We start from the raw sequence: 1,089,020 nt of genomic DNA, 5'->3' as shown, positions 1-1,089,020 counted from the left end.
TTTTCTGAGTTAATATATGCAAAGGACTAAGAGAAGTGTGCATACTGTTTCATGAGTATTACATTGTGTGTGTGTGTGTGTGTGTGTGTGTGTGTGTTTAAGATTTTATTTTTGAATAATCTCTACACCCAACGTGGGGCTCAAACTCACAACTCTGAGATCAATAGCTTCATGCTCTACGGACTGAGCCGGTGAGGTGCCGGGAATGTTGGGTATCTTTATCTTTCCCCCAAACCTACTCTTCTTCCTGTCTTGGTGAATAGCACCATTACCCAAGTCAGAATCCTGGTTGTTACCCATAATTCCTCCCTTTTGCTTCCTATCCACTTAACTTTTTTCTTTCTTTTTTTTTTTTTTTTACTTGAGAGAGAGAGAGAGAAGACACGAGTTGGGGAGGGGCAGAGGGAAAGGGAGAGAGAATCTCAAGCAGGCCCTGCGCTGAGGTGGGCTCAATCCCACAACTCTGGGATCATGACCTGAGCTGAAATCAGGAGTCAAATGCTCAACCAACTGAGCCACCCAGGCACCCCTCCTATACACTTCTAACTGCTGACTGAATCCCCTAAAAGCTACCTCCTTAATATCTCCCACATCCATTGCCTTCTCATTAGTCCATGGCATAGCCTTAGTCCAGACTTTATCCGGACTTTTTCTCTTCCCAGAATTGTTATAGTCCTAGGGATCCTCTCTGCCTCCAGTTTTGGCCCTCTGGTCTACCCACTCAATGGCTGCATTTCTAAATGGTCATTTCATTTCCCTGCTTAAAACCCTCCAAGCCACCCATTGCCCTCAGGATAAAGCCCGCCCCCCCTGGGATGGCATAGACCCTCCCTGATAAGGCCTTTGTCTACACCTCCAACCCCATCTGGGCCCTTCCTACCCTCAGCCCTCAGAATTCCTGGAAATCTAACACATCCAGGCAGCTTCATGCTTCTGAGCAATTACTCACCCTGTTCCTTCTGCCTCTCCAGCCCCACTGCCCTTCCAGCTAATTCTTATCTTTCAACATTCAGCTCAAGCAGTACCTTCACTAAGAAATTTACCTGACCTTATCCCGGGAAGGACTGACTACACTCTGGTCTCATACTCAGTGCATTGACTGCTGTACATAATGTCTGTCATTTCCATTTATTTACATAAAATCACATTTATTTACATAAAAACTTATCTCAATTACTAGATGGGAATCATTTGGTGACAGGGTCAATATCTTATTTGTCACTGCTCCTCTGCTCAACACGAATTAGGTGCTTGATGTATGTTTATTGGATGAATGAGAGCGAGGTCTGGATTTAAATCCTGTCTCTGTCGTTTGCTAATTACGCGAGTGTGATGCAGCTTACTTACCTTCGGGGGCAGTCCTCCCATCTGTGAAGTAGAGATTGCAGATTACGGAATTGCAGAGACATAGTGATGCTTGGTAGATTATATATTCAAAAAGCTGCATGGGGCACCTGGCTGGCTCAGTCGGTTAAGCGTCTGACTCTTGCTTTCAGCTCAGGTCATGAATTCATGGGTTGTGAGTTTGAGCCCCAAAGTATAATCTGTGCTGACAGCTCAGAGTCTGCTTGGGATTTTCTGTCTCTCTCTATCTCTCTGCCCCTCCACTCATGCTCTCTCTCTCTCTCTCTCTCTCAGAATAAATAAAAATTTTCAATAAACAAATAAAAATAAAAAGCTGCTTGCCCAAAATTCCCAGAGGCAGAAATCAGAATGGATTCCAGGGCCTAGGGGAGGGATGAATGGGGAATTATTGTTTAATGGGTACAGAGTTACTGTGTGGGATCAAGCAAATGTTCTGGAAACGGACAGCCGTGCTGGTTGCACAACATTGTGAATATACTTAATGCCACTGAAGTGTAAACTTCTAAATGGTTAAAATGGTAAACTGTATGTTATATTTTACCACAAAAATATTTAGATCTCCGGACGCCTGGGTGACTCAGTCGTTTAAGCATCTGACTCTTGGTTTTAACTCAGGTCATGATCTAGTAGTTGGTGAGTTTAAGCCCCTCATCGGGCTCCAAGCTGTCAATGCAGAGCCTGCTTGGGATTCTATCTCTCTCTCTTTCTCTCTGCCCTTCCCCTGCTCATGCTCACTCTCTCTCTCTCTCAAAATAAATAAATAAACTTAAAAAAATTAGATAAACAAAGGGAGCTAAAACACCCTTACTTAGTACCTGTCACCTGGTAGGTACTCAGTATAAATAGAAGAAGATACAGGGCACCTGGGTGGCTCAGTCAGTTGAGCGACCGAGTTTGGCTCAGGTCATGATCTCACGGTTCATGGGTTCGAGCCCCGAGTCGGGATCTGTGCTGACAGCTCAGAGCCTGGAGCCTACTTCGGATTCTGTGTCTCCCTCTCTCTCTGCCCCTCCCCTGCTCATGCTGTGTCTCTCTCTGTCTCTCAAAAATAAATAAATATAGGGGCGCCTGGGTGGCTCAGTCGGTTAAGCGGCTGACTTCAGCTCAGGTCATAATCTCGCGGTCCGTGAGTTCGAGCCCCGCATCGGGCCCTGTGCTGACAGCTCAGAGCCTGGAGCCTGCTTCCGATTCTGTGTCTCCCTCTCTCTCTGGCCCTCCCCCGTTCATGCTCTGTCTCTCTCTGTCTCAAAAATAAATAAACGTTAAAAAAAAAAGTTTAAAAAATAAATGTAAAAAAAAAAAAAAAAGAAGAAGATACTGGAAACTCCCAGTTGGGCTATTCAAACTCCCTCCAGGAAGTAGGTGCCGCCATGCAACTGGCAAATGTCTGCCTCCTCAGTCAGGAGGAGGCACCTGGGAGACAGAAGTGTCTGGAAAGTGTCTTCTCCTGTTGACAGCATAGTCAGGATTTGGTAGCAAGAGGAAACCATCTGTCCTCCCATCTTCAAATCCAAGAGATGAGAACTGAGCTCCATCCCTTTGGTTTGAACCCTGGCGGGAGAAGGGTGGAAGAGAAAGAAATCAATGAGACACAGAAATAATGAGGGGGGGTCAGGAATGACAGCCAGCCCAAGAAAAATGTGGGGACTGAGAAACTTATTTTCTATCTCCCTTAAAAGCTAGAGGGGGGAAATAGTTTCCCAATAGCAATATGGGTGAATGAAGTGAGATGTTTCTGGTTGCCAGGGCTTTAAGGCAATGGATGAAAACGTAGTCTCTCGGGAGAGCTTGAAAATGGAGCAGAGATCTCTCTGTGCAGGCCAGGATTTCTCAACCTCAGCAATGACATTTTGGACAGGATAATTCTACATTATTGGGGACTGTGCTGTGCATTGTAGGAGGTTTAGCAACCTCTCTGGCCTCTATTCACTAGATGCCAGGGGCATCCAACCGCCCTAGTCATGACAATCAAAAATGTCTCCATTGTCGCACACTCTCTCTCCCTGTCTCTAAAAAATAAATAAACAAACATTTAAAAAATTTGGGAGGGTTGGTGCCTTGGTGGCTCAGTTGATTGGGTGTCTGACTCTTGATTTCGGCTCAGGTCACAATCTCACAGGTTGTGGGATCGAGCCCCACGTCGGGCTCTGCACCGACAGAGCTCCTAAATGGAGCCTGCTTAGGATTCTTTCCCCCTCTCTCCGCCCCGCTTCCCAGTAAATAAATAAATAAATAAATAGTAAGTAAACAAACATTTAAAAAAATGTCTCCATTGCCAAATGTCCTCTGGAGGACAAAACTGCCCCCCCACCCTGTTGAGAACCACTGGTCTAAGGTAAGCAGAGTATTTTCCTGCTTGGAGGCAGAGGATGAAGGAGTTGACATGGAGATTCTGGGATCCAAAAAGGAAAAACTCCAAAAAGGATAAACAAGGTGCTGTGACTGGCTAGCAGTCAGGGAGAAGACCGTAGACCCCCTGTATCATAGGAAATTGAGATGCGCTCCAGCCAGGCGCCAAGGTCATGCAGCAAAGACCTTGCAGGGGCAGGAGTAGTGAATCCTCAGGTTTTCAGCAGCCACAGGCCTTATGCCAATCAGGTCCTGCTCCTCCGTTGAGCTCAGATCTTCTGGGGTTGAGGTAGACCGTTAGGGAGACTTCTCTGGGCCTTCCTTGAAGCCACACAGATCATAAAAACCTGCAAGAAAAGCCAAGGCCTGGAAATACTTTCAGCTCCAAATCTCACAGTATCCCCACCCTCCCTAGAGCCCCAGAACACAGCCAGAGAGAGGAACCGATAGCAGCTTCCTTAAGTTCCTCCGGTCCCACATCAATATTACGGACTTTTCCTTTTGTCTCAGGCTCCAAGGTGGCCGGGCACAACACTGTTACTTACCTGACTTTACAGAACACGTTATTTTGTTCAACATAGACTTTTTTTGGCGTTAGTTTTAATTTTTAAAACATTGCATTAAGATATTCTTTAGCTTGATTACTGGCTGTGAAATCTCTTAAATTTTGTGCCTGGGGCTAGTGCCTCACTCACCTCACTCTCTCTTCCTGGCCCTGCTCACGGGGTTCCCAAAAGGACAGCCCATGAGGCACATTGTGAAGGCACAGGTCACAAATGAGAGCCCATAGGCCGAATTTGCACCTAAATGTGTTTTGTTTGGCTAGCTCTGTATTTTTTAAAGTGTCTTGATTTGTTGCCAATTTTTTTTTAACATTTATTTTTGAGACAGAGAGAGACAGAGCATGAATGGGGGAGGGTCAGAGAGAGAGGGAGACACAGAATCCAAAACAGGTCCAGGCTCCGAGCGATCAGCACAGTACCCGACGCGGGGCTCGAACTCACAGACCGCGAGATCATGACCTGAGCTGAAGTCGGACGCTTAACCGACTGAGCCACCCAGGCACCCCGATTGTTGCCAATTTTTTAAAGTCAAAAGAATCACATAAAAATCGGATGATCTGACAACACTCCATACCACGTACATGAACTGCCAGGATCTGGTGAGTGGTTTCCCGTTTAGGGTAGGGGTGATGTCGCTCAGCCACACCTAGCCCACTTCTCCCGATTACGAGGACCGCCTGATGTCCTGTGCAGCCAGCATGGCTGGTTCCAGCTCACAAGAGCTGACTATCAAGTTTCCAGAGTGAGTTGTTGAGCGCAGCCATTATTAAAAAAATTGAATTATCTAAGCTTAAAAATAAATAGATTATATTCAAATTTTTAAAATGCTTATTCATTTTAAAGAGACAGAGCATGAGTGGGGGAGGGCAGAGAGAGAGGGAGACACAGAATCTGAAACAGGCTCCAGGCTCTGAGCTGTCAGCACAGAGCGCGACCCGGGGCTCGAACTCAAGAACCGTGAGATCATGACCTGAGCCGACGTCCGACGCTTAACCAACTGAGCCACCCAGGTGCCTGCCCCTTTAAAAAAATTTTTTTTAAATAATTAAATAGATTATATCCAAAACAAAACTCCCAATTTCCTAATTATTTTCTTTTAATATTTATTTACTTTTGAGAGAGAGAGAGAGAGAGAGAGTGAGTGTGGGAGGCAGGGGTGGGTGGGGCAGAGAGAGAGGGAGACACAGCATCTGAAGTAGGCTCCAGGCTCCCAGCTGTCAGCACAGAGCCCAACTTGGGGCTCAAAGTCCTGAATCATGAGATCATGGCCTGAGCCGAAATTGGATAATCAACCGAGCCACCCAGCTGCACCCCCAACTTCCTAATTATTTTACCCCGTGTTACTATCATCTGTGCTCTTGAGGTTATATACAGCCGTTGCACCGTAGGGTGGAAACGCGCATACGGATTGGTGTGCTGTGGCATGTCCCGTCTCAACTCTGTGTTCAGTTATGTCACACTGGTCCCACCGCAGAAGTCAGCAAATGCTGCAAAACAGGGCTTGCTCTGTTGTTTGGTTGATGGTCTAGACCTGAGGTATTGAAGGAGAAAATGTTAATAATGCAGATTAAACTCGATAGTGTGTCATGTCTACAGCAGTTACATTGTGAAAAGCACGACAATCTGGAGAAATAGCCTTCCAGTATTTGACAACTACAACGCAATTCAGCAAAGAAATTGACTAACTGACGAAATCACTAATGCCTGAGGTTCAGACAAGAACCTTCATTGTTCTGCTTTCATCTTATACCTTAACTTAAAAACGTCAACCAGGGGCACCTGGCTGGCTCAGTCAGTGGAGCCTGCAACTCTTGATCATGGGGTCATGAGTTTGAGCCCCACACTGGGTGTAGAGATTACTTAAAAATCAAATCTTGAAAAAAAAATTAACCAACTTTCATGTCAAAACTATATTTATCATCTGTGGCCTAAGGTTGGTTTCTTTCTTTCTCTCCTTTTTTTTTTTTAATTTTTTAATGTTTATTTATCTTTGAGAGAGAGAGCATGAGCAGGGGAGGAGAAGAGAGAGAGGGAGACACAGAATCCAAAGCAGGCTCTGATCTATCAGCAGAGAGCCTGATGAGGAGTTTCAACCCACAAACTGCGAAATCATGACCTGAGCCGAAGTCAGATGCTTAACCGACTGAGCCACCCAGGCTCCCCTAAGGTTGGTTTCTGATGCAGGGATCCTCAAAAACCAATGAAAGCATTTTGTAGATATTAATTGGCTCTATGGAACTTACATTCAAGGTTATTATATTTTTATTATTAGCTGTAAGTTATGTGCTACACATTCTTTATTCAAATAGAAAAAGTGTAATAAACTATGCATGTATTCGTCTTTCCAGGGAGCCAGTTTTTGAACATTTGCCAGCATGCTGCTGCCTGTTTGCATCCATGTTGGCACTCCTACTCTAAAGTTTCTGGACTAAAAAGACAGTAATGGGGGTGCCTGGGTGGTTCAGTCAGTTAAGCGTCCGACTTTGGCTCAGGTCATGATCTCGCAGTTCCTGAGTTCAATCCCCACATCAGGCTCTGTGCTGACAGCTCGGAGCCTGGAGCCTTCTTCAAAATCTGTGTCTCCCTCTCTCTCTCTGCCCCTTGCACTCTGTCTCTCTCTCTCTCTCTCTCAAAAATAAATATTAAGATAAATAAATAGGTAGTACGTTCCTCTTCTGTTTCTCCCCAAATTCCTGTGCCACATAGTCCCAGGATGGGCCCCCAGGAGTTCCTCAACCAACAGAAAATCTCTCAGAATCTACCCTCCTTCCAGGAAAGGAGGGGCAGCAACCACCTGTCCCATGCCAGGCCATTCACACACATTCATACTTAAGTCCTTCTTCCCAACAGCTCATTAAGGGAGATGTGATTATACCCATTCTGCAAATGAGAAAACTGAACCACAGAGCCAGGATGTCAGTCTAGGTCTGTTGCCCCCAAAGCTTGTGCCCTTTTTGCTGTGCTGCCCCTAAAGGAGACACAAGCATGATTCAGGGGTGGAAAAACACAGGAGAAAAGCCTGTACATCTCTCTGATTCCAGGGGGAAAATACCATTGAATCAGCCCTTATAGAAAAGGCCTGCTCTGTGGGAAAAAGGGGCAGAACGTCTATTTGAACAAATTATAGCTGAGAACTTCCCTAATCTGGGGGAGGAAACACATTCAAGTCCAAGAGGCACAGAGAACTCCCCTCAAAATCGACAAAAACATACATGACATAGCATAGTGAAACTTGCAAAATACAAAGATAAAGAGGGAATTCTGAAAGCAGCTAGGGACAAAAGGTTAACCTACAAGGGTAGACACATAAGGTTAGCAGCAGAGACCTGTCCACTGAAACTTGGCAGGTCAGAAGGGAGTAGCAGGAGATATCCAACGTGCTGAATGGGAAAAATATGCTGCCAAGAATTCTTTATCCAGCAAGGCTGTCATTCAGAATAGAAAGAGAGATAAAGAGTTTCCCAGACAAACAAAAAATAAAGGAGTTTGTGACCAAACCAGCCTGCAAGAAATTTTAAGGGGAAATGTCTGAGTGGAGAAAACAAACAAACAAACAAACAAACAACAAAGCAACAAAGACTACAAAGACCAGAGAATATCACCAGAAACACCGACTCTACAGATAACACAATAGCATTAAATTCATATCTTTCGATAATCACTCAGGATGTAAATGGACTAAATGGTCCAATCAAAAGATATAGGGTATCTAAATGGATTCAAAAAACAAGATCCGTCTATATGCTGTCTATAAGAGACTTGTTTTAGACTTAAACACACCTGCAGATTGAAAGTGAGGGGATGGAGAATGCTCTATCATGTTAATGGATGTCAAAAGAAAGTCAGGGTAGACATACTTATATCAGACAAACCGAATTAAATTTTTTTAAAAACATTTATTCATTTTTGAGAGAGCACGAGCCGGGGAGAAGCAGAGAGGGAGACAGAGAATCTGAAGCAGGCTCCGCACTATCTGTGCAAAGCCTGGCATAGGGCTCGAACCCACGAACCACGAGATCATGACCCGAGCTGAAGTTGGATGCTCAACCAACTGAGCCACCCAGGCGCCCTGAGACAAACTCAATTTTAAAACAAAAACCAAAATAAGAGATGAAGAAAGACATTATATCATAATTAAGGGGTCTATCCATCAAGAAGATCTAACAACTGTAAATATTTATGCCCTCAACTTGAGAGCACTCAAATATATAAATCAATTAATCACAAACATAAAAAAATTCATTGATAATAATACCATAATAGTAGGAGACTTTAATACCCCACTTATAACAATGGACAGATCACCTAAGCTGAAAATCAACATGGAAACAACGGCCTTGAATGACACATTGGACCAGGTGGACTTAACAGATATATTCAGAACATTTCATCCTAAAGCAGGAGAATACACATTCTTCCTGAGGACACATGGAACATTCTCTAGAATAGATCACATACTGGGTCACAAATCAGCCCTCAACAGGTACAAAAAGATCAAGAACATATCACGCATATTTTCAGATCACAACACTATGAAACTTGAAATCAACCACAAGAAAAAATTTGGAAAGCCCTCAAGTACATAGAGGTTAAAAAACATCCTACTATGGGGCACCTGGATGGTTCAGTCGGTTAAGCTTCAGCTTTGGCTCAGGTCATGATCTCACAGTTCATGAGTTCGAGCCCCGTGTCAGGCTCTGTGCTGACTGCTCAGAGCCTGGAGCCTGCTTTAGATTCTGTGTCTCCCTCTCTCTCTGCCCCTCCCTTGCTTACTCTCTCTCTCTCTCTCTCTCTCTCTCAAAATAAAAACATTTAAAAGATCCTACTAAAGAATGAATGGATTAACCAGGAAATTAAAGAAGAAATAAAACAATACATGGGAGCAAGTAAAAATGAAAACATGACAGTCCAAGCCCTTTGGGATGCAGCAAAGGCAGCCCTAAGAGGAAAGTACATTGCAATTCAGACTTATCTCAAGAAGAAAGAAAGGTCCCAAATACATAGCCTAACTTTATACCTAAAGGAGCTAGAGAAGGAGCAGCAAATAAAGCCTCAAGCCAGCAGAAGAAGTGAAATAATAAAGATTAGAGCAGAAATCAATGATATAGAAACAAGCAAAAACAGTAGAACAGATCAATGAAATTAAATTCTGGTTCTTTGAAAGAATAAACAAAATTGATAAACCTCTAGCCAGACTTATCAAAAAGAAAATAGAGAGGACCCAAATAGATAAAATCACAAATGAAAGAGGAGAGATCACAATCAACATTACAGAAATACAAACAATTATAAAAGAATATTATGAAAAATTATATGCCAACACACTGGGCAATCTGGAAGAAATGGACAAATTCCTAGAAATTCATGTACTACCAAAATTGAAATAGGAAGAAATAGAAAATTTGAACAGTCCCATAACCAGCAAAGAAATTGAATCAATTATCAAAAATCTCCCAACAAACAAGAGTCCTGGGCCAGATGGCTTCCCAGGGGAATTCTACCAGACATTTAAAGCAGAGTTAATACCTATTCTTCTCAAACTGTTCCAAAAAATAAAATTGGAGGGGCACCTGGGTGACTCAGTCAGTTGAGCGTTCAATTTCAGCTTAGATCATGATCTCATGGCTCATGAGTTCAAGCCCCATATCGGGCTCACTGCTGTCAGTGCAGAGCCTGCTTGGGATCCTCTGTCCTCTTCTCTCTCTGCCCCTCCCCCACTCATACTCTCTCAAATTAAATAAACATTAAAAAAATTTAATATTAAAAAAATAGAAATGGAAGGAAAGCTGCCATACTCATTCTATGAAGCCAGCATTACCTTGATTCCAAAACTAAAGACCCAAGTAAAAAGGAGAATTACAGGCCAATATCCCTGATGAAACTGGACGCAAAAATTCTCAACAAGATACTAGCAAATCAAATTCAACGGTACATTAAAAGAATTATTCACCATAATCAAGTGGGATTCATCCCTGGGCTGCAGGGCTGGTTCAATAGTCACAAATCAATCAGTGTGATTCACCACATTAGTAAAAGAAAGGATAACAATCATATGATCCTGTCAATAGGTGCAGAAAAAGCATTTGACAAAATACAGCATCCTTTCTTGATAAAAACCCTTAAGAAAGTAGGGACAGAAGGAACTTACTTCAACATCATAGAGGCCATATATGAAAGATCAATGGGGAGAAACTGAGAGCTTTCCCCCTAAGGTCAGGAAGATAACAGGGATGTCCACTCTCACCACTGATGTTCAACATAGTACTGGAAGTTCTAGCCTCAGCAATCAGATAACAAAAAGAAATAAAAGGCATACAAATCAGCAAGGAGAAAGTCAAACTTTCACTCTTTGCAGATGACATGATACTTTACATGGAAAACCCAAAAGACTCCACCAAAAAACTGCTAGAACTGATCCATGAATTCAGCAAAGTCACAGGATATAAAATCAATGTACAGAAATCAGTTGCATATCTATACACCAATAATAAGGCAGCAGAAAGAGAAATCAAGGAATTGATCTCATTTACAATTGCAAAAAACCATAAGATACCTAGGAATAAACCTAACCAAGGAGGTAAAAGATCTGTATACTGAAAACTATAGACAGCTTATGAAAGAAATTGAAGAAGACACAAAGAAATGGAAAAACATTCCATGCTCATGGATTGGAAGAAAAAATATCGTTAAAATGTCTATATTACCCAAAGCAATCTACACATTCAATGCAATCCCTGTCAAAATAACACTAGCATTCTTCACAGAAGAGAACAAACAATTATAAAATTTGTATGGAACCAGAAAAGACCCCAAATAGCCAAAGTAATATTGAAAAGGAAAACCAAACAAAGCTGGAGGCATCACAATTCTGGACTTTAAGCTGTTACAAAGCTGTAGTTATCAAGACAGTATGGTATCAGCACACACACACACACACACACACACACACACACACCAGACATAGATCAGTGGAACAGAATAGAGAACCCACAAATGGATCCACAAATGTATGCCCAACTAATCTTTGACAAAGCAGGAAAGAATATCCAATGGAATAAAGACAGTCTCTTCAGCAAGTGGTGCTGGGAAAACTGGACAGCGACATGCAGAAGAATGAACCTGGACCACTTACACCATACACAAAAATAAGTTCAAAATGGATGAAAGACCTAAATGTGAGACAGGAAACCATCAAAATCCTATAAGAGAAAACAGGCAGCAACCTCTTTGACCTTGGCCACAGCAACTTCTTCCTAGACATGTCTTCGGAGGCAAGAGAAATAAAAGCAAAAATGAACTATTGGGACTTCATCAAGATAAAAAGCTTCTGCAGAGTGAAGGAAACAATGAACAAAACTAAAAGGCAGCCAACAGAATGGGAGAAGATATTTGCAAATGACATATCAGATAAAGGGTTAGTATCCAAAATCTATAAAAATCTTACCAGACTCAACACCCAAAAAACAAATCATCCAGTGAAGTGGGCAGAAGACATAAAGAGACACTTTTCCAAAGAAGACATCCGAACAGCTAACGGACACATGAAAAGATGCTCAGTATCACTCCTCACCAGAGAAATATAAATCAAAACCATGAGATACCACCTCACACCTGTCAGAATGGCTAAAATTAACAACACAGGAGGGGTGCCTGGGCGGCTCTTACTACACTTGATCTTAGCCGAAAGGCTAAGAAGCGATTGGGTGGCTCTTGATTGAGCACCCAACTTCAGCTCAGGTCATGATCTCCAGGTTCAAGAGTTCAAGCCCCATGTCAGGTTCTCTGCTATCAGTGCAGAGCCTGCTTTGGATCCTCTGTCCCCCCCACCCCCCGTCCCTTTTCCACTTGTGCTTTCTCTCTCTCTCTCTCTCAAAAATAAATTTTTTAAAAAAAGGAAAAATTAACAATTCCAGAAACAATATATGTTGGCAAGGATGTGGAGAAAGGGGAATACTTTTACACTGTTGGTGGGAATGCAAACTGGTGCAGCCACTCTGGAAAACAGTATGGGGTTTCCTCAAAAAGTTGGAAAATAGGGGCGCCTGGGAGGCTCAGTAGGTTGAGCATCCGACTTCGGCTCAGGTCATGATCTCGCAGTTCATGAGTTAGAGCCCCGCGTCAGGCTCTGTGCTGACACCTCAGAGCCTGGAGCCTGCTTCAGATTCTGTGTCTCCCCACTCATGCTCTGTCTCTCTCTGTCTCTCAAAAATGAATAAACGTTAAAAAAATTTTTTTTTAAAAGTTGGAAAATAGAACTACCCTACAACCCAGCAATTGCACTCCTAGGTATTTATCTAAAGGGTACAAGAATGCTGATTCAAAGGGGCACGTGCACCCCAATGTTTATAGCAGTGCTATCAACAACAGCCAAATTATCGAAAGAGCCCAAATGTCCATCGACGGATGAATAGATAGAGAAGAAGTGATATATATATATATACAATGAAATGTTACTTGGAGATCAAAAAGAACGAAATCTTGCCATTTGCAACAAAGTGGGTGGAACTAGAGTGTATTGTGCTAAGCAAAATAAGTCAGTCAAAGAAAGACAAATGTCGTATGATTTCACTCATACTTGGAATTTAAGAAACACAACAGATGAACATAAGGGAAGGAAAAATAAGATAAAAACAGAGAGGGAGGCAAACCATAAGAGACTCTTAAATACAGAGAACAAACTAAGGGTTGATGGAGGGAGGTTGGTGGGGGATGGACTAAATGGGTGATGGGTCTTGAGGAGGGCACTTGTTGGGATGAGCACTGGGTGTTATATGTAAGTGATGAATCACAGGGTTCTACTCCTGAAACCAATACTACACTGTATGTTAACTAACTTGAATTTAAAAAAATACATTAAAAAAAAAAAGAAAAAGAAAGAAAAGGCTTGCTTTGGAGCCTTATCCTTCTCCCCGTCAACAAGGGATTCCTTCAGTCTATTTGAAATCCCTCCTATCATGGCTCTGGATTCTGGAGACCCTCAGAGCCAGGACCACCACCCTTTAATCTGGAAAGGAATAATTGTCACCAGGATATGGAAGCAAAAAGAAATCTGCCTCCTGCTCAGGGATGCACACCAGGAAATACACAGAACAGTGCTGTTTATCCCCAGCCTTGGGGCCTTGCAGGAGGAAGTCAGAATAATCTGGGGGACACAATGGGCATCCCTCATTCAGAGCTTAGCATAATAGAAGCAGCAAGAATCCCCTCACTCTCCAACATTCAGGAGCTAGTGGTGGGCCTAGCCTTCTAGATTGGGGAGAAATTCCCTCCCCAGGTGTGGATGCCCTGAGGGTCCTACCTCCTCATTCATATGCAGGGGTGAGGTGAGACCTGGCCTGGAAACCACTAGGAAGCTTCTCTAGTTTCTGGGGGGAGCCCCACCCTCCTAAACTTACCCCACCCACTCAGTTGGTTAAGAGTCTGACTTTGGCTCACATCACGATCTCATGGTTCGTGAGTTCGAGCCCGGCGTCAGGCTCTGAGTTGATAGTGCAGAACCTGCCTGGGATTCTCTCTCTCTCCCCCCTTCTCTACGCCCCTGCCCCACTTGCTTGCTCTATCTCTCACTCTCAAAATAAATAAACACATTTTAAAAATAAACAAACTTACCCCACCCAGCTATCACTTAGGATATTTTCCTCGAATTGCCAGTCTCTGCTCAGAGGACTTTCTATTCCCCGGGAAGCCAAGGTTTCTGGAGAGTTAGGCCAGAAAGCAACTTTATTTCAGAGGGATCATCCCCTGAGGCAATGAGCACAGGACACCCAGCTCCTTGAAAAGAAGGTAGTGGTGGGGATGAGGTGTTAAACTGCCAGTAGAAAAAAAAATGGGTAAGGGCCTAAAAATTTACATCAAGGGGCACCTGGGTGGCTCAGTTGGTTAAGCATCCAACTTTGACTCAGGTCATGATCTCGAGGTTCTTGAGTTCAAGCCCCATGTCGGGCTCTCTGCTGCCAGCACAGAGCCTGCTTTGAATCCTCTGTCCCACTCTCCCTGCCCCTCCTCCACAGGTTCTCTCTCTCTCTCTCTCAAATCAATAAATAAAAACTTAAAACTTTTACATCAATAATCATGTACAAACTTATTACTATTCTTTTTCCCAATTCTTCTTCCCCTGGGGGCAGAGATGTTTTAGTCTTGCAAGGCTTGGTTGTAGTAATAGCAACAACAAACAAACAAACAAACAACAATAATAATAATAGCTACTATATGTAGAGTAGTTATTATGGGTCAAGCACTGTGATAAGTGCTATCCTTATTTCACTTAATTATCATAAAAATCCTACGAGGCCGTTCTTATTATCCCCATTTTACACACAAGGAAACTGACCCTCAGAGAGCCTTGCCCCCAGGATCACACAGCTTACAGGTAGAGAGCCTGATTCTCACCCAGTTTTCTGACTCCAAAGCCTGTGCAGCAACCACTGAGACACATTGTCCAGATGCACCCTAAAGACTCGCTAGCAGGAGGACCAGTGTCACTCAGGCTGCCCCTTCACCAGCACTGAGAAATGTTGTACATGAACAAGTGCCACAGGCACCTCCTGCGCGAGGACGTGATGGAACGTTGGTGTGAACTAGTTTCATTATGCAGAAGGAGGAAGTTGGCTTGGAAGGAGGTTACTCCCAAGTACCAAAAGGCCAGACTGTAGGCCTTGGCCCCCCTGGCACGGGCTCCCCAGGCCAGGCTCGGAAGCATTGCCCCGTGTTCCAGGCTGGAGCCACCTCCTGCTGTCTTCCCTCTTGTCTGGAGGATGCTGGGAAATCACCGCCCTATCCAGGTCCCCTCATCCACCCAGGATTGAAGGTAGGTACCAGGAAATAGGTTTTAGGGGAAACAGATGCCAGCAGCCTGGCCCTGGAAGGCAACAGGTCAGGTGGGACCAAAGCTGAACATTCCAAGCCCAGCTGCTTCCTGGATATGGGTGTGTGCGCGCACACACACACACACACACACTCAGTGACAGAGACTGCTAACCTTCTCCTACTATGAGATTGCATCTTTCCTATAGTGATAGAAGTTTTTATTTATAGTTGGGCAACTTCCACCCAGAATAAAGACCTCTTTCCCAGCCTTCTTTTCAGGAGGGGTGACTATGTTCTGATTAATGTATATGAAGCAACTTCGAAGCCGGGCTCAGGTGGGCAATTTTTTTCCCCTTGTGCCATTGACCGAGGTCGCCCGGCGGTTTTCAGTCGGTGCACGGGTTGACTTGGAGGGTCCAACACGGCTCCATTCACATGTCTGGCATTTTGGTAGGAACAGCTGAAAGGCTCAGCTGGGACTGTCAGCTGGAGCACCCACCAGATGCCAAGCTTGTGGCCTCTCCAGCATGATGGCCTCAGGAGAGTTGGATTTCTTATATGACAGCTCAGGGCTCCAAGAGCAAATGATCCAGGGATCAAGACAGACACTCACGGCCTTTTGTAACTGAGCCTCAGAAGTCACTCGACATCACTTCTGCCTACTCCATTGGTCAAAGCCCAACCAGATTGAAGGAGAACTTTTCTTTTTTTTTTTTTTTAAATTTTTTTTTTCAACGTTTATTTATTTTTGGGACAGAGAGAGACAGAGCATGAACGGGGGAGGGGCAGAGAGAGAGGGAGACACAGAATGGGAAACAGGCTCCAGGCTCTGAGCCATCAGCCCAGAGCCCGACGCGGGGCTCGAACTCACGGACCGCGAGATCGTGACCTGGCTGAAGTCGGACGCTTAACCGACTGCGCCACCCAGGCGCCCCGAAGGAGAACTTTTCGATGGAAGGAGTGTCAAGGAATCTGCAGCCTTGTTTTAAAAACACAGCGCCAGCCTGGGGGCCACTTAGGTCTGGACTTGAAGTCTGAGAAAAAAAGACACTTCTGTCTTATTTAAGCCACTACTATTTTGGTTATCTGCCACTCACAGCTGAATCCAATCCTAACAGACACACACATGTACACAGACACGCTCACAATATGCGGTGCACATACAGCCCACAAGACACAGGGGTAGGTGGATATTGAAATCACACAGGATTAGGCGTACTCACCCAGAGGCACTCATTTAATGCACCAAGTTCATGGCTGTCTTTCTCTGAAGTTCTTACCTCACTCCGTTCTTCCCTGTCATAACATTTACCATGATCTATTATTGTAATTACCCATTTACCTGTCCATATCACCCTGTCTCTGCTCATCTCTTGGCCATGTCTGTCTCATTCATCGTCATTCACTTACAATTGAGCAGAGGACCTCAATGAATATTTGACCAGTTTGCACCTTGCAGCCTGCAGGTGACGCTTAGGACTGCTGGGGACGAGATTGAGCAGAGAGCAGTGAGACTGCAGTCTGTAAGGCACCTGAACAGGATGAGTCCCTGGACTGAAGTGCCAGTAATGGGAACAGGGATGGAATGGAGAGAGAGCAGGAGATGGGATTGGTAGGCTTTGGTGATGATGGGTGAGAGAGAGGCCGGAGTCAAGAATGGCACCCAGATTTCCAATCTGAGTAACGGAATAACAAATAGCGGCACCAAAAATATTAATTGATTGATTGATTGACTGATTGAATCAGCAAATAGTGGCACCATTTGCTGCAAGAGAAAACAGAAAAAGAAAGTCGACAACCCGGACGAGGGTAATGAGCTCAGTTTTGGCTGTCTGCATTCCAGATGCCTGGGGGACATCCAGGTGGAGTAGCTGGAGGTAGCTGTGAGCTCATAGTCCGTGAGTTCCAGCCCCGCGTCGGGCTCTGTGCTGACAGCTCAGAGCCTGGAGCCTGCTTCGGATTCTGTGTCCACCTCTCTCTGCCCCTCCCCCACTCATGCTCTGTCTGTCTGTCTCTCTGTCTCAAAAATAAATAAACTTAAAAAACATGTTGGATGCTAACTGACTTGGATGTAAATTTAAAAAATACATTAAATAAAAAATTTTAAAAATAAATAAATAAATGCTCCCACCTCCAAAACAAAGAAACAAACAAAACAAGTGTTGGAAGAAGCGGGGCCAAGGTGGGGCGCTGGGGTGGAAGCTGGCAGACCATATTCCCATCTCCACCACCACCTGATTGTTGTCTTGAGCAAGAGACTCTGCCTTTCTGGCTCGTAATTTTCTGCTTTTGTTGTAAAGATGAAAGGAATGCCTCGGACCTGTTTCCTTCCAGCTCTCACGTGCCATGATACTTCATTAAATACTTGAAATATTTGAAGTTCCACCCTGGACGGCACATCACTATGCTAGACACCGACCCCATTCGGCTCTACCCCCAGCAGCCATTTTCTTAAAGACCCACCAGGAATAGAAATGATCTTCATCGCTTACACCTGTGTCACACTTTGCATTTCTACTTCCTCCAGTAGAAATGACATCTATTGCACAGGCACCACGTGGTAGGCAGTGGGCCAGGCTCTGAAGCCCTGGGGGGAAGAAGGCATGGCCCTGCCCTCCTCACAGAAAGCAGGGCAGAGAATTAGCAATGCAATCCGTGAGACCCACTGACGCTGTGGAGGCGGAGTGTGTGTGTGTCTGCGTGTTCAAGAGGATCTTCAGACGCTGTGAAGTTTTCATGAAGGGATCTGACAGACCAGTTAGCTCCACTCCCTCGTTATGTATGTGTAGACAGGCCCAGGGAAGTGAAGTCACTTGCCCAACGACACATAGCAAAGCCTAGCCTGAGATCGTATCCCAAACTTCCTCCAGTTCGCATCCATCATGTTCTTGCCACCTCACCATACTCCCCCCGGGTGATTCAATAATCATGGTCTATTAAGCTTCACAAGTGCCAAGATACCATCAGGCGCCATGCTGAGCTCTTTACGTGGATTGTCTCATTTATTACTTCCAGCAGTTCTGAGAGTTAAGTGTGCTTTTATGATCTCCTATTATGATAACATTGAGGCTTAGATTAACTGACTTGCTCGAGGTCACCCAGATAACATGTGACAAAGTCAATATTTGAACACAGGTAGTCTGAATAGAGAGCTATGTGCATGGGGGGGGGGGGCGGGGAGAGAAAAAGAAAAGAAATCACCTTGCAACCTTGTTTACCATACAATTCCCAGACTCTACCCCCAGAAAGTCTGATTCTATAGGTCTAGGGTGAACAACCCGGAGCCTATATTTTAACCACGCACGCTAGGGAATTATGATTTGGTGGTCATCGGACCACATCCCCAACAACCCAATTCCCTTGCTTCTTTTTTTCTAAATTCAGCGTTTTCTGGCAGAGCCCGTCCCTTCCTTAGGACCCTAGGAAGTGTCCCCCAGGAACTGGCTTTGGGAGAGTAGGAGTAAGGGTGCTCTAGGGACGGGCGTGTGCCCCCTGGTGGTCAGACATTAGAGGTCCGGAGCCGCACTCCAGAGGCCCCTGGTCAAAAACCACAGATGTGAATTTTTCTACAATTCTGTTGAACCAGTATTACTGGGGCACCGCTATGCGCCAGCACTGAGCCAGTGGAGCCCAGGGCAGACTAGAAAGAAACAAGACTTTTGGGAGCAGAATTCTTCAAGGTGACTGACACAAAGGCATTCATTTCAAGCTACAGTTGGGCGAATTTCATCTGGGCCGAGTAGTCCTATTTGACGATACATGGCTCTGCGGTTTAGGTCTTTAGAAAGGCTGCAGAAGAGTTTTTTGAAAAAGGCTGAGCCCGCACTCTGGAACGAGAACACAGACACGTATTTGCAGCGCAGCGTGAAGAGCCCAGGCTTTGTAGTCAGGCTGCTGCAGCTCTGGCTTCTGGCTCTGGGGCCCCGGGGACAGTTATTTCGTCTTTCTGAGTAGCAGGTGCCTCACCTGAAACCTGAAACAATGCGAATACCTCCCTCATAGGCTTGTAATGAGGGTGAAATGGCCTCTGAGAACAGTGCCTGGCACATGGCGAAAGCTCAAAAAATTGAAGCGTTTTTGATATACTTAGCAGTGATATATCATGAAGTATAAAAGATACAAGCCAGGAGTTCTGATATCAGTCTTGATTTAGTCTTTGAAAGGAAACGGTGATATATCTCCATCCCGTGGAGTTGAGGGACAGAAATCTCTTTCCGAATTCTCTACTATGTGTGTGGACTTGTGAAGACGTGAAGTCCGCTCCAGACCTGGTGGGGGCATAAATTAGGATGACAACTTTGGGAAACTGTTTGAAGGTGACTGACAGCACTGAGCATAGTATGACACAGCACTTCTACCCCTGAGTAGATTCCCCCAAAGAAATGCACTTATACCTTGGGGAGCCTGCGTGGCTTAGTCGGTTAAGCATCTGACTCTTGATTTCAGTTCAGGTCGCGATTTCCTGGTTCGGTTCGTGTTGGACTCTGCTGAGCATGGAGCTTGCTTGGGATCTTCTCTCTCTCCGCCCCTCCCCCACTCATGCTTTCTCTCTCTCAAAATAAATAAATAAGCTTTAAAAAAAAGAGGGGAGCCTGGGTGGCTGACTCTTGACCTCGCTCAGGTCATGATCTCGCGGTTTGTGAGATCAGGCCCTGCATCGAGCTCTGCACTGACAGCATGGAGCCTGCTTGGGATTCTCTCTCTCTCTGCCCCTCTCTCTCTCTTTCTCAAAAATAAATAAATAAACTTCAAATATAAAACTAAAAATAAAATTAAACCAATAAAAAAACAAATGAGTATATACATTAACCAAACACCTATGTAAGAATGGTCATAACAACACTATTTATAATAACCCTCAAGTGGAAACTACACAAGTGTCTGCTAATACTAGAATGAATTTGGGGAGCCTGGGTGGCTCAGTCGGTTAAGTGTCAGCTTGGGCTCAGGTCACGATCTCGTGGTTCACTGTGCTGACCTCTCAGAGCCTGGAGGCTGCTTGGGATTCTGCCTCCTTCTCTCTCTGCCCCTCCCCTGCTCGCGTTCTGTCTTTCTCGCTCTCTCTCAAAAATAAGTAAATATTAAAAAAAATTTTTAATACTAGAATGACTTTTCAAAATGTGATATTTTCATAGAATAGACTATCATACAATGAGAGCTACAAATACACGTGATGACGTAGGAGAATCTCACAAACATAATGATGAGAGAAAAAGCCAGACACTGAGGAATACGTGCCGTATGATTCCGTGTATATGGAGTACAAAATGGTCAAAATGAACCTAATGCTGTTAGAAATTGGAATCGTAGTTACCTTTCAGAGGAGAGTAGTGTTGTGCCCAGAGTGGTTATGACGAGGCTTTGGTGGAGTCTGCCAATAAGTTCTATATCTTGATCCGTGTGGCAATTATCTGTGTGGCAATTATACAATTATACAAGACTGTGTGCACAGTCTATAAAAACTTATCAGGCACTTCCCTCCTGATTTGGGTGCTTTTCTGTAAGTATGTGGGATTTCAATGAAAAGTTTACCTAAAAAATTCTTGATGGTCCCTCATGACCAGTCACAGAATACACTCAGCCCTCGCTTATCACAAGTGGAAGCCCAGTGTTCTATAGGGTATCAGAATCAGGACTAGAATGTCCCTCTGGGGATGTGAGATGTGGCCTTAGTCCCATGAGCCTGAACCAGGTTTCCATTCACAGCCAAGAACAAAAGAGCTGTCTTACAGATAAACGGTTTCTTCTCTTTTTTTAAACATGTTTGTTTATTTTTGAGAGAGAGACAGACAGACACAGCATGCGTGGGGGAGGGGCAGAGAGAGAGAGGGAGACACAGAATCCAAAGCAGGCTCCAGGCTCTGAGCTGTCAGCACAGAGACCGACGCGGGGCTCGAACTCACAGACCATGAGATCATGACCTGAGCCGAAGTCAGATGCTTAACCGACTGAGCCACCCAGGTGCCCCCAGATAAAACTGTTTCTAAGAACACTGCACAATGGGGCCATGGAACACAGTGAGATCACTGTGTGGGTGGAAAATCAGAGCTCTAACACTGCCAATGTCAGAGCTAGCACCTGAGGACATGCTACATGCTTGCTGGGTGGGAACCCCAGTCCAAGAAATTAACAAAAATTGGTTTGGAAGTAGTGAAACTAGCATAGAGAAACACAAAATAACCCCTACTGGAATTCCTCCAAAGCTAGAGAATGAACAAGACCGTGCCCCCTTAAGAAATAAGTAAAAAAGTAAATGTCATGATAGAGAGATGACGGATGCAATGAATGAGAAAATTCGTAACCCAGGATTTACAGGTAAAAGGACAATCTGAAAAAAATTGTTTCAATTCATGAAACATGAAAGCTAAATTAAAATAAATATGTTTAAAATGTTCAAATAAGTAAAGGAAGAAGTAGAATCCATTTGATAAGTGAGATATGGAAGGAAAGGTAGGTTAGAAAAAGAACCAAATAGGAATTCTAGAAATGAAAACCATGTAGACATTGAGGCTTTGAAAAAGAATTTAATAGATTAAGCAGTTAACTAGATCCTGCTAGAGAGTGAATGAATGAATTGGAAGACAAATGTGGGGAAATCATTCAGGATGTGGCACAAGGAGATATGGAAATGGAAAATAAGAGAGAATATGGGGCACTTGGCTGGTTCTGTTGGTAGAGCATGTGACTTTGGATCTCAAGATTGTGAGTTTGAGCCCCACATTTGGGTGTGGAGCCTATGAAAGAAAGAAAGAAAGAAAGAAAGAAAGAAAGAAAGAAAGAAAGAGGAAGGAAGGAAGGAAGGAAAGAGAATAAAAGGCATGGGGTATAGGGGCACCTGGCTGACTCAGTCAGTGGAGCGTACAACTCTTGTTCTCATGAGTTCGAACCCCATTTTGGGTGTGGAGATTACTTAAAAATAAAATATGTAAAATAAAATAAAATAAAATACATAGGGTATTAGAATGAGAAACTCCAAATAGGAGTCCAGAGGGGAAAAATAGAAAATAATGGAAGAGAGAAGAAGTACACAAACCAGTAGCAGTGGAGAAGATTCATGAACTGAAGAAAGACCTGAGTTCACACCAATTGAAGGAGCATAAGTCCGGAACAGATGTTTTGAGTCCATATCTAATACAGCCTGGAATTGTGGAACATCAAAGATGAACAGAAAATCTTAAAAGCTACAAAAGGGAACAGACTACTTACATAAGAACAAGAATCAGATGGTGGATTTCTCATCATTGCTGATGTTTCCAGAACACAATAACATAAAATTATCAGAATACTGAGGGAAACAACTGTCAATCAAGAATTTTATTCCCAGCTATCCTTACATTCAAAAGTAAGGGTGATGGGGTGCCTGGTTGTTCCAGTTGGTGGAGCATGCAACTCTTGATCTCAGGGTCATGAATTCGAGCCCCCCATTGAATGAAGAGATTACTTAAAAATAAAACCTAAAAAAAAAATTAAGAGTGTAAAATAAAAAGTTAAAAAAAAAACTGTTTTGGAGGCACCTGGGTGGGTCAGTCGGTTAAGTGTCTGATTTCTGCTCAGGTCATGATCTCACAGTTTGTGAGTTTGAGCCCTGCATCGGGCTCTGTGCTGGCAGCTCAGAGCCTGGAGCCTGCTTAGAATTCTGTGTCTCCTTTTCTCTCTGCTCCCCCCTGCTCACACTCTGTCTCTCTCTCCTTCAAAAATAAATGAATAAACATTCAAAAAAATTTTAATATGCTGTTTTAGACATACAAAGATTTTTAAAATTTATTAGTTATAGCAATTTGCTGACAGAACAATTAAAGGATCACTTTAGTAACAAGGAAGAGAAATCCAGAAGGAAAGAGTAAAATGCAAAAAGATGTGATAGTAAATAAATTGGTAAATCTAAATAAGCATCTATTACTAAAACAGTAAAATAAGGAACTAAACAGTAACATAGAAGATGGGAATGAAAAGTTTAGAATGAAGATCTTTATCTTATTCAGAAGGATAGAGAAGCTGGATACATTTAAGATTAAAATATAGGGGTGCCTGGGTGGCTCAGTCAGTTGAGTGTCTGACTTCCAATCAGGTCATGATCTCACAGTTTGCGAGTTCGAGCCCCGCGTTGGGCTCTGTGCTGACAGCTCAGAGCCTGGAGCCTGCTTCCGATTCTGTGTCTCCCTCTCTCTCTGCCCCTCCCCCACTCATGCTCTATCTCTCTCTGTCTCAAAAATAAATACACATTAAAAAAATTTTTTTAAAGATTAAAATATAACTATAGGGGCACCACCATAGGGGCACCATTGGGTATAGGGATTACTTCAATAAAAATAAAACTTTAAAAAGTGTAATTATAGGGGTGCCTGGGTGGCTCACTTGGCTGAGCATTTGACTTCAGCTCAGGTCGTGATATCGCGGTCTGTGAGTTCGAGCCCCGCATCAAGCTCTGTGCTGACAGCTCAGAGCCTGGAGCCCGCTTCAGATTCTGTGTCTCCCTCTCTCTCTGCCCCTCCCCCGGCTCATGCTCTCTCTCTGTGTCAAAAATAAATTAACATTAAAAAAAATTTTAAGTGTAATTATAAAAATACTAAAAATAGAATGCATACTTTTCAAACCAGTGGAGAGAAAAAAAGATGATTTGAAAAAGTCAGTCAGAAGGTAGGAGTGAGGGTAGTGGGAAGAAGCACAGAAAATCATGATAAATAGAAAACACAAAGACACAAAGTCAAAATAAATAAATAGCACAAAGTAAAATTGTAAGTTGTTGTACTTTCTTACTATGGAATATTATACAGTGCATACAATGAGCGAACAGGATTTACATGTCTCAACATGGACAGATTTCAAAAATATATAAGGTCGAAAGGAGAAGGTGATTTGCAGGGATGCCTGGGTGGCTCAGTCAGTTAAGCGTCCGACTCTTGGTTTTCACTTCAGGTCACGATCTCACTCGTGGGTTCCAGCCCTGCATCGGGCTCTGCACTGCTGGAAGTACAGAGTCCGCTTGGGATTCTCTCTCACCCTCTCTGTCTGCCCCTCCCCTTCTTGTGCTGTCTCTGTCTCTCTCAAAATAAATAAATAAATTAAAAAAAATTTTTTAACGTTTTATTTATTTTTGAGACAGAGAGAGACAGAGCATGAACAGGGGAGGGTCAGCGAGAGGGAGACACAGAATCTGAAACAGGCTCCAGGCTCTGAGCTGTCAGCACAGAGCCCGACGCGGGGCTCGAACTCACGGACCGCGAGATCATGACCTGAGCTGAAGTCGGCCGCTCAACCGACTGAGCCACCCAGGCGCCCCAATAAATAAATAAATTAAAAAAAAAAAGAAGGTGCTTTGCAGAATTTATGTCATGCACATTTACATGTATACAATTTGCCTGTATATTATTTATATATATATTTTTACAAAATACACACACAAAAACTATGCATATGTTTTATAAGTATGTAGGAAAAATAGACAAATATAGATGGGAGGCATACAGACTGGTTTCAGGATAGTAGTTGCCTCTGAGGCGAGGAAGGGAGAATAAAACTGGGGAGAGGAACAAAGAAATCTTCCATTTTATTTGTAAGGTTTATTTCAAAATGAAAAAGATCTGAAGGAAATATGACAAATTGTTAACTCTTGTTAATTCTGGCTCATAAGTCATGAGGTTTGGATACTGGAGGCTACTGGAAAAATTCTTCCTTGCCTTTCAGAAAGCCACAGGAAGCCACTCTGTCTCTCTCTCTCTCCTGATGGATGTGAACAATGAAGCACACAGCCCCAATTGCTACTGGAAAACATCCAACAAGCATGAAAGCAAGCAGGCTTAGAATGAAGCCAGCACTGAAATCAGTAGAACAGAGATGGAAAAAACCCAGGCTATTGAAACATCACTGGGTTAACCAAGCCTGAAGATTACCTTACCGCATTGTTGTCTGCTAAGTAAACTAAATAATTTTCTTATTGTGCAAGACAGTTTGCATTATTAGGGTTTTCCATTACTTGCAGACAAACTTAGAGTAACTGATACAATGGGGATGGCGAAGCAGGGATTTATAGAACTATTAGGGAGGTAGAATTAGCGAGATTCAGCCAAAGGCTGGATATGAGGGTAAGAACGAGAGAGAAGACAAGATCAATTACCAAATTTTTGACGTGGACAAGTGTGGGTGGTGGTACCATCTGTGAGACAGGGAAGAACAGAGGAAGATCAGGTTGAGGGTAGGGGTGACAGTAGAGGTCATCTGTACAGCTTGGTTACATTGGGTTTGAGGGATTGGTTGGAAGCCATCTAACTGGAGATGTCTAGGAGGCACCAAATACTCAATACTGGAGTTGAGTAATGAATAGTGTCTTTCCAGAATTGATGTCCACCCGGAATCTCAGAAGTGTGAGATTTGGAAAGAGTCATTACAGATGGAATTACATAAATTAAGATGAGATCATATTGGATTAGAGTGGACCCTTAACCCAATGATTGGCATCCTTATCAGAAGGCCATCTGAAGACACAGAGAGACACATAAAGGAGAACAGACGGAGGCAGAGCCTGAAGCGATACACCTACAAGCCAAGCCAATGACTGCTACGAATTGCTAGCAACTACCAGAAGCTCTGAGACAGGCATAGGACAGTTTCTATTTCAGAGACTCTGGGAGGAACCAACCGTATTGACATCTTGATTTTTTTTTTAAACATTTATTTTTGAGAGACAGAGAGAGACAGAGCACGAGTGGGGGAGGAGCAGAGAGAGAGGGAAACACAGAATCCAAAGCAGGCTCCAGGCTCTGAGCCACCTGCAGAGAGCAGGGACTCAGAAGAGAAGTGAAAAGAGAGTTTCTAAAGAAGGATACGCTTTTTTTTTTTAAGATTAATTTGTAAGGTTTTATTTATTTCTTTGTAAGTTTTATAATGAGCTTTACTATCAGTAGTGTATCTATGTAAAACTAGAGCTTTCCCCCTTAAAATTATTAAGTTCCTTGGGTTCGTACTTTGCCCTAAAGAAAGATATGCTTAACGGGATGGATAGTGTAGAGAAAAAACAAGTCCATTGGGTGTGACAGTACGGAAGTCCCTGGTCTCCCTGGCCAAAGCAGTTTTGGAAGAGTGGCATGGACAGAAATAAACATTGCTGTTATTGAAAGTGAGAGGGGTGAAGATGTTGAAATAATCACTACTTCTTTAAGGCCTCTGGCCATGGTGGGAGCAAGGGGTGATGTCCAGAAGGGCAAGCGGAGTCTTGGATGGTCTTGGGGTTTTGTTTTGAGATGAAGCCTTAAGCGTATTTATAGGCGGAGGAAAAAGAATCAGGAGGAGAAGGGTTAAAAATTATAGGACCAGAAGGGTGCCTGAGTGGCTCAGTCAGTTGAGCATCCGACTTCAGCTCAGGTCATGATCTCACGGTTCGGTTCGCATCAGGCTCTGTGCTGACATCTCAGAGCCTAGAGCCTGCTTCAGATTCTGTATCTGCCTCTCCTCCCTCTCTCTCAAAAATAAACACACATTTTTTTTAATTAAAAAAAAACCTGACCCCTACTTACTCCTCAAAATTGTCAAGGTCATCAGAAGTAAGGAATGTCTGAGGAACTGTCACACACACAAAAAAAGGAGCCTAAGGAGACATGACGACTAAACGTAATAAGGTATCCATGCTGGAATCTTGGAACAGAAAAAGGACATTAGGGAAAAACTGAGGAAATCTATGTAAGTATAGACTTTAGTTAATAATAATGTGTTACTACTTGTTCATTATTGTGACAAATGGACTATACTGACGTAAGATGTTAATAATAGGGAAACTGGGTTTGGGGCATATGAGAATTCTCTCTACTGTCCTCACAATAATTCTGTAAATCTAAAACTATTCTGATATTGTTTTGAAGTTTACTTTATTTTTTTAAAGTTTATTTATTTATTTTGAGAGAGAGAAAGAGAGCGCATGTGAGCAGGGGGAGGGCAGAGGGAGAGAGAGGGGAGAGAGAATCCCAAGCAGGCTCCACACTGTCAGCGTGGAGCCTGACTCAGGGCTCGAACTCACAAACTGTGAGATCATGACCTGAGCCGAAATCAAGAGTCAGACACTGAACCAACTGAACCATCCAGGTGCCCCTCCTTTTTTCTTTTTTTTTTAAATTTTTTTTTTCAACGTTTTTATTTTATTTTTGGGACAGAGAGAGACAGAGCATGAACGGGGGAGGGTCAGAGAGAGAGGGAGACACAGAATCGGAAACAGGCTCCAGGCTCTGAGCCATCAGCCCAGAGCCTGACGCGGGGCTCGAACTCACGGACCGCGAGATCGTGACCTGGCTGAAGTCGGACGCTTAACCGACTGCGCCACCCAGGCGCCCCTCCTTTTTTCTTTTTTTAACGTTTATTTATTTTTGAGAGAGAGAGAGAGAGAGAGAGAGAGCAGGAGAGGGGCAGAGAGAGGGAGACACAGAATCTGAAGTGGGCTCCACTCTCGGAGCTGACAGCACAAAGCCCGACGTGGGGCTTGAACTCATGAACCGCGAGATCCTGACCTGAGCTGAAGTCAGAAGCTTAACTGACTGAGCCACCTAGGTGCCCCTACTTTACTATTTTTTTAAAGTAGGAACTTTATTCTGTTCTTTGCTGTATACCTACAATTTTTCTTGGTTTTGTTTTGTTTTTCTTTTTTTGAAAGAGAGAGTGAGTGAGAATGGGGGAGAAGTGCAGAGTGAAAGAGAGAAAGAAAATCTTAAGCAGTCTCCACGCTCAGTGAGGGGCTCAATCCCATGACCCTGGGATCATTATCTAAGCTGAAATCAAGAGCCAGATGCTCAACTGACTGAGCCACCCAGGTGCCCCTAAAAAGTTTACTTTAAAAAAAGGGAATGGGGGCACCTGCCCGGCTCACTCTGTAGAGCATACGACTCTTGATCTCAGGGTCATGAGTAGTTTGAGCCTCATGTTGTGTGTGGAGCCTACTTAAAAAAAAAAAGTGAATGGAAAATGGTAAATATCGCAACAAAAAGGACAGTCAACTCTAAGTGAGGGCAGTGAGCAGAAGCTTTGAAAAGGGCCTGGAATTGGAGGCACCAAATACCCACAGGAGGCTGGGTTCTACAAGGAGGCTCAAAGCAGGACTTTGTGATGATCTATAGAAAGAGTAGCTAGGTTTCAGTTCCCCCACCTTCCCACTCACAGCACGGTTAAAACCCTTCAGGAGATAAGACCGTCTGGACTTTGAACCCGAGGGACTGCAGGAGACAACGCACTAGGCACGGAGGGTGGAAGTGAGCCGCTGAGCTGACATCAGTAAGAGGAAGTGAGAGTTCATTCTACACCTGACCCCTTGCACCCGGCTCCAGAAAACGAACAGCCAGAGAGATCATCATTCTCAGCAGAAACTGAAGCACCCCAAGGAAAACACCTGTAGATACTGATCCCAACAAAAGAGCCAGTTGGCCACCTCTTGTCCTATAATGAAACCCACCGGCTGACGATCTTCACTCAAACATCCAGCACTTCTAATCCGTTTTTCGCAATCCGCTTCCAGCCAGCTTTTTCTTTTCTTTTTTTTTTAACTTTTTTTTTTTTAACGTGTATTTATTTTTGAGACAGAGAGAGACAGAGCATGAACGGGGGAGGGTCAGAGAGAGGGAAACACAGAATCTGAAACAGGCTCCAGGCTCTGAGCTGTCAGCACAGAGCCCGTCGCGGGGCTTGAACTCACGGACCGCGGGATCATGACCTGAGCCGAGTCGGCCGCTCAACCGACTGAGCCACCCAGGTGCCCCAGCCAGCTTTTTCTTTAATAAGAAAGGACATCCACAGATCATAACACATTTGAGAAGAACCTCCAACATAAAGTAAAATCAAAACACACAAACAGAAGGAAAGGAACCCAAAAGGAGCAGAGATAATGTAGAGAGAAGAAGAAAACTTCAAAGAAGGTACAATGTCCTCAGAGAAATAAATGAAAATATTGCATCTATGAAACAAGAATAGAATGCTTTTATTTTACTTTTTTTTATTTATTTTGAGCGAGAGAGAGAGAGAGAAAGAGAGCAAGCACACATAGGGGAGGGGCAGAAAAAGAGAGAGAGAGAGAGAGAGAGAGAGAGAGAGAGAGAATCCCAAGCAGGCTCTGCACTGTCAGCACAGAGCCTGACTGGGCACTTGAACTCATGAACCATGAGATCATGACCTGAGCCAAAATCAAGAGTCAGATGCTTAACCAACTGAGCCACCCAGGCACTCCTGCCTGCCTTTTTTTTTTTTTTAAGATTTTTTTTAAGGTTTATTTATTTTTGAGAGAGAAAGAGTGAGCAGGAGAGAGGCAGAGAGAGAGGGGGACAGAGGATCAAGCAGACTCCATGCTGACAGCAGAGAGCCTGATGTGGGGCTCAAACCCGCAAACTGTCAGATCATGATCTGAGCCAAAGTTGGACGCTTAACCAACTGAGCCATCCAGGCCCCTCTAAGACTTTATTTTTAAGTAATCTCTACACCCAACATGGGGCAAGAACTCACAACCCCGAGACCAAGAGTCACAAGCTCCACCGAGGCAGCCAGCCACCCCAAGAATGGAATGCTTTTAAAATGAAACAATCAGAGATAACAAAATTGGCTCCTGGACATTAAAAATGTAATAGTGAGGGATGCCCGGGTGGTTCAGTCCGTTAAGCATCAGACTTCAGCTCAGGTCATGATCTCGCAGTTCGTGAGTTCGAGCCTCGCGTCAGGCTCTGTGCTGACAGCTCGGAGCCTAGAGCCTGCTTCGGATTCTGTGTCTCCCTCTGTCTTTCTGCCCCTACCCCACTCGCACTCTGTCTCTCTCTCCCTCTCAAAAATAAATAAACATTAAATTTTTTTTTCAAACAAAACAAAAAATATATAAATAAAAATGTGATAGTGAAAATGATAGATTTGATAAAAGAGTTTGTGGTAGAAAAAATGATAGCCCTCCAAAGATGTTCCCCCTCTAGCCCCCAGTGATCCTACATGGCAAAGAGACTTTGCACATATGATAAAGGAACTTGAGATGGGGAGAGCAGGCTGGATTGTCTGGGTCTGTAGTCACAGCGTCCTTGTGAGAGAGGCAGGCCAGAACATCAGAGGCAGAGACAGAGAGAGAAGGAGAGAGAGAGATCTGAAGATCCTATGCTATTGGCTCTGAAGTTAGAGGAAGGAACCCTGAGCCAAGAAGTGCAGGCGGGCTCTAATTGCTGGAAGAGGCAAAGAGACACATTCTCCCCGAGTCTACAGAAGGAACACGGCCCCACACAGAACTGTGAGGTCCTAAGTTCTCTCCTTTGAAGCCACCGTGTTTGTGGTAATTTGCAATAACAGCGATAGGAAACGAATACAGGATTAAAAGCTAAAATCAAGGAAATCTCTTAGAGGTCAGAACAAAAACACGAAGGGACAAAAATAGAATAGATCTATCAGAAAACCGGAGTATCAGTTCAGGAGGTCCAACATCCAACCAATAGAAGTTGCAGACAAAGAGACATTTGAAACAGATGTGAGAAAATGATCAAAGAAATAATACAGGAACGTTTCTAATAATTGAAGGACATACGTTTCCTGAAGGTGGAATCTACCAAATGGGAAAAAAAGGAGAAAGATTTTCATCAAGGCACAGTCTCAAGAAATTCAGATTACTAGGGATTTTTAAAAAAAGGCTCCAGGGGCGCCTGGGTGGCTCAGTCGGTTGGGCATCCGACTTCGGCTCAGGTCATGATCTCGCGGTCCGTGAGTTCGAGCCCGGCGTCGGGCTCTGTGCTGACAGCTCAGAGCCTGGAGCCTGTTTCGGATTCTGTGTCTCCCTCTCTCTCTGACCCTCCCCCGTTCATGCTGTCTCTCCCTGTCTCAAAAATAAATAAACGTTAAAAAAAAAAATTAAAGGGGCGCCTGGGTGGCGCAGTCGGTTAAGCGTCCGACTTCAGCCAGGTCACGATCTCGCCGTCCGGGAGTTCGAGCCCCGCGTCAGGCTCTGGGCTGATGGCTCAGAGCCTGGAGCCTGTTTCCGATTCTGTGTCTCCCTCTCTCTCTGCCCCTCCCCCGTTCATGCTCTGTCTCTCTCTGTCCCAAAAATAAATAAACGTTGAAAAAAAAAAAAAAAAAAAAAAAAAAAAAAAAAAGATAACTCTCTGTTAAAAAAAAAAAAAAAAAAATTAAAAAAAAAAAAAGGCTCCAAAAGCTTCTAGAGAGAAAATAAAAATTCTCATATAAAGGATCAGGAATCAAAATGGCATCACACATGGGGCGCCTGGGTGGCTCAGTCAGTTAAGTGTCCAACTCTTGGTTTTGGCTCAGGTCGTGATCTCACGGTTTCATGAGTTCAAGCGTCGGGCTCCATGTTGACAGTGTGGAGCCTGCTTGGGATTATTGGTCTCCCTCTCTCTGTCCCTCCCCCACTTATGCTGTCTCTCTGTCTCAAAATAAATAAGTAAACTAAAAAAAAAAAATGGCATCACACATAAAAGACAAAGGGGAAATGCCCTCTCAATTTATAGAGAACTAGTACTCCAACATTCAGCCAAACCTTCAACCAAATGTGACTATATAAAAATACAGTTTTAGACATTTTGATCTTAAAACGTTCATCATTTTTCAGAATGATATTGGTGAATGTGCTTTACCCACTCAAAAAGGTAAACCATGAGGTTTGCCCATCTGGCTCCGTTGGTAGAGCATGAGCCTCTAGATCTAGGGTCATGAGTTCAAGTTGGGCGTGGAGCTTACCTAAAAAAAAATGAAAACAAAACAAAAAGTAATCTATGAGAGAGAAAGATACAGAATTCAATCCCAGAGCATAGCACAGGAAATTCCCAGGATGTTTGCCAAGAGAAGTCTCTGGGCAGTACCTGTGCAGTAGCATAGAAAGAAATTTCTTGGGGCACCTGGGTGGCTCAGTCGGTTGAGCGTCCAACTTCAGCTCCGGTCATGATCTCACCGTTTGTGAGCTCAAGCCCCACATCGGGCTTGCGGCTGTTAGCCTGTCAGCACAGAGCCCGCTTTGGATCCTCTGTCCCTCTCTCTCTGCCCCTCCCCTGCTTATGTTCTCTCTCTCAACATAAATAAATAAATAAATAAATAAATAAATAAATAAATAAAACGAAGAAGAAGAAGAAGAAGAAGAAGAAGAAGAAGAAGAAGAAGAAGAAGAAAGAAAGCCCTTCATACTGGAGCAGGACAACAGAGGCTTCCAGGGGAAGAGATGGAGCCAGTTGATTATCTGACAGGGTTGAGCAGAATATTTTATTAAGAGGTATTTCATGAAGATGCTGGAAAACTGAATCTATGAAAAAACGGAAAAGCGGGGCGCCTGGGTGGCTCAGTCGGTTAGACATCCGACTTCAGCTCAGGTCACGATCTCACGGTCCGTGAGTTCGAGCCCCGCGTCGGGCTCTGTGCTGATGGCTCAGAGCCTGGAGCCTGCTTCCGATTCTGTGTCTCCCTCTCTCTCTGCCCTCCCCCGTTCATGCTCTGTCTCTCTCTGTCCCAAAAATAAATAAACGTTAAAAAAAAAATTTTTTTAAAACGGAAAAGCAAAACACGGTTCAAAAAGAAAACGTAATCATGCGTTACTTGGTCCAGTACTAAACAACATCTACAAAGTCACAGAAACAGATTCACGGAATATGGATGCAAGCAGAATTTGTAATATATCTATAGAAGGATGGGGAGGGGAAAAGAGCTAAAATCCTCTCTGCCAATGTAGGAAATCTGTATATAACATCTAAAATCAATGAAAGAAAAACTAAAAGAGTTGACAATGAGAGCCTCTGGGGAGTAGGGCTTGTGAGTTTGTAAAAACAAACAAACAAACAAACAAACAAACAAACAAACGTGTATTATATATCTTTTATTAATATATGACTTCTTAAGTTACATATACTTCTATAATAAAATATAGAAGTTACTTTTTAAAATACTATAGGGGTGCCTGGATGGCTCAGTTGGTTAAGCATCCAACTCTTGATTTCGGTTCAGGTTATGATCTTACAGTTTGTGAGTTCGAGCCCCGTGTGGGGCTCTGTGCTGACAGTGCAGAGCCTGCTTGGGATTCTCTCTCTCTCTCTGCCCCTCCCCTACTCATGCTCTCTCTGTGTCTCTCTCAAAATAAATAAACTTTAAAAGGAAGATAAATTTAAAAAATAAAAATAAATAAAATACTATAGGGGTGCCTGGGTGGTTCAGTCAGTTAAGCAGCCGACTTCAGCTGAGGTCATGATCTCGCGGTCTATGGGTTCGAGCCCCACGTTGGGCTCTGTGCTGGCAGCTCAGAGCCTGGAGCCTGCTTCGGATTTTACATCTCATTCTCTTTCTCTCTCTGCCCCTCCCCTATTCATGCTCTCTGTCTCTCTGTCTCTCTCTCAAATAATAAACATTAAAAAAATTTTTTTAATTAAAAAAAAATACTATAGACAAGAAGGGACTAATTGACTACATGAAGTCCTTAAGAAGGGTGAAAGTATGTTACCCGGGACAGGAAGCAGTGAGCAGCTGGGGCGGGTAGTGAAGAGGTGAGAGCTATGGAAATAGTGGTGTTATAGGTACTGCAGGTTCCAGGGGCAGGAAGTGAAGAAAGGTCATGGCTGATGAAACAGGATGTAAGATGTCCCGCTGGGAGGAAAGGGAGTACAGGTGGGCGAACAGCATGAGGAGAGCACAGAACAGAATGCACAGATGTGGACATTTGGGCTGAGACGTTAAAGTAGTAGTCGTATGTGACAGTTATGGGACCGACCACTCCGCAGACATTTTGAAGGTGTTTGAGAACTGATTTGGTGGCTCTTAGCCCTCCCTTTTTACCGTGAGGATGTATAGAGTCGGAGAGATTAGAGACAGAACTTGGAGACAGTGTTGGGAGTAAGTTGTGCTGTGAACCCCACCACCCTTCAGGGGAAGGAGTCAAAGAGTTTCACCTCAAGAAAAGGAGAGGGCTCCAAGATCCACTTGGAAAGCTTGCTGTGTGTCCCTCCAGTTCAAAATCCAATGGTTAGACGTTGGGCTGGACAACCACTGAGGGATGAGACAAAGCAGGGAAGGCTGAATACGAATCCACCTACACACCAGAATTTTCCCAGGCAGAGTACGCACAAGTGTTTGGCGTGGCCCAAAAGTGGGTCATGCCTCACAAAGATCTGGCATGGGGCCAGAGCAGATTTAGTCTGATAGAAGTCCTGGAGGATCAATGAGTCCTTGTCAGAGTGGATCTAGGGCCGTAGTGGAGATGCATAGACCTAGGTCAAGGCTACTACAAGTGGGGGCCCTCCCAAGAACCACTATGTGCCCACCAGACAAGCAGCTTTGAAGAGTTTCCGGGTACGGAATGTGAAGCCATCTTACCCCAGGACCATCAAGGAAGAAGTGTCCTGTTCTCCTTCCTCTCCCATTCCCTCTAACCCTGAGAGGATCAGAAACCAGTGCGTAAGTGGAAGAAGAAAAAGAGTGTACTTTCCCTGGTTGCAGGCTTTCTGCCTAAAGCAGGTCCTAGCTAGGGTGGCAGAGAGAAGACTTTCCTCTGAAAGGAGATTGAAGTTTCGGTTACCGTGGTGGACGGAATATTCTAGTTGAAAATCAAGACTGTTTTTGGTGATTGAAAGTAACCATCCATGTTTTTATTACCTAAAAGTGACCAGAAAATTCATGAGACTGCCCAAGTTTACGTCCAGGACAGGGGAGGGAAACTTGTGCCGCTGAAGGAACGTACAGGAGCAGAGGAGATGGAAATAAAGTTGCTTCTGTGGCTCTTCCCCATGAGCCATGCTTGTTCACACAAGTGAAAGGTAACATGGTAAGAGCAACATGGTAAAGAGTATAGATTTTGGTACCAAAGAGAATTGAGTTTGAATCTGGCTGAGCCACCTCCTAGCTATGTGACCTTGGGTAAGAAACATGACCTCTCTGAGTCTGTTTTTTCTATTATAAAAATAGTTGAGCATATCTCACAGGGTTATTTGGGAAGATTAAATAAGATAACATTTGGAAAGAGGGGCCTGGGTGACTCAGTTGAGCGCCCCACTCTTGATTTCAGCTCAGGTCATGGCCTCATGGTTCCTGGGATCGAGCCCCGTGTCGGGCTCTGTGCTGTCAGCACAGAGCCCGCTTGGGATTTTCTTTCTTTCCTCTCTCTCTGCCCCTCCCCGCTCATGCTCTTTCTCTCTCACTCTCAAAATAAATAAATAAGCTTTAAAAAAAGAAAAAAGATAACATTTGGGAAAATGCTTAAAGACATACTTTCTTCCATTCTCCTCTTTGTTATGAGATGTGGGTCTGGGGGATGCCAGGGAAGGTTCCCTGAAGACAGTGAGATTTTGCACTGGCTGTCTTCTCCAGAGAACGAAAGAGACACAGAGAGGCAGAGGGGTGCTCCAGACCAAGGTGGAAGGAGACTGGGTTTGGTAGATAAAATGCAGGACGTCTGGTTAAATTTGAATTTCAGATAAACAACAAATAACTTTTAGTATTAAAAAAATGTTCGGGGCGCCTGGGTGGCTCAGTCACTTAAGACTCTGACTTTGGCTCAGGTCATGATCTCACAGTTCGTGGGTTCAAGCCCCGCATCGGGCTCTGTGCTGACAACTCAGAGCCTGGAGCCTGCTTCGGATTCTGTGTCTCCCTCTCTCTGCCCCTCCCTCGTTCATGCTCCGTGTCTCTCTCAGAAATAAATTAACATTTTTAAAAAATGTTCGGAACCTATTTATACTCCAAAATATTCACTGCTTCTCTGGAATTCATATTTAACTGGGCATCCTATACTTTGATTTGCTAAATCTGGCCACCCTCAATGGGACAGGGTTGGACCACTGGGCTGTGGTGAACAGGGGGGCTAGGTGTCCCCCAGCAGGATGAGGCCCATCCTCGTACATATTTTCTACGTGTTGTAGGGTTTTGGTTGAGAGGAAAAGACTTGACCGGCAGCCTCCAGAACTTGAGTGAGACTGAACGGAACTGAAAGGCCGTCAAGCCAGCTCCACGCCCTGGCCCTCAGCACAACAGCATCCCGAGCAGGTGGGTGTCTTTTACTCCTGGCCGCAGAGGAACGGATGCCCAAAGCAAGGGCTTGGAAAGAATTGGAGGCTCAGGATGCCCCCAAGTTCTCTCCCAGCACTTGGGCCTTCCCAGGCCCAGCCAGGCCCTGGCTCTCCTGCTGGGGCTGGGGTAAAACAGGTCCCCCAGAAGCAGCCCCTTGTGGGGGAGGTAGGTGCTGGCCGAACGCTGACTGGGCCCTTTGCTTTGTACCCATCCTGCTTATTCCCAAACAACAGAAGTGCTGCTCAGCCGCCTGGTCAGCCCCATTATGCTCTTGCCACAAAGTGCTGAGTCCAGGGGCTGCCCGGGCCCCATGACCTCACCCCTCCTGCACTGGGCCTCATCCTGTGAGGCTCCCTGGGCCTAGAGGGAAGGCCAGGGGGCCAAGCCATCCATAAGATTCTCCTGAGCATCCACCGTGCTTGGCAAGTAGCCCTAGTCTTGAGGAGGTCAAAGTTCAAACTGACCAGGTGACACGCAGGGGGGCTGCCTCGTTCCCCCCAAGGGCCATCATCGCCTCCAAATCGACAGCCCGTTCCTCCACTTCCCCACCAGCTTGTGCAAGGAGTATGTGGGCTGAGAACAGAGTTCACAATCCACGTCCACCGTAGATCAGCGGTGCCCTCAGAGGATTTGACGGACTGTACTGCTAACATCAAATAAAGAAAAATAGTGGGAAAAAAGAAAAACTGAATGAACGTGGGCTTTTCCAAATTCAAAGAAAGCCTTTTTTTATCGGATAAATTTTTCTAAGATCTTTGCAGCTTGGTCCCACTTGTCTCTATGAGAATCTGGCACGAGACGGTATCTGCTTTGGAACAATCAATAACGTAGATGCCATTTATTGAGCTGAATCCCTAACGCTGCCCTGAAACTTACATCTACCTCCGTCTGACAGCAGTGAGTCAGATAGGTAGTATCATCCTACTGTAGGCCAGAGATGCAGGGCTGCCCAGAGGAAGGAATACGGTCTTTGGAGTCAGACAGACATGCATTCAAAAAGCTGCTGGGTTCCCTGGGCCAGAACGTGGCCCCTCAGAACCTCAGTAAACTCGTCGGTAAAATGGGTATTATAATAATCTGCTTCATGGGTTATTGCGAAGATAAGGGAAGTGCTATCTGGTTCACAGTAAATGCTCGGTAAACTGCAGTTATTATTAAGGATGAACAGGAGAGGGGCGCCTGGGTGGTTCGGTCAGTTTGACGTCTGACTCTTGATTTCAGCTCAGGTCATGATCTCACAGTTCGTGGGATCAAACCCCATGTCAGGCTCTGTGCTGACAGCATGGACCCTGCTTGGGATTCTCTCTGTCCCTCCCTCTCTGCTCCTCCCCTGCTCACGCTCACTCTCTCTCAAAATAAATACATAGACTTAAAAAAAAAAAAAAAAAAAAAAAAGGATGAACAGGAGAGACCCAATCCCAGCTTGGGAGAAAGAATTACAAACTAAGTGCTCCCTCATTTCCACTCCTGGAGTGGCTCTTCCCTGACTTTCCTGGAAAGAGACGGTGGTGGGGGCCAAAGTGCCCATGCTGTAACCATCATGGGGCATGTGAAGCCACAGTGCCAAGCAATGCCAGAGGGAGACTTCTCTAGAACGTGGTTAAAAATCATAATAGGGTGATATTTGGAAAGCATAGCAGTTAGTTGGATTCCTGGTAATTCTTCTCCAGCTTTCTCGGATTTTAGGTAGTTGAGGAAAGCAGAGAGAAGACAGGCTAGGGCTGCTCATGACTCCAAGAATATTGAATGGATATTTGTAAACTGTTTGCACAGTAACCCTGGTCCCCCTTCCATACACACGTGATAGTTTTGTGCGTGTGGGTTTGAGCTTCTTGACCAAACATAAAAGCCCACTTTTCTGTAAAAATTAAAAACGGGCTCAATCAGTCTTCATTATACTAACACTTAAATAGGGTGTAAAACTCCCACATTGAGGTGCTGAGAGCATATGAAGCACAAAGACAACATATGCAGGTCGTTTGTCGCTCGGGTAAGGACTATATCAGAATTACCTCTGTGCCTCCAGAGTTGCAAAACCTCATCACAGGATGTCATTCATTTATTTATCTGATCACTCAAAATGTATTTATTGAGCTAGGAGTTATGCCCAGAACTGAAGATACAATGACAAACAAGACGGATGAAGCCCCTGCCCTCATAGAGCATGAAGTCTAATAGAAGAAGCAGATACTTAAACAATCAGCTTTTTTATTTTCAAAAATAGCTTTAATTATCTTGATAGAAATTGTGTCCACATTGTTCGAAACCCAAGAAGTACAGAAAAATATACTGTGAAAAGTTTTGTCCTCTACTTGAGCCCTGAGTGCCTCAGTTTCCCTCCTTGGAGCCCAATATTTCTAGTATCTAAAGTAATTCCTACAGCATTATCAATGCAATACTTAGAGAAGTACAGGGTGCATGAGGGACCACTGCAGGGTCCCTAAGCCAGTCCAGGGGGTAGGGAATGAATGAATGAATGAATGAATGAACAGATGACCAAATAGGTATTTCCCTAAGACCCCAATTCCGCGGAGGAAGAGAAGGAAAAGTGAGGAAGGACCACCAGCCATGGACAGTGGGTTCCATAAGCCCTTGCATGGTCACCAGCTGGCCAGAACCTACCATGATCCCCAAGTCAACTCTGTCCCTTGCCAGCCCCTGATCCAGACATCACCAATTAATCCGGCAGCAGAAACATTCAGGGTGGCACATTGTGTTTAGCATCAGACCTGTATGTTTGGAATGTTCTACCCAAATCTGCACATACTTGTGTATATATCAGAACTTGTTCCCTGGTTTTTGGTTCTAAGATAAAGCGGCTCCAAAGAACCTTGAGTCACAGACTAGAGAGATTGGCAGAGGGATTGGGAGAACTTTACTGGGAAGAGGTCCTTCCTCTCTCCAAGCTGCCATGGAATTTTTCTCCAGTATCTGTCACCAGCAAGAGAGTAGAGTAATAAGCAATAATAACCCCATAACGTGTCAGGTAGATACTATCTCCTTTTGGGGGGTTGAGAGACACTGAGTGACTTTGCCCAGAATCACCTAGCCAACAGAGCTGGGATTTGAACCTGTGTCTGCCTGCCTCAAAGCCCTCCTCACCCACTGCAAGCCTCTGCTCCTCAGAGCAGCTGTGCTATTTGAGCCACACGTCCTCCCCTCAGGGCTTCTGGGGAAGCCAATGATTCCCCTACACTAATCTCACCAAATACCCCGAACTTCCAGAGAGAAATCATTTGAATCTTTAGGATATTATAGGCATAGTACCTCGGGCCTGTGAGGTTTCCAAGGTCCTGAAACAACGTAGTCACAGCCCAGAAAGATATACTGGCTCCAAATTTTTAAAACAAAAGCGCAAAATTAAAAGGAATATTTAATAAAATAGCTATGGAGAGATTCCTGTCTACGAGTCAACCATAACTGAATCCAGCCCTTACATATTTATATATAGATCTAGTATAAGAAAGATTCCTGAGAACACAGTGAACCTTCTTTTCTTTGTCTTAATGAAGTTCAGAACTGTTATAGGCCTTTCCTATTTTTTAACAACAAAAATGTATATCCTGTATGGGAAGTGAGGTGCGTTTTGATGTGTCAGGTACGACCTGGGTCTTAGGAAGTTCCCAGGGTAGCGTGAGGAGCCTGGAGAGGGGTAGGGGACAAGCACTCACACGGGGGCCTGTCCTCACCTCACAGCTGTTCTGAGATCAAGACCACGGCAGCCAAGGTCTGCAGCCCCCAGCCTTGCCCTCAGCAGCAGGGCCTCTCTGGATTTCTGTTTCCCCAGTTTAAACAAAAGCCTGAGGGATGCCTGCCCAGCAGGCTGAAGCACCAAAGCTCTGGGGATCAGGGGGAACAAAAGCAGAGGGAAAGCAGAGTGCTGACAGGGCCAGAGGCCATCGGCCACAGGGCTATAAAGGGCAGGGCTGCAGAGGAAGTGGCACCAGATGGAGACCCAGACTGTGCAGCAGGAGCTGGGTGAGTAAGGCCCTGCAGGTGTCCTGGCCCTTCCATTCCTTCCCCTGCAGAGACATGCCCAGGAGGGGCCCTGCTTTTTCTGTCTTGTGGTCAGAGCCTCGGAGGATGGCTAGAGGAGAGTAGGGAACACGGGGAGTGGGGAGGCAGCCTGCTCTCGCCACCCCAAGAGGAGTGGCAAGTGCCATTTATATGGCAATAACCACTGGCCTAGCAGTTATGGCTGGGAGGGGGCATGGGGCTCCAAGAAATGAGCAGCTTCCTGAGGCACAGGGAGAAGCCATGGGGGGCAGGAGCTGGGAAATACTTACTCAGAGGTTCAGAATGGAAAGATAGATCACAGAGTTTACATGCATCAGTCCCTGGGCCTAACACTGGCCCCAAAGAAGGGCCGTGAATGGCTGTTCTGAGCCATGAAAGCTGCCTGTCTCGTTCCCTCCTCCCCTCCCTCCTATCTTTTCTTCCTTTTACACTTCCTACCATCTTTTCTGTCGACCTAACCTCTATGAGCCTCAGTATCCTCATCTGTAAAATGGGGATAATGATAGTACCTCCCTCATAGGCCTGGTGCAAAGCTCAAATGTATTCATGCATATCAAGCATTTAGAACAGAGCCTGGCATAGAGTGAGCCACTGTTGGCTATCATTACCCCCTTTTCTTGCTCACTTTCCTTCGGTAAGTCTTTTTCTTTTTTTTTAAGTGTTTATTTATTTTTGAGTGAGAGAGAGAAAGGGAAAGAGAGCATGCGCCGGGGAGGGGCAGAGAGAGAGGGAGACAGAAGATCCCAAGCCGGCTCTGCACTGAGAGCAGACAGCCCGATGTGGGACTCGAACTCACAAACCCCGAGATCATGACCTGAACTGAAGTCAGACGCTCAATTGACTGAGCCACCCAGGCGCCCCTCAATAAGTCTTTTCCGATGCCACCCATCCTCCCCCACAACCCCGTACTGCCCGGACTTGGGGCTCAGCACGGTGCCACATCGATCAGTCAGAGGAGACCCAGACCCTGCCATTGAGATGTTCACCCAGGACACATTCGATAGAAAGGTCGGTACTCTTATGAGTGCCAGAAATCAGGAAAGAAAGCAATTCACCACAGGCTGGAAAAGCAGCAATGTCTCTCTGAGGAGGCCAGGCCAAGGCCAGGGAGGCCTAGAAGACAGAGACGGAGGGAGGGAATGGTGGCCTGGTCATGCATGGCTGGCTGGCTGGAGGCTGTGTGGAGCCAGGTGGGAGGGGACCACACATTGGTAATATGAGGGTCTGGGCTAGATGCTTGCCAAGGAGTTTATACTGGGGTGCTTGAGACCTAGGCAATGCTGCTCCCCATAGGGGGGTTCCTGGAGGCAGTCAAGAGGGCGACAGCCACACTAATCAAGAGGTCATGTCACCTGTGCGGTGTTTCACCTGTATTACTGCTAATCCTTTCAATAACTGCACACAGAAGCTTTACTGATGGAAAACAACTAGTGAGAGGCAGAGCCAGGATCCTAACCAAAGTCTATCTGTTGGACCTGATGCCCCCTTTCCTTTTCCTGTGCTCTATCACCTCATCCTCTCCCCATGAGGTCAAGTCACTGATATGTGTTTTGTCTTCCAGAAGCCCTTCCAACCACCAAGATGGCTCAAACCAACCCCATGCCGGGGTCCGTGGGGCCATGGAAGGTAAGCTCCCTGCCATCACATGGAATATTGAGTAGTTCCACAGAGGAGAGTATGAGATCCTGCCACAGAGCAGGCCCCAGGGCTGTGTTTTTTCCACGCAACAATGACCGATCAATAAAATGCCAGGTTTAGGGGAAGGGCCTACCCACCGTTGAGATGCTGTCTCAGGATGGATCTTTCAGAATATCCCATTTAGACAGAAGGATGATCCTGGAAGCCCAAATGATACCTAGTTTTCTAGGTCACCTCTCCACCACACTACTAAAGTCATCTTAAAATAGAGCAGCCCAGAGTGGATTATGATGCCATGCAGAAACCGGGGGCCCAGAAACGAAGAGATCCCACCAGATCCCAAACCAGGACTCCTGACTCCCAACCTGAACTTGATTGCAACCATTTCCTGAAGTGGCTGAAACTCAGCTTTTCACTGTTTTCCTCAACATCCCTTCAACTGGGTCAACTCTGAGGACAGCTCACAGCTTTGAGGGTCGTCCTCTAGCCAAGGTTCAAGAGCCGAGTTCTAGTACAAGGTATAAAAGGGGTTTATCACAACTCTCTCTTTATACCTTCCATTTCTGTCGAGGATGTGGCTGGAGAAGATAAGAAATAATCCACAGGAAGGCCTGGGACCCAGAATCCTTGCCTCTGGGCCACACTTCTGCAGGGAGCATGGTGGAATGACTCCACAAGGCCTTGGTCTGTCCACTGGGCTAGCTATTGTCCCTGGCAAACCATTCCCATCATAAGCAAAACCCCACAGTACATCCCTGGGCATGTAAACACCACCAACCAATGGTATTAACTCAAATTCCTTCCTATCCTGTCTATACCAGAAGAGACCCTACCAGGCATCCTGGGCTATAGCTAGTGATGGAAAACAAAGGGTCAGACAGAAGTTAAGCTCTTGACCTGGGCCTCTGTTCTTCCTGAGGTACCATATTCTAGCTCTTTCCCTTTCAATTCCATTCAGATAACCATCTATGACCAGGAGAATTTCCAGGGCAAGAGGATGGAGTTCACCAGCTCCTGCCCAAATGTCTCTGAGCGCAGTTTTGATAATGTCCGGTCTCTCAAGGTGGAATGTGGCGCGTGAGTATGGACCCCATAGTCCTTTTTTGTGGTCTCTGCAGATGGGGTGTGGAAAGATGTTCACCCAGACTCTAGTCATTTCTTGGAGACAGGCCTCCCTATGGAAGTAATCTCAAAAGAAATCACTACATGTGTAATTTAGTAACGCAAAGCTAGAAGGAACAGGAGGTTCCTAGTTGCTTGCTAGATTGGAGAGGGGGTAAAAACATGCAGACCATGCGGTGGGGCAGTGACAGTCGTTAGATCTGTGCCTCTAGAGCCCATAGGCTGCTACCTAGGATTTTCTCAGAATAGCCACAAGACCCTTTAGTTTTTCTTGTCTACAGAAAATAGAGAGGAAACTGTCAAGCTCTTTACAGCTAACTCCTTTCCTGCATGTCCCAGGGCAGCCACTACTGGCTAATTTCTCTATGTGCGAAGGAACTCAACCCCAGAACATGAGAGCCATATGAGTTCCCAGTGAGTCTTTAGGACTTTCTTGTTGATGATTAATATCTTTGGCAAGTTAGACTCTTACTTCCGGACTCTTGGCAGGGAGGTTGAGGCCTTTACCATCAGCCTGAAAACATGAGGAAAGGGCTCTCCTTTGGCCTAAGCAAAACTGGCTCTGCAGTGGATAGGCTTCCACAAGTTGCTCACCACCAAATTGAGTTAACCCTTTAAAGGGAGTAAAATACTTTAAGGTATCATCGGTAACAAAATTGATCTGAGGTGTTTTAATAAACAAGGTATAGGTGTGTGACGGTAGGAGAAAACCCACAAAGTTAAAAGGAAACAAGAGACTAGTAATCCATCAGCTGCCTGTTCATCCCTTTGCTTCCTTAGGAAGAAGCCAATAGGTTTGGCTGGAGCCAAAGCAATAGTCAGTCACTAGATCCTGAACCTGGAGCTCCAAGTAGAGAATAAGGTAACCTGGAGAGAAAGGAAATAAAACTTGAGACTGACTTTGCTAATACACATTTCTCAGGTCAGTGAAGTAGACCCTTTCAGTGGAGAATCCCAAAACAAATAGTCCATCTACAAACTTGCTTAATGCAGCTGCCAAGCTCACTCCCCACCTCTTGTGATAAATATTATCACTTCGTCGTATGGCTCTATTGGAATTGGCTTGATAGTTTACCCCACGGTTGACACCTAAAACAAAAGATGCCTTCTCCCTGAGGCCATGCAGGCTCTGAACACCATGACCAAACGTCACTACTTGTCTTTGGCAGCTGGGTTGGTTATGAGCACACCAGCTTCTGTGGGCAACAGTTTATCCTGGAGAGAGGAGAATACCCTCGCTGGGATGCCTGGAGCGGGAGTAATGCCTACCACATTGAGCGCCTCATGTCCTTCCGCCCCATCTGTTCAGCTGTGAGTCTCTGAAATGTTCACTTCTGTGCATGTTGGGGGGACACGGTAAGAGAGGGTATACAGATGGATTGACATTTAGTATTACTTCTCATCAGTTATGCTGAAATGCAGCAGGAAGGATAAAAGTATAAAAGAGAAGACACTGGTCCAAGTTTGCCATTTGTTTTTTTCCCCACTAAGAGGCATTTTCATTAAGCTAAAAGCAAGGGTGGCAGGAAGTGGGTACTCAAGAGCTCAGATCTTCTACAGCGCAGTAGGATAACTGACAGCTAGTTATGCCTGTGTACTTCATACGGGATAGTCTCAGCCTTAATGTTTGTGTAGTGTTTATATCCCCTACTGGACTTTAGGTTATTTCCAACACCATACACACACAGGCTTACTTGTTCTATTAATTTCTGTGATCTTTTCTCACGTTAGTGAATATTAATCCCTTGGTTGGCTGTTTGCTGCAAGTACTTTTTTCCCTGCTCTTATTATATTTTCTTCATGTCTTTTGTTGTCCCAAAGTATCACATCAGTTATTTGTACATTTTTTTTTAATGTTTATTTTTGAGAGAGAGAGTGCGAGCAGGGGAGGGGCAGAGGGAGAGGGAGACAGAGAATCTGAAGCAGGCTCCACATTGTCAAACTCAGGTACCTTGAGATCATGACCCGAGCCGAAGTTGGAAGCTCAACCGACTGAGCCACCCAGATGCCCATTATTTGTACATTTTAAATATTATGGTATTAAACTGGATCGGGCAGGATTAATTCTTACCACCATATTGCCTGCAATATTCTTACAATCAATGATCATGTACTTCCTTCTGTAAACCAGAAGTGTTTTGAATTTGAAAAATATGGTAATTAAAGAATTAAGATGACAGCCATAACGCTTATGCCAAATGGTTTTTAAAAATTTCTGGGTTACAGAATCATAAGGAGTCGAAGATTACCATCTTTGAGAAGGAAAACTTCATTGGACGCCAATGGGAGATCTGTGATGACTACCCCTCCTTGCAAGCCATGGGTTGGCTCAACAACGAAGTTGGTTCCATGAAGATACAATGTGGGGCGTAAGTGCAAAAACAGGGTTGGGGTACATTTCAAAGTAACTCTTGCAACTGTAAGCCTTGTGAATATTAATACATCTATGGTTACATCTTATCAGATTTCACACATTAGATCATAATTGGTATGGATGGCACATTGTAGTTATTACTAATATTCAAATTTCAAGTTGTTGGCCCTCTCAAATATTCCTCTGTGGAAGCACTTATGCTGACTACTCTTTTGCGTTTTTTCATGATCAAGGTTCATTTTCAACTAGCTGTAGCCATATTATGCTCATGAACAGTGCCTGGCACATTTAGGATGCCTATTGTTTACTTAACCTACAAGCATTCTCAATCAGTTGTGTTGAGAAAAGAGGCTCCTGGCCAGGTATTGACCAGGTTCCTAATTTTATTTTTTTTTTTAATTTAAAAAAAAAATTTTTTTTTTCAACCTTTATTTATTTTTGGGACAGAGAGAGACAGAGCATGAACGGGGGAGGGGCAGAGAGAGAGGGAGACACAGAATCGGAAACAGGCTCCAGGCTCTGAGCCACCAGCCCAGAGCCTGACGCGGGGCTCGAACTCACGGAACGCAAGATCATGACCTGGCTGAAGTCGGACGCTTAACCGACTGCGCCACCCAGGCGCCCCCCTAATTTTAATAACCTAATGTGCTTTGGATTTTCTAGCTGGGTCTGCTACCAGTATCCTGGATACCGTGGGTATCAATATATCTTGGAATGTGACCACCACGGAGGAGACTATAAACACTGGAGAGAGTGGGGTTCTCACGCCCAGACTTCCCAGATTCAATCGATTCGCCGTATCCAACAGTAGTGGATTAAAAGCCCCAAAGTAAGAGAAACCTTGCTAAGCAATCTAGAATGAGTTTTATGTTAGCTGCTGAAATCCACAATAAATGTCATTAAAAACAACAACTGTGTAGACTGAACTACCATACTTTTATATAAATCACGCTCGTGGGGCTGAGAATTTATAAAGACAAGCTTCGGTAAAACTCCGAATTCCCTTTTGTATCCTTGCAGGTCACTCACCAGACCAGATACAATTATCCTAACTCAAAGAACATAAAAACATATGAAGTCTATCAGTCTACATAGTGACAGACACACTTGTAAATGTTCTCACATCTCTTCTCATTAGCTACTCTAATATGTTGGTGTCAGCATTGGTTTTTTTTCAACTTGTGACAAATCAATGCTAAACAAACTCAGGAAGTTTCTCAAGTAAGCATTGCCATATATTTCTACATAAAGTTACAAATAAACCCAGAATCTTGGCAACTTATTCTAGTTGCTTAATTGCTGAGCTCAATTTTGGCTTATTTCAATTAGAACATATGGCTCAATGGCATGCAAAAAAACCAGGACAGCTGTTCTCACGGCTGATTTTTCAGTAAATACGCCAATTCTAAGCACTTTGATAACCTGTATGATTTGTTTTAAAGCCATGACATACGGTCATGGTACACTTAAGATGTACATCTGACCCTTTGAAAAAATTGTCATCATCAAGGCAATAATCTTAAAGTACACAAAAGATAACGCAAACACCACTGAAACTTTAAAATTTTTTATTCAACAATGTACACTTATTGTCTCTTAATTTGATCTACAAATTTCTCAAGTTTTTTTTTCTGATAAAATAAGTAAATCTGGGTATGGATGTAGAGTGTTTGTAATTTATATTTTTAAAACACTGAACATGGAGTAAGACATCAATAAAGGAAGATCATAGTGTAACTGACACTTCCTCAGATTCCATGACATCAGAAACAGCTATGGCAAATACCTAAGCAATTAGCAAAGGGGTAAATTTCTGGCCACTGTTCTTTTATCTAGAAAAGGCCTATCTTTTTTGACTGGGCAAAACAAACACTGAAAAAAGTCTTAATTGGGAGAGGGAAGGAAAAACACCCTCCAACATAACTATAGTCCACTAAGTATCCTTTCCCCCGTATCAAGAAGAGGTAACTCAGCTCGTTAAGTGCTGATGCACACAAGACACAGAAATTATTTTGCTCCTTCAGTACATACTGAACATTAAGTGAACTAGTGACAGATGCTGAGGAGTAGCCATATCATCTAAGATGATGCTACACTTCCCCCATTTATGCCTTTTAAGGCCAGCCATCATGGGTTACTTTTCCAATCTTGACTACTAGATTTAGTTTTTAACTGTCACTTTCAGAAGGATGGATTTTGCGGTTTTCAAAGTCAACAACATACAGTAAGAGCATACTTAATGACAGAGAAGTAACCCTCCTCTACAGGTAGGAAAACCCTTACAAATCAGAAATATTTCTTTTATATTGAGGAGCATGGGGAAAATACCACTAGCATTATCTTCTACTTAAGCTTATTAGCCTCTTCTATAAAAGCCCTAAGGAGATTACAAAACAATGTTTTAAAAGATGATTTGACAAACCTGGCCAGTACATCTACACAATCTTTTAAGTACACATACATGTGAAGTAAAGCTATTTAGTACATGCAGACTGCAGCAATTTAACCAAATTCGCCCAATTCCTAAACTTATTCTAATCAGCTTGGGCAATTTTTAAAAGATACACATTATCTTTAAAACAACCTGTGCTTTGAACTTTAAACAGTTGAATGATTCTAATCTCAAGTCATTCACTCAGTAAAACCAAACATGTGCTAAAGCAATAAAGGTAAAAAGGCTATCCTACCTTTAAACCAGGCTTAAGACAGAACTGTTACAGAACTCCATGTGGCAAAGGTCCTTCCCTCTTATTTGTTTGAATTACCTTCCATTTCTGTTTGACCAAATAAACCAAAATTTCCACGAGGAAGAGCATCCAAAAGTTTGTAAAGCTGATAAAACTGCCCTGTTTCAAGAAAAGCCCTTTAGTAGATACAAGTCCAGCTCTCATTCAAACTGGAGTTTATTAAAATAGGTGCCAGTTTTCCTCTCTTCTAGTTCCGCTGATGAGCTAGCCCAGAACTATTACTTTGAGCCATGTTTCTAAGGATGGTAAAGCTAAGAACAGCAAAGTAATAAGGACAGGTCACTTCTGGTAATGACACACAAATTAAACTTTCAAAACATGTGCATAGCTTTATTCATCTACTTAGATCTAACCTTTTCATGGAGCTTCAGCAGAATTCGAGTGTGCAAAATGCATTTCTAAAACGTAATGCAAGCAAAGCTTTTCACATTTACACTGGCAGGAAATACAGAGAAACTAACAAGTCACATTAGGGAGAGTTCAGATTTTTTTTTTTTTTTTTAATGACAAGAATTGCACAGTTCATTATTTTGAGACAATTGTTGCAGACATAAATATTTAAAATTTTCTAAGCCAAGGTGCTTTAACAATAAAAATTTTTAAGTTGGAAAGAGCCAATAACTTGGATCACAGCTCACATAGAATTCCAAATTAAAGTGGACTCCATTATCTCCCTAGATTTTGCAAACAATGCTTTTCATAACACTTTTTTTTTTTATAACACTAAAGGAGACAGCAAGCTGAAACTTTTTTCAAAGCACACAAGAAATGGTGTCATCACATTACTTGAAGAAGGTGCTGAGGGGGTAAAGGGAGTGAAGAATCCTTTTTACTATTTCCCACTACAGAACAGCCACTAACAGATTAAGAAAAAGAAACAACAAAAAGTAAATTAAATCACTTCCCCAGTTTATAAAACAGTTCCAGTTTGTGACAAGATCTATAACTTTAAACAGAGAGCACCAGTTGGGCGATAGAATGAGCATTTCATACTGCATAAAAATTAGTGAGGTGGTGGTAAGAACCATCAACTATCTCAGGCATTACTACATGGCCTTTCCAAACTTTTTTAATATACATGCAAGGCACATTGATATAAAAATAGATCTCTGGCCAACAAATATATTAAATAAGCAAATTAAAATTTTGGCTTGGCAATATTGGCAACATCAAAATATAACCAGATACCTTTGGACCACATATCTCATATTCCTCCACCCCATTTGGTGTTTCTTCCTCCATTATTTTGGGTTCAGTCTCCTCCAAGTCTAGGTATGTGCTTGAGAAATGACTTTTCCTCTTGTCAAGTAGCATTCCTACTATATGTAAGTTTATCTTTGCTAAGTAAAAATATACTAGAGAAGCAGAATAGCTGAGTTTTGATGGATTTGATTACACGAAATCTGATTGGCTCGGGATGGCATTATTTCTCCTCTGAATACAAACAAAAAATAAGTCCCCAGCTTATGTAGTAAACAATTGTTTTCTTCCTAAAAGATAAATCAGCAACAACCAATGAAACTTCTTTTAAGCTACTCTTCCCAAACCCTCTTTTTGAGGCAGAGAGAGGGAATAATAGAAACAAAACTAAGATTTAAAAGATTTTCAGTAGTAGAAGACATTTTAAGGCCAAAAAGCGTAATACTAACAGAATTTTTATTTTCCTAAGTTACTGCCCTTCATAGGCCAATACCATAAATAGTTATTTGTACTGATTCCCTCCTGAAGAAATATTCTAAATTCATTCACTTTTGTTAGTGGCTGTGCTACAGGAAAGGTATTCAAAGCAACTTAGAAAGGTATGGTATATAGTAATGTAAAAAGTGCATCACATTCTTGATTTTCAGTTTCTCATAGCAGCAGCAGGATTAATCCAAGACAGAAAACAGTTGTATTTCCACTCTAAAAATGCAACAATTCCTAATGAAATGTATTCAAGATTATGAAAGGATCCTCCTCTACAGACGATAATTGAAACAAGACTAATATGACAAACAGGGGCAAACTAAAGGCATTCATTCATATTTACATATTAAAACCATTTTTGTTAATAGCAAATCTTTATGTCTAGCAAAAGAAATGTTTACGAATAAAAGACATTACTAAAGCAGTATCCGTTTTTTGGAGCCTTTGTTTAGCACCTGAGGAAAAAAGGATATATGGAAAGCTATATAATTTACCTCAAGTTGGTTTCTTGGTCTGTAGAGTGTAACTTTGATATACAACAAAAGTGAAACTGAACTGGAAAATGTTTGTAGCTATTTTAATAAGGCTGTAGAAAAGGGATACTGCATTGGAATATGTTTGTAGCTATTTTAGTAAGGCTGTAGAAAAGGGATACTGCAGTATTATAAAATGGCTTTAGAACTCTGGACATAAGCAAAATTGTATGGATAAATAGAGAAGTCTGAATCAGCAATCCCATCGCATGTGAGGATGGCTGTTCCATAGGTGTCTTGCCCATAACTGCTATTGGACACTCCCAGTAATGCAGAAGCAACATACCGCTCATGTTTCCCTGGGTGTTTCTATTATGCAGACAACTTAAAATTCTATTTATTCATATGGAGTAGCAAAACAGTGTGAAATTTAAAACTCAGTAAAGCAGTGCATTTGAGGGGGGCCAATGATTTATCATTCTTTAAAACCAGCCCAGGGTGGTCCTGGCTCTCAAACATGTGAACACATTTAAGTATATTTAAAAAGAGACATTTTAAGATATTCGAAGTATAAGCCCATCTTTCTCACCATAAAATAATCCTGGTGCTCTGCTGATTAATCACATTAATAAAAATAACATCAGCATTAAGAACTAATGATACCCCGTGTATCTGCAAACTTCGAGCAGCTATCATACATACTTCTAGTCTTGTCCTCTGCCCCTCTAATCTTGGGGGAAAAAACAGATGAGCAAATCCTACCCTCTTTCAAAACCCAGCAGGTTAAGTTACGGGTAGGACTGCTAAAGAACACAGCCCACCCGAAGAATCTAATTCAACTAGTACCACATCAACAGACCTGATCACAAAAATTATTGTTCATAACATGCATCTGTCCTGCTACAGCCTGTTGTGCAGTTAGCATAGGTATACAAGAATCATGTGTTGATATGGCCCAATGGCATAAACTATACTCCTAATCCTTGGAAATGGGACTTTTATTAATTTAGTTCTCTGAAGAAAGCCTTGACTGAATGATTCTCTCCTTATTTAGAATTTAAAATCAAAGTCCTCTTCCAGTTTTCCTTGCCTGTGGCCACTGGGTAGGACACAAAATTTCACACTAAATGGCTTTCCTGTGTTTAAAAGTTTTCATTAAAAGATAGACCACTAGATGCCTCCAATTGGGTTAGTCACAAGATTAACAACCGAGTATGAAACTACCGCTGCTATGTAGTGTTTTGTGAAAAAACACAATTTGTACTGTGGACAATACTCCTAACTGAGGTTTGCCAGATTTTGCCTAGAAACTGTTATTTGAAAAACCAATGCAGCACTTTTTTTCCTTTATAAAGTTTTTGCAGATTTTGAATGACTGTGTAAGCAGATGATTAGGGGAACAGCAAAATTCTACAATGGAGAAAACTTCTCCAGCCATTTATTCCGAGAGAAAACAAACTGGCATTAACAAATTTCCTAATTATTGTCTATCCCCTCCCAGAAAGGAGGAGGAAGGGCTAACTACAGATGCTGTAAATATACTTCATGTGAAAGTTCATTACTAAGAAAGTCAGAGGAAAGGCTATGCAATTAACTTCAGTTCAGCAAAGTGGGGGCGAATAAAGAGAAAGATAAATACACCCTGTCTTTTGTGGGGAAGGGGAATTATTCAAGACATCTACAAGAGAGTGGTATGTGACACAAAAGCCTACAATCAAGACAGATTTAAAAAGAAATCTTCACCCATAATTAGTATCTTCATAGCTATTAAAAAAATAGGTCATGATTTCATTCTTAGTGCCATTTTTCAAATACTACCCTTTTTAAGATTAAAACCACCTGACTTTTAAATTCTGTGTAATGAAAACAAATGGCACAAAATAAATACAAGTTCATTCTCTGAATACTAATATAATGTCTTACACACATTCATTTACTAATTTTTACTATCTCCATCTGTCCCTCACACACACACACACACACACACACACACACGCACGTGCACGCGCGCGCACACACACACACACACACACACTCCTTTTTCAGTCTTTATAATGGAGGGATGTTAAAAATCCCCTCTAGACTGTATTTGGTTTATGCTACAGTACTAATACTCTGAGTTGAAGGAAAATTCTGTATACCAAACAGTAACACATTAATGTTATTTAAATGTGCTAAATTAATCACAGCTGAAGTTTGTTTAGAAGCTTACACAAAAATAATCAGAAAACGAATCAACTCTTAAGATTTTTTTTTTTTTAATAAGTGCTCTGTAAGGAATTGTGTGAGGACCTAAGGAGAAAGACTGCGACAAGTAGAGTTAAGTGTTACCAAACAGCACAAAGGAGATTTGTCCCAAAGTCCTGCTTGTACCTAGGCAATTAAGTCCATTACCCAATGCCCAAAAATACTGACAATATGATGGGGCACTAGGGTTCCCAGAAAGAGACATTCCTAACTATATATCTCTAACCATATAATCAAGGAAATTTCAGTGGAGAAAATCAGGGTGAAATGTTGCATTGTTTCATTTAGAAGTGAGACTCTCAAAAACCTTTGGACAAACAGATAAGGGATACATTCTTTTTGGCTTCTCTAAACATGGAGGCCTGAGGGCTATGGGAAGGGAAGTAGAAAAGCAACAAGAGATTTCTAAAGATATTTTTTAAGTAAGTGTTGCCTCTAAATTAAAAAGCCCAATTTAGACAGGGACTGTTTTGTTTTCTTTTTTAAATATATATTCATTCAACCTCTATGTCACAAACCCAGAAAGTTTCTTGTGAGTTGTGAGACAGAAGAGCTTTTAAATTCCAGGCAAGCAAAATGGACATTTTAAAAAAAGAAGGGGGGTGCAGGGGAATCTGGCCCTAAGGCGACAAGTGGTTACACAAGGCAATTGAACACACAGCAGAACTTTAAAACCTATAAAACAAACTGGAGTCTTTTTTTGTCCTTTAATCAACCTTATATCTTTTTTTTATAACTTTTTGAAAATTTTTATTTAAAAAAAAAAAAAACACAAAAACACAGACTTCTTTCACTTCAGTATGTGGTATGTTGCATTTTCCAGTTTGTTCAATGCTTTAAAGCTCAAGGATGCCTCTGCTTTCAATTGTACATGGGCCTGAAGCATCCTAGCTTTTGGCAAGCAGGCAGGAGACTCAACAAAAATCAAAATAGGAACAAGGCAGACTAAATGCAGGGCACATCTGTAAACATATTATACATTTGAAAATTACAATATCAGTAAAAGTGATACAGTTTACAGGTGAAATGAAACTATCTGGAACTGGCCTACCACAAGTTTCTGAACCTGGACTGATACAATAAGTTATTATATATATATATATTATGTATAAAAAGTTTTGTTTACATCAAGTGGAATTGGCAATCCATGCTTATACTTTTAAAATCTAAGCAGGGCAGAAATCCAGACTAAAGATATTTTCTCTACTCTAAGTTGAGTCCAACAGCTTCTTTCACAACTACTTGTTAAAAGTCTCAAATAATCAACAAAACAAGAAAACTCATCCATACTACAGTCGCTCAAAACTGGACATTTCTTAAGCAAAGGGTTTGAGCAAAAGTAGTTACCTTCTCCCCCAAATACCCCAGGGGATCCAGTCTACTTTTATTAGAAGACTACACCTCTCTCTATATAAATGCCCTGCTTTTTTTAACCTGTATTTGACATACATGGATATACTAATTTCTGTGTGTGTGTGATGTGATGCTATGTCAGGCCAGAGAACTTGTTTTTATGCCACTAACATCACCCAATCTTAAATTGGACCCTTAGTTTCTGCACACACACAAAAAAATTTATTTTAGCATGCTATATACAAGCTGCAGTGCAACAGGATGGCAATGTGATGATAAGACAGGGCTAATGCTCTTCTCTGCCCAAAAGAAAATTTCCAGAATTTCACATTATTTTCCTTAAAAAACCCATTTTGCTCTAGTAATAAAATATATTTATTAAGATATAATTAGAAGCTAATAAGCTCAGAAGTATAGTTTGCATGGAAACACACCTTCTGCAGGCAGGGTTTATCACCTCCTCACTGGCTAAAAACATGAAAAGTCTTCTAGTTTTCATGGAGTTTTTTCTTCCCCTTTTAGATATTTCTGAGAAATTAAAAGAGAATTTACAGAAAGGTACAGAAGTTTCTCTTTCGATGTTCAATGAAAAACAAGGAAAACAGCACATTTAGTGTTAGTGACAGAGAGCAAGTCTGGAGCACCTACAGTTGAAAAGCAGAGTATATTTTTGCTCCCACTTATACAATTACATTAAAATATGGGCAAAGGAATATTTTTCCATATTAAATATCTAAAGCCAATTGTTTGTTCTGTAACTTTTCTTTAAATGACACTCATGGATTCTTCACTTGTTAAAGTCCAATATGTAACCAAAGCCAAGTGAACTATGTACCACCAACTATTCCAGAATTATAGAACTTCAATGCCCTCCCCTATCCCCACCCCACAAAAAATAAAAGGAAAGAAAGAAAATTTTCCCCAACACCCCACAGAGGCTGCTTAACTCCTGGCAAGACATGCAAATCATATTCGCTAAAAAAAATACACCCCTGCAAACTTCAAGGCATTTATCCAGCATTCTCGCAGGGCTCAAAGTATAACCAAAAGATCAAAGGAGTGGGGGAAATGTTGAATCATTCTGGGTTCCCCGTGATTAGTGTATCACTTTAGTCACAGAACAAGATACAGAGATCTTTTAAGTGGATTTGCCTTTCCAGTGGGTCATTTGTTGCCCAAGTTGATGACAGCAGGAACTTTAGAACCACGCTTGGTAATAAGTCTGTATTCATTAATCACTTGCATTCACACTTAAAAACAAAAACTAACAAAAGAAAAAAGAAAAAAAAACAAAAAACTATTCAGTACCGGAGATTAAATAACCATGTGTAGTCTCTTGAAATAAATTTTGATTCCTTATGAAGTCTAATTACTTTCAGTTGCCTTTTTTTAAATAACTATATATATATATGTATATATATATATTTGTATATATTATCCTGTGATTCTACTTATGGTTCCTCTGCTGCGTTGAAGATCTAGGAGCATAAAAGCCTTGTGTCCCCCATGAACGGTGGCTCTAATGCTGCAGAAAGGTTACAAATAGGCAGTCTGGTCCTTCATTGATCTGGACTATCCATGGCTTCATTGTAAGTGATTATCCTTTTGGGATCTGGAAGGAAGGTTAAAAAATAAATACATAAATATAAGGTTTGGAATCCCAAAATGCCCATGTTCCACAACAAATTCCAAATAACCATCATCATTTTAGCTGCCTCTTTTTTTTTATGAAAACAATTTAAAGACCACTTCTTTGTAGTAACACATGTGTGATCACAACCCAATAGTCTGGCATATCCAGCAATAGGGTCCTCTAACCAGTGAGGGCTTCAACTCCTACAGATTAGAGAGGGGTTGAGTTCAGTTAACAAGGGTTATTTCAATGTGTTTCTCCCAATTATAAAAGCAGTACATTTGAAAAAAGCAAAAAACAAAAAACAAAAACAAAAAAAAGCTTCAATAATCAATAATCTAATACCAAAATAAACACTTGGATTTACTTATTTTTGTTCTTAGCAAAATGAGGCCAAAATTTATTTTAACCATAGTGGACTGTCTACTAAGGAACTGTTCCAGTTGGTATCTAGCATGAAAAACTTCAGGTTAAGTTTGGCAAAACTATCCGTTCAGTTCTAAACATGACTTATTTCTTCCTTCCTCCAAATTTCACATAGAACCACCAGTCTTTATTCTTACCAGTAGCAAAAACCTGTGATCACCTGGGTTCAAAGTATAAAATAGTCAGAATATGTCTAGGCAAAAATTCCACTGTTCTTCTGAATTCCAATTATTTAGCTGTATGCTACACCCTCTTCTGGAGAGGCAATGATTCTATTGCACACCATTTCTGCCTATCATATGAATTTTTAAAAGTATACATACTTTTAATAAAAATTAGGAAACCAATAAAACATGTCACCTAACGGAAAAGTATATAAAGACCCAAAAATAATATTAAAGATCTCAAGCTCACCTCAGCTTAAGAGTCAATCTAATTTAGTGCAGAGATAATACAATATCCTTTTTAGGACTGCAACAGCCATGCTCTAGCATCCTGCCATGAATATAATGCTCATTCTTAATAGTTAATAGCCATCTTACAGTCAATATAGGTAGGTCTACTTTTGCCGACTGTATTTTCTAGTTCTACCTTTTTTTCACTTGTATTTGAACAAGAAAGCACACAGAAAGCAACTCAAAATAATTTAAGAGCTTGCTAGTTATATTCAGGCCACAGCTGTGTTAGACAAAAGACCTGGCCTAAGTACAAGAGAGAGGTGGAAGGAGGAACAATGCTGGGGGGAAATCAGGGAAACCTACGTTTAATCTTGCCACTTTCTAGCTTACATAATAACATCTCTCACTTATATTAACTAGCAAAGTAGATGGGAAATAGGATGCAATTCAGCTACAGGGTTCTGAAAGCCCAAATGTATTAGCTATTAGTTCTCCAGACTAAAACTTACTTTATTTCAGGTATTCCAAAGCTACCACATTTTAATATTTGGAAAAGCACACAATAATTACAACCAATTTAAAATTTTTGAAAATTCCAAATATTCCAGATGTGGATTATTCAGTCACTTTGCCTTCTTGCTATTCACATCTTATACTTGTAGTTTATAAAGGAAGCTAATTTGCTATTCTTAAGATTTTTTTTTTTTAACGTTTATTTATTTTTGAGACAGAGAGAGACAGCATGAACGGGGGAGGGGCAGAGAGAGAGGGAGACACAGAATCGGAAGCAGGCTCCAGGCTCTGAGCCATTAGCCCAGAGCCCAACGCGGGGCTCGAACTCACGGACCGCGAGATCGAGCCCAACGCGGGGCTCGAACTCACAGACCGTGAGATCGTGATCTGAGCTGAAACCGACTAAGCCACCCAGGCGCCCCAAGATTTTTAACCATCTATTATTTCAGAGAATATACAGACCAAATAAGGTTTCTAAGACACCTAGTATTTTTCTGAACCATGAATTTCAGTTCTTGGGCTACCACTTGTCTACCACACAAAACAGATAAAGACTGGCTATACGTGGAAACACTTATTCATGTTGGTTTCCTAGATTAAAAATATTTATGTTCTTACTTTCACAGGAGGGAACAATGTAGTTTCTTCACCTAACAAGTAAAGAGTATTTTCATATATTGTTTCACTTATAGTGTTTCCCCAGATACAAATAATTCAAAATACAAAGACTGTTCACTTGGTAGGTGAGCTATTCCATGTTATTACCACCCAAACATAACCCAATTAGTCATTAGTACTAACATTTTAGGTAACCTAACTATTCTTACCTTGCTTCTGCAAATTCCAAACAGATTCCATTTCTGCAAAGAAAAAAAAAAAAAACAAAAACAGGCAGATTATTTTATACAGTAAGTTTTACAAAGCAAAGTTTAAAGCTATGCTTTCCACTTTAAACCTAAAAAATCTAGACTGGTTATTGCCGAGATAGAGGTAGGGTTGAAATAGCACAGTTCTGCTAAATCTCAGACATGACATTCTTATTCTCTTGGAATTCTCAAGAAGTATTCTTCAGATTACCTTAAGGGTTGATTATAGATAGTCAATAATTATCTGAAATCAAACTACCGAGAGAGCAATTCTGTTTACACAAAGAGCAAAGATATGCAGAAGAATTCTATAGATAAAATATTTCCTATAATAGCTCATTATTACTAAAAACGAGGTTAAAACAATTTTTTTTAATGTTTACTTATTTTGGGGAGAGGAGAGACAGAGTATGAATGGGGAGGGGTAGAGAGAGGGAGACACAGAATCTTAAGCAGGCTCCAAGCTCCAAGCTGTCAGCACAGAGCCCAACACGGGGCTTGAACCCATGAACCATGAGATCATGACCTGAGCTTAAGTCGGATGCTTAACCGAGTGAGCCACCCAGGTGCCCTTGAAGTATTTTTTGGCAACCCATCATAACCCAATGAGCTACCCAAGTCTTCTGAATGAAGCATCCAAATTTAATTAAGTATGATGCTTAAAACACCTTATTAAAATTTTACCTCTTTGCTATAGGCAAGTGGTTCTGTTCTTCAAACTACACCTACTCTTATTTTCTTTTTTAATTTTTTTTTAAGTTTATTTGAGAAAGTGAGCGAGCATGAGCAGGGGACAGAGAGAGAGCAAGAGAAAGAATCACAAGCATGCTCCACGTTGTCAGCACAGAGCCCAACACGGAGCTTGAACTCACAAACCCTGAGATCATGACCCAAGCTGAAACCGACAGTCAAAAGCTCAACTGACTGCGCCACCCAGGCGCTCCTACCCCTACTCTTATTTTTAACCCATAAGGTCAAAATGCTAATCCATACTCCTTTATTAGTAACACACAATCCTCATTTGCTCCAATTCCATTCAAATATGATTATCTACAAAGTGCTTATTACTTTGATATCCCACAGCAAAGAAAATATGTACATGACCAAACTGTAGTGACAGAGAAAAAGCAAGAAAAATTGTATCTGGAAGCATACCAGAAAGCTTCACAGATGGCTTATTTGAAGGCTTGATGCGTAAGACAGAAGATGACTATTATACCACAAGCACCTAAGAATTGGGACTTTGAAAGGAAATACCCTATTAAGAGATTTACAATGTAAACAAAGACAACTTAGTAGTAAGAATGAACTATAACTATGACTGAGAATAAGTGCTCTTCCCATGGCCATACAACTACCATTTTAAAAGACAAAAAAGTGACTTTATTCTCTATTACTGGATTCTGTGTAATTGTTTTCTATACAATTTATCAGTGACCAATTACAGTTAAAGAAAAATAAAACTGAAGCTCATTAAGATAGGATATATCTGGACATAGGTTACAGTTAAGGTACAACATAATCCCTCCCCAGGGCTAAAAGTATATAAATCTAAAATTATTTTTTTATTTTATGTTTACGGTTGGAGGCAAAGAATGGTAGAATCACATTCTCCCTACTTCCCTGTACTCCTCATCATATTCACTCCTAAAAACACTTTTAAAGTTTTGAAAATTTATCAGAATTGGATGTTTGGACCAATAGGTTAATTATTCAAAAAAGTCAAAGTAATTATCCAGATAAAATTGCATTCAAATTATCACAACAAGTGCCTGATAAAACAAAAACCGGGAAGTACTTCACTAGTTGTCACTTGGTCCAAGAGCTTAGATGGATGTTATGGGCTTTAAATCGCTGGGCAGAGGCCCATCCAAAGATTGGCAGGAAAAATCTCCTAGGTCTAAGGAGAGAGAATTGTAATCAATCTAATCAGGAAAAAAGAACATAAATCAGAAAAGGCTATTCGAGTCATGGCACTCATATCTATCACTTTAATATAATTTATAATTCTATTAGTGTCAGACAATTAGGAATAGTTGAAATGGTCATTAGAGCTGTTATCCTACAAATTTCTGTACCTCAGAAGAGCTTTAAGTCCAAAGATAAGTAAGCCTTTCCTTTGTTGACCTATCTTCAAAAAAACTAATTCAACAAACATATTTTTTAGCGAAAGTACAGAAATCTCACATTTTGCAACAAATTCCCAAGTTCTGTATGCATCAGTTACCTGATGCTCATTGTTAAGTTTGCTTAATGTAGAAATATATTATTTAGTTGTATGTTTAGAAAAACAAAAACTTTTCATTTTAGCCCCCTAAGCTGTAAAATATGCTTTTCTCTTCCCCACCACAAACCTCAACCTGCCCCTTCCCCTCCCATCTTTTTTTTTGGGGGGGGAAGGGGACAACACTCAAGATTGTCACAGTAACAACTATACTACTTTAAAGGCAAGCATATAAATGTTAGAGTAAAAATGAAAATAACTATTTGCAGTCACCCAATTTCTTTATTGGATTGAAGACGTTTCCCTTAGCTTAAACCAGAACATTCAGCTTTAGGTTTTAAATATATAGATTTTAAATGATTTCTGGTAAGAAAGTTTTATTACCTTCAAACAGGGCTCTGGAATAGTGAATTTGATTATGCCTTTTGAGAAGAGGAAAGAGCCATATGACCTAGCTAAAAATTAGCCATGGGCCAACTTAGCTTCTGGCCAAGAAATAAATCAGCATTATCTTAAGTGTTGAACTGAAAAATGAATGCAATTCCCCTTCTAGTTATTTAATATTAAATACTTCTATAACAAGTAGCAACTTGATTTCCTTGATTAGAATTACAAGTTTCCATGAATCAAAAAGAAAGGGAAATAAATCAAATACTATTTGCATGTTTACTGGCTACCTTACATTTTGCCCTCTTTTAAAATTTTTTTTTTTCAACATTTATTTATTTTTGGGACAGAGAGAGACAGAGCATGAACGGGGGAGGGGCAGAGAGAGAGGGAGACACAGAATCGGAAACAGGCTCCAGGCTCTGAGCCATCAGCCCAGAGCCCGACGCGGGGCTCGAACTCACGGACCGCGAGATCGTGACCTGGCTGAAGTCGGACGCTTAACCGACTGCGCCACCCAGGCGCCCCTGCCCTCTTTTAAATTACAAGTCTTAATGCAGATTCTAAGTATAAAATGAGTTATTCTGTGTAACTGTTTTAATTACCCCAACAGAAAGAAGTTGAAGAATAAGATACATCCAACTATACAAAATCATTACACAGTAATTAATCTTTCTACTTTTAATAATGCTCCCCACCCCTGGTCTTTAACTTCCCAGTTTTTGTTAGAGTTGGATCCCAGTACCCAATTATGCAAATAGTTACTGAAGAAAATTTAACATTCAACTTTCTAAAGCAGATTACTTTCTACAGAGCTCCCTACCATAAATGTCCAATAACCTAAAAATCCTAAATTCTAAGTGGATTAAAAAGTACTATTTAGGGGCTAGGAATATAGACGCAAAAACAAAGGCTCTGCCTCTGTAAACTTCGTAGAATATACAACTTTTCTAGGTAGAAGCATCAGCATGGACAAAGCTTGGTGATATTGAAGTATGAGGTGTGCTAAAAGCAGGGGGTCAGCAAAACTGACTTCTGTCTTTGCAAATAAAGTTTTATGGAAGAGAGCCACCTCCATTTTATATATTACCCATGACTGTTTTTGTGTACAAGGCAGAATCAAGTAACCAGAATTCCAAGGAGAGACCCTATGGCTCACAAAGCCTAAAATATTTACTACCTGATCACTCACATAAAAAGTTTACTGATCTATGCTTTAGTGGTCACAATTAATTTAGTAAGGCTGAAGTCACTAAGACAAAAAGATTTAGAAAAAACACTATTCAGGAGCAGAGCTGAAAGTCACTAAGAATGAAAGATTTACACACAGATAAATGCTATTCTGCTATTCGGGGGACAGCACAAAGGCACAAATGAAGGAAAGTTTACTGTTTAATCATATAGGTGAAGGAAGTCACTGAAGAGATCTGAGATTATTGTATTAAATATTAGTAATGACTGAAGTTTCAACTAGAGAGTATGGATGAAATGACAATACAGTAGTCCTCTCCCTTATCTGCAGGAGATACATTAAGACCCTCCCCTCCAGTGGATGCCTAAAACTGCAAATAGTATCACATGCTATATATACTAAATTTTTTCCTATACATACATACCACATGCCTATGATAAAGTTTAATTTATAAATTAGGCACAGTGAGAGATTAACAGTAAAATAGAACCATTATAACAATACACTGTAAAAAAAGGTTATATTGAGTGTGGGCTCTCTCTCAAACATTGTACTGTACTTACATTCTTCTTGTGATGATGTGAGATGAAAAAATGCCTACATGATGAGATGAAGTGAGATGAATGACAATAGGCACTGTGATGTAGCATTAGACTACTACTGACCTTCTGACGATTCAGAAGGATCATCTGCTTCCAGACCACAGTTGACCGTGGGCAACTGAAACCGCGGAAAGCAAAACCACGGATAAGGTGGGACTACTGTACAGAAAAAGAGCCCAGTAAATGTTACTGCAAAAGTGAAGAAATTAGGACAGCTGTATTAGAGATGGAAAGGAAAAAATGGATATGTTAGAGACAGGATCTATATAACCTAACAATCAGGGTTTGGAATTCCATTTCATATACAAAGAATTGGGAGCGGTGATGCTGAATATACATGGTCTGAACTCAGAGTAAAAGCAATTGAAGTTTCGAGCTTAACACACAGCAGCAGAATTGGATGAGATTACCCAGGAGTTTGAGTAGCATGAAAAGGAGACCAAAAGAACATAAACCTTTGAGGAAAAGAGAATGATATAAGGAAGGTTATGCTGAAGATGTACAAAGTAGGAAAGTGGGTTGTTAAGGAAATGCAAATTAGAGAATTTAGGGAGGGAGTGTTCAACTACTGCAATCCTTACTCAAAGTTAAGACACTTAACTTTCTAGTCACCCTCTTTTTTTCTAGCCAGATGTCACTGCCTGGTTCAAGCAACGGTATCTTACAGAACATTTCTGCAGTGTAATCTTTTAACAGGCCTCTCTTGCCCTTAATTGGGCCTTACCTTCTATCTTCTACACCATGGCTAACATTCTTTTCCTCTAAAACTACAAACCTGAGGGGCGCCTGGGTGGCTCAACTGGTTGAGCGACTGACTTTGGCTCAGGTCATGATCTCACAGTTCATGAGTTCAAGCCCTGCATCATGCTCTGTGCTGACAGCTCAGAGCCTACAGCCTGCTTCAGATTCTGTCTCTCCCCCTCTCTGTGCCCCACCCATGCTCATGCTCTGTCTCTCAATAATAAATAAACATTAAAAAAATTTTTTTAAATAAATAAAAATACAAACCTGAAAGTGACCAAAACACTTCAGTGGATTCTCACTGCCTACAGGGAGAATGAATCTGTTTGTCTTGTATTACATTTCTAGCACTGGACACAGGTGTACATCAATAAATTGGTTCCACTTCTTCTGAGTCTTGACTAGCCTACCCTGACCCCACCACCCACCTTAAGGGTTTCTCTATGTTCCAAATGTATTTTATATATTTTTTCTACAGAGCCATCACACTAGTAATATATTTCTTTCCATGTATGTTTCCCTATTAGACCTTAATGACATGAATCCTTATTTCATCTAATTATCACGATTGCTTTGCACAGAGCGTGGTGCCATATGTGAATATTGATTTTGAATGAAATACCACTTGTAAATCAGTCATCAGGAAGTAATAATAGAACAAAGTAGTATTAGGTAGGCCCATTTGAAACTGATATTCAACCTTCTGTGACCTACAAAAACAGTCATTTCATATGGTCCAGTCAAAATTTCAGCTTTTAATTCTTCAAAGAAAAAGACAAGCTAAGAGGGTTAAAGCCAACTTGAGGCTTATTATTATTTTTACTTTTAAAAAGCACAGGTTCCCCCTCACACACACCAAAAAAACAAACAAACAAACAAAATATATAAGGTCAAAAAGAAGACTCCCATAATTAAGTATCCCCAGATCAATTTACTATGGATCTTGCCTTCCAATCCTTATTCAAGCCATTTAGATCAAATTCTGTAAAATTCAGCAGGGGTAGGGACATTATTAAATTCTACTTTTCCCCCTTCTATTCCAGATTTACCCAATTTTTGATGATTACTGGCTATCTCACCACGTTTTTTGCTCTTCTGATTTCCTTTCCCAACCAGTCCACTGTACCTCCCTATTCTTTTGCAAAGAAGGCTGCCAGAAACTTCTCACCCTTTCCTTTTCCATTTTGACTATACCCATAGAGAATTAACAGCTTATTTTCTTTTTTTTAAATAAATTTTAGAGGTGCCTGGGTGGCTAAGTCAGTTGGGCCTCCACACTGACAGCAGAGAGCCTGCTTGGGATTTTCTCTCCTCTCCCCAACTCACATGGGATCTCTCAAAATAAATAAATGTTTAAAAAACTTAAGTAAGGGGCACCAAGGTGACTCAGTTGTTTAATCGTCGACTTCAGCTCTCAGATCATGATCTCAGTTTTTTAAGTTTGAGCCCCACATCAGGCTCTGTGCCAATAGCACTGAGCCTGGAGCCTGCTTCAGATTCTGTGTCTCCCTCTCTCTGCCCCTCCCCTGTTTGCACTCTGTCTTTCAAAAATAAACAATTTTTTTTAATAAAATAAACTTTAAGTAACTTCTATTCCCAACATGGGGCTCCAACTCATGACCCTAAGGACTGACTGAGGTGCATGCTCTACCAACTGAACCAGCCAGGCACTCTGGTAACAGCTTATTTTCAAGTAAATTTGACTCAAGTACTTAGTTAGAAGTCATCACCTTTTCAGGAGATGCTTAATGAACTCTTCACCCCATCAATTTCAATCTTACATTCCCAATTTGGAGCTAAAGACTAAACAGAACTGTCTTGACCACCTCTAAATACATACGTTAGAAACTTGGAGCTTGAGGGGTTTTGTTCATTTCTACTGCTATACTTATGCTAATCCAGTTTACTTTTAAGGTAAAATATCAAATTCAAGTTGCTTGGAATGAAACTGCTACTACTAAGATACTAATAGACAATTTCTGCTGTTATAGCATGGATGGTTACTTCCCTCACCTTCAGGAGGTAAGCTACTAAAATCTGAGGATTAAATTTTACCTTCCATAAATTCCTGGTAAGCTACCTTTTTGACTAATACCAAAGTAAATTCATAATTATTACAGTCATAAAACACACTTAATGAGAAATCAAGCATCTTATATAGATACTAAAATGGTTAAGTCACTGGCAAAAGAAAGGATCTCACAACCATATTAAATTACTTGTTACAAACATTCCTATATGTCCCATATTAGAGAGAGGACAGAAAAAAGGATCCTTCCCCAATCTAGGAAATTGAACTAGGGCTGAAACCAAAGTCAAATCTGCAGGCAATTGTTAGTAAGATTGTAAGATAGCTGTGATGCCATAAGCAATCATGGAGCAAAATGCAGTAAAGGTGAAAATATTTCTTCAGCATTGTGTTTAAAGGAGAAAATTTAGTATTCAGATTCTATGAACAAAAGTCTAAACTGTATACATAATCCCCCTCTCCCTTTTATGGACTAACCATAACTTGTCTCCTGTCTCATCACACCCTGTACATATAAGAGGTATTTACCAGTTTCTTTATTCATAAACCCAAAAACCTTCTTTTTAAAAAGTGAATGTTTATTTTCAGGTAAATAATACATTCACATTGACTGCAAATACAAAAGGGAAAACCTTTTGTCATTTCTCTGCCTGAACTATTTATTCCAAGAGTTCATCAGAAAAATGGCTTTCAATATACCCAACAAATTGGCCACAATAACCTACCAAAAGCAGATCTGTAAGTCAATTACTTAATACTAACTCAACTTTTATTTTTATTTCTTAAAGTTTACTTTTTATTTTGAGAGAGTAAGGGAGTAAGCAGGGGAGGGGCAGAGAGAGGGAGAGACCGAATCCCAAGCAGGCTCTGTGCTATCAGCAAGGACTCCAGTGCAAGGCTCAAACTCATGAACCGTGAGATCATGACCTGAGAGTCGGATGCTTAACCCACTGAGCCACCCAGGTGCCCCTCAACTCAATTTCTGAAACACTGTAGTACAATCTGATAGAATAAAACAAAGACTGATATACTTATAAATTAGGAAACCCAGGCTTAAAAATGACAACTGATCTTTTCAGGTACACAGGAAGTGGGAATAGCAGTGTTAAAATCCCTGTGTTTAAGTTACTTCCATCTCACCAGCCTATCACTGATATTGAGCAGCTCCCCCACTGCCTCCAGACTGATCTGATGATCTGGCAGCAACTTACCTTCCTTCTCTTTTCTATTTCCTCACCACATCCAAAGCGGATCCCTTCCAATATTTACATCTACTCAGGTTCTCCAACTTATCTATTATCTTCCTCTTCTTTGCATTTCCCCACCCATCAAAACCCAGTTTAAATGATGCTGCGTCAATGAAAACATACCCTGCCTGCACTTACTCTTCCCACCTTTATTCCATTAGAAATTCTCCCTCCATTGAAAGCTTCTAGTTATTTATATCCATGACACTCAAATCTTGCCTTATAAACTTGTGTATTGTTTTCTCCTCTACTTAAGCTCTTCAAAGAAAAAGACTCACCCTGTCAAAATCTTCCTCAACTAAGCAAAGTACTTTGCCTATAATAAGTACATCTTAAGGGAAAGGAAAACACACACACACACACACACACACACAATTATTACTGCACAACTGTGGCAGAGAAAAGAAAAAAAGGATTAAGCTGATGAAAGCTCTCTAGACTCAGGAGTTCCCAATCCTAGCAGGCAATTAGAACCACCTAGAGTTAAAATACATTTTTATTCCAGGGTGTAGCCTAGATCTAGTGTATCAAATAATTTATGCCAATAACCTATGGAAGTAACAGAGAAATAAATTTTTAAAATTTCATGTAGTAGCTTAGTGTTACCTGAGGGATATTTTATACTAGATAACTTTGATGTTAACTCACCTCAACTATCAAGAATTATATCTTACCATATTCATCTCCCTCGCATCTCTATATGCTGGGTATAATTTACCTATCAAATTATCTTTTTTTTTAAGTTTGTTTATTTATTTTGAGAGAAAGAGCAAGCACGAGCAGGGGAAGGGCAAAGAGAGTGGGAGAGAATCCCAAGCAGGCTCTGCACTGACAGACCAGAGCCCAACACAGATCCTGAACTCAGGAAAAGCGAGATCATGACCTGAGCCGAAACCAAGAGTCAGACACTTAACCCAGTGAGCCACCCAGACGACCCTCAAATTATTTTTTAATGAATATTCCAAAATAGCAAGACGTTAACATAAATACATACACACACACACACACACACACACACACACACACACACAAATAAATGCTTTTTGAATGCTTGATACCCTTCAGTGCAGTATTAGGCATGATAAATCAACCCGTTTAAACGAACACTTTGACCAAACACACAACTCACATCAACCTACCTTATTTCAACAGACTTGGCTTCAAATGACTTTTGCAAATCAATGACTTCAAATGATTATTTCAAAATCAAAGATTCACCTCAAAAAGTTAGGGTCTAATGTTAGAAGCCTTTGAAAGTAAATGTTTTAAAGAAGGCAACAGTTCTGTCTTGGGTATGTGCATTAAAAGCCATCACTCTAACATAACTAAAGTGTCAACTAGCAAAATGTTAGGATACCGGGAATTTGTTTTTGAAACTCCTACCAAAAGAAGTGTGAAGGTAGATAGGTGAAACAAGAATGACAATGCTATTTAAATGTTCAGGCTGGATGAGGAGTCCACTGGGGTTCGTTACAGGTTCCACTTTAGAGTACAAATCTTTTATAATCAATTTAAAACTTAGAATATGATTTTTTTCATAATCAACTTAAAAAGGTATCACTTTAAAGTTTGCCTCTTAAGTGCCACTTGAAATCAAAAGAAAATAGGACCTACATCTCACAGTCAATATTAATACTGCTATGTAATGGTACACTATTCCCCCAGCTAATAGAAAGATTAACCCTCTTGTTTCTTAAAACTTTACACCATAACGTGTCAAAAGGTAAAAGAAAAATCCCAAGAACTAGAATTCTCATCAATCCCTTTTTTATGCCTCATTGTATCTTTTTTTCATCTCCTCAATTATACTGAACAGATTTTTTAAAAATCTGCAGTACTTCTAAGGCTGCAAATAATGTTTAACCTAAAAAATGCAGTATTCCTACAGAACTGATACCAAGCACGTTCTTACCTATTTCCAAATAAAATTGAAGGACTTATTTTTGAAGTTGGGAAGTATGCAGAGAACTTCCATTTCTAAGCTTAACTTTAACCAAGAGATTACTTTTGAACATTTAAAGAAAAGACTACACTGAAGGTACAAGAAAATACAGGTGGCCCTTTTACAGGATATTCCAATAAGCCCAACTGATTATTACCTCCTTTAGAGTTTAAGACAACTTAAAAATAATAAGCCAGCCTTCACTTATGAAAAAGATCTTCAGATCTTCAAAAGGTTGTGATTTAAAACAAATTCAAAGAAAAGAGAAATTAATGACCTAATGAACCATCCACATTTGGCAGTAATTCAAAGAACCTGCCACTTTGGGACCTAACTGAACTGAACATTATTTGTTGGGGGTGGGGGGGAGGCTGGGCAATCAATATCAATTTAATTTCAATATCCAAATATAAAAGTCAAATTGATGCACTCAACTAAAGCAAGTATTTCAGTAATGCCAGCAAAACTAAATATAAACTGCATCCACGTTGAGGCATTTAGCTTATCCAAATACCACTGATTTCACATCTAGTTAGCCCATCTATAGGGAAAACGCACACAGAATACCTAGTAATAAATAGAAATTAATTTCCCGTTTAAAAAGGCCTGCAATTCTTCACAATAAAAATCCATATAAAACCACCAGCCAACCATTTAAGGGAACCTGTCCCAGAATTTTTCGCATGTTGTGGAAGAACGTAACCAGATATCCTCTCAGGTTCACACAATGACCACCGGTACAAAATACACAGGTAAAATTTCCCAATGGTCTCTGAAGGGCAGATGGCACGGAAAATAACACCAAAAACACCAACTCCCCCAGCAGGATTTAACTTATAATTAACCACAAGTCTTAAGAAACTAAGCAATTGTTTTGCCTTAACTTTCCTAAAAACATCCATTTCCTGGTTAACTCATTTACTTCCAAACAGCAGTGCTGGAGAAAAAAGTTAAGACAGGTAATTTCATCTGCCAGGATTTCTGCCCCTAAACTGCCACAAGGCAATACTACTACTTACTCCCATTTTTTAAAGGAAGAAAAATAGAAAAAGTACATCTGTTCATTTTACTAAATGTCTTCCAGTCAGCAGATAAGGAAAGGTATGAAGAGAGGTAATTTGCTTAAAAGTCACATAAATAGCTTTGTTATTCATCTCTGAGGCAGTGATTCTTCCAGGGAAAATATGGGAATTACCTCATCTCCACTTAGCTGATATGCTGCCCCTTCCCTGCAGTTCCAAGTCACTGCCTAAATGAGCCACTGTTAAAAATTGGAATGTGCAGCATGTATTAGGTGTGTGTCTGCACGCGTGGGGTATAGATTTCTATTAGAAGAGGGAGAGATGGAAGTGTTCCCAATAGCACTGAGGTTTTAAACATCATTCATTAAACCTCATTATTTGCTGTAGGGATTTAAATAAGTTATACCATACAGCAAATCTTTAAGATACAAATAAACCATATTCTAAAAAACGTATTCACATGGAACTTGAAAGATACCGGATTCCTTTAACATAGGCTTTGGGGCTATGAAAAGTACAGACCCCAAGAGCCTGGTTCCTACAATGCTCATTGGGCTTGCCACTGCAGTTGTCTAAATTATTTTCTAGTTCCCATTCAGCACCCAGAAAAAATAGTTTGACACTCCATCTTTTTGGACTCCTCCTCATTTTACACAAATTAGAAAAATCAAATGAGCTAATAAAGAAGTGTATGATATAAAAAGCAAAAAAGAGGGGACATCTGTTCAAAGAAGTTTTAAAAATAACAAGAGAATATATAATGTCCTCCCTTTAGGCACCACCCCATTCCTCTTCACTATTTGAAACAGGTAGGAAGTCAACTATACTTGTAAATATGAAAAGAAATGTTTTAAGTCGAAAAAGTGAACATTCCTTCTAAATAGTACTATTTCCAAAGACCCTGAATAGTTTATCAACTGCTTATCCATGGTTATTCTTAATTTAGTTCTAAGTCTTGAAGAATCTCATAGTAATTTCCAAAATGCACCCTTAACACAATAGCTTATAAATGTATACTAAATTGAGCAGTAAGAATCTTCATATAGGAACAAATGAGTTACCTTTAGTGTGATATACAATAGCAGCCCTCAGGTCAAAAGAACCCCAGCTATCATTTCTTTCTAGGCCTCTCTGGTATCTCTGTTCTTTGGCAGAGCCTAACAAAGTGTTCGTAGGAGACGCCAGAGGATTTTGATTTTCTATCTCGTAGTCCTTTGAGAGAAACACTAAAGCACCTTGACTACTGGTGTCTGCTTTTTGCAGATCACCTATATGACTGGGTTCCAAGGATAAGGCTCCACTCTCATTAGTAGTCCCAGATTTTAAAATGCTACCCAGAACTTGAGGACTAGTCCGTTTTTCCAGCTCATAAGCCTTGGGAAACACAGGATGCTCAGTTCCTGAGGGGATTATTTCAGCACCCTGTGAAACCAAAGTGGCAGGATATTCCCCTTGAAATGTCACCTCCATCACTTTATGATCTGATGATTTCCCAATAACAGTCTCAGGGCCAGCACTGGGCTCATTTATAAAAGATAAACCCCACTGATTCTGGAAGATATCCCCCAGGTTTTGCTGATCTGTCTGAGAGGGTAGATCCACTTGTGCTGTGCTCAACAGCACAGTTTGCATATTTGAAGGATAGATGAAAAGGCTAGATTTAATTTGTTCAACAGCTGCTGAAGTCAGACTCATGTCCTGGAGAACTGAATCAGTCCCAGAAGAGATGGGTGTTAGAGTATTAGCAGCAGTAGTTAACAGTGGCTGACCCCCTGGAGAATACACACTTGCATCAGTCCCTGCTAAAACAGGCCCATTAGAAAAGTTGGCCGAAGTAACAGATTTCAGCGCTGACATTGGGACCTGGGATAACCGACTTGAAGACTGGGTCTGAGTTTCCCCAGCAGATGACGAAGAGGATGAAGATGAAGATGGTGACACAGAAGAGTTCTGTACAGTTTTGTTGAGGTTTTCCTTAACTTTGCTTGCATAACTTATTTTAGGAACTATTTTAGCACTGCTATTGTCCACTGGAAAAACTGGGGGTGGTTTAAATAGGGTCCAAGAGTCCTCTTTGGAGGTAACAGCAGAAGCGTGTTTTCCTTTGGGCCGATCATCAAACTTTTTGCCGCTCACACCGGGTTTAATATCAGAGCTTTTCCGCAGCATATCACCCACAGCAGGTTTTCCTCGATTTGTTCCTCCAGGCCCAGTTTCATACTTCCAAATGGGCTTCGAACTATCTACTCGATTTCCCTTTTGTTCACTGTAGTCAGGCTTGAAAGTTTCAAGTCCCTGTTTTAAGGTTGGGACACTGGTCTCTTGTTGCATTATTTTGTCCTGCACTAAATTAAGGTTTTCACATCCCTTGGCACTATTGCGCCTAGCTTTCCTTTTTTTAGGAGTGGTATATCCGCTCTCAGATCCACTACCATCATTATCTGCTCCTTTGCCCATATAACCATTAGTAATATAGCCAGAATTACTTGTTACAACACCATTTGGAATTGCTACAGTATCGGTCTTCTCTACAGACTGGTTCTCTCCAGATTTATTTTCGTAAGACTTCCCATTCTTTTTGTCCATACTGTTCTTCTGAATGAAATTCCTGGTTTTAATTCCTGCTTTCCCAAAGGTGTTGGCCTTTACAGTCTGCTTCAGATTAGTGTCTACAATTTGTTGGTTGCCATTGAGGACCCTGGAAATAGGGTTGGTAGCTTCATCAGAACCCAGGCTCTTTAAAGATATTTCTCTTTCTCCAGCATTACCATTTAGTTCACCATAGCCTAGAAAAGGGGAAAAAGAAAGGTTTTGATTTACAATTACAAAACATAAATTACAGTACTACCTGACATTTAAAGACTATTTACTATGTGCTAGACACTATGCTATGAGCATTGGCTTTACTATGTTTATTATTTCACAACTATGAGAACACTTGTCACCCCATATTACCGATTAGAAGTCTGCCAAGCAAGAAACTGAACCAGCTGGGATTCAAACCGAAGTCTGAGGTTAGAAAGAACAAGACCTCTTAAGCAGTATGCCATAATATCTCTCACCTAACAAAATCAACTTCCCCACTGTTCTCACAAGGCTGCTATAAAAATTCCTTTACAATTAACATCAGAGCTACCCTCTGGGCACAAATCAAGTTATACTGATACAGTAACTGTATGTATTTCAGGGAAATTAAAGAATCCCTTTCTATGAAACCACAAATGACTGGCAGTCACCACAAGCAGTTTCTACTGCATTCTGCTGAACAAAAATCTAACAATTGTGAACTTTTTCTAAAGTAGTCTTGAATCTATTTTGACAATTCCCAGACATTAGATCATACTGTTAATGTATGAAACTAGACCACCTACGTACCAATATTTCTAACTCCTCTAAGATATATTTTCTTCATTTTACATCTGGGTAAAAAAACTCTCAGAGAAATTAACTTGCCTAAGTCAGATAACTGGAAACCTGAACTCCAGTCAGCCTGGAACATGGTTTTCTATCACTAAGTAATACTTCCTACACAAGTGATGCTGTAATAATTACTAACAAAACTACAATGAAAGGTATCTAATTTAAAAACTGCTACGTGTTCAAGCATAATTTAAGACCTTCAATGGCCATAAACAGTTCATCACTCTACATTATTCAATTGGTAACAACCATTCCCATTTCCCTACCAGTAAAATAGAGATATTACTTATCTACCTTTTTATGAAATGTTCCCAAAAGCATTTTGAGGTCATTAGAAACAGATAAATAGAAGAATACATATTCATTTAAGGCAGCTTTCAGAAGGGTGTCCAATAAGACCAAGTTAATTTACATTTGTCACTTTCATTCATCCTTGTGGTCCTTTAGCCTATGAAGGCTAAAAGGCATGTGAACTTGTATAGTCTTATTTTGAAATTTTGTTTTAATTCCCAATTTGGTATAGATATAACCCATAAAAGCTCTTTGTGCATTTTAAAAGCATAAGGGATCTAGGGGCGCCTGGGTGGCTCAATTTAGTGTCTGACTCTTGGTTTCAGCTCAGGTCATGAGCTCACAATTTGTGAATTCAAGCCCCAAGTTGGGCTCTGCACTGAGCACGAAGCCTGCTTGGGATTCTCTCTCTTCCTCTCTCTGTTCCTCCCCGGCTTGTGCTTGCACCCTGTGTGCTCCTTCTCTCACTTTCAAAATAAATAAATGTAAATTTGAAAATAAAGGGAAAAAAAGCATAAGGAATCTAAGATTTTTTTTTTTTTTAAGTTTCAGAATCACTGCTTCAAAAGAATGTGATAAGGAACAGAACATAGTCTGGGAAGATTCACAACAGGATTTACTATTAATTTTAAGGCACTCATTTTGTATCAGAGAAAGGACACTAAAAATGAACAAATAAAGGCATTTTATTCCACTGTATTAACTTTCAGAAAATAATTCAAGAAAATATACTTAAGGCATAATCATTCCTAAGTCTGAACCATACAAAACTTGTACCATAAAATAATTTTGTTTTAAAATTTGTTTTAGAGACAGGGAGCATGCGCAAGAGAGCAAGCGCTCGCATGGTGGAGTTGGCCAAGGGAAAGAGAGAATCTTAAGCAGGCTCCACCCTCAGTGTGGAGCCCCCATGAGGGGCTGATCCCACAACCCTGAGATCCTGACCCAAGCTGAAATTAAGAGTCAGACACTCAACTGACTGAGTCACCCAGGCACCCCCACCCCCGCCAAATAGAATAGAATATAATAGAATATAATGGCTGCTGAAAAGAGCTTTGACAGTCAATCAAGTCAAACTTTTGGTGGAAAAATTCTAACCACACAACTACTGAAGAAAGAAACTACTAAAGAAATCTCTGCTTAGGTAGGATGTTTTCTGAAAGGTTCTTTTTTCTTTAGAGAAGCAGCAAGTTCCTAAACAGGAGCTCTCAACGTTAACATATACAAGTTTACCTGTACACAACTCTAGACCAAAAAGAAAAACATACCATTTAACATGCTAACAAGCTAAACAAAGTTTTGTACTCTTGAGCCCATTAGTCATAACTTTCTCAAAGGTAAGTAAACAGTCTTAAACACAAAAAAATTCAATGTCCAAACTGACTTGGACCAAAGCCAAGATTTTTAAGTGAACCAGGATATTCTTTCCTAAAATTACTAGTATTTAGTGGCTCCGATATCAGAAATCACCAATTTTGTAACAGCTCAGAGCCACTATACTCCCAAGTTTTAATAACAAAAAAACATTTTTCCATTTAACTACTTAAAATTTTCTCCATGGCAACTTTGTTGGTATGCAAAAAGTGTACCAGAGACATTTTCTTTTTAAAACTTAGGTATTTAAGAGAAATGCGACCACCACAGAATTACTGAGAGAAATCACAGGGCTCTTTGCACTTTTATTATTTAGGTTTGCCATGCTAATACTACTTCAAATGGACTGTGCAAAACTTGAGTCCTGAAAAATCTCGCTTTTGGATTAGAAACCGAAATTAGTGAACACATTTGGCCCTCTCTTGCGCCCTCTTCTGGATAAAGAAAACAGGTTCCTCTTTATAGGTTTGTGGGTAATGGGTCATAAAAGCCCACTTCAACATACAACAGATATATTTCAAAAACCCTCAAGTTTTCTTAGTAAATTAGCATCATACATGTTGAAGCAACAGTATTGTGACCAGGCCACACATAAAAAACTGTTCATCCCAAATTGTTTACATTCTCTCAAAACTGCTAAGCCCAGTTTCCCCTCTTTATTCTCTTCCAGGACAAGACCTACTGATTTGAAGGATGCCACCTTGAATGGTTCAGGGGCTGCTTCTATACGTAGAGACAACAAAATAAAATTTTCGAATCTGAACAGTAATACTGTTTGATCTTCCAAGCAACGATAATAAAGATTTTCTTATCTCTAAGTTGAAAAAGACCTAGAGTTAAAAGATTTAGTGTTGTACACTTCCTAATAGTTTTTAAACTGTTCCAAATCCGTTAAGATTAAATACTGAATATATTTACATGTTCATTGCTACAGCACGCCATCATCAGTCCCTACCCCCCAAAGTGGAAAGTCTGATATTCCAATTTCAGTCTTTAAATTAAAGCAATTTTCCTCCAGCTCTCAGTAACTGCTTGCATTAAATTTGATAGCCTGGGTTTAACATCCATTTTCTTATTACTCCCTTCATTTTTATAAAGAACCTTCAATTTGGTAAAAATCTGCCTGGCAACAAACTTTTAAGTTCATTTCTTCTCAGATGTTTTCTAAAATGACTTTCACCCTCAATTTAACATTTGTTAGAACCAAGCATTTGGGGTTCGGTATCAGTTTAAAAATAGAAAAACACCTTTCCTTTTAACATGGAAAAAAAGCTTCGTCCGAGACAAGATGGTAGTGAACCAACCTCATGGATGGGCCACCGCGGTTCTTCCTTAAGGACAAGAAATAGGGGTCAAAAAACACCTCGCCCTCTTCCCCTATCCAATCATTTTCCTAATCGCTCTCCCTGAAAGACTACTTAGGCCCAGAGGGTAAATGCTGGGGGGCTGGAGGCCGCCGGAACAAGCCTTTTTTTTTTTTTTCTTTTTTTTGTAAAAATGAGCTGCTAGAAGGAAAGGGCCCAAGTGAAAGCCTGAGAGGCGGAGTCGTGAGCGAACCTGGCAGGAGACGAGGTTCCTGTGGCAGAGAAACTCGTGACCGGGGAGCCTGGTTCCCGCTGGGTACCCCACCCGGCCTTCAGGCACCGCCTCTACCCAAAATGTATCCCCCCCCACCCCACCCCCAGCCCTCCTGCCCCACGGAGCGCCGCGGCCACCGCCCGCGGCCTCCTCCTCCCGCGGCTCCACTTCGAGGCCGGCTCCCCGCCCGGACCGCCCGCGCCTCCCGCCGCACCGGGAGCGGGAAACGCGGCCGCCGGCGCGCGGGGCCCGGTGCAGGCCGCTCCCCTCGTGGCCGCTTCCCTCCCCCACCCCAACCGCCCCCGCCCCTCACCCCAGGGACCCGCCCGGGGCCGCGCGGCCGCCACCGGGTTACACAACCCGGCCGGCGGCGGGGGGAGGGGCGGCCGCGGGCCGGGGGCGACTGCGCCCCCGCAATGCGGGGGGCAAGGCGACCGCCGGTGGGGATCCCGAGCCCCCCAGCTCCGCCAAGCCGAGCGCCCCTCGACACCCTTCCCCCTCCGCTCTTCAGTGGGCCGGAGTCGGTGACAGGAATCGGCTTCCAACATGGCGGACAGGAAGCGGCCCCGCGAGGAGGAGAGAACATTCCAGCCGCGCCGGCTCTGGGGGGAGCGGGCCCGGGGCGCCGGCCTCGGGAGGAGGCGCGAGGGCACACTGCCGGATCCGGTGCCCAAAAGGGGCGTCTAGAGGTGGAAATAACCCAAGAAACGGGGGGTCCCGGCCACCCCCCCCAGACGGGGAACCCCAAGGCCACAGGTGGGCTTGGGGTGGCGGGTGAGGGAGGACACTTCCTCAACTCTGCCCACCTACCCTCGCCTCGCCGCCTGCAAAAGGGTCTCGCGACACCACCCGAGTCGGAATTAGGTAGGCCTTCTTGAGAAACACCCCGAAGGCTTTTTGGTGGGGGGGGGAGCTATGTTCACCCCAACTCAGGGCCACCAAATTTAGGTTCCTCCAGGGCCTCACGAAGGTAAACGAGAAAGGAATAATGAGGCCAGATTTCCAAGGCCGACCCTCCGGGTCTCCCTCTGGCCCGGGCGGGGGCCGGGAAGGTCATACTGGCCTGGTTGGGCCTCTCCCATGCTGAGAGGAAGGAGAGGGCGCTGCAAATCCCGCGGCCTGGCTCGGGCTTTGGGAGAATGGAAGGGGGCTTCCCCAGACCCGCAGGGCACAGACATACACACACACATACACTCCGACCGCGTCCGCGCTTTCCAGATCCAGCCCCACCCCCATCTTCTCTACCCCCCACCCCCATTCCCCTTCCCCCACTCGTCCTCCCTCCCAGACCTGTTTTCTTCTTCGGCGTTTCCTGGTGCTGCTGGAGGGCGTGTTTCTGCTCATGTTTCAGCGCCTTTGGCTGGGCCTTGGGGCTGCCCTCGGCTCCATGCTGCAGGTACTGGTGAGGCTGCTGGTGATGGTGGTGGTGATGGTGGTTGTGGCTGTGGTTGTAGAAATAATAATGGTGGTGGTGGTGCGGCTGCTGTTGCTGCTGCTGTTGCTGCTGCTGCTGCTGCTGCTGCTGCTGCTGCTGCTGCTGGGGGTGATGGTGCGGATGGTGGTGGCTGTGATGGTGCTGAGGCTGTGGCTGGCCGGGCTTCTCCTCCATTGAAAGCGGCTGGGACTCCCTGGCTGAGGCTGCGGGCTGCTGCACCGTCAGGATCTGAGACTGCTTCTCAGGGCACACTCAGTATATCTGAGCGCGTCTAGCCAGCGCACTGGTTAACCGAGCGATTCTGCGAGATTGGCAGCGGCGCTCCAGCAATCAGGAGACAGGCTGCGCCGCAGGCCCCGCCCCTAGCCCAAATCCTCTTTCCTTCCCCTTCGCCACTGCCTCCTGGCCAACGCCACTTACCCTGTGCAACCTCACAGGGCCGGGCTTTCAACGTCAGCACTATGGCTCTCTCTTCTGTCGCTTTCTCTCCTTCACCGCGCATTCTGCGAACAGCACTTTCTACACTCCTCGCCCGCAAGCAAACTCACGTCGAGTGTAGCAGATTCCACTGGCGATTCCACTGGCAATTCCACTGGCTCTGGGAGTCATCTGTTGGTTTTGCAGCTCCTGGAATCTGTTGGCTTTTTTTTTTTTTTTTTTACCCTTTTCCGGGTAACCAGAGGGGAAGCTCAGTTCCCTTAACCCTGAGACCACTAAAGGGGCAATACAAAAAGAGGAAATAAATGCATTAAAAAAAAAAAAAAAGAAAGAATACAAGAGCTTCACAATCCAGTAGATCATTTTGTATTCTGGATTCATTTTGCTTTGTATTCATATGCTAATCTCTTCCTTTCCACGAAGGGATTATAGGGTTCCACAATGGGGTATCTGTGTAATTTTCTAAAAGGGCACAAAGGGTTTAAATCATTGTTTCTTTGTAGTTGGAGGCAAGGGAGAGCGGGAGGAATGAAAATCTAAAATCTACAGTGAAGTAGTTTTGTTGTTGTTGTTGTTGTTGTTGTTGTTTTTAACTCTGCAGGTGAGGTCAACTGTAGAACCAAGATAAGTTTTAGAATATGTGGTTTCAAGAGCGAAAGACAGGGGAAAGGGCACTTTAAACGTTATTGAGTTAAAAATAATTGCATGTATGGAAAATATTGGAATTTTAAAAAAATACTCTATTGCTTTTGTAATGTTGATTTAATTTATCCTGCATTATTACATCACAGCCTGATTTTTTTAAAAGCAAATGTTAGTCCGGAACATTGTGACAGTGATTACTCAGGAAGAAAAGGGTTTTGTTGGGAAGGGGCACACTGGTACCCTTTGATAATATTTTATTTCTTGACCTCGATGGCGATGATCCATATACTTGCTTTATAATTATTTCTTAAACTGAACATATATATATATATATATATATATACATACGTATATGTGTAATACGCTATTCTCAGTGTATGTTCTTTGAGCGGATTTTTTTTATTTAGCATAAAATGTGTATGATTTACCATTTTAACCATTTTTAAGTTCACTAGAAGTAGGTATATTCGCATTGTTGTGCAACCATCACAACTGTCCATCACCAGAACTTTTTCAACATCCCAAACTGAAACTCTGCACCCATAAAACAACAATTCCTCCACTCTCCTCCCCCATTCCCTTTTAACCAATATTTCATTTTCTGTGTCCGTGATACCTTACACCACAGACAAGTAGAACCACACAATATTTATCCTCTTGTGTCTGGATTATTTCACTTAATATGTCTTTGATGGTCATCTCTTTTGTGGTATGAATCAAATTTTCCTTCCTTTTCAATGCTGAATGATACCCCATTGTATGTATATGCCACATTGTGTTTATCCATTCATTTGGCAATGGGCACATGGATAGTTTCCTCAATGTATATTTTACAGTTTTTAAAACTGGCTTAGGGGGCAAGTGGCTGGCTCAGTCAATGGAGCATGCAACTCTTGACCTTGGGGTTGTGAGTTCGAAACCCACATTGGCTGTGGAAATTACTTAAAAATATAAATAAATACTGGGGTGCCTGAGTGGCTCAGTCGGTTAAGCATCTGACTTTGGCTCAGATCCTGATCTCACAGCTCTTGAGTTTGAGCTTCGCGTCCAGCTCTGTGCTAACAGCCTGGAGCCTGCTTTGGATTCTGTGTCTCCATCTCTCTCTGCCTCTCCCCACTCATGCTCTGCCTCTCTCTTTCTCTCAAAAGTAAGTGAACATTAAAATATAAATAAATAAATAAATAAAGTGGCTCGACTTCCCATAGCAGGACAATATTAAAGGAGTAAAGAGGGGTGCCTCGGTGGCTCAGTTGGTTAAGCATCTGACTTCAGCTCAGGTCATGATCTCACGGTTTGTGGGTTTGTGGGTTTGTGGGTTTGTGAGTTCGAGCCCCACGTTTGGCTCTGTGCTGACAGCTCAGAGCCTGGAGCCTGCCTCAGATTTTGTGCCCCTCTCTCCCTCTGCCCCTCTCCCACTTGCACTCTGTCTTTTTCTCAAAAATAAATAAACATAAAAAAAATTTTTTTTAGGGGCACCTGGGTGGCTCAGTCGGTTGAGCGTCTGACTTCAGCTCAGGTCATGATCTCACAGTTTGTGGGTTTGAGCCCTGCGTTGGGCTCTGTGCTGACAGCTCAGAGCCTGGAGCCTGCTTGGGATTCTGTGTCTCCCTCTCTCTCTGCCCCTCCCCCGCTCATGCTGTGTGTCTCTCTCTGTCTCAGAAATAAATAAACATTTAAAAAAAAATTTTTTTTAAATAAAGGCATAAAGAAGCTTTAAAGGAAAAATTTGTGCTCTGAAATTAATGAATGTCAGCACAAAAGCATAATTAGAAGGTAAAAGCCTTTTTACAACAGCATATGTCACTGAATCCAACCATGACCAGCTCTTGACTTGTTTACAGTAAGGATTGGCTTTGCCTTGCAAAATTTTGAAGAAAGACCCCTTTGGGGTGTGGTGGGGAGTACATTTACCCAAATTTGAGAGCTAAAACCCCAATAATAACATCATAACAAATAAGTCTTTGCCATTGAGCAATATTCCACCACTTTCTCATCTATTAAAGAAGAAATAAAAAGAATTATGTATATGAAAAGTATTATATATAAGTATATGTGTGTATATATATATATATGTAAAAAGTGTATATAAAAAGAATTATGTTGATAGGGCTTTATATTCTTTGCTAACTTAGACTTTTAGTTGGAAGGCCAGAATTCCTGAGTTCTAACTTCTCTTTCTACATTTTCCACATTACAGTTGCAGGCAAACCAAAAGCATTTATTCTGACTTATCACACCTTAGCTGGACTTACTTTCTTCACATACATTGTATGAATTTTCGGAAATTAAGTCTTGCTTTCAGGTGCTTTAGTTACTGTGAATGTTGCCTTAGTGGCATGTAGTAGTATGGAGAAAGGCTTGTGATATAATGTAAGAAAAAATGCAGAATATTAAATTCTATGTACACTAGCATCATAACCTTGTAAAAACATGAATATTTTAAAATAAGTATGGAAGGGGCACCTGGGTGACTCAGTCGGTTAAGTGTCTGACTTCAGCCCAGGTCATGATCTCATGGTTAGGTTCATGAGTTGAAGCCCTGCATCGGACTCACTGCTGTCAGTGCAGAGCCTGCTGGGGATCCTCTGTCCCCCTCTCTCACTGCACCCCCCGAACTGCTCACACTGTCTCTCTCAAAAATAAATAAACATTAAAAATATAAAGTATGGAAATATAACAGGAGAATGTGTACCTTCTCTTCCACCTGATTTTTCTAAAAGTTTTATGTGAAATATTTGAGATTTGACATGTATTTGAAAACAATAATGCCATAATATCAAAGAGAATAATTGTAGGGCTAACCTCAGTCAGTTGAGCATCTGACTCTTGATTTTGGATCCTATGCCCCTTTCCCCAGCTAACACACTCTCTCTCTCTCTCTCTAATATAAAACTTAAAAAAAAGAGTATACTTAATTCATTTTTTCAATAAAATGCTTCTGCATTAAGGAAGAAAATATACCAAGTCTGGTAAAATTATGGATGCTTCTTTTTCCTTTTCTCTATTTTCCAAATGTTCTGTTATGTAGTTATTACTTTTCATAATAGCATTATTTTTATTTATTTTTGTTTTTTCAATGTTTATTTTTGAGAGAGAGAGAGAGAGAGACAGAGCATGAGTGGGGGAAGGGCAGAAAGAGAGAGATACACAGAATCTGAAGCAGGCTCCAGACTCTGAGCTGCCAGCACAGAGCCTGATATGGGGCTTGAACTCACAAACCCGTGAGATCATGACCTGAGCTGAAGTTGGATGCTTAACCAACTGAGCCACCTAGGCACCCTGCATAATAACATTATTTTTAAAAATTAAAGTAATAAAAAATTGAATCTGCACCATCCTTTGAAATTCATTTTACAGTATATTGTACCTACAGTCAATGTGGGAAGTTGTAAGGAGATAGGAGGTTCCTATGTGTGGTAGGTTAATGTTTTAACTATTGCTATAATCACAGTTGCTAATATTTATTGAGCATTTACTATGTGCCAGGAACTGTACCAAGTATTTATCTTGGTGTTCATTGTAAGTCTTAAGGTAGATATTAAGCCCATTCTACAGATGAGGAGTTTGAGGCCTGAAGACATTAAGAGACTTGCTTATAATTAAAAGCTACCAAATTTATAGCAGGGACTGAAATAGCTTCCAGGTTGGCTGGATAGAAAGAATATCTAACCCTATCAAAGTGTGATGTACATTTCTAAAATTTTAGTACATCTCTGAAAAACATTCAAGTTATATCATAACCACCACGAAGATGGTATCTGGTTAACAGAGGCAGATCCATACTGCAAAGCTAATGAAGATTCACAGCCCTTCAATGCACAGGCCCATCTAAGGCCCTGGAGGGGGCCCTAGAAATGGCCTTTTGAAAGAGCTAGATAGTTTTTCATTATTTTGTAAAATTTGTTAAAGCAATATATTTTTGTATTTTATTCCTTAATGAGGAAGGGCTCCCCAAACCCAGGAGTACCCAGGTTAACAGTCATTTGGGAATCTGACTCAGAAGTGTTGTAACTTCAGAGGTATTTTGAAAGATTATAGTCATATTTTATAACAATATGGAGAAATGTTGGCAGTATAACTCAAGTGCAAAAAGCAAAGTAACAAATTATATGTACACATTATTATTGCATATAAAATATGAATTCAAGGACTATCAGAGAACTTGAAAAATGAAAGCAAAAAGCCTTTTATTCATTTGTTCATTCGCAAATATTTATTAGGCACTTTTTTTTAAAGTTTGTTTATTTTGAGAGGTGGGGGGAGCGGGAGAGAGAGAATCCCAAGCAGTCTCCACACTGTCAGCACAGAACCTGATGTGGTGCTCAGTCTCATGAACTGTCAGATCACGACCTGAGCCAAAATTGACAGTCAGATGCTTAACCAACTGAGCCACCCAGGTGCCCCCAATTAGGCACTTTTGAGGTACCAGGAATTATGCTTTTTGTTATTTGGGTGTTGTTTGCTTTGTTTCGTTTCATTTTGCTTTGTTTAAATGTTTATTTATTTTGAGACAGAGAGCATGAAAGAGCAAGCTACAGGCCGGGGGGGAAGGGGGGAGAGGTGGGCAGAGAGTGAAGGAGAGAGAGAAAGAATCCCAAGCGGGCTCCACACTGTCAGCATGGAGCCTAATGTGGAGCTCCATCTCACACATGGTGAGATCAAGACCTGAGCCAAAATCAAGAGTCAGACACTTAACCCATTGAACCACCCAGGCACCCCTCATTCTGTTTTTTTTTTAAAGTTTATTTATTTATATATTTAACTAATATCTGCACCCAAAGTGGGGCTCGAACTCATGATCCCCAAGATGAAGGGCCACATGCTCCTCTGACTGAGCCAGCCAGGTGCCACTTGTTTTGTGTTTTCAATCCATTTCTCTTATTAACACAGTTTTGCATCTTGGTTAAATATATTTGCAAGCCTGTCTTAATTGTCAAATGGAAACCACTTTTTACATACCTTTAATCTTACATTTTGTGTGCTATGACAACTTTAAGAGATACAGAAATATTTAAGTCTCTGGACCTCAGTTTTTTCCTGTCTAAATTATGGAGAATGGGTAAAGAGACCTCCAAATTTCTTCCCACTCTAACATGTCATGATCATAACTCTGCACTTTCTTCCCAGATTATCCCTTTATTTCATTATAATAAAACTATACAACGGCAGGAAATTTAGCTGATAAAAGTTAAGTTTTCAACTGTAACAATTGATTATAACTTTACAGAAATTATAATCAGAAACAATATTATGTCATTTTATATAAATGGAAATTGGCTCTCTGATGATAGTTCCAGTTTCAAAATGGGGCAAATCACTGGTAACATCCACTGTTTTATTTCAGCAGGGAAAGAATTTTATTCATGTATATTTCCTTTAGATCTTAATATTTTTGCCTAGAGACACTAACTTCAAAAAACTTTCAAAGGAATTGAACAGAGGTATGGGTAAATTAGGTTAGTCTTTTAATAACTGGAATATGACAACTTTTCCAAATATGAAAGTTTTCAAAAATGACAGTTTGCTTTTATGAAGAGTATTATGAGAAAAGTTTGAGGGAGAAGCTATAGCAGAGTGGTATAAGTTTTGTAGTCAGAAATGAGATAGGATCCCTATTCTGAAACTGCTTAGATTAGTGACCTTGTTTGGGCAAATTATTTAACCTCTTTAAACCTTAGTTTACTCAGCTGAAAAATGGAAGTAATATTAATGCCTAACTCACAAAATGTAGTGAACTTTAAGTAAGATAATATAAACAAAGTTGTTGAGTATAGTGTTTATAATATTAGTAAGTGGTACTAAATATTAAATGTTACTGATACTAAATTATTAAATATTCGATACATAAAGGTAAACTCTCAGATATATTTCGTTAAAGAAACTGAGTTTCAGAGAATTCAGTTAGCAAGTTAACCAAGAATAGAGTGTTTTCCCCAATTTTTGAAAGGATAGGCAAATAGCCCTGTTGGCTCTCTGAGCAACACCATGGCAGTAGGCAAGAATAAGCACTTTAAGAAAGGCAGCAAAAAGGTTGCCAAGAAGAAAGTGGCTAATCCATTTTCTAGAAATATTGGTATGATGTGAAAGCACCAGCTGTGTTCAATATAAGAAATAAAAAACACTGGTCTTGAGAACTCAAGGAATGAAAATTGCATTTCATGGCCTCAAGGGTCGAGTTTTTTTTTTTTAATTTTTTTTTCAACGTTTATTTATTTTTGGGACAGAGAGAGACAGAGCATGAATGGGGGAGGGGCAGAGAGAGAGGGAGACACAGAATCGGAAACAGGCTCCAGGCTCTGAGCCATCAGCCCAGAGCCCGACGCGGGGCTCGAACTCACGGACCGCGAGATCGTGACCTGGCTGAAGTCGGACGCCCAACCGACTGCGCCACCCAGGCGCCCCAGGGGTCGAGTTTTTGAAGGAAGCCTTGCTGATCTGCAGAATGATGAAGTTGCATTTAGAAAATCCAAGCTAATTACTAGGATGTTCAGGGCAGAAACTGCCTTACTTCCATGGCATGGATTTTACCAGTGCCAAATGTGCTCCGTGGTCAAAAAATGGCAGACCATAACTGAAGCTCAGGTTGATGTCAAGACTATCGATGGTTATTTTCTCTGTCTATTCAGTTGGTGGTTTTACTTAAAAACTCAATAATCAGATTTGGAAGACCTCTCCCGCTAAGCACCAATAGGTTTGCCAAATCCAGAAGAAGGTGATGAAAGTCATGACCTGAGAGGTGCAGACAAATGACTTGAAAGAAGTGGTTAATAAACTGATTCTAGGGGCACTGGGTGGCTTAGTCAGTTAAGTGTCCAGCTCTTGACTTCGGCTCAGGTCATGATCTTGCAGTTGGTGAGTTCGAGCCCCACACCGGGCTCTGCGCTGACAGCCAGGAGCCTGCTTGGGGTTCTCTCTCTCTCCCCCTCTCTCTCTCTGCCCCTCATCCTCTTGTATGGTCCGTTTCTCTCTCTCAAAATAAATAAATAAACTTGAAAAAAATATTGATTCCAGACAGCATTGGGAAAGACATAGAAAAAACTTCCCAATTGTTTTTTCCACTTCATGATACATTTGTTAGAAAAGTGAAAATGTTGAAAACCCTAAAGTTGTACTGGGAAAACTCATGGGGCTTCATGATGAAGGTGGTAGTTCTGAAAAAGCTGCTTCAGATGAGACAGATGCTGAAGTTGAACAAGCTAATAGCAATAAGCCACCAGTCCAAGAAGCTGTTTAAAATTCAGACTTTTGGGGCACCTGGCTCAGTCCATAGAGCATTTCACTCTTGATCTCAGGGTCGTGAGTTCAAGCCCCACATTGGATGTGGAGCCTACTTTAAAAAAAATTGTTAAAAAAAAAACATTAAAATTCAGACTTTTAATGTGACAAAAGTCATTAGTAATGTTAAAACAATAGATAGGCAAATGCTGTCAACTAAAAGCAGTAGTATAGGGGTGCCTGGGTGGCGCAGTCGGTTAAGCGTCCGACTTCAGCCAGGTCACGATCTCGCGGTCCGTGAGTTCGAGCCCCGCGTCAGGCTCTGGGCTGATGGCTCGGAGCCTGGAGCCTGTTTCCGATTCTGTGTCTCCCTCTCTCTCTGCCCCTCCCCCGTTCATGCTCTGTATCTCTCTGTCCCAAAAATAAATAAACGTTGAAAAAAAATAATTAAAAAAAAAATAAAAGCAGTAGTATATTCAGTCTCAATAGCAGTCCTCTCTGAGCAGCAGGCTCAGAGCTGACTTTCATTTTCTTCTCTTTTGCTTCGCTATTTTCTCTAAATGTTATATGTTGAGCATTTATCCCTTTTGTGAAAAGAAGAAAGTGTCTTTAAAAAATTAATGAATTCAACATCCAACGATAATGAACATTAATCCCCCCCAAAAGACCAAGAGAATTGATATGCCATTTTGGATTCCTTTTTGAGTCCCCAGTAGATGAAATGAATTTAAGTTTGAAATAATCAATACATCTGCAGTTGTCAGTATGTATACTCAGTTTGTTGGAGTCCATAATTAGATGCATCCAGAAGTTGTATAAAAGGTCACTCCCTAGGGGAGCCTGGGTGGCTCAGTCGGTTAAGTGTCTGACTTCAGCTTGGGTCATGAGCTCACGGTTTGTGAGTTTGAGCCCTGCATCAGGCTCTGTGCTGACAGCTTGGAGCCTGCTTTGGATTCTGTGTCTGCCTCTCTCTCTGCACCTCCCCTGCTCATGCGCTGTCTCTCTAAAATAAATAAATGTTGGGGCGCCTGGGTGGCGCAGTCGGTTAAGCGTCCGACTTCAGCCAGGTCACGATCTCGCGGTCCGGGAGTTCGAGCCCCGCGTCGGGCTCTGGGCTGATGGCTCAGAGCCTGGAGCCTGTTTCCGATTCTGTGTCTCCCTCTCTCTCTGCCCCTCCCCCATTCATGCTCTGTCTCTCTCTGTCCCAAAAATAAATAAACGTTGAAAAAAAAATTAAAATAAATAAATGTTAAAAAATAAAAATAAATATGGGCACCTGAGTCGCTCAATCAGTTAAGCGTCCTACTTTGGCTCAGGTCATGATCTCACAGCCCGTGAGTTTGAGCCCCATGTCGGGCTCTGTGCTGACAGCTCAGAGCCTGGAGCCTGCTTCAGATTTTGTCTCCCTTTCTCTCTGCCCCTCTCCCATTCTCCCCCCACCCCTCTCTCTTTCTTTCTTAAAAATAAATATTAAAAATCGGGGTGCCTGGGTGGCTCAGTCGGTTGAGCATCCAACTTCAGTTCAGGTCATGATTTCACCCTCTGTGAGTTCGAGCCCCGCGTTGGGCTCTGTGCTGACAGCTCAGAGCCTGGAGCCTGCTTCAGATTCTGTGTCCCCCTCTCTCTCTGACCCTTCCCCATTCATGCTCTCTCTCTGTCTCAAAAATAAATAAACATTAAAAAAATAAATAAAAATAAAATTTTAAAAAGGTCACTCCCTGAGAAAAAACAACTGGTAAGACTCTGCATAAATTGGATGAAATTAACCACTAATAGGGAATCTAGTCAGCATGATTAGAATGTCTAAGAAGCTATAAGAAAATAAATAGAATAGACATGAAAACTACAACATATCAATTTTATTCCCCCCACCCCATTCTCTTTTGGTGTTTTAAAATTAGTATTTCAGAAGTTATATAATTGGTATTGTGTTAGTTACATATTGCTGTGTAACAATTTACCCAAAACCTAGTCGTCTTAAAACAGGCATTTATTATCTCATCATTTCTGAGGGTCAGGAATTCAGGTGCTGCTTAGCTGAGCGCCGGCTCATGGCCTCTCCTGAAATTGCTGGGAGGTTCTGCTTCCAAGCTCACTTACGTGGTTCTTGGTAGTATTCAGTTCCTCAGGATGTGTTGGACTGAGGACCTCAGTTTCTCACTGGCTGTTGCCTCTCCATAGGCAGCTCAGGACATAGCAATTGTCTTCCCTCAGAATCAACAATAGGGGGCGCCTGGGTGGCTCAGTCCGTTAAGCGTCTGACTTCAGCTCAGGTCATGATCCCACGGTCAATGAGTTCCAGCCCCGCGTAGGACTCCGTGCTGACAGCCCAGAGCCTGGAGCCTGCTTAGGATTCTGTGTTACCTCGCTCTCTGTTCCTCCCCGGCTCATGCTCTGTCTCTCTGTCTCAAAAATAAAATAAAACATTAAAAAAAATAAAAAATAAATAAAAAGAATCAACAATAGAACAAGAGGGAGCCCTCCAGATGAAGCCACAGTCTTTTTGTAACCTATTCTCAGAAGGGACATCCCATCACTTCTGCTTCATTTTATTCATTCGACGTGAGTTCAACCTACACAGAAGGGGGGAGGAACACAGGAGGGTATGAATACCACACTCTCATTGAAGGTCATCTCAGAGCCTGCCTACTGCAGAGATAAAAACATCCATCAAACTTATTCTGCTTGCTTTGATGTCATCACCTAGCTATATTCTGAATATAATCTCATATTATATATGACTTGCCTTTAAGGTGAGAAAGTACACTAATAGCACACACAAGTTCCTCATTATCTTTACATTAGTAAATATTCTTTCTTTTTTTTTTTAAGTTTATTCATTTTGAGGGGGGGGGAGAGAGAGGGGGAGAGGCAGGGAGAGAGAGAATCCCAAGCAGGCTCTGCCCTGTCAGTGTAGAACCTGATGTGTGGGGCTCCATCTCATGAATCGTGAGCTCATGACCTGTGCAGAAACCGAGAGTCAGATGCCCACCAACTAAGCCACCCAGGCGCCCTAGGTATATATTTTAATAGAGCTATCACTGTAGAATTTGATGCTGTGTTGGGAGAAATGTTTCCTATATCTAAGTTTGCTGACACCCAAGTAACTCAACCCAAGTTAAGTTACCTGCCTGGCCCACGAAGGCATTTTATATTTGCATTCCTATTTTCCAAGGAGGCTTCCTTCCTGGCAGCTTACATTGGCCCTCTCAAGACAGGACTATAGCCCTGGGCCTGGTCACAAGTTTTGGTTCAGTACTTAGTAAATTAGTAAATATTCTTAACCACTTGAATTTTGTCATTTGCTCAGGTCAGGAGCTCACAGTTTGTGAGTTCAAGCCCCACACTGGACTGTCTGCTTTCAGCGCAGAGCCCAGTTCGGGTCCTCTGTCCCCCTTTCTCTCTGCCCCTACCCCTCTCACACATACACGTTCTCTCTCTCTCTCTCTTTCAAAAATAAACATTAAAAAAAAAAAAAAAAAATATATATATATATATATATATATATATATATATATATATATACCTATTTACCTTAAGAACTGGGGAACTTAATTTCTCAGTCTAATATCTGCCTTCAGTTTAACTAAAAGATAATCTGATATACACTCTCAATCCTCAATCCTATCTTTTCACATAAGGTAATCTTTACTCTTTTGCCAGGTAAGATGCTATTCATAGGTTCCAGGGATTAGGACATGTACACATCTTTTTGGAGACGACCATTCATCCCACAACAGGACATTGTAAAGAATTTTAAAGTAATAGTAAAACTGACTAAATGTCAGTCTACTTTTTATTATTACCATGTGCAGGCAATTTCAAGCAATGTCAGTGATAAAATACTCCCCATGGGAGCAGCCCACTCCCCATACCCCCCTACTTTTGGTGGGCCACCATTGAATAGTTCAATGTAAGCTATTCAGCCTGCCTTAACTTTTCAGGACCAAGCACCGCATAAAACCATTTGGTGGATCATCAGTGGCCAGTCGCACCCCCTCATCTTGGTATGACTGACTTAGGAATCAACTTAAGCAAATGTCACCTACTCAAGGAACATCTCCCTAAATATCTAGACTCGAAGTACCATCTCCCACTTATTTCCTGTATTTGTTCCTTTCACAGCACTTGCCACACTTTGTAGTTATTTCGTTTGTAGATTAATTTTTTTTCCATCTCCTTTATTAGTCTGTAAGCCCCAAGTCCTGTATGTCTTATTCTTTGAGTTATCCCCAGAGCCTAACACATTGGTAGGTGCTCAATATATGTGTAGTTACCACTGCATTCTCCCCAGCTCGTGGGCTACCAGTAAAGCGGACTCGCTAAACATTGAACAAATTATTCTTTCTTCATTTCACGCCCATTACTAAAAAGAAATAGCCACTTGTCTAAGACTCGTGACATAGAGAACTATTTATCTCCATAATTCAGAAACAGCTGCAGCGTCATGGATCTTAGTAGAGTTTTCTCCTCTTCCAAACTCGAATTCAGGCGTGATTAGGAATGTTTTATTCTGAAAAATTCAGAGTTATCCTAAGACTGAATCATAGAATAAGATACAAATACAGCACTAACATTATGAAGGGGACCTACACATTTTGTCCCAGCGGCACACTAGAAATGACAAGAATCCAGCTAGTAGCCCAAACTTACCAAGTTCCACAGATAAAGCATCCATTTCCTCTTCAAACCACTTGCTCCTCTCAATCTCCTTCAGTATTTCTTTTAGTAGCACAACTATTCACCTGGCTAGTTCTCCAGGCTTAATCTTCAGCTCTCTTTTCTTCTCTCTTTACACTGTCTTCCTAGGAGATCTCACCCATCTCCAAGACTTAAACAATAACCATCAGGGTTATTCCTGATGTATGGCCTCAGTCCTCTCCCCTGAGCTCCAGACACACAACTGCCTACTTGTTATACCTTCTTCATTATACCACAGGCATTTCAAGCTTATCATGTCCAAAAGCAAACTCTTGTTTTTTCCTCCAAGCCCCTTTCTCTCTGAGCTTCTCCATCTGTAATGACACTGCCATTCACCAGTGGCTGAGTCCAGAAACCCAGGCGTTTCTGGGTTCTTTGACTCCTCTCTTTCTCTAATCCCCCACAGTTAGATCATTCACAAGTCCTATGAACTCTGCCTACAAATATATTTGAATTGCATTTACTTCTTTCCATCTGTACTACTTCCTAGTCTAAGCTACTGGTCTCTCTACTTCCATTCTTAGCGAAATAGGTGGGGTAATCTTAACATATAAATCCCATCATGGCATTTCTTTCCAAACTCATGTTATGTCATTCTCTGCTCAACCACTGTATTATAACCATCCATTGTGCCCTTCAGTTCTTAGCACAAGTCAGGAACCTCAGCACATTCTGTTTCTTCTGGTGTAATTATTTCTCCTCCAGCTTTTCCCATAGCAGGTTCCTTCTCATTCTAAAGCTGAATGTCAGCATCACTTCATAGATTCTCTTCCTGGCCTATTGAAGCAGATCTTTCCTCCTCTACTCTTATTTGTGTTTACTTTATCCCATACATTTCCTTCCTGGCACCTTCTCCCAATTAAAATACTTTATTAGAGGGGTGCCTGGGTGGCTCAGTCGGTTAAGCATCCGACCTCGGCTCAGGTCATGATCTCATGGTTCGTGAGTTCGAGCCCCGCGTGGGGCTCTGTGCTGACAGCTCAGAGCCTGGAGCCTGCTTTGGATTCTGTGTCTCCCTCTCTCTCTGCTCCTCCCCAGCTTACGCTCTGTCTCTCTCTCTCTCCTTCAAAAATAAGTAAAAACATTAAAAAAAAATACTTGATTAGAGAAAAGTGGGGGGGGGGGTCCCTGGGTGACTCAGTGGGTTAAGCTTCCGACTCTTGGTTTTGGCTGAGGTCATGATCTCTGTTGGTGAGTTTGAGCCCCGCATCATGTTCTGTGCTGACAGCATGGAGTCTGCTTGGGATTTCTCTGTCCCTCTTTCTCTACCTGTCCTCAGCTTGCTCTCTCTCAAAAAATAAATATGGAAACACAATTTTTAAAATTAAAAAAATAAATAAAATAAAATAAACTTAAAAAAATAAAAAAAAGGGGCGCCTGGGTGGCTCGGTCGGTTAAGCGTCCGACTTCGGCTCAGGTCATGATCTCACGGTCCGTGGGTTCGAGCCCCGCGTCGGGCTCTGTGCTGACAGCTCAGAGCCTGGAGCCTGTTTCAGATTCTGTGTTTCCCTCTCTCTGTGACCCTCCCCCGTTCATGCTCTGTCTCTCTCTGTCTCAAAAATAAATAAACGTTAAAAAAAAATTTAATAAAAAAAATAAAAAAAATAAAAAATAAAATACTTGATTAGTCTTCCCCACTAGATTTGACACTACATGAGGACAGGAACTGTGTCTTGTTTACTGATGTATCTCTAGCTCCTAGTGCAGTGTCTGGGACGTGGCAGGAGATGAACCAATTGTTGAATAAATTAAGGTGTCCTATTCTATTTTGGTCTCTGTGTTACAAGTGTATTTTGCACAATGTTGCCCAGAAGGGAGAAATTCTTATCCTTCCATTTCATGTCCATTACTTAAAAAAAGAAAATGACAAATGACACAGAAGGCCATTTATCTCCATAGTGCAGAAACAGCTGCAGTGTTATGGATCTTAGTAATGACAATATTTTTTCCCATGATTAGGAAATTTCATACTGAATTTTACAGGAATTGCATAAAGAAATTGAATCATAGAGGCGCCTGGGTGGCTCACTCGGTTAAACATCTGACTGTGGCTCAGGTCATGATCTTACAGTTGGCGAGTTCGAGCCCCGCGTTGGGCTCTGAGCTGTCCTCACAGTTGTGCGGACAGCTCAGAGCCTGGAGTCTGCTTCAGATTCTGTGTCTCCCTCTCTCTCTGCCCCTCCCCCCGCTCACACTCCGTCTCTCTCTCTCTCTCTCTCTCTCTCTCTCCGTCTCTTAAAAACAAGCATTTAGGGGCGCCTGGGTGGCACAGTCGGTTAAGCGTCCGACTTCAGCTCAGGTCACGATCTCACGGTCTGTGGGTTCGAGCCCCACATCAGGCTCTGGGCTGATGGCTCAGAGCCTGGAGCCTGTTTCTGATTCTGTGTCTCCCTCTCTCTCTGCCCCTCCCCCGTTCATGCTCTGTCTCTCTCTGTCCCAAAAATAAATAAAAAACGTTGAAAAAAAAATTAAAAAAAACAAAAACACAAGCATTTAAAAAAACTTAAAAAAAAAAGAAATTGAATCATAAAATACAGAAAGAATTAATAGTGTAAACAGGTAGAAGCCGGAAAGTTTGGCCTGGGGCAACAAGATATTTTCTTTAAGCTTCTGAGGTAACTGTACCGATGTTTCCTTTTGCACACTTCCAAATCATCTCGGAAAGATAGACAACACGTGCTGTCTATTCTGGCCAGAAGTACTAAAGTCATTTATTAAGGCATGATTCACCCACCAAGAGGCCTTCATTTTCGTGAAGAGGAAGAGCAAACTAATTTCAGATAAGTCTTGAATAGTAATTTGACCTAACAGAAGTGTGGGTCCACATTTACCACTCTCTTGGGGCTTACACTACATGACAGCATCCAAAGCAGTGTTCGTTCCTTCCCAGCTACACTTCAGAAATGCTTTTCATATCTGAGCTTCCCAGCAACCAGTTCTCATTTGCTATCCCTCCCCCAGACACTCTTTGGGCTAGCTTGAAAGTGCTCAAAGCTATAATAGCATTCAAACAGCAACAAACAATCAGATTTCCTTAGTGTCTGTCTTTGAGCAGTTCATTCCACATTTGTTTTTTTTTTTTTTTTCTGGTGCTTTCCCTGTCACACTATGACGTAAGGAGATCTGAGATTAGAGAACCTGACGTTCAAATAGTTTGTTCAAAGCCACAAGTGAAATTACCTATCACAATCATCAAATTCCATCCTCCTGACTCCCACACGGGGTTTGAGACCCTTTACTAAAACTTTCAAGACTACGTACAATTATGAGTCTTGAGCATTTTTTTATCACCCTCTTCACATAAAGAAAAAATATTATTTTGTGGTTTCTTTAATAAAATGTCTTTATGAGGACAAGGCTTCTAAATCACCTCATTTTAAGTTTACGTAGAAAAGATCGAAGGAATAAACATAGAAGAAAAGTCTTCCACGTGCCAAAAACTTTGAGGAACTTCTGCTAGTTAGAATATAAAAGGACTCAATTACAAGGAAGGGCCAGTTCAAGATTCCACTTCTGTAAAATGTACTATCACCCCAATAGAAGTCCATGAGCATTCCCTTATTTAGGATTGAAGGCCAGGTGAGGGCAGGTGGAGACACAGTCAAGCCTTACGCTCAGACCCATTTCAATCTCTAACTGAACCCACTGCAATTCCTACTTAAATATTAACCAAAGCTAGACACACATAGACCTCTCTATGTTAAGATGAGCAAATGGAGAAAAACCAAAGGACTATTCAAAGATGTCTCAGTTTGGGGTGCCTGGCTGGGTCAGTTGGTAGAGCATGTGACTTTGATATCAGGGTCGTGAGTTCAAGCCCCACACTGGGGGCACAGTTTACTTAAAAAACACATATACAAAGATGCCACAGCTCAAAGTATGAGGTTCCCTTGAAAAAACAGAACAGGGACGCCTGGGTGGCTCAGTCAGTTAAGCATCTGCCTTTGGCGTGAGTCATGATCTCGCGGTTTGTGAGTTCGAGCCCCGCATCGGTCTCTGTGTTACAGCTCAGAGCCTGGAGCCTGCTTCGGATTCTGTGTCTCCTTCTCTCTCTGCCCCTCCCATGCTCATGCTCTGTCTTTCTCTGTCTCTCAATAATAAATAAATGTTAAAAACAATTTTTTTTAAAAAAAGAAAAATCAGAACAAAAGCGGGTAATATATAGAGCAGATTCAGGAAATCCAATCAACAAAAATGTAAGCATTTGCATTCCCTAATAATATTTCCCCACTACTGAAAATTGTGTCTAGGGGCGCCTGGGTGGCTCAGTGGATTAAGCGGCCGACTTCAGCTCAGGTCATGATCTTGCAGTTCATGAGTTCAAGCCCTGCTTCAGGCTGTGAACTGTCAGCACAGATTCTGTGTTTCTGTCTCTCTCTGCCCCTCCCCTGCTCACGCTCTGTCTCTCTCTCTCGAAAATAAATAAAAAAGCATTTAAGAAAATTAAAAAAAAAAAGAAAAGAAAATAGTGCCTACCATTAAGTAGTTGCTCAATAAATCTTTGTTGAATAAGCTGACTGATTACATTAGGAATCTGGTGGAGGGGAGGTGTGGGGGGATGCTGGCTGGCTCATTTGGTGGAGCATGCGATTCTTGACCTTGGGGTCATGAGTTCAAGCCCCACGTGGAGGGTAGAGATTACATTTAAAAAAAGATCTAAAAAAAAAAAAAAAGAATCTCAGAAGGGGGAAACAGGGTAGGAATAGAAACAATAATTAAATAATTGTCCCCAGACTTAAGCCTGCTGGTAAAATGAATGAAAAGAAACCAACATCTAGACTAACCAGGTGACATTATTAAATATTTCAAGGATAAAGAAAAAAGCCTTCAAGAATCCAGCCAGAAAAAACAAAAACAAAACAGTTTATCTCCAAAGGAACTGAACTCAAGCTGGCCTCAGAATTCTGCAACGCTGTAGGACACAAGTCAAAGCATATCCCACAGAATTCTCAGGGTAAATGTTTATAATTTAAGAATTAAGTGTAGATTTAGCCAAGTTGTCATGCAGTTGTGAGAGCCTCAAAAATAAGTGCTTGGGCTTAAAGTCTCAAAAATTAAACCACCCAGATTATCTGTTCTGAAAGAAAAAATGGCTCAAACACATACTGCTGAATTAGAACTCAAGAAGAGAGAAGAAAGTCATGGCATGAAAGGACTTATGCTTAAAAGATCTTTGAATGTTAGGGGCGTCTGCGTGGCTCAGTTGGTTGGGCGTCTGACTTTGGTTCAGGTCATGATCTGTGAGTTTGAGCTCTTCATTGGGCTCTGTGCTGACAGTTCAGAACCTGGAGCCTGCTTTGGATTCTGTCACCTTTCCCTCTGCCCCTCCCCTCCTCGTGCTCTGTCTCTCTCTCTCAGAAATAAACATTAAAAAATTAAAAAAAAAAAAAAGATCTTTGAGTGTCTAAAATGAGAGAAAATACAGAATATAAGAAAAAAGAAATTTGTTTTTCCAAGAAGAATAATCAAGGTAGAAAGGGCCAGGTTGCACTAAAATCAAGCTGGGAGAGGTGGAGAGTGGGAGGTAAAGAATGAGGGGAGGACACCTGGCTGTCTCAGTCAGTAAAGCATGAGATGTCTGATCTCGGGATCAGGAGTTCAAGCCCCATGTTGGGCATAGACCTTACAGAAAGAAAGGAAGGAAGGAAGGAAGGAAGGAAGGAAGGAAGGAAGAAAAAGAAAGAAAGAAAGAAAGAAAGAAAGAAAGAAAGAAAGAAAGAAAGAAAGAAAGAAAGAAAAAGAATCAGGGGGATGCACCTGGGTGGCTCAGTCGGTTGGGCGTCCAACTTCAGATCATGTTGTGATCTCACGGTTTGTGAGTTCGAGCCCCGTGTCGGGCTTTGTGCTGACAGCTCACAGCCTGGAGCCTGCCTCAGATTCTGTGTCTCCCTCTCTCTGTTCCTCCCCTGCTGTGCTCTCTCTCTCTCTCTCTCTCTCTCAAGAATAAATAAAGATTTAAAAAATTTAATAAAAAAAAGAATGAGGGGGAATAAAGTGTGCTAAATACTGCATCTTACACTGGAGAAATCAAGAGCTGTGATTTCACTGTGATATTGAAAAGAAGTCGTTTTCTTTAATTTAAAGGTAGGCAAAAAAATAATAATAATAAAGTAAAAATAAGTGTAGATAATTTTAGAATAAAAACAGGATATATAACTTCCAAATCATTAAACAGACTTTAAAAAGCAAAGAGGGGCACCTGGGTGGCTCAGTCAGTTAAGCGCTGAACTCTCGATTTCGGCTCAAGTCATGATCTCGCAGTTTGTGGGATGGAGCCCTTCCACAGGGTTCTGTGCTGACAGTGTGGAGGTGTGAAGCTGACTTGGGCTTGTTGTCTCTCTCCTTCTCTCTCTGCCCCTCCCCCTCAAAATAAATACACTTTTAAAAAATTAAAAATTAGAAAATAAAATAAAAAGCAAAGAATACATAGTCCAGACAGTAAGAGACAAGAAAAAGAGAAAATTATGCAGAATATGAAAAAAAAAGATTAAGAAAATAAGATGAGGGGCGCCTGGGTAGCTCAGTCAGTTAAGTGTCTGACTTCAGCTCAGGTCATGATCTCACAGTTTGTGAGTTCGAGCCCCGCATCGGGGCTCTGGGTTGTCAGCTCAGAGCCTGGAGCCTGTTTCAGATTCTGTGTCTTCCACTCTCTCTGCCCCTCCACTGCTCACTCTCTGTCTCTGTCTCTCTCTCTCTCAAAAATAAATAAACATTAAAAAATATTTTTTTAAAAGAAAATGACAGAAAAATTCTAAAACATCAAAGTACTTATCCAATCTATCCTTGACTGTTTATGATAAACAGTATTTCATTTATTCACTTATTATTTCAGTAATCTTATGGAATATCATAAAGCCATTAAAATTAGGTTAGTAAAGGGGTACCTAGGTGGCTCAGTCAGTTAGGCATCTGACTTTGGCTCAGGTCATGATCTCACCTTTCCTGAGTTCGAGCTGACAGCTCAGAATCTGGAGCCTGCTTTGGATTCTGTGTCTCCCTCTCTCTCTGCCCCTCCTCTGCTAGTGCTCTCCCTCCCTCTCTCTCTCAGATATGAATAAACATTAAAAAATAAATGCACAAACATTAAAAAATAAATAAATAAAAATTAGGTTAGCAAAGTATATGGAATGTTATACAAAATATAACAAAAAGCAAGATCAACATTCTTTCTTTTTTTTTTTTAAGATCAACATTATTTCTACAGTAATTCCAATTTAATTGAAGATATAGAAATAGACAGGCAGTCCTGCAGCATAATGGTTGATTATAGACTTTAGAATTGGATCTAGATTTGTGTCTCAGATCTACCATTTACTAACTGATGACCTTAGGCCAACAATTAACTCTCATCCTCAATTTACTCACCTGTAAAGTGAGAATGATAGTATCTTCTTGGAGAACTACTGAGAAGATTACAAGAGATAAATGTATAAAAAGGAAATCGAAGTAACTGGCATACTCAGTAAATGATAACTAATATATACATGTGTGTGTGTATTATATAGAGACAGAGATTATACAGTATACAGATTATACATGTATGTATGTACATATATTGCATATGTACACTAATATATAGTTTATATAATGTGTTTATATGTTATGTATAATAAGTCATATATAATATCTGTGTGTGTCATGTTAACAATGGTTATCTCTAGGTGGTAGAATTTGGGGTGATTTTTATTTGTTTCTTTATACTTTTTATTTCCTCTTCCTGCTTTTCTGCATTTTCCAAAATTTCTACAGAGAATATGCTTGCTTTTGCAATTAGAAAAAAGTTATCATTTATAATTATAATATATAATAAAAAGTTTGTAGGGTATCAGTACAAGTAGAAAGAATATATTATAACCATCCAAAAGCAATATCCATTCTTAGATACCTAAAATGCACAAAATTATCTGTAAATGCAGCAGTGTCTCTCAAATAGTCTGAGTTCAGTTTTAGCAAAACAAAACAAATGTCTTTTTCTCTGAATGGTGAATGCCTTGGAGTTACTCCAGAATAATATTGAATTATTCACATTGAATGGTGAATGCCTGGAGTTACTCCAAAATAATATGAAATCGAACTTTATTTCAGAAAGGATTTTTAAGCCTAAAATCCTACAAATTGAATCAGTCCTGGTATGTGTATCTGTTCCAAAACCCAGTCTCCAAATTTACAGAGACTAGGTCTGGCACTAGGAGATTAAGATGTACTAGACAAATACTACTTGACGGTGAGGGTAGAGGTTTGGGGGGCAGGGAGAGTAGAGAATGTTGAAGCCCACCACCAATCATTAAAGTGTTATTAGTAACATCCATTTCCACTCCAAGCGATCTTTACCAGGTAGTGTGTGAAACACGACATTTCATTCATTCATTTAGTCTTTCAGTTAATTTTTATTTCTGAGCCTATTGTTATACATGCGGCACTGTACTAGGGAGTGGATTTGCAGTGGAGAACGGGGGTCCCTGCTCGCATAGGGCCAAGAGCCTAGTGGAGAAGACAAATACTTATACAAATGGACATATAGTTGCAAATTGTGATGAGGATTACAGAGAAGAGTACAGAATATTATGAAAGATAATTGGGGGAAGGGATATTTTAGGGTAGGAGAAGGGAGTGGTTCAACATGACCTCTCTGAGTAAGTGACATTTCAGCCGGAACCCAGATGAGTAAGAGTTAGGGGAAAAGATGGGGAAGAGTGTTCCAGGAAAAGAAAATGGCATATGCAGAGCCCATAAGGTAGGGAAAAAAAAGTTTGGAGCCTTGGGGCAATTGAGAGAGGATCAGTGCAATCTCTTACGGAAAGGCATGTCTAGGCTCCACTTTCTAATCTCAGTAATTGCAGAGCACAGTGCAGGATACGAGGCACAGGTCTTACTCAGATCTGTCACTTAGCTGCTCAACTTTATTGCTGAGCCTTGTTTCGACATCCTTGAAATGAGAATTATGAGTTTCCTTCTGGAGCTTCTTGTGAAAGTGAAATATATTTCATCTGTAAAATACTTGCCCTTTTTATTGTATTAAGCGTATTTATAATGGAATCATCAACAAAATGTGGCATTTTCACTCTTAAAATGCCCATTCTGAGAAAAAGGAGTAGGAACTCTCCAGCAGTTTAGGAAAGTGAGAAGAAGGAACAATAGTCACTCATTTGCAATTGTCATTCAATTCCAGAAGGCTAATTATGATCATGAGCTAGGTCATCTATTTTTGTAAAAGTAAACTGTTGTTTACAAGGAAATGGTCTATTTGAACCTTAAGGGGAATCCGGTGGCTTAGCCTGAGAGTTTCATTGTGAAATTTCTAGATCTTCATGGTTTTCACTCAAATATATTCCTGCTTTTAACCATGTGGTACTTAGATACGTGTCACAATCAAAATGACAAAAATCTATCCAAAGTCTTCCCCTCCATCTTACACTTGTCCTAACTTCCATGTGCCAGGCATAATGCTGAACGCTTGCACGCAATAGTTCAGTTAAGCCTTGCCGTAACAGCCTTATGAAATCCAGTCTCATTATTTAATTATATAGTTATTATAAATAACAATTCTCATTATTTACAGTAGTTATTCTATAATGTGGAAACCATTGCTACTAAGGTAGATACCAGATTAGGTTCCTGTGAACCTCTGGTCATAATATTTTTTTCAGCTGATCAACAATACATAACTTTGTTTTCTGTGTATTTCTGCTTAAAGATACCATATTTAATATATACTGACTCCTTAACATTGCAATCCTAACCAACAGCACTATAATTCACGCCTGAATGAAGCTTATCCAATACATGTATTTTCTCCATCGTCTCCTTGGCAGCCTTTTTGTACTTGGGAACAGTAGACAGCACTTCCCCAATATGCTTGGAGGCCATCTAATTGGTAAAATCAACAGAAAGCATAAAATGCAAAAAAATGTAACACTATTTAGTGTTAGACCACACTATTTAGACCCCAAAAAGGACACATGTTTACAGTGTGAGAGCTGAAGCGAGAAGGCAGATCTCAAGCTGGGAACTTGCAAGGTGGACAACTCAAAATTTTCACTGCCCTGGGAGCGACTGGGTGGCTCAGTCGGTTAATCATTTGACTCTTGATTTCAGCTCAAATCAGGATCTCTCAGTTTGTAAGTTCAAGCCCCACATTGACAGTGCAGAGCCTGCTTGGTATTCTCTCTGCCCTTCCCCTTCCCTTTCTCTCTCTCTCTCTCAAAAATAAATACATTTTTTTAAAAATTAAAAATAAATAAAAAATAAATTTTCACTGTTCTGCACGTGTCCACAAAGAGGCACAAAAGCACCACAAGTACTGATTTGGGAATTACAAAGAAATTTTAGCAACTAGGCAAATTTACAAATACAGAATCTATAAATAATGTGGATCGACTGTAGGTTTATGATCTTCATTATTCAGATGAAGAAACTGAAGATCAGAGAGGTGAAGTCACTTTCCCAAGATCATTCTAATAAAAAGTGTTAGGGGTGCCTGGCTGGCTCAGTCAGTGGAGCATGCAACTCTGATCTCAGGGTTGTGAGTTCAAGCCCCATGTTGGGTATAGAGATTACCTAAAATAAAATCTTAAGTAAGTAAATAAAGAAATAAATAAATAGCAGTAAATATAGGATTCAACAGTTCTGCTCAACTCCAAAGCCAAATGCTTCCAACCACTATTATCTCCTAAAGTCTATTAATAGGGAAACAGTTAAACAAATTATAATAGTAAAATCCTACAGAAAGTTATGTAAGGTGATGTATAGGTGATACCTTAGTACTACATTCCTATTATTTAATGAGTTACCAAATGAAATAGTAGGTGTTCTACAAAGATCTTTCTATTCATTTTCTCACTTGATTCTAATAATCACCCTGTGAGGTAGGTGCTGTCTGAATCCCCATTTGATGGATTTGAAAATTGAGACCCAGAAGAGTTATGTAAGTTGTTTAAGATCATACAGCAAATAAGAAAAGCCTATCTCAAGCTTTTAACCACCATATTATTCTAAATCCAAGAATGAGCACGTGACCAAAAGAGCAACAAAAAGACAGAAATTGAACATTGGGAAAAATCTGATAAAACAAGTAAAGATTAGGGGCACTTGGGCGGCTCAGTTGGTTGAGCGTCCAATTCTTGATTTCGGCTCAGGTCACGATCTCATGGTTTTATGGGTTTGAGCCCTGCATCCAGCTCTGCGCTGACAGTGGAGAACCTGCCTGGGAGTCTCCCTCTCTCTCCCTCTCACTCTGCACCTCCCCTGCTCATGCTTTCTCTGTCTCTTTCAAAATAAATAAATCAACTAAAATTTTATTTTAATTTATTAAAAAAAATTTTTTTTAACGTTTATTTATTTTTGAGACAGAGAGAGACAGAGCATGAGCAGGGGAGGGACAGAGAGAGGGGGAGGCATAGAATCTGAAGCAGGCTCCAGGCTCTGAGCTGACAACACAGAGCTTGATGTGGGGCTCGAACTCACGGACTGCAAGATCATGACGTAGGCTGAAGTCAGTGCTCAATAAACTGAGCCACCCAGGCACCCCTAAACTTAAACATTCTTTTAAAAAAAACAAGTGAAGATTATTAAAAAAAATAAGACAGAAACACAGAACTTTTTCAAGCACTCATAGTATATGACTACGAAGGAAGGGTAAGAGAAAGATGTGCTTATTCAATGAGAATCTATTTAGTATGCAGTTAACAGAGATTTTTACAAAATTTTAATTTCTGACCCTTACATAAAATTTTTTTTTTTCAACGTTTATTTATTTTTGGGACAGAGAGAGACAGAGCATGAACAGGGGAGGGGCAGAGAGAGAGGGAGACACAGAATCGGAAACAGGTCTGAACAGGGGAGGGGCAGAGAGAGAGGGAGACACAGAATCGGAAACAGGCTCCAGGCTCCAAGCCATCAGCCCAGAGCCTGACGCGGGGCTCGAACTCACAGACCACGAGATCGTGACCTGGCTGAAGTCGGACGCTCAACCGACTGCGCCACCCAGGCGCCCCAACATAAAATTTTATCAACAGATTAAGGGATGAGAAAGAATAAACAATAGCATATATCATTGGGAATATGCTAAAGAATGGAATGTCCCATATAAATCTTTACAGAAACTTTTGTTGTCTAGTAAGCAAAACAGTCCAGATTGTGGGAAGTGTTAAATCAAAAGCTTATATTCCAGCCAGTGCAACGCCATTAGGTTTTCAGAAACAGCATGTCAGGTTTCATGTGTGAGCTACATAAGTGTTCAGGTAACTGTCTTTTTCCATGAGGGGTCTTCAAACTCCATTCAAAATTGTGGGAATGGGGTACATGTTAGTTTACCTAGCCAGAGGGCAACGAGGTCTATCTTGGAAAATCTGGGGACTAAAAATTCCTCTGGGCTGTCTTTCTCAATTAAGCTGCTTTTGGTTGCAAGCAACAGAAAACTCCAGCTCAAATGATTTAAGTAAGAAAAATTTAGGGGCGCCTGGCTGGCTCAGTCAGTAAAGCATGCAACTCTTGATCTCAGAACCTTGAGTTCAAGCCCTACGTTAGGGGTTGGAGTTTACTTAAAATAATAATGTTAATAATAATAATAATATTAAATAAGAAAAGTTATTATCTCACATAATAGACGGGAGGTAGTGTAGTTACTAAGATGTTTAATTTAGCAGCAGATGACATTATCATGGATATAGGAGGTTTGATGGGTTTTTTGTTTGTTTGTTTTTTTCTCCCTTCCTTCTCTGTCATCTTTAGTGTGTTGGCTTTTATCCTCAGGGTTATCTCCTCATGGTTGTGTGATGGCTGCTGCAGTTCTAGGGTATCACATGTAGACATGGCCGCATCAAAAGAAACTTTTCATTCTGTATGTCTGTATCTTTCCCTAAGGGTCTATCTCTCACCCCAAAATACCTGTTTCATGCATCATTGATTAGAATTATATTACATGCCCATGCCTAAACCATGATTGGCTTAGACCAAATAAAAATTCACCTCCTGGAGATAGGAAGGACCAAGGTGTCCATATCTCAATAAAGTTGGGGTTCTGTTAGCAATAAAAAATAGAAGGGAGCAGCAGTTGGGAAGGCAACAAACAGGGTCAACCACACTACTAAATAGTGATTATTTAATGTCATCACACCCATAGGCTACAGCCAGAAAATATATTGTTTGGATAATAATATCCTGTATACTTAGGTGTTATTAATTGAGCTCTTTAATAAGTCACTTCAACATCCTAAGTATACTTTTTTTTTTTTTTGGTAAGAATAATATGAGTAACTCCTCCCCCACCCCAATTCATTTGGGTGAAAGTTGCCAACATGATGTCCCATTATCCACAAATACTTTAGAATGTAATTCCTACAAACATGGATGTTCTCCTACATAACTACAATCCATCATCAAAACTGATACATGACTACCACCTAATACTCAGAATCTATTCATATTGTCCCAATAATGTCCTTTGTAGCTACGGATTAGATCTAAGGTTTTATGTTGCCTTTAGTTGTGACCTTTAATCTGGAATAGTTCTTTAATCTTTCCTTGACTTTTAATATCTTACACGTTTGAAGACTGTTGGCCAATGATTTTGTAGACCGCCTCTTAAGTTGGGTTTGACTGATGTTTCCTAATGATTAGATTCAGGTAAGGCAGGGATACCTGGGTGGCTCAGTTGGCTAAGCATCCAACTTTGGCTCAGGTCATGTTCCCACAGTTCATAGCTTTGCGCCCCGCATCAGGCTCTGTGCTGTCAACTCAGAGCCTGGAGCCTGTTTTGGATTCTGTGTCTCTCTGTCCCTCCTCTGCTCACACTCTCTGTCTCTCAAAATAAATAATTAAAAAATTAGATTCAGGTAGTGCATTTTTGGTAGAATTTTCACAGAAGTAACATTGTATTTTTCTCATCGCATCCTATCAAAAGGTACGCAATTTCAATTTGTGCCATTACTGGTGATGGTAACTTTGATCACTTGATTAATGTTGTATCTGCCAGGTTTCTCCACCCTAAAGTTTCTCTTTTTCACTTTGTAATTAAGTATTTTATGGGGAAGTATTTTGAGACTATGTGAAAATTCTGTTCCTCATCAAATTTTCACCCATTAATTTTAGTATTCACGATGTTTCCTGGCTGAATTAACTATGGCTACAATGGTTGCCAAATGGTGATTTTCTCATTCTAGTCTTCTTTCTGTGGTTATTAGTTAGCATTTGAATGTAAAGAAAATCTTTTTACTCCTTCGGTTGGTTTATTCATCTATTTATTTATATCAATATGGACTTATAGATTTCTGTATAATACATTACTGTCATTATTTGTTTTATTTATTTAGTCCCTTTGAGCTGATTTCTGTGTCCTTTTGACATACCCTATCATTCTTTTGAGTACTTTTTTTTTTTTTGCCAGAGTAAGATGTTCCAAGCTTATTTTATATTTTCCATATCCCAGCCTTGGAATAAGCTATTTCTCCCAGCATCCCTGATATCTTTTAACAGAGAGTACTATTTAGAAACCAAGATATGGGTACTGTGTGCTCATTGCTATTGGGTTTTTGCTGTTCCCAGACCCTCTAGAAGCTAAGGGTTGTTTATACATATATATGTATAGAATTTATGTTGTGTACAATATATAATATTGTTTACATGTATATATTGTGTACATATATGTGTATGTACATACACAGACATTTGCATCTATAATATTTGTTTTTATGTCTGTTTCTATACATGTTAAACCTTGAGTTTACACTGTAAGTCCAATTCTAATATAATATTAGAGGGCCATTCTAGTTTTCTCCCTTTCTGTATCTGTGACTCCCACAGCGAAATATCCTCGATATTTACTTATTGAATTAATTCTCCCTCATTTTGCAAAGTGGCTAATCACCCATATCCATGATGCCTCCTCCCCAGGCAAACACTCTCTCCACCCCACTCCCACTGCAGCAATGTTCACCCAGTTGACACTGCCCTTTATGTGGACACCTGCTTTGCTCAGCGCCACCAAATGGATTTTGGACTGGGTTATTTAGGAAGAGAGGGAGTCAGGAGGACAGGAAGGCAAGCAAGAAGACAGGGAGGCACGTTTGCCTTTTTTTTTTTTTTAGATTTTTTTTTAAGTTTACTTATTATTTTTGAGAGAGAGAGAACTCATGTGCACCCGCAAGCCAGGGAGAGGGGTAGAGGGAGAGAAAGAGAATCCCAATTCATGCTCAGCGTGGAGCCCGACACAGGGCTGGATCCCACAAACCTGGAATCATGACCTGAGTCGAAATCAAGAGTTGGACACTCAACTGACTGAGCCACCCAGGTGCCTCTAAGATTTGATTGTTTAAGTAATCTCTACACCCAACGTGGGGCTCAAACCCACAACCCCAAGATCAAGAGTCACACACTCCACCGATGGAGCCACCCAGGCACCCCCATATGTTTGCCTTTGAATAAAACTTTTAGGAGACATATTTTAACCCAAAGGAGAACTATAGTGAAAAATGTTGGATGCTCTGACAGGCCAGTGGAAATTTTATTTTGGAGGAAGCAGATCCTCATGGCAATCATTAAGTAATAAGGTAAGTATAAATACAGTTTAATGTGAATTCGGTTTTTTTCTCTTCTACAGATTTATGTTCATCATTTTTACATGAAAATAAATCATACCACTTAAGCTAGAGCGTTGCTGCTCAGTGTGACCCACAAACAGTTGCATCAGCGTCTTCTAAACACAGAATCGCAACCCTGCCCTAGAGGACTCAATCAGCATCTGCATTTAACAGGATCCTCCAGGTGATTCATCTGTACATTAAAATTTGAAAAGCACTGAGTTTGAACACTCACCAGTCAGTAGCAAAATCCATCCTGGTCTCATCTTACAAAATGTACATAGTAAAAGTCGATCTTCACTAGCTCCAGAAGTTAAAGATAAAAATACTGTATCTTGCCTCCTATACTATTATTTTTATTCCCTTACTTCTTTCCTCTCTTCCTATCTGCCTGTCTGCCTCCCTCCCTTCCTCCTTTCCTTCTCTCCTTTTTGAAGTCTATTTCCCCTAAATAGTTGGTAAACACCTTTAGAATAGGAAGCATTTGCCCTGTAAGTTTACAGTTTAGTAGCCAGATACCAAAAAGTCTGGCTAGTGATTCACCAACTAACTTCTGAGGGAACTTTATTTATTTATTTATTTATTTATTTATTTATTTATTTATTAAATGTTTATTCTTGAGACAGAGAGAGACAAAGAGTGTGAGTGGGGGAGGGGCAGAGAACGAGAGGCAGACACAGAATCCAAAGCAGGCTCCACTCCAGGCTCTGAGCTGTCAGCACAGATCCTGACACGGGGCTCAAACTCACAGACCGTGAGATCATGACCTGAGCCAAAGTGGACGCTTAACTGACTGAGCCATCCAGGTGCCCCAGAGGGAACTATATTTAAAGACTATAGTGGAATCAAACCCAGTTAGATGGCTCTGCTCTCAGAGTTAGCTTCAAACAAAAGAACTGAATTATTTGCTATTATCTTCCTTATTGTGAAATGTCAGCATTTCAACTGTGGAATCAACCTGGATTCAGTCTGAGACTTGCTGGCTGTGTAAACTTGGGCAAGACTTTTAAACTCTCTGAACTTCCATTTCTATTTTTGGAGAGCTTAAGCTCATGGGCTTTGGAATAAGAAAGCCTAGCTTTGAATCTTGCTTCTTCCCATTCTGCCCTATATAGACTAGGGCAAGCTATTTAACCTCCTTGATCCTCAGTAAAATATAGAACCACTTTGCCACAGGAAAATGCATGCCAAATGCTTACCCAGTACCTTGGCATGTTATCTGTATCCAATAATTAAGTCTATGTTATTTTTCAATTTTGAAATAATGATAATCATCTGCAACAAAGGTTGTTGGGATAGCTTAGATGAGATAACACAGGGTCTGAAGAGTGTCCGGCACAAAGTAAGCACTCAGTAAATATTACCTACAATCGGTTCACAGGGTTGTTGGGAGGACCCAGGGGAATAAGACAATGTGACTCGTAACCATTATTGTTTCCTCCAATAAGGGATAATTCTTCTTCTGGGTCTTATTTTATTTTATTTCTTTAAAAATTTTTTTAAGTTTTATCTACTTAAGTAATGTTTACACCCAACATGGGGCTCAAACTCACAACCCCAAGATCAAGAGTCACATGCATGCTCTTCAGACTGAGCCAGCCACGCACCCCTTACTCTGGGTTTTAGAGCGTTGTGGTTTTTGCTTTTGTTTTTTGTTTTTAAATTTTTTTTAATGTTTATTTATTTTTGAGAGAGAGACAGAGACAGAGCATGAGAGGGGGAAGGGCAGAGAGAGAGGGAGACGCAGAATCTGAAGCAGGCTCCAGGCTCTGAGCTGTCAGCACAGAGCCCAACGTGGGGCTCGACCTGAGCAGAAGTCAGACGCTTAACCAACTGAACCACCCAGGCACCCTTGGGTTTTAGAGAGTTTTGACTATAGTGTCTATAACCTGCAAGTTGTGTGTGTGTGTGTATGTGTGTGTGTTTCTCAAGCCATGCCACATTTTACTTAGTCCCTATACTTACCACTTATTTATACACTGGGATGCTACAGAAGGCAGCAGCTGGGCATTTCCACTAGGATCTGGCTGAGTAAACCTCCTCTGTACTGAAGATCCTGCTCCTGAAATGGCCAGTACCATCCAGTTCTTCCCAGATGAGTGGCTGGATTTGGACTGCTAAAAGGGAAAGGGGAAAGCAGGAGGCAAGAAATGACCCCAAATCTTTAAGATAAACGGCAAGGACTACATCCGCCTAGGAAATGACTTCTTTAAAGGCCGTGCAAAGGATAAAAGGAGGAACAGTGGGAAGAACAGCATCCAATTGCTATGGCAACTGGAATTTTGCAAATAAATACTTCAGCATAGCTTGTTTCTCAAACAAACTGACCTATTCTTTCCGTTATTGGGTCCCCCTCCTGTTTCCTTATCCTTCCTTCATTAGTGTACACCCATTCCTATCTTACCTCAGAATTAAAGGAAAAATAATACTCGTTTTCGAGCCTATTTATCTACCCCCCTGCCAAATTCAATCTGGCAATACATTGTTTATACACTGAGACAGGAAGTGTCCTTATTATAAATCAGGAGCTCTGTCCCTTCACATGTGTCATCATACCAAGGTCCTGGGAGCGATGGTAAACCAGGAACCTCCCCCAAATCCTGACAGTCAAAACAATAAAGGTCTACTAATGACTTGTGAGTCACCCGATTTCTCTAAGCTTCCCTTTCCCGGTGTGCATGAAGGAAATGCTGCTCTGAAATAGCGGAAATGTGGGCAAGATCTGGGTCATTTGTATTCATAGTCAATTGACCCAGTTTGGGCCCAGATTCCCTTTCCAGCCTTAGCTCTCACTGGTCTCCTGTGCTTTAGCCAAGCACGTCTACTTGTTCCTGGCGCACATGCTTCTGTGCCTTGGCTCATGCTATTCTCTCTGCCTGGAATGCCCTCTCCCCTTTTCTCCATTTCCTCCTTCTATTTTATCAACCTCTCATCTGTTTTATATGTCTCAAATCAAATAACACCTCTTCCGCAAAGCCTTCTCTGATTTCCATAGCTGGTATGGATCTTGCTTTTCTTGTTTGTGTTCTTTTCTGATATCTGTAGTTGTTTATTTCATCTGTATCTTTCATTCCACAGCCCCGCCCTTGGAAGAAATGAAGCCTGTTGAGAGCAGAGACCATATATTCCCCTTAATTCCCCACAGTCCCAAACTATAAATGGACTTTTTACTTATATGTAACCCTCCCCAGCCAGTGCTTGACTTATAAGTTCTTTAAGACCAAGGGCCATGTCTTATTCCCTATTATAGATCCAGCATCTAGCTTCTTACTTGGCACATAGTTGGTACTCAGAACAAAATAATGGTTGAATTAATGAATAAAAGTAGATGCTTTTTTGGTAATGAATTAGATTAATTTGTAAAATAAAATTTTAAATTATTGGGGAAACTGGTTCATGGAATTCATTCATTCATTTAGTCAGCAGTGATGAAAGCAAATGAGGATCTGGACATCATGGAGCTCATGTTTTAATGGAACATGCAGAGAATTAACACACAAAGAAATAAGATAAATTCATATTATGGTAAGTACTGTGAAGGAAATAAACATGGCAATGAAATAAAGCCACTTTAAACAGGTAATAATAACAGGATGTTATTTGTAGGGTTTCTCAACCTCTGCACTATTGTCATTTTGGACTGGATAATTCTTTCTTTCAGGGGGCCGTCCTGTACATTCTAGAATGTTTAGTAGCATCCTTGGCTTGTACCCACTAGATAACAGTAACATACAACCCCTCCAGTTGCAACAGTCAAAATGTCTCTGGAAGGGTTCTGGGTGGCTCAGTCGGTCGAACTTCCAACTCTTGATTTTGGCTCAGGTCATGATCCCAGGGTGGTGGGATTAAGCCCTGCATCTGGTTCTGTGCTGAGCATAGAGCCTGCTTAAGATTCTCTCTACCCCTGCCCCTCTGGGGTGCCTGGGTGGCTCAGTCAATTAAGCCTGGGACTCTTGATTTCAGTTCAGGTCCTGATCTCACAGCTCATGGGATGGAGCCCTGCATTGGGCTCTGTGCTGACAGTGTAGAGCCTGCTTAAGAGTCTCTCTCTGGGGCGCCTGGGTGGCGCAGTCGGTTAAGCGTCTGACTTCAGCCAGGTCACGATCTCGCGGTCCGTGAGTTCGAGCCCCGCGTCGGGCTCTGGGCTGATGGCTCAGAGCCTGGAGCCTGTTTCCGATTCTGTGTCTCCCTCTCTCTCTGCCCCTCCCCCGTTCATGCTCTGTCTCTCTCTGTCCCAAAAAAAAATAAATAAATAAATAAAAACGTTGAAAAAAAAATTTTTTTAAAAAAAGAGTCTCTCTCTTTCCCTCTCTCTCTCTCTCTGCCCCTCCCCTGCTCACACGTGCTCTCTAAGGAAGAAAGAAAGAAAGAAAGAAGGTAAAAAGAAAAAAAAGAAGTAAGTTTGAACAGAAGAATGGGTTGAAATCGAAGTTCAACCTAGAACATGGGACCAGAAACTAAAATAGCTTGGAGTAGCCACTAAGTGAAAGGAGTGGATGGCAAGTGGGCAAATATTCTGACTCCTAATTCCTGAAGATCTTAATTGTATTTCTGGAAATATTATTTTGCCTGCTTTTTAAAAAATGAGATACAATTGACATACGACATTAATTTTAGGTGCACAACATGACTCAATATATGTCTATATTGCAATGTGATCATCACAATAACTCTAGTTAACGTCCACCATCACACATTCTTACAATTCTTTTTCTTCTGGTGAGAATGTTTTATTTTTTTTTATTTTTTTTAACGTTTATTTATTTTTGAGACAGAGAGAGACAGAGCATGAACGGGGGAGGGGCGGAGAGAGAGAGGGAGACACAGAATCGGAAGCAGGCTCCAGGCTCCGAGCCATCAGCCCAGAGCCCGACACGGGACTCGAACTCATGGGCCGCGGGATCGTGACCTGAGCTGAAGTCGGACGCTCAACCGACTGAGCCACCCGGGCGCCCCTCTTCTGGTGAGAATGTTTAAGTGATCTACTCTCTTAGCAACTTTCTGGTATACAGTAGAGCATTATTAACGGTAGTCACCATGCTGCACATCACAACCTAATAAGGACTTACTTATTTTATATCTATGGGTTTGGTTTTGTTTGTTTGTTTTAGATTCCATATATAAATGAGGGCATACAGTATTTGTCTTTCTCTGATTTATTTCACTTAGCATAATACCATCAAAGTCCTTCCACATTGCTGCAAAGGGCAAGATTCCTTTCTTATGGCTGAATGATATCCCATTGTGTGTGTGTGCATGTGTGTGCATGCGTGCACCTGTGTCACGTTGTCTTTATCTATTAATACATAATGGACACTTAGGTTGCTTCCATCTCTTGACTATTGTAAGTAATGCTGCAGTGAACATGGGGGTGCAGATATCTCTTCAAGCTAGTGATTTCCTTTCTTCTGGATGAATACCCAGAAGTAGAATTGCTGGCACATGGTAGTTCTATTTTTAATTTTTTGAGGAACTTCCATACTTCCACACTACTTTCCAAAGTGGCTACACCAATTTACATTCCCACCAACAATGCACATGTGGGTTCCCTTTTCTTCACATCCTCACCAACACTTGTTACTTCTTTTCTTTTTGGTAATAGCCATTCTTTTTTTAAAAATGTATTTAATGTTTGGGGCACCTGGGTGGCTCAGTCAGTTCAGTATCTGACTTCGGCTCAGGTCATGATCTCGCGGTTCGTGGGTTTGAGCCCCGCGTCGGGCTCTGTGCTGACAGCTCAGAGCCTGGAGCTTGCTTCGGATTCTGTGTCTCCTTCTCCTCTGTTCCTCCCCTGCTCATGCTCTGTCTCTCTCTCTCTCTCAAAAATAAAGATTAAAAAAAAATTTTTTTTAATTATTTAATGTTTATTTATATTTGAGAGAGAGAGAAACAGCGTGAGCAGGGGAGGAGCAGAGAAAGAGGGAGACAGAATCTGAAGCACATTCCAGGCTCTGAGCTGTCTGCACAGACCTCGATGCCGAGCTCAAACTCATGAACCGTGAGATCATGACCTGAGCTGAAGTTGGACACTTAACTGACTGAGCCACCCAGGCTCCCCAGTAACAGCCATTCTAACAGTTGTGAGGTGATATCTCATTGTGGTTTTGATTGGCGTTTCCTGGATGATTAGTGATGTTGAGCACCTTTTCAGGTACCTGTTGGCTATCCGTATGTCTTCTTTGGAAAAATGTTTATTTAGAACTTCTGCTTATTTTTTATTGGATTGTTTGCCTGTTTGTTTTGTTTTGTGGCTATTGAGTTTTATGAGTTCTTGATATATTTTGAATATTAACCCTTTATCAGATATATGGCTTGCAAATATTTTCTTCCATTTCATAGATGGCTTTTTTGTTTTGCATATGGTTTTGTTTGCTATGCAAAAGCTTTTTAGTTTGATGTAGTTCCACTTGTTTAGTTTTGTTTTTGCTGCCTTCGCTTTTGGTGTCAAATCCAGAAAATCATCACAAAGACTAATGTCAAAGGGCTTACCATCCACATTTTCTTCTAGGGATTTAAAAATTTTTTTGTAATTGTTTATTTTTGCAAGACAGAGACAGAGCACAAGAGGGGGAAGGGCAGACAGAGAGGGAGACACAGATTCCAAAGCAGGCCCCAGGCTCTGAGCTGTCAGCACAGAGCCTGACATGGGGCTTGAACGCACAAACTGTGAGATCATGACCTGAGCCAAAGTTGGATGCTTAACCAACTGAGCCACCCAGGCATCCCTCTTCTAGGGATTTTATAGTTTCAGGTCTTACTTTTCAAGTCTTTAATCCATTTTGAGTTGATTTTTTGTCTATAGGGTGAGATAGCAGTCCAGTTTCATTCTTTCTGTGGCTGTCCAGTTTTTCCAACACCATTTATTGAAGGAACTACCTTTTCCCATTTAATATTCTTGGTTCCTCTGTCATAAATTGATTTACTATATATGTGTGGGTTTATTTCTATGCTCTCTATTCTGATCCATTGATCTATGTGTCTTTTTATGCCAATACCATAGTGTTTTGATGAATATAGCTTTGTAATATAGTTTTAAATCAGGAACTGTGATGCCTTTGTTCTTCTTTCTCAAAATTGCTTTGGCTATTCAGGATCTTTTGTAGTTCCATGCAAATTTTAGGATTGTTTGTTCTGTTTCTGTGAAAAATACCATTGGGATTTTGATAGTGACTGCATTGAATCTGCATATTGCATTGGGTAATATGGATATTTTAGGTATATTAGTTCTTCCTATCCATGGGCAGGGAATATCTTTCCATTTATTTGTGCCTTCCTTATTTCTTTCATCAGTGTTTTATTGTTTTCCATGTACAGGTCTTTCACTTTCTTGATTAAATTTATTACTAGGTATTTTACTCTTTTTATTCCATTCGCAAATGGGATTATTTTCTTAGTTTCCTTTTGTTTTTTTTTTTAATTTTTAAAATGTTTTTATTTATTTTTGAGAGAGAGACAGAACATAAGTAGGGGAGGGGCAGAGAGAGACACACACAAAGAATCTGAAGCAGGCTTCAAACTTTGAGCTGTCAGTACAGAACCTGATGTGGGGCTTGAACTTGTGAACTGCAAGATCATGACCTGAGCCAAAGTTGGATGCTTAACCGACTGAGCCACCCAGGTGCCCCTCTTAGTTTCTTTTCTGATAGTGTGTTATTAATATATAGAAATGCAACTGATTTTTGTACATTGATTTTGTATCCTGCAACTTTACTGAATTCATTTTCTAGTTCTGATGGGTTTTTTTTTTTTTTTTGGTGAAGTCTTTAGGGTTTTGAAACATAATACATAAATTGACACCAAATGACTGATGAAAGTGGACACTCCAGAGGCTTTGGGTTTGTAACTTTTGAGAATTTTGAAAATGCTCAGAAAGCCATCAGAGGCAAACACTGAAAAATCCTTAATGGAAACCAGTTTATGCCGGTAGGGCACAGAATGAAGCAGAGAGACGATCTGAATTAAAGCACAAATTTGAGCAAATAAAACGGTAAACCCACCAGGTGCAAGGGTGCTAATCTTTATGTGAAAGTTGTTGAAGATGCTATTGTTAATCAATGGCTAAGAAGAGAATTCTCCCACTTTGGCACAATCACTAGTGCCAAGGTCACTAGAGAGGCTGGCTGCAGCCAAGGCTTCAGCTTCCATCTCCCGAGGAAGCTTTACATCTCCCGAGGAAGCAAATGAGCCATCATGGGAATGGATGGAAGAACTGTGAGCACCAAACCACTGCATGTGGCCATTGCACAAAGCAAGGAGGAGCGCCAGGCTCTCACCAAGCACTAAATGGAGAAAATGGAGACTATGGGAATTGGAGGTAATGCTATCATCAACTCTCACGGGCAGCAGCAACATCAAGTAACTTCATGCCAATTGTCCTTCAGACAACACGGAAGTGCACAACTCTGCAAGCCTGTGGTCAGGGCCAAACCTCATCTATCCCAATATATGCAGTGTTATCCCCTCAGCAGCAACAGCACCTAAATCATCATTTAGCACCTGCAGACCACCGCAAGTTCTAGCAGTCAAGCCAGCCTATCAGATCACCAGTCCAACAACCCAGACCTTGGCTATTCACCTTCTAACTTCTGCCTCAAGACCATGTCTGACTCAAGGATTCAAAAAAGTTGCAGGTGTTTCAGGTGTTCACAGGCCTCTAAAGTTTAAAGTAGAAAGACCATCATCCATCCAGAAGCCTAACCCTGTTTGTAGACAAGGTCATGATATGTTGAATGTATCTGTGTTAGCATCAGCTATTACTCAGAAGATCTTGGGTGAGAAGCTGGTTCCTCTGATTCAATCTGTTCACCCAACTCCGGCTAGAGAAAACTCTGGCATATTATTGGAGATGGATGATGCTGAAGTTCTTCATATGCTCAAATGTCCTGAGTCTCTCCATGCCCGAGTTGATGAAGCCATCCTTATTCTACAATCCAACCGAACTCAAAATACTGCCCTGAAATCTACTAACAGCACTCCCAGTATTCGACCTGTGTAAGATGAAATTCCTGCTGGCAGAAATGAAAATTCCAAACAACGAAAAAACAGAAAGATTGGAGGAAATGATGAGAACAAAATCTTTTTTAAAGAAAAATAATTTTACACTTTACCAAGAAATATCAAGACAATTATTGATTGTCTTTTTTTTCTTAATAAATTTCCTGTAGCAAGCAAGCAGAAGCAATAAAAATCAGTCTAATGACCTTCAAGCTGTTTCTAAAATTAGAAGCTCCATAAATATTGTGGTTGATGACTATGGCATTTCTCCTATGGAAAGCATATTTTAAAATAATGGCTGATCCAATATTTTCCCTTTCACTTTCCTCTTTCTGTGCATATGCAACTCTTGGATAACAACTCATGCCAATTACCATATCTCATATTCCCCTTAACTCCCCTAATGCCCAAATTGGTTCAGGAATGGGCATATGTCCCAAGACAGGATATGCAGGGCTAATAAGACCTAAGTTTTGGGACTGTTGTTCCAGCTATCAGGGAAATCTTTTCTGCCAGATAGATGTACATAACTCCAGGACCTGTTAACAGCTGGCTTGGCACCAAGAAGAGAGAGCCTGCCTGAAAATGGAGTCATCACCAAGGAAGTAGACATTGTTTTGAGTCCTGGATCAAACTCTGTCAGAAGCAAGAAACTGTTTGAGTGGTATGTGAACCAATAAACTTTTGTTGTTTTGTTTTATATTTTTGTTTAGGCAGTTCTGGTTGGATTTTCTAACATTTGCAACATAGAGTCCTGTCTGACACAGACAAATTCTAGCATACAAAACTACAGTAACCATGTTTCTTTTTTTTTTTTAAGTTTATTTATTTTCGAGAGAGAGAGAGTGAGCCCGGAGGGGCAGAGAGAGAGAGAGAGAATCTCAAGCAGCCTCTACACTCTCCACACGCAGAGCCCGACGCAGGGCTCCATCCCACAAACTGTGAGATCATGACCTGAGCTGAAATCAAGAATCCAGCCAGGCGCCTCCAGTAACCATGTTTTATAATCTAAAAACCTATACTGCAACTAGGTATAGAAAGATACAATTTTAGGGGCCCCTGGGTGGCTCAGTCAGTTAAGCATCTGACCCCTGATTTCAGCTCAGGTCACAATCTCACTGATCTCACTGTTTATGAGATCAAACCCCATGTCAGGCTCTGTGCTTGGGATTCTCTCTCTCCCTCTCCTCTCTCTGCCCCTCCAACACTCTCTGTCTCTCTCTCTCTATCTCAATAAATAAATAAACTTAGAAAAAGATATATTTTTACCCTATGACCCAGCAATTGCACTACTAGGTATTTATCCAAGGGATACAGGTGTGCTGATTTGAAGAATCACATGCACCCCAATGTTTATAGCAGCACTATCAACAATAGCCAAAGTATGGAAAGAGCCCAAATGTCCATTAACGGATGAATGGATAAAGAAGATGTGGTATATATATACAATGGGTATTACTCAACAATCAAAAAGAATGAAATCTTGCCATTTGCAACTACGTGGATGGACTAGAGGGTATTATGCTTAGTGAAATTAGTCAGAGAAAGACAAATATCATATGACTTCACTCATATGAGGACTTTAAGATATAAAACAGATGAACATAAGGGAAGGGACACAAAAATAATATAAAAACAGGGAGAGGGACAAAACATAAGAGACTCTTAAATATGGAGAACAAACAGAGGGTTACTGGAGGGGTTGTGGGACGGGGGATGAGCTAAATGGGGAAGGGGCACTAAGGAATCTACTCCTGAAATCATTGTTGCACTATATGCTAACTAACTTGGGTGTAAATTTTAAAAAATAAATAAAAAAAGAGAAAGGGAAAAAAAAAGAAAGAGGAAGCAGGGAATGCACATATATTAAAAAAGAGAAACAAAGAATAAACATATACAAAAAGAAGAACACGTCTTGTAAAAATATAAACAGTTGAAAAGCCAAATGAAATCATCTTTAGCTGCCATAGACCAAAAAATATATATATATATTTTTAAACATTAACTCATAGAATTCTTGATACTTTTTTGACGTGCCATCACTCCACACTTTGATGAAAAACTATCAAAAAATTTTCCATGTCATAAATACAGATTTTAAATATCTACTCAAAAAAATCTATTCAAAAACAATTTTGCCTTGGGGCACCTGGCTGGCTCAGTTGGTGGAGTATGTGACTCTTTTTTTGAAATTTTTTTTTTTTCAACGTTTATTTATTTTTGGGACAGAGAGAGACAGAGCATGAACGGGGGAGGGGCAGAGAGAGAGGGAGACACAGAATCGGAAACAGGCTCCAGGCTCCGAGCCATCAGCCCAGAGCCCGACGCGGGGCTCGAACTCACGGACCGCGAGATCGTGGCCTGGCTGAAGTCGGACGCTTAACCGGCTGCGCCACCCAGGCGCCCCGTGTGACTCTTAATCTCAGTATTGTGAGTTTGAGCCTCACGTTGAATTTAGAGTTACTGAAAAATAAGGTCTTTGAAACAAAACAAAACAAAACAAAACAAAACAAAACAAAACAAAACAAAAAAACAATTTGGCCTTAATAAAACTAAATAACAGAGCTCCTGGCTGGCTCAGTCAGAAGAGCATGCGACTCTTGATCTCAGGGTCATGAGTTCAAACCCATGTTGGGTATAGAGATTATTTATATTTTTTAAAGTTTATCTATTTATCTTGAGAGAAAGAGAAAAAGGATGAGATGGGGAGGGGCAGAGAGAGAGGGAGGGAGAGAGACTCTCAAGCAGGCTCCACACTCAATATAGAGCCCAACGTGGAGCTTGAACTCACAAACCGTGAGATCATGACTTGAACTGAAATCAAGAGTTGGATGCTTAACTGGGCTTGAACCCACCAACTGCGAGATCATGACTTGAACCAAAGTCAGTCTCTTAACTGACTGAGCCACCCAGACACCCCTAGAGATTACTTTAAAAAAAATTTTTTTTTCAACGTTTATTTATTTTTGGGACAGAGAGAGACAGAGCATGAACGGGGGAGGAGCAGAGAGAGAGGGAGACACAGAATCGGAAACAGGCTCCAGGCTCTGAGCCATCAGCCCAGAGCCTGACGCGGGGCTCGAACTCCCAGACCGCGAGATCGTGACCTGGCTGAAGTCGGACGCTTAACCGACTGCGCCACCCAGGCGCCCCTAGAGATTACTTTAAAACACACACATGCACACACAAACCAAACAAAAAAACCCAAAATGACTATATCCCAGAGTCAATTAAATAATTGCGAAAGATAAGAGATTTCCTTCCATTTTCTGTGCTTTGCTTTCAACCCCAACTCAATTCAAATATAAACATGGATATTTTAGGGGAACCTGGCTGGCTCAGTTGGTAGAATGTGCCACTCTTGATCTTAGGGTTATGAGTTTGAGCCCCACACTGGGCATAGAGCTTACTTTTAAAAAAAGAACGTGGGGGTGCCTGGGTGGCTCAGTGGGTTAAGCATCTGACTTCAGGTCATGATCTTGCAGTTCATGAGTTCGAGCCCTGCATTGGGGTCTGTGCTGATAGCTCAGAGCCTGGAGCCTGCTTTGAATTCTGTGTGTATCTCTCTCTCTCTCTGTTCCTCCCCTGCTCATGCTCTGTCTCTCTCTCTCTCTCAAAAATAAATAAACATTTTTTTAAAAGGACATAGAGAGGCACCTGGGTAGCTCAGTCGGTTAAGCCTCCTACTTCGGCTCAGGTCATGATCCCATAGTTCATGAGTTGAGCCCCAAGTTGGGGTCTGTGCTGAGAGAGAGCTCAGAGCCTGGAGCCTGTTTCAGATTCTTTGTCTCCCTCTCTCTCTCTGCCCCTCCCCCACTAGCTCTCTGTCTCTGTCTCTCTCAAAAATAAACATTAGAAATTTTTAATAAAAAAGAACATACATATTTTAAATGGTACATTAAAACATTTGCTAAGATTAATATAAAATGGGTTTCTGACTTCCCATATAGTATTGTGCTTCCTTCTAGAAACAAAGAAGTAAAAAGTTAAAAAAAAAAGGGAGGTAAAGATAATTCTTAGATAATAAGCATTGTTAAACTGGGTGGTATAATATAATAAGTGTCATAAAAGGAGTTTGGGCAAAGAGCTTTTGGAAGCACAAAGGGTACAGTAATGTTGGCAGACTCAGAGAGGAAGTGACATTTGAGCTGTGTTTAAAAATGAGATGGAGGGGCTCCTGGGTAGCTCAGTCTGTTGGGTGACCGACCCTTGGTTTCAGCTCTGGTCATGGTCTTGCAGTTTGTGAGTTTGAGCTCCACGTCAGGTTCTGTGCTGACAGTGCAGAGCCTGCTTGAGATTCTCTCTCTCCCTCTCTCTCTCTCTCTGCCCCTCCCCCCTCTCAAAAATAAACATTTAAAAAAAACCCTTTTTAAAAATGTTTATTTATCTGTTTTGAGAGAGAGACAGAGAGAGAGAGAGATAGCACAAGTGCAGGAGGGGTGGGCGGAGGGGGGGGGGACAGAGGATCCAAAGCTGTGTTGACAGCAAAGAGTCCAACAAGGGGCTCAAACTCACAAACCATGAGAGATCATGACCTGAGGTGAAGTTGGATGCCCAACCAACTGACCCACCCATGTGGCCCTAAAAAAAGTGTTTTTTAATGGGATGGAATTGGGGTGCCTCGGTGGCTCAGTCGCTTGAGCATCCAATTTCAGCTAAGGTCATGATCTCATGGTTTGTGAGTTGGAGCCCCGCATCCTGGCTCACTGCTGTCAACCAAAGCCCACTTTGGATCCTCTGTCTCCCCTTTCTCTGCCTCTCCCCCAACTCACACACTCTCTCTCAAAAATGAAGACACCTTAAAACAATGAGATGGAATTTGTCAGGCAAAGGAGAAAAAAAAACACAGTATTACTAGGTATAAGTAAAGTCATGTCATTTTGAGAGTCTATTATGTGGTTAAACTTTCTCCTGTAGGTCTTAGAAGCAAACAGCAGAAAAATTATTTATTATTACGAGAGTCTAGGGTTGATATCTATGGCAGCGATGTGGAAGATGAGTTGGAGGACGGAGATTCTAAAATCCTGGAGATCTGTGATGATATTGTGGTCGTCTGGGCAAGAGGCACTAGGAATCTGTTGAGCAGCGGGAAGAGAACAAAGCGATGGAAGAAGTTGCCTATGGGCTGTAGCTGTGAGCAGTGGAGACTGGTTAAAGATAACTCTCTGGTCTCTGGCTTTGCAACTGAATGGATGGTACTGCCTGCCATTCTCCAAGCTAAAGAATATAAGAGAAGCAAGTCTGTGGACAATGAAGAGAATATATCCATTTCTTTTGTTTTTCAGCCTATATCTAGGAAAATGAGTATTGCCCTGCAAGTATTACCTATAGTTTAGAAAGTTGACTTTATCTATAATATAAAATTTAAACTTTACTTCTTCTTTTTGAAAATGTTTAATTGGTGCATGATGTTCCATTGTATGGATGTTCCCTAACTCATTTCACAAGTTCCTTATTTACAGTTATTCATACTGTTGTTGAAAGATAATTTTAAGGGGCTCCTGGCTGGCCCAGTGAGTGGAGCATACAACTCTTCATCTTAGGGATGTGAGTTCGAGCCCCACGTTGAGTGCAGATTACTTAAAAAAATAAAATCTTAAAAAAAAAAAGATAATTTTAAATTTTAAAAAATAGTTGCTTGCCCACATTTTCTGCAATAGACATATAGCACTAATTTAGTTTTTAATGATTTTGTTTTTGGGGGTGCCTGGCTGGCTTTGGTTTGTGACTCTTGATCTTGAGGGTTCAAGCCCCACACTGGGTATAGAGATTGCTTAAAAATAAAATATTTTAAAAATTTTTTTTATGTTTATTTATTTTTGAGAGGGAGACAGAGAGACAGAGTGTAAGCTGGGGAGGAGCAGAGAGAGAGGGAGACACAGAATGCAAAGCAGGCTCCAGGCTCCGAGCTGTCAGCACGGAGCCAGATTCAAAGCTCAAACTCACAAACTGTGAGATCATGACCTGAGCTGAAGTCAGATGCTTAACCGACTGAACCACCCAGGTCCCCCCACCACCAATTTTTTTAATTTTTATTTATTTTTGAGAGAGAGCACGTGTGCAAGCAGGGGAGGGGCAGAGAGAGAGGAGGACAGAAGATTCAAAGTGGGCTCTGTGCTGACAACCCAGAGCCCAATGTGGGGCTTGAACACACGAATCATGAGATCACGACCTGAGCTGAAGTTGGACACTTAACTGACTGAGACACCTATGCACCCCAAAAATAAAATCTTTTAAAAAAAAAGGAAAGAGGAAGTCAGAATGATGAACCCTTTTATTTTGGACGGGCTGAGAGATGCTGGATTAGGAACTAATGTCTTCGGTTTGGAACAGGTTAAGTTTTGTTTTGTTTTGCTTTTAATTTATTTGTTAATTTTGAGAGAGAGTGTGTGTGTGAGCAGGAAAGGGGCAGAGAGAGAAAGGGAGGGAGAGAATCCCAAGTAGGCCCCACACTGTCAGCAAAGACCCCGACGCAGGACTTGATCTCAGGAAACGTGAAATCATGACCTGAGCTGAAATCCAAGAGTCAGACACTTAAATGACTGAGTCACCCAGACACCCTGAACAGGTTATGTTTTGTACACTCAGAAAAATCAAAACATAATTTTTTTTTAATTTTTTTTTCAATGTTTATTTATTTTTGGGACAGAGAGAGACAGAGCACGAACGGGCGAGAGGCAGAGAGAGAGGGAGACACAGAATCGGAAACAGGCTCCAGGCTCCGAGCCATCAGCCCAGAGCCTGACGCGGGGCTCGAACTCACGGACCGCGAGATCGTGACCTGGCTGAAGTCGGACGCTTAACCGACTGCGCCACCCAGGCGCCCCAGAAAAATCAAAACATAAAACGAGACTTCAGGAGAGACTTAAATGAAATATACAGATTTGGGGTCATCCACAGAGCAAGAGTTGCAATTATAGAAAGGAGAGAGTTGTATGGAGGGGAAGAAGAGAGGGTAAAGGAAAAGAGAGAACACACACACACACACACACACACACACACACACACACACACACGGAAGGCAAGGAAACAACGTGAGAGTTGTTGCTAGTGTGAGTTCAAATCTAGTTCCATAAATTACCATCTGTTCCAAAAATCACTAGCTAAGAGTCTTTGGACAAATCAGTTAACGTTTTATTCCTTCACTTTTTATTTGACCTCTTTACTGTAGCCTCCTCTCTACATTCAGCTATAGAGAATCTGTTGTGCCAGTCTTTGGGTTATTCTCTGGTTATCTACCCTGATGTGGGTGCCTCCTAGTTGTATCCAGGGGATGAGGTGAGCCCAGAATGCCCCGTATTCCGTCATCCTCCCAGTTAATATTTCCGAACCTCAGTTCTCTCTTTGGTAGAATGGGTGTAAATAATACCATTTACCTGAGTGCTGTAAAAAACAGAGGAAATATAGGCAAAGTATTTTACTAGCTATTTTTTGTTGGTCAACAAACTGCCCCAAAATTTGGTAGCTGAAACCAACTATCTATTATTTCACGGTTTCTGAGGGTCAGGAATATGAAAGTGAGTTGCTTAACTGGCTCAGAGTCTCTCGTGAAGTTGAGACCAAGATGTCAGTAAGGGCTATAGTTCCCTGAAGGCTGTGGGAACTGCTAACAAGAGGGCTCATTCATATGGCTGATAGCAGAAGGCTATCAGGTTCCTCCTCAAGTCAAGTTCTCCATAGGGCTGTTTTGTGTGCCACCTCCCACAAATGCTTCCTCAAGTGATCTGAGAGAGAGCAAGGAGGAAGCTGTAATGTCCTTCATGATCTAGTCTCTGAAGTCAAACACCATCACTCCTGCTATATTCTGTTCAATAAAAGCGAGCCACTAAGTCCAGCCCACATTCAAAGGGAAACGGATCAAGCTTGAAGAGAGGAGTATCAAAGATTTTGTGCATATATACATATATATATTTTTAAGTTTATTTATTTATTTTGACAGAGACAGAGGGACAGCAGAAGCAGGGGAAGGGCAGAGAAAGAGGGGGACAGAGGATCCAAAGCGGGCTCTATGCTGACAGCAGAGAACTTGATGCAGGACTCAAACTCACCAACCATGAGATTGTGACCTGAGCCAAAGCCGGAAGTGTAACCGACTGAGCCAACCAGGGGCCACTGTGGATATATTTAAAAAACACAACAAATATCTAGCACACTGTTGCTTCCTGAGGCTTGGTCCTGGACCTTCTTTTCTTTTCTATCAGTCTTGATTTTCTTCCAAGTCTGACCTTCCCAGAGCTTGTCCCTTCTTAGTAAATGACACTACCATCCGCTCAGTTACTAAAAGCCTGAGTCATTCTTGATTCTTTTCTTCCTCTGAGCTTCCACCCCTAAGAAATTCATCAAAAATTCTACTTCTACTTCTAAGGTAATGTATATATAAACTTCTAAGGTTCTATTTCTAAGGTAATGTATATATAAAAGTTAGGAAATTGAGGTAGCAGGGATCTACTTGAAGGACAGGGGAACAGAGGTTGGGTATGGCTCTCCTGCCTTCCCTAAGGCAGCTCTGTGAATGTACAAGTGTCTGTTAAAGTGTGAGTGTGAAGGATTGGGAGAGAGGGGGAGATCAGCATTGCAGAGGTGTGGATTGCTTGCTAGCATAAGACCAGGCACCTTTTTCCTCCATCCGTATTGAAATACAATTGGCAAATGCATTATGTAAGTTTAAGGTACACTGCGATGATTTGATATACACATATATTGTTAGATGTTCACCACAATAAAGTTAGTTAACCCCTTCCCCCCCCCTCCCGCTTCACATAATTGCCATTTTGTTGTGGTGGTGGTGGTAAGAACAATTACGATTTAGTCTCTTCATAACTTTCGAGTATACATGACAGTATTGTAATTATGGTCACCATACTATACCTTAGATTCTCAGGACTTATTCCTCTTATAACTAGAAGTTTATGCCCTATGACCACCTTCACCCATTCCCGCCCCCCGCCCCCCCCCCCCCGGCTACCACCAATCTACTCTCTGTTTTTGAGTTCAGCTTTTTTAGATTCCACATAAGTGGGACCATACAGTATTTGCATTTCTCTGTTTAACTTATTTCACATACCATAATGTCCTAAGTTTCCATGTTGTCACCAATGATGGGAATTCATTCTCTTTCTATGGCCAAATAATATTCCATATCTATATCTATATCTATATCTATAATCTCACATTTTCTTTATCCATTTATCTGTCAATGGATATTTAGGTGGTTTCAATGTCTTGACTGTTGTAAATAATGCTGAAATGCACAAATAGCTCTACAAGATAGCAATTTCATTTCCTCGGGATAAATATCCAGGAGTGGGATTCCTGGATCATATGATAGTTCTATTTTTAATTTTTTGAAGAACCTCCATGCTGTTTTCCACAGTTTACATTCCCACCAGCAGTGCACAAGGGTTCCATTTTCCTCACATCATCGACAGCATTTCTTACATCTTTTCTTTTTAGGAAGAACCATTCTAACAAGTGTGAGGTGATACCTCATTGTGGTTTTGATTTACATTTCCCTGATGATTAGTAAAATTAAGCATCTTTTTAGGGCTCCTAGCTGACTCAGTCAGTAGAGTATGTGACAGTTTTTTTCTAATCTTTTTTTTTTTTTAAGTTTTATGCATTTAAGTAATCTCTAAACCCAACGTGGGGCTTGAACTCATGACCCCAAGATCAAGAGTCATATGCTCCTCCAAATGAGCCAGCCAGACACCAGGAGCATGCAACTCTTGATCTTGGTGTCATGAATCTGAGTCCCATGTTGGGCATAGAGATAACTTAAAACTAAAGTATATTTTTTATACCTAAGCATATTTTCATGGTTTTTTGTTTTTTGTTTTTTGGGGTGTTTTTTTTTGCCATTTGCATGTCTTCTTTGGTAAAATGTCTATTCCTGTTCTCTGCCCATTTATAAATCAGATTATTTGGGGGTTTTTTGCTACTGAATTTTATGTCTTCCTTATATATTTTGGGCATTAACCCTTTATCTTACATATGATTTGCAAATATTTTCTCCCATTCCATAGGTTGCCTCTTTATTTTATTGACTGTTCCTTTTGCTGTGCAGAAGCTTTTTAGTTCAATGTCATCCTACTGGTTTACTTTTGCTTTTGTTGTTTGTGCTTTTAGTGTCATATCCAAAAAATCATTGCCAAGACCAATGTCAAGGACATCTTTCCCTATGTTTTCTTCTGGGAACTATATGGTGCCAGGTCTTACATTTGGAGTCCTTAATCCATTTCAGATTAATTTTTGCAACTGGCATGAGATAGGGGTCCAATTTTATTCTTTTCCATATGAATATCCAGTTTTCCCAACACTATTTATTGAAGTGACTATTCTTCCTTCGTGGTGTATTCTTGACACCTTGTCAAATATTAGTTGACTATATATGCCAGGCATCTTTTATTAAGCATTTATTTTTTGCCTTGCACTACACCAAGTAGTTTGCGTGCATTTTCTTATTTAATTATCACACCTTTCTAAGAAGTAGCTGTTACTATTGCCCATCTGACACCCTTGTTTAAAAACCTATTTTTCACTATGATAAAGATAATCCGCCTTCACATATATACTTTTTTATTCTTCTGTTGAATTATTTTCATAGGAAAATGTTCAGAAGCAGAATTACCAGGTCAAAGAATATAAAGATTTTTAAATCATCAATAACTCTTTTCTATTCTCACTTGGAGGACTTGTCTACTCCCTCCCTTCTATTTAGCTTTTCTATTACAAAAGAAAAGCTGGGGGCGCCTGGGTGGCTCAGTCCGTTAAGCGTCTGACGTTGGCTCAGGTCATGATCTCACGGTTCGTGAGTTAAAGCCCCGCGTCAGGCTCTGTGCTGACAGCTCAGAGCCTGGAGCCTGCTTCAGATTGTTTGTCTCCCTCTCTCTGTCCTCCTCTGCTTGTGTTCTGTCTCTCTGTCTCTCAAAAATAAATAAACATTAAAAAGAAAGAAAGAAAAGCGGGTGCTTACAGGGCAGAATAAACATCTTGTTTTCTAGGGCAAAAAAGAAAAGTGGGCTCCTTTACTTCTTGATGAGTTGCCCAGCCTAGAGCCTGACAGAAAGTAGATAATAAATATTTATTTCATGACTATTAAATACATTTAGAGTATCTGATCTAAAAGCCCATCTAGGGGCACCTGGGTGGCGCAGTCGGTTAAGCGTCTGACTTCAGCTCAGGTCAAGATCTCACGGTCCGTGAGTTAGAGCCCCGCGTCGGGCTCCGTGCTGACAGCTCAGAGCCTGGAGCCTGCTTCCGATTCTGTGTCTCCCTCTCTCTCTGCCCCTCCCCCGTTCATGCTCTGTTTCTCTCTGTCCCAAAAATAAATAAAAAACGTTGAAAAAAAATTAAAAAATAAATAAATAAATAAATAAATAAAAGCCCATCTAAGAAAAATGACTAGCTCTGTCTTTAATGGAGATTCCAGGATGGGGCTTTATGGAATCACCTTATTTTATAATTGAACTCATTAATTCATTCATCTATAGTTTGTCTTATTGCAAAGAGAACTTAAGGTGGCTTAGAAAGTTGTGAAAGCCAAGAGCAAGACAAAATATATTATATATAAGGGGCACCTGGGTAGCTCAGTCAGTTAAGCCTCCAACTCTTGATTTCAGCTCATGTCTCGATCTTATGGTTTGTGGGTTCGAGCCCCATGTCAGGCTCCGCGCTAGCAGCATGGAGCCTGTTTGGGATTCTCTCTCCCTCTCTGCCCCTCCCCTGCTCACGATCTCTGTCTCTTTCTCTCAAAATAAATACATAAACTTAAATATATACATATATATATGTAAAGTATATATAAGAAAGGTGAAGCAAAGGGCATATAAGGGGAGGCAAGTAAAATAGAGCCAAGAATGAGGGAATTACAAAAACATGCATACCATGAAGTTCTATGTGCTTGCTAATAAGGTCAAAAACAACGTTTACTTTAAGCTCCTTGGCAACTAACAAAAAGATGAAAATGTGATAAGTTACAACAGGACTGGCAGTGTTCACAGGCAAAAGCAGCCTTGTTTTTAGGAAAATCACTACTTTTCCTGAAGATAAGGCTTGACATCAATTTTTCCTGTGTCTTCTCTGATTGCAAATCTTGTGAGCAATGTCACCTTCAACAGCATCCTCCTTATGGTAAGCATGGAGATCAATTTTGAAGGGCTGTTTCTTACAGTGCCTCTAATAAAAGCTGAAAACATTACAGCCATATACCATTCAGTAAAAGCAAATAATAATAATAATTTTAATTATTAGTATAATTTAATAATTATTGTATTAATTACTACATTATTATTATTATTATTATTATTATTATTATTATTTTATTTTATTTTTATTCTGCTGCCCAGAAGATAAGCAACTCTCTTCTGGTTTTATTAGATCAATGCTTCTTTTGTTTAAAGGATTAGTGTAAAAGTTCTTGAACTGGGGTTCATGAGCAACATTTAAGGTATTCTAAATTCTCTAGAATTGTATACAAAAATACTGTGTCACTTTGAAGGTTTATGATGTGTCAGTGTGGATTCAATTGCAACATATGTACCACTGTGGTGGGGATGTTGGTAATGGGAGAAGCTACGTGTGTGGGGGCAGGAAGTATATGGGAAACCTCTGTACCCTCCTCTCAATTTTCCTGTGAACCTAAAACTGCTCTAAAAAAAAAAGTCTTTTTTTTTTAATTTTTTAACATTTAATTATTACTTCTTAGAGACAGAGCATGAGCGGGGAAGGGGCAGAAAGTGAGAAAGGGAGACACAGAATTGGAAGCAGGCTGTAGGCTCTGAGCTGTCAGCACAGAGCCCAATGCAGGGCTTGAACTTGCAAACTGGTGAGATCATGACCTGAGCGGAAGTTGGACACTTAACCAACTGAGCCACCCAGGCGCCCAAAGAAAGTCTTTTTTAAACAGGGGGAAAATGTGTCCATGAGTAGATGTATTTTTCTGTGAGGGGAAAGTCTAGAGCAGTAGTCCTCAAATTTAACCACACATTAGAATAACCTGAGGAGCTTTTAAAAAATACCAATGCCAGGGTCTCCAGACATCCTGATTTAGTCAGTCTTAGGGAGCCTGGATATGGCAATGTTTTAAAAGTTCACAAGGTAGTTCTATTTTTTTTTTAATTTTTTAATGTTTATTTATTTTTGAGAAAGAGAGAGACAGAGACAGAGTGCAAGCAGGGAGGGGCAGAGAGAGAGGAAGACACAGAATTTGAAGCAGGCCCCAGGCTCTGAGCTGTCAGCACAGAGCCCGACGCAGGGCTCAAACCCATGAACCGTGAGATCATGACCTGAGCTGAAGTTGGACACTTAACTGACTGAGCCACCCAGGTGCCGTTATGAGGTGATTATAATGTGCAAAGTTAATACGATACCAAACACCTAAGGATTTTGTTAAAATGCAGATATTGATTCAGTATAACTGGGGTTAGGCCTGAGAGTCTGCCCTTCTGACGCCACTGCTGATCTTCAGAAAATACTTTGGGTAGAAAGCCTTCGGAACAGTAATATTCAAAGTGTGATCTGGGAATCTTTGGGGTAGGGGAGAATGGTTTCTATGCATATATTAACACCAAGATGTTGCCATTTGCACAAATAGTGGGTAAAATTGCAAATGCCTGGCACCTGGCTGGCTCATTCAGTTAAGCATCTGACTCTTGGTATCTCAGGTCGTGATCTCCTGAACGGTGCGATGGAGTCCCCTGTCAAGCTGTGCATCTCTCTCTCTCTCTCTCTCTCTCTCTCTGCTCCTCACCCCACCCTCAAAATAAATAAATAAACTTAAAAAAAATTGCAAATGCTTTAACACAAATCAAGTGGTGACACCAAACCATACTAGGGCTCATTGTATTCTTTACTGCCATCTATTTGCAATTTTTAAAAAAAGGATGCTGTTTTACTTAAGAATATCCTCTATGAAGCAGTGAAACTTATTAATTTTATTCAGTCTTGACCCTTCAGGAACTGTGCCTTTAACTGGTCTGTATGACGAATGGGAAGGATTTATGAGGCACTTGCGCTGCATGTGTAAGAGCAACTGATGGCTGGTCTGGAGGAAAAATAGTTAAGTGATTCATTGAGTCGTGACCCGAGGTAGCTGCTTTTCCCATTGACTACCATTTTTACTTGAGACAATGACTAACAAACTATGGCTGCGCAGACTTGAACACTTGGCTGAAATTTTCTCAGAAGCGAACAAAGTGAGCCTGAACTTCCCGAAAAATCATTGACAGCCTTTCCTGTCAATGATAAAATTTGAGTTTTCAAACCAAGATTAGAATTTTAGAAAACTTATTTCGACCACCATGAGCTCAACAGCTTCCCCGTACTTAAAAGATTTTTCTGATGATGATACATTTGTTTTTAAAATATTGTGTGGGGCACCTGCGTGGCTCCGTCAGTGAAGCCTCTGACTCTCAATTTTGGCTCTGGTCATGATCTCGCAGTTTGTGGGTTCAAGCCCCACGTTGGGCTCTGTGCTGACAGTGTGGGGCCTGCTTGGGATTCTCTGTATCCCTCTCTCTGCACCTCCCTTAGTCTCTCTGTCTCTCTCTTTTTCTCAAAATAAATAAAAACTTAGGGGCGCCTGAGTGGCTCAGTTGGTTAGGCATCCGACTTTTGATTTTGGCTCAGGTCACGATCTCACAGTTCGTGAGTTGGAGGCCCGCTTCGGGCTCTGCACTGACAGTATGGAGCCTTCCTGGGAGTCTCACTCTCCCTCCCTCTCTCTGCCCCTTCTTTACTCGTGCTGTCGCTCAAAAATAAATAAACTTTAAAAAATGAATAAAAACTTTTAAAAAATACTGTATAATGAAGGGGAGCCTAGCTGGCTCAGTTGGTAAAGCATGTGACTCTTGATCTTGGCATCATGAGTTCGAGCCCCACATTAGGTGTGCAGATTACTTAAAAATAGAATCTTAAAAAAAATAGGAGCACCTGGGTGGCTCAATTGGTTAAGCGTCCAGCTCTTGACTTCGGATCAGGTCATGATCTCACGGGTAGTGAGTTGGAGCCCTGCATCAGGCTCTGAGCTGACAGCGCACGGCCTGCTTGGGATTCTGAGTTCCTCTCTCTCTGCGCCTCCCCCATTTGCTTTCTATCTCTCTCTCAAAATAAATAAAAATAAACTTTAATAAAAATAAATAAATAAACAAGCAAATAAATAAATTAATTAATTAAATAAAATATGGTATGATGAAATGTGTCAGCATTTGGAAGCTCTTCATAACCCAGTGAACTCATATTTTCAAATGACCAATTAAGGTGTAAAAGATCCATTCAAAGAACAAGAAAGACCAGTGGATTTTAATGAAACAGAAAAAACAAAAAGCTCATTGATATGATGGTTTCAGATTCTACACTGCCACTAAACTTCAAGAAATTACCACCTGTTGGGGCACGTGGGTGGCTTAGTCAGTTGAATGTCTGACTCTTGGTTTCAGCTCAGTTCTTGGTGTCACAGTTTGTAAGATGGAGCCCCACGTGGGGCCCTGGGCTGACAGCATGGAGCCTGCTTGGGATTCTCTCTCTCCCCCTCTTTCTGCCCCTCCCCAACTGCACTCTCTCCGCCTCTCAAAATAAATAAATAAACATTAAATAAAAAGAAATTACCACTTGTTAAGTTTCCATGTAGTATCAAAGAATAACCACAATTTTCTGAAAAATCTATTAAAATAATTCCTCCTTTTCCAAATGCATATCTATATGAGGCCATATTTTCTTCATATACCTCAGCTAAAAACAACATATTGCAACAGACTGAATGTGGAGGCACATATGAAAATCTAGCTAAAGCAGACATTAAAGAACTTGGTAAAAATGTAAAACATTGACACTGTTTTTATTACATTTTTTTTGTTGTTTTGGAAAATATAGCTACATTTCATAAAAAATATGTTATTTCTGTCAACAAGCAATTCGTTTATTCTTATTTTAAAATAAAATAATTATTTCTTTATTTTAATTTCTAATATAGTAATTATTGGTAGATATAACCCACATAAACAAAAGCTCATTGATTTTTAAGACTTTTTGGATTGAGAACTCCTGCTTTCATTAAATTTCAAAGAGATCCAAGACCTCAAAAAGCCCTCAAAATGGTAAATGGATAAACTTGTATATTCTCCACAAAGGTTATTTTTCCCAGCTAAGCTTTTGAAAAGTATGGAATGGCAGTGAGTTCTAGACTATATTTCTAACAAGAACATGGAATACAACAGCTCTGGGTTGCCAGTTAACTAGTGAGCCTTAATATAAACAGGTTGAAAACAACTCTTAGAAGCTCAGATCTAATTCCCTAATAGGATGTGCAAAAGCAACTTTATGAACTGTGCTTTACAGGAATTAATCCATTTAATTCATGACAACTCTATATGGTAGGCACTCTTATTGTCTCTGGTGTGTACATTTTGTTGAATAAATGAATGCGTGAATGAGCAAATACATGAGTAAATAAAATTAAGAGTTTGTTTTGTTTGCTTTTTAAAGATTTGTCAATTTATTTTTAAATATTTATTTATTTTGAGAGAGAGAGAGTGAGCGTATGTGCGTGCGCAGGGGAGAGGCAAAGACAGAGGGAAAGAGAGAATCTCAAACAGGCTCCACATTGTTAGCACAGAGCCTGACACGGACTCAATCCCACACCCGTGAGATCACGACCTGAGCCAAATCAAGAGTCAGATGCTTAACTGACTGAGCCACCTAGGCGACCCAAGAATTTATTTTTATGCCATCTCTACATCCAACACAAAGCTCGAATTTACAGCCCTGAGATCAAGAGTTGTATGATCTACCGACTGAGCCAGCCAGGCTCCCCTAAAATTAAGGTTTATTACCCATATACAAATCCAATTTAGAAAAGAGAAGTGTTCTCAATACAGCTAGAATCTAGAATCAATACAGCTATCATCATCCAACTAGTGCTCATTTCCTATCTTTTTTTAGTCAACAATTTGCCTATCTGCAGTTTCCTTCTGTGTTTTTATTGCCACCTAGCTGTTGTGTTTGATCTCAAAAATCCCACAGTTAATTCCTTTCCTTCTTGGGGTTGGAGATCTTCTCTTCCCTCTAAATCTCCATGTACCTTTTGAAAATAAATACAAATACCACAGTCTCTGTCAATTTGCCCCACCTCACTTACTGCACTCCAGCCTTCAGGCCCCCGATGTGGACCATGTGTTCATCCTATCAGGCAGATCTCCTCACACCATCTTCTGATAACACTAATAATAACAAGAACGAACATTCACTGAATAATCACTATGTGCTCTGTGCTTTATTGCATGACCTTACTTAGTCTTCATTGGGTAGCTACAGTAAGTACTATTTTTATCATCCCTATTCTAGAGATGGGAAAATAAAGGTTTATGCTATGCAGTTGGAATAACTTGTCTACGTCTCACAGCTAGAATCTAGAAGAGCCAGGGCTTGATTTAAACCTCTGCCCTGCCGAGGGCACCTGGGTGGCTCAGTCTGTGAAGCATCCAACTCCTGACTTTGGCTCAGGTCATGATCTCACGGTTCCTGAAATTGAGCCCTGCCTCGGACTCCACACTGACAGTGCAAAGCCTGCTTGGGACTGTCTCTCCCTTCCTCTCTGTGCCCTTCCCCCACTTGCTCACGCACATGCACTCTCTCTCTCTCCCTCAAAAATAAACATTAAAAAATTTTTTCTAATTAAATTAAAAAAAACATATATTTCTTGAAAACTGATGCTGTGGAAGATATAAAGATGAATAGGGCAAACTGAAGTTTATCATCTAGTTAATCATGTAGTATGATACAAAGATACAGGTCCAAATAATGCAAAAGTATATCCTCTGCAACTGTGCATTTTTTTAATGTTTATTTATTTTGTGAGAGAGAGAGAGGGGGAGAGAGAGGATCCCAAGCAGGCTCCCTGCGGTCAGCATAGAGCCTGACTCCGGGCTGGAACTCACAAACCATAAGATCGTGACCTGAGCTAAAATCAAGAGTGGACGCTTAACTGACTGAGCCATCCAGGCATCCCCTGTGCATCAATTTGTTTAGCTATCATTTCTTGATCATCTCCAATGTATCAACCACTCTGTAATTGCTACTGTTAGAGGGAGAATAGAGATAAATTTCTATTTCCTCATAGCAAAATGAAGGGGAGCAACAGGTAATCAAACATTTTTAATACAGGGGCGCCTGGGTGGTTCAATTGGTTAAGTGTCCTACTTCGAATCAAGTCATGATCTCCCTGCCCATGAGTTTAAGTCCAATGTCAGGCTCTGTACTGACAGCTTAGAGCCTGGAGCCTGCTTCAGATTCTGTGTCTCCCTCTCTCTCTGCCCCTCACCTGCTTATGTTCTCTCTGTCTCTCTCTCTTTGTCTTTCTCAAAAATGAAAATAAACATTTAAAAAGTAATACAATAACAAATGCTGTAACAAAGGTAGTTCCAAGGTGAGGATCACAGAGAAAAATGTTAACATTATGTCACCAAAGAGAGGACTTTGATTCGGTTCTTTATGAAAGAATATTAGCCAAGTGAAATGTAGGGCTTCCTGGCAGGAATCTGGCCCATCTCTGGGTTTTTCTCTCATCAAAAGGAAGTCAGACTGTCAAAAACCTGATCCAGTTTTGGACAGAGTAAAATAATTAGGGCACCAAAAATGTCCTGGTCTGACCTGGGTTTCTGGGAATATTGGGATAATGTCAACAACAGCACTTCTCCTCACTTTTTCCCATCTTCTGGACCCGTTTCCGAGCTTTATCCTCTGAGTTTTTAGAAAATGAACAGTTAGTAGAAAATAAGGAGGGTAGAAGGGCATGAGTACCGGATAAGAAATGAAACTCTAGAAAAAGGCTCGTTAGCAATCTGATTTCTTCAAGCCTCAAGGGGTAGCGTATGAGCCTGAGGCTCTGTATTGTTTTTGGGTTTTTTGGGTTGTTTTTTTTTGTTTGTTTTTAAAAAAAATTTTTTTAACGTTTATTTATTTTTGAGACAGAGAGAGACAGAGCATGAACGGCGGAGGGGCAGAGAGAGAGGAGACACAGAATCGGAAGCAGGCTCCAGGCTCTGAGCCATCAGCCCAGAGCCCGACGCGGGGCTCGAACTCACGGACCGTGAGATCGTGACCTGAGCTGAAGTCGGACGCTTAACCGACTGAGCCACCCAGGCGCCCCTGTTTTTTTTTTTTTTAAATGTTTATTTATTTTTGAGAGAGAGACAGAGACAGAATGTGAGTGGGGGAGGGGCAGAGAGAGAGGAAGACAGAATCCGAAGCAGGCTCCAGGCTTCGAGCTGTCAGCACAGAGCCGGAGGCAGGTCTGGAACTCAGGACTGGCGAGATCATGACCTAAACTGAAGTCAGATGCTTAGCCAACTGAACCACCCAGGCACTGGAGGAGGTTCTGTATTGTAAATAAGGTTAATTGTCAAATTTTTATTTCAATTCTAGTTAGTTAACATATATGGTAAAACTGGTTTCAGGTGTAGAAGAAGTTAGTGATTCATCACTTACATATAACACCCGGTGCTCATCCCAACAAGTCCTCCTTAATGCCCATCCCCCATGTAGCCCATCCCCCAACCCACCTCCCCTTCAGCAACCCTCAGTTTGTTCTCCGTATTTAAGAGTCTCTTATAGGTTGCAAGGTTAATTGTTACCAGGTGTGGCCATTAGGGTTTTCTTTTTCTTTTTTTTTAATTTTTTTAACGTTTTTTATTTATTTTTGAGACAGAGAGAGACAGAGCATGAACGGGGGAGGGGCAGAGAGAGAGGGAGACAGAATCCGAAGCAGGCTCCAGGCTCTGAGCCACGCGGGGCTCGAACTCCCGGACAGCGAGATGGTGACCTGAGCTGCAGTCGGACGTTTAACCGACTGAGCCACCCAGGCGCCCCGGGTTTTCTTTTTCTTTAACGAAGTATAGTTGAGATACAGTATTATATTAGTTTCCAGTATTCAACATAGTGATTCAGCATTTATATATATTACAAAATGCTCACACGAAAAGTGTAGTTACTGCCTGTCACTCTACAGTTATCACAATATTCTTTACTATATTTCCTACACTGTACTTTACATCCTTTGGCTTGTTTCTTGTATAACTGGAAGTTTGTACCTCTTAATCTCCTGCACCTATATCACCCACCTCCCCATCCCACCTCCCCTCTGGCAATCATGAGTTTGTTCTCTGTATTTGTGGGTCCGTCTCTGTTGTTTTGTTGGTTTGGTTTGGTTTTTAGATTCCACATATAAATGAAATCAGATGGTATTGGTCTCTCTGTGTCTCACTCATTTCACTTAGCATAGTATCCTCTGGGTCCATCCATGTTGTCACAGATGGCAAGATTTCATTCTTTTTTTATGACTGAGTAACAGTCTGTTGTATATATACATACCACATCATTTTTATCCATTCATCTATTGATGGACAGCTAGGTTGCTTTTATATCTTGGCTATTGTAAATAATGCTGCAATGAACATAGGGGTGCATATATCGTTTTTAATTTGTGTTTTTGTCTTCTTTGGATAAATACCAGAAGTGGAATTTTAAAACTGTTAGGTTTTTAGGTCCAAAATGTCTGCCCACCTGTATTTGGTTTTAGCCCATTATGACTTTTATTTTAGCATTGGAGGGCCTAATCTGGAAAAAAAAAAAAGTGGCTGATGTCCAAGGAATCAAGTTAAGTATGAATAATAATATTAGTCTTGGGAATTGTTATTCTAAGTAACTAAACAGGAAGCTGTTTCTCCTGCCATTAACATAGTGGAATTAAAAACATTCAGATTTCAGTCATAATTTCAATCCTGAGTCTGAAACTTTGGTCAAACGACTTCACTCTTCTAAGTCTTAATGTCTTCATCAGAAAAAGAATGCATCTTTAATTCATTATTGAAAATTAAAGGAAGTGTCTAACACCCTGTGGTTATCTACTTGATGATGGTGATGATAATGCTAATATTGCTATTACTCCAATAGCTATCATTTATTGAGCATTTGCTATGTGCCAGGCAGTGTTAGAAACAGATAATATTGGGGCACCTGACTGGCTCAGTCAGTGGAGCATGTGACTCTTGATCTCAGGGTTGTGGATTCGAGCCCTACGTTGGCTGTAGAGATTACTTAAAAATAAAATCTTTTTTAAAAAGAAAGAAAGAAAGAGGAAAAGAAAGAGGTGGTTTTCACTTTGTAAAAAAAGTAACGAGCACTAATTTTCTTAAAGACTTAGCAGTCAGCTCAAGGAGCCCTGATTTCACCCAATTTTCACTTCATTCCTGGATTTCTCTGTTTTTTCCATATGGGAAGAATATCCAAAGAGAGTCTTCTTGAAGATTTCTGTGGCTTTTGAAGAGAAGAACATACCACCTGCCTTTTCTCAGAATACTATCAAGTGTCTTTTTACTAGTTTCTGGGACAAGCTTTGAATTTCTTTTAGAGGTGTTCTGTTCTGGCTTTATTAATTTGATTACTATATATTGACTGTATACCATGCATCAAAAGCTGTGCTAGACGGTGAGGATTTAAAGAAAACAGGGGCACCTGGCTGGCTCACTCAATGGGACATGTGATTCTTTGTCTCAGGGTCATGAGTTTGAGCTCCACGTTGGGTGTAGAGATGACTTTAAAAAATAAGAAAGAAGAAACAAATCCTTTATCTCTAAATAATTCACTCTCCATGGTAAGAGACCCACACAAGCAACAGATAAAATGTGGAAACTTCTTTATTTTTATCTTTTTTTAAATATTTTTTTAAGTCTTAAAGAGAGAGAGAGAGAGAACACACATGTGTGCACACATGCACGGGAGAGGGGCAGGGAGAGAAGGAGAAAGAATCCCAAGCAGACTCCCTCACTGTCAGCACAGAGCCCGATATGGAGTCCCAACTCACAAACCATGAGATCATGACCTGAGTCGAAATCAAGAGTCAGAGGCTTAACTGACTGAGCCACCCAGGTGCCCCAAATGTGGGAACTTTTATGTAAAAATATTGTGAAAGGCTTTGAGAATGCTTACAAGGGAGTGGGTTATTATAGGCTATTAGGAAAAGTGGAAGAGGAAATGTGCCATTTGCACTGGCAATATGATAACAAGGGCTGGGAAGTGGGTAGAGAGTAGGTATTTCTGGCAGAGAAATAGCATGAACAATGAACAGAAGGTGTGATAGTTGAGTGTTCCAGGGGCACTCAAATGTAGGGCATTTAAGGAAATTATGAGAATTTTCCTCATTAAGGAAGTGAGACTAGGATGGCAATTTGTGGTCAGATTTTAAGGAGGTGGAGATTAGAGGGGCACCTGAGTGGCTTGTCGGTTAAGCATCCAACTCTCGATTTCAGCTCTTGTCATGATCCCAGGGTAATGGGATGGAGCTCCTTGTTGGGCTATGCTCTGAGTGTGAAGCCTGCTCAGGATTCTCATTCTCTCTCTCTCTCTCTCCCTCTCCCTCCCTCCCTCGCTCAAAATAAATAAATAAAGAAAAAGAGGTGGAGATTAGAGAAGGTAGTTTAAAGAGAATCTGAAGCAGCCATTTTACAGAATGAGAAAGGGAGTTGACTAGAAATTATATCAGTTACCAGTTATGAGCACTTACTATATACCAGGCACTCTGCTAAATGCAGGACATGCATTGATGAACTAAGCAGACATGGTCCCTGCCTTCATGGAGCCTCCAGTCCAGGTAGAGAAGTCAGACCACAAATAGGTATATTCTAAAAATATGTAACATTATTGGGGCACCTGGGTGGCTCAGTTGGTTAAGTGGCCGACTTTGACTCAGGTCATGATCTTCCCCTTCATGAGTTCAAGCCCCAGGTTGGGCTCTGTGCTGACAGCTCAGAGCCTGGAGCTTGCTTCAGATTCTATATTTCTGTCTCTCTCTGCCCCTCCCCTGCTCACACTCTGTCTCTCAAAAATAAATTTAAAAACATTAAAAAATTTTTTCAAATAATAAAAATGTATATATAACGTTAAAATTTGGGATACATGCCATGAGGAAACAAATGGAGCCATGACAAAGAATAATGGTTGGAGGCCAGGTTGGAGAAGGGAAATAGCTTCAAACCAAGACTCAAAGGATAAGAAAGAGACCATGACAAGAGCAGAAGGAAGAGCTTTTGCTAAAACCTCACAGCAAGAGTTTTGCATTTTCCAGGAATTGAAAAGAGGCCAGTGTGGCTGGAGCACAGCAAGAGGAGTGGCATAAGATGAGAGTAGATATGTGGGTAGAGGCCAGATCACTCAGGGGTTCTTCTAAGCCCCGGTAAGGAATTTGAAGTATATTCTTAGAGCAAAGGGAAGTTAAGGGCTGGTTTTAAGCAGGGGAATAACATGATTTGCTTTGCGTTTAACATTATCTTAGTTACTAAATGGGGATGGATTGCATCAGGGCAATCAGGAGGTCTAGGGAAATTTCAGACAAATAGTGCTTCTACCAAATAGAATACTGAAGGAAATTAAGAACACAGTGGGGTTTGGTGAAGAAGGTGACAACATCGGTTTAGGTTTTATTGACTTTGGGGTGATAACACTAGTTACTTCTACCAAGGCTCTAAGTTGGACTGAGGTAAAGAAGATTTACAGATTGAATGCAGAGAATTCCAGAGACTGTGGGTATCTCTAATGCAAGGATAAGGAGGGTCAGAGAGGTCACGCCAAGAGTGGAGTACAGAGAAGCCAAGGTACGTTCTTTACACGGATCAACTTCTACAGGGGTATCACCTCACGTCATCCTGTCGAAAAAATGTTCCACAGATATCTGGACTGGAGTTTAGGATAGATGTCTGACTGGACCAGTGCGATACACATCGTAGCACACAGCAAGAAGTTAATTAATGTTTATTGAACAAATACGATTGATGTGGTAGGTTTTTTTTTTAATGTTTATTTATTTTTGAGAGAGAGACAGACAGAATGTGAGCAGGGGAGGGGCAGAGAGAAAGGGAGACACATAATCTGAAGCTGGCTCCAGGCTCTGAGCTGTCAGCACAGAGCCTAACATGGGGCTCGAACTTACAAACTGTGAGATCACAAACCGTGAGCCCAAGTCAGAGGCTTAACCAACTGAGCCACCCAGGCACCTCTGATGTGGTAGTTTTCTATCTAGCAGAGATTGTTGGAGGTACAGGAATGGATGAAATTACTGAGGGAGATGGGGCGCCTGGGTGGCTCAGTCGGTTAAGCCTCTGACTTGGGCTCAGGTCACGATCTCACAATTTGTGAGTTCGAGCCCATGTTGGGCTCTGTGCTGACAGCTCAGAGCCTGGAGCCTGCTTCAGATTATGTGTTTCCCTCTCTCTCTGCCCCTTTCCCATTTGCATTCTGTCTCTCTCTCTCTCTTTCTCTCAAAAATAAATAAACAATAAACATTAAAAGCAAAAAAAGGAAGAAATTACTGAGGGAGAAAAGAGAGAATAGGAAAAGAGAAAAACCAAGAACAACTAATTTTGGATTGAAACTGATCTGATAGAAAATAAATGGTGTGACCATAAGAGAAATTTGGGTTGGACTCTGAAGATCCTAAAGCTGAAATTTTTGATAAGAATGGAAGAATATCAGGGCGCCTGGGTGGCTCAGTCGGTTAAGCCTCCAACTTCAGCTCAGGTCACGATCTCACGGTCCGTGAGTTCAAGCCCCGCGTCGGGCTCTGGGCTGATGGCTCAGAGCCTGGAGCCTGCTTCCGATTCTGTGTTTCCCTCTCTCTCTGCCCCTCCCCCGTTCATGCTCTGTCTCTCTCTGTCTCAAAAATAAATAAATGTTAATAAAAAGAATGGAAGAATATCTATTAAAGAAAAATGATTTGGGGCGCCTGGGTGGCTCAGTCAGTTAAGTGTCTGACTCTTGATTTCAGCTCAGGTCATGATCTTGTGGTTTGCGGGTTTGAGCCCTGCGTCAAGCTCTGTGCTGATAGCACAGCCTGCTCAGGATTCTCTCTCTCTCTCTCTCTCTCTCTCTCTCTCTCTCTCTCTCTTTATCTCTCTCTGCCCCTCCCCTGGTCTCTCTTTCAAATAAACATTTTTTTTAAATGTTTAATTTCTGTCTCTTATGCCCAAGGAGATTTTAAAGAATAGATAATCAGATAAGTAGGATCTCAAGAATTTTGTGTTGATTTCAAGAGATTAGTATATTTTACACAGGTCTCACCACGACCAACTAGGAGTTTAGAAACAACAGGATATTGAATAAAACGGCATTCATTCATTGAGAAATTGTTTCTTGTACAAAATGGCTAAGTAGTGTCTCTGTAAAGAACTGTAATTAAAGGGGAGTGAGAACAAATTATTTGCTTACAGTTTCAGTGGCTTTAATTATAATGTATTTAGATGGATGAGCCAGGCCATTTCACATGCAATATGTATCTAATGTATTTGAATTTCGAGTTCCAGCAAACAAATCCAAAGATACTAGAATAGCTCAGTTATTCCTCTGCTTTTCCGTAGGAGAGACAGTATAACTTTATGGTTAAGATTCAGAGCATTAATGTTACGCAGACCTGGTTTTGATTCTTGCTAGCCCTGTGACCTTATGTAAGTTACTCAACATCCCTAGGCCTAGTTTTCTCATCAGTGCTACATAGAAAGTGAAAGGGCCTACTTCAAAGAGTTATTGTGAAAATCAAATGAAAAAAAAAGAAAGCCTTTTAATTTTTTTTAATGTTTATTTTTGAGAGGGGGCAGAGAGAGAGGGGGACAGAGGAAACGAAGCTGTCAGCACAGAGCCCAATGCGGGACTCGAACTCACGAACTGTGAGATCATGACCTGAATCGAAGTAGGATGCTTAACCAAGTGAGCCACCCAGGCACCCCCAAAATTAAAGCTTTCAGGGCAATCCCTGACATATTCCATTAGAAAGACATAGTAGAAATAATATAATACCCAACGCTTATTATATGGCAGCTACTGTACCTAAGTGCTTTCAATACATTACCTCAATCCTTTGAGATAGGTATTATTTCTTATCTGAATTTCACTCCTGAGGACACCGAGGCTTAAGGAATTCCATGTAATCAGACAGTTATACAAATACCTAGTTAGCACAATCACTTACTTCTAGGTATGCACAAGTAATTTGGTGCAAGAATACGCATGCATACACATGCAAGGATATTTACGAGCCACCGTTGCCAGTCCCACAGTTCCTGGCACTTTTCTCTGGAATTGGTGGTGCTGGAATAGCACAGTGGCACGAGTGGGAACGGCTGGCGGAACACCCGTCCAACCAGCATGAGTGTTTTAATGAAAAGGGTGACGCATTGCAAAGAGCACCACTCTGACGCTAACTTGCCCTTGGACCTTCCATTAAGTTATTTAACTTAAGTCTTTGGGCCTCAAATTCCTCATTGGCAAAATGAGAGGGGTTGGCTCAGTTCTAGAATCCTCTGAATCTAAGCGGCCCTCAAGGCTACCACCTCGTATAGGCAGTTCTGTACAAACACTGGCCCCCATGGCAACGGCCACTCAGCTCTCAGCAGCACTGGTATGTGCTCTACTCTAGCCAGCAGTACTATTTCCATCGCAAATTCCTGGATGAATAGAGGGCTTGAATGGGGGAGGGAATCTGTCGGTCAGAAATCTTAAAGCCCCTGGCTTTAAAAGAAATTCTGGAATAAATTATCTGTGGGTGGTGTGTATCTGCTAGATCAGAAAAACAGCATCAACGTTTAATTCACAAAATCACCCTTTTAGCAGGTAGAGGAGCTGTCTTAGCTGAGATGAGACTTAAAAGGGTCGCTTTGCCACTAAGTGCTGAGTCAATGAGTGGAGGAGACTGTGGCCCGATTCGTTAGCACATTGGCAAGGATGCCAAAGGAACATTGCCAGAGAGTGTTTAAAATCAATCTGGATTTTTGAGAAGTGATTCCAGTTTTTATTTCTAAGGTCCATAGACTAATAAGACTGCCTTATATTGTGATGGTCATTATCAGAACCTCATCTTAGAAGCACAGGGATCCTAGGGCAAAGAGACAAGGATATAGATATGAGAGAAGGAGAATATCTCTTTTCAAGGAAAGCAGATGTCCTTGAAAAGGCTACCCTATATCTGCCCTACTCTCTGTTCTCAAGACTGTGAAGAGTTGTTTTCCGGGGCCTGTTGCTGGTAATGGTGATGATGACAATGCTGGATTCATGGGGAGGAGGAGTTCCTGCTTTTTCTTCCTCCACATTTCTTCCTTAGTTTTGAACCAGAGAGTAGAAGGGGGTACTATCCTTCTTTTTTTTAAGTGTTTATTTATTTTGAGAGAGAGAGAGAGCGTAAGCATGAGCTGGGGAGGGGCAGAGAGAGAGGGAGAGAGAGAATCCCAAGCTGATTCCAAGCGCTGTCAGCACAGAGCCGGAAGCAGGGCTCCATCTCACGAACAGTGAGATCAAAACCTGAGCCGAAATCAAGAGTCGAATGCTTAACTGACTGAGCTACCCAGGCGCTCGGATCCTTTTATAAGTAGAATGTAAACGAAGTGGATGCTCAATAAAACACCAAGTTTAAAGAACTGACCTTCTGAGAGGGAACGGTTGCAGGAGAAAAGCAATATGCACTTCACTAGGTTGCCACCTGAGGGCAGCAGTGCTGGCCTTTGCCACCTCCATAGGGCTGCTTACTGAGAGAGAGGCAGTGTAGCACCAAGTGCAGCAGTCCGCATGGGAGCTTGGGGACTAGGCTAGTGAGAGTTCTCAGAAGAGGGTTCTCCGTAGTCGGAGACAGAGTGGTGTCCATGAAGCTGGCGGAATCCTGGAATGAATGGCTGGTCTCTGCTGAAGACTGAGCAACAGAACTTGCTGAGAGGCGCAGGAGCTGTGACACTGAGGGCAAATCGAGGGGGCTGCCCCTTACAAACCTGTGGAGTTGGGACTTGCTGGTTTTCCTCTGGCCACGAGAGGGCAGACTGTGAAAAGAAGATTTGAGCTTTCTCACCCTCTCAAATTAGCTTCCATAGCCCTGGAGGAATTCGAAGATTCAGAAAGGATAAATCTTGATCTTGCTAACATGTGTATTTGGTCAAGCCATTTTCTTGCTTACACATTTTCAATGGCTCCCTGAAGTCTCCAGAATAGAGTCTGAGCTGAGGAGGATGGCATACCAAAGCTCTTCCTGAGCTGTCATTGGTCTTTTTTTTTTTCTTTTAAGTTTATTTATTTATTTTGAGATAGGAGAGAGAACCAGCCGGGAAGGGGCAGAGACAACGGGGGACAGGATCTGAAGCTGGCTCTGTGATGACAGTAGAGAGCCTGATGCGGGGCTTGAACTCTCAAACTGTGAGATCATGACCTGAGCCAAAGCCAAGAGTCAGACACTTAACTGAGCTACCCAAGGGCCCCTGTTGTTGGTCTTCTTTTCTAACTTTACCAGTTAGCACCCCTCCCATACCCTCCTGTCCCCACCCCCACTCCCAGCTCCCCACCTGAACATACACAATCCTAGGAGAGCAATGAGGTGGAAAGGGCAAGGATGTTGGAGCTAACCTCAAGCCAGTAAATCATCCCAGACTCCCCCTTTATCATCACCCTCATATTCAACTCCACTAATTCCTGTCTCTTCTCTCTCTCAGATAGACTCTGAGGGTGGAGACCACATCTACTTTTGTCATTTTTGTGTCCTAGCACTCTTTTAGGAGCTCATTAAACATTTATCGATCAAGATAATAAATGAATGAATTCATCTACCTCACTGTTACCATCCTAGTCCACCAGAAAGGAGTCCATCTCCTTTCTGCTCTGCAGCAGGAACCCAAGTGGTCTCCTTACGTCCCCCTTGGCTCCTTGCAATCTGTTTTATATACTCTGTAGCAGCGAGTGATCTTTCTGAAATGCAAATTTGCTTAAAATTCTTCGTGCTTCCCATTGCTCTTAAAGGCCATAATCCTTAATATGATCCATAAAGGGGGGCACCTGGGTGGCTCAGTCGGTTGAGCGTCCGACTTCGGCTCAGGTCATGATCTCACGGTTCATGGGTTCAAGCCCCGCATCGGGCTCCGTGCCGACAGCTCGGAGCTTCGAGCCTGCTTTGGATTCTGTGTCTCCCTCTCTCCCATCTCCTCCCCTCCTTGTATTCTGTCTCTCAAAAATAAAAAAATAAACATTTAAAAAATATATATGATCCATAAAGGAAGTGTAACTTAGAAGCTTGGGTACCTGCTAGGTAAGGGATCAGAGGAAAGTTACTAAATCTCACTGAGACTTGGTTTCCTCATCTAAAAGATGTGAGCGATAATTACTCCTGCCTCCTAGGGTTGTTGGGAGGATTACATAAGCTACTACACATAAAATAGTACAGTGTTCAGGTCTGTGTTCAATAAATGGTAACTACAATTATTAGGACCTGAATGATGTAGTCCCTGCCTGCGGCTTACTACCTCCTCTCATTGGAAGTCCATTAAGCTACTTTCAGATTCCTGAATGTGCCATACTCCTTTTTATTTCTACTCTTCTTTCTCGTCCCAAAGTTGGGTTTCCTTCCTCTAAGAAAGCTTTCTTGGCACCTCACGTCTGGTTCAGGTGGCCCTGCAATGGGTTCCCACAGCATGCTGTAGAACATGGATCACGGATGTGTTACCTACTCCTGGCATACTGACTGACATTTAACAATGCCTCAATAATTGTGTTGAGTCAATTCCACTGTATTTCTCTTTTCCATGCTCTTTGAATGTATTAATACTTCTTTCTGTTCTAAACCTAATGTCATGACTGCTACATCCATATTTCCATTCTTTTTTAATTTTTTTTAATTCTTTTCTTTTTTTAGTTTTTTAACATTTATTTATTTCTGAGAGACAGAGCACGAGCAGGGAGGGGCAGAGAGAGAGGGAGACATAGAATCTGAAGCAGTCTCTAGGCTCTGAGCTGTCAGCACAGAACCCAATGTGGGGCTCGAACTCACGAACTGTGAGATCATGACCTAAGCTCAAGTCGGTCGCTTAACTGACTGAGCCACCCAGGAGCCCCCCTTTTTTTTTAATTTTTAAAAAATGTTTATATTTGAGAGAGAAAGAGAGGGAGAGGGACAGTGCACAAATGGAGGAGGGGAGAGAGACGGAGACAGAATCTGAAGCAGGCTCCAGGCTCTGAGCTGTCAGCATAGAGCCTGACGCGGAACTTGAACTCATGAACAGCGAGATCATGACCTGAGTTGAAGTTGGACACTTAACCGACTTTTGATACCGGCTCAGGTCATGATCTCACAGTTGTGAGATTGAGCCCTACATTGGGCTCCATGCTGACTGCGCAGAGCCTGCTTGGGATTCTCTCTCCTCTGTCTGTCCCTGCCTGTCTTGCACATGCATACTTTCTCTCTCAAAATAAATAAATAAATTTAAAAAATATATTGAGATAAATGGAATGAGTTGTCCTCTGCCACACAGAGTGCCTAACTGATAAACCATTTCTCTGATTTAGGAAAACCCAGGCATCCTTCAGGGCTGAATTTCTGGCCCCCTTCTCTGTTCCTTTCTCCATTTAGAGAAGCACTTGTCATGTTATCTATAAATATTGGTTTGTCTATCTTTACCATGTGGATATCAGCCTGTGAGCTCTTTGAGGACAAGGTAGCTTCTCCGTGTTTCTCTCCAACGTACTCTGTCTAGGGACACACTTGATATACAAACCAGGTACTGATCTAAATACTTCACATATTTTAATTTATTTAATCTTCATGAAAGCCCTCTGACGTGGATACTATTATTTTTACCTTTCATGAAGGGGAAAGTGAGACAGAGAAAGCCTCATAGAAGGTAGAGGATAGAGAAGGGATTCAAAACAGGAATTTTGGACCAGAATCCATGAGCTTAACTCCTATGCAATATAGCCTTGAGGTAAAGGGTTTTGTGGACAGGGGATAGTAGTTAATATGAATATCTGAACACTCCTATACAAAGTACTTTCGCCATATTATATGAGAACACCAGGAGTCTTCTCGCCCTTGGTTGGAAACTCGCCAGCAGTTCTAGCCCTGAAATACCAACTACCCAGATACTTCCTACAGGCACAGGAAAATAGAATGAAGAGCACAGGAGTCGTATTTTGTAACCATGAACCCTTAGAGATGCTAATACCCAGTAGGTTGTTCTGATTACTGGGCTAGTGTGTAAAGAAAGGATTGCATTAAAATATGAAAACCTTTCGTGGGGGCAAAACAGCCACTGTCTTAGCTATTCCAAGAACTAAATCACTCCATAAAACTGACAATTGGCGGTAGGGACCAATTGGTGTCACCAGTTGGTGACAATTGGGTACGTAGTGTGGTGGGGAGGGGAGATAGTGGTGATCCCACTTCCTACTATTGTTTTTAAGAGTCTGAGATTAGGGAGCTCTTGCAAACGCCTTTGTTGGCAGCTTCAGCCTGTTCTCCCAGGTTGCCATGACAACAAGAAGCCAAACTTTGGGGGTTGTTTATCGGTGAGTGATAAGGAGCCAACTGAAAGGAAAAGTCTTTGAGGAAGCCCGGGGTTGTTTGGAGTTGGAGGTAGAGCAAGGTGTCTATGTGTTGGTCTGGGGTAAATCCAGGTGACTCCCGACATGATGCACGAGTAGCTTCCTCCTAATTGCCTGTATCTCAGAGATCTGAACAAGTAACCAGGGAGAGTAACCAGGGGAGCAACGGTTCAGTCAGTATTCATGGTATCATGTCAGCACAGGAAGTCTGGTTTTCTCCCAAGTGAGGGAACAGCGGGAGATGCTTGTACCTGAGTAAAATTCACCAGGGAAGTGAGTGATATTTGTGTTTAGGCTGAATTCCTGGTGACACAGCCATATGGCTTTTGCTGACTGCCATCCTCCAGACGGTATATTCCTTTTGTGGAGCAGCTAAAGTATATAAAGGACTGTGACTTCCTGTTGCCTTTAATCCCTCCCCCATCATCAGCCAGAACGCTTAAATAAAGACTCAGGAGCCCCTACCTATCTCTGTATCCTGAATTCCTGCCCAAGATCAAGGATCTTGATACTTCTCCACATCTCTGATTTTGTCCCTAGAGTAGGAGGCTCCAGGGGACCACAGCTGACTCCGCCAGGCACAGAGGGTTGAGTCATCCTGCAGGCGTCAGAGCTGTTAGCAACAGCTCTGCTGATCCGTACACAGCTCCGACTCCCTCTCCAGTTCAGAGTTTTGGAGCCGTCTTGTTCGAAAGTAAAGAACAGAACACAGATGGCTGGTAACAGGATCCCACAGGGGCCTCCTTTCCCACTGAGCCCATCCTGCTAATCCTTTTGTAGAAGAAGAGAGCATAAATGGTGAATGGAGCAAAAAAGGAGTATCAGCTTCTGCACCGTTCTTTGGGTGTAGGTGGAAGGCCTCTGAGAACAACCTCCAGCTACCCATTACATTTCCCAGGAACCTTCTCTTCCTGTTCCTCCTTTCTTCTTCCACTTCTTTTCCCCTCCTTTCTTCCAATTTCCACCCGGGGTCCCTTTTCTCTGTAGGGGCTTGGAACCTGATGGAGTGTTTTGCTGAATGCCTTGTACTTAATTCTAATCCATACATGTGTAAGAAAGTCAAATGCACTAGAAGTTCAGAGTGGCTGATTGTATCACCTTTATCTCTTGGGAATCCTTTTAGTTTTTTCTCTTCTGAGGTTGAATAATGCATTACAAAGAACACAGACCTTGAAGCCTGAAAGAAGCAGGTGCCAAGCTCTGTCCTAAAAAATAAATAAATAAATACATTTACAATTTTTTAGGGTAGGGATCCTGGTTGGCTCAGCCGGTTGAACGTCCAACTTCTGCTTAGGTCATTTGTGGGTGCGAGCTGTCAGCGCGGAACCTGCTTCAGATCCTCTGTCCCCCTCTCTCTCTGCCCCTCCCCCTCTCAAAAATAAACATTAAAACCATTGTTAAATACATTTTTTGAAGATTTTTAAAAATTGGGGGGGCACCTGGGTGGCTCAGTTGGTTAAGTGTCCGACTTTGGCTCAGGTCATGATCTCCCAGTTTGTGAGTTTGAGCCCTGCATGGAGGCATCTGGTGTCAGCACAGCGTCCACTTTGGAACCCCTGTCCCCCCCCTTCTCTCTCTGCCCCTCTCCTCTCTCAAAAAACATAAACTTAATTTTAAAAATTTAAAATTGTTTATTTTTAAGTAATCTCTACACCCTCTGGAGGGTTCGAATTTACAACTCTGAGATCAAGAGTCACAGCTCTACCAACTGGCCTAACCAGGCGCCCGGCCCCCCCCCCCCAATTTTTTTAAATCCGCTTTATCATTTACTAGCTGTGTCATCTTGGGCAGTTTACCTAACCTCTCTGAGCTCCGGGTATGGCATCTGAAGTTGTATATAGTAATATCTACTTTGTCAGTTGGTTTGTAGATTAAATTAGAGGCAAAACACAGTATCTAGAATGTAACAGTTGTATCCAGTAAATGTTAACTCTCTTTCCTCCCATCTCCAGAGGCTACAAGTACCAGGTCCTTTATTTTCAAGATTTTGGGGGAAAAAAATTCCCATTGAGAAATTTAGCATCCTTGCTCAGGTGCTGCTGATACAATTGAAGCAAGTGGGAAGTGTGAGTGAGTGTTTTGCAAAAGTAGAGGACCAAGATTTGGTAAAAACTGGCATGTGAATACTCTAATGTTGCTTTTCCCCAATTTAGGGATTCTTGGTGAAGATTGCTGGTTTCCTCACATTGCCACTACAGCATGGTTGCTACAAATTTATTTTCCTTGGAAGATAAGATGCCGGGTTGCTGATTGGCCGTGTGACTTTGGGTAAGTTATCGTCCCTTTCTAGGTCTCACGAGAACAAAGGATCACTGTTCCTCTTCGCTCCAGGAAAGGAGGAGGATTGTTTGAAGTTTGTGTAAATTCCAGGAGAAAAGTGAACATGGTCTGGTAGTATCCTTGGCACTGAGAAGATCGGAAGTGCTCATACAATCAGGTCAAATGCCACTGTTCAATTTCTGTGATTACCAAAGACTCAGCTGACACAGGGCTGTGGTTTGACATGGTTCCTTTGTTCCAGATAATAAACATGTGTAATGTCAATTATACTAATGTGCTTTGCTCCAGTTGAAACAAGAAGGAGGTTGATGACGGGGCAGGACACTGTACTTCATTCTCTCAGACGGGGAGCTCTCTGACAACATGTTTTTCCTGTCTCTCTTTGTAACTGCTAATTAGGTTCTCAGCTGGGCTGTCAGAGCCTTGACAGGTTTCACAGGCAGTCACCACCTGACAATTTACAACTATGGGCTTTCCACAGCCGGCATGTTCCCTCGCAGGGAGCCAAAGTTGCTCAGTCCTAGGTTCCTCCTATCATTCAAAGAGTCTGATCTGAGAGGAAAGCTAGCTTTCACGGTACATTATCCAATTCCAAAGCAGAACGTAGTGGCCAGTGGTGGTGATGGGAAAACCTCTGGATTCGTGTCTGTCCTTAATGGTAAAGGCTGACTCTTTGTTTTGGAAGTAGAGTGGGAATGATCCAAGCCAGAAGTGGCATGGGACTATGGGAATTTAACGTAGCCTTAAAAAATGTTATTACTATTATTATTTTTAGAGAGAAGGTGAGAGAGAGAGAGCACATGCTAGAGAGCACATGTGTGTGTGCATGTGAGAAGGGGAGGGGTAGAGAGAGGGGGAAAGAGAGAATCCCAAGCAGGCTGAATGCTCAGCACAGAGCTGGACACTGAGCTCGAGCCCACGAGCCATGAGATCATGACCTGAGATGAGATCAAGAGTTGGACGCTGGGGGCACCTGGGTGGCTCAGTCGGTTAAGTGTCTGACTTCAGCTCAGGTCATGATCTTGCAGTTCATGAGTTCGAGTCCTGCATCGGCCTTTTTAAGGCCAGGCCAGAGCCTGGAGCCTGCTTCACATTCTGTGTCTCCCTCTGTCTCTGCCCCTCTCCCGCACTGTGTGTGTGTGTGTGTGTGTGTGTGTGTGTGTGTGTCTCAAAAATAAATAAAACGTTAAAAAAACAAAACAAAACTAGATTGTCTTGACCAGACTCTTAATAGATCTGTAGCTGTTACCTGCTGATGAGGGCACTGAGGAAAAAAAGCATATTAAAAAAAAAAAAAAAGAGTTGGACGCTCAACCCACCGAGCCACCCAGGTGCCCCCAACACAGCCTTTAATAAAGTTGCTATTTATTTTGTTCTTAAAACGATTACTCCCTCGGGGCACGTGGGTGCCTCAGTAGGTTAAGCCTCTGACTCTAGATTTCGGCTAAGGTCATGATCTCATGCTTCCTGGGATTGAGCCCTGCATTGAACCCTGCCCTGACAATGCAGAACCTGCTTGGGATTCTCTCTCTTTCTCTGCCCCTCCCCTGCTTGTGCTCTCTCTCTCTCAAAAATAAGTAAATATTAAGTAAATAATAATAATAAATAAAAAGCTCAACCTCTATACATCCAAAACATGGAAAGCAGGGACTCAGACACTCCCATGTTCACAGCAGCAGCATTCACAGTAGCCAAAGGTGGAAACAACCCAAATGTTCATTGGCAGACAAATGGCTAAGCAAAATATGGTATATACACGCAACGGAATATTATGCATCCATAAAAAGGAATGAAATTCTGACACCTACTGCAACATGGATGAACCTTGACGACATTATGCTAAGTGACATAAGGCAGTCATAAAAGGACAAACACTGTGTGATTCCTCTTGTATGAGGTTCCTAGAGTAGTCAAATTCATAGAGACAGAAAGTGCAATGGAGAATAGCAGGGACTGGGGAGGTGAAGGTAGGATGGGAAGGCATTGTTTAATAGGTACAGGGTTTGCATTTTGGAAGATGAGAAAAGTCCTGGAGATAGAGAGCAGTGATGGTTGCACCACAGTGTGCATATACTTAATGCCACTGAACTACACTTGAACATGGTTAAAATGGGGGACACCTGGGTGGCTTAGTCGGCTAAGTGTCTGACTCTTCATCTCAGCTCAGGTCTTGATCTCGGGGTCATGAGCTCAAGCCCTATGCTGGGCTCTGTGCTGGGTATGAAGCCTACTGAGGAAGGAAGGAAGGAAGGAAGGAAGGAAGGAAGGAAGGAAGGAAGGAAGGAAGGAAGGAAGGAAGAAAATGGTTAAATGGTAAATTTTGTTATGTGGATTTTACCACAACCACCTTTGGATGAGGGAGCCTAGGTAGTTGAGGCAATACAGTGGAAGACCTGAAGATGAAATCAGAGCCTTTATGGGCATGGAACTAACTCTGCCCGAAGCCAATCTTAACTCTGGACTGTTTAGCTTGTGCGAACCAAAATATTCTCATTTTTCTTAAACTACTTTGGGTCTGGTTCTCTGCCATTTGGGACCAAAGAGTCGTAAATGACGTAGAACTGTTTATGTGTTGGTATTTTCCATTAGGCGATGATCTCAAGAATGGGAATGGTATCTTATTCATCTGTATTTCCACAGAGCCTAGTATAATCCACGTAATTGACATACAATAAATGTTTGCTATCTTATCAATTCAGTATTCCATAAACATTTATTGTGAGTCGTCTATATGTCAGAAATTGGTTTAGGTGTGGGAGATGGAAATCAGAATGAGTGAATACGGATGCCTGGCTAGCTCAGTCGGTAGAGCATGTGACTCTTGACCTTGGGGCTCTGAGTTCAAGCCTCATGGTGAGCATAGAGCTTACTTTAAAAAAAAAGAATGAGGGGCATCTGGGTGGCTCAGTTGCTTGAGTGTCTGACCTCAGCTCATGTCATCATCTCATGGTTCAGGAGTTCAAGCCCCACATCAGGCTCACTGCTGTCAGCGCAGAGCTTGCTTCAGATCATCTGCCCCTCTCTTTCTATCTGCCCCTCCCCTTCTTGAGCTCTCTCAAAAATAAATACAACATTTAAAAAAAAGAATGAGTGAATAAAAACTGTTATCAGGGAGTATGTGGAAGAATAGCTAACTACAAAGGCTGGTGTGATAGAGAACTCTAGGAAAAGATGCATACATATGCTGTGTTCCCAGGAAGTTGCTGTCACCTTGGTACCAAGTGCCTGACTGATGGGCATCTCCTGGGCTCCTGCACATGCCAGATATTTTCAGGATTGTCTAAGGCTTTGAGAATGTCTGGAAGGCACCTGCCTCCCAAACTGGTGTACATGTAAGATTTATACCTAATCCTGTCCTGTGAACCATGTTTCTTTCTTTTTTTTTTTTTAATTTTAACGTTTATTTATTTTTGAGACAGAGAGAGAGAGAGAGCATGAACAGGGAAGGGGCAGAGAGAGAGGGAGACACAGAATCTGAAACAGGCTCCAGGCTCTGAGTGGTCAGCACAGAGCCCGACACGGGGCTCGAACTCACGGACTGTGAGATCATGACCTGAGCCGAAGTCGGACGCTTAACCAACCGAGCCACTCAGGCGCCCCGAACCATGTTTCTTTCTGCTGTGCTTCTTAGTGTTGCCTGAGTCTCAACAATATATTCTGTAAAATGAGTGTGCCCTGTCCATTTCTCAGACTTATGGTAAAGGTCAGAAGACCTCATAGATATGGAAGTTCATTGTATCTAGGTGATGGTTGCTTTCTTGTACCTGACCGTAGCAAGGGTTAACACATTCTACTCTAGCATCCTCACAGAGCCATATCGTTTGGCCTCACCAGCAGTTCTATTCTACTTGTAGTGAACATCTGTTGTTTTTGTCTGTCCATAATTGCTCCCTCTTCTTCTGGCAAAAGGTACCCTACATTCCTTGGGGAATTTCCTCTCTATCTATTCCATTCCAACCGCATCAATTCTATGTAATTCTTGTGGAGCTGTTACTCTGAGCCTCACGCCACTGGGTGGACACAGAATCCCAGCTAGGGCAATCAAAATGTCTCATCCTTTGGTGAAGCTACTAGCCCACAAAAGAGCCCAAGCTGGGCCGCCTGGAGCTGTTCCTTATATTTTATGTACTCTGAGAGAGCAAGAAGCTTCCCTTTGCCTTTGAGGTCATTTCCCTTTGCTTCTGTGGCCATTTCTCTCACTCCACTCTGCCCCCTCTCCTGGTCCAGCATCCTTCTGCTGTATGACATAAACTAGGATGGAAATCGACCTTAGTAGGATCTATGTGAATCTTGCTTAAACTTCTCGTGGAAACATGTGTGTGACACATAAGCCCCAAATTCTGATCTGTTCATCCTCACAAAGTCCCAAATGCCTTCAATGTCTACATTTGCCATATCGTAACATTTCAGTATTGAGAATATTTATGAAGAGGAGAAAGAAAGGCTGAGGTTCACGATAGCCATTGTATGGTGCCATGTGATAAGTAGACTAGACCTCTGTCCCCTGCTCAGGGGTTTTTGACAGCTTATGTAGGAAAGATCACACAGCAGGCAAGTTTGAGTGAATGTATACACCTGAACTTTGGGACAGGGATTCCTGTCACTAGTGATCATAATACAACCTATCAGTAAGGGAAGCATCTAGTTAAAACCAATGTTAGAAAACTCCTTGATTCATTTCCTGTGTGTTGACAGTAGCAATGGCAGCATTCAGTGCTGGGGTATTTTAAACTAGGTGGCAGCAGTGGAGAGCACCTGAACCATCAGCTCTACTGCTCCCAAAACAAACACAGACACCCTTATGACAAAATCCAGCCTGTAGAGAAAAACAGGCAAACAATTGGGAGCTGGGATGATGTGTGGAGACACAGAAAAAGGGGGGGGGGGGGTCAGGCACCTAACAAAATTCTTTTAATTCCTGAGACACTGGACCTTTCAGTTATAGGGTCTAATAAATTTCCTTTTCCCCCCCTTCTGAAACTGATTTAAACAGTCACTTTAAACCAAAAGACTTCTTACTAGTATAGTATTACTACCTAGTAAAGAGAAGGCTAGAGAGGAGACACAAAGACAATCCCAAGCCAATAAAGCAGCAACTTCTTTTATATTTTGATTGCCAGCTGTTTGTTTTAATGTTTTTAATGTTTATTTATTTTTGAGAGACAGAGCATGAGCCGGGGAGGGGTGGCGAGAGAGGGAGACACAGAATCTGAAGCAGGCTCCAGGCTCTGAGCTGTCGGCACAGAGCCCAAAGCAGGGCTGGAACTCAGGAACCGCGAGATCATGACCTGAGCCGAAGTCACTTAACCGACTGAGCCACCAAGGCGCCCCTACCAGCTGTTTGTTTTATATCCTATGTGGCACGACACTGGTAGGAAATAGTGTAGTGGGTTTTTTTGTTTTGTTTTGTGTTGTTTTGTTTTTAATCTTGGCAGATGTCAGCCAAAGAGAAGGGCATGACAAAATCACCAATTGGTCCTGAAGATAAATTCCAAAAACCTCTCAGTCCACAAACATGCTGCCCAACCCTTCCTACATTCACAGATGTCCCAGACAATCATGATGCACTGATCATGGGGTGCCTGCCAGAGGGTGGCGTCACAGCAGTGGGTTGAATATTTACGTCCTTAGGCATATGTAATAAGAGCTAACACTTGAACAAACAAGCTAATGCACACAACTCAAAACGTGTGTTTTGTTTGTTACTTAAAAAAATCTAACTACATCACCCTTTTCAGAAAGATCCTAAGCATGGTCACCTATCAGACTGCATTCAACCTTCTAATTAAAAAAAAAATTTTTTTAATTTTTAAAAATTTCCTTATTTGATTATTTATTTTTGAGAGAGAGACAGAGAGCAAGGAGGGGACAGGCAGAGAGAGACAGAGACACAGAATCCAAAGCAGGCTCCAGGCTCTGAGCTGTCGGCACAGAGCCCAATGCGGGGCTCGAACCCGTGAACCACGAGATCATGACCTGAACCGAAGTTGGACACTTAACTGTCTGAGCCACCCAGTTGCCCTCAACCTTCTAATTGTTAATTTCCAGGAATTCTCCCAGGGAACATCTGAGTCCCCACCCTATTTACTCGGTTCATGAAAATTGTATGTTTGTCTCTTTGGTTTTTTCCTTTTCTTTTCACCTCTACCTCCAGTCCCAGAAATATGTTTTGTAATTCCATGTGGTATAAAACTGAAAGTAATCAAATAATGAATTCTTGTTATATCTCCCACTTAGACATCACCTAGGTAAATAATTTACATTTCAACCTCCCCGAGAAAGGTAGGAGAAGTACAACACTGATACTGCCTCCTCTAAGGAAGCCTTCCCTGAGTGTCTCCCCCACGTTGGGGCTAGATTGGGAGAGATTTCATGTACTCCCAAAGCATCCTGAGCTCACTCCTGCTGTAGTACTTAGAACACAATATTTTAATTGTCTGCTTACTTGCCTATTTCTCCCAATAAAATCTGATCTCTTTGAGGAAAAAAAAAAAAGAGCTAACCCTTTAAATGGGCTAGGAACTTTTTCAACGTTTTTATTTATTTTTGGGACAGAGAGAGACAGAGCATGAACGGGGGAGGGGCAGAGAGAGAGGGAGACACAGAATCGGAAACAGGCTCCAGGCTCCAAGCCATCAGCCCAGAGCCCGACGCGGGGCTCGAACTCACGGACCGCGAGATCGTGACCTGGCTGAAGTCGGACGCTTAACCGACTGCGCCACCCAGGCGCCCCTGGGCTAGGAACTTTTCATGTTATATTTAATCCTCACACAACCCTCTGAGGAGGGTAATTTTTTATTTATTTATTAAATGATTTTATTATTTTTAAGTAAGCTCTATACCAACATGGGGCTCGAAACTCACAACCGTGAGATCAAGAGTCACAGGTTCCTGGTGCCTGGGTGGCTCAGTCAGTTAAGCGTCCAACTCTTGATTTCTGCTCAGGTCATGATCTCAGGGTTTGTGAGTTTGAGCCCTGCATTGGGCTCAGTGCTGACAGTGCTGAGCCTGCTTGGGGTTCTCTATCTCCCTCTCTCTCTCTGCCCCTCCCCTGGCTAATGTCTTTGTCTCTCTCAAAGAAATAAACTTAAAAAAAAAAAAGAGTCACAGGTTCTACCAACTGAGCCAGTCAGGCTCCCTTGAGGAAGATAATGTTAACCCCATTTTACAGATAAGGAAAGGAATACTCAGTCTGGTTATGACACTGATGCAAAGTAGCATAGTTTTGACACTAGTAAGTGATGGAGGTGGGACTCCACAGTCAGTGTTTACTGCTGCTGTATCTTCCCATCCTCTGTTTGACACCTTCAGGGTTGGACTTCTTTTTTTTAATTTTTAAAAAATATTTATCTTGAGGGGCGCCTGGGTGGCTCAGTCGGTTGAGCATCCGACGTTGGCTCAGGTCATGATCTCACGGTTCCTGAGTTCAAGCCCTGCGTTGGGCTCTGTGCTGACAGATCAGAGCCTGGAGCCTGCTTCGGATTCTGTGTCTCCCTCCCTCTCCATTCCTCACCTGCTCATGCTCTGTCTCTCTCCCTCAAAAATAAACAAAGTTTAAAAAAATTTTTAAAATATATATTTATTTTGAGAGAGGGAATGTGTACATGCATTCGTGCATGGAGGAGGGGCAGAGAGAGAGGGAAAGAGAGAATCCCAAGTTGGCTCCACGTGCAGAGCCCATTGCGGGGCTTGATCCCCTGACCTAGAGATCATGACCTGAGTTGACATCTAAGATGTTGGACACTCAACCAGCTAAGCCACTGAGGCACCCCAGGGTTGGACTTCTTTGAGACTCTGGAGCAGCTGATTTAACTTATTCATGGCTTGCTTCAGATGCTTATCTGATAGTTACCTGAGACCGAAAGGTTTCTAGGTCAGGACTTTATGGAACTGAGTTATATTCTACTATCCTTAAGGGTACCTTGGCCCAGCATTTATCTATTCCTGTGGGTTAAAATGGAAGAACCAGCTGTCTCCACATGCAGGGCATTTTCAAAAGATTGGCATTTTTCAACAATGTTCACAAAATGAACCCAATTGTATGGGAGTGAAGAGCTCAAGAAACCACTTTACACATGATGAGGTTTATTTTCCAGCCTATATCAGACAGCCTTATGTAGATATGTCTGAGTGAGGTATGAAAACCAGACTTAAACTTGCTTTAGTTGGTTGGTCTTAGAACCTAAAGACAAAATCTGTGGATGAACCAATAGGCCAGGATGCACTGAATGGGCTTCCAGTAACATACTTATTTATTGATTTGTTGATTATCAGTTTCATGGAGTGTCTCACTACAGGTTTCTACAATGGAAATTCTAAGACACATCCTTCTCACCAACTACCCTCTCATGCACTCAGCTTTAATGTTTTTTGCCGTCTACTATAAGGAAATAGAGGTTTCCATAAATAATCACAATGTAATTGCAAAACATGTATACACTAGTTAAAGTTGGTAGAGATATCATCATGACTAATGCAATTCCCCCCCAAATTTTAGTAGGAGTCTGGTAAAACACCCAAAGAAGCTTTTTTCCTTTCTTCTTCTAAATATGCATATGTGCACACGCGCGCGCACACACACACACACACACACACACACACTTTGGAATTCAAATTATCTGTACATATTATTTGCATCATTCCTATAATTATAGATTTTTGAACTAAAAGAATTCCAGAGATCATTTTAGTCTATTGCAGTTAGATAGGAAGTTGAAGCCCAGAAAAGCATAAATTAAGGTCTGGCTCAGTGTATCATTTGCTTACAGGTTGTTTTTCATTGGTATTTAAATGTTTTGTGCAAGCAGATCTCATCTCTCTAATAGGATTTTGAGTTCCTAGTCTGGAAAGAGATTTGAGAAAGGGGACCAAAAGGCAGTGAGAAAAAAGGGGGCTCATGTTGAACCTGTAGTGTAATTTTAGCTCTCCACTTAACAGCTAAGTGATGTTGCACAAAGTTATTTAATTTTTCTCAACTTTCTTCTTCTGTATTGGGAGTCATCACAATCATTATCATCATCATCATCATTCTTCTTTCAGGGCTGTTGGAAAGATTAAAAGGATAATGAATGTAAAACACTTGCTTCATACAGTTTTTGGCACAGAGTAACTTTATAAACATTAGTTCCATTTGCCCCTTCTGTATTTTATTTAAGGCTAACATCATACAGTAGGAATTCAGCAAGTATTTGTTGTTTATTTGTTTTTTTTTTTTTTAAATAGGCTCTACATGCAACACGGGGCTTGAACTCATGACCCTGAGATCAAGAGTCTCATGCCCTACTGACTGAGCCAGCCAGCTGCCCCCAACAAGTATTTGTTAAATTGAGTTGAATATGACTTGGTCTTTTACTGAGTGACAACACTGAAAAGACAGTTTAATTGGATAGACACCAGATCAGTCAGTGTACTCACCTACACATTGTCAAGGTGCCTTTACACACAAAGATACATGCATGACAAGAAATACACTGACATTACACATGGTCAGGCATGTCTTACACATATTAAAAATATGTGCATGGCATCAAGCTGTCCTCGGTTGATGGTGCCAGGAGTACAATATGTTGGAAAGAGAGTGTGGTTGAGATTCACTCACAAGTGGGTTCAAATTCTAGCTCATAACTTCTTAGTTGTGTGATCATGGGCAAGTGACATAGCTCTCTGAACTGTAGTTTCCTTACCTATAATATGGAGGTAATAATAATAATCGAACCTATCTCACAAGTTTGTTGTGAGGATTAAATAAGACAGTGTATGGAAAGAGCTTATTCTTGGTTTTGCCACTGCTTGGGTAACTTTTCTAACAAGGTCGAGACATGGTTGGTACCCATTCTTTACCCTGTAACTTTCTTTCCTTTATTTATTTATATTTTTTAGGTTTTTATTTTAAGTAATCTCTACGCCCAACATGGGGCTTGAACTCAATGACCCCAAGATCAAGAGTGGCATGCTTGGGGCACCTGAGTGGCTCAGTTGGTTAAGCATCCACTTCTTGGTTTTGGCTCAGGACATGATCTTACGGCCTGTGAGTTTGAGCCCTACATCAGGCTCTGTACTGATAGTGCAGAGCCTGCATGAGACTCTCTCTCTCCCTCTCTCTCTCTGCTCCTCCCCTGCTCACTTGTGCTTTCTCTCAAAATAAATAAATAAACTTAAAAAATTTTTTTAACTTTTTTAAAATTTATTTTTGACAGACAGAGAGACAGAGCACAAGCAGGGGAGGGGCAGAGAGGGAGACACAGAACCTGAAGCAGGCTCCAGGCTCTGAGATGTCAGCCCAGAGCCCAATGCAGGGCTTGAAACCAAGAAACATGAGATCATAACCTGAGCCAAAGTTGGATGCTTAACCTACTGAGTCACCCAGGCACCCCACTTAAAAAATATTTTTTTAATATTTTTTAATACTCTTCACAGCATATTAGCAGTTAGCAGAAGAGTGAATAATAGTTCAAGATAGTGCAAACATCCTAAATAAAGCTAGAGAGGTATGCAGGGTTTTGTCTGGATTTTATCTGGAGGGCTTTGAGGAGCCATGGAAGAGTTTTAAGCAGAGAAATGATACATTCAGCTTTTAGAAATGATACATTCATCTTAGGAAGATTGAAACCACTCACCTCAATATAGAGAATGGGGCATCCTGGGGGATGAGGAGAGTAGTTGGAAGGCAATTATAGTACCCTAAGTTAGAAACTGAGTTATGGGGGCGCCTGGGTGGCTCAGTTGGTTGAGCGTCTGACTTTGGCTCAGGTCATGATCTCATGGTTTGTGGGTTCGAGCCCCACGTAGGGCTCTGTGCCGACAGCTCAGAGCCTGGAGCCTGCTTTGGATTCTGTGTCTCCCCCTCTCTCTGCCCTTCCTCTGCTTGCATTCTCTCTTTCTCTCTCTCTCAAAAAATAAATAAAACATTAAAAAAGAGAGAGAGAAACTGAGTTATGGGGGCGTCTGGGTGGTCAGTAGGTTAAGCATCCAACTTTGGCTCAGGTCACGATCTTACGGTCTATGAGATCCATGTCAGGCTCGCTGCTGTCAGCACAGAGCCCACTTTGGATCCTCTGTCCCCCTCTCTCTGCCCCCCCTCCACTCTCACATGCTTTATCTTTCTCTCAAAAATAAGTAAACGTTGGGGCGCCTGGGTGGCTCAGTCGGTTGGGCGGCCGACTTGGGCTCAGGTCATGATCTCGCGGTCTGTGAGTTCGAGCCCCGCGTCGGGCTCTGTGCTGACAGCTTGGAGCCTGAAGCCTGTTTCAGATTCTGTGTCTCCCTCTCTCTGACCCTCCCCTGTTCATGCTCTGTCTCTCTCTGTCTTAAAAATAAATAAACGTTAAAAAAAAATAAGTAAATGTTAAAAAAGAAAAAGAAACTCAGTTATGAACCACCATAGCAGAGGCAGTGGGGATGAAGAAAGAGATGGATTAGAGAAATGTTTAGGAGTTAAATCACATAAAGTGCAACATCTGCACTTATTCTAAGTATTAACTTATTTTCCCACCATTGATGAGTGTAATTCTCTTGTTTGCATACAATCTTAGAAATTAAACAACTGATACGTTTTGCAGTATCAAAACTGTTAATAAGCCCATGTGTATGTACACAGATTTTGCAACTGGCCAAGTCCAGAATGTGGAAAGTTCTACAGGTATCTGATTTCATAGCCAAATAAACTGCGTACAAAAAAGAAAGAAAGAAGGAAGGAAAAAGGAAGGGGAACCGTTATACAAGAAAAGAGACATGAAAGACATCGCAATAAATCAAATGCAGAGTGTAGAACTTCAGATCCTGGTTCAGATAAATGGACTGTAAGAAGACATTTTGGAAACTATAGGAAAAACTGAACATGGATTGGGTATTAAATAATAAGAAGTTATTGTAAAGGTGTTATAATGATATTGTAGTTATGTTTACAACAAAGGTATTTGTTAGAGACACATATTGAAGTATTTACAGGTAAAATGCTATGATGGTTTACTACAGATTTACTTAAAAATACATTGGCGGGAAAAGGTAGTGGGAGAATAGGTGAAACAAAAATGATAAAGTGGTGTTAATAGTTGAAGCTAGGTGATGGACACATGGAGGTTTATTATTACATCCCACTCCTTTTGTGTATGTTTGAAATTTTCTATACAAAGTTAAGAACAAATGTTATATAGAAAAGCCTGTTTCCATTCCTAAATGTATGAAATAACTAGAACATTCTTGCTGTAAATTTCAGAAGAAGGGATCAGGTTTGGAAGGGGATCATTTGAGGGTAGGTGGAGGAAGAGGGGCCCTAAGGACAAGAAGGTATTAAGAAAACTGGTTTTGAGTTGTGTTGAAAAACCAAGGAGGAACACAGTTTCAAGATGGAAGGAGTATCAACTATGTCAAATATTGCAGATGTCAAGAAGGAAAGGATTAAAATAAACTCCACTAGACACAGCAAGTAGGTCATTCTTGACCTTGGTAAGATCAGCTGCAGTGAAGGTGGGAAGACACAACTTTTCCAAGAAGCTTGGCTGTGAAGGGGAGGAGAGATGAAGATCCTAATCCTTCTTTTCCTCCCAAAGAAACTAGGGCATGTTTTTATGTTGAGGGGAGGTTGCCACTTAATAGCTGTTGACAATATAGGTGAAAAGAGTAATGACTGACTGACAGAGCAAAACCCCTTACTACAAGAAAGCATATTTGGAATAAATTATATGTATAACACACTAAAGTGGATGTCTTGTTTTTCTGATCATAGCCAGTTTACTTTCCTAGTTTGCTGTAACTTCTAGTAATTGTTCTGGAGTACATTTTTATGCATAAGTCTCACATATTTGTCTCACTGCTTACTAGTTGAAGAATCAAGATTTTTTTTTTTAAGTTTACTTATTTATTTATTTTGAGATTTTTGAGATAGAACCAGTGGGGAAAGGGCGGGGAGGGGGTGGAGAAGATCAGAAGAAGGCTCTGTGCTGACAGTAGAGCGCTCTCTTGGATCTAGAACTCACTAACCATGAGATCATGACCTAAGCCCAAGGAGGCTTAACCTACTGAGCCACCCAGGTGCCCCAAGAACCAAGATTTTTTTTTTTTTATAACTGCACTTCAGGCACACTTTTTGGTTCTTGAATAAAACTGCTCTCTTTATAGCCCACTGAAGGGAGTTCCTCTAAAAAAATTTTTCACCACACAAAAAATTAAAAGCTCTATTCGTTTCTTGCATCAGGACCCGTAGGACTCTTTGTTTACTGCTCACGTTTCAACAACTTACCTTCACTCAACCTACTAAAAACTTCTCAAGAATTTGTCTCTTTCCTACCATTACCAACATACAGGGTGGTTTAATCTGTATTCGCAACTCTTATTACCGTTCCAAAAATTACTGTAAACTTTTAGACTCTCAAATACTAAACTATATACTGATGACGCTGACCAGTTTACCTCTGCATTCCACGGAGGGGTTGAATTAAGATGTGTAAGAATGGGATGTTCTACATGTCAGGGCAAGCTTCTTATTCGTAAGGTTATGGCGGGGGGGGCGGATGTTTTTGGAAGAGAGAAGGAGAAGGTGAGCAGATAAGCTCTTCTTAGATTTCAGGGTGAAATGAATGCACCTGACACCCGCGTGGCAGAAGAGTTCAGCCAGCTGAGCGAGACAGGGCTGGACTAAGGCTGGGACTCTGGGCCACCCGGGAAGACTCCGCCCAGTGCAAGCACTCGCGCGCTCCCGAGAGGCGCGCACGCGTACGCAGTCGTGTCTCGCGCAGGGTCGGGCCTGTCAGGCGGGAAATCTCGCGAGATCGGAGACTGGGATGACTGTCGGGAGGAGGGGAGTGGTGTCGGGGAAGGGGGGGGAACCTGGGCAGCGGCCGGGCTCTGTGGCTTCAGGGCTTGGAGAGAGAGAGAGGGAGGGTGGCAAAGGTAGTGAGTTGGTGCCGCCGCCTGTCTAAGGAGAGAGGAGGGGTCCCGCTTGCCTGCGCCCTTCACGGGCCGAGAGCGCGAGGCACCGGCGAACCTCTGAGGCCTCCCGGCCCCTGGGGACCCCGCCCCGCCGCCGGCCGGCCGGCCCGCGGCCTCTCTTCCCTTTGTGAGCGCCCCCTTCCCAGGGGTGGTGGTGGTGGCGGAGGGCTGTGCGTGGGCCCGCCCGCCGAGGGGCCGCGGCGGGGGACGAGGGGGCCTCGGCTGTGTGAGGACGGAAGGCGGCCGAGGCCCGGGCCGGTTCCCCCGAGGCGGCGGCGGCGGCGGCTCCCAGCACTTCCCCGCGCCATCTTAGCTGAGCCCAAGCGCTGAGGGCGCCTCCTCGACCCCGGTCGTCCCCTCGCCCCCTCCCCCCCTGCCCCTTGTCGCAGAGCTTGGGCTGGGCGGCTTGCTGGGGCTCCGGGGGGGGGGGGCGGCGGTCGGTCGCCAGGCCCCCTCCTCCTCACTCCTCGCCCTCCAGCGTAGCGGCTACCCGAGCGCTGCAGGGGGCTGCGCTTGCCTACTCCGCCCAGACCTGTCGGCGAAAGGGTAAGGGCACCTCTGCTTTGGGAAAGGGAGACATGGAGGGGGCGGGGAAATTCGGCCCACTCGGGCCTCTCCGAGTAGAAGGGATGTGGGGGTGGGGTAGGGAGAGAGACAAGGAGGGTCTGTGATTCTGTGGGTGGGGTGAAGAAGCTGGTGAGCTGGGCGCCCTCCCGTTTTGAGGGGCAAGAGCAATTACATTTCTCTTTCCTGAGGGTCACCGGAAGGGGTGGTGGAAGGGGATGTCTCGAGGAAGGTGTGGCTCTCATGGGGAGACTGGGTTGCTGTGCACCCCGATTTAAAGGCGCGAGGTCCCTTTCCTTCTCTTCTGATCCCTCTGCTCCTCCCTCTCCTCCTTTGTAGTGTCTGTATTCTTGGGAAGGGTAGCCTGCTGGATGGATTCCACCCCCGCTCAGGAAATCTATACTCCTGTAGGGGTGATGGAAGCGTTTCTCCCCCCTACCCTTCCCCCTTCCCCATCCTTTAGTCTACTGCAATGCTGCAGAAGTCCAAGGCAGTTTCTTCATACACAGGCCCGTGTATACACTGAAGGGAGGGGGAGCAGGAGTGGGAAGTAATGGCGCTTCCCTTGGAAAGGTTACCCTTTTCCCTTGGTTTTAAATCGATAACAGTACCGGTTTAATATTCTTCCCCTGAGATCTGTCCCTGGGAAGCATATCTGTTCCTGTTGTTATTGTTGAGAAATATGGTCTCTGGAGAGGGACCCTGCCATGTTTGAACAGTTTTGATGTCTCTCTCTCGCTTTCTTTTTAAACACTAGATTGACATTTTGTGTGTGTGTGTGTGTGTGAACACATTGGGTTTTCACTGGGATTCAGATGAAATAATTTTGTACTCTTTCATGTCCCTCTCTTTTTTTCTTTTGTGACTTTTGTAGTTTTTGAAGAATTATTAAAGATTAATGCATACAGGCAGGCCGTTTAATGGACCTTCGTTCTCTTTGAGCTGTGAATTTTTAGGGTTAATGCTATTTGTATAACATTGAAATTGGAATTTTCTGAAAATGATTAGGTTACAAACCTTTCTGTGGAGATGCTTTGTTAAGGAAATGAAAAAGAAGACATTAATTTGCCTAATTATTCTGTGAAAGGATCTGTGTTATGTAGTCATTTTCCACTTCTTTTGCTTCATGTCATATTTATTTAAAAGAAATCATCTGGTTTACAGTAGTACTTGTTTTTAGAGTAGAAATAAATAAAAATAAAAATTTTAACATCCTGGAAGTGTGTTGCAAAGTGCTTTTTGTGATCAAAGAATAGTCTTGAACTTTTTTTCTTTAAGTGTTTAGATTTACTGATGAAATGATTTAAAAATGTCTCATATATAAAAGTTCGTAGAATTACTTTTTTTTCCCAAAGCAGTGAAGACTAAAATATGTACAGATATGAGTTGTTTTGATATTTTACTAACAAGTTGCATTTGGTGTTTAAGCTTTGCTTAGTGGGTGACTTATTTTAAAATACCTCTGGATGTCATCTACATTTAATGTTACCCATCAGACGTTTTTTGGTGTGTTTGTTGCATTTTGAAACCTGTTTTAAGACAGGGATTTAAAGATGTTAGTAGTAGTAGTTTTAGGCAACAATTTAGTTTCTGTCATTTCATGATTTTGATATGAGGCACATTAATGATATGTTAAATCAGTTTTATTATTTTTCTTCGGAAAATGGCATTCTCCTTGCTTTCTTTATTTCGTTCTGATTTTTATCTAAATTTATTTTGACTTAAACAGCACTTCTCGTTTGAATTTTTATTTCATGGCACAAAGCTGCCATGTGTGTAGAGTTTTGGTGTATAGAGTTTCTCCCTATATGGGAAATTATGCCGTAAAGTTTAATTCTGTATGTTGTTGATAATTCATATATATTGTCACGTATAAACCCAAGCATACTGCTCAGCAGAGAATGATTATGTTTTCGTCTTGGAAAGATGCAGGCAGAGAAGATTTGTCAGTGAAGGCTACAAAACTTAGAGAATATACACAGAATGTACGTAAACTTCTTGCTATACTTCAGCATGCTAGAACTAAGAGAGACTCTTAAGAACAAGTAAAAAGAAACCCCGTTTTCCATAGCTGGTAGGAATTCTAAAAGTGGTAAAAGTATCTTCTTTACCAATTAGATAAGTTCATTATTAAGGAAAAACTGCCTGAGGGTTATTTCGGCTGACCCCTGATGCCACTGTCAGAGAATACTGAGAGCTGGGTTTGGTTGATTCCAGTTTAGTATGGTACTTAGGTTTCTAAATAGTTCATCTACAAAATGGCAGTGTACATCACTTCCTGTTCTTTCACAACTGACTCTTTCTCTGGATTCCCTTTTAATGACTTAACTTTTGGCATTCTGATATCTGATTTGTTAATTTTGTTATAATTCTCATGTTTTATAGATGGAAGAATTTCTAAGAATCAACTGGGTTTAATAGTCTAATATTATCTTGACAGTAACCTACCTTCCAAACTAAAAGATAGTTTCTCAAACATATTTAAACTCTGAGAGGTTTTAGAGAAATAGAACAATGTACAGAACAAAAGTATGAGTGAACTGAATAGAAAATTATTACTGTATTTTCTATAGTATAGATTTGAGGAGAACTATGGATATGGCAGTTACTTGAATGTGTGTTAATATTAAACAACCTTTCTGTATATCGAGGCACATACATATTTGGTCCCATGTTATGTCAGTCCATTAATAAGAAAGAAGCTGATTAGTTATAGAACAGCAGGAAGACTAAATGCTGTTATTAACCATAAAGAGAATAATTTATTTTAGTAATTTGCTCATACTTAGTGGATATAAATACTTAGTAACTTCAGAAATTTTCTAGGGGCCAACAGTTGGCATTGAAATTAGATTTGAGATTAATCTGTTATTCACATTACCAGGAAATAAATTCTGGGTTTTTCATCTGACTGATTTGTGTATTAAAATCAGTTAATTTTTTCTTTGTATCACTTTTGGTTATCAGTAGTCTCTATTATAATAATTGCATTCATACTAGTTTAACCTTTTAGAAATTAGGAGGTTTTGGGGCGCCTGGGTGGCTCAGTAGGTTAAGCCTAGAGGCTTAACTCTTAACTCCTGATTTCGGCTCAGGTCATAATTCTCACTCCCCTTCTCTCTGCCTGCCCCCCCCCCCCCAAACTAAATAAACTTAAAAAAAAAAAAAGAAATTAGGAGGGTTTTTTGGTATGTATTAACTGATGTTCAGAATCATGTATGAATGAGTCTTTTCTAAAAAGTGTTATTTCTGTAGTCAACTTCTTGCGAAAAATTGAGATTGATCTGTTAAACAGAGTGCCAACATTACATTTATCTGCTTTTAGGTTTTTATACTTGTTATGGCTGGATTTTAAAAAATATTCTTCAAGATTTCTGGGGCGCCTGGGTGGCTCAGTTGGTTAAGCATCTGACTTTGGCTCAGGTCGTGATCTCGCGGTTTGTGAGTTTGAGCCCCACATCGGGCTCTGTGTTGACCGCTCGGAGCCTGGAGCCCGGAGCCTGTTTCGGGTTCTGTGTCTCCTTTTCTCTCTGCCCTCTCCTGCTCACGCTCTGTCTCTCTTACTCTCAAGAATAAATAAACATCAATTAAAAAAAAATATTCTTCAAGATTTGAAATTCTAAGATGTGAAAAAGATACAAACCTGTATTATTCCATTCCATTCCATTGTTGGGTTGAAATATTTTAATTTTTAGTGGTAAAAATTGATGTTTAATTTCATTAAAGATGTCTCAGACCTTCTAAAAAGTCCACATGAATTAAAAAGTTGTATGGAGGGACTAGAAACAGTTCTTAAGAAGAAAAAAATTTTTTGACATTGTATTTTATTGTTTTGAGAGACAGATTGCTGAGTAGGGAAGAGGCAGGGAGAGAGGGGGAGAATCCAAAGCAGGCTGTGGGCTTTGAGCAGTCAGCATAGAGCCCCATGCGGGGCTCGAACCTATGAGCACAAGATCATGACCTGAGCCGAAGTTCGACGTTTAACCTACTGAGCGACCTAGGCACCTTTTTTTTTTTTAAGTTTATTTATTTAGAGAGAGAGCACACTTGTGTGCACATGCACACCAGTGGGGGAGGGGCAGAGAGAGGGAGAGAGAATCCTAAGCTGTCTCCACACTGTAGTGTAGAGCCCAATGTGGGCTTGAACTCACATAAATACCTGGCATGTAAATAAAAGTATAGATATATAGCCTATTAAAAATGCCAATGTCAGTGTAAACAACTCATTCTTTTTAGAGTTGTATATTTAAAATTTTTTCCAATGTTTATTTTTTACTTCTTTTAAATATTTATTTTTGAGAGAGAGAGACACACACACAGCACAAGTAGGGGAGGGGCAGAGAGAGAGGGAGACACAGAATTTGAAGCAGGCTCCAGGCTCTGCACTGTCAGCACAGAGCCTGACATGGGACTTGAACTCATGAACCCTTAGATCATGACCTGAGCTGAAGTTGGATACTTAACTGACTGAACCACTTAGGAGTCCCAACGTTTATTTTTGAGAGAGAGAGAACAGGGAAGAGTCAGAGAGAGATGGAGACACAGAATCTGTAGCAGGCTCCAGGCTCTGAGCTGTCAGCACAGAGCCTGATGCAGGGCTTGAACCCACAAACTGGGAGATGATGACCTGAGTCGCAGTTGGCTGCTTAACCAACTGAGCTACCCAGGCGCCCCTAAACATAACTACTTTTAAGTGGCCTCTAACATCTTTAAAGTTGAAAAGGAGCTGATTTTTCCTTTTGACAAAATGCAGAGTTATTTTGTCAAGGAAGGTGAATTATTCTATTTAGAAAGACATGCACGGGGGGTCTGGGTGGCTCATTCGGTTAAGTGTAGGATTCTTGATTTTGGCTCAGGTCATGATCCTGTGGTTTGTGGGCTTGAGCCCTGCCTTGGACTCTGCACTGATGGGTTGAGCCTGCTTGGGATTCTCTCTCTCTGCCCACCACCCTGCTCGTGCTCCTCATGCTGTCTCTCTCTCTCAAAATAAATAAACTTTAAAATAAAAAAGAACTCTTAGAAAGATATGCAAAATTTAGTTTCTGAGAAAAGCAGTGACAAATAATGGAATGGAACAAAATATTCTGATTTGCAACCACTGATAATGATAAAACTGGCACGTAATATATCTTAATTTCACTTAATAATATTAGCTGTGTAATTACTTTATGTAACTTAAAAAAAGTTTATTTATTTTGAGAGAGAAAGGGGAGGAGGGGCAGAGAGAGAATCCCAACAGGCTCTACACTGTCAGTGTAGCACCTGATGCGGGGCTCAAACCGGGAGATTGTGACCTGAGCCAAAATCAAGAGTTGGTCACTTCCAACTAAGCTACCCAGGTACCCCCCCCACCTTTATGTGACTTTTTAAGCCTTACTTTCTTCATCTATAAAATGAATATAGAACCTGCTTTACAAGGTTGTTAGGTTTAAATGGGATAACTTGTTAAGTACTTAGCATATTGCCTGATACATAGTAAGTGCCCAGTAAGTTGTTGGCTATCACACACTAGCTGTTTAATAAATGTTTGCAAATGAATACAGGGAGTCTAATATTTAACACTGAAGTGCATTCCATAATTTTGATTTGGATTAATACATTTGGAGCTGGACATACCTTTTTGAAAGAAATGATTAGAATTTTTCTTTTAAGTCAGCTCCACACTGAGCCTGGAGCCCAACTCAGGACTTGAACTCAAGCCTGAGCTTCAGAGTCAGATGCCTAACTGACTGAGCCAACCCAGGCGCCCCTAAATTATTAGAATTTCTAATTCTAAGAGTAGCTTACAAACTTTTTATACCTATAGTGGACTACTGGCTAGTTCTACAAGAGATATTCTTTTTCCTTTGTGGATAAACCTTTCCTAAATAATGAAATTTTCTTTCCCTTTTCTACTTCATTTGTTTATTTAAGAGTCATTTCATGTCACTCTTCCACATCCTGGAGCTCTTTTCACCTTCCTAGCTTTGAAGGCATCCAAAGTACTCCTGCTCTCCTAAGCTTATCTTTATAGGTTCCCTTTGTACATCCTTACCTTGAAAGTGGTTTGTATTCCACAATATATTAATTAACAGACATTAAATGATGATCATATGCCAGTAAGACATGATACCTGCCCTGGAGGAATTCTGTCTTTCATTTTTTTCCACCTCCTGAATATTTTCTTAAACTAGATACTCATGAAAGCAAGGAATTGTCAGTTCCTTGGGATTGTCAGTTCCTCTAAGCTAGTGTTTTTCAAACTTTAGGTTGTGACTTAATAATGGCTAGTGAATTCAATTTAGTAAGTTACAATAACAGTTTTTTTAAATGAAAAATAATAGGAAATAATCAGAATGTGGTATGTAAGGGTAAGCGTTCTAATGAGAAACTTTTTTTTAGTGTTTATTGATTTATTTTTAGAGAGAGAGAGAGAAAGTGTACTCACACAGGGCAAGGGGGGCAGAGAGAGAGGAAGAAAATTTCAAGCAGGCTCTGCAGGGCTCAAGCTTACCAACCATGAGATCAGGACCTGAGCCAAAATCAAGAGTCAGATGCTTAAGAAACTTCAGAGTTGGGCATCCCAACAAACTTTTTTTTTTTTTGGCTGTATCTTTATGTGCTCTGGATAACCAGTTACATTTTTAAAATATGTACATTCAAGTTAGTTACCCAGTTACATTTTTTAAAAATTTCTTTTTCAACTCATCCTTTCTACCTTTTTTTAATGTTTACTTTGTTTGAGAGAGCGTATTTGGGGGAGAGGTAGAAAGGGGGGGCAGAGGCTAGGAAGCAGGTTCTGCACTGATAGTGAGCCTGATGTGGTGTTTGAACCCACAAACCATGAGATCATGACCTGAGCCAGAGTTGTATGCTCAACCAACTGAGCCATACAGGCACACCCCCTCCCCCCCTTTTTTAAAGTGTATATTTATTTATTTATTTTCTGTAATCTCTACAGCCAAGGTGGGGCTCAAATTCATGACTCTGAGATCGGGAGTCACATGGTCTTCTGACTGAGCTAGCCAGGCGCTACATCATCTTTTTATGCCTTTACTTTATGTATTTACTTTTAATGCTTCTGAAGTATAATATACTTGTTTTTTCTTTTAATAAGTCTACTTCCAGTGTTTCCTGATTCTAGTCTCTAGTCTATTTGGTAGTTATGTTATGCATATTTACCTTTATTAGGCTGCACATCTTGTTAGGGTACTAAGGACTCTGTCTGAAAGATCCTGGTAAGGGTACCAGCCATTTTGGGTGTGATGGTAACTTTTGAGGTGTTTATATTGGGGAACCTATGTTATTACATATCTAGAGTCATAGCCTGTGTGTATGAGTGCAGTTTCTTAGGAATTGCAAAATTTTTATTTTTTAAGGAAGGAAAACTTTTTATTTGGAGCATATTGAGAAAATGTCTTTTATTTTTATTTGGGGTATATGTGGATTTTAAAAATATTGCAGCATATATTTTAACAGGATTTGTAAGGTGACTATTTAAATATATTAGATAAGTATATCAAGTATATTTTTAAAATTTCAGTGTGCTTCAGTGCATGACATTTTACCATATCCTTATGTTTTGGTTGATGTTTTTAGTCCACTTGTGGTAGCAGTTATGAGTCTCTAGGCTGTATTTTTTACTGATTTCTTCAAATTTATTTCCACTGAGACTGAGAAAGAAATTTCAGAAAAACTTGATGAACAGCATTACTAAACAAGGGGAAGGCTTTTCCTTTGGGAAAGCTTTCTCTCTTTGCTAAAAGCATCTATATTGTTGATTGGAAAGACTAAAGTTACTTATTTACCTGTAATTATACTTGATAAGGAAACTTCATTGTTGCATAGAAACTCTATGGTATGTGTGATAGTATTTAACATGTAGTGTTTCAGTAATCTCATGCTATGTAAATGATAGATGATGACTGTGATGTTTTATAATAATGGATCATCACATTATAGGAATATGGTGTTTGTTGGTTTTGTTCCTTAGAATTTAAGGGTTCTGAGTCCCAGAGGAACAATATAATGTGCTTGTTTTCAGATTCTTTACTTTGACATATATAGTTGTTAGCGCTGATTTTTCCATTATTGAGAAAATAGAGTAATGAAAAGATCCTTCCTTTTATCTTCATTTTAGGTACTGACAAAATGTTTTTGTGTATTATGTGTGAATATTCAAGTTCTGTAAAATAATGCTGTGAAACTTTAGAGTAAAAGGACTTCAAGAAGGAAAAGATGTGAAAGTTTTCTATTTAGAAAAGGAATGTCCTATAATAGACTTGGTTGCTAGCGATGGAAAGTATAGAATTTGGGTATCTCTTCGTTTATGTGACATTTTGGTTGAACTAATTACACATATACATACAAATATATAGTGAATTGTTTGAAGAGAACCACTATATTCAAGAATAGCATGGTTTTAGAAGAAGATAAAAATATTGATATGTGAATTTTGTTTTTGTAATATGTATTAGATAATACAGTAAATTAGAAGAATAAGTTTTGCAAGAGAGGCTTATAACTATAGTAAAAGTTGTTATCCCAAAATCCTAAATAAAGGATTGTTACCAAATGAAATTTTTTCTGTCACTGGTTGAATATATAGGAAGTAAGTGCTATTTATTATTTAATAAAAAATAAATGATAAGGGGGATGGGAGTATTTTGGTTTGTATTTTACTTTGTTTTTGCATTTGGTAGTTTTAGTATTGGAATTGAATTAGATTTTGTGCCTGTAAGGAGGGCCAAAATGATATTTGAAAAAAACATGTTTTTAATCCACAAGAATGGACCTACTTTGAAAGTTGTATGTTTTGAGAACTTTGAGTAGGAATCAAAGAACTTTTATTTACCATATTTGGAATGTAGATACTTCAATAATGTATCATTCTTTCAAAAATTTACCTTCAGTAGGATAATTAGCCTCCTGATATTTTACTCTAAACAACTAAATTTAACAGGTCATCTGATTCATTTAAAAGTCTTGAAAGTGCAGATCTTCATTCAACCTTCTACGTGATGGTGTGGAATATATTAGGGTAGGAATGGTAAAACAGGTACAGTAAGCAAACACCTAAAATATGTCTTATGACTCTTTGAGGTGGTACATCCAGTCATTAACAATAAAATTCTGTTTTTGAGATATGAAATGTTTATTAAATAATAAAAATGTCTATTTTTGACATTAATTTAAGGTGCACTGTTACTCTGTTAATATAAATTATATTGGATTAAAGTTAGGATTCTGGAATGGTATCCTTAAATTTTAGTATTAAATTTTTTATTTATATTTTTAAAATGTTTTATGTTTATTTTTAAGAGAGAGCGAGGTGGGGGAGGGACAGAGAGAGGGAGACCGAGAATCTGAAGCAGGCTCAGGCTCTGAGCTGTCAGCATAGAGACTGATGCGGGGCTCAAACTCACAGACTCTGAGATCATGACCTAAGCTGAAGTCAAGATGCTTAACCGACTGTGCCACTCAGGCGCCGCTTTTATTTTTATTTTTAAGTAATCTCTACAACCAGCATTCAGGCTTGAACTCCCAACCCCGAGATCAAGAGTTGCATGCTCCACCAACTGAGCCAGCCAGTTGCTCTGGTATTCTAAATTTTAGTATCCATTATTTTACTTTGTCTTAGGTGGTACTGTGTGATAAGATGAAAACACTTTTTTGAAACAGTGTTTTTTTTTATTCCTTTTGATGCATAGTGATTAAGCTATTTGGTATACTCATGCTTATCTTAGTATGGAAATCAATTTTCACTTAACACTTTTGAGATACTCAGGTTATAACTTTTGATTTGTTGGTATATACTACGAAAACACCAAATCAAAATAGTAATTGATGAAATTTGAATTTAAAGACTACCAGCTTAGGGCACCTGGCTGACTCAGTTGGTAGAGCATGCAACTCTTGATCTCAGGGTTGTGAGTTTGAGCCTGTGCTGGGTGTGGAGCCCACTTTAAATAAATGAAAAAATATCTTTAAAAGAAAAAAATAAATAAAGACTACCAGTTTAGCTTTAGGTTTATTTTAATTAAAATGAGATTCATTAATAACACATGTATTTATTATATATTTTGAGTCCTATATTCTAGGCACTGTGTTTATCATAATGACATCTATTTATTATACATTCAAGTGCTATTTGCTAGGTGCTGTGCCAGGATACAAAAAATGAGTTAAGACTGGATTCCTCCTGTAGTTCAGTTTAGTTAGGGATATAGACTTGCAAATAGGTATATACAATAATTCAGTGCAAGATTTCTCAACCATGGCAGTATTGACATGTTAGGGAGGATAATTAATTGTTATGGGGGGGGATCTGTGCTGTGTATTATGATATTTTGCAGCATTTCTGGCCTTTACCCATTAGATGCCAGTAGCACTCCCTGCCACATGTGACAATCAAAAATGTCTAGACATTGCTAGATGTCCCCTGGGGAACAAAATCACTTCTGATTGAGATGCACTGGTTTAGTCAATGCTAAGGTTATGGGAAGTGGAATGTACAAAGAGCTGTTATAGCAAAAGTAAAGGTAGAGTTTAATGATGTTCAGAAAGCTGGAATGAGCCCTGAGGGAGTGTGATTTTATCTAGGTCTTAAAGAAAAGTAGGACTGGAAAGGATATCGAATACCTGAGAGTATGAAAGATCAATATCTAAGAAAGGGATTCATAGTTTGTGGCTATAGGTTATTTATAGGGTTAGGGATGGATATTTGGTAAAAAATTACTTTGGGGCCATCTTAGTTCTTTTAACTGTTTAATTGAGGCATAATTAATGCACCAGACTGCATAAATATGAAGTGTAACATTGTTGAATTTTTGCAGATGTATACAGTCATGTAATCACCATGCAGAATATGAAACATTTCTAGCAGTTCTTATAGTTATTTTTTGAAGGACCATTTTTGCTGATGTGAGAATCGTATAAAAGCAGGAGTGTATTAATCAGATTTGTGTTTTGAAAAGATTACTCTGAAGGTATTATGGAGAATAAATGGGCAGAAATTATATGTAGGAAGATTGGTTAGAAGGTTATTACAGAAGTCTAAATAAGGAGAGCTGACATGATGGATTTGAGAGACATTAAGGCAGAAAAATTGATAGGATAGGGGTTTACTAGAGGTAAGGGAAAGGATGTGTTGAGGAAGACTTTGTTTTGTAAGCAAACAAGAAAGAGTGATTTTGGCTATGGTTGTGTATTAGGAGAGACTAGGTTATGTTGTGGTAACAAACAGTTCAGAACTTTTAGTGGCTTTTAACAGGACATTTTTTTGCTTGACATGCTGTATGTATGGTGTGGGTTGGTGGGGGCTTCTGCTTGTTCTTGCTATGCAGGGTCTCAGACTGATAGAGGCTCCATTTTAACACATTGTTCACGATCTCCATGGCAGTAGAAAGGAAACTTGCTAATAACTCACTGGCTCTTTTTTTTTTTTTTTTTTAACTTTTTTTTCAACGTTTATTTATTTTTGGGACAGAGAGAGACAGAGCAAGAGCATGAACGGGGGAGGGGCAGAGAGAGAGGGAGACACAGAATCGGAAACGGGCTCCAGGCTCTGAGCTGTCAGCCCAGAGCCCGACGCGGGGCTCGAACTCACGGACCGTGAGATCGTGACCTGGCTGAAGTCGGACGCTTAACCGACTGCGCCACCCAGGCGCCCCAACTCACTGGCTCTTAAAGTGCCTAGAAGAGGGTCATGTCATTTTGGCTTATTCATTGGCCAAAACAAATCCTATGGTCTTAACAGATTACACAGAAGAGGTAAGGAAGTGCAGTCATACTGTGCATTCTGAAGAAGAGAACTGAAATATTTCAGCCATAGTAAATATTTGCCATATGTTGAGTTACAGCTTATTTAGTCTTTTAAATAGTTAATTATGTTGAAATTTATGATAAGAGTTTTAGTAGTAGAGCTGCCAGTTACTGAACATTTATTTGTGTGATACTTTAAGATATATTTTTGTTTTAATCTTTTACAACATTTCTGCAAGGTAGGTGGCAGCCCCATTATATAGTGGGGAAACCGATGCTTGAGGTTAAAGAACTTACGATTGTGTAGCCAGTAAGTAATAGAGCCAGGAATATGTCTGTAAAACCTGAGCTAGTTGTACTCTACCAGGTTAAGTAGAATCTACATGGCAGTAGGGTAAAGGGAGGAAAAAAACTTTTTGACTAATCAATCACATATTGCTAATTAGACTTAATTTTTGGAAAAGATTTTGCTTTTAAGTAATCTCTACACCCAGTGTGGGGCTCAAATTCACAACCCTGAGATCAAGAGTTTCACGCTCCACTAGCTGAGCCAGCCAGGCAGGCACCCCTAGACTTAATATTGTTAATTAGACTGAAGTGAATTAGCAGTGGTGTTCTTCCTGTAAATGACATTTCTCCAGAATGTTATTGAGATTTCACAAGTTTAGAGTATTTCACTACATTTTAAAGATTCAAAGATTAAAAGCTGCTGTTTTGTATTCATTAATTCTCTCTTTTTACCACCTTCTGATATCTGCCTATATCATAACAGAGTTATTAATGTTTGAATATGAAAATTTTTCATCACTTCTTTGTACGTGAAATACTAGTGTATGCAGTTTATTTCTCTATTTCTCTTCCTTAGTGAGAATTTCCTTTCAGGTATGGGAATTACTAGTCTTGGGGTACTGATAATTAGAATTAGAGGGAATGTGGCTGTTGGGAATAGAAAAGTCAAGGAGAAGGCTGAGTCAGGATTTTATAAAAAAAACTTTAGTAAAGATTAAAGGAAATAAATCTGATTTGTAAAACTGTCTTCCAGCTTCTAATGAGGCAAAGAAAGAGCTTATCTTTTAGAGGCTAATAGTAGTACTTTTACATGAAGTTAATGGACAGAGCTAAGAGCTAAGGCTCTCTATAATGGCAAAGGCCTGTGAGAAGTAAATTAGTCAAAGTATTTCCATCATACTTGCATCTTGGCACCATGGTTGTCTTTGGGAAATCATCAGCTTTTGCCTTAAAGCTGGAAAAGGCCTTAAATAATGGAAAGAGGTTAAGTCATTTAGAATAAGTTATAACTGTTCATGGTATAAAATTTAGAATATACAGGGGTGCCTGAGTGGCTCAGTCGGTTGAGTCCGACTTCGGCTCATGTCGTGATTTCACAGTTCGTGAGTTCAAGCCCCACCTCGGTCTCTGTGCTGACGGTTCAGAGCCTGGAGCCTGCTTCAGATTCTGTGTCTCCATCTCTCTCTCTTCCCCTCCCCTGCTCACGCTCTGTCTCTCTCAAAAATAAACATTGAAAAATTAAAAAATAAATATATACAAAAAAGATATACCATGGAAAGTAAGTTATCCTTCCATGTCTATCCCCTTCCCACACTGTACCCCTTTGTACAAGCAATTATAATTTCTTATCTATCCTTTCAAAGATGGTTGGTATTAAACATTTGAATGGTGGATTAGGCAGGAGGAGAAAAACCTCCTAGTATGCATGTCTGCAGAACAGCAGTACACATTTACAAGCACTTCAAGTGAGAGACATGAAAAATTTAGAGTTTAGGAGCATCTGGCTGGTTCAGTCGGTAGAACATGCAACTCTTGGTCTTGTGACTTTAAGTTCCAGCCCCATGTTGGGTGTGGAGACTAGTTAAAAGTAAAATATCTTAAAAAAAAATTTGTAGTTAGTAAATTACCTGTATGGTACACATGGGAAATTTAGGATATGTAAATGTTATTGGTATTTTTTAGCAATTTAGTGTGTGCAAAAATATGCAAAAAATTTTCTAAGAGCATAAATATACCGGTGATCTTAGTCCTCCTGATCTTGTTTGCTTTTTTAATATTTTAAGTGCCAAAAAAACATCAATTTTTTTATTAGGTCGATTTTCAGGGAGCAGGACTTTGAGTTTAGAGAGAGACTCAGGGTGCCTGGGTGGCTCATTCGGTTAAGCATCCGACTCTTGGCTTTGGCTCAGGTCATTATTTCACGGTTCATGGGTTTGAGCCCCTTGTCCAGCTCTGCTCTGACAGAGTGGAGCCTGCTTGGGAGTATTTCTCTCTCCCCTCCTCTCTCTCCCCCCTTCCCCCTCTCTGCCCCTCCACCCCCAATAAATAAATAAACTTAGAAAAATGTTTTTGAGAAGTCTCAAGGAGAATAAATATTCATGTGTGGTTCTAAATGTCTTCCTTGTAATGCTTAGTGCTATTTATTGTCCCCTTCTTAAAAATTTTATTTTACTGGCCCCTTACTCTAAATGTCTCCAAATGCCTGCCTGAGATGTCTTGTATTTCTTCGATATTCATAGATATGCTAGTTTCAACACATATAAAATGAACTCATCTTTTTCATTTCCCCTTGCAAAAGGTTCCCCTTATTTACCAGTTTCAAAGTTAATAATGTTTTTTTAGTCAGCGTTACCAAAGTATAATTTACTTGCAGTAAAATTCACAAATTTTTAGTGTTCAGGTAACCGTCACCCTAGTGACAACAAAGAGCATTTTTCTGTTCCCTGGAAATTCCTTATAACCCTTTGCAATCACTCACTCTATTCCTAGGCAGCCACTGATGTGATTTCTATTACTATGAATTAGGTTTGTCTTTTCTAGTTTCATAGAAATGTAATCATACAGTGTGTATTGTTGTTGTTTGTATTCTTTTGGCATAATGTCTGTGGTATTTATGTTGTTGCATGTATTATGGTTCATTTCTTGTATTCCTTAGTACTATTCCATTGTTTTGTTATACCATAATTTTATTTATCTGTTTACTTATTGGTATTTGAATCATTTCCAGATTTTAGCTATTACAAGTAAAGCTGTTATGAACATTTGTGTGCAAGACTTTTATGGCCATTTATTTTTATTTCTGTTAACCTTTCTAAAACCTTGCAAGCTAGAAACTTTGGGATTGTTTTTGATTCTTTTAACCTCTATTCTCACCTGTATTCATCCAGTAGATTATGAAGTTATGGATTTTTTTCCTTTGGAATATGTTTTATTCTTCGTTCTCTTTTCCAAGTATCTTTAACATTCTTGTGAGAAAGTAAGTACTTTTTATTTTGTGAAGCCTTATTTCAGAGTAGAAGATCAAGGGTGATATAGATGGTGCCTTTCTGGGTGAGGTTTATAGTTAGGTAAGATTGCAGACTGAAATTGGTGAGAGGATGATGCTGACTTTGAAGTTTCATGATGGGGCAAAGAAATGTTACTGTTGGTCTCTGGTTTTGTAGAAACCAAAGAGAATGCCAGTTGTGAGAATGTCAGTTTTAGTGAGAATGCCAGTTGTGAGAATGCAAGTTTTAGTTTGTCTTCGTTTTTGTTTTGTTGTATATTCATAGGTATGTATGTTATGGTAAAAAAAAATAAGTTTATTATCATGGGGAAAGTTCTCATTGCTGTGTGACCTTGAGCAAATTACTTAACCTTTTTGGGCTTAAGTTTCATCATCTGTAAAATGAGGATAATAATAATACCTGTCATGTAGAGTTATGAGAAGGATTAGATGCATTATTATATGTATAGTTAGTTCTTAGAACAGTACTTGGTATAAAGTGTTAGTATTATTACCTTGAGTCCAAGTTACTTTATTATTTTATTTTAGAGAGCGCACGAGCAGGGGAGTGGGGCAGAGGGGGGAGAGAGAGAGAGAATCTTAGGCCCCATGCTCAGCGTAGAGCCTGACGTGGGGCTTGATCCCATCCCTTTGGGATCAAGACCTAAGCCGAAATCAAGAGTTGGATGCTTAACTGACTGAGCCACCCAGGTGCTCCAATTCTAAATTACTTTAAGGGCTATTTTTTCCTTTCCCATTTCAGTTCCTCTTACATATTAGTGTGATTTATCTCCTGACAGACCACTCTTCTGTTAACTGTTCAAACCTACAAAGGCACTGTATTATGTGGCAACTATTTGTGGGTCTTTCTTTCAATTGTGGTAGAATATACAAATGGTTAGTTATACAAATGAAGTTTTACAGATGTACCTATCACTCAGATTAAGCTAGAAAAAGTTTCTAACATTCCAGATTATCATAAATTACTTTTGCAAATATATCTTTTTTTAAAAATTGAAGTATAATTGACATATAACATTATACTAATTTCAGTTATACAACATAATGACTTTATATTTATATAGCAAAATGATCACCACAATAAGTCTGGTTAACATCTGTCACCATACAAAGTTACAAATACTTTTTTGTTGTGATGAGAATTTTTAAGGTCTGGTGTCTTAGCAACTTTTAGATATGCAATACAATATTATTAACTATAATATGCTGCCTTGATAACCACCAGTCTGTGCTCTGTCTCTGTAGATTTATCTGTTCTGGATATTTCATATAAATGGAATCATATAAAACCTTTTGTATCTGGCCTTTTTCATTTAATATTATTTATTTAAAAATTTTTAAGTGTTTATTTTTGAGAGAAAAAGAGAGCACAATCAGGGGAGGGGCAGAGAGAGAAGGGGACAGGGTATCCTAAGTGGGCTCTGCACTGACAGCAGAGAGCCTGATGCAGGGTTTGAACTCATAAATCGTGAAATCATGACCTGAGCTGAAGTTGGACACTTAACCAAATGGGCCACCCAGGTTCCTCTTTCACTTAATGTTTTAGAGGTTCATCCACACTGTAGTTTGTATTAGTACTTTATTCCTTTTTATGGCTTAATTCTACTCAATTGTATGTACATACTACAGTTTGTTTATTCATTCATTTGTTGGACGTTGGGCGATTTTTACCTTTGGTTGTTGTGAATAGTGCTACAATGAACATGTGTGTGTGCACATGTACTTCTTTGAGTACCTGTTTTCAGTTCTTGTGGGTATATACCTAGGCGTGAAATTGCTGGGTCATATGGTAATTCTGTGTTTTAACTTTGAGGAACTGCCAGGTGTTTTTCACAGAGACTAAACTATGTTTCCACTAGCAATGCACAGGGATTTTGGTTTGTCCACATGCATTCCAACAGTTATTTTCCGTTAAAAATTAAAAAAAAAATTATAAGCCATCCTACTGTGTGTGAGTGCTACCTCTTTGTGGTTTTGATTTGCATTTTCCTACTAAGGACATTAACCATCTTTTCATTTGCTTATTGGCCGTTTGTATATCTTCTATGGAAAAATATAAAACTTTTGATTCTCAAAGAGGTATGCTTAAGTTACCAAAAAAAAAAAAAAAAAAAGTCTGGGAAGATACAAAATATTTGGTGTTACTATGTAATTAAGTGCCAAACTGTTTGGTACAAATACAAAGTACTATGGGTAGTTAAAAAGAAGAGATTGTAAAACAAAAAGAAGGGATATGGTGACACTAGTTTAAATTTTCTTAAGAGTATGACTCCTTCCAACATTATATATAATTAGAAATGTTATCATATTTTATTTTTTAATTTAAATTTTAGTTAACGTACAGTGCAATATTGGTTTCAGGAGTAGAATTCAGTGATTCATCACTTACATGCAATACCCAGTGCTCATCACAACAAATGCCCTCCTTAGTACCCATCACCCGTCTAGCCCATCTCCCACCCACCCACCTCCCTCTGTCAGCCCATAGTTAGTTCTCTATCATTAAGAGTCTTTTGTGGTTTGTTTCCCCCTCTTTTTATTTTCCTCCCCTTCCCATGTATTCATCTGTTTTGTTTCTTAAATCCTACATATGAGTGAAATTATATGGTATTTGTCTTTCTCTGACTTATTTCACTTAGCATAATACATTCTAGCTCTGAGCACGTCATTGCAAATGACAAGATTTCATTCTTTTTGATGGCTGAGTAATATTCCATTGTGTATATACCACATCTTCTTTATCATTCATCAGTTGATGGATATTTGGGCTCTCTCCATAGTTTGACTATAGTTGCTAATGCTGCTATAAACATTGGTGTGCATGTACCCCTTTAAATCTGTGTTTTTGTATCCTTTGGGTAAATACCTAATAGTGTAATTGATGGGTCCTAGGGTATTTCTATTTTTAGTTTCTTGAGAACCTCCATACTGTTCTCTAGAGGGGCTGCACCAGTTTGCATTCCCACCAACAGTGCAAGAGGGTTCACCTTTCACCACCTCCTTACCAACACCTGTTGTTTCTTGTGTTGTTAACTTCAGCCATTCCGACAGGTGTGGGGTGGTATCTCATTGTGGTTTTGATTTATATTTCCCTGATGATAAGTAATGTTGAGCATCTTTTCATGTATCTGTTAGACATCTGGATGCCTTCTTTGGAAGTGTGTCTATTCATGTCTTTTGCCCATTTCTTGACTGGGTTATTTGTTTTTTGGGTGTTGAATTTGATAAGTTCTTTATAGATTTTGAATACTAACCCTTTATCAGATATGTCATTAGTAAATATCTTTCTCCCATTCCGCAAGCTGCCTTTTAGTTTTGCTGATTGTTTCCTTTGCTGTGCAGAAGCTTTTTATCTTGATGAAGTCCCAGTAGTTCATGTTTGCTTTTGTTTCCTTTGCCTTTGGCAATGTGTCTAGTAAGAAGTTGCTGTGGCTGAGGTCAAAGAGGTTGCTGCCTGTGTTCTCCTGTAGGATTTTCATAGTTTCCTGTCTCACATTTAGGTCTTACATCCATTTTGAATTTATTTTTGTGTATGGTGTAAGAAAGTGGTCCAGTGTCATTCTTCTACATGTTGCTGTCCAGTTTTCCCAACACCATTTGTTGAAGGGACTGTCTTTTTTCCATTGGATATTCTTTCCTGCTTTGTTTGAAGATTAGTTACCATATAGTTGTGGGTCCATTTCTGGGTTTTCTGTTCTGTTCCATTGATCTGTGTGTCTGTTTTTGTGCCAGTACCATACTGTCTTGATGACTACAGGTTCGTGATATAGCTTGAAATCTGGAATTGTGATGTCTTTTTCAGGATTACTTTGGCTATTCGAAGTCTTTTGTGGGTCCACGCTATCTCAGGATTCTTTGTTCTAGCTCTGAAAAAATGCTGGTGGTATTTTGATAGGGATTGCATTAAATGTGAGATTGCTTTGGGTAATATAGACATTTTAACTATGTTTATTCTTCTAGTCCATGAGCATGGAATGTTTTTCCATTTCTTTGTGTCTTTTTCACTTTCTATCATAAGTGTTCTAGGGACATCTGGGTGGCTCAGTAGGTTAAGCGTTTAACTCTAGATTTCAGCTCGGGTCATAATATCACAGTTCATGGGTTCAAGCCCCGCGTGAGGCTCCCTACTGTCAGTGCAGAGCCGGCTTGGGATTCTTTCTCCCTCTCTCTGTCCCTTCCCTGTGCTCGCTTGCTCTCTCAAAAAATAAACTTAAAAAAAAAGGGGGGGGGAGTTCTATAGTTTTCTGAGTATTATAATTAGAAATTAAAATTTTTTAAATGTTTTATTTATTTTTGAGAGAGAGAGACAGAACATGAACAGGGGAGGAGCAGAGAGAGAGGGAGACACAAAATCCGAAGCAGGCTCCAGGTTCTGAGCTGTCAGCACAGAGCCCAATGAGGGGCTCGAACCCATGAACTGCTAGATCATGACCTGAGCTGAAGTTGGACGTTTTAACTGATTGAGCCATCCAGCCGCCTCTTTAAATTTCATTTAAATCCAAGTTAATTAACATGTTAGGTATGTGTTTTGCAAATCTTTTCTCTCAGGCTTGTTTTTTATTAATATTACCTTTCAGAGAACAGAAGTTTTCAATTTTGATGAAGTGTAGTTTATCAGTTCCTTTTTTTTTTTTTATTAAAAAACTTTTTTTGAGGGGCGCCTGGGTGGCTCAGTTGGTTGAGCATCCAGCTTCAGCTCAGGTCATGATCTCGCAATTCGTGAGGTCGAGCCCTGTGTCGGGCTCTGTGCTAGCAGATCAGATCCCAGAGCCTGCTTCGGATTCTGTGTCCCCCTCTCTCTCCGCCCGACCCCTGCTTGTGCTCTGTCTCTGTCTTTCAAAACTGAATAAACATAAAAAATTAATAAAAAACTTTTTTTTAAGTTTATTTATTTATTTTGAGAGAGAGAGAGAGAGAGCACGAGCAGGGGAGGGGCAGAGAGAGAGAGAGGGAGAGAGAAAGAAAGAATGCCAAGGAGGCTCTGAACTGTCAGCGTGGAGCCCAGTGCGGGGCTGGAACCCATGAACTGCTCGTGACCTGAGCTGAAATCAAAGTCGGATGCTTAACCAACTGAGCCGCCCAGGTGCCCCTTGATTTCTTTCTTTCTTTCTTTCTTTTTTTTTTTTAAATGTTTGTTTATTTTTGAGAGAGAGACAGAAACAGAGTGTGAGTGGGGGAGGGGCAGAGAGCGAGGGAGACTCCAGAGAGCATAATTAGCACAGAGCCTGACGTTGGGCTTGAACCCACGGAACCACGAGGTCATGACCCGAGGCGACGTCGGACTCTTAGCTGAGTGAGCCACCCACGTGCCCCTAGGTGCTTTTCTTTTTTTTTTTTTTTTTTTCAACGTTTATTTATTTTGGGACAGAGAGAGACAGAGCATGAACGGGGGAGGGGCAGAGAGAGAGGGAGACACAGAATCGGAAACAGGCTCCAGGCTCTGAGCCATCAGCCCAGAGCCTGACGCGGGGCTCGAACTCCCGGACCGCGAGATCGTGACCTGGCTGAAGTCGGACGCCCAACCGACTGCGCCACCCAGGCGCCCCGGTGCTTTTCTTTTTAATGTAAGTTTTAGAATACGTTTGTCAGTTTCTTAAAAAAAAAAAAAAAAAAACACCATTAGTCTTTTGAGATTGTATGGCATCATGGAGAGCGTTTTGGAGAGCATGAACACCTTAACAATATTGAGTCTTCCGGTCTACCAGTAGAGTGTATCTCTCTGTTTATTTAGGTTATCTATGATTTCTGTCATCAGTGCTTTGTAGTTATCAGCATACAAATTTTGCACATATTTGTTAGATTTATTCCTAAGTAATGATTTTTGATGTTATTGTAAATGTTACTTTTTTCCTTCAAACTTCTGTTTTGCTACTACTGTGTAAAAATACGTTGATTTTTGTGTATTGACTTTGTATTGTACAACCTTAAGAAATCACTTACTAGTAAGTTTGAGAAGCTATTTTATAGATTATTTGGGATTTTCTAAGTAGACAGTTTTGTTTATGATTAAAGATAATTTTATTTCTTCCTTTCCAATGTGAATGCTTGCTTATTTATTTATTTATTTATTTATTTATGCATACATGCATGCATGCATGCCTTATTGCACTGACTAGATCCTTCAGTACAATCTGGAATAGGTGTGGTGAGAGTGGATATCCTTGCCTTGTTCCCCATCTTATGGGAAAAGTACTTAGTCTTTCATCATTACATATGATGTTAACTGTAGGGTTCTTGTAGTCTTATAGATATTCTTTATCAAGTTCAGGAAGTTCCTTCTGTTTTCAGTTTGCTGAGTTTCTGCCATGAATGAATTGAACTTTGTCAAATTTTTTTTTTTTGCCTCTACCGAAATCATATAATTATACTTTTTAAGTCTAATATAGTGAGTTATATAGGTTGATTTTTCACTCCAGGGATGAACTCCACTTGGTGATGATACATTATTATTTTCATAAGTTGCTAGGTTCTATTTACTAATACTTTGTTCAGAGTTTTTGCATTGATATCTAAGGGAGATACTGGTCTGTAGATTTCTTGTTCGTATCTGATTTTGGTATCATGGTATTGTTGACTTCTTAAGTTAAATTGCTAAGTGTTTATATGCTAGAACTGTTTATGTAGAACTGATGTGATTTTTTTTTTTTAATGTTTATTTTGAGACAGTACATGCAAGCATGAGCAGGGGAGGGGCAGAGAAAGAGGGAAAGAGAAGAATCTCAAGCAGGTTCTGCACTGTCAGCACAGAGCCTGACCAGGACTGGATCCCATGAACATTGAGATCATTACCTGAGCAGAGATCAAGAGTCAGATGCTTAACTGAGCCACTCAGGTGCCCTGATGTTATTTCTTTCTTAAATATTTGGTAGAATTTACCAGTGAAACCATTTGGGTTCAATTTTATTTGTGACAAGGCATTTAAATTCAGTTTATTTAGGAGCACCTGAGTGGCACAGTTAGTTAAGCATCTGACTCTTGATTTGGTTCAGGTCATGATCTCATGGTTCATGAGATCCGAGCCTTACATCCGGCTCTGTACTTCTAGCATGGAGCCTGCTTGAGATTCTCTCTCTTCACTCACTCTCACACTTGTGCTGCACACACACACTGTCTCTCTCAAAATAAATAAATAAACATTAAAAAATGCAACTTATTTATTTATTTATTTATTTTTTAAATATTTTCTCTCATTCCTTTCATTCTCTTTTTTTTAATTTTTTTTAACATTTTCTATTTATTTTTGAGACAGAGAGAGACAGAGCATGAACGGGGCAGGGGCAGAGAGAGAGGGAGACACAGAATTGGAAGCAGGCTCCAGGCTCTGAGCCATCAGCCCAGAGCCCAATGCGGGTCTCGAACTCACGGACCGCGAGATCGTGACCTGAGCTGAAGTCAGACGTTTTAACCAACTGAGCCACCCAGGTGCCCCGTAAAAAATGCAATTTATTTAAAACAAACATAGTTAGGGGCACCTGGCTGGCTCAGTCCAAAGAGCATGTGACTCTTGATCTTGGGGTCATAAGTTCAAGCCTCACATTTGTAAAGAGATTACCAAAAAAGTAAATAAACTTAAAAAAAAAAAAAGTAAAACAGTTATTTAGGGTGTCTATTTATTCTTGAGTTAACTTTGATAGTTTGTTTTTATCAAATTAACTGATAAAATTATACATAATATTCTCTTATAATTTTATTTAAAGTATATTTTTGAGTGAGTGAGCGAGCATGTGTGAGTGCGAGAGTGGTGGGGAGGTGGGGGACAGAGGATCTGAAGCAGGCTCTGCAATGACAGCAGAGAGCCTGATGTGGGGCTTGTACTTAGGAACCATGAGATCATCATCTGAGCCGAAGTTTGACGCTTAACTGACTGAGCCACCCAGGAGCCCCTGTCTGTAGGGTCTGTAAGTGATAGCCCCTTTTTAATGCCTGATACTAGTAATTTGTATCCTTTCTCTTTCTTTTTGGATCACTTGGCTTGAGATTTATCTATTTTACCTTTTCAAAGAACTGGATTTTGGTGAAATTGATTTTTCTCTTGGTTTGTTTTGTTTTCAATTTCATTGGGTTTTACTCTTTTTTTTTTTTTTAAATTATTTTTTTTTCAACGTTTATTTATTTTTGGGACAGAGAGAGACAGAGCATGAACGGGGGAGGGGCAGAGAGAGAGGGAGACACAGAATGGGAAACAGGCTCCAGGCTCTGAGCCATCAGCCCAGAGCCTGACGCGGGGCTCGAACTCACGGACCGCGAGATCGTGACCTGGCTGAAGTCGGACGCTTAACCGACTGCGCCACCCAGGCGCCCCAGGGTTTTACTCTTTATTATTTTCCTCCTTCTGCTTTTATTGTATTTAATTTGCTTTTTTTCGTTTGTTTTGTTTATTTCCTAAGCTGGATGTTTATGGTGTGACTTTACATCGCTCTTATTTTCTAATGCAGGGATTTAATGTTACAAAATTTCCTTTTAAGTACTTGTTTAGTTCTGAACCACAAAGTTTGAATCCTGTTTCCACTTTTATTCAATTCAAAATATTTTCTTATTTTCCCATATGCTTCTCTTTGACCTACCACATGTTTTTGTTTATTTGTTTGTTTATTTTTTACTGTTCAAAGTTTATTTGGTATTTTAATTGGTATGACTCTTGGATAGTTGGTTGCATTGTTTACATGTAGATCTTTTTTTTGTTTTGTTACAGTATGGCAATGTATACTATTCTGATATATGTAGTACACAAGATCTGTTGGAACAGTTCTGCACAATATATGCAATATTGAATGTATACTTTGGATCCCAGGATGTGGTTAACTGGAAAAAAAAGTTGTATGAGGCATGTTGGGTGAAAGAACCAGGAATCATATATCACACACAGTAAATACATATATGATTTGAAGAACAACTGTAACATATGCAGCAATGTCACTGGTGCCTCTGAGGTGGTAGAACTATTTTATATTTTACATTAACCAATTTAGGACTACACAAGATAGGTATCATCCAGTATCAGCATATGGCTGCAGGGTTTTATGAGCTATTCTGTTTGCAACTTGAGGAAACTGATGTTTTTCCTAGATCATTTTAATAATTACTAGAGTAACATAATAAGGACAATATATACAACCTCCAAATAAAATCCTGTTGTAGCCTAAACAGTGAAGTGGTACAATAGTAGAAAACTTTAAAACTGCAGTTCTTTTTGGATCCCCCTGAAGTGTATCTGTACTCTTCTTCAAGTAGGCCTCTTCCTCAGGAGTCAGATTCACCTTCACAACATCTGAGATTCCATTCTGTCTCAAGGAACACAGAGGAAGACATCATGTTTCATTCCATAGAATCCCTTAATCATGGTGGAAATTGGATGCACCCACCTAAGATTCTCCATTATACTTTCTGCCAAATCTGCCACAGGATGTGTAGTCTTTCCGTTTGATGACCTTATACGCACTGTCAACCACCTGTTTCTAAGCCTCTTTCCACTGTTACTTATCTGCATTAGTGTCTCTGTCAGGGTGCAGATACTTCTGGGAGACACCAGCAACATTTGCTCCATGCAGGTACACTAGAGTCTCCATGCTCACCAAGGACCCACCCATGACAGCTTAATGGCTGAACTCCCAGCCTTTCCCCTATTAGGTAATGGAGCCAGACTGAATCCAGATTGCAACCACTTCCAATAACACAGTGTTTTTGGAAAGGTGCTTATCTTCCAAGCCACACGTGTCAAGATATCCACAGGATTGGAAACAACAAGCAACTTGCAGTTTAGGCTCTATTTTACAATAATTAGAAATGATGAATTTAAATATGTTTGCTTTACGCTGGACAGTCTCTTGCTAATAGGCCCCAGCTGTGATAATAACCAACTTGGAGTTTGCAGTCATGTTACAGTCTTTACCAGAGGCAGTTTTTGGTGTTCTAAGGAAAAGGCTGCCATGTTGGAGATCCATCATCTGTCCCTTCAGTTTGTCTTTCATGATATCATTAAGAGCAAGTTCATTTTCCAAGTCCTTCATTGAGAGACTCATGGCAGGACCCTGGTTAAATTCTTGGTTTCTGCTCAGGTCATGATCTTCCAGTTGTGAGATAGATCCCCTTGTGGGGCTCCGTGCTGAGAGTGGAGCCTGCTTAAGATTCTCTTTCTCTTTCCCTCTGCCCCTCTACCCGTTCACAAACTCTCTCTCTCTAAAATAGAAAAAGAGACTGATGGCACAGGCCATGCCAACAGCACCAACTCAAAAAACTGTAATCTTACTCTTGGGGTTATGGCCGGCCGGCCTGCCTGCCTTCCTTCCTTCCTTCCTTCCTTCCTTCCTTCCTTCCCTCCCTCCCTCCCTCCCTCCCTCCCTCCCTCCCAAGCTGATCCTTGAGAATTGCCACATTGGATTTAGAACCAAAAGGAATTGAAGGTTCTTGTTAGGCCAGGTGGGTGTGCACATGTGTGGCATTGGATCTAGACTTGGTGACAGTGGCTTCAGTACCCCCACTATATGTTATTTAGAATTGTGTTGTTTTGGGGCGCCTGGGTGGCTCAGTCGGTTAAGCGTCTGACTTCGGCTCAGGTCACGATCTCGCGGTCCGTGAGTTCGAGCCTCGCGTGGGCTCTGGGCTGACAGCTCAGAACCTGGAGCCTGCTTCCGATTCTGTGTCTCCCTCTCTCTCTGCCCCTCTCCCGTTCATGCTCTGTCTCTCTCTGTCTCAAAAATAAATAAACGTTAAAAAAAAAATTTAGAATTGTGTTGTTTAATTACCAAATATTTAGGAACGTTCCTGATTTAGTTTCTAATTCTGTGTGGTCAGAGAATACACTCTGTATGAATTTAATTCTTTTGTATTTGTTGAGACTTTTTTTCCTTAAAATTATTTTTAATGTTTTTATTTTTGAGAGAGAGAGAGAGAGAGCACAAGTGGGGAAGGGGCAGAGAGAGAGGGAGGCACAGAATCCAAAGCAGGCTCCAGACTCTGAGCTGTCAGCACAGAGCCTCACATGGGGCTCTAACTCATGGACTGTGGGATCCTGACCTGAGCTGAAGTTGGATGCTTAACTGACTGAGCCACCCAGGTACTCCTGTTGAGACTTTTTTTTTTTTTAAAGGTTTTGTTTTTTAAGTTATCTCTACACCTAATAGGGGGCTGAAACTCAACCCCAAGGTCAAGAGCTGCAAGCTTCACTGATTAAGCCAACCAGGCACCTTGTTTTGACTTGTTTTATGGCTGGGTGTATGTCTGGTTTGGTTAATGTTACATAAGCATTTGAGAAGAATGTGCATTCTTTGTTAGATGGAGTGCTTTATAAATGTGAATTAGGTCAAATTATTTGAGTGTTAAGTTTCTGTATCCTTATTGATTTTCTGTACTTGTTTGTTCAGTTATAGAGAGTAATTTCGGAATGTTAAGTATAATTTTTCATTTGTCTTTTTATGTTCTTAATTAAAAAAAATTTTTTTAAATGTTTATTTACTTTTGAGAGACAGAGACAGAGCACAAGCAGGGGAGGGGCAAAGAGAGAGGCAGATACAGAATCCCAAGCAGGCTCCATGCTGTCAGCAGGAAGCCTGATGCGGAGCTCGAACCCACAAACTATGAGATCATGACCTGAGTCAAAGTCAGACACTCAACCAACTGAGCCAGGTGCCCCTCATTTGTCTTTTTAAAGTTTTGTCTGTTTTTCTTCATGTATTTTGAAGTTTTATCAGGTGCATATGCATTTAGGATTGTGGTATATGTTTTAATGTTTATTTTTTGAGGGAGAGAGTGTGCATGCAAGCCAAGGAAGGACAGAGAGAAGGGGGCGGGGGTGGACAGAGGATCCGAAGTGGGCTCTGTGCTGACAGCAGCGAGCCCATTGCTGGGGCTTAAACCTACGAACCCTGAGATCCTGACCTGAGCTGAAGTTAGAAGCTCAACTGACTGAGCCACTGAGGCACCCCCATGCTGATATGTTTTTGACATGACAGTTTTAGATGTGAATTCTACATTCTTATTATTTTTTTTCTGTAGGAAATATGTCTTTTCTCTGACTAGTCGTAAGTCTTTTTATTATTGGTTTTTCAATAAATTGACTATAGTGTACCTTCATCTTGATTTGAGGTTATCCTGGAGGTGTTTATTCAGTTTCTTGAATCTGTGGGATTAAAGTTTCCATCAAAATTAAGAAATTTTTGGTCATTATTTCTTCTAATAATTTTTTAGTTCATCTTCTTATGTGGTACTCCAGTTGCATATATGTTAGACCATTTAATATTGTCCCACAGTCACTGTGATCCTACACATTTTTTCTTTTTTAATTGTGCTGTTATATGGTTTTTTATTTTCATGTCTCCATATTAGTAGATCTTTTAAAAATTTATGTGTTTTCTTCACTGTCCTATGTCATATTAATCCCATCTAGTGTATTTTTTGATTTCTGAATTGTATTTTTCATCTTTTGAAGTTCCATTTTGCTCTGTTTTGTTTTTTTCCTTTCTCCTTTCTTTGTTTTGTATATGTTTTTATTTAAATAATTGTAGATATTTAGAATAACTAATGCTCTTTTTTGCTAATTTCTCTTTCATTCTGAGATCTGTTTTTGTTGACCAAGTTTTCTGTTGGTTATGGATAGCATTTCTTGGGTTTTTTGGTATGTCTTTTTCTTTTTTAAAAGATTCTATTTTATTTTAATTTTTTAAAGTTTATTTATTTTGAGAGAGCATGTGTGTGAGAGTGGGGAAAGGGCAGAGAGAGAGCGGGGGGGAGAGAGAGAATCCAAAGCAAGCTCTGCACAGTCAGCATGGGGCCTGACATCAGGCTTGAACCCACAAACGGTGAGATCATAACCTGAGCTGAAATCAAAAGTTGGACACTCAACTGACTTAGCCACCCAGGCTTGCCTAAAATATTTTATTTTTAAGTAATCTTTACATCCAATATGGGGCTTGAATTTACAACCCCAAGATCAAGAATCACATGCTCCACCGACTGAGCCAGTCAGATGTCCCTGCAGTTTTTCCTTTTTTTAAAAATATGGAACACTTCACAAATTTACATGTCATCCTTGCATATGAACCTTACTAATCTCCGTGTCATTCTAGTTTTAGTATATGTACTGCTGAAGTCAGCAGTTTTTGGTATATCTTTTAATTTTTGATTGAGTTTAGTATGTTCTCCCCTCTTTTTTTTTTATTCTGAATTTTTTGCTTATCTTTTTTTTTTAATTTTTTTTTTCAACGTTTATTCATTTTTGGGACAGAGAGAGACAGAGCATGAATGGGGGAGGGGCAGAGAGAGAGGGAGACACAGAATCGGAAACAGGCTCCAGGCTCTGAGCCATCAGCCCAGAGCCCGACACGGGGCTCGAACTCACGGACCGCAAGATCGTGACCTGGCTGAAGTCGGACGCTTAACCGACTGCGCCACCCAGGCGCCCCGTTATCTTTTAAAGAACATTACACTTTGTCTTGATGGGCACTTGCTTGTGGATTGCCTTAATCCCTTCAGGAATGCTAATTTAGCTCTGCTGGTAAGTTATGACCCTTTTGGGGACTCTACTGAGTTCTCTAAGTCTCTAAGGATTCTCCACCATGGTTGAGTTGGAACTGAGACCATCTTCTAGCCTGTGTGACCTCTGGGAGTTTAGCTCCCCCGTAGTTGTTCTTTGCCTGGCCTTACGGAGTTTCAGGAAACCTGTGCATGTGCAGCTTTGTATTCAGCCAGAGATACTGGGAGGCATCTGCTGAACAGTTCTGAAATTCTTTCTCCAGAAAGTCTACTTTCTCTATTTCAGTTGGCTTGGACTTCCTAAACTCTGATCTGTCTTTTTTTTTTTTTTTAATAACTTTAAAATTTATTTATTTTGAGAGAGGGAGAGAGACTGTGAGCAGGGGAGGGGCAGAGAGAGGAGAGAGAGAATCCCAAGTAGGCTCCACACTGTCAGCACTGAGCCCAGTATGGGACCCGAACTCAAGAACCATGAGGTTATGACCTGTGCCAAAACCACGAGTTGAATGCTTAACCAGTCGAGCCATCCAGGTACCCCTGATATTTGTCTTCTTTGCTCAGAGACTGCTGTGCTTTTCTTGGAATCTCTTTGCCTATACTGCATTCTAGAAAGTGTTTCTAGGTAGAAAGCAGTAACCCTAGAACTTACCTTGTTTCACTTCTAGCAGAGATTGTGGTCATGTACTGCCTCTTGTGCAGTGTCTAAAAAGGCATTTTATATTTTTCCAGCTTTTCAGATCTTATGTCAGGAATATAAATCCTGTCCCAATTACTCTATCATCACTCAGAAACAGAAGTTGATCCTGAAATTGCATATACCAAGTTTCAAAACAGTTTGATTGGCTTAAATTTTGTCATAATATGAATAGCCAATATTGTGATATTCTTTTTTTTTTTTTTAAGTTTTATTTATTTAAGTAATGTCTACATCCAACATGGGGCTCGAACTCATGACCGTGAGACTAAGAGTTGTGTGCCCCTCTGATTGTGGCAGCCAGGTGTCCCTGGTGGTATTATTTTTGATTGAATTGTGTCAGCACATACTTGACGTATTTCCACTCTTTCTTTTGCCTTTTGGAAGAGTTAGTGGGGTCAGTGGAAGAATATAACTCATACAGTAGTAAGTGAATGCAGAATATGTAATAAAATAGATACAAAGTTGCATGAGGATTTTTCTACAGTATCTTATTGTGTTAGTGGAATTGATGAAGAATTTACATACAAGATAATAATTGAAGTATATTTGGAAGGGTGGATAAGATTTATAGGCAGAGATGGTGCGGATAGCATTCCAAGTGAAGAAAATAGCCCTAATATACATGATGTCATTGGTGAGAAATAAGCTCACAAATATCAATTGGACCCAAGTTGGGAGAACTCTGAAAAGTCACTCTGGAGAAGATTATAATAGTGAAAATTTGTGGGTTCATTTTAAGTTTTTGAACAGGAGGATTGAGTGATACTTTCGAGGTGCTTTAGAGATCTGAAATGAATCAAGAGTGCTGTATTCATTATGGTCTTTGTTTGCAAGCAGAAAAGTGATGGTGACTATCTTATGGAGAAATGAAAGTCATTGTAAGGCTACTAAATTGCTCATAGACTCAAAAGGAAGGCTAGAGAGCCAGTCTGGGACAGTTCTTGGGATCTTGATATCAGGAATGAATTGACATTCTAAACAGGAGGCCACCAGAATAAATTAGTGCCATCCATTTTCCCCCCAAACTTTTTTCATTTTGCTCAAGATTCCAGACTCTGAAAACAGAGAGTGGGGTTGGCTTAGCTTGGTTCATGTCCAATCATCTGTAAGAGCAGAAGTAGCATATTTATTTCTTTTGGATTTAATTTTTTTAAGTTCTCACTACACCCAGCATGGGGCTCAAACTCACAACCTCGAGATCAAGAGTCGCACATTCCACTGACTGAGCCAGCCAGGCGCTCCAGAGCTAGGCATATTTATACATAGTTTTGTCTAGGCAGAGGAGAGGTTATTTCCCAGAAGGAAATCCGTACCTTTACTAAAATGTGGGTATACATTCTGGGAGGCCCATATGACTATGGGTGTATGTCATAATGGATTAAGGGGGAAAGACGAGATTAGAATGCTTGTTTGGGAGGCTTTTTTCTCTAGACCAGACAAGAGGTGACAGAGACCTAAACAAAAGGTAGTGGCTATGTGATTGGCAGTAAGGGTTTGGAAATGAAGAACACTGTGGATGTAGAATTTTTAAAATTTAGTAACAAATGCTTCTTGCTCATTCAAATACACATGATCCTAAAAGTACCTAGGTGATTGGCAAAAAGTCAATGATGAGGTATAGTGAAAACCATGTGATAGTAGGCAAATTACTTAGCTTTTCTGAACCTCAGGTATAATTTAGGTTGATAATTATTTTAGGACAGTTGTGACAATTCAATAAAATAAGCAAAATGCCTGGAATATAACAAGATTTTCTTGTTAAGCAGAAAAACAGGGAGGATTTCTTTTGATTGTATTTGGTTGGGAAGTGCTTATATGTTGTTATAAGCTATAAGGAGGTGCTATATGTTGTTCCTTCTGAATACACAGTATTAGAATCTAATGCCTTTCTGTTTAGCGAATTTTATGCAAACAGAAAGGAAGCATTCTGGATTAGAAGTTAGTTTTAGATTTAGGGATTCCTGGGTTGCTCAGTCGGTTGAGGCTCCAACTCTTGATTTCGGCTCAGGTCATGGTCTCAGGGTTCATGGGATCGAGTCCCAAGTCAGGCTCTGTGCTGACACCACAGAGCCTGCTTGGGATTCTCTCTTTCCCTCTCTCTTTCTTCTTCCCCTGCTTGTGGGCATGCTCTCTCTCAAAATAAATAAACTTAAAAAAAAAAAAGAAATTAGTTTTAGATTTAGAGTTTTTTAAGTAAGCCTTTTATATTTATTTTATAATTTTAGACTTACAGAAAAATTATAGCTAGTGCGGTTCTCATGTACCTTTCACCCAACTTCCTCTAATGTTAACATTTTATGTAAGAGTGGTCTATTTGTCAGAATTACAAAGTTAATATTAATACTGATATGAAACTGTAAATTATTGACTTTATTCAGATTTATCCAGATTTTCCCACTGAAGTCATTTTTCCTATTCCAGGATCCAATTCAGGATATTACCATGCATTTAGTAAATTTAGATTTTTAATTCCATGTCTGTTATTAAGTGTGACCTTAGGCAACCACTGAACCCTTCAGGCCCTCCTCCATAATGTAAATATTGACTTAAAGGATATCTAATTTTAATTTTGTAGTTTTAATTTTCTGAGTCTGTTTATATCTGTCATACAGTATACTTTTTATTTTGAAAGAGATTTTAAGATCTAATCAATACACCAGATCTTGTTGACAGTAAAAAAAATTCAATTTTTATCTTGTAACTTTAGCATTAAAGGAAAACTATATATTGAGATTTGGGGAAACTCACAAGAGCTTTTTCTTCTATTTGAACAAAAAATGACAAAAAGGTAGGGTTTGTGTTTTGACTCATTTTCTCTGTAAATACTAGTTAACAGATTCTTTATTTAGTTATGTAATGATTGAAAGGAAAGTCCAAAACATTTGTATTGTTAAACTGTTCATTTTGGGAATATTAGGGAGGACACGAAGCTTAGAAATGTAACTTGAAGTAGATCTTAATATAGTAGAATTTATGATGAAGATAATTGAGAACAGATATATCCTAAATACAGTTAAACTTTGGATTGCCAATAACTTGTTCGGTGAGTGTTCTGAAAGACGAGCAAGCATTTCTAATAAATTTTAACTCAATAAACAAGCAATGTCTTGCAATTCGAGTAGTAAGTATGCAGTGCTGAATGTCACATGATCACACCTGAGCCAGTGGTTCTTCTCTCTCTCTCTCTCTCTCTCTCTCTCTCTCTCTTTCTCTCTCTCTCTGTCTCTTGCTGTGGGATCATGGGTGATTGTCTCCCATTTTTGGATGCTTGGTCTCAGGCTGCGGTGTTTGGCAGAAATCAGTGATTTTTCAGAACTTTGGAAGGTGCCCACAACTGGCACTAGTGTATTTTTTGTCACTTCACCTACGGACAGACAGTCCTTTGCATTTGCATACAGGAGTAAGCTTAGGAATGTTTGCTTCATTCTAGGTCAGGCTGCCTACACATATAGACCCTTTCCTCTACTGCCTTATTGCCAGTTACATTAAATACAGTATATAACAAGTTTATTAATACTGTACTATATGAACATCCATGCGAGTGTATACAATGGCCCCTGTGCAGAGAAAGATTCTACTGAACCAATAGATAGCAGTGATTCTGTCAGTGATAGTGAAAGTCGTCTTACACAGTAACCCTTCTCTCCCGTGCTACCTCACACCAGCCATGAAGGTTTTCAAATATAAGTGCAGGTTAATTTGTTTATTTTTCTTTATATTTTGTATTTTATTATTTTGTATTATAGTGTTGGAAATCATTTTTATATGAGTATTTTTGGGTTGTGGAATTAATCATCGGAGTTTCCATTATTTCTTATGGGGAAATTTTTTTTGATATACCTAAGTGCTTTGGATTAAAAGCATATTTCTTTTTTTTTTTTAATGTTTATTTATTTTTGAGGGAGGGAGGGAGGGAGAGAGAGACAGACAGAGTGTGAGCTGGGGAAGGGGCAGAGAGAGGGAGACACAGAATCCTAAGCAGGCTCCAGGCTCTGAGCTGTCAGCACAGAGCCCGATGTGGGGCTCGAACTCACAAGCCGTATGATCATGACCTGAGCTGAAGTAGGTCGCTTAATCTGAGCCACCCAGGTGCCCCTTAAAAGCATATTTCCAGAGTGAATTATACTCTTAAACTAAAATTTTACTGTAATCTAAGTAGTTCATTTTTTGTTGCTTATTAGTGCTTCTCAGGTTTGGGCATGATTTGAAAAATGTTAAATTGTTTATATTTTTAAGTTGTTGCCCCTTTTCACTTCCATACTAGGTTAAGGAGAATATCCTATTGGAAATAATCTTAAGACAGTTGTATTTTATCTCTTGGATTCTCCTCTTCAGAAATGTTGAACACAATGTACCAGTGGCCTTGACTTACAAATAATTGACTCTGATTCAAAAGTAGGTTCTATTAAATGACTTCATTACTTTTAAGGACCTTGAATTGTAATATTTGACTATTGTATTATTCATTTTCTTTTTTTTTTTGTATTATTCATTTTCTTAAATTTACATTTAGTAATTGTGTAAGGTCTCATTATTTATTCTAATCCAACAATTCCCAACCTTTGGTTTACCAAAAACCGTATATGAAAAATTGTAGATATATATAGGTTTGATGAAGGGCCCGGGAGTATGCATTTAAAAAAAATACTAGGCAGTTTTTATGCAGGTGGCTGTGGACTACACTTTGAAAAAACATAACTGTACATAAAGAGTTTTTATTTACTGTCACAATTCTTGTATTAAAACCATATTTTTCATTGTTTACCTGATTTCTGTATTGACTCTTACATTTCTTGAATGCCTGCTATGAGAGATGTTGTATTAGGTATATCAGATCAAAGATTAATAAGATAGCTTCTGCCTTTAAGGAACTCAGTAAGTCGTTGGGTGAGATCGGTAAACAATTCAGAGCAGTCAGATGAGTGCTAACTGGGTATAAGCAAACCTTATGGAAGCATCTCTCTCTCTCTCTCACACACACACACACACACACACACACACACACACACACACACACTTTGCCTGGAAGAATTAGGGTGGGAAAAGTTTCCCAGTGGAGATGATAACCAGAGATTGAAGAAAGTAGAGGAGTTTAGATAACATCAAAATAAAAAGCTTCTGCACAGCAAAGGAAACAATCAACAAAACTAAAAGGCAACCTACTGAATGGGAAAAGATATTTGCATATGACATATCTGATAAAGAGTATCCAAAAATGTATAAAGCACTGATACAACTCAATACCCCAAAACCAAATAATCCAATTCAAAAGTAGGTGGAAGAGGGGTGCCTGGTGGGCTCAGTTGGTAGAGCTTACAGCTCTTGATCTCGGTCATGAGTTTAAGTCCGATGTTTGGTGTAGAGCTTACAAAAAAAAAAAAAAAAAATGGGCAGAGGACATGAACAGACATTTCTCCAAAGAAGACATACAGATGGTCAACAGACACATAAAAAGATGGCTCAACATCACTTGTCATCAGGGAAATGCAAATCAGAACTACAATGAGATAGCACCTCACACCTGTCAGAATGGCTAAAATCAAAAAGACAACAAGTGTCGTCAAGGATGTGGAGGAAAAGGAACCCTAGTGCACTGTTGGTGGTAATGCAAACTGGTGCAGCAGCTGTGGAAAATAGTACACAGTTTTCTCAAAGAGTTAAAAATAGGGGTGCCTGACTGGCTCAGTTGGAAGAGCACATGACTCATGATCTCGGGGTCGTGAATTCAAGCCCCATATTGGGCATAGAGATTACTTAAATAAAGCTTAAAAAAAAAAAGTTAGAAGTGCCCTATGATCCAGTAATCGCACTACTGGATATTTGCCCCCAAAACGCAAAAGCACTAATTCAGACTAATGCACCCCTAGGTTTATTGCAGCATTATTTATATATTTATTTAAAAAAAAAAGTTTATATATTTTGAGAGAGCAAGCACGGGTAAGGGAGGGACAGAGAGGACAGAGTGAGAATCCCAAGCCGACTTTGTACTGTCAGCACAGAGTCTGATGCAGGGCTTGAACTCACAATCTGTGAGGCCATGACCTGAGTCAAAGTCAGGTGCTTAACTGACTAATGCTGCCCCTATTGCAGCATTATTTGTAATAGCTAAATTATGGAAGCAGCTTATGTGTTCATTGATAGATGAATAGATAAAAAAGAGGTGGTATATATATACAATGGAATATTATTCAGCAGTGAAAAGGAATGAAATCTTGCCATTTGCAACAACATGGTTGGAGCTAGAGAGTATAACGCTAAGTGAAATAAGTCAGAGAAAGACAAATAACATGATTTCATTCATATGTGAAATTTAAGGAACAAAATAAGCAAAGGAAAAAAAAGTAGAGACACAAACCAAGAGACAGACTTTTTAAAAAATTTTTTTTAATGTTTTTATTTTATTTTGAGAGACAGTGTGAGCGGGGAAGGGGCAGAGAGAGAGGGAGACACAGAATTAAAAATTTTAAGTAAATAAAAATAGTAAGAAAAAAAAGGGGGCACCTGGGTGGCTCAGTTGGTTTAAGTGTCTGACTCTTGATTTCAGCTCAGGTCATGATCTCATGGTTCCTGGGATTAAGCTCTGAGTCAGGCTCTATGCTGACAGCATGGAGCCTGCTTGGGATTCTCTCTCCCTTTCTCTCTGCCCCTCTCCCATACATATGTGTTCTCTTTCTCAAAATAAATAAACATTAAAAAAAAAGTAGAGGAATTTGGCATGAAATGCTTACTGGTTATGAGCACTATGTTCTCCACACAAAATTCATTTAACCCTCACAAAATGACATAGGTATTACCATTTCCCCTGTTGTAGAGTTGTGAAAAATTTGAGGTCAGAGAAATTAAGTTGCTTGCCCAATAAGTTAACTGCCAAGAGTTGGTATGTTGGCAGATCCAGTTTTGGGATTTAGATATTATAATTCTAGAACCTGTGTTTTTAGTTACTGTGTGTTCAAGGCTCTGTGATAAAAGGAGCATGGCAATAAACTGAGAGGTCTGTGTCATCAGAGCACAGGAAGTAGGAGTTGAGACTAACGAGGTAGGGTGGGACCAGATAATGTAATTCCTTTAATGTTAATGATTTTTGTTCCAACTGAAATACAATGTAAAGGGATCGAACACTTAAGTAGAGGGAATGACATAATCAGATTTGCATTTTGAAAGGTCATTCTAGTTGTAGTAGACCAAATGGATTGGAGAAGGGCCACGAGTGGATGCCATGGCACTATTTAGGAAGTTGTTATAGTAAGGCAGCCCAAATGAGATAAAGTAGTAGCCTAGGTGGAATAAGGAGGAAATTGTGGAGATGTAGGAAAGTGGGTCAATTTGAGAAAGATTTAGGAGGACAGATCTACAAAATGTGATGATGGATTAGGTTATGGGTGAAGGAAAGGGAGTTGTTGAAAAATAACTCTTAGGTTTCTGAACTGCTGAATTGAATATATTAGGTTGGCTCACTGTTTTATATAGTCACAGAATGATTAGTTTGAGTGATTAGACTATGTTGAGTTAGAAGTGCCTTTGAAATATTAAAGTAGAGATGTCAAATACATAGCATTATAGTACCTTTGAACTTTCTGTATAGTAAATAAATGAGGTGTCCGTTATTTTGTCCCTGATAGCATAGCTGATTGGTACTTTTTCAGGGCTTTATCATAGTTGTTATCTCTTGAATCACTGGTAATAAAAAAGAATGTAAATAGAGTTTGGCTGTCAGTAGAGCTAATAAAAGAATGTGAAAAGATTCTTCAATCTAGAAAGCAATTAAGACAAGTATGTTAGGACAGTTCTCCTTTGGATAATGGCAGAACTAAGAATATACCCTGATAAGAGACGAGGGAAAAAGAGGGCCAAAAAAGGCTAATCTAAATCTAAAATGACAATTTAAGAGCAATCTAGTTTGAATATTGAAGTTACATATTTCCTTCCTTTTGTTAATAACGGAATTATTCTTGACTTACCTAAACTACAATTACCCAAGTTACTGTAGATGTACAGTGGGAATAGTTATACCAGAAGCGAAATGTTTTTTTTCTTCATTTCTCCATCATAGTCATTTGATGCTGTGCTGATAAATCAGCATAGCATTACTTTATACATTCAGGCATATTGTATATTTTAACTATTTACTTTAAATTTTCTTGAAAAACAGAAGAGGTCTGACTAATATTTCTTTAAGTTAAAGCTATTCTCAGATTATTAGATTTTGTTTATTGAGTTTAGAGCAGTAGTTTCCCTTTATCAGAAAATATTGCCACTCTTAAAAGTATTGTGATACTGGACAAGACTAAGCTTTTGATGAAGATTTTATATCTTGTAGGTATTGTAATGTTGGTTTCTGTGTTACTAATATTTTATTTATTTTTGTAAGTTGTTTTTTTTTTTTAAGATTTTTCTTTCTAAGTAATCCCTATACCTAAAGTGGGGTCAGACTTAACAACCCTGAGATCAAGAGTTGCATGTTTCACCAGCTGAGCCAGCTAGCCATGTGCTGTTTTACTGTTATTTTAAAGTTCTCTGGAAAAAATAGTTTTAAAGGTAATTCATATATAGATATAGAATATTTGGAAGATAAAAGCCATCACTGAATTTACCACCTAGAGATATCACTGTTTTGGTGTATTTCCTTTACTGTTACTTCTCTGTATTTATTTTTATTTTTTTATTGTTAAAAAAATTTTTTTTTGTTAACGTCTGTTCATTTTTGAGAGAGAGAGTGTAAGCAGGGGAGGGGCAGAGAGAGAGGGAGACACAGAACTCAAAGCAGGCTCCAGACTCCACACTGTCAGCACAGAGACAGATGTGGCTCTCAGACTCAAGATCTGTGAGATCATGACCTGAGCTGAAGTAGGACCCTTAACTGACTGAGCCACACAGGTGCCGCTACTTCTCTGTATTTTTAATGTACAGACCATGTAGAGTGTAGTAGTTAAGAATGGAAAGATTCTAGAATTAAATCCCATAGGTTCAGATTTCTGTCCCACCACTTATTAGCTATGTGATTTTAGCAAATTTATTTCTCTGAATCTTGAGTTTCAAAATTTGTAATATGAGGATATAAAAGTAAATACTACTGTTTGCTGTGTGCCAGTTGCTTTACTAAGTGAAAAATCTGAATCTTCATAACATCTCTATTTAAGAGCCACTTAATAGTGCCTTTATAGGGCGTCTGGGTGGGTCAGTCAACGACTTCAGCTCAGGTCATGATCTCAGGGTTCATGGATACGTGCCCTGAGTCAGGCTCTGTGCTGACAGCTCAGAGCCAAGAGCCTGCTTCAGATTGTGTCTCCCTTGCTCTCTGCCCCTCTCCTGCTTGCTGTCTCTGTCCCTCTCTCAAAAATAAACAAATGCCTATAAGAGGATAAATTAAATAATGGATGTAATGTACTTAATATAGTGCTTAGATAAGAGACTCTTAAAAACTGAGAACAAACTGAAGGTTGATGGGAGGTGGGAGGGAGGGGAGGGGAGGTGATGGGCATTGAAGAGATATTTTGGGATGAGCACTGGGTGTTGTATGGAAACCAATTTGACAATAAATTTCATATATTAAGAAAAAAATAAAGAATGTTAACCCCCCCCCCAATAAATAAAAATAAAAATAGTTCCTCCAGTGTGTATATCTTTGACAAGAAAAAAAAATATATAGTACTTAGGACATAATGTCACTTATGTATATTTTGAAAATTGCATTGTACAGTTTATTAAAGCTTTTATTGTGGCCACCTTCTCATGCCATTAATACTCCTTGAATGAAACTGGAATTTTTAAAATGGCTTACAGAAATTCATCAAATGGATTCATTTACTCATTTCTCTAGCAATAGACCTTTAGATTGTTTCTAGCTGTTTAGCTCTTAATGCTATTATGAACATATTTGTTATGATCTTTTTTTAGTTTCCAGAGGTAGAGTTGAATTAAAGGGCGGGAGTATATTTTTATATTGATATCTAGCCCTGCATTGCTTTCCTGAAATGCAGATTGGTGTACATTCTTTTTTCATGTTGTTTATTTTTTTTTCTTTTTTTTTTTCTTTTTTTTTTCATGTTGTTTAGTTATTAGCTTTTCTTTCTTCCTCTATTTTTTTTTTTTTGAGAGAGTGTGCGTGGAGGAGGGGCAAAAGGAGAGGGAGAAAGAGAATCTTTCTGAAAATTATTTATTTATTTATTTTTTATGTTTATTTTTGAGAGAGAGAGAGAGAGACAGAGCATGAGCAGGTGAGGGGCAGAGAGAGAGGGAGACACAGAATCTGAAGCAGGCTCCAGTCTCCAAACTCCAGGCTGTCAGGCAAAGAGCCCGACTTGGGGCTTGAACTCCTGAACCATGAGATCATGACCTGAGCCAAAGCCAAGAAATCAGACCAACCGATTGAGCCACCCAGGCGCCCCGGGAGAAAGAGAATCTTAAACAGGCTCCATGCCCACTCAATGCCGAATCCTTTGGAACTGTTTGCGCTGGGCTTAATCCCACAACTGTGAGATCATGACCTGAGCCGAATACAAGAATAGGCCACTTAACTGACTCAACCACCCAGGCACCCCTAAGATTGTAAGTAATATCTACACCCACCCTGTGGCTCATACTTCCAACCCTGAGATCAGCAGTGGCATGCTCCACTGCCTGAGCCAGCCAATTGTCCCTGGAGTATAAAGTCTTTGTTGGGCTTATCACCCTGAGCTCCATAGAGGTGGGCCGCAGCTTTAAGCACAGAACTGTCATTTTTACCTCCTGTGCTTTTCAGATCCTCCAGAGTGGGCAGCTCTGGTATGATAGTGGTAGTCTGCATCCCTAGGAGGCGCCCCAGCTGCGTTGCCCCCATCTCCTAACTTTTTTATTTTGAGAAATATAAGATAGATTGGAAAGTTGCTAGAATTGTGCAGTGAATACCCAATGTACTCCTTATGAACATTCACCAGTTGTTAACGTATATAACTATTTTCACCAGTTGTTAACGTATATAACTATTGCTATATTACATAGATACTGACTTGATTCCCCTGAACTATTTGAGTTCATTGCAGACGTGATTGTAAATACTTACGCATTTATTGCATAAGAACAAGGTCATTGTCTCACTAAACACAATAAAAGTGCCACAGTCAGGAATTTTAACAGTACAGTACTCTTATCAAATATACAGCCCATATTCAGGTTTTTCTAGTTTGTCACAATGATGTCTTTTAAGGATGGATTTTTCCCCCCAATTGAGGACCTACATTGCATTTATTTGTCATATGTCTTTGGTTTTCTTTAACTTCTGGAACATTTCCCTGGTCTTTTTGGTCTTTCATGATATTTTGAAGAATGCAGGTTAGTTTTTCAACTAATTTCCATTTTGACAGATTATCATCTTTGTGAGATTTTAAAATTTGTTAATATGGAATTGTAGATATCTAAATAGTTTGGTAGTCTTTTTTCTTCCCTCCAAATCTTTGACCCAGTAATTTTTTATAAGAATGTTTTTCAGGGGTGCCTGGGGGCTCAGTCAGTTGAGCATCTGCCTCTTGATTTCAATTCAGGTCATGATCCCAGGGTTGTGAGATCGAGCCCCGCGTCTCCCCATCTCCCCTGTGCACACTCTGTCTCTGCCTCAAAAAAAAAAAAAAAAAAAAAGAATGGTTTTCAGTGTATGCAAGAAATTTTGAAAAATCTAAATGAAAATAAATCTCCTTTGCAAAGTTGTAACACTTGTAGATTTTGAGTTATACTAAAACTTAAATTTCTGCATCATTCCTACCTGGCAAGTTTCTAGCACTTTGAAGAATCATTGAAATTCTAATGTTTTTTATTTGCATTGTAAAAATTCTTACAAACTGCATTCGTTGAAAGAACTAACTAAAAATGAAGAAAGCAAAATGAAGAAAATAAGTGTATACGTTCTAGGACTCATATGTAATAGCTGTCAACATTTTAGTCTATACGCTTCCAGTCTTTAGGGAATCAAAGTGTATGTGTGAGAGACATTAAAAGAATTTTGTATCAGGGTGTCTGGCTGGCTCAGTTGGTAGATCACGCAACTCTTGATCCTGGGCTTGTAAATTCAGCTCCCACATTGAATGTAGAGATTACTTAAAAATAAAATCTTGGGGCGCCTGGGTGGCACAGTCGGTTAAGCGTCCGACTTCAGCCAGGTCACGATCTCGCGGTCCGTGAGTTCGAGCCCTGGGCTGATGGCTCAGAGCCTGGAGCCTGTTTCCGATTCTGTGTCTCCCTCTCTCTCTGCCCCTCCCCCGTTCATGCTCTGTCTCTCTCTGTCCCAAAAATAAATAAACGTTGAAAAAAAAAATTAAAAAAAAAAAATTTAAATCTTAAAAAAATTTTTTTTTTGTATTGTAACACGGTGCTGTAATTTGCTTTGCCCTTCCTTACTAGTGGTTGCATTATTAATGAAAGAATGGACAAGTAGAAGTGTTATATGATCTTATTAATGGGAAATAACTGGAAAGAGCGGCTCTTATCAGTCAGCATTTAGATTCTTCCTAAGTACTGTAAATAATTCTTAATGGTTGTATCATACAGTTGTTTTTCTAGTTCTCAGAATATCTGTTGATTGGGGATGAGGGGACATTAGAGAGGTGAGTGCTTGTGGAATTGCAAATTATGAAAATCTTAAACTTTATTTGGAACTAAGTTTCATGTAAGTGCTATGGCCAGAAAATGAATTTCTTACCTTAATTTTTTTTCAAAATTTTTTTTAACGTTTATTTATTTATTTTTGAGACAGAGAGAGGCAGAGCATGAACGGGGGAGGGGCAGAGAGAGGGAGACACAGAATCCGAAACAGGCTCCAGGCTCTGAGCTGTCAGCACAGAGCCCGATGCAGGGCTCAAACTCACAGACTGCGAGATCATGACCTGAGCTGAAGTCGGAAGCACAACCAACTGAACCACCCAGGTGTCCCTCTTACCTTAATTTTTAACATTTGTTTTTAAATAGGTAAAACATTCACCATTCAAAAAATACAAAATAGTGAAAAGTCTTCCTCTCATTTTTGTGTCTCAGGCTTTTGAGTCTCTTCCTTACATTGGCCACCAATGTTACCAGTTTCCAAGTATCTTTCCGGAGATAGTTTTTGTATGTACAAGAAAATTTGTATATGTCACAAGATACATTTGAAATGATTTGATTATTTTAGTCTAATTTCCTTTAATAGTACTAACATTTATGCAGCATTACCTCAGAGATATTGTGGGCTTGGTTTGGATCACCACAGTGAAATGAGTATTGAAATCAAATGAGTCAAATGAATTTTTTGGCTTCCCTGTGCATATAAAAATATACTTAACTATTTTGTAGTCTACTACATATTGCAATAGCATTATGTCTTAAAAATGTACATACCTTAATTAAAAAATACCTTGTTGCTAAAAAATGCTAACCACTATTTGACCTTTCAGTAAATTGTAATCTTTTTGCTAGTCGAGGATCTTGCCTCTATGTAGATGACTGCTGATTGATCAGGGTGGTGGTTGCTGAAGGTTAGGGGGACTGTGACATTTTCTTAAAATAAGACAACAATGAAGTTTGCCACGTTGATGGACTCTTCCTTTCATAAACATTTCTCTGTTGTATGCAGTACTGTTTGATAGCATTGTACCCAGAGTAGAAATTTTTCAAAACTAATTTTTCAAAACTCTAAAGTCAGTCTTGTCAAAAGTCTAAAGTCTTGTCAAACCCTGCTACTCCTTTTTCAGAGAAATCTGTGGAAAATTTTAAATCCTTTGTTGTCATTTCAACAGTCTTCTTAGCATCTTCCATAGGAGTAGATTCCATCTCAAGAACTACTTTCTTTGCTCAGCCATAAGAAAGGAACTCCTCAACCATTAAAATTTTATCATGTGATTGTAGCAACTTAATTATATCTTTAGGCTCCACTTCAAAATTTAAATCTCTTGCTATTTTCATCACATCTGCCATTACTTCCTTCTCTGAAGCCTTGAACACCTCAAAGTCGTTCATGAGGATTGAAATCTACTTCTTCCAGTCTCCTGTTAATGTTGATATTTTGACTTCTTCCCATGAATCGTAAATGTTGTTAATGGCATCTACAATGATGAATCCTTTTCAGAAAGTTTTGTTTACTTTGCCTAGATCCATCAGGCACTGTCCATGGCAGTTATAGCTTTACAAATTGTATATTTATTTATTAAAGATTTTATTTATTTTATTAAACAAATTTTTTTTAATGTTTTATTTATTATTGAGAGACAGATATAGAGCATGAGCATGGGAGGGGCAGAGAGAGGTGGAGACACAGAATCCAAAGCAGGCTCCAGGCTCCGAGCTTTCAGCACAGAGCCCAACACGGGGCTCGAACTCACGAACTGTGAGATCATGACCTGGGCCAAAGTCAGTCACCCAACCAATTAAGCCACCCAGGTGCCCCTATTTATTTTTTTAAGTTCATTTATTTATTTTGAGAGAAAGTGTGAGCAGGGCAGGGGCAGAGAGAGAAGGAGAGAGAATCCCAAGCAGGCTCTGCACCACCAGAGCAGAGCCTGGTCCGGGGCTCGAACTCACTTGCCATGAGATCATACCTGAGCGGAGATCAAGAGTCAGATGCTTAGGAGCGCCTGGGTGTTTCAATCAGTTAAGCGTCCAACCTCGGCTCAGGTCATGATGTCATGGTTTGTGAGTTTGAGCCCTGCATTGGGCTCTGTGTTGACAGTGTGAAGCCTGGAGTCTGCTTTAGATTCTGTGTCTCCCTGTCTCTGCCACTTCTCTGCTCATGCTGTATCTCTCCATCTCTCAAAAATAAACAAACGTTTTTTAAAAATCAAAAACAAAAAGACGCTTAACCTACTGAGTCACCCAGGCATCCCTAAAGATTTAATTTTTATTTTTTTAATTTTTGTTTTTTAATTAAAAAAACCATTTTTTAAAAGTTTTTTATTTGAGAGAGAGAGAGAGCACAAGCAGGATAGGGGCAGAGAGAGAAGGAGAAAGAGAATCCCAAGCAGGCTCCACACCATCACCACAGAGCCCCATGTGGGGCTTGGACTCAGGACTGTGAGATCATGACCTGATCCAAATCAAGAGTCAGATGCTTAACCACCTGAGCCACCCAGGTGCCCCAAATTTTTATTTTTAATCCAGCGTGGGGCTAAAACCTGCAGACCCTTGATCAAGAGTCACATACTTCGCTGACTGAGCCATCCATGCACCCCTCAAATTGTATTTTCAAATCTAAGACTCAAAAGTTGAAATTACCTTTTGGTCCATGGGGCTGCAGAATGGATGTTGTATTAGCAGATATGAAAACAACATTAATCTCATTGTACATCTCCATGTACTTGGGTGACCAGATGCATTGTCAATGAGCAGTAATATTTGAAAGGAATCTTTTTTTTTCCCCCTTTGAGCAATAGATCTCAACAATGTGCTAAAAGTACTCAGTAAATCATGTTGTAAACAGATGTGCTGTCATCCAGGCTTTGTTCCATTTATAGATGACAGGCAGAGTAGGTTTAGCATACTTCTTAAAGGCATTAGGATTTTCAGAACAGTCCATGAGCATTGCCTCAACTTATAGTCACCAGCTTCAACAGTCCCTAAACAAGAAAGTTAGCCTGCCCTTTGAAGCTTTGAGGCCAGGCATTGACTTCTCCTAAGTATGAAAGTCCTAGAAGACATTATCTTCCAATATAAGACTGTTTACTTGACACTGAAAATCTGTTGTTTTTAGTGTAGCCACCTTTATTAATTATCTTAGCTAGATCTTCTGAATAACTTGCTGCAGCTTCTACATCAGCAGTTGCTGCTTCACCTTGTACTTTTATGTTATGGAGATGGCTTCTTTCCTTAAACATCATGAACCAACCTCTGCTTGTTTCAAACTTGTCTTCGGCAGCCGCCTCAACTCTCAGACTCCACAATTGAAGAGAGGTAGGGTCTTGCTCTGGATTAGACTTTTGCTTAAGGGGATGTTGTTGCTGGTTTGATCTTCTATCCAAACCACTAAAACTTTCTCCATGTCAGGTTAATATCCAAAATATATAAAGAATTTATACAACTCAACACAAAAAATCCCAAATAATCTGATTTAAAATGGGCAGAGGAACTGAATAGACATTTTTCCAAGGAAGGCATGCGTACTCATGCCAATAGACACGTGAAAAGATGCTCAACATCACTTATCATCAGGGAAATGCAAATCAAAATTATAATGAGATATCACCTCACACCTGTCAGAATGGCTAGCATCAAAAAGACAAGAAATTGGGGCACCTGGCTGGCTCAGTTGGTGGAGCATATGACCTTTGATCTCCGGGTTGTAAGTTTGAGCCCCACGCTGGGTGTAGAGATGACTAAAAATTAAAAAAAAAAATGAAAAAAGGCAAGAAATAACGAGCGTTGGTGAGGATGTGGAGAAAAAGGAAGTCTTGTGCAGTTGGTGGGAATGTAAACTGGTACAACCACTGTGGAAAACAGTGTGGAGGTTCCTAAAAAAATTAAAACTAGAAATACCATATGATCCAGTAATTCCACTACTGGGTATTTACCCAGAGGAAATGAAAACACTAATTTGAAAAGATATATGCACCCCTATGATTATTACAGCGTTATTTACAATAGCCAAGATATGAAAGCAATCCAGGTGTCTGTTGATAGATGCATGGATAAAGAAGATTCGGTATACAATAGGATATTACTCAGCCTCAAAAAAGAGTAAGAGCTTGTTCTTTGTGACATCATAGGTGGACCTAGAAGGTATAATGCTATGTGAAATAAGAGAAAGACAAATACCATATGATTTAACTTGTATGTGGAATCTAAAACATAAAACAAATGAATAGATAAGTAAACACAAAGCAGAAACAAGCCCATAAATACAGAGAACAAACTGGCGGTTGCCAGAGGGAGGGGGTGATAGGTTAGACAAAATGGGTGAACCAGAGTGGGAGATACAGGCTTCGAATTATGGAATGAGTAAGTCATAGGGATCAAGGATGTTACATAGAGGATACAGTCAGTGGTGTTGTAATAATGTTCTTTGGTGACAGATGGTAGCTACACTTGTGGTAAGTATAGATTAATGTATAGACTTGTTGAATCACTATGTTGTACACCTGAAACTTGTGTAATGTATGTTAACTGTACTTAAAAAAAAAAAAGAGCAAAAATAGTATACAAAAAAACCCAAACCACCTTTCTTCATATCAGCAATAAAGCAGTTTCTCTTTCTTATCATTCATGTGTTCACTGGAGTAACAATTTCCTTCAAGAACTTTTCCTTTGCTCTTATAACTTGGCTGTTTGACACAAGGTCTCACTGTTAACATTTCTTTCAACATGCCTTCCTCACTAAACTTAATGATTTCCAGCTTTTGATTTAAAGTCAGAGAAGTGTAATTTTTTCACTTGAACACTTAGAGGCCCATTGTAGGGTTATTAACAATCACACCCAGGTAATCTATGCAAGGATACATAGAAATAGGTGTACTTGGGAGACTTAGTTTTTCTTGTCAATTCTTTCTACCTTTCAAAATTTTTGTTCCCCAAATACATATATTCCTTTTTTTTTTTAATTTTTAAAGAGAGATAATGTTATGTTCTTTTCAAGAAGGTCCTTAGTTATGCAACCTTATCAGTTACCATTTCATTTTATGTATGTGTTCATGTTCCAATTAGACTGAGTAAGGGGGCAATTTTTCTCTCTCTAAAGGGATTGAATGTTTGACTGAGTTGGCTGTTTTCTAAGCCTGAGCCCTCTGATTAACAGATGTAGGGAAAAGGGCTTTATGGTATTGAAGCAGTTGCTTAAGACCAACAATGTCCTTTTTGTGAAAATCTGAAGGTTCTTAAAAGATGGAATAGCATGACATCATCACTGTTCATCCAAGGAGCATTCCTCAAGTAATACTGAATATGCTTTGATTATCAGTACCCTTCCCCCATCTTCTTTCTCTTGCTTTGACTGATGTTATTGTCAGCTATTTGACTATATTTTACAAATGTGGAACAGTTACTTAATTCTCAAAATCCTAATTTGGTCTGAGATTTTAAAATAAATTATATTGGATTTTTTATTCTAGTTTAATCAGCTTTCTTAGATGTATGTTTTAGGATTAACAAACTGGTACCACCTACAAAAATTGTTTGTCTTTTACATTCAACCCTAAATAATCTAATAAATGATAGGCTTCCTTGGCCTATTTTTGTAGAACCAGGCACAAATTAGATCTCAATTGCTGTTTATAAGACTGTTAGTTTCATTTTACTGTTCTCTTTTAGTAAGAAGGATATCAGTTACTCTAACGATATTTATCCTCTGAGAATAGATATTTAAAAAATATAACCTAACAGCCTGTCTTTTTTTAAAGTGTATTTATTTTGAGAGCGAGAGAGAGCGAGAGAGCAGAAGGGGGTAGGGGCAGAGAGAGAGGGGGAGAGAGAGAATCCCAAGCAGGTACCGCAGTGTCAGCACAGAACCTGGTGCTGGGCCCGAACTCACAAACTGTAAGATCATGATCTGAGATGAAACCAAGAGTGGAATACTTTTAACCAACTGAGCCACGGAGGCGCCCCTGGTTTTTTTGTTTGTTTGTTTTGTTTTTTATTTAATTAAAAAAATTTATTTTAAATATTTATTTATTTTTTTTTTTTTAATTTTTTTTTTCAACGTTTATTTATTTTTGGGACAGAGAGAGACAGAGCATGAACGGGGGAGGGGCAGAGAGAGAGGGAGACACAGAATCGGAAACAGGCTCCAGGCTCTGAGCCATCAGCACAGAGCCCGACGCGGGGCTCGAACTCACGGACCGCGAGATCGTGACCTGGCTGAAGTCGGACGCTTAACCGACTGCGCCACCCAGGCGCCCCTAAATATTTATTTTTGAGACAATGCTAGAGACAGTGTAAGCAGCGGAGGGTCAGGCAGAGGGAGACACAGAATCTGAAGTGGGCTCCAGGCTCTGAGCTGTCAGCCCAGAGCCCGACACAGGGCTGGAACTCACAAACCATGAGATCATGACCTGAGCCGAAGTCTGATGCTTAACCGACTGAGCCACTCAGGTGCGCCCCACCCCCCGCCTTTTTTTAAAAGAAGATTGCATGTACAGTTTAATAATACCTTTAAGAACTTATTGTAGATATTTATATCTTTTAAGCCTGACTTGTAGTTTATCTAGCTATATTAGTCCTCTATGTTAGTTATTCATGTGCCTAATATTCATTTTTAGCATTCTGCAGAAATTATGGAGTTTATGAGTAGGGTTGCTGTGAAAGCGCCTCTGTGCTGTTTATTTTTCTCTAGTTATTCCTGACAGATTTTTAAAATGGACAAGACTCAAATCAAATGTCTTTGTCAGTTTTAACATTGATGACTCTGTTGTAGCAATATTCTGAATGTGTGCAAGGCAACCAAGATGGTGCTCATTTTTATAATAAAGTACTTTACTTTTGGGAATTTAAGGATGTATAGAAAAACAGTTATGCAATGTATACTGTAAACTCTAGCCTAACAGTATAATGGAGTGTTTCAGGGATTTTTAACATTTGTATTTATTTTAATCTTCATTTTTTTCTATCTTCTAACAGCCCAAAGAACGTGCACACATGTTAGATATTTTTTTGTTATCTTTTTTCCTGGTTGTGGAAGTTGAATGTATGATTATTGTTGATAATTAGAACATAAGGAAAGTATTGTCTTGTGAATGTTGTCTGTAATACTGGCCATAACTACCTAAATATAATTCATACCACTTTGTTGTATTGCCTTCTTTGCAAAAACTATAGTATATATAATTTCTGTTTTCATTCTTTTTTATTATAAAATCAAACAGATGGAGAAAATTCACAAAACAAACATATAGGTTAATTTATTATTAGAAATAAAATTCCCATGTAATCACTAAGGCAAGAATAGAACTTCACCAGTCATTCTAGAAGTTCCTCCTTATGTCTCACCCCAATCACAATCACTCTTTTTTCCTAAAGTAACTACTATCTGGCGTTTACTATGGTAATAACTTCTGGGAAATTTTTTTATAGTTTCATCATCCAAGTGTGCATTCCTGTATCCCATTATTGAGTTTTGAGAGTTCTTTATATATTTTGGATACAAATCCTTTTTCAGGTACATGATTTGAAAATAATTTTTAGCAGCCTGTGGCTTATTTTTTATTTTTTTAAGGTTTTATTTTTAAGTAATCTCTACACCGATTATGGGGCTTGAACTCACAGCCTTGAGATCAAGAGTTGCATGCTACACCGACTGAGCCAGCTAGGTGCCCCTTGATTTCATTATTTTAAAAGTCTTATTTGCAAGAGTAAAGGCTTTTAATTTTGGTGAAGTTCAAATTATTAATTTTGCCTTTTTTTTTATGGATAACACTTTCGGTGTTGTATCTGAGAACTCTTTGACTAACCTAGGTTGCAACAGTTTTCTCCTGTGGTTTCATCTGAATGTTTTACATAAAGTGTTAACTTTTTCATTGAGATAAATGGACTATTTTGAATTAATTTTTCTTAAAAAAAATTTTTTTTTGTTTATTTATTTTGAGATAGAGAACACGCATGTACCAGTGTGGGGAGGGCAGAGAGAGGGAGAGAGAGAGAGGGAGAGAGAGAGAGAAAATCCCAAGTAGACTCTGCACTGGTAGCAGGGCTATCAGTGTGGGTCTTGATCTCACAAACCATGTTATCATGACCTGAGCTGAGATCAAGAGCCAGACACTTAACTGAGCCACCCAGGCTCCCCTGAATTAATTTTTCTATAAGGTATGAGGCAAAGTTCACTTTTAATTTTTATTTTATTATTATTTTTAATGTTTATTTTTTCTTTTCTTTTTTTTTTGAGGATTTTATTTGTAAGTAATCTCTACACCCATCATAGGCCTCAAACTCAGCCCTGAGATCAAGAGTTGCATGCTGTACCAATAGAGCCAGCAAGGCACCCCTCTTTTTTTTTTTTTAAGTTTATTTATTTATTTTGAGAGAGCGAGAGAGCAAGCAGGAGGAAGGGCAGAGAAGGAGTGAGAGAATCCTAAGCAGGCTTTGCACTGTCAGTGCAGAGCCGGATGCAGGGCTTGAACTCGTGAACCATGAGATTATGACCTGAGTCTAAATCAAGAGTCAGACACTAACTGACTGAGCCACCCAGGCCCCCCATATATAAATTCTATTCAGATATTAACATTTTTTAAAATGTTTATTTAAATTTTTAAATGTTTATTCTTGAGAGAGAGAAGACAGAGCACGAGAGGGGGAGGGGCAAAGAGGGAGGGAGACAAACAATGCAAAGCAGGCTCCAGTCTCTGAGCTGTCAGCACAGAGCCTGATGCTGGGCTTGAACCCATGGACCTTGAGATCATGATCTGAGCCAAAGTTGGACACTTAACTGACTGAGCCACCCAGGTGCCCCAGAATGTTTGTTTGTGAGTGGGAGAGAGAGAGAGCGGGAACAGGGTAAGGGCAGAGAGAGAGACATAGAGAGACAGAGAGAGAGACAGAGAAAGAACCCCAAACAGGCTCTGCACAGTCAGCACAGAGCCTGACTTGGGACTTCATCTGAGGAACCATGAGATCATGACCTTTGTTGAAATCAAAGGATTGGATGTTTAACCGAGCCACCAGGCGCCCCTCAAATATTTTTAGATATATCTGAATATTTTTTTCTTCTTTTGCTGTTTTGTATATTCCTTGGGGTTTTTCAAATACACAGTAATGTCAGCAACTAGTTTTATTTCTTCCTTTCTATTATGTATTTCTTTGCTTTGCTTTTTTTATTGTATGGGTTGGAACCTCTAGTACAGTGTTTAAGAGGAGTGATTAGACAACCTTACTTAGTTTCTAATCATAAGGGGAAAGCTTTTAGTCTTTAATCATTATGATGTTAGCTGTAGGTTTTTTGTAGATACCCTTAGCAAGGTTAATGATGTTTCCTTCTATTCTTAGTATTTTGACCATTTTTATCATAAATGGATGTTGAATTTGTCAAATCTTTTTCTGCCTCTGTTAATATGATCATGTGTTTCTTTTATCTTTAGCCCATATAGAATGGTGACTTAAATTCAGGAACTTAAAGCTGGTTTTCTTTCAGTTTTCTAAGAGTGTGTAGTAATATTTTCCTTTTGATTTGTGTTTTTGCTAATTTATGTCTGTTCTTATTTTCCTTGGTTAGTTTGGCAGAAGTGTTTCAGTTTTGTTGATTTTTTTTTTTAACCCAAAGGAACCATCTTTTGGTTTTATTGATTTTTCTCCATTGGCTTTTTTGTTTTCTAATTTCATTGATTTCTACTCTGTTTCTTTAATATTTACTTTTTTATATTTATTTTTGGCTTTATTTACTTTTCTATTTCTAGTTTTTTTTGTTTTGTTTTGTTTTGTTTTTAATTTTGTATTAGCATGAGCAGGGGAGGGGCAGAGGGAGAGAGAGAATCACAAGCAGGCTCCACACTGAGCATGGATCCCAGACCTTGGGATCATTACCTGAGCTGACACCAAGAGTTGGTCAACCGAATGAGACACCCCTGTTTCTAGATTCTTAAGATAGAAGCTTAGATTATTTATTTGAAATCTATCCTTTTTTTTCTAATACAGATTTAGTGCCTTAAATTCTTGTTTTAAAATTTTTTTTTAAGTTTGGGGCACCTGGGTGGCTCAGTCAGTTGAGCATCCAACTTCGGCTCAGGTCATGATGTCTCTTGCGGTTCATGGGTTTGAGCCCCACGTCAGGCTCTGTGCTGGCAGCTCGGAGCCTGGAGCCTGCTTCCGATTCTGTGTCTCCCTCTCTCTCTCTCTCTCTACCCATGCCCTGCTCGCGCTCTGTCTCTGTCTCTCAAAAAGTGAAAAAAGATTAAATAAAAAAAATTTTTTTAAGTTTATTTATTTTGAGAGAGAGAAAGAGCAAGCACAAGTTGGGGAGGAGCAGAGAGAAAGAGAGACAGAATCCCAAGCAGGCTCCGCACCATCCATGCGGGGTCTGATGTGGGGCTCAAACTCACAAACCATGAGATCATGACCTGAGCCAAGATCAAGAGACTGACACTTAACCAACTATACCACCCAGGCACCCCGAGTGCTTTGAATTTCTATGTAAGCACTGCATTAGTTGTACTTTACAAATTTTGTGTTGCATTTTATTTTCATTCAATTTGTATTCTTTTCTAATTTCTAATTTCCCTTGAAGCTCCTTTATCGGCCCATGGATTACTTAGAAGTGTGTGTTTAATTTTCACATTTTGTGGGTTTTATAGGTATATTTCGGTTACTGATTTTAAATACACTATGGTCAGATGATCATTATTTTGTATGAGTTGAAATTTTTTACACTTGTTAAGATTTTTTTATGTCCTAGAATATAATGGCTTGGTGTGAATATCATATGTGTTCTTGTAAAGAATGTATATTCTGTTTTTGTCAGATAGAGTATTCTAGAAATGTCATTAGATAAAGTTGGTTGATAGTGTTGTTTCTATATATTTTCAGACTACTTTTTCTTTGAATTTCTGAGAGAGGAGTATTGGGAGTCTCCCAGTATAATTATAGACTTGTTATTTCTCTTTTCTCTTGCATCAATTTTTGTTTCATGAATTTGAAGCTCTTTTGCCAGTGAAGACAAATTTGGGATTTGGTAAAAGTAATCGTATCATTATATAATATTCCTCTTTATCACTTGTGATTTCCTTAATTCTGAAGTCTATTTTGTCTGATATTAATGTAGCTACTCTAACTTTCTTTTGTTTAATATTTTGCATTTCTTTTGGGATAAGTCTGCTGGCAACAGATTCTTTTTGTTTTCTACCATTTAAGATCCACCCCCCCCCCCCCCCCGCCGGCCTTCATTCCTGTAGAAGATTTCTACTAGATAAAGAATTCTGTTCAGGGTTGGTAGTTCTTTCCTTTTATTGCCTTAAAGATATTTCACTTTCTGTGGACTCCAGTGTCTTTTATTCAGAATCTGTTGTCATTTACATTGAGTTTATTTTCGTTTATTAGAATTTTGACTAGGTGTGTCTAGCCTGATTTTCTTTGAATTGTCCTGTTTGGGGTTGGTTGAGCTTGTTGAATCTCTAAATTTATGTTTTTGTCAAATCTGGGACGTTTTCAGAAATTACTAAAACAGTTTTTTTGTCTCCCAATTTATTTTTCCTCTCCTTAACAATACCAGTGATTTGAAATGTAGACAATTTGATACTGTCCGAGAAGTCACCAAGGCTCTTATTTTTTCAATCTTTTTTCCCTCTCTGTTCTTTAGTTTCAGTAATTTCTGTTGCTCTGTCTTAAAGTTTACTCTTTCCTCTATCATTTCTGTTGTGCACTTAAGGCCATGCAAGGAGGTGTTTGTTTGTTTTAAGTAAACTCTATGTGCAATGTGGGGTTTGAACTCAAAACTCCAAGATTGAGAGTTACATGCTCTACAAGACTGAGCCAGGCAGGTGCCCCTCATTTCTGATACTGTATTTTTCAGTTTTGAATTTTTCATGTTTTTAAAAAATATTTTGTATTTCTCTACTAAGAACTGATGTCTTTTCAGTTGTTTGCAACGTGTTAACCATTACCTCATTTATTATGATAATGATAACTGCTTTCAAGTCTGTGTGATTATTCTAACATTAGTCATCTCAAAATAGGCATCTGTTGGTCCTCTCTTCCCTTGATAACTTGTCACATTTACCAGTTTTGTGTCTGTGTGTTTATTTATTTTTGCATGTAGGATAATTTTGGATTTTACCCTGGACATTGTGAATATTTCTGAATCATATTAATATCCTCTAGAGAACGTTGATTTGTTTTCTTTGTTTTAGTAGACACCAACTGGTTTAAATGGAAAGTTCTGTCTCACTTTCTGTTGGTGGTAGTTCCAGTAGCAGTTCTATTTTCAAAATCTTTACTGTGCTCTTTGGATTTGCCCTGTGCTATGCCTCTCAGTGATGGTATGAGACTTGGCAGTGGTGTATAATATAGATTATTTCCCTTTAGTATAGTCTTTGCTATGCTTCTTTAAGTGTATTTTACACAAGTGCAAATACAGTATTTGTTTTGGCTTATACCAAAACAAAAGAATTAGGGATCTCTTTTCCAGCTCTCTCTTCTCCATGATTTTCCTCCATTCTTTTCAGTTTCCAATGGTTTTTCTCGGTTCGTCGTCATCGTCTTTTTTTTAATGTTTATTCTTGAGAGAGAGACAGGGTGCAAGTGGGCGGGGGAGAGAGAGGGAGAGGGAGGGAGACACAGAATCCGAAGCCGGCTCCAAGCTCTGAGCTCTCAGCACAGAGCCCGACACTGGACTTGAATTCATTGAACCGTGAGATCATGACTTGAGCTGAAGTTGGACGCTTAACCAACTGAGCCACCCAGGCGCATATTCTTTTTTTTTTTTTTTTTAATGTTTATTCATTTTTGAGAGATAGGAGAGACAGAGAGAGAAGGAGACACAGAATCTAAAACTCCCTGTTCTTTTGATCAGAAAGACAGGTTTTTCTATGAGCATTTAGACCTGTGCATTGTACAGTTACTCATCACTGGGGCTACTCTTAAGTGAAGTGGGGAAAGGAGAGAGGAGTTTAAAAAAATAACGGGAATTCCCCCTCATACTTTTTGGACCAACAGGGGCCCTGTTTTCCAATTTTTTCTGTTCAGAGAGAGGTTTTGTCACAGTTTTTTTCTTTTCTTTTCTTTTCTTTTCTTTTCTTTTCTTTTCTTTTCTTTTCTTTTCTTTTCTTTTTTCTTCTCTTCCCTTTTCTTTTCTTTCTTTCTTTCTTTCTTTCTGTTGCTAGGGCAGTGCATTTCTGTGACTGAGGAGAGAAAAAAGAAAATGGCTTTCCCCCCTATAGTCTTTAGGTTACAGGATTTCCTTTTTCTGTTCCTTTGGGCAGAAAGAGGGGATTTCTTTAAGAGTTTCCTTGTCAGCACCCTCAACATAGTTCTGTAACTCAGGCCATTCTTAAGTCAAAGCCAGGAGTTAAAGGAGGAAAACAGAATTAGGAAACTCATGGCTATTCCATCATTCTTCACATTTTAACTTTTCTCCCCAGTAATTTTTATTACCTAAACTGTTTATGGAATGCTGATGTATATCCTCTGGTGAGTTAGCTACTTTCTCTGATATCTGTGTATTTAAGGAATATTAATTCTTAATTGTGTTTTCTCTGCATGTTTCAGTTTTTTTTGACTCAATTTTTTTGGACATACAAAATTTTAAAATGTATTAGTCTTGGGGTACCTGGGTGACTTAGTCGGTTAAATGTCCGACTTTGGCTCAGGTCATGATCTCAGGGTTTGTGGGTTTGAGGCCCACGTCAGACTCTGTCCTGACAGCTCAGAACCTGGAGCCTGCTTCGGATTCTGTGTCTCCCTCTCTCTCTGCCCCTCGCCTGCTCACACTCTGTCTTTCTCTCTCTCAAAAATAAGTAAACATTTAAAAAAATGCATTAGTCTTTTGTGAATTAAAAAAAAATGCTAATAGCCTTTCGATGTTCTTCTGTTCAGAATATGTATTATTCTAGTTGTAAAAAATGTTCTATTTTATTTTTCTCTAATTTGAAGTACAATGTAAAGTAAAATTTCTTAAAATTATAAAAACAATTACTATAAAAATTCAGATAATATGGATGTCTAGATTAGCAAGTAATGTTTTTCTTCTTCTTCCTGTTTTTTTTTGTTTTGTTTTTTTTTTCTTTTAAATTTAAATTCAAGTTAGCATACAGTGTAGTCTTGGTTTCAGGAGTAGAACCCAGTGATTCGTCTTTTACATACCCACATACTCCCCCATACCCATCCCAGGTAACCATGGATCTATTACTTTAGACTAGTTTTGCCTATTTGAGAATGTATCAGGGGAATCATCAAGTATGTATTCTTTGTTTCTGGCTTCTTTTGCTGAGTGAGCATAATGCTTTTGATGCTCATCTGTATTGATTGCTACATGTATTGTTAGTTTATTCCTTTTTATTGCTGTGAATAGTATTTCATTGTGTGAATATACCACAATTCTATTCTACATTTATTTGTTGATAGACATTTGTATTATTTGCAGTTTTGGACTGTTATGAATAAAGCTACTATGTACAAGTTTTTGTGTGCCTGTGTTTTCTTATGACTGAATAAATGACAGCTAGTTCAGGAATTGCTCCTTCATATAGTAAATACTTATTTTTCTTGATATGCATCTGCTAAACAATTTTCCAAAATGGTTGTACTATTTTACACTCCCATGAGCACTGTAATGATTTCCAGTTCCTGACCTTGTACATTTATCATTTCTGATGTTTTCTAGAAGTACCTTTGGTATAGATTCCGTAGAGTGGTATTTTGTTTGAAATGGTCAGTGCATGTTTTTGCTAGATTTTTCTCCATAAGGTTTATATTGTTTTTTTCCATTACCACTGCTAATGGATGAGTGCATACATACTTCCCTTCTACCCCACCATCAACAGGTGGTCAATTTTTGCCTTTCTGATTACAAAATGAAATCTTAGTATAGTTTTAATTTGTCTTCTTTTACTTGGAGTGATTTTGAACATATTTTCATATATTTAATGGTTGTTTCCTTATTTTTTTTTTCTTCTGTGAATTACACATATCTGCTGGATTCTTTTCTATTTGCTGTTTTCAGAAACTTTTCAGATATTAAGTATATCAGATTGTTGTCTTTTTTTCTTTCCTTTTTTTTTTTTAACGTTTATTTATTTATTTTGAGAGAGAAAAAACGTGAGTGGGGAGGGGCACATACTGATGGTGTGGAGCCAGACACAGGGCTTGAATCCATGAACAGTGAAATCGTGACCTGAGTCCCAAGTCTGACACTTAACCAACTGAGCTACGCAGGCACCTCTCCCCACTCCCGACACACACTTTTTTTTAAAAGCTCTTTACATATTAGGGATATTAACATTTGTAAACATAAGTTTCAAACTTTTTTCCAAGTTTATTTTTTGTCTTTTTGTTTAGGTGTGTCTTTTTCCGTGGCTTCTCCTCCCAAGTTGTCTTTTTATATTGTTAAATATGTATTAGTCTTTGTCATTATTGTTTTGGATTTGGAACAGTTAGGAAAGTTTCCTCAGTTCCTGATTATGGAGGAACTTAACCTGTTTCCTTCTACTACTTGTATAGTTTCATTTTTTAAAATTGTACTTATTTTACGTAATCTCTACATACACCCAGTGTAGGGCTCAAACTCACAACTCCAAGATCAAGGGTCACATGCTCTTTCAACTGAGCCAGCCAGGTGCCCCAGTTTCATTTTTTATGTTTGTATTTCCCATATGTAATTGCCATATGTTGTATTTATGTTTGTATTGCCTGTGTGTGATTCTGTTTAGTTTGAAGAACAGGTGTTATTTTATTTTTTTTACCAAATAGTTACTGGAGTCTCCAAACATCACTTGTATATATCCGATTCCTTTTTTCCTCATTTACTTGGGATACCTCTATAGGCCAGTAATGTTTATGTAAGATATGTGATAGGGTTATAATTTTTATATATTTTTTCTGAATGTGTTCTCAGTTTTCTCTGCATTTATTTCTTTTTATAATTGTATGCTAAATTCCAAGGTACACATACATTGGTTTGTTTCTTGACTATCTTTTAGATTATTAATTTGCTTGTCCTATTTTTAGTATTCTAATGATGCCATTGTTTTGCATTCTGTTTTGATATTTGGCAGAGGAAATGTCCCTCATTATTTCTGATTTCTCTGATTTCCCTGAGGGATGCTATCCTATGAAGTATGTTATTTTCATTGTACAGATGAGGAAAATGAGGGTACCAAAGTCCACAGTTTGTAAATAGTGTTGTCAGGATTCATGTCCAGGCAGTGTCATTCCAGAACCCAGAGGTTCTGAAGCCTCTCAGTTTTTAAATTTTTATTTAAAAAAGTCTATATTTTAAAAATATATTATCTATAATCTGTATATGTCAGTACTCTGGTATAAAGGAACTGATAACAGAACACCAGGGAATTACTGGTTATCTGTAATATCTACTTATCTAATGATACAGATTTGATGAAGGCCATATTTTAATGTGAATCAGATTTATGAGGGAAACAGTTGTCTGTGTGAAATTCATTACTTTCTCCCATTGTGTTTTTCTTTGGAATGTCTGTATCAGAGTTGATTAAACAATGGTAAATGGTATCTTTTCAGATTTAGGAACTACTGTACTAGTAGACCACACCTCCATCTCAGTGAAATTCTAGGCCGCAGATAATTTTGTATATGCTGTCAGAAAATGATCTTGTAATTATTCTTAGTGGTTTTTGCTTTTCCTGACTTTTTTTTCTCTTATTTCTCTTCAATAGTTTATGCCAACGTGGCTTCATTCATACAGATGAACCAGGGATTGGGATAGCAGTATAAAATTAGAATCAGAGAACTGATTGCCCAGCAGGATGCCATCAACCAACCGAGCGGGCAGTCTGAAGGACCCTGAAATTGCAGAGCTCTTCTTCAAAGAAGACCCAGAGAAGCTCTTCACAGATCTCAGAGAAATTGGCCATGGAAGCTTTGGAGCAGTATATTTTGTAAGTGTTAAAGGCTTAATGTCAGTGACCAGCATTTACTTAATATCTAGTCCTGGCAGAGTAAAAAAAAAAAAAAAATAATATAAAGAAACATAGGCAATAGTCCATTTTATAATCACTTACATAGATATATGTGTATAATATGAAAGTAGATAGTTTTATTTATTGAGCTTCTTGGATTATTAAAAAAATGGGAAACAATATTATTTTGCTTTAACTTACATGTTTAGCATTTTAGTACAGTGGTTTGAAGAGTCTAATGACTTGCATTACTACAGAATTAAATATTGCAGAAGAACTCTGATTTCTGTTAAGTCTCATACACAGTCAATTTTAGTGTTTTGGAAATCTAGGATTATTATTTGACAGAAGGATATGTACCAGTCTTTTTTTCTTGTGTGTATATGTGTGTGTGTCAAATTTGCCATTTTAACCATTTTTAAGTGTACAATTTGTGGCGTTAATTACGTGCACAATGTTGTGCAACCATTACCATTATCTAATTTCAAAACTTTTTCATCACCCCAAGCAGAAACTATGTATTTATTAGCAGTAACTCCTTCCCCCTCTACCCAATCTCTAATCTACTTTTTGTTTATGAATTTGCCTATTTTAGATATATCATATAAATGGAATCATGCAATATTTGTACTTTTGTGTATAGCTTGTATCACTTAGCATAATGTATAGCATAATCACTTTGCAGGTCAACCATGTTGTAGCATGTATCAGTACTTCATTCCTTTTTATAGATGAATGAATATCCCATTGTATGTGCCATGGTTTGTTTGTCCATTCATCTGCTGATGGATACTAGATTGTGTCCATCTTCTGGCTATTGTGAATAAATGCTACGATGAACATTGGTGTACAAATATCTGTTTGAGTCAGTGTTTTCAAATTTGGGTGTGTACCTAAGAGTGAAAATACTAGATCACATGGTAATTTTATGTTTAACTTTTTGAGGACTGCCAAACTGCTCCATAGTGGCTGTACTGTTTCCATTCTCACCAGTAATTTACTGGAGTTCCAATTACTCCACATCCTCACAAATGCCTGTAATTTTTTGTTATTTTGATTATAGCCATCCTGCTAGGTGTGAAGTAGTATCTTGATGTTTTGGTTTGTATTTCTCTATTGACTAACAATGTTGAGCATCTTTTCATGTGCTTATTGGCCATTTGCATATCTTCGTTGGAGAAATGTCTATTCAAGTCCTTTGCCTCTTTTAAAATTTGGGTTGTCTCTTTGTTGTTGAGTTATAAGGGATCTTTATGTATTCTGAATATTAAGTCCTTGTCAGATACATGATTTGCAAATATTTTCTCCCATTCTGTAGTTTGTCTTTTCACTTTCTTGATGATGACCTTTGATATACGAAAGGTTTTAAATTTGGATGAAGTCCAATTGGTCTATTTTTTGTTATTGTTGCTTATACTTTTGGTGTCATGTCTCATTATCCATTGCCAAATCCAAGGTTGTGAATATTTACCCTTATGTTTTCTTCTGAGAGTTTTATGGTCTTAGCTCTTATATACAAGTCACCGATTCATTTTGAGTTGATTTTTGGATATGTTGTGAGGTAGAGGTCCAACTTTACTCTTTTGTGTGTGGAAATCTAGTTGTTCAGTGTTCCAGTGCCCTCTATTGAAGAGACTGTTCTTTCTCTGTTGAATTGTCTTGACATCTTTGTGAAGTCAATTGATCATATTGTATAGGTTTATTTCTGAACTCTCAGTTCTGTTCCTTTTGTCTATATATCTATCTTTATGCTAGTATCATACTGTTTTGATTACTGTATTGTCGTACTAAGTTTGAGATCAGGGACAACTTTATTATTCTTTTTAAGGATCGCTGTGGCTGTTTGGGGCCCCTTGCCATTCCATATCAATCTGAGGATTAGCTTTTCCATTTCTGCTGTTGAAATTTTGTTAGGGATTGTTTAAATTTGTTGATCATGCTTGGTAGTATTGGCATCTGACCAATATTGAGTCTTATTCCATGAATGCAATATGTCTTTCTAAACATTTATTTAGGTCTTCTTTAATTTTGTTTAGCAATGTTTTGTAGTTTTCAGTATACAAGGGTTCTAATTCATTGCTTAAATTTAGTCATCAATATTTTATTCTTTTAGATGCTATTGTAAATGGAATTATTTTCTTAATTTCCTCTTGAATTTATTCATTGCTGGTATATAGGAACAGCTAATTTATGTGTGTTGGTTTTTACACTACAATTTTGCTAAATTTATTAGCTGTAGTATCTTTTATGTGGATACTGTGGACTTCTGTATATAAGATCATGTCACCTATAAACAAAGATAGTTTTACTTCTTTCCAATTTGGATGCCTTTTGTTTTTCTTATCTATTTGCTCTAATTGTAACTTTGATGGCAGTGATGAAAATGAGCATCCTTGTTCCTTATCTTAGGGAAAAACTTTTTTCAGTTTTTCATAATTGAGGATGATGTTAGCTGTGGGATTTTCATAAATGCCCTTTATCATATTGAGGACGTTTTTTCTGTTTCTAATTTTTTGAGTGGTTTTTGTTTGTTTTGTTTTTCATGAAAGGTTGTTGCATTCTGTTATATACCTTTTGGATGTCAGTTAAGGTGATCATAATGGTTTTTCTCCTTCATTCTGTTAATGGAGTATATTGCATTACTGATTTTGTTACATTGAACCACTCTTGCATTTCTGGGATAAATCACACTTTGTCATGGTTTATAATCATTACATCTCTATTCATAAGGGACACTGTAATTTGTGTGTGTGTGTGTGTGTGTGTGTGTGTGTGTGTGTGTGTGTGATTTTCTTGGTGTGGTGTTGGTATCAGGCTAATACTGGCTTCTAGAGTCAGTTAGGAAGTGTTCTTTTTTAGTTTTTGGAAGAGTTAGTGAAGAATTGGTATTAATTCTTCTTTAAATGTTCAGTAGAATTCACCAGTGAAGGCTTCTGGTTCTGGACTTTGTTTTTGATTACTTGTTCAGTGTTTACTTGTTATAGGTCTGTTAATATTTTCTTTCTTTCTTTTTTTAGTGTTTTTTAAATTTATTTTGAGAGAGAGAGAAAAATAGCATGAGCAGGGGGAAGGGCAGAGAGAGAGAGGGAGAGAGAGAATCCCAGGCAGGCTCCATGCTGCCAGCACACAGCTGGTTGTGGGGCTCAAACCCATGAACCATGAGATAATAACCTGAGTCAAAATCAAAAGTCCAATGTTTAACTGAATGAGCCACCCAGGTGCCCCCATCTTTTGATGTTTTTCCTTAAGTTACTTTTATTTGTGGGTTCTAGGAATTTGTTTCATCTCGGTTGTCTAATTTATTGGTATACAGTTGAAAATAGTATGCTCATATGACCCTTTTTATTTCTGTAGGTTGTTTGTAATAGTCCTGTTCTTTTCCTGGTTTTAGTTATTTGGCTTTTCTCTCTTTTCTCTTTTATTGGTATAAGCTCAGTCTGTTTTCTCCTGAATTTTAACTATAATTCTATTTTGAGATTTTCAATAAAAGACTCTTTGTAAACTTTCCTTGTTCATAGAAAGATGTATCATATCACCTTTAACACTGAAAAAAGAAAAGTGTACAGAAACCATTACTTACAACTATTTTCCCTTCAGATAACCCACTGATATTATTTCATTTACATCTGTTCAGCCTTTCAAGAATGTACATATATCTAGGATTACTGTTATCTCAATTTAGCCAGGACTTTTCCAGTTCCAGTGGTGAAAGTCCCATGTCCTAGAAACCCCATAGCCCAGGTCAGATGAGAAGATTATTCATCCTACATATATCTGTACCACATAATATTTATAACCTGAGCCACCCAGGCACCCTGCCATTTAATTTTTAAAATTAAAGTGTATAGTTTGTTTCATAAAATTTTGCAGTACTGCTTATTTTTCTTATGAATAAGTGTACATGTATAACAATGGCTATGTCACATTTTGTCATGTATCTATTTGATATATCATAATTCACTTTATCATTCCACATAATTAGATATTAAGGTTTTCAACCCTGCCTGGTTTTTTTGCTGTTAAAAATAATGCTGTAATGAACATCATTATGTTTCCTCTTAATGGACATGTTTGCCAGTTTGGAGGGAAAAAGAAGGAGAATAAAGCAATGTGAATAGCCTAGAAAATAAAAAGAATATCCGGAGACTATTGAAGGGATCCCTGAATTACCAAATTTTTAAAGTTTATTTATTTATTTTGGGAGGGGAGGGGCAGAGAGAGAGGGAGAGAGAATCCTAAACAGGCACTGGCCTATCAGTGCAGTCTGATACAGGGCTCCTGAACCGTGAGATCGTTACCTGAGCCAAAAGCAGGAGTTGGGCACTTAACCAACTGAGCCACTCAGGTGCCCCAAATTGTCAGTTATTAAAAAACTATGACACAGGGGTGCCTGGGTAGCTCAGTTGGTTAAGCGTCTGATTTCAGCTCCTGTCATGATCTTGTGGTCAGTGAGTTTGAGCCCCGTGTTGGTCTCTGTGCTGACAGCTCAGATGCCTGGAGTCTGCTTCAGAATCTGTCTCCCTCTCTCTCTGCCCCTCCCCTGCTCGCTCGCTCTCTCTCTCTCTCTCTCTCAAAAATGGATAAACATTATTTTTTTTAAAAAACAACTATTTTTCTAAAGCAGTTATAGTTAGGTTCACAACAAAATTGAAAGGAAGGTAAAGAGAGATCTCATAAATTCTTATCCCTTGTACATGCATAGCCTCCCCCATTATCACAATCCTCCACAGAATACGACTGATGAACCTGCACTGACATAATCACCATAGTTTACATTAGGGTTCATCCTTGTACATTCCATGGGTTTAGTGTAATGTATAATTGACAAATTCCCATCATCATACAGAGTATTTTCACTGCCTTGAAAAAAACCTCTATGCAGCTTTTTGGTGTTTTTTTGTTTGTTTGTTTTTTTAAATTTTTATTTATTTTTTGAGAGAGAGAGAGAGAGTGAGAGTAGGGGAGGGGCAGAGAGAGAGGGAGACAGAATCGGAAGCAGGCTCCAGGCTCTGAGTTGTTAGCACAGAGCCTGATGCAGGGTTTGAGCTCACAAACCTGTAGGATCATAACCTGAGCCAAAGTCAGATGCTTAACTGACTGAGCCACCCAGGTGCCCGTGTGGATATGTTTTTAAACTCCTTTGAGTAAATACCAGGGAGTACCATTACTGGATTGTATGGTAAACTATACTTAATTTTGTAAGAAACGACCAAACTATCTTCCAAAGGGGCTGTACCATTTTCCATTCCCACTAGCAATGAATGAGAGTTCTTTTTGCTCCACATTGTCAGCAGTACCAAAGGGTACTGTCAGTGTTCTACATTTTGGCCATTCTAATTGTATTTAATAGTATCTTATTGTTTTAATTTCTATTTCCCTGATATTGTGAACCATCTTTATATCAGCCTATTTGCCATCTGTATATTTTCTTTGGTAAAGTGTTAGGGTGTTTGGCCCATTTTAAAATCAGGCTGTTTGTTATTGTTGAATTTTAAGAGCCCATTGGGTCCAAAGCTTTGCTTTATTGGGAAAATTTTATTACTGATTCAATCTAGTTACTACTTACAGTAATTAATAAGTAATAGTATTCAAATTTTCTATTTTTTCATTATATAGTCTTGGTAGGTTTGGTATTTTTAGGAATTTGCCCTTCTCATCTAATTTGTTGGCATATAGTTTTTCATACTACACTTATAATCCTGTTTGTTTCTGTAGAATCAGTAGTACTGTCCCCTTTTTAATTTCTGATTTTAGTAATTTAGTAATCTTTTCTCCTTAGTCCACCTACCTAAAGGTTTGTCGATTTTGTTGTCTTTTTGAAGAACCAACTTTCGATTTCATTGATTTTCTCTATTGTTTTTGTGTTCGCTGTTTGATCTCTGCCTTAATCTTTATTATTTCCTTCCTTCTGCTAACTTTGGGTTTAGTTCTTCTTTTTCTAGTTCCTTAAGTTGTAAAGTTAGGTTGTTAATTTGAGATTTTTTTTTCCTTCCTTATTATTTTTTTTAATGTGTTTATAGCTATAAATTTCCTCCTGAGCTCTTCTTTTACTTGGTCCCATAAGTTTTGATCTGCTGTATTTTTGTTTTCATTCAACTCTAGGTATTTCTAATGTTCATTGTGATTTCTTCTTTGATCTGTTGGTTGTTTAGAAGTATATTGTTTATAATTAACACAACTTTGTGAATATTCTAGTTTTCCTTTTTTGTTACTGATATCTAACTTTATCCTGTTGAGATCAGAGAAGATTCTTTCTATGATACCTATCTTTTTAAATTTATTGAGTTGATTTGTGGCCTAACATATGGTCTATCCTGGCAAATGTCCCATGTACCATTGAGAAGAATGTATATTCTGTTGTTGGGTAGAGTGTTCTTTATATGTTTATTAATTTTAATTGGTTAATTGTATTAAGTTCTCTGTTTCCTTGCTCATCTTCTGTCTGGTTGTTCTCACCATTATTATGAGTGGGGTATTAAAGTCTCCAGCTATTGTAGAACTGTTAATATCTCTCTTCAATTCTGTCAATCTTTGCCTCATTCATTTTAATGATCTGCCGTTAGGTATTGTAAATGTTTATAATTGTTAAATCTTCTTGCTGTATTGAACCTTTATTAATATATAATATCTTTGTCTCTTGTAACTTTTTTTGACCTAAAGTCTTTTGATTTACAAGTCTTTTTGTGGACCCAGTTTTTCATTTCTTTTAAGTAAATACCTTGGATGGAACTGTTGGATCATGGGGCAGGTACATGTTTAGTTTTATGACCAGTTGTCAGACTTCTTCATTAAGAAGTAGAAATTTTATACTTTCATCAACAGTATATGAAAATTCTCTTTTCTTCATATCCTTTCCAACATTAGGTGTTGACAGTCATTTTAATTTGAGTCATTCTGGTAGATGTGTAATAGTATTTCAGTAAGGGTTTAACATACATTTCCCTGATGATTGGTACTTTTTCATAGATTTAAAGGCCATTCACATATCTTTGGGAAGTTTTTATTCAAGTGTTTTGCCCATTTAAAAAAAAATGGGATGTTTTTCTTTTTGTTGAGTTGTAAGTTCTTTGTACATACTGGATACTTACCCGTATTATGTATTTGTGAATATTTTCTCCCGGAACTGGAAAATTACATATATTGTGCTGTTTGTTGGGTATAATGATCTATGCATGTCAAGTTGATAACATGCATTGATTATGTTCTTCAGATCTTTTGCATCCTTTCTGATTTCATTTGTTTTGGTGTGCATGTTCTGTCAGTAACTCAAAGATGTATACTGATTGTGAATTTATCTGCTTTTCCTTTTAGCTCTCTCTTGTTTTACTTTATGCATTTCTAAGCTGAATTACTAAGAATATACAAATTTTGGATTGTATCTTCTTGAATTGTCCCATTATCATTACAAATTTCACTGTTTATCTTTCATAGTATTTCTTGCTTTAAAATCTACTTTGGGGTGTGCTTGCGTGGCTCATTCAGTTACGCTTATGACTCCTGATTTTGGCTCACAGTTTGTGGGATTGAATCCCGCTCCCGTGATGACCCCTTGGAGCCTACTTCAGACTCTCTCTCCCCCTCTTTTCTCTGTCCCTCTCACAGATATGCACACACCCTCTCGCTCTCAAAATAAACAAACATTAAAAACAAATCTACTTTGATGTTAATCAGACATCTTTCTTTGGCTAATGCTTGCATGGTATTTCTTTTTCCATCCCTTTTTTAAAAAAATTTTATTTATTTATTTTGAGAGAGAGAGTTCATGTGTGATCGAGAGAGGGAGGGAGAGAGAATCCCATGCAGACTCTGCACAGTAAGTGCAGAGCCCCATATGGGCTTGAACCCATGAACTGCGAGAGCATGACCCGAGCCAAAACCAAGAGTCGTACACTCAACCAGCTGAGCCATCCAGGCATGCCTCCATCCTTTTTCATTTATTATTTCTGGAACCTTATATCTAAAGTGTTTCTTGTTTTTGTTGTCTTTTCTCCCCCAAATTTCTTTCCCACCTTTATTGTGATATGATATGATATATATATGTTATCATATATATATTGCGATATGATATCATGATATATCATATAATAAAATATATTTATATGACATTGTGTAAGTTTAAGGTGTACGGTGTGTTGATTTGATACATTTATATATTACAAAATGATAACCACTACATCATCAGCTAATACCTCTTTCCTGTCACATAATTATCATTTCCTTTTTGTAGTGAGAACATTTAAGATCTACTCTGTTAGCAACTTCCAAGTATATAATATAGTATTATTAGCTATAACCATCATGCTGTACATTAAATTCCCAGAACTTGATAACCTTATAACTGGAAGTTTGTACCCTTTGACCGGTATCTCCCCATTTTCCCCACCTCCCAACCCCTGGTAATCACTACTCTACTCTTTTTCTGAGGTTTTCTTTAGATTCCATATATAAGCAATAATATATAGTATTTGCCTCTTTTCTTTTCCTTTTAAGTTTATTTAAGCAATTTCTACACTCATCGTGGGGCTTGAACTTATGACCCTAAGATCAAGAGTCACTCGCTCTTCCAACTGAGCCCGTCAGGAGCCCTGTATTTGTCCTTTTCTATCTGATTTATTTCACTTAGCATAATGCCCTCAAGTTTCATCCAAGTTGTTGCAAATGGAAAGATTTCCTTCTTCCTCATGGGTAAATTAATACTCCATTGTATTTCTGTGTATGTGTGTGTACATCATATTTCTATCCATTCATCCTTTGGCAAACACTTTAAGATATGATTGTTTCCATATCTTGACTATTGTGAATAATACTGTGGAGGCATCTGGGTGACTCAGTTGGTTAAGTGTCCTACTCTCAATCTCAGCTCAGGTCTTGACCTCAAGGTTGTGAGTTCAAGCCCTGCACTGGTCTCCACACTGGGTGTGGAGCCTACTTATGGTGATGATGATGATAATGTTGCAGTGAACATAGGGTGCACGTATCTTTTCAAGATCCTGAATTCAGTTCTTTTATATATGTACCCAGAAATGGCATTGCTGGATCATACAGGCATTCTATTTTTAATTTTTTGAGGACTCTCCATTTGTTTTCCTTAGTGGTTGTACCAATTTACATTCCCACCAGCAGTGCACAGAGTTCCTTTTTCTGCATACCCTTGCCAACACTTATCACTTTTTAATTAGAGCCATTCTGACAGGTATGAAGTGTTATCTCATTGTAGTTTTGATTTGAATTTTCCTGATGATTAGTGATATTGAGTACCTTTTCATTTACCTATTGTCTTTTTTGGAAAAATGTCTATTCAGGTACTCTTCATTTTTTAATCGGGTTATTTTTAGCTAAAACTTGTTAAATGTTTTGGATATTAACCCCTTATCAGATACATGATTTACAAATATTTTCTTCCATTTCATAGATTGCCTTTTCATTTTGTTGATTGTTTTGCTGTGCAGAGCTTTTTAATTTGATTTAGTCCCACTTACTTATTTTTGCATTTGTTGCTTGCACTTGGGTGTCCTATCCAGAAAATTTCTGCCAAGAGCAAAGCAAGGAGATTTTTCTCTATTTCATCTTAGTTTTAATTGAGGTGTTTTGCCCACTTATATTTGATGCAGTTACTATTTATAGTTGGGCATAAATCTGGTTTTTTTTTTTTCTTATATGATTTCTATTTATCCTATCTGTTCTTTTGATATTCTTTGTTCTTGCCATCTTTTTTTTTTTTTTTTAAGTGAGCTCCATGCCCAGTGTGGGGCTTAAACTCATGACCTCAACAAGATCAAGAGTCACATGTTCTATTGACTGAGCCAACCAGGCACTCCTCTTCTTATCATCTTTTTAATTAGTGAAGAGTTTATTGTTGCTGTTATTGTTTTAAATATAGGTTTTACTCAGGCATGGGGAGGCCAACAGATCAGGTAAGAATGGCCACTGGAAAGGTGGTTTGTTATACTGAATAGATCCAAGTGAGAGGGGCATGCCACGCCAAAGTGGGGCACATGGGGAAGTGTTGGTGTCAGTGAGGAGGCAGAAGAAGCAAGGGAAAAACATGGGCAGGAGCATTATTGTGGTTTCTATGGGAAGAAGCAAGTGAGGCAAGGTAAGCAAGTTTAAGATTATCTAGGGTTTTATTTTGTTTTGTTTAAGATTTTATTTTTAAGTACTGGGGCTTGAATTTACAACCAAGAGATCAAGAGTCACATGCTCTGTTTATGAGTTAGCCAGGAACCCATAGGATTACTCAGTTTATACGTTTTCACTAGGCTCTGGGATACAGGAGTTATCCCTAATTGTCTAGTGTTTGGCCCTGTGGTAATTAAAGCAGAGAATAGGGAACCTAGACTGTGAGGTTGTTGGAGGTAAGGGCTCTGGATTAGTGATTTGTATGTGAAAGATGTGCTTGTTTGCTGTCTCTGTGAATTAGCTAACTCTGGGAGTGGCAGTCCCTTCGTGTTAGCAAGGCCCCAGACAACAGAACTTCAAATTACAGCAAATAAAAAGACATGAATATACATTTTCCCCACCATGGAAAGATACATATATGTATATGTGTGTATATGTATATATCTATATCTATATATAAATTTTCCCTTGTAGTAACATTTTGGTCATGCATTCTCTTATTATTTTAATTGTCACCCCAGTATAATTCTTATTATAGTTAACTTAGCACTTTTGCCACTATACAATGTGAAAACTTTATACTATTTCAGCTGTTTCGTGTTCTTTGTGCAATTTTTCCAAAATGTCCATTTGATTCTTTTTATTTATTGATTGATTTAAAAAATTTTCTTTAAATGTTTATTTATGGAGAGAGAGAAAAGAGTGTGAGCAGGTGAGGAGCAGAGAGGGCAGGAGGCACAGAATCTGAAGCAAGCTCTAGGCTCTGAGCTGTCAGCACAGAGCCTGACACGGGGCTTGAACCCATGAACCGTGAGATCATGACCTGAGCCAAAGTCATATGCTTAACTGACTGAGTCACCCAGGTGCCCCTGATTCTTTTTTTGTTTTAAGATTTTATTTATTTTTAAGTAATTTCTACACCAAACCTGAGGCTCGAACTCAACAGCCCCAAGATCAAGAGTTGCACGCTCTACCAACTGAGCCAGTCAGGTGCCCTTTGATTCTCTTGTGTGTGTGTGTTTTAGTTTTTTTTAATGTATATTTACTTTTATTTTTGAGAAAGAGAGGGAGGGGGAGACACAGAATCCGAAGCAGGCTCCAGGCTATGAGCTGTCAGCACAGAACCTGATGTGGGGCTCAAACCCACAGACTATGAGATCATGACCTGAGCCAACCAGGCGCCCCTTTTGTGTATGTTTAATCTCTGTCTGGTAATCCCAGTATTTGAGTCCTCATTGGGTCTGTTTATAGTTTCTTTTGCTCTTCAGTATTTGATCTACTTTTATCAGGCTTTATAATTTTTGATTGGTCACTCTATATCATAGAGGACAATTTATAGATATTTTGGGTGATGTTATTTTTCTTCAAAGACAGTTGCATTTTCCTTTTTTTTTTAAATTTTTTTAAATGTTTATTTTTGAGAGAGAGAGAGAGAGACAAAGCACGAGCTGGGGAGGGGCAGAGAGAGGGATAGAGAGAAAGAGAGAGAGAGACAGAATCCAAAGCAGGCTCCAGGTTCTAAGCTGTCAGCACGGAGCCTGATGAGGGGCTTGAACTCAGAGTCTGTGAGATCATGACCTGAGCTGAAGTCAGACACTTAACTGACTGAGCCACCTAGGTGTTCCCAGTTGGATTTTCTTTTGGCCAGCTAATGGTATATTGGTGAATCACCTTGAGGTTTGGTTTTAGGCTTTGTTAAGACTAGTTGGTATCAGTTTTGCCTTTGTTACTAGGCCTGATTCTTACTCTTAAAGCAAGGCCCTTCTGGGATTCCAACTGAATGTTTGGGTGTTTATCAAGGCTCAGTCATTTTGGTGGGGTTTGAATTCCAATCTCCATCTCTCCAGCACTTCTTGTGTTTTGACAGCTTTGCTGATTAGTCTTCCAGCTGCTATTTTCTGCTGGGTTTCTGGGAGCCTTATGCAGCTATGTGCTTAGAAATTGATTATTTACTTGAGGATAATTTGCAGATTTTTGATAATTTGCTGCTGATTTTCAGCTTTGTTTTCTGAGATGATGCTTTGTAAAGTCTTACATTTTGGAAACTCTTGTTCTCTGGCCTCTGTCTCCTCACCTTAGCTTTCTTCTTGGACTCTATTTTCCTGTACCACGTGTTCAGGGATGAAGCTGGAGTAAATTTACATCTCACTTTGTATTTTATTCTTCTCGCAAGCATTCTAATTCTCGTCTCTAAAGCCTTGCCTGCATTTGTTGCTCTTTAACAGTTTCATACAATTGCTTTGCATATACTTCCTGTTTTTATGGTTGTTTGGGCAAGAAGTAGTAGTGAGATTTTCCTAGGTTAAATTTTGATATTATTTGTACTTGTTTGGGCTTTTCATATATCATTCTGTAAATATATGTGTTTTTGGAGCAATTGGTGTTTCATTGTTAATGAAAAGTATAGAATTTCCGTAGATTTTCTCTTTTCTTTAGACCTGCCCGTATGATCTATCCATTGGGGGAAGTAATGTTATTATCCTTTTCTTACATTAAAGGGACTGAGTTAAATCACATATTAGCAAAATGTCAACGATTTAAAAATTTTAAATCTATAAAATTGTATTACCCCAATTCATAACTTGTCAGTAGTCTTTGTTGAAGTAAGTGAAGCAAGTAGGTTTTGAATTAAGGTTGCAGTCGGGACTTGAGGATGTATCAGAGGAAGGTAAAAAGGAAAGGCAAGCAAAGGCTTTTGAAGACAGCCCCTTACCCTGTACTCAGAAATGTAGGCTAGGGGCACCTGGGTGGCTCAGTAGGTTAAGCGTCCAACGTCGACTCAGCTCATGATCTCAGGGTCTTGAGTTTGAGCCCCACATTGGGTTCTCTGCTGTCAGCACAGTCCACTTCAGATTCTCTGTTGTCCCCCCACCCCCACCCCACCGCCCCTACCCTGCTCACGTTTTCTCTTTCTCTCTCTCTCAAAAATAAAGAAACACTAAAGAAATGTAGGCTTTATTCTGAAGTTCTGAGGGAACCACTGAAGTGCAAGAGAAATATTGCATTTCCATTTGTTATAAAAAGTGTGGAGGAAAGATTGGCATTGTCAAAGGTCAAAGAAGAGAAGCTTTTGTAGTAATGAAGCTTTTATAATAATTTATGAAATACTGAGAGCTTAAACTAGATAGTGGCACTGAGGGTAGAGAGGTGAATACACTTTTTTTTTTAATTAAGTAAGCTCTACACCCAATGTGGGACTTGAACTCATGACCCTGAGATCAAGAGTTGCCTGCCCTACTGACTGAGCCAGTCAGGTGCCCCATGAATACATATTTTTGAGCTCAAGTTTAAATTGATAGAATAAGAGAACTTGTTTTCTGATAAGAGGGTACACATTGTAGTGCCTCACCCATGGAAAAGAATTTTGTGTGTGTATGGGGGTGATTCTCTAGTGCTTAGACTTCCTTATGCAATAGTTTTTGGGATTGTCCTAGGCAGGCTAGAACATTTCAGAGAGCTGTGTTTGGGAGAGAAAGTTGCATAGTTCCCAAAGTAAGGATCTCATGGGACCAACTAAAGCAAATTGGTTTAAGCTGGATATCAGGAGCTGGCTTAGAAGAGACCCAGTTAAACACAATATGTGATCAGAGATTGGAAAATAATTCCTATAGAGGACATTACTAAGATAGTTGGTGAAATTTGATATGGACTATATATGCACTAGATAATAGTATTCTATCAATACTAAATTTTCTAAATTTGATAATGTATTGGGGTTATTCAAGAGAATGTTTTTGTTCTCAGGAGATATATGAAGAAGTACTTTGGAACCAAGGGTGAGAATATGTATTCTCAAATCCTTTTCAATGATAAGTAATGACAATATGGTGATAATATGTATTTTAGAAAGTTTCAAACCAAATGTGGAAAAGTGTTAACTAAGGATTAATCTATAGTAGTGTCTGGGAAACGATAGCCCATGGGCCAAATAAATCCAGCCTATGAACCACTTTTGCTCAACTTCCAAGTTAAGAATGGTTTTTACAGGGACTCCTGGCTGGCTCAGTCAGTAGAGCATGCCACATTTGATTTTGGGGTTATAAAGTTTGAGCCCCATGTTGGATGTAGAGATTACTTAAAAAAAAGGAAGAAGAAGATGCAACAGAAAAAGGATAATATATGTATTTGGCTCAGAAAGCCTAAAATACTAATAACTAATATTTCTTTATAGAAAATGTGTGCTGACTTCTGACTTATTGGAAGGCATAACAAAGATTCACTGACCTATACTAACTTTACTGTGTGTGTGAGGGAGGGAAACCAGAAAAATGCTGTTTTAGGAAGTCAGGAAACCTAGGTTCAGATTAGGACCACCCATCAGGAAATGCATGGGTACATGCATGAAAGCCTCAAGGAGTCAAGGGCAACTACTCATATCAGGTGTTCTTTTCTTTTCTTTTCTTTTCTTTTCTTTTCTTTTCTTTTCTTTTCTTTTCTTTTTTCTTTTTCCTTTCCTTTCCTTTCCTTTCCTTTCCTTTCCTTTCCTTTCCTTTCCTTTCCTTTCCTTTCTCCTTTCCTTTCCTTTCCTTTCCTTTCCTTTCCTTTCTCCTTTCCTTTCCTTTCCTTTCCTTTCCTTTCCTTTTCTTTCCTTTCCTTTCCTTTTTCCTTTCCTTGTCCTTGTCCTTGTCCTTGTCCTTGTCCTTGTCCTTGTCCTTCCCTTCCCTTCCCTTCCCTTCCCTTCCCTTCCCTTTCCTTTTCCTTCCCTTCCCTTCCCTCCCCTCCCCTCCCCTCCCCCCCCTCCCCTCCCCTCCCCTCCCCTCCCCTCCCCTCTCCTCTCCTTCCCTTTCCTTTCCTTTCCTTTCCATTTGTTTTGAGAGAGAAAGAGGGTGAGTGGGGCATGGGTAGAAAAAGAGGGAGAGCAAGAATCCCAAGCAGGCTCTGTACAGTCAGCATGGAGCCCGATGGCAGGGCTCCATCCCATGAACCATGAGATCATGACCTGAGCCGAGATCAAGTTTGATGCTTAACGGGACTGAGCCATCCAGTGGCCCCAAAGCAGGTGTTTTCTGTTAAATGTCTTGATGTATGGGAAACATGTACCAGGTAAATGAGCAAAGTTTGAATATAGCCCAGAATTGAATATTTTTGCCACAGTTACATTTCTAGGTTACTAACGTTCATATTTCGTGGTATCAAATAAACCTGTGTATGTGTATATGTAGCATGTGTGTGTACACATGAATGCATGGTTTGGTTTTTGTTTCCTGTCACTCCTACCCCATGACAGAGCTTAATGTGTGGTGTCTATCTATAGGGTATATAGAGGAAGGACCCTCTCATCAAATTTTTTTTAGATGACTAAAAGTACTTTGTATAATATTTCTGAATTTTCATTAATTGACCATAAGGATCATCTTAAGTTTAAATATACTCTGATTGAGCTAGCTGTGCTAGCTGTCTCATCAGGCAGGTTAATCAAGGGCTGGTATCTTAAGTATTTGAAACCAAGCCAAAGAGTCAGATGTCCAAAAGGACTATCTCTGCATTGCCAGGAAGATAAAAATGTCTCGGGCACCTGCATGGCTCAGTCAGTTAAGCATCCAACCTGAGACAGATCTCAGGTGATGATCTCACAGTTCTTGAGTTTGAGCCCTGAATCAGGCTCTCTGCTGTCAGCAAAGAGTCCACTTCGGATCCTCTGTCCCCCTTTCTCTCTGCCCCTCCCCCGCTCACACTTTCTCTCTCTCTGTCTCTCTCAAAAATAAACATTTAAAAAATATTTTCTCTTTTAGTTTCCAGTATCTTAAATATAAACAGCATGATGTCAGTAGATGGGCTACATTGCACTGGCTTAGGAGCCAACTAACTTGCCAACAAATAGGGCAGACCATGTATGATTCTAGCAAATTCATTTATTTATTTTTTAAGTATGTTCTTTGTTTTAAAAAAATGAGATGTAATGTTTACCTCTTTTTTCTAGTGTAAGGTTTTGTGAATATATATTCTTTTAGGAGCTTGGCAAGTTTTATATTTTCAGTGGCTATAGCAAATTGTTTAATGTTAATGAAAGATATAAATATACAAAAAAGATATAGAAAGACTATTTACACTCGGTGGTGATTTCAGATCATTGTTAATTGGTTCATTAAAATGGCTCCCAAGTGGATCTTCACAGTTTTATGGCTTCAAACAAAATGATTAGTTGTAAAAATTTTTTGTTGTATATATATTATATATACATATATATGTATATATATATATAGTATATATATATTAGTTGTATATATATATTTAAATATATATATTAGTTGTATATATTTTTTTCCTACTTTTTTTTTTTTCTCTCTTTACAGCATTATCTTGTCTTTAGGCCTATAACCAGTTTTGTCTTTACCTTTATTCTCAGGCGGTGAAAATAGATGACATGAAGTATTGTACTCTTTTTTTTTTAATTTTTTTTTTTTAACATTTATTTATTATTGAGAGACAGACACAGAGTGTGAGCAGGGGAGGGGACAGAGAGAGGGAGAGACACAGAATCGAAAGCAGGCTCTGGGCTCTGAGCTGTCAGTACAGAGCCTGACGCGGGGCTTGAACTCACAAACTGTGAGATCGTGACCTAAACCGAAATCGGTTGCCCAACCAACTGAGCCACCCAGGCGCCCCAGTATTGTACTCTTTAATTACTTACAGTTCATTTATTTCTGTTCTACATAGCATTTGGTTATGTGTATATACAAACACTTAAAACTTTTCTATTATTTTCTTTTTTTTTTTAATGTTTGTTTGTTTTGAGAGAGATAGAGGGAAGGAAGGAGGGAAGGAGAGAGAATCCCAAGCAGGCTCCTTGCTATCAGTGCAGAGCCTAGTGGGAGGGGAGGGGCTCAATCTCAAGAACTGTGAGTTCATGACCCTAGCCAAAATCAAGAGTTGGACACTTAACCAACTGAGCCACTCAGGTGTTCCTCTATTATTATCTTATTCTCTACAAGAAGAATATCCCATCTTCTTTTCAGTTTATTTGTTAATATTAATCACTTCAAGGAAAATGTAGAAATTATGTACTCCTCCCTATATCCTTTTTGTAGGGGCACCTGGGTGGCTCAGTTGGTTAAGCGTCCAACTTTGGCTCAGGTCATGATCTCATAGTTTGTGAGTTCAAGCCCCACGTCGGGTTCTGTGCTGACAGCTCAGAGCCTGGATCCTGCTTCAGATTCTGTGTTTCCTTCTCTCTCTGCTGCTCCCCGACTTGTGCTCTGTCTCTCAAAAATAAACAAATGTAAAAAAATATATATATATGTATATATATGTATATATGTATATTTATATAATATATATTTTACATACATAATGTATATATGTGTATATAAATATATATATTTATATATACAAATATATATATATATATATATATATATTTTTTTTTTTTTTTTTTTTTTTTTTGAGAGAGAGAAAAACCCAAGCAGGCTCTGAGCTGTCAGCGCAGAGCCCAATGCAGGGCTCGATCTCATGAACCAGGAAGTCATGACCTGAGCTGAAATCAAGAATCAGGCACTTAACCAACTGAGTCACCCAAATGCACCAAGTAATCTCTATACCCCATGTGGTGCTCAAACTCACCACCCCAAGATCAAGAGTTGTACAATCCACCAACTAAGCCCACCAGGCACCCCACATTTGCATGCATTATAAATCTAGAATTCAGTGTTAACAATTTTTGCTTTAGTCCTATATATTTTAAAGAATCTAAGAGAAAAAATAGTTTTAAAATTTATCCACATATTTACCATGTTACATACAACATGATTATTTACTTTGGAAATTCCCAAACAGTTTACAAAAGGATGCCCGGAATTAATAGGTGGGTTTAGCAAAGTTGCAGGATACAAGCTCAATATACGAAAACCTATTGTATTTCTCTATGTCTGCAGTGAACAACTGGAACTTGTTTTATTCTAGAAGTACTGTCTGTAATACCCAGAAAATGAAATAACTTCAGTTTAAATTCAACAAAAAATGGACAAGATTTGTATTCTGAAAACCATAAAACATTGAAAAAATTCCAAGGAAACCTAAATAACTGAAGAGATATACTGTGTTGATAGATTGGAAGACTAAATAATGTTATGCTGTCAGCTGTTTCCAGATTGATGTATAGATTCAATGCATTCCCAATAAAAATCCCAGCAGGCTTTTAAAATAGATATTGACAAGCATATTCTAAAATTTGGGGGAAAGCAAAGGAACTAGAATAGCCAAAGCAATTCTGAAAAAGTGAATAAGTTCAAGAACTCAAACCATCTGATTTCAAAAACCTACAGTAATCAAGATAATATGATATTGTTGAAAGGATAAATTCATAAACAAAACCTTGAGTCCAGACATAGACCCATACAAATGTAGTGAACAGATTCCTGGCAAGGGTGCAATGGCAGATCAATGAAGAAAGGATAGATTTTTCAACAAATAGTGCCAGAGCAATTGGACATGCATGTGCATAAAAATAAACTTTGAGGGACACCTGGCTGACTCAATTGGTGGAGCATGCGACTCTTGATCCCAGGATTGTGAGTTTCAGTCCCATCATGGGTGTAGAGATTACTTAAAAATAAAATCTAGGGGTGCCTCAGTGGCTCAGTCAGTTAAGCGTCCAACTTTGGCTCAGGTCATGATCTCACAGTTTTGGGGCTCTGCTTGGACATAGAGCCTGCTTCAGATCCTCTCCACCACCACCCCCAAGCTCTCGTGTCTGTGCTCTCTCTCTCAAAAATAAGTAAACATTAAAATAATGACAAAATCTTAAAAGAAAAAGAAAAATAAACTTCGACTTACACCTTACATAAAAATTAATGCAAAATGGATTGTATTGCTACATTTAAAGCCTATGAAGCTTCTTAGAATAAAATATAGGAGAAAGTTGTTAACACGAAAAGCATTATCCATCCAAACAGATAAAACTTATAAATTGAGCTTTATCAAAATTAAAAACTTTTGGTTTTTGAAAGATGCTTTTAAGAGATGAAAAGGAAAGCCACAGACTGTCAGAAAGTGTTTTCATGTTACATATATGACAAAGGATTAGTATCCAGAACAAACAGAGAAGACAACTTAATAAAGGTTGTTAAAGCCCCTAATAAACATAGATAAGAAAACAACCTAATAAACATTGAGCAAAAGTCTAAACAGACACATTACCAAAAAGAAAAAAAGAAAAAAAAAACAGATGGTTAATAAAAATATAAAAAGAAACTTAGCATCATTAGTTTTAAAGGAAATACAAGTTAAGACCACAGTGAGATATCACTGCATGCCTGTTAGAATGACTTAGAAATAAAGATGAGATGAAAGAAATATAATGCCAAGTACTGGTGAACATGTCAAGCAATTAGAAATCTCATTTATTGCTGGTAGGAATGTAAAATGGTCTAGCCACTGTGGAAAACAGTTTGGCAGTTCTTTTTTTTTTTTTTTAACACTTATTTATTTTTGAGACCGAGAGAGACAGAGCATGAGCCGGGGGGGGGGGGGGGAGGGGGGGTGTCAGAGACAGAGAGGGAGACACAGAATCCGAAGCAGGCTCCAGGCTCCAAGCTGTCAGCACAGAGCCCGAGGCGGGACTTGAACTCACAGACCGTGAGATCATTACCTGAGCCAAAGTTGGATGCTTTAACAGACTGAGCCACCCAGGCGCCCCAACAGTTTGGCAGTTCTTAAAAAAAAGTTAAACATACTCTTGTGTTTAACAATCTCACTCCTAAATATTAATCCATGAGAAATGAAAACTCAAGTTCACACAAAAAACTTTAAATGGGGTGCCTGGGTGACTGAGTTGGTTAAGCCTCTAACTTTGGTTCTTGTGATTTGTGGGTCTAAGCCCCACATCAGGCTCTCTGCTGTCAGTACAGAGCCCGCTTTGGATCCTCTGTTCCCCTCTCTCTGCCCCCACCTGCTCACTCTCAAAAATAAATAAACATTAAAAATATTTTTAAAAACTATAAATGGTAGTTTTGTTGATAATTGCCAAAAATTGTAATCTACTTCACAGTGCATGCCACAAAGAGTGAATTTTACCAGTTTATTAAATGTTCATTAATGTTGATTTAAAAAAAAAAAAAACTATGTTATGGGGAAACATAAATGGACTACAGACTATAGCAAATGATCCTTACTGTATTATAAAGTTTGTTTTTGAGAGACAGAGACAGACATCCATGAGCAGGGGAGGGGCAGAGAGAGAGGAAGACACAGAATTTGAAGCAGGTTCCAGGCTCTGAGCTGTCAGCACAGAGCCCAGTGCGGGGCTCAAACGGACAGACCGTGAGGTCATGACCTGAGTCGAAGTCAGACGCTTAACTGACTGAGCCATCCAGGTGCCCTGAACCTTAACTGTATTATAAATGAATAACATAAACACACAGAAGTGGGTGGGAAAGAAAAGAACCTACTCTTAAATGATTTTGGAAACAGTATTTTGGCTGAATAAGACTAAAGGCAAAAGGAACTCTAGTTTCTAGTTTCTCACAGGTGTATGGTTTGGCAATTCTGAAACTATATTGTAGATTTGAATAAGTAAATGTATTATAATATTATAGATAACGAAAACCAGTTTTCTTACTGAGAAGTTACAAATAAAGGGGGGAGGCTAGGTATAACCTTTTGGCGTTGGATTGGAATTGTGAAGGTATTAGTATTTCTGTCTCACACAACACAAAGGTGTGTGTGTGTGTGTGTGTGTGTGTGTGTGTGTGATGTACACACACACACACACACACATAATGAAAATTCCTGTTATTAAATGTAATATGACTAAGGGAAATAATTGTTGCAACCAGGATCCACTGATAGATGCAAAAATTAATGGATTAAAGTCTGAGGAGGAACAGGATATATGCATAATCTCAAGTATGGTCCCAAAGATATTTATTAATTGAAATGGGAAAATCAGTGGATAAATCTGACAGACTGCCTTAACTAAGTGATCAAGGTTAATATCAACAGTGTTCACATCATGTACTCCGTCTCTTGACATGATACTGAGGACACATCATTTCTGTGTTGTTCTTATTAATCTAATCGTGAGGAAGTAAACTCAGTTTGGGCACTGTTAACAAAATAACCAATAGTCTTTCAAAAGTGTCAAAGTCATGAAAGACAAAGAAAGGTTGAGGAATTGTCACAGGCTGAAAGACACTAAGGCAACATGATATCCAAGCAATGTAGGATCCTGAAACAGAAAAAAAGGTTTTAGTGGAAAAATTGGTGAACTTCAAATAAAGTCTTAGTTTAGTTAATAGTTAATAACTTGTTAATTTCCTAGTTTTGATAATTGTACTGTACTATGAAAGATATTAACATTATGGGAAGCAGGGTGAAGGATATATGGTAACTGTACTATTTTTGCAACACTTCTATAAGTCTGTAATTATTTCAACGTGAAAAAAATTTTTAAGCTCATTTGTAACCAGAAATTGACTTTTTCTAAAAAAGAAAAGGAAGTTTCTCTTGACTTCAGAGAAATAATGTACGCTTCATAAATAAAAGATTCCAGGTGATAAAATTGGTAGCTAAAGAAACATGTTTATTATTTTTAAGATTGTTATTTTATTTTATGAGTGAGCATGAGCAGGGCAGTGGGTTAGAGGGAGGGAGAGAGGGAGAGACAGAGACAAAGAAAGAATCTTAAGCAGGCTCCAGGCTCAGCACAGTGCCAGATGTGGGGCTCAATCTCATGACCCTGGGATCATGATCTAAGCCGAAATAAAGAGTAGGATGCTTGGGACACCTGGGTGGCTCAGTCAGTTAGGCATCTGACCCTTGATTTTGGCTCAGGTCATGATCTCCCAGTTTGTGAGTTTGAGCCCCGCAGCAGGCTCTTTGTTGGTTTGTGGCAAAGAGCCTGCTGGGATTCTCCCTCACTCTTTGCCCCTGTGATCTCTGTCTGTCTCAGAATAAATAAACTTAACAAAAAAAAGAGTATGATGCTCTCAACCAGCTGAGCCACCCAAGGCACCCCTAAAAATTGTAATTTTAAAAGCAAACCAATGGGGGCACCTGGGTGGCTCAGTGGGTTAAGTGCCCAACTCTTGATTTTGGCTCAGGTCATGATCTCGTGGTTTGTGGGGTCGAGCCCTGTGTTCGGCTCTGCTGACAGAGTGGAGCCTACTTGGGATTCTCTCTCTCCTTCTCTCTCTGCCCCTCCCCTGCTCATGCTGAGCTCGCACACTCGCTCTCTCTCAAATGATAACAAATAAATAAATAAATAAAAGCAAACCAATGAACTACTACTCTAAAGCCATAATAAAACATCTCTAAGAATTCCTTTCTTAATCTGTAGGGGGAAAAACTCCATTCACATTCTTTATTTCTTCTTCCTATTAAAATTGCTTATTTTCCCCTCAAGCAACAAATGTTATATAGATGTTTAACATTTTGACAGTTATTATGGATTTAATTTTTTTTAATGGGCACCTTTGGAATAAAATCACAATTTAAAATATTATTCCCCTAGAGAAAATTTGTTTCAAATTCTTAACAATTTGAACTTTTGATTTATATCCCATTTGTAAGTTGGACACAAAAAGAGTAAAGAATAAAAACTCCATCTATAATTTCACTACCCAAGGACAGCTATTATTAACAGTTAGGTATATATCCTTGAAGAATCTTGTTATGTACACATGTCATAAGTGTGCATTTGATGTTGATCACATTTGTTTACTTTCCAGATTGGACACTAGTTGAAGGAAGAGGGACCTAGAAAACAGATTATTTCAAAAACAAGCTTTTTTTTGTATTATAGTTTTGTCTGTATTTATGCTTGTTCCTCCATATACACTAGTGTGGAGAAATACAGAACACAGGAAAAATACACATAGAATCTTAGAATTGGGCCCAATAAAAGAACCACACTGAGAAAACCCTGACTTGTAGACATTCAGTGTGCCAGTAGTATTTTTTAAATTGACTGTTTTTATTGAGTACAATTTATGTACATAAATATACAGATATTAAATGTATATAGTTTGATGAAATTAGACAAATTATGCCCCTATACAACCAACAATTCAAGATATAGAATGGTGACAGTTGTGGGGAATAGAATGGAAGAGATAGAGGATGGAATGATCCTTGTTTGAATTCACCTCTTTGGGTAATGTTTTACATATTTAAAAATTAAAATTTACTCAGTATGTTGGGGGGGGGCATGTCATTGAAATCAAAGGAAAACAAGAACAATGAATCCAACTGTATTTCAGGTATAACCACATTGGAGGACAGAATAGAACTAATGCACGTAACTTTTGTACACAGTATTTTAACTATATACCCTCAGTCTTGGGAGAAGGAAACTGGAGACAAATTTTCAACTCTTAATACATTTCTTACATATTCAGATGGATGTGACAGTTCTGAAACTATGTGTTAAAGGATTGAGCAGTGAATAATACTGATATTATTTAAAATTTTTTTAACGTTTATTTTTGAGAGAGAGAGCGAGCACTTGGGAGCTGGGAAGGGGCAGAGAGAGGAAGACAGGATCTGAAGCAGGCTCCAAGCTGTGAGCATAGAGCTCGAGGTGGGGCTTGAACTCACGACCGTGAGATCATGAAGAGTCAGCCACTTAACAGACTGAGCCACCGAGGGGCCCCAATATTGATGTTATTTAGAGTCAGCATCCTAACTTTGAAAGAAGAGAGAAATATGGAATCAGGGAAAGTAAGGAAGAACCCTGTGGGATTTGATAGGATATATCTTCTTTGTCTGTCTGTCTGTCTGTCTGTCTGTCTCTACCTACCTACCTACCTACCTACCTACCTACCTATCTACCTATCTATCTGCTGCAAGAAGGTCACCGCAGTGATACCTCAGTACCAGAGAATATTCGGATCTTGAATTCCTCACTAAACCGAACAAGAGCTCCTTGGAGTAATGGCTCATTCTGTTTCAGGGCTAGAACACTAAAAGATAAGCCTTAGAAAATCCTGTGCCAGAAAGTTAAAAAGTGCTTTAGAAAAAAAAAGATGGGGCCTGGCAAAAGGACATGAAACCAGAGTGAGGGGGCTCCCACTGGCCAAATCTGGAATTATTTGAGCATCAATATAAAATGGTAATGGATTGGAGTACCTGGGTGGCTCAGTCGGTTAAGCAGCTGACTTCAGCCCAAGTCATGATCTCGCAGTTTGTGAGTTCAAACCCAGCAGCAGGCTCTGTGCTTACAGCTCAGAGCCTGAAACCTGCTTCGGATTCTGTCTCCCTCTCTCTACCACTTGCCTGCTCACTCTGTATCTCTCTCTCTCTCTCTCTCTCTCTCTCAATAGTAAATAAACATTAAAAAAAAATTGTAATGGTAATCGATTATAGCCTATTGAATAAAAATAGGAATCCATCATTTCCATGACAGATAATAGATGGATGAATAAAAAGGGAGGGCTTTTCCCTATGTGTCTCTCTCAAAAATAAATAAACATTAAAAATTAAAAAAAAAAAAAGGAGGGCTTTTCCTTATAACAGAATGCTGACTGTTAAATGTGAAGGGAATGGTAGAGTTGGAAAAAATCAGCATTTTGTAATCATCATAGTGAAGATCGTTTGGGGCTAGAAACTTCAGTGGTTGGTAATCTAGGGGAAAAGTTTTTGGAGCAGGATGTTTACGTGATTTAAAAGTATCTCTCCACAGTGGTGCCTGGGTGGCTCAGTAGGTTAAGCCTTTGACTTTTGATTTTGGCTCAGATCATGATCCCACAGCGGGCCCCTCCCTGACAGTGCAGAACCTGCTTGGGATTCTCTCTCTGCCCCTCCCCTGCTTGTGCTCAGTCTCTCAAAATAAATAAATAAACTTAAAAAAAAATCTCTTCACAAATTCCTTGTTAGATACAAGGTAGAAAATAGTAACTCTAACTGTATACATTCGAAAAGAAGAGACAGTGCTTGAGTGGGTTATAAAAATTAGTAACATCAAGGAGGAACAGACAGACCTTGTATACCTACAGATATGAAACCCTGAAAATCAGGACACGATATTACTCTTGTAGTATTTTGGCCAAGGACGTATAACCAGAATCTAATCTTGAAGAAATGCCAGACAAGCACAAATTTAATAACATTCTGTAAAATATCACTGCATATTTTTAAAAAAATGACAGTGTCATAAAAGACAAAGGTTGAGGAATTGTTCTAGATTAGAGGAGACTAATAAGGCATGATGAGGAAGCACAACATGTGGTCCCAAAGGAGAGAAAAACATTTGTAGACATTACATATTTTTATTTTTAGACATAATAGGCAAAGGATCTCATTTTGTCATTTAATTTTAATGTAATCATTACTAATAAGTTTGTATTTTAATAAATTATACTCATTTTTTTAATTTATTTAAGAAACTTTTTTAACATTATTGAGAGAGACACAGAGCGTGAGCAGGGGAGGGGCAGAGAGAGAGGGAGACACAGAATGCAAAGCAGGTTTCAGGCTCTGAGCTGTCAACACAGAGCCCGATGCAGGGCTCAAACTCACAAACCACAAGATCGTGATCTGAGCCGAAGTTGGATGATTGAGTGAGCCACCTAGTAGCCCCTTTAATTTACTATTATAAAATATCTTAGCATTGCAGAAGATTTTGCAGTTACAGTAAAGAGTTTTTCCCTGTAATTTTCTTTTTTTTTTTTTTAATTAAAAAAAATTTTTTTAACATTCATTTTTGAGAGTGAGAGAGAGCATGAGCAGGGGAGGGGCAGAGAGAGAGGGAGACACAGAATCCGAAGCAGGCTCCAGGCTCTGAGCTGTCGGCACAGGGCCCTACGTGGGGCTTGAACTCACAGAGTGAGATCATGACCTGAGCTGAAGTCAGATGCTTAACCGACTGAGCCACGCAAGAGCCCCTTTCCATGTAATTTTCACCCATTTCTCTTAATGTTAACATGTTATATAATGTTTTATCAACATTACCTTTATCACAACTAAGAAATCAATATTGATCAAATGATACTATAAACCAGATACTCAGAGTTTTCCAGTTTTTAAAACTACTGTCTCTTCTGTTTTTGGAATCTGATCCAGAATATTGATTTGCATTTGGTATACCCTCTTTTATTTTTTAATGTTTACTTATTTTTGAGAGAGAGAGAGAGAAAGAGAACAAGCAGGGGAGGAGCAAAGAGACAGGGAGACATAGAATCTGAAGCAGGCTCCAGGCTCTGAGCTGTCAGCACACAGCCCATTGCGGGGCTTGAACCATGAACTATGAGATCATGACCTGAGCTGAAGTCATATATTCAACCTACTGAGCCATCTAAGCGCCCCTAGTATACCCACTTTTAAATCAAGCTTTATCTTAGGTTAACTAAAAAGTGCAGCTGTTTAATGCAAAACAGTGAGATTGGATCCTTCATACCATATGTAAAAATTCAAAATGGATCAAAGAGGGGCGCCTGGGTGGCTCAGTCGGTTAAGCATCTGACTTTGGCTCAGGTCATGATCTCTCGGTCTGTGAGTTCTAGTCCCGTGTCAGGCTCTGTGCTGACAGCTCAGAGCCTAGAGCCTGTTTCAGATTCTGTGTCTCCCTCTCTCTCTGACCCTCCCCCATTCATGCTCTCTTTCTGTCTCAAAAATAAAAAATACACCTTAAAAAAAATTTTTTTCCAAAATGGATCAAAGACCTATATGTGATAGTTAAAACTATAACACTTTAGAAGAAAACATAGGGGTAAATCTGCACAATCTTGGTTTTGGCAAAGGATTCTTAGATATGACACCAAAAGCATGAGCGACAAAAAAAAGTAGATAGGGCCGTCTGGGTGGCTCAGTCAGTTAAGCGTCTTGACTTCAGCTCAGGTCATGATCTCATGGTTCATGGGTTCAAGTCCCACATTGAGCTCTTTGCTGTCTACACAGAGTCCACTTCCGATTCTCTGTCCCCCTCTGTCTCTCCCCTGCTCACATTCTCTCTTTCAAAAATAAATAAAACATTAAAAAATGTTTTAAATACAAAAACTGGACTTCATCAAAATAAAAAAAAAACTTCTGTGTTTCAAAACTTTGAAAGACAATCTACAAAACAGGAGAAAATATTTTTAAATCACATATCTGATAAGGGATTTGTCTAGAATATAAAGAACTCTTATAACTCAGCCATGAAAAGACAATTTAAAAATGGGTAAAGGATCTGAATTAACATTTCTCCAAAGAAGATACGCAAATGGCCACGAAGCACAAAAAATGATGCTTAACATCATTAGTCATGAGTCTTGAAAACATTATGCTAAATGAAAGGAGCAAACACAAAAGACCACATATAGTTCCATTAAAAAAGTTAAAAAAAAATTTTTTTAATGTTTATTTTTGAGAGAGAGAGAGACCAGGGAGGGGCAGAGAGAGAGGGGGAGACACGGAATCCGAAGCAGGCTCCAGGCTCCCAGATGTCAGCACAGAGCCCAACACAGGGCTTGAACTTAGGAATCATGAGATCATGACCTGAGCCGAAGTTGGACACTTAATCGACTGAGCCACCAGGCGCCCCCCAAACAGTGTCTTTTTTTAAAAAGTTTTTAAAGCAATGCTGTAGAGGTATAATTTCCATATGTGCTATTTATTTTTTTAACAAGTTTTGAGGCATGAATTACATACCGTAAGTTCACCAACTTTAATTGTGCATTCCAATGATTTTAGCAAATAGGAGTTATAGCTGTCATCATAATTAATTTTAGAGTATTTTGACCTTTTGGAATTTATTAAAGTCTAAACTGAAGATCATTTCTTCCACAGGTGATTTGAGATGGTCTTGACCCTTTTATGAACTCAATACTGTGTGTGTGTATATATACATATAGTAAGAGTTTGGCCTTCCTTTCCAAGAGTTAAAAATTGTCTTTCTGTTACATTTTTATTACTTTTTTCAGAAGTTCCATAAGAATGGTAAATAATTGTGATATCATTGTAGCATTCTAATTCTGATTAGCAGTTGTTTACAATAGACATGATTTGTCATGTTGAGGAATTACCTTTCTCATCTGGGTTTTCTAGGAATTTAACCTTTCCTGCAGCTGAGTACATTTAGCATTCGGCCTTTCCTGCATTTCTAGCATTTATTGAGCATTTACATAATATTTTTCCCCTTTAACTTAAAAAAAATTGAAATGATGAAGTGTTTTCCTATTACCAGAGTCTTTTGCATTTATATGATTGTAGTATATTTTATCCAAATGAAAATTTCTTTTAATGCCATGTAATATTTGGTTTTTAAATTTTATTTAGAGCTTTTATCTATATTTTCAAACAAAATTGGTACTCTATTTTGTGCTATTTGTGAGGTTTTAGTTATTGGGTTATACTGCCTTCATAAAACTAATGGGATATCTTTTCCTTTGTTCCCACTTATATCTTGGAAATTTCCCCTGGTAAAACTATTTTCCACTTAAGGCTATTTTAAAGATAATTAATTGGTATTCAGTCTGCCACCATTGTTTTTTTTTTTACATTTTTTCTTTAGATCAGTTTTATTAATTCTTACCTAGAAAACTGTCCATTTCATTGAGATTTCAAAATCGATTAGCATAGACTTACATATACTAACTAGTCTTGTTTTCTTTCTGTTTATAGTACTATTAAAATTTCTATATTTTTTTCTCTCAAGTAGATCACTAAAAATAAACTTGCTTTATTTTTCTTTCCAAAGTATGAGCTCCTGGATAATTTGATAAGTTTTCATATATATTTATTATTTTTTAAGGTATTTGAAAGCACTTTCGATGTCATTTTTGACATGATAGGTTATAAATGCTTTTATGCTCAGAGAGATAAATAATTGCCCAGATTTATTGTGTTCATTTTCACAATGGTCCTTTATTTTTTTAGGCACGAGATGTGCGCACCAATGAAGTGGTGGCTATCAAGAAAATGTCTTACAGTGGGAAGCAGTCTACTGAGGTGGGTGAAATATATACATTCTTACTGGTATGTTAGAGAATGACATACTGGTTTTAATTAGGGGTAGATGGGAATTCTTTCAGACACGTAAAACGTACCTAAAGAAAAGTGTAGAAATATTAAGTGTGTATTGCAGTGAATTTTCTTTCAGAAACTAAATATACCCATTAAAATTGTGCCTAGAACCTTAAACAAGACATTTGTGGCATGCCAAAAGCCTTCCAGCTTGTGTCCCTTGCTTTTAATTTTTTAGTATATGTGCTGCTGAAGTGAGCTTATTACTTTTTTAAACTGTGGTTTAATACATAACTCTATCATAGACAAATTACCAGTTTCTGAGGAGGTAAACTAGAGTAAGATACATTTAACAATAAATTATATTGAGTATAATTTTTTAGTGGTTTAGAAATTGTGTAAGACTTATTTTAAACAAACTTTAATAATCAACAGGCAGTATAGTCTGAAAAATGGGCAGTGTGTAATAATTTGAGAAACAAAAAAATAAAATTACTGATTCTACATTGATACCACTTTAGTTCTCTATTACTCAATTAGTTCTTGTCAGATTGTATTTATTCTATTTATTATATATGAATTCATTTTATAACATGTAGTTTTTTAAATACAGAATCTTTAGGCTTTAATTTTTAAATTTAGTTATTGTAATTGCGATACAATACATTTAACAAAATTTAACATTTTAACCATTTTTAAATGTACAGTTCAGTGGCATTGAAGACATTCACATTGTCATGCAGTCATCATGGCCATTCTTCTCCAGAACTCTTTTCATCTTGGAAAGCTGAAATTCTGTACCCACGAAACAATAATTCCCCGTTCTCTCCTTCCCTTGGAAATCATTACTCTACTTTCTGTCTCTAGGAATTTGACTACTTTAGGTGTCTCACATCAGTGAAATCATGCAGTATTTGCCCTTTTGTGAGTGGCTTATTTCACTTAACATAACATTCTCAAAGTTAATCCTTGTTATAATATGTGTCAGAATTGCTTCCTTTTCAAGGTTGGATAGTTGTCTGTATGTGTGTATAAACGACCACATTTTGTTTATCCATCCATTCATTTGTCAGTGGAAACTTAGGTTGCTTCCACCACTTAGTTATTGTGCTGCTATGAACCTGGATATACAAATACTTCTGTGAATCTCTGCTTTCCGTAATTTCAGGTGTATGCCCAGAGGTGGAATTGCTGGGTTAGTCTTCACTTTTTAAACATTTTGGTTTTCTATACCTTTGGAATCTCTATTTTATGGTAAATCAGGGTTTTGTGAAGATCGTACAATGGGTGTGGTAACACTACTGATTATTTCATTCTTCCATTATTTTGATACCAAAAAAAAATCTTCTAAAAATTCCTAAAACTCCTAAAAAATTCCATTTCTTATAAGTTCAGTCTAATTTTATTTGCCATTTCTATAGCACAACTTCAGAAGTAGTTTTCACAGCAGACTGGTACTGTGTTGGAGTCTGTTTGATTAGTTACACCTAGAAGAAAGAATCATTTTAGTGTATCATCTTTTCACATCTAATACTCCTTCAAGAATGTTAGGAATAGTCCTCATGAAAGTCTTTTCTCCGTTTACAAATACAGGCTTTGTTGTGTTCTGAATTTGTGTTCCAGAGCATTCAAATACGAAATTTAAAGCCCATGAAATATTTTCTGAATTGAGGATCTTGTATCATACACATTTTATATAAAACACTGTACATATTTCACTGTATTTTGTTGAGGACTTGTGAAATAAAATAGGAAATACATGATCTTAAATTTTAGTACAAAACATTCCTTAAAGTTTTCTATTATGCTAGTTTCCCTGCCTTAAGAAATGTGGCCTGTTAGTGAAAAACCTTGAACAAGAGCCAAAAGCAGATTCCTAGTTTCCTTCCCACATCTACTAAACCCTTAGATTCTTTGATTTTTGGACCCAAGGACCTGTTTTTTCAGAGTTGTCTGGTTGCTTCTTAAGAGTAAGTATGTTTAGGATATGATGAAAGTGTCTAAGGTTGTCTTGGAGTAGCTTATGTCCAAAGATTTATCTGTATTTCCTCATAGCTGTCAGTGAAGAAGGCTCTTAAGTAAAATTTGTAAGAAAATGTTTTCATACAGCTTGCTTTTTCTGTGAACTTTCCTACATAATAACAATTGTTTGCTAGCATTTAGCAAGTATACATTTAGGAATTTAAATAGAACAGTAATTATTTGAGTTTTAAAAACAAACAATCTTAATATTTGGTACAAGACATAAGCCAGAAACACAATAGATCACCTTTATGAGATGTAAATTATATGTTAGTAAAGCTGCAAATAAGAAAGGGGAAGCTGAACTGAAAAAAAATCACTAAATATAGCATGTAATTTTTATCAACATCCTTGGTGTGTGGTTGTAAAATTTTAATGATACTCATTGATGATAAATTTTATCAAATTAAAATTTGTTCTACCTTGAATAAAATACTTTTATAAATTATATAATTGAGTTTAAAGTATACAAATGTGATTTCTTTTAAATTTGTTAGTTTGATATTTAAATATTACAAATAAAGCATTAACCCTGCTTACTCTAGTTATTCCTTTTTTTCTTATATAGCTTTCTAAAGGAAAGCAACTTTTCATAATTCTTTCTTTTATTCCTTTTTTTCTCCCCACAGAAATGGCAGGATATTATTAAGGAAGTCAAGTTTCTACAAAGAATAAAACATCCCAACAGTATAGAATACAAAGGCTGCTATTTACGTGAGCACACAGCATGGGTAGGTGTTTTCTCCCCTTGCTGTAATTTAGTTGGTTTTGGTTTAGAATTAATTAATTCAAGAATGTTTCAAAATGGTTGTGTAAAGCCATGCAAAAACACCTTGAAATGTTAGTTCATTCTGAGAGAGGAAGAGCAGCTTTTCTTAGAACTCCTTGGCAATAAGAGATAATAGAACTTTTGCAAGTTTACTACAGAGATTTAACTGACCTTTATGTGCATGGTAAACTGCTCTCTGACATTTTTTAGTAGCATCATTTTTCAAATGGTTTATCAAACATTGTAAAAACAATCCTATTATTCAATGATGAAAGTTAGCATACCTTTTTGACATAAATATATTGTAATCTATTTAACCACAAAGATCTTGGTGAAGTCTTAGTGACTCTTGGTGAAGTATGAACTGATTATAATTCCTTGGCTGAATAATACTAACTGTAGAGAATTGAGACACTTTATTACAAAGGGTAGAGATTAATTTTGTGTTGTTACCATTGAGGTGACAAAGCAGTAATCCAGCAGTGATATAGGCATAGTAACTGCATCTTTAAAGAGGAAAAGGCCACATTTTCTTTTAACAGAAATGATCCCCAAGGGTAATAATAGGGCCTACCTTATAAGGTGGTTGTGAGGATTAAATTAGTTAGTGTACATAAGATACCTGACCCACAGGAGGTGCTCTGCGCTTGCTTTAAAGAAACATTTAAACTGTAACCTAAACTTTGTGCATATAGATCCAGAGGACAGTTTTCCATTTCCTAACAGTAATTCCTAACAAGTAACTATATTCCTTTATAGTTTTAGTTAGTAAGTATGAATGAAATACACATCTTATACATGTGATTATATGTTGGCATAAAAAAATTAATGTATCGTTGGCTTAACTCTATCATTTAACAAATTGTTAAATGTATAAATTTTTGTTTTTTAAGGTAAATGATGACTAGTGTTTGCTTGACATCAAACCATGTTCTTGATCTCCTTGGTGAATTTATTTTATCTCAAATAGAATCTTTTTACTAATTTAATGCTTTTATAATTTTTCTTCCTATGTAGCTAGTAATGGAATATTGCTTAGGATCTGCTTCAGATTTACTGGAAGGTAGGTTTCCTTTAATTATTAAGGGTAAAAATTATTAACAAAATAAAATGAGAATTCCATATGATTTTCTTAAATACTATAAAAGCTTTCCACAAAGAGTAAGAACCTTAGCCTTCTGTAGGTTCTTAGCATGGTATGCACTATTCTGTAGTAGCAAAACTAGTGAGTTTTCTTACATTATGACTTTGTAACAAGCATTTTTCTTCCTTCTTTGTCATTTAGCTTAATCTGTCCCTTCTGTTCAGAATGAAGATGTGTGAGAATAAAGGGAGAACTTCTCTTCTGTTACTTTTGTTTTTGTAATCAACTAATTCTTACATGTTGTTAGCTTAGGGGAAAATTGGCTGTGAACTATTTACTTAACAGCTAAGCACAACTGTAATACTAATTATAAAGTTCAATAGCCTTGTTTTATTGTCTTGGGAAATAAATCTTCTTGTTAAATGTTAGTTTTCAAAAATAGCCACATATATTAGATATGTTTATCTTTTTGAACAAAAATATTCTGTATAGTAATTATTTTCCAATAAATTCTTATTTTAAGTTCACAAAAAGCCATTACAAGAAGTGGAAATAGCAGCAATTACACATGGTGCTCTCCAGGGATTAGCCTACTTACATTCTCATACCATGATCCATAGGTAAGCACTTTAAAAATTATTATGTATTAGCAGCAAATGGCTTATTGCGTTTATCAACCCTGGAACTTATTAACCCTGTAAGTTGTGTTGGTTGTAGCCAAATAAAAGCATTTCAGAATCTTAAAAACATGTTTTTTAGGTTGTCCTACAAACATTTGATCTCCCTTTAGGTTTATTTTTATCTTTGTCTGCATGTGTTACTGGGTTTTCGGACATATGTGCACTTTATAGATTGTGGTAGGAATTTAATTGTAGCATCATTTAATTTGTAAAATGGAAAAGACATTGGGGATTATATAGTCTTACCTTTTTTGATTTTACAAATAAAGGAATTGAAGCCCCAATTCGTGACTACTTTTTCCGAAGTGCTTACAAAGCCAAATAAACTAGACTAGAACTAAATCTAGGTGTTTTGTCCTTCCAGTAACTGATAATGCTAGAGTTGTGCCATTGATCCCACAACATAGACTGAACACTCTTTATGCTGTTGAGCGCTAATCCTTGATAATCCATAATCATGGGTAATACTTTAAGATTAAACAAACTATTTTAGGGCAGTCTGGGTGGCTCAGTCAGTTAAGTATCTGACTCTTTTGGCCCAGGTCATGATCCCACGGTTCGTGGCATCCACCTTCGTGTCAGGCTCGAGCTTCCATCGTACCACCGGGCTTGTGCTGGCACTGGGGAGTCTGCTTGGGATTCTTTGTCACCTCTCTTTCTGTCCTTCCATCCACTCACATGCTGTCTCACTCTTGCTGTCTCAAAAAAAAAAAAAAAAACAAAAAAAAAACAACAACTTTTATAATGCATTTTTAGCATTGATTTAGGTTTTGTCTATTTTAGAAGGAAACTAGCTCTTTTTTTTCATATATGTGAACCAGGCAATACATATTAAACTATATAGTAGAGTCACTGTGAGTTAAATGGCTTATCATTTTTTAGATGAGGATAGTAAGGTCCAAGAGAAATCCACATGCTAATAAATAAGTGAATGGAAGAGTTGGAATTAGAAACTAAGGTCTTATCAACATCAAAGTACCTCTCCTCTTTCAAGAAACAAGTGGAAGGATGGTGTACTGGGGTGGCTCAGTTGGTTAAGTGTCCAACTCTTGATTTTGGCTCAGGTTATGATCTTCAAGTTCTTGGGATCCGAGCCCCATGTCCTGACAGCATAGAGCCTGCTTGGGATTCTCCTTCGCCTCTCTCTCTCTGCCCATCCCCTGCGTGTGCATGCTATCTCAAAAATAAATAAATAAACTTTAGGGGCGCCTGGGTGGCTCAGTCGGTTGGGCGTCCGACTTCAGCTCAGGTCACGATCTCACGGTCCGTGAGTTCGAGCCCCGCGTCAGGCTCTGGGCTGATGGCTCAGAGCCTGGAGCCTGCTTCCGATTCTGTGTCTCCCTCTCTCTCTGCCCCTCTCCCGTTCATGCTCTGTCTCTCTCTGTCTCAAAAATAAATAAACGTTAAAAAAAATAATAAATAAATAAATAAACTTTAAAAAATAAGTGGAAGGAAAAAGATTTATTTAATATTATATCCATTACAATACTATAGTAAGAATTGACAAGTGCTTGGAATTTTTTTTGAAAGGTTAAATGTATGTTATGGTGCCAGTTGGACATATAATCCCATTATATAAATAATTATATAAATAATATATATATTATATAAATAATTATATAAATCATAATTTTCTTATTTTGCATGAACAGTATGTTTGCTGACTTTAAAAAGTAAGCTTGGAAATAAATTTGGGATCTTTGGATACTATATTATCTGTGTGCTTCAGTTTTCATTTCATGTTTAGTTAGGAGAACTATGCTAAGGTTTGGAAATGAGAAGAATAACCTTTAAAAAAATTTTGGGTATGAAATTTCTCTTTCTTTCGTTCATTAAATGGTGTACTCAAATTATATTATATTATTATATTATATTATATTATATTATACTGTACTATACTGTACTATACTATATATGTATAGTATATATTATTATGGAGTGGTCAGCTAATTAAATTCCAGTTTTAAAACCACTATTTGCAACAATAAACGGGAACTCAAATATAAACTATGCTCTAATTACTTGATTTTTCTGTCTTGTTTTTACTGCCATTTTGTGTTCTCTTTTAGAAAATGTTACTGTATATTTATATTATTTCCGTATTTCTTGTTTTCTACTGTGGATCTTACATCTCCTTGTCCTAATTGAGAGATTATCCAAGGACTTAATTATTTTGATTTCTCCTTCCCTATTTTAAAAACTTTTATTTGATTTTTATCATCTCAACATAATCTAATGAAGGAAAGAGAAATAATTTTCTGTGTTCCTTAAACCCAGAGATATCAAAGCAGGAAATATCCTTCTGACAGAACCAGGCCAGGTGAAACTTGCTGACTTTGGATCAGCTTCCATGGCATCTCCTGCCAATTCTTTTGTGGGAACGCCATATTGGTAAGAATAATCCTATTTGCTATTGATCCTCATAATTGAAATAGGCGATGTGTGGTGATACTTTTTCAGATGTCTTATCTTTTTCCTGGTAATATGTTATTTTGGACATCTTAACTTTAAACCTAGTTAGTTTCAAATACAGATTTGGAGTGCTGCCCTTGGATCTCCTGTTTTTTCATTTGTCCTCTTGATATTTTCTTCCATATTATAACCTGCATCATATTTTGGGTGTGGGAGTGAAAAAATTCAATGAAATCCAAGTGAGGAGAAGATAGAAATGCTAAGTGGAAATTTCTGTGTGTTCTTTAGATTGATACTTACTGTGTCTTCAGACTAGGAGTATCTGAAGGCTGATAGCTGATTTGGAGTTTTTTGGTTTTATTTTTAATTATGAAGAATTTCACATACTCATTAAAGTAGACAAAAGTGTAATGAAGCCTCACATACCAGTCACCCAACCCAATAAAAGTCCTGTCCAGATCTTCAACTCCCACATGGTGAGAGTGATGTCTTAGGTCCACTACATCTTCTTTACCACCCACTTTCCAAATCTCCCTCTCTCACTTTATAAAGGAAGGACTTTTTACCCATCCTGAATATTACAATGATGCGTTGGTCTGGGATGTAATAGCCTCAAAGCAATAGCAGAAGTACAATTTGAGAGAATGTATAGTAATTATCAGAAATACTGAAGAGTCAGGATACAAAGTCTTAGCAAGCCCTTGTCCCTTTCGAGTCCTCTTCCTCCCCTTCCTTTTACTCCTTGCTTTTTCTCTCTCCCCAGTTATCTTCTCTCCCTTCTTTTTTTCTAGTGTAAAATTCATAACTGAGATGGCTGTCATAGGGACACATTAACATGTTGGCATTGAAAATGAAGTCAGACTTTTTTGACAGAAAGTGATTCTGATTTGACTGATTGATAGGACAGTGAAGACTGGCATTGGTAATTTGGCCACACAGCAGTGTGTTGTTGTTACTGCTGTTTAATAAAACAACTCTGTAACTCCACGTTTTAAATATCTTTAAATCACATATACAATAAAAAGTATATACATAAGCTGCACATTATATCCTTTGTAGCTATTAAATTATAAAATATAGAGAATGTAAAAGTATACAAGGGGATAAATAGATTTCATAAATTCATTGGAGGTAAACAAATTAAAAACTTGAAGAGTTTTTACTCTTCCACTGCTCTAGATGATCAAAAATTTCTTATGTAGAACTCTAGTTTAGATAGAGTCCATTTCCCTTCTATAAAAAAGGGTTCTGTGAGCAAATAATATTTCTTAATGATTCTTCTGTTTAGAAATTAATGATGAATATTAGATACTAAAAAAGCCCTGAAAAGTTCTACAAATAAAAAACAAAATTACCCTGTTTAGCTCTCCTTAACTTAGTAATTTCCCAAACTTACTTCAACATTTTAAAGAACACCTTGGAAACACTCTTCTATTGACCATTGAAAATTTACTTTATTTACATACTTGTTAATTTGTATATAGAGAATTTGGAGCATAGTAACGAGGTACATATTTGGATGTCTTTACACTTACACGCAGACACACACACTCACATACACTGGGGTGTCTGGTGACAATCCTACTGAACATTAGCAACTGTTCTAAGGGTCAGTCTGTGCTTAACACCAAAAACAGATGAAGTATAGTACCATCAAAAAAGTTTAGACTCTAAGGGCGCCTGGGTGGCTCGGTCAGGTAAGCGTCTGACTTCCGCTCAGGTCATGATCTCACAGTTTGCAAGTTCAAGCTCTGCCTCAGGCTCTGTGCTGAAAGCTCAGAGCCTGGAGCCTGCTTTGGATTCTGTGTCTCCCTCTCTCTCTCTCTCTGCCCTTCCCCACTCACACTGTCTCTCCCGCTCTCTCTCAAAAATAAACATTAAAAAACAGTTTAAAAAAAATGTCTAATTGAAAACATGAATTAATGTTCCATTTTATAACCAAGACACCTACCTGTAAGGTTGATAACTGTGTAATTGTCTTCGTTATGAGCTACTCTAGCCATGTGTATCATGGAGCACTGTTCCTATTTAAAAGGAAGACTGACAAACTATTGTTATTCGGTGTTGGTTATTGTGGCAGATATTTTCTTAAATGCATGGAGTGAGCTTGTCACATGAAGGAAAACAACTGACAGTATTGTCAATGATGAAATTCCATCTTTCAAGCATAAATCAGACTTTTGTAGTGGGATCCTGAGATCAAAATAGTTAAGACTTACTAGCCCAAGAATTATACAATGTTACAGTATGCAGCCCTGCTCTGGGGCATCCTTTCTTTAGGATGCTGTTACATGATCATGACAAATGGGGAGAGTGAGTCTCACACTATATATGCAATGGTAAATATTTACCTGACAGCCTGTGGTGCATTTATTTCTCATTATAAAAATTCTTACATCCAGACATAATGTCTAGAATTCGTCTAGAATTCACACAGGTGTTCTCTATGTAGATGGTCATTATATTTTTAAAGAATAGTATACTGGGGCACCTGGGTGGCTCAGCCAGTTAAGTGTCAGACTCTTGATTTCGGCTTGATGACAAACTGTGATGACAACTCGGAGCCTGCTTGAGATTCTCTCTCATCCTCTCTCTCTGCCCCTCCCCTGCTCGTTGTGCTCTATCTCTCTCTAAATAAATAAATAAACATTTAAAAAAAAGCATAGTATACCTTTTTTTGCTTTTAATTTAAATGTCATTTTATGTTTTAGGATGGCCCCAGAAGTAATTTTAGCCATGGATGAAGGACAGTATGATGGCAAAGTAGATGTATGGTCTCTTGGAATAACATGTATTGAACTAGGTAAGCATTGTTCCTTAGGTATATTATATTTGCTTTGTTAAATTGCCTAAAATAATTTTGCACTGTGATGCTAATTTTCAGGTATCTATGTCCAATATTTAATGAGTATTTGTTAAACATGTAAAATATGTCTGATTACTATATTTACCTTAGGTAGAAAGTGTCTAAAGCATTTATGAATTACTTACCTCTGCCTAGGATACTTCTTACTTTGAATTAAGTATGAGGGTTAGATATTGGACCTCATGCCATATTGTAACAGTTTGATTTTCTGCACACATTTTATTCTGTTGCCCATAAAGGGAGCTATGCTAAAGGTAGTGTACCATCATTCCCAGGGTGGGACCTAACATTCCCAGTGTAAGTGAGCCAGGTAGATAATTGAACTGTGACTGTAATTGATGATGATGTCCATCTTCTTGCTGTTGATTCTCCATGCTTCTCCCCTTCCAGTCCAATATTCTTTCCTTTTTTTTCTTCTTATAAAAGTATTCCAGTTAACTTTATTTAAAAGTGGGAAGGGGCACCTGCGTGTCTCAGTTGGTTAAGTGTCAGACTCTTGATCTTGGCTCAGGTTATGATCTCCTGGTTGATGAGATTGAGCCCCGCACTGGGGTGTGTGCTGACAGCTCAAAGCCTGTTTGGGATTCTGTCTCTGCCCCTCCCCTGCTCACGTGCGTGCTCGCTCACTCTCAAAATAAATATATAAACTTAATATAATGGAATCATTCAAAATCATGCACCACCTCTTGAGAAAATGTAACAATGATAAAAATATGTTTTACTTCTTGATATTCCTGCCAAAGATGTATAACTCAAATTTAATCATAGGACAAATTCAAATTGAGGAACATTCAAGAGTCTTGTACACTTCAAAATTGTCAAGGTTGTGACTTCAGCTATTACCTTAAGAGACTAGAAAAAGAGGAGCAAGGTGCACCTGGCTCAGTCAGTAGAGCATGCGACTCTAGATCTTGGGGTCATCAGTTCAAACCCCATGTTGAGTGTGGAGCCTACTTTAAAAAAAAAAAGAAAGAAAAGAAACAGAGTAAATTCAACCCAAAATAAGCAGAAGAAAGAGAATGTAAAAAATCAAAGCAAGAATCAATTAAATAAAGTCTCTAGCCAGATTGATCAGGAAAAAAGAAGACACAAATTACCAATATCAAGAATGAGAAGTGACATCACTACTACAGGTATTAAAAGGATTATAGGAAGGTATTATGAACAATTTTATGTTAATTTAACAATTTAGATAAGACTCACCCATTCCTTGATGCAAATGATCAAGGCTTGCTTTTGCTACAGAGGACATTATTGGAACTTTGATTGAAATTTGAATGGGGGTTGAGGATTAGAGGATAGTCCTGTATCAGTATTAATGGTCTGATTTAATTGTGGTGCTTTAGTGGAATGTTCTTATTTATAGAAAGTATACACTGAAGTATTTAGGGGTGGTAGGGCATTAAGCCAGCAACTTAGTATTAAGCCAGCAACGTAGTGTAAATTGACTCACTTGAAAAAGTTCTTTGAGGGGCGCTTGGGTGGCTCAGTCGGTTAAGCCTCTGACTTTGGCTCAGGTCATGATCTCACAGTTCATGGGTTCAAACCCCACATCGGGCTCTGTGCTGACAGCTCAGACACTGGAGCCTTCTTTGGATTCTGTGTCTCCATTTCTCTCTGCTCCTCCCTCGTTCATGCTCTGTCTCTCAAAAATAAATAAAAGTTAAAAAAAATTTTTTTAAAAAGAAAACAGAAAAGAAGAGCTTCTTTGAGCTCTACTTGGAAATTTTTTTGCTAAGTTTGAGACTATTTCCAAAAAAAAAATTTTTTTAACAGTATCTGCAAGCATGCCTCTATATAACAGGCTCATATTTTATTTTATTTTATTTTATTTTATTTTATTTTATTTTATTTTATTATTTTTTTTCTTTTTAATAGGCTCATATTTTAACAGGAAAATTTTCTTTCTTTTACAGCGGAAAGGAAGCCTCCTTTATTTAATATGAATGCAATGAGTGCCTTATATCACATAGCCCAAAATGAATCCCCTACATTACAGTCTAATGAATGGTGAGTATTGCTTGGACATATATTACTCAACATTGTATAAATTAAATACTTTTTAAATAATGTTATCAAAATGATTTAATTCAATTAGGTAAAGTGTATTACTTGAAGAGATATTAAATTGGTTTGTTTTACCCTTACATCATGTTTATCCTCTATATATTCTGCTTTTTGTAACTTATGTGTAACTCAGTTCAGAAATAAAGGATAGATGAGGCCACAGAGAAGCAAAAAGTATTGCTTTTTATAAAATTTTAAATTTTATTTTTTTCTTTGAACTTTTGGAACACATATAACCCTGATTATATAATAAATAGCTTAATTTAAACAGTATTTTATAACTAAAATACATAGATTGCCACAACTTATAGTAGTATTTTTGGGGGGAATGGTTTATAATTTATGAGGTTTAAAGCATAGATAAAATGATTTATCAAAATTATCAGATAATTCATAACTTTGCGATTGTTCTAATTGTTACTATGATATTTATATTTAGAATGGTTTGTTATTCCATGTTCTAGTGCTTCCTTGATTTGATAAAATTAGCTCATTCATGTAAAGAACTTTATAAAGGACAGATTGACAGTTTTAGAAAACTAGAATTTTTATCATTGATAGAAAATTTTAGTGTATGTATCTAAGTATATTCAAGTATATCTAGCATTTAAAAATTTCTGGGGAGATATCTAAAATGCTAAATACTTTTAAATTCGCAAGTAGTTACATAAATTAGTGAAACTTTATTTTTTTTAAGATTATATATTTAAGGCAGATTTGTAGATCATTGTTACCTGTTTAGAGATATGTAGAAGGAATCTTCTGGCACAGAGTTTACCATCATGGTATATGTTAGTAATAAATATATTGAACACAGACTATCGTTACACTCTTTGATACATAGGAATTCAAAAAATTCTTGCCTTCAAGGAATTTAAAATCTTATGTGAATATGGAAAGACAAACATTGATTAAGTAATTATTACTGCCTTCCTCACCCTCATCAGTAACATTGTATAATAATATGTTGCAGACTTCTAGAGCACCTGGGTGGCTCAGTCAGTTATCATGTCTCGAGCTCATGGTTCGTGACCTCATTTAATCCCTGTGATGTTAGCATGGAGCCTGCTTGGGATTCTTTCTCCCTCTCTGCCCTCCCCGGCTCATCCTCACTCCCTCTCTTTTTCTCTCTCTCAGAACAGTAAGCATTTTTTAAAAATACATTGCAGACTTTTGATGTTTTACAAAATATCTAAATTGATTTTCTGGGCTTAATGGAAGTTTATGCACTTATTTAGGAATACTAAATACTTAGGTGTAAAACTGCTCCCTCCAAAACAAATAGATTGATGTTCTAAAGTTGCAATAGAGAAGATGATCCAAGAGGCAAACAAGAAACAGAGATGGCGGGGCGCCTGGGTGGCTCAGTCGTTGAGTGTCCGACTTCAGCTCAGGTCACAATCTCACAGTCCATGGGTTCGAGCCCCGCGTCAGGCTCTGGGCTGATGGCCCGGGGCCTGGAGCCTGCTTCCGATTCTGTGTCTCCCTCTCTCTCTGCTCCTCCCTCGTTCATGCTCTGTCTCTCTCTGTCTCAAAAAAAATAAACGTTAAAAAATTTTTAAAAAAAGAAAAAAAAAAAGATGGCTTAGAGAAAAGAAACAAAAAATTGAAAAGAATGTTATCTTAAATTTGAATGCAAAGAAGAAAGATTGGCTTCCCTAATTTTGCCTCAATATAGAACAAGTTATGATATTTAAATATGTGGGAGTAGGATTTTTTTTAAGTTTTATTTAAATTCCAGTTAACATACTGTGTAATGTAAGTTTCAGGTGTACAATATAGTGATTGAGCATTTCATACATCACCCTGTGGCTCATCATGACAAGTACACTCCTTCATCCTCATCACTTATTTAACCCATCCCCCCACACACACCCCTTTTGTCAACCATCAGTTCTCTATAGTTAAGAGTCCATTTCTTGGTTTGAGCCTCTCTCTCCCCCCTCCCCCCACTCCTTCCCTCTCTGCCCCCCTTTGTTCGTTTGTTTTGTTTCTTAACTTGTGGGAGCAGGATTTTTTAAATAATCTGTGTAAATTTGTCCTTGGAAAATGGTAAAGATTCATTGGTTGCTTTAAATAGATTTTCATAGGGGTGCCTGGGTGGCTTAGTCGGTTAAGTGTCTGACGTCAGCTCAGGTCATGATCTCATGGTCTGTGGGTTCGAGCCCCGCGTCGGGCTCTGTGCTGACAGCTCAGAGCCTGGAGCCTGCTTCAGATTCTGTGTCTCCTTCTCTCTGACCCTCCCCCATTCATGCTCTGTCTCTCTCTGTCTCAAAAATAAATAAACATTAAAAAAAAATTAAATAGATTTTCATAGATTTATATAAAATATACAATATATTTTATCTGCTTTTTTTTTAATAATTCCTTTTCCATTCCCCCTCCCACCAGTAGGCACATGCCTTGATTTGTGGATGTTGTTTTCTTTAATTAAGTTTTCATTTAAATTCCAGTTAACATATCGTGTAAAATTAGTTCCAGGTGTAGAATTTAGTAATTTGACACTTACATACAACACCTATTGCTCAGAAATATGGAATACTTCATGAATTTGCATGTCGTCTTTGCACAGGGACTATGCTGATCTTCTCTGTATGGTTTGTGGATGTGTTTTAAAAGGAAATAGCAATATGTTCACTTGATACTTTCCTTTACAATAGGTCTGATTATTTTCGCAACTTTGTAGATTCTTGCCTCCAGAAAATCCCTCAAGATCGCCCTACATCAGAGGAACTTTTAAAGGTCAGTTTTACTTGGTCTGTTTTCTACCCTTAAGAAATTAAAATAATTTAAAGAAGGTGTTTTATTCTTTTTTTGATTTTGTGTCAGTATAAAGTATGCTCTACTAATTTTTTACTAAAATGCTCATTTTATATACTCTTCTCTTTTGGAACTTTTCTTAGAGTTTTTTCATTTGTTTTTCCAAAATTAATTAACTGCTGTACCATGTCTGAATAGAATATATAGTCTGGCCATTTGTAAGTGCATGAATATATTCATGAGTTATAACTCCATATTTTAATTCATGTGGAACAATGTCATATTTCAAAGTTAGTAAAACAAAGTTTAACTTTGGATTTAATTTTAAAAAAATTTTTAATGTTTATTTATTTTTGAGAAAGAGAGAGGGTGCGAGTGGGGCAGGGGCAGAGAGAGGGAGACACAGAATCCGAAGCAGGTTCTGGGCTCTGAGCTGTCAGCACAAAGTCCAACACAGGACTCGAACCCATTAACCTTGAGATCATAACCTGAGTAGAAGTCAGATGCTTAACTGACTGAGCCACCCAGGTGCTCTCATTTAAGTTTTATGTCTGCCACGCTTTATATATTTATCAGTTGTATATTAAAATAATATGAAAGAAAGAGAAATGGTGTATAATATATCTGTATAATTATTGTGGGAGAAAAGAGCTTTTAAAAGAAACTGTTAAAAATGCATATCATGTTTCTGTTTCCTTTTTGGAAATAATTTTTCTAACTTGGCAATGAAAATATTCTAAGAATCATGTAAATTCTATTCGGTTTTCAATGTGTTTGGTTACTTAGTTTAAACACATGATTAGTGTATGCTCTTTATTCTCAAAAATTGATTATTTTATTTGGAGGTTGGCCATGTTATTAATAGCAATAATAACATTGTTGAACTTAATATAGTTCCTAAAACATCTAGATAAAGCAGTAGTAGATAAACATCTAGATAAAGCAGGATTTGACTGTCTTCTTGTGCCCCTAAAGGATATTGTTGATTTTTCACTATAAGATTTAAGTAGACCATTTTTACATGAATGTTCTATAATTTCAGAGAGGTTTAATTTCTTTTCACTAACACACATCAAAGATACAAAGAAACTGAAATTTGATTGTATTATTTAGAACCACAGTATGTAGAAGAACAATATAGTTTCAGTAATGATTGTGGCATTTGAGGCAGTAAGTTCATTCATAGTCTCAGAAATGAAAGCCTAGGTAAATAGGTATTTATAATAGTAACAAAAGGCTTAGTATAGCTAGAAATTATGTTAGTGATAAATAAGCAAGATTTAACATTTATTTATTTTTGGGAGAAAGAGAGCATGAGTGGGAGAGGGGCAGAGAGAGAGGGAGACACAGAATTGGAAGCAGGCTCTAGGCTCTGAGCTGTCAGCACAGAGCCCGACGCGGGGCTCGAACCCACGAGCAGTGAGATCATAACTTGAACTGAAGTTGCATGCCCAACCGACTGAGCCACCCAGGTGCCCCTAAATAAGCGAGGTTTATATGTAGAAAACTATTAAACTTAGAAATTTAAGATTTATTATTTTTGGATAAGAAGACCGAATATTGTAAATCATGATACCTTAACCTTTCTAAGGCTCAGGAAAAAGAATCTGACTGTCTTCTTATACTATAGGCAAAGAAGTGATTTGGTGATAATAACCCAACCCATGAGATGAGACCTGGATATTTGGTGGTTAGATCCCAAGTCTGCATACAGTATTCATTTTGCTAGTTCATAGCATGTATTGGCACAGCCTTACTGAAGATGATAGGAATTATCTATTTGGTACTTTCCCTTTGGTCTAATTATATTTCTGTTACAGTTCATCATAAAAAGAGCTAATAGAAAAAAATTTTAATGTATGAAGCTATCTCAGAATTAAAAATCTATAGGCCTCGTGTTTATGAGTTTGAAATAACAATACTTATGACAGTGAAAGTAGAATAAAATATCATATAATTAAAATTCTTTACAGAAACTTTTTCCTCCTCTGGGGATGGTGTCTTTAGGCATTCAGAATGGTCCAGCATTTGACATACTGTCATAGGCTGTCCTACATACAATATAGGTTCTAACAAAACTAGGCTGTCCTGAACCCCTGGTAATAGAATCTTCTTTATACAAAGAAGGGTGGGAAAGCACCAAAATCCCCATGTGGTGTGTGCCCAGACTGACTTTGAGGAGTTTATGCTGTGACACTTACAGTTCTTATGAGATTATCTAAAACGAAAAATACATCAGCAGGGCCTATGGTGTGCTATATGTGTTTGGGACAGGATCAAGTGTGCTCTCCTGTTGAGGAGCAGAAAATCGTTAAAGTGTTGAAGGCATAAGCACAGAATCAGAAAGCTAAATAAAAAAATGAAGTTTCTTGAGTAATAAAAAAATCAAAAGGCAAAATTCTTTAAAGAAGAAATGCTTTTGAACTAACAAAGGTAAAAAGTATTACAAGAATTCAAGGACATTTCACAGAACTCAAGGCAAAAGGTGTCTTTCTGCAGTCTGTATGCTGTGTTTTTTTTTTTTTTTAATTTTTTTTTTTAACATTTATTTATTTTTGAGACAGAGAGAGACAGAGCATGAACGGGGGAGGGGCAGAGAGAGAGGGAGACACAGAATCAGAAGCAGGCTCCAGGCTCTGGGCCATCAGCCCAGAGCCTGACGCGGGGCTCGAACTCACGGACCGTGAGATCGTGATCTGAGCTGAAGTCGGACGCTTAACCGACTGAGCCACCCAGGCGCCCCTGTATGCTGTGTTTCTATAAATCAAAATTTATACATAGAAAATTTCTGAAGAAATATATCAAAATGTAACAGTGATAATGATAGAATTGTTCTTTGTACTTTTCTGTATTTGATAAGGTTAAATTTATTAAATGTTAGTGGTAAAAATCACTATACAATGGCTTTTAATCAACTGCTAGTGTTTTATGCAGTGTTGTTTATACAGCATATAAAGAAACTCATACTATCCAAGTTTATGTTACTATAAAATCATTTTTGATTTTAACCATAATTTACCATAAAATCATTTCTGTTGAAACCTAGTACAGCTTAGAACTGTACATGCCTTTTCTATGAAATCGGTTTTAAGAATATGTAAACCTTTTTTAGCCTTTATTTAGGGCTCTGTTGAACTTAATTCTTAGTGTTTCATTGGACTTTTTGTTTATTTCAACTCTGCATTTTCATTTAGCCAACAAAGGTATCATGTTTCTATTAAATGCACAGAGGTAGTTAAGTATGCATAGAGTGTGTGTGTGTGTGTGTGTGTGTGTGTGTGTGTGTGTATGTAGAAGACAATTTCGTAAATTAAGAAGCCAAAAATGTAGTAGAATTAGATAGCTATAGATTATATGCATTATCTATTATGATTAATTACGATAGTAACTACTGTTTGAGAAAGGGGTACATTTGTACGCATTAAAAAAATATATATAAATTTCAACCTGACTTTCACCTTCTGCTTTTATCCAGCACATGTTTGTTCTTCGGGAGCGCCCTGAAACAGTGTTAATAGATCTCATTCAAAGGACAAAGGATGCAGTAAGAGAGCTGGACAATCTGCAGTATCGAAAGATGAAGAAACTCCTTTTCCAGGAGGCACATAACGGACCAGCAGTAGAAGCACAGGAAGAAGAAGAGGTAATAACTTAGAAATGACTCAAATATTGAGCCCTCTTTATTGGCTTCTTTCCTTATGCACCTAGTCTTGCCATGAATGTTTTATATTAGTGGTTCCCAGATTGTGTTTTCTTAATATTGGTCCTGTAAGATCCCAGGAGGGAAAAAAGGTTTTGCATTCTTTAAACCTAACCCCTTCGTAGTACACAATGACCTGATAAAGCTCTGCAAAGTCTTTTATTAAAGAAACTTATTCAACTTTAATCTAGACTCCATCAAATTTTTTGGCTACTGAACCCTGTTTTGCCTTATTACCTGATTCCATGGGACATGCTTTTGGAAGTATTTGAAATTATAGACTCTAGAAATTGACAGTACTCATTCAGAAGTCGTTAGAATTACAAAGCATTGTGCTCTGTCACCAGGGATACTTGAATCAGAAGTTCTATATAATTTTCATTCCATCTGCACAGTTCTAAAGTACCAATTTTACAGATGAGTAAAGCAAAGCTCAGTGGTTAATTTCTCATAGGTTCATATGGGTTCAAATTCACGTATCTCTCACTCTCAAGGCCAAGTTCTTTCCATGTTGCCTTTTGTAGGGTATGGAAATATAAATTTGCAATAGAAATGTTATAGAACTTCCTCACAAGGAAATCTACATATTTGTGGAGCTATCTTTTTTTACTCTAAATATTTTCATTTTTCTTTGTTCCTGTCAGAATTTGTTGATTCTTTTTTACTACTTTTCAGAGAGATCAGTTTGCATTCTGAAACCAGGAGCAATAGTTACTTACTTTACTTTTTCTTTTTTAATAGTGCTACATAATTAATGAACTAGAAAATACAAGACTTTCTTAACTTACAGTTTTGGTGTTGTTCATTTTGTTTTTTAGTTCATGCAGTGATCACTAGAAGATTATTTTGAGCTTTTTTAGATATCTGAAATATTTGAGTAAAGTTGTAAAATTAATAAAATTCTAATGTAGTTAAATCTATAACAGCATCTCTTTTAGGCTGGGGAGATATATATATATATATATAAAAAATCATATGTCTGTGTTAAATTTTGCGTATCTTACAGAATTTTGGTGCCCAGATAACATGGCTTGCCTGGTTACTTCATAAAACATTCTTACGAATGTGATTAAATGTATAGGTAATACATAATTTTTAATTTACAAAAAATAGATGGGAATTAATACTAAATTGATGAAAGAAGGATAGGCTAGATAATATATTCTGAGGAAGGAAAATATACTTAAAAGGCTTCCTTAAAAAATAACTAAAAGGGGTTATTTATAAAATTAAAAATGATTGGTGCGTATTTTAAGTATGGGAGTTATTGAGAAATGAGCAAAATTTTCTCTATACCCCATGAGATGTGTGGTAGAAATAGATTTCAAAAGTGACAAATTAGAGAAAATGCTACACTGTGGAAATAACCCATAAATGATTAACTGAATTTTTGACATGGTTGGGCTTTTTGTTATTTAGGTGTTGGTCATTTTTATTTTGTTTGTTTTTCAGCTGCTAAACTTCCTTCCTGGTCTTGGCAAATACAGGGAATTTCTCACAATAGACCTCTAACTTTCTTTCTTAAAGATTGTGTGCCAAGCACTGTGATAAGTGATTATAAGTAGCAATTCAAAAGAGATAAAGATACTTGAACCTAATGCTTTTTTCCCTTAGGAACAAGATCATGGTGTTGGCCGGACAGGAACAGTGAATAGTGTTGGAAGTAATCAGTCTATTCCCAGTATGTCCATCAGTGCCAGTAGCCAAAGTAGTAGTGTTAACAGTCTTCCAGATGCCTCAGATGACAAGAGTGAGCTAGATATGATGGAGGGAGACCACACAGTGATGTCTAATAGTTCTGTCATCCATTTAAAACCTGTGAGTATTTGGGTTTCAGTGAAAAAGAATTTCAGCTTTGGTAAATAATTTTCTTTATCTGATTAGTTTAATAAGGAGCTTGTCTTGGATGTTTCAGAACTTTGGAACATTTTTCGGTAACGTATTTTAAAGTGACATTAGGCTTGTTAATTCCCAGTATAATATCTGCATTTGGGAACCTATTGTTTTGAGAATACAAAAAGAATATTTTAAAAATCTTAGAAGAAAGACATATATAGAAGCACGAGGTAATATATAATTTGAAGTTAGTTTCATGAAAAATAAAGTATTTAAAATATTTACAAATAGTAAGTATACACTTGAAAGTCATGATAATGGTTGTCTTTGGGGAGTAGGAAAAAGGATTGCAGTGGGTAATGATCAAAAGTGACTTGCATTGTCTGTAATGTTTACATCTTTAAAATAAAGATGTGGTTCATATATATAATGGAATACTACTTGGCAGTGAGAAATACTACTTGGCAATGTTGCCATTTGCAGCAATGTGGATGGAACTGGAGGGTATTATGCTAAGTGAAATAAGTCAGTCAGAGAAAGACAGATACCATGTTTTCACTCATATGTGGGATTTGAGAAACTTAGCAGAAGACCATGGGGGAAGGGAAGGAGAAAACAATAGTTTCAAACAGAGAGGAAGGCAAACCATAAGAGACTTAAATACAGAGAACAAACTAAGGCTTGAAGGAGGGGGCAGGGCGGGGGGAATGGGTGATGGGCATTGAGAAGGGCATTTGTTGAGATGAGCACTGGGTGTTGTATGTAAGCGATGAATCATGGGAACCTACTCCTGAAACCAAGAGCACATTGTATATACTGTATGTTAGCTAACTTGACAATAAATTCTATTTAGAAAAAAAGGAAATATGATTTTTGCTACATTATTCTTCATACTTTTGAGTGCAAAATTTTTAATTTTCTTGAAAACATTTGAAAGTCAGGTAACTTGTTTTTAGTAACTAATAGGAATACTTCCTTTTTAACTTCACAGCTTATAGTATTACGTAGAAGCTTATTAGGCACAAGAACTAAAAGGTAGAACTAACCCAAGTATTCATCAACAGATGAATACATAAATAAACCATGGTATATACATACAATGGAATATTATTCGGCTATAAAGAAGAATGAAATTCTGATATATGCTACAACGCAAGTAAACCTTGAAATGTTAACATTAAGGGGTATTAAGCCAGATGCAAAAGGAAATATTGCATAATTCCACTTACATAAAATATCTAGAATAAGCAAATTCGTAGAGACACAAAGTAGATTAGTGGTTACCAGGGACTTGAGTGGAGGATAAAATGGAGAGTTTTTGTTAATAGATACAATTTCCATTTGGGGTGATGGAAAAGTTTTGGAAATGGTGGTAGTTGTGTAACATTGAGAATATAATTATTGCCACTGAAATGTACATCTAAACATGGTTAAAATGGCAAATTTTATATATATTTTACTACACTCACACAAATAGTGCTTAGGAATGATTTAGTTGAGTGGTGGTATTATTCAGGACAAACTCATGTTTAAGTTTTGCATCCTTAGGCAGTAGAATCAGCAGTAAAATAAGATTATTCCCACAATTAGTTGGTTGCTACTTAATTTACTTCCTCTTCAGTTAATGAACTAAGCTATATATAAGGAAAGACATCATTTCTTAAAATATTTACAGTTACTTTTTGATTACTTACTTTGGACAGAAGGCAGAAGTATTATAAAAGTATTTTTAAGATATATTATTGTTTTCAAAAAAAAAGATATATTATTGTTTTCAAAACCCAGGAGCCTTAGAGTAATTAATTTTTGACTGCTGTTTAAAATTATTAAACCTTTTCCATTTTATATATAATAATTAGGATATAAATCTAACCTCATATATTTCCTTATCCTAAATCTGTGTGCTGTTTCATACACTTAGGGAATAATGTTTCCTGATTCTAATTATATTGAAAATAAAATGTCAGCATTCTCAATTTTTGTTTTTACTTTTTAAAATTATTTCTTTAAGATAAATTGATCACGTGGTCTCTAAATTTTCTTGAAAGTTCAAGTGAACTGTATTTGTTCACCTCAAATAGTATTGTCTCCTTCTTTGCTTAGGAGGAAGAAAATTACAGAGAAGAGGGAGATCCTAGAACAAGAGCATCAGATCCACAATCTCCACCTCAAGTGTCTCGTCATAAATCACACTATCGTAATCGGGAACACTTTGCTACTATACGGACAGCATCACTGGTATGTTCTTCCCTTGAATTAGAAATACATTTCTCAGGGACGCCTGGGTGGCTCAGTAGGTTAAGCATCCAACTCTTGGTTTTGGCTCAGATCTTGATCTCACGGTTCATGAGATCAAGCTCCATGTTGGGCTCTGCACTGACAGCAAGGAGCCTGCTAGGGATTCTCTCTCATCCTCTCTCTCTATGCCCCTCCCCTGTTCATGCTTGCATGTTTGCTCTCTCTCAAAATAAATAAATATTTTTTAAGAAGAAATATATTTTTCATTTTGGATTGTGGCACCTATACTCAGGTTATGACTATGTCTTATTTTTTTGTATCTGAGGATTATTTTATAAAATACCCATTCAACATTTAAGTGCCTTTTATAACATACTATATAGAATACTCTGAGAGACATTAAACTAGTAATGTCTTCACGGTGTACAGAAATAACTAATATATTAGAATATATCAAATGCTTAAGAGGGCTAGAAGGTACTAAATAGGAATCAGATTATTTTTGGTTTGTGGCATAAAGGAAGTATTTATAAAAGAAATTGTTTGAGATTTTAATAATTAGTTGGTTTTAGGCACAGAGAGGAAGAAAAAGTTATTTCTACAATATAAGAATTAACAGTAAGGAAATAACTGAGGCTAACCAAAATGGGGGAATGTTTGCGAAATGGCAAGTAATTCAGTTTGATGTATTCAAAATATAGTTCTGATTTCCCAAATAACAATAAAAAGTGGATTATGGGGGTGCCTGACTGGCTCAGTTGGTTAAGTGTCCCAACTCTTGATTTTGGCTCAGGTCATGATCACAAGATCCGTGAGCTTGACCTCTTCATTGGGCTCTGCACTGACAGTGTGGAGACTGCTTGGGATTCTCTCCCTCCTCTGCCCTGTCTTTCTCTCTCTCAAAATAATTAAATGAACTTAAAAAAACTTAAAAAAAGGATCATATATCAACAAGGATATTGTTGTAGTGGGGTGCTTATTACCCTTATCAGTCAGATTAAGTAGGACCAAAACATGATAAAGGATACACTGGATAAAAAGAAATTACATTAAGATATCATATGAAAAGTAGGCTGTTAGAAAATATGACAGGAAGTAAAAAAAGATGTATCTGAGGAAAAAAGTTATCTGAGTTATCAGCTACATAAGCAGACTTTATAAATCCCATGCAGTGGCCCATGAATCTGTATGACGTGTGGGGTCAAGAATGCCATCACCCACACTGAGTGTAGAGATTACTTACAAATAAAGAAAATTTTTAAAAATGATTAATTTTATACTATGTGAATTTTTAGCTCAATTTAAAAATCCAATTTATACATTTTTTTCTTTATAATCAGTACCTTTTGTATCCTGTCCAGGAAATATTTGTTTACCCAAGTAATGATGATTAGTCCCATGTTTTCTTTTGCTTTATGATTCTGAGTTTTATGTTTAGGTCACATGATTCTTTTCAAAGTAATTTTTGTATATGGAATGATATATGAGCCAAGGTTTATTTCTTTATTTTTTATACAAATAACCAGTTGTTTCAGCAGGATTTTTTTTTTTTTTAGAGAGTGTGAGCTAGGGAGGGGCAGAGAGAGTGAGAATCCTAAGCCGGCTCTGTGCCCAGCACGGAGTCTAACTCGGGGATCGATCTCCCAAACTGAACCGTGCCATCATGACTTAAGCCGAAATCAAGAGTCTGAAGCTTAACTGACTGAGCCTCCCAGGTGCCCTTTTTTAATTAACTTGACTCCTTGGTAGAAAATCCAATTAACTATGTGTGGCTCTGTTTCTGGATTTTATTCTGTTCCTTTGGTCTATTCAGCCTGTCCTTATACCAGTACCACACTGTTTTGGTTGCTGAAGTGTATGTCTTCCAATTTTTGTATGCTCCTCAAGATTGTTTTGGCTAAATGGGATCTTTTACATTAATTGCCTGCTTAGTTAATAGCAGAGTGGTCTTAAAATGCTTTTGAAAGAAATGTGTTGCTTTATTTTATTCTTTTTTCTCTATTGTTTGTATGTCTAGGTTACAAGGCAAATGCAAGAACATGAGCAGGACTCTGAGCTTAGAGAACAGATGTCTGGCTATAAGAGAATGAGGCGGCAACATCAAAAGCAACTGATGACTCTGGAAAATAAGCTAAAGGCTGAGATGGATGAACATCGCCTCAGATTAGACAAAGATCTTGAAACTCAGCGTAACAATTTTGCTGCAGAGATGGAGAAACTTATCAAAAAACATCAGGCTGCTATGGAAAAAGAGGTGACTGATTCAGTATTATTAATTTGTGACCATCCCAGAATTAACCAAGATAACATTTTGATATTAGAGTATCTTTTCCTCAGAACCAAACAAATCGATTGGAGAAAGGGAGGGACATTTATATAACATGTATAGTATGAAGTACTGTTTCTGGGAACCAGTAGACATGGGATTGTTTCCTGATACTTGATAGGTTTATAGTGTCACGGTGGGTAAATCATTCAACCTTTCTGGCCCTCAGGTACTCTGGTTATCTGAAGAGTTTGATAAATCACCTATCAATAAGGTGGCTCAGGTCTCAAAAAAAATCATTCATGATTCTCTTCCTTGTGTATTTTTTGGAAATCTTCCTTAAATTTAGACCAGCATTTTTATATCAGACAATAATTAAAGATTAAGAGATTCAGATTAAGGTTTAGCCCATTTGTTTATTTACAAATAAGTGTCATTCTACTATATGATAAAAGTACATTTTTTAGTATTAATGTTTTGTGAAACCTTTTCTTCTAAAGGTTTTTGTTGTCCCATCAGTTTCATTTTATTTTGATAGTCAAATTTGCCAAGTACAATGTAAGCTTCTCAGTAAATTCACAGAATACCTTCAGATATGTCTGACTAGTCCACATTGAGGCATTATTTATCATAGCTACCCTATTCACCCTTCTTCTCCCCCAAAAAGAACCACTATCTCTTTATCGTAGTGGCTTATAATATAAACTTATTAATTTACATATTAATAAATATTTATCAAAGTAAATATTTGATTTTGAAATAATTTGGTGAAAGAAAACTATCCTATTGGGCGTTGGGTAGTATTTTCAATAACTTAGGAAGAGGTAGATTCTAACATACTTATTAGGAAAGCAATTTATGAAACAGGATGTAGAATATGATTACAAATTTGTTTTAAAAATATATATGCTTAGAAAAAGTTAGGAATATGTACCAAAATGTTTATATTGGTTATCTCTGGGTGCTAAAATCATGGAAGATTTTCCTTCTTTGTGTTTTTCTGTACTTCATAAATGTTCTACAATGTTTATGCATTGCATATATAATCAGAAATAAGGTGTGCATATCAGTCATTAGAGTGTGCAACTCTTGTTATAAGTTGTAAGTTTGAACCCCATGTTGGGTGTAGAGATCACTTACAAATAAAATCTTTAAAAAAAAGAAAGATAACAATATGATGCATATATCTGATATTTAATATTTTCATATTATTTAATATATAAATAAAAGGTCAAGGTTTAACTTGAAGAAGTCAACCAACATAAGAAGTCATGATTTTTGGTCACACAAAGTCACACATTTGTAGATAAGTGATATATAAATGTGTGTTTTGTTTCACTGGGGGGAGAACACACTCCTGTTAAATGGGGGGAAAAGGTATAAACATTAATCAACATTTTATTTATTTTTTATTTTATTTTTATTTTAGAGAAAGCATGTGAGCAGGGGAGAGGGGAGGTGGGGGGGAGAGACAGAGAGAGAGAGAGAGAATCTTAAGTAGGCTCCATGCTCAGCACAGAGCCTGCCATGGGGCTCCATCCCATGACCCTGGGATCATGACCTGAGCCAAAATCAAAAAGTTGGATGCTCAACCAACTGAGCCATCCAGGCGCCCCAAAGATCATCTTAAAGACAGGTTCCATTTTATTGGTTCTCTGAAATTCAAATATGGATGCTGAGTAACAATTATGAATAATTTGGTGGGGAGGATGCCTGGGTGGCTCACTCAGTTAAGTGTCTGACTCTTAATTTCGGCTCAGGTCATGATCTCATGGTTAGTGAAATTAAACCCCATTTGGGGCTCTGTGCTGAGCATAGAGTCTGCTTGGGATTTCTCCTCTTTCTCTTGCCCCTTCTTCGTTTGTGTGCATTTTCTCTCTCTCTTTCTCTCTCAATCTCTCTCTCTCTCTCTCTCAAATAAATAAACTTTAAAAAATTAATTTGTTGGGTATTCTCATTTTGGTAATACTTAATGCTGATTTTCTACACTTGATCTTAGCCAAAAGGCCGAGAAGCAATGTTGATTTTCTATTTTTGGTTGAAAATTACCTCCTTGGTAATGTCTTATTAAACTGTTGCTTTGAATGTATCAACTTAACTAATTCGATCCATTTTCTAAATTTCTATAGGCTAAAGTGATGGCCAATGAGGAGAAAAAATTTCAGCAACATATTCAGGCTCAACAGAAGAAAGAACTAAATAGTTTTTTGGAGTCCCAGAAAAGAGAATATAAACTTCGAAAGGAACAGCTTAAGGAGGTACTTATTTTATAAACTTTTTCAAGCCAGTTGTCTGCTTACTGATTGTATGTGATGTTGATCAACTCATAGAGCCGCTAAGATAAAATTTTTGTTTGTTTTTTGTCACCATAAAATGTATATCAGTTTGAATGAAGACATTGATTATAATCAATTACTCTTCAGTGGATTGAGATTCTCAGTTGAGTAGGGTCTAAAAAGAATCGTCTCCTGCCAACAGAAGTTATTTTATTTATAATAGCTTTTGTAAGCACTTATTAAGTAACTGAATGATTAGAAATAAAAATACGTGAGCTGTGAAACAAAAAGCCGCACATTACTTTCTGTGTAACAGGAGTCAAACTCTATACTAGAACATTGGGTTTGAAAAGATTATAAATAGGATTCCCAATTGTAAATAAATATCCAACAGCATGCAGTTTCCCAGTGCAGTAAGAGTTGAATGTTAATGGATATATTAGTTTAAATAATCTTTTAGGTGTATAACTTGTGTATGTATGCCTGTGTGTGTGTGTGTGTGTGTGTGTTCATTTGGAATAGTGATTCTCAGTGTAGAGGAAGGGACATACTAGAGTTTTGGTGGGGAAGTTTCCTGGCAGAAGATTTTGAGAAAGACACCCTTGGGTATAATGTGGCCCGTGTTCTCCTTGTCTCTTTCTATACTGTGTGTGTATATATGTCCTCTTTGGAGAACTACTAATTTATGTGTTTGTTTTTATGTGTTTGAATATCTTGTGAACTAAAGTTAGAAAGAATTGGTCTCTTTCTTGAATAACAGGGGAAGGACCATAAGGTTAGTAGTCTCTGAAAAATCAACTTACACTTAGGAATGATGGCTGATTTGTATTCTCTGCAATATTGATGTTTTTTTAGGTTGAAAATATGCTAGTATTAACATCCTAGGGTTTGTCTCATTGAGTGTATCATGAATGTTCTCATCTTGCCCAATATAAATGCAATTTCATTTAGATAGTTTCTAAGATGATATTTAAAATGCTATAGAGGGACACTTGGGTGGCTCAGTCGGTTAAGTGTTCTGACTCTTGATTTCAGCTCAGGTCATGATCTCACTGTTCATGAGTTCAAGCCCTGCATCAGGCTCTGTACTGACAGTGCGGAGCCAGCCTGGGATTCTCCCTTTCTTTCCCTCTTTCTCTCTGCCCCACTCCCTCACGTGCACAAGTGTGTTCTTTCTGTCTCTCAAAAATAAATAAATTTTAAAAATAAATACAGTGCTGTAGAAAAGCCTTGGTTTTTATTTGTTTAGTGGTATTATAATGCCAAATATTAAATACCACTCATAAAGAATGTCTCTGTTCTCCCCTGGTTTTGTTGATTTTCCATTTAATTTCCAAGTCTTTTATATTGAGTACATCCGTAATCTTGCCAAAAGCTTGATATTTAGAATGTCAAAAACCAACTGAGACATAACTGTATTATAGCCCTAACTTTAATTTACATTTGATTTTCCCCTGAAAGCACCACCTTCTGTCTATTCTTGGGATGGATTTAAAGAAAGATATGTTTTACTTCATTTACCAATTATTATGTACTTTTGAGTCATCATACTTGTAATTATGCAAAACCAAAAGGTATGCATGTTTTCTAATGTATTTTTCTCTTTTCCTGTCCTAATTCACCGGTAACTCAAGAAAAAGGAAACTATTTACCTAACTCCTTAAGGTCATTGCCCTGTTTGAGCATTAGAGAGAACACAAATTCAGTACTTTTATTTAAATTTACCAGCTACCAAATATTACATTAACTACTTTCATGTAGTTAATTTTTATGTTTTTTTCTTTCTTTCTTTCTTTCTTTCTTTCTTTCTTTCTTTCTTTCTTTCTTTCTTTCTTTCTTTCTTTCTTTCTTTTTAATATTTGTTTATTTTTGGGAGAGTGCATGTGAGGGAGGGGCAGAGAGAGAGGAGGACAGGATCCAAAATGGGTTCTGCTCACAGGCTGACAGCAGCAAGCCCAATGTGGGGCCTCAAACTCACAAACCACTAGATCATGACCTGAGCCGAAGTCGGATGCTCAACTGACTGAGCCACCAGCTACCCCAATTTTTATGTATTTTGAACTGAGTTGTTTTTTTGTTGCCAGGAACTGAATGAAAACCAGAGCACCCCAAAAAAGGAAAAACAAGAATGGCTTTCAAAGCAGAAGGAGAATATACAACATTTCCAAGCAGAGGAAGAGGCTAATCTTCTTCGACGACAGAGGCAATACCTAGAGCTGGAGTGCCGTCGCTTCAAGCGAAGAATGTTACTTGGACGCCATAACTTGGAGCAGGACCTTGTCAGGGAGGTATGTTTGAATGATATGAAATCAGAAATAAGTCCCATCACATCTCAGTTATAAGGCCTTTGCACTCATTAATTCTCTCTGCCTAAATCCTTCTTCCCCAGATACCCAATCTATATAGCTAGCTCTCTCTCCTCTCCCTTCTTTAAATGTTCTTCTTTGTACTTTTTTCTCTTACACATACACTTTTTGGGGAAAGTCTCTCTTCCCAGCTAGAATGGAAATTATGTGAAGTCATAGGTTTTGTACAGGTCTTTGTATCCCTAGTGTCTGGCCCATAGTAGGCATTCAATAAATATTTATTAAATAAATAATATTTATTATTTATCCATGAATGAAGTATTAATTTTTAAATATGAGAAAATTAATTGGATGATTTATGCCTTTTGATCTGAAATGAGTGCCATGAATTGTGTGTTACCACTTAGCACATTGTTATAATCATACATTTATTAACTGGTCAAGTGTAGAAACTCTTATCAAAATGAAAACAATTTTTTTTCTTATCAGGGATAACTGTGAACATAGATAAATTTATTTCCAAGATGGCTTAAAATAAGCTTCAAGTATAGCATAACTGTTCAAATTCAGTAATAATTAAAGAAATTGAAATTAAAACAGTTGCATCAATTAGATAAGAACAATTAAAAAGACTGGTAACATAGGGAAATGGACAGTATTGGTAAGTATAAAGTATAAACTGATACTGCCCTTTTGGAGTATAATTCAGCAATAGGTTTTAAAATTTAATATGCATCTATATTTTTACCAAATCTACTTCTGGGACTGTATCCTAAAGAAATAATAACATTGGGCGCCTGGGTGGCTCAGTCGGTTAAGCGTCTGACTTCGGCTCAGGTCATGATCTCGTGGTTTGCGAGTTCGAGCCCCACATCGGGCTCTGTGCTGGCAGCTGGAGCCTGGAACCTGCTTCAAATTCTGTGTCTTCCTCTCTCCCTGCTCCTCCACTGCTCATGCTCTGCCTCTCTCTCTGTCTCTCAATAATAAATAAACGTTAAAAAAAAATTTTTTTTAAAAGAAACAGTAACATGGTTATATGATGTATCTATCATGCCATGGATATTTATTGAAAATTTGTTTAAAGCAGAAAAATGGGAAAATTAGGAATTGCAAAGCAGTAGCTTACTTTTGAAACTTAAAAAAAATTTTTTTTAATGTTTATTTTTGAGAGAGAGACAGAACGTGAGTGGGGGAGGGGCAGAGAGAGAGGGAGACACAGAATCTGAAGCAGGCTCCAGGCTCTGAGCTGTCAGCACAGAGCCTGATGGCGGGGCTCTAACTCATGAGCCGTGAGATCATGACCTGTGCCGAAGTTGGACGCTTAACCAACTGAGCCACGCAGGCACCCCTTACCATTGAAACTTAAAAAAAAAAAGATCTTTATGTACTGATCTGGTCAAGATGTATGTCCATTATATTTTTAGGTGAAGAAAGCACATTACAGGCCTATAATGTATATTGGTATTCAGTTTTAAAACTGTAGGTTTTGTATAACAGATGTGTCATGATAAGCATGGGGGGATATCTCGGAAACATTTGCACCAAACTGTTGGCTTCTGGAGAAAGGGCAAAGGAGGCAAGTTTCACTTCTACACTTCTACAGTGTGTGTGGGTGTGGGTGTGTCTGTTGTATGTGATACACTTGTTCCTTTTATTCTGAAAAAAATTTATTGAGCATGATGTGCTAGGTATTATTCTGAGGACTTCGCATTTATGAACTTGTTTCATCCTCGCATTAAATCTACGAAATTGCTATATTATCTTCGTTTGAGAAGTGATGAAACTGAAGCCAAGAGTTTAAATAACTAACCCAAAGACTTACTGCTCATCAGTAGCAGAGCTATGATTTAAAATACAGGCAGCCTAGCTCTACAGTCCATGTTTTTAACCACTACACTACATTGGGTATACTGCATGTAATAGACTTGAATAGCATACTCTGAAAAAATACACTGGATGACTTGTGAACCCTCTTCAAATATAAAACTAGAAAACAATAAAGAAAGGAAAGAGGGGAGGACATTAAACCTCTTGAGATAGATTTGGTACCTTTTAAACTCACTGCATGAAGTAGTGTTAATGAATAGTAAATGAACAGTGTAAGGAAATGTGCTAATTGTTTATTTACTACAACAAATATTATAAAACTCTAATACGATGCAGCCATTATTACATCAGAGGATTACATCTATTTCTTGGTTATTCTGTTTCTTAGGATTTTTTTTTCCAGGCATCATACAGCAGTAAATTATACTTTTGCTTTTTGTGTTGTGGATTAGGAGTTAAATAAAAGGCAGACTCAAAAGGACTTAGAGCATGCCATGCTACTGCGACAACATGAATCCATGCAAGAACTGGAGTTCCGTCACCTCAACACAATTCAGAAGATGCGCTGTGAGTTGATCAGATTGCAGCATCAGACTGAGCTCACAAACCAGCTGGAATATAACAAGCGAAGAGAACGAGAACTAAGGCGAAAGCATGTCATGGAGGTTCGACAACAGCCTAAGAGTCTGAAGGTACCCCTTTAACCTAAGCTTCTTGATAAAGGGGGAAAAGAGATAAAATGCATCCATGTAAACCGTAAAAGTCTAAGAGGTCTGGCATAAAGAATTTGAATAAACTTTTTTCTTTTCATTTTAAGAATGTTTGGTTAGTTTTAATGTGGAGTGTCCATAGCTGTAGACTTTTTGCTTATGTATTTTTCAGCAGCATACCAAAACTTTTGACTGTGGGAAGTACCATAAACATGAATCAAAATTCTTATTTTAAATGTACGCAAAATGTGCAATGCTGATATTACAGTCTACATGTCAACATGGTAACCTGTTGTCTTCTCACTGTTGTCCCAAGTAATACAGTTTTGGAATCTTATTTCCTCTAAATATGATTTGTTTCCAGAAAAGGCACTAAGTTCTTAATCAGCACAAAAGCAATGAATGAAAACTGCTTTTTTATCCCCTCTCCCTTCATTATCTATACTTACTGTAAGAGGAACAAGGGAATCATCACAGTGTTACCCCCAGTCTGCTTGCTTGCTTTCTTTGCTTGGTAGTGTAGGTAAAAACCATGGCATAGGTAGTTGGAGGTATAATATTTTTTTTAATATGCACATCAGGGTAAAGCAAATTGTTATATGCCTCCCTCTCCAAAATAAGGAAAAACAAGTGTTGGTGATATATAATACAAAGGACTTTAAATTTTGTATTTATTTTGAATACAGGAACTCATTCATATAATATGAAATTCAAAATATACCAAAGTATATTATAAAGATTTCCCCCTCTCTGCCTCTCCAGCCAGCTGATCTAGCCCTGAATCAACCAGAGTTAACAATTCTAGGATGTTTTCAAATTTTGTAACTTGTAATAAATACTTGAAGGAATATAATCAATCACATTAATCTTAATGAGCAAAAACAAAACCATCTACTACATAAGCTGTTGTCTATAGTAGTACCTCAGTTAATTTTATTTACATCCATTAAGGCCTACATCCCACAGTATTTCCTTTTTAAACTTTACCCTGACCCCTTTTATTTGATAATTTAACTATAGAACTGTTCTTTGTCTTACCTGAGTAACTGTCCTGGAGTGAAGTGCAGTTCATTCACAGAGGTAATCTATGTTAAAATCTATACCCAATCATAACTCTGATTCCCACCCAACTCCATTCTAATAGGCTGTCTTGAATGAGATATAGAAGCAGAATTAAAGTGTTTTACCCTTTCCTTGTGAAGGATAAAATTTCACTTTGCTACGTCTTCAAAATAACTAACATCAATTAAAGAGTAACTTGTGTTGACTACCCATATAACCTTCATTAGTCATTGCTTAGAAAAACTGGAATTCATAATGATTTTTCAGCTTTGTTTTGTCTTTGTAATGAAGACCTTTGTCTTCAGAACAATTTCCCACCAAAAGATTTTTAAAACATGTCTGTAAAATTAGTTACCATTTTATTTATTAATTTTTAAATGTTTATTTATTTTTGAGAGAGAGAGACAGAGACAAGCAAGGGAGGGGCAGAGAGAGACAGGGAGACACAGAATCCAAAACAGGCTCCAGGCTCTGCGATGCATGGGGCTAGAACTCATGAACCACGAGATTATGACCGGAGCCAAAGTCGGACACCCAGCCAACCGACTGAGCCACCCAGGCAGGCACCCCAGTTATCATTTTAAAGTCAGCAGTACCCAAAAGTAAACCAAACTGAAAGCTTGTGAATTTTCTATAGTCATACCATAAATCTGTTATGACTACATTTCATTGAGACTTGGAATAGGTAGTTGTTTGATATTTAACCCTTCCTTTCTGTTTCCTCTTGTTGGAGCCTTTTCAGTTTGAAAGCTTATAAACACTAGATTTGATTTTTACAGATACTGTACAAAAAGTGAGGAAAAAGTAGTATTTCATAGTCATGGACTTTGAATAGAAAGCCTCCTTTTCTTTATTTTTTAGAGTTAACAAACTTGTGTGCAAGCAGGGGAGGGGCAGAGAGAGAGAGGGAAAGAGAGAATCCCGAGCAGGCTCCACACTCAGCGCAGAGCCCGATGTGGGGCTCAGTCTCATAACCGAGAGATCATGACCGGAGTCGAAATCCAGAGTTGGACACTTAACTGACTGAGCCATCCAGGCATCCCTAGAATGATTCCTTTAATGACCAGTGAGCTCAAGATTTTCCATAAAGGAAATCATTCTGTTACATTAGTAGGGAAGAAAATCACGATACTTTCTTAGTTATATATATCTATCTACTTGCTCAATTTGAACAAATCAGACTAGATTTTAACACTAAGTCATTCCAATTTTATTTTACTAAATCGTAACAGTTGTCTCTTTCAGCTTTCTTCAAGACTTTAATGGGGACTAGGGGGACTTTAGTTTGAGTACTTATGTAAGTTGGAGTTGGGGTACCATTTCTGTAAAATGGATTGGGTAAACACTTAATTGCCTACTCGGCTGTTTCTTCATCTGTCATCCAGATGATAGTGTTAAATGATTAGAAACAACTGTAACTATGTTCTAGTTTTCATTTGAGTTTAGTATTGAGGGATACAGTTTATTCTTGGTTATAAGAATTAGTATTATTCATGTGAAATTTTCAAGTTCTTTTTTCTTATTAGGCTAATATAGAATGATAATTTTCTTGATATAATATTTTAAAAATAAAAACTTTTAAAAGAACGAATGTTATACAGAGGCAGGAAAGAATGTCTAAATTGTATTGTTTGATTCCTAGCTAAGTTGGAAGAATTTTGTTAACCAACGACAGCATTTAAGTGTGGTACTACCAAGCATAGAGTTTTGCTTGGTCTCTACTAAGCAAGCTTTCTAGCTAGACAATTCTTGACCCTTCACAGAATAAAGTATATGACTATGACATAGTGCCTCAGTTGGTGTGAAATATGGAAAAGGTCTGTTTGAGGTTGTAGTATTACAAGGGGTGGTGAATAGTTCCTTGACAAGTGTTTTACTTTGGTGTAATACGTGCATTTGTTGCACACTGAATCAACCAATCAATATCTAGCAGTATTTATATTTAGGTAAAATAATTTGAAGTGTAGTTTCTGCCTTAGTGTAGTAAATGAATATATTCTCATTTACAGGCTTACTCAGTATACTTTACAGAATTATATCTCATCTTGTTAAATCTTATTAAAACCTGAGTTCAGTGATTAGCAAAAACTAAAGCCAAAACTCTCTGTCTCGGAGCTCAATTATTTTATCTCAGAAATATTTATGTAGCTCATGGCTCTTATCACTCCAAGAAAGGATGTCCTCTCCCTTGCCCCATGACTTTATTTTTTTTAATTATTTTTAAAATTTTAAAATTTTATTTAAATCCAAATTAGTTAACATATAGTGTAATAATGACTTCAGGAGTAGAATTTAGTGATTCGTCACTTACATATAACACCTAGTGCTCATCCCAACAAGCGCTTTCCTTAATGCCCATCACCCATTTGGCCCAGTCCCCCCCCCCCAACACCTCATCCCATAACTTTTGTTTGACCTTTAAAAGGTTAGTTAACTTGACTGACTTTCAAGTTTTTGCTAAGGATGTTTCTACCTAGTTTATTTCCTTAAGGAAAAGAATTGTATGAAGCAATATTAGTCTGTTACTAATACCCTGCTCTTGTGGAATCTGTCATACACTATGTAGTTAGAGTTGAGGTTGTTATTAAAAGAAATTGAAGCAAAGTGTTTCAGATATGGAAGAGAGTAAATATGCTTATTTTCTGCCTCAGAGATTTGATAAAATATTGTCTGGCCAATAAAATACTTTGCTACATGTAATCAATGAGAAGAAATTTGATTTTCTGTCATTAATATATACCGTAATCAAAGCTAATTTTAATACCTGCTCATCACTAAATTTACTAACAAAATAATGACTATTGCTTGAAGTCCTGTGATAAATGAGGTTCTTGATATTTTAATGTTTTAAATTAGAGCTTTTGTTATAAAAATGCATAGAATCCAGTGGTTTGACCCAATAGCCAAGTGTAAAAGTACCTGCAACGTTACGATCTGACCTTTTTGTTTTCTCCCTTTCTCCTAGTAGCCTTTCTTTTAATGAAAACCTAAGGTATACCAAATGCCAAATGTTAAAAATATATGCATCTATTTTTTTCTTCCCAGTCTAAAGAACTCCAAATAAAAAAGCAGTTTCAGGATACCTGTAAAATCCAAACCAGACAGTACAAAGCATTAAGAAATCACCTACTGGAGACTACACCAAAGAGCGAGCACAAAGCTGTTCTGAAACGGCTCAAGGAGGAGCAGACCCGGAAGTTAGCCATCTTGGCTGAGCAGTATGACCACAGCATTAATGAAATGCTCTCCACACAAGCTGTGAGTTTGTTTTATTTAGACAAAATAAATTTAGTGCTCCTTTCTTTCTACCAGCAATGAAATCCCAGCAATTAAAATACTAGTTAGAAATGATACTTCTCCTGCAGCTTGGGAAATAATGGTGATGGTCCATATTCTTCCTTCTCTGAGCATTGCTTGGAAGTATGCATGATGTATGCAGAATTCTTATTGATACATTCAGACATGAAGTTTTATTTATTTATTTTTAAAATCTTTCCAGGGAGGGGTGCCTGGGTGGCTCAGTCAGTTAAGTGTCTGACTTCGGTCTGGGTCATGATCTTACCATTCCTGTTCCTGAGTTCAAGCCCCGCATCAGGCTCTGTGCTGACCTGAGTTCAAGCCCTGCTTCGGCTCTGTGCTGACAGCTCAGAGCCTGGAGCCTGTTTCAGATCCTTTGTCTTCCTATCTCTCTGCTTCTCCCCTATTCATGCCCTGTGTGTGTCTCTCTCAAAAATAAACAAATATTAAGGGGGCGCCTGGGTGGCTCAGTCAGTTGGGCATCTGACTTCAGCTCAGGTCATGGTCTCACGGTTCATCAGTTTAGGCCGCGCATCGGGCTCTGTGCTGACAGCTCAGAGCCTGGAGCCTGCTTCAGATTCTCTCTGCCCCTCCCCAGCTCATAGTCTGTCTATCTGTCTCTCTCTCTCAAAAATACATAAACATTTTTAAAAAAATTTTTTAATTAAAGTCTTCCCAGAGAAGTTTCTCTTTTTTTAAATTTTATTTTGAGAGAGTCAAAGAGAGAGTACATATGCGCATGCGCATGCAGACACACACACACACACACACACACACACACACACGCACGCACGCACGCACACGCACAAGTTGGGGAGGGGCAGAGAGAGAATCCCAAGCAGGCTCTGAGATGTCAGCAGATCCACCCCGCTAAGAGCTGGAACTAAGCAACTGTGAGATCATAACCTGAGCTGAAATCAAGAGTCAGAGGCTTAACCAGCTGAGCCACCCAGGTGCCCCAGACATAAAATTTTTTTGTTTTGTTTTTTAAGGTTATTATTTATTTTGAGAGAGAGAAAGCACAAGCATGAGTGGGGAAGGAGCAGAGAGAGAGAGAGACAGAGAGAGAGACAGAGAATCCCAAGCAGGCTCTGCGCTATGGGCACAGATGCTGATTTGGGGCTCAAACTCACAACCCGTGAGTTCATGACCTGAGCCGAAGTCAAGATTTGAATGCTCTATTGACTGAGCAACCCAGGTGCCCCTAGACACTAAGTTTTAAAGAAGCTCTCTGCCAGTGCTTCTTAGCACATGCCTGTTGAGGCTTATCCAAAAAGCATATCAAGATTGGAACAGCAGCTTTGTTAGGTAGTGGGCAAAAAGTAGTACTATATTTGGAATCCAAATGGTAACATTTGAATAGAAATGTAAAATATTTTCTATATAAGTTTTATAAACATGTTTTTTTTGGTATTTTAGAGTCTGTAGGTCAGGAAGCAAAATTGAGGATATTATGTGGATACTTATATAGCTATTTAAAATGTAACTACTTCAAATGTAAAAACCATTCTTAACTAGTGGAGTATATAAAAAAATGAAAGCAAAAAAACCCAGCTGCTGCCCAGATTTGGCCAGTAAGCTGTTTGCTGGTCCCTATGCTGTAGTTATTTTCATTGGAGAGAAAACATTCAGAGTCATACATATTACCTGATCAGATTCTAGATTTTTCTTAAGAAAAATATGGTTATTTAGCCATCTTCCAAAGAGCTGATGATAGCTTAACCTTCCTAAAGATAAAGGTTACTAGACCTTCCTTTTTCAGAGATGTTCATTCCACGACATGAGAGAGAACAATTGTATATCCTACAAAAGAGTAGTCTGTCTTCTTTCACACCTCCTCCTTTCCATAGGTCAGGAATAGAGAGCTCACAGTTGGATATATTTGTTTTCCTTCTCTCTTTCAGCTACGTTTGGATGAAGCACAGGAAGCAGAATGCCAGGTTTTAAAGATGCAGCTGCAGCAGGAACTGGAGCTATTGAATGCATATCAGAGCAAAATCAAGATGCAAGCCGAGGCACAACATGATCGGGAGCTTCGAGAGCTTGAACAGAGGGTCTCCCTCCGCAGGGCACTCTTAGAACAAAAGGTATAAGTAGTATGAGGAAGGTAATTGTGCTAGTGTTTGCTTTTAGCAAAAGCATTTTATACATATTTTTCATATTGACAGAGGTGGCATTGGATTGTTTTCATAATACCACATTTCCTTAATTCTAGTTTTGGTAGCGTTTTGCTTTTTCTTTAAAATTATTGATTTGGGTGCTTGGATGGCTCAGTTGGTTAAGTGTCTGACTCTCGGTTTTGGCTAAGGTCATGATCTCAGGGTTTGGAGTTTGAGCCCTGCGTTGGACTCTGCTCTGAAAGCGTGGAGCCTGCTTGGGATTTCTGTCTCTCTGCCCCTCCGTGGTTTGCTCTCTCTCTCTCTTAAAAAATAAACCCTTAAAAATTAAAAATAAATAAAATTATTGATCCCATAATTAACCTTATAATTATTGAGTTCTAAACATCAAGGAAATATAATTAAGTAGTAATTGCTAGAAAAAGGAATATGGGGTTCTGTGAAGACAGTTGAATTGGGAGAGAGTAGTTCTGGCTCCGTGTTCCTCACTTCTTTTGTGTACCTTCTCTCGTTAAGGAGATTGGTGAAAAAGGAGATTGGAGAAAAACTTGGATAGTGAAGAAACAGAACATTAGTAATTGCCTGGGAGAAGCAGGAATGAAGCATCAGGAATATATACTTGTACATCTTGGGCCTGTAACTATACAGATTGGTGGAAGATTATTAGAGGGCAGGAGGTAAAACCAGTTCCACACAGGTGAAAAATCAGGCTGAAAATGTTACTTCTAGATGTATCTTCACTTACTTATTTTTTACTTATTCTTTGTCAGATATATTAAAGAACAGAACTATAATCTCCAAATTCATTTCATCCTTTAAGGTAGTAGAGCTGTGTGTGAGTATTATGTATGTTTTAGGGAAAGGGTGATGGGCAGAATTTTGAGAGGAAAAGTATTTGTTTTTAGAAGTATAGTTAACCCTTAACGCAGGGGTTAGGGGTTGTGACAACCCACGAAGTTGAAAATTTGTGTATAACTTTTCTTACACATTATAAAATTGACCGGAAGCTTTACCGATAACATAGTCGATTAACACATATTTTGTATGTTATATGTATTATATACTGTATTCTTACAGTAAAGTAAGCTAGAGAAAATAAAATATATATATTTTTTAATGTTTATTTTTGAGAGAGCGCAAATGGGGGAAGGGCAGAGAGAGAGGAGACAATGGATCCGAAATGGGCTCTGTGCTGACAGCAGCAAGCCCGAGGTGGGCTTGAACTCATGAACCAGTGAGATCATGACCTGAGCCAAAGTTGGAAGCTCAACCACCTGAGAGCCACCCAGGTGCCCCGAGAAAAAAAAAATATCATTGAGAAAATACATTTACAGTACTGTACTATATTTACTGAAAAAAACCCACATGTAAGAGGATCCATGTCATCCAAACTTGTGTTGTTTAAGGGGCAACTGTAGTAGAATATCAGTTGTATCTAGGATTCAGAGCTATGTTCAAGAATTCCTGGGCCATAAGCTCCCAACAGCTGGTAGAGTCTTAGGTCCATTGTAAGTGAATACTTTTCTAATGGTCTTGCCTAATGAAAGTTGTCATTGTTTCTGGATAAAAATACAATGCCTTCTTATGTTAAAAAATAATAGTCTCAAAAAATCCACTAAGATGTTACTATTTCCCTGGGACAGCTGTCTTTATTGCTGGCTTCTTTGAGAGGTATTTACTTCTATAAATTATCTCAGTTATGTTTCTCACTCAACATGAGAAACATAGAACACATATAAAATTTGAGAAGAATCTAGTTTGGGGATAAGCAGGTGGCTCTGTTCGTTAAGTGTCTAACTCTGGATTTTTGCTCGGGTCATGATCTCACAGTTTGTGGGTTTGAGCCCCACATCAAGCTCTGCTCTGGATTCTCTCTCTCACCTCTCTCTGCCCCTCCCTGCTTGTGCTTTCTTTCTCTCTCAAATAAATAAACTTCAAAAGAAAAAAGAAAAATCTAGTTTGTACTATGTACAGATTTCATAAATATGATTCCAATTTGAATATTTAAAATTCACTGTAAAGTTCTGTCTCTTATGCTTCAAAATTATCACTAAAAGGAAAACTTCTATAGTATTGTAGAAATAGTGTTGTGAGAGAAATATAGGTACTATTATAATATATTTGTGTTTTTATAGCTCCACCTAGTGGTTGAGAGTTAAACAGTGCTAATTAGTATCTTACTTAGGTACAGTCTTATTTCAATATATGAACCAAAGTTTACATGTTCTGCAAAGCCTGGTGTAAAACTGTACCCACTGGTAAAGACACAGTGGTACTCTCCTGCTGCGTAGGAGCAGTGTGGGGCTTGAACTGCGTAGGGGGACTGTTAGTCCATTTTGAAAAGCAGTTTGGATGTATATGTTGAGCTTTAGAATTATTAAGTATTTAATATTTTAAGAATTTAGTCTAAGGAAAAGAAATCCAAAATATAGGGGGGAATATACATAAAAATTATCACTATAACATACTTGATAATGGTTTAAAACACCTAACCATCTAGGTTACTGGAAGGATGGGGGCTCAGGCAGGGGTGGAGGCTGGATTAAATGGGTGATGGAGATTAAGGATGGCACGTGTTGTGATAAATCACTAAATCCTACATCTGAAACTAATACACTGTATGTTAACTAATTGGAATTTAAATAAAAACATGGGAAAAAAAGAAAAAAATAAAACACTTAACCATCTGAAGTAGAGATATAATTAAGTAATTATGGCCAAGCCAATGAAATCTTCTTACTCAGCCATTTAAATGATGGCTACAAAGACAGTATTAATATGGGGAAATGCTTATGATATGTTGAATGAAATAAAAATGACAAATTATACTTAAAGTGAATTGAAAGAATGCTAGTAGTGGCAATATTAATACAGAGATTTGAGTGATTCTTCTTTTTTTTATTATTTGAGAGAGAGTGCCCGCAAGCGAGTGGGGGAGGGACAGAGAGAGAAAGGAGATAGAAAATCCCAACCAAGCAGGCTCAGCACTGTCAGTGCAGAGCCCGATGAGGGCTCGAACCCACCAACCGTGAGGTCATGACCTGAGCCAAAATCAAGAGTCAGACGCTAAACCAGCTGAGCCACCCAGGTGCCCCAATTGGTTGTTTTTTATTTTTAAAATATTAACTTTGATAATGGAAAGTGCTTATGATAATTTAGTATTAATAATAAAAGAACAATAGGGTGATAAATAGTGCTTTGAGTTGCTGCTTGATTTTTAGGGCTAATGTTTACATTTCAAGTGAAGTGCATGACTATAAAGTAGTTGGGTCATTTGGCAACTACCAAGTCCATGTACCTTCTCTACAAAAACTTTGAAAATTTTTAACAGCTATTTTTCTGCACTTTGTACCTACTGGTTGTACAGATAAGAAACAGTCATCTGAAAATAGAGTTGAAATCAGAGTTGTTCATAGATGAATAACAATTCTCTTTGAAGATTGCTTTCAGCCTCCAAATGAACCAAAAATTGTTCCTTTAGGTTGTTGAGACACCAACAATGTAAGCTGCACTTGACTCACATGAGGTCTTATTACAACTTTTCTTGCTCTTCCTTTACATAAACAGCAAGATAACATAACTATAAATGTTAAATTCCATGTGAATTTTATACATGCATGAAAAGTGGCAGTGTCTCTGAAGTATAAATGGGCTTTTTTATTATCATTGAATTTTCTTTCAGTATTTCACAGCATCAACAACATGGTTGGTAGGTGTTTTTTTTGTTTGTTTTGTTGTTATTGTTGTTTTTGTTTTTATAATTTTTTGAGGGGGAGGGCAGAAGGAGAGGGAGAATCTTAGGCTTCACGCCCAGGGCAGAGCCAGACGTGGGGCTCGATCTCATGACTGTGAGATCATGACCTGAGTGGAAACCAAGAGTTGGATGTTCAACCAACTGAGCCACCCAGGCACCCCTCAGTATGTCACAGCACCAACAACATGGTTAGTAGTTTTTAAGTTAAGAATCGACAATTGGAATATTTTATAGGACCTTTCTTTGTGGAACATAAAAATAATCACATTTAATTTCAAAGGAGATGGGTTGGAAGAGCCTTTCAAAAGTCTTAATTACGGTAATTCTTATCTACCCAGTGAAACCACCTTTCTAATTTTCAGAAATAACTAACATCTTTTAAAAGAAATGGGAATTAATATAGCCCATCACAAATCTTAGTTTTCATTTTTGTTGAAAAATGTTCTGAGTTTAAGTGACAAAACTAATCAAAATTAAAACTGTGCTTACTAGATAAAAGATTGAGAAACATTAATGTGTAAAATATATATGTATATATGTATCTGGTTGCTGTACCCCAACCAGACACATAGATACGTATATATTTTTAAGTAGGCTTCACACCCAGCACAGAGCCCAGTGTGGGGCTTGAACTCATGACTGTGAGATCAAGACCTGAGCTGAGACCAAGAGTCAGATGCCTAATGAACTGAGCTGCCCAGGTACTCCAGTGTGTTTAATGCTTTTGTCATGAGTTTCCTTCATAATATGCAAGACATCTGATCAGTTACATACTTAGCACATTCTCATCATTTATTAGATCCCTTGAATTAAAATAAATGCTTTTAGCAAATGGATTTTTGAAAGTTTTACATAAAAATATTTAAAAGAAAAATTTGAAGTTCTTTGAATCCTTAGAGATATGTAAATTCTATATGAATCGGGTATTTTATATAAAGAGAGTAAAAGTGGAAAATTATTTTACAAATTCACAATCATTTTTCTTAAAACTTGACAAGCTTAGGGGCACCTGGCTGACTCAGTAGATCATGCAACTCTTGATCTCGGGGTTGTGTGTGAGTCCAAGCCCCATGTTGGGTGCAGAGATTACTTAAAAATAAAACCTTAAAAAAAAACTTAAAAAAACAACTTGACAACTTTAGGAAAACATAAATAGAAATTAAGATGTCTTTAGTCCCACCATTCAAATCACCACAGTTAACAATTTGATGTCTTTCCCTCAGAAAAAGCATTCATGTGTAATCTTAAGTTCTTCTTCAGCCTTGGTATGAAATGCTTACTGTAAAACTTTGTAACACTTTAGTACTTAGAATGTTCAATAATTTTCATACTCTTCTTACTAGAATCCATCTGGCCATAATAATTATTATTTTATCATTTTCTCGTGCCCTTACACTTGTTCCTTCTGCTGAAAATATCTTTTCCTCCCCTTTGTCTTCCTGGTAAATCTGTTTTCTTCCTTCAGAATCCAGTTTCTGCCACCTCCTCTGAGAATACTTTGCCCTCGTCTCTCTCCCTTATAGAGTGAATCACTCCATCCCTTTTTATTTTTGTACCTTATAAATTCGTTATTATGTCTTACCACATTCTATTGAGATTTTGTATTTGCATGTGTCTCCCATGCTAAACTTCATATTCTTTATAAAGGGTACTTCTGAAAACTTGATACATAAGAACTAAACATTTGTTGAGTTAAAGTTCTGCAGAGAAGTGACTATTGGCTTAAATCATCAAATATCTTGATATCTGATTTAATGCTCCTTTATCTCTTTTTATCTTTTAAAAACTGTTTATGGAAATTTTCAAACATACACAAGTAGGAATTAGTACAATAAAATCCCCAAGTACTCACCACCCAGCTTCAACAGTTATTGATATTTTGCTAATTTTTTCTTATCTATCCCCCTGCTCCACACGCACAGCTTTATGTGGTGGAGGCAGGAGGTGGGGAAGAATGTCTGGAGTATTTTAAAGCAAATTTCAGCATACCATCATTTGACTCCTAAATATAGGTAAAGACTTTTTGAATTTAACATAATGATAATTCCATTGTGATATCTAAGAAAATTCATAAAAAATTTTAATATTGTTTAATACTCAGTCCATGCCTAAGTTTCCCCTTTTATCTCAAAAATGTCTTAAGTTGGTTTGTTTGGATTGGGGCCCAGACAGAGTCTACACATTGCATTTGGTTAATTTTTTTTTTTAAGTTTTTAAAATTTATTTAGAGAGAGAGAGAGTGAGCTGGGGAGGGGCAGAGAGAGGGAGAGACAGAATCCCAAGCAGGCTCTGTGCCACTAGTGCAGAGCCTGACATGGAATTTGAACTCCTGAACTGTGAGATCATGACCTGAGCCAAGACCAAGAGTTGACTGCTTAACCAACTGAGCCATCCAGGCACCTCTGGTTAATTATCTTTTAAGTCTTTTAGTCTGTAACCACTCCTGCCCCCCCCTTTTTTTTTTTACTGAGGATTGGATCATTTACTCTGTAGGAATTCTCACATATGAATTTGACTTATTTCATTTTTGTGGTGTCATTTAATGTATTCCTGTCTCCTTTACTTCATATTTCCTGTAAACTGGTAATTAAATCTGGAGGCATGATAATATTTAGATTAAACTTTCTTTTCTTTCAAAAAATTTTGCAGGTAATTTTCATAAGGGTTACTGTGTACTTCCTTTTGCATCACATCAAGAGATACATAATGTCTAGTTGTCTCACTTTTAAGTGATATTAATATTGATCAGTGGGTTCAGGTTTTGTCCATCTGATCATTCAAGAGTTCTCTATCAACCTTTTTTTTTTCATTATCTATGGACTATTATGTATTTTTTAATATTAAAAAAAATCATATACAGCCAACTATCTTTATTTGTAATACCTTCCAGTTTTTCAGAACTGATGATGATGGCTACCCAGCTATGAATCTTTAGCTACATAGAATCTTCTAACTTTTTAATGAAAACTTTTTAGGTTTTTTGGTTTGTTTGTGTTCACTTAAAGTTTTGGTCTGTCTAGAATATGGTATTAAGATGGGGTTCCATTTCCTTCTAGATATTAGCCAATTGTGCTTGCATTATTTTTTTTCCCATTAAATTAAGTACTGCTTTTGTCTTGCATTAAAAGCCTGCAAACTGAGATCTTCATTCTATTTTACTAATTATCTGTTTCACACCAATACCATATTTTATTAGAGTGACATTATGGGATGTCTGATAGGGCTAGTTTCCCCTTACCCACGTTTTTTTTCATTCATTTTTTTACCTAATGAATTTAATAGCCATTTATGATAATTACCTTGATTTATTTTTTTAAAGTAGTGTCTGCACCCAGCATGGGGCTTGAACTCAAGAGTCACCTGCTGTACTAACTGAGCCAGCCAGGCACCCCTGCCTTTGCTTTTAAGAATTTGACTTTGGGGTGTCTGGGTGGCTCAGTCAGTGAAGTGTCTGACTTTAGCTCAGGTCATGATCTCATGGCTCATGAGTTTGAGCCTGCATTGGGCTCTGTGCTGACAGGTCAGAGCCTGGAGCCTGCTTTGGATTCTATATCTCCCTCTCTCTGCCCCTCCCCTGCTCACACTCTGTCTCTCTCTCTCTCAAAAATAAATAAACATTAAAAACCAAATTAAAAAAAAAAAAAAGAACTTGATTTTAACCTGAAACTAATGTAACATCAACTATATTAAATATAAAATCATCTAATTTAATTAAAAAATGTTTTTTGAATGTTTATTCAACATTCAACAGGCTCCAGTCTCTGAGCTGTCAGCACAGAGCCCAACATGAGGCTGAACCCATGAACCGTAAGGTCATTACCTGAGCTGAAGTCAGACACTTAATCCGACTAAACCACCCAGGCACCCCTAATTTAATTTTTAAAAAAGAACGTGATCTTACACATTAAAAAAAATAAATTGTACATGATTCCTAGAGTACATTTCTTTAATTTCTTTATAGAATTTTGTTTTAAGTTTTTATTTATTTATTTTTAATCTCTACATTCAGTGTGGGTCTGGAACTCATGACCCTGAGATCAGGAATTACATACTCTTCAAACTGAACTAGCCAGGTGCCCCACATCTCTTTAAATTCTTAAATGTGCAGGGCATCTGGGTGTCTCAGTTGGTTAAAAATCTGACTCTTGGTTTCAGCTCAGGTCATGATCTCACCATGACCTCATGAGATCGAGCCCTGCATTGGGCTCTGTGCTGACAGCGTGGAGCCTGCTTGGGATTCTCTCTCCCTTGCTTTCTGTCCCTCCCCCACTCACATGCATGCTTGCTTGCACTCTCTCTCAAAAAAAAAACAAAAAAACTTTAGGGTGGCTCAGTCAGTTGGGCATCCGACTTCAGCTCAGGTCATGATCTCGCGGCTCGTGAGTTCAAGCCCCACATGGGGCTCTGTGCTGACAGCTCGGAGCCTGAAGCCTGCTTCAGATTCTGTGTCTCCCTCTCTCTCTGCCCCTCCCCCACTCACACTCTCTCTTTCCCTCAAGGATAAATAAATGTTAAAATTTTTTTAACTTTAAACATACATCCATAAAATAGCCAGAATGAACTATTTTATGATTCACTTCAAAGCTGAGTAATTACTGTTTCCTCAATTTATAGATTTTCTTTTAAATAAATCACCTTTTTTTTTTGCTTTCCTCCCCAACCCCAAACAGATTGAGGAGGAGATGTTGGCTTTGCAGAATGAACGCACAGAACGAATAAGAAGTCTGTTGGAGCGCCAAGCCAGAGAAATTGAAGCTTTTGACTCTGAAAGCATGAGACTAGGTTTTAGTAACATGGTCCTTTCCAATCTTTCCCCTGAGGCATTTAGCCACAGCTACCCGGGAGCTTCTGGTTGGTCTCATAATCCTACTGGGGGTCCAGGACCTCACTGGGGTCATCCCATGGGTGGCCCACCACAGGCTTGGGGCCATCCAATGCAAGGTGGACCCCAACCATGGGGTCACCCTTCAGGGCCAATGCAAGGGGTACCCCGAGGTAGCAGTATGGGAGTCCGCAATAGCCCTCAGGCTCTGAGGCGGACAGCTTCTGGGGGACGGACAGAGCAGGGCATGAGCAGAAGCACGAGTGTCACTTCACAAATATCCAATGGGTCACACATGTCTTATACATAACTTAATAATTGAGAGTGGCAATTCCGCTGGAGCTGTCTGCCAAAAGAAACTGCCTACAGACATCATCACAGCAGCCTCCTCACTTGGGTACTACAGTGTGGACGCTGAGTGCATATGGTATATTTTATTCATTTTTGTAAAGCATTCTGTTTTGTGTTTACTAATTGAGATGTCATAGCATTTGGCTGCCGGGTTTTGTTTTGTTCTTTAACTTCTGGAAAAATTTTGAAAGGGGGAATTGTGTGTATGTAAAAAGAAATTGGCTAGTTTGGGGGTAATTTTTGAACACTGCAAAAATAGAATACAGCATAGTGGCGTGAGTCATCACTTTGGGGCTACTGTATTCTAAGAAATTTGTGAAAAGATCTAAAGCCTTCCCCACACCCCAAATTCTTATGAGCCACTCACAGCAGGCAGGCAGCATATGTTGAGCCAAGTGATTATGGAAACACACCTGTATCCCCTCACCAGTGTATTTTCTTTATTAAATTGGTCTGACTTCTCGGCCTCATTTGGAGTAAAAGAGTAGAAATTCACGAACACTAAAGGGTTGCATTGACTTTTACAGAGAGTAGAAAACAACTTAGTTCTTTTTCTGAATGCTGCATAGGTTTGTCAGTTTTTGTTTTTGTTTTGTCCGTTCAATTGTGCCTTCTTTGTGGCATGGTGAGATGGAGGTGCTTCAGGAGATCACAAGTTGTGTGGGAATTGCATCAACAAACCTGTGAGCCTTCAAAGGGGAGACTGGAAGGTGAGAGAGGCCCCTGAAAGTTCATGTGGTGGGTATGTTCAGCAGCAGAGTGAGGAGATGAAGCCTATATATCCTAATGTTTTATTGCTTTTACTGTGATATCTCATCCTAGCTAAGCTCTATAACTCCCAAGACCCCAAACAGTACTTTTACTTTGTACAAAAACAGACATATAGCCAATATAAATCAAATGCCAGAGGTATTTGAAGGATGCCATATTTGCAAACTGCCATCCATTGGAATTCTCATTACACTACATAGACATAATTTGATTATCCTCCCCCTTTTGGCTTATGGGATTTCCTGTTTACAAGTAGAATAGCCAATTATTTAAATATTTAGTTGCCATAGTGAACCAGGAGTCACTGAGCCAATGACTTTACCAGCTGCTGACTAATCCTCATCACCACTGTAGATTTTGCTGCATGTGCAGGTCCTTTTTTTTTCTTCTCTCTCTCTCTCTCTCTCTCTCTCTCTCTCTCTCTCTCTCTCTTTTTTTTTTGGCTGTTTTTGTTGCTGCAATACTTTACAAACTTTTAGTTCCTTGAGACTTAGTGACTATTTGGCATCATGTTAACATCACACAGTAGGAAACACCACTTCCAGAAGTCTCTAGCCTCAGTGCTAAAGTACTACTGAAAAGGAACTATCAAGTTTGGCAAATTAAAAAAGACAAAAAAAAAGGTTAAGTAAGTTATAGTGGTCAGGGAATCTCTTAATGAAAGCTAACTTTTTTTTTTCCCCCAGAGAGGGGCATGTTTTGTTTTGTTTTATGTTTTGCAATGAAGGATCAACCCAACGCTAAAAGTCAGATGTTCCTTGGCATTCCACACCCAGTGTGGAAATTGAGTTGAAGGTGGTTAAGGAGCTATGAGTATGACTTGAAGGAAAAAAAATGTCCTTCCCAGTGACAGATCAGAGTTTCTTACAAGTTATTGCCCTGCCCCCTCCCCAGTTGTCTTGAAGAACCCTTGCTACTAACTCTGGGTCCTCATTTTCATGTGGTCAGAGGACTCCAAGTTAGAATTCCCTAAGTCTCACTCAGTGACACCTAGACCTGAGTGATGACCAAACAGTAATCTATCACTGTTGAAATCTTGGTTTTTCTCAACCAAATTTAAGTCTTCCCCAGGTATGTCAGCCCAATCTCCATGAAGCCTCCCCTTTAGGAGTTTCTGGCATTCATTTAAAGGTAACTGGAAGAAAAATTAATATTTTAATGTAAATTTTTAAAAAACCAAGGTAACAGTAGAATTCACACTCAGTTTAGGCAGTGTTTCAGATAACACTATGATACATTGTCCTTTTGACCATGCTCATGATCACTAGTTATTAGGTGACTATAACATGCACTTGTCCTAGCTAATGAAAGGGGCTTCTGATTTTCTGAATCTCTCTTTTCTGGCATTAAAATATTACCATATTTCAAACAAACTGAGATATATACCTGTTTGGAGGAAAATGATAGGAGAGCTCTTTAGAATTAATTAAATGTCCAAAAATGTAATGGAATTTTATATATTTCAAAAAACTATCATTCAGTCTGGCCAATCTGTACTACTGGAGGGGGTGGAATATGGAAGCAGATCAGTTTTGCGTACGAAACTCTTTAAAATCCAAAATACTACCCGTGATACATGCTAGAGTCTACTTGTGGACTTAGTCAAATCGAGTTATTGAGTTCATATATACTTTTAAAATCGTGATTGAGTACTGACTCCGCATGTCTGTCCAGTAGGGCTTTGTATCTATCTGATTGAATTGCATGACAGCCAGTTTCACATGTAGGTCATGACTATACCTGGATTATTCCATTAAGTTAATTTAATTAAAATATTTATAGTTTGCAAAAATAATTTCACTTAATTGGTTTGTGTGATCTGACTTCTGAGGAATCTCATACATGGTAGGACTCATCAAAGAGTAAAGCTTGTAGCAGGAAAATATGAAAAGTTTTGAGAGATCCTAAAGAAAGAAGCAGGCACTTTCTGAGTCAGTGTACAAATGTCAACATTTGATCAAATTAATACTACCTCCTCCCCAGTGTTGGTGTTCACTTGGTATATATGTATTTAAGAAAATAAAAAGTATGGGAAATTTGTCCAGCATATCAGAACGTTGTAAATGCTATATCTGGTATCCAGAGCTTGGCAGTAAAAAGTTTCTTGTGTTCACTGTCTCTCCCATTTTTTAAGTTAGCATTTTAAAAATGCAAAACCTCATACCTTGAAATATATTATTCCTAATTGGGTTTCCTTCCTTTTGCACATACTTTTTCTCTTCTTATTAAAGTTAGCTCTAACCCCAAATTATAGGATCTGAAAGTATTTTCATGATATAGAGAATGTTAGCTGGAAAATGTGTTTATATTGTTTTTATTTAGAGCTGCCAGTCCTTTTAGTCCTTTCTATGCCTAGAGATGAATAGTCCTGCATTTGAACCACCCCACAGGTATAATATGCTTGGTACCCAAGGCCAAGGGTTTATTGATAAATTGAACTTTTTAGCAAAGTCATTATGATTTTCAGCTACCTAGACATCAAGACCATTCAGTACACTAAAACTGTCCTTGACACTCCTCCCTATTTTTCCTCACCCCCCCCATCCCCAAATCGAAAACTCTATGAGTATCTTTCTCAGACCGTAAGGCTGACTTTAGTAACTTTCTACTTCTTTAAGTACTAAATGTCTGGCATTTTAAACTTTTATAGAATACATTGTGTTGGACACTGGAATAATACTGTTTATTTTCACCTGTGAAAAAATGACTATTGTACTTGAAACACCTCCTTTGCATTTCTCCATTTGTGCCATTCACTAGTGGAAATAAATTGTATTATACCATGATCTACTGGCTTTTTAAAACTGTGTTAAATATGCACATTTTGGTATAGTTATTATCATTTGTATGTATATACTGTATATACATATGAGTGTCTATATGTGTGTATAGATAGATGGATGTAATTCATACTGTACATTTCCATCAGGGTGCTTAAGGTTCTGTTATTTTGTTATTTCAGTCCTCAGTTAAGGCAAGAATGCATGTGTTTCTTAAGAATGAGTATTCTGGGTTGATATTTATGAGAAGGTGGTCATTAGATGCAATCTTTTCTTTTTTACTCCCTTCTTAGCACTTGTGTGGGTGGAAAGAAAGTTAAGTAAATGTGGAACCATAAGTTGCAATGCAGTAAAATAATGCCAGGGGAGGAGCCAGTTAGTGTCTCTGTGAGTTTGTGTTGTGATGCAATAAACGATAAGTGGTGCAGAGAGAAATGAACCGTGGAAATTACAAACACTGGTGGTGATTCCTCTGCCAAGATGATGAAAAGAACCAGTAAGTCACAGTCTCCATGTGCGCGATCTCGGTGTATTTCTTAGTAGTGATGCCATTGATCCTCTTGCTCTTTTTACTCCATTGATACTAACACTTACACATTTTGCTAAGGACCAAAACAGCCAAGAAAGGAATTACTGCTAAAGCATCTAAGGTTCTCCTAAACGGTGAGATCAACAGGAAATGGCCACTGGGAGAGAAGGATATGGTATTGGTGTGGGGCTTTCTCCCTTGAGCTGCCTCTTCTTGCTTGCCAATAGTTAAGTTCTTCATGCACCTTCCAGCTCTTCTGAGCCACTACTATTCAAGCACAGATTTGGCCCAACACAGCAACCCTTTCCTGGGAGGTTTATATGGTCCTGCATTCTGTCCCATGCTTACAATGTGAAGTGTGTAGTGTGTATTCAAGTCAGAAAATAATATATTTAAGGTATAGAAGTGTGAATCTCCTATAATGATGGAAGAAGAGGTTCTTGTTTCTTAGATAGAAAACTACCTTCTCTAAGGAACAAAGCCAAAACTTGGGCTGTCATCTTTGAGCTGCTTACCAAAATACAGATCATTATTAAAGAGAGACAAAGTCTCTCTTCTTTTCCCTCACCTAACATGATAGTGCCCCTGAGGTTGTAGCATTGCCTTTGAGAAGGCGCTCACTTACTCTTAAGTTGAGAACTGGAAATTTCCCATCCTCAGATTCCCTAAAGATGAAGGCTGTGCTGTACACTTAGCAGACTTGCCTCTTGTATGCAAGGACTACTGATTGAAGTCTGTCTTGCTGTGTGTGTGGTTATGTTGTCTGCACTTTTATGAAATCACCACAATAGGTGCATTGGAAATGACTATTAATTTGTAAGGAAGTAAGTTTTATTTAAACATTGTCTAGAAAAAGAAAGTGAAGCTGAGAACTCTTCCGTTATTGTGCATTTATATTTTTCTGCTGAATTCCGGTAGCCCCCTTTAAAGTCACGTTGACTAAGTTTTCCCTCGTTTATATTCAAATTTCCAAAATTTCACTCACACAAAGGAAGAGAACCCGTTTGGCCTAATGACAGTCTTCAGATTACAAGAAATATAAATTAATATGCACCTTATCTGCCTCTTGTGGGTTTCTTAAACTTGCACTTCCCTCCCACCCACCCAAAAATAGATATCTTTAAAGAAAATACAGGCGGAGAATTAAAACTGGGGAGCCATTTACTATGTCACCATCACTGTTAACTGTTTCCCAGCAATCCTAACTTTTTGAAGTTGCGGAGAGATTTTTTTGCGTGTATGTATGTGTCTGTCTGTGTCGGGTTTATTTTTTGATTTTAAATATACAAGAAATTCTTCTTTAATGTAGACAGAAGTGAATCCTCTCTGAAACAGGATGCCCACTGGATATACCAACCTGGACATCTGTAGGTAGTTTGCCATGGAAAAGTGGAGAGAAGATGAGATTTCTGAATGAATGAAAAGGGTGTCTTGATGCCCAAGGAGCCCTCCCCCCGCCCCCCAAGTACGGGTAATTCAGCCTGCACAGTTTCCTTTTCACTCATAGTTTTTAGCAATTATGAGTGAAAAATCATGTAATTATCTGTAAATATGTAGCTAACAAATTGACCTAGTTTCTGTATTTTTTTGTTTTTGTACTAAAGTTTATAAGTCTGTGCCAGCTAGAGAGGAGTTGCTGTCATTGCCAGTTGTGGTCCTAGCATCTAATCCTGAAACCATCCTAGGTGACATTTTTAGAATTAATGCTTAACTGTTGTTGAACAGGGGAAAGTGAAGCTTAATCGGTCAGGTTTTACATCTTTTGAAGCAAAGTCATTTTATTTAATATAATGATTACATGTTTTCGATCATGAATGAGGTAGGGAGCCTCCCTCCCCCAGTGGCCATGTTTACAGACGTGTGTTTTGTCTATAAAGTGCAAGAGTTTTAATGTTTATGTAAATTATGCAGGTGATAACATTATGGCTTGGAACTGTTTATTGGGCTCTGTAGCTGAACTTTCAGTGAAATGAACTATGTGAATTGCTGGCACATTGATCCCATTTCTGGAGTATTTTTCTATTTCCAGAATTGCATATGTTCCTTTGTCATTATCCCCACTAAACCTTTCTCTGAAATGCCTTGTAGCCTAAGGTATTACAGGCTGGTAAATATAGACGAGGGAAATGCATTTTAAAAAACCCGTGAACCGTCGTTTGTATGCATTCAGTACTGATATGTTTCAGTGGCAACTCTGAGGTCAGTGGAGTTTAGCAAAATGAGATACCAATGTTAATGAAAAGTGTGTACTCTTTGCTTTTGCATGGCTTGGCTTAGCTTCAAAGGTGTATTAGGGCCACTTGAAAGCATGAAAACCAGTTGTATGGGAACAGGTTTCTCTCAGTGGCACATTTTGCTTTTTCTGAGCCCTCAAGTACATTGCCTCAGCATGAACATTATTGTTACTATAAGTTGCACATGGTCATGGAGTGAATTACGTGATTTAAAAAGATGTAACTGCTTAATGTTTTCAGATTCTGGCTGGTCCATGTGACTATTTGGCACATATCAAACAGTGGGAGAGGGGTGTCCTGGACCCTTCTAACCCCCTTGTTGTCATAGACAACTATATTTAGTTTATTAAGATGTTGGCTGCCCCTGGTGTGTTGCCAGATAGCTCTTTTTTGGTGCCCATTCCAAATGTGCTTCCTTGCATTTCATAATATCAAAGAAACCACCACCCTTCTCCCTAACATTTTATGTGTTACACATTTTCTTCCACATTAAATGGGAATTGTGCCTACTTAGAGTGCCCCTCCAATTAATTACATGTATGTGTCCTAAAATAATCCAAGCCAGAGACACAAGGTGGAAGAATTTTTTTAAAAAGTCCACTTGAGGCCAGTAATTTATCTGACAAGATATTTTACCACATTATCTTGACACTTGATATATGAGCCTATTAGGAGTTGCAGGTGGTTTCATAGGGCAAAATCCAAGTGGAGAGGATATGTGGGGTTTCTATTAGAAGATAATTTTCTTCGTATTTTACCTTTCCTTTTATGATCCTTCTGTGCTAGGTTAGAATAGGTTAATGCTCCAAATTTATTGAGTTTTGTTTTTTATCTTTTAGAGAAATTTTTACAAAAGCAATGGTCTGATGTAAATAACATTTTAAAGTAATAGTGCACATACCTTTCCCAGACTGTTCCAACCAGATAATTTGTAAATGCTTTAGAGTTTTTTAAATTAACACTTGTGTTGCTAAATCCTATTTATGTAAGTCTGCTAAAATTTTTAACCCATTTAAAACTTAAAACGAACATTTAAATAATGGATGGGTTACTCTGAGCAACCTAGCTTTCAGAACCCCCTTGTTTTAGTGTATGAAAAAGCCTAATGCGCATTAATGAGGTTGGAGAGACTTTGAGAAATATGTATAGTGTATATTTTAAAACAGCTTTGCTTGTATTGTGAAGATTTAAAAACAAACTTGAGATTTTTAACGTAACTATTAACACAGTTTTAACATAAGTTATCCCACTGGGTTTAAGAGCATCTTGAATGTATAATCCTTTTGGTAACCCAGGTTGGTTTCTGCTTTCACCAGTCATCCAAACATATTATTTATGTTTTTAGTTTTATATACTCATTTCCCTTTGTTTTCCTCAACCAGCATGATTTTTTTGCACATGTATTGTAGAAATTTTTAAGAAAAGTTAAAATACATCGTTTTCTCTGAATTTCCTTCACTTCTCTCTTCCTTTCTACTAACCCCTTACCTTACAGGCCACATCGCTCCATTTGCATCATTTGTGCAAATGCCAGGGTTGGTTTTTATTTTTATTTTTGCTATTTACCTAAAAAAAGAAAAAAAAGAAAAAGAAAAATGCTTCAGTCAATTGCTTTTTTATTTAAAAAAGAAAAAAGAAAAGAAAAAAAGCTGTAACCTTATCATTTCCGAGTAGACCATTGAGAGATGAATGCACACCTGTAATGGCCCAGGACCAGCTCTGGTGGCTAAAGGGAATATGTTAACTAAGCAAGAAGTTCTTTTCTAAAAGTGGTTTATATTATTCACGATCTCTTTCCGTTATTCCCACAAGTCAGGGGTCCAGATAAAATGAGGGTTATCAGCTAACTGATATGTTATCATTGAGGTTCATCAATGAATTTGTACATTTCTACTTCCCTTTGGTGAAGGGAAAAATGATGATTTTGCAAGACCTAGATTTTGGCTTGGTTTCTTGCCTCCTTTTTTGGCAGCCTTCATCTTCTCATCTCCCAAAGCCCTTGAGCCTGTAGGGTTTTCGCGGTAGACAAAGGACTTGTGGTCTTTTAAAACTAGGACTGATTTTTTTGGTGAGAGATTATCATGTTGAAAGTGATGTTCTGCCACTTTACTGATGACTAATTTTAAATATACACAGTCCTCTCAATTTTCGGACCAAACAGATGCCCACAGTGGAGGCTTATCAAGGGTTGCAATGGGGAAGAAGCCTCTCCCTCACTGTCAGCACCAGCTGGTAAAGGTGACTGTACAGATGTGCATTTTCCTTTTGGTAGAAATGGTCCGCAGCACTAACTGGTAAGGCTTATTGTACAGTATATTGTCAGTATTCTTCTGGTTCAACATACCTTATAGTTCATATATAACCTGTATTAATTGTATAGATTGTGCATTTAAAGCTGTTACCAAGTTGTCAGAACATAAGAGCGAAAACAAGGTCATATGTAATATTTTGTTTGTAAGTATCCTTTGTATCATAGCAAAGGAAATGTTTAAAAAAATCAACTGTAATAAAGTAATTTTAGTACACAGAGTGTCTGCTTAGTTTTTTAAAGTAATTTTATTTCCAAAAGATCAAGTATATTTCAATTAAGTGACTGTTAATCTCAGGCACAGTGCTAGATGTTGGGGCTATTACAAAAATGTGTAAGATACAGGGAAGAGTGAACTCCCTGATACAGACATAAACCCTCCAGTCTAATGGCCTCAGATTCTCTTTGCCCAGAGAATGAAGTCGCTGATTGTGTTGTGGGTGTGAGGTGGTCCTCATTTAGGTTCTGATGGTTCAGTGCAGGTTCTGCGGTTCTATACAGACCCATGTTCTAGTCTGTGTAACTGCAGCTCCTCCCACCACACACAGACACATGAATGTATGTGGTTCATGGACCTTGTACAGAACTTCAAAAGGTCATTTCATCTGGGTGGTTTTACCTTCCCTAATTTGAAAATTCATATTTTCTGCCCCTGTTTGGGGCAAATTTCTAATCTAGCCCCATTGCTTAAAACACTGTTAAAGTGACTATTTTTGCCAGAGGCTAATTTGGGGAGAGGGAGTTTCATGTTTTTTAGTTAGAAAACATTTTTTTAAATGTTTATTTTGAGAGAGAGTGAGTGAGCAGGGGAGGTGCAGAGAGAAGGAAAGAGAGAGCATCCCAAGCAGAGTCTGCGCTGACAGTGCAGAGCCTGACAAGAGGCTTGAACCCACAAACCGTGAGATCATGACCTGAGCTGAAACCAAGAGAGGCTTAACCCGCTGAGCCACCCAGGTGCCCCTAACTAGAAACTTTTAAGTGTCATTTTAAAAAGTAGAATTGTTACCTGCTTTATTGAAGAGAATACTGTCTGAAAAGTACTTTTAACTTTTTAACACAGCTTTTTAACTTCTAGTGTGTTGATACTGAGCTATTTCTACATTAACATTTTATGTAGTGTAATTATGCAGGAGATCCAAGATTAGATCCCAGATCTCTTATGGCCAGCATTTCCAACCTCCTACTTAGAATTTGGAGGAACTCAAAAAAGGTTTAAGAAACAAGAGTTCTAGGGTGCCTGGGTGGCTCAGTAGGTTAAATGTCCGACTTAAGCCCAGGTCATGATCTCGCAGTCCTTGAGTGCAAGCTCTGCATCAGGGTCTGTGCGGACAGCTCAGAGCCTGGAGCCTGCTTCAATTTCTGTGTCTTCCTCTCTCTCCCTTCCCCACTCACACTCTGTCAAAAATAAACATTAAAAAACATCAAGGAAAAAAAAATTCTTCATTCTCCCCACATTTGGGCTCTTCAAACTGTAGTGGAAAGAGAGTACTGTAAAACTTGTAGCTTATGTATCCCCTGTCAACAACCCAAATGTCTAATTTGTCATTGTCTAAACACATCAGAGATGCTCTAAGCTGTGCTTTAGCTGTCAAAACCTATCCTGACTGTAAAAGAATTTTGAACATAAATAAAAATTTGCCATAGCGTTTGGCTAGCTCCACAGCCACAGTGGCGATAAGCTAAGGCTATCACTTGCATCTCAGAGATGCCAGCTGGAAAATGAGGGTCTCTGTATGTGTAGTGGCCAATTAGTGACTTTAATTGCTACTATATCTGCAGATACTTGTTCTTAATGGTAGAGGAAAACAAAGTTGCTGAGGGCGTTGAGGGTGTTGAGGCTGTGCAGGCTATGCAATAAACAACCTTACGGGTGCCATTTATAGATTAACGTGTGTAGTTTCCCCGCAGAGCTGTGCACTAAGCAGCTCTGAAGACGAATTATTTCCCCTTTCGTTACCATGCTTTATGAAGTCTAAAATGGGCATTATTTACTGTCATCTCAGCCAGTGATAGACTAGAAAAGGCAAAGTATGGCATAAACAGCACTGATTTGGGGTCTGGGCTTTAGCCCCATAACCAGTAATGATGAGATCTTAAAGCCACGTCTTTTCTGACCATTTATAAGAACTAGGAAAACAGTTTTGGGCTGGAACAAATGAACCAATGTGCAACCTGTTAGCTATAACATGGTTATCAGAGAATGTGTGTGTGCACTCGTTGTTTGGGCAAGGGGTGGGGAGAGTTTGCCCTCAATTGAGCAGCCCAGGACCCAGCTCATGCAGGCCTTCCTAGCTTTACCATGAAATTAATAACTGGAACTTCTTGGGCTTGTAAGAATTGGAGAACACATTCCGTCTGAAGGCAAATACCACCTCATCCTAGAGGTAGAGGTCTTTGAGCTCTGGTTGACAAACTAAGTAGACTTGGACAAGGGGACCTACCTACTTTTATTATTTTATTCTATCCCAACAGACCTTCTGAATTAAGGCCTATTTACAGTCTCAATCTCTTTATGTGGAACAACTTGTAAAATAACTTTCCCAAAGTCCTATGAGTCACAGATAAAGTAGAAAATAGAACCCACATCTCCAAGCTACCTCTTCAGTACTCTATTCCAAGTTAACTAGTTGCTCACTGCAAAATATCTCTTTGTAGGTATCATTGATTGGGGAATTTTGAGTTTGCTGGGAAATTATTAGCCCAGAGCAGGAGGCCTGGTTTTTGATTAAACAGAGCTGCCACTGGATGTGCCTGAGAACACAAAGCTAGATGTACAGAAGTGAAGCAACCGCCAGCAAACAGAATGTGCAGCGAGGCTCTGTTAACTCTGCAGGTGGGTAAGCAGGCATGGCTCAGTACACACAGGACTTCAGAAGACAAACAGAGCCTTTGTTTCTGGAGATTTAAAAAATAATGACATTCCATTGTTGCAGGGAGACTGCAATTTATTATTCAGACGCAAACAAGTTAGAAGTTTTTGTTCGGCCACAATGGTGATAAGTACTAGGGTATTACATCATTACACAGGAAGGCTGGACACGGAGGGGTTAGAGACATTTATTTTTGATGTGTTAGTGTCTTGTGTTTCTTTTAATGAAATTCCATTTTTCTTTCAAACTCTTAGTGCTTCCTGGATACTTTAGAGTATAATTGTTGGGTATCTGAAAAACATCCTCGGTCACTTTGGCAAGGTTATTATTTTTTTAAGATTTTATTTATAAGTAATCTTTACACCCAACGTGGGGCTCAAATTCACAACCCTGAGATCAAGAGTTACATGCTCCACCAACAGAGCCAGCCAGGTGTCCCTTGGCAAGGTTATTTTCATTAAAATCTTTATGTCCTTTTCCAATTCCCAGAATCTGGAACAGGTCTGTGATCTTGATTCCAACCAACCAAAAGTCTTTGCAACTTACCGAGCTCATTACCATTATTTCAATTCACCACCTCTCAGATGAGAAGAGACTTTATATCTAATCTAGACCACCCTTGGGCCACCTGGCTGGCTTGGGGCAAAGTCGGTAGAGCAGGCAACTCTTGATCTTGGGGCTGTGAGTTCAAGTCCCACATTGGGTGTAGGGCTTACTTTAAAAAAAAAAAAAAAAAGTGGGTCACCTGGGTGGCTCAGTCATTTAAGCATCCGACTCTTGATTTCGACTAAGGTCATGATCTCACGTTTTAGAGATCTCACATATTCTGCTGTCAGCACAGAGCCTGCTTGGGAGTTTCTCTCTACCCCTCCCCTGCTTGTTGTCTCTATCTCAAAATAAATAAACATTAAAAGGAAAAAAAAAGAAAACTAATTTAGGCCCCCCCTTATTTCTCAGCACATGTCCCCTCTCTGATGTGTGCCAAATGGCAGTCCAGCTTGCATGTCCCACCAGTTTCGTGGGACTTGCTGCTTCCTGAGGCACTCATTCCATCTCCAGGCCCTCCCTACATATAACTTGTCAATCTTGTCTCAAAAACTGTGATAACTAGGGAAGGTTTCTTATGCCATCCATTGTGGCTTGACTATAGAATCACAAATACTCATTGGCATTGTTACCAAGTCTTACCAAAGTGGCCAATTGTGTCTGCTTGTTTAAGCAGAGAGAGGAATGCAGGCTAAAGTTCATTTCTAAAGGAAGATACCTTAGCGTTACTAAGGGTGGCTGACTGAAAAAGGCTCTTGTGGTCTGGGTGGAAAGTAAGTACAGAGGAGATCCTGACTCTGGGGTAATTTTGAGGTTATATATAAGGCCAAAATGATACTTCCTGTGTCATGACTTTTTCTAACAGTACTCAAATCTTAGAAAGGATACCTTCACCCAAAACAGAGATGATATCTCCTCAAAGTGAGGATTTGGTGCTTTGTTTTTCATACTGTCTCTGGCCAAGCCCCCCTAGACACCTACGTATAAATACATAAAATACTAACTCTTTAAGAGAATCAAGTTCTAGCTAGCACAGTCTTAGGTATCAGAGATCATAACTCACTACTGAGAACTCAACCTTCCGAGTCAACTGTTTGCTTCCTGGCACTCTGATCCAATGTGAGGAGACAGAGGACTCAGTCTACTTCTGAGATCGTGCCTCCTTTAAGCCATGGGGTTTTGGGGAATTTTTTGTTTCTTTGTTTTCTCTTACCATTTGAAGGTGTTAATAAATAATGAAGAGACCAAAAGGAAGGCAAGCAAGTGAATGAGGGCCTGAGAGGATCATGTAAGACTTGAGACCTGGAAAACTCCCAACTCAGAGGTACTTCCTTGGGTTGTCTCAGTTTTTTTTGTTTGTTTTTGTTTTTGTTCTGGTGCCCTCTCTGAGGCTAGTTTTGTTTTGTTGTTTGGTTTTTCCTTCCTCAACCTCATAACTTGGTATTTTGTTCAAGGATCACATATTCTTTCTGGGGTTCTTCTGGCTGGTTTCATGTAATTAGCTATTAACCAAAGCAGAGCCAATATGGGCAATTCCTTCATTGTTACACTGAAGGACAGGGTCACCCAAACCTGCCCCGATAGGGGCTGCACATTCTTGGCAAAATGAGCTGAAAAAAAGGTGATGGGAAGATGAGAAAGAAGTAGCTTCCTGAGATAGGTTATAAGCACGTGGGGCGCAAGGGACACGGAGGAGAAATACCTTAGGGTTTAGGTATTAGGGCCCTGGGTCGAAGGGAATTAATGAAGCCTGGGCTACAACTGAAAGGAAATTTTTATATGTATGTACATGCACCCCACCCCCACAAACTTGTTTTCTTTTCCTTTATTATAAGAAAGTAAACTACAATTTCTCCAAAAGCTATTGTCTTAAAGAACCAGAGTCCCATGGCCAGATACCAGATATCAGAAACAATCCAGAGTTCAGCCCTTGGGGGCTCTGGAAGCCGTGGGCTTAAAAACCACTGGGCTGCTTCCCATTTTGCAGGCAGTTCTGAATGATCCTAGGTCCTGCATATGGGACTGCAGGACCCTGACTAATTGAAATCCCCACTATACCAGATGCTGGGGGAGAGGGGTGGCCAGATGTCAGTAATTCTTGCTCAGCAAGCCCTGTGCCGAGGCTGATAACCAGCAGTAGGACGGCTCCTTTAGATTTCAGTTCCTTGCTATTTCTCCTGCTCAAAAATGGTGAAAGAATGTTAGATGAGGAATGTGGAGGAGGAGGAGCAAGAAATGAGAAAGAAGGGAAGACATTTTTTCATGACAGGATAATGTGCTTTCGATACAATTGAGTGTTGTCTGCATTTCGGGTGAGATTCTTGGATAGTTCAGAGTTTCTTCCTATTTGATCTAGAAGAAGGCTGGACTAAGATCTTCTAAACCTGAAAATTACGGCCCCAGGAATTCCTCATATCAAGCCTTAAACATCTCTCCTCTTTAAAATTGCTTTGCTATTTGTGAGGCCAGGACGGAGCTTCGGGTCAAAGCAGGTGTCTTCTTTCTTGATGACAAAATAAAACTTCAGGGCAAAGCTCTTAGCAACACATAGAACTAGATGCCTGCCCTATTGTTTAATGGCCTAATCCAAACCAGGATGTGTGGATCAATCTGTACGATGCCTTAGTTTACTCTGATCTTCAGCATTATTCCTCATGAAACCAAACACCATAAAACCAGTCACTGAGTGGCCAGATCCAGGAGGAAGTTTTTTCTACATCTAGACGGATGGCCTTTTGAATAAATTGACCAGAAAAACTTGGTAATGGGAAATATTCATAAATCACTGGGTCAGCACCAGCCAACCTCTTGGAACTTTTGCTTTCCCTGGCCCCAGGTGTCTCTCCAGGCTCTGGAGAGGAAGAGACTAGTAGTAGGGTCAGAAAAGAGGGCAACTAACCAAAAAATACCAAAGATACAAGATTTATACTTTTTGCCACTTAGAGAAAGCCCACGTGGCAGAAGAAAAGTAGCTCTGGCTAAGGTTTTCCGGAATAACCTCCAGGAACGGTACTGGAGGGAGCAGCTAGAGTACCTAAGTGTCTGGCTCTTTGAACCATGGTCTGGCAGACTGTGTGTGAGGACTTCCTCTTCCTAGAATCATCGATCTCTCTAGGCTTGAGGTCCTCGCCTGAAGCCCCAGATCTGCCCAACCAAGATTTGCAGAACTAGTCCGGAAGACAGGACCTCAGTCTTCCAGGCACAGACACATTCACTCCATAACTTAACCTCACCACCCCAGCCTCAGCAAGCATTCACTGCCTCTGCCGCCTTTCTCACACTCACGCAAGACTGACGCAGCCACACCGCTCTAGGAGCTTCCACAGCTGCCACAGCATGAAGTCAGCAGAGAGCCACAACCACAGAACCGAATGAGGGAAGTGGGACTAAGACACAAACATCCTGTCCTCACTGCAGTGAGTGGCTCCAGATCAAGAATCAGGGTCACAGAGCCGATTATTTATGTGGGACACAGCTCCCCGATGACATACATAAACCCATTTTCTCTGTAGTCCTTTTGAGTGAGAGAGTATTTTCTCCTGAATCCATGGCTTACATGGTGCTATTCTTTGGTTTAGGAGGTTGATGACAGGAGACAGTGACAGTGACAGCCCAGCTGCTGACCAGGAAGAGCCAGGATGTGTTGAGCAAAGCCTGGGGCGGGAGTGTTCTCCGGGTAAAGTGAGCACCAGCTTGCTGGAAGTCCCATCTCTTCCCACGGACCAGTTCAAGAGAGAAGGGGCTGAATCAGTGATCAAGAGCTGGGACCGCCTGCCGCCTTCAGTCCTCACTACCTTTTCAGGACTCTGGCGTGCCCAGCCCTGCTCTTCTGTGCAGGACTAGGGATGTTCCTGGGCCAGGTCTCACCTTGTGTACGATCGCTTCCAGCTAAAGATCTCCTCCAGATGGGAAGAGGGAGAGACCTCCTGCTTCTGCAGGGTTCCCCAGCGACGGCGGCCCCCTAGGAATGAAGCTCGGCGCCTGCTCAGCCCCTTCATCCTCTCTTCCGTTCGGAAGAACTCAGTCAAGGCCCGGAAGTACTCCAAGATGACCTCATGGCTCCAGGCTGGCAAGGGCTCCTGGCGCAGGAAGCCACAGTGGCCTCCGTGGTGACTGAGCAGGAGGAAGAAGTAGGGGTTGCTGTGAAAGAGTTCGGTGGGCAGAAAGTGGTCTGGGGGCCCACACACGGGGTCATCAGCACTACAGATACACAACACGGGCACGGCGGCCTCGTCCACATCCCGGAGGGGGTCGTTGTGGTCCCAATAGGTGTCCCAGCTGATGGGGAAACTCTTGGTGTGGCAGAAGAGGGTCTCCTCAAACTCTCTCAGGGAGCGGCTCCTGAACAGTTTGTGGGTGTCCACTGTGTCCTGCAGGGCCGAGGCGTACCTGGCAGCAAGAAGGTGAACGGGGAAGGTAGGAAGGAGAGGGAAGAATGAGAAAACAAATTGATAGCAGAAGTAATGGGGAGGCGGGGGCGGGGGGGGGGGAGTTCACAGGCCAGATTCTGGCCACAGAAACCTTCTTTGGCCATATAATATTTTTTAAAACTTGCATTTCATTGTCATCATTTAAAGATTTTTTTTTTCTTTAAAGTTTTATTTAAGTAATCTCTACACCCACTATACGAGTGGGGCTTGAACTCATGACCCCGAGATGAAGACTCCTGTGCTCTTCCAACTGAGCCAGCCAGGCACCCCCTAAAGATTTTATTTTTTTAAGTAAACTCTACACCCCAATGTGGGGCTCAAACTTTACAACCCCGAGATCAAGAGTCACGTGCTCTGCCAACTAAGCCAGGTGCCTCATCATTGTTTAAAACCAGGAGGTTTTACATAAAAGGCAGCTACTTGGGTTCTCGAGGGAAATGGAAAGGTCTGGCAACGTGGGCTGGCATTCCTCAGGGCAACAAGCAGTGCATCTCTTCCCTTTTTCCTGTGTCACAGTTCCTACCAGGCCTGCCACTCTTGACGTTACCTGCCCAGCCCTGGGGCAGCAAATGACTTTACAGCCAATGATCCATAGTGTGACAGCTCTCCTCCTGATCACAACTTCTGATCCTCTGTAGGGAACTTGCTTTGAATTCTCACCTCCTGAACCCCTGCTAGAGCTCCCTGGCTCAGACTATCCAAACCAGCAGGTGACATCCCCCATCGTTAACATTTTACTTTAGGTTATATTAGCCTTTTTTTTTTTTTTTTTTTTAAGCTAATATGCTGGGGGCGCCTGGGTAGCTCAGTCTGTTGAGAGTCAGACTCTTGATCTGAGCTCAGGTCATGATCTCACGTGAGTTTGAGCCCCGCCTCGAGCTTGGGATTCTGTCTCTTCCTCTCTCCACCCCATTCCCCTCAAAATAAATAAACTTAAAAAAAAAAAAAGCCTAATATGGTGCCCAGATAATGGCAAATAAATGTGACCTTGAGCAGTGATGCAGGTATTCCTAGAGAGGGCCCAGCAGCAGAGGAAGTGGCTGGGAGTATCATTACTTTACAGGGTAAGCTCCCACAAGGGAGCCTGAGAGCTACTGCTCTGGGGAAGAGGGACATTTTTGCTGCTTCCACCTCCATGGAGACAGCCCAGCACCCTGACAAGGGGGCCAGGACAGGCAGCTCAGTCTTTTGGGTGGTTCAGTCCAAACTTAAGCCAGTTGAATTTGGATGTGCGTCTCCTACAAACATTCAAAAAGATTTGCCCTTTTTTTCAATCCCAAATTTCCATGGGCAGGGCAGATCCTAAAGGCCCAGACTTCCTCTCCACTTCTCGCACCTTACTCCAGCTGGTGCCCAGAGTCGGCACTGGTGGTGGTCATTTGGGGATGGAAATTGGCAATTAAGCCATATAAGAACACCTTACCCTTGGACTCCTCACAAGTTCTGGGTTGCCATGACAGCATTGGGCCATTGTGGAGCTCAGGGATTGGCCTTCTCACAACAAAATGGGCAAGGAAAGAAAGAGGGGGCACCTGGGTGGCTCAGTTGGTTAAGTATTTGCAGCAAATTCGAGCCCTGCATTGGGCTCTCCGCTGTCAGCTCACAGAGCCTGCTTCAGAACCTCTGTTTCTCCCCCCACACATATATTTCTGCCCCTCCCCTGCTTGTGCTTTCTCTTTCTCTCTCTCTCTCTCCCTCCCTCCCTCCCTCCCTCTCTCTCTCTCTCTCTCTCTCAAAAATAAACATTTAAAAAATCTATTTAGGGGTGCCTGGGTGGTTCAGTGGGTTGAGTGTCCGACTTCAGCTCAGGTCATGATGTCGAGGTTCATGAGTTCAAGCCCCGTGCTGGGCTCTGTGCTGACAACTCAGAGGCTGGAGCCCACTTGGGATTCTGGGTCTCCCTCTCTCTGCCCCTTCCCTGCTCGTTTTCTCTCTCTCTCAAAAATAAATAAAAACGTTAAAAAAAATTTTAAACTAATAAAAATTAAGAAAAAAAAAGAGGAAAGAGAAATCACAATTGCCACCACTTTTTGAGCACCTACCCAGTGCTAGGATTTGAACCCCAGTAGTTCTGACTGCAAATCCCAGGTCTTTCTGCACACCACACTTTCTGCTATAATGTCTTTGATCTCATTTTGCCATTTCCTAGGAAAGCAACGGTGCATGCTGAGATGTGGTTATTTGCTGTGGGAACATCGATCAGGCCTTCTCAGTGCCAAAGTCTCACCTGTCACAATAATGGTAGATTGCTCTCCTTTTGGAGACTTTTTTAAAAAACTATGTTGACATATTCTTTAAATTTTGGGATTCAATATACCTAGGAATATGCAAAACATTTGTCAAGTCCAAAGAATGTTAAAAATCACGTAACACCAAATTTCTGATTCCTATCACCTCCAGTCTCAGACACTGGAAGGAAACATTCTGGATAATCATTTGTAATTGCTTCCAGAGGCCTCTTTGCTGATTTGACAAACTGTGTGAATTAAGTGGTAAATGCCAGGTGCTGCCTCTGCTACAGGTGGGGCAGGTGATCAGGTTGCTAGGACACGCTGGGGCTGAGGTGAGGCCACTCCCTCTAGGCCAGGAGTCCCTATTTTAGCATAACGATGCGAGCCCATCTATGGCTTTTAAACCTGCTTCCCTGGTTCTGTGTAGACCAGAGGGTTAGGGCAGTTTCAGAAATTGTGTGAGGAGAACTTTGCTCAAACTGCCCTAAACCTATTTGATTCAATACTAGGCAGAGATGTTTCTTGGTCAGCCTAAGACCTCTATTGCCCCCTTGCCCGGCTGGGGCCTCCGTTACCCACCTGCTGAGGGTGATCTTCTGGTGGAGCAGAAAGCCCCGCTCGTAGGGCCAGGGCAGGCCGGCCTCAAACCACTCGCGGCAGCGTAGCACCGGCGAGATGCAGGCGGCGCCGGTCACATAGCTGGAGGAGCCGCACTCGCCCAGGTAGGAGAGCAGGAGCGCTGAGCCTGAGCCCTCGCTCACCGCGAACAGAGGGGCCGCCGGGTGTCGGAAGCGGATGTAAGTGACCGCCTCCTTGAGGTCGGACGGGTCCCCAAAAGGCTGCAGCCGGGGACTGACCAGCGGGCAGCCGTGGTGACCGCGGCGGTGGAAGATGACCGGGTAGTAGCCGCGCTCCAGGGCGAGCAGGCAGAGGCCGAGCACGTTGCGAGTGAGGCGCCCCCATGCATTGGGGATCACCAGCAGCACCGCGGGAAGGCCCCCGGCGTTGGTGACCCGCCGACCCCGGGGGCAAGGTCCCACGACCCAGTCTAGGGCCACCAGCCCGTCGTCCGCCAACTGCAGGTACTCTCGGGCCAGCTCAGGCCCCGGCCCCACCGGCAGCACAAAGTGGCAGAGGGTCTGCAGGTGGGGCCCGGAGAGCCAGGAACGCGGGCGCGGCTCCAGAGCTGCTGAATGTCGTAAGGCGCTCAGCAGGCACTGGGCCAGCGCCGACGGCTTACAGATGAGCCTGCACCCTCCGGGCAGCGGCTCACGCCCGTCGCTGAACTCGTCCGCGGCGCCTCTGCCGTCCACCTCCTCCTCGTGGTCCCGGCCGCGAGGCCCGGGCAGAGTCCTCGCTCCGACGGCGCGCCGCAGCCGCGGGGCGAGCAGGCCGAGCAGGGCGAGCGCGGCCAGAAGCAGGGCGAGGGCGGCGCCCCACGGCGGCATGGCAAGGCGGGAGAGCCCCCGGCGGATAGCGGGCGGCGGGTGGAAGGCAGCGGGGCCGTCCCCTCGGCGAGCTCCCCGCTCTGCCCGCGGCTCCGCCCGGCGGCGGGCAGCTGCCCCAGGCTCTCCTGCGCGGAGGTGGGGGGTGGACGCTCCGGATTGGCCGTGGCCCCGCAGAGGCAGCCAGTTCGGGCCCGGCTCCCCTCGCCCGCCCCCCACTCCCGCCCCTGGCCCTTTGTACAGCGATTGCGACAAGCTGAAGCAGAGGGTGAAAGGAGCCTAGGCCACAAAAAGGGAGTGAGGACGCGCCAGAGGGCCGGAAGGGAGTGGGGAGGGCAGCGAGCCGAGGAGTGGGGTGTTGTCGGCAGACAGTGGGGAGACTCGGAGACCGAGGATCCGGACTCAGGGATGAGCATCAGAGTCCGCGCCGACCCCTCCCCTCTGCCCCGCTTGGTGTGTAGCTGCGAGGGTAGACCCTGAGTCGCTGCGCCCTCAGGGGCCGCAGTTAAGAAGTAGCAAAAGGGAGAAGTGCATAAACCACAGCTCGGGGCGCGGGCTCTCCCGTTCCCGCGGGGCGGCTGCAGCCTGAGCCACCAGCCGCGCCTCCCTCCCGAGGCTCGGCCGCGCTCTCTGACCTGTGTGTTCGTCTCGGCCCCGCGGGCACCCTCAACTGCGCGAGAGCCCAGTTGGGCGGGGGTCCGGCTCAGCGCCAGCGAGGGCTGGGCCGGCGTCCCTCCCAACAGCTGGTTTGCTGCAAGGGGCTCGTTCCCTTGCCTGCATCAGCGTGCGGTCTCTATCCCGCCCCCGCCCCCACCGGGAGCATAGGGTTCCCCAGGAGCCTGGCTTCAGATAGAAGAAATCCTCAACACCGCTCCCTGAAAAAGACCTCCCCAGAAGCAACAGCCCCAAACTCGGGGGAAAAGACGCACTCGGGTGCCTTGCGAGAAGGATGCCTGTCACCCTACGATGGGGCCATGGCAGGGGATAGATTGCAGGCCCTTCATCGGTTCAGTAACTGGCAACTGGGGGGGGGGGGACGAGGGATGGGTAAGAAATCCCCCTGTAGGTCACGTTCTTGCTCTATTTAGAAATAACCCGTTCTCGCCCTACTTCTAATTTGAGGCTGGGCAGTTCAACCCTCATCCTCCACCCACGTTCCCTTCTTTCGTCAAAATTCTGAGTCGGGCCAAGGAGAAGGGCATTGGAAAGAAGACAGCAGAACCGGCGCCCCCCTGCAGGGGAGGTCCGGCCAGCGCTCCATGCTGGGGGCGAAGCCTGTGACTCCATCTCACGGTGACAGATGTCTCCCTGGGCACATGCCAGCCATCGGTGAACTAACGACGACAAGAGCGGAGGCGGGCATGGGGGAAACAAAGCAGCCCCAGGCCCGGCTTCAGCGTCCACGGACTTCTGGGCCTAGGGAGGGTGGTGGCCTGAGACCCTCCGAAGCTCCTCTGGGTTCGGGCCCTATTTGCGAGGGCACGAGTGGAATGGGCTGAAGGTGAAGCTCTAGAGCGGGGACGCTCTTCCTCCCGCAGCTCGGACTTCGTGATTCTGCCCCTCTTCTAGTTGCAGGTCACACTGACGTGTATGAAGCGGGTTTGCGGGAGGAGCGTACCCGTCTTCCCTCCTGGGCCACTCGGTCCACTGGGATCCCACTTCCCGCCCTTCGCCTGGCTCCATGATCCCACCCAAGCACTGAAGCTGCCCTCCGCAGGCCGTGGAGACGCGCTGGGACTGAAGCGCGGGTGAAGGAGAGGTCCCCGCCTGTGCTGCAGCGCTGTGCGCCTGGGCAGGGTTCCTACGCAAAACTTTTCCGGCTTCGGGCTTACGACGCGTGCGCGCAAGGTCGGTGGTTGTGGGCGGGTATTGGGGCGGGGCGGAGGCGGGGCGAGAGTAGTACGCAGCTGCGGGGGCGGGGCGAGGCGGGAGGCGCGCGATCTTGGGAGTCGTGTGCGGGTGGGGGCGGGAGGGTGCGCGCGCGCGATCCCGGGATCTACGTGGGCGCGCGCGGGGGCGCGGGGAGGGAGGGGGCGCGCGTTCTCTGGCTTGTGGGACTTCGGGCCGAGCCCCGGGCCGCCGGGATGGCGCCTCAGCCGCCTTCGCCCCAGCTGCTGCTTCTGGCAGCCCTTGCGGGACTCCTAGGTCCCAGTGAGGTAAGGCGACCCGCTCTTGAGCAGGCTTCGGCCTGAGATCTCAAAGCGCTTTGTTGAAAGTTGGTCCTGGAAGGAGTGGCGCGTGGAGGGGGAACTAGGAGTCCTCCCCTGACTGGCTGGGCCTGGGAGGGAGAGGGCAGGGCCCACACCGAGGCTAGTTCTCCCGGTTCTGTGCCTTGGACCCACAGGTGGTAGCTGAGCCAGAGGAGGAAGCGGGGGCCAGTTGTCCCGAGGGCCCGTGGCCTCTGCCCCCACAGGTAGGAGCTTGGTGGGGGATGGGAGAGAGGGGTGTGAAGGGGTAGTCCAGCCCCGCTCTGGCCTCGCTGCACCCTCCAGCGTCACCCTCTGAGGACCTCTGCCGGTTCCTCTGGCCCTCAGTTGCCAGCGTCTCCATCCCAGCCTGGCCGGATGGGGCCTGCTGTCCCCTCCCCACCCGCAGGCGGAGCCCCAGCTGCTCTAAGCCCTCCTTTTCCCCTCGTGCATAGGTGTCACCAAGAGTGACCTACACGCGGATGAGCCCATGGCCGGTAAGTACAAGCAGGGAGCCATCCTTGGTGTCTGCCCCCGGAACAGCGAGCTCCTTGCAGGCTTCCTCCGCTTTTTCTGCTCACCAGCTCCATTCTTCACCAGTTCCCTCAGTGTTCGTAGGCCCGGGACAGTGAGCCACAAGCCTCTGTCGTCTGCAGTGCTGTGTCAGGAATGCTGTCCAGTAGCTGTCTGCCCGTGGGCAGGAGGCTGCAGGGGGAACTCTGGCCCTAGTGGCAAAAAAACAACCCATGCCCCAACTCTGTTGTGTGACTGTGGAGAGTCTCCTGACTTCTCTGAGCCCCAGTTTTCTTAAGAGGGGCTGTTAATAATGTCCCACCTCCCCAGGACTAAATGAAATGTGTGTGATAGCACTTTGAGAAGTAGGAAGCTGTATGAGGTAAAGAGTGTGCCTCAGTTACTGGGCACCAGACCGTGGCTTCACCTTGCGTGGCTGCCTCTCTGTTTTCGAGGCCAGTGGTCAGATACCTTCCCTGTCCCTTTGGTTTTCCTTTTGAAATATCTAACTTTAAAAAAAAAATTTTTTTTTAATGTTTTTATTTTTGAGACAGAGCATGAGCAGGGGAGAGGCAGAGAGAGAGGGAGACACAGAATCTGAAGCAGGCTCCAGGCTCTGAGCTGTCAGCACAGAGCCCGATGCGGGGCTCGAACTCACGGACTGTGAGATCGTGACCTGAGCTGAAGTCGGAGGCTTAACTGACTGAGCCACCCAGGCGCCCCTAACTTTTTTTTTAAAACCTTGTAATAGCTTCTGGCCAAGAAACCTCATGCCACCCACCTGATTCCTTCCCTCAAACAGCCCTTTCATTAAGTCATTCCACTGTTTGGAAACCTTCAATATCTTATTTCTCGTCTTATCATGGTCATACCCAACCGACCCCTCGCTCCCACCCCCAGCTTTTCAGGCCTTGTCTGACCTCCCCAAATCTTTGGTTCTTCTCCAGTCATCTTGGTCTATCCACCACACGTGTGAGTGTCAGGCTTATTCCCACTGCTGTACCTTTAATGCCACTTAGTCTCCACACCTGGCCTATCCTGACTAGAAGCTGGAGTGGGCAGCTCCCTGCCCTCCTGCCATCCATCCCATCCACCTCCAAAGCCCAGCGCAAGAGTCAGCTCTTTCTTGAGAACTTGCCTGATCACATCAGCCCGTATTCATCACCTTCTCCAAATTCATGTAATGCTTACAACTTCTCTCTTACAACTTAATGGCTAATCACTTTGAGTTCTATTAGTTCTTTCATTTGCATTAGTTCTATTGCCCTGAGTTTCCTCTACATTTCCCGCAAGCAGAGTCCAGGTGTTGTCTTTTGGCATCTCCTGTAACATCTGGCACAGTGTGGAGCATTAGGTCAGCACAATCAAAAATAATTAGTAATTGATGAAGTGTTTGCATCGTGGAACCGTGCACCTGCTGCCTGAGTGCCCTGCATTTGGATGTTTGGGGAAGATTGAATATATAGGTAGATCAGTAGATAGGAGACCTGTTCTCCATTTGGGGGATGCTTACAGTCTAGACTGGGGACCCGTAGAGCCACTGTCACAGGTGCAGAGAGATACAGCTGAAGAGTGTGTTCTGACAGCGTTAACCAGGCTTGCTGTCATGGAAGCTGTGAGCTTTGAGGTGTGGCATTTGAGGGAGAGGAGGGGTGAAAATGCTCAGAGGCAGAAGGGAATGCTCACCAGTACCCAGGGCTCTTTGTCCTTTCCTGAGCCCTGAAGGTGGGTCATCTGGCTGCCTTGGAAATCCCTTTAATAAAGCTGGTCTCCAGGACGGGAGAACTTGGGATTCTCAGAGAGTCATCTGGCCTGGCTTAATGTCTCCATGCCATTACTCCAGGCTGAGGATGTCACCTTCCTCTACCACCCCTGTGCCCACCCTTGGCTGAAGCTCCAGCTTGCCCTCCTGGCCCACGTTTGTGTGGCCCAGCCCTCACTGGCCCCGGACTCCAGCCTTACTCAGGAGCGGGTAAGCAGTTGATGAAAGGTCGTTGTTTCGCACTGGCAGAGGCTGCAGCCCCATGTGCAGGAAAGGAAAATTCAGGGACTTCCTCTTGCTGGCTCCCCACCTTCAACTTAGTTCTCCCTTCCTAGCCCTTGGTGCTGGCAGCATGTGGGGTGGTGCTGGAGATGGCATGGATAGAGCCAGCCTGGGCTGCCCACTGGCTGAAGAGGCGGCGGCGGCGGAGGAGGCTGAGGAAGGAGAAGGCATGGTTCTGCTCTGACGGTCTTTCTGGGTCTTCTCCCTTGGTGCCAAGGCCAGGTAGAGGGAGGCTGTGCCGGAGAGGGTGTCTGCAGGTGAGGGGTGCTGGGCTTGGTTGGTGGTGGGGTCCTTGGGTTATCTGGGCAGGAAAAGGGTGACTGCTGTCTCTCTCCCCAAAGGCCCCAGCTTTGGCTTTTACCCTGCGGAGCTGGCGGCCCCCAGGTGTGGAGGAGGCAGCTGGAGGGTCCGGGCACCTCTCTCCTGGCGGTGCCAAGAGGCGTGGGCTGCGGGCCGCTCTCGGTCTCCAGCCCACGCCCTCAGCCCTGAGGCTCCCCCCTGCCTCTCCACGGAGCTTGGAGGCCAAGCAGCCCATGCCGGCAGCCCGGGGTGAGGGGAGTGATGCCCCATCTGTGCCCACTCTCCCCTTGATGCATGAGGGGCCCAGAGGCAATGCCAGCTCCAGGATAGAGGCTCAAGTGCTCAAAGGGCAAAGCAGCCCAGGGGGCTGTACCTGTCCAAGTGAGGCTTCCCCAGCCCCTCGGGCAGCAGTGCCCCCGCGGGTAGCCCGGGGCCCTACCCCGCGCACGGAGGAGGCTGCTTGGGCGGCCATGGCCCTGACCTTCCTGTTAGTGCTGCTCACTCTGGCCACGCTCTGCACACGGCTGCACCGAAACTTCCGACGGGGGGATAGCATCTACTGGGAGCCCACAGGGGACAGCCAGGACACGGTGGCTGGTGAGAAGTTAACCCTCCTTACCCACCCAACCCAGCCCTGGACCTCCAGGGCATCCCTGCCGATCACCGACCCTTCCCCACCCTGCCCGTAGCTGTGCTGAAGCGGAGGCTACTGATGCCCCCGCGCCGGGTCAAGCGCTCCCGCCGGAGACCCCTCCTCCCGCCCACGCCGGACAGCGGCCCGGATGGGGATAGCTCCGACTGACTTGACCCGAGCCCTGCCACTTTGGCGGATTTGGTTTCGCCGCGCCTGGTGAGGCCGCGACCTCTGCCACGTGGACCCTGCACAGGACCGCCCCCTGGTGGCCGGATGGAGCAGTCCTGCCTAAGCATTGCAAACGGGCTTGTTCTTAAGGTGTGGTTGGCTGGGGGCGGCGGGGGTGGGGGAGGGATGGGCTGTGTTTCTAATTAAATTATTTTGGTAGAGTTTGGAGTTGAGCTTGTGTCTCTGCCACACAGACACTCCCAGCCAGGACACTGTCCTCGGCCACTTAGGTTTTGTTTGAAGTGGGTGCTTACAAAATCAAGTTAGGCACCCACCAGACTGCCTCCTCCAGCCTTCCTGGCCTCAGCCAAAGTTTTAGGAGTGTGGTAGGACCAACGGTGGGGAGGGAGAAAGTGGTGGTGGTGGTGGTAGTTACTGACACTTTTATTTCCCAGCTTCTTTTCTAGAACACAAGGGCTTTCCTTGCAAGTTCCAGGTCTGGAGCAGCTGTAGTCTTCATTTGTTTCATGCTCTTGCCAGGTCTGTCTTTGTCCCTTTCATGTCTGTCACCTCCCCACCCCCAAATTCTTTCAACACTAGCAACAGCACATGGTCACTTATTTATTTTTGATACAAATGTACATGACACACGTCTTGACAGTCAGCCCACCCACCACCACACAGGTACAGCCTGGCCCCTAGAACAGAGGCAGGACAGAGAAGGGCTGGTAGGCACCGCCATCTGCCTCTCCAGCCTTCCCAGGCTGCTGCCCAGATTCCAGATACCCAGAGACTGCAGGGCAGGTGCTGGCCTCTCAGAGGTTATAGGAGGGGGCTCTCAGCTGAGTCAGGGACCCCGGGGAGCCAGCCCCAGGCTCAGGTGCTCAGTTCTCTGCCCCAGCCAGCACAGCCCCCTCCACAAGGGAGGGGGGGGGGGAGGAGAGATGCAGGGAAGTGGTTTTTTTTTTTTTTTTTTTTTTTGTAAGTTCATAGAGAAGGGGACCGATGGGGGAAGGCAACGGGTAGGACCCCAGATGATTTACCAGCAGTCCCTGGCCCCAGGATGGGAGAGTGGGGGACTGACCCCTAACTCTGGTCCTGCTGCCCTGGTCCCCTCACCCTTCACAAAACTCCAGATGGGCCAGGCCTCCGGAACGGCACTGCCGCCCCGCACACGCACACACAGGCACGCAGGGACACTCAGTTACCACAATGTTAAAATTAAGGGGTGGAAGAGGAGAGAAAAAAAAAAAAGATTTTCCAGTGTTTGCTGCTAGGGACCCTGGGAACACAGGTTTGGGGCCTGTGCCCTAGGCAGGGGCCGTTTGGCATTAAAGGAGAGCAGCAGGGGGGTTGGTGGCTACAGGGCAGGGGACATCCACAGAGATTATGTACAAAGGAGGGGATGCCCCCGGCTCAGCCCCCAACAGGGCTGAACTGGCTCATGGGGGTGGGGTGCCTGTAGGGGGAACTGGCCTCACTTGGAGTGTCCCCACCCGACCCTTTGCTGAGGGTGCCCCAGAGGGGAAGGGGCTGGGAGTGATGCCTTAGAGGCCCCTGCACACTAGAATGGGGGGATGCTATGTACAGGGGGAGGTGCATGGAATGTGGGGGACAGAAGCTCCTGCCACCCCACCTCCCCATCCTTGGGGACTTGAGGGGGGGCGGGCACCAGGGCGCCTGGCTGCCAGGGGACAGTGGCAGCACTAAGGGCACTTGTGCCAGCGGCTCCGTTGGGGTGGGGATTAGTGTCTGGAGTGGCCCAGCTCCCATGGCCAGTGAGGTCCCAGTGCAGGTGAGGGTGCAGGGAGAGTGGTCACTGCTTCTTTTCTCGGGTGGTGATGGTGACCAGCTGCTTGGCAGCCTTGGCGATGTCATAGGCGCACTGGATCACCTGCTGAGTCAGCAGCTGGAAGTCCACAGGGGCGCCAGGCTCCGGGGGCACTGTCTTCCGGCACTCACTCTGCAGCCGGTAGGCGCTGGCATTGAGCAGCCGCAGTGAGCTGCGCACAGGCTCCAGGGCTGGCCTCTGGAGGGAGGGAGGAGGGAGTTGGGCCTTGGACTTCAAACCATGAGCCATGAACATGGCCCAGTGTGTCCTCCCTTGTCTCCACCCAGGTAGTGGTCACATTCCCTACACCTGCCCCACCCTGAGAGCCTTCCATTCCTGCTCTTCTCTCTGGCCCCTGTACCTTTGGGAAGAGAGAGGCCATCTCCGTCACAGCCAAATGGATCTTCTCCGAGCAGGGCACGAAGCTGTGGGGGCAGGGGAGGGGAAATATCGGCAGGGTTTGCAGGGACAGAACATTGGTCACCCCCCACCCCCTTGCCCTCTGCAACACCCAGGGGCTGCTGTGAGCCCTTTACCTGTCATGCTTGAATTCTTGGGCAGCCCGCAACAATTCCTGGATGTTCTTGGTGACCTGTTCCGTCTTCAGGATGACATCCTCTGTGCTGGGAAGCCCAGGGTCAAGGTCTCCATCCAGGCTTTCCAACTCTGGGTGGAAGTCTTCTTCCTTGCCCAGCTCAAGAAACCTCTTCCCCTCCAGTCTGAGGTCAGGGTTAGAAAGAGACATTCCAGTGGTAAGCCGCTTGCCTGTACCCTCACAGATCCTCCAGAGCCCAGTCAGCCTTCTTCCCTGGGGTGTCTCACCCAAGCAGTGGGTCCCCGCTTTGCGTGTTCTCATAGTCACTGTCAGCACCACTGCCGTGGCGGGAAAGCTTGCTCTGGAGGATCAGGGAAGGGGTAGTGGGTGAGGTTCACATTCACAGACCCACACAGCCCATCACCTGTCCCCTTGGGCCCTTGGGGATTGGAACATTACCGTATGGCGGCTTCCTTCCTGGGAGCAGGACAGTAGTGGGGAGGAGGGAGTGAAGGGCACGGCTGAGGCTGACACCCCCTTCCGGATCTGAAACCCAGGAAGACTGGAGTCAGTCTCTCCTCCCTGCCACCCGCCTTCCAGCTTCCCGGCAGTGAGGGTAGGGACCACGTATATCTAGTCATTCCTGTGCCCAGCAGCAGCACAAAGCCTGACACCCACTGGGGCTCAAGACCTATCTGCGGAAATGGATCTGCTTCCTCCAGGCCCGACTTACCCGGTAAAGGCCAGCAGGGACATGCACTGAATAGACAGCATCATCCTCCAGCTCCTGGGGATTGGCACAGGTGTCACAGAGGGCCCTGCGGCAGCCCCAGCCCTCTGTTCCCCCCCAATCCTTGAGACCCACAGGCAACTCACAGTGCTGTGGAAAGGCTGTAGCCGGGTAGAGAGCTCATCCCCAGGCGGGGCCCCAAAGGGCTTCAGGGCAGACCCTGGTTCATACATGGAGAAGGCCTGGCGGTCCCTGCGATGGGCACTCCCGCCAGGCCCCATGGGTGTGTGTTCTGCCCGCTCGCTGGGCAGTGGGGGTGTGGGCACTGGCCCGGGTGGCTGCCGGATCTGCAAGTTCTCTGCCTGCAGCTTGTGGATCTGAGAGTGGACAGTGATGTCAGAAACTCCAGAGGATCCAGGCAGCACCCCACCTCTGGGAGCGGAGGATCCTCTCCGACCTGGGCACTCCCACCAATGCTGCAGCCCTTACCTCCCTCTGCAGCCTCCGGAGCTCATCACTCAAGCTGCTGTTGACCTTCATGAGCTGTTGCACCTTTGCCTCGGAGGTAGCCAGAGCCTTCTTCAGCTCCAGATATTCCTGCAGCGTCACGGCCCCATCGGACAGGTCTGAGGAGTCCATGCTCTGCAGAGTGAGACAGAAGCTGGTTAGCCATCAGGGGCAGGGGGTGAATGCCCACAGAAGACTGTTCTCGAGGCCATAACCAGCCCACTAGTCCCTGAAGCCCTGGGCTACAAGGGGATAGAGCCGGGCCTTAATGGAGGCCCGGGGAGGGGCAGTGCTCAGACCCGGGCACGGTTGTTCCTAGTGGCACCGGCGCTGCGCAGGGGCTCCTGGTCCGTGTCCTCGTCTGAGGCCACACTGTCGTAATCGTGCTGGTCGTCGAGGTCACTCTGGCTCCGCGCGGATAGCTCAAGGTTGTCTGAGGACATAGTCCAGTTACTCAGTATTCTGCCACACGACCCTTCCATCATGCCACCCCAAAAGGGAGCCATGAAAGAATATACTAGAAAAACGCCCACTGCCCTCAGCCCTAGCCACACCCTTCCCACCTGTGGGGCTGCTCAGGCTCTTGCCCTGCTGTCTCCGCTTGGCCTCGCTGAGAATGTCAATGATCAAGGTGGCAAACTCTCGGGCATTGAAGCGGGCCAACTTCTGTCGCCCCTGGTAGGCAGAAAGAACCCAGCCTGCATGACGGGCCCCCTTACAGCTGATAGACGGGTGTGGGAACAAAGCAAGGCCGTCCCCTGCTACCTGGCTCACCCGGCCAGATTCTGGGTGCCTGGGGAGCTCCCAAGAAGAGGCTGGAATGTCCCCCAGAAGCTGCTCACGGAGAGCTTAAAAAAAACCTTTCCCCCAAATCCCAAATCCCAGTGCTAGCAGGGCCCTGAGAGAGGCCTAGGCCAGGGGAGGAGAAGAGCAGGCCCAGGCAGAAGCCCACACAACAGCCGGTGAGGAAGGGCAGGGCCCGCGAAGCTGGCGACCCCAGCAGGGGAGGAGAGGCCCCTGCCCGGCCCCCTCACCTGATTCCGCGTGGCCGAGTACTCGGGGTTCACAGGCAGGAAGGGCACAGCGCTGCGCTCCGTCACCAGGGTGCTGTGGTTCTGGGTAGCCAGCCACACTGGGGGAGGAGGAGGAGGGGGGGAGGAGCAGGGAGCAGATCATCCAGAGCGCCCACGGGGCGGAGGTGGGGATGTGCTGAGCACAGCCTTCCTCAATCCTCCCCACGTCCACCAAGTGCTGGTGTTCAAACCAGGGGGGGTCTTCAGACACCGGAGGCAAGGTTGGGTCAGGGCAGGGCTGGGCGAGGCCAGCAAGACTGGCCAGGCCGATGACGACGAACAGAATGAGGCGACTCCTCCTTGCCAGGCCCAGCCCAGGGTTTGGGCTGGAATCTGGCTGTGGCCAGGAAGGAGTGATGGGGGGGGGGGGTGGAGTGGGACTGGGGAGTGAGCCAAAGTGGGAGGCAGCCAGAGCAGAGATGAGCCCCAGTCCAGGGGTGGGGGCGGAGGAGCAGGCTGGCTGCCTCCAGCTCAGCACGCTCCGCCTGGCTGGGGAGGCTGCCCGGGCTGCTCACAGCCAGCAGGGGTGGAGAGGCAGACCTGCCGAGCAGACCAACCTCAGGCCTCCCTTCTTAGTCCCAGCAAAAGGCCCCAAGAGCCACACCAGGTCCCAGCCCTTCCCCAGCAGGTGGGTAGGTACCCGTGTCTCATCCACCCTCAGCCTCAGATGCCCTCTTGGCTCACCGGCGTCATTTTCTCTTCTGTCTACCTCGTCGTACACATCCATGGCAAGTTCCTCAAAAAGCCTGTTGCTGAGCTAGAGACAAAAGGGGGACCCAGTCTTTGTCAAATCAGTTGGTCCCCAGTGCTGACAAGGCCAGGTCAACCAGGATGTCCTAAGATGTGGGAAGTGGCTTGTGTCCTTTATGCTGCCCAGCCCCCACAATCTCAGAACTGGAAACTGGGGCAGGGGTCTCTCTGCCAAGCTCCAAGGTGGGAGAGGATGGAAGGGAGACCAGATCAGACCAGTTAGTGCCCTGGTAGGTCAGAGGTGGAGCTAGGGCCCAGGGAGCCTACGGAGGGCAGAGCCAGGGTCAAAGACCAGGGGTGGGGAGGTGGGGGAAAGAGAGCAGGGAAGACAGAGTGAGGGGCAGGTCAAACCCTTGGAAAAGGAGACCATCAGAGGAAGGAGGAGCAATCTTAGAGGTCGAGGCTCAGAGGTGAGGACAGCTCCAAGTAGTAGGAGCCCATCCAAGTGGACTCACCGCCTGCAGCTTCTTCTTGGCAGCTTTGGCCAGCTCGGACAGGTCTAGGCTGTGGAAGGAGGAGGGAGATGAGAATGGGCAGACAGGAGAGGTGACCAGGCCCCCACTTGTGACTCCCAAACATGCAGGGATCCCAGGAAGACAACATCCCAGATGCTGCACACCAGATGCCGCCCCCCACCCTGCCCCCAACCTCCAGAGCCTGCTCCCGAGGCAGGCACCATATACCTCTGAGACATGCACTTTTGCCGAGATCTAAGTCCAGAGAAAGGCAGCAGAGGAAAGAATAGGACAGAGGCAGCGATTACCCAGGAGCAGGGCCCCACGTGCCTTCCACGGCAAGCTCAGACCCATCTCCGTGTATACGCCAGACCCGGAGGGTGCAAAACGAACTCCTCTCCCCTCCCAACCTGCTCCTAGACCAGCCTGCTCTCTCCCTCTGTGACCCACTCACCCAGCACCAGCGTCTGCTTCTAGGAGTCACCAGAAACCTCCCTCACCCTCAGGCCCCAGCCAAGCTTTCTCTGGTTCTGCCATCGATCCCTCTTTGCCTGGGCCTTTGCAAGTTTCTTCATCCATCTTCCCACTTCCAGTCTTGCCCCTACAACCCTTTTTTTCCACCCAGCAGCCTGGGTCATCTCTTTGACACGTTGGGCCACACTACCCCTGGCCTTAAAAACATCTTAATGACAAAACACATGTATGGATACTTCAACCGTACTTTAATAAAAAACTTCCTTAAAAAATATACTACGTGTTTAGTGTGCATTATCTTATTTTAATCCTGTCAACAGCCCAGAAAACGTAGGTACTGTTGCCTTTACTCCCAGGAGGTAACTAAGCCTCAGAGAGGTTAAGTAGCCTGCCTGAAGTCACACAGCCAGTACTTGGCAGAGCTGACATATCCGGGCTTGGAACCTCTCTGCTCTTCTTGGGGCTCACAGGACTCGCCATTCTCTCGCCTGTTTCCAGTCCAGTGCTGCTCCTGGGATTCCCTGCTTCTCACACTATGCTCCAGCCACATGACTCCCTGCAGGTCCTGGCACAGCATTTCTCACTTATACCATTTATGCCTTTACTTCTGCTGTACTCCCCACACTGAACTACAGCTATCTGACCAGGCTGCCTCCTTCCCTGGACTGTGAGCTCCTGAAGGGCAGAGATCATATCTGAGTTACCCGTGTGTCTCAGGGCCAAGAACGGCAGCTGGCACCGGGCAGGTGCTCGGTTAGCCCTTTATTGAGTCCATGCCCATATGTGTTTAAACACATACACCAGACACATGCAGGTACACACACCCCGCAGAATAAGACCAGAGAAGTAGGAGGGAATCTTGGAGTCTCAGAACAGAGTAAGTCTGGGTTCAAGGATTCAAGACGCCTAGGCCTGGCAATTCCTGTCTGCCCACACTGGTCTTTGGAGAGGGAGGGAGCCTCCTCTCTCGGATCCAGGCCAGCAGGCACAGGTTGGAAAAATGGCCTTCAGATGTGGCCACCAGGTGGCGCCAGCATCCATCTTGTGAACTGGGTACGTGTCCCCCCACAGCCTAGGCGCGCTGAGGCTTTTCAGGTCAGAGGCAGAAACACCTCAGCTGTGACGGGCCCTGTCCCCACCTCCCACCCCTCCCCAATTTCTGAGCACACCACGGAGGCCCAAAGTTAGTCAAATCCCTGGAGCCCACCATCTTTTCAATGAAGAGCAGAGGCTCGTCTTAAGATTTTACAGTGGGGTGAGTGCCACTGGAGCAGAGCCCAGTGAGCCACCCCTCCTGGGGCAGGTGTTTCTTGTACTCAGGCCTATGTGTGATGGCCTGGGGCTCAGGCGGTGCTTGGCCATGTGCTGAGCTGACATCCCTTCCCTGCCATAGGGCCCAGCATTAGGGAGTGAGGATCTGACTGAAATGTTTGTACACCAGACCCGGGGTGGGGTCCCTAAAGCCCGGGGACTGGGAGGGGTAGAGGTTCTGGGGTTCAGGCACCCACATGGTGTCCAAAAGCCCCTGGGAAGGGGCATCAGGTGGGCACTCACCTGTCAGCCATCTGTGGGATGATGTAATGCCCATTCTTGTGATCTGAACAAAAATAAAAATGCCAAGTCACTGGTGCTGGGTGGCCTTAGCAGCTGGGAGCCCACCTCACTGCCACGGGCAGACCTTGGCACCCAGAAGTGTCAGGGGACAGGGATGAGGGCAGGCCACCCCCAAGAGCCCTGGGAGCTGACTGGAAGCGATGCCCACCCCCCACTCCCTACCCCAGTGTGCTGTAGCCCAGAGCCGTCATCAATTTCACGGGAGCCAGTTGCCTAGCAACACTGTTCCCCAGCCGGCTCGGTCACCATGGCACCTGCTGCTGGGGTGTGTCTGGGTCCCACCTGCCTGGCCGAGCCAGGCCCACCCCGCGTTCTGCTCACCCGGCTTGCGTCCACAGAGATAGAAGGCCAGCCGGTCAGTGAGCTCATACTGGCATTCGACTAGCCTTTCCGCCAGCTCATGGTGCCCCGCCTGCCTGTGGGGAGGGGGCATGGCTCAGCCCTGCCGCAGCAGTCCACTCCCCCCACCCGCCCAAGCCTCACCCATCATCCGACCCTCACCTGGCATAGTCAATGGGCGTACGGCCATTAACATCAGGGGAGCCAGGATCAGCCCCATACACTACAAGAAGCTCAGCCTGCAGTGTCTGCCCCGCCTTGGCAGCCACATGCAGAGGTGTGGTGCCCTTCTCTGGATGGAAGAAGTTGGCCTGGGCACCCAGGGACAGCAGGCGCAGACATGTCTCCAAGTTGCCCGTCCGCACGCTTGAGTGCAGTTGCTGCAAGGAGCAGAATGTGCAGCGAGTGTGTGTGAGCACCCCCACCCCCCCACCCCCAAGCCGTACCAAGTTAGGCAGCTGCTGGGACTCCTACCAGCTCCAAGGGCCCGGCTGAAGTTGGGTTGTCAGGGAGGACAGAGGCTTTAGCGCCAAATACTAACAGCTGCTATCAGTCACCATCTACCTGTGCTATGGGCTCTGCTTGAAACAGGCATTATCTATGAGGGAGATGCTGTTGCTTCTTTCCCATTTTACAGAGGAGGAAACTGAGGCTCTGAGTGGCTAAGAAACCGCCTCAAGTTTTCCCGGCTTTTGGATGGCAGCCTGTTGTGTCCACCTAGAGGCGGAGGGGCCTTGGCCACATGCAGCTGACCACGCAATCCCCATCCCCTGCTGTGCCCAGGATCCTTGCCTGACCCGGCTGGCTGCCTTTGGGGCCTAGGGCTCGGTGGTGATGGAGAAGCCCTCGGGGTGCTGTGGGCAACAGGAGGGGAGGCCCACCCATCTGTCTACCGTGGGGCCCCTCTAACCTTGCTGAGGTCTTTGGCAGTGACCCCGTCATCTTCCCGGCAAGGAAGCTTGTGCACAAATGCCAGCATCTGGTACTTGGCCCTGATGAACTCTGACTTGATGGGGCTGGATGGGGCACAGAGGATGAAATGGGTGGGGGGCAGAGTGGGAGAGGCTATTCCCCCCGCCACCTCTCAGACCCACGTCCCACACCACGCAGCCCCTGCCACCACCCCTCCGGCACAACTCACTGGACTTTGTCTTGGGGGTTGGCTTTGCGCCGGCCGCTCTGTACTTGCGCGGGGTCCAGCAGGGAATGCTCCCAGATGGAGTTGGCCCCGTTGCTGGCGAGCGTGTGCACCATCTGCAGAGAAGAAGTGCCAAGTGAGAGTGCCCACTGTGCACTGGGGGAAACACCTCCAAGCGCTGGCCGCAGCCGGCGTGGCTGCAACCAGTACCAAGGGGCCTGTTGTGTGCCTGCCACCATCACACCTCCATCCAGCCGGGCCGCCCAAGCACGTGGGTCCTGGTCAGCACCTCAGGTTGTATGGCGAGTGTGCCAAGGCTCAGAGAGATAAAGCAACTTGCTCAGTGCTATGTGGCCAAGCTAGTAAGTGGCGGAGCTGCGGAGAGAGCCCCAGTCTGCGAGCCCCCCCCCCCCGCCATCTGCATGGCAAACACGATGGATGGAAAGGGTCAGGGTTAGGTTCTGCCCCAGGTGGGTGCTGCCCTCTGGAAGCCGCAGAATCCAGAGCAGCGTGTGTGGGTACGGGGGAAGTGTGCCCACGCGGCCTGGCCCCGTACCTGCAGCAGCGTAGGAGGCCAGGCGCTGTGGCGGAGGTGCTTGACAATGGAGATGTGGCGGCCCAGGCTCCGGTGCACACTGCAGCACTCGTCACACACCAGCACCCCCCTGCTGATGGAGGCCCAGCCAGGGTCTGCCAAAGGGGGAAGCCACAGTCAGCGGAGGCCAGGTCGTCGGCAGTGCGTGCCGGGCACCTACTCCGGGCCCACACTAGCACTTTGCTCACACACTTCAAATACCTAGAAGCTGGGACCGCCGGGACACAGGTTGCTGAGGAGGAAGCTGAGCTATGGCGTAGGAGGGATTTCCCCAAAGGCTTGCAGCAGGTGACTGACAGCTGGGCCCCTTCCTACACATCTTTGCCTGTCTGGGGGGTGAGGGGGTGGGGGGAGGAATGTGTGGTCCCCAGGGCCTACTCAGCGGGTATGTCCTGCAGTCTTTCCCAGGGAACAAGACAGTTGGCCCAGGCCTTCCCCAGGGAGGCAGGAATCCTCTGGGGGATGTGACACCGATGCTACATGCCAGACATCCTAGACACTCCTGTGTCTGGGTCAGTGCCACATCTCTCCTGCACCCAGGCTTCTGCTGGAACCACTGGCCACCCGCCTGACCCACTATATCCTCCATGGGCTCCTCCCTTTGCCCTCATCTTGGCAGGCAAGAGGCTGTTTCATGCTGAGCCTCCTGCCACCATCACTGATGGGCTGAGCTGGAGCCCCTCTTAACAGGGATGGAGAGGGCAAAGGAACTAACATTGGATACCCACTGTGTACTAGATAGACCTGTATGTACGAGGTCTCCCACAACTGTCAGACAAGGCAGGAAATGCTATCCCTGCTTTACCAATGAGGAAATGGTGGCTCAGAGAGGTTAGAGCAGTTGCTCAAGGTCACACAGCTGATGAGCAGGATTGTTGGGATGTGGACCCAGGCACTTTAGACACCAGAAGCCACGCCATGTTCATACTCACTGCTTTTCCTCCGTTCTTGCCTGGAAGGGGTCAGGCCCAAGTGGGCAAGGGCCCTGGAAGCCACTCTTTACTCCCTGGGGAGCAGCAAACTTTGGAAACAAGAAGCGGGGCCAGGATAGGGTGGGAGCTCCTTGGGTGCTTCTCAAGGGCAGGGGAGATGCCACCCATCCCAGGCCCCTTGGGAGAGGGGGAGGAGACAGCTGCACACAGCTTAAGCTGTGGAAAGGTCACGGGGGAGAAAGCAGCCATTGTGTGCCTCCAGAGAGTGGGGGCAGGGAGCTTCTCTCCCAGGACACTGTGCTCTGCCCCGGGCCCCCCACCCCAGTCTCAGGAATCCCTGTGCTGGGTGGGGGAGCAGGGACTGGCTATCTTCCTTGCCTGGGAGTGCTTAGGGAGTCCAGAAGTGGGCCCCCCAGGGGAGGGACAGGCTTGGGGTAATGAGAGCCTCTCCAACCAGAAGGCAATTTTCAGGCCCTTCCCCACAAGGACTTCCATCAAAGTTTCCAGGAGAATTGTAAGGAGACCGAGTCAGGGTGCAGCCTTTGTTCTGCCTACAACAAGTGTCCCCTCCATAGGGGACAGGAAGAAACAAAAAGTGAAAGAGGGGGTTCAGCTCTTTGGGTCTGAGCTTCTTTAGGCATCTACCCAAAAACAGGGCAACAAGATGCCTGCCATACACCTTCCTGGGAGCTGATTCCAGGGGCCCACGAGGAAGGGATCCACCATCTGTGCCAAGAGGGGGAGCCCAAGGACACTCTTTAGTACTGGCTTTACCCAAACAGTGAGGCACCCCAGTGAGGCACATGGAAAGCTCCCTTCCCCCACTCCCAAATCACTGGGGTTAGGGGTCTGCCAGCCACCAGCCACCTCCGGCAGCCCAAGCAGGAAGCTGGAAATGACGCAGCCTAAATTCCTCTTGTTGAAACGGTGGGGTTTCCTGTAAATGGGGAGCCGCCCAGGCCAGGATCATAAATGGGCCGCCTTGAGGCCTCCAGCCCAGGCCCATGGCTCTACCGGAGAAGCAGGGCCTGGGAAAACTGCACATATATCGAGAGCCAGACCACACATGGTGAGACTCTGAACATGGCAATGACCAAGAAGAGATCAGGATTTGGGGAATGTAGTCCAAGGCTTTGCTAGCCACTCAGCCTGGGGGAGGGGTCCTCCCTCTCCTCCACAATGACCTGAAACAGGAAGGTTGAGCAGGGGGCACTGTCCTGGCCTGGGGAACGCTGGTGTCAGCTCACTGGGCTACACAGATGAGAAGCCCACTACCTACTTCTTACATGCCCGAGGGGCCTTGCGTCTACCCAAGCAGGAGCCCCCAAGCCCCACTTAGGCCACTTCCTAAGGCCAGGTAGAGTTTCTGAAAAGTCAAATGGCTATTGTAGCTGAAGGTTAAGGGACTCTTGCCCCCAAGAGGCTCCCTAGACTAAACTTGGGGTGGAAGGGACAGGGACATAAGGAGTTTTTTGTTTTAACAGGCTCCATGCCCAACTGCCAAGTGTGGGGCTTGATCTCATGAGATCAAGAGTAGTATGCTCTACTGACTGAGCCAGCCAGGAGAGAAGATGCGGTGACCTCCTCAGTATCCTGCCAACACTCCTGGCAGCTTCTGCTTCAGGGTGGGGGTCTGGGAAGTGTGGGCAAGTGGTAGGAGGGATCCTGGGATAATGTTAACCATGCAGGCCTCTACTAAGATGAATTCATGTCATCACCCAAAGCCATTAGTAGCCTCTAGGTCTGCTCTAAGGGCCAGTGTCTCCTGAGCAAATTGTCACTAGGCACGAGGGAGAAGCCCACCATCTTGAAAGCAGCTAAGAGTAATTAATCCAAGGGGATAAAGGTCAGAATGGCGGTTACTTTTGGGGGCTGTTGAGTGGGAGGGGGCAGAAGAAGGGTCCAGAGAGTGATGGAAATGCCCTACCTCTTGACTGGAGTGGTGGTTACGCAGGTATATAGACATGTAAAAACTCAACAGGCTAAACAGTAAGGTGCAGGAACTCTGCTGTACCTAAATTAAACCTCAGTAAAAGAGGAAGAGAGCCCACCATTCACCCTACCCAACAATCTACATTGTGAAGAAACAAATGAGCCTGCAGGTTTCCAAATGTCCCCAGCCAGTGGCCATCCATGTTCATCCAAGGTGCCACCCGAGGCACTCCTGTGCCACCAAAGTGGAAAGGTTGAGATAGAGGCCCATGGTATGAGGAGCAGGCTCTTGAGCTGGGCCAGGACTGTGTGGCAGAGTGAATGGAGGGAGACGTGGGGGGAACACATTCTCCAGGGTTCCTGACTGCTGCCCCTCCCTTGCCTCCATGGCAGGCAGGTACACATGTGGGGCCTGATGAGGTAGTACCACAGCAGCCAAGCCATGCCCAGCTGTCTTACAAAATCCACCTGTCACTTATATGCCCAGGCCTGGGAGCAGAGGGAGGATGAAGACCTTTGGGGTCAGCCTGCACTTCACCTTTCACCTCTTTAACCTCCCCAAATTAACCAACCACAAAAAGGCCACGGCCCCACCCCTAGGGCTGGACCCCCCCCCCCTTTCACAGTGAGAGAAGCCTATGACTAGGTAGGAGGCATACACCAATGGAGTCCAGACTGTTGTTTACCCTCGAGCCTCATACCTGGACTGCTACAGTCCCACACCGGGGATGCCCCTCCCTGCATCCTACAGTGGGGAAATGGGGTAGCCAGCTGGGTTCCTGACAAGCATCCAAACACTCAGGGAGTGCCTGCTGCCAGGTGCTGGGGTAGGGTGATGTGTAAAGACTTTGTCAGCACCCTGCCCACCTCACTCCTCACCTTCTCACCACCTGCCTCTGCTGACCTGTATTCTGGATCAGGGGAAAAGGAGGTACCTGGGGCAAAAATGCCTCTGTGGGACAATGACTATGGATAGGAACCAGACAGTCCCAAGATATCAGATACATACCACTCCTTCCTGAACCCACTGGGCACCCAGAGGCTTCACACAGCCAAACGCAATGAAAGAGGGACAACTGCCTTGCTGATTCTGCCCTATGTCCCTCTGGCTGAGAATCAGGACCACAGACTTCAAGATGGGATGGTCCTCAAAAACCATTTTTATTCCAACTTCTTTACCTCACAATTGAGGAAACTGAGGCCCAGAGTGAGGAAAGTCTTGCCATGGTTCACAGGGTAAGCTGATAGGGTGTCTGCTAATCACTCCCCACCCCCATGCTATGCCTGCCCCGCATAGGTATAGACCAGCCTGGGAGAGGCATAGAAGGCAAGCTATCCTCTTAGCCCTTCCATCCCCAGACGTGCATGTGGTTGGGGGAAGGAGATCACAGTTTCCAGCTCACTAGGGTAAGGACACATAAGCCCAGATAGCTTCTTCAGGGTCCTCTAGACCTGAGAGGAGTCACAGGGTCACAACCACCCACAGAGTACCATGTCTCTTCCAGGCATCCACAGTGCCAAACTCTCTAGCCTGGAGGCATCAGAACCACCAGAGTATCTGTGGGTCCCAACCTGTTGGGGCCCCGGGCCTGTCCAAAGGGTAGCTAGAAGTTATGGGCCCATGAAACAGCACTTCACACTCTCACACTTAATTGTGCCCACAGTCCCCCTGGAGTTCACAGACACACTGAGCCTTCCCAGAGGTCTCCCAGGGAGATAGCTCCTTTTTAAAAGAGAGGATGGACAAGAGCCAGGGCTTCCTTCCCCAGGCCAGCTGCTGAGCCCCATCACTGGCAGTGTCCTCCCACATCATAAGATAGCAGCCTCTCAGGTCACTGCTCCTCACTTCCTCAGGTCAGGGGTGGGGGCTTCGCATCAGCCTGGATCTGACTGTGCTGGGAAGAAGGGAAACACCACGGTAAATACAGCCAGGAGGCAGGCGAGGAAGCCAGATCCTGAGAACCTAGGCGCCCTTGGGTACTGTTCCCTACCCATTTCTGGTCAGACTGGGCTAGAGGGCTAGGAGGGGTCTGTGCCCAAGCTGGGTCAATGCTAAGCCCCCTTCCCAAGCAGGCCTTACTGGTGCATAGGAAAAGCCGAGCTAGTTGCTCCCAGGGATGCCTCAGAGGAAGATGCCCAGACTGTACTGGCCCTCAGCACCAGGCCCTGCAAGGAGCCCCCGCCTTGGGAAGTAGGGGCAGGGAGTCCTAGGAGGAGCCACCCCCTCGTCTGCTCACGAGGAAACACTATCCAGGCCTCCCCTGGCCCATCTGCCCGGTTCTCTGCCCCTTGACCTCCGCCACCTCAGCGGGCGCGCAGACCATGCGAGCAGCAGGTGCAAGACGCGGGGGTGGCACTGAGATGACACAAAACCACACTCACCCCCACTTCCTAAACCTTGCTGGCCTCTGCCACAGCCCTCCTGCCACCCCACCACCCCAGGCTGGCGCTTCCGTTGGGATACAGAGATGGAAGGTGGTGGCGGGCGGGGGGTGGGGGGGGGAGGGCAGCTAGCTGCCTGCCTCTCTCAGACTGAGGGGTGGGATGTGGCGCCGGGAATGTCCTTCCTTGCTCGTCCACGGACGCGAGGGACTGGGGCCCCCAGCCGGCCCTCCCGCCAAGGACGCGGCTCCGCAGTGGCCCGGGCGGGGGCCGAGGCCGGAGGCCGCAGCCCCCAGCCCCGCCCCGCCCTCCGGCCCCGCACCGCGCTCCCGCCAGGCCCCGGCGCCTGCCCGGCGGCCTCGCTGCGCGGTCCCGCCCCCGGCCCAGCCCCGCTTACCCGGGGCGCTGCAGTCCGCACACACCTCCGCCCGCGGCCCCTTCCGGGACATCCTCAGCGGCGACGCGGCCGCAGCCCTCTGGGCCAGCGTGGGGGGCGCGGGCGGCGGGCCCGGGCGGCGGCGGCCCCTGCTGCCCGGCCCCGCTCCGGCAAGGCCCCGGCTAGGCTCCGCGCGCCCGGCCAACCGTCCGCCCCCGGGGCTGGCCCGGAACCCGCCGTGCCCGCCTGCCCGCTCGCCCTCCGGCGCCCTCCGCCCCGCGCCGCCCCGCGCCGCCCCGCCGCCGCTCGCCGCTCGCTCTCTCCGCCCCCTGCGCGGCTCCGGGCCGCTCCTGCAGGAAGCGGCGCAGGCCCTGCCCACCGGGGGAGGGGCAGCCTGCACTCCCGCCCCGCCGCCCGGCCCTGCGGGCCGCGCCTCCCAGAGAAAGGAAGCCGGGAGCGCGGGCGGGAGGGGGCGGGGGTGCTTAAAGGGGCCGCGCGGCCTCCGCTAGACAGGCCGGAGAGGGCAGCATCGCCTTCGGCCTTGGCCTCTGCTCTGGCACTCTCCGGCCCCGCGGCAGTGTGAGTTACCCTCACAGCCCCATCCGCTTCGCTTTCCAGGTAGAGGGTGGTCCAGGGGGCTCGGCCCCGGGGACAGTGACCCTTGGGGAACAGGGAAGAGAGTAAGGAGCTGGAGGCCCAGGCCCCCTTCCCCGTCAAGAGGCTGTTTGGGGTACCCGCCTATGTCTGGCTGGGGTAGCATGTGTGTCCTGGTCCCCCATGTGTCCTCATCTGTGGGTCCAGGTGTGTGTGTGTGGTCACACCCTTGTTGATTATGCACGACACCAACAATATGGACGCCCAGGTGTTCCCCTGCCTCCCAACTAAAAATACATCTGTACCTCATCCATGCTTCCATCCCAGGAGGAAAGAATCTGGGCACTTTTAAGGGCCTCCCGAGGAGTGACCACTGTGCCTGTGTGCAGTAATATCCACTTGGCATTTCGTCTTGTATATGTCCACGGTGTTTCTGGGCCACCGCAGGTTTGTGTGTCCAGGGCGTGTGCACATAACACACAGGGACCTTTTCTTGTGGTGGCCTTTCTTCCTGGACTTCACACAGAGACTTGGCGTAGGTGGGGGGGACAGGAAGCGGAGGCGCGGGCCGCACGTGGGTGCACCCCTGCACTGAGCATGCTCCCCCATACACGTGTGCCCCGCGTGCACCCAACCCCCATCCCTGCAGCAGCAAAATGCCAGAGCACTTTGCTTGTGGGGACAGGGCACGGGTGGCCAGGACCAGGCCTGGGGGCCAGGTCGGTGGTGACAGAATTAAGGGAAGATTCCCAAGGGGGTAGGGGGTACTGCTCAGTAACAAGGAGGGAGGAGGGAAAGTCCTTGGGCAGGGGTTCGGGGTTGGTCGATTTTATCCCAGCGGTGCCAGAGCAGCAGTGACTTGTGGGTGGGCAGGCTGCTTCCCTGGGGGAGACAAGTAATGCTCATGAGTCACACCACCCGAAATACAAGCAAAGCTGCCTCCATCGCCTTTTGCTGCAGCCCAGATTGACAAGTTTGTTTGAAATCGCGATCCACGGGGTATATTTATAATCGCACCTTAAAAAAAAAATTTTTTTTTTGCAGGCTTCCCCTCCCCCCACAGCCAGCCGCTCAGCTGGCGGGGTTTCTGCAAGCAAAGGTACCTCGCTGTGGGGGTGGGGGTCGGCGGCGGGGGGAGCACCACCTGCCGCCCCATGCTGCACCCGCACCAAGCAGTCAGTCTGTGGGCTTGATGGCCCTAGGCTGGGCGATGAAAAGGAGCGGCTTGGCCGCTCTTTACCGGGCGCACAGCCCACGAGCGGTGGCCGCCCATTCACCCCCGATCGACCCCCAGCTATGGAATTTCATTTATTAAATGTCGAGGCGGCTACTGGCAGCCCCATCGCTCGGCTGTCTTTGTTTCTCTGCTGTGTGGGCGCGTCTCGAGCACGTGGCAGCTGGAGCGCGCAGACCGGAGGAAGAGCGACCCGGGTTTAGGCTATGGCCGCCTGGCAAAAAGAGGCCCGGCTGCTAAGGGGATAGGTCCCCCAATCCAGGCTGAGCTCCCCCTCTCCCAGAGCTACAACGCTTTTCAGGATGATTCACCCCACTGCCCCCTCCCGCCCGCCAGCTCCACCTCTCGGTGGCCCAGGGACTACCTGGGCGTGGCCTAGGCTGAGAGGCACTGTCCAAACTTTGTTCCGGAAGCCCCCAGACCCACCACTGCAGACCTTCTGGGCCTGGGACTAGGGATAAAAGGTTTTCAGGATTTCCCTTGGGAGATGTCGCCAACTCAGGGAGCAGGACAGTAAAAAAGAAATCTCAGACAAGGTTCTAAAAACAGTTTAATGAGGAAATGTACACGCATTCTCCCGGCCACTCCTAGCCGTCCCTACCCCGCTCCAGCCCCCTCCCCAACTCTGGCCGCGGCCACAACACTCTGCTGACCCCTCGCGGTAGAGGTGGGCAGCGGTCCTCGGCTGCCCGAGGTGCCAGCTGGCTCCTCCCAGGCTGGAGAAAGGGGCGAGGCAGTCCACTCCTCCCTTATCCTTTCCCGCCTAGGCCTGGCACCGCAGGGTGTGGAGGAGGAAGGAGAGAAGACCACACAAAGAAACCTGAGAGAGGCGCAGAGAGTTTGCAAGCTTTTGCTAGCACCTCCCACACAAACACTTTTTGGATTGTTCTATCATGAGCTGGTATGGAATCCCTAATTCCTGTCCTGTTCTAGGGTGGACTCAAGAAGGCGCTGTGCCTGGTCCCGCCACCTGTCTAAGTCCGCCTGATCGGGGGCGGGACGCGCCGTTTCCAGGGTAGTTACTATCCTTAGCTCACCCCAGTAGGTAGTATTTCGAGTCTCATTTTAGAGGTGAGTGGTCTGAGGAAGCAGAAAATTTAAGCAATTTGCTTCTGGTCAGGTGGTTAGTAAGGGGGAATTCAGACTGCTCTAAAATCCCAGTCCCCTCTCCTTCAGGTCTGGGCCACGCCTCTAGATCCTTCCAGCCCTTGCAATAGGCAGCCCCAGAGGTCAATTCCATTTTTACCACAGCGTCTGCAGGGACCCTTCTGGAAGGACCTTTGTGCCCGGGGGTTATTCGGGAAGGAGACAGTCTCTGGAATCAGTCACTTCCTCTCTTGAGGGGACCGCATTGGGTGGAGGTGGGGAACTGCCACCTGCTGCTTTCTCTGCCCAGCCCCACTCTGGTCCTTGCAGAGGACAGCAAATGGGGGGGGGGGGAGGGGGTAAGGGACTGTACTCCCAGCCTTAGTGGTCATTCCCTTTCTAATGTCAAGTGTGGAAGATGGAATTTAATAAGAGCGCGGGGAAGACTCCTACATAATATTTCACGTGACAGATCCCTGGTTGCGCCAACGACCACTGGTCCTAATGCCCCGAACCTTTCTCGGGATTCTCCCCCATCAGCCACTCTAGGAATCTGGATCCCATCTCACGTTCCACTGGGACCCAAACTCAATCCTGAAAGCCACGCCGTCCTGTGGCCCCAATGGTGGAGCAAGGCCTGTAGCCCCCTCCCTCACCAGCAAAAGGCAAAACGCCGGTGGGTGGGGGTGCGCCCCAGCCCACCTGGCGTCAGGACACTGTCTCCATTCCTGTCAGGCCTGACTCCCTCCCCATCCTCTCAGGGGATCAGGGGGACAGAGTGGGGCACTCTCCGGCCGCCCGCCACCCCCAGTTCCACGAGACGGACTACATGCCCCATGATGCCGCGGGGCCGAGCTACAACAAGCTCTGCCCCGGGCACCCGGGTCCCCCTCCCCTCTTCCCCGCATCCCCGCATCTCTCGCCGGCCGCTCGGGCTGAGGGCCGGGCAATGCAGCTGCGGGGAGCCGGGGGCTGCGGGCGCGCGTCCCTGCGGCGGCGTCCCCGGGGTTCGCGCCCCGTGCGCCCCCGCGCCCGCTGCGGGAGCCTGCTCCCTTCGCCGAGAGGCGTCTTTGTGTGCGGGGGTGTGGGAGGTGAGGCGCGAGTCCGCGCCGCGCCGCCGAGCGCCCGCTCCCTCCCCGGGCGGGTGGGGGCCTCTCCGCGCCGCCCGCCGCCGCCTCGCGAGGACGCCCGCGGCCCGCGCCTCCCGCACAGCGCCGGGCGCGCCGCCCCCGCCCGCCGGCGCCGCTCGCACATGCCCGAGCCGCAGCCCTGCGAGCAGGCAGCGCCGGCCCCCCGCCCCGCGGCCCCGGGCCCCGGCTCCGGCGCCGTCCCCCCTCCCCGGCCGGGCGCCGCGGCCCTGGCATGAGGAGCGGGCGATGATCCCAGCCAACGCCTCCGTCAGGAAGGGGCCCGAGGGCAAGTATCCGCTGCACTACCTCGTGTGGCACAACCGCCACCGCGAGCTGGAGAAAGAGGTCCGCGCCGGCCAGGTAAGAGCGCCGTCGGGGCGCCGCGGGGACCCCACGGCCGGGTACGCCCGCTGGGTGTGGGGAGGGGGCGCGGCGCGGGCTGTCCCGCCTCCCCGGCGAGTTTGCAGCGCTTCTTTGTTCGCAGCGGCGGCTTTTGTGCTTGTTGACCGGGAGAGGGTGATGGGAGCGGTCCCTGGCCGCTCCCCTCCGGCTCGGACGGACGGCCCACACGTGTTCTGGACCCTCCCAGGTTGGGGTAGGGGACGCTGTGCCCCTCCTCGGCCGGGGCGGATGGCTGCGGGGAGGGGCTGCCGGGTCGGTCTGTGCTCCATGTGGTGAGAGAGTCCGCGGAGCAGCAGAGCAGCGACACCTCCCGCGTTGAGTGTGCGGAGGTGGGCAAGGCCTGCGTCGGGAGGGGGTCACAGGTCAAGGATCAGAGAATGGGCTGTGGCACTCCAAGGCATCCCAGCCCCACCCAGTGCCCTCTACCCTCCCGCTGAGCTCTTCATCTATTTGCTCAGATTGAGCAGAGCCCCCGGGTCCCACAGACCTCAGCGCCCGCTCTGGAATGGAGAGTGGGGAGAGACTCCCTGTGGGGAAGCCCTGAAGGGCCTTGTCCAGGTGCTGAAAGGAACTCTCCTGCCCTCTGGGGTTGGGGCCTGGCTTCTTGGGCGCTGAGGAAGCTAGGGGCCGCTGGCCTCAGGATTTGGGGTTCTGTACACAAAGTGGGCCCCCTGGTTGCTGCTAGTCTGTGAGAATGAGTGGGTCAGCCAGCTTTGGCTGGGCAGTAGCCTCCAAGAAGACCAGGTAAGGGATGGGGTCTCCTGGTCATTCTTCAGGACCAAGGCAGGCACAGGTCACAGGTAGCTCCGACTCTGCCCTTAGTCCCCAGGCCACAGATGGGCCCTTGGGGTGTGGACAACTCACCCTCCAGGGTGGGGAAGCATGAGCTAGTGCTGGGCCCAGCCTGCTCTGGTTTGCCTCGGGTTGAGGCCTGCAGACTTGGCCCGGATCTGAGACCCCAGGGCCATGGGAGTGGTTTGCTCAGGAGTGGTCCCCTTTGGGAATATGCCTTTGGAGGGCCACTTCCTGAGTCACAGGAAGTTCATTTTGAGGAGCTGCCTGCTTCCCAAAGGACGAGTGAGGGGGGGAGCAAGGTGAGGGTTGGGGAGTCTCTGAAGTCCACTACTGAGCCCTCAGAGTAGCAAGGCATCTGCCTCTGCAGAGCAGTCCTAGGAAATGTTGGGGTGACCTGAGCCTCCAAGCTTCTGGGCTGGTTGGGGTGTCCACTTACTTTCCATCTCTGCTTAAACAAGGGCACTCCAAGTTACTCCTCAGACCATGCCTCTGTTTTATCCATCATAAAGGACGTGGTTTGCAACCAGAGAGCCCTGGTAAAGGAAGCGAGGCCTGAGTGGTAGGTCCTGGGGGACAAAGATGAACAAACCAGGCACATCCCCCGCTCTCAAGGAGACCCCGTTCTGGTGCTGTGAGTGTGAACCAGGAAATAGAGTATGCTGTGCTGGGTGCTAAGACAGCTCAGTCTCTTCTGACTCTTCTGTTTTCCTCCCCTGAGGGCAAAAGAAGACAAGCTTCTGACGGAGGTTAAGGCTGGAGGGATTTAAATCTGATCTGAGAGGAACTTCCTGATGGGGTGATAGATGATTGGTCCAAGGATTGTTAGGCAGAAGGCTAGTGGCTGAATCTCCAGAATGTCTCAGTTGTACTCCCTTGCCTGAGGGGTGGGTGGTTCTTTTCTTGCTGAGATTGGAGAGAGGCAAAATGCCCTGGAAGAAAAGACTCTCACCTAGGTCTCTCTGATTGATAGTACTCCAGTCAGCAGCCATCTTGCTGAAGTGAGGTCGAGGTGGGGAGCATTGGAACCCGCTGCAGGTAGGGGTACTTTGGGGCTGATGAGTGTGTTCCTCTTTCCCCTCAGGCTGCCACAGAAACTAGGCACCAGGTTCACCAGTATCTCCAGCCTCCCATCCCTCCCACTTCCCTGGTGTGTTTGTGTCTCCTTGAAATGGACAATGCCTACCCTGATCCAGGGTAGCAGGAATATAGGGCAATGGTTGAAGTTAACCCTTGTTCAACCACAAAGGAGTCAGGCCAGTCCTCTGCCTTGCTCCAGGGTTGCCAAGAAGGGGAATGCCAATCCTGCATGGAAGAGGCCCCTGGCTGTATCTCCACATTAGGGCTGATGCAGAGTGGTCCTTGCGTCCAAATAGGCACTGCTCAGTCCTCCAGGCATCAGGGTCCCAGGGGGAGCTGAGGGTGCCCAACCCAGCCCTTTACTGCTGGGGATAATACTGGGGGCAGCCTTCTAACATCATAACGAAACCCCATAGACCCTAAGCATTTCCATCCAGCGGGGGTTCCCTGACCTCTGGTTCTCCTGGCACCAACTGTCACAGAAAACACCCAGGCTTTGCTCAAGCACATACCAGCTGGGTTTCCCTGGTCTTCACCTGGCATAGCTGCCTGTTCTTCGCTCCAAGAAAGCCCCGCAGAGGCCCTCCCATGGGCAGCCTTGGCAATGCTGGCAGGCTGGGGAGGGAGATGGAATGGCAGGTTTCAGAGCAGGTTCATTGGCTTTGCTTAGGGCCCCTACCCCCATAGCTCTGTTGGGGGCTGGAATCAGGGAGTGGTGGGGAGACTGGAGGTGCTCATCAGGTGTTTTGGTGACGGGAAGGATCTATGACCACCCCTAGTTGGCACCCAGCAGTATGATGGTTGCTGGGTGCCCTTCTTCCTGCTATGCACACACCCTGCCAGGTTGGGAGGGGGCAGGGGGCTGTATGCCAGTGGATGTGCTAGTTTCCCCTTGGCTAACAACGCCCTGAGGTTGTCACAGCCAGCTGAGCACAGCCCGGGTTCCTGAGTCAGAAGTCCCTGGTGTTCCCTGCGGGGCAGGAGGTGGAGGTTCGGCTGTGGGGCTCCCTGTGGGAGGGCCAAGGGGGGCAGGGTTCTTTCCTGGCAACAGAGACTCTGGAGGGGGCCAGACTGTTCCCAAGGAAACATTTCTTTCTTCCTGGGGCTGCCTCCATCATGGTCTTCCTTCCTGCTTTCCTCAGTTCATCCTTCTAACCTAGAGGCAGGCAAGATGGGACTGTGGGGACTCAGACAGAGGTTACCCCACCCAAGGTACCTGGTGTGTCCCAGAACACCTGTGATCCCCTGTCGCCTAACATAGGCAGCCCTAGGTGTGGGCCATCACTACATCTGGTGAGTGGGGAAGCTCAGGAGAGGGACCCACAAACCCCAGAAACCCCAAATCAATGTGTCTGGGAAGCAGATGGGGAGGGGCTGCGTGGGGTAGGGTGGGAGGAGAGTGAGCAGGTGCCACCCTCTCCTATCCAACTCAGCTTGAGGAAGCATCCGGCCTCCCTGCCCCTTGAGTGAGCTCAGGCCTACCTGGTGGAGGCTGGGGGGCTCGGAAGTAGTGACCACACCAGACACCGGTTGTCCTCTTTCTGGCTGGGGGAGGCGAGGGAGCAGGGAAAGGAGATCAAGGCTGAGCATGCATGGCTCTATGCGCTGGGCCCTTCACCTTTCTTTTCCGGCTCTATACGTTTGGTGTGCCCTTGTAAGGTTTCATCTAACAAAAGGATTCTGCTAATGCTAAATAAGTTTGAAAAATAACCTGCTAGTGCCTGTGGGTTCAAGCGGTATGCATGTGCCAATAAGCTGGCAGCAAACTTAGGTGTGACCCCTACAGATCCAGAAGGCAACTGAGCTTGCAGATGTTGGTACACTTATGGGAGCACATGGACCCTCAGTGTGGGGGCAAAAGGAGTGGATTCTTGTGGATTCCTATGGTACCTGTTCACGTGTGCGTGTGTGTAGGTGTGTGCCTGAGTGGAAGCAGGGAGTCTCTCTGCCCAGGGAACCTCAGCCCCTGAGCTCAAAAGACCCCTGCTTTTGACTCCAGCTGAGGCCTGCTGGGGTGCAGAGTTTCATTGTCTTGGTGGTGAGGTCTGGGTGTTAGGTTTCACAGGAAACCTTTTCATTCTAGCAATTAAATAGCTGCAGGCCTTTGCTGAGGAAATTAATGAATTCTTCCACCTGGGCCTGGGGCAAGGTGCCACTTTCACTGCAGGCCATGCTTTGAGCAGGTGTGGGGAGCTTCTTTGAGGGGTTGGCTGGGTGTATGTGGGGGGGGGAGGGGGGGGCTGTGTTAGCCCTGGAAAACAACAGGGCCCTGGGGACCCTGGGGAGAGCTCCCAAGGAGTGGAGGTGGGGAGGGGCAGCCCGGCCCAGCTAGCAGCACCAGCCTCTCTCTGGGTCCTGGAGGTGAGGCACCTGAGGGGGAGGGTGGCAGGCAGCATCTGGATCTCTGGGGCTGGGCGGGGTGCCCTGTCAGCTCCCTGGGGCCTTGTTAGCAGCGCAGCAGTAGTAGCATCTGGGACAGGGCTGGTGGGACGCATAGACACATAGACTTTCAGCTGCTGCCCCATGGGAAGGCTCCTCCTGACTTCCCTGGGCTCAGGGTCTGTGGATCCTGCACTCCCACCCCCAGACTCAGGGCCCCACTTAGGCTGGACGCAGAGGGGCTCAGCCCATCCCATAATAGATGAAGAGTAAAGAACGCAGTCCTTGTTGTAGGGGAGCCAATGTAGAGGAGCGTAAGATGGGGTGGGGAGAGGGGCGCTTGGATCTCTAAGCCACAGCTCAGAACGCCACGTGGGCTAGGTACATTTTTTTTTTTTTTTTGAGGTTCTTAATATATTTAAAAATGAAGAAATGGGGGCGCCTGGCTGGTTCAGTCATTAGAGCACGTGACTCTTCATCTCAGGGTCATGAGTTCAAGCCCCATGTTGGGCATGGGGCCTACTTAAAAAATTAAAAATAAAGAATGAATAAATGCCAACACAGGGTTATTAAAATCATATAAATTACTTAAATTATTCAAAATGTCTTGTTTCTGACAAAGGAGCTAATTCTCATGTTTTAAAAAATATTTAGCTGTTGCTAGAAGAATTATAATGAAAAGCTGTAGTCCTCACTTGCCACCCTCATTCCCTGGAGGCGACCAGTTTGGACTTTAGGCTGTTCTGTTATTTACCTCCAAGATTACAAACAATATACATCTACAACTACCTCTTGGCTTATCAGTTTTATATTGTATTGCTTTCCCCTCCCCAGGTCCCTTAAATATAGTCATTTATGCATCTGTTGAACAAATATTTATTAAGCACCAGTTATGTGCCAGGCACTGTCTAGAGACTGGGGATGTAGCATTGAACAAAACACAAGGACCCTCCCTTTGTGGGGCTTACAGTCTAGATGAGGGAGACAACGAACAAATGAACAAGTAATTTAATGTTGGAAGAGAACTAAAGCAGGATCAGGGGCAACAGATAGACAAATAGCAAGTGTCATTTAAGATGGATGGTAAGGGCAGGCCTTTTTAAGGAGGTGACATTTGAGCAGCCACCTGAATGAAGTGAGGGAGAAAGTGCTGTGGCTATCTAGGGTATCCAGCAGAGTGGAATTTGGAGGAGAGGTGGGAGAGCACATGAGTTCAAGGAGACATCCAGGGCTGCTGGATTCTATTCTAAACAGGATGGGAGGCCTTGGGAAAGTTTTGAGCTAAAGAATGTTAGGACCTGAGGGACATTTCACAGGATGATGGAGGCTACGATGGGTCATGTGGAGACTAGACCTAAGAAGCCAAGAGAGGAGTGAAGAAACCAGTGAGGGGCCCACAAGGCCACCAGGTGAGATAGGATGGCTGCCACCAGAATGGTAGCCTGAAGGTGATGAAAACAGAGAACAGTCTGGATCTGTTTTGAAGGTAGAGCCTTCAAAAGGCTCATAAGAGCCTTCATAAGGTCAGCCTTGCTGATGGATTTGATATAGAAGGTGAGAGAAAAGGAAGAGGTAAAGACAGTTACAAAGTGTTTTTTTGTTTTGTTTTGTTTTGTTTTGTTTTGTTTTGTTTTGTTTTGTTTCTTTTTACCAGGGCGCCTGGCTGGCTTAGAGCATGACTCTTGATCTTCGGGTCATGAGTTTGAGCCCCACATTGGGGGTAGAGATTACCTAAAATAAATAAATAATTTAAAATAAAGTTTTATTTTATTTTATTTTTTTACCAAAAGGGGGAGAGAATTGAGGTAATGTTTCCTTTTAGGGGAGAATTGGGGCAGGTGTAGCTGTCCAGGAATGGCTGGGAAGAAGGCAAAGGGAAAGACAAGAAGTCATGGGAAGTCAAGGTGTCTCTTCTTGTTTCATGAATTCAGTTATCTTTTCATATATTTCTGAGGATATGAATTACTGTTCCCCCCTCCCCAAAAGTGTTCTTGTATTTCCTGCATTGACAGTGTATCCTCTAGGTTTTTAGCATCTATCTGCATGTTTTGGTCTCTTTCATATTGGCAGCTTTCCTCAAATGTCCAGGCACCCTTGGCTGTCGGGGCATATTTAAGAATGTGGGTGTAGAGCTCATTGATGCATGGGTGGTATTACTGTCAAACGATGGGTGCAAGCTGGCCTGCTAATTGGAGGGTCCCCAGAAGTCCGTACCCAGAGGTTTTCGGTGCCTCTAGTTTCTCCAAGAAGAATTCTCCAGTCTGCTGCTGGGGTGGGATGGGGCAGTTGCGTGTACTGTCAGGCTGTTAGTGGTTCAGGACCTGAGGCAGGAAGGGACTGGGCTTTCACCGTTCACTAGTTTTCAGCCCCATGACCTCGTCTTCAGACCAGTGTCCCCAAGTCCAGTGGGTCTCAGGCTCAGTTTATACAGAGAATAAATTTCTGGCATCCTATGGAGGGGAAGGGGGACATCTCCCAGCTTTATAAGATTGGGGAGGGGGCCAAGGGTTCTGAATTTTAACCAGCCTCCCCCACCCCCCTGGATTTAGCTCTGAGCCTCACTCATACCTCTGCCATTCCCACTGCCTTCATGTTCTGGACATTTCAAGGGTGGTCTGGCTTGACACTCACTGGGGTTCCCCTATGAGTGTTTGGGTTCTAGTACCCTCTGCTCCACTGAGTCGGTTGTAATGCCCCAGCCACTTTCTATGTTCTAAAGATGTGTTAACATTTCTCATCTGCTAGCATATCTTCTCTTTACTCTTGTGGGTTTTAAATATTTTACTGACATTCTTACACTTACTCACAAATTTTCCTTTTGAGGTACGCTTCATTCCTTTGTACAGATCTAAGTTTCCATCGGTTAACATTTTCCTTCCACCTAAATAACTTCCTTTAACATTTCTTGCATGTCTTCTGGTGATAAATTCTCTTAGCTTTTTTTGTTTGTCCACAAAAGTCTTCATTTCCCTTTCATTTTTGAAGGATATTTTTTCACAGGACAGAGAATTCTAGGTCGACATTTTTCCCCCCAGCACTTTAAACATTTCATTCGATTGTTTTCTAACTTGCATGATTTCTGTTGAGAAGTATGCAGTATTTCCTGTATTTGTTCTTCTAGACATAGTGTGTCTCATTTCTCAAAATGATTTTATTATTGTTTTTTTAAGATTTATTTATTTTTGAGAGAAAGAGCGAGAGAGCACGTGCACGCAAGTAGGGGAGGGGTGGAGAGACGGGACAGAGGATCCAAGGTGGGCTTCATGCTTACAGCAGCGAGACCCATGCGGGGCTCGAACCCACGACTAGTGAGGTCATAACCTGAACTGCAGTCTCACCGCTCAACCAACTGAGCCACCCAGGCGCCCCTCAAAATGATTTTAAGATTTTCTTTTTATCACTAAGCTTTCAGCAGTTGATTATGATGGGCCTGGGTGTAGTTTTCTTGGTGTTTGTCTTGGTTGGGATTCATTGAGTTTCTTGGTTCTGTGGGTTTATCATTGTGTTAACTTGTGCAGAAAATTACTACAGATTGGGTAATTTTATTCTTTCATTCTTTTGGAGTTTGGAAGTCCAAAGTCAAGGAGTCAGCAGGGCTCCACTCCTTCCAAATGCTTAAGGGGAGAATCCTTCCTTGCCTCTTCCAGCTTCTGGTGTCTCCAGGCATTTTTTGGCTTGTGGCTGCATAACTCCAGTCTCTGCCTCCTCTTTACATGGAACTTCTCCTCTCTCCATGGATCTCTCCTTTGTAGGTCTTATAAAGGCAGGTCATTGGATTTAGTTAGGGCCCACCTGCAAAATCCAGGCTGATCTCATCTTGAGATCCTTACCTTAATTTCACCCACAAATACCCATCACTCACAGGTTCTGGGGGTTAGAGTATAAACATATATTTTGGGGGGACACCACCATTTAACCCCCTATAGTAGCTTTTTTAAAACAACAAATTTGGAAAAATGTTGGTTGTTATCTCTTTAAATGTCTTATTTCTCCCACTTTCTTAGCCTAGCCTCTGGGACTCCAATTACATATATGTTAAAATGCCTTATAGTGTCTCACATATTGTTGAGGCTCTTTGAATGTTTTTCAGTACTTTTTCCCTCTTCTGTGCTCCATTTCTGTTCTCTGTGCTATAGTTCTATTGTTATGTCTTCAAACTCACTGATTTTTTTTTTATTCTTTAGTGTCTAATCTTTAAAAAAATTTTCTTTAGATGTTTATTTATTTTTGAGAGAGAGAGAGATAGAGTGTGAGCGAGGGAGGGGCAGAGAGAGAGGGAGACACAGAATCCGAAGCAGGCTCCAGGATCTGAGCTGTCAGCACAGAGCTCGATGTGGGGCTCAAACTCATGAACCATGAGAGCATGACCTGAACCAGTCAGACATTTAACCGACTGAGCCACCCAGGTGCCCCTATAGTGTCTAACCTATTTTTTTTTTTTAATGTTTTACTTATTTTTGAGAGACAGAGAGAGAGAGTGTGAGTAGGGGAGGGGCAGAGAGAGAGGGAGACACAGAATCTGAAGCAGGCTCCGGGCTCCGAGCTGTCAGCACAGAGCCCAACATGGGGCTCAAACCCACGAACGGCAAGATCGTGACCTGAGCCGACGTCTGATGCTCAACTGACTGAGCCACCCAGGTGCCCTGTCTAATCTATTCTTAATTCCATCCTATGAATTTTTCATTTCAGATATTGTACATATCTCTCATTTCTTTCCCCATGAACATTGTGTTCATGTTTTTCTTTCAACTCTTGAGCACATTAAACTATTCATCATCTTTATCATTTCTGACTATGTTTCTGTTAAATGATTTTTCTCCTGATTAAGTGTCATATTTTCCTATTTCTTTGCATGTCTGATAATTTTTTTCTAGTAATTTGTAACTGGATGTTAGATACTGCGAACATTGTAATGTTAAGCATCTGGATTTTATTGTCTTTCTTTAAAGAGTGTAAGGCTTCGTTCTGACAGACTGAGTTAAGTTACTTGTAAATCAGTTTGATCCTTTTGAGGTTATTTTTAATCGTTATTAGATTGGGTTTAGGTGAGCCTTTTCTCTAGGGATAGTTTAATCCTACTACAAAGGCATCACCATTCTTGGGTCTCTGTTGAATACCTTGTGCAAACAACAAAGACCTTCTATTCTAGCGGGTTGGAGTTTGAATGTCTCCCTGCCCTGAGACATGAGTGCTGGAAATTTACCAGCTTATTGCTCCTCTTCTGTCTAGTATTGCTGAGTTTCACTCTACATAGGTGAGGTTTGGTATTCTGCAAAGACTCAGAGGAACCCCATGCAGATTTTCTGGAGTCCCTTGTTTGCATATCTCACTTCTTCCTGGAACTTGGTCCTGCAACTTCTTGCTACCTCAGCCTCCCTGAACTCCTCTGTCTCCTCAACTCCTCAGCAAGACTACCATGCTCTGCTAGGGATTCCCTGCCTCCTGCATTGCTGTCTGGAATGATACTCCCAGGTAGAAATCTAGGCAATCATAGGGCCTACCTTATTTGTTTCTCTTATTTCAGGGATCATAGTCCTGGACTACTTGTTGCCTAATGTCTGAAAACAATTATTTCATGTATTTTGAAGTATTTTTATCTGTTATAATGGGAGGGTGGTTTCAGGTATCTCACTATAGTTGGAATAGAAGCCATTTACTGGCATTTTAATCAAGTTTGGGGAAGGAGAAGAGGAGTTACATGCATGTGGTCAGTTCATTGTATTTAGCTAGAGGTCTTAGACTCCTGAAATATATTTAAATATTTATGTTTTTATCACACAACAAAAATCTTATGCAATATAATTATGCTATCCACAAAACAATAATAGGATTTGTAAAAAAAAAAAAAAAAAGTGTTAATGCATAGTGTCCCACATATAAAGGACATGGGTTTGAAGTTGTACCATATTCTTTCATTCCTATCAATGTATTACAGCAATTGTTTGTTAAACCTCACTCAGTGATAATGTCAATGATCTAAATTGATAGCCCTTCCTGAAAGTGTGGTCTTGGACCTGTAGGATAAATCTAGTCTCAAGTGCTCTCCTTGGCCAACAGCCTGTCTCGACCACCCTTCAGCTCTGGGATTATTCTTCAAAGTTAGCCCATTGGGCCTTGGAAGAGTGAACCCAGTCAGGGGACCGAGGTGGACAGGAAAGGAGAAAGGTCCTTCCTTTCTCAGGGCTACTTCCTGCCCTGTCCTACAAGCCTCTTTTTACCCACCTGACCCCAGCTCATTGTGTCTGTCTTTTCCATTGCCTTGTAAGGTGAGCAAGGCAGGGCAGCCAGGTGGTTGCTGCTTCCCTAGAGGCTGTTGGGCTCAGATGGGCTGCCTCAGAAGTGACCAGGGATACGTCTTCACCTCCTTCTCCAGGTGGACATCGAGCAGCTGGATCCCCGTGGGCGGACCCCCCTGCACCTGGCCACCACACTGGGACACCTCGAGTGTGCCCGTGTGCTCCTGGCACACGGTGCAGATGTGGGCAGGGAGAATCGCAGCGGCTGGACAGGTGGGCACCCCTGCTCACCCCAGCCCCACAGCCAGCGTCTCCCAGCTTCATATCCTCACCCTTGGTTTGCTGACGGGGGCCACAGGCAGGGTCCTGACCTGTGACTTTGCCTCCTCCCCCCACCCCCAGTGCTTCAGGAGGCTGTGAGTACCCGGGACCTGGAGCTGGTGCAGCTGGTGCTGAGGTACCGGGACTACCAGCGGGTGGTGAAGCGGTTGGCGGGCATCCCCGTGCTCCTGGAAAAGCTGCGCAAGGTGAGGGCCAGCCTCTCAGCCTCCCCACAATGCATTTGAACCCTGTCTCTAGCACAGGCTTAGCTACTCTCTTTTTCATCCTCCAGGCCCAGGACTTCTATGTGGAGATGAAATGGGAGTTCACTAGCTGGGGTAAGGGGGCCGATGGGGGCCTCTCTGGGCATTCTCCCACCTCAGGGCTTTTGTACCTGCTGCTCCCCTGCCTGGAGCTCTATTGCTACAGCTCTTCCTGTGGCTCCTTCTCATCTTTTAGTTCCCACCTCAGTGCCAACTCCTTGGCTAGGCTTTTCCACACTGCCTCAGACACTGTCTTGATTCCATGATTATTATTTCCTTCACTTTGTAATGATTTGCTCATTTGTTTGTTACTTGTCACTCCTTGCCAGAAGGTAAGCTCCAAGAGAGCATGTTCAGTGTTCTATCCTCATTGACTAGAACAGTGCCTAGTACACAGTAGGTATTCAATAAATATTTGTTGGGAGATTGAAAGGTTGAGTGAATGAATTAACAAATGGTGGCTGTTAGGGACTTGATAGCAGCTGAGACGTGCTCATCTTCAACTTCAGGTTGCTTACATCTGAGTGACGGGTCTCCATTCACGTGGGGGGAGTTAGGAAAGGGGCTGCTCTCCCACTAGCTCTGTTATCCTTGCCTAGCCACAACACCGACCCTGACCCCTATGCCCTGAGGTGGCCCAGGTTGGGTGGACCAGGCAAATTGAAGCCACTCTGACCTTCCCTTCCACCTAGTGCCCTTGGTGTCCAAGATCTGCCCTAGTGACACCTACAAAGTGTGGAAGAGTGGGCAAAACCTGCGGGTAGATACCACGCTCTTGGGCTTTGACCACATGACGTGGCAGCGAGGGAACCGCAGCTTCGTCTTCAGGGGCCAAGGTCAGGCAGGGCAGGAGGTGGGGCAAGGTGGGAAGGCTGGGGACAGCTCCACACCACCCCTGACCCCCCTGTGCTATTCTGTGGCTGGCAGACACAAGCGCCGTGGTCATGGAGATTGACCACGACCGCCGGGTGGTGTACACAGAGACTCTGGCACTGGCTGGGCAGGACCGTGAGCTGCTGCTGGCTGCTGCCCAGCCCACTGAGGAGCAGGTGCTGAGCCGGCTTACCGCGCCTGTTGTCACCACGCAGCTTGACACCAAGAACATCTCCTTTGAGAGGTGAGTGGGCGCAGCCCTCGTAGCCTAGAGCCAGGCTGCTGGATGCCCCCTCACCTGGACCACTCTGCTTCCCCAGGAACAAGACTGGCATCCTGGGCTGGCGCAGTGAGAAGACAGAGATGGTGAATGGGTATGAAGCCAAGGTGAGGCCACCGCTCCCTGGTACCAGAACCTGCCAAACTCTTGCCTGCAGTGCCCTGGGCAGGGGTTTCCTGACCACTCTTTTTCAGCCTTGGAGGTGCAGAGGCAATGCAGCAAGGAGGGAAGGGCACTAGACGAAGAGGCAACTGATGAGAATGGCCCGAGTTCAAGTGCTTACTATACTCATGTTCGAGACTGTGTTCTGATGTTTTGTATGTATGTGTGAATACATATGTACACACACACACTATATACTCATTTAATCCCAACAACCTTTTTGGGTAGGTGTATTATTATTCCCATTTTACAGGTGTTTGTTGAGCCTTTCCAACAGGAACCTTCTGTGGGGTGGGGTATTGGCCCATTCTGTGATGAGGAAGGAGGCTTGGAGTGGTTCCATGACCTGTCCAGGGTCACACAGCTACAGGTGACAAAGCCAAGGTTTAGACCTTGGCTGCCTAACTCCAAAGCCCGACCTTTACTCCTAAGAATACCGTGTTGGTCACGCTGGGACCCCTACATCACCCTTGTGGGGCCACATGGTGCCGCTGGTAAAGGAAGGAACTAACAAATACTGCCAGGCTCTGCATTGTGTCCTGGAAGCCTTCCCTGGCCCTGCAGACTGCGTTAAGGCCTCTGCTTTTTGTTCCCAAAGCCCTCTGCAACCTTCACCAGAGTGAATCACACTATATTATAACTGCCCATTTCCTTATCTCTTCAAACAGTGTGTGAGCCTCAAAAGGGTGGGGATTGTCTCTAGTAGTGCTTGTTCACCACTGAGTGGTGCACGTTCATCACTGTCCCTGATGCCTGCCTCAGTGCCTGGCACATAAAGTCTCCTCACAGAATGTTTGTTCAATGAATAAGAGAATGGATGAATGACTTCAGATATTTACTTGCCCAAAGGCTGGGAGATGGAGCAAACAGCTCCCCCATCCCCCAATGGACCCTTCCTTGCAGGAAGTGTTCATAAGGCCCTTGGGGGCTGGGGATAGGGTACTGGAATTGTCTTTGAGCCCTTTCCTTATCTGTCGCCAGGTATACGGGGCATCCAATGTGGAGCTCATCACCCGGACACGGACAGAGCATCTTTCAGAACAGCACAAGGGCAAGGTCAAAGGTAATGAAGCAGTGGTGGAGTGGCAGGGGAGGGGTGGTGTAAGGAAGCAGCTCCCACTTGAGTACCTCCATCAGTATTCCCTGTGACATCCCAGCAAAAGCCAGGATAGTTTATTCACGTAAATAGGTTTCAGTTCAAGTGCCAAGTGCTAATAATTGGGAGTGACTGTCTGGAGTGCAGCTATGAAGATTCTAAGGCAACATCTGGGCTCAGTGGGAAGGAATTCTACAACTGGTAACTGACGTCTGCCTTGGATTTGGGAGTGGAAATGTCATGTATGCTACTTATTGGCCATTCCAGTCTAGTGGAACATACCCTAAGCAGAAAGTCAGGGGGTGTGTCACTGATGCTTTGTGCCTCTTGATACTTACTACACCTGACTCTCTGGGCACTGGTTAGGCTGCCTAAGGTAGGAAGACAATTCCTACCTCACAGGGGAACAAAATGAGGTAATTAAGATGGAAGTGCTTGAAGGAAAACACACACATACACATACATCCCCTAAAACTGCTCACCGAAAGCAGGTATTTTTCATCCAGTGTCACCAACCTGGACACTTTTGGAAGTTTCTCCTAAGCCCCAGGCCTACTTTTATTCCCACTGTGCCTGTAGTGTTCCTCGCCCCTGGCCTTTGGAGTCCTCAGTCACCTTCAGATGAAGGTGCCTGAGAGTTTGGTGTGGGTGAGCAATCCTCCCTACCTGCCAGGAACCAGCCTCCTCCTTAGATCGGGGGTGCGTCACTTCTGAGGGTTGCAGTGTCCTCTGAGATGCTACATTTCTTGTAGGCTGTAAGACACCTCTGCAGTCCTTCCTGGGAATTGCTGAACAGCATGGGGGCCCCCAAAATGGGGTGAGTATGTGCCAGGGGTGCCCTTGTGTGGAAGGGTGTGGATGTGGCTCAGGAGACCTGGGAGGCATCCTGCCTAGCATGGCCTGAGTGGAACTACCTTCCACAATGCCCGAGGCCGTGTCAGCTCCACAGTGGCAGGGGGGATAGCTCTGGGGCCCATGATACCAAATGGCTGGCCTGGCATCAGAGACTGACAGGCTCATGGGCACTTCCTCATGTGGTACAGACCCTGATCACTCAGACTCTGAGCCAAGCCAACCCCACTGCCATCACTGCAGAAGAATACTTCAACCCCAACTTTGAGCTTGGCAACCGGGACATGGGCCGCCCCATGGAACTGACCACCAAGACACAGAAGTGAGGCCCCCTGCCGGTGCTGGGGAGGGGTGGGTAGGCCAGGGCTGGACGGGGTCTCCAGAATGTACTGGGTGGGAGGCCATGGCTTCTACTATGTCCCTCACCCCTTGGGATCTGGGGGGGGCAGGTTCAAGGCTAAGCTGTGGCTGTGTGAGGAGCATCCCCTGTCCCTGTGTGAGCAGGTGGCCCCCATCATTGACCTCATGGCTGTCAGCAATGCACTTTTCGCCAAGCTCCGGGATTTCATTACCCTGCGCCTGCCCCCTGGTTTTCCTGTCAAGATTGGTGAGACCCCACCCCCATTTCTCTTCAGCCGCTGTTGGGGGGGTGGGGGTGGGGGTGGGTAGGGCTTAGATGAGGTAAAGATTGGGGATGCCTAAGGTGTGAGAAGGTGGGTGGTGGCACCTGACAGTTTCTTCATCCTCAGAAATCCCAATCTTCCACATCCTCAACGCTCGCATTACCTTCGGGAACCTCAATGGCTGTGACGAGCCAGTGCCATCGGTGCGAGGCAGCCCCAGCAGTGAGACCCCTTCCCCAGGCAGCGACTCCTCCAGCGTCAGCAGCTCCAGTTCCACGAGTGAGACCCCACCCTCTGCACGCTGCCCTTACGTCCCTCCCCGCCCCGCCCTTGCCCACACCCTTTCCAGGTGGGCCGAGGGTGGGGCCGCCCGCGCTCTGACGCCCAGCCTGGCACCCTCAGCCTCCTGCCGCGGCTGCGAGATCTCCCCCGCGTTGTTCGAGGCCCCGCGCGGCTACAGCGTGCTGGGCGGCCAGAGGGAGGCGGCCACACGCGATGACGACGATGACCTGCTTCAGTTTGCCATCCAGCAGAGCCTGCTTGAGGCGGGTAGTGAGTATGATCAGGTGCGTCCCTGCCACCGCGCCACCCCTGCCCGGCTGCAGGGCCACCCTGGCTGACTGGCCCACGTCCCTCCCTCCAGGTCACTATCTGGGAGGCGCTAACCAACAGCAAGCCGGGCACTCACCCCATGTCCTACGACGCTCGCCGACAGGACAGGTCAGTTCCTCCAGTCCTGACTTGTCCTACCTCCCCCGAAATAACACATGCACATGTACCATGGTGCCCTGTTCCAGAGGGTGAGGATACTGCTGGCTGGGCAGCTCTTCTTGGCCCCTGGAAACCATGGTACCCTCTGTTGGGCCCCTGCTGGTTTCCAGAAGGCTTCAATCCCCACCCTTTCCTCACTCTGAGCAGTACTCCAAAAGCAGCCAGGGAGCAGGGGACAGGCCTCAAAGGCCTTCAGACCCTTACCAGGCAGGATGTCGGGGCTAGGGTTCTAGAAGATGCATGCCCACATGTGCTGGTCCACCGTCAACTGGGAGGATGGGCTTTGTAGGGGCTGAGATTTGTCACATCTGGGTGGGAGCCAGGGAGGTGATGCAGGATTCATCGCTTCCACCGGCGGGTGACGAGCCCTACTCTTTCTTCGGGCCTCCACGCTGTCTCCTGGCCCCGCTTACGGGCAGGTGCGCCCGGAACCCTCGACGTATCTTACCCGCCCCCAGGAGCGCCCCGCCTACGCCGCAGCGCCAGCCTGCGCCCCCCGCGGCCCTGGCGTCGGTGCCCAGCCCTCGGCCCAGCCCGCGCCCCGGCCCAGGTGGCCATGTGTTCCGGAGCTACGACGAGCAGCTGCGGCTGGCCATGGAGCTGTCGGCGCAGGAGCAGGAGGAGCGGCGGCGGCGCGCGCGCCTGGAGGAGGAGGAGCTGGAGCGCATCCTGCGGCTCTCACTGACGGAGCAGTAGCGCCCACTGCCGGGCCCTTCGGCCACGCCCCGCGTGACCCGCCTCGGAGCGAGACTCGCTCGCGCCCGCGCGCCCGCCGGGCTGCGGCCGGAGACTGACTGGAGCCGAAGCCTCGGGGGCATAGAGGCGCATCCGGCACCATGCGGGGAGGGGGTTCGGGGGACCGCGCGTTACCTGTCCCGGCCAGGGCCCTGTAGGCAGCTCGCACGGCCCGGTCCCCTGCTTTGCTATATCCTGACGCCCACCACTCTATCCTGGGCTCAGACTTGTCCAAGGGGGCCAGGCCGTCCTAAGGGGGAGCTGGGTCCTTAAAGGAGCATTGTCCCCATCCCTTGCTCCTTCTGGTCGGTCCTCCTTTTCTGCTCACAGAACCCACTGTAGGACACTGTCCGTGAAGCCTTTGCATCTCCGCTCTTCACCCCTGGGGGGCAGCTGAGCTCCCCACGTGCTGTGTTGCTGCTTTGTCCCAGACACAAACCAGCACGTCAAGGGCCCAGCTCCTCCTTCACCCCGGCATTTCAGCGTCAAGTGCACTTAGCGGGGTGCCCGGCTTCCCCAGCCCCCCACACCCCTCCCGGGTCTCAGGGTGGTCCCAGTTTCTCCTTGGGCGGCCAGAGGTTGTAGTCCCTATCCCCAAGGCACGCTTTTTGTGATCAGGAAGGGTGCCCAAAGTGGCCCCCCGGCCTGGGCAAGGCCTGGTTCCTTCATGATGTCTTGGCAAATGGGGGGCATATTTGGGCTGGGGGCAAGCACTAGACCCTGTCCCCCGGCCCCGCTTATGGGCAGGTGCACCATGGAGCCCTCTCACCGGCTCAGGGCCCTGGCACCACCACCCACCCCTTCCCACCAGCTGCTGCTAGCCCTCTGTGGTCGTGTGTCCCACCTGCCCCCACCCAGGGGCTGACTCTAAAACCCTTCATCCAATGGTGCTAACCCCCGGCTCTCCCCTGCCCCACCCCACCCACCCAGAGAAGCACAGACCCCGCTAGGGGCAGGGGCCCACTGCACACCCTTGTCCACCTTCTCAGGCTGGCCTTCCTGGCTCAGCCAGTGAGGCTCAGTAGGGACACAAAAGGGATGGAAGAAAAGAACAAAGAGAAACTGTTCCTCTCACCTCCTTCCCTGATGCCAGGGGCACCAGACTGACTCTGAGGCACAAATAAAAGAGGCTTCAAACCCAAGGCTTTTCCTAGCTGGCTTTACTGGGGAAGAACGCCCACCTACGGGTTAGGGGTTCTTTCTGAAACTCAGTGTGGGAGGGTTTTGAGGTAAAAGAATGCCTAGTGGGTCCTGAGCATTTGTCAGCACTGCCCCCCCCCCCCCAAGCCTGGGGACAGCATTTACAGAGGCTTGGGTCTCGCCCCCCTCATCCCCACCCATGCAGGAGGCACAGACTGAGCACTTAGTAAAATATTTCATTCCGTAAGTCTTGTTTTCCTCCTAGGGTCAAGGCCACAGCAGAAGGCTGGGGGCAGTGGGGGGCGGGTAACGGGGGGCGGGGGGGGGGGACGTGAAGGAGGGTGTGAACCTGCTTCCATGCCAGTTTTCTGATTAGTTCTCCGGCGGGGGTGCAGTGAGGAAGCCGCCCTCTCCCCTGTGGGTGAAAAGAAGGAAGAGAGCCCTCTGCCATAGACTGCTGGGTGTAGCCGGTGGATTCGGCTCCACAGCCAACAGGTTGTGTATGTCTGTAGAACTGGGGTGACACCCATACGTTTTACCACTTAGGGTAGTGAAATCAAGTGAACTGATTAGAAAGAGAAGCGTAACTCAACCCCAGTCGGTCTGGGGAGACCCATCGAATCGCCGCCACCCCTTTGAGGTCAAGCCCAAGCTCCCAGATATCCCCAAGAATAGCGCTAATACTAAGCACTTCCCCTGCCCTGACCGGGGGACAGAGGGGACACCGCTTCGCCGTGCAGCACCATTGCTGAGGTCCCTGTCACCCCGGGTCTCCCAAGGCCAGCTCCTGCTGAGTCTCGGACGAGGCACGCAGCCTGGCGGGTGCCAGGCAGACTCGAGTCTCTGCGACGCTCCATTTGTCCAGGACTCCCGCGAGGGGCGGAGTTCCCTTCCCAGTCCCGCCCCCGGCCCCAGCCCAGAGAGGCGGGGTCCGAGTTCCAGACCAAGAACCAGGGCGGGGCCAAGGGTGCTCCCGGTCCGGCAGGGCCCCCCAGGCTCGGAGCTTCCCCCCCGCGCGCTGCACTAGTCCGTGCCGTCCACCAGCTCGCACAGCATGTTCTCCAGAGCCGTGATGCGCTGCTCCTGGGCCTGCACCTGCTCACGAAGGGCTTTGATCTCCTCCAGCAGCGTCTCTAGAGTGTGCTGCTGCTGGGGCAGAGGAGAGAAGAGGCTGTGTCTGGAAGGGATCGGTAGTGGGGGATGTGTAGACTGGGCCGGAGTGGAGCTAGGCCGCATCTTACCGACAATGGGGCATCGCTGGCCGACTGGCTGCGGCGGGGGCCTGAGGGAGGGCGCACGTCCAGAATATTGCGCTTGGTGACCCGAAGCTCGCGGTGCTTGGGAGGTATGTAACCGTCCCTCAACGAGATGAGCACGGGTTCCGCGTCCTGGCCAGATAGCCATTCGTCAGCTTCTAGGGCTGGCTCAGGGCCAGGCGTATCTGGGTATAGATCGTCCTGGAACAAGTCTGACTGCGGGCAGCGTGGGGAGAGAGGAGGCCTAGTGTTAGCAGAGTGCCTGGCCTGCTCCGCTCCCTTCCTCCTCGGAGCCTTCGCTCAACCCCTCTTCCAGCCTCCTCACCTTGCGGGGCACAGTCATGATGATGGGCTCACATTTTCTTTCGTGCAACTTGTAGAACCTGGAAGGGAGTGGGGTTCAACACCCCCGCAGGCTCCCACCCCCTTTTCTGCCTGGGATCAATGGGTTGGAGACCAACACTTGCTGAGCCCCTATCATGCTCTGTACTTCAAAACACATTATTGGCCCAGCTGGTAAAACATCTCTGATGGGGTGTTTATATTATTTTACAGATGAGGAAACTGAAGTTTAGAGAGTGTTAAGCTAGTTAATGCTGAGACTGGCACCGAAACAAGCCTGTTTGACACCCCCCCCCCCAAGTCCCTGTGTCTTCCCCAATGGCTAGTGGGGACAGACATGGCAAGCGAGAAGGCTGCTGACCGGGCGATCTCACACTTGTTGACTTCCAGTCCCCGCTTGGGCATGAAACCCATGCCCCTCTGAGGCTCCTTGCTGCTGAACGTGTTCAGGTAATGCACGAAAGGTGGTTCGTCTGTAATCTCAAAGTACCGAATGCTGCTGTCGCCCTGCAAAACCAGTCGGGTCAGAGACTCTCCCAGGCAGAATTTCAACATCTCGGTCAAGCCCTTGTACTTCCCTCCCGGCCGCAAGCACCTTGCCGCATAGGTAGACGATGCTGGAGTCGGGATCGTAGAAGGGCAGTAGGACCCCGTTGCTTGTGTCCATCTCCTGCAGTGCCACTGGTTCCTCGAAATTGTTCTGCCCGAGCACAGGAGGCGTGACCAGCCCTGCCCTGGCCACGTGCCATTTCTGGATCCCCTGAAAGCCCCTTTAAGCTTCCTACCCGCTCCAAACTCCAAGCGTTCCCAAGGCAGCTCTGGAGAACGCAGCCCCCCCCCCCCGCCCCCGCCCGCACATATACCCCTGCGCCGCATGCAGTCACCGCAAACCACCCCCAGGGACTCGGCATCACCAGGTGGAGGTGCCAGCGTGGGCTCCTTCAGGCGACGCAGCAAAACTGGGCAGAGGGGTGGGTGTGGGGATGGCAGGCGCTGCAAAGGGGGCAGCAGCCTCCAGCCCAGTCCAGGTGGGCATGCCCTGCGGGTGGGGGGCGCCTGGCCCCTCTCCCGTGATGCCAGTCCCCGGGGCACACACCCCAAGCTTCCAGCTGCGTTACCGGGTCCCACAGGCCCAGCTCTCGCTGGCTCATGCGGGTGAAGCCCGTGGTGAAGATATGACCCTGGCGCGTGAAGACGGCCCGCATGGGCCTCATTCCCTCGTGGGCCGCAAACCTCTCCTGGGGGAAGGGGGGAGACAGGGAGAGGCGTCACCCAGTTGCCTGCTCTGGAGAGCCTGGAGGGCCGAGCAACCAGCTTGCTGATTTTGGTGGGGAAGAGACAGGGTAGGGGTGGGGGTTGGAGACATAAGAGGGCCTAACTACTCAGCTTCCTGGGGGGGCCCTGGCTGGCCGCTGGCCTGAAGAGAGTCTGGGCCCAGAGAGAGTGGGAGGCGCGGGCCTCTCAGCAGATCCCGAGCCCTTAAGCGCCCTCAGAGGCTGATCCCTAGAGCAGGGGATGTCTGCCGGCTCCCCGGGTCGCAGCGAGGCTTTTCCCAGACAGGAGCTCCCCGCTCCGCTTCCGCCTTCTCGGGCACCGGCCGCGGCCTGGGAGGGCGCTCCTGGCAGGCCCAGCGAAGGAGCGAGCGCGTGTGCCCAGCGCGGCCTGGCCTACCGGGTCCCAGAGCGCGAGTTGCCGCTCACTCATCCTGCTGAAGCCGGTGCTGAGTAGCTTCCCGTCTGCAGTGAAGACGGCCCGCAGCGGGCGGGCGCCCTCGTGAGGCCGGGCTCGCTCCTGCTCGCGGGGTTAGTGGGTTAGAGCGCCCGCCGGCCCGCCCCCGCCCCAGCCGCGCCCTCCGCGCTCACTCCGCGCAGACATGCACGTGCCCCACGCACCCGCACCCCGCGTAAAATTGAGGCTGGTGAGGCAGGTGCCGCCGCCCTGCCAGGGTACCGAGCTGGGACTAATGAGGCACGAGGGTTGTCCCCTCTCTCCCTGCCGCCCAGTGGGTTGACTAGGGCAGAAAGGGGCCTGCCAGAGAGCCCCTGTAGGGCTCCAAACCCTGGAAGATGGCGCTGGGTGCCAGCTGAGAGGAGAGGGGTGCGGGAGGTTTCATGCAGGTTCTGGTGGAGGGATAGAGTTGGCAGCTTCTCACTCAATTACAACTGAAAGAGCACTGCTCTGAGCTTCTGAGATGCAGGGGAGTGGAGGGAACAGGAGCGGGGCAGAAAATTGTGGACTGTGGGCTTACTTAGGGCTGGGAGCAGTGGTTGCAGACACTGGAAGGAGGGTGGCCTTGGGTTGGGGTAGGGAGGCGAGAGCTGGGACTAGGGGCTCAGAGGATTAAGGGTACAGGGGCCTGACAGCTGGTTGGGGGATGGCCACGCCAAGCACTCACCGCCACCACCTGGCCCTTGCGGGGGTCTATAATGCGCAGGGTCTTGTCCTTGCAGGTTGTGGCTAGCAGGCTACCATTGCTGTTCCAGCAAACACTGTGGATGACGTCCGGGTGCATGTCATCTAGACTCAGGAGCACCTCCCCAGTGCCCACATTCCAGATGATGATCACATTGTCACCACCTGTCCAGAGCAGCCAGTCACCATTACTTGAGTCCTGCCTTTGCTTGCCCCCCCACAATCTACAGTAGGGACCCCTCCCCCAGGCCCCAGACCTGCACTGAGCAGAACATTCCGGGCAGTAGGGTGCCAGCAGAGGATGCCCACACGTTTGGAGTGGCCCTCGAGTGTAATGATGGGTTCTGTGATGTTGCGCATAGGGGTATAGTCTGGAATTTGCCACACCTAGGTGGGGAGGAAAAGGCATAGGGTAAGTGGGATGAGGGGCCTGCTTTGTCCCTCTACTCCTCCCTTATTCCGCACCCCAACCCTACAGGCTCTCTTGAGTGGTAAAAATCAAATGCAGGGCAAGATGTAATGGCGCCTGCCCCAGGCAGAAGCAGCTGGGAGCCAGGAGGGGGCACTGCCAGCTCTCCAGAGACCTCTCTATACACCCCAGCAGGGAGACTTCAGAGCACTGCCCCCTTGCTCTTCAGGCCTCAAGTTGGCCATGGCTATAATTAGTCCTAAGAAGTGCATCCTGGGAGCCGGTGGGCATGTGGCTAAATATAGCCTGGGAGCTGGGTAGGGTAGGGCCTAGGACCTAGCACCTCTTTTACCACCTTCCCTAACACAGGTGAGGCAGCCCTCCCCCCTTCCCCTGCCCAACTGCCCTGAAGCATCCACTTGGCTCCTACCATGACCGTGGTGTCGTCTGAGGCACTGGCGATGACGTTGTCATTATGTGGGCACCAGTCGATGTCCAGCACTGGAGCAGTGTGCCCAGTGACCAGAGGGTAGTTCTTATCCACTCGTCCTGTCTGGAGGGGTCAGAGAGGGAGCTATAGGGTCACTTTCCTGTGTGTTTTTTGGGGGTAGGCAGTGGACCTGTTTACATCTCAGTACTCTATCACCTATTTTCTCTTTGCAAACCCCTTTCTGCACCTTCAGCCCCATCCAACTACTTCCTGTACTTCACTGAAGGCAGAGTTGAAGTCATTTAATATCTCAGACACAGAGAGGTAATGACTTAGCCAAAGACACAGAGCAAGATACTGGTTGAGTCAGTACTTGAACTCTCAGTCCAGAGCTCTTGCAAAAATACCTATTAGGAGGAGGCTGTTCTTGGGCCTGTTCTCCCAGTGAGAATGTCTATAGGAAGCCCCTGGTAGAAGAGGTCAAGGTGAGGTAATATGGAATGCAGTGGCCAATAGCCCTTTCTTTGTCCCCCTTGGCAAGTCTCCCCCTTGTCACTGGTTTGACCTTGGAACCACAAGCAGCAGTTACTCCTAGTGCCTGAGCTGGCGCTCATCTACTTTGGTCCTTATGGGCTTTTTATGGGGGCTCTGAAGCCTTTGCAAGGGCTGGAGTCAGTCCAGACCAGGCAGTAGGGGAGTGGGGTGGCTGTGTAGCATTGGAATGGCAGTTGTACTGGGTGAGGAAGTGGCTCCAGCTTGAAATTTGAGCCCTGGGGATGGTGTCCTTAGATGATGTCTGCATTGTCCCCAAGTGAGTCACTGGCTATTGTCAGGCCTCTTTTTGACCCTGCCACCTGTGGAGCCTCCCTTAACAAGGTATAGGGGCCAGATCCAGGTCAAGGTCATGACTTCAGGTGGCCATCCTGGGGGGTGGAGATTTCTAAGAGGCTTGAGGCCACTCATCAAAGGTGGCAGTCACTGCTGGCCTCCATCCCTAGGGTAGGGAGGGCTTTGGCCTTATGTGTCATGTCCCCCTGCCCTTCGTTCTCATTCTATCCCACTGTAAGAACCACAGTGGGGAGGTGGCCAGGGACTCTTTGGAAAGAGCTTGACTCTGTCCTCAGTGTGCTGCTCTGGGGTGTGATTTAATCCAATGATCACCCTGCTCTGGGGAGAAAGATCCCACACCCAAAACATGAGGAGGCGTGGCATTAGGAGAGATGGGGACAGAGTCTGGGCCAGGCCCTGGCTCCACTGCTTCCCAACTATCTTCATAATACTCTTCTGGTCCCTGCTGGCAACAGGGTGCTGCATGGAGTGAGGGATGGGCTATGAGTGGGTGCAGGGCACTGTGATGCTCCTGCTCTGTGAAGGGTGAGGGAGCCTCCCACTTGGTCCCCAAGGGCTTGGGGAACAGGGAGCAGCCAGTGGATACAAACTGCCCTCCTGACTGAAGGAGGGGTCCCCAGGAGCTACAGCCAGTGTCTTCCCCACTGCTTTCTTCCCTTCATCCCTCACCTTGGCCAGAGGCAGGACAATGAAGGCACCTCCACCTCCAGCCTCCACAATAATGGCCAGGAATTTGGGGTTGACAGCACAGAAGGAGCTGTCCCACGTGACCTTGGACACACGGATATCCTCGTAGGACTGGTCAGCCTTTGCTGCCTGCCCAAACACATGGCGGAACTTGCTCTGCCGAACCACACGCCGGCTCATAGCTGTGGGTAGAAGTGGAGGATCTCAGTGCCCAGAAATGCCTTTGGTCCTTAGTCCTGTGAGCTGTGGGAGGAAGGAAGAGTAGGGAGAGGATGGCAAGTGAGAAGGGTTATCTGGCCACAAGTCAGGTCCTAGAAGCAGGGAGCTTTCTTCCAGGTGATTAAAGTATGGGAGAGATCTTTGCCACCTATAAAGTGCTGCTTAATTCAAGAGGTTAGGATTTGGGGACTGACTTTTTTGAGACCCAGGTAGGAGACAGTGGAGTTTGGGACTGAAAGCTTCCTGGAAGTTGAAGTGATTTTGGGAGGAATGTCCATGCCAGGCTGCCCTCCTGCTGTCAGCCTTGGCTGAGCATCTCTTCAGGAAGTGTTTATCTCCCAGCAGCACCTTGTCCAGAATCAGAGGCCCTGGTTGTGGGATCTTGGCTCAAGGCCAGCTATGGGGCTAAGATTGTAGCCCCCCCCAAGATCCCCAAACCTGTATGTCTAACAGTTCAGGCAGAGGGACTTTTGCCTGTTTCTAAAAATATGCCAAGGAGAAGTTCCTCCTGTCAGCTAACCTGAGCCTTTCCTGCTACTATTTTCATCAATTTCCTCTCATCCTGTTGGGGGACACAGTGTAAGTGGATCTCTCCTCTTTCCACGCTTCTCTTCACTGGCTTCTCTAAGAGGTTTTAACTATGGTCTGGCTTTTGCCTACCACACTTTGGTCCCGTTCTTCTATGCGTCCTCTCTCCTACTCAACTTTCCTGGGGTGGGGTCCTCAACGCCCAGGCTATGGCCAGATTTGCAGGAGTGGGGTGGGTGAAGTGGGGAGGGTGAAGATCCTTTTCTTCAAACAGGGTTTGTGTTGTGCTCTTCCCCAGGGGGCTCACCGAGCTTTTCCAAAGCCCCAGCCACGGACTCCTGCCCCTCCCCAGCCCCAGGCTTCCCCGTGCCCTTCACGCCGCTTCTATGGCCCCAGGCCTGACGCCCGGCCTCGGCCTCCCCGCACCCTCCTCGGGCCTCCTGCCCCAGCACTGCGTTCTTGGGAGACGAGGTGTCAGTGCCCTGCAGGCGCGCGGGCCGCTGTCCGGCCAAATATAGACACCAAGTCCGCCCCGCCCGGGACCGAATTTGGCGGCGCGGGGGAGGGGGCGCAGACCTCTGCTTCTCCGGAGACCCCGCCCGCTCCGCTGGCTGCGGTGGCAGCGTGTGTGTGGGGGGGTACCTGGTCCTGAGTGGGCCGAGGGGCGCTCACGCTGCGACTCCTCTGCAGTGGGGGCTAGGGGTGCGCTGGGGGCCGAGGGAGGCGTCAGGGCGCCGGAACTGCTTCTCCGGGTGTCCGCGGCGTCTGGGGCCCGGGTGTGCGTCTGAGCGCTCCAGCCACTGCTTGCGGCTCTCTGAGGCCCGGCGTCGCTGCAGTCCCAGCTGCCGCTGCCATCAACCTGCGGAGGCGGGGCCTGTGGCGGGGGCGGGGCCAGAGCTGCCCCGCCCCTCCAGCGGCGGGAAAGTTGAGCGCAGTGGACTCCGCGCCACCGTAGCCAGTCCGCTGGCCAAAGAAAACTGTCAAAAGTAATTGAATGCGTACACGCGGGTTGTGCGCACTCCTTCCCGCCCTCCGTGCCTCCTGGGTGGGCTGGGCATACCGCTCAAGATTAGGTGCTTTCGCGCCGCATTTCTGCTGCAATCGCACTCCCAATTTAGCCTGTCCCGGCTGGCGGTCCCGGTCTTCGGGACTGAACGCCCAGACCCTCCTGGGGAGAGGTCCCACAAACTGCTTTGAGGGAGTCATTTCAACCCTTGGATGAGGGCCTAGGCTGGCCCAGGGCAGCTCCAGAGTACCTGACAGGGGGCACTGATATTACTGTCATTGTTGTTATTAATGGCTGTAACAACCACTTGAGAACCTAACACGTTGGCACTGTAGGCATTTCACCCTTTTAGAGAGGATTCCATGGAGCAAGGCAGAACACAGCCTAAAGACTGGGTGGGGGAGTGAATCCACCTTGACCCCATGGGAACACCAGAGGCAAGGAGAAGCAGCTGCCACAGGCCTTCAACAACCAAATTTTAGACGCCCAACCTGACTCCTAAGTCTTCCGGGATTTGTTTGAATTGATGGCCAGCTGTGTTCCAGGGAAGTCCCAGCCCTCATTCACTCCCGCTGGGATCCATGGATCTGAGTACTGATCAAGATTAAGAAGGAAATAGGGGTGCCTGGGTGGCTCAGTAGGTTAAGCATCCACTTGGCTCAGGTTATGATCTCACGGTTGGTGGGTTCAGCCCCAAGTCGGGCTCTCTGTGCCCACGGCTGAGAGTCTGCTTCGGATTCTCTCTCTCTGCCCCTCCCCTGAACATGCGAGCGCGCTGTCTTACTCACAAATAAATAAATAAACATTAACAACAACAACAACAAAAAGATTAAAAGGGGCATCTGGGTGGCTCATTAGGTTAAGCATCCAATTCTTGGTTTGAGCTCAGGTCATGATCTCATGGCTCATGAGTTTGAGCCCCCTGTTGGGCCCTGCGCTGTTGGTGCAGAGCCTGGTTGGGATTCTCTCTCTCTCTTTCTTTCTGCCCCTCCCTCTGCTTATGCTCTCTCTCTTTCTCTCAAAATAAATAAGTTAAAAAAAAAAAAGACTAAGGAGGAAATAAAAAGAAACCTAATCAAAATACAGCCAGTGAAAAACAACTAGTCCCTGAAGCTGCTGTACACCCAGTATACACCCACTGCCTGGATTTCTTGCTCTGGATCATAAGGCCCTTGGAGGCCAGCATGAGGCCAGGTATTACCTCTTCTTCTCTAGGCACACCTGGGGATCAATGGAACAGCCCTGGGGAGGGAAGATGGTGGAAAGCTCAAAGGCCCACACAAGGGTCCTTCTCAGGAAGATTCCAAGTATCCAGTGGCTTGTAGGGTAACAGAACCAGAAACTGTTACAGGTGCTCCAGAAAGAATTCGTGGCATGGAGGGCCTTAAGGGCAATGAGTCTCCCTTTTACCTAAAGATTCCAGGTACATGATTAGGAGGAAAAGACCTGAGTGAGTCAGTTGCTCCTTAATAACAATAGCTCACACCTATTGTGTGCCAGACACTGTTCTAAGGTCTTTACACATATTAATTACATTCTGATAACAGTCTTCTGTGATAGCTATTATTATTATCCCTATGTTAGAGGTGAGGAAACTAAGGTACAAAGAGATTAAGTAGCTTACCCATCAGTCAACTGGTAGTTGGTGGAGCTGAAACTTTTATCCAGTGGTCTGGCATCTGGGTCCATGCTTTTCAGCACCATACATTTCTGCCTCCTCTTGAAGGATAATGCTACTTTATCTCACAAGTGCTGATCCTGAGAGATACTCTCTGTGGCACAAAGGATGCTTGGACTAACTAGAAAACTGGAGCTCTAGCCCTGGCTCAATCACCCCATTTGTGCAGTTCTCTGAGCTGTAAAACAAAGAGAGCTGGGTCAGGTTCTTTCCAACTCTGCACGACCTGTTGGCAGAGAAGGGATTTGATATGTCACCTTCTACCTTGAAGTGACCTTTTCTTCCCTTTCCTTTCCTCTTTAAAGAGCACTCCATTCTAAAGCCCCCTCCCCTTTTTTCAAGTTTATTTATTCTGAGAGAAAGAGAGAGCAAGCAGGGGAGGGGCAGAGAGAAGGAGAGAACCCCAAGCAGGCTCCACGCCAAACTTGCAGAGCCAAACAAGGGGCTCCATCTCACAAACTGTGAGATCATGACCTGAGTGGAAGTCAAGAGTCAGATGCTTAACCGACTGAGCCATCCAGGTGCTGGGAGCACTGCATTCTAGACACAAGAGTTTGAGACTAGGAAGCAGGATTCTTTTAATCCATCCTGCCTTCAGTTCTATCATCTGAGAGGAGGGGTGCTCTCCAGGTACAGGAGCAGGGAGTTGCAATAATTACCTGGACCAGGCATGTGTCAGCCCTGCCCTCTGGCTTTCTTCAGAGTGCCAAAGACTGACCGAGAGCTGGGTGGGTGGAGCCAAGGCATAAAGAACTAATTAGCAGGAGAAGCCACTGGGTTTGGTGCTTTCCTGTGTGGTTAACCATTTGAACTATTAGCTGAGCTCTGAACTACAATCTGTAGAAGACAAGCATGGATTCCATTTTTCATAAAGTCATTTTCTGGGAGAGGTGGCCTGGGAACTTAGACATGATTTGGTTCGTTTGCTTTGGCCAGAAAGACTGAGCTTATCTAGACAGGTTGGGGACTCTGGGAACCCCTAGAAAATCTGTGAAATGACCTTGCCTCCATTATCATGCATTCTGGCACTCCAGCCAGAGCCCAGTGATGTGCCCTTTCTACTTGATTTGGATAATTCAGAAAGCAGCAGGCAGACTTCATCTTAGTTCAAGGCAGTGTTTCCTCTGGAAACGTCAGTACATTGTTAGCAATTTGGAAACTGAGCTTTCCCTAGACAGTAGTGCTTCCTTGTATATGATGACTGGCACCACTAAATAGCTCCTGAAGGGTCTATGGAGGAGTGGGATTAGTGGAGAATCTCTCCTCCCACACCCTGCCTGTTTTAGAGAACTGCCAGTTGACCTCATCTCCCTTCTTCCACTATTGACATTCAATGCTTCTAATCGCAGGAGGGGGTTAAGAGCTTGTACTTCGTTAGAAAGTCATACCTCATTTCTGGAAACCACTCAGTGAGCTGAGGTGGCTTGTGCTCAAAGTCTGTGAGCTCTATCTCACTAATGTCCAGCGGTCAGCCACCCAGAAAATCTAGTTCCTGATGGGGCAGGTCACAGCAGCTGTCCCAGAGCAGTCGCTCTGTACCACACATGGCAGAGGAATTTTTGGTTCCTTTGCTTATTCATTCTCCTAACATTCAGGTGACCAGGCCAAGTTCCCGCTTGGTCACTTGATTGGAGGCACAATGTCTGAAATAATCTTTAGTGATTCTATTGCCCATCCAGTCTTTACTTTGTGGGAGGTAGAAAGTTAAGATCCATACCCTCCCCCCCCCCCCCCCCACTGAGTTCAGCTGTTAAGGATGTGCATGATGGAGATCAGTGAGAATCGTTCCATGTTTATCATCAGTGTTCTCTTCCAATCCCTTCACCTGCTCCAGCACCACCCCACTTTTGTTGATCAAGTACACATTTCATCTTCAAAATAAAAATTTATTTAATCTGTAACAAGAACATTGAATCTGCACATTTGCGCACAAGTTCACATTTAAAAACAGCAGAGCACATCAGTAATAAAAAAAATCTATAATACAAGTGGAACATCCCAACCACCAGGAAGATTAAGGAAGGAGATGAGACCACTCTATATTCTGCTTCAAATGCCTCAGAAAGGTCCCAGAGATTCCAGGGAGCACCTGCTTTATTTAATAAAATGTGAGCATAAAAGTTTGGACTGGCCTGGGGCAAAGGTAACAGTCAGTGGGAGAGTCTTTTGGACTTATTTCCTACATTTAAAACAAGTCCTACCAAATAAAGTACAAAGAAAGAAAAAAAAGGCACCTCAAGCTATGCCAGGCAAACCAAAATCCAATAAAACATAAAAACCAAACAATTCCCTGTGGGCCTGTTGATTGGGAATCATTTCAGGGCCAGTTACCCAGTTTCCAGATTGGGTCATCAGCCTGAAGTAAGCCCTGGGTATTAGCTCTGCATGTGTAGAGGACACTGCCACCAGTGTCGCTGTGAGGACACAGATGGCAGCACTAGTCATATACCCTCTGAGGCATCTTGAAGCCAATGAGGGATGATTCCAGTTTAGAAATCCTGTCCTAGATCTCTGGGGCACTGAGAAAGTGAGGCTGGTTTTCTTTTCATAGCAGGAGCCAGGCCCGGTCACCCTCCACTTCCAGGCTGGAAAAGTACAGAAGCACCTTGCAATAGCTCTCCATGGCATCAAGGAACCCCAAAGCCCTGGGACAGGGTTAGGAGTGTGCAGCTTCCTGCTCTGGTGGCAGGCTTTTCCTAATGTGGGTGTTAGAGGAGTTGAGGCAGCAAATACATTTATGCCTAATACATGCCTTGACCTTTTAGTCTGGAAGGGAAAACAAGGTCCAAGATACTTTCAAGTTGGACTGGTGCTGAAAGAGCTACAATTTCACCTACCATCAAAAAAAAAAAAAAAAAAAGGCAAAACAAAACTGGACAAAAATGACACTAGCCATTCACTGTTATAACCATCACTGTAAGACACACCATCACTGACTGAGGAAATGACGATTTCCATACAGAGTGTTAAACAGGAGTGTGGGACACAGATGGAAAAATTAGCTCCAGGTCCTCCCCATGTACCAACCAGTGGGCTGACCACTCTGGCCTTGCTTTGTGTGAGGACTCACAGGACAGCCAGGGCTGGGTGCCTGGAGGAGGATACTGAGTGGCTATCAAGCTGATGTATGTTTTAATTATCACAATGTAAACAAAGTATCCACAAATAGTTGTCAAAAAGAGCCAAAGAATGGCTTTATTTAAAAAATTTTTCAATGCCCTTAAAAGTGACCCTCTTTGCATAATGCTTTCTTAAAAGAAAACAACTCCCACAAAAACATCTTTACCAAACATGCTTAGATCACTTTAAACTGAAATCCTCAGATGGAACGGGTGAAGATTTCTGTGAGCTGCTGTCTCAGAAACTTCAGGTCTATCCAAAAGTAACTGTCTGGGGTCTTTCAGCAGGAGGGGACCTCAGAGCCTGGGCTGTCTTCCTCAGGCTGTCCTTGGAGTGCTTGGTAGTTCCCCAAATGAGAAAGAATTGGGATAAAGGTATAGAATCAGGAAAATGATAAAGAGCCTGAAGAGCCTGGGATGCTAAGAATGATCCCGAACATTAAGAATCTGAAAGGCAACCAAAATGAGATGATGATTACTCCACTACAGTACTATAGTTCTACTATAGTATATACCACTCCTAAGTGTTTCTAAAATCCAGAACGGGTTGGGGTTTCTCTCCTTCCTACTGACCAGGTAACCCTCCAGATTACAGCTCTAAAGTGTGCTCCTGGGGCTTTTACCCCCTGCACCAAAATGTTATTTTATATTTGCACGTGTGCACGCACATACACACTTACTCTCTCCTCCAGAGTAACTTGAGAGCCAGACTATAGTGGCTTTCAAAATAAAGAGAGCAAGAGGTCAAGACTTTTCCTACTCCTGTCCATCTACCAGACCTGCTGTTCCAGGTCTGAGTTTTCCATGAACGGAAAAGAGAAATAGGCCACCCAAGACTATCAGAAAGTTTGAAGACAAGAAAGTCCGAGAAGTCCTTGAGAGCGCTCATCATGTACTTCCCCTGGACCTCGCTCAGCTATGCAAATAACACAAGAACACTCAGTTGTGGGAGTTTTGAGAGGGCTGGCAAAACCCCATGGCAAGGTTGAATTACAGGCCCTGTGTAGAAGATGTTTATTTAAGCAGGTAAATTAAATGATTAAAAAAAAAAAAAAAAAAGGAAGGCAGAGCAAGACTATTTCCTTTTCCTTTTCTAAAAAGACATCTTCACAGCATTAGAGGATCTCTTCCCCATCTTTGTTCTTACTTAATGCAGGGATAGTGAGCGTTCAACACGACTGCAGGGGAGTAGAGAGAACAGTGCAATACTGTTGATCCTGCTTGTACTTAATGTGAGGGATGTCACCATTTCAAAGGGTTAATGAGCGGGTGCCACTCTCTTCACCTCTCACCCCACCACAATTTTCTGTCTTTTCTCCATCAATAATGGCGGTGGTGGAAGTGCCTCAACAAGACAGGGCCGTTTAGATAGCCCTGGAAATTCATAACCCTGTCTTGCAAGCCTCCTCACACTGGTACATACCACCTAAAAAAACGCTTCATAACATATTAAATATCCAGGAACCACAAAGCCATGTGGATGATACATGTGAACATGTAAGGAAACTATTTAGGGACAGCACAGGTACACAAAATTACTACATCATAAAGACACTAGAGCGGGAGGCTTCTGTCCAATCCACCTCCTGGCAGCGATGTCAGACCCAACCATGGCTTCCACACAGCGACTGGATTCACAGCTCCCCTGGAGCATCTGTGAATGGCCTCAGTCCACCTCTCTGTAGCAGGTCACCCTGCTACCTGCCCCCACCAAACTCCAGCCTCTGACATTCCCTTGACAGTCTAGGTATCCACCTTTTCCTCTCAGTGCTGTGATGAACCAAAAAACCAAAACTCAACTCTGTACTTGGTCAATCTCTCAGCAAGGTGGACATCAACCAGAGCCAACAGAAGCAAATGTGCAAACCTCTTCAGTTCTGATGAGCTGCAGAGGGTGTTTCATTCCAGGCTAAATGCTTCTTGCAAGCAGCTGAAATAAGCTTGTTTATGGCAAGTGCTCCTGTGTTAAGGATCTCCACAATAGCAGCAAAGCAACGGCATCCTAAATGGAGTCATAATGGGTGCCTGCCCTTGACAGGGGGTGGGGGGGCCTCCCCACAACCTTTCAGCCCAATCCACATGAGAAGCTTCCACCCTGGGCCAGCAGTAACACTCATAGACTCCTTGGCTGTGGTTCAGCTACTAGCAAACAACCTACCCTGGGATTTCAGTCTCAAAGAGAAATCAGACTTCAGTCAAACTGTGATCTAATGGGAGCCTTTAGGGGTTTCTCTGAGGAGGAAGTTACTAACACATAATTTGGCAGGAGCTGGCGATTAGAAGTCTCCATTTAAACAATTAAAACCACCATCAACATATTCTGCAGATTCCTACCAACACCCATCAGTTTTATTTCTGTGCTGTGTGTTTTCTCCAGTTGCAGCTTTACTTCTTCTTAAAAAGAATAAATCAAAAAGATCCTATGACATCAACAACAAAACACTGTAAGAAAGTGACAACATTATGTACATAAATACTGTGTATAAGCTAGAGAAATGACAAATCTTTCAGGAAAATAAAAAAAACAACAACCCATGTCAAGTGTTAACAGTGATAACATTGGTAAGAAAACTTTGCATTCAATGGAGGTTATACATAGGTAATGTAACAATTCAAATATCATCTATGAAAAAAAAAAAGGCAGCATTGAAGAAACAGCATGAAGGAGGAAAGTAAACTGGAAAAAAATATGGCCATTAAACTCAGAAGGCCCACAGAATTATTCAAGTAATGGAAGTGTTAAAACCCTATGTAATGTATTCATTTTACAAGAACACACTGACTTCCAATTGCTGTTTTTCAAACCTGTCCCTATTACGTTTTGGTTGAAAGGATCTTGCATTTCCTGGCAGGGAGGGCCAGGATGACCACCTAGGTGGAGGCCACTGATCCAGCCTCTCCAGACTGCACCTCCTCCTTCTCGTATGCGTTCCTCTACACAGGACCCCTCGGGTTTCATTTGGGGTTCACTTTGAATTTAAAAATTATGTGTTTGGGGGGAAAAACCCTATTTGCTTGCTAAGTTTACAAAGCCAGCCACTATTGTGCCTTTCTGTGATGATATACTCTGGAATACCAGAAGAAGTGGATTCTGGAAGACCCCTTCGAAAGCACAGCGGAATTTGCCAACTTGGGGAATTCCTGGTGGGCGGGGGCCCAAGGCTCAGAGACTTGTGGCTGCCCTTCGGCCCAATCTCAGGCTTTGGGTCTGAAGACCAAACCATCATCACACAGGCCCAGGGGAAGAGGAGCATTTCCAATTCCCAGCTTCCTCCCCACCCTCCCCATCTGCTTCCTTCTGCAAGCAAGCAAGCAAGCAAGCAAGCAAGCAAGCAAGCAAGCAAGCAAGCAAGCAAGAGTGCTTTTTCTCAGAGGGCAAAAATGAGGAGCCGATGGGAGCTGATTGAAAAACAGCAATTTGCCTTTGATAAAGGTGCTCTTTGAAAATGAGTATTTTTTGAGGTTTGATTTTTCGAAAAATAAAAAAATGATAAAATGGTCTTGCTGTCCAAATCAATCTCTCACGCACACATACACAGAGAAAAAAACCCTAACCCTGCATGCGCCAGGAACAGTAAAATGACCAAAATATTATAAAATTAACCAATAAAGTGCATGTTCTTTACATATTACACCTGCCCCTTTTACAAACATTTCTTTTAGAAAGTCACATGTGTAGGCTCAGAATCACATGGTATTATAGAAGGGGTTGGTTGTCCGTTTTTTATCATTTGCTTTTTTCAGTCTCCTAAGGGGGTGAGTTCTGCCGTGCTGCTGACGGGGCGCCACAGCCAGCCCGGGAGCCGGGCCTGCACGCTGAAGTCCCTGGGGTTGTAGCAAAGGAAGGCCTCCTTCAGAACTAGTCAATTTGGGTTCTGCCCTGGGGAGCAAACACTGCTGACCGTAACCAAATTCTTTGGCATACTGTACGATAGGCTTCTCCACTGGCTTGCTCTGAGCGATACACTCTGTTGTTTTGAGTTGCTCTATAAAATACTTGGTGGGCTCTAGGTTCTGGGGGGCATCTGGGTTTTCTGAGGACTCCTGGGCCTCCATGGCATGCATGCCTGAGTCTGTTCTGATGAAGGGCTGAAGCAGTTTGAGATGAGAGGGCTCAGAGGAGACAGGCTCTCTATCTGATAAACAGTCTTTACAGAGGTCCAAGTAACCTAACTTGGCAAGGGAAGCTGAATGCCGCATTTGGGCTGTTTTGGTGAGTCCTGCCTGGCAGATCGCTCGGGACTCGATGTCTTTAGTACGCTCTTTCACCACACTGAGGCTATGGCTGACACTCTTCATATTGTCACTACTAGAGCTATGTGGGGGTTGACAGGCTGCAGGTAATGGGTCCAGTTTTTCTTGTAACTCCCCAATATCATCACCAAGTTTGCTTAGGTCTTCACTCCTTAACAGAGAGCCCTCATACGGCACTTCACTGCCACTGGAGAGTGCACCATCCAGACCTTCTTCCCAGCCGCCCAGCTCCAAAGAGGGCTCGTTGTCTGTGGTGCTGCTTTGCTCTGTGAAGCCTTCCAGGTGAACTACGGTCCGGGAATGTGCGTAATCCAAGTTGGCAGATGGTACATGGGTTGTGTGACTGACAAAAGGTGTTCCTGTCTCCAGTGCCACTGACAGGCTGTTGTCCCAGTCTTCAGGGCTGCTCAGGGTAGAGGTCAGGTTGGTGGGACTGTCGTGCTCAGGAGAGGAAGAATGAGGCAGAGGTAGCAGTGTGGGGTGTAGAGCAGGCTGGTCGGGGCCCAGAGTCCTGTTCAGATTTTCATCCAGTGTACAGAGGACGGTGATGGAATTCTCCCTTTTCACGCTCCTCAGTCCTTGCTCCCCACTCTTTTCGCTGGTGGCTCTTTCACCCCCTTGCTCAGTGTGACTGGGTGACATAATGATTTCGATCTTCTTGGGAAGGGAAAGAGGGACCGACTGTGTCTCAGATCCCTGGCATGAAACCACAGTCCTCGGATCCTTCAGGACTCCTTCCAGCTTTGTCCTAATATCTGACCCTGGGTACTCTTGAAACTCCAGCGGCTCAGGTGCTGGAACAATGGCATTTTGCTTGGAATGGGGCAGCAGGCCAGCCTCAGACCCACTGCATTTCCCTTTGCCCTTGTTAATCTCTGGTTCCTTGGGGACAAAAGAATGTTCTAGGGTAGCTTCATCACTCTTCCCTTTTGGTGCTAGGTCTGCCACAGAAGACTCATTCTTGGAATTCTTGCGGATGGACAATGAGGTACAACCAGGGGCAGCACCATGGTGCTCTTGCTCCTGTCGCAAGCGTTCTTCAAACTCCAAGGTGGCTCGCCTCACAGACCCAGGGAACCACTTGGCACCCGGGTGCATCCCTGGGCCCCAGAGTTCTTGTTCCTCCTCAGCTGGTTCTTCTTCTTCCAACTCTGTGGTGAATGAGTGTGTAGTCAGGCAGCCTTCTAGGTCCCACTTCCCTGAGTCTTTGGCTAGTTCAGGCTGGGCTGTGTAGGAACCTTCATTCTGCTCCAGATTTCCAGGTTTGTTCTCCAGGGCCTGGGCCCTCTCCAGGGGCAGCTCATGGATGGTGTGCTTCTTTGGTGTATGGCATGGGTTGGATAGGATGTCTCCTTTCAGCTGAATCTGTCCAACTCCTTGACTGATGGATTCGATCTCAGTGACTATTTCTTTGACTGAAATTGCATTTTCTGAGTGAGATTGCATGAAGATATCTGGGCTGACCAGCTCTGAGATTGCCTAGGGAGAAACAGTGAGATGGTTATGGCAAAGTGCAGTCTAATTAAAAATGCCAGATGTTGTGCTTATTAATCTTCTAATCCAGGAGAACCTTCTGGCTATGAGGACACAAATCACAGAGTGCCTGGGACTGTCCTCTGGCCATCTGTTTTGTCATACAAGAAAAAAACAGACTCATTAAAGGCAGAGATACAAAATTAGTTACAGGTTGAATCACTGCTTACTAAACTTTTGTTCTGTTTACTCAGACAGAATTCTGACCCAATATCTTGTTCCAAAAATGAACAGCAGATAGCCTTGGAGGTTCCTATAATCCTTACTTTCCTAAGATTATTAGCGTTCAGGATTTAGGCCATATTGGGGTAGATGAGATTTTTCTTTTCTGGCCTAGCAACTTCCAGTTGGTTCTTTTTTTTTTTTTTTTTTTTTAATGTTTATTTATTTATTTAGAGAGAGAGAGAGAGAGAGAGAGCGCGAGCTAGCGAGTGCGGGGGAGGGCAGAGAGGAAGACACAGAATCTGAAGCAGGCTCCAGGCTCTGAGTTGTCAGCACAGAGCCCAACACGGGGCTTGAACTCATGCACCATGAGATCATGACCTAAGCCGAAGTCAGAAACTTAATCGACTGACCCACCCAGGCGCCCCTCAACTTCCACTTTGATTCTAACCTTATTTAAGAAAAGGAGTTCCATTCAAGGGCTCAGTGGCCACCTTCAACATGCCCAGTGATAGGGCGAGATGGATGAGGTTATCATCTAATGCCTGATTTGGAGACTCATTGCTCCCTTCTCTCCTCTGTCCTGCCAGCTTTCCTCCTGATCCTCCCGCTGCACCTCCTGGCAGTAGCATTCCAGCACATGAGGGCACTCTGCACCTGATCACACAATTTCCAAGTTTGACATGGCTCCTTCTGGGAAAGGTTTACTTGGCTTATGCAGCCATATGCCTGAGCAACTTAGAAACTGTGACTCTCTGACATTTTACTGTTCTACCAGTTACAATTCCTAGATGGATTTAGAACAAGGCAAAAGAAAACTGGCCAATACAAAATCAAGTCCTATGGGGGGGGGGGAAGATAAGGATTTCAAAATCTGGAAATGGCCATTGGACATCTCTTAAAGTGGTTAAAGTGGCATCATGATAGCCATCAATCTGCTTTGTTAACATTTTTATAAGCCTTCAACATATAATATTTCCATAGGAATTGTTTTGGTCTTTCTCCTTCAAGAGAAAGTCAGAACTAGTACAAACTAACAAGGTCAGTTATGCCTTTGGGAGAAATCTCCTGGGACATTAGGCAGAGGTAAACTAGCCAAGACTGGGAGAGAAGCCACAGTGAGCCCAGTGTGTGCATGGGCTGTGGAGAGTGCTCATATGACTAGGGACTCTGCAGAAAAGCTATTTCTGTCAGAGCTGCTACACCCACTGGTCCAAAGGAGAGCTCAAGCATTCTGATTTTCCAGTAGAGAGAAGACAGCAGCAGAGGCAATGAATGTCCTGGGATAGCTGAGATAGAGAAAAGATAAGTAATGGACAAGGTGGTAAATATAAGTAGATAGATATCAGGAGATATCAAAATGTAGTCACTCCCACTGAAACCATTAAGTGAAATTTGGCAGGTGAGAGTAAATCTGTCATGATTTACTTCCCAACTACTGTATTATATTGATCTAAGATACCATTATTGTTTTTAAGATGCATCCCAATTTCAGAAGTGTCAAAATGAGAATAAGTGTGAGTCTTAGCATTGATGATACACAGTAATTCTTTCCCTGGGCTCCTAAGAGTTCATATGCTACAGAGAAGAATCCAGGGATTCTGTCTGCTCTCAATCATTTCCTCAAACCATCCCCCAAGTCTTGGATACTACAGGGTCTGAGATGAGGAACAATCCAGAAACATTATTAATAGCATCATCATCAAGAACTCAGCATTGGTTCCTACTCTAACAACTATTCACACATATCTAGTCTTTGCATTTTCTGAGACAGAAAGAATTTCCCAAACAAATCCATCTCCACAAAAAGGCCTTACTCATTATCCCAGACACTTCATTATTGGAGAGATCTGGTCTGAACTGCAGAGGATCAGGGAAGGGACCTCTCCTTGTGCAGGCAGGACATTCATTTTGACTAATCCCTTCTTCCCACATCCCCTTTCAGAAGTGCTTCTAAAAACACCAAAAATCTGGAAAGGTAAGTTTCTCAAAAGGCAATGGATTAAAAAAAATTTTTAATCCTAAATTTTTAAGGCAAGTCTCGGCTATAGAGTCTCTCCCGTACTGCCTTCCTAAATCTTTAGCAACATCAAAAACACAATGAACAGAGCAGACTCCCAACTATTTTATCTTCAAAGAGAACTTCATTAGGTAGAAAACTATAAAGACAGTTTTTACCTTTGACTGTTCCTCATCTATTGAAGATTCTTCAGATGCATGGGGAGTATTACTCAAAGAGCTGCTTCTCTGGTCGTCGGCTGTCACTTCAGAAGGGGTTACATCTACCACTGAGAGTCGACAGGTCTCACCCCTTCCTCCACCCAGTTCTTCCATCCTTGAGTGAGAAAAAGATCGAGACCGGGTTTCTTGGGAAAGCTCTACAAACTTCTCTAGGGCGCTAAAAAAATCAATGCGATCTGTACTGAAATCTGAGACTTCAGCCTGGCAAGTGGGTTGGGGGCTCGGTGATTCAGGATCAGGGGACATGGGAAGGTCTTTCAGGCGAGATGTCAATTCTTCCAGAGGCAGTAAGTGGACGTTCACATCTGTTTTCAGCGCATCTGTCTCCAGATCTTCCACTGTTAAGTCTGGGAACTTGTTGGCAATTTCTGGGGCCTGTCCAGGTTGGATTAAGGCTTTGGATGCATGGCAGTTGTCAAGAGGGAATTTTGATTCATTGAGACAACACCCTGATGAGCATCCATTGATGTCATTTAGGTTTAATTCATCTTCAATCTGTCCGGCATGAAATTCCCTAGAAGTAAACTCCAAGCAGATCATTCTTTCTTTGGTACACAGGCCCTTCTGATTTTCATCTTGTGGGACAACATGTTCCACAAAGACGGGAGGTATGGGTGGGTGACTCTCCATGGTCTTCACCTCGGCAATCTGGTCTGCTGAGGTGGTGATCTCCTTCTTGTTGAGTTCTAGCCCTGGTTTGCAGATAGGTTCGTGGTGGTCTGAGAGGTCGCTATCTGAATGAGATCTCCAGAGCTTGTTATGTCGCTGTTTGCTGTGGAGGACATACACAGAAAATGCCTCACTCTGGTTTGTGAAATCAACCAACACCCCCCCAGGAAATCGCTCCCAGATAATATTAAACCTTAACCTGCAAAATGCTTTGTTAATACCCAGTGGAAGAAGTAGGCAATAAACATTTGTAAAGATGCTCAATTTGGGGCACCTGGGTGATTCAGTTGGTTGAGGATTCGACTCTTGATTTTGGCTCTGGTCATGATCTCATGGTTTGTGAGATCGGGCCGCAAGTCAGGTTTGTGTGTACAGCCCGGAACTTGCTTGGGATTCTGTCTCCCTCTCTGCCCCTCCCTAACTTGTATCTGTCTCTCTCAAAATAAATAAATAAAGTTTAAAAAAAGATGCTTTATTTATTTATTTATTTATTTATTTATTTAAAAAATTTTTTTAACGTTTATTTATTTTTGGGACAGAGAGAGACAGAGCATGAACGGGGGAGGGGCAGAGAGAGAGGGAGACACAGAATCGGAAACAGGCTCCAGGCTCTGAGCCATCAGCCCAGAGCCTGACGCGGGGCTCGAACTCACGGACCGCGAGATCGTGACCTGGCTGAAGCCGGACGCTTAACCGACTGCGCCACCCAGGCGCCCCAAAGATGCTCTATTTAACTAGTAGCAAAATACAAAAACAAAACAACAAAAATCAATATGATATCTGATTTTTTACCTATCAGACTGACAAGAGCTAAAATGGTTAACAGCTAGTGTTGATGATGGCATAGCCAGACAAGCCCTCTCACATAGAGTTGGTAGGAATGGGAACTGTAAAATCTTGAGTACAATCTGACAATAGCTCTCAAAATTTAACCCTTTACCCAACAATCAATTCTTTTAAGGATTTTTCTTGGAGAAATACAACTACAGGTGCACAAAGATACAAAGATGTTTACTATATAATACTATGGTACTAAAGGATCAGACACGAAAAAGAAAGGATTTATTAAAAAAACTTTTTTTTAATGTTTATTTATTGATAGATTTTTTAAGAGAGAGACAGAAAGACAGACAGACACAGAGAGACAGAGTGAGACAGAGTACGAGCAGGGGAGGGGCAGGGAGAGAAAGAGGCACAGAATCCGAAGAAGGCTCCAGGCTCCAAGCTGTCAGCACAGAGCCTGACACAGGTTTCAAACCCATGAACCGTGAGATCATGACCTGAGCTGAAGTTGGATGTCCAACCAACTGAGCCACCCAGGCCTCAAAAAGAGGATTTATTTGAATTACAGTCCATATACCCACATGCTACAGGTACTTTAGTAGAATGTTGTCCAAGATGAGTGAAAGAGCATGCTGACCACATTTGGAATGGTCAGTTCCCAGGTTAGTAAGTACAGGAAAATATTTGGAGGTACATCATCAAATTGGTAACAGGGTTTCTTTCAAGGAAGGCAGAATACTTTTGGAGAGGGCTTTACTGTCTTTACTCTGTATTTCTATAAGTTTTAAAATTTAAAAATGAGCATGTTTAACATTAATAACCGGGGAGGGGGAAACTAAAACAAAATAGCACCTAAACAATACAAAGAGAAATATTCTATTGGAGCTCATTCCAAGTTCTCATAATTTGGATAAAGAGCTGATACACAGTTAATCACTGAAGTAGAAATGTGAGGAGGGTGGTAATCTTTCTTGAATTAGAAATCAAAGATGAGGCTAATAAATCCACAAAGGTTGGTAACAGAATGGAAGAGGATATGCATAAAGTATAGGCTTCTTCCATAAGGATCTCTGGATAAAAACCATCAAGCTGAGGTGACACCTGGAAAAGCAGGTGGCCCAAAGGAAGATCACACACACAGATCCATCCTTTAGCTCATTTTACAGAGAGAAGGTCTGATGGGATGAAATTTTAGTTGATACCATATTCTCTAACAAGGGAGCAGTTTCCAAAGCCCTAGCCAAAAAGAAAAAGGTGATGGCCCTGTGGCTGGTCAGAATCACCTGCCCAGGAAACAGGTCCCTTATTTAGGGGTGTGGTTTCCATGACTTACAAGTTGATGAAGAATTACCTAACTGCAGGGTGGAATGGGAAACAGCCCAAAACAATTTACCGCCTGCTCAGGGCCACGCCTGCCTATGAATCTCTGCCGAGTCATGCGCCTGCACTAATGTGAACCCCTGTTTGTTCTCAGCTCTGCACCTGCTCTCAGCTCCCCCTGTCTGGCTGTGGCTTGGGTGGGGCTCTGACTCAGCCCTGCACAGCAGAAGAGTGCTTTTCTGAGTAGGGAACAGGTCATTCTGTTTATGAAGACAAGCTATAATCAATAGCAGGGAGAAAGATAGGGTTTTCACCCTTTCCAAGCTGCATGAACTCTAGCCACCCCTAGGAGGAGACAACATATCACACTTCCCAAACAAGTGAGTGACTGTGGGAGGGGCAAGTGAATGGTTGGATAGGTGGGGCTTAAATTGTACATTGTGATCAACAGAGGCCAATGTGCTTCCCTTTAAAGTTTCCTTTGTATCTGGACACTCTTGTTTCCTGACCTACATATGGCTCTGTTCTCTAATTTCTATCCCTCACCCATCATGATGATGTTCAAACCTGCACCAAGACCACTCAGCCCCCATGGCAGGACAATTCCTGTGATGCAGATGACTGCGAAGACAGGGAGTAGCTGTTCTCACCTTTCTAAGAACAGCTTATCTTATCAGTCAACAGGCAAATGGGATTTTTCTCATGATCCCAAGAACCTTCCAAAGTATGATTTTTTTGAAACTGCCTGCAAATCACTAATCAATCAGGAGGGAATGAAACTAAAATTACACTAATAGGTACCAACAGCGTATGTTTCAGAGGAAGTGGCTGATGTTACAGCTGCTTTCTTTGCCCAGCAGGGATTTCATTCTCTTCCTGGGGGAGATAATCATCAGAAAATATTAGGTCAGGGCTCTGGAATTAAACTGACACCTTCTTGTAAAGGAGAAAGAAAAATCCCAATCCAAAGATAGGTCTGATTCCACTGCCTTTTTCACTTTTGCAATAGCACCTGCAGGGAGAGTGGTGGGCAGCTCTTTGATACAAACAAGGCACTCATTACCATGGCCTTTGGAGCACTGCTACTCCAGGGCCCCTTCCTGCTCCCCTCCCTCCTCCTCCTCCCACCTCAGAGGTTAGTAAACTCTGTCCTGAATTTTGTACTTATCATCTTCTTTCTTTATAGTGTCGACATGTTGTGTTTTTGTAAAAATTTTTTAATGTTCATTTATTTTTGGGGGGGGGGGAGAATGAACACCTGAAGTCGGAAGGGGCAGAGAGAGGGAGACACAGAATCTGAAGTAGGTTCCAGGATCTGAGCTGTCAGCACAGAGCCTGATGCGAGGCTTGAACCCACAGAATGGCGAGATCATGACCTGAACTGAAGTCAGACGCTTAACCGCTGAGCCACCCAGGTGCCCCGACAGGTTGTGTTCTTAATACACTGCCTGGTTTTGTATGTTGTAAACTTATATAATGAAATCATACTCTATGTATGGATTCTTCTGTAACTGCTTTTTGCCTACACTGTATCTAAGATTCATCAGGAGCGCCAGGGTGACTCAGTGGGTTGAGCTCAGCTCAGCTCATGATCTTGTGGTTTGTGAGTTAGAGCCCCGCGTCGGGCTCTGTGCGGATAGCTCAGAGGCTGGAGCCTGCTTCAGATTGTGTCTCCCTCTCTCTCTGCCCCTCCCCGGCTCCCACTCAGTCTCTCTGTCTCTAAAAGAAATAAACATTAAAAAAACAAGATTCATCAGTGTGTATAGCTATAATTTCAGCGAGTATGATGAATATGCCACGGTTTATGTATCATCTGTTGCTGAACAGTTTTGGCTACTACAAGTAGCACTGTCATGGACATTCCTGTACTTGATGCATACTTTGGTTTCTAAAAGATGCTATATATATGAGAAGAAAAGGTGGGTCATAGGGCATACGTGCATCATCAGTTTTACTCAGTAACACCAAACTGTTTTCCAGTGCTGCTTTTTCCAAGCCAGCTTATTCTGATGCTCCATCACTGGTAGGATAGATGTAAGACATTAGATTGTATTTATTATTTTAAACTGTTAATGTTTAAATTCAGCTGACTCCTTCCATCTATTTCAGGTAGGCACCAAGTAAACAAGTTGTCAAAAGGAACTTCAGAGTTGGTTTGTGGCCTGGATGATGCAAAGAAGTCTCAGGTTCTTTTCTCCCCTGAGTGACCGTGGGCCTAAATTTGTATTCACATAAACATACTGACACACACATAAGATGACTGGGTCATTCTGGGCAAGAATTTGGCCTTTTACTTCATAAATGAATAGTAAGGAAATCTAATGACTGGACGCATATGATATCCCATTCTCTTGCCTCTAATTTGCTTTCTTCTTGTTACATGTTTGGTAAAGCACTAACCTACCTTGTTTGAGAAAGGTATATAGAAGAAAATACTGCTAAAAATGGGGTATCGGTTATAGTAAAATCAGAGTGTTTATGGTTACTTTTTAGGGCATGAGGCAGCCTGAAGAAAGGAGGAAGAAGAAAGAGAAAAAGCACCAACCGAGCACGTTCTGTGTGGTGTGCATGGTCGTAAATGCTTTAAGATTATTTCACTGAAGGGGCACCTGGGTGGCTCAGTTGGTTAAGCATCTGACTCTTGATTTCAACTCAGAACATGATCTCATGGTTTGTGAGTTTGAGCCCTGCACTGGGCTCTGTGCTGACAGCGCAGAGCCTGCCTGGGACTCTCTCTTTCTCTCTGCATTTCCCGCTTGTGCTCTCTCTCAAAAATAAAACAAAAACCTAAAAGATTATTTCACTAAAAAGCTATTAAGAAAATCCTTTAAATCTCAATTGTGAATTGGGTGCATTTTTGGGTTCCCTTCTGCTGACTGACCACTGTGCACCAGCTAACTAGACTTCAATGTGTCCACCAGCAAAGCTGGGGAGTGTAAAAGACACCTCTGCCTCTTCTGGCCCTGGTGACAGGGGCGTTCAAAGAATCAGAACTGACATCCATGAAGACATGTGGCATGAACTCTCCCTGGCTATAACCCAGTGTTTCTTCTTTGCTCTTTGTACACAGGAACCTAATCTCATAGACACATGGTCCAGCTTGCAAATGACTGAAATCTGAACTTGTCTAACGGAACATAAATCTGCCAGATACCTGCATGATCAGAGTACAGAATAACAAACAGGGATGTTGGCAGTTTAATGGAGGGTTTCAACACACACGTATACACATACACACATGCGCGTGCGTGCACACACACACAGCCTCTTCCTGTCTCACTCTCATCCCCCAGCTATAATAACAGAAAAAATAAAGTTAGATATAAACAGTTACCAGTGGCCTTATGATACCCTCACTTTTAGGTCTAAAGGATTATATTAAATATTAGTCTTCCCTAGGCTCTTAAAGACATACTGAAATATGCAAAAAGTCCCTTGCATTTCAGACAGGTGGTCACTGTTAGGCCCATACCCTCACATCTGATCAAGAGACTATAACCAATTCATAAGTCACTTACCGGGGCCTGGCATCACTTTGGTAAACTTCACTTCTACCAAGACATCAAAGTACTGAGAGCTAATACACCCTCAAACAGAAGGCTGCCACCTCAAGCTAAGTACCCAGTGCCTCCCTAGACAACCATGGGGCTAGAGAATGCTAGGATCAGGGCTCTATCTTTTTGGGAAAACCACCACGTACTTCCTGGGAGAAGATATGGAATACAAGATCAAATCCACAGGAAATGGATTTCTTTGCAAACACAATGAATGGAATTTTTCGAAGGACTTTCCTCTTCTGGCTACCTAAGCTGCCAGGTAACTGATAGAGCTTCAAGCAGTTCCAGGAGTCTGGGGCTTTTCTCTCTTTGCTCTTCTAAGCAGGCAGGTCCTAGAGTAGCACTTTACAGCTGGGCAAGAGTCTGCTGGGCCCAATTCACTTGGCAGCTAGCTCAGCAGTAGTCTACAAGTGCTGTTTCTTAACAACACACCAGAGACTGCAGACCCTAATGGCTGTACACCCAGCAGGCACTCCCACTTTTTCCTAACTCGCAGAGGCCTGATTTGGTTTGGGTATTCACTGTTCCATGGGAGCCCCAGCAGGAGACAGTCTGGAGGGAGAAGAGTAGGGACAGGCCACTTATTCCCCTAGCTCCCTCCCCACAGGGCCACTTCAGGCTGGTGTGTCCCTTGACTGAAGGTTATTTCTCCTCTCTGAAGGTACCTCTTTTTTCAGGAGTCTCCTTCTAGGTTCTAGTAACTGCTCCCTCCCTCTTTGGGCCTAGCAGCTATTACCAAAGAGCTCTGCTGATCCAAGTCCCTTGATTCCACCACAACCCCACACCTCTGTAAAAAGTAGCTTTATAAAAAGCCCTTCTCAAACAATCCTAATCCGAGTATGTGGTTTCTTGTTGAAATCCCAAGTGACGGAGGTATTTCACTACTTGCAGCTAAAAGCAATTTGTATGATATTCCTAGAACTAAGATTCTAGTTCTTAAAATCCAGGAAATATCACAATATAGGAAATTCCATGACCGCTTCCTAATCTAGTTTCTTTTTTTTTTTTAAATGTTTAATTTTATTTATTTTGGCGGGGGGAGGGGCAGGGAGAGTGGGAGAGAGAATCCAAAGCAGGTTCCTCGCTGCCAGCACAGAGCCTGATGTGGGGCTGGAACCCATGAACCATGAGATCATGACCTGAGCCGAAATCAAGAGCTGGATGCTTAACCAGCTGAGCCACCCAGGCGCCCTCCTATTCTAGTTTCTAATGGACTTACTGTGTCTGTGGGTGGTAGAAGGAGGATGAAATAAATGGCACATGTATATGTCTGTTTTCTGGGAGCCTTGGAGAAAGGAGATGATGGGAATCCCATCAGAATAACCCTTACCAGCATAGAGTATACATTTATACATGTTTTTATTTACAAAAACCTTGTGAGACAGGGTTCTTGATTTTCATTTTGTAGATGGGGTCAGGTGAGGATCACGACTGTGAAGTAACTTCTCAAAGTTCCAGCAAGGGGATGAACCAGAGATGGAAACCAGATCTACTGACTCAAATTCTGTGGTTTTCTCATTCCTCAGGGCTTGCCTCTCCCTCCATGAATCAAGCCCAGAAAGGCAGGATGGGAGAGAAATGGAAAGGAAGAGGCAGTTGTGATTTGTGGATTTATGCTGCCCTTCTTATCCTCATCTAAGATTTTTCTGAAGTTCCTTTAACATCTAAGAAAAACCACATATGCTAAAAAAACCCAACCCAACAGCTTGCAGTAGCCTGGGATTCCAGAATAAATACTGAAATTGGCAGGACACATAGTATCCTTGCTCTTGATGGGTCACGTGAGGACACTGCCTAACATCCGTCATGTGTGTGTCTGGGAACATACAATATTTATGTCTCATCCAGCACTCAGATGCCTCCTTCTTGTGCCAAAAAGAACTGCTGTGTCCTACCTTCTGATCTAATCTAAAAATGTCATCAAAATCTGGCCCCAAAGACCTATAAATTCTTTTTAAGTGGAGGAGACTTGAGTATCCTCCCAGCCTCCTAAAAGAATGGCTCAGATGAAATCATGCCAAGTACTGAGTAAACGGGAGGGGTTTTTTAGTGGAAACCATAATGCTACGCTGTGGCTGCATTTTCACAATACTTCGGGGGTGGGAGGGTGGTCCCTCTGCCTGGATAGGCTGGAAGGCTATTTAACATTTTGTTCAGGGGAAACACAGCCCAGATTCAACAGTCAAGACCAAGTCATGAGACTCACTAGAGGCAAACTCTGGCACCAGCCCCAACTGCTTCTAGGCAGCTGTGCCTTCATTTGAACAAAACCACCTAGAACATGCCCACATGGAAAAAACAAAGCAAAATCTAGCACTGCACAGAACTTTAGCATGTGGCATCTCAGGAAACTGATGCTTAAATCCAGTTTAATACATGAATCTTTTTCTCTGAAAGCAATGAAGATGGTATCACTTAGATGTGTAATCTAAAAAAGCCAAACAGAGAAAGAGAGAATAGAGTGGCGGTATATTAGGGGGTAGAGGATGGGGGAAATGGGGTGATGCTGGTCAAAGGGTACAAACTTCCAGTTATAAGAGTAACAAATTCTGGGGATCTAATGTACAGCCTGGAGATTATAGCTCATAACACTGTATCATATACTCCAGCGTTGCTAAGAGAGATCCTAAATATTTTCACCACACACAAAAAATGGTAATTATGTTAAAGGGATGGAGATGTTAGCTAATGGTACGGTGATAATTAGTTTGCAATATATAAGTGTATCAAATCAACACAGTGGACACCTTAAACTTACACAATGTTATAGGTCAATTCCATCTCAATAAAGCTAGGGTAGGGGTTAAATGATGGCTAAGCAGTATAACTGTTGAATATGTGTTGCTATAGTTAAAAAAAAAAAAAAAAAAAAGAAAAAGAAAAAAAAGACCGGTTATTAGGTGAAGAGGTAGACTGAAGAATAGCTTTTGTGAGAAAATATCCATCAATATATGTGGTAAGACTTGGAGAACACGTAAGATAATGTTGATTGCTGTATGTGGATATTGAATTTATAAATGATTTTTCTCTTTGTATTGTCTGCATTTTTGCAAAGCATATATATAAAAGCAGAGGAAATATTTTTTTTTTTAATTTTTTTTTAACGTTTATTTATTTTTGAGACAGAGAGAGAGCATGAAGGGGGGAGGGGCAGAGAGAGAAGGAGACACAGAATGGGAAGCAGGCTCCAGGCTCTGAGCCATCAGCCCAGAGCCTGACGCGGGGCTCGAACTCACGGACCGCAAGATCGTGACCTGAGCTGAAGTCGGACGCTTAACCGACTGCGCCACCCAGGCGCCCCATGGAGGAAAGATTTTTAAAAAGAAAACAAGAGAGCTATTTCTGGGAAGTGCCTTCATACCCCAAATCTGATTTGTCACGTGACCAAAATTTTGAAGACGACTCACTGAAACCAAGCACTGAAAAAAATAATGCCAAAAATTTCTAAGAATTTCATCTATGCTTAGCACTTCTTTGGGAGCAAGAAGTACCCATTTTGATAAGGTAGCTGTATCTGGCCTTAGATGATGTTGAGAAATGTTTATGATAATCAGCACCTAGTTGAGAACTAAAGTAAGAGAACAGTATTTCCACCTTTCAGTTTAAAAGTCTTTAAACACCCAATCTTCCATACTAATCTTAAATGCTTGTACTTATTTTTTAAAAACTAGATTGAGAGAAGTTTCAATTTTCAAAATGTATCACATATCCAACTTAGGTTGAAAACTAGCTGCAGGGAAGGACATTTTACCTTGGTCCAAGGAGTATAACAGAGGGAAGATCTGAGAAAGTCACTGCAGGACTCACCTGGCCAGCAAGATGCCCTGGTACTCTTCCAGTTGTCTCATGAAGCTGGGGTTGGGCTTGGTCACTGTTCGCCTTTCCTTCACGTAGTCATAGGCTCGGTCCAGATTCCAGCCATATTCCTTCATTGCGTACGCAATCACAGTGGAGGCTGAGCGACTCACCCCCATTTTGCAGTGCACAAGGCATTTAGATCCATGTTTCCTAGGTTGGGGGATTGAGGTACACAGAAAAACACTATAGTGAGTACATTTTAAAAGCTAGGTTCTAAATGTTTCCAAGTCTCCTGTCGCCCTTCCATTTTCTTTCAATCCATCCTACCTTAGTGTACTTGTATACATGTATAGTCAAATGTGCAGGGAGGGTAGGCAATTCTAGTGTACTCAAACAATATTCAATGTTAATATTAATTTTTAATTTATTCAAGCAAACATTTACCAGGCAACCATCATATGTAAGACAATGTACAAGGTCCTGGGATGCAAAGATAAGTAAATCTTCTAAAGGGTAGGGGGTTCAGTGGGAGAAACAGATAATTAAAATGGTAACTGCAATGACAGTTGATCACAGATTGTGAGGGGAAGAATTTTCAATTTAGAGACTGGACTCCACTTTATGTGTTTGGAGGCCAGTCCCCGCACCGCCTCAGGGACATGTTTCAAGGCTGGCACACTCTTGAGTTAAGAGTGTGACAGTGATTCATCTAATTCATCCAAATGTTTGGAGTTGCTTCTAGTTCAAGTTCCAAAGGTTCTGCCCCTGGAGGAAAGTACAAAACAAACGAAACTAACCCTCCTCTTTACTCAGATGTAGCCCTAGATATTATTTTTCACCACACTACCACCCTGTTCGGCCTAGGGGCTGGCTAGACAATCTGTGAGGTTAGATGGGACCATGTGATGCCCTATGTGACTTTCTTAGTGAGGAGGGTGGAATGATTAACTACCTGTTGTTTTAATGGAGTGGAAGACAAAACAAAGTTACCATAAAGGACACTAAGAAACAAACAAAACCCTTTAGTCTTAACATGCCAGAGCTCATTACGCTGGATATGAACATTACTCAGTTATGCTACTTCTCTAATAACACAAAGTGTGACACAGAGTAAGTCTTCAAATATTTACCAAATATATGAACAAACTTAGGGGTGGTCTGCTGTTAGAGCTGTCAGCTGTTAAGTAAAAATATTTTAAAATATGGAAAAAAGAATGGTTACTCTTTTTTTTCAACTTTTTTTTTTTTTTTAATTTATTTTTGGGACAGAGAGAGACCGAGCATGAACGGGGGAGGGGCAGAGAGAGAGGGAGACACAGAATCGGAAACAGGCTCCAGGCTCCGAGCCATCAGCCCAGAGCCTGACGCGGGGCTCGAACTCACGGACCGCGAGATCGTGACCTGGCTGAAGTCGGACGCTTAACCGACCGTGCCACCCAGGCGCCCCTAGAATGGTTACTCTTTTTACCGGTATACATGGGCTAAAAAAATCCTTCCCAAGTGGCTATTCCAATAAGTTAAAAAAAAAAAAAAAAAAAAAGTACATCGCCTAATAGGGAAACCTATTCACTCACTCATTCACTATATCACAGTAGACAAGCTTCCTTCCAGAAGCTTGTAATTCTTCTGTTGGAGATAGATACACATTGAAGAGTTAAGTACAATGCAAGGAGACATGAGGTTCTGTGCCAAAATGAGTGAACCAGATAAGTGATAGGAAGAAAGAGAATGGTTGGTAATAATGGTCTGGAATAACTGAAATAGTCTAAAAAGGAAGGTAAGATTAACCTGCTACCCATCATTTAGAGGCAAAATTTTGGAGTCCATAGGTTGGTGCAGGTGTTTGTCTGTGTGTGCTTAGATGATCCCAACTGACTAGGATATTGTTTTGTTTATGACACCACAGGGTTTTCATTTAAACTACAGTGCACAGTGACTCAGACTGAAGTTCAGACATGTGCTCTACATTTTTCCATCAAGCTCTGACATCAAATTTCAGGTCTATACTTGCAGGCTTTGAAGGTACTCAAAGTTGGACAGTTTTAAGAAAAATACAATTATAAAACCCACCCACATAAAATCATTTCTTCATTTTGAACTGGGCTTTTTCAGTGGATGGCTTGTAACTCACATACTGAAAGATTTGAAGTCAGTTCTCACCTAATCCAACTTCATCTTTCAGTTCTGGCCACACACTTCCCCTATCTCTCCCATCCCTCCCTGAGCCAGTTGTCTAGATTAAGCCTGGTATCACTTTAGGAATCCTAAGCTCACCCATAGGTAGGTTGTGTCTGGAATTCAGGGCCCTGATTTGGATGAAATACATGAGGTGTCCAGGGCGCCATTTAAGGAGGCACTCACTCACAGACGCTGACCCACACTTGCATGGGCCTGAGCAGGAGGGCCCGCTTACAGCAACCTGGGTGCCTCACATATCTCACCTCAATCCCAGCCCTGCTGAAATTGGCTTTTCTTTTCACGGGGACTGGGGCCTCATCTGAACTCTAGCCTCTTTGGCAGTGATCCTGACAACTTGCCTGGTCTTTTCCAGTCTCCTTTGCTCAAGGACCTAGACTATATACTAGATGGACTCTGAAATCAGACATGATCTCAGGTTCAAGTCCTATCTTCACCACTTGTTACTTAACCTCTCTGAACCTCATCTCTACAGTCTGTCCCCATCTCTACAAAAGGATGACAGCATATGCCTCTCTAGGTTTTGGAAAATATTACATAAGAGAATATGGGTAAAGTATCTGGCATGCAGTAAGCATGCCATGAGTGGTATTATTGAGAACAATTTCATAGGCTTCAAAAATATAAAATACTCAGGTGTTAGCTAAGGACTGAGAGAATGGGCTCAAAGCTAGTGTAGGAGGATTCAGGGTAACTAAGAGGAAGGACTTCTTGACTATGGAGGGTCTGCAGAGAGATGTGGAATCAGTGCTGAAGGAGGACTTTAAAAACAGAAGTGCTTCTCATCTGCCATGGATGATTTGGATGTGGTCCCATTGAAGAGGGCAGCACGGCCAGCATGCTCATTTACAGTTCCTTCTACTGAAGGAATATGTAGGATTGGCAAGGAAATCCCCAGGGACTTAAAAAAAAATTAGTGCTGACATATTAATACTAATTAATATTAAACACTAAATTAATACTATTAAATAGTTTCACTAAAAGGACCAATTTAAAGATGACATCAACAGAAGGGCCAGAGAAAAATTTCACTGTTTAGAGTACCATAAAAGTAAAGTAAAAGAATGAGAAGGCTTCCAAACCCCACTACGTGTCTCCTCGTCTTCAGGAAGAAGAGCTCTCTGTGCTCCGCCCATGTGGGGCAATTTCTATTACACAACTTTCAAATGTCCACCTTGACAACTTAAGCATTTCATTCAGAATTTCTTCCTTCTCTTATTATTATTTCTTTTGCAGCAGCTTAGGTTTATTTTCCCTAATTTTGTGCTCAATGGAAACAGTCAACATGAGGTGATCTTCTTCCAGGGGCTTCATCTACTTACAGGAAAAGGATGAAGTCTCTAGTCAACTCTTCCCTAGGATTAAGGAATCTCAGTGTCCTTTTTCTCTTTACTTCCTTCTCCCTGAGTATAGTCAAGCAGGTTATCTATAGCTTTAGGCCTCACCCATGGATGGTGCACAAGGAACACAGGTCAGAATATGTGTGTGGGACCATTACTCACTTTGCTTTAGAGATGAATTTGTAAGTGTCATTCCAGTAAGCCAGGAGATCCGTTGCCTCTTCGTCATATACGCGGATGTTATGATACTCAAAGACTCCTGGGAAGAAGTTATCTATCTCTCGAGTGACATTCAAGATATAGCGCACCCTGTGAGGAAACCAAGGGAGAATATGGGCTCTACTACTAGGTTCCTCTTGAGTTGTTAAAATTACCAGAAACATAGTTTATTCTCTGGAAGTCATTTGTATTAAATCAGGACTATTAACATCTACCTCAAGGAAAAAAAAAAAAAAAACAGGAAAGGGAAAAATCTCCTTTACCTTTCTAAATGTCAGATTTTGCTCTATTACTCTCTCTAAACTACAAGAAAGGCAAAAGAGTTGAGGGATGGGAGGGTCAGAGGAAAGTTGGACCTGAAACTCTCTTAACTCTCTAAGCTGCATTCCTGGCCACGACAGCAGGTGATGTGTCTGACTTCTCCCATACCGAGAGGCTTGCAGAAAAGGGTTTCTGTATCATAAATTTCTTCTGCTCTCTCTCTCTCTCACTGCACAACTTCAATAAATGCTTGGGTCTAGTTTGCCACAGGGTTATCTTTTCTCAGTGCTGTGTGGACTTAAACATCACTGGAGTTTACTCCAGCAACACAACACAGACTTACTTATTTCTCTCTGTAGAAGCTGCTTCCTTCTTAGAACTACACATGGGTTCTTACAAACCCAATCTCTGAAGTCAGAGAAATGACTACAGAGAGAGAGAGAGTCATAGTTAACCAATTCTGTGGTTAAGTTCCAGAGATCAAAATTTTTCTGAAACATTTGAATCTTGGCATCAAAGTCCATTACTACAAAGAATTTTTTTCCTTTTTAATTTAAAAAGCAAGCATATGCAATTATGGAAAACAGTATGTAGAGTTACTCTACAGCATATTCCTCTCTGAGGTATAAATCCAAAAGAAATGAAAACATAAGTCTACCCCAAAATTTGTGTGTGAATGGTCACAACATTCATACATTAATAGCTAAAAAGTGGCAACAACTCAAATGTCCATCAACTGACAAATGTGGTATTTCCAAACAATGGAACATTACTTGGCAATAAAAAAGGGAACGAAGTTACTAATACATGTTTGAACATTGATAGATCTTGAAAATATAATGTTAAGTGGAAGATACTATTCTTAAAAAACCACATATTATATGATTCCATTTAAATGGAATGTCCAGAATAGGTAAACGTATAGAGACAGAAAGTAGACTGATTAGTAGTTTCTAGAAGCTGGGGGAAAAAGGGTACAGGATTTCTTTTTTGGGTTGAAAAACTGTAAATTAATACCATGGTAATAAATACCATTTAAGTGTACATTTTAAAGTATATTTATTTGAGAGAGGGATGACAGAAGGCAGGGGAGGGAGGGAGGGAGGGAGGGAGGGAGGGAGAGAGAGTGAGTGAGTGAGTGAGTGAGTGTGAGAGAGAGCATGTGCAAGCTGGGGAGGGGTAGAGAGAATCCCAGGCAAGCTTCTCAGTGTCAGCCTGGAGCCTGATGTGGGGCTCGAACCCATGAACCATGAGATCATAACCTCAGTTGAAATCAAGAGTTGGACACCTAACCAACTGAGCCACCCAGGTGCCCCAAAGTATACATTTTAAATGAGTGAACTATATGTGAATTTTATCTCAATATAATGGTCAGAAAAAAAAAAAAGGAAAGCACACTTATCTTATTTAAAATAAAAATGGAACCACCTCCCACCTCTAATCCCATACTTTAGTAATAGATTACGGCAGTACAAGGTTTCCCAATCCTATTCATTACAGAACTCTACACAGCCACTACCAATTGAGAACAGCACCCCCTGAAATTTGTTTGCCACCTCTATATGGAGTAGCACTTTACTTGGGGTTCTGAAGTCAGTAAGATTGGATGAAAATATGTCAAAATTAAACTCGAATATCCCTTAAATCATCCACATGGGGCAGTATACATGTTTTGTAACTAATTCTTAATCCACAAGAGTTTAAGAACCAGTGAATTTATGAAACAAGATCTAAGTAGATGTCTGAGCATCTAACTATACTGTTTTTTAAGATAGATACATCTGTGTTTTATAATTTAGCATTTTAAGCAGTAAAAGAGATGAATAGGTATCATCTCCATTGATCTTGTCAAAGTGTATTCTAAACTCAAAGATGTATGCATGATGTAATTTCAATGCATTTGCCAGGCAACAGCTGCATCAAGTCTCAGATTCCATATTAAATACTGTATCTCTGTGCTAGTTTCTGGCAAGTCAGTCAATTTTTCTATTATTCCTTCACATTTACTGAGCACCCTCTTGGTATAAAGCTCTGAGTAAGGTAGACGTACGTTTTACACAAAACTAAGATACAGTCTCTATTTTCAAGAACTCTAGACTCAATTCTAATCAATTTAAAATTTCTAAGTTCTCTTTATTTTCATATCTTAAATTAAGTAATAACCAGATTCACAGGCCCCCTTCTCTCAACCCAAGAACTCTTTGTATAATTCTTTGGCTTAAGTCTTGTCCCAAATTCACTTTAACAATTAGGATATATCTTTCTTTTGAGGGAGAAGTAGGGAGAATGTATCTAATCATGTTAAAGATAACCAGAAGGCTGACTTACAGCTGAGAAAACAGGCAGCCATCACTACTTCTGGGTTTCAGTAGGTCTGATCTCTGTCCACAATCAAGTTACATGTGGCCGATTTTCAGACATGACTTTCTCTTCTTTTACTGGGATAATTTGGCCTCCTAAGGCCAAGTTCAATGAAACATTTAGGTATTAGCTAAGAAGTAAAAAGGTTAGAAGAATGGCAGCTTTTTGGTTGCTGAATGTTCATGGTCGTCTCAACAGCTACAATCAAACTCAATAACCACGCTGCTCAGGGGCACATTTCTTAATACAAGGTAGAATGTATTCTTGTTCAATTTCAGAAGCTTGTCCACTTTATATTTAAAACCTACTTAGGGGCACTTGGCTGGCTCAGTCTGTGGAACATGCAATGCCTGATCTTGGGGTTGTGGGTTTGACCCCACATTGGGTATGGAGATTGCTTAAAAGTAAAATCTTAAAAACAAACAAACAAAAAACTACTTAGACTTCAAGCACCTTACTAAAAAAGGATGGGACTGAGTCTTATTTTTCTTTGGATTCCTAGTATCTAGCACTGTACCTAGTCCACAGAAAATGATCAATAAATGTTGATGAGAAGCTGTGAACCCAACATATGCAGTTCTGTGTACTCTTACATAAAAAATAGGAACCAAAGGTAAAACTATGAAGTAAAAAGATCAGTGGTTGCCAGAAGTGGGAGTGGGAATAAATGGTCAGAACAGAGGATTTTTAGGGCACTGAAAATACTCTGTATGATACCATAATGATGGATGAACGATATTATACATCTGTCCAAAGCCACAGAATGTACACCACCACCAGTGAACTGTAAAGTAAATACGGCCTTTGGGTGATTATAATGTATCAATGTAAGTTCATCAATTGTTATTAACACATGCAACCCCTTTGGTGGGGATGGTGTTAATGGGAGAGGCTATGCATGTATGGGGGCAGGGGAATATGGGAAATCTCTGTACCTTTCCCTCAATTTTGCTGTGAACCTTAAACTGTTCTAAAAACAAACAAAAGGGACCAATAACTACATTTGGTTTTAAAACAGTGCAAAAGACATGCACATCTGTTTTGGAAAGCCTTTCCATTGAAACAGAAGATCTTTCTTAGGAGGTGTTGGACGAAACAGTGGGATAACAGCCACTTAAATTTTTATTAGATTCCACCTGATTAGAATCAACTGGAAGCAACTCTTAAGCTTAAAGTTACTCATTGACACCATATTTAACAGGAAAAAGTAAAGAACAAACAGCGATTTCAGTCATGGGGTTGAAAGCAATTGCTGTGTGTGCTTACCCTCGGTTTTGTAAATCCTCTAAATTTGAGGCATTCCATTCAGAGCCCTGTGGAACCAAAAAAACAAGGTTAGGGAGTATTAGCAAATGAACAAAATACAATATTTGAAAAGGTGTCCTATGAGGGAAGAAGCAGATCCAATAACATCTATCGCATTTCCTCTCTGTAACTCAGGTACTCCGTATGTTATAACAATTAGTTTTCACAAATGAAAGTGTAAAAAAGTTATCTTCATTTTTACAGATAAGAAAACCAACTCCCATAGAATTCAAATAATTTTTGCTCAAGATCATACTCTGGAAAGCTGTCTTTGATCATACTCCAATTAAGTTAAATGTCATCTGTTTTGCTGGTTTATAGTATTCTGATTTCTTTCAAAGGTATGTATCACAATTTCTACTTGTATATTTATTAGTTTCTTTACTACCTCTCTCCTCCACTATAATATAAGCTTCCTGAGGACAGCTTGTTGCCTATGGAAACCCCTGAACAGTGAGTGCCTGGCACCTGGTAGGTACTGAATAAACATGTGTTAAATGAACAAAGTGGCATTATTATGAATTAAACCTAGATTTCATTCTAAAGCCCACATTCTTTCTAGTGTATTATATTACATCAAAGGACAGCTAAATAGTAGCTTCTGTTAAATGAGGGAAACATGATAATGCAAAACTTAAAAAAGGGAGGGTTGTACAGATTTGGAGATCAATTTTTCATATTTTACCACATTTGCTTTCTCTCTTCCCTTCCCTTTCTTTCAGTATATATCATACTTTTTTCTCCTGAACCATTTGAAAGTAATTTGAGCATTCATGACACTTCAATACTTGACCATGTATTGCTTATGAACAAGAACATTTTCCTATTCCCATTTTTACAACTAAGACAGAGAACACTAACACAATGATATTCTAATACATTATATTTGAATTTCAAAAATTGACCTCTCAAACTATCCTTTATATTCATCCAATCAAGAATCATACTTTACAGGGGGTGCCTGGGTAGCTCAGTTGGTTGAGTGTCTGGCTTTGGCTCAGGTCATGATCTCCTGGTTTGAGCACCGTGTCGGGGTCTGTGCTGACAGCTCAGAGCCTGGAGCCTGCTTCAGATTCTGGGTCTCCCGCTCTCTCTGCCCCTCCCCCGCTCATACTTGTCTCTCTCAAAAATAAATAAAACATTAAAAAAATTATACTTTGCATTTCGTTGCCATGTCTCTTTCTCATTTAATCTGGCCTTGGACAGTCCACCCGGACTTTGTTTTTCATGATGACATTTTTGTAGACTACAGGTCTGTAATCTTGGAGAACTCTTCACAATCTGGATTTGTCTGATTTGTTTCCTGCTGATTAGATTCAGGTCAAACATTCTTGGCAAGAATATTACAAGGATGATGCTATGTATTTCCTATTGCATGAAATCTTGAGGCACACAATGTCAGTTTGTCTCATTATTTGTCATGCTGAGTTTGAATTCTTGCTAGGTTCCTTTGTATCTGCCACACCCCACTATTGTAAAGCTTCCTTTACAATTACTAGTTATCTATAGGTATTAATGATCTTTTTTTTTTTAATGTTTATTTTTGAGAGAGAGAGAGAGCAAGCGAGTGAGTGAGCATGAGTCGGGGAGGGACAGAGAGAGAGGGAGACACAGAATCCGAAGCAGGCTCCAGGCTCTGAGCTGTCAGCACAGAGCCTGACGTGGGGCTTGAACCCACAAACTGCGAGATCATGACCTAAGCTGAAGTCTGATGCCTCACCAACTGAGACACCCAGGTGCCCCAGTATTAGTGATTTTTGAAGTCATGTGAATATCCTGTTTCACAATAATCTCTTACTCTATAGTTTTGGCATCAGCTGCTGACCTTGCCCAAATTACTTTACTGGAGGTTTACAAAATGGTGGTTTTCTAATTTTATTATTCCTTCTGCATTCCTACCTGCATTCTTCTGTAAAGGAGAGCTTCACCTAATCATTCCTTCCACACTCAGAACTCTTGAATTCTTTTTGCATTTAGAATGTTTTTATCCATTGCCATTTTTTTTGACACTCAAATTGTCCTGAATTGGCCAGTGGGAATCTCTTCAAGTAAGCAAGCTCCTTCTGATATTGACCCCACTAGTCTTTGACCCCACTACTTCCTTGCTTCCTAGTTTAAGAGTTGTTCCAGAATCACTCTGTGAGTGGAATTAGCCATTTCCCCGAGGAGTCCTGGTTTTAGCAAAGAATGGTATTTTGTAATCAAGATCTGGACATTAATTAGATATATTTAGAAGTATGGATCATTGCTTCTAAACTTTCCAGTGGACAGATCTAGGAAATATTTTTTAAAAAAACATTGAATTTACATTGGTACCTCCAGTTCAAATTTAACACCACAAGGTACTTCCTTTCTTTCTTGCCCCTTTGCCATCATTTATAGCTCCCTATTCCACTGGGATAACCTTGGTTTCCAACAACTCATTTGCTCTATTTACAAAATAGTTTCAACATTATTTTTCCAATACCAATTACACCAATTACAAACCCATTAAGTTCAAATTTTCTGGGGTGTCTGGGTGAATTGGTTGAGTAAGCATCTGACTTCAGCTTAGGTCATGACCTCATGGTTCATGAGTTTAAGTCCCGCATTGGGCTCTGCAATGACGGTGTGGAACCTGCTTGTGACTCTTTCTCCCTCTCTCTCTCTGCCCCACACGGACTCGTGCTCTCTCAAAAATTTTTTTCTTTCTTTGCAGTTTTTTTTTCCTCTTCCCATGAAGAGGTTAAGTCAGAATATTATGCTGAAAGTTACTTGAATTAATTTCTTTCTGTGAAGTTACCCGTTTGATATACATTTGGATTCATTTGCTCCTGTTTGTATTCAATTTTAGGGTGTGATTTTTCCATTCTTTTCCATTTGATTTTGAATATGCAAAACTTTCATAAGACTGCAAGTCAAAAGTTTATTAAAAGGTAAACTTGAACCCTCACTCCTACTCCAATCTCCCCAAGAGAAACCACTGTAACTAGTTTCTGGTTTATTCTACCTATGTTCTAAGCAAATACGCCCTTATCATCACTTGTTCCTTATGTAAAAGTAGTATACGATACATATGTTTGTTCTTTGCTTGCTTCACTTGACAATATAGCCTCAGAACCACTCCACAGCACAGTTCAGAGACCTTCCTTACTCTTTCTTACACCTACATAGCACTTCATTGGATAGTCATAGAATAGTTGATTCACCTAGTCTCCTGTGAATGATGTTTCATATCTGTGGAAGTGAGACTGTTGAGCCAATGAGCAGTTTTGTTGGGCATTGCTCAATTCCTCTCCACAGAGGCTGAGACAATCTGCATTCCCACAGCAATGTAGGGAGAGTGCCCCTTTTTTCCCCCAGAGCCTTGCCAACAAAACCTGTGGTTAGGCTTCTGAATTTCTGCCAATCTGACAGGTGTGAAATGTTACCTCAGTGTAATTTCAATTTGGATTTCTCTCAAAAGTGAGCAACTTTTCAACGTTTCAGGCTCATTTTCTATCTTTGGACTATCTGTTCATCTCTTTTGAAAAGGCAAACATTTAAAATAATTTACCTATTTTCGAATTATGTATTAAATGGAATTTAGCATTAGAAGACTCAGGTTCAAATCTCAACTCCCCATTCTACTGTGGGGCACTGAGCAAACTGCTTAACCTGTCTTCACTTTCCTTATCCATAAAATGGAACATTCCTCCCACCCTAGTCCTATATACCTAATGGGTACATTCTCAAATTATAAAGTTTTTCCTAATTCCTTCTGCCATGTGAGAACACACAGAGAAGTCAATGACCCAGAAGATGGCTGTCGCCTGACCATGCAGGTGCCCTGATCTCAGACTTTAGCTTACAGAACTTTGAGAAGTTTCTATTGTTTATAAGCCCCTGTTCCCCCCCATCCTTGTCAAAACAAAACAAACCCAAAACGTTTCGCCCATATTAAAATGGAAAAACTCTCTTTCCATCATGAATTCTTTTCTAGACACTGTCCTTTTTTCCCTTCCCTTGCCAAGATTCATAGAAATCTAATCCCTTGCCAACATTCATAGAAATATAATCTAATACCTTCTTTGATTACTCATTTCCCATAAGTCTCAACCCACAGCACTGTGGCTTTTGCCCTCACTACTGTTGCTAATGCTACTAATGACCTCTTCTAATTGTCTAACCCAGGGGTCACTTTTGTGTCTTTATCTCATTGGCCTTCCATGAATATCTATCTGATAGGATTCATTACTCCCTCCTTGTAGAATTAAAAAAAAATTTTTTTTTAATGTTTATTTATTTTTGAGACAGAGAGAGAGACAGAGCATGAACGGGGGAGGGGCAGAGAGAGAGGGAGACACAGAATCGGAAACAGGCTGATGGCCCAGAGCCTGACGCGGGGCTCGAACTCACGGACCATGAGATCGTGACCTGAGCTGAAGTCGGGTGCTTAACCGACTGAGCCACCCAGGCGCCCCTCTCCTTGTAGAATTAGATCCGACTGCACAAATATCTAGCCTCTTGTCTGGTACAAAAGAGAGGGTCAACAAATATTTGTTGAATGAATGATCAAATAAGACAAATAAATGAAACACTCTGAAACTGTAAAGTGTTATGCAAGCACTATCATTGTATTACAAGTGATATGTAATTTAATTTGGCTGTTGAACTGGGAGACAGATCAAGGAGGCTGTGAAGGTACATTTAGGTAAATGGACTAATGGACAACTGATATTTTCTACAGACCAGGGCTCAGCTGACTTGCCTTAAAAAAATATGGGAGATTCTGAAGGCTCTGTGCTCAACCTTAGGAAATAAGCTCCCACACCAAAGAAAGAGGTTAAGAACTATAAAGGATTCAAGGAGACAGAAGCAAGCCATGAGGGTTGAGTGGCTAAACGGTAGCCAGGGAAATGTGACCACTTCACTTCTTAATTTAGAAATCTAAATCCTCTGTGGAACTCTGTCCAGCTAGATGGAAATAACCCTTACGTGATGGGAAAAGTCCATGGTTTTCATCTACCTGTCCAGAGAAAATTCAATCTGACAATCTGAAATGGCACATATCCAGAAACAAAAGAAATTAAAAGCTTTAGCTACTGACTGACTCAGTGAAGTCCATATAATGTGACTTGGGTTGTGCTTAGGGTTGCTTCAGGTTCAACCTGAAAGAAAGAACTGGAGTCTATGTGGTGTAATTACTTTTCTGTCCTCAATATAAATGCCATGCATATTAGCCACCTGGGGCCCTCCACAGACTCCATCTATTTTTTTCCTCCATGCTTCTCAGGGTTACAATGACACAATTCCAAGGGGTTTTTCCACTATGTTCTATGTAATTATGCAAAGTATATTCTAATCTTACTGAAGTGTAAGATGAAATCTTGGGACTATAATACATTCTTAAGTAAGTTCATTTCCATCTTTCACTCTTGTTCCCCTATACTGTGCCATTCCCAAAGACCCAAGTGATTAATTCCTTTCTTTCTTTCTAAAAATATATATTTTTTAAGGAGGCTTCACGCCCAATGTAGGACTCGAACGCATGACCTGAGATCAAGTTGCACGCTCTACCAACTGAGCTAGCCAGGCGCCCCCAAGTGATTAATTTCTTCTCAAATGTCATCCTCAGGAAATAGCCTTGTGAGGGTCCAAATGTTCCAAGCAAAATAGAAGAGAGCACATTTATAGCACCAAAAGGAAGACTGTATTGGGGTTCTGCTAGGATCAGTATAACTTGATATCATCTCCAGGGATTGGTATCCTGTCCATATCTTCTCATCACATGACACCTACAGCCTCAATATTGTGAATCAAATTGTTGAGACAACCAGGCACAACATCTCTATTAATTTTTCCTTCTGAGAAAAGTTTATGTTATACATCTTCAGATGAGGGACAAAATCATGAAGGATTAAAATAGCCCATCTGTTTTAAGTTCTGTTCATATACCCTCCATTTCTCTGCACCTACAGAAGTAACTACAATTTGAGGCTTAATTTTTCTTTGGAAATGAAACATTATTTTAAAAGGAGCTGTAATGTCAAATATTGAAAAATATTACAATCAGCAATAAAAATCGACTAGTTTTTTATTCATGAACAAAATTATTGGTTGTGTCCAATATTCCTGTTTCCCTTGTTCAACTAAGAAAGCTGCCTGCCTTTCAGCAAAGGCTCTCTGTTCACATTTAGCTTTTTCTCAGCCAATGGGACAACATCCAGGAGAGCTGTTGATATTAAGACTTGATTGGGCAAAGGCTTCCAGCTCAGAGAAGTGGTACACTCTTAAGGATGTGGAAGAACTTTTTCTGGAAATACCCTGGCTTCCAACCAATCAATCCTCTCTTCTTGCGGAAGGTTTTCTTTAAACTATGCTCTATACTTTTCTCCATACCAGCTGGACACCTTTCTAAATAAACATCTCTGTGCAGTGCACTGCAGAGCTGAGCATTCTTTTGAAGGGAGGGGAAAAATCCTGCTGCCTCCCTTCACACAATCTGCTTTGCACTCCAGGCATGGCAACTAAGCACAAGATGAAATGACTTTGCAGAAAACTAACACCACCACTTGCAGCTTGGATAAGACCTTTTTCCGTGTCAATTGCTGGAAAAGCCAGCAGAGCACAGACTCACTGGAGAAGAGAGAGGGGTTTGGATATAGGATATGGTGGTTCAAACAAGGGGAGGAAGCCATTGGGGAAGAAGTGTTCATGTACCCATTTTGTGCATAACAGTTAAATTTCAGAATTCTCCAGTTGAAAGTTTTTCCCAAATAAGAGGAATATTCAGAATGGAGAGAACATGTCCATTTTCTAGAAAATGGAATTATATGTGAAGCTGAGTAGATTTTCCCTTTTTCAAAAATCTATAGATACATATTAAAAAAATAAAAAAAAGACTAATATAACAAAAGATATCAGTGCTTACCTCTTTTGGTGATGAGCAAATGTTACGTTATTTATAGCTTTCTGAAATTGTCTAACTTTTCTACAATGAACGTGAATTATTTTTGTAATGAATAAAAAATCCAAGACAGAAGAATATGCCAATAATCATGCTAAGTGAAATAAGTCAGAGAAAGACAAGTATCATATGATTTCACTTATATGTGGAATATAAAAAGCAAACAAATAAAACCCAACTCAAATACAGAGAACAAACTGGTGGTTGCCAGAGGAAAGCTGGATGGGGGGATGGGTGAAACAGATAAAGGGGATCAAGAGTTACAAACTTCTGCACCTGGGTGGCTCAGCTGGTTAAGCGTCTGACTTCAGCTCAGGTCAGGATCTCATGGTTTGTGAGTTCGAGCCCCATAGGTTCTCTACTGTCAGCACAGAGCCTGCTTCAGATCTTCTGTCCCCCTCTCTCTGCCCCTCCCCTGCTTGCTTTTCCTCTCTCTCAAAATAAATTAATAAGCTTAAAAAAATAGTTCAAGAGTTACAACTTCCAGTCATAAATTACAGACATGAAAATGTACAGGATAGGAAATACAGTCAATAATATTGTAATAATGTCGTATGGTGACAGATGGTGACTGCAGTTATTGTGGTGAGCACTGAGTAATGTATAAAACTGTCGAATCAACAATGTTGTACACCTGAAACATTACATTGTATGGTAATTAAATTATACTTCAATAAAAAAATAAATAGAAAAGAATGGACTTTGTGTAGCTCACTAATAAGCAGTCTAAGCTTTCTATAATGATCATGAATCATTTTTATAATAAGTAAAAACACCCAAGACAGAAAGATATGCCAATAATCACGAAATAACAGGATCAATATACTGGTAGAAATACTGAAATGCATTTGTACTTGACTAGGGACTCTTATCTGGGAAGAACTGGATTGTTTTTTCTGCTAAGAGTACTATTAAATTTTCTCTATTTGTCCTAAAATAAGCCAAGGAGAAGGTAGTTCTTGAGCGGGTGGCATCAGAGACACAGGGAAGTATACCTGAAGTTAAACAGGTTGAATAGTCAGATATTAATTATATTTCATAGTCATCATGTCTACATCCTTTTGGTATTAAAATATAAGCTAATGGAGGGGCGCCTGGGTGGCACAGTCGGTTAAGCGTCCGACTTCAGCCAGGTCACGATCTCGCGGTCCGTGAGTTCGAGCCCCGCGTCAGGCTCTGGGCTGATGGCTCAGAGCCTGGAGCCTGTTTCCGATTCTGTGTCTCCCTCTCTCTCTGCCCCTCCCCCGTTCATGCTCTGTCTCTCTCTGTCCCAAAAATAAATAAAAAAAACATTGAAAAAAAAATTTAAAATATAAGCTAATGGAAAAGTGACTTCCAAGTTTATAGCTCTGGTCACTTTCTAACATGAGCTATTTTTGGCTACAGGCACTTGCCCTTCATAAAAATTAGTCATGTTACATAGACACAGTCAGGGGCAGGGTCCATTTGAATGAGTGACTCATAAGTTTTCTATAGAGAACACAAAAATTCTTTCCAATAATACAACAGCAGGGAACCCTTGTGGAGGTACACACAAAAGACAACAAAGTCAAGTGCTTTGCAAATGGAAAGGTCAATGACAGCTTTGTAGTATGATCTACACTTAGACATGGCAACACACATTGGTCAAGTTAAAGTAATGGAAAAAAGTTCCTTTTCCAGCTCACAGCTTTTCATGAGTAATTTCATAGCTATACACCACTGTGAATCACTCTACAAGCACACACAGAGCGTCAAAAAGTTAATTCAGGGCACAAGCCTTCAATGGCATAAAATCTGACTGCTTGGTGACATAAACTCTTGAATATTCAGGGTGAGATGATCCAATTTAGCCAGTTGCTGTGCATTTATTCCTCTTATCTCCTGTTTCTCAGCTTCTAGTCATTTCACAAATGTCCTTACTGGAGAAAGGAAGTGAAATGCAAACCAAATCAATTTAGTTTCTGGTTATTAGCATTTTTGGTCAAAGTGTGTGGGAAGTGGAAACAAAACAAAGTTTTGACGTTCCCCACTGATTTTAATGACCCTTCTAACCTCATTCCCACTACCATGTATAGATGAAAACTAAAACTCTTAACATTTGGGAGGAAAATGGGTCTTAGGATTGTAGAAGGTTTCCCAATCCATCAGTCAGAAAGGTGTCCTTGGGCTAACTGCAGGTCATTAAATGTTCAGGAACCATGAAAACCAATTTTAAGTCACTGAAATTTTAGCAATCACAAAAGTATTTGGCGAACTCAAAATGTGGCTATAAGGTTCCAAATGTTTAAAAGTCCAAATAGCATCTCAGTTATAAGTAGTTCCCACCTGCTCTGCTCAGATATATTAGACCTTAGGCAAATTTGGCAGATTTGAAAGAGTGATGACCTCAAAGGATCATTCTATTTGGATACATTGTATAAAACTATTATGGACTTTTTTTTTTTTTTTTTTTGAGAGAGAGAGAGAGAGAAACAGTGCGCAAGTGGGGGAGAGGGGCAGAAGGATAGAGAGAGAGAGAATTTCAAGCAGGCTCCACCCTAAGGCTCCATCTCATGACCCTGGGATCATGACCTGAGCCAAAATCAAGAGTTGGATGCTCAACCGACTGAGCCACCCAGGCTCCCGTTTTGGACTTTTGACTGTCATGAAAAACAGACGAGATACTTAACAATCGATGGGTGGAAGAAGGGCATGATTTATAGCATTTGCCTACTTCCTTGGTCTAAATTTTTCCACCTATTTAAAAAAATTTTTTTTAGTGTGTATTTACTTTTGAGAGAAAGAGACAGAGTGTGAGTGGGAGATGGACAGAGAGAGAGGGAGACACAGAATCGGAAGCAGGCTCCAGGCTCTGAGCTGTCAGTACAGAGCCCGACAGGGGGCTTGAACTCACATGTGAGATCATGACCTGAGCTGAAGTCGTACACTTAACGGACTGAGCCACCCAGGCGCCCCTCCCACCCATCATTTAAAAGATTTATTTATTTTAAGAGAGAGAGAGGGAAAGCATGCACATGAGCAGGAGAGGCACAGAGAGAGAGGGAGAGAGAAAATCCAAAGCAGGCTCAGCGCTATCAGTGCAGAGGTGATGAGTGGCTCAATCTCACAACTGGGAGATCATGACCTGAACTGAGAAATCAAGACTTGGACGCTTAACTAACTGAACCACCCAGGCACCCCCTGACCAGTCAATTTTAATCCACCAGCTTGATGTCACTGAATGAGGAACTGGGAAGAGATGAGCACAAGCACACTACTAGATAACATTTCCACCATACAACAGATGTAAATAATCTAAGAGCACAGATAACAGTAAAATGTAGCAAAAAACTAGGAAGTAATGAAGTTTGAGTATTTATTACCTTTGTTTTAAATTTAAGTTACATTTTATTTAAGTATAATATGGACTAGATTCAGCACATCACTTAAAGCAGCCTGAGACTTACCAAGAATACATGCTCAAATATCTGTGTAGGACTATCCATCTGACCAAGGATCACTATCATTTCATTATCTATAAATTCCTTGAATTCTCGCAAGTTACACACCATTTGCATTTCCAACTCAGTTCGTATCTGAAACAAAGAGGACATATTTTACTTCTCTGGAAAGTGCCTCTGTACTTCCAACCACTATTTCTTTTTTTTTTTTTAATTTTCTTTTTTTATTTTTGAGAGAGAGGCAGAGTGCGAGCAGGGGAGGGGCAGAGTGAGAGGGAGACACAGAATTGGAAGCAGGCTCCAAGCTCTGAGCTGTCAGCACAGAGCCCAATGCGGGGCCTGAACCCATGAGCTGTGAGATCATGACCTGAGCCGAAGTTGGACGCTTAACTGACTGAGTCACCCAGGCACCCCAGTCATTCACTATTTCTAACCCCACACCTGCTATTCCATTGCTAGCCTTGGAACAGGAGTTCAAGGTTTCTTACCTCTTTGGATGTGATATTCTCCAAATCCTTCTGCATCATTATCTCCCTTAATTTGGTTTTAATTAATCTTTCTGTTCGCTCACGTTCAGTTGGTCTGAGAAGAGAGAAATGGTGATTTTTTTCTTAGGCAGGCATTTGACTAGCTTAATGAACATACCATTTGATTACGTTTCCCAACTGGCAGACCTTCCCTCTATTACCCTCAAAAATTTATATTCTGAAGGTATGGTAAAAAAAAATGTAATTGAGGAAACTTTCTTTGCACAATGTATAGAATGTAAACATGTATAGAGAGGCTGTACATGTAAAAGCCCTTAAATATATTCATAATCATCTATGAAGGAGTAAAGACAAATAGGCTATGCTGTGTATGCTACTTTAACACAGAACCACAGCCATACTTCTCCATCAAGTACCCCTGGCTACCGCCTGCTGTGCTAGAATACCAAGCTGGGTAGAACAATGCTGTGACCCACTATGGAACTGGGTCTTCTGTAGGTTAAAATGCCACCTAATGCTGATCATTCACTGCTGTTGTTCTAGAAAACAGGAAAGACAAAAGAATGATTTCTGCCTTATTCAATGAGGCAAATTCTTTCCAAAATGGGTTTCCAAGAATTAACTACCCAGAGGACTTCCATCCAAAATGCATTCCTTTTCATGAAGGTTCTCATAACATCTCTGTGAAATTATTATCCCCATTTTACAGATGAAGGAAGCAAACACAGTTGAAAGGTTAAATGACATACCACAGATCACACACCCTGGCAGTTGAACCAGCACTCTCAGCCCAGCCTAACACCCTACCTGCAGGATTATGTTACTTCCCTTAATCTTCTGACTCTCAAAAATAAAATTACCCCAGGAACTAAAGGAAATTAAACTAGGAAGCTGACTCTCCAATTACTAGAAAGACACTGGTTCAATGTAACTGGATGCTTCTCTCTAAAAGCACTATTTCATATTATGCAGAATTTGAGTGAGGCTGACAAAGAGCACTTTCCATCTCATCTTTCCCTCTTACCTACTCAAGAAGGTATCTGCTCTGTACCTCCTTATTTGGAGATGGAAATGGACTAAGCCTTCAGGCATCCTGCCTGCCTTTGCTGCCTAAAGCCTTATCACTGGCTGCAAAAATAGCTTCGGTAATCTCCAAAGATGGATGCTCTGACCTCACAACCTTGGGGCTCCCTACCACTTGGACTCTTAGTTTCTCATGAGCCCTGCAGAATACAGATAATACTGGTGCCATTTCCCTATCCATCAAGGCATCCCTGTCTTGACCAGGATTAAAATTCTTAATCATGCTCCCCACGATTTTTCCTAGACACAGCTAATGGTAGGAACTTATATATTTCAGTCTTTTATTAAAAAATATTGATAAAAACAAATTTTACCACCTATGTGCATGAGTTAGATTCCCTAGTTTAGTAATCTTTCTCCTAATCCTTCACAACACTTGGATCAGAGTGGTTTGGGAGCAGATACACCTGGGTTTTAATCCCAGCCCTGCTACTTACCAGTGGTACAACCTTGAACAAATTCCTTCCCTTTTCTCAGCAAGTTTCCTTTTCTATAAAATGAGGACAATATCTGCCTCATGAGATTCTTGAGGATTAAATGAGGTACCATGTATGAAGTGGCTGGCATAATATTTGATATACACTGGAGGTACTACACACGTATGTTCCCTTCTTCCCCTTCCTTGGATTTCAAAATATAAACTGTATTTGCACTAGAGCACTTCAATCCATTTTGGCACACATTCTCCCTGTATGCTCAGCATTCTTTTTTAGGCTTTTCTAGTCAATTTAGGGAGGAGGGAATGGAAAAAACATGACAACACAGATACAATTTCTTGCTCAATTTCACTAGAGAAAAATTTGGAAAATACATAAAAATGCAAAGAAAAATAAAAATCACTAAAAATCCCTGCATCAGAGATAATCATCAATACTCTGACCTATAGCTTTCAGTCTCTTTCTAAGGCAGATATATAAATATATCTTAAAATTGGGGTTACGTTGTACATACCAAGAACTAACATTTAATGAGCCTCTACCATGTGCCAGGGACTACACTTTACATTATTCTTTTTGCTTGGGGATATATATAGATGGAAAATGGCCAATTTCCTTTCCTTTTCTTTCTCTCTGCTCTAATACCCAAATTTTCTCCAATAAATCATGAGAAATGAGAAGGGTTTTCTCTCTCTCATGCAAGTCTGCTTTAGAATGTCCAGTTTTGAGGGGCACCTGGGTGGCTCAGTTGGCTGTCTGACTTCGGCTCAGGTGATGATCTCGTGGTTCGTGGGTACGTGTCCTATGTTGGGCTCTGTGCTGACAGCTCGGAGGCTGCTTGGGATTCTCTCTCTCTCTGCTGTCCCCGCCACCTCTCTCAAAATAAACTTAAAAAAATAGAATGTCCGTTTTTGAGTCAGATGAGACATCCATCCCTTTGATACCCATCAACCAGCTATAAAGCATGAAATCAGTAACATTTTCCAAGATTCTGAAAGCCAGACTAATCCTTATTTTTTCAGTTACTGTGGGATCGTCAAAGGATTAGGGATAATGAAAAAGGAGGTCCTATTATCAGTAACACCCTACGCAAAAGAGCTTCCACCGCTTTTTTGACTGATCTGTTCACACAATTCTTGGATATTTTACCTTTTCTAGTAAAAATAAGTTCACATTATTATCTAAATTAAGCATTTTCTTAAAAAACAAAAGAACTCCACCCCCCTGAACTATTTTGATAGGACTTTAGGAATCTGAAGGTGAAGGTTTATATGATCAGACAGTAAGTGACTACTCTTTTTTCCTAGCTGTAGAATACCTTGGAAGTGCTGAGATCAGTTCAGAGCAAAATAAACACCTTTTTTAATTTCCAAAATAGTCACATAAGTTTCAACACATAGACCTAAAAAAGAAATAAACATCACCTCCACCTCAGGCCTTTATCCAACTCAACAGTACACCAGGGAAATTTAATAAAATCTCCCTGACAAAGACCCAAAAAGGCAAAGGTGGGGCTGATTCCAACACTTGAATTATAAATTATTTTTTGACAAACGTGAACAGAAATCAGTTTAAAATTAGCATAACAACCTAGGCAGTCTTTTAAATTGACTGGAAACATTAGAAACATCCCTTTAAAAGCTTCTCTATGTCATTAATTTGCTTACCAAATGCTTCTTTCACAGATAATGCAAAGGCAGACTTCAGCCTACCTCCCTTTACATTTTTTATTTAAAAAAAAATTTTAGGGGCGCCTGGGTGGCGCAGTCGGTTAAGCGTCCGACTTCAGCCAGGTCACGATCTCGCGGCCCGGGAGTTCGAGCCCCGCGTCAGGCTCTGGGCTGATGGCTCAGAGCCTGGAGCCTGCTTCCGATTCTGTGTCTCCCTCTCTCTCTGCCCCTCCCCCGTTCATGCTCTGTCTCTCTCTGTCCCGAAAATAAATAAACGTTGAAAAAAAAAAAAATTTTATTTTAGAGAGACAGCGAGCAAGCACGTGGGAGACAGAGAGAATCTTAATCAGGCTCCACTCTGAGTGATCCACTGAGTGTGGAGCCTGACATGGGACTTGATCTCATGACCGTGAGATCATGACCTGAGCAGAGTTGGATGCTCAACTGACTAAGCCACCCAGGCGTCCCAGCCTAACTCCCTTTAAATTCAAATTTCAAATTAGTGGAATCTGAATGGGATTTTATGGTATTGCAGTTTTTTACTATGGAGATTCCAGTGTGCCCAGGAGTGAAACTCCTAAAGCCTTTGCAGACGGAAAGAATAGGGTTCTTTGTATGGCAGATGTGTAGTGTAGACAATGACTAATATCACTGGTAAGATTAATTCTCCAAGAGGAGAGATTAGGGAGGAACATGTTGCTTACGACACTTTGGACACAGTACAGAAAAATTCTGTGATCCTAAGTAAACTGACTTACATGTCTGTGAAGAGAGCTGGAGAGTCGGGCCGGTGGGACTGCACATCCTGCATAGCATTCCATTCATTGACTGATGACTGATCTGAGTTGATATGGCTCTCGTAATAACTCACCCAGGTGAGAAACAGACTGCCTGGATAGTAGTTATGCATTCTGGCCACCTCACAAGCCTTGTGTAAACTCTGTAATGCAGACCTGAAAGATACATTGGGAAATAAACACTGTAGAACTGTGGGGATACCAAAAAGCCAATAATCCATGTGTACCCAGAATTCTTTCAATTTTTAGATCCTATAGAATTTGGCCTCTGGAGAATCTATTCCCTGGAATTTAAGATTCTCTGATTCTGATTATACTATATTACCTATTCATAGCATTCGGCTAGATACTTCTTGCTGAAAGATATGATGCATTATTAAGGTTGGGTTAGAGATGGGGGTAGGAGAACTGACAACCCATCAGTGAAAAACAAGTACCTATGGAGCTCATGACCCTGTGGTTGGAACATGCTATCTATGGGTGTACTATGTCACTACAGAACTAAAGATCTCAACCATTTACTACATTAACTATATAAAGATTGGTTTCCTTTGGTGCAGAATCACCTTACAGCATATATTCCCTATGATTCTCAGAGGGTCCACAAAGAACACATAGCTAGATGTCCCTAAGCCTTGAGGACATGTCCTTTCATGCCCAGGAAGGACTAATCTAATGACATTTATCATTCTTTTTTTTTTTTTTAAGGTGTTAGAACCTTTATTTTTTATTTTTAAATTTTTAATTTTAATTTTTGTTTTAAATTTACTCCAAATTAGTTAGTATATAGTGCAACAATGATTTCAGGAGTAGATTCCTTAGTGCCCCTTACCCATTTAGCCCATGCCCCCTCCCACAACCCCTCCAGTAACCCTCAGTTTGTTCTCCATATTTATGAGTCTCTTCTGTTTTGTCTCCCTCCCTGTTTTTTATATTATTTTTGTTTCCCTTATGTTCATCTGTTTTGTCTCTTAAAGTCCTCATATGAGTGAAATCATATGATTTTTCTTTCTCTGATTGACTAATTTCACTTAGCATAATACCCTCTAGTTCCATCCACATAGTTGCAAATGGCAAGATTTCATTCTTTTTGATTGCCGAGTAATACTCTACACACACACACACACACACACACACACACACACACACACACACACCCCACATCTTCTTTATCCATTCATCCATTGATGGACATCACACACACACACACACACACACACACACACACACACCCCACATCTTCTTTATCCATTCATCCATTGATGGACATTTGGGCTCTTTCCATACTTTGGCTATTGTTGATGGTGCTGCTGCTATAAACATGGGGGTGCATGTGTCCCTTCGAAACAGCACACCTGTATCCCTTGGATAAATGCCTGGTAGTGCAATTCCTGGGTCGTAGGGTAGTTCTATTTTTAGTTTTTTGAGGAACCTCCATACTGTTTTTCAGAGTGGCTGCACCAGCTTGTATTCCCATAATGACATTTATCATTCTTGCTGCATAAGTTTCCCAGTCTCTTTAAACCATTTATTCATATGCTTGAGCTACTTTCTAAGAATAGCTCTGGTTATACTAAGACTAATTAAATCTCTGACTCTGAACTTAGGAACCCAAGGGTAAACAAAACTGAAAAGTACCTTTTTTTTTTTTTAACTTTTATTTTTTTATTTGAAAAGTACCTTTTTGGTTATATACTTGGGAAAAGCTAAAGCCAGAAATGCTAGGAAGTCAGTTACATAAAAGCAGGGATCTTTCTACATTTTGTTTACTGACATATTTCAAGTACCTAAAAGAATGTCTAGTTTATGGTTGGAGCACAGTATTTGCTAGAAGAAATGTCTTATTAGCTGTTAGCTAATGCTGGTCTCCTGTGGGAAGAGGGCAGTATGAGAAAATTCTATAGGCAATCTATTTACATCTTACTTCTAAAATTTTGCCTCAAAACAGAAGTGATCCATGTTAACTTTAGAAAATTTAGGGATCTTAAGTATAAGGCAGAAATAGCCTATAATCTGGCCACCTAGAAATAACCACTGTTAAGGTTTTAGTATAGATCTTTTCAGTTTTTTTGTTTATGCATAGATCTATAATAAAGATATGATCACATTCTATATACCTTTTAACTTGATTTTACTTTGTACCTTCTTACCAACGTCTATGTCAATAATCTTCAACCAGATTCTTTTTTAATTTTCAAAAATATTTATTTATTTTTTGAAAGACAGACAGAGTGCAAGTGGGGAAAGAGCAGAGAGAGAGGGAGACACAGAATCAGAAGCAGGCTCCAGGCTCTGAGCTGTCAGCACAGAGCCCGACACGGGGCTTGAACTCACAAACCGCGAGATCATGACCTGAGCCGAAGTCGGACACTCAACCAACTAAACCACCTAGGTGTCCCATCAACCAGATTATTCTTAATGGTTGCATTATATGTAGTAACATGGAGGCACCATAATTTAATTCCTCCTTTTCAGACATTTAAATTGTTTTCCATTTTTTGCTATTATTACAACACTTATGGTTAAAATTTTTGTACACGCCCATGGTTATCACCTTAGGATAAATTCTTAGAAGAAGAATTACTAGGTTAAAAGGGCATGCAAAATGGTAAGGCATATTGGCAAATCATCCTTAAGAAAGGCTGTTCCAGTTTATTCTTCCACCAATAGTAAATGACAACGTCTGTTCCTTAAGTCCTTGTCAACCCCATATAATGTAAGTTAAAAAAGAAAATAGTTGCCAATTTAATAAAGGAAAAACATTTCAGTCCATTTTTATCAGGGAAACAAATTTTTCCCTAAAAACAAAGTTGCAGAATCTTTTAAAATGCTTCCTATTACTCAAAGTAAGCCAAATTCTCAAGAGAAGTTTGTCAGATTCTGATAATTCTCAGTGAATTTCAGTGTCATTACATAGATTGGAAGGTAAGGGCCAGCTGAGTGCAATGTACAGGATATTCAACACATGTTTTCTTTATCCAGGAAACATGTGCTTCAAAAGCATATGCCACAAGTGTCTGGGGCAAGTGCCCTAAAATACACTCAAGGCTTATTAGCCACCTCAGTTATTTTAGCTGCATACAGGATTGGGAGGCTGCAGTAACCATCTTCTCTATGAAGGAAACACCTGGTCTAAATGCTGCTTTGATCCATACATCTTTTTTTTTTTTTTCCTGTGACTTTCAGTTCACTACTCCCCATGTGGTACACCAAAAACTTTATTCTACAACGAGCTAACAGAAGTAGGACTAGTCAATTTGCTTTAGAACATCCCAGATTGAACTAGGTTATTACTTGAATCTTCACTGTCTTATGAATTAAGACTGCTTTGTACTCCTTTTCAAAATATAACTAAAAACACTGTCATTTTTGGGACTTACACTGTTTGGTTTTACTTGGGACCTAGGAACAGATATAGGTCAATTGCCTTTAAAGGAGCCTTCGTCAGAGAAGGTAAGTTTTCCGTGAGAGATTTATCTGTGAAATGTGCCCTAAATCTAAAAATCTGGCTTAAACACATAACTCTGTTCTACCTCAATTACTGCATGAAATGGTGACTCTTAAGCTCATTTGACTCTGTTTTATCCACCTCGAGTCTATCAATCCTGTTATTCAGGGGCAAATGAGCTCTCTGGAATCTTTTTTCAGGCTCCTTTATTTCCTGTTGGCTTTCATTCTGTCCATTCTGTTCCTCAGGGGGACTTCTACTACAGAACAGGCAGCTGAATGAGAAACTAAAATTCAAACCCCTGAACTCGGGGACAGACTAAATCTTAGAGTCACACCATTCCCTAGTTATATGAGATCATTTTTCTACATAATCGAGAATAAGTAAGAGTCGATTCTGTCTAAATAGAAGAGATACTCTCAGGCCAGTTATGTAACCTTTCCAAAACCTCAGTTTTCTCATCCATAAAAAGGAGCCACTAATATTATTTTGGGGAGTTGGTGTGATGACTAGATATAATCCACATAAAGCACACTGTCTGACACATAGTTAAGTAGCTCCAAAGCATCAGTACACCAGCTGATGGTTATTGACAACTATAATGTGTAGGCTTTATTTGTATTATGCAGTCTTGCAGTCACCAGCAATTTAAATGGAAACTTATCTACCTATAACTCCATCAATAATATCCCTGATTACCTTAAGAAATTCAACACTAATGCATTGTAGTACTGCAATGTTGTAGATTTGGCTCTAGACTGTTACTAACTTAAGTCAATGTGTCCCTGTAAAACTCTGTTCCAATTGGCAATCTAATCCATTAAGTGTCTTCCAGAGTCTAAGAACATCTCTGAATTTTACTTGTTTACCAATGCTTAAGGCCTTCCACTATGATAATTTGAAAACTGAACTCTTAGGTCATCTTTAACTATGAGGACCACATGAACAGATCACACAAAATCTTAAACACACAGATCATATAGCATTTTCATAGAGAACTGTGCTATTTCAAATACTACTACTCACAAAATATTGCCCTAATTCTATATTTAAAAACTTTCATAGAGACATTAAAAGTCCTCTTACCACATTGCCTGTACAGATACAGGTTTGAATATGTGCACTCTGTTATCCGTTGATACACTGAACCCACTAAGGAAAAAAATGAGACAAAAATCCACAAATGAGAGTAGGTTATTTCAGTTTTGAGTTTTTGAGGTCATTTCCCAGGCTCACAACTGCTGGCTTGGTAGAAGAAATCACCAGGTTCATGTAGAAGTTAACTGGAGTATAGTTAACTTGACTTGAAAAGCTTGACTGAAAAGCTTCAACAAATTGTCTGATTTTATCTACCAAGCAAAACGAATGGACTCCCACACTGGAGTTAGGAAATTGCATATAGTTTCCCAGCTGTAGCTACAGACAAACTGTTCTGCTGTATATTTCTATTTGGAAGTCTTGTGGGTTCTTAGCAAACCTGACCTGGGTTTTATAAACTGGAGCAAACATCTTGGTCTCTTGGGGACACATTCTAAAAACACCAGGAGGTGGGGGTGGAGGGTCACTGGAAGGAATTGGCACAGGAAAGGGGTTATACTGTAGGCTGACAGCTGGCAGAGGCAGCAAGAGGTTATTTGAAACAGAACATATCATCCTCTGGGAGAGCATTGCAACAGTCCCACATGCTCAGATGAAAGAGTGAGCCAACAAACTAGTTTTTCTTTGTTTGGATTCTTACCGTAGCCAGCCTAGAAGAACAGAAGTGAGAGGCCCTGGCAAGTTGTATTTTTACTCCACTTTACAAAACAGAAGTTTAAAAGGACTCACTGAGTTGCTGACATGACAGTTCACTTGGGCACACTGGGCCTCCCATTCAGCTGAATGAATGGGCACTAAGATGGAACCCATCCCTTGGCTTTCTGTAGGAGAATAAAAAGGGAAAGCTCTTACCCATCACCATCCAAATGAATTAGGGTGTCACTCCAGAGAGGCAGGACTAAGCCCATGGTACAAGTGCTGCTGCAAGACAAGAAACAGTCCACAGGTTAATAATGCCTATTATTCTAGGAAGCAGTTCTTTATTAACTCTTTCAACACAAAGGATAAAGCCCCTCAGCTCTAAATTCTGGCGTGTTAGGAGTGGAGGAATTTCTATCATATTACTATCAACCTAATGCATGTGCTCTGGAGCTGTATCAAACAGGTGGTTAGTTAGGTCCTTACATATTTAACAAAGAAAACTTATTGACTGAGCAACTTGTATTGCAATCTCGAAAGTGGCCACTGTCTAAAAATCCACATGCTGACTTGTGATTGGCAGGTTTCACCCCAAAGTCACAACACCTAACACAACAACAAAAAAATTTCTTTTAATATTTATTTTTTGGGGGTGGGGCAGAGAGAGAGAGAGAGAGAGAGAGAGAGAGAGAGAGAGAGAGAATGAATCTGAAGCAGGCTCCAGGCTCTGACCTGTGAGTATAGAGCCTGACAAGGGGCTCGAACCCATGAAATTTGAGATCATGACCTGAGCTGAAGCTGGACGCTTAACTGACTGAGCCACTCAGGCACCCTCCAAAACTTTTTCTAATGCCAAGAACTACTGCTGGTTGCTGAAGACCTCTGAATATATAATTTGTTCAAATTTAATTCTGAAGTTTATGTAGATTTACTAAACATCAGAACACATTCAATTGTCTAAAAGAGAAAGGGAATTAAAATATGTAAAAAAGTAATTGTTAATGGTTTGTGATCAAGTTAGAGAGAAAAGATAGACACAATACAACTTAAATAAAACAGAGCCTGGTGACAGTGCACTGAACTAGACCAGTGCTGCTGAAATGCAGAGCGAATAGGAATGTTAACAAACCAACAAAAGGACAGCCCTAGTATACTGAAATCCTATTTAAGTCACATATTAACTCAGGGAGGAAATTAGCTTTAAGTTAAGGGAATAGGTTGGGATAGAAAGCCATAGGTTCTCGGGGTGCCTGGGTGGCCCAGGTGGCTGAGTATCCGACTCTGGCTCAGGTCATGATCTCACAGTTTGTGAGTTTGAGCCCCATGTTGGGCTCTGTGCTGACAGCTGAGGGCCTGGAGCCTGCTTCGGATTCTGTGTCTCCCTCTCTCTCTGCCTCTCCCCCACTTGCGCTCTGTCTCTCTGTCTCTCTCTCTCAAAAAAATAAAATGTAAAAAAAGAAAAAATTAAAAAAAAAAAAAAGAAAGAAAGCCATGGGTTCTCAATTGTGTCTCTATCGCAACACTTCTCTGTAGTCTTCCCCAGACCTCTGCCACTTTCTCTCCTTAAGGTTGCCATAAGCCAATTTCCCCTTCCATCCAGTCTCCCAAAGGCTTTGACGCCCTCTCCCTGCCAATGTATCTAGAAGAGCAGCATGGTATAGAAGGAACCGTACACATGGGAGGCAGAACAGCAAATTATGGTTGAGAGCACGGGCTCTGGAGTCACATGGGCTCTGGAACCTAGATTCTGGCACTAACTGTATAATTTTAGACAAATTATTTAATTGTTTTATGCTCCAGTTTTCTCATCTATAAAACCAAAAACACCTTCTTTTAAAGATTAAATAACACACTAAAAATGTGTATCACAGTACCAAAACATAACAAAACACTTACACTGTATCAAAATATCTGGATTTGATCTCCTTCGGTATTTCAATTCTTTTTGGTAAGTTATTTACCCTCTCTCAGTCTTAATTCCTTCATCTTAAAATGCAGGTAACAAAACCTACTTTCATAGAGTTATCATAAATATTTTAAATATTTAAAGTGAAACAATACATATGAATAGTCACATAAAACAAATGTTGAGTATGAATTTTTGGTGAGTGTTCTAATACAACTGAAAGTGGGGGCATGGAGAGACAGGAAACATCACAAAGATGCAGTGAAAACAACATGAAGAATATCAAGCTTTGACTGTCGGGAGTCAGTGCAGGGCTGACCAAGGCCATTCCCTAGGTGGGCTGTGTCTAATGCTTTGCACTGTGCTTGCTGGTCTGTGTTACTCAATGCTCCCTCCACTAATGATTCCAGAGTTCAGGAGAGTCAAATCAAGATTGCAACAGCTTATCCACATTGGAAGGCTGGGTCTGAACTCCAGACACACAGCTATCATGCTAGAGTCCGGGGGGAGGAAGACAACTCTACCACTCTTTTCATTGAGAAGATGAGATGAGCACAAGTAAAACTTGTTTTGAAAATGGTGTCCTCAGATGGAGTGGGGTTATTTTCAGAGTAGTTCCTTTTTTCTTCTTTTCTTTTTCTTTTTGAAGTGAGTGCCTAGCCAGGTTCTCAGCAACAAGTACAGTTTGGGTATAAACACAAAACGTTTATAGCCTAGTGACAAATCTTGACATTAAGTAACTACAGAAGAAGATGCAGAGGTCTAAAAGAGTGTGATATATGAGCTTGTGATCAAACACCAGTTAAACTTTGGACAAGAGGCAGTGATATGTAGGAATCAAACATCACATTTTCAGCTTATACTCAGGCCAGGCTCCTTCTTTACATTAAGAAATAGCTTTTTCGGGGCGCCTGGGTGGCGCAGTCGGTTAAGCGTCCGACTTCAGCCAGGTCACGATCTTGCGGTCTGTGAGTTCGAGCCCCGCGTCAGGCTCTGGGCTGATGGCTCAGAGCCTGGAGCCTGTTTCCAATTCTGTGTCTCCCTCTCTCTCTGCCCCTCCCCCGTTCATGCTCTGTCTCTCCCTGTCCCAAATAAATAAATAAACGTTGAAAAAAAAATTAAAAAAAAAAATAATAAAAAAAAAAATAAAAAAATAAAAAAAAGAAATAGCTTTTTCACATGATAGGAAAGACAGGCCTGGATTAGGCACACCTAGTATTTTTTATCTAGTTTACCTTGAGTTTCATGAGATTTTTCTCCTTTAGAGTATAGGTACTTATTTTAGTACTCATCCCATTCAACAAATATTTATTGAGTGCCTATTTGTAGCAGACATTTCAAGGTGTTGGGGGTTCAAAGAAAAATTACAAAATGACACCAAAAAGCTCTATTATTTTATAATTTGAAATATATTCAATGCAATTTGGAAACCCAGGTTACCTGTATATTAAATATTTGTTATGTTTTCACTCTTATGTGGATCCTGAGAAACTTAACAGAAGACCATGGGGGAGGGGAAGGAAAAAAAAAGGGAGAGGGAGAGAGCCAAACCATAAGAGACTCTTAAAAACTGAGAATAAACTGAGGGTTGATGGGGGATGGGAGGGAGGGGAGGGTGGGTGATGGGCATTGAGGAAGGCACCTTTTGGGATGAGCACTGGGTGTTGTATGGAAACCAGTTTGACAATAAATTTCATATTAAATAAAAATGTCTTCCTTAAAATATAACACAAGACTCAAAGAACTTGTAAACAGGCTAAATGAATTGGCATATCATATCTTGGGAACTATTTGGGAAGATATGTCTGTCATAAACAATCTGGGTTCTACTTTCGTTTAGTGCTATTTTGAAACATGAACTTTTTATATTCTCTGATATAAAATGATACAAATTCCTTCAACAGCAGTTGAGCTAGAAATGATTCTAGATTACCTGAGTGCCAGTATTCTGAAGTGGGCAGCACTTTTTTTTATTATCCAAGGAGATTAATCAAACAGAAGATGGGAATTCATAATACTGAGGTTACCAAACAGAATGAAAACTAGTTTCTATAGCTTTTCACATCACATTCTGTCTTCCATAAAATAAAATTTTCTTTTGTTAGATGTGATTCAGGCAGGACCATTACTGAAGACAGATGAAATTCACTGAGGATAAATTATTGGGCACCCATATTAATAAGCATTCTTTATGATTTCTGGGAACATTTGGAACAAAGTAAAAGAGATAAGATTACACAGCTCATTTCTCACATGCTGAGTCAGGAGAATCTGAAGTTGTTGCCTTGTATCCCTAGGGGAAGACTCAAGTATAAGTTTCCACGCAATCCCAGTTCCTGTTTTATGGGGTTTCTAAGAGAAGAATCAGGAAGAACCAAAGGAAATAAGATACAGAGTAGCACTGCCCAACTGAACTTTCTGCCACAATGGAAATGTTCTGTACATGTACTGTCCAATATGGCAGCCACTAGCCACATAATAGCCAAAGTACTTGAAATGTGGCTAGTTGTGACTGAGGGACTGACATTTAAATTTTGTTTAATTTTAACTTATTTAAATGGTCACAAAGTGGTTAGTGGCTACTGTATGGGACAGCACAGATCTAGAGAGAGAAAAGTCCAAATCAGAGGTCTTAAAATACTAATGATGTAGGCAAGGTAGGTAGTTAAAAGGATAAATGCTTACTTTCTGAAAGGTCTATTGCTTAGCTAATACCAGAGGTTAAATCCATGCAGGAGAAAACCGAAATGTGGTTCATAAACCTGTGTAATTTCAGAGCATACAATTAAAGGCTGTAAGAGTTATACAAGGTAACAACTCTGGCCTCGTGAAACCACAAATAACTTTCAGGTTGACTGTACAAGTGTAGGTAAACACTTGTTTGGGAAACCTAATGACAAATGTGATTTTTTTCTTCCCAACATCAGGACAATTAGAATCACTCCCTGTCTTCTCTTTGTGGCTAAATTCTCCCAGGCCCGGATCACACTGCCAGCTACTGCACAGTTCCATTCTAGTCCTGAACCAGGAAGTCAATGCTTTGAGACATCTGGCAGGATTTCCTGAGGCTTATTATCTGGAGTGCAAAGATCTGCTTAGCCACATTCCACAGTCTTCTCAAGGTTTCTCCAGAAGAAGTGGGAAAATAAAAAAGGAAAGCAATAAACCTTACGGACACAAAAGAGCCAGGTTCTGAGTGGTGTATGGTATCTTTAAATGAAGGATGCAAAGTACTGCTAAAGCCAAAGGTGCAAGATTATAAAAGGTTCTGTTCTGAGTTTAAAGAATCAATCCCTCCCAACCCTGCCCTTCTACCTCAGAAGCAGGAAAAAGGAAGTAAAACATTTGGTAAAAGCAAGGTGTAAGGCCAAGAATAAATAGAAGAGATTGCAGTTAAAGTGGGCTCTCTTTGAACCCAAGACCCACTGGTGCACTATATTAAAGGGTGCGTGCCCTAGAATCAGCAATGTGAATCATTACTGCTTAAAATAAAGTTAACTACAAAGAAAAGGTAGCTTTTTATTCCTGGAGACTGAAGTTTAAATCATTTGCTTTATATTCATTACCACCTAAGGGTAGAGGAAGGTGAGGAATAGGTGATAAATTAGGAACACAATCAAAGACATTCACTAATCATTTTCATCCCTCAAAATTGTATGGCTAAGATAACTTTTGTGCTCCCTAGTTTTAGGCATTGACCTTTAAGAATAGAATTGGCAAAAGATGTTTTTGTAATAACTCAAAAGGCAACCGGAATAGGTTATTTAAAAAGGAGTCTTCTCATCCTCCCTTTTGGGATACCGTACCTGTCATTAGAAGAGAAATCCATTCCTAGGACGATGCTTTCTTCAGTGTCTTGTCTACCATTAGTTGAAACCACTACCATATAGCGTGTTCTATTCTGGTAAGTACTTTCTAGTCTTACAGCCTGGAAGATAACAGACAACAGATATGTTAGGAAATTTAGAAGGTTAGTTGTAGATCATTCAACCTTTTTTATATCAGCATCTTACAGCATGCTCAGGAAGACTTAAATTCACATCCCAGCTCATGTATTAACTATGAAACCTTCAGTAAGTTACTAAATTAATTGGAGGGAGATATAATAATACCTACCCCCATTGGATCATAAGAATCACATGAAATAATGCATGTAAAACACAGTGCTTGGCATAGAGTAAAAGCTCTATAAATACTTGCTACTAGCATTTATAATAACAACTACCAGGGCATGTTCTAAAGATCGAAGAGGGAAATGTGAGTTGTATGAATGTGAGCACCGGACTCATAGATGCAAGTTGCAGAAACAATTTCAATACAAAGCAAGCTATTAATATATAAGAGGAGTGTACTCAATTGAAAGATTATACACTATGAGATTTCCTTCTTTAGTTTTAGTGATAAAGACATTGCTTTTTCAGAGGCTTATATTATTTTTTTTGTCAAAAATTGTATTTATTGCTTGTTTATAGTACTTTATTTATTTATTTATTTATAATTTTTTCTTTTTTAACATTTTTATTTATTTTTGAGACAGAGAGAGACAGAGCATGAATGGGGGAGGGGCAGAGAGAGAAGGAGACACAGAATCGGAAGCAGGCTCCAGGCTCTGAGCCATCAGCCCAGAGCCTGATGTGGGGCTCGAACCCACAGACCGTGAGATCGTGACCTGAGCTGAAGTCGGACGCTTAACCGACTGAGCCACCCAGGCGCCCCTATAGTACTTTAAAAGGGCCTTCCAAAAATTTGAATATGGAAAGGATATTAAATGATATTAAGGATTTACTGTTAGTGTGATAATGGCACTGTGGTTATGCTTTTTTCTTAAGTATCTAGAGTAAAATGACATGGTGTCCAAGTTTTACTTTAAAATGTTCCAACAATGGGAAGCAAACAAGATGTCCTTCAGTAGGTGAATAAACTAAATACGTGCAGACAATGGAATATTATTCAGCACTAAAAAGAAATGAGCTATAAAGTCATGAAAAGACATGGAGGAATCTTAAATGCATATTACTTTGTGTGAGGAGTCAATCTAAAGAGGCTACATATTATATGATTCGAACTATATGACATTCTGTAAAGGGCAAACTATGGAGTCAGTAAAAAGATATGTAGTTGCCAGAGTGTAGGGGAGTACAGAAGTTTTTAGAGCCATGAAACTACTCTGTAGGATACCAAAGTGATGGATACATGTCATTACACATTTGTCAAAACCCACAGAATGTACAACACCAAGACTGAACCCTAAGGTAAACTTTGACTTTGAGTAATAATGATGTGTCAATCAATGCAGGCCCATCAATTGTAACAAATGGGGCAGGCTATGAAAGAATGGAGACAGAGAATATATGGGAAATCTCTACCTTCTGTTCAGTTTTCCTAAAACTGCTAAAAAAAAAAAAAAGGCCATTAAAATTTTTGTTAAGAGGGCACTTCTTGGGGCGCCTGGGTGGCTCAGTCAGTTGAGCATCCAACTACGGCTCAGGTCATGATCTCACAGTCTGTGAGTTTGAGCCCTGCATCGGGCTCCGTGCTGACAGCTCAGAACCTGGAGCCTGTTTCGGATTCTGTGTCTCCCTCTCTCTCTGACCCTCCCCCGTTCATGCTCTGTCTCTCTCTGTCTCAAAAATAAATAAATGTTAAAAAAAAAAAAGAGGGCATATCTTATGTTATAACAATAAATAATAACAATTATTATAATAAAGAGGGTTGGGGGAGACTTTGGGAAATGATAGAGATGTTTATGGCATAGATTGGGGTATTGGTTTCATGGATGTATACTTATCTCCAAACTCACCCAGCTGTACATATTAAATATGCACAACTTTTTGAAGATCAATTATGCCTCAATAAAGCAATTTAACAAAATTTTCCAATAAAGATGGAGGCCTGGCTGGCTCAGTCAGTAGAGCATGTGACTCTAGATCTCAGGGTCATGAGTTCAAACCCATGTTGGGTACAGAGTTGAAGCTTAAAAAATAAAAATTCCAACAAAGAAAGAAAAAAATGTGGGGGTGGGGTGGGAAACAGATGAAAAAAATGGGTTCCAGTTAACATCCATTCAAATATTACTGTACATTTACTGCATATATAATCAGAGCCAAGTGCTGAAGATTCAATGGTAGAAGAAAGATACCGTCCTTGCCCTTGCAGAGTGCACAGTCTAGTCTGCTCTTCTCTTTATCTGTTTTAATAAAAAACCAGGAAACTGCACTGGAGGCAATTTACTCTGTATAAAATACCCACCATTCCTTATCTTTCCTTATCTCACAAGAGACACAGAGTTCCAATCCCATCAACTAGCTCAAGATATCTGTCAGAAATTTGACAGAAATTTCTATTTGGGATTCTTTCAGTGCTTCTCTTGGAGTTTCCTTTCCCTCAATTCTGTCACTAATCCAAAAGTAGCCATACAAAGAGAAAAAGAAATGCAGTCACACAGCTTAAGTGAGCCATTTAGCAAGGCAGAGAGAGGTAAGACTCACTGCCATTGGCTATCTTTTTGTCTCTAATCCGATACAACTAGGAAAAGTTAGGGAAGCACAAATGGCAAAAGTGGCCATATTAAAGCTTGTTTCTAATAAGAGCTGATACAACAAGAATGTAACGTCCACCATTCTGATTCCAAGTATGCAAGGTTGAGAGAGCTGTACTGCTAACTTTATGTTCCACAAAGCAACAGAGCATTTCAAATCAAATTCATTTGTGAGAAGCTAAGAACTAATACTTAAATGGACAAAGGTCTAACAGAGAGCTGGGCCAAACGAGCATTATACACATATAGCTATGGATAGGAGTAAATGCACATGAGGAGACTGGAAGGCAGCATCAACACTCTGATTCTAGGAACACAACACAGAATATTAAACTAATCAGAAACCAGGTGCAGGTAAACTAGAATTTTTTATCAACAAGAGCTCACATATTATTACATACCTAAACTTGGGCTTGCCTTGGCAAGCTCTGAGCTAACTGTTCAGTTTCCTGAATATGTTAGAGGCTCTTTCATCCTCTGTCAAGGCTCAAATACATACAGAATGGGAACAACTGAACTGTGCTCCTGAAATTTATCCACAGCTTCTACACCAACCAGTGGCTAAGCTGAAACAAATAAAAGGAAAAAACAAATAACCTCCACAAACATTACCTATCATACAAGTTATGAGACTAAGTTAGCAGGTGGGCAGCAAGAGTTTCTTTGGGATATTCAGGGTAAACATTAGTTGTCTTAAAAAAATTTTTTTTTAATGTTTATTTTTTGAAAGAGAGAGAGAGAGAGAGAGAGAGAGAGAGAGAGAGAGAGAGAGAGAGAGAGAAAGAAAACACACAGGCTGGGGAGGAAGGGAGGGAGGCACAGAATCTAAAGCAGGCTCCAGGCTCTGAGTTGTCAGCACAGAGCCCGACAAGGGGCTCAAACCCACGAGAAACAAGGTCATGACCTGAGCTGAAGTCGGACGCCTAACCAACTGAGCAACCCAGGTGCCCCATTAGTTCTCTTTTGTAAATGTGAGGGGTTTATTTATTCATAACATCAAGAGCATTTCAAACATTTGGCCTTCCCTTGCTTATTAATATAATCATAACATCAGACCCCAAACCTAATGGGAAATGCTGATTTCCCATTTTATACTGATTTAGGATTAAGTAATAGGTACATCTCAGATTTCTTCAATTCTAGGCTTTTTAGATGGCAGAAAGGCACTTAGAGGCCTTAGGGTTTGATCTCGGACCTCTAGAGAGTACCTGTGTAATTGCTAATACGTTTTTGTTTGTTTGTTTTTTATTTTTTTGAGATCTACTTTTAGGCAATCTCTACACCCAATGTGGGGTTCAAACTTACAACCCTGAGACCAAGGGTTGCATGCTCTATCGACTGCGCCAGCCAGGTGCCCCAACTAATTCTTACTAAAAGGAAGTGGTGCTTTAATCAGGAAGTCAGAAGCCATTAACACTTATATACTCAAGAAGGTTGAGATGAAAGCTTTTATAGAAAAAACTGCAATGCAAGGTTTTAAATTTCCTTTCAAAGTTCAAGATTCTAGGTTATGGAATTAAAAATTTAAGAGCCACAGCATAAAGAAAAACCCAATACCCACCTGGGTTTGAAGTTTATTTCATATTCTTCTGTTGGGAAGAAGATTGACAAAATCTAATAATCTAATTTAACCCAACAAGTTAATCAGAGAAATGTAATTTAAAATGGCAGTTTTTTACATAATTCCTTAATATTGGAATTGGCAGTAATTCCCACATTTCCTTAGTTTCCAACATTTACATGGAATAGATGACTAGAATAAGACAACAATTCAGATGCATTTGATCAACTAAAGTTCTCACTGAAAAGAATACCACTGAAATTTATTCTAATTGTCCAGCCAAAACAATATTTAAAATTTCGAAACGTGGCAATAGTAGCAACTGAGAAAATTATTCCAAGAAACTCCATTTATTGCCTAAAGTTGAAATCTTGTTACAAGTTTCAGGTGAACTGGATTCAGCAATCTGAGGACTGGGGTAGGTCTGAGAAGTCACCTGCCTCTGCTTTATTTCTGAGAGATAAGAACTCAACCTGTTTGCAAAGCTCATCTATCAAAGAATGATGTTAAAATTTCTCTCAGTAACTAATTTAAATTTTTAATCTCATTATAAGCAGTTCACAAACACCACCTGGTAAAATACTTCTGTCCTCAGTATCATCCAACATCAAGAAATACTATTCCTTAAGCTTATACTGCACCTTTGCCTTTAATTTCTTTTTACTAAGAGTCTTACATCATGCCACTGCATGCAATGTTTATCCTCAAGGAAGCCACATTATAAAGTCCCAATGTCTAGACAGGCAGCTCACCCAATCCATCAGAGAGAAAGGTTTCAAAAGTATGTAAATATTAAATTCTAGCCAAAAGAACAAAGCAAAGTCAATCTATAAAATTAAAATAGACTTCAGATGTGATACTAATAAACTAAAGAACACTGTTTTCAAAAGAAACAGAGCTTGAGGGAGTCTCAGGATTTTATTCCTTCAGTCTATCTCTATGAAATTCTTCAATTAAAAAAATCTATGTATTATATTCTTTGTAGCCATTAAAAACAGATTTATTTGCTGACATGGAAAGATATCCATAATAAAGTGTGAAGAAAGCAGGTTATAAGACAGCATTTATATTTTTTCTATTTCATCTTTAAAAATGTTTATTTATTGATTTTGAGAGAGAAAGAACGCAAGCAGAGAAGGGGCAGAGAGAGAATCCCAAGCAGGCTTGGCACTGACAACACAGAGCCCAATGCAGGGCTCAATCTCACAAACTGAGATCACGACCTGAGCTGAAATCAAGAGTTGGATGCTTGACCGAGTGAGCCACCCAAGGAGCCCCTTATCTCATTTTTGTAAAAAAAAAAAAAAAAAAAAAGGTGCTTTGACATACACTCTTTTCTCCTTTTATTATTATTGTTTTTTAATGTTTATTTTTGAGAGAGGGAGACAGAGTGCAAGAGAGGGAAGGGCAGAGAGAGAGGGAGACACAGACTCCGAAGCAGGCTCCAGGCTCCAAGATGTTAGCACAGAGCCTGCTGTGGGGCTCCAACTCACAAACCATGAGATCATGACCTGAGCTGAAGTGAGATACTTAACCAACTGAGCCACTCAGGCACCCCTCTCTTTTCCTTTTAATTCTAAGCTCAGATCAAGTGTAAGAAGCCTTCATTGTTTGTTTGTTTGGTTTTTTAATAGTTTTCTTTTATTTATTTTGAGAGAGAGAGAGAGAGAGCACGTGCACAAGGGAGGGCAGAGATAGGTGGGGAGAGAGAGAATCCCAGCAGGCTTCATACTGTCAGCATGGAGCCTGATGCAGGGCTCGAACTCATGAATCGTGAGATCATAAGTCAGATGCTTAGCTGACTGAGCCACCCAGGCCCCCCGAAACCTTCATAGTTATAAAGATCAGTAGTAAAACCTTTTCATTGCTCAAAACTGATTAGCCTTTCATATACACACATTTCCCCTAATTTCCTTCATCCATGAGCAAGTTGTCAGTTATTCAGTCACTTTTTTTTCAAATGTATTTATTTTAAGAAAGAGAGAGAGACAGCATGAGCAGGGGAGGGGCGGGGCAGAGAGAGAGACAGAGACAGAGACAGAGAGAGAGAGAGAGAGAGAGAGAGAGAGAGAGAGAATGAATGAGAACAAATGAATCCCAAGCAGGCTCCGTGCTGCCAGTGCAGAGCCTGACTCGGGGCTCAAACTCACAAACTGTGAGATCATGACCTAAGCTGAAACCAAGATCACACATCAGGGAGACTTGTAGGTTTTCTGATACTCAGATTTGGCTATTTTTTTTTTTTTCAACGTTTATTTATTTTTGGGACAGAGAGAGACAGAGCATGAACAGGGGAGGGGCAGAGAGAGAGGGAGACACAGAATCGGAAACAGGCTCCAGGCTCTGAGCCATCAGCCCAGAGCCCGACGCGGGGCTCGAACTCACGGACCGCGAGATCGTGACCTGGCTGAAGTCGGACGCTTAACCGACTGCGCCACCCAGGCGCCCCAAATTTGGCTATTTTTATCATTGATCCACTTCAGCAAGAGCAGAGTCAGAGAATCTGACACATACTTTTATATATACACATAAGACTGGAAGGATGCTTATCCAAATTACTAAGAATTGTTTTTTCAGAGTGTAAGATACAAAGTGATTTTTACTTTCTTCCTTATACCTTTCTGTTTGTATGATTTTTAAAACTTTTGTATTTAGAAAAAATAAACCCATTTTCATTTTGAGCAACTATCAATGAACTATAAAAAACAAAACCAAAAAACTCCTTATTTTCTTAAACTCTTCTACAAAGTGAAAGTACTAAAAAACATCTCCCTGTATCTTATGAGCACCTTACCTCTAGTAAAGAACATTGAACTTACTTCAAATGTTAAGAAAGTTTTTTATTTCCCAGTCTGTTTTTTTTTTTTTAACGTTTATTTATTATTGACAGACAGAGAGACACACAGAGTGTGAGCAGGAGAGGGGTGGAGAGAGGAGGAGACACGGAATCTGAAGCAGGCTCCAGGCTCTGAGCTGTCGGCACAGAGCCTGATGTGGGGCTTGAACCCACAAATGTGAGATCACAACTTAAGCCTAAGGCAGATACTTAACTGAGCCCCCCAGGTACCCCCTGCTCCAGTCCATTTTATGTTAAATGGGTCTTTGATAATGTGCAAGAATACCAAAAAACCCACTGTCTTTATTTTATCAGCTACAGTTTTCCTAAGTACTGAAGTTAATGCTTGAGACTGTATTTGGAATGCAGAGCTTCCCTGAAGGAAAAACTGGTTCAGTCTTATTTTCAATGCTAAAGCAAAATGTGGGATTTGGTGCCTCTATTTGTTGTTTGGTTACTGAAAAAATAAAGGCAGGGCTTTCAGTTGACTATCAAACTTTTAACCTTATGTACAAGTCCCAGGATGAGAATTTTAGCATTCCAAATTTAACTCAAAACAAAAGGCCTTGCTTTGAGTCTACAAATGCTCCTTTCAGTTAGAAAAGTGCTAATTTGTCCAAAGTCACACAATGTATTCACTCATTTTCTTGAAGATGACTCACTCAATAATCTGAAACATAATGACTATGTGTTTGTAACAATTCAAAACAACTGTAAAATGGCTGGTCATTTAAACTGAATTAATTCAGAGGCATCAGTTACATTTTCTGAATTTGTATTTTATAAATGTAAAGCAGCTGAAGTTGCACATTTTAGCAGGGGAAGAAAAACAGTTAATTGCCAACTCTGCCTTCCTAACTGCTTCCTTAATGCTCTCCTGTGGTTAAAATTATTTTAACATTTAGAGGTACATTCTAAACTCCAGAAGGTTATCAAAGAGAAAAAGATAAAGTAAGTGCTGACAGACCTCAACTTTAGCTCTACCAAATCACACAAGTTTTGGAAACTATAAACAAATATATCTAATGGACATCTAGTACGCGCAAGTGACCATTATTATGGGTTCTAGAGGAGGTGTTCTCAAAGTGTGACTCCTGGATCAACAGCATCAACATCACTCGAAAACTTGTTAAAAATGCAAATTATCACTGCCTACCCCTTCCCAGATCAAACACTGTGGGTGGAGTCCAGCAAATGGCAGTTCAACAAAGCTTTGCAGGTGATTCTGATGGGCTCCAAGGTTTGAGTATCTGCTTTCAAGCATTTAAAAAATTTTGTTTTTACATTTATTTATTTTTGATAGAGAGAGACAGAGCACAAATTGGGGAGGGGCAGAGACAGAAGGAAACACAGAATCCGAAGCAGGCTCCAGGCTCCGAGCCATCAGCACAAGCCTGACATAGGGCTCGAACTCAAACCACAAGACCATGACCTGAGCCGAGGTTGGACGCTTAACTGACTGAGCCACCCAGGTGCCCCTGCTTTAGAGCATTTTTGCTCTAAGGGCTGTACCCCACTTTGTTCAATTATAAATAAGTGTTAAGATAGAAGTATATAAAAATATAGACAGGATTTACGTAAGTGTATGATGTGATTTTCAGATTAGGATATAAAATAATGATGTAAGGATTTATTTCATATTCTTTAAATTTCAAAGGAAGTTTCTCAAAAAAATTGGTGGTCATTTTAAGAAGGTGACAGAGGTAGCATCTGAGAGGACAAAATGACCTAATTTAAACACAGAACAAATAAGTGAATGAAAAATCAGTTAATCACTATAGAGTTCAGAGATCTGATCATCAATTTTCCATTTACTCTTGTATTCTACTTATTATCTCTCTCCCCGTTCAGACAGCAGAGATCAACTATTTGAACTGAACGTGCCAGTAGAAACCCACTTTCCAAGTTACCACCCAACCTAGAAAGGCCCATCATCACATGCTTGGATTACTGCAATAACTGCTTAGTGGCCCCCCATGACTTAAATGGCTTCCTCCTCCCACTATTCTGTATTAGATTCTGAGGAATCTCTTTCTCTCTCTCTCTTTCTCTCTCTCTCTTTTAGATGTAATCTCTACACCCAATGTAGGGCTCAAACTCAAAACCCAGAGATCAAGAGTCAGATACTTTACTGACTGAGCCAGCCAGGCACCCCTCTCAAATACTATAGCTGTTCCATCGAATTCCTTGCTCAGAACCCTGTAATGTTTCATTACTGCTTACTGAGGTACTACCTCCAAGTATTAATCTAGACAGTCAGATAGGGAATGTAAATGAGAGAAGGAGGCCACATGAAAACTAAATGGGTAAAAATGCTCTTCACTTTTCTTAAAGAAACATACTCATCCCATTTTTGTTTTCCTACTTGAATTAAAGTTCTACACTACAAGAAAACAGTGAAGATATGATGACAAATGGAGACACCTGGCTTCAGTGTCTAGAAGACCACAGGATATGTGGGGATTCGGTAAATTAAGAGCCTGGGCCATACCAATGCCTGCTCCTCCAGGTCTAGCAAGTTTTGTCATGTGAGAATAAGATTCCAGTGTTGCCAGATTTTTAGATTTTTGAGGACAAGCTTCAAGTATTGATTTTTATGTGAAATCATTCAACTTTAAAATTCTGGCTTGGAGTCAAAAACAAAACATATCTGCCAGTTTGAGACCTCTAGTATGGAGCATTAAGGTCCTATTTGCCTGCCTTTTTTCTGGTATCTTATCTTCCTTATAGTAACAATAATCCCCAGATTTAGGCAGCAATAAGCTTTCACGTCTACTTGGTCCTCTTAACTGTGAGAGGCAGAAAGGAGATGGACTCAAACAAGCTAAGTAACTTGTCCAACATCACATGATTAGTAACAGCCGAAGCCCAGGTCTCCTGACTCAGAGACCAGCACAAATCCCTGGTCCTTTTACTCTCTCCTTGTCCCTTCTTAACACGTGTGCTTTTGCTTTGTCATGTCCTCATCTAGAAGGACTGTCTTCTTTTCTGCTAATGTAAATCCATCATCATTCAAGACCCAGCTCAAGCTTTACTGTATATGTAACCCCCCCCCCCTTTTTTTAATGTTTAATTATTTGAGAGTGACCGAGAGAGTGAGCAAGAGAGTGAGCGAGAGCAAGCACAGCCAGGGAAGGGGCAGAGAGAGGAGAGAGAGAGAATCCCAAGCAGGCTCCACGCCCAGCACAGAGCCTGACGTGGGGCTTGATCTTACAACCATGAGATCATGGCCTGAGCCGAAATCAAGAGTTAGACACTTAACCAACTGAACCACCTGGGCACCCCTACATAAAAACCTTTCTAACTAAGCCAAGTCTCCAAGTATTCTTTCTTCTGAAATTCAGTTGTTATGGTCAATAACTCACAAACTGGTGCTTATCAACAGCTCTGACTCATCAAATTATTTTGCATCATTTCACCTTAACTCCTATCCCCAATTATATTCTAAGCTTGCTGATAGTGCAGACATGTTATTCTTTTTTTTGTTCCACATAGTTCCCAGCACTCTGCTGGTACATAAAAATGACTGTTTAATGTTTGCTATCTTGGAAAGTCTTTTGAGGAAGAGTTTTAGTAATGATAGCACTAACTTACCAGCCTGATGTTGTCTTCTGGGCGCAGTAATATGAACATTGCTTGGAGATGCTGTTGGAGATCACCTGGTTAAATTGGTAAAACAAAACAATAATTATTCCTCATTGTAATGTCAACAGAGAGGATTCCTTCTACCTTAATAACCTGTGTAAAAGAAAGTTCTGGGTCACTCAAGGACTGTAATTAGAAATTAAGTGAATGTCTTAATATGATTAACTTCTTTTTAAGTGAAAAGACAGAATGGCAGACTGCATCTCTATATATTTACTTTTAGCCTGTACTATATTAAAATTTGCTTTGTGTCTGTCCAACGGAAAGTGCACTTGAGAGCAACCTCTGTTCCATACTGCAGTGGGTGCTGAAAAGAGCAACAGTGATATATGTCCAGGCACAGACACCACTGGCTGTGCTCTCAGGCACACTGAAGGTAGCAAGGAAGGAATCCTGAAAATGAGGTGTGTGACTGAGGTTAGAATTATCCCTAACTTTAAAAAAAGCTAGCCATTTTGCCATTCTTATTCCTGTAAATCTTCTGTTGCATTTAACCTAAGAAGATTTTTAGATTTCCCATAAAATAATATCAATAGTTAATGATTTCCATATTAGTGGCTGATATTAAAATAAGAGTTCTCATTAAATATAGCAGATCCCAAGAAATAAATATTCCACTGAACCTATTATTAGGTACTTTAACACAGCCAATCAGTATTTGAAAACATACTTGTTCCTATACATTCTATAAAACTAAGTTGAAATTTTTTTGTATTAAAGTATTAGAAAACCTGAGGCTTTCGCTAGTAGAAGATAATTAGATAACATACTGGTTTTTAATTTTTTTTTTTTAACGTTTATTTATTTTTGAGACAGAGACAGAGCATGAACGGGGGAGGGTCAGAGAGAGAGAGGGAGGCACAGAATCTGAAACAGGCTCCAGGCTCTGAGCTGTCAGCACAGAGCCTGACGCGGGGCTCGAACTCACGAACCGTGAGATCATGACCTGAGCCGAACTCGGACGCTTAACCGACTGAGCCACCCAGGCGCCCCGATAACATACTGTTATAAATAATGACAATCAGAGAACAAAAAACTTCATTCGTGTCCATCCAGATCTGTCTCTTTTTTAAGAGTCTAAAGATTCTGATGTTCTCACATTATCTTGAAATCTGCATACAAAATTTTCCTCCAGGTTAACTTCAACTCTTAACTATGAGATGAAATACTGATATATGCAAGAAGTGGTGAGGGGGAAGAAGGAAAAAGTAGGTTAGCAAACAGGTATTTGTCTAAAAGGTCAGCAAGTCTGGGGCAACCAGGTGGCTCGGTTGGTTAAGTGTCTGACTCGTGACTTTGGCTTAGGTCATGGTCTCACAGTCATGGGATCAAGCCCTGTGTCAGGTTCTGCACCAGGCATGAAGCCTGCTTAAGATTCTCTCTTTCTCTCCCTCTGTCCCTCTCATGCTCTCTCTCTCTTTCTAAATAAATAAATAAATAAATAAATAAATAAATAAATAAAGGTCGGCAAGTCTGAAAGACTTTCCTTTTTCTTTCCTTTTCTTAAAGAATAGTTTTCTTGCCTCACTCCCACCCCACCCCTATTTCAGTGCTGGCTTCTGACCAATTCCAGTATTGCAGAATCTTTTAACTTTCAAAATTAAAAAACAGAGTCATTATGTTTGGCCAGGTCTGTTCTGCTACATTTCAAACCCAGAGACACAATCTAAGTCTCATGTGTAAGAACCAATATGGGCTCATAGGTATAAAACCAAGAGAAATTAAAACATGTCCACACAAGAGCTTATACATACATATTCATAGCGGCATTACTCATCACAGCCCAAAATGGAAACTCAACTGTCTATCAACTGGTGAATGGAAAAATAAAATATAGTATATCCATACACTAGAATATTATTTGGTCATAAAAAGGAATAAAGTAGTGATACACAGTATAATGTAAATGACCCCTGGGCACCTGGGTGGCTCAGTCCGGTTAAGCATCCAACTTTGGCTCAGGTCATGATCTCATGGTTTGTGAGTTTGAGCCCCATTTTGGGCTCTGTGCTGACAGCTCAGTCTGCTTTGGATTCTGTGTCTCCCTCTCTCTCTCTGCCCCTCCCCTGCTCACACTCTGTCTCTCCCTCTCAAAAATAAATAAGCACTAAAAAAAATTAATATAAATGATGCTTGAAAACATTATGCTAAGTGAAAGGAGCCTGTCTCCAAAGAGCGTTTATATAATTACACTTATATGGAACACCCAGAACAGGCAGATCTATATATAGAGAAAGTAGATCAGTGGTTGTTTAGGATTGGCAGGGAAGGTGGGGAATATAGGGAATGACTGCTAATGGATAACTGGGTTTCTTTTGGGGGTGATGAAAACATTCTAAAATTAGAGCGATGGTTGCACAACTCTGTACATATGAAAAAAAAAATCACTGAATGTATACTTTAAATGAGTAAATAGAGTGAATTATATGGTATGTGAATTATATCTCACTAAAAGTGTTTAAAAAAAAAAAGAACCAGTGTGGGGAGAAGACAAAGTGTTAGGAATAAACAATGAAGAGTGACTTAAGTTTCATGTTACAATTGAGTTAAGCAGCTGAGGCTTTTTAAAAATTAAGATTTCTTCTGTTCTATCAGGACAAATAGCCTGAGGAAAGGATTTTTAGGATGGAGAACTTGTAGAGGACAACCATTTCTGGGCAATAGTGGGCCTAAGTCCCTACTCTAAGTGCTACTGGCCCCAAGATCCAGATGGCTTCTTTGAAGGTCAGGCAAAAGTCAGGGAGCCCTATCCCCACTGTAAGGCTTCTTATGTGAGCTGGGTATATGGAAGTTCAGGTTTGTTAGCAGTGAAAAGTACTGCCAGTAAGTAAACTGGGTGTATTCTACCGGGAACCTTCATTGCTAAATCATAGAAAAATTCATTAGAGTATATTTGTACCTTAGTATTTGTCCAACAAAAATTTACTGAATACCTACTACATATATAAGGCATTCTGCTAAGTGCCAGAAAAATAGTGAGAATGAAGGAAAAGTGATTATAGCACAGTACAATTCTTTCCTTCACTATCACAAAACTGTTGGAGAAATGGGAATGGGATAGTCAGCCTTGTAGAACAAAACAAAAGGCTAAGAAACCAAGAAAGGAATGGTATACATGGAACTTTACCTGCATGCTTGTTGCGTCTGTGGCTGATTCTTGGTGTGGATGAGCCATTTCCCCGTGGCAGAAAAAGGGCAGCACCTTTGACAGTTAGAAAGCTCTCGCTGATGCTGTCAGGAAAAAGTCAAAACAAAACGAATTATTTAAGGAAGGAAATCAGAGTATGATGGAGATCCATTTGGGGATTATTCTCTCTCCCATCTTCCAAAGTCCCAATTTCAAGGGATGAAGTAAAAATAAAATCAAAAGAGACCTTGATTATCTGCAAAGTCATTTCTACTCTAGACAATTTTTCTGAAACATAACTTACAATATTCTCTACATATTACATGGTAGTAGTTAAGAGTGAAGGTTCTGGAAACAAAAAAGAGGGTGAAGGCTCTGGTGCCAGATTGCCTGGGTTTAAATCCTGGCTCTGCTACTTCTTACCTGAGTGAATTTTGGGGGCCCTAAATTTCCGTATCTGTAAAAACAAAGCTGTCATGAGGAGCCAATATAAATACAGTTTCTTACAGTGGTACCCTTAACAAATATTAGGTATTGTTATTAGATCTATGATTACCAATACGTGTTTGATGAGTGTCCTAATCAGATGTAAAGTATAATACTTTAATAGGCTCAAAGTTTGCCAAAAAAAATTATTATTTTTTGTTTGTTTGTTTAAAATACACCTACACTGGGGCGCCTGGGTGGTTCAGTAAGTTAAGTGTCTGACTCTTGATTTCAGCTCAGGTCATGATCTCATGGTTCGTGGGTTCGAGCCTCACATCGGGCTCCACACTGGCAGTGTGGAGCCTGCTTGGGATTTTCTCCTTCTTTTCTCCCTCTCTCTGCCCCTCCCCTGCTCTCTTTGTCTCAAAATAAGTAAATAAAAAACTTAAAAAAAATACACATACACCACACTAAAGTGTTACTCAAGATTTTACTTTTACAGACTTGTATTCCCATATGCCTGAAAGGAGTAAGGCACAGGAAATGTGTTTAACCTATGGAGCTGGCCATGTTAACACCATCCTTCATGTAAATGACAGTTCAACGGAGGTGGAGAATTACTACTCAGGATAGCAGTAATATAATCACTAGTGAATATCCACAGAAAACAAAATATATCCAAACTATTTCATATCAACAGACTAAGACTTTTAACGTTACCCACAAATCTGAAAAGGTCTAATAGAACTTTTAAAACACTAATGGCAAAATTCAGAATGGAGGGTTCCAAGTTTGCTTATAAGCATGTTATGCAGAGTTAGGTAATGTATTGTGAATTACACTCCCTACTCAACATTTCCACTTGGAAATCCAACTGGCATCGCAAATTTGCATTGCCAAAACAAAGCTCCTGCGTCCCTGCAAACCTGATCCCTATTCTCATCCACCCAAACTGTTTGGGCCAAATACTTAGCAGTCATCCTTGGTTCCTCTTTTTCCCTGCAACAACATGTATCCTAATCCATCAGTAAGACCTAGGGGTTTTACTTTCAAATATATCTTGAATCTGCCCACTTATCTCCATTACCACTTTGACAATGTCCATAGCACCACCATTTTTCATTTAGACCACTATTAAAGTTTTTTTTTTTAGCTTTTTATTATGGAAAATTAAGGGCATAATATAATGAACCCCCATGTTCTCATCATTTCAGCTTTAACTGAAGGCCAATCTTTGTTTCTTCTACATCCTTACTCTATTCACCTGGTCCCTGAAGTGAAACTAAGTCCCAGACATTCTATCAGCAAAAAATTTCTTAACTGGTCTGTCTGCAACCACTTCTGCACTACTGCTATCCACTTACCAAAGAGTAACCAGAGTGATTTTACGTATATAAAATACACATATATATCACATAATGCCACTTCCCTCCTTAAAACTCTCCAACGGTTTCCCTTTGTACTGAACAAATAAAAGCTGAAGTCTTCAGACTTCAAGGCCCTGTAACATCCGATAATACATTGCTTCTCTAATTTTGCACTATCTCCCCTTTTGTTCACTGTGGTCTGGCTGCACTGGTCTTTTTTGTTTCTTCTATATTTTAGGCCCCTTCTCAGGGTCTTTGTGCTTTTTGTTTTCTACTTGGGACACATTTCTCCTGCCCTGCCGCTATTTAAGTCACAGCTCCAAATAGATCACCTCTCATCCATCCCAATCATACTCTGTCCTGTTGTTTTATTTCCTTCAGGATATTTATGTATCATATACTAAAATTACATTTACTTACTTTGTATACTTAATGTGGTTATCTCCTTATGACAGAATATATAAGCTCAATGAAGAGCAAGGATTTTATTTTGCTCAGCACTATATCCTCAACATTGGAAATAGCGTCAAGCACACATTAGATGTTCAATAGATATTTGACAAATGAATGAGTTCATCTCAGGGTTTTTTCCACACTGTTTTATCTGTCCTGTCATTGCAGCAGGAACTATAATTTAGGACAAGAACACAAATTCTGTAATTTCACATGCAAAAAATAATTGTTACAGAACTGAACAGATTTGGCAAATTAATGGATTGTAACTACAAATGTTTGACGATAAATTAATTGGCAAACAATTAAATCACCTTTATAATGTCACTTGTTGACTCAGTTTTATTCTTTAATTAAGTGGCATGAAGCTGATAAACTTTTGAGCTAACTTGCTAAATAGATTGGAACATGTCTTCTAAAAACAAACAGAAGAATCCACAGATGCCACTTTAAAAAAAATCTGCATGCTGGCTAGGAGGGACTGCCTTTATTTTGTTTTGTTTCCATCTTTAAATAAAGCGTTGCGCTCTTGTGGTCTATTGCACAAGTCTTGTCTCTTGTTACATTCGTGGCATGCACATGTCACCCTGCTGTGGGTCACTGTGTTTCACTCACATTACGGGAACAACCTAAAACAAAATGTCTTGAGTGACAGGATGAGTGGGGTACACCACAGACAGGAAATGAAATTCACACTTCTGCCAACACAGCAAGTCTGCTTTATCAAATGAAAATATTTTAAAAATATAGGCTAATATTCTACCTAACCCAGACAAAGTTACAGGTGTGGGCACTTTGGTTTCCAGTAAACAAAGTGGTTTCAGTATCTTCAAAAAAAGTATATGTAGAGAGCTTAAAACAACAAAGCATATTTCAGTTGTTCCTTTTGAGACAGAGGTAGTTTCTCTTTGACAAACACTAATCTAAGAACTAACTTCCTCGTTTGATACATTTATTGCTGCTTATGCTTTAAAGCAAATCTAAGTGTGCTCTTTAAAATGTAGGTAGTGATGGGCACCTGGGTGGCTCAGTTGGTTGAGCGTCCGACTTGGGCTCAGGTCATGATCTCACCGTTTGTGAGTTTGAGTCCCAGGTCAGGCTCTGTGCTGACAGTGCAGAGCCTGCTCCGGATTCTGCGTCTCCCTCTCTCTCTATCCCTCCCCTGCTCGCGCTCTATCTCTTTCTCTCTCAAAAATAAACATTAAAAATTTTTTTTAAATGTAGGTAGTGCTTTTCACTAGGGGAGGGTTGGGGTAGGGGGCAAGGGCCCTTGGTTAATTCAAAGCTACTTGGAAAATTCCTTATTATAAAATAAAAGAAAGACCAGGAGTCAAACTTACATCTAGTATAAGAGAAAAGATGCCTTTCTATTTAAATCATTTACACAAATCTCAATGAACTTTTCAGAACAAAATGCAGAGCAGAAACAGCTGGGCCAGGAGACTACCATACTAGGTGCAGCACAGAATCCCAGAGAGTCATGGCAGACACGCACTGGATGGTACAGTCAATCCTCTTTATGCTGTGGTCCCAGATTGTGACCCCCCAGTTAACACAAAAGTGGCATATATTGTTGGTCTCTGGAGATCCGGAATAAAAGTGTGGATGATTACAAAAATCCTTTATCATCACTGAACAAAAGTCAAAGCTCTGTAAGTGCTATCAAAGACGGGATGGCAGTATGATGGCACAGAAGTGAAAAAATAAAATTCACAACCAACAGGATTTAGGTGGTTCAAATTCAACTTGAAAATTAAATGCCTTATTTACATATGAATAAAATTATATGTAAATTTAATCACAGGTACTTCAGTGTAAGGTAAAAGCTTAGTATATTTTGCTACAACAGCAAGAAATTCATTGCTCTTTTTGAAAAGCTTCCTGAAGATTCAATCAACATACAGTTCATTTCTACTTAAAAATTTAGACAGGCAGGTGAAACCTTTTACACATTTTCTGAGTTGACCAATTCTGGACCAGACACAGGACTTCTCCAATAAATCTTACGGAGCCATCCATAGGTAATTACAGATGCCTAAGGTAAACACAAACCCAAAAGGACTCCAGAACCTCTATATTAAGGAAAACACAAGATAAAGAGAATACCACTCTCTCGATCTAAAGACGGATTGTGATTAGGAAGTGATTAGGTGCTTGATAAGAAAATGACACAGTATCATGTTTCTAACAGAGTGACCATGAAGTTCTCCAGTCTATCAGAACACAGTTGAAGTTCATCTATTCTTCACTTGCTCAACAAAGAGAAGATCATTCCTAGTTAGACACGAATAGCTAAGAATAACTAATGTGACTAGAAGCCTAGTGTGTGTGCAAGGCACTAAGCTAAGCACGGGACATTATTTCATTTAATCTTCATAACAACTCTATGAAGTAGGTACTATTTTTTACCCCCAATTTACATGTAAGAGACTGATGGACTCAAGAGATTCTAAGTTATTTGCCCAAGATCACACAGCTAGTAATACTCAGAGCAAGAATTCAAACCAAGATTTCACTTGGAAGTTCATGCTCTGAATTACTACTCTCTCCACTAGGCTGTTCTAGTTTTACGATATTATGTAGGATGAAATATAATGTTTTCCCACAGAGTTTTCAACAGAATAGAATTTAAAATAGAGTACAGGAGTGAAAGAAAAGACTGAAATAAATCCAGATCTCAACTCTTCTCATGGCTTTTTTGTTTCCCTTATCAAGGCCAGGAGCAGAAAGACTATACTGAGGGGAATCAAGAACATCTGGCTGAGAGAGATGAATCCAAATGGGATGGACAGTAGAGAAGAGAACTCTAACTTCTGTTGGGAATGGCAGTAGCATTTCAAAAGTCTCGAAAATGTAGGAAAGACTATTCTGCTTTAAACAGATTTGGGAAGCACTCCATACCACTACCTCCTGATCAAAGTCACTTCCTAAAGCATGAAATTTGTTAACCGGCAGTTAATTTTCAGGCAAAGTATAGAGAAAAAGGTCAACTAATGGAAGAAAATACTTAACTCTTCTAAGGCTGGAATGATTTCTGAAGAATGTGGCCAGGGCGATCATCCATGACCAGGAGAAAGGCCAAGGAAGCAAAACAAAGCAACACACCTGGCCAAATTGCAGGATATCGGCTGGACACATATTCTTCTGTTTTATATACAATACACACGAAGAACTGGATTATTTACTATGGGAAATTGGGTTTCAGAAAGTGGATGTAATACCTGTATTTCAACATTAAAATGAAGGAAGGAGATTTTCGTGTTTATAGTGTTTGTAATGTTTGGTATGTCTGTATAACGCTAAAATTTAAAGGTAAATTATATTTTACCTATAAATTGCACAAAGTGAGATGGTTAGCATTTACATAAAATTAAAATACACATAATCTAAACTGTTATATTTTTGTCTTGAGGAAGATTCATCTACTGGAAAGTTTCAAATATATTCTACCCTAATATTCTCCCTTTCCTGGTAAGTGTTCTCCGCTTATTTTAAAGTTGTTTAATTTTCAGATTCAGGGCAGTAGGGTAGCTTCTATAAGTTTCTTAGGTGGAAAGGAATTCATGTCCCTGTTTAGCATGACCATTATCAAACAGAAAGGAAATTTCATAATAAAAAGCTTCAAATATCAGACGAGAGGTCAAAAACCAAAGAGCTACCAAAAACTACAGAGCTCCCACTGCCTCCTCAAAAGTTTGGCTAAATCCAAAAAACAGGAAGGAAAAAGTCATTGTGCTTTCATGTTGAAACATGGCTGCAAAAAGTCAAAGCATACTTCTAGGCAGTTGAGAAAAAGTTTGATTCTGTAATCCTCAAGGAATTTAGGGACTACACTACAATGGGAGAAAGTCTTAAATCCAAATATCATATGTAGTCTTCTCTGTAATTAAACATTTCCCAATCCCATCCCCACCCCCACCATACATGGCCATATGTTCAAATGATAGTATTAGGACAGCAATCACTATCTGTTGGAACCCTCTCCCCCCAAGGTATAAATTCCAGACACATGCCTATGAATGCAGGCAGCAGGATTATTTCTCTCATCAGCAGACAAGTAGAGGTTGAGTACATTTCTAGACCAATTATTGGCAAGGTGAAGAAGAACTTAGGACTCCTGTTCTTACTCATTAACTATAACCATCAGATCATTTTAGTTCCAGCTAATCTTCCACTTAAACTCTCTTGCACAATATCCAGCACAACTACCCTCAGATGCAGCTATTTGTTTTACCTTTTTCCTACTTTTCCACAATCTAAGAAGAAAAGAAAGGGTCTGTTTGTTTAAGACTGAGGAACAAATTCCTTCAGGACTATCCTCCTGGTCTTTTCCCTATAAATCATAAATGGGAGAAGAAACAAACCCAGAAAATTCCTTTTATTTTGTTCATTTTGAATGTTCACTTACTTGGTACGATCTTGTAACAATTCCATTTTGCCTCAAACATGTGCATCTCAGAAATGTTCAGACAGGGACATAACATAGGATCAATAATTTTGCCACTGACCATACAACTCAACCTTCTAACTTCTGTAGACTGGAGTACATCTAAATTGACATCTGTTATTTTTGGCTGTCTGGAAACAGATCTATCCTTCCTAATCTCACTCTAGTCTCCAAATGTGCATGGTCTTGGTGGCCTCTAGCTCTGAAACTGTAAGGGGCTTGCAGGAACCTGGCATGTGGTCTAGGCTTGGCGAGTTGGAAATTCTCCCTGGATCTTAGGCAAGTGACCCAAGGGAGCAAGAATAGTGGGGAATGGTCACATTCACTATGGGGAGAATGGCAAGGTATAGACCAGACTACTCCTACTCCCTGGCCTTCCTTTAATGCCTTTGGCTCCTGCCTGTTCTCTAAGCCTCCCTGTCCATATGGTGAGCTCTGACCTCCTTCAAACAAAAATTTTGTTTAAGATAGTTAAAATTAATTTCTGAGCTTGCAACAGAGAATCTGATATATCAATTGAAGTTCAAAGAATTTAATGACTGGGATGCCTGGGTGGCTCAGTTGCTTAAGCATCCGACTTCAGCTCAGGTCATGATCTCACAGTTCGTGGGTTCGAGCCCCATGTCGGGCTTTGTGCTGATAGCCTGGAGCCTGCTTCGGATTCTGTGTCTCCCTCTCTCTCTCTGTTCCTCTCCTGCTCGCACTCTGTCTCTCTCTCAAAAATAAATAAACATTAGAAAAATTAAAAAAAAAAAAAGATTTAATGACTTGTTGCAAGTCACACAGCTAGTTAGTACTGGAACCTAAATTAGGCCCCATGTCATCTGACACCCTGGGCAGCACTTTAACCCTTTATCCAGAGTTCGATGTTCCTACATGTTGTGGACCTAATAATTTGAAGCAACCAGCAGTTAAAAACACATCTGGTCAGTTCATCTAAAGAGAACAAAGACAGGATTTTACTGCAAAGCCTGGTGTGATATTTGTTCTATTTTTCACAGCATCCTGAAGACAAAGTTGAGGTTCGAGTGAGGAAAAGCTTACACATATTCCCATGAGGCAAATACTTTCATGCTGTTTCTTAAAGTTGTTTCTTTTCTTTTTTGTTTAGTAAGTTTGTTGACTATTAAATATTGCTTTAAAAATATCAAAAACTAGATGCCAAAAACAAAGACTATGGGACCTAGGAAGGAGGGCAAGAAAGACTACTTGACAAAAGAAGTGGATGCAAAAGCAAAAGAGGGAGGACTCAATAAATCAGAAATGAAAGAGGGGAAGTAACAACCAACACCACAGAAATATAAAGAAAAGGATTATATGAAACTAGTATGAAAAACTATGTGCCAACAAATTGGAAAGCCTAGAAGAAATGGGTAAATTCCTAGAAACATACAATCTTCCCAAACTGAACCAGGGAGAAATAGAAAATCTTAACAGACCAATTACTAGTAACAAAACTGAATTAGTAATCAAAACACTTCCAACAAACATAAGTCCAGGACCAGATGGTTTCACAGGTGAATTCTACAAAACATTTAAAGAGTTAATGCCTATTTTCTCAAACTATTCCAAAACACAGCAGAGGAAGGTAAGCTTCTAAATTTACTCTAGGAGGCCAACATTACCTTGATACCAAAACCAGACAGAGACATTACAAAAAAAGATAACTACAGGCCAATATCCCCGATGAACATTGATGCAAAAATCCTCAACAAAATACTGGCAAACTGAATTCAACAACACATTAAGGGGATCATTCACCATGATCAAGTGGGATTTATTCCAGGATGGTTCAACATCTGCAAATCAATGTGATACATCACATTAACAAAATGATGGGTAAAAACTGTATGATCATCTCAACAGATGCAGAAAAAGCATATGACAAAATTCACCATCTCTTCATGATAAAAAATATCAATAAAGTGGGTGTAGAGGGAACATACCTCAATATAATAAAGGCCATATATGAGTGGGAGTCTTATTCTCGAGAAGGTCCTCCTCTGAGGAGAGGAGAAAACTGCCTCAGCTCAAAGGAGCCCATTCCCTTTACAGGCCGAATTATCAAAGCTCCTCGGTCCTGTGGCTCTAAACTCTAGGCTTAAATACTTTTTTTTTCTAAAAAGGTTAAGTTTTAAAAGCTGTTTGGACCAAAAAGTAAATGACCTGAACAGTTCTTTCTCAGTATTCAAATTGCCAGGTGTACTGGTTACCAAGGTATGACCAGTATTACTTGGGACCAAATTTAAAATAGTTGGTGGGAATAGATAAAACAAAAGGATAGTAACTCAGAAAAACTGTTCAGCATTTGAAAAATAATTTCATCTGCATGATTCAACAAATGCCTTTCCAGGTATTTAAAACACACCTGCAGAAGGAATGCAAGCTGGCTCTTAAGCACTTGGCCAAATGTCCAACCCTGTTTTCAGATTTCTCTTTCGCTCTAATGCAAAGGAGGCTCAGGTCATCTTCTATTCTTTGCTTGCTGTCACCTTCTGACACCCTTGTCACCATCTTTTATTTAATCTAGCTCAATCATCTCTCTTTTCACTTATTTATTTAAAATGTATTTATTTTTGAGAGACAGAGAGAAAGAGAGAGAGGGAGAGAGGGAGGGGAGGGAGGGAGAGAGCACAAGAGGGAGGAAGGGCAGAGAGAGAGGGAGACAGAGGATCTCTGTGGATAGCAAAGAGCCTGATGCGGGGCTCAAACTCACAATCTGTGAGCTCATGACCTGAGGTGAAGTCAGATGCTTAATCAACTGAGCCACCCAGGCTCCCAGTAAGGCATCAGATCTTGATGGACTTAACTTCAGAAACAAAACTCCCACTTCTCGACTATGATCCCCACTCTTATGACTCTCATGTGTTTACTCTCTTCACCACACTCATGGCCATTCTGTCCTATATACAGATGACTTCTGACTACTTATCTATTGCTGAATAACAAATTACTCTAAAATGTAGAAGCTTAAAACAATAAAGAACATTCATTATCTCCCAGTTTCTGTGGGTTAGGAATTCAGGAGCAACTTAGAGGGGTGGTTCTGGCTCAGAGTGTCTTATCAGGATGCAGCAGACATCTGAAGCCCTGACTAGGGCTGAAAGATCTGCTTCTAAAAAGGCTCCCTCAGGATATGGAGAAAGGGGAACTCTCTTGCCCTGTTGGTGGGAATGCAAACTGGTGCAGCCACTCTGGAAAACAGTATGGGTTCCTCAAAAAGTTAAAAATACAAAGAACTACTGTAGATCTGGCAATTGCACTACTAGGTATTTACCCCAAAGATACAAAAATACAGATCTGAGGGGCACCTGGGTGGCTGTCAGTTAAGTATCTGACCTTGGCTCAGGTCATGAACTCAGTTCGTGGGTTCGAGCCCTACATCGGGCTCTGTGCTGACAGCTTGGAGCCTGGAGCCTGCTTTGGATTCTGTGTCTCCCTCTCTCTTTGACCCTCACACTCGCTCTCTCTCTCAAAAATAAACATTAAAAAATAAAAAAAAAAATACAGATTCAAAGGGAATCTGCTAGGGAAAGAGCCCAAATATCCATCGACTGATGAATGGATAAAGATGTGGTACACACACACACACACACACACACACACACACACACACACAATGGAGTATTATTCAGTCATTAAAAAGAATGAAATCTTCCCATTTGTAATGATGTGGATGGAACTACAGTGTATTAAGCTAAGCGAAACAAGTCAGAGAAAGACAAATACCATTATGATTTCACTCATATGTCGAATTTAAGAAACAAAACAGCTGAACATATCGGGGGGGGGAAGAGAGGGAAACAAACCATAAGAGATTCTTAATGAGAAGAGAAAAAACTGAGGATTGATGGAGGGAGGTTGGGTGAGGGATGGGCTAGATGGATAATGGGTATTAAGGAGAACACTTGTTATGATGAGCACTGGGTGTTGTATGTAAGTGATGAACTACTGAATTCTACGTCTTTTTTATTAAAAAAAATTTTTTTTTCAACGTTTATTTATTTTTTTTGGGACAGAGAGAGACAGAGCATGAACGGGGGAGGGGCAGAGAGAGAGGGAGACACAGAATCGGAAACAGGCTCCAGGCTCTGAGCCATCAGCCCAGAGCCTGACGCGGGGCTCGAACTCCCGGACCGCGAGATCGTGACCTGGCTGAAGTCGGACGCTTAACTGACTGCGCCACCCAGGCGCCCCTGAATTCTACTTCTGAAACCAACATTGCACTGTAAGTTCACTGACAAGAATTTAAATAAAAATTTGAAGAAAATAAAAAAGATAAAAATTAAAATAAACAAAATGGCTCCCTCAGATGGCTATCGACAGGAGGCCTCAGTTCTCTGCTATGTATACTTCTGCACTGTCCTACTTGAGAACTCTTGTGACATGGCAGCTGTTCTTCCCCAGAGTGTCCCCAGAGAGAACAAGGCAGGAGTGCAAGGTTTTAGGACTTAATCTTGGAAGTTCACCATAATTTCTGCAACATACTATTATACAGGTCAACCTTATTTAAAAAGATTTTTTTAATGTTTATTTTTGAGAGAGACGGAGCATGAGTGGGGGAGGGGCAGAAAGACAGAGGGAGACACAGAATCTGAAACAGGCTTCAGGCTCTGAGCTGTGAGCACAGAGCCTGCCACAGTGCTCAAACTCGGGAATGGTGAGATCATCATGTAGGCCAAAGTTGGAGAAGTTGGACGCTTAACTGACTGAGCGCCCAGGTGCCCCTTATTTAAATAAGGTCATCCTTATTTAACATAGGATGAGACTACATAGGGATGTAAACACTGGAAGTCAAGCATCAATGGGAACCATCACAAAAGCTGGCTGCTACAACTTCCACAATGGTTCTGGAGCTCAGATCCATCATCAGAGCCCTAAACCTGTACAATCAGCTGTCTACTGGATAGCTTTTTGTTGATAATAATGCCAATAGCTTTACAAGTATTTCACATACTTTTATTTGTGAAAACTTGCAATCTGGTACAATGACATATCCATCAAAATGTTCTCTTTGGGAATTGTGTCATGGTGGTAGAAGTGGTTAGGTGTTGCTTCTGAGCACTATCAAACAAGCTTAAGGAGGATGTTGTAATTATCATTTATTGAATACCCACCCTGTGTCAGACATGATGTTTAGTGCTTCATATCACTATCTCACAACACCTCTATGAAAGGAAGGCATTCTTCCCATTTCATAAAGAAACATAGATGAGAGAGATGAGAGTAACTTGTCTAAACTTACCAATTACACAATCAGTATGATAGAGCAGGAATAAAAATTTAGGCCTATTTCTTTTTTTTTTTTTAAATTCCATTCCATGGCTTCTTTAGCAGTTTGAACTTTGTGTACCCTACCCACCAGGGTATCTTTACTCTCTAAAGGAGAATTCTCAAATATCAGAAAACTCAGGGTCTGGTCTGGTCTTGTCCATCTGTCTGTTCTTTTCTTTTTTCTTTTCTTTCTATATGAGTCAGTTCAGTGCTACATTATTGTATGTAGTCTTAGAAGTAATTTTCAAAACTCACTGGCCATAGACATTTAATACAGTTTGTAAAACACTAGTCTGTCAATTTTCCTTATCAAATCATTTCTCCTAGAGTTGTTTTCTACCTTACTAGGCTAAGAAAATGAAATAATTTGCTAACAAGTATTCTTAAAAAAGTCCCTCAAAATGCTAATTCTTAAATATCAAAAATACAAATTCTTTTTTATTACTTTAAAAAATTTTTTATTTATTTTTGAGACAGAGAGAGACAGAGCATGAATGGGGGAGGGTCAGAGAGAGAGGGAGACACAGAATCTGAAGCAGGCTCCAGGCTCTGAGCTGTCAGCACAGAGCCCAAAGCGGGGCTCGAACTCACAGACCGTGAGATCATGACCTGAGCTGAAGTCGGAAGCTCAACCCACTGAGCCACCCAGGCACCCCCAAAATACTAATTCTTAAATATCAAAAAAAGGGGAATAGAGAAAGGCATGGCAAGGTATGTTGAATATCTTCTGCCTGGTTTTCTTTACCATCACCTTACTGTCTTTTTATAGTCCTTGGGCAAACCCTTATTCTCATAACTGTTTTGATGCATATTACAGATCCCCTTGGCCCTGTACTGATGCACAATGAAATCTAGGAGGAACAGGGTTGCCACTGCTTAGGTTCTGACACTTAACAAAAACAGCGAACTTTTGTAAAATAGTGATGATGATGGAGGAAGAGGAGAAGGAAGAGAAAAGAAAACTAGCTAAAGGCAAAGTTCAAAGGGCAATATAAGGAGTTGCCAAAGGAAAAAGAGAAAGCAAGTGGCAGTCTCAGGCCTTAAATAGCTCACAGTTTTTAACCAATTCCAGTGTTCCTTGCTTCCTACTCTCTTCCTTCTTAATCATTACTGACTCATTGTAGACTTGTACCACCAGTACAGATGAAAAGTTTACTCCACTGGTTTCTTGAAAATTTAATTTATTGAATTTTCTTGATGCCTGATGTAATGTTTATTTTTCAAATTTACTAAATGCACATTTTAGATAAATTTATGAAGAAGCAATGACCCAAAGCACTTTCTTCCCTATTTTCCAAATACTATTCATAAGAAATCAGAGAGCTAGAGACAAAGAGATCATACAGTAGTATTTTGCAACACTCTAGAGTGCAATGTGAAGCAATGAGAATTCCAAACATTTTAGTTAGGATTTGGATACAAAAAAAATATTCCAATCAAACTGATCCAAGAGTAAATTTAAATTTCATATGTGTTTACAGGGCTCTTGGGTGGCTCAGTTGGTTAAGTGTCACACTCTTGATCTTGGCTCAGGTCATGATCTCTCAGTTCATGAGATTGAGCCCCACATGGGGCTCTGTGCTGACAGCGTGGAGCCTGCTTGGGATTCTCCCTCTCTCTGCCCCTCTCCTGCTTATGCTTGCTCTTTGTCTCCCTCTCAAAATAAGTAAACTTAAAAAAAAAAGTTTTTTTAACTTAAAAAAAACTTTTTAAAAATGTTTCGTATGTGTTTTAAAGAAAAAAAAAAAGTTAAAACATCACATATTTTCAGGGCACCTGACTGGCTCAGTCAGTGGAGCATGTGGCTCTTGATCTTGGGGGTGTGAGTTTGAGCTCCACGTTGAGTGTAGAGATTACTCAAAAATAAATATCTTGAAAAAAAAAAAGTCACATATTTGCTCCAGTGTAGGAGAAGACAATCCTGTACAATCCCATACCTAGAATGGTTTTAGGTTCTGTTGAGCTAGGTCCTATAAACTCACAAATGGCAACTCAAGACATAGGAAAACGTAAACAACAAAAGGAAATGATTTTAACTGTCAAAGGCAAAATTTTTGTACAATGACTCTAAGGAAAGCTGCAATCCTAAAGAGCGTCTTTCATTTTTTCACATGGTAGCAGACAGCTGGCATGGCTCTATCTGAGTTTGGCAGACTTGCTTAGTCATCATCAGAGGACCCTACACACCCCAGAGATTCATCCTTTAAACATCTAAGCACAGGGCACACAGTTTCTAAAAGGAAGGTGGCTGAAGATATTCCATTTTACCAAAACAAGAAGATATGGCCCATTTCATTCTTTTTCATCAAAAAAGAAAGGAAGAATAATGAGAGACATGGATATGGCCTCACTCACCATTAGAGAACAAAGGGGGAGATGTACAGACGGCTCTTGATAAGGTTACAAGTGAAGCATGGCTACCAAACAAGACTAGTGAGGTACTGGGAGAGTTGAGGCTTGTAACACACACGGGACAAAAGATACAGACATTTTTTTTTTTTTTTTTGGCTGTATGAATTGGTAAGTTTATTTATATTTGCTGTGAATACTGACATGTGGACTAATTTGTGTTTTCTATTTACTTGATTTTTCTCATATATTTTCTTTTATCTATTTTCTTGCATATTATCTTTTATCTATTCGTGTATGTTAAACTTTATTCTGTTTAGTGAGATGAATACTCCTAGGTCTACACTATTTGCTTTTCGTGTCAGGCAATGAAAGGAGAGTGCACTTTATTAGGGTAAAAAATAATATATATTCTATTTCTACCTTTACATGCATATCTTAAAACTTTAATAAGTATATTTAATGCAGCAAATCAACAGTTCTACATTGTAGACACGTTTTTTTTCTAAATAAGGCTGTTCTGGAGTGGGCCTAGTAACGTGCCTTGAAAAATCAATGTAATTTAAAATACCAGTTTTTAAGTGTTAAAGAAATTAAAAATCCTACACATAAATGTCTTACTTTTAAAATTAAAGGTTGGGTCTCAGCCATACTCTAAAAACTAGAATACTTGGGTCTATGAAAGGAAAATAAAAACTAGAACTCACTGACAAAATAGTGATAAAGTTGCAATGCCCTTTTGGTAACTCAAGACCAAAAATCAAATGAGGCTAGAATCAGGAAGAAAATAGGGAAGTAACTGTATAACAAAGTAACTGAACTTCTGCTTAAGAAAAAGGACATAATCAGGCAAAAAGCTATGCATGTGAAGAATGGGAAATTAATATGGCAGGAATGGAAATGGCTATTAGCAAAGGAAGGTGGCATTGTGGGTGATAGTTTTCTGTTTTGCAAATTTCTCTTTAACGATGTTGTTATACTGGGTTTTCATTTTTTTTAAAAAGGACAAAAAAAAAAAAAAGCCTAACAGTACAGGAAAACACACCGTGGGAACAGAGTCAAGCACACAGATGTTTTGCGTAAGCTGCATTTTCAGAGACATCTGCCTTTGTGCAAGACTTGAAAAAGTAAAGCTGTTGTCAACAAGTTCTCCAAAGTGAGGGGTGGGGCCTGAGAGAAAGTGAGCTGTGAAGAAACCAACAATTAGAACCCTGAGGGCTGAGAAACACATAGTTTCTTAGACTAAGTTCCTCATTTATGAGCCACCTCTCTGCCCAAAATGCTTTGCCATCAGCAATGCCTCCTACTGAAACAAAGAGGACTCAAGCTGCTCATGTCTCTACTCAAGTGACTGAGGTTCTCTGTTAGCAGTGCCACTCAGCTCTTTGCAGTGGTTGCCTAACTCTGTGGTAGGAGAGATAAGGCAGAGTCTCCTATGTAAAAATCTGAGCGGGAAGCAAGATGCCCCACTCCTCCTTTCTTGTTCCAACTCCAAATAAAAACACTTATTATGTATGAAAAAATTCATGTAAAAGCAAAGACAATAAATACGTTCATCTGTTCTACTGCCTTGCTTTCGTGTAAGTTAAACTTTATTCTGTTTAGTGAGATGAATACTCCTAGGTCTACAGCGTTTGCTTTTTCATGCCAGGCAACGAAAGGAGAGTGCGTTTGCACTTGCTTTACGTACTGCCCAGTCTAACACCACGTACAGAATGTTTTTTTTTTTTTTCAGAATGTTTAATAAATGTGATCAGAAAATGATAACAGGGATGATGCTGAAGACTCAAGCATACTTCGGAGGATAATAAAGGAGGAAAATCACTGTATGAAACCTCTTCTCTGCTGTTCATGTAGGAAGTGCCTAAGCCCATATGTCTGCAACACAGACCACAGGGAAAAGCTGCCTTACTTGTTCTTGTTTGCAGCCTTCCATCATGCCTGATGTGAGTGGGGAACTTCTACTCAACAAAAGAACTTTCAACTTACTTGCAAAGTTCTTACAAAGTTCTATGTAACGTTCTGTCTTGAACTTCCCTTTTCTGAGAAGTTGGGTGGGTTGTATGGGTTATTGTCCTACATTTGCCTTCTGGGCAAGTTGACTGCAAAAGATTTTAGACACCTCTTGTTCAGGCACAGGAGCTTCTTCTAGGTCCTATAAAAGCTCCACTTACTGTTAACATGACAATGTCGCTAATAATCTGTAGGTTTATACAAATTTGTTAGGATAAAGCTACCCAAACTGCTAATATAATCTCACTATATTGTCAAAGAGTGGTGGCAGGTCTGCAGTAAAGACGGGGAGTGGTAAGCTGGGCACAGATCTGAAAGGTCTTATACAACTTGCCAAAGGATTTGGATTTCACTCTGATAACACAGATCCAAAGTTAGCATTTCCAGAAAGATTTCTCCAACTACAAATGCAGAATGGATTGGAAGGGGTTAACACTTAGAAAAAAAGGAAGATAGATGTTATGTTAGTATTCCAGGCAAGAAAGAAGGGTGGTCTGATCTGAGCTGATGGGAATGAAGAGGACATGGATATCTTGGGGATATTTGTCTGGTTTACTTTCTGGTAAGATGGAAAATATGTCCATAAATAATATTCAAATTGTAAGAAAAATCCGAGAGAAAAGCTTTGATATGTGCAAATTTCTTGCACTCAAAGAACGTCTTTTTCTGTGTACCTCCTGACTTTCCAGACTGATCATCTTTTCCCTTTAATAAATTCCAATTGTGACTCTCACCCAGGAGGGTCAAAGAAAGAAGCATATTTACATGGCTAACAGCCTTCATACCACCTGCTTTGTCCAAACTTTTCTCAAAATAGGTTTCTTTCTCTTAAGTTATACTTTGTTAATCCTCAGATTTCGACGTAAAATCTGTTTTACTCTGCCAGCTGACAGCCAATCATCCTGGACAAGTCAGGGAACCTTACAGGCAATTTTTGTTCATGTCACTTTGTTATCACACATGTCTATATCATTTCCTGCCAGGCACCAAACTTCTAGCATCAAGGAAGAACAGCGGAGGAGAATGCTTTTACACAAAGGATTTCCCTCCTTCCTTATCCCCTATTCAACGGATATGACAATATACTGAATGATACAGTGAGGGCTCAAATGAAATGAAAGATAATGCAGCTAAGTTCTGAAATGACCATTTTAAAGCACTCAAAGACAGAAAACTTAGTTGTCTGAAAGTAATAGCAAGCAAGATGAATCAAAACCTGAAGGTACTTCCATCAAAGGAAAGCAAATGAATTTTATAAATTCATTTGTATTACATTAGAATAGGACATGTAGGGAGGAACTGCTAGGCAGGTAGTACCAAATCTCTTTGGCTCTCCATTTTTAATAACAGATATTTTAATTTAGCTATCTATTAGAAGACAGTTCTCATAGATAATTTCTCCGTCTCTAAAATCAGTAGTTGTGCAAAATGCAGCTGTTTGAGAATTTTAAAAGAATTTATTTTACAGATGAACCACAGGCTATCCAGATGAAAGGACTGGAGCAAGTCTGGGGAATAAGATTTGATTCAATACACATCTATGATTTTTTTTTGTAAAGTAGACTTCATGCCCTACGTAGAGCCCAATGAGGGGCTTGAACTCATGACCCTGAGATCAAGACTTGAGCTGAGATCAAGAGTCGGACGCTTAACCAACTTAGCCACCCAGGTGCCCCTCAGTATATATCTAAATTACAGTACAGTTGCCATGCTATAATAGGCAACTATCTTTGCTTCTTCTCTTCTACAAATGAGATCATAACACTAAACAAGATGTTTGAGTGAAACAGGATGAGAAGTATAAGGTGGCTACATCAAACCTTTCCACAAATAGACTTCCAGTTCTCAGATCACGTTTTCCCTGACTTAGGGGAAGCAGTAAACAGTAGGTGCACATTTGGCTAGGATTCACCTGACCCGTGTTTTCTAATCTCACTTTACCTATGGCTGGATGCTTCTGAGTCAGTTTTAACATGTAGGCAGATTCTCTATTTACAAAAGAGAAGGTTAGTATCTCACTTCTTGCAGGGAAACACAAAGGTAGGGAGAAAAGCATGGAACTGACAGGTGACCTGGAATTCTTGTCTGTCACTAATGAATCATATAAAATGAGGTGAGACAATTAGATCTCAATTTTCTGATAGAACATTATAAACTCTCCAAGTTTATGATTTTTAAAAGATTACCACTAGGAACCTTAAAAGCACTCCACTAGTTCAAGATGAAATCATCACCATATTTTAAGAGTATTAAAAAACAATGAAAAAAATACAACCAGGTTTCTCACAGAAGAGACGAACTCTCAACGCTCCCAAAAGTTATGTCACAATGGGATGGACTATTCTGTAAATATGACTTCAATCCTATAGGTTTCTGTTCAGTTAATTTGTTTACTAGATTCCAGCTTCCACTGGAAAGTTTTTCTACAAGTGGAATCTCATCCCTCCCCAACCCCAGTGTTTGTTAATTAAGAAAAAAAGGGATGGGAAGATCATATGGGTAGTTTTACACTCAAAAAAGAGGGTAATAGATGGCTGTTTAAGCTAAAGGGTAGTATATTGGAATTACCTAAACTGGCCATATTACTGATTCATTTAGCCCTCTAGAAAATCATTATATCTTGCTTTACCTGAATTTCTTCATCTGTAAAACAGGAGATCAGATTGATCTACCCTGTCTTGCATGCTTAGGGATAAAATATCCTTTTTTCTTGGTAGACAAAAGCTGGTGTAAGCTTTCTAAAATGCAGCAAGTATTGGGACTATATAAATGCAAGTTATTATTCTAAAGTACATAAAGCTTAGGCTTTACCATTTACATCTTGAATAACCGTTTTTTTAATTAAAAAAATTTTTTTACATTTATTTATTTTTGAGAGACAAAGCACAAGTGGGAGAGGGGCAGAGAGTGAATGAGACAGAATCTGAAGCAGGCTCCAGGCTCTGAGCTGTCAGCACAGAGCCCGATGTGGGGCTCGAATTCATAAACCATGAGATCATGACCTGAGCCAAAGTTGGACACTTAACTGACTGAGCCACCCAGGCGCCCCCTGAATAAATGTTAAGTTTAGGTCAATTAAATGGAAAAAGAAATCACCCTCTAGGCATGTTTTCATATGGAATGAACTCTGGCTTCCTTCTGAAGGGACTCATGTTAGCTTTTAAAACAATTTATTGGTTTGGTGCAGAAAGCTTTTTACCTAAGGAAGCTGAGCAGTTGGAAAGAACATCTAAGCCTATAAGCAAAACTAGAACACTGTCCCTATTTCTTTAAATTTAGTTGTTAACACTAGTAATGAAGACCAGCTAAGGTCATTCTTCTGTCTCTTACCATATCAGCCAAGTCCACACCTTGCTATATTTAGATAAGTTATGCCTATCCCATTAAAGACAGGAGATTCAGATCTACGCATAGGATCACAGCAGTGGGGTTTTACCTCAGCTTAGGGGGGAAAGACGCTAACAAAAAAAACTGTATAATGATGTATTCCTTGGCAACCAAGAGAACAACCAACGCTCAATTTTATTTCATTCTTAACAGACATATAATCTCTAGGATGCATACAGCAATCTCTACCACAAACTCTGGCATAGTCATGACTAAAGCAGAACCGTGAATATCTTTTGGGTAACTCTCTTGCCATGACTGCCTGTCATGTCTTAGCCAGAGACAAGGAACTGCCCAGGTTAACAGGGTAAAACGTTTCAACAGTCTGGTCTCCTGGGAATTGGAACAAACAGGTTTACAACTCAGGAATCACCATTATTTTAAAACATCAGGGTCTGGCTGGGTACAGCCCTGTAGCAGTGTCCAGCTGACAGCCAATAGGACCCAGCATTCAAAAAAGGAAGAACCGGGGCACCTGGGTGGCTCGGTCCGTTAAGCGTCCGACTTCGGCTCAGGTCGTGATCTCACGGTCCGTGAGCTCGAGCCCCGCGTTAGGCTCTGTGCTGACCGCTCAGCCTGGAGCCTGTTTCAGATTCTGTGTCTCCCTCTCTCTCTCTGCCCCTCCCCTGTTCATGCTCTGTCTCTGTCTCAAAAATAAATAAACGTTTAAAAAAAAAAAAAAAAAGGAAGAACCAAATGGAGACAAAGCTGACTTATGTATTTATAAAAAAAAAAAGTTATGGAACATGGATTTTATAGTAAAGGATGTGATGAAGTGAGTCAGAGACATGGTAGTGCAGGTAATGGGGAACCTGCTTGGATGAACATATTTCCTTAAGTGGCCTCTAAATCTGGAATCAAAAGAATGTATCTTAGGAAAATTTCTGAGGAAAATATCTTAAAGAAAAATAAAATTGCCCTCAAGAGAAAGCTAAGAAAACTCCAGTAACAATCAGATGTTTTGGTACCTCCCCAACTGTTGGGGTGTGGGGGGGGATTAAATACATTTAAAGAATGTAGTAAACATACTTCTGAAACATAAGTATAACAAACAGAAATCTGTTTATCTTTATTCAAAGGAAACTGCACATTGCAGTTATGAACATTTCCACTGTAGGTAAGATAAGCAGATGTTGGATGTTTTCCCAAAGTTTCTCTAGTGTCACTGAAGAGGTTTATGAAATCTGCTTTACATTTTTTCAGTTAACAGTTAATGCTAAAAAGGCAACATTCTGAATGTTGTTTTTCTCTTCATATTTTATCATTTCTACAGAGACATAGTTAAACAATAGTTACCAAAAAGAAAACAAAACATATAGTTAGACATTATACTTGTATCTTCATTTTCCAATATTTACTTCTAAACTAAAAGTTACATAAATAGTTCAATATTTCAAATAGAGTGAATTTTTAAAATCCCCATTTTCTGCTTCCTCTGCCTCAAACCCCACTTAAAGAAAAATACCTATGTCTAAGTATTCTCAATTGACACTGAAAACTGAAGTAATCCTCTTAGGGGAAAAAGTCCTAAGACAGATAAATAAAGCTGTTGTTGTTTTTTTTTTTTAATTTTACTTTTTTTTTTCTTTATAAGGTGTTTAATTTCTAAGAGAGCTAAACTGGTCTGAGTTTTCTCAAGTCTTTATATGCAAAACCCAGATTTTTTTGCCACAGCAAATAGGTATTGGATTAATGCCTAAATAAATAATGTGAGATGGCAAGAAAGCAAAAATGGCACCTAAAACTTGACTGGTCACACTTCTGAAAATTTATAACTATATGTGGTAGGCTGTAGAAATTGGTCTTAACAGCAAAGAATGGTTTAATAGCTTAGAGAATCCTTGACCTTCAGTGCACAACTGAGTTCGATAGCACATTCATTCCACTAAATGTCTAAGCCCCGGGCAGTGTCTCCCAAACCTCCCAACAAGCCCTTTATAATTAATTTACTAAGTATCTGGATTAAATGAAATTAGAAATTCTAATTCCTCTCATAACTTTTTCTTCAAAGTAACAACTTTAAGTCATTTTTGCCTTCTAGGATATAGTTCAAAGCACCAGAAATACTTTACCCAATATTGCTTCTCTTTACACTCATCACATAGGTTGTGACTATTCGTTGAAGAACACACAATATTCAGCCTTTACAGTAATATTCCTAGTTTTTCTTAAGCAAATTCCATTTCTGGAATATCTACTCCAAGATTATTATGAGAGTGAGAGAGATGGGGGGGGGAGAGAGAGAGAGAGAATGAGAATTCAAGAGGCTGCACAATCCTTCTCAATAGTGAGAAAATGTTAGCTCAGGATCTTTCAGAGTTGGGAAATCATGAGTGATTGTTTAAAAATGGATAAATGAATCTCACTGGTAAGGTCAAAAAGCTTAAAAAGAGTTCTGACTTGGGGTGCCTGGGTGGCTCAGCTGGTTAAGCGTCTGACTTCGGCTCAGGTCATGATCTCTCAATTCATGAGTTTGAGCCCTGCATCCGGGCTCTGTGCTGACAGCTCAGAGCCTGGAGCCTGCTTTGGATTCTGTCTCTCCCTCTTTCTGTCCCTCTCCCACTCCCACTTGGTCTCTCTCAAAAATAAACATAAAAAAAATTTTTTTTAATTAAGAAAAAAAGAGTTTTGACTTAATTTCTAAGTCAAATGCCTGAGACAGTCTATTCCAGGTTCTTAATTTGGGGCATGAGAAGGGATTGGGAGGGAATGTCACTAGATTCCTTTGACAGTTTGATGAAAGCTATGGCCTCTCCTGCAGAAAAATAAGTGTATTAATCATATACAGACCCACTTTTGCACGTGATTTCAAAGTATCCATGAATTTCTTAGTCTAAAACTCTGGATTAAAGGAACCTGGTAATTGCTTTAAAAAAACTATGGGCAGCTGAGAATTAACAGCCTCCCCACTATTACCCCTCATCTTTTAGCAGCTAACAACTCCACTTTAACAAGAGGCAAACACTGATGATCAATGCTTGGATTTAACTTTGAAACCAAAGGAAACACACATCAATAGATAAAGTTTGGGACTTTCTAAGGGTCTTTTTTTATTAATACTTTGGACTCTTTCAATTCTAAAGCACACAACAGGCAAATCGAATGAAAAGATCCTCTATCTCTCCCCACTATGCTGCCCCCATTTCTCCCCATTTCTGAAAAATCCCTCTCCGACAAACACATTTAAATTACAAAGATCCCCAAGCATTAGGTGAAACTTCACTCACTGAACCCCTGAAGTACTAGATATAACAGAATTTCAGTACAATAAAAAATTCTGGACAAGATTTTGAAATTCATTAAAGTTGAATCAGACCAGCAAATGAGACTTTACATTTCTTAAACCTGATGGATGCTCCAGAAATTTTAACAGCTACCCAGAGCATGCCATTCCATGTACCATGCTGCTACAGTACTTATTTTCGAGGAGTGTGAGAAATCTAGTATCACTAATACATTAAACATTGCTTTATTATGGTAAGTGATTCATCATGAAGGAAATGACTAGGTTTCGAACTTTATTGATCTTATGATTTTATAATCCATGTTACACGGGAAAGGAGATTAAATGCAAAGTGTAACTGTTACTATAAAGGTTAATGTTTATCACAGTTAACAATCCTCCTCTATTGCCGTTATGTTCATAAATGCAGTGGCCTCATATTGTTTAGGTGATTTTTTTATACCTAGAAATTGATTTATACAATACACCAAATATTTACACTTCAGTCTGTGGCTCAAACAATGATTTATCGGGTTGCTGACCATTTTTTCTAAAATAGGATCGCCTACTCCCAGCTTACTTTTCATCTCTTTGTACTGCTTTTTCTTTACAGCTAATTTATTATTTTTTTAATTTAATTCCAAGTTAGTTATCATATAGTGTAATAATGATTTCAGGAATACAATTTAGTGATTCATCACTTACATATAATGCCTAGTGCTCATCCCAACAAGTGTCCTCCTTAATGCCCACAGCCTATTTAGTCCATCCCCCCCACCCAAAACCCCTCCAGCAACCCTCAGTTTGTTCTTTGTATTTAAGAGTATCTAATGGTTTGTCTCCCTGTTTTTATCTTATTTTTGCTTCACTTCCCTATGTTCATCTGTTTTATTTCTTAAATTCCATACACGAGTGAATCATTTTGTCTTTCCCTGACTTCTTCTGCCTTGCATAACACACTCTAGTTTCATCTACGTTGTTGCAAATGGCAAGATTTCATTCTTTTTGATCGCTGAGAAATATTCCATTGCGTGCGCACGCGCGCACACACACACCCCACATCTTTATCCATTCATCAGTGGATAGACATTTGGACTCTTTCCATAATTTGGCTATTGTTGATAGTTATAGCTAATTATTAATAATAATTTATTTACATGAAGGAATGTAAGCTGTAAGAGCTGAGACTTGAGTCTTTTTGGATCACTGATGCATTCCCAGTGCCTAAAACATTATAGGTCATCAATAAATGAATGAAAAGATATTTACTAAGTACAGATTTGAAACAGAGGCAACCATGGCACAGCACAAAAGCATGGGATATGAAGTTACAAGATTTGGATTTCAGTCACTGCTATTGCACTTATTGTTTATAGAACCTTGAACAAGTCACTTATCTCTTTGAATCTCAATCTCTTTCCTTTAAGATGATGCTAAAATATTACTGCACAGGGTTACTGCAAGTATTACAGAAAATAACAGAAGTAAAAATGTGTTGCAAATATTCGTGATTGTATCTAAGAAGTTATTCTTGGAAAACTGGCAGAAAATTCTGTAAAACAGATCAATCTCGAGAAAGCAAGTTATCTCAGGTCACCTTATCCTTGGTCTTGCAGAACTGTGGAGGGAGAATGAAGTAGTGAGAAAGCCCTGAGTTAGAAAAGATGGGCTTGAACTTCACTTACCAGCTGGCTGACCTTGAGAAAATCTCTTAACCTAAGGCTTAATTTTCTAATCTATAAAATGAGGGAAAAATACTGCCTCAAAAGTGTAATTGTTTTATTCAAACGTTCCATTATGAAAGCACTTTTAGAATATAATGCAGAATATGTGTTTTTATTAAAATCAATTAACTGGCATTCCTTAAAGAAAATCCTAATCTTATTTGTTCCACCAGTCAAATAGAAGGTTGTGTTATTCAAGAATGTGATCACATAGACTACAGGCAGAAGTATACCTACTCCCAATTCTTGCTGCAGGCTCTCCAACTTTGGTGAGAGGATGGAACACAAAAGATAATGATAGAATAGGAAGATAGAGAATGGGAAGAGAAAACAGAGATTCAGAAAGACGTGAATAAGTAGCAAAGCTCTGATCAACTACAGGTCTATTTAATTTCACATCCCACAGGCAGGGCCAACTTCAGGGATGTGTGATCTGTGCAGCTGCACAGGGTAGGAGCTCGCAGGGGCCCTGTACTCGGTTTAATGCTGTTGTCGCTGTCTTGAAATTCTCAGTTCTTTTTGAACAAGTGGTACCACATTTTCATTCTGCACTAGGCCCTGTAAATTATGTGGCTGGTCCTGCCCATAATCTTTCCACTAGAGGACAAGAACAAGAGCTTAGTCTCAATGACTCTGTATACAGGAATCACTGCTAACTTAAAGGGCATTCACTAAAAAGGAGACCTTAAAACATGTTGGTGATCACGCATTTATAATACTTGAAGTATTTTGAAGTGAGCAAAATACTTCTTAGAAGCCAATTTAATTAAAAAGCATTAGCCCCAATTAGAAATACAAACGCCATATGCCTTTCCTATTTTTGTGCTCCATCACATCCTAATAATGAGCCAAAATGTGATGAGTAAATGGAATACCTGAATCTAATCAAATTGACTTTCCATTCTGAAATCCAACAAAAGACCCTATAATGTGGATTGTCTTTGGTTTTGATTTGATATCTGCTATCTCACAGTAAGCCAAGTAACATTACCACAGAAATCATCTCTGGAATGATATCCTTAACACAACCCAATTCAATGAAATCACACCCTTTAAATAATGTTTTGTTTATTTCTGCTCCTGCTGACTACAGACAGTTGGTGACTGTTTTTCCTTGACTGAAACGGAAAGGCTGAAGCTGATGAACTGAACATTTCCCAGGCTGCAATTCAGTTTTTGATGTCTGCAGGCCAAAAACATGCCTTTTCCTCTGAAATCCAGACTGAGCCTATACTAGTCCATTTTGACCTTTAGATTCCTTATCAGTCACCTTTGGTCTCTGACAGTGGTTGGACAGGCCAATCAACAGAGGTCCACTCTCCATGAACAAAGGCTGGTTATGTAAAAGAGGTGAGTTGTGGGCAGAGATACGATCTGAAGAGAAGGTGCTGAACTCATCCTCTGTGTTCCAGCAGCATGTCCAGGACTGCTGTCACTACAAAAAGTGAAACTTCACCCAAAAACATTTTCTCTGCTGGTGATTTAAACCTACACCTTCATTAAGGAAGCAGCTGGATTTCAGAGAGAGGCAGGCAACCACCAATACTGAAACCAGCATGCAACTGTGGTCTGTACTCTTAACATTCCTTTCTCTTTCCTTTTTTTTTTTTTTCCCCCGTTAAGTCTGCCAGAGGACCCCTTGGTTACTATATATATACACATATAGATATGCTGGTGACACTTCAAGGTTAAGATTCTTTTTTTTTTTTAAGTTTATTCATTTATTTTGAGAGAGAGAGAGAAGGCACAAATTGGGGAGGGGTGGAGGGGGGAGAGAGGGAGAGAGAGAGAGAGAGAGAGAGAGAGAGAGAGAGAATATGAATGAATCACAAGCAGGCTTCACACCATCAACACTGAGTTCAACGTGGGACCGGCACCCATGGACCCTGAGATCATGACCTGAGCTGAAGCCGGATGCTTCATTGACTGAAACACCCAGGCACCCCATCAAGGTAAGATGCTTTAAAAGCTTTAGGAAATACACCTTTCTCCTTTCTCCATTACTCAATACTCATAGAGACTCTAAGATGAAAACTTTTATTCCAAGAATTTAGCAGTTTGTTCCCTAAAAACGTTAACCTCCTCAACTCTGAGAAATACATCCACTGCTTCCTATAGATAGAATCTGGAAATTCTAACTTCATCAGTTAGAACTGTTTACAAACTAATGTGTTTGATCATCTTTTTAAATTTCACTATCCTTAGAGTAAAATGGTACTACTGGAAATCTCAATGCTGTTTAACATTTCCTAAACAGAAAACAACGAAATGTTGCTCAAGGTCTGAATTAATTTGCTGCAGGATTCTAGGTAAGCTGGATTTCTCTGAAATCCAGCTGCTTCCTGTAAGTTTATATTTGGGGTCTAAAATTCTCTAAGTCAAAAATGGTGATGATTTTAGAATAAAATGAAAAAGTGGGGAGCCAACTAAAATTCGCAAATGCTACATATATACTCAACAACAGCTCAGGATAATTAGTTTATTTTGACCTCTGACCAACAATAATGTATTGATAATACATTATTATTTCATCTTCCTATTAGTTCTACTCAAGTAGTTCACAAATTAAAGCATTTTCCATTAGTGTTTAGGTATGAAATAGCTTCCTGATAGAAAAAGGCAAATGAGGATCAGTTTTTCTAGGTCTCTAAGTAGTTCAGATGAATTAATGAATAAAATTCTATTTATCTCAATTTCACTTATCATGTCAGGAGTGCTATGAAAATGAATTACCAAAACTGCTGGTGGCAGTGAGACTGGTATATTTCTGGTAAGCAAACTAGCAATCTATCAAAAGTCCTAGAAATAGGTATACACTTTGGTCTAGCAATCCTACAATTGAGCTTTAGGATAGTTCTTTTATGCAAAGATTGCATAAGACATGTGCAAAGATTTAGACACAAGGATATTCATTCAGTGAGGCTTTGTTTATAACTGAAAAAAACTGGACATAATCAAAATGTGCAACAATAGGACAGAATTTGAATCAGTTCTATGGAAAACAAACAACTCTGAACAAGGATATGAGAGAAATGAGTTTGAGGACAATGGCAGGATGTTCGCAATATGCTAAGTGAAAAAATCAGATTACAAAGCAGTAGATAGAGGACAATCCCATTTTTAAAAGTATATACATATATAGAAAAAGCCTGGATGATGTTAATAGTAAGATCTTTAGGAGATAAGAATGAGTGTAATGCTTTTTGTGGGGGAAAAGGAGTGCTTTAGTATTTTGTTTTTTATATAATAAATGTACATTATCTGCAAATATTAAAAAAAAATAACTGGGGCACCTGGTGGGTATCTGACTTAGAAACTAAGAAGCTGAACATTGTTTATAGAACACTAAATAAGTTGAGCCATTTATAGGCAACCAGGCCATTAAACTGGTAACCAAGCCAATAAGAACAAGGGCAAATAGTTATCAGCACACTCCACCCCTTATAGCTCACTCTACTGTCAATATTACAAGCGCTCTGTGCCATGGGAACCACCTTGCCTACCACATGATGCTGATGTAATAATATCCAGAGCTAAGCACCTGGAGGAAGCAGAGAAAGGTTTTGCTTTGAATTACTTGAATGCATTTTTCTTTTTCTTTTCTCTTCTCTCTCTCCCCCCTTTTTAAACCATAAAGCTTCCACTAGCAGATAGTGTAATGATTTCTATTCTTATGCTGCCTGTGGGGATTTCACATTATGCTCCCAGCCACCGGTACTGATTCATTAACAGCCTTGTAAAATTGGCAGCCTTCCTAAATAAGCTATGTAAAGTCTGCAAATGTTACTGAGCTGTGTACTCAGTGGGTACTCAATAAAACTTGATAAATTCTGCCCATGATAGATCCAAAATAGTCTCATAGCAATATCCCAAAGAAAATCATCAGTCTATACAAAAGCCTTTCTGGATTCTTCTGCTAACCACAAATCATTAATAGCAGTCCTTCACTGAAAAGTAACTATTGTAATATGGTGATAACATCCGCCACATTCATCTTCCTTTTCTCTCACCACTCAAGTATCCTTTACCTCTGTTTATACAAATCAAGACATTTAAGACAGCAAGAAATAAAGGTCAGAGCCCCAGCTCAAATCCTACTGTAATGCCTTTGCTAACTGGCTCATTTATGATACCTTTCTGTCCTCTGAATACTTAACATTTGTACCATTCATCTGACACTTAGCACCTGTTAAATTGTTTTCTTAGTTATCCTTTTATTGACCAGTTCCTATATCTTCAACAGACTGAGCATCCTGACTGCAGAAGAACCATGTCTTGTGTTTCTTTGTATCTCCCACCCTTTGCCCAGAATAGGTGCAGTTATTACAATGATGCAAATGATAGGATTTTACCATCAGGCAGGCTCACCACTCTGTATTCTAATTCTTACTCTTATATTTCAGCTTATGTCAAAAGAGCAAAAATATTAGCTACCATTTACTGAGTGCTTACTATTAGTAGTACTTCACACATATCACATTTAATCCAAATAGGTATTACAAGCTCCATTTTATTAATGAGGAAAATAAGGCTTACAGTGGTTATATAATACATTCAAGGTCACACAGCTCATAGGTGATGAAACTCTGAATGGGACTCACTATTAGCAACAAGAACAAATGGCAAGTAAAATCCTGAACATGTGACCAAGAGACCTTTTGAGACTTTTTAAAGAGAATATTTAAGGAATGGGATACTTTAAGAATTGACTGTGAGGGATGCCTGGGTGGTTCAGTTGGTTAAGTGTCCAACTGAGGCTCAGGTCATGATCTCGCAGTTCGTGGGCTTGAGCCCTGCATCAGGCTCTGTGCTGACAGCTGGAGACTGCTTCAGATTCTGTGTCTCCCTCACTCTCTGCCCTTCCCCTGCTCACGCTCTTGTCTTTCTCAAAAATAAATAAACATTAAAAAAAAAAAAGAATGAAATTTTATTGGGGATGGATAAACATCACAGAGGTGGGATGTCAAAGAAGTTCAGTTTCACATACTGTTTGTCCTATTCCATTCATCTCCTAGGAACAGAAATATACACTGAGAATTTATATTCTCCACAGATGCTGCAACTTTTCAAACTAAAGCGCTCCACAATAGAAAATAAAAAATTAATAATAATAGAAATTAAAATATTTTTGGTGTTGTGGGAATTTGGTATATCAACCTTAGGAGAAACATTGTACAGGTGACCAGTATGAACAGTATGGGTCTGAACTGCCTAAGTCCACTTATGTGCAGATTTTTTCAGCAAATATATTGGAAGGTATTTCAGAAAGCTGCAGCAACTTGAAAAAATTAACAGATGAACCATGCAGCACAGAAAAAGTCAGAAGTTATTATAAGAATATAGTATATAATACATATGACATACAAAATATATATTAATTGGCTGTTTATTTTATTAGCAAGGTTTCTAGTCAACAGCAGACTATTAGTAGTTAAATTCCGGGGGAGTTAAGGTATACACAGATTTTTCTATGAACAAGAGGGTCAATGCCCCAAACTCCTGCTTCGTTCATTCAAAGGTCAACTGTAATTCTAAGTCTTCTACATTTAAAAACTAACTGTTACAACTAAACAAAACAAACAAACAAAACCAAAAAACAACCCTAACACTCTAAAATACACTAACCCAGAGGTTTCTCTTAATTTGAAAGTAATTCGAGCCACTGGATTCTGTTGCTTTAACAGACATAACTAATGCCCAATCCCTCAGGTTACTAAAATAAGGATCACAATCCTCTAGAAACAGATTAATGCAGAAAACAAGAGTTGCTCAATTTGCACAAACCTGCAAAAAATGAAGTGGGCCCATATTTGCCCTTTGGTGTGTAACACTAGCAATCTATTTATAAATAATTTGCTACATCCTTTCCAAATCACAGGAACACCCAGAAGTCCTTGATGTTCTTAGCACATTTCTTCAGGTTAAACCTAATTACATTACTGGCAGCAACATCCTGCACCATTCAACAAAGCAAAGTTAATTTTAACCCTGTCTTAAAGTAGTTAGGATACCAATTTTTTTTTCTTTCACCTTAGAAATTCAGAAACATTATGGGATAGCATCTACACCACTACTCTTTAGCACCAAGGCAGTTTAACATAATTAAGAGGACTCACAGTTACTGGAAAGACCCAAGAAGAGATGTGAGCAACATGATACATAGAAGTTTGGACCCTTCTATTACTCTGAGGTCCAACAGCTCTTGGAAACAGAGAATGACAACATCCTTAATTACTTAGCTTTGGGCAGTGGTTTCTCAGTGTTAGTCAAAAGGAATTGCTCAATTTCAGGAGTGATTACACATAAGCACACAAACAAAAAGCAGTAACTTAGGGGAAAAAATCCACTCTAGATTTATCAAAAAGAAATTTTGACTTGAATGTATTACAACCTCACCATTCCTGTTCATCTTCATTGTGCAGATTTACTCTTTAGTTAACCTGCTTAAGTAAGCATGGTTCCAGTAAAACCAAAGTTGAGAGCTCTCTGTTTTTTTTCTCCTTGGTTCCTAGCCAATTACTGCTCTGGCTTCAAACACACACAAGTGTGGATAAAGTCACATAAAATTATCACCACCAATGAAAACATAAATGTACCTTTATACTGTGACAGATCATTAACCTTTCCTTCATATTTGAAGGCCAGAACATCTAGAAGATTCACTAGATGTAAATTTACTTGATCATCTTTTAAAGGCATTACACTTTTTAAAAATTTTTATTTTTTGTTTGTTTTTATATTAGAGAGTGAGTGGGGGACAGGGTACAGAGAGTGAGAGAAGGAGAATCCTAAGCAGGCTCCACGCTCAGTAAAGAGCCTGATGTTGGGCTTGATCCCACAACCCTGGGATCATGAACTGAGCCAAAATCAAGAGCCAGACGCTCAACTGACTTGAGCTACACAGATGCCCCAAACAATCCGCTTTTTGAGGCTATCTTCTCTGCATAAGAATCTGATAACTACAAAAAACAGTCGGTAGTAATTTAAAATCAAAGAAAAAGAAACATCCTATGCTTCTTTTAACTATATTAGTTTCTTTACCCACCAAAGAGAGAAAAAAAAGACCTTAAATTGCAAATAAATGCCTGGTTTCAACCCATTATCAATAATCAATTATTCTAATTATGTTTGTCCATTTCTGTAAAATACACGATTTAGATTTAAAAAATATCACGGAGGAGCACCTGGATGGCTCAGTCGGTTTAACATAATTGGCCAACTTTAAGTTGCCAACTTTAAGTGGCCAACTTTAGCTCAGGTTGTGATCTCATGGTTTGTGAGTTTGAGCCCCACATTGGGCTGTCTGCTCTCTGCACAAAGCCCACCTTGGATCCTCTGTCCCCCCATCTCTCTGCCCATCCCCACTCATGTTCTCTCTCAAAAATAAATAAAACATTACAAAAAAATAAAAAAATAAAAAAACATCATGGATGAGGGGTGCCTGGATGGCTCAGTCTGTTAAGCGACTGACTCTTGATTTCGGCTCAGGTCATGATCTCAGGGTTTGTGAGTTCGAGCCCTGCATTGGGCTCTGCTTTGACAGTGTGGAGCCTGCGAAGGATTCATTCATTCATTCATTCATTCATTCTCTCTCTCTCTCTCAAAATAAATAAACTTAAAAAAATATCATGGATGATAACTATACTTGTGCAATGAGAACAAAGAAATTTAAAAACTTGAAAGGCAAAAAAAAAATTCATAAAATTATAACAGAGAGTAGGACTTCTTGGTTCCAGGCTTGTCAAATACAGGTAATTTTTGCTAAAGAACTGTTTCAGAGCTAGAAAAAGATGGAAGGCTACACCTAAATTATTCTACAAATCAGACATAAGATGGACAAAGACTGTATCAAAGATTCAACAAATACTCAAAAGCAAAAATCGTAAACAATAGTAAACCAAATCCAGCAATCTCTTAACAAATAATGCAAATAGCATGTAAGGATGATTTAACTTAGTAACTCAATATAAGTTGCTGCACTACTGGCAAATGGGGGGAAATATTATCATTCCAATAGATGTCCAAAAATCACTTAAAAAAATTCAATAACTATACCTAAAAATCTTTGATTGGATATACAGCTGACCCTTGAACAATGTGGGGGTCAGGAGAACTGAGCCCCCATGCATTTGAAAATCTGCAAATAACTTCTGGCTCTCTGAAAACTTAATGTCTACTGTTGACTAGAAGCCTTACCAGTAGCATAAATAATCGATAATACATATTTTGTATACATATTCTATAGTGTGTTCTTACAATAAAGTAATCTAGACAAAAGAATGTATTAGGAAAATCCTAAGAAAATATATTTATAGTATTGATTATAAAAAAATCCATGTATAAGTGGACCTACAAAGATAAAATCCATAAAGTTCAATCCTCAACTTGAGAAATGGCCTATGCCAGAACCTACAGCACACAATACATCTGCTAACAAAACATAAGAAGCATTCCTTTCACAGTGGAAAACAAGATAAAACCATTAGCACTGCTATTATTTAACATTCCACTAAAGCCCTAGCCAAAGCAATGTTTCAAATAAAACTCATTTACAGATGATATAATGATGCATGGAGAAAAGTAAAGAAAATCAACTTAAAAATCTATTGGATATTAGGACCAAGCAAGAGTTCAGCAAGGTGGTCTGATATAAAAGCAAATATAGAAATTTTTATTACACAGTTACAGTGACTAATTAGAAAGTGTCATGGGAGAGAGCTCAAGAAATACATTAAAACAAGAGCAACAAAAACTTTAAGAAACACCCATGAATATACCTAATAAGACACGTGTAACTACTATATGAGGAAAAGTAAAATTTAAATGAAAAGCATTTAAAATATAGTAAACACACACACCACATTACTCACTGGAAAGGCTCATTTCATAAAGCTGTTAATTCTCTCCAAAACCAGTTCAGTGCAATTTCAGTCAAAATCCAAATAGGATTTTTGTTTGTTTATTTATTTGGGGGAGAGAGAAAGAGTCCCCCGGGTGTATGCAAATGAGCAGGGGAAAGGGAGAGAGAGACTCCCAAGTAGGCTCCAATAGAGGAGAGCCCCATGCAAGGCTTCACCTCAGTAACTGTGAGATCATGACCTGAGCTGAAATCATCAAGATACTTAACCAACTGAGCCACCCAGGAGCCCCCTTAACAGGATTTTTTTTAAAGTGGAAATTGACAAGGTGTTTCTAAGACATTTGGAAATAAAATAAGAATAGCTGATACATTAAAACATAATAACGAGGCAAGCCTTGCCATACAAGATATCAAAATACCCACTAAATTCCTATAGTAAGTACACAATGTGGTATTGGTGTATGAATAGAAAAACTATCAATAGGACTTAATTGTACAGAATCAACTCCAAATATCTATTAGAATTTAATATACAATAACTGTAGTGTTTCAAATCAGCAAAGTGAGAATGGACTAAATAAATGATACTAGGATAAATGACTATCCATTTGAAAAAAAGGTAAAGTCAACACCCCTATCTCACATTATAAATTCCAGATATTTTAAAGAGTGAAATACTTAAGTATGGACTTATTAGAAAAAACATAAAAGAATACTTTTATAATCCTGAAAGTGGGTGGGAAGGGTTTTTTAAACAAGATACAAAACTCTGAAATCCTAAGAGAAAATATCAGATTTTATTAAATAAATATTTAAAACTTTTAGGAGCACTTGGCTGGCTCTTTTAGAGCATGCAGCTCTTTTTTTAATTGTATTTTTGAGAGAGAGGGAGAGAGAGGGAGGGAGAGAGAGAACGAATGAACAAGCCAGGGGAGGGGCAGAGAGAGAAAGAGATGGAATCTGAAGCAGGCTCTAGGTTATGAGCTGCCAACGCAGAGCCCCGTGCCTTGCTTGAAATCACAACCCATGAGATCTTGACCTGAGCAGAAGTCAGATGCTTAACTAAGCCACCCAGGTTCCCCTGAGCATGCAACTCTTGATCTCAGGGTCACAAGTTCAAGCCCCCTCTTGGGTGTGGAGATTACTTAAAAATAAAATCTTAAGAAAAAAAATTAAAAACTTTCATTTTTTAAGTTTTTAATGTTTTTATTTTATTTTTGAGAGAGAGACAAGAGTGCAAACAGGGGAGTGGCAGAGAGAGAGGGAGACACAGATTCTGAAGCAGGCTCCAGGCTCTGAGCTGTCGGATCAGAGCCTGACGTGGGGTTAGAACTCACAGACCGTGAAATCATGACCTGAGCCAAAGTTGGACGCTTAACCGACTGAGCCACCCAGGCGCCCCTAAAAACTTTTATAACAAGATGAAAAATTAAAAGACACATAATAAACTGGTAGAAAGGGTTTTGGGTTCTTTTTTTTTTTTTTGGCTACATATTAAGATTATGTAGAGTACATCAAAAAGAAACAAATACCAACAGAAAAATAGTCATAAGTACAAACATGCCAATTACAGAAGAAAAGTGAAAAAGACCAATAAAAAAATATAAAAGGATACTTAAACCTCTATAGTAATAAAGGAATTGCGAATAGAGAAATATTTAAGAGCAGGCCCTGGAGTCTGAATGCCTATGTTTGCACCCTGGCTATATAATATTATACAAGTAACTCAACATCTCTGTGCCTCTCATCTGTAACTGAGGAGAATATCTAACTCATAAGAAAAAAGAAAGATAATATGAATAGTATTCAAAATAATGCCTAGTACATAGTAAGAGTTCAATAACATGCTATTTAATGTTATTATTAGTATTACCAGGATTGGTGAAGGTCTATTCCTACAGCTGGTAAAAGCAAATTAGCAAAGCCTTTTTTGAAGGCAATTTGGCAGTATGTATCAAATTTTTAACATATACATACCATTAGACCCAGAAATTCCACTGCTACAGATTTATCTAAAGAAATGTTTCCATATGTATACAAAGATAGCAGTCCAGTACAGCAGTGTAGGAGCTCTGTGTTTTGAGACAGGAAATGCTGGTTCTAGTTTCAGTTCTGCCAATAACAAATCATGTAACTGCTATGCAAAAATCACTGCACCATTTCAATTTTTTTTTTAGTTTATTACTTCATAAAATGTGGATGAGGACTTGCTCAATCTGCCTCAGAGGAATACTTTAAGGATGTTGTTGCCAAGTGCAGCCCCTGGACCAGCATCATCTAGGAACTTGTTAGAGATACAAAACACCTTTCAGTTTCACAAAAAGTTACATTTTGGATAATTATCTGGATATGCTCTCCTGTTGTTAAACTTGAGCTTTAGAAAGCATCCATGTACAGCTTCGAAATCAAACTCATATATGAAATCAAATACTAAATACAAGTATTTTAGGTCAAGGATAAAAAGCTCAAGGTAACCCATTTCACAATCAAGCAATGTTTCAAGCACTTAAGTTCCAAGATTTCTGATCAGAGGTTTTCATAATGGGAATACTGTTTTAATGGTAGCCTCTGTCAGCATTTTGTCTAATAATTCTTGATCTTTTTCTGATCTTTTTTTGGTAGGCACAAAAATAGCCACCTATTTGATACGTTGTTTGGCATATACCAATAATGCTAGAAGACCCCTTGCTTAGTGGCCACCTCTCAGGGATTGAATGTTGGCTCTCGAAACATAACATAGGCTCCCATATTTTTCAGAAATTCTAATTTCTCTTTTATTAAAAAAGTATGTATAGACTCTTAAAGGGCATGTAACTTCTCATGATTATTTGAGAAGTCTGATTTAAGACTCCTGAAATTTGATCCTATGATGCTCTGGGTTGCTCACATATTTTTTTCTAGTAGGATTTAAGCTTATGGCAGGGACTATTCTTAGTTTCTGGAGTGAATTTAATCACTTCTTAATGTTCTTCATTGATACTTCAAAATTAACCCCCTATTTGGTGAGTTTTATGCAATGACAAAGGGAGACCATAATCTAATAATGATGATATAATTTCCAGTAAAATAGAGTAATACCCTAGTTATTCTCTAATTTCATCTATATATAACAGTTGAAACTCAAGAAATTAGTATGAACCTGTGAAATCACCAAAAAGGTATCTAAACACCATACTCCAAAGGTCATGAACTTTCTCCATTGGACAGCCCCAAGGATCTCAGTCTGTTATGCTAGCCTTTTTCCTCTGACACAATTCTCATAGCATTTGTTACTTGGTTTCTAAACCCACAGCAAATCCCAGGCAGCAAATAAGAACAGAATAAAAATTCATGAGTGGGTTCTCAGCAGTGACAAGAGAATTTCCTGGCTAAGAGTACACTTGTGTCAAGGTATCCCCTTCCCCAAACATACACTTCAAATTTTTTTTTTGAGTCAGTCTCCACTTATGATCCTAAATCTTAATCTTTTAGTTACTCCCACTAGTCGCTATTTATATATCTGGCACCACCAGGGAAATGCTCACACCAATTGAGCTTTACATTATCAAGCCTTAGAAATAATACTTCCCTTTAGGAAAGAGATTAACTTTTTATAAGATCACATTAGAGAATCTAATTTTAAAAATATATTTATCTACACAACATTTTCATATGACCTTAAGGAGTTCACTTTTTTTAAGTCTATTTATTTATTTTGAGAGAGACAGCACAAATGGGGAGGAGAGAGGGAGGGAGGGAGGGAGGGGGGGGGAGAGAGAGGGGGAGAGAGGGGGAGGGAGGGAAAGGGGGAGGGAGGGAGGGAGGGAGGGAGAGGGAGGGAGGGGGAGAGAGAGAGAGAGAGAGAGAGAGAGAGAGAGAGAAAGAGAGAGAGAGAGAATGAATATCCCAAGCAGGCTTCGTGCCACCAGCGCAGAGCCCCACGCAGGACTCAAACTCACCTGCTCATCTGCTCAAATGACCTGAGCAGAAACCAAGATCCAGACACTCAACCAACTGAGCCACCCAGGTGGCCCTAGGAGTTCAGTGACCTTCTAAAGCCAATCCATAAAACTCTAGGTGACCATGGATCCCAAATTAAGACCTTCTACATTACATGCCAAAAATGTGTGTTTCAACAGAATTTTTGGTGTGTTTCAACAGAATGACCTCTAAAGATTCTTAAATAATGATGAACTGGGGAACACTATAAATGCAAAATAAAAATGATGGCTGGTGTAATCCTAATGAATATACTTTAGATGAAGTGAATTTGGATATTACATCTCTTATAAGAAAAAAGGGTAGCAAAAGACAAAAATTAAAGAGATATTCTGCAAATTCTTTAAAAGACTGTCTACGTTAGCAGCAAATCTTAGTGTAGCAAATACATTTTTTTATTGCTAAGTTGAAGATGTCAGCAGTTAAAGACAATTCGTAAGATTAAGTCTCAAAAGTGACCTTGCAACTCCTCAGAATATAATTTTTATAGTGGTTGAAAGCACCAGTCTAGGAAACGGCTCTGGATTCTAACGACAGTTTTATCATTTACTAGCTACATGGCCTTGAGCAATTAACATCGCTGAGTCTCAGTTTCATTGTCTGTAAATAGAACAAATTGGTTCATAGAGTTGCTGTTATGATTATGAGACAATACACGTTAAACTCTTAGCACGGTGACAAGAGGTCAACAAATGGCAGGCATTAGTTATTAATTTCAATTAACTCATTTTTAATGTAGGTATTTATGGTTTGCAAAGTGTTACTGGCACATATGATCTCTTTTGATCCAACCTGGGGGTAGGAGCCTCATTTTACAGTGGAAGAAACTGAAGTCAAATGATTTACTCAAAGGCAATAATAAGTAGGAAAAGAAATTTGGGCTTAATTTGATTATACTAGGAACTAAAATGCAAAAGCTGAGAAGCTCTGCCTTTTAATGTTTTTTAAAAGTGTAGTTCAATATAATAAAATTTGCCATTTCAACCATGTTCAGTGGCATTAAATACATTCACATTGTTGCGTAATCATCATTCATCCCTAGAACTTTTTCTTCTTTAAAAAAATTTTTTTTAATGTTTATTTATTTGTGAGACAGAGAGAGACAGAGCATGAGTGGGGGAGGGTCAGAGAGAGAGGGAGACACAGAATCTAAGCAGGTTCCAGGCTCTGAGCGGTCAGCACAGAGCCCAACGCGGGGCTCGAACTCACAGACCCTGAGATCATGACCTGAGCTGAAGTCGGTTGCTCCACCGACTGAGCCACCCTAGTGCCCCTTTTTCTTCTTTTTAAATGAAATTCTATCAAACACAAACTCTCCATTCCCCCTCCCCCAAACTCCTGGGGATTTCTTTAGGTGCCTCAAGTGGAATCATGTGGTATTTGTCCTTTGTCATCGGCTTATTTCATTTAGAATAATATCTTCAAAATTCATTCTTGTTGCAGCATTTGTCAGAATTTCCTCCTTTTTTAAGGTTGAATAATACTCAGTTGTACTGCATACCACATTTTGTTTTATCCATTTATCTACTGACGGACATGTGGGTTGCTCCCCATGTTGTTTTGTTTTTTCAAAATATTGTCAACACTATTGATATTGGTTATCCAGTTTCTGATTATTCCCTCCTTTCCTTCTCTTTTATTCCATTTCTTTTTTTTAAGAAAAAAAATGCAAGTAAGTGGCTGATTTAATTCTGTAGAGTTGATATACACACCACTAAAACCACTTTATTTTGTGGCTATTTTTTGTAGGAGCTCCACCATGAATCAACACAAAGAAAAAACCTGAAACTCAAATGAGCTTAATTTGATTTGGTAGGAGAGCAAACCATCAATTAAAATAATAAATTATGTGTAACATTATAAATCACTTCACATGCTATTTTAGGACTTTTAATAAGAGATAGTGGAAAGTTTCTGTTGTTGGACATTAAAAAAAGTTTTTCAGGGTTGACCTGGGAGGGAGAAAGAAACATTCCCTAAGTATCCAAAAGTCTGGAAAAACCTCAGTAGCTGACTCTCTTGAAGCCACTCCGGAGTGAGTGCTAACACACTACGAAGACCAAACTGCTGCTACACAAAGTAACCCTCGCCTTAACTGTGAGGCGAGATTAACCACAAGCTTCGGCACACAGTTCTCAGAAATAGCTCAACCACAATGGAAGGGAAGGACGACAACTCTAGAGACTTCAAAAAAACAGCGACGATTTAAGATGCGTTGAATCTTGTACTTTCGTGAATGAAGGTGTGCATGCAGGCTTGGATTTTGAGTACGTACTGGTACAAGGAGGAGATTAAAGGAAAAACAGCCAAATTACCGAAATCCAATTTTCTTAAATAATTCCAGACTACATACAGCCAGCGGGAGCGAAGAATGGACAGCCTTCTTTTGTGTGAACGGCTTTCGAAAAGAAACCTATAGTCACACGCAAATTTATTTGAAACAGCAACCCCAAAACAACAAACACGGGAGCTTGATCTCCAGCAGGACCCGCGAGGGAGTCCAAGCGTTTCCGGGCGACGGTTCAGAAGCTACAGACCGCCCTTCACCCAGAGCCTCCCGGCTCGGCTGTCACTCGGTCACCATAGACAGCTTCCAAGGGAGGACTGCACTTTCAGCTTCCCTCAAAGTTTACCAGAAATTCTCGCAAAGGGTTCTTTAATCCGCCCAACCCCCAGGGACACTTTCTGCCTCCAAGAACTGCTCCACAGCTTCACCCCACTATATCCCCGGACACTTCGAGACCTCCAAGCACGCAGGGCGCGATTTCGCCCTCGCTTGCTTGCTTGCTCCCCAGGATGCTGGGGAAAGCGGCTCCGGAAAAGCAAACTTTCCGAGCTTTCGCGGAGGGCGGGAGGGCGCGCCGCGAACTCACAGCTGGTTGATGGCGTTCTGAGAGATGACCGCGTTGGCGGAGAAGTAAGGGATCATGTCGGGGCTACCGAGGTTGCAGGTGCAGGCGGGAGACGCCTTCCTCTCGCGGGCCAACGTGCTCAGGGTCATGAGGCCAGCTCAAGGCGCACAGCTCCGCATCCTGGCCCCTCCCGGCTCGGGCACGAGGCGATCGCGTAGGGCTCCGCTGGGCCAGAGGCGCGGGCAGCTCGGGATCCCCGCGTCCAAACTGGGCCCGCCGGGTCGCGCGGAGGCAGTCGCCGCAGCCCTAGGGCTCGGCTGTGGAGTCCCGGCGGCCGGGCGCCACCAACATCCCACCCCAACCCGCGTCCGGGGCGGGGCGCTGCGGCGGGGCGGGCCGAGCCGAGCGGGCGGGGAGAGTCCTAAGAGCAGAGAGGGTCGGCCCTTTCGGGCGCTCCGCCCCTGAGCTCGTGGCACCCACCGGATCACGCTGCGTGCCTCTCGGCGGGGGGAGCGAGCGAGGGTCGGCACGAAGACATCGCGGCTCGTGTGAAGGAGTGAAGCGAGCCTGGGGTGAGCAAGAAAGGCTCGCGTTTCTTGGGAATGTTTCCACAGAAAAGTCCTGCTTATCTTGAACGGCTCTATACATTGAACCTCAAATCCCATTTTTCAAATGATCTTAAAACTTTAATAAAAGGTCGTACATTAACAAATGTAACGAATACTTACCAGCGGTTTTCTAGGTGTTAAGGGCTAGGGAAATTCGGTAATAAACTAAATTTTTTTTTAAAGCAAAACATCTGAAGTTATAATGGGGAAAAAACCTATTTACATTGTCGATTACATCTGCTAACCCTTGTAAATAAATTTATAAAAGGCTTTCCTAACCATCCTCCAAACCAAGGACTCATAGCGTTAGCTGCACATACGAATCACCTGTGGGGATTTTAAACACTCCAATACCTGGCTACACCACAGACCAATCAAATCAGAGTCTCCTGAAGTTGGGATCCTAAACATCAATATATTTTTTTTTCAACGTTTATTTATTTTTGGGACAGAGAGAGACAGAGCATGAACGGGGGAGGGGCAGAGAGAGAGGGAGACACAGAATCGGAAACAGGCTCCGAGCCATCAGCCCAGAGCCCGACGCGGGGCTCGAACTCACGGACCGCGAGATCGTGACCTGGCTGAAGTCGGACGCTTAACCTACTGCGCCACCCAGGCGCCCCGTAAACATCAATATTTTTTCAAAGCTCCCCGGGTGATTCCAATACGCAGCTGTGGTAGATAGCTATTGTGCCAGATGATCTAGGAGAGGGAGACAGGCTAGAGAATATAACCTTACTTTACAGATGTGGAAATAAATATAAAGGGTCTAGCCAGATAACCTCATTTGTAAGTGACATCACTTAGATAGGAACCCTAGTTTTATGACTTCTGATCTAGGTTGGGCTTTTCCCACCAACCCTATATACCCTGATGCCTTCATGAGTTTAATCCTTTATCAATGTTGCTAACAACTCACTGAGCAATGCCTTTCACCTGACCAGGAACCAACTCTCTGAAAATCTCTTTTCTCTCCTGCATGCTATATAGTGGTTTACAAAAGGGGCTGACCTGGTGTGGGCACTCAGTGAAGTTAGCTCCCTCACCTCTTGCCCTTCCAGTCTCATCAGAACAAATATTTTCAGGTATGAGCATTTTGTGCTTTTTGAATACTTGACTAAACTATATATCAATAGAACTGTCAGGAGTTCTAGAGCTGGAAATTAATAATTTTAAAAAATGATTTCACTATTCTATTACCAGACAAAAGAGACTAAAATGAGGAAGAAGTCACTTTAAGACTCAACATATGCTAGAATCAAGAAGAAATATGTCTTTAATTTTTATTTTTTAATGTTTATTTTAGAGAGAGAGACAGAGCAAGCAGGGAGGGCAGAGAGAGGGAGACACAGAATCAGAAGCAGGGTCCAGGCTCTGAGCTGTCAGGACAGAGCCCAACCTGGAGCTCGAATCCACGAACCAAGAGATCATGACCTGAGCTGATGTTGGTCGCTTGACCTGAGCCACTCAGGCGCCCCTTAATTTTTTTTTAATGTTTACTTATTTTTGAGAGAGAGAGAGAGAGAGAGAGAGAGAGAGAGAGAGAGAGAGAGAACGAGCAGGGGAAGGGCAGAGAGAGATGGAAACACAGAATCCAAAGCAGGTTCTAGGCTCTAAGCTGTCAGCACAGAGACCAACGTGGGGCTGGAACTCAAGAACTGTGAGGCACCCCAAAATGTGTCTTTGTTTTATATATACAATTTTTCAGATCTCTTTTTCTATTGGGAGGTTTGGCAATTTTCTAAATACTAGTAATTAAATAATCAATCTAAATTATACATTCTGTGCCTAAAACCAGAAACTCTTTTGTTAGTTTATCCTTCCATAAAACTTAAAAGTTGGTGGGGTGCCTGAGTAGCTCAGATGGTTAAGTGTCCAACTCTTGATTCTGGCTCAGGTCATGATCTCATGGTTGGTGGGATCAAGTTCCTAGTCAGGCTCTGAGCTGACAGCGCAAAGCCTGCTTGGGATTCTCTGTCTCTTTCTCTTTCTCTGCTGGTCCCCAGCTTGTGCCAATGTGGGCGCGCATGCTTGCACTCTTTCTCAAAATAAATAAAGATTTTTTAAAAAAACCTTAAAGTTGTTGCCCAGGGATTTGAAATATTGCAAACTCATACTGGAAATAGGATCTAAGTTTCCTATGGATCTGATAATAGGAAAGAACCAGTTGGCAAGTGAAGAGTTAATGAAAGGTCTGGAGTCCAGTGCATCATCGTCTTCATCCATCTCTAGTAAGGAAAATGTTTGAAAGATTTATTCAGGCTGTGTCAGCAGGCACCCAAATGGCAGTGTAAGAAAAAAAAAATCTGCTGATACACCCCAAAATAAATTGCTTTAAATATCTGGCAAAGTTGCCAGTTTGAAACTTCTTCCAGGCTGTAATTTATTATAGCCTCCTGGCAGTGATCAAAAAAAAAAAAACGCAGCAGGCTCTTTAGAAGAGCACTGTTAAGGTGAGTCCAGTTCCTTTCATGACAGCAGAGATGGGATTTTATGGAAGTCAATACTAACTGATGCTGCTTACGGAAGACGATGGAATGTCATCTGTATCTGTCTGAAAAAGAAGTCAGCAGGAAATGTATCTTACTCAATTCACACTTAATATCTCTGGCATTTAAAAAACGCTAAAGATAAGGATTTCATAAATATGTATATCTGTCTTTTATAGATAGGTTCCTATAGTGACACTCCAGAAGTGCATAGTCCTTTGTTTCCCCTCAAAAGACCTCTGCCAGTGCCTTTTCAGCGAAGTCTATTTTAACACCCCCATCTAGGCCTTTTCAAAAGCTTTCAAAGTTAAATTCTTGCTTTGAACTGTAATATAGGAAATTGGGAAAGTGCTACAACGTGCCTCATAGGTTTTTAAGAAAAAAAATGGAATCATCTTTGCAAAGTGAGGTACCTTTAAGGGAATAGATCTTTCTGCTACTGTTTTTAAAAGTTTAACAAATTCCTTTTCTTTTCACAATCTTCAGAGTGTCAAAATGTCAATCAATTTAGTTTCAGCTCAATTTAATCCTTTACTCTACACTGTCAGAAAACAAGGCTCTAGGGAGCAAGCTCTCTGTACCCAAGCTTCTAGGAATTCAAAAATGATTCTAAATTAGACTGAGCGATGTGAAATAAATGAAGCTAGTTTTCTACTCCACATGAAGTCCAAAGGGGCTTTTAAAAATGTGCACAAAGGCCCCGAAGAAAAATTGTTGCATTTCTTCACACTCTTGTTTGAGTTAGAAGATTTAAAATAAATTTTGTCATGTCATTTGCTGACCGTTTCAAGGCTCAGAAATATGAATATTCTATAATGTTAATCTGGCTCTTGATAGCATCAGCTATGACCAGATTAAATTTTTATAGAATTATATGTTAAAAGCATTAACAAAATTTTAAAGTAATAGATGTCTCTTGTATCCATCGGTACTTCCATTACTATGCCTTCATGTGTCTCTCCATAAGATACAAATGCTGTAAAACTGTAAAACCAGAGACTTACTTGTTGATCAATCGGTATTCCAGGACAGATATGAAAGTGCACTTAAGTGTGAGTGAAGGATGTAGGCATGTTTTTGCTGCTGTAACAAAATTTCATCATGGGTGGATCACTTGAAGGGAAGGTAGCTAATGAACTAAAAAGTGACAGTGTAAAGTGCCAAAAGCAGTAGGCCAGAAGCCAGAGAGGACCTAAGTTCTAGTTCTAACATGGCCACTTAATAAACTAAGATTTTGGCTAAGTCACTTATTTTCATCTGTAAAATGGGATAATAAAACCCTAAGGAAAGGTCCCCAAATCTGTTTTTGTGAGAGTTAGGAACCTTAGGAAAGGAATATCATTCAGCTTAGAAGTCCTGAAAAATACATTTAATCCACTTAAGATAAACAGTCATCTAGATGAAAGCAGTAGAGCCCAGCAGTTAAAAATCTCAATCTTGGTTTTATATATAAAATGGAATATTACTCAATCATAAAAAAGAATGAAATCTTGCCATGTGCCAACATAGATAGAGCTAGAGGGAATACGACTGAGAAACAAGTCAGAGAGAGACAAATATCATGGTTTCACTCATGTGAATTTAATTTATGTGGAATTTAAGAAACAAAACAAATGAACAAAGAAAAAAGAGACAAAAAACCAGACTCTTAAATACAGAGAACTGGTGGTTGCCAGAAGGCAGGTGGGTGAGGGAGGATGGGTGAAATAAAGGGGATTAACAATACACTTATCTTGATGAACCTTGAGAAATTTAAAGAATTGTTGAATCATTATATTGTACACCTGAAACTAATATAAAACTATGTTAATTATACTTGGAAAAAAATCCCAGCCTTGGAATTAATTGGATGGGTTTGAATCCTAGTGTCACCATTAGCTGTGTATTTTGGATAGTTATTTAATCTATGGCTCAGTATTAGTCCCTAATTTATGAAGTTACTGCGAGGATTAATTTACTCGCAGTATTAACATGTAAAGTGTAAAAGAGTGGCACAAAAATCTACTCTTTGGACTTAAGGGCTCTATAAACTTAAGAGAGCTAAGAGAAAGGTTAAGGAGGAGACTGCCCTTCAGGAATAAAATCAGAGAGTTGGAATCTCCAAAGAACAATCTTAGATCAGAGTGCATGGCTGTAAATAAATCTTTTTATTTTATTTTTTAAAGATTTTATTTTTTTAATGGTTTTTTTTTTTAACGTTTATTTATTTTTGAGACAGAGAGAGAGCATGAACGGGGAGGGTCAGAGAGAGAGGGAGACACAGAATCTGAAACAGGCTCCAGGCTCTGAGCTGTCAGCACAGAGCCCTACGCGGGGCTCGAACTCATGGACCGCGAGATCATGACCTGAGCCGAAGTCGGACGCTCAACTGACTGAGCCACCCAGGCGCCCCTAAAGATTTTATTTTTAAAGTAATCTCTACACCCAATGTGGGGCTTGAACTCACAACCCCAAGATCAAAGGCACATGTTGTACCAACTGAGCCAGGCAGGCACCCCTAAATCTTTTTTATTTTTAAGTTTCTTTGCTTCTCTAACTCCTCCATTTATCTGATCTTTTGGTTGTTTCTCTGAGGTAAAAATTCTTAATAGGGAAAAGACCTATGTGCCTTTCTTCAGGTCATTAAGAAAGCTGTGTGTTGTGTGTTGTGTGTGTGTGTGTTGGGAGTGGGCAGGGGGACTCTGAAGTCTGTCTGGCAGCCTTGAGGTAAAGTTGACTGTACATTTTAATTTATGCACTGACGAAATTAAGATGTTGCCTAGAAATAATCTTCTATGCTCTTTTCCACCAATCTGAAAAATAGCTAAAGCGGGGCGGGCAGCATTAAAATGTCAGTGAGTCTGATGTCAGAGTTATAGATTCTAGTGACTTTATCCAATGGGCTAACAGAAAGCTAGTTGTATTTGTTTGTATTTGGGATGAGAAGTTGAAGAATGAATGAAAATTAACATACATACAGATTTCGCCAGTGTACCACACCATTTCTTCCAGGAGTCTTCACTATTATTGTTTGCTAGGTAGCTAATTACATTAACTTAATATTGCATTCTGTAGTAATGTGAGATCTGCAGTGTTCACTACATTTTTGTATTTATAACCTTTTTTTTTATTTAAAAAAAAATTTTTTTTTCAACGTTTATTTATTTTTGGGACAGAGAGAGACAGAGCATGAACGGGGGAGGGGCAGAGAGAGAGGGAGACACAGAATGGGAAACAGGCTCCAGGCTCTGAGCCATCAGCCCAGAGCCTGACGCGGGGCTCGAACTCACGGACCGCGAGATCGTGACCTGGCTGAAGTCGGACGCTTAACCGACTGCGCCACCCAGGCGCCCCTGTATTTATAACCTTTGAAATAATAGTATTACCTTATATAACTTTATTTAAAAAATACCTAGTCATAAGAAATATGATTATACCTGTCAGAAGACCTATTTGTATTTTTATGTTTTCTCTAAGGGCGTATCTACAGAAATAAATAGTAAATTAATCCCCTGAGTGTCAAAAGGGAGAAAACCAACACTTTAAAGAGTTACAAAACAAAAAGCCTGTTACCTGGAGTAGCACAACATTCTGTCTCCTGTTAATCTGTAAAAACGCTAGGATAAAACTCTCAAGATAATACACACAAGTTCCAAACTTGTTGCCCAGACAGCACCAAGAGGTATCTCACTACACTTAGTCAAAGGCACTCTTCATACAATACAATAAACGAAACTCTGTAAACAAAGGCTCTTAAAAGCAACCATTTTGCAATCACCATGTGGCTAATAGTTTTATTTAAAAGAGTATCTGACAATAGTTTTAAACACTGGATAGAGCAATGTCACTGAACCCTTCTAGTCCTTTCCATGGAACTTTCCACCATAAGAGCAATGGGAATACTGAAAAGATCTGCATATCAACTCCATGAGAGGCAATCTCTAAGGCATTCACCCCCATGGTCTTAACCACCATATGCTCCAGTAGGAAAAGATGCTGAAATGCTGCTTTCTTCAGGTTACAAAAGCCCCACATGCTATTGTTTAGTAAAAATAATAGGCATTTATAGATCACTTTTCACATCCAACACACCTTATAAAACATTTAACCATTTCATCCCCATTCTATCTCTTCAGTTTGTTTTTTAAAAACTAGTTAAAAAAAGTAAAAGTAATACATGCTGAATTATTAAAACTTTTTTTCAGTATTCGGAAAGGTAAAATAAAAGTCACTCTTTCATTCCCATCTTCCTACTCCCAGGGATTGCTGTTAATATTTCCAGAAATGTTCTTGCATATGCAAACGTTAATATATTGAAGCTGCTGTTTTAGAAACACACATGCACACAAGCATAGAATTATATATATTATACATATTATTCTGCTTCTTGCTCCCCCCCAAACTTATCACTATATCTTAGATATTTTTCTATGTTTATATAGATTTGCCTCATTCTTTTAAAGGAGTTCATAGTGTTTTATTTTATAATTATATATAATTTATTTAAACAGTCCACTACTGATGGACATTTAGGTTGTTTACAATTTTTACTATTACATACAATATCACCATGAACATGTCTTTATGCATACATGTGAATATATTTCTTGGATTTACATCTAGAGGTGGAATTGGCAGTTAAAATATTTTAAACATCTTAGGAATTGGTAGATATGATCAAATTGCCCTCCTAAAAGGTTTAGTTTTTTATTTTCCCATAGAACCTTAGCGCCTTCTGTCCTGTGAGCTATTAAATTAACTCAGGGTCCAAGATCCTCTTCTACGTCCCATGTTTTATATACTACATTAAGAAAAACCATATATATATACATATATGTATGCATATATACATATATGTATATATATATATATGACACATGCTTAAAGAGAGAAACTAGAAAAATAGAGTAAATTATAAAGAAAAATATGTTAATTTTTAAAATTTACATAAATTTAATAATTTAAAAAATGTTAAAGAAAAATATAAAGAAAAACTATGTTAAGGATCATTGATTTCAAAGAATTACTTAGACTATAATAAATATAGGTAATACTTAAACTATTTTGAAGATAATATAATTTTAAATTCAGAAGATATTTAAGGATCTTGTTGATGCTAATGCTGTAGAACATACTGTAGGCAAATGAGCCAAATGTGGCCTTCAGTGTCCTGGAATGGGGTGAAACAAGAGATAGAAAAATAGAAAGTGAATCGGGGAATAACAAAAAATGGAGGCTAGACAAGTTGAGGAGGTCTTGAAAATAAAAACATTAATTGACATTTGTTGAGCTAACATTCACTGTGTACCAGATCCTCTATTAAGAGTTTACATGCAGTATCTCACTTAATTCTCTCAAACAACTCTATGATTCTATTCTTATCTTTATGAGGCTCAGAGAGATTGAATAATTTGCTTACTGTTAGATAGCAGTATTTTGACCCCAGCCAGTTATTCTGGTTCCAAAACCTGTTTCCTTAAACCAGTATTCTACACTGTCTCCATGATGATGGAGGTTCACTACAGAACAGGTTAAGTCTGAAAAGTTCTACTGCCAACAGGAAGGACTCCTGGAGACCTTACTTACCTGACTGCACTTGGTATTTTCTCCTCTATTTGATCCTAGCTATGTCTAGCAGGTCCTGACAATAATAGGAACCTAACCTAATATTAAATATAGTACATCTTTTGGCTGTTGTATACCATCCTCTTGCTACCAAATTCCTCAGAATTCTGAATTTCAAACTAATATTCATCACAAGATTCTCTAAGGCATTCATATCTACATTTTGTTTCCCTCGTTTCTTTACTTGGTATCCTACGTGAAGGAGGCATTTAATGTATTTGTGGATAATAATGGCATCGTCATCTTATTTGATGTTTGAAATAAACCTACTAGCTAGGCAGGTATTATCATTCGTTGTGACAGTTAAAGAAAAACATGAACCAGACTAATATCTAGGTGATAAGAAGCTTAGACTCTAGGTGCAAATGTGTCTAATTCATCCTATATGTTGTTGATAGACTGACTGAATTCAGTTGGACTAATCCTGAATAGCTGTATGTCAGGCACTTTCTAAGATACTATCAAAATGACTTAAGAGTTAAGTACTTTTATAATAGTTCCTTACTCAGAATCCCCAAATAGTTCCTTATTCCCTTTCAGAACAAGTCCAAACTCTTCCTTCGGGCCTCCAGATCCTCCTTAATTTAAATCCTACCATAATTCAGTCATTATGGCATGTTACCCACAATTCCATTCCTTCTCAGACACAATCAGTGTAACTATTTTTTACCCATTCTCCCAAAATAAATCTTTGCTATTATTAGGTGGTTTCTATCCTGTCCTCCTGTATCTGAGTCTCATTCTCTTCTCTGTTCAAGTTGTCCCTCTCTGAGACCACTTTCATCTAGTCTTTCAAATTATCCATATAAAACCTATTTCTCAAGATCTAGTTTCAATTCTCAGCTTTTTCAATAATTAGAAACTCTACAGGGTTTTCACATTTATCCTCACTTGATTCTCATTACAATCCTGTGTATAGGTAAGCAGAGCTAGCTGGGATTATCAGCTTCATTTTACAGATGAGGAAACTGAAGCTCAGAAATTAGGGGACCCGCCCAAGTTTACATAGCACGTGTCAGAGCTTGGATTTGAACTTAGCTCTTCTAGGGGCACCTGGGTGGCTCAGTCAGTTAAGTGTCCAACTCGATTTCGGCTCAGGTCATGATCTCATGGTCTGAGAGATCAAGCCCCACGTTGGACACTCTGCTGACAGCACACAGCCTGTTTGGGATTCTTTCCCCCTCTCTCTGCCTTTCCCCTGCCCCTTGCTTGCATGTGCGTGCTCTCTCTCTACAAACAAACAAACAAACAAACATTTAAAAAAATGAACTTAGGTCTTCTGGTTAAGTCCAATGATCAATTCCTAGTTTATAGTATGCTATGACACTTTTCTAGTTTCTTTGGAATTTATAATCTATATCATTATTCAAGGTTTTTACTCTCTCTTTTATGCCATATAGCTTATCTTTTGTGGGAGCAAATCAGACACAGTAACTCTCTCTGGTGGTCTTCATAGAGCCTAGTACAGTGCTAGGTTGGTTGGTTGATCCAACCTTATACCACACCCTGCTGTAGTTTTCTTAGGGCTCTAGATAAACATTTCCTGAAGGAATCAATACATTAGTGATCTCCCTCACAGCTGGTATAGGTATAAACTGGTATAAGACTCCTTTTCACTGCCTCATTTTTCTCCTGCTGTCTTTCTTTTCTGATAGGTAGATGCTTCCTTCATCGGAGAATCCAGTAGAGGGCCTGGAACACAACCCAGTTAGGTAAGGGCTTTATTTTTATTTTCAGGCTTGTCCTAGACTTTCAGGAGCCAAAAGTTCAAATCGCAGCAGGATTGATTCAGCCCTTTCACAAGCAATTTAGTACTATGCAGTTTGTTTAGACTGGTCAAGTTTCTAGGCCCTGGCTGAGCAGCATCATTATCTTTTCAAGCTTTCATGTATCAGCTTCCCTGGCCATATTTCACTTTCCATGTCTTTCTTTTCTAAAATCAGGTGAACATGCAAAATCACATACTGATACAATTATACGCTTTTCAAAAACCATGTCAAATATCTTCAAGGAATTTAAATACAATACAGGAAGTTTTTTTTTTTTTCTCTTTGGGTTAGTCAAAACCAAGAAGTATGCAAAAGTTATACTCCTTAATCCTTAGTAGAAAGGGGGTACATTGTATCATTCTTTAGCTAGTGCATCAACTGAGAAAAGATATGGGGTTGTCAGATTCTATTCAATCCACCTCAGCTGGAAGGCCAACTGGACAATGGATCTTAAGTGAAGTGAAAAATACTTTGCCAGGGGAAAACAAAACTAAGTAGCAAATCTTTTAATTTTTAATTGTGAAATATTTCAAACATACAGCAAAGAACGGAGAGGATAACAAGCAGCCAGATACTCAATAGATAGTACTATCACATTCTAACATTTTACTCTTCAGAATTTAAGAAATAAAACATCACAACTGCAGCCCCCTGTAAACTTCTCAATGAGCCCTTTCCCCTTTCTCTGTTTATATAGCTCCTCTTCCTGAATTTGGTGTTCATCTTTCCATTCATGTTTTTATATTATGCATATGGCATATTTTTAAATGTAAAATTAATTCAGAAAAGTGTAGCTTGTAAAGTCTTGAACTTTTAAAAAATTTCTTATATATTGCTACATAAAACACATATAAAAGAATAAATAAAACATTTTTCCTGTTTAAAACTTCTAGTCCAGGGTGGATAGGTGAGTAGAAACATGATAAAGCCAATAGAGCAAAGTGCTAATTGTGAAGCCAGGAGGGGTGTATATTTCGGTGTTTACCGTTCTTTCAATTTGTCTGCACATTTACTTTCTTAAATAATAAAATGTTGGAAAAATGAAACAAAAATCTCTAGTTCATATTTTGTGTAAAAATCTCAGTGAAGAGGAGCCTGGATGGCTCAGTTGGTTGAGCATCCAGTCCAATTCTTGATTTTGGCCCAGATCATGATCCTAGGGTCACGGGATTGAGCCCTGCGTCAGGCTCCAAGCTGAGCATGGAGCCTGCTTAAGACTTTCTCTCTCTCTCTCTCTCTCTCTCTCTCTCTCTCTCTCTCACCCACCCACCCTCTCCCCCAGCCCCCACTCATGTGCTCTTTCTCACATAAAAAAAAAGTCTCAGTGAAGAATAATATCAACTGGTTTCAGATACTTAAGAATCTAGTATAGTTATAGAAAACAGTAATTAGGCTTGCTAGTCTAATTACTGTTTAAGCTCTTGCTTTATGGTATCTAACAAAAAAAAAAAAAAAAGAAAAGACCAGTCCCGCTAAGATTTATCTTCACATAGCCACTTCTCGTAAAGCAGTTATTTCAGCTTTGGCTTTTCCATCCTTTACTGGGGAGTTCATGAAATGATCTGAAATGATTTTATAATCCCTTTCTCACCATGATTTAAGCCCAGAGCTGGAAAACTACTTATGATTGATAAGCATCCCTAATAAAATGAGTATATTAATAATTAGAAGAGAAATACTTTTAAAAGTTTTTAAAAGATTTTTGTAGTCCCCCTTTATAAACCTTCTAAATGAACTCTTACTTTAGGAAAATGCTCTGTTACAAACTGACCACAGGAAGAACTATAACAAATGATTCATTAATGATAAAAATACCACTGTGATAGAACATGCAGTGCTTTGCCTGTTTGATGTATTTTCATATTTGTATATTACTTATGCCCCATAATAAGCATGCTAATTTTTTTTAAGGAAGAAGAAATTAAGTCTCAAGGAATGAATCTAAGGTCATGCAACCAATACAAACACATCTCCTAACTCCAATACCAGTGCTTTTTTCACATAACTGCAAACAATGGGATATAAACCTTTTGGTTTGGGTGTCATTCTAAAATGCCAGAAATTGCATTATTTATTATTTGTTTGTGGGGTACTTCACTTTAAGTGGGCTAATTTTAATAGTAATTGCTCCTTGAGGCTAATGTTTTCATAATTTTATAGGTAAAGTAATAGATTCAAGAAAACTAAGCTTGAATGTGGACTGTTTCAACTGTAGAATGCTACCTTTCAAAAGGAAGGTCTTTAAGGAAAAGGATTGTGTTGAGTTAAAAATAGCAATTCAGTTTTGGGAAATGAGAGATATTACTGCCTTAACCCAAACTCTAACAAAACACTTTTTTAATGTTTTATTTATTTTTGAGAGAGAGTGCAAGCAGGGGAGGAGCAGAGGCGGGGGGTGGGGGGGACAGAGGATCCAAAGCAGGCTCCATGCTGACCGCAGAGAGCCTGATGTAGGCTCGAACTCACAAACCAGGAGATCATGACCTGAGCCGAAGTTGAACGCTTAACGGACTGAGGCACCCAGGCGTTCCTCTAACAACAACAACAAAAATTTTTTAATTACTTCTTGCAATTAATCATTTAGGTTAAAATTAAATTTAAAAATATGTCCAAGCTGATTTTTTAAATTGAGCAAATAGGAAGATATAATAAGTGGCTGTTAAAAATAAAGTCCTTAGTGTAATTTATTGATTGCTGAAAACCACTTATAATTATAGTCCCTTTAATGTCATAGAAAATAAATTTGGGGCTTTGAGTGAGAGTGTGGTGACGGATTTAGCTAACACTGAATGAATTACAATTAAGGAAAGATTTTTTTTTCTTATATTATTACCATGAGTAATTTATTCTAGATATTACTGGAACAGAGGTGGATGATTAAACAGTCAGTTAAATTATAACAAAAACATAGCTCCCAAACTCTTCATTTGAAACTCTTCATAGTTGAATGGAATCCAAAGTGGCACCTAAATACACATTTAAAACTTAATTCCTCTAAGAAGAAATCCCATCACTAAAAAAAGAACAAAAGCACACAAATACCCACCTTTGTGGGCAGTTAAATTTCATCTTTGTCTAATGCAATCCCTGCTTACAGGCATTTTAGTTCCACATAGCCACCCCATCTCCAAAGGGCCATACTGATGATATTGGACTATTTTGGGTGATACTGCTTGAATGATGGATGTGTTCAACCAAACATTAAGTTCACATTTTTCAAAGAGTTCAAATTTTGTTCTGCATCCCAAAAAACATAAGAGGTAGCCATTGTTTGCTCCGAGGACCTTTTCTTAAAAAATCTCACAAGTGGGGTGCCTGGGTGGCTCAGTCCACCCTTGATCTTGGCTTAGGTCATGATCTCACAGGTTTGTGAGATCAAGCCCTGCATTGAGCCCTGAGTCAAGTTCTGCGCTGACAGTGTGGAGCCTGCTTAGGATTCTCTCTCCATCTCTCTCTCTCTGTCCCTCCCCTGCTGTCTCTCTTTCAAAATAGATAAGCATTGACAAAATAATTTAAAAAATGTCACAAGAAAGAGGCTTGAGTCAGTCAAACTAAAGCATTCTCTACAGAAGAACTGCTGCTTACACTTTTACATGGGCATACTAGTAAGTAGTGAAATGGTAAGTGCTGCTAATACTTTAGAGAAAAACTCTATAATAATAAAAACAGAACACTGGGAGACAGAATATTAAATTTCTTATACTGAATCTTCACAACAGGGATTTCAAAGTCCTTTCAAATAGTAATTCATGTTTGAACATATACTATAATTACTGCTCATATTTTACAGATGGATAAACAGAGGCATACCAAAATATGAAAACCAACTCTGCCAGGCACCGTTAATGCTAAGCATTCAAAAAAAAATGAGGATATATAATTATATACCAAACAGTTCACAGTAAAAAAGCAGGGGAGACAGATGAGATACATGAAAAATTGGCCCTCAGCTCACCAAACTACTCAATGTTCTCCCTGAATGCTGTTCTCGTTACTGGTCTGCATTTGCAGATGTTGTCCACCCAAATTGAAAAGCCTATTCCTCCCCTCCACTCATCACCACCCAATGCTGTCTGGTTAGTACTTTACTTAAGACCCCTTCTATAAAGGTTATAATGGGTCTTAGTAATAGTAAATAACATTTATTGAACATTTACTGCCAAACTATGTAAATGGATTCTGTCACATTTCATCATCACAGCAATCTGTGAGAATTGCTAACCAGCTTTTTTTTTTCCTTAAAAACATTTTTTTTCTTAATGTTTATTTATTTTTGAGAGAAAGAGAGAGAGCGCAAGCAGGGGAGGGGCAGAGAGAGGGGGGAGACACAGAATCCGAAGCAGGCTCCAGGCTCTGAGCTGTCAGCACAGAGCCCAAAGCAGGGCTCAAACCCACGAACTTCAAGATCATGACCTGAGCTGAAGTTGGAAGCTTAACTGACTGAGCTGCCCAGGCACCCCCCAAACAGCTTCTACTTTTAAAGGACTTGCTGGACTGACAGTCTCCATTCTCTCTATAAAGCACACTGTCATAGTAGCAGAGATGCTCCTGCTTAGCAGGCTACTCCTCTCTAGTGATGCCCATTCACTTCTACTTTTACCAGTTAAGCTGCATGCTTATCAAGAATCTGCGTGTTTGTTTTAAAAATGGTTGTATCCAGCTTTCTCCTCTAAGGTTCTGATGGTTTCCTGTCTCACATTTAGGTCCTTTATCCATTTTGAGTTTATTTTTGTAAATGGTGTGAGAAAGTGGTCTAGTTTCAACCTTCTGCATGTTGCTGTCCAGTTCTCCCAGCACCATTTGTTAAAGAGGCTGTCTTTTTTCCATTGGATGTTCTTTCCTGCTTTGTCAAAGATGAGTTGGCATATGGGGGAGGGGAAGGGAGAAAAAAAAAAAAAAAGACGTTAGAGTGGGAGAGAGCCAAAGCATAAGAGACTCTTAAAAACTGAGAACAAACTGAGGGTTGATGGGGGGTGGGAGGGAGGGGCGGGTGGGTGATGGGTATTGAGGAGGGCACCTTTTGGGATGAGCACTGGGTGTTGTATGGAAACCAATTTGTCAATAAACTTCATAAAAAAAAAAAAAAAAAAAATGGTTGTATCCATTGCATTTCTTATCATAATTGTATAATTTAATTAAGTATTATGTAAACTAACTACATACGTGTACAGAAATAAAAAGTTGTTATTTCTAAGAATATGAACTCGAATGTTTTTGACAAGCCTAATCAATAAAGGAGACTTACTTTAACAACTGCTGTTAATTAGGTGTGGCTAAGGGGGCTGTAAGAGACTGAAAGAAAGTGCTAAATTTCTAGTAGAATTCTGTACTTAACTCTTGCCACAATTATCTATAAGTTCTCTAAAGAAACCAAAACAGGAAACTAAAAAACAATGCTTGCGTTATGGGTTGGATTATACAAGAAAAACTACAAATCACACGATCAGAAAACCAGGACAATCCACATCTCATCTAATTCTAAAATCCAGGTTCTTAACCAACACTCAAAAAGTGCTCAGTAAAAGTTCACAAGATAAATGAATGAAAAGAGAAAACTCTCCATGGGAGGCGATATGAGATATAGACTTTAACGGATGAATGCAATGTTACTAGACATTAAAAGGGTGGGAAAAGGCATTCCAGAAGAGAGTAGGAAAGGCATTAATTAGTTAGAGTGAAGATATACTGAGTTTGAATTGGAGTTTGGTACTGTATGATTTGAGCAAGTAACTAATCTCTTTGGGTTTCCTCTTTCTCACCTGAAGAATAGACAATAATAATTCCCTGGGATTGACAGCAATACTGAATGAGATAATAAATACAAAGCATTAATTTGGTGCTTGAAGGCATATACTAGTTAGCTTTGAGAGGATAAAAGGCATGTTTAGGGAAGAGCACCTAATTCTTTAAGGCCTGAATAAAGGGTGTAAGGTTGAATGGCAATAGGTAAAGCTGGAAAGTTGAACGGGGGTCAGTTTTTAAAGTTTTTTAAATATCATAAACAAAGTCTAGACCATTCTATAGGCAATGGGGAATAATGGGAGACTTTAAGTTGGAAAGAGACATGAATAAATCTGAATCATGCCTTAGGGTGGGTGAAGGATGTATCAGCATGAGGATCAGTTAGATGCAAAGAGATGATGTTAGAAGGCAATAATTCAAGCAAGAAAAGGCCTAGACTATAGTGAAGGCAGAGGTTGTAAACAGGAAAGGAAAAGTCTGATATAAAAACACATATATGTACTTTATGTAACCCCTTCTGCCTTTAATGATTCTATAAATACAGAGTTAAAGTCCTTTATAAAGCTAATAACATAGGGTGCCTGGGTGGCTCAGTAAGTTAAGCATCCTGATTTTAGCTCAGATCATGATCTCAGGGTTGTGAGATTGAGCCCTGGGTTGGGCTCTGTAGCAGGCATGGAGCCTGCTTAAGATTCTCTCTCTTTCTCCCCCTAGCCCCCTGCTCTCGTGCACTTTCTCTAAAAACAAAATTTTTTTTAAAAAAGGATTTTTTTATTAACATAAATCCTGCCAGTAAAATAAACTCTATATTGTTATGTAAGCTTTTAAAATTTGATTAAAATAGATTTTGCCAAATGGTAATGAATACCCAGATAATAAAGCTTATAGCATCACCACAGAATAAAAGGATTGGTCTGTCCAAATCCACCTTAAACCTGTGCTTACTATTCTTACTTGGATATTTGTTCAAGAAGTTATTTTTGCGGTGATTGGGGAAATGGGTAAAATAGGTAAAGGGGATTAAAAGTACACTCACCATGATGAACACTGAATAATGTATAGAATTGTTGACTTACTATATTGTACACCTGTAACTAATACAACACTGTACATTAATGATACTGGAATTAAAAAAAAGGAATTATTTTCACTAATTTAAAATGATTCTGTCTGTACTAATTCTTTATTTCAGTCTATAACCTTTTCATATTTGTGCTTTCATCAGTAAGCAGTTAGGAGGTAGAAGTAACAGACACAGGGATTTATTGAATATGGGGGGTAGGGAAGAGTCAGGGATAAATATGAAGTTTCTTAGACTAGTAAGTGGATGGTGGGGTCTTTAATAAGAAGAGAAAGAAACTTTGTACGAGAAATAGATTTCGTAAATACAATAAGGACAATCAGAAGATATACGAGAGATTGTAGGCAGTTAGAAATAAGGGTTTAAAGCACCAAAAAGAGATCTGAGGTGAATACAGAGATGTGAAAGTTCTTGGCACATGGGCATGAATAATAGGGTGGATAAGGTCACCAAAGGACAACATACAGAGCAGAGAATGGGATACCATCAGCACTCTTGAAACTGTATGCAAAATTAAGTTGTATGCACACATTTTTCTTTTGAAAAGATTTAGCTTTTTTTTTTTTTTAAAGCTTATTTATTTTGAGAGACAAAGAGAAGAAAGTGTGAGCAGGGAGGGGCAGAGAGAGAGAGAGAGAGAGAGAGAGAGAGAGAGAATCCCAAGCAGGCTCCACACTGTCAGCATGGAATCCAATGTGGGGCTTGAACTCACAAACCATGAGATCATGACCTGAGCCGAAACCAAGAGTCGGTCACTCAACCAACTGAGCCACCCAGGTGCCTCACGTCTAGTGTTTTAACTAGCTTCTCAAATGATTCCATGTTTTCCAAAAGGTTGAAAATGTCACTCTATACTATAAAATAAAAGAGAGGTAAGGATGATTTCTGGGGAAAAATTAACTTTTAAGAGATGAGCAGGGGCAGACTTGCTGGTGAAACCAATTGGGAAGCTATGTGCAGAGGATATAAGGGGAGCCAGCAATGAATGATGATAAAAAGCCAAAGGAGGTGAGAACCTGCAGAGAAGAAAGGTCAATAGTGCCATTTAAAATGGGAATCAAAAAGTATTCACTAGGGTTTTTTTTTTTTTTTTTTTTTTTGAGAGTGAGCAAGTGTACATGTGAGCAGGGGAAGGGGAGATGGAGAGGGAGAGAGAGAATCTCAAGCAGGCTCATGATTGTGAGTTCATGACCTGAGACTAAATCAAGAGTCTGATGCTTAACCAACTTGAGCCACCCAGGTGCCCCTTCACTGGTGATCTTAACAAGAGCAGCAGTTTGAGTCAGTAGAGGGGATAGAAGCTAGATTTCATGAATTGAAGAGTGAATGAGAGTAGACAAAGGAGGTAATAAATACAGATGGTCCTTTCAAGAAATCAAAATTGTAGTTTGAAGTGAAAGCAAAGTTATGGAATGGTACTTTATTTTTTTTAATTTCAACTTGTTTTATTTTTTATTTTTAAATTTACATCCAAATTAGTTAGCATATAGTGAAACAATGATTTCAGGAGTAGATTCCTTAGTGCCCCTTACCCATTTAGTCCATCCCCCCTCCCACACTCCCTCCAGTAACCCTCTGTTTGTTCTCCATATTTATGAGTCTCTTATGCTTTGTATCCCTCCCCGTTTTTATATTATTTTTGTTTTCCTTTCCTTATGTTCATCTGTTTTGTCTCTTAAAGTCCTCATATGAGTGAAGTCATATGATTTTTGTCTCTCTCTGACTGACTAATTTCACTTAGCATAATACCCTCCAGTTCCATCCACGTAGTTGCAAATGGAGAGATTTCATTCTTTTTGAGTGCCGAGTAATACTCCATTATATATATATATACACCACATCTTCTTTATCCATTCATCCATTGATGGACATTTGGGCTTTTTCCATACTTTGGCTATTGTTGATAGTGCTGCTATAAACATGGGGGGGGCATGTGTCCCTTCGAAACAGCACACCTAGATCCCTTGGATAAATGCCTAGTAGTGCAATTGCTGGGTCGTAGGGTAGTTCTATTTTTAGTTTTTTGAGGAACCTCCATACTGTTTTCCAGAGTGGCTGCACCAGCTTGGATTCCCATGGAATGGTATTTTAAAATTATATTTTGATTTCTTTTAGTCCGATAGAGACCTGACCACATTGATGTCCGATAAAGACCTGACCACATTGATAAAATGAGGGAAACAAGCCAGTAAAGATAAAATATATACTTAATCCAATGACTAAGTAGAACATTATCAGAATAATTGATCTTGATATGCAAACATTTTTAACTTAAAGGATACAATATTTATAGAGTCTAAACTCCAAGAAACCATTAGAATGTTTTTAAGGCTATTAGAATATTTTGCAGATTCAAACTTTTCAAAATGTATTCACACACTTGAACCTCAAAGATCCACATCATGTTGGCTTGTCAGCCATTTTCCAGAAATTTCTAGAGTGACAGAAAAATGTAATCATGTGTGTTTTAAGGATAATTTAAGTTTTCATTCTTGACATATGCTTCACATATAAAGATATCTGTATAGGCTCATTTTCTGCCCCTCCCCCCTTTTGCCTAAGAGCAGATACACAATCAGTGGTATTAATTGTATTAAAATAATGGCTAACCGTCTTCCTGGGCAATCTCAACTAATCTCATAGTTTCCATTATTATTGCAATGCTGCTGAGTAATCCTGACCTTCTCAATTCCAGGCCAGTTCCTAAACTCCATAGGACAATCCTACCTGCATACTACATGGCATTTAGAGTTCAATACACCCCCAAATAAACTACAGTATATATAAAAAACCAAAACAGTATGTGTGGGGCAGACAGAATTCAGTTAATAAGCTCTGCATGATAGAACCTGGTACTCTATAAAAATTGAGCTCTTGCATAGATACCTTATCTCAGTTAAGGAACTTGGAGTTTCATAACTTCTAGCCAATAGGTTATTTAAAACAACAACGACTGTTTCCTTTTCTCAGTCACAGATAAAATCTCCAACTTAAAAATAGTAACACACATGAACTTCCTATTGGGATAATATTTTTACATGTAAGTATTTGCAATCTTCCCAAATATGCCATTCTTATCTTCTATATGGCCTATATTTTCCTGTTCCAGAGGATATAAATGTTTCATGTGGCTAAAGATGCAGCAGCAATGTATGTATAAGTATAATGTGTGTGTGTAATGTATATATGTTATAAAGCATCTTTTAAACAGAAAGCCCAAAGTTTGGTTTTCTTAAAACTAAGTCATTTGCTATTCTATAAGATTCATATACCAACCTATCTAAGACAATCATTACTCAACTCAGTTGAATATTAAAATTTTTTTTTTTCAACGTTTATTTATTTTTGGGACAGAGAGAGACAGAGCATGAATGGGGGAGGGGCAGAGAGAGAGGGAGACACAGAATCAGAAACAGGCTCCAGGCTCCGAGCCATCAGCCCAGAGCCTGACGCGGGGCTCGAACTCACGGACCGCGAGATCGTGACCTGGCTGAAGTCGGACGCTTAACCGACTGCGCCACCCAGGCGCCCCATTAACTCAGTTGAATATTAAAAGTGATTTCATGGGGCGCCTGGGTGGCTCAGTCAGTTGAGTGTCCGACTGCAGCTCAGGTCATGATCTCACAGTCCATGGGTTCGACCCCGTGTCGGGCTCTGTGCTGACAGCTCAGAACCTGAAGCCTGCTTCAGGCTCCCTCTTCTCTCCCTCTCTCTCTGCCCTTCCCCCACTCACGCTCTATCTCCGCCTCTCAAAAATGAATAAACATTAAAAACAATTTTTAAAAAAGTGATTTCATGGATTATATGTTCTAGTTGTTATGAGGAGGGACAGTTAAGCAAAACAGAACAGAACAAAACAACTTTGGCCTGCCAGGTATATTTTAACTTATTTGAAAACAACTTTAACCTTAAAATCAACTGCTTTCTCCCTGCTTTGAGGAACTAGGCTGTAGTGATTTTGAAGGTTTCCGAAATATGTATTGTGAAGATTATTTATTATGGACAAAAAATTATGATCCTCGTTTTAGAAGAACTTAGTTTATAATGATAAAAAGGAAACATAGTAAAAATAATAATAGTCACTACTTCTTGAGGTCCTATTACTGTGATAGGCACTTTTATATTTTATAAAAATCCTTAAGAAAAACTGTAAAATATTCTTATTTTTATTACAGAATTGAGGAAATGGGCTCAAAGAAGCTAAATATCTTTTCCCAAAGCATGAAAATAGATGAAAAGTATGGGTCTTTATTTATTCCGTCTACAGAAAGTAACTGATACCTTCTATGTGCCAGAATTCAAGGATACAATCAGAACCTTGCTGTCCTCACTTAGTTTTAAGTGGCAAGAACAGACAATAAATAATGTGTAACACCAGTGTTGGAAGTGTTGTATAAGGAAAGCAGGGCATGGAAAGCAGGAAAGGTTAGAGCATGAAGTGAGAATTTTTCTACTGAAAAGTATGGATTTTTGTAAGCAAAGATGGCTCATAACCAATCATGTGTTTTAAACAGTTTCTAAATTTCCCGACCTTTTGTTTGGTGTTTCAGCAGAATAGCTGTTTTAGGGCGGGGCTAGGTAATCAATAACAGGTCCTTTCTTCTCTCTCCAAATGACTGCTTGGCTTGGGGAAATTCCCAGTGAATAATTAACACCACGACAGTCTGCCAGTTATGTTTATTAATATATTCTTTCTGCCCTAGGACAGTGGAATAGTAGTGAGTCAGAGAAGCAAGTAGATGAGTCTTTGCTTAATATTCATTGAATGAATAAAACAAGATGATCAGTACCTTTAAACAGGAATTTCCAAATAGCATCCAATGGCTTTAACTTTAGGTTATCATCCAGACTGAATCAGATCTGAACTACTGACCTAGAGATGGGAAGCTCCCGTTTCTAATTCAATACTAGATTTGTACTAAATAAGAATTATATTGGTATCTAAAAAGTCTATCAACTTCTCTTGTTATTTTTTCTCAGTAAATAATCTTAATACTACATAATATAAAAAGGTGTCAGCCAAAACAAAATTTGATAAATTAGGCCTGTGAGTTTGTGAAATTAATATGGGAAAGAATTTATTTATTTATTTTTAAAGTTTATGTATTTATTTTTAAGAGAGAGGGAGTGGGGTGGGGGAGAGAGGGAGAGAGACAGAATCCCAAGCAGGCTCCACACTGTCAGCTTAGAGCCCCCAAGTGGGACTGGAACTCCCAAACCCTGAGATCATGACCTGAGCTAAAATCAAGAGTCAGATGCTTAACCAACTAAGTCACCCAGGCACCCCAAAATGGAAAAGAATTTAGATAAGTACTAGTGAAAGTACCACCAGTTTACATTTTGCTATAACATAGGATGCTTAACATTAAGGCTTTCCTATAGGCTATTTTGCTTTTTCAACAAACCTATAGGATAGATGGGTGGATGTTATCCTCTTTTTACAGATGAGGAAACTGAGGCTTAGCACAGAAATGGCGAGACAGAATTAAAATTAGGTCTTCTTAGTCTTACTTCACACTCTTTCCCTCTATTACACTGCTGGATATCCACACTACCCTTGATGACCCCTTTGTATATATAAAAAGAAAATCAAATTAGCTGTAGACTTAGAATCTTAGCTAACGAGACAGGAAGGCTAAAACAAACGTTTATAGAAATACTACAGTTAAGATTGAAAAAATAATAATGTCCAATTCCCTGCTATTAAATAGGTGTGATAGAAATTGTAGGCCCATAATTTATCTACATTTCTGCTTTAATTTAATTTGAAGAACAGATGCTGCTCTGGAATAAATTTTTACTTTTACCTGGAAAATTTTTTGTTTTTCAGAAATCTTAATCTCTAAGATGAAAATATGGGAAACATTTTAAACTACCTTTTCAGAAGACTAATGTTCTATACATAAAACTAATATTCATATTAGTCCTAGTAAGTGCTCTTTATTTTTATTTATTTATTTTTTTGAAAGAGAGGGAGAGAGGGTGAACAAGCAGGGGAGGGGCAAGGAGAGTGGGAGAGAGAGGGGAGACTATCTCCTTCTCTCTTTTTTTTATTTAAATTTTAGTTAGTTAACATACAGTGCAATATTGGTCTCAGGAGTAGAATTCAGTGATTCATCATTTACACACAACACCCAGTATTCATCATAACAAATGCTCTCCCTAATACCTATCACCCATCTAGCCCATCTCCATTCACCCCCTTCCATCAACCCTCAGTTTTCTCTATCATTGAGAGTTTCTTGTGGTTTGTTTCCCTCTCTCCTCTATTCAGATGAACCCCATATGTTCATCTGTTTTGTTTCTTAAATTCCACATATGAGTGAAATCATATGGTATTTGTCTTTCTCTGATTAACTTATCTCGCTTAGCATAATACACTCTAGCTCCATCCATGTCATTGCAAATGGTAAGATTTCATTCTTTTTTTGAAGGCTGAGTAATAATATTCCATTGTATATTTATACCACATCTTTTTTTATCCATTTATCAGTGGACATTTGGGCTCTCTCCATAGTTTGGCTATTGTTGATAATGCTGCTATAAACATTGGGGTGCATGTGCCCCTTCGAATCTGTACTTTTGTATCCTTTGGGTAAATACCTAATGGTGTAATTGATGGATCGTAGGGTAATTCTATTTTCAGTTTTTTGAGGAAACTCCATACTGTTCTCCAGCATGGATGCACCAGTTTGCATTCCCACCAACAGTGCCCAAGGGTTCCCCTTTCTCCACATCCTTGCCAACACCTGTTGTGTTGTTAATTTTAGCCATTCTGACAGGTATGAGGTGGTATCTTACTGTGGTTTTGATTTGTATTTCCCTGATGATGAGTGATGTTGAGCATCTTTTCATGTGTCTGAGCCATCTGGATGTCTTCTTTGGAAAAGTGTCTATTCATGTCTTCCACCCATTTCTTAACTGGGTTGTTTTTTAGGTGTTGAGTTTGATAAGTTCTTTACAGACTTTGGATATTAACCCTTTATTAAATATTCATTTGCAAATATCTTCTCCCATTCCATAGGCTGACTTTAGTTTTGTTGATTGTTTCCTTCACTGTGCAGAAGCTTTTTATCTTGATGAAATCCCAAGAGTTCATGTTTGCTTTTGTGTCCCTCACCTTTGGTAATGCATCTAGTAAGAAGTTACTGTGGCCAAGGTCAAAGAGGTTGCTGCTTGTGTTCTTCTCTAGGATTTTGATAGTTTCCTGTCTCACATTTAGGTCTCGTATCCATTTGAATTTATTTTTGTATATGGTGTAAGAAAGTGGTCCAGTTTCATTCTTCTGCATGTTGCCATCCAGTTTTCCCAAAAGCATTTGTTGAAGAGACTGTCTCTTCTCCATTGGATACTCTTTCCTGCTTTGTCAAAGATTAGTTGACCATATAGTTGTTGGACCATTTCTGGGTTTTCTATTCTGGGTCCATCTATCAGTTCCACTGATCTATGTGTCTGCTTTTGTGCCAGTACCATACTGTCTTGATGACTACAGCTTTGTAATACATCTTGAAATCTGGAACCGTGATGTCTCCATTTTGTCTTCCTTTCTCAGGATTGCTTTAGCTATTCAGGGTCTTTTGTGGTTCCACTCAAATTTTAGGATTCTTTGTTCTAGCTTTGTGAAAAATGCTGGTGATATTTTGACAGGGATTGCATTAAATATGTAGATTGCTTTGGGTAGTATAGACATTTTAACAATGTTTGTTCTTCCAATCCATGAGCATGGAATACTTTTCCATTTCTTTGTGTCCTCTTTAATTTCTTTTATAAGTGTTCTATTGTTTTCAGAGTATAGATCTTTCACCTCTTTAGTTTCGTTTATTCCTAGGTATCTTATTGTTTTTGGTGCAATTGAAAATGGGATTGGGGGCGCCTGGGTGGCTCAGTTGGTTAAGCATCTGACTTTGGCTCAGGTCACGATCTCATGATTCGTGGGTTCAAGCCTGGCATCAGGCTCTGTGCTGACAGCTCGGAGCCTGGAGCCTGCTTTGGATTCTGTGTCTCCCTCTCTCTCTGTTCCTCCCCTGCTCCCACTCTGTCTCTCTCTCTCAAAAATAAAGATTAAAAAAAAAAAAAAAGAAAATGGGATTGATTCTTTGATTTCTTTTTCTGCTGCACTCTCCCCGTTACTATTTAACATAGAACTGGAAGTCTTATTCTCAGCAATCAGACAACAAAAAGAAAAAAGGCATCTCAATTGGCAAGGAGTAAGTCATACTTTTCTACTTGCAGACAACATGCTATTCTATGTAGAAAACCCAAAAGACTTCACCAAAAAATTACTAGAATACATAAATTTAGCAAAGTCGCAGGAGATAAAATCAATGTGCAGAAATCTGTTGCGTTTCTATACACCAATAAGGAGAAAGAGAAACTTAAGCAGGCTCCATGCCCAGTGTGGAGCTCAACACAGGGGCTCAATCTCATGACAGTGAGAGCATGACCTCAGCCAAAATCAAGAGTCAGATACTTAACTGACTGAGACACCCAGGCACTTCAGTAAATGCTCCTTAATTTCAATTTCACTTGCAAAAATTCTCCATCAAAGGGTTTACTCCTCTTTTGAAATAATTAAATATGAATATTGAAGTAATATGGAATTTGATGATGATGGCAATTTGAGAGTTCATTTTGGTTATAACAGGAAATCTTTCTGTAGTATCCATTTCCCCTAAAATATATTTATTTTTTTTTTAATTTTTTTTTTCAACATTTATTTATTTTTGGGACAGAGAGAGACAGAGCATGAACGGGGGAGGGGCAGAGAGAGAGGGAGACACAGAATCGGAAACAGGCTCTAGGCTCTGAGCCATCAGCCCAGAGCCCGACGCGGGGCTCGAACTCACGGACCGCGAGATCGTGACCTGGCTGAAGTCGGACGCTTAACCGACTATGCCACCCAGGCGCCCCCCCTAAAATATATTTAAAACATAAACATACACACAGGTGATATATATATATATATACATATATACATGTATATATATATGTATATATATATATATAATTTTTCTTACCCTGAAATATATACGTGTGTGTAGATATGTGTGTGTGTGTGTGTGTGTGTGTGTGTGTGTGTGTGTGTGTGTGTAAACACACACACACGCATATATGTATACTTGTTTCAGGGTAAGAAAAATCATGTATATGAGGAGTTCCTACATTTATACTGTTTAAATCCAGAAGCACGAGAGTATCAGAAGAAGAAAAAGCTTGACCTTATACTGAACTCAGCAGTTCTGAATTAAGTATTCAAAATAAACCTTTCCTAATAGCGTCTTATCCTTTCAACCAAAACAACTTGTAGTGAACAAGAAGGAAAGTATATCAACTTTATTAATTTTTTTAAAGTTTCCCTGAATATTTCCTGGAAGAAGATGAGATTCTAATTTGGGGGGTTGGACTAGGAGGGTAGGGAAGTGGGGAAGAAGGATGGGCAAATCTTTGGTTCTTATTTGTACGCTTTTTTTTTTTTTTTAAATGAAGTCAATTACACTTTTCATTCAATTGGGAAAATCATTTTGGGAGAAGGTAATAGCACTATAAAAAGTTAATCATCCAGTCATGAATTACTTTTAAAGCTACAAGATACTTGTTGCCATACAAGCTTCCCTAGGTTCAATTCATACATTTATTATTAATTTACTTAGTAATTGAACAATTAGGTAATGTATGCCTATTAGTTGCTAGGGGTTAGCATGGACCTTGGGAATGCAAAAACGAGGAATGCATGTGAGCTGAGTACCTAAAGGGGAGACAAATAACAGCATGGAACCTGAAGTCCTTTCCTACAGAGAGATCTGTGAATTATGATGAACTTCCATTGCTAAGTTTATTCATCAAATTAATACAGAAGAGACCAGCAAAATTCAACAGTTTTAAAACAGGACTAACACCAAATTCACTAAAATTGTTTCATGAGTGAGTAGAACTATCCTGTGAATATGTCTTTAAAAATATATATAGTTGTCTTTTATTTGTATGTTCCGATTTGTTGTTGTTGTTGATGATGATGGGAAGAAAAGGAAGTCCTTAATATAGTGACTCTCCTGTCCTGGATTCATGCCTTCAAACTCATTTCCTGAGTTTCCCTGGCCATACTGTTTTGTTTGTAGCATAGGGCCTTATCCCGAGACCATTTCACTTGATGGTCTTGCTAAATTGGTAAAGCCAATGCCAACACAAGTTATCAATACTCTGTCTCTGCCCTTTAATTCTTTACAACATGGCTTTAGTTTTAATTTTAAACATAATCTGGAATAGCTCTTCATATGCCTCAAAAACTATGGTAAAGGAAGACAGCAAGTCTAGCAGGACTGTGGATCATGAGCAGCTTCTCAACTCAGGCTCTGGTTAGTAGAATCCACACATTTGCCCCTGCAGATTCCTTCCAGCAACAGCTTGGCAGAGTTTCTGCTGAGATGCCCTGGAAACCAGCTGCCTCTTGACCCTGAGGGTAGAGGGCCAGGTCAGCAATGGGGAAGTTTCCATCGGTGGTCTTAGCAAAGAACAATAGCCCAAAGCTAGAAACTTCCCAAGGTTGGCCCCTTTTCTGTGGTCTGTGTAAAGTACAAAGTTGTTGAAGGTGCTCCTTTAGAGTGCCACAACTTAGTCATCTAAAGCGGTAACACTCATGGATTACACTATTCCTCTGACACTTGATTTACCTAGGATCTGAGAGATGAATAGGTCTCAAGACCTTCCTTATAGGAGATGAGAAAAACACTTCTAGGAGTCATGCCTCAGTGCACAGTCCTCAAACTCAAAAGATTCACTATCAATTTCAAACTGTTTCTGTAGAGGGCTGTTGTCATAAAGAGCCAAGCAAAAAAGGCTTTCCAGGTAATAGCCACTATTGTGACAGACACTCCAGTTGTGTTCTATAGACCCACCACAGAAAGGCATACATAGCCGATAATAAAAGATCACTCTAATTCGGCTCATTTCCAATTTGAGAATCAATAATTGTTTTTGTCTACCATTATGACACTGACTTCAAAATCTCTGGGCCTGGGTTGTGGTCTTTGGCCTGGATCTTTTGGACCTTGATGGAATGGACAGACACTGACACAAAAGTTGTAGCCCACACAGCTGAAGAAGCACATCTGGATTGTCATGTGGGTGCCATGGAGGTACTGTACCCACATATAGAGCACTGGAGATAGTAATAGTGGCTGTGGCTTCAACTCTCTCTTACAGCTCTCTGAAAATGCCTTTTTTAAAAGGATTAACTTTAAAAGAATATTTGTATAAAACTATGCTATTACTGAAAGAAGACTTTTAATTCAAAAATACAGAAAAAATACAGAAACCTCATACTGGATAGTGGCTGAAATTAAAAATTCATTGCTATTCTCATTAAATATTTAATTATTTTATAAATTAAGATAGTTATTTATTCATTAGATATTATAACTTACAGCATCTATCCAGCTCTGATAGGGAGATGCCCCTTGGTTCTAGTAGTTAGCACATATATACTTGATAGTTATTGAAAATTACTTATTTTGCTAGAGGCATAATCATACATTTTTAGCCACTGGACCTTCTGCTTAAGGACTCAAACTTTACCTATAAAATGTAATTCTATATTTGTCAATTATTTCTCAATAAAACTAAAAAAAGAGTATTACTCAAGGACAATCTAATAAGGCAACATATAGTATGCTGCCATATTGTAAAAGCACAATCCCCTGGCACCTATGTTCATTTTACAAAGGGTAAGAATGGAAAGGGAATCTTCCAATCACTAACCTTTGTCTTTAGAAAATTTGAATTATGAACAATTCTTTCTATTGCTACTGGTTGATCTGGAAGGTCTCTATGCCAGAGGCCACATTGCCATACCTTTCTCTGACTTGTAATCTGTCCAGCTTGCCAGGGAGAGGAGACAACAAGTAAGAACAGTATCCTCTCAACTGCTCAAGAGTTCTTGACTATCAGCTCTTTCCTCTACTCCTGAAAGGGACTCTTTCCTCTTCTGATGTGATTGTACTGTTGTTCTTCCCCATTTGCCCTCTCCCCAGCAGAAAAAAAATAAACACTGAATTGACTAAGAGATTATTTATTCTAACACTTTTCAGTGCTTTGATGAGAACTGAATTATGGAATGTATAATGCTTTGAATGGTGGGAAAAAGGTAGAGGCCACATTCCCAGAGCTGCCTACCTCTTATTTCCCTTCTAGTGGAGGAATTTTACCTCAGACCTTTTCAGTCTAGAATATAGAATTTCTGCTAAATATTGGCCCTGGTAATAAGAGAAATAGTCCAGCCAAAAAGAAAATATCAAATTCACTCATTTCCAGGATATAGTCCACAGGAATCTATAGTCACAAGTCATGTAGCTAAAAATATTTTGTTACTACTAAATAATCAGCACTGATAGGTATTTTTTTTTGTCTTTTCGTAATTGTGGTAAAATACACATAACATTTATGATCTTACCTATTTTTTAGGTATACAGTTCAGTGGTATGAAATACATGTAACCATTACCACCATCCATCCTCATAACTCCTTTTCTTATAAAACTGAAACTCTATACCCATTAAACAATAACTCCTTTTTTCCCCTCTCTAGCAAACACCATTATACTTTCTGTCTTTATGATTTTGACTATTCTAAATATCTCATATAAGTGGAATCATATAGTATTTGTCTTTTTTGTGACTGGTTTATTTTACTTAGCATACTGTCCTCATGGTTTATCTGTGTTATAGCATATTGCATAATTTCCTTCCTTTGTAAGGCTGAATAATATTCCACTGTATGTATGTATACCTACACACACACACACACACATATATGTATGTATATACACACACAATAAAATATATATGACAAATATATATTTATGATCTTACAGTTTGTGAGTTCAAGCCCTGCATCAGGCTCTGTGCTGACAACTCAGATCCCAGAGCCTGCTTTGGTTTCTGTGTCTCCCTCTCTCTGTCCCTCCCCCACTCATGCTGTATCTCTCTCTGTCTCTCAAAAATAAATAAATGTTAAAAATTTTTTAAAGTTTTAAATGTTTATTTATTCTGAGAGAGAGAGGGAGAGCGTGCGTGCATGCTAGTGGGGGAAGGGCAAAGAGAGAGAGGGAGGGAGAAAGAATCCCAAGCAGGCTCCTCCCCTAACCGACTGAGCCACCCAGGTGCGCCAATTTATAGTTTTCTTTGTGCAAAGCCTTTCATCTCTTTGTTAAATTAATTCCAAAGTATTTATCCTTTTTGATGCTATTATAAATGGAATTGTTTTTATAATTTTCTCTTTAGGTTGTTCATTGTTTGTGTACAGAAATGTAACTGACTTGTGTGTTGACTTAGTATGTTGCTACTTTACTAAATTCATTTATTAGTTCTAGCAGGTGTACGTGTGTATAATCTTCAGAGTTTTCTCTATATATCGTATCACCTGCAAGCACAAAAATTTTACTTCTTCTTTTCCAATTTGGATATTCTTTTATTTCTTTTTCTTCCCTAATTGCTGTGGCTAGAACTTCCACTCCTATGTTGAACAGAAGTAGTGAAAGTAGGCATCCTTGTCTTGTTCTTGATCTTAGAGGAAAAGCTTTCAGTCTTTCACCTTTCACATCAAAGAGTACTGAATTATGCTAAATGTGCTTTCTGCATCAAATGACGTGATCATGTGTTTTTTCCCTTTATTCTGTTAATGGGGCATATTACATTGATTGATTTTCATATGTGAACCATCCTTGCATTCAAGGAATAAATCCCACTTGGTTATAGTGTATAGTCCTTTTAATATGCTTGTGAATTCTGTTTGCTAATAATTTGTTAGAAATTTCTGCATCAATATTTATAAGAAATATTGGGTTTTTTTTTTTATAGTGTCTTTGTCTGGCTTTGGTTTAAGGTTAATACTGGCCTCATAGAATGAATTAGAAGATGTTTTGTCCTCTTCAATTTTTTTGAAGTTTGAGAAGGATTGGTATTAGTTCTTTAAATGTTTGGTAGCAAAGGGGCGCCTGAGTGGCTCAGTTGGGTTAAGCGTCCAACTTCAGCTCAGGTCATGATCTCATGGTTTGTGAGTTCAAGTCCCGCATCAGGCTCTGTGCTGACAGCTCAGAGTCTGGAGCCTGCTTTGGATTCTGTGTCTCCCTCTCTCTCTGCCCCTCCCCCATTCACACTCTGTCTCTCTCTCTCAAAAATAAATGTTTTTATTTTATTTTATTTTTTAAAATTTACATCCAAATTAGTTAGCATATAGTGAAACAATGATTTCAGGAGTAGATTTGTTAATGCCCCTTACCCATTTAGCCCATCCCCTCTCTCACAACCCCTCCAGTAACCCTCAGTTTGTTCTCCATGAGTCTCTTCTGTTTTGTCTCCCTCCCTGTTTGTATATTATTTTTGTTTCCCTTCCCTTATGTTCATCTGTTTTATCTCTTAAAGTCCTCATATGAGTGAAGTCATATGATTTTTGTCTCTCTCTGACTGACTAATTTCACTTAGCATAATACCCTCCAGTTCCATCCACATAGTTGCAAATGGCAAGATTTCATTCTTCTTGATTGCCGAGTAATACTCCATTGTATACATACACCACATCTTCTTTGTCCATTCATCCATCGATGGACATTTAGGCTCTTTCCATACTTTGGCTATTGTTGATAGTGCTGCTATAAACATGGGGGTGCATGTGTCCCTTCAAAACAGCACACCTGTATTCCTTGGATAAATGCCTAGTAGTGCAATTGCTGGGTCATAGGGTAGTTCTATTTTTAGTTTTTTGAGGAACCTCCATACTGTTTTCCAGAGTAGCTGCACCAGCTTGCATTCCCAAAAAATGAATAAATTTTTTAAATTATTTTTTAACACTTATTCATTTTTGAGAGTGAGAGAGACAGAGCATGAACAGGGGAGGGGCAGGGAGAGAGGGAGACACAGAATCCGAAGCAGGCTCCAGGCTCTAAGCTGTCAGCACAGGGCCCGATGCGGGGCTCGAACTCACGGACTGTGAGATCATGATCTGAGCTGAAGTCAGACACTTAACCGACTGAGCTACTCAGGCGCCCCAATGAATAAATGTTAAAAAAAAAAAAAACTTAAATGTTTGGTAGCACTCACCACTGAAGCCACTGGGTTCAAGCTTTTCTTTGTTGAGAGATTTCTTTTTTTTTTAATGTTTATTTATTCAGTTTTTGAGAGACAGAGCGTGCGCACAAGCAGGGGAGGGGCAGAAAGAGAGAGAGAGAGAGAGAGAGAGAGAGAGAGACAGAGAGAGAGAGACAGAGAAAGAGAATCTGAAGCAGGCTCTAGGCTCTGAGCTGTTGAACCCACAAACTGTGAGATCATGACCTAAGCCAAAGTCGGACACCCAATTGACTGAGCCACCCAGGAGCCCCTGTTGGGAGATTTCTGATCACTGATTCAATCTTCTTAATAGTTATAGGTCTATTCAGATTTTCTATTTCTTTGTGACTTAGTCTTGGAAGATTTTGTTTTTCTGGAAATTAAAAAAAATTTTTTTTAATGTTTATTTATTTTTGAGACAGAGAGAGACAGAGCATGAACAGGGAAGGTTAGAGAAAGGGAGACACAGAATCTGAAGCAGGCTCCAGGCTCTGAGCTGTCAGCACAGAGTCCGACGTGTGGCTCAAACTCACGGACTGTGAGAACATGACCTGAGCCGAAGTCGGATGCTTAACCTACTGAGCCACCCAGGCGCCCGTTTTTCTGGAAATGTATCCATGTCATCTACGTTATCCAATTTGTTCATAGTACTCTCTTATAATCTTTCATTTCTGTAGAATCAGTAATGTCTCCACTTTCTAGTTTTAGTAGTTTGAGTCTCTTTTCTTTTTTTCTTAGTTTATCTAACAAAAGGTTTGTCATCAGCTTTATCGATCTTTTTAAAGAACCAAATTTTTGTTTCACTGATTTTCTCTATTGTTTTTTAGTCTCTATTTCACTAATCTCTGCTCTAATTTTTATTATTCCCTCCCCTCTGGTAGTTACGGATTTGGTTTGGTCTTTTGAATTGTAAAGTGGGCTGCTAGTTTGAGATGTTGGGTATTTTTTTTTAACTTTTTAAAATAAGATTTTATTTTTAAGTAATCTCTACACCCAGTGTGGGACACGAACTCACAACCCTGAGATCAAGAGTCACATGCTCTAACGACTGAGCCAGCCAGGTGCCCCGAGATCTCGTTTTTTTAATGTAAGCATTTATAGCTATAAAATTTTCCCCTTAGCACTGCTTTTGCTGCATCCCATAAGATTTGGTATGCTGTGTTTTGTTTTCATTTGTCTCTAAGTATTTTCTAATTTCTCTTGTGGTTTCGTCTTTGATGCATTGGTTGTTTAAAAGTATGCTCTTTAATTTCCACTATTTTGTGAGTTTTCCAGTTTTCCTTTTCTTACTACTGTCTTCACTCCATTGTGGTCAGAGAAGATATCTTGTATGAGATCTACCTTTCAAAATCTATTGAAACTTAATTTGTTGCCTAACATATGTTCTATCCTATAAAGTGTCTCATGTGTACTTGAGAGGGATATATATTCTGGTGTTGTTGGATGGTGTTCTGCATATGTCTGTTAAATCTAGTTAGTTTAAGTCTTCTAATTTTTTACTTATCTTTTGTCTGGTTGTTCTATCCATTATTGTGAGTGTAATACTGAAGTCTCTAACTGTTATTATACAAATATCTATTTCTCCCTTCAATTATGTTAGTTTTTGCTTCATACATTTAAAAACGTTTTTAAAGCTTATTTATTTTGAAAGGGAGAGAGAGAGAGAAGGGGAGAGAGAGAGAAAGTGAGGGAGAGAGTGTGTGTGCTTGAATGGGGTAGGGCAGAGAGAGAGAAGAGGAGAGAGTGAATCCCAAGTAGGCTCCACACTGTCAGCACAGAGCCCAAGACAGGGCTCAAACTCACGAATCATGAGATCATGACCTGAGCCAAAATCAAGAGTCAGACACTTAACCAACTGAGCCACCCAGGTGGCCCTCATACATTTTGATGGTCTGACATTAGGTGCATAAATATATACAATTGTTCTATCTTCTTACTGTATGCAATCTTTTTTTTTTAATTTTAATGTTTATTTATTTTTGAGACAGAGAGAGACAGAGCATGAACGGGAGAGGGTCAGAAAGAGAGGGAGACACAGAATCCAAAACAGGCTCCAGGCTCTGAGCGGTCAGCACAGAGCCTGACGCGGGGCTCGAACTCACGGACCGTGAGATCATGACCTGAGCCGTAGTTGGACGCTTAACCAACGAGCCACCCAGGCGCCCCTGCAATCTTCTTTTAAAATTGAAGTGTAAGGAACATACAGTGTTATATTACTTCCTGTATTAATATAAAAATTCAACAATTCTATGTATTTACCTAAGAAAATAACTTTTCCAAAACATAGTTTAGAAAAGTCAATAAGTGAGGGGAAATTTACTTTACATTTTTGTTGTTGTTGTTAATGCCATGAAGAACATCTGGAAAAAAGGTAAAACTATTTACCTACCTTTAAAAGATATGCATAATTTCATCCTGGCTGCAATAATCAGATTTGCTTTTCAAATTAGATTTAAGAAGAATGCCTTTCACAGCTACCAGAAGCAGAACATGCCAGATAAATGCAAAATACCTGTGACTACATTCTTCAGAAACAAAGAATGCTTCAGTGAAATGAAAATTCTCACTCTTGTCAACAAATGCAAAGAGCCTTTAAAAGTGTGCACTTAACAATTTGAAGAGGCAACTCAATACAGTGGCAGAATTCAATAGAATAAGAAGCCAGCTCACTACACCCTGTGTTGGCCAGACCCAAATGTTTATAGACAGTTGATAGTTCTCTGGATTAGAAGAATAACCTGCATGGTGGGAGGCAGAGACTGAGACCTCAGAAGGGCCAACAGCAGAAGATGTATACTTCAATGTGATCAGTTAGAAACAGTTTTTTTTTTTAATTTTTAAGTTTATTTATTTATTTTGAGAGAGAGCATGAGCAGAGGAGGGACAGACAGAGGGAAAGATAGAGAACCCCAAGCAAGCTCTGCACTGTCAGTATGGAGGCCAATGTGGGGCTCAAACCCACAAACTGCGAGATCGTAATCTGAGTTGAAATCGAGAGTCAGATGCTTAACCGACTGAGCCACCTAGGCACCCCTAGAACCAGTTTTTAATTTATGGAAAGCTCTAATTTTGTAAGCAAACAACAGATCACACACACACACACACACACACACACTGAACTTACAGCAGTAAGTTCAATAAATATTCAGTTCATCTTTGAAATGTTAATGCCATCATTCTATTTCTTAAAACAGAAAAGCAAGGTGATAGAGCATCTTACTATCACATGGCTGAGGAAAAAAATGCCTTGTATTTGCAACTTTTGTAAATATAAGATTGTTTCAAAATTTTAAAAGAGATAAAAATTAGGATTAAATCATCAGCTCACATTTACAATTGACTTCTATCTTGTTTCTCGTTTTTTTATTTAATACTCTTATTCTCTAGGACAATATGTTCTTTAACTAGAACGTACACTGAGGTAGAAGTGTATGTGTCCTTTTCTTATAGTCAAAAGATGGGCAATGCATAATGACATTTATTGTCATTATGATATTTAAATCCATACTAAAGTTATTTTACCAAATAAATGGAAGACATATCTCGAAAGTACAAATAACAGAATGAATACAAGATGAAAAAAAAAACAAAACACAACAACTTGACGAGGTACCAGAGAGGAAAGATTTGGCCACAAATTGAATGAACTCATAATAAAATGCCATTGTGAAACTATATCTCACACAAAGACATGTCTGATTCTGTTTTCTTCCAACTGTCTTCAAGCAGTCTACTTGACTATCACACTGGTATTTCACATGTTCAAAGGTGAACTCCTCATACAAGTTCTGTTTTTCAACTACATCATTTCTAGTAGAGATACCAACACTCTCCTATTTTCATTTATTCATTCAACAAGCATTTACTGAGTACCAAACACATGCTAATTGCTGTGGATACTGAGATAAAAGATGTAACGCTTGCCCTCACAGGGCTGTCAGATGGAAGAAGATTGCCCACCTCTAGCCACTTGCCTGAAACAGCTTCCTGGATAGTTTTCTTGCCTCTTCTCATACTGCTTAACACTGCCATACTCTTTTCTGGCAATCATGTCATTCTTCTAGAGAAAGATCTATCAAATAGAAACTCTGCTTTTAAGATATAGGCAATTATCCTCTTACTATCACTGAAACACATCAACACCTACTTCTAGACTTCTGAGGGTATCTTTCCATTCTCTCCATCCTCCTATATTTGGAATGCTCTTCTGTTCTCCTATCTAAATCCCATTCATTCAAGATCCAGCTCTTCCAAGAGATTTCCCGAGAGTACTTTGGCCCTCACTGCTCTCTTTACCCCATCTGCTGCAAACTTTGTTTTCATTGCTAGGTTTGAGGTATCATGGGGAAAAAACATGTTTTCAATGGTAAAGAACTTTCTCAGTAGATGGTGAGTAATTCTTCATGTCTATGAAAGACTAAAAAGGAAGAAACCAGGCTTAAAACAGGAGAGGTTTTGGATTGAACATGGAAACTAACTTCACAGAGGCAACTGGCTGGCTCAGTCAGTGGAGCATGCAACTCTTGACTTCAGGGTTGTGAGTTCAAGCCCTACATTGGGCAAAGAGCTTGCTTTAAAAAGTAAATAAATAAATAAAAATTAAAAAGAAAAATAACTTCACATTGAGTAATTTAAAAAGACAAGGTTCAGTACTTCCAGCCCCCATTATTTTGGATTCCTCCAGAGGGTAACAGATTCCTGCTGGTCATATTTTGGATATAACCGGCATCCACTAATAGCTATGTAACCTTAGAAGTCACCTTCTGGAGGTGGGATCAAGATGGTAAAGTAAGAGGATCCTGAGCTCACCTCTTCCCACAGACACACCAAAATCTACAACTATATATAAAACAATTATCTCTGAGAACAAACTGAAGGCAAGCAGAATAGATCATATACAACTAAGGATATAAACAAAAAGCCACATTAAGACATGTAGCACAGGTGGAGACTCAGTTTAGTTAGGACCCACACTCCCACCAGTGGAAGGAATATTGCAACCATAGAGGCTCTTCCTAAGGAAGAAGAAATCTGAGCCACACATCTGGCTCCATAGTCCAGGTGACCTGCACTGGGAAGACACACACCCATAAACTCTGGCTTTCAAAATCAATGGGACTAATGTCTGGGAGAGCTGGAAGGCAGTAGGAAACCGAGGCTCTGCTCTTAAAGGGCAAGTGCACATTCTTGCTCTTAGTCCCAACGCAGAAGCAGCAGTTTGAAAGTGCCTGGGTTACACATGAAGGAGATCCATTGACTAGTTTTATGGTGTGTGCTGGAGGGGCAGTGATCTGTTGAAATGTTCTCTGAAGATAGAAACACCGGTGGGCACTTTTAATTTTTTTACTTCCCTTCTTGCCTGGCTTGCCTGGCCATAGCAGGTGCCATTTCTGACGCTCTCCATCTACTGTACTAGTACAGCTAGCCCCATCCAACCTGCCCACCCTGGCCTGGAGTCCCTCCCACGTGGTCCCTGATCCACCACATCCCACAGTCATACTCAGCACCAGAGCCATTCCCAAGTGCTCCTGCCGTGGAGTGCCAGCCCTGCATTTAGAATGCTTGCAATAGTCATAGCCAACCTGGCAGTCAGCTCTGCCAGAGGCCTGCCCAGCCCACTAGCATGCTCACAGCTGCTGCAGCTGCCCCACAGACCCATGAGATTGCACTGATCATGACCAGACCACAACAGGAAGGTGCATGTAGCCCATACAAGAAATATCTCTGAGGCACCTGAGCCAGGTGCCTCAGGGATGTTCGCACTACTGGGCCCCAGGATGCCTTCTGCATAAAGACACTCTGCCAAGACTGGTACATGTAACTGATCTAATATATAAAAACAAACAGAGAGTTACATAAAATAAAAAGGCAGGAATATGTTCCAAATGAAAGAATGTGATAAAATCTCAGAAAAAGAACTGAACGAAATGGAAATAATCAGATAAAAAGTTCAAAGTAATAGCCATAAAACAATCTCACTGTACTCAAGTGAAGAATGCATGAACACAGCAAGAACTTCAACAAAGAAACAGAAAATATTAAAAAAAAAAACCAATCAGAGCTGAAGAATTCAGTAAGTGAAATGAAAAATATACTAGAGGGAATCAACAGCAGATCAGAATGCAGAAGAATGGATCAGCGATCTGGAAGACAGGGTAGTAGAGATCACCCACTCAGAAGAGAAAAAAGAAAAAAAAATTTTTTTTTTAAAGGATTTTTTTTTTTTTCAACATTTATTTACTTTTGGGACAGAGAGAGACAGAGCATGAACGGAGGAGGGGCAGAGAGAGAGGGAGACACAGAATCGGAAACAGGCTCCAGGCTCTGAGCCATCAGCCCAGAGCCCGACGCGGGGCTCGAACTCACGGACCGCGAGATCGTGACCTGGCTGAAGTCGGACGCTTAACCGACTGCGCCACCCAGGCGCCCCAGAAAAAAAATTTTTTTAATGAGGATAGTTTAAGGGACGCTGGGACAACATTAAGCATACTAACATTTCCATTATAGGGCTCCCAAAAGGAGAAAAGAGGGAGAGAAAGACACAGAAAAACTATTTGAAGAAATAATTGCTGAAAACTTCCCTAATCTGGTGAGGGAAACAGACACCCAAGTCCAGGAAGCAAAAAGATTCCCAAATAAGATGCACCCAAAGAGACCCATACCAACACACATTATCACCAAAGTGTCATCAATTTAAAGATAAAGAGATAATCTTAAAAGCAGCAAGAGAAAAAAAATTCTATTTATGTACAAAGGAACTCCCATAAGACTATAATTGATTTTTTCAGCAGAAACTTTACAGGCCAGAAGGGAGTAGCACAATATATTCAAAATGCTAAAAGGAAACAACTTTCAACCAAAAATACTCCACCCAGCAAGGTTATCACTCAGAATTGAAGGAGACTTCTGCTTTTCCCAGAAAAGCAAAAGTCAAAGGAGACACCAAAGTGGCCCTATAGTAAATATTAAAGGGATTTCTTTAAGTGGAAAAGTACAAAATTAGAAATAAGAAAATTATGCCTTTTTAAAAGTTTATTTATTTTGAGAGTGAGTAGGAGCAAGTGAGCATGGGAGGGGAGGGGCAGAGAGAGAGAGAGAGAGAGAGAGAGGGAGAGAGGGAGAGAGGGAATCCTAAGCAGGCTCTGTGCTGACAGTAGAGAACCTGATGCAGGGCTTGAACCCAAGAACTGTGAGATCATGACCTGAGCCAAAATCAAGAGTCAGATGCTTAACTGACTGAGTCACTTAGGTGCCCCAAGAAACTTATGAAAGAAACAAATCTCAATGATAAAAGTAAACATAAAGGTGGTGGATCAACCACCTACTTTAACTAGTCTGTAATCAAAATACAAAATTAGTAAAATCATCAGGACCTACAATAGTCAAAGAATATACAAAATAGTAAGATGTAAAACATGACATAAAAACATAAAATGTGGGGAGAGAGGAAGTAACAGTATAGTGCTTTTAGAATGCATGAATTGAAGCAATCATTGACTTAAAATAGGCTGCTATATACATAAGATGTTATGTATGAACCACATGGTAACTACAAACCAAATACCTATAACTGATACACAAAAAATAAAGAGAAAGGAAAATAAACATAACACTAAGGAAATTCACCAAATCACAAGGGAAAAGAGCAAGAGAAGAAAAAAGGAACACAGAAGAACTACAAAAACCAACCAGAAGGCAACCAACAAAATGGCATAAGTACGTATCTATCAATAATTCCTTTAAATGTAAGTGGACTAAATGCTCCAATCAAAAGACATAGGGTGACTTAATGGATAAAAAACAAGACCCATGTGTATGCTGCCTACAAGAGACTCACTTCATATCTAAAGACACATACAGATTGAAAGTAAAGGGAAGAGAAAAGATATTCCATGTAAATGGAAATGAAAAGAAAGCTGGGGTAACAATATTTTACATGTGTAAAATATTTATATCAGACAAAATAGACTTTATTATTAGTTTTTAAGTATTTATTTTTAAGTAAGCCCTACACCCAGCGAGGGCCTCAAACTCACAACCCCAAGATCAAGAGTCCTATGCTCTGCTGAGACAGCCAGGTGCTCCAAGACAAGATAGACTTTAAAGCAAAGACTGTAAGAACAGACAAGGACATTACATAATGATAAAAAGATCAAGAAGAGGATATATTTTTACATGTGTAAATATCTATACACCCAACATAGAAGTGCCTAAATACAGAAAGCAAGTATTATCAGACATAAAAGAAGAAACCGACAGTAATACAATAATAGTAGGGAACTTTAACACTCTACCACTTCCATCAGTGGGTAGATCACCCAGACAGAAAATCAATACGGAAACATTGGCCTTAAATCACACATTAGACAAGATGAACTTCATAGATATTTGCAAAACATTCCATCCAAAAACAGAATAGATTTTTTTTCTCAAATACACATGGAGTATCTCCAGAATAGATCACATGTTAGGTCACAAAACAAGGCTCAATAAATTTAGTAAGACTGAAATCATATCACTCATCTTTTCTAACTATAACAGTATGAAACTTGAAATCAATTACAAGAAGAAAATCAGGAAAAACACAAACATGCGGCTGAACAACATGTTATTAAATAACTTATGGGTCAATGAAGAAATCAAAAGGAAATAAAATACTTTGAGACAAACTGAAATAAAAACACAAAATCTATGGGACACAAAGGTAGTTTTAAGACAGAAGTTTACAATGACACAGGCCCACCTCAAGAAACAAGAAAAATCTCAAAACAACAATGTAACCTTACACCTAAAGGAACTAGAGAAAGAACAAAGCCCAAAGTTAGTACAAGGAAGGAAATAATAAAGATTAAAATGAAAATGATATATTAAGAAAGGGTGCTGGATTTTGTCAAAGGCCTTTTCTGCATCGATTGACAGGATCATATGGTTCTTCTCTTTTTTTTTGTTAATGTGATGTATCACGTTGATTGATTTGCGAATGTTGAACCAGCCCTGCATCCCAGGAATGAATCCCACTTGATCATGGTGAATAATTCTTTTTATATGCTGTTGAATTCGATTTGCTAGTATCTTATTGAGAATTTTGGCATCCATATTCATCAGGGATATTGGCCTGTAGTTCTCTTTTTTTACTGGGTCTCTGTCTGGTTTAGGAATCAAAGTAATACTGGCTTCATAGAATGAGTCTGGAAGTTTTCCTTCCCTTTCTATTTCTTGGAATAGCTTGAGAAGGATAGGTATTATCTCTGCTTTAAATGTCTGGTAGAACTCCCCTGGGAAGCCATCTGGTCCTGGACTCTTATTTGTTGGGAGATTTTTGATAACCGATTCAATTTCTTTGCTGGTTATGGGTCTGTTCAAGCTTTCTATTTCCTCCTGATTGAGTTTTGGAAGAGTGTGGGTGTTCTACCCTATGACCCAGCAATAGCACTGCTAGGAATTTATCCAAGGGATACAGGAGTACTGATGCATAGGGGCACCTGTACCCCAATGTTCATAGCAGCACTGTCAACAATAGCCAAATTATGGAAAGAGCCTAAATGTCCATCAACTGATGAATGGATAAAGAAATTGTGGTATATATACACAATGGAATACTATGTGGCAATGAGAAAAAATGAAATATGGCCCTTTGTAGCAACGTGGATGGAACTGGAGAGTGTTATGCTAAGTGAAATAAGCCATACAGAGAAAGACAGATACCATATGGTTTCACTCTTATGTGGATCCTGAGAAACTTAACAGGAACCCATGGGGGAGGGGAAGGAAAAAAAAAAAAAAAAAAAGAGGTTAGAGTGGGAGAGAGCCAAAGCATAAGAGACTGTTAAAAACTGAGAACAAACTGAGGGTTGATGGGGGGTGGGAGGGAGGGGAGGGTGGGTGATGGGTATTGAGGAGGGCACCTTTTGGGATGAGCACTGGGTGTTGTATGGAAACCAATATGTCAATAAATTTCATATATATATAAAAAAATAAATAAAAAATAAAAAGCAACATCAACATAAAAAAAAAAAGAAAATGATATAGACACTAAAATAAAAAAATAGAAAACATCAATATAACTAGGAGCCAGTTCTTTGAAAAAAGAAATAAAATTCATAAGCCTTTAGTCAGACTCATCAAGAAAAAAAGAGGGAAGGCCCAAATAAATAAAATCAGAAATGAAAGAGAAGTTACAACTGATACCACAGAAATACAAAAAATCATAAACAAATAATTATTTGACAATAAATGCGACACCTAGAAAAACAGATAAATTCCTAGAAACATACAATCTTTCAAGACTGAATCAAAAAGAAATAGAAAATCTGACTAGACTGATTACTAGTAATGAAATTGAAGCAGTAATTTAAAAATTCCCAGCAAACAAAAGTCCACAACCAGCCAACTTCACAGGGGAATTCTACCAAACATTTATGGAACTGTTAACACCTATCCTTCTCAAACTATTCCAAAAACTAAAGAGGAAGGAATGCTTCCAAAATCATTCTAAAAGGCCAGCACTACCCCAATATAAAAAAAAAAAAAAATCAAAGACACCACAAAGAAAGAAAATTACAAGCTAATACCCTGATGAATATAGATGCAGAAATTCTCAACAAAATATTAGCAAATCAAATTCAACAACACATTAAGAAAATCATACACCATGATCAAGTGGGATTTATTTCAAGGATGCAAGGATGGTTCAGTATCTGCAAATCAATCAGTATGATACACCACATTAACAAAAAGAGGGATAAAAATCAGTTGATTATGTCAATAGATGCAGAAAAAGCATCTGATAAAACTCAATATCCATTTATAATAAAAATTCTCAACAAAGTGGGTATAGAGGGCACATACTTCAACATAATAAAGGGCACCTATGACAAACCCACAGCTAACATCATACCTAATGGTGAAAAGCGAAAAGCTTTTTCTCTGAGATCAGGAATGAGGGGGCCCCTCTTGCCACTACTAGACACATCAGACAAGAAAAAGTGACAAAAGATATCCAAATTGGAAAAGAAGAAGTAAAACTGTCATTATTTGTAGATTAAATGGTACCATATATAGAAAACCATAAAGACTTCACCAAAAAATTATTAAAATAAATTAATTCAGCAAAGTTGCAGGATATGAAATCTGTATACATAAGTCTGATCCATTTCTATACACTAATAATGAACTATTAGTGAAATTAAGAAAACAATCCCATTTACAATTGTATTAATAAGAATAAAATGCCCAGGAATAAATTTAACAAAGGAGGTAAAAGACCTATACTCTGAAAAATGTAAGACAATGATGAAAGAAATTAAAGTTGACACAAATAAATGGAAAGGTAAACAATGCTTATGGACTGGAAAAATTAATATTGTTAAAAGGTCTATACCACTCAAAGCAATTTACAGATTAATACAATCTCTATCAAAATACAATGGCAATTTTTCACAGAACTAGTACAAGTAATCCTAAAATTTGTGTAGCCACAGAAGACTGAATAGTCAAAGCAATCTTGAGAAAGAGTAAAGCTGAGTTATAATGCTCTTTGATTTCAAACCATACTACAAAGCTATAGCAATCAAAACAGTAATAATATTGGCATAAAAACAGACACATAGTTCAATGGAACAGAAGAGAGTCTAGAAATAAATCTATAATTATACAATTAATTTTTGACAAAGGAGACAAGAATATGCAATAAAAAATGACAGTCTTTTTAATAAATAGTATTGGGAAAACTGGACAGCTACATGCAAAAGAATGAAACTGAACCAATTTTTTTTTTACACCATATACAAAAATAAACTCAAAATGGATTATACACCTAAATGTGAGACCTGCTCTCACCAGGAACTGAATCTCCCAGCACATTGATCTTGGATTTCCCTGCCTGCAGAATTGTAAGAAATAAATTCCTTCTGTTTAAGCCACTCAGTCTATGGTATTTTGTTATAGGAGCCTGAGCTGAAGAAGACAGGTTGTTTTTGTTGTTGTTGTGGTGGTGGTGGTGGTGGTTGAGTTGTAAGAGTTCTTTATATATTCTGGACATTGACTCCTTATCAGCTATATGATTTGCAAAAATTTTGATGTAGCTTAATTTATCTGTTTTTGTTGTTGTCTGTGAACACTGGTTTATAAGCCTTCATAGTTTGGGTTGGTTATATTAAACTACTACTTTTAACTTATGAATTTCCCAATAAATGGCATTTGGATAAAATAAGAGATAATTAGGGGCACCTGGGAGGCTCAGTTGGTTGAGTGCCTGACTCTTGATTTCAGCTCAGGTCATGATCCCAGAGTTGTGGGATTGAGCCCATGTCAGGCTCCATGCTCAGCGTGGAGATTCTCTCTCTCTCTCTCTCTTCTCTGTCCCCCCCTCACATGTGCTCCCTCTCTCTCTCTAAAATAAAAATAAATAAATAAAAGAGATAATGAATACAACATCTTTTTTTATTACCTGGAGCTGCATTAGTTTTAATAATATGCTGCTTACTATTCAATTCTCTACTACAAACCAGAATTGAATCTGCAAACTTGTAAAGATGAGTTCAGGCGTGCTCAGTGAAATGATGCTAACTCAATGCTGGTTTATTCTGTGGTAAGTGGTGAAAAATGCCAGAATAATCTGTAGTGGTCAAGCATACAAAAAAATCAACTTTTTACACACCTCTAGCTATAAGGGGCATTCAAGTGGCACTTAAAAAGTTTCTTTTCTTTGAGTAAGACTAAAGCAATTAGATTTAGAAATAGCCTCGGAAACATACTGAATGTAAGAAATTACAATAAACAAGTAAATTTTTATTTTTAAAAATGGGTGCTACCAGGTTTTTCTTCATTTATTATTTCTATTTCTTATTTCATTCATTTCTTCTTATTATTTGTATTTGTATCATTTCTTTTTTTAATATATGAAATTTATTGTCAAATTGGTTTCCATACAACACCCAGTGCTCATCCCAAAAGATGCCCTCTTCAATACCCATCACCCACCCTCCCCTCCCTCCCACCCCCCAACAACTCTCAGTTTGTTCTCAGTCTCTTATGCTTTGGCTCTCTCCCACTCTAACCTCTTTTTTTTTTTCCTTCCCCTCCCCCATGGGTTTCTGTTAAGTTTCTCAGGATCCACCTAAGAGTGAAACCATATGGTATCTGTCTTTCTCTGTATGGCTTCTTTTACTTAGCATAACACTCTCCAGTTCCATCCATGTTGCTACAAAGGGCCATATTTCATTCTTTCTCCTTGCCACATAGTACTCCATTGTGTATATAAACCACAATTTCTTTATCCATTCATCAGTGGATGGACATTTAGACTCTTTCCATAATTTGGCTATTGTTGAGAGTGCTGCTATAAACATTGGGGTACAAGGGCCCCTATGCATCAGTACTCCTGTATCCTTTGGGTAAATTCCTAGCAGTGTTACTGCTGGGTCATAGCGTAGGTCTATTTTTAATTTTTTGAGGAACCTCCACACTGTTTTTTGTATCATTTCTTAAATGATCTTTTTTCTTATTAATAGAAGTCTACAAAAACCCTCTGCTAGTCATATTAATGATTTATTGCCAACAACTTTAAAAACAGTGGTCTATATGGTTCCTAATGGCTTGACAATTCAGTGTTGTGAATGAGAATAAACTTGCATCGCCTCATCATTATGTAATTTTTGGAACAACAATTATCCCCGTAGATGCCACGTCGATACGTAAAGCTGAAAATTAACCCAAAGATCTTTACATTTGGCCTACTAGAAAATTTCAGAATCTTTTGGAATCTTTTTTTAACTCTAATGGGAATAAGCTTATGATGCCTCTGTAGTGCCTCTGGTAATTTCAGCTAAAATTTTTTCTGGGTTTGTATCCCTTAGCCCTATGCAAAAGAGTGACACATCACTGTCAGATTTTCCCTAAGAGAAAGTAAGAAATTAAGCTTCAAGCCAAATTTTTTTATGCTAACCAAGACAGAAAAATATTGTCAATAAACCTCGGTTACTGATGAAAAGAAACTTTTTATATAAAGTTATAGTTTACAAGAGTGGTAAACATCAACAAACCCCTGATAATTCATCATTAAGGAAGCATTCCCTTTAGCCAGTTTCTCCACATTGAGCATGCTTATTGTATCCATTCTCTGTATTGTGCAGAATGGTTCATGTGATTGAGTTCAGAGGATACAAGTTTGGTAACATTTATTTTTTTTTATTTTAATTTTTTTAATGTTTTATTTTATTTTTGAGAGAGAGAGAGAGAGAGAGAGAGAGAGCGTGTGTGCACGTGAGTGAGCAGGGGAGGGGCAGAGAGAGAGGGAGACACAGATCTGAAGCAGGCTCCAGGCTCTGAGCTGTCAGCACCGAGCCCAATGTGGGGCTCAAACCCACAAACTGCGAGATTGTGACTGGAGCTGAAGTTGGAAACCTAACCAATTGAGTCACCCAGGTGCCCCAAGTTTGATAAACATTTAGAACTTACCAGGACTATTTCTTGTGGAAAAAAGTTGTTTTATAAAACCATTTAAAGGAGATAACAATCTCTCATAATTTTTTCTTTTAATGGCAGTAGGTATTGGTACCCTTTTAACCACATGCCTGCTACTCCGTGAGTATTCATTATATTCATTGTATTTAAACTTTGTATTTAGGAAGTGAAATATTGACCAATCTATAAGAATTCAAATTACCTATCAAAATGAATGACAAACCTAAGTACAAAACTGAAGGCTGAAATGTTCAGTTGATAGTGTCCTAAAAGGCAATAAAAACGTACTTTTTTATTACTCAAGATAGTTCTGGAGACTTGAGTCAAAACTGGGCTAATATTGGCATATCTGCACTTTCTTAAAGCAATCTACCATTGTATGTATGTACGTATCATTGACATACAACATTCTATCAGATTCATGTATACAACATAATACAATCTGCCATTTTATTTTATTTTTTTAACGTTTATTTATTTTTGAGACAGAGAGAGACAAAGCATGAACGGGGGAGGGTCAGAGAGAGAGGGAGACACAGAATCTGAAACAGGCTCCAGGCTCTGAGCGGTCAGCACAGAGCCTGACGCGGGGCTGGAACTCACTGACCGCGAAATCATGACCTGAGCTGAAGTCGGCCGCTTAACCGACTGAGCCACCCAGGCGCCCCACAATCTGCCATTTTAAATCTTTGAGTCGGTAACTGGATTCTTTTTTTTAGTGTTTATTTAATTAAGTAGAGAATTAATTTAAATAAGTACAGAAATGCTATAGAATATAATAAACAAACATACCTCCTGGGCTGTGACCGGCATTCCTCCTCCCCACTGTCTGCCTCCTGCATATCAGGAAAAATGATAAAAAAATTATTTAAAACCTGAGGTCTCATATCATAATATCAACAATGCAATTTTACTAAGCTTTGTATGTAGGAGCATCTCATTCACCTTGTGCACTTGAACGAATTCTCTCCATAAATAGCAACTTCAACCACCCCAGAAGGTTGATATGTATCAGAATTTATTTCTGGAGGAAACTTCAACAATAGTTTTACAAACAAATATCATTGATAACAAAATACTAACAATTAAAAGAACTATACCTCTGAAAAACAACTAAAGATATTATGCAATTGTTATGTTACTTCAAATTCAAAGTAAGTGGGCATTCTGATTACTATCAGCAAATCTCATCAAGATGACCTATTAATAATTCTGATCCCTAAAGAACAACCTAAACAATGAGCACCACTTCACAAAATGCTCATGATCAAATCACCAACAGTATCACCATCAACACAATGGCTACTACTTATTGAGTATTTATCATGTGCCAGGCACCTTGCTCAACACTTTAAGTATATTGTCTTATTTATAAGTTCTAGAAGGTTGATGGTACTATATTTCTCATGAATTCTACAACACACACACACACACACACACACACACACACACACACACACAGCTTAGGATAAGTATCTTCAATCAATAAAAACGTACTGAATCATTGTTTAATTACAATGTTTAGTTTTCTTAGTAGCACATAAAATTATTGAGGGTGTTATAACATGGCAATTAGACTCAATGAAATATGGATTTTACAGATGAAGAAAATGAAATCCAGAAAGTAGAAATAAATAAGTTGTTTAAGGAAATTCACATGGTGAAGTAGAATTAAAACTAATAAAAATACTGCCTCCCAACACATTGTAAAAGCTTACCCCTCCCTGGCCTAGGTCAGGACTTACAAGTTATTATACAGATTTTCATGGACACAAGAATATTGACGTAAAGGAAAAGTGAGAAAAGATGTAAGAAATAATAATACTAAGGCGCTAAATGTTTCTTTAAATTTGCTCCCTGACATTTTACATTTGTTTTTTGGTCACTTTTGCTCTATTTGGCAAACATAAAAAAAAATTCACTTTTGCTGAATTTCAAGCAGTATGTGTACTGTCTGCCAATGAGCCACCTACATTTTTGAGTTTATGGAACTATCTCCATTCACCTCTGTTATCATTCTGTCTCCATTCCTGAGCAGCTACTATAATTTAAAACTCTACAATTTTTATTCCCATTTTATTTTCATTATTGATTTCAGGCATGCCTATTATTTTCCACAAAGGGAAGAATACAGCAAAGAGGGAAGACAGATTAAATGTCATGGTGCGCTCAACTATTTGCTGTAGGGGAGGTTTTAGGTTCAGAAGTATTCCCTTTAGGGATTGAAAAGAAAGGTGTCACAGGAAAAGAACTGATTATCTCTAGAGTCAATAGTCAGAACCCAGAAGTTTGCAAGAAACCAAGTGAAAAGATTCAGATAAGCAAATGTAAATGTTAGATTTTGACTCCCGAAGGAACTATAATCAATCAATAGAAATGATTTCCTGTAATCTCATTTTTCAAATAGTGCTTCATTATTATTACTGGTTAATAGAGCTCAACTTCTGATATATTGTCATATTTTTAATTATATGAACAATTATACAAAGGTTATATTTAAGATAAATGTAAGTTATGAGGTGCAATAAGATAATGAATACCTGTGAATACCATTCCACTTAAGAGCTAAAACAGTATCAATCCCTTTGCATCTCTGTGCTTATTAGCTATCTCCCATTCCTATCCTCTCCCGATGTGACTACTATCTTGAATTTTAATTATCATTTTCTTGCTCTCACTCTACTATAAAAAAATTCAAACATACAGAAAGGTTGAAAGTCCTTGTAGTGAATCTGTATATTAATCATATATATATATTCTACCATTAATATTTTATATACTTGCTTTATTACATATTATTTTTCTGCCCATCCATCAATCCATCTTCAAAGCAGGATACAGACATCAGTATATTTGTCCTTAAATGTGTATAATTAATTAGAATTCAGTATTATAGTTTTTTTTCTTTTACAGTAAAATTTATACACAATGAAATGCACAAATCTTAAGTGCATCATTCAATGAATTTTGAAAATTTGTGTATCTGTGTAACCCAAACTTCTATCAAGAAATGAAACATTTTTATCACTTCAGAAATTTTTCTTGGGCCTCTTCTCAGTCAACACCTGGTACCACCTACTCCTAGAGGCAACTACTCTTCTGATTTTTCTACAAACTTTTCCCCCCAAATTAGTACATAGCATATGAGTCCATTTATATGATTCCACTGTTCATATAAATAAAATCATATAGTATGTACTGTCTTGTGTGAGGCTTCTTTTATGCAGCATTATGTTTTAAGATTCATCCATGTTGCATTTAACAGGAGTTCATTTCTTTTTACTCCTGAGGATTCCATGAATTCACCAGTTTGTTTATTCATCTCCTATTGATATATATGCTTCGGGTGTTTGAATTTTTGTCCATTATGAATAAAGCTACTATATGCATTCCTTTGTGGGGTTTTGGTAGAAATATGTTTTTGTTTCTCCTGGGTAATGGGATAGATGCATGCACAGTTTTATAGGAAAGTGCAGGCCTTTTCCCAAAGAGATTCTAAAACTTTACACTTATCAACAACGTATGAAAGTAGCAATTACAGTTTAATTAGCAATTTTCTTCTCCAATGGTTATTGTTTTCCATGTCCTTAGAAACTTTTGCTTAGCCTTTAGTCACAAAAATACTCTACCATATTTTTTTTAAGATTAAAAAATTTTTTAAGTCATCTCTCCACCCAACATGGAGCTTGAACTCATAAAACTGAGATCAAGAGTCATGCGCTCTACTGACTGAGCAATCCAGGTGCCACTCTACCATATTTTTTAAATAAAAGCTTTATGGTTTTATATATAAGGTCTATAACTCATGCTGAAATAAATATTTGTATATGGTGTGAGGTAGAGGTGAGGAGTGAGGTTCATATTTTTCCACATGGATATCCAGTTTTAAGTACCATTTGTTTATGACTTTCCTTTCCCATGGATTACTTGGCTCCTTTGTAAAAAATCAAATGACTGTACAGGTGATCTCTACTTCTGGGTTCTTTATTCTGTTCCATTGATCTATTTGTCAATGTTTATGCCAGGACCACATTATCCTGATTACTGTACTTTATAGTACGTTTTGAAGGAAATATAAATCCTCTAACTTGATTCTTCTTTTTCAAGATGGCTTTATTTTCTATAAGATTTTTTGTCTTGAAAGCTATTTTATCTGATATTAATAGAGCCACTACAGACTTATTTATGCTCATTATGTTGAGCATATTTATGCTCACTTATTTATGCTCTATGTTTGCAAGACATATTTTTCAATCACTTTATATTTTAATGAATGTCTCATAAAATATAGTTGTATCTTGCTTTATTTTTATTTTATTCATTGTGACAATCTTTGCCTTTTATTTTTTCTTAAAAACTTTTTTTTAATGTTTATTTATTTTTGAGAGACAGAGAGGTAAAGCACAAGTGTGAAAGGGACAGAGAGACAGGGAGACAAAGAATGCAAAGCAGGTTCCATGCTCCAAGCTGTCAGCACAGTGCCTAATGTGGGGCAAAACTCACAAACTATGAGATCATGACCTGAGCCAAAGTGAGACACTTAACCGACTGAGCCACCTGGGTGCCCCTTTGCCTTTTAATTGTAGTGTTTTGTTCATTTACATTTAATATAATTTGATATAGTTAGATTTGGGTCTACAATGTTACTATTTATTTTGTTTGTCATCTACCTTTTTATTCCTTTGTTACTCTTTTTCTGTCTTCTTTTATGTTATTTGAATATTTTTTAGAATTTCATTTTAATTTACTGTATTTTTATTTATTTTTAAATTTTTTTTTTTTTAATTTTTTTTTTTTTCAACGTTTATTTATTTTTTTGGGACAGAGAGAGACAGAGCATGAACGGGGGAGGGGCAGAGAGAGAGGGAGACACAGAATCGGAAACAGGCTCCAGGCTCTGAGCCATCAGCCCAGAGCCCGACGCGGGGCTCGAACTCACGGACCGCGAGATCGTGACCTGGCTGAAGTCGGACGCTTAACCGACTGCGCCACCCAGGCGCCCCTTATTTTTAAATTTTTTTTAATGTTTATTTATTTTTGACAGAGAGAGAGAGAGAGAGAGAGAGACACGAAGCATGAGCGGGGGAGGGGCAGAGAGAGAGGGAGACACAGAATCCGAAACAGGCTCCAGGCTCTGAGCTGTCAGCACAGAGCCTGACGCGGGGCTCGAACTCACAGACCGCGAGATCATGACCTGAGCTGAAGTTGGACGCTCAACCAACTGAGCCACCCAGGTGCCCCTTAATTTACTTTATTGGTTCTACCTCTTTTCATTATTTTTTTTTATTCCATTGTTTTTTTAAATTACATGTCTGTATTCATTCTTTTTCAAGATTTTTTTATTTTTATTTTCTAATATAATTTATTGTCAAGTTGGCTAACATACAGTGTATACAGTGTGCTCCTGGTTTTGGGGGAAGATTCCCATGATTCATCGCTTACATACAACACCCAGTGCTCATCCCAACAAGTGCCCTCCTTGATGCCCATCACCCATTTTCCCCTCTCCCCTGCCACACCTCCATCAACCCTCAGTTCTCTATATTTAAGAGTCTCTTATGGTTTGCCTCCCTCCCTCTCTGTAACTATTTTTTTCTCCTTCCCTTTCCCCATGGTCTTCTGTTAAGTTTCTCAAGTTCCACATAGGAGTTAAAACATATGATATCTTTCTTCCACTAACTTGTTTCACTTAGCATAATACCCTCCAGTTCCATCCACGTTGCTGCAAATGGCAGGATTTCATTCTTTCTCGTTGCCAAGTAGTATTCCATTGTATTCAAGATTTTATTTTTAAGTAATCTCTACACCCAACGTGGGGCTTGAACTCACAACCCTGAGATCAAAGTCACATGCTCCAAAGACTGAGCCAGCCAGGTGCCCCACGTCTATATTCTTAAACAACGTATTATTTAGTTTTGATTAAGAGATTTAAAAATTGGCCCCAATGTTTAAATTTTTAAACTGAGCCTGGGTGGCTCAGTTGGTTAAGCATCTGACTTTTGATTTTGGCTCAGGTCATGATCTCATAGTTAATGTGTTTGAGCCCTGCATCAGGCTCTGCACTGACAGCGTAGAGCCTGCCTGGGATTCTCTGTCATCCTGTCTCTCTGCCCGTCCCCCTGCTCATGTGCACAAGCACTCTCTCTCAAAATAAATAAATAAATACACATTTAAAAAAGAGACCTTTAAATATTGTATTATATGTATGTGGTCTTCCCAATATGCTTTTTAACACTAAGTATTATGCTAACAAGATTCATTTACTTATTACATATAGCCATAGTTCATTTTTACTGGTGTAAAATACTTAGATAGATTGTTTCCAATTTTTGGTGACATCAACCATGCCGCTATAAACATTCTTGTAAATGTCTTTTGGTCTACATGTATAGGAGTGTACCAGGGATTGGAATTGCAGGGTCACATAGTAAACAAAGGTTAACATTTACAAGATACTGCCAAATTATTTTCCAAGATGGTTGTGCTGATTTATACTCTTACCAGGAGTGTATTACTAGCCTATTGCTAGCTTCACACTCTTATCCTTATACCTAAAATGAGCAGACCAATAGGGAGATAATTCAAATTATTTTCAGTTCTTTGGTGGATTTTTCTAAGGGAATTTTTGTGAAAGTATGTGGAGAAGTAAAAAACAAAAATACCCTTGGTGCTTCTTAGGGGGCACACACAGCCAAAACCAGTTACATTTGCAGAGGAGAACTAGCATTTATTGAGCATCACTATGGCTCAAGTGCTTTATATGTTATTTTATTTAATATGCACCATAGTGGGACTTGTTCAAAGTCACGATGCCAATAAATGGTACAGTTAGGATTTGAACTCACGTCTATCTTTCTGTTACAACCAAGCTTCCTCTAACCTAAGAATCTGACATTAATACCTACATCCAGAGTCAGGGGTTAGGGAGTGAGCCATAAAAGAAAGCATTTCTTTTTTCAGGACTTAAAATAAAATAATATCCTCCGTCATTTTTCTATGACTTCAACACTTTAAAATAGTGCTAAAGGAGTGGAAAATTTCTTTTGGCACACACAAAAAAGCAAGTCAGAGTAGTATTTCTTTTGTTTCTTTTTTTTTTTTTTAAGTTTAGTTTTGAGAGAGAGAGAGAGAGAGAGAGAGGGAGAGGGAGAACACATGAGTGGGGGAGGGGCAGAGAGAGAGAGAGAGAGAGAGAGAGAGAGAGAGAGAGAGAGAAGGAGACACAGGATCTGAAGCAGGCTCCAGGTTGCAAGCTGTCAGCACCGAGTTTGACTTGGGTTTTGAACCCACGAACTATGAGATCATGACCCAAGCTGAAGTCAGATGCTCAACCAACTGAGCCACCCAGCTGCCCCCAGAGTAGTGTTTCTAACACAAGATCCTCAACGTTTTTTCTTTCTTTTTTAGATTAATATTACAATCATCATGGCAGTGAATGATGAGCCAGTTGTTAGATTTTTAGGAATCTTGTGACACTCACACTGGTAGCCTGAAATTAACCATGGTGGGAGTATTTACCAGGAAAATCAGCAAGTGCTGCAAGTCAGCCCCCACCCAGAGAAAAGTTTTTTAAACAATTACCAGTACATCACGAGGTGTGGGACCTAAGAATGTATACATTCTATTTATTTTTTTAATGTTTGGTTGAGAGTGCGGGGGCGCAAGTGGGGAAGGGGCAGAGAGATGGGGACAGAGGATCTGAAGCAGGCTCTGCACTAACAGCAGCGAGCCCGATGTGGGGCTCGAACTCATGGACCATGAGATCATGACCTGAGCCGAAGTCTGATGCTCAACTGACTGAACCACCCAGGTACCCCAGAATCTGTACATATTAAAAGCTTCATAGATAACTAACAAACAGTTAAGATTGAAAACCTTTGTCTTAAACAATTGGAAAAACATTTTAAAGCCTGGGATACACATAGCTACTACTCTCTCAAGGTAACTGTGCTAGTTACAAGGGAGATCAGTGGTGATGGGCACTTAGCTCTCCAACAGGATCTATTGTCCCCCTTCCTAGACTGAAAGTCTGCAAGGGCAGGACTGTATTTGCATAGTGGCAGTCATATGCTTAGCAGATATTATATGAATTAATAAATATTGCCCAAGGTATCATAACCACTAAGTGGCAGAATTAGGAATGAGCCTTGGGGCTAACTTCAATATATTATGTGCTTCATCTCCATTAAATTATTGGTCATATCCTTGGTTTGTCAATCCAAGATGAGTACTTAAAATTGGGTAGAGATCAAGCAGTATCTGATTTCAAACTATACTACAATGCTATAGTAATCAAAACGGTATGGTACTGGCATAAAAACAGACACATAGATCACTGGAAAAGAACTGATAACCCAGAAATAAACCCACACTTTATGCTCAATGTACTCCTACAACAAAGGAGGCAACAATATACAATGGGGAAAAGACAGTCCCTTCAATAAATGGTATTGGCAAAACTGAACAGCTACATGCAAAATAATGAAACTAGAGCTTTCCTGCACCATACACAAAAATATTTCAAAATGGATTAAAGACTTAAATGTAAGACCTGACCTGAAACCATAAAACTCCTAAAAGAGGCAATAATCTCTAAGATATCAACCTTAGCAATATTTTTCTAGATATGTCATCCAATGCAAGGAAAATAAACAAAAATAAACAATTGGGACTATATAAAACTAAAAGGCTTTTGCACAGCAAAGGAAATCATCAACAAAATGAAAAGGCAACCTCCTGAATGGAAGAAGATATTTGTAAATAATATAACCAATAAGGGGTTAATATCCAAAATACATAAATAACTCACAGAACTCAACACTCCAAACTAATATGATTAAAAAATGGGCAGAGGACCTGAATAGACATTTTTCTAAAGACTTATAGATGGCCAACAGATACATGAAAAGATGCTCAACGTCACTTATCATCAGGGAATTGCAAATCACAACCACAATGAGATATCACCTCACGCCAGTCAGAATGGCTAGTACCAAAAAGATAAGAAATACATGTTAGCAAGGATGTGTAGAAAAGGGAACCCTCATGCACTGTTGGTAGGAATGTCAACTGATGCAACCACTGAAAAACAGTATCGAGGTTCCTCAAAAAACTACAAATATAAGTACTATATAATCCAGTAATCCCACTTTTGGGCATTTATCCAAAAAAATGAAAACACTAATTCAAAAAGATAAATGCAGCCCTATGTGTATTGCAGTGCTATTTATAATAACCAAGATATGGAAGCAACCTAAGTGTCCAAAAGTAGACAAATAAAGAAGATGTGATATAAATGGAAAATGGAGTATTACTCAGCCGCAACAAAGGAGATCTTGCCATTTGCAACAACATGGATGGACCTAGAGGGTATTATGCTAAATAAATCAGGCAGAGAAAGATAAATACCATATGATTTCACTTATATGAGGAATATAAAAAACAAAACAAAACAAACAAATAAGCAACAACAGCAACAACAAAAAACCAAAAAGAGAAATAGACTCATAAAAGTAGAAAAAAACCCTAGTGGTTGCCAGAGGGATGGGGGGGGGTGGGTGATTCATGAAATAGGTGAAGAGAATTAAGAAGTACAAACTTCTAGTTATAAAATAAATCACAGGGATGTAAAGTACGGCATAGGGAACATAGTCAATAACATTGTAATAACCTTGTATGGTGACAAATGGTAACTACACTTATCTGGTGAGCATTTCATAATGTATATAACTGTGGAATCATTATGTTATATATCTGAAAGTAATAAAATATGCCAACTATACTTCAAAAAAGCAAGCAAGCTAGCAAGCAAGCTGTCCAAAAACACAGGCAGAAGGGTAATGAAGGAACACGGATTACCTGCCAAATATTACTAAACTAACAGCATAATTATTTCAAATTTTCCAAAGTCATTTTCGAACTGAGGAGTTGATAAATACAGTTAATGGCTCTGACCAAAAAGAAACAAGAATTTTTTTAAATATGAAATTTATTGTCAAATTGGTTTCCATACAACACCCAGTGCTAGAAATTGGAATATTTAAGACATTGATGTACTGCTAAGACTAGTTTGATAGGGTAAAATGCATTACTATTTTCCGAGTATTCATATTTAAATCTAGACAATTAGCTATTCAGCCATCAATAGGGGAAGGGATAGAGTGAGGATCTGGGATATCTTCGGGGAAATAAATAATCAACATATTCACTAAAAGCTGCTGGAGTCCACAGGAGACAAAAGGAAGTGTGAGACAGTACCATAGTCAAGGAGTTTATCTTCCTGAAGAGATAAGGCTATTATTATATTTGAAGAGTGGATCCAACAATTACAGTACAAATGCATGGCACAGTGAGTACATTTCACAGAAGTTCAGGAGATATGGTGGTATACTGTTCATAGGAACAAGTGAGCTATGAGTCCAATATTGAAGGAAGCATAAGATCTGAAGAGGTACAGAGACTGACAGGGCATCTGAGACATGAACAAAAGGAAGGAAAGCAGGAATATGTCTGACACATTGGGGTGCTGGTGAGCTGACCAGCTGAGTTGAAACCCAGGACTTGCCTTGATGTGAGTTGCAAAGTTGCAAAGGGCAGGGATCAAGCTGGGGAAGCTAGGGAAGGTATTTATCAGCAACTCAGAAAACGGAACAAAATCCTAAATATGTTGCTTTGGTGGTAATAAAATTCTTTTAAGGAAACAGGCTAAAATTTGGAAAGCCAATTACGAAAAATGAGGTCCTTTTCCTAAAGCCAGAAGACACTGCTCAGTTTAACCACAGATCTCCACTAGAGGGCAGACAAGTCAAAGCTTATTCTGTGGTTAACTGGCAAAATTGCCTCCACAGAAAATACTAAGAGAAAATGTCTTGTGTTGTGTAAAGACCATTTTCAGTGCTTTTAACCTTGAACAGAGCCTTTAGCTAGCATATAAATGTTTCACAGAATATTTTTCTGTGGTGTGAAATGCTTCTTAATTGCAAATTGGACCAGTGGAAAAGTTCTACCTTGGGAATCTAGCTTAGGTGACAGGCGCATGTGCTCATCATACATTGTAACGTAACTGGAATGCCAACAGCAGGACTCATCACTGACTACCTTACTTCGATCTTCCCCTCCCATCTCAGGCACATCCTAACCACCGCTCAAGCCAATGCCCAACAATGTGTATATTATCTGGACCGTGATTTCAATCTAGGTTCTCTTTTTGGTCAACTGGGGATGTGCTTGGTTTTAGGGACTCATTCCTTTGAAGTCAGAGTGAGGTGAGGTCACCAGATAGAGGATCTTTTATGTACATTTGACTCAGCAGGCTGAGTAGCTGTCATATAGGGATGTTAGTGGGAGTCCTCAGGTCTCACTAACATAGCATGAATGTTAACATCTAAATAAAAGGGTTGAGAATTCCATCAAACTTTTTAGATGCTAAGGCTAGATTCTGCAAAGTACATAAACATTTTTTCTGTTTTTTTTCTATTATTTTTTCAATTTTTTATTTAAATTATAGTTAGTTAACATACAGTACACTATTGATTTCAGGAGTAGAATTCAGTGATTCATCACTTACATACAATACCCAGTGCTCACCACAAATGCCTTCCTTAATACCCATCACCCATCTAGCCCATCCCCCACCCCCAAACATTTGTCTGGTTCTCCATAACTATGTGTCATACGTATGCATTATCTGATCACTTAAAAAAAAAAAAAAAGAGCAAGATGTTAGTTGAAAGATGCTTTCTTTGTATACACATACCACTTCCATGACAGATGAAGCTAGAGTAGTATTATGCTAAGTGAAATAAGTCAGTCAGAGAAAGACAAATACCACATGATTTCATTCATATGTGGAATTAAGGAACAGAACATATGGAAGGGGGAAAAAAAGGGAAACTTTTTTCTGTTTTGATCTCTTGCAAAATATCTGTCATTAAAGAAATGAGGGCGGTAGTAGGTCGATTTTCTGTTATTAGCTGGAAGTAGTTTTCTTCCACTCTTTTTTAATTTTTTTTTTAAATTTTAACTAGGTTCCACACCCAATGAGGGGCTTGAACTCACGACCCAAAGATCAAGGGTCCATTGACTGAGCCAGACAACGTGCCCCAATTTTCTTCCACTTTTGATCAATGCTATTATCAGAAATATTTTCTTTCTCCTTGAAAAATGACATTTGGTTTCAGGTATTAGGTATTTCAACTGCAGGTAAATTTTACTATACTCAAATTCTGGTGTTATCTTCAACAAGCCAGGCCATCTTGAAACTCAGACTTTGCTATACTGTTCCTTTTGCCTATGATATACTTCATTCCCCTCTTTGCTTGCCTACTGCTACTCAAGTATAGTGGAACAGACCCTTCAACCAAGGTGTCCCATTTTCTATAATGTAGATTCAGTCTTCAAACATTATTTACTATTTTAATTTAAATACAAAAATGTAGTAGTAATTCCTAGCACAAGAATATTCATAGCCATACTTATTGTACATTTTCACATGGCCAATCATTTTAGAGGCTTGCATAACAGAATTCTGATAGAAACAAAGATGAATGGGGGCAATGTTGGCAATAACAGTTAGGAATCAGTGACCTAATCATCACCCTCTTCTTTTAGAAATGCATTCTATTTATTTTATTTTAAATCATCATATCCAACAATCTTTTTCGTTATAGATTCTCTAATATTACTTAAATATTTAATGAGTTCCCTAAAAATTTAGCTCATTAATTCAAACTATCATTTCTTGTGGTGTATGGTTTAATATATAGCAATGTAACTTCATTTTTCCCCAAAATAGTTAATCAGTTATTTCGGTACTATCTGGTTATTGGCCAATTTCCCCCCACTGACTAGAAATCCTATCTTAATTAAAAAAATTTTTTTTAATTGTTTATTTATTTTTGAAAGACAGAGAGATGGGGCGTGAGTGGGGGAGGGGCAGAGAGAGAGGGAGACACAGAATCTGAAGCAGGCTCCAGGTTCTGAGCTGTCAGCACAGAGCCCAATGTAGGGCTCGAACTCACAATCCGTGAGATCATGACCTGAGCTGGAGTGGGATGCCCAACCTACTGAGCCACCCAGATGCCCCCCTTAATTATACATTAAATATATTCATGTACTTGGGTCTATTTATGGGAGTGGTAATACCTATACTACCCTTGCAGAAAATAAAAGTACAGAAAGTATAGAAAGACCCACTAACCTGTGAGCTTTTTGAAGGCAGGGACTATGTTTTACCTTTATATCCAAGTACCTGGCACACAGTATGTGTCTTGGGGTTTTTTTTGGTTAAACATCTTTATTGATACATATGAATTATGTCTCATAAAATTTACCTATTAATTTTTTAGTATCTTCACGTGGTTAAATATGTGTTCCTAAGTATGTGGTCATGCATTTTATTTATTATTATTTTTTTAAAAGATTTTAAGTAATTTCTACACCCAACATGGGGCTCAAACTCATGACCTAGAGATCAAGAGTTGCATGCTCTCCTGACTAAGCCAGCCAGGCACCCTTTGTGGTCACACATTTTAAAACCATGCCATATATTCAAATATAAAAAAAATCTATGTACAGAGGAAAGCAGTAAATTAAAAAAAGTCTAATGACAAACTGAAAAATATTTTCACCATATATAAAACAATGGATTAACAGTTTCAATAAACAAAGAATTCTAATGAATCAATAAAAAGACAAAGATAATTCACAAATGAGATACAAAGGGGCTGGAAAGGAAGTTAAAATATGATTAGCTTGAATTTTTTTTTTTTGAGAGTGCAAGAGGGGGAGGGGCAGAGAGAGAGAGAGGGAGAGAGAGAATCTCAAGCAGGCTCCTCACCCAGTGTGGAGCCTGATGAGAAGCTCGATCTCATGACCCTGACACCATGACCAAAGCTGAAACCAAGAGTTGGGTGCTCAACCAACTGAGCCACCCAGAAGCCCAAGGTTAGCATGAAATTAAACACACACACACACACACACACACACACACACACACACACACACAAATTCAAATAAAGATGCTGTCCCATATTTTCCCTATTAAATTATTTAAGATAAAATAAATAATAATGCACAAAACAGTCAAGAATTCATGAAAATGGGCATTCTTTCTAGCAATCTATATTACCAGCTTTAGAATGGGTCATATTTTTTACCTTATAATTTCATGTCTAGAAATGTATTCTAGTGAAAAAAAAATCAGAAATATCCCCAAAGGTTTATTTATATACAAGGAAACCAAATGCAGACTACTCATTTTAACAAACAAGTTGTAAGCCACTTTAATGTACCAAGACAGGAGAAGTTGAGTAAATTAAGAGACTGCTAAACAACAGAATTTTATTAAGCCATTAGTTTATACTATTTAAAATGAGAACATGATCAGAATGTAACGATTACTGAAAAAAAGGCAGGTTTCTTATGGGATGTGGTTATGAGTGGTAACCTTCTTCTTGATGATCATTTATATTCTCTAAACTTTCTACAATGATCATGTATTATAATCAGAAAAAACTTTAAAAAATGTGGAGTAGAACATGGGAGAAATGTACAGATTCCTATTCTTTTTCGTTTCTTAATTAGATGTCTTCTGATATATTAGGTAGAAGATTACACATATCGTCTATAACCACTGTTTTAAAAGAGACATAATTAATAAGTTGGAAGATCATCAGCTAGTAAAAGCCTCTGTTGGCAGGTGGCTACCTGAATAAATGATATGCTCCGTTTCCTTCCTCTTTGAACAGTAGCTTCTAAACTCTTGCTACAGCCATGTGAACTCAACTCAAGTTCACAACTTTTCCTATTCAACATCCTTTTTCTCTAGAGCCATGCTTTTTAAACGGGAGAGAAGTACCCCAGGGTCATGCCTCAACGTGGTAAGAATTACTGAAATCAAAGGATGAATATAAATCATACTTCCAGAGCATCAGTTTTCCCTGATGGGAAGTAATATTTTTATGCTAACAAAGACACAGATATATAAATGTGAAGTTTGAAGTAGACCATAACAATCCAAATAAATCTCAGGCTTATAAAGACTCCTTTAAACTCTATATACCCAGACAGCTAGGGGTTTCCTATTCACTCCCCTCTGCTGTTAGAGAAACTTCTGGTGGAAAAATTTGAGGAGCACTGCAGAGGACTGCTGTGTGTAACTTTATGTATGTATGTGTGTATGTATGTATGTATGTATGTATGTATGTAATGTATTATTATTATTTTTTTGTTTTTACATAGGTTCTACACCCAATGTAGGGCTTGAACTCCTGACCCCAAGATCAAGAGTCACGTGCTCTACCAACTGAGCCAGCCAGGCAACGTTTGCTGCGTTTAACTCTAAAATAAAGCTTGTGGGGCACCTGGGTGGCTCAGTCAAGTGCCTGATTCTTGACATGGGTTCAGGTCATGACCCCAGGGTTGTGAGACAGAGCCCTGTGAAGGGCTCTGTGCTGAGTGTGGAGCCTGCTTAAGATTCTCCCTCTCGCTCCCTCTCCCCCCACCCGCCACTCATGCTCTCTCTCTCTCAAAATAAAATAAATCTTTAAAAATAAAATAGGCGTGCCTGGGTGGCTCAGTCAGTTAAGTGGCCGACTTTGGCTCAGGTCATGGTCTCACTGTTCATAAGTTCAAGCCTCGCGTCAGGCCCTGTGCTGATGACTCAGCGACTAGAGCCTGCTTCGAATTCTGTGTCTCCCACTCTCTTGGCCCCTCCCCTGCTGCTGCAACTCTGTCTCTGTCTCTCTCTCTCTCTCAAAAATAAATAAACATTAAAAAATTTTAAAAAATAAAATAAGATAAAATAAAATAAAGCTTGTGCCTAATATTGAACAATTAATATATAAGTTAAATTCTGGGTAGTATGGTCAGTTAATAAATATGAAAAGATCAGATCAGATTTCTTGATCTACCTCTAAGACTACAGGCAGGACACTTAACTTTATTTGGTTTCCATAAAAAAGGCTTGAAAAACAAAAGTGGTGAAAAAGTTGATTGAGTACTTTAACCAACAAACCTAAAGCCTCCAAGCTTACTTGAACTGAAACAGAGATACTGAAATGAAGAAAAAATATGAAGTTATAAATCAGAATGTAATCTAATTCCTAATATAAGTTAGGCCTAGCTAGTGAACCTTGCTAACACAGTGAACATCATAAGGAATCCAATTATTAATAGTCTTCCACAGTTAAAACACTCCTGGCTTTATTTTATTAATGGGAATAAATGACAGAGGAAAAAAAAATTGGCGACTTATTGCAGGAAACTTTTAATTACACTCACAGTCCCCATTAACCTTGACAACCTACCAACTCAACTATAACAAGAGTGCCTCCCCCACTAATATAAGTCTAACTAGATAGAACTGCATGATTACAAAACACTGTTTAAGAAAAAGGTAAAATCTTGTGAGAGAGAAGCACTCAGGCACCTGAATTTCCCCACCAATTTGTTAAACATCAGAATCATGTATTGTCAATTTTTAGATTACCTAACCCACCTCAGAAGCTTCTTGGCTACTCACTCTTATGTATCTATTGTTTTTCATTAAATACTTCCACAATGTCTCCCCATTTTCTCCTCCAGCCTCACTTTTACTTCCCTAAGGCTCCTATCCACCTTTCCCTTCCATTTTGCACAAATCTCAAAAAGTTTTCTCCTTGGTCTTTTTATACCTTGAGATAACTTTAGAAAATGTTTAGACTCTAAAGTTTGGGGAAATACTGATGCATCTCTCCCACCACTCACTCACTAGTTAACAGTCTAGGACAGAAGAAACTATTAAAACTAACTTTTCAATGCAATCCTTTTCTTCTTCCATCTGCAGGGAGTTCAAAATGTACCTCATTAGTGATGCTTTGGATCGTCAGAATTCTGAAAATCAAGACAAGTAACCACAGGAAGCCTCTGATGATAGTTTGCTAATTATCCTATGTTATCTATTAGTAACTTATTCTTTGATCTAGATTTTGCCCCCAAACTGAATAGAGCTGGGGAGGAAAAGGGAGAAAAAAAAGGTAAACATTAAAAGGCAAGATGGGTATACCTGATAGGAAGCCCCTTTCCCTATTTACAGATTCTAGTACAAATAAGTTTAACTGAAAGCATTTATCTCTCAATGTCATTAGTTAGATATTTCTTCTTGAGAAACTAGCACAGTCCCAATAGAGATTTTTGCTATAGGCAAAAATCCAAAGGACAAAATAAAAGCACCAGCAATTCCATAAGAACAATTCCTGGAAGCAAAAATAGTTTTAAAAAGACATTTGCCAGCAGTATCTTGGTCAGTAAACACTTTGAAGCAACTACCAAGAAATATTTATTGCTTTCCTAATTTCTTGAAAACATAAATTTCCTGATAAGCAATGCCTTAAATATCCTATGAAAAGAGTACTGAAGGCTACGAACTAAGTGTTGGTAAAATGAAACATTACACACTACTATCATACAACTTAGAGTCAACTGAAACTATGGAATAAAATAGTAGCTATAAAGTATTTTGCAGATTAAAAAAAAAAAAAAAACCCTCGGGGCACCTGGGTGACTCAGTCGGTTAAGCGTCCGACTTTGACTCAGGTCATGATCTCGCAGTTTGTGAGTTTGAGCCCCGCGTAGGGCTCTGTGCTGACAGCTCAGAGCCTGGAGCCTTCTTCGGATTTGGTGTCTCCTCCTCGCTCTGCCCCTCCCATGCTCATGCTGTCTCTCTCTCTCAATAATAAATAAATAAACGTTAAAAAAAATTAAAAAAAAAAAAAAAACCTCCAGGGGCACCTGGGTAGCTCAAGTCAGTTAAGCATCTGACTCTTGATTTCAGCTCAGGTCACAATCTTATTATGGTTCGTGGGTTCAGGCCCTGTGTCAGGCTCTACACTGACAGTGGGGAACCTGCTTCGGATTCTCTCTCTCTCTTTCTTTCTATCTCTCTCCTGCTTGCTTGCTCTCTCTCTCAAAATAAACTTAAAAAAAAAAAACTCTCAAACTATCAAAGTAAATTGAGATGGCAGACAAAATGCTTTCATGCTGTATTTCCTAAAAGATCTAAGAGACCAACAATAAGAAAACCTGGGCCTTGAAGAAAATCAATAGTGGCTTACAGTTGTATCTCTGTGTATGATGTGAACACATGTACACAGGCATCATCAGTCTTAAGTAAGTGCTTCCACAGACTGCACCATCGAACTGAATTTTATAAATTTTTATAAATTTCCAATTTTAATAGCTTTGTGGAATCACATAACTGAATACTCAGTATGCACAATCCAATAGCAAGTAAGCAGTCATTAATAGTTACCTGTGACAATTATGAAAGCTATGTAATATACTCAGATCTGATCCTCAGCCTTTAGAGCAACTACACTGCATAGATAATTTAACAACAATGCTGGGTTCACAAATACTTATTTCTTGACCTGTATAAGTCAAGGGTTTTTTTTTTTTTTTTTTAATTTTTTTTTTTCAACGTTTATTTATTTTTGGGACAGAGAGAGACAGAGCATGAACGGGGGAGGGGCAGAGAGAGAGGCAGACACAGAATCGGAAACAGGCTCCAGGCTCCGAGCCATCAGCCCAGAGCCTGATGCGGGGCTCGAACTCACGGAGCGCGAGATCGTGACCTGGCTGAAGTCGGACGCTTAACTGACTGCGCCACCCAGGCGCCCCAAGTCAAGGGTTTAAAACAACATCACATAAGTAAAATATTAAAAATATTTCTCTAGTGAAGTAAAACAAATCCACTTTTTAAACATTCTATTTTATATGAACTAGTCCCATGACATTTTCATACTGGGGTGCTGGGCAAACTAATTCAAAAGTCATGGTTCTTCCCCTTATATTGGTTAAAATAAAGGCCAATGCCAACAATAGTTATGGTAATAATATAAAGGGCAAAATAAATGTAAACTAAAGGGTATACCACAGGCTGTGCATATTCAACTTTTGTTCTAGACTTCACTTCAAAAAGCTTATGTGAGAAAAGCAAATATAGGATTTTTTACATTCTTAGATTCAAAATGAATCCACCACAGAAATATGGGACATGATCCTTCAGACCTACATGCCCATGTATTCAGAAAATGTCTCATAAGTCACTCCAGTCTCCAAGTACTGTGCTAGGTGTTGGAGGTAAGACAGATATAGTCCCTGCTTCAGTCTGATAAAGGAAGCAATAAAATAATCATAAGCAAATAAGCAAAAATAAATTGTTAACTACAAACAGTTGGGAAATAAAATAGTATTACTGGTCTTTATCACACATACATACTATGCACCCCAGGTCCCAGTTTTTATGCTGTCTACAGTAAAAATCCTAACTCCCTTCTAGAAGTTATTCCTCACGATTTCTTTTCATTCTTCATCATTCATTTACAAAATAAAACAAATTTAAATAAACCATTTCTATTGAATTTCTGACCCGAGTGCTGCCATGGAGACTACCTCACAGGCTATTAATGTAGGCTTTGGATTTTAAATCATAAAGGACCCTACTAGAAAACTAGCTAGAAAAATTTTAAAAATTACAATAGATATGAAATTCAGATTAGATTGAATTCAGCCCATTGCCTCCTCTCTTGCCCCTGGTCCTTCGACTGTGCAGCAATTTCTGACTCTGCTATTTGGGGGCACCGTCAGCCATGAGAACTCAAGGCACTTTCATTTCTCTCTTCTCCTATACCGCCTACAAGCATCAGAAAGATGTCCATTCAGAATTCAGACCACTGCAAGCTATTCTTAGCACCACATCCCAGAGAAATGCTTCAGTCAAAAACATATTTTACTTTGACCTTCCTTCATCAAGGACTTGGCTCCTGCTTTTCAGGAAGAAAACTCCTGCAAATTTCTAAAGTCTCTGATCTCCCCAGATTGGGTATGAGCCCCGCTTTCCTAAAGTCCTATTCTTTCTTCTTGCATTTATGTACTTTTTAAAATTATAATTACGTGTAATCATGACTTATCCTTATTTATTAAAAAAATTTTTTTTTAACATTTATTTATTTTTGAGAGAGAGAGAGAGAGAGAGAGAGAGAGAGAGAGTGCGTGAGCCGAGAAGGGGCAGAGAGAGAGGGAGACACAGAATCTGAAGCAGTCTCTAGGCTCTGAGCTGTCAGCACAGAGCCCGACATGGGGCTCGAACCCATGAATCATGAGATCACGACCTGAGCGGAAGTCCAGCACTTAACCAACGGAGTCACTCAGGCGCCCTGACTTATCAAGAGCAAAGCACCTAATAAGTGCTCTTTAAATATTTACTGAATGAGTGAGTCATTGGAGCAAATTATGAAAAAAAAGTTTCTAAGTCAGGGAAAGGCAAATGAGTAAAACAGACTTCATAATAATGAAAAAACCCATGGACGTTATGAAAAAACCATGGAGGGGGTACATTCTGGTCTACTACATAGCAATAAGGACTTAAGTTATCAGTCAACCAAGGCAATAAGTAAAGAATATCTAATGTGTTATACCTAATAAAACTTGGAATTCATGGTAATAAGAGACTGGAAAAGAAACTAAATAACAACCTGGGTCAAATTTGTAGCTAAGTTAGGGCAAAGGCTGCACTTTATATGATCACAGTTAGAACCAGAATCACCAACGCAATCTCATTCAATGCATCTTGTCATCTGAATTCATCGACGCTGCTACCTCCATATACGCTGACTTACCCCTTTAGCATTTCCAGTGATGGGTAACCTACCAGCTCAGTTATCTGAGACTGACAATTAGTTAATAAGTATTGCACTTCCTCAATCTCATGAAACTAAGCAAATTTTAAGTGGTATATATTTCTAGCTATGAAAAGATTTTGCTAAAATGATGTACAAAAACTGAAGAAATACTTCTTATGAGCCAGGTACTTGTTTTTCCTTCCCTTTATTCTGGCCCTAGTTTTCCCCAATCCTTATTTCCATAAAGCACCTTTAATAGACAGTTAATAGCTCTTAGTTTGAGGAAAATTAACCTAGTTGTAGTTCTTCCTGAAGATCACAGTGGGACCTACGTTGGCCATATTTACCACTAATAAAATGAGGCTAATCTTGACTACCTGATCACATTTGTAAAAGAATCGCAACCATATTGTGCTGTTGTGTTGGTAACAAGGGTGAGCTGAAGTTTTTGCTTATAAAAATCAAAGAGCTTGGAACATCAGTAAGGTTAATTTTTTTTCCTCAAAAGACAATTTCTATCAGGTTTCCTTTGAAACTTTTTAGAAGTGCCAAAGTACAATTGTGAAAAAGTTTTACTCCACTGAACACTAAAATGAAAAATATTTTCTATGTAGATGAGATGCAGATTATAATTAATGAAATTTATGCATTATGGAAAATAAGCTGATTTGCTGGGAAGGTGAAGACACTTAAATAGAAGGGCTTCAAGGAATTTCATGTGATATATTAAAATAAACAATAGTTTCATATTTTGAAAAGGGGCATTGGAAAAGTTAATTTTGTGATGCTTTCATTAAAAAAATGAAAATTAAAAAATGAAACGAGGTGCATTTGAGGCACAGATGATTACAAAATTACAGTAAAGTTTCCAAAACAGTGTAAGCAGATATCTTTCTCATCCCACTCAGGATCTCACACCTTGCAATGGGTCAATGTCCCTCTGTATAGAAGCCTTCTTCATGTTCCTCAGGCTCTAACACCCCCGTATTAGGACATACAATCCTTGCTTCCCACAGAGACTCCCTCCTCACCGTATTCAGGTTCCAGCAATCCACTTCAGGGTTGCAATATCCCACTCACACGGGGCCTTGGTGCCTGAAGACACCTAGCATGCTTAGTCCCATCTAATGGCTTTTGTACTAAATTGTTAGAAGAAAAGTCTTTTATTCTTTTAGTGCTTTTTTCATAAACACAAATAAATACAACCACATTCCTCTAAAAAGTATTTACTGTGTTTCAACTATGTGCAAGGCATATACTAGGTCCAATGGAACTATGTAGCTCTCCAAGAACTTCTTTTCTGAGGAGCCCACAATATCTCTACTTATTACTCAGGATGTTTTTCAGTCTCAAGTAATTAAAAAAGCCACCCCAAAATGGCCTAAACAATAAAGAAAAGTTTCATCTTAATTCTGTAGCTGAACTTTATCAACAATGCAGTTTTTCCCATCTTTTGGCTCTGCCATCCTGATTGTAGCAGCATTTCTCTCAGGCTAATATGGTCCCAAGATAACTGCCACATTCAAGGTCCATCACATATATATCCAGCAACAGTCAGCTGAAGAAAACAGCTCTTTTCCTGTGTCTCTTCAGTACAAGGAAAATTGTCCCAGAAGCCTCCCTGCAACCCGACCTCCTCCAGCTTCCCCTCTCATCTCACTGCTTTGACCTGGATCACATGGTTAAGCCAACCATTAGCAAAGGGATGGCACCCTCAGACTGGCTGCTAATGAAACAACAAATAATTTTATTTTCAACAATAAATAGCCTTTATTTGCCTACTTAAACCAGTTTTCTATTACTCTAAACCAAGAATCCTGACAAATACATTATGCACCACATTTTCCCATGTGCACAATCAAGGAGAAGAATGGGAAAATTTGTTTCTTTCCATTTTACAGGTAGAATTACCCAATGTGCTCTGCCCATGAGAATATGCTGCCCTTCACACAAACTGGACAATCCAACACAGATACTGAAGATTACAATAAATAAATAAAAAGAATAGGTGTGTATCATTGTCTGTGTGTGTATGATTTTTTCTTACAATAAAATATTCCCCAAAATTTTGGTGAAAAATTTTATACATCTGCCTTTAAAGTCTAGCACTGGGGGCATGTTTTGTGTGGCATGAACAAATGACACTGCCTCAAAGAGGCGTGGCTCAAAGCGGATGTTCATGCCCACAGAGCTCATTGCTGACTATATTACACACACACTCACTCTGCAACGACAGCAGCTTCCTTGATGATTATCTGCCAAGGGTTCTGTTAATTCCAAGGCTTCCCAACTGATACTACATGACTGCAAATCAGGCTTTTGTTCAATCTGTCCTTAAACCATTCCCTCCTACCTGTCTGGTTTCTCTATTTTCAGAGAGCAAGGCCTAGTTAAGGAGATACCCCACTGTCCAGGCCACATAAGAGAAGCTGTCATGGGCAAGGCCAGAATGCTTACATAGTGTCTGAGTTTTAAACACCTGTCATTATAGACTTTGTCCTGCCACATAATATGAAACAAGGCAACTGTAATTTGGTCAGGGGTCACAGTCCTAAAAGCAGGTTTAATTCCTGTATAGTAGACAAGGAAACACTGCTGTTTACTTCTAGTCTGTACATTAATATGGAACTAAGATAACTATTTATACTAAATATTTTAAGAACCTCATTCTGAGGACACTGGTATTTTGAGATGTTATATACCAAAATATTTCTTCACCTGAAATATTTACAGAATTTTAATATAGAAAAATGTATTCCATATGAATATCAAATCAGATCAGCTAGAAAAACATATAGCATCAAAGTCTTAGTGGCTTAAAATAATAACAGTTTCTCATTTATGCTATATGTCAATCTTTTTTTTTTTTATATGAAGTTTATTGACAAATTGGTTTCCATACAACACCCAGTGCTCATCCCAAAAGGTGCCCTCCTCAATACCCATCACCCACCCGCCCCTCCCTCCCTCCCACCCCCCATCAACCCTCAGTTTGTTCTCAGTTTTTTTTTTTTTTTTTTTATTTTTTTTTTTTTTTAAGTTTATTGCCAAATTGGTTTCCATACAACACCCAGTGCTCATCCCAAAAGGTGCCCTCCTCAATACCCATCACCCACCCGCCCCTCCCTCCCACCCCCCATCAACCCTCAGTTTGTTCTCAGTTTTTAACAGTCTCTTATGCTTTGGCTCTCTCCCACTCTAACGTCCTTTTTTTTTTTTTTTTTTTTTTTCCTTCCCCTCCCCCATGGGTTCCTGTTAAGTTTCTCAGGATCCACATAAGAGTGAAACCATATGGTATCTGTCTTTCTCTGTATGGCTTATTTCACTTAGCATCACACTCTCCAGTTCCATCCACGTTGCTACAAAAGGCCATATTTCATTTTTTCTCATTGCCACGTAGTATTCCATTGTGTATATAAACCACAATTTCTTTATCCATTCATCAGTTGATGGACATTTAGGCTCTTTCCATAATTTGGCTATTGTTGAGAGTGCTGCTATGAACATTGGGGTACAAGTGCCCCTATGCATCAGTACTCCTGTATCCCTTGGGTAGATTCCTAGCAGTGCTATTGCTGGGTCATAGGGTAGGTCTATTTTTAATTTTCTGAGGAACCTCCACACTGCTTTCCAGAGCGGCTGCACCAGTTTGCATTCCCACCAACAGTGCAAGAGGGTTCCCGTTTCTCCACATCCTCTCCAGCATCTATAGTCTCCTGATTTGTTCATTTTGGCCACTCTGACTGGCGTGAGGTGATACCTGAGTGTGGTTTTGATTTGTATTTCCCTGATAAGGAGCGACGCTGAACATCTTTTCATGTGCCTGTTGGCCATCTGGATGTCTTCTTTAGAGAAGTGTCTATTCATGTTTTCTGCCCATTTCTTCACTGGGTTATTTGTTTTTCGTGTGTGGAGTTTGGTGAGCTCTTTATAGATTTTAGATACTAGCCCTTTGTCCGATATGTCATTTGCAAATATCTTTTCCCATTCCGTTGGCTGCCTTTTAGTTTTGTTGGTTGTTTCCTTTGCTGTGCAGAAGCTTTTTATCTTCATAAGGTCCCAGTAATTCACTTTTGCTTTTAATTCCCTTGCCTTTGGGGATGTGTCGAGTAAGAGATTGCTACGGCTGAGGTCAGAGAGGTCTTTTCCTGCTTTCTCCTCTAAGGTTCTGATGGTTTCCTGTCTCACATTTAGGTCCTTTATCCATTTTGAGTTTATTTTTGTAAATGGTGTGAGAAAGTGGTCTAGTTTCAACCTTCTGCATGTTGCTGTCCAGTTCTCCCAGCACCATTTGTTAAAGAGGCTGTCTTTTTTCCATTGGATGTTCTTTCCTGCTTTGTCAAAGATGAGTTGGCCATATGTTTGTGGGTCTAGTTCTGGGGTTTCTATTCTATTCCATTGGTCTGTGTGTCTGTTTTTGTGCCAATACCATGCTGTCTTGATGATGACAGCTTTGTAGTAGAGGCTGAAGTCTGGGATTGTGATGCCTCCTGCTTTGGTCTTCTTCTTCAAAATTCCTTTGGCTATTCGGGGCCTTTTGTGGTTCCATATGAATTTTAGGATTGCTTGTTCTAGTTTCGAGAAGAATGCTGGTGCAATTTTGATTGGGATTGCACTGAATGTGTAGATAGCTTTGGGTAGTATTGACATTTTGACAATATTTATTTTTCCAATCCATGAGCAGGGAATGTCTTTCTATTTCTTTAAATCTTCTTCAATTACCTTCATAAGCTTTCTATAGTTTTCAGCATACAGATCCTTTACATCTTTGGTTAGATTTATTCCTAGGTATTTTATGCTTCTTGGTGCAATTGTGAATGGGATCAGTTTCTTTATTTGTCTTTCTGTTGCTTCATTGTTAGTGTATAAGAATGCAACTGATTTCTGTACATTGATTTTGTATCCTGCAACTTTGCTGAATTCATGTATCAGTTCTAGCAGACTTTTGGTGGAGTCTATCGGATTTTCCATGTATAATATCATGTCATCTGCAAAAAGCGAAAGCTTGACTTCATCTTTGCCAATTTTGATGCCTTTGATTTCCTTTTGTTGTCTGATTGCTGATGCTAGCACTTCCAGCACTATGTTAAACAACAACGGTGAGAGTGGGCATCCCTGTCGTGTTCCTGATCTCAGGGAAAAAGCTCTCAGTTTTTCCCCGTTGAGGATGATGTTAGCTGTGGGCTTTTCATAAATGGCTTTTATGATCTTTAAGTATGTTCCTTCTATCCCGACTTTCTCAAGGGTTTTTATTAAGAAAGGGTGCTGGATTTTGTCAAAGGCCTTTTCTGCATCGATTGACAGGATCATATGGTTCTTCTCTTTTTTGTTGTTAATGTGATGTATCACGTTGATTGATTTGCGAATGTTGAACCAGCCCTGCATCCCAGGAATGAATCCCACTTGATCATGGTGAATAATTCTTTTTATATGCTGTTGAATTCGATTTGCTAGTATCTTATTGAGAATTTTGGCATCCATATTCATCAGGGATATTGGCCTGTAGTTCTCTTTTTTTACTGGGTCTCTGTCTGGTTTAGGAATCAAAGTAATACTGGCTTCATAGAATGAGTCTGGAAGTTTTCCTTCCCTTTCTATTTCTTGGAATAGCTTGAGAAGGATAGGTATTATCTCTGCTTTAAACGTCTGGTAGAACTCCCCTGGGAAGCCATCTGGTCCTGGACTCTTATTTGTTGGGAGATTTTTGATAACCGATTCAATTTCTTCGCTGGTTATGGGTCTGTTCAAGCTTTCTATTTCCTCCTGATTGAGTTTTGGAGGAGTGTGGGTGTTCAGGAATTTGTCCATTTCTTCCAGGTTGTCCAATTTGTTGGCATATAATTTTTCATAGTATTCCCTGATAATTGTTTGTATCTCTGAGGGATTGGTTGTAATCATTCCATTTTCATTCATGATTTTATCTATTTGGGTCATCTCCCTTTTCTTTTTGAGAAGCCTGGCTAGAGGTTTGTCAATTTTGTTTATTTTTTCAAAAAACCAACTCTTGGTTTCGTTGATCTGCTCTACAGTTTTTTTAGATTCTATATTGTTTATTTCTGCTCTGATCTTTATTATTTCTCTTCTTCTGCTGGGTTTAGGCTGCCTTTGCTGTTCTGCTTCTATTTCCTTTAGGTGTGCTGTTAGATTTTGTATTTGGGATTTTTCTTGTTTCTTGAGATAGGCCTGGATTGCAATGTATTTTCCTCTCAGGACTGCCTTCGCTGCGTCCCAAAGCGTTTGGATTGTTGTATTTTCATTTTCGTTTGTTTCCATATATTTTTTGATTTCTTCTCTAATTGCCTGGTTGACCCACTCATTCGTTAGTAGGGTGTTCTTTAACCTCCATGCTTTTGGAGGTTTTCCAGACTTTTTCCTGTGGTTGATTTCAAGCTTCATAGCATTGTGGTCTGAAAGTATGCATGGTATAATTTCAATTCTTGTAAACTTATGAAGGGCTGTTTTGTGACCCAGTATATGATCTATCTTGGAGAATGTTCCATGTGCACTCGAGAAGAAAGTATATTCTGTTGCTTTGGGATGCAGAGTTCTAAATAGATCTGTCAAGTCCATCTGATCCAGTGTCTCATTCAGGGCCCTTGTTTCTTTATTGACCGTGTGTCTAGATGATCTATCCATTTCTGTAAGTGGGGTGTTAAAGTCCCCAGCAATTACCACATTCTTATCAATAAGGTTGCTTCTGTTTATGAGTAATTGTTTTATATATTTGGGGGCTCCGGTATTCGGCGCATAGACATTTATAATTGTTAGCTCTTCCTGATGGATAGACCCTGTAACTATTATATAATGTCCTTCTTCATCTCTTGTTACAGCCTTTAATTTAAAGTCTAGTTTGTCTGATATAAGTATGGCTACTCCAGCTTTCTTCTGGCTTCCAGTAGCATGATAAATAGTTCTCCATCCCCTCACTCTGAATCTAAAGGTGTCCTCAGGTCTAAAATGAGTCTCTTGTAGACAGCAAATAGATGGGTCTTGTTTTTTTATCCATTCTGATACCCTATGTCTTTTGGTTGGCGCATTTAATCCATTTACATTCAGTGTTATTATAGAAAGATTCGGGTTTAGAGTCATTGTGATGTCTGTATGTTTTATGCTTGTAGTGATGTCTCTGGTACTTTGTCTCACAGGATCCCCCTTAGGATCTCTTGTAGGGCTGGTTTAGTGGTGACAAATTCCTTCAGTTTTTGTTTGTTTGGGAAGACCTTTATCTCTCCTTCTATTCTAAATGACAGACTTGCTGGATAAAGGATTCTCGGCTGCATATTTTTGCTGTCTAGCACCCTGAAAATCTCGTGCCAATTCTTTCTGGCCTGCCAAGTTTCAAAAGAGAGATCAGTCACGAGTCTTCTAGGTCTCCCTTTATATGTGAGGGCACGTTTACCCCTTGCTGCTTTCAGAATTTTCTCTTTATCCTTGTATTTTGCCAGTTTCACTATGATATGTCGTGCAGAAGATCGATTCAAGTTACGTCTGAAGGGAGTTCTCTGTGCCTCTTGGATTTCAATGCCTTTTTCCTTCCCCAGTTCAGGGAAGTTCTCAGCTATTATTTCTTCAAGTACCCCTTCAGCACCTTTCCCTCTCTCTTCCTCCTCTGGGATACCAATTATGCGTATATTATTTCTTTTTAGTGTATCACTTAGTTCTCTAATTTTCCCCTCATACTCCTGGATTTTTTTATCTCTCTTTTTCTCAGCTTCCTCTTTTTCCATAACTTTATCTTCTAGTTCACCTATTCTCTCCTCTGCCTCTTCCATCCGAGCCGTGGTGGTTTGCATTTTGTTTTCCATTTCCTTTAAAGCGTTTTTCAGCTCCTCGTGACTGTTCCTTAGTCCCCTGATGTCTGTAGCAAGAGATTCTCTGCTGTCCTGTATGCTGTTTTCCAGCCCAGCGATTAATTTTATGACTATTATTCTAAATTCACTTTCTGTTATATTATTTAAATCCTTTTTGATCAGCTCATTAGCTGTTGTTATTTCCTGGAGATTCTTCTGAGGGGAATTCTTCCGCTTGGTCATTTTGGATAGTCCCTGGTGTGGTGAGGGCCTGCAGGGCACTTCCCCTGTGCTGTGGTGTATAACTGGAGTTGGTGGGCGGGGCCGCAGTCCGACCTGATGTCTGCCCCCAGCCCACCGCTGGGGCCACAGTCAGACTGGTGTGTGCCTTCTCTTCCCCTCTCCTAGGGGCGGGATTCACTGTGGGGTGGCGTGGCCCGTCTGGGCTACTTGCACACTGCCAGGCTTGTGATGCTGGGGATCTGGCGTATTAGCTGGGGTGGGAAGGCAAGGTGCACGGCGGCAGGGGGGGCAGGCTTAGCTCGCTTCTCCTTAGGTGATCCACTTCAGGAGGGGCCCTGTGGCAGCCGGAGGGAGTCAGATCGCTGCCGGAGGTTTGGCTCCGCAGAAGCACAGAGTTGGGTGTTCGCGCGGAACGAGCAATTTCCCTGGCCGGAACCGGTTCCCTTTGGGATTTTGGCTGGGGGATGGGCGGGGGAGATGGCGCTGGCTAGCGCCTTTGTTCCCCGCCAAACTGAGCTCTGTCGTCAGGGGGCTCCACAGCTCACCCTCCCTTTGTCCTCCAGCCTTCCCGCTTTCTGAGCAGAGCTGTTAACTTATGACCTCCCAGACGCTAAGTCGCGCTTGCTGTCGGAACACAGTCCGTCAGGCCCCTCCGCTTTTGCAAGCCGGACTCGGGGGCTCTGCTTGGCCGGCGAGCCGCCCCTCCGCCCCGGCTCCCTCCCGCCAGTCCGTGGAGCACGCACCGCCTTGCCGCCCTTCCTACCCTCTTCCGTGGGCCTCTCGTCTGCACTTGGGTCCGGTGACTCTGTTCTGCTAATCCTCTGGCGGTTTTCTGGGTTATTTAGGCAGGTGTAGGTGGAATCTAAGTGATCAGCAGGACGCGCGGTGAGCCCAGCGTCCTCCTACGCCGCCATCTTCCCAGAATCCTCTATATGTCAATCTTAGATTAGTGGAGATTCTACTCCATGTTACCCTTACTCACCAAGGACATGACTGGTCACTATGGCAGGGAGAATGGAATATAACAAATCATTCATCAGCTCTTAAGACTTAAAGACTTCCACCTAGAAGTGACAAAAGTCACTAATTTCATTTGCCAAAGTATTTCACGTCACCGTGGCTGTATAATTCCACCGTTATCTGGAATAAGGAGAACCGGAAATACTAGCAAACACAAATGACTACCCCAGTAACAGATAAGGATACGGTATTATACAAGATGCTTTTGGTTACAGGCAATCTGACTTAAAAACAAAAAACAAAAAAGTAGTAGTTAGGTAGTGGTTCGCATAACTGGTAAATGTAAGGGGGATTCAGAAATGCAATGATGTTATTAGATCTCCATCTTCCCCTCTCTCCCTTTGGACTCTTTCTTCTTATTCTTAGGCAGACTCCATGTGGTAGTAAGATGACCATAAACCACACCAAGCATGTATCACTCTCTTAATCAGAAAGTCCAGAAAAAAAAGAACTAAACCTTTTTTACCACCAGCATCTGTATCTGTCTCTTAACATACTCTGATGGGCCCAGCTTGGGTCATATGCTACTCTGAACCAACCATGGAATCTAGGGAAAATGGGTACTTTGACCAGGTTGACATGGGTCTACAGACATATGGCTGTCCTAATGGTAGCAAAGTAGGGCCAAGGGATTGTCAGCCCCCCCCCAGAATCACACAGAATAGAACAGACAAGCTACTAAAAGGAAAGCAGACCATACCAAAAAGCAGCAGCTATCTAACTAGAGCACTCTGTTATTTCATTTCCTTCATCATTTCCTGCAACTGTGATGACACATGTGAGATTAATTCTATAAACATAAACTCGTGGTCTTGGCTTTCATATTACAAATTGTTGCTGATGTTAAGCCAGATCCGTTGTAAAAACATAGGAGGGAACATACACAGGTAAATCCGAGGACAAAATTTCTTTAAGTTATTTTGTATAAGGCTCCTCTGAGTATAAATCCAAGCAGTTAACAAGGAAATTTCCTCTTACACAACCAACACCAACACAATGGACGTTTTTTGAGATAACCGGATAAATAACATGACAACACGATTATTACGCTTACAAGTAAGAGGAGCAAAGATGGGAAGCAGCCTCCCAAGGTCACAGACAACATGCAGTCATACTAGGATTTGAACTCAGCACTTCTCTTGGCAGAGGCAGAATGTGAAATGGTAACAGGCATCAGACTATAAGCTTTATAGGGCAGAGCTTTTGGTTTGGTTCACAGATGTCTCTAGAGCAAGTAGAACAGTGTGTGGCACACACTAAGTGGTTGATAACAAAGCGTAAGGATTAAGTTCCTTTTCTTATTTTAAGAAACAGTCAACAGCAATAAGATAAACTTGGTTTTCTCACATTGTTATTCTTCTAAAATTTGAGTAAACAGATTTCTACAGAAATAAAATGTCCAGCTCCCAGGAAGTTCCAGGTAACACAAACTGTGACTTGGTACTTTCCTCAGTGTTGCTTCTTGAAGCTGAGCAGGACAAACACAAAACAATGAAAAAGAAAAAGAAAACAGAATGAAAGGGAACATTTAAAAAATCAACATGGTTATAACATCTGTATATGAACATTTTTCTAGATCGACATAAGTCCACACTACTTTAGGTTTTAGTAGTAATGCTATATAACGTGTTACTTAATAATTTTAAAGAAGGTAGTTACATATGGTAAAACCTCCGTTTATCTTCTTGCAACAGCTGGTAAAGCCCTGTTTTTGGCCAATTCTTTCTCACTCAACACCCTTTCCACTGCCAGAACAATTTAGCTGATTCTTTTGGGTATTCCCTTAGAGCACAGAGCGACAGAAAAAACAGCTATACAGGTGGAGCCATCATGTTGGACAAGAGAAGGAACAAGACACAAAGCTCACTTTCATTTTTAAAATGGAATTATTCACCATCTGTGAACCATTTCACCACAGGAAGTCTCTGACAAATTCAGTAAGTAAACGTGATTGCAGTGAACTCTCATTGACTACATGAGAAATGTTAAATTTTTTCTTTTGTAGCACTTGGCAGCAAAACTCCCTTCAAAATCTTGCCCTCTTATGTTCTCAAGCTAGAAGACAATTTTTAAAAACAAAACAAAGGATTTCTGGGCAGGGTCTGAATCCACTGCAAACTTTCAGAATAGATTCCCACCTACCCAAAACCCCCAGGACCCTCATGAAAGATGACATACTTCAGCCACTCTCTCCAGTTCCACAAAATGGATCAAAGGATAAATGTATAATTTTAGAGAACAGGCTAAAGATAGCAAAAGTCAGGCGGTGAGAATTTCTGTAGGCATGTGATATGGCAAACTTTAAAGTGAAAGAGAAAACACATTTTCTGTGTATTAATTTCTCAGAAAATATTAAATTGAAAGATCCCAGTTTTCAGGCCTAGAATTATATCTCACTGAATGAAGAAATCAAAGGCATTTAATCTTTTGTGGAGCTGGAACAATCTATTTTGGAAAGGCAGCTTTTGGGGGAGACATTATTAACATATCAAATACTGTCAACAATTAACCTCTATCAACCTGAAGCTTTGCTCAGCAGTATAATTACACACATTAGTTACCTAGTATTGTGGGAAACAAAGAAATACAGATGTTTCCAAGCAACTAACTACATTCTGTTGGGCTTCCTGTGTCAGACCTTCACATTGGTGTTTAAAAAATCAGCTTTAAAATTTTTTTTAATGTTTATTTTTGAGAGAGAGGGAGAGAGAGAGAGAGAGCGAGCGTGAGCAGGGGAGGAGCAGAGAGAGAAAGGGGGACAGAGGATCTGAACCAGGCTCCAGGCTCTGAGCTGACAGCAGAGAGCCTGACAGGGCTCAAACTCACGAGCCGAGCCGGGAGATCATGACCTGAGCCAAAGTCGGTCACTTACCCGACTGAACCACCTAGTCACCCCTGTAAAAAGCCAGCTTTAAAGCAAAACCATAGCTAGGGTTCAAGGAAACAACCATTCCTCAGCTTCTATTTCCATCTTCAAATGACATTTGTAAAAGTAAACCAAAAGCATGATGTTTCCTTGTCAGTTGACGACACTAGATTCCTACAGTCCAGTGGTGGTAGCTAGGCAAATCCACACATGACCTCCAGATGGAAAGCTACTCCATCAACCACCAAGAATGGGTGGTTCTCAGAGGAACAGATGAACCCTTTGTGAGACTGTTAGATTATAACAGTGGCTAACATTTATTATAGGCTTATAATAAACCAGGCCTTAATCTAAGCGTTTGCAGGCATTATTTCATTTAATCTTCACAATAATCCCATAAGGCAAGTATGTTCTTTATTATTTCCATTCTTTGGATGAGCAAATTAAGACTTATAGATGGAAAGTAACTTATCCAGGGTCATACACTTTTCACCACCACACCATACTGACTTTTTGGTCAATTTCCTTCTTATTAAGCATGCCATCCTCCAACAAATTAGTTAATCAAATCAAATCACAAAACAGCAAAAAGCCATAGACAGTTGGGGCTTTGTTTTTCTGCACATTCTCCAGAGTAAAACCAGGTAGATCTTTTTAAAATGTTAACTGGTTCACTCCCCAGCTCTTCAATGGCTTCTTATTGTTTAAGGAATAAAGACCAAGATCCTTAATTTAGTTTACAAGAGTCTTCACCATCTGGCCTTTGCAGACCTCACTAGCATCATCTTGCATTATTTCCTCCCTTATTTTCTATTTTCCAACCTCTCTGGCCTCCTTTTGGTTCCTTGAATATGCCATAGGTTTCCTGACCTGTATTTCTTTCCCCACTCTCTCCACCCAGTTTTCTAGTTGACTTTGACTCATCTTTCAGTGTACCACTCAAAACACTAGTTCTCCAAGGAAGCTCTCTTTTTGACCACTAACCCTTAAGGAAGTCAGGTTCAGCTTGCTATAATCTCATAGTATGGTGTACTTTCCCCTTTTCAGAATCCACCACGATTATAATTTAAATATTCAATGTAGAATTAGTTGCTTAATGCCACTTTTTCTACTAGAATATAAGTTTCAAAGGGAGGAACCATGTTTGTCATAAGCATCATTATATCCCAGCAACCAGAACAGTGTCCAGCACATAGGAGGTACTCTGCATATTTACTGGCTGAAAGAATAATGAGTGAAAGGTAACCATATACACAAGAAATAGAAACTAAGGTCATGCCCTTAAGGCACAGGGGTCAGGCAAAAGAAGTGTGACTATAGTCAATGAAGGAAGTACCAAGGCCAGTTCTGCTCCACTTTTGGTATTGTGCCTAGTGCTGCTCCCTGTTGAGCCGGTTTAAATAGTTCAAGATACAGCCATAGAACCAGACCAGTGGAAACCATGAATGGAGAAGGAAATGAAATGGTAGGGCTTTAAAATATAACTTAGGGGCGCCTGGGTGGTTGAGTCAGTTAAGCGTCCGACTTCAGCTCAGGTCATGATCTCGTAGTTCGTGGGTTCAAGCCCCACGTCAGGCTCTGTGCTGACAGCTCAGAGCCTGGAGTTTGTTTCGGATCCTGTGTCTCCTTCTCTCTCTGCCTCCCCTCTGCTTGTGCTCTGTTTCTCTCTGTCTTTCAAAAATGAATAAACATTATAAAAAAATTAAAAAAAAATATATATATATAACTTAATGAGAGAGCTGATCATAAGACCCGGAACCAACTCATATGGTAGAATTTAAATTATTATGACACAACATCACAGTGGGTTTTAATTGGTGTTTACTTGTTATATGTAGCTCATAACAGGAAGGCCATAAATTCTGAGTGTCAGAATTGTTCAAAATAGTCCTGGCTGTTCTGTAGCTCACTTTTAAGACATCTAAAAATGGCCCTGGTAAAGGTCTGCTAGTGTTAAAGAAGCTCTTTGAGAAGGGAAAAAACTGTTATATACCAAAAATTGAAAAGACGCCCCACCTCCCATGAAGATCACTGAGCACTTCTACAGATATAATTTGTACACTAATTAGTTCCAAGGCTCTTCACAGTAACCTGGAGAGATTTAGGCTTAAATTGTGTAGGTAAAAGTAAAGAGTTATCTGTGATAAAGAGACTGTTTATTCCATATATTAACTTAGGGCAAACACAGTACTTCTTACCCTCTCATCTTTAAGACTATGAGTAGGGGACTCTAGGGACTCTGGCTTAGCTGAGTCCTGATTACTTGATTTTTAAAAAATGTTAATTTATTTATTTTTGAGACAGAACATGTGGGAGAGAGGCAGAAATAGGGGGAGACAGAGGATCAGAAGCAGGCTCTGCACTGTTTGATGTGGGGCCCAATCATGAACTGTGAGATCATGACCTGAGCCGAAGTCAGATGCTTAACCAACTGAGCCACCCAGGCGCCCCTGGATAACTTGATTTTTAAAAATCTAAATTAAAAAAAAAAAAGCACTGTCTTTAAAATATGAATAAGACAACTCTGATATTCCAAAAGCCCTTCACATCCTCACCATTTGAATGAAACTTCTTATATTTAAGACTTCTTCTGGGTTTCCTCTTTTTGTTATTTATTTATATAGTTTTAATGTAGTTATAATCAGAGTATACATGTAAATTTTGTTCATTTTTATTTCTTTTAATATAAATTTTATTTAAAAAATGTTTATTGAGAGGGGGAGAGAGAGAGAGAGAGAGAGAGAGAGAGCAAGCATGCAAGTGGGGGAGATGCAGAGAGAAAGGGAGAGAGAGAATCCCAAGCAGGATCCTGACACGGGGCTCAATCTCACTAAGATCACTACCTGAGCTGAAGTCAAGAATCAGATACTTAACTGACTGAGCCACCCAAAGCCCCAAGATTTTTTTTTTTTTTTTTTTAAGTTATCCCTACACCCAGTGTGGGGCTCAAACTTACAACCCTGAGATCAAGAGTTGTACGCTCTACTGACTAAGCCAGCCAGGCATCCCAAATTTTGTTCATTAAAAAAAAATTTTTTTTAACATTTATGTATTTTTGAGAGACAGAGTGTGAGTGGGGAGGGACAGAGAGAGAGAGAGGGAGACTCTAGAGCTGACCCTAGGATCTGAGCTGTTAGCACAGAGCACAGAGCCCAAAGCAAGGGCTTGAACTCACAAACTACAAGATCATGACCTGAGCCGAAGTCAGACACTTAACTGACTGAGCCACCCAGGCGCCCCCAAATTTTGTTCATTTGTAAACTTGACATATCAAGTAAGTAATGAGTTATTCTCTTCTTGTGCCACATTGTACTTAGTACACACATCTACTCCATTATTGTACTTACCATACTATATTTTAATAATCTTATTTAGGAATCTCTTTTTCTAGGCTGTGGGTATTTAAGGAAAAGAGATGTCTTCTTATTTCTTTTAAAATAATATTTGTAAGGGGTGCCTGGGTGGCTCAGTTGAGCATCTGACTTCAGCTCAGGTTATGATCTCATGGTTTGTGAATTCAAGTCCCGCATTGGGTTGTGTGCTGACAGCTCAGAGCCTGGAGCCTGCTTCAGATTCTGTCTCCTTCTTCTGCCCCTCCTCTGCTCACGCTTTCTTTCAAAAATAAACATTAAAAAAAATTTTTTTAAGAAAATAAATAAAATAATATTTGTGGGATGAATGGATGAATGAATGAATGAATGGCGTCTATGAAATTCTGTTCTACTCCTCTTTTTCAATTATTTTAGCATTTTTTAAAATGTTTATTTTTGAGAGAGACAGAGCACCAAGTGGGGGAGGGGCAGAGAGAGGGAGACACAGAATCCAAAGCAGGCTCCAGGTTCTGAGCTGTCAGCATAAAGTCTGATGCAGGGCTCAAACCCATGAGCCTCGAGATCTTGACCTGAACCAAAGTTGGACACTTAACCAACTAAGCCACCCAGGTGTCCCTTATTTTAGTATTTTTTAAAAGTAGGTATCACTTGCACATGGTACACAATTAAAAAAAACAGCAACAGGGGCGCCTGGGTGGCGCAGTCGGTTAAGCGTCCGACTTCAGCCAGGTCACGATCTCGCGGTCCGTGAGTTCGAGCCCCGCGTCAGGCTCTGGGCTGATGGCTCAGAGCCTGGAGCCTGTTTCCGATTCTGTGTCTCCCTCTCTCTCTGCCCCTCCCCCATTCATGCTCTGTCTCTCTCTGTCCCAAAAATAAATAAACGTTAAAAAAAAAAAATTAAAAAAAAAAAAAAAAAAAAAAACAGCAACATGATGAACATTAAATAGGTCTCCATCTCACGTCCATTCCTTGAGCCAACAGGTTCTTCTCCCTAAACACAATTGCCGTTTTTAAAATTATTTTTAAAGTTATTTTTATTTATTTTGAGAGAGAGATAGAGAGCAAGCAGGGGAGGGGCAGAGAGAGAGGGAGACAGAATCCCAGGCAGGCTTGAAGGCGATGTTCTCAATGCAGGGCTCAAATTCATGAACGCGAGATCATTACCTGAGCTGAAATTGAGTCAGATCCTTAATAGACTGAGCCACAGGCACCCCACTGTTTTAAATTTTTATATATATTACCAGATACAATCTATGCATATTTAAGGATCTAAATATATTCTTTTTCCTCTAATTGTTTTTCACACAAATGAAACACACACACTGCTTTGCATTTTGGTATTTCAACAACAGAAGACAATTCCATATTAGCTGATATGGAAACACCTTGATAGGCATCTAGGATATTTCAAATTTTTTGTCATTACAAATAGCAAATTTATATCCAAATTTGTCAAATTCATTTACATTGCAATGAATATCCTTCAATATATGAAATTTCACATATATAGGAATATTTCTGGAGGATAAATTCCTAATGAAATTTCTAGAGTAAATGCTATTGGCATACAGAATTTTAATAAATATTTCCAAAATGTCCTCTTATTCTAATTTAGAGTCCACCAACAATATACAGCATTGCTGTTTCCCCTAAGTCCCTGCCAACACAATGCAATATCATACTTATATGACCTTTGCTGATCTGATTGGTATATAATTGGTTATGAGGACTACTGAATGTTTTCTCATATGGTGAAGAGCCATTTATATATCTTTCTGTGAAACTCTGTTAATTTCTTTTGCACATGTTCTATTGTGTGTCTGATCTTAAAAAAATTATATAACACATTACATATTATAGAAATTAGCTCTTTTGTCATATGTGTTGAAAATCTTTTTCCAACGTGTTGTCTTGTGATTTTATTTATAGGATCTTCTAATGTAGAATTTTTGGCTTTATGTATTTGAATTTATCAATGTTTTATGGTCCCTGGGTTTTGTGTCTAATATTAACCACAGTTTACTTAACCATTCCCTTTCTCCTATTATTAAATATAGTCACTAAAATTTTAGTACTACGCTATTTAAATAATTTCTTCAGAGGAAGTTTTCAAGAATTAGATTTCAGGGTCATAGAGTTTCAACGTAATTATAACTTTTGACTGAACTGTCAGATTGCCAGGATTTACAATCTTTACCAGTATAATCATCAAGTTAAGATATAGACATGAATATCATGCACAGACCTTTTCCAAACATAAATTTATACTAAGCACTATTCAAATCTACAGTTAGGTTCATAATCCAGGGTTTAAAAACTTGTATTACACTTCTACAGAATCTAAACAGCTTAAGAACTACTGTTATTTCCTGGGAGGAAAAAGATTAAGTGGACAAATTCTTCTGGAGCAAAGGGGGAGTTCAGAGGACTCTGCTGGAAAATCCTAAGAAAGTAACTTGGCAAATTAAGCATTGCAGTAAAGTCAAAAGAAGACCGCAGCATTTAAATGCAAGGCTATATTTCACTGTTCACTTCGTTCTTTCCCTTCCCAAGAGCAGTTTCCCTTCCTTCAACATTCTCTCCAAGTATCCTGAGGTTCTAGCCACCACGTAACACTCCTCAGTCAGCTTCTTCCATTAGACGTCTTCTGCTTGGCTCCTGGATCAGCACCTTCAAGTTCAAGTTCAAGTAAGGCCAGGAAATAAGATGTTGATCCAAAGTGGAACACCCAGTCCCAGCCCATGCATGCCAAGAGAGCACTTCCTCATGCAAATGTACCTGGTGCAATTATAGCAGAGATTTCCAGCTTCTCTGGAGCTATGTCTATCATTTGCTGAAATCCATATACAGCTTGCAATATTTTTTGATATCCCTTCTTCTTGCTGCCTCCTAGGACTCTCTTTAAAGAAGTATTTTAGGAGGCAGATTTCTTTGGAAAGAAACATTATTATAATTTCTTATTTATAAATTTTATGATGCCCTTCTGGAAATTTGGTACGGTGTCATGATAGGAATGCTTGTCAGACCAGATAGGAGAGTCTGGCAGATTCCAAGCACATGTCTGACAGGCAGTATAGCTTAGTGAGCATAGCCTTGGAAATCAGACTTGAACTTTATCACTTCCTAAATGTGTGACACTAAGCAAATCCCTGAACAATTCTGAACTAAAATATCACCATGTTAGGGAGGCCCTTCTTGACCACCCTTTATCTAACTGGCTATGCTGCTTTGTTATTCTTTATTATTATTTTCCCATTTGTATTTTCCATTGCACTATCAAATTTTATAATTGAATATTTATTTGTTTTTTATTATGTGTCTTCCCCTGTAAGTTCCATTAGGGAAAGGGTTTGGTTTGTTCACCACTGGATACTCATTGCCTAGCATGGTACCTGCCACAGAGGAGACTCAAATAACTGTAGAATAAATGGGCTCAGTTTTATTATTCCTAAAACATTGCCCACATCAGAGATGCGGCACATGAGATAATACATGTAAAAACATTCCTACAGAGCCAGGAACATGGTTAGTGTTCAACAAATGTTAGCCATTATTTTACTTATAGTTCTCAGCAAGTCCTGGCCTTTGTAACTCAAGCTTCCTAATTGTAAAGTGAAAGGAAAAATTACTAACCCTTCCCTATTGCCAAAGTATACTGTGAGATTACAAAAAATAAACAGAAGGTATTAGGAGGGACTCAGAAGACAGGATCCATTAAGATTAAGAATCTGTTAAATTTACATTCTCCCATCACATTTGTCTTAATCACTGCCATCCACTGCTCTCTTCAGAGTTAGCAGTTCTTGCCTAATAGTCTGAAATTGCAAATTCACTAGAACTTCACCCCAACCACTGGGTAAAATGATATCTGGGAGAGCAAAGTTTGAGAAGGACTGTGCTTAAGTACAACAGTGGCAGCACTCTAGAGATTCACAGAAAGAATGGAGAATTAATCTGGCTATAAAATAACCTGGTGATATATCCAATTTCTGATGACACATACTATTCTACCTCTTGAAACATGAAACTTTATTATTATTAAGCTACCTCTTTTTCCCCTATACTTCTATCAATGGTGTGTCTTTACAATATCCCAAATTCAGTCTTCAGATGCCCCTAGATCTGTAATCTTATAATTCCTCCCTACGGAATTTCTAAGAACCATGATTCTTAACATTGGCTGTGTGAAGTAACCACCTACGTACCTTGTAAAGAATACAGATGTCCAAGACCCACTGAATGAGAAAGTCGATAAGGTAAGATTTGAGTCTCTATTTTTTAGAAGATCCATAGATTACTCTGGTGCAAAAACAGAGCTGAGAACCACTATTCCATTTGCCCCAACCCCCTAGCACTAGAATAACAATATTCCATTCAAAGGCAAAGGTAATCCAGCATAAGATGAAAAGCTCAAATAAGTGTCAGGCAGACCTGGCTGTCACTACCAGCATGGTACATACCTCACACAAGCCTCTTTTTCTTTAGCTTTAAATGGGAAATACTAAAAGTCCTTAACCTCAAAAATTTGGATTCAACACTAATGTGTATGAAAATCACTTAGCGTGTCTGGCAAATAGTAATTGCTAAATAGATTGCTTACCTTCCAAAGGGTAACTCATTTCCAAACTGTAATCTAAAAAAACCCTGTATAATTTTATTAATGAAAAATCCTACAAGTCATGCCATCTTCTGCTTTTCTTGCTTTCCTAAACCAAAATAAGGAACAAGTACACCCGAACAGGCCCTGCCTCAGATTATGGAAGCAGGATAACTCAGCTAGTTGGAGCTTTTATTTGGTTGATTTTATAAATCAGGTCAAGCTCTTGGTGTCTGCCTACAATTATTTCACTGCTACATTCTATATCCTTGTGCCAGATGTCGCCAAAATATGTCTCTGGTCAAAAGAAGGGCCAGAAGTCAGACCAATATAAAACCAGTACAGGGGAAAGCCTGGTGTGCCTGAAGCATCATTTTGAGATTCCATTACCCAAGGCATTCCATATATGTATGCAACTTGCAAATCACTATGGTAGGCACTGTGGCAAATATAAAGAAGAATAAAAGAAAGCTTCTGGCCCTTCAATAATCATTTTACAAATTTAAATAATATATTTTAGAAATTGCCACAAGTTATTCGGACCACAAGCCAAATCAAGGGTGGTGAAGAAAAATAAAAATGGTCAAGATGTCCACTTTTTCCTCTTCCCTCACAGCACTGGATGGACTACAAACTTAAATTGTGCCCACAGACAACAGTGGCACTGTCCTGACTCTGTGGAAGACATGGTGACATCAGGGAATCCTACATCTGTCCTTGCTCTCTACTTAGCACAGAAAATGTGCCAGACCCTCTAAGTACCTTACATAAATCTTATTTAATTCTAACAACACTCTGAGACAGGTACTATTATTAATCCCATTTTACAGATGGGAGAAAGGAGGCTTAGAGAAGTGACATCATGAGCCAGGAAGTAGAGTTGCGACTCTGACCCAGGTTGTCTGAATCTTGAGCTGTAATAAAACTCACATCTCTTTGGCAACAAATTTTCTTATTTTTATCCTTTTTATATTTGTGTATGTTCTCTAGTGAAATGGTATCTCTGTAAATCAGCCTGCAAAAATGGAAAAAAATACAATACCGAGAGCTAAAAGAAAAAAGGTAAATACAAACCATCAGAAATGACTAGGTGCACATACTATCAGCCTACACCATCACCACCTTCCAGCCAACTACTTTGGTTATCATTGTATCTCTGAGTTTATCTACGATCTACTGTTTAGTGTGTCTGCTCACAATATCTAGAGTCTTACAAAAGTAGATTTAATGACAATAGCAGTTCTCCCCCCTTTCCAAAAAAATTTTTTTTAACGTTATTTATTTATTTTGAGAGAGACAGAGACAGCGCAAATGGGGTGGGGCAGAGAGAGAGGGAGAGAGAAACCCAAGCAGGCTCCACACTGTCAGCGCAGAGCCTGATGTGGGGCTTGAACTCACGAACCTTGAGATCATGACCTGAGCCAAAACTGAGTCAGGCGCTTAACCGACTGAGCCATCCAGGTGCCCCAATTTTCCCCCCTTAAATATAGTTTTACTTTCTAAGCTGACAAATAATTCATTGTTTTGATCATCCCATATACCACATTCTAAAACTTAAAACATACAAGAAAAACAAGATGCTTCAGAAGAATCCTAAAGATTAAAGTGCCTTCTGTTCTCAACCCATAGGCTGACTACTCAATAGCAGGCCTTGAATTAGGGCTTGCTTATCTTAATGCTAATAACTTTTTACAATTCTTAAATTTATCTTAAACATAGGTTAAACATTCTCTCTCTCCAAAGCCATTTCTCCCACAAAATGACTACACATGAAAACCTCCATAGAAGTTGCCATCTAGAAGGATACTGCTATATTCTGAGACACCTGGCCTGCCCTAGAAAAGAATGCAAATCTACAGTTTAAAAATGTAAAGTATGCTACACCAAATAATTCTTACATTTTAGATTTCCCTTTTTGTCTGCCTTTTCCACATTTGATTCAAGGGTAACATTTTCTTTTTTTCTTTCTTTAATAACAGAAGGCTAACACTTCTTCCTTTCACTGGGCTAATCAAACAAAATGCTGTTTTGATTGTAGGGAAGGGAAATGCATTCCCTACAAAGATATAATATCCAAGCATAGGAATGAAACAGACCATAAAAATAGTATGACCACCCATATGTGTCCCTCCTCCTGTTTGGTAGAGTGGGAGTGGGGTCAGAAGACCAGGGGAAGGAGAGAAAGAAAGAAATTGTATCCTGAGGAAAAAAACTAACATAACAAGCATTTTCCTGACCTCCAGGCTGGGGAAGATATAACCCTGCAATAGTAATGAATCTGCTTGGTTCTAGCTGAACCCCAACAAACATGGTAATTGGAATTCCAGCTTACATAGAGCTTTTTCTCCTTTAAGGCAGGAAAGCAAGGTATGGGGATGAGGAATAGAGAGGACTCTCAGGAATCTCGGTGGCTACTGTGGCTAACAGTACCCCAACCTGCTTTAGTCACTGCCTACATTCTTTCCTATCTGAAGCCAAAGTGAAATTCCTGCAGCTAAGGCCAGTATCTTCTCCTCTGCTACCTTTTCCAGTCACACTGTCAAGCCTGCTCTGGGGGCAGGCAGTCCCTCTTTCCATTATGGAGACCTCCAACAACCCTGTACACAGCAAAGGGAACAAGAAGCTGCTTCTACCCTTTATCTGCTTCCCCAGAGGCTGAATAGGACCAGAGAAGAGGGAGAAGCTTTTCTACACTCCTCCCTTCTCTTCTAAGAAAGCCCCAAGAGATCTAAGGCAGCCATCCCCTCTTTGCCTCCAGCCAAGTTTCTTTCCACTCATCCACATATTTCTTTTCTTCTCCCCATGTACTGCATATGAATGATTTTCTCCTCTCCTTTTCATGGCTTTCCATAAAAATCCATAAAACTAAGCTGTTGAAGCATAGTTATACATTCTCCTAGGGTAGATTTTTTTAAATTCAGTTTTATTAAGGTAAAATTGACAAATAAAACTGTAAGATTCTAAGGTATACATCATGGTGCTTTGATATACATATACATTGTGAAAAGATCCCCCCCCATCTTCAGATATTTATCTTCTCTGTGAGAACATTTAAGTTCTGCTTTTTTAGCCATGTCAAATTATCAAATGCAATGTTATCAACTATAGTCACCATGTTTTACATTAGATCTTCAGAACTTATTCATCTTATAGCTGAAAGTTTGCTCTTAGGGTAGATTCTATATTTTATGCCTAACTTCCATGGCCCTGGGCCCAGTGATTAGTACAACATAGTCAATCAGTGCTTGGAGATGAATGAATGCATGCATGCATGCATGCATGAATGAATATAGATAACGAAAGTTCATAATTCTGTTATCCCGAGATTGAAGAGAAAGTTCTTCAGTGATTGACTTTATGTGCTACTCTTCTATACAATAGTTAACTTCTATTTCAAATAGTTATCAAGATCCCATGCAATTTCCTTTGAAGAAAATTCAAAGTGGAGATTTCAATCAGTTTGTTCTCCAAACAATTTTGTTTTCAAGTTTAAGGCATCAAACTGGGAAGGAGATCTTCAACCTCCTTTGACATGAGGGTGGGAATGGGAGCTGAGGACAGGGGGAAAACATATAGGAAATACTTCCTAAGCAACCAAATAGGAGGATAATTCAATACTTTTTAAGAGCCAGCCAAATACATGTAACCACTTTTGCCTTATAAAGAGGAAAAGATAACAAACCTGACTGAAATGAATGAAATCTGGCAATAAAATAAAGCGATCCAGAATAATCTGCAAATATACATACCCAATTAATTGTTTCTCAGAGAACCATTAAAACTAGAGTCATCTTTTCCCCACATGTGCACAACTTCATAAAAATTTTCTTCATATAGATTGCCATGCATTGGTCTCTTTAAGACAAAGTCAGCCAAAAAATAAGGCAGTCTAATCCAGAAGATGCCACTGCACTCTGAGCAAAGTAAATCTTGAGGAAACTATATAAACAGCCTTGGTACATATTCCATCAATGATGCTGCTGCCTGCTGATAATGAGATCACTGATGACAGCACTGATGGGTGCTGAGATCTGACATCAGCGCTGCCCCTGCTTATCACACAACACTGGGCAAAGAATACAACCTTTCTACCCTCAGTTTGTCATCTACAAAATGTTGATAATAAATGAGTGTTCATGTGAATTCATCAATGTTTTCAAGCACTAGGGAATGAGCACAGCTCCAGCTATTAGTGAGTCACAATAACTAACTTAATGCCATTTCAGACTCATCATCAACGCTGAAGGACGTGCAAGTGGGTCAGTCAATATAATAGTTGGATGAAGTCCTGAAATAGCGATCACCTTCTCTGTGAAATGAAGGTGAAGTAAAGAAGACAGTTTAAGAGCAGGCTAGGCTGTACTATGGTGATATACTTAAGAGGCCCTACTTACTTCGAGAATTTCAATTGGTGAAACTTTAACATTTATAGAGTGCCTACTATATACAATAAACATCCTAAAATAGACAGGATCCAGATTTTATCATCAAGGTTTGTAGAACCTAGCATTAGCCATGGCTAGCAAAGGCAGTTATCCTGTTACAAGAGATATTTAAATTTTTTAAAAGTCAATTTAAGTCTTTCTCTAACTAACTTCAGCCTGATTCAGCCTGGGCAATTTGTGGTAATTAAGCAACTATTTTGGGGGTCCAGTGAGATAAGTAAATTTATAACATCTCATGAAATGTATTTAGTTAGATAGCATGATCCAGTAATTAAAACATTATTTGGCTTAACATTCTCAACAGCCAGGATGTGTTAGGTCTACGTCTATGGGGCATAAAGGTCCAGTGGAGCACAATACCAAGCAGTTGCCACAGGGAAAAGGAAACTACTGACCATTAAAAAATGTAAGGGGGCGCGTGGGTGGCTTACTCGGCTGAGCGTCTGACTTCAGCTCATGTCATGATCTTATCATGGTTCATGGTCATCTTATGGTTCATGAGTTCAAGCTCCACATTGGGCTCAATGCTGTCAGCGTAGAGCCCACTTTGGATTTTCTGTCCCCCTCTCTCTGCCTCACCCCTGCTTGTGCTCTCTCTCTCAAAAATAAAATAAACATTAAAAAACATTTTTTTAATGTAAAAAGCCCACTAAAACAATCATCTTTACTGAGGGAGAACTCACTCAAAGTTTCAGGTTACATTTTTCTACTTTGGTAAATACACCTTGAATGGAGATTATTATGCATACAAATATACTCATATTTATATTTATAAATATAATGCTTATATGCTCATTCCAAGTCCCTTATTTGCTTTCACAGACTATGTATTTTGCTGAGTGAGGCCAAACAGATGAAACAATAGGTACTGTATCTCAGTTGCATTTGAAAGCCAAGTTTACCCAAAAAGCTTTCACTTGGAATTACCAAAGGCTGTATAAAAACATATACCTACGTACATTGGAACCACTAAAGATATCTGATTCTTCACATTCACAGGAAAGTAACACTGCTGATTCACTGTCTTCCAAATGAGAACTCTGTAATACAAACAAGATCATTTCACAGATCCAGATGAATGGGGCCATAAGCCTGAGGGAAAAGCCAGCAGACATCACCGAGTCATGTTAGCTCATACGTGAGAAGCTGAAATTCTGATTAGTGATGGCTATTTTGGAGAGAATAAAGCCAACAAGTTGATTGGTTAGGTGACCAGAAAACTGATTGAGGCATGTTTGATTAGCTGAAGCATTTTCTATGGTTTCCAATTTGGGCAATGGGGTGTCCCTTTTCTGTAAAGATGGTATTACTAACTGTTTACAGTATGTACTCTGGACTATTCCCAGAGGGTAGGTTTGTGTTCATTTATCCTCATATCCAAAGGTACATATTTAATATGACTGTTTAGAGTCAGGCTTCAGAATATAACATAGGACATGACTGGAGGTATCTAACTACTAGCCTCATCAGCCATCTTCTAACAAGTGTTTATAAGAACAGCCAAAAGATATGCCCTACCCAAGTCCACCTGACGGATGCCAGAAAACAATTTAAAACCTTTCTTCCACTGTCCAATCTCTTTTTCAAAATCTGTCTAGGAGACAGATAAGGAAAACGAGACAAAAGAGTGAAATAATTAGCTGGTAACACAAGAATATTCTTCCCTTATGACTAACAACACCACAAAAAAGAGAAGAAGAAAAAAAGCTCCAACTCTCACCCATTAAGTTCCACCCAAATGTTTGCTGTTTGAGTAAAAGCTACTGGAAACTGAGCTATCCCTACATAAAGATGTAAATGCTTATGTCATCAAAACTTCTCACTATTGTATTATCAAGCAATTCCACTTCTGGGTATAAATCCAAAAGAGCTGAAATCAGGATCTGGAAGAGGTGTCTGCACTACCATGTTCATGGCAGCACTATACACAATAGCCAAGATGATGGAATCAATCCAAATGTCCAACAACAGACAAATGGTTAAAGAAAAAGTGATATATACATACAATGGATATTATTCAGCCTGAAAAAAAGGAAATCCTAAGTGAAATAAGCCAGTAACAGAAAGACAAATATTACACAATTCGACTTATTTGAGGTATCCAAAATAATCAAATTCACAGTAGCACAAAGCAGAATGGTGGTTTCCAGGGCCTAAGGGGGAAGGAGTATTGAGAGTTCTTCTTTAAAGAGTACAAAGTTTCGGTTTAGTGAGCTAAAAAAGTTATAGAGGTCTGCTATATGACAGAATGCCTACTGTTAACAATATTCCATTGTGTATTTAAATTTTTGGTAGGAGGGCATACCTCATGCTTAAATGTTCTTACCACAAAACAAATAAACAACAACAAAAAAATGCAAAGAGGCATGAGGAAACTTTGGGAGGTGACAGATAGGTTTAGAGATGGTTATAGTGATGGGTTTCACAGGTGTATGCATGTGTCCAAACTCATCAAATTGTACACATTAACAATGTCTGCCTTTTGTATATCAGTTATATCTCAATAAAGCTCTCAAATGACAAAAAAAAAAAAAACAAACCCACCTTGCTACCAGTGGCTGAAACTTAATCTTATATTAACTACTCTGTGGCTATCCTAGTTGACTCTTACTTTGACTTTTCAAAGCTGAAACTACATTTAAACCTACTTAATACCTGTAGAGATTGAGTTTTGGAGTACAAATAAACAACTGAAAAAAAAAAAAGTAAAGCTCAGAGCTATTATTTCTGGTAAGTGCCTTTTCCTGGTTTATCTTCTTTTTTCCTACCCTGATCTTTTGCCTACTTTAGTTTTCCCTCTTACAACCAAGTCTCATCTTCCATTTTCCCTCCCTCTTCCTCTTTTAGAAAATAAACAGAAACAACCAAACATTTAAAATCACTTTTTAAATCCTACAAATGCAAAATCTCTTTATTCCTCACTCCCTTGAATTTTGGAGGGGGGAATAATAAGAACATTTACTTTCCACTTGTCTTTAAAAAAAAAAAATCAGACTACAAAATACTTGAAGACTTCTAAAAGTCATATTAGAAAAGCTAAAGGCATAATTAAAAAAACTAAAATATTTGAAGAAATTAATAAGGTAGAGATCAAAACTGCTTTCAATTCTCTCAAATTCTCGGATCACAACAGATGACAACATAAGTAATATTAAGCATATCAATAGTGGCTTGTCACTGCCACAGTGTACAATTAATCCAAATTACACTAAGATTTTGAAAATTTTCATTCTTAAAAATATTTCAGCATGTTTACATGATTTCTTTTAAAATATCTTCCAAGAAGGTGGTTCTGTGATGACTTACACTCCTAAAGTTATTTTAAGACTTTACTGCATACGTATTAATTGTAATTTAATTCATTAAGTTACAAGGTATCAATTTAAGTGTGTTGGCAGCATTAAAAATAATTGGTTCACGGAACAAGTATTTACCAGCAAACAACATATTTAGTTCCAAATTAAAATCTAATCCTAAAGGAAGACAAAGGATATTTCAAGTTCTTTCCTCTGCTTTCTGGGGTACTTGGTAATTCCAGTTCCTGAGTTGTTCCTGGGTTCTGCAGAGTGAACTGTCTTGCTTATAACTATAAAGGACTTATTCCAAGAATGAATGAATATTTAGGAATTCTATTAATATAATTTAGCATATTAGGTCAAATGAGGAAAACTATAAGATTTATCTAAATAGATGCTAAAAAGTACTTGATAAAATTAACATTAGTAAACTGGGAATAAAAGATGCTACCTTGATCCACTCCCAGGTGGACTTTTATATATACATAGTACTTCTCAAGTTGGCAGGCTCTTCCCCAACTTGGCCTTGCCTGAATTTCATATTGAACAAAATCCTCCAGTGTTTTTCTAGCATGAGGATAGTGATCATGCCCAGTTTGTAGTGCAGATGTCAATTCTCTTTTCTTTTCCTTCTTTCTCCTCCTTCCCTTCTTAAATGTCCCTTTGGCCAATTTTGAAGTGGATAATGTCAAATTCATATTTTTGCATTAGAAGTGCCAAGTCCAAATCTTAACTAAACTAAATTGAGTTCATACCCTGGTTCTGACACCTACTAGCCATGGGATGGTGAACACATTACTTAATCACTCTGAGCTCAATTTCCTCATCCATAAATATAGGCACGAAAATAGCATTTATCTAATAGGGGCACTGGAAATATTGCATGAGAGATAATACAGGAAAAGCACGCAGCATGACTTAGTTACTGATGTCACTACTATTGCTCCTGCTGTTGCTGCTGCTGTTAATGATGATAATAATAATAGAGTAATAATCTCCCTATTAGATGTAAAAGGCTTATAAATTTGCATTAAATTCCCTTTCAAAGAAACTTTTACCATATAGGGGAATTTTGCTTCTATAAAATTATAGGTGTTGGGGTGCCTGGGTGGCTCAGTAGGTTGAATGACCAACTCTTGGTTTCGATTCAGGTCATGATTTTGTGGTTTGTGGGTTTGAGCCCTGCGTTGGGCTCTGCGCTAACAGCGCGGAACCTGCTTGGTATCCTCGTGCCCCTCTTTTTTTCCTGTCCCTCCCCACTCACTCTCTCTCTCAAAATAAATAAACTTTAAAAATATATAGGAGTTTCACTTCTAAATACAGACAACTTTGTATACCCTATATAACCCTGAAGTTTTGAGTTCACAATGAGTCATTCATTACCATTTATTGTACCCCTACTATGTACTAAGCAATTTTCTGGGTGCTATATTAGCTACAGGAAAATTCTAAACAAAAAGGGAAAGATAACTGAACAGGCTCCAGAATTAGTTTTTTGTTTTTTATGAAGATGAAAAACTACAAAAAGAAGTGTATGGCTCTATGGAAATATGCTTTGGCTAAGCATTTGAGAAAAACAAGGGCCAAGATTGTTGGTAAGGAAAACACATCCGTATATAACAAGAAGTTTCAATCCAGAATAGCTTCTAAGCAACAATTATAGTAATGAAATGTTGCAATCTTTATATGGAATGCATGATGCAAGGACTCATGTACTAAGAAGGATGTTTTGAAGAATGTTAAAATCTAACTTGTCCAGTTACCTACCAATTTGTAAGCAGAAGTCTTAAGAAATAATCCCACAAGAGTCAAAACCTGTTTCTACTGTTAAGTGTCTTTTATTCTATTCTTGTTGTATACAGGTTATGTGATTTTTAAGAAGCAGAAAATATTGGCTATTATATTTCTTTTGTCTTTTCTATTTTCATTTATATTTTCTCCCCCAACTTTTTTCGGAGGTTCTAAGTGAACACACTGCACTTATTCTTAAAGAAACTAGAGATTTTAAAAATATACTATTAGATACCAAACCATAACATATATGTGTACCTTAAAGCCTAATGACCACTTTGAAACTAAGTTTTTAACTCTTTAAAGGCCAAAGCAAGAAGGTCTTATTTATCCTGACACTTAGACATAGCTGGATTGACAAAGCGATTTCACAGTCTAAACATGACCCAAGTGAGAAAACCCTCTCTGCAGTCCCTAACCCCAAGTTACAGATTTAAAAACCTTATGACTTCCTCTCTCCCTTCCTCCTTCCATTTCCTTCTCCCTTCCTTCCTTCCTCTCTCTCTTTCTCTCTTTCTTTCATTATATTTCCATTACTTATTTTATAACTAGAAGTTTGTGCCTTTTGACTGCCTTTATCCATTTTGCCCAGTCTTTCCCCAACCTCTGGCAGTCACCAATCCGTTCTCTGTGTCTCTGGTTCTCTGTGTCTATGAGCTCAAAATTATTGTAAATTACGGTAAAAAATCATGACTTCAATATGTAATATATGCATGTGGCCAATAAAATTCAGAAGCTGTCAAGGAGTATGTAAGTTTTCCTCCCATCCCTGTCCTCCCACTTCCTAATTCTCTACAATCCCATTCTCATAAGTAATCACTATGTGAGTTTCTTGGGATTTTTTCAGAGATATTGTGTGTGTGTGTGTGTGTGTGTGTGTGTGTGTGTGTGTATACTTTCTCTAAAAATACACAATGAAAGCACACTACACCTATTTTTCTGTCATTGCCTTTTAAACTTGTCTTTGGTTTCACTATTTTTAAAACTTCGAATTGTGGTAAAATAATATAACATAAAATTTACCATCTTGACCATTTTCAAGTAAAGAGTTCATTAGTATTAGGTATATTCACATTGTTGTTCAACCAATCTCTAGAACTTTTTCATCCTGCAAAACGAAAATTCTATATCCATTAAAAAACGAATTTCCCCTTCCCATAGCCCCTGGCAACCACTATTCTGTTTTTTTATTTTTATGAGTTTGATTTCTCTGAATACCACAGGTAAGTGATATTATACAGTATTTCTCTTTTTGTGACTGGCTTATTTCACTTAGCATGTGTCAGAATTCCTTTCCTTTTAAGGCTGAATAATATTCCATTGTATATATATCACATTTTTTAATCTATTTATTGGTCAGTGGATATTTATTTCAGTATTTTTTTATCACTGCTATTTCATTGTGTAGATATTCCAAAATACATTTAATCACTCTCCTATTAATGGACTCAGATTACTTGTAACTGTATTCATTTTTCTAATTTGCTGTAACAAAATACCACAAACTTAACAGTTTAAACAACACAAAATTTATTATCTTTATAGCTCTAGAGGTCAGTAGTCCTAAAATCAAAGTGGTGGCAGACCCATGTTCCTTCTGGAGGCTCTAGGGGAGTATTACAGGCTGAATTGTGTTCTCTCCACCCCGTCCCCATTTATATGTTGAACTCCTAATCCCTAGGACCTCATAATGTGACTCTATCTGGAGATATGGTCTTTAGAGAGGTAATTAAATTAAAATAAGGTTTATTAGGGTGGGTCCTAATACAATATGACTGGCGGCCTTGTAAGAGGAGGAGATCAGGACACAGACACTGAGAGGAAAGACAATGTGAAGACAGAGACAAGACAGACACCTACCAGCCAAGGAGAGAGATATTAGGGGGAAAAAAATCAACCCTAGCAACACCTTGAATTCTGACTTCTAGCTTCCAGAACTGTGAGAAAATTAATGTTGTTTAAGCCACTAGTCTATGGTACTTGTTTTGGCAGCCCTAACAAACTAATACAGGCAGAATCCGTTTCCCTGCCTTTTCCAGTAACTAGAGGCCACCTACACTCCTTGGCTTGTGGCTCCCTTCCTGCATCTTTAAAGTCAGCAAAGGTAGGGTGAGTTTTTCTTATATTTTATCAATACAACCTCTTCTCTGTCTCCATCTTTCACTTTCAAAGGCCCTTATAATTATATTTCCCCTTATTCCAATAATCCAGGATACTCTGCCTATTTTAAAGTCATCTAATTAGCAAACAATTCCATCTGCAACCTTAATCCGCCCCCTGCCCCAACCATGTAACATGATATATTTGCAGGTTCACAGGGGATTAAGATGAGGAGACTCTTTGGGTGGGAGGAGGACATGTTCTCCCTACCACAGAATCTTCTTTTCTGCAAGTTTTACTGGGGAAAATAATTGTTTTATAGAACCCAGTATTCATACCTAGTATAGCAGGAACCACAAAATTAAGTAAATAACACTACAGACATATACTTTGTATATAAAGAGGATCCTAAACACCTAACAGCAGCAGTAGAATGTTTGAAATTGCTTTTTCTGGATGATGATTTGGATTTGATTCAACCATAGTATTTCACATAGGCCTGTTTGTAATCAATGGTACAGATCTGTAAGAAAACTGGCTAGTATTAAGGATGGTGCAGCCATTGTGGAAAACAGTATGGAGGTTCCTCAAAAAGTTAAAAATAGAACTAACCTATGATCCAGCAATTATACTACTAAGCATTTACCTAAAGGATACAAAAATACAGACTTGAAGGGGTACACGCACCCTGATGTTTATAGCAGCATTATCAATAATAGCCAAACTATGGAAAGAGCACAAATGTCCATCGATGAATGAATGGATAAAGAAGATGTGGTATATATACACAATGGAGTTATTACTCAGCAATCAAAAAGAATGAAATCTTGCCATTTGCAACTATGTGGATGGAACTGGAAGGTATTATGCTAAGTGAAATTAGTTAGAGAAAGACAAATATCATATAACTTCATTCATATGAGGACTTTAAGAGACAAAACAGATGAACATAAGGGAAGGGACACAAAAATAATATAAAAACAGGGAGGGGGACAAAACAGAAGAGACTCATAAATATGGAGAACAAACTGAGGGTTACTGGAGGGGTTGTGGGAGGGGGGATGGGCTAAATGGGTAAGGGGCACTAAGGAATCTACTCCTGAAATCATTGTTGCACTATAGGCTAATTTAGATGTAAATTTTAAAAAAATGAAAAATAAAATAAAAAATAAATAAATAAAAGCCTTTCTAGACTTGGGAAAAAAAAAAGAAGATGTGGTATATATACACGATGGAATATTACTCAGCCACCAAAAAGAATGAAATCTTGCCATTTGTAACCATGTAGATGAAACTAGAATGTATTATTTTAAGCAAAATAAGTCAGTCACAGAAAGACAAATACCATATGATTTCACTCATATGTGAAATTTAAGAAACAAAACAGATGAACATATGGGAAGGGGGAAAAAAAGAGAGAGGGAAACAAACCATAAGAAACTCTTAACCATAGAGAACAAACTGAGGGTTGATGGAAGGATTGGGTGGGGGATGGGCTAGATGGGTGATGGGTATTAAGGAGGGCACTTGTTATGATGAGCACTGGGTGTTACATGTGATGAATCACTAAATTCTGCTCCTGAAACCAATGTTACATTATATGTTAACTAATTAAATTTAAATAAAAATTAAAAAAAAAAAAGAAAAAAAAGGATATAATCTATGTCCACTGAAGGACAGCAATAATTAGACTGAGTCACCTAGAGTTTAAATCAGGATTAACTAACTGATGGTTCCTTCTTCTAGGCATTCACAGTTCCTTGTACATATATTTTCTAATCCTTATTTCATTCTACTATAAGTATCTCTCTATATATTGTTTCCCTCCCTCTAGACTATAAGTTTTCAACTTATATCTTTAGGGCCTGGCATACACTCAGCATTCAATAAATGTTCAGTGAATGAGTGACTTAGCATTAGTTGATGCAATTCTTCCTTGTTGTCAACAACAACAGTACAAATTGAAGATGAGTTATGATCTTTGTGTATAGCTATGGTTAAGACACCAAGAATCTTCTCCAAACACAAGATGTTTGTCCTTTAATTAGTCATAGTAGCAACAGCTCCTACTGAAGAGCCAACTGTTACATGAGACACTGCCTTCCTTGGGCTCCAAGTCAACATGGAGGCTTTAAGCCAAAAGAGCATCTTTATTTCTTAGAGATACTTAGAAGGTTGGCTTGTCAGTGGCTGAGGCAGTCCAGGTATTCAGCACTCCCTAACTTTCATGTGCAATTTAGCCCATTTCACCTGCAGAGGTATTGCTGCTTTTCACTCTTTGCAGGTAACATGTAGCTATTTTCTGGTAAGCATAATAGGCATGTTTCCCCACCCACTGCTCCCTTCAGAAGTTACAGAATCTCTCAATGTAAATCTTACCCATCCTTCAAAGACCACTCAAATCTCAGAATTTCAGGGAGTTTCAAAATGATGACTTCAGCCTCAGTCATCTCCCTCTCCTCTGAGCCTTCATAACTTTGGCAGGGTTGGCAAACTATAGCCTATTTTCATATGGCCAGCAAACTAAGAATGTTTTTCACATTTTTAAAGGGTTGTGTTTTTTTGTTTTTTAAAGAAGAAGAAGAAGAAGAAGAAGAAGAAGAAGAAGAAGCAGCAGCAGCAGCAGCAGAAGCAGCAAGGAAGAGGATGCAAGAGACCATTTGTGGCCAGCAAAACCTAAAATATTTACTATCAGGCTTTCAACATGAAAAGGTTGCCAACCTCTACCCTAGAGCATACAATTTTGCCTAATGAGAAAGTGCCTAGAACTGTCATCTTTACAGATCACAGTCTTAGCTCCCCTTAGTAGACTCTCCCTGTTGTCTACCAACAGTCATCTCTCAACTCTGTCATCTATTAGTCCTACCATCTGTCATTTTAGCCTTCCTGCAGGCTAGCGCACAGTATCCTAATCCCGGTCAACAAAAGCTAAGGCAAGTCTGCTTGAGGGAAAGATTTTCCACCCTGATAAAGGAGAACTGAGAAAAACAACAATAAAAACCCTGCCCTTTTTCTGCCTTTGGATGCAGTGGTGCAAAGATATGAGGTCTACAGCTGTGACAAGTCATTTTGTGACCTGGAAAGGGGAGGCTCAAGAACAGAAGGCAACATGCTAAGGATGACAGAGCACAAAAGATGAAAAGAATCCAGAACCTTGATAACTGCATTGAGCCACTGCCTTACCTCCGACCTTTTTATGTTTAAAAGGTTACAGTTTATCCCATTTTTCATATAGTAGTTTGGTACTTTTTGTTTGTTTGTTTAAGTTTATTTATTTGAGAGACAGAGAGCACAAGCAGGGGAGGGGCAGAGAGAGACAGAATCCAAAGCAGGTTCCACACTGTCAGCATGGAGCCCCATGCAGGCCTCAAACTCACAAACCATGAGAATATGACCTGAGCCAAAACCAAGAGTTGGATGTTCACTGACTGAGGCACCCAGACACCGCAGTAGTTTGGTAGTTTCAATGGAAAGGATCCTAACTCTCTAAGCAGATTTTACGTAGTTCGAGAACAGGGTCCTTATCTTCTGTGTCTGCATTTCTATAGCATCCACAGGGCTGCAAATGTTGGGATCCAATTATAAGTAATGACTTTGGATAAAACTTATCACACAGAGTTTGAAAAGATTCCTGAGTATACAAAAGCAACAGAGGAGGCCAGCTTCTATGAAAATAACCGATGGACAACGATAAGCAGAGCATTTCATATTTGTTATCTTATTTAATACTAAACAACCTAGTAAAGTTACACACTCCTAAATCATTCATTAAATGTAAGTGGCAGAACAAGGATTTTAACTGATGTCTCCTAGATACCAACATTCCTACTCTTTCATTATACCTCCTCTCCCCAAGTCTTTTATCACAAATAACAGTGATAAGAAGTCCCCCCCCCATTTTATTGAGATAAAATTGATATATAACATGTATTATTAGTTTAAGGTCTACAACATGATAACTTGATATATGAATATTTTGTAGATTTGGAGATTCCACTTTTTAATTATTTGAATGTTCACTTAGGATACTATCTCAGATCGTATACAAACGCCACATTACTTGTAATAGCAAATTCACATCTTCACACAGAGATCATTTGAATATATATATTTTAAAGCCCACCAAACTCTGTCATCTTCTTGAGGTTTGGGCTTTTTTTTCCTTCTCTTTTTTTGATATAACCATCTGTCCTACGAGGCCATGTTTCTGAAATAGGAGAAAAATCCCTAAGCAGTGATTCTTTTTGGTTTTTTTTTTTTTTAAAGATTTTATTTTTGGGGATGCCTGGAGGGCTCAGTTGGTTGAACATATGACTTTTGGTTTCAGCTCAGGTCATGATCCTAGGGTCATGGGACTGAGCCTTGTGTTGGGCTCCATGCTGAGCCTGGAGCCTGCTTAAGATATTCTCTCTTTCTCTCATTCTCTCTCTCTCTCTCTCTCTCTCTCTCTGTCCCCTCTCCCCAGCTCACAAACAAAACAAAACAAAAACAACCCAGCATGGGGCTTAAACTCACAACCCTGAGATCAAGAGTCACACACTCTACTGACTGAGCCAGCCAGGCACACCCTGCCTGCCCCAAGCAGTGATTTCTTAAAAGTGTGGTCCCCAGGTCAACAGAAACAGCATTACCTGGGAACTTGTTAGAAATGCAAATTCTTAGGCTCTGCCCTGGATCTAACAAATCAGAAAATCTGGGGGTAGGGCCCAGAAATGTGTTTTTAACAAGCCCTCCAGGTGATTCTGATAAACATTGAGGTTTGAAATACACTGGTCTAAAGTATTTGCATCTACAGAGAACACTTAAGTCACTGCTTTAGAATCAGAATGGTGCAATCATATCAGTCCTGAACTAGTTCTCTATAGCAAAACCAACAAAAGGAAAGTGGTGAATCACCAGTGAGATATAAAAGCAGCCATTCATATACAGACTATTCAATTTACAAAAAGGGGCACTACCCGTATTTATTGAATGCCTACATAGGTAACTAGGGTACCATGGTGGATTTTGAAAAGCAATCATCCACAGAAGAACAAATTAATAAGCAAGTAACAAGTAAGCTCATAAATACGTGAAAAAGCAAAGAAGCCAGTGGTAGATGTTCAACCTTCACTGAAATCTCATTAAAAAAAAAAAAAAAAAAAAAGGATAAAATAGCAGCACTAACTCAGAACTTCTAGATCTGTAATCTCAAAATAAAAAAGAAAATTTTTGGATTTATGTCTCTAGTTGCTAATTAAGTGGCTCAAAATTGATATATAATCCATAGAGAGATTTGTTTTAATTTAGGCAAACCAAATAATCTATTATTTTCCATTTTGGGTTAGGCTTCTGCTATTAACAAGTTAGCTGATTACTTCCCTCCTGTTCTGCGTAGGAGTCTGGGGGGAAAAATGTTCTGTCAACTTCATGAGCTGACAGCAGGCTAGCAAAACAAGGAGATACAGAAAGTTTAACTCCCAACATGTGCTGAAAGCATACAATTCTTGTTGTCCCCTTTTTATTTAGTAAATCATCTTATATACTGTTTTTATGGTCTTTAAAACCTGAGACTTCTAATTCTTTATTTCCCTCTTCAGACCAACGCATGAGAGCTACCTGTGGTTTAAACACAGCCATCGACTCGTGCCCCACAAACACCTTAATATTTTTTTGTGTGTAGCTTGATTTGGAACCTGGGCTATGAAAGTGAGTTGGGTTTTAGAGATGCTAACGCATATACCATGTAACATGACCACCGTATGCTTCTGTAGAATGTGCAAAGAAGCAAAGCTCTGTTATTCCTCTGGGGAATGCAGGTTTGAAGAGCAAAGAGAAGGCTATTTTAGAGAAACTGGGAGAATTCAGAAAACAAGAAGAATTTGAAGACAAGAAGACACTGAGTACGAAAGAAGAGAAAAGCCTCCCTTGGACAAAGGTCTGGGTATGTGTGCCAGGAAAGAAAGACAAGTGCAGAAAGATTGCTCTTACTGAGATAGAGTCCCAAGACATTATCAAGTCAGGTTTCAGATGATTGTGAAAAGAGCAGTTTTTACTTAGGACCAAGGATTAGGCCTATTTCTCAGTAAAGAGCTTGATTCCCTCTTCAATTAAGTAAGAGAACTGAAAGACTGAACTCTATCTAGTACCAGAGAAGGATCCAGGCTGATTAGCAAGGAAGGCTAGAGATACTTAAAATTAAGGACTAACAAGCTGAACTGGGAATAAAGTGAGTGATGATTTTGTACTTGTAATTAATTTCCTATTATTTTAATGTGTATTTATTTTTGAGACAGACAGACACAGAGCACGAGTGGAGGAGGGGCAGAGAGAGAGGGAGACAGAGAATCTGAAGCAGGCTCCAGGCTCTGAGCTGTCAGCACAGAGCCCAACGTGGGGCTCGAACTCACAAACTGTGAGATCATGACCTGAGCCAAAGTCTGAAACTTAACCGACTGAGCCACCCAGGCGTCTCTTTATTTCCTATTTTGGCCACAAGATCTCTTCATACTGCAGAAAGGTCATTTTTATATTCTAATTAATTAACTGAACCTGACGAAAGAAGCTGCCCAGAAGGAGTTGTAAGGTTGTAAACTTCAGATAAAATCTTTCTAGAAAATTCACTCCCTATTCTTTGGAGAAAGAGTTATACCAACCTAAAACTATCTGAGGTGAACATCACCTGAATACCTCTCCAGAGCTCTCCTTCCCCAATTTGACTCTCAACATGTACTAAAAATCACATTCGGTTTTGGGTCTGGTAGAGATAGGGCTTACTACTCAAGATCCTTGAATTCATAAAACTGTTAATGGTGAGAGAAGCCCAATTACAAAATCTGCCCAAGTCTGCCTTTTTTTTTTCCTGCAGTCACCCACAATTTAGCAGGTGACACCATGGTGAGATTGCTAAACTCCTGGGGAAACTCTCATGCTGGTAGGAGACAACGTGACCACATAAAATTCAGTTTCCGCCAGAGAATTCTGAGAAAGGTCCCTCAAACATCGGTCATGGGTCTGAGGAGTTCTTCCCGCTACCCTCAAGAGGAGAAAAACAGACTTTTCAGCCTGTCTCATCCAGCATTATAGAAAATAACCTGGAAAAGCGGGTCTTTGTTGAGGGCTAACAGCAGCCCAGAGCTGACTACAAATTGAGCAATGTCAGGAAATGAGCCCAGGATGAGAGGGGAAGTGTCTCAAGAGATCCCAGACATAAAACAGCAACACCCCACAGCCAGAGAACAGAGGAGCAAGAGACTAGAGAAAATAACCCACGAAAGAAGGGGAGCATTTCTCTAAGTTTAGTTCCACTTTAGAGAAAGGATTTGGGAGATGAATTCAGAAATTACTTCAAGGGCCAGAGATTCCAGGTGGATAGTCAATACCAAGGAGTCTTACCTCCTAAACCACAACTCGGAGACATCATAAGAGCCACTATGGTGAGAAAAATCCCCAAAACTAGTCTAGGGGTTCCAGTGATAAAGGAGTCCCTCCTGCAATCAAGAATATTGGTTGTGGGTGCCTGGGTGGCTCAGTTGGTTGAGCATCCGACTTCGGCTCAGGTCATGATCTCGCAGTTCGTGAGTTCGAGCCCTGCGTCAGGCTCTGTGCTGACAGCTCGGAGCCTGGAGCCTGCTTTGGATTCTGTGTCTCCCTCTCTCTGCCCCTTCCCCGCTCATGCTCTGTCTCTCTCTGTCTCTCAAAAATGAGTAAACATGAAAAAAAAATTTTTTTAAGAATATTAGTTGCCCCAAATCCAAGCTAACAATGCCTCGAAGAGAAGCTTGCTGGTGAGTCAAAGCTCAAATTTGAGATAGGGCTCCAGTGCCAACCATAGGTGTGTCCCCATGCAGTGCTCCTTGACTCCGGTTGGCTTCTAAGGTCTCCTAGTTCCATCTCCTGAATGTTTCCACTGGGGCCAGGGCAGCTTTCCAGGTGCTGTGTGTCCTTATGGAGGCCAAAGGGAAACACCTTGGGGGCCCTAAGCTTCAGGCCAAAAAAAAAAAAAAAGAGCCAGACAAAGATGCATCCCCAACTGATAACAGCAAGGATACTAGAGACCCCAAAGAAGAGAGCATCAAGGAGGATGCAGAATCAGGGAGCTCACAAGGGAAGAGTCACTCTGCTCAGGCCAGGGGTCAGCAGAAACCTTTGTGAACAAGGCCCCCTGATTACTGCCACAGAAAGGAGTTCCTTTGAAAAGAAACTTGCATAAAAAGATGAACTGCTTTTGACAGTGGCTTCTTCTCAAGAGCAGAGGCAAAATGCAGGAAGGTCCTCTGCAGAAATCAAAACCCATGTCAGTAGAAATCAGAGCTCTTTTCATGAGAAGCAGAGAAAGACACTAAAGCACAGGAGTTTATGGTTGCTACTATCTTGATCCTAGAAAAAACTTGGGGCTTACACATGGCTTTCCTGCATTGGACATTAGTCAGCACAAGGATGAACTCCAGGCCCAGGCAATGCCCCTGAGGAAGCAGTGATAAGTGCCAAGTCCTACAGCCATCAGTCAGGTTTTGAAAGGCAGAGCTGTCTGAGCATGGGCAGGATTGTCAGAAACCAGAATATTCCAGCAAAAAATCCCCTCCTGGGAGGATAATTTCTCTGAAAGAAAATGTTCATTCCATGTAGAGAAAAATCTTAGTTCTTTCTCATGTTAACATATCCTCTGAAAAGGATGGTCTCTGTTTCTCATAACCAAGAAAATTCTTCCCAAATATACTAGTTTCTTCTAACTGGGGAAAAAGAAGAAAGCAAAACAAAATATGAGAAGCCATTGACTTGGGAGTTGTCCTAGCTCATTTTGTTATTCTCACTATTCCAGTGTCTAGATGGAGAACAAATATTGGCATGAGAACAACACTGGTATTCTTAGTTGGTAATTAAGCCATGTCCATCTTAGAAAATTATTGTCTAAAATACAGTAATTTACTATCATCCCTTTGCCACAATAATTTCATTAGGAATTGTAATGTAATTTCCATCAGGAAATGCATGGAAATACATTTCCATCAGGAAATGTAATGAAACCCTACACCCTCCAGAAACTTTAAATCTGGAACATATTTTCTGTAAGTTCAGATCATTGTCATTGGCTCATGTGGATTTATCAAAGGAAGGTGGTTATTAGAAAAATCAAAGTAAAAATCACTCTACTATAATAGTTATGCTCCCATTGGGGTAGAAAACAAAAACCTCCACTACCAAAATGCCAAGTTTTGGATCCAATTTGGGTAGAAATCAGACCATACAGTGCCACAGAATAAAACTTCCTCAGATTAAAAGTTCTAATTTCAAATTTCTGAAGCAATATCCCTTTTTCTCTAATCTTCAAATAACTGCAAACTGAGATGAATGGATAGACCCCTCTTGTGTTTCTAAGCTCTGAACTGTCTTCTGTAAAGGATAAGAAACAGTTCCATATTTTGACAAAAAGATCACTTGTGAGGTTAGGGATCATAAAAGTCCTCTCCGCAAGCATTGTTCATAGTTTACTTCCAGTCAAGTAATACTACTAAGTATACCCAGTTTCCTCAATTCCAAATAATCAAATGAAGAAAGATACTTTCTAAACTTCTTACTGAAAGTTTTCAGGTTTTCTGTGTATGTTTTGGCATTAGCCTTGGATAAATTTCCTTAGCTAGTTATTTCCCACTTATTCCTAAATCTAAACAGCTCTGATCATTTTGAGAATAAGAAGCATTGTCCTTTCCAGACCTATAGAATCTTATGAAGTTAGCACTGCCTTTGAAATTTTGAAAGTTTTGGTGTATTTGGGAGGAATATGTAGTTATATTCTCTGTCCCATCTGAGCAATGGGCAGCTGGGAATCTCAAAAGGCAGACACCATATTCATGCTCTCCTAGCAAGCCCCTTGGCAACAAACCATGTGTTTGAAAATCTCCCCCCAAAGCAGTAATCAACCAGCTTCTATTCATCAAACTGCAGTAATCAAACTTCAGACTGAGACTCATTAATAGCTTGTGAAATCAATTTAGTGGTTTGCAGCAACATAGCTTTAAAAAAAAACAAACAAATAGAAAATATCAGAGCACCCTGCATAAAAAGGAAGAACTGTTTCATGAAACTTCTGTTTTAGATATGTATGTGTAAGAGCACTATACAAGTGTAACAAGTCATAATGTAAAATGTATTTCTTACTGTGGATCTCCATCATAAGAATGGAGATCTTCCATTCTTAAGAATGAAAGCTACTCCTCTAGACTACAAGTTTCAAGAGGAAGAAGATCAAGTGTACCTGATTCACTCATTACTGTTTAGCCAGCAATTACACACAGTGCCTGCCACTTATAATAGGCACTCAAACACTTTTTGGCTGATTATTCAATATGCATTCTTAGATCATTAATACTGTGGTCCATAAATAAAAATTTGGATTGAATCCAAGTAATTAGAAAATATCTTCTATGAAGGCACTAAAAAATAACATTTGATTACTAAATTTAATTTAATTCCTCTTTCACTTGCCATCTAATTGATGTGCTAAATAAATGGTAGATCCCAGGTGCCTGGGTGGCTCAGTCTGTTGAGCGTCCGACTTCAGCTCAGGTCATGATCTCACGGTTCATGGGTTCTAGCCCCGCATCGGGCTCTGTGCTGACAGCTCGGAGTCTGGAGCTTGCTTGACATTCTGTGTCTCCTTCTCTCTCTGCCCCTCCCCTGCTTGCACTCTATCTCTCTTTCTCTCTCTCTCTCGAAAATAAATAAATTATTATTTAAAAAAAATAAATGGTAGATCCCAGCAGGAAATAAGAGAAGGCAAGACCTTGGGAAATGACAAACTAAATGATAATTCCCAGGATATATTAGATCTACATGGGCCTATGATCTTACTATATATGTATATATTCTGGCATAATATGCACAGTGGGAAAAGCACTTTGGAATCAGAACACACAGTGACAACTCACAGCTCAATGACCTTTGACAAATTGTTTCAACCTCACTGAGCCTAGTTTCCTCAACTGTGAAGACTAGTTGTGAGAACTATAAATGGTTACCAAAAAAATAGGTGTAACTTCCAGAATACAGGAACAAATCCTTGTGGCAATGTGTTAGGCAAAGATTTCTTAATGGCACCAAAAGCACGAACCATAAAAGAAAAAACTTATAAGATAGATTTTAACAAAATTAAAAACTTGCTCTCAAGAGACACACTTAAGAAGATAAAAAAGTAAGCTACAGACTAGGAGAAATATCTGCAAAATATGTCTGACAAAGTATTTGTATACAGAATATATAAAGAATTCTTACAACTAAATAAGACCAGAATAAAAGACAAAAGATTTGAACAGATCCTTCACCAAGAAAAGATACAGACAGCAAATAAGCACATGAAAAGATGTAGCCAGGTGTACCATTTATTGAAGGAAAAATAAAGAAACAAATTATAGACCATGATATAACATTAAAAAAATGAAAAGCATCCTTTCTGAATTTTTGCCCAGATTGTGAACTACTAATTTGGTCAACTTTTTGAGGGCAAGGACAATGTCTTCATAGAATAAGAACTTAATAAATGTTTAAACCTGCTGCAATGTGAATGAGTTTAAAATCATGATGCTATTTAAAATACCAAACATTAATGTTTTAAAAAGTGCACAGCAGTATTTAGGACAGTAGCAAGTTGAATAAATGAACTCCTTAGAATTATGTAATTGCCTTGAAATACCCATGGCAAAATATTTTAAAACGCTGAATTAAAGTTATTGGTCATCACAGAATCATTACTAGAAAGTAATCATTTGGGGCACTTGGGTGGCTCAGTGGGTTAAGGGTCCGACTTCAGCACAGGTCATGATCTCACTATTCGTGGGTTCGAGCCCTGCCTCAGGCTCTGTGCTGACAGCTCAGAGCCTGGAGCCTGCTTCTGATTCTGTCTCCCTCTCTCTTTGCCCTTCCCCCGCTCATGCTTTGTATCTCTCACTCTCAAAAATAAATAAACATTTAAAAAAAGAAATCATTTAGCATTTTCACTGCCATTTTTACTTAAAGAAAAATATTGGGGCGCCTGGGTGGCGCAGTCGGTTAAGCGTCCGACTTCAGCCAGGTCACGATCTCGCAGTCCGGGAGTTCGGGCCCCGCGTCAGGCTCTGGGCTGATGGCTCGGAGCCTGGAGCCTGTTTCCGATTCTGTGTCTCCCTCTCTCTCTGCCCCTCCCCTGTTCATGCTCTGTCTCTCTCTGTCCCAAAAATAATAAAAACGTTGGGAAAAAAAAAAAAAAATTAAAAAAAAAAAAAAGAAAAATATTTTAAAATCATCTTATTAAATGACACAAATCAGAATCCCTGGTCAGCTAACTATGACCTCTATTTCTTTTCAGGTTTGGTTTTTAAGGGTGAACCCTTGGGTCTCATCCTAGCTTTATGTCTACTTAAAATAAAACTGTATTTTCTCTTTGGCCCAGCAACTCTGTTTCTAGAAATTTATTGTAATTATATGAGATGACATTTTTCTAATGTTATTTATTGCAGCATTTATTCTAATAACAAAAGCCTGGACACCAGTTAATTAGTCACTGAACACCTATGCAATGAAATCCCATCCAGGAATAATAAAAACAAGGGAGCTTTTTATGTATTAATATGGAATATTTCTAAGTTAGACTATGTGAAAAAAAGCAAAGATATTATGTATAGTGTGGTACCACTAGTGTGAAAGTGGGGAAAGGCATACACACACATGCACGTGCACACACACACACGCACAGCTTGTATATGCATACAGTATGTCTAGAAGGAATCACAGAAAACTAGTAGCATTAGTTAAGTAGTTGTATGTTAAGAGTAGAATTGGATGGCTGGGAAACAGAAAGAACTTTTTGAATTTTGAATCTTATGAATGTTTAAGAAATGCATCCACTTTAAGAAATTAAATTTTAAAAACTTAAATCAAACAACAATGAAAATATTTACTTATTAGCCTTTCAGCATAAGCAAACTCCAGAAAAAAAACCTGATTTGATTAAACTCTGACGCATGAGTGAAGATACTGACAAATGTCACAAAGCACCTATCTGTGCCTGTGTGAACTCCTTTACAACCTGGAATATTGGTATCATAAACCCCAAATCTGTATGTGCCATCATTCAGGCGATGATTAGCAAATTCCTACTAGAATTACCATGTCTTCATTGCCCATTTGATAAACAAAAATAATAGTTTTCTCTTAAAGTTTCTCTTCATTCCCTGTAAATTTTACCTCAATACGAAATGAAGAAATAGGCTTTCTTATGATGGATATAATATAAATGAAGTCTGGGTATATCATTCCATGGGTAAACCCTAATTATATACAGGCTTCTAGATATGACAACATCGTAGGGGGCCAATTAAAGCAGTATCAAGACCTTCTGAAATTGTGAAATTCCCTTCAGCTTTCTAAATCTTCTCACATGAGAAAGAAGGGAAGCAAAATATGGAATTTTAGGAATGAAACTCTGGCTAACAGGGTTATGGGGCATCTGAGAAGTCACGGGATAGGTCTGACTTTCTCAGAGGGGAGCTGCTTTTTTTTTTTTTAATATTTCCAACATCTGCTATTAAAATTAGTTCTGCACAAATGTTTGCAGATGCAGAGCAGCTGGCAGTCTTGCTTGCATTTTGCCCATTGGTGGATCATAAGCAAGTCACTGAAGTAGGGCTCTTGAATTTTCCATTTGTGTTCTACTGTTTTCAGAGAACTGGCAAATTTGTGTTCTGGAATACTGGATTCAGAATGTTAATATTCTGCATACTGGTTATAGCCTGAGATATGCTAGCAGAATTGAAAGTTTACATCTATTCTCTCAAGATAACAAGATTTGAAAATATACTCTCTTGCAGCCATTTGTAAGCAAATCTTTTTCACACCAGTGTGGAATAAAGATACACTATTCTATTTACACTAGTGCTTTCTGATTCATTTGATTTTTTTCAGAGAAATCTGAAAATAAACATGTCCTACTCCATTAGTAATCAAAAATGCAACACAGAAAAGGATATAATTTTTATCCTTCAGACTGGCAAAGATAAGAGACTATAAATGTTTCCAAAGCTATTGAAGAAAAAGAGGAACTTGCCCAACAATGGCTGGGAGTATAAACTGGTAGAGTTTTTCTGAAAAGTGATATGACATTGTATCAAAAATCTTGAAAACATTCATTGTCTTGAACTCAGTAAATTCCAGAATTAATTTTAAAGAGACAATCAGAGATGTATATAAAGATTTATGTACAAAATAATCCCTACAGAATTATATATAATGAAACCCAAATATCCAACAGGTAAATAGCTAAATTATAGCATGTTGAAATGACTATCTTAGTAAAACACAGGGAGACCCTTATTTCAAATCTTTTAATAAGCCTGAATTATTTTTTAAAAACAGAAAAAACAGTGACTAAAGTGATAGCCTACCGGACATGCTTGCTTTTGGCTTTTAAAGTTATGGAAGGGTAAAATTATTTCTTTTGAATTATGTAATGTTGGCTTTAGACTAATTCCAGCTTTGATTCTTGAAAACTGAGAGTTTACAGCTTTACGTTTGTTTTAGCATCTCACAAATGTAATTGGTGACTATTAGTACTCACTGGACATAACCACACAGTACAACATTAGCATGAAGTATTGGCTCCCCTCCAATAAACAACACAATAGCAACAATAAAAATCAGTGTGTATTCCTTTGCCGAGATCCTACAAGGAAAAAGAAAGGCCAAATCTCTCTCTCACCCAAAAAAGCTTAATGATATTTACATAAGGTTAGGTGGGTACAGGAACAACTAAAGGGGGAGGGGGGCGGCTAGTGTTCTTATAACATGATGATACTGAGCTCAGGAGGGCTTACAATGGCAACAAAAACCAACGAAAATTCTTGGTAGCCTAAAAGGTATTTCTTTGGCACAATAAGGTGCAAGTAACAAGGCTCTGAAAGGTGTAATGCTTGAAAGAAGAATTTGAATAATTCTGGCGAGCTTCAGAGCTACAGGGTTAATAAAACAAGGAAGCAAGTCCATATGCAAGCAAAACAAAATATCCATACTTACTAATGGGTTACCTAAAAAACCCCAAGAGAAATGAAAGTGAGTAGGATAGCTTTTAACATAATTTTTTAAATGAATAGGCTTTAGAATGTATAACTGGCTCAAAAACCTCTAAAGAAACATTTGGAACAAACAGAGACAAGAAATATATTTAAAGAAAGAAAAGAAAAACCAAGGCCACATACCCAGAAGAAAAGCTGGGCTTTTTCATCATTACTTACTGAGGCAAACAGTATAAGACATGTAATCTGAATGGAGCAAATTTATTATTTTAACTGGAAATTTCAAGGGAAGGTTCTCTCCACCCCATCCCCTTTGTGTTCTAGTTTTATAAGAACACAAATGGACTGGCTGATTTATAAACAAGCTAGGAAAACTTCAGAGATTTGATATTTGGCCCACTTTCCAAATCTATACTCCCTCTAAAGAGAAGTGTTGAAAATAATGGCTGCTTTCCAGAAAAGTTTATGAATATACTAAAGAAAGATATTTAATTAAAAGGAGTTTTCAGATTAACACTTTTAAAAAAATTTCACAGTTGGGTTTATATTAATTGGCTTTATGAGTTGTGAAAGAGAACACAGAGATACAGAATTCTCATTGTCAGATAACATGTAACTGGGCCAGAAAATGAAGCTAACTAGAATGTTGCAGACTCTCAAAAGATAAAGGACTTGGTCTTTTAAAAAAAAAAAATGTTTTTAATGTTTTTATTTTTGAGGGTGGGGGCAGAGAGAGAGGGAGACAGAATCCGAAGCAGGCTCCGGGCTCTGAGTGGAAGGATTTGGTCTTGAGCTTTCTTTTCTTTCTCTATAACTCTCCCCCCGCCAAGTGATTTCATTAGTCACAGGATTTTAAATATCAACTATTCACTGATGATTCCCAAATGTATATTCTTAGCACCAAACCTTTCCTCTATGGTCTAGACTTACATATTTAACTATTTGTCACCTCTACTGGGGGTCTCACAGTCATGTGTAAACTCCCAATTCAATTCCCACTCCCTCCCCGAAATCTGCCCTGGCCTAGAAATCCTTATCTTGGAAACTGGTACAAATATACACCTCACCTGCAATAATCAGAAAGCTGGAGTCATGTCTTACTTATTCCTTTGCCTCAATCCTCTATCCAACTTATCACGAAGCTCTACAGGTTCTACCTCATATCTATGCACTTCTTGTCTCCCCCACCATGGCCTCCCTACTGGCCAGCCTGTTTCTACCCTATCTCCTACAATCTATTCTCTACATAGGAACTAAAGCCATCTTTTGAAAGCAGAAATATGGCCACACCCTGTTGAAAACCTTTCAGTGATTCTCCTGTATCTCTTGGGCGAAGGGGGCGGGGGGAGGAAACAAACTTCTATGTTCTATAAAGCCTTACATAATCTGGCCTTTGCATACTTCACTAGTTTCCTCATTCTGCCTCAGTCACTGCCAGCACACTGGCCTTCCTCCAGATTCTAACATGCCAAACTCTCTACACCTCAGGACCTTTGAATATGTCATTTTCTGTTTAGACTACTCTCTTCCTTGTTTTCCTACAGGTGGCTCCTATGCATTCTTCAAACGTAAGTTTGACTTCTTCAGGCAGGCCTTTCCTAACCTCCAATCTAAGCACTGCTCTCTACTTGTTTCAGTTATAGAAGTGTCAGTTTGTAATTATGAATTTGTGTACATGCTTAATTTTATCTTCACTACTATACAGAATAAGCTTCATGAGAGAAGGAACTATGTCTGCCTTATTCATCAATACATATTTATTGGCCTAGCAGAGTATGTAACATCTAGTAGATGCTCCACACATATTTTTAGAATTAACAAACAAGTGAAGATTTTTTATAAAGCAACTGGAGAAATATATGGAAACAATGAGAATATCAAAAAAATCAGGACTGCAATATATCACACATCAGCATTCATATTTCTTCCAGATTTCTACTATAGTAGATATTACATATTAAATGAATTACTAGTCATAAGTATCAGAGAAGGCATATGCAAAAAATATATGAGATAAAATCTAGCCACATCCTACGAAGTATATTGCATGGTTATAACTAGTTATCTACTATGATTATAACTAGTAAATTTATATTAATAATGCAGATACTTAGGATCTCAACTTATTAATTATCTGAGCTACAAAAATTATGAAATAGGTAGAAAAATAAGCTCAAAGTAGCAAGTAAACAACTGAAAAGGTCTGGTTCAAGATTGGTTGATTTTCTGATATCAATCATAGGCAATCCTAAGTACAGCATTTGGTGTTATTTTTCATAATTACACAAATTGTACAAATTGGTGGCTAAGGTACATGAATGTCCCTTAAACCTCATGTCTATACATTTTAGTTTTTAAAATGTGTCCAGGAGTATCTAGTTTTTTTTTTTAATTTTTTTTTTCTAGGAGTATCTAGTTTTAAAATTCCATGGTGAAAAAGTCTAACTAAAATATGATGACCATGCTTTCCAAACACAAAGAAATCAGAATGTATTTTGATGAATATTTAAAACAAGAGAGTATGAAAATCCATAATTATTATCATTTTCATATTACAAATAAGGGTACAGAACTCAAATAATTTACTCATGATGAGTACAAGAGTTAAAATTAATATCCAAAATAGGCTTTTCTTAATCAGAGGTGCAAGCTGTTTCCAATTTGTTACAATGCTTTTCAACTGTTCATTTTTTCATTTATGCCGATATTAATTGAGTATCTACTAGATGCTTCTGTGATTTAATGGATATTAGGAAATTATAACTTTTCCTTAAAGCTAACAACTACTTCCAGAATTAAACTAAACCTAATGAGAAAGAGAGAGAGAGAGGCTATTTGAAACAAAGAGGATCAACTGTCTGTCGTTTTCTTTGTTAGATCTGCTCCAACAGCATGTGACATCCATTTGAAGCCTCTGGTCCATCAGAAAGTTATCAAAACAAGATGCATTGTTTCCAAGTCCCAACCAAGGTCATGAAATTAAGCTGGTGAAAGCAATGCCATAAATATAATGTTGGATATTCTAAATTTTGACACCTAAACATGTTGAGAATAGAATACTAGAAAAATGAAGGGTGTTATCAATGTTTTTTAAAATTTATTTTTGAGAGAGACAGAGACAGAATGCGAGTGGGTTAGGGGCAGAGAGAGAGGGGGAGACACAGAATCCCAAGCAGGCTCCAGGCTCTGAGCTATCAGCACAGAGCCCGATGCGGGCGGGGCTCGAACTCATGAGCTGTGAGATCATGACCTGAGCTGAAGTCGGCTGCTCAACCGACTGAGCCACTCAGGCGCCCCACAAAGGGTGTTTTTAAAAACTTAATGTTACAAAATAATTTGTTCTTGAGAATCAAATAAAAAAATAAAATGCAAACCAAGTGGAAAGCCACAATTAATACACTTATGCACATGTTGCTAGGATAAAAAGCCCACTAGCCATCCATCCATCCATCCATTTATCTTTCTAATATCCACCTGACTAGCTGGCCATCAAACATCACTGAGTGCCTGCTACAAAGGACACTCCGCCCCACAGTATATAAGGATGAATTAAATGTGGAGTCCATTCCTAAGTAGCCTTCAGTTTAGTACTTAAAGGAAAAAATAATTCCAAGATAAAAAGGAGAGGTTACTTTCGTCTCAAGGATTAGGGAGGGATTTGTGGAGAAAAGGTGTTTAAACCAGGCCTGCACACACAAAGATGTGGATAGATGGAAATGTGAGGAGAGTACATTTGTGCATTCTGTCTAGGTACGGGCGGCAGGCTGACTACTGTAGAGAGGCTAAATGGAATCCAGGCTACGCCCTGGAGTCCATAATTCTACTATTAACTCAGCCCATTTAACTCATAAATGTTGAGATACTTCCCACTTCTTCCTGTAAAATGAAGCTAGCATCACCTTCCTCCTTGACTGGGATTTTGTGAGAAGTAATTAATATGTACAAAGGAGTAATATTCTCAAAGGAAGTTTCTTTTCCTGGATTTTAAAAGGTAGAAAATAATTTTACACATTACATTTTCTTTCCTAGCTTCTCCTTAATAAGTCTTTTTATAAGCCAAAGTTACTCTAGCCAATCTAATGAATAAAACTAAGATAATTCCATAAAGTATCAGAGAATCCTTTTTTCTCCTCCAGTCTATGTCCTAACCTTACTAAACTAACAACAGAGGTTAAGACACAGCACCTGCTTGGGAGGTGAAATAGTGAGACAGAAAATACACTCAGATGAATTAGTTTGCTGCCACCAGAATATAAGCTTCTTAACATAAAAGAAAGTAATTCTCAGGCAGTGTAAGGGTCATTACACATGGATTTAGTTCAACTTACAGATGAGGGAATGGAGGCCGAGAGAGTTCTAATGACCTACTCAAGACTTCCCATTTAGTCAATGGCAGACCCAGGACTTTTCATATCTGGTTCAGCATTCTTTCCTTTACACCAGAGGCTCTCAGAAAGAATCCTGACTGAAAAACTGCTTGGCGTAGCCCTCACAGTATTTTCTTTGTTAATCTGAATTTTTAAAGCAATAGGTACATAAAGACTGACTCCAAATATCACAGATTCCAAATATTTCCTGTCTTATACAGTCCTAATTCACATATTCATGCTACCTGCCTGGTCTGGCAGAATGAGTTCTGTGTTGCTGTTTTACTCTGTGCTGCCTTCTCTAATAGAACATACTGAATTTATTTAATTTTTAATTTTTTTAATGTTTATTTATTTTTGAGAGAGAGACAGAGAGACAGAGTGTGAGCAGGGGAGGGGCAGAGACAGAGACACATACACAGAATCTGAAGGAGGCTCCAGGCTCTGAGCTGTCAGCACAGAGTCGGATGTGGGACTTGAACCCACAAACCGCAAGATCATGACCTGAGCCGAAGTCAGACGCTCAACCGACTGAGCCACCCAGGTGCCCCAGGACATACTGAATTTAATCAAGTTATTTCTCTACCATCCCAAATCTTAAATGCCAAAGTTTTTTCTTCTCCCTAATAATATTACCTCATATTTGAGTAATATTAATTATATTCTTTGTGTAAGACATTTTATAAAAATACAGAGATAAGTCATATGTTCGAGGTTACAAAGCTAATTAGTGACAGAGCCAGGGCTAGATCCCAGGATTCCTGGCTCAGTTCAGGGGTCTTTTTACTAAGCCTTGAGCCCATAGGACCAGACACCATATGCCAAAACAATTCATCTATAGCTCAATTATTTCCTTCCAGAAAAACATTTATATCAAACTAAAAGTGAACCTACTGCACTCTAAATAATATATTTCACTAGGTATAGGGAATCTAAAAGATAAAGAGTAGTATCTGTATGCCCATTATATATCCCAAACCATGCTAATGTCTACAAATACAAATATATAACCAATGATCGCAAATGGAATGTAAGATGAACAAAGTGTTAAATGGCTAAGCATTTTTTTTAAAGAACTAAAGACAGAAACTATAATTTAATAATAAACTGCCAAAATGTACACATATGCAAAGTGCTAACGATTTCCCAAACCTTAGTTATAGTAGCTACAAAATACATTTATTATCACTCAGCTACCAAAGAGTAGTAGGATGGTTTTAAAATGAAAAAGAGAGGGGTGCCTGGGTGGCTCAGTCAGTTGAGCATCCGACTTCGGCTCAGGTCATGATCTCACGGTCTGTGGGTTCGAGCCCTGCATCGGGCTCTGTGCTAACAGCTCAGAGCCTGGAGCCTGCTTCCAATCCTGTGTCTCCCTCTCTCTCTGCCCCTCCCCCGCTCTCACTTTGTCTCACTCTGTCTCTCAAAAAATAAATAAAAATGTAAAAAATAAATAAATAAATAAAATGATAAAGAGAAATAAAATCCTCATATTAAATGGAATTAGGGAATCATAAACCATCTATAGCCCCTATTTTCCCAATTTCTTTGTTAATAACAAAATAATTATGAAAAGTACACCAGGGAGATGAAATTAGAACCTGAAATTCCCTAAGAACTGAAAAAGGAACTCAAACTTTTAAAGGCTTCAATGAAGAAAAAATATTAAATATCTCCACTGAAAAACAAATTACATAATTGGCTTCTCAAGATGTGTACAATGTGGTTTGGTTATGGAACTCAATAGCTGGGAGCTTCCAGAACATCCATAGCTTGGTACATAGCTATCAACTCTGCCTGCCACCTGAATAGCTATACAATGTCAATTTTCTCAACTTTTCCTAAAATGAGAATATAATTTTTAATTTTTGGAAAATGATGTTTGGGGCATACTCACTGTCATTGCTGTTGGAAATGTAAACACTACTTTTCTAGAAAGCAATTTGGCACACTTGCCAGAATTCTTTAAAAAGTTCACTGCCTGTTTTCTAGTAAATCCATTTTGTTATGCCATGTTTCTTTCTCCTACTATTATTACCATCAAATGAAGATAACAAATTTGAAATCATCAAGGATTTACAACTGGCCTTAAGGATCTAGAGAAAGAACAAGTCTGACTTTTTTTCTTCTTCATTGTATACTCAATGTATCTGAGTATACATTGGAGTAAATGTATTGGAGTAAAACATACGGATTTATCCCATTCTTCTTAAGCACTGCATGGTGTTCCAAAGTTTATGTAAGCATTCCCCTATTGCTGGATATTTAGGGTTTTTGGTTTTATTTTGTCTTGTTTTGCTATTACAAACAACACTACAATGATCATTCTTGTGGCACATGCTTGCATTACACGGAAGGAAGTTTTTCTAGGGTAAATACCAAGAAAGGGAACTGCTGAATCATGAGGTACAGGTATTTTTAAGTTTTAAGAGATATTGCCAAATTGCCCTCCAAAGCACCTGTATCAATTTATATGTCCACAGTTTATGAAGATATGTCTTTCCCTATTTCCTCATCATACTTGATATTTTCTCATTAAATATTTTTCTTAACCCAATGAGTGAAAATTTTATCTTATTTTTAAATTTCTCTAATTATTAATGAAGTTGAACATATTTTCTTATTGGTCATTTTTATTCTTTCTTCTATGAATTTATTTTTCCTATTAGGTAGTTTTAAATTATTTGTAGGAATTCTTCATATATCATGAACACAAAGCATTTGCTATACATATTACAAATATTTCTCAATTATTGCTTGTCTTCTAGTGTAATTACACTATCTTGTATTACATTAAAATTTACATTTTGATATAGTCAAATTTATTAATCTTTTTTAGGGTTTTTGCGTTTTGTGACTTAAGAATATCTTTTCTTGGGGCACCTGGGTAGCTCAGTCAGTTAAGCATCTGACTCTGGATTTCAGTTCGGGTCATGACCTCAGGGTCTTGAGATCAAGCCCCACATTGAGCTCTGTGCTGGGTGTGGAGCCTGCTTAAGATTCTCTCTCTCCCTTGGGGCACCTGGGTGGCTCAGTCGGTTAAGTGTCTGAATTCAATTCAGGTCATGATCTCACAGTTCATGAGTTCCAGCCCTGCATCGGACTCTGTGCTGATAGCTCAGAGCCTGGAGCCTGCTTCGGATTCTGTGTCCCTCTCTCTTTCTCTACCTCTCCCCCACTTGTACTCTGTCTCTCTCTCTCTCAAAGATAAATAAACATTAAAAAAATTAAAAAAAAAAAAAGATTCTCTCTCTCCCTCTTCCTCTGTCCCCCCCTCAAAAAAAAACTTTCCTTTCTCAACATCATAAACATACTTTCCTATATTTTTCTAATAACTTTATATACTTAAAAACCGTCAGGCCTATAATCCATCTGGGATTATTTTTGAGATTGAGATAATGTGGGGCTCTACTTTTTTACTTATCAAGAGCTTATTACCAACTCCAGTTGTAGTGTTTCCTATCCCCACTGACTTGAAACATCACTTCTAACATGTAGTAAATTTCCAGATATATTCATGGATCTGTATCTATTCCATTAATTGATATTGCTTTAGTAATGGCTAATAATACATTTTGACATCTGCTAAAGTACGTCTTCTCTCACTCTCTTATTTAAAAATATTTTGCTATTCTTGAGCATTTTCTCTTCCACAAGAATTCTAGAATCAGCTTATCGAGTTCCAAGAGAAAGTCTTTTGGGATACTGACTGGAACTTCACTGGTTATAAATTAGGGGTAGTGGGCTGGCCCAGTAGGTAGAACATGCAATTCTTTATCTCAGCATCGTGAGTTCAAGCCCCATGTTAGATGTAGAACATACTTAAAAAAATTAATAAATAAAATTATATTTTTAAAAAGATATAAATTAATTTGGGTAGAAACAACATCTTTGCAATATTAAGTCTTCTTTTTAAGGAACATGCATAAATATCTACTCAGGTTTTCTTTTATATCCTTCAATAGGTTTCATATATGTCTTACAGATTTCTTGTCAATGCTGTCACACACAGTAGGAACTCTGTAAGTGGTAGTTACTATTAAAGGCTTATTGGCTACAGTATATTGAAAAATAAACAAGGAAGCATATTCTAGAAACCACTGTCAGTTTCCCAGGCCAAAACTAAATCTGGATCCTATTCTTTATCTCATTATCTCCCTTCCTATTCCTACACCTCTACCAAAAGATACATTTTCAAAAATTATTTAAAAAAATTTTTTTAACGTTTATTTATTTTTGAGACAGAGAGAGACAGAGCATGAACAGGGGAGGGTCAGAGAGAGGGAGACACAGAATCTGAAACAGGCTCCAGGCTCTGAGCTGTCAGCACAGAGCCCGACGCGGGGCTCGAACTCACAGACCGCGAGATCATGACCTGAGCCGAAGTCGGCCACTTAACCGACTGAGCCACCCAGGCGCCCCTTAAAAATTATTTTGGAGTCAAGTTTTAAAAACTCTTAGTTACTAATGTATGAACTCATTAGAGAATATATTTGAGCCTTTTAACAGTCTTTGGGCAGATCCTTTTTTTTTTTTTTAATGTTTATTTATTTTTGAGAGAGAGAGAGAGAGAGAGAGAGAGAGAGAGAGAGAGAGAGAGAATGGGAGGGGCAGAGAGAGAGGGAGACAGAATCTGAAGCAGGTTCCAGGCTCTGAGCTGTCAGCACAGAGCCTGACATGGTGCTCAAGCTCACAAACTGTGGCATCATTACCTGAGCTGAAGTCAGACACTTAACCAACTGAGCCACCCAGGTGTCCCTGGGCAGATCCTTAATAAAACACTAGGAGCATCTAGGGGCACCTGGATGGCTCAGTTGGTTAAACATCCGACTCTGGATTTCAACTCAGATCATGATCTCACAGTTTGGGGGTTTGAATGCCATATCTGGCTCTGCAATGTCAGTGCAGAGCCTGCTTGGTATTCTCTCACTGCCCCTCCCCCACTCACACTCTCTCTCAAAACACTAAGAACATCTAAAAATACACTTCTAAGACATAGTATATAAATCACATTTCCTGTGCAGGGACAGGGGTTTCTACTCCATGGATCCAGAGGTCAACTAAGAGAATTATCTCTCGGTCTATTCTGCATGCCCACCAATAATTACCTTAAAATCCAAGGAATAAAACCCAATTATGGTACTCTTTCAACTTCTCTTCCATGGGCCTGAAGGCACTTTACCAAGAGTATGTAGTATCTCTGAATGCTAAAACTGAACAGGACCTTAGAGATTCATTCAACTTTTATTTCTCACATGAGAAAACTATGGCCAGACAGATGAAGAGACTAGCCAGGGCCATAGAGTTAAATGGCAGCAAAGCCAGATGAATGGCTCTCCTATCAGGCCAATGTTACTTCTTCTACATTGTGCAGTTAATGTTACTTTGAGGCTACCTGTTTACTTGGTAACATCCCTATGGATGATATTTCAGTAACAATATAATACCCAGGAGCAGTAATTAATTAATATTACAAAAGCTATAAGTAATTAATTAATTAATTATATTACTATAAGCTATAATTAATTAATTAATATTACAAAAGCTATGTTCATACATAGACTATGATGTTCATCATCATAGACTTGTTTAATGAGGATTAATGGAGAAAAAGCTTCAGCTTTAGTAAAAAAACAAACAAAAGGCACTTCTGGTGTATTTCCTAGATCCTCTTTCCTAGACCCATCAAAAATGACATGAAATTCAAGACTGGAGTTTAAGACAAGAAAGATAAGGTAGGCCAATCCTTGGCATGAGCTGTTAAGGTTCTGAAAGACTGCCTGAATTCTGACCCTGTTCTATCCCTTATTGGTGCCTCAATCTCTTCATCTGTAAAATAGGGTGATTAACAGTACCTATCCCCAGAAGGTTGTTGTGAGGACAACACACTTATAAAGAGCTCAGTGCCTGGAAGAGAGTAAGTGCTCAGTAAATGTTCATCATTCTTACTTCTTTCTCTTTGGAGAGAAGAAACTTTATGGTCATCATAGCACACGGAATAAGACCTATTTTTAAATGGTCATCTATACTGGAGGCCATAGGATTCTATTACTAAATAGGAATTTTAGGAAAGAAAGAAAGAATTTGTGATTTAATGTGAAGAAAACATTTCCTCCCTCATCTTTTATAAAAATTAGGATGATCTTACAAAAGGTATAATAGCTTTATAGGCTAGTATATGTGAAGTTAATAAAGGAAGTTGATTAGAGATTGCACTTGATCCCACCATAGAGATGGGTAGATACCAGCAAGAAAAAGCCTACTTCCGCAAAGCTCAAGAGTGGGAAGTCTTCATGGTCCCATGGAATGACTAGAAAGGCCTTTGAAGAGAATCAGACTTTAAGCATATTCCTTTCCTTCCAAAATCCAAGAAAACAAGAGTTGGAACTTTATACATGAGATTCGGTTCCATGGCAGAGACAAGTTGAAAATTAGGCAACACTCTGGGTTGGGATCTATACGAATGCAAAATAAAAATTGAATAATTTTTACAAACCAAATATTTTAATGGTTTATATTTCTATAGTCTTAACTGCAACCTTAATGACATAAATAGAAAAAGTCACTATAAAGAGGGGTGCCTGGGTGGCTCAGTCAGTTAAGCATCCAACTTTGGCTCAGGTCATGATCTTGAGGTTTGTGAGTTCTAGCCCCACATCTGTGCTGACAGCTGGGAGCCTGGAGCCTGCTTCAGATTCTGTGTCTCCCTCTCTCTCTGCCCCTCCCCCAATCACACTGTCTCTCTCTCTCTCTCTCCTTCAAAAATAAGTAAGCATTAAAAAAAAAGTCACTCTAAAGAAAGAAAATTGATATAATTCATATATATTCTTTCATAGGTAACTTCTATCCTTCTAATTTAAAATAATGAAAAGCATTTTATATAAAAATCAAGTCTAGTTTTTTAAAAAGAATGAACAAATGGTACTGAGATAAATGGATAGCTACATGCAAATGAAGGAAGCTGGATCCTTACCTCACGCCACATACAAAAATTAACTCAAAATGGATCAAAGAACTAAAAGTAAAAGAAAAGCTCTTAGAAAAAAACATAGGAGTAAATCTTCATGACATAGGGTTTGGCAAAGGATTCTTAGAAGTGACATTAAAAGCTGAGCAACGAAAGAAAAAATAGAGAAATTACACACCATCAAAATAAAAATATTTGTTTCAAAGGATACCCTAAAGAAAGTGAAAAGGCAACCCACAGAATGGGAGAAAATATCTGCAAATCATATATCTGACAAGGTATTTGTATCTACAATATATAAAGAACTCTTACAACTCAAAAATGAAAAGACAACCCAAAAATAGTGAATAGACATTTCTCCAAAGAAGATATAAAAATGGCCAAGAAGCACATGAAAAGATGTTCAGTATCATTAGCCATCAGAGAAATGCAAACTAAACCCAGCATGAGATAGCACTTCATACTTAAAAAGATTGCTAGACTCAGAGTCAGATAACAAGTGTTAACGTGGATATGGAGTAATCAGAACCCTCTACACTTAAGTTCCTTTACAGGGAACGTAAGATGGTGCAGCTGCTTTGGGAAACTTGTCCAGCAGTTCCTCAATTAAACAGAGTTACCCAGCAATTCTGCTCCTTATGTAAATACCTAAGAGAAATGAAAATATATCTCCAAAACATAAATGATTATAGCAACCTTATTCATAATAGTCAAAAGATGGAAACAACTTAAATGCCCATCAGTGGAAGAAAGGATAAATAAAATGTGCTACATCCATATAATGAAATATTATTCTATAAAAAGGAATGAAGTACTGATACATGATACAATATGGACAAACCTTGAAACTATTATGCTAAGTGAAAGAAGCCAGCCACAGAAAACAAAATAGTGTATGATTACATACATATGAAAGTCCATAACAGGGAAATCTATAGAGACAGAAAGTAGATTAATGGTTGCTTGGATGATGAAAGGGAAAGAGAGGGTGGTGATAATTAAAGGGGAGAAGGTTTCTTTCTGAGCTGTTGAAATTGTTCAAAAATTGACTGTGGTGATAGGTGCACTTATCTACAAATATACCAAAAAACAGTGAATACTTCCAATGTGTTAACTATAGAGTATGAATTGTATTTCAGTAAAGCTGTTTAAAAATAACAAGTCTCAACAAAATTTAAAAAGATCATCCTATGAAAAACACCTGGTCATGTACTCATTTGATTCAGGTCCTGACCATGGACACTTTTGTCACATTCAATGGAAGAATCAGGCTGGGTCAGACTTAATCACAGGCTAGATCCCTGGTACCAGTAGTTTTTCATACTTTAGTGCCTACCAGAATCACCCAAGAGCAGTTTAACAACTCACAGTCCTAAACCTCATTAAAAGAGATTTGGTGGGACAGAGATGAAGCCTACGAATCTATGTTGCTACGTTCCCATGTGTTTAATGCAGATGGTTAGTGACTACATTTAATTACAAACACTTCCCTGCACTATGTTATCTGGATGAAACCCACCAGATTGAATACATTTCTAAATAAATTCTAAAATGTCAAACAGGTACCCTAGTCATAGAAAAAAAAATAGCCTCCAAACTTATGACTTGTGAAAAGCATTCCGAAGGTTAACTACAGATTTTCCAGACTTCTCATTTGAATGAAAGGGATGTCCAGCTGCAGACAAAAGAACCATATATAGCTATAAAAGCACAGAACAGGACTGCATTGTTATATGGTGACCCACTTAAATCAAAAGTCCTCAGTATAGACCACACCACAAATACTTGGTAGTATTAACTGAAAAATATTTACTCTTGCACGTTTTTTTTAGAGAAGGCTTCACGCCCAGTGTGGAGCCCAATGCAGGGCTGGAACTCACAACCCTGAGATCAAGACCTGAGCTGAGATCAAGAGTTGGAGGCTTAACCGACTGAGCCACCTGGGCGCTCCCACTCTTGTATATTTTAATGGTTATTATTCAATACTTTTGTCCTGTTTGTCCCATTACTTTTCTAGATTCTAGTTTAAAAATATCCTTAAACTGAAGAGATTTTATATGAACAACATATAGCTTAAGATATCTACCATCAAGAAGCCTTTCAAAATGAGAAAAATGGCTTTTAGAATTTTAAAAAGTAGAGAAATAAAGAGATAGTAGACATATGTATATATAAACTTCTAGTAGTTCCTTATCTGGTATTTCTATCTGGAAAACATAGAAATTTGAAAGCAACTCCAATCTAACACCTCCCCTAAAGAAAAGGGGATTCTAAATACAGAAAAGACATATCCCAAAGCTTATAAACTCCATCTCTTGGGGCTTTAGGGTTGCATGCCTTTTAAACCTTCAGTTTATTTATTCTTACTTCCTATTCAACTCTGCAAAGCTTGGTTTCCTTGTTTTCTAGTTGGAAGTGGACATAAAGCAACAAATGTTTTTTTTTGTTTTGTTTTGTTTTGTAAAGCAGCAAATTAGTAGAAGTAAAGAGCTACTAGAGAAAGACACAATGACAGCAGGAAGTAACAGCTGACACTATGACAGTAAGGAAGAAGATTCAGTAAAGCTATAAAAAGTAGCCACAAACACAAACACCAAGAGCACAATCCTACTTGGAAAAGATGCCCCTAAGGGCATTACTGTATTAGAGCTCAGTTTAATACTTCCACCCCTCCAAAGCTAATCTCTCCATCTGTCCTCTGGAACCTCTCTCCTCCCATTTCCTCTGGAATGTTATTCCATGAATCATCTGTTCTTCCCTACTACATCTTGACCCCTTTTCTTGCCCAAGGACTCCTTCCTCTCAGCAGAGAAATATTCTCAAATCTCTCCCAAATAACACACACACAAAAGCCCTTCTTTTACCTGAAACTCTCCTCTAGTTACTTTATTCTCCTTTCCTTCAGAGACAACGTTTTGGAAAGGGCAATCTCTGCTTGCTTCCTCCCCTTCCTCACCATTCATTTATCTTTTAACCTGCTGCAACAGAATGGTCTTCTGACCACCAACTGCACCATAGCTGCTCTCTTATAGGTCACTAGCGCCCTAACTACCAGGGTCAACTGACTGCCTACTCTTTCTACTCTGTTGACCTCTCCAAGATATATGATCCAACAGTGACCACTTCCTTCCTGAAACTCCCTTTTTGCTTAGAGTCTGTGATGCCATACTCACTTGAATTCTTCAGTTCTGGGATGTCAATGAAATGTACGCCAAAAAAAAAAAAAAAAAAAGGTGGTGGGGGAGGAGACTCATGATGAAACAGGTTTGGGAAATGTGGTATTAAGTTAAACAAGTTTCCTTACTACAGGATTTCTCAGATTTCTCATATCAATACCTGATTTCACTGTGACTGTACAAGATGGGGTTTTGCAGTGTCTCCCAAACTTACTTGACTCTAGAACACTTCTCTCCCTTTTAAAGAACCATCTTATATGACAAATTAATTGAGGAACATAATTTGAGTAACATTGCTCTTGATGTTCTTTTCAGTCTTATCTGTAAGATCTTCTTCCTCCACTAGCCTCTCAAATGTCCAAGTTCCTCAAAAGCCCACTTTTAGTGCTTCACTCATTCCATACCTTAGTCACCTCTCAGTCTTCCACTTGTCTCCACCGTATATATTCATCCTAACCACTCAGTCATATTCTCATGCTTTTAACCTGCCTTAGAGTCAATAAGTGACTGCCACTTACTAACTGTGTAACCTTGGATCTTGGTTTCCTAATCTATAAAATGAGAATAACGATGCCTATGCATAAGGATTAAATGACATAATATATATAATGTATTTACCACAGATATTTACACATATACAAAATATATACACATTTAAGAAATATTTTCTCTGTCCCCAGCCTAGATCTTCTTGATGAGCAGCAAATATATCTATCCAACTTAGGAATTTCCCTTGGTTGTTTCATATATACCTCCAATTCAAGATGCTCACCTCTCATCTTATCATCTAAATGGCTCCTGTACTCTCCAGCTGGGTGAATAGCACTACTCTCTACCCAGCTGCCCAAACCTGAAACACTGAAGCAATACTCATTCACATTCATACACATTCTTCTCTCTGCCCACCAATTTAGTAACTAAATATATCTGACTTCCCTCCAATACATTTTCAGATAGCTATCTTTCTAAAGTGCAAAATCTGATCACATCACCCCTCTGTTTAAAATTCCTCAATATTTCCTCAAGGTTTTCAGGATAAAGTTCAACCTCCTAACATATCATGTAAGGCTCCTAATGATCTGGCCTCTTATGTCTCATCTCCCTCTATGTCCAATCCTAACATATACTCTCCACTCCTGTCAACTCAAATCACGTGTATTTCTACAAATGGTCATTACTGTCTTGTCTTTGCACATCGTATTCTTCTGTTCATAAAGTCAATTCAACCACACTCCTACCCACTTTACTGCTGGTTAATTCCAAATGGTCTTTTTCATGAATTTAATTATATGTTATTTCATTCCCAGCCTTTAAATTTTCTCTATAACAAATGTAAAACACAGCCTATAAATGTAAATATTCATTCTCAACCTATTTAATACTATAAAATACAAGCAGTACATTCAACCTGGTTAGGTAAAATTATCAGCCCCAGAACCATCTTATTTTAGTGATTAGGAAGCCTATAATTAAGATTAACATTCCTTCACTGACATATGTTTACTACATATTTTTAATATTCCAGATACTAAGGAGGTCACAAAAATGAACGAGAAAATCTCTTGACCTCAGTCTAATGAGGGAGGCTGACCCTTAACCAAATAACCCCAATATAATTCTATAAAGATGTATATGTGTATAAAATGTTTAAGAGAAAACAAAGAAATGACTAACTCGGGTGCTGTGATTTCAAAATAATATAATAAGAACATATTCCAAATAAATGTTCTCCCCCTCTGTGAAAACTCACCCAATAAATACGAAGATAAATTCTAGCTTTATCACTAGGGTCACCATGTGTCCCCATTTGTATATCTTCATTAACAGCTATTGCACAGTGAAATAATTACTAGCATCCCTTTCATTCTCATTATTTGATAATAAATTATAAATTTGGACAATAAATTGTAAGTTCACCTTATTTATCATCCACTTCCTGTTCCCCTAAAAACAACTTCAATAATTTGTTCTTTTCACTCTGAAGGCTATCTATCATTTAACATCTTTAGGAGGGGAAAGTATCTAATTTTAACTACCCTGTCTCTGAGTAGATCAGCTCAAAATATTTTTCAGTTTTACTACCTCTTTCTCCTTCCCTCCCCTTCATATTTGCTGGGAAAGAAGACTGTCTTTTTTAGCCTAGAAAAAAAAAAAGTAAGTGGTAGAGGCATCTAGGAGAGGCAGGAAACAATAGACAAAATCTATGTTAATTTACAGGGCAAATACTTAAAAAGTATATATGTATATATATATTTAATATGCATTTATTTTAAATATACATTTAAAATACATTTATACATTACTTTTAAATATACATTTATTTATTTATTTTGAAGGACAGTGTACCAGCAGGCTTGAGCAGAGGAGGGGCAGAGAGACAGAATCCCAAGCAGGCTCCATGTCAGTGCAGAGCTCAACTCAGGGCACAATCCCACAACCCTGGGATCATGACCTGACCTGAACGGAAATCAAGAGTTGGACTTTTTTAACTTACTAAGCCACCCAGGCGCCCCATACATGGTGATACTTTTTGAGAATGTCTCTCAAGGTAAAAATATTCAATTTAAACATATGAAATAATAAACTAATGAAAGTTTCTTTTTTTAACCAACAAAACAGAATGTATATTTTTAAATGAATATTCTCATCAAATAGTCATCTTGAGAGGTTCTATGATTTCTCACTACTTGAAACATTTTGGGAATATCTGCTTGGAAACTGTGTTTAAGCCAGTTCTGGATTCACAGAAATTTATCTTGTACACAAGGCTTTTTTTTTTTTTTTCTTTTTTTTTTAACTCTAAACTCACAACCCTGAGATCAAGACCTGAGCTGAGATCAAGAATCCGACGCTTAACTGACTGAGCCATCCAGGTGCCCCATTTTCATTTCCTTTATTTCTTTTACTGAAATTATTAATTTTGTGAATTAGGTTCTATGACTTAGGGCCCCTTCCCTGTTCTTATCTCTCTGCCAAAACCCTTAGACAAGTTTTTAGATGTGGTTTCTCCCCCAAGATTATGCACCATCCACATCCACCAAAGTCCCACAGCTTTGAAAGCAGGGACAAATTATTTCAGACATTCTTGTACCCATAGAGCCTGAAATATAAAAGACACTCAATTAATTACTTTGGTTTGGTTAATTACTAATCATCAGACATGGATACAAATTTTTCTGGCTATTGCGAATAATCAAATTTACCTTCAAAGGAAGGTTTGCTTCCTTGGAGATATTTAGAAGAGCTAAGGGCAAAGCCAAGAACAGGAGCTCCAAAGATGCTAAGCAAATGTTGCATCTTTTGCACAAGTATGTTATCTAGTTTCTTTAGGGACTAGACAACAGTGTTTCAAACATACAAGCTCTGCTATGTCTGTCAAAAGAACTAGTCTTACTATCCTATATTCTAGAACTCCTTAACTAATTGAAATAAAGAAAAAACTAAGGTCCAAAACCAAATTGGCTATTTTTCATCAACATCTGGCCTTAAACACTTTGTTACTTTTAAAAACTCTCTGATTATCTCCAAGACCGCCAATCAATCAAGAGTCAAAATGCATCAATCCTGCCAAAATCTTAATCATGTTTCAATCCTTTTCCAAAGGTTTTCATTGAGTTCCTCTAAGCCTCTCTTAGTTATAGAAGATTATTAAAAACTATATTCTTCATTACTGTAAAAATGGCTTGAGTTTAAGTTTCAATACAATTTCTCTTACAGGAAATCATAAAAATCTCTTAAATCTCTGTAACTAGGAAAATAAATGTCTATGTATATTTCCAGTTATCCATACCTGTCCCCTTTTTACTAGCAAACAGTATTTCCAGGTATCATGGCAATATCTGTATAGCTATAAAGATATCAAAATCAAGTTTCTATTAGGCCTAGTTCCATAACCACAGTAAGATTAAAAAAAAATAAAAAATAAAATAAGACTCAGAAGCTGAATTTAATTAACTGTAAATGGATAAATCAGCCAATCATAAATGAATGAGTCTCAAAGGACAGCAGGAAAAAAATAATCACAGATAAGAGAGACTGAGAGATATTTAAAGTTTTAGAAGTATAAGCTAATTATAACTCATATATTATAAACATCACACCTTAAATTCCCATGGTCACATAGCAGTCATACTTAACCATTCTTACTATTAAGACTTTCTGGAACCAGGTCCCTGTACACTCAGATTCCTAAGAATTCCCAAACATGAATTAAATTCTATGGGAAAGTTGCCAGTGTCTGTTATTACTAATGCTCATACTGAGCAAAGAAACACCACCCTGTTACTAATGTACTACATCACTATATGAGTCACCTTAAAACAAGATTTTCCTCCTTTGTTTAAAAACAAGACAACCCTATACCAAGCAACAAGTGATAAGGTACAAGTTTAGACAACTTTACATTCAGTGGAAAACACTTGGATAACTCTTGAAAAAAAGCACACTACTGCTCTTAAGAGTTTTACTATCACTCTTAAGCTTATTTTAAAATTTTAGATCTTCAAGAAAAACATTCAGAGGCTGCACCCCTGCCCATTGTAACCTGCAAAGTAAATACTTCTCAGAAAAGGGGGTGTCCTATTTGTCTTCCTATATGGCAATTTCTTAAGCTATATTTATACCTTACCCTATATATGATTCATCATATTTGAGCACTCCAATATGACCCAAGCAACTTAAGTCCTAAGTATTTTAAGCTACAAATGTAAGTACAAAAAAGTACTTTTTGTCAGTGGTACAAGATCTTGTTGGACATATGTGTCAACACTGTAAAACAGATCACCAGTAGCTATTTTATGGCTCAGTATAGCTTTAGTTGAAAATGGTTAACATCCTTGATGAATGAGTCCCAGATGAATTTTATCATTAGGGCTTCCTAACCCTAACATCTTGCACTCCACTTAATATCACTTTGTCCTTTGAAAACCTTTACATCATAAATTTGAAAGGAAGCAAAAAAAAATTTGCATTAAAATCAAAATATTCTTTAAAAATATTCTTCTGTATAGGGGTGCCTGGGTGGCTCAGTCGGTCAAGCATCTGACTTCGGCTCAGGTCATGATCTCTTGGTTTGTGAGTTTGAGCCCCGTGTCAGGCTCTGTGCTGACAGCTCAGAGCCTGGAGCCTGCTTCAGATTCCGTGTCTCCCCCTCTCTCTGCCCCTCCCCTGCTCATGCTCTGTTTCTCTCTGTCTCTCAATAATAAATAAAATGTTAAAAAATAATAAAATAAAAATATTCTTCTGTATAAATGATACACTTAAAAATTTAAACAATAAAAATATAGGGGCGCCTGGGTGGCTCAGTCGGTTAAGCGTCCGACTTCGGCTCAGGTCGTGATCTCGCGGTCTGTGAGTTCGAGCCCCGCGTCGGGCTCTGTGTTGACAGCTCAGAGCCTGGAGCCTGTTTCAGATTCTGTGTCTCCCTCTCTCTGACCCTCCCCCGTTCATGCTCTGTCTCTCTCTGTCTCAAAAATAAATAAACGTTAAAAAAAAATAAATTAAAAAATATATATATATAAAAGAAAATTAGCATATTTTCTTCAGATCATATTAACTTTGGCCTATATATTTGGAGGCAGTTATGTTAGAATTTTCCCTTGATATACAATTGATAATCTTTGTCCTAATCCCTCAACAGTGACATTATCACTTTGTCTAAGTTTTGGCTAGTGTGACAGAAAAAAACCCATCTTTGGTCCATATTGCACATCAGGAGTCCAGATGAGCCCTAGACAACTTAAATTTCATCATCCTCACACATCATGTGCTATACCTATGGTAAAAATAACAGCTACCATTATGGGAGACTTAAAAGGCCCAGGTTCTATGACAAGTACCTCATAATAACTCTGGAGTTGCAACAATTGTGCATTTCATTTATGCTAATTTGATTACATGTGCTTGGAAGAGAGTAAATACGAATGAAAATATAAGTTATCCTACAGTGCACATGATTTTACCTGCAATTACATTCAACAAGTGCATGTAACAAAGTGAGCATGAGATGAAAGAAACCACATCCCCTCAGACAGTCTCAGTTACAAAGTTTTATGCCCAAAACCATATATATTGTTCTTTATGGGTGGTTTAAGAGATATTTTTCAGGGATAATTTTGACTATAATTTGATTTTTGCCTTATATGTTAACTTTAGAACTCTGGAGGACAGGACTTCCTCTGTGTCTGTGATAGGACTTCACTGTGTGTCTCATGGGTTTTCATAAAGACTCTGTGAGGTAGGTACAACTATTAACCCTGTTTTACAAAAGAATTAACAGGCAGAGAGATTGTGCAACTTGCTTGGCAGAGGTAAGATTCCAACTTGGGTTTTTCTGATTCCAAAGCCTCTGCATTCAACTACTATGCTCTACTGCAATATGCCCATTTTCCAGATGGGAAATGAGAAGTTCAGAAAGATTAAGCAAACTTGTCCAGTATTACTCTGCCAGTAAGTCTTTATACCAGTACTTAAACTCAAGTTTTCTCATTTCAAGTTCAACACTCTTTCCACATTACAAAAAGATGCTTCTTTTCCACCAAGTTATCCTAGAAACCTAATAAAATAACTAACTGATGTAAGTCAGGAGTGAGTAGTAAATGGGGAAAAAAAAAATACTGTTATAAAGTATTCACAAACTGGTGGCCCACAAGATAAATCTGGGGCCACAGATAAGCTCTCTTTAGCCCTCAGGATACATTCCTTTAAATCTTCATTAGTTGTGGGGCGCCTGGGTGGCTCAGTCAGTAAAGCGTCTGACTTCGGCCCAGGTCATGATCTCACGGTTCGTGAGTTTGAACTCCACTTTGGGCTCTGTGCTGACAGCTCAGAGCCTGGAGCTTGCTTTGAATTCTGTGTCTCACTGTCTCTCTCTGCCCCTCCCCCACCTACACTCTATCTATCTCTGTCTCAAAAATAATCATTAAAAAAAATTAAATCTTCATTAGTTGTTATGATAGACAAAGTCTGAAACAGCTGTTGCAAATATCCTTCTCCCTTCCTGCCACTCAATGATTAAGCTGGAAAGTCACATACTTGCCTTCCCAGGCTCTCTTGCACCTAGGTAATCATGTAACCTAGTTTTGGCCAGAGACTAAAAGAGAAGTCGGCTAGGAATGGGGGGTTTGTTTGAGAGAAAATTTATACTTTCCTAATCAATCAATCAATCAATCAATCAGTGAAATGCTGGCAGTGTACCGTTTTACCTCTTCTTGCATCAAACATGGATGTACTGCCTGGGCTGCCTGGAGCTACAACAGATACTTTTTTAATGTGCATTAAAATGGGAATCAGTATACTATTAATGGCAGAACATAAAGTTATAAAGGACTTGGATCCTTATGACATTGTTCAGCTGCTGAGTAGTCCTGGACTATCTATCTTGGACTTTCTGTCACATAAACCAAAAATATTCTTATGATTTAAACTTGGTCTTTTGTTACTTGCAGCCAAAATCATTTCCAGCCAATTCAGTTGCTAACATTTAAAAATCAGGAGATTTCACATAACAATCTGCACTACTAGTATTTCTTGAACTAGAAGACTTTTCTGGAAACACTGTATCTACACTCTCACTTCGTTACAACTGCCAGCCCCTGATAATAGAGCTCTTACTCTCCAAATTATCACAGGCCCTATTTGGCCAGCTTCACTAATTTTGTTCATCTGCCTAATCCCACTGCCATATTTAAATATGTGACCTTCTATATTACATTTCAATGTATGTCTAGCCTAGAACCCAGGTGGCCACTTGAATGCCTAGCATTCTAGAAAACCTCCAATCAATTCCTACCTAAGACAAAGTGTAGGGTTTTTAGTATAGCAAAAACTCTCCTAAAACTGCTCAAGAAAGGAGTTATTCTAAACTTTATTCCTGAGGCCAAACTCTGGAAACTAACAGTAAAAGAGTCAGAGTAGTCAATTTTCCAGTTCTGAAATTCTGTGAAACCCTAGGAGGCAATATTTATAAATAAACACTAAGATTTTGACAGTAATCAAAGGTTTCAAGAAACTTCCTGCATTTCCCTCATAGAAGTAGCAAAGAAATATAAAAATTATTGTATCCAAGATCCCCAAAACAAGAAATTTGGGTTGTGATTTTGTAGTCTTAGCAAGGTAAGCTTACACCACTACTGCACATTACTGGTAAAAGGTTTGGGGTTCTGATAGCCAAAGCTATTAAAGCCAGAATGTCACAAAAATCTCATTAGTCACAGGTGGGGGATGATGTTGTGGGCTCTTTCAAGATGGCTGTCATTTAGAATTGCTAAATAATGTAGACTTTCACTAGAAGCAGTTCCAAGAAATGACACACATCTCAACTACCAGAAGACTATTTCTCGTGAATTCCTTGGAAAATAATATAAACGAAGGGCTGAATTATCTTAAATATCACCCATTTGTGCCCACTGAACATTATATTTGGACATACACTCAGTGCAAAAGTTCACCCTATCTTTATCTGAAAAGAATTTTAATAGCTCTAATGGTAGTTGTAGGTAACCACAAACTACAGTTCTCACCATCTTCAAATATACTTCAATTACACATTACTTCATTACCATTACAAAGATGGCTGTGTCCATTTTAATCCAGGGTATACAACTTCTCATAAAGTAACACATCTGAGAATACAACATACTGGACACAATTCAGTAAAGACCCAAATATATCACCTAAAATAAATATGCTTTGGTAGCCAAGCTATCATAATCTCTTAAAATTAAGTATGTATGTAATACTGTGCAAAAAGCAAAGAATTAAATCTACTTAACGACAGTAATCACGAGCAGTTACTGAACACTCATTATGCTATAATGCTAAACACTGTGCTAAGCAGTCATTCAGTTATTTCATGAAAGCCAACAGTAATTCTATAAGATAAGGAAGCGAAGCTTAGAAAGGTGATTTGCCCAAAGTCAGTACTTAGTAAGTGGGAGAGCTGGGATTTTAACTTCAGAATCTGAGTCCAGAACCTAAAGCCAATCTAATCACTATACTATAATGCAGCCTACTTCCTTGAGAACAAGTTCTTAAGACATAAAATCATTATTAAATTAGCCAGAGAGGGAAACTGTCCTTTTGGATCCGGATGTGGCAGGGAGAAAAGTATACTGAATGAGGGCCAGTGTATAAAATACTTTTTCTTCAGAGGAATATAATCAAGAAAGGTTTAGCAGCATTAAAAACAAAACAAAACAAAACAAAAAAACTCATTATTTCAATATCACTGTCACATTACCTAATAATCTTAAAAAAATTCTGCTCTCAACTTCCAAAATTATATTTCAGAAAGTCAGTAACAAATCAAGTACAGTAGGTAAAAAGCAAAATGAGGAAAGAGAACTTTCTAACTTTAGGGAGGGGTTAAGAAATAACTATCTCATAAGGCATTTTCTCTACTATTGACCCATACATTTTCCAAGAACACTTGTGTGTGTTCAAATATTTTCCAAAGGCAACTGTCCGTTTCAATAATTTTTCCTTCCTCTTTGAATGCAGGACCATATATGATCTAATTCTATATAAGGTTTCACTTTGGAGTCCACACAACTATTGCAGAAAAGAGAATCACTAATTAGAGAATTTCTAATTAGAGAATCACTATCATGGTTACTTCCGAAATGTGAGCCACAAATAAAATACAGAATAAAAAAGTACAAAATGAAATGGGACATTTCAGTACATCAGCAGAATGAAGAGAATAAAACACAGAATCTCAATCATCTAATTTTCTAGATCACATACTTAAGATAAGGCAAGTTGTTTTAAAAAGGTAGACTACTAGTAGCTTAAATGACACAAAGTCTTGTGCACAGTACACTTAAATGTTTTGCAAATGAGTGCAATCCAATAAACTGAAAAAAAATCTATGAGAAAAAGAAAGAAAAAGGCTGGGACCTGTAAAACACAGTCTTCCTCTGAGTGCCTTGAATCACCTGAAAGGACAGCTGGAAGCAAAGGAAAGACTAATTTGGTGAGCGATATCCCTATTTCTAACTTTTGGCAGACTGGCATTCTAAACAAGCTCACCCAGTACAGAGGTTCAAATCATCCTTGTGCCTTTAATGATTTTCATTTTGTGCCATAACTACAGTCTTCTATAAGACATTTTTCAGAAACAAAATAAGACTTTATGGTTTAATTAATAAAACTCTCTTAATTTTTAAAATCTTTTGGATTAAAGCTCCATAAAACAGTGCTTAAATGGAAATCTCCTAAGAATATCTTCTTTCTCCTAAAAGCCCTATATTTAATTTTCAAGATTCTATACCCTGCAAAAATGTTTTGTAAGCAAGTGGAGGAGTTCCTGGATTTTTTGGCCACATCTTGCCTAACCAGACTTCCTTTACAGTCAGTATAGTTTCCTTTGAAGTTTAATTGAAAACCACAGAATCAGCATAAAAAATGCTCACAGTTGAAAAGTTGCAGCTTATATAAGATAGATCAAGAAGAAGAATCAAAATATTGTGCTCATAGAAAACTTAGTGCAATTTTTTAAAGTACTCTCTCAAAGAAGAAATAGGTTGTCTTATTTTCTAACAGGGTTCAATAATAAAAACTATAATCAAAATGCAGCCAAAGCCTGAACCAAAGACCTCTTGTTATATCACCATTCAGTTGCTTTAGAAATACATCTTCTAAAAGCTGCATTCAATTTCAACTCCCAACTGTTTGGTATAGCTGAATTAGACAGATCATTCTTCTCACCTATTGTTTCTTTGTACAAAGATATATTTAAACCCATGAATACATTCAGTGTCCTCAGATTCTGCATATTTAAAAAATATGTGTAAATTTCTGTTCTACTTTGCCACATGATTTATAGCCTCAATCATTAAAAACACCAACACAGCCTATTATTTGACTATCCAAACTAAGATGACCACTTCCAATGATCCATCCTACCATATAGCAGAACATCTAATAAATTCATATGCTGCTAAGCATGGCCTAGTAAATTGATAAGCTCTCAAGGGAAGGAGAGTTTTAAAGATTACAGTTGCATTAATGATTCTGTATGGTGCTCCAGGGTCATTACAAAATCACACACAACATACTCTGCCGGGAGACTGGCAACTAGAGCAGAGACTCCCTGATTTAAAAAATAAAGCTATTGCTAAGTAAAAAATAATTAAACAGAAAGAAAAAAGATATAGAGAAACTAACCCCTGAAACGGGCTATTTGTTTGAATTCTATTGTCATAAAGAAAGTATCTTCTCCACTGAATGTGTACTCTAATGAAAGATTGCTTAATAAACAAATAGCCATCCTAAATCACCATCATTGTAAAAACAACTAATACTCCATGAATGTATGCTTATTTGGTGCCAGACATGGTACTAAGGCATTCTCTCATTTAATGCTTATTTCTATGAAAGAAGTACTATTATTACTCCTATTTTACAGATGGGCAAACTGAAGCATAGAACACTGAAGTGACTTATTTATTAAGTCTAGTAAATTGTAAAGTCAGGATTCAGATTCAGGCAGATATTTTCCAGACCCTACACTATTAACCACTACAGTGGACTGCTTCATGTTGCTATAGGTATTTTTGAAGCTTAAGAAGAGAGAAATGAAAATACTATTAGGGCTTCCCCATCACATGGTATATATTAGAATCATAGATACTATTTTTATTCTAAACCACAATCTCTTTTTCAAACCCCAAAGAATCAATGAACTTCCTTAACAGATTAAGATGCATCATGAGATGCTAACATGTGGTTTACTTTAATTTTGCTTGAGACATGCTAAGTATCATAACTGTGAAAAAAAAAAGGCTCTCCCAAGTTGTTGCTGTTTCTATAAAAATGTCTGAAGTAATAATTGGAAAATCATTGCTCCAATGAGCAAGTTGCACAAAGACGTCTTTCCTTAAACTTCAATAAATATAATTTCATATATCCCCCCATCTGTCTGAAGCAGTGAAAAAGAAGTTGTTAGATTTTTCTTTCACTAGGGGAAGGTATAGAGTTGGGAGAGGAAGAGTAGGTAAGAGGCAAGGTAACACTCAGAAATACACATTTTCCAAAGATAGAAGCTTGATTATCAGGCTACTATGCCTTAGACAGCAATATCTCACAATAACCACCCTGTAGGAAAATAAAAAAACAAAAACAAAAAAACTTGCTTCTAATTATGGATGGAACTGGAAGGGATTAATATTTAGAAGTAAATAGCATATCTTTCATTTTCTTAGTCGCAAAGATCTTTTGTTCCTCCATCTTTTCCAATTACTGTTTCACATTCCCTATCCATTATTCCTTTTGGAACTGGTATCTTCTTCCTTGTACACACTTGGTTTTGCCTCTCCCATTGCCCTCACTATACTACTTTTTCTGGTTATGCTGCCTTCCCCCACTAGACCTGAAAATTCTAAGACAAAGATAATGCTTTATATCATTCCACAGTGCCTGAGAAGGCTCTCAAATGAGTTTATCAACTACCAAGGAAGGCATAAGCAGGAAAATGACACAAGTCACAGTGATTCAAACTAACACAGGGCAAACATGAAACAAAATGAGTTTAAAAAAAGGGAGGGGGGAAGAAATCAAACAGCACCTGGGAAGAGAGACTAACGCTAATATCCAGAAGATGATTTAGTCTAGTAGTTTGTTTCTGAGTATGATAAGCAAAGTTTAAATCCCAGCTCTGCCACTCCATGCTGGGGGAATGTAGACATCTCTCTGAAAATCAGTTTATCTGTAAAATAGAAACGATAATGGTACTCCTTCGAATGGTTGTTGTGATGCCTGTTTAGCACTGAAACTAGTTTCTACAGCACAGCAGACGCTTGAAACATGGTAGCTATTAGGACAGTTATACTTGCCCCTAATCACAAATTTTAACAAACTCGCTTTACAGGAAAGTCAAGAGAACAGACATACTATATGAAAGGTAAAAGTAACAGCACAGATGTTATAGTTCAGAAGAAATTATGTTTACTTCTCCAGCCCTATTTTCTGCACTTTGCAAGACATCAGCACTGTACTGCTTGTGGTTCCCAGCGTACATCTGCCATTTCTACCCTTGTGCTTTAAGTTCATGCTTGAGAATGCTTCCCTCCCTCCTGCTACTCACCCCTAACCCTCTGTCTGCTAAGCCAAGTCCCACTCACTATTGAAGCCTCAACTAAGAAACCCTTGGTGGCCTTCTTTCTCTTCCTCAAGGCTTATATCATCTATGATTACTACACTATTTACTTAATACCAATCTCTCTACTTATACTCTAAAAGCTTCCTGAAGCCAGGGACTAACGGGTTGCTGGATCCTTGACACTGGCATGAATGAGTAAATAGATAACTCTAGAACTGAGTATAGCCCAGGGTACAAAAAGGTACTAAATTACCTTTAAAAAAAAAATTAAATTAAACAGCTTCATGAAAACTAGGCTGGAACACAGTATGCTACTTCTCTCCCATTTGTTTCTAAGCATATCCTCTCTCATTCAGCAAGTGAAATATTTCCCGTCTTTCAGGAAATCTAGGGAACCATGGGACCTCTCACTACATTTCAGAGCCAAGATCACCTCACAGGACTTTCTCTTGACAAACAGGAAAATGAAGGGCACTGTGAACAGCAGCTGTGCTGCTCAGCTGGACAAGAAAATGGAGGGCAGTTTGTAAAAGAATCTGAAAAGGACTCAGCGCTAAGAACCAGAGGAAGAGAATGGATGGGGTTACTTGAACAAAATAGCACTCATTAAATATTTGCTGATTAACAAGCTTCCTTAGGTCTCTCCCATGTATACTTGAGCTCTGGCATATTTCAGATTGGATAAAGGGTCTTATCAATAATCACACTATTATTATTATTATTATTATTATTATTAGAAAGAGTTCCTTTACTATAGCTAAGATTTTTGAATGAATGAGCAAATAGGTGAAAAAAAATGGACACGTGAATGCCTACGATGGGCCAGGCAATGTGTAGCCAGCAAAACAGCAGGCATTTAATGAAAAAACAGTAAAGCTGTTTTTCCAAGCTGCTGGTACTAGGAATGATATTTAATGGTGCTATATAGGAAGCAGTATGGGCTCTGCATGGTACCTTTTTCAGACTGCACATAATTTAGAATTTGTTCCCTCTCACTTAAAGCCAGAAAGAAAGGACAAGAAACCTGAAGATACCTTTTGATTACCAAAGGCATGCTCTTGCTCTGGACTTCGCAAGGCACCTGAGTCAAAATTTTTAAATCTACGCTAGTTTAAGTTTATTGTCTGTCCATCCAACTCTTTTTTTTTTTTTTTTAATTTTTTTTTCAACGTTTTTATTTATTTTTGGGACAGAGAGAGACAGAGCATGAACGGGGGAGGGGCAGAGAGAGAGGGAGACACAGAATCGGAAACAGGCTCCAGGCTCTGAGCCATCAGCCCAGAGCCTGACGCGGGGCTCGAACTCACGGACTGCGAGATCGTGACCTGGCTGAAGTCGGACGCTTAACCGACTGCGCCACCCAGGCGCCCCTGTCCATCCAACTCTTAATGAATACTAAGTAGTATGTGCTAAACTAAACTCCTGTGGGAATAGCAATGGAACACATTCTAGCTTATACTCCAATTTAGTATTTCCCATAGGTAGAATTATACACCATTAGAAAAAGAAGTGATTGGGGAACATCTGAGTGGCTCAGTTGGTTAAGTGTCCGACTCTTGATTTTGGCTCAGTTCATGATCTCACAGTTCGTGAGGGGCTCTGCGCTGTCAACACTTGGGATTCTCTCTCTCCCTTGCTCTCTGCCCCCTGCCCTGCTCGTGCTCTCTCTCAAAATAAATAAACATTAAAAAAAAAAAAAAGAAAAAAAGGTGATTGTTTCATAAAATGCACTGAGACAAGTTGTTATCTATTTGGGACAAAATAAGTTTAATATTTACCTCATACCATGTAGTAAAATTAATTTCAGGTGATAAAAGTTAAACATAAAAATAAACTATTAAAAAACTTAATACAGGTGAATATTTCTCTAATGATGGAAAATTGAACTAAGCAGAAAAACAATGGAAAAACATATACACATAGACTTTAGATTGATGGCATTAAAATTTTTTAAATGTCTACACATCGAAATGAATAAAACAAAGTGGCAAATGAAAAACCAAGGCAAATGTCCACCATAACAGAAAAAGGTTAATATTCTTAGTGTATAAAAAATATTTACAAATCAGGAGAGCTCCGCTGGCTCAGTCGGTACAGCATGCAACTCTTGATCTTGGTGTCATGAGTTCAAGCCCTACATTGGGTGTAGAGATTACTTTAAAATTCTTTACAAATCAATATGGCAAAAATAACTATCCATGGAGAAAGCTGGGCTAATCGCGTGAGTGACTTACCAAACAGGGAATATAAAACATATAATAGCAAATATTTGAAAAAAAAATGTTTAACCTCTGAAAAAAATGTAAGCAATAAAACAGCAGAGGTTAAGAGGAAAATGTCTGGGGTCAGACATCAGGCCTATCACTCATTTTACTTGGGCAACTCATTTTACTTCTCTGAGCATCAATTTTCCTTGTAAAATAGGGATAATAATATCTAAACCACAGGAGTGATGTAAAAATTAAGCAACAATGCATGTAAAGTACTCAGCATAGTGTCTGGTACAGAGTAAGTGTTCAATAAACAGCACTTACTATAATAAAGAAAATGGATGATGATGATGATGATACTCAGGGCTAACGAGGGAACAGCAGAGCCAACATTTTATGCACCTGACCTCTGGCATATTTCACAGTTTGTCTACAAAGTTTGATTCAGCCTTTCTAGAGGACAATTTAGCAATATGTACCCAAAGTCTTAAAAGGCTTCTGGAAACAGAAATGCTTAAAAACAATGGAAGAACTCAAAATGGAAAAGACTGCTGAATAATACTATATCCATCGAGTCATCCATCCACTGATACACATGTCCAATATTTTTGACCCTAATGATACAAAATTATGAAAACAGACCTAGTCCCTGGCTTAAAGGTTAGTTGGGGAGATAAGTAGTCAAACAATCAAGTATGTTAAGGAGATAAGAGCCACGATGGGTAAGTATAAGGTACTACGGTGCGCATAGAAGGAGCACCTACCATAGTCTGGGAGTGGAGCCAGGGAAGCTTCCCAGAAGAAGTGACATTTAAGCTGGGACCTGAAGGATGAGTAGGAATTAGTCAGGTAAAGAGATGAAGAAAGTGTTCCAGGTAAAGGAAACAGCATGTGCAAAAGCCTAGAGATCAAAGGGAGCATGGCATGTCAGCTTGACTGAGCAGTGTGCAAGGCAGGAACTTGGGAAGATACAGGGCTGAAGAGGTAAAAGCAAGGTTAGCTCATTAGAAGTCTTGCTAGCAGAACTCTGGAGTGTAGACTTTATTCTAAGGGCAATACAAACAATTCCAAGCAAATAGTGCTAATAAATGAAGAGTTAATATTCATAATATATCAAGAGGGTACACAGGTTGAAAAGAATGACCAAATAGCTCATATAATGGAAATAAGGGATTATAGTGAAGGTTGTACAACTCTGTAACTTTACTAAAAATCACTGAATTATAAAATTATTAAAACGGGTCTATTTTATGCTTTGGAGACGATACCTCAATAAAACTATCTTTTAAAAAAGTTAACAGAAACGCCTAATAAAGATTTGAAAAATACTCAACCTGTCTAGTAATAAGATATACATAAAACCAACGAGCTACTATTCTTTATCTTTGAAAATTACTAATGATTAAATGTGAAATGAGAATATCCAGTGTTAATAAGGTTAGGATAAATGAGTATTCTTACACTATGCTGGTCTGTGATCCAGTAATTCTATTTCTTGAAATTTTAGTAAGGTCCAAAATGCTGTCAAATATTTATGCCCAATGATGTTCACTGCAATGTGATTTAAAATAGCAATAAAAAAAATTTGGAAAAAATCAGATGTTTACTAATAATGGAATGGTTAGAATGAGTTATAATATAACTGCTCAATGCAGCCATTTAAGTGATATGGTACTACATCTATGATTTATTTCAAACTTAAAAATATATATATATATGAAGTTACATACACAGCAGCATTTCAGCTATGTTATATATATACAGATATAACACATATATAAATAGGTAGATAGATAGAACACATATATTTTATTATCTTTTCTGTGCTTTTCTATATTTTCTAAAATTTCCTACACTGCCCATGTATTATTTCTACAGTGTAAGAAAGTTTCTAAAGCTTTTAAAAATTTAAAGGCATCACTTTTAAGTATTTATACTTCAGATAAATCAATTTCATATTTGCTATGGTTTTATTTTCTCTGGGGAAAGATGCAGTCATATTTGAATATATATATATAATAAATAAGTAATTCAATAGTATCTTATTTATCAAGTATCATATATGTAAATAAATTTCCTGATTAATTAAAATGTACATTATAAACATCAAAACTTCAGTGAGAATTGGATGGATGTCTATCTAAAAGTACAATTCACTCAATCCTGACTGCTTAAATGAAGAGAAAATAAGATGAAGCTTTATTATGATTATTCAGGGTCATCTTAGAGAGGGATTTGTCCTCACATTAAGTAGTTCATAACTGCCAAATTTTTTCTTATGCCAGTTATTTAGAAATCATCTTCTTCCTCCCTTGCTATAAAACCATCAGCTATCATTTCCCAGAACTATTAGCAGTCTGTCTTTAGCAGCACTTGCCACACTTTCCATTCCTTTTTTGCTGTTGATAATCTTCTAAGAATAAGAAAACTAAATATCCAACTTTTAGGAATTATGTATAAACTAAGAGATAATAGGCTTCAAATAAGGGTATCACCTAAAAATTATTTGCACAGACCTAGATGATTCTGTTCTAGTTAAGCTTACAATATAAATGAACTGCAAAGAGGAGTTCTTGATTGTATCTTAAGTCCTGATTTCTTTACTATACTGGCAGTCAAGTTCTCAGGATCAGAAACTCATATGCTGTTTCACACCATGGAAAGAAATGTGGACTAGGAGCCAAGGAACTTAGTTCTAGTGCAGGTTCTTACACCAACCAGTTTTGTAACCTTCAGTAAGTCTTTTAACCTTGGTACCTGTCCTGCATAACTTATAAGGCCGCTCTAGACTTAAAGTAGATCACAAACACAAAAACACTCTGAAAAGTATAAAGCACTACACAAAAGTAAAATATTTTTATAGTATTTCATTGTGTTTATATGACCCTGGATCAACACAGGTATCCACTCATAAAATTCATACCAGAAAGAAGTAAAGAGATAATTCTTAAATTGCCTATTAATTAGGAAACATCTATTATCTTAGAAGAACAATACATTCCAAGAGTTGGCATCTCTGATTCCTCCTCCCCTATATCCAGTCAGTTCCCAGGCCCTTTGTGTTTTCTCCATAATCCCTCACATCTGTCCCTTTCTTTCCACTACCAGTTCACATCCCCAGTTTAGGCCTTTTTATCTTACACCTGAGCTACCACAATAGCCTCTAACTGGTTCCACTCATGGCCTTCCTTTGCCTCTCTCAAATCCCTCTGGCCAACAGCTGTCAGATCAATTTTCTTAAAACACCACTGTGATTATATCTGTTCAAAACCTCTGAAGACTCTCCATTACCTTCCCCATCAAGTTCAACCTCCTAAGCTCAGGAGTCTATGCAGTCCCAGCTTCCTCTTCACCTTTATCTCTTACTACTCTTCCAAAGAAATCCTTCTTCAAACTGGTCTAGTTAAGTCCTTCAGATATGCCTTGTACTTTTCTGCCTGTAAGTGTTGGGAATATAGCTTCTCTCCACCTGGAATACTGTCTACTTCCCAGCTTCTATCCCAGCCTATACATATTCTACCCATCCTTAAAGGCCTAGTTTGAGATCCACCTACTATGTGTACTTTTCTTTGATTACCAGATGGAAAATTCTAAAGTTAGACAAATCTTCAACAGCTAAGTGACACTGGGCACATTCCTTAATGGCTCTTTGCTTCAGTTTCTTCATCTGTAAGATAGGGATAATAGCAATTTCCTTTGGACATATTGTGAGGAGTAAATGAGTTAATCCACGTAAAGCACTTGGCATGATGCCTGGCACAGACAAAAACCCAAGAGATGTGAGATACTGTTACTTCTACTATTGCCAGTAGTGAATTTATCTTAATCTGAATTCAGACAATACTGGCCATTACAAACCAGCTATTCATATACATGCGGTATCATTTCCCTTGCTCTCCTTTTCAACCCTCTCATCTCACATTTGTTCTTTCTGCCCCCTCCAAGATTACATGATCCTGATAGACAGGGTCAATGTCTTATGCATGTTAGTATCTATAACAGCCACACATACCCAGTAGATGATCATTAGATTTTTTTAATCCCCAAAATGAATATTGAAAAGCTGACAGTATTAAAATGTCCTACACCTCCCACAGTGAAAAAGTAAAATGAAATGCTTAAAATTATTAATTAAAAAATCTAAATCTCCAGTCTCACAAAATTAAATCTCTACTTTCATGGTTCTCTAGATTCTTTTTGCTCTCTTTTACTTTTAAAACAAACAACTTAACCTATTCATGCAGCAAGAGATGCAAGAGCAAATATATGCAGGTCAGACAGCAGCCAAATATCGGAACACAAGAACCACAAGACAACTCTGCTGAACACAGCGCTGGATGAAGTGAAATAGGAAGCCAATTTAAAGGGAAAGGTAACTGGCTTATCAGTCATACAAACACTATTGAGTGTTACACACACACACGTCCCAGGATTCCGAGGGCCATGCATACACAACTGAAATAACCAAGTTACCATGGTAAGTAGACATAGAAATATCAGCTCAACAACTGAGCTTACCACATGATCAATTTAATTACCTATCTCAAAAGTATTACTATACCTCAATATTCTAATAACTAAGTTTTGGCTAATTAAGTCATATCAAGTAGATATGGCCTTATTGTATACTAATCATTCACCTCAAGGAACTTAGTATGATAACTTGATATATGTATGTATGTTATTATTATAGCATAAACTGTTTTAAACAATGCCCAGAGGAAATGATGTTACTATAATACTGGTTTATAGTGTATTTATTTGCATGACTCTATTAACTTTCAGTTGCTGTCTCAGCCAAAATCACACCTGGTGACCACTATTCTCAAAGGTTTACTAGTAAAGAGAAGTAAAATGGTCTGATGGAATGTTAACTTTCCAAAATCTAGCATAAAGTACTACATATAAATAAATTTTACTAAATTTCTATCCTATGATACTTGTCTTCAGAGGACCTTAAAAACGTTTTACCACCTTTGAAGTGCAACTATTCTCAAATCACAAAATCTTAAGAGTTGGAAAAGGCCTTAGAAGTCCCTCACTGCAGGAATTCTTTATACTAACTTCCAGGCAAAAGGTCCTCCAGCTTTTCTTTTAATACTTTAAGCAACGGACATTCACTATTTTTGCAAGGCAGTCCACTCCACTGTTACAAGATTCTTCTTCCTTACAATCATTGAAAATCTGCCTCCCTGAACTTCTACCCAAGGATCCTAGTTCTGCTCTCTGCAACAATACAAGTTAACCCCCGAAATATAATCACTTCTAGAATTAGGATATAATTGTCAATTTGGCCACACAAAATTCACAAGAAAGCTCAGGGGAAAAAAAAAAAAGAAACCACCACTATACTGAATTTTGAAATTCAGGAAACTATGTTGAAATCACAAGTCACTGTATTTTCAAGATATCAAAGCCCACGGCTCAGTGAACATATAAATATAAAGAATAACCTGATGTTTTACAGTGAAGGGTGGTACAGTGTTTAGTGAATACCTTTTGGCAACTTGAAACTACTAAATCCACCAACACAGTTTTAAAAATTACAATTCTGTAGGAAGTTCAAGATGGCTTTTCCAGTTGCTCATTATTTTCATTCTATTTCCTTCTACAACATTTGCATGTTTTAAAGATCCCATTTCGCCCCACTGATGCAATATTTTATTTTTTAAATAAGGATTTTCAAGAATAAAGCCTAAAAGAGTGGGGTGTAAAGGGATGGAGGTGGGGCTAGGAGCCAAGTCAAAGAAGGGCCCAGCAGGAAAAGGCTGGTTATTGGGTATTTTCCTTCTGGAAGCATGCTTCACTGGCATACGCATCTGAAGCATACAAACACGACCCAAGAACAAGAATGATCATGAGCAATGAGTGCAAGGCATTAATACCTGTAAGATGTAAATGAATTGGCCCTGGTTATCAAACAGCGCCAGATGCTTCAGGACTACTTACAGAAAAGGTAAGAGGTCCAAGAAAGAGACCTCTCTGCTGGAGAGGAGGGAAGAAACCAAGGAGTAACTACCAGCTCAGCAATCCAATGAAGCCCAAACAGTACCAGAGCCCAAGAAAGACAGCAAGTGACTAGAGGGAAGGCACATACCCCAGAGAGCCTGAAGAAGGGGTTGCAGGGTGGGAATACTGAACGAGTCCATGAAATGGGTGTGGGTATAGGGATGTGGTGTGTGTTAGGGGCAACGCAGGAGTCCCATGGTCCTCTCCCTGCAGCAGAGCAACAGAGGGTACAAGGAAGGGGGAGGGTGAAAAGCAAGAATGACTCATTCGCGAAAGGAAGTGTTCAAGCCGTAGGAAAGCATGCCACGGGGGTGGGGGGGGTGGTTCGGGGCGAGGACTGTGAGAGCCCGGTGTTCAGAGTGATGGGGGCAAAAACCAACGTCCCGTGGGTCCCGCAGCTCGTCTTAAAGATGGGGGGTGTGGGGGGTTCGCGGCAGCCGAGTGCCAAGGCCTGGGAAGCGGCGCGGCGCGTGCGCAGTGGCGCTCGGCGGGACCCGCTGAGGCAAAGCGGAGCCGCAGTGACAGAAGCGAGCGGAGCGGCCGCCGGGTGGGACTCACCGAGGCGCAGGGGCTGGAGGTGGTGCTGGGGGTAGGCGACCGCTGGACCGTGACCAAAGCCATCTAGGCGCTGCTAGGTTGTTCCGGGCAGGGCATTCTTGTCCTGAGTATGGGGGGCGGGAGGGTGACGGAGCCGGGATGGGAAAAGGGGTGTGGGAGGGGGGTGAGGGGAACGGGGAGGAGGAAGAGGCCGAGGGAACGGCCGCAGGCTCCGCACCCACCACCGGACTCTCGCCGACTGACGCGCCGAACGGGCGGCGGGCGGGCGGGCGGGCGGGCGGTTCGGCAGCAGCGGGGCACAATGAGCGCTCCCAGTGCGCAGGCGCCACCTGTCAGCAACCGCCTCTCCCCTCGGCGCGCGCCGCCGCCTCGCCGTAACCCTTGAGTTGCCGGAAGCCGGCCGGTTGTTTGCGCCTCTGACCGCCGCCCCTTCCTGGGTTTCCTCCTTTGCTCTGGAATCGCGCGGTTTGCCCGCGCCCGGAGGCTGTGAACTGGGATGGGGGGAGGGGCCCCGGTTCTGGGAGCCTTTGGAGTCCCCACTCCTGAGAGACGACCATTTCATGAGGTGGGGGCGCACAGCTTAACCGATCTTAGAGAAAGGAAACTGAGGTGAAAATCCTGAGGCAAACACGTTGTCTGGTGGGAAAGGGCTCCGCGGGGCTTCAAAGGCTTTCGCTAGGCGGGAGTGAGACTTACTGGACTAGAGACCCTCGTGGCGCGACCAGGAGACGAGTTTATCCCCCTTTGACCCGGCTCTCGAGGGCTTTTTCTAAGCTGTACCACCCTCTATCTCAGAGTCCATGTTTTATGATGCGACTTCGTGAAAGAAAGAAAGCTTTTTCATATTATACCCTGAGAAGCTTCATGGTAGGTACCCTCCCACTTCCTCTATTACCCTGGCCCCTAAGGACTCACTCATTCATTATTCCTAAGGTGAGAGAGACTGTATGAGCCCGGGAGGCCGAGAAAGCAGGGCTCACAGAGTTATAAGGGTCCAACCTGCTATTTACCTCCCACTTGCTTCCCGATGGGAAGAAATTCTCTTAAATAGCATTTGCTCTTTGAGATTTTTTTTTCTCTAGAATTTCATTATTTCATAGACAAAATGTGAAATGTAGGTTATTAAATATTTTAAAGGAACAATCTAAAAGATAAACCGTCAGCATGGGGCGCTTGGGTGGCTTAGTCGGTTAAGCATCGGACTTGAGCTTGGGTCATGATCTCACAGTTCATGAGTTTCAGCCCCACATAGGGCTCTGTGCTGACAGCTCAGAGCCTGGAGCCTGCTTGGGATTCTGTGTCTCCCTTTCTCTCTGCCCCTCCCCTGCTCTCGCTCTCTCAAAAATGAATAAACGTTAAAAAATTAAAAAAAAAAAAGATAAACCATTAGCAGACCATAAGCGAAGAAAGTAATGAAAAATCAAGATTTAAAAAGGGGGGAAATCTCACTATGCAAATATCATTGATTGTTTACACAGAGAAAGAGAGTTGACAAAGCTATTTCTCAATTTGAGTGGACGCTCTGGAATATACCACCATATGTATCAAAACTGAGGAAACACACACATTAAGGAGTTTGCAGTTATTAAAGCCACCTCCTGTTTGTCACTCAAACTCTCTTGGATTTCATTGCTTCCTTTAAACTGACAGGACTGTCATGTGCTCCTTCTGGCTGCTGTATGGTTAAGTGCCACTAGAGCCCTCTGTGCTGAGCCTTTGTTCTCTCCCTGGGGCCCTGCGGTTGAAATAATTAGCAGGGAGGTTCCATCAAGAATCAGACACTGAGGGTCCCTGTACTGTACAGTCCTGTGTAGAATGAATTGCTGAGAAACCAGCTGGTAGGCTTTTGCCCCCTGGTGGTGGTCAAGAGTGCCTGCGAGACAAAAATTAAACAAAGATGTATGGTTCACAGATTAAACAATCTGTGTTTTTCCCAGAGCTGCGAAGTAAACAGGAAAAGACAAGACAAAGTTCAGAAGTAAGAACTTTGAACCAATGCTTAGGAGACCACACAGGAAGCTGTATGCATAGGTAAGAAATATACACAGCTGAAAGCTGAATGAACTCAAATGAAACACGTGGTTTATAAGCCAAAGTATTGTTCTAGAAAAAATATTATACAGATCAATAGGTCTTAATGTACTTGTATGTTGATTTTCTTACTGACTCAGGATAGCAACACTGCCTATCTAGTTTTGTGTCAACATAATATTAAGAAATTCTTTTGGCAGATGAGAGAATTCCATTAATCTCCCAGTGGGAAAGATCACTACTGTAGGAGTCAGAAGACCTGGCTTCTAGTTCCAATTTGTAAAACCTTATGCAAATGGCTTAAACGTTTTAAGCGTTGGTTTCTACAATGGAGCTCTAACTCACAGGATTCTTGTGATCAAATGAGATAATGCATGGTAAAGTCCTATATAATCTGTAAAGCCTTGTATGTAATTAAGATAACTTTATTATTCTTTGAAGTTTGTTCCAAGTTCAGTCAGCTTTTGCTGAGTGCACCCTATGTGTAGAAAATAGCATCAAGCAAAAAGGGACTAAAAAGGGCTAAAAAGACGTATGATTCATGCCTTTCTCAACAGTGAGAGAAGTAGATCAGTGGTCAAGAGATGTGTCATCTGTAGGAAGATATAGAACATCTCTATTAAACATATCTGAGAAGATAAAATCCTGGTCAAAATTGGGATTATAAAAAAGTTGGGATTATAAAGTACCCAGATTCACATTAAGTTTATTTGTATCAGGAAATTAATTTATTAATTTACAGAGGAAGTATCTCTTCCTAGCATATAACCTTTTAAGGAAACTAAGATTTGGAAATTAATAGTGCGTGTTCATTAATTTATTTGTCATTAATTGAGAAAATACTGAGTGTATATTTTATTCTAGAGACTGTTTTAAAAACAAAATAAAAGTCTATCTCTCAGGGGTTCAAAACCTGTTAGGGAAAAACATACCAAATAATGACAGTATGGCAGAGTGGCACTGTGGATTTTGTCACCTCTGCTAGGCCCCCAAGGGAGACACATATATAGGAGAAGTCTAGTTATGTGCAAAGTGCTTTAGAAACACAGAGGAAGAGGTCTGGGCAAATATACATTTTACAATATTGCCTTTCAGGCTTTGGCTGCAGAGCTAGATCAAATGTGAGCATTTGAAATCTATACTGTCTTCCCTGGATTCCACCCTGGTTTGTACTTTCTGGTGATCTGAGGAAGTATTTACTTCTAACAGAGAAAAGACCCTAGAATCCTCTTAATATGTTAGTTGAATTTAAGAAGAGAGAGGCCAGGAGCAGGAGTCCCAAAAGAGGGAGCCAGAGACAGAAGTCCTCCTAGTTCTATTTATAGCACCTTTATTCTTCCCACCTGTGATAATGGAGACCTAGTTGTGCTATTGGAATTCCTTTAACCCTTAACTTGTAACATCACTTTTTTGGGGATGAAATTATAGGGGAACTTTTGAAATTCTTGAGTCACTTGGTTCTTAAGCTTTGAGAACTTATGAAAAGTATTAACTATCTCTCAAGAAAGATATATGTGCGCATTTCACACGCCCACTGAAATCCATTGAGAGGCCCCAGGTAAAGAGTCCTATCTAAAGCTAAAGCAGTGCTTCTGAACCTTTTTTCATATCATGACATGCATAAAAATAATAGTTGTATAGCACACTGGGATAAATTTAAAGGAGATTTGGAGGCAACTATAATGGGGCATGGTGAAAATACTTGTATTTATATAATATAATGAGGAAAAGAAAACATATTCAGGATATTAAATATTGAATTTGTGTAAACTTCCAAATAAAGTTTCTCAAAAATTTAATGAAAAACTTGAGATTGCTTCTTTAAGCATAATGTTTTTTATGTAGGGTTTTTAAAAACATTATTACAATATGATTGATTATACTCTCTATGCTATACTTTTCATCTCCATGACTTATTTATTTTGTAACTGGAAGTTTCTTAATCCCTTTCACCTATTTCACCTGAACCCCTATTTCCCTCCCTTTTGGCACCCATCACTTTGTTTTCCATATTTATGAATCTATTTCTGCTTTTTGTTTTGTTCTGTTTTTTGGATTCCACATATAAGTGAAATCATGTGGTGTTTGTCTTTCTCTGTCTGACTTATTTCACTTAACATAATACTCTTCAGGTCCATCCAGGTTGTTGCAAGTGGCAAGATTCCATTCTTTTTTTTATGACTGAATAATAAATATGTATATGTATATGTGTATATATATATATATATATATCACATCTTTTTTTTTTATATGAAGTTTATTGTCAAATTGGTTTCCATACAACACCCAGTGCTCATCCCAAAAGGTGCCCTCCTCAATACCCATCACCCACCCGCCCCTCCCTCCCACCCCCCCATCAACCCTCAGTTTGTTCTCAGTTTTTAACAGTCTCTTATGCTTTGGCTCTCTCCCACTCTAACGTCCTTTTTTTTTTTTTTTTTTTCCTTCCCCTCCCCCATGGGTTCCTGTTAAGTTTCTCAGGATCCACATAAGAGTGAAACCATATGGTATCTGTCTTTCTCTGTATGGCTTATTTCACTTAGCATCACACTCTCCAGTTCCATCCACGTTGCTACAAAAGGCCATATTTCATTTTTTCTCATTGCCACGTAGTATTCCATTGTGTATATAAACCACAATTTCTTTATCCATTCATCAGTTGATGGACATTTCGGCTCTTTCCATAATTTGGCTATTGTTGAGAGTGCTGCTATGAACATTGGGGTACAAGTGCCCCTATGCATCAGTACTCCTGTATCCCTTGGGTAGATTCCTAGCAGTGCTATTGCTGGGTCATAGGGTAGGTCTATTTTTAATTTTCTGAGGAACCTCCACACTGCTTTCCAGAGCGGCTGCACCAATTTGCATTCCCACCAACAGTGCAAGAGGGTTCCCGTTTCTCCACATCCTCTCCAGCATCTATAGTCTCCTGATTTGTTCATTTTGGCCACTCTGACTGGCGTGAGGTGATACCTGAGTGTGGTTTTGATTTGTATTTCCCTGATGAGGAGCGACGCTGAACATCTTTTCATGTGCCTGTTGGCCATCTGGATGTCTTCTTTAGAGAAGTGTCTATTCATGTTTTCTGCCCATTTCTTCACTGGGTTATTTGTTTTTCGGGTGTGGAGTTTGGTGAGCTCTTTATAGATTTTAGATACTAGCCCTTTGTCCGATATGTCATTTGCAAATATCTTTTCCCATTCCGTTGGTTGCCTTTTAGTTTTGTTGGTTGTTTCCTTGGCTGTGCAGAAGCTTTTTATCTTCATAAGGTCCCAGTAATTCACTTTTGCTTTTAATTCCCTTGCCTTTGGGGATGTGTCGAGTAAGAGATTGCTACGGCTGAGGTCAGAGAGGTCTTTTCCTGCTTTCTCCTCTAAGGTTCTGATGGTTTCCTGTCTCACATTTAGGTCCTTTATCCATTTTGAGTTTATTTTTGTAAATGGTGTGAGAAAGTGGTCTAGTTTCAACCTTCTGCATGTTGCTGTCCAGTTCTCCCAGCACCATTTGTTAAAGAGGCTGTCTTTTTTCCATTGGATGTTCTTTCCTGCTTTGTCAAAGATGAGTTGGCCATATGTTTGTGGGTCTAGTTCTGGGGTTTCTATTCTATTCCATTGGTCTGTGTGTCTGTTTTTGTGCCAATACCATGCTGTCTTGATGATGACAGCTTTGTAGTAGAGGCTGAAGTCTGGGATTGTGATGCCTCCTGCTTTGGTCTTCTTCTTCAAAATTCCTTTGGCTATTCGGGGCCTTTTGTGGTTCCATATGAATTTTAGGATTGCTTGTTCTAGTTTCGAGAAGAATGCTGGTGCAATTTTGATTGGGATTGCATTGAATGTGTAGATAGCTTTGGGTAGTATTGACATTTTGACAATATTTATTTTTCCAATCCATGAGCAGGGAATGTCTTTCCATTTCTTTAAATCTTCTTCAATTACCTTCATAAGCTTTCTATAGTTTTCAGCATACAGATCCTTTACATCTTTGGTTAGATTTATTCCTAGGTATTTTATGCTTCTTGGTGCAATTGTGAATGGGATCAGTTTCTTTATTTGTCTTTCTGTTGCTTCATTGTTAGTGTATAAGAATGCAACTGATTTCTGTACATTGATTTTGTATCCTGCAACTTTGCTGAATTCATGTATCAGTTCTAGCAGACTTTTGGTGGAGTCTATCGGATTTTCCATGTATAATATCATGTCATCTGCAAAAAGCGAAAGCTTGACTTCATCTTTGCCAATTTTGATGCCTTTGATTTCCTTTTGTTGTCTGATTGCTGATGCTAGCACTTCCAGCACTATGTTAAACAACAACGGTGAGAGTGGGCATCCCTGTCGTGTTCCTGATCTCAGGGAAAAAGCTCTCAGTTTTTCCCCGTTGAGGATGATGTTAGCTGTGGGCTTTTCATAAATGGCTTTTATGATCTTTAAGTATGTTCCTTCTATCCCGACTTTCTCAAGGGTTTTTATTAAGAAAGGGTGCTGGATTTTGTCAAAGGCCTTTTCTGCATCGATTGACAGGATCATATGGTTCTTCTCTTTTTTGTTGTTAATGTGATGTATCACGTTGATTGATTTGCGAATGTTGAACCAGCCCTGCATCCCAGGAATGAATCCCACTTGATCATGGTGAATAATTCTTTTTATATGCTGTTGAATTCGATTTGCTAGTATCTTATTGAGAATTTTGGCATCCATATTCATCAGGGATATTGGCCTGTAGTTCTCTTTTTTTACTGGGTCTCTGTCTGGTTTAGGAATCAAAGTAATACTGGCTTCATAGAATGAGTCTGGAAGTTTTCCTTCCCTTTCTATTTCTTGGAATAGCTTGAGAAGGATAGGTATTATCTCTGCTTTAAACGTCTGGTAGAACTCCCCTGGGAAGCCATCTGGTCCTGGACTCTTATTTGTTGGGAGATTTTTGATAACCGATTCAATTTCTTCGCTGGTTATGGGTCTGTTCAAGCTTTCTATTTCCTCCTGATTGAGTTTTGGAAGAGTGTGGGTGTTCAGGAATTTGTCCATTTCTTCCAGGTTGTCCAATTTGTTGGCATATAATTTTTCATAGTATTCCCTGATAATTGTTTGTATCTCTGAGGGATTGGTTGTAATAATTCCATTTTCATTCATGATTTTACCTATTTGGGTCATCTCCCTTTTCTTTTTGAGAAGCCTGGCTAGAGGTTTGTCAATTTTGTTTATTTTTTCAAAAAACCAACTCTTGGTTTCGTTGATCTGCTCTACAGTTTTTTTAGATTCTATATTGTTTATTTCTGCTCTGATCTTTATTATTTCTCTTCTTCTGCTGGGTTTAGGCTGCCTTTGCTGTTCTGCTTCTATTTCCTTTAGGTGTGCTGTTAGATTTTGTATTTGGGATTTTTCTTGTTTCTTGAGATAGGCCTGGATTGCAATGTATTTTCCTCTCAGGACTGCCTTCGCTGCGTCCCAAAGCGTTTGGATTGTTGTATTTTCATTTTCGTTTGTTTCCATATATTTTTTGATTTCTTCTCTAATTGCCTGGTTGACCCACTCATTCGTTAGTAGGGTGTTCTTTAACCTCCATGCTTTTGGAGGTTTTCCAGACTTTTTCCTGTGGTTGATTTCAAGCTTCATAGCATTGTGGTCTGAAAGTATGCATGGTATAATTTCAATTCTTGTAAACTTATGAAGGGCTGTTTTGTGACCCAGTATATGATCTATCTTGGAGAATGTTCCATGTGCACTCGAGAAGAAAGTATATTCTGTTGCTTTGGGATGCAGAGTTCTAAATAGATCTGTCAAGTCCATCTGATCCAGTGTCTCATTCAGGGCCCTTGTTTCTTTATTGACCGTGTGTCTAGATGATCTATCCATTTCTGTAAGTGGGGTGTTAAAGTCCCCAGCAATTACCACATTCTTATCAATAAGGTTGCTTCTGTTTATGAGTAATTGTTTTATATATTTGGGGGCTCCGGTATTCGGCGCATAGACATTTATAATTGTTAGCTCTTCCTGATGGATAGACCCTGTAACTATTATATAATGTCCTTCTTCATCTCTTGTTACAGCCTTTAATTTAAAGTCTAGTTTGTCTGATATAAGTATGGCTACTCCAGCTTTCTTCTGGCTTCCAGTAGCATGATAAATAGTTCTCCATCCCCTCACTCTGAATCTAAAGGTGTCCTCAGGTCTAAAATGAGTCTCTTGTAGACAGCAAATAGATGGGTCTTGTTTTTTTATCCATTCTGATACCCTATGTCTTTTGGTTGGCGCATTTAATCCATTTACATTCAGTGTTATTATAGAAAGATTCGGGTTTAGAGTCATTGTGATGTCTGTATGTTTTATGCTTGTAGCGATGTCTCTGGTACTTTGTCTCACAGGATCCCCCTTAGGGTCTCTTGTAGGGCTGGTTTAGTGGTGACAAATTCCTTCAGTTTTTGTTTGTTTGGGAAGACCTTTATCTCTCCTTCTATTCTAAATGACAGACTTGCTGGATAAAGGATTCTTGGCTGCATATTTTTGCTGTCTAGCACCCTGAAAATCTCGTGCCAATTCTTTCTGGCCTGCCAAGTTTCAAAAGAGAGATCAGTCACGAGTCTTCTAGGTCTCCCTTTATATGTGAGGGCACGTTTACCCCTTGCTGCTTTCAGAATTTTCTCTTTATCCTTGTATTTTGCCAGTTTCACTATGATATGTCGTGCAGAAGATCGATTCAAGTTACGTCTGAAGGGAGTTCTCTGTGCCTCTTGGATTTCAATGCCTTTTTCCTTCCCCAGTTCAGGGAAGTTCTCAGCTATTATTTCTTCAAGTACCCCTTCAGCACCTTTCCCTCTCTCTTCCTCCTCTGGGATACCAATTATGCGTATATTATTTCTTTTTAGTGTATCACTTAGTTCTCTAATTTTCCCCTCATACTCCTGGATTTTTTTATCTCTCTTTTTCTCAGCTTCCTCTTTTTCCATAACTTTATCTTCTAGTTCACCTATTCTCTCCTCTGCCTCTTCCATCCGAGCCGTGGTGGTTTGCATTTTGTTTTCCATTTCCTTTAAAGCGTTTTTCAGCTCCTTGTGACTGTTCCTTAGTCCCCTGATGTCTGTAGCAAGAGATTCTCTGCTGTCCTGTATGCTGTTTTCCAGCCCAGCGATTAATTTTATGACTATTATTCTAAATTCACTTTCTGTTATATTATTTAAATCCTTTTTGATCAGCTCATTAGCTGTTGTTATTTCCTGGAGATTCTTCTGAGGGGAATTCTTCCGCTTGGTCATTTTGGATAGTCCCTGGTGTGGTGAGGGCCTGCAGGGCACTTCCCCTGTGCTGTGGTGTATAACTGGAGTTGGTGGGTGGGGCCGCAGTCCGACCTGATGTCTGCCCCCAGCCCACCGCTGGGGCCACAGTCAGACTGGTGTGTGCCTTCTCTTCCCCTCTCCTAGGGGCGGGATTCACTGTGGGGTGGCGTGGCCCGTCTGGGCTACTTGCACACTGCCAGGCTTGTGATGCTGGGGATCTGGCGTATTAGCTGGGGTGGGAAGGCAAGGTGCACGGCGGCAGGGGGGGCAGGCTTAGCTCGCTTCTCCTTAGGTGATCCACTTCAGGAGGGGCCCTGTGGCAGCCGGAGGGAGTCAGATCGCTGCCGGAGGTTTGGCTCCGCAGAAGCACAGAGTTGGGTGTTCGCGCGGAGCGAGCAATTTCCCTGGCCGGAGCCGGTTCCCTTTGGGATTTTGGCTGGGGGATGGGCGGGGGAGATGGCGCTGGCTAGCGCCTTTGTTCCCCGCCAAACTGAGCTCTGTCGTCCGGGGGCTCCGCAGCTCACCCTCCCTTTGTCCTCCAGCCTTCCCGCTTTCCGAGCAGAGCTGTTAACTTATGACCTCCCAGACGCTAAGTCGCGCTTGCTGTTGGAACACAGTCCGTCAGGCCCCTCCGCTTTTGCAAGCCGGACTCGGGGGCTCTGCTTGGCCGCGAGCCGCCCCTCCGCCCCGGCTCCCTCCTGCCAGTCCGTGGAGCGCGCACCGCCTCGCCGCCCTTCCTACCCTCTTCCGTGGGCCTCTCGTCTGCACTTGGGTCCGGTGACTCTGTTCTGCTAATCCTCTGGCGGTTTTCTGGGTTATTTAGGCAGGTGTAGGTGGAATCTAAGTGATCAGCAGGACGCGCGGTGAGCCCAGCGTCCTCCTACGCCGCCATCTTTAATATATCACATCTTTTTTATTCATCTATCTATAGATGGATACTTGGATTGCTTCCATATCTTAGGTATTGTAAATACTGCAATAAACATAGGGGTGCTTATATCTTTTCAAATTGGTGTCTTCACTTTTTTTAGGTAAATGCCCACTAGTAGAATTACTGGATCATATGGTAGTTCTATTTTTAATTCTTTAAGGAATCTCTGTAATATTTTCCATAGTGGTTGCACCAATTTACGTTCCCACCAACAGTGCACAAGGGTTCTCTTTTCTCCACGTCCTCACCAACACTTGTTATTTCTTGTCTTTTGATACTATCCATTAAGACTGATGTGAGACAATATCTCACTGTAGTTTTGATTTGTCTTCACCTGATGATTAGTGATGATGAGCATATTTTCATGTGTCTGTTGGCCATCTGTATGTCTTTGGAAAAATGTCTAGTCAGGTCCTCTGCTTATTTTTTTTTTAATTTTTAAATGTTTATTTATTTTGAGAGAGAGAGTGCAAGTGGGGGAGGGGCAGAGAGAGAGGGAGACACAGAATCTGAAGCAGGCTCCAGGCTCTGAGCTGTCAGCACAGAGCCTGATGTGGGGCTTGAACTCAAGAACCATGAGATCATGACCTGAGCTGAAGATGGACATTTAACTGACTGAGTCACCCAGGTGCCCCTACCTATTTTTTAATCAGAGTATAATTTTGTTAGCGTTGGCTTATATAAGTTCTTTGTATAATTTAGATATTAACTCTTTATTGGTTATATTGTTTGCAAATATCTTCTCCCATTCAGTGGGTTGCCTCTCTGGTTTGTTGATGGCTTCCTTTGCTGTGCAGAAGGTTTTTATTTTGTTGTAGACCCAATAGATTACTTTTGCTTTTGATTCCCTTGTTTGAAGAGACATATCCATAAATATGTTGCTAAGGCCAATGTCTAAGAGTCTATTACTTATGTTTTCTTTTAGGAATTTATGGTGTCAGGTCTCACATTTAGGTCTTTAATCCATTTTGAGTTTATTTTTGTGAATGGGATAAGAAAGTGATCCAGTTTCTTTCTTTTGCAAGTAGCTGTCCAGTTTCCCCAGCACCATATATCGAAGAGACTGTCTTCATTGCATATTCTTGCCTCCTTTGTCAAAAATTAATTGACCATATAAGTGTGGGTCTGTTTCTGGGTTCTCTGTTTTGTTCTGTTGATCTCTATGTATGTTTTTGTGCCAGTACTATACTGTTTTGATTATTATAGTTTTGTAATATATCCTGTAATCTGGGATTGTGATACCTGCAGCCTTTGCTCTTCTTTCTCAGGATAGCTTTGGCTTTTCAGGGTCTTTTGTGGTTCCATACAAATTCTAGGATTATTTGTTCAAATTCTGTGAAAAATGGCATTGGTATTTTGGTAAGGATTATGTTGAATTTGTAGATTGCTTCTTCCAATCCATGAATATGGTATATCTTTCCATTTGTTTGTGTTATCTTCAGTTTATTTCAACAATGTCTTATATTTTCAGAGTATAGGTCTTTCACCTTCTGGGTTAAATTTATTCTTAGGTATTTTATTCTTTTTGCTGCAATTATGAATGGGAGTATTTTTTTTATTTGTCTTTCTGCTACTTTCTTATTAGTTTATAGAAATGCAACAGGTTTCTGTATATTAATTATGTACCCTACAACTTTACTGAATTCATTTATTACTTCTAATGGTTTTTTGGTCGAGTCTTTAGGGTTTTCTATATAAAGTATCATGTCATCTGAAAATAGGGATAGTTTTACTTCCTTACCAATTTGGATGCGTTTTATTTCTTTTGTCTGATTGTTGTGGCCAGGACTTCCAGTATTATGTTGAATAAAAGTAGTGAGAATGGACATCCTTATTCCTGATCTTATAGGGAAAGCTTTCAGTTTCACCATTAAATATAATGTCAGCTGTGGGTTTTTCATTTATGACCTTTATTATGTTGAGATGTGTTCTCTCTAAATCTACTTTGTTGAGAGTTTTTATCATGAACAGATATTGTATTTTATCAAACGCTTTTCTGCATCTATTGAAATGATCACATGGTTTTTATCCTTCCTCTTGTTAATGTGATATATCACATTGATTGGTTTGTGAATATTGAACCATCCTGGAATAAATCCAACTCGACTGTGGTGAATAATCCTTTCAATGCATTGTTGAATTTGGTTTTGATTTGCTAGTATTTTGTTGAGGATTTTTGCATCTATGTTCATTGGGGATATTGGCCTGTAGTTTTTTTACAGTGTCTTTAAAAAATTTTTTTTTCAATGTTTATTTATTTTGGGGAGAGAGAGATAGAACGTGCAAGTGTGATTAGGGTAGGGGCAGAGAGAGACAGAGACAGAGGATCTGAAGAAGGCTGTGCTGTGTCAGCACAAATCCTGATACGGGGCTTGAACTCACAAGCTCTGAGATCATGACCTGAGCAAAAGTCAGACACTTAACCAACTGAGCCACCCAGGCACAGTGTCTTTTTGTGGTTTTGATATCAGGGTACTTCTGTCCACATAGAATGTATTTGGAAGTTTTCTTCCCTGTTCATTTTTTGGAATAGTTTTAGTAGAATGGGTATTAACTCTTCTTTAAATATTATATAATATTAATATTATGTATAATAATTATAAATTATATTATTTGTAATATATTATATAATAAATATATAAAATATAATGTATTTAATATATAATAATATAACAACATTAAATATTTTATATATTATATAAGATATACATATATATATTTACTATCTATCTATCTATTTTGAGAGAAAGAGTGAGCAGGGGAGGGACAGAGAGAGAGAGGGAGAGAGAGAATCCCAAGCCAGCTGTGCACTGTCAGAACCGTGAGATCATGGTCTGAGCCTAAATCAAGAGTCTGACGCTTAACCAACTGAGCCACCTGAGGGCCCCAGTATTAACTCTTCTTTAAATGTTTGGTAGAATTCAGCTGTGGAGCCATCAGGTCCTGGACTTGTGTTTGTTGGGAGTTTTTTGATGACCTATTCAGTTTCATTACTAGAAATTGGTCTGTTCAAATTTTCTATTTCTTCCTGATTCCATTTGGAAGATTGTATGTTTCTAGGAATTTATCCATTTCTTCTAGGTTGTCCAACTTGTTGGCATATTATTTTTCATAGTTTTATTTTATAATCCTTTGTATTTCTGTAGTGTTGGTTGTTATTTCTCCTCTTTCATTTCTGATCTTATTTATTTGAATCCTCTCTTTTTTTCTTTCTTAATGGATTTGTATAAGTTTATCCAATTCTACTTATCTCTTCAAAGAACCAGCCATTGGTTTCACTGATCTTTTCTATTGATTTTTTTCATTTCTCTTTCATTTATTTTCACTCTAGTCTTTATAATTTTCTTTCTTCTACTAGCTTCGGGCTTTGCTTGTTCTTTTCCTAGTTCCTTTACTAGTAAGTTTATATCAATGTTTTGAGCTTTTTCTTGTGTCTCAAGGTAGACTATAAACTTTCTTCTTAGAACTGCTTTTGCTGTGTCCCAAAGATTTTGGACCATTGTGTTTCCATTTTCATGTGCCTCCATGTACTTTAGTTGTTGTTGTTTAGTTTTTATTTCATAATCATAAGCTTAACTCTGCAATCCAGCTAGACTTGGAGGGGAGTAAGGAAAATATGGAACCCATAGAACTACAGTGAGAACACAGATTATAGGATATTTCAAGCAGATAGGGGTGAAGGGATGTACTCTTGAGCTATAAAAGGAATGGTTTGGTAGTTAAAATAAAACACAAGTCAAATTTATTAGATTTGTCCAGTTAGCATTGGTGATCTTCTTGCTGATCTTGCCATTCCTATACCCAAGGTGCTCCATGGCTTCCACAATATTCATGCCCTCTTTCACCTTGCCAAAGACCACATCCTTGCCATCGAACCACTGAGATGAAAAACTGGGAACCATTTGTGTTGCATCCAGCACTTGCCATGGATAAGATGCCAGGACCTATGTGTGTCAGAATGAAATTCTCATCAAATTTCTCCCCATAGATGGACTTGGATCCAGTGCCATTATGGCATGTAAAGTCACCACCCTGGCACATAAAACTTGGAATAATCCTGTCAAAGCAGGAAACTTTATAACCAAATCCTCTGTCCCCAGTGCTCAGAGCATGAAAGTTTTCTGCTGTTTTTGGAATTTGTCTGCCAACAACTCAAAGGAAACACGGCCCAAGGGCTCATCATCCACAGCAATGTCAAAGGACACAGTGGGGTTGACCATGACTGGGTGGCATGGGCAACTCTGGGATGGTGGCACCTGCAAGTCTGTCTCCATGTATTTTTTTATTTCCTCTTTGATTTCTTTGTTAACCATTGGTTGTTTAGTAGCATGTAGTTTAGCTTCAATGTGTTTGTGTTTTTTCCAGTTTTTTTTCCTTGTTTCTAGTTTCATATTGTTGTGGTCAGAAAAGATACTTGATAGGATTTCAATCTTTTTATTGAGACTTGTTTTGTGGACTAATACGTGATGCTGGACACTGTTCCGTGTGCATATGGAAAGAATGTCTATTTCACTGTTTGGGGATGAGATGCTCTGTACATATCTGTTAATCCATCTGATCTAATGGGTTATTCAGAGCCACTCCTTCCTTATTGATTTTCTGTCGAGATGATATATTCATTGGTGTAAGTGGGGTATTTAAGTCCCCTACTATTATTGTGTTACTGTCAATTTCTCCCTTTATATCTATTAATATTTGCTTGTATTTAGGTGCTTCCATGTTGGGTGCATAGATATTTACAGTGTCAATCCTGTTTTTACATTGATTCCTTTTTATCATTATGTGATGCCCTTCTTTTTCTCTTGTTACAGTCTTTGTTTTTAAGTCTGTTTTGTCTGATGTAAATATTGCTACCTTTTTTCCACCTTCATTGCATGGAATATCATTATTTTATCCCTTCACTTTCAATTTGTATGTGTCTTTTGGTCTGAAGTATCATAGACAACGTATAGGTGCATTTTGGTTTTTTATCCATTAAGTGACCTGATGTCTTTTGATTGGAGCATTTACATTTAAAGTGATTATTGATAGGTATGTACTTATTGCCATTTGTTGTTTTCTGGTTGTTTTTTAGTTCTTTGTTCCTTTCTTATCCTCTTGTCCTCCTTACTTTTCCTTCTGGTTTCATGACTTACTTTCGTGTTATGCTCAGGTTTATTTTTTTATTTTGTGTATAATAAGTTTTTAATTTGTGGTTACATATGGGGTTCATATATAACGTGTATTAGCGGTCTATATTAAGTTGGTCACTTGAGTTCACATGTATGCTGAAGAATACATTCTAAAGGCACTAAATTTTTACTCCCCCTGCATGTTTTATGTATGTGATATCATATCTTACATCTTTATTTTGTGTATCCCTTGACTACTTTTTTGTAGATATAATTGATTTTATTATTTTTGTGTTTTAGCCTCCTTACTGACTTTATAAGTGATTAATCTGTTACCTTTATTATATGTTTGCTTTTACTAGTGAAGTTTTTTCTTAATTTTCTTCCATTTATGTTCTTTTCATTTAAATAATTCCCTTTATTTTATTTTTTCAATTAAATATTTATTGAACAAATGCAGAATAAATTAAGTGGGGTGTGGGGAGATAACCTGAAGATACAATGAACATCTCCAAATATTCAGAGGGCATCACACAAAAACTGAAAGACTTGTTCACTATTTTTCCAAAAGGCAGAACTTGAACCAAAGGATAAGTATAAGCAACCAGTAGGCTGCAGGCCAGTTGGGCAAAGTGTATCACTTATCTTAATAACTTTGCCAATATAATGCTTTCCACCCTACATTTCCCTGCTCCTAAAAGGAATATTACATCTAATATGTCTCCTCAGGGTCTTAAATAGTCACATTTTCATGACAAACCCTCCACTGCCAGTACACTGGATGTACTAACACTACCAGGAAAAGATGTGAAGTTAACACACTGCTTTACTGAGGAAATGGTCTTTTGTTCCTCATCTACATTTCAGCATTCTGTGTGTGATATTCAGGAGGTGAGGAGAAAGGAGAGCACATTCTCTGAAGAGGGTGGATAGGAATCCTCAGCAGCTCAGATACTGCCTCTGGGGACAGTCTTTCTCAAATCCCACATGAATCACTGTAACTCTTAACCATCGGTGCAGACTGGGGGGTGTGCTGTGCCACGGCAGGAACAAACAATTGACAACCACTGTCCCACATGAAGCAGGAAATCTGTGTTTTATAGTCACTAGGAAATATAAACTGCATAATACTGACGGGTTCCATCCAAATTGTCAAATATTACAAAACAAAAATTGTTTCAACAACTATTCAGCATAATGTTTAAGGACAAAATACATATAATATACTATATATATGTATTTTATCACATACTCAGTAGGGAATGCTGGGGTGCTAATCCATCCACCAATAAATTGAAAATAAAAATTTTACATTTCTATATTTGTCAGTATACAGGATTCTGAAGGTGGATCTTGAATTCAGAATGATATATCAGCTTTTGATGAAAGCCACATAATTGGTCAGTCTGGCTAACTGCTGCTTGTTGGGGATTGGTGGAATTGGGGCAGGTTCTGATGAGGGAATGATCCAGTTGAAGGAAACATCCAGGGCCCCTGCAACTGGTTTTTTGGGCATAACATTCTTGTGGTGAAGTGGGCTTGCCATCCTTGTTCTAATGTACCTTTCACAGCCTCTTCCACAGGAGCCTGACAACGGCTGCAAAGTCGTTGGCTCTTTATGGAGGTGTAGGCTTGAGAGACTAGGGTGAAGGCTCTTCTCTTTGTGGCATCTCTAAGTGCTTCTATGATTGGCCAGACCATCTCAGACCACTGGTGTGCGTTGAAGGTCATGTAGATTCCAGGAAAATCTCTCTCCAGATTCTTTGTCCTACTGACCAAATTCCCCCAAGTTCAGAATTTACAGATTCTATAGTATCCTTTTCCAAAGATATCTTCCATTATTCATGTCATTATAAAGCCTAACAGCTGACCATACACTGGGGGTGTAGCAATTCCTCTAGGACCCTTGAGTTCCTGGTTCCCACACTGATCCAGCAACTTACTGAAATTAAGGCACTTTCTGTCATAAAACCATCACTGGCATCTTCCCAGCCAGTCCCACCTCAGGACCTTCCCAAAAGTAGACCCCAGACAGCCCCTTGGCCATCGCACCCACAGTGAAGTACTAAAAAATTCCCTGTAAACAAAAACCAAAAACAAATAGAAAGAGGAATTCCATTTAACATTTCAGGTCATCATTCAGAATTTAAGAAGAGATAAAGATTTTCCCAGATAAACAAAAGTTAAAGGAGTTGCTCACCACGAAACTAGTCTCACAAGAAATGTAGAGTCTTATGATTGAAATGACTGCACATAATTCCTGAACAAGACAATTCAACAATGATCACTTGTTAGTCATTATTGATGAGAATATAATTCATGCAACTAAGTGATAAATTTAAAATAATTTTCACAATTAAAAAGTTACAAGTATAAATTATATTTGACTCTAATCACTCTTACTTTTTTCCTAGTGGCAAATGTAAGGTGGCAATATCTTATGATAACATGACTGGTTTCATAATCCACTTTTTCATATCAGTTATATATTACAAAATAATGGTCAAACTCTAATTTGCAGAGTATGACTATGTTATTAAAATGAAAATCCTGCAGCTAATTTGTATGTAACTAAAAGGGCATATCAGCCATGAAGAAAAGGAAGAATTCAATATATAGGAAGAGAGATATTGGGGGTTGAGTCCATAAGGAGTATCTTGCAGGCCTCCCTGTGTTTCCTGGCCACACCTTAGGCTGTGAGTCCTGCCCCTTGGGTACCTGGAACATGCACTCTTCCAGCAGCTCTAAGGCTCAGTGTTTATGACAAGCAGCAATACTCACTGCAACTGGCTTTGGAAGGTGATGCCCTGGTAGTAGAATACTCCTTGGCTTTGCTCTTTTATTAAAGGATACTTGCTTTAATAAAGCAAATTCTTTATTATGCTTGGCTCCTATGGGACCATGGGGGACACTAGAGTGGATCATCAGTCTCTGATTATTTTGAGCTACTCTCTGAGAATCCTTCGAACAAATTGCTTTTGGCCAGGGGTGAATTATGTAGAGGCACCAATGACTCCAGTCCTTTCAGACCCTCATAGGGCTGGATAGGTAACTATCTTGCGGTACACCTGTAACTCATTTATTATGTACTAAATGAAGTGTGTCACTTAAAAGACTATGGTTTATATAGCTAAGCTGGTTAAAACGGGGAGAAAGAAATCATACTTCTGTTTTTAATAATTCAATTCCTTACATTTGAAGTGATTATATTACAAAGTAACATGACTATAAATTAATTAGTACAGGTGGAATATATAATAGCTAGAGTATGAACGAGTCATGTATTGCCTTCACCTGGTTGTCATTTTTCTTAAACTTATTTGTACTAACTTCAATAGTGTCCATATAGGAAATGGAAATCATACCAGTTATTTGAATAGATAATTTTTTAATTTTATTTTTTTAATTTACATCTAAATTAGTTAGCATATAGTGCAACAATGATTTCAGGAGTAGATTCCTTAATGCTTCTTACCCATTTAGCCTATCCCCCCTCCTACTACCCCTCCAATAACCCTCTGTTTGTTCCTCATATTTAAGAGTCTCTTATGTTTTGTCCCCCTCCCTGTTTTTATATTATTTTTGCTTCCCTTCCCTTATGTTCATCTGTTCTGTGTCTTAAAGTCCTCATATGAGTGAAGTCGTATGATTGTCTTTCTCTGACTAATTTCACTTAGCATAATACCCTCTAGTTCCATCCACATAGTTGCAAATGGCAAGATTCCATTCTTTTTGATTGCTGAGTAATACTCTATTGTATATATATACCACATCTTCTTTATCCATTCATCCACTGATGGATATTTGGGCTCTTTCCATACTTTGGCTCTTGTTGATAGTGCTGCTATAAACATGGGGGTGCATGTGTCCCTTCGAAACAGCACACCTGTATCCCTTGGATAAATGCCTAGTAGTGCAATTGCTGGGTCATAGGATAGTTCTATTTTTAGTTTTTTGAGGCACCTCCATACTGTTTTCCAGAGTGGCTGCACCAGCTTGCATTGCCACCAACAATGCAAAAGAGATCCTCTTTCTCCGCATCCTCGCCAACATCTGTTGTTGCCTGAGTTGTTAATGTTAGCCATTCTGACAGTTGTTAATGTTAGCCGTTCCGACAGTTGTTAATGTTAGCCATTCTGAAGGGGGTAATCTCATTTGCTTTGGATTTCCCTGATGATCAGTGATGTTGAGCATGTTTTCATGTGTTGGTTGGCCATCTGGATGTCTTCTTTGGAGAAGTGTCTATTCATGTCTTTTGCCCATTTCTTCACTGGATTATTTGTTTTTTGGGTGTTGAATTTGATAAGTTCTTTATAGATTTTGGATACTAACCCTTTATCTGATATGTCATTTGCAAATATCTTCTCCCATTCTGTCGGTTGCCTTTTAGTTCTGCTGATTGTTTCTTCTCTGTGCAGAAGCTTTTTGTTTTGATGAGGTCCCAGTAGTTCATTTTTGCTTTTGTTTCCCTCGCCTCTGGAGGCGTGTTGAGTAAGAAGCTGCTGCGGCCAAGATCAAAGAGGTTTTTGCCTGCATTCTCCTTGAGGATTTTGATGGCTTCCTGTCTTACATTTAGGTCTTTCATCCATTTTGAGTTTATTTTTGTGTATGGTGTAAGAAAGTGATCTGAGTTCATTCTTCTGCATGACACTGTCCAGTTTTCCCCGCACCACTTGCTGAAGAGACTGTCTTTATTCCATTGGATGTTCTTTCCTACTTTGTCAGAGATTAGTTGGCCATATGTTTGTGGGTCCATTTCTGTGTTCTCTATTCTGTTCCATTGATCTGAGTGTCTGTTTTTGTGCCATGAATACATAATTTAACAAGAATTGTTACCCAGATATAAAGTGAAGGAAGTGACTACAAAGCTAAAAAGAGAAATCCAAGGTATTATAGAGGGAGCAAATGTTACCACATCTAGAGCTGGGGGAAAAAAATGAAGCAAAGGAAGAAACTTACAAACAGAGGAGTGACCCCTCAGTTGAAACTCAGATGTATGAGAAGATGCTGCTCAGTTGGTGTCGGTGTCCCTGACCTCAGAGGAGGGATTCTGTGGGACCCAGACCTCTAAGGCAGGAACAATGGCTGGCTGGTGTTGATGTCTTTGAGTCGATGAAATGTACAAAACTGTAGAAAAACTACAAACTGGATTCAGTTGTTGCTGCAGAAAGGGCCTGCTGCTACCAGGATGAAGAACCATTGCTGGCATAAAGCACACAGAAACCAAAAGGCTATAGGAGGCAGTCTTGAGGTAGACAGGAAGGAACAATTCTCTTGCCCCCCCACAGTCTCGGGTTCTCCCTCTGGTGCCACCAGTTAACAGAGCTTAACAGGACCACCTGGCAAGGCAAAGAAATGTGGTTTTCAGAGTCCCAGCTCCAGCATCAAAGAATAACACAAAAGGGTGAGTTGAGAGCTGAGATAATGATGTAGTAACTGGCATTTGACTGATGTGAAAACTGGTACCAGAAATGGGGTTTATCTTTCATCCTCTGGTTTGCATATATCTCACAAAGATAGTTAAAGACCTTGCTTCTTCCTGCGCCTCATATCCAATGAGTATAATGTCATCAATGTAGTGGACCAAGTCAATGCCGATTGGAAGGTCAAGATGCTCAAAATCTCTGTGGACTACATCATGGTAGAGAGAAGGAGAACTGTCATAGCCCTGGGGCAAGACAGTGAAGTTACATTGTTGGCTTTGCCTAGTAAAAGCCAATAGCTTCTGGTGTTCTCTACCAATTTGTATGGAGAAATAAGCATTTGCTAGGTCAATAGCTGCATACCAGGTAGCAGGGGGTATGTTGATTTGCTCCAGTAAAGATACTACATGCAGAAAGCAGCTGCAATTGCAAGCAGACATCACCTGATTAAATTTATAATAATCTACATTCTCCAAAATCCATCCACCTTCTTCACAGACCGAACGGGCAAGTTAAGTTGGCATGAGATAGGTTTCATCACTCCCTGCTGCTTTCACATCTTTATTGGTGTTACTAATCTCTGTAAATCCCCATTCTGTCATCCCAGGAAAACAATATTTTTTGTTTACTCTCCTGGTATATGTATATGTGGGGGAGGGAAATTTCCAAGGGCTACAACTTGACTCTTCATACTATAAGCCTCCTTATTTCACGATCAGAAATTCTGATCTGGAATTCTAAACTGAAAATTCTGCCAGTTACCATGTATCTATTCTAATTATACACACAGGAACTTATGAAATCACTATAGAGTGGTTCTGTGGATTTACTTAATCCACTGATTCAAACTTGAGTTAAGACTCAATTTCTCGGGGGGATTGTGGGGTGGGGAATGGGTTAAATAGGTGATAGGGATTAAGGAATGCACTTGTCGTGATGAGTACTGGGTGATGTATGGAATTGTTGATTCATTTTATTGTACACCTGAAACTAAAATCACACTGTGAACTAACTGGAATTAAAAACTTTTAAAAAATAAAAGGGAGGTACAAGGACTAAGCTCTGGAGGAACTCCAATATTAGAACTCTAAGAAAAGAAGAGTAACCAACAGGAGAGACATAAAAAACGACTAGGGAAGTGAAAGAAAAACTCAAGTATTGTTATCTTGGAAGCCAAGTGAAGAAAGTACAGGTTTTCCCCACAGTCTGAAAGTATGACATTCCTGTGAAACCTTCTGCAAGCCAGAATGACATAAAGCAAAGAAGCAATTACCATTTATTTATATGGCAAAAATTTTTGAACATTCCTAGACCCCAAAAAATCAACTCTTTTAGGCTTTTCTGTTTCCTCAGGACACATCTTGTTAATTGATGCACGATATATGTCGAGATAAAGCACAGATGCTTCAGACACAGTTCAAAGCTACGGTTGCTGAATGCTGAGCTGCTGAGTGTGGCTCCTGGGAAGGAGCTTAGGATGCATGCTGCCTCTATAATGACTTGCCTCAAAACAAACGCTGAATGCTATTTTTACTTTCTGCCTTTTTTTGTAAAGGCAAAAATCCCTTTAGATTTCTTTCCCTTAGGGAAACCAGGTGGTGGTCAATGCATCATCAAGGTTAATACTCCGCTACGACCTCAAAGACCTAACTCACCAATTGACCCCAATTCAACTGTGTTCAAACTCCTCGTCACCACTGGGAGAAATCGTGCTAATCTTAAAGGACCCCAAGTCAGGCCATGGGCATTGCAGCAATACTTCTTCCTGAGACCCTCATGTTGGGCCATGTGCAGTTCAGTATTACTTTGCTAGACATCCCAGCAAGCAAAGTCTTCCATGTCCATGCAGATGTCAGAATGGAGAAAAATCAGTGTGAAGATTCGGGTGTCCTCCAGAAGTTTCTGGGTTCTCACCAGACCATCCTCTTTACCCTCTTTGTGGTGCTATTGTAACATTTTTTTTTTTTTTGTCTTCTAGCATACAATGCCTTCTTAAACAAGATACAGGCAATTACAGTTGTTTATGTAGCAACTCTAGGAATACCACAGCCATGTTCTTAGACCCCCACATATTCCTCCCCACTCTTTCATGACTCTACAACCCCCACCAGCCCAGAGTCAGCTACAACATTGGCTGTGGAGTATGAGGCACTAACCTCCACTTGGACAAGTCCCCTTAACTGTAGAGGACTGGAGATTTCTAGCAACCAGGAACTAGCAGCAACCTCTATACTCATAAGCCCCTAAACAAGCGTTCTAAGAACTGTAATTAAATGATCCTAAGCTGTTCCATAAAGAGAGAGAGAGAGAGACACAGTTTCTCACCTGTGCACCACAAAGCCCACACTTAAACTGGTGGGCTGCAGTGGCATTTAGAGTCCCCAGGAATTAACATCAATTTAGTGCCAATGTTTAGAAATCCCTGAAAAACCTGAATATTTCTTTTTCCCTGGCACACAGTCATTTTAGGAGATGGCCACAGCTCCTTGTAAAGAAGACTTGGAGGAAGATTTTCAGTATATACTAATGGCAGTGCTACAGTAGCCTCCTTTAAGGGGATGCAACCTTGCCTTCAGTTATGGGGCTTAGGCCTGGTAACTGGTAAGAGGTCAGAACTCTCTACTGTGGTGACTAAAGTCATATTTTTGGCCACCATATATGGATTTTTTATACTAAATGTTGGTGACCAACATTTCAGTAGGCTGGTCATCTATTTTATTCCTACAACCATCATAATCATTTAGCCACAAAGATCGGTGAGGGTCAAAAAAGCATCTGATTACCACTATATTTCTACTTCTCTCTTTTAAAAAATGTTTACTTAGTTTTGAGAGAGAGAGAGAAAGAGAGAGAGAGAGAGAGACAACATGAGCAGGGGAGGGGCAGGGAGAGGGAGACACAGAATCTTTAGCAGGCTCCAGGCTCTGAGCTGTTAACACAGAGCCCGATGCGGAACTCGAACTCACGTACTGTCAGATCATGACCTGAGCTGAATCGGATGCCCAACTGACTGAGCCACACAGGTGCCCCTATATTTCTACTTCTCTTTATAGTAAATGTGCCTGCTTTGTCTTTGGTGGTTAAACAGTAATGTTTAACTTCTGCTACTCAGAAATGGGTCATCCCACATGCCTAACCTACAGAAGAAAGCCACTATAGAGCTTTTCAAAGATGTAAATACTCCCACTCACTAATATAATTTTCAGTGCGTTGGTAAGGGGATGTTCCCAGAATCCTCACAGAGGATATACTTGGAGGGAGTGGATGTGCAAGCCAATATGTGATAAATATACTCCAACATTCCTGTCTTCCTAAGTCTTTGGATTTCTTCCTACACGATGCCAGGGATGTTCCAGTATCTCAATTTAAAACACAGGCCACTGTGGAGTCCAAGTTTCAGTGAGTTTACCAAATAAATGGTTAGCATCACTTACAGCTGTAGATGCTAGAACATTAAATCCTTAATGTCTGATAAGTGTACCCATATTAATAAATTCTAACCAACTCAACATTATATTCTGTGCTCCTTGCTTTAACTCCCTTATAGTATACTCTCACATATTCCCTGGATTTTTGTCACTATATATGCAAATCCTGAGAGTCTTTTGCTGTAAAAGCTATTTCCTCCTGGTCAGACTTTGTATTTGCCCTGCTGGGGCATTTGAACATCTGACTGTAGTTATGAGTCTACTAGAAGTAAGAGGTGGTTGTGGTGAATCTTCAGGAAAATGGGAGTCCCTACCAAGGCAGTTGACTCAGATGAGATTTTTACAAGGTTTTCAATTTAGTGAAGGCTAGTCTCCACAAATACAGGAGGACAAACTGCCTCCATTTGCAAGAGAGGCTAGAGTGACTCAGGAGTTTGAGATTATTAGTCTCCTAGTTCCACTAAATCTTGGAAATTTGGAATGAGGTCCTTCTTCCCAATCAGTGCCCCAATTTTCACATGAGTAACTTGGCTGGGATGTGAATTCAGTTAACACTGAAACCCATAATTCTTGATGAATTGACCCCTTTATCATTCTATAATGACTTTCTTTGTTTCTTGTTGCAGCTTCTGGCTTAAAGTCTATTTTGTCTGATGTAAATATAGCTACCTCTCCTCTATTTTGGTTTCACTTGCATGTGATATCTTTTTCTATCCCTTCACTTTGAGCCTATGTATGTCCTTAAAGCTGATGTGAGTCTCTTGTTTAGGCAGCACATAGTTGGGTCTTGTTTTTCATCCATCCAGCCACTCTGCATTTTGATGGAAAATTTAATCCATATGAATTTAGAGTAATTATCGATAGGGAAGAACTTAATCATGTCATCTTGTTAATTGTTTTCTGGCTGTTTCATAGTTCTTTGTTGCCTTCTTCCTCTCTTACCACCTTCCTTTGTGAGCTGATGATTTTCCATAGTGGTATGCTTTGATTGCATTCTTTTTATCTTTTGTGCATCTACTGTGGATTTTTGCTTTGTGGTTACCATGGGGCTTACATAAAACATCTTATAGATTCAACAGTGTATTTTAAGCAGATAACAATTTAATTTCAGTTACAGACAAAGAGTCTACCCTTTTACCCTCCCATTTAAAAAAATTTATTTATTTGGGCAGGGGCGCAGAGAGAGACAGAGAGAGAGAATCCCAAGCAGGCTCCACGCTGTCAGCACAGAGCCCGATGTGAGGCTTGATTTCATGAACCATGAGATCATGACCTGAGCCAAAATCAAGAGTCTGACATTTAACTGAGTGAGCCACCCAGGCACCCCTCCCATTTTGTTTTTGAGGCCACAATTTACATCTTCTTATATTATATATCCATTAGCAAATATTGTAGCCATAGTTATTTATAATACTTGTGTCCTTTAACCTTTATACTAGAATTAACTGATTAACACACTACCAGATTACAGTATTGGAATATTCTGAATTTGACTATATAATTAAATTTATCAATATGTTTTATATTTTCATGTTTCCATGTTACTAATTAGTGTCTCTTCATGCCTGCTTGAAGAACTCCTTTCATCATTTCTTATAAGGCAGTTCTAGTGGTGGTGAACTAACCTCAGCTTTTGTTTGACTGGGAAAGACTTTGTCTCTCCTTCATTTCTGAAAACTTTACCAGATAGAGTATTCTTGGTTACTTAAAGTATATCACCCCACTCTCTCCTGGCCTTTAAGTCTTCTGCTAAGAAATCCACTGATAGTCTTATGGAGTTCCTTTGTAAGTAGCACACTTCTTTTTATTGCTGCTTTCAAGATTTATCTTTGTCTTTGATTTTTGAAAGTTTTATTATAACGTGTCCTGGGGAAGATCTCTTTGGGTTGAATTTGTTTGCAACTTCATGAACTTGAATGTGCAAATATGCCCCCAGATTTGGGAAGTTCTCAGGCATATTTTTTTTAAATAAGCTTTCTGTCCCTTTCTATCCTTAGATTCTCATAATACATAGGTTGTTTCTCTTAATGGTGTCCCATTAATCCCATAGGATTTCTTCATTCCCCTTCATTTTTTTCCCCTTTGCTTTTCTCTGACTGGATCATTTCAAATGATCTGTGTTCCTACTGAGTATTTACACAAAGAAAATGAAAACACTAATTCAAGGAGAAGTATGTACCCCTATGTTTATTGCAGCATTATATACAAAAGCCAAGGTGTGAAAGCAACCCAAGCACCCATTGACAGATGAATGGACAAAGATGTCCACACACACACACACACACACACACACACACACACACACGCGCGAATATCATTCAGCCATAAAAAAGAATGAGGTCTTGCCATATGTGACAACATGGATGGACCTGGAGGATATTACACTAAATGAAGTAAGTCAGAGAAAGACAGATACCATATGATTTTACTTATACATGGAATCTAAAAAACAAACAAACAAACAACCCCAAACAAACAAGAAGTAGAAACAACTAATAAATATAGAGAACAAAGAGATGGTTTTCAGGGGGAGGATGTTGAGGGATGGGCAAAATAGGTGAAGGGAGTGGGAAATACAGGCTTCCGGTTATGGAATGAATAAGTCACAGGAATTAAAGGTACAACATAGAGAATATAGTCAGTGGTATTGTGATAGCATTTTATGGTAACAGATGATAGCTATACCTGTGGTGAGCATAGCATAATGTACAGACTTGTCAAATTACTATGTTGTACACTTGAAACTAATGTCACATTGTGTGTCAACTATACTTCAATAAAATAATCTGTATTCAGATTTACTAACTTTCTTCTGCTTGGTCTCATCTGCTATTGAAGCTCTTTTTTGAATTCTTCATTTCAGTCCTTGTATTCTCCAGCTCTGAAATTTCTGGTGTTCTTTTTTATATTTTCTCTTTGTGGAATTTATCATTTCATTCTTCTATTGTTTTTCTTATTTCATCAAATTGTTTATCTGTGTTCTCTGTTAGCACTCTGAGCATCTTTAATACAATTATTTTGAATTCTTTGTTAGGTAGTTTATGAATCTTTACTTCTTTGGGGTCCATTACTAGAAGTTTACTACATTCCTTTAGTGGTGTCAGTGGTTTCCCTGATTCTTTGTGATCCCTGTCACCTTCATAGGTGTTTGTGCATTTGAAAAAGCAGTTGTCTCTTCCAGATTTTATGGAATGAGTTTGGTGAGGAAAGACTTTCACCTGTGGTTGGGGGCATTTTGGCACATGCTGTGACCCATGGTCTAGTACTGCAGGATACCAAGTGTGAGGGCAGGTAGCATCTGTAGATGGGGATGGGTGGAGGTGGCATGGTGTCTCATTGGCTCCAAAAGCTGTGGTCCATAACGTCAGTTACATGATCCTTTGTGAGAGCTGTAGGCAGTCCACAATGTCTGCAAGGACTGTTGGATTCTTTAATGGCATCTCCAGTCTAGTGGCTAGGGACATGCCAGACAGTGATGGTGACCATAGCCAGTGGTGTGCACCCTCCTAGCTATGGGGCTAGTTGAGGGGGGTGGCTGCAGGGGCCAGTTGCAGGCAGATGTGCAGTGGTGAAGGCTAGGTCCTTCAGCAGAGGCTGGGGCCAACTGCAGGCACACAGGCACCTGCAGGGGCCCTGGTTGTCAGTGTGTACATGTGTAACCATTGGGGCCAGCTGTAGGCATGCATTTGTCAGGGGAGGCCAGTGATGGGAGTTGAGGCTGGTGTCTTGCAGATGTACAACCATAGGGTTAACTGCAAGTGAGAGGGGCTGTTCAGACCAATGACAGGGGTTAGGGTTCAGTTCAGACCCATCAACAGCTATACAGATGTTGGCTGTTGGCATATACCTGTGGGACTGCAGGAGCTTGCCATGGCATACGCCCAGCAGTAGAGGCTGGTAATGAGAGTCAAGCCCGCAGCATGCAGGTCAATAGCTGCAGGGGTCTCCTGCCATTCTCAGCAGTTATCTCTATCTTACACTAGCTTTTCTTTCTTAGCCTTACCTTTAAGTGTTCATCAGCAAGGGTTTATCCTTAGCTTTTTTTTTTTTTCTTCTCCTAGAAGATACTCTTATTGGGTGAGCTCCACTAGCATCTTCCTGCAAATGCATCTTTCTGTCAGTACCCAAGGATTTAAGACTCATGAAATCCAGCTATATGATACTGCTTATCTTCTATTAGTCTGACAAATCAGAATTGTGTATGATTACTTTCTTATACTGAGAAACCTCTTCCCCAAGGATAACTAGCTACCCTTTCATCTATGACTGACAGTCTTGCCAATCAAGATGTCAAATGCTGCAATTCACCAATTTATAAATCTATTGGGAGTGCATGTGAAAGGCCCTTACCAGATTCACAAAAACCCAGCCTCAGAGCTGACAATCTAAGTAGGATGACTCTGGAATCTCATGAGTCGGGTGTGTGAGGTGTGAATAATGCTGTGCACTGTGGGTAACTAAAATGCAAATTAATACTTCAGACTGGACAGTGCTTCTATCATTATCCAATGGACTTGATTCTGCATGACGTCCTACAATATATTTCAGTCACAATATATTTCAGTGGCATTAAGATTCTTACTGCCTGCAAACTTCTATCAGACTATTGAGCAGGTATCTTAAATGTGTTAAAACCTACAAACTCAAACTCTTATCATTCCTCTAACCTGTTTTCCTCTCCTTTCCATATTTCATTTAATGGCATCATGATCCATTCAGCCTTATAAATATGAAAAAACACTCAGTGAACCTTAACTATTTCTCTTTTTCTCTTTAGATCCAACTTTGCCCCCAATCCTGATGATCATATCTGTTTTAGTTTAGGTTCCTTCAGAACAGACCTTGATCCAAGGAGTTAAATGTAAGTTCATTTGGGAGGTGGTTCCAGGAAACAATGGCAAGGGAGTAGGGAAGTAATACAGGAAAGTGAGGGAAGCCTGTACTATTAGGCAGGTTTCACTGAGGCAACTGAGGCTCTATCCCATTGGGGAACTCTGGGAGACAGAAATGTTCCACCCATTGAACTCTATGCAGCTTCCTATTCATCACTGGCTGAGGGCTTCTCCTAGAAGATATCAACTCTCAGGCACTTCTTGCCATCCCACATTTGGACTGGCACAAGCCCTCAGACAGAATTGCAGGTGCTTGCAGTCAGAGACCATTCATATGTACTGAAAAGTGAAGCTGAAGGGATGTAGTTGGGTATTGGCAATGTCTAGCAGAAAGTAGATTAGAGTGAGGGGCATTGAAACGTGCAACATTTACGGGTGCAAAATTTACCTTCATTCTGTGCACCCTCCCCCCATCCTTCATAATTATAGTCATTGCTGGCAGAGTTAACTTTTTAAAAACACCAATTTGATCACATCTGTCCTGTGCTTAAAAAGCACAGAGTAGGGGTGCCTGGGTGGCGCAGTCGGTTAAGCGTCCGACTTCAGCCAGGTCACGATCTCGCGGTCCATGAGTTCGAGCCCCGCGTTGGGCTCTGGGCTGATGGCTCAGAGCCTGGAGCCTGTTTCCGATTCTGTGTCTCCCTCTCTCTCTGCCCCTCCCCCGTTCATGCTCTGTCTCTCTCTGTCCCAAAAATTAAAAAAAAAAAAAAAAAAAAAAAAAAAAGCACAGAGTAAAGTCCATCCTCCTTGATTTCACATGAATAAACATTATAGACTGAAAAGTTACCTTAACAATTTTTTTAAAAACATTTATTGAGAGACAGAGTGTGAGTGGGGGAGGGGCAGAGAGAGAGGGAGACACAGAATCTGAAGCAGGCTCCAGGCTCTGAGCTGTCAGCACAGAGCTCAAAGCAGGGCTCGAACTCATGCACCATGAGATCTTGACCTGAGCTGAAGTTGAATGCTTAACCAACTGAGCCATCCAGGTGCCCCAAAAGTTACCTCTTTAGCCTCATCTTCTGCTATTTTCTTTTATATAACTAAGCTCTGTACATGAATGCTTCACTTCCTGAACTTTTATACCCTAGTGTGTATTGTTCCTTCTGCCTCAAATACCCTTCCCCACTCTTTTACACAAAAATTTCTTACTAGTCCTTTAAAATCCAGTTTAGAAATATTTCTATGAAAACTTCCCTGAACTCCCTGGGAAAATTAATTGCTTACTCCTATGTGTTCCTTAACACCTCTGCTTTTGCACTGTGCAGATTGAACTGCACCTGTAAATCCTTTTTTTCATCACTAAACTAGGAACTCTTCAAAGGAAGTTTTCCTGTCTCCCTGAGCACAGGTCTCATTTATCTTTTTTAACCCCAATGCTTGCATATAGAAGGCACCCAATAAAGGTTTATCGCATTGAATTTATCTGGGTGCATCAAAAAACCCTGATTTTAAAAGAAATGGAAGGGAGCTTCTAGTAATTTCAGGAGATGGACACCATAAGCAAAGAAAGCAGGCTGTGAGAATGTACAATTGGGACCTACCAAAGAAATCTATTTGATATTACTTATTTATGAACTGCTTCAAAAAGGCTTTGAGGCAGCTATTCTTAAGTGCTGGAATCTGTTGTCTCCAAAGGCAGTACTTCTGGTTTATTCTGCTAGAACATGTGTTGATAAAAAGACATGCAAATACTCTAGCATAGTTTAAAGAAACCATTTTAAATTAAATAGTCCCTAGATTGTAACTGTCCTAGAGGCAAAGGCCGTGTATATAAAATTTACTTTTTATATAGCACCTAGCCTAAATATACACAAATTCTTAAATGATTTTTGGCACAGCAGTAATTTTGATTACTGTAGTCATTTGCAATGAAGTAAGCATCAGATAATTATCCACTTTAATTCCTTAATATGAATAAATAAGCAAGATAAATCACATTCCTCTCAGAACTCTCCACTCAGAAAAATGCTTTGTAGTGAGATTATTATTCTAATATCTGTATGCCTTTCATACATGATGAATTGGGTAGCCATCAGAGTTTCACTTCACCTAATCTTGTTATTTCAAAAATTATTAAGGATGATAATATTTAAAAAAATTTTTTTAATTTTTGTGTTTATTTATTTATTTTTTTTTGAGAGAGAGGAAGACAGAATGTGAGCAGGTGAGGGACAGAGAAAGAGGGAGATACAGAATCTGAAACAGGCTCCAGGCTCTGAATGTCAGCACAGAGCTGAACATGGGGCTCGATCTCACAAGCCGTGAGATCGTGACCTGAGCCGAAGTCGGGACGCTTAACCGACTGACCCACCCAGGTGCCCCATGATGATAATAATGTTTTTAAAACTTCACTTGCATTACTGTTGCTGCTGCTGCTGCTGTGTGTGTGTGTGTGTGTGTGTGTGTGTGTGTGTTTCTTTCTTAAAATGATAATGGTGGTGATTGTTATGGTTAAGCTTTCCTGTCTCCCTGGGCACTAGCCTAGCATTAATCTAGGTTTGGGCAGTAACAACAGCAGTAACAGTAGTACAGTTTGAAAAGTTTAGCAGTTGAGAACTTAGTACCATTCAATAGAATGGTGGGATGCAGTGGGGGTTGGGAGTGACTTTGGTCTCCCACAGTACTTTTTGTTGTTTAATATTTTCTTTCTGTTATTAATATTGGTCTGATAATAGTGTTCCCTACTATTTGATGATACCTTTTAGTGGTCCAGATGAGTGAGCCAGCATCTCAAGAGGGATCCAAACCTGTTCAGGTACTTGGCTTACATAGATTTCTAGCCATTTAATTATAAGAGGATTTGAGATTTAACATTCTTGAGAAAATTGAGATGCAAGATCATATTTTGTCATTTACTTCTCTTTTTAGTTGAAGTATTCTGCCTCAGGTCATGACAAAAGTGCTGGAAAAAGGGGTTCAAATAATAGTTGGGTTACAGTAACCTTCTAGTTGGTTGGCATTTATAACCTGTCTGTTATTGTTTGAAAAATTTTTTTAATTTTTTAGCGTTTTATTTATTTTTGAGACAGGGAGAGACAGAGCATGAACAGGGGAGGGTCAGAGAGAGGGAGACACAGAATCTGAAACAGGCTCCAGGCTCTGAGCTGTCAGCACAGAGCCCGACGTGGGGCTCGAACTCACAGACCATGAGATCGTGACCTGAGCCAAAGTCGGCCGCTTAACCGACTGAGCCACCCAGGCACCCCTTGTTTGAATTTTTAATATGGCTACTTTGTGTGATTTCATTTGGTATGATGCTTGCCCATTATGTAAATTTTTTTACATAAAAAGTTTGCTATACTAGAGTATAAGATGTTAGTTTTATCTTTAGCTTCTTTTGGATCCCACTTACTAATACTGTTTCCATTTCAGGAAAATGGAAAAGAAGAGAAAGAAAGGAAACAGGAAGCAACTGAAGTGAAAGTTCCTACTGAGGTAGAGTTTTCATAAATAATCAGATGTTAATGCTGGAGAATACACTGGTCAAATTAATTTTCTTATGAAAAAGGAAAAGAGGGGTGCCTGGGTGCCTCAGTCAGTTAAGCATCAGACTCTATTTCACCTCAGGTCATGATCTCATGTTGAGAGACTGAGCTCTGCATCAGGCTCCGCACTGTGCATGAAGCCTCCTTAAGATTCTCTTGCCCTCTTCCTCTGCCACTCCCCCACTCATCCTCTTGCTCTCTCAAAAAAAATTTTTTTTACAAAAGGAAGGAAAAGATGTGGATGTCCAAAAGGATAAATAAAATGCCAAATGGAAATGAGCAAATTCATGTTAACCATTAAGCTGACTCATCTGAGACAGTTGCAGGAAGTGTCTGTGGACAGATAAATTATTTGTGAAAAGCTATTACAAGTTATAGATAAATAAAGGTTGCATTCTAAGGTCAGAACCATTACCCCAAGTACAAAACCCACCAGTTTTTAGGATAACTTCATTATTCATTCTGAAAATATAATTTCCATATTAATAATTTAAGTAACTTTGTGTTTATTTGAATACAAGACTTCAATGAGGAAGAATATTCTGTAGAAAAAGGGATGTGATCAAAAACAGTTATATGGGGCTCCTGGGTGACTCAGTTGGTTAAGCCTCTGACTCTTGATTTCGGCTCAGGTCATGATTTCATGGTTCATGAGTTGGAGCCCTGCATCTGACTGTGCTGACTGCAGATTCTGCTTGGGATTCTCTCTCTCCTCTCTGCCCCTTTCTCTCTCTCTCTCTCTCTCTCTCTCTCTCTCTCTCTCTCTCTGTCTCAAAAATAAATAAACTTTAAAAAATCTTAAAAAAAAGAAAATAGTTATATAGATTCACCATTAAGTTCAATAATATGAGTCTTAAAAATATTATCATCGTTCTTTTAACACTACATCAACATGAGTACAAAAAATGATTTTTCCACCATTTATTCATAAAACTAACCTTTAATTTCAATTAAGATGAAATATTTTTCTTTCTACCACAAACATAGAAGATGATTCTAATAGTAGAAGAAAACAGTAGCATTTTCAAAAGTCCACTTTCATCTTGCAGTGGTCTCAAATATTGTTTCTAGAAAGTATTGTATAATTTGAAGATTAATGTACGTCTGAAATAATATTCTTTGCATATCACTTTGTTAGCCATAGAAGGATGGGATGACATGTTGAACCAATATATTTTATCTTATCAATGCAGTAAGCAGTCTTTGCTTCTAATACACAGCATTAAATCCTAGAAAAATCAAACATATGTCTGGTAACTCCTATAAGTCATTTATCTGCATTCTTTAATTGGGAGGGTTGATGCAACTTTGAAGAAAAGTAACTCATTTTACAATTGGGATTTCTTTTCTCTTTTCAGAGTTCACAGAGCGTACCAAGCAGCTCTGCATTAGACACCAGCAGCAATGTGCCAGAAACAGCAACAGATGAAATCAAATCCCAAGGTATAGAACTAGCCTTTCCCCTACACAATGGAATTTAAAACAATTGTGTTTTCACTGGGGATGCATTCCTTAAGATTTTGCCTTAAAAAAAATATAGTCTCAGGGGTATTTTAAACACAATTTGGGAAATAGTTTAAAATGTATTTCCTTCATCATCTATTAATATTTTTGAAGCAACTTTATGACTATTCATCCTGTGCTTAAAGAGAAAATTTAGCTGAGATCTGACTGATACATAGCAGGCAACCCATTAATGAAAACATTAAATGAAGAACACAAATGATTTGGCCTGCTTATTGTTTTTTGTTTGTTTGTTTGTTTCTCCTTTTTACCTCTGTACTTGACCACACATTTATTGTGTTTGATTTCTAGCCCCATCCTTAACCCATATCCCACATAATTATGCATCTTGGAAGTGTATCAGATCAAAGACAAAACACAAGTGGGAAAGACAGTCATCCCTTTCATTGCAGTTCTTCAAACTTTAGATACTTAGTGAAATCCTGTACCAAAAAAATTCTTTACAATATTTGAAATTTAACAATTTTAATTAATTGAAATGTGCTTCTGTTCAGTTTCAAGTATTAAGTGTTAAGTATGTGCTAGGCAGTGCTAGGCCAAGTTACCATAATAATTATTTAAAGCATTTTCTAAAGTATAAATTGTTATATGGGTGCTACTTACCGCTTTTAGGTACTTAACTTTTCTCCAAAGGGTTTTCTGTCTCTTAAACCAATTAAAAGCAGTTATTTACTATTTCTGCTTATCAACACACATTATAATACATACACATTAAGAACCAAATTTTCCAACACTTACTCTGTTTTTATTATAAACTTGTACTATTTTCATAGCTTCACTAACTTTTAAAAAGTTTCTCAGAAAGTCCCTCTCCACCTGCCTCTCCACCCACCCCAATTTCTTGATTTTACTTCTTCCTCACTCCCACCCTCCATCACCATTGCTGCATACATATACTTTGCCTTTACCTTAATCATTTCAGCCATGTTTTTTTTTAAGTTTATTTATTTATTTTTAGTAATCTCTAACACTCAAGGTGGGGCTCAAATTTACAACCCCAAGATCAAGAGTCACATACTCTTCTGACTGAGCCAGCCAGGTGCTCCTCAGCCAGGTTTTTAAATGAACTCTTTTATTTTAAATATGCCAAACAGAATTGGGATCTTGGTAATTTGTTATAAATTTAATTAGATGTTCACTTTAATCAGTTTGTGCCCAAATTTGCACATGCAACACTCACGCATGCATTCCATCATGTAATTTATTACCTCTCTAGAAAACATATCAATCAAGAGTTTGTGTTATTTCTTGTTCCTGTATTTTCAATTTCTGTTATAGCTTTTCAGTTTGTGCTATAGGGACGTGTGTTTTGTTTAAATCTGTGCATCCCAGTATGTGTTATATACTGAAAACATTGCAGTTGCTTATTACAATATCAGTTGCAAGGCAATGTACTTATTTATTTGGTGGCCAGGCACTATTAAGCCTAATATTCTAAATCTCCCTTTGTAAATGTGTGTGTGTGTGTGTGTGTGTGTGTGTGTGTGTGTGTGTGTGTGAAGTGGGAAGAGGAACTGTTAATGCAATTTCGATATATCAAAGGAAGTGTCTTTATTCTTGTTATATATTTTCAAAATTAAAATGATGTTATCTTGTCAGGCAGCTCTCAGAACGCACTCAAGTATGTATCTTTGCAAAGAAAATATTGTGTTTAAATGTACCATGAAAATTCCTCATTTCTTTACCCTAGTCATCATACATTTCAGGGTATGAACTTAACTTGCATTTTGAGAAATCTTTTTTTGAAAATGTGTTTGCTCGGGGCACCTGGCTGGCTCAGTCAGTGGAACATGTGACTCTTGATCTTGCAGTTATGAGTTTAAGCACCATGTCGGGTGTAGAGGTTACTTTAAAATAAAATAGTAAAAGAAAAGAAAGAAAGTATATTTTCTCAACTCTGTTCTTATTTCACAGCCCTAAGATTAACAATTTTGTAGGAAAATACATTTTCCTATAGTTATTGAATCCTAATTCCAATAGTATTTAATAGTGGTTCTTTTCCTCCTTGTTTCTTTATAATCATTCTACCTTATGTACAAATGTTAAGAATCAAGCCAGGTGGAAAAAAAATCAAGCCAGCTGAGTTTCAGACAGGACCTATATTTAAGGAGAACATCACACATGTAGTTGAGTAGCCCTGCTGGGTCAATTTGCACCAGTTTAATCAGCTGACAGTCCTACTAATGTTATAAGCCCTCTTGTGAAGAAAGAGTCTGCTAAAGCTTATAATGTGGATTATAATTCATTCCTATATATGTCCTTAAATAGGGTGGTACTGAGGCCATGCCTAGCAGGGGGCCATGAACTAAGTGCTGGAAATGGTAAAAGTCACTTTGAAGGCTGGGCATTTCAAAATATGAACAAGGAATTCTTTTATGTCCCTACTTATTTAGTTGAAAGCATTTATGCCCAAAGTACCTGAATAAGTCTTTGCATGTTAGAAGGTAGATTAATACAGGGTTGAAGGTATACATGTCGAGGAAGAATGTGAAAGGCTCTTAATGCTATGAAGAGTTTAGGAAGATAATCCTGAAAAAGAATTCCAGGGCTTAGCATAGTTCCTGGCACAAAGTGAGACATCTATAAATATTTATTAGAGTGAATGTATAAACGAATCAGTCAGTCTGTGAAAGGGTTAGGAATGTCCACGCATAGACCTGCTAAAAAACCCTATACCTGTTTGAAACTATAGTCAACTGAACCTCAGAATTAATTTGCCCTTGGGGCAGTTGGGGCTGTAATTTATGAACCTTGAATTCAGAGGTTGCTCAATCAAAAGGGAACTGCAGTTAGGCTTGCTTAGAATCCTGATTTATAACCCTGCTATTGCTGTGCCTCCTCTTTTCTTGGTTTTATGGCTCTAAGAGAGAAGTGTTTGACTAGAGTTGTAACCAAACACACATCTTCTATTCTACATATCAGTGCAAACACTAGGATTATTGCTTAGCAACCTATAATAGCCAAGCACACTAGAGAAGCACTAGCAGTCTGCAGCAAGATGCAGAATGTCCTAATTCATGTGTGAGTGTACAAATGAGCCATGGCAGATGGGTAGATATCAAGTTGCTGTACATCTGTAGCAGTATCTTTAAAACAGGAGAGGATCCTCTTTGGGTTATGTCCGAGAGAGAAAAAGCAAAGAGAGTAACATTAGAATCCGCAGGCTTTAAAAGTTTTTTTAAATTATTTTTTCAATTTACTTCAATTTTATTTCAATTATTTTATTTATTTATTTATTTATTTATTTATTTATTTATTTATTTATTTATTTATTTTGAGAGAGAGAGACAGAGAGAATGAGAGAGGGAGGGGCAGAGAGAGAAGGAGAGAGAGAATCCCAAGCAGGCTCTGCACTGTCAGCTTGAAGCCTGATGTGGGCTCAAACTCATGAACCGTGAGATCATGACCTGAGCCAAAACCAAGAATTGGATGCTTAACTGAGTAGCCCAGGCATCCCTAAAAATTTGTTTAAATATTTATTTATTTTTGACAGAGACAGAGTGTGAGCAGGGGAGGGGCTGAGAGGGAGAGAGATACAGAATCTGAACCAGGCTCCATGCTGTTTGCTGTCAGCACAGAACCTGACATGGGGCTTGAACCCACAAACGATGAGATCATGACCTGAGCCAAAGTCGGACCCGTAACTGACTGAGCCACCCAGGTGCCCCAGAACCTGTAGACTTTAAAGAATTGCTCTCTTTCACACTTAGTAAGCGTTGTACCCAACCAGAGTGTAAACATCCCTTCACACTCAAAAAAGTGGTTAATTTGTTTGCAAATCCAACTGAGAGATTAGGGAGAGCATTATACTGCCCTCCTCACTTCCCCCATATTGGATAAAAGAATTAGCCAAAGAGCAAATCAAAAATTGGGAGGAGGTTCATAAATACTATTTACTATTGGACATAAGACATTCTTCAGATGAAATGTTGGCTTTTCAAGAGTTTCTTTATAGACTACTTATTTTTTTCCTGGGAAGAAAGATGGATACTATCTAGCTAGGTAGGATTTAAAAGTATTCTTCAGAGTATTCTCAATTAAGCTAGGGGAAATTTTAAATAAATTAATTAAACGAATTTGAAATATTTGTGGATAGCTCCCCACCGAAAATGAGAATGAATAAATACATTGTAATACAGTCATATAATGAAATACTATGAAGCAGTGAAAAATGAATGAAGTTCATTACAAGTGTACCAAAAAACAAACAAACAACAACAACAACAACAACAACAAAAACCTAGGAATGAACCTAACCAAAGAGGTGTAAGACCTGTACTCTGAAAAATTTAAAACGCTGATGAAAGAAATTGAAGATGATACAAAGAAATAGAAAGACATTCCATGCTCATGGAGTGGAAGAACAAATATTGTTAAAATATCTATATTACCCAGAGCAATCTACACATTCAATACAATCACTACCAAAATACCAACAGCATTTTTCACAGAAGTGGAACAAACAGTCCTAAAATTTGTATGGAACCACAAAGGACTCCAAATAGCCAAAGAAATCTTGAAAAAGAAAAGCAAAGCTAGAGGCATCACAATTCTAGACTTCAAGTTATATTACAAAATTGTAGCAATCAAAACAAAAATGGATACATAGATCAATGGAACAGAATAGAATATCCAGAAATAAACAATTAAATGGTAAATTAATCTCCAATAAAGCAGGAAAGAATATCCAATGGGAAAAAGTCTCCAGCAAATGGTGTTGGGAAAACTGGACACCAATATGCAAAAGAATGAAGCTGGACCATGTTTTTACACCATACACAAAAATAAACTCAAAATGGATTAAAGACCTAAATGTGGGACCAGAAACCATAAAAATCCTAGAAGAGAGCGCAGGCAGTAATTTCTCTGACATTGGCTGTAGCAACTTTTTTCTAGATAGATGCCCTGAGGCAAAGGAAACAAAAGCAAAAATAAACTATTAGGACTATAAAATAATAAAAAGCTTCTGCATTGTGAAGGAAATTATCCATAAAACTAAAAGGCAACCTATGGAATGGGAGAAGATATTTGCAAATGACATACCCAATAAAGGGTTCATATCCAAAATATAAGAAGAACTTATAAAACTCAACACCCCAAAACTAAATAATCCAATTAAAAAATGGTCAGAAGACATGAACAGACATCTCTCCAAAGAAGACATCCGGATGGCCAACAGACACATGAAAAGATGTTCAACATCACTCATCATCAGGGAAATGCAAATTAAAACTACAATAAGATACCACCTCACACCTGTCAGAATGGCTAAAATTAACAACACAGAAAACAACAGGTATTGGCGAGGATATGGAGAAAAGGGAACCTGTGTGCACTGTTGGTGGGAATGCAAACTGGTGCAACCACTGTAGAAAGCAGCATGGAGGTTCCTCAAAAAGTTAAAGGAGAATTACCCTATGATTTAGCAATAGCAGTGCTGGGTATTTACCCTGAATAAAAAAACAATGATTCAAAGGGATACATGAACGTGTGCATCATTATTTACAGCAGCCAAACTATGGAAGCAGCCTAAGTGTCCATCGACAGATGAATGGATAGAGAAGATGTGTTATCAGTATACAATGAAATATTCTTCAGTGGTAAAAAATAATGAAATCTTTCCATTTGCAACAACATGGATGGAACTAGAGTGTATTATTATAATACTTATTAATATAAGGGGATATAATAAGTGAATACTGTATTTCACTTATTAGTGACAGAAGCCAGAGAAAGATAAATACATATGATTTCACTCATGAGGAATTTAAGAAACAAAACGGATGAGGAAAGGGTGGGATGATGGGGTTAAACAGGTGATGGAGATTAAGGCGTGCACTTGCCATGGTGAGCACCAGGTGATGTATGGAATAGTTGAATCACTATATTGTACACCTAAAACTAATGTAACACTGTATGTTAACTAACTGGAATTAAAATAAAAACTTAAAAAAAATCAATGAACTAGAGTTGCACTGAATGATGAATTTCCAGATGAATTTACAAACATAATATTAAGTATTAAAAAGTTGCAGAAAACACATGGTATGAAATAATTTTTATAAGGTTTAAAAACAAGAAGAACAATATTATATTGTTTAGATACAATATAAACAATTGCAGAGAAATGATAAACATGAAATTCAGAATAGAGTTTCTATCAAAGTAGGGGGATATGGGAGGCTTTAATATTTAGGTAATTTTTTTCTTTTTCTTTTTTTAGGTAATTTTTTTCTTAAGCTAAGAGTAGATATATGGCTACTTATTATATCATTATACTTATAGGTCTTAAATATTTAATATTAAGATAAAAAAACACTGCTCTATGTTATGGAGGTTCTGGTCTCTTGCCCTTTTATTGCACTACTAATATTTATTGAGAGTTATTAATGATTGAGGCATGAATCAGTAACTACTTTCTGATTATCTTAAAAATAATGAGTATAAAAATAATTTTCATATTTATTTCTTCTTTTGTCCTGCATCAAAAACAAAAGACTTTAACAATAAATGGCCCTGATCCTATTGTGGTTCAGCTGGGCACTAATATTCTTTTCCAGCACACAGAAGCAAACTGACTAGTGGATAATGTTTGAAAAGGCCTGAAATAACTTCATCTCCATGACCATGTCAGAAAAAAACTTAAGATTCCCATTAACTTTTTCATTCCAGTCACCTCGGCATCCATAAACAAAACAAAACAAAACAAAACAAAACAAAACAAAACAAAAACCAAACAAACCATCTGATAGCTTATTGTTCAGAGCCTGAGCTAGCTAGGTCCTGGGAACCCAGAGCCCAGCTAGCCAGTTAATGCTAGGAAAAAGTCATACAATTCTATGTCCTGACACCAATAAAGATATAGTCTTCCATCTCAGATGGACATTCTGTATTACTTGGAAATCCATTTAGGTGTTTGTTTTCTGCTCCTTTCCACTTCCACAAAAATTATTTCAAACTTTTATCATGCACAAACCTATGATCCCACCATTTGTTGGTTTTAGCAATATTTATTTTATTCCACAAAAAATAGAGGCTATTAGAGGGAATGTCCTCAGTATAGTGTAGGAAACACCTCATCCAAATTTACTCTATATTCTTGACCTCAATCTCTCATATCTCCTCAGACCCTAAGGACCATTATCTAATCTCCCGTCTGTAGCTTCTGTTTTCCTTTCTACATTGGCTCCTTTCTTTCACTCTCTCTATATAGTCAAGACTATCCCACCTTTAAAGAAAATCCTTCTCTTCACAGTCCGATTCCTTGAAATAATTGTCCACTTGTTTAGTCTACACTTCATCCCTAAGTCCCTCCTCAACCCACTGAAGTCCTGGTTCCATTCTTATCACAGAAATTGCCCTCTCTAAGGTCAGTGAAGAACAACCTGATGCTAAATCCAATGTATACTTTCTACTTCTTTTCTTTAAATGTTTATTTATCTGTCTTGAGAGAAAGAGAAAGAGAGAGCAGGGGTGAAGCAGCAGAAAGAGAGGAGAGAGAGAATCCCAAGCAGGCTCTGCGATGTCAGTGCAGAGCCCGATGGAGGGCTCGAACTCACCAACTGCAAGAGCATGACCTGAGCCTAAATCAAGAGTTGGTCGCTCAACCAACTGAGCCACCCAGGCACCCCAGTATATTTTCTACTTCTTATATCATTTGATTTTTCTGCAGTATTTGACACTGTTGGCCACTTCCTCTGCAGTGATAATTTTTTTTGTCTGTCCAATGTCTCTTTGGGAAACTATCATCCTGTCCTTCTTAATCCCTTTGGCTTAGATGGGGCTGACTCCACCCCTTTATTTCCAGGGATGGGTGGTAATCCAAACCTGATCAATCAGAATACTTACTACCCCTTCAATGCTGTGGATGGTTCAGAAATAGGCATATAATTTATACCAAGTAAAACTTTTCCCAGATTTTTACCACTGGAATTTTAATGGCAGATTTTTTAAGTCAATGATTATAAAGATTATGCAAATCTAAAGCTGCTGTTGATCATTTTTAACATGTGAGGACAACCTGCCTAAAAATTAATTCAGTAGAGCAAATTAGAAATTAGAAGTGGATTTCAGCTATGCCTGAGAACAGTCATATTCCTGGATTTTCCAGCTATAGAAGCTAATACATTCCATTTTTAATTTAAGTTATGTAAGATGGATTTCTATTGCTTGAAATTGAAAGGGTCTTTAATAATACATCCTTTTGGGGGCACCTGGGTGGCTCAATCAGTTAAGAGTCCGACTCTTGATCTCAGCTCAGGTCTAGGATAGAGGGAGGATGGCAGCATAGGAGGACTCCGGGCTCGCCGCGCGTCCTGTTGAGCTCAGCTCAGGTCTTGATCTCAGTGTCATTAGTTCAAGCCCCACATTGGTCTCCATGCTGGGCATGAAGCCTACTTAAATTAAAAACAAAACAATATTTAGTAATACATCCTTCTTGAAACTCTTCTTATGGCTTCTGTGATTTTAACCTATCCTATTTTTCTCCCACTCTCAGACTTTCAGACTCCTGTATAAGTGTTCCTTTTCCACCTTAAAAATGTTGCATAAGATTCCTTTCTTGGTCCTCTTCTCACTCTAGACATTCTCTCTGTGTGAGCTCATCCAATAATAATAATAATAATAATAATAATAATAATAATAAGTATAGATTTTTTAGTATATATAATTTCATATATATACATAATTTTCTCGTTGTGACTATCCTGCAAAGTATAATTGTTTCCATTTCACAGAAGTAGAAACTGAGTCTAAATTGAATAATTTGTTCTAAATCACAGGGCTAGGAAATGTTAGAGGTAGAATTTGAAACTGGTATCTCTGATTCAAATGCCCATAATATTTTTAACACATTTATTCATTTATCAAGTATTTGAGTTCTTAGTATGTTTCTGACACTGTTATAACCACTAGGAGATCAGTAGTAACTAACACAGAGTCCTTGCATTAATATGTTTTAATTTCTAAAGTGTGTTAGAAACAGATTATTTTCCTAAAAAAATCCATGGGTTTAGCTAATGCAATAAGGCAAATAAAGGAAGTAAAAGTTATAAAGATTGTAAAGAATAAAGTGGAAATATCTCTTTTTTTGCAGATGACATAATTCAGTAAGGCAATTGATATAAATTTAGCAAGGTTTCTACATACAAAGTCAATACACAACACACACAAAAAACTATTATGAGTGTTTTGCTTATCTTGATTCTTAGCTTATTGGGGATGGTAACTGGAACCCATTGTCTGCTCCTGTTGCCAGCACCTTCTACTGATAGCCACCATGCATGAGTGCATCTCCATCCACATTGACCAGACTGGTGTCCAGATTGGCAATGCCTGCTGGGAGCTGTATCGCCTGAAACATGGCATTCAGCCCGATGGCCAGATGCCAAGTGACAAGACCATTGGGGGAGAAGATGACTCCTTCATCACCTTCTTCAGTGAGACAGGTGCTGGCAAGCATGTGCCCAGGACAATGTTTGTAGACTGGAACCCACAGTCATTGATGAAGTTCACACTGGCACCTACTGCCAGCTCTTCCACCCTGAGCAACTCATCACAGGCAAGGAAGATGCTGCCAATAACTATGCCTGAGGGCACTACACCACTGGCAAACAGATCATTGGCCTTGCCTTGGACCAAATTCAGAAACTGGCTGGCCAGTGCACAGGTCTTCAAGGCTTCTTGGTTTTCCACAGCTTTGGAGGTGGTACTTGTCTGGGTTCACCTCCATACTGATGGAATGTCTCTCTGTCGATTATGACAAGAATTCTAAGCTGGAGTTCTCCATTTACCCAGTCCCCCCAGGTTTTCACAGATGGAATTGAGCCCTACAACTGTATCCTTACTACCCGTACCACCCTGGAGCATTCTGACTGTGCATTCATGGTAGACATCAAGGACATCTATGACATCTGTCACCCAACCTACACTAAACTTAACCACCTTATTAGCCAGATTGGTCTTCTATCACTGCTTCCCTCAGATTTGATGGAGCCCTGAATGCTAATCTAACAGAATTCCAGACCAACCTGGTGCCCTATGTCTGTACCCACTTCCCTCTGGCCACATATGCCCCTGTCATCTCTGCTGAGATATCCTACCATGAACAGCTTTCTGTAGCAGAGATCACCAAGGCATGCTCTGAGCCAGCCAACCAGATGGTGAAATGTGACCCTCCCCATGGCAAATATACGGCTTCCTGCCTATGACTGCCCAAGATGTCAATGCTGCCATTGCCACCATCAAGACTAAGTGTAGCATCCAGCTTGTGGATTGGTGCTCCACTGGCTTCAAAGTTGGTATTCATTACCAGCCTCCCACTATGGTACCTGGTGGAGACCTGGCCAAAGTACAGTGACCTGTATGCATGCTGAACACCACAGCCATTGCTAAAACCTGGGCTCACCTGAACCACAAGTTTGACCTAATGTATGTCAAGAATGCCTTGTTTACTGATATGTGGGTGAGGGTTTGGAGGAAGGAGAGTTTTCTGAGGCCCATGAAGACAGGGGTGCGCTCTTGAGAAAGATTATGAGAAAGTTGGTGTGGATTCTTCTTTTTTTTTTTTTTTTTTTTTTTTTTTAAGTAAGCTTCATGCCTAGCACAGAGCCCAATATGGGGCTTGAATTCACGGCCTTAAGATCAAGACTTGAGCTGAGATCAAGAGTCAGATATTTAATAATCTGAACCATCCAGGTGCCCTGGTTGGTGTGGATTTTTTTGTAGGAGAGGGTAAAGAAGAAGGAGAGGAAAGCTAATTACCATTCCTTTCAGTCCCATAACATGTCACACTCAGAACTTTAGATTCAACATTCACTGACAAGCATTAAAGGTTTCTGGTTAGATTGTCTTCACTTTTCACTGTGATCATGTCTTACTTTTCTATGTGTACCTGTGAGATTTTTCCATCATGTCTCAAAGTAAAGGCTTTAAGAAAGAAAACAAAGGGGTTCCTGGGTGGCCCAGGTGGTTAAGTGTCCAACTCTGGATTTTGGCTCAGGTCATGATTTCACAGTCATGAGATCAAGCCCTGTGTTGGGCTTCATGCAGGGCATGGAGCCTGCTTAAGATTGTCTCTCTCCCTCTCTCTCTGCCCCTCCCCTACCTGCACACATGCACACGCTTGCTCTCTCAAAAAAAAAAAAAAAAAACAAGTATATTTCTATACATATTAGCAACAAATAATTAGAAAATAAAAACTTTTAAATACCATTTTAATAGCATCAAAAACATTAACTATCTAGAAATAAATCTAACCAAAAATGAGCAAAACCTCTATACTGAAACTATTAAGCTTTGCCAAAAGAAATTAACTATGTTCAAATAAATGAATATACACACCTTACTCATGAATTACAAGATTTAATACATATTGTTAAGATAGTAGTTATCCCTCAATTGACCTCTAAATTCAGTGTGATTCTAATCAAAATTTCTGCAGGGCTCTCTGTATATGTCTGTGTGTGTATAAATTGACAAGTTGATTCTAAAATGTATGTGGAAATGCAGAAGATCCAGAAAAGCCAAGGAAATCTTGAAGAACAAAGTGGAAGGATTTATAACAGCAAATATCAAGATTTGTAAGAGAATTACAAAAATTAGGATGGCATGATAATGGCACAAGGATGGACAAGCCAGTAGATCAGAATAGTCCAATTGAAAGTCCTGTATTGAAAACAGGAGGTGTTCTCAATAACGATGCCAAATGGAAAACATGTATTTTGAGTCCTACCTTACCTGACACACAAAAATAAATTATACATGTATTTTAGATCTAAATGTGAATGATAAAACAATAAATCATTTTAGAAAAATACATTGGAGAATATTCTCATGATTTGGGAGTAGGCAAAGATTTCTTAAGCAAAATGCAAAAAATACCAATGATAAAAAAAATTCAGAAGTAGACATTAAAATTAAGAACTCCTATTCATCAGAAAACACCATTGAGAGAGTGAAAAGGCAAGCAAGGTATGAGAAAAGTTATTTACAATACCTTTGTTCATCAAAGGTTTTCATCTGACTGTATAGAAAACTCCTACAAATCAATAAGACAGACAACCCAACAGAAAAGTGGACAATAGATATAAACAGATACTTCATTTAAGAGAACATTCAAATAGCCTATAGATAGAGGAAAATGTGTTCCAGTTTATGACTTACCAGGAAAATGCAGATTAAAATCACAAGATAAAATTATGTGTTCAGCAGAATAACTTAAAAAACAGACAATGCCAAATGTTGGCAAAGATATGGAATACAGGAATTTTCGTACATTGCTGTTGGGAATCTAAACTGGTACAATTTCAGAAAACTGTTTGCCACTATTTATAAAGCTGAATGTACCCCATGATCAGCATTTATACTCCTAGAGAAGTGAATCTATATGTCTACCAAATGACATGTAGAGAATGATTATGGCAACTTTTTGTTCTAGTCGAATATGGAGACTATTAAAATGTCCATCATTAGTAGAATGAATTTAAAAATTATGGTATATTCATACAGTAAAATACATGCATCAACGAATAACAACTACTGCCATGCAATATGGATAAAAGTGGTTAAAGGGCACTTTATTTTTTTTTTCAATATATGAAATTTATTGTCAAATTGGTTTCCATACAACACCCAGTGCTCATCCCAAAAGGTGCCCTCCTCAATACCCATCACCCACCCTCCCCTCTCTCCCTCCCACCCCCCATCAACCCTCAGTTTGTTCTCAGTTTTTAACAGTCTCTTATGCTTTGGCTCTCTCCCACTCTAACCTCTTTTTTTTTTTTTTCCTTCTCCTCCCCCATGGGTTTCTGTTAAGTTTCTCAGGATCCACATAAGAGTGAAAACATATGGTATCTGTCTTTCTCTGTATGGCTTATTTCACTTAGCATCACACTCTCCAGTTCCATCCACGTTGCTACAAAGGGCCATATTTCGTTCTTTCTCATTGCCATGTAGTACTCCATTTTGTATATAAACCACAATTTCTTTATCCATTCATCAGTTGATGGACATTTCGGCTCTTTCCATAATTTGGCTATTGTTGAGAGTGCTGCTATAAACATTGGAGTACAAGTGCCCCTATGCATCAGTACTCCTGTATCCCTTGGGTAAATTCCTAGCAGTGCTATTGCTGGGTCATAGGGTAGGTCTATTTTTAATTTTCTGAGGAACCTCCACACTGTTTTCCAGAGTGGCTGCACCAGTTTGCATTCCCACCAACAGTGCAAGAGGGTTCCCGTTTCTCCACATCCTGTCCAGCATCTATAGTCTCCTGATTTGTTCATTTTGGCCACTCTGACTGGCGTGAGGTGATATCTGAGTGTGGTTTTGATTTGTATTTCCCTGATGAGGAGCGATGTTGAGCATCTTTTCATGTGCCTGTTGGCCATCTGGATGTCTTCTTTAGAGAAGTGTCTATTCATGTTTTCTGCCCATTTCTTCACTGGGTTATTTGTTTTTTGGGTGTGGAGTTTGGTGAGCTCTTTATAGATTTTGGATACTAGCCCTTTGTCCGATATGTCATTTGCAAATATTAAAGGGCACTTTAAAAGTGGTTATTGGGCAAAGGAGAGGAGTTAAGATGACAGAGCAGCATGGAGACCCTGAGCTTGTCTTATCCCTGAAGTGCAGCTAGATCCGCACCAAACCATTTTGAACACCTAGGAAATTGATCTGAGGATTAACACAACAATATACTTAACTTGAGCCACAGAACTCAGCAGGTATGCGGTGAGGAGAGGTAAACTGGGGGAGACTAAAGCTGAGGAAGGTAAGGAGCTGTTTTTGCGGAGAGAGGACAGAGAAAGAGAAAGGGGAGAGTGCACCCGTAGGGATAGCACAAGAAAAGCACTTCCCTGAAAGTAGCTGGAGAGAAAGAGAGAGAAAGAGTGAAAACACTCACAGGGGACTGAACAGGAAATCTGTCTGCAAAACCATTGCTAGGAAGAAAGGAGAGGGTTTCAATACCACCTGGATTCTATAAACAGTGGAGCACAGAGTCTGAAGGTTCGGAGCTCAGTGCCTGGTGGTGCTCTGGTGAGGAACTAGGGCAAATCCCCAGGAACAGGCAGTGGTCTGAGGGGTCCACATGCCACATGGAGAGAAGTGGTCCCCCTGCTTGGAGTACATTTGGTAGAGGCCACACGGCCTCCCCACAGGCAAAGGTCCAGCAGACCCTGGAGAACAGCCACATTTGCTGGTATTGGGACAAAGACGGCAGAGTGTGGTGAAGCCTGGCACTGGCTGTGTGCTGTTATCTGCCATAATCTCTGAAACTCTGCTACTGTGTGATTACATGAAAGTTTTCTGGGGGCAAACCCAGGCATTACTCAGTGATACACTCCCCCCAAAGAGTTGGCTCATGTCCAAGCCACAGGGGTCTCTGAAGTGTGGGGTTTTGAAACACTCCCCCATCTGAAATAGAACTCTGGAGGGAGGTGTCACCTGGAAGGTGGACAGCTTGGACATGGACAAAGTAGAGGTGGGGAATGGATGGGGGCCTGAGAGAAGGAGGGGTGCACCGGTTGGTGAGAGCGAGAAGTTCCTGCTCCAAAACTAGAGGGCAGGGTGAAGCCATTTCCACCTCTACTGCAGGCACACTCATGCACACCACACTGATCCACCCAGGTAAGCTAAGCAGCGCCACCTAGGGGATAATGGAGCCATTACACCAAGCCCCTCTCAACTGCGCCCTCTAAGCACACTCCCCACAAGACCAACACAAGTCACTTCACCTGCTTAGTGTATGGAATATAGAGGGCTTCATAGTTTCAGTTCTAGGCAAAACTGGGTGTAACTTTATTTGGGTTTCATTAGTTTGCTGGTTCAGTTATTTGTTCGTTTTCTTTGCTTCTGTTTTTGCTTAAATTATTTTTTTTTCTTTCTTTCTCTTTCTTATATACATGAAGAGAAAATTTTATTTTTATTTTTTACTTTAAAAAATTTTAAAATTCCATTTCATTTTCTTTATTTCATTTATTCTATTTCATTATATAATATTTTTAATTTGTAAATTTTTTCTTTTATTTTATTTTTCCTTTTCCTTCCTTTTTTTCTCTATTCTATCAAGCATCTTTCAACAAGCAGACCAAAATACACCTAGGATCTAGCTTCCTTTATTTGATTTTTTGTTTTGTTTTTCATTTTTTAATTTTAATTTTTAATTTTAATTTTTTTCTTCCTCCAAAATGACAAAATGAAGGAATTCACCCCACAGACAGAACAAGAAGAAATGACAGCCAGGGGCTTAATCAACACAAATATAAGCAAGATGTCTGAACTAGAATTGAGAACCACTAGCTGGGGTTGAAAAAAGCATAGAATCCCTTTCTGTGGAGATAAAAGAAATAAACCATAGTCAGAATGAAATTAAAAATGCCATAATTGGGATGCAATCTCAAATGGATGCCATGATAGCAAGGATGAAGCAGAGCAGCAAATCAGCGATATAGAAGATAAAATTATGAAGAATAATGAAGCAGAAAAAAAGAGGGAAACAAAGGCAAAAGATCACTATACAAAACTTAGAGAACTCAGTACTTATTGAAAAGGAATAACATCTTAATCATAGGAGTCCCAGAACATGAAAAGAGAGAAAAAGGGGCAGAAGGTTTATGTGAGCAAATTATTGCAGAAAACTTTCCTAATCTGGGGAAGGACACAGACATCAAAATCCAAGAAGCATAGAGAACTCCCATTAGATTCAACAAAAATCAACCATCACAAGGCACATCACAGTCAAATTCACAAAATACACAGACAAGGAAAGAATTATGAAAGAAGCAAGGGGAAAAAAGTCCTTAACCTATAAAAGAAGACAGATCAGGTTCACAGCAGACCTATCCACAGAAACTTGGCAGGCCAGAAGAGTGACAGAATATATTTGACATGCTGAATCAGAAAAATATGCAGCCAAGAATTCTTTATCCAGCAAGACTGTCATTCAGAATAGGAGAGATAAAGAGTTTCCTAGACAAAAACTAAAGGAGTTAGTGACCACTATACCAGCCCTGCAAGAAATTTTAAGGGGGACTCTTTGAGTGGAGAAAAGACAAAACAAAACAAAACAGACCAAAAGCAACAAAGACTAGAAAGGACCAGAGAACATCAACAGAAACACTAACTCTACAGGCAACAAAATGGCACTAAATTCATATCTTTCACTATTCACTCTAAATGGACTAAACCCTCCAATCAAAAGACATAGGGTATCAGAATGGATAAGAAAACAAGATCCATCTATATGCTGCTTACAAGAGACTCATTTTATACTTAACGATGGCTTCAGATTGAAAGCAAGGGGATGGAGAACCATCTATCATGCTAAAGGACATCAAAAGAAAGCCAAAGTAGCCATTCTTATATCAGACACACTAGATATTAAAATAAAGACTAACCATAGATGAAAAGACATTATATCATAATTAAGGGGTCTATCCACCAAGAAGATCTAACAACTATAAATATTTATGCCCCCAACTTGAGGTCCCCAAATATATAAATCAATTAATCACAAATATGAAGAAACTCATCAATAATAATACCATAATAATAGGGAACTTCAACACCCCACTTACATCAATGGACAGGTCATCTAAGCACAAAAGCAGCAAGGAAACAATGGCTTTGAATGACACACTGTACTGGATGGACTTAACAGATATATTCAGAACATTTCATCCTAAAGCAGCAGAATACACATTCTTCCTGAGTGCACAGGTAAAATTCTCCAGAAAAGATCACATACTGGGTCACAAATCAGCCTCAACAAGTACAAAAAGATTGAGATCAGGGGCGCCTGGGTGGTGCAGTCGGTTAAGCGTCTGACTTCAGCCAGGTCACGATCTCGCGGTCCGTGAGTTCGAGCCCCGCGTCAGGCTCTGGGCTGATGGCTCAGAGCCTGGAGCCTGTTTCCGATTCTGTGTCTCCCTCTCTCTCTGCCCCTCCCCCGTTCATGCTCTGTCTCTCTCTGTCCCAAAAATAAATAAACGTTGAAAAAAAAAAACCAACAAAAAGATTGAGATCATAACCATGCATATTTTCAGACCACAACCCTATGAAATTCAAAATCAACCACAAGAAAAAAACTGGAAAGACCATGAATACTTGGAGATTACAGAACATCCTACTGAAGAATGAATGGGTTAACCAAAAAATTAAAGAGAAAATGAAAATAGGACAGCCCAAAACCTCTGGGATGCAGCAAAGGTGGTCATAAGAGGGAAGTGTATAGCAATCTAGGCCTTCCTAAAGAAGGAAGAAAGGTCTCAGAAACTCAACCTAATGTTACACCTTAAGGAGATGGAAAAAGAACAGAAAATAAAGCCCAAAACCAGCAGAAGGAGGGAAATAATAAAAATTAGGGCAGAAGTCAATGATTTGGAAATTAAAACAACAAAACAAAACAACAACAACAACAACAACAGTAGAACAGATCAGTGAAACCAGGAGCTGGTTCTTTGAAATAATTAACAAAATTGATAAACTCCTAGCCATATTGATCAAAAAGAAAAACAAGAGGACCCAAATAAATAAAATCACGAATGAAAAAGGAGAGATCACAACCAACACTACAGAAATACAAACAATAATAAGAGAATATTATGCCCAATTATATGCCAACAAATTGGGCAATCTGGAAGAAATGGACATATTCCTAGCAACATATCAACTACCAAAACTGTAACAAGAAGATATGGAACATATGAACAGACCCATAACCAGTAAAGAAAATGAATCAGTAATCAAAAATCTCCCAAAACATAAGAGTCCAGGGCCAGATGGCTTTCTAGGGGAATTCTACCAAACATTAAAGAAGAGTTGACACCTATTCTTTTGAAACTGTTCCAAAAAGTAGAAATGGAAAGAAAACTTTGAAACTCATTCTTTTTTTATTTTAATTTTATTTTTTTTAAATTTACATCCAAATTAGCATATAGTGCAACAATGATTTCAGGAGTAGATTCCTTAATGCCCCTTACCCATTTAGCCCATACCCCCTCCCACACCCCCTCCAGTAACCCTCTGTTTGTTCTCCATATTTATGAGTCTCTTCTGTTTTGTCCCCCCCTCCTGTTTTTATATTATTTTTTGTGTACCTTCCCTTATGTTCATCTGTTTTGTCTCTTAAAGTTCTCATATGAATAAAGTCAGATGCTTTTTGTCTTTCTCTGACTAATTTCACTTAGCATAATACCCTCCAGTTCCATCCACGTAGTTGCAAATGGCAAGATTTCATTCTTTTTGATTGTTGAGTAATACTCCATTGTATAGATACACCACATCTTCTTTATCCATTCATCCATCGATGGACATTTGAGCTCTTTCCATACTTTGGCTATTGTTGATACTGCTGCTATAAACATGGGGGTTCATGTGTCCCTTTGAAACAGCACACCTGTATCCCTTGGGTAAATACCTAGTAGTGCAATTGCTGGGTTGTAGGGTAGTTCTATTTTTAGTTTTTTTATTTTTAAAAAAAAATTTTTTTTCCAACGTTTATTTATTTTTGGGACAGAGAGAGACAGAGCATGAACGGGGGAGGGGCAGAGAGAGAGGGAGACACAGAATCGGAAACAGGCTCCAGGCTCTGAGCCATCAGCCCAGAGCCCGACGCGGGGCTCGAACTCACGGACTGCGAGATCGTGACCTGGCTGAAGTCGGATGCTTAACCGACTGCGCCACCCAGGCGCCCCTCTATTTTTAGTTTTTTAAGGAACCTCCATACTGTTTCCCAGACTGACTGCACCAGCTTGCATTCCCATTCAAAACTCATTCTATGAGGTCCGCATTACCTTGATTCCAAAACCAGACAAAGACTAAAACGGAGAACTACGGACCACTAAAAAGGAGAACTATGGATCAATTTCCCTGATGAACATGGATGCAAAAATTCTCAACAAGATACTAGCAAACTGGATCCAACAATACATTAAAAAATTATTCACCACACACACAAAAAAGGACAAGACTCACATGATCCTCTCAATAGCTGCAGAAAAAGCATTTGACAAAATACAGTATCATTTCTTGATAAAAACCCTTAAGAAAGTAGGAATGGAAGGACCATACCTCAAGATCATAAAGGCCATATATGAAAGACCCACTGCTAATATCACCCTCAATGGAGAAAACCTGAGAGCTTTCCCCCTAAGGTCAGAAACACAAGGATGTCCACTTTCACCACTGCTATACAACATAGTGTTGGAAGTCCTTAGCCTCAGCAATCAGACCATTCAAAGAAATAAAAGGTATCCACATCAGCAAGGAGGAAGTCAAACTTTCACTTTATGCAGATGACATGAACTGTACGTGGAAAACCCAAAAGACTCTGCCAAAAAACTGCTAGAACTGATAGATGAACTCAGCAAACTTACGGGATATAAAGTCAATGTACAGAAATCATTTGCATTTCTATATACCAATAATGAAGCAGCAGAAAGAGAAATCAAGGAATGATTTGTAAATGATCCCACTTATAATTTCACCAAAAACCATAAAATACATAGGAAGATACTTAGCCAAAGAAGTGAAAAATCTATACACTGAAAACTTTAGAAAGTTCATGAAAGAAATTGAAGAAGACACACAAAAAATGGAAAAATATTCCATGCTTAACAGATTGGAAGAATAAATATTGTTAAAATGTCAATGCTACCCAAAGCAATATACATATTCAATATAATTTCTATCAAAATAACACCAGCATTCTTCACAGAGCTAGAATAAACAATCTTAAAATTTGTATGGAACCAGAAAAGACCCAGAATAGCCAAAGCAATCCTGAAAAAGAAAACCAAAGCTGGAGGCATCACAATTCTTGACTTCAAGCTGTACTACAGAGCTATAATCATCAAGATAGTATGGTACTGGCACAAAATCAGACACTCAGATCAATGGAACAGAATAGAGACCCAGAAATGGACCCACAAATGTTATGGCCAACTAATCTTTGACAAAGGAGGAAAGAATATCCAATGGAAAAAAAGACAGTCTCTTCAGCAAATGGTGTTGGACAGCGATATGCAGAAGAATGAATCTGTACCACTTTCATACACCATACACAAAAATAAATTCAAAATGGATGAAACACCTAAACATAAGACAGGAAACTGTCAAAATCCTAGAGGAGAAAACAGGCAAAAGCTTCTTTGTCCTGGGCCACAGCAACTGCTTACTTGACATGTCTCCAGAGGCAAGAGAAACAAAAGCAAAAATGAACTATTGGGACCTCATCAAGATAAAAAACTTCTGCACAGAGACGGAAACAATTAGCAAAACTAAAAGGCAACCGATGGAATGGGAGAAGATATTTGCAAGTGACATATCAGATAAAGGGTTAGTATCCAAAATCTATAAAGAACTTATCAAACTCAACACCCAAAAAGCAAATAATCTAGTGAAGAAATGGGTGGAAGACATGAATAGACACTTTTCCAAAGAAGACATCCAGATGGCTAACAGACTCATGAAAACATGCTCAACATCACTCATCATCAGGGTAATACAAATGAAAACCACAATGAGATAGCCACCTCACACCTGTCAGAATGGCTAACATTAACAACATTAGGCAACAACAGATTTTGGCAAAGATGCAGAGAAAGAGGAACTTTCTTATTGTATCTTTTGATGGGTAAAAGTTACTAATTTTGATGAAGTTCAGCTTATCTATTTTTTCTTTTGTTTAGTATGCTTTTGATGTCCTATCCATGAAGTCATTGTCAAATCCAGTGTAATAAAGATTTTCCGCAAGTTTTCATCTGACAGTTTTATAGTTTCAGCTCCTAAATTTAAATCTTTAATTAAATTTGTGTTCATTTTTGTATATGGTGTAAAGGTCCAGCTTTCCACCTCCTTTGCATGGGATATCCAGTTATCCTAGCATCATTTGTTGAAAAACTGTTCTTCCCTCATTGAATGGGCTTAGAACCTATTGAATATATATACATACACATATTTACTTACATATATAAATATATATATGTAGATTTATTTCTGGGCTGCCTATTCAATTCAGCCAGTCTAGGTCTGTCCTTATGCCTCTACCATACTGTTTTATTTTTTATTTAAAAAAATTTTTTTAACGTTTATTTATTTTTGAGACAGAGAGCATGAACGGGGAAGGGTCAGAGAGAGAGAGGGAGACACAGAATCTGAAACGGGCTCCAGGCTCTGAGCTGTCAGCACAGAGCCTGACACGGGGCTTTAACTCACGAACTGCGAGATCATGACCTGAGCCAAAGTTGGACACTTAACCTACTGAGCCACCCAGATGCCCCTCTACCATACTGTTTTAACTACTTTAGCTTTGTAGTATGTTTCAAAATTGAGTAATGTGAATCTTCCAAGTTTATTCTTTTTAAAGACTCTTTTGGCTATTCAGGGTCATTTGCAACTCCATATGAATACAAGGACCAACTTATCCATTTCTTTGAAAGAGACAATTGGAATTTTGATAAAATTGCATTGAATCTATAGATCCCTTTGAGTAGTATTTATATCTTTACATGTTAAGTCTTCCTATCCATGAACACGGGATTCTTTTCACTTCTGTATGTCTATAATTTTTTTCAGCAATGGTTTGTAGTTTTCAGCATTCAAGTCTTCCATCTCTTGGTTAGATTTATTCCTAAGTCTATAATTCTTTTAGATGCTACTGAAAAAGGAGTTGCTTTCCTAAACACAGAAACACAACTGACTTTGTGTGTTGGTATTGTATCTTGCAAACTTGCCAAATTCATGTTATTAGCTCTAGTAGCTTCTTTTTCAAGATATTCTATATATAGGGTCATCTCATCTGTAAATATAGGGGTTTTTTTCTTTCTGACTTGGATGCCTTTTAATTTATTTTTCTTTTAATATCTCTCTAATATATCTGTCTAGAACTTCCAGGACAATGTTGAATAGCAGCCGTGAAAGTGGGTATCCTTGTCTTTTTCCTGATCTTAATTAAGTCTTCCACCACTGAGTATGATGTTAACTGTGGGTTTTTAAATAAATATCATTTATTATTTTGAGGAATTTCCCGTCTGTTCCTAGTTTTCTGAGAAGTTTATTTTATTTTATTTTATTTTATTTTATTTTATTTTATTTTATTTTATTTTATTTTATTTTATTATCTTATTTTTATTTTTATTTTATTTATTTTTTTTTATATATGAAATTTATTGACAAATTGGTTTCCATACAACACCCAGTGCTCATCCCAAAAGGTGCCCTCCTCAATACCCATCACCCACCCGCCCCTCCCTCCCACCCCCCATCAACCCTCAGTTTGTTCTCAGTTTTTAACAGTCTCTTATGCTTTGGCTCTCTCCCACTCTAACGTCCTTTTTTTTTTTTTTTTTTTCCTTCCCCTCCCCCATGGGTTCCTGTTAAGTTTCTCAGGATCCACATAAGAGTGAAACCATATGGTATCTGTCTTTCTCTGTATGGCTTATTTCACTTAGCATCACACTCTCCAGTTCCATCCACGTTGCTACAAAAGGCCATATTTCATTTTTTCTCATTGCCACGTAGTATTCCATTGTGTATATAAACCACAATTTCTTTATCCATTCATCAGTTGATGGACATTTCGGCTCTTTCCATAATTTGGCTATTGTTGAGAGTGCTGCTATGAACATTGGGGTACAAGTGCCCCTATGCATCAGTACTCCTGTATCCCTTGGGTAAATTCCTAGCAGTGCTATTGCTGGGTCATAGGGTAGGTCTATTTTTAATTTTCTGAGGAACCTCCACACTGCTTTCCAGAGCGGCTGCACCAGTTTGCATTCCCACCAACAGTGCAAGAGGGTTCCCGTTTCTCCACATCCTGTCCAGCATCTATAGTCTCCTGATTTGTTCATTTTGGCCACTCTGACTGGTGTGAGGTGATACCTGAGTGTGGTTTTGATTTGTATTTCCCTGATAAGGAGCGACGCTGAACATCTTTTCATGTGCCTGTTGGCCATCTGGATGTCTTCTTTGGAGAAGTGTCTATTCATGTTTTCTGCCCATTTCTTCACTGGGTTATTTGTTTTTCGGGTGTGGAGTTTGGTGAGCTCTTTATAGATTTTAGATACTAGCCCTTTGTCCGATATGTCATTTGCAAATATCTTTTCCCATTCCGTTGGTTGCCTTTTAGTTTTGTTGGTTGTTTCCTTGGCTGTGCAGAAGCTTTTTATCTTCATAAGGTCCCAGTAATTCACTTTTGCTTTTAATTCCCTTGCCTTTGGGGATGTGTCGAGTAAGAGGTTGCTACGGCTGAGGTCAGAGAGGTCTTTTCCTGCTTTCTCCTCTAAGGTTTTGATGGTTTCCTGTCTCACATTTAGGTCCTTTATCCATTTTGAGTTTATTTTTGTAAATGGTGTGAGAAAGTGGTCTAGTTTCAACCTTCTGCATGTTGCTGTCCAGTTCTCCCAGCACCATTTGTTAAAGAGGCTGTCTTTTTTCCATTGGATGTTCTTTCCTGCTTTGTCAAAGATGAGTTGGCCATACGTTTGTGGGTCTAGTTCTGGGGTTTCTATTCTATTCCATTGGTCTGTGTGTCTGTTTTTGTGCCAATACCATGCTGTCTTGATGATGACAGCTTTGTAGTAGAGGCTAAAGTCTGGGATTGTGATGCCTCCTGCTTTGGTCTTCTTCTTCAAAATTCCTTTGGCTATTCGGGGCCTTTTGTGGTTCCATATGAATTTTAGGATTGCTTGTTCTAATTTCGAGAAGAATGCTGGTGCAATTTTGATTGGGATTGCATTGAATGTGTAGATAGCTTTGGGTAGTATTGACATTTTGACAATATTTATTTTTCCAATCCATGAGCAGGGAATGTCTTTCCATTTCTTTAAATCTTCTTCAATTACCTTCATAAGCTTTCTATAGTTTTCAGCATACAGATCCTTTACATCTTTGGTTAGATTTATTCCTAGGTATTTTATGCTTCTTGGTGCAATTGTGAATGGGATCAGTTTCTTTATTTGTCTTTCTGTTGCTTCATTGTTAGTGTATAAGAATGCAACTGATTTCTGTACATTGATTTTGTATCCTGCAACTTTGCTGAATTCATGTATCAGTTCTAGCAGACTTTTGGTGGAGTCTATCGGATTTTCCATGTATAATATCATGTCATCTGCAAAAAGCGAAAGCTTGACTTCATCTTTGCCAATTTTGATGCCTTTGATTTCCTTTTGTTGTCTGATTGCTGATGCTAGCACTTCCAGCACTATGTTAAACAACAACGGTGAGAGTGGGCATCCCTGTCGTGTTCCTGATCTCAGGGAAAAAGCTCTCAGTTTTTCCCCGTTGAGGATGATGTTAGCTGTGGGCTTTTCATAAATGGCTTTTATGATCTTTAAGTATGTTCCTTCTATCCCGACTTTCTCAAGGGTTTTTATTAAGAAAGGGTGCTGGATTTTGTCAAAGGCCTTTTCTGCATCGATTGACAGGATCATATGGTTCTTCTCTTTTTTGTTGTTAATGTGATGTATCACGTTGATTGATTTGCGAATGTTGAACCAGCCCTGCATCCCAGGAATGAATCCCACTTGATCATGGTGAATAATTCTTTTTATATGCTGTTGAATTCGATTTGCTAGTATCTTATTGAGAATTTTGGCATCCATATTCATCAGGGATATTGGCCTGTAGTTCTCTTTTTTTACTGGGTCTCTGTCTGGTTTAGGAATCAAAGTAATACTGGCTTCATAGAATGAGTCTGGAAGTTTTCCTTCCCTTTCTATTTCTTGGAATAGCTTGAGAAGGATAGGTATTATCTCTGCTTTAAACGTCTGGTAGAACTCCCCTGGGAAGCCATCTGGTCCTGGACTCTTATTTGTTGGGAGATTTTTGATAACCGATTCAATTTCTTCGCTGGTTATGGGTCTGTTCAAGCTTTCTATTTCCTCCTGATTGAGTTTTGGAGGAGTGTGGGTGTTCAGGAATTTGTCCATTTCTTCCAGGTTGTCCAATTTGTTGGCATATAATTTTTCATAGTATTCCCTGATAATTGTTTGTATCTCTGAGGGATTGGTTGTAATCATTCCATTTTCATTCATGATTTTATCTATTTGGGTCATCTCCCTTTTCTTTTTGAGAAGCCTGGCTAGAGGTTTGTCAATTTTGTTTATTTTTTCAAAAAACCAACTCTTGGTTTCGTTGATCTGCTCTACAGTTTTTTTAGATTCTATATTGTTTATTTCTGCTCTGATCTTTATTATTTCTCTTCTTCTGCTGGGTTTAGGCTGCCTTTGCTGTTCTGCTTCTATTTCCTTTAGGTGTGCTGTTAGATTTTGTATTTGGGATTTTTCTTGTTTCTTGAGATAGGCCTGGATTGCAATGTATTTTCCTCTCAGGACTGCCTTCGCTGCGTCCCAAAGCGTTTGGATTGTTGTATTTTCATTTTCGTTTGTTTCCATATATTTTTTGATTTCTTCTCTAATTGCCTGGTTGACCCACTCATTCGTTAGTAGGGTGTTCTTTAACCTCCATGCTTTTGGAGGTTTTCCAGACTTTTTCCTGTGGTTGATTTCAAGCTTCATAGCATTGTGGTCTGAAAGTATGCATGGTATAATTTCAATTCTTGTAAACTTATGAAGGGCTGTTTTGTGACCCAGTATATGATCTATCTTGGAGAATGTTCCATGTGCACTCGAGAAGAAAGTATATTCTGTTGCTTTGGGATGCAGAGTTCTAAATAGATCTGTCAAGTCCATCTGATCCAGTGTCTCATTCAGGGCCCTTGTTTCTTTATTGACCGTGTGTCTAGATGATCTATCCATTTCTGTAAGTGGGGTGTTAAAGTCCCCAGCAATTACCACATTCTTATCAATAAGGTTGCTTCTGTTTATGAGTAATTGTTTTATATATTTGGGGGCTCCGGTATTCGGCGCATAGACATTTATAATTGTTAGCTCTTCCTGATGGATAGACCCTGTAACTATTATATAATGTCCTTCTTCATCTCTTGTTACAGCCTTTAATTTAAAGTCTAGTTTGTCTGATATAAGTATGGCTACTCCAGCTTTCTTCTGGCTTCCAGTAGCATGATAAATAGTTCTCCATCCCCTCACTCTGAATCTAAAGGTGTCCTCAGGTCTAAAATGAGTCTCTTGTAGACAGCAAATAGATGGGTCTTGTTTTTTTATCCATTCTGATACCCTATGTCTTTTGGTTGGCGCATTTAATCCATTTACATTCAGTGTTATTATAGAAAGATTCGGGTTTAGAGTCATTGTGATGTCTGTATGTTTTATGCTTGTAGTGATGTCTCTGGTACTTTGTCTCACAGGGTCCCCCTTAGGATCTCTTGTAGGGCTGGTTTAGTGGTGACAAATTCCTTCAGTTTTTGTTTGTTTGGGAAGACCTTTATCTCTCCTTCTATTCTAAATGACAGACTTGCTGGATAAAGGATTCTCGGCTGCATATTTTTGCTGTCTAGCACCCTGAAAATCTCGTGCCAATTCTTTCTGGCCTGCCAAGTTTCAAAAGAGAGATCAGTCACGAGTCTTCTAGGTCTCCCTTTATATGTGAGGGCACGTTTACCCCTTGCTGCTTTCAGAATTTTCTCTTTATCCTTGTATTTTGCCAGTTTCACTATGATATGTCGTGCAGAAGATCGATTCAAGTTACGTCTGAAGGGAGTTCTCTGTGCCTCTTGGATTTCAATGCCTTTTTCCTTCCCCAGTTCAGGGAAGTTCTCAGCTATTATTTCTTCAAGTACCCCTTCAGCACCTTTCCCTCTCTCTTCCTCCTCTGGGATACCAATTATGCGTATATTATTTCTTTTTAGTGTATCACTTAGTTCTCTAATTTTCCCCTCATACTCCTGGATTTTTTTATCTCTCTTTTTCTCAGCTTCCTCTTTTTCCATAACTTTATCTTCTAGTTCACCTATTCTCTCCTCTGCCTCTTCCATCCGAGCCGTGGTGGTTTGCATTTTGTTTTCCATTTCCTTTAAAGCGTTTTTCAGCTCCTCGTGACTGTTCCTTAGTCCCCTGATGTCTGTAGCAAGAGATTCTCTGCTGTCCTGTATGCTGTTTTCCAGCCCAGCGATTAATTTTATGACTATTATTCTAAATTCACTTTCTGTTATATTATTTAAATCCTTTTTGATCAGCTCATTAGCTGTTGTTATTTCCTGGAGATTCTTCTGAGGGGAATTCTTCCGCTTGGTCATTTTGGATAGTCCCTGGTGTGGTGAGGGCCTGCAGGGCACTTCCCCTGTGCTGTGGTGTATAACTGGAGTTGGTGGGCGGGGCCGCAGTCCGACCTGATGTCTGCCCCCAGCCCACCGCTGGGGCCACAGTCAGACTGGTGTGTGCCTTCTCTTCCCCTCTCCTAGGGGCGGGATTCACTGTGGGGTGGCGTGGCCCGTCTGGGCTACTTGCACACTGCCAGGCTTGTGATGCTGGGGATCTGGCGTATTAGCTGGGGTGGGAAGGCAAGGTGCACGGCGGCAGGGGGGGCAGGCTTAGCTCGCTTCTCCTTAGGTGATCCACTTCAGGAGGGGCCCTGTGGCAGCCGGAGGGAGTCAGATCCGCTGCTGGAGGTTTGGCTCCGCAGAAGCACAGAGTTGGGTGTTTGCGCGGAGCGAGCAATTTCCCTGGCCGGAGCCGGTTCCCTTTGGGATTTTGGCTGGGGGGTGGGCGGGGGAGATGGCGCTGGCTAGCGCCTTTGTTCCCCGCCAAACTGAGCTCTGTCGTCCGGGGGCTCCACAGCTCACCCTCCCTTTGTCCTCCAGCCTTCCCGCTTTCCGAGCAGAGCTGTTAACTTATGACCTCCCAGACGCTAAGTCGGGCTTGCTGTCGGAACACAGTCCGTCAGGCCCCTCCGCTTTTGCAAGCCGGACTCGGGGGCTCTGCTTGGCCGGCGAGCCGCCCCTCTGCCCCGGCTCCCTCCCGCCAGTCCGTGGAGCGCGCACCGCCTCGCCGCCCTTCCTACCCTCTTCCGTGGGCCTCTCGTCTGCACTTGGGTCTGGTGACTCCGTTCTGCGAATCCTCTGGCGGTTTTCTGGGTTATTTAGGCAGGTGTAGGTGGAATCTAAGTGATCAGCAGGACGCGCGGTGAGCCCAGCATCCTCCTACGCCGCCATCTTCCCAGAATCCCTATTATCTTATTTTTAAATCATGAAATGGTGTTGGGTTCTGTCAAATACCTTTTCTACATCAATTGAGATGATTATGTGTTTTTTCTTCCCCCTTCATTCTATTTACTTTTCTTGTGATGTCTTTATCTGCTTTTGGTATCAGAATAATGCTGGCCTCATAGAATGAGTTAGAAATTATTCTGTCCCCTTCAGTTCTTTGGGAAGATCTTGGTAAGGATTGATTTTAATTCTTTAAATGTTTGATTGCACTGGAGAAGCAATATGGTCCAGACCTTTTCTTTGTTGGCAGAGTTTTGATTCCTAATTCAATCTCTTTACTTGCTAAAGTATGTTGAGATTTTCTATTTCTTTTTGAGTCAGTTTAGATAACTTTTGCGTTTCAAGGAATTTGTCCATTTATTCTAGGTTATTCTTTTTATCTCTGTGAGATTGGTGATAATGTTTCCATTTTCATTTCTTAATTAATTATTTTATTGAAGAGAGAGCACCCATGAGTTGGGGAGAGGGACAGAGGGGCAGAGGGAGAGGGAGAGAGAGAATCTTAAGCAGGCTCCAAGCTCAGCACAGAGTCTGACACGGGGCTTGATCCTACAATCCTGGGATCATGACCTGAGCCCAAATCAAGAATTGGACACTCACCTGACTGAGCCACCCAGGCACCAATTTCATTTTTTGTTTTAGTTATTTGTGTCTCTTTTATTCTTTGCCAGTCTAGCTAAAGGTTTGTCAATTATGTTGATCTTTCCAAAGAACTAACTTCTGATTTTATTGATTTTCTCTACTGTTTGTCTATTCTCTATTTTGTTTATCTCCACTCTAATCTTTATTATTTCTTTCCTTCTGCTTCAGTTCTGAGTTTATTTTGCCCTTCTTTTTTTAGTCCCATAAGATATAAAGTTAGGTTATTGATTTTGATGTTTTTTTTTAATGTAGTCACTTACACCTATAAATTTCCCTTTGAGCACTGCATTCACTGCATCCTGTAAGTTTTGGTATGTTGTGTTTTCATTTTCATTCATCTCTAAGAATTCTCTATTTCCCTTCTGATTTCTTCTTTGGCTCATTTGTGTTTAAGAGTGTATGTTTTAATTACCACAGATTTGTGATTTTTCCAGGTTTTCTTTTGTTATTGATTTCTAACTTCATCCTGCTTTGGTCAAAGAAGATGCTTTATGTGATATCTGTGTTTTTAAGTTTATTGAGATTTGCTTTATGGCCTAACATATGGTCTATCTGAAGGATATCCCATGTGCATTTGAGGAGAATGTGAATTCTGCTTTGTTGGGTAAAATGTTCTCTATATGTCTGTTAGGGATAGCTAGTTAATTTTTGTATATGATGTGAGGTAGAGGTCCAACTTAATTTTTTCCCCATGTGGATGGCTAGTTGTTATAGGCATCATTTGCTGAAGAGAAAAAATTTTCCATATTGAATGACCTTGGCACCTCTGTCGAAAATTAGTTGGTCATGGACATATGGGTTTAGTTCTGGACTTGTAATTCTTTTTAAAAAATTTTTTTTAATGTTTATTTTTGAGAGAGAGACAGAGCATGAGTGGGGGAGGGGCAGAGAGAGAGGGAGACACAGAATCCAAAGCAGACTCCAGGCTCTGAGCTTTCAGGACAGAGCCCGATGTGGGGCTTGAACCCACAAACTCTGAGATCATGACCTGAATCAAAGTTGGACACTCAACCGACTGAGACACCCAGGCACCCCTGGACTTTTAATTCTATTACATTTACTTATGCCTATCATTATTCCAGTGCCAAAATTTTTATAGTTTTCTTCATATTGGTCTTAACACATTTTTTGTTAGGTTTATCTCTAGATATTTTCAAGTTTTGTTGCTATTATAAGAAGAAATTTTGAAAAATTATATTTTTAATCAGTTATTGCTAGTACCCAGGATATCTCTGTCCCTATCATCTATCTATCTATCTATCTATCTATCTAACAAATGATAAACAATTTCTTAAAAATGTTGATTTAAGCATATGCAAAGGTGACTTCAACCTCAACTGGCTCAATACTGATGGAACTAATTTGTTTAATGATATCAGAAGGCCTGTGCAAATCAATGAGTTGCTTATGGATCCTCATCTGAAAATGATCCCAAGTCTTAGAACCTTCGTCACAAAGAGTTTTTCTTACAGTTATTCTCAAAGTTTTGGTAGGCATCTGAACTGGTCCTTTCACTTTGCAATTCTTTACTTTTGCTCTTCTGATCAAGTAAGCCAGCACATACCTTCTCCAAAGATTTTACACTGTGGTTTGTTAGAGTATTCTAATTTGGTGAATTGCCACCTCTGGTTCCATGGGTGTCTTCCCAGCATCTTTAAAAGCCATGGCTGCAGTGGATTTCCTGATCAACTTGTTCCTCTGAGACAGTCAACAGCAGTGAGTCAGGAGCAGGAGCCAGATGTCCAGAGCTTTACTATAGTGCCGACTGCATCTTCCTCAAAAGACTTTTGTATTTTAATCATGTATCTTGCATTGATTATTTGGTGCTTAAAAAAAAATTGTGATAAAATGCACATAATATAAAATTTACCATTTAAACTATGTTGGGGTGTACAGTTCAGTGTCGTTAAGTAAATTCACATGTTGTACAATCATCACCACTATCTAGTTCCAGCAATTTTTCATCATTCCAAACAGAAATTCCATTTGGTAAGCCTTTAAAGTGCAAGATTTGTTTCTTTCTTCAGGGTTACAAGATTTTCTTGCATTATCTCTTTGAATATTTCCTTGTCTCTATACTCTTGACTCACTCCATTTAACACTTGTATAAGATGAATATTAAAAGTTCTGAATCTATCCTCCTTTCTCTTTGCCTTTTTTATCTGCTTTGGCTTAGCATTCCAGTTTGCTCGTTAGTTGTTCAGTATTTTCTGATCTTCAAGTCAATGTATTGATGGTTTTGTTGGCAACAGTAATTCTCTTTCATTCCCAAGTGATTTCTCTTTTTTTTGGTTCATTTAGTTTCTTTTTTAAAGATCATGACCTGAGCCTAAGTCAGATGCTTAATGGACTGAGCCACCCAGACACCCCTAGTTTCTTTTTTAAAATAAACTATTATTGTTTATTTTTAAATAGTGAAGTCTGTCAGCAATTCATTTTGTCTCTATGTAGAGGCATTATCCTGCCTCTCTAGCCCAAACCCGCTTGTCCCAATACAGGGGTGAACACCTCTGATGCCTGATGGTTAGCTCAAATGGGGATGAAGGTACACAAATGGTCAGTGATTCCCCTGCTACCCATATCCACATCCTTTAAACTTGGGGTGCCTCAAAGTTGCCCCCCAATTTCACAGTGATTTTCTCTTGTTTTTTTTTAATCCTATAGTTTTATCAATCAATCTGATTCTCCCTATCTTACATTTTTCAGAAAAGTTCAAAAGTTCTGACTACTGAAGACCCCCTTCATAATTGCCATGATTGACAGTTTTCTCATGTTTATATCACACACACACACACACACACACACACACACACACACACACACACACTTTTTAGTCATTTCTAGGTATTTTAGTAGATAGGGAATGTAAGTGCCTGTTCTTACTCTACTCTCTTGGTCTAATATCTCCATGTTGCATTTAAAGATTTTAAAAAAATGTTTATTTATTTTTGAGAGAGAGAGCGAGAGAGCAGCAGCAGCAGCAGCAGAGAGAGGGAGAAGCAGAGAGAGAGGGAGACAGAAGATCCAAAGCAGGCTGTCTGCTGTCAGTGCAGAGACGGATGCAGGGCTCAAACTCACGAACCGTGAGATGATGACCTGAGCCAAAGTTGGACACTTAACCAACTAAGCCACCCAGGTGCCCCACTCCATATTGCATTAAAAAATTTTTTTTAAATATTTATTTATTTTTGGGAGACAGAGAGACAGAGTGCAAGCAGGGGAGGGGCAGAGAGAGAGGGAGACACAGAATCTGAAGCAGGCTCCAGGCTCCAAGTTGTCAGCATAGAGCCTGACGCTGGGCCTGAATCCTTGAAGTGTGGGATCATGACCTGGGCCAAAGTCAGACGCTTAAGCGACTGAGCCACCCAGGCACCCATATTGCATTTTTAAAATGAAAATCTGGAAGAGGCTGGAAATAACAAGCCTCTCTTCAAGAGAGAGTAGACTCTCTTCACTGCCTACTCGGCAGAAATTTACTCACCTTTTTGCCTGACAACTAAACCTCAATTCTGTAGCAGGTGGAAATCACTTGATACCATAGAACTTGTTCTTTTTTTAAATTAATTAATTTATTTTGAAAGAGAGAGAAGAGAGAGAGAGAGAGAGAGAGAGAATCCCAAGCAGGCTCTGCACAGTGCAGAGCCCAAATTCACGCACACGGTAAGCTGAAACCAAGAGTCAGGCGCTTAACCAACTGAACCACCCAGGTGCCCCCAGAGAACTTGTTCTAACCCCTAACATGAAGGAATAACTTATGATTAGTCAAAATTATTCATAGTAATTCTCTTTCCCTTTACCAGTTACTGGTCTAGGGGTAGACATGCAACTCAATAAGGCCAATGAAATGTAAAGGAAAATCTTAGAGTAGCAAGTCTGAGGTATTCTATTCTTATATAATAAAACAGAACCATAAGAGGAAAAATCCCCTTTGTTCTCAAATCTCTTCCTTTAAAAGGATGCTGGGAGCTACAATAGCTATCTCGTGAGCCTCAGGTACAAGCACAAAAAATTAATAAAGAACAATTGAAGCAGGCTATGTACTTAATGAAAAACAGTGAGCTGCTGAATGACATCTGATTAAGTCAACAATTAATGTCCTTATGCTTAAAGTCACAGTTACCTGATTTTCTGTTATGTTCAGTTGTGTTTGAATACACCATGTAAATAGATGTAAAAAAAACTTTTTAAAAATAATATTCTAAAGTAACATAGATTAAAATCTACTTCTAGTATTTCTTACATTTCACTTTTTTTTCCTCCTCAGAAATACACTTGGAAGAGCAAACAAAAGCCTCAACTGATTTAATAAAGGACTCTGACACTAATGTCTCAAAGAATTTTGTGGTTAGAAAACCTGCCAAAGTGATTTTCAACTTAGATCCAGATGTACTGAATTCAAAGCTGGAACAGCCATGGAAGAAAAATTTTTACAAAAGAATGGAGGCAAGAGCCCAGGCAATGCAGCAGAAAATAATAAATAAGGATAATCTGAAGAAAGAACTAGAAAAAAAGGCTGAAAAAAAATTCCCTAGGAATAATTTGGCCAAAGAGTGGTTTAATACTGAAAACATGACACTTAAAACTCGTGCATATTTGCTTGACAAACTTCTACCCACCTTAGTTCCTGGAGTGGAAAAAATGTTAATGCAAGTGGAAAAGAAGAAACTTTGGGCAGAAGCTGATATTACAACCAAGTTTGATCCAATTAGTCATTTGGGGGAATATTTAATGAGAAACAATCCTTATTATATCAAAGACTCAGGAATGTCTGGTTATCAGAGGGTGATGAGGGATGTCACGGAAGAACTGAAGATACATGTTCCCAATACTATTGGCAACAGGTACAGTTTGATATATGTAATTTTTTTTTTTTGAGAGAGAGACAGAGCAAGCATGAGAAGGGAGGGGCAGAGAGAGAGAGAAGGGGACAGAGAAAGCGCAGAGAAAGGCGCTGACAGCAGAAAGCCCAATGTGGGGTTTGAACTTACAAACCATGAGTTCATAACCTGAGCTGAAGTCAGTTGCTTAACTGAGCCACCCAGGCTCCCCATAATTTGTTATATTTTCAGTTGATGATCTAGGTCCTTTCATTGAAAGGAAGTAGAATAATAACATAATCATACAAATAGGACTTAAATATTCAAAAAGTATTTATTGAGCTGCTAGTATGTGCTTCACTATTTATGAGGCACTATGAAGATTAATGAAGCATATTAAATAAATTCCTTGAATTTGCGGATTTAGTTATCTTACTATGATCCAAAGTATATATTTATTTGTTTACCATCTGTCTCCCTGCACTGGAAAGTAAGTTACATGAGAGCAGGGACTTCTTAAAAATTTAACTTTTCAGATAGGCAGCATATTCACCTGGTTTAAATTCAAAATGTGTTAATAGTTATACAGTGAAAAGTTTCTCACCCATTCTTATCCTCCTTGTACTCAATACTCCACCTCTGCCATAAATAACTAGTGTTCTTCATTTTCAGTGGATTTTTTTCCAGTTTCTTTATACATACAGAAGCAAATGCAAATTTGGATTCTAAATTTTCTTCCTTTATATAAGAGCATCTGAGTTACAAATATTTTCTTCTGTTTTTATTTATCTTTTGTCATGCGGAAGATATTATTACTATGTGGTTGAATTTATTTACTTTCATTTTATGACTTAGAGTCATTGTTACATTTCAAGATATTAAAAGAATCCTCCCATGTTTTCTTCTGGAGTTTTAATATTTTAGTTTCCATTTTAAGTATTGATCCATATGGAATTTATCCTAATATAAGATGTAGATATGAATCCAACTTTTTGCTTTTCCAAATGGTTACATAGTGATCCCAACAACTGTCGAATAGTGTATTTTGCCCCACTGTTTTGAGATGAAATTTTATTACTAAATTCCTGTATATTTTGGAGTGTATTTCTGGGTTTTTCTATCCTATCCCTCTGACTATCTCTCTGTTCATGCACCACACCACACCACACTTAAAAGTCATTGAGACTTTTAAGTATACAGACAGCCCCCAATTTACACTTAGGATTTTTTGACTTTACAATGGTGCATAAGTGGTATGTGTTCAGTAGAAACTGTACTTTGAATTTTGAATTTTGATCTTTTCCTGGACTAGCAATATGCAGTATGATGCTCTCTCATGATGCTGGGCAATAGCACTGAGCCACTACTCCCAGTCAGCCATGTAACCATGATACCCTTCATGGTATCATACACTTACATACATTACATACATATATATCATAGACTTAACATACGTTACATACACACATATCATACACTTACATACATTACATTACATGCATTACATACATACACTTATAACCATTCTGTACCCATACAACCATTCTGTTACTCGCTTTCAGTACAGTATTCAATTATATGAGATAATGAATATGTTTTTAAAGTTTATTTATTTTGAGAGAGAGAGAGAGCATGAGCAGGGGAGGGGCAGAGAAAGAGACAGAGAGAGAAAGAGAATCCTAAGTAGGCTCTGCACTGACAGTGTGGGGCTCGAACTCACAAACTGCAGATCATGACCTGAGCCAAAAACAAGAGTTAGACACCCAACTGACTGAGTCACCCAGGTGCCCCAAGATATTCAACACTTTATGAGATAGGCTTTGTGTTAGATGATTTTGCCCAAGTGTAGACTAATGTAAGTGTTCTGAGCACATTTAAGGTGGGCTTAGCTAAGCTGTGATGGTGGGTAGTTTAGGTGTATTAAACACATTTTCAACTTAGGATATTTTCAACTTATGATGGGTTTATGTGACAAAACCTTATCATAAGTCAAGGAAGATCTGTATTTCAATAAATCTGACTGTGCTGGTCCTTATTATTTATTCTTCTTTTATTCTAGTGTTTTTACTTTTAAAAAAAATTTTTTTTAATGTTTATTTTTGAGACAGAGACAGAGTATGAATGGGGGAGGGGCAGAGAGAGAGGGAGACACAGAATCCAAAGCAGGCTCCAGGCTCTGAGCTGTCAGCACAGAGCCCAACATGGGTCTTGAACCCACGAGCTGTGAGATCATGACCTGAGCCAAAGTCAGACGCTCAACCGACTGAGCCACCCAAGCGCCCCTCTAGTGTTTTTACTTTTCAATATGAACTTTAGGGTTGATTCACCTACTTGAAAAAAAAAAAGAACAGAAAAACAAACCTTATAGGAATGTTTATTGAAATGTTTAAATTTATTTATTAACTTAGGGGAAATCAATGTCTTTAATAATGATGTGTTTCTGAAAACACATGTCTTTTCATTTGCTCATCTTATTTTGTATCTATCATTGTTGTCTTAAAGTTTTGGTTTTTTTCATTTAGGCTTACATCTCTTGTTAAATTTGTTACTAGTTATTTTATTATTTTTTATTCCCATTGTAAATGGGAATTTTTTATTTTATTACATTTTCTATTTATATGTAGTTTCTATTTATATCTATTAAATTCTGTATATTTTTATACACTACTACCTTACTGAGTGTAACTGTTTATAGAATAATTTTAGTTGATTATTTGGGTTTTCTAGTGAGGCAACCATATTATCTGCAAATAATAGGAGTTTTCCTTCTTTTCCAATTTTTATACTTGTATACATTTAATATCTTCCTCTTAGCTTGTTATGTTGGCTATTATTTTCAATACAATGTTAAATAATTGTGACGATATGGGCATCCTTGTCTTGTTTATGACTTTGGTAAGGATGATTTTTATATCACTACCTCACCATGAACAGTTTTTTAAAACTATATATTAATGTCATAACTCTACTCCATTTGGATCCGAAAAAGATAATTTTATTACATTAGAAAAGTGTGCCTAATTCCTACATTATAGAGTGATTATTTTATTTTATTTTATTTTTATTTTATTATTTATAAGTGTATCTACCTCCCCTCTGGTAACTATTAATTTGTTCTCTATAGTTAAGAGTCTGTTTCTTGGTTTGTCTCTCTCTCTCTCTCTCTTTTTTCTTTGCTTATTTTTCTCTTAAATTCCACATATGAGTGAGATCATATGGAATATGTCCTTCTCCCACTGACTTATTTGCTTAGCACTATACTCTCTAGCTCTATCAACATCATTGCAAATGGCAAGATTTCGTTCTTTTTTATGGCTGAAGAATATTTCATTCTATATATATAACACATCTTCTTTATCCATTCATCAATTGATGGATGCTTGGGCTGCTTCCATAATTTGGCTATTGCAAATAATACCGCAATAGACATTGGGGTGCATGTATCCCTTTGAATTAGGGTTTCTGTATTCTTTGGGTAAATACTCAGTAGTGTAATTTGTGGGTTGTAGGGTAGTTCTATCTCTCACTTTTTGAGGAACCTCTATACTGTTTTCTACAGTGGCTGCACCAGTTTGCATTCCCACCAACAGTGCACACAGGTTCCCTTTTCTCCATATCCTCATTGTTTCCATATCCTGTTGTTTCTGGTGTTGTTAATTTTAGCCTTTGTGACAGGTGTGAGGTGATATCTCATTGTAGTTTTAATTTGCATTTCCATGATGATGAGTGATGGTGAGCATCTTTTCTTGTGTCTGTTGGCCATCTAGATATCTTCTTTGGAGAAATGTCTGGTCACGTCTTCTGCCCATTTTTTAATTGTATTATTTATTTTTTAGGTGTTGAGTTTTATAAGTTCTTTATGTATTTTGGATATTAACTCTTTATTGGATATGTCACTTGCAAATATCTTCTCCCATTCCATAGGTTGCCTTTTAGTTTTGTTGATTGTTTCCTTTGTTGTGTAGAAGCTTTTTTAGTGTTGTTGTTTCCCATGCCTCAGGAGACATATCTAGAAAGAAGATGCTACAGTTGATGTCAAAGAAGTTATGGCCTGTGTTCTCTTCTAGGATTTTTATGGTTTCTAGGTCTCACATTTAGGGTTTTAATCCATTTTGAATTTATTTTTGTGCGTGGTGTAAGAAAGTGGTCCAGTTTCATTCTTTTGCATGTTGCTGTCTAGTTTTCCCAACACCATTTGTTGAAAAGACAGTCTTGTTCTCGTTGGATATTCTTTAACTCCTTTTTAAACGTTTGGTAGAATTAACCTGTGATGCCATTTAGTTCTGGACTTTTGGGAGAGTTTTTTGATTACTGATTCAATTTCATTACTGGTGATTGGTCTGTTCAATTTTTCCATTTCTTCCTGCTTTGGTTTTGGTAAGTTTTATGTTTCTAGGAATTTATCCATTTCTTCCAAGTTGTCTAATTTGTTGACAAATAGGTTTTCATAATATTCTGTTAGAATTGTTTGTATTTCTGTGGTGTTGGTTGTTATTTCTCCTCTTTCATTAGTAATTTTGTTTATTTGCGTCCTCTCTTTTTTTTTTTTTAATTTTTTTTTCAACGTTTTTTATTTATTTTTGGGACAGAGAGAGACAGAGCATGAACGGGGGAGGGGCAGAGAGAGAGGGAGACACAGAATCGGAAACAGGCTCCAGGCTCCGAGCCATCAGCCCAGAGCCTGACGCGGGGCTCGAACTCCCGGACCTCGAGATCGTGACCTGGCTGAAGTCGGACGCTTAACCGACTGTGCCACCCAGGCGCCCCATCGTCCTCTCTTTTTAAAATGAGAGGAGTATCAATTTTGTTGACATCTTTTTTTATTATGAAAATCTCTGTGGGTTTATCTATTTTATTGTTATTTTTAAAATTAAAAACATTTTTTTTGATTTCAGGAATAGAATTTAGTTATTCATCACTTTATATAACACCTAATGCTTACCCCAACAAGTGGCCCTCTTAATGCCCATCACCCATTTAGCCCACCCGCGCACCCAATATGCCTCCAGCAACTCAGTTTGTTCTCTGTGTTTGAGAGTCTCTTATGGTTTCTCTCTCCCTGTGTTATTATATTAGTTTTGCTTCTTTTCCCCTAGGTTCATCTATTTTGTTTTTTAAATAACACATATGAGTGAAATTATATGATATTTGTCTCTCTCTGACTGACTTATTTTGCTTAGCATTTTACCCTCCAATTCCACCCATGTTGTTGCAAATGGCAAGATTTCATTCTTTTTGATCACTGAGAAATATTTCATTATATATATATTATATATTATATATAATATATATATGTAATATATTATACATAATATATAATATATATATATACACCATATCTTCTTTATCCACTCATCATTCAATGGACATTTGGGCTCTCTCCATACTTTGGCTATTGTTGATAGTGCTGCTATAAACATTGGGGTGCATGTGCTCCTTTGAATCAGCATTCTTGTATCCTTTGGGTAAATACCTAGTAGTGTAATTGATGGGTTATAGGCTAGTTCTATAGGTCATAGGTCTATAGGTCTATAGGTCATAGGCTAGTTCTATTTTCAACTTTTTGAGGAACCTCCATACTGTTTTCCAGAGTGGCTGCACCAGTTTGCATACCCACCAGCAGTGAAAAAGGGTTCCGCTTTTTCTGCATCCTCACCAACATTTGTTGTTTCCGAGTTGTTAATTTCAGTCATTCTGACAGGTGTGAGGTGGTATCTCATTGTGGTTCTGATTTGTATTTCCCCGATGATGAGTGATGTTGAGCATCTTTTCATGTGTCTGTTAGCCATCTGGATATCTTCTTTGGAAAAGTGTCTATTCATGTCTTCCACCTATTTCTTAACTGAGTTGTTTTTTTGGGTGTTGAGTTTGATAAGTTCTTTATAGATTTTGGATGCTAACCCTTTATCTGATATGTCATTTGCAAATATCCTCTCATTCCGTCGGTTGCCTTTTAGTTTTGCTGATTGTTTCCTTTGCTGTGCAGAAGCTTTTTATCTTGATGAGGTCCCAATGGTTCATTTTTGCTTTTATTTCCCTTGCTTCTGGAGACATGTTGAGTAAGAAGTTGCTGTGGCTGAGATCAAAGAGATTGCTTCCTGTTTTCTCCTCAAGGATTTTGATGGTTTCCTGTCTTACATTTAGGTCTTTCATCCATTTGGAGTTATTTTTGTGTATGGTGTAAGAAAGTGGTCTGGGTTCATTCTGCATGTGGCTGTCCAGTTTTCCCAACATCATTTGCTAAAGAGGCTGTCTTTTTTCCATTGGATATTCTTTCCCCTTTGTCAAAGATTAGTTGGCCATATATTTGTGGTCCATTTCTGGATTCTCTATTCTGTTCCATTGATTTATGTGTCTGATTTTGTGCCAGTACCATACTGTATTGATGATTACAGCTTTGTAATACAGCTTAAAGTCTGGAATTGTGATGCCTCCAGCTTTGGTTTTCCTTTTCAGGATTGCTTTGGCTATTCTGGGTCTTTTCTGGTTCCATACAAATTTTAAGATTGTTTGCTCTAGCTCTGTGAGGAATGCTAGTGTTATTTTGATAGGGATTGCATTGAATTGCATGTAGATAGCTTTAGGTGGTATCAATATTTTAACAATATTTGTTTTTCCAATCCATGAGCATGGAATGTTGTTCCATTTCTTTGTGTCTTCTTCAATTTCTTTCCTAAGCTTTTTATAGTTTTCAGTGTATAGACCTTTTACCTCTTTTGTTAGGGTTATTCCTAGGTATCTAATGGTTTTTGGTGCAATTGTAACTGGGATCAAGTCCTTGATTTCTCTTTCTGCTGTTTCATTATTGGTGTATATAAATGCAACTGATTTCTGTATGTTGATTTTATATCCTGTGATTTGCTGAATTCATGGATCAGTTTTTGCAGTTTTTTGGTGGAGTATTTTGGGTTTTCCACATACAGTATCATGTCATCTGTAAAGAGTAAAAGTTTGACTTCCTCCTTGCTGATATGGATGCCTTTTATTTCTTTGCATTGTCTGATTGCTGAGGCTAGGACTTCCAACACTATGTTGAATAGTAGTGGTGAGAGTGGACATCCTTGTCATGTTCCTGACCTTAGGGGGAAAGCTCTCAGGTTTTCTCCATTGAGGATGGTATTAGTGACGGGTCTTTCATATATGGCCTTTATGATCTTGAGGTATGATCCTTCTATCCCTACTTTCTTGAGGGTTTTTTTCAAGAAAGGATGCTGTATTTTGTTTAAATGCTTTTCCTTCATCTATTGAGAGGATCATGTGATTCTTATCCTTTTCTTTTTTTTATTAATGTGATGTATCACATTGATTTACAGATATTGAACCAGCCCTGCATCCCAGGAATAAAATCCCAGTTGATTATGGTGAATAATTCTTTTAATGTATTGCTGGATCTGGTTTGTAGTATCTTGTTGAGAATTTTTGCATCCATGTTCATCAGGGAAATTGGTCTGTAATTCTCCTTTGTAGTGGGGTCTTTGTCTGGTTTTGGAATCAAGGTATTGCTGGCCTCATAGAATGAATTTGGAAGTTTTCCTTCCATTTCTACTTTTTGGAACAGTTTCAAAAGAATTAGGTGTTGACTCTTCTTTAAATATTTGGTAGAATTCCCATGGAAAGCCATCTGGCCCTCGACTTTTGTTTGTTGGGAGATTTTTGATTACTGATTCGATTTCTTTACTGGTTATGAGTCTGTTCAAATGGTCTATTTCTTCCTGTTTCAGTTTTGGTAGTTTATATGTTTCTAGCAATATGTCCATTTCTTCTAGATTTCCCAATTTGTTGGTCTATAATTGCGCATAATATTCTCTTTTTATTGTTTGTATTTCTGTGGTGTTTGTTGTGATCTATCCTCTTTTATTTGTGATTTTATTTATTTGGGTTCTTTCCTTTTTCTTTTTGATTAATCTGGCTAGGGAATTATCAATTTTGTTAATTCTTTCAAAGAACCAGCTCCTGGTTTCATTGATCTGTTCTACTGTTTTGTTTTGTTTTATATGATTGATTTCTGCTCTGATCTTTATTATTTCCCTTCTTCTGCTGGTTTTGGGCTTTATTTTCTGTTCTTTTCCCACCTCTTTTAGGTGTAATTTTAGGTTGTGTAGGCCTTCTTTAAGAAGGCCTAGATTGCTATACACCACCCTCTTATGACCGCCTTTGCTGCATCCCAGAGGTTTTGGGCTGTCCTGTCTTAATTTTCATTGGCTTCCATGTACTTTTTAATTTCCTCTTTAATTTCTTGTTAACCCATTCATTCTTTAGTAGGATGTTCTATAATCTCCAGGTATTCATGGTCTATCCAAATTTTTTCTTGTGGTTGATTTCAAGTTTCACAGTGTTGTGTTTGGAAAATATGAATGGTATGATCTTAATCTTTTTGTACTTGTTGAGGGCTGATTTGTGATCCAGTATGTGGTTTATGATGGAGAATGTTCCATGTGCACTCAGGAAGACTGTGTATTCTGCTGCTTTAGGATGAAATGTTCTGAATATATCTGTTAAGTCCATCTGGTCCAGTGTGTCATTCAAAGCCATTGTTTCCTTCTTGATTTTGTGTTTAGATGATCTGTACATTGCTGTAAGTGGGGTGTTGAAATCCCCTACTATTATGATATTATTATTATTGAAGAATTTCTTCATGTTTGTGATTAATTGATTTATATATTTGGGGACCTCAAGTTGGGGGCATAAGTATTTACAGTTGTTAGATCTTCTTGGTGGATAGACCCCTTAATTATGATATAATGCCCTTCTTCATTTCATGTTAGTCTTTATTTTAAAATCTAGTCTGTCTGATATAAGTATGGCAAGTCTGGCTTTCTTTTGATGTCCATTAGAATGATAGATGGTTCTCTATCCCCTTACTTTGAATCTATAGGTGTCTTTAGGTGTAAAATGAGTCTCTTTAAATTTTTTTTAATTTATTTTTGAAAGAGGAAGAGACAGAGCATGCAAAGGAGGGCAGAGGGAGAGGGAGACACAGAATCCAAAGCAGGTTCCAGGCTCTGAGGTGTCAGCACAGAGCCTGATGTGGAGCACAAACTCATGAACCATGAGATCATGACCTCAGCCAAAGTCAGATGCTTAACCGAGTGAGCCACCCAGACATCCCTAAAGTGAGTCTCTTGTAAGCAGCATATAGATGAGTCTTATTTTCTTATCCCTTCTAATATCATATGTCTTTTGATTGATTGCATTTAGAGTGAGTACTGAAAGATATGAATATAGTGAAATTGTGTTACCTGTAGAGTTGCTGTTTCTGGTGATGTTCTCAGTCCTTTCTAGTCTTTGTTGCTTTTGGTCTCTTTTGTTTTGTTTTGTCTTTTCTCCACTCAAAGTCTCCCCTTTAAAATTTCTTGCAGGGCTGGGGCGCCTGGGTGGCTCAGTCGGTTAAGCGGTAAGCGGCCGACTTCAGCTCAGGTCACGATCTCACGGTCCGTGAGTTCGAGCCCCGCGTCGGGCTCTGGGCTGATGGCTCAGAGCCTGGAGCCTGTTTCCGATTCTGTGTCTCCCTCTCTCTCTGCCCCTCCCCCGTTCATGCTCTGTCTCTCTCTGTCTCAAAAATAAATAAAACGTTAAAAATTTTAAAAAAATAAAAAAATAAAAAAAAAAAATAAAAAAAAAAAAAAATAAATAAAATTTCTTGCAGGGCTGGTTTAGTGGTCACCACTCCTTTAGTTTTTGCTTGTCTAGGAAACTCTTTATCTCTCCTTCTATTTTGAATGACAATCTTGCTGGGTAAAGAATTCTTGGCTGCATATTTTTCTGATTCAGCATGTTGAATATATCCTGACATTCCTTTCTGGCCTGCCAAGTTTCTGTGGACAGATCTGTTGTGAACAAGATCTGTCTTCCCTTGTAGGTTAAGGACCTTTTTTCTCCTTGCTGCTTTCATATTCTTTCATTGCCTGTGTATTTTGTGAATTGACAATGATACACCTTGGTGATGGTCAGTTTTTGTTGAATCTAATGAGCATTTTCTGTGCTTCTTGGATTTTGTTGTCTGTGTCCTCCCCCAGATTAGGAAAGTTTTCTGCTATAATTTGCTCACATAAGCCTTCTGCCACTTTTTCTCTCTCTCTTCATGTTCTGGGGCTCCTATGATTCTGATGTTATTCCTTAAAAAAAAATTTTTTTTTTAATGTTTATTCTTGACAGAGAGAGAATGAGAGAGCATGAATAGGGGAGGGGCAGAGCGAGACAGGGACACAGAATCCGAAGCAGGCTCCAGGCTCGGATGCGGGGCTCAAACTAACGAGCCGTGAGATCATGACCTGAGCTGAAGTCAGACGCTTAACTGACTGAGCCACCCAGGCACCCCATGGGTGTTATTCCTTTTTAATAAGTACTGAGTTCTCTAAGTTTTGTATTGTAATCTTTTGCCTTTTTTTCCCTCTTTTTTTCTGTCTCATTATTCTCCATAATTTTATCTTCTATATCACTGATTCACTGATCTGCCTCATCCATCCTTGCTTACACGACATCTATTCAAGACTGGTCTTGGTTATTCCATTTTTAATTTTGGCCTCCCTTGATTTTAGTTATTTTATTTCTGTAGAAAGGGATTATATGGTATATTCTATTCTTTTTTCAACCCTAGCTAGTATTCTTATAATTGTGGTTTTAAATTCTAGTTTAGACATCTTACTTATATCTGTGTTCATTAAATTTTTTGCCATCATTTCTTCCTATTCTTTCTATTGGGGTGAATTCCTTCTTGTCATTCTGGAGGGCAGAAGAATTAATAAAATAAAAAATTAAAGCTAAAAAACAAAACAAATAAATCAAATAAAGGTAGCTAGACCCTAGGTGTGTTTCCATCTGCTTGTTGAAAGAAGCTTGATAGAATAGAGAAAAAAGGGAAAGGTAAGAAAAAAAGTTAAGAAAATTTTTAAAAATTAAAAAAAATATATAGAATAAAATGAAATAAAGAAAATAGAATAAAAAATTTTTTAAATAAAATATAAAATAAAATAAATAAAAAATAACATGTTCTTTCTGAATCCAAGAAAGAGAAAGAAAATAAAGGAAAAAAAAACAATTTAAGCAAAAACAGAAGCAAAGAAAACGAACAAATAACTGAACCAGGAAACAGAATGAAACCCAAATGAAGTTGTATCTAGTTTCCTCTAGAACTGATATGAAGCCCTCTATAGTCCATACACTAAGCAGGTGGAGTGACTTGTGCTGGTCTTGTGGGGCATGTGCTTGTAGGGCACAGTGGAGTGGTACTTAGTGTAATGGCTCTGTTCTCCACTAGGTGGCGCTGCTTAGCTTACTGGGGTGGATCAGTGCAGTAGGCATGTGCATGTGCAGAAGTAGAAATGGCTTCAGCCAACCCCAAAGTCTCTGGTACAGGAACTTGACATTCTCACTGACCCAAGATCAAGCACCCCTCCTTTGTCTCAGGCCTCCATCCATTCCGCACCTCTACCCTATCTGTGTCCAAGCTGTCACCAGCCAGGTGACACCTCCCTCCAGAGTTTTATCTCAGATGGGGAAGTGTTTCAAAACCCCACACTTCAGAGACCCCTGTGGCTTGGACATGAGCCAGCTCTTTGAGGGAGGGTCTCACTGAGCAATGGCTGGATGCTGGCTTGCCCCAGAAAACGTTCATGTGATCACACAGCGGCAGAGTTTCAGAGAGTATGGTAAATCACAACACACAGCCAGTACCAGGTTTCACCACACTCTGGCATCTTTCTTCCAATACCAGCAAATGTGGCTGCTCTCTGTTGTCTGCTGGGACCTTTGCCCACAGGGTGGCTGTATCCTCTCTACCAAATTCACTCCAAGCAGGGGAACCACTCCTCCCCGTGTGGCACATGGACCCCCGCAGACCACACTGCCTGCTCCTGGGGATTCACCCTACTTCCTCACCAGAGCACCACCAGGCACTGAGCTCCCAACCTTCAGACTCTGTGCTCCACTGTTTATAGAATCCAGGTAGTATTGAAACCCTCTCTTTTCTCCCCATCAAAGGTTTTGGGGCACAGATTTCTTGTTCAGTCCCCTGTCAGTGTTTTCACTCTTTCTCTCTCTTTCTCTCCAGCTACTTTTGGGGAGAGTGCTTTTCCTGCATGACACTGTTGTGCTGCACTCTCCCCAATTCTCTTTCTCTCTCTGCCCTCTCTCCACAAAAATGGCTCCCTACACTCCACAGCTTTTCTCTCCCACAATTTACCTCTCTGTACCGTGTACCTGCCAAGTTCTGTGGCTCAAGTTATGCAGATTGTTGTGTTAGTCCTCAGGTCAATATCCTAGGTGTTCAAATGGTTTTGTGCTGACTAGCTGCATTTCAGGGATGAGACAAGCTCAGAGTTTCCATACTGCTCTACCATCTTAACTCCTCCCCCACCCCCAATTTTGTTGACCTTTTCGAAGAACCAGCTCCTGGTTTCATCTGTTATATTGTTTTTAAATTTTAAAAATTCATTTATTTTTTCAAACCGAGGTCTCACATATTTATTACCGAAGCAACCTACTGAAGCATAGTAAGAGAAATTCATTTCCCTGGATAAAACACGTCTGTTGTTTAGGTAGCAGCAATGTTTACAGAGTCCCAAGATACAAGTACATGCCCTTCATGTAGCATAACTATGTGTGCCATCTCATGTGTGATCCCTTATAGTCCCAGCTTGGTTATTCTCCAATGCCTCCTCTTGAAGTTGTACATGATTTTATTACCAGTTTTCATCTGATTCCACTGAAGAATGGGAAGATTCTGCGTTGTTTCTTGGCCAAGAATTGCTTGATCCTGAAAGTCTTGTGAGAAGACATGGAAAGAACACTCAACTGCACACACCATTATGGCAGAGAAAAGAAAAGCTTTTCTTATTCTTTTTTTAGCTTCTATATTATTTATTTCTGTTTCAATCTTTATTATTTCCTTCCTTTTGCTGGGTTTGTGTTTTGATTGTTCTTCTCTTTCTAACTCCTTTATAGAGTGATTTTTAAAGCTCAAGACTGTTAAAAATGTTGTTGCAAACACTTTTTCAACACCTGTGAAGATAATCATTTGATTTTCACCCTAGACCTGTTAATGATGAATTTTATTAATAGGTTTCCTAATTTTGAGCCATTGGAATCCCTACAATAAATCACATTTGATTGCTATGTATTTGGTTACATTGAAATATGCTTCCTACTAGTAAGACAAAATTAATGTTTAATTCTTTCCTTAATTACAGATTTTCAGAGTATTGTATATTGTATCTCTGTGTATCTATGTGTCTACCTATTTATCTATCAATAGTCACCTAGAGGGGCAAATTTGAAAGATTGTTTTCCCTTTTGGGGGAAAGGTTCCTTTTGAGTATCATAATGGACACATTGATTTTAATATATATTCAATGTATTTTAATCCATTATAGTTAATTTTTTATTTTGTTTTGATGTTTATTTACTTTTGAGACGGAGAGAGAGACAGACAGACAGACAGAGAGCAAGTGCAGGAAGGGCAGGGAGAGAGGGAGACACAGAAGCTGAACCAGGCTCCAGGCTCTGAGCTGTCAGCACAGAGCCCCACATGGGGCTTAAACTCATGGACCATGAGATCATGACTTGAGCTGAAGTCAGACACTTTACCGACTTGATCCTCAGTTTGACCCAACTTTGGCCCCTGTGTTCTTCCAACATTACTCCTTTAGTCTTTGGAAGCTTCATGCATTTTTTAAAAGGATTCTTAGTTCCTTTTAATGGGGATCACTCATCTGAGAGCTAGAAATGCTCAAAAATATTGTATCATATTGCTTTAGGCTCTTTTAGGGTTAACAAGTATAATTTTTTTAAATAATGAGTAAATATTGATCATTTCATATCAAATATGATATTGCAGGGTTGTTGGTTTTTTTTACCTATCCTTGAGTTTATATTTGTAGCTCTCTTTTTTTTTCTTACTGACAATCTTGGCTCCTAACAACATTGACAGAATTAGTTGTCTTATCCTACAATTTACGTAAAATAACTTAAAAATAACAATGGTAATAATCCTACTAATAATAGAGCTACTAAATGATGTTTAAAAATGTTTTTTAATGTTTATTATTATTTATTTTTGAGAGAGAGAGAGAGAGTGGAGTAAGGGCAGAGAGTGGGGTAAGGGCACAGAGAGAGGGAAATACAGAATCTGACGCAGGCTCCAGGCTCTGAGCCATCAGCACAGAGCCTGACGTGGGGCTCAAACCCACAATCCACGAGATCATGACCTGAGCTGAAGTTGGACACTTAACGGACTGAACCAGCCAGGCGTCCTTACTAAATGATGTTTTAGATTTATTTGCAGCTTTTTTATCCATAGAACATATCCTACTAAGTATATGTATGTGAAAAATGAAACCATACAAAAACTAGAAGAAACCAGGGGTTAAATCCCTTTATTACCAGAGAAAAACCTTTTTCATCACGACTCAAGATTGTGAAATTATTTTTTTAATGTTTATTTATTATTGAGAGAAAGAGAGAGAGCATAAGTGGGGGAAGAGCAGAGAGAGAGGGAGACACAGAAGCCGAAGCAGGCTCCAGACTCCAAGCTGTCAGCACAGAGCCTGATGCGGAGCTCGAACCTATGGACTGTGAGATCATGACCTGAGCTGAAGTCAGACATTTAACTGACTGAGCCACCCAGGCACCCCAAAATTGTGAAATTATTGATAAATTTGATTACATAAAAATTAAAAGCTTTTTGCCTGGAAACTTTAGTCACAACTACTCAATTTTGCTGTCGTAGTACAAAAGTAGCTATACACAATAGGTAAATGAGTAAGCATGGCTATATTCCAAGAAAACTTTATTTATGAATACCAAATGTGAATTTCATAGATTTTCTACCATTTTACAACACATTATTCTTATTTTGATTTTTAAAAACTATTTTAAAATGTAACAGCCCATCTTAGCTTTTGAGTGATACAATAGCAGGCAGCAGACCAGATTTGGGCACTAGGCTTGGTTTGCTGACCCTTGGTCTAGATAACATCTAGCTCTCTTCCAGATCTGAAAAAACAAACTAAGAACAACAACAAACAAATAAGACACTCTGATTCTCTTCCTAAATCTTCATATTTTTCTCTGAATGTCTTCTGGCAGGCCTATACTTAAATATACATAATATACTTAATATACATATATATGTAAAATAATATATTTAATATATTTTAATTAATTTTAATTTAATTTAAATTTAATATAATATAATATAATTATAATATATAATAATTATATAATATATAATAACACATATTACATATATAATATAATAATAAATAATATAAAACATAAAAATAAATATATATTTATTTATATTTTAATAATTTATTTATTTTCACATTTACATCCAAGTTAGTTAGCATATAGTGCAACAATGATTTCAGGAGTAGATTTCTAAATGCCCCTTACCCATTTAGCCTATCGCCCTCCCACAATCCCTCCAGTTACCCTCTGGTTGTTCTCTGTATAAGAGTCTCTTATGTGTTGTCCCCCTCCCTGTTTTTATATTATTATTTTTGCTTCCTTTCCCTTATGTTCATCTATTTGTATCTTAAATTCCTCATATGAGTGAAGTCATATGATATTTGTCTTTCTCTGATTGACTCATTTCGCTCAGCATAATACGTTCTAGTTCCATCCATGTTGTTGCAAATGGCAAAATTTCATTCTTTTTGATCACTGATACCACATCTTCTTTATGCCTTCATTTGACCATGGACATTTGGGTTCTTTCCATACTTTGGCTATTGTCGATAGCACTGCTGTAAACACTGGGGGGCATGTGCCCCTTCGAAAAAGCACACCTATATCCCTTTGATAGATACCTAGTAGTGCAATTCCTGGGTCGTAGGGTAGTTCTATTTTTAATTTTTTGAAAAACCTCCACACTGGTTTCCAGAATGTCTGCACCAGTTTGCACTCCCACCAACAGTGCAAGAATGTTCCCCTTCCTCCTCATCCTTGCCAACATTTGTTGTTTCCTGAGTTGTTAATTCTAGCCATTCTGACAGGTGTGAGGTGGTATCTCATTGTGGTTTTAATTTATATTTCCCTAATGATGAGTGATGTTGAGCATTTTTTCATGTGTCGGTTGGCCATCTGGATATTTTCTTTGGCCATCTGGTTATCTATCTTCAATAAACTTTCAAGTGTCTATTCATGTCTTTTGCCCATTTCTTCACTGGATTATTTGTTTTTTGGGTGTTGAGTTTGAAAAGTTCTTTATAGATTTTGGATACTAACCTTTATCTGATATGTCATTTGCAAATATCTTCTCCCATTATGTTGGTTGCCTTTTAGGTTTGTTGATTGTTTCCTTCGCTGTACAGAAGCTTTTTTTTTTTTATATGAAATTTATTGTCAAATTGGTTTCCATGCAACACCCAGTGCTCATCCCAAAAGGTGCCCTCCTCAATACCCATCACCCACCCTCCCCTCCCTCCCACCCCCCATCAACCCTCAGTTTGTTCTCAGTTTTTAACAGTCTCTTATGTTTTGGCTCTCTCCCACTCTAACTTTTTTTTTCCTTCCCCTCCCCCATGGTCTTCTGTTAAGTTTCTCAGGATCCACATAAGAGTGAAAACATATGGGATCTGTCTTTCTCTGTATGACTTATTTCACTTAGTATAACACTCTCCAGTTCCATCCACATTGCTACAAAAAGCCATATTTCATTCTTTCTCATTGCCAAGTAGTATTCCATTGTGTATATAAACCACAATTTCTTTAACCATTCATCAGTTGATGGACATTTAGGGTCTTTCCATCATTTGGCTATTGTTGAGAGTGCTGCTATAAACATTGGGGTACAAGTGCCCCTATGCATCAACACTCCTGCATCCCTTGGGTAAATTTCTAGCAGTGCTATTGCTGGGTCATAGGGTAGATCTATTTTTAATTTTTTGAGCAACCTCCACATTGTTTTCCAGAGAGGCTGCACCAGTTTGCATTTCCACAAACAGTGCAAGAGGGTTCCTGTTCCTCCACATCCTCTCCAGCATCTATGGTCTCCGGATTTGTTCATTTTAGCCACTCTGACTGGCATGAGGTGGTATCTGAGTGTGGTTTTGATTTGTACTTCCCTGATAAGGAGCGACGTTGAGCATCTTTTCATGTGCCTGTTGGCCATCCGGATGTCTTCTTTAGAGAAGTGTCTATTCTTGTTTTCTGCCTATTTCTTCACTGGATTATTTGGGTTTTGGGTGTGGAGTTTGGTGAGATCTTTATAGATTTTGGATACTAGCCTTTTGTCTGATATGTCATTTGCAAATATCTTTTCCCATTCCATTGGTTGCCTTTCAGTTTTGTTGATTGTTTCCTTTGCAGTGCAGAAGTTCTTTATCTTCATGAGGTCTCAATAGTTCATTTTTGCTTTTAATTCCCTTTTCTTTGGAGATGTGTCAAGTAAGAAACTGCTGTGGCTGAGGTCAGAGAGGTTTTTTCCTGCTTTTTCCTCTAGGGTTTTGATGGTTTTCTGTCTCACATTCAGGTCCTTTATCTATTTTGAGTTTATTTTTGTGAGTGGTGTAAGAAAGTGGTCTAGTTTCATTCTTCTGCATGTTGCTGTCCAGGTCTCCCAGCACCATTTGTTAAAGAGACTGTCTTTTTTCCCTTGGATATTCTTTCCTGCTTTGTCAAATATTAGTTGGCCATACTTTTGTGGGTCCGATTCTGGAGTCTCCATTCTATTCCATTGGTCTGTGTGTCTGTTTTTGTGCCGATACCATGCTGTCTTGATTATTACAGCTTTGTAATACAGCTTGAAGTCTGGGATTGTGATGTCTCCAGCTTTGGTTTTCTTTTCAAGATTGCTTTGGCTATTCTGGGTCTTTTCTGATTCCATACAAATTTTAGGATTGTTTGTTCTAGCTCTGTGAAGAATGCTAGTGTTATTTTGATAGGGATTGCTTAAAATTTATAAAAGAATCTAAAATTCCTTGTGATTTGTTTTAGTATTCTTCCTACAGGGTAAGGAACTAATCAGAAGCTTTAGAATAACAATTCTTTTGAAATTGGGTACATATATTCCTCTAGAATAAAGTAAGAGATATGTACAGAACTCTTCTTTTGTTTTATTTTATAGGTGGACATGGCATTTTAAATTTCAGTTCAAACAGTCTTTCTCAGAGTGTTGTTGCCTAAGAATGACATCAGGATTACCTGGATGCTTGGTAAAAAAAGTGCAGATTCCTAGCTTCTTCCTCAGATCTTCTGAACCAGAACCTTTAGGGATGCATTGAAAACAAGTTCCACAGAAGGTCATTCTACACACTGACAAAAGTTTCAAAACCAATTATGTAGAGAAACCAAATTAAGGGAATTTTAGTACGAGTGAAAACTTCCAACAGCAGCAGGGGGCAGTGTCATTAAATTTAATAAATAGCTTAAAGAACATTTCTGTTCACCATCTGTTCTTGCAAAGCAATAAATTAGATTTGTATTTAGATCAATTACCATGAAAAATACTTAAAATCTGAGAGCTGGTGTCAAGGCTGTAAGTCAATACATTGACAAATCCTTCCTCCTGTTAGGGATATGTAAATCTCAATCAGTACATAAAACTAGTCATTTATCAATATCTATAATAAGAATAGTAATGGGCGCACTTGGACACTGGCCTAGGTCTCATTGCCAACAAATGACACAACACAACAGAGTTTATTTCGGTGATGCTTCTTGAATTGAGAGTTTGAATATTTAGGGTCATTTGAAGGTTGATAAGAGCCCTAGTTTCTATTGGAGCAATACTGTAGGAATTTCATGAAAGAGTTAAAGTAATCATAGATGCTTTGTTTGCCTAGATTGTCAGGAGTAGGGCTTTATCTCTTTCTGCAAAAATTCAAGATCTATGTGCCAACATATGACAGTGTCAGGCATCTGCAGAATATTCAGAAATCCTTGACATACTTTTACAACACCACAATATCTATTCATTAAAGCTTGGAAACACAGGAATCTTAGCTAAAACAGTCTTGCTTTTAAATTCTCTAAACTATATCATTGTTTGGGTCATCTTACAGAGTTTTGGAGAAGTCCATTTATTTTAGGAATGAGAGTTTTTCTTACTTATATTCAAGAAAAAAGACAAATAAAATTTTTGTTTGGTTTGTCAAGACTCTATCATCTGGTGATGATGTTAAAGCATTCATTTGCCTCAACTAGATCCAAAATTTTTTTCATCTCACTACTTCCCTGGGTAAAAAGGGATTCGTCTCTGTTTGGTGCCCAAGAACAACAGATAGAGAAGACGCTCCTTGCTGACTTGGAACAATTTTTTTTTTAATTTTTTTTTTCAACGTTTATTTATTTTTGGGACAGAGAGAGACAGAGCACGAACAGGGGAGGGGCAGAGAGAGAGGGAGACACAGAATCGGAAACAGGCTCCAGGCTCTGAGCCATCAGCCCAGAGCCTGACGCGGGGCTCGAACTCCGGGACCGCGAGATCGTGACCTGGCTGAAGTCGGACGCTTAACCGACTGCGCCACCCAGGCGCCCCAGGAACAATTTTTATAGTGGTAGCCACTTAACTAAAAAATAAAATATCACTGTTGTTTGTAAGTTTTACATATGCAATATACCCTTATTGCTTTTCATCAGGGTTTCTGAACAACAGATAAAGAATTGAAGTGGACTTTAATTCTTGTGTGTAATTTTGCAAAATTGATGTTAGGTTTCTGTCCTTTTGCTTTCCTTCAGATTTTCTTTTCTTTTAACATCTTTCTTTCAGCATCTTTTCCCTCTGACTCTTGATTCCTCCTGTGCTTGTGAATGCATATTTTATAAGTCACGACTGCCTTATTGTGAACTGATAATGAAAAGCATTTGCTTTTAAAATAGGATTATGAACTTCCAATAGCCTGATTATAGTGATGGTTACACATTTATGTATGTGTTTAAATTTATAAAACTATGTACCAAAAAAGGTCAATTTTACTATATCATATTTCTACAAATAAAAAAATTTAAACAGTAAAAGAATATTACAGAGATGTATATTAACTAACTGGAATTTAAAAAAAAAACTTTAAAAATTACAGACAGACTATTAATGCTAGAATTTTACTATTCCAGAGAAGCAGGGCCTATTATACTGTAAATGTCCTCACTTTTCTCTACCAGTCCTGATATATAGTCCTGAGCGTAGATGAGAATTCAAATGAACTAGGAAGTAGATATAAGAAACCCAAGGCAAAAAGTTGGATCTTTTCCTGTGTGGCAATTATAGTGATGCCTACCAGGTTCTGGCTTGGTAACAATCTTAGATTCCTACATCCTTTGCTTATTGCATAATCAGTGTGGGGTCTGTGCAGCACCTTGAGATACCTTTTGTGCATTTTCCCTTTGACAACTCTTTATTAGCCTTATGAAGTAACAATGGAACATTTAACGCACAAAGAGAAGAATCATGACAAACTATTTCATAGAATTACTTTCTCCACCACAGCTACATAAAGGAGAAAAATAAGTCAGGATAAATGCTCAAGCATTAAGGATACATATAAGCCAAGTAAAAACTAAAAGGAAAAGAGACAGCACTCTTTATTTTACTTAATAATTTAAAAAATGTTTTACTCAGTAATTCCCTGAGAATTAACTCGTCATATAGTGTTCAAAGAACTTATGCAGACCATATGACAGCACCCATTGTGTATGTTTCTATTAGAATTTGGTATCTGCAAAGGTTTGATGGTTTACTTCAAAGTACTTACTTTTTGTGTTTCAAAAAAACCCCCAAAATGTCTAACTCATGCTTACAATACACCAGTCACTAGGACTTGGCAAGACTAAAGGAATGATATGGATCTTCTTTGGTTGCCAGGAGACAGTGACTTCCTAGACAGATGTCTGTCTGCTCATACGCCACACCAGCTGTCACCTCTTTACCCAGCCAAACTCTTATGGTTATATTAAGCTAGGAAATCCCATGGGCGCTTCTCCCACAAGTGATATTATTAATATCAATCATTTTGTCAATTCATACTGAATATCATAGTTTATCAATCCAGTAAAACAGATTATGCCAAAAGTGAATGGATAGATAGGGAAAATGTGTTTTTATAGCATTTGAATGACTATTATAGCCAATGGTGTGTGGCAGGACTTTATCAAGTAGGTTCTATTTTTGTTCAACCCGAAGCATAATAACAATGTTTATATATTACTAGTTTCCTATCCATCTCTAGGCCACACTTTGTTGCATATGTATATATCCCCTTATTAAGTACTTAGAAATTTAAGTTCTTACAGACTGAGAAATCATGGTCTCCTTGAATGTTATCCTAATATCCTTCAAACACACACCCTGAAACTTGATGGTGAATGAGTCTGTGGTCCTACTTCAGTGGCATAGACATTCCTGATGTTAAAAAGACTGAAGTTCCTACGTCAAGTTCACTCCAGCTGGGGCTGGATATCTGTCACAATGCATGACAAGGTGTGGTGGTCCTAGAATAAGACTATCCAGGATATCCAGAAATTCCTAGGATTTGCCAGATAAAGCTATTGATTCATTTAAAAAAATTTTGTAATGTTTATTTTTTTTTTGAAAGAGAGACAGAGTGCAAGTGGGGGAAGGTCAGAGAGAGAGGAAGACACAGAATCCGAAGCAGGCTCTGGCTTCAAGTTCCGAGCTGTCAGCACAGAGCCCGATGTGGGGCTCAAACCCACCAATGGTGAGATCATGACCTGAGCCAAAGTCGGACGCTTAACCCATTGAGCCACCCAGGTGCCCCAACTATTGATTCATTTTAAACTATCCAGTAACTGATATCCTCAGAAGAAAATAGGATTTTTTTTCTATTTATAGTAGAGAACAGATGGAAGACCTTATGTGCTACCACACTGGTTTATATATCCTCTACCCAACCTCAGTCCTACACCATCAAAATAGATGCTTTCCAGGACTCCCATGGGAAATATCCAGTGGGAAATGTCCTCTGCCTTGCTCATATGCTTCCAAGAAGGCGGTTTAGTTGGAGTTCAGCCACCTGATTTGGAAATAGAAATCTTGACCACTCTTCAATTACTGTTGCTAAAAAAAGGTGGCGGGGAGGGAAATAGAAATCTTCACCATCAAGTCCAGCTTAAAACTTGCAGACACTAGATATGAGGTACCCAGCATGTAGTGAGATTGCACTCAGATCATAAAGCCCTGACTTCACTCATCTGGGCTAGATAGGCTACATTCTTTATGCACATCAATTTTATTATCTCTTACATATCAACTAAAGAAAACCACTAGCCAGATGTCCTTTCCTCTAATCCAGAGTGCCAGCTTTCTCCATCTAGAATATCCTTCCCCTCCTTTCTCTTGCTGGACAATTTTTCCTTGTGCTTCAGGAATCAGCCCAAGTATGACTTCCTCTGCATACCTTCTGTCTCACCTTCTCTGGGTTAGGTACTCTTTCTTTATATTCCTGAAGCACCTGTAGGCTCATGTCAGCATTTAGCACATTTTTTAATGTAATTGTTGATTTACCTCCCTATAATCTCTTTGAAGACAAGGACTATTTTCTATCATATCTGTATTTTTAATACTGAGCACAGTACTTGACATGAGTTGGGGCTCAATAAATATGTGTTAGATAAATTAATAATTTATTAAGGAGACTCAGTTAATCAGTATTAAGATAATAAATTATTAATTATTAATCTTATAAATTAAGATTTATTGAGGAGTCTCAGTTAATCAGTATTTATTGCATAACTATCAAGTACTCAATGTTGAGCCATACCTTATAGGGAAAAAATTCAAAATTTGGTTCTTGTTGTGAGGAATTTATACCCTCAAGTTGAAGAAATGTAACTAAAACATAGCTAACTTTATCAAAGCAGTTGTCCATATACATTTTCCCCACTCCCAACACATTTCTCAACCTGTTATATCTGGCTTTCATTCCAGGCTGTCTTTCATAAATGTCACTTACTGAGATCACAATGTTCTCCATTTTTCCAAGCCCAGTGGAAAGTTTGCAATCCTCATCTTACTTGGCCTCTTAGCAATATTCAATAATGTTGACCATTTCCTCCTTGAGATACTCTTTTCTTACCCTTCCATGATATTATTCTTTACTTTTTTTCCTTCTACCTCATTTTAGTTCTTCTCAGTATCCTGTGCTGGCTCATTCTCTGCCATCTGATCTTCAAATATTAAGGTTCCTTAAGTTGTGGTTGTCCTGTCATCCAAGATCATTGCTGAGTGCACTCATTCCAACACATGACTTCAGTTACCATCTGTACCTTCATGACTCTTAGATTTATATCTCTAGCCCAAACATCTTTTGGAGCTTCAGACCAGTATATGCATCTACTCAATATCTGTACTTGGATGTTTCATAAGCACTTCATCTTCCACAAGTCATTTTCTTATTTCGTTTTGCGTCAAGATTTTCAAGCCCAAACCCAAGAGATGCAACTTGACACCTTCTACTTTCTGACTGTGTGCTTTTCATCAATCATTAAGTCCTATTGGTTTTACCTTCTTCTCTCAAATCTGTTCGTTTCTGACCTTCCCTGCTGCTGCCACCCTAGTCTAAACTACCATCAGTTCTCACCTGCATTATTACAGCAGGCTCCTGATTGGTATACTTATATCCACTCTTACCCTCTTGCAACCCATTCTTTACTTGTAACAGAAGTTATTATTTTTTTAAAAAGGTTAATCTTATCCCATTTTCCCCCAGTATGGAACCTTTCAATGGTCTCCACTTACTCTTAAGATAAAGACCAAAATCCCTAAATAGGCCTATAAGACTTTCCTTGTATGACCCATTTGGTCCCTCTCTTTGTTTGGCTAGATCCCCCACAAGCTTTAGGTCTCAGCTCAGACATCATTTCATCCCTCTTTTTAATAAAGAAACAAAACCTAGTCTGTATTTCCAGGCCATTGAACACGAGACTCCAAATATAATCCAAATGGGTTAACTGGATCCTGGTAACGTCATCACCATCCAACCAAGCTAGCATAGGACTTACTTTCTAGCCTTCACTGCTGCCTCTCTTCTTCTCACACTCTATACTTACTCCAGGCACACCGGATTACTTTCAGGTCTTCAAACATATTATGCTTCTTTTCACCTCAGGGTCTTGTCGTTTGCCATTCCCTCTGTATCATTCTTCTCCTTCTTCTTTATCTTATCCTACCAATCCTTTAGAGTTTAGCTCACAAACCACTTCATTGTGAAATTCTTCCCTTATATGATCTCTTATTGCACCCTGTGTTTCTCTTTTACTGCATTTATGACAATTGTAATGGTTGTTTCCCCTGCTATAATGTAAGCAGGAACTGTCTGTAGTATTCATCTTCACATCCCCAGTCTCTAACACTGTGTTGTATAAGTAATGCTCAATAAGTATTTGTTAAATGAATTAACTAACTTATTCTAATCCTGCTTTTGTTTTCATGATGAAAGTTTTCTTGTGTGAGTTTTGGGTTTGTTTGGGGTTTTTTTGTTTTGTTTTGTTTTTTTGTGGGTTTTTTTTTTTGCCTTTTTGTTCTTGTTTTTAGGCACATATGATTATTACAAGATATGTCTTAATTTGGGGTAATTATTTAATTTTGTAATATCAGAATTAATTTTCAGTATTTAATAAGGAAGCTATGATAACTGTTTTTAATCATTTTATAAAATTCTAGATAAGCCTAATTATTCATCTATTCAAATATTTGATTATCCAGTAACTTAGACTTTGCTTCAGTCATTATACCTTTCATAATAAGATATGGGTGAATAAACAAAAATAAGAATTAAGTAAGTATAATAATAAAGTAGACACATGTCATATGTGGATTTTTATAGGAATACTCATCACAGAAATAATATGGACATGCTCCAGGGATGCCAAGAAGTCCAGTTTAGCTTTGTGAAACTAAGACCTCCATAGCTTAAAAAGAAACAAGCAAAAACTTAATTTATTAACTTGCCAGGCAAAGGAAGATACAGCAGTGAAGAATTCACTAACTACTTCACAGAAGGGGAAAATATAGGAGTTTCAAAAAGTTTATAATGGTTATAGTTATAACAACTGAAAACTATCACACTGTATGGGACAGAGGGAATCCATAGGTTTGTACATGATTGATTAAAACAAGTCCCATTGTTCAGCAGTCCAGAGTCTTCAGTTAGGCCCAGCAATGGTCTGGTACACTGTGGTCACTCAAAGTTTATAGCCAGTTCTCAATATAAGCTGATTAGAATTGGTTTTGATGAAATAAAACATTCAATTTTAATGTAGGCAAATGATGCTGTAAGAGGAAGATGTTCCTTGCACTGCTTGAATGAATGGATAGAATTTGAGTGGTCACAAAAATTTTGAAGGCCTTATATGAGCATAAAGCAATGACTTAGGTTTCGATTAATTCTTTTGGATTATTAGAGGTATCCAATTTACCAGTCCTAATTGTAAATTCTTTTGCGTTTCCAAATCTATCAGATCAGATTGGAAGACCTTAGTCTTTCTTTTTTAAAACAAGAAGACCTGGCTCAAGCAAATTGTATTTGAAACCAGCAGATATTTTGATTACTTTGAGACATTTTGGTGTCTCAATCCAAACCAGTTTGGGGTTTTAGAGTCCTAATAGGGATGAAAAATATGGGAACAATCAAAATCACAATTCTTCTCCCATTCCCAACATGGATAATGTAACTCTCTTTGAATATAAGGATAACTATGATGCTCAGGGACTGTCAAAGTATTTGACTCTAGATGTTTAAAGGAAATTGGCAATATATATTCCTAGACAGAAATCAAAAGTTTGGTCCAAGACATTAGAACTACCTAAGATGCTTATTATAAATGCAGCTTCTATACTTCCACCGTAGACCGGAAATCAGAATATTTCCAGATGATTTCTGTATCCAGAGAAGAGAGAGCCCCACCACTGTAAGGCTTTAGTGCATTCAGCTTTGCTTCTAGGTATATGTGGCAGCCTCTAGGGCTATTTTAGTATTTCTTAAGTATGATATTTTCTTGGGCAAAATAAGGCCCACCTCTATAAAAACTCAAATAATACTCGAAGACAGCCTGTGATCAGTGCCAAATTCAGTAAGTGCTGGAGGGAGAGGGGGTCACCTCAGGCCTAAATCAAGAAGATTTCATGGAGTAAAGACAGGAACAAATTTTAAATGAGGCTCTGAATTCTTGTTTTCTGCCATTTGAACAATCTGAATCAAACCCAACAGTGTTAACTCAACCTGTCTTTTATTTTGACCTCCTTCAGAGTATCCAAGATGAAGGAGAGTATTAAACAGAAACGAGAAGAAAGAGAATACATAAATGAAGTCAAAATCAAGGTGGCCAATACACGGAAACAGGCTCTGCAGGAGCAGTTCAGTGAATGGATTCTAGACCCCAAAGGAATGATTCCTGTGGTAGTGGTAAGAAAGGAGGATATCTGTGAAGGGGAGGTAGGTGGGTGATAAGCGGATGATTCTTGGAATATTGAGTGGAGTGCCAGAAACCTACCTCTAAATTTTCAGTGTTACTGAGGTAAGCTGATTCTTGACCTGTTTGGTCCATGAGAGCCAATTTCTTCAATTTTCTCTTGAGCATTTAAAAAAAATTCTAGCTAGCTATTTCTAAATTCTAGCTATTTCTAAAATATTGACTCTGGCTGAGGTTCCCAAACTCTTCATTAAGGACAGACATTTTCCAAAGAAAACATCCAGATGGCTAACAGACTCATGAAAACATGCTCAACATCACTCATCATCAGGGAAATACAAATCAAAACCACAATGAGATACCACCTCACACCTGTCAGAATGGCTAAAATTAATAACTCAGGAAACAAAAAATGCTGGCTAGGATGAGGAGAAAGGAAACATTTTTGCACTGTTGGTGGGAATGCAAATTGTGTAGCCACTCTGGAAAACAGCATGGAGATTCCTCAAAAAATTAAAAATAGAACTAGCCTAAGACTCAGCAATTGCACTACTCGGTATTTATCCAAAGGATACAGGTGTGTTGTTTCAAAGGGGCACATGCGCCCCAGTGTTTATAGCAGCACTATCAACAATAGCCAAAGTATATAAAAAGCCCAATGTCCATCGAAATATTATTCGGCAATCAAAAAGAATGAAATTTTGCCATTTGCAACAATGTGGATGGAACTAGAGTGTATTATGCTAAGCGAAATTAGTCAGTCAGAGAAAGACAAATATCATATGACTTCACTCAAATGTGGAATTTAAGATACGAAACAGATGAACATAAGGGAAGGGAAGCAAAAATAATTTAAAAACAGGGAGGGGAGCAAAACATAAGAGACTCTTAAATATATAGAACAAACTGAGGATTGCTGAAGGAGTTGTGGCAGGGGGGGATGGTCTAAATGGGCAAGGGGCATTAAGGAGGACATTTGTTGGGATGAGCACTGGGTATTATATGTAGGGGATGAATCACTGGATTCATATTCTTGCACCATATGCTAACTAACTTGGATGTAAATTTATTTTTTTTTTAATTTTTTTTTCAACGTTTTTTATTTATTTTTGGGACAGAGAGACAGAGCATGAACAGGGGAGGGGCAGAGAGAGAGGGAGACACAGAATCGGAAACAGGCTCCAGGCTCCGAGCCATCAGCCCAGAGCCTGACACGGGGCTTGAACTCACGGACCACGGACTGCAAGATCGTGACCTGGCTGAAGTCGGACGCTTAACCGACTGCGCCACCCAGGCGCCCCTAACTTGGATGTAAATTTAAAAAAGAAAGATATAAGCAGAGAGGGAGACTCTCTATATAAAAACAGGGAGGGGGACAAACTATAAGAGACTCTTAAATACAAAGAACAAACTGAGGGGTTCTAGAGGGGTGTTGTGTAGAGGGATGGGCTAAGTGGGTAATGGGCATTAAGGAGGGCACTTGTTGGGTTCAGCACTGGGTGTTAAATGTAAGTGATGAATCACTAAATTCTACTCCTGAAACCATTACTACACTATATGTTAACTAGCTTGGATTTAAATCTAAAAAAAAAAAAGGACAGACATAGTTTTCATTTTTCTCTTTGTTTATTGTATGTGTGTGACTAATTACTTCTGGAGATTAAGAGCCTGTGTCTTTTACCTTTAGAAAACAACTGTACTCTAACAGTTAAACATAATTCTTTTAGGTGTACATAAGTGTGAGAACATTTCTTGGCTAGATACATGGCCAAGCATATTTTTAATTCAAAGTGAATTATTAAAAATAGACCAAGGAAGGTAGGCCACAGACTGGAAGAAAATATTTCAAAAGAGACATCTGATAACAGACTATTATCCAAAATATACAAAGAACTCTTCTCCAATAAGAAAACAAACAACTGACTTAAAAATGGGCAAAAGACCTAAACAGACATTTCACCAAAGACATGTAGATGGCAAATAAGCATATGAAAATATGCTCCACACATGACATCAAGGAAATGCAAAATAAAACAATGAGATACCACTACACACCTATCAGGATAGTTAAAATCTGGAACCTTGACAACATAAAATGCTGCCAAAAGTGTGCAGCAGTTGGTGGGAATTGTTGGTGATAATGCAAAATGGTACCGCCACTTTGGCAGTTTCTTGTAAAACCAGACACAGTCTTATCATATGATCCAGCCATAATGCTTATTGTATTTACCCAAAAGGAGCTGAAAACTTATGTTCCCAGAAAAATCTGCATGTGGATGTTTACAGCAGCTTTTTTCATAATTGCCAAAACTTAGAAACAGCCGAGATTTCCCTCCGTGGTTAAATGGATAAGTAAACTGTGGTACACCTAAACAATGTAATATTACTCAGCACTAAAAACAAATGATCTATCAAGCCACGAAAAGACATGGAAGAACTTTAAATGTGTATTACTAAGTGAAAGGGGCCAATCTGGAAGAATATCTACTGTATGACTCCAATTTTATGATATTCAGGAAAAGGTAAAACTATGGAGAGAGTAAAAAGATCAGTGGTTTCCAGGAGTGAAGGCAGACGGAGGGATGGATAAGCAGAGCACAGAAGATTTTTAGTGTGATGAAACAATTCTGTATAATACCAAAATGATGGATACACATCATGATACATTTGCCAAAACTCATAAAATGTACATCAAACAGTGATTCTTAATGTAAACTATGGACTTTGGGTGGTGATGTTTCATGTAGGTTCATCAGTTGTAACAAATGTGCCACTGTGGTGCGGAATGTTGATAGCAGGGGAAGCTGTGTATGTGGTGGCAGGAGGCAGGGAGTATAAGGAAACTCTGCACTTTCTGCTCAATTTTTCTGTGAATGTAAAGTTGACCTAAAAAATCAAGTCTACTTTTTTTTTTTTTTAAAGTAAGCTCTACTCCCAATGTGGGACTTGAACTCAGGACTTGGAGATCAAGAATTGCATGTTATACTGACTGAGCCAGCCAGGGGCCCCTCAAGTCTATTTTTAAAAAATGGACCAACGCCACCTGGGTGGCCCAGTCGGTTAAGCGTCCAGCTTTGGCTCAGGTCATGATCTCACGGTTTTGTGAATTCAAACCCCACGTGGGGCTCTGTGCTCTCAGTTCAGACCCTGGAGCCTGCTTTGGATTCTTTATCTCCCTCTCTCTCTGCCCTTCCCCCCATCATGCTGCCTCTCTCTCTCTCTCTCTCTCTCTTTCAAAAATAAACATTAAAAAAATTTTAATGGACCAAGAAGAACTCTGAAATTTTGTTTTTTAGTAATTGAAGAATGAATTATAGAGGATTCTTTGGATTGCTAAACTGGTTGCCAAAGGTGCCTAGTGTCTGAGGGTTGCTAGAAATGTCTTTGGAGGGGACAAAATAGGATCACTCTGGGCATCCTAGTTCTCAACAAAATGTTCTCAATGGGAGTCATTGAGGATATATATGAAAAAGCATTTGATATACCTTGAAGTAGTATATAAACTAAATGTTAATTATTACTGTTTCTGTCCCTGAGTTAGAAAGGTTACCCAAGACTTAAATTGAAAGTTCCTACATGGATTTTAGTCTAAAATACTAAATGTATGATAACTGAAGTAATATATAGTCTACTTTCTTTAATTTGCAGATTCAGAATGTCCTTCATGAATTTTTTCAAAATCCAGATTTCCAGCTTGGTAAGCCTGCCTATTCCTGTGGTATTTCTACTTGTCCCTCTTTTGCAGGGGAGCAGTGAGGGGAGGGATGCTGGATTACGATGAAAAGTCAATATTGAGATATATGTTATTCAAAGCTCTTATAAATGTACTTAAGTTCTTTTGCTCTTTCCAGATGGAGAATGTAGAAAAACAGAAAAGCAATCAGCAATTTTCAATTCTTTTGAAATGCTGTTTTATTATAAATATTCTGTATTATCTCTTTACCATCCTATCAAGTTCCTAGAAAATATTACTTACATACACAGTATTTTAAAAGAGAGTTATAATGTCTGAACTATAATATAAAATAGAAATACAAGGAAAGACATAAGAAAATTATATGCATTGCATTAAAAGAATTATTCACCATGAACAAGTGGGATTTATTCCTGGGCTGTAGGGCTGGTTCAATATTCACAAATCAATCAACATGATACACCACATTAGTAAAAGAAAGGATAAGAACTATATGATACTTTCAATAGATGCAGAAAAAGCATTTGACAAAGCACAGCATCCTTTCTGGATAAAAACCCTCAAGAATGTAGGGATAGAAGGAACATACCTCAACATCATAAAAACCAAATATTCAAGGCCCACAGCTAATACCATCCTCAATGGGGAAAAACTGAGAGCTTTCCCCCTAAGATCAGGAACACAACAGGCATGTCTACTCTCACCACTGTTGTTCAACATAGTACTAGAGGTCCTAGCCTCAATAATCAGACAACAAAAAGAAACAAAAGGCATCCAAATAGGCAAGGAAGAAGTCAAACTTTCACTATTTGCAGATGACATGATATTCTACATGGAAAACCTGAAAGCTTACACTGGTAAACTAGAACTGATACATGAATTCAGCAAAGTTGCAGGCTATAAAATCAATGTACAGAAATTGGTTGTGTTTCTATACACCAATAATGAAGCAGTGGAAAGAGAAATCAAGGAATTGATCCCAGTTACAATTGCACCAAAAAACGTAAGATTCCTAGGAATAAACCTAACAAAATAGGTAAAAGATCTGTGTGCTGAAGACTATAGAAAGCTTGGAAAGAAAGTGAAGAAGACAGAAAGAAATGGAAAAACAATCCATGCACATGGATTGGAAGAATAAATATTGTTACAATGTTGATACTACCCAAAGCAATCTACATGTTCAATGAAATCCCCATCAAAATAACACTAGCATTCTTCACAGAGCTAGAACAAACAATCCTAAAATATGTATGGAACCAGAAAAGACCCAGAATAGCCAAAGAAATCCTGAGAAAGAAAACCAAAGCAGGAAGCATCACAATTCCAGACTTTAAGCTGTATTACAAAGCAGTAATCATCAAAACAATATGGTACTGGCACAAGAACAGATACTCAGATCAGTGGAACAGAATAGAGAACACAGAAATGGACCCACAAATGTATGGCCAACTGATCTTTGACAAAGCAGGAAAGAATATCCAATGGAATAAAGACAGGCTCTTCAGCAAGTGGTGTGGGGAAAACTGGACAGCGACATGAAGAAGAATGAACCTGGACCACTTTCTTACACCATACACAAAAATAAACTCAAAATAGATGAAAGACATCAATGTAAGACAGGAAGCCATCAAAATCCTCAAGGAGAAAACTGGCAAAAACCTCTTTGATCTTGGCCGCAGCAACTTCTTACTCAACACGTCTCCAGAGGTGAGGGAAACAAAAGCAAAAATGAACTACTGGGACCTCATCAAAATAAGGAGCTTCTGCACAGCGAAGGAAACAATCAGCAAAACTAAAAGGCAATTGACAGAATGGGAGAAGATATTTGCAAACGACATATCAGATAAAGGGTTAGTATCCAGAATCTATAAAGAACTTATCAAACTCAACACCCAAAACACAAATAATCCAGTGAAGAAATGGGCAAAAGACATGAATAGACACTTCTCCAAAAAAGACATCCAGATGGCCAACCGACACATGAAAACATGTTCCATATCACTCATCATCAGGGAAATCCAAATCAAAACCACAATGAGATACCCCCTTCACCTGTCAGAACGGCTAACATTAACAACTCAGGCAACAACAGATGTTGGCGAGGATGCAGAGAAAGAGGATCTCTTTTGCATTGTTGGTGGCAATGCAAGCTGGTGCAGTCACTCTGGAAAACAGTATGGAGGTGCCTCAAAAAACTAAAAATAGAACTACCCTACGACCCAGCAATTGCACTACTAGACATTTATCCGAGGGATACAGGTGTGCTGTTTCGAAGGGACACATGCACCCCCGTGTTTATGGCAGCACTATCAACAACAGCCACAGTACGGAAAGAACCCAAATGTCCATGGATGGATGAATGGATAAAGAAGATGTGGTGTATATATACGATGGAGTATTACTTGGCAATCAAAAAGAATCAAAAGAAATCTTGCCATTTGCAACTACATGGATGGAACTGGAGGGTATTATGCTAAGTGAAATTAGTCAGAGAAAGACAAAAATCATATGACTTCACTCATATGAGGACTTTAAGAGACAAAACAGATGAACATAAGGGAAGTGACACAAAAATAATATAAAAATAGGGAGGGGGACAAAACAGAAGAGACTCATAAATATGGAGAACAAACTGAGGGTTACTGGAGGGGATTGTGGGAGGGGGGATGGGCTAAATAGGTAAGGGACACTAAAGAATCTACTCATGAAATTATTGCTGCACTATATGCTAACTAATTTGGATGTAAATTTAAAAAAATAAGAAATAAAATAAAAAAATAGTTTCTAGACTCAAATTTATTCTAAGGAAGTTTTTTACCTACTTGAATATTTGGCTGAATGGAAAAAGTCTTCATTGTGCAGGAATTGCAGGATTTCTGACCTGACTCTAATTCGTCATCATTGTGGCAACAAAAACGTAAACTGCGGATTTCCGCCATGGTCACAAGAGGCAGAAAGAGACAGTACTATAACTACAGAAAAACATAGATTTTGATGCTTTTGTTTTCAGAATCGTTTCCTCATATGAGATTAAGCAAAACATTCTGATTTGTAGGCACGCCTGGCTGGCTCAGTCAGAAGAGCATGTGACTCTTAATCTTGGGGTTTTGAGTTTGAGTCCTATGTTGGGTGTAGAGATTACTAAGAAACAAAAAAAATTAAAAATAATTCTGACTTGTAGAATAAAGCACTAGAGTTTGGGTCCTGAGATTTACATTATTTATATCAAGTTGCTTTTTTTTTCAATTGATTTTTGACTGCTATTACATTGATAACAATAGATTGTCTGAAATCTATTCTCATATTTCATTTAAAAAATAAAATATCCTTCCCATCTTCCTGATAACTGGTCCCCAAACATGATTGGGGCCTTGCTGACAACTCTTTCTCCTACCTTTTCACAGCCTATCCAAAATATAGAATTTTCCATGGTTAGAACAACCTCAACTTCTCCTTCAGAAAAATCTGTGAATAACTTCTTTTATTTTTATTTATTTAGTTTTTGATAAGTATACAGAAGGAATGAGTGAAGAGGGCTCTATTTGAAATTGTGATAAAATTAGATAAATTCCAGACCATTCTAATTGACAGTGATTGTTTTCTCTTCTTACCTCCTATACTATCTAGTATTTTCTGTACCATTCATTCATTCATTCATTCAGTAGTTATTAAGCTCTCAACTAGTTCCAGATACTGCGATGAGGTAGAGGAGGCAGACAGGACTAAGACATGTTTCCTCTCAAGTTTCTCAAAGTCTAGCCAGGAGACAGACACATACACTTAATAACAGCTATTATCATTAGAAACCAGTCTGGACTGCATAATCATCCAGAGCTTGGGAGGAAGTTTAGGATGAGGCTAACAGCATCTAATGCCTAAGCTTATACTAACATTTATATAATCTTCTTATGACAATAACTGATATAATAAATCGTTACAAAAATCAAGAGTATTAAAGAATCTTTTATGTACCAGACTATGATAGGCAGGAGAAGTTGCTGCTAGAAGTAGGAGAGGAAGCCAGTGCTTTCATCATGAACTTCTAAACACTTTGTGTGTTTGTGTTTTGGTAAGGTCAATAAAGGTTTCATAATTTTATATCAAAAGGAGGTTTAAAAAAATCTTTATTTGAACTAACTGCCACATTTACCATTATTGATCATTCTGTTATTCATGAAACTCTTTTTTCCTTGGCTTTTGTGATATCATTCTATCTTGATTTTTCATCTATCATTGATCACCTCTTAGCATTTTTGTTTCTCGGTTCTTCTTTTATTTGTACCTCAAATGTGGCTTTCCGAGTTTCCTTTTTGGCTCTATTATCACTTTACATACTATACACCCTCCTTGGATTTTCTTATTTAAACCCATGACTTTAGCTAATGACCCATCCGTATATCTACATTCCCATCCCAAACCTTCTCCCTGAGTTCCAGATCCTATTTGAAAAGATCTACAAGATGAGTAAGTGAAAAAAGCAAGTTGCAGATCAATGTAACCATATTTATGTGTAGGAAAACAAAAGGTGTCTAATATATATGAAAATGCTTAGAGAAGTTGCTTGAAAGGTGGCAACAACTGTTGAAAAACAGTGGTTCCTTCTGGGGCAGAGGGGAATGAGAATGCTGGCAGTGGGGAGAGGGAAAAGGTAGATATTCATGTTTTACTGCTTATGTTTTTGTATTATTTGAATCTTTTACTAAAAGAACATATTCATATATTTTTTATTTAATTTAAGAAACATTAAAGACATAATATTTGAAAAGAAAGTTTGTAGAAGTGTGTTTTAGGACCTGCTTCCTTAAATGCTAGCATAAGCCAACACAGTTGTTTTTGTAATCTTTATGCTATTGACATGCATATTTGTTTTTACTTTATCTCAGGCTGGTCATTAAAAATGTAGGCACGTTTATTTCAGTGTTTGAGTTGCTCAGTTAAATAAAAGCCAGGAAAAATAATCATTTTGTAGGAATTGGAGTGTTACTCAACTATATATCATTTACTTGTAAAAACTGATGGACATTAATTAAGAAATAATTTTATGTTCTTTTTTTATGTTCTTTTAAAGAGCTATAAAATGAATATGAAATCTGACTGTATTACAACCAAACTAACTAGCAAATAACATTTTTTTCCATAATTAGAAGCATGTTGCAAACAATTGGATATTGCTGACTCAATGGGACCAAGACTGAACAAAATGGAATTTACAGAAGTAAGAAGTTATATTATTTGTTACTTGAATCAAATTTTTTTGCCAGTTTCTCTTCTGGGGGATGTCACACATACATTCACTTATAATTAAATTAAATTAAAGCATACTAACTTACTTTGATTCTAAGATGCAATATTATTTTAACTCCTCTGAAGTTAGGGTACATTTTATGATCAAAGACATTTTACAATTTCTTTCAGTTAGTGGTACTCATGATGTGAAAGTGAAAAACTTCGACTCACACCTTCAGTTAGGATCAAGAAAAACCAGTTTCTTTTTTTTTTTCAGTGAAATCTAGTTATACAAATAATAATGAAATCTAATAATGGAAAGACATCTCTTATAGGCCAGGCATTGTCCTAAGCTATCCATGTATTAACTCAGCAACCCTCTCCGCAATCTTTATTCCTGCTTTTATAGAGGAAGACACTTAAGGTGCAAAATGGTTAAGTAATTTGCACAAGGTCTCAAAATTAGTGAAGCTGGGGAAATTTGTACTTAGGCAGTTTAGTTTCAAAGTCTACATAATATTTCATCTGTGAAAGTATGGGATTACTTTTGTATTGATATTGTATTGGGATAAGCAAAAGAAACAATGTAATAGTATCAGAGTCATGTCTTTTACAGGCTGCTTTTTTATTTGTTCATGTCTTTCCTCTAATTTCCCTTTGTTTTTCTCTGAGTCCCAGAGTCAAAATAACTTTTTCTTTCTCCCGCCTCACCCTTGCTCCATTGTAGATGATGACTATGTACTATATACAATTTCAAGGTTCTATGTGAAGGATTCTTGAATCCTTCTTGAAATCAGGAGATAAGTTGGAAATGTCAGGAAAACTAATATTAATAGTTCAAACCCCCCATTAAAACAAAATTGTATACGTGTACACACACACACACACAAAGGTATTATGTAGAATGCTAATGATTTTGTATCAAGTATTATTGGGTATACATCACCCATACCCATTTCCTCATTTTAAATGTGTAGATATGTATACACACACACACACACACACATATGTGTTTTATATGTGGATATATATGTATTTGTATATGATTTGTGTGTATGAATGCATGTATGTGTGTATATGTATATATTTGTTGAATTAATTAAATGAAGGGAGAAAAACAGTAAGACTGACATCAGACTTCACAACATTCAATTCCAGAAAACAAGCAATGTCTATATTGTTCTGAGGTAAAAAGAAAAGAAAATGTGACCTAATTACACTATAATCCATCCATGGTATAGTTTAGAGGCAATATGCAGACATTTTCAACACAAAAGAACTCAGAAAATATAATACCCATGTGACCTTCCTGAAAAAAGAAAACTGCTTTGTAATAAATTCAGCCAATTAATTGATGAATCAAAATAAATGTTTCAGGAATAGCGAAGCCATTGTAAAAGAACAGGAAGTGCTTTTTATTGTGGTGTAGTCCCAATAGCTTAATTTTGCTTGAGGAGACATATCTAGAAAAATGTTTTGACAGCCAATGTCAGAGACATCACTGCATGTTTTCTTCTATGCGTTTTATGGTTCAGGTCTCACATTATTTTTTTTTCAATATATGAAGTTTATTGTCAAATTGGTTTCCATAAAACACCCAGTGCTCATCCCAAAAGGTGCCCTCCTCAATACCCATCACCCACCCTCCCCTCCCTCCCACCCTCCATCACCCCTCAGTTTGTTCTCAGTTTTAAAGAGTCTCTTATGCTTTGGCTCTCTTCCACTCTACAGGTCTCACATTTAGGTCTTTAATCCGTTTAGAGTTTATGTCTGTGTATAGTGTAAGAAAGTGTAGCTGTCTAGTTTTCCGTTTGTTGAAGTACCATTCTAGTACCATTTGTTGAAGAGACTGTCTTTTCCCCATTGTATATTCTTGCCTCATTTGTTGAAGATTAATTGACCATACAGTTGTGGGTTTATTTCTGGACTCTTTATTCTGTTCCATTGATCTAGATCTCTCTTTTTGTGCCAGTACCATATTGTTTTGATTACTACAGCTTTTAGTATATCTTGAAACCTGGAATTTTGATATCTACAGCTTAGTTCTTTCTCAAAATTCTTTTAGCTATTTGGGGTCTTTTGTGGTTCCATACAAATTTTTGGACTATTTGTTCTAGCTTTTACATAACAAAGGAAAGCATCAACAAAACAAGTAGGCAACCTATTGAATAAGAGAAGATATTTGCCAATGATATATCCAATAAGGAGTTAATATCCAAAACATATAAAGAACTTATATAACTTAATACCAAAAAACAATCCAATTTAAAAATGGACAGGACACTGAATAGAATAGATATTTTTCGATTTCTAATTTTAATGGGTGTTTTGAGCCATTGATATTAGTTTTCCCGACATTTCCAACTTCAGCCCATATTAAGGTACTTTCATTATAGAGAAGAGCTGTTACATCAACAGAAACCAAGAAAATATTTCTTGTATAGAAATATTTATTGAAAATATTTAATTATCTGATCAGTAAATCATTGAACCATTCTGTATAACATATGACATAGAAGTAGTGTTTGGAACAGTGCCTTTTTTTTTGGTAGAGGGGGTGGACACTTGCTTTTAAAGAGATTTGCTTTGGGGTGCCTGGGTGGTTCAGTCAGTTAAGCACCCAGCACCCGACTTGATTTCGGCTCAGGTCGTGATCTCACGGTTGGTGAGTCCGAGCCCCAGGGTGGAGCACTGCATTGAGTGGCACGCTGACAGTGCAGATCCTGCTTGGGATTCTCTCTCTCCCTCTTTCGCTGCCCCTCCCCCACTTGTGCACTCGCTCATGCTCGCTCTCTCTCAAAAAAATAAACTTTAAAAAAAGATAAAGAGATTTGCTTTCAGGCTATTTTGTCAGCACTCATTTAATGACACTGGAAGACAATAAAATTGTAAATGTTGGGTTTAAAGGCAAGATATTACACACACCTGCCATCCAGTGAAGATACTATGCCATGAAATTACCCCTCTGATCATTTGTAATGAGCCGAGTGATTAGCATTCAGGATGGAGCGTGTTTAGAGAAAGTGGAATCATTGAGTAATAATTAATATAGAGAAAAAGACAAATGGAGAGAATGAAAGGTCACAGATACTTCTATATACATATCATTTTTCTAGGTTTCTGTTTTCTGATGGATAAATGAACAGGTGACAATATTTTTGTTGAGTGTAACCTCTCTCACTTTCCATCTGTTTTACTCTAGTAAATGAAGATCAAAAGTAACTGTTTTTAGAAGAATATTTTCTATTCTTTATAATATATTATGTAAGAATATTTATGTCTAGTCTCTTAGTTATTAAGTATATACTGAATATTTATTTACTCTCTGGTAGGAGAGATGTCAAAATAGGAAGTTGTATTTCTTACCCTTAAGGACCAAATAATGCCTTGTTGTGTGGGAGTGTGCCTATGAGTATATATGTCATATGCGTGTGTGTGTGCGCACGTGTGTGTGTGTGTATGTATGGGCATGCATGCCTACACATGCTGGGTGGAACTGGAGTAGGATCCAGGGAATAGAAGGATCAAAATATAAGCACATTAAGGACACACACTACAAGATAATTACAAAGCAACAAACAGGTTCAAACCATTATGATTACTATATTCATCACTGCCAAAGGATTCATTGTAAAAGAAAAATGAGGCTTCAGTGGGACAGGTTTCATGTAGGAAACTCATCTGGTGGTCATGAGGTTTGAATTTTTTCCACCTGCCATACCTGTAGCCCCTTACTTTGAAAGGAACCTTAATAACAGTGCTTTAAACATTAATATATTGACAAGAACAATTTAAAATGTAGAATGTGCTGGTTTATCTGGGATTCTTGTTTTGTTTTGTAAGTTGGATATTTAGACACAAAAGAAATATGTTTTTGGAGAGTGTCAGGCTTGTTTTGAATTCTCAGAACACTCTGGTTTCCAAAAGACAACTCATTCCAGGAGACAAAACTTAGCATTTGTATCATTTTAACACTGGTGTTCAGTTGTCCAAGTCGATATTGAATATAAGTTTAAAAAGGAACAGAAGTCTTAACCCTTAGATTTCACTGTGTCCCCTTTAGCATAGTAACTGCATTACTGTGTTCAGGCCAGAAGTAAGCAGTTCCTGATAGGTGTATCCTTCCTGAAATTTCCAGATTTCAATCCTTCAGAGGACAAATCTTTCATTTCACCTTTCATCTGATTAGTTAATTTGTTTATCAGCAGAGGAAAATCACCATTAATGTGATTATAGAGAATTTAGTTAACTTTTTTAGGTAGGAAGTTTCTTTTTTCATTTCCTGGACTCTTTGAGCTCTACAAATTTCATTTGCTTCAATAAAGAATTTTTTACTAATTTGCTTCCAGAGAAGTCTGAGAGTTGGACATGTTTAAATTTTTCTTGGTACATTTCAAAGCAAAATTTACTGTGAGTTGTTAAAGTGCCCATACTTTTAATTTTATTTTTTAAGTGTTTTAATTTTTATTTTTGAGAGAGAGAGACAGAGCATGAGTGGGGAGGGGCAGAGAGAGAGGGAGACACAAATCTGAAGCAGGCTCCGGGCTGTCAGTTGTTAGCACAGAGTCCAACACAGGGTTGAATTCCAGGAGGTCATGACCTGAGCCGAAATCCAACGCTTAACAGACTGAGCCACCCAGGTGCCCCTAAAGTGCCCATAATTTTTAAATGACAGTCCCACAAGTGGCTGTATGCCCTCCCTCCAAAGAAAAAGGTTTCCGTAGGTTGTTTGGAACTTCGAACCCATTTCCTAAATAGAAGCAATATTTTGTGTAGTGGCTGGAGTCTGTGGTTTGAATGTGCCTGAAATGGAGTTCTTAATAAAAGTGACAATTTCTGTGGGGAAAATGCTACCTGAAGAAGGCATCACCATGCACTACCAGGGAAAGGAAATTTGTTATCTCTAAATCATTAGTGATGGCCACATACAAGACTTAGTATGACAAGAGTTCATGGAATGAGGGGTAAGGATGGCCTCAGGTAGAGGAGAATCTTCTAAGGTCCCAGAGTGAGGAACTGAGGGAGGCTGACCTCTTATCACTGCAGATCCTCCTTCCCTACCTCTGGGGGCTCCAGAGATTGACATACTTCTGTTTCTACTGATTGTATCAGCTGGCTCTGGCCTGGGTTATATTCCTTCCCTAGTATAATTTCAAAGTTAGTCCCCTGAACTCTTGCCTTCAAAGTAGTACAAAGTATGGCCTTCTCAAACAAGAGTGAAGTCTTCTAAAGCATTATTCTCTAGGGGAGTGTGACCTGCTTATCATTTCTGCTCATTCTAGGCACCAGACTCCTGACTCAAATTGTCATTTGTGTTCTTCATCCTTCCCAGTTATCTATAACAAATACATATTCTTTATCTTGTGATTACATAAATACAACAAATGGATTGAGAATGGATGAATGCATACCATAGAATAAGAACTCTCTGTACAGCTTGTCCTATGTGTGGTTGTCCAATGGGATGGTAATGGAAAGATGCTTCACACACAGTTAAAGGCTGTAAAATTTCTTTTATAGCAAAGGATTCAGGTATTAACAGAGATGGTTTGTTATATAAAGCAGGATACAACACAGTATGCTTCCAAACAGAGGTTCCTCCAGAGTTTCCCACAGGAATTAGACCATTGGCATGGATCAATGTTTAGAGTTTCAAACCATTCTGATTTGCTTGGAAGTGAGGGGTTTCTTAGAACATGGGACTCTCAGTGCTAAAACTAGGGAAGTCCCAGGCAAACTGAGGCAGTCAACCACTCTGAGTTTGCTTTGCTTTGATCCTATCTCCTACCTGGTCATTGTGGAAACTCTGGCTGCACCTACCTGCTCACCAGAGGCAAGTGAAAACAATCTAGCATCTTGTTTACTGTGGGACTGGGTAAAGTGAGGGTCAGTTTCCTGGGAGCATCCTTCAGTAGGCCTGGACTTCAAACAGTCTGAGATCTGCACCTGAATTATATAATAGGCTTGAGAAGAATTCTATGCAAAAACTACAAATACTATACAGTGGGATTCAGATATTAACTTCTGATTTTGTGACACTAAGAAACTAGGGAGTTAAAGAGGAGTAAATAAAGGCCACATCTCTGCCTGAATTCTCTTCTCTGGGGCTTAGTCTGTTCTTGCTCTGTAGTGGTCTGCTTTGAGATAGCCACTTTCTTAGGCTCAGTTGTTTTGTACCAATCACACAGCCTTCAAGCTGATGTGACTCAAAGTTTAAATTTTAAAATAGAGAGGTTTCATCAAATTACTCAAAGACTGTATCTTTCCTTTAACATATTCTACTAAATCCAGGCTGTGCATTTTCCCCAAAATGGTATGTATCTGAGTGACTCTCTATTCTGTTATTTATAATTTTGCATTTTGTAATTTGTGTTGTTTTGTTCTGTTTATTTTGTGTTTCATATGCTTTGAGTTATGGCAGGGAAGGACAGAAGAAGGAAGAATGATGGCTTTTTTTGTGTGTGTGTGTGTGTTTTACCATTTAATTTAATTTATTTTTTAAATTTACATCCAAGTTAATTAGCATATAGTGCAACAATGATTTCAGGAGCATATTTCTTAATTCCCGTTACCCATTTAGCCCATCCCCCCTCCCACAACCCCTCCAGTAACCCTCTTTTTGTTCTCCATATTTTAAGTCTCTTATGTTTTGTGTCCCTCCCTGTTTTTATATTATTTTTGCTTCCCTTCCCTTATGTTCATCTGTTTTGTATCATATGAGTGAAGTCATATGATATTTGTCTTTTTCTGACTGAAGGAATGATGGCTTTGGTGGAGGTAGAGGTAGGAGTAGCAATATCTTGTGAAAACTGCATGAGGAAAATGAGGGAGAAATGAGGGAATTTTAAGCCCAGGAAATGGGACGGTCTATGGTAAACTGTCCTCCCAGGTGTGTGTCTTCCTACGTGGTCTTCAACTGTAAGAAATACATAAATCAAGGAATTTGCTGATCAGTAATTTCTTATTGTTTGTATCAGTTTTCTAGGACTACCATAACAAAGTACTGGGTGACTTAAACATCAGAAATTTAATTTCTCATGGTTCTGAAGGCTGGAAGTCCAAGACAAGGTATTGGCAGGGTTAGTTTCTTTTGAGGGTCTCTCTCCTTGGCTTATAGATAGATGGTCATCTTCTCCCCGTGCCTTCTCATGGTCTTTCCTCTGCACATGTCTGTGTCCAAATTTCCTCTTCTTATTAGGACACTGGTCATATTAGCTTTTGGCCCACCTTAATGACCTCATTTTAATTTAATTACCTCTTTATTTTTTTTTATTATTTTTTTAACGTTTTTTAAATTTTTGAGACAGAGAGAGACAGAGCATGAACGGGGGAGGGGCAGAGAGAGAGGGAGACACAGAATCGGAAGCAGGCTCCAGGCTCTGAGCCATCAGCCCAGAGCCCGACGCGGGGCTCGAACTCACGGACCGTGAGATCGTGACCTGAGCTGAAGTCAGACGTCTAACCGACTGAGCCACCCAGGCGCCCCTTAATTACCTCTTTAAAGATCCTATCTCAAAACACAGTCACAATCTGGGGTACTAAGGGTTAGGCCTTCAATGTATGAACTTTGGGGGGACACAACCTAACCGATAACATTGCCTAAGCTGCCTTTTACCAATAGGGGGAAAATCGTGTGTTTCAGTCTATTACTTTTATTATTTTTATTTTATTTATTTATTATTTTATTTTATTACTTTTGTTATTATTGGATAATTATATATAATATGTATTATATATAATATGTACTATATTATGTATTATTATTATTGGATAATTGAATAAAGCCTTTGTTGAAATTCATTTGTTAAGCAAATGATTCTGATTTTCAAAAATTGGAAAAGTTAAAGTATATTTCTGTTTTGTTGGGCATATTAATTAGCATTAATTGTTTTTAAAAATTCCCTCTCTGAGACTGGAAAGCTAATTTTCTGTCCAAATCCTATATGAACACACCACTTCTTCAATGATAGATAGCCAATATAATCTGTGTATTTCAATATTTTATAGTCCTCATCTGCAGGCATTTCTGAAAATGTTATATGCTACCAGGACTTACATATATAGTTTGGAAGTTAATGCCTAAAACAGCTTCCAAATATAGTTTTCTTTCCATCACTCTTATATTACCCACTTCATCAACTCTCCAGTATGTCTACAGTTAAATAAATATGAATCCTAATGGCCCAGAGTTGTAGAATTTAACAGTAGCTATCAGTCTGTTAATTGTGACTTTCACTATATTCTCAACATTTTGGTTTTTAAGTCAGAAAGAAAAAGTCCAGAATTCATCACACTGGGACCCAGCACATGAAGATAACTTGATTAAGTACAATTCAAGTGTTTATCAGCTCACAGAGCTATTAAACTGAAGGATATTAGTAGTTCATTATATTCTTAAATTAAACTAGGCAATCATTTCAGGATTGGCAGGTATTCATTGTTTTATTCCTTGGGAGGCTATGAAAACACAAAGGCCATGTGTTTTTGCTTTCTCTGTTTTTAGAAGAGATACCGACAAACTTCTGTAATTGTTCTGTTTGGAATTTGTAGTTAGTTGGCAATTGCTAGTCTTTACGTCATATAGCCCACACTTACAGAACACACTCACTCAGAAAACCCATACTCTATAAGTCCAGAATGTTGAAGTGTCTCTTGGAGAGGCAGTTAAACTAAGCCGTGGTTTAATAGGATTACCGCATCCAGAAAACTCAAATGTCTTTGAGGTCAATTCCCAAAAGGTTAATTTATATATTAAACAACATTAGGATTCTGGAATAATTAGGACCAGTCGCCCGCATGTCATATATTTCAATGGTTCTCAGCCTTTAGTAAACATAAAAATAGCCCAGAGGGTTTATTTTTATATTTTATTTTATTTTTTTCACTCCAGAGTGGACTTTTTATTTCAAGTTACCATGTGTAAAGTTGGAGGAAAAAGACCCAAGGACCCAGTCTCCTTGACGGGCCCACTTAGATTTCTATACATAGTTTACACAACCACATGCCCCCCACTGGCTAATGTCACAGGATTTCTGAGTGTTGAGATACAAGGAAAGAATAACAGTGGAAAAGTGTTTGGGTCCGTCCGTATTTTAAGAGGGGGAAAGAAAGATGATTTCCCTTCTCCAAGAACTCTGGGGGCAGCTAGTCTGGTCATGTGACATTAACTCATATTATTTCTGTTCTGACTCTGCACACTTGTGACAGGAAGGAGCCTGTTTAAGAGCTAGAAGTGTATTTTGCTCCCAGAGGGCTTTTAAAAACACAGATTCTGGATCCCACTCGCCTCTGAGTTTCTGATTCAGTAGATCTGGAGTAGGGTCCCCAAATTTACATTTCTTCTTCCTTTTTTTTTTTTTTTTTGGAGAAAAGTGTTTGTTTCTTTAAATGCATTTTGCTTTAATAGCCACCCAAAGGATTGTGTTTCTTTCTTTTTTTTTAAAGTTAAGTTTCTTTTTATTTCCAGTTAACATACAGTATCATATTAGTTTCAGGTATACAATATAGTAACAACACTTCCATATATCATCACCCTGTTCTCATCACAAGTGCTCTCTTTAATCCCCATCACCTATTTAACTCATCCTACTCACCCCTTCCCTCTGGTAGCCATCAATTTGTTCTCTATAGTTAAGAGTCAGTTTCTTGATTTGTTTCTCTCTCTTTGTCTTATTTTTTCCCCTTTACTTTTTTGTTTTGTTTCTTAAATTCCACATATGAGTGAAATCATATGATATATGTCTTTCTCCTACTGACTTATTTCACTTAGCATTATACTCCCTAGCTCCATCCCTGTTGTTGCAAATGGCAAGATTTCATTCTTTTTTTATGGCTGAGTAATATTCTATTGTATATATCCCACATCTTATTTTTTTCCCCAATATATGAAATTTATTGTCAAATTGGTTTCCATACAACACCCAGTGCTCATCCCAAAAGATGCCCTCTTCAATACCCATCACCCACCCTCCTCTCCTCCCCACCCCCCATCAACCCTCAGTTTGTTCTCAGTTTTTAAGAGTCTCTTATGCTTTGGGTCTCTCCCACTCTAACCTCTTTTTTTTTTTTTTCCTTTCCCTCCCCCACGGGTTTCTGGTAAGTTTCTCAGGATCCACATAAGAGTGAAACCATATGGTATCTGTCTTTCTCTGTATGGCTTATTTCACTTGGCATAACACTCTCCAGTTCCATCCACGTTGCTACAAAGGGCCATATTTCATTCTTTCTCCTTGCCACGTAGTACTCCATTGTGTATATAAACCACAATTTCTTTATCCATTCATCAGTTGATGGACATTTAGGCTCTTTCCATAATTTATATCCCACATCTTCTTTATCTATTCATCAATCGATGGACACTGAGGCTACTTCCATATCTTAGCTATTATAAATAATGCTTCTGTAAAAGAAACACTCATGCACTGTTGGTGGGAGAGCAAACTGGTGCAGCCACTGTGGAAAACAGTATGGAGGTTCCTCAAAAAGTTAAAAATAGAACTACCTTATGATCCAGCAATCACACTACTGGGTATTTACCCAAAGAATACGAGAATACTAATTCAAAGGGATACATGCACCCCTAAGTTTATACCAAATTTTCATTTCTAACAAGCTCTGAGGTGATGCCCTCAGAGGTTCTAACAAGCTCTCAGGAGTTGTAGTCAAGGGGCAACATTTTGAGAATCCCTGATCTCATTGGATTTTTCCTTCTAAATAGATATGTCTACTGAGAAGACTTTTATTCTTTTTCTTGGTCAATTTTTTTTACCTACCTCAAAAGGAAGCAGGAGCAATGGCTACAGAGAACTCATTACATGAAATACTTACACTCTGTACATACACAAGATCCTCTTCATGACTCAGTGAGAAAGCTACTGTGGTACACATTTTATAAATTAAGAAACTGGGAAGTTCAGTGACTCAGCCAAGGTTTCAGCCAGTAAATATGGGAACTGGGATTTGAACTCAGATAGGTTCCAAAATGTGAGGGGTTTTTTTTTGTCTCCACCTTCTGGAAATGTTTAGAATCTGATGTCTTCTCACCACCTGCACTCTGTTATAAGCCATCATCATCTCACAACTGCCTTATTTCATTAGCTTTCTGACTGACACCCTTATTTTCACTCTTGCCTTTTTTTTTTAATGTATGAAATTTATTGTCAAATTGGTTTCCATACAACACCCAGTGCTCATCCCAAAAGATGCCCTCTTCAATGCCCATCACCTACCCTACCCTCCCTCCCACCCCCCCCATCAACCCTCAGTTTGTTCTCAGTTTTTAAGAGTCTCTTATGCTTTTCACTCTTGCCTTTTAAAATGGAAGGTAGGGGTGCCTAGCTCTCTCAGTTGGAAGAGGATGCAACTCTTGATCTCTGAGTCATGAGTTCCAGCCCCACATTTGGTGCAGAGATTACTGAAAAATAAATAAACTTTTTAAAAAAGAAATATAGGTAAATTAAGCCAGTCTTCTGCTCAAAACCCTCCAAGGGCTTCCCATCTTACTTAAAGTAAAAACCAAAGCCCTTAACATGACCCCAGGGCTTGACCTGGACTGTCTGATGACCCCTGTCTTCACCTCTCTCTCTGTACTCCTCACTCATTCTGCCTCAGTCACATTAGCTACCTTGCCATTACTAGAAACCCCCAAGTATGTTCTCACCTCAGGGCCTTACCACTTTTCTAGGACAGTGCTCCTCACATATTTCCACATGGTTTACTCCCTCTTCTCCTTCTTGACTCAAATGTCACTTTCCCCATGAGGCAGATGCTGAGACGGATCCTGGTACACAGGTTATTTATTAGGGATCAATAGTTGTGAAGGGAGGGAAGCGTAACAGGATTAGGCAGAAGTCAGCTGCAATACAGGCCTGGTAAAGCCTCATCGATTCTGTATATAAGTGAAATCATAAGTATTTGTCTTTCTCTGTCTGGCTTATTTGACTTATCATAGTACCTTCTGGGTCCATCCATGTTGTCGCAAATGGCAATCTCCTTTTGTACGGTGGAGTAACATTCCACTGTATACATATACCACATCTTTTTTGTCCATTCTTCTATCGATGACACTTAAATTGTTTTCATATCTTGGCTATTGTAAATAATACTTCAATGAACATAGGGGTACATGTATCAAATTGGTGTTTTCATTTTCTCTAGATCCAGAAGTAGAATTGCATGTAACTGTCCTGTTTTTCCAACACTGTTTATTGAAGAAACTGTCTTTTCCTCATTGTATGTTCTTGCCTCCTTTGTCATAGGTTAGTTGACCATACATGCATAGGTTTATTTCTGGGGTCTCTATTCTATTCCATGGATCTATGTGTCTATGTTTATGCCAGTACTGTACTGTTTTGCTAACTCTAGTCTTGCAGTATAGCTTGAAATCAGGAAGCGTGATGTCTCCAGCTTGATTCTACTTTCTCAAGGTTGCTTGTGTTATTTGAAGTCTTTTATGGTCCCATACAAATTTTGGGATTCTTTGTTCCATTTCTGTGAAAAATGCATTGGTATTTTGATGAGGCAAAATGTGAGTTCTTAACCATTACACTATTATGCATCCCAAGGGAACACATAAGAACTTAACTGTACTCATTGATCCATCAGAAATAATGACAATTAGAAGGTTTCGGCTGCCAATGAAACGAAATATTTAGAAAACCTCTCTTACACTGCTTTAAATTTCCTCTTTTGATCTCTAAGTCAATTGAATATGGTTTATGATTCATTTGCATGGATTCAAGCCTAATGTATCTCTTACATAGTACATTCTAAATTTGCCTAGATGATATTAGTGAGGAAGTGAAATGTCTACTACATTCTTCATTTCAAAAATTATGCCAATGAAATATGCCAATAAAACATTCCATTTTAGGCAAGCTATATTAGTCTCCTTTAATTGTAAGAAACAGAAGCCAACCTGAGTTAATGTAGATGAAAATGAAATGTATGGAGTCCAAGAGCAAGAATATGGTCTGACTTCTGGAAGTCAGGGACTTGGAAAAATCAAGACTCTTCTTTCTGCTTTCTGTTTCATCTGTCTCTATATACTGACTTATCCTGCATCCTCCATTTACCTGGAGGAATCTGGCCACCCAAAACTCTTAAGTTTACATTCACAAGTCCAGCCCCTCTCAGAGGACAACCAACCATTTCCCAGTCCTAATTCCCAATTTCTAGTGGAAAGAATCTGAATGGCTTTGTTTATATCAGGGATCATCCCCTGCTCCAATCATTTATGGCTATGGAAGTAGGGCGATTTGATCCAAATTGGACTCCCAGTACAAATTTGGCTACCACTGTGCTGGGACAGACAAGGAAATCATTTACTTATGAGTTGGGCTAACACTTCAAGAAAGGTTCCCTCAGAAACTCTTCCAGCACTAGATCCATTTGTCCCTTAACATAAGATCTTTATAGTCAAGTATAGATCAAGAATGTTATGTTCCTGACCCATAAAATGAGGGAAAATCCAGAAGACAATACACACTGGTGGTGAGGCTGAGGAGGAATGGTATTCATTAGTATTGGAAGAACAAAAAAGCCCAAGCCTGATGTAAAATCCTACCCAAAAAACAGATGCATTTACCTTCTAAGCTAACAATCCCACTTCTGGGAATCTGTTCAATAGGAACCAAGAGAAATGGCCCATAAGCATAGATGTCTTCAGACTCTATACTTTCAAAAAAAAAATAGACAAAGGATACCTTATTATAATATCAGAAGATGCAGAAACTTTGCACAATCCCCATTCTTTATACTCCAATAATTAAATGTAGCCAGTCTCGGAAAACACATGGTTTTATATGCCATTCATCAAAAGAAAACTGCATCCAATTTTTAGAACTATTAACTTACAGGCAACGTTTTATAACTGCTGCTATTTCATGCCGGGAGGTAAAAAGTGTGCTCTATATAATGCTGTTGTGGTCTAGAGGGGAGTTGCTCCAAAAATATTTAGTCTCACTGGTGTATGGTTTTGTATTAATTACCTCTGTCTGCAGCACAGCTGAAGAATAGTACTAACATGAAAATGCTTTATTCACGTGACAAGCAAATGATATGGAAAAAATCGTAGCCAATAATTTCATACGCATCAACTGAATCCCAGGGAAAATCCAAGTAAAGAGCCCAGTTTTAAATCAATCATTTATCTTCTTTTTCTCTGCAGTACATCTCCTCATACATTGCAGACTTTAAAAGTGAAATGTTTGAGAAACTCCTTAAGCACCTCTGTCATTGTGCAGATGAATTCCGGGAGATCATAAAAACGGATATGCGGAGGCAGATGTTTGCTGAACTCTTCCTGTGTTGTGACCGTGGGAAGGTAGGATAAGACCTTAAAGCAATACTTCTCAAACTATTTTTTTGTGAAGGACTGGATTTTAGGTTGTTGTGGATGGTGATGTTTTTAATTGCTAAACCATTGTGGACTAACACTCAATGAAAACGGATTGCTGGGGGGGAAAAATGCACGTACAAAAGACAATCCACATTTTTTATTATTAGATTCAAATATGATTTATCTGTTACTTTCTCAAATTGCTATACAATTTTTTAGATACTATCCTCAATTTCTATACCTTTCTTGTCACAGACTGGTACCAGCCTATAGACCATGTCTTCAATGGCACTGCCATTTTACAATGTACAACTTGTCTCTTTCCATTCTTAAGAATGTATTTTTTTAAGATTGTTTTTGCTTACTCTCTTTGCTGCTGGCTTCCTATAGAAAATAAATTGTTGGGAATAGGAAGCTTACCACATTGTATTATGCTGCTTCTTAAAATAAGAAAAGTTTATATCAAAAAGTATTTCAGGAGACCGGCAGAAGATGGCGGCATAGGAGGACGCTGGGCTCACCGCGCGTCATGCTGATCACTTAGATTCCACCTACACCTGCCTAAATAACCCAGAAAACCGCCAGAAGACTAGCAGAATGGAGTCTCCAGAGCCAAGCGCAGACAAGAGGCCCACGGAAGAGGGTAGGAAAGGCGGAGAGGCGGTGCGTGCTCCACAGACTGGCAGGAGAGAGCCGGGGTGGAGGGGCGGCCCGCTGGCCAGGCAGAGCCCCGGAGTCTGGCTTGCAAAAGCGGAGGGGCTGGACGGAGTGTGTTCTGACAGCAAGCGGGACTTGACATCTGGAAGGTTATAAGCTAACAGCTCTGCTCGGAAAGCGGGAAGGCTGGAGGACAAAGGGAGGGAGAGTTGCTGAGCCCCTGGATGACAGAGCTCAGTTTGGCGGGGAACAAAGGCGCTAGCCAGCACCATCGCCCTCGCCCATCCCCCAGCCAAAATCCCAAAGGGAACCAGTTCCTGCCAGGGAACTTGCTTGCTCCGGGCAAACACCCAACACTGTGCTTCTGCGGAGCCACCCCTCCGGCAGTGGGTCTGACTCCCGCTGCCACAGGGCCCCTCCTGAAGTGGATCACCGAAGGAGAAGCAGCTAAGCCTGTCCCTCCTGCCCCCGTGCACCTTGCCTACCCACCCCAGCTAATACGCCAGATCCCCAGCACCACAAGCCTGGCAGTGTGCAAGTAGCCCAGACGGGCCACCCCACCCCACAGTGAATCCCGCCCCTAGGAGAGGGGAAGAGATGGCACACACCAGTCTGTGGCCCCAGCGGTGGGCTGGGGGCAGACATCAGGTCCGACTGTGGCCCCGCCCACGAACTCCAGTTATACACCACAGCACAGGGGAAGTGCCCAGCAGGTCCGCACCACTCCAGGGACTATCCAAAATGACCAAACGGAAGAATTCCCCTCAAAAGAATCTCCAGGAAATAACAACAGCTAATGAACTGATCAAAAAGGATTTAAATAATATAACAGAAAGTGAATTTAGAATAATAGTCATAAAATCAATCGCTGGGCTTGAAAACAATATAGAGGACAGCAGAGAATCTCGTGCTACAGAGATCAAAGGACTACAGAACAGTCAGGAGGAGCTGAAAAACGCTTTAAACGAGATGCAAAATAAAATGGAAACGACCACGGCTCGGATTGAAGAGGCAGAGGAGAGAATAGGTGAACTAGAAGATAAAATTATGGAAAAAGAGGAAGCTGAGAAAAAGAGAGATAAAAAAATCCAGGAGTATGAGGGGAAAATTAGAGAACTAAGTGATACACTAAAAAGAAATAATATATGCATAATTGGTGTCCCAGAGGAGGAAGAGAGAAGGAAAGGTGCTGAAGGTGTACTTGAAGAAATAATAGCTGAGAACTTCCCTGAACTGGGGAAGGAAAAAGGCATTGAAATCCAAGAGGCACAGAGAACTCCCTTCAGACGTAACTTGAATCGATCTTCTGCACGACATATCATAGTGAAACTGGCAAAATACAAGGATAAAGAGAAAATTCTGAAAGCAGCAAGGGATAAACGTGCCCTAACATATAAAGGGAGACCTATAAGATTCGTGACTGATCTCTCTTTTGAAACTTGGCAGGCCAGAAAGGATTGGCACGAGATCTTCAATGTGTTGAACAGAAAAAAATATGCAGCCGAGAATCCTTTATCCAGAAAGTCTGTCATTTAGAATAGAAGGAGAGATAAAGGTCTTCCCAAACAAACAAAAACTGAAGGAATTTGTCACCACTAAACCAGCCCTACAAGAGACCCTAAGGGGGATCCTGTGAGACAAAGTACCAGAGACATCACTACAAGCATAAAACATACAGACATCACAATGACTCTAAACCCATATCTTTCTATAATAACACTGAATGTAAATGGATTAAATGCGCCAACCAAAAGACATAGGGTGTTAGAATGAATAAAAAAACAAGACCCATCTATTTGCTGTCTACAAGAGACTCATTTTAGACCTGAGGACACCTTTAGATTGAGAGTGAGGGGATGGAGAACTATTTACCATGCTACTGGAAGCCAAAAAAAAGCTGGAGTAGCCATATTTATATCAGACAAACTAGACTTTAAATGAAAGGCTGTAACAAGAGATGAAGAAGGGCATTATATAATAATTACAGGGTCTATCCACCAGGAAGAGCTAACAATTATAAATGTCTATGCGCCGAATACCGGAGCCCCCAAATATATAAAACAATTACCCATAAACATAAGCAGCTTTATTGATAAGAATGTGGTAATTGCTGGGGACTTTAACACTCCACTTACAGAAATGGATAGATCATCTAGACACACGGTCAATAAAGAAACAAGGGCCCTGAATGATACATTGGATCAGATGGACTTGACAGATATATTTAGAACTGCATCCCAAAGCAACAGAATATACTTTCTTCTAGAGTGCACATGGAACATTCTCCAAGATAGATCATATACTGGGTCACAAAACAGCCCTTCATAAGTATACAAGAATTGAAATTATACCATGCATACTTTCAGACCACAATGCTATGAAGCTTGAAATCAACCACAGGAAAAAGTCTGGAAAACCTCCAAAAGCATGGAGGTTAAAGAACACCCTACTAACGAATGAGTGGGTCAACCAGGCAATTAGAGAAGAAATTAAAAAATATATGGAAACAAACGAAAATGAAAATACAACAATCCAAACGCTTTGGGATGCAGCGAAGGCAGTCCTGAGAGGAAAATACATCGCAATCCAGGCCTATCTCAAGAAACAAGAAAAATCCCAAATACAAAATCTAACAGCACACCTAAAGGAAATAGAAGCAGAACAGCAAAGGCAGCCTAAACCCAGCAGAAGAAGAGAAATAATAAAGATCAGAGCAGAAATAAACAATATAGAATCTAAAAAAACTGTAGAGCAGGTCAACGAAACCAAGAGTTGGTTTTTTGAAAAATAAACAAAATTGACAAACCTCTAGCCAGGCTTCTCAAAAAGAAAAGGGAGATGACCCAAATGGATAAAATCATGAATGAAAATGGAATTATTACAACCAATCCCTCAGAGATACAAACAATTATCAGGGAATACTATGAAAAATTATATGCCAACAAATTGGACAACCTGGAAGAAATGGACAAATTCCTAAACACCCACACTCTTCCAAAATTCAATCAGGAGGAAATAGAAAGCTTGAACAGACCCATAACCAGCGAAGAAATTGAATCGGTTATCAAAAATCTCCCAACAAATAAGAGTCCAGGACCAGATGGCTTCCCAGGGGAGTTCTACCAGACGTTTAAAGCAGAGATAATACTTATCCTTCTCAAGCTATTCCAAGAAATAGAAAGGGAAGGAAAACTTCCAGACTCATTCTATGAAGCCAGTATTACTTTGATTCCTAAACCAGATAGAGACCCAGTAAAAAAAGAGAACTACAGGCCAATATCCCTGATGAATATGGATGCAAAAATTCTCAATAAGATACTAGCAAATCGAATTCAACAGCATATAAAAAGAATTATTCACCATGATCAAGTGGGATTCATTCCTGGGATGCAGGGCTGGTTCAACATTCGCAAATTAATCAACGTGATACATCACATTAATAAAAGAAAAGATAAGAACCATATGATCCTGTCAATCGATGCAGAAAAGGCCTTTGACAAAATCCAGCACCCTTTCTTAATAAAAACCCTTGAGAAAGTCGGGATAGAAAGAACATACTTAAAGATCATAAAAGCCATTTATGAAAAGCCCACAGCTAACATCATCCTCAACGGGGAAAAACTGAGAGCTTTTTCCCTGAGATCAGGAACACGACAGGGATGCCCACTCTCACCGCTGTTGTTTAACATAGTGTTGGAAGTTCTAGCATCAGCAATCAGACAACAAAAGGAAATCAAAGGCATCAAAATTGGCAAAGATGAAGTCAAGCTTTCGCTTTTTGCAGATGACATATTATACATGGAAAATCCGATAGACTCCACCAAAAGTCTGCTAGAACTGATACATGAATTCAGCAAAGTTGCAGGATACAAAATCAATGTACAGAAATCAGTTGCATTCTTATACACTAACAATGAAGCAACAGAAAGACAAATAAAGAAATTGATCCCATTCACAATTGCACCAAGAAGCATAAAATACCTAGGAATAAATCTAACCAAAGATGTAAAAGATCTGTATACTGAAAACTATAGAAAGCTTATGAAGGTAATTGAAGAAGATATAAAGAAATGGAAAGACATTCCCTGCTCATGGATTGGAAGAATAAATATTGTCAAAATGTCAATACTACCCAAAGCTATCTACACATTCAATGCAATCCCAATCAAAATTGCACCAGCATTCTTCTCGAAACTAGAACAAGCAATTCTAAAATTCATATGGAACCACAAAAGGCCCCGAATAGCCAAAGTAATTTTGAAGAAGAAGACCAAAGCAGGAGGCATCACAATCCCAGACTTTAGCCTCTACTACAAAGCTGTAATCATTAAGACAGCATGGTATTGGCACAAAAACAGACACATAGACCAATGGAATAGAATAGAAACCCCAGAACTAGACCCACAAACGTATGGCCAACTCATCTTTGACAAAGCAGGAAAGAACATCCAATGGAAAAAAGACAGTCTCTTTAACAAATGGTGCTGGGAGAACTGGACAGCAACATGCAGAAGGCTGAAACTAGACCACTTTCTCACACCATTCACAAAAAATAAACTCAAAATGGATAAAGGACCTGAATGTGAGACAGGAAACCATCAAAACCCTAGAGGAGAAAGCAGGAAAAGACCTCTCTGACCTCAGCCGTAGCAATCTCTTACTCGACACATCCCCAAAGGCAAGGGAATTAAAAGCAAAAATGAATTACTGGGACCTTATGAAGATAAAAAGCTTCTGCACAGCAAAGGAAACAACCAACAAAACTAAAAGGCAACCAACGGAATGGGAAAAGATATTTGCAAATGACATATCGGACAAAGGGCTAGTATCCAAAATCTATAAAGATCTCACCAAACTCCACACCCAAAAAACAAATAACCCAGTGAAGAAATGGGCAGAAAACATGAAAAGACACTTCTCTAAAGAAGACATCCGGATGGCCAACAGGCACATGAAAAGATGTTCAACGTCGCTCCTCATCAGGGAAATACAAATCAAAACCACACTCAGATATCACCTCATGCCAGTCAGAGTGGCCAAAATGAACAAATCAGGAGACTATGGATGCTGGAGAGGATGTGGAGAAACGGGAACCCTCTTGCACTGTTGGTGGGAATGCAAATTGGTGCAGCCGCTCTAGAAAGCAGTGTGGAGGTTCCTCAGAAAATTAAAAATAGACCTACCCTATGACCCAGCAATAGCACTGCTAGGAATTTACCCAAGGGATACAGGAGTACTGATGCATAGGGGCACTTATACCCCAATGTTTATAGCAGCACTCTCAACAATAGCCAAATGATGGAAAGAGCCTAAATGTCCATCAACTGATGAATGGATAAAGAAATTGTGGTTTAGGGGCGCCTGGGTGGCGCAGTTGGTTAAGCGTCCGACTTCAGCCAGGTCACAATCTCGCGGTCCGTGAGTTCGAGCCCCGCGTCAGGCTCTGGGCTGATGGCTCGGAGCCTGGAGCCTGTTTCCAATTCTGTGTTTCCTTCTCTCTCTGCCCCTCCCCCGTTCATGCTCTGTCTCTCTCTGTCCCAAAAATAAATAAACGTTGAAAAAAAAATTAAAAAAAAAAGAAATTGTGGTTTATATACAAAATGGAGTACTACATGGCAATGAGAAAGAACGAAATATGGCTCTTTGTAGCAACGTGGATGGACCTGGAGAGTGTGATGCTAAGTGAAATAAGCCATACAGAGAAAGACAGATACCATATGTTTTCACTCTTAGGTGGATCCTGAGAAACTTAACAGAAACCCATGGGGGAGGGGAAGGAAAAAAAAAGAGGTTAGAGTGGGAGAGAACCAAAGCATAAGAGACTGTTAAAAACTGAGAACAAACTGAGGGTTGATGGGGGGTGGGAGGGAGGGGAGGGTGGGTGATGGGTATTGAGGAGGGCACCTTTTGGGATGAGCACTGGGTGTTGTATGGAAACCAATTTGACAATAAATTTCATATATTGAAAAAAAATAAAAATAAATAAAAATTAAAAAAAAGTATTTCTAAGAATGGCGTTTGGAAGAATACTAGTATGCTAGGATACCAAATGGATTTGCAAAAATTAGGTACAAACTTTATTGAAAGACATTTGTTTATGAACTTTATATTTGTTTGTAACCCCATGTTCCAGAAAAGATTTAAGGAAGCTTATGCAAATAGATAAAATGCAACAAAGGAACATAATTGAAAAGTTGGATGAAAGAAGAAATAAATGAGAAGATACTAAATGAAGCTGGAAACAAAGCCTAAATTGCATACTGTAATGACCTAAATATTTGTTCTGGGTCATCTACAAATTTGAATCTAAGCTTCTGGCAGTGAATGTGAAAAGGGAAACATAACCAAATACTCTATTGATGATGTTTGTAAGATAAATACAAACTGGTGTTAAGAAGAAGTCACAAACATTGAACAACCCTTGCAGCCCAGGGATAAATCCCACTTGAGTGGTGAATTATTCTTTTAAGGTACTTTAGGATTCAATTACTAGTATGTAATTGAGAATTTTTGCATCCATGTTCATTAGGGATATTTAGTTCTCTTTTTTTAGTGGAGTCTTTATCTAGATAGTTTTGGTATCAGGGTAATGCTGGCCTCATAGAATTAATTTGAAGTTTTCCTTCCATTTCTATTTTTTGGAAGAGTTTGAGAAAAATAAGTATTAACTCTTCTTTAAATGTTTGGTAGAATTCCCCTGGGAAGGCTATCTGGCCCTGGACTTTTGTTTGTTGGGAGATTTTTGATCACTGATTTAATTTCTGGTTTTTTTTTTTAATTTTTTTAAAGTTTTTATTTATGTATTTGAGAGAGAGAGAGAGAGAGAGAGAGAATGCGAAGGGGAGGAGCAGAGAGAAAGGGGGACAGAAGATCCAAAGGGTGTTCTGTGCTAACAGCAGAGAGTCCAATGTGGGGCTTGAACCATGAACTGTGAGATCACGACCTGAGCCAAAGTCAGATGCTTAACTGACTGAGACACCCAGTACCTCTCAATTTCTTTACTTGTTATTGGTCTGCTCAAGTTTTCAACTTCTTCATGTTTCAGTTTTGGTAGTTTATATGTTTGTAGGAATTTATTCATTTTTGTCCAAATTGTTGGCATATGTAGTTTTTCATAATATTATCTTATAATTACTTATATTTCTGTGGTTTTGGTTATTAGTTCTCTCTCATTTGTGATTTTATTTATTTGGGTCCTTTCTCTTTTTTGATAAGTCTGGCTAGGGGTTTATCAATTTTATTAATTTTTTCAAAGAGCCAGCTCCTGGTTTCATTGATCTATTTTTTGTTTTTGTTTTTGTTTTGTTTTTGTTTTGAGAGAGAGAGAGAATGCAAGTGGAAGAAAGGAGCAGAGGAAGAGAGAGAGAGAGAGTGTGTCTTTTTTTTTTTTAACACTTATTCATTTGTGAGAGACAGAATGTGAGTGGTAGAGGGGCAGAGAGAGAGGGAGACACAGAATCTGAAGCAGGCTCCAGGCTCTGAGCTGTCAGCACAGGGCTTGAACTCAAGAACTGTGAGATCATGACCTGAGCCGAAGTCGGATGCTCAACCTACTGAGCCACCCTGGTGCCCTGAGAGAGAGAATCTTAAGCAGGCTTCATGCTCAGCATGAGCCTGATGCAGGGATCAATCCCATGACCCTGAGATCATGACCTGAGCCAAAATCAAGAGTCAGACACTCAATGGACTTAGCCACCCAGGCACCCCTCATTGATCTGTTCCATTTTTTTTTTTTTTTGGTTTCTATATCATCTATTTCTGCTCTAATCTTTATTATTTCCCTTCTTCTGCTGGCTTCAGACTTCATCTGCCATTCTTTTTCTAGCTTCTTTAGGTGTAAGGTTAGTTTGTTTATTTGAGATTTTTCTTGCTTCTTGAGGTAGGCCTAAGGCAGCCACTCTGGAAAAGACTATGCAGGTTCCTCAAAAAGTCAAAAATAGAACTACCCTATGATCCAGCAATTACACTAGGTATTTACCCAAACAAAAATACTAATTCAAAGGGATGCATGCACCCCGATGTTTATAGCAGTGTTATCAACAATAGCCAAATTATGGAAAGAACCCAAATGTACATCACACAAAATACACTTTTAAATAAAGACTGTAACAAGAGACAAAGAAGGACCCTATATAATAATAAAGGGACAATCCAACAAGAAGATATAACAACTGAAAATATGTACCCAACATAGAAGCACCCAAATACATAAAGCAGTTAATAACAAACATAAGGAAACTAACTGATAATAATACCATAATAGTAGGGACTTTAAAACCCACTCACATCTATGGACAGATCGTCTAAACAGAAAATCAACAAGGATATAATGGCTTCAAATGACATACTAGAACAGATGGGTTTTACAGATATATTCAGAATATTCTATCCTAAAAGAGCAGAATACACATTCTTTTCAAGGGCACATGGAACATTCTCCAGAGTAGATTATGTATTAGCTCACAAAACCAGCCTCGACATTTCAAGAATATCAAAGTCATACCATGCATCTTTTCTGACCACAATGCTATGTAACTAAAAGTGAACCACTAGAAAAAATTTGGAAAGTCCACAAATACATGGAAGTTAAATAACACATTACTGAACAATTAATGGGCCAACGAGGAATTAAAAGAAGAAATTAAAAAGTGTATGGAAAACAAATGAAAATGAGAACACAATAGTCCAAAAACTTTGGGATACAGTAGAAGTGGTTCTAAGAGGAAAGTTTATAGCAATTCAGGCCTTTCTCAAGAAGCAAGAAAAATCTCAAATAAACAACCTAACCTTACACCTAAAAGGGCTAGAAAAAGTAGACTAAACAAAACCTAAAGCTAGCAGAAGGAAGGAAATAATAAAGATTAGAGAAGAAATAAATGATATAGAAACTAAAAAACAAAACACAACATGGTGAAGCCGATCAATAACACCAGAAGCTGGTTCTTTGAAAAAAAATCAATAAAATTGATAAATTTTCAATTTTACTTTGAGACATTCACCAAAATGATCAAATGATATACCATGAAAGTGGTCTCAATAAACTTAAAAGAATTGAAATCATATTGTATATGTTCTTTGGCTACAGCAGAATCAATTAGAAACCAATAACAGAAAGATACTTGGAAAATGCCCAAATATTTAGAAATTAAAAACACACTTCCAACTACCAATGGACAAAAAAATATCATCAGAGAAATTAGGAAATAGTTTAAAATATTAAACTAATTAAATAATGATAATTAAAACTAATAATTTAATGATAATTAAACTAATTAAATAGTGATAATTAAAACACAATGCATTATAATTGGAGCAATACAGTGGTGCTTAGAAATTTATAGCTTAGAATGCTTTTATAAAGAAAATAAAAGACCATATTTCATTTTTTCTCATTGCCACGTAGTATTCCATTGTGTATATAAACCACAATTTCTTTATCCATTCATCAGTTGATGGACATTTAGGCTCTTTCCATAATTTGGCTATTGTTGACAGTGCTGCTATGAACATTGGGGTACAAGTGCCCCTATGCATCAATACTCCTGTATCCCTTGGATAAATTCCTAGCAGTGCTATTGCTGGGTCATAGGGTAGGTCTATTTTTAATTTTCTGAGGAACCTCCACACTGCTTTCTAGAGCGGCTGCACCAATTTGCATTCCCACCAACAGTGCAAGAGGGTTCACTGGGTGTTGTATGGAAACCAATTTGTCAATAAATTTCATATATATAAAAAATAATAATAAATAAATAAATAAATAAATAAATAAATAAATACTAGCTTAAGCTGCCAAAAAAAAAAAAAAAAAAAGAAAAGAGGTCCAAAATCAGTGATCTAGGCTTCCATCTCAAAAAGCTAGAAAAGTAAAGCAAGACCAAATAAATAACAACTAAGTAGAAAGAAGGGCATGATAAAGAAATGGGCAGAAATTAATGACATAGAAAAAAATACAATAGTAAAAATCAAAATAAAAAGCTGGTTCTTTGAAAAGATTAATATAATTGATGAATCTCTAGGTAGACTAATCAAAGAAAAAAAGGGAAGATACAAATTACTGATATCAAGAAAGAAAAAGGGGACATCACTACAGAGCCTGAAAACATTAAAAGGACAATGAGAGAGCATTATGAACAACTTTTTGTCAGTAAATTTGCAAATTAGATTAAATGGACAAGTTTCCTGGAAGACACAAATTACCAAGTCTGACTCAAGAGGAAATAGAAAACCTAGATACTCTTATATGTATAAAGAAATTAATTCATGCCATTAAAACATTTCCACAAACAAAACTCCAGTCCCAGATGGCTTCACTGATTAATTCTATCAAACATTTAAGGAAGAACTAATTCCAAACCCATGCAGTCTTTCAGAGTATAGAAGAGGGAATACATCCTACTGGTTTTATGTGACCAGCATTATTCTTAAATCAAAACCAGACAAAACTCTTCCAAGACAAAAAACTATACACTAATATCTCCCCTGAACAAGATACAAAAATCTTTGAGTTAGTTCAGTAATATATTAAAAAAGTAATATATCAGTATCAAATGGAGCTTAATCTAGGGATGCAAGGTTGATTAATGGTAAAAATTCAATCAAGTCAACTCACCACATTAAGAAATTAAAAAAAGAAAAGCTGTATGATCATCTGACAAAATTCAACATCTATTCATCATTTAAAAAACAAAAACAATAAATCTCTTGGCAAATAGAAATAGAATTTCTTCAACCTGATAAAGAGCATCTATAAAAAAACTTACGGTTATACTTAATGGTAAAAATTTTAATGATTTCCTCCTTATATCAGGTGTCCACTTTCACCACTTTTATTTAACATTGTCCTGGAAGTAATAGCCAGTGAAATAAGGCATGAAAAGAAAAAGAAAACTCCTTCAGGAATTACATAATCTTCTATGTATAAAATCCTAAGAAATCTTTGAAATAAAAATTTTTATCTTTGAAATAAAATCTTTGAAATAAAATCTTTGAAATATCCACCAGAACATATACATGATTTAGTAAGGCTTCAGGACATACAGTCAATACACAAAGATCAATTTATTTCTATATATTAGCAATGAACAATTGGAAGATGAAATTTTAAAATGCCATTTGCCTGGGGTGCCTGATTGGCTCAGTCAGTTAAGCATCTGACTTTGACTCAGGTCATGATCTCACGAGTCATGGGTTCGAGCCCCACATCAGGCCCTGTGCTGACAGCTCAGAGCCTGGAGCCTGCTTTGGATTTTGTGTCTCCCCCTCTCCCTGCCCCTCCCCTGCTCACTCACTCACTCTCTCTCAAAAATAAATACAACATTAAAATTTTTTTTAAATAGATAAAATAAAATGCCATTTGCATTAATATCACACACACGAAATAGAGATATATTGAACAAAATACTTGCAATGCCTATAGACTAAAAACTAAAAAACACTGTTGAGAGAAATTTTAAAAACCTGAAAAACAGAGAGAGCATTTCTCATTTGTCTCAAAGACTATATTCATAAATCAAAAGGCTAAATATTATTCGTTCCCAAACTGACCTATAAATTTAACACAGTTCCAACCGAAATCTCAGTGAACTTATTTGTAGAAATCAACAGGACTAGTTTTACATTTTACATTTTTTTAATGTTTATTTATTGTTGAGAGAGAGAGTGATAGACAGAGTGTGAGTGGAGTGGGGTAGAGAGAGAGGGAGACACAGAATCCAAAGCAGGCTCCAGGCTCTGAGCTGTCTGCACAGAGCCTGACGAGGGGCTCGAACCCACGAACCATGAGATCATGACCTGGGCCAAAGTTGGTGGGCCAAAGTTGGATACTTAACTGACTGAGCCACCCAGGAGCCCCTGACAGGACTGGTTTTAAAATCTATATGGCATTTCAAAGGATGCAGAATAGCCGAAATAATTTTGAAAAAGAACAAAGTTGGAGGAGTCGCACTACCTGATTTAAGGATTTACTATATATCAACAGAAGTCAAGAACACACAGTATTGGTGTAAGGATAGACAAACAGACTAATGGAACCAGGTAGAGTCAGACATAAAACCACATGTGCACAGGCAATTGCTTTTCAACAAAAAGTGGTGCCTAGGATAATCTTTTGAAATAAAGGTTCTGGAAAAACTGGCTACCAACTCTAGGGGGAAATAAAAGTACCTCAAGCTTTACCTCACATGATACAAAAAAAAAAAAAAAAAAAAGCTTGAAATAAACTTTAGACCTAAATGTTTAAGGTAAAAATCAAATTTCCAGAAGAAAACATGAACCTTAAAAGAAAATTTGATAAAAAGCAATTTTAAAATTCCATTTTTGGAAAGACACTATGAAGAAAATGAAAAGGAAGCTATAGACTGGGAGAAAATATTTGCAATACACTTAATGACAAAAAATTTGAATCCAGAACCCATAAAGAACTCCTATAACTTAATGAAATAATTCAGCTAAAAATGCCATGGACATGTCAGAAGAGAAAATATATGTATGCTCAATACATGGAAATATTTCAGTGTCAGTCATCAGAGAAATGCAAATTAAAACCATGAGCTAAAAATTACACCCACTTAGAATAGCTAGAGTTAAAAAGACTGCCAGTGCCAGTACAGCATCTATTCATGATTAAAAACCTTCAACATGGAAGGTTTAGAGGAAACATACTTAATAAAGGCCATATATGAAAAACCCACAACTAATATCATACCCAATGGTGAAAAACTAAGAATTTTCTTCTAAGACTTAGAGCATAACAAGGATGTCCACTCTCACCACTTTTATTCCACATAGTATTGAAAGTCATAGCCATAGCAATCAGACAACAAAAAGAAATGAAAAGAATCCAAATTGGTAAGGAAGAAGTAAAACTTTCACTATTTGCAGATGACATGATACTCTCTATAGAAAACCCTAAAGACTCCACCAAAAAATGACTAGAACTGATAAATGAATTCAGTGAGGGCAGCATACAAAATCAATATGCAGAAACCCATTGCATTTCTGTACACTAATAATGAAGTAGCAGAAGAAGAAATCAAGAAAACAGTCCCATTTACAATTGCACCAAAAATAATAAAATACCTAGGAACAAACTTAACCAAGTCGGTAAATAACCTATACTCTGAAAACTGTAAAACACTGATGAAGGAAAATGAAGACGACAGAAACAAATGGAAAGATATCCCATGCTTATGGGCTGGAAGAACCAATATTGTTAAAATGTGCATACTACCCAAAGCAATCTACAGATTTAATGTAATCACTATCAAAAACCAACATAATTTTTCACAGAACTAGCACAAATAATCTTAAAATTTGCATGGGACCACAGAGACCTTAAAGCCAAAGCAATCTTGACGTTTATTTATTTTTGGGGGGTGGGACAGAGAGAGACAAAGCATGAACAGGGGAGGGGCAGAGAGAGAGGGAGACACAGAATCAGAAACAGGCTCCAGGCTCTGAGCCATCAGCCCAGAGCCTGATGCGGGGCTCGAACTCACAGACCGCGAGATCGTGACCTGGCTGAAGTCGGACGCTTAACCGACTGCGCCACCCAGGCGCCCCAGCCAAAACAATCTTGAAAAAGAATAAAACTGGAGGTATCACAGTCCCAAATGACAAGATATTAATACAAAGCTATACTAATCAAAACAGTATGGTACTGGCACAAATATAGACACAGAGATGAATGGAATAGAATACAGACTCAAGAAATAGCCCCTTGTTGATATGGTAAATTAATTTTCAACAAAGGAGGCAAGAATATGTATTGGAGAAAAGATAGTCTCTTCAACAAATGGTATTGGGAAAACTGGACAGCTATAAGCAGAAGAATGACACTGGATCATTTTCTTACACCATGCACAAAAATAAACTCAGAATGGACTAAACACCTAAATGTGAGACCTGAAACCAGAAAAATCCTGTAAGAGAGCACAGGCAGTTATTTCTCTGACATCAGCCATAGCAACATTTTTCTAGATATGTCTTCTGAAGCAAGGGAAACAAAACCAAAAATAAACTATTGGGACTGCATCAAAATAAAATCTTCTGCACAACAAAGGAAACAATTCACAAAACTAAAAGACAACCTACTTGAATGGGAGAAGATATTTGCAAATGACATATCCAATAAAGGGTTAGTATCCAAAATGTATTAAGAACTTATAAAACTTAACACCCCCAAGACCAAATAATCTAATTAAAAAATGGGCAGGAGACATGAACAGACATTTCTCCAAAGAAGACATTGAGATGACCAAAATACAAATGAAAAATGCTCAACATCATTCATCATCAGGGAATTGCAAATCAAAACTAAGATGAGATATCACCTCACACTTGTCAGAATGGTTAAAATCAAAAACAAGAAACAAGTGTTAGCAAGGATGTGGAGAAAAAGGAGTGCTCAGACACTGCTGGTGGGAATGCAAACTGGTGGAAAACAGTATGGAGGTTCCTCCAAAAATTAAAAATAGAATTACCATATGATCAAGTAATTCCACTACTGGGTATTTACACAAACAACACAAAAACACTAATTCAAAATGATATATGTGCCCCTATGTTTACTGTAGCATTATTTATAATAGCCAAATTATGGAAGCAGCCCAAGTATCCATTGATAGATGAATGGATAAAGAAGAGGTGGTATATGTATACAATGGAATATTTCTCAGCCAAAAAAGGAATGAAATCTTACCATTTGCAACAACATGGATCAATCAGGAGGGTATAATGATAAGTGAAGTAAGTCAGTCAGAGAAAGACAAATATCATATGGTCTCACTCATCTGTGGAATTTAAGAAACAAAACAAGTGAACAAAGAAAAAAAAAAGACAAACCAGAAAATAGACTCTTGGCTATAGAGAACAAAGTGATGGTTACCAGAGGAGAGGTGGATGGGGAGATGGGTGATATAGGTGGAAGAAATTAAGAGTCACTTATGATGAGTACTGAGTAACATATAGAATTGTTCCATCACTCCATTGCATACCCAAAATTAATATAACACTGTAAACTATACTGGAATTAAAAAAAAAAAAACAAGACTGACAATGCCAAATATTGGCAAAGATATGAACCAACTAGAATTCTCATATATTGCTGATAGGAATGGAACAAACACTTTGGAAAACATTTTGGCAGTCTCTTAAAAAGTTAAACATATAAGGACACCTGGGTGGCTCAGTTTGTTACAGCTGGACTTTGACTCAGGTCATGATCTCACAGTTTGTGGGTTTGAGCCCATGTCCAGCTCTGTGCAGACAGTGAAGAGCCTGCTTGGGATTCTCTCTCTCTCTCTCTCTCTCTCTGCCCCTCTGCAAGTCTCTCTCTCTCTCTCAAAATAAATAACTTTAAAAAATTTTAATAGAGAAAAAGTAAACATATATTTACCATATGAGCCAGCAACCAGCAGTTCCACTCCTAGCTATTTATCAAGAAGAAATGAAATAAAATTAGAAAAAATGAAAAATATGAATATTCAAAGACTTGTTTGCCAATGCTCTTAGCAGTGTAATTCACACCTCCAAACTGGAAACAACCCAAGTGTCCATCAACTTGTGGATAAACACATTGTATTATATCCTTACAATGGAATACTACTTTGCGATAAAAGGAGATGAAGTACTGATACACACAATAACATTGATGAATTTCAAAAATATTATACTAAGTGAAAGAAAGAAGACATAAAAGAATGCATACTACATGATTTCGTTTATATGAAAATCTAGAAAAAGGAAAACTAATCTATAGCAGTAGAAAGCAGAATGATAGTTTTCTGGGGCCATGAGTACAAAGGGGCACAAGGGAACTTTTTGATTTAATGAAAAAATCTTATATCTTCATTTTGGTGGTAGTCATGTGGGTGTATACATTGTCACAAGTCATTGAACTCTATGCTTAAAATTGGCTCATTTTATTGGATGTAAATTATACTTCTTTGAGGTTGATAAAAAAACAAGAATGCTCATAGTATTATTTATAATAGTAAAAAACTAAAAGTAGTACAAATGTTTATCAATAATGGTACGATTAAATAAATCTTTATATATTAATTAATATATATTAATAAATCTATATATATTAAAGATTTTAATAATAAATCTTTATATATATTAGTGGATTATTATGTAGCAATGAAAAAAATTACAGAAAAATTAACCATGAATAAAATTTATGGATATAATATTGAACAAAAGATACAAAAGGGTATATACTATATAATTTCATTTATATGAAATACAAAAATAAGCAAACTAATCTATAGTGAAAACATCATAATAATAATTACCTTTGGAGGAATTATTGACTAAGAGATGCCATGAAGGAGCCTTCGGGCAATTATGAAAATGTTCTATATCTTTATCTGAGTGGTACTTATATAGAGTATACAGTATAGTATAGTATAGGTAAACATTCACTGAAATAAACATTTGGTATTTGCACACCTTGTTACGTATTTATTATTCCTCAATGAAAAAATATTTTTATTTTTTTTAAAATTTTTTTCAACGTTTTTTTATTTATTTTTGGGACAGAGAGAGACAGAGCATGAACGGGGGAGGGGCAGAGAGAGAGGGAGACACAGAATCGGAAACAGGCTCCAGGCTCCGAGCCGTCAGCCCAGAGCCCGACGCGGGGCTCGAACTCACGGACCGCGAGATCGTGACCTGGCTGATGTCGGACGCTTAACCGACTGCGCCACCCAGGCGCCCCGAAAAAATATTTTTAAATTGTCACTGTGGTTGCTTGGGATGAAGTGTCTTTTGAAGGAAGGGCTTTAAGAGACCAAGTGGCTGTTGCATTTAACCATAATTACAGTAAGTGTTGACTACAAGTCAGTGGATGGGCTTCATTTCATTACATTGGAGATATTGTAGAAAGTAAAAGACAAGCTCAGGGCTTTAAATTCTCGCTCAAGTTGCAGTCAGAAAACGATAAAATTTTCATAATGGCTCTGAAGGAATCTCTATTTCTTTTATTTTTAGGGCAGATGTGGATGAAAAATCAGCTCTAAATTTAATGTAACAGGATTAAAATGCAAGTTGAATTCACAGAGTTGTCAAGTCTCTTATAGGAAAGTCAGCATGCTGCTTGGAAAATAGAGGGACCTTGAGACTTGGAATGTTTACGTTTGGATGGAAGCTAAGACTTGAAGTACAAATCTCTTTAAGCCTTCCTTGGCAGCAGAAGCAATCCCTTCTCTCCTGTTTGAGAATATTAGCTTTTCTTTCCTTATAGCCCCTATAATAACTTCACTTAAGGCACTTAGCTTGCAGGGGGATGTCTATTTTCCTTAAGGCCCACCTGTCCAACATTCATTGCCATTAGACCCAAAGTTGGAGTCAGATCTCAGCATGTCCCAACAGGACTAGTCAAATCTGTACTGAGAGGTGATTGTTGGTACTCTAAGGGAATAGTAAGTTTTCACTAATTCATAGCAGCAAAAACCTACAGAATATGTGTGGGGATTGATTATAAAACTTTTAGACTAGGAAGGATAGATATAAGTTTGGATTGGCTCAAACTTGTCAATATTGTTATACTTAGAAAATTTACTTAGCAATAATATTTTGAGTATCTGTGAATGGTTTTAACAGTTTTCTTGGTAGGTAAATTGAAACCTTGACTCAAATATGGCTTATGTTCAATGAGATTGAGATGCCAGAGTCTTCTTGGAATACTATAGAGGAAGAAATCCAAAAGCTTATAAGGTTGTTAAAGTTGATTTCTCTTATGTAGCCTGCCCATTATGCACCTTTACCATATCCCCCCAGAGGGCACAGATGACACTTTCTTGAGAAGTACATTAATGAGGAGAAGACTAGTATCTCCAAAAAAATCTCTTTGGTAGCTGTCCTCTGTAGGCTGAAGTTGATGGCAGTAGATAGTGCCATTGAAATTATGGGATTCCAGAATGATAGAAGACATGGTATTTAACTGCCAGAGACAAGAGCTACTGGTCAAAGTCAGTGCTCATAGATATCATAGATAAATGGCATTTTAACTCAATGCCCAATGTCAAGGTCCATATTATAATGAATTCATTTTGTCTGGGACTTACACTGTGGTTATTTACCTACTTACTGAATGTATAATTGGAATTACCACAATGAACAATAAGAATTAAAGTAGCCATCTGAAAATTTTGACCAGTTTCCTTAGAGTTACATAGATAGGATGTCTATTAAATTATTACTAGAGTTATTCACAGAAAAGCTCTAACTGTGAGGCTAAAAACATGAGTTGAGAGACCTCAAGGGAGAATCTTGGCTTCTCATCCACTTTCCAGACTTAAGCCAATTTATACACCCAGAATTCTTTGATTGAACAGGAGTCTGGCTCTCTTGAGAAAGAATCCTACAAGACTGCCTCAAACATATACTGTAGATCTTACTGCAAGCATTCCTCAAAATACCTGTAGCCATTTACTAGGGTGATATACATTGGAAAAAGGAAAATATCCCAGACTTTCAGAGATTACCAGACACTGACTGCAAGTTAATACTAATTCCTAAGATCTCAAAATCCCCCAGTGGACCACTGGTTAAAATTAGAGCTTATAGGTGTCAAGTGATAAATGCTATTTTGGTCCCCCAATTAATCTTTGGATTTAGCTCTGTTTGTTTCTGGTTCCTGAATGTATAATTAGAATAGACATACTCAGTGACTAGCAGCATCCTCACAAATTAGGGACTAAAAGGATGTCATGGTAGGAAGGACCACATAGAAACTCCTGAACGTTCTCAGTCTGCCAGAATGGTAAAAATAAACAAAAATAACAAAAACAAAGTCATTCCACAGAAATTAGATATAAAAACACATGAATGAAGGTTCAGAAGAAGTAACCCTATCACATTCTTGTCTAATTCTCCTGTTTTGCCTATGCAGAAGATAGATCTTAAAGAATGTTTGTAGACTACTACGACTCCATTTGCAGTTGTTATCCACTGTGTGGAATCTTTATTGAACCAAACTGACACAACCTCCTCATTTACAACTATTGGTTTGTCAAATACTATTCTCTCTAGAGCAGTTTACAAGGACCAACAGAGGTTTGATTTAACCTGTCAGCACTATACTTTTACTGCCTTGCCAGAGCAATAAGCAGCCCTCTTTCTTTCTATTAAAATCTATTATGCAGACATTTCACAGAATGTCAGATCTACTAACCACGATGATTTCCACCATGGTGATTGGATCTGCTGAGCATGATGCTTTAGATGCTTTGGTACAACCCATATGTGTCAGAGGGTGAGAGATAAAAACCATACAAATTCAGGGTTTACTACCATGGCAATATTTTTAGCATATCCTGAAACATGACAGGATATCTCAAATATGAAGCAAATATGTCGCCTGCCACTAAAAAAGAGGAACAATGCTTATTGGACCTTTTTACATTTTAGGAACAACCTTTACTCTTATATTCTGTTGTTACACATTAAATGAGCTGTTAGCTACTAAAGTCCTAGAGAAAGAAAAGGCTTTGTAGGTTTTGTACGCTACAGTGCAAAAACTCTTCTTTACTTTATACCTTAACACCTAGATTATCCTACAGTATTTGAAGTGGGGCAAATTGGAATGTTATGGCAAGTTGCAATAGAAGAATTACAGTGTAGATTACTTGAGTTTTGGAGCAAAATTATACCCTCTACTAATGTTAACTATTCTCCTTTGAGAAACAGCTCCTGTGTGTGATTATACTGTGATAAAACCATAAGCTTATTATTTGTATACTTTTCTGTATGTATGTTGTACTATAAAAAAAGGTTTACTTTTTAAAAGCTATATGGAAATTAAGGTCCAAATATAGCAAAAACAATTATGAAAAGAAGAGCAAGCTGGGGAGGATTTCCCGGGTTTTTCAAAATAAAGCTGTATTTACAGAATATTGGACCTGACATTAGATTTATGAGTATGTGAGAATTTAGCATATGACATAGGTAGCAATAGAAATCAGTAAGAAGAGCCTAATCAATAAATGCTAAGTTGGAACAACTGGGAAAAAGTTAAAATTAGATTTGAGCCTCCATAATGAGGAAAAATAGGTCCTATCTAATCAAAGACCTAGATATGGAAAACAAAATTATAAACATTTTAGAAGCCCATATAAAGTATAGAGCATGCCTTTAAACCTCAGGTAGGTAATATTCTTAAAGAATACCTCTAGTAAGCACAAATCATAAAAGAAATAATCAATATATTTGCCTCAAAATTAAAAACTATGATATGACTAAACTCACCAAAAGTTAAATTAAAAAATAAGAGATAAACTGGGAAAGGGTATTTGCTATATAGATCACAGAATGATCATTGTCAAAAATTTACAAATTAGTAAGAAATAGGCAACTCTTTCTAACTGAAGAAAGGAAAAGGACGTAAAAAAGCCATTCATAAATGAGGGAACGCAAATACATAGTAAACAAATGAAAATATTTAATGTCACTAAGAATCAAGGAAATGCAAATTAAAATAACTAGATACCATTTTTTATCCATCAGATTGAAAAAAAATTGTAACCTTTAACAATATCTAGTATTGGCATGGATATGGAGAAATGACATTCTTATTCAGTAATGGTGAGAAGTAAATTGGTATAGGTGTTTTGTTGAACATTTAGCAATATCTACTAATGGTGAAAATGCACATAGTATACAATCCATTAATTACACTTTTAATTATTCCCCTAAGGAAATGTTTACAGGTGTACTCAAGGAGATGTGTATAAGGAAATTCATTGCAGCATTATTTGAGTATCAAAACACTGGAAATGATTGAAATGCCAATCAGTAAATGGACTTAAAAAAATTACAGTGTTTTCATATTATAGAATAGAAAACAGCAGCTAAAAGGAATAAAGTATATTTCTTTACATACATGAATTGATCTCGATGTTGAGTAAGTAAAAGCAATTTTAAGAAGTACACATGTTTTATGATGTCAACAATATATTTTAAAGTACATAAACAAAATGTTGATAATCATCATTTCTGGGTGTTGGGAACACAAGTGTTAGTTTTATCATTTTCTCTATTTTTCTATAATTAAAATGTTTCTCAAAATAAAAACAATGAGAAAAATAGAACAAGAAGGGAGCAGCTAATTGTTTCAAGTGTCATACTCAGATCAAATTAGATAAGAACTGAGCATTGTACATTGGATTTAACAATTAAGTCAGTAACTATTTGTTAAGCATCTATATATTTAAGTGCAAGGTATTTTGACATGTCACAGGATGGGGAAGTAGAATATAAGCCTGAAGACAAGGTATAACTTTCCTGACTTTGACTCCTCAGCTTTTATTTACGTAATGATGGTAGTAGTGGTGATGATAAAAGCTTCAATAAGCCATATTACATTTACACAAAAATCTCAAATTTTCTGTGACAACTAATTGCAAACTTTCTGCTTAGGTAGGGTTTTTGGGTCGGCAGAGGACATTGGCCTTGCTGGAAACATTCTATGACCAAAGTTCGAAAATGCTCAGAAGTTTGCTGCGAAACCCAAGACAATGTAAGTGCCACTCAAAGGGAGTGTGCTCAAGCTGGAATGATGTAATACGCCGGCATAATAAAAGCCATTCTATTCCCATGGAATCCCTTCACATGACATCTCCCTTAGATCATGATAGCTATATCTAACTATTCATTCCCCACACAATTCACTCATCACAACTAGATGTATTTTTCACTATAGTGCGATACTAAAGTTGTCAAGTTAGAACTCAATTTTTTTTTATTTTACAAAATCAACATCTTTTATTTTATTTTATTTTATTTTTTTAATATATGAAATTTATTGTCAAATTGGTTTCCATACAACACCCAGTGCTCATCCCAAAAGGTGCCCTCCTCAATACCCATCACCCACCCTCCCCTCCCTCCCACCCCCCATCAACCCTCAGTTTGTTCTCAGTTTTTAACAGTCTCTTATGTTTTGGCTCTCTCCCACTCTAACTTCTTTTTTTTTTTTTCCCTTCCCTTCCCCCATGGGTTTCTGTTAAGTTTCTTAGGATCCACATAAGAGTGAAACCATATGGTATCTGTCTTTCTCTGTATGGCTTATTTCACTTAGCATCACACTCTCCAGTTCCATCCACGTTGCTACAAAAGGCCATATTTCATTCTTTCTCATTGCCACGTAGTATTCCATTGTGTATATAAACCACAATTTCTTTATCCATTCATCAGTTGATGGACATTTAGGCTCTTTCCATCATTTGGCTATTGTTGAGAGTGCTGCTATAAACATTGGGGTATAAGTGCCCCTATGCATCAGTACTCCTGTATCCCTTGGGTAAATTCCTAGCAGTGCTATTGCTGGGTCATAGGGTAGGTCTATTTTTAATTTTCTGAGGAACCTCCACACTGCTTTCTAGAGCGGCTGCACCAATTTGCATTCCCACCAACAGTGCAAGAGGGTTCCCGTTTCTCCACATCCTCTCCAGCATCCATAGTCTCCTGATTTGTTCATTTTGGCCACTCTGACTGGCATGAGGTGATATCTGAGTGTGGTTTTGATTGGTATTTCCCTGATAAGGAGCGACGTTGAACATCTTTTCATGTGCCTATTGGCCATCCGGATGTCTTCTTTGGAGAAGTGTCTATTCATGTTTTCTGCCCATTTCTTCACTGGGTTATTTGTTTTTTGGGTGTGGAGTTTGGTGAGCTCTTTATAGATTTTGGATACTAGCCCTTTGTCCGATATGTCATTTGCAAATATCTTTTCCCATTCCGTTGGTTGCCTTTTAGTTTTGTTGGTTGTTTCCTTTGCTGTGCAGAAGCTTTTTATCTTCATAAGGTCCCAGTAATTCACTTTTGCTTTTAATTCCCTTGCCTTTGGGGATGTGTCGAGTAAGAGATTGCTACGGCTGAGGTCAGAGAGGTCTTTTCCTGCTTTCTCCTCTAAGGTTTTGATTGTTTCCTGTCTCACATTCAGGTCCTTTATCCATTTTGAGTTTATTTTTGTGAATGGTGTGAGAAAGTGGTCTAGTTTCAACCTTCTGCATGTAGAACTCAATTTTAAGTTCATTCAAATGAAGAGGTGCTTGAGTGATAATCTGAATATTTTGGAAATTAAGTTGGTAATGGTTATTCTAGTTTTAATATCTAACTTAGAATTCTAACATTTCTAGGTTTTCTTCTCCCAAGCATTTTTACTTGTATGCCTTTATTGAAATAATACAGTAAAATATGTTTTTTATGTTACTACCAAAACAAATAGAATTATGGGTTTTATTTTTATTTTTTAAAGAAAAAAAAGGCTCTAAATTGATGGGTTTTCCAAAGAATGTCAATATTTTAGTTCTATGTAAAACTAGTCGGATACTTAAAAATCTATGGGTGATATAGAGTAATCCTGAAAACTGTGGGAATCATACTTTTATAGCGTGGCTACTAAATGTTTTGGGTGAGAAAGGAACAGTTTTGTGTCATGAATCCCACTACAGAGAGTGGTCCTGGACACCAGGCTTGTTTTGTTGTTGTTGTTGTTGGTGGTGGTGGTGGTGGTGGTGGTGGTGGTGGTGTTTAAGTGGAGTTCTGGTGAATGCTATCTAATCTTTCCCTAGATTCATGAAACAGGTGTTCATATAAGTTGAGGAGGAAAGGAATTAAGGAATGAAAAAGAAAGAAAGGTGGAGAATAAGAAAGGGGGGAAATTAATATTGGGAAAACATAGTCCAGGGAATGATAGTCATGGATAGAGACTTGCCTTATTTTGATATTGCAGATATTGAAAAGGTATTTGAGGTGGAAGACATGTGTCCTCCCCCTAATCCCTATGCTGTGCTTATTGTGGGAGGACCAAGAGTAGATAAATTCTTTTTTAATTTTTATTAAAATTTAGTTAACAAGCAGTGTAATATTGGTTTCATCACTTACACCGTGCACTCCTTAACACCCATCACCCATCTAGCCCATCCCCTGCCTTCCATCAACAAACCCTCAGTTTGTTCTCTATAGTTAAGAGTCTCCTGTGATTTGTTTCCCTCTTTCCTTTTCTTTCCCCCCCCTTCCCATGTGTTCATCTGTTTTGTTTCTTAAATTCCCCATATGAATGAAATCATGTAATATTTGTCTTTATCTGGTTGACTTATTTTGCTTAGCATAATACATTCTAGCTCCATCCAAGTCATTGCAAATGGCAAGATTTCATCCTTTTGATGGCTGAGTAATATTCCATCGTAAATATACCACATCTTCTTTATCCATTCATCAGTCAATGGACATTTGGGCTCTTTTCATAGTTTGGCTATTGTTGATAATGCTGCTATAAACATTGGTGTATGTGTACCCCTTCAAATCTGGATACATTCTATTTGTCTTGGCAGTTTTAAGCAACTCTGCAAGTAGAAAAAGAAGAATCATGTTCATTTCCAAAGCCACACCTTTTAGGAAGGGATGATTTCTAACTTACAGTAGTGAGCATCTTTTATGTTCCTTTGAATATCTTTTTGCCTCTTGTGTTGGAGGGAAAGCTGTTATTTATTTAAAACAATAAGCCTATGTTATAATTACTGTCATCAATGCTGTTTTGCATTAATTTACTGGCTCTGATTCTGCATTATAAGATCAATTGTTTAAGTAAATATTTTGTTTTCTGCATTAGGGCCATTCATTGAATTTGAAGAGATAGACTTGCCTGAGTTCTGGGGAGACATGGATAATCAGAAACATATTTATGAAGACTATGACAAAGTGCTCTTAGAGATAAATGCATTACATGCTAGCAAAACCCAAAGCAAATTGTTAGAAACTCCAGAAGATCAACATAAACATGATGAACTTACAGAATCAACACCACCAGAACAACAGAGAGGGATGACAGCAGAACAAGAACCAAACAGAATTTCAACCAAAGAACAAGAACAAGACAAAGAGTCTACTGGAAAAAAAGAACTATACAGAGAAATAATAACAAAACAAACCCACACAGGGTCAACTCCAGAACAAGGATCAAGTAGAGAGTTAATAACAGAACAAAGACGACATAGTGATTCAGTAACAGAACAAGGACCACCACAAAGAGTATCATCTTCAAAACAAGGAGTCCACATGGAATCAACTGCAGAACAAGGACACCACAGAGAATCAATAGCAGCACAAGGACCACACAGAGGGTCAATCTCAGAACAAGAATCACACAGAGAGTCAGTAACAGAACAAGGACCACACAAAGGGTCACGTGCGGAACAGGAACCATCTGGAGAGATAATTCCAGAAAAACAACAGGACATAGATTCAACTTTACAGTCAGGAAGAGGTAGTATCTTTAGAGAAAGTAGAAAATCTAGGGAGTCTGCTTCCTTTGAACATACTGAAATCCTCCCACAGGAAAAGAAGACTCAGGAGCAAATATATGAAGAGGAACTATTTGTGAGTCCTGAACTGCAAGAGGAGGTTCCAATATCAAGAAGAAAATATCATCTTTCAGGTAGTAATGCAGTTTTTCTATGACATTGGCTCTCTGTTTTGTGGAATGATTGTTAAAGTCTTTTCAGAAAATAATCATTTCAATTAGCATTTTTTCTGGCATATCAGATCAATCAAACCTTAGACATATTTTGCTACTGAATATGCATCTAGGCCTTGAACAATCAATTAAATGCAAACCAGAATGTTTCTGTTTTCAATTTACCTAGAATTCCTTTTGCACAGGAAGCCCATTCATAAAGAAGTAATCTGGTGATGTTACATATAGAAAGCTTCACTGGACTCCTGAAAAGGCAGTAGAAGCCCTTTAGTTTTAAATGTAGCGTGTAATATTAGAAGCCACTTTAAAAAATGTCTTTTATTTATTTTTTAAAATTTTTTTCTAGAGAGAAAGTGTGTGTGAGCAGGGGAGAGGGGAAGAAGGAGAGAGAGAATTCCAAGCAGGCTCCATGCTCAGTGCAGAGCTCAACACAGGGCTCCATCCTATGACCCTGGGATCATGACCCGAGCAGAAATCAAGAGAAGAATCAGACACTCAACCAACTGAGCCACCTAGACACCCCTAAAATTTTTTTTGTTTCGACTATAAAATGGGTCTTGCTTTTTTCAGTTATATAAGATATATGTTCTAGAAACATTTCTGAAGGTTACATTGAAGACAGAAAGCACCCTGCATTTCAAATATTTATTCTGCAAAAGACTTTTCCTCTGAATTACCTATTCAAATGTATGTCTTTTTTTTTTTTAATCTAACTTAGAGAGCCAAACTCAATACCGCTTAAGACCTCAGTTAGGCACGAATATTTTAAAGTTCTGCTCTTTAATTTTAAAGTCCCACAGTCCCAAAGAAAATCCTTATTTAAAACACCTAAGAAATGAGTAACCGGTGTTGTAGTTTCTACATTATCATTAACTAATTTGAAATCTCTCATTTTTTCAGCATGATGTTTATTTCTTCACAAAAAGGGCCACTAATTTCTGGCTCTCCTTATGTAGGAGGGATGCAGCTAGAAAAATTGTGAAGTTACTATTCAATTAGATGTTATTGGTGATGACTTGATTTTGGCTATGTGTAGCAGTGATTCAAAATGACAGTGTCTAAAAAAAACATAAAAATAAAACAAAATAGCAAAGTATAAACAGCATAGAAGTTTCTTTCCTTCTGATATAAAAGTCATGTGACAGCTCAGTCTCATGAAATCAGCAATGGCTCAAGTCCTATCTTGTGTCTCCCCTAACCACATAGTCCAGGATGGCTCACTAACATATCACATTCTGACCAGAAGGTAAGGAGAAAGAAGAAGGGATAGGCATTACATCACTTGCTTACACATGGCACTGGTCAGAATTTAGGCATTTGATGACACCTAGCTGTGACAGAGACTAGGAAATGTAGCCCTCATATTGAGTGGCCAGATTTGGGTACCAGGAATAGCTTTTGTCATAGAACTGCTCTCAACAACTAGAGTTATTAAGTGATATCATTATGGTTGAGTGTGATATAAAATATGTGGGAAATTATCTGATAGAAAGTTTTTAGTGTTCTGTATGCAAAGCATTTTTCTCATTTATTAACTTAGGAATTTATCATAAAATATATAATGTCCAATTCAAAGGCCTTTTATTTTTTTTCAAGTTTTTATTTAAATTCCAGTTCATTATGGTACTTTCTCTTATACCTTTTAGAAACTACAAAAAAGGAAGTTCAGAAAGATCCATCTTGTGAAAAGTCCCAAAAAATAGAAGGAAAGTCATGGTCAGGTGACTCCTTATTTAATCCTCCTTTCATTTATACTCTAGAACAAAAACATTATGAAAGTGAAATTAAATTGTCCATGTTATGGAATGTATATTTTTTAGGTGAACTTTTGACATGTAACTGGAATATGGATTATATCAAATGCGAAGAAGAAGAACAAGCAAACTTACTCTACGGTAGCTCCAGGTTCACAGGTACATGTCAGCAACCAAATTAGGAAGGATAGATGGCAGTCCAGTTGATGAATTTAATTTACTGTGGTACCCCATGAACTTAGCCAAGAACAATGGCAGGATGATCCTTGCATTATTTTGTCACTGAATTGATGGATCTAAATATATACAAGGTGGATGTTTTTGGTGGTAGTGTACATGTAGGCATGTGCTATTGATGAATGCTTTTCTGCCTTAAGTCATATGCATTAGTATATAATTTGTTTTGACCATTACATGGCCCTACAACTTCTTTGAAGCTATGATACAGGTGTACAAAAGGAATCAGATATTGGATATTAGAACTCAGTGGAAATCATCCCAGCTATTCCTCTCCCTGGTAGTCCCATAACTCAACATGTCAGACAGGTGAGAATATGTCATGGTTTTGAAGACTTATAAAGAAAGATCTCCTCAACAACAGAGAGCACAAAGAGTAACTTTTAGCTCTCAAATAAACCATGTATTAAACAATGATTATTCCAACCAGTACTCATATTACTACAATACTATTTTATCATTTTATCTTTCATCAACAAGCAGTATATTTGATTACTAATTATATTAAGATTGTTTTCTTCCTATCAGCAAATTTTTTTCTCATTTAAGCCTGGGTCAAATAACAAACTTCCTATCCTCAAAATATTTTGGTAAAAATGCATGGCGTTGGTCAAGGTCTTGTGGCCTATACTAGTTCATATTCTTCTTCTGGTTTTACTTCTTTATTTCAGTTTTGCTTTACGACCTAAAAAATTGCATTGGTGATTATTTTCAAGTCATGTCAATCTCATATGGAAGGCATGAGGGCATGAATGATTGAATTGATGAATAAATCAAACACAAGTCACTGGGCTGATATTTTATGAAATATGCTTCATAACATTGAGCTTGAAGATAAATATATTAGTCAAGACTCTTTGGGGGAGAGGTTGCAATTGTATTTATAGATTTGTTTAACTGTGAAGTCCAGACTACAGCTGGCTTCAGACACAAATGAATCCAAGGGCTCAATAATAGCAGCGAGACACCATCTTTGCTTCTCAGCCCCGTTCCTCTCTGTGTAACTTTCAGTTTTAGGTAGTTTTCTTCATGTTGTGGCAGATATATTTATAAGAGTATTGCTAAGCCTATATCCTACTAGTTCAGGAATCAGAATACAAAAAGAATGATTCTTCCCCAATAGTTCCCAAAAAAAGTTCTGGGGCTCATTCTCATTGGCATATGTAGTGGATTACATTGCTGTCATATAGAAATCATTGGCCAGACCTATGTCACGTAGTCATTCTTGTCACGAGGGTGGGGGAGGCTGAGTGCCACCTGATTAATCTAAACTGACTGGGGAAGAGATGTTTTCCTCATGAAGGGAGCATGGATTCCTAACAGGAAAAAAGTAGCAGATGTTTATTACAATAAGTACTCGTATATTTTCTCTAAGCTTTAAGAAATTGTTCACTTTACTGTTTGTTGTATGTTTCTTGCTTAATAGACCTACATGCAATTATCAGAAATATTCAGTCTTACAAGGAAGTAAAAGGTGGGAGTGCTTTCAATGGAGTTTCTTTCAATCTGCTCCAGTTTGTGCAACTTCTGGAGACATTTGTTGGTGAAGATGCCCCCCTGAGTGTCAGTGAGACCCTCACATCCTTTTTTAAGAGGGGCTATGTTGAAACAAAAGAGGAGAAAATAAGTGGCTTAGAACAGGTGAGTAATATTATTTGCCAATAAAACAGGTGAGGTCGGAACGACAACAGCCTTGTGAGTTGACTAGACAAACATCCCTGCAGATGAGAAATTAAAGCAGAGTAGAATGGTCAAGGTCACACCCTAAATAAGCAATTAAGGGGGCTCAAACACAGGTCCCACAATCCCTGGGTCAGAGAAGCCTAGGGCTACACACACATAGACAGACCCCAGGCTCTAGCTTCTTCAGGCTGAAGTTGTCTTGACCTCTGATGGAGTCAGTGTCTACTGCCAATGATCTTAAATGCAGATTTGTCTCTGTGTTAGAGGTGGAAGTCTTGCAGTTGAGTGGGGGAGCTCCTCCTAAGAAATTCAGAAAATTTCACTGAGTGAGCGAATTCTTTCTTGCAACAGGGACTGCTTCATGCATACTGTAATATGGTTCTGGATTTTGGAAATAAAAAGTCCTGTGTAAATCCAATGTAACAGCACTAATACATTAAGGGTCCCTTTGGAATTGCTCCTCAGCCTTCTCTACTCTGATTTAGGCCTTTTATCCTGCACATGGCCTCTTACTGTTTTTCCCACTTAATCCTCCTAGCACTCACTCCCAGCTGGCCTTGACTAAGGAGAGACTGGATAGGGCAGTGGTTGGGAGTATGGCTTCTGGAGGCAGAGCACCTAGACTCAAATCATGGTTCTGCTGCCTTTTTGCTGTGTGACCTTGTGCCAGAGCCTTAACAGCAATGCTGGCTCAGTTGCCTTATTTTCAAATGAAGATATAATCGTCCTGACCTCACCAGGTTGATAGGAGAATTAAATGTGTTAATTCAAGTACTTAAACAGTGCCTGACCCATAATAAACCTTAACGATTATCATCTTCTTCAATTCTCTTGTCAGAAACCCTAAATAGTTATAGAATTGAGAACAGTGTTTAACCTGAAATAGACTTTCTTGGCCTCTTTTAACCCATGCACTCCAGCTCAGTTTCCCAAACCTGCCCTCCTGACTTGGCTCATGCTGACCCAGTACTACCATCAGTTGAAGTCACTGCTGCCCCTCAAAGGCAGGCTCTCTGGTCAGAGAGAGCCTTTGAGCTCCTTTGAGCCATTCTAAGTATCTCAGTATCCAAGTTCCTCTAAAGTTGTAGAGGAGGGGCACCAGGGTGGCTCAGTCAGTTCAGGGTCTGACTCTTGATTTCGGGTCAGGTCGTGATCTCATAGTTCATGAGTTTGAGCCCCACATCAGGCTCTGCACTGACAGTGCAGACCCTGCTTGGGATTCTCTCTCTCTCCTTCACTCTCTTCCCCTGCTGTGTGCTCTCTTCTCTCTCTCTCTCAAAATAAATAAAATAAACTTTAAAAAATTATTATTTTAGGGGCCCCTGGGTGGCGCAGTCGGTTAAGCGTCCGACTTCAGCCAGGTCACGATCTCGCGGTCCGTGAGTTCGAGCCCCGCGTCAGGCTCTGGGCTGATGGCTCGGAGCCTGGAGCCTGTTTCCGATTCTGTGTCTCCCTCTCTCTCTGCCCCTCCCCCGTTCATGCTCTGTCTCTCTTTGTCCCAAAAATAAATAAACGTTGAAAAAAATTTTTTTAAATTATTTTAAAAAATAATAAAGTTGTAGAGGAAAGCTAAAGTCATCAGACATGAAAAGTATTTTCCAAACAACTGACCATTTAAAAAATTACTTTCCACATAGACATTATTAAACAACAAAAATTCAACTGAGTAACTTTAAAGATCAAATTGGTTTGATTCAACAACTCATGAGTTCAGCAACATCTCATCCAGCAATAGAAAGGAGCTCTGAAGGGCTGCAAGGTTTTTTAAAAGGCAGAAATGGGGCTAGGAAGGCAAATTATTACTAAAGAATGCATTATTCCAGGAAGGTCGCCTTTCTAACAGGAAGAGAAGGGGTCTATCAAGTAGATTATCTCACTAGTGCTGACTGGGTATTTCCATGATGACTGGTTAAAGGTTATGCCTGGGGAGCCGAAGGTGCACTTAGGTTAATTATTAAGCCATGATTTACTGAGATGGGGCTTAGAACAAGCCTAGTGTCTCTTTTTTAACATCTCCCTACCTAACACCATCCATCCATCATAGCCCATTTCATACTTACGACTGTGGGATGTTGTAAACTTCTGATATTGACAATGCAACAAAATGGTGTCAAAGTGAAATTTAAGTTTTAAAACCTAGAATTTCATAAAGCCATGAAAGTGTTATTGCAAAACTGCTCAAAATGATTGCAGTCATTGGCAAATGAGGATCTGAGAGTCAGGTCCATTAACAAATGAAGAGCTTCATGGAACCAAGTAGGTACTTCATGGGGGTGATTTGAGTATCAATGAGATAATGGATAAAGAGAGGCCTTCAGATGTGGTATATATACACAGTGGAATACTACTCAACAATGAAAAATAAAGAAATCTTGCCATTTGCAACAGTGTGGATGGAACTGGATGGTATTATGCTAAGCAAAGTAAGTCAGAGAAAGATACCATGATTTCACTCATGTGGAATTTGAGAAACTCAACAGATGAACATAGGGGAAGGGAAGGAAAAATAAGATAAAAACAGGGAGGGAAACCATAAGAGACTGTTAAATACAAAGAACAAACTGAGGGTTGCTGGAGTGGGGGGCCGGGGGTGTGGGTTAAATGGGTGACAAGCGTTAAGGAGGGCACTTTCCGGGATGAGCACTGGGTGTCATATGCAAGAGATGAATCACTGGGTTCTTTCTATTCCTGAAGCCAGACTACACTTCATGTTAACTAACTTAAATGTAAATAACAAAAAGAGAGAGAGAGAGAGCCTTCAGGAAAACTGAGGAAGCCCTTGACTAACTTTTGCAAAAATGACTGATTGCCCTATGGAAATGGTGTCCTATTGGGCAATCATATAATTTTACGTAGGAAATATACTTAAAATAATTTTGTTCTACGAATTATCCCATAGTTGCAATTACATTTTGTTAAGCGATACTAGGTTTAGTAGTAGTTGTATTTTGCAAGAAGTTCCAATCAAACCTTTTCTACCATTTATTATATGCCACTCTGGTCTCCATTTTAAGTAGGTTGACTCAGAGAAGCCTTTTCAGGTCTCAGTTCTTTTTGGATAATGAGCGCCTTTTAACTTATTTTTATCTGCCCCATCTTCCCTAACAGACAGCACACTCCTAGAGCATACGGTGCTGAGACAGACAGAAATGCCATGTCATCATCTCATGGGACAGTGGGGGCAGATATGCATGAGTCACCGATGAAGCCTGTGCAGACCCATAGCCCTTGTTAAATGAATGAGTTCTGGTGTATTCAGAGCTGTTGGAAGCAAAGACAGTGAGGGTCCCCACCAATGAGAGGTGACTAGATGACCTCAGATACCCAGGCTCTTGTCTTCAGTTCTGTCTGGGCGTTTCAAGCATTGGCAGTGATCTCCAAAAGTCTGGAATGCTTTGCAGGGCAGGGCTGGGTGAAGGACATGAGAGTGGTAAGGGTGATCAGGGATGCCCTTGTAAGGAGAGGCAGAGGTCCCTGCTGCCACTCCTCTGACCACCCCTCCAGTAGCATACAGAAGTTGTGTAAAGTGCTTTATGTGCTCTGGTTCATTCCTGCCTGTTATGGTTCAGAACTTTTTAAAACTGAGCTTCATAACCAGACTGAATGATGGAGTTTTCCCAGTCCCAGTCCCCGGGAAGGTGCCTGGAAAGAGGAAGTTACCTTCCTACTTGGGAGTAGAGGTGAGAAGAGCCAACTGGCACCAATGATCACCCCAGCTGCAAGCAGTGACTGCTTGGTAAGGGACCACCAAACCTAGCAGAGGACAAAAAACAAGGCCAGGTGCTGCAGGCCTTTCTGTTCAGCCCTATTTTTTTTTTAAGATTTATTTATTTTTGAGAGAGAGAGCACAAGCAGGGAAGGGGCAGAGCTGGGGGGAGGGGGGTGGACAGAAAATCCAAAGTGGGCTCTGCACTGACATCAGTGAACTCGATGCGGAGCTCGAACTCATGCACCATGAGATCATGGCCCAAGCTGAAGTTGGACACCCAACTGACTGAGCCACCCAGGTGCTCCCAGCCCTCCTTTTGCCTGACAAAATTGGGTTAGCCCTCAGGCCCATGAGACAGTCCCTGAGTTAATGCCTCAGAACTGCGTGGGAGCAGGTGGAGGAGGTGTATACATGAGGCACGACCTTGAAAACTGTCTCTAGCAGGAACACCTGATGCTCTAGCAGCTTCCCCAAGCTCCTGGGAAAGATTGCCTTTGTTGCATCCCTGGTAGACTCATAAGGAACTGTTGTTAATAAAATGTCCCCATTTTAAATACCTTGATTTATAAGTCTCTGAGGAAGCATGCATGAAAGGAGGGCAGCGAACTGAGCCTCAGGAATACGAATATTTAGGAAGCAGGGAAAGGACTGTCAGACAAAGCCCCTGAGAGCCAATTGTAGAGGTGTAAGAGCCAGCAGGAGGTTTGTCATGCTATGAAGTGCTTTGAGAAGGAATGCTTTGGAACAGGGGCTGGAGTACCTGGCTAGTCCTTGGGGACATCTGAGGACAGTGTCAGCAGGGCAGAAGGAACTTCTAAGACAGCAGCTGGTTTATCAAGTCAGATGAAAGAATCAGACCCCTGAGGTGCCAGGGGACCGAGGTCATGTCCCAAGGGCTGACAGAGACCTCAAGAGTGGATGCCCTCCCAGTAAACAATGTATGCTAGCTGATACCAGCACCTTCTTGGTGACCTGAAAGAATCTCCAGTTCTAGGGATTGACCTTCCAAATGGCAAAGTACAGTAGAGGAACCATTTATAACTAACATTCATCTGTTTAAACTTGGGTGACAAAGTCTTAAATATGTTCAGCTACCTTGGGTCCCTTTGGCATTGGAGATGGCAGAGAGGATCATATGAATGCAAGGTCTTCACTTCCTTTTACAACCTTGGGCTCTAGGATCCTCATGGAGACTTTCTTACTAGATAGAGCACACAGCCCAGGCCCTGGCCTCTGCCTTAGACATCTATACCGAAGAGGTAAGGGCCACCTGGCCCTGCCTCCCCTGCTCCTCAGCCTGGAGAGCTGGTCTACATTTTACAGTTCAGTCTGTAGTCAGGATCCTCAGCAAAGTGACGTTACATCAGTCTCCACAGGGCTCAGGAGTTCTTTGATGCTGCCTCTACCCCAATAAGCAGTTCTTCTGTTGGCCCCCTTCCCATTGCTTTTATACAACTTTAAAGCATCAATACACCTGATGCATCTGTTTAAAAATTTTTAATTCTTTAGTAATATATATATATACATATATATATATAAACTTAAAATTTTTAACCTGTATCCATTAAAAAATTTTAATTCTTTAATAAAATATATACATGAGCTTAAAAAATAAAATAAAACAGGTGAGGTTACTATTATTAGTAAATCTCTAACCTCAGTTACTCCTAATGTGGCTTTTTAAAAATTTACAATCAAACTTACCATCTTATTTAATGAGCATAGCCATTAAATATTTTATTTTATTGTCAAATGGTCCAAGATCACACTCCAGAGAATTCATTCCCCTAATAGTAACATGATTGCTGGTGTCAAGAGATGGTTTATTGTACAGCTTTGTTTTTCCTCCTCTGAAGCTTGCAGAGCAGATTCTGAGGACCACATATGTGTATGTGCAAAAATGTGTGTGTGTGTGTGTGTGCACTGTTTATCTGCTTTGTGAATGCATTTACAAGTGCACATACCTAGAAGTACAATTATGATTTGAATATATATTTTTATTCATGTGAATCCAGGTATTACATATTTCCTAAAAACTTACTACTTACTTGAGTGATAGATAAATGCATACATGTTAGCTGATATAAACAATTTATGTGCTCTTTTGTGAAATATGTAAATTACATTCTCCAGGCATATCCATCAGCCTCATGAGTCTTCTCAACCTAATTCTAGAGTTGATATCCCTTTTGCCTCCTCAATTGCAGTTCCCCCTTTTAAACAAATTCTATATATTCACTTTCTTTTAGTGATTAAATCTAGATAATAGTTACTAGATATAGAACAAATTCTATATATTCACTTTCTTTTAGTGATTAAATCTAGATAATAGTTACTATTTTTTTTAAGTTTATTTATTTATGTTGAGAGAGAGCACACAAGTTGGGGAGGAGCAGAGAGAGAGAGGGACAGAGAGAGAATCCCAAGCAGGCTCTGCACGGTCGAGAGGCTCAAACTCATGAACCATGAGAGATCATGACATGAGCAGAAGTTGGATGCTTAACAGACTGAGCCACCCAGGCACCCCGATAATAGTTACCATCCGACTGATATTATAATTAATCTAGTAAAAAATCTAAAAGGTAAATAAAACCAATGTCCAGTTAGGTCAATGTTAAATATAAAAAGTAATTTTTGAACATGGTTGTTTTTCATTTTTTGAACACTGCCACTCATCCTCCTTAACTACATAGCATATCCCCCTCCCCACCCCGCAAGAAGCCAGGTCAAGCATACCATATGTTTATCACATTCCTGAGCAAACAGCAAGGGAGTGGAAAGGAATGAATCAAAGATTCTTAAGGAGTGTGGCTCCCTTTCTAAGTTAATGTGTTTTAGTCCAATCCAGAGTATGCCTGTTTTTGTTTTTGTTTTTGGTCTAGAGGTGAAACAGAGAAATAGTATTTAGAGTATTAACATTAAATGCTTCATTTTACCATTAATATCATGCTTAGTCCAAGTTTTTTCAATAAAGCTGTTTTTAGAAATAGTGCTTCACTTTGGGGGGAATAAACCTAGGATGGCAGCTAGCACAATAAATAGTGTGTCTTCTGTGCTTTGTTATCCGGTTTCTATCCTAGATTAGACATAATGCTTCCAGAGTCCGACGGGAACTTCTCCTAGAAGCCCTGTTTCAGAAGTGGGACAGTGATGGCTCAGGCTTCCTGGATCTGAATGAAGTTGATGAACTCTTGTACACCTACAAGGAGGGAATGGAAAAAGAATCTATGAAGAAAGGTAAAAAGATAAGAATTTTCTCATTAAAACTGTGGTAACAACTTGGTTTCAAGTTTTCCAGTACTATGTCATACATAGTTAAAACTCTCATTTTGAAGCCGCAAGACACCACTTCACGGCTATTAGAATGGCTATAATTTTTTCAGTTTTATTGAGATAAAATTAACATATAACATTGTGTAAGTTTCAAGTGTACATGTGTTGATCTGATATCTTTATATACTCTGAAATGATTACCACAGCAGCATTAGTTAACACCTCTATCACTTCACATAATTACCATTTCTTTTTTGTGGTGAGACCATGTAAGATCTCTTCTCTTAGCAAATTTAAGTATATAATATTGTTAACTATAATCACCATGCTGTACATTAGATCCACAGAACTTATTCATCTTATAACAAGTTTATACCCTTTGACCAACAATCCCCCATTTCCCCCAACCCCATCCCCTAAGAGCCACCATTTTACATTCTCAGTTTGGCTTTTTTAGATTCCACATATAAGTGATATCATACAGTATTTGTCTTTCTTTGTCTGATTTCACTCAGCATAATGTTTTCAAGATCCATCCATGGCAGCACTCTATCTTTTTCATGGATGACTAATACTCCTGTGTGTGTGTGTGTGTGTGTGTGTGTGTGTGTGAGAATCACATTTTCTTTATCCATTCATTCACTGATGGTTAGTTTTTTTTCATACCTTGGCTATTGTGAATAATTTTGCAATGAACATGGTGATTCAGGTATCTCTTCGAGATAGTGATTTCATCTCTTTCCATTAGATACTCAGAAGTGGAATTGCTGGACAATATGATAACTCTATTTTGTTAATGTTTTTTATTTGTTTGTTTTGAGAGAGAAAGAGAGAGGGCACAAGTGAGGGAGAGGGGCAGAGGGAGAGAGAGAGAATCTTAAGCAGGCTCCATGCTCAGCACTCAGCATGGAACTCAACGCAGATTCGATCCCACAGCCATGGAATCGCAACCTGAGCCAAAATCAAGAGTCAGATGCTCAACTGACTTGAGCCACCCAGACACCTCTATTTTTAATGTTTTGAGAAACGTCCATACTGTCTTTTATAGTAGTTGTACCAATTTACATTCCCACCAACAGTGCACACTGGGTCCCTTTTCTCCACATCTTTGCCAACACTTGTTATCTCTTGTCTTTTTGATAACAACAACTCTGACAGGTGTGATATGACATCTCATTGTGACTTTGATTTGCATTTCTCTAATTGTTAGTGATGTTGAGCATCTTTTCATGCACTTTTTGGTTATCTGCATGTCTCTGGAAAATTCAGTTTCTTTGCCCATTTTTAAATTTTTTTTTCTGTTTAGGTGCATGAGTTCCTTATATATTTTGGATTTTCACCCCTTATCAGTATAGGATTTGCAAAAATCTTCTATTCTGTAGGTTTCCTTTTCATTTTGTTGATTGCTTCTTTTGCTGTGTAGAATCCTCTTCGTTCAATGTACTTCACTTATTTACTTTCGCTTTTGTTACTTATGTTGTGTGGCTATACTTTAAAAATAGAAAAATAGCAAGTGTTGACAAGGATGTAGAGAAGTTGCAACCCTCGTACCTTGTTGGTGGGAAGTGTAGAAAATGTCAGAGCTATCAGGAGTGTATTATGTTGTAGAGTGCTTTGTCCAAGACCTTAACTCTTATCTAGTTAGATTCCTTCCATGTGCCTAGCTACCCTCACTCTTGGGGTTAAAAAAATCCAAAGCATTCCTCAATTCTGCCTATTTTCTCTTCTTGTTTTATCTTTCTGCCTCTACAAGGTCCGATTCACCTCTCAAGTCGGTCTGGCTTGCAAGTTTCTCCTGAATTTACTAACTTAACCACTAAATTCTCCTTAATGACTTTTCTTGTCCTATACTACATTTTTCTCTTCTGATCAAACTTCCCAATAAAAAGTTACTAAAATTCTTATTCTAGTATAATAAGTTTCCTCATCCATTTGATTAGATTCTAGTATAAATGATTTTGCATTTTACTGGGTTTAAGGATTTATCTGGTGACTCTTGCATATTAGATTTCCAATTCTTAAAGTGTATAGTAAGTGAAAGAAAGAATGATCAGGGTTATTTAAGTCTTCAACCTTTTAAAAAATTATTGTATTCGTTTATCTTCAAATGTACCTAAGTTTATCAATTGTCGTGTGTTCTTCATTCACTACATCTTCTGCAAACTTGACATTAAACTACACTACTTGTCTTAGACTGCATCCAAAGAATGGAATTTCAAAGGGCACAATGAGATGGTTTCCACTTATAAAGTGGGAAAATTTTATAATATAAAATCATGTTCTATAGAGGAAAAACACCACACAATGGTCAGGAGAGCTGGGTTCCAATACTGGATCTTTCACTTAATGGTCACAGGACCAAAGACAAGTTACTGAACCTCAATAGATTCAGGGGTCCTCATTTGTAAAATGAAGGAGTTAGACGTGATAATTTCTAGAATTTAAGAAACCTGAGGATGACATTATAAGGAAGTTCCAATATATATGAGTGAAGTACAACAATAGGGATAGGTAGAAAGTATAAAATGTAATGGGTTAAGCCCAGCAAATGAGAATGAGGAAAGTAATGAGGAGGCAGAAACTGCTGCCAGAAATAAATTTCTGCAAGCAGGAAGAACAAATTATTCTCTGCAAGGGTAGGCTTATACAAAATGACTCTCTCTGAACACATGTTGGTAGCCACCTGGCCTGAGGAGATGATTGCTGAGCTGATGGCCATATGGAAGAAGAAAGGCAGATTTAGCTTCTTTTAAAAAGGGAGAAAATTCTAAATTCAAACATTAGCTAATAACTGATCAGCAAATCTTCAAATAGCTCTTTGTTTCATTTTGTTTTGTTTTGCTCTACCCTTCTTATCTATTTCTGTGTCCAAGATTAAAAATTGGATAAAAATTGGAGAAATAGGTTAAAGCCACAGAATTAGAAGTGTCTATAAATGTTTCTGCTGGTATTCTCAAAATGGAAGTTGTCTATATAGAGGGGGCAACTCGAAACTTTTAGCTGGTAATTTCCCTGTTTATTCTTGTCTAATACAGCTCAATCTTTAGAGGAGAAATATTACATATAAAATCTGTAAAACATGGGACCTGTCTACACTGTAGAACTTAATGGAATAGATCACTCTTTCCCCATTACTTCCCATGGAATAGCTATTAACATTTCTGGATATATATACCCTCTAATTTCCTATTAAATGATAAAATTTACTTTAATATAAAAATTTCTATATAAGTAGGACATTTACCTCTCTTAAAGTTATGAAATTTTGTCCATTCATCAGTGGATCCTGAGAAACTTAACAGAAGACCATGGGGGAGGGAAAGGAAAAAAAAAAGGTTAGAGAGGGAGGGAGCCAAAACATAAGAGACTCTTAAAAACTGAGAACAAACTGAGGGTTGATGGGGAGTGGGAGGGTGGGGAGGGTGGGTGATGGGTATGGAGGAGGGCACCTGTTGGGATGAGCACTGGGTGTTGTATGGAAACCAATTTGACAATAAATTTCATATTTTAAAAAAAATAATAAAATAAAACAAAATGTTATGAAATTTTTGTGATGTATTTTGTAACCAAATTCCAGAAATCTTGAACACTTATGAACCATGTTTATTTAGAAAATCTCATTGAAAAACTCACATAGTGGTTTTTTAAAAATATTTATTTATTTTTGAGAGAAAGAGCAAGCAGGGGAGGGGCAGAGGGAGAGAAAGAGAATCCCAAGCAGGCTCCACACTGTCAGCGCAGAGCCCAATGAGGGGCTCAAACCCACCAACTGTGAGATCATAACCTGAGCTGAAATCGAGAGTCGGACGCTTAACCGACTGATCCACCCAGGCATCCCACATAGTGTTTTTTTTTTTTCAACATTTATTTATTTTTGGGACAGAGAGAGACAGAGCGTGAACGGGGGAGGGGCAGAGAGAGAGGGAGACACAGAATCGGAAACAGGCTCCAGGCTCTGAGCCATCAGCCCAGAGCCCGACGTGGGGCTCGAACTCATGGACCGCGAGATCGTGACCTGGCTGAAGTCGGACGCTTAACCGACTGCGCCACCCAGGCGCCCCTCCCACATAGTGTTTTTTAAAGAAACTGAAAACCGGACAAGTAGTTAATGTAAAACAACTGCTGTTTCTTTACTCTGCAACAAGGGATCTTTAAGAAACTCTTCAGTCTTTCCTTGATTGTCGTGTTTTTGACAATTTGAAGATTATAGGCTGTTTGTTTATAGTATGTCCTCCTTTTAGGTTGGTCTAATGTTTCCTTATGATTAAATTCAGATTATTCATCTTTACCAGGAATGTCACGTAAGTGATGCTATGTTCTTCTCATTGAATCCTAGCAGAAGTCCCATGATAATAACATGATGTCTGTGGAGGTTCTTCAAAAAATTAAAAATAGGGGGCGCCTGGGTGGCGCAGTCGGTTAAGCGTCCGACTTCAGCCAGGTCACGATCTCGCGGTCCGTGAGTTCGAGCCCCGCGTCGGGCTCTGGGCTGATGGCTCAGAGCCTGGAGCCTGTTTCCGATTCTGTGTCTCCCTCTCTCTCTGCCCCTCCCCCGTTCATGCTCTGTCTCTCTCTGTCCCAAAAATAAATAAACGTTGAAAAAAAAATTTTTTAAAGAAAACAAAATTAAAAAAAAAAAAAATTAAAAATAGGACTACCCTATAATCCAGTAGTCAAACTACTGGGTATTTACCCAAAGAATACAAAAACACTATTTCAAAAAGGTACATGCACCCCTATGTTTATTGCAGCATTATTACAATAGCCAAACTATGGAAGCAGCACAAGTGTCCATGATAGATGAATGGATAAACAAGTGAAATCTTATGGTATTTGTCTTTGACGGGCTTATTTCACTTGGCATTATACTTTCTAGCTCCATTCATGTTGTTGCAAATGGTAAGATTTCATTCTTTAATATAGCTGAATAATTCAGCCATAATTTTTAAGAAACAAAACAAACAAGCAAAGGGGAGAAAAGAGAGAGAGACAAGCCGAAAAACAGACTCTTAACTATAGAGAACAAATAGATGGTTGGGGAGGTGGGGGGGAGGGTGGCATGGCTAGGTGAAATAGTAGCTGAAGGGCATCAAAGACTAACTTATCTTGGGGCGCCTGGGTGGCTCAGTCGGTTAAGTGGCCGACTTCAGCTCAGGTCATGATTTCGCGGTCCGTGAGTTCGAGCCCCATGTAGGGCTCCGTGCTGACAGCTCAGAGCCTGGAGCCTGTTTCAGATTCTGTGTCTCCCTCTCTCTGACCCTCCCCCGTTCATACTCTGTCTCTCTCTGTCTCAAAAATAAATAAATGTTAAAAAAAATTAAAAAAAAAAGACTAACCTATCTTGATGAGCACTGAGTAACATATGGAATTGTTTAATCACTATGTTGCACCTGAAACCAATGTAACACTGTATGCTAACTATACTAGAATTAAAAAAATTTTTTAAAGATGGTATCTATCAGTCCCTTCCATTTATTTATTTTTTTTTAATTTTTTTTTCAACGTTTATTTATTTTTGGGACAGAGAGAGACAGAGCATGAACGGGGGAGGGGCAGAGAGAGAGACACAGAATCGGAAACAGGCTCCAGGCTCCGAGCCATCAGCCCAGAGCCCGACGCCGGGCTCGAACTCACGGACCGCGAGATCGTGACCTGGCTGAAGTCGGACGCTTAACTGACTGCGCCACCCAGGCGCCCCAGTCCCTTCCATTTAAAAATTACTCTTTCTCCCTTTGTAATTAATACATTTTTTTTTTGTGGTTGTACTTTGAAATCATAGAAACATTCCCTTTTTTTTTAATATTTTATTTTTAAGTAATCTCTACACCCAATGTGGGGTTTGAATTTACAACCCCGAGATTAAGAATCCCACACTCTACTGACTGAGCCAGCCAGGTGCCCCAGAAACATTCTCTTCCTTATCAAACTTTTTATTTATTTGTTATAACAATATGTATTCATGGTTTCCTATTTTATTCAACATGTTGTAATCCAACACTATCATTATTTATTTAAAAAATTTTTTTTAACGTTTATTTATTTTTGGGACAGAGAGAGACAGAGCATGAACGGGGGAGGGGCAGAGAGAGAGGGAGACACAGAATCGGAAGCAGGCTCCAGGCTCTGAGCTATCAGCACAAAGCCCGACGCAGGGCTCGAACCCACGGACTGTGAGATCGTGACCTGAGCTGAAGTCAGACACCTAACCGACTGAGCCACCCAGGCGCCCCTATCATTATTTATTTTAATGTTCCTATTGTCTCAGATTTGACCAATGGGAGTCCTTTCAGTCTGAATTTTATGTCTTCCCCTTCCCTCCAATATTCTATTATGAAAATTTCAAACATACAGCAAAGCTGAGAGAATTTTATAGTGAACACCTATATATCCATCACCTAGATTCTATCATTAACATTTTATTACACTTTTAAAAATTATTTATTCATCTCTTTATCCCTCCATTTCTCTTATTTTTTTATACATTTCAAAATAAATTGCTGACCCCAATACACTCCTCCCTAAACACTTCGGCATGTGTATCTTTAATTAGAATTCAATATATGTTAACAGCTTTTTTTCTTTTGAGGTAAAATTAAACAAATGAAACACAAATTTTAAGTGTACATTCACTGAGTTTTGGCAAATACATAGATTGTGTATCCAATACCCCTATTAAGATATAGAACACTAAGTTCCCTCATGCCTCTTTCTCACTCAATCCCCACCACCCAGTCCCCAAGACAACCACCCTTCTGGTTGTTTTCCACTACAAATATGTTTTATCTCTCTGAGTTCATATATATGGAATCATTTGTATGTACCCTTTTGTGTAAGGCTTCTTTCACTCAGCACATTTTTTTTCTTGAGATTCTTACATGTTGTTTTGTGTACCAACAATTTCCTTATTTTGTTTGTTTGTTTGTTGAGTAGTATTCTGTTGTATGAATAAACTATAGGTTGTTAGTCCATTCTTCAACTGGTAGTCATTTAGACTGATTTCATTTCTTGGTTATTATGAATAAAGATGCTATAAACAATCTTGCACAAATCTTTTGTGCAGATACATGTTTTTATTTCTTTTATAATAAATACCAAGTGGTATGATTTATGGGCTATAGGGTAGATATATTTTTAGTTATATTAAGAAACTGACAGAATATTTCCTGTGTCCTTTTAACATGTATCCATCATTCTTTGAGTACTTCCTTGCTTTGCACAATGAGATGTTCTAGATTCATCTTATACTTTCCTACTACCAGCATGGAATCACCCATTTCTCTAAGGAACCTTGGTTTGTTTTAGTGGAGAATTGTATTTAGAAGCCGAGATCTTGGTTCTTTTTTTTTTAATGTACAATTTTAATGATTATAAAAATTTATTTATTTATGTATTTATTTGTTTATTTTTGAGAGAGTGAGTGTGAGTGAGGGGCAGACAGAGGGAGAGAAAGAGAATCCCATGAGGTGCACAGAGAAAGGGAGAGAGAGTGCAGAGCCCAGAGCAGGGCTCCAGCTTACCCAATGTGGGGGCTTGAACTCACAAATCATAAGATCATGATCTGAGCCGAAATTGGATGCTTAACTGACTGAGCCACCCAGACATCCCAAGATCTTGGTTCTATACATGCTCATTGCTTCCAGGTCCCTGCTCCCAAGTTTCTCATAGGGAGTGTGTGTGTGTGTGTGTGTACACAAAAATTTACATCTGTACATATCTCCGTAAATATCTATTAATATTAAAAGCTGTAAGTTCAAGGCACCTGCCTGGCTCAGTTGGTGGAGCATGTGGCTCTTGATCTCAGGGCTGTGGGTTTGGGGCCCATATTGGGTGTAGAGATTACTTAAAAGTAAAATCTGTAAAGAAAAAAATAACTGTAAGTTCACACTCATACCTCCAAGTCCAAAATAGTAACAGAGTTCATTCTAGTTTTCTCCCTTTTTGTAGCTCTCTTCTTCTCTCTTGCTTGTATTATCCTAAATTTGTTTATTTATCTAATCAGTCCTCTTGTATGGAACTAATCTCCCATCACACTGTCCTCTCCCCCACACTGATGTTCTTTCCTTCTCACTACACTTAAGTCTCAACACCCTGTATTAATCTCCCTTCCCCCAGTTGCCCTCCTTACTCTGCTCAGGCTCTAACATCCCACAACAGATTCCCCCCACACACACCTCACGTGGATGCCTCTCATACATCCCCTTAAGTTCTGGCATTCTGTGACAAGGGACCTTTTCATGTAGATGCTCTCCTTAATCAAACTTCTGATTCCTCATGCTGAGCTAAGTCCTACCTGGAAGACCTCATTTTGCTTGGGTCCTGATTCCCCATGCTGGGCTGTCCCTATACACAGACACCCTCCTCATTCTGTTTATGTTCTGACTTCCAAAATCAAACTGTCCTTCCATTTGGATGCCCTTCTCACTCTTCTCAGGCCTAATACCCCATGTTGGGCATCTACCCCATGTGGGTATCCTCTTCATCCTGCTTGGGTTCTCATACCCCAAGCCAAACCACCTCTGCAGGGCCACCCTCTTCACTCACATAGGCTGAGATTGCCCTTGCACCTGGGTAACATCCTCACCTGCTCAGGCTCTGACAACCCATGCCTATCACTTCCTGAATAATGCCCTCCTTACCCCACCGGATTTCTGCTACCCTATTCTGGGCCACTGGGCTTACTTTGACCAGGAGCAAACGCTTACCATGCCTTACCTCACCAATGGCTTTAGGACCTAATTGTTCAAGAAGGGAAAAGAATAAAAAGAGGAGGAGGAGGAGGAAGAGGAAGAGGAAGAAGAAATGGAAGAGGAAGAACCCACAAGTTAATTTAATTCAAGACTATATCAGTTAGGACCCTTTGAGTTCAAGTAATAGGAAGCCCAGCCTAGAGTGGTTAAACAAAAAAAAAAAAAAAAAAAAAAAAACTTTATTGGTTCATATGATAGAAAAGTCCAGGGCTAGTTCAGAACACAGATTTGGGAGTTCAAATAATGACATGAGGACAAGTGTCTGCTTCTTTCTTTTTCTTTTTCAGTCTGATCTTGCTCTTTTCTATGTTTTGACTCATCTTCATACAGCCTTCCCCCTTGTTGAGTCCAGGTACAATCTCACATCCTCCAGTCCAGTGGGAATAAAAAGGAAAATATCCTCTTGCTAGCAAAGAGTTTGGCATTAGTCTGGACTAAACCAACCACTCTGCCTGAAGGAATAGAACGTCCTGACTGGTTTAGGCCTGAGATGCATGCTACATCTCTAGAACCATGATTGGAATCCTACTCAAACAAACGAAGTGAGATGAGAATGGAGTAGTTTCCCCAAAACAAAATTTGGGATACTAGTAATAGAAAGACGAATGGATGTGATAGAGCAAAAATTAACAAAAGTTCACACTAGAGGGGAGAAGTTAAGATGACGGAGAAGTAGGGGGACCTTGGGCCTTCTTCATTCCTCAAACACAGCTGTATTGAGGTCAGGTCATTTGGAGCACCCAGGAAATCGATCTGTGGGCTGGCAGAAGGATCTCCCTGTTTGGAAGGAGATAGTGTGGCAGGTGCGAGGCTCATTTTAACAGACAAATCAAAGCATGCCTAGTTGAATATCCAAACACTCCCAACTGTAAGCAAGGAGGAGCTCTGTAGAGGACTGACAAGTGGGAAAGAGCAGCCAAAATGCAACAGCAGAGTGTAAACAGCATACATCAAAAAAACTTCCTAAAGTGCCAGGCCCTTGACAGTGTATGACCCCTTTTTAATACATTATTATTCTCAGGTGAAGGAAACATAGCAAGATTTCAAAACATGCAAAAGACAGAAACTTAGCCAAAATGACAAGTGGGAGGAATTCTCCTCAAAAGAAAAGTCAAGAAGAAATCACAGCCAGGGACTTGCTTAAAATAGATATAAGCAATATATCTGAAAAAGAATTTAGAGCAATAGTCATAAGACTACTAGCTGGGCTTGAAAAAAACATAGAAGACACCAGAGAAACCCTTCCTGCAGAGCTCAAATATCTGAAAACTAGTCAGGCTGAAATTAAAAATGCTATAACGGGATTGCAAAACCAACTGGATATATTCACAATGAGGATTGAAGAAGCAGAGGAGAGAATAAGTGATATAGAAGATAAATTTATGGAAAATAATTAAGTTGAAAAGAAGAGGGAAAGAAAACTAATAGATTACTAAGGGAAACTTAGGGAACTCAGTGATTCTAGAAAGCAAAAACAATATCCATATCATAGGAGTCCCAGAAGAAGAAGAGTGGCAAAAAGAGGCAGAAGGTTTATTTGAACAAATTTTAGCTGAGAACTTCCCTAATTTGGGGAAGGAGATAGGCATTCAAGTCCAAGAAGCACAGAGAATGCCACTCAAAATCAACAAAAATAGATCAATACCATGGCATATTATAGTGAAATTTGAAAATACAAAGATAAAGAGAGAATTCTGAAAGTAGCTAGGGACAAAAGTTCCTTAACCTACAAGGGTAGACACATAAGGTTAGAGGCAGACCTGTCCACTGAAACTTGGCATGCCAGAAGGGAGTGGGAGGAAATATTCAACGTGCTGAATGGGAAAAATATGCAACCAGGAATTCTTTATCCGGCAAGGCTGACATTCAGAATAGGAGAAATAAAAAGAGTTTCCCAGACAAACAAAAACTAAAGGAGTTCATGACCACTAAACCAGCCCTGCAAGAAATTTTAAGGTGGACTCCACAACTCTACAGGTAAAATAATGGCACTAAATTCATGTCTTTCAAAAATCACTATGAATGTAAATGGACTAAATGCTCCAATCAAAAGACAGAGGGTATCAGCATTGATAAAAACAAGACTCATCTATGTTTCCTACAAGAGCCTCATTTTAGACCTAAAGACACCTTCAGATTGAAAGTGAGGAGATGGAGAACCATCTATCATGCTAATGGACATCAAAAGAAAGCCAGAGTAGCCATACTTATATCAGAAAAACTGGATTTTAAAACAAAGACAATAACAAGAGACGAATAAGGACATTATATCATAATTACGGGGTATATTGATCAAGAAGTACTAACAATTATAGGGGTGTCTAGGTGACTCAGTCGGTTAAGTGTCCAAGTCTTCATTTTGGCTCAGGTCATGATCTCACACTTTGTGAGTTCAAGCCCTGCATCAGGCTCTATGCTGACAGTGTGGAACCTGCTTGGGATTATTGGTCTCCTTCTCTCTCTACCCCTCCCCCAATCTCACACACACACACACACACACACACACACACACACACACACTTTCTCTCTCTCTTTCTCTCAAAATAAATAAATAAACATTTAAAAAAATTTTAAAGACAAAGTACTAACAATTGTAAATATTTCTGCCTCCAACTTGATACACCCAAATATATAAATTAATTAATTAAAAACATAAAGAAACTCATTGATAATAATACTAAAAGACTTTAACACTCCACTTACAGAAATGGGCAGATCATCTGAGCAGAAAATCAACAAGGAAACAATGGCTGTGAATGACATTCTGAACCAGATGGACTTAACAGATATATTCAGAACATTTTATCCAAAAGCAGCAGAATACACATTCTTCTCTAGTGCACATGGGACATTCTCCAGAATAAATCACATACTGGGTCACAAACCAGTCCTCAACAAGTACAAAAAGATTGAGATCATACCGTGCATATTTTCAGATCACAACACTATGAAACTTGAAATCAACCACAAGAAAAAATTTGAAAAGCCCTCAAATACATGGAGGTTAAAGAACATCCTACTAAAGAATGAATGTATTAACCAGGAAATTAAAGAAGAAATAAAGAAATACATGGATGCCAATGAAAATGAAAACACGACAGTCCAAACCCTTTGGGATGCAGCAAAGGCAGTCCTAAGAAGAAAGTATATTACAATTCAGGCCTATCTCAAGATGCAAGAAAGGTCCCAAATCAACAATATAACCTTTCACCTAATTGCTATAAAAGGAAGAGCAAATAAAGTCTAAAGCCAGCAGAAGAGAAATAATAAAGATTAGAGCAGAAATAAATGATGTAGAAACAGACAAACAAGAAAGTAGAACAGATCAACAAAACTAAGAGCTGGTTCTTTGAAAGAATAAACAAAGTTGATAACCCCCTAGCCAGACCTATCAAAAAGAAAAGAGAAAGGACCCAAATAGATAAAATCACAAACAAAAGCGGAGAGATCACAACCAACACCACAGAAATACAATTATAAGAGAATAAAAGAACACTATGAAAAACTATATGCCAACGAACTGGACAATAGGGAAGAAATGGATAAATTCCTAGAAATTCACAAACTACCAGAACTGAAACAGAAAGAAATACAAAATTTGAACAGACCCATAACCAGCAAAGAAATTGAACCAGTAATCAAAAATGTCCCAACAAACAAGTCCTGGGCTAGATACCTTCCCAGGGGAATCCTATCAGACATTTAAAGAAGAGTTAATACCTATTCTTCTCAAACTGTTCCAAAAAATAGAAATGGGAGAAAAACTTTCCAAATTCATTCTCTGAGGCCAATATTACCCTGATTCCAAAACTAGACAAAGACGCACTAAAAAGGAGAATTACAGGCCAATTTTCCTGATGAACACGAATGCAAAAATTCTCAACAAGATACTAGCAAACTGGACCCAACAATACATTAAAAGACTTATTCACCATGATCAACTGGGATTTATTTCTGTGATGCAGGGCTGGTTCAATATTTGCAAATCAATCAACATGATACACCACACTAATAAAAGAAAGGATAAGAACCACATGATCCTGTCAACAGATGCAGAAAAAGCATTTGACAAAATATACCATCCATGCTTGATAAAAACCCTCAACAAAGTAGGGATAGATGGAACATGGCTCAACATCATCAAAGCCACGTATGAAAGACCCACAGCTAATATAATCCTCAATGAGAAAAACTTTCCCCTATGGTCAGGAACAAGACAAGGATGTCCACTCTCACCATTACTATTTAACATAGTACTGGGAGTCTTAGCCTCAGCAATGAGACAACAAAAAGAAATAAAGAGCATAAAAATTGCAAGGGAGAAGTCAGACATTCACTATTTGCAGATAATATGATACTCTGTGTAGAAAACCTGAAAGGGGCGCCTGGGTGGCTCAGTCAATTGGGTGTCCGACTTCGGCTCAGGTCATGATCTCGCGGTTCGTGAGTTCGAGCCCCGCGTCAGGCTCTGTGCTGACAGCTCAGATCCTGGAGCCTGCTTCCGATTCTGTGTCTCCGTCTCTCTCTGCCCCTTCCCTACTCGCACCCTGTCTCTCTCTGTCTCAAAAATAAATAAACATTAAAAAAAAAAAGAAAACCTGAAAGACTCCACCAAAAATTGTTAGAACTAATACATGAATATAGCAAAGTCGCGGGATATAAAATCAACATGCAGAAATCTGTTGCATTTCTATATGCCAATAATGAAGCAGCAGAAAAAGAAATAGAGGAATCTATTCCATTTGCAATTGCATCAAAAACAATGTTACCTACGAATAAACCTAACTAAAGAGGTAAAAGATCTGTACTCTGAAAAGTATAAAGAAATTGAAAGGGACACAAAGAAATGGAAAAGAATTCCATGCTCATGGATTGGAAGAACATCGTTAAAATGTCTATACTACCCAAAGCAATCTACACTTGTAATGCAATCCCTATCAAAATTACATTATTAGGTATTTACCCAAAGGATACAAATATACAGATTTGAAAGGGTGCATACACACCAATGTTTATAGCAGCATTATCAACAATAGCCAAACTATGGAGAGTGCCCAATGTCCACTGACTGATGAATGGAAAAAGAAGATGTGGTGTATATCTATACAATGTAATATTAGTCATCAGAAGGAATGACATCTTGCCATTTGCAAAGATGTGGATGAAGCTAGAATGTATTATGCTAAATGAAATAACTCAATCAGAGAAAGACAAATACCGTATGATTGCACTCATTTGTGGAATTTAAGAAACAAAGCAGATGAACATATGGAAAGAGGAGGAAAAAAAGAGAAGAGAGGGGAAACAAAACCACAAAAGACTTAATGATAGAGAACAAACTGAAAGTTGATGGAGGGAAGTGAGTGGGAGATTGACTCGATGGGTGATGGGTATTAAGGAGGGAAATTGTTTTGATGAGAGCACTGAGTGTTGTATGTAAGTGATGAATTACTGAATTCCACTCCTGAAACTAAATTGCACTGTATGTTAACTAAAATTTAAATAAATTTATAAATAAATAAATAGTATAAACTCAGAAAAAAATCAACAAAAGTCCAACCACAAAAATGAGAAACCTTCATCAGTAGGAGGACCAAAAGTAATAGGCAGTATTTGTTAATTGTCAAACATATGGTATAGAATAGATGCTTGTCTTCCAAAGGAAGGAGATATCATGGTGGAAGCCTTCTTCAGGAAGGCGAGATTTTGAAATGTAAACAAGAAGGGTACATACCCTATGACTTATTAATTTATAATGAATGTCAAAGAAACTTGCACATGCATACCGGAAGACATGTATAGCAAAACACTGGAGACAACCTACATGCCCACTGACAGGAGAATAAATCAATGGTGGTATACACACAGAATGACATAGTATACAGTGGTGAAAATGAATGAATCACAGCTACAGGAACAACATGGATGGATATGGTAGCATGATGTGGAATAAAAAAGTAAGTCCCGGGGCGCCTGGGTGGCTCAGTCAGTTAAGCGTCTGACTTTGGCTCAGGTCATGATCTCGCGATTCATGAGTTCGAGCCCCGCATCAGGCTCTGTGCTGACAGCTCAGAGCCTGGAGCCTGTTTCAGATTCTAAGTCTCCCTCTCTCTCTGCCCCTCCCCTACTCATGCTCTGTCTCTCTCTGTCTCAAAAATAAATAAAAACATTTAAAAAAAATAAGTCCCATAAAACTATATATATACATACACACATACACGCACGCACACATATATATATGAACACTCAGTGCTCATCAAAACAAGCGCCCTCCTGGGGCGCCTGGGTGGCTCAGTCGGTTAAGCGGCCGACTTCGGCTCAGGTCACGATCTCACGGTCTGTGAGTTTGAGCCCCGTGTCGGGCTCTGTGCTGACGGCTCAGAGCCCGGAGCCTGTTTCAGATTCTGTGTCTCCCTCTCTCTGACCCTCCCCTGTTTATGCTCTGTCTCTCCCTGTCTCAAAAATAAATAAAATGTTAAAAAAAATTAAAAAAAAAACAAAAAACAAGTGCCCTCCTTAATGCCCATCACCCATTGAGCCAATCTCCCACCCACTTCCCTCCATCAACTTTCAGTTTGTTTTCTATCATGAAGAGTCTCCTGTGGCTTTCAAAAATGAACTACTGGGACCTCATCAAAATAAGGAGCTTCTGCACAGCAAAGGAAAAAATCAGCAAAACTAAAAGGCAATCGACAGAATGGGAGAAGATATTTGCAAACGACGTATCAGATAAAGGGTTAGTATCCAGAATCTATAAAGAACTTATCAAACTCAACACCCAAAACACAAATAATCCAGTGAAGAAATGGGCAAAAGACATGAATAGACACTTCTCCAAAGAAGACATCCAGATGGCCAACCGACACATGAAAACATGCTCAACATCACTCATCATCAGGGAAATCCAAATCAAAACCACAATGAGATACCACCTTACACCTGTCAGAATGGCTCACATTAACAACTCAGGCAACAACAGATGTTGGCGAGGATGCAGAGAAAGAGGATCTCTTTTACATTGTTGGTGGCAGTGCAAGCTGGTGCAGTCACTCTGGAAAACAGTATGGAGGTGCCTCAAAAAACTAAAAATAGAACTACCCTACGACCCAGCAATTGCACTACTAAGCATTTATCCATGGGATACAGGCGTGCTGTTTCGAAGGGACACATGCACGCCCGTGTTTATAGCAGCACTATCAACAACAGCCACAGTATGGAAAGAACCCAAATGTCCATGGATGGATGAATGGATAAAGAAGATGTGGTGTATGTATACAATGGAGTATTACTCAGCAATCAAAAAGAATCAAAAGAAATCTTGCCATTTGCAACTACGTGGATGGAACTAGAGGGTATTATGCTAAGTGAAATTAGTCAGTCAGAGAAAGACAAAAATCATACGACTTCACTCATATGAGGACTTTAAGAGACAAAACAGATGAACATAAGGGAAGGGACACAAAAATAATATAAAAATAGGGAGGGGGACAAAACAGAAGAGACTCATAAATATGGAGAACAAACAGAGGGTTGCTGGAGGGGTTGTGGGAGGGGGGGATGAACTAAATGGGTAAGGGGCACTAAGGAATCTACTCCTGAAATCATTGTTGCACTATATGCTAACTAATTTGGATGTAAATTTTAAAAAATGAAAATAAAATCAAATAAATAAAAATAAATAAATAAAATAGTATTTTTAAAAAAAAGAGTCTCTTGTGGTTTTGTTTCCCTCTCTTCTCTTTTTTCCTCCTCTTCCCATATGTTCATCTGCTTTGTTTCTTAAATTCCACATATAAGTGTAATCATATGGTATTTGTCTTTCTCTGATTGAGTTATTTCACTTAGTATAATACGTTCTAGCTTCATCCACATCTATGTACATATATATGTGTGTATATGTATGTATGTATGTGTATATATATATATATATATATATATATATATATATATATATATAGTATGATGTCCTTTTCCTGAAATTTACAAATAGGCCAAACTAAACTACATGTTGTTTAGAAGTGCACACACAAACACACACACAATAACACTACTGGGAAAATAAAAGGAAGGGAAAGATAATGCAAAAGCAAAATCGCAGGTTATTGGTGGGGCTGTGGGGGGGCAGGGGATGAAACAGGGTAGGAGCATGGAGGAAGATGTGTTATTGCAAGTGCTTAAGTTTGGTAGCAAATTCATAATTGTACAATTAAAAAAATAGAAGATATGTGGATGCAGAAGTGTGTAAGGCATTGTCAGGACCATGAGTAGAATGGAGATACTAGGGCAAATAATTTCTATGTGGTGTTATGGGTAAATATTATTGGAAAATGAACTGGATCTGTATATGCTAGGACTTTTCCCCCATCTCTTAATTTTTATTTATCTTTAATTTTTAAATTTCAGCATAGTTAACATACTATGTTACATGAGGTTCAGGTGTACAACATAGTGATTCAACTTCTCAATATATTGTGCTATGCTTACCTCAAGTATATCGTCATCTGTCACTGAATATGGTAGGACTTTGAACCAGGGAATTGCATACTGCAAATTGTGTTTATTTTTCATTTTAGTTTTTGTTTTTGCATGTTGATATATTTTTATTCTTTAGAATAATTGGGGAGTGTGTTTATGATTATTTAAATAGCATGATTAATAAAAGCCATAAATTTGTCTTAGTGCCTTTGAGGTTCATTCCAGTTGTGTGATATGTATATATGTATGTATGTATGTATGCATGTATGTATTTATTAATTTTTTTATTTAAGTATAACCAACACACAACGTTACATTAGATTTAGGTGTACAACATAGTGATTCAACTTTTCTATCTGTTATGCTATGCTCCCCTCAAGTGTAGATACCATCTGTCACCATACAAAGCTATTACAATATTATTGACTATATCCCCTATGCTATGTCTTTTATTCCTGTGACTTATTCATTCTATAACAAGAAGCCTGTATTTCCCACTCCCCTTCACCCTTTTTGTCCATCTCCCCACCCACCTTCCCTCAGGCAACCATCAGTTTGCTCTCTGTATTTATAGGCCTGATTCTGCTTTTTGTTGTAAGTTGTTTTAATTTAATTTTATAAATATGTATTGAGACTTACTATTGGTAATCTAATTATGTATAAAATGACTAACACTGGTTTGGGATTATGGAATTAGGAATGGAGAGGAGTGGCAAAAAGATATATTGCCAAAGGCTAACAGGATAGGATTAAGTGGCCTATTGGATATGGAAGGTAAAAAGTAGGGAGGAGTCAGAGTTGACCCTGGAGTTTCAGCTGGCTGAGTGGTGGAGTTAAAAAAACAAAACAGAAACAGGGAAGATGACACAGGATATTGTGAGTTCAATACAGGAAGTCACTGTAAGATGTTTCATTAGGCTTTGAGATGCCTTTGATATACCTGGTTTTCCATGGGGAGCAGTTGTCAGGGGCTTCAGTCTGCTATAAAAGGGGAATGAAAATTTCCCCCATAGATAAATGAACTTTTGATTAGTTCTTCATTTTGTGTTTATGTCTTTTAGCTAAACTACACATCCAATTTCCAAAGCCACACCCTGGTCAAGAAGTGAGGATGTCTTCAAAACAATTTCAGAAATACATACAGTTGGTTGTATCTGAACTCAGGGGCAATGAAGATCATGTTCTGGAAACTGTTGTGGAGTTTCTGATGAATACTTTAGAAAGGAGCCCTACTGAGAACCTGAGGAATTGTGCCAGGCGGAAGTGGCTATACCGAATCCAACATGCTGCAGAGACAAGTGGGGTATCTTTGGAGCCAGTGTACACCGAGACCTTTAAGGCCCTCACCCAGGTATGTTTTTCTAAAGTGAAATATAAGAGGAAAAATTTCGTCCTAGTATGTGATGTTCAATGGTTGCAAAGAGGGAGCACACTAAATTCTCTTGAAAAATTACTGAGTACTGCTATAGATGTTTTGTTCATTCCAAAACATTACAGTGACCCAAAGCCTAGGAAAGACACAACTGGAATGATTGCAGGTTGGGAAGGTAGCAGTAGAGAGGAAAGGTATAAGAGACAGAATTGTGTCTTGGGATTTCTAATTTCATTTGTTCTGAGAGTCAATAAGCTTAGAGAAGACAATAGGCTAATATTGAAAAATACCAGTAAGGAGATGGTACAGGCAGTTCAAGCTACATTTCCCTTGAAAAATGTTTTAGGAGTCAGTTTAAAAAGGAACTATTTAGGGTCATCTGGGTGGCTCAGTCAGTTGAGCATCCAACTCCTGATTTTGGCTTAGGTCATGATCCCAAGGTCATGGGATCGGACCCTGTGTGGGGTTCTCGCTGAGTATGGAGCCTGGTTAAGACTCTCTCTTTCTCGCTCTCCCTCTGCCCCTCTCCCCTGCTTGCACACTGTCTCTCTCTTCCTCTAAAATGAAAAAAATTTTAAAGGAACAATTTAAGGGGCACCTAGTTGGCTCAGTCAGTTAAGTGTCTGACTCTTGGTTTCCACTCAGGTCATGATCTCATGGTTCATCAAATCGAGCCCCATGTTGGACTCTGTGCTGACAGCATGGAGCCTGCTTAGGATTCTCTCTCTCCTCTCTCTCTGCCCCTCCCCCCACTTGCTGACTCTCTGTCTCAAAATAAACATTAATATTTTTAAAAGAAACTATTTAAATCATAAGGTCATTAGGAAGTAGGATCCAATATCACACAATATTTCATTGCACTGCCTAGAAACAAGCTGATACTATTATAGAATCATGTCACTTAAAACACATGACTCTGATGGACCACTGCCCACAGCTTTGCCACCCCCTCAGGCACTCCCAGTTTGCTGCCCCTCCCGGACAGAAACAGCCAGCATGGCTGCGATAGATAGATAGATAGATAGATAGATAGATAGATATAGATATAGATATATAGATATATAGACATACAGAGATAGATAGATAGATAGATAGATAGATAGATAGATAGATATCACAGATTCCACTAGTCCAGGGAACTTGGAGCCATTCAGCTCAATTAAATAGCAACACTTAATTAATGGATTCATCAACTGAATGGCTGAATTTTCCAATGTACTTTGAAATGGTGTGACCAGGAGCAGAAGACCAATCTAGAAAAACAAGTATTACTCCAACTTGTTTCAGAGGTCTGTGGTACCCTAAGAGAAATCTTACTACATTTGCTAGTTACTCTATAGATCTTTTATGTAGAAAAGGAAGAATAAAGGCAAAAGAAAAAAAATACATGAAAAGTAAACCCAGTGCTTGCTTCAGCAGCACATACACTAAAATTGGAACAATACAGAGAAGATTAGCATGGCCCCTGCTCAAGGATGTCATGCTAATTTGTGAAGCATTCAATATTTTTCCAAAAATGAAAAGAAAAAAAAAAGCAAACCCAAATATATAGAAAGGGAAGGCAAAAATCAAGGAAAACATTTTTCATGTCCCCAAATTATGGACATGCTCAATAATGTGTCAACACAATATTGTTAATAACATAATAATATTTTAGGTACAGAGAATTTTCTGTTATTTTAGTTAGAAATAGTAGTTGCATAAACTCTGAAATCTGAGACCCCAAGAAATTTTTTCCTGGCATAAATCAAATATCATAGCCAAACTATGTTAAGAATTCCCTGAGAGCATTTTTTCCTACATTCACTTCAGAGTAGATGGTGAAAATGTACTCAAGAAATATGAGTTAAATGAAGCCATATTCTTGCCCTGGCCCTCTAAGATAAATACTTTTAACTGAAGCTGAGACAATATGACTATAGTCCAAAGGGATCCAAGTTTTAAACCTCTAAATTTGAGAAGACTTGAGAGATTTTTTTTTTTAGTCTAGTTGACATAAAGTAAATCCATTCCATTCATTAAAACTCAGATTTGGGGGGCATTTGGGTGGCTCAGTTGGTTAGGCGTCCAACTTTTGATTTTAGCTCAGGTCATGATCTCACAGTTGTAGAATCTAGCCCCTCATCAGGCTCCACACTCACTGTGGAGATTCTCTCTCTCTCTCTCTTTCTCTCCCTCCCTCCTTCTCTCTCTCTCTCTCTCTCTCTCTCTCTCTCTCTCTCTCTCTCTGTCTCTCTTTCTGTCTCTCTCAAATAAAAAACAAAACCAAAAACTCAGGTTTAGGAGACAGCTGTGGTGTCAGCCTTTTCCCCGCTGCCCATGAATGGTAATTATTGTGGTCAGATGCACAAACTGGCTAATGATGGGAGACGTGATTAAGAGAATAACTCTTAATCACCAAATACATCATCAGAAACATTTTGACATAGGATGCTGAATCCCATGGAAATAAGAAGATCAGTGCTCACATTTCCCTCTTAGAAGAAAACAGACTACTGCCTGATAGAGGGAATGTTCTATTGAGGAACGTAGCTTCTACTTTAGATGATGCTCCATTTGTACTGAACAGGGTACTCTACAGGGACATGAAGGGAATCAGGTAAGAATTTCTTGAAGAGGTTGGTTTTACACTTCTAAAAAAAATAGTTCCCTTTCTGAAATAAACTAGTATAGAAATCCCAGTTAACTTCCCGAGAGAGAAAGACCTCAGGCCACCAATGCTTCTGGAGTGGGAGGTGATGGGTTTCCAGTCTTAAATAATTTCACCTGGTCAATTCTAGAGCTGACTCCTAGGCAGTGATTTGCCATGTTGGAACTCTGCCTCACAACATCAGCTCAATTATTTCTGCCTGCTTTATAAGTTATGTCTCCAGCATCCTGTTCATATATGTTTTCTCTGGTATGAGCTAAGCTTGTTTTTTAATCTTTTTCTAAAGTCAGACTCTCCAAACTAGTAATTTCATGAGTCCACTTCTCTGACATATAATGACAATAACTATGAATGGAGAATTGATCTAATTTCCTGCACGGTTTCATCTAAAGCCTTTTCCCGTGCCTTTCTACCACCTTCTAATTCCTATTCCTCAGCTTTACAGTAGTGGATGAAGGGAAGCCAATACATGTCCCCCAGGTTCAGCACCATGGGAACGTCTTCTTCTGGAACAATTCCATCAAGAAGAGTGATCAAAATGGTTCATTCCTGGCTCTGCCTCTTCAGGATGCATATATGAGGGTCTTTGGGGTCATGGCTGTTGACACCCTACGAGATCCCCAAAAAATAAACGTCTTTGTGCCTCATGAGATCAGATTCTATCAGGTAAGTCATGGAGGAATTCTTCAAGAGCAATGGTAAGATGGCCTCTCCTTCTATACTTTTTAAAAAGCAAAACCTAAAACCAGATGAAAATAGATAGTGTCATCATACTTGTTCCTGTTTACTGTGTATGTCTAACAGTCTTTGGAGAGGTTCTCCATTACACATAGAAGGACTCTCAGCCTCATCTATGCTTTAGCTTCTGGGAAGATTGTTAATATGTGTCCTATTGCATTAATTATAGGAACAGCATTTTATGCTGTAGCACTGAAATCCAACCATTAGACTACTAACTAAGACCCACAAAGTAGGAATGAATCTTTAGAAGGGAGATATTTATGTTTTATTAGTAGGGGGAACCTAGAAATCTTTTACTCTTTCCACAAATGCATTCCCATGACTCTTGGTTTCAGTGTCATGATTTTTAAGGATGAAGAATGTAGGAAGAAACCTAAATGTTTCTTGCGAATTCATGTTTTCAAATTAGATCACAAAAAAGATGGGCACTTAAAATTTTTTTCAATGTTTATTTATTTTTGAGAGTATGAGCAGGGAAGGGGCAGAGAGAGGGGGAGACACAGAATCCGAAGCAGGCTCCAGGCTCTGAGCTGTCAGCACAGAGCCCGACATGGGGCTTGAATCTATGAACCAGGAGATTATGACCTGAGCTAAAGTTGGATGGTTAACCGACTGAGCCACCCAGGTGCTCCAAAAGATAAGCACTTTTAAGACTATAACTGGATCATTTATTTCTACAAGCATTTTAATTTGATTTTATGAATAGTAATTGCAATGAAGAAAGATTGAAAGCCTTTATGGAGGCGATGGACTGGGATGTGGCAACAATCAGGAACTTGCTATGCCTTTACCACGTATTCCCCTCTAAGCGTCTGGCTCTTTATGTTTATTTACCACAATTTAAAAATTTTCTCTTCTTAGGCCACCTGGGTGACTCAGTCAGGTAGATTAAACTCTTGATTTCAGCTCAGGTCATGATCTCACAGTTTGTGAGTTCGAGCCCCTCATTGGGCTCTGTGCTGTCAGCACAGAGCACTGTGCTTGGGAATCTCTCTCCCTCTCTCTTTGCCTCTCCCACTCTCTCTATCTCTCTCTCAAAATAAATAAACTTAAAAAAATTTTTTCTCTTCCCATTTATTGGATGTATAACTGAGGAAAGTGGTGGAATCTTTTTCTCTGGACATTAAAAAAAAATATTTAGTTATTTTGAGGGAGAGAGAGCCCAATGTGGGGCTCAAACTCACAAACTGTGAGATCATGACCTGAGCCGACATCAAGAGCTGGACCCTTAACTGACTGAGTCACCTAGGTGCCCCTGGACATCTTCTTAATAATGTGATTCACTCTTATCTGATATAAGAATGATATAAAGATATCAAGAAGAAAATGGAGGAGTATGGAGTTAACAGTAGGTGAATTATATATAATCTTATTAGAGACGATGTCAAAATGAACTTTATTTTTTATTTTTTTAAGTTTATTTATTTTGAGAGAAGGAGAAAGCATGCTCAAGTGGGGAAAGGGCAGAGAGAGAGAGAGAGAAAGAGAGAGAGAGAGAGAGAGAGAGAGAGAGAGAGAGAATCCCAAGCAGACCCTCTGCTGTCAGCACAGAGCCTGACGTGGGGCTCAAACCCTCGAAACGTGAGATCATGACCTGAGCTGAAGTTGGACACTTAACCACCGAGGTGCCCCTCAATATGAACTTTAAATAGATTCTCCAGGACCTAGAGGTAAAGTGTCCTGAGTTACCCTTAGATGCCTCGGGTTGTATTATAAAATTCATATAGTCTTGAAGAATTTGTGGTTCCTAGAGTCTCTTGACAACAAGACAACAGATGCGTTCTAAGGACTTCATCCCCCTTTTCTGTGTAACAGCCTCTCTCAATGCCTATAAGAAGACTGTGTTATCTAGCATGTTGCAGGCCTTGGACCAGAGTACAACCTGTACTGATCTGATGACAAAAAGGACAGAAAGATCCAGAAATTGAAATTGCATCATATCAGGGCAGCTCCTACCCATCTGCCCAAGGCTGTCATTAGCTCCTGGCTTTTAAATATTTTTTCTCATTTCAAACTTTATCTTGTTCTTCTGACTCTATTCTCTGATAGCACATATCACAAATTTCACTGGATGATTATCAGGAAACATAATAAAGTTATGCGGATCTTGTAGTAGATATCTCCTTACATCTTTGATTTCTTGAGATCTTTTTTTTCATAGTAGAACCTGGAACACTGCCTTTTGAGAACTGATGAATACTTTGTCTGAAGTAGGTCATCATTAATTTAAAAAGATAATCCGGGGCACCTGAATGGCTCAGTGGTTGAGCATCAGACTTCAGCTCAGGTCACGATCTCAGGGATCGTGAGTTTGATCCCCACATCGGGATCGCTGCTGTCAGCACACAGCGTGCTTCAGATCCTCTGTCCCCCTCTCTCTGCCCCTCCCCCACTTGTGCTTTCTCTGAAAAATAAACATTAAAAAAAGATAAGCCAATTGGTGCATTATTCTGCTATTTTAAAAAGAAAAGACAGTTGGGGTGCCAGGGTGACTCAGTTAAGTGTCCGACTTTGGCTCAGGTCATGATCTCACAGCTTGTGGGCTCAAGTCCCATGTTGGGCTCTGTGCTGACAGCTCAGAGTCTGGAGCTGCTTAGGATTCTGTGTCTCCCTGTTTCTGCTTCTTCCCTGCTCACACTCTTTCTCTCTTCTCTCTCAAAAATAAACATTAAAAACAATTTTTTCAAAAGACAATTAAAATTTTCTGTCTCTACAGGGTGTTGCCAATGTCTTTAGCACTGCCTATCACTACGTCCACAGCAGGGAGCACATCCTGCATGTTGTGATCACTGGCATCGCCTGGCTCTGTGAGATCACATCTGACATCACCACCATCACTACATACTTCATCGAGCCTGGCCCAAAGCAGGTAGGCAAGGTGGGGCAATGTTAGACCTCTAACAGAGTTTCTAGATAGTATTGTCTTGCTAATATGCTAAAAGTATATTTAGTTAGCTATTAGGCCAACTGGGGACGTACTTCCCATGATCCCAACTCAAGATCCTTGGTTGTGAGTGGCAAAAGTCCATCTCAAACTGCCTTAGGCAAAAAAGGGAATTGATTGACTTGTGTGATGAAAATGAAGAATGGACAGGAGTCAGGCTGGCTTCCAGGATGACCAGAAAGAACCAGGAATTCGATATCGTCAGCACTCTCTCATGTTCTTTCTCTCTGAAAGTCTCATGTGTGCTTCCCTCTACACTTTAGCTTGGTCCTTCCAGTTTAAGATAGGCTTTCTCCATAGGGCAAGCCAGATGCTTAGTAACTAAAAAAGAATCCTCTTGTTTCAATTTGGAAAACCCAAGAGAGCATTTTTAGTCTATCCTGAGACATGGCCCCCATCCAGGGGTGGGGCTGGCGGAGTTTACAGTAACTGACAGCCCCCACCAGAATCATATGGGTGAAATAGGAAGGAATGAGGCACTACTCTTTTGGAAAGACATGATTACATCACACCAGTTAAAGAAAAAAGGCCCATCTATAATGTAATGAGTTTTTGCTGAATGTTTGTTGTGCTTCTTTACACTCCCCCCACCACCAAGTTTTTATTTAAATTTCAGCTAGTTAATGTACAGTGAAATATTAGTTTCAGGTGTAGAATTTAGTGATTCATCACTTACATACAGCACCTGGTGCTCATCACAACCAGTGCCCTCCTTAATCTCCATCACCTATGTAACCGATCCCCCCCACCTTCATCCACCTCCTCTCCAGTAACCATCAGTTTGTTCTCTATAGTTAAGAGTCTGTTTCTTGGTTTGCCTCTCTCTCCTTTTTTTTTTTTTTACACTTAATTTTAATGTTAAGATTTTGCATGTAGTGAGAATGGGTGGAAAGGTGTCTGTCTTCCTTTTAAGAAAGGGGTGCCTGGAGAGCTCAGTTGATTAAGCATCTGACTCTTGGTTTTGGTCATAATCTTGCAGTTCATGGGATCGAGCCCCATGTCGGGTTCTACATTGACAACATGGAGCCTGCTTGGGATTCCCTCTCTCTCTCTCTCTCTCTGGGCCTCTCCTGCTCTCTCCTTCTCAATAAATAAATAAACATTAAAAAAGAAAAAAGAAGGGTGCTTGGGTAGCTTGGTCAGTTAAGCATCTGGCTCTTGGTTTTGGCTCGGGTCATGATCTCAAAATTCATGAGTTTTCAGAGCCCTGCATTGGGCTCTGCTCTGGGTGTGGAGCCTGCTTGGGATTCTCTCTCTGGCCCTCCTGCTCTCTCTGTCTCTCTCAAAATAAATCAATAAACAAACAAACAAACAAACAAAGGCTAAACAATCCTGCGTGGTGCCTGATCAGGTGATAGCATCACCTTGGTGGTCTCTCAGTCCCTTGGCTAGCCCTCCACATGTGTCTCTCCCCTTCTCTCCAGGCTTCTTCTTTCTTCTCTCAGTGGCTGGACCAAGCTGATGAGGCCTTGGCCAAAGAGCGGAATCACAGAGCTCTCTGATGGAGCGAACAGACTGAGGAGGTGGAGAACCCTAGTCCTGGGTGCTGCTCCTGGGGGTGGGGTAGGAATGGGAACCTCCAAGTACCCTCAGAAGGGGGGTGGACAACTCAGTGGGGGGTGAGGTGGGTGAGGACCATTTGGTGTGGGGGACAGACCACCAGGTCTGATGGGCCACCGTCATAGTGTGGGATCTGGGGAGGATTTGACTTGGCCAGTGTCCACACCTAAGGAGACCCCTGTTTGGGCCTTAAGGGAAATGATATCTAGGGCACTGTGAAGAAAGTTAAAATCACCCACAGCAGTCAACAAAAAGTGTGCCTTCAGGGGCATGTAGTTTTCACAATCACAATGCTGTGGACAAGATCACAAGGGTCACTGTCCATCTAAGTCATGTTATGGAGTGAAAAAGATCATCCCCAGAATGAGGAGGAGGACCACTCAGCAGCCCAGGGTCTGGGTGAGGCCACAGCTGGGCAGAGACCAGTGCACCTGTCCAAGGGTGTAGTCAGGGGTTTGTCCTAAGTGGAAGATAGGTGAGGTTTTGGTGTTAAAAATGGCTGTGGGTGGCAGTAGGGATACCTTTTTCCAATCACTTAGTTCTACTAACTTCCTAAACCTCCTCCTTCCTCATCTGCAGCTTCTCCAGTCTATTCTGCTCTCTTCTCCAGCCTGCTCTGCTTCAAAAAGTAGACAGTATCAATAGGCTCCTTGGCTTCTGTTTAGGTTTGTCCGATGAGACATACCAATAGGAGATGCAGGACACACGGAGAGTGAGGCTGGGGTAATTTGCTTCTGGCAATCTCTCTGCCACGTTGCTGTAGATTGGCTGTACTCTTCTACTAAAGGCCACTACACCTTCAGTCAGATGACTCTCTCCATACAGCTGTCCTCTCCAGGTTCTAGTAGTCACTTTCTTCCTTTGCCTCTTCAGGCTAAGTGTGGTAACAACTCCCTATTGTTACTAGGCCTGGGATTCTATATACTACCCAGGCCTTTACAAATAGTCCCTGATTGGGGCTCCTGGGTGGCTCAGTCAGTGGAGCATTTGGTCCTTGATTTCTTGATTTTGGCTCAGGTCATGATCTCAGGGTCGTGGGATGGAGCCCTGGGTTGGGCTCTGAGCTGAGCTTGGAGCCTGCTTAGGATTCTCTCTCTCTCCCTCTGCCCCTTCCCCGCTCACTCCCTCTCTCTCTCTTTCTAAAGTATATATAATTTCTTCCAAAAAACTCTAAGAAAAATCCCCCAATTTTTTAAGTTGACCAAATGATTTTAATTTTCATTCAGAGAAAGAATAAATAAGTGCATGAGCATTGCTAAGAAAATGCAGGATGAGAGGGAATTTACCATCTTTGGGGAAGAATGGCTAACCCTCCACCAAAGGCTGAAACAATTAAAGTGAGGCTGATACATTGATGGCATAATAATGTGCAACTTCCTTGCACCAAAATTATAGACAAAATAAGTTGCTTTAGGCGAATTGGGGGAAATTGCCACATATTTAACAAAGGGTTAACACTGCTCTACACAAATCAATAAGATTTTTTTAAAAATCCAAAAGAAAAAAAGCAAAAGACAAGTCTACTAAAAAAAATTAAAAAAAAAAACATGCTCAATAAACATACGGAAAAAATGTTACCTAATAAATTGAAAAATATTTTTTAACTATAACTTAAAATGCCTGTTAGACATCTAAGTGGAGATATTAAAAAGACAGTTGAATATATGAGCTAGTATTGGGGGAAAAAATCCAGTCTAGCAAATAAATGGTACTGAAAACTATGAGACTGGGTTATACAACATCATTAATGCATTTCATGCTACCAAATTGTACACCTTTGAATGGTTAAAGTAATAATATTATGCTATGTATATTTTACCATAATAACCTAAAACAAAACAAAAACCATGAAACTAGAGGGAGTGACCAAGAGAATGAGTGAGGATAGAAAAAAAGTCTGAGGTCCAAGCCCTGAGGTACTCCCAAGTGTTTGGAATCATTGTGGCTCAAAATTATATTGACTTTGACCTATCATATGAAAACCACTTTATGTCCTGACCCCTTACAGACACACACACATACACACACACTTAAGACTGAAGTTTCACAAAACAATACCTACTTTTACTATGTGATGTTTTCTGCTATTTTCTATATATTTCATTCTTTCTTTAAAAAATGTTTTTCACAAGAAAAACAAAGCAGAGGAGGGTAAATACTAAATGATGTGTAATATATAAGGTGAGAATGAACAGATGCTATTATTCCCACCTTCCAGAAGTTCATGTTAGCCCACTTCTGTTTTCCAAAGGCCCTCAGTAGTATCTGTTTTTGCTAACTGAAAGAAATCCGAAGAGGATTTTGCTTTTATGAAAAAAGGTAAAAAGTGAAAATAGCATTCGGTGTTTGTTTGGCAGTTAGCCCCCAGAGCAGCAAGGGTGTCCCCACCAAGACCTCCTTCCCCCCAGCTGCACTCAGCAAAACCACCACATCTTTGAATTGTGTCTGTGAGCATCTGTGCTTTATCTCAATTTATTTTGTGCATCCGTTAGCAAGGTGCATTCTAAGGTATCAGAAAAACCTAAGAATCGTTATTTCAGGGGTCTGGGAATGCTCAAAAATTTTTCTGTATGAGTTAATAGTAATTGCTTCTTCACATTATGCCAGTCCAGCTTATGAAAGGTTTCATAGGAATGCTCTACTTTCATATAGTGGGGCAAAGCTGTATTGGAAAGGTAAGGGGGGAAATAACAAGCTAGTAGCAGAAGAAAGAAAATGGGGGAAAATATCGTTGCAGCTCTTTCTCTAAACCGTTTCCTAGAAATTTTTAACTATGGTAGTTATCTCACTACTGAATAATTACTGAGGCACTTGCTGAATTTATAGTTTCTTGCTCCAAGTAAAATTAAATGAAAAGCTTGTTTTTAGGCATATTATTTTACCAACCCCTTATTTTCTATAGTATGCTTCCAGTCTTTTTTTTTACCATAAAATCTTTTTCTTAATTAATTTTATTTTTTATTTTTTAAAATTTACATCCAAATTAGTTAGCATATAGTGCAACAATGATTTCAGGAGTAGATTCCTTAGTGCCCCTTACCCATTTAGTTCATCCCCCCCTCCCACAACCCCTCCAGCAACCCTCTGTTTGTTCTCCATATTTATGAGTCTCTTCTGTTTTGTCCCCCTCCCTATTTTTATATTATTTTTGTGTCCCTTCCCTTATGTTCATCTGTTTTGTCTCTTAAAGTCCTCATATGAGTGAAGTCATATGATTTTTGTCTTTCTCTGACTGACTAATTTCACTTAGCATAATACCCTCCAGTTCCATCCACGTAGTTGCAAATGGCAAGATTTCTTTTGATTCTTTTTGATTGCTGAGTAATACTCCATTGTATACATACACCACATCTTCTTTATCCATTCATCCATCCATGGACATTTGGGTTCTTTCCATACTGTGGCTGTTGTTGATAGTGCTGCTATAAACACGGGGGTGCATGTGTCCCTTCGAAACAGCACGCCTGTATCCCATGGATAAATGCTTAGTAGTGCAATTGCTGGGTCGTAGGGTAGTTCTATTTTTAGTTTTTTGAGGCACCTCCATACTGTTTTCCAGAGTGACTGCACCAGCTTGCACTGCCACCAACAATGTAAAAGAGATCCTCTTTCTCTGCATCCTCGCCAACATCTGTTGTTGCCTGAGTTGTTAATGTGAGCCATTCTGACAGGTGTAAGGTGGTATCTCATTGTGGTTTTGATTTGGATTTCCCTGATGATGAGTGATGTTGAGCATGTTTTCATGTGTCGGTTGGCCATCTGGATGTCTTCTTTGGAGAAGTGTCTATTCATGTCTTTTGCCCATTTCTTCACTGGATTATTTGTGTTTTGGGTGTTGAGTTTGATAAGTTCTTTATAGATTCTGGATACTAACCCTTTATCTGATACGTCGTTTGCAATTATCTTCTCCCATTCTGTCGATTGCCTTTTAGTTTTGCTGATTGTTTCCCTTGCTGTGCAGAAGCTCCTTATTTTGAAGAGGTCCCAGTAGTTCATTTTTGCTTTTGTTTCCCTCACCTCTGGAGACATGTTGAGTAAGAAGTTGGTGCGGCCAAGATCAAAGAGGTTTTTGCCTGCTTTCTCCTCGAGAATTTTGATGGCTTCCTGTCTTATTTTTAGGTCTTTCATCCATTTTGAGTTTATTTTTGTGTATGGTGTAAGGAAGTGGTCCAGGTTCATTCTTCTGCATGTCGCTGTCCAGTTTTCCCAGCACCACTTTCTGAAGAGACTGTCTTTATTCCATTGGATATTCTTTCCTGCTTTTCAAAGATTAGTTGGCGATACGTTTGTGGGTCCATTTCTGGGTTTTCTATTCTGTTCCATTGATCTGAGCGTCTGTTCTTGTGCCAGTACCATACTGTCTTGATGGTTACAGCTTTGTAGTATAGCTTGAAGACTGGGATTGTGATGCCTCCTGCTTTGGTTTTCTTTTTCAAGATTACTTTGGCTATTCGGGGTCTTTTCTTGTTCCATACAAATTTTAGGATTATTTGTTGTAGCTCTGTGAAGAATGCTGGTGTTATTTTGATAGGGATTGCATTGAATATGTACATTGCTTTGGGTAGTGTCGACATTTTAACAATATTTGTTCTTCCTATCTAGGAGAATGGAATCTTTTTCCCTTTTTTTGTGTCTTCTTCAATTTCTTTCATAAGCTTTCTATAGTTTTCAGCCTACAGATTTTTCACCTCTTTGGTTAGATTTATTCCTAGGTATTTTATGGTTTTTTGTGCAATCTTCTTTTTAAATTTTTTTTTAACATTTACTCATTTTTGAGAGACAGAGACAGAGCACAAGCGGGGGAAGGGCAGAGAGAGACGGAGACACAGAATCTGAAGCAGCTGACAGCACAGAGCCCAACGTGGGACTCAAACCCACGAACTATGAGAACTATGAGATCATGACCTGAGCCTAAGTCAGACATTTAACTGACTGAGCCACCCAGGCACCCCAGTATGGTTCCAATCTTAACAGAAGTGGCCAAATTGACACAATTTTGAGGGGAGAGGTGGGAACAGGAGAGGAATTGTTTAGTTTGGGCTAAAGATTTAAACCTAGAAACACAGACACAGTGAGATTCTAACCATGGAATTAGATGGATTCAAACCATGGAAGAAATATATTAGGAAAAGCTAGATGCTCCATTGCCAGCATCAGAGAATCTTTACAGTTTGCTAAACATTCTATTGAAAACATTTTTCATCTAAAGGGTTTGGGAAAACACTTGACGTCATGGCAAGTAAACGTTCCACACCCCAAAACAGTTGTTCTTCTCCCAGGCACCATTCATCATGCTGCCCCTATTGATCCTATTATCAAGGTTCCCTCTTAATCAAAGAACTTTTTATTTATTTTTAAATGTTTATTTATCTTTGAGAGGGTGTGAGTGGGGGAGGTGCAGAGAGAAAGGGGGACAGATGATCTGAAGCAGGCTCCACGCTGACAGCAGAAAGCCCCACGTGGAGCTCGAACTCATGGGTGAGATCTTACCTGAATGGAAGTCTGATGCTCAACCAACTGAGCTACCCAGGTGCTTCAATCAAAGAACTTTTTTTTTTTAATGTTTATTTATTTTTGAGAGACAGAGAGAGACAGAGTGTGAGTGGAGGAGGGGCAGAGAGAGAGAGAAAGACACAGAATCCAAAGCAGGCTCCAGGCTCTGAGCTGTCAGCACAGAGCCCGATGTGGGGCTCGAACTCACAAGCCATGAGATCATGACCTGAGCCGAAATCAGAGTCTTAACTGACTGAGCCACCCAGGCACCCCTCAAAGAACTTTTTAAAGGCAGACATAAAAACCCCTTTTTACTTCTTCCAATTGAATTAGTCTTTCCTATAGTCATATATTATACAGTCATAAGATATATCCTGCATATTTTACAAGATATGTTAATATTACTTTCTTATAAGTAAATCAGTCTCCACCAAAAAATAAATGAATAAATAAAAAGTTGGTCAAGACTCAGTCCAAACTCTTCAAATTGTATACACTAAATATGTGCAGTTTTTTGTATATCAATGATACCTCAATAAAACTGGTTTTAAAAGGCATTAAGGGGTGCCTGGGTGGCTCAGTCAGTTGAGCATCTGACTCTTGATTTCAGTCAGGTCATGATCCTAGGTTCGTGGGATTGAGCCCCATCCAGGCTCTGCACTAAGCATGGAAACTGCTTAAGATTCTCTTTCTCTCCCTCTCTCTCTCTCAAATAATAAAATAAAATAAAGGCATTAAAACATTTTCATGGGGCGCCTGGGTGGCGCAGTCGGTTAAGCGTCCGACTTCAGCCAGGTCACGATCTCGCAGTCCGTGAGTTCGAGCCCCGCATCAGGCTCTGGGCTGATGGCTCGGAGCCTGGAGCCTGTTTCCGATTCTGTGTCTCCCTCTCTCTCTGCCCCTCCCCCGCTCATGCTCTGTCTCTCTCTGTCCCAAAAATAAATAAAAACGTTGAAAAAAAAATTAAAAAAAAAAAATAAAAAGGATTCCTTAAAAAAAAAAAAAAAAAATTTTCATAGCCCATAGGTAGGTTATGGCCTACAGCTTGAAAACCTCTTAGAGGTGAGGAAGACAAAGAAGCGGCAAGAAATATGAGTGATTTGTAGGAATACTAGAGAGAGTGTTGTCCCAAAAGCCAAGTGAAGAAAGTATGTCAAGAAGGGAGTTGTTCATTCTTTCTCATTGCCAAGTAGTATTCTATTGTGTATATAAACCACAATTTCTTTAACCATTCATCAGTTGATGGACATTTAGGCTCTTTCCATAATTTGGCTATTGTTGAAAGTGCTGCTATAAACATTGGGGTACAAGTGCCCCTATGCATCAGTACTCCTGTATCCCTTGGGTAAATTCCTAGCAGTGCTATTGCTGGGTCATAGGGTAGATCTATTTTTAATTTTTTGAGCAACCTCCACACTGTTTTCCAGAGAGGCTGCACCAGTTTGCATTCCCACAAACAGTGCAAGAGGGTTCCTGTTCCTCCACATCCTCTCCAGCATCTATGGTCTCCGGATTTGTTCATTTTAGCCACTCTGACTGGTGTGAGGTGGTATCTGAGTGTGGTTTTGATTTGTATTTCCCTGATGAGGAGCAACATTGAGCGTCTTTTCATGTGCCTGTTGGCCATCCGGATGTCTTCTTTAGAGAAGTGTCTATTCTTGTTTTCTGCCTATTTCTTCACTGGATTATTTGGGTTTTGGGTGTGGAGTTTGGTGAGATCTTTATAGATTTTGGATACTAGCCTTTTGTCTGATATGTCATTTGCAAATATCTTTTCCCATTCCGTTGGTTGCCTTTTAGTTTTGTTGATTGTTTCCTTTGCAGTGCAGAAGCTCTTTATCTTCATGAGGTCCCAATAGTTCATTTTTGCTTTTAATTCCCTTTTTTTTGGAGATGTGTCAAGTAAGAAATTGCTGTGGCTGAGGTCAGAGAGGTTTTTTCCTGCTTTTTCCTCTAGGGTTTTGATGGTTTTCTGTCTCACATTCAGGTCCTTTATCTATTTTGAGTTTATTTTTGTGAGTGGTATAAGAAAGTGGTCTAGTTTCATTCTTCTGCATGTTGCTGTCCAGGTCTCTCAGCACCGTTTGTTAAAGAGACTGTCTTTTTTCCCTTGGATATTCTTTCCTGCTTTGTCAAAGATTAGTTGGCCATACTTTTGTGGGTCCAATTCTGGAGTCTCCATTCTATTCCATTGGTCTGTGTGTCTGTTTTTGTGCCGATACCATGCTGTCTTGATGATTACAACTTTGTAGTAGAGGCTAAAGTCCGGGATTGTGATGCCTACTGCTTTGGTCTTCTTCTTCAATATTACTTTGGCTATTCAGGATCTTTTGTGGTTACATACAAATTTTAGGATTCCTTGTTCTAACTTCGAGAAGAATGCTGGTGCAATTTTGATTGAGATTGCACTGAATGTGTAGATAGCTTTGGGTAGTATTGACATTTTAACAATATTTATTCTTCCAACCCATGAGCACGGAATGTTTTTCCATTTCTTTATATCTCCTTCAATTTCCTTAACTTTCTATAAACTTTCTATAGTTTTCTATAACTTTCTATTTTTTTTTTTTAATTTTTTTTTTCAACGTTTATTTATTTTTGGGACAGAGAGATACAGAGCATGAACGGGGGAGGGGCAGAGAGAGAGGGAGACACAGAATCGGAAACAGGCTCCAGGCTCCGAGCCATCAGCCCAGAGCCTGACGCGGGGCTCGAACTCACGGACCGCGAGATCGTGACCTGGCTGAAGTCGGACGCTTAACCGACTGCGCCACCCAGGCGCCCCTCTATAACTTTCTATAAATAGTTTCCATAAACTTTCTATAGTTTTCAGTATACAGATCTTTTAAATCTTTGGTTAGGTTTATTCCTAGGTATTTTATGTTACTTGGCAATGAGAAAGAATGAAATATGGCCTTTTGTAGCAATGTGGATGGAACTGGAGAGTGTTATGCTAAGTGAAATAAGTCATACAGAGAAAGACAGATACCATATGTTTTCACTCTTATGTGGATCCTGAGAAACTTAACAGAAGACCATGGGGGAGGGGAAGGGAAAAAAAAGTTAGAGAGGGAGGGAGCCAAACCATAAGAGATTCTTAAAAACTGAGAATAAACTGAGGGTTGATGGGGGGTGGAGGGAGGGGGAAGTGGGTGATGGGCATTGAGGAGGGCACCTGTTGGGATGAGCACTGGATGTTTTATGGAAAGCAATTTGACAATAAATTTCATTTAAAAAAAAGAAATAAAGGAACTAAAATACTTATAAAAAATAAACATTAATAAAAATTTAAAAAATACAGCCCATCTCTTTTAAAAAAATAAATAAATAAAAATTAAAAATTAAAAAAGAAAAAGAAGGGAGTTGTTCACTGAGTCAAGTGCTGCTATAGAGAAAGATGATGATTGGGGGTAGATCAGTGGATAATACAATGACAGAGCAACTAGTAACCTTGACCAGAACAGTTTTTGTTGAAGTTTTGGTGAAGACAAAGACCTCAATGGAGAATATTTTTTATTGTCTTATTTTCTTTGGACTTTTCTGTATTTTCCAAATGTTCTACAATGCAATTTGAACATCAAAAAAAATAATAATAATAATATAAACACACAGTTTTATCACAATTGTAAAAAATAAGTTTGTTTATTTAAAAGAATGTCGTAATTTGAATTTTTTCTCTTGTGAGCACCTCATTCTCTTTTTTAAAAATGTTTAGGGGCGCCTGGGTGGCGCAGTCGGTTAAGCGTCCGACTTCAGCCAGGTCACGATCTCGCGGTCCGGGAGTTCGAGCCCCACGTCAGGCTCTGTGCTGACAGCTCAGAGCCTGGAACCTGTTTCGGATTCTGTGTCTCCCTCTCTCTCTGACCTTCCCCCATTCATGCTCTGTCTCTCTCTGTCTCAACAATGAGTAAACGTTAAAAAAAAATTTAAAAAAAATTAAAATAAATAAATAAATATGTTTATTTTTGAGAGAGAGAGAGAAAGAGAGACACACACCCATGAGCAGGGGGTGAGAATGGGGATCGGGGTGTGGGGGAGGGGCAGAGAGAAAGGAAGAGAGAATCCCAAGCAGACTCCACACTGTCAGCTCAGAGGCCAATGCAGGGCTCAGTCCCCCAAACACAAGATCATGACCTGAGCCAATATCAAGAGTCAGACACTTAACCGACTGAGCCACCCAGGTGCCCCGTGAATACCTCATTCTTAATAGTACTAAGTAAAATGTCCTGATACTTCAAGCTAGACATCATCTAAACTTTCCTAAAATTTTTCCTCTATTTTTCTGTTCCCCAAACTTCTCTAAAGGGAAAGTAAGGTTTAATTATTTCTCTCTGTGTTGAAATCTCTTCCTGTTTTCAAGGATTCAGACTATGTTTTACGCAATATGATGGTTACAAGGCACCTGGGTCTAACAAAAATCCACAGGAATCCCCCTATCATCTTCAGGAAGACATGCATCTTCAGGTATGAGAAGCATTTTCATGTTTGTTTTGCTCGGCTGCCAAAACACATTCCCCTACTGTGATAGTAGATCTGAGAGACACAGCTTTTGTCCATTATTAGTATACTTAAATCTTACCCTGATAGGTTTTAAAGAAAAATTCCTGTTTGCGTGGGACATGTTAACTCCTTTCCCCTTCAAGTACTTTTTAAAACAGATTTCATTGGTATTTTATATTAAAATTGCATGTTTTAAAGCATGATAGTGTTTTATTTTTCTGTGATGTTTTTTCAAACATGGAATTCAACAAAAATCCACCATGATTGTGAAAAATACATCCATGTCACTTACCAAAGCTCATCATGTTAATGTTAGCTAGCCTGTGGACGTGTATTTTTTATTTGAAGAAAACAGGCCAGGCAAAGGTGGGGAGGAAGCAGAGAACATTGTCTTTAATAAGTACTCAGCTCTGGGTTACTTTGCATGCCTTTCATCTGTGGGATGCCAGGAACACAAACCGGACAGATGCAAAACTGATCTCAACCAGGGATGCACCTATCACAAAAGGGACTGACTGCTTGTTAGAGGTCAGTGTGGTTGAGTAGGCAGTAATCTATCCCAGTCCGGTAGGCTAATTTGACATTTAAGTACATGTGTTAATTAAATTTTAGTTTGGCCTCATATCTGAATGTTCATTCAGTTTCAACCTCTTTTCCACAGTTATTCCTTGTGCTGGTCGAATTTTATGAGAGTCCGTGCACACCCAGACTCAATCTGGACTCCTGTGTGTAACTTACAACAGGTGCCTCTTGAGGAACTTTGTTGACCAATCAGCTTTATCTTTATGCCTGGAAAGTTTGGCATGATGCTTCATGACTGTGGTTATCATAAAGACACAAAGTGGTGGCTCAGCAGCAGGAAGGAGTGGGAACAGCAAAAAAAAAAAAAAAAAAAAAAAAAAGAAAGACACAAAGGACATAATCTTCCCTGGCATTATAGGATTGGTATTATGAGTCATAAATGTGCTTTTTGAGGCTAGGCAAAGCACCAACATTTTTACAAATACCTCAAAAGAATGACATCTGAATGTCAACATAGACTGGAAAGGGGGAAAGAGATGTGTCTATACCTCACTAGAGAGAGAAACCACTACTACATTTCTTTTTTTTTCTTTTTTTTTTTAAAAATTTTTTTTTTCCAACGTTTATTTATTTTTGGGACAGAGAGAGACAGAGCATGAATGGGGGAGGGGCAGAGAGAGAGGGAGACACAGAATCGGAAACAGGCTCCAGGCTCTGAGCCATCAGCCCAGAGCCCGACGCGGGGCTCGAACTCACGGACCGCGAGATCGTGACCTGGCTGAAGTCGGACGCTTAACCGACTGCGCCACCCAGGCGCCCCTACCACTACTACATTTCAATGAAAATCTCAGGTCCCTCCAGGGAGCAGTGCTGCTGAGGCCCTACCCAGATCCCTAATATACATTCTGCTAGGGGCTGCACACTGTAGCTTCCTCTGGAGCAGTGCCCTTGAGTGATGGGAGCCCCTTACCTGGCTGTGCATCACAGTTAGGTAAACACTCATCTTACAACACACACCCAAAGATGCATGGTGGAGCCAATGACTGATAAAAGACCTCTCCAAGGTGGGGCAGATTCTTGGCACCATTTGCCTTCCAGAGTTCCCCTTAGGATGAGGCTGAGGCTAGCCTTCACATTCTTTTTAAAATTTTTATAAGTTTACTTATTTTTGAGAGAGAGAGAGAGAGAGAGAGAGAGAGCAAGCAGGGGAGGGGCAGAGAGAGAGGGAGACACAGAATCTGAAGGAGGCTCCAGGCTCCGAGCCTGATGCAGGGCTTGAACTCACATTTGAACCCACAAGCAGTAAGATCATGACGCCCAAAGTTGGATGCTTAACCAACTGAGTCGCCCAAGCAGCCCTAGCCTTCACATTCTTAATTAGCTTCTTCTTCCCTCTTCTGCTTTCCTCAGACCCTTACAGGTTTCTGTGGAAAGCACTCCCTCTATAAATCCTTGGCAGAAGCATTCATGTCTCGGTCTCTGCTTCTAGGGAACCTGACCTAACATACTCATCAGTTCTTTCAGGCATTCAACTGGTACTTATTGGACAATATGTAAACAAAAACCAAATACCTTCAGACAAGTAGAAGTATAGCAAAAGATAATAAAACAGAGTAGCAGATGGACAGCGACCTGGGCGCTGCTACTTTATTTAGATTGCTTGGTCAGAGAAGGCTTCTCTCTCTAATGAGTGAGCTGAGAGAGAGAGCTCTGTGAAAGAAAGGGGGGAGCGGTCCAGGCAGATGAAACAAGGGCTGGTGTGGCTGGAGCATCGCTGGCACAAAAGAGCGATTCAGTATGTTTGGGTGGAATGTTACGAGACTGCTGATGTCTTATATCCTTATGCTTATTTGGTTTTGGTTTCAGAGACTTCCTCTTTAAGTGTACAGACACTTCAGAAGTCATTTTGGCCTCTGTCTGTGGAGAGAACCACATAGTAATTCCACTCCGTGAGAGAACGGGAAAGGCCTTAGGAGTTCTTGATTTTAACATTGGAAGGAATAAGATGCTACTGTATCGAGAATTTAAAGATCTGCAGAAAATGATAAAGGTGGTCCAAGCTGCCTGCTACGAAATATTGGGAGAAATATCTGGAGAAATAAAGAAAAACTATATCCTAGGTATTGTGAATGTAAATGTTCTGGATTCATGGGTTTAATAAATTTGGGGGAATCACAGATTGCAATGAAGGATGCACTTTCTAAAAGGAATTGTTACAATATACAGCAATATACAGCATAAAAGGAATTCCCTCATGCAGTCTTGGGCTGATGAGTGTGGTCTATAAATTAGAGGAAAGGGTATTAAGTCTCATTTTCTTGGCTAGAATCATATGGTTTAGAACTGGAAGGACTCACAAAGGCAATATAGAACTAGCATTTATTAAATGCCTCATCATGTATCAAGCACTTTAAATATGTAATTTCAATTAGTCCTTACCCTAACTCTGTGAGGTGAATGGTGATACCTCATTTCACAGGTGAGGAAAGTGAAGCTCAGAGAAACTAAACAACTCACACCAAATCACACAGTTAGCAAGTGATGAAACCTGGATTTGCACCCCAGTCTGGTGCTCTTTCCACTAGATTACACAGTATTCATTTGCTGGGACAAGTGAATCTTATCTTGTTTTACAGATAAAGAAGCTAAAAACCATCAGAGTTAAGGTCCAATAGGAGCTTAGTGGCAGAACCCAAGACTAGACCCCAGTGCTTGTGATTCCACATCCAATAGGCTGCTCTTAGTACAAAATCAGTTTGGCCATAAGGGAAGGAAGAAGGAAACATGGAGACCTTTGGCTATCTAGAATGGAGTAAATAGAGTAACACTACGTGGGATTAATCTGAGAGGTTTCTTGCCACCAGGTAGGGTGGAGTGGGTAGAAAAAAGAAGAAAATTTATGTTTTTTGAGCATCCACTATGTAGTTACCACTAAGCACTTTTACTTATATCATCTTATTCAATTCCCAGATCACCAGGGAAGTAGGGATCAGCCTATGCTCACAGAAAGGAAAAGGAGGTTCAGAGAGACAAACCTAAGAGTGGGTATTCAACCTGAGGTCCAACTCCAAAACCTGAGTTTTTACCTTTCCTCAAAGCCTCTTCCTGTGAGCTTCACCAGTGTAATTCCATTTCTGCATATTAATTTCATGACTAGAGAAACGAAGATTGTTTAAAAGCATAGGATATAGCTGTCTTTTTCCTGGAAAAAAAAAGTTTACTGTATTATGTTCAGAATGCTATGAAAAACCAATATATGTACTGAACAACAGTGTGAGATGTTACTCTGTTGTTTCAGAGATTGAAAATGTAGGTGAAGTCCAGCGGGCAGGAATTCTCTTTTTCCGAATCATGCTGCAAGAGCTGCAGGAAAGCCTCCAACTGCTTACCTCCTTAGACTTTGTATCACTGTTACTCTATGACTATCATCCTTCGGTAGAGCCCACATACCTGCCAGACACCAAGTCCCAGGAGGTGGAGGCCAACACAAAACTAGTACATGACATCCTGTTAGCGGTTATCTTGTTCATTCATCCAGAGCTGGAATTATCAAGTGACTTCGGAAATTGGGACAAGTGTAAAATGGTAAGTTTTTTTTTTTTAAACATTCTTTTTGTTGAAGAATAACCCACACAAGTTTAGGTATACAAATCATAATTGCACAAATCCTAAGAGTAAAAATGCAAGATTTTTTACACAATAAACATTTGTAACCAGCATCTAGCTCAAGAAACAACATTAATGGCACCCCCAAAGCCTTTCTTTGTACCCTCTCCTATCACTTACCCCCCCAAACACACGCACATTTTCTCACTCACCCCAAGAGTGACCAGAATCCTGACTCCTAACACTGTAGATTGGTTTTGCCTGTTTTAAAATTTACATTAATGGGGGCTCCTGGGTGGCTCAGTCAGTCAAGCATCTGACGACTTCAGCTCAGGTCATGATCTCACGGCTCGTGGATTCGAGCCTTGCATCTGGCTCTGTGCTGACAGCTTAGAGCCTGGAGCCTGCTTTGGATTCTGTGTCTCTCTCTGCCCTCCCCTGCTCACACTCTGGGTGTGTCTCTCTCCCAAAAATAAACATTAAAATTTTTTTTTAAATTTACAGAAATGGAATTATGTAAACTCATGAATTGGATACTCCCACTTGCTGATGCTCCCATAACTTTTATTCTTTTGTTCACAGTATGTTAACAGACACTTTGTCGCGAACATTTGTGCCTTTGATCCAACTGCTAGGCATGTGGAAGTTAATTTAAAGCTCATTGGTGAATATATCAGAGGTAAATTTACACTTCATTGTGTTCGAAATCTAACAGCAATAAAACATAGTTACAATTCAAATATTCAGATATTTTTATCACAATAAAGCAAGTGCCTCATAAGTTCAATTTTTAGGAAAAATAGTTCTGATAGTAATCCTCTACAGGGAGGAACACTATAATCGAGTGCATTACCCAAAGTCACTGTCTATGCCACACGTTTGAGAATTCAGAATCATGTTCATCTCCCACTTTATTGACTACATGTGCATTATTTACTAAAAAACAATAGAGGATATGGGCTGCACTGAGGAAAAGAAACAAGTACATTAAGGAAAAAGGCTATTACTATCTTTGGGTTTCAATGAAGAACCAAAGAAAATGATAGATCATGAGACTTTATACGCGAGTAATGTAGACTTTTTGGAGAAGCAGAATCACCAGAAATCAGAGTAGGGGAGCTCCCAGGTTGGAAAAGGTGATGAGCTCTTTGGCCACAGAGAACTGACCACATATAAGAGTAAATATCCAGAGTGAAATAGGTGAAGGGATTTTCTTTATTTCAAATTTGTACTGAAATTCTAGTTGGTTCACATATTTGGTAAAATTGGTTTCAGGTGTAGAAGTTAGTGATTCATCACTTACCTATCACATCCAGTGCTCCTCACAAGTGCCCTTCTTAATACCCATTAGGTGAAGGGGCTGAGGAGTGTATAAAATTGTGGAATCACTATATGGTGCACTTGAAACTAATACAAAACCATATGTTAGCTACACTGGAATTAAAATTAAAAAAAATATCTATACATATATAGGCATACATTCTTCCATGGGTGTATGTTATCCCACCAGAGACCTCAGGCCATTTGTGCGAATGTACCAGTTAGGAAGAAATTTAAAGTTTGTATCTATTTTGTTACTGATGAAAAACTAACCATCAGTTGGGAAAATGGCTCTGTAGAAGTTTTTTACTAAACCTGTCCCTTTCCTCCCCTTCCACCTTTCCAGCTCTCTGTAGAGACTCTGGACTAAGTCAGAAGGGTTTCTAGACTTTTGTGATGTGCATATTATGCCAAGAGGCTGAGAACCAGAGAAAGTCTGAGAAGAGGAAGGCAACCACACTCCTCAGGGTGTCTCTGGCAGTGGAAGCATGTAGCAGTGAGCCAGGGCAGATAGATGAAGGGGAGAGATCGAATCGCCTCGGAAAGCAAGATACTCTCAGAAGTTTGGGAATGCTAGAGAACAGGAGAGAACATGACATTCAAATAAAAGTTAAGATTAGAATTTCTGGGGTGCCTGTGTGGCTCAGTCAGTTAAGCATCTGTAAGCATCTGACTCTCGATCTGGGCTCAGGTCATGATCTCATGGGTTTGTGAGTCTGAGCCCTGCATCAAGCTCTGGGCTGAAGGTGTGGAGCCTGCTTGGGATTCTCTCTCCCTCTCTCTCTGCCCTTCCTCTCTCTCTCTCTCTCTCTCTCTCTCTCTCAGAATAAATAAATCAACTTAAAAAAATAAAGATTAGAATGTGTATTTGGAATGGCTTCTGTAGCCTCATGACTCTGGGCTGATTCATGGGAGCCTCTGAATTTATAGATGTCACAGGTATCACTTCTTTTAAGGTGCTATTCAAGAGAAATTATAATAAGAGCAAAACCAAAGATTAAAACTTGTTTAACTCTATCCTTGTCTACACTTGTTCCATACTTGTTCACTCACTGTTCACTGAAGACTTAAAAATCCAGAAGAAACATCTCTGTGTCAGTGCCTGCTTGCTGCTTCTCCCTTTAAGGTAGATTTAGTCCCCACCATGAGCACCAGTAGGCCCTTCCCCTCCACGTGCGACCTGAGTCCCTGCTCCACTTTGTAGACCCCAACATGCCAGCCCCTTGGCCTAGAGCCAGACCCTGCTGCTAGGGTCACTGGTGTCCTCTCAGACTGCTGTTTCACCTTCTCGGGCAAGGACACAGGCGCTCACCACTGAAAAATCTAGTCCTTTTGTCAGATGGGAGCTGGGGATGAGGAGCAAGCCCCACAACTCCCCATCTTGCAAGTGTGTTCAGGATTTGGCTCTCACCCTCAATTAGCTCATCTCCAGACAAAGACATCTTCTGTAACATTGTCCCAATGCTTTATGGGAATCTTTTCAGTTCAGGTTCCACCTCTGATTTGCCTACCAGAACTAACTCCTATAGTCATATGCAGCTCCTTTGTTTGGGTAAACATGCAAATTTCTGCCTCCTCTCCTCTCCTTTCAACTGTGCTAGCCAATTCCTGAGCAGCCTTGATCGCCAAAGCTTCCACCACTTTCTCTTTTCCAACAGTGTCCTCAGGTGGCAGGAATTCCAACTGCAGTTAACACAGCTGGATTCAGCCAGAACCCTAATAGCCCTCAGGCCCCCCTTCCACCACCACTGCCAAACATTTAGCATTATAGCAGTCTCTGCTGCAATCAAGAAAGTTCATAGGCCACCCAGACACCAACTCTCTGTCCTTCAGACGCAACTGTATTAGGAAATTGTAAGCTCTCCATTTAGGGAAAGAAGGGGAACTCACGGGGGCACCTTTCTGTTTGTGCCTGAAAGAGAAGAGCCTCTGGCAGGGCAATTTGTGGCTCAAAATTTATCTGAGCCTTCTAGCAGTGTTAACTACAGCCCCAGTCAACAACACTACCTAGCATGAAATACCACCAACAGTGGTCATTTCTGCCCAGGTTGGGGAGGGACTGTTAACACAGCTCCTAACCCACCAAGCCTTTCAAACTAATGATTTTGCCAAGAAGATAAAATCAGGGCTGGTGATGTGTCTACACTTTCTTAGGACTTCTGCTGTCAACTATCACCCTACTTCATCCTAGTTCTAGAAAGGAATATATATTTTTTTAATGTCTTAGAAAAGGTACACTTTATTTTTTATTTTTTTTAATTTTCCCCAGTTATTATTGAGATATAATGACATATAACATTGTATTAGTTTAAGGTATGCAACATAATGATTTGATATATCTACATATTGAGAAATGGTCACCACCAGTAGGTTTAGTCAACATCCATTACCTCACATAATTAAAAGATTTGGGGGGGGGCGGCACCTGGGTGGCTCATTTGGTTAAGCGTCTGCCTCTTGATTTTGGCTCAGGCCATGATCTCCCAGTTCATGAGATTGAGCCCCGCTGATATTTTCTCTCTCCCTCTCCCTCTGCTTCTCCCCTGTTCCTTCTCTCTCTCTCTCTCTCCCTTCCCCCCCCAAGTAAATAAACATTTTTTTTTTAACATTTATTTATTTTTGAGACAGAGAGAGACAGAGCATGAATGGGGGGAGGGCCAGAGAGAGAGGGAGACACAGAATCGGAAGCAGGCTCCAGGCTCTGAGCTGTCAGCCCAGAGCCTGATGCGGGGCTCGAACTCACGGACCGTGAGATCGTGACCTGAGCGAAGTCGGACGCTCAACCGACTGAACCACCCAGGCGCCCCAATAAACATTTTTTTAATTAAAAGATTTTTTTCTTGTGATGAGAACCTTTAAAATGTACTCTCTTAGAAACTTTCATATATACAGTATAGTATTGTTCACTATAATCACAAGGCTGTACATTACATTCCCAGAATTTATTTATCTTATAACTGGCAGTTTGTACCTTTTGACCACCTTTGCACATAGCCCCTGTCTCTGGTAACCACCAATTCATGCTCTGTTTCTGAGTTCAGTTTTTTTTAGATTCCACATGCAAGTGAGATCGTACAGTACTTGACTTTGTCTGACTTTTTTTCACTCATCATAATGACTTCAGGGCCATCCATGTTGCAAATGACAGGATTTCCTTATTTTTATGGCTGAATAATATTCGTTGTATATATGTACACCACATTTTCTTCATCCATCCAAGTCTTGGATGTTTTCATGTCTTGGATATTATAAATAATACTGCAATAAACATGGGGGTGCAGATATCCCTTTGAGACAGTGATTTCTTTTCCTTCAGATATATACCCAAAAGTGGAATTGCTGGATCATATGGTAGTTCTATTTTTAGTATTTTGAGGAACCTCCATATTGTTTTTTACAATGGCTCTACCAATTTACCTTCCCTACAGTGTACAAGGGTTCTATTTTCTCCATATCCTCATCAATATTTGTCATTTCTTGAATTTTTGATAACAGCCATTCTAACAGGTGTGATATGATATCTCATTGTGGTTTTGATTTGCATCAAAAGGGGTATTTTATATTCTGGTGGAATTCCAGGCAGCTGAATCCCACCTTTAGATTGAGGCTGTCATCTATGAAGGAGTATTGGACAGCTTTGTTCAGCAAGCTTGGCGTCCTAAGGCTGTGCCATTCATTGCATGTGAATGTTGCTGACATACTTTCCTGTAAGGGAACCCAGTGCCTCCAGTGACCCCTGGACCAGGACCCAGACAGCTGTGCATGCAGTAGTGCACCAACAACCTCTGTCACTCTGCCTAAAGCACTTCCAGTAGTTGTCCTCTTCTTCCTGAAGACCCATGACCTGACCACCTTCTCAAGGATCTATTTTCCCCACTCCACTTTGGACCTATGCTGCCAACTTTGCCTGCTCTTTCTGTAGAGTGTCCCATACCTGTCCCATGTCCCCATCCCAGGGGGTTAGACACATGTTATCTACCGGGAAATGTTATCAGACTTGGAAGCAAGAAGAATGATCTCTCATTTCAAGTGTGACCAGAATCACTTTGCTCTCTAGAGCCTGTATTTCTGCCAAGTGGCCATACTTCCTCCCCATGCCTAAATCCAAGGGTCTCTAAGTCTATAGATGCTGGTCTCTGCAGGAGTTCCCCTGCAGGAGCCCTAGAGCTCCTCCTCTGCCAAAGCAGCCAGATAGATGTGCTATTACCATCTATAAAGAAATTCACCAGCTTCCTCAAAAAAAACACCACCGTGATCCACCAGAGATGGCAATGGAGGGAGATGACCCACCATCATGGGGGAAGGACTGCTGGACTCACAACCCTGATTAACTGTCTTCAAGATTCACCTTCCCCAGGCAATCTTTCCCTAAGCACTACTGCCACCATCGTGGTGGCTCTAGCAATTGCTATTCTCTATCTCCCTCCATTGCAAGAGTGGGACAAGCCTCTCCTTCATTCCTCATGGCACAGCTGAAGATGAGATAGGAACCTTTAATAAGACACTACCAACTTTCCACAAATAAGAAATGTGAACACAGCACTGAACTGAATATGCAACTGTGATCATATGCCTGGTTCTGTTAAACAAGTCAAAGTAAAATGAACAAGATACCAAGAATATTGTTTTGTCCTATTAATTTGGACCCTCTATATACCCTCATTGGTTTGGATTTAGTTACAGTTCTCTACCACCTTCTTAGACTTGGTTTCTTGGGTGGTGATTCCTTCTGAGATTTGTTGTTTTCCCACCTGCAATCACAGTTAGACCTGGGTTAAACAGGGAGCCTTGAGGGTGCCTTTTATGAGATGCTCACCAGATTTCAGGCTCTAGAGGAGGAAACATCCATTTAGTTTCAGAATAGATTCCTTTTGTTCTGGCAAATACCTCTTAAAAGGCGTTGTATGAAAGATATTGGAGAAGCACTCAACTCACACACTGTCTGGGAAACTAGTTTAGGGTTCAGTAAAGACCTGGGGCCTGGATGCTTGACCCATTTCCCATGCATGCAGACCCTTTCCATCTCTAGTCCAAGTCATCCTGGGGGAAAAAAGAAAGAAAAAAAATCAAATCATCAATTCTCTTTTTGCTTTTGGTTTTAAATTTTGAAGTTTTCCAACAGTTGTTATTGAAATTAGAGAAACAACATGGTTTTATTTATCTAGGTACCATCACTGATGCTTTAATATCCAATAAGGTCTGTTAAAAATCAGTTTAATGAGAACCTTTTTCTATTTAAGGCTAAGATATTTTTCCAGATTTCCTTGACACAGTTTTTTTTTTTCATTTTAGTGGATGTTAAATAATCTTTTATCTCAAAGGAGTATAAAAATTATATTTTTTTAAAGTATTTTAAAAGGTTAACTGGAACTAAAAGCCTTCTAACAAAAGAGTCATTAGCCCATCCCTCTTCTCTCTTCTCAGTCTCCCCAGGTCCCCTCATCAGAGGCCATTCTTTTTGACTCTTTTGACTATTTCTTCTGGCATGTGCACATTTCTGTCTTTTTAATACTGTAGAGCATTGCTATCTTTTCATTCCTCAATTTTAAACCTCGTCAACTGATTTCCTCTTATTATAGATGAAAGTTGAGTTCTGTTGTACCACCATTCTCTTATCCTGTCCTCCCAATGTAATTATATTATCATTTGGAGTTAAATCAAAATGCATTGTTTACATGATTTCGCCTATGCAAATATGATCCACAGCTGAACATATAACATATTTTGGTTGCTCCTTTTTCACTCTTTGTCTTTCCTGAAGTAAATAATTCACTTTTATTTTTTTTTATTTATTTAAAAAGTTTTTTTAATGTCTATTCATTTTTGAGAGACAGAGACAGAGCGTGAGCCGGGGGAGGGGCAGAGAGAGATGGAGACACAGAATCCGAAGCAGCCTCCAGGCTCTGAGCTGTCAGCACAGAGCCCGACGCGGGGCTGAAACCCACGAACTGTGAGATCAGGACCTGAGCCGAAGTCGGAAGCTTAACCAACTGAGCCCCCAGGGGCCCCTTAGTTTTATTTTTTTTTTTAATTTTTTTTCAACGTTTTTTTATTTATTTTGGGACAGAGAGAGACAGAGCATGAACGGGGGAGGGGCAGAGAGAGAGGGAGACACAAAATCGGAAACAGGCTCCAGGCTCCGAGCCATCAGCCCAGAGCCTGACGCGGGGCTCGAACTCACGGACCGCGAGATCGTGACCTGGCTGAAGTCGGACGCTTAACCGACTGCGCCACCCAGGCGCCCCAGTTTTATTTTTTAAATTCCTAAATTTTCTTTGTATTTCTTGACAGTCCCCACCCCATCCATTTTGTCTCTCCATATAATTTCCCTTGGGGGAAGTTTTATCAGGTAATTTTTTTTAGTTCCATTTTTTTTTTTTTTTTTTTTGCCTTGAAGCCATCCCTTCTAGAGATCTTGATTCTCCTTCTATCTGGGGTCTTCCCCCACCCAGATCTGCTACTCAGTTGCCTTCCTGAAATCCATTTTGCTGCTATCATAGGAAATTACTTTGCCTTGCTCTGAGGTAGCGTATCTCTTGTAGTTTTCTGAGAAAGAGTGTGTGAATGGTAAATTTTTTGAGACTTTCATGTCTGAAAATGTTTTTATTCAACCCTCATATTTGATTTTTAGTTTCCCAGGGAACATAATCTTGAAGACAATGACCCGTTGTCTTTTTTGAGAAACTGAGATTATAATTCATATACCACAAATTTCACCAATTTATCCTGTACCATTCAGTAGTTTTTAGTATATTCATAAAGTTTTGCAAACATCACCACTAATTTTGGAATATTTTCATCACTTGGAAAAGAAACCCAGCACCCATTAGCTGTTCTATTCTTTGCCCCTCCCTACCCCTACCCCTGGCAACCACTAATCTACTTTCTGTCTCTAGGATTTGCCTATTCTAGACATTGCATATAAATGGAGTCATACAAGGTGGATTCTTTCACTTAGCATAATGTTTCAAGGTTCATCTTTGGTCTATGTATCAATACTTCATTCTTTTATTATGGCTGAATAATACTCTATTATATGGATATAGCACATTTTATTTATCCATTTATCAGTTGATGGAGACATGTGGTTTGTTCCTACTTTTTGGCTATTGTATATAATGCTGCTATGAACATTTGTTTACAAGTTTTTGTGTGAGCATATGCTTTATTTTGAGAGACAGGGAGGAAGGGAGGGTGTGAGTGGGGGAGGCAGAGAGAGAGGGAGAGAGAGAGAATCCTAAGTGGGCTCCGTGCTGTCAGCACAGAGCCGGATGCAGGGACTGAACCCACAAACCGTGAGATCATGACCTGAGCCGAAATTGAGTCTGACACTTAACTCATTGAGCCACCTGGGCACCCCAACAATAATTATTTTTTGAAGTTTTTTCTTCCCTGTTGTTTCTCCTTTCTTTCTGTTTTTAGTGTTTTTGTCTGTATCTCATTTCTACATCACACCACTGGGCAACTTCCTCTCCCCAACACTAGAAATTTATTTCTCAAAGGGGATAACATAGAAGGTCTCTGGACTGGGGGACATCAGACACAGTTGAGAGGGAGAGAACCAGAGTGAAAACTGGGAGATTATGAGTGTGTTTACTGAATATAGAGCCCTCTGTAAGCTTCCTCGACAAAGCTCCAAACAAAAAGGAGGAAACAAAAGGATAAACAGCTGATACCTGTACTTTTGGGGTGTAAGAAAAATACTATAGGACTTTTGTTTGTAATTATTGCCTATTGCCCATCACTGCCTACTTTGTTTTAAAATGAATGATTTATAAATAAATATACATGTATTGGGGCTCATGCTCAATATTTGTTACTGATGAAAGTACATAATTAGAGTTCAGAGTCTACTGCATTAAACTATGAATTTTTGTAAAGCAAATTGCGTTGATTTCAATTCTCACATTAAAAAAAAAAGTTTATTTATTTTGAGAGAAAGAGAGGGAGAGAATGAGGTCGGGAGGAGCAGAGAGAGAGTGGGAGAATCCCAAGTGGGGCTCATACCCATGAACGGTGAGGTTATGACTGGGCAGAAACCAAGAGTCAGATGCTCAACCAACTGAGCCACCCAGGCGCCCCTCTCATATTTGATTTATAGATATATCATGAAAAAAAAGCGCCAATACAATGTGATATTGTAAGGAAATTATACCAACAGAAATGAAACTAATATGCCTGCAAGAACACAATGTTCAGTCTGGAACAAACTTCTACCCAACTTTGGATAATTTGAGAAAAAAATGTGTTTTTACCTCCCCATTTAACACTGATCCTAGAAGCAGCACTCTACAGTACATTTTGGATCACTTTAAGTTAATGATAACATAGTAAGTGCCTGAAAGCCATGGCCAATATGGGTGTTCTGACCTACTTAAGAACTGACTGAAACATGCACACACATGATCTTTTAGCTATAGGATGTTGCAGGACATTCAGCCCATTGCATGTGGCAGTAATGTTAAAAGGTGGCACAAGGTATACAAAACAATAGAAATAAAGGAACTAAAACTAAGAACTAAGGCTAAGGAGAGAAGCATTCAAGAAATACTTGGGTTATTAGTTGAAAGGAGCAGTTATACTTTGACTTTTGAACTTGATGCTTAAGTACTTCATTATTTTTGCTTTGCCCATCTTTCTAATTGCCTATAATTCCCAAAAGGGGATTTTACTAATCTAGTGTTAAAACAGAGATCTGTAAAGGGAGTTTGAATTAGAAATATCCTGGACTATCCCACAGCTTTCAGCAAAATCAATTCCTTATGTAATTAAAAGTTTGATTAAACTAGAACCTACAAAAATACCATTAAATGTTTTTGAGTTAATAGGTTTATAAACAGATTCAAGGGTTTGACCCAGCAATTCTTTTAGCTCAGATTTCCTCCAATAATTTACTATAAGCTTTACCAAGGCAAAGCAAAACAAAAAACAAAAAACAAAAAAACAAAACAAAACAAAAACCCATAATTTCTAACAGTTAGAAAAGAAACAAATTGGTCTGTTTGAAAGAATTACCAAACCTGTGCAATCTGGCTCTTGTCATCTGCCAAGCGGCAAAATCTGGCGTCCATCCACCACGAGAGGGCAGTAGCGCTCAACCGTTGTTAATGGGAACCCAACAGAGCCAAGGAGGCTTCATTAGAGAAATCATTACAGCTGTTGTTAACACATCACTCTCTCACTGGAAAACGCAGGCAAACAGGAACCACAACCCAGATAGGTTCAGAGCTTCTGTCCTGGGTAACAATAAGACAGGAAATAAGCAACAGGGGCTTGTGAAAGGGAGAGGCCTCCCTCCCCCTCCTCATGTCCTTGAGTCACCGTGGAGATGGCCGACTAGCTTAATAATGGCTGCAGATAGGGGTCTGTTTCATTTGGATGTTGAGATAAAAACGCTGTGGCAGGCAGGCAGGCATCAATGGAACAGAGCTCTTTTTTTTTTTTTTTTTTTTTTTTAATTTTTTTTCAACGTTTATTTATTTTTGGGACAGAGAGACACAGAGCATGAACGGGGGAGGGGCAGAGAGAGAGGGAGACACAGAATCGGAAACAGGCTCCAGGCTCCGAGCCATCAGCCCAGAGCCTGACGCGGGGCTCGAACTCACGGACCGCGAGATCGTGACCTGGCTGAAGTCGGATGCTTAACCGACTGCGCCACCCAGGCGCCCCTGGAACAGAGCTCTTAATGGGGATTTGGAAAGGGCAGAAAGAATAAAAACTGTGGGGTGCAGCAGAGCCGGTATCTCAGAAAATGAATTAGGTTTGGTTTTAGGTGTGTTCTAGGATGAACTTTAGATTCATAACACTGGAACGTTAAGATAATCAAAGTAATCTTTCCAGCCTATAGCATTACTTTGTAAAGTTTCCAGGAAGTGAATTAATAAAAAAAAGGAATCAATTACAACTAGTGCACCTCAATATTTTGAGTATGTATGTGGATTGGTCTGGGATTGCCCAGAACTTGAGATGAATCAGATATTTGTACTATGCTCTCATGACCACCATCTGTTTTTGTTTTATTCATTTGTTACTGAGCTATAATCTGAAAAGACTTTTAATATTTGAAAGACCTAATTTAACCATTCTGTAATTTAATGTTGTTTCAACATTTACTGAACAGTTACAACCGAGAGAAAAGACAGTGCCTCTGTGTGTGTTGAAAGAAAAAGTTTTAGAAAATTGTACCTCCATGTTTTAAATCAGCCTCAAATAAAAATTGAGACTTGTGAATGTTTCCCAGTTTTTACGTGCCTTTCATATCTTGTATTGTACTTTTGTTGAAGTCAAAACTTTGAAATCATAGAAAGGCTAAATCTAATTCAGGGAACCTTGTTCCTTCATAGAAAGAAGGGATAGAATATAGGGAAATAAAATGTTCTGTCATTCTTTTTATTTATTTATTTATTTTGAGAGAGAGGAGGGGAGGGGCAGAGAGAGGAGAGAGAGAATCCCAAGCAGGCTCTGCATTGCCAGTGCAGAGCCCGATACAGGGCTCGAACTCATGAACTGTGAGATCATGATCTGAGCCAAAATCAAGAGTTGGATGCTTAACCAACTGAACCACTCAGGTGTCCCTGTTATCCTTTTTTTAAAATTTTATTTTAGAGAGAGAGAGTGCAAGCAGGGGGAAAGGTGCAGATGGAGAGAGAGAGAGAGAGAGAGAGAGAGAGAGAGAGAGAGAGAATTCTAAGCAGGCTCCATGCTCAGCACAGAGCCAGACACAAGACTTGATCCCAAGATCCTGGATCATGACCTGAGCTGAAATCAAGATTCAGATACTTAACCAACTGAGCACCCAGGCACCCCGTTCTGTCATTCTAATACAGATCCATGAAGGACATACTTGTCATTAATGAGCCATTGGATATAAGATGACATTTAAAAACTTTTATTCAATTATAAGTATCACTTAATGGTTTATTCAACTCAAATTAGCAAACATTTATTGGATTAGTCACTGTGGTAGACATAAGAAGTAACAAAAATTAATAAAACATCGAGCTAATGGTGAGAGGCACCTGAAAGAAATATTGTTTTAGCAGCTACTCTGTGACAGATTTTTAAATATCTTTTCTTATTAATCCTCATAACAGTTCTGAGGTGTTATCCCTGTTTTGTAGAAGAAGAAACAGGCTAACACCAATTAAGTGGCCTGCTGAAGGTCACAGAACTAGTTGGGGTAGTGCCAAGATTGAAACCCAGATATGTTCAATTTTAAAGTATATTCTCTTTTCATTGGACCATTCTATCTGGATATTAGTCACTGACTCCTGGGAAAAAGTAACTTTTATGAATGGCAGTTTAATAGTTTACAATTTAACAAATGAAACATATGGTGTGCAGTTATTACATATTTTAAAATAAATTTTAATTAGGAAAAAGTTTAAACATAGAAATTACAGGGGTGCCTGGCTGGCTCAGTTGGAAGAGCATGAGACTCTTGATCTCTGGGTCCTGAGTTCCAGCCCCACGTTGGGTGTAGAGTTTACAAACCAAAGTTAGAGACTAACACCTGTGTAGTCATTACAGAGCAGTATTCTGTATCCAATCTGAATGTTATACATGTTTGAGTCAGACTTTTTTTTTTTTTTAATTTTAATGTTTATTTTTTGAGAGTGAGACAGAGCACAAGCAGGGTGGGGAGGAGGGAGCAGAGAGACACAGAATCTGAAGCTGGCTCCAGGCTCTAAGCTGCTAATGCAGAGCCCCATGCAGGGCTCAAACCCACAAACCATGAGATTGTGACCTGAGCCAAAGTCAGATACTTAACCAACTGAGCCACCCAGGTGCCCTGAGTCAGACATTTTTAAAGAAATAAAACATTAGAGAAACAGTTGAGACTTTCTACCTCTCCTTGATCCCTCCCATTCTCTTTTTTTCCTCTCTAGAGCTAAGACTATTATGAATTTGATGTTTATCAGTTTTATGCATGATTCCTTACTTTTACTTACATGTTTATGAATCCATAAACAATACAAAATTATTTTGCAGTGTTTTAAATTATATTTTAATTGTATCCAAAAGAACATATTATTCTACAACTTGCTTTTTGTGATAATACGTTCTGAGATTTATCCACAATGGAATGTGTAGCTTTAGTTCTTTATTCATTAAATGCTATGCAATATTCTATTATATGAATGTATCAAAATTTATTTATCCATTTTCTTATAATTATACATTTAAACAAAATTCTGCCATGGTTTTGATTCAAAGCATATCTGATGAACTTTCATCATAATACTGGAACTTATATATTTTAATAATAAAGGTACAAAACTATCCATACTAACTTTTTTTTTTTTCTTGGTATAGATCATTCTCGAATTGAAGTATGGAAGTTTGGTAATAGTGTCATCGAATACCTATACCACTGGGCACACATCTGTTTAACTCTCATGGAGCTAAGCAAAAAAACAAGTAGTGCTATTGCACCCCCATTGCCCTCCAAAACGGACTCCTATGTGTATGCAAAAATGCCAAAGGGAAGCTTGCCAGGGAAATGCTAATGAATTGGTACTGTATTCAGGCTATTTTTGTCATGTTCAGTTTTGCTTGTTAACTATAAAATATCTTCAATTGGAAAGGAGTGTCGCATAGACATATTTTGCTCCTAGACATTGACCTCAGCATTTTCCAAAACGAAAATGCTACCTAAGGAGAAATTTGATCTAAAAAATATCCAGTTAAGGTAGCCATAACCAAATGCATGTTATAGGATATATTGAAAAGTTTCCTTTTAGTTTTAGCTTTGTATCTGCCGTGGGACTATCGTGGTTACTTGGGTAGAATTATTTCAACTCTTTAAAGGTGCAAAGTAAAGACTGAGGATTTATGGAAAAATGGCTATTTTTACATTAAAGGAGTACCAAATAATAAAGATTTTAAGACATGAACTGGGAATTGTTTTTCTAATTTTTTCAGAGACTTAAATTTGCACCACCTTTTCCCCCTCCCCAACGATCACTACTCCTCCCTACTGACTTTAACAACTTAAGTTACTTCAATAAATAGAAATTCTTGCAGGAAAATGTCCATGACTCATGGAAAAAAGAAAACACCTTTTTTTAATAACAGAAACCTCTCAAGTTAAAGAACTGCAAAAAGAGTTTATATTTATTTAAAGCTTATTATTACAGCAAACTTTACTGCTCTTTTGTGAGATTTCATCTTTGCAATAACATATCTGATGAGAGTCCATTTTTAATAAAAATTTGGGAAATTAAACTTCATTTTCTTTATTTGGTTGACAAAATGTGATGTGTTGCAAACATCTTATAATTTGAGGTTGGAGGTCCCTTCTTAACCTTCTCTGATAAAGTGGCAGCAGTGTTATTACCAGTTCTCATCTCTTGGATGATCGCATGCCCAGTCTTAACCTATAAGCCTATTTCATATTTGGAAGAGGGCTTTTCAGGGCACTTGCAACAACATTTCTAGGAACAATGTTCTTGAAGATATTAAACTGATAGCCACATATCCTGATGGCTGCAGAACAAGCTTATAGAGTTCACTGTGCATACAAATGGCATTTTAGGCAGCGAGCAGAGGACTTTTTTGCAGAACGCTATCTTATTAACCATAATCATGGGAATTAAGTTAACTAAATGACATCTAGCTTAATGAGAACAGGTATCATACACTTGCATGGAGTTTAACTTGTTTGAAGTATTTTCACACACAAGCTTATAACCTCCCAATAACCTGTAAGGGAGGCAGTCTAATACCATTATCCTCACTTTATAAATGAGGACATAGGCTCAATGCGTGAGTTACCTACGTCACAACAGCTGGTAAGAAGCCAGGGGACCTAGCTTCCATCTATCCTACCTTTTGCCAGCACTCAGACATCTCACTGACACTTTTCAACCTTTACCAGACTAATGATTATGCTATCAGTCTTTTAGAAACTACTTTAAAATTAAGCAACCAGGGATGCCTGGGTGGCTGGTGGTTGAGTGTCCTACTTTGGCTCAGGTCATGATCTTGCGTTTCATGAGTTTGAGCCACACATTGAGCTTGCTGCTGTTAGCACAGAGCCTCTGTTCCCTTCTCTCTCTGCCCCTCCCCTGCTCACACACACATTCTCTCTCTCAAAAATAAATAAAACATTAAAAAAATAAGTAAAATTAAGCAACCAACAAGAAAGATTAATTGAATTTATTTAATGATCATGCAAGTAAAATACTATCCCTTAACGCTAGGAGCTTACTTTTTTAGTGACGCGGATGTTATTTATACTTGACAAAATTTACATACAGATTTATATTTAAATCTATTTATTGAATACATTGCTTTACTTATAGTTATATATACTTCAGAAGCTTGGACTTGATTAGTTTTTTGTTGGCTTTCTTTACTGTAGCTTATACATAACATGGACACGGTATGGTGCTGACCATCCAATTTTCCCTTTATTTTTTTTAAGTTTATTTATTTTGAGAGAGAGAGAGAGAGAGAGCGCACGCATGAGCAGGGGAGGGGCAGAGAAAGGGAGAAAAGAGAATCTCAAGCAGGCTCTGCGCTGTCAGTGCAGAGACTGGCACAGGGCTCGATCCACAAACCATGAGATCGTGACCTGAGCTGAAATCAAGATCCAGATACTTAACCAACTGAGCCACGCCTCCCCCCCCCCTTTTTTAAAGGAGACAGATGTTTTTTGAAAACACTGTAAGGGAGCAGTGGCATGCAGGACAGCAAAGGATAGGCTGTCTGCCAGGAGGTGGTGGGGGGGGTGCTATAGTTATGGGGTGAAATGAGGAGGTGTGGGAACCTATGGAATTTTCCTTTTTTGGTAACAGTGCCTGGTTGTAAGTAGCCCATTGGTCAGCTGGGGGCTATGGCTATTTTGAGGTGGGTCATTTAATGCACCTGTTTGCGTGCAGCCTGGTTATCACTCTGGGCCCTTTTGCCTTACTCAGGTTTCCATTGCTCAAACCTGTTGCGTAAAACAGCCTCTGGATTCCACCCTGACAGATCAACAATGACAAATCTTTGGTATTTGAGTAGAGGTCTCATCTTCAGTAGCTGCTTCTTGCTAGACAGGGTGGGTGCACGTCTCTACCTCAACTTGTGGGTCCATCAGGGGTTCTGTGCAGTTATAGACCAGAACATGGTATTATTTAATGTGCTGAAAGGAGATTGGAGTGAAATTCACTGGTAGCCAGGTCCATGGGATTTAGGGAGAGGGGACCCTCTGATGGCATCGGCTGGAATCCTTATTGAATAATCATTCCTATACATAATTGTTGGATTCACTCAGACAGGTAGGAATGTATTTTGCCTGTAGATCAAGATGGTGTTGGATCTGAGGGAACAAAGGAAAAAAGTGTGCAGGGGAGAAGGAAGCAAGGCAGCTGAGCGTCAGCCAGCATCAGAAAGAGTCCCAACTGAGTCTGTAATGTGTGCAGATTTGCCCTGGATGAGCTTCTGCTGCCAAATGTGCTGCAAATTGGTAACAGAGACCTCAGGGGGATGGAGTGGGAGAGGAGAGGAAAGCAGTCTTCGCCCTCACAGGCATGAGGTGTCGAACCTGTTTGCCCTTGGACCTTCAGACCACATGGGGATAGCTGCCCTGGCCAGAAAGCTTCAGTTGTGGAGGAGTACTAGGGTTAGACTGCCAAAGGGCTGAAAAGAGAAAGGTGAGGGAAGAAAGGATTCCTCTGAAGGTCAAGAGGGGAAATCCCTCACCCTTTCAGGCAAGGGCAGTCTGGCAATTTCCCTCTGGGGCCTTTGGCTCCTTACCAAGGAGTGACCTCAGCCAAGGTCATCAGTTCCTCAAGGACTACTAGAGATGGTTCTCTGAGGAAAAGTCCTGAGAAATTCCTGGAGAATCCAGGGAGAGTCTGGGCCCAGCAGAGATTCCCCATATGGGCCACAAAATGCCAGGTCATCCAGATTGGGTGGAGAATGGTGGCAGGGGCAGTGAAAGAATTCACCCAGGGCAGAACAAAGGAGATAGAAGTTTACTGAATACACCACAAGGGAGCAGTGGGCAGGACAGCAAAGGAGAGACTGTTTGCCCAGATCATTTTCCTTTTTAATTATGGCTTTCCATGGTCCAGCAACAACTTAAGATTTCAAGACAATGATATTGGAATCTCAGGAAAGCTTCTACTGCCTCTTTTCAAGCTTTATGGAAATATAACTTACATGATATATAATTCATCTACTTAACAGGTACAGTGCAATGCTTTTTACTGTATTCAGAGAGTTTTGCAACCATTACAACAATCAATTTTAGAACATTTTCATCACCCCCGTAAGAAACCCCATACCCATTAGTAGTCACTGTCCATTTTCCCCCACCTAAGCCCTAAACAATTATTCATCTTTCTTTTTCTATGGATTTGCCTATTCTAGACACTTCATATAAATGGAATCGTACAATATGTTGGTCTCTTGTGACTCACTTCCCATTCCCTCTTTATCTAAATATGTTTAAGCAACCAGCTACCCTTAACTTCCACAGACATCTCCAATCCAGACTCAGAAGATCTTCCGCAGGTAATTTAGGGAATTTTCATTCTTCTCATGTAGGTTTTATGCAATGCCACTCCCACCTAACCCCACCCTACATCATTAACTCTGTGTTCTTACTCTCCCCTGTATGATTTTATTATAAAGACCTCCCTCAATAGATATCAATTAAATATTGCCTATTTCTTTGTCCTTAGGCATAGTAATTACCCTCAGTAGCTGTTCCATCTCTTAATCATTAGCTCTATTTTACCTCTCTTTGACTGTCCCTTCCATAGACCACAACTAGGAGGGTACCTCTTGGTGGCCATATTCTGTTCTATGTGACCCTGACTCTGTAGCCACAGCGTTTTGAACTGGGGTTGACCCCTTGCCAAAGGAAGACCAATTTGTGAAAAGGCCTAATATAGAAAGTAACCAAACCATGGATAATCCAAACTAGGAAACAGCAATAAGAGCAGTGTCTAGAAGGACAGTAAAGAGTTTAGAGAGGCCAAAAGTGTCACGTCAGGCCTTAAACAAATTAAAGGATACTGCCTTCCAGACACTACAAGTTGGCAGCGAGAAAGTTTAAAAAATGCGTAGTTGGTTAGGGACAAGAATGCACAAAAAGGCAGAGGGCACAAAAAGAAGCAGAGACTGAAAGAGTAGGGAAGTGACATCAGTAACATTAATGTCAAAAGATTAAATGGAAGATCCATTAGTTTGGGTGCTGAGGTCCCTACAGTTGCCTTGGATCCAATGCTAGTCAACTGTTCTGTTCTTGAGGTCTTATTGGGAAGTCTAAGACAGTTGGAATTCTCTGCTGTGTAATAGGAGTATGGTAGTAATGATACCATCTTTTTTTTTTAATTTTTTTTTCAACGTTTTTTTATTTATTTTTGGGACAGAGAGAGACAGAGCATGAACGGGGGAGGGGCAGAGAGAGAGGGAGACACAGAATCGGAAACAGGCTCCAGGCTCCGAGCCATCAGCCCAGAGCCTGACGCGGGGCTCAAACTCACGGACCGCGAGATCGTGACCTGGCTGAAGTCAGACGCTTAACCGACTGCGCCACCCAGGCGCCCCAGATACCATCTTTTATTGGTTCACTCTGCTTCTGTTCTTACACCATCTTCAATTAAAGTTCCCAAACTTGGGTTCAAAATGTTAGGAGTCTTTTCCGTGTCTCTGATTCACTGCTGCAGGTACCACCATTGCTGCAAACTCTGCCAAGTGATTGAAGAATTTGAACTCTCTGAAACAATGCATCAGAGAAATCAGCCTTCTACCTTTAGGAAAATCTCACAACTGCTTCATTACGACATCCCAAAGGCAATGGGAGGATACAGGATTCAATACACCAATTCAAAAGCTCACATTATATATAGGATATTGAGCTGGGTAATTTTGTGTAACTAATTCCCCATTCAGTCTCTTTAAGCAAGAGGCAGACAGTCTTGGCAGGGGGCTTTATTTTTACCCTCTATTGATTCTTTTTATTTTAAGCAAAATAACACATACTCATAATTTAAAGAGTCATCTTGTTATACAAGGTCTTTTAAGACCACAACATTTCCCAGCCCCACGTCACCCCTGTTTTTCTTACCTCCGAGTCAACTACTTTCAATTCCTTTAGGTCAGGAATTAATAAACAGCTCAGGCCTATTACGATAAAGTTTTATTAGAAAAGCCATGCCCAGGGGTGCCTGGCTGGCTGAGTCCATGGAGCAAGTGACTCTTGATCTCAGGGTCATGAGTTCAAGCCCCACATATGATGTAGAGTTTACTTCAAAAAAAAAAAAAAGAAAGAAAGAAAAGGATGCCCATATTGTTTATGACTGCTTTCATACTGCAAGGGCATAGTTGAGTAGCTGCCATAGCTACTAAGACCCCAAGACCCACAACCCCTAAATATTTACTATCTGACCCTTTGCATAGTTTCCCAACCCCTTGATTTTGACACGTACCTCCATATTGTGAAATAACATGTGGTGTGGCTACATTTTTTTCCCCTGATTTAAGCAATATTTATTAACCTCTCAGTATGCATTACAAAGATTCAGCTTCTTCCTCAGTATGTGCGTCCACACACACACAAACATTTCCCATTCCTCCATCCTTTTCAATATATTGCACTGGAATTTAAATTAGAATAGATTGATATTCAGCATTTGCATTATCATGACTATGTATGCTATTTAGGGCTTAGCCATGTAGTAAATTACAATCATTTTCCTTTTCTGAACATCTTTTCACTTTCCCTGGAGTTAATGTTTGGAGTTAAAGTTTCTTTTGGAGTCAATGTCAAGAGTGGCTGGAGTGACTATAATAATAACACACAAAGTAGATTTCAGAGCAAAGAATATTACCATGATAAAGAAGGTCATTTCATAATGAAAAATAGGTCAATTAATTAAGAAACCATAACAATCTTAAATATTTATACATCTAATAACAGAGTTTCAAAGCATATGAAGCAAAAACTGAGAGAACTGCATCCATGGAGACACAAGTAGATAACTAGTTACCTAGGGTCAAAGGGTTTGTGCAGAAATGAGTGGCTAATGTGTATATGCTTTCTTTTTTGGACATTAAAATTATTCTAAAATTGATTATGGTGATGGTAGCCCAGCTCCTTGAATATATTAAAAACCATTGAATTATATACACTTTAAATTGGTGAATTACATGGTATCTGAATTATAGCTCTATAAAACTGTTTAAAAAAGAATGGCTGTGGGGCGCCTGGGTGGGTCAGTCAGTTGAGCATCTGACTCCTGATTTCAGTTCAGGTCATGTTCTCAGGGTTGTGGGATTGAGCTCTGTGCTGACAGCATGGGGCCTGCTTGGGATTCTCTCTCTCCCTCTCTCTCTCTGCTCCTCCCTTGCTTACACTTTCTCTCTCTCTCAAATAAGCATAAAAAAAAAAGAATGTCTGTATTAGATAGAAATCTGATCTACATAGAAATAGTAAATGTGTGCATAAACATTTTTCTTATTTTAAAAATAGCTTTGAAAGATAATTGCTTGAAGCAAAAATAACAATTTATTGTGTGCTTGTAACATAGGTAGAAGTAAAATGTGTGAAAATAATAGCACAAAACCTAAGTGAGGGAAAATGGAAGTGTATTTTTGTAAGGTTTTTTTTTTTTAACGTTTATTTATTTTTGAGAGAGAGAGAGACAGAATGCAAACAGAGGAGGGGAAGAGAGAGAGGGAGACACAAAACCCAAAGCAGGCTCTAGGTTCCGAGCTGTCAGCACAGAGCTGGACACGGGGCTTGAACTCATGAACTGTGAGATCATGACATGAGCTGAAGCCAGACACCCAACCGACTGAGCCATCCAGGTGCTCCATAAGGTTTTTTAACTATACATAAAGAGGTATATTCTTTACTTGAAGACAGACTGAGATAAATTAAAGATGTATACAAGAAACCCTAAAGCAATACCTTAAAAAACAATAAGCAAAGAAGTATGGCTAATAAGTCAACAAAGAGGTTGCATCATAAAAATTGTAAGCTGAAACACAAAATTTCTTGATTAATCCAAAAGAGGGCAAAAAAAAAAAAAAAGCAGGGAGGGTTAGAGAACAAAGAACAGATAGGAAAATAGAAAAACTGCAGCCATACTCATACTCACTTTAATGAAAACGTTCTAGGGGTGCCTGGGTGGCTCAGTTGGTTAAGTGTCCAACTCTTGGTTTCAACTCAGGTCATGATCTTGCAATTCCTGAGTTCCAGCACTGCACTGCCAGTGCGGAGCCTGCTTGGGATTCTCTCTCTCTCTCTCTCTCTCTCTCTCTCAGAATAAATAATAAACTTAAAAAAAACAAAAGAAAATGTTCTAAACACGCTAATAAAAGAAATTATCAGATTAGATTAAAAAAAAAGCAAGACCCAAATACAGTAAAATCTTGGATTGCAAGTAATTTGTTCTGTGAGTATTCTGCAAGACAAGCAAACATTTCTAATAAACATTTCTAATAAATTTAACTTGATAAATGAGCAATGTCTTGCAAATACTAGTATGTGATGCCAAAGGTCACACAATCACCACAACTGAGCCAATGGTTCTTCTCTCTCTCTCTCTCTCTCTCTCTGCAGGATTGTGGGTGATCACCTCCCATGCTCAGATGCTCAGTCTCAGACCATGGTGTTTGGCAGAAATCAGTGATTTTTCTGAACTTTGGAAGTGCCCATAACTGGCACTAGTGTATTTTTTGTCACTTCAAAGCACCTATGGACAGTCTTTTGCTTTTCCATACAAGAGTAAGCTTAGGAATGCTTTGATTCATTCTAAGTCAGGCTGCCTACAGATATAGACCTTTTCCTCTGCTGCTTTATTGCCGAGTTACATTAAATACAGTATATGGGAATGCAAACTGGTGTAGCCACTCTGAAAAATGGTAGTATGGAGAGTCCTTAAAAAGTTAAAAATAGAACTACCCTATGACCCAGCAATTGTACTACTAGATATACCCAAAGGATACAAAAATACAGATTTGAAGGGAACATGTACCCCAATATCCATAGCAGTATTATCAATAGCCAAATTATGGAAAGAGCCCAAATGTCCATCGAAAGATGAATGGATAAAGATGTGTATAATACATATATAGATTACATATATACATATATACATATATACATATATATGTAATCTTATGTGTGTATATATATGTATATATGTGTATATATATATATGTATATATATATACACACACAATGGAATATATATACATATATACACACACACACACACACACACACACAAATGGAATATTACTCAGCAGTCAAAAAAGAATGAAATCTTGCCATTTGCAACTCTGTGGATGGAACTAGAAGGTACTGTGCTAACTGCAATTAGTCAGAGAAAGACAAGTATTATATGACTTCATTCTTATGAGGAATTTAAGATACAAAACAGACGAACTTAAGGAAATGGAAGCACAAATAATATAAAAACAGGGAGGGGGGAAAACATAAGAGACTCTTAAATACAGAGAACAAACTGAGGGTTGCTGGAGGGGTTGTGGGTGGGAGGATGAGTGAAATGGGTAAGGGGCATTAAGGAAGATACTTGATAGGATGAGCACTGAGTGTGATAGGGGATGAATCACTGGAATCTACTCCTGAAATCATTATTGTACTATATGCTAATTAGGATACAAATTAAAAACAATAATATACAAATAAAATACAGTATATGACAAGTTTATTAATATTGTACTGTAGTCAACATCCCTGTGAGCATATACAATGGCCCCCATGCAGAAGATCCCATTGAGCCAATAGACAGCCGTGACCCCGTTAGTGATAGTGAAAGTTGTCCTACACAATAACCCTCCTCTCTCTCTTGTCTCTCTCACACCAGCCACAAAGGTTTTCAAAGGTTAAGTGCAGGTTAATTTATTTTTCTTTATATTTTATATTATTTTGTATTTTATTACGGTATTATAATCATTTTTATATGAGTATTTTGGGTTATGGAACAAATCGTCTGAGTTTCCATTATTTCTTATGGGGAAATTCACTTTCATATACATATGCTTTGGATTAAAAGCATGTTTCCAGAATGAATTATACTCACAAAGGTTTTATTGTATATACTATCAACATGAGATCCACTTTTAATATAAAGACACAAGTAGATTAAAATAGGTTAGAAGTATGGAAAAAGATAAACTATGCTAACAATAAAAACTGTCTATATTAAAATCAGATAAAGTACATAAAGAGAAAAGACAGGGTCATTTCTTAATGGTATCATGGTCAATGCAAGAGGACCTAACAATCCTAAATGTTTTAAATACCTAAATAATAGGATTTCAAAATCGGTGAGACAAAAACTGACAGAATTAAAAGGAGAAATAAACAAGTCCACAATTACAGTTGGAGATTTTAACATCCTTTTGTCAGTAACTGAAAAGATCTCTTTGGCTGCTAGAAAACTAGTTTTGAACAGGTCAAGAGCTGGTGGATGAACAGACGAAAAGCGACTAGAATTTAAAAACAAAACAAAACAAAAAATATATATATATAACATATAATTTTGATTCCTATATCCAGTATTACCACGATGCTGTTATTAATAATTTCGTCTATGAGCATAGGTCCTATATTAACATACAGATTTTCAGTTGCCAAGTTACCCTGAGCCAGGTATACTCACACTGAAGTCTCGGTGGAAAAAAAAAAAATCGATAGCTTTACGGCAGTGTTTTTCAAACTTGACTATCAAAGCTACCTGCAGGGCTCTGTAAAATTCAGATTGCTGGGCCCCATCCGGGAGTTTCAAATGCAGTAAGTCTGGGAAACCGCCAGAGAATTTGCATTTTAACAAATTCCTGGTGATGCTCCTGGGACCACACTTTGGGAATTGCTGGCCTAGAATTTTGTCATTCCTTTCTTCCCAAAACGTCCAGGCAGCCAGTTGGTTTCCAAACAAAGCCAAAGGCCGTAGGACTCGTGCCCTTGCAAGAGGGAAGCAGCTCAAGGGAGGGATTCAGCCGCTAAAAGTGTTTCAGGCCGCCCAGATCCGCGCGAGAGTGTACGTGATGACGTTGACGTCTGCGTGAGCGTTACGTAGCCGTCGGCCACGTTCAGCGGAGACGGGAGCAAGATGGCGATTCCGGGCAGGCAGTGAGTGATCCGGGAGTTAGGGTTAGGCTGGGAATGAAAGATCACGGCGACTTAGTCTTTGACCGACGAGTAAAAGTGCGCTGGAAGTGAAGGGGCTTTGTCGTCAGGGATAGAGGCGGGGAAAAGCGAGAAATCCTGAGGAACATATTCCCCTCCCCCCCACATTTTCCAGGATGGAAGTCCGAAGTTTGAGGGAGAAACTTGTGAGGAAATAAAGGAAGTTAGGCTGAGGGGCAGAGAGCGAGACTTTTCTATTTTCCAAAAGCTCGGTCTGAGGCCCCTCAGTCTTGCTTCCTACCCCGCGCTTGAGTTTCTCCCTGGTTGGATGCTTTCAGGGGCAATGAGAAGAGACAATTCCTGGCTTCCTTAGAGGGCCTTGTTCTCCTTGGCTGCTCAAGTCCTGATTCCCGCCCTCCCTCCTTGTTTTAGGAATGTTGTGCTGAGAAGTCACAAAAGGGTAGGCATAATAGGGACCTGGGGTATACGTTGCCGCAAGAGAGACAAATATTGTATGTTCTTGAAAGTTTTACCTTTGATGTATAATTCTTACTTTCGATGGAGTTTCCCGTCATCTCGGCATTTTAAAGGCCAAAGCGTGAGAAACTAAATGAGTTGGACCTGATGGGATGGTTTTCTGAGATGCTCCAAGACAGAGCAAATGAGCGCAATAGAATATAATGGGCATTTGTCCCGTGACTTCTTGAGTTTCTCAGTTACTGTAATCTTTTAAAAATTTTTCGTGGGTCACATTACCCAATAACTTATTTTAAACTATGTAAGTACCCAGTAGAAAAAAAAAAAAAAACAGCTATTTTCTTGTTCGACCACAAGGATAATTTAGAGTGTTTTAAAATTTTTAGTAGGCATGAAACGAGCGTTCCACTAACATGTTCTTTCTAAAACATTATTTCATCATCTAAAACATTTCTGAACTCTTCAGTTATTTCTCTTTTTTTATTAAAATGGTATTTGAATTTGGCCCGTGTCAGCAAATAATTACTTAGAAGAGTAATTATAAAATCTTAACACACATTAGAACTTTGAGATCATTGGAAAGCGGAAACCCTGTTCTGTGTTCATAAGCTGTGTGATATGTTTTGACTTGGTAGCTTCATCTGGAAGAAGTAGTGGATGTATTATTTTTTAACATTTAAATATAATGGTGTAATTTCTATTTCAAAAACAAAATGCAGGTATGGGCTTATTTTGCCAAAGAAAGCACAGCAGTTGCACCCTGTTTTGCAAAAACCATCAGTGTTTGGGAATGATTCTGATGATGATGATGAGGTAAGGGAACCTATGTTTTTCTATTGCATTATTGGAAATAGAATTTTTTAAATCGAACTTGTGAATTTGATGTCTTTGCTTGCCTTAGTTGTTTGTCATTACAGTGTATCTGGAGTATATTATCATTTACAGAATCATCAAAAGGAATATTTAAAGAAAGACTTTTCACTGATTTTTTTTTCCTTCACTAATGTTACATGGGTAATCTAAGATTTTTTTCAGAAGTTGTGATTTTCAGTTATTTCTAAGTAGTTACACAAAGCTGTTTTAGACAGCTAATACTAAAGTAACAAAATTATTAGTGTAAAGATCCCTGAAAATGAGGTATTAATATGTCACCAATTTCCTAGAAATTTTTATTAGCAAAGTAGTTTCTTTTAAGACTACTTTTGTGATTATTAATTGTCTGCTAAATGTAGTTGTTCAGTTTTGTAATTATGGTAGTGCATGAAGTTACAATTGATTGTTCTACAATAATAACACCTAATATGAATATTTTCTATTTTAGCAGCCGAAACTATGTTTTCCTGTGAAATCTACAGCTTATAGCAGAAACAACCTCAAATGTATGCTTATGTCTTGAGTCATTTTCTGTATTTCTGAAAGACCTTTGCATCAGTTAGTCTGATAGTTCCTTTGGTCTGGCAGAAAGATAGCTTCTCTTTTTACTCATTTTATAATGACATAGGTAGGTAATTGAACATATTTGATACTTCTTTGCTTTTGCTTTCTTTCTGTTGAAGAAATTGGCTCCAGACACTGTCTACTTCCCTACATTCTGCCCCAGGCAACTATCTCATTGTGATTTTGATTTGCATTTCTCTGATGGCCAGGGATGTTGGCCATTCATGTATCATCTTTGGAGAAATGTCTATTCATATCATTTATGTATTTTAAAATTGAATTACTGCCCTTTTATGAGTTACAAGATTTCTTTATATATTCTAGATATAAACAAGTCCCTTGTTAGATATAATTTAAATATTTTTTCCCATTCTTTTGTCTTTTCACTTTCTTGATAGGATCCTTTGAAGCACAAAAGTTCAATTTTGAGAAAGTCCAATTTATTTTTTTCATAGGTTTCTATTGCTTTGGTGTCATACCTAATAAACCGCTTAATCCATTGTGATGAAGATTTATACTCGTGTTCTAGTTTTACCTCTTAAATTTAGGTCTGTGATCCATTTTGAGTTAATTTTTGTATATGGTATGAGGTAGGGGTCCTACTATTAGGACCTAGGTCCTAATAGTAATAATACTATTATTTGCCTATGGATATCCAATTGTCCCAGTAGCATTTGTTGAAGGCTATCCTCCATTGAATTGATAGCACCCTTGTAGTTTGTTTTAATGTGCCTTTTCTTTTCTTTTCGTTTTAATTTTAGAGGATGGGAGGCACCTGGGTGGCTTAGTTGGTTAAGTGTCTGACTCTTGATCTTGGCTTGGGTTGTGATCTCAAAGTTCCTGAGTTTGAGCCATTGTCAGGCTCTGTGCTGACAGTGTGGAACCTGCTTGGGGTTCTTCCTCTTCCCCTATCTCTGCTCCTCCCTCCACACCCCCCCCCCCAAATAAATAAACTTAAAAAAATAAAGAATTCAAAGAAGAAAGAAAAAAAAAACCTGAAAAATAGCGGTGGGGGGAGGGAGGGATGAGAGAGAGGAAGAGAGAGAATCCTAAGCAGGCTCCATCTCCATGATTTGGGGCTTGCTCCCACAACCCTGGATCATGACCTGAGCCAAAATCAAGAGTTGGTCGCTCAACCAGCTGAGCCACCCAGCCCCACAAATATTTTTTTAAGTCATCCTACCATGGATATGCTTATTCTAATGTTTCATATAAATCGTCTTGGCACACCATATAATACAAAGCAAAATATTTGAGAAGGATGGATGTACACAAGTGATCTAGAAAGTATAGTCATATTACTGCTCTTTCTTTTCCATTGTGAAATGAGGCTGGTGTACAGTGACGCTAGAGCTAGAGAAAGCTAGGGCTAAGCCATTTTGCTCTTTCTTCATTCTGTCCCTCCCTGCCTCCCATTCTTTTACAATAAAGGGACTTTAATGCAGAGAACTGGTTACATAAGTAATGGAAGACTTAAGCCAAAAAGAGAATAGATGGTGAGGCAACCCAGAGATGAGCCAGTGGTGATAAATGGAGGGATACAGGTAGAATACAGGTCCTGGAGGCCAAGGGCTAGGGTTATCTGGTGGGAACTAGACTCTTCCCGAAGGAGCTGAAGCCACTTAGGGAGATTCAGTTTTAGGTAGAGAAAAAGGCAGGGTGGAATTCCTTGTTTTTTCCCTTTCTTCTACCTGCCAATAGATCATTTTTGTCTTCCATTGGTAGAGCTCAGCCAGAAGCCAACTGACAAGCTGCAGCTTAGTTCTTAATGAACAGGATATAAAACTTTTCTTCAGTATGCCTTACCAATAAGATCAGTCTAATGAATTCCAGCTTATTCTTATACTGAGAAATAAATTTCTTAGTTAAGTATTTTTAAATATTTGTGAGGTTTGAATACAAAATCTCTTATTTAAAAAATCAACAGTTTAAGCAACAATAAAGTTTTTCGTGCTTTATAAAATATAAAGGTAAATTTTATGGTTCTTTTCCTAAAGAAGGCATTTGGTATACCAGGAGAAGAGCTGCTGTAATGCACATCCTTTTATTGTTATTTATAGCAATTTAGCAGAAGCATTTATGAGCCCAAATTTAAGATCAGACTTTTCCTTCCACAGGTCCAGCAGATGGGGCCCTAGTAAATGAATTCAGTATTAATATATGCTTATATCCAGAGTAAGTTTAAAAACTGGAAAGTGGTAGCCCAGCACTTTAAATTACTATTTAAATAGTTTTAAATTATCAGAACTAATTAGAAATAATATTTTGTTCAAAGGTAGGGGAGATAGAGTTTTTTACCCCTTATGAGTAAGAGGTTTATATTGTATCCAAATGCAACTGTCTGATCATAAGTATTTGAGTGATTTTGCTATTATAGTAATGTGTTTATTCCATTTTATCCAGTGTATCCTTTTTTCCAGTGCCATTGCCACCACCTTCATTACTTATTTTAATACTTTGTAGTTAGTTTCCTTATCACCTGTCTCCTTAAATTCGTTTGAAATACTGTTGACAGATTGATCTTTCTAAAGCACAGTTGTATTCACTTAAAACCTCCTTGCTTTTGAACCTGATTGTATTTAAAATCTGAACTACTAATCCTGACATTGGAAGTCTTCCCTATGCTTTGGCTTCAAAATGCTTATTAGCATTTTTTACTAACTGTCCTCCTCTATGCAAAGTACACTGTCATGTTTGTAATTTTTCACAGCTCTGCTTTTCTTCACATTGGAAGTCTCCCCATCCTACGTGTCTATATTATAGCCATCCTTCAAAACCCATTGCAAAAGCTGCTTCCTTCAATATTTTATACAGTGGGTGCAATCTCATCCTTTTTATGTCACTCTACTTATCTTAGCACTTAGCTTTTCATACCTTGTGTTATAAGTTATTTGCATACATCATGTCACTATCTCGGAGTATGAGCTCCATAAGTTAGGATCTGGATATCTATGCTGATACATTTTTTTTTAATGTTTATTTATTTATTTTGAGAGAGAGAGCGAGAGCGTGAGCACATGCACATGCCCATGAGCAGGGGAGGAGTAGAGAGAGGACAAGCTCCATGCTCTTAGCTCAGTGCCCACTGTGGGGCTCAAACTCACAAACTGTGAGATCATGACCTGCATTGAAATCTAAATCAAGAGTCAGAGGCTTAACTAGTAGCCACCAAGGTGCCCCATGCTGGTACTTTTACTACAAGTACAGTTATTTACTTAGATGTTTTAGCTGTCTATATTGTAAAGAGACAGGTAGTAGAGCAAGCCCACTACAGAACTTTGCTTTCATAGTGTGAAAGCAGCCATTAGACAATATATGAATGAATGAGCGTGACTAATAAATATATTCTAATAAAACTTTATTTACAAAAGGAGGGGTGGCTGGATTTGGTTGTAACTTACTGATCCCTGGTCTACACAATTATTCTCAAGAGTACTTGTGATAACCAGTAGTATTTCACAAATTTTATAAGATAGTCTCTGACCAAAATTGATGTTGCATGACAGGTTCAACAAGGAACTTTCTTTTAGATATTTCTCAGTAATGGATGCTTGTTCATTTTGTGTAGCATAGTGACTTTTCCTTTTAATCTTGGCAATTGAAATGCTTATTTCTAGACAATATTCTTGCAAGATCCTATTTTGCACAGTATTTCATAATGCCATGAAGAAGTATCCATACAACCTGAAAGTTGTTGCAGTTTTGTATCTTTATCCTTTAAGAGGATAAGTTAAATAATGTATATAATGTACTTAATATAATGTTTAGGACATAATAAACGTTACATGTATTTTAAAAATTGCATTTGTATAGTTTATTAAAGCTCTTACTGTGGCCATGTTCTCATGCCATTAATATTCCTTGAAACTGGAATTTTTAAAATGGCTTATGGAAATTCGTCATATGGATTGTATGTCTCTCTCAAAAATAAATAAACATTAAAAAAATAATTTAAGGGGTGCCTGGGTGGCTCGGTTGGTTGAGTGTCCGACTTTGGCTCAGGTCACGATCTCGTGGTTTGTGAGTTCAAGCTCCACGTCAGGCTCTGTGCTGACAGCTCAGAGCCTGGAGCCTGCTTTGGATTCTGTGTCTCCCTCTCTCTCTGCCCCTCCCTTGCTCATGCTCTGTCTCTCTCTGTCTCAAAAATAAATAAAACATTAAAAAATTTTTTTAAAATAAATAATTTAAATAAACTTAAAGCATGAGGTAAGGTGAAATAAACAGAATACAAAATTGAATATGTATGATTGTACAAAGCTATATGTACATGTATAGATAGAAAAATGAAAACTATTATTTTGGATGACAGGATTTGGTTTTTTTATTTAAAAAAATTTTGTTTATATTTGTTTATTTTTGAGAAACAGTGAGACAAAGTGTGAGCGGGGGAGGGGCAGAGAGAGAAGGAGACACCGAATCTGAAGCAGGCTCCAGGCTGTGAGCAAGAGGTCAGCACAGAGCCTGATGTGGAGCTCGAACCCACAGACTAAGATCATGACCTGAGCCGAAGTCAGACGCTCAACCGACTGAGCCACCCAGGCACCCCTGGTTTTTTTATTTAAAAAATTATTATTGTAATTTTGAAGAATAGAAGGAAATGAGTACTTAAGAAAAAGATAATAATTGTATATTCTTGAAGTTAGAAACATTAGCAAGTAACGGGGTTACATAGTACACTTTCATTGCTTTCATTATTGCTTGATCTTTCTCCACTTTAATTCTCATCATTTATTTATTTATTTAAATTTAACTGCATTTATTTTTTTTTTAATTATTTTATTTATTTTGAGAGAGAGAGAGACAGAGAATCCCAAGCAGTCTCCACACTGTTATCGTGGAGCCTGACACGGGGATCGAACTCAGGAACCATGAGATCATGACCTGAGCCAAATCAAGAGTTGGATGCTTAACCAACTGAGCCACACAGGTGCCCCTAATTCTAATCTTTTAAAAACATTGTCTTGAAAAGTAGTCTTCATAGTTCTGTTTTTCCTAATGAAAAACTGTTCTTAGTTGGAAGCCTGTTTGGCTTGCTGATGGTAAGAAAAAGTTAAAATACTAATCTATCTGAACCAATAAATTTTCAGTTGTGTTTTTTTTTAATCACTTATATGATTTTCTATTCCTCTGGATATAGTTTGGTACAGTTAAAATGACAGTTTTATATACACATGACAAAGCGTGTGATGTATGGAAATGGCAGGAAATTTAGGTTATTTTAATGGTAACTAAGAATTTTTTACACTTTTCTCATGCTATTAAAATGAATTACTGGTAAATTTATGATACTGAATGTATCTAACAGCAGTATAGGCAGTGAGGAATTTAAAGTTATTGTGCAGTTTTGCTAAAAATGCATCCCCTGATTTGCTGTCCAGGAGTGAAACAGAAACAAAATGTAAGAGGGGAGAAAAGGACAGCACTAAATGAAATGATAGAATTCTGTTAGGAGTGGGAGAGATGACAAGAGAATTCTATTCTTATTTTTTAAGTAAGCTCTATGCACAGTGTGGGGCTTGAACTCATGACCCTGAGATCAAGAGTCATGCTCTATGGACTGAACCAGTCAGGTGCCCTGAGAATTCTATTCTTATTTTATCTCCCAGTAGGATGGAAATATTAGAGAAGTAGCTGAGAGAACCCAGATTATGAAGATGAGATAAAGTAGGAGTTTTGGGGTTTTTTTTAGGAAGGAAATGATGTATAATCATGAGTCCTTGAAGATAAGTAAAGTTGATTTGTGAATCTCTGTTTAAATCTGTGCATTTTTAGCCAAATTTACTTACATTGGCCCATGGGCAACTTATTTTTTAAAAATCTTTTTTGGTTTGAAATATAATGCATAAGCATTATTTTATTTTTCAACTCCAGAGTTTTGGTTTCTTTTATAATTTCTGTCACTTTATTGATACTCTCTATTTGATGACACATTGTTCTCATACTTTAGTTATTTAGACATGGTTTTCTTTATTTGAAATCATTCTGTGTATGGATCATACTTTTCTCGTTTCTTTGCATGTCTCTTAATTTTCGGTTTGGAACTGAAAGTTTAAAATAATATAATATGGCAACTCTGGAAACCAGAGCCTTTCTTCTTCCCAAGGTTTATTGGAATTTTTTGTTGTTTTTTGTTGTTTTTGTCTTTTACACAGAGACTTTTCTGAACTAATTTTTAAAGTTTATATTTTTTTGTGTGTGTGGCCACTGAAGTCTCTGGTTAGCTTGGTGGTTAGCTAATGATTTGACAGAGCTAGCTTTTTTTTTTTTATTTTTTAAATATTTATTTATTTATTGAGAGACAGAGAGAGACAGAGCTTGAGCAGGAGAGAGGCAGAGAGAGAGGGAGTCGCAGATTCCAAAGCAGGCTTCAGGCTCTAAGCTCTCAGCACAGAGACGTGGGGCTCGAACTCACGAACCACAAGATCATGACCTAAGCCAAATGGGATGCTCAATCGGACTGAGCCACCCTGATGCCCCTGACAGACCTTTCTTTAAATACTTGTAACTAAGTCTCTAGTCTGCCAGGAGGCTCTATATGCGTGCTGGGCAGGTGTATAGTATACCACTAGGCATTTTACAACTTTGCTTTAGCCTTCACTTCTTGCTTGTGCAGTCTCAGGGTCAGTTGTGAGAGTTTAGGACCTTCTCAGGTTTTTCCTGATCAGGCACAAATGTCTTTGTACGTATGTGGGCTTCATGATCCCCAGGAATATGTTGGAACTTTCAAATCCCCCTATTGAACATCCTATTTCTCAACGTTTCTTTTTAAGCTTTTTGGTTAGCCTATTGTTTACCCCAACTGTTATGCACTGCGCACTGCCGCAGGCAGCCCTGAAGTTCAGCAGTTGTCTTTGATTGTTTTTGACAGACACCCCCAGGGAAAAGGCTGTTTTACTTTGGCACTCTGTCACGTCAAATAAAGACTGCCTACTGAGTGGTGTCTTCAGGGAACCACCAGACAGGTCCAATAATAATTCTCTGGAATAGGGGTTTTGAAGGAGCTCTAACCCATTCTGCCTCCTCTAGTGGCTGCCAGACTGCTGGTTTCTGCCATGATTGTGGGCTGTTGTTTTAGGCTACCATGGCACTAGGGAGGGGATGATGGAAATAGGGAAAGTTAAAACACCACAAAGTTCTTAGTGAAATTCAGCTATTCTTGAATAAATGCTCCCTGAGCTCCTGTAAGCCTTTGGTTAATTTCCAGAGTTCGGAAAAAAAACTGATTCTGACATTTTTGCCAGTGTTAAAGAGTTTTGTTGGTCCATCCTCTGTCATTTTCAGTGACTGTGACTCTCCAGGTTATCTTTTAAGCTTCTCCAATGCATTTTCGAACACTTCAGACAAAGTCATCTTCTTGGTTTTAAAATCACTATTGACTTCTCCTTGCTTTTAGAATTAAGACCAGCATCTTATTTTTTACCTGCAAAGCTATGCATTATCTTGCTGTTCTCTTTAGCTCTTTTCCACTGCCCTGCCCTGTTTTATTCTTTAAAATTGCCTTAGGTCATCTAAGTGAACTTTAGTGTCACTTTCAAGGTACACATTGAAAAAACTAGAAATTTTGATTGGACTTGTATTGGATTTATAGATACTATAGAAGAGAATTGATATTTTAATATTTTAGTCTTCATTTATTTGTTCAGGTATTTTATATATCCTTTAGTACAATTTGAAAATTTCCTCAATTAAGGTCACACCCATCTTTTTTGAGTTTCTTTGTGTCTTTAGTTCTTTTATCTGATATTTATTATTTCTCTGTGTCATGTGTGTGCATGTTATTGCATTCCCTGGAAACTATATATGGTGATAAACAGAAACTGATAGAAACATTCTTTAATGTTTCTTTAATGAGAGTTGCTTATAAAATTTTATAATTAAATCTGATGTTTGGGCTGTTGGCTTTTGGTACTGTTTCTAGTTTACTAAGAATTTTTATCAAATGAATATTAAATTTTAATCTTTTTAACATCTATTAATATGAGTTTATATTAGTTTTTTGAAGTTAAACCATCCTTGTATTCCTAGAATATTTGATTTATTATTTACTTTGATTTGGGGCACTGCACTGATCTTTTTACCAGTGATTTCCATTTCTGAGGTCTTTGACTTAATTTCATTGTTGAGTACTTTTTCGGCATGTGCTTATAAGGGCATTGTTTCCTAAGTTCTTAATTATTAAGGAATGATTGCTTATTGCTTTTGTCACCTAATATCTACTTGAATGTGTGTAGTATTTCTAACGAATAATAAATTATTTCAAAATCCTGTAGATGTTAGTTATTTTCCCTAGTATTGAATGTTCTTGTGAGGAAGTACAATACTGTGTTTTATTTTTTTTGTAAATCTCCAAGATGACTTACTTTTTCATTGGCTTGGACAGTTAGTATTTTCTTTATTTCTTTAAGTTCAGTGTGTTGTCATGCAAATCATTTTGAATTTTTTCCTGGAATGAATGCATTGTTGTTTTTTACCTAAATATTTTTTTCTTCATTTCACAGAAATTTACTGTCATTGTATCAGAGTATTTTTTCTGATTCACTTGCTAGGTTATCTTTTTGGAAGATTATCTTTGCCTTTCATATCTTTGTGTATTTATTCATTATTTCACTCAGTAAATCTTTAGTGATTCCTGTTCTGTGCCAGTGAAACAAAGCCATGGCCCTTGTGGAACTTACATTCTAGTGGGAGGAATAGAGGTGATAAATAGTTAACCTAACAGATAAGTAAATTACATGTTAATTTAGAAGATGTCAAAGACTGAGCTTCTGACTTTTTTTTTTTTTTTTAAAGATTTTTTTTTTTTCAACGTTTATTTATTTTTGGGACAGAGAGAGACAGACCATGAACGGGGGAGGGGCAGAGAGAGAGGGAGACACAGAATCGGAAACAGGCTCCAGGCTCTGAGCCATCAGCCCAGAGCCTGACGCGGGGCTCGAACTCCCGGACCGCGAGATCGTGACCTGGCTGAAATCGGACGCTTAACCGACTGCGCCACCCAGGCGCCCCATGACTTTTGATTTCAACTCAGGTCATGATCCCAGGGTCGTGGGATCGAGCCCCGTGTTGGGCTCCATGCTGAGCATAGAGCCTGCTTGGGATTCTCTCTCTCTGTCTCTTTCTCTCTTTCTCTTTTGTCTCTCTCTGTCTCTTTCTTTCTCTTTCTCCTGCCCCTCCCTCACTTGTGCACTCTCTCTAAAATAAAAAAAAAAAAAAAAATAATAATAATAATAAAGAAGGTGTCAAGGACTAAGAAAATGTAAAGCCAGGTAGGATGAGAGAGTTAAATAGATATTTGGGGAAATTACTTGATTTTTGTCTTTTTCTCTGCATTAACCATTATTATCTTAAACCTTTGTCAGTATTTCAGTTATATCTTTTTTTTCAGTTATATGTTTTTTGCTCTTTTTAATTTATTTATTAGCTTTAATGGTGGTGTTTCAGTCCTCAATATGTTAGCTCTGCAGTCTCCTTTCTATCCCTTTTATTGTTTTATTATCTGACCATTAACTCATTTGGTTTAATTTGATCTTATTTTCAAAGAATTTTACAGAGAAGAGAGGAGATGGAGATGATAACTTGAAGGAATAATAGAGTTGGTGGAATTTTCCTTTTTGTGGTTTTCTTAGGATAGAGGTGAATTATGGGTGTTTAGGCTGGAAGGGAAGAATCTGAAGGAAAAAGATTATACAGCTACGGACGCTAAGGTGTCAAGGAAGTAAATTGGCATATATCACACAGAGTCCTTTGGTAATAGTTAGATTTTGAATCCAGAAGATCTGCCTGATTCCAAAGTCCATGCTTTTAACATTGTAATGTACTCCCTATGAAAAGTAGTTTGTTTATAGTGGAATTTAAAATTTTTTTTAATGTTTATTTACTTTTGAGACAGAGAGAGGCAGAGCGCGAGTGAGGGAGGGGCAGAGAGAGGGGGAGACACATAATCCGAAATACGCTCCTGGCTCTGAGCTGGCAGCACAGAACCCGATGTGGGGATCGAACCCACAAACCTTGAGATCATGACCTGAGCCGAAGTTGGACGCTCAACTGACTGAGCCACCCAGGCGCCCCTATAGTGGAATTTTAAAACTTTGAGAGAATGGATTTCAGAAGCAATAGAAAAAGGGTTAGTCAGGGGACTGGCAGAGATCAGATAGACTTCAAAGAGTGCATCTTGTTTACTAGTTGGAAAAGGAACACAAATAGAAGTTATGTTGAGACATGGTTTTTACCATGTGAGATTACACAACTCTGCCTTCTGGTGACTTAGGAATATTTTGAGGAGATGGGGCTATTAATTTTCAACAAAGTGGGTATCCAGTTGTCCAGAATATTTAAAAAAAAATTTTTTTTAACGTTTATTTTTGAGAGAGAGAGACAGAGTGCAAGCAGGGGAGGGGCAGAGAGAGGAGACAGAATCCAAAGCAGACTCCAGGCTCTGAGCTGTCAGTATAGAGCCTGAACGCGGGGCTCGAACTCATCAGCCATGAGATCATGACCTGAGCTGAAGTTGGACGCTTAACTGACTGAGCCAGCCAGGTGCCCCCAGAATTTTTTTTTTGACGAGTCTATTCCAGGGGTTTTAGTGGAAGTGTTACTACTTCCAGAGGGGCGTTAAGAAATTTTTGGAGTGGCTTTTGCTTATTGTAGTATTGAAAGTATTACACCATTTTTTTTTAAATCCAAGTTAGTTAACAAATAGTGTAATAATGATTTCAGGAGTAGAATTCAGTGATTCATCACTTACATGTAACACCCAGTGCTCCTCCCAACAGGTACCTTCCTTAATGCCCATCACCCCTCAGCCCTCCAGCAACCCTCAGTTTGTTGTCTGTATTTGAGTTTCTTCTGGTTTGTCTCCCTCTCTCTTTTTATCTTATTTTTCCTCTCCCCACCCATCTGTTTTTCATGTAGACCAGGCAAGATAGATATTCTGCATTTCATGACCCCCATCCATATAGGTTAAATCCCTCTGAACATTTATATAGATGAAAAACTATAATTTTATGAGCCTAGACCTAAGTTCTTTTTACACATAAACACAAAATAAGTTTTGTACGTTTTATTTTTATTAAATAAATTTTAATAAAATAAAATTTTAAATACTTTTTAATTAAAAAGTATTGATTTTGCACGGTATAGTGTATGCTAACATTTCCCCTAATTTGACCATTTTGTAGATTGAGGGAAGATTATATCTTATTTTGTTTAAAACTTTACAAAAAAAAAACTTTACAGAGAGTTCCCCATTTAAGAAAATCAGGTCACTTGTCACCAGTGTCACTTGTGGTGTTTGAGTCACCAGTTCTGCAGTCAGCATTTGTATCTGTAGCATTAATAGTGATTACAGTGAGTCTACATAGTAGAAGCTTTTGATAACTACTGTCTTCTGATGTGCTTATGCATTTACATTTTGAAATAGTTTATGTTTTTCCATTATAAGTTACTTCCCTTTATTCTGTATAGTTCTTTATGGATGTATATATGTGTATCCAAAACTGCACAAGAAAGAAGAAATATGTATATAGTTTTTAAAAATTACATGTAGAGAGTTACGTGTGTTTCATTTCAGTATAAAGGGCCCTATAAAAGGGTATTGAGTATAACAGGACTTAGAAATACTGTTCTGTGCCTTTCCCAATGATGTAAAAGGACTCATTTATTATATATTAAATTCCCATACATATGTGGGTCTGTTCTCTAGACTGTTCTCTTCCATTAATTTCTTTCTCTAATGATGTTCTGTAATGCAGTTTTACTTCAATTTAGCATTATAATCTGGTTTTGATATACAGTAGTACAAAGAATAAGAAAAAGTAGTATCTATTGAGCACTTGCTATTTGTTAGCCATTGTTCTGTTTTATATGAATAAATTCATACAGTCATCACAATAACACTAAATATTACCATATTTTGTTAAATCTAAGATGCTTTGTTAGTGATGCTTTCTTGATGTTACCAGAAAGTGTCAGTAGAAAGCTTTCATTTGGCACAGCATTATTGCCTTCTGGGTGACAGCTGTTATTTTAAGACATCATCAATTTCTGATACATTAAAATATGAAAAAATATGTTGTAGAATCATTGAAATAGGGTGTTGTCATCTTCATTTTACAGTTGAGGAAGCAGGCAAAGAGAGTTTAACTTGCCTAAGATCACGTAGTCACTTGATTTCATAGCGCATATGCTTGATTGGGATTTTTTAAATTTATTGATACATTTTCCAAGCATTTATTGCTGATATATAGCAATAGTTGTTTTTGCTGTAGGTTTATGTTAAATACCCTTTTTCAAGTTAGAGGAGTTGCCCTCTGTTGTAGATTATTCATTCCCAAATCTTCTTATTTATAATTATTGGGTAATCCTGTCTACTGGGTCCATCTCTAGAGAGTTCTCCTATCAGATGCTTCTCCTGGTATATACTTTCTGCCTTGATACTAAGCTTATCCATGAATCTTGCTTTAACCACTGGAATGTGAGTGAAACTGATAAGCTATATCTGAGCAGAAGCTTTCAAAGCCATCTTGTGATTGAGCCATTGCTTTTCTGCCCTGCCATAGGAACAGCATGTTGTAGATAGGGACTGCCTTCAGCCTGAAATGAAGACAGTATGGACCTACAAACCATCTACAGTGGACACACATCATGAGCAACAGATAGACGTTTATGTTGTAAGGCTTGAGATTTTAATGTTGTTTGTTAACACAGGCTAAATTAGTGGAAGTTGACCAATAATCTAGATTGCTAAAAAATTTTATTAGGCATTTGGATCGAGTTTTATCACATTTTTTTGACATCTGTTACTATGGTGAATTATATTGATAATTTTTCTAAAAAGTGAAACTATTTAAATACTAGAATAAACCCTGCTTAGTCTTCTATTCTTTTATATGTGCAGCTGGATTTTATTTGCTATTTTTTTTTTATTGTGGAAAAATATATATAACATAAAATTTACCATTTAACCATTTTTAGGTGTGACATTAGGTACATTCACGTTGTGCAATCATCACCACTCTCCAGAACTTTCTTTTTTAATTTTTTAAGTTTATTTATTTATTTATTATTTTTTTAATGTTTATTTTGAGAGAAACAAGGTGCTAGTGGGGGAGGAGCAGAGAGAGAAGGAGACCCAGAATCCAAAGCAGGCTCTGAGCTGTCAGCACAGAGCCCGACATGGGGCTCAACCTCATGAACCATGAGATCATGACCTGAGCCAAAGTTGGAAGCTTAACCGTCTGAGCCACCCAGGCACCCCTAAGTTTATTTATTTTTGAGAGAGACAGAGACAGAGCATGAGGGGGGGAACGGCAGAGAGTGAGGGAGACACAGAATCCGAAGCAGGCTCCAGGCTCTGAGCTGTCAGCACAGAGCGTGATGTGGGGCTTGAACCCATGAAGCGTGAGATCATGACCTGAGCTGAAGTTGGACACTTAACTGACTGAGCCACCCAGATGCCCCAAAACTTTTTAAGTTGTAATATGGAAGTTCCAGTGACCCCCAAGATCCTTTCATGAGGTCTGTAAATTCAAGACTATTTTCATTAGACATTTGGCTTTTTTTTTTTTAGTTTTTTTTTTTTATTTTATTTTTTAAAATTTACATCCACATTAGTTAACATATAGTACAACAGTGATTTCAGGAATAGATTCCTTAGTGCCCCTTACCCATTTAGCCCATCCCCCTTCCCACAACCCCTCCAGTAACCCTCAGTTTGTTCTCCATATTTATGAGTCTCTTCTGTTTTGTCCCCCTCCCTGTTTTTATATTATTTTTGTGTCCCTTCCCTTATGTTCATCTGTTTTGTCTCTTAAAGTCCTCATATGAGTGAAGTCATATGATTTTTGTCTTTCTCTGACTAATTTTACTTAGCATAATACCCTCCAGTTCCATCCACGTAGTTGCAAATGGCAAGATTTCTTTTGATTCTTTTTGATTGCCAAGTAATACTCCATTGTAAATATATACCACATCTTCTTTATCCATTCATCCACTGATGGACATTTGGGCTCTTTCCATACTTTGGCTATTGTTGATAGTGCTGCTATAAACATGAGGATGCATGTGTCCCTTTGAAACAGCATGCCTGTATCCCATGGATAAATGCCTAGTAGTGCAATTGCTGGGTCGTAGGGTAGTTCTATCTTTAGTTTTTTGAGGCACCTCCATACTGTTTTCCAGAGTGGCTGCACCAGCTTGCACTGCCACCAACAATGTAAAAGAGATCCTCTTTCTCTGCATCCTCGCCAACATCTGTTGTTGCCTAAGTTGTTAATGTGAGCCATTCTGACAGGTGTAAGGTGGTATCTCATTGTGGTTTTGATTTGGATTTCCCTGATGATGAGTGATGTTGAGCATGTTTTCATGTGTCGGTTGGCCATCTGGATGTCTTCTTTGGAGAAGTGTCTATTCATGTCTTTTGCCCATTTCTTCACTGGATTATTTGTGTTTTGGGTGTTGAGTTTGATAAGTTCTTTATAGATTCTGGATACTAACCCTTTATCTGATACGTCGTTTGCAATTATCTTCTCCCATTCTGTCGATTGCCTTTTAGTTTTGCTGATTGTTTCCCTTGCTGTGCAGAAGCTCCTTATTTTGATGAGGTCCCAGTAGTTCATTTTTGCTTTTGTTTCCCTCACCTCTGGAGACATGTTGAGTAAGAAGTTGGTGCGGCCAAGATCAAAGAGGTTTTTGCCTGCTTTCTCCTCGAGAATTTTGATGGCTTCCTGTCTTATTTTTAGGTCTTTCATCCATTTTGAGTTTATTTTTGTGTATGGTTTAAGAAAGTGGTCCAGGTTCATTCTTCTGCATGTCGCTGTCCAGTTTTCCCAGCACCACTTGCTGAAGAGACTGTCTTTATTCCATTGGATATTCTTTCCTGCTTTGTCAAAGATCAGTTGGCCATATGTTTGTGGGTCTATTTCTGGGTTCTCTATTCTGTTCCATTGATCTGAGTGTCTGTTTTTGTGCCAGTACCATACTGTCTTGATGATTACAGCTTTGTAGTATAGCTTAAAGTCTGGGATTGTGATGCCTCCTGCTTTGGTTTTCTTTTTCAAGATTGCTTTGGCTATTCTGGGTCTTTCTCTTTCCATACAAATTTTAGGATTATTTGTTCTAGTTCTGTGAAGAATGCTGGTGTTATTTTGATAGGGATTGCATTGAATATGTAGATTGCTTTGGGTAATATCGGCATTTTAACAATATCTGTTCTTCCTATCCAGGAGCATGGAGTCTTTTTCCATTTTTTTGTGTCTTCTTCAGTTTCTTTCATAAGCTTTCTATAGTTTTCAGCGTATAGATTTTTCACCTCTTTGGTTAGATACATTCCTAAGTATTTTATGATTTTTTGTGCAACTGTAAATGGGATCGATTCCTTGATTTCTCTTTCTGTCACTTCATTGTTGGTATATAGGAATGCAACCGATTTCTGTGCATTGATTTTGTATCTTGCAACTTTGCGGATTTCATGAATCAATTCTAGCAGTTTTTTGGTGGAATCTTTTGGGTTTTCCATATAGAATATCATGTCATCTGCAAAGAGTGAAAGTTTGACCTCCTCCTGGCCGATTTGGATGCCTTTTATTTCTTTGTGTTGTCTGATTGCAGAGGCTAAGACTTCCAATACTATGTTGAATAACAGTGGTGACCGTGGACATCCCTATCTTGTTCCTGACCTTAGGGGGAAAGCTCTCAGTTTTTCCCCATTGAGGATGATATTAGTGTCGGGTCATTCATATATGGCTTCTATAATCCCAAGATATGCCCCTTCTATCCCTACTTTCTTGAGGGTTTTTATTAAGCAAGGATGCTGTATTTTGTCAAATGCTTTCTCTGCATCTATTGAGAGGATCATATGGTCCTTGTCCTTTCTTTTATTGATGTGATGAATCATGTTAATTGTTTTACGGATATTGAACCAGCCCTGCATCCCAGGTATAAATCCCACTTGGTTGTGGTGAATAATTTTTTTAATGTATTGTTGGATCTGGCTGGCTAATATCTTGTTGAGGATTTTTGCATCCATGTTCATCAGGGAAATTGGTCTATAGTTCTCCTTTTTAGTGGGGTCTTTGTCTGGTTTTGGAATCAAGGTAATGCTGGCTTCGTAGAAAGAGTTTGGAAGTTTTCTTTCCATTTCTATTTTTTGGAACAGCTTCAAGAGAATCGGTGTTAACTCTTCCTTAAATGTTTTGTAGAATTCCCCTGGAAAGCCATCTGGCCCTGGACTCTTGTTTTATTATTGTTTTTATTTCTGCTGTGTCAGTTGTGATCTCTCCTCTTTCATTCTTGATTTTATTTATTTGGGTCCTTTCCTTTTTCTTCGTGATCAAACTGGCTAGTGGTTTATCAATTTTGTTAATTCTTTCAAAGAACCAGCTCCTGGTTTCATTGATCTGTTCTGTTTTTTTTGGTTTCAATAGCATTAATTTCTGCTCTAATCTTTGTTAATTCCTGTCCTCTGCTAGTTTCTGGTTTTATTTGCTGTTCTTTTTTCCACCTCCTTAAGGCATAAGGTTAGGTTGTGTATCAGATCTTTCTTCCTTCTTTAGGAAGGCCTGGATTGCTATATACTTTCCTCTTATGACGGCCTTTGCTGAATCCCAGAGGTTTTGGGTTGTGGTGTTATCATTTTCATTGACTTCCATATACTTTTTAATTTCTTCTTTAACTTCTTGGTTAGCCCATTCATTCTTTAGTAGGATGTTCTTCCGTCTCCAAGTATTTGTTACCTTTCCAAATTTTTTCTTGTGGTTGATTTCGAGTTTCATAGCGTTGTGGTCTGAAAGTATGCATGGTATGATCTCAGTCTTTTTGTACTTACTTAGGGCTGATTTGTGTCCCAGTGTATGATCTATTCTGGAGAAGGTTCCATGTGCACTGGAGAAGAATGTATATTCTGCTGCTTTAGGACGAAATGTTCTGAATATATCTGTTAAGTCCATCTGGTCCAGTGTGTCATTCAAAGCCATTGTTTCATTGTTGATTTTTTGATTAGATGATCTGTCCATTGCTGTGAGTGTGGTGTTGAAGTCTCCTACTATTATGGTATTACCATCGAAGAATTTCTTTATGTTTGTGATTAATTGATATATATATTGGGGTGCTTCCACATTTGGTGCATAAATGTTTACAATTGTTAGGTCTTCTTGGAGGATAGACCCCTTGATTATGATATAATGCCCTTCTGCATCTCTTGATACAGTCTTTATTTTAAAGTCTAGATTGTCTGATATAAGTATGGCTACTCCAGCTTTCTTTTATTGACCATTGGCATGATAGATGGTTCTCCATCCCCTTATTTTCAATCTGAAGGTGTCTTTAGTTTTAAAGTGGGTCTCTTGTGGGGCACCTGGGTGGCTCAGTCTGTTAAGCAACTGACTTCATCTCAGGTCATGATCTCACGGTTTGTGGGTTCGAGCCCTGCATTGGGCTCTGTGCTGATAGCTCTGAGCCTGGAGCCTACTTCGGATTCTGTGTCTCCTTCTCTCTGCCCCTCCCCCGCTCGTGCTCTGTCTCTCTCTTTCTCTCTCAAAAATAAATAAAATGTAAAAAAAAATTCTTTTTGTTTTAAAGTGGGTCTCTTGTAAACAGCATATAAATGAATCTTGCTTTCTTACCCATTCTGTTACCCTATGTCTTTTGATTGGAGCATTGAGTTCATTGACGTTTAGAGTGAGTACTGAAAGATCTGAATTTATTGCCATTATGATGCTTGTAGAGTTGGAGTTTCTGGTGGTGTTCTCTTGTCCTTTCTAATCTTTGTTGCTTTTGGTATTTATATATATATGTATTTTCTCCCCTCAGAGAGTCCCCCCCCCCCTTAAAATTTCTTCCAGGGCTGGTTTAGTGGTCGCAAACTCCTTTAATTTTTGTTTGTCTGGGATATTTTATATCTCTCCTTCTGTTTTGAATGACAGCTTTGCTGGATAAAGAATTCTTGGCTGCATATTTTTCTGATTCAGCACACTGAATATATCCTGCCACTCCTTTCTGGCCTGCCAAGTTTCTGTGGATAGGTCTGCTGCAAACCTGATCTGTCTTCCTTGTAGGTTAGGGACTCCCCCCCCCCCCCCCCATGCTGCTTTCCTGAGTCTCTCCTTGCCTGAGTATCTTGTGAATTTGACTATGATATATGCCTTGTTGATGGTTGGTTTTTGTTGAATCTAATGGGGGTCCTCTGTGCTTCCTGGATTTTGATGCCTGTGTCTTTCCCCAGGTTGGGAAAGTTTTCTGCTATGATTTGCTCACATAACCCTTCTTACCCCTATTTCTCCCTCTTCTGGGACCCCTAGGATTCTGATGTTGTTCCTTTTAATGAGTCACTGATTTCTCTAATTCTTAAATCGTGCTCTTTTGCCTTCATCTCCCTCTTTTTTTCTGCTTCACTATTCTCTGTGTTTGTCCTCTATATTGCTGATTCTCTGTACTGCTTCATCCATCCTTGTTGCCGCTGCATCCATCCGTGATTGCAGCTCAGTTATAGCATTTTTAATTTCATTCTGGCTATTTTTTACTTCTCTTATCTCTGCAGAAAGGGATTCTAATCTATTTTCGACTCCAGCTAGTATTCTTACTATATCGTGATTCTAAATTTTGGTTCAGACATCTTGTTTGTATCTGTGTTGGTTAAATCCCTGGCTGTCATTTCATCGTGCTCTTTCTTTTGGGGTGAATTCCTTCGTTTTGTCATTTTGAAGGGAGAAAAGGAATTAATGAGGCAGAAAAATTAAAATTAAAAAAATTAAAATCAAAAAAATATTAAAATTAAAAAATTTAAAACACACACAAAAATCAAATAAATGATGCTAAATCCTAGGTGTGTTTTGGTCTGGGTGTTGAATGTGGTTTGACAGATTAGAGAAAAAAAAGGAGGGGGAAAAGGAAAAAAAGGAAATCATTTGAGAATTTGAAAAAATGAATACACTGGAGTAGACTAAAATGAGATGGTGGAAGTAATATCGAATTTGAAAAAATATACACAGAAGTAAAGAATATAGTAGAAAAAAATTAAAGGAAAATATTTTTAATGAAAAAAATAAAAATGAATTTTTTCTTTTTCTATATTCAAGAAAAAGAAAAATAAAAAAGAAAAGAAAGGAAATCGTTTGAAAATTTGAAAAAGTGAATACACTGTAGTAGACTAAAATAAAATGATGGAAGTAAAATAGAATTTGAAAAAATTTACATCAAAGCAAAAAATATAGTAAAAAATCAAAGAATATTTTTAATAGAAATTAAAAATGAAAATGAAGTTTTTCACTTTCTGCATTCAAGAAAAAGAAAAATGAAAAAGAAAAAAAGGAAGATTGTTTGAAAATTTGAAAAGGTGAATACACTGAAGGAGACTAAAATAAAATGATGGAAGTAAAATAAAACTTGAAAAAATTTACACAAAAGTAAAAAATCTAATAAAAATTAAATAAAAATATTTTTAATAAAAATTGAAAATAAAAATGAATTTTTTTCTCTTTCTGTATTCAAGAAAAAGAAGTGTAAAAGAGAAAAAAAAAAGAAAATTGAATAGATGAACCTACTACCAGATTGAAGTAGGACTGAAATTACTTCATTTTCCCCTAGAAGTCAGTCTATGTAGTGCTTTAGAGTCCATAAACTAAGCTGGCAGTGAGACTTGTGTTCTTGAAGAGCGAAGTTGGCCCAGTTGGGTGGGGCTCAGTGTAATGGCTCTGCTCTCCACTAGATGGCACTGCTAGCCTAGTGGGGTGAAGGGTTGGCCTCGTGGTAGGTGTGTATGCGCATGCGCGGGAGCAGTGAAAATGGCGCCACCCAGCCACCCAGTCTGTTCTCCTGGATCAGCAATCGCGCACCCGTCCTCTGTCTTCAGCCTTCGTCCACTCCCCGCTTTTTCACTCTTCATGACCAGGCTCCGGGGAGTACCTCTCTCCCGAGTTTTGACTCAGATGCGGCTGTTTTCCCCAACCCCTTACTTCTGAAGGACTGCAGCTTTGACCTGTTCTGCCCCTCTGTGGGAGGGTCTCACTGAGCAATGGCTGAATGGGCAATGGCTGAATGTCGGCCGCACACAGGAACGCTTGCTGGACCCTGCTGCTGCCAGTGCCCTGAGACTATGGCCAGGTGCCAGCCCGCCCCAGAAAAAGTTGGTGAGATAGTGTGGCAGTAGCTTTTCAGGGATTATAGAAAATCACAACACACATCTGGCACCATGCTTCACCCTTCACGACCTTGTTCCAGCACCAGCGAATGTGGCTGTTTTCTGGGGTCTGCTGGGACCAGGTGGCTTCAACAGTCTCTACCAAATGTCCTTCCAGCAGTAGAACAGCTTTTCCCCGTGTGGCCCAAGATCCTCCCGGACCCCACTCTGTTCCTGGGGATTCGCCCTTCCCCCCAGAGCACTACCAGGTATTGAGCTGCGGAGTTGCAGACTGCACTTCCCTTGTTAACAGTCTTAATGGAATTTAAACCGTCTCCTTTATCCTTTCTCCCTTTTTAGTTTAGTCCCTGCAGCTGTTTCCAATTTTCCACTTTCTCTCTAGCTGCTTTTGGGGAGGGGTGCTTTTCCCTGTATTCTCCCCCACCCCCCGTCTCCGTCCTCTCTCTGCTGGCAGAAGCACCTCCCTTCCTGCACCTTCTCGCTCCCCAAGTTCACTTCTCTGCACCACGTACCTGCTGAATTCTGTGGTTCAGGTTGTATGATTGTTGTATTAATCCTCCAGTCAGTTTTCTAGGTGTGTAGGGTGGTTTAGTGTTGGTCTGGCTGTATTTCATGGACACCAGACACACAAAAAACTTCCATGCTGTTCCACCATATTGGCTCTTCCCTTGACATTGGCTTTTTTACCGTTTTTCTCAGAAGTGTACAGTGGGGTTTTCCAGAGGCTGCATTACATGTGAATTGCAACAAATTGAATACAGCAAATTTGAGAATCTAGCAATTCTATTACAGAGATAACGTGGTCAGTATTGATAGGATAACACATGAAAGCAAAAGTTCTGTGGGTCCTCAGTAATTTTATTTTATTTTTTAAGTTTATTTTGAGAGAGAAAGCACAAGTCAGGGAGGGGCAGAGAGAGAGGGAGAAAGAGAATACCAAGCAGACTCCACATTGTCAGTGTAGAGTGCAGAGCCTGACACAGGGCTGGAACCCACAAACTGTGAGATCATGACCTGAGCCAAAGTCAGACACTTAACCAACTGAGCCACCCATGTGCCCCTGGGTCCTCAGTAATTTTAAGAAGTATTAAAAAAGGTCCTGAGAAGTGCCTGGGTGGTTCAGTCAGTTGAGCGTCTGACTCGGTTTCAGTTCAGGTCTTGATCTCACGTTTCATGAGTTCGAGCCCCACATCGAGCTCTGAGCTGACAGCATGGAGCCTGCTTGGGTTTCTCTCTCCCTTTTTCTCTGTCCCTCCCCCGCTTGTGCTGTCTCTGTCTCTCTCAAAATAAGTAAATAAACTTAAAAAAAAAAAAAAGGTCCTGAAACCAAAATATTTAACAACCTCTGCCCTAGAATAGTAAAAAAGGAAAGTATTTTCCTTTAAAATATGTTAAAATGCAAAGTAATTTATTTGCATTTTGTCCTTCACTATTTTGATTTCTTCTTTTTTTAAATCTGTTCACATTTCTACTTTTTCAGCTAATGTTGGCCATTTAAATTTTCTTAAGTAATCTTTTTTTTTTTTTTTTTTTTTTTTTTTTTAGGGATTCAAATCATATTTGTAGAGAATTTCAGTAGTAGCTAAAATGTCTTCTGAAATCTCTTCTGGATTTGTAATTGTCTGCTTTTTATTCCTGATGTTTGCTTTCTCTCCTTTTTCTTAGGCCTGATAAAAGTTTGCCTATATTATTTACTACCTTTTTCAAGAATCAGCTTTTTTGATTATTGATTATCTGCTATTTTTTAGTTTTTTAGTCTTCTATTTTATGATATTTTATTACTTTGTTATTTTCTTGTAACTTTTTTTTTTTAAGATTTTATTTTTAAGTAATCTCTACACTCAACATAGGGCTCGAATTTATAGCCCTGAGAATTAAGAGTCACACGTTTTGTGGATTGAGCCAGCTAGGCATATTTGAAAGAGTTTGGTTTTGTATAGAATTCCAAGTTCAAAATTATTTTCCTTCAGAACTTTTACTTTTTTATTTTTTTTAAATTATTTATTTATTTATTTATTTAGAGAGAAGGGGAGGGGCAGAGAGAAGGAGAGAGAGAAAATCCCAAGCAGGCTCCACACTATCAGCATGGAGCCAATATGGGGCTCAAACTCACAAACTGTTAGGTTATGACCTAAGCCAAAACCAAGCTGGCTGCTCGACCGACTGAGCCATCCCGGTGCCCCCTGTCCTTCAGAACTTTTAAATATAATACTTTGTTTTGCTTTTATATCCACTCTTTCCAAATGGAGGTGTGTGGTATCAATCTAATTCTTTGTAAGTAATTTGTACTCCCAACTTCCTTCACCAGTTGTTTTTAAGGATTTTTCTCTTTATCCTTGGTGTTCTAAAATTTTACCAGGCTAACTCAAGTTCCTGTGTTCTCACTTTCCAACTAAGGGCAGAAATGAAATCTCTGTTATTTGCCTTTTCCAGAAAATGAGTTAATCTGTCTTCTGTCTTTTCCTGCTCTTTGCATCCCTTATCTCAGAATTTGTAGCACCCTGGGAACCACTCCCACCTTTTCTAGCATTCAGTCTCTTTGAGCAGTTTGCTTTCTTGCCTTTTATATTCTTCAAGTTTCCAGTCCGTTGAAGGTATCCCTTCTTGTTTTCTAGCATGATTATGGATTTCTTTTCTGTCATTTCGAAGGTTTGGATTAGGAGGAAAAGGAGGCTGCAGCATGTATTAATTTGCCATGTTACGCCAGAAGCTTTGCATTGTTTTCCTAGCTTTAAGATCTTGGGCAAATTGTTTTATCTCTCTGAGATTCAGTTCCACGTTAAAAACAAACAAACCTGTTTTATAATACTGCCTACTAAAAGTTTATTTTAAGGCTTAGAGTATATCTTAAATGCCTAGTACAGTGTATGGTATAGAGTAGATGTGTAATTGTGCCTTTATCACTATAATATTAAATGCCTAGTACATTGCATGGCACAGAGTAGAAGTGCAATATATAGTGCCCACATTGCTACAATAAATCTAATGCGTTGTCTGTGTGCAGTAACTATATCATCATTAATCATTAGTCATCTGAAATTTTCTTGTTCTGTCTCCATCCTACTTTGTGTTTGACAGTCATAATTTTGGTAGCCTGGCTTTTTTTTTTTTTTTTTTTTTGGCTTTTTAATAGAATCTTGATCTTCATGTTGGGTTGTAGCCATTAGCTAAGGGCCATTATGTTAGAAAAATTCCATAAAGAAGGCAATAATAACCATAATTATATTTTTGAATTATTTTTTTTTATTGCGTACAGTCTTACTGCACTCTTTTTGCTCATTTTTTTTAAACCGACAACTGACAGTTTCTAATTAGAAGACAGTAAAAGCTTTACTTCCAAATTTGCTTTTAAATAACAAAATTAACTTTTTATTTTTCCAAAACTGTACACATCTTCCTCATCTATTGACAGCCTTTGATACTGCCTATTCCAACTTTACCATAAAAAATTATTAACAATTTTTTTTCCTTTATTTTCTTGTTGTGTTTCAGTGTGTATAGTGAGACAAAAAGTAATAATCCCTCATCTCATTCTTGGATTTATCAAAAGCTGAAAATAAAATAGATCAGATCATTTTCTGGAACAAAATTACTTTATTAGTTTAGTAATAATTTGAGGTTACTTTAAAGATAAGAAGCAGCATTTGGGAGGAGATTCATTTCCTGCCTTTGGGCATTATCTGTAAGAACTACATCTTCAGTGTCAAGAGACTGTGTATGTATAACTGAACTCTAATAAAGTCTGTACTGGGGATGCTGCACACCTGACTTGGTCATTGTGATTATATATTAGGTGCCAAACTGTTGCTTGTCTTTTGAAAAAAAAAAAAAAAAATACATTGCCAAGTGTATTTCATTAAAATTTGCCCTGTGGGGAGGACTACAAGACCTTTGTTGATTATAAGTGTTCTAGTTATCTCCAACATAGTTAATGATGTTCCTTTGGAAAATAAGCTTGTGTTTCTCTTTTCTTTCTTTCTTTCTTTCTTTAGTTTTTAAAAATGTTTTTATTTTTGAGAGAGAGAGACAGAGTGCAAGTGGGGGAGGGCCAGAGAGAGAGAGAGATGCAAAATCCAAAGTAGGCTGTCTCCAGGCAACAGCTGTCAACACAGAGCCCAATGCAGGGCTCTAACGAACTGTGAGATTATGACCTGACCCGAAGTCAGATGCTTAACCAACCAGGCACACCAATAAGTTTGTGTTTCTAAGCGGAATAAAATGTAGTTTTCCTTTTATTGGTAAATTAAGTTAATAATTGGAAGAGGTCATAAATTATAGTAAATATGTTTTAACTAAATCTCACAAAGTTTTCACAACTCTTTTTGACCGATGACAACATAGAATATTGACTGGTAGGAACCTCTGGTTGCTGATACCTGACTCTTAGTGCTTAGGACTGAGAAATAGTACCTCCTGGAGTATAAGACCCAGATAAAGGAGATGATTCAGAGTATGGGTTCTAGGTTGCTTAATTTACATGTGAAAGATATATTCCTGGGTGAAACCTTCACTCTCTCTCAACAAATGGCCAACCCTGGGAGAGACAGTTTCTCTGCCAGGTTGCAAATGCCAGAGCATCAAGAATACAGAAAATATAGTTAATGTAATTGGCCTTGTGGTGGATGGATGCCAAACAGACAAATACAGAATCTAAGAAAACAAAATAGCTATCTGTTCTTTTCTTGTTACTATCTAGTTTAGAAATCAGTATGATGTTAGCCATATAAAACACGTTAGATATTTCCCTCTTTGTATTCTATTATCTGTAACAAATTGTAAAAAATAGGGATTATTTGCTCCTTGAAAATTGGGGAGAATTCAGCTTGTATAACTGTCAGGGTTTACAGCTCTTTGGGAGAGGATGTCTTTGTGGTTATTGGTCTATTCAGGTTCTTTAACCATTTAAGAAAGTATATCCATTCTGCTTAGATTTTCAGATTTATTAACATAAATGTTATAATGTCATATAACAATGTAAACATAGTATTATCATAATAGTACTTTTAAATCTTTCATTTATCACACTTGCATCCCTTTTCACTTTTCTTGATTAATCTTGCCAGAAGTTTGTCATATTAATCTTTTCAAAGAACCAGCATTTGATTTTATTCATTTTTTTTTAATTAAAAAAAATTTTTTAATGTTTAATTATTGAGAGCATGAGCGTGGGAGGGGCAGAGAGAGGGGGAGACACAGAATCTGAAGTAGGCTCCAGGCTCTGAGCTGTCATTACAGAGCCTTACACAGCTCAAACTCACAAATCACGAGATCATGACCTGAGCTGAAGTCAGACAGTTAACTGACTGAGCCACCCAGGCGCCCCTGATTTTATTCATCTTTTGCATTTTGTTGATTTATACTTTATTTGATTGATTCCTGCCCATATCTTTGTTTCCTTTGGTTTTTTTTTTTTTTTTTTTTTTTTTTTTTTTTAGTTCTTCTATGATCTTTTTCAACTTGAGTTCTTCTGTGATCTTTTTCAACTTGAACTTTAATCTTTCTTATATAAGCATATAAATGTATTTGATTTTTTTGAGTATTCTGTCTCACAGATTTTGTCATTTAGTGTTTTTGTACTTTTTAAAAAATTATTTTGTAATTTCCTTTATAATTTCTTTGTTAACCTGAGGATTTAGAGCTATGGCTTTGAGTTTCTAGACATATGGGTGGAGGTTTTGTTCTGTTTTGTTTTTTAATGTTTGTTGCTGGGTTTTGTTTTGTTTTTAATACAGATTTTTAGTTTTTTTGTTAGGACCAAAGAACATACATTATATAATGTTTGTTTGGAGGGGAAGTTGTTGACTTTGTGGTCAGCACATAGTTGGTTTTTGCAAATGCTTCTTGTGTCTTTGAAAACCATGTGTACTTTCCACAGTATGTAAGTTTTATATATATTTGTTAGTTTGAGCTTACTTGTATTTTCTGTAATTAATCTTTTCCTATTGATCTATTAGTTTCAGAGAAGAGTAAGTTAAAATTGCCATCTAAAATTGTTGATGTCCCTATACTTGTGAGAGTTGTTGCTTTGTGTATATATGTGTATTTGTAACATTATTGCGATAAAACTCACATGCCATAAAGTTCACTGGTTGTTAATATATTCACAGGGTGCAGTCATTATTATTACCTAATTTTAGAATATTTTTGTCACCCCCAAAGAAACTTGTCTGTTAGCAGTCACTCCCCGTTGCCCCTTTCCCCAGATCCTGGAAATCACTGATTGCCTTTCTGTCTCCTACTCAATGGGTTTACCTATTCTGAACATTTCAAGTAAGTGGAGTCATATAATATGTGGCCTTTTATAGTCACAAAACATGGCTTCTTTCACATAACATAATGCTTTCAGAGTTTATCTGTGTTGTAGCACATGTCAATACTTCATTCCTTCCTGTGGCCAAATAATATTTTGTTGTTGGATATATATTATTGTATTTTGTTTATCCATTCATCAGTTGATGGGCATTTGCGTTGTTTCCACTTTTTGGTTATTAAGAATAATGCTGCTGGGCGCGTGGGTGGCTCAGTCAGTTAGGGGCCAACTTTGGCTCAGGTCATGATCTCACAGTTCATGAGTTTGAGCCCCACATCTCTGTGCTGACAGCTCACAGCCTGGAACTTGTTTCAGATTCTGTGTCTCCCTGTCTCTGCCCCTCCCCCTTTTCCCATTGAATAGATTGAATTTTCTTTTCATAGTTTGGAAAGTTACACATTTCACTTCTTTTTTTTTTTTTTTCTTTAAATGTTTATTTTTGAGAGAGAAAGCATGGGGGAGGGGCAGGTGCCCCTGTTCTGTTCTTTTTTAAAAATAATAATAATGGATAAAGAAATTGTGGTTTATATACACAATGGAATACTACGTGGCAATGAGAAAAAATGAAATATGGCCTTTTGTAGCAACGTGGATGGAACTGGAGAGTGTGATGCTAAGTGAAATAAGCCATACAGAGAAAGACAGATACCATATGGTTTCACTCTTATGTGGATCCTGAGAAACTTAACAGGAACCCATGGGGGAGAGGAAGGAAAAAAAAAAAAAAAGAGGTTAGAGTGGGAGAGAACCAAAGCATAAGAGACTGTTAAAAACTGAGAACAAACTGAGGGTTGATGGGGGGTGGGAGGGAGGGGAGGGTGGGTGATGGGTATTGAGGAGGGCACCTTTTGGGATGAGCACTGGGTGTTGTATGGAAACCAATTTGTCAATAAATTTCATATATATATATATATATATATATAATAAATAAATAAATAAATAAATAAAATAGAAAAAAAATAATAATAAGTTTTACCAAATTATTTGTTGACTTTCACGTATGTCACAACATCATTCTTGTTGGAAGTAGTTCCTTTAATGAGTATTTTCAAAGAGGGCCTTTAATACAGGAAATCTTCTAAGACTTCGTGTGCCTGAGGTCTTTACTTTTGATGATAGTTTATCTGTATATAAACTTTTTGGTTCAAAAGTCTATCAACATTTAAAAATTATTCCACACAGTAACTTTGTGTTGCTGATGAGATATCTGATGTCATTTTGATCTTATTCCTCTATAAGTGAACTCTACCTTGTTAGAAGCTTTTAGAATTTTCTTTTTGTCTTTGATTCTCTTAATATTTCATTGTATATATCAAAGTGTTATTTATGTATGTCTGTATGTTTTACTTATACATAAATGTCAGTTTAACATTTTTTAATTCTAGAAAATTCTTGGTCATTCATGTATTCCTGTTTAATTTATACATCTTTTTTAAAATCTATTTTTATTTTTTGAGCGAGAGCAAGAGGGGGAGGGGTAGAGGGAGAGAATCTTCCTTTTTAAATGTTTATTTTGTGAGAGAGATCATGACCTGAACTGAAGTCAGATGGTTAACCGGCTGAGCCACTCAGGCATCCCTTGTTTCTTTTTTAAAAAACTATTTATACTTCATGTTACCCATATCCTCTCATTTCTGAGGCTATGTATTAGGGTCATTTAAAATTTATATTCTGGGGCCACCTGGGTGACTCAGTCAGTTAAGCATCCAACTCTTGATTTTAGCTCAGGTCATAATCCCATAGTCATGGGATCAAGCCCTGTGTCAGGCTCCACGCTGGGCATGGGGCCCACTTGGGATTCTCTCTCTCATCCCCTGCGCTCTCTAAAATTAAAAAAAAATTATATTCTGGGGTGCCTGGGTGGCTCATCAGTTAAGCATCTGACTTCACCTCAGGTCATGATATCACAGTTTTTGAGGTTGAGCCCTGTGTCAGGCTATGTGCTGACAGCTCAGCCTGGAGCCTGCTATGGATTCTGTGTCTCCCTCTCTCTGCCCCTCCCCTGCTTGCATATTCATTCTCTCTCTCTCTCTCTCTCTCTCCCTCTCCCTCTCTCTCTCTCCCTCAAAAATAAATATACATTTTAAAAAATAAATTCTGTCTGGGTCATTAACTTTTTTTTAATGTATGTACAATTTTTTGTACTTTTTTAATGTTTATTTTGAGCAAGAGAGAGCATGAGTGGGGGATAGCAGCGAGCCTGATGCCGGGCTTTAACCCACAAGCTGAGAAATCATGACCTGAGCTGAAGTCAGTTGCTTAATGGACTGAGCCATCTAGGTGCCCCTATATTTTGTTTTTAATCTTTAAAAAGGTTTTAATTGTCCTTATACTTCTTTAATGCTTGAATTTTTTTTTGTTTTCTTTTCTTCTCCATGAACACATTTTCCATTGAGATTTTCAGCTACATTAAGTTAACTGGTATTGTTTGAGAGGAGTGGTAAGGTTGTCAGGAGGAAGAAGAAACTCAGGGCAGAGAGCCCTACTGTGTTAGTCTCGACTTCCCATTTGCATCATCTACCTAGTAACTATATCCCTCAGGGTAGTAACTCCATCAGAGAGTTGCTCTTTATCAAGACCAAGCTCCCAAGGAAGTTTGTTCAGCAAACAGAGATCAGGTCTGCTGCCCCAGGCAAACTGGAGTACTACCCTGACATTACCTCAGAGCAATTGCTTTTTTTTACCTGAGGAGACTGGAGAGAGACATTTCTGAAAAGCTGTCCCATCATCCAGCCCCATCCCCCAAAGTTGTTCAGCTCTGGGTTGCTACTTTTCCCTCCTTTTGTCCTGATAAGCCAGCATTTGTTTCCCAGGGATTTTTCAGTTTTTTGTTTGTTTGTTTTGGTTTTTTTTTTTGTTTTTTTCTTATATTCAGTCTCTCACTTGTAGAACAACTTCAAAGGGAGGGAGCTTGGCTTAGTATCTTACCAAGAACTGTAAGCTGAGTATGACTAATTTAAAAAATTATGTATGTTTGACTTTTGATTACATGAGATTTTTTTTTTTTTTGCCACAAATTTTTCTAATTATCATTTCCAATTATTTAAGCTTTTACTGGTTGTTTTCCATTTAGGGATCACATATTTTCTTGACAGTGGGAAAGGAAAAAAGAGATGTCCTGAGCAATGGAAGGAAACTGGTTTAGGAATATTAAGTGATAATTCAGAAAGTGGATAATGTAGGGGCACCTGGGTGGCTCAGTTGGGTAAGCGTCCAACTTTGGTTCAAGTCATGAGCTCACGGTTCGTGGGTTCTGCACTGACAGTGCAGATCCTGCTTGGGATTCTCTCTCTCTCTCTGACTCTTCCTCCCTTGTGGCATTCTCTCTCAAAATAAACTTAAAATATATATTAAAAAAATTTTTAATTGAAAAAAGTAGGTGGATAATCTAGATTTCAGTGCACATTTTTTTTTTTGATGGTTTTGTTGTTCATTTTAAGTATCATTTAAGCATGTGATGTGTAGAAGACATAATACTGGGTGTTACTGATAAAAGTTTGAATAAGATAAGATCTCTGCTTTCAAGGAGCTTTTTTTTTTAATACTTTATGAAAGTGAATTTATGTATAATTCAAGTTAAAACTAAAATATCTTCACTTCTGAGAGAAGTTAAAATTTCAGAAGCTACTAAGGGTGTTTTGTTGGGATTAGGGCCATTTCTCTTTGAGCAACCAGGAGTGAAAGCCAGATGGAGCAGCCATCCTTACTTTGAGGAGAATTTTTTTTTGCGGGCTCCTATTTTTTGTGCACAGCTACACTGCTTTTGTTCATTCTGCACTCTACTTGACTATGACCCATTTTTAGCTACACACTCTCTAGCTGCACCTGATTTGGGCCACCCTGCTTTCTGTTCTTAAAATCAGTCTCATATCTTAGTGTTTTTAAGCATTCCAGGAATGATTTGCTTCATATACTTGGACCATGTTCCTTAGCTTGTCTCTGTCAGTCTGTTCATCTGTTGCATTATAATTTGCTTCTGCTACTAGATTCCTGCCTTTGAATTTGCTCTGTACCTGTCCTCGTATGTACTTGGTTTGACATATTTTGGCTCTTGGCTTTATTTTTAAATATGTTCTTCTGTTCTTCCTGAGGTAATTCATTGAGGTGTTCTTTTCTAAAACACTGTTCAGTCCTGTCACTGGTTCAGATCCTCTCTTCTTCCAAGTTTTTGAATTGTAATACCACAGCTCATTTTATTAAAATTGTTACTATTATTTAATTTTTTATTTAAAATTACCCACCATGAAAGATAAATAAGCATAAAATTACGCACCACAGGTAAAAATAGTCTATAGTTTTTTTGTGTATGGCCTGATGTTATTTTACTTTTTAAAAACAGCTTTTTTGAGGGGTGCCTGGGTGGCTCAGTTGGTTAAATTTCCAACTTCGGCTTGGGTCATGATATTGCAGTTTCTGAGTGAGTTCAAGCCCTGTGTCAGGCTCTGTTGACCGCTCAAAGCTTGGAGCCTGTTTCAGATTCTGTGTCTCCCTCTCTCTCTGCCCCTCCCCTGCTTGCACTCTCTTTCTCTCTCTAAGACAAATAAACATTTTAAAAAGCTTTATTGAGGTAAAATTGATATATACATGCACCTATTTACAGTGTACAGTTTGCTAAGTATAAGTAAATATCATGAAACTATCACTGCAGTAAAGGTAATGAACATACCCATCACACCCCAGAATTTTCTCATGTCCCTTTGTAGTTCTTCCTTCTTGCCCCTTCCCATCCCCTCTCCAGCCCCTGGCAACTACTGATCTGATTTCTGTAACTATAATTTTCATTTTGAGGAATTTATTTAAATGGAATCATGCACTATGTACTGTGGTTGAGGGGTGTGGATGGCTTCTTTCAGCATAATTACTTTGAGGTTAATTCACACTGTGTGTTTTAGTAGTCCACTCTTTTTTCTTGCTGAGTAATATTCTATTCTATAAATACATGACAGCTTGTCTGTTCACCTGTTGATCATTTGGATTGTTTCCCATTTTTGGCTGTTAAAAGTAAAATGGCTGTGAACATTTGTGTATGAGTCTTTGTATGGATATATACTTTTATTTCTCTTGGATGAATACCTAGGCATGGAGTAGCTGGGTTGCATGTTAGGTGTATGTGTAACTCTTTAAGAAACTGCTAAATTCTTCTCCAAAGTTGGTGCACCATTTTATATTTCCACTATTGATGTATGAGAGTCTTAGTTGCTCTAAGTCATTTGTATAGACATACTGCCATTTTACCTTTTAATAAAAAAACATTTTCTTCTCTTAATGTTCTGCAACTTGTATTTACCTTTAAATGTTTAGTAAGGCCTGGAATGTATTTTGGTGTTTGTTATAAAGAATGAGGTGAGGTAAGAAAACAGTTTTAATTTTTCCTTCAGAAGGCTGGACAGTTGTCTCCACCTCATTTTATTTTATTTTTTATTTTTTTTTTAATTTTTTTTTTCAACGTTTATTTATTTTTGGGACAGAGAGAGACAGAGCATGAACGGGGGAGGGGCAGAGAGAGAGGGAGACACAGAATCAGAAACAGGCTCCAGGCTCCGAGCCATCAGCCCAGAGCCTGACGCGGGGCTCGAACTCACGGACCGCGAGATCGTGACCTGGCTGAAGTCGGACGCTTAACCGACTGCGCCACCCAGGCGCCCCTCCACCTCATTTTATTAAATAATGTGTATCATATTTCCACTGATTTAAAACTTGCCTTCCTAAGGAATTGTTTCAAATGAATACATTTCTAGGTTCTTTGCCTATTCTTTAAAATCTAAATGTATAGATACTAGAGAATATTACGTAGAATAAATAAATTCTCCATTTATGATGTGATAAAGCATTTTAAGGAGGTAAAATTGAGGATCATGTCCTGTATAGGAGGTATAATTGAGTTCTCAATGGAGAACTATTATGTAAGTTTAAAAAAAAATGTACATTCATATCTTTTTTGGATAAGGAGTTTAACTTTTCATTTTGTAACCATTCTAAACACACTGCTCTGGATGAAATGATCTCTGTAACATATGTGTCATTTTATCTCTGATTACTATTTCTGCAGTTTCCTAGCTTAGAAACTTTAATACAAGTTTGACCCTGTTTTCTGCATTCATTCTGTCCATCTATTTCCAAGTTGTTTATATTTTGGACCTAGTTTATCCCATTTATCTGTTCCCATGTGCCATAGTCTTATAACTTCTCTGCCCCTAGTCTAACTTCCTATTATCCATATTACATTGATTCCAGATCATTTTTCTAAATGACTTTTCATTAAGTTAAAAAAATTTAAAAATTCTTTTTTGTCTTTGCATCGCTCTTACGGTTCTTGTTTTTATGATATAGTCTGAGTCCAATTTTAGCCCTTAGCACCCATGCAGAAGTCATTTGCTATAATCATGTTGATCTCTTCATTCTTTCTTGCTATGTTTATGTCATGATATATCTTTATAGGGTTTCCTTTATATAATACAACCTTTTTTTTCTATGTTACCCATCTTTCTAAATTTGTCTTAGGCTTTCCTCCTCCATAGATTCTTCTTTGATTCTCTCAGACCATGATTTCCCCTCCTCTGAATTCTTAATACTGGTAGTATTTTTTCCATTCACTGTATTCCATCCATGCCCACTTCTTTGGACATGTTAGCCATGCTTTTGCTTATTCTCAATGCCTGAAAAGCTGTTCTCTAGATCTCATTATGACTTGTTTTCTTAACTTTACAGGTCTTGATTCAAATGGCACCTTCTCATTGAAACCTTCCTTGAGTGTCCTGTTTTAAATTCAGTCCTCTCCTTAGTCTCTGTACCTTTCTTTGATTGTTTTTCTGCATAGAGTGCAATATATCTGACATAAATTTTACTAGTCTGTTATTGTTCCTTATAAGTTCATTGGGGACAGGGGCTTTATTTTATTGTTTTTTCATCAGTACCTTGAATAGTGCCTTGCACGTGGTATGTGTTCAGAAAGTACTTCAGTAAATGAATAAATGCTGTTAGGTTGGTGTTAATTGCTCTTTAGTTACATAAAAGTATTGTTTAGTTGTCTCCTTAACTAGACAAGAAGTTCTCTGAAGCCTAGAGTGTACTCTCAATTCTCTCTTTGACATAGAGTGACCTAGCAACATTAAGTACTTACTGAAGGTGTAGAATTAGAAACTGACCACACAAAGGCAGATGGCACTTTATATTCCACAACTGGTGGATACTAAGCATAATTAACTTTAAGTTCTGAGTAGGATCTTAAAGTTGCTTTTGTTACTTAATAAATTAGAATAACTTCTGGTTTCATAATAATTATAGTCACTCCTGGTTACATAAAAAATACATATTCCTTTAGACCATTTAGAAATATAGAAAAATATGGACAGTATAAAATGTTCACAAAAATAAAGTAATGGGAATTTACACACTGTAAGTGGAAGCTTGAATTGGTTAGGCCGCTTTGGAGAACAATTTGTCAGCATTTAGTGAAATTGAAGATCCATGCCCTACAACATGCTGTACATGGTAGCAGTTCTCCTAAATGGTTACACATGCTGCTTTCTTTGAAGGGGGTGGGAAATAACCCAAATGTTCATCAGCAGGAGAATGTATAAAAGCTCAGATCATGCAAAATCAGCATCATTTAGAGATATGCTGAAAGGGAGGTAAACTATTACTCTACTATCATAGAGTCTCTGGACACAAGACAGATTAACAGGAGAAAAGCAAAGTTCACAAGAAAAATGAAGACCCAAAGAAGTGATTAGGCCTAAGTGCTTATATACTAGGTTGAACAAAGTAGAAATTGTGGGAAAGTAACCAAAATAAGTGGGTAGACTAAAGGAAGATAGTTATTTTAACAAGATATGTTTATGTAGATGTCTCTTGACCTTGACTCCCCATCTTGGGTGATAAGTGTGCTTCTTCCTTCTAGTACAGAGAAGGCACCTTTCACATGGGAATTTTATCTCATGCTTTTAGGAAGAAAAAGGAAGGTCATAGTGTCCTTGCATTGGCTGTTTTTCAAGTGTCTTCAACTCAAAATAATCAATATGCCAAAGCAGCATATTTTGGGGTGGCCTTGTCCTGATCTCCTTAAATACATATGTAGCAAAACTAACAAAAAGCAAGGAGATGATATAAAAATTTAGGGTGGAAAGGGTGGGAAATGAGATTAGGGAAGGATATATAATGACTTTACTGATAATGTTCCATTTCTTAGACTGGGTAATGAATTCACAGATGTGTTATTTTTTGCACATAATGATTTTTCTTAATTTTTAAAGGTAGTGTTGTCATGTATAGGGAAAGTTGACAGAGTATAGGAGGTTTAAAAAGAGAAGAGACCTGAATATAGTTGGTAGAGAAAGAAGAGAGACTTGATAACTGAAAAAGGAGAAGTGGTAAATAGCATGAGGGCTCAGTTACAATTGGAAGCTAAGAAATTATGTTTTCTAGGAATGCTTGGTTGCCTTACTGTAGACAGCAGATGGTTGCATGCATTCAAGATTTGTGATTATCAAGTAGGTGCAGAAGATGGGCAGTGTTGCAAGGGAGTTAAGATTATTGGCAAGAGTAAACTTCAAAAACAAAGAAGGGGCATCTGGGTGGCTCAGTTGGTTAAGTATGACTCTTGGTTTCAGCTCAGGTCATAATCTCATCGTTCATGAGTTTGAGCCCTGCATCAGGCTCTGTGCTGACAGTGTGGATTTTGCTTGGGATTCTCTCTCCCTCTCTCTGACCCTTCCATGGCTCTCTCATTCTCTCAAAATAAATAAATAAACTTAAAAAAAAAATAAAATCGAAAAATCAAGGGATTAAGGGCATCCATAAGATCAAAGAAAAGATACAGTGGAAATAAATGAGCAAGAGAGCTATCTATTTTATTGAAATCTGAAACATTGTAAGTTGCGCTTTTATGCATCATTAAGAAAACACTACCAATTAAACTATGATAGTCTTTCTTATGAATTAGAGTTCTAACTATATATTTAGTATGCAATATAATATTGAAAGAATTCTTTTAGTCTTAATCAGATGTAAATCTTTATCTTCGCTTACTCTTATATAAAAAGCAAAATGTGAATTAAAATAATTGGTTAAGGAATCTCTAAGACTTCTTCAGATCGAGGGTTTTTTGTTTATTTTTTTCTTAATGGTAGTGAGTTGTCATTTTGTTCAGATTTTCCATGGAATGAATGTGAGTGAGTCATCATCAGTCTTTTTTGAACTTACTTTTTCATTCAGACTCCTTGATGACTATTTTTCCAAATTTATCACTCTTTCTGACATCAAGCTTAGTGGTCATAAAGAGGGTGTTTGGAGATGGTGAAGAAGGCCTGTTAAATAATAATCCCAAGTGGGAGTCCAAAGTAAATTATCTCTACATAATTGCATAATTTTAAGAAATGCTACATCACCAACACTTGATGGTACTCATTCTGAAGGTTTTGATGCTGACACTTTTATATTCACACATATGTAGGCAATACCAAGTATATTAAGAATACCTTTTGGTCAGTAGCAATTAGATGATGCCACTGATTACAAGGTGTATCCCAATTTCAGAGATGTAACAATGTGAAATAATGTACATCTTATATTCAGTGAAATTTGGTAGAAGAATAGTGGTTGTTGTCGGGTTGGTTTTCCAGATTTACAGTTTCAAATCAGAGCTTCAGCAGTCGCAGATAATGATGAGAGTGACCATGATAGGGTGACTAAGTAGAGAGGAAACGAAACCATCATCATTACTGGAGCTGAGGAAAACAAGGTCAGGTCAGGATGTTGTATGGAGGATGGCATGATGTAGAGTAGAGAGGAAAACTGAAATCAAGATGTCAGAGATAGTAAGTAATAAAGGTTCACAAATCGAGAGAAGAAAAGCATAAAGGTAACAGTCATATGGCATGAAGTTCAAAGGAGTAGGGGTTTTACCCGTAGCGTATGACACAGTGTTTTCCTAATTTGAAGAATGTGAGCCATGAACAGCCTCAGAAGAAAGGGGATTATTAGGGAAAAGCTGGTTTCAATCAAGGAATTTAAAGTTCATCAAAGGGAATGAGGATGTGGGGATTGTTGGACTTCATGAGAAGGTTTTAATCAAGGTAAAAGACACAAGAAACAGTGTGGCCATAGTATGAGAGGGGATGATTATTAGAGCAGAGCTTCTTGAGTAGTGAATGTGGACCGATACGGGTAAAGCATTAAAGTTTGCGCATACCATTAAATGTTGTTGAAACCAAATCTTTAAGTGTCTGCAGAACTGTAGAAGGATATACAACTTAACTGATCTTCTGATGTTGAAAGTTAGGTTGCATCAAGGTTTTCACAAGTGTGAGTAGATACCCCATTATATAATACAGTGAATATCCTAGCACCTAAATCTTTTTGTACATCTTTTGGTTTTTTTCTTTTTATCCATAGAATGAACTTCTGAAAATGGAATTACTGGGTCAAAAGAAATAGATATTTTTTCAGGCTTTTAATAGATTTTGCCAAATTGGGAACTATTTCACATTTTCACAATGTGGGAGTATATATTTGCTTTTGCCAACATTGGATGATAAAATGTTTAAAATCTGGGGCGCCTGGGTGGCGCAGTCGGTTAAGCGTCCGACTTCAGCCAGGTCACGATCTCCCGGTCCGGGAGTTCGAGCCCGCGTCAGGCTCTGGGCCGATGGCTCGGAGCCTGGAGCCTGTTTCCGATTCTGTGTCTCCCTCTCTCTCTGCCCCTCCCCCGTTCATGCTCTGTCTCTCTCTGTCCCAAAAATAAATAAAAAACGTTGAAAAAAAAAATTTAAAATCTCTTATTAATTTGATGATAAAAGTTAATGTTTTCATTTTTATCTCCTTAGTTATTGATAAGATTGAACTTTATTCATATAGCTAATGGTCATTCATATTTTCTCTTTTATAAATTTTCTGTTGATAGCCATATCCATGTTTTCTGTCAGAGCTTATATAATAAAAATTTTGTCTATTTTTTACATCTCTTAAATAGGCTTTTGTACTTACAAAAGAGTTATATGAATGTGGACAAATAAAGCTCATAATAGAGATTGCAGAGTTGCAGGCCCTTTATTAAATGATCTCGTTAAGTTTAAAAAAAAATGGCGCACCTGGGTGGCTCAGTTGGTTAAGCATCTGACTTCGGCTCAGGGCATGATCTTGCGGTTTGTGAGTTCGAGCCCCGCAGTGGGCTCTGTGCTTACAGCTCAGAGCCTGGAGCCTGCTTGAGATTCTGTGTCTCCCTCTATCTCTGCCCCTCCCCACTCATGCTCTGTCTCTGTCTCTCAATAATAAATAAATGTTAAAAAAAGAAAACATAGTTTAAAAAATGAAGAACAGGAAGTTATCATTTCTAAGTTTTCAGAGCACAATTGAAAATTGTAGCGATAAGCCACTTGAAGAAGGATTGATTCTTGGGGCACCTGGGTGGCTCAGTCAGTTGGGCGTCCGACTTTGGCTCAGGTCATGATCGCGCAGTTCAGGAGTTCCAGCCCCACTTCGCACTCTGTGCTGACAGCTCAGAGCCTGGAGCCTGCTTCAGATTCTGTGTCTCCCTCTCTCTCTGCTCCTCCCTGCTCACACGCTCTCTCTCAAAAATAAATGAAGATTTTTAAAAAATGTGTTTAAAAAGAAGGATTGATTCTTGAACTGTTTTTTCTTTAGCTGAGAACTATTTTGGATAAGTGGATAGGTAAACCTCTTATTTCATAAAGAAGTCCATATGTGATTTTTAAATTGTGATTTATTACTTATGGAAAAATAGATTGATTTCTCCCCCCAAAAAAGAAAAAGTCAGAACACTTTTCTGAATTTTTAATTTTTAAAAATTTTGTGACTGAAGAAAGGTAATTCAATAATATAAATTAATGTGTCCGGTATCTTATTTCTTTCTCAGTGTCATTAAACCATAGTATAAAGCTATTTCTCTTCTGGTAGTTCTCACAGCCCAGGAGACAAACCATCTAAACATGTGTAGTGATCTAAGAAAGGCACAGACATACGGTTTCTTTTGCATTTATCTTTATTGTCTTCGTGTTCATTTCTTAATTTCTTACTTGGAATTAAAGTTTATAGGAACCTACTAACTCTTAGATTAGACATAAAAAACTAAGGTGTTAACCAAATATGGCTCCTCTCTCACTTTCAGTGCTATATACCTAGTAGGCTCTCAAAACATGTTTGTCAAATTAAGTGAAACATTTGCAAGGAACTATTAACTTCAGGTTTTCTGAAAAGTTATTTCTCTGAGATTTTTGGTATAAAACCTATTTTGAAAGATTGTGGTACAGTGGCAGTTTTTACACTTTTAGGAACAGTTGGAGTGTTTACATTTGAGCCAATTTATAACTTGAGTTATTTTTTCTTTAAGATAAAAGCCCTTACAGGCAGTAATGTTTATCTTCCTACATTTAAAACTAATGGTAATTGTGGTTTTATTAGGAGACACTATTAAGGAATACTCTCATTTTATAAACTAATTTGGTGTTCAGACATGAAATTAGAATAATTGCCTGCCTGCTAATTTTGAAACTATTCAATCAGTGATTGTGTTGTGTGGTTTGGTCACATTCAGCTTTAATCATTTTATTTAACAGCTATTTTTCCTTAGGCCAGTTGTAGGCTAGAATATTTTGAGGCAAGAACTAAAGTGTTTTGTGATATCTGTACTAAGCAATATATATTCCTTTAAAATAATGCTGAGTGAAAAAAGCCAGGTTCAAAATGATTCCATTTATTTAACATTCATGAAGTAACATATAGGGATAGGGAACAGTTTAGTGGTGCCAGGGATTAGGGGTGGGGAAAAGAGGTGAGTATGGCTGTATAGGGGTAGCACAAAAGGAATATTGTGGTGATGGTACAGTTAAATATCTTGGTTGTGGTGGTAGTCACATGAAGCTATACATTTCATAAAATAGCATAGAACTATACACATACTGTCACAAATATATACACGTATAACTGGTAAAATATGAATAAGCTCTGTGGTTTGTACCAATGTCTGTTTCCTGGTATTGATATTGTACTATAGTTATTTAAGATGTTAATATTAGGGGAAGCTGGGCAAACGACCTTCCTGTACATTTTTTTGCAGCCACCTGTGAATTTGCAATTACTGGAAAACAAAGTTTTAGAAAATATACTTCAACGAGAACTCCACCCTAAACCAGAGCAATTATTAAAGGCAGATATCCCAGATCAAGTCCCACTATCCAGTTATTACTATAGCAGCACAGTAGAGGACTCCCTCAAAGAAGGGTTCTTTCTGATCTACTCATGCTTGGAGAGGTATATTTTCATTTATAAGTAGTTCCTAATAAAGCCACTATCAGTTCTAAAAAAACCCATTCCTTAGCTATGCCATAGATCCCATGGCTAGCAATGGACTTGAATGTATGCATCCTCCATTTTCCTGTTGATTGGTATACTGGATATAAAACCTTAAGGCATCTTAACACAAAACACATGTACAGCCTTTTAAATATTCTACAGAATAGATTTTTCTATTTTAGTAGATGTAAATTGAATCATACTATATGTATTTAGAGTTCTAATTAAATAACAATCTTGTGTTTTATTAAGCACAGCAATAAATATAAGGTGAGACAGAGTTTACATGCTTTTCTGGTGAGCACATTGGTTTAACTGTAACTGTTTTCCCATAACTTCATTTGTTTAAATATAAACATTTCTTCAGTCTCATGTTCTTAAACATGAACATAGTAATAATAATGGTAATAATGATGGCTACCCCTTATTGAGTACTTCTTTGAGCCAGAAACTTGCTAAGCACTTTTTATATTTTATTTTCATTTAATCCTTGTGAGGATTAAAGGACCTTTGAGGTAGGTACTATTATATAGATGAGTAACATACCTGAAATAACACAGCTAGTAAGGGAAAGAACAGTTTGAACTCGGTCAGAGTCCCAAGCCTACACTTGTAACCATTATTCTGTACTTCCTTTTTATACCATACAATATAGGAACTCTGAAGTTAGAGGCTGATATTTTGGTGATTATTATATATCTAAGGTTTTTTTAATTCATAAGGCATATACATGAAATCTATTCTCTTACTGAGTTCAGTAAGATGAAGCCTTCCTTGATTTATGCAGGAGGACTTGTTTTTGTCTTTTTAATCTTCTCTCACTTATCCTTCCTTTTTCTTTTCTTTTCTTTTCTTTTCTTTTTTTTAATTAAATAAGCTCTATGCCCAGAGTGGGGCTTGAACTCACAATCCCAAGCTCAAGAGTTGAGTGCTCTACCAACTGAGCTAGCCAGGCGCTGCTCCTTTCTTTTTATAGAAACCATAGACAGTCCCTGACTTTGCATAGTTTGATGTAGGATTTTTCAGCTTTATAATGATACAGAAGTGATACGCATTCAATAGAAATTGTATGTCAAATTTTGATCTTATCCTGGGCTAATGATATGCAGTATTCTTGTCATGATGCTGGGCTCTGGCCATGAACCACAGCTCACAGTCAGCCATGTGATCACAAGAGTAAACAACCCATACACTTAAAATTATCCTGTACCCAAACAACCATTCTGTTACTGACTTTCAGTACAGTATTCAGTAAATTATGCGAGATATTCAGCACTTTTATAAAGTAGGCTTTGTGTTAGATCATTTTGCCCAACTGTAGGCTAATGTGAGTGTTCTGAACATGTTTAAGGTAGACTGGCCTAAGCCATGATATTGGATAGGTCATGTGTATTAAATGCATTTCAGCTTAAAATATTTTCAATTTATGATGGGATTATTAGGACATAACCTTGTCGTAAGTTGAGAAAGAGCCGTGAATTAAAAGTTGAGTCTTAACATTCATATTTTAATTCAAGGATATCTCTAAAGACTTAGAAAAACTTGACCTTTAAAATACAAAATTTTATTGATCCTGCTTTTAATTTGGCTGGTTTTTTATCTCCAGGATGGATCTAGACTTGAATTTCTTATGTTTGTTATACAGAAAATTTTAAATGATCATTAATACATTTATTGATTTTTTATATATTGATTTAAAATTGTTCAGTACATTCACTGATTTTTATGTGAGGTCACAATTATAGAAACAACTAAAGGTTCTACTGCACTCTTTATTTTTAACTTTTTGTGTGTATGTGTTTAAACAAATTATTGGCTTTTTTTTTAAGTAAACTGTACCCCCAACATGGGGCTCAAACTCATGACCCCAAGATCAAGAGTCATGTGCTTTACTCACTGAGCCAGTCAGAGGCCCTCAGTTGTTAACGTTTTAGTTATTACCTTTAATAGTCACTGTCAGAGTTCGTTTAGTTAGAAAACTGAGAATCAGGGGCTCCTGGGTGGCTCAGTCACTTAAGCCTCCAACTCTTGATTTTGGCTCAAGTCATGATTTCATGGTTTGTGAGTGGTTTGAGTTCAGCAGTGCAGAGCCTGCTTGGGATTCTTTCTCCGCCTCTCTCTCTGCCCTTCCCCTCGTGTGCGCACGTGTGTTTGCTCTCTCTCAAAATAAATAAACTTTAAAAAAAATTTAAACTGAAAATCGAAGAAGCTTCAAAAGGAGGTACTCTTCCCTGACTTTCTCAGCTTAGGTTCAGAGCTGCCTCTTTATTCCGCTGATGATGCTGTTGGAATTCCAGGGTTATAAGTCTTTGAATAGAATGTGTAAAATACTGTACTCCTTCCATTCTGTTAACACCCTTTAAGTAAGAACATCTGATGTTTTTCAAAAGTCAGACAGAAATCATCCTTCAGAACAGCTAGAAACATGGGAACAAAACCTCTTGTTATGTCTCAGAGTATATATACTTTACATTAGCAAGGCCCTTCCCAGTCTCCTTGTTCTATATTACATGAGTCTAAAAAGTACTGGCTCTGTGTTTTACTTTTCTAACTTCAGTAGTTTAGGTTGAAGCAACCACACTGAAAGCGACAGCAGATGAGTTGTGACCGGCTGGAGGAGAGATAAGAAAAAATAATATAATAAAAGCAATCAAAGAAGTTGATTGCATTTGGACACTTAATCTTCTAGTCAATCCTAAAGACATTACTAAGTCAATGATTAAGAAACATTTAATTTACACTTAGAAAGACTGAGACATTAAAAATAGATTGGAAAGAATTTATGAGTTATGCTTATTAGTACATTTAACATTTTAATATTTAACATTGGTATTCTAATGAGTAAAAATGTGTTGTATCACATAACAAATTTGTATTAAATTAATAATACATGTAATACACAAGTAATCCACCTAGCATGGCACCTGGCTCGGTAAATGTTAGCTACTATTGTTTTTGTTATTGATATCTTTTTCTCTAGTTGTAGTCAATTCACCGTCACCTAAAATGTCCTTAGTTCTTTGCCTGTACAATTCTTTTAATAAGTGTGTGTTCTATTACTTGTATGGCATTTGTGTATTAACTTTATTTATCTCCATGGCTTTAGGGAACTAGAATTAGGTTTATTTATTTTGTTCTGTTTGTTGCCATGGTAAACAAAGGAGGCACCAACTGATACTACACAGCTGAAAGCAGCAAATGTCAATATGCTAGAGAAGTATAGTCCTGAGGCTGGGGGTTATACTTTTCATTAAGAGATAAACTCAATCAGTAGCCTTATTTTTTTTTATTTTATTTTTTTTTACATTTATTTATTTTTGAGAGAGAGAGAGACAGAGCACGAGTGGGGGAGGGGCATAGAGAGAAGGAGACACAGAATCCAAAGCAGGCTCCAGGCTCCGAGCTGTCAGCACAGAGCCCAATGTGGGGCTCGAACTCATGAACTCATGAGATCATGACCTGAGCCGAAGTTGGACACTTAATCAACTGAGCCACCCAGCCTTATTTTAATATAAAATTCACATACCATAAAACTCACACTTTTAAAGTGTACATTTCAAAGTTGGTTAGTATATTTACAAAGCCTTATCCTTTTAAGAAAACATTTTTTAAGTATTTTAATTATATTTCCTTTCTTAGCTGTAAATGTTTGCTTTTGCCCATGTGATTACTAAATACCTCTTGCCTTCTCTTAAATTCTTTTTTGGTTCAGGTTTAATGTCCTGTCTCTTTTAGGAAGGCTTTCTTGATTCTGTGCTCCCACAGGCTTTTTTTTTAGTCACTTTATAGCTTATCACATCTATGTTCTAATTATCTCTTTAGTCACTTTTTCTTCCCTTTCAAACCATTTATCTCTCAGAGATAGAGACTGTTCTTGTTTTCCTTGCTATCTGTAGAAGCTAGAACAGTGTCTGATATGTAGGCTTTTCAGTACATAGTTATTGAATGATTATAGCCACAGATAGTTCTGGCAGCCCCTAAGCCTTAACATATGCCAAGAACTTGATACTATTATTCAATGGTGAATATTAAAAGAATGTGCTTTTTGTTGCTGGGAATCATACCACTTTCGTGTTGCAAGGGACCAGTGTTCCCCTACCCAATGCATGCACACTCACACACACACTCACATGTACAGACAAAATAAATTGAAATCTGTTAGAGATTGAATGCCTTAGTGGTGAAGTTGGGAATAAAAAGCCATGTTACCTCATTTTTTCCTGTACCACTCTATTTTCTCTTACATGTTACAGCCTGTTCTCATAATTTATAATTCATTTGTTTCCTAAGGTTTAGGTAAAAGACCTTGAAAATGTTAATTTAGTTCATAATATTTTTTCATAATTTTTTCTGTTTTTAACTATAGGTAAGGAACTGGCTGCCAACCAGAATACTAGAAACGAAATTTTAAATTAGTTTTAAACAATGACAGTATTTTTTATGTTTTATAGACCTCCGTGAGTGAAAGCCTTCAGAGGGAAGCTGCTAAGAAGCAAGCAATGAAACAGGTAAGGTGACTGAGTGAATTAAATGTGTTTGGTGAAGTATTTCAGCTCATGTTTTTTTTTTAAGTATAAGTTCTGGTTATCTAGGTCTTGAGACTGAACATATATAAAGAAATAATTTTATGTAGGGGCACCTGGGTGGCTCAGTCGATTAAGCATCCGACTTCAGCTCAGGTCATGATCTCACAGTTCGTGAGTTTGAGCCCCACGTCGGGGTTCTGGGCTGACAGCTCAGAGCCTGGAGCCTGCTTCGGATTGTGTCTCCCTCTCCCTGCCCCTCCCCTGCTTGTCGTGCTCTGTCTCTCTCTCTCTCTCTCTCAAAAATAAGTAAATGTTTAAAAAAATTTTTATCTTGACCCTTGTTTTCTGAAAATGTTTAGGATGTTTCTTGATTCATAATAGATTTCAGGTTTTTGTGATAAATCTTAAAGGCAAAGCACAGTGAAGAATTAGCTCTTCATTGCTGTGTTGTAGATTAAATCCATTTCTGCTTTCAGATGACTCAGTAGTCTTATAGTGGATTATGTGGTTTAATAATTCTTATTAATGAGCTTACTTGCTTAAAAAAAGTCTTTTCACACTGAAGTAATTTCATGATTTTATAATCTGAAATTCTCTAAGAATGGGGAATATCTAGTAATTTTCAATAGACTTGCCTAGAGCCTTATATTTATATGGCATTCTATAGTATTTATTTACAAGGACTTTTTTTTAATACATACATTATATTTTTAAAATTCTCGCAAACTTGCCTGTGGTCCTGATTAAGAAATCTGAAACTTCAGGTGCGCCAAGGTGGTTCAGTCAGTTAAGCGTCTGACTGATTTCGGCTCAACTCATGATCCCAGGGTTGTGGGATCAAGCCCTTCATTCGGCTCTGCACTGAGCATGGAGCCTGCTGCTTAAGATATTTTCCCTTTCTCTCTCTTCCTCTGCCTCTTTCCCCCATTCCTGTGCTCTCTCTCAAAAAAAAAATTATTTTTATTCTACATGTGTAGTACATTGGGGGTTATATTATTGATTTAAGAGACTTTCATATATATATATATATTTTTTAATCCATTGTTATAGTTTAGTCATGTGGTATTCATTATAACGTACATGTGGAACTGTAAAATTGTAAGGAATAGGGTTCAATTGCTCCATCCACTTGACAATTTCTCATATTTTGCAATGTCAGTAGTAACATTTGAATCAAAATTGATTAAATCTCCTTGAATGACAAGTACTCATCTAAATGTATTTGTTCCAGGGGTGCCTGGGTGGCTCGATCATTTAAACGTCCTACTTCAGCTCAGGTCATGGTCTCTCAGTCTGTGAGTTCAAGCCCTGTGACAGGCTCTGTGCTGACAGCTCATAGCCTGGAGCCTGCTTCAGATTCTGTCTCTCTCTCTCTCTCTCTGCCCCTCCACCCCCGTACTCTGTCTCTCAAAAATGAATAAATGTTAAAAAAAAAATTTGTTTTAATGTATTTGTTCCATATCAATACAGGAGAAAACATAACACCCTCTAGTCAATATTTGTTGGTTATTTTAGCAGTTTCAAACTGCATATATCAAATATCAGCTCTTGTATGTATAATATTAGCAACCATTTTATACCATTGTTTATTATCCCTGTAAAATTTTTAGTAGTTCAGTACTAGTAAGTAAATCTTTTAGTGAATTAATAGCTATTTATATATGGTTATATAGGTGAGAAACTGTAACGGTTTTTTGTTTGTTTTTTTAGTGTTTATTTATTTTTGAGAGAGAGAGTGCGAGTGGGAGAGGAACGGGTGTGGGTGGGGGGACACAGAATCTGAAGCAGGCTACAGGCTCTGAGCTGTTAGCACAGAGCCTGATGTGGGGCTCAAACTCACAACCTGTGAGATCATGATTGAACCAAAGTTGGATGCTCAACCAACTAAGATACCCAAGTGCCCCTCTGTGACAGTTCTTTAGCTATATCTTGTTGCAACAAAATTTATATATTTATTTTAAATTTTTATTTAAATTCCAGTTAGTTAATATAGTGTAAAGTTATTTTCAGGAGTAGACTTCAGTGACTCATCACTTACATATAACACCCAGTGCTCAAAATGATTAGCTCTTTCCTTAATACCCATCACCCATTTAGCCCATTCCCCACCCATCATCCTCCATCAACCCTCAGTTCTGTATCATAGAGTCTGTTATGGTATGTTTCCCTTTCTTTTGTTTTTCCCCCTTCCATGTGTTCATCTGTTTTTTGTTTTTGTTTTTTCTTAAATTCCACATATGAGTGAAATCATGGTACTCTGAGTGACTTATTTCGCTTAGGATAATACACTTTAGTTCCATCCACATCATTGCAAATGGCAAGATTTCATTCCTTTTGATGGCTGAGTAATACTCCATTGTATATGTATATACCACATGTTTATCCATTCATCAGTCGATAGACATTTGGGCTCTTTCCATAATTTGGCTGTTGATAATGCTATGGACATTGGGGTGCACATACCCCTTCAAATCTGTGGTTTTGTATCCTTTGGGTAAATACCTAGTAGTACAATTGCTGGGTCACAGAGTAGTTCTATTTTTAACTTTTTAAGGAACCTTCATACTGTGTTCCAGAGTGGCTGCACCAGTTTGCATTCCTACCAGCAGTGCAAGATGAACCCTTACTCTGCATCCTCACCAACTCTTATTGTTTCCTGTGTTGTTAATTTTAGCCATTCTCATAGGTGTGAGGTGGTATCTCATTGTGGTTTTTGATTTGTATTTCTCTGATAATGAGTGATGTTGAGCATCTTTTCATGTGTCAACCATTTGGATATCTTTGGAAAAATATCTATTCGTGTCTTCTGCCCATTTCTTAGATGGATTATTTGTTTTTTAAGTGTTGAGTTTGATAAGTTCTTTATAGACTTTGAATACTAACCTTATATTAGATATGTCTTCACCCATTCTTCAGGTTGCCTTTTAAGTTTTGTTGATTGTTTTCCTTCACTGTGCAGAAGCTTTTTATTTTGATGAAGTCTCAGTAGTTCATTTTTGATTTTGTTTCCCTTGCCTTTGGCAACTTCTAGTAAGAAGTTGCTCTGGCTGAGGTCAAAGAGGTTGCTGCCTGTGTTCTCCTGTAGGATTTTGATGGTTTCCTGTCTCACATTTAGGTCTTTCATCCATTTGAATTTATTTTTGTGTATGGTGTAAGAAGTGGTCCAGTTTCATTCTTCTGCCAGTCACCATCCAGTTTTCACAACACCATTTATTGAGGAGACCTTTTTCCATTGGATATTCTTCCCTGCTTTATGAAAAAATTAGTTGACCATGTAGTTGTGGATCCATTTCTGGGTCTTATTTTCATTGATCTATGTGTTTGTTTTTGTGTTTGTGTTGTGTGTACTGCCTTGATGACTGTAGCTTTGTAATGTAGCTTGAAGTCCAGAATTATGATACCTCCAGCTTTGCTTTTCTTTTTCAGGATTGCTTTGGCTATTCAGGGTCTTTTGTGGTTCCATACAAATTTTAGGATTGTTTGTTCTAGCTCTGTGAAAAATGCTGGTAGTATTTTGATAGGGATTGTATTAAATGTGTAGATTGCATTGGGTAGTATAGACATTTTAACAGTGTTTGTTTTTGCAATCCATGAGCATGGAATGTTTTTCCATTTCTTTGTGTCATCTTCAATTTCTTTTACAAGTATTCTATGGTTCCAGAGTAGAGATCTTTTACTTCTCTGGTTAGGTGTATTCCAAAATATTCCTTATTGGTTTTGGTGCAATTATAGAAGGGACCAATTCCTTGATATCTCTTTATGTTGCTTCATTATTGGTATATAGAAATGCAACTGAATTCTGTTCATTGATTTTATATCCTGCAACGTTGCTGAATTCACATATTAGTTCTAGCAATTTTTTTGTTGGAGTCTTTCAGGTTTTCTACATAGAGTATCATGTCATCTGCGAATAGTGAAACTTTGACTTCTTCCTTGCCTGTTTGGATGCCTTTTATTTCTTTTTGTTGTCTGGTTGCCAAGGCTAAGACTTCCAGTGCTATGTTAAATAGTAATGGTGAGAGTGGACATCCCTGTCTTGTTCTGATCATAGGGGAAAAGCTCTCAGTTTTTCCCCATTGAAGATGGGGTAACTGTGGGTCTTTTGTATATGGCTTTTATGATGTTTGCATATGTTCCATCTATGCCTACTTCCTTGAGGGTTTTTATCAAGAATGAGTGCTTTTTCTGCATCTATTGACAGGATCATATAGTTCCTATTCTTTTATTAATGTATCACATTGATTGATTTGCAAATACTGATGGATTCGATTTGCTAGTATCTTATTAAGAACTTTTACATCCATGTTCATCAGAAATATTGGCCTGTAATTCGTCTTTTTAGTGGGGTCTTTGTCTGATTTTGGAGTCAAGGTAATGCCGGCCTTGTAGAATGAGTTTGGAAGTTTCTTTTCATTGTTATATTTTTGGAACAGTTTGAGAAGAATAGGTATTAACTCTTTAAATGTTTGGTAGAATTCCCCTGGGAAGCCATCTGGCCCTGGACTTTAGTTGGGAGATTTCTGATTACTGATTCCACTTCTTTGCTAGTCATGGGTCTATTCAAATTGTCTATTTCTTGTTTCAATTCTGGTAGTTTATATGTTTCTAGGAGCTTCTCCAGTTCTCCAGATTGCCCAGTTTGTTGGCATATGATTTTTCATGGTATATTCTTAAAATCTATGGTATTTCTGTGGAGTTGGTTGTGATCTCTCCCTCTTTCATTTGTGATTTTATCTATATGGTTCCTTTCTCTTTTCTTTTTATTAAGTCTGGCTAGAGGTTTATCAATTTTATTCTCCAAAGAACCAGTTCTTAGCTTTGTTGATCTGTTCTCCTGTTTTATTTTTGTTTCATTTATTTCTGCTCTAATCTTTATTATTTCCCTTCTTCTGCTGGCTTTAGGCTTTATTTGCTGTTCCTTTTCTAGTTCCTTTAGGTGTGAAGTTAGGTTATGTATTTAAGACTTTTCTTGCTTCTTGAGATAGGCCTGTGTTGCAATATACTTCCCTCTTAGGATTGCCTTTGTTGTATTCCAAAGGTTTTGGACTATCATGTTTTCATTTTCATTTGCTTGCATGTACTTTTTAATTTCTTCTTTAATTTCCTGGTTAACCCATTCATTCTTTTTTTTTTTTTTTAATTTTTTAAATGTTTATTTTTGAGAGAGAGAGAGAGACAGAGCATGAGTGGGGGAGGGGCAGAGAGAGAGGGAGACACAGAATCCGAAGCAGGCTCCAGGCTCTGAGCTATCTGCACAGAGCCTGATATGGGGCTCGAACTCATGAGCTATGAGATCATGACCTGAGCTGAAGTCAGACACTCAACAGACTGAGCCATCCAGACCCCCCACCATCCACTCCCCCTCCCTCCCCCCTGCATTCATTCATTAGTAGAATGTTCTTTAACCTCCATGTATTTGTGGTTTTTCCAGATTTTTCTTGTGGTTGACTTCAAGTTTCATAGTGTTGTGGTCCGAAAATATACATGGTATGATCTCAATCTTTTTGTGCTTGTTGAGGCCTGATTCATGACCCAGTATGTGATGTTCTGTGTTCTTTTCTAGTCTTTATTGCTTTTTCCCCCTCAAGGAGTCCCAACCTTTAATATTTTCTTGCAGGGCTGTTTTTGTGGTCATGGACTCCATGAGTTTTTGTTTGTCTGGGAACCTGTTTATGTCTCATTCTATTCTGAATGGCACCCTCCTTGGATAAAGTATTCTTGGCTACATATTTTTCCCATTCAGCACATTAAATATATCATGCCACTGCCTTCTGGCCTACCGAGCTTCTGTGGACAGATCTGCTATGAAACTTATCTGTCTTCCCTCATAGGTTAAGAACTTTTTTGCCCTTGTTGCTTTTAGGATTCTTCACTTGTCTGTGTATTTTGTGAATTTGACTATGATATGCCTTAGTGATGGTTGGCTTTTGTTGAATTTAATGGGAGTTCTTTTTGCTTTTTGAATTTCTATGTCTGTTTCCTTTGCCAGGTTAGGGAAATTTCAGCTCTAATTTGCTCAAATAAACCTGCCCCTTTTTCTCTTTCTTTATATTCTGGGACTTCTATGATAGGAATCTTATTAAGCTTTAAGGAGTCCTTGAGTACCCTAAGTCAGTATTTGTGATCCAATACCTTTCTTTCCCTCTTCAGCTTCATTATATTCCATAATTTTATCTTTTATGTCACTGATTCGTTCCTCTGCTTCATCCATCCTCATTGTCATGGCATCCATTCAGGTTTGCATCTTGGTTATAGCATTTTTAATTTCAGCCTCACCAGTTTTTAGTTCTTTTGTCTCTGCAGTAAGGGATTCTCTAGTGTCTTCTATGCTTTTTCAAGCCCAGCTAGTATCCTTATAATTATTGTTTTAAATTCTAGTTCAGACATCTTACTTGTATCTGTATTGATTGAATCCCTGGCTGTTATTTCTTCCTGTTCCTTCTTTTGGGGTGAATTCCTCTGTGTTGTCATATTGTCAAGGACAAAAAGAAGAAAAAAAGAAGCTGGATCGTAGATATGTTTTGATCTCTCTCTGCATTCAGGGCTCCCTCCCCATCACAGCACCCACAGCTCTTCTGTCCCCCAAATCAACTCTCCACAGCTCCTAACTTCAACATTGTGGCAATTTTTTCATGTCTACTGCATTTTTTCTTAGTCCTCAGATTCATCTCTTGGGTGTTCAAAATGATTTGATATTTATCTAGCTGTGTTCAGGGATGAGGCAAGCCTAGTAGAAGAGAAGTCTGTAGTAGTAGGAGTAGTAGAAGTCTCTTCTCCTTCACATTTCCTTTAATGTTTGTCATCTGTTTGTTCCTTGTCCAACTGGAATTCTGCATAACGATAAATTTGTTAAGCACTTTTTAATGTGCCAGACATTATGGCAACCACTTCTTGAGAATTCTCTTTAATTCTTAAAATAATCCTATGAGATAAATGCTCTTATAATCTCCATTTTGTAGTTGATGGACATGAAGGCAAAAAGATATATGTGACTTTTATGAGGTCTCATAGTTAGTTCAAACCCAGGCATTGAAATTGCAGAGCCCATGCTTTTAGCCACTATGTTTACTGCCACCCTGGGGAATGGGCACAGAATTATGTATTTAGTAATATTAAGGTAATATCTTAGCTTCATAGTGGAAATGTAACTCAGCATCCTCAAGATGGTTTAATGCACACATAAAAAACTGATTGTTTTTTAAACATAAATGCTGAGGTGCTTTGAGTTAGAATTTTAGAGTTCAACTTCTTCACCATATCAATGAGAGAATTAGTTCCAGAGAATCTGATGACTTCTCCAACATAATGTAGGCATCTAGTGTTCTGGTGTTCTTTAAAATTTTGAGGGGGGCACCTGGGTGGCTCAGTCGGTTAAGCATCCGACTTTGGCTTAGGTCATGATCTCACGGTTCATGGGTTCGAGCCCCGCATCGGGCTCTGTGCTGACAGCTCAGAGCCTGGAGCCTGCTTCAGATTCTGTGTCTCCTTCTCTCTCTGCTCCTCCCCTGCTCATGGTCTGCCTCTCTCTCTCTCCTTCAAAAATAAAATATTAAAAAAAATTTTTTTTTTCACGTTTATTTATTTATTTTGAAAGAGAGAGTGTGTAAGCAGTGTAGGGGCAGAGAGAGAGGGAGAAAGAGAATCCCAAGCAGGCTCAGCACTGTTGGCACAGAGCCTATTGCAGGGCTCTATCCCATGAACCGTGAGATCATGACCTGAGCCAACATCAAAAGACAGATGCTTAACCCACTGAGTCCGGTGCCCCTTGTGTTCTTTTGACATTTTTGTGTTATCTTTTCTTACTTAAAGCATAAATCTCAAATCTACTTTCATTTTTAACCCTAGCTGTCCAGAACCACTTTTTTCTTTTCTTTTTTTTTTTAATGTCTATTTGTGAGAAAGAGCTCTTGTGTTCTGCTTTAATACAAAAACTAACTTTTATTGTAAAGAATACTAACTTAATTATATTTACTAAATCTAAGGTAAAATGCTCTTAGAAATGGGATATTTTATTTATTTATTTATTTATTTATTTATTTTTAAATGTTTATTTATTTTGAGAGAGAGTACGTGCTCAAGCAGGGGAAGGACTGAGAGAGAGAGAGAGAGAGAGAGAGAGAGAGAGAGAGAATCCCAACTAGGCTCTGCACTGTCATTACAGAGCCTGACATGGGGCTTAAACTCAAACTGTGAGATCGTGACCTGAGCCACCAGAAATGGCATATTTTTAATAGCTCGACAACATTTTTTTCTTTTTCTTTCTGTTCTTTTATCTGAACCTCAGGTGCACAGAACTGATGATAGCAACATTATTTTACTCCCTATTTCATTGAAAAAGCTATTAAATGTTATCATTAAATGCAATATTTGATAGGTATCTATTGTCAAGCCAAAACCTCTTGGTTTGAGGTTTCGTTTGTTGTTTGTTTTTAAAAATTCTATATGAATGAATTATATAAAATAGATAATACAACAACTTGGAAGGTAGATACAATTATTATCCTCAATTTTTTTTGATGAAAACTGAGGCACAAAAAGATTACACATACTTTCCCAGAGTAGCTAAGTATAGAGCCTGGGATTCAAACCCAAGCAGCCTGGCTTCAGACTGATGTTTATTTTTTCAGTCTAAAATGTGATTGATAGAATTTTTATGATCTATATATGATTCATGATCCTCTCTGAGAAAAATTACTTAAGACTTTCTTTGGTATGTATTAACTGGCTCATTTTTTAAATGTGTTTGTTTGTTTTAGACCAAACTAGAAATCCAGAAGGCCCTTGCAGAAGATTCCACTGTATATGAATATGACAGTATTTATGATGAAATGCAGAAAAAAAGGGAGGAAAATAATCCCAAATTGCTTTTGGGAAAAGACCGAAAGGTTTGTAGCTGAAAAGTATAAATTTCTTTGACCTTGACTTGTATTTTATATCTTAATCTTATTTTAGCATGAGGATGATCTGAGAAAAAGCTTTTAGGTATTTGAAATGTGAAGAAGAGCCCCTAGTTGCAGATAATATAGGTTTGATTTAGAACCCAGGAAACCCTACTAAAAGTATCCTAACAGGAGTGAGTAAATTATCTAACAATAAAAACAACAAGTTGTGTTTTTTGCTTTAAAACCTTCACACATTTTGGAAATTTTTTTCTTAGAAAGTCTCTGTACTAGTAACTCCTGTTCCTGTTCATATTTTTGTGTTTTATCATTCACTCATTTTTTTATTGCATTCTAGCTGGTAACAGAATCATCTGCACATGTGATCATATTTTTAGTTTGAAAAAAATACTTGAGAGTGGGAGCTTGAAATACGTTCACATTTTCTATCACTTTTTGTCTTTCATAAGCACAGACAGATATCTTTGCATCTTATAGTATGTGCAGGTAGAGTGGTAGTATAAAATTAAAGCTATTCTTTTAAATAAGCATATTTCACCTAATAGGAAAAGTAGTAGGAACCTTCTGAATCACTTACTTGAAGTATTGAGACAATACCTGTGAAAAGGGTGAAAACACAGTGGAAAAATTAATTTGAAATAAAAAAAAAGTAAAATAGCAGTGTGAATAATTTGTTTTACACTTAAATTTTTATTGTAAAGAATTTTAGTTTTACTCTTGCTAGTAAATTTATATTGAATTTTGAGAGGATGACAGTCCCGCCTATTTGGACTAGCCATTTTTATCTTAATAAATTCATGACAAAAACAATATTCTTAATTTTTATTTTTGATTCTTCCCTAAATAATCTTATTTTTCCTCCTAGCCCAAGTATATTCACAACTTACTAAAAGCAGTTGAGATCAGAAAAAAGGAACAGGAAAAGAGAATGGAAAAGAAAATACAGAGAGAACGAGAGATGGAGAAGGGAGAGTTTGATGATAAGGAGGCATTTGTGACATCTGCTTATAAGAAAAAACTGCAAGAGAGAGCTGAAGAGGAAGAAAGAGAAAAAAGGGCTGCTGCACTTGAAGGTGAAATAGAAGAGGGAGAAGGGTAGAAGGAAACCGAAGCAGCAAATTGGTTTAGCCATTTGCTCTGTCCGTGAACTTCTAGGTTATAATGTGGTGGTCCTAATTTACGTATATAGATTTAAGATATAAGATATGATGTTTTGTAGTATTATAAAATGTTGAAGAGATTATGAGTAAAAACACAGTTGTACTCTCAGTAACTTATTTCTACTGGACTTTTCATATATCTCATTTTGTTGTTTAAAACTATGACCATTATGAGTCATTGCCATAGAAAAATTCTAAATGTAAGAACTTTTATTACAAATCATAACACCATAATCTTGGTCAGAAGCAATATAAACTGAGATTTAAATCCTAGTTATATTTTCTGGCTTTAGAAAACTAGAGTAATACCACTCAAGGAATATTAACTGGGTGGGCATTTAGAAAAAGCATAACATTAATTCAAAAAAGAAAAAGATGTGCAGGAGCCAAAGAATGTCTTAGTGCTTTACTTCAGTCCTTTCTACTCATGGTCATTTCTCAAGGTCTAAGTAAAATGTATACATATAAATAGCTTAATTGACAAATGCTCATCAACTTTAAATAGAAGAAAATCAAATCTAATGTTCTAAGGATGTATTAAGTATTCATCTAGAGTATCAGTTGGCAGATTTTCTGTGAAGGACCAGATAAGTAAATATTTTAGGTTTTGTGTACCATATGATCTCTGTTGGAGCTCCTCAGTTCTGCCTTTTAATACAAAAGCAGCCTTAATAAACAAATGAACAAGGCTACATTCCAATAAAAATATATTTACGAAAACAGTAGGCCACATTTGGTCTGCAGGCTATAGTTTGCCAACTCTGTCTACAGTTTATATACTGTATGTTACATACTCTACACCTGTATAACAGAACTGTGTTGTGCCTTGTTGAATATATTCCTCTCATGTTTGCTTTCCCTCTCAGCCCGTTTGGATGTAACCAAGCAGAAAGATCTCAGTGGATTTTATAGACACCTATTAAATCAAGCAGTTGGTGAAGAGGAAGTACCTACATGCAGCTTTCGTGAAGCCAGGTGAGACATGGCATATGGAATATTTAGAAGAAAAATTCTGTTCATGATCTGTGGTTGTAGGATTATTTTAACCCTCTGAAAGATAGAAGATTGCAGCATTGCATGTTGTGTTGTCAGCCAAACCTGACCTGATTGAATTGCAAAGGATTTACACTTTCTTAATTAAAAACTTACAGATTTAGTTCAAGATTATTTCTATTATTCAGGATTCCTACATGTATGTTCATAAGTAGTAGTTTATTTTCATAAATAGGACATGGCCTCCAGAAAATGTAAGATTCACATATTTAGGGCTAGAAATGCACTCTCTAATATGTAGCTAGTAGTCACATGTGGCTATTTAAATAAAATCTAGGGGCGCCTTGGTGGCTCAGTCAGTTAAGTGTCTGACTTTGGCTCACGTTCATGAGTTTGAGCCTTACATGTGGCTCACTGCTATCAGCTTTCAGCGTGGAGCCTGCTTCAGATCCTCTGTCCTCTTTGGCCCTCCCCCACTTGCACTCTCACTCTCAAAAAAGAAATAAAACATTAAAAATATATGTATTATAACTAAAATATAAAATTTTGGTTATAATAGCCACATTTCAAATACAGTTGCCACATATGGCTAGTGGCTACCACAGATGGCACAAATATGGACATTACTATTTCTGTACATATTTCCATTAGCACCGGTATAAAAAGAAAGTATTGGAGGGTTTTTAAAATAAAATTATAAAGTATTGTAGGAATGGTTAAATGACTCTCATAAGTATATAGCTGAAGGTAAAAGAAAGAATTTGTCCTAAGCTTGTATCTGAGTAAATGGTTTTTGGAACAGAGACATTCAGATTAGAGGATCTGTGTCTGTGTTGCTGGGAAAAGGAGAGAGGCAGGAGAATGGAAGTAAAGGTGAAGAGAAGGAATTAGATTTATACTTCCACCCCTACCTCCTTTGCTGTCAACTGCTAGGTTTGATTACAAAATTGATGAAAATTGGGGCGCCTGGGTGGCGCAGTCGGTTAAGCGTCTGACTTCAGCCAGGTCACAATCTCACGGTCCGTGAGTTCGAGCCCCGCGTCGGGCTCTGGGCTGATGGCTCAGAGCCTGGAGCCTGTTTCCGATTCTGTGTCTCCCTCTCTTTCTGCCCCTCCCCCATTCATGCTCTGTCTCTCTCTGTCCCAAAAATAAATAAACGTTGGAAAAAAAAATTAAAAAAAAAAAAACAAAATTGATGAAATTTATGAGTCTAAGAAAGTATATTTGAAGAGAGATTTTGAATGGAGAATTAGAATTTCTGTTAGAGTTTGATCTGGAACAGTTGTGAGGCCAGCCATGAAACTCCATAATGTCATTTAATATTGTACTTTTCTCAGAGTCTAATAGTAGAATTCCTGTTAATCCTTTAGAAGATAGTTCTGCTGCCAATTCCCAAAGAACCACTGTTGTTCTATTAGTATAATTATTAAGTGATTAGTAAGAATGAATGTGTGAGTAATGTAGATAAATTTATCAGCTGGGAAAATGTAGGTGATATGAACAATTTTTAGTGTTATTGATTGTAATCGAGTAGATTCATATATTCCCATTTTGTTGTGATAGGTGCCAAGGGAGAGGTGCTCATGCCTTTTTAATCATAAGACAAATTATTTAGTGATACTTAAGAATTAGATTTTGCCAGCATTTTGCTATAAAAAAAATTATCTTCATCTATTCCCAGGACTATTATTAAATTTTTTAAAAAGAGAAAAATCCAACAAAGAGCTGTAACTTGAACTTCATATTATGAAAATAGTACTTAGATACAGAATATATCTTACTTTTCCCAATTATTGGCATGCTTAACAAAAACAAAAACCTTGTACAGACTCCTGTCTGAAGGTTCTAGCGGTCCAATACAGCAATCTAATTTTCTCTATTTCACTTCTACCTTTTTCTGAAAATATCCTGAATGGTTAGAAAATACTAGTTTACAATATTCATAAGGTAAATAGCACCTTTTTCACATTTAGTAGTTAAATTTAAGTATTGAGAAAAATTATATGAACATTTCATGTGCTTACTACAATTGATAATGTGGCATTTTTTAAATGTTACTTTTTTTAAGGTCTGGAATAAAGGAAGAGAAATCAAGGGGTTATTCTGATGAAGTAAGTTCAGAGAACAGAATACCACATGAGAAATGCATTCTCCAAACTGTTGTGCAAGTAGAGGAAAACCCAGATGCAGATAGCGACTTTGATGCTAATAGCAGTGAGGATGATGAAATGGACGAAAATAAAAAAGCAAACGCAAGAAGGGAGAGGGTCACAGAGACCTCCAAGAGTGACTCTAAACATCAGAGGAATCAAATCCATTCACCGTCTTCTAGTGAAGAAAGAGAGCATGGTACCAAATGCCACACAAAAAGGTCCAAGTCAAGAGTTCATGAGAAAAGGGAAGATCAGCACCAAGAAAGACAATCCAGGGATCATGAGAACTATTACAATGACCGTGATTACCGAAAAGAAAAGAAGGATTCCCATAGGCACCGAGAAGCCAGCCATAGAGATTCCCACTGGAAGAGGCATGAACAAGAAGATAAACTGAGGGGAAGAGACCAAAGAGAAAGAAATGACAGAGATTGGAAAAGGGAGAAAGACAGGGAGAAATATTCCCCAAGAGAACAAGAAAGAGAGAGACAACGAAATAATCATGATCGATACAGTGAGAAAGGAGGAGAGAAGGAAGAGAAAAGCAAAGAAGAGCATGTGAAAGCAAGGAAAGAAAGATATGAAAACAGTGATAAGTACAGACATAGAGAACAACGAGAAATAAGTATTCAGTCTTCAGAAAGAAACCGAGAGAAAAAAGAAAGCAGCCCAAATTCTAGGGCAAAGGATAGGTTTCTTGACCAGGAAAAATCCAATAAAATGAGAAACATGGACAAAGAAAGAAACCCAGAGAAACCCTCCAGTTCTGAAACATCAGTAGGAGCAAAACATAGACTCACAGAGGAATACCAAGAGATGGGCAAAGAACAAGAGGGACCACATGAAGTGGGGAACAAGTTTGCAAAGCGAAATAATGAAGAAACTGTAATGTCGGCTAGAGATAGGTACCTGGCCAGGCAGATGGCACGGGTTAATGCAAAGACATATATTGAGAAAGAAGATGATTGATAACTGCCCCAGTAAAAAGACCTGTGGAGCCACAGAAAATGAAAACTCCTGAAACATGCTGTGTGAAAGCATAAACGAGTGTGTTAACAGTGGTTGGGAGGGTATTTTTTAATATATTTTCAAAATTCATTATTGGCTTAAGTAAAAATAAGTCCTTTTGTCTTGAATGTTTGAATTGATATGTATTTTATTATCATTACCACATTCTTGGTTGGTGGTAAATCCCTGTACAGGTTCTTAATGAGGAAAATTGTCTGCACTCTAACCATTAAAAAATAACTCCTCAAACAACTCTCCTAATAATGTTGGCTTTGTTGCAGGAGGTGTTAGTTTTATAAATAGTGTATTCTAGATAAAAAATTTGTGGATTTGAGTAACAGAATATTGCTATACTTTGTTTTGATATTTATCTTAATATATAAAATATAGATCATACATTGTCTGACTTTCTAGCTCACAGAATATTTGGCTTAAATGCAAATAAAAATAGTGATACGTTTGTACATTTAATTCAGTCTCATATTTTAAAAGTAATGTCATTTATGCCATGATTCCTTTTTTTTTAAATTTTTTTTAATGTTTATTTATTTATTTTTTTGGAGAGAGACAGAGACAGAGTGCGAGCCGGGGAGGAGCAGAGAGAGAGGGAGACACAGAATCTGAAGCAGCCTCCAGGCTCTGAGTGGTCAGCACAGAGCCAGACATGGGACTCAAACCCACAAACCCATGACCTGAGCCAAAGTTGTACACTTCACTGACTTAGCCACCCAAGTGCCCCACCTCTTTGTTTTCTTATTTAAAAATCACTTTAATTCTGAAACCTTAGCAAGGTAGTGAATTGGTTATTTCAGTCAGTTTTAGCTAAGGTGAAAAGATGGAGACATTTAGCCTAAATGCGGTTAAAGATCCAGGTAGCTTATGTATGACCCTGACTTCTTTTATATACTCCAATAAAGAAACAGCATTTGAAATTAAATAATTCATTCATGGGTAAAAAATGAATGACATGGAGAAAGTAGTTCTAACAGAAAGTAGTTTATATCTCTCATACTTCATCATGAAGTTACATTGTCTTATTTTCAGAAGGATAAACTTAGTTTAATAATATTGACTTTTAGGGGCGCCTGGGTGGCTCAGCCAGTTAAGCGTCTGGAACTCTGGGGTGCCTGGGTGGCTCATTTGGTTAAGCATCTAACTTCAGCTTAGGTCATGATCACAGTTCGTGGGTTCAAGCCTCGCATCAGGCCATGTGCAGACAGCTCAGCCTGGAGCCTGTTTCAGATTCTGTATCTCCCTCTCTCTCTGCCCCTCCCCTGATCATGATCTGTCTGTCTGTCTCTCTGTCTCTCTCAAAAATAAATAAACATTTAAAAAAATTTAAAAAAAAAGCGTCTGACTCGACTTCGGCTTGGGTCATGATCTCACAGTTCGTGAGTTTGAGGCCTGCATCAGGCTCTGTGCTGGCAGCATGGAGCCTGCTTGAGATTCTCTCTCCCTCTCTCTCTGCCTCTCCCCAGCTTGCTCTCTATCTCCCTCTCGAATTAAATAAAAATAAACTTAATAATATTGACTTTTAGAAAAGACATTATATATTTAGGATCAAATTTAGTATTCATAAGTAATTTTTATTATACCTTTAAAGCCAGAAAGGGAAAGTAAGAAATCTAATGCCATTATCTCTTGATGGACACATTAAATGTCAGTTGCATCCTAATACTTTAACATAGATCAGTGACAGTGACAAACACTTAAGAGCACTGGCTACATGTACACAGAGGGAGTCGTGTAATGTAACTGAAAAAGTTCAGGTGAGATGATGGAAGACCATGAGTGGTAGGCTAAAAATCTTCCCCTTCAGTTGGGAATGTGGTTTCTTTGCTGGAGTTACTAGTGCCATATAGTGGAAAGATTTATTTGACCATAGTATGCAAGATACAGTCAAGGAGGGAGAGACTGGAGTCAGATTTGATAAGAAATTTGATTTCCCTCCCCCAGTAGTTCAGAAATTTTCACAAAGCAGCTTGGATGCTTTGGATAGGAAAAACAATATAGTACCTTTATTAACAAAGTTTCGACATAACTCAGGAACAAACTACAAATTAAGGTGTTTTTTTTTTTCTTTTCTATCTCCTCCAAATATATAGATGTTTTTGCCTCTCTTGCATTCATTTTACCCTCTTCTAGGACCAGTGCCTTGGTTTTCTTTCAGGAAAAGTACCCCTTCACTACTTAGTCCATTGGTTCAAATGGGGTTGAATAGGCTCCAGGAAAGGTTTGCGACTTAACCTAGGTCAATTCTGACACTGTCAGACTTAAAGAGATAAAAGTTTTCCGCTACCATTGCTGACTTCAAAGATGAGGTAAGTCCAGAGTTGCATGGGAAAATGACTGCCTCAGTGCCTGACAGAATAAAGCTCACACAAAGAGCAGAAATGAGGAGAGAGAGGGACAAACACCTGATGATTGCTTTTGTCTCTCCGGCTCTCCTGGGCATATATTTTTTAGATATTTAAACCAATACTTTTCCTGTCTTTTACTTAAGACAGTTTCAATTGGATTTCTGCCACTATAGTCAGAAAAGCCCTATTTGATAGAAGGTTCTACCTATGATGTCTATGCCAGAAGTTACTGGAACATTTTTAATAAACTTTAAAAAATTATAGCATAATAAGCATTTTTAAATAGTGCATATATCTTGAGTATGTAGTTTAGTGGATTTACCCAGAGTGAACACATCCAGTGTGAAAACATTACCTGACCCACAAGAAGTTCTCTTCACACCCCTTCCTGACCTCCTTACTACCCCTTCCCCCTTTGACTTTCAACTCCACAAATTGGGGTTTTTGTTTTCTAGATTTTATAGTATTTATTCATTCTATTAAATGAATAAACATTATTTCCTGAATGGGATTATTACAAATAATACTTCCATGAGCATTCTGGTACTTGTCTTCTAGTGTGTGCATATATGTTTTGGCGGGGGGGGGGGGGGGCGGGGGATATTCCTAGGGATGGAATTGCTGATCCATAGGTTATACATGTGTTCAGCTTTAATAGATACTGTCAGTCAGTTATCCAAAACTACTCTAGCAATTTGTGAGGGTTCCAGTTGCTTCATCTTCTTGCTTAAGCTTGGTAATTGTTTCTCTTTTGTCTTTTGAGTTTAGTCATTCTGTTGGGTATGATGATCTCTCATGGTTTCGTGATTCCCTACAGGCTGTCATATAGTTACTAGCATTAGAATATTTCCCTTTTGAAGAATATGTTTCTTTTGCCTATCTTAGAGGGGCTGGGGATGGGGGGTGGGGGATATTATCTGCCTTGTTTTCATGACCTAAATGATTCTTTATATATTCTGGGTAGGAGTTGTCTTTTGTCTTTGTAAGCAACCTCTCTTCCTCAATGGCTTGCCTTTTCCCTCTCACTCATAATGGTATCTTTTAATGAACAGAGGTCTTGCATTGTTATAAAGTTAAACAATCAAAAGTTAAATAAAATTTAAAGTTCACTTCCTCACTTGCACTAGACATTTGAAGTGCTCAACAGCCAGATGTATCTAGCAGCTACCATATAGGAAAGTGCAGATTTATAGAACACTTCTGTTGCAGAAAGTTCTGGACAACACTCTTCTAGAAGCATTATTGTTTACTTTTCACAATTAGATTTACCATGCATCTGGAATGAAATTTTTATATGTAGTATAATATGGAGATGAAGATTTATTGTTTCCCATCTGGGCATCAAATAGGACTCATCAGTGAATGAAAACTGTTCAAAGTAAAACCATAATGAATACCATTGAGCATCCACCAGGAATGGCAAAAATGTTTAGACACACTACCAAGTGTTGGTGAGGATGTGGAGCCAAGGTAAGTCATGTATGCTACCAGTGGCAGATGACTGGTACAACAATTTAATTTTACCTAGGAATATTGATGCTGCACCTTATCTATAACTTGTGTTCTTCCACAGATGAACCAGGAATTTTCATAATAGTGTTTTTCATCAAGCTGGAAACAGCCTCAAATGTCTATCAGTAGTAAGTGAATCTGGCATGTATATATACACAATACAGTGAAAGCACTAGAGCTATAGGATGAATATAGTGTGAATATATACAATTATGATGAATTTCAGAGTATTGTAAGTAACAAAAAGTAATTATCATAGTTTAAAAAAAAAAAAAGCAAAATAGCGGCTCCTGGGTGGCTCAGTTGGTTAAGTCTTAGACTTCAGCTCAGGTCATAATCTCACAGTTTGTGAGTTTGAGCACCATTTCAGGCTCTGCTGACAGTGCGGAGCCTGCTTCGGATCCTCTGTGTCCCTCTGTCTCTCTGTCCCTCCCCAGCTTGCATGCACGTGTTCTTTCTCTCTTTCAAAAATAAACATTTAAAAAAATTAAAAAACAAAACAAGCAAGGTGTGCCAAGGTGGCTCAGTCAGTTAGTGTCCAACTCTTGGTTTCAGCTCAGGTCACGATCTCACAGTTTGTGAGCTTGCAGAACCCGCATCAGGTTCTGCACTGACAGCTCAGGGTATGCTTAGGATTGTCTCTCTCTTTCTCTCTGCCCCTCCCCCACTTGCTCTCTTTTTGTCAAAAAATAAACTTTAAAAAATTAAAAAAAAAAACAAAATGATACTGTATAGAGATACTTGGGTAGGTAATAAAACTAAGAAAAAACAAGGAAATGATGGTTAAAGTCAAGATTTGTGATACAGGAGGGGTACACATGGGGCTTCTAGATATTGGCAATATTTCATTTCTTGATGCGGATGGTTACTTGGCTGTTTGCTCTATTCTTTCAATTGTAAATATGTTTTATATATTCTGTATGCATAATACATCTCACAGTAAACACTTTTGTAAAAAATTTCTAATATATGAATCAGAGGAACTATTGGCCATCCTGGTTAATCTTAGTCATTTTTACAGGAAGAGTCTATATAGATGTTGCTTAATCGAATGGCTTATGCACAGGGCCGCAGTATTTGATAATGTATTATTTGGGCTAGTATGAATAAGAGATTCATTAAATTTTTTACTAGATATGTTCTTTTAAATATGTAAGTTCCAAAACAGTATACTTAAATTTTGTGAATTGATGAATAGCTGTTCCTCAAAAACTCAATTTTTTTTCTCAATTTTTTTTAAAAATTTGTTTTTACATTTATTTATTTTTGAGAAACAAAGTGAGACAAAGCGTGAGCAGGGGAGGGGCAGAGAGAGAGGGAGACACAGAATCTAAAGCAGGCTCCAGGCTCTGAGCAAGAGGTCAGCACAGAGCCTGATGCGGGGCTCGAACCCACGAACTGTGAGATCATGACCTGAGCCGAAAGTCGGATGCTCAACCGACTGAGCCACCCAGGCGCCTCTCTCAATTTTTAACAATACATAAATAACTCAAGATGTTTTCATTTTCCTTCTCCCTCCTCCTGTTTACTCTTACTCCAATCATACCAAATACATAGTACTGTTTCATGATAACTATGCCTTCTCACAGACTTGTTGCTTTGCCTAGAATGCTACCTATATTTCTACATATTTTTATTTCTTTAAAAAAAATTTTTTTAACATTTATTTATGTTTGAGAGAGACAGAGCACAAGCAGTGGAGGGGCAGAGAGAGAGGGAGATACAGAATCCAAAGCAGGCTCCAGGTTCTGACCACAGAGCCTGATGCAGGGCTCGGAACCATGAACTGTGAGATCATGACCTGAGCTGAAGTCTGATGCTTAACCGACTGAGCCACCCAGGAGCCCCACTACATAACTTTTTTTTTTTAATTAAAAAAAAATTTTTTTTTAACGTTTATTTATTTTTGAGACAGACCATGAACAGGGGAGGGGCAGAGAGAGAGGGAGACACAGAATCTGAAACAGGCTCCAGGCTCTGAGCAGTCAGCACAGAGCCCGATGCGGAGCTCGAACTCATGGACCGTGAGATCATGACCTGAGCCGAAGTCGAACGCTTAACCGACCGAGCCACCCAGGCGCCCCCATAACTTCTTTTTAAAACTAACCTGAGGTGGCATTGCCTCCAGAAAGCCTCTCTTAATACCCCTCATCACTTCAACAACACCTCTGTTTCCTTCATGTGCTGATGATAGGATGTTAGTTGTCTGAGGACAAAGATCTAAACTCAACTTTATATGCCTAGTGCCTACTATAATGCAAAGTTTTTGTTTCATATACCTTAAGCATTTCTTAAAATCAGAATTTTAAAACTGGAATGACCTAACATCTAACATAACTCCTGCAATTTAAAATGTCTGTAAGGCACAGGGCACCTGAGTGGCTCAGTCATTTGAGCATCTGACTCTTGATTTCAGCTTAGGTCATGATCTCACGGTTTGTGAGTTCGAGCCCTACTTAGGGCACTGCTTGGGATTCCCTCTCCCTCTCTCCCTCTGCCCTTCTGGAGCATGTGTGCACTCTTACCCCCCCCCCCCCCGGCCGGCACCACCACTGCCCTTCCTGTGCACTCACTCTCTCAAAATAAATAAACTTAAGAAAACTTTTTTTTTTTTTAATGTCTTTAAGGCATCATGTTTAAGAGCTGAGACTTGGAGGTCTAGGGTCTACTATTTATTAGCTGCATAACCTTGGACAAGTTTAAGTTCTCTAAGCTTCAGTCTCTTCATTTGTAAAATGGGGATAATAAAAGTGTGTCTTTCTTAAGACTGATATAAAGATTATTTAAAACAGTGCATATAATGCTGTGCCTGATATTAGTAAGCACACAGTAAATATTCATAATCAGTTATGTTATGACAACCCATGAGGAGTTGGGGCCAGTGAAGTTGAGTGACTTATATAAGGTTACTTAGTTTGGTGGTTGCTGAGAAGAACTTGAGCCCTGTCTCCTCAATCCTATCTGGTTCTTTCCACCAGTGCAGGAAAGTTTTTTGCTTTTGGCAAAATATATGACACCTGTCATCCTTATGATGAAGGGAAAATAGGCCAGATGAATGACATGAAATATGATATGTTTTCATGCATCTAGCAAATTGAGGCCTTTTGCCAGGTGTACTAGATTCTTGTTCATTGTGTTAAGATAAAGTCTAAAAGAAGAAATAAGGAATAATTAACAGGAAAGGTTGTGGGTTGGGAAAAAGTTTAGAAATATACTTTATCACTGAAGTGTCTCCCGTGGAAGATGCTTTCTTTTTCCAAGCCCTGACCATCCCATTATACTGCTAATCCCTTTCCTCACTTTGTCACTTAAGAAAATACGATGGCTTTCTTAGGCTATAATTTTAACTATTAATGCAAATTGATACTCTCCCCTTTTGATCATCCCTTCCCTAACTAGTCAATCCATTAAGTGGTACTCTGAAAGGTAAAAGCTCTCATGGCCCAGAGCTGGGGGTCACTCCCAACACAGCGAAGAAAAGAACTATGTAGGAGTGGCCTACACTTTGTGTCAGACCAAATGAGGGTGAGGGGTAATTGTGCAGAGAGGAGACCCCTGCAAGAGGTTGAGCCCAGGTATGGTAGGGAAGGCATCCACTGAGTGGGTGGCAGTGGTGACTGCCCAATAAGCGTTGTCAGCCTGAGCAAGGTGAGAAGGACATTAGTCCAGAGGACATCCCATCATGAGGTGTCAGAACTTGAATGGGATAAGGGGAGCAGCAGCAGTAGAATATTGCTCATGTTCAGGGATACTGATCAAATAAGTAAATATATTCAGGATAATGGGAGCCATTGTTTCTCATTGTCCTAGAAGGGGTTATAAATACAGAGAAAACTAGAGAGAACTTTGCAGTGTTGGGTTAGAGTTGGAAATACTGGGTGTGAACTCATAGTTTTCACAGTACAGATCAAGAAATAATTATGGATGCGAATGTGTGTGTGCACAGATATACACACATTTACACACATACTTTCATTCTGTCCAATGAGAGGACTTGGGATCAGTGACAAGCCATTAGTAGTGATCATGCCTACCCCCTAAATCTTGGTTTCTAAATACATTCTTCACTAAAAGGAACCAGGGCTTCTTAGAGAAAAAGCTGTGGCAGGGAAAGTACAAGATGATCCTGGAACATCTTACTCCAGAAAGTAAGGAAGTGTTCTAAATGATAGGCACATGTCATAAGGATAGGAGCCAGCTTGCCAGGACTCTCACTGGCTAAATGTGGGATAATTTGAGCATCAAAATTAATGATTATAGTCCACTGAACAAAATAAGAATCCATGAAAAATAAATGAATAAATGTTAGAAGAGGAAGAGGGTATTTGCACAGTCTCAGAGTTACATACTCCCTACAAAATATTAATTACAAAAGAAAAGAAACTTTACAGTGGAAAATCTGGTAGACACCACCTTATTTGGGTAACTGATGTTAACATCACTAATATGGGACAGATCAAATTGTGTTTCACCCGATAGAGGAGCATCAGGTGAAGATAGAGGAGCATGAGCACCATTCCTGTTATATTTGCCAAAAATACTTAGCCTGAATCTAATCATGAGAAATCAGTCATCATCAAACATCAAACTGAGGGACATTCTGCCAAATATCTGACTTATAATCTTCAGAAGTATTGAGGTCATGAAAGTCAAGGGAAGACTGGGAAACTTCCAGCCTGAAGGAAACAAAAGAGGCATGAAACTAAATGAAAACTGTGATTCTGGACTGGATCCTTTTGCTAAAAGGATGTCATTAAATGAGGCCTGAGACTAAATGGCACTAATGTATCAATGTCACTTCCCTGATTTTGATGGTTGTAATGTGGTTATGTAGGAGAATGTCCTTATTTTTTGAAAATACATCCCCCATGATTTTCATTTTTGAATTTACATCTATGTATGTAGGCTTCTATGGATGATTTTAAAGATAGCATGCGAATAACCTTTGGCCTGGAATCAGAAAGCCTAGGTGCATGTTCTGTCCTGGAACTTGTCAGCTGTGAACTTGGGCAAATTAATTAACTTCTTTGAGCCTCAGGCTCCTCATCTGCAACACTAGGGAAATAACAGCTGCCACCCAGAGCTCTGATGATCATGTGAAATGATAGATGTGGAAATATATATTATAAACTAAAGTTCTGCACAAAACACAAAGAATTGTCATAATTTAGCTTTACCGAAATTTAGTATTTCTAATTGTAGGTAGTTTCGATACTAAATATTTGCAAATAACATGCAGTAGTGTTTGGGAATTGTATAAATGTTTTGTACAGTTAAGACTGAGATTAAAAAAAAATTTTTTTTAATGTTTATTTTTGGGAGAGAGAGAGAAAGAGGGAGTGTGTTGTGTGTGTGTGTGTGTGTGTGTGTGTGTGTGTGAGCAAGGGAGGGGCAGAGAGAGAGAGGGAGACACAGAATCTGAAGCAGACTCCAGGCTCTGAGCTGTCAGCACAGAGCCCAATGTGGGCTCGAACTCACAAACCACAAGATCAAGACCTGAGCTGAAGTCAGATGCTCAACCAGCTGAGCCACCCAGATGCCCAAGATTAAGATTTTTTTTTTTAATGTGTATTTTTGAGAGACAGAGCAAAAGCACGGGGAGGGGCAGAGAGAGAGGGAGACAGAAGATCCAAAATCAGACTCTGCTGATAGCAGAGAGCCCAACATGGGGGCTCAAACTCACAAGCCTCGAGACCATGACCTGAACCAAAGTCAGATGCTTAACTGAGTCATGCAGACACCCTAAGATAAAGATTTTTATCTTAACCTTAAAAGTTTGTAAGTTTTGTTTCTATTTTGAGACAAAACAAATCTATCGTAATGTGAAAAGTTATTACAGTTGACAGTTCACAACATAATGCATTTGCTGACATCTCACATTTAACTTGGACCATTTACAACTAAACTGCATAAATGAATACAGGGGCATGCTATGAATCTTTAAGAGGAAACTACTTTTATACAAATAAAATGTAGTTTAGTTCTGGGGTTCCTGGCTGGCTCAATTGGAAGAGCATGTGACTTGATCTCGGGGTTGTGAGTTTGAGCCCTACATTGGGTATAGAGATTGCTTAAATAAAACTTAAAAAAAATTAGTTCTGCCACTAAGTTTTAAAATAATTATGTTTCATGTAAAAAAGAACAGTGAGAAATTTCATATTACCACTGTTGACAGAAGTGAGGAAGAAATTTACTTAATTGTAATATTTATTTATTTATCTTTGAGAGAGAGAAAGGCAGTGAGTGAGCAGGGAAGGGGCAGAGAGAGAGGATCCCAAGCAACCTCTGTGCTGTCAGTGCGGAGTCCGATGTGGGGCTCGATCTCACAAACTGTGAGATCATGACCTGAGCTGAAATCAAGAATCACACACTTAACTGACTGAGCCACCCAGGTGCTCCAAAATTTGCTTAATTTTTGCTGTAGGTAATGTGGGAGGTGAAGTAAAGATGAGGGGGAAGAAATACCATTTGTATATAACTCAACCATAATCTAGAATTTGAAACACCTCGCTGATATGTCCAACACACAAAGTATCCTGAAATTTTGTGAATTAAATCATATTTACACTTGATCTTAGCCAAAGGCCGAGAAGCAATAATCAAATCATATTTTAAATAACATTGGAGAAATAACTAAATTCTTAAGTCCCTAATTTTATCTTTTAAAATATGCATTTTCCATATATCAACTTTTCTTAAAATAAGGTGTACCTGTAGATTAGAGTTTGAATAAGAATAATTTTTCTTTTTCAAATACCTTTTTTTTCTTTTTAAGATTTTATTCTTGGGGTATCTGGGTGGCTCAGTCAGATGTCCAGCTTTGGCTCAGGTCATGATCTCATGGTTCGAGTATGAGCCACTGCATCGGGCTCTCTGCTGTCAGCAGCACAGGGCCCGCTTTGGATTCTCTGTCCTCCTTTCTGCCCCTCCCCCATGTGCAGTCTCTCTCTCTCTCTCAAAAAAAAAAAAAACATTTAAAAAAATATTTTATTTTTAAGTAATCTCTACACATAACGTGGGACTCAAACTTACAACCCTGAGATCAAGAGTCTCATGCTCTACTGACTGACCCAGATAGGCACTCCCAAAATGACATTTTTTTACAAAAGAAAAAAAAAACAAACCAGAAATGCTGTTATTTGCTTATAGTATTTTAGGTATTTTAGCATAAAGGTGAGATAACTTTTCCTCCCCAAATATTTGTTGTTTGGGCTGTCACTGGTTACTAACTCTTAGAAATAAATTACTATAATTGGAGTCTTCAATTTTAGAATTGAAGGACTGCTATAATCTATTCTTTCCCATAAATGATAAGATTTAGCAGACATTAAAACTTTTTTCTGATGAGGTATTCAAACAAATACAGAGTTTCCAAATTGGAGTTGGCCAGTGAAGACAATCTATTGTGATGGCTTGAAACAAAACAAAACACTAAAGACGAACTTGCACTGGTGTTAGAGCAATTTGGCATGGATATTGTGATGTGTAGGTAAGAGAAACACCATCTGAAATTCCAACTGAAATATATTGTGAATTATTGTTTTTAAAGTCTTCTCTTGAAAAGGTGAGTTTTGAAACACCTAATTTAGAAATACTAAGTAGATCCCAGTTATATGAATCCAAAGGAGAGACAATATTTAAGATTCCATCCTAAAACGTTTATCTTTTCCATTGTGGTAAATGCCCACTAAAACAACTGAGAGGAGTATTGTTTCATTCTAGCAGAGGAAATAACCTCACCTTCATTTAGAAACTTCCAGAACCCAGGGCACCCGGGTGGCTCAATCGGTTAAGTGTCCAACTTTGGCTCAGGTCATGATCTCACGGTTTGTGAGTTTGACCCCCGCATCGGGGCTCTGTGCTGATGTCTCAGAGCCTGGAGGCTGCTTTGGATTCTGTCTCCCTCTCTCTCTGCCTCTCCCCTGCTCATACTCTCTCAAGAATAAATAAAACATTTTTAAAAATTTAATAAAAAAAGAAATTTCCAGAGCCCAAAAAGAGCAGAGAAATTAGGTAGATCACCAGGTTTGCTCTGCCTGTACTGTGGTTACCTAAACCTTAAAATATTGTTGTCATTAAAATTTAGAGAAAGGTAAGCAATGAAGGGAAAGTAAGAAAAGAAAAAGTTAAGAGATTTGAAATACTCCATCCATGGAACTAATCATGACAAATTGTAATAAAGATCATTTACTTATCTCTGATACTGGAAAAAAAAAGTCAAAAACTAAAATATTTCATGTGAACCAGGACAGCTTTCTACAATTTAGGGATATTCTCTGTTGTAATGTTTCTTTTTCCCACACTTGGATTTATAAATTTCATTTGCTAGCATCCTTCTCAAATAAGCACTTTATAAGCTCAACTTTTTAGTTAAGAGCCTTTTGTGTAACTCACCTTGTGTTTTATTATTATTTTTTTTTAATGTTTATTATTGAAGAGATTGTGCACATGCACAGGAGAGAGGCAGAGAGAGAGGGAGACCAAGGATCTGAAGTGAGCTCTGCGCTGACAGTAGAGAGCCCCATGCAGGGCTCGAACTCACGAACCATGAGATCATGACCTGAGCTGAAGTCAGATGTTTAGCTGACTGAGCCACTCAGGTGCCCCTCACCTTGTGTGAGTTCCATGATGACTTTAAACTATATATCTCTTCCCACTTAGCATAAGACTATTTTGCTTTTATTGCATTACTTATGGGATAACAGGTTGCAACATAGTCTCTCTGAGGAAACTACTGCTTCTCTTCCCCACCCTTCCCTAACCAAAAAAAAAAAAAAAAAAAAGACAAGAAAAAAGGGATGGTGGAAAATGTCCTCTGGTTACTGCTGTTTAATGAAGACAACCATTCTGAACAATTCTGGTGTCTTAAGCATCGGTTGTTGATTTATGAGTAAAGAGACTTGCTAAGAAAGGAACCAGGCTTCAACTGTATGATTTTGTAGCTAAGCACTAAGATATGTGTAAGAACATCACAGTGAAGCCATTGCATTCCATAGTTTTAAGCTTTGCTTTGACAGTGAACCCCAAATCAATTATACAACAAGTAGAACATATCAGGTCACTCTTTCCTACTTAACAGGGAGAATATGATCCTAATTCTAGGAGAATAATCTCCCTTTTAAGGCTTGGGGGGTGGGGTGGATAAGTTAAATGGAAATTCATATTTAAGCTTAAATTTTAAGATTAGTGTCATCAAATTAACAAGCCTAGTAAAAAGGATGGCGAGGAGTGATTCATCTCACCAAAGAACTTTTTTTGCCTTATTTTGAGATTTCATTATTTGATTCGATTTTCACGATTTGATTTTGGAGCTATTATATAGACTTTGTGCTTGTCAGGTTCTTGCATCCATCTCCAGATGGGGCAGCCAGGGCAATGAATTTAGGTTAAAAGTCATATGCAGTCTGCACAACAAATGGAACAAATTTTAAATGGGTTGTTAAGTTTTCTGGAAGAGTGATGAATTCTTTGGCTTCATTACTTATCAATATAGGAAACAACTTTAATCAGTTGAATTGCCTCCATGCCTTTGTCTTGTGTCTTGCCTATTTCTTGGGTATTTCTTACTAATAAAATCACAGCAAAAAAAAAAAAAATTAACGTCAGTACTTAACTTTACAATTCAATTCCATTTTTATTTTTACTTTTATGTAAATACTACATTAAATGTAAAAGATCTTTAAAAGATTGTTTTAAAGTCCATCTCCCTACTTCTACGTTTTCCTTTAAAAAAAAATCCATAGTAGTGCTGATAAATAGGGATCAAGGAAATGCACACTATGCAGAACAGAGTTTTGTTTTTTTTTTTTTTAAGTCAAGTGAAGTCTGACAACATTTCAAAATGCCTATATAATTCCCTCAATACTTGGCTTGGCCAACTCTAATTCTGTTTGAAAAAGTGCTTTTTAAAAAATAATATCTTTGAAGCATGTATAAGTGTGTGTGGGATGGAAAGAATCCATATCTGAATATCTTTATAAAGTAGTTCTTAAAATTTGCAAAGCTATTTACCACTGAATACGCTGCCACTTATACAATCCCTCTCCTTTCAGCTTGAAAGAAAGCAAAGAAAATGGAAATACGGTATCATGAAGGAAGGAAAAGAGTGAAGATAATGAAGGTAGGTCAGTGAGGGACATTTTTTAATCCCTCTTCTCTTTTCCTCTAATATTTCGGGAAACTTCTCAGCAGCTCACATCTATAAGGAAAATATCCCGCTGAGAAAGGCAAAGAATCAGAAATAGAAGGATGTAGGGGGAACACAGGAAGATGGCTGAGGCAGAGATTGTTGGGGAAAGGAAGCCAAGAGAGGAAGATCTATAATTGGATAAAACCAGGCCTCTGCTATATGGGTCTTCTTTCTATAAGGTTAGAATCAAATTTGATTTGTATAGAGGAGTGAAGTGATATGGGGCTAGATGAGTGAGTCCTTTTATCATTGACTAGGCTTTATTCCCTTTAAGATTTTGATGAGGAAATCTTATACAAGGTGAATTTGCTTCTTTACTTACACATCTGAGAGTCACAAGCCACAAAAGATCAAATTTACTTGATATGTATTAAAGGCTTTATGTGAAATGAAAAGCTACTCATTTAACTGACCCTTTTCCAATCAGCCTTACTTAGTTTAGACTCAATCTTGGGAAATTATCTGGAGGACTCACAGTCCTGATTGTCACCAGGAAGGGTTGGGGGAGTTCCATTTAAGGCTAACCCAAAGTCTCCAATTACTTCTGGACTAAGGATGACCTTGGTTATAGTCAGGGTGCCAGACCTATATATCCTATAAGCAAGAATTGGATTTATCCTCTTCACAGAGCAAAGTAACCCAGTCATTTGAAACAGAGCTTAAACCAGATAGTTAACTGAGCACTGAAGATGCATTTGTCAGTATCCATCTTCAAAGCAGTTCACGGCCAAGCCACAGTCACTGATGAAATAGGCCAGATTTGCCTGTGGAATGTTATCCTGAATGTTTAGCTGGCAGAGACAGGAAGATGGCAATGAAGTGCAGCAGACGCTGAACACTGACCCATAAAGGAAGGTGTGTGGCTACAGTAGTGTCATAGGAAAAGGAGAAGGTGACAGAACATGTGTAGCAGCTATACCCTTATAATAACATACATACACATTTGAGTAGGTGGAATTTGTTAATGTAAGAAAAATTAAAGGAAATTCATATAGTTTGGAATGGGCCCAAAGTATTGGAATAGAGATAAGGATACACTGAAACAACAGTATACACAGACACACATGCTCACATGTATACATTATTTTTCAGTTTAGTTTCTACATCTTCCTCTCTTGACTCCACAGCAGCACACAGGTTAAAGGGTTCTAGTAGATTCCAGCTACAGAATTCTATGCTATTCAGAAAATATATGGCTAGCAAAACAGCATCCCTGTTTTCTCCTACGTGGTTTATGCATTCATGACAGTGAAACCTTTAGAAGCAAATGGATGTCAGATACCAATGATAATAACAAGAAATGATACATGAGACTTTTACAAACTTGATTCTAAACCTAATCCTAACTGACTAGATGGTGGTTTTCATCACCTCCATACACACCCTCGCACATCCAAAATAGTCCAGTTCAGCTGTGTCACAGAGCTAACGTAATATGTCGGGGAGATTTCACAGAAAGAAGTAGCTGGAGGCCATTACAGTCTGGGCACCATAGTCTTTGGGACTCTCTCTCCATGAAGAAGGCCCTTCCATTGCCAGGCTTAGCTGGAAACTCTGACTCAGAGGGGAGAAGGCGAGGCATGACTAGTCAGAACCAGAGGACAGGTTGTTGGGAAGCCATTTTCCTCTCATTGAAGTGTTTTATATGGCGTTCAAGTGGACGTCCCCATAGGGAATTTCTGTTGGTGTTTCGGGAGTGATACCTTTAATGATACGCTGTTGAGAAGAAAATATGATGTTATAAACATTCTTATAATTTAACAGTATTGCAAAAATATTTCAACCTTAGTATTGAAACATTTAAATAGCATGTTAATGGCATTTAATAGTAAGTTGGAATAGTCTCATTGACTTTCCTTAAGAAAGAAATTCCCAGGGCGCCTGGGTGGCTCAGCTGGTTAAGTGTCTAACTCTTGATATTAGCTCAGGTCATGATCTCATGGTTCATGAGTTGAGTCCCATGTCGGGCTCTGCGCCTGACAGTGTGGAGCCTACTTGAGATTCTGTCTCACCCTTTCTGCCCCTCTCCCACTTTCTCTCTCTTCAAAATAAATAAACATTAATTTTTTTTTTAAACAAAGGTATTCCCAATTTGCTCTCAAATATAGATAAAAATGATACATTCAGGGAGCAACTGGCTGACTCAGTCGGAAAGTATGCAACTCTTGGTCTTGGAATCTTAAGTTTGAGACCCATGTTGGGTATAGAGATCACATACATACATACATACATACAACTTTAAAAAATGACATATTCAGGAACCATAACCGTCTGTAAACTAAGAATATCACTGTAACACTAATGGGAGAAAATAATGAGCTTTCAATAGAACCCTCCACTGGCCTATAACATGCTTTTGATGACCTGGGTAAGGGCATCTTTTTCTCTGGACAAAGGAGGCCTGCTGTGGCCACACAGGGCCTGGGGAGCAGAGTGAGTGCTGGCCTCTGTCCCCCAGCTCCCCCACCCCTCAGCCAGGCTCCTTGTGCCCGGCATATACACCCCAGGCATGGTGCACAGTGCCAGCAGTCACTGTAATGGCTGGGCTGTTACTGATTTAATGAATCTACCTGTGAAGGAGTACTGGTTAATTCATACAAGGGTACAAATTATCATAACTAAGTTGAAAAAGATGTGACCATTTAAGTCATTACTCCTAAAGCAAACTCATGTTGACATAGAACTCACTATGGGGAAAAGATTGAGAGTCTTTAGCTTAGAAACAGCTGAAGTACACAGAAGCTTTAAGACAGATCTAAAATATGTTTGGGCTTGGGTATTAAATATACAGCCCACCTTTTAAAACTTAGCATCAAGGTGACATGAAGCAGCTCAGGGTTGTGAAGAAGGAAAAACAGCACCACTTCAGAGACTTAGAAAAATCTTTACTGAGTGGCTTAGTAAAATTTTTGATGGCCAAAAGTCTGTATGTATAGGAAGTGGGCAAAATTGGATCTGAAAGTAGTTTTTGATTTACGGATTTTAGGTGAAGCTCTGCTTCTCGTCCTTTAGATTTTGGGTTGAAAAAGTATGTAGTCCCCTCTGATCTTTTTTTCTTTTTTGAGTATGGTTGATACACAATGTTACGTTAGTTTCAGTCCTTCAATCTTTTTTATTCTTATTTATTTATTGAGAGAGAGAGAGAGAGAATGCACACAAGCAGGTGAGGGGCAGCAGGAGAGAGAAAGAATCTCAAGAAGGCTCCACATGGAGCCCGACAGGGGTGGGGAGCAAGGGGCTCCATCTCAGGACCATGGGATCATGACCTGAGCCCAAATCAAAAGTGGGGCACCTAACTGACTGAGCCAACCAGGCACACCCCCCCCCCCATTCAATCTTTTTATTTCCTGGTTCTGGGAGTTCTTTAAGGAGCCCGGCCTATAGAATCCAAACAGTTCTAGCCGCACCATTAATGAAATTAATAAAATTATGTATTTTGTGTTTCTAATGACCTTACCATTCAAGCACTGAAATCTCGCACTAGAAATCCCCTTAAAAAGGAGTTGCTCCAGTCCTCATCAGCTACCGGGACGTGTCAAGCCATAGAAAGTGAAGTTTCACAAACCATCCTTCCCCATAAACGAGTATGTAAATCATAACTGATTAAACAGAATTATGTCTTGGTAATTTGGAACTGGACACAGATAATTCTAACTACTCTTTAAAAAATTTTTTTAATTATTGTGAGAGAGAGAGTGCAAGTCGGGTAGAGAGAGAGGGAGGGAAAGAATCCCAAGCAGGCTCTGCACTGTCAGCACAGAACCCAACACGGGGCTCGAACTCACAAACAGTGAGATCATGACCTGAGCTGAGATTGAAGTCTGTTGTTTAACGGACTGAGCCATCCAGGTGCCCCAATAATTCTAACTACCCTTAAGTGGAGCTATGTTGTGCAGGGAGAGAAGGTGTATGGTGTATACTAAGGTGTTTGGTAGAATGGTGGAATGAACAGCATTGTAAAGTAGAATTTTGGCTTTTGTATTCTAGTCCCTAGCCACCCATTCTGCTGCCCTTCTGGTTGCTGATATCCCACAATGCCAGGTCTGCTTTTTGCCATATTTTGGCAGCATTCTAGTTGCTGGACTACCATTGCTCTCAAAACTTGCCAGGCCCTGGCCTTTTACAAGATGATGATCTAAGAAAACGGATCACTATTGACGTCTTCATGAATGCTTACTTATTAGGGGACATCTTCCCAGGATCTTTGTGTAGTTTACTGGAGGTTTTTACAACAATGACCTAATCTAGTTGAATGACTCCAAACTTGAGACTTCCAGGATGCAGGTGCATATGCTATCCTCCAAATTCCAGGTGAACAGGTGGTAGACTTTCCACATAAAAGTCCAACTTTTGATCTGCCTAGGGCCCTAAAGAGTTAAGAAATTTACCTTTCTCTCTTTTTTTTTTTTCTTAACTATACCAAAATTGCAAATGAGGCCTCCCTCCCTTATAGGTAGAATGTTATGGACCAAGGTATTTTGGTAGCATAATGAGATAATATACATGAAGACGCTTTGAAAAATATACAATCTTATACAAACTGTAAGGTTCTATGATTAAAATTAATTTTATCTTTTTTTTTAAGTAGGCTCCACCCCTACGTGGGGCTTGAACTCACAACCCTGAGATCAAGTCACAACCCTGAGATCAAGAGTCAGATGCTCTACCAACTGAGCCTCCCAGGTGTCCCTAAAATTTTAGAGCACATTATTCATTACTGTATTAATATTATATAATGGTAAGTTGTTTTTACTCTAATGCCTTAAGCTAAAACTACTACATCCTTATTTAGTGATGATTTTCAAAATAGCACTTGTCATACTGCTGTTAGAAAAATGGCCATGGACATTTTCCACCATCATCTCTACTTAAAATTCACATACTGCTTCAGACATGACAGATCTGATGTCCATGCCCAATGGCAAGCAGAAGGCAGAGGAGTTATCTGATGAGTATAGAATGCTATACATACCTCAAGCTGTGTGCTGTGGCACATGCAAATAACCAGCCCACTCTTTTGCCACTGTATCTGAGGCTTATGGGGATGCCTTTTAAGGTGACAGAGGCAGCCGTCACAGGTCTGCACCATGGTGTAGGTGAGCTTCATGTGGTGGACTCATCTCTTTCGAACAGAGCATAACAAGAAGACCCTTTTCTCCCAAAACGATTTAACTACTCTGAACACACACACTAGCACCTACCTCTTTAAATGTCCCTGGAGTGATGATCAGCCGATACGTTATATATGTGGGGATGCAGATAAAAGACGAGGTTCCTATGCAGTAACCCAGGATGATACTCCACTGAGGATAATTATATTGGAAAAGTCGTAGCTGTGGTGGGCTCATCAAAAAACTGCAAATGATGAACTAAAACAGAAATACCAAAAAACATTCAAAATCTTAACAATATCTGTGCAGACAGGGACAGTTCTGATACCATGAACACCAAACGCTAAGGCTGAGATCCTCTTGGGAAATTCCCCAGATGTGATCTATCCTGGACTGAGCTCTGACACATGGGATCCACAAATTTCTGTGCCTAAGCAGCAACAATAAAACAGGTGCTTCTATTGATTTTCCTTTCCACCCCCCACCTTAACCCTTAGAGCAGGGACACCAAGCCTCAGAAAGTTGTTTCTGGGGGAATTACAGCAACCCCTTCAGGGCAAAGGGGAAGAGACCAGCATCTACTAAGAGTGGTTTGGGGCCTGTCCTCCCAGATAGTGAAGACTAAACTGAATGACCTCTCCATGGCTCCTGCCAGTCCTAAGGCTTCATACTTCTCTGCTTTATTCTCTTTTCCTCCTTCATTTCTCAGCTGTGATTATTTTTGGTCAGATGGAAGTTAGCTTTGTCCAGGAGAGATACTAAGGTTCTCAAGTCCTGTAGAGGACTTGGGCTCCTGGGTACATGTTCCTACTTTTCCCTTTTTTTTGAGCTCTCTGCTTTCTGCATTGAGCACCTCAGCCTGGGGTTTCAACAAGGATGGCTTGAGGCATCTGAACAGTGGGTGCCCACCTGCCCCAGGCCCTCATCACGAAAGGAATAATGGAAGGAAAAAGTAGCTTAATATACTTTTTACTTGAAAACTCAGTGAAAATTTCTCCCAAGAAAAATTCTACAGTGTGTTCCCAATACTCCGTTTATAAGTTTTCTTATTTCAGTTTGGTTTCCAGAGAGAGCATAAATACCAGTTTTTGCCCAGTAACCACTGGGCCGAAATCGTTATTGCTCTTGATTTAATTTTATTTTATTACTTCATAGTCATAAAGAAGACAGTAATGTAAATTATTTGTGTGGTTACACATCTATCTGTATCTTTTTTTCTTTGTCTGCAGGTAATAAAATGGGAAGCTGTTAAACACATATCCATCTTTCCAACAGTGTTGTCCTAAGTCCAGGAGGAAGCTTTCAAAACAGGAGCCTGGCCAATTGCAAACCTTTCTCTGGACTTACTCCCTCACCCCAGACCCAGCTACTAAGGAAGCCAGTTTTGGAACATGGAAAGATGGATTGGATGCAGTTAGGAGCCCTGATCTCATCTTGATGTCAGGTGTGTGAAATCCAGCACAGTTCAGAGGGGCCTCAAGCTCTTGGGGCAGAGCCAGTAAGTGTTGCTCCAGACACGCCTTTGCAGAGCCCTCTCTCCTTGCTCATATATAATATTTTCTCTTTTTGTAACTTGGCCTCAGTGAAAAAGAATATTTTTAGTAAGCTACTCATTGTTTACTGAAAGCAGCCTTAAAAAGCCCAGGGCAAGGGCTCTGTTAAGTAAACCCAGAAGTGGAAAACAGATTTGCCTCCTCTTAATTGGGCACTGGAGCACTTGCCTTTAGAGGAAGTGAGTAAAGCAAACATCACAGGAATTATGAGTGATGTGCCTGAACACAGATCTGTGCAGGGGTTTTGCTGGGCACAGAAACTCACTGACTGTACACTAAGTATTCACCCAGTCTGTTAGATGACCAGAGGTTCAGAGAAATTAAAAGTACTAAGAACCCAGAGCCAGGACTAGGGTGGAACATGTGAGGCACTCACCTTGGGCACAACATGCAAGTAAATTTTAGCAATCAAGAAATAATACTATGGTGCAATAGTTTAAATAGACAAGATCTGACAGGGCCAGATTAGGGTAAGGTGGGTGAGGTGAGACATGCAAGCACAGGGTCAGATCTTGTGTTTATTTGAAATGAAATCTGTTGATTAGGGACTTTTTTTTTTTTTAATGTTTATTCATGAGAGGGAGAGAGACAGAGCATGAGCCAGGGAGGGGCAGAGAGAGGGAGACACAGAATCTGAAGCAGGTTCTAGACTCTGAGCTGTCAACACTGAGCCCAACGCGGGGCTCAAACTCACAAACCGTGAGATCATGACCTGAGCTGAAGTCAGATGCTTAACCGACTGAGTCATCCAGGTACCCCAAATGGAGACTTTTTTTGCATTAATTTTGGTTTTTTAGAAAATATTACATTAAAATGGTCTTTATCTTGATTACTGAGTTTTTGGCACCTCCCCTGCTGAATTTTATGCCTGTGGTGAGTGCCTCACTTTCCTCTCCCAAATCTCAGCTCTGGACATCATCTCCTCACTGTGTAGGAAATACTAAAGTAAACAAACAAACAGACATGGCTTCTTCCCTCAAGGAAATAATGCAATGTCTCCAATTGCTTTGAAAAACAAATGAAAGGATTTAAGTAGATTATCTGAAAGCATTGGTAATAATATAAATTAATAATCCACTTATGTCAGAGTTTATGCTTCTAGTAATGGCAGGCTAGGTGGTTCATGCCAACACCCTCACTGAAAACAACTGAAATTTCTGACTTAAAAAAAAAAAAAAATATATATATATATATATATATATATATGTTTTTAATCTACCAAAAAGCACCAGTGAGCTGATAAGGTAATAAGGAACTACCAGGCCAAGATCTAGGGGAACATACCAGAGCCGCTGGGCCCTGAGAATTATCTGCTGCCTGGGACAATAGTTGGCTTTGGTTTTAGAAAACTTCAGGGTCCAGGGGAATGGAAGTCAGGAAGGGATTCTGGGATAGAGAGACACATAGGCAGCATCGCAGAGGCAAGAATGAACATTCATCTTATATGTTACTGTCCAGATGTATGGGTATAAAATACCAAACAAAGGACTGCCCAGAGAAAGTCAAAAGAGAATACAAAATGGTTTTTTGTTTTGTTTTTGTTTTTAAAGACAGGAAATAACAGCTATATGCCAAAGGCAGAGATGTCCCAGACACTCCTAACAAGCTGGAGCTGGATGGAAGGACCAGTCCAACAAACTTTCTTGGCTCTAAAAGATTTTAAAATTTTCCTCCAAAATAAAGTTACAGATAAATGAAAGAACTGGAGAGTAATTTGTGCTGATGTGCACAGAGTCACTTTACCCCACACTACCTCAGAGCACACTGGGGATGTCAGCAGGGCGCTTATCCTCCTTTGAGCAAGTTACCTCCTTCAGAGGGATGCCAGGAGGAAAAGCAGAGGCACGTGCTATAAGGAAGGAGTGAGTGCTGAATGCATCCTGGCAAGTAGGTAACCCTTGGAACTGAATGTTCTCACCCAGGTCCTTTAGCAATAAATGTATTCTACTTCTGACTCAGGTCCATGCTTGAGGACTTGCAGGGGTATTTTTAAGAAAATGAGCCACCTGGGTGGCTCAATGGGTTAAGCGTCTGACTTCGGCTCAGGTCCTGATCTCACAGGTTCGTGTGTTTGAGCCCCACATCAGGCTCTGTGCTGATGGCTCAGGGCCTGGAGCCTGCTTCAGGTTCTGTGTCTCCCTCTCTCTGTGTCCCTCCCCCGCTCGCATTCAGTCTCTCTCTCTCTCTCTCTCAAAAATACATAAACATTGAAAAAAAAATGAATACAAAATTACAAGGACCCCTCCCAGGACCTTCAAGAGCAGCTCAGTAAATCTTTCCCAGGTCTTGAACAGGTCTTACTTGTCATGTGACCTGGGACCCTTTAAGGCTTCAATTTCCTTAAATGTAAAATGGAGCATTAGAACTATTACTACTTCGTAGAATTGCTTGTAAGGATTAATAGAGCAATGGGTGTAAGTTTAGCACAAAGTCTGGCCTGGCACTTAATGTTCAATAAATGTTATTTATCATTATCACTGAGTTGGGGAATGATATAATAATACATGCGGCAGGGACCGAAGCCCAGACTCCTCTACAGTGTTAGAAGTCAGAAGAGGGGGCAGGGAAGTGTGGGGAGCACAGTGACTGGGAGGGGGCATCAGAGGGGCTTCTAGAGTGCTGGTTGTGTTTTTGTTAGCACAGTTTTGGCTACAAAAGTGTGCTCCATTATAAAATTTCAATGACATGTACATTTAAGATTGGCACACTTTTCCATGTATCTGTTACACTTCAATAAAATTTACTTTTTATAAGTGTTTGAGTGGGCCATTCTTCAGGGCCAGAAGGAGAGGGAAATGACAACTCACCAGGAGAAACAGAGGGCTGATGGCTACCCAGCAGATCTTCCAAAACCATCCAGGGCTGAAGCCAAGCATTTCTTTCACATCACTGCAGAACTGAGTGATGCCTAAAATCACCCAAAAGAAAAAGAGATTGACTGAGGGAGGACATGGGCTGTTCTGTCCCTTGATTCTCAGAGACAGTAGCAGCTCTGGAATTTCTCCACAGCAGGAGCTTAGGGGCACCCATCTAGTCTGAAAGTGGGACAGAGGACTTGTCACAAAACTGCATTTGATAGCAAGCAACTTTCTACACAGAGTGGGAGTGGGAGGATAGGTGGACATTTGGGGGGGACCTAAAACCCCCCCACTGGTGCCTCCCCGCTTGGTACCCACACTGCTTTTCTAAGATCTCAGCATATATTTGATTTTACTGTAGAAAAGAATTTTCTAGGAGGGGCGCCTGGGTGGCTCAGTTGGTTAAATGTCCGACCTTGGCTCAGGTCGTGATCTCACGGTTTGTGAGTTTGAGCCGCCCCTCATCGGGCTCTGTGCTCTCAGTTCAGAGCCTAGGGCCTGCTTCAGTTTTTGTGTCTCCCTCTCTCTCTGCCCCTCCCCCACTCATGCTCTGTTTCTCAAAAAATGAATAAATGGTAAAAAAAAAAAAAAAAAAAAAATTTCTAGGAATTGTGAACCCATTTGACAGAGGCTGACTTCAACCCTTTGTTGGAAACTTCCAAGAGAAAATTTTAACCACGTATTGCCCATCTCCTATGCCAGACCAAGATCAAGATTCTTCCATAAAAAGTATGTGAAAGTGAGTATTGGTAAGACATCAAGAGGGGCAAGGCAGTTGCTTCCCTGAGAGACCCAGCAATACCTGGGGCGGGTCTACTGCAATTCACATACTCTGAATCACTGAGGAGGTAGGGAGGGCTTCTGTTTTAAAAACTGGGCTCGGGGCGCCTGGGTGGCTCAGTCGGTTGGGCGGCCGACTTCGGCTCAGGTCACGATCTCACGGTCCGTGAGTTCGAGCCCCGCGTCGGGCTCTGGGCTGATGGCTCAGAGCCTGGAGCCTGCTTCCAATTCTGTGTCTCCCTCTCTCTCTGCCCCTCCCCCGTTCATGCTCTGTCTCTGTCTCAAAAATGAATAAAACGTTAAAAAAAATTTTTTTTTAAATAAAAATAAAAAAATAAATAAAAACTGGGCTCATGTTTAAAAACTGGGCTGGAAATTTGGGGCCTCCCCTTCTTCATATTATGTGTAACAACAAACATGCCAAAGCTGTTTTGTTACCATAGAAATTAGAGGGAAAAGTCAATACATTTTCAGAATAAAATAATCATTTCTTAATTTTATAAAGATGAAGAGTGGTATCTCTGAACCTGGTTTCCTTCATGTCAACTCCTAGGTTATCCCAACCCCCACCCATGGATTCTTAGAACCCATGTTAGCCCACTCTCTGTGCTCCTGCTAGTTTCACCCTTATCAGAATCCATCCCAGGATCAGAGGGGGTGAAGTGGGGGATTTCACCAAGGCAGATAATACAAACAGGAACATTCTTGCCTCTTCTCTGGAAAATAATCTCCTGAACTCTATCTCAGGGCTTTGCAGGGAGCTCTTGCTTGCAAAATTTAAACTTGGGGCTACTCTATAAAACAGTGGGATACTGTATACTCTACAAATGCACTCACTATGCACTAGTCCATTGTTCAATTCTTAGACACAATCAGTATTTGAAGCCTCCACTATGGATGAGCTATATGGAACTGCTTCAGCCTGTCTCCACTGGGTGAACATTTAAACTCAGAAGGGAAAAAAAAACCAAAATATCCTCCCAAGAGTAAGGGGAATCAGTGTGGAGGAAATGGTGACCTGTTTCTGAAGAAGGCACTCCACTGAGGTTATTTTACAGACCCACTGGGAGGTGACGTACCCTGTCCTGACTTTCTTCAATGAAATCAGCCCTTCTCTACTCTGGTGGCTGCAGGCTGGTGTAGATCATGAGTGTGGAAGGAAGCATCTTACCGTAAAACCAATAGACAGCAACTGCTTCTATAAGTACAACGGTGAGCACTGCAGGGCCTGTGGCATATTCCTCCAGCAGCTTTACCACGTACGCCCCTCCCTGGAAACGACATCATGATCCTGAGTGCGGGCCCTCTGAGGCACTACCTTCTCTTTATGATTAAAGCCAAAAGCAGCTTCTTAACTTAGGATAATTCTAGAAAATTCCCACCTTGGACCTAATATAAATATCCCAGAGCCTGCCTCTTGGACTGACCCTCACTGTATGGGCCAGATTTCATCCCATCAGACGCCTCTTCCTGTCCTATGGAGCACTCTCTCCTTGTTTTTTATCTAAGTTTTAAGAGACAAACTCAAGAGAGTCCCTGGATCTTTTTTTCAACTTTCTTCAATTTACTGAACACCTACTGTGTACTCTACACTAAAGAATCATCCCTCAGGGCGCCTGGGTGGCAAGTGACCAACTCTTGATTTTGGCTCAGGTCATGATCTCACGGTTCAGGAATTTGAGCCCGAGGTCACTGCCACTAACAATGCAGAGCCTACTTGGAATTCTCCCTCTCTTCCTCTCTCTCTCTGCCCCTCCCATGAACTCACTCTCTCTAAGTAAAATAAATTTTTAAAAAATCTAAAAAAAAAAGAATCTTGGTCCCTGAAGACTGAACCTGGGAGAGTTTGTAATACCAGACCCACTGAACACAGTGGCCATGGCTTTGCCTTCTAACTTAACTCACAAATCCTTTGGATCCTCCTCAGGGCCCCACCACCCTGACAAAGCTACCAGAGCCACTGGGGTCATAGCTTGAAGATTCAGATCTTCAAAATCTGCCTTATGTCGGGAGGACACAAGCCTAGGATGCCTGTGGGCCCTGATTACATTTTACAGTATGTGCTTCAGCTACAAAAAAGAAAAAAAAATCATAGGAGAGAGGGTCTGACTTCCTCACCACTGCAAATTCCCTGGAGGAGACAGGGTGACATGACAAACATGAGATGCCAGCCTTCAGATATTCTGCATATGAGGACATCACGGCAATAATCCCATGAAAGCAGCCCTAAAGACTGGAAGAACAAATCTTAGTTTTTCTCCAGATACCCTGCCAAGCCTGAAATCTAAATTGGGTCTAATGTAAAATGCTAAGACCTCCAGATACCATGCACAGATTCTACAAACAGATGCTGCCAGAAACAACTTTTCTTCTTATCCTTGGTGACATTTTAACAGCAGTGACAACCCCTCTTACTTTAGCCCCAAAGCCAGGGCACCTTGTGGGGTGGAAGGAAAGGAATAGCTTCTTGTGCTGTTCCACTGCCCCAGGGTAGGCTGGCTCACAGCTGAGGGCTGTGGTACTCACAAAAGTCAGGGTGACCAGGGATCCGAAGAAGCAGGTAATGACCACACCAAGCACAAACCACTCTCGGCGCTCGGACCAGATGTGCGGAAACTCGTCTATCACAGCTGTGATCACCCCCTCCAAGCCTGCAAACTGAAAGGGACACACAAGCAGTCACAGGGGAAGCTCAGGACAAGTCTGTCACCTTCGAGGACAAGTCTGTCACCTTCGAGGACAGTGAACAGGAGGGAGTGACCGTCAAGCTGGTCATGACCAGTTCCCCACCATACACCAGATCTCACTGGAAATATATACCCTGTTTCACAATTTCATTTAGAACCCAACCCTAAGGACATCAAGGAAAGAAAATATAGGGCCTGGACAGGACTTCTTTATGTGACATCTCTTGGGCGAGACGCTGGTTGCACCAGAAAGGCCAACTCAAAGCTGAGACTCATTCCACCCTAATAAGTACAAGGTGCTGAGCCGAATGTGGGGCAGCAGGGCACTGAGACAAAAGAGTGACCTTGCTCTCACCTTAAATACTGCCATCTGGTCAAGGGACGGTACCCAGTAATAACAGGTCACATATGCTGAGCCCTGGCCTGTGCAGACACCTTACCCTCATTAGCCCATTATGACCCTCTAACACACTTAGAGGGCCGTGAGCACCAGCAGTGAGGACTGAACAGGGGCTGAGAAAGCACCGGGAGGGAGCAGCCAAGACAGCCTGGGGTGGCCAGGATGGGAGGGGTGGGGGAATAGGTGCAGCTCCCCCTCCCTCCTGCTCCCCTTCCCCCCTCCCCTTCCTCCCACTCCCCATTCCCCTCCTCCTGTTCCTCTTCCTCCTCCTTAGAGCCAGGTTTCCCTCTCCATCCACTCACGGTGCTGTCCAGGCCCAGTGTGATTAGCATCAGGAAGAAGATGATGGCAAAGAATGTGGACGCTGGCATGTTGGCTATGGCTTCTGCATATGTGATGAAGAGGAGGCTGGGGCCTGAGATAGAGAGGGAGAGAGGAGGAGGTAGTCCCTGGGACCTGCTCTGCAAAGATGTCTCAGGGGAAAACTCAGCCATACCAGCAATTACAATTCTTTTTTTATTTTTTATGTTTGTTTATTTCAAGAGAGAGAGGGGAAGGAGCAGAGAGAAGGAGAGACAGAATTTCAAGAAGGCTCTGAACCACCAGTGCAGAGCCCGATGTGGGGCTTGAACTCACAAACTGCGAGATCATGACCCAAGATCAAGAGGCGGACGCTTAACGGACTGAGCCACACAGGCGCCCCAACAATTACAATTCTTGTCACAAGACCTTACATGTGAATTAGGCTTGGACACCTACCAAATACTTCCTTACACTCCACACCAGCTCACCAACCCATGCTGACATCCTGGGAGGCAGGCAGGGAATAGTATCCATCTTGGAAAGTGTGAACTCTCAACTAATGTGGGGAATGGAAACAAACCCAAGACCCTAAGACTAGCAAAACTGCACACAAGAATAAGTTTCCACCATATAACAACTCAGAGCTTTTTTCAGGGCCAGGACTGATATCTCTAACATTTCACAACATTTAGCTCTCTCTGATCACTTTAGCTCCAAAACAGTCGGAGACGTGAAACTGATTTCAGAAGAGTCATAGAAGCTTTGGAATAAAGGCCTCCCGCTATTTTAAAGTCCCTTTTGATAGTGTGAGGGACTTGTCCTCAACCTCTCACAAGCTAGATAGGGGTGCCTCAGTTTGGGGTACAGGCATGATCAGAGCTATGCATCAGGCCAGAGACAGAAGCATGTTGGCGAGCATGTTGGGATTCCATCCACGAGATCCCATTGTCACTTTTTCAATATCTGTCACTCCTTTTCCATGAAAGCCTCATAATACAATAGAGTGACTTGTCATCTACATTTTATTTTTCTCCAAGGGGAAATTCTAAGGATCATTTGCTTACTAGACTTGTACCCATCACTGGATCCAAACCTACTGGTTTAAAAAGCCCTCATCTAAGTCATATTTCAAGCCCATGTGTGTTGAAGGCCCCAGAACTGGGTGCCAGGGGAGCTACCCCATCCCCACCAGGGTGGAGCACATGGAAGGCAATAAGTTTCCCTAAAACTTTGGAAAAATTTTAAAGGAACACTTAGAAATAATTTAAAAGTTAGATATTTGTAAAGATCCACAGAGCAGCCAAGCAGTTCAGTGAAGAGTAAGGGACGTAAATGGAACCCACATTCCCACCTGCATCTTTAGCCACCTCAGACACCTCTTCATTCCTCATCTCTGCCATATACCCGAGCACCGTGAAGATGACAAATCCGGAAACGAAGCTCGTCATGCAGTTCACCCCACTGGTCACCAGGGCGTCTCTGGAGCAGAAAACCCAAATGAACCTCAGTTCACCAAGCAGAGAGTCTAAAGAGCATCTGTCACCAGCCAAGGCAAGGACGAGCAGGCTGAGTTCACAGGGACCTCAGGCCAATCCTGGTGTCCCCTCCGCTCCTCCCAGGCCCAGCCTCTCAGACGGGAAGGTGGCTCGAAGCACAAGCTGCCGATACCACCATGCACGGCGTGGTAGAGCAGCAGGTCAGGACTGGTTTGAAGAGATGGTGCTGTTGTGAACGGGAATAACACAGACCTTTTGATTTCAAACAAGAATTGCTCGGAAACAGGGCCTGGATCGGAGTGGGGGCCAGGAGGGGGCCTTGGCCTCACATTTGCGAAGCCCTCAGATTCAGACTTTTGAAATTATGTGCAAATGAGGTTACAAGAGTGTCACAGAGATATCCTGACACTTTTAAATTAAAAAAAAATTTTTAACACTTACTTACTTTTGAGAGACATAGAGCCCAAGTGGGGGAGGGGCAGAGAGAGACAGAGACACAGAATCTGGAGCAGGCTCCAGGCTCTGAGCTGGGGCCCGACTTGGGGCTCAAACTCACAAACCATGAGCCAAAGTCAGATGCCACTGAGGCGCCCCAATATCTTGACACTTTTAAAAGAACACCTCATCATACAACTTCAGGCAGGGGTCCCGATGCAATGCCACATTGCTTAGGGTACTTGTGAATTCCTTTTTAAGAATAAAAGAATTCATTAATTATCTTATGAACAAGCACAATTAGAGTGCTGGACACTGCCATCTGTGGTGGAACATTAAAAAAAAAGTTAACTCTAAAGATGATGAGTGGGGTGCCTGGGTGGCTCAGTCAGTTGAGCATCTGACTCTTGGTTTTTGGCTCAGGTCATGATCTCACAGTTTGTGGGATGGAGCCCTGTGTCGGGCTCTGCACTGACAGCATGGAGCCTGCTTGGGATTCTCTCTCCCTCTCACTCTACTCCCCTGCTCATCTCTCTCTCTCTCAAAAAAAGTAAATAAACATTAAAAAATAAATAAATAGGGGCGCCTGGGTGGTGCAGTCGGTTAAGCGTCCGACTTCAGCCAGGTCACTATCTCGCGGTCCGTGAGTTCGAGCCCCGCGTCAGGCTCTGGGTTGATGGCTCAGAGCCTGGAGCCTGTTTCCGATTCTGTGTCTCCCTCTCTCTCTGCCCCTCCCCCGTTCATGCTCTGTCTCTCTCTGTCCCAAAAAATAAATAAACGTTGAAAAAAAAAATAATAATAAATAAATAAATAAATAAATAAATAAAGATGATGAGTGATACCGAAATCATAATTGGTACAACACTCACTGTTTCGTCCAAATTTCTGATCTTGCCCCCAAAATTATGGCATTTTGTATTGGTCAAAATAGTCCAATCATCATACTTTTGTGCATATGTACATAAGGAAATTATCACATTACAACTGTTGTTCAACACATCAATAAGTGAAATCTAAATATTTAATATATGTTGCAATTTTTGTAAACCTGCTTTGGCATTTCTTTATTTATTTTTTTTGATATACAGAGACTTAAAAAACGGAAGCGGCCTGGGGCTCCTCTCAATCTCTGAATGGTCTGGGTGAGGCTTCGACCCCAGGGGGTGCTCTGGCCACGAGGGAACTGGTCAGGGATCTGTGACACACCTGAGTCCAGCCAGGCTTGAGGCCATTAGTTCGATCCCCTTCCTCCTGGCCAGCTGACTTATGCTCACCCCACTTTCAGGCTTTACTTGGGGTGGGGGGCAGATACTCACTGGTAACAGTTGTTGTTGAATTTGTTGTAGCTAGCGAAAGCCAGTAAGACCCCAAAGCCAGGACCAAGAGAGAAGAAGATCTGTGCGGCAGCATCCACCCACACCTGGAAGGCAGCAGAGATGGGGGTGAGGACTGGGCCCCGGGCCTGCACTCTGGCTTCCAGGTGGCTACGTGCAAAGTGAAAACCCAGCTCTCAAAGCTCATGCCAGGGATGACCACATACCAAGTGCCAACAAATGTGGTTTCTCCTCCTAACATTGAAGCACAAACCAATCTACTGGTCTCAACTCTACTTTTCATGCTTCTATTTCTGACTTAAAGCACGACTGCAGACTTGCCATTGAACCCAAATTTCAATAGTTGTCCCTACTCGGGGGGACTAGCTTCAGTTAGTAAAATGACAGACAGGGGCACATCGTTTTCCTCATGATCTTACCCCTGTCTCCAGAAGTTTCTGCCAGTTGGGTTTCAAGTAGAAGAGAATACCCCTCCAGGCTCCGGGGAGGGTGGCACCTCTTACCAGCAGGACTGAAAGGATGATGTAAGGGAAGGTGGCTGTCACCCACACCACCTGTAAAGAAAGGGGTAGAAACACAGGTTGTCAGCATGTGGATGTTTGCATCTTTTATTCTTGAAAGTCTCCAAGGAAGGAGATGTACCTCTTCTTTTCTGTAACTATAGAAGGCAGGGTGGCGTTGCAGAAATATCAGCGGCTTTAGAATCGGTCAGGGATCTGACTCACAGCTTGCCAATACTACCACAAACCCACTTCCCAGCCGTCATATGGGAAAACACCTAGCAAAAGATGATAAAGTAGCCAGTGTACATAAAGCACTGATCATGGCTCATCATGGGTTTTCAATAAATTATTGTCACTATTAATAATTGTGACACTACCAGTGGGTTAAAGGAATTTTTTAAAAATCACATAATGGTTCCTGGGATTGGCCCGTTTATGGAAATTTTTTTAACACATATCTGGTAAAGAGAAACTGAGCCTCATAAATTGTGTTTGGTGTTGAAGGAAACATTGTCCTTCTGTCTATAGCTGTCCAGGCTACTGAGTTCTGAGTTTGAATCCTCTGGAGCCCCTGGGCAGGCCTGGGTCAGCAGCCAGAGTCCTCCTCACCTTGCCAGACGTTTTGACACCTTTCCAGATGCTGAAGTAGATCACAGTGAAGATCAGCATGATGCAGACAGCGAGCTGCCAGCTGATGCCCCCCAGGTCCTGAAGTCCCTTAGACCGGTGGATCTGCAGGATGTGGCGCCTGGAGACAGCGAGAAAGAAAGGCCCATGAAACGGCCTGAGCAGTAAGCTGAGGATACCATCTGCGACACCTCCAGGGGAGTCCAGAGAAGAAACAGACACCGCTCTGCAAGGACCAAGCAGTCGCTAGGCTTCAGGAAGTGCTGGGTCTGCGGGTCCTGACGGACAGGGCGGTACATTCAGCCCACAGACCCTAGAAGAGCACGCAGCTCCCAAGGCGGACTTCCAGGCTGGGGCAGCATCTGTATGTGTGGGTAGCATCTTCTCTACCCCAAAATTACTCTCTCCTGGGCCGCAGCTGCCTGAAATTCCAGCATTAAAGAATACTACCCACCCCAGGCATCTTCTTCCAAAGGATAGATTCCACTTGTGAAGTGAACACATGAAACCAGAAACCCTGGATGGTTTTAAACTACTGAAGCAACGGGAGGCTCTGATTCCATGACAACAGAATGAGAGCAGGGCCCAGGAGGAAGGGCGGTTTTGACACAGGCGAGGAAGTTTGTAATGTGAATGAAGGAATCACCCTGGGCACATTGGGACCGCCTGGCCTGGCACATCAGGAAGGAGGGGGCAGGGTTGCTTGGGTGGCTCAGTCTGTTATATGTCTGACTCTTGGTTTTGGCTTGGGTCACGATCTTACAGTGGAGCCCACATCGGGCTCTGTGCTGAGTGTGCATTCTCTCTCTCTCACTCTCCCTCTGCCCCTCCCCTGTGCTCACTTTCTCTCTCTCTCTCTCTCTCTCAAAATAAATAAATAGGGGTGCCTGGGTAGCTCAGTCTGTTTTGTGTCCAACTCTTGGTTTCCTCTCAGGTCATGATCTCATGGCTCATTGGTTCAAGCCCCGAGTCAGACTCTGTGCTGATAGCGTGGAGCCTGCTTGGGATTCTCTGTCTCCCTCTCTCTCTGTCCCTCCCCTGCTCTCTCTCTCCCCTTCTCTCTTTCAAAATAAACATTTAAAAATCAATAAACATTTAAAAAAGCGTTTAAAAAAAGAAAAAAAAAAAGAAAGGAGGGGGATATCACAAAGGGCCAGATTAGGGAGCACTCAAAGCAGAGTCTCCCAGCTCCAAACCTGCCCGGGGCCGCCCTGCCACTCCCTCACTTACATTTACTCACCCCGCCCTAAGAGCTTCATCCCTCAGAAATCTGTCAAGAAAGAGGTGAAGCGCCCCTGGCCCCTGCCTCCCTCCTAAGAGGCCAACCCCCAGGGGTGTGGCCTGCTTCTAACAGACCACCCCCTCACTTACATGCACTTACGTGTAAAATTCTTCTGCAGGGGACGTTGAGTGGAGCGTCCAGGTGACGTTGTCCTCGGAGAAGTAGTTGGTGCAGTTGCCAGTGTTCCAGGAGTTCTTGCAGCTGGTCCAGGGCAGCTGGTCCGTGAAGGAGGAGATGAGGTAGTAGAGCGCCCAGGCCATGATGGTGTTGTAGTAGGAAGCGATGTAGAAGGCAATGATGCAGATGGCATACCCGATCCCTGGGAGAGACGGGAAGGGAGGCCAAGTCTCAAGGACAGCCCAAGAGTGAAAGATGGCCCCGGGTTGCCGGAGGGCCCTGCAGCTCAGGTGAGGGAGAAAGGTGGGGCTGCCATTCACTTCATTCCCCAAGACTCTGGGAGGCGGCGGAAAGGAAAGGTGGCAATGTGGTAAATTCCTTAGATGTTTTTTGCAAGATTACACATTTTATTTTATTTAATTTATTTTTTTTCAACGTTTATTTATTTTTGGGACAGAGAGAGACAGAGCATGAACGGGGGAGGGGCAGAGAGAGAGGGAGACACAGAATCGGAAACAGGCTCCAGGCTCTGAGCCATCAGCCCAGAGCCCGACGCGGGGCTCGAACTCCTGGACCGCGAGATCGTGACCTGGCTGAAGTCGGATGCTTAACCGACTGCGCCACCCAGGCGCCCCTACACATTTTAGAAACTAGGTGCGTGTGCTGTTAATGCTTTAAACTTTTTTTTCTATTTCGTTTGCCTGAAAAAATATTTTTATTTCAGTGTAGTTGACACACAATGTTACATTAGTTTCAGATGTACAACAGAATGACTGGACAAATCTGTATGTTATACTGTGCCCAGCACAAGTGTAGCTGTCGCCTGTCACCACACGATGCGATTATAGCACCGTTGCCTGTACTCCCTATGCTGTGCCTTTTATCCCTGTGACTTACTCTTTCCGTAACTGGAAGCCTGTATCTCCCACTCCCCTTCACCCATTTGGCCCATCCCCCCACCCCCTTTCCTTCTGGCAACCATCAGTTTATTCTCTTTACTTACAGGTCTGTTAGGTTTACTTTTGTTTATTTATAAGTTTACTTTTATTTATTGATAAGTAAAATGTTTACTTTACTTTTATTATTTTTTTAAGTTTATTTTTTTTTAGTAATCTCTACAACCAATGTGGGGCTGGAACTCATGACCCCGAGATCAAGTGTCACATGCTCCACCAGACACCCAGGTTTACTTTTTTTATATAACATTTTTGAAAGTTTATTTATTTATTTTGAGAGAGAGAGAGTGCACGTGAGCAGGGGAGGGGCAGAGAGAGAGGGTGAGAGAGAGAATCCCAAGCAGGTTCCACATAGAGAGCCCCATGTGGGACTCAAACTCACGAACCATGAGATCACAACCTGAGCCGAAACCAAGAGCCACTTAACTGACTGAGTCACCCAGGTGACCCCTCCAGGTATACTTTTAATTGCCATTTATTGCTTCCCTTTAACAATCTCATACCACTTAAATAGTCAAAAACTTCATTACTCAACTTATCTCCCAGATACCTGAAGGCCTGATTCCAGAAGAGGGTCCCTAGCTTCCATATGTGGACAGAAATCACCTCTGCCCTGCAGGACCACTCATCCACCCACCCACTTAAGCCTTCCAGTTACCTTTGAAAATTGGGCAGATTTTCCTCCATATCGAAATGCATCCATTTCGGTGGTATTGGCCTAATGCGAGCTCCATGTAGAAGAGCGGGATCCCCCCAAAAACAGCCATGATGGTGTAGGGTAGGAGGAACGCTCCTGCGACAGATGAAAGACAATTTTATTCCCTGCCCACATCCCTCCCAGGACAGCCCAACTGACTGGGCTCACACCAAGATTTACAGGGCCACCTGAGGCTTGAGTGTCATGAAGCCACGGTGTGCCGAGGGACCTCACGTTGTGCCCCCCTGCTCTTAGTGCTCTACCAGAGCGCCACAGTGAATGGGGGTTTCAGGGAGTGCACAAAGGAGGCAGAGAGTGCGTGGAAAGGAAGCTGGACTTGGGACTCAACAGACCAGGTCCCAGAATCAGTCCCACTTCTAACCACTGGGAGGACCCTGAGCCACCTCTCCCCTCTGAACCTCTATTTTCCCTCCCCTATAAAAATGACAGAGTCGAGGGGAGCCTGGGTGGCTCAGTCAGTTGAGCGTCCGATTTCAGCTCAGGTCATGATCTCACAGTTTGTGAGTTCGAGCCCAGCATCAGGCTCTGTGCTGACAGCTCAGAGCCTGGAGCCTGCTTCGGATTCTGTGTCTCCCTCTCTCTGCCCCACCTCCATTCACACTCTGTGTGTGTGTCTTTCTCAAAAATAAATAAAAACATTAAAAAAAAATTTTTTTTAAATGACAGGGTTCAGGTGGGCTGAGCTTCCCCAACCCAGCCACACGTAATAATCACTGGTGAGCTTAAGAACACACACCCACCATCCCCCTGAAGCAGAAATTCCAGATATGGTGTAAGACAAAAACTCTTAAGCTGCTCCAGTGATTCTGATGCAGCTGGTACATAGAGCGGAGTTCGAGACCCTTGGGACAAATCCCCCATGACAACCCGTACAACAGTGGCAACAATCACCAAATTAGTATTTTTGTTCATCCGTACGTACTATCCCTGGCTCCAGATACTTGCTATTGATATTTGGTTGTATTTCCATAATTCTGCTGCGCCGGAATGCTCCCCTCCGGGCCACCTTTGCAGATGTGGCTGAAAAGGGTAGTTCGTCACAGAATGAGGAAGTGTGGGGTTGTTGTGTCACGGGAGGTGCTGGTGTGTCTTGGTTCTCATGGCTGAGGCAGAATGTGGAAAACCTAGGTGGCGACTGCTCACCTGCAGCCTGAGTTTTAGCCCACAGGGTGGGTCAGCGGTGATTTTCCCTGATAATGTTCTCTCCCGTAAAGTGCTCTGAACTCAGAAACCTGAAGTCAGTGCAACTCACAAAGGTCCCACCTGACTTGGAATCATGCTGGGTAAATCTGGCTTGAGAATAAGAAGCACGTTGTGTTCTCAGGATGGCATCTGTCCAGCTTTATAGTGGGGAATTGGTGTAGAAGAAACGTCACCAGTGACCCAACCCCTTATATAAAGCTGAGGCTAAAGGTGAGCCCTTGCAGGCTGGAGATAAGGTGACTCCAACTTCTGCTCCTCCCAGGCAGGGGGTGCTGGGCTTCCCCAGCCCCCACCCCAACCCTCACCCCTGAACTGCCTTTGCAGCTGCAAGGACCAAGGTCCTTAAAAAATGTGGCAAATCCTGGCCACTCTGCGTCAGGCCATCAAGGAAATGAGGAAGGACACTAATGAATTCTCCCCCAAACCTCGTTTTAGCTGCCCTACCAAATCAGTGTCCAGAGCTTCTGTCAAAATAAATATTGACTGATTTGACCTCCATTTCTCGTCCTTTTCCCACTTTGATAGCAAGTCCATTGTCAACACAGAGGCCCCATACCTACTCACTCTTCTCCACTCTCCTCTTTGGGGCTCCCACATCCATGCCTCCAGTCAGCTACTGGTTTTGATAATCTACAAGTTAACTGCTCTGAAGGTAGAAGGAGGAATAAGAAGTAGTCTCTAGCCTCAAAAATGTAGCACAAAAATGTAGACATATCCATGTATGGTTTAGGTTAGCAGCAATGCCGTGCTGTGGCTGGGTTCAGCTCTAGATCATGCTCAGATTCTAACTCCAGACTCTGGACCTGGGCTGACACCCTTCTCTGACCCGGGAGGGCCTGGGACCCTGGAGCCACTTCCCAACGTTTCCTTACACAGACGTAACCTCTCTGGACTCACTGCAAGAGTGCAGCTTGGATGATGCAGGGATGAGAAGGGAGCTCTGCCACAAACGACGCACTAAGGAGGCTGAAAGCCTGGCGAGGTTGGGTTTGGGAGAGCTTTTACCCAACTTCATAACCCAGAGAGCCCCAGACATGCTGACTTAGCATTTTGGCTTCCTGGGGACTTGTCTTTTGGACTATCTTGAAAGTCTGAGCAATCATGTTCCCAGATTCCTCAGTTAAGACAGAAAAGACATGATTTCTGTTCTGGCCTCCCAAGAGGATTTACAGACCATCTCTCGGACACAGCCTCTGCTCGTAGCCCATGATACTGACCCCCTCCATTCTGGTAACATATGTAAGGAAAGCGCCAGACGTTGCCCAGGTCCACAGCATAGCCAATGACTGAGAGGAGGAAATCCATCTTCTTGCCCCAGGTCTCCCGTTCCCCTCGATGAGCCTCAGCCACTAGGGAGGTGGTGGCAGCCGGAATGGAGTGCTGAGTGTCATCTTCTGCACCAGGGCTTGGAACTGCTGAGTACCCATTGGAGATTTGGCCAGACTCCACCTTATCCTCGGGGACAGGCACACCCTTCTGTAGAACTCCATTTTCCTGACAATCGTCTTTATCCTTACAGGCTGACAGCTCTTTCTGGGAATTTAAGGGCGTGGTATCCATCCTGCTGGCTAGGAGATGATACTGACACCCATCTGCCGAGGACCCGAACCGAATCCTCAGTGCTCAGATGCGTGGGTCTCCTCAGAGCTTTATACCAATGGGATTGAGAGCTCTGTTGGAAAGGCACAGACAGCACGGAATTATGCATTTTTCTCATCTTTGGTATTAACATCAACAAACATCTTAAACCACATTAATCAATGGGATTACAAATGCCGCTGTCAAGCATGAAACATTCTGTCTGCTGTATGATAGTCAATAAAATCAACTACAGTTTTCAACCTACATGAGGTATCAAAGCACAATCAAGTAATTTGGGAAGGAAAAACCAAAACAACAAACAAAATAGACAGCAAGTCACCAAGGTCTTGCACAGGCTCTATTTAAGAACAAAGTACTGACATCACTCTGAGGGGCTGGAATTGCATCCTGGGGTTTACCAGTAACTCGGAAGAGTGAAAGAAGAGGGCTTGCTTCAACAAAGCTTCGCAGAGCACTTACCTTGTCCTGGACGCTGCGCTGGGAAAAGAATAACAAAGAAAGAAGCGGTTTTTGCCTGCAAATAGGTTAGGACAATCCTCTCCGTCTTTTAAGCTGAACATGCCATATGTTTTATATAAATTGTAAGTATGACTTTGAAAGGAAAAGAGCAAAGGCACGAGGTGAAAAGGCCACCCTGTGGGAGGCACCACTAGCTCCTTAGCTCTGGGCTTCTTCACTCTTCCTGCAACCCAGCTCTTAGAGATGCCAGCTGCTTCTGGCTGTGTCCATTCCATCAGCGCTCCGCTGTTCACGTTGTGCCTCTACAAGTGCGACAGGCTCGAAGCGGCGCCACTGCTCACTATTTATTCTGCCTGCCTCTCCTAAGGTGAGTCCACCTGTTACTTCGCAGCAGTGGGCAGGTGGGATCACTTCTCCCCTAGGCCGGAAGAGCCAGGGAGAAGAGCATGCAGGGTAGAGATGCCAGCATGACTGGTGTCTCTGTCCCTAAGCGCCTCGGTGGAGAGGGCTGGCCGGGGACTCGGCACCGCCATATCCCTGCCGGGGGCTGAGGTGCAGAGAAGTCAGCTCGGCAATCCAGATCGAGGCCTCACACGTCAAACATGGGGTAGAAATCTGAGTCCTTTTGGACTTTAAACCTATGACCTGTTATAAAGTAGTATGGAGCCAAGACCTTCCATCTAACTTCATTTCATCTGGGCCTGAACTTTTCAAGCTCTTGAAATGGTCTGGGACTTGAAACACATTTCTGCTTAGCTCAGGTCACTTTCTACCTTTCTAGATGCCTGGTATCACTATTCACAACTGAAAAGATCTGATATTACCCCTTCAGAGCCAACAGTTGGAGGATGGCTAGAAATTGGTAACTAATAAAAATGGCTGAGTATGTCTCCTACCTACTTGGGGCTTTCAGGGACTAGAACTTAACTATCCACATGTGGGAACATGAAGACGAAAATGTAGTGAAAAATTAGAACACAAAGTAGTAGATTCACACTGATGACAACATACCTAAATACTGGCAAGGATTAGAAATGAACACGAGAGGATGCAAGTAATTAGCGTTTTGTGTTCATTGGGTTCTTTTTTCTGTAAAGTAGAAAATTTTAAAGGGACTGATTGTTGCCAAAAATATTACAGCAACAAGAGAGAAACCAGCTCCATAGATCTAGGGTGTGTGTGTGTGTGTGTGTGTGTGTGTGTATGTGTGTGTGTATGGGGATGGGTGTCTTGGGTTCTCCCCTATCCAGCTACTTGGTCCCCACCCCCTGACCCTATCTGGGGCTCACGGATGCAAACACCACTCACCGAAGAACATGAATTTCTGACCAAGAGTGTTCTAGGTAAAACCCCATTTGGCTCATCTTGACGCTGTTCTCCAGCCTCTCCCTGTCCGCTTCTCTGGACTTTTAAAATTAACCACACATTCTCTCATCCACCATAAGTAACCATGTACCAGGCTGAGGGATTTTTTTAAGGTTCATTTTTTTCCCCAGGTTGCCTGGTTGGCTCAGTTAGTTAAGTGTCCAACTCTTGGTTTTGGCTCAGGTCATGATCTTACAGTTCATCGGATCAAGCCCCACATCAGGCTCTGCACTGACAATGTGGAGCCTGCTTGAGATTTTCTCTCTACCTCTCTTTCTGCCCTTCCCCACTTCCATCCCCCCACCCCTCTCTCTCTCAAAAATAAATAAGTAAATAAACTTATTTAAAAAAATAAAGTTCTTGGGGCACCTGGGTGGCTCAGTCGGTTAAGTGTCTAACTTTGGCTCAGGTCATGATCTCACGGTCCGTGGGTTCGAGCCCCGCGTTGGGCTTTGTGCTGACAGCTCAGAGCCTGGAGACTGCTTTGGATTCTGGGTCTCCCTCTCTCTCTGCTCTTCCACCACTCATGCTCTGTCTCTGTCTCAAAAATAAATAAACATTAAAAAAAATTTTTTTAATAAAAAAATAAAGTTCTTTTTTTTTTCAAGAGAAAGATGATGAGGTGTCAGTGTATTTAAACACACAGCTAAATTAAACCTGAACTTTGTGGTCCCTGGCTGTGTTGTTTGAAGAAGGTCTCTGTACTTCCCTTTGGCCTATATCAGTGATATGTTCTCCACATTAAACACTGAAGAACTTGAAGATCAGATGACAGAGATAAAGAACTTTACCATGTGCAGCCAGATGATACTCAACAAACAAAGCCAGCCCATCACTGAGATTCCTTTTTCCCCCAACTTCAAAATTGTACCCCAAATTTTCTGCAGGAACTTCTTCCTATCTTTAATACTCCTCTAGTTTCAATGCTCCTCTAGTTTAAACTGCCACTCATGGCACCTGGCCGGCTCAGTCGGTGGAGTGTGTGACTCTTGATCTTGGGGTCATGAGTTTGAGCCCTACCATTGGGTGTAGAGATTACTTAAAACAAAACAAAACAAAACAAAACAAAACAAAACAAAACAAAACAAAAAACTGCAGCTCAAAGATCTTCCTCTGGTGCATCCACCACAGTCTATGGGACGGAAACATCACCCATCTCCGAAGAATACAGTGGCAGAGGGAATACACACTTTGCCATCCTAGCAACTCTGTCACCTTTCTGATGGGAGAGTCAAGTGATTTGTTCTAGATTTCATGTAATCTCTCCCTTGGGGCATTCTGCAGGGAAGCTGGAAGATGTGTGTGTGTTAGTGAACTTTTTTGGACAATGTATGTTCTTCAGTACCTTCCCCTAAGGCAACCAATCTTGATTTCTTGGCATCTGTCATGAGCAGCTTCTAGACAAATAACGTGCTCTCTATTTTTGTTCTGAGCATTACAAAGATCTTGTTTCCTGAAATATCCCCCAGCACTTTTTTTTAATTGCATCAACAGCCTGAAATGGTTCAAGTTGTAAGAAAGCCTGTTAAGAGCGATCCATGACTTCAGGTGGTCTCTCTGTCCACCCAGCTCTGCTTTCTAGGGTTCTTCTATTGTGCTTGCACCCCCAATCACTTACGTGCAAACATAAGTTACAGCCACCCAAAGCCACCAGACAGGTGGGAGATGCACATCCCCTTTTCTTCAATTCATTCCTCTGCCTCTCCCAATTGGAAGAAGCTCCTCCCAGTTACTCACCCAGTTGGCCAGGAGAAGATGGCCTGGGCTGGACCCCCTTCTGCCTGCAGGATGCTCCTACTTGTGGGTCCCACTCTCCCTTCCTACTTTTCTGATTCGACAGAGCACTGGCCACCCTTTTCTACTGAGATCAGCAGGTAACAGTTGAGAGCAAGCCACCCGGGAACACAGAAGTAAGAGTTAAGAATATTGGTTTCTAAGAATGTTCCCTTAAAAGCTTTCTTTTTACAAGATATTTTTATCCTGCTGGGTAGAGATTGCAAACGAGGTCAATATGACAGCTGTGACCTCCACTCAGTAGCCTTTGAGTTTCTCCGTGGCCAGAAAAAGCCCCCGAAGCCCTTCCTCTGCACCTCGAATGTGTGCCCTTGTGCCAGGCTGAGCAGGTGACAGGCTGTGGGTGGTGCCACATAACCCCGGTCCTCAGTGGGATGACAACCTCACATGCAGGACTCTCATCCCTCACATCTCTGCACACGGGCAGCACAGCAGTGTCATTGACAGGCTGGCAGTCAACTTTCTGCTCACACCCTGCTTCCTCCCAGCCTAGAGGGGGGGCTAATTCACTCCACCTCCCCAACTCTACCCCAGTAAAAGGGATTGTTTCCATTTAAACTTCTTCTGATCAAATCTCTATTCCTCTTTTCACAAACTCTGTCTCTGTAGCCAGGGGAACCAGTATGTGAACAAGTGTGTAATTACAGTGATTAGTCATGAAACCACCCAGACCTTTGGAAATGTCCATGACCCTACTTGTCTGTTTGACACACATCAGCACATTCTAAGCAGAAACACTATAGAAATGTTGTACTTTGACTTCACTTGTGAAGATCAAAGTGAGTTCATTTCTCAGGACGCTCAGTTTTCATTTCCAAAAACAAAACAAAACCCAATGTGAATTATGGGTTTACCACTGAGATAAGATTAATTATAGGTCATATAGCCAAGTGGCAATTTGCATTCACTATTCAGAGAGAGAGTCTGAAGTTCCCAAGACACCTCCCGAGGGTGACAAGAAAGCTCTGGTGTCTACTTACACGGTGAGCATGAAGCCGGGCCCTCTGCCACACAGCAACACTAATTCTACAAAGACACACCGTGTGCCTAGTACATGCTAGGCTCTTGGAGGCAAGGCAGCCACTGTCCTGCCTTCACGGAGCTCACGGCACAAGGCCAAAATCTGACTGTGGGAGAAACGGTACTTCTGTCTAAGGAGGGAGAGGCGGGCGCTGCTCCACAGTGCTGCTGTGCACCCTTCTGTAAACGGAGGTTTCTGCCGACCTGATGCAGCATGTTGAGATGCCTCACACTGCCAGCTCCAAGGTGCCCTCAGATTTTCAAAGCCCTTCTTTTGTTCCTTTGTGCTTCTGTCCCAGAACCCCAGACTGTAGTCAGTTCTGGCTCACACTCTCCACAGTGTAAGACGGTGGTTTGTATTTGTATCTGCAGGGACTCCTGGCTCACCTTACAAACAAAACAGACTTCAGGATGTGAATGGAGACAGCAGGGAAAACCTGCTTGTTTCTGGACAAAGGGGGTAGACATGAACTCCACTATCCCAACCAAAGAATTCCTTATGTAAGACAGTCAGACAGTTTAATTTTCTGGAGAGGAATTAAATAGTCTAAAACCAGGGTGCCTGGGTGGCTCAGTTGGTTAAGCCTCCGACTTCGGCTCAGGTCATGATCTTGCAGTTCATGAGTTCAAGCCCCACATCAGGCCGTCTGCTCTCAGAGCAGAGCCTGGAACCTGCTTCAGATTCTGTGTGTGTGTGTCTCTCTCTCTGCCCCTACCCTGCTGGCTCGCTCGCTCTCTCTCTCTCTCTCTCTCAAAAATAAATAAACATTTAATAAATAGTCTAAAATCCTTAGGGCTGTTTGGGCCAGTTACCATGAGAAAGGACAAGGGTCTCTGTCCAGAACTTTCCCTGCCTGGGACAGAGTAGCTGTGAACTTCTCTTTAATAAAAGAAATGGATTTGGCATAGGTAGGCATAAATAGCCCTCCTTTAGTGAACATGAGTGGCTGAGCCTAGACTAACCACCATCATGAGGCATCACATAACATTTCTTGTGTCCACACCTCATGGCTCTCCTGTGGAATCTGCAGTGGAATCCCAGATCCACCACTTACTGGCAATGTGACTTGGGGCAGGTCACTTAACCTCTCTGAGCTTTCATGTCCTTATGTGTAAAAGCAGGCTATTAAAATTCTCACTTTCTAAAGGCTGTTGTGGGAAATGAGGTATGACAAATGTTTAACTCAGTGTCCAGTGCATGGAAAGCATCAATAAATGAGAGTGAACTGATGGTCACAATGCCACCACATATATGCAACCCATTTTACTTTTCAGCTTCACACCCCAGTCAAGGGAACTGAGGCCCAAAGGCTAAGTGACTCCTAGCCCACAGCACAATGGAAGGAAAGGCTTCCGGCCCCTTCCACACCTCCCTGGTTTGTGCTTGCTCCTCTCCATCAGTTACTCTCCTTGGGGTCTCTGGGAAACTGGCAAACAGCAGATTCTTAGGCTGCTGTCCCAGAGATTATAATTCAAGAGATCCATGTGGGTGCTGCATGTTTTACAAGCACCCAGGTTATCAGGGGCAGGTGGGCCACCGAGCATGCCCAGTGCATCCCTACCTTGCACCCTTGCTCCCCCCCAATTATGCTGCATCCCTTGAGGCCTGGCTTAAGTTTCTATCTACACCCTCCATGAAGCTTTGCTCACCACCCCAGCCCAATTACTGCACAATTACCAATGTGTCGTTTATCAACGGTTGTTATGGACCATTAGTTATCCTTCTATGTCTATTTGCTTTGCATGCCCTGGAACCAAGGGCCATGGCTTACACATCTCTGTGCTCAAATACTCACTGACTGGTGTGCGCACTGTGCAGCTCCCAGCGAGGAGGCGCTATTTCGGGTTTCCTGGGCGCAGGCCCTAGGGAGCCACAGCCGCCATGCCGGCAGTTTTGAGCCTCAGGCGAGACACTCCTCTTTCTTGCCCCTCTGGGGCCCATTCTCAGGGGACTTGCCCCTCCTCACCCGTCAGGAAGATATGCTGTGCATCTTGGGGGCAGAAGGAAGACTGTCACAACAATCGTTTTAATGGACTATGGACTAGAAAAGACTGACATGTCTGGGATTAAAGAAGAGCCTGGGTTGTGCTTTTAGACTTTGAAACAAGTACCAGCAGGCACACCCGTCAACGGTCTGTGTTCCAAACACTCACTTGTGCCTTGCTTGTTTGGAACTTGCAATGTATTTTCTACCTACAGAAATAAATCTTGTTAAGTGGTGGTTAGCCTCCTGAACTAGCTTACAAAATCCTAGTTTAACTGTCAAATACTGAAACACCTAAAATGTAAGCTATGGAACACAGCCCTGTCAAGTCTTACAGAATGGGGTGGGGGGACAGTGAAAGTGATTATGAATTACTGGTCATCTATCACCTATCTATCTTTTTTAAAATTTAATTAAAACAATTTTTTAATGTTTATTTATTTTTGAGGGAGAGAGAGACAGGGCATGAGTGGGGAAGGGGCAGAGAGAGAGAGACAGACAGACAGACAGACAGCAGACAGAATCCGAAGTAGGCTCCAGGCTCTGAGCTGTCAGCACAGAGCCCAATGTGGGGCTTGAACCCACAAACCTCAAGATCATGACCTAAGCTGAAGTCAGATGCTTAACTTTTTTTTTTTTTTTTAATTTTGAGAGAGAGAGAGAGCCATGGAAAGGGACAGGGGACAGGGAGAGAGAATCCACACTCACTGCAGAGCCTGATGCGGGGCTTGTTCCCACAACTCTGGGATCACGACCTGAGCCGAAATCAAGTCAGATGCTCAGTCGACTGAACCACCCAGGCGCCCCGATCATCTTTCTTAACATTCTTTCTGATTCTTAAGAAACTCTAAATGTAAGGACAGGACAAGGAAGTACAGAGACTCCCATGCAGATTCTGTGGAGGTGTCTTTCAGGCTCCTTTATTAGAGCTGTGGAAGGTGATGACACAAATTTGTTATTACATTTAACTTCACAATTTACAACTTCTTGTGGAAAACAAAATTGCTGCCACGGTGTTGCAGTGTGACCTAGGCTGGGAAAGGAGTTGGGAAACTCAAACAGGTGATGTGGTTAGGAGGGATTAGGAGTGTTGCTGACACCTTTATTGTTGTCATAATGCAATTTATGCAATAAGTAGAAATCAAGATTAAAAAAACATTTCCAAACGCAGGTTTTCTCTTCCTTGATATGAAGTCTTGCGTGAAAACTACTTTCATGTAAAACAGACATGATTAGACCCACAAAGAGAGCCAAGAGAGAGACTGGCGGGAGAGAGAGAAAACCAGCCCCAGGGAGGGGGTATTATGAAAGGAGGGTGGATTTACCTGTGGCAGCTGAACGAAGTGGAGAGAGAAGGCAGGAGAAAGGGATCTGAAGTGGAATTAAGTACAGTGTGAGTGATGGAGGCAAGAGGGAAGGAAGAGCTGGGCCCATTTCTTTGGGTGGGGCAGGGAGCGGCGGTGGGGGGACACACAGGGGAGAGAGATGGGGTCAAGCAGCAGAGTGGAGGGGGCCGTAGAGGCCACAAGATGTTTGTGACTCAGGTAACGCTGCTTGAAGGGGCCTTTACTCTTAGGTCAAGAAGTTCTGAAATGCGCTTTACAATGTGTCACACACAGTTTGCATTCATGAAAATCCGTTCAGCATTACACAGCACTGATCCAGTCCTCAGATGCACTGAGATGAGGGCAAGAGGTTCCAAACCCTAGGAGTTTGTGGTTTCAAGACGTAACCCTCTGCACTTCCCTTACTACTGAGATAAGGGAAACTTAAATATGGGCTGTATAATTTGCAACGACATCTATGGAGCTAGAGTGTATTTGATAAGCAATATGATTTCACTCCTCTGTGGAACTGAAGAAACACAACAGATGAACATATGCAAAGGCGGGGAAAGAGAAGAGAGGGAAGCAAAACAGAAGAGACCCAAATACAGAGAACAAACTGAGCGTTGCTGGAGGGGTGTTGGGTAGGGGATGGACTAAATGGGGGATGGGCATTAAGGAGGGCACTTGTGAGGAGCACTGGGTGTTGTATGTAAGTGATGAATCACTAAATCCTACACCTGAAACCAATATTACTCTATATGTTAACTACCTAGAATTTAAGTAAAAACTTGAAAAAAAAAGGAAAAAAATAAACTGAAATTAAAATAAATAAATAAGGGCTATATATTTGATAAAAATATTTTATCAACGTTGTTTCCCAAATGTGATAATAATGGGGCTCTGCTTATGTAGGAGAATGTCCTTGTCCTTAGCAGACAAGAGAGGACATATTTAGATGTCTGCAAATTCTCAGAGATTCAACCAAAAAATTATATAATATACAGACTGTATAATTATTACATGAATTATATCACATATTACAGAAAGTGTATTGAACTATATTACACATGCAAAAATTAGAGAGCGTGCATGCACAAATGTGACAATATGTTAATAGCCAGTGACTCTGGGTGAAGTTTCACTGGATCATTTCCCTGACTTTTCAGTTGAAATTTTTCAACTGGGGGGAGGAAAGAAGTTCTAGCCCTGGGAGGGCTGGGGAACCTCTGGTCAGTCAAACCTCCCTGCGGGCCGGGCTGGAGCACCCAGAATAGCTTATCTCCACTCTCCCGGCAGTGCCTACCCGCCCCTTTCCTCCGGCCCAGCTCCTTTCCTCTGAAGCGAGGAAAAGAGCCAGCTAACTTGATTAGTGTTTAAAAACAACACACCCAGGGGGAAAGGAGAGAACAGAAGTACAGGAGACTCAAGTTCCTGGATGGGCTTGAATAAGCCATGGGGGACCTGGAGCACCTCCAGTTCTGCCCCTCCCTAAATTCGAGGGAGTCCCTTAGTTAGAGGGAAAAAGTCTGTTTAGTTTATTTTCATTCAGCAGCTTAGTAGTAACAGAAATAAAATGTTCTTTTTCTTTGAATAGGCCCAGAAAAATCACACAAAACTGCAAGAAGGCAAAGGTCTGCTGACTTGCTCCCTCCTATCCAGCCCACCTACCAGCCACCCCCCACCCCACCCACCCCTGGCACAGCACACAACTGACTTTTCCAGATTTGCCACTTGGCCTTGTCACAACCTCCCCCAGGCACCCACCTCACCTCTTCCCTCCCTATCTCAAAAAAGGACATAAAGAACTGGACCTCAGGATCCCGGGAGACCTTCCCCATGCCATCAACCACCTGGCAGTGCCTGGGGCCCAGGCCACTGGGCTGGCCCTGGGACATTGCCTCCTTGTCTCCACATTGCTGGGGTTCATCTCTGTTCTGCAGGCTAGGGGGCTCCAGGGTTAATGAAAGGATATCCACTCCTAGCTTTTAAAATGCCTATGGCTTAGGGGCACCTGGCTGGCTCAGTCGGTGGGGTGTGTGACTCTTGATCTTGGGGTTGTGAGTTCGAGCCCCGCAATGGGCGTAGGGATTATTTAAACATTCGCTCTTAGGGGCGCCTGGGTGGCTCAGTGGGTTGAGCATCCGACTTTAGCTCAGGTCATGATTTCTCGGTTTGTGAGTTCGAGACCCACATCAGGCTTGCTGCTATGGTCAACCTGTCAGCCCACAGCCAGCCTCAGATCCTCTGTCCCCCTCTCTCTGCCCCTCCCCCGCTTGCACTCTCTCAAAAATAAACATTTAAAAAATAAATAAAATCTTAAAGATAAAAATCAAATAAATTAATTTTTAAAAAAGCCCTATGATTAAATACCCACTAACAAGTACCCTAGGCCCAAGGTTGGGGTGGCAGAAGGAAGCTGCTGCCAGGTGCCAGTGGGGCCAAAAGGAAGGAGAAAATGAGGCAGACTGCCCCACACTGGCCTTCTCTCTACTCACTCTGTCACCACATAGATACAGGGCTGAGGAATCACTCGCTTGCCTTAAAAACATGCTATTGACATCAGTAAATGAGCATTCATCCTCCCATTCACCAACAGCCAACGGAGGTCAAGCTTGAGGGAATGTCCCTGCACAGAGACATTCCTCAGAGATGGTTTCTGCAAGCGGGCCCAAGTCAGTACCATGAGCTCTGCCTAGAAATAAGGGGGACGTGTCAGCCTGTGGTGGGTCTTGTGCCCACCCCAGAAAAGCAGTTCACCCTCTGCCTAGGTTTCTTCTCAAGGCTGGTTTCATCTATTTTCCAGCTGGGTCCCTCCTAGGATGAGTTTTCTTTCCTTAGCGTGCCCGTTAAGGTTAAGCCCAGAAACGGATTCACCACAGGAGTGGGGTGAGTCAGTTTCACTTGCCCCAGGAATGGAGACATGGGGTGATTTATTGTATCTTTGACTCCACACCCAAGCCTGTTACTGTTACATGGGATACCGCAAACCTCAGAGGCGTACAGCCGACTGTCCACAGCTCCGTGACTGGAAAGAAAATCGGCACAGCCCAAATCTGTACTGCCGAGAAGCTGTCTCCACCACACCGCGCCCTGGGCGTATTGCAAAAGGGAGGTGGGGAGCTGGGAAACTCTGGCTTGTTTGTCATTGAGGTCTGGGACTTGGCTCGTGCACGGCAGCATGTGCCTTAGAGTGAAACCTGAGGTGTCCCCAGTGGGCCCCGATTTGACTGCAACATCTGGGTAGAGTCCCAGCACTCCGGGCATTTCCCACTATCGTTTCAAGTCATGTTTGCTTAAAGCAGAGACATTAGGGTCACAGTCACAGAATGAGTTGGAAGGGACTCGGACCTCATGTTAGGCAGGGCGCCCCCTCCAGCCCCTCACTTAGAGCTGAGGACTGTGACACCCAGAAGGGCTGATCTTCATCAGGAAGCACGAAGTCTGAGGTACCTCCTTGGACAGAAAAATTACTGCATCATTTTCCCTTTGGCTACACAGACATCTTTCTTTAAAAAGTCAAATCATGACCATATCCCACTGATTCATTAAAACCAAGTGAAAATTAAACGTCTTCAGGCAGCCCTGCCTTTGTTCTCTCAAATAAAACCATTTGATCACTATGAAGGAGAAGGACCGGCCACTTAGTGGCTGAATTTCTGGAATTACCTGTGTTTCTCTTTGGAAGGGGACATCAGGGATGTTTCTGCAAGCCTGCCATTGGAGACAACCGCCTCCAGCCAAGCACCCCTCTTCCGAGGCCACATCGCCCATTAGTGAACGCTTTGACATGCCTCTCCGGGTTTCATCAAAATGCTCAGACGACTCTAAAAAGCCCCCAAAGAGGAATTTCTGAGGTTTTGCTAAGTCCGTTAAAACTGCAACATTATTCTGTCTTCATCCTCACCCCTCCGCCCACCCTCAGTGTATGTTTCTTAAGCAAGAGGCTGAAAGAAACAGGTTTGAGTATCTGTGCTGCTGTTACATTCCTGAAATGTCCCACATGGATCACCAAAGTGCTGAGGGGACTTTTGATTAATTGCGAAGCAGTCTCAATCTGCTCTTATTCAGCTTTCGTGAAAAAACAAAACCAAACAAAACAAAAAACCATGCACGAAAAGGCTTGCTTAATTTGCAAAAGCCCCTTAAGAACCAGACTCTCATAGGCGCCCGGAAGCAGCCACCCCCACCCCAGGTAGGAAAACCACCTTTGGGCATCAGTGGCCACACAAAAGCAAGGAATGTGACAGAGTCAAAGCTGTGTGTTTCCCTCCACTCCTAAAAACCCTAACATGAATGCTGCCATAGTGCCCCTCCGTTTAATTAAACACAAATCCCAACGTTGCTTTCTTAGACATTTTTCCTATGTAACTGAAGGCAAAACACATTAAATATTTGATCTAGTCTTACCATGATGAGAGCTAGCAAGCTCATAAATAATCCATTGACCTGGTTCATTTTTCTGAGCAAAACTGATCACAAAAATACATACACACAAGCGTTTGTCAAGTCTGACTCTTAGAAATTCTACCCCTCTCAAGTTCTTCAGAACCCCAGCGGAAAAAGAAATTCTTTATGCAAAAGACCCAAAAAGGAAACTGCTCCTCGGGGTTCTTTAGCTCCAGAGAGTGTTTTCACTTAGTTAAATGTACAGTTATTTTTTTTTTAAAGCAATTGATGGTTACACCTTTCAACCATGTAAAACAGCTCGTTGGCGGTTGAGTTTCCCATACATTCTGAATGGCCTGTGAGCTGTCTGAGCGTGCATCAGCTCTGCCAGTTAAACAACCCAAGCGCAGGGAGACTCATCCCACTTAAGAGTCATTCAGAGATTTCTCTAGATGTTTGGGCATTTATGTCAACCAGAACTCACCCTGTCGAAATGCCTTTGCACAAAGCCACCTGCACACCACAGCGGTAAGTAAGGATCAAACAGAAGCCGTGGGTTCAAACTAAAGCAACTTTTCCCAACGCGCAGGACAGCACTTAGCTTAATACGGTCTTTACAGGATCTTGCTCTGGTGCTCAGGACATCAAAAAAGCCGCCTGCGTCCGTAGACAAAGGAGCCCTCCAGGTCCCCTCGTCCGCTCGGCGCTCGCTAGTCCCGGGCGGGCCGGCTATTCCCACCCGTCCTCCCGGCAAGGGCAGCGGCAGGGCAAGGAGCCCACCCCGCGGCGCACGCCCTCGCCCTCGCCCCGGGAGGCACCGCGGGCTGGCGTGCGAGTTCGCAGAGAGGAAAGGCGAACCCACCTGCCGGGAGACCGTGGGGAGGCTGGTCCGGGGCTCTCCGAGGCGGGGCAACCCTCGCGCCCTCGAGGCACCAGGGGCGCCGCTGCCTGTACCGGAGCTGGCGCCCAAGCGGCCGTATTTGTACTCTCGTTCCCTCACATGGTCTGATCTCTAGATATCCGCCGCCAAAGAGCTCTTTAAGAATTTTTGCGTCACTTTGAGCCGCAGAAACTTTACGGGTGTCCCCGGTCGTGCCTCGGCCTCCCACCTGGGGTAGGGGTGGCCGCCCGGGGGCTCGCCGAGGGTGGGGGGCTGCGCCGTACGGGGGAGGGGCAGCAGGGGGCGGGGCCCCGGGGGACGACGTGAGGGGGACACGCTTCCTAGGGGGACGGTGCTCTAGGAGGCGGGGAAACCCTGGGGTGGTGGGGGGCTGGCAGAAGGCCGAGCAGAGCAGAGATTCCCAACTTGCTGGCTCTAACATTTCGGGGGAGGGGGCTGCTCCACAACCGACAGGTGTATTTCCTTCTCCACCAACTTCTCCCCGAACTGGGTTTAGGTTTCTGCTTAAAGTCACTTATTCAGAGCAATCTTTCTAGACCACGGACACCTCCCCATCACCCACGTCCCAAATCCTGCTCTGTTTTTCTTTCCTAGGACTTGGCACCTGGCATTCCCGAGTTTATCTGGCTCCACTGTGGGATGTGCGCTTGGCCAGAAAGGCCCTTGTCTAATTTCTGGCTATCTCCAAGAACCCCAGCAGTGCCCAGCCTGGTGGCTCACACTAAATCCTGGCAGACAGAATGAATGAATTCTTTCTTGTTTTGCTAACCCGCCACACATCAGAGCTGTCTCAGAACAGATAGTATGGGTGGTGATCTGCAGAAGTGGATATGCCTGTGGTGTTGCTGGGGTGGATAAATTACTACAATATCTTAATTATCTCAAGAGGTTCAACAGGAGCTTATTGTTTTGAATCATATGAATATACTACTTTGATAACTTTTTTTTTTTAAGTTTAAAAATGAATTTCAGGGGTGATGGGTGGCTCAGTTGGTTAAGCCTCCAACTTCAGCTCTGGTCATGATCTCGCTTTGTGGGTTTGAGCCCTACATCAGGCTCTGTGCTAACAGCTCAGACAGAGACTAGAGCCTGCTTCAGTTTCTGTGTCTCCCTCTCCCTCTGCTCCTCATCCCCCTCTCAAAAATAAATAAAACAAAAAAAATTTTTTAATGAAATTCATGTTATTGGCTGTATTGTCTTTTCAGCAAAATTATATTTTACATTTGAAAAGAACAGGCGGAGTACTTGCTTTGGGATGTCCCTGAGGAAGAGATGAGAGGGAAGGGGAAACCACCTCCCTCCTCCCAAAGGGGGCCAGGGATGGGGCAGAGTAGAAGGAAGAAAGGAATTACAAGCTTGCAGCCCCTATGTGCATGGAGGCACTGAACCCACAAAGCAGAGCGCGCACTGAGCTGAGTGGAGCCAGTGTCAGCGGGAGCAGGCGGGGTCCCCAACCTGGGAGGAATCAGTGTGAGGCTTTGGTGCCACCTAGACGTCAGGGTGGCGATTGCAAGGGGCCGGGGCTGCTCTGGTGAGCCAGCTGGCATCCAGGGCGGCAGAGCCAGGCTGGTGATTCCTGCGCAAGATTGGGAATTTCACCTCAGGCCAAATCCCCAGGAGGCAGGGGCCCATGTGGGCACCTGCCCCTTTCAGATGAACAAGTTGATGCACCCAGGGCTCTGCTTGGCCTTCTTAAACTCATGTGTAAGCGCAGTATGAACAAGGGGCTACACAAAAGTAGGGCGCCCGTCTGAGGAGGGGGAGGGGCAGAGCTAAGGAAGGAGGAGACCAAGAGTGGGACCACAGGCTGTAGGAAGCAGTGGGGGTGACTTCAGCCCTTGGCTAAGGCTCTACCCGATCTGTCCTCCACCTTGGTTCCAACGTGGCTTTTTAAGACCACTTGACAGTCTCGCGATCCTGTTGACCCCACCACTCCTGGCCTTTTTTCTAGATCCTAATACCCATTTCTGCTCAGCCACTCCAGGCCCCTCTTGGTACTGCCTTCTTTGGTGCTATGCTGGCCTAGAGAGTGGGAATCCCATGGATCTGGGTTAAATCTCGGCTCTGACCCTCTACTGCCTTTGTGGGTTTGTTCCCATGCGGGGTAAGTTCCTTTACTTCAAACTTCTGGCCTTTGAGTCCCTGGTCTGTAAAATAGGGATTCTGTGAGTGGTGGGCACCACCCACTGGGGGGTGTGAAGGGGGGAAGGATGCCTCCCACTCTGCACTTCTCCTCCCCAGGGAGACTTCCCCCATCTCCTCTCTGGCCTTGGACCACCTTGGACCACCCAGGCCTGACGTCTCTCCTCTTGCTCCCTGCCTAACAGTGCTACCAGAAAAAGCTATTAGACTTACAAAGACTGCACCCTTTCCTCGTTCCTTCACTGCCTCCCTGGCAGAGTCCATACAAAATGTCCCAGATGGTCCATCTTCTCTCTAAACACGTGCTTTCTCTTCCTCTTGTCTCTGTGGGTGCCACCAATGAAACATCACTTAGCCTCAGCTGCCCCACCTTCACCTCAACGAATCTGAATCCAGCCCCTCTCTCTTCCCTAAAGCTAACTCTTCCCTGTCCTGCTTCTCACCCTCACTGCCACAACTGCCCAGTCATCCCCAGAAGCTGACTCTCCCCTGTGAAGATCTCCCAGTTCTGGCACCCTATTCCCTCTGCCTGTGGAGCTCCACTCCACTGCCCATCCTCCTTGCATATCAGGGCGAGTGGACAGATGTCATGGTCTATTGCCAAGCCAGGGCAGCCTGTACCCTTCCCCATCGTCCATCTCCATCACACAGCACCTTCCTGACCTGGGCACCTGCTCCGTGCCAGGCAGAGGAAGACAGGATCCCATGGCTCCTCCAACCTGGGCTAGAGGACCAGCGGGGCAATGGGGGTGCTGGAGGCAGACAGGTTCCTTAGCAAGTAAGGAGTGAGGCCGGGAGGTACTAGTACAGACAGGGAGGAGGTGGAAGTGAGAAATCAGGAGAACCTGTGAAGCCCAGCCACCGGTTGCCCTGTTGCGAAAGCGATGGGGCTGTCAAAGACTCTGTGAACCTGGGTGAACTTGGGTGACTGGGTGAGGAGCCCTGCCAGGCAATTGTGGTTCAGCAAGAATTTCTCTTACTTCCGCTAGCACTAGCCTAGAGATAGCGGGGCCTCCACAGAATAAACACAGCCCCCTCTCCCTCCCCACACATAAACACTGCTACCAAGAAGACCCACTTTCTGGGTGTCTCAAGGCTCAGCAAACCGTTCCCCTGTGGAGCCAGACCAGAAGAAACCCTGTAAGTCCAATCCTCTCCCTCCAGAACGCCAAGTGCCCTCTGTGTGCCTGCTCTGTTCTGGTTAACACAGTAACGGAAGATGAGGCCCGCCCCTTCTTGTGGGCCTTTCCCCAGCCTTTCTAGCCTTTACGGTGTCTGTCTGCTCCATCCCTTCCAAAGCACCCCACCCCTTGATTTTCCAGGGAGGTGACACAGTTTTGGAGACTCTGTTCATGTTCAAGCATGTGCAGAAGACAGCACCTGCAGGGCAGGATTTGCTGCTACTGTGAACCCACAGAGGGCTGGGCAGGCATTCCCCTGCGCCAGGGCCTCCTGGATCCAGATGAAACAAGGAAAGAGGATGGGAGGGGCAGCCCCATCCGGAGTGCCAGGAGGGTGACCTCGCCAGGGCTCGGGCAGGAATGGAAGGCTGTGTCAGGCTCAGTCCTGATAAAGATGCTTTGGTTACCTTTCCTGGCCCCATTCTCTTTCATTCCTTTTGAGCCTCCTGCCTTTGCTAAACCACCCTCTTCCCCCACAGTTTACAGTGATGGTGACTACCCCATGCTCTATCTGTAATATCTTTGAAGCAGGGTTTTGATGTTTACTTCCTTCCTACAGAATTTCCTCCTCTGACTGGGGACACCCTTAGCCAGGGCCACATTCTGGAGGACAGCTGTTTTTTCGCCTTCTACCTTGGCAGAGAAGTGTCAGCCGGGAGAAGGGCAGAGTCCCAAGGGAGGGCCCCCACAGCTCTGTGTGCACCTGGGATATAGCCCTTTGACCTCTCCAACATGCCCACCTCCTCCGCGAGGCTCTGAGTTCCCAAGGGAAGGGCCTTTCTACCTCTCTCCATGTCTCAGCACACAGGAGGCCCCGCGAGCACAGGTACTGCCAGTGAATGACAAGGAAATGCTTTTTACTCTTGACAGACTCGGAAGTGCCATTAAAACCAGGGCCCTGGCAGCTGGCAAGGAAATCCTGACACACCCAACAACAGAGTGCCCCCCAGCTGGTGGAAAGGGTGAGGCAGATTTGTCTGGGCTGTTTGCGGAGGTTCACAAGATTTATTGTTCAATGAGAAAAAAAGCAAACCACCGAACAGGTGTTAGTTTGCCGAGCAGGGGGAGGCTGATGAGGTACATTGAAATCTAAGTATATACCAGTGAAAAAGAAGAACAGGAGGAGAGGGAGAAAAGAGAGAAGGAAGGAAGAAAAAAGACAGACAGAAAGAACGCAGGAAGACATTCTAGAAGCCCCAAGCCTTATCACAGAGCAGGGCAGAACCTGAAGGCTTTCTCAGGGGCGCGGCTGCACCTCACCGGGTATAGATGGTAACTTCCAGGCCAAGTTGCTCAGCGCCATTGTACTTTAGTCTGTTCCCTCAGGAAGGGGGCATCTATTTGCACTAATTTACTAGCAAGGATGCGGTGAGCCGAGAAGTGAGGTTTAGGGCTTCTCTCAGGATCAGATGAAGAGGGACAGAATTGTTTTTAGAACTCCTGTCCTGTGCATCAAGCCCATGAGGTCAGTCCTCTCGCCTGGAGTCCTACTGTCAGTGCCCCTTTGCCAGCTCAAGATTATGAAACACTCACCCTTCCTTTGGCTTTTCTTCCCTTCCAGGAGCTTCAAGATAACGTGTGCCTCTTTGTAGTGGGAGGTTTCCCCTCAGTCTCCTCTTGGTGTGCTCATCACCCTCATCCTTGAGGTCTGTGGTCACTGTGGTTTTAATTTAAAACCAGTCAGTATTTCTTTTCTTTCTCCAACTTCAAGCCCTTTTATAACTGTTCTGGCACTTACCAAAAGAAAGACCTCATTCATAGAAAGTCACCTTCTTTTTCCACTGGCTCATGTATATCCATCTTACTGTCCCAGCAAAATGATACACTCCTAGAGGGGAGGGAACTGTTTGGACCCCAGACGGCCAGGCACAATACTGGACATGGAGAGGCTCTGTCAGAAGTAGTTATTAATAAAAGCTACCATTTATGGAACATCTATCATCTACCAGAGTCATTCTACACATTGTCTTTTGTCCTTCTCCTACTGTAGGTAATACACAGGAAAACTCTTTGGCTGTATTTTGCTGTAAATGGTTTTAAAAATAAATGACAGACTCCCTCCTTTTCAAGTTGTGAGTCTGCATATTTAATACATTTTAAAAACTTTTTAATTAAAATTTTTAAAGTGTATTTATTTTGAGAGAGTGACAGAGGAGGGGGAGGGGTAGAGAGAGAGGGAGAGAGAGAATCCCAAGCAGCCTCTGCACTGTCAGCACAGAGCCCTATGCAGGGCTCAAACCCACGAACTGTGAGATCATGACCTGAGCTGAAACCAAGAGTCAGACACTTAACTGACTGAGCTGTCCAGGTGCCCTTCATATTTAATACATTTAAAAATGATTTTTCAATAAAAGTGCTATGGATACTGAGGCTCAAAGAGGCTCAGTAACTTGTCCATGGTTATGCAGACTCCAAGCAGCAAAACCAGCCTGCCTGTCTGAGTCCAAAAGCCCTGCACATCCCGCTGTGCTGGGCTGGTTTGAAATGAGGAAGGTACAAGCAGTGAGAAAAGCAAACTAAACTGTGTGGGTTTTCCTTCTTTTTTCGACTCCCCTTAAGTAAGTCACCTTCATGAAGTCTGGACCTTTCTGTTAAGCACTAAAATGAGGGTCACAGAGGCTTTGTTCTCCTGCTACTCGTCCCTATTGAGCAAGTTACAGGAAAGGAGACTTCAGATCTATGTATAAACTTTTAATTGAGCATTGCTGTCGGAATGTAGGGCACTTTCAATCAGCCAGCCAATCAGTATTTATCGTGAGCCAGGCTTGTGAACACTGCGGTGAGCAAGACAAAGCCCCTGCCCTTGGGGAGCTGACAGTGAGTATTGACTTTGGGGAAAACAGACAAATACATATAAATAAATAGGATAATTTCAGAAAGTGGTAAGTGCGGTGAAGAAAATAGACCCCGGTCACAGTAGAGAGGGATGGGTGTGGAAAAGGTAGAGGCAGTCAGGGGGTGGGGTGGGGGGAAGCTGGCTACCTAGGTGAGGTGCTCAGCCATGACCTGAGTCATGAGAAGCCAGCCATGCAAAGACCTGCGGGAAGAGCTTTAGGAAGAGGGAACAGCAAAGAGGCAGGAGTGAACTTGGTGTGTTGGAGGGACAAAGGAAGAAGAGAGCAGTTAGCAGGAGCAGAGCAAACAAGAAGGAAAGGGAGGAAGTTGAGACTGCGGAGGTAGGCATAGGCCACAAGACTCCTGTCACTGAATGTTCCAAGTAAAACTCCAAGGATTTCTTAACTGTTTTGGACAAGTTTGGATGAGTTAACGTTTATGGTCCCCGGCCGGATGAGATGCAGGGAGGCTAAGCTGTAAGTCAAACACATGCTGGTAGTTCCCACCATATGCCTACCCTGCCTCAGCTCCCTGTTCTGCTGAACTGCAGCTGATTTTAAAAAATAAAATAAAAATGGGGCACATGGGTGGCTCAATTGGTTAAGCATCTGACTCTTGATTTCAGTTCAGGTCATGATCTTGCACTTTGTGAGACTGAGCCCCGTGTTGGGCTCTGCGTTGACAGTGCAGAACGTGTTTGAGATTCTCTCTCTCTGCCCCGCCCCTGCTCACATTGTTTCTCTCTCTGTCTCTCAAAACAAACAAACAAACAAACAAAAAAATAACTTTGAAAAAACAAAAATACCGTCATGGGGCAGCCTGAGAAATGGTTCCAGAGAGTGCTCCGTCACATCAAGAGGAGTTATGGAACTAGAGGTTTTCTTTTTCTTTTTTCTTGGAACTAGAGTTGTTCTAGAGGAGTAAGCAAAGTGAAAAAGAGCAATTAGTATTCAAACTGCACTGAGAGAGAGGAGCACAGATGGGCTCACCACCTCCACAGTCCTGTTCCCAAATAACTGCAGCTGGTAGGAATTGAACATTTGCTCACTCCCTTTCTTCTTTTCCCTTTGTGGTAATGCGGAGAAGGCTAGGAGTTTGAAAAGGGAAACAAAAACAACTCTGGCTGGTTTATTCCTAGGTTTCAATCAAATTGTATCACAGGCCACAGGGAGGAAGAGTCAGCGTCAAGAGCAGCAACAATGGTTCAGACAAGTTGTCCTAAACATGGGAATGCTCATCTGGAATTACTTAAAGAAGTCCCACTTGACCGAGGCCTACGGCTGGAGTCAGCAGCAATGCTCACACACACCATGTGACTGAAGGAATTAGAGCACAAGGGCCCTGGCTCTGCCAGCAGCAAATTAAAATTAAGCTGCTCTTTAAGGACAAGCTGGATCAAGCAGATGGGTCCACAACCACATCCTGAAGGCATGTCTCATTATCAGGTCTTGGCTTCTTGGAAGTGTAGGGTCAGCATGACTCTACATGTCTCCAGAGTCATCCTGGCTGGCAAAGACTTTCCAGAGGTCAGAGTATCAGTTAAAGAGTTCCCAGTCACACCTTCCTATTTCTGTGCTCAGTGGTCACCCAAACATTAGCAAGTTCCTCCAATTCAGGTCTCTGGTTAAACCTTTGGCTCATTTCCCTTTATCTCCAGCAGAGAAGACATATGCAATGCTGTTTGTTTCACCCCACTTGATCCTGATTTTATTTGGGAAATCGCTTTTATTAAATATGTTGTTATGAAGATTATTCTTTCATATATTGCAGATTTGGTTTATAATTTATTTAGGACTTTCGCATCTATGCTTATGGGTGTGATTCACATGTAATTTTTTCTCTTACTATCCTTGACAGAGTTATGCCAGTCTCATAAAATGATGCTTTATGTCATAAAATACTTCTTTACGTCTTTCCTTTTGGGCTAATCAAGATTCCCCAGAGAAGATTTCCAATCTCCTGGGTGCTAGAGTTCTAGGAGCCCAAGATGGCAGAGAACATTCAGAATGTAACTACTCACTTAATCCCCTTATGGTACTTTCATCCTCAGTTATGTTTCTGACTTCCAGAGCATAAACCGTTTTTCTCTCTTGAGAATAAATCTTGAATGGGCTGAGAGAGCAAGGGAGGGACAGTCACCAGCTGCCCAAAGTAGGGAGGGGATCTAACAGACACACCCAACCTTCAGTAACCCTTCTTTCACTCCCAATTCCCTTAATGGTCATCTGGAACTACCATATTGGGGAATTACACAATGTAAATTGGTTTGCTTAGCACTGGCTGTCTCCACCATTGGCTCAAGATTCAACTTTTTCAGCTCTGCTGAATTGTTCAGTGCCTCTGTGGGCTTTCCAGCTTATTGTTTCTCCTCTTCTGTTGCTCCCAAGTTGTGGATTTAGGTCTTCTAAACAAATCCCTCTACTGTCACATTTAACAAAGTTAAGTGTATCTTCTAATTTTTAAATATCTGCAGTATCTATCATGGTATCTTCCTTTTGATTTCTTGTGTATGTGTTTTAATTAGTCTTGCCAAGATCTGTTAATTTTTTTGTTGTTGTTAAGACTTAACTTACAGCTTTGTTGATCCTATCTTTAATTTCTGCACATTTTTTTAATGTTTACTTTTTGAGACAGCACAAGTTGGGGAGGGATAGAGAGAGGGGGGACAGAGGATCTGAAGTGGGCTCTGTAATGACAGCAGCAAGCCCGAAGTGGGGCTCAAACCCACAAACCGTGAGATGACCTGAGCTGAAGTCGGACGCTCAAGCAACTGAGCAACCCAGGTTCCCCAATTTCTGCACATACATTTTATTTCCTTCTATTTTTAGATTTATTTTGCAGTTCTAATTTCTTGACATAGATGCTTAGCTCAATTCTCAGTCTTTCTTCCATTCTAATAAAATTTTAATACTATAAAATTTAAGTACTGTTTTAGCTGTATCTGTCATTTTGATATGCAGTATTTATCATTGTTTAGGTTAAATTTCCTTTATGATTTCTTCTTGGACCTAGGAGCTAATTTCTAAACATATAGGAACCTTCTAGTTATCTCTTTAGTTTCTAACTTAACTGCTTAGAAATTTGGTGAGGTTGACTCTACTTTCCAGCGTATAGTTAATTTTTGAAAAAGTTCCATGTGTGCTCAAAAAGAATGGGCAGTTATTCGATGCAGTATTCTAAATAGATGTCCATTACACCAACCTTACTAAATGCTTAAACCTTTCACTTGAGTTTTTGGTTACTTGACCTATCAACAATTAAAATCTTCCATTATAATACTGGCTTATTTTTCCATATAGGTATGTTTTTGCTTTATATTTTTTGAGGTTATGTTATTAGGTACATACTAATTTATAATTTAGAATCTTCATATTTTTCCAGAGAATCAAGTAAACATATAATTATGTAGTGACTCTATCTCTAGTAATGCTTTTTGTTTTAAAGCCTACTTCCAGGGCCATCGTGTTGTACAACTCCAGGGAGGCTGTGAATAACATACTCTGGAATCAGTCTGGTTACTCAGAGTAGCCCTAATTTGGTAATTATTAGTATAGCCACACCAGATTTATTCTGGTTAGTATCTGCCTGATATATCTTTCCTATCCTTTCTTATATCCCAGGGTTGCTGATGTCTCTTATAATCAGCTTATGGCTGAATTATTTTTTTAAAACTCCAGTTTGACAGTGTCTTTTTTTTCTGGGACATTTAACACATTTATATATAATTATTGACACATTTAGATTTATCTCTTATTTTGGACACTTTCTTGGTCCTGCATTTTTTTTCTCTCACCATGTTGTCTCTTTATGGATTGATTATATTCTTGCTTAGAAACTATATCCTGCTTATTTTTAGTAGTAATGTAGAAATATAGATATATTAAATAGGTATATAAGATATATAAATTTAGAGGGGCACCTGGGTGGCTCAGTCGGTTAAGCGTCCGACTTCGGCTCTGGTCATGATCTTGTGGTTGATGAGTTCGAGCCCCGCGTCAGGCTCTATGCTGACAGCTCGGAGCCTGGAGCCTGCTTCGGATTCTGTGTCTCCCTCTCTCTCTGCCCCTCCCCCACTCATGCTTTGTCTCAAAAATAAATATAAACATTAAAAAGATATATAAATTTAGATAAACATTTTATACATCTAGATACAGATATTTTTATATGTTTTATATAACTAAAAATAGATACACATATCTAGAAATCTAGGATAGGTTATTAACATATCAAAGTCTAAAGTTAATCAATATACTTATTTTCTACCTGAATGATATAAAGAATATGTTTAGTCCAATCACCTCCCTAATTACAATTATCTGCTTTCATGTATTTTAGTTTTGTCTTTCTCTGAACCCTATTAGACTTACCTACACGTACTTTTTGTTTAGATGATGCACATATTTATCATATTTCAGATCTTTCATACTGGAACACTTTCCTTCTCCTTGGGCAAGTTTTTGACTGAAAATGTATTTTATTTCATCTTTGGAAGACAGTTTCATGGAGTATAGAATTCTAGGCTCACAGTTAACTTCTCATAGCACCTTGAAGAAATATTTCTCTTTCTTCTTGCTTATATAGTTGCTGATGAGAAGTTAGTTGTCAATCTAATTGTCTTTTCTTTGGAGGGAGGTAATCAGTGTTCCTGGATGCTTTTAAGATCTGTTCTAGGGTTTTGCCATGATGTGTCTAGAAATGGATTTATTTATCTTGCTTGGAACAGGAATACTAGAATATTATAAACATTTTGATTCAAACTTGAGCCTTTATCTAATGTTATCTTGGAAAGTACTGTGACAGACAACATCCCCTGCTAGGACCGAGAAGATTCTTAGAAAGTCAGAAAGGCAGGGGGCTCAGGCACTGATGGAAATGTTGATTAGGATGCTACACTTTTTGCTTTCAGTGAAAGGGATGTCCAGTCTCAGTGAAATACATAGTCTTCAGCCAATTCCGAGGCTGGACCTAGCAGAAGCCAGTGAGGATCAGCGTAGACTGGGAAGGATCATCTATTCCATACAGAAGCTGAAGCAGGGAAGCCCTGAACTATCTTGCTGTTTTCTATTTTGAAGAACATGGGTCACCTGGCTGCTTTCCTTTGTTGCTAAAGAAACTCTTAGATCAAATAAGCCACTTACTCTCATTTAGCAAAGTGTTTTATTCAAAAGCTTCTCAGCACCATCTAGTTGTCAGAAAGAATGGTATCACTTTTTCCTGCCCACCCAACTCCCAATTCCAGAGGCAGAAGGTAAGCCATTTGGCCAAGCTCCCCTTAATGATTAGAATTCAGATCATGATATGGTTTTGGCTGTTTTCACACTCCTCTTTTTCTCTAAGCCTCTACTTAACCCTGACTTGAGTAGAGCTGTGCCCCCCCCCCCCCCCACAGTTCCAAACAACAGGAAGGAATCATGTCAGATCTGATCAACCTCCCATTCCTGGGCTATTAGAGGCATATAAAATTACCTTGAAAAAACCTGAATTCAGTGACTGCCATCTAGGAGGGACAGTGATACTGTCAGGCAGCATGCAGTTTGAAAGCTCAAATCTTAGGACAACCCTCCCCCAACTCTACTCTAGAAACACGGAGCATCAGGTCCATTTTCTCTCCATATTCTACAATTGCTCATCCTCTCCTGTCTTATTAAAACAGACACTAAACCAAACCTTTTTGACAGACTTAAGACACACAATTACATCTGATTAAAATGCTAAGAGATCCTGAGCTGTTGGAGATGAAGAGAGTACATAGTGTGACCTGATCTTTCCCTTTAAGAATATTTTGTTTCATCATAAAGCACACTTCTCCAAGAGGTTCCTGGAAGAGCAATCCAAGTATCTGACTGTGTCCTGTGGGAACCCGTGTAACTTTGGCTTCAGTCCCTGGGTCTGTCCTTTGTAGTCACTTCAGGTCCCATGGGAGGAGGAAAGAGCTGCAGGCAGCATCACTTCGCCAAAGCCCCCATGGGGTCCCACGCTGGCAGGACAATGGGTTCCTGCTCTAACACAGCTAGCACCTCTTCAGGGACATGCTTCCTGTCCACAACCACTTCGTAGACATATTCAGAGAACCATTCATCTGTCATGCACAGGTAACCTGGAGAAAAGAACAAAAGCCTCATGAATCCAGAGGGCAAGGGGAAAAGAGCAGAAACCCCACAGGCACTATAAAGAAGTTTGCTACAAAACTAATATTTGCACATGTTTTTCAGCTTTCTAATCTATAACCTCACTTAATCTAAGTCTTACTAACTATTCTGTGAAGCAGATAAGCCAGGCAAGGCTATAGTTTTATCAGTTAGAAAACTGGGGCTCAGAGTAACTAAGTGACATGTCCCAGTCACACAGGTGAGGTTCAGACCTGGGCCTTAAACCTAAGACTGTTACCAGATCCCATGCTGTTCCATTGCCCAGGCCGTCAGGGCTAAAGAGAGCATGACCCTGAAAGATAGGTGGAAACGCTTCTTGTTCATACAGCCACACCACGGGGATTAATCTCCATCTAGGGTCAGAAGGGCAAGCACACAGGGTCCATTCTTACCTACCTTCTCACCATCACTGGCTGTTCTCCTACCTTTCTCGCTACTGTAAATTCCTACAACTAGCTAAGCTGGAGAGCTGAGAGGAGACCCGAGGGGGCCATGTCGTCATTCCCAGGAGCCCCCTTTAGCAGATGATACTGTATAGGTCAAATGATAACAGTCTTTGCTGGCCTCGTGGGAAATCTGATGTGAGATCAGGTAGAACTGGAAGACTGAGACAGCATCCTGACCTCTCTTCCTCAGGAAGGCCCAAGCGTTTCTGGACCTCCAGTGGGCGGACTGGAGACCGGCACAGCTGTACCGGCACCCAGGCGGGGAGCTCAGCTGAGAGAAAACATGGCGTCATCAGCTATCCAGCCATCTTAGAAATCTGCCCTTTCCCATTGGGAAGATTAACCCATATCTTGGGCTCCACTAGAATGAAGCAAATTCCCCTTCAGGAACGTATTCCAACACACTTAAACAGCAGGAAAACTGCTTCACTTGAGTCACTGATAATATAAAGAGCAAAATTAAAGCGAGAGACTACAGTGTGTGTATTTGAAACAAGAATCGGCCAAGGAGAGAGCAGAGAGCACAGAACTGTGAATATACACAGGGGTCCTGCTCCTCCCATGCAAGGACTCACAGGGACTAGCGATCATCTTTGTCATCATCACTATCGTCACCATCGCGCATCTTCCCACGGCACCTGTTCTATACCAGACACTTGAGCCATTTTTCTCTCAAAGTGTTTGTGCAAATCTGTATGCTGTATCCCTTCTCACTACAAAGAACCAAGAGAAGTAAAGCAGATGTAGGTATTTCTCTCAAGGCGGTCCTCTGGTGTGGCAGTTATCAAACTTCTCAGCCCTGGACACAAACTGTATATATTCTCTTAAAATTACTGAGGACCGTGAAAAGTTGTTTATGTGGGTAATACCTACTGATACCTACCGTATTTGAAATTAAAACCTTAAGTTAAAAATACTAATTCATAAGAATCAAAAAACATGAATGTAAATAACATATTTTTAGGAAAAAATAATTATATTCTCCAAAACAAACTAAACTTCAGTTAGAAAAGTGGTTTTGTTTTACAATTTAATGTCTGGCTTCATGGAAGACAGACGAATTCTTGTATCTGCTTCTGTCTGCAATCTGTTGTTCTGGCTGAAGTAGAGAAAGTAAAATCTGGCCTTATACAGATAGGCTGCTGGAGAAGGGAAGACCCTGCAACCTCCCTCAAAGGGAGGTTGACAACTTTGACAACTGCTGCTCTAAATGCCACACTGATTTAAGTAATTAAAATGCAACATGAAGGTAAGCTAAATGGTGCAACAGAGGACATTATCTGACATAAAACCACAACTATTTTGGTGAGGTCACCCTGCGCCCAATTCTCCTCTTCACCTCTGACAGAAGCCAAAGACAGCTCGCTCTGATGTGGCACAGGGTATCTGTTCTCATAAGAAAACACCCCAGAGAAGTGCCCAAGGGCTCCTTCCAAGTCACGTGAGGGAACACATCTTTGTCCGTGGATGTAAGCCTCCTGATCCGGCTCTCTTCTTCTCGGCAGGGGAGACAGGAGAGGGGAACACAGACAAATGCTGTAGCCTGTGCTGTTTCTGGTTTCTGTCTTAATTATATTCTCCAAAGGCCCTGCTTTGCTTGCGTCAGCCAGTCAAGGACCTGGCCCTTACTGTCACCTGCACCACTGCCAGTAAGTTCTATCAACGGATAGATAGTTCTGTCAACTGACATCAACTCTCAACTTGGTCAGCTGAAGGGCCAGTACTTGCTGCATACTAAGTAACTGCTTCCTGAGAAATTCATCATCTGCCCTCCCCAAAAGGAGTTTTCAGTGGACATGGAGACCAGACTACTGAATACCACACCATTTGAGACATCAGTCATCCTCCCGCCCCCACATAATGCAGGCTAAATCAATCCCTAGCATAGCTCTGGACAGTGAGGCAGGTGAAGGACAGGGGCAGATTCATGTAATAAAGTTCTGTGTCCTTATGACAATACTATCATCACACAATCAAATGAGTCTTCAAAGAATGCACAGAGAAAATGGACAATAAGTACATCTACACTATCTTGTTCCAAAAGCAGATCAGATTAAGTCCTCACAAATTAAAACTCCTATCAATTGCAATCCACCCTTTTAGGACCTGCCTGATTAGTCTCTCTCTTCAGGATATGAATTCTCTGGGGGCCTACAAAAACCTCACAGTCTAGGTGGCCTCCAAGTAATTGCACCCTGAGTAGATAATGAACTTGGGGCTGCTCTAACTGTTGTATACTGTGTGTCTTGGGAGTTTGAGATTAGGATCAGTATGTCTGAAACCCAAGTGAGTGCTGTGTAAGGAAGCAGCAAAGCACCCATTCAGGCAGGTTTAAAGTGGCCATTTTGACTTGAACAAAGTTGCAGCTTCTAGCCCTTAAGCACTTCAGCAACTAGAACAGGCATTCCCCAGGGAAAACGGAACAGAAAAATCTGCAACAAGGATCCCAAGGTTATATTTTGGGAAACAGGTAAATAGATAAAGTCAGCTTTAGGAACGAAGGTGAAATTAAATTTTGCTTAAACTTTAAAGTGGTTGTTTATATGCAGTGAGAAAGAAATAAAATAAGTTAGTCCCTCAAAAAAACTGGCAATGTTTCTGTATTTGTTAAGAAAAAGGGTAGGGGCGCCTGGGTGGCGCAGTCGGTTCAGCGTCCGACTTCAGCCAGGTCACGATCTCGCGGTCCGGGAGTTCGAGCCCCGCATCAGGCTCTGGGCTGATGGCTCGGAGCCTGGAGCCTGTTTCCGATTCTGTGTCTCCCTCTCTCTCTGCCCCTCCTCCGTTCATGCTCTGTCTCTCTCTGTCCCCAAAATAAATAAAACATTAAAAAAAAAATTAAAAAAAAAAAAAGAAAAAGGGTAGTGTTGCTCTGTAAAGAGAAAAACGGTGTCTGTTGATACAGCTCTAGACGTATTAGGCCAGATTCACTCAGAAACAGAAGAGGTGTGAATAGGTTAGTTTAAGGGAAAGAAGATCTTTACCTGAGAAAACAGTTTTCTGAAATTCTACCAGAAATCTAACATTTAACCTCTCAGACTTGATTAAGGGGATAAATACACCATCATTCATGATTAGGTCAATTTTCTATCTTGTGCTGTCTTTGGTCTACGAGGTACTTCACCTCACGAACAAATGATTTGTGGTTAACATGGGGTGGGTTTTTTAGGGCTATTTTTGAAAAGAATGTGACAAAATCAAGTTTCTGTTCTGCTCTGATGGATGTGTCTGGCAGCATGGACCTAAGGAGGCTGGACTGTCAAGGCCTCATTAAATCACTGCCAATCTTTCACCTGATGGTGATAATGCAAGGTTGAAGAAAGCCTCCGAGAAAGGAAAGCAAAACCTCACTGGCATTGTTCTATTTCCAACTTCCTAATAAATAGTGAGAAACAGCTTCATGGAACATAGCCAGTCATTTAAAATGAAGTTGCAAAGGCTATGTAGCAACATGGGAAATATTTAAGTGATAAAAGTAAAGTGTATTAAAAATGATATACCCTATATAATTACAACCATGTTACAAATCCAGATACACAGGTGAAAAAAACTTACAAAAAATAACAAAATGATAATTTTATACAACAGGGTAGGTGATTTTCCTATCAAAATTTCTGAATTCTTATATTGGTTTTTGACTTCAAATACTAAAGATTACCCAAATAATTAACGCATATTAGAACAGATTTTGGAAGCATGGGAGGAGGAGGAACAACACAAGGAGGAAGAGGAAGAGGTGGATGAGGAGAAGAAGAGAATAAATTTAAAAACAGCCTACAATCCCACCACCTTGGGATAAGCCCTGTCCACGTTTTACATACTGCGGTATGCGGTAGTTATTGCGGTAGACTCTATACATTTAATAAAATGAGACATCATACACACTCTTTTATTACAAAGTAGCACACAAGCTGTTTTCCAATGCATCTCTTTCCATATTGATTAAAAAAAAATACATCTATCTACACCATAATTTTTAAGCGCTGAATTTGTATGAGTAAACCAATTATGATCAATCCCCTACTGTTGAAGTCTGGATTGTGTTTTCATGCTTAGAAACAACATTGCTATAAATATTTTTGCAACTAAATCTTTGTACACATCCTTAATTATTTAATTTTCTTATGTGTGTTTGCTTGCTATTTACAGTTTTCTTTTGTAAAGTGCCTGTCTGGCACCTCTGCCTATCTCACCTGGTGTGTTTGCCTTTTTCGTAGTGATCAGTAATAACACACTATATATTTATATATTATAATGGTGGCATACATTTTTTCCTATCATATAATTTTCACTCTAATTTAGTCTAGGATGCTTTCTAGTCAACAAAAACTTTTTATTTTCATGAAATCAAATTTATTAATCTTTTCCTTTATGATTTCTAACTTTGGTGCTATGCTTAATAAACATTTTTCTACTATTACAATAAAAAATAAGAGAAAAAAAGAATGATGAATGGTAAGAAAACATTGTAAGCATAGTCTAAATGAAAACCCACCACTCACTAAGGCCTTGGCACAGTCTAGTCTCAAATTAGGAACATATACAATTTTAACAGATAATTAAATGGTAATAATCTGTCAACCACTTTGTTGGGTACCCACCGTATAAAGCCGTCGTAATACCTTACATTTCTATTGAGTGTGCTGCAAATGTGCAAAATGACACAATCCCTTGAAATGGAATTTGGCAATATCTAGACAAATTTCAAATGCATTCACCGCCTTCACTAATGCCATTTCTGGGACTTTATCCCACAGACACACAATACTTGCATGAACATAGTATGTATTTATGCACAATAACTAATACTTTTTTAGCACTTACTATATGCCAAGCACTGCTCTAAGCATTGTGCATATACTAACTCACTGCAATACTGTTTGTAATAGCAAAAAAACTGGAAGTACCCCAAGTTCCATTAGTAAGGGAACTGACTGAATAAACTATGGTACATTCAGACAATGGAAAATAATGAAGCTGTCTCGATATGGAAACATACTGATATGAAATGCCTCCAAGACATGCTGTTTAGAGGAGTGAGAGGAAGAGGCAGAGCAGGGTAATACGGCGTGTTACCTCTGCTGCACTAAACCACACTGCAAACATACAACGAAACTAACAGAAATGGTAACCTGAAAGAAGGGAAGGGGAAGGGAGTGGAGAGGGACAGAAATGGAAAAAAAGCCTTCTCTTTATATGCTTTCTGGTAATTTGATTTTGGAACAATGTGATTTTATCATTTGCCAAAAGAATTACACTTTCAAAAGCAAAACAAAACAAAGGCATATGCATAAATCTGTAGGAAGCTTCACTTCACAATGCAGTTTCACATCCACTGCCCTTGTTTTTTTTTTTTTTTTTTAATTTTTTTTCAACGTTTATTTATTTTTGGGACAGAGAGAGACAGAGCATGAACGGGGGAGGGGCAGAGAGAGAGGGAGACACAGAATCGGAAACAGGCTCCAGGCTCTGAGCCATCAGCCCAGAGCCTGACGCGGGGCTCGAACTCACGGACCGCGAGATCGTGACCTGGCTGAAGTCGGACGCCCAACCGACTGCGCCACCCAGGCGCCCCTCCACTGCCCTTGTTTTGATTTTAATCCTACAACAATGCTACAAGGCAGGAAGGGTTCGTATGAATTGTCTAAAGTCGTGTAGCCAGTAAGTAAAGCCCGCATTCAAACCTCCGTCTTCAAATTCAGAGTCTTTTCCATGAGGTTCAGCTTCCTTCTAGAGAGTGCTCAGAGGCTAGGTAGTTATAGCTTAGGCAATAAATAACAGCACGTAATCTAGTTCAGGCAACTGAACTTCACCTGCTCACACATTCCACATCAGCAGTCATGTGCCCAGTTTTTGTGAGGTTTGCTTATAAGGTATTTTGTATCTTTAAATCAGAGATGCCACGTGTTCCAAGGGCATGCATTGAGAAGACAGAGAACAGGTTGGGGTGGATGTTTCAAAAACAAAAGAGAGAGAGAGAGAGAGAAAGAAAGGGAACCGCAAGTGCCATTTATGAGACAAACATTGGACACTGATATGAGAAGAGGCTTCTTTTCCCTCCAGAGTTAACACAAAAGTTTGGCTATATGGTGAGTTTGGCTATTCAATTTCCTGAACCTTTCACTGATAAGAGAAAGGATACTCTTATAGCTTGGTATTACCTGTGGCTTTTTTTTTTTTTTTTTTTCCTTTCCAGAAACAAAAGCTAGAGAACTTACAGAGTGAAAGATATGGTAGGGAAAGAGGGCTGTATATAACCAAATTTAGTTATAGCAGAAGCACAGGCTACTGAAGAAGTGTCCTCTGCTAAGGAGTCCAGAAGAAGCCTGTCTACCTCAGGGCTGAGGAGAAATGGCAACGTACCAACCAGTCTGATTTCTCCTTTTCCTGGACCCGTGACCACGACCCAGGCGAGCCTGAGAGCACACACAATTCTGCCAGATCTTGAACGATGGACAGGAGAGGCAAGTATAGATTTAGGTGTCATCCAAGGGTCTATTTTCTCACTGAAACTCAATGACTTCTCTCTGACCCCAAAACTATCATGACTCCTGTTTCAGGCAAAGCTTGCTTTTCAATCTCGAAAGCTCACACTATTTCTTGGCCTCATTCCTCAGATGTGCTGAAGCACGCTCCACATGCCAAGACCCCTTCTCAGCTACCCTTTCTCTGGCTGGCCTCCCACTTCCTTTCCAAAAAAAGTCGCAACCCTAACACCTTTCTTCAGACTCCACTCACCCTTGAAGACTCACTAAGGAGCCTTCACAGTTCAGTCACTCACCAGCTACCTTACAGTTTACCCCTATAGTATGCTGCACTTCATCCCTATAATTAAAAACTACATGTGCGGCAAGATTTACAACCTCAATCGTCCCAGCTTCAATCCTGCCCTCTCACTGCACCTAGCATTTGAAGGGATTAGTCCTGCTGATGTGACAGAACAGCATCCCCATCCCTCGTACAGTTTCCAAAACCTGCCTAAACGCCTTTTCCCTGGACGCATCTTCTGACTGCTCTGCCGCAGCACGATTTACCACCATGTTCTCCCGGATGCCATCTAGTCCCTTGACTCCTTGCTAACCCCTCACCCACCTCAGCTTCAGTGTCTTCCTCCTGTCTCCCCTTTGTGGGGGCCCTCCCCAGTTCCCATTTCTCCGTCATCTGCCCCTCTTGGAGAAATCATCTCCTTTTCCTTTTCTGGGTCTACTTATCCTATATCTTACAGTCTGAGGAGCACACCATGAGTGCCGCTTCTGTCACATCATGGCCCTCTTCAAATCCTCTTCCTGCATCCCTGATGAAGAAGTATAAATTCCTTGGTGGGCCAGACATTCACTCCACCGTGGTCTGCGCACGGTTCCCTGCACCCCATCAATAAATGTGAGGTGATGCTCCTGCTAATGGTTTTTCCACAGCACTAGGTTTATTCACCTCCACTGCTTTCTCTCACGAAACTAAGCCCACAAGATGAGTTACTCATCCAGTAAACTGGTGATGTAGCACGATGGTTGCACTACAGTCCTGAATTCTTAAGAGGTCTGAAACTGGAAGCGAGGGCAGGTTAAACAGCTCTCCTCTAGAAGAGAAAGTTTAAGGGGCCTTCTTCTTGTTCTGCCTTCATTTGTCCATAGGTAATACTGGCGACAGTCACAATGACAGCTAATATTCCGAACACTTCTTATATGCCTGGTACAGTTGTCGCAACAACCCGAGGTAGGTATGGTTATTATCCCCACTTTATAGATGAGAAGCATAAGGCTTAGGTAGGATAAATACCATGACCAAGGTTATACCGCCAATAGGTGGGACTGCCAGGACCTGGGCGGTCTGGCGCTGGGTTCTGTGCTTCACCTTTATCCTTCTGAAACTAATGCAAATACACCTTGGAGATGATCAGGTGAAAACAGTAGAAAGCAAACACATGGCACAAAACTCTACGATGAATATGAGGATATTTGTCCCTGAAACTTACGCCTGGTTACAGGTCAAGAGGAGCCACTGTCCCATAGTTTGTCCCCTCTCACAAACGGTAGCCCTTCTTAGTCATACACTTTGATAAGGAAGCAGCGGTCGATCCGAGATCACAAGCTTCCTTTGTTTCACTCACTCACATGTACTATTTTTTAGCCCAAGTCATGCAGCCTCTTTGGTTAATAAAGATAGAGGATGAGAGGGGCGCCTGGGTGGCGCAGTCGGTTAAGCGTCCGACTTCAGCCAGGTCACGATCTCGCGGTCCGTGAGTTCGAGCCCCGCGTCGGGCTCTGGGCTGATGGCTCAGAGCCTGGAGCCTGTTTCCGATTCTGTGTCTCCCTCTCTCTCTGCCCCTCCCCCGTTCATGCTCTGTCTCTCTCTGTCCCAAAAATAAATAAACGTTGAAAAAAAAAAAAAAAAAAAAAAAAAAAAAGATAGAGGACGAGAAGTCCCTTTGAAAGAACTCTGATACTTGGTAACAGCAGCACTTTTCCCAAGCTAGAAGAGACATGAAAACCCTGCAGTGCAATAACAAATTTGTATCTTGCCCCCTTCCAGAAAGTCAGAAGCCTCTGTTTTTAGCTCATATAATTTTCTCATTTCAGTATATTCAGCTCAATATTATCTATAATTTACATTACTTGTGCCAGAAATACAAAACTGAATTTCAAATAGGTCTGCAAATAACAGGTTACCTTTTATAGGTAATAAACATTTTTAGGGAAGCTGCCTCTGTCAAACTAAGAAATCTGAGTCTGAATTCTATCTCTGACACAGTGCAATCCAAGTAAATCAAAGCCTCTCAACAAGTTTCAGTTTTTTCACATAAAACATGGGCATAATCACCCATACTCCTATCCTGAGTTACTCTACCTTGATACCAGGAGGAAAAATAAATACAAACGCATCAGCAAATTTTGAATTCTTATGAAGCAAGATGCTATGAGCTATATATACTGAGTACCTCTGACAGAAATACAGAATACCCATTAAACTCTTCAGAGTTATGTAATAGCATACAGTTTGAAAAATGCTTTCATACATTATTTCATTTGATGGGTATATACAAACTGTAGGACATCATAAGGAAACAGAAATTACATGTTACTGATAGAGGAATGTGAAACCGTAAGGACTTAAATTACTTTCCAGGATCTACAATCAAGAAAGTAGTCACTGTCTCTCCTGGTTCCACAATATGATATTAGATGAAGGATATGAGGACTTTTTTTTGCCTAGCTTTGGACATACTGTCTCCAAAATCATATGGGATAGTTTGGCTGGTGAGGCTGTTTTCCGGAAGTAGGAGAAGTCCAGATATAATCTGAATCAGCCACATAAATTTCTTTCTAGAATAATCTCTAATATGCCGAAGTCTCTTTAATTGAAATCACCAAGAGACTCTCTTTTAGGAGAAAGTCTGAAAATTCCATTAAAATGAAATCAGGAACAGAGAGAGAGGCTACTTGTAAGAAAAGATGAAGAATATAGGTTAAAAACAAATTCAAATGTTCATGTATCTGAAAGGCACAACAGGAATTTGAAAAATGAAAAACTAATCTTGGTTCAAAATGAAAACTAGGAGAGACAAAATTAAAAAAAAATTTTTTTTTAACGTTTATTTATTATTGAGAGACAGAGAGAGACAGAGCATGAGCATGGGAGGGGCAGAGAGAGGGGGAGAACCAGAATCCAAAGCAGGCTCCAGGCTCTGAGCTGTCAGCACAGAGCCCAATGAGGGGCTCAAACCCACAAACTGAGATTATGACCTGAGCCAAAGTCAGACGCTTAACCGACTGAGCCACCCAGGCGCCCGAGGAGACAAAATTTTTAAAAGAAGTATTTTCTTTCCGTGACCACTGCAGGATGAAAATAATATTCTCCCTACCCTCACTTAAAGACTGTGTTATTTAATATATTGAGAAACTAAATAAGAACTATGTTATGACAACTCCATGTTCAGAGCTCTGCTGTATCAGATTTTAAAACTAGAATACCATCTCATGACTAAGTGAACGCATTGGAGAAGTAAAGTTCCATAATAAGACTGGTTCATTAGGAGGAACATCCAAGAATTCAATTTATTGATGATCAGAAACACCTTGTTATATGCATGACAGAATGCCAATAATTATTGAAGCTGGGTGATGGGCACATGGAAGTTCCTTAGTACTATTCTGTTTATATGTGCTTAAAATTATCCATGATAAAAAAATAAGAAAAACAAACACATTATAAAGCAGCATGGACAAAATAACTCTGGGAAATTTGGGATATTTACATAGTTTTTTACTTGCTCAATTCACAACGTGCTAAATTTGAACATAAAACTTCACAAGATACCCCACGCCGCTCCCTTATTATTCACATTCCCAGCCATAAATGGTGCTCTAGGAGCCCAGTTTCCCGGCATCAGCCATTTACACGATGTCTCCAATCCTTTATAGTTTTATATGTTCCCTCAACCACTAGTTTCCGATCACCAAAGATCATGAATTGTTCTGTTGTTCTGTTATTCCATGAGTGGAATAGAAGCTACAAGAACAGAGAAACTGAGAGGAAGTAGAGTTCAGTGGTTAAGAAAACTGGCTCTAGTGTCAGACTTTCTGGGTATAATTCTGGTTCTATCACTTATTATCTAGATGACCTGCAGGTTATTTTGGCTTGAAGAGTGTCCTCTTTTCAAGTGATTTTCTGACTAAGAGAAACACCAAAGGTTATTTCCTCTATTTTAAATTCTTAAATACTTTACAAACCATTTTACTCTAATAAGTCTACCAACTTCTCCAAATGGTAGGCAGTGTAACAAGTCCCAAGGTCTGTTCCCTTATCCAGTTGTGAAATTCATTTCTTTTTTTTTTTTTTAAGATTTTAATTTTTTTAAGTAAACGCTACACTCAACGTGGGGCTTGAACTCACAACCTTAAGATCAAGAGTCACATGCTCTACCGACTGAGCCAGCTAGGCACGCCCCCCCCCCTCTTTTCTGATTCGATCCATAAACGTACAAAACACACAGCTAAGTATTTTAAGAAGCAGGTGCAAAAAGAAAGCCTTGTTGGTAATACAACATGTTAGATATGCATCCAATTTTCAGTCCAGCTGACTAAGAATACTGGAATTCACCAACATGAAGTAACCCAATGGGCCCAGTAAGACAAGAATGAATTTCTCTTTTTATATCTCTTGTGGTCAGAAAGTACTTTTGTTCACTTGGGGAAACAGGACCGATGGGGAAGACCAAAGTCAGGACTGAGGAGAGGGCAAGGGCAACATGCCTAAGTATCTCTGCTCTGTTTACATCTGGCTTGTATTATCAACACTGCTTTTTCAGAAACCATCCATCTTAACAGGCAGAAATCCCAAAGAGAATAGTAACAAACTGTTAACAATGTTATCTACAGAAACAAAATCCCAGCATTGCTGTTTAAGGCTGTCATGTCTCCAGAGGGAGCACAAACAAAGCTTCTGCTTCGCACATGCCAACCAATGCCCACCAGGATGCCAGACAGGAGGGCCTCACTGGGGTAAACACATATTGCCAGCATAACAACATACTACACACACTCTCCTAAGGTCAGGCCAAGTATGCTAATGAAGTTAGATTTATGTTTTCTTTCCTTCCTTCCTGTTAAGTAAAAAAGAACATCACTAAGAAACACATGAAAATTATTTATTTATTTTGGCTTTGAATGAACTATTCCTTATTCCCCACTCCTCAATTTCTTAGCTTTTAGTTCTCCACTGAAATGCTTTGCTCTGCATAATCTCAGGCATTTTAGTTATTCAAGAACAACAACAAAAAAGTTAGTTTAATCTTAACTAGATAGCTGAAGATTTCACCAAGGATTACAGGCAGATCACAAGGATCAAGACCTCAGTTCTCTCAACATAATGGAATAAGTTAGCAAAAATAAAACTTTTATTGAGTAAGTAAAGAGGTATAGTTGAATGGGAAAAAAATAATAGTGGCCCAGAATCCTCTTTAAGAGTATTTAGGTCCAAAGTAATAAAGGCAATAACTCACACTACACAAAAAGAGCACTTGTCTGACTTTATGTGTTTATTCTCTCTTAAATGGATACTACCATGTAGTGTAAACCCTGAGAGGTTTTTTGTTGTTGTTGTTGTTGTTTTGTAATGCAAGTGCCTGACTTAGGCTTTGATTGCAATGGCATCCACTGCCAAGATGTTTATCTCAAATGAACACATTGTCAGCCACATGACTAGAGAAAGAGCCAGGCCACCTCCCCCAACTGAGGCTCCTTTGTTTTAGAAATCCTAGTTGATTTCAATAACTGACCATTTAGGCCACTTGCTTCTTCTCTTCCCACGCTTTAAGTTCCTGCTCTTATGTTTTAAATTCACCAATAAACAGTGAGCCTGCAAAACCCTAGTTTCCCATCCTCAATTCTATTTAAAGCAGAACCTCAGGTATGTGCATGCTCTCTGTCTACCTGTGACCTCAATGTCTGGCCCCACGTGAGCTGTGTAATTTCCAGGTTCTGTAAGCAATAAACTTTTACTTTTTCAAAGTTTCCTGATGGTTACCACTTAAGGGTATCCTGTAATCATAGTAAAAACCACAAGGGCGGTCAAGCCACGACACCGGCTATGGACAGGCTGAGACCAACAAAAAACACTACTATCTATAAATTGAGTGACTGTGACAGATGGAAAAACATCACAGAAGCAAGCCAACAGGTCCAGGCTCATCTAAACAAACCATAACTTTAGTCCACTTCCTAGACACTAACCATTATGGACACAAGCCCAATTACAAGGGACCAAATTAGACCAAAAATGAAACAGAAGCTACAGAGGTCCATCTGAAGCAGTATCTTATGTTGTAAAATGTTACAAATATAAAATCCTTCCAAATTAAGACAAGCTATTCCTCTGCATCCATTTCTTAACTACTACCAATTTGCAGATGTAACTGAATTATGAGTGTCCGTTACTTTCTGCTAGGTTTGTTAAGGTTTCTACTCCTCTCCACCTGATCCCTATGTGTATTTGTCTTAAAACAAAATTCATCATATAAGGAATCACCAATTTTAAAATATGCTGCAATTGGTGGGGGGGGTACCCAGGTGGCTCAGTCGGTTAAGCGTCTAATTTTTGATTTCGGCTCAGGTCATGATCTTGCGGTTCATGGGTTTGAGCTCCGCATTGGGCTCTGCGCTGATGCTGATGGTATGGAGACTGCTTGGGATTCTGTCTCCCTCTCTCTCTGCCCCTCCTCTAATGTGCATGCTCTCTCTCTCTCTCTCAAAAATAAACATTGAAATATATTATACTTTACTTCACACCAGTTAATTTAATTAATACGTGCCCACAATCACAGAATAACAGCAGGGAGATATGCAACTATCTGATGATGAACTGCACTAACAGCCCTGGTATTTGTTTACATATAAACACCGAGCTGCTGAGTTTCACAGCAGATCCTGGGGATGGTTAGTCAAAATCTACCAATGATCCTATCACGGGGAGATGAAAAGACTTGGAATGGCAAATTAAATGGCTTCCAGGTTTTGGCTGTCATGTATGGGCCCATGCTGCTGAATCACAGCACACTCAAGTTTAAAACTCAGGTTAACAGACTCTTCTAAGACAGTAGTTTGCAAATATAAATGACGCCCCATCTACTCACTTCCAAGCCTCCACACCCTTTCTTCTCCATCTTTTACCCTTGGAAATCCTACGGCTCTGAAAAACATAGCTGGGAAATCACTATCTAAACATACAGGGAGGCAACAGGCAAAGAGCTGCTGAGATCTCTATTTTCTTTTTCAATAAGGATGTTTCCGGCTGATTCCTGATTGGTGGGATGTATGCTGAAGTTTGATTCTAAGTGTTTGGGTATCTACTGGATTTCCTACCTACTTCTTCTCAGTCTCCTAACTGGTCTAGTAAGCTGTGGTTATGGTGTTTTTCCTAACCAGAATCCACTGACTAATGTTAAGAATATGGGCTGTGGGGGGCGCCTGGGTGGCTCAGTCGGTTAGACGTCCGACTTCAGCCCAGGTCACGATCTCGCGGTCCATGAGTTCGAGCCCTGCGTCGGACTCTGGGCTGATGGCTCAGAGCCTGGAGCCTGCTTCTGATTCTGTGTCTCCCTCTCTCTCTGCCCCTCCCCTGTTCATGCTCTGTCTCTGTCTCAAAAATAAATAAACGTTAAAAAAAAAATTTTTTTTTTAAAAAGAATATGGGCTGTGGGAAAGAGTGGCTACAAAATGCCACCAGCACAACATACAATACTCTATGGTGGTTGCCACTTTGGGTTTGAAACCCTAAAAATTAAAGCATAAAAACACCTTAGAAGGCTTTGATCTACTATGAAAAACTGTCTTGAAATATATGGTCTCAAAAATTTGCAAGGATATACCCTAAACTGTTAGTCAATGGTGATCTCTGGCTGATATCACTATTAGAAATGTTTATTTTCTTCACATTGCTTATATATCTATTTATTTTTCTCCAACTCATATTACCTATTACCTGTTAGCTTTTAGCCTAATTACTATAATGTCCTTATGACTTCTGCCTGGGTTTTGATTTGTCAGAATAGAGCAGTTCTAAACGGTAACCAGAGCGCTCCTCTGCTCTTTGGACTTCCAAGGACTCTCCAATAAATGCCTAAAGTTTCTTGCCAATCCTATTCTCCCACTCAGAAGGCTTTAACTTTCTAGAGAGTGCAGTAGGTGAAAATACACCAAATAGCATTTGGTCATTGGTCAAGTGATTCTGGTACAAGATCTAGAAGGGTCAGCATGGTTTAGAATGAATGCTAGCACATATTGGTGTCAGAGATAAACTGCGGGTTCTGGCACACCATGCTGGTCACAGGGATCGTGGGGGCACACCAGATCCTTAGATTTTCCATAGAATAATCTAGCTAATAGACTAATTACTGAAAAATACTCCACACTAGTGCAGCTTTTTACTCATATGTCTTAGGAGGCAGAGTAGCACCGACTCCAGTCAACCCCGAGTTAGTATTATCAGATTAAGCTCACCTTTGTGGCCATGATCTTCACCCCATGAATTCTCCACTCTCCATTTCACAAATGTACCATCCTGATCATCCTGCAAAAAAGTGGATAACAGTGTATGGTCTGAAACTAGATCCCTCCTGCTGAGGTGTCACATAATTTTAGCTCTTCTTCAGCCACTTAGAAGAAACAGCCTTCTCTATACAGCCATGATCTACATGACGAGGGCCAAATATTCTCTACTATAACTAAAGGGATACTCTAATAGAAATGGGGTTTAACTCTCGAGGTAAAAACGCAATAACTCTAATAAATACTATTTTCTCCATTACACTGTAGTCTATACTAAAAATAAGCATAATAAAATGCTCCTTGGCTGAAAATACAAAATATTCAATTACTAAAAGTGGTGAATACCATCTGAAGACGGGGACCCTTGCTTTTAATCAATTAGCATTCTTTGAAAAGGCTTCCCACTATATTGATTATAGAAATGATTCTAAGACCTAGTCAGAATTTTAAAAAGAAAACAAATACATTCTCATCATACAGCCTAATTTTCTCCTTAGGGGAACCAAGTAATGATACTCTCCAAAAGTGCACTTTTATTGATTCAGTTACACAAGTATTGAATTTAATACAATACAGATTGAATGGCAAAGCAAAAGGACTATTTTCATAAAACAAAATCCAGATGGTTCTACCGTTCTCCCTCCTCTATCTTCATTAATAAAATAAACTCAATTATAATCTTCTTAAAGGAACAATGATACTTATCATGATAACCTTCATTTATAACCTTTACTATAGTGACACAGAAAGGGATAAGAGGAAGGCTCCATTTGGGAAAAGACTTTATTCTTTTATGTTTACCCAGGGCATTTGCTGATGTCAAAACAACTTAAATCTTTGTAGCATGAGAAGAAGAGTTGGCTACTGCATTATCTCCTAATGATTTCATCTGTCAACTCCCACTTGCATATAACTGCATGAGTCTCAGCTACATGGGATTTGACTCTACTCTTGGCAGTTTTCTTAGATCTCAGTAATTTCCAGTCTCAGAAATAGCCAAAAATCAAATCAACAAGTTTCAAACACCCTTATCTGTACTACCCCTGCATCGCAGCCCTAGGTACCTTCAAAACCACATAATTAAACTCTACATTCTGGGGCTCACCTATTAGATGTGTGTTCTGGTTTTCTACCCCCCTCACTGTAGAATATATTTATTTTCCTTTTAAATATCTGTATTAGATCTGTTAGAATCTGTATTACCTAAGGTCATTTATTACAATGAGTCTGCAAATGTTTCCTCTCCTTTCCTTTGCCAATGAATTCCTGCATGGCCTACATACAGCTGTTCTCTATGCCATCTACAAATATAGAATAATACCTGGACCTCCCTCATAGGGATTCCAAGAAATCAGCAACAAGAAAGAATATCCCAGAGTGTAGCTACTAGCGCTTACTTTTGTATAACCGTCCAAATGCAGTGCAAACTAGTTTTGGCAGTCAAACCCCAAATTGGAGGGAAGAGAGAAATCGCAATATAAAATTTCAGTTATGATAATATAAATTCTGCTTTATACTATTAGCACATAAAGTGGCTCCATTTCCCTGAGGAAAAAATGACATCTTAATAAACCATACCAATCAAAGAATGGAAGTTCCACAGAAAATGACATAGTATGTATGATTTTTATTTCTGAGTAAGTATGTATGATTCTTAGTTCTGAAAAACAGGAATATCACACAGATGGAAAATGATAAAAAGCTGAACCTCTCCTGGAAATTACAGGCTTTTTCATTTATTTTTGTCCTTTAATAATCCTCTAAAAAATTTAAAAATTTAATTTAAGGAGCTTCACTAAATCCACCTTTAGTTATAAATCCACTAAATTTTACAATATAGCAGTCCAAACATACAAATATGAACAACTCAATGTTTTATTCTAAGTATTTTAGTATTTTATTTAATTTTGTATTTCATTCTATTTTTTATAGTATTTTATGAAAAGTTCCTTCTAATGTTTTGCTTCTAATGTCAAGGTAGTTATTCTGTGACTTTCCAGTGATTTGGCTACAAAAAGAACATTTCTGCTATGATGGTAAAGAATTAAAGTAGTTTGAAGCCTTTTTTTCCTTTGATCACTAGCACAGGGGTAAAATATACACTTTACAGCCTAGAAATGGGTGAGCTTATTCGTGAAAGATAAAATTTCAGTTACTGTTTCCAACACTGTATCCTAGAAATAGTGACACTACTTTTCACAATATTTCATAGGAAATTCTAAATACTTTATATTTACATTTTCCTGAATAGCTGTGCATAAATCCAGTAATGGGCACAAAATCCTCAAATTACTGTTCCTGAAATTTTACTGCAGAAGAATCTGAATGACAAATGAAAAGAAGGTAAGTCTAAAAACATAAGTCATCAGGGGCGCCTGGGTGGCGCAGTCGGTTAAGCGTCCGACTTCAGCCAGGTCACGATCTCGCGGTCCGTGAGTTCGAGCCCCGCGTCAGGCTCTGGGCTGATGGCTCGGAGCCTGGAGCCTGTTTCCGATTCTGTGTCTCCCTCTCTCTCTGCCCCTCCCCCGTTCATGCTCTGTCTCTCGCTGTCCCAAAAATAAATAAACGTTGAAAAAAAAAAAAAAACAAAAAAAAAAAACAAAAAAAAAAACATAAGTCATCAAGATATGAACATAATTTAATTCCTTATAAATAGAAGTTATTTTATTTATAAGTTAATTCCTTATAAATAGAAGTTATCTTCTCCCCCAGGTTCTCTTGCTGATTTCTCTTCACACTAAGAACTTCCAAAGTCACAAAAAAGCTGTTCCTTCCCTACTCTCTTTGACCCAAATTCTGCTCCTCATGGAAAGTTCCTATTTTTATTACCTCTGAGCAGGCAGCCAAACCCCAAGTGACGCGAGTACAATGTTTTACTTGGAAGTTAACTTTTAACAGAAATCACATGAATGAAGCTCTCTTGGATAACAGTCTACAAGAGAATGTAGGTCCATCTGTGCAAACACTGCAGTAGGCATGCTGAGGGTCATACCTTTTCTGAGACAGCAGTGAAGGTCATGGCGTGGGTCATAAGTGACTCACCAAAAGTCAACCTCTCAGCTTTATTCATGTTCTTCAAGGAGACACCAAACACCAACTCATGATCATAGCTGTAAAAAGAATGGTAGTACAGATTAAAGACAGTACAATCAAGGGGGAAAACCAGCTTCGGGATTTAAAGGAATATAGAAGAAACTGAAGGGGCTCAACAGTTCCAAATAAATACGGGCTGTAGCATTTCAGAGAATACACATGCAGAATTTAGTCTCTCGAGGGGATTCCATTCTCTATGTGTCACAAGAGTGCTGAGAAAAATATGAAGTAACTAAACATATTACTTCAATATGCTGATATTAAAATATGAAGTAATTAAACATATTACTTCAATATGTTGATATAAACATTCCCCATATCAAAAAGCTGACAAGATGAGTTTGTAATGGTCATTTTGGCAACAAAAACTGTAAAAAAGCCTTTTTTTTTTTTTTTAAGTGTTTATTTTTGAGAGAGTGCGAGCAGGGGAGGGGCAGAGAGAGAGGGAGTCAGAGGATCCGAAGTGGGCTCAGCGCTGACAGCAGAGAGCCAGATGCGGGGCTCAAACCCACAAACCAGGAGATCATGAACCTGAGCATAAGTCAGATGCTCAACCGACTGAGCCACCCAGGAGCCCCTCCCCACCAAGAAGAAACAAAAAAACAAACTTTTGAAGTAACTTAAAAAAATAAAAAAGATCTCTTCTGAGCTGAATTCATTCAGTTTCTGAATTCATTTAGATCACTGTTGATGGTGAAATTTAAATAAACAATGTCAAAAATATTGAAGAATATTGTCAAAGTTAAAAAAAAAAACATGAATTCTCTCTTTTAGCAGATTTCTTTCCTCTGTTGTTAACTGTCAGCTAATTTCTCAACTTTTTATAAGTAACAATAAGAAAGCATAAAGGGGTGTATTTTATAATAGTCAAGGAATTTTGTATGATTTAGTTAGCAAATGAATCTTCACTGTCATAAACAACCAGGAAAATGCTTTAAAGCATACACGGAAATTAGTCCTAGTTGTCATAAAGACAAAATACATAAGGCATCAAATAGAAATAGTTAAGGATGAAATAGCGAATAAGAAATCTAAAAAACCTTTCATTACATCTTAAATGCACTGAGCAGACTTACAGAGCAACTATTTTTAAAAATGCTTTTCTCATATAGGATGGCTTTTCAGGAACATGCAACAATTTCAACTTAGTATGAAGTATGATCTTGACTTCCCAGGTTAGAGCATGTATGTACGTGGAGGTTCTGCTATGAGTCCTCAAACTCTACAAGATGGAAAGAGAGAGATCCACCCTTGACCCTTAATCTTTGGGTGAACCTCAGCTGAGTCATTTCATACCAAGAGTACACTCCAATAGCAACAACCCACAAAGGATTTTTTATTTTAAATTTCTTGTACTCACACGTTCATGTCACTGAGGCCCAGCTTGCCACTGAAGTGTTTTCCAACATCGCAGCCGAACCACACAGCCTAGAAATGGAGAAAGAGGAAAAAAAGAAAGTCAACATAAATCCTATTTTCCTAATACACCAAACAAGCGGAGGTTTTAACCCCCATGTGGAAGACACAGAAACAACACCAACCTCTCCATCTTTGATGGAGGCTGCAACCATCTTCTTCAAGAAGTCAATGGGCTGGTTGTTATATAGAGTTTTTCTCCCGCCAACCATATTGCTTAAGTAGTCCACTGTGTAAACTCTGTTGTACTTGTGCTGGGGCCGAGGGTCATTCACTAAACAAATCTATTGAGATCAATACCACGTTGATTAGAACATAAAACCAGGAATGTGAAACAAGACACACACACCTCTCCTCTAAGTTCATATGTGGGCATCAAACTCATCACCTCTGCCTACAAGAAAAAAACATTACAAATACCTTGTGTTAAATAACAAAGAAACAAAAAATGAGTCATGTGAGAGAGATTCTTGCAGAATCCAGTTGGGGACACCCTTTGGGAGCTACATCTACTTGTTTTTCCTACTGGCAAGAATTGCCCCAAAACTAATTCTGAAGAACTGTATGCATGGAGTATCAAGGCAAGATAGAGATGACATCTCTATAAGATCCTTGCTCTCAAGTTACAAGACAAGCTCAACTCCTGGCAATACAGCAACCAAGCTGGGATTCCACTGATAATGTCATTTGCTTATAAGAGGGTCAAGATACCAACAAAGTAAGAGGCTCTGGTCATCTTGCTAAATTGGTGGAGAAGACATGAAGAGAGCAGAAAAAACTAGGAGAGGACAGTGCTCCCTTCCACAAGAGGGTTCCTAATGAGCCCACAGTACAGAGGTGCTCTGAACCCACAGTGAGAAACACCTAATCTCCTTTTATGGTCTTGCACTTGAGATTGATTCTGGGCCTAAATCATGGAAGCATGTGCGAGTTAAACTGACTGCTGGCCTAAAGTTAGAAAAGTCTCTGAAGAGGAGCACTGAGGAAAGGTGACAGATCCTGAGATGATCAACTTTATAATTAAGTACATAAAATATGTCAGAGGAAGGGGGAAAAAAGTGTGTTTAGTGTCTTGTTTGATGATCGCATGTTAACCCAAGAATCTTATGCCCTTCCCTGTAGTCAACAGGTATCTGAAAGTAAACAGCCAGTGGCTGCCAGTGCCTGTCTCCAACCTTATTTTCCATATTGAAGAGTGGCTTGACATGTTCCCTGTAAAACTCCAACGGTGTTATGGGGCCAATCTTCTGATAATTTTTATCTTTGTCTCGATACTCCCAGGTAAATGTCTCTGGTGGATTACCCAAACAAATGCACACCACTCGGAATATCTGGAAGAAAGGAGGACAAATGAGCAATGGCTAGGGAAAAGTGTTACCTCGTCATTTTCTTCAAGCTTGGGAAACACAAGAAATCAGCAGCTTATTCAAACCAGAAGTTTCACAGGAAATCTAGTACTTCCAAAAATTTGAAGGCTGATGTCTAGGACTTGAGATCATTCAACTTGTGAGTTCATAAACGCTCTGAACAATACAATTCTGAAATGTTAATAGTTAGTGCTTAGGATTTTCCCTGCAAATTATACTTCTTTAGCCAAGAAACCGCTCACCACTGATACCCAATAAGATCTGGGTTGCTACTCTGGTGATTATATTTTAAGTGACAAATAATGATGTATTTTATAAATGGATTTCCTTCCCTTTAGGCATCTAGGTTCTCCATTGATTATGACAGGGATCTCCACTAACAGAAAAGGCATTAACTTTTCAGTTGGAGCTTGGATGATAATGCCTATTAAAAGTATTATTAGAACAAAAATAATGGTACCTTCTAGTGGAAGGTACCATTTTTGGGGTCACGAGACCCTAACATATTTTCTAATGATGTCACACCTTTCAAGTTATCATTATAATCCAAGGATGTATTTTGCATTATTTTCATCTTATAAAAAGACAAAAATAGAAGCATAAAGAAATATCTTATATAAGGTCTGCTCTATCAAATTTGCTATATCTTTTTAAAAATATAACATAATCTCTACCCCACAGTTACCACCCTGATCCAATTTCATCAGTTATTATCTGCATTCTTTGTACTACACGTTTGTATACTCCATTACATTCCAGAGAAATGAATATTTATTGAATGTGCCCATTTTATGCTAGATACTAGGTATCTGCTAGGCTTTGTTAATTCTCATAACACTCTCTCAAGGTATAATTTCCCCTCTCTCTTTTTTTTCCCCCCAAGAGATTGAGACTCGAAGAAATTAAGATCTACTTAAGGTCACATAGCCAATAAATGCCAGAACCATGGTCTGAACTAAGGTCATACAGTGTTTTTTTTTTTTTTTAAAAAAAGCTCTATGGGTACAGGGTTTAAGAAAAGGGAACATTTACTGAATGTCATGCTGTACTATAGTCTTTGAATACCACATCTCTAAATCTTCTAAACAAAAGTAGTATGTTATTTCCGTTTTACAAATAGAGAAACCAATACTCAAGGGAAAACTAATAAGGGAAAACTTCAAGGGAAAACTAACAGAAAACTAATAAATGGCAGAATTAGGATTTGCATTCAGATCTGATTTCAGTGCTGTTTCCATACCACTACGAATCAAGCATTTAACACTGTAACTTTCTCGGTTTCATATAATTTGTCTCCTCAAAAGACCATAAACTTCTTAAGGATAAGGACCAGGTCATGGATATTTGGTCTCTCCTACAGCATAGCATGTAGCACTATATCTGATCTAGATATAATAGCTGATCTGAACACTGTTCTATTCTCCACATCATTAGAGGATGAGTAATTTTATTTTTTTTTTTAATTTTTTTTTTCAACGTTTTTTATTTATTTTTGGGACAGAGAGAGACAGAGCATGAACGGGGGAGGGGCAGAGAGAGAGGGAGACACAGAATTGGAAACAGGCTCCAGGCTCCGAGCCATCAGCCCAGAGCCTGACGCGGGGCTCGAACTCACGGACCGCGAGATCGTGACCTGGCTGAAGTCGGACGCTTTACCGACTGCGCCACCCAGGCGCCCCAAGGATGAGTAATTTTAGAAACATTAGTTTCTTCAAGTCATTTCCCTGTTGAAGATTTCATAATGCTTCCCTATTACCTCCCACAACAAATCTAAATTCCATGACCTTATTTACTATTCTCACTTTTTTTACTGAGACATAACATATATTCAGTAAGTATATAAAGTACACTAATCTGAAATATATAGCTCTATTCAACTTTTTACATACACACATACCAATGTAACTACCATTTATATCAATACACAGAACATTTTCGGGGCTTCAAAAGTTCCCCAGTCCCTTGGCAATCAATAACCCACACCTCCCCCACGGTAAGTACCATTTTGACTTATATAACCATTGATTAATTTTGCCTGTTCTCTAACTTCATATAAATGGAATCATATAGCATATTTTCTTTTGTGTCTGATTCTTTTGTTGACATAATGCCTGTGAGATTCACTGGCTGTGCTGTGGGTATTACTAATTTGTTCTTTATTGCTGTATAGTAGTCCACTGTGTAAACATATTATAGTTTATCTACTCTCTTACAATTTGAGACATGTTGCTTTGTTTTATATTATTTGTTTACAGTGATTATAAATTATCCAAGCCAGTTTGTAACACTTCCAAGTCAGTTTGTAATACTTTGGAAAGAATAGTTGGCTCCAAGCAAACTAACAATAGTTACACAAGCTCTAACTTAAAAAAAAATATTTCCAAAGTATAATCTCCAGAGTCTCTGACACTGTATCTTCTTGATAAGAGGCTCTGCTGTTCTGAAATAACATTCCCTGTTCTCAAAGGTACGACTGACAGAGAACTTTAGATAGCCAAGTCTGCTCTCTGGTGGTCAACCTGGGAATGTCACCTGCTTCTCACAAGACTTGGCATTCAGGACAAAAGAAAAATACTAGTCATCGAACACAAGTCATTATACACAACTGAATAAAGTAAGACTATAACCATATACCTCAGATTATAAGTACATATGAAAAACCGTAATTATCCATTTAGGAAAATATATTTGTGACTTCAATTGAAATTATCCACTCCCCATCCCAGCACTTGCTATCTTTCCTTTATTTTCCTCCATAGCACTAACCTTCTAACATATTATACTTTTTATATATTTTATTCATCTCTATTAGAAAGTAAACTAGGGGTGCCTGGGAGGCTCAGTCGGTTAAGCGTCCGACTTCGGCTCAGGTCACGATCTCGCGATTCGGGAATTCTAGCCCCATTTCAAGCTCTGTGCTGACAGCTTGGAGCCTAGAGCCTGCTTCAGATTCTGTGTCTCCCTTTCTGTCTCTCTGCCTCTCCCCTGCCCACATTCTGTCTCTCTCTCAAGAATAAATAAACATGAAAAAAAATTTTTTTAAAAAGAACGTAAACTATATGAAGGCAAGGATTCCTGTCTGTGTTGTTCACTGCTACATCCCAATGCCTAGATAGTACCAGGGATATGTGTTAAAGAAATACCTACTGAATAAATAATTTGTAAATGTGATTTTAGACTAAACTTAGTATAAGAACCAACCCGATAAAAAGGTGTTAAAGAGAGCCAAGGGAGTGGATTCAGGGAATATGGGCTCTCTAAAACACTAAAATACTGAAGGCAGAGAAATATGGGTCTCAATGACACATGGGAACTGAAAGTGCTTTTTCTCTAACTTCCCAAACTAATAATAAGGTGACCCTGCTGACTCTGAATATAGTTTAAAAACTAAACAACAACAAACCCCAGAGGAATCCAATGTTTGTAATTATTCCTTAAATAGAGATCACCAGAGAATGTTGTCTTAAAATTGTGACATGAGCCAAATATAAGAGGGCAATGGTATGCCAAAAATTTATCTCAGTGAAGGATTCACCGAGATCCTTCCCTTGCATACTTTGGGGAGCAAAGGGAAGCTATGCTGAGACATGCTGCATCTATACCTGCCTCTTGTGGCTAGCTGGCTTCTATGATTTTATATCCTTGGCTAATTAAAATTATTGGGAGCTTATGGAGTGCCTGGCTGGCTCAGTCAGCAGAGCATGCAACACTTGATCTCGCGAGTTCAAGCCCCACAGTGGGCACAGAGGCCAATAAATAAATAAACAGGGAGTTTAAACTAACCTCAAGGGGTGCCTGGGTGGCTCAGTCAGTTGAGCGACCAACTTCGGCTCAGGTCATGATCTCACAGTTTGTGAGTTCGAGCCCCGCGTCGGGCTCTGTGCTGACAGCTCAGAGCCTGGAGCCTGCTTCAGATTCTGTGTCTCCCTCTCTCTCTGCCCCTCCCCCACTCATACTCTGTCTCTGTCTCAGAAATAAACATAAAAAAAATTTTAAACTAACCTCAAAATGCGGATATGTGTACCAACCTATAATCCATCAGAAAAGCTTCGACTGGTGTCAGAATGGCCCACGTCCTATTTCCAGTTTATATCCATTTTGTACTATTGCCTATGTTTCTTATTATATTGTCTACAAGTAGGAAGAATGTAAATTATAAAGGGTTTTGCCTCTTAAGTCTAATTTTATAAAAAAAAAAAAAGATCCATTATAATGGGTCTCTAGAAAAATTTCTCCAGAGAGATCTGTTCATTTTCAATGATCTGCTGAAGTCTACATGGTGAATGATAAAATCAATAAAGGGAATGGAAAAAAGAAAAAAGGACAAAGAAAGCATGAGGCATGCAACATGGAACAAGGGAATGTGTGGATCTCACTTCAAAGACAAATGATGTGGGACTGAATCAATTCCCATAGCCCTGGCTCAATGGGAGACAGACATCAAGTGAGAGGAGGAAGGGAGGATGTAATAGTTGACAATCAGCCATGAACACTTACCAGGGCAAGAGTTTAAAGCCGGCTACAGGCAGACACAGGATGGAGGAAACCATGGTAATTCGAAGGGTTAGAATGGAAGGTAGTTCAAAGATATCAACCTAACTACACTAAATGGAGAAAACTGGTAAAGCTAAACGATTTTGGTGTCTAGAACCACTATAGAAGTGACAGAATCTTCATTTGCTTTTACAACACTGGGTTGCTGGGAGAGTGGACAATAAAGTCTAATGAACTATAAAAATATTAGTTGCTTACTGCTATAAAAAATGCAAATCTACAGTGCCCTTAAGAGATGATCTACTCCAACTTACTGATTGAGGAATTAGGCTCAAAGGTAAAATGACCTATTGATCACAGAGTAGAATGGCCACAAGGACACAAAAGGGGTCACCGAAAATAGCTGAACTTTGAAGAAAGTTCAGTGTGGAGGGTAAATAAGCTATTTATAAGAGGGAAGGAGCAGGGCCTTGGGGACTGCTGATAATGCCAAGAAGACAGCTGTCTACTGCTTTCTAGTGGGGAATGAAAGAAGGGCAACAATCTGTTAAAAAGAAAATCAAAAACACTCACCTGTGCCTGCAAGAGCAGACAGAGGAGATACTTTCTGGAGGCACTGAATATGTTTTCAGGCAGAGAAAGACATTAAAAAGTACCCTGAGGGGCGCCTGGGTGGCTCAGTTGGTTAAGCGTCTAACTTCGGTTCAGGTCATGATCTCACAGTTCGTGAGTTTGAGCCCCAAGTCGGGCTCTGTGCTGACAGCTCAGAGCCTGGAGCCTGGTTCGGATTTTGTGTCTCCCTCTCGCTCTCTACCCCTCCCCATGCTTGCTCTCTGTCAGTCTCTCTCAAAAATAATAAACATTAAAAAAAAAAAAAGTACCCTTAAAAGGTATGTGCCTTTTCTGTGATGTTAAAGGAAATGAGCTCATACAGAGAGCTGATAACTAATAGTCAAATGATGATTTTGAGGTTACTTCTAGAGCAGTGTTTGAATCAAAGAAATAGTTAGAAATGCAGACTCTCCAGCTGCATCCAGACCTGAATCAATCTGCATTTTAATAAGATCTCCAGTGGATTCATAAGTACATTAAAGTTTGAAAGCACATTTATTCTTTCCCTCCTTCAAATCCTTATTCAATTATTATTTATTATTTTTCTCATTTGCATCTGCTATCCTTTTTGACATGCTGGTTCCCTCACACTGCCCTAACTGCCAAAAGACCGTTGCTCACATCTGCAAGCCCTCTGCTTCAAGGTACCGTGACATCACCTGATTCTTCCTTTTTCATTGTCCTCCACATGAGCAAGTCCTGACAGCTTCACTTCTGAAATGTATTCCAAAATGTATTTATTTCTCTTCAGCTTCAGTGTCACCAGCCTGGTCCAAATCACTATAACCTCTCATTTACATGACCACAATAGCCTCCTAATGGTTTTACAATCCATTCTCAAAGCACTCAGAAGGATTTTTTTTTTAAATTCTTTTTTGAATGTTTATTTATTTTTGAGAGAGTGAGAGACAGAGCATGAGCAGGGGAGGGGCAGAGAGAGAGAGGGAGACACAGAATCTGAAGCAGGCTCCAGGCTCTGAGCTGTCAGCACAGAGCCAGACACGGGGCTCGAACTCACAGACCATGAGATCATGACCTGAGCCAAAGTCGGATGCTCAAGCGACTGAGTCACCCAGGCGCTCCAACAGAGGGATTTTTTTTTTTTAATTGAAATGTTACCTCACAATAAAATGCAAAATTACCACCATGGCCATATATAAGCCAGTTCTCAATTCATCTCTACAAGACCCATTCCACAACCATTCCCACCTTTGCTCAGCTCAAGCCGCATTGCTTTCCTTTGTTCCTCAAAAGTACCAAGCTTTCTCCCATCTTAGGGCTTTTGCACGTACTGTCTTCTCTGCCTGGCATGCTCTGTGTCCACTTCTCTGCATGGTTGGTCTTCCTGTTACTCCTGGCTCAGCTCAAATTTGACCTCAGGAAGGCTTTCCCTGACCACCTCATTAATCACCATATTATATGTTCTTCCAAGTACATATCACATTAGATAGTTTCTTGTTCATTTATTTGTGTATTGTCTGTCTTCCTCCACTAGTATGTAAAGTCCATGAGAGCAGGGACCCTATCTGTCTTGGTCATCACTATACTCCTAGTGCCTAGAAATGCTTAATATTTGTAGGTACTCCATAAATACTTGTGGAATTAATGAGTATCAATTTTTCTCCTTCTCTTCATTGCCAAGCTTCTTGAAACTACCTTCCTTTTCTTGCCATGGTCTGACTCCTCTCCATCTAGCTCCTTCCCTCCTCCTTTCTACTAACACTATTCTATACACCCGTTCAGGAAATCAGCAGCCTTTTCTCAGTCCTCATATTCTCTGACCTGTCTACAACATCTGACCTGATGATTGGTGCCTACATCACAACATAGTTCTGGCATTCACTTTTATAGAAATAGGTATCTTCCAGAATTCTCTATTCAGATCTATTCTATCCCCATGTAGATAGCTAGATTGAGTCACTCATGTCAAGCAGGGACTTATGTCAAGCAGTGTCATGAGGAGTCAAGGGGGTTGCAGCTAAGACCAGATATTGCCAAAACCAGCACTGGTTTCTGATGACACCCAGAACTGATAGGCAGCAGAATCAGAGGAAGCCTGCAAAGGCCCACGGCTGATTAAACTCTAAAAAGGAAGATTGTTGCAGCAAACTGTCAGACCCTCCAGATGCTGACCTTTTCACATCTCACCACATCAAAAAGGCAGTGCCACTGAAGGCTCTGCCTGACTGATCGCTGAACATAACAGATTCTCCACTGCTTGAACATAACAAGCAGCACATGCTCAGAACTTCATCTCAACTATGTGCCCATGGACTGGCTTTGCATTTGTTAACTTCTTACCTTGTTGTATCTTGTTTAATGTATGACTTTGTATTCTGCTTTGTTTTCTGTGTCACGTATGAAGCCAAGTTAAACGTGCGGAGAAATGTCACTGAATTTGGAATCCTGAACCTGCTTTACAGTTATTTTAACATTGATTTATGATTGAATAAAGCTTGATATTGTAGACACAACTTGTGCGTGTCTTTGTAGCGCACTCACACCTTCTATTCTCCTTCACGTGCGGAGAAATGTCACTGAATTTGGAATCCTGAACCTGCTTTACAGTTATTTTAACATTGATTTATGATTGAATAAAGCTTGATATTGTAGACACAACTTGTGCGTGTCTTTGTAGCGCGCTCACACCTTCTATTCTCCTTCAAGGATTTCAATCATCCCCAAGGCTTCGGCCATTTGTACTATCATCACTATCACTTTTCTAGATTATTCTCCTTCTTGAGTTCCAGAATTGCTCCCATGTGCTTGAAACCCATTTCCAACTGGACAGTGCCTTGAGACTAGGCACTTTAAAGCCAATGTTTCTCCTCCTCGCAGTGGTCTCTGAAAATAATTTCTCTGACTTATATGAACCACAGCAGCATTCGCCCAGGTACCAGGCTTAAAACCTTATTACTTTTTTATTTTTATTATTTTTTTAAATGTTTATTTATTCCTGAGAGACAGAGACAGAGTGCAAGCGGGGGAGGGGCAAAGAGAGACGGAGACAGAATCTGAAGTAGGGTCCAGGCTTGGAGTTGTCAGCACAGAGCCTGATGTGGGGCTGGAACTCATGAACCGCAAGGTCATGACCTGAGCCAAAGTCAGATGCTTAACCAACTGAGCCACCCAGGCGCCCCTAATCTTACCATTTTTTAAAAATTTTTATTTGAATATAATTGTAACCATAACACAATGTTACATTAGTTTCATGTGTACAACACAGTGATCCAATACCTCTGTATGTTATGCTATGCTCACTGCAAGTGTAGCTACCCTCTGTCACCACACAACGCTATTACAGTATCACTGACTACACTCCCTAACTGTACTTTTTATTCCCGTGACTTACACATTCCATAACTGGACGCCTGTACCTCCCACTCCCCTTCACCCAATTTGCCTATCCCACCAACCCCCTCCCTCTGGCAATCATCAGTTTGTTGTCTGTATTTATAGACCTGATTCTGCTTATCTTTATTCATTTCCTTAACATAATTTTTACAATGGATAGTTGGCAGATAAGCTGCCAAGTCATACAGATTTTTCCTCTAAGATCTCTCTCAATTTCTCCCCTCTTTTCCATTTCTATTGTCACTATTCTTGTTCAGACCAAGTTACTACACCCTGAACTGCTACAGCTTCATAATTGATCTTCCTAACTCTCCTCCTTCCAGCTTCACCTAACTAAATTAATCTCCTAAAGTGCAGCTGTATTTTAATTACATCTCAAAAATCTTCCTAACTTCTCATTTCCTGCTAAATTAAAATGAACTCTCATCCTAATATTCAAAACTCTTACAATGTTAGGTCTAATTCTAACTTTCCACTTATTCTAGCTTCAAACTTCAATATACCTCATATCATTAATTTAATGCAGATTATAGGGGCCAGCCCTTGAGATTCAGATTCAGTATATTTGCAGTGGGACCCAGAAATTTGTATTTTTTGACAAGCTTTTGATGAGTCTTTCTTGTCTTTTTAAAAAAAAATTTTATACATTGAAAGTTTATTTATTTATATTTGAGAGTGAGTGTATGCACACACACAAGCAGGGGAGAGGCAGAGAGAAAGGGAGAGAATCTGAAGCAGTCTCCGTGTTGTCAGTGGGGAGCCCAACAGGAGGCTGGACATCACAAACCATGAGCTGAAATCAAGGGTCAGAAGCTCAACCGAGTCACCCAGAGGCCCCCAAGCTGCTGATGCTTCTAACGCAGATAGACTTCAGACTAGTTTTTGAGACACACCATTCTAGCTCCTCCCTAAGACTCTAGGTACTACCCCACTCATCACCCAACAAATCTGCCTTGAGCATGTCTAGAATGCTTTTCACTCCAAACTCACTTCATTCAAACCACATCTCAAATGCAACTTTCTCCAGGAAACCTTTCTTGATCTCCCAAATAAGACACAGCAATTCTATCTTTGGAGTTAGATATGTTTGCATATCTCTTAAGACATTTAGTTTGCTTTGCTTTGTAATTTATTTTATTCCCCTACTAAACGTAAGCCACTTGTATTATCTGTAACTCCTTCCACATACCAGGCACTGAGAAATATTTGACTGAATGCTGTGTAGCTCCAGAATGCTTCACACAATATGCCTCCTGGGTGCTACTATCAGAAAGAGAACCTTGGGGAGTCTGGGTGGCTCAGTTGGTTAAGCATCCGACTCTTGGTTTCAGCTCACATCATGATCTCATGGTTCCCTGAGTATGAGACCCATGTCAGGCTCTGTGCTGAGAGTGTGGAGCCTGCTTGGGATTCTCCCTGTCTCTCTCTCTCTGCCCCTCTCCCATTCATGCTGCCTTTGTCTCTCTCTAAATTAATTAATTAAAAAGAAAGAAAGAAAGAAAGAAAGAAAGAGAAAGAAAGAAAGAAAGAAAGAGAAAGAAAGAAAGAAAGAAAGAGAAAGAAAGAAAGAAAGAAAAAGAAAGAAAGAAAGAAAGAAAGAAAGAAAGAAAGAGAAAGAAAGAAAGAAAGAAAGAAAGAAAGAAAGAAAGAAAGAAAGAAAAATAGAACCTTGAACCAGATGGATCGAAGTCTGACTCAGCAAGCAATTTCGAACATTCTTTCAAGTGAAGAGGAGGACTAAAAGTTTTTTGATCTACTTTAAAAAGAAGAAAGCATGTTCCCGGGCTTTTGTCCTTCTTTTTATAATATCCACTAAGATAGAAGAAATGAAGGTTTATTTTCAAAATAATTCTGATCCTCATTGGGCTAAAAAGAGAAATGTGACTTGAGATCCAATAAAGATATTTAAATGATGACAGTTCACAAGCTAAGGAATAAGTCATTATATTTGATTTTCATGATAGATAAGGTTGTAAAAATGTATTTAGGGTTGTAAGCAAACATGATACACAGTTAATCTCCATTTTAACTAAGGATTTTATATTGTTTGGAGATGTGAAATTATCACCTCTAAAGAAATATAGTCAACTGACTTTCAGCTCAGAATACTTAAAAGAGACTGCCTGAATTTACATATTTAGTTAATATTACTTGAGAATTTTAACTATTAGAGTCTTTATTTTTATTTTTTTTAATGTTTATTTATTTTTGAGAGAGAGAGCGAGAGAGAGACTGTGAGCGGAGAAGGGGCAGAGACAGAGGGAGACAGAATCCAAAGTAGGCATGATGCTGTCAGTGCAGATCCTGACATGGGGCTTGAACTCACAAACTGTAAGATCATGACCTGAGCCCAAGTTGGACGCTTAACTGACTGAGCCACCCAGGTGCCCTAGAGTCTTCGGTTTAAGTACTTATTGGTTTTCCTGATTATGTCTATTTAGTAAAAAGGGACACATAGTATGTGAACATTATCTGTTTCCTTTAAGAACCTTTAAGAACTAATGGGAGGTTAGTCCCTTATTCAGTGTTAGAGATGTCCTCCACGGCCATCAAAAGAATAATTCCCTTTTCTCTTCCAGAACCCAGAAGAGAAGGCCATACTAGAAAATGTTATTTCTTTGCAGCAGTGGATCTTAACCAGAAGCTTTTAAAAGTACAGATGCCTAGGGGCACCTGGGTGACTCAGTTAGTTGAGTGTCTGACTTCAGCTCAGGTCATGGTCTCGCAGTCTGTGAGTCTGAACCCCACATCAGGCTCTGTGCTGACAGCTCAGAGCCTGGAGCCTGCTTCCGATTCTGTCTCTCCCTCTCTCTATGCACCCCCCCAGCTCATGCTCTCTTTGTCAAAAATAAACATTAAAAAAAAAATTTTAAGTACAGATGCCTTAATTAGATGCCAAATCAAAATTAGCCAGAGAACAATAAGAATGAGATGGAACTAGCTTCGCAAATATTACAACACTATTAAGAAGCTTCAGTAACTAAAACACAGAGTTATTAGCAAATGAATAAACAGACTAATAGAACAGAACTTAAAGTCCAGAGGCTTTAGAACGATAAAGCATCTCAAATTAAGGGGTATTTTCAGGAAAAACGTGGGGAAAAAAGTTAGATCCATACCTCATACCCCACACCAGGATAAGTTCTAAATGGATTAGAGATTCAAATACAAAAATCAAAACCCCATAAATATTAGAAGAAAAATGGAAGAATTCTTTTATAATTAGAGTGAGAAAAGCCTTTTTTAAAAATGTTTTATTTATTTTTGAGAGAAAGGGAGACAGAGTACAAGCAGGGGAGGGGCAGAGAGAGAGGGAGACAGAATCCATGAAGCAGGTTCCAGGCTCTGAGATGTCAGCACAGAGCCTGACAAGGAGCCCAAACCTGTGAATCATGAGATCATGACCTGAGATGAAACTGGACGCTTAACCGACTGAGCCACCCAGGCACCCCAAGAAAAGCCTTTCTAATTAAAAATGTAAAAGCTTTCAAATTTGATTATATACAAGTAAAAAATTCTGCATAACAAAAAAGCATATCATACATAAACAACTAGGAAAAAAATTACAATTCATATCAAAAAGGGCTAATTTCTATAACATGTAAAGAGTATCTAGAAATTGACAAAAGACAAAGAAAACAAGTTAAAGATATGAATTGACAGTTCACAGAAATGATGCTTAGCTCCATTCAGAGTAAGAAAATATAAATTAAAACTACAATGAGATAAATATAAATTAAAACTCCTTTTACCTATCAGATTGTTTACCTATCAACTACTTACCTATCAGAGTGGTAAGTATTCAATTGATAGATATATTGCCTTGATCTAACTAAAGGGAAATAAGTTCTATCAGATATTGCTGATGAGAGTATAAACTGGTATAATCCCAAAGAGGATAATTTGGCATATTCAAATTACAAACAAATGTGTATTTTTTCTGACTCAAAAATTATTCTTGGGGCACCTGGCTGGCTCAGCTGGTAGAGCATACAACTCCTGATCTCAGGGTCATGAGTTCAAGCACACACTGGGTGTAAAGTTATCTTTAAAAAAAATTCTAGGGGCACCTGGGTGACTCAGTTTGTTAAGCATCTGACTTCGGCTCAGGTCATGGATCTCAGTTCATGGGTTCAAGCCCCACATCGGGCTCCATTGAAGTGCGGAGCCTGCGTGGGATTCTCTCTCTCTGCCTCTCCTGCGCTTGCTCTCTTTCTCTTTCTTTCTCAGATAAATAAACTTTAAAAACAAAACAAAAAAATTCTACTTCTAGAAATATAATCTACAAGTATACATGCATATATGCAAAATTATGTAAGCACAAGATCATTTACTGTATTTTTAATAGAAGCTTGAAAAATCAGAGCGTCCATTACTAAGGACCAAATTAATTATGGTACATCTATTCAATAGAATTCTATGCAAATACTTTTTAAAATGTAGAAACTCTTTATGTATCAATATAGAAAGATTACCAAGACGTATTCTTAAAAAAAAACAAACAACTGTGTAGAACAATATGAGTAATATACTAACATCTCTACAAGGAGGAGGAAAATAATATAAATTCAGATTGGATTGTAAAAAAAAAAAAAAAGATCTCAGTCAGGAAGGATAACTGACAGCTAATATAATAACAGAAACTAATAAAACTGGTTGGGAGGTGTGTGGGAACTAAAAGGACGGAGAACAGAATGGGAAGAAGACTTTTCACTGTACACCTTTTTATATTTCTGATTTAAAAAAATACTTTTTGGGGCACCTGGGTAGCTCTGTGAGTTGAAATTCTGACTCTTGATTTTGGCTCAGGTCATGATCCCAGGGTCGTGGGATAGAGCCCCATGTTGGGCTCCACACTGAACATGGAGCCTGCTTAAGATTCTCTCTACCCCCACCTCTCTCTTCCCTCTCCTCCACTAACACTCTCTCTCTCAAAATAATAATAAAATAGTAAAAGACTAATAAAAAACGTTTTTATTCAAAGTAGTCTTTAAAATAAAAAAATAAAAATGTAGATAATTAGGCTCCAGTCTCAGGGAAACTGATCTCTTGCACATCTGGAGCAAGCCCAGGCCTATATTCTATTTTTTTCTTCAAAAAAAAAAAAAATTTTTTTTAATGTTTACTTATTTCTGAGACAGAGAGAGACAGAGCATGAGTGTGGGAGGGGCAGAGAGAGAGAGAGAGAGAGAGAGGGAAACACAGAATCCGAAGCAGGCTCCAGGCTCCGAGCTGTCAGCACAGAGCCCGACGCGGGGCTCGAACTCACAGACCGTGAGATCAAGACCTGAGCCGAAGTCGGACGCTCAAACAACTTAGCCACCCAGGCACCCCAGCCTACATTCTGTTTTTAAGAGCTGAGAGCCACTGCTATAGAATTTCTTAGGTGAATCATAATGGCTTCCTGTCTCTTTTCATGGCATTGATAAATACTGTTTCTAGTCTTTGTTTTATGTTTTATTTTAAACAGAATTTTGGTGAAGAGTACGTTAATAATCCTTAGGATATCTAGAGGCTAAAAGAATGAGTAGACACACCAAGAAAACATTGCAATGAAGGTGACTACGTTTCCAAAATGGGTCTGCCTTGTTTGTCATCACAACAAGCAACCTGCACTTCTCTAAATAATGCATTTAGCATAAAAACATTTCATTCAAAGCTATCTGAGCTTCATGGTTGTTGATTAAGTCATTATTTTGATGTGCCTACAAGGCTAGGCAAATCATAGGTACTAATTTGTGGTTTTAAAATCATAGCTAGACTCTTCATTACCAAAGAGTCAGGATCAATAAAAAGGGGGTTGGGGGATTGTAAAAATCTAAAGACCTACTACAGAGAATTCTGTAGTCAACAGTTTACGTAGAATCATGAGGTAAATAATCTTATAAAACATCCACACTCAGGACTCAGTAAGGTGGTATTTTACTCATTTTTTGAGGTAGGAGCAGGGAAAGAAAGGTATGTGAAATATATCTGTCCTAATTCTTATCAGCCAATCTCAGGGTCATGACATGAATCTTAGGTACATTATTTAGAAGATCATTAATACAAACAACAAAAGCCAATAGGTTGCTTATGATCTATAAGAAATATTATCTGGGCTCTTTTCCATAACTATTTACAGAATTTTCATTCTTACTATACCCCACCATTTTACTATAATCATAAATGGAAAGCAATTTATGCAGGAAATATGGCCTCAACAAGAGAGATCATTCTAAGCTGGAAGAGAACTAACACTTACTGGACAACCGCTGTGTGCCAGGCACTATACCTTGCATTCTTGTATTTAATTCCTTATTTGATCCCCACAAAAATCCAATGAGGAATACATTTTGAATCCCAAACTGAACCTAAGACAGGTTACTGCGTTAAGCATTGGGTTAGACATTTTACACCTGAACAGATTTGAGAGCTAAAGGAACCTGTTCCAGGTCACACATCTGTTAAATAATGAAAAGATTAGAACTCAGACAATCTGACTCCAGAGACCATACTCTCAACTATACTTTTCCGCCTAAAATTCAAAGGAGGGGTGCCTGGGTGGCTACGTCAGTTGAATGTCTTGATTTTGGCTTGGGTTGCGATCCCAGCGTTGTGGGATGGAGCCCCCCCCCCCCCCCCCCCGTCAGGCTCCACATCGAGTGTGGAGACTGCTTGGGAATGTCTCTCTCTCCCTCTGCCCTTCTCCCCAGCTCGTGCTCTCACTCTCTAACATAAAATTAAAAAATAAACAAATAAATAAAATTCAAAAAAAACCACAAGTGAAGTATTAGTTTTATCCATGGCAGTGAAAAAATAAGGCCATTTTAATTCTACATAAAGTTTTGAAGAGACTATTAGTTGAGTGATTCCTAGTAATGTTTGTTCTTTTCTCAAAGTAATTCATACTTTTACACATATCCAGCTGCATTATGTAATTAAAGATTAACATTAAGTAGTAAAGATTAACTCTCTTGACAGTATTACCACCTAATATTCATTTCATGCTTTTTAAGTTTACTAAAACGTTTACACATACATTATTTTAACTGATATAAGCATCAAGAGTTTCCCATCTTTACTCTTACAAAGTAAAGCCAAAAGCCTGGCATCTACCTAAGATCCCTCATAGCTATGCCTTTCTAGCTTAATTTACTACCAATCACACTCACAAAAGGTTATATTTCAGCTATGCTACTCTTTGAAGATTCTACTTCTGTTCATGCCACCATACATGCAATTCTCTTTGTCTGGAATGGTCTTCCCAATTATCCATCCAGTAAATTCCTACAGCTCTTTCAAGAGCTGGTTCAAGTATTTTCCCCATGAAACCTTCTGCTCACTGAATTAGTCACTCCCTCATTTAGGACCACCAAATCCTTTTTTACACACCTCTAGCATAAGATTTACCATAACTATTCATGTGTTTCTTTTTCTAACAGATTGAGCTTTTTGTACAGACTATGTCTTCTCTATTTTTGTATCCCTAGTGCCTTATGAAATGAGTAAAAGAATTATAAAGAATATTAAATTGAGAATTAGAAGATATAAGTGCAAGTCTCATATTAAAATGCAAAGTTTACACCTCAGTTTTTTCAGCCGTAAAATAAGCAATTTTCTATTCAATTCTACATTTACTGCAACGGTTATGCTTCCTCATCAGTTTAACAGATGGAAATATTCTGAGAGCTCTTTAGAATGGTACAAAAAATCCAAATAATTGTTTTTACCTCCTCCATCATGACATCCTGCGTGGCTGAGATTTCTCCTTTGGTTGCTCCACTGTGTACCAGGTTCCGTAGTCGTATACAGAATTCTCTCATCTATGACAGAAACTTATTCAGTACTCCAAATCGTTACCCAACTTCAACTGTGAATGCGCCTAGCAGATCACTGCTAGTTCTTTTAAAGCGTAAATAGGCCAAGCCCCAGAGCAAAGTTCATAAACATATATATTTTTCCCCAACCGGTCCACTTAAAACACATAGCCAAAAACACTATCCCTAAAGGGTAAAAAAACAATTGATTATTCCCAAAGAATTCTAGATGCAACCGTTCCTGCTATGCAACTGATGGTACCCTCTGTGACAGTATGTGCCTGGATGAGGAACACATCTGATTCCATAGCACCTATCACCCTTAGGAAAAGCAGGAGACTTAAGATGATTATGCTACTCAGTCACTTCAGTAGATTTTTATTTAGAATTTTACAGATTATTCACTTCTCTTTCTCTGCCAAACTATTATAACAATGGCTATGCCAACCACCCGATAGTTTTCATTTTTGTTGTTTTCAATTTTGAAAGTACCTAAGATAGAGGTGAGTCTGAAATCTTATCAGTGCTAAAGAGGATCTTGCTCTCCCCTAAAATGAAATTCAATGATATACTATTAAGGATCTTTTAGCCTGTGGATAAGAATCCTCAGTTTCCTGGGTGGAAAATAACCTACTTCTAATATTGGGGAAACACATCTATATTTTAAAACGTCATCTTTCTCCCAGGGGTGACAAATCCAATTTCGGCCTCGTAGATCAAGAGAACAGATTCTTGTGACTCCCAGTCGTCAAAAAATGATGTCTGGTAGAGTAGCATCCCTGTAAGATTTATAACCATCCTTGGTGGGCGGGGGGGGGGGGGGGGGGGGCGCCTCGCTGGCTTGGTCAGCAGAGCATGCGACTCTTGATCTCAGGGTTGTGAGTTTACTCAAACGTATATGTATGTGTATGTGTAGGTATATATGTATATATATAAAACCCACCTTGGGAAAATGGGTTATGTAGAGAAGAAAATGATTCATTAAGATAACTCATGCAATAAAAAGCAGTTCAATGACTACATAAAATCTTTAGTGAGTAAATACACTGATGTGGTTTGGGGATGCCTCAGAACTCCACATACTCTTTAAGAAAAGTCTCACAAATACTTTTTTGTCCCAGCCCACCTCCAATAGAACCCAGTGGACTTACAGCCATATTAAGCATGGATTTTCTTTCCTCAGTACCCATGAGAAAATATTTAAATCAATGGAAATAAAAGTAGAAGGTTTTTAAAAAGAAAAAAATAAATAAAACAAAACATTCTAAACTCAATTATTTTTAAGTTAACATGTAGCTACGTTGCCTTTGACAGACACAGAATAGCTCCCTGTACACAAACTGTGTCCACTGAAATGCCCAGGAATCGCCCTGGAAAATTAGTTAAGAGCTTTAAGGTATGTGCACTAAATTCAATCCCACCCTGCTCCATATGTTGCACCTTGTGATTCAGAATGTCATTCATCCTTCTGGTTGCCTCTGTTGTATAAGATTCAGGGAAGCACTTCTTAGGGACAACACCATATTTTTCTAAAAGAAAACAAATTTTGGTGTTCAGTAAGGTAAAAGCATACTCCAGCATTAGAAACCTTGGCAAAAATAACCACTGCTTAAAGAATAGGCCATTCTAAATCAGAAAACTTAATTTTATACTTCATATTAATAAACAGGACATTAAATCTGCATATTTATCCATATATCTGAGACTGAATTCTGTTCTTTTTACCTATACTTTGTAAAACACTCAGCATGATGAGGTTTTCCCAAAAGACAACTTTTTGAACGAGAATACTTTCTAAATTTTTTTTTTTTAACGTTTATTTATTTTTGAGACAGAGAAAGATAGAGCATGAATGGGGGAGGGTCAGAGAGAGAGGGAAACACAGAATCCGAAACAGGCTCCAGGCTCCGAGCGGTCAGCACAGAGCCCGACGCGGGGCGCAAACTCACGGACCGCGAGATCATGACCTGAGCTGAATTCGGACGCTTAACCGACTGAGCCACCCAGGCGCCCCGAACGAGAATACTTTCAAACAGTTGCAGTTTCAAAGTTTTATGATCACATCAATGGACAAGAGATAAACTTTTTCATAGAAAGTCAGTTCTACTTAATACAACCATTCCATCTCCAACCAGCTCTTCACAGTACCTACCTCCTTACCTCTCATTTAAGAAAAGTACTTAATAGGTGAGAGTGTAAGATAAAGGTTCTTAAGCTAACTGTATACCCTTCTGGGAGACTAATTCTACTCTGTACGTAACCACCAAAGAAATGGCCCACGCCCACCTACAGAGCCTTGCTTGATCATACGGACTTTCAGTTCCATTAGAGAAATGCTCTTACCAACAATATTGACAAGCATATCCCACTGTCCACCATCATTTGCGGGATTCATAAGCAAATACTGCACCAGCCTACCATCCTCGGGCTCTTTTTTCTGGGCTGTGTCCACAAAAGCATTTAAGAAGAAATAACAACGTTCAACCTGGAGTAAAAGAAGATAAATAAAATTAAAGGAAAAGAGAGCTAATACTTTTATTGACATTATCAACACAACAGGATTTTTGGACCTAACACCATAATAGGTATTTTTAAACTAAAGTTGGTAATTAAGTATCAGTATCTGGCTTCATATTTAAAGTTTCTTCATATATTTCTGTAGATACGTTCAATAGTTTATCCAAAATAATGCACTATTCTATTTAGACACAAAATCTGAAACAAAGTCTTAATCAATAAACATCTCATGGATGCTTATATAACATACACTTTAAAAATTAAAAAATGAAATGAAATTTTTATTTACTGTTTTTCTAACAAGTATTACCTGGATGGGAAATTAGGCCGTAGAAAGACCAAAGAACCTAAATAAAGATGCTCAAAGGGGAAATTATTAAAAACAAAATAAAAAATTTTAAATAAGCTAAGAAAGAAACAAGGAAGCATCAGGGTGAGTCAGTAGACTTATTATTTCATTGCAAAGAGTAGCCACCTACCAACCAAAAGCAGTTCTGTGTTTGAAGAGAGTCAACCTTTGATACTTTGGAAATCAGAATAAATGGTGTCCCATCTATAATGGAAGGCAGACTATAACTGGAAAAGCAAGAAATGAAGAGATAGTCCCTACCAACGCTGATACTGAAAAAAAAAAGCCTTGCAAGATCAATCCCATACCTTGTCCCAGAAAAAGAGATAAGATTGACTAAACTCAAATTCTTCAATATTTAATTTTTTCATGAATGGAAGTCTCATAACATTCAGACAAGAAAAGATCCAGCATCGCCCTGTAACAAGAAAGCAAACCAAGAAATTAGAATGAGTGTTCACATAGATTACATTGTTCTATCCCTGTTTCCTAAAACTGAATGCATGACAAGATCTTCCACAATTTAAAACTAAATCAGAAAGAACAGAAAGATTAAAACAAGGGGCGCCTGGCTGGCTCGGTTGGAAGAGTATGTGACTCTTGATCTTAGGGTTGTGAGTTCAAACCCCACATTGGGTGTAGAGTTTACTTAAATAAATCAACTTAAAAAAAAAAAAAAAACACAAGAAAGGTCGGAATTAGTATTTGAAATATATACGCAAAGGCTTAAAGTCCTTAACATATGAAAAAAACTCTTTACATATCATTTAAAGAACCCAATACAAATCGACTAAGAAAATCACATTAGAAAAAGAAAATACTGCTAGAGAGATGTGAGCAGAGATCATGAATAGATAGATAACTTAATGGCCGAAAAAGATATAAATGGCAAAGAAACATTTTTTGAAGTTTATCATAAGATACCTGTTAAGTTGGGATACATTATTTTTTAATTACTAATGCCCAATATTGAGAAGGATTTGGGAAACAGCATTATTGTACACTCTGGATATAGACCTAAACAGGTACAAAATATCTGACAGCAAATTGGCAATATATGGCAAAAATTTTAAAAAGTCCCTACCTTTTTTTAATGTTTTATTTATTTTTGTGAGAGAGAAAGAGAGAGCAAGTGCGAGAGAGGGCATGTGCGTGGACACGAGTGACCAGGGGGCAGAGAGAGAATGAGACAGAGAATCCAAAGCAGGCTCTACCAGGATACACGTTGTCAGTGTGGAGCTCAAACCCACGAACCATGAGATCATGACCTGGGCCGAAGTCAGATGCTCAACCAACTGAGCCACCTGGGTGCCACAAAAAGTTCCTACCCTTTAATCTGGAACACTTAGTGTATGCTTCAATATAAGGTGACCCTAACATAAGTCAATCCCCATTCTCCCAAATTAAAAAAAGGTTGTTGGGACACCTGACTGGCTCAGTTGGTAGAGTGTGCAACTCTTGATCTCAGAGTTGTGAGTTTAAGCCCCACGTCGGGTATAGAGATTACTTAAAATCTTCAGGAAAAAAAGAAAAAGTTGTTTGGCTAACTGGATCATACAGACACTGAAAAATATAGACGAAATAGTAACTGTCCACCTATAATATTTAATTTAGTAATTTAAATATATACAGATATTTAATAAATTGACGTAGAAACACTGTTTCTTCCACTTTCACATATGTCATTTCCACATTGATTCATATCTTCACTTGCATTTTGGTATCAGTGCTTTTGCCATCATTAGATGTACTCTTTCAATGGAACACTTCATCTTTCTTCCATCTAGTATGTTTGAGTCACAGCAATGTTTTAAATCTATCCTTCATGCTATCCCTGAAAACCGTATGCCAGCATCAATTATACAATCACATTTCTCATTTGTTCAGTAAGTAGATAATCACAAACTTTACAATGTCACCATTTCCTTAATGATTTAAGTGATCTTTAAAAGATCTATTTACAATGATATCCAACATTTCCATGTGAGGTCACATCCTAGGAATATATTATGTTCAAATTTTTCGCATTTTTAAAAAACTGATTCAATCAAATGATCTCTACACGCATCCCAAACTAACACAGATTGAGGCCATTTCAGAGTTAAGTGCTTACCAAATTGTATTTTACTTCAAAATAAATTAACCACAAGTGTTCATTATGAGGATCTCTGTAAGGCCTCAAATATAAGGTAACTCTCTTTACTAAAGGAAAATTCAGGGGGAAAAACCCCTGACCTTTATTTGGCATAACTTTTTTTTTTTTTTAAGAGAGAGAGAGAGAGAGAGAGAGAGAGAGAGAGAGAGAGAGCGCGAGCTTGCGAGTGAGCGCACACAAGTGAGAGGGGGAGGGGGCAGAGGGAGAGAGACAGAATGTTAAGAAGGCTCCATACGCAGGGTGGAGCCGGATGCAGGGCTCAATCCCACAACCCTGGCATCATGACCTGAGCTGAAATCAAGAGTTGGACGGATACTCGCAGTGCCTGGGTGGCTCAGTTAAGCATCTGACTTCAGTTTAGGTCATGATCTCACGGTTAATGAGTTCAAGCCCCACACTGGGCTTTGCGCTGACAGCTCAGAGGCTGGAACCTGCTTCAGATTCAGATTGTCTTTCTCGCTCTCTGCCCCTCCCCCACTCACTCATTTTCTCTCTCTCTCTCTCTCATAAATAAATAAACATTAAAAAAAATTAAAGAAAAAAAAAAAGAGATGGGACGGTTAACTGACTGAACCACCCAGGCACTCCTGGGCGTAATCTTTTTACTGCTATAAACGCATGTTCCCGCTATATTGGTAAATGAAAAAGGTAGATAGGTTACCTAACAATATGTAAAGCATCCACCTATATTAAACACACACACACACACACACACACACACACACACACACACACATATACACACACACAGAATAAAGACCTGACTTTAAAAATATGTACCTGTTGGTATTTTGCAAATATTCTACATCGAAGAACAATAATTTTGTAACAAGAAAAAACAATTAAAAATAAATGACAATAGGGGCACCTGGGTGGCTCAGTTGGTTGGACGTCTGACTCTTGATTTTAGCTCAGGTCATGATCTCACAGTTTGTGAGATTGAGCCCTGAGTCTGAGTTTGTGCTGACAGCACAGAGCCTGCCTGGGATTCTCTCTCTGTCCCTCCCCTGCTCACTCATGCTCTCGCTAATAAACATTTTTTTAAAAAAAGAAAAAAAATAAGCAACTATAGTATTTTTCAAAAACCACTAATTACTTAGCTCATTTTTACCTTGGGTCTGTCTGTATGCCACCCCTCTCATATATACTGTATTATTTCCCAGTAAAAAAAAAACCCCGTATGTACTGTTACTGTGAAAACTACATAGCTCATATGCTATTTGTAGCTCTTGTAAATAAAAGTGATACTATAAAATATATGACTTGATCTATTCCAGAGGCACATTTCCAGGCTTTTCTCTAAGAGGTCACTGCAATCTAAACTGTGTAGGACCACTGTGACATTACTAACTGGATCACTTGCATCCCAAGCACTTCTTACTATAGCAAAATATTAATTATGGCAAGGTCATGGCCTTAACATCTAAAAATCACAGAGTTATGATTTCCATACAAGAAAATATATCCATGTTAAACATACACTTTGAGTTCTAACTGGCTCTCACCAAGCACTGATCTGCTTTCTGTCAAAATACACTGGGAGTAGTTTTTATTTTTTACTTATTTTTTAAATGTTTGTTTATTTTTGAGAGAGAGGGAGACAGAGTGCAAGGGGGCAGAGAGAGAGGGAGACACAGAATCCAAAGCAGGCTCCAGGCTCTGAGCTATCAGCACAGTCTGACACGGGGCTCAAACTTGTGAACCGGGAGATCATGACCTGAGCCGAAGTAAGACGCTTAACTCACTGAGCCCCAGACGCCCGACTGGGACTAGTTTTTAAATGGATAGACTTTTAAAAGTCCTTTTAGTACAGTTCTGCCATAAGAATGTCCTCCTTATTTAGATTCCTGGTTAACCAATCTTTCACATTGCTGCTTTTCAAACAATCATGCTAGACAGCAAAACAAGAGCTCTTGACCAGTAAGGCAGGAGAACTGAGTATTTTTCTGTATTACAAACCCGTCTATTGGTGGAAATTGAGCCCATTAGCACATTTGCTCAAACTGTAACTTTTGGCCTATTTAAACACTTGATGATATTTTGATACAATTACGTGTGTCTTTTCCACTCCATACATTTGTATATGGCCTTCAGGGCAAGAACATTTTGGAGAGTTTTCTAGAGCATGAACATTTTTGCATGGTCTGTTTCGTACTAAAAACATGTATCTCCGAGACACTGGGCCACAATCACATAACTTCAGGACAGAATACAGTGAATTACATTCAAACACATGACTTGTCACTTTAATGCTCAACGCCAAGTACACCATCAAGCCACAGAGGACCAAAGTAAGTCACAAGGTAATGTTCTTGGACCTGCCTTTCCCTGTGCCTGTTCCCTGGAAATTTACAAGTTCTTTCAATGCAAACTTCTTCTACTCAGTACCATTCTTAAGACCTCAAAATGGGGCACTGTCAGGAAGGTTAAGTAAAGTGTGCAAGGAGTTTTGAGACCTCACCTGAGCTCTTTTGGTTGGTGACTGGCTTGCCTTCCTGAGTCACAGCGTGCTGGAACACATGCTGAGCACCCTGTACCGTGGCCCTCTTCAGGCAGATGTCCAGCAGGTCGTGGGTGGTCCCAACATTCTGGGCAAGTACGAACTGAGGGTCGGAGTTCAGTTTCTGAATCAGAGCAGCTACCTTCTCCGAATTCAGTCCTGTTGGAACACCAAATGGTATTGATAGTATCAAAAGGGGGCTCAAGAGGGCTGATCCGGAGCTCCCACAGCTTGGCTCTAACTTCGGAAGACCAGCCGGAGGTGACCCTTGCGACGGAGAGGCCCCTTACCGGCGACCTCCTCCAAGTGCTGTCTCCCTCCAAGGCCGCTCCAGCCCGCCTAGAACGCTCCATTCCCGCCATCGCCCCCGGTCCCCGGCCCGGTTCTCTCCGCCGCCGGGCCTCTGGGGCCCAGCTGAGCCCCCCCGAGAGGACCCCGGCAGGGCCTCGGCGGGAAAGAGCGGCGCCTCACCCGCGTTGTTCATGGTGGCCACACCGCCCGGCTGGGGGAACGGTAGTTTTGGGGTTCTCAGGGGAACGCCGGGGTTACACTGTGGCTCGCTGCCTCAGCTGCCGGACCTGCCACTCACACACCGAACGCCAGAAAGAGGGAACCGGCCCGGTGGCGGAGGAGGGCTGAAGCCCAGAGAAACGGGGTCCGCGGAGGGACAAAACTCCCCCTCGCGTTGCTGAGTCAGCGCCGTCTGGGCAGGCCCCGCCCGGGGGAGGGACGACGAGCTCCATCCCGCTCGCGCCCCCGCCCCACCTCCGCGCGGCCCGGGGTCGGCCCACGCGGCGCCGGCGCCCTAGCGCGTCCGGCTCGCGCTTCCTAGCCCTCGGGGCGCCCCAGCCGTTCCGTGCTGGATCCGGAGCCCGAATACTCTGGCCTTGGGGAATGGACCCATTAAGCCTTACCGGAAGCCTAAAGGGCGCTCGAGGCAGTAAGGCGGAGCTGAGGGGCCGCATCATTAAGCCCAGGGCTTAGGGTGGGTGGGCTCGTGCAGACACACACACAAAATGTTCCCAAAGGCTCTACCCGGAGGCATCCTTAGCTGACCATTCACTGCGTTTTCGATGGCAACTTGTTGCTTGGATTCTAGTCAGGACCAAGTTCTTGTATTTGAGGGGAATTTGGAACCACGCTCTTTCCCACCCACTCAGAAGCTACTACCACGGTTCTACAAATAAGACATCTGCTCGTTCAAAGAAAACTATCTATTCTGGGCTTCATGGAGTCAGTGAGTGTTTCCTGCTTAGCCCAGCATGTACTGTGTGGGCTTAACTAAGGGGGATGACTGAGGTCAGTCTTATGCACCAACACTGTTTTGCCAAGGCCCTCTACAAAACTGCAAATGAACTGCCTCCCTCCTCTCTGCAGGCTTTCAAGATAACTCAGCGATTTTCCATGGTTTTGAGATTGTGATGCCCTTTAATATTGTTTTTCGCGCTATGAAATCTAAACCCACTGGGATGCGACCCACAGATGATAAAGCAAATACAAATATATCTGCCTTATCGCTGAAAATCCCGACTCTGCTGCTCAGAACACTGAGAGTCTATTGTGGAACCTGGACTCTAGGAGCTATATTGAAAATCATCACTGGTTCTACAGAATTCTATTATCTGGAAAAATCCACACTCAGATACTAGTCATTTGAGAAAGCACAATCTCTTATGTCCCTACGGAGACCTAGCTAACATTTTGGGGATATGATATTAACTATCTCCAAAAGGGCCCATGGACTATCCTGTTTTGAGATTCTTCTGATGGCTGAAGAAAGGGAACAGGTGGAAATTATGCTGAAAGAAGTACTTTCACAAAATGATGCCCAAGCATCTTGCCCAATTCAACTCAAAATTTTATTCATTATCTACAAGGTACCAGGCACGAAGCAAGCTGCTGATGATATGGAGACCAATAAAGCTTCAACTTCCCCTTAAGAAACTCACAGTGTAGTGGGGAAGATGCAAAATAACTTTTAGACAGTCGATAGTAGCATACCAATAGTACTGCAGAAACAGTGATGAGAGAGCTGTTAATTAGGGCCAGAAGCTCCTGAAAAAAGAGGTGACAGGTGAGCATAATCTTAGAATGGATGGGATTTTATAAGGCAAAAAAGAGGAAGGGCACGCAAGGCAGCAGCAAAGGCACAGAGCATTAAGGCACACAGCAAAATCATGTTGAAGAAACTGCATCAGAGTCTGATGTGGTTAAGAGCAAGGAAGGGTTTGAGATCAGGGGCGAGGTATAGAACTGGAAAGGTAGCTTTGGTCAGGATATCAAGGGTTTATATGCCATGCCCCAGCATCTGTAGTTTAACCTATGAGTAATTAGATGCCAAAATTGATTTTTAAACAAAGGAACGATGTGCTCAATTCTGTGTAAAGAAAGAAACCCAACGGCACTGAGGAGGGCGACTTAGAGGGGAGAGATTCTGGAGATAGAGAAACTAGTTAGAAGACTGTTCCAGTAGTGTCTTTAGAAAATGATCCTTAAATTGAGGAAAGGGAAGAGACACAGATAATCTGGAAGTTTTCAGCTGAGCGAGAAACTGGATCGTGGTGTCATTAACCAAGAGAGGGAGTACAGAAAAATAGGTATTTGGGAGTATGCAAGTAAGCAGGTAATGAATTCAGTTTGGGCCTTGGCAAGTTTGGGGCACCCACAGGACCCCCAAGAAGAGAAATACAGGAAGCAGATGAAAGGATGTCTAGAGATTAAGTAAGACATGCAAGTCTTGGAACCATGAAAGTCAACAGGTTGCAGAGGAAAAGAGAGTAAAGCAAAAAAGGGATGAGGACTGAGGATAGTACCCTGGGTGGCAGCATGCGGTTTTATAGGGTGTTTTCCAAGCTCTGCTTGCCAAGCCACGCGCTCTGGCCCGTGGCTGTCTTCAATCAGAGCATGCTGCATCTTTTACAGGTCATTACAAGGAAGCCATATGGAAGTGCCATTAACTCCAGTAACAGCAACATTTCAGGAATGATTAAAGACCGGGGAGCCAGCAGGAAAGGACAGAAAAGAGCAGACAGAGGTAAGAGACTTGGAGTGTTACGTCTTGGAATCCCAGGAAGGCAAGGAGAAGACAGTGAAAGGACTGAAAGCTACAGAAGAGTTTGGCAATTGGATCAGGGGCAGCCTTAGAGAGGGCAGCTTAGTGGAAGGGTGCAGCAGGCAGAAGCCATGTCACAGTAAGTTGAGAGGGAAGAAATGTTAGGGAAGCTCCTTCGGGAGGAAAGGAAAACTTATGTCTACCAGGAGGATGAAAGGCAGGAACCAGATGCCAGAAGGGTATAGTTGCTAAGATAAGGGCCTAGAAAAAGAGGAGTGATGGAATCAACAGGGTAGGTGGAGGGGACCAGTTTTACAGCTACTGCCACCCTTTTCATACCAATAATTACATTTCCCCACCCCATGCTCAGAGATTCCTATCGTCACTTTGCCAGGTCTCCTACTCTGCCCACATTGTCAGGGTGACACCCTTAAGTGCCAGCTTTCCACCCAGCAACTCACACCCATACAGTCAGCCCCCATATGAGCACAGACAAGAGGTGTGGAAGAAAACTGGCTTCCCAGTGGGCTCACCCCAAATGACCTAGCCAGGAAGACATACATGTCCCCAAAAATACAATTCTTAGGATCTACCCCCTCTAGCTCCATCCAGAAGAGATGTTGTTGGGCCCAGTGACACCTCATGGAATGAAGCAACTAGAAACAATTCCAGTATGAAGTCCACAATATTAGAAAAGGAAATCTTTATAAACCCTGTGAAGTGGCATCACCTGCTGTTGCGGGTGTGCCTACTGCCTGTTGCTTCCATGGGCTGTACCCAGTTAAAGCCAACAGGACAAGTCTCTGAGCAAATTCTGCATCCGGGTTCCCCTTCTGCACTGTCCACCAGTCTTTGACAAGTGTCGGTTACCTGCTTCTACTTTGGCAGAAAAGACCAGGTTTTTATGTTGGATGGAAGTCTGGATTATTATCTAACACAAATATTTTGCATATAAATGTTGCCTTAACACTGAGGTTTGCTTTGGTCAGAAAGCCTCCTGGTATTGGGGTGCCTGGGTGGCTCAGTTGGTTGGGCAGCCAACTTCAGCTCAGGTCATGATCTCGCAGTTCGTGAGTTCGAATCCCACATTGGGCTCTGTGCTGGCAGTTCAGAGCCTGGAGCCTGCTTCGGATTCTGTGTCTCCATCTCTCTCTGCCCCTTCCCCAGTCCTGCTCAGTGTCTCTCTCTCTCTCTCAAAATTAAATAAACATTTAAAAATTTTAAGAAAAAAGGAGAAAGCCTTCTGGTATTTCATTACACCTGACAGTAAACTTCAGATGTCACATATTGGTGTCCTGCTGGGCCAAATTCAGCTCCTAGATGTATCGTTTGGCCTACATGGTGTTTTAAAATTGTTGAGCCAATATTTAGGATTGGGACATTTTGTATACAAATCTGGGTTACTGGCTTCTCTTGAAAATATTGTTTCAAAAAAAGTTCTTTTCCCCCACAATAGTCATTTCTCCATCAAAAGTGAAAAAAACAAAAAACAAGTTAAGGGGGCCCACATAATTTTCTTTTTTTAAATTTTTTTTTTAATTTATTTTTGAGACAGAGAGAGAGACAGAGCATGAGCAGGGGAGGGGCAGAGAGAGAGGGAGACACAGAATCTGAAGCAGGCTCCAGGCCCTGAGCTGTCAGCACAGAGCCCGATGCGGGGCTCAAACTCATGGACTGTGAGATCATGACCCGAGCCGAAGTTGGACACTCAACTGACTGAGCCACCCAGGCATCCCCCATATAATTTTCTTTATATTGAGCTTTCTTGTTTCACTCATTTCCATTTATTACATTTATTTATATTTGAGTTTTTCATCCCCTGATTTCGGGTGGCCTAGGTGGAGTTTGGGAAGACTACTTCTCTCCTATACTCATCCCTACCCATAACCTCCAAATTCCTTCCTCCCTGAGATGTGCAAAGTCTGCAGGAGCTGACTTGGATAAGGCTTTGGATAAGATCGGATACTGGATCTTGGGACTTTTGGGGGCCCAAAGAAGCCCATATCCCTTCACTACACTTTTCCTCCAGATAAACCCATCTGAGTACAGGTAACTGGCAACTTCAGGACTTCTATCTTCCCTACTATCCTAAACCCCATGTAGGCTTAATCCAACCCTGTTACCCCTCCTTCAGATTCAGATTTTAAGGATTTGACATATTTGACATCAATTGTAAATCATGTCTTTTTTTTTTTTTGAAACATTGTCCAATGTTCTAGAATGACATCGATATATCAGCAATATTATTCCTACTTCTGGATATGACATTTCTGCAACTCACTCACTGTTCTGGGTGCTAGCAATTCACAGAATATACAGGTAGAGGAACCAGCATATGCAAAGGCAAAGAGGCACAAATGAGCTTGAGTGTGATTCAGGAAAAGTAAGAAAGTCTGGACAAGTTTTACGAATATTTTAATTATACAAATTTGAAGTAGTTCATCATAAACTATTTTTTAAAGTTTATTTTATTTATTTTGAGAAAGGGAGATAAAGAGCAGGTGGGGAGGGGCAGAGAGAGAGAGAAAGAGAGAAAATTCCAAGCAGGCTCCCCAGTGTCAGTGCAGAGCCCCATGTAGAGCTTGAACTCATGAACCATGAGATCGTGACCTGAGCTGAAATCAAGAGTTGGGCACTTAACCAACTGAGCCTCCCAGGCACCCCAATTATAAACCTTTTTTTTTTTTTGAGAGAGAGAGAGTGAGAGAGGTCACGAGTGAGCGAGGGTGGGGAGAGGAGGAAGAGAGAGAAAGAAGCATGGCTCACCAAAGGGGGCTTGAGCTCACCTGAAGCAGGGCTCATGCTCACCCAATGCGGGGCATAAGCTCTCCTGATGTGGGACTTGAAGTCATGAACCGTAAGATCATGACCTGAGCCGAAGTCAGATGCTTAACTTGCTGAGCCACCCAGGCACCATTATAAACTATTAATAACACCTTAGTGTACGCACAAAATTTGAAGCAATGTGAAGCCTTCACATGTTTAACATTTGTCAGAAATGGCATATTTTCAAAGCTGGTGGTGGCTCAGTGAATCAGAAACTACTTATGCTATTGCCACATGGCGGAGCCATTTTAGCTAGTAAAATAGTATCTTCCCTTCAATAAATTTACATTTATCACTAAATAGTCTTGCTAAATAGTCTTGAATTATAGATGTTTTAAATTTTGTGTAAAGTTTTCAGGTATGTATCCGTTCTCTAAAATTCAACTGCACTGGAATTTGGTGTGGCAAGACTAAACTACGGGGGTGGGGGGAGAAGATATATAGGTGGTAAGAAATAAGGTTTAAAAGACTTTATATTCATATTGTGAAGCATTTGGAAGATGATGTGTCTTTTATTCATGGGGATATTACTATATCCACAAAATTCCCCCATAGGTGGTAAGGAGAGAAAATCATCTTCAAGTGATATTGCCCATAAAGGCAATAGGTTAGTGTTTTATTTCTCCCAAATATTTCATTTCCCCCTCCCTTTCTTCCTTTCCTTTTTTCTTTCTTTTAGTCAACGGCTTGTTGAACATCTGCTGTTTGTCAGCAACTGTACCAGGCACTTGAAATACAAAAATGGACAAGACCTTGGTCCCTGACCTCAAGGAGCTTCAATCTAGTAGAGAAAATGAAAAATGAAAGTAATCATTATTTTTTGATTAATGCAAAAAATATGCATTGAGTACATACTATGTGTCAGGTGGGGCACCTGGGTGGCTCAGTCAGTTAAGCGTTCAACTCTTGATTTCTACTCAGGTCATGATCTTGTGATCCTGAGATTGAGCCCCTAATTGACAGAGTGTAGAGCTTGCTTGGGATTCTCTCTCTCTCTCTCTCTCTCTCTCTCTGCCCCTCTCCTGCTTGTGCATTCTCTGTCTCTCTCTCTCAAAATAAATAAACGTAAGAAACAAAAAACAAAACAAAACAAAAAATTACATGTCAGGCACTGTATTAGATACAGAAATACACAGGAAAGCCAGACAGACAAAGTTCCTGCCCTCCTGGTGCTTACATTCTAGTGGGCGAGAGAATAAACAAATGCAGATGATTCCAACAGTGACATAAAGAAAATAAGACAGCATGACTTGATAGTGACTGGTCAGAGATGGCAGTAGCATAAAAAGCCCCTCCGAGGAAGTGACTAATACTGAATGGCAGTAAAGATCTGGCCATGGGAGGATCTCTGGGGAAAAATAGCAAGAAAAGGGGAAAGCAAGGGCAAGGGCCTCGGGAGGGAAACAAGCAGTGGCCAGAAAGGTCATAAAGAACCCAGCTTCTTTCCATCACCAGGATCTGCCATCCACAGTGTTACTACCATTCTTGGGCTTGTTCCCCTTGTGTTCCTTCTTCAAGTCTAGTGGGGGGGAAAAATCTGGCTTTTTTTCACTTCCTTCTAGGAACTTCATTCACTTCCTTCTAAGAGTTAAGACCACCAGAAGCTTCCAGCAGATTTCATCCTGAATTGTATTGTCCACAATGAGGTCACATGTCTGTTCCCAAAACAGTCATTGGCTAGGGGAATGGGATTACCCCTACATCAGTCAGGCCTATCCTCATGCAATAGTTAATTCCCCAAACATCATTGCTTCTCCTGAGTGCAGGATGGGTGGGATGGCTGTCGGGCATCAAACACAATGTTCACTACATCATAGTAAGATGTTTAGATCTTATTCTAAGTGCGATGGAAAGGAGTGAGGGGACATGTTCTTGTTTATGTGGGTTTTTTTTATCTTTATTTATTTTTGAGAGAGAGACAGAGACAGAGCACGAGCGGGGGAGGAGCAGAGAGAGAGGGAGACACAGAATCCGAAGCAGGCTCCAGGCTCCGAGCCGTCAGCACAGAGCCAGATGCGGGGCTCGAACTCACAAACCGCGAGATCATGACCTGAGCCGAAGTCAGACGCTCAACTGACTGAGCCACCCAGGCGCCCCTGTGGTTTTTTTTAAATGTTTGTTTTTGACAGAGAGAGAGACTGAGCACAAGTTGGGGAGGGACACAGAGAGAGAGAGAGAGGGAGACACAGAATCTGAAGCAGGCTCCAGGTTTTGAGCTGTCAATGCAGAGATGGATGCGGGGGCTCAAACTCACCAACTGTGAGATCATGACCTGAGCCGAAGTCGGTCGCTGAACCGACTGAGCCACCCAGGCGTCCCCTGGTTTATGTTAAGGATACACTGAAGATATTTGTAACATATTTTATTAGGAAAAATAGTATTAAAAATATACACAGGGGCGCCTGGATGGCTCAGTTGGTTAAGCATCCAACTCTTGATTTCAGCTCAGGTCATGATTTCACAGTTCATGGGATTGAGCCCCACATCCCCTGGTGATGCTCGCTCTCTCTCTCTCTCTCTCAAAATAAATAAACAAAACAAACAAAACAAAAGATATATGTGTATATACAAAGAAGGGCACATGGTTGGCTCCGTCAGTGGGTCATGTGCCTCTTGATCTCAAGGTTGTAAGCCCCAAGTTGAGCATAGAGATTACTTAAAAAAAATCTTTAAAAAATAAAAAATAATAAAATTAAATATATACAAAGAATTCCTAAACATAAATAGTAAAAAGACAAACAACTCAGTACAAAACAGGCTTTTTACAAAGGGTAGTGGCATTTCACCAGGCACTTCACAAAAAAAGAAGCATGACTAGCAAACAGTCATGATGGAAATGCAAAAGAAAATTGTGATAAGATGCCATTTAATATCTACACAGGTAAAAATTTTACTTAAGAAAATTTTTTTAATATTTACTTATTTTTGAGAGACAGAACATGAGTGAGAGGGGCAGAGAGAGAGAGGGAGACACAGAATCCGAAGCAGGCTCCAGGCTCCGAGCTGTCAGCACAGAGCCTGATGCAGGGCTCAAAGCCAAGAACAGGAGGGAGATCATGACCTGAGCCGGAGTCTGATGCTCAACCGACTAAGCCACCCACGCACCCCAGACAGGTAAAAATTTTAAAGGCAGACATTAAAAAGTACTGTTGATAATTCTTTTTTTTTTTTTTTAATTTTTTTTTTTCAACGTTTATTTATTTTTGGGACAGAGAGAGAGACAGAGCATGAACGGGGGAGGGCCAGAGAGAGAGGGAGACACAGAATCGGAAACAGGCTCCAGGCTCCGAGCCATCAGCCCAGAGCCCGACGCGGGGCTCGAACTCACGGACCGCGAGATCGTGACCTGGCTGAAGTCGGACGCTTAACCGACTGCGCCACCCAGGCGCCCCAATATTGTTTTATTTTTTTTTTTTTAATTTTTTTTTTCAACGTTTTTATTTATTTTTGGGACAGAGAGAGACAGTGCATGAACGGGGGAGGAGCAGAGAGAGAGGGAGACACAGAATCGGAAACAGGCTCCAGGCTCCGAGCCATCAGCCCAGAGCCCGACGCGGGGCTCGAACTCCCGGACTGCGAGATCGTGACCTGGCTGAAGTCGGACGCTTAACCGACTGCGCCACCCAGGCGCCCCTGTTGATAATTCTTTAAATACTGCTTGTAGAAGTATAAATTAATATTGCCACTTTGGAAAACATTTGTTAATATTTGTAAAATTGAAGTCCCACATACCCTGTAACCCAGCGACTGTTTTTTTTTAATATATTTTTTTAACGTTTTATTTATTTTTGAGACAGAGAGAGACAGAAAATGAACGGGGGAGGGGCAGAGAGAGAGGGAGACACAAAATTGGAAGCAGGCTCCAGGCTCTGAGCCATCAGCCCAGAGCCTGACGCGGGGCTCGAACTCACGGACCACGAGATTGTGACCTGAGCCAAAGTCGGCTGCCCAACTGACTGAGCCACCCAGGCGCCCCCAGCGACTGTTTTTTAATGGTTCTTCTTCTTTTTTTTTTTTGAGAGGGAGAGAGAGTGCAAGTTGGGGGTGGGTCAGAGAAAAAGGGTGAGAGAGAATCCCAAGCAGGGTCTGAGCTGTCAGTCCAGAGTCCAACATGGGGCAAGATCATGACCTGAGTGTACATTAGGAATAGGACATTCAACCAACCGAGCCATCCAGGTGCCCCTATAATCCAGCAACTTTATTCTTGGGTGTATATTCCAATTTTTTTAAATGTTTATTTATTTTTTGAGAGAGAGAGAGAGAAACAGAGTGTGAGCGGGGGAGGAGCAGAGAGAGAGAGGGAGACACAGAAGCCGAAGCAGGCTCCAGGCTCCGAGCTGTCAGCACAGAGCCTGATGCGGGGCTCGAACTCACAAGCTGAGAGATCATGACCTGAGCCGAAGTTAGACACTTAACTGACTGAACCACCCAGGCGTGCCTTTGGGTATATATTCTAAAGCTACTCTGTTCAGTATGGTAGCCACTAGCCATTTGTGGCTATTTAATTTTAAATTAATTAAAATAAAAAAATTAAAAATCCACTTTCTTAATTGTAGTAGTCACATTCCAAGTGCTCAGTAGCTACACATGCAACCAGATTGGATGGCATAGATATAGAACATTTTCATCATCATGGTAAGTAGTATTGGACAGCCAGCCCTGCCCTGGAGAAATTCTTGCATACGTGCACTGGAAGTCATAGTCAAAACTGTTTATCTGAGCATTTTTTGTGATTGCATAGCACCTGGAAGAATTCCAATAGTGAATCAACAAGAATTTAAATGAATTGTGACATAGTCATACAATGGAATATTACACAGAAGTGAAAATCAACATGGATGAATTTCAGAAACATAATGTTGAATGCAAAAAGCAAGTTGCAAAGCAAATGGCATTCAACTATTTTCTAAAATTTCAAAAACAAGCAAATTTGAATAATGTATTGTTTAGAGATGCCTACATGGTAAAAGAAATTTTTTTTTAATTTTATTTATTTACGTAATCTCTAGAGCCAACATGAGGCTTGAACTCTCAAGATCCCAAGATTAAGAGTGACATGCTCTTCTGACTAAGCCACCAGGTGCCCCCCCACCCTTTTTTAAGGGAGGCTCCGTGCCCAATGTGGGGCTTGCACTCACTACCCTGAGATCAAAAGTTATAAGCTCTGCTGACTGAGCCAGCCAGATGCTCCAAGAATTAAAAAACAAAAACAAAAACAAAAAAACAAGGGAATGGGTGCCTGGCTGGCTCAGTCGGTAGAGCATGTGACTCTTGATTGGTTGTGAGTTGAAGCCCCACATTGGATGTAGAGATTACTCAAAATAAAGTCTTAAAAAAAAAAAAAGGAAAATTAAACACATTCAGGATGGTGTTTACCTTTGGGAAAGAGACACAGTCAACTTCAAAGGTATGGGCAGTGTTTTATTTTTTAAACTGGTAGTTGTTCACTTTATGGTTATACCTAATTTTGTGTATTTTTGTATATATGAAATATTTCTTCTTAAAAAGATTATTCTGGCTGTAGTGTAAATTATGGACTGAAGAGAGACATGAACATAAGCAGGAGACCTGTTAGGAGACAAGAATTTGCTCAGGCAAAAGGTGAATGGTGACCTGGATCCAGAAGGCAGCACTGATAAGAAAAGAAATGGATATGTATGGGAAATATTTTAGAGGCAAATCACCCTAACCCTAATCCTGATCGTCTACCGTTATGCTCTGGTAGAGGTTTGTGCCATGTAATGTAGAGCATGGAAGAGGAATATCTAAGTCAGACTGGGAGCTTTAGGGAAAACTTCTTGGAAGAGATGACAGATCATCTGAGTTTGGGACAATTAGGGGTTCCTTAAGTGGTGACTGAGGAAAGGCATTCCGGTTGCAAGTAATGGCCTATACAAAGATCTTAAAGCAACAAGTTGCTCTTTGGGAACTGAAGACACTGAGCATAGCTAGAACTGAGAAGGCAGGAGTCAAGCATGGAGGGCCAACTGTGTGCACCAAGGAGTTGAGGCCTTATTCTGGAAATGCAGGAAAACTGCCTCCATTTTCCTTTCCCTTTGCCAGGGAGAAACGAAGATCCCTATGAACAACAAAATAAGGCGCTGAGATAATCTAGCCCCAGGGAGGCCCTGATAGGGCTACTCTGAAAATGCTTCTCTTTACATTGATCAGTTTCATAAACGGATCACTTAAGATCACCAAAACCTAAATTTTGTGGAATTACATAAAGGTTGAAATGAGGACAAAAGAAAAAAATAAGCAAACCAAAGAGAAAATAATAGAGATGAGAAAGAAGAAATTGGACCTGGGAGAACATAATAACTAGATACCACTGGAGACCATAGATCCTGGTTTCCTTTTAGGAATGCTGTTAGACCAGTTTTCCTTAACCTGCAATGAACAAAACCAGAGCTTTCTGTAATTCTTTTGTTCGTGAATTGCATTCATCACTATCTAAAGCAAATATTGAAGTGTATTAATTATGACATTTTTGGCCTTTTTTAAAAAAGAGGTGTTTCTTGAGATGCATAAAAGGCATCAAATGAAAAGCATAAACATGTCACAAATAAAGTTTAATACATAGGAGTTGGTGACTCGAAAGCACCTTCTCCAATTTGTATCCTTTCTACTATTTTCTCGTTAGACTTTCATTTTACATCTCATCTTATTTTTCTTTCATTTAATTTTCTTTCTTGCTTATTCCAAGAAAAATAATTTGTCAGATAAGAGTAAAACTGAACACATTCACAGGACAAATGGAAAACTAAAAAAAGACAACATACATCGTACCCTGAAAGTAGATGAAAACATTGGTCTTTCTTTTTAGGATATATATATATATATATATATATATATATATATATATATGAATGTATTTTCTTAAAAGCCGTCAAATAGAAATCCCAATTTTTTATGTTAAATAAGAAAGGCAGCATGGAGTTAAGAGGGCAAGGTTTGAAGTCCATTAAATCTGGTCCCAACTAGACTATTTATAGGCATAAACAATCTTTTCATTTTTTTTTTAACGTTTATTCATTTTTGTTTTGAGAGACAGAGAGAGACAGAGTGGGGGAGGGACAGAGAGAGAGAGGGAGACACAGAATCTGAAGCAGGCTCCAGGCTCTGAGCTGTCAGCGCAGGGCTTGAACTCAAGAACTGTGAGATCCTGACCGGAGCCGAAGTCAGATTCTCAACCGACTCAGCCACCCACGGGACCCTGCAATCATTTAAACTAAGTGTCAGCCTCCTCCTCCAAAAAGTAGGGTACCAGCTGTAATAACTAAAATTTAGTGAGTGCTTGCTGTGCTACAGGTCTTATCATGTACAAGTCTTTATTTTTTTAGTGTTTATTTCTTTCAGAGAGCATGAGTCAGGGAGGGGCAGAGAGAGATGGGGGACAGATCTCAAGTAGGCTCTGCTCTGACAGCAGGGAGGCTGATACAGGACTCAATTCATGAACCGAAATCAAGAGTCAGACGCTCAACCCACAGAGCCACCCAGAACCCCCTGCCCCCCGCCAAGCCATGTACAAGTCTTTGTTCCTGCATCCCCTCATTTATTAAATGGGGATAGTAATAGAAGCTACTTCCTAACACAGGGTCATGATAAGGATTAAATGAGCTGAGAGGTTAGGTCACGTGCATATCCTCACTCAGCTAGTAAAAGAGTAGAGTTAGGATATACACCCAGGTAGTTTGATTCCAGGGACTAAGAGTATAAGCACAAAAGATAGAATGTAAGTGAAAGCATTTTGAAACTCAAGTACTTTAGACATGTCAGCCTAAACAATAAGCCTACAGATTTATAAATTGCTGTTACATACGTTATATGTCATTTTTCAATTTGCAACATGGCAACCATTGTGGATATTCCATTTGTGGGTGGTTTAGGTTTATGGGTTCCTTTATTCTAGGCTTTGACAAATGGGATAAAATCAGGAAGTTTGTCTTGGGTGCTTACATATGCAGCTGTTATGTTTTCACACTGGCCCATTTTAATTTGTCTGATACAGATAGAAAATCATGAAGACCAGGGCACCTGGGTAGCTCTGTAGGTTGAGCGTCCTATTTTGGCTCAAGTCATGATCTCACAGGGTCGTGGGTTCAGGCCCTGCATAGAGCTCTGCACTTATAACTCGGAGCCTAGAGCCTGCTTCGGATTCTGTGTGTGTGTGTGTGTGTGTGTGTGTGTGTGTGTGTGTGTGTGTGTCTGCCCCTCCCATGCTTGTGCGCTCTCTCTCTCTCTGTCTCTCAAAAATAAGCAAATAAACACTAAAAAAAAATCATGAAGACCAAACAAGACAAAAAAGGATCAATGACAGAAGCCTTAGTTAGATGATTAATAGTGTTATGGAATCATAAAGCGCATTATGCCTGCATTTAGAGTGATCAAAAGAGAGTGTACAGAAATCTTTAGCAGAAATATGAACTTGTTAATAAATCATTAAATATTTTCTTAAATATGATCCACATCTCAAATTGGGGCAAAGTCCTTTAGACTGGTGATTTCCAAGTGAGCCAAGTTTGTTATTAAACACTTTTATGAGTACCATAACTATAAAATACAGGAATTCAAGGCTGTGATTCTTTAGCAGCAGCAAAGTTTATATCCTCTTTGGTGGAATGTTTTAAATTATGTCCTTGAACTGCCCATAAAGCCTACAAATGACATGACAGCAGGAGTGAAAAATGACCTGTTTTAGGCTAAGAATTTGTTGCAAAAGAAGCATACAATTTGCAAAATGCCATACGAAGAAGTAGTGAGGGCTTCTAAGAGGTACTTCATTATCATCAATATTTTTTTAAATGTCAATCATTTAGTCTGAGGACTCACAGGATTTTAGAGATTATCTTTTGGTCTAGAACCTCAATTTGGAATCTCTGGAAGATTATGGGACATCCTTGAGCTGAGCAGCTCATTAGTGGCCGAGCCAAGAAGGGAGGCCTGTTTTTCGAAGCAACTGTTCATACATCTGGTAGCTTCATGTACATCTGGTAACTAAAACTTTTCTGTGAGCAATGTTGAATATACACAGCAAAGTTATGTTACACACTACAAGAATGCAATCACTCCCTTTAGCACCAATCAGGTTCACTGATACCAAGTGGGTTGTGGCTTACTCAAGGATTAAGTTCCGAAGTCCGGCAAAAATTGGTTATAATCAGTATCCTTGGAAATCCCTTGAGAAAGTGTCACTTCAGAGACCCAAACAGCTCCTCTTCTTGTGCACAGCAGAACAGGTTTTCATTCCAGTATGGGAAGAGATTGCTGTTTCTTAGGTGGAGAATCAAATTGAGTAGTTGGCCTGCATTTAGGGGCCATGTTATAAGAAAAATGCACATCATCACTAGACTCATCCTCAGCACATGAGATGCTCACACTTTCAGAACTATGAGGGAACTAGAACTGGCCAGGAGAGCTGATTCTCCTCCTCATCTGATGCTCACATCAGGGCACGTGTTCTCTGAGTTGAAAGGCAGGCTTCTCAGAAGCTACCTGTCTCTCCTTCCTCACCCCAGCCCTTTTTTACCCATTCTCCCCTCCCTCCCTGTCTCTCTGCATCCACTTTCTGCTTGAATTCAAATGCTAAATGTGTCACTCATAGGGATTAAATCAGTCTATATGTGTTTGTTCCTGCCATATAGAGAGTACTGTATAAGTCAGTTCTTAATGTAAAGGTAATTTTTCCTAGTGGTTAAAAACTCAGCAACCATACTGCCTGGGTCTAACTCTGGTTCAGCCACTAATAAAAGCTGCATGACCAAGGACACACATGACTTAACGTCTGTGTGCCTCAGTTTCCTCTCCTATAAAATGGGTATGATAAAAACAGGACCCTTGTTGTGTGAATGTTAGGATTAAGTGAGTTATAATATATTTAAAGTGATTAGGACAGAGCACAGTCAGTGTAGGAGTGTAACTGTTGTTATGTGATGTCACTTTAGGTTACTCAGAGAACTCAATTTTGACAGTGTCTATTAATTGCGTGTGTTAGTGTAATTTCTCATCTTCTGTCTCCCTTCTTGGCATACAGTGATCACGTATAAGGCAAAAGTGTCTTATGTAAAACTGAAAGCAATTGTAGCACTTACGTAGAGCCCATAGGCAGGGTCATGGGACGGATGACTCCTCTTACTAGCTATGTGACCTTGGACAGATCACTTAAACCCCCTGAACTTTAGTCTCTCCAGTTGCAAATCATAAAGAGAGACAGCGTACCTATGTCAAAGAGTGGCTGTGTCTGTGAGGATCAAATAAGATACACGTAAAAATGTTTCGTAAACTATAAGGTAGCTTGAAAGTGTAAGAGAATGTTGTTAACACCCATAATCTAAAAGAAGGCCAAAGCTATTATTATTGCTGTCAAGAGTGTCTGAAGAAATAAAGACATATTTCGTGTGCTGCCACGGCAAAGCTTTACTGTAGGAATCTGTTGGCAGGGATTCCAGATCTCCAATTTTCCCTTACCATGTACACAATTCTCTGAGAATTCAGGTTTTTGGGAATGCACACTGATGTCTTCCATGTTTTCCAGTATTCTGTAAGTGAAAACTACCCATGTTCAAAGTTGTTTGGTAAATGATAACCTTGGTGTTGCAGAAATAGACTCTTGAGAAAAGTCCTGCATGTTAAACAATTTGTTATTCATGTAAAAGTTTTGTTTTCTATAGTTGCTGGCATGAGATTAAATGTTATTTGGATTTTGATTTTTTTTCATTTTAATGTTTTTGAAAGAGAGTGTGTGTGCGAGCAGGGGAGGGGCAGAGGAAGAGGGAGAGAAAGAATCTTAAGTGAGCTCTATGCCCAGCACAGAGCCCCATCTCACAAACCATGAAATCATAACCTGAGCCAAAATCAAGAGTTGGAAGCTTAACCAACTGAGCCACCCAGGTGTCCCTGGGTTTTTTAATGAGACAGGTTAATTTTTTTCTGGCTTGCTCTACTGCTGCCCTATTTCCTTAAAGATGTGTTCTCAATAGATGAGAATTAATTCACTGGGGAAAATGGGATTTTATTGCAGGTTTTTCAGCATTTTAAATGACTCAGGGTCCCTGGTGGGAGGGGTTGGGGATTATTATGAACTTATGCCTGAAATTAAGCATCATTTCATTAAAGTAGATTAAATGTTCTCCTGATTTCTTACTGTAATGAAATACAATTAGGATAAGCTAAGTTATGCCGCAGTAGCAAATTCATCCTAAAATCTAGTGGTTTGACACAAGGGTCTATTTCTCACTTATATGTGAGTAGGTAGCTCTGGTCCACATAGTGACTCAGAATCCCAGGCTGACAGATGCTCTACTGTGTCTCCACAGTTGCCATGTCAGGGGAACCAAGAACCTAAAGAACATGTGCCCATTCTGTTTTGCTTTGCCCAGAAGCAACACGGTTAATTCTATCCACAGTGCTTTGACTATGACTAGTCTCATGGACTAGCTAATGGCAAAGGGGTCAGGGAAGTGTGACGTGCATGAGGATATTCAGTTAATGACAGATCTCTGCCACAACTCCCAAGCTCCCAGTCAGTAAGATGCTCTCAATCATATTCCAGTACCTTTATCCCTGGTGTCTCACCCCAGGACGGTGCAGTATAGAGAAGGAGCATGAACCGTGAGGTCCGTGTGCCCTAGGTTTGAATCCCAGCTCCACCCCATGCTAATTGTGCAAGTCTGAGCAAGTTATTTTGTTTCTCTGATCCTCAATTTCCTCATCTGTAAAATGAGGATTCCAACACCTACCTTTTAGGGTTGTTGCAATGATAAGAAATTATCTAGGCAAACCCTTTGGCAAAGAGTAATACTTGGTGATTATTATCATCAGAAGGACAAGCAAATATTTAGGGCAGCAGTTCTCAGCTCCAACACTACAACACTGTAGGACATCTCAAATTATCTCAAGGCGTGTTGTAACATCTACAAAATACTCGCCAACCAAGATGGTTTTAAATTCCCTTTACTTACTAAAATACATGATCTGTATATAGGTCACTAGGAGTAGGATTGGATGTGAACTTTGTCTTTATTATTCAAACTTTGCTCCTTCTGTGATATCCTCTCCCCCATTCCAGGCCCCAGGCTTTGGATCAGTCCAATATGAATTGTAGCTTAGTCACTCTCTATAAGTCAGTTAAGCATTCTGAGCCCAGGTGTCCTCATCATCAAAGTTGGAACAGCCATGAGTACTTCCTAAAGGTTTTTTTACTGAATCGAATAATGTAGGTAAAGTCCTCAGTATGGTATCAGTAACTGTCCTCTGACTTAGTTCTTAATGATCGTGCCTGAGCTTTGGAGGAGAAAAGGATAGCTGTGAAAATTATAAGAGCTGTTTCACAAAAATCTCCACAGGACAATGAAAGCCCAAGGCAACACTGGTTTGTAACTTAACTAACAAAGATTAGCATATATTGGGGTGAGAGGATTCTTCTACTCCTAGACATCCAGGATTAAAAAAAAAAAAAAAAACCAACAACCTTTTTTTTTTAATTAGAAGAATTATACATACAAATTCAGAATTCTGACTTCTCTCAAAGAATCAGAAGATCTATCCCGAATGGTAGCTATTAGCCCTTGTTCAGACAAAGATGTGCTCTCCGTTTGCCACAGTTTCCACCACTCCCTATTGTTTTACGGATCTGTCCTGTAAAACAGATCTGCTTGACCCGGTCAGAATTTGAGTTTATGACTCCTGGCCAGTAGGTTCAAGAAGGTGGTGATCGTAGCGATAACAGGGGTAAAGTTGGTGAGCAAAGGAGTTTGTAAACTATTTTCAATGACTCAAAAACCTAATGGCAGTGATTATATTGTTAACCCATGAAAGATTGCCCAGGTTAAATAAAGTACCAGATTTCTTTGCTTTGAAATGAAATTACATCAACTGGGTAATTGTGTTGTCATAAAAGATGTTCAGACGGTGAGTAGATATCACTGATGTTTTAAAAATTGGGCAAGCAGATTGCTATTATTTAATAAATACAAGCTGCTTGGTAGACCAGTTTTTTCAAAAAATGGGGCCCAAGAAGGAGAGAAATGATAATCATGAAAGGTGTCCCTATTGGTAGCTTTGTCTGTCACTTCTCCACTGGTATTTGTAGTCCAAAGTGTCAAAAACAGACTAATAATGAATGTTGGCATTTCAAGTATTTCATAGTAGATATAGAACACATTTAGGGAAAGGCTTTGGGGGCTTCTTTTAAGTTCTGGAATTTCATGTCCTTCTAAGTCAGGTTCTAGGCTGAACTTATTTAAAAAAATTTTTTTAATGTTTATTCATTTTTTGAGACAGAGAGACAGAGCATGAGGGGGGAAGGGGGGAGGGGGGGGCGGAGAGGTGGTGGGCAGACAGAGGGAGACACAGAATCCAAAGCAGGCTCCAGGCTCTGAGCTATCAGCACAGAGCCCAATGTGGAGCTTGAACTCATGAACCACTAGATCATGACCTAAACCAAAGTGGGACTCTTCACTGACTGAGCCATCTAGGTGACCTAGGCTGAACTTCTAATTTTAAATAATAGACACAGTTTTGGGGGGCACCCTCAGTGTCTCAGTTGGTGAAGCATCCGACTCTGGATTTCAGCTCAGGTCATGATCTCTCGGTCTGTGAGACTAAGCCCCTGCATTGGGCTCTGTGCTGTTAGCACGGAGCCTGCTTGGGATTCTTTCTCTCTGCCCCTACTCTGCTCGCACTCTGTCTCTCTCTCAAAATAAATAAATAAATAAATAATAGACACAGTTTTTAATAAAGACTCTGTTTTTTTTTTCAAAACTGCAAGGCAAAATGAAATGCAGTTTATAAATCCATTTATAATATTGCTACGCTCTGTTAAAACTAGTTAATGTTCCTCACCTATGCTAATGTACAAGGTCACTGTAGTTTATAAGGGTGACGAAATTCTCTACTGATGACTTGTAATACTCAAGAATTGCTATATGTCCTACAACAAAGCTGATTCATACTTCTACCAGGTAGGGCAAAGGTATTACATTTTCAGCTTTTCTTGCCAACTTCTTCCAGCATTTAACTAAACTATTTGGGAATCTTTCTAGAATCACATGAATTAACATGAAATTTAACATGAAAATAAATCCCAATCCTTCTTCTAATTTTCCAAAAGCCCTAGAGAGAGAAAAGGACTATGCCCAAATTAAAACAGTCAAGACGGCAATTCAGGTCTCTTGTATCCGAAGTCCAGTGAGATAGAGTTCAGTAAGTTTTTCCTGTTTCCTCTTCCACTTTAAACTATCCCAACCCACCATTGCCTGAGATCTGTTTTTTCCATTTGGTCTCCAGGCTTCTCCTTAATTGTCTAAACTTTTGGATTTTCACACTCCTCCTACTTTGTTCTTATGCCATTTTTAGCAGGGCTTCCAAATTCTACTTTGAGAAATCCTGAATGAGGAACATAATTTGAAATCCCACAAAAGCCTGCTGGGGCCTCCAACAAGACAGAGAAATCTGTAAATCATAGTCTTTAACAGTCTCTCTCTCCATTCCATGCAGAAGTTTTCCAAGGAAGCAGAGAGAAGCCTAACAGGAGGATTGGGGGGAGGGGGGGTCTCTCTTCCGAACAAGACAATTGAGATTTCATACATTCCGTCCATTTCTTCTCTTTGCTTCCATGTCAATAAGAAGCTTTTAACCACCAGCTTTTAACCACCTGTCCGATAGCAGATCTCTCTCTCTCTTGCTGTGGCACATTTAGCCACTGCCATATTAGAAAAAAAAAAATTGTTTTTTTTTCTAAATGAGAGGGTGAGCACAGCAGGGACATCAAAGTTGGTTCTGGGGGCGCCCGGATGACTCCGCTCGTTGCGCATCTGACTCTTGATTTCGGCTTAGGTCATGATCTTGTGGTTTGTGGGTTTGAGCCCCCCATTGGGCTCCGTGCTGACAGTGCAGAGCTGACAGTGCAGAGCCTGTTGGGGATTCTCTCTCTCTTCTCTCTCTGCCTCTCCTCTTCCCGCATGCGCACTCTCTCTCTCTCAAAACAAATAAATAAACTTAAAAAAAAAAAAGGTGGTTCTGGCCAGGATGGTCTCTCTCCCTAACACATCCCACCTGTGTGGGAAAGCGAACCAGAGACTCTAAAGGGAAAAGAATGGAAATGGGCAAAGTCGAAGACAAATTAGAAGAGCTGCAATTTAAAACAGGTGTATGAGAAGGAGTACAGGTTGATTCATAATTAATGTCCCTGGATCTAGGCAAGTAACTGCTCCACAAGGGCAGAGGCTGCTTGTGAACAGACCGCTGGCTAGACCCCGTGCCCTGCAGGTTTTGTCTCCGTCACCATGTAAAGCTCACCAGGTCTGCAACTGTGTCACCAAACCACGATGAACTGAGAAAAATAAGGACATATGCTGACTTTTTCATAACGCTAAATTTATTCCATTTAAAGGAGTGCCTTATATTCTGAGATTGCATCCTTCCTTTTTTGAGTCCTAAAACGTTTCTTTTATGAAACAGCAACTAAAGTAGATGATAATTGATATTATTTATGTGCTTTCTTGGCGAACTTAAAATATCGATCACTCTATATTCAGCTCTCCTTTTGATTTTGGTTTTGCACCTTATTTGTGAAACCCAAATGTCCATTAATCTCCTCCCTAGAAAATATATGCTAAATGTTTACCAATCTCTCTGGAACAAATCTCAATTAACATACCTTTCAAGAAGAAGCCTTAACAGAATCTTACTTTTCATTCTTAATAGCGTTCTTCATAAAAATGTTCTGCAAGTATATCAAGTTAGTCATAACAACTACTGTTCAGTGCTTAATGAAACACTTCTTCATAACCTCTGACAATTTGACAGGAGTGAATTTAATAATAGCAATAAATACAGATGGGACTACATAAATCAAGGAAGTCCTGATGCAAAACTCTTGCTGTGTTAGATGGCATCTCAGCTTTCTCATCTGAAATGAACCAAGAACTCAATTATAACAATGATCATAGCAATATGAAAAAAATTCAAAACAAGAGTCATGGCCTTGGAAGGAATGCCTTTGTTCTTTTAACCCACTGCTTACTTCTCCAATGCTGGAGCCGACAGACTAGGTGTTATTTAGAATGAGGACTATGGCTTCTGACCTTGTTGTGAGGGAGAATGTAGCATGGCTTCCCCCAGGATAGACCCTCTCAGTCATTTACATCACGTGGCAGTACAATGAAGGTGCGGCTTAAGCATTAGCCCAAAACTTCCTAAATGGAGAGCAGGCTTAAGACCAATGGTACTCTCCTGTTCTAGAAAACCTTCCAACCTAGCCTCGCCTGTCTTCCTGTGAAGTGGAGGCAGATTCTCCTCCACCCTCCATTCTTGTCAGAACCTTCTTCTCTTCACCTTCCAGCACCTCCCATCTCAGGAGGAGTTTGCCTAGGATGGCCTTTATGTTGCACACCACTGTTACCCATCTGCTTATGGGAAATCATTGGCCCCAGCCCAGAATACTTACAAAGCTGTTTCTCTTTGAGGATCTTCATCCTTTATGCAGAGCTAAAAGCAAACACAAGGGCAATGAGTTTGCATGCTTTTCTAAGGCAGATAAACATTTTGAATGCATCAAGGTGGTTCAGGGGATAGGAAACCCAAATGTCTGTTAATCTCCTACCTAGAAAAATACGCATCAATACAGAGATGCCTGGAAATACAGACACCGCTGCACTAGTCCAGATCTTGTGTTTTGGCCATGTTAATCATTTCTGTATTGAACCTACAGAGATATAATCCTTGAATCAGAATGCTTCCAGGATTCTTAGGTAGTTGATTCTCTTTCTTCCTTCCTTCCTTCCTTCCTTCTTTCCTTTTATAGGAAAAATTTGCTTTGGATTAGAACTGGGGGTTGGGTGAATTTCTTCTTGACAGACACTGTTGCCCTGAATTACATGCAGTTACCATATATTTCAAAGAGATAGTGCTGTGTAATTAACTGAGCCTAGACCACACTGGCTTTTCCTTCGAGGCTCTCTGCCACTTTTGCCTCCCTTTGGCATTGAATTAACTGGTGGAGCCAAATGCAAGGCATTCACCAATACACACACATACTCTGCATCAAGCTAACCAAGAAGATTCACCATTCAACAATTCAGACTCCAGTCGCCCCACCCCCCCCCGGCCCCAGCCCCCGGCCCCAACCCCGCTGCTGCAGCTGCCCTTGTGGCTGTGCTCAGGAGGTGAGCAAAAAGTGCCACCTTTTTCATGCAGGTCTCTGAATCCACAGCAGATGTTTCCCTGTATATTTATTTATTGTACCAGAGGTACCATAGCAACAATAAAGGGAAATTTAAAAGGAAGAAAAAATCAGCCCCAAATCCCCTACTCCTAACACCACAGCTATTTTCATTCAGGTTTTTTCTATATGCACTTCCACTCTTTTGTTAAAGCCATCCTTATAACATACATACAATTTTTATGCCTTTGAGCAACTTCCACTTTAGGTCTTTAGAGAGACCATATTGTCCAAGTATGGTTCCCAATTCTAGAGTCACTTATATAGCCAGTTGTCTGCCTGTATTTAGATGATTTTTTACCTAAATATCTTAGAATACTTCAATACCTTCATTATACTTTTTCTTCTAGCGATGAGTCCAAAGCACAATGTCAGAAAGACCACAACACATGCAGCAATAATGGGTTCTATGGGTATAGCCACACCTTTATCTGTTGGAAATGCAAACACAGGAGATAAGAACTAACATGTATATGCTTTTTTAAAATTAAAAAAAAATTATTTATTTTTTAGGAGACAGAGAGGGAGACAGAGAATCCGAAGCAGGCCCCTGGCTGTGAGCTGTCAGCACAGAGCCTGACGTGGGGCTCCAACTCATGAACCATGAGATTGTGACCTGAGCCAAATTCGGATGCTTAACCGACTGAGCTACCCAGGCACCGCTATATGTTTCTCATTTATATGCTTCTACTAAGTCCCAGCCATGGCGCCTTGCACTCAACATGTATCATCCTCCAAACAACCCAGAAAGGTAGGTGTTAGTAACCTCATTTTGCAGGTGAGGAACCTCTTGTCCAGAGTCACAGAGCTAGTAATTAGCAGAGATGGGTTTTGAATCCATCCCTTTGTGAAAGGATAATTTATTATAATATGAATCACTCCCCCCCAAACGGGTAGTCAGACCATTTTGTGTTTTCTTCATCCAAAGTTTTTCCACTCAGAAGGTAGAAATAGGCTGAAATCAATGGTTTTTCCTGCCCTTTGAAAGCCCAAAAGATACTGGGAGGGATCTCTGAGAAAAGGAGGGAGGAAGGCTTTAAGAGCAAGAAAAGTTGAGGAGCCTGCTGGACTAAGGGGAGAGAGGCCTGTGGGCCCCAGAAGAGGTGGGGACCCTTGTAGCTGTACTGTGATAGTGCCTTAAGCAGGGAGAGGACATTATATAAGGTGACTACACGGTGCCCCTAGGGAAATGGGACTCTGAGCACCAGCCTTCCTAACCTTGGCAAAGATTTTCATACCTTTCTAAACGACGTGGAAGAACAGATAGTCTACTTCTTTTTTTTTTCTTTAATGTTTATTTATTTTGAAAGGGTGGGGGGCTGTGAGTGGGGGAGGGGCAGAGAGAGAGACAGAAAGAAAGAATCCCAAGCAGGCTCTGTGCCGTCACACAGAACCTGATGTGGGGCTCGATCCCATGACTGAATGGAAATCAAGAGTCGGTCGCTCAACTGACTGAGCCACCCAGGGGTCCCAGAGAGTGTACTTCTAACCTGGGTTAGAAAGAGATCAGCAGCAATCATAACAGCCTGGAAATGAAAACCCAGCCCATCGTTTTCTGAATACCAGGTAAACTCAGAGCTATTTTGTTCATCAGGCACTACAGGCACAGTGCCTGCACTTGCAAGCTTCCCAAAAGCCTATGAAAATATCTGAGACCTGGAAAATACATATTGGTTCCAAAATATGAAAATAAAGTGGCAGATTGGTCAAAATTAATAAACGTTTAAATATCTATAAAATGTAGCTTTATATCAACTGTAACCCAACAGCCAAATTTAAACCTTAAGAACCACATTAATAACTTATATATAATAAAACTCAAAATGTATGCAAGTTACAAACATCCTTTCAAAATTTTTACAGCAAAAAAGTATACTCTGTGTGATTCATTTTAATAAGTTTGATATGACATGGGATGAAACTTTTAAAAGATCAACAAAGATGTTTAAATGACCTCACCCAAGCCCCTGGATTCTGATGCCACCCCGGGACCAGGGGCAGGGAGCGGGGCTCCAATCTTTGCTAAGATAATATTTTAGGAACTTATAGGAAATAAAAAGTGTGCTATTTACTGTGTCCTTGAGTTTGTAGATTGAGTGTGGTCAAAAAGTTTTTACTAAATGACTACTGTGAGGTAGGTATGGTGCTCAGCCCTGCAAAAAATAGGTCAGACATGGAAGGCCTCATGGGGCTCACATTCTAGTAGTGAAGACAGACATTAAACAAACAAAAACCACAGACTGAGATCAGTGTTATAAAGGACATAGGGTCGTGAAATAGTATATGAGGGGCAAAAGGTGGAAAGGAGGGGAAGAGAAGACTTTAGATAAATCTCATTTCAAAGCCCAAGCCCTGTTTCCCTCAAGATTATAAACTAGCATTTATCCCTCCGTAAACGTATGACACACTTAAACCACTTACCTTTTACTTGTTTTCTTCTTTCCTGTATGTCTCGTTACTGTGCAGGATAATTTTGGGGAGTAAGTAGATTAAGCATCCTTTACTCTGGCTCTCTTTTAGCTGTTACTAAAAATTTTTCTCATGAGAGTGTGAGCTGCACCAATATTCTGGAGAAATTCTGCTCCGTGGGCCTTCTTATAAGCACCGGCCCTGTGAGAGCCAGCCCTGGGGGACACCGAAGAGGCTTAACCTTAGTAGGGGCCCTTTCTACTTTCAGTGCCAAGGAAAGATGTCAAAATGAAGGGGAGGCAAAGGAGGGACAATTAGGAAAAGAAATCAGAATTTGGTCAAAGATCTGGATATTTTTACCAAGCTGAATTAAATGAAGCCCCACGTGACAGCTTTCACTCCTTAAACAAGCTGATATAAACTGCCGGATCCACTAAGTCTCCCTTTGGATTTCAAGTTTCTAATGAAAGTGACTTTGGTCAGTATAACTGCATCTCTCCTGTTGTCCTGTTTTACTCTCTCTCTCTCTCTCTCTATTTTTTAATATTGTAATGTTTATTTTTGAGAGAGACAGTGTGCAAGCAGGGGAGGGACAGAGAGAGAGGAGACACAGAATCCAAAGCAGGCTCCAGGCTCTGTGCTGACAGCTTAGCCCAGAGCCCGATGCAGGGCTCGAACTCATGGAGCTGTGAGATCACGACCTGAGCCAAAGTCGATTGCCCAACCGACTGAGCCTCCCAGGCGCCCCCTGTTTTATTCTCTTATTTGTAACCAGATTTGGTAATTTTTCCCTCTCCATATTTATTATGCAAGAAAATCCCAACACACAGGGTAAACTCTCGTGCTCAAGATCTGTAATTACACTTCTAGCTTTGCATGGCCCCATTTAGAAACTACCCTACGGAGCCCTGAAGCCAGGAGAGGCTCGTGGCAAACACATTCAGCCTGAGCACAGGCAGCAGAGCACTTATTGCTGTGAAAGCAGCTGACAGCCTGGGAAATAATAGAGCAGGAAGAAATAAGAAAAACAAGTTGGCTTGGAAGGGTTCCATCCAAAACAGGATCCTGCCCACCTGAAAGCCAATTTGTCAAGCTGACATCCTGCTTGCCACACAAGTTGTATGTTTTTTTATCTCGCAGAGCACTTAAGATTCCTTCTTAACCAAGAGGGATGATATAATTCCCTGATCTCTGCGGGTAGCTTTTTACACCCAGTTAGAATGGCATGGCTGGAGGCCCCACCTACCGAGCTTTTGCAGGGAGGTGAATAGCCACAAGCTTCAGTAAGCTGCCTCTTCCACTGCTTCTACCCCATGAGTACTTGGGTTATTTGTGGGTTTGGTTTTTTAAAGCGGACAGACCCTGGGGGTACTCTCACTGCCCTGCAAGGACAAATTACTGAGCATGCCAGTAATCACGGTAACGGGCATTCAACTGGCAGCACCTCTTTCTCCCCACCAGCCTCTCTGTTGGTGTCCCAGACCCCCCTGAGGGGCAGGAAATAAGCCCTCCTGTCACATCGTCCAACCCTTCTGGCAGGGATTCAGTTGGCTTCCTAGGAACTAGCAAGAAAGGCAATGAGTGGGCACAGGGAAGCAAACGGCAGAGTGAATAATGTTCTAACAAGAAATAGGAGCCTCAGCTTGTTTGGCTGTTCTTGGCGTACTGGCCTCAGACCAGAAAATGTGTGAGCATTTTCTGCATCTGCTACACCAGGTATCTTGCCTTTCTCTTTTTTGTTTTTTGGGCTTTTTTTGGTATTGTTTGTTTGTTTTTCAGAAAAATAAAATTTTATTTCAACTGATCAACATTATCCAATTAGAGTAAGAAGGGAGTTCATAAATGTCCCCAAACTAAGGCTTTCTAACTGGAAAATTAACTTAGCTTGCCCAAGTCTGCAGATGACATAATCGGGTATGCCTCTCAGCTTCATAATTGCAGTTTTAACATGAAAACAAACTTAAAGATTTTTTTGGTATGTTTTTGCCTATATATTCAGCAATCAAAATTAACATTTTTTCTGACAGCATGAGAGAGAGAGAGAGAGAGAGAGAGCGCTCATGAGTGGGGGAGGGGCAGAAGGAGAAGGAGAAAGAATCCTAAGCAAGCTCCGTGCCCAGTGCAGAGCCCGACGTGACATCATGACCTGAGCCGAAATCAAGTCAGACTCTTAACTGACTGAGCCACCGAGGCGCCCTGCAAAATTAACATGTAAGGGTCTTACTAAATGTTTGTTTCAAATTAAAAGAGATGTTATCTAAGAAAAAAATATTTTAACCAAACTTTCAGGATCTGTATCAAAAAGGAAGTTATCTTTGAACTTTTATTCAGTGAACAGCAGCAAAGAATGATTGACAGGCTTGATTGTTGCCAATTCTGTCTCACACCGTCCTGCTTTTTCCCCCGGCTGGGGCATTGTCTAAAGAAGTCCCCAAGACCCAACATCCTCTACAGGTCTTTTCTGCTGTGCTAAGACTGCAGCTTTCTTTACCCTGGTATCAAGATGGCTATTCCTACTCAGGCATCACAGCTGCGTTCTTGAAAGTTTCTTTTTGTGCAGCTCACCTCAAGGTCAAATTTTGCCACAATTGCCAGTGGTAAGTGGAAATGTGGGAACACCGTTCTATATTCCATTTGCTCTCTGACCTCATTTCTTTCTACTGTCTTCCTTGCTTTCTCTGCTCAGGTCCCCTTTCTCTTTTTGTATGAATGAGAAATATGAGGAGGGAAGAACATTTGAAATTTCATTTGTTCTCTGTTATTGAAGAGGTGAAAAGTCTGGGTGGATGAAGCATGAAGCCCAAGAGAAAGACATTTTTCCACCATCTTCCCCCTCCCTCACTACTGATTAGCCTATAGATTACAATTTCAGGGTCAAGAGTGATTGTATTACTTTTTTAATTTTTTTATTAAAATGTTTTAAATGTTTATTCTTGAGAGAGAGAGAGACGGAGAGAGAGAGAGACAGAGCATGAATAGGGAAGGAGCAGAGAGAGAAAGGGAGACACAGAATTCGAAGCAGGCTCCGGGCTCTGAACTGTCAGCACAAAGCCCGACACAGGGCTTGAAGTCACAAGCTGTGAGATCACGACCTGAGCCAAAGTCGGATGCTTAACCAACTGGACCACCCAGGCGCCCCAAGTCAGGAGTGATTTCAGAGATTCACTTTCTTATCTGTCTTCCCTTCTTTATGTGTTTCTGACTTCTCTTTCTGTTTATCATTAGGCTGTAAACTCAAAAGTCCACTTCCTACAAACCTAGTGGCCCAGGAGAATTTACAGAAGTACTCCTCCCTAAAAGCCAACCAGAATTATCTGCTACCACTTGGTTCTAGAAAGGACCTTTGCTCAAAAAGCAGTGTTTCATATGGAATGGGCATGATCTCCTAAATGGAAGAATTAGAATTCTTTTTTTTTTTTAGGTTTATTTATTCATTTTGAGAGACAGAGTGTGCAAATGGGGGAGGGGCACAGAGAGAGGAAGAGAGAGAAAATCCCAAGCAGGCTTTTCATGATCAGGTCAGTGCAGTGCCTGATGTGGGGCTCAAACTCATGAACCATGAGATCATGACCTGAGCTGAAGGTGGATGCTTAACCAACTGAATCACCCAGGTGCCCCATGAATTAGAATTCTTAGTGGAAATTTCTTGGATAGGGGTGATTCTCCAAAGAAAATCGTTGGCTATTAACCATAATTAGCATCATCATTTGTTGCCACGCAAAATGTTTACTGAGAACCTATTCTGACTTTTGCACTGTGCTGGATATTACTTAAAAAGAGAGTTACCTTTGACAATGAGGTGAAAGTCCTTGGTCTCCATTTGCAGAGATGAATTTGCAATGCAGCTATAGGTTCCATTGTCAGATTTCTTGACTTTGGTGATTGACAGTTGAAGAGACTCACTTGTCTGTTGGACTTGGTGATTTTGCTCTAAATTCAGGATGTTACTGTTTTTGTACCACATCATTCGAGCCTGGGGGTTGGATTTCACATTGCAAACCAACTTCACATCACTGCCTTCCTCAACGGTTTGCAAGTCGTCTCCACTCAGAAGAGGAGGAACTACAAGACTCAAGCATTTAGGCTTAATTAGTGGATAAGCAGTAGTTTACTGACAGTGTTCAAGATCTTCCTTCAGTCTGTCTCACGCAGTCATTCATTCATTGGACAAAAATTTATCAAGTACCTACTTTACGCCAAGCGCTGGACTAGGAACCAAGGATACAATGGTAAATAACATACATCCAGTTCCAAACATTATAGAACTTCCATATGGTAGAGAAGATAAACCATGAAACAAATGTATATGATGATGAATCTGTACCAAGTAGACCATTTATAGCACTACCTAAGAGGATAAGCCTTGAGTCTTTGCTCTCTGAAACCAATCTGTACTAATATGTTGGAGAAAACAGTATAATATAAAGAAAGCAGGGATTGCACTTGTCCCTAATTCCATCTTACACCACTTTCTGTGACCTTGAGAAAGTTACTTAATTGCTAAGCAACTGCTCACTTTCTTCATCTAAAAAGTGGGACAATACCTATCTCACAAGGTACTGTACAGATGAAATGAGATAACACCTGTAAAGAATTTACCACAGTGCTAGTTACTATTTTTATGGTGGTGGCAGCGGCGGCGGAAGCGGCGGCTGCCACGGTGGTTTTGAGGTCTCCTCACATCCTCAATTTTTACATTTTATCTAACCGCATTTGCCCTGGCCACATTTCCCAATGCATATTTACATTTCCTCAATGATTCTCTAGAAATAATGTCCCCCTCCCAGAAGGTGCTCTGATTGTGGCAACTCTGACATCTATGGAAGGTGAATGTGACATTCTGGGTCCCTCTCATCCCTCTGGGTGAGCCAGTCCGTACTCCCTCCATGATAAGGGCAGTCCTAGAGACATAGATACTTGAACACATTTATCTTCACCAAATAATTCCAACCCTCACCTGCACCAGGGCTTTCCAACCAGGGCTTTCCAACACCCACCAAAGGGGAGAAAAGGCTGAGCTGACTCTTTCTCTTCTCCATGCCCCTTGCATTTTCTGGTTAAGGTGTAGAAGAATAATGAAGTGCTTGAAAAGCGGGCAGTAGGAAGGAGTTAGAGTCAGGGAAGGAAGAAAGAAAGAGCTTGTGTAATCTGCACACTGAATAATTAGACCCTGAGTAGGCTGTGCTATTAATAACTCTTTCAGAAGAATGACATTTTGCTGCTCTTTGGAATGAGCTTGAATTCTGTATCCGTATCCAACAAGGATGTTACATGGTATTCGGATATGTTGGAAGCTGCTACAATAGAGAATGTAACTATCAAATATACCATAGGACCTGTGGACATGTCCTATTAGTTGTTCCTTTTGATTTAACCATTGAAGGTCAATTTTAAATCATATCAGCTATATGTGAGTATTCCCTTTTGTAAAAATAGTACATTTCAGATAAAGTTAAGGTCCTCTTTGATTCCATATTGTTTGCTTCCTCCCCAAAGATACCCACTGCTATGAGTTTGACATAAATCCTTGCAGATCTTTTTTGAAAAAACGGGTTTTTAAGAAATGTTTGTTTATTTATTTTTGAGAGAGAGAGAGAGAGAGAGAGAGCATGAGCAGGGGGAGGGCAGAGAGAGAGGGAGGCAGAGAATCCCAGGCAGGCTCTGCACTGTCAGTGCAGAGCCCGACGAACGGCTTGCATCCACGAACCACAAGGTCATGACCTGAGCGCAAATCAAGGGTCCAATGTTCAATGGACTGAGCCACCCAGGGACCTTGAACAAAGTTTTTTATACATATAATTTATCAATAGGAAATACACTGTATTGTTTTTAGGAAGCTTATATAAAGACTTTCTCAAAAGCTTGCATGTTTTTGAGATATATCCACTTTGAACCACAGAGATCTGGCTCATTGCTTTTAGAGTGCTACAATATAATATAAGACTCTTGAATCATTTTGATTGGTAGGCATTATTTTCATTTTTAAAATGTTAATGCTTTAATAAATATCTTTGTATATGTTTCTTTAAGTACATTTTGCATGCGTTTCTCCAAGCTTATACCATCTAGAAGGAGAAACACTGGATCACAGGGTAGGCACCCTTTAAATTTTGATAAAAATTGTACAAGAGGTGGTCTGAATTTATACTTTCAGCAGCAACTGTGAAAGAAGGGTCAGGTTCTGTGAGAAAAACTTGTTTCTGCACACCCTCCCCCAAATTGTGTATTATCAAGCTTCCATGTAGTTCTCAATCTGCTATTTATAACAATAATAATACTTCCCCAGAATTGTACATTGTATTCTTATCACTTTTATGAGCTCATTTTGATTTATTGATTATGAGTTTGTGCCAGTTGTTGTCATTACAAATCACTGACCAGTTGGCTTTTTTATATGTGCTTAGCAACAGCCACATTTAGGAGATTGTTGTAAAGATGGTCTGAAACATGCATTCAGGTTGGAAAACTGAAAATCATTTCTTTAAGCCACCGCACGCTATCTGCCATGTCTCCCTTAGGAAGACAATGGAAGGGCACTGAGGAGCCTGGGGAATGGTGTTCTGTTCTCAGCTCCAGCTGTGATAATTTGGGCCCTCAGTCTGGGCCTCCGTTTCCTCATCTATAATTTTATAAGGATTATAAGACTTCTTGGGGCGCCTGGGTGGCGCAGTCGGTTAAGCGTCCGACTTCAGCCAGGTCACGATCTCGCGGTCCGTGAGTTCGAGCCCCGCGTCGGGCTCTGGGCTGATGGCTCAGAGCCTGGAGCCTGTTTCCGATTCTGTGTCTCCCTCTCTCTCTGCCCCTCCCCCGTTCATGCTCTGTCTCTGTCCCAAAAATAAATAAATGTTGAAAAAAAAAAATTAAAAAAAAAAAAAAAGACTTCCAAGATCCCCTGATAGCCTTGAGTACTATCAAAGTAGCCAAGAGGTAGCTTGCTAAAAACCACATTTTACTGATTCATAGAAAAAAAAAAAAAAGCTCCTTTGCCCAGGAACATGCAAATGTTTCACCCTGGAAACCCAAACTGTAAGATGCCAGTATTTTCCAGAGTTGGATTCTTCAGCCTTTTTTCTACCTTTTTATTTCAAGAGCAGTGACATCCATTTTTCACAGAAAAGTTTGCTGAGCTCATGGAGTCAAATGCCTTTGACTTTATTATAGGTTCTGAGTCCAGAGCTACTTCTTCCACCAAATCATACCACATCGTCACCTTATCCTACATCACCCCTCTCTGTATTATCCATACCTCCCTCACATAGCACCACTTTCCACCCAAAACACCTATGTGATCACCTATATGGAATTACTTGTAGGGCTCCCTTGCCCCCACGTGGTTCTACCAATGGGTTACCAATACCTGAATCCAACCATCAAAGAGTCTCCTCATTTTGGGTGTTAAGGTGATGTTAAGAGATTCCCAGGGTGCCTGGGTGGCTCAGTCACTTAAGTGTCTGACTCCTGATTTCAGCTTGGGTCATGATCCCAGGGTCATGGGACTGAGCCCCACGTGAAGCCCTATGCTGAGCATGGATCTTAAGATTCTCTCTCACTGGGGGCACCTGGGTGGCTCAATCGGTTGAGCGTCCAACTTCAGTTCAGGTCATGATCTCACAGTTCATGGGTCTGAGCCCCATGTCGGACTCTGTGCTGACAGCTCAGAGCCTGGAAACTGCTTTGAATTCTGTGTCTCCCTCTCTCTCTCTGCCCCTCCCCCACTTGTGCTTTCTCTCTCTCTCTCTCTCTCTCTCTCTCTCTCTCTCTCTGTCTCAAAGTAAATAAAGTATTTTTAATAAAACTTTTAACAAGTTTTTATTAAAAAAAAAACTTAGGGGTGCCTGGGTGACTCAGTCAGTTAAATGGCTGACTTCAGCTGAGATCATGATCTCATGGTTTGTGGGTTCGAGCCCCATGTTGGGCTCAGTGCTAACAGCTCAGAGCCTGGAGCGAGCCTGCTTCAGATTCTCTCTCTCTCTCTCACTGTCTCTCTCTCTGCCCCTCCCCAGCTCATGCTCTGTCTCTCAAAAATAAATACATGTTAAAAAACTAAAAAAAAATTTTTAAAGATTCTCTTTCACTCTCTTCCTATGCCCCCCCCAAGGTAAAAATAAATAAAGTTAAAAAAAAAGATTCCCAATGAATGTCTAAGTAGGACACAAAGCTAGAAACCACAAAGGAAAAGATCAGGGGTTTTAAATACATAAACATTTAAAATTTCAATATGGCCAAAAAAAGAACTATAAGAAGATCAAAAATAAATACAAGAAATACAATAATCTCAAATGACAAAAGGTTAATTTCCTTAATATATAGCCCTTATCCAAACCAATTTTAAAAAGACAAATAACCCAATAGAAGAATGGGTAAAGAACATGAACAGGCATTTCACAGAAAAGAAACATGAACAGCCAACACATTTATAAAAAGGTGGACACCCTTATTTGTAATTTAGAAAGTGAAAATAAAATTTCAAACCAGGCTGGCAAATTCTTTGAGTTGAGGATACTTGATGCTCACAAGGGTGTGGGGGAGTAGGCCCCCACCTGCACCGTTGTGGGAGCATAAATTGGGCAACTTGGCAATACCAAGCAAATGTTAAAACGCATGTAACTCTTTAGACCCAGATTTCAAGTACCACTTAATATAGTGCAGACAACACAGATTGACTTGCAATTTCTTCCCCCTCACTCACAAAAGACATTCAGCACCACCGAGATGGACACCGACTGATCCCTCCGTAGCTTGCAAGTAAAGGTGATTCCGTGGTCATTTTCACTGATGGAAGAGACACAGACAGAACTGGAGTTGATTTTGTTTCCAGATTTCAAATCCACTGTCCCCTCTCCTCGGTACCAGAGTAGTTCTTCCTCCCTGGTGTGGTTTTTAACAGCACATTTCAGAGATTCTTGGGAGCCAAGCCAAGTGTCCAGAATATAGTTCTCAGTTTTATCATTCACAGTTAAGACAGAACCTGAAAGGGCAGGAAGAAACTTTTAACATAGACTGAACATTCTAAATAGCAGAAATAGGGGATTGGTTAAATAAATCATGTTACATCAGTACAATGAAATACTCTGCAATAATTAAAAATAGTCATATTGATCTATATGATTTTACAAGGGAAAAGATTAATAAAGATAACAATAATGTATTATTAACTAAAAAAAGGAAAATGTTAAAATGATGGTTACAAAATCTTGCTGCACATCAGAATCACCTAGGGATCTTTAAAAACATATTGATGCTTGGCTTCCTCACCCAGACATTCTGGTTAATTGATATGAGTGCAGTCTGGGCATTGCGTTTGTAAAAAACCTTCAGACGATTCTAATGTACAGTGAAGTTTGAGAACTACTGGGTTAGAAAAGGGTATGTACAGAATTACCCTCATTTACACACACATACACACACACATTTATGAGGAAAATTTGGGGGAAAAATCTCCCTGTGTATACTGAATAGAATTAATAAAAGTAGAGAAATGCTTTCCAGACTTAAATTGTTTAATTCAAGGGGTGGGAAGTAGCAAAACAAGGGGGTGGGAGTGGGAAAGGACAAATGAAAAAAAATTGAAAAATACATAAGACACAACTCTAGGTGAATAGGCAGAATGTAAGTTACATCTGTAATAATTCCTATAAATACATAAAAATTGAATATGCAATTGAATATGGGCAAAAGTTGATTTGGAAAGATTTCTGATTTGTTGATGGGATTGTGGAAAAATGGGTCTTGCATTTCTGATGTTTTAATATTGTTTTGGCAGTGTGGTAAAATAATTGTTGGTTAAACAACTGGTTTGTAGGGTAGACAGGTTATAGAGTGGATGATCAGGATATATAACAGTTGTTTTTAATCTCTGATTTTCAGAAATGCATTCACTGTAACATACCTGAATTTTAATTTTTACTTTCCTAGTTCAGAAGCAAGTTAACAAAAACTAAGAATGACTTTAGCTGTCACAGACTTGCCCCCTACATAACATTTGTTAATATAGTCTGTAAACACATGAACTTTTCCTTTAGAATGCATAAACTACTGATGAAAATAATGTGACTTTGCAGCCTAGGATTTTTTAAAAATCTAGAGGAATATATACCAAAATATTGTTGAGTGCATCTCTGGATGATGGGATTTGGGGGACTTTTAGTTTTCTTTATTCTTGCATATATTTCCTGAATTTTTTTTTACTGACTAGGTATTACTTAAAAAAATTTTTTTAATGTTTATTTATTTTTAAGAGAGAGTGCTAGCGGGGGAGGGGCAGAGAGAGAGGAAGACCCAGAATCTGACGCAGGCTCCAGGCTCCAGGCTCTGAGCTGTCAGCCCAGAGTCCAATGCAGGGCTTGAACTCACAAACTGTGAGGTCATGACCTGAGCTGAAGTCAGATGCTCAACCAATGCCCGATTGGGGCATCCAGGTGCCCCAATATGTATTACTTTTAAAACGGATGTGTGTGGGGTGGGGGGGGTGCGAAGGGTTCGGTGAGATCCACTTCCAGACTGGGGTAGAGAACAAGTACAGGAAGGATTTTCCTGTAAGTGGTGTGTTCAAATAAATAGCATAGCCTGTTTGGGATGTGATTAGTAATGGAATGCATTAAAATGTAGGAAAATTCTGGCTGTGGCTCTGGAGAGAATAGAACATTTACTCTGTCTCATAATTACCAGAACCATAAAAATATTTTTCCATTGACTGTTATGTCATGTTGTCTGACTCCTGTACTCTGAGCCATATCAACTGTGTATTTGGTGATTTGGATTTTGGATTTTCCCAATGCCCACTGATAATTTTTTAATCTGAAATTTTTCTTTATTTAAAAAGAGACCAAAAGAATATGAACTTACTTGTCACCTCACAGGGCAGAAACAAAATCACTAAGAGAAGAAATCTGCACATTCTCATTAGGCAACTGATCTTCCAGGCCATCTTTAACAAATTTACGTCTGGTCTGCTGGGGGGAAAAAGGGAGTAGTTGGTTCTGTACTTTGGTCTATGCTGAGTTTATGAAACGTCCTCTTGCCTATTACGCATTTAAAATAAAATCCCAGATGAGTCATCCCAGCTGTAACAGTACAATTTCTAGTTTTTAATTAAACAATCTTGTTCTGATTACTGAGTCCAAAGTACTTTTAGTATTCAGGATATTTTTTTAAGGCAAGAAAAAGAAAACCACAAGGAAATAGGCTTTAAGATATAGGGCAGCTATAGGGCAGCCCCAGGGAAGGTAGAACCAGTCTTCCCTGGAGAAATTGATAGAATGTCATTTTAACAGAAAGAGAAAGAAACTCCCTTCATTCACAGACAGTCTCTACTGAACTGTAGTAATTCTGATCTTGAAGGCCTGTCTTGGGTCATTTTTGTAAAAGTTGCTTTCTGCTAAAGAGAGTTGTTGAGATTGTTCCAAATCCCATAGACTCAAAAAGTTAATACCTTAGAGAAGACTCAATTGCAGCATAGACTCTAGTCCTTTTTTTTTTTTTTTTTTAAGTTTAATTTATTTGGGGAGGCAGAGGGGCAGAGACAGAAGTGAGAGAGAATCCCAGGCAGACTCCTTGCTGTCAGTAAAAAATAGCCTGACATGGGTCTCCATCTCAGGAGCTGTGAGATCATGACCTGAGCTGAAATCAAGAGTCAGACGCTTAACCGACTGAGCCACCCAGGCGCCCCCCTACTTTTTTTGTTTATTTATTTATTTTGAGAGAGACAGGGTGAGTAAGTGGGGAGGGGCAGTGAGAGAGGAAGAGAGACAATCCCAAGCAGGCTCTGCACATGCAGAACCCAACGACTCAGGGCTCAAAGTCATGAACCATGAGATCATGACCTGAGCGGAAATCAAGAGCTGGACGCTCAACCAACTGGGCCACCACCCAGGCGCCCTTAGTCTCTAGTCTTAAACCATGTTAATCTCTTTGCTTCCTTCCACCCCTCCCCCATACTCTCCCTCAGAATACCTGTTCTCTTCAACCCAGGATAGACTAAGAATAAAAGATAACAAAGTCCTTCTTTTTTCCTTCTATGCTTTTGCTGCTGCCATCCATCTCCCTAGATATTCTCTACTTCATCTAGGAAAAATATATATTTAATTACTTCCTTTCAAGAGTACCACTATGAATATGGTAGAAACACATACTGAATGCTTTCTATGCAACAGGCACTGTACTAAACACTTCACATACATTATTCCAATCTCAATGAAGTCCCTAACAACCCTCTTGACGTCATTTCTAAAGGTTTAGAGAGATTATATCATTTGCCCAAGATCCCAAAGACAGTAAATGTCAGGGCCAGGATTCGAACCCAGGACTCCCAGGGCCAGACTCTTAATCACTGTACTGCCTAGACTGATATTTTCCTCCTTTAAGAAGTTGCTGTTAATACCTTCTGAGCCCTGGCCGTTCCATAGACCTCAGTGACTTGGAGTTTCATCCCTGTATTACAAGTATTAACCTTCAAGAGCTGTAACATTCCTACGACTGTGTGGATGGGCTTTGCTTCTCCCCACCCCAGGCCTGTCCTGACAAGAACAAGCTTCATTCCCACCAGACTCACCCTTTCTGGCTGGCAAGCCTGAATCAATATTTCAATAAGATGCAATTAGTACTAACATTGATTCTTCCGTAATTTTAAAACTATGCCAAAAAAAAGATTTCTATCCTACCACCGTAATAGTGATGATTTCAGAATCTGGTCATTAATAGAGTTTTCTCAAGCACTGTCCACTGTAGGTGCCTAATAAGTGCTGAGTGTGAGCTTCTTAGCAGACCATACCCTACCCTATTAATTAAAGAGGAAGATGGATGTCACCCCTTCCCTTCTACCACATTAGACAGCATCTTTTCAAAATGAATTTCCCTTACTTGACTTGTTTTTAATTTTTACAACTCTCTATATAGAAGACAAAGTTTTACCACTTACCTGCTAAGCTCTGAAAAGGTGACTTCGTTGGCCACTTGTTTCTTCATCTGGGAACCCTGAATCCTTTCCCTGTTACCATCTTTATAATACTTGAATTTGAACACTTTATGACAGTAGGGTCAAGTACACAAAATAAATTGGGTTCAAAGTCTCTTTCTTTTTATGGATTCTTAGAGAAGACACTAACTGGGAAAGACATCTTCTTCAGACCTAAGTTTTCATGTGTCTCTAAATAACTAGGTGGGGCCAGATATTACTAACAGTGATGTAATTATTCCAAGAAAACCTGACCTTGTGCAAAAATTTGTAGCACATTTCACCAAACATTTCCATGTTCAAGTTAGATAATGCACCGGGCTTGGGTTATCAGTGGGAAGTGATATTTTTCCGGCATTATTTAAGTTGTGGAATCTTCTAATATTCTGGCTGCTGTGAAAACCAACCCTCTTCTCAAACTTGCCCCATTACCATTCTCAGGCTGTCAAATTACCAAAGTTACCTAACTCGAACATGGCAGCCAAAATATTGGAAGATTCCACAACTTAAGCAATGCTGGTAACCCCAGCCCAGTGCATAAGATGTACTAAGCCAAGCACAACTGGGAGAAGTTTTATCCCTTTGAGACTTTCACATGATTGGGGAATCCTTGCATTATACTTTCAAGAATTAGCAATTGAAGATAACATTTTTTTTGGTTGGTTAAAAAAATGTATGTTTGTGGTATTATTACATTGTGTTGTACAGTGTTATCTGGGTACTACTATTGTTCCCATTTATGCAAGAATAGGATAAAGAATATTTATGGTTATCTGCACATTTTAACACAATGGGTAAGCATACCAGAAGAGATCTGCTTCTTACTAGTTATGTGACTTCAAAAAAGCTGTGTAGCTTCTATGAGCCTCAAGTTCTTTGTCAATACAACAGAAACAGTAATAGTGCCCTCCCTACAAAGGCACTGTGAGGATTAGGTGAAATAAAGTATGTGAAGCAGCCGCACAGTAAGCTGCTAATTTACAGTAGCTATTATTATTATTATTATTATTAATACAGGCTGGGCAGGGCATAATAAATAAACACAGCCTTCGTATATACCATTGTTCCAGTAAGAATCATAACTAAGAGCAGTTTCTGTTGCTGAGTTGCAAGCGCCATCTAAGGAAGTTTTGAGTTTGCTTCTTGGTGGATCTAAGAAGAGTGTGTTTTACTATCATCATTTGTAAGTGAATTTAGCAATGAATTGATGTCTTGGTTTTGGGTCCTCCAGAGCAGACTCTAAGACAAAAGCTTTGGCTGCAAGTAGTTTATTTAAAGGTGATCTCAAGGAGCACAGTAAGGAAGTGAGACAGGGAAGGAAGGACAACTAAGAAAGGGTATGTGTTAATGGATAGGTTATAACTATGGACACTGTCACCGTGGACCCTTTGACAAGCTCTGGGGAACATACCTCAGAATCGACTCATGAAGGGAAGGAAGCTTGGGTATTTATCCACTAACTTCTCTCCATCATTGGTTAAGGAATACTCTTGGGGTATTGACTCCCCAGCATCTCCAGCCCATCCTATGAGGGTAGAGTGCACTCTTTTGGTCTAGCCATGAACGTTCAGGGAGAGACACTCAGGAAGTCACCTTTTTGCTATATGGGAACTGTTTGCAAGCAGACCAAGGGGATGTGGACGGGGCACCGACACCAGCTTCTACAGTTGGATATTAAATTATATTAGGAAGTAATGGTTAATTATTCTTAGGAGTAATAGTAGAATTGCAGTTGTTTAGGAGAATGTCCTAATTCTTAGGAGATACCTGCTGAAATATTTATGGGTTAAGTGTCGCGATGATTGCAATTAAATTTCAAATGATTCAGCAAAAATAAACACACACACACACACACACACACACACACACACAGTAAGTATAGCAAAAATTCACACGTGCTGAATCTAGAATCTATATAGGGTTAAATAGATATCCAGTTTCATTTTTTCTGTATATTTGACATGTTCATGTTGGGGGAAAGTATTTAGCAGTTATTTATTGAGTATCCTCCATGTACTGAGTATTCTAAACATTGGAAGTGCCAGTGCCATCCAAGCCAATATGGTGTCTTTATCATGAATAAATAAAAGACTTGGCTTCTCAAGTCACTCAACTGCCATCTGTGGAAAACTGTGATGTCTACAAGATAAATGGTGCTCCCTGAATTTCACTACATTAAGTGGATACCCTGAGAGATACAAGATGAGCAAAACAAAGTTCCTCAACTTGAAAGGTCTTATCTTCTAGAAGGGAAAGTTAATGATGGTTAGGAGCCAGGTAGAGTGCACTCAGTGCTGGGGCAGGGTTTCAGATTTTAAAAATGATATCGTGGTGCCCCTGCTGGAGAGTCAAAGAAGTGACAAGATTTGTCCACCGTCATTCCTGGAACATTCCTCTTTCCTAAAACTGACAGAATGAGGAAACTATTTTTGCCATAAATAATTAAGCCTAGTAGTTAACCATTAAGCCTAAGTAGTTTGGCTGGTTGCAGTATTAACAGAGTCTAGTACTTCACATCTTCTATAAGTAGCTCAGGCCCAGAGGGAGAGGAGAGAGGCAGCCTCGCATCTGGAAATTCCTGGGAGTAGAAACCAATTGGCTCCACATTAGGCCTGTGCACTTCTGGACAGAGAAGGGGGTCCAAGAACTAGCAGCCACAGCCTTTTTTTTTTTTTTTTAATGTTTATTTATTTATTTTTGAGAGAGAGAGAGAGAGAGAGAGAGAGAGACTGCACAAATGGGGGAGGGGCAGAGAGAGAGAGAGAGAAAATCCAAAGCAGACTCCGGGCTCTAAGACGTCAGCCCAGACACGGGGCTTTAACCCAAGAACCATGAAATCATGGGGCCTCAGTCAAAGTTGGAGGCTTAACTGACTGAGCCACCCAGGTGCCCCACACAGCCTTCTGATTTAGGTGAGCCTAAGAAACAGCATTTCTAAGAAACAGTTTCCAGGCACCTTTCCTTCAGCAGTTCTTTTTTTTTTTTTAAGTTTATTTATTTTGAGAGATACAGAGACAGTGAGAGGGGGGAGGGGCAGAGAGAGAGGGAGACAGAAAATTCCAAGTAGGCTCCACAGTCAGCACTGGGGGGGGGGGGCAGGGGAACAGCGGGGAAGTGGGGGAGTCTCGAACTCACCAAACAGGTGAGATCATAACCTGAGCCGAAACCAAGAGTCAGCTGTTTAAATGACTGAGCCACTCAGGCGCCCCTCCTTCAGCAGTTCTGATGAGACTCAGGACTGTCATCTTTAACAGCCTCCCAGGTGACCAACACCATGTTCAGGATTCTCATTTTGAGAACCACAGACTGCGGACCAAGTGTCAATGAGAGTGATGGCTGTGGAAGAGCTTCAGCCAAGGGGGAGGGGCCCAGCACAGACCCTACTGCATGGCAGGTACTCAAGAAACATTAACAGGAGGGAAGGGAAGAAGGAAAGGAGGGAGTTGGGGAGGGCTGGAGGGAGACTGACTCTGCAGGTGCACAGAACTCAGAGTACCCCTTGTTGTATGGGAATGAACAACAGGAGAGGGAAACAAGCAACCAGAATGTGGGAAGAGTCTGAGGGGCACAGTTTCTAAGCCACTTGAACCAGTGCCATTCCCAAAGGTCTTTAAGCCACAGTCTTCACAGCCGCTGTCCCCAAGCTTTATGGGACAGAGGTAGCAGCTCAGCAAATGGCTGGAGGGTTGCAGGCCAGACAGATCATCTAGCTGGGTCACTGGGAATTTACTGAGGGTTTTAAAGTGACAGAAAAGCTAAAAATCTGGCCGTCACAGCTAAGCAACAATAGAGTGTTCTTTGAGCAATTCAGGGAGCCAGCGTGGTGACTATTCCATCCAGAATCCAACAGTGTCCACTAAACTGCTTTAACTCAGGGGGCCTGGCTGGCTCAGTCAGAAGAACATGTGACTCTTGATCTCAGGGTTGTGAGTTCAAGCCCCACATTGGGTGCAGAGATTACTAAATGAACAAACAAAAACAACAACAACAAAAAAAAACTTTAAAAATAAGCTGCTTAAACTCAGCCACAGGACTTCAGCATTTCTAGCTTAAACAGTGATTAATGATACTCCAACTTCCCAATCTCCATTAGGATTCCTTCATCACCAAAAATTTTAGGCCTTAAATCAAGACCCAACAGGCCACCTGTCTAGGCTTGCCCAGTTTAGCAAATAAAAATACAGGACACCCCGTGAAATTTGAATTCCAGGTAAACAATGAATACTTCTTAGTATAAGTATGTCCTGTGCAACCGCTATCTGTTCATTCAGGACAAAGTCAATATTTGGGATATAGTTGTACTTTTAAAAAAAATCTGTGTTTATTTGAAATTCAGACTTAACCAAATATTCTGTCTTTTATCTGGAAATCCTACATTTGTCTACCCTTCCTTTTAAAAAATTTTCTTAATGTTTATTTATTTTTGAAAGAGAGAGAGAGACAGAACACAAGCAGGGGAGGGGCAGGGAGAGAGGGAAGCACAGAAGCTGAAGCAGTCTCCAGGCTCAGAGCTGTCAGCACAGAGCCCAACTTGGGGCTCAAACTCACGAGCCACAAGATCATGACCTGAGCTGAAGTCAGATGATCAACTGACTCAGGCACCCAGGTGCCCCATACCCTTCCTTTTTCTAATAGATGAGGAAATGAAGTTCAGAGAGGTCAAGGGACTTGTCCAAAGTGAAGGGGTTAGAGTCCATTCAAGATTCCTGGCTTCCACAATGCATTCTTATCCAAATGCCTTATTTCAGAGTTTAACTTGGCTTCTGGAACCACTGTGGATGTGCCTTAGAGTATCAATGAAATTTCTGAATTTCAGGCAAAAATGGGTGTGTGCATGTGTGCATCGTTATTTTTCTGAGGAGATGGCTTCTGATTTTTAATTAGCTTCCCAAAGGAGTCATGATTTTATTATTTTTGCTTATTTATTTTTTTGGGGGGGGGCAAGCCAGGGAGGGACAGAGAGAGAAGGAGAGAGAAGTCTCAAGCAGGCTCCATGCCATTAGCACAGAGCCCAATGCAGGGCTCGAACTCATGAGATCATGAGATCATGAGATCATGCCCTGAGCCGAAACCAAGAGCTGGAGGCTTAACCAACTGAGGCTCCAAGGCACCCCAAAGAAGTCATGATTTTAAAAAGGGATTAAAATCCACTCTTTCACAATATTATGCTCTGCCTTCAAAATGAAGAACATCTATTACTCTGGGTTGAAGTCACATTTCTGCTTCCCTATAACCCTTCACTCCCTGGCATGATGCTGGGCCCCGTCTCACTAGGAGCTGGGTAGATTTTGTCAGCAAGCATATAAAAACACATCTACCACATCCTCTACACGCCATTTAGCAGAGGTCATCCTACCTTCCATAACCTACCTATATCAAAACCCAAAAATTCCTCTGACCTATTCTGTATTTTCCTTCTCCTACCTCTTGGGATGGACAACCCAGAGTTGACAGACCAGAACACCTTTGAGAGACTAGGGAGAAGGTTGTGATGATGTGACCTTTGAGACTGACCACTAGAGGTCCCTTCTCATCTGCAGTGATTCTGAAGTTAGCCAGCTAAAGGATTAGAGAAGATACTTTCTTGGACCAATGGGGAAGGTCTCTGCCTGTTACAGGCATTCTGTTGTATTCTGTGCCAAGCGCTGGGGGAGTAGCCATGTGATACAGTAGGAGTGATACAGAATAAAATGGCTTCCTCAGAAGTTGGATAATGTCTTCCAGTATCAGGCTCGAAGGCAGAGTTTTGAAGCAGAACAACATTTGGGGCTTCCTCCTCCTCTAAAAGGAAAAAAACACAGGACATCCCACCACTCCCCATCACCAGGCAAACATCCAGTTTTCTTTGGAGCATAGTCTGGCTACAGAGGCATATCTACTGGAAACTAATGAAGCTTCCTCTGGAGACCCTCATTTGCCCAGACCCATTCTAAAGGCCCTGACCCTAGTAGCTTTATATTTATAATGGTGTATTCTTTTCTTTAAAGAAGCCTCCCCCCACCCCAAGTATATAAATGTCAGGCCTAGACATAGCTCCTCTGGCTCCAGGATACAGGATTTCAGAGAGGAAAGGAGTGGGGGGAGTTTCAAAGGGAAACCGCCCTGAAGACTAATGAGGGAGAGTTTCCTGTGGGATGAGGAAGAGAGTCATACGTGTGCCAAACAACCAGGCAAGCACTTAATTTCCAAAGAGCTGTAATGGTGGGGGGGACAAGAAGTGAGGGAGCTCCCTCTTGCCCGCTTGGAGCTTTCCTTGGCCAGCAGGAGTTTGCCAAATCTTGAAAGGCAGGGTGGTTCACTGACTGGCCTGTAGCATCCTGTTGGCTGCTTTCTGAATAAACAAATGGTCTTGCCAACCATTGTGTAGATTTAGTCGGGGTGTGTGTGTGTGTGTGTGTGTGTGTGTGTGTGTGTGGAATACTCCAGTCCCAGAATTCCTATGAACTGTGATGAGCCATGAACTTTACAAAAGAGTGAATAATCAATCAGGGTTGAACGAACAGTGCTGTTTGGGAGGTATAGATGGATTCTGGAATAAAAACTAAATCCATATCCACAACTTTAGAAGCAAATGAGTGTAAGGAGCTGGGAATTTTTTTCTGTTTTGAAAGAGAATAGTGCTGGAAACCTGTAGCCAGCAGTGTGTTGAAACTGACTGGTACTGGCTGCAAGAGCTGATTCTGCACATTTCTTTCAATTCTGCATTCAGTTACTGCAAGTTAGTAGTGTGAAATCAGCCACATTGGGAGTATTTACACCATTGAAATTGGCAACTGCCAGGACTGGCTGTTAGACCTTTACCAGCACATCACTGCCTGTGCTTCACCCCTCAAGCCTCCCCTCCCTGCAACCACCCCCCACAACACACCACACTGACAAATCACAGAACCTGCAAGCATGCCCCCCTGTGTATCTGTGTATGGGTAAACACACAAAGGATCACATTTATCCACTTTCTCGTTCATAACCTGTTTGGATGTCCACAATACTCCTTGCTCTGTCATGATATTTTTCAGTGTTTTTCTACTAATTGAATCTTGATCCCAGGCAGTGATATCTCTCCCTCCCTTCCTCCCTCTCTCTCTCTCTGTCTCTTTCTCTCTTGAATTCACAATTGTTCTGTCTCTTACATCATGAGATCTTCAGCACCTCAGGGACTAAGTAGCCAATTGTGAGAGATTCTGAGGCACTAAAACAGGACAGCAAATTACTTTAACTGCCCATAAGTGAGCAGTAAAGACCATATCAACAATATTGTCCAATATTGTACAATATTGTCCAAATGGAAATTGTGTTAATATTTGGCCAGTGTTTTTTCCAGACGCACAGTTTTCACCAGTGTGCATCCTGTTCCTCCAGCACTTGAAGAAATTTTAGATGAGCATCTTTGTGTCAGATGAACAGAATCAGTCAGAGAAAAGTCATGTGGCTTGCTCAGGCCAGACCCAGGAACATATGTCACTTCTTAGCCTGAAAGTCTGGAGCTTCAAAATATTACATGGGAGACATGGGGAGGGGACTGACATTTTCATGCCTACTTTATGCAGATACTCCTGTAACAAACAGTTGAAGGAAGCCATTACTATCCCTAATTTCCAGACAGAAGAATGGAGGCCCAGGGAATTTAAGCAATCCTTTCAAGGATATGTAGCTAATAGGTAATAGAATATTTGTTAGTAACTTAACAGATTTAATATATGCATAGTATAACAGAGCTTGCAGGAAAAACAACCCCTTGTCCTATTTCTCTCCACCCACCCCCTCCACCCGCCCCCAAGGCAACTCTTTTTAGACTTTTACTATTTCTTCTGGTAGGCACCCAATAGGCTTATTAGTAGAATAATGAGTGTAGTGACTTTGTTTAGTTTGTTTTATGTCTGTATCCTCATTGCCTTAGCACAGTGTAAATATTTGTTGAAAAAAATACCACCATTTCTTGATTTATCAGTTGGCTTTCTGCTATGTAAGATAAGGATCTAGTGTACTAACATTTCCCTTTCACCTCCCCAACTGCTTCCCATTAAGGCCTTATTGATATTTTTAGTTCCTCAGCTGGCCACCTTTGTAACTCTTAAGTAACGCACATACTCCTTTATTTCTCGTTCCACAACTACAGATAATATCTTTGAACTCCATTGTGAGAGTCTTGGTTTCACTGCAGGTCTGCCTGACTTGAGAATCCATACCATTTCCACTAAGGCTCTCACACAGACCACTTCTGGGTCAGGGAGTGTCCCTCTGCCTAATTTTGGGAACTATATTTAAAAATAGTAGGCACTGGGTAATGGATTTTGAACTAGAGGCATTCTTGGGCCAGCATATACCACCAGAGAACAGTCTCAAGATATTGGAGTGAGTTTATCAAACTAAAGTTAAGTGTAGTGCAGAAGCATTAAAAAATGTGCACAGTCCAGAATTCTGATAGCAGGTTATAATTACTGAAATTCTCCTAATGCCTAAGGTGATTTCCTGCCCTCTCTACAAGGCAGGACTTGAATTCTACATTAGGAGTGCTATGGGCTTAAGAAACTGGTAGGTAGGGGCGGCTGGGTGGCTCAGTCGGTTAAATGTCTGACTTCAGCTCAAGTCATGATCTCACGGTTCTTGGGTTTGAGCCCTGCATCCAGCTCTGGCTGACAGCTCAGAGCCTGGAGCCTGCTTTGGTTTCTGTGTCTCCCTCTCTCTCTGCCCCTCCCCCACTTGTGCTCTGTCTCTCTCTTTCTCTCAAAAATAAATAAAAACATAAAAAAAAAAAGAAGAAGAAACCGGTAGGTACTCTGGGTTCTCTATCAGCACAAAATACCTCAGAAATGCCTCCTAGGTATGCTTAGAGCCAAGTTATTTCCTTGGCATGGAGTAAAAAGGAGAGTGGGAGCTGAGCATAGCCCTGGCATAAGCCTGGTGTGGGTTTCATTAGAGAAAGTAATTGACACCGTGGAGCAGAGGCCATGAAAGGAAAACAGACATGGCCTTTGTTTCCCAAGGCCCTCTGGCTGGCATTGCATACACAACACAAACACTGTCCACGTTGGTGCTTGATACGGGCTTTTTGTTTTTGTCCAGTCCCCACCGTCTTCCAGAAGACAGCTTCACTTGTCTTTTATCTGTACTTCCTCATCCCTGGCAACTCCCACTCCTTATTCTTTTTTTTTTTTTTTTAACGTTTATTTATTTTTGAGACAGAGAGAGACAGAGCATGAACAGGGGAGGGTCAGAGAGAGGGAGACACAGAATCTGAAACAGGCTCCAGGCTCTGAGCTGTCAGCACAGAGCCCGACGCGGGGCTCGAACTCACGGACCGTGAGATCATGACCTGAGCTGAAGTTGGCCGCTCAACCGACTGAGCCACCCAGGCGCCCCTCCCACTCCTTATTCTTAAAGGTACTTGCTGGCTCTGCATATCTCAGTTAGACAAGGACTTGACCTACACATCTTGAACCTGTCAGGCCTTTGGACTTAGGCAACACCCAGGACAGATGGCAGGAGGGCTCAGTTTGGAGCCCCACAGGCACCTGTTGGTCCTTCTATCTAACGAGAACCCCAAGGACTAGCCCCTGACCTGACCTAGCCCCATCCCTACAGTTCAGCAGGAGCATCCAGCTTTCTGAAGATTGCAGAATTGCCAGTGGAAACCTAACAATGTTTGCCTTAATTCTTTGCCTTATATTTAGAGACAATGCCTGCCTACTAGAAGAATATTGTAGGAAATAGTGGGGGAGCTAAGGTCATGGCAAGATTGTCTGTTCTTGAATAAAGCCACATCATTAGTTAGGATTAGAATCAGTTAGAAGTAACAGAAAAATCTGGAAATAACTTAAATATGCAAATCTATTTCTCTCTCATATTTAAGAAGTCCAGAGATAGTCATCTCAGGATTGGTAAGATATGCCATAGTGTCCTTCTTGCATATTGCTTTATCCTGCATGGTTACGGTTCCCAAGGTTATCTCAACATGGCTGCTAGACTTCCAGTCATCGTATCCCTACTATAGCCAACACAAAGGAAGAAGGGCAAAGCAGGGCATACTACTTTCTTATAAGGCTGTTTCCTAGAAACTGCTCATATTGCTCATACCAACTACTGCTTATATCTCATTGGCCAGAACATGGTTATGCATGAAGACTGCATCTAACCGCAAGAAGACTGATCCTTGTTGTTTTTATTCCAGGCAGCCATGTGCCCAGGTAATAATCAGGGATTTTATTACTAAGTCCAAGGAAAATGGAAATTGAAGGACAACCAGCTGTCTCTACTCCCTGATGAAGCAGATCAATAAGAGACTCATTGCCTCAATTCAGGCCACTCTTATTTTTTTTTTTTTTTGTATCTGTCATTTTATTCCCACATGGCATTTTTTTTTATATGAAGTTTATTGACAAATTGGTTTCCATACAACACCCAGTGCTCATCCCAAAAGGTGCCCTCCTCAATACCCATCACCCACCCGCCCCTCCCTCCCACCCCCCATCAACCCTCAGTTTGTTCTCAGTTTTTAACAGTCTCTTATGCTTTGGCTCTCTCCCACTCTAACGTCCTTTTTTTTTTTTTTTTTTTTCCTTCCCCTCCCCCATGGGTTCCTGTTAAGTTTCTCAGGATCCACATAAGAGTGAAACCATATGGTATCTGTCTTTCTCTGTATGGCTTATTTCACTTAGCATCACACTCTCCAGTTCCATCCACGTTGCTACAAAAGGCCATATTTCATTTTTTCTCATTGCCACGTAGTATTCCATTGTGTATATAAACCACAATTTCTTTATCCATTCATCAGTTGATGGACATTTAGGCTCTTTCCATAATTTGGCTATTGTTGAGAGTGCTGCTATGAACATTGGGGTACAAGTGCCCCTATGCATCAGTACTCCTGTATCCCTTGGGTAGATTCCTAGCAGTGCTATTGCTGGGTCATAGGGTAGGTCTATTTTTAATTTTCTGAGGAACCTCCACACTGCTTTCCAGAGCGGCTGCACCAATTTGCATTCCCACCAACAGTGCAAGAGGGTTCCCGTTTCTCCACATCCTCTCCAGCATCTATAGTCTCCTGATTTGTTCATTTTGGCCACTCTGACTGGCGTGAGGTGATACCTGAGTGTGGTTTTGATTTGTATTTCCCTGATAAGGAGCGACGCTGAACATCTTTTCATGTGCCTGTTGGCCATCTGGATGTCTTCTTTAGAGAAGTGTCTATTCATCAGGCCACTCTTATTTGAGAGCCAACTTCCAAGCCATAAAGATAGAGCATCCTCTCAGGTCGAACCCACTGACCTCTCAGGTCAGATCAGACCGACTCCATTTGAAAGATAGGGATAATTAGTTCCTCAATGTATCCTGGCTAAGAGGGCCTACTATCTAAAGATAACCTTTGTCCCTGCCATGGCAAAGAAGAATAGACTTAGACCTGTTCTACCAAATAGCCATGCCAATGAAGGAGGCAGCGGGAAACCCACCAGCTCTATAATAGATGTGTACCCAAGGGCATTGGACCTTGCATCTACCTTCAGTGACTAACATGGTTGGTCAAGGTGTGCCTCTGGATCACAGAGCACTGAGAATTCAGGCCATGACAGATGGAGGAGTAGAGAGCTTCACTGACCAAAACCTTGTGAATCATGGGGCACTGTTGGTCCGGGTAAAGTCACACATATAGAAGTATATGGATAGTGTGACAGGAAGTCTTAGAGAAGGCCTCAATGATCCCTCCCTCTTGGTATCCATACCTGTGTGTAATCACTTCTCCTTGCGTGTGGGCAGGACTCACTGCCTCATTTCCAACAAATAGAATATTCAAAAGCTATAGGATGTCACTGCTGAGATTAGGTTACAGAAAGACAGTGGCGTCTGTCTTGCTCTCCCTCTTTTGCCATCTTGCCCACTTAATCAGGAAATCCAGCTGCCATGGGGAGACCCATATGGCAATGAACTGCTGTCTCCAGCCAACAGCCAGAGATGATGGAGGTCTGCCAACAGCCACCTGAGTGAACTTGGAAATGGATCCTTCTCCAGTCAAGCCTTGAGATGACTGCAGCCCCCACCAATAGCTTGACCACAATTTTGTGAAGAATCCTGAACCAGAGTTACCCAGCTAAGCTGCTCCCAGATTCTTGCCCCACAGAAACTGTGAGATCATAAATGTTTATTGCTATCAACTGCTAAGTCTTGGGGTGATTTTCTACACAGCAATAAATAACCAATATAGGTTGTTTACATCTTCTTAAGAAATTCTGTCTTAAGAAATTCTGCTAGTTTAATCCCATGCTCAACTTTTAAAACTTGGTGCTATATCAGTCTTGAAGGGCCAAGTTCAGGCCATGCAAGAATGTGAACACAGAGCTGACATTAGAGAAGTATCTCTACAGGCAGGATGAGTGTCACAAAGAAATACTATAAATCACTTTCTATATCTTAAAAAAATGTGTGGGAACGCCTTTCCTCAACAGATGACATGCCTCCACTTAGAAAAGCAGAATCTTGTTCCTTCTCAAACATGCTGAAAAGACATTTCCTCATTGGTTGTATTGCATATTTGCAATCTCCTCTCCTTCTTTCGTCCCTGATTCAAGGTCGGGCATCTGTTGTTTGCTTTGTTCTCTGTGAGTGAAGCAGTGCGTGGATTGGCATTCAGGTGCAACCTTTTATTCCTAGAATAACGCTCTTCTTTGCTAAGCATATGGCCAGGTTTCCATCAGTACTGACCCCAACATGTATTTTCTCATGTAATAATTATTACAGATGAAAACTCTCTTCTCCCACAGCATGAATCTGCAGTGATGAATAGAATAAAGTGTCATGGAGCATCTTCCCATTACTATATGTAGCACATGTATGCCAAAGGCTGTTTTGTACATAGAACATCAGCTGTTTCCTTCCTATGTCTAGGGAAGTATCTTCCAGGATGCACACATAATAGTAATCGCCCTTTTACATTGTACGCTGTTGAATTTTTGCAACGGCCTAGAGCATCACTAGATAAAGGACTTCTGTTTGCTTTCTCCTCAAGCATAAAATGTGTCATTAGCTCCGTAATTGGATTTATACCTTTTTGGCAATAGAATGATTTATAGCCTTGTTTTGCTGCAGAAATGTAGATTTCAATCATGTTGCTATAGTTATGATATTTTCTGTCTGCCTTTAGAAACAAAATTCATCAATTTGGAAAGCATTATTTTGCTCTTATTCTAGAAAAAATATTATTTCTTTACTGAGGGATCACCGTGTTTTGTTCAAAAAAGCCAGTAAAAAGTCACGGGTGGCTTTATGCTTATATATGAACAAGTTCATAATAATACATTGAGGAATAGAGATGAATAAATTGCTAGCCCAGTAACATCCAATTTTCAGGTACTCACTATCCCTCTTAGAATTTGCCTGCTATTTTTTTGCCCACTTGTGCAAAATAATCACATTTTCAGGTGTTTATCCTATAACATACAGAATCATACTTTATATTTTCACTAGAGTCCTGTTCACTATTTATAATGCTATTTTTTACTTGTGGTAGTCACATTACTATATTTGTGATTTTTTAAAAAACTTTAATAACAGGGGCGCCTGGGTGGCTCAGGGGTTAAGCGTCCGACTTTGGCTCAGGTCGTGATCTCATGGTTTGTGGGTTCGAGCCCCGTGTCGGGCTCTGTGCTGACAGCTCAGAGCCTGGAGCCTGCTTTGGGTTCTGTGTCTCCCTCTCTCTCTGCCCCTCCCCCATTCACACTCTGTCTCTCTCTCCTTCAAAAATAAATAAACATTAAAAAAAATGAAAAAAACAATTAAAAAAACCAAACTTTAATAACAGGTTAAGATATAATGCACATAAAATTTGCCCTTTGAAAGTGTGTAACTCAGTGGTTTTCAGAATATTCATGGAGCTGTGCGACCATCACTATTATCAAATTTTAGGACATTTTTGTCACCCCAAAAGGAAACCCTCTACCCATTATTAATCACTCCCTATTTCCCCTTTCCCTCCAGCCCCTGAAAACCATTGATCTACTTTCTGTCTCTATGGATTTGCTTATTCTGGACATTTGCAATAAATGTAATCACACAATATGTGGTCTTTTGTGTGACTTCTTTCACTTGGCATGATGTTTTCAAGACGCATCCATGCTGTAACATGTATCATTTTTCCCCATCCCCTTCTATGGCCAAATATTATTCCATTATATGGATATGACACATTTTGTTTATCCCTTCATCAGTTTGTGGACAATTAGATTGTTTCCACTTTTTTTAGCTATCACGAATAATACTGCTATGGACATTCATGTAAAAGTTTTTGTGTGGACATGTGTTTTTATTTCTCTTTGGTATATACCTATGAGACAAATTGCTGGGTCTTATAGTAATTTTATGTTTAACGTTCTGAGAAGCTTCTAAAGTCGCTGTGCCATTTTACGATCAGCAATGTACAAGGATTGTAATTTTTCTGTGTATTCATCATCATTTGTTATTGTCTGTCATTTCTATTTTAGCCATCCTAGTGGGCGTAAAGTGGCATCTCATTGTGGATATTTGGTTAACAGCTTTATTGAGATACGATCTACCTCCATACAATTCACCCATTTATTATTTTTTTAATGTTTATTTATTTTGAGAGAGAGAGAGAGGCAGAGGGTGGGGCAGGGAGAGAGGGAGAGAGAGAATCCCAAGCAGGCTCTGCACTGTCAGCACAGAGCCTGATACGGGACTGGACCTCATGAACCGTGAGATCATGACTTGAGCTGAAATCAAGAGTTGGATGCTTACCTGACTGAGCCATCCAGGTGCCCCCAAAATCAAATCTATTTTAAAAAGTTTACAATAAAGTGATTTTGATACATTCACAGTTGTGCAAACATCACCCAATCAGTTTTAGAACACTTTCATCATCCTCAAAAGAAACTCCATTCCCTTTAGCAATCTCATCGTGGTCTTTATTTGCATTTCCCTACTGAACAATGTTGGACATGTTTTCATGTGCTTTTGGTACATTGTCTTTGGAAAAACATCTGCTTAAATCTTGCCCATTTTCAACTGAGTTGTTTTTCTTTTTATTGTTGAGTTCTAAGATTCTTTATATGTTCTAAATACAAATTCCTTATCAGATACATGATTTGCACATAGTTTCTCCCATTCTGTGGGCTGTCCTTCTATTTCCCTGGTAGTGTCCTTTGAAGCACAAAAGTTTTAAATTTTTTTAAAAAGATTTTATTTTTAAGTAATCTGTACACCCAATGTAGGGCTCGAACTTAAGAGATCAAGAGTCACATGCTCCAACAACTGAGGCTGCTAGGCCCCCCCAAAAGTTTTAATTTTGAAGAAGTGTAATTTACCTACTTTTTTCTCTGTCATGTCAAGTATAAGCTTCTGGTGTCATATGTAAGACAATATTGCCCAATCCAAAATTACAAAGATGTACTGCTATGTTTTCTTCTAAGAATTTTACAGTTTTAGCTCCTATATTTAGGTTTATGATCCATTTTGAGTTAATTTTTTACATACAGTGTGAGATAGGAATTTAAATTCATTCATTTGTATATGGACATCTTGTTGTGTGGGCATTTGTTGAAAAAACTATTTTTTCTTCCCCGAATGGTGTTGGCACCCTTGCCAGAAACCAACTGACCAAAAACGGGAAGATTTATTTCTGGCCATTCAATTCCATTCCATTGATTTATATATGTCCATTCTTATGCAATTACCACACTGTTTTGATGATGATAGCTTTTTACTAGGTTTTGAAATTAGGAAGTATGAGTCCTCCAACTTTGTTCTTCTTTTTCAAGATTATTTTTTTGGCTATTCCAAGTCCCTTGAATTTCCATGAAACATTAAGATCAACTTATCGATTTCTGCAGGAGAGAACACTGGTATTTTGATAGGAATTTCACTGAATCTGTGTAGCAATTTGGAGTATTGTCATCTTAACAATTTTAACTCATGAGCATGGGATGTCTTTCCAGTTTTTTAGATATTCTTTCATTTCTTTCAAAGATGTCTTGTAGTTTTTGGAGTACAAGACTTACACTTCTTTTGTTAAATTGATTCCTAAGAGTTTTAATTTTTTTGATGCCATTGTAAATGGAGTTGTTTTCCTAATTTCACTTTCAGATTGTTCATTGCTACTTTATAGAAATACAGTTGATTGTTTTTTATTTTATTTATTTTGAGTGTGCACGCAGGCAGGAGAGAGGGGCAGAGGGGGAGAGAGAGAATCTTGAGTAGGCTCTATGTTCAACCCAGGGATCATGACCTGAGCTGGAATCAAGAGTTGGACACTTAATGGACTGAGCCATCCAGGGGTGCCAAAAGACAGGTGATTTCTGCATGCTGATCATGTGTCCTCCAACCTTGCTGAACTTGTTTATTAGTCCTAATAGTTATTAGTGGAGTCCTTGGGATTTTCTGTATATGAGATCAGATTCCATCACCTGAAAATATAGTTTTACTTTTTCCTTTCCTATCTGAATGCCTTTCATTTATTTTTTCGTGTCTGATTGTCCCAAATGGAACATCTGTACAATGTTGAACAGAAGTAGTAAAAGCAGACATCCTTGGCTTATTCGTGTTTTTAAGGAAAGTTTTCAGTCTCTTACCATTATGTGTGGACTGTATTAATATTTTTTTTTTCAACGTTTTTTTTATTTTATTTTTGGGACAGAGAGAGACAGAGCATGAACGGGGGAGGGGCAGAGAGAGGGAGACACAGAATCGGAAACAGGCTCCAGGCTCCGAGCCATCAGCCCAGAGCCCGATGCGGGGCTCGAACTCACAGACCGTGAGATCGTGACCTGGCTGAAGTCGGACGCTTAACCGACTGCGCCACCCAGGCGCCCCGACTGTATTAATATTTTAATGAACTACTTTTGAGCCACTAGTTCTTTCTTTAAAACTTTTGGAAATAAGGTGCAATGTGATAGTGGCAATGAAAATGCAAATTTAATCATTGTTCAGTCAGTGTTCTTGGTTGCAAGCAACAGAAATTAACTCTAAGTGATTAAGCACAAAAGAAAATTTACTAAGGTGATATTGCTGGGAATGATGGAGAAATAGGCTCTGAAAATAGTCAAAACAAGGGGTGTCCCAGCAGTAACCAGAACCACAGCCTAAATATTACCATAAATCAGTCCAGGAAGGTATTATGACTATGACTGCTGAGCCATCGAATGACAGAGATTGGACAATGTTCCCCAGAGGCCCTGGACATTGCCCCACTGCTAAAAGTGTAGCCCCTGCAAATGGATGTTTCTGCCACCACTACTGTCAGGCACCAGGCACCACAACCAGTTCCCGATTCTTTGTGTCACTTGCTCTCAATCCAAAATTGGAGAAAGGAGGGTACAAGTTCACTTCTCCTCTTGTCTCTCTTACCTGTAGACGTTTCCCAGTGGTGAGTGGGTATAGAGCTCCCCTGTTCACAGCCCACCTTTGGAATAAGACTGGGGAAGTTCAGGGTGCAGCAATCTGGTTGGAAGGAGGTCTTGTGTTGAAACTGCATTTACAGCATTAACAATTGGTTTTCCTTAGATGTATATTTACTTGGGGTGGCTTTGGGCATATAATGGAGATTATGGAGAGGCTGGTGGTGGCGAACTCCTCCACAATAAGTCACTCTTTGGCATATATAATTCAGACATAGCCAGGTTTAAATCCTGGCTGAGCCACTTAATTTAGTTATGCAGCTTAGGAAAATTACTTGAGTTTTTTCAGTCTCATTTTCTTTGTCTAGGAAATGAAGGCATAATAGTATCTCTTTTACAGGGTCATTGTGGGAGTTAGATGAACAAGGAACATAAAGTGGTTAAGACAGTGTCTTAATAACTGGTTGCTATTGTTCATATTCCTGTGTCAGTCCATTTCTTGGCTACCAGGCTCTTTTCCTTGGAGTCAGCAACAGCCCCTGTTTTTCACTCCAGCTTTTGAACCATCTCTGGCTCCTAGTCTTTTGTATTTCAGCTCCCAGCCAGTGCCAATGTTGTTGAACTAGAGTATCTGATCTACTCAGAAGCAGCATGGCCTCCTATTGAATTTGGTATTGGACTTCTAGTCTTGGCCATGCTATGGGTTGAAAGCTGTCTGGCTTAGAAATGTCTCTCTGCCCCTTCCACAGTTAGCCATGGCACATGGCACATGGCCATGGCACGAAAGAGGGCAGAAGAATCAGGTGTTATATGCATAGCCTCTGGAGTTCAACTGCCTAGACTCAAACCCACTCACCTCCATCACTAGGTAAGTGTTAACTCTGGAGAAGTTATGTAATCCCTAAGTTTCATATTCTGTAAAACAGGGATAGTAATGTTATTTCATAGAGTTGTGATGACTAAATAAATATGTTTATCAGAACAATACTAGGCCAGGAATAAACTCTGTAGCACTTGCTTTTATTTTATTTTATTAAATTTTTTAAGTCTGGGACTCAAACCTAAGCACGAAGGAATGAGGACACAAGGCAGGAAAATTGTACCTGGTAACTAAGATGCTGAAGTCAGACTGTGCCCAGCAGAAAAACTGGCTCAGGACAAACAGTGAGTTGGTGATGTTGGTTTCTTGGCAGGAAAGTGAAGGATCAGAGGGGGGTATGTGTGCTCATCCCTGGGGATGCCCTGGAGTACAGAAAAAAATATATAACTTCTATTTATATTTCTTTAAAAAAATGAAACCTTTCTGATATCTAATATGTGGATTGATAGTGGCAGGCACACTTGTCTGTATGTGAGTTAAGTGTCTTAAATGGTTTAAGTGAAGTCTCCTGAGACGAATTTGTGTGCTGTAGGGTATCATTGTTAGGGCCATTTTTATAAAAACAAAACCCAAACACCCCCAAGACTTTTAAGTAGTAGAATCTTGTGGGGGGGGGTTGTTTTGTTTTGTTTGATTTTTGTTTATTTGTTTTTGTTTTTAGTAAGTTCTATGCCCAAGGCAGGGCTCAAACTCATGACTCTGAGATCAAGAGTCGCATGCTCTACATACTGTGGCCCTAAGTAGTAGAATCTTTATAATATTGTGTAATGAAATAGGGAGAGACCATAAAAATCAATTGTATCAGACAGGTTCATAGGTCATTTTGGGAGTAGAGACCTTAAAAGAATTGCCAACTTAGAGATGAATTACACATTTTTCTCTCTTATAAAAAGACTAGGATTCCAAAATTTCTGACCTTTTCTCTTATGCCAGTGACCTTCAATACTGTGCTACACAGTAGATATTAAAATTACAAATACATTTAAACAGTATCTTTAAAAAAAAAAAGGGTGTTTAATAGTGAAGGTGAAAATAAATGCTTTTGCAAAGAAACTCTTTTTACTGAGACCATTTTGAAAATGGATGCTTGGAAATCTGTTGTTATTTTATTCCTGAAATTGACAAAGCTGTAACATTACCTAAGAAACATTTGTATCTTCATGCTTAAAAAAAATTGGAAACACAGCCCTCGAATCTATTAATATTCCAGACATAGGTTTACAATACCTTTCAATTGGCTTGCAAGAATAACTCTTTGACATCAGTAAATGTATTGGCTGAATTTCAATAAAACTTCACATAATTGGTGGATGGAAATGAATATTAGGATTTAGTAATGTAGTTTTAGTGCATTTTAATACTATATTACTTTGTATCATTTTCAGCTATGACAATTAATAAAACCTATTTCCAAAATAAACTGAACTTAGAAATAAATTTGTGAATCTCTGAGTCACAAATTATTAAACCAACATTAAAACAAAAACAGTGAAATCTGGGGCACCTGGGTGGCTCAGTCGGTTAATCATCTGACTCTTGGTTTCGGCTCAGGTCATGGTCTCACTGTTTGTGAGTTTGAGCCCCACATTAGGCTCTATACTGACAGTGTGGAGCCTGCTTGGGATTCTCTCTCTCTCTGCCCCTCCTGCACTCTCTCTCAAAAATAAATAAATAAAGTTTTAAAAAACAGTGAAATTTATTCAGGTGTATAGAGAACAAAAATGTTTTTGAACTCTGAAAAATCAAATACAAATTTAGGTAAAAATATTCATTTCCTCTCTATTCCCTTTTAATTTACATTCTTTTTTTTTTAAGCTTATTTATTTTGAGAGAGATAGAGAGAGAGAGAGAGTGTGTGTGTGTGTGTGTGTGTACGAGTTGGGGGGGAGGGGCAGAGAGAGAGGGAGAGAGAATCCCAGGCAGGCTCTGCACTGACAATATAGACTTGGGATGCAGACTTGGGGCTCGATCCATGAGATCATGACCTGAGCTGAGATCAAGTCAAACACTTAACTGACTGAGCCACCTAAGCGCCCTTTTAATTTATATTCTTATGCCCATTTTACAGTGTTCATATATGTTTAGTCACATGTATACATTGCTTAGAAATAAAGAAATATACTGGAAATTCATGCTCAAGCATTTTTATTGGGAGAGTGTGCTTTCAAAAGAATTTGAAAACCACTGCTTAGAAAGAGAAGTCTGAACCTACGGAAGAGAGAGGCAAAAAGATAGTAGGCCAGGAGACCTGTCAGGCACCTGTGGTGTGCGACATTCCACGTCAGCGGTAATAAAAAAGGTTGAATAAGAGTGGTGACATTTTGAATGGAAAGGGACAGATTCAAGAAAACGAAGTGATGAGCAATAAGCTTTGGTGACTGATGGCATGTAGAAAGCAAAGAGAGGAAGGTGTCAATGATTGAACTGAGGAAGAAAAAGTTACTGGAGCATAAAACAATGAATTTAATTTTAAACATGTTGAACTTGAGTGCCTTTTGGGACCTTAAGAGAGAGGATCAAAGGAGCAGTTGAAAAAAAGTGAGTGGGTGACAGCAACTAAAAATGTCTTTCCAGTCCATATGTTTTACAGTTCCAACATATTTCTGTAAAGATAATATGTATTCATGGGAACCAACAGATTTGACTTCTTAAAATATGAGTACCCTTTAGAGGCACATGCATCTCTCTTCCTCCTTCAGGACTTTCTATGGTAGCAGAAAGGGAGTGAATCCAGAATCCAGATTAATGTGGAGACACCGCTCTGGGAAACTCAGCTTCCAAACCCACTCTACCACTTACTAGTAAGGCAACTCTGAAGACTTATTTAACCCTTCTAAGATAGTCCCCCCATTATTAAATGGGGGGTCATTAAATGATGGCTTAATAATAATTTTACATAGTTACTGTACAAATGAAAATCAAATAAACTGCATAAAGTACTTATGTCCTTGCCTTGTACAATTTTTAAGCATCATTTAAACATTAAATAAAAATTGGTTCTAATTATTGTCTGGTCTCTGTAGTTCTTGGAAAACAAATTAGCTGCTGTGATATCTTTTACCTCAGCCTACTATATCAGAGACTACACATTCACATACTTATAAAACTTGGACCTTGTGTTATATCTGTCGCAAAATAAGTGTTGTTTTCTCCCCTTCAATATTACTATAAACAGTAGCAGCCATGTAGCACACATTTGGTTCTTTTTAATGTTTCATATGAAAACAATGTACTCATATTCCCATGCATGCACACAAGCACATACACACACACTAAAGACTATCCACAAAGTTTTTAGTATCTAAGACCTGAACTGAAAAATAACATTAACATTCCCATATTTGGATCATACCTATAATAATAATTATGCTTATGTTATAAACTGGATGTCTGTGTCTCCCCAAAATTCATATGTTGAAATCCTAACCTCCAAGGTGATGGCATTAGGAGGTGGGGCCTTTGGAAGGTAATAAGGTCATGAGGATGGAGCCCTCATGAATGGGATTAGTGTCTTTATAAAAGAAACCCTACAGAGTTCTCTTGCCCCTTCTGTCATGTGAGGACACAGTGAGAAGACAGCCATCTATGAACCAGGAAGTGGACTTTCACCAAGCACTGAATCTACTGGCACCTTGATCTTGGACTTCCTAGCTTTCAGAACTAAGAGAAATAATTTTCTGTTTGTAAGCCACCCAGACTATGTTGTATTTTTGCTACAACAGCTCAAACTAAGACATTTTATGTCTATATAGAATTTTGCAGTCATAGAAATGATACACATTGAAAAAAGACAACAGAAGTCTACCATATACATATATACTTGGTGTACCTGAAGTATAGAGCTGAGCAAATGCAGAATAAAAAATATTCAAAGAGGGAAATAATTTCCTGAAATGAAGAACAGAATCTACAAATTTAAATTATACATTGTGTCATAAGAAAAATTAATGCCAGAGGCATAAAAACATGATAGTCACATGAAATGACTAAACTTGATAAACAAGTGAATAACCCTACACATATCTAGGCAAAAAACACAAGTCAATTGTAATAGGAAGAGCTAAAGCTGGATTCAAACTCATTTATAGTAATGGTCCATGTCAGAAAATGATAGAGCAATGTTTACAGAGTTTTAAAAAAAAATGAGTGTGACCCAAGAATTTTATACCCAGCCAAATTTCTACCTGTGTATGAAGGCAATCCACAAATAGTCTCACATGTGCTTAAGCTCAACGAAGGTACGGCATATGGGACCACTTTTTGGTTTTTTTGTTTTTTTGGGTTTTTTTTTTTAATATGTGAAATTTATTGTCAAATTGGTTTCCATACAACACCCAGTGATCATCCCAAAAGATGCCCTCTTCAATGCCCATCACCTACCCTCCCCTCTTTCCCACCCCCCATCAACCCTGTTTGTTCTCAGTTTTTAAGAGTCTCTTATGCTTTGGCTCTCTCCCACTCAAACTTCTTTTGAGACCACTTTTTGAAAAGCTACCTGACGATGAAATCCAGCCAATTAAGACATTTCAGAATAAAAAACTAGGGAATGGGGAAAATATTATACAGAACTAATCATGAAGTCAAATCTATGTAAATCTATAAATAAAGCAAAACAATACAGATGATTACAAAATAGGTCCTTCATGTTTGAACAAAGAAGAGCTGGCATGGAAAGTGAGGAGGACATCCATGTGGTGGTGTGTCCCGTCACAGGGTGTCAGAGCCTGAGTGGAGCAAGGAGGGCATCCATGCAGGGGAGCAGGCCCACACAGGGAGGGTTTCAGAATCTGTGCAGGGTACTGGAGTTGGAGGGCTGCTTGAGTTCAAGGAGTTGGAGCCTATGCAGGGTGAGAAGGGTGTCCATGTGGTGTGGTGGTGGTGGTGGCTGAGGGTAGGGTGTCAGAGTCTGAGCCAGATGGGGAAGGTGTCCGCACATGGAGGTGATCTGATGAGGGTGTCAGAGCCCAAGTAGGATGAGGAGGGCTTCTCTATAGGAGCAGAGACTGGCATAGAGTATGAGAGCTTGAGCATGGTGAGAGGGAATCCCCAATGGAGTGCATAAAAATGAGTCCTTATTTGTGATTCTTCTGACAGTACGTGATTTTAAAAAAAGCTTTCTTTTTAATGTTCATTTATTTTTGAGAGAGAAAGAGAGCGTGAGTAGGAGAGGGGCAGAGAGAGGAAGAGACACAGAATCTGAAGCAGGCTACGGGCTCTGAGCTGTCAATACAGACCCTGACATGGGGCTCAAACTTGTGAACCACAAGATCATGACCTGAGTCGAAGTCAGAGGCTTAACCGACTAGGCCACCCAGGCGCCCCAAGTGATTTTTTTTTAAAGTAGGCTTCATGCCCAGCGTGAAGCCCAACACTGGGATTTATTTCATGACCCTGAGATCAAGACCTGAGCTTAGATCAAGAGTCAGATGCTTAACTGACTGAACTACCCAGGAGCCCCATGTGACTGTTTCTCTATATGTGTTTTAGCATAGACCTTTTTCTGCTGCAAGCTACTTACCTAGAAGGAAAAAACATAGAAAATATATTTTAAGTCTTATTTATTTGAGAGATGCCTAGATGGCTCAGTTGGTTAAGCGTCCGGCTTCGGCTCAGGTCATGATCTCATGGTTTGTGAATTAGAACCCCGTGTTGGGGGGCGCCTGGGTGGCGCAGTCGGTTAAGCGTCCGACTTCAGCCAGGTCACGATCTCGCGGTCCGTGAGTTCGAGCCCCGCGTCGGGCTCTGGGCTGATGGCTCAGAGCCTGGAGCCTGTTTCCGATTCTGTGTCTCCCTCTCTCTCTGCCCCTCCCCCATTCATGCTCTGTCTCTCTCTGTCCCAAAAATAAATAAACGTTGAAAAAAAAAAAAAAAGAAAAAAAAAAGAACCCCGTGTTGGGCTCTGCACTGTCAGTGCAGAGCCTACTTGGGATTCTCTCTCTCTTCCTCTCTCTCTGCTCTTCCCCCACTTTCACTCTCAAAATAAATAAATCAACATTAAAAAATAAAGTCTTATTTGATATATATGTATACAAATGCTGGGAGTATCATATTAATCACATGACACAGATTCCTTTCAACTGTGTCTTTTTTAATATGTAAATACTTTTGGCTATACCATTAAGGAATTTTGTGATGCTATTTTATTAAATCAGCATAAATGTCATTAATTATGCTAATTTAATAAAATATGAAGGGGGTAGACTGCAGACATTGAGAATTCCTGGACCACCTCACTTTGCCATGTCCATTCACCTCTTTCCTAGGCAGGTGCATGAAGCTTAGTCAGCGTTCAGGCTCTCAGGATTTTCTGGGACTCCGCTGCAAAGGCTGAACCTTGGAACCAACTATGAATTTCCTTATGGTTTCACACTTGCTATATTTTCTTCTCACCTTGCCACCACCAACGCAGACTCAGCCTCTCTGGCTACGTCAACTTTGGGTTGCTTCACTTCCTGGCTTCTGGGAAGCCGCAGCTGCAGAAGCTTTTGCTGGCTAAGCAGGTGACCCATTAAAAGCACGCAAATTAGAGCATAGGTGCAGGAGAACCACGAATGTGCTATCTAATGGTATCAGGGTTAGGAAAATACTGTTTGCCCAGCCTTCACTGTCATCCTCTCGTGAAGAGGCCTCTCTGGTCTCAGTCTTTCAGTAGCTGTCTCTGGGCCATTTTTTAATCAAATTCTTCCATGTGAGGGGCACCTGGGTAGCTCAGTCAGTTGAGCGTCCAGACTTTGGCTCAGGTCATGATCTGAAGCCCCATATCAGGCTCGCTGCTGTCAGCACAGCAGATTCTCTGTCCCTCTCTCTCTGCCCCTCCCCTGCCTGCGTGCTCTCAAAAATAAACTCAAACATTAAAAAAAAGATTCTTCCATATGAAAGAAAGCATGCTCTCAGGACACTAGAAATGTCATATTGGATGAGAATAATGGTTTGGTGAGCTCAGGATTTCTATCACTGGTGGTGCCATCAATTCCTACTTTGTAGTATCTACTAGTTCCAAACTCTGGTCTCCAAATCGGTGCTGATCTGGGAACATTTTTAAAAAATTAATCAGCAATGAAATAAAAAGAGTAAGAATAATGTGGCAGAACATATCCAAATGTCATTTTGGGGAAATAACTGTTTTTTATCCTGAGGCTATGCCCTTCTTACATTTCTTCATTTCAAAAAGATCCCTCCTGGGGTGCCTGGGTGGCTCAGTTGGTTAAGCATCGGACTTTGGCTCATCATCTCACAGTTCATGAGTTCAAGCCCCGCATCAGGCTCTGTGCTGACAGCTCAGAGCCTGGAGCCTGCTTCAGATTCTGTGACTCCCTCTCTCTCTCTCTGCCCCTCCCTCGCTCGTGCTCTGTCTTTCTGTCTCTCAAAAGTAAACATTAAAAAAAAAAAAACCCTGATTATTCTAGCTTGGAGTACACACTGTCCCTGAAGCAATCACCATATTTATGGTGGAGACTGACCTGGGTTGTGTGCCAGCCTTGTAGCAGGAGAATGGGGAAACTATGATTGGACTACCCCACCATAACTATGTCTGGAATAGGGAAGGGGCAGTTTCCAAAGAAGTAGAATACTCTTTGAGGCAGGTAAAACAATACATGTCTGTATATTCATCTTGATTTTTAAGAATGTTTGTATTCTCATGATATCCAAAAGTCTTTTAGAGTCCTTGTTCTTCACTTCACTGACAACCACAAATCAGAGATATAGCCCAGACATTTCTAATCTCACTTAACTTGTACATTTCTCAGCTATGAGTTTATCTAAGCATACATGGGCACGTTCCTGTATGATCTCTCAGGCTAACTTAAAAACTGGGAGGTGGGGGTTCCACTTAAACAACATTCTGTTGGGCCAAGTAGCCAAAATCCCATCCAGGCCTCCTAACAGCCTACCCTCCCTTGCTAGCATGTTCACATTCCCTCTTCCTATATTCTCCTTTGGCTACTTCATCTTGCCTTTATTTTTTTAATGGCCTTGACCCATTCCTATACTGCTTTTCTCTGGACCTGCTATCCACCAAGTTCTGCCTGGTTTAACATCATCCCCAAGCTTTAGTCTCTGGGCTCCACTGGTACCTGAGTTCAGCTTCGAGAAGTGACCATAATTCTAGTGCTCAAGGCTATCTCGCGGTCCGTGAGTTCGAGCCCCGCGTCAGGCTCTGGGCTGATGGCTCGGAGCCTGGAGCCTGTTTCCGATTCTGTGTCTCCCTCTCTCTCTGCCCCATATCTTTGTGCCCGGGGTCATATAACCCCCCAATTTCTGTATTTCTAGCTAGTGGTAAAAGTACAACATGACTTAGTTCACTCTAAGATGGAAACTGTACTTAGTGTGCTCCAAACCTTCTCCACACCTTGAAGCACAACTACCAAAAGCTCTTTCAGTACCTTCATACAAGAGACCAATGCTTTTTGTGGGATTTTGTCAGCAAGCAGGCTGGTCCTTTTTCCAGAATGCTAATTCTTCCCTTGCTGCCACCCCATCTTCCTCTCACTCATTAACAACCATGATGACTACCAGAAATTGGGAAAGAGAAGAGCAGTCATGGTAGCCGGAAAAGCAAGGGTCATCCTCCCATGGGCTTTTGAAGGGCAGGGAAAATATCCATAACTGGGCCACCCCTTAAGACACCAGCAAAGCAAGAACACCAAAGTGGAAGCAAGAGAAATGTTCACCTTTAACTAATGGAATCAGAATTTTGTAATCCTCGAATCTAGAAAGAAGCTATTTTAATTTTAGCACATATGTAAGGTTTGTGGCATTTTGAAAAAAAATTTTTTTTTGAATTTTCTTTCAGGGAGGGGACACCATAATCTCTTCAGTGCTTAAGGCCCGAGGGTCTTCTTAATCTGATCTTAACTGTGTTTTCTTCACTTCTTTGTGTCCAGAGCCTTGTACTAGGTCTGGCATGGAGACCGTGTTTAGTCAAGGTCTGTTGGATGAACTAACAAATGGATGGAATGCCTGCAGAACAGAATAAAGTGCTGGGAAGGAGACAAAGATTAGAGCGAGGAGTGGGGTGGTGCTGGGAAGCAGCATTCAAGAACCTGGTGGGAACATCTGCTCTGGTGCCCCTAGAGATTTGCTATAATTTCCACTCATTCCGTCGTATCTTTGATTGCATCGGTTCACCCTATTTTATCTGGCTTCATTGTCTGTTCTTTCCTTTCTTTGGGTGTTGCAAAAAGTGTTTCCTTTCTCTAGTGAGCATATGAGCTAGCAATTGCTTCTCACAAGGGTCCTTTTGCAAACCCACTGCCTTGTTCTGTGTCCTTGGCGCTCAGGGTCTCCTGGGAGCCTTGGCTCCTGGGTGGGCTTGCACCATTTCAGTAGCTGCTTTCTTCTTATAGCTTGTATATTCTCTTGCACCATTTCCACCCAGACCTATAACAGAAAGATGACTGCAGATTGTTCCATAAATAGCATCAATCTCTTCACCTTCTGGAGCTTTATCGTGTACTCTTGAGATGGAGTCCAGCTGGCTGGGTGTGAATGCACGTTGTTTGTGCCAATTCAGTCTCGGCAAGTATTTTCATCAAAATTAGAGGCTGAAGTTGCTGGCTGCCAGAGCATCCCTGGTTACTGAATACTTTTCTGGTAAGGGGGTGTGAGTTGTGCTCTGAGGCTTTATGCAAGAGTGCACAGTCTCAGTTACTTGCTCTTTTTTTGGAGGGTATCTTTGGATTCAGGCATACCTTACCACATCTGGGCAAGGGAGCACTTGGTCCCATTTGAATGTGTGGCTAGAATCAAGGGCCAGCCTCGGGCAAACTTGTAAAATAGGTATAGGGTATAACCCAAATAAAACTAGGCTGTATTTAGCCCTGTCTCAGCACAGAATCACATCCAAAAGAAATCCAAATCCAACTCCCATAAAAGCCTTGAAAAGTAAGGTATGGTTAACTTACCTCACTATTACAGAGCACATTCTCTCTCTTCAAGTCTCACTTCTTCATTTTTTTAAGTTAATTTATTTATTTTGAGAGAGAGAGAGACAGAGCATGTGCACCCATGAGCATGTGAGTGGGGCAGAGAGAGAGGAAGAGAGAGAATCTCAAGGAGGCTCCATGATGTCAGCACATGAGATGAACCATGAGATCATGACCTGAGCCAAGATCAAGAGTCAGATGCTTAACCAACTGCACCACCCAGTTGCCCCTAAAAGTCTCACTTCTTAAGAGCTTCCTCCAATCCAAAAGAGCCCTTTTCTCTCTGAGACTCCTCCACCCTCATACCCACCCTTTATTACCCTCCCCCCTCTCAGGGGATGCAGGGTGGTAGTATTTTAAAAGATTTCTTTTTTTTTAAATGTTTATTTTTGACAGGGAGAGAGACAGAGCATGAGCGGGAAAAGGGCAGAGAGAGAGGGAGACACAGGCTCCAAAGCAGGCTCCAGGCTCTGAGCTGTTAGCACAGAGCCTGACGCGGGGCTCCAACTCACGAGCTGTGAGATCATGACCTGAGCTGAAGTCAGACGCTCAACCCACTGAGTCGCCCGGGCACCCCTCCCTGGGTGATTTTAAAAGGTGTCCAGGGCACTCAACCGACTATGTCACCCAGGCACCCCAGTTCCCTGCTTTTTAAAGTAGTTTCAAATATTGTGTCTTGATCAAATATGAAGAACCTTTTTGCTAACATGGATATAAATGTTATAAATACAAAATCACATGTTTCTGCAGATACTGTTAATATAATTTTGTAATTGATTTAAGTTTGGGGGTAAATAGAATTTTCATTATAAAGATTTTGTTAATTTAAGTAATTATAATAATATATACATTAATAATATAGAAAAAATTCTGGTATCAAAATAAAAGAGTAATATTCAATTAAAAAAAAAAATAAATAAAAGGTGTCCAGGGTTGAGAGCCATCAGTATCAAATAATCCTGTCTTCCCTGGGGCTTCCCCTACTGACAACGCCACTCTTTTTTTTTTTTTAATGTTTATTTATTTTTGAGACAGAGAGAGACAGAGCACGAACAGGAGAGGGGCAGAGAGAGAGGGAGACAGAATCCAAAGCAGGCTCCAGGCTCTGAGCTGTCAGCACAGAGCCCAACGCAGGGCTTGAACTCACAGACCGTGAGATCATGACCTGAGCCGAAGTTGGACGCTTAACTGACTGAGCCACCCAGGCGCCCCAAGACACCTCCAGGCTTTACCCAGGCAGACTAAGCAGACAAGCCAAAGATCCTCCATAGAAATGCAGGGGCAGGGGCGCCTGGGTGGCGCAGTCGGTTAAGCGTCCGACTTCAGCCAGGTCACGATCTCGCGGTCCGTGAGTTCGAGCCCCGCGTCGGGCTCTGGGCTGATGGCTCAGAGCCTGGAGCCTGTTTCCCATTCTGTGTCTCCCTCTCTCTCTGCCCCTCCCCCGTTCATGCTCTGTCTCTCTCTGTCCCAAAAATAAATAAACGTTGAAAAAAAAAATTAAAAAAAAAAAAAAAAAAAAAAAAAAGAAATGCAGGGGCAGGGACGCCTGGGTGGCTCAGTCAGTTAAGCGTCCAACTTTGGCTCGGGTCATGATCTTATGGTTTGTGAGATCAAGCTCCACATGGGGCTCTCTGCTGTCAGCACAGAGTTTGGATCCTCTGTCACCCCCTCTGTGACTCTCTCTCTCTCTCAGAAATAAACATATATATATATATATATATATATATATATATAAAGAAATGTGGGGGCAAAGTCTGTTTTTGGCTCCAGTCACATGGCAACCTTATTCTTCTTTTAGTATTTCTCTCCTTCTCCTGTGCCACCCACCCATATCCCATTCTCATGGGCCCCGCTCTCAAGCAGTTGTTAGACAATCCTCTCTAAGGTAAGAATCCCCACCTTTCCTGCCCCATCCCTTGTCTCAGCTAAGATCACAAGATCCCTGCCATGCATGCCTGTGAAAAGCCTTTCAGATTTCAAGGAACCCATCTCTAATGGTACATTTTAGGCCCTAGACATACGGGGAGAGGGTAGGACTGTTTGGGAACTGAAGGGGCCTTTCCCAGTTTCTCCATTACCTACGAATGAGGCATGTACTGAAAAAACTAGCTGGAAGATAGTGTGATCCTCAGCACTGGTTACTTACTTTTTCAGAGCCTGTATATTCTCACCTGAAAAATGAGGATGATAAAACTGATCCCAGGGGTGCCTGGGTGGCTCAGTAGTTGAGCGTCCGACTTCAGTCCAGGGCATGATCTCACAGTTTGTGAGTTCAAGCCCTGCATCAGGCTCTGTGCTGACAGCTCAGAGCCTGGAGCCTGCTTCGGATTCTGTGTCTCCCTCTGTCTCTGCCCCTAACCCACTGTCATTCTGTCTCTGTCGCTCTCAAAAATAAATAAGCATTAAAACAATTTTTTTTAATAAAAAAAAAAAAACCTGACCCCAAAAGGTTGTATTTCAATAAGCTGCAGCCACAAAACTGATTCTGGTTGAAGGTGAATTTATTTAAAGGATATTGGTTGGTCCACAGAATTGCTAGGAGGGTTGGAAAACCAGAGATTATACCCAGCAGGGAACAATACCCCAAAGCAAACAGTCAAATTTAGGGGACTGCTGCTACCATCACCACATACCATTGTCACCATGGCCACTACTGCTGGCACTCAGAGTGGCGGGGGGGGGGGGAGGGGGAGGGGAGGGAGGGGACCTGTTTGCTCTGTTGCATGGAAACTACAGGTTGCTGCCACCCTTGCTCCAGTACAACCAAAATGAGTTTCCCATAGTCTCCGCCTCCTTGTGTCACAATTCAAAGCTGGTCATGGGTTCACCTGCTTGGCCAAACCTAGGGTGTGTGCCCACATCCTGGCATTTTCACCCTGTGTAGTGAGAGAAGGTCCTGCCTCCCACTAAGACTCATAAGGTGGAGGATTCCCTAAAATAAGGGAGGAGGTTCAGATACAGGGCAGCCAGAAATAAGGACAAATGTCCCTCTTCAAATTGTGAGGATTAGCAAGCAAACTGTATGATAAGCATACTGGAAGCTCTAAGGCCCAGGTTGGTATTAGTTATCATCACCGTGTGCATACATAGTTACTTATTCACCTATTTCTTACTTATTTCACCATGTTGCTTATTTCACTTCATTGCAGCACTTTCTCTTCCTTCTTCCTTTCCTCTCATGCACAGTAACATGGCTCCCACCCCACCCCTCGTGCCAGAACAGGGCACACAGATACATGTCATAAATGTAGAGTGAATAAAATATTCTGCTGCTAGTCTGGTGAAGCAGGTGGGTATAGATTGGTTGTCTTCCCAGCTCCCATTCTCCACTTACCTTTTGCCATAGGCCCTGATTTCCCGGTGAAGATCCATGCAATTCTTGGGGATCAGAGTCCATCCCTGGCGTTCATATCCTAAACTAAGCCAATCATTATACGCCATCTTCCCTGTAGTGATTGGTTCACGGGTAGGCATGTGACCTAAGCTGAGCCAATCTAAGTGAAACTCAGCAATAT

At 40.1% G+C, this 1,089,020-nt stretch overlaps 14 protein-coding genes, 1 long non-coding RNA gene, 3 other non-coding genes and 8 pseudogenes across 28 annotated transcripts; 11 read left to right on the top strand and 15 right to left on the bottom strand.

The window, feature by feature from the left end:
- Nucleotides 1-40,012: 40,012 nt before the first annotated feature.
- On the top strand, nucleotides 40,013-46,027 carry CRYBA1 (crystallin beta A1). Its single transcript, XM_047080702.1, has 6 exons — nucleotides 40,013-40,043; nucleotides 41,644-41,708; nucleotides 42,679-42,797; nucleotides 44,012-44,153; nucleotides 45,069-45,211; nucleotides 45,880-46,027. The coding sequence occupies exons 1-6, from the start codon at nucleotides 40,013-40,015 to the stop codon at nucleotides 46,025-46,027; spliced, it is 648 nt and encodes a 215-aa protein (XP_046936658.1).
- Nucleotides 46,028-46,767: 740 nt separating this feature from the next.
- On the bottom strand, nucleotides 46,768-77,338 carry NUFIP2 (nuclear FMR1 interacting protein 2). The gene is made up of 4 exons (XM_047080700.1): nucleotides 76,898-77,338; nucleotides 70,006-71,730; nucleotides 57,520-57,552; nucleotides 46,768-55,334 (listed from the first exon to the last, which is right to left on the bottom strand). The coding sequence occupies exons 1-4, from the start codon at nucleotides 77,214-77,216 to the stop codon at nucleotides 55,282-55,284; spliced, it is 2,130 nt and encodes a 709-aa protein (XP_046936656.1). The 5' UTR covers nucleotides 77,217-77,338; the 3' UTR covers nucleotides 46,768-55,281.
- Nucleotides 77,339-84,027: 6,689 nt separating this feature from the next.
- On the top strand, nucleotides 84,028-85,360 carry LOC124513468 (40S ribosomal protein S3a-like; annotated as a pseudogene).
- A 76,735-nt stretch (nucleotides 85,361-162,095) lies between these two features.
- On the top strand, nucleotides 162,096-306,507 carry TAOK1 (TAO kinase 1). Of its 2 annotated transcripts, XM_047080698.1 has the most exons (20): nucleotides 162,096-162,742; nucleotides 221,205-221,426; nucleotides 250,356-250,427; nucleotides 253,094-253,195; nucleotides 254,251-254,296; nucleotides 254,841-254,937; nucleotides 257,275-257,388; nucleotides 260,121-260,212; nucleotides 262,192-262,285; nucleotides 265,003-265,084; nucleotides 268,578-268,745; nucleotides 270,417-270,620; nucleotides 272,742-272,876; nucleotides 274,894-275,130; nucleotides 277,272-277,400; nucleotides 279,503-279,706; nucleotides 282,004-282,243; nucleotides 286,369-286,581; nucleotides 288,525-288,707; nucleotides 297,162-306,507. In XM_047080698.1, the coding sequence occupies exons 2-20, from the start codon at nucleotides 221,295-221,297 to the stop codon at nucleotides 297,621-297,623; spliced, it is 3,006 nt and encodes a 1,001-aa protein (XP_046936654.1). In that variant the 5' UTR covers nucleotides 162,096-162,742; nucleotides 221,205-221,294; the 3' UTR covers nucleotides 297,624-306,507. The 2 variants fall into 2 exon arrangements, with proteins under 2 accessions (XP_046936654.1, XP_046936655.1); XM_047080699.1 differs by lacking the exons at nucleotides 162,096-162,742; nucleotides 221,205-221,426; nucleotides 250,356-250,427; ... (2 more) ...; nucleotides 254,841-254,937; nucleotides 257,275-257,388 and having other exon boundaries at nucleotides 260,124-260,212; nucleotides 265,029-265,084.
- Nucleotides 186,970-187,816, bottom strand: LOC124513127 (L-lactate dehydrogenase A chain-like; annotated as a pseudogene).
- Nucleotides 190,785-190,887, bottom strand: LOC124513630 (U6 spliceosomal RNA). Its single transcript, XR_006962463.1, has one exon. It is a non-coding gene; the product is annotated as a U6 spliceosomal RNA (small nuclear RNA).
- On the bottom strand, nucleotides 264,870-264,966 carry LOC124513708 (uncharacterized; annotated as a pseudogene).
- Nucleotides 266,638-267,457, top strand: LOC124513009 (60S ribosomal protein L34-like; annotated as a pseudogene).
- LOC124513678 (uncharacterized) lies at nucleotides 277,059-277,161 on the bottom strand (annotated as a pseudogene).
- Nucleotides 306,508-310,027: 3,520 nt separating the features above from the next.
- On the bottom strand, nucleotides 310,028-319,650 carry ABHD15 (abhydrolase domain containing 15). The gene is made up of 2 exons (XM_047080694.1): nucleotides 316,943-319,650; nucleotides 310,028-314,091 (listed from the first exon to the last, which is right to left on the bottom strand). The coding sequence occupies exons 1-2, from the start codon at nucleotides 317,809-317,811 to the stop codon at nucleotides 313,566-313,568; spliced, it is 1,395 nt and encodes a 464-aa protein (XP_046936650.1). The 5' UTR covers nucleotides 317,812-319,650; the 3' UTR covers nucleotides 310,028-313,565.
- Nucleotides 319,651-319,848: 198 nt separating this feature from the next.
- On the top strand, nucleotides 319,849-323,833 carry TP53I13 (tumor protein p53 inducible protein 13). 3 transcript variants are annotated; one of them, XM_047080695.1, is made up of 7 exons: nucleotides 319,849-319,964; nucleotides 320,153-320,221; nucleotides 320,450-320,491; nucleotides 322,351-322,479; nucleotides 322,605-322,808; nucleotides 322,893-323,448; nucleotides 323,541-323,833. In XM_047080695.1, exons 1-7 carry the CDS (start codon nucleotides 319,893-319,895, stop codon nucleotides 323,651-323,653), a joined length of 1,185 nt encoding a protein of 394 aa, XP_046936651.1. In that variant the 5' UTR covers nucleotides 319,849-319,892; the 3' UTR covers nucleotides 323,654-323,833. The 3 variants fall into 3 exon arrangements, with proteins under 3 accessions (XP_046936651.1, XP_046936652.1, XP_046936653.1); XM_047080696.1 differs by lacking the exon at nucleotides 322,351-322,479; XM_047080697.1 differs by lacking the exons at nucleotides 320,450-320,491; nucleotides 322,351-322,479.
- A 428-nt stretch (nucleotides 323,834-324,261) lies between these two features.
- GIT1 (GIT ArfGAP 1) lies at nucleotides 324,262-339,444 on the bottom strand. The gene is made up of 20 exons (XM_047080693.1): nucleotides 339,338-339,444; nucleotides 333,656-333,789; nucleotides 333,103-333,215; nucleotides 332,872-332,977; nucleotides 332,124-332,341; nucleotides 331,944-332,038; nucleotides 331,563-331,605; nucleotides 329,535-329,583; nucleotides 329,014-329,086; nucleotides 328,291-328,388; nucleotides 327,820-327,931; nucleotides 327,556-327,689; nucleotides 327,239-327,391; nucleotides 326,896-327,126; nucleotides 326,753-326,806; nucleotides 326,479-326,565; nucleotides 326,307-326,380; nucleotides 326,021-326,203; nucleotides 325,846-325,909; nucleotides 324,262-325,682 (listed from the first exon to the last, which is right to left on the bottom strand). Exons 1-20 carry the CDS (start codon nucleotides 339,387-339,389, stop codon nucleotides 325,470-325,472), a joined length of 2,286 nt encoding a protein of 761 aa, XP_046936649.1. The 5' UTR covers nucleotides 339,390-339,444; the 3' UTR covers nucleotides 324,262-325,469.
- Nucleotides 339,445-343,606: 4,162 nt separating this feature from the next.
- On the top strand, nucleotides 343,607-360,285 carry ANKRD13B (ankyrin repeat domain 13B). Its single transcript, XM_047080565.1, has 15 exons — nucleotides 343,607-343,720; nucleotides 354,387-354,522; nucleotides 354,652-354,776; nucleotides 354,863-354,908; nucleotides 355,526-355,669; nucleotides 355,761-355,950; nucleotides 356,027-356,093; nucleotides 357,130-357,211; nucleotides 357,997-358,061; nucleotides 358,288-358,418; nucleotides 358,546-358,703; nucleotides 358,846-358,998; nucleotides 359,122-359,285; nucleotides 359,363-359,439; nucleotides 359,949-360,285. The coding sequence occupies exons 1-15, from the start codon at nucleotides 343,607-343,609 to the stop codon at nucleotides 360,184-360,186; spliced, it is 1,890 nt and encodes a 629-aa protein (XP_046936521.1). The 3' UTR covers nucleotides 360,187-360,285.
- Nucleotides 360,286-361,368: 1,083 nt separating this feature from the next.
- On the bottom strand, nucleotides 361,369-369,228 carry CORO6 (coronin 6). The gene is made up of 12 exons (XM_047081029.1): nucleotides 369,140-369,228; nucleotides 367,733-367,993; nucleotides 366,215-366,337; nucleotides 365,633-365,762; nucleotides 365,359-365,540; nucleotides 364,635-364,754; nucleotides 364,082-364,201; nucleotides 363,559-363,663; nucleotides 363,325-363,470; nucleotides 362,947-363,004; nucleotides 362,607-362,837; nucleotides 361,369-362,514 (listed from the first exon to the last, which is right to left on the bottom strand). Exons 2-12 carry the CDS (start codon nucleotides 367,928-367,930, stop codon nucleotides 362,389-362,391), a joined length of 1,539 nt encoding a protein of 512 aa, XP_046936985.1. The 5' UTR covers nucleotides 367,931-367,993; nucleotides 369,140-369,228; the 3' UTR covers nucleotides 361,369-362,388.
- A 3,818-nt stretch (nucleotides 369,229-373,046) lies between these two features.
- Nucleotides 373,047-630,903, bottom strand: SSH2 (slingshot protein phosphatase 2). Of its 6 annotated transcripts, none has more exons than XM_047080686.1 (16): nucleotides 630,670-630,903; nucleotides 573,039-573,119; nucleotides 527,919-527,962; nucleotides 439,923-440,026; nucleotides 436,745-436,809; nucleotides 426,022-426,143; nucleotides 420,523-420,588; nucleotides 419,659-419,724; nucleotides 415,086-415,280; nucleotides 411,138-411,231; nucleotides 410,656-410,784; nucleotides 400,261-400,307; nucleotides 396,316-396,462; nucleotides 392,627-392,827; nucleotides 382,428-383,262; nucleotides 373,047-380,033 (listed from the first exon to the last, which is right to left on the bottom strand). In XM_047080686.1, the coding sequence occupies exons 1-16, from the start codon at nucleotides 630,730-630,732 to the stop codon at nucleotides 377,988-377,990; spliced, it is 4,305 nt and encodes a 1,434-aa protein (XP_046936642.1). In that variant the 5' UTR covers nucleotides 630,733-630,903; the 3' UTR covers nucleotides 373,047-377,987. The 6 variants fall into 6 exon arrangements, with proteins under 6 accessions (XP_046936642.1, XP_046936641.1, XP_046936644.1 ...); XM_047080685.1 differs by having other exon boundaries at nucleotides 420,523-420,591; nucleotides 630,670-630,902; XM_047080688.1 differs by lacking the exon at nucleotides 419,659-419,724 and having other exon boundaries at nucleotides 420,523-420,591; nucleotides 630,670-630,902.
- On the bottom strand, nucleotides 432,482-432,564 carry LOC124513653 (small nucleolar RNA U2-19). Its single transcript, XR_006962481.1, has one exon. It is a non-coding gene; the product is annotated as a small nucleolar RNA U2-19 (small nucleolar RNA).
- On the top strand, nucleotides 453,986-456,067 carry LOC124513003 (uncharacterized). The gene is made up of 2 exons (XR_006962275.1): nucleotides 453,986-454,409; nucleotides 455,974-456,067. It is a non-coding gene; the product is annotated as an uncharacterized LOC124513003 (long non-coding RNA).
- A 280-nt stretch (nucleotides 630,904-631,183) lies between the features above and the next one.
- On the top strand, nucleotides 631,184-839,197 carry EFCAB5 (EF-hand calcium binding domain 5). Its single transcript, XM_047080691.1, has 26 exons — nucleotides 631,184-631,536; nucleotides 632,607-632,700; nucleotides 659,685-659,721; nucleotides 662,458-662,507; nucleotides 663,125-663,187; nucleotides 664,596-664,680; nucleotides 697,788-698,364; nucleotides 724,544-724,700; nucleotides 728,356-728,404; nucleotides 733,546-733,616; nucleotides 747,795-747,950; nucleotides 770,043-770,142; nucleotides 773,239-774,063; nucleotides 775,749-775,823; nucleotides 775,923-776,015; nucleotides 777,520-777,734; nucleotides 784,566-784,722; nucleotides 803,042-803,331; nucleotides 805,782-805,951; nucleotides 806,440-806,668; nucleotides 809,460-809,612; nucleotides 821,101-821,204; nucleotides 823,629-823,882; nucleotides 825,061-825,347; nucleotides 825,951-826,047; nucleotides 839,004-839,197. The coding sequence occupies exons 4-26, from the start codon at nucleotides 662,466-662,468 to the stop codon at nucleotides 839,195-839,197; spliced, it is 4,443 nt and encodes a 1,480-aa protein (XP_046936647.1). The 5' UTR covers nucleotides 631,184-631,536; nucleotides 632,607-632,700; nucleotides 659,685-659,721; nucleotides 662,458-662,465.
- Nucleotides 644,618-645,118, bottom strand: LOC124513121 (peptidyl-prolyl cis-trans isomerase A-like; annotated as a pseudogene).
- On the bottom strand, nucleotides 647,382-647,944 carry LOC124513002 (COP9 signalosome complex subunit 8-like; annotated as a pseudogene).
- On the top strand, nucleotides 674,039-696,283 carry LOC124513084 (tubulin alpha-1B chain-like; annotated as a pseudogene).
- Nucleotides 804,756-804,862, top strand: LOC124513689 (U6 spliceosomal RNA). Its single transcript, XR_006962509.1, has one exon. It is a non-coding gene; the product is annotated as a U6 spliceosomal RNA (small nuclear RNA).
- Nucleotides 839,198-849,761: 10,564 nt separating the features above from the next.
- On the top strand, nucleotides 849,762-910,656 carry NSRP1 (nuclear speckle splicing regulatory protein 1). Of its 3 annotated transcripts, XM_047080683.1 has the most exons (7): nucleotides 849,762-849,792; nucleotides 850,986-851,079; nucleotides 895,904-895,960; nucleotides 904,735-904,863; nucleotides 905,744-905,951; nucleotides 906,905-907,013; nucleotides 909,100-910,656. In XM_047080683.1, the coding sequence occupies exons 1-7, from the start codon at nucleotides 849,773-849,775 to the stop codon at nucleotides 910,151-910,153; spliced, it is 1,671 nt and encodes a 556-aa protein (XP_046936639.1). In that variant the 5' UTR covers nucleotides 849,762-849,772; the 3' UTR covers nucleotides 910,154-910,656. The 3 variants fall into 3 exon arrangements, with proteins under 3 accessions (XP_046936639.1, XP_046936637.1, XP_046936640.1); XM_047080681.1 differs by lacking the exon at nucleotides 849,762-849,792 and having other exon boundaries at nucleotides 850,280-851,079; XM_047080684.1 differs by lacking the exons at nucleotides 849,762-849,792; nucleotides 850,986-851,079 and adding an exon at nucleotides 891,390-891,410.
- A 13,838-nt stretch (nucleotides 910,657-924,494) lies between these two features.
- SLC6A4 (solute carrier family 6 member 4) lies at nucleotides 924,495-966,651 on the bottom strand. Its single transcript, XM_047080679.1, has 15 exons — nucleotides 966,518-966,651; nucleotides 966,313-966,436; nucleotides 947,834-948,288; nucleotides 945,354-945,488; nucleotides 943,722-943,941; nucleotides 942,323-942,461; nucleotides 941,630-941,764; nucleotides 941,193-941,296; nucleotides 939,297-939,424; nucleotides 937,945-938,057; nucleotides 937,082-937,213; nucleotides 935,727-935,826; nucleotides 933,725-933,825; nucleotides 929,455-929,622; nucleotides 924,495-925,969 (listed from the first exon to the last, which is right to left on the bottom strand). The coding sequence occupies exons 3-15, from the start codon at nucleotides 948,174-948,176 to the stop codon at nucleotides 925,895-925,897; spliced, it is 1,893 nt and encodes a 630-aa protein (XP_046936635.1). The 5' UTR covers nucleotides 948,177-948,288; nucleotides 966,313-966,436; nucleotides 966,518-966,651; the 3' UTR covers nucleotides 924,495-925,894.
- Nucleotides 966,652-972,748: 6,097 nt separating this feature from the next.
- BLMH (bleomycin hydrolase) lies at nucleotides 972,749-1,019,509 on the bottom strand. Its single transcript, XM_047080680.1, has 12 exons — nucleotides 1,019,375-1,019,509; nucleotides 1,018,865-1,019,062; nucleotides 1,014,557-1,014,666; nucleotides 1,013,726-1,013,867; nucleotides 1,012,823-1,012,911; nucleotides 1,011,296-1,011,388; nucleotides 994,932-995,087; nucleotides 993,882-994,040; nucleotides 993,701-993,768; nucleotides 992,240-992,357; nucleotides 989,200-989,269; nucleotides 972,749-973,711 (listed from the first exon to the last, which is right to left on the bottom strand). Exons 1-12 carry the CDS (start codon nucleotides 1,019,385-1,019,387, stop codon nucleotides 973,560-973,562), a joined length of 1,368 nt encoding a protein of 455 aa, XP_046936636.1. The 5' UTR covers nucleotides 1,019,388-1,019,509; the 3' UTR covers nucleotides 972,749-973,559.
- Nucleotides 1,019,510-1,041,224: 21,715 nt separating this feature from the next.
- TMIGD1 (transmembrane and immunoglobulin domain containing 1) lies at nucleotides 1,041,225-1,055,338 on the bottom strand. The gene is made up of 5 exons (XM_047080385.1): nucleotides 1,055,257-1,055,338; nucleotides 1,053,101-1,053,379; nucleotides 1,048,198-1,048,473; nucleotides 1,042,330-1,042,433; nucleotides 1,041,225-1,041,269 (listed from the first exon to the last, which is right to left on the bottom strand). Exons 1-5 carry the CDS (start codon nucleotides 1,055,336-1,055,338, stop codon nucleotides 1,041,225-1,041,227), a joined length of 786 nt encoding a protein of 261 aa, XP_046936341.1.
- Nucleotides 1,055,339-1,089,020: the final 33,682 nt, after the last annotated feature.

This window comes from Lynx rufus, unplaced genomic scaffold, assembly GCF_022079265.1.
Source record: "Lynx rufus isolate CCGP_SWC_20201006 ecotype Redwood Valley unplaced genomic scaffold, mLynRuf1.p SCAF_18, whole genome shotgun sequence".
NCBI classification, from domain to species: Eukaryota; Metazoa; Chordata; class Mammalia; order Carnivora; family Felidae; genus Lynx; species Lynx rufus.
The sequence above is the reverse complement of the archived record's forward strand: the minus strand, read 5'-3'. Positions and strand labels throughout refer to the sequence as shown.

Bases quoted from the DNA above. Each gene is read 5' to 3' on its own strand.
- CRYBA1 (XM_047080702.1), top strand. From the start codon at position 40,013: ATGGAGACCCAGACTGTGCAGCAGGAGCTGG. The intron at 40,044-41,643 runs GTGAGTAAGGCC...TTTGTCTTCCAG, and splicing joins GACTGTGCAGCAGGAGCTGG to AAGCCCTTCCAACCACCAAG. The intron at 42,798-44,011 runs GTGAGTATGGAC...TGTCTTTGGCAG, and splicing joins CTCAAGGTGGAATGTGGCGC to CTGGGTTGGTTATGAGCACA.
- CORO6 (XM_047081029.1), bottom strand. From the start codon at position 367,930: ATGAGCCGGCGTGTGGTTCGGCAGAGCAAGTTCCGCCATGTGTTTGGG. The intron at 363,005-363,324 runs GTCAGCAGCCTT...ACTCCCTTCCAG, and splicing joins AACAAGTGTGAGATCGCCCG to GTTCTACAAGTTGCACGAAA. The intron at 362,838-362,946 runs GTGAGGAGGCTG...CGCTGCCCGCAG, and splicing joins TCATGACTGTGCCCCGCAAG to TCAGACTTGTTCCAGGACGA.
- NUFIP2 (XM_047080700.1), bottom strand. From the start codon at position 77,216: ATGGAGGAGAAGCCCGGCCAGCCACAGCCTCAGCACCATCACAGCCAC. The intron at 71,731-76,897 runs GTCTGGGAGGGA...CCCCTTTTCTAG, and splicing joins AACGCCGAAGAAGAAAACAG to GCTATGGTGAACTAAATGGT. The intron at 57,553-70,005 runs GTAACTCATTTG...TTTTCTTTGCAG, and splicing joins TATTGTATATCACACTAAAG to AAATGGAATCTGTTTGGAAT.
- TAOK1 (XM_047080698.1), top strand. From the start codon at position 221,295: ATGCCATCAACCAACCGAGCGGGCAGTCTGAAGGACCCTGAAATTGCA. The intron at 257,389-260,120 runs GTAAGAATAATC...TTTATGTTTTAG, and splicing joins TTTGTGGGAACGCCATATTG to GATGGCCCCAGAAGTAATTT. The intron at 262,286-265,002 runs GTGAGTATTGCT...CCTTTACAATAG, and splicing joins ACATTACAGTCTAATGAATG to GTCTGATTATTTTCGCAACT.
- EFCAB5 (XM_047080691.1), top strand. From the start codon at position 662,466: ATGAGTGAGCCAGCATCTCAAGAGGGATCCAAACCTGTTCAG. The intron at 809,613-821,100 runs GTAGGCAAGGTG...CCTGTTTTCAAG, and splicing joins TCGAGCCTGGCCCAAAGCAG to GATTCAGACTATGTTTTACG. The intron at 821,205-823,628 runs GTATGAGAAGCA...TTTTGGTTTCAG, and splicing joins AGGAAGACATGCATCTTCAG to AGACTTCCTCTTTAAGTGTA.
- GIT1 (XM_047080693.1), bottom strand. From the start codon at position 339,389: ATGTCCCGGAAGGGGCCGCGGGCGGAGGTGTGTGCGGACTGCAGCGCC. The intron at 333,790-339,337 runs GTAAGCGGGGCT...CCCCTTTGGCAG, and splicing joins TGCGGACTGCAGCGCCCCGG to ACCCTGGCTGGGCCTCCATC. The intron at 326,381-326,478 runs GTAATGTTCCAA...CTGATCCTCCAG, and splicing joins AGGAAGGAAGCCGCCATACG to AGCAAGCTTTCCCGCCACGG.
- ABHD15 (XM_047080694.1), bottom strand. From the start codon at position 317,811: ATGCCGCCGTGGGGCGCCGCCCTCGCCCTGCTTCTGGCCGCGCTCGCC. The intron at 314,092-316,942 runs GTGGGTAACGGA...TCTTGCTGCCAG, and splicing joins CAGAAGATCACCCTCAGCAG to GTACGCCTCGGCCCTGCAGG.
- SSH2 (XM_047080685.1), bottom strand. From the start codon at position 630,732: ATGGCTTTGGTCACGGTCCAGCGGTCGCCTACCCCCAGCACCACCTCC. The intron at 419,725-420,522 runs GTAAGAGCTTTC...TTTTTTCCTTAG, and splicing joins ATTCATTTGGATGGTGATGG to TGGGTTCAGTGTATCAACGG. The intron at 380,034-382,427 runs GTAAAAACTGTC...GTTTCTCCCTAG, and splicing joins TAGATGAGGAACAGTCAAAG to GCAATCTCAGAGCTGGTCAG.
- BLMH (XM_047080680.1), bottom strand. The intron at 1,014,667-1,018,864 runs GTGAGGTCTCAA...TTCTTGTTACAG, and splicing joins CACCAACCAAAAGAGCTCAG to GGCGATGCTGGATCTTTTCT. The intron at 973,712-989,199 runs GTGAGCTTAATC...TCTTTTCTCCAG, and splicing joins TGAAGATCATGGCCACAAAG to GTTACCTGTGCATGACAGAT.
- TP53I13 (XM_047080695.1), top strand. From the start codon at position 319,893: ATGGCGCCTCAGCCGCCTTCGCCCCAGCTGCTGCTTCTGGCAGCCCTT. The intron at 320,492-322,350 runs GTAAGTACAAGC...CCATTACTCCAG, and splicing joins CGCGGATGAGCCCATGGCCG to GCTGAGGATGTCACCTTCCT. The intron at 322,480-322,604 runs GTAAGCAGTTGA...CTCCCTTCCTAG, and splicing joins CCAGCCTTACTCAGGAGCGG to CCCTTGGTGCTGGCAGCATG.
- TMIGD1 (XM_047080385.1), bottom strand. From the start codon at position 1,055,338: ATGGCCTGGAAGATCAGTTGCCTAATGAGAATGTGCAGATTTCTTCTC. The intron at 1,048,474-1,053,100 runs GTGAGTGAGGGG...TGAGTCTTGTAG, and splicing joins GGTGGTGCTGAATGTCTTTT to TTCCTCCTCTTCTGAGTGGA. The intron at 1,041,270-1,042,329 runs GTATTGAAGTAT...GTTTGCTTTTAG, and splicing joins GAAGAAAAAGTATAATGAAG to CTCTGCATAAAGGATGAAGA.
- NSRP1 (XM_047080681.1), top strand. From the start codon at position 850,924: ATGTATTATTTTTTAACATTTAAATATAATGGTGTAATTTCTATTTCA. The intron at 895,961-904,734 runs GTAAGGTGACTG...TGTTTGTTTTAG, and splicing joins AGAAGCAAGCAATGAAACAG to ACCAAACTAGAAATCCAGAA. The intron at 907,014-909,099 runs GTGAGACATGGC...ACTTTTTTTAAG, and splicing joins TGCAGCTTTCGTGAAGCCAG to GTCTGGAATAAAGGAAGAGA.
- ANKRD13B (XM_047080565.1), top strand. From the start codon at position 343,607: ATGATCCCAGCCAACGCCTCCGTCAGGAAGGGGCCCGAGGGCAAGTAT. The intron at 358,419-358,545 runs GTGAGGCCCCCT...TGGGGGGGGCAG, and splicing joins CTGACCACCAAGACACAGAA to GTTCAAGGCTAAGCTGTGGC. The intron at 358,704-358,845 runs GTGAGACCCCAC...CTTCATCCTCAG, and splicing joins TGGTTTTCCTGTCAAGATTG to AAATCCCAATCTTCCACATC.
- SLC6A4 (XM_047080679.1), bottom strand. From the start codon at position 948,176: ATGGATACCACGCCCTTAAATTCCCAGAAAGAGCTGTCAGCCTGTAAG. The intron at 941,765-942,322 runs GTGAGGAGGACT...CTTTCTTTACAG, and splicing joins GTGTCAAAACGTCTGGCAAG to GTGGTGTGGGTGACAGCCAC. The intron at 939,425-941,192 runs GTGAGTATCTGC...TTTCTGCTCCAG, and splicing joins TTCAACAACAACTGTTACCA to AGACGCCCTGGTGACCAGTG.